Here is a 1,027,156-nt window from a genome sequence, read left to right on the forward strand (position 1 = left end):
TTACTGAGCCATAAAAAAGAATGATATTCTGACATTTGCAACAACATGGATGAACCTAGAGGGTATTATGTTTAGTGAAACAGGTCAGACAGAGAAACACAAATACTTTATATTATCACCTATATGTGGAATCTAAAAAGAAAACGAATGTATGTAACAAAACAGAAATAGAGAACAAACTGCTGGTTACCAGCAGGGAGAGGGAAGTGGGGAGGGGTAAAATAGAGTTATGGGATTAAGAGACACAAACAACTATGTATAAAATAAATAAGCAACAAGGATATATTGTGCAGTACAGGGAAATATAGCCATTATTTTGTAGTAACTTTAAATGGAGTATAACCTATAAAAATATTGAATTGCTATGTTGTACACCTGAAACTAATATAATATTGTCATATAATCAACGATACTTCAATAAATAAAATAATAAAATAAAAAAATTTAAAGAATGGGCAAAACTAATAAATGGTAATATAAATTAAAAAAAAAAAAAAAGAATTACTAGCCCAGGGGAATCTGATATGATTGCTGGACAGCTTGAAGGGTCCCTTTAGGTAAGTGATCATGAATTTAAAGTGAACAGTAATCATGGTTGTGTGTTTTCCTCCAACCATGTTCATTGCAAAAATGCTGAAACTCAGTAGGCAGAGATCTAGATTAAATCTAGGGTTATGATTTAGCCAAGAAAGTAAAATGAACTGAAAAGGTGGTAAGGGAACTGGGGGGAAATGCAAGGGAGTGGTTTTAATTACTGACCATGAAACAAACTGAGTAGGCGGGTGGGAAGTAAGGACAAGAGAGAATGGGTGACATTCTCTCATTTAAAATTTTTTTAAAATAAAGGTAGGAATGTGATGGCTGGAGAGTGCGGCATATTGAGATAACAGAGTTGCAGTTATTGGTAATATAAGACAGAAGCTATGAAGGGAGCAAGTGACTGAGGAAAGGTGAAATTACTGTAGGAGAGGAGGGCAAGAACTGAGAGACCAGATATTCAAAGGATCATCTATGTGAATACTAAAATCACAAGAATTATGACAGAAGTATTGCTAGAGTGGTAGAAAGCCTGGAGCTGAAATTTGACTGCAACAAGGAGTAGTAGTGTATGGTATAATCTGATGTGAGGTGCAAAACTGAAAGTTTTGAGAATGGGAGGAAGAAAAGCCTAGAAACAGCTATGAGAAGCACGAAGGGCATCTATTCCGGCAAAGGTCCCAGTGGTACGAGGAGAGTAAGAGACAAAACAGCCACCAGCAGCCATATCCTGTATTCTGCCCACCACACTCCCACACACACACCATCTTTTCTCATTTTCCTTTGCTTCTTGGATGTCACCATCTGACTCATCAAAAACTACCAAAAAGAAGTGAGAAAATTCAAAACCCTCTGATACATCAAAGGTATTTTTTTAATATCATGATTGATTCATTCCCTATGTAGATCAAGCTGTTGTATTGTTACTAAATGGTTTTCCAGTCCTTGGCAAAGTATAGAATTTTCAAAATTTTGTAACTTAAAAGATATATGTTAGGGACTTCCCTGGTGGTCCAGTGGCAAAGAATCCGCCTTACAATGCAGGGGACAGGGGTTCGATTCCTGGTCAGGGAACTAAGATCCCACATGCCACGGGTCAACTAAGCCCGCGTGTCACAACTACTGAGCTCACGTACCTCAATTAGAGAGCCTGCATGCCGCAAACTACAGAGCCCACGCGACCTGGAGCCCACGCGCCACAACTAGAGAGAGAAAGCCCACAGGCCACAACTAGAGAGAAGCCCGCGTGCGGCAACTAGAGAGAAGCTCGTGCATCACGACGAAGAGCCCTCATGCCCCCACGAAGTTCCCGAGTGCCACAACTAAGACCTGACGCAACCAAAAATAAATAAATAATAATAAATCTTAAAAAAGATATATGTTAAGGGCTGGGGGGGGGCGGGGACTCCTTGTTTGATGTTACATGACATCACAGAATCCATAACAGAACTAGAATGATCTTAGAAATCTTTCCAGTCTAACCCCTTAATTATTAATTACACATGAGGAAATTGATGCACAAAGAGATTGTGATTTGCGCACACAAAGTACACAAGAAAATACATAGTAGCAAAATTCAGGTCTCTGACTCCTGAATTCAGGGATAGTTCAGTAAAACTCCATTGCTTCCTAGTAAACCGAGAGGCAGAGCTGAGGCAGAAAACAACGAGCTTCTGACTCCAAAAGCCCAAAATAAGACTTAATTTTGTTTAGGGCCTTAAGGTTTACATTGTGCTTCCACAGTTGTACCTTCTCCCTTGGTGAATTATCATCACCTCCACAGAATAACTGACTGCTTCTCAGAGTGACATCCCCTCACAAAGTACCTTCCACTCTTTCCTTTCACACCGCTTCCCTCACGAGCTGCCTCACTCACTCTTCTCCACTTTTGTTGACGGCACACGTCCATTAAATGCAGCTGTATAACCACGTCACTGCATCTACTGATTACCCACAATCGCCACCTTTGTTTAACAAATATTAAGTGAACATCCACTTCATGCAAAACCCCGCGCTGTGAAGGATTCCAAGGGGCCCTGCTCTTGTGAAGCTTACGACTTCTTTGGGAACAAAAGCAAGTAGACAAGTAGACAAGAAAACCACCCGCGAAGGTGGCAACAAGTGCTCTAACGGAGGTCTAACTGTATGCGAAGGAGCAGGGAAGTCTCCCCGCCACAGTGACCGCCACCCTCCGAGAACCACCACCATTTCTGAGGGACCGCCGGCTCCGGCCCAGTCATCCCTCACTCTGCCCCTTGATTGTCCGCCTCGTCACCTCACTGCCCTTTCTGGAACCTTCACTCATCTCCGGAACTGTTCTACTTTGTACCTCACACCGCGTGGCCGTCCTCTCTCCCTCAGCCTCGGAGGCTGTTCCTCCCCATCGCCTTAGCAGGTCTCCCCTACCCACCTCTGTCCCCTGAAGGTACCACCGTCGGCCCCCTACGGCTCCCCAATCTGTCCCTCGCTCCCTCAGGTGTCTGCGGGTCCTCACGCAGGTGCTTCAGCCCCTCGACCCCTCGCTCAGCGCGACGCTCTCGCTCCACCTCCTTCCCAGGCTCCGGCGCAACGAGGCCCCGCCCCCGGGTCACCTGACCGCCCTGATGCTCCGCCCACTGAGCAGCCGGCGCTGGGCGATCGCGGGGCCCAGGCTTCCTCGGATGCCGCCGCCACGGCCGCCTTGCAGGGGCTTCGGGGTTCCGGGCAGCGGTTGAGGTCGCCGCCGCCTCCGCCCGGACTAGACAGCGCTGCGGCCGCACCCGTCTGCCCCACCTCATAAGGGCCTGTGACCTCACCCGGCCGGGGGTCGACGGCCTGGACACGAGTGGCGGGGCTCATCTCCGAGCTTTCCTTCTTGCACCCTGGACCTCGATTTCTCCCTGCATCCTACGCGCTCTCTGCTCTTCTGGTAGCTGTGTTCATTCCCTGGTCCGCTGTCCTTCCCCATCTGATCCCATTTCAATGTTATCTTCTATCCATCGTTTGAACACCTCCCGCGCTCCCTTTCTCCTAAAACATTCCATCCTGCGCTACTATTACTTAGTAATGGACAGTGGCTCCAAGCTGTTTGTCCCACAACCTTACTGAGATTTGTTCTAGGCTGCCCTTCAGAGGACTAACTCTACTTTTGGAACAGATACTTTGTTTTTTTGCTGAAAATCAACTTTTCTTTTCATGCATCATGCAGATGAAATGATATTGGTGAAAGAAAATACACAAAGCAATTGTTCATGGCTTTCCGCAGGAGTCCCTAAAACGTCGTATGAATCCAATTCGATGAAATTAATCGTCTTTAAGGCTTGTTAAACTAAAGTTGTAAATGCTCGGTCAAGCAGAGTGTTTTGAAAATAGCCCACGATTTAAAGTATCTTTTCTTTACAAACATATAGGTAAAATTGTTCACATTGATCGATCCAACCTGAGCTCTCCATTATTTACATGTGGTGAACAGCATGTGCTTTAGAGACAGATGAATCCAAATTCAAATCCTGTTTATTCATTGCACCTGGTGGGGCAAATTACCCATGCTATCTAAGCCTCACTTTTCCCTGGATTGTGATAATTCAAAACTGTATGTATAGTACTCAATATGTTACCATAGTTAATTCCTTCAGGGATACTGCTATGATCATTTGTACCTTAAACCCTGCTCTGTAGACATTCTTTAGTACGTTCAAAATGTATACAGTTTATCTCCCTAAATAGTCTATATGTAATCTGAGTGCTGAGACCATGTCTTTTATTTCTGTAAACACCCCACTCTCCATTCCCTACTTCCCCACGCCCCCCACCTTGTTTACAGTCACCTCTATTAATAATTCATCCCATTTTCCAACAATTCATAAAGCATCAATTTCAAATGTGTAAGGACTAATGGCTGCAGTCTGTATGCTGATCAATAGACTATGAATGCTTTAAAAATCTTGAACACTTGTAGTTTTTTTAGCACTGAATCTATTCATGAGCTAGTTAAGTACTGTATTAGTCATAGACATCCCCCCCAATAGCACCAAGTATATATTAGTTAGGATTAGATTCTTTTGCCAGTAGCAGAAAATTCCTAAATAATAGTTGACTAAGTGAGACAGAATTTTGTTTCTCTCTCACATTCAAGAGGTTCAGAGATAGTCACTCCAGGGCTAATGTGTACCATAGTTGCACGTACATAGGCTTCTTCTATTGTATTGTTCCAATGGTTTCTGTTCCAGGGGTGATTTAATGGAGCTACCTCAGGGTATCTTTCAATCAAACTAAAGACTCTAAAAATTTTAAGGTTATGCTTCTCAGATCTTCTCATTTAAACAATAGGGCTTCTAAAAAGCTGAAGGCTTTTTTCCTTCGGCAGAAGCTCAAGGTAGAGAAAGATTTATCTCAAAGATATTTATGGATATGGCTTTTATCTCATGGACTGAACCCCAGTAAAATTCACAGGAAATTCACAATTTTAAAAGAGAATTGTACTGTCAGAAACACTGCCAGCTTGGCCTTAAAGAGACAGAGTACAGAAAGAAAAGAGGCCTTTGGACCCTCATGTTCTATGAGCAGGGAGCAGGCTGAGAAAACTATTTAGGTGCAAACACGGGCTACCTTTCATGAAAAAAGGATGACTTAGAGGGTGTAACAAAGAGCCTACAGGGTAGAACCTAGAGCCATGGAGAATTATTCTGAGGCCTTGAAGGTGGAACTGCAAACCTGTACCTGAGTGAATTTGAGAATTGCAATGGACCAGGAACTTCTGTGCACCTCCTGTTTTCTGTCTGTTGGAACAGGAGTGTCTGTAGTAGTTATCCCATCTATCCCACCATTTTACATTGGTTGTTGTAGGAAGGAAGCATATAGCTTTTTTCTTTAGTTCACAGGACTTCAGGTTGAGAGGTACTCAAGTAGCTGTATATGAGGAATTCACCCAAGAAGCCTATCTACCCCTGGATATATTTAGAGGATAAGACTCTGGACTTTGAGCTGATGCTTGTTAGTTTGCGACCTTGGGAGCTTCCTGGGGTGAAATCTGAAACCAGCCCCCCACATGAAGGGCAGGGAGAGACCAAAGAAAGAAAGAGGCAGACCACTCCACATTGGTAGGTGGCAGGTTTAATAAGCAAGGGAACTTACATACGAGGCTTGTCTTGGGAGGCTGCAAGACAAGTAGATCTCTGCACCCACCCACCAGAACCCTGAAAGTTTATATAGAGGCTCTGGGAAGTAGGAAGGGGCAGTATAGGGGTAGAGGATTAAGAAGTACAAACTATTATGTATAAAGTAAAAGTACAGCACAGGGAATATAGCCAATATTTTAAAATAACTATAAATGGAGTATAACCTTTAAAAATTGTGAATCACTCTATTGTAACTTATATAATATTGTACATCAACTATACTTCAATAAAAATTTTTTTTTAATTTTAAGTTTATATAGAGGCTTTAACTAGGTTCAGTCATATATAACATCTGGACAGTCTCAACAACACCTTACTGTCTCAAGGCTACGTCCTTGAGAAAGTTCCCACTGTGGAAACAGTACAGTAGGCAAAATGTATATGCCAAGGACAGGCGAGGAAGTGAGGAAGCTCCAGTTGGCCAGGTTCAGCTTGTGGGTCATCCAGCAGTCTCATCTTCTTGATTACCTCCTCCAACAATGCTGTAATAGGGTAAGACTTGGGGGGCTTGGAAGGGGTGAGTTTATTTTGCATGTGGGAGGACTATAAATTTGTGACCATGGGACTTCCCTGCTGGTCCAGTGCGTAAGACTCTGCGCTCCCAATGCAGGGGGCCCGGGTTTGATCCCTGGTCGGGGAACTAGATCCCGCATGCATGCCACAACTAAGAGACCACATGCCACAACTGAGTCCACATGCCGCAACTAAGAAGTCCACATGAACAACTAAGAAGTCTGCATGCTGCTGCAGCAAAGAGCCCGAATGCTGCAGCTAAGACCCAGCACAGCCAAAATAAATAAATAAATAAATAAATAAATATTTTTAAAAAATAATAACTTGTGACCAGAGGGTGGACTGTGATGATTTTAAAATATGTCCACAAATACTTTGATGCTTGTATTAGTTTTCCATTGCTACTGTAGCAAATTACCACAAACATCATGGTTTGTGGTAAAAAGCAGCAATTTTTTACCTTACATTTATGGAGGTCAGAAGTCCTAAATGGGTCTTACAGGGCTAAAATCAAAGGCTGCATTCCTTCTGGAGGCTCTAGAGGAAAATCCATTCTTACCTTTGCCAGCATCTAAAGGCTGTGTGTTCATTCCTTGACACATGGCCATATCACTCTGACCTGCTTCCATCATTACATTTACTACTCTCATTCTGATCCTCTTGCCTTCCTCTTATAAGGACTCTTGTGATTAAATTAATCCTACCCAGATAATCCATGATAATTTCCCTATCTCAAGATACTTAATTACATCAGCAAAGTTCTTTATTCCATGTAAGGTAGCATATTCACTGGTTCTGGGGATTAAGATATGGATATTTTTGGCTGGGGGTGGGAGTAGTCACAGGCAATGATTTTGTCTACCACAAAGTTCTTCTTTTCAAGAAGTGGCATCTAGTTCCCTCCCCTTGAATGTGGGCTAGATTTAGTGAGCTATTTATAGTAAAGAGTATGGCAGAGTGATGATGTGACACTTAAAAAAACTAAGTAATAAAAGACATTGCAGCTTTCTCCTTGCTCTCTCTTGGATTACTCACTTGTGGAAAAGCCAGATGACATGCCACGTGAACACTCAAGCAGTCCTATGGAAATGTCCTATTGTCAATAGCCAGCATGGAACTGATGCCTCCTGCCAACAGCCATGTGAATAAACCATCCTGGGAGAGGATCCTCCAGCTCCTTTGAGCCTTCCGTTGACTGCAGCTCTGGCCAACAGCTTGACTACAACCTCTCGAGAGACTCTGAGACAGAACCACCCAGCTAAGCCATTCCTGAATTCCTGAACACAGAAACTGCAAGATAGTGTTTGTTGTTTTAAGCTGCTAAAATTGTGTGGTAATTTGTCATACACCAGTAATCCCCTAGGTCACATCTTGATCCATGATGTCTGCTTACAGTCTAGCCATCATCTCTACATTCCAGCCTGCAGGAAGAAGGAAGGGGAGAAGAAAGTCATGCTCCCTCCCTTAAGTGGCACTTACTGGAAGTTGTGTGCACCTCTTTCATTAACATCTGTCAACAATGGCCATCACACACCTAGCTTCAAGAGAGGCTAGGAAACAGTATTTATTCTGAGCAGCCATGTGGCCAGCTAAAAATTAGGAGTTCTAATACTATGTGAGAAGGTGAAAACAGATACTGGAGCACAATTAGCCATCTCTGTCACAGTGGGTGATTATAAGGCTAAGGAAAAGTAAAGTCTGGCATCCATCCATCAACAGTTTTCCTTTTTCTTAACAAAATATTTCCATCGGCCATCACATGATATTTATACAGGCATCACTCTGACCTCTCCAAAGAATCATGCCTATTGTGCTTGAGTCACAAAAAAACTAATATATTAGGTAAAACACAATGAATTGTGAAACTTTTTCCTTTCAAAGATATTTTCAGGGACACTGTTAAAGAATAATTTACAATGGAGGTTTTGCCTAAAGTCTCTTAAATTTCCTAAATTTTGCTTTCTAGATACTTACATTCCGTGAGCATTCTTTGGTATACTGTCAGAAAATACACAGCTAATGAAAAATATTTCCTCTATGCAAGAGGTTGGAGAGACATCACTATGACATTAGCAGCTGCAAGGAACATGGTCATGTTCCTGATCTATACTTTTCCTTTCGCACACAATCCATTCTTGGATACCCACAGTAAGTGGATTTTAAAAATTTTAGTTAACAGTATGGTTAACCCCGATCAAAAGGTTTAAAACTGCCTCCTTGTGTGTGTGCTTTAATCAAACTAAAACAAATTAGGAAAATGTATTTCCAGAATATATTATATTACAAAACCAAATAGAAATTATTTTTCAACAAGTATTAAATAGCTTATCTGCAAAGAATATATTATTGTTTCCTTACATCATTGTGAAAAATGAGGGCATTGTAATTCCAAGAGAATCCGCTTATAATTGGTCCCAGTGGTCATTAGATGTCTATTATAATAGAATTCAAACTACAGAGGTCAAGAGTTAAAGGATTACACATATACTTGACATATTGCTTTCCATTTCTTTTTCACATAAAGTCCTCCATTTTCATCCATTTAGTCATCAGTTACCATGACGTAAATAAAACACTGAATCTTACAAAATTTCACCATATAAGGACTCAGTCTAGGTTCACATAATCTTTTTATGATGTCATGTACTGTATTGTGTTTTTAAAAATGTACATTATGTAAGGAATGTAAGACTCAAAGGCAAAGATAATAGATGTTCTATAAAGTACTTCAATGCCACACTGTCAGTGCTTAATAAGTTTTAAATAGCAAAAAGTGAAGTTACAAATTCAGGCAAAGATAATAAATGTTCTATAAAGTACTTCAATGCCACACTGTCAGTGCTTAATAAATTTTAAATAGCAAAAAGTGAAGTTACAAATTCTAAAGTCTTATTCTGGCATCCTATTGGATGATACTGTTAATAATTAAGATTTTGATCCTATCTCCTGTGAATTAATGCAGTAAGAGTATTTTCTTGCTTCAGCTTGGTACACACAAAAGGTTTTCTTCTATGCCGGCCAAGTATCCTGTTAGCGGTTTTTTTTCCCTGTGATTCTGATGTATTACTTCTTTTAGTTTTTCATGGGAATTTGTGGCTGTGAGTGAACCCAACAAGCCTGTGATTACTTAACTTGGAAAATGGATTGACAGTAGACTTTCATTTTGTGTGGGTAGATATTTGGTTTTCTTAATCTATCAGCCAAGGTATGTTCTTAATCTTTTAGTAACTGAGCTGACTTATTGTAAACTTCTTTCTAAGCCAGAAAGAATAGGTATGTGATTCCTTAAATCAGTGGTTCTCAAACCTGAGCATGCAAAAAAATCACCAGGGGGACTTAGATCATCTGGTCCTAGGGCCAACACTTCGAAACCCACTGCCTTAAATAAAAGTTGGGCATTTAAATGGTCCTGTAAGTAATTTGCCATTAAGCCTTTATTTTACTAATTTATGCTTCCTGCAAACAAAACCTAGACTAAATTGACAGTCTGGTCTGTTGAGATTATACAAGTTCCTAAAAAATCTCCAATTAAAAAAAAAAAACAACTCTGACTCTCATAACAGTAAAAATGTACTCATTTTGTTACTAAAGTCTAAAGAAAAGCTCTAGGTTCCAAAACTAACTTCAGTTCCCAGAATCATCATCATTCTGTTACATTTGGAAGCACGCTTGTTCTAAAATAATCATTTGTAAGTCAGTGACACTTACTCTTATTCACCCAAAGGAAACAGAAATAACAACACAGGAAGCACTGGGCAGCCTTAAGCCAATTCTTTTTGGAAAGCACATTTAATTCACCGTTGCACAACTCAGACAGAGGAGGTGGTTAGTAAGTCAGGAAGTCACGTAGGTAATTTCAACCAGGAATATTTAACAAAGAGAAGTATCTTGAAATCATGGATGGTCTAGGAATATCTGAGAGGTAAAGAACTGACTTCTTATGTGACAACTTGTCAGGAATGTTCAAAATTTCCCATTATTGTCCACAGACCCTGAGATTGAATGTAAAATATCTCCAAAAGAGCTAGGCACAAATAACTTCTTCGGGCTGTTTTGTCTGAGGCTAAAATACTATTTTGATGTTGACCCTACACAATGCCAAAACTGACTGCTGTTTGCTATCTCGGGAACACAGCTACAGCTTCTCCCCTCATACAAACAGTACTGATCTTCAAAGACTATGAGCCTCATTCCAGAAGCTCAGACAAGATTCTTACTGTTTGTTTCATCCTTTGAATACATGTTCCTCCTCCTTTGATACAGTTTCTTCATATAAACCATTTTATCTAAAGAAAGTGACCAACTGTTACTCCAGTGGAGTCTTTTCTCAGTAGCCAAAGGTTATAGTTAGATTCTAAACTTCTTGGATTCATGATCATCCCTCCCCATTTATCCCTCTACAACATAACCATCCTCAACAGGAAGGTGTAATCCATGAGTGAGGCAGGGCTCGGTCATCTGTCCTGGTCCTAATCCCAAGGCTTATTCTCAATGTTAACACATGGATACAGAAGACACATTTCAGCTAGTTCTTATGGAGTCCTCTTCCCCAATTCGTGGATGAAACCATGTGCAAAGTGAACAAAGAAATAATAACTAAGTGGAGCTTAAGTGCTACATCAGAAGATGTAACTACCAACAAAAGTTGGAAAAGGGGTTCTGTGAGACGATAGAATGAAGCTTTTTCATTGAGAAAGGTGATATGCGATGACATCTGCTCTTGCCAGAGCCAGGTCTCCCAACTGAAAAAACAAACAGTATCAACATCCCACAGAATCCTGACTGCATGTTTGATGCCACAGTAAGTCCCAGCATCACAGACTGTTGATACTGAAAGATACCTCCTAGACTGGCTGGTCCAAACCCATCATTTTTCAAACTAGAAAACTGAGCCCCAGGGAAAAGAAAGTAACTTGCTTTAATTAAGGTTAAAGTTCCTTAGCTGCAACACTGAGGCCAGGACTTAGATTTTCTGACCATCAGACCACTGTTTTTAGGCCCTTCCCTTTTTCTTGGGGAGTGGTGGTGGTGGTTAACGTTGAACGAATGTAAACGCCAATGGAGTTTTTCTGCTTTTGCTAGAAAAAAAGAACAGCCCCTTTACCTCCTCCTGCTTGGGAAAGGTCCAGCATGTCCATGTGTCCATCCCCACAGGCTTCAGGGATGAGAGAGCCCTTACAGACCCAGCAACTGGGCAGCAACTTGCTATGAATGATGCCAAGTGGGAGTGTCTGCATCCAGCCCAAGTCTGTGTGGCTTTTCACCCTTTTCTTCTTCATCATCAAATTACAAATATAATGCAAGTGTGTTTATATCTATGCTCCTTTAGATTAAACAAGCCTCATCATGGTTTCAGGTGCCCCAATGAGAAAAATAAAACAAAATTGCACTGTGGCCTCTCAGATTAAAGACTGAGTTAAAATGAGGTTGCCTGGCCTATAGGAGAATGGGCCACACATGCTGATACGACTGGCCCATCATTCCACCCTGGCACTTATGCCCAGCAGACTCAAAGACCCATGGGAATGACTCCTTCACTAGACACCCAAGAGGTAGATAAATGCAATCAGCCCCATGGGTGGATGTAGCACACAGAAGCACAGGGGTGGGTGTGTGGAGGTGCCGTGGACAAGAGACAGAAGGCCTGAAGGGTGAGGCCAGACCTCTGGCTCTAACCATAGCACTCTCCCTGGAAGGAAAAGCTTCTGGTCATGAGAGAAATTCCCAGTATGTAGCAAATGTCTATAGTAGTGAGAGGGTGGAATAGGAGGTAAAGAGGTGTTGCTGGTCTAAGGGTGCCACACTTTTTCTACACGAATCACTAGGGTAGAGCTGTCAATGAGGCAAATCTGAAGGGTTATGATTATGAACTGGGGAACTCGGGCACCTTAACCCCAGGCCATGCATGACCCGTGGGTGACCCTGCCATCCTCACTCCCAACAGACTGAAGAATAGGTAGCAAGGACTTCCTTTAGGAGAGAACCATGCTGGACTGAGGTGATGGCCAAGACAGGCAGCTCTGATGGTTCAGCTCTCCCTGGATTTCTCCTTCTGCCTGAGGGAAGGGAGAGGAGCTAGGGGCATGGATGACACAGCAAGGCTGCAAAGCCTGGCAGTTCCTACCAGAGCTGCTGAGAGTCAGGCCCAGGAACCATAAACACAGGGTAAACCAAGGTCCCTTCCTCTGAAATGAGAGGCCTTGGCCCTGCCCTCCTCTTTAAGAGAATGGCCTGAGAAGGAAAGCTGGCTTCCCACTGAGGTAATGAAGAATACCTGCTCAGGTACGTAGGTCACCCTCAGGTTAAGCAGGAAGACTCCCTGAAGGAGGCGTTCTGAGGACAAAGGCTGAGGAGCTCTGCTTATCTGGGACACATCACAAGTTTTAAGTTACACACTCTCCCACACGCAGCACACTCACACGCACACACACACAGAGACCCACATTCTTCCAACCCACCCCACTCCAAGCCCCCAATTCCGCCCCACAGGTATTGCCCCTGTAAACACGACAGCAGAGACACCCACAATCCTGGGACAGTCTGATAGTGATCTGAGGTTGACTGCTTGTCATTAAGTGCCCCGATAGGTGATGTTGGTGAAGGTGGACGTGGCCTCTTTATACAGTGGGTTGTTGGCCTGCGGAGAGAACAGAAAAATGTCTTACAGTGAATTCCTCAATTCTTCCCTACCCTCAGGGTTTACATGTCATCTGAGATGTTTACCCAAGACACTCTTCTCTGGGATACACCATCGATGGACAGCTTGACGCTCATAGTACTCACACATTTGCTCTTAAGGAGGGAATGGATAGGAAATAAGAGGAGAGAGAAAGTGGAATGCTATCCTGCCACCATGCCTAAGGGGTTAAATTCAGCCCATCACTTTTGGTGAAACCAAAACACTTCAAGATAGCTTTTAGCCAGTATTTCCTATTTCCTCCCTCCCTATGAACTCTCTCTTTTGCCCTTCTCCCCTTTTTTCTTTGTTGTGACTGTGTGGGCAGAGAAGAGAAATGTAGCAGGCGGTGGTTGGAACATATAGGACCACATTTGCTCAAATAATTCTTAATCTGTTTTCATCTCATCCCTCAAGCACTACCCACAAACTGTCATGTTATCAGGAGAAAGGTCCTCACAATAATTTGGTTTCCCAAATTATTTTCTAACAAAATGTGACAAATCCCATTAGGTCTAGTAGTCCTTAGTGGTAGCCTCAAGAAACAGAGCACATTCTCATGTGCCTCAGAGAGTCAGGATTTCTACATCATCCGAACAGAAACATTCCAGTTTCTTGGGACCCTTGAGTACGATGGCCTGAGGTCACCATCCAATGCGAACAAACTTTCAGCCTAACCTCAGATATTCAGGGAGTCGGTCATTTGGAAGGTCCGGAAAAAAGTTAAAATGTGGAACATGAGCCAAAGGAGAACAGAGTAAACTTAAGTATATAGAAGGTTGTCAATAAATGCTTGTTTGATTGGATTCAATCAGGATAAACTTCAGGGAGCATACTTTTAAGAGGCTGACCCAAAATAATTCCTATCATAACCTAACTCCCTCCCACAATCAGGGAAGCTGCTTAACTTCTCTATACTCAGTTTCTTTGTTTATAAAATGGGAATAATAATGTCACCTACCACACAGGGCTGTTACAGAGATGAAATAAATTAATACATAAAAAGCAATTAGAACAGTTCCTGGTACATGGTAAATCCTCAGTAAATGTTAGTTATTATTATCTGTCTCTGTTTGTGTTTAATGCTTTCATCAGTATATAATGTATTACTATATGTCCTCAGTGTAGGATTCTCAAGTTTGTTCTGTCTCCCTCACTCAGAGAATAAGTTTCCTTTTCATCACTTCGCAGTGTCCAGAGCAGAGCTGAGCCCTATCTGTGCTCAGTTGGTACTCACTGATGCGGCAGAGAGAGAATCAGGTGGTTTCCAAGAAGCATAAGGACAACAGGACAGTTAGACCATCTCTCAGTTTCCAGAACAGAGGTTAACTGGGAAACTATGGTGCTGGCTGAAGCTGGCCACCCTAAATAAGCATCTGCTGCTTCCTCTTGAGACTCTTGAACCAGCGACTCAAGAAAATGCCCAGCTCAGCCCAGCCTCTTACTGTGTCCCATTTGGCTCTGGCTCTCTCTTCCTCAAATTTAGCAAACTCCTTCCGGTCATGGATGGTGATGAGGAGCTTCCAGATGAGCAGAGTAGCAAGGCCGATGAGCAGAATGGCCCCCATCACTGAAAGCAGGACCACCAGGATGTCAGGACCCTTGGGACACTCTGTCAGGAGAGAGCACAGAGCAGGGTGGTTGGCAATGGAACAGGAATCATTCGAATTGGCTATAAATAAGATCTTCTTGACAAAGTAATAAAGTATTGGGTTGGCCAAAAAGTTCGTTCGGGTTCTTCTGGTGGATGTTATGAAAAACCCGACCGAACTTTTTGGCCAACTCACACTAGAAAGTTATCTGAAGGGAACAGGACTTATAAAATAAGCCAATTAATTTTTTAAAGGAGGGGGGTGCAAGCTTTAGAGCAGCAATAATCTGTCCTGATTGTTTTAAATCAGAGGTTGTTAGTTGGTCACCCACAGGTGGAATCTAGCCTACTCTGTGTGAGTTCACACAATTGGTTTTTGTTTTTTAATTTTTTAAAATAAATTTATTTATTTTTGGCTGCATGGGGTCTTTGTTGCTGTGCGCGGGCTTTCTCCAGTTGCGCAAGCGGGGGCTACTCTTCGTTGCGGCGCGCGGACTTCTCATTGCGGTGGCTTCTCTTGTTATGGAGCACAGGCTCTAGGCACGCGGGCTCAGTAGTTGTGGCGCACGGACTTAGCTGCTCCGCGGCATGTGGGATCTTCCCAGACCAGGTCTAGAACCCGTGTCCCCTGCATTGGCAGGCGGATTCTTAACCACTGCACCACCAGGGAAGACCCACACAATTGTTTATTAAAAATTTGATTTTGTGGGCAACATTGAATAATCAGGAGATTCTCCCCTTGGAATTTCAGATTCTTCTTCTCTTTAAAAAAAAAAGTCAAAAGACCTAGAAACACCGAACCTAAATTTTTATAGGGTTGTAAATGGCTAGGGCTGAGGAGCAGCTGCCCCTTTTAGATGGGACATGTTTTTTAGTTTGCCAGACTCCTCACTACTCTCTCTTTTCTCCACTAAACAGAGGCAAAATGTGACTTGTCGTTGAGTCTGTGCCACTGTGGGCTCTGGAGCCAGACTGCCTGGGTGTGAATCCTGGCTTTCCACTTACTCTACTATGTGACCTTTGATAAATTATTTAAGCTTTCTGGGTGTCTGTTTCCCATTTCTCCATCTCTAACAGTAATAGCCCTGACTTCAAAAATTTATTATGAGGAATAATTAAGTTAAATATATTGAAAGAACTCAGAAGAGTGCCTGGCAGAGTCAGTGCTCAATAAATATCAGCTACCATTATTACTGGTGTCCCTGTTTTCCCTAATTTACTTACCCAGCTCCTGTAGGCATTTGAGTTAGTTGCCCTAGTTCAGATATTTAACAGCCCCGAGGGCTGGGAACCAATGACCATTTTAGCATACTTTGAGACTAGGAGGTCTGCCAGCCAAGACAATATTTTGGGTTTCTTCCCAAAATATTTAGTCATCCAAAATCCTAACCCTATTGAGAACCGACTTCCTGTTCAATCCCAGTCAACAACCAACAAAAACAGAGGCACGTCACCCCTCTGAGGGCCAAGACGAGCTTGCTCTGAACAGCTCTGCTTCCTATCAACCACAGACGTCTGATGAGTGACCTCGCTCCGGTAACTTCCCAGGTGTTATGTAATTAGGTGTTTGTATATGTGAGTATTGATGGGCCTGGACAGGAGTCACACCTACTTTCCACAGTGTCTCCCACCTTCTTCTCTAAACATATACACCATGCTCACCACACACTACCCAAAAACAGCCACCACCAGAATCCAAGCTGGCTATTTCCCATCCCACCAAATTACAACCTGTCTATAATTAAAGAAATGTCTGGAGAGAGGCTGTGAGGTTCCAGTGTCTGAGGTCCTAGGAGTGAAGGGCCCCTGTTCTTCTGGAAAAAGCAGTTACGAATTCTCTGGAAGACTGAGGTAGGGCTGCCCCTCAGACCTCAAAGTGGAATCTCTTCAATGTTACATGTCAGTACAGGCAGGACAGGTAGAATGCCAGATCTTCAGGGGAAAAATTAAATCTCTTAACCGTCTGTCCTGAAGAGGGTGGATGGCAGGCTTCCTGGAAGCAGACACAAGATCAGGTGGTCTCTGGAGGGTCCTCCCAGCCACAGTGATGATGACCCAAGGTCAGGGAAGACAGGGTAGGGTCAGCAGACTTGACAAACAAAAGTACAGGAAGTCCAGTTAAATTTGAATTTCAGATAAATAACAAATAACTTTTTAAGTATGTACCACATATTGCATGGGACATATTGTATTTTATCAGGCAACACTATCTGGAAGTGATGAGGGCTCAGCTCAGGGGAGCTCATACCCTGAGGGCTGAACACCACTTGGCCAATGCCAAACTCTGGTGGTGCCCTCTTCACTGCCCTGCAGTGGCTCAGCCCTTCAAAAAGGACATCTGCAAGGGCATGAGTCAGGGAAGAGAATGAGAATAATCTCCTCCTACACTCAGGGCCCCAGACGCTGCCTTCTACTAAAAGCCAGAGACCCTGAAAATGATTGGAGGTTGGGGTGAGAGGAGAGGCAGAACTTGGAATTCCAGGATGGCAAGGTAGGAAACGTAGGTCTAGGGTCCCATCTCCTAATGTGGAGGAAGGGGTCTACTGGCAGTAAGCCTAAAAAGTTACCCTCCGCTCTGTTAACTAGTTACGTGTTACCATCCCAGTTGTCATCATCTTCGTTCCCCACAACTCCAGGCAGTAGATGCCAGTCTCAGAATACCAGGTCAAATGATTTTGGTAAGTGATACAGCAGGAGCACCAGCCGGATTGTTATAACAAAGAGATGAAGTAATGTTAAACCCCAAAGCAAGAACACACTGTCCTTCTGTAATGAGAAGGGACAATGGTACAGATCAGGAGGTTGTGGAAAAATCCATTTAATGTGTTAACACAGGTGGATGGGAAAGTGTGAGGAAGTCACGGCCAAACTAACCTACATCTGCTCCCCCAGAGAGATATACCCAGACTCTTCCCTCTCCACTTCCCCACGCCAGCCTTCCCTGAGTCACAAAATAAAACTAAGGTGATGCCCTTTCCTTACCTTCCTTCTCCCTTATAAAGGGTGAGAGTTCTGGAAAGGCTGATGAACAATACCACAAATGGGGACCCCATGCTTTCCTCTACCCACGGGGACAGCAACACCCTGGGTGACATAGATGTAGCCCTCTTCCCACCTTCAACCCCTCCCTTCTTTAAGCAGCTAAAATTCTCCCAACAGACATTAAGATGTATATAAGTCTGTCTGTCTCCTAGGAATAATCAGTCCTATTAATTCATTCAAAAACTGTGTATTAAGTATCTTCTCTGTAAATGACTGAGCCAAGTATGGGGCTGTAACAGTAGATAAGACCAACACCATTCCTGTGTTCATGGAACTTATGATCAGCTGAGGGAGACTGGTGATTAAAGAAGCAATTTGATAGTGTGATGAAGGGCCATCTAAAGGGAAGCACAGCTGCTGTGAGAATCAAACAGGTCACCAAATCTAGCCATCGGAATGGAGGCTGGAGGAGGTCTGAGATGGCTCATCAGGGGACGTGATATATCTAAAGCAGAGGCATTCAAACACTGGAGAATTTATCACAATTACCAGGAGCATTAACAAAGAACACAGAGGCATAGGCTTGTGGAAGTAAGACAGGGCTCAGGACTCTGGATTTTTTAACAAGGGAACATACAAAAGTTTGAGAACCACTGCCCTAAAGCAGGGGCCAGCAAACGACAGCCAGTAAGCCAAATGCAGCTGGCCACCTATTTTTGTAAACGCAGCCAGACCCCTTCATTTGCATATAGTCTATGGCTGCTTTCCTGCTACTGTGTCAGAGTTGAGTAGTCACAGCAGAGACCATCTGGCCCACAAAGCCTAAAATATTTAATATCTGGCCCTTTACAGAAAAAGTTTGCTAGCCACTGGTCTAAAGAATGATTTGAAGGAATTCCTACGGCTGTAAAGAATGTCCAGTGACCAACTGATTTACCCTCTGCCTTCAGAAATTGTTTCTTCACTCCCGAAAGTTCTTACCCACCCCTCCCATCCCCAACGGCCGTCATACTGTAGCCTTTATCCCTCTGCAGTGTCATGACCGATTTACATGCCTCTCTCCCCCGTGGTCTGTGAGTACCACATCCGCCTTATTTACTGTTATATCCCCAGCACCTAGCCCACTGCCTGATATATAATAAGTACTCAAAAATATTGTCAAATGATTCATCACTTAGTCCGTTGTTTAAGGGAAAGAAAGGAGATGAAGGAAATAAGGGGAAGCAAGCAAATCTACCATGCTGGATGGTGACAAACCTGTGGTGGGTCTGTGTATGACGGGATGAGCTCTCCTGCTTCCAGAGGGTCTTGAGAACAAGAGGTAACTTTTCAGCGTTCAAGGCAGCCTTGGGCTGGTGCCTCAAACCCTTAACCACATCTTGTGGTGAAGCTGGCAAGGGCAGCTTGCCCTCAAACCTCAGGCCTTCCTCTGAAGCGGCAAGCAGGTTGCTCTCGGCAACCATTTAACTTTTAGAAGAGCAGATGCCTTGTGCTGGAAAGTGCTAGAATTGAAATTCCCTACTTCTTAACATTATCACCTCAAAAAACACCATGCTATATATACTCTGTTCCTTGATGAGCTCCATACCTCCCTTCTTCCTCTCCTTACCCACCTTCTTATTTTTCTATCTCCTAAATTAGCAAGTCATTTCTTGCTAATATTTGTATTTATATACCCCCCACACCCAGATAACAGGCCCTGACTTATCACTTGTAAGGTCAGGTTTAATCTGGCTGCTCTGTTTAAGAGGAGTGATGGGTGGAAATAACTGCCTGATATTGCTCTCCCTCTCCCTGTGGGGCAGGGTCGGGACCCTCAGGGTTCACTCACCGGGCTCTTCTACCACGTACAGGATGGACTTCCCACTGGAGTCTTCGTAGTACTGGAATCTGACGACACAGTCCTCTTCATTCTTGTAGGTACAATTCACAGCATCCTTTCCAGTGTCCTCTGGGGGAGGCGGAAAGATGGGAGAATGAAAAACAAGTCAATTCCGGAAAGATGGAGCCACCTCCAAAGCCAGTCATGGGACGTCTGGGAAAGCACGTGACAGGAAACCGTATGCCTGACATTAGGCAAGATGCCTAGATTCGACAGGGCTGTGGTGCCTGGCAATTGCCTCTAGATGACCCTCGCTGATGTACTTTGTCCCTCACAGGCCCTTTTCGGTTCTTATTCTTTCCTCTGGAAGGGACATGACATAAAAGTATTACATAAGCTGATTCAAAACCTGGCTCTATCACCTACCAGCTATGTGATCTTGGCTAAGTTACTTGGCCTCATCGAACCTCTCTCGTCTTCTAATCGAAGAAAAGATACCCTCACTCACAGGGATGGTTGAGAATCAAACAGCATGAAGTAAACTACCTAACACACAGTGGGCTTTCCCTTCCCCCTCTTTCCTTTCTCTGCTTGCTCAATGAGTCTCAATAGTTTGTTTACTCAGCCCTTATATTTCTTCTATTTCTGCTTCCAATCCAGTGTTCCTCTCCAGAGACATCTCCTCTTCTCTGACTCCCATCATGTTTTGTTGGCTTCATCCCTTCTAATTCTAAAACCTGTTATTCTGACTGTGAAACTATGGCCTACCCTCCACCAGCTGCACTATGCCCTACAAGATTAAGCAAATGTACCAAGGTCACACAGCAAATAAGTGATGGAGTAGGACTAGGACATGAGTCTCAAAGCACATCCTACGGACTTTAACTCAATATGCCTTCAGTAAACCAGTAGTATTATAGGACAGTGGAAAGAGTAAGGGTTTCAGGATTTAGTTCTGATCTTAACTCACCACTAATTTGCTTGGGCAAGTTACTTAACTTTCTTGGGATTCAATTTCCTTACCTTCAAAATGAAGATAACAATAGTACTAAGTTCGACTTTACTAGGTTGTTGGGAGAAGAATAAGATAATGTGCATGAAAAGATACTTTTATAATTTGTATGAGTTATAAAATTCCATACAAAGAAGCATTTATTTTTATGGTTATCATGGTGGGGGGCTGGGGTACTTATCGACTAACTTGGAATACCCATCTGGTCTAGATGATAAAAATATCTCCTATCTCAGCAGCCTGTTCCATCTAAGCTAATCATAGGAAGCCTGGTCTCCTCCAGAGGAAAAACTGTCTCTTCAAACTCAATCCCCAAATCACTACCCTCACTCCAGCCCCACTTTTGATATTAGCCAAAGGGTCCAGAGATCTAACTCTTTCCCATAACATCCCACCCAGAAGCTGGCTGGCTAGCTGTGTATTACTGTGGCTCTCACTGAAAATGTGTTTCTTGCCTTCATGGGAGATCACCATCTCCAGAGAGATTGCCATCTCCTGGCACCACCCAATGCCTAGCTGGCCCAGATAACCACGTCAGGTATGTGACAGCAGCAAAGATCATCTCCTTTTAAGTCAAGATGAAATACAAACCAGAATAATTGCAGGCAAGAGTTTTGCTCTCCATCATGTTTCTATCTGTCTTACTCCAGGAGGGGCTCTGGAGAGCCAAAAGGGCTTCAGGCTAATGATTTTGGCTACAAATCCATAAGGGCGAAGGTTTCCCTCTAAACCAGCAAAGCTGTATGCCTGGGCATTGCTTAACACTCTTAGTTAGATAAACTTAGTAAATGATTACTAGCCTACTAAGCTAAGATTATCATGGGCAACCACTTCCTCACTCTGTGCCTCAGTTTCTTCATCTGTAAAATGGGGTACATTATCTTCCTTTCCTTGGGGTGGTAAAGTTAGGGTTGCCTGATTTATACATACTTTAAAGGTTATTTGCAGGATTTTGCTGAGCCCGTGGGCTCTGGGAAGCAGAAGGGGAAGGGACTGCTGAACAGATTAGTAAAGATGCAGGAGGACTCTCAAGAAAGCCAGCTTTCAAGTGCCTACTGTACATCAGGCCTTCACAACATGCCTTTGAGGTAGGAATTACTCTTCCCTTTTACAGATGAGACTTGGATAGGTTATGGGATTAAATCGGAAAAATTTACAACGTGGGTGTGTGCAACTGTATGACATGCCGAACTTACTAAGCTCCTTCACAGGCTCAATCTCATCACGACAGTAACGGCTGCAGGTATTCTCCTCGTATAGGGCTCCTCGGTTAAACTTCTTACACTCCACACACTCTCTAAAGGAGAGAGGATATAGGGATGAAGGCAGGGAAGGAACAAACCTAAATGTGTTTCAGTCTGGCTCTGCCTGCCATACACCAGGAAAACTGTTCCACCCCAGAAAACAAACACAAACAAAAACATCTGTAAGACAATCCTGGGGTCCCAGATAGTCACGTCTGGAGTTCGGGGTGGGAGTGCCCTCCTCACCTATAGGTAAGGCCAGGTAGGCAGAGGCCCCCGGTAACTTCATTAAACTTCTTTATGTCCCATCCAAGACTGTGACAGGAGGGCGAACCCTACGCCACTTCTGGGAGCCTTAAAGTCAGAAATGGTCTCATAATTTGGGGGCCCGGTGCAAAATGAAAATGTCAGGTTCCTCATTCAAAACTTAGTAGGAATTTCAAAACAGTGACAGCAGAACATTAAACGAAGTGTAGAGCCCTTCCAAGCACGGGGTTCTGTACAAATGTGCAGGTTGCACGCCCATGAATCCAGCTCTGCTTAAAATAGTAAGAGAAACAGCAGTGCCACAGGCCTGGGCTAGCAGGGACTTCCTCTGACGCCCAGATGAGGGACATTTGCAGCGGTGAACTTCTCCTGTTTCACACAGTGTCCTCCGTAACCCCAGCCCCGCATCCCGCACAGAATCAGAACATCAGCACTGGAACATTCCCCAGGAGTCACCTGCTTTAGCCTTCCTCCCAACTCAGGGATTCAGGATCCAGCCTAAAAGAGAGGTTTCTCCAACAGCAGTCCAGCCGGTACTACTCTGTCCCCTTCACGCTTGGCTCTACCTCCAGTTTTCCCCCAAGTTTTCAATGGAAAGAGGAAAGCTAGTCATTTGCTGTGACAGTCTCCTCTCCCTAAAGCTTTGGTGAATCAGAGAGAACCTGCATAGTCTGGGGGACCCCCAGACACTCAACTCTCTCCAACTCACTCCACTGCCCACTCACTTCTTAAAGGTGCAGGCATCAGGGCAGGTGGGACACTTCTCACAGGTGTCCCCGTAGGAGCCCGGCTGGATGCAGACGCAGCTGCCGCATTCACACTTGCCCCGCCCGCTGCACAGCAGCCCATTGCTAGACATGCAGGTGTCCGTGCGTGTGGTACAGTTGCAGTAGTAGCCGGTCCAGTCGGAGTCACACAGGCAGTCCCCACAGCTGCACTGGCCATGGCCTGAAAACACACAGCCCAAGGGGGCAGACCAGCCAGTGAGGCCCCACCCCAGGACAGCATCGTGGCTTTACTCCTCCTCACATTGCCACACTTTCACCCCCACACTGAGCCGTTAATCATCTTCTACACTGTCCTCATAGCCTCATGCTTCTCTGCATGCTGTTCCCTCTGTCTAGATGCCCTTTCATCCTGTGACCACTACCAAACTCCTACTCACCCTTCAAAGCCCAACCCAAATGTTCCTTTCCCTCCATAACTTTTCCTGACCTCCCCAGGCCAAATCAACTGTCTGCCCATGTGCTCTCCCAGCACTTATAAATACCTCTATTTCAACCCTGATGTTCAACCCATTTGCTTGCTAATCTGTTTCTCTTTCTGGATTGTGAGCTCCCTGATGGGGGAGCACATATCATATTCATTTTTCCAACAATAGTGATTAGCATAACATCTGGTACAGAGTAGGCACGCCATTAATGTTTATTTATCCATCCATTCAACAAATATTTACTGAGCTCATACCACAACCTGAGCACTGGAGACTCAGCAGTGAACAAGACAGGCAAGGTACCTACTATCATGGAGCTTACATCCTAGTTAAATTACTGGAAATTCACACAAACCTCCACCAACATGTGCTCTGGGTTGTATTATCATAGTATTGCAAAGAGCCGTCAGCCCTAGTAGGAAAGACCTATTCACTTTCTTACATGAGTATAGGAACGGGACAGAGAGACTAGGGTGGGGGGTTGGACTGCTTAAATGTAGGCATTAACTCTCAACACTATATTCCCCTAATATTCATTTACCAAGGCTTTAAAACTTGGCTCCTAAACCCTGCAGAAAGGTGACTCATTCTGCAGGATTCTGAATCAGGAAGAAGTGGGTGAATAATAGAAATCTGATTGTTAATCACAGGAAAGGCAGGGAACAAGGGAGAAGTAACCTGAATTGGTCTGAAAACCCTGCCATTGTGTGAGCAGATGGGCCCCAAGATGGTGGAGGAGAGGGTGGTACACAGCCAAGCTCAAATAGCAACTAGCTGTCAGCCCTGTCCCCGGTGACCCCAGTGGGTCTGACAAATGTCTCTTGGCCACTATGGGTCCCTCTGGATGGGTATCACCCACTAAAGGATGAGTGATACCAGCATAATCCTCTAGGAACCACACTGGCATTCAAGACTCAGACACACCGGGCTTCCCTGGTGGCGCAGTGGTTGAGAGTCTGCCTGCCAGTGCAGGGGACACGGGTTCGAGCCCTGGTCTGGGAAGATCCCACATGCCACGGAGCAACTAGGCCCGTGAGCCACAATTACTGAGGCTGCGCGTCTGGAGCCTGTGCTCCGCAACAAGAGAGGCCGCGATAGTGAGAGGCCCGCGCACGGCGATGAAGAGTGGCCCCCGCTTGCCACAACTAGAGAAAGCCCTCGCACAGAAACTAAGACCCAACACAGCCAAAAAATAATAATAATAATAATAATAATAATAATAATAAATTAAAAGACTCAGACACACCTTCACTGTGTGTGTGTCTGCTTCCCGAGAAGGAAGGGAAATACAGCCTCATCTGCACCAGCTGCCAAGGACATCTAGAGAGTAGAGCTACCGGGCTGGCAGAAGGGTGGAGAAAGAAGAAAGACTGCATTCTGAGGTTGGGTTCCCTAGTAGTATAGCTTGTGGTGAGGATTCTCGTTCCAGTGACTTACTGGGGAAGCAGAAGGGAAGGAGGGAAGCAGGACAGGGCAGGAGGCAAAAGCTGGCAGGAATGCGGTCTCATCCAGAGGCTCCCCTCAGCCTGATCCCACGGTGGGCTCGGGAGCATGAACGGCGCCACAATAACCTTGAGGCAAAGGGACCGGCTTTGTGTAACCCCATCGTCCATCAGTCACTAGCCAAGCTCTGAGAGCAATCCAGCTCCTGTCAGCTGAATATAATTCTCCAGACAAGGGGCAGCTGTGAGGTATTATCAGTAGCCCTACCAGCAGCTGGGGGATGGGTGGGCCAGCCAGCAGAGTGGGACCCCACAGCGTCCACTACACCCAGCTTTTGGCCACACCTCCCGGATAGGGAAAAGACATCAGAGGGCCTGGCAGCACTCAGAGGCCTCAGTCTCCTCTGAAACGCTTGTCCCATAGTGTTTCCTTTGTGAGGCTAAACAAAGCGATATTTGAGAAGACGTCTGCAGGCCAGCCAGGGAGTGAGGTTGGGAGTGGAAGTGGCAGGCCAGTGCCAGCAGGCTGACTCCAAAAGGCCCCGGCAGGGTCAACCCTTAAAAGGAAGCCACAGTGTGGTAATGTCACAGGACTGGCACCCCTCCAGAAAAAGGGGTTCACAGGAAAGTCAGGGGAGGAGGGTGGGAAATGAAGAGAAAGTGTAAGAAAGAGGAGGGAGGTAGGGAAGAAGGCAGCAGGGGAGGGGTGGGGGAGGCAGGAGGAAAGGGAGGAGCAGGTGTTCCAGGTCAGAAGGAATGAAGTCACTCTCCCCGTATAGCTTGACCTTCTGGGCTGACGCCTCACTCCACCGCCCTCCTTTATCAGCCAGCCCTTCCTCTGACTTCCCACCTCCTCCGTGAAGCCGCCCAGGCCTCCCCTGTCCACAGTGAGTCTCTCTCCGGAGGGCTCCTATAACACCCACGTCCAGGATCTGGGAGGTTCTGCCTCGTGCTGTGAATTCTCCTTAGGTAAGTTAATGGAGAGCAAAACTGTCTTATTCATGCCTCTTTATCCCACAACACTGCGGCACACAGCACAGAACCTGGCTCACGTGGGCGCCTGATCAATCTATGTTCATGGATGTGGCAGGTGGCAGAGTCCCTTGAGGACGAGGATGCACGCCCTGACGTTGGAGGGGTGCTGATACCGCGCGACCACGAAGACCGTGCCTCCGGTGGGGAGGAGAGGACAGGGACGGCCAGGGGCTGGAACAATGGCCGAGGCACAGTGCTCCTGCCTCCTGAGCCCCTGCTTGAGCAAAGGACCAGGCCAGCAGCTCTGGGCAGGGACAATGGCGAGCTGGGCCATGAGCCTGGCCAGGTCAGGAATCATGCATGACCCCCGTTCACCCCTATGGACCAAGTGACTGGCCCAGAGCAGGTGCTCAAGGAGCAGGTGTTCCTGAGTATCTGTCAATGGAGAATGTGATGATGGCGCCACAGGGTCCAGACCTGAGGCCAGTGGGCACCCAACGTCCTGGCAGGAAGGGAGAGGGAGGCCTCTGAGAAGCTGCAGAGGCTGTCTGGGGTTCCCTCGTGTAATTGGCAGGAGCACACTGAGGACGGCTGTTCTGGCACTGCTGGGGGGCAGCAACCAGCGCTGCTGACCCCGGCAGCTTTGTTTTGTGGCTTCAGTGTGGCCGGCAGCCAAAGGAAACACACTCTGGCCGGGGTCCCTCCCACATGCCTCAATCAGACCAGGAACAATCAGGCCACGGAGGAGCAGTGGACCTCCCTCCATCCCTGGTGCCCCCGTAGGCTATGTGTAGCCTCTCCTAGGGTAACCCTCTTCCCCTCAACCCCAAACTTCTCCTCATGGGTCTCCCATGTCAAACTTAACCATTCCCTTTGGAAACTAGAATATGATGTAAATACTATTAAATATTAGAAGGAACTGAAATTTCTGCCTCACACCCTAATTCAGATTGATCTGTGTGTATGTGTGTGTGTGTGTGTGTGTGTGTCTGTGCATATCTGATCTCTCTTTCCCATAATCTCTCTGATATCATTTTTCTCCAATCTCTCTCTCAAATTTTGTTGGCATGATTAAAGGAAACAACTGTATAGCACAGGGAGCTCTACCTAATGCACTGTGGTGACCTAAATGGGAGGGAGTCCAAAAGGGAGGGGAGATCTGTGTGTGTGTGGCTGATTCATTTTGTTGTGCAGCGGAGGCTAACACAACATTGTAAAGCAACCAGACTCCAATAAAAATTAATTTTAAAAAATGAGTAAAGGAAACAATGTTGCAGATAATAAATAGGAGCCATTTTTGTATTACTTGGGCATGCTTTAGTATGGCACACATTTACCTTCCTCATCAAGCTTTTTGAAAGGCTGATGTTAAAGTGAACATCTGGGTAAATCAGCTCAGCTGGTTAGAACCCCAATGCAAGTGAAGCCAATCTGGGTCATGGATTTGATCACCCCAGAAGCCAATTATAATCTCTCTTTGATTGGCCACACAATACACCCACAAACCGGTCCCAACCAATTTGCAAATATCTCCAATCTATCTCTCACGAGAGGGATTAAGCCACAGTGACTACAGCCCAGCAGAAATGTATCCCCAGTGCCCAGGAACAACTCAGACTGCCTAACTGCCTCTGGGAGTGTTGTCAGTGTGCCTGCAGATAAAGACTACATTAACGTTAGCTGGACTTCTTCCAGCTGGGGAAGTACCCCAGGAGTGGGCTTTGGGGCAAGGTGAAACCAGCTTCAGATTACCAGTGGGCCTCAAGATTTTACTGAATTTTGTAATGAGAAGGACAAAACTCAGTACCCTGCAGGGAGAAGGACTCAAATTCATTATCCCCAATCTGCAGGCTGGGACTCTCTATGGCAGTGCTATCCAGTAAACATCTGTGCTGTCCAACAGGGCAGCTGCTAGCCACATGTGGCTCCTGAGCGACAGAGAAATGAAATTTTTTATTTTTTATTGAATTTGATTTAGATTTAAATGTACTTAAACTTTACTCTTGATTAATTTAAGTGTAAATAACCACCATATTGGACAACAGCGATCTAGAGTACAAAAAGTAATAGTATATCAATAGTGATAACAAAATAGTACCGACATTTAATAAGAGCTCACTATTTTCCAATCATTGTCCTAAGTATACTGGCACATTAAATGTGCTCCAGGGCTTCCCTGGTGGCGCAGTGGTTGAGAGTCTGCCTGCCAATGCAGGGGACACGGGTTCGAGCCCTGGTCTGGGAAGATCCCACATGCCGCGGAGCAACTAGGCCCATGAGCCACAATTACTGAGCCTGCGCGTCTGGAGCCTGTGCTCTGCAGCAAGAGAGGCCGCGATGATGAGAGGTCCGCGCACCGCGATGAAGAGCAGCCCCCGCTTGCCGCAACTAGAGAAAGCCCTCGGCAAAAACGAAGACCCAACACAGCTAAAAATTAAAAAAAAAAAAAAAAAAAATGTGCTCCAATATCTTGCATATACACTACTATTTTCCACGTCTTTTGTGATGAAAAAATAAATTCACGTAAAATAATTGTCTGAAAATAAATAAATAAATAAATGTTACTAACTTCACTACATATTCTGACATCATGTAGTTTCCAAACCTATATATACTAAAAATTTAATTACCATCAGTCAGTGATTTTTTTTAAACTTAAAAAGGGGTTGGTCCATATCCTCGAAAAGATTAGGAACCAGTGACAAAATACTAGCAGAAGGGCAGATGAAGGAAAAGAAAAAAAACTATCTTCACTTTCAAGTTTCCCTACGTCTTCCCACCCTCTTCTAGGAGAGAAGTCCCCAGAAGCAGATGCTCATTTTTCTTCCTTGTGCCCCTCGAGCAAGGGCAGAGGGAGCTGAGAGGATTAAAGAGAAATTCATTTCTGTTTCCTGCCATTGGAGTGGCACACCATCTACTCGCTCTGCCCCCGGGCCTTCCTGTGCCCACCTCAAGCCCCGGCCTGCATCCATTTCCAGAGGCTGCAGATGTGTGAGTGTGTGTGGGTACCAGGACGGGAGGGGTGTGCAGTTCTACTCACCTGAGCACATCTCCCCCTTGTAGCGGACACAGGAGAAGTCATCACACTCGCAGTACTTGCCCGTGATCTTGCCAAAGTCACTGCTGTGGCAGACGCACTGGCCACAGAGACACTCGCCCCGCTGGCTGCAGATGGGCTGGCCCTCCCGGGGGCTACACTCGTCCTGCTGGGAGGGACGGTAGTCCTCTTCTGAGCACTCACACTGGGACCCCAGCCAGCCAGGCCCGCAGCGGCACACCCCACACTCAAAGGTCCCGTTGCCGTTGTTGCAGTGGTGGCTGTGAGGCTCAGCCTGGGCCTGGCAGGCACAGTCACAGTCGAAGTTGACCTGGACGGTGAGGCTGTCTTTGAAGCCCACAGGCTTGATGGTGAAGGACTTCTCCTTCTCCTGGGGGCAGCCACGCACCTTGGCCTCAATGCTGAAGCTCACCTGGATGGAAAGTAAGATCGCATTCAGACCCAGGTGGACCCTGTTGACACTCCAGCCCTGGAGGGAAAGAAGCTGTTCCCTGCCCTGCCCAGGAATACCCAAACTGGGTGTCCTGTCCCCCAGCAAGCTGGAGTTCCTCAGCCTTCCCACCACCACGGTCTGCAAAGCCAAAGCAAGAGCCTGGGGATAGTTGTGCAGTTGGGACATATCTGGCTGGGTGTAGACATGGTTTACAATCACGAGATAGCTTTTTTCTAAAATTCCATCCGTGAAAATAAACCAGCTCAAGCAGAAAAGAACCTTTGATCTTACAAACGCTCTGCCGTGGCCAAATAAGCTAGCGGGACTGATTACATAATATCATCAAGATATACAAAGCACGATTTCACACCACACAGTGGCCAACCACAGGCTCAGAGTCTACTGTGCAATTTCCACAAAACACTTCATCACTTACGCAATCAAACATGTTTCAGGCCAATATTTTTTACATAGGGTATGTGCACATGTGCCTAGAAGATAGAGAGATGGATGGATGGAAACAGATATATAGACATAGATGATGTAGATATAGATGATATAGCTATAGATATCCCCTCTTTTTTCCCACCCCTTTCACCAACCCCTCTCCCCTAAGGCAGAAGCAGAGAAGAACCAGCCACTAAGGAAGGAAAACTATAGACGGACTGGAGAGGCAAAATGAACATTTGCATTCTGACGTTCCAGGAGGGTGGGTATTTTGTGTGTGTATGTGTTTATTTTTTTTTCCTTTTAATTTTTATTGGGGTATAATTGATTTAAAATGTTGTGTTAGTTTCGAGGATGGCTATTTTTGCCTATTCTGTTTGCTGCCAAATCTTTAGCAGCTGGAACAATGCCTGGCACAAAGTTGGTGGTCAATAAATATTTATAGATGACACTGCCGTTTTACCTTGTGAAGCAAAGAAAGGCATTACCTTAGGGGAGGCTGGAGACTAGTTAGGGGCTGAAGGTAAGAAATATTTTCATTTGCAATCAACTGTGCATAAACAGAGGTAACCTAAATGCAAGTTTTTAAAAATCCTGATAGTGAAGTTACTTAACAGATAGAGAAGGTTTAGGCAACAGAAGCCTCAGAGGAAAAGCCTGGCAGCTCTAACCATTACATCTAACTTGTAAGGACGTTCAGAAAGAAGGTACAGGGAAGGAAGGGGTGGGTGCCCACAGACGCTCTGGGGCACAGGCTAAGGTCAGAGCTGCAGCTTCAGTCCCTGCCCAGCCCACCTCACCGTGTCTCCAATCTTGAGTCCGACACAAGACTTAAGGCCTGGGATGACCTCGTTGTTGAGACAGGTGGCGTTGAAGGATAAGGACAACTCCTCAGGGAGGTCACGCACTTCCAGCTCTACTTTAGAGCGGATTTTCTGAGCAGAAAAGGGCAAGAGAAGATAAGAAAATGGGCTGAGAGGAAATGAGTAGGAGCCAATTACATCCCAAGCAAAACCTCCCAGATGGTCCTGGACTCACCTGCAGTGCCAGATGCTGAGGTCCACCTGCAAGCTGCCAGAGCATCCCTAGGAGCCTGTTTCCTGCTATATTTCCAGCCCAAGACCTGCTCTCTCTCTTTCTCCACTTGCTTCTAGGTGAGTCTGGGTAAAATCTAAACCAGCTACGCCCTCCTGCAGGCCTCATGGACGTGCAAGAAGGGAGTGCTAATACTGGTCACCTTGGCTAGTAGCACTTTCTACCTGATTTTTCATCAACCTCACATTCGCCGTGGTTCAGCTCCCTCTTTTCTCTATTCTTGGAGCCCAGATCTCTGTCACTCTGCACCCGCCCCCCCTCAATTTCAGGGCCCTGCTCTTCCTCATCACCATCCCCATCCTCTCTTTCTCTTCCACCTTCTCTAAGCTCTTCCCCCATTGTTCCTAAGCCTCCTTGGCATTCCTTTCTGAGCCATTTCTATTTCAGAAGGCTGCGTTCCTCCCAGGGCTGGCTATCACTTCCTGGCCTCTGGAAGAATAAGAGGAAGGCAGTGAAAGCTGCATGGTGGACTTGCAGCCAGGACTCCCAGGTCTGAGCCCTCCTGGGTAATGCCAAGTGAAGTGGACTCTTAGCAGGCCCATTCCCAGTGTAAGACACTTACCCCGTAAGCATCAACAATGAGCTGGAGGACATTGCTGGAATCAGTAGACAGAACCCCCACTGTGGTTCCTGGGATGAGCTCACTATAGTTCTAGAAAGGAAGACAAAGATGTCCGGGGATGACTGATGAAGCTGGTGGTCTCCAAAAGCCCTCCCCAAATCAGACTGAGGGTCTTGAAATGAAACTTGAGGGAAGGATGGGATATTTTACTTGTCACTGCCAGGAATACATCTAGCACTTTTTCAGCACTGAGCAAAATTATAGAGAACCTCTCACACCCCTCTCCCCACTGAATTACTCCCCTCGACTACTGCAAGCATCAACACACCCATCCTGCTAGGTTCAAGGTTGGAGGAGAGAGACCGTCGAGAGGAATCATTAGCTCCTGTGTCTTTCCCACTTAGGGACCATGGCCAAAGCTGGTGTGGGCTGGTTCCCTGAGACAAGGCCACCCATCACAGGCCCCACTCCCACTCCAGGAAGCCCCAAAGGCATAGTCACCTGGTAGAGATTGACTACATTTTCAGTCACTGCAAAGATCAAATTGATGTTTTTCTGGGACAGCTTCTCGGTCATCAGCCCCAGAGAGGGATAATCCTATGAAAAGAGAGGATGTGGAGGTTAGTTAAGAAGTCTATTCACATACATCCATGGATTCTAAGCCTTAGGACTTGGGTGATTTGGGGCATGGCCCTGACAGTAGTGGGATTTAAACCTTTTCACCCCATGACAATGTGAGGCAAACACAAACCCAGTTGTGAACTCTAAGGATAGATAAAGAGGTACAGGCTGGTAGTGTCAAAACTAAGCACCTCTGTCTTCCTACTCAAATTCAATGCATTCGTACCAAGGAGCAGCTTCCATGGGTCAGGTACTGCCAGACCTCATTGTTTTGAAGCTTCCTCTCATTTTGCAGCTACTGACAAATGCCTTGGGTTGTTGCTTGCAATCCTTCACCATGTGGTCTCAACCTTCCTTTCCAATCATTCACCTCTCTTCCCCTTCTACTTACCACTGAGCTGGCCCACTGTCTTTCTCCCACCTCGAGTGGCCTTCTTTTTGGTAATCCTCCTCCTTCCTTAGGACCCAGCTCAGGTCCCACCTTCTCCAGGAGGCCTTCCCTGATCATCCCAGTTCATGATGAGCTTTTCTCTTTTGAATACCTAAAATCCTCATCAATTATTCTATCCAGTTAGCAGTAATCATGCATCTTCTGTTATTGGTACCACACCTCCTTGACTAAACCAAAATCTCCCTAAGGGTGGGACCTTATATAGTCTTGTTATCTCCCTTGGCCCCTGGTAAGGCCCTGCATAGACTAGGTGTCAATCGTTACAGACTCGCCCATTGCCTGGTAGTGCTCAACCTGTATATGGCTGACACCAAAGAATTCAAGCCAAAATGGGGGTGATGGTAAATTATGAACATGTCCCTGGAATCCTAGACCTTTCAGGGAGCTCATGAGATCATGCAACTCAGGTTCCTTTTCACAGATGTACCTTTAAGCCACCTAGATGAGGTAGTTGCTATATTGTCTTTAAGGAATGAAGAGTTCACACCTCCCTCTAGATACTCAGAGTATCAGCATTCTGCAGGGCTCTACGTTTTCTTTATGGTTTACTGCAATTTCTCCTGTTTCAATGTAAACTCCTCTCCTCTTATTTAACCTTCTACGGTTAAATAAAAACAACTTATACAGAAAACAACTTATAAGAAGTCTTCTCATACAGAGCAGTGATTACCAGAGGGGAAGGGGTGAGGGAGAGGGAGAAATGGGTAAAGGGGATCAACTGTATGGTGACAGATGGAAACTAAATTTTTGGTGGTGAGCATGCTGTAGCGTACACCGAAGTAGAAATATTACGTTGTACCCATGAGACTTATATAATGTTATAAACCAATGTTACCTCAATAAAAAATAAATTTAAAATAAAGTCTTCTCATGTATCAGCTAAACCATCCTTTAGCCTTCTTTTATTGCAGCTAAATGACTCTGAGCCCTTTAACGTTTCCTCACAGGACTGGCTTTCTATGATTTTGATGATCTTTGTCTCTTTTTCCTCTGTCTTCTTCCAATAACCACAAGAGAGCATGATATTCCAAGAAGGGGCTAATCCATGCACAGTCGACAGGATGGCCTGCTTTCCAGCTGGACCTGCAAAAGTCCTCTGGGTCCATTCTGGATGCCATGATGATGTTGCTGGTGCTGGAGGCAGAGGTAACACCGACCACAGTCAGGACCACCTCTAATGGCTGTACAGGTGGTACCCTGGATGAGGGTGTCCAGTAGGTGGGAAAGGTGAGGGCGAGCTGAAAAGAGCCCTGAGCCTTGCCCAGAGGAAGGGCTGCCATTTTCATATTCACACAAAGACTCTGCCTGGGTTAGGGCAGTCCTGGCCATAGTGAATAGGAACCATAGGTGGTACCGAGAATCTCACCATGGTAGTGGAGGCAGCATAATGGTTGTCACTGCCCACATGACACTGCCCATCATTGGGCTGGACAATGCCTGCCAGCCTTCCATCCAGCGCTATATGGGTCTTGGCATCAGTGGTAAACACCAGCAAGTGGGAGGCATCATTCCTCCAGCCAATCTTCTCCTGTTTAAAAAAAAAAAAAAAGGCAAAAGAGACAGCGACTTTAGCCATGTCACTGGTACAAAACAAAGACCCAAGGAGCTCCCCATCTGAAGGGCTAGACAAGTTGTCTCAGAGAAGGGCCTCAGTCCTAGTCCTTGGAACATAAGCTGGAGTTTTCCAACTCAGGGGTTTCTGTTCTCTTAGGAAAACAGTCTCAGGGCTCATTAGTTCAAGCAGCTGAAAGACACCTACTTCAACTCCAAATAGAACTTCTTCAATGATAATCACATGGCCCATCTAGAAACCCATCTGCATCTGCAGAGCTGGGTTGGGCTAGAAGAAATCCCATCTGGACATCTGCCCACTTTGCTGAGGTTAGGTGAACCCGGCCTTGACTCTGATACACTTCCAGAGAAGATCCTCTCCCCAGAAAACATCTGGGACCACTGAGGTTCAAAAAAGTATCAGCTCTGGCCAGGGAGCGGATACAAGCAGAGGTTGCTTATCAGGAGCAACTTATTGCTCATATTGTACAAAGCTCTGCTTAGTTCCTATCTCGTATTTCACATAGAAATCCCCACAGTTGAGCCACTTCCTGCCCTATTTTGATCTGCACCACCCACACCTGGCACTCCATGCCCTCCAAACTCACATCACAGACGGTAGCCTGCATGATGGCATCAAAGCCACCCTCTGGGGCATCTCGGTTTCGTGACACACTCTGCTTCTTCACCTCCTCATTGAAACGGGTCACCTGGTCAGTTAGCGTCAGCACATGTTTGTAGCCAAACATAGGCAAACAGGTGGTCTTCATACTGGGGAGGGAAGGAATGATTTAAGCAGACATCCGATGGAAAAGGCTGCATGGGGAGTGGGAGGGAAAAGAGGGGGACAGATATAGACAGTGGAATGCCCAGGCGAGTTCTATACAACTACTATTACCCAGACAGTTTAGACTCCAAACCCTTCAAATTACCTAGGCATCACATTGACCTAATCTTCAGCTAGATCAGAGGATAAGGGAGTGAACTGTGGAACCAGACTGCCTGGGTTCAAATCCCAGCTCCTTGACTTACCAGTCATGGAACCCTAGGCAAGCTTCTCTATACCTAACCTATAAAGAAATGGGGACATGATAACACATATCTCATAAGAGTTGTGAGGCTTAAATGAGTTAATAGATGTAAAGCTTTTAGATCAGAGTGAGGCTCTAGTTGTTGTTGCTATCACCCTATACTTAACACTTCTCTAAAGTAACGTTAACACAACAACAAAGCGAAAGTTCATCAATAACTTAATGTCCCTGAACTATCAATAAATTGATAGATCTGTGCCGAACAGGAGCATTTCTGTCCCCAGCCCAATGGTTTATTTGTTTAATTGATGGCTGACACAATTTCTGGGGAAACTTACAATCCAGACAGAAGGTTAAAAAGGCACATCATATAACTCTCGAATCTAAAATGTAAATTCATACCTTGTCAGGCTCGGTAACCATCATTTTAAATTATAATCCATGGATTTGCAGAGTCTCCAACAAATAAATAAGCCATTCAGCTGTAAGTCAAACTCTCAACAGAGGGACACATCAACTTATGCTCTTAGAGGGTTCAACAAATATCATTTCCACTCTTTCCTATTCCTCTAGGACTTAATTCCTTGCATTTTAACCCTGCAGGACTCATATTCTGGATAACAAGGACAATGATGACGACACCAATGGAATCAATCATTCTGAAATCATAACTCCTCTATCTACTTATACTATTTATTCGTGGCCCAGACCAAGAAGCTGATGGATTTCCTTTCTAGGTCTCCAAACAGCCTTGGGCTCTATTAATACAACACTCCAGATCAGTGGGTAGGCCCATTTGCCAGACAGGGAGACCACGGTAGAGAGGAGATATGATTTGGCCAGAAGGCAGCCAACAAAGCTACCCTAGACTAGAAAGAGGAAGCAGGACTTGGATTTGTCTGGGGCAATGGGGAGAGATGCTGCCCTGGCTTCTAGAAGAGAGACTTACTCATAGCAGGGGTTTTTGAGGGCTTCTGGTGGGGAGATGTACATGTATGGTGAAACGGGCTTGTCCACAAAGGCCCCGAAGCCAATCCTCAGGTTACTGGTGAGCTTACGCATCTGGGAGGCCAGCTTGGTCCCCAGGTTCTGGATGCTCCACAGATCGTCCTTCATGGAGTAAGACAGGTCCATTAAGTAGTAGATGTCCACAGGGTAATCCTCCACCTGCCGAACTTGGACGGAGAAGTTCTTCGAATCATCTGCAAGGCAGAAGGACGTTAATTCTTCTCCTCTTCTCCCTCTAAGACTTAAGTAGATTTGGACACAGCTGGGATGAAGTAACTTCTTTTTTTTGGCCGCGACACTCGTCTTGCGGGATCTTAGTTCCCCGACCAGGGATTGAACCCGGGACCCGGCAGTGAAAGCGCCAAGTCTTAACCACTGGACCTCCAGGGAATTCCCTGAAGTAACTTTTTAATCAAACCAAACTTGAAAGCCCTGGTCCATTTTCCTCTCTCCTTGCAATTCTATTCCTCTTCCAACCTCTTGACCCTCCCATTTTTAACCTCTTCTTTTCCATTCTAAAAGTCTCCACCCTCTCTAAATCCTCATCTGTCTAATCCTCTGGGTCCCAAGGGTCTACCACCCTGAGTCACAGAAGTGTTGGCAGTTATTACACTTCAGACTCTGTAAAAGGCAGGAACTATGTCCCACCCTTTTCTGAATCCCATAGTAACCAATACACGCCTTGCACGTAGAAGGTACTTTCTTAAATTCTTGACTTAATTGAAAAGTCAAAATGAGTGCTTCAGAAAAGCCTGTCTCTGGACTTCCCTGGTGGTGCAGTGGTTAAAAATCCGCCTGTCACTGCACGGGACACGGACAGATTCAATCCCTGGTCCGGGCAGATCCCACATGCCGCGGAGCAACTAAGCCCGTGAGCCACAACTACTGAGCCTGCGCTCTAGAGCTGGTAAGCCACAACTACTGAGCCCATGTGCCACAACTACTGAAGCCCGCATGTCGAGAGCCCATGCTCTGCAACAAGAAAAGCCACCGCAATGAGAAACCCGCGCACTGCAACGAAGAGTAGACCCCGCTCGCCGCCAACTAGAGAAAGCCCGCACGCAGCACAAAGACCCAACGGAGCCAAAAATAAATTTTTTTTTAAAAGTCTGTCTCTTAGCCTAATCCTTCCTCCCTCTGAAGGTCTCCTGCCTCTATTTTCTCTGCCCCCATGCATGCCCTGCCCCAATCTTACATGGAAAAGGAGCTTACAAGTTGCTTTCTCATCTTATACTCACTTGAGCCTCAATAGAAAGCTATATGCTGGGTAAAACAGGCATTGGGGGAAAGAAGAAACAAACATTTTTTGTGTACCTACTAAGTTAGAAGGGTTGAGTAACTTGCCCAAAGTCAAATAGCTAATATATGGAAGAGTCAAGATTCAAACTCAGATCTTCTGACTTCAAGTCCCAAAGCCTTCCACTTTCTTCCATTCTCCTGCCCACACTTCCCTCCACATCCTTCTCTTCCCACCCCAATTCCACTGTGAGCTACTTCTGCAGGATCCCTACCTGGCCGTAGCCGGAGCGCAATCCTCTGGGGACTGACTTGAGTGATCTGGGAGCTGTCTCCAGAGCCCTTGTCACTGAGGGGCCTGGCCTCCAGGATTCTGGCCTCGCTGATGGGGAACTCGATGGACTCCAGGGCGCAGTCATCCTTCAGCAGATTCTCCTTCAGGTTGCAGCGGGGCGAGCCCGGAGGCAGAGCCTGTAAGACGAGAGGAAGTCCTGTGATCAGAGCTACGGTGGTTCTCTGCTTCCTGCAGGCTCTGCCACATCCCAGCAGCCTAGAGCTCACCCGGCACTTTGGAGCTAAACCAACATAAATGAACTCGTGTGGTCCTTCCTAACATAGCCCCTAGGCCTGTTGTACAGAAGGGGGAGACTGAGGCATCAGAAAGGTTGGGTGAGTGCCTGTTCATGGATTGGTAGGTAGGAAGAGGGGCAGTACAATAAGATGCCTGTTGGACCAGTGTTTTTCAAGCTGTAAAATGCAACCCACCTGTGGGTCTCAAAAATCAATGTAGTAGGTCTCAACCACCAATTTATTAAAATGCAACATAATAGAATATACAGTATCAAAGTATATAAGTGGTAAAAGTAAATATTGTTTTGGGAAAGGTTTATTTATTTATTTTTAACGTTTTTAAGTTTAAATCTTTTTTAAGCTTCTTTTTTTTAATATTTAGTTTTTATTTATTTTATTCATTTATTTTGGCTGCGCCAGGTCTTAGTTGCGGCACAAGGGATCTTCACTGCAGCAGGTGGGCTTCTTAGTTGCAACATGCGGGATCTAGTTCCCCCACCATGGATCAAACCCCGGGCCCCCTGCGTTGGGAGCGTGGAGTCTTACCCACTGGACCACCAGGGAAGTCCCGGGAAAGGTTTATATGTTGGGGAGTAGGGTATAATATGTATAATAAATAATGATACACAATGTATGTCTTTCTGTCGGTCAGGGTCAAAACAGTTTGGAAGGCACTGTGTTAAAACAATGGCTGGGGTGTGAGATCCAGGAGGGCAGGGACTGTGTGTGTCTCATCTCCCCTCTATTCCCAGCACACAACGTGAGACTGACGACTAAGTGATGGGGGGAGGATATGGGGAAGCAGCAGAGACTAGGGGCTAAGAGCACAGACTGGCTGAGACTATATCTCAGCATTGCCTCTTACTAGCTGGTTACTAGGGCGAGTCACCTAAACTCTCCAGGCTTCGTTTCCTCATCTATAACATGAAAATAATAATAGCCCCACCTTCACAGGAATGTTCTGCAGGACCATATAAGACAGTGCATGTAAAACACATAGCACGGTGCCTGCCATAGGGTAAGTGCTCAATAAATCTTAGCTGTTATTGTAAGATGTTCTATAAATAGTTCCTGGATAAATTAATTATGAATAAACTTCACAAGCTTAGGCAAATCCCATGATGTCAAGCCACTAACCAGAGCCTGTCCTATCACTTTCAGCTTCCTCCCTCACCCTGGCCAAATGGCAGACTGAGTGCCCTTCCAAACACCCCCATGTGTATCCCACAGCCCTCTGGGGCTCGGTGTGTGTTTCCACCTGAGTACTGAACGGGGGACATGCTGCATTGGAATGAACACTAGAAATCAGGAAATGGGTTCAATCCTAGGTCTGCCACTAACTAGCCTGTGACCTCATATAAGTCATTTCACTCCACTGAGCCTCAGTTTCCTCACCTGCTCACCCCTGTTAAAGGGGTTAGATGACATGGTGTTTTCAGTCCCTTCCTGCTCTGACATTCAGCAAACTTAGCCAGCACCGTGTGGGCGCAAGCCCATAAGGGCTTCTTGCCAGGCTGGGGGAACTGCCTGGAAAGCTAGAAAACCCCTCCTTGGACCTATTTCGAAATATCTAGGCCTTCAACCCCACAATCCCCCGCATCCCTACCCACCCCCTCTCACAACCACCTCCAGAAGTCAGCTGAATAACCCATACCAATATCCCAGAACAACTAGTGTTAACATTTATGGAGTACTCACTGCATGTCAGGCACCATAGGAAGCACTTTACATGGATCATTGCAATCTTCCTGATTACAGTTCTGTAATGCTGGAATTATTATTATTTTACAAATTACAAACCTGAGGCTTGGAGGTTTCACAAATGAGGAACCCAATCTTACAAGTAAGAAATTGAAGGTTTGGAGAAATTAAGTATTTTGCCCAAAGCTACAGAGCTAAGAAGTGGCAGAAGTGAGATGCTGACTGGATTGTCTGACTGTAATTATCCTCATAAAACGGTAAGTTGTATTACATTCTGTGTAGAGTGGGAATCAAGGCAGAGAAGCAGGAATGTAGAAGAAACAGCCCTGGGAAGAGCCACACCTGAGAATGCACCAGCTAGGGAACAGGATGCAAGATGGGGATACGGGAGGTGTGGGAAGGATAGATAACATTCTGCCTCCTCAGCCCCTCAGGTGACTGGAAGCCATGTTTCCAGGAGAGGGATTGGGCCACAAGGAGACATCCATACTCAAAAACTCAGGACTCTGTAGCTTAAACCCCTCCAGATGCTCGAAGTCCCTCTCCCACTCCTCCTGCCCAGCCCTCCTCTGATAGGCGGAAAGGCTCCCCCTTGTGGATGGGACCATGAACAACACCAACAGTACTATAGACTGAATGTGTGTCCCCCCAGAATTCATATATTAAACCCTAATCTCCAAGGTGGTGGTATTAGGAGGTGGGGTCTTGGGAGGTGACAGGTCATGAGGTGGAGCCCTCATGAATGGGATTGTGCCCTTATTTTAAAAGAAGGCCCCAGACACCTCCCTGGCCCCTTCCACCATGGGAGGACACGGTGAGGAGCTGGCCATCTATGACACTGAATTTGCTGCTACCTTGATCTTGGACTTTCTAGCCTCCAGAACTGTAAGAAATCAATGTTTGTTGTTTAGCCACCCTGTCTGTGGTATTTTTGCTACAGCAGCCTGAACGGGCTAAGACAAATGGCATGAGGACCACCCTAGCCCAGGCAAGATGTGGAAAGAGCTTCCAGAAGCCAGCAGCTTCCTTCTTCCTCTTCACAGGTCTGAGGTAGAGAAACGGCATCAGCAATGGGAAATGGTACATGAGACTTAATCTTCCTGGTTCAGAAGATCCCAACAGGACATCAGAACTCCTCAGAGAGATGAAAATCCCCTCCCCTCACCCAGCCAGGTCCCTCTGCCAGGGACAGAATGGCAGAAGGGAGAACTCACGAACACTTAATGTTTTTGTGCCCCAATTCTTGCTGCTTCTGTCCATCTCTCCCAACCCTTCTCTCTCAGGAAGCAGTCTCTTTCTTGCTCAAAAAACTCCCTACTGTATCTCTGATTCCAGGGTCCCACAAAACCCCGGAGAGAAAACCTTCCAAAAAAGGCAGTGATTGGACGGACCGAGATGCCCTGAGTTGCTGATCCTTTCCAGGACTAAGACAGATGCTGAAGGAGAGAGAGGGAAGGGGGAGACCAGGAAACAAGGAGAACAGCAAGGCCATCATGTATCTTCAGGCTGCATCGGTGAAGGGAGAGAATATCTTGGAGGGGGTTTCCTGACCCCTGTTTCCTAACGTGGCGGTGTTTATTAGAAGAAAGTTTGAAGTGCCAAGCCTTGCTGACAGAGCTTATGGTTTGTTATGAATTTCCGAAGAAATCTAAACACTAAGAAACAAAAACTGTCTCCTTCCCTCCCTCTCTGGTCGCTGACATCAGGGGTCAGGAACATAACAGGCCTGCTCCTCAGCCACGCTCTCCCTGAGAGCCTGCTGTCCCAGAAGGACACCAAGGCACTGACCTCAACACATCTGGGCCACGTTCCTTTCTTAATAACCCAAGCTGAGAAGGTAAAAGGAATGTGTCCAGGTTACTCAGAGAGAAAGCTGGAAGGAGGTGGGGGAGGAGTGTTCAAGTTCCAGTTCCCAGTGAAACCAGATGTTACACAAAAAGGGCAAAGATAACCAAGACCCAGGGGAAGAGCCAGAGCACAGCAGCGGGAGGTCCCAACCCACGTGCGGTGTGAGCTGAATTCCCGCCCTCTCCTGGCGGGAATTCAGCGCCTAGTCCCATTCTCCATTAATCCCATTTTAGAAACTGGGAAAGTACAGCATGAATAACTGTCATTATTCTACTTACTTCACAGGGTTGGTCAGGGGATAAAATAACACTGTGAATGGGAAATGCTTTCAAAATATAAAAATCTCAACGGAAGTCAAAAATACTCAAATCCTTTTGATCTGATATAAACAAATAAATTCAAATAGGTGACTCTTTTCTACTATTACCATTCTGACTACTGCTATTATTGCATACTCTTTCTTGGAGGACAAGGAACAATAGGTCGTGGTACATTTTTTTTCCCCCAAGTGCTAACAAATGCCTCCAATCCAAAAAAATTAAGATTGCTCTCTTGATTGACATCTGGTAAGGACAAGAAATCACTTGAACATACAGAGAGAGAGGTGTGGAGGGGACAGAAAGGAGAGGAAAAGGAAAGCATTTTAGTTTATGGTTATTGATACTCACACCCCACTGTTTACAGAGGGAGGAGCACTTTTAATATTATACTTTTTTTTTATGATAACAAATTGGGGCAAAACACTCAAGATGAGAGTTTGCCCTCCAGATTAAGAAAAAAAATAGGAAGAAAGAAAAAGCAGCAGAGAAGTGAGAATGAAATTATATTAGTGACTAAAAAGGAATTAAAATGCGGCCTAAACCTCCCCCCACCAAAAAGGCAGAGAAGAAAATGAGAAGTAAGTCCTATTAGAGTCTTCTTCTTTGTGGGATCCAAACCCATTCTTCTTGTTTTATCCATGGATGTCAGGCTGAGTGTGAGCAGGTCTACCTTCTGATGTGTACTCAGGACTATAGAAGAATTCCTAGTATTTCTCTCCACATTAGGGTTGCCAAATTTGGTAAATATTTAGGATATACTTATACTAAAAGTATTTGTTGTTTGATTCAAATTTAACTGGGGTATCCTGTATTTTATCTGGCAACCTTAACTCCAGCTCCACCCACCATGACCCCAATGATCAGCCCCTTCAATTAACAATATTTGCCAAACTTGCTATTGTAACAACCCATTCTGATGCAATAGGTTCAGGGTCCATCCTGGAAACCTTTATATTTAACAAGCACCCTAGGTGATTCTTACCAGCAGGCAAATTTGGAAGGTTCTAGATCCCAACATGATGCCACCAAGGCCAAGACCACAAGTTGAACCTCTCTGTGAAGCCAGCCTCTCTGCTAGATTCACAGTCCAGAGACAGCACACCACCCCAACCCGTATCAGTATCCAGTCCCCCAAGAACACACCCTATGCAGATGAGCCCAAAACTCTGCGCTCATCCGCGTTGGCTATGTTTTCCTATTACCCAGCCAAGGGCTTGCTATCCACACCCAGAGCTGCTGTCCTCCAGGACCAGGGAAAGCTGAGCCCAACCAGTTGTTTTTCCAGGCACTGCCAACTCTGCCTGTAACAGCCAAGGTAGGAGAGGCAGGAGAAGAGGGCTCTCCAGGGTTGATTATTCAACAAATCACATGCAAAATGGCCCAGATGGTTCACTTTTGGTTTTTAAGATCAACAGCCAAGATACTTTCAGCAGTTAAACTTGGTCAGTGCAGGGGAAGCCCTCAGGAAAAAAACAGCAGTCCTGTTCAAGTTTCAGTCCGGGATTCCCACCTCCCATTTCTCCCTGGTTGACAAATGATAACTCACACTGGTCTCCTCTGCTATCCCTCCTCCCCTCTTAGAGAGATAATTGTAGTCATTCACTAAGCCCTTGGCCCTCCCACTTCCCCAGGGTGCTGAGAACTCAGCAAAGGCCAGGAGGATGCTTCACTAACTTCCTGTGTCCCCCTCCCCCTCCCTAGGTCCTGTCCACTGATTCAATCCAGAGCAATAAATCTGACTTTATCACTCAAAAAAACCAAAAACAAACAAAAAACACACTTTCCTTTTTAAGTTCCATCCTCCTAGAAAATATCTTATTGGACCATCTATCTCCTCTCATTAGTTTTCTTTGGTCCTGGATACACCCATCTTCTCTCTGACTCCATCCCTCATCCCTAGGCTAGTCCTACATTACATTTTGATCCTACCTGGTACCTTTCCCACCCTCCTTCTTCCCTCCTCCCACCTTGGTATGCCCCATGGGAAAAAATTCACCATGGCCATCAATAAATATTCTACATATATCTCTGAATTCTGGTCACATGACCTAAGGGGTTTGTCTGGTCAGGCCTCAGCATGGCCTCAGCAGGCCAGTTACTTGGCTTGTTCCTATGCAGATCAAGACAGGTGACAGACATTCCAAGAATCCCAGACTCCTCTGAACCACAGTTTCTCCATTTTGTTTTGCTTTGGGTTGAAGAGGGGGGAGCATCTTTTGAGTGATACTAGGGCTTCTGCCCTGGCCACCCCTCCGCTCCAACCAGCTACAGGCCATCCAATCCAATGAGGCGCCCTCCCCATCCAGCTCTCCCTTCTTCGAGGATTCAGCTGCAGAATTCCAACTTCCTCGTAAAAGAAGCTTAATAATATCATGATGGTGACCAAGGGAAGGAGCATACGGCAAATGAGAAGGGAGGAGGCCACATCACACTTGAGCAGCCAGTTCAGCCCAGAGGGGTGGAGAACCTGCGGGGGTGGAGGGGAAGGGCTCACTCAACCCAGCCCCACCCCCAACTCCCAGCCCCAGGGAATATTTCGTTTGCTAAATGAAGTCAATGTGGCCCAGATGTTGGGCAGCTGCCTCTGGATGCAGTTCTCGTGCTGAACTGCTCAGAGGCCAAAGCAGTGTGCTGGGCTGGCCTCTGTCATCTGGCTGTCCTCTCGTTGAGGGATAAACACAGCCTCTCGGCTCCCACTCCCCCCTCTCCCACCCCGCACCAGCCTTCCAGGGAGGTTGCCTTTTTAGGAAACTCAGCAGATTGGGAAGAGAAGCAGAGAGAATGAGTTTAGAGCAGTCACAGAGCTGCGGAGGGCAGGGACAGAGAGGGCGCCTCAGGTAGCTGACACGCAGCCAGGCCAGGAGTTCAGGTAACCACCTGCCGGGGACCAGGCCCATGGCTCAGCCCCAGACTCCGTAAGCACTGGACCTTCTCCAGCCACACTCACCCCCCAGCTCTTGCCAGCTCCAAACTCCCATCCCAGCCACAAACACAGCCATTCCCTCAGACACACTCATTCCCTAGGGCCCCAGACACAACAAATCCTCTGCCTAGACACAGCTAACCCTTTCCTGTCACCCTCCCAGCCTCACCAAATTGGCCCAGCTCTTTCTTTCATTGATACCTTCCCAAGAGAAGGAAGGAAGGAGAGGAAGAGGAGAAAGAAAGGGGAAAATGTAAAGCCATGGGGGTCCAGTCATCAGACAGGAAAAGGGAAGAGAAAAGATCCTCTGTCTAAACAGCCCCCCACACAAGTGCAAGATCCCTCTCTTATTTGCCTTTTAAAGCTTCTGGAATATTCATAAGCCAGCATCCCCTCTGTACCTATAACCCTCTCGTGCCTCCCTTTTTGAGACCCGAGGCCCTGCTTCTCGGGGTGTTGCACCCCAACAAAAATCAAGCAAGGTGTGGTAAAGGACGGCAATGGCTACAGAGAGGCCAGCAGGCCTAACCACTCTGCCTAAGGCCGGGGCCACGCGGTACACTCTGGATGGCATTCCCAGCAACAGCCCCTGACAGCTCCCTTCGACGTCCATCAATGGGAAGGCTTCTCCCTAGTTTTGCTCAGAAGGGACAAGGGGCTTGTATACTTAGGAGGAAGGAGATATCCCCATGGGTCTGTCTCTACACAAAAGCAGCTAAGTCTAGGGAAGAAATAAAGTCAGATATCTGCTCCTTACCTCGTCTGAGCACCAGGCACACATGGGACTCACAGCCAGACATTGCTGGCAGGAGCTCACACCTCGTGTGGCACAGATGTTGGGCCCTGCAACAGAGAGACAGAGGCATTAGTATCTCATTTGACATGACCAAGTACCTGGTCTGCCCCCATCCTTTCCCAGCTTTCCCAAATGCCCAGGTTTACAGCTCTCAGATGCACACAAAATACACCTTAACCATCCCATAGACATTTACCAAACACAGGCTGTTTGGTAAGGGAGAAGGAGAATGAGGAAGGTCGGGAGAAACTCGTCACAGCCCTCAACTGATGAGGTCACTGTGACGGCAAGTGATGGAGCAAGTGTCAGATCATAAATGATGGAAAGGCTTTAATTAACAACTGATTTGACACCTATATTGTACAAATGAAAATCTCAGGCCCAGAGCCATGGCAATGTACCCTCTCTCCAATTATTCTAGTGACTTAGTCACAGCCGCTACACGGGGAATTCAGAGCCCGGATGCACTAACATTAACACACAGTCTAAATATGGGGGTAGGGGGTGACCGCCAGGGCAGTGTCCTACTGGCCTGCCAGGGGAAAGCAAATCTTCTGAAATCTTCTCAAGCTTCCCAATACACATATCTTGGGATTCAAGTATATAGAATGCTTTAGGGAAAACCGCAGAAATATTAGAAAAAGTTGACTGATATAAGCTGGAAGAACATGGAATTTTGGAGCTGGAAGACCTGTATTTGAATTCTGAATGCGCTTCTTACTAGGTGTCATGACCTTGGTCAAGTTAGTTTATCTCCATGAAGTGATAATATCTGTCTCACAGGATTTGTGCAAAGAAGTCAGTGAGATAAAGGAGAAGCACTGGGTACACTACAAAATGCCACTCAAGTGTGAACAGTCTTCATACTGTCAAAGGACAGAGAAAAAGCTGCAGGGAGGAGCAGAGACAACCAGAGGCATGAAAAGAGCCCTGAGAAGCCCAACCAGGAAGCAAAGCCCAGACATTTGCCTGGACAGAAGCCCCCATCCTCCCTCCTTCCCCCAGCTTAGCCTGCCTGGCCTCAGTCAGGTAAACCTCCAGTGCCCCAGGAAGGCCTTTTGCAGTACAGTCAGCCCTCCATATCCGTGGGTTCTGCATCCGCAGATTCAAACAACCACGGGTTGGAAATAGTCAGGAAAAAAAATTCCAGAAAGTTCCAAAAAGCAAAAGTTGAATTTGCCACGTGCCAGCAACTATTTACATAGCATTTACATTGGATTTACAACTATTTACATAGCATTCACATTGTATTGTAAGTAATCTAGAGATGATTTATAGAATACAAGAGGATGTGCAAAGGTTATATGCAAACACTAAACTATTTCTATAAGGGACTTGAGCATCCTTGGATTTTGGTGGTCAGGGAAGCCTGGAATCAATCTCCCACAGATCCCGAGGGACGACTGTGCAAAGAGCAGAATGAGGGAGACCCATTCCTACTATGACCCAATTATCCTGACAATTACTTTATCCAATTTTCTAAAGTGGTCCCTTGCCCCCAGTTCGTAAGACCAGCAAATATATTTGGGGGAAATCAACCTCATCACTGGGATGTTTTCCCAGTGTCCCTGAAACTTCTTACGGAGCTGTCTCAGTCTCTTTTATAACAGCTTGGCTGAACTCCCTTTCAACATCTGGGGCCAAAAAACAAAAAAAAACAAAAAAACAACCACCCAGCAAATGCGTGTGTACACACGTACACAAAATATTGTTAAGAAAAATTATCTAAAATGTGGAAATAGGCAAAGGGAGTACTGGGTGTCCTTTCAAGGTAATGCAAAGGGTTGACTAGTAGACCCACCATGCTTAGGGATTATCTGATTTTCCAGGGATGTGTACCTTTGTTTGACTTCTATCTTATGATTCTGTAAGAATAGAGGTTGACCTGTAGAAAACCAACAACAGTGGAGAACAACGTATATGATTCTTATCCAACAGCAACATAAATGATTTCTGTCCGGTAGAAAAGGTAACCCCCAAAGGTTAAGGTTTATTGCCTTGTAGAACATTAACCAATTTTGAATCTGTTAGGTAACTGATTTCAGCATTCCTTTGACTGACCAACTCTAACTCCCTTACGTGAATTCTCTTTTGAACTAGTCAACATCTTACTGGTTCCCTGATTAAGTTGGATGAAATCTTTGACACATGTTCATTTTATAGTTGTATGAGAATCATACTTTTAACTCTTTGAAAATTGCACTTTAACAGTATCCATCTCAGGGCAGAGTGACCTAACAGAAAAGGTACACACACAGTCAGTAGACTGTGGTCCTAACTGAGTCACCCACTAATAATATAGCCTTGGATGATTCATTTAATTCCTCTCAGCCTCCGTTTCTTCACTCCAATATTCCCAACTTATAATTATTTATGTATCTGCCTTAACAACACTGCCACTCAATAGATTTTAAGCCTCTTGAGGCCGGTCCTGCCCAGCCCAGCCTCAGTCCTTGCTCAAAGGAGATGCTCAATAAATATATATTAGAGCAAATTGAGAGGTATTGGACTAGATCAACTTTGTTTTGTTTTTTAAGCAACTGAGCTCATTTCTCCAAATTATGCATAGAATTCCAAAATAAAACACGCAAATGTGTTGAAACTGTTCCTTGGGCAATTTAAATTTTCATTGTTCTCCACAAAACATTAGATTATACGTGGAATCCTTGAAGCACCTCTGGAAGCCCCACATTTCTTCAGAGCCCTGAGTCTGTCTAACTTCAAAGGCCCTTCCCAGGACTTCCCTGGTGGCGCAGTGGTCAAGAATCCGCCTGCTAATGAAGGGGACATGGGTTCGATCCCTGGTCCGGGAAGATCCCACATGCCGCGGAGCAACTAAGCCCATGTGCCACAACTACTGAAGCCCGCACGCCTAGAGCCCGTGTTCTGCAACAAGAGAATCCACCGCATTGAGAAGCCCGCGCACCGCCACGAAGAATAGCCCCTGCTCGCCGCAATTAGAGAAAGCCCGGGCGCAGCAACAAAGACCCAATGCAGCCAAAAATAAATAAATAAATTTATTTTAAAAAAGGCCTTTCCCAACCCTAAAATTCTGCAAATGATATGCTACTGTAAGTCCCTGAGTAACCTCTGGGGCTCCAGCCTCTGACTGACTCCAACCTAAGCGTGTGATACAAGGACTGCGAGGTGGAAATTACGGCAGTGGTTCCAGACCTGGCCCTAAGGCACCAAGGCCACCTCTGAGTTGGGGTGGCCCTCAGCCATGTACTGTCTTTAATGGAAGAAAAGTAGCCAATCTTCCCAGAGCTGCCAGATTCAGAATGCCTGAATGTTCAGAACCAGCAATGCATCCAGAAGGCCTCTCCCTACATGGGCTGCCTGGCCATCTGTTATCTCACAACTGCTCTTTTCTCAGCCAGATGGGAACTCATCCCCCCTTTACTGCCTTATTGGAAGAGTTCTGAGAGAAGCATAGCCTGCACTATTTTAGGCATCCCTTCTTGAAGTTTCCATGAGAATCTACATCCAGGGGAGTAATTCTGGACCTAAGTGACATGGATTTTTGGTAGGGAGAGGAGAAGCACGAGATCGCGGGAAGAGTCAGAAGAGAGAAGAGGGCCGTGGGAGGTGTGGGCTCTGTCTAATTATTTTCTGAAAACTTTTCCCAGTCTATCCATTTAGCCATCCATTCATTCTCAAATTAGCATTTCCCCATGAGTCCTTGACTCATAGCCACAAAAGAAAGCCTTACCAGATGTGAAATAAACAACAGCAGGCCCCCCCCCCCCCGCAGTGAACGGGCAGTCCCTGACCCCAGAAGATGATATGAGCTGCTGGGACTTGTTCTTTAGGAAGTCATGGCTGGAGAGTCACGGTTACCCAGCTCCCCTTACCTCTCCTTTTTAATGAATCACAGGTTGATTTCATGAGAACCAATGATTCCCCCTCCCACCCGCTTCCTGGGATGCCCCCCACCAAGACCTGCGACCAAGGGCAGGTTCCCCGGAATGCAGTGGCTGAAAGCGACTGACTCATCAGAAATCTCTGCTCCTGGGCCATGCTGATTCAATGAGCCGTTGCTCCGAGGCCACCCCTCCCCCCAAACATGTGGAAGGAGTTTGGGCCTCTGTTTCCAGTCATTCATAAGGCCTATGTTCCTGCTCAGCCTCGGAGGCCCAGACTCGGCTCTGCTGGAGAATCAAGGATCTTCATCAGAACTTTGCCACTGAAACAAATTAACAACCCCTACCACCCATTTTCTGGGACAGCTTAGCCAGAGCGAGGCAACAGGAGGACAGGCCCTGGTCCTCCCAGTGTAGTTACAAAGCAACCAATCCCTGTCACACTCTGAGCACAATAGCTGGCAAGACAGAAAGTTCTCAATAAAGGCTGCTGCTGCTATGGTTGCTATTGTTTTTATTGTTGCTGTTTTTATCCTGAGGCCCAAGCAGTTGAAGGCAGGGGATCAAAAATATAATCTAGGAGGGATGGCCAAGAAGAGAAGGCCGATTAGAAAACATAGACAAGACCAGAAAAGAACTTTGCCTGGAACGTAGAAGTAGAAGGCTGTGGTTTGACACATCAGCCCAATTCACAGAACCAGAAGAGAGACAAAGGGTGGGGAAAATGGAGAAAAAAAAGGGAACAAGGAAGGGAGTTGGAACCAGTGGAAGTCATAATGCGTCAATGAGAGCTATTTTGAGGATATGCTGTCCAATTAGACAGGATGTCAGAACACAGGAACGGGCCACCCTAGTGAGGCCAGGGGACTCCAGGAGAGGGCTCAGTCAGAGGGAAAGGTGTTCAGTGGGGAGGAAGGGGTATCCATACCGCAAACACCATGCACATCTCTCTTACTATCTGCAGGGAGGAGTTCTGGCCTGGGTCTCCAGCCCCGCCACTGACCTTTGACTAGTGACTTCTCAAATAGGTCCATGGGGACACTGGGTGACTCAGGCAGTGCCTGATCTTCCATTGCAGTCACCTGGCTGGGTGAGTCATCCAAGAACAAAACATAGGCTAACTGTGCTATGGATGCAACAAGTGGTTTCTCTAGAACAAGCTGTTAAGAAAGTTTATTTTATTTTTGTTCTTTCATTTACATGCAGCAGCAGCTCAGTAATCCAAGGAAGGGGAAGAAGACAGGAAGGTGGGATTCAAGGTAACACATACCTCTGTGCTCTGAGCAGAAAGCTTCAGTAACCATCGCCCAAAGCAGTAGGGAGTCCAAGCTACCGTACAGGAGGCATGCTGATTTCAGGGATTTTCAAATGTTTAAAAAAAAAAAGTGCATCAGAGCCAATTAAATATGGTACTTTACATCGGAAGCCGTTTGTGTACAATTTGCCTTGACCAATATTAAAATGTGTTATGGGTTGAACTGTGTCCCCCAGAAAGATATGCTGAAGTCCTAACCCCCAGTACCTACAACTATGACCTTATTGGGAAATAGGGTCTTTGCAGATGTAATCAAGATGGGGTCATTAGGGTGGGTGCTAATCCAATATGATTGATGTCTTCATAAGAGGAAAACACCACGTGAAGACAGACAGGGAGAATGCTGCCGTATAAAGACAGAGGCAGAGATTGGAGTGATGCAGCTGGAACACAAGGAACGCCAAGAGTTGCCAGCTACCAGCAGAAGCTAGGAAGATATGAGGAAGGAGTCCATCCAGCGTCTCAGAGGGAGCATGGCCCTGTTGACACCCTGATTTCAGATTTCTAGATTCCAGAGAGAATAAATTTCTGTTGTTTTAAGCCACCCAGTTACAGCAGCCCTGAGGAGCTAATAATACAAAATGGATTTGCATTTCCATAGCATATATGACATGATTTTGAGGAACATTGCTCTGAAATACTCTGCATGATTGAAAAAAGCCAGCCTAACCATTTTGTAATGGTTAACCCACCTATGGATAACAGAAAAGTATTTACTTTTCTTTTATACTTTTCTACTAACATTTATCAATGGTGTTGGCATTCATTCATCCACTCACTTACTCAACAAATATTCACTGAGTACCTACCTGTGTCTGGCACTCTGCTAAGCACTGGAGACACAATGATGAACTAAACAACCCCCTTACTCTTGTGGAGCTGAGAGTTTAGTGAAAATCAAACATGCTCAACAGAAAGCCAAAACATACACAACGAACAAGTACCATTTCAAACAGTGGCAAAGGCATTAAGAATATAAAGCAGGACAAAGCGTCAGTAAGGGGAGGGTGTCTGTCTCCTTTAAAGAAAGGCCTCTCTGAGTGACATTTCAAAATGATATGAAGGAGTGAGTCATGGGAAGATCTAGGGGAGGAGTATTCCGGAAAGAATCCACAACAGCTAGATGGTCCTCAGCCTCTTAAAGAAACAGCAGGAAGAGAGAGGGAAGAGGAGGGAGATAGAGAGAGGCGGTTGGAAACGCAGTCAGAGACCATAATACTGGGAAGCAGTAGCCATGGTAGGGAGTGTGGCTGTCATTCTCCGTGTGGTGGGAAGCCGCTGGTGGGCTGTAAGCAGACGTGAGCAGAAGCAGATCATCCTGGCCGCGAAAGGAGGGCAGACAGTAGGGGAACAAGACCAGAAAGAGACCAGTTAGGAAGCGTTACAACCATCCAGGCAGCAGAGGGCAGGGGGTTGGATTTGGATGGTAGTGGTATCCGGGGCATGGTTAGACCCTAGATGTTCTCTGAGGACTTGCTGACCCACTGGCATGAGGGACGTGACCGAAAAACAGGAAGGATTTTTCGCCCTGAGCAAGTGGATCCCCTTGGACAAAGCTCAAATGTACTGACCACGGGCCATGCCCTTTCACTGACCTTTCTTCAGCCAGTAGGCCCTGCCCTTGTAAGTGAAGCCAGATCATGTCTTGTTATCATCTCCAGCTGGGATAATTAAGTCACCATGTTTTATGCTGAACACTGCAGAAAAAGGACAGAGTCCTGTCTTCTGTGTAGTTATTATCTAAAATTAACACCCAGCCCCTGGAAAACACCCTGAGGGCAGGGGGAGTAAAACGATGAACACTATTATTGTGTAACAGTGGATGTGGTGGGGGAAGCATGGTGGTGGGACAGCAGACAGGAGACCTCAGGTCTAAAACCACTTTTCCGGCTCCACTGGCTGTGTGACCTCAGGCACGCCCCTTCATCTCTCTGGTGCTCTCTCTAAGGTCCAGTGACTCTTTGAGTCTCTGTCACGTCCCTATTCGAGAACTTATAATTGTTCCCTCCTATTTAACAGGTGTAACCCAGCCACATCAGCCAAGCGCTGGAGACCTTCCTTCCCCCCATGCTCCCAAATATGGGCGGAATACTTACCTCAGCAGTTGTTAGGATTAAATGAGATAACATAGATGAAAGAACCACAGATGGCATAGCGGATGCTCAGTAAATGCTGGTTTCCTTCCTCCTGACCTTCATGCAAATCACTTCCTGCACTAGGATGCCCGTCCCCCCCACACCCCTACCCGCCTCAGGGTCAGATGAGAGAGGGTCCTTGGTCTCTACAGGATACAGTGAAGAATCACTGGCCAGGAGACAGGAGCCCCCAGGGCTAGACCCCACCAATGCCACTAAACTAGTTGTGTTATCTTGGGCAAGTCACTTCACCTCTCAGGACCTCCCTTTTTGCTTCTCTGTAAAACAAACGGTATTAGATTAGATGATTTTCAAGCTGCCGCCAGCCCTGGAAGTATATATTCCAAGCAGAAAGCATCAACAAGCTGACTAATACTCTAGGAAGCCTAACATCCCAGGGCCCAAGACCCCTCAAATATTGCACACATGTCCATTTCTTCCTAATGGCCTAACTAATAATTTGATTCAAATGTTGCATCTCAAGTTCTGGAAAATTTTATCAGCACAGGCCCCACCTCCCATCTGACTCATTCAGTATAGAAAAGAGGCAAGCCCACACCAAGCTCTGTTTGAGGCCCAGCCCAGCAGCACGCTTTTGGTGACCTCCTTGGCATTCAACTGTCCAATTCTGCTACTTTTCTCCTGCAGCTCATATCTTGTGGGTATAAACAGCAGGCGGTGGTGCTGTCACCAGCCCTTGCTTCCAGCCTGTCTTGGTAGGAAGGCAAATTGGTCCCACCATTTTGGAGGACAATTTGGAAAACCTATTAAAATTTAAATTTAAAATATTCATGTCCTTTGACCCAGCAGCTTTAGTTTAAGAAATTCAGCCTGCAGAAACACTTGAACAAAGGTGCATAATAATGAACAAGGATGTCCCCTGCCACTTTATCTGCAGTAGTAGATAATTGAGGTGATCCCAATGTCTACCAACAGGGAATTGGTTAAGAAAATTCAGGTATATCCATATAGCAATATGCCTTCTGGCTAGAATTACAGCTCTTGGCATAAATAGTAATGGAAGGCCATGCACTGATATAAAAAGATGCCCACGGTATATTAAGTGACAATGATCCTATTGCGGATGATTCTGCTTGAGAAACAACAATAATGATAAATCACTATATACGGTGACAAACACATAGGAAAAAAATTCTGGAGTAACTGTCAACAGTGGTTATCTTTAAGTACAAGACTACAAGGGACTTGTACTTTCTACATTATTCTATTTCTGTACTGCTTGACTTTTTTTTTTTTTTTTCCAGCCGTGCCATGCAGCTTGTGGGATCTTAGTTCCCTGACCAGGGATTGAACCTTGGCCACTGCAGTGAAAGCGCTGAGTCCTAACCACTGGATGGCCAGGGAATGTCCTTGATTTTTTTTTTTTCCCACAAAAAGCTGAATTCATTTTATAAGCTAAAAAAACAAATTAAAGCTAATTTTAAATGTCTTCTCTTCTGCCTCAGTCTCTACATTTGCATTCATTTAAATGTAAGCTCCCCAGGGCATGCCAGGCTCTCTACAAGCAAGCACCTTCAGCACCAAAACCCGGTAACCTCTTGGAATCCCAAAGCTCAAGGGGAACTCCAGAAGAAACTTGGTCCAGCCCACTCCCACAGCCTTCAGGACTCTCCCAGGAGAGTGTGGTCTATTCTCAATTTGTAGGAGTCCCAGAATGGAGGCACCACACTCCCCTCCTCTTCCACCTCCCCAAGGAGTTGGTCAAACCTGCCCCTTGCAGGTGGCTCCAGCCCAGGTAGAACCTGGAGGAGTTTATCACGTGCAGTGGCTAAAGCAGGGGTTTGGAATCATCAGCGGTTCTCACAGACCTGGGTTCCCTCTATCCAAGAATCCCATCAGCAAACAGATTTAGGGTTGACGACAGGGACTTTCAAAGTGGCTACTGAATGTGCCTTTTGCCAAACTTCTGGAGCTTTCTTCCAGGGCAAAGTTTTTCAATCTTGTTTTTAACTGCAGACCTCCCTTTCCCCCCCCCCCCCAAAGAAATCCTTACATGGACTTCCACATTGTTAATCAGCTAAAGGAAAAACTTCTCCAATTGGTGGTGGCGAAGGGCAAGAGCAAACCGACGTCTCTCCCTCTGACACATTCACCCGTTTGCAGCCCTTGAGACCCCAAGAGCCTGAGGCCCAGAGGTAAGATGACTTGTTCAAAATCACCCAGCAAATTGACAGAAAAGCCTGCAGAGCCATGAATCGCATATTGGTTTCTCAATTCCAGACCCACAGTTCTTTTCACCCTGAGGGGTTTTTCTCTATATGAACAAAAAAAGTGGGTTTTGTAAGTTGAAAAAATGTAACACAAGTTTAGGTAAAAGAATAGACATACACATGAGAATTATTACATATATACATACCCATGAGAATTATTACATACATTATTACATAATGCAATAATTCTTGCATTATTACATATGCAAGAATTATTACATATGCAAGATTTTACAAAAAATATGAATAGAACACACCATCTAATTAACAGTGAACATTAGGGGGGAACAGAATTAGAGGGGAACCAGCCATTTACTCTCCAATATGTGGCTTTCATATAATGAGCATATATCACCTCATTCGCCCCGTGAATGTTTAAATAGCTTTACTGACTGAACTAAGGAATGCTGGCAGAGAGGAAGAGAAGTCTTTTTGTGGGAACATGAAAGAAAACCAGAAAGGAAGACTTAGGGTGGGTTGTTTTTTTCAGAGATGCTACCCCAAATTTTAAAAGGTAGAATAGCCCCAGTTTACTTAGCTTCTAGCTCCAAAGATTGTGACATACCATATTTGACCACATTTGCTTTTAGGACCAAGGATAATAAAAGTGCTGGTTGCAAACGCATCTATCCAATTTCAAAATTTAGAAATTGAAAGCTGGATCTGGGTTTAACAGATATAGCCCCCTGCTTTCAGGGTAACTGTCTCAGAACCTGAGGAAGACAGAGTAGCCTGAGATAACCTCTTAGCATTCTGATATACGCAACAACATGAATGAGTCTCGAACACATTATGCTAAGTGAAAAAAGCCAGACTTGAAAGGCTACACACTGTATGATTTCATTGATATGACATTCTGTAAAAGGAAGAATTGTAGGGACAGGAAACAGATCTGCCAGGAAATAAAGGTGGGGAAAGGAAATTGTTGACAAGGAGCTCAAGACAACTCTTTAGGGTTGACGGAAATATTCTGTATCTTGATTATGCTGATGGTTACTTGACTGTGAGCATTTGTCAAAATTCATAGAACTGTACACCTAAAAAGGATGAATTTTACAGTACATAAATTATACATAAATAAACTAACTATAAAGAAAAGAGTGTTCCTGGTGATACTGTGTGCATGCAGAGAAAGGCAGATTTTATAAATTTTTGCTGCAGAGTCTCCCATTTAAATAAACACCAGCAGTTCACACAGGGAGAACAGGCAGTGTCATTTCCCTGCTTCCACCTGCATTTCCACTTGTGACCTGAGCTCCATCAGCCACAATGATTGTCCCACTCAGAAAGGGCCAGGGGTCAGGAGAAGACAGAAGAGGCGATGGGGTGAAGCAGCAGGCCAGCTCTGTGGGCAGCAGAGGGGGCTGGGTCAAGCCAAATGGTTGATCCCTGAAGCCGCTCAGTCATTCCCCCAGTTAATTATCTGTCTGCTGATTCATGAGCTGTGGTTCCTGCGGGCATGTTTCCTGGCTATCCCTGCCAACAAGGGCAGAAGGAGTCTTAGGGCTGGGAGGGGATGATAACCAGAGATCCTGAGTGGGGTGGGGAGTTGTAGAGGGGGAATTTCTACTAGGAAATTCCAGAGTCATATCCAGACTCTCCCTCCTCACTGTTGCCTGCTTGCCCCAATTATGCTGTGCCCAGCAGACCTCGGCCACTCACACTCACAATTTTGAAGGAGGTAAAGAAGAATGCTGCCCTTCTGTGTATGTTCTCCCAGGAGGTGGGGAAAAAAGCAGACACTTCACAGAGGATCCCCTGAGTTTCCAGTACCCTCAGAGCAGAGATCTAAATGGTGCAAAAGTATAGAGGTCCAAATGCCCAAAGAACTCATGGTCTTGACTGTATTCTAATATCCTCCAGAATGCCCAGATGGAGCACTTGAGGATCGTCTATGAATGAATACAGATATTCAAATATTGGGTATCTTAAGGTGAGGCACATCTCCTCTAGATGCCGTTTCATAGCTTTCCATAGGTACGTATTTTCCCACCTATGTGTCAGCCACTGGGCATAGAGTGTCGAACAAAATAGACATGTCCTTCTTCTCAAAACCTGTGAATGTATTTTACTTTCCTCTTTTCCCAGGGACAGGACTTAAGGTTTTCTCATGGATAAAGCAAATGTATGGGCCTCTCTTCCTCTGGGACTCTTCTGTGAATTCTTATTGCGACGGAGTGGCTGAGATATGCCAAGCCACAAATGCAGAATGGGTTGAAATAAGGAGGAGTCCCCTGTCACACAGGCATGGGAAAAGGGATCCCATGGGTCTCATTTGGGAACCTGGATTGTATTCATGCACGAAGCAGTAGCAGCCTTACCAATACATTGTAGTTACCAAGGATAGGAAGAATAATGACATTCATAGCAAGGACAGGAAGAATAATGCCATTTATTAAAAACATTTTTTGTGCCTTTATCTCATTTAATTGGCACAATCACAGGAGTATTATTTCCTCCACTTTACAGATGAGGAAACTGAGGACCCAAGAGACTAAGTCACTTGCCCAAAGTAAGACAGATAATAAGAGGCAAAATCAAGAATTAAACCCACATCTGATTGGCTTTAAATCATAGCTGTCCCTTTCCCCAGCCAACAAGGCTTCCTCCTATGTCTCTCCAGGCTCCGAGGGTTGCTGCAGAGGGTTTCAGTTGGAGAGTTTCCAGGATATAAATCAGGAGGAGAAATCAGCACCTCAGCTCAGAACTAATCAATTTAGATGGTGATAGCAAACAAAACTTGTTACTCAGTAGGTCTCAGATTAGAATAAAGAACCATATTTGGGGGCTTCCCTGGTGCTGCAGTGGTTGAGAATCCGCCTGCCAATGCAGAGGACATGGGTTCGAGCCCTGGTCCAGGAAGATCCCACCTGCCGAGGAGCAACTAAGCCCGTGCACTACAACTACTGAGCCTGCGCTCTAGAGCCTGCGAGCCACAACTACTGAAGCCCGCGTGCTGCAACTACTGAAGCCTGCGCGCCTAGAGCCCGTGTTTTGCAACAAGAGAAGCCACCGCAGTAAGAAGCCCGCGCACCTCAACAAAGAGTAGCCCCTGCTCGCTGCAACTACAGAAAGCCCGCGTGCAGCAACGAAGACCCAATGCAGCCAAAAATAAATAAATAAAATTAATAAATTTATAAAAAAAAAAAAAAGAACCATATTTGGGGAAGCCACAAGACCCAAGAGTTCTTGAGTGAAGCTAAAAAGATCACCTTTGCACATAAATTCCAAAACTCAAGTCTTCGCTCAAACAACCTCTCTATTCCCCATACGAGACTCTCCCACTCTGGGGAGGCCTCTCTGTGCCACCCCCACCCAGTTCTATCTCTGTCCCTTCAACACTGTGTATCCCAATATAGCTCTCTGACTCTCATCCTGCATCTGCTTCCCAGGGATCTGATGTTACCTGCAAGCCAGCCCCCAACACTGAGATGGGGGATTTAACTACAGTTGAAACTGCTTTTACTGGGGGCTTATTACTCTGGAGGTCTTCTCTAGAGCCCATGCTCTTAAATATGACTCTACCCTGCCTCTCAGAGGGAGTCTGAGGCTAGCTCAGTACAACCCATCACACTTCTGGAATCACCCCAATCACAACAATGAACCTGTGAACAGATCCCCAAGAGGATATTTCATGCAAACTTAGGTATGTCAGTGCAGTGGAAATCTCTACAGATTATTGAAAAAAACCGGATCGACAAAAGGTATACTCAGGGGTGGAGAGAGAGACACCAAAATAACAAACACACTCTTCATTTTCACTAATTGATCCAAGCACCATGCTAGGCTCTATCTTGTGTTACCTTACTTACTTCTAAAACTGTAAGAAAATATAATGATTAGATTCAGAAATCATTCTGAAATTCAGGAAGCTGTAGATGTGTAAAAAAAAAAAAAAAAAAGCAAAAATGTTTTAAGTTCATAGAAGCAGGCATCTCCGTAGGAGACAGCTGAATTGCCTCTGGATTTCTCCATTCAGACAGCATCTGAACCAAGGCTCTAACCTCTCCCAGGGCTGAATGCTGGAGATTCATAATTCCATGCCATGGTCATCAGGCTGCTCACTGCAGGCTAAAGACATCAGCTGACCTGTCTGAGCATCTGTCACATGGGAAGCTTCAGCAGTACTAACTTAAACAGCCCCCTATATATTATCTCTAACTCCTTCATCAAGTTATGGGTCATAAATTGTGGTGATGATTTCAGGAGTGTATACTTATCTCCAAATTCAAGTCATATACATTAAATATACACAGCGTTTTGTACGTCAATCATATCTCAATAAAGTGTTTTTTTTAAATGATGCTGTTGCCCTGTCCTGCACAATCTCTTATACATGCACGAGTCTTGAAGGAAGTCATCAAGTATTTCTGAATAGCTATCTTCGAAATGGCCTTAGCAATAAATCTTACTTTTTAAAAAATAGCTTCTGCAGGAACTAAATTGCCTTACAATGAGTACTACTCTTTTCACTAAAAGTAGGTATATACACACTTGTGCGTCCTCTGCAGGGAAACACAGCCGACCAGGAGCCAGAGTTTTCCTTGGGAAGGTCACACAGGCTTCGGAAAGATCACGGGCAGCAACCCTTGGGCTGTGCTCTGCTCTGCCCCTCCCAGCACCAAGGAGGCCGAATGCCAACTGCCTTGGCAGCTGATAATGTGTGAAGCAGCAGGAGAGACAAAGCCAGGGAGTCAAGCCAGCTCCAGGGACCCCTGGCGTAGCAGCTCGCATACAGTGGAGATTTTTCGGATGCTGGGTTTGTCCCGGAAGCAGAGGCACCGCTGCCACCCGGGGACACTGTAGGAGGCAGAGCCCTCATCCTCCTCCGAATCGTTCCCACGGGGAGCCACCAAGCAAAACCCAAACAGAAACTTGGGAGAAAGTGTACACAAAGAGAAAGGAGAATGTCGAGTAAGTGGCAAACCCGGGGGCGCACACACTCTCATCCGAGAAGCTACAACCGCATCCCTCTGCCAATGCGCGGGAACAGCGGAACAGCCCCGGGAAGCCCCAGCTCGCCTTGGCTTCCAGAGCCAGTCCGCCTTCGGAGGGCCGGGACGACCTGCGATGCGCGCAGCCGGGGCATGAACTCGGGGCTCAGAGATGCGCCCACCTCACCGCGCACGTTGAGACCGCCCGGAGCGGGCGCCTAACCTGGCTAAGGGCTTCGGTGTCCCGGAGCACCCGCCCCTAGGTAGCCTCTCGCCTTTCCCACAGCGGGGCCCGGAAGGTCCCCAGCTCCGGGCTCCGACAGCCCCAGGCTGGTCCCGCGCACTCGGAGCGCAGCCGCGCAGGACCCGCCCGCCCGGTTTCCCCGCTCGAAGTCTGCACACTTGGCTGCGGAAAGACGCGCGGCGCGGCTCACGGGAGAGCTGCGTCCCCGCCGCGCGGGAGCCTCACTCACCTCCGACGCCGACGCCCGCCAGCGCCCCCAGCACCAGCACAGCGGCCCATAGCGGCCGCGCTCGCATCTCGTCCGCTGGCCGCCGCGCTCCGCCTCGGCCGCGTCCTCCAGCCCCACAGCTCGCAGCGGCGCCCGCGGCCGCTTTTCCCGTGGCCGAAGGGGAGGGGACGCAGGGGGTGGGACGCAACGGGGCGGGCCGTGGACTTGCGCTTCCTCCCCTCTGGCCCTTTTCTGGACCCTCCACCGCATGGGGGGAAGTGAGAAACCGCCGCGCGTTTCTCGCCACTTCGGCCGGCCGGTACGCAAGGCAAGACTGGGACCGGAGAGGGGGTCGAGGTCGCGTCTTCCGCAGACATCCTGGTCCCAGGGTGCGCGCTGGGCACTTGGAATACTTAGAAAAGCCAGGAGCCTGTGGCACTTCTCCCTGGAGACACCCACGCGGCTTTCTCTTTCCCCTGAATTCCTTGGGCACTTGCCCTCTGTACCTTGAGTTTTGATCATTCACACATTCATTTAATTGACAAACCTGTTGAATGCCTACTCTGTGCCAGGCACCGGTTTAGTCCTTTATTATTCACTAATTTTTATCTTGGGTTGGTTCGGTTTTCAGGTAAACTGTAAACCTCTTGAGGACAGGACCACATCTCAAGCTGTGTAAGCACTTGATGTCCAGAAAGGGCCTTTCTCTACAAATACTTGCTTGCACAGGGTAAGTTTCTGATAAACGTTTCAAGACACAGTCAATATACTACCTCCACTCAAACTCACAGGCTTTGGAGCTTTATCTTACTCTCTTCAAAGGCCTCCCGCCTCCACCGAATCCTACCTATTGCTCTCTGGGTCCTCCCCAAACTGGAAACTTCAGGAGGCTCAAAGGGGCAAAATGCTAGGGCTATGAGCAGGAGGCCACCAGTGGCAGGGGCTGGTTCAGGCTGCCTCAATGGGAAACTCTAAGGATGACTAAAAACAAGCCCTGAGGACTTCCCTGGTGGCGCAGCAGTTAAGAATCCGCCTGCCAGTGCAGGGGACACGGGTTCGAGCCCTGGTCCCACATGCCGCAGAGCAACTAAGTCCGTGCGCCACAACTACTGAGCCCACGTGCCACAACTACTGAAGCCCGTGCGCCTAGAGCCTGTGTTCCACAGCAAGAGAAGCCACCGCAATGAGAAGCCCGTGCACTGCAACGAAGACCCAACACAGCCCAAAATAAATAAATGAATAAATAAATTTATATAAAAAAAAAATAAGGCCTGAGGGATCAGGCAGGATTTGGACATCTCTCCAGCTCTTGGGCTCCCCTAAAGGCTTTCAGGCTGCCCCTGGGCTTCCCTAAGCCCTCTCCTGAGACACACGAGATACCTGAGAACTGGCCCTGCCTCAGATGTCCAGCCTCATCTCCCATCCTAGCCCAAGAAGATACTTAGCATTCCCGAACACTCCATGCCTCTCTGTCTGACTGATCTTACTTCCTTTTTCCACCTGGAAAATTCCACTTCTCTTTCAAAAAAACTCAGATGTCACTTCTTCCATGTAATCTTATCTGATATCCCCCTTCCTTCTGCCCCACCCTCAGCAGATATGGGCATTCCCTCCTCAGACCTCCCAAACACTAGGATACACCAAAAGAATAGCACACATCAGCAGAAGTGTCACTAGCAATTAGCAAGGAGGCAAGGGAGGAGCCAGCCCACAATGGGTAGATGGGCTTCCTGACCTGAGCACAATATACCTCTCCTAGCTGCTGGAAGGCCTCTAGGTCATTAGCCATTTCAACAGTGTTGCCATTGCCCTGGTGCAAAATCCACATCACACAGCCTGGTTACATCTCTGCCTCGATATTTACTTATGTGTTTAATTCCCTTACATATATAACCAGTCTCCCATTCACCTAGGTGTCTCCTCAGCCTAGCTCTGCTGGTGCCAACCACTTGGGGTGGGCACTGGCCCAGCAAACATGCCATACAAATTTCCAACCCCTTCAGCCTGAAGAACTCTCTTTAGCAGATCTTGTAATTAAGGTTCACTGGCAACAGATGTGCTCAACTTTCATTTGTTTCATCCTCATTTTCAGTGATATTTCTTATATAGAGATTTCTAGGTTAACAGGGTTTTTTTTTTTTCTTTCAGTACTTTAAAGATGTTGTCCCACTGTTATCTGGCCTCCACTGTTTCTGATAAGAAGTCAGCCATCATTTATTGTATTTTATTTAATTATTTATTTATTTTTGGCCACGACATGCAGCTTTTGGTATCTTAGTTCCCTGACCAGGGATCGAACCCTGGCCCTCGGCAGTAAAAGCACAGGGTCCTAATCATTGGACTGCCAGGGAATTCCCATCATTTACATTCTTGTTCCCTTGTCTTTTCCCTCTGGCTTTTTTTTTTTTTTTTAAATCATTTACACTTACAGAAAAGTTTAAAAATATTAGAGAGAGTTCCCTTTTATTCTTCACTGTTTCCCCTACTATTAACATTTTGGATTACCATATTGTAATTATTGAACACAGGAAGTTAACATCGATATGATACTATTAACTAATCTAGACACAATATTTGAATTTTGCCAGTATTCCACTAATGTCCTTTTTTTGGTGTAAGATCCAATCCAGGATCCCATATTGTATCATGTCTCCTTAGTCTCCTTCAATCTATGACATTTTCTCAGTCTTCCTTTTCTTCTCATCACCTTGACACTTTTGTGTCAATTATTAGGCAAGTTATGGTATAGTATGAGCCTCAGTTTGGGTTTGTCTGATGTTTTCTCATGACTGTATTGAGGCATTCTAAACAAGAATATCACAAAAAGTATGTGCCTTGTCATTACATTATACCAAGGGGTACATGAGGACAATACAACTTACTTACAGTGTTAACTTTGGTCACACGGTTAAGGTGGTGTCTGCCAGGTTTCTTCACTATAAAATAACTATTTTGCTCTTGCTCTCTGTAATTAGTAAATACTTTATGAGAATATAATACTGCAATTCTATGCAAATATCCTGTTTCTCTTCATACTTTCACCCACTAATTTTAGCATCCATCAACGGTTCTTGATTGCAATTAGCTAGTGTGATGTTTGGTTAATAGTGATTTTCCACTTCCATTTTTCCTTCTACAGCTATTAATTGGTATTCCATAGTAAGGAAGACCTGCCCCCTTCTTCCTCATTTTTAAAATTCAGCTATTTATTTATATCAGTATGAATTCTTGGATATTTATTTTATTCTATGAGTTATAATCCAATACTATGATTTATTTTGTTGCTCAAATTGTCTCAGTTTGATTCTAGCTGCTTTTAATTTACTCTTTATCTTTGGTTTTTTAGCAGCTTGACTGTAAGATGAATAGGTGGTTTTCTTCATATTTATCCTGCTTGAGGTTGGTGAGACTCTTGGATATATAAGTGGTTTATTTTTCACCAAATATAGGAACTCCTTAGCCATTATTTCTTCCAATACTTCTTCTGCCCATTCTCTCTCTCCTTACCTTCTGAAACTCCAATTACCCATATTTTAGATGTTATCTAAAATAAATTGTCCCACAGGCCACTGAGGCTCCAGGTTTTTTAAATCATTTATTTTGTTTGTTTTTCAGTTAAATAGTAATCTCTCTTTAAGTTTCCAAACCCTTTCTTTGGCAGTCTCTAATATGCTGTTAAGCCTAGCCATGAAATTTTTCAGACATTGTGTTTTAAGTTCTAGAATTTCCCTGTGCTTGTCTTTCATAGTTTCAGTTTCTCTGCAGAGATTCCCCATATCTTCAATAATTATGTCTATATTTTCCTTTAAGCCCTTAAACATGTTTACAACCACTATACTAAAATTTCAGTCTGCTAATTCTGACTCATCTCAGGAACTGTATCTCTTTATTGCTTTTTTTTTAAATGGTGGGTCCCAATTTCCTGCTTCTTCATATGTATAGTAATATTAGATTATATACTAAACATTGTGAATTATTCATTTCAGAGTGTATATTGTCTTACCTAGGAGATTATTGAGTTTTGTTCTATTAGGCAATTAAATTACTGGCAGGTTATCTTGACAGGTTGGTTTTATTCTTTTTCAGGGCTGGTCATTTTAAATTTTATCCTTAGTCTTAGGGTGTGGTTTTTTTTTTACTGTAGAACATGGTCCTTACTCCTAAGGTGTGGACTTTCTGTATCACCTAAGTACCCAAGTTGTTTAGTGAGATCTTTTCATTCTGCCTGAGCTAAAACTCCAACATCTCTAAGCCACGTGCAACCTCTAGTGTTCTCGTCAGCTCTCAGCTGCTCTCTGCTAAGCCTTATAGAGTCTCATCATGTGCATGTGCAGATGCAGTCTCATCCCTTATCCAAAGACCATGGAGCTCACCCATGCAGACTTCTGGGGGCACCTCTCTGTTCAACTCCCTCCGCTCTAAAAGCCTTTCCCACAAATCACAGCTTCCTCAGCAGCCCTGAACCGTAATCTATGCACTTCACCTCAGTGAGACCATCATGCACTTATTAGGCTCCACCTTCCTGCACTGCAAGATCCCCCAGGCAGGAAGCTCGGCAGATGTAGGGCTCATCTCATGTGTCTCCCTTCCCTCGAGGATTATAATTCTGCTTTGCCATATGCAATGTCTAAAGCAGTTTCTCAAATATTTTATCTAAATGTACTGTTGTTTACTGTGGAAGGGCAAGTCCCATACCAGTCACTTTGTCACAGTCAGAAGCAGAAGTTCTGTGATTATTTACTTATCCAACTCCACCTCTTCCACCGTCACCTCTCTGTGGTAGACAGTGAGATCCTTGAGTGCTTATTATCTTTATATTCCCCAGTAGGCGCTCAGTAAGAAAAAGAATTTCTTCCTATTTTTACCTTCTTAGTAGCCCTTGATAGTTAATTTTAATAAAATATTAATTGAACAACGATGTTGGGGGATCTGAGTGTCTGTTCTGTGATTTGCCCAAGTACCATTCTCCCCAGGTGACAGGACTATGCAGGGGTATCCAAAGCATGACAGATAGATCTTCTCCAAGATCCATTTAAGATGCAAGAGGGGGGCTTCCCTGGTGGCGCAGTGGTTGAGAATCTGCCTGCCAATGCAGGGGACACGAGTTCGAGCCCTGGTCTGGGAAGATCCCACATGCCACGGAGCAACTACGCCCGTGAGCCACAATCACTGAGCCTGCGCGTCTGGAGCCTGTGCTCCGCAACAAGAGAGGCTGCGATAGTGAGAGGCCCGCGCACCGCGATGAAGAGTGGCCCCCACTTGCCGCAACTAGAGAAAGCCCTCGCACAGAAACGAAGACCCAACACAGCCAAAAATAAATTAAAAAAAAAAAAAAAGATGCAAGAGGGAATTCCCTTGTGGTCCAGTGGTTAGGGCTTGGTGCTTTCACTGACAGGGCCCGGGTTTGTCCCTGGTTGGGAAACTACGATCCCGCAAGCTGCACAGTGTGGCCAAAAAATAAATGTCTGTGATGAGACAGTAGAAACAGGAAAATTAAAAAAAAAAAAAAAAAAAAAAAACAAGACTCACAGTATCTGGCTCCTTGATTGACCTTGGCCAGGCTGACCCCAAGATAGGAATCCTTTCCCTGTGCTCTCATCAATAGTCTGCCCTCTTGGGGAAGCCTCACTTTTATCCAGTTCCTCATTGTCACCACTATAAGTTGGAGGAAACACTTTTGTGGGCACTTCCTGGACCTCTTGCCTTCAAGGTCGTGCTTATTTCCCCTTTGTACTAAGAGTCAGAAGGTCCCTGGATTCAGGTCCCTGCCCCACCTCTTACTAGTTAAGTTATCTTGAAAAAGTCTCCAAGAAGGGAACCCTCCTACACTGTTGGTGGGAATGTAAATTGGTACAGCCACTGTGGAGAACAGTATGGAGGTTCCTTAAAAAACTAAAAATAGAGCTACCATATGATCCTTCAATCCCACTCCTGGGCATATATCTGGAGAAAAACATGGTCCGAAAGGACACATGCACCCCAATGTTCATTGCAGCACTATTTACAGTAGCCAAGATACGGAAGCAACCTAAATGTCCATCAACAGAGGAATGGATAAAGAAGATATGGTATATATATACAAGGGAATATTACTCAGCCATTAAAAAGAATGAAATAACGCCATTTGCAGCAACATGGATGGACTTAGAGATTGTCATACTGAGTGAAGCCAGACAGAGAAAGAGAAATATCATATGATATCGTTTATCTGTGGAATCTAAAAAAATGATACAAATGAACTTATTTACAAAACAGACTCACAGACTTAGAGAATGAACTTATGGGTACTGGGGGGAAGGGAGAGTTAGGGAGTTTGGGACTGACATGTACACACTGCTATATTAAAAATGGATAACCAACAAGGACCTACTGTATAGCACAGAGAACTCTGCTGAATATTACGTAACAACCTAAATGGGAAAAGAATTTGAAAAAGAATAGATACATGTATATGTATAACTGAATCACTTTGCTTTATACCTAAAACTAATACAACACTGTTAATCAACTATACTCCAATATAAAATAAAAAGTTAAAAAAAAAACAACACGATCAGCTTGTTTAAAAAAAAAAAAGTTTCCAAATCCTCTCTATACACATTTTCCTTATCTGTAAAAGTAACTATTTGTTCCCTGCCCTTTTCCTCACCCTCAAACCCACTCTACCCCCTCCCAACACACACACACAAACACACACACACACACACACACACACACACACACGTTTATGAGGTTCTAGAAACCAGGGATATGAAAGCCTTTGGAATCTGAAAAACACAGAGGAATGTATTCTTATTATTGTTATTATTTGTGGAGCGATTGTAGGTCTATCAATGCAAATTCATTCTTCTAGTGAAGGAGACTGAGTGTAGAGTAAGTATATTGGTTCAGAATCTTCTCCTCCTACACATTTGTCAGTGGCTCTTCTGTCCATTGAGAGAGAGAGATGATAGAGCTGTTCCTTTGGCTTAAAGGAAATGGGCTTTTCAGGGTCCACACTGACTTAACAATGATATAGGGCTTCCCTGGTGGCGCAGTGGTTAAGAATCCGCCTGCCAATGCAGGGGACATGGGTTCGAGCCCTGGTCTGGGAAGATCCCACATGCCGCGGAGCAACTAAGCCCGTGCACCACAACTACTGAGCCTGCGCTCTAGAGCCCATGAGCCACAACTACTGAGCCTGCGTGCCCCAACTACTGAAGCCTGCGTGCCTAGAGCCTGTGCTCCGCAACAAGAGAAACCACCGCAATGAGAAGCCCGCGCACCGCAACAAAGAGTAGCCCCCGCTCACCACAACTAGAGAAAGTCTGCGCGCAGCAACAAAGACCCAATGCAGCCAAAACTAAATAAAATAAATAAATTAAAATAATAATAATAATAATAAAATACAAAATAAACAATGATATAGCTTGGAGCTGTCTGAGAAAGTACCCCTAGATTTTTATCAACGTTGTGGAGGGATGAGCTCAGCCTTGGCATTTCACATTCATTCACAAGTATGTATTGGGCACCTGCTGTGTGCCAGGTGATTCTCAGCATACTGAGAATGTGGTAGTGAAGAGCCCCAGGCCCTGCCCTCCTGGAGCTTGAGCCCAGTTGGGCCTGAGACCATCAAGTTCTGTCTGGGAGTGCGTCCTCAAGTGAGCCAGACCTTTCTCTGCTGAGAAGAAAACGTAAGAGCCCGTGGACGCTCCATCCCAGCTCAGCATACAAAGTACTGCCTGGCCAAGGCTGGATCCAAGCTCTGTGCCCACAGAAGGCATCACATGACTGCTCACACCCAATCTCAGACCAATCCAGACACCCTCCCCATCCAACCCCCAAGCCATGGTGATGCCTCGTTCTAATAACAGAGCTGCTGCTTGGCTTCTGGACCCAAATACCTGCTCTGGCATCTTTCTAAATTCCCAGTCACCCTCCTTGGGGCCCTGCTTCAGTGAATCCAAACTTGCAGCTGGGCTCCAGACATGTTTTTTTGTTTGCTTGTTGTTTGTTTGTTTGGGGGGGGGGGCGGTGTGGTGCACCACATGGCTTGCAGGATTTTAGTTCCTCAACCAGGGATCGAACCCAGGCCACGGCAGTGAAAGCTCAGAGTCCTAACCACTGAACCACCAGGGAATTCCCCCTCCAGACATGTATTTTAGACTTCTCAGACCCTCCTTGCCTTCCTAAGAGACAGAGTAAAGTAAGGATTGCCTGCACAAGAGTCAGGTGGCCAAGAATTGAATCCTAGCCCCACTATTCATTAGCTCAGTGACCCTGGGCAAATTGCTTAACTGCACTAAGCCTCAGTTTCCCCATCTGTAAAAGCGGGGTTCACTGGAAAGAATTAATGCAAACCACTTAGCACAGTGACCGTCATGTAATAAGTATTCAATAAATGTGAACTTTTTTTTTCCCCCTTAGGATCAACTCATCTATGCTGTATTCCTAGTCTATCCCCACATTCTGCCTACAAGTCAATATACCCACTGCTTCATAGTTGCTACCTATCACTAGCCCCCTGGGCTAGTTGAGGTGAGCTGAATTGAGGCAGGAGGATGTTATAGGCTATGGGCATGGTCCTTGCTGGTCAAACTGACCATCCTCTGCTATAGCTCCTGGGTCAGGTCCCCTGCCCCTGTACCAACCCACGGCTGATCCTTGGCATAATCAGTGCTGCTGGGACAAGTACCAGATTGTCCCAAGCTCGTGGACCCCTCTTCTTGCCAACACCTAAAGCATCAGGGCTCTTCTGAAGCCAGGGACAGAGTTTCTTCACCCCAAGACCTTGGATAAGTTTCAAGGGATCTGTGAACCCCCTCTAATAGGCAAAAGTTTGTGTGATATATGTTTTCTACAGAAATAGTCCTTAGTTTTCACTAGCTTCTTAAACTGGTCTGTGATCCCACATGTTAAGAACCATCGCTTTGGGGGAATCCTAGAGTCTAGAAGCCCATGAGGCTGGGAGGCCTTCTTCTGGGCCTCTGAGAACTCAGAGAGGCCCCAGGTGCAGCCAGTGTCAGCAGTATCCACAGTTCCCTGCCACCACTCCAGCTTCTCTGTAGAAACAGGGGCCAGTCAATGGGCCCCCAAATCTGCCTGAATCCATTCCCCAATCCCTCAGCCCAGTTCTGCCCAACAGGGGGGGTGAGCTCCCCAGGTCTCCTCCAGCCAGAAAATGGCCTCCCTTCCCCCTCACCCCCACTTCCCCTCACTGTGATGAGCTGCTGACCCAGGTCCTTTCCCCCCCCGAGTGTGATTTCCTTCTGAGGGAGAGAACTAGGATTTGAGAGCGCCTTCTGTGCCCCTGACCTGTATCCAGAGCTTCTTCCAGCCACGGCTTGGCGAGACAGGTTCTGACGGAAATAAAGTTTACGGAAGTCGTGTTCCTGGGAGGAGCTTCAAGATGGCGGAAGAGTAAGACGCAGAGATCACCTACCTCCCTTCTTTAAACTAAATATCCTGGACTTCCCTCGTGGCGCGGTGGTTGAGAATCTGCCTGCCAAGGCAGGGCACACGGGTTCGAGCCCTGGTCTGGGAAGATCCCACATGCGGCGGAGCAACTGGGCCCGTGAGCCACAACTACTGAGCCTGCGCGTCTGGAGCCTGTGCTCCGCAACAAGAGAGGCCGCGATGGTGAGAGGCCCGCGCACCGCGATGAAGAGTGGCCCCCGCTTGCCGCAACTGGAGAAAGCCCTCGCACAGAAACGAAGACCCAACGCAGCCATAAATAAATAAATAAATAATAAAAATAAAGGAATTCCTTTTTAAAAAAAAGTAAAATAAATATCCTTCTTTTTGTATACCGCCTTCTTTACAAATATTGATCATCTCCCTTAATCCTCATAATAACTCATTTTACAGAGGTAGGAACTGAGGTTAGATGGGGTGATGGGACAATTATTATCTTTGTTGTTGTTGTTATATTAGCTGCCATTTATTTTGTAATTTTTACATACAAAATACTATGTTAAGAATCTTTTCATACTTTATTTAGTCAGCACAAAATAGGCATGGGAATCCTGATTTTACAAGTGAAGAAACAGAGGCTCCGAGAAATGCGATAATTAGCTCAAGAGCACCTAGGTAGTAAGTGGCAAAGCAGGGACTGAGAAACAGTTCGGTCAGACTTTACAACCCACTGTCTCCCTTGCTATAAGTCGGGCTATAGGTTGCCAGACACCCCCAAATGTTTCAAGTGGGCACTGCTATGTTCGTGGGAGAAATTCCTATTGGAATAAAGGAAGAGATTAAATAGGGAAGTCCATAAAGAAGTTTTCCCTAGGGTCCCTGCAGCCCAGGCCAAGTCCAGGAATTTTGCACACATAGCCCAAGAAGGCACACAGAGCCTTTCCTCCAGAAAAAGCCTTTTCCCTGCTCTCCTACCCCCTAGCGCTGCTCTATTTCCAGGTCCCGACCACTTCCTGTCTTAACGATTACAAGAAGTTACCAGCCATGACCAGCTGACTCCTGAGATATGACAACTACGCCGGAAGAACCTGGTCATTAGACCAAGGTCTGGGGCAAACAGAGGGCCCCTGGGATTCAGCTTTTCCCTGAAAGGATGACACAGAGTGGGGTGACTGTGAGCTCGAGTATGATTGGCAGCATGCCTCACTTCCCCAAGGCTCTGGCTGCTTCCAACGCAGTAAGGCCTGCAATCCCCAGCCCTGACTGGGAAGCCCCAAGGTCTGAGGAAGGAGTGGAAGTGGAGAGCCCACAGCTTGTGCCCTCCAACCAGAACCCCTGGCAGGAGAGCACCTCGACCTCTCAGGCTCCCCACCCTTCTCCCCTCTTGCTCCAGTCTCCTCCCCTCAGGAGCTCAGTCACCTGTGACTACCCCAAGGGTTGCGTTCCCCATCCCCGGATAGTTACTTGCAACCACCTCTCACCTGTCTTCCTGGCCCTGTGTCTTTGGTCCTTCCCTGGGAACGCTACACTCTAGCCATCTCCTAAATGTTCAGAGGATTTTGCCTATGGTAAAACCTTCTGACTGGGACCATCCTAGTTAACGAATGCCCTGTTTCCTTTGCCCAGATCACAGAATGAACCTCTATTTCCTACTGCCTCAGAATTCTACTGGGCAATCCATTAAGCTCAGATGACAGAGTGGTGACAAACTCATAGCTAACATTTATCGAGGGTTTATTATGTGCCAGGTGCTGTACTAAATGCTTCATAAATATTACCTTGTAAAATCCCCACAATACCCCTGAATGAAATGGGTGTTGTTTTTATCCCCATTTTACAGATGAAGACACTGAGGTGCAGAGAGGGAGAGTCCTTTGCCCAAGGTCACTCCCTGGTGTACTGTAGTCCTCAGTTCCAAACCCTGGCATTCTGGTTTCAGAGCCCAAACCCTCAATAATCAGGAGCCTGGTGGTTAATAATGGACATTTGGGACACTGTGGCAGGTGACCGTGAGTGTCCTTTAAGGCAGGGGGACAGAACTCTCAAAGTCCTTCAAAAACTAATTGTAGCATGGCAGAAGATGGAGGAGAGGCACATGGTAGAACTGCCAAAGGTACATGAAATTAGTTACATGGGTTAAAAAGCGTAAGTCCCTGCCCTATTTACGTGTGGCAATTTTTCAATTGTATTCTTTATCAAGCTAGAAAATGAAACCAAATAAAAAATATGAGTGATTATAGCGCAAGACTACTCCTAACAAGTCCAAATTCCCAGAAAAAAAGAAATTTAGTAACATGTCCTCCTTAACGGCAAGTCATGTCACGCAAGTGACTCACTGCCTCCCCTTTCTGCCCTCAAATACGATCTTCCTGCTCCACCTCTCCCCACAACAACCCTTAAGCTTCATCTCAGTCAGATGCCCCAGATACTACAAAGAGAGGACCAGAGGCCGGGGTCACTGGGGAACAGCCCCTCATTCCACCTTACCAGCTGGAGCCCAAAGCAGCCTTCCCCATTCTTTCTGAGGTCAGATTTTAAACTCCTCTTCCCTGGGAAGGGTCTCTCACTGACTTCCTATCTCTGGTCACTTCCTTATTCCAAATCACCTCGGTTTTTCTGCCTTGATTTTATTACATGCTGGTTTGATTTTTTTTTTTTTTCCTTTTAACCTGCTAGCAGGTTTGCACCAAGGAACCTGGGTGCTTGGCTTTCTACTTCCTTGTGCACTCCTGTCATGGGGACATTTGGTGGCTGGAATGATACACAACAGCCAAATAAAGATAAGTTTTGAGGAGAAGGGAGAAAAAGAAATCAGACTCCTTAGAGAAGAGAGGGACTTCCAGAGTATCCTTGAGTCCTTTACTTCAAAAGGAAACTAAGCAACTTCCCTGGTGGTCCAGTGGTTAAGACTCTGCACTTCCACCGCAGGGGGCATGGGTTTGACTGGGCATGGGGCAGAGCCTGGAGGGGCCGAGGAAGGCAAGCGCACTGTAGCTGGTGCTTACGAGCAGACGTGGTCTGAAGCTTCTGCCCACTCACTGAGTGTCCTTATGGGAGTTACTTAGCCTCCACCAGCCTCAGTTTCCTCACCTGTAGAATGGAAATAATTACATCTGCCCCTTGAGGAGTCACTGGGAAGAGTAACCATACAAAGCACATGAAGCACTTGGAAGAGTGTTAAGCACAGAGTAATTATGCAGCACAGGGAGTTGCTATTATGATGAGTGTTATTTCTCTCTCCACTGTTTCCTGGGTATTTCTATCATTGGGGGATTTCCCAAAAGAATAATAGTTCTTTCATTTTCCTTCTTTTGCTAGAGCTGTACCCACTGCCTAGAATACCCTTCTCCCCTGCAGAGTTAATAACTGAGTCCTTACTATGTTATAGATGCTGTTTTGGTTTTGAGGTTTTTTTTAGATTTTTAAAAAACTTTTATTGGAGTATAGCTGATGTACAATGTTGTGTTAGTTTCAGGTGTACAGCAAAGTGAATCAGTTATACATATACAGGTGCTGTTTTAAGTGCTTTACATTGATTAACGCATTGGATCCTTGTAATAACCAAATGAGGTCAGTAATACTATTATCCCCATTTTGTAAATTAGGAAATTGAGGCTTGGAGACCTTGCCCAGGGTCACACAGCTCCTGAGTGTAGACCCATCCTGACCCTGAGACTACACTCTTAACTATGGCTCTCTTCTATGAGTGTGTATCAAAATCACCCCCATTCTCCACGGTTTCAGTGCCAGCCCCTCCTCCTCCAAAGAGCCTTCTATGATCTCCTAACTGGAAATGCAAAATGATGAAGAATTTTTACATACTCTTTTGGGTATGACCAAAAATTTGTGAGATGGGAATCATCGCCATTCGACAACGGACTCTGTTCTAAGAAAGATAAAACTGGTAGGAGAGGTCTTCCCTGGTGGCGCAATGGTTGAGAATCTGCCTGCCAAGGCAGGAGACACAGGTTCGAGCCCTGGTCCAGGAGGATCCCACGTGCCGCGGAGCAACTGAGCCCATGGGCCACAGCTGCTGAGCCTGCGCTCTAGAGCCCGCATGCCGCAGCTACTGCAGGCCGGACGCCTAGAGCCCGTGCTCATCAACAAAGAGAGGCCACTGCAATGGGAGGCCTGCGCACTGCAATAAAGAGTTGCCGCCGCTCGCCGCGACTAGAAAGAGCCCGCGCGCAACAGGGAAGACCCAATGCAGACAAAAATAAAATAAATTAAAAAAAAACAAAAAACTGGTAGGAGAGCGGGCATGTGAGTGCAGACCATCGAGAAGATTCATATCCACAGGGAACCCACCCGTCTGAGGGAGGAAGCCCAGCGGAGGCCATCGGAGTCGGATCAAGGAGAGAGGAGCCAAAGGGACCACGGGGATGTGGTGAGCCTGTGCGCCCGCGGCTCCAGCTGGGGGGTGCACACCCACGTGGGTTCAGCAGAGTCTGGAGCAAGACTCAGAGGGGTGTGGTAGCAATGCTTATTCAGCTAAAAGCAGGGCCACAGAGGGAGTAAAAGTAAAAGGTGGAACTGCCTCTCTAAACCTAAGTGTGACCCAAGGAATGGCTGTGGGAGAGGGGGAAGTGAAGAGGGTCCTGAGAGAAGGCGATGTGCTATTTTAGAGATCGTGGTAGCCCGGAGGAAGGCTGGCCACAGCAGATGCAATGTCAAAACATTCAGAGGAAAGATAAACAGAATCCCACAAAGGCTCTCAAATAGCAGTCCTTAAACTTTTTTGGGTCTCTGACGTTTTTGAAAATATGATGAAAAGTACAAATTCTCTTCTTGGAAAAAGAGCATAAATGTACTCATGAGGGACTTTTACGGTTAAGAATCTCTGTTCCTTAACATAGTGTTGTAAGTCAATTATATCTAAATTATAGTTAGATAGATAGATAAGCACTTGCCATATGTATATATATATGTATGTATGTATATACATACATATATATAAACTAGAATGAAATGCATCAAAATGCTAACGGTAGTTTCTCTGAGGGGTGGGGATTATGGGTGACTTATTTTTTACTTTATGCTTTTATGTATTTTCTAGCTGCCTGAAGTGAACGTGTATTGCTTGTAAAATTAGAAAGAAAACAATGTGTCATTAAAATGAAAAAAATATATCACATTAACAGCTTAAAAAAAAAGAATCTCTGTTCCTATCACCAGAGGAATGGATGGTATTCAAAAGTGAAATGCAAACAATTCAATAAGGAAACAGGTGGGGAAGGGGCTCTGAAGAGGCTGGTGGAGCTGAGGAAAGAGAGTTCAACAGCGTTCTTATCCAGAATAAACGGAAGGAGGGGCAACCAAGGGCTTATTATGAACATAAAGCTGTGACATGGGGCTGTGAGAACAAGGCCAAGAAGGCGTGAGTCCCAAGCTAGGTGAAATTTTTTTAATGTTAAAATTAACCAAAATCGGCTGCACTAAGGTTCAGAGCAAGGAATACAGAAAAGGCACAGTCCTCAGTGCTACATGTGTGACATTTGCAGAACTCTCCAACCTCTCTTTGACCTCAGTTCTGTCTTTTCTGTCAAGAAGATTACTTTCCAGACTCTAACGTGGCAAACTACATTGCTAAGAGGGAACTGAGCCCCAAGATAGAATGCGTTAGACAGCAGCCGGCCACATGAAATGGATTCAAGAATCTCAGTGTGGAACAAGCACCGGCTGGGAGGTGCTGAGCTGAGAAAAGAGGAAATGTCAACTTCTATCACGGGGAATGGTCTTAGGTCTTTTCTGGGTCACTTTGGAAGACAAATCCAGGGCCAGTGGATGGAAATTTCAGGGATGTAAATGTCAGATTCCTACTAAGAAGAATAGAAATGATAGTTTTTCCCAAATGGAGTGGGCTATCTTGGGAGGTAGTGAGTCTCGTGTCATGGTAGGTATTCAAGTGAACACTGGACAATCATTTTACAGGGCTTTTACGGAAGGGTTTGAATTAGAGGTCTCTTCCAACCCTGAAAGCCTGTGATTCTGTGGCTCAACAAGATTAGGGGAGAAAAGAATGAGTACTTTCCCAGCTTACACTGAATTTTTAAACTTTGCTTCTCTACCTCTGAATTGGTAGCACCTCACTCCAGAGTGTTATCCCTTCCATCCTCTCTCTGTCATTCTTCCCTTCTCCTTGTCTCTTGTCCCATTCTCCAGTTACTTTTCTCACTCTTCTTTTATTCCTCTTTATTTCTTTTTATGTAAATCCTAAAAGGCAGAGACTGATTACAGTTGGCAAAGAAGAAGGCACCCTGTGCTTCCTGTCAGGAATCACACTCTCCGGGTTCTTGTCTGTTTCTATCCCATCCCATTTATATCCCACTCCTCTTCCACGAAGCCCTCCCTGGCCATTCCCTGAGATCCGAGGGCTATGATCCCACACACACCTCTCCCTCAATTCTTAGACACATACTGCCTGGTGTCCTTTCTTCTATTTTGCCTTATAACATAGTTTAACTTTTCACCTGTAGATCATTCTTACTTCCATAGAGTATAAACTCATGGAGTGAAAGACCATGAGTGACTTTCCTTTCTTTTTTTTCCAACTTTTAAAAAAAATATTTATTTATTTATTTATTTATCTTTGGCTGTATTGGGTCTTCATTGTTGCGCGCGGGCTTTCTCTAGTTGTGGCGAGCAGGGGCTACTCTTCGTTGTGGTGCAAGGGCTTCTCATTGCGGTGGCTTCTCTTGTTGCGGAGCACGGGCTCTAAGCACACAGGCTTCAGTAGTTGCGGCACATGGGCTCAGTAGTTGTGGCTCACGGGCTCTAGAGTGCAGGCTCAGTAGTTGTGGCGCACAGGCTTAGTTGCTCTGTGGCATGTGGAATCTTCCCAGACCAGGGGTCGAACTCGTGTGCCCTGCATTGGGAGGCAGATTCTTAACCACTGCACCGCCAGAGAAGCCCGACTTTGCTTTTTATCTCCCAAAGCACCTACAACTGTGCACTCCATAGTTATTTTGAATGAATGCTTTCTACCACTTAATATTCTAAACACATACACACAGGGTGAAAATAAAACAAATGGACTAGAGCTGAGTACAGCGAGTAGTTAGTTGAGTGCTAAATGACCCATATCAGAGAGCTGGGAAGGATATTAAAGATGATCTAATCAACTTCCTTATTTTTCAACCTGTGGATCGGAAGCTGAGTGTGATGTGGCTTAGGAGCACAGCTGGTCCATATGCCAGGTTTCCACGTGTCCAGACAGTGTCCTCTCTCTGACCCCTCACTGCAAAACCTTTGTGGAGGCACTGAAGCAAGCTCACTAATAGTTGCGAGTCTTTGAAAGTGAATAAAACCTCCATTTTTCTGAAGGCATAGAGATGGACCAAGTGACTTCCGAAGGTTCCTTCCAACCCAGGCTGGGAATCAGTTTTTCTCTAATTCCCACTCCTGGGTGTCCTTTGCAAGCATGATGCTGCAATTGTACCATCCAGTGGTATGAGGCAGATATTGCACCACCAGCAGTCACCAGCATACATTCTACCTTAAAAGCCCTAGCTACCAAAGAGAGCTTGTAGAGGACGCCAAACACCTGATGGCACTTAGCTAAATGTTGCAAAGGAAAGGAGCTGAGTGGGGAGAGCGTAAGTCTCCTCTCTATTCCTGCCTTGGCTCATTCCCTCTGACAATGGGAACTTTAAAGGAAACTACCCATCCTCTCTGACATGGAGCAGAAAGCTCTCCGCGACATTTGTCCGCAGGGTCTAGGGTGGGAAGGCAGCTGCACCAGGGCCCATGTTTACTGTACCAATCCCCGGGAGGCAGGAAGCTCAGCCTATGGGCATGTTCAGTCATCTTCCCCCCACAAAAGCAGCTGTCTCATGTCCCATCACTTGCCATCACCCTGTCAGGACTCACGCCATCTTTAGCTCCAGGCTGGAGCCCTCCTTCAATCCACCCAAGAGCTGGGACACCCCTTCGCCTCCTCCTCCCGCCCTTACTCAACCTCCTATAGTGCTATCCTCTCAGGTCCACAGTCAGTCACCCCACAGGGTGGTGGAAGGGACCACAGTGGGAGCAGCCCTATTCCTATAAGTTACATGGTCAGCTATGGGACTGAATTGTGTCCCCCAAAATTCATATGTTAAAGCCCTAGCCCCCAATCTCCAATGTGATGGTACTTGGAGCTAAAGACTTTGGTAATCATGTTTTGGTGAAGTCATGAGGGTGGAGCCCTCAAAATGGGATTAGTCTGTCTGTCTGTCTCTCTTTTTCTCTCTCCTCTTTTTTCTCTCTGTGAGGATACCGCAGGAAGGTAGTCATCTGGAAGCCAAGAAGAGTTCTCACCAGAACTCAGTTATGCTGGCACCTTGATCTCAGACGTCCAGCCTCCAGAACTGTGAGAAATAAAAGTCTGTTATTGAAACCACCTGGTCTATGGCGTTTTGTCATAGCAACTCAAGCAGACTAAGACATGGTCTGAGTCCTGGTTTGAAATATTGGAAGTCAGTCCAGTCAAAGAAAATCTTGGAAATAGCTCACCTTTTACCCATACCTCTTCCCAGATGGGGCGGTGCTGAGCCTTACTGATGGGCCGGGCAGGAAGAGGCTGGGGGAGAGAAAAGGTGACAAGGAGGACAGGAGTTCTTCGGTCTTCAAATGAATAAACCCAACACCATAAGGAGGCCAATAAGTCATGCCAGTTCCTGAGGAGGTTCACCAAGTAGGAAACCTGGTGAGCTATTCCCTCAGGAGATGAGGTGGCTGAGCTGGAGCAGCCATCATGGACCACGAATAGAGGCCACACATCAGTGTCACAAGATAAAAGGAGCCTAGGTCCTGAGGACTTCGTGCAGAGCGGCTGCCACCCAGCCCTAGACTGCCAACCTCCGGACATCAGTGGGAGGGGAAAACGCACTTTCATGTCTTATAAGCTGCTGTCTTTTGGTCTCCATAACCCACAGCCAAATATCAATATACTCATAACTGATACTGCCTTCAATAAATGTTGGCTGTTATCTGTCACATGATACAATTATTTAATGTCTGTCTTCCCACTAGATTGTAAGCTCCATGAGGGCAGGGACCATGTCTGTCTGGTTCAGTGTATCCTCAAGGCCCAAACCGGTGCTCTACACACGGCAGACACTGAATCAGTGTCTGTCCAATGAGTCAGTAATCCTCTGAGCCTGAGCAGCAGACTTGGGGCATCTTCTCCTTTAAGGTCTCACTTAAAGCCCACCAAGGAAAATCATCCCTGTCACACCTCACTTCCTTCTGTTTTGTGCAGGTCCCTTGGAACTTACACTGTGTTGCGTAGATGAAGTTGTCCTGCTGTTGTTGTGATGATCATTCTCTAGTTAGTGCCCTGATGCTTATGTCCTTGCTTAACTGGATGATAAGCTACTTTGGCAGGGAAAACACTTTCATTTTTTAATCATTGGGAGCTTAACTCCAATTCCTCCTAAATGTATACAGGGGACAACAAATACTTTGTGGAGAAAGGGAGGGAAGGAGGGAGAGAGGGAGGGAGGAAGGGAAGGAGGGGGGAAAACCTGACAAGGCCCCAACACTGAGGACGAATGCTAGCATTTCAAGTTGTGGAGGGTGACTTTTAAAAAGGAGAAATAATGGGGAGTTCCCTGGTGGCCTAGTGGCTAGGATTCCGGGCTTTCACTACCATGGCCCGGGTTCAATCCCTGGTTGGGAAACTGAAATCCTGCAAGGCACACGGCACGGCCAAAAAAATAAAATAAATGAAATGAAATAAAAATAAAAAGGAGAAATAAGTAAGGTCAAAAAGGAGCAGGCAGAATGGTAGGATGCAAACAAGAGAGAAGACTCCCAAGAGCTTAACTTGGAAAAAATTTCAAAGGCAGGTTGGTGTGTGTCAAAAAATGGGAAAATGTGGGATTCTGGGGACCTGGGCTCATCAGTCATTAGCTGTGACCTTGGGTAAGTCAATTCTCCTCTAAAGATCCATTTCCTCACTGTTACAATTAGCAGGTCTGACTCAATCAGTGGTCTTCTGGCTGTGCTCCAAGGAGCCCAGGTAGAGGCTCCAAGACGCTGGCAACCAGCCCTCACCTCCTCAGCCAGAGGAGCTCTGCTCCCTTCAGATTCATGCATTGGCTTCTGCACAGAATTTAGTTTGAGCAAAAGACTACGGAGCTGAAACAAAGTCTGAAAACCACTGGTGTCAACAACCCCGCTCACAACTACATAAAGATCTCAGGTTTTATGGTTCAACAGTTCTCTCCCAAAGCTGGAGCCCCTCCTCAAGGAAGAAAAGGTACACGTGGGCCTTGATCTCATCTTCCCAGCCAGACTTTAGATTCTGAGAAGACTGAATTTGGGCTCATGGTTCTCAGCTTCCCATGACAACTTCCTGTTTGGGCTCATGGAATCTCAGCCTTGGCTGGATCTTTATCAATAAAAGATGTTTCACAAAATTCTGTGGCTGGATGCCTTGACAGGGTAGCAGAAAGGTTGTGAGAAGGAGCGTCTAACCCACCTTGGGTAGTTCTCAGGGTTGTAAGGGACGCCCATCCAGGGGTGACTGGGCCCCTGAGCTCTGGTATGTGTTCTGCTCACATGTGTGTCTTTATTTTTTTTATTATTTTTCAAAGGTTCATGCACATGTAATTTTTTATTTAATTAATTTATTTTTTTTTTATTTAATTTTTTTAAAAAAATTTTTGTCTGTGTTGGGTCTTCGTTGCGGTGCGCAGGCTTCTCGTTGCAGTGGCTTCTCTTGCTGTGGAGCGCGGGCTTTAGGTGCACAGGCTTCAGTAGTTGTGGCACGCGGGCTCAGTAGCTGTGGCTCGCCAGCTCTAGAGCGCAGGCTCAGTAGTTGTGGCGCACGGGCTTAGTTCCACGGCATGTGGGATCTTCCCTGGCCAGGGCTTAAACCCTTGTCCCCTGAATTGGCAGGCGGATTCTTAGCCACTGTGCCACTAGGGAAGTCCCCAGGAAGTCCCCTCACATGTGTGTCTTTAATTTCATTACATGCTCTTTCTCCTTCTTCCCAGCCTCTGGTTTCTTGTCTTCCTCCTTTTCCCACTTGCCTCCCCGCACTCCCCTGCCCTCCCAGCCTGAGGTCTGTGCTCCCTCTGAAGCCCTGACACTTTCCCAGAGTCCTGGGTACAGAGTCCTAGGTTTGAGCAGGGAGTCGGTGAGATGCCCAGAACAAGCAGGGCTGAATCAGGCACCAGGAGCTTTGCTCTCAGGGGAAGAGACACCTAAAGGGCCCACATCAAGATACAAGGACTGAGACTTCCCTGGTGGTCCAGTGGTTAAGATTCCGAGCTTCCGATGCAGGGGGCGTGGGTTCGATCTCTGGTTGGGGAACTAGGACCCCGCGTGCCATGTGGCGTGGCCAAAAAAAAAAAAGATACAAGGACCATAAACAAAATGTGGTACCTGCACACATACAGTAGAATACTATTCCTCCTTAGAACGGAAGGGAATTCTGACACTTGCTACAACACGGATCAACCTTGAAGGCATTATCAAAATGAAATAAGCCAGTCGCAAAAAGACAAATACTGTATGGTTCCACTTATATAAGCTGTCTAGAGTAGTCAAATGCATGCATAGAGACAGGAAGTAGAGTGACAGTTGCCAGGGATGGGGGAGAGGGGGAAATGGGGATTTATTGTTTAATGGATATAGAGTTACAGTTTCAGAAGATGAGAAAGTTCTGGAGATTGGTTACACAACAATGTAAATACACTTAACACTACAGAACTGTACACTTAAAAATGGTTAAGATGGAAAATTTTATATTATGTGTATTTTACCACAATTTTTTTCTTTTTTTTTAAAAAACTTTTTACTTTGTATCAGAGTATAGTTGATTAACAATGTTGTGTTAGTTTCAGGTGTACAGCAAAGTGATTCAGTTATACATATACATGTATCTATTCTTTTTCAAATTCTTTTCCCATTTAGGTTGTTACATAATATTGAGCAGAGTTCCCTGTGCTGTACAGTAGGTCCTTGTTGGTTATCTTTTTCTCTTTTTTGGCTGAGCTGCATGGCATGCAGAATATCCTAGTTCCCTAGGGATCGAACCCGCGCCCCTTGCAGTGGAAGGTCAGAGTCTTAACCACTGGACCGCCAGGTAAGTCCCTGGTTATCCATTTTAAGTATAGCATTGTGTACATGTCAATCCCAAACTCCTTAACTATCCCTCCCCCCAACCCTTCCCCCTGTTTACCACAATGTTTTTAAAAAAGAAGAAGAAGCAAGGACTATTTGAGGAGTCCTTGGTATCCCCAGGGCTCAGGTGGCCCTCTTCCTATTTGTCACCTGGACGGGACATAAGGTGGAGAGTGAACCTTGGAAGGAAATGAAACTCCTCCTGATTACAGCTCCTCAAACTGCAGGCCATTCCTGAGCTCTCTGCTCATGGTTTGGCCTTCATGTTTCTAGATCTCTGGGCTCTGGCCCTTGTCCCCCAGCTCCCAGACACTGCTCATTTCTCTGAGGAATATGCATGAGGCCTCAGGTGACATTATCACACAGACTCACAAAAACCCAGCTCAACTAGTTAATTCATTTAAAAAAGCAACTCAGAGACTGGTTGGAATCAGGGAACTCGGCACAGCCTTGCCGGAGCTGTTTATTTACGGGGAGGGCTATGGGCCCATGAGGTCCTCGGGGCTGCGGTGCAGTGGAGAGTCCAGGACTCCAACTCCAGCTCAGTCACTCTGGGCCTCTCGTTAACTCACCTGGGCTAAGGCCATGGGCCAGGCACCTGAAAGAAAGCACTAGATATACTAGTGAGATATACTCTAGATATACTAGAGGGCTCTACCTCACTCTCCATACCCCAGCCCCTGATCACAGACCCCACCCCTACCAGGACGGCACCAAGCCTGGGCAGGAGGGCGCAGGGGGTGGTCAGGGAAAGGAGAAAAGAGGAACAGGGTCAAGGGCACCTGGGACCTGGCTCCTCACACACAGGAGCCTATACAGGAGGCCCCTCCTGAGGGAATGGTCTTGCCTTGAGAGACCCCAGAAGAGGCAGGAGGATGTGACTGATGAAGGTCAAGGTCAGGTGCAAAGACCAGGGAGGGCAGGGGGCAGGGCAGGAGGTGACAGGAGCACTAAGAGGGCAGGGGACTGATGGGCGGGGCCAGGCTGTTCTCCGCCCCCTGCAGTGCCCTGTGGGGCCCCAGAGGGACCCCGAAGGAGAGGCTGCACTCACCCTGGAGGGGTCTGCTTCACCCAGACATGATGTGCTTGACAAAGGCTGGGAAAGAAGATGGAAATCAGCCACTGCACTTGGCCTCTCTCAGCCCCTTAAACCTCTTCTCCCTGCTCTATACCGCCTGACCTCAAACCTTCCCAATACCCTTTCTTCAGACCATGATTCTTTCCCCCATTTGCGGTTGATGGGGAGAAGGTGGAAGGAAGTAAGAGACATAACCACTGCTCTGTGTCCATTCTCTGTGCTGGTACTTGACACAGATGAAATGAGCTACATTATCTCTGCCAATCCCCACAACCTTGGGAAAGGGGCCAGCATCACCCCATTGCTCAGATGAGAAAACCAAGGCTCAGAGAAGGTAAGTGACTTGCTCAAGGTCACACAGCTGGTATATCACAGAGCTATCTCCGAAATCCATGCCCTTTCCATTACGCCATAATGTTCACTCCCAGGATAGAAAAAGAGCAATATCCACTGGGAGCTCACCAAAGCCCATGGGGTGCACATATTCCCTAGCTCCTGCATCTGTTCTGTTCTGCAGCCCAGCCCAGCCCAAACTGTACCCAACCCCCCATCTCTGCGTGACCGGGGAAGCGCAGCATGAGCCGATACCTTCGTAATTGATGCAGCCATTGGCATCCTCCTGCCCTGCTAACAGCTGCTCCACTTCAGCCTCAGTCATCTTCTCTCCTGGGGCGGGAGGCAGTGGGCACTTAATTACAGTTGGGCAAAGGAGGCACAGGCCAAACCCAAGCACCCCCTTGAGTCTGATGGCTCAAGACTTCCTGGATGTAGGAAGTGGCAATACCAAAGCTCCCCCAGAGGCTTTGGAGGGTGGAGCCAAGGGTCTTAAGGCCCTTCCTAGTTCCCAAGGTCTCTCCCTCTGGCTACAGCCACCAGTGGGTGAGCAGACCAGGGCCCCAGTGACTGAGGCAAAGACAAGGACAGGAGCCCTTGGTCCTACCTCTCAGGCCTCACCCCTGCTCGGCCAACCTGCTCTCCTCTCCTTCCCACCCTGCTGAGCAAACCCAGTTGGGGAAGCAAGACAGGCCTGGATCAGGATGTGATCCTCAGGACGCAGGGACCCCCGTGTCTCCCCAACATATGCCACTCGGGCACTTCCCACGCCTCTGTTCCCCCTGCCCTCGGGCTCCACCTGTGCCCAGCTGGCATACCCAGGGTGGCGAGGACGTGGCGAAGCTCGGCGCCCATGACCGTGCCGTTGCTCTCCTTATCAAACACGCGCAGCCCCTCCACGAAGTCCTCGTAGGTGCCCTGCTCCTTGTTGCGGGAGATGTGCTGCAGGATGGGCAGGAACGTCTCAAAGTCCAGCATCTTGGCATTCATCTCTTGCGGCGGGGACGGGGAAGGAAAGGGGATTCGACGTGAGCTCGAGGGAGCAGAGGGTCAGGAGGGGTCTCACCCGGCTCTGCCAGGCTAGCCCGTCCCTGGCAGCACCCAGAGCTCAGCCGCCGCCACTTCTGGGTGGGGCACCCCGTCAGCAATCCCGGAGGGCTCAGAGGCCCGGGAGCCAGGCAGGAGCTGGCTCTGGGCACTCCTCTCAGTGAAAGGACTAGGGCAGGAGGGAAGAGGGACTGTGGCTCCACCCAGACCTCTGAGCTCCAGGTGGCCAGCGGGGCAGGGAGCTGAGGTGGCAGCAGTAGGATGTGAGGGGCCCCAAGGGCCACACAGTGCAGGCCTCACATTCACAACTTAGACTTCTGACACGTGATAGACTCCCAGTCACAAGGGTAAACTGACAAAATTGCAAAAAGAAAATTCTGCATAACTCCAAATTTGGGTCCCATCACTAGACCACACTGCCTGGAGCAACTCTGAATCAGTCATTTTTAAAAATGTGTGACTCCTGTGGGACTAGCACCCTTCTCCCACATTGCCATGTGTTAAGAGCTTTAATTTAATAGAGGTAAACCATTTTTAAATACCCCAAATGTTGGCATTGCTTTCTTTTATAACCCAGGAACCTCCCACAGTGGAAGTGCCCAGATATCTTTCGACCTCTGAGAAGCCCTGCTGACACCGGTAGGCTCCTGGTCCTCTGGCCCTTCTGGCCCACATCCTTCACCCCCCATCGGTGTCTTCACCAGCAAGAGCAGGAGGGGAAGGGGCCAGAACCAAGGAAGGGTGTAGAGCCAAAATGGGGCCCAGGAAGCTTCCAGAGATGGCCCACCCTGGCTGGGGGCTCCTGCCCAGGTCTGCCTGGCCCCGTCCTCTCAGAAGGACATGTGTGTTAGGGCAGCTGTTAACTTGACTGCCATGGTGACAGGTGACATTCACAAATGTTGCCACTTGCACCACTTTCTAAGCTCTCATTCACCAAAATCTATCAAATGCAAACGAGTGAAAGAAGCATCGTTATAGAGCTAATCTTGAGTCTGCTCTAATTTATATTAAATGAATAATTTGCAATCCTCAATGATCTAACCATCATTAGAAACAGGACAGCACAGTGCTGTGACACCTCGACCACAATTTGCTGGTGGGGAAGAGGGGGGCGCTGGCCAGTTATCAGCTTCCCTCCAAGCTTCCCTGCCCCATGTCCCTGGCACCCTCGGTGTCAGAGGAAGACACTGAAGAAGTAGAATGTCGCTTCTGTTCCCCAGGAGCTCCCGCCCTCATGGGGAAAACAAGAACAAGGCCAAGTCACACTTTTCGAGGGTCAACTAAGTGCCAGGCGCTTCCAGGTAATTCTAGCAATGGGAGGAGGGTAACCTGGGGAGGGTAGGTTGGTCTTGAAGGGAGAGAGCCCCAGGGGCGGCGGGGAGACACCACGAGGCCCACGCTGACCTTCCGGCTTGGGCTTGCCCAGGACGCGCAGCACCTCGGCGTTGGTGGGGTTCTGGCCCAGGGCCCGCAGCACATCCCCGCACTGCCCGTAGGTGATCTTCAGCTCTCCAGTCGGGGTCCGGTCAAACAACGAAAAGGCCTCTTTGAACTCTGCAGAGAAAAGACTGGCTGCAGCCCCCGGGGCCAAGCGAAGGCGGTGGCTGGGGGCTGATCCGCCTCAGCGTGGTTGATAAAATATTTCAGTATTTCCCTGCAGCCATCATCCCAGCCGCTCCCTGTAACCCATCCCCACCCCATCTTCTGATAACTAAAGAAGCATCCTGGAGCCCCACGACCTGTTCCAGTGCTGGGCCTGGGATCTCTTCCATCGATCCCTTGTCACATCATTTGAAGTCTCCCCTTCCCCCGCCCCTCCCATCCACCCATCCTTCCCTTTGCAGGTGAGGTGGCTGACTGTTGAAAGAGGCAGGGAAGTGAAAAGAGCGGTGGCTGAGGAGTCAGGATTCCTGGGTTCTCCTCTCGGCTCTGCCAAGCAGCCCAGGGCTGGGTCTCAGTTTCCTTGAGCACGCACAGAAAGTAAGGCTCCACCACCCCCCCTGCCCCACCTCCCAGTTACTAGGAGTGTCAAAGGAGGTGGCAGTGTGTGGAGGCACTTTGCAAAGTGAAAAGACCTGTTCAAAAGTCAGCTAATATCAGCACTGCCTGTTCCAGGCTGAGAGGGGGCTCCCAGGCGGGACAAGGTGACCTCGTGGAAACAGTCAGCCCGCCCCAGCGCTACCCAGCGCAGGTGGCCTCGGGCAAACTCCTAACTCCCATGGGCCCTCTGTTTCTTAGCTCTAAGTAAGGATACAGTGTCCACCTGTGTGGGCGGCTTGGGGGATTACAAAGCACTCCAAGCATGGTGTCTAGCATGTGGTCAGGGAATCAACAAATGCTGGTTATTATTATATTTCCTAGCTCTGGAGCCAGACTCCCAGAAGGTTCCAGGGCAGGTGTCCAAGGGGCAAGGCTGAATGAAGGCACTCCTGGGCCCTTTGCAAAGAACCTTAATTCCTAATCAATTTGGATTCAACCAACTCCTCACTGGGAATAATATGGACTGGGTATGGCACTGAAATTACCTTATGCTACCCGCGAAGAAACGGTTTACTAAGCAGATTAACAATATAAACCTAAGAAGAATGTGTGAACTACTTAGGAGAAAAGCTGCTTTTAATCCTCTCTAAGCACTTTAGAAACACTTATTTCCTTTGATGCTGCATATGGATTATTTACAAATCATTCCACATATCAAAGCAGGTTCCCCAAGACATTTACCTGCCACTCTTTATTAGGCTTTGTATGAATTTCAAAGATATAAAACTGCATGTCTTTCAAATTAGTAAATAATTGAGTTCAAATTCTGTTTCCATTGCTTAGTAGCTGTGTGACCTTGGGCAAGTAAATATTTAACCTCTGTAAACCTCTTCTCTTCTATAAATGGCACCTATCTCATAGGGTCCTTAAATTTCATTCAAATACAATACAATAATGTACGTAAAAAACCTTAACTCTGTGTCTTAACACAGAGTAAATTCTCCAACAATGCTGTTAGTAATCTCTTACTGAGTTTAATACCAATTTTACCACTTAACTGTGTGATCTTGGCCAAGTCACATAACCTCACTGAACTTTGCCCTCTGTCAAAAGGAATAGCATTGACCTCACAGCTTTGTTAGAACAATTTAATTTTTTTTTAACTTTTAAAGCAATTAGCATGGCTTCTGGCACAAATTCATTGTTCAATAAATATGGTAGTTGAATCTGAACTCAGACTTTTTGATCTTCTCCTAATTCATTCAGAAGAGTGAGGGCAAACTTAATAAAAGTAGGAGTCTCTACTTAAAAGAAGAATGATATTTAATAGAAGGATGGAACAGGAGGGAAATAACAAGAATAATGACCTATGATTTGAGCACTTACTGTGGGCCAGGCTCTGAGCTGATAACTTTGCATGAATTATCCCTTTCATCTTTACAAAGACTTTATGCTATAGCTATTATTATCCTCATTTATAGGCCACTGCAGATGTGCCTTCCAGCCAACTATTAAGGAAACCAATTGAGGAAGAGGAGGAGGAGGAAGAGGCCTGCTATACCAGCTAATGTTCCCGACTGCTGGGAAGGCTGGTATGCACATAAAAACCAAACACTGAAGTCTAGGCTAGCTACTAGGAGAAAAACAAGGCCAGTGTGATCTCGAGGTATATGAGAGATGAAGTTCATTGTCCCAGAAGAAACTTCTGAAAGATCTGTAGTAGGGAGCTGCCTGCTAGAGCAGTGAACAATGGTGGTGATCCCTTTCCAGAAGGATATGGAAATATGGACCAGAGAAGGAAGTCAGGACTTAGAAACTAATTCCTATGAGAAAATAAATAAATAAATAAATAAATAAATAAAAGAAATTGGAGCCATATCACCTGGAGATCATAAAGCTAGGAAGGGATTTGATAACTATCTTCAAATAGATGGAGAGTATCTAGAAGATGCTGAATAGAGTCACAGAATTTCTGAATTGAAAAGAACCAAATACCCTCACTTTGCAGATAAGAAAATCCAGGTTTAAAGAAGTGACTTGCTCTCAGTCTCATGGCCAACAGTGGCAGATTTAGGGCTAATATCAAAGTCTCCTGGTTGCAGATAACGTTCTTTCCAGCACAGCAGGAGAAAACCATCTTCAGTTTCACCAAAGAGCAAATGAAGAGATAGGGATAAAATTAAAGCAAAAACAATTCCAATCCAACCTAAGGAACAATGCCTTCAAAGTCAGAGGGATGAAAGGCTGGAATGAGTTAGGCCCCAGCCCTGAAAATCTTCACAGAGAAAAGAGGCAACCAGCTGTCTCAGTTGGCTTTGACCAGGATTCCCATTTGGGAAATGAAAATTTTTTATCATTAGTTGATTTTCTAGTCCTCATGGGTACCACTGTGTTTGTATATACACTGAGTATATATTTAACTAAAATGCATTAAAATTTATTTTAAGAATTTCACAGCACTACAAAGTATTGATGGAAAGTGAGCGTCCACAGGGTATTGCAAAAATGGAGTCGGACTCAGTTCACTTGTTTCAAATTGCATCTGCCATCTCTCATGCCTTATTGGTGGGTAACTGGCATCACTTTTTTGGAGGGAAACTTGGCAATAACTATTAAAATGCACATATCCTTTGACTCATTGCTAGGTAGATCCCCTGGGGAAAGCATTATTTCCCCCAACTGGAAACAACCTGAAGGTCTATCAATGTGGGCCTGATTGAATTAAAAGGTGCATCCACGTGTGAGAATCTATATAACTGTTTAAAAGAATGAGGTAGAACTGTTGGTGTTAAATATAAAAAGATATTTAAATATATTATTAAATAATACGTACTATGTTATACATTGTTAAACCCAAATATATATTAAATAAAAGATGCAGGACAGTATGCACCACATGACTGAATTTGTATAAACTTTACACATACATACATACATACTGGTTTAACATTATATATTTTTTTATCAAAGGATAGGGCTGAGGGGCAACAATTAAGTTGGAGGGCGGGAGGTCTCGAGGCTTGTCTTGAAGCTACCTTAATAATATTTATATTAAGTTGAGAAAACAAATTGTCTTCATCAAAGATGGAGAAGGGCTGATGGAGATCACAGGTGCACTAGGGCGCCCTCAAGTCACCGCTGGTCCTGCCACCATTAGGGGGTGAGCATCTTGGCAGAGTTCAGGATGCAGGGAGAGAGAGCTGGTAACCTAAGGAGGGCTTTCCAATAACAAACCAGAAATGAGGGCTTCTAAATATCTTGGATAGGAGATTATAGAATGGAGGAAAAAAAGGCATTTTTGTTGTGCATCTATTATGTTCCAGGCAGTCTGGCAGAGTAGTTCAGAACTCAAGTCTGGAATCAGATTGCCTGAGTTAGAATCCTGGCTCCACCACCAACTGTCTGTGTGAGACTGGGCAAGCCACCCAACCTTTCTGTGCCTCAGTTTTATCACCTGTAAAGTGGGGTGGTGATAGTCCCCACCTCACAGGGTTGCGGTGAGAATTAAAAAAACTAATCCACGTAAAGTGCTTAACTAATAACATGTAGTAGGTGAAAGTGAGCAGAGAACACACTTATACTTGCTATTTTGCATAACTGTTTTCCAGTCACGCCTTTGTGTACCCTGACTCAAATACGGGTTTGCAATGATGATGATGATGATGGTGATGGTGATGGTGGTGACAGTGATGATGGTGATTGTGATGGTGGTGATTACTATTATGGTGGTGACAACAACTCCTCCCCAGGAAGCGCAACAGAGAGAGTGTGGTGGGATAGGTGGGGTTGCTAGTACTCACCTTCGATCTGGTCAGCAGTGAAGTCTATCTGTGGAGAGAAACACAGAGGAATGAGGGCTGGGACTGCTAAAGCCTTCCAAAGGGAAGCAGAAGCGGCTTCCGCAGCAATCGGGTCACCTCCAGCAGACACTGATGAGGACGGAAGGAGACTACAGGCTGAGAGTCAAACACCGGCCTCCTGACAACTAGGCCACAACTGACAGGCTGTCAAATAATGCAGCCTCCAAAGCTCTCTCAGCACCACTTGTTAAGTGATGGCTCCAAATGAGAGGGAAAGAGAAACACTCTGAATAACTCTAGACCCCACACTGACTCCCTATTATAATTCCTTTGGGTCGAATGTAAATTCCGTCCCAGCGGCTGTAAACAGCCCTCGCATCCACCCCTTCAGTCTCTCCCCTTTCTACTTGATGCTGACTTTCAACCCACCTCCTTCAACAAAGCCTTCCCTCACCCCCTCCATCCCAGCCCCTCCTTCGGCACACATCCCTCTCAGGCGGGCCCTGGATGCTTCCTGTTTTCCTGTCATGCCTTTATGTGTACTGTGACTCCGTGAAGCCAGGGTCCTGGCAGGGCAGGGGATTTGCCAGAAAATGCCTGGCATAGAGTAGGCACTCAAAATATATTTGTTGAGAGGAGTAAAGTTTGGGTTTTCCCCCCTAAATTCAAATCTGAGTACAGAAGAAGAAGGTGGAAGGCTCTGAAGATGAATGACAATGAACAAGCATGAGTCATTATTTTAATTTAGGATCTTGCATGTTACTTCACGGTCCTTATCCACCACCACCACCCCCTCAAATCCCCTCTCCGCTGGTGGTGGTAACCAATCCTGGAGCATCTTCTTTGTGTGCCACCATTCCTAGTCTTGATTCTGCTGCTCTGTGCCCATCCGAGACTGACCTCGTTAATGAGGACCACTGGAGGTGGCCGGAACGAGCTAGGAGAGCAGGAGAGGGGTTACACCGTGTTGGGAAGAGAACTGGCTGTGCCCAGGAATGGACTTTGCCGAAGGAGTAGGGGAGGGTTCGTCAGAAAGTTAAATAAACCCCCTAAATGGGGTAAAGGATGCTTTGAATGAACCCTCTGGGGAACGGTGCAGTTTGCCTTACTTTGCGATGCTTTAAGCCCCAGGATTAAACATTGTAAGAGAAATTAGTATAACAACATAACATCTGAATATATGGTCATAACCACACACATTGGGCTTAAGTTGACTTTTGCTCTATTTTTTTTTTTTTTCTTCCCTCCCTCCCTCCCCTGCTCTATTTTTGAGCAAAGAATCTTCTAAGCAAAGGAACTGGGTAAAGTATAATAATAGTGAAAATAGTCTTCATGAAAAATACCTAATTTTTTTTTCCACTTTCAAGCAATTTCAACAACTCCCAGAACCGGAAAATCCAGACATGGAAAAGAGAATTGCAACCAGATGTGAGAAATTGGGGAAGGTGGGTGGATGGAGGGAAGTGAGAGGCCAAAGAGAAGGAACTCGGATGATACCACTAGGCAGCTCTTGTCCAGACTAGGCTGTCCGACGGGAACAGTGCGTTATCAGAACAAATCAGAAATCCAGGTTTCCTGAAGGGGGAGATCGTCAGCTTTTCTTGCTAGGCTTTGCCCAGAGAGGGAGCGATGTATGACCTAGAAAACCTTCAGGCACTTTCAAGGTCTTACCCTGTGCCTCAGTTTCCCCAGAATGTCCCATCTCTTGGCCAAGCCAGTTCTGCTTAAATTCCGCCCCTTGTAGGGACTACCATAGATCACCCCCAGGGTTCTGGGCACAGTGGCAGGGTCTCCCAGGGCTGTGGGTACTAGGAAGTATCCTGAGAGAGCCAGGGAGGGTCATCCAGTTAGAGCTCTGGGGGCTAGTTTCTCTTCCTCTTTGTCACAGAACCAGGTCCTGAGCTCTAATTTTGATCTGATTCCTCACCACCCCCAGCCCTGCCCTGAGGCTGATATACCCAAGGGCCCACCACTCCCAACCTGCTATTAATAGCCCTTCATACCAGTAGCCACTTGACCTCTTACATTCTGGTGCCAAAGCTTAAAACTGCTTCAGTCTCCAGAGGCCTCTGACCCCCTCCTTCATTGGCCCATCCCCTCCCTGTTCCATTCCTTAAGCAGCTGGGCCAGATAGCTGGGAGGCCTAAAATGACTGAGTCAGTAGGCAGGGTCTACACCAGCTCCAAGGAGAGGGGCCTTTCGGGGCGAGGGGAGCGCGGTGGGGCAGAGAGGGAATAGGGCTGCGGCGGCAGAGGGAGCCTGGCCCAGCTCCCACACCAGGTTAGAGAGAGGGTCTCGGCCTGGGCTAGGCTAGGCCACTGCATGCTCCAGATAGGAGCCCAGGCTAAGGGCACAGAAGGAGGGGTCCACCTGGGTGGGGAAGAGGAGAGAGAAGCAGGCTCTTCTCATCTTATCTAGGGCCTCCCTGCCCTCACCACCCACCCAGTGCAAGGGTCTTTGCAGGTGAAGCCTTCCCCAGACCCCAGCACCCAGAGAGCAGGGCTCCCTCGCTCTTTATATCACCTACTCCCAGTTACACCGGAAGTTATCATTCTGTGTCTGTTCTCCATAAGAAATCACACAGTCTTTTTTACTTCACTATGGTGGTCCCCACAGTGCCTTAAAGAAAGTTTAGGTGGTTGGTTGGTTGTACCTCCCTGCCATTCCCAACTTTGCTGGGCAAATTTGGGATGACAGAGCAGGGCTTCCTCAGACAGAGCAGAAAAGCCTGCAATCCAAAATAGCCCTCACCAGCCCCAGCACCTGCTCCACGCCCCATGGGACTGTGAGTGGGGGATGGACACCGCAGCCCTCACCGCGGTCCAGCCTCCATGAAGGAGATCCCTGAGCTCCAGAGCAAAGAGGACCCTGAATGTCATGCCCACCCCCATCCCAGTGGCTGAGGCTCACTTACCTTTATACTCTTGGGATCAAAGGCAGGTTCCTTGTGGTGCTCAGGAGGTGGGGCAGAGGCCAGGGCTGGGGCTGAGGCTACCTTGGCCGCTTCCTTCTTAGGCTCAGGCTTCTTAGGAGGCATGTTGTCTTGTTGGGCTCTTCCGCAGAGCTGGGACCTAGGAAGGAATCAAGAGATGCGGCGCCCAGGAGATGAGACGGGAGACTGGGCTGCCTCCCGCCCCTTTTATCTTGGGCAGGAGCCCCCACGGAGGGGCTGGGTGATCGCAAGAGCAACTGCTGCTGACTATAAAAGGAAGAAACACCAGCAGGGTACAGCTGACAACTGTGCATTGTCACCAGGTTTGGGGCTACCGGCCCCCTCCCCCTCCCCCTCCCCCTCCCCCCACACCTCACACTCCTCATGACCTCCACCTCTGGGTCAGGCTGACCCCTTCCTGCCAATCAGTGGACACCCAGAGGGGCCAGGGAAACAGACCCTCTCAAAAATGCCAGAGTCCAGTCAGAGAGATGAGCTGACTTGAGCAGTTGATAATCCTCACACAAAGCCCAGGGGAGGGTGAGGCTTTTTTTAGTCCCTCCTGAACAGAGGCAGCCCACTGCACATTCCTTTTGAGCCAAGATCCTTTAAGCTGAGAGCCACTCTGGGGCCTCAGCTCTGCCCTGAGGTTCAACTCTCCGGCCTGGCACCCTGAAGCAACAGCTGGTCCGGACAGCTCACACTGTCCCACACCCTCCCAGTCCACCGGGTAAAGCCCTGCATCTCCCAGAGCAGGCTCCCCGGGAACTCCACAGACCTCAAATCCCTGGGTCCACCCCACAGCTTCATTCATTCAACAGATATTGAGCACATAACTTGTGCCCAGTGGAGCCAGGGTGAGAAGCAGAGAGGTTGGCTGAAAGTCAATGAGACTGAAGGTCAGGAAACTTGGGTCTCATTTTTATATACTGTACCTCTAGCTCATTCTGTGCCCCCTGGATGTGCGTGTGTGTGTGTGTGTGTGTGTGTGTGTGTGTGTGTGTGTACAGTACTTACTGTGTATCAGGCACTGGTAGTTAAGTGCCATTCACACAAAATCTCCTTAAATCTTCACTGCAGTCCTATAAGGTAGATATTATTACTCCCATTTTACACATGAGGAAATTGAAACTAAAACTGGTCAAGTAACAAGGCCACTCAGCTAATTAGCTATAAACTGGGATTAGAACCCAGGTGTGTCTGATTCTAAAGTTTGTGCCTGAATCATTGATATTATAATCCCATGGCGGGGGTGGGGACACATATATATTTGTGGGTTCATCAGATAGGTCAGGATGAATACCGTTAAAATGTTAACAGGAAACACCCCTAAGGACACAAAGGGTAAGGACAGGAGGATGACAGCAATTTGCAGTTTTTACTTTTTTCACTTCCTGTATTACTGGAAGTCTTTACAACGAGCATGTACTGTTTTTATTTTTTTTTTAAAAAGTTGAAAGTCAAAAAAAAAATGTTCAGAAAAACAACAACAAAAAGCTTCTCCACTGCATAGAATTGCTTTGAACTGAATTGTATGGCTCTACATTTCAGAGGTTGAAGAGAAATAAAGCTGAGAGAAGCAGAAAAGTCACTTTGCCTTTCTAGGTTCACTTTCCTCTCCCATAAAACAAGATTGCTAGGGACTTCCCTGGCCGTCCAGTGGTTAAGACTTCAGCTTCCAATGCAGGGAGTGCAGGGTTCCATCCCTGGTGGGCGAACTAAGATCCCACATGCCTCGCGGCCAAAAACACAAAACATAAAACAGAAACAATATTGTAACAAAGTCAATAAAGACTTAAAAATATACATTAAAAAAAACCCAAAAAAACCCCCAAGATTGCTAGACCACAGAACGCCTGGTGCCGTGGAGCCCACATCTGCCCATTCTCTGGGTTCCCTAAGCACAGGCTCCAGGTCCCACATTTTTCAGAGCCAAAAGGGCCCTTAGAGATCGTCTCATCCCGTCTGGTGTGACAGGTGAGGAATCTAAGGCCCAGGAGACTTCGGAGCTACCGCGAGACGTTCAGCTCTTTACAGGCGGAGCTGCGCCAGCTAAGCCCGGCTGCTCGTGTGCGGTGCTCCTACCCCACCCTGCCCGTCCTGGACCCTATACGTGCTCTCACCGCTGGTGAGCAGAGAAGCCTTCAAAGAAAACTGAGGCAGGAAAGGGGGGCAGGTCTTGCCCAGGGGGACCCTAGAGCAAGACCAGGACGCAAACCCTAGGCCAGTCCTGGTCCTGGGCTGGTCCGGCAGCTCCTTGGCTCTTTTCCCCTTCCCCCTTCCCCTCTCCAGCCTTCTCTTCCTTCCGACTCCTTGTCCCCTGCTCCCGCATGCCTCTGCTTCCACTCTTCAGTATTCTTCCTGGGGAAGTACTACCTCCTTCCCCAAGGGGGTTGGGAGCTCAGTATGTTGGTGATGAGGAAGGAGGAAAGAGGAAGCCCAGCCTCCCCTCTTTCTCTACCCCCACCCGCATCCCCTTCCTGGACGAGGTGCAGAGATACCCACAGTGTAGAAAGCTGCAGGCCAGAAGCTGCGAGAGCCAGACACTACTAGTTCTGACTGTCAGTCGCTTCCCCTCTCTGGGCCCCAGCTTCCTCATCTCTAAAGTGAGAGATAATCAGGAGCTTTCAGTGTGTTCAACAGACACCTAAGGCTTCCTTAGCTTGCTTCTGGCTGTCAGGGACACAGAGGGGCCAGGTCTTGGGGCTCCTCTATCCCCTGCCACTTCAAACAGCACCACTCCTAGGTGTTTTATATACTGGAGGTCCCATGGTCATTTCGTAAGAAATAGTTCCATGGTTTAAAAGTTCAAAAATAACCAGTGAATGAGATGTTGAATAGAAAAACAAGGTATTCTAATCATTCTATGAAGAAATATGATCCCCAAAAGACAGGCAGCTGTAACTCTGTCTTTTCCTTTCTTTTCTTTTTCTTTCTTTCTTCTTTCTCCTCTTTTTTTTTTTTTTTTTTTTAATTCTAAGGCGAAACAAAATATCCAGACTGCTTGGGAACAGAGCTCTGAGGTTAGAAAACTGGGAACGCAGAATGGGGCTGGGGGATCTGAAAACATGGAAAGAGTGTGGACTTTAGAGGCAGACAAGCATAGGTCTGAATCCTGGTTTTGCCATTTCTAAATCTTGGGCCCAGGACCCTCAGGACCTTTAACAGTACACATTTCCTTCTCAAGTTGTTGTGAGATTTGTATGAAATAATGTTCGTTAGACACCACAAACCATCTCTGGCATATAGGAAACAATCATAGCTGTCAATTTCACTTTGTTTTCCAAGCCAGAGGAAGCTAGAGGTGTGCTCTGGTGTCTCAGGTTTCCCGGAAGGAACACCAGGAGAGGGGCCCGCAGGAGGGAGGGAGGAGTAAGGTGGCCGTGGCTAACTTGACTGTAAGGTGTGGGTTTAGGAAGGAGAAAGAGGTGGAAGGGAACAGGGGAGGGGAAGGGCGGCCGCTGGGTACCCACAGTGTGAAATATTTGTGGCTCAGAAAGCATGTAACTGGTCCCTGGGGCCCAGCAGCCTGCCTGTCAGCGACACTCAGAGGAGGAAGCTGCCTGCCTGAAACCTCAGTGGGGGAGGAGATGCTCCTCAAATCAGTTTCTGATTCTCTTTAAGCAACCCCAGCTAAAAAAGCGGCTGGCACTTCAGAAGCTACTAGAGGGGAGCTGTGGTTTCCCAGAAGGAGCTATGTCGAGAATCAAGATACCTGACACTAGCTTTGTTATTACTAAAACCCATGATGCCCACAGTTCATGAGACCCCCAAGAACTGGAGTCAGAGCTTTCACTTTCACTTTCTGCTTCACGGCCACTGACTTTCACCTTGCAATTTCATCCACCTAGAGTACCCTTCACAGGACCTAGGGCAGGGTTGACCAATCAGAGCAAAGGAAAGGTAGAGAGACGGAAGGAAGAGGCAGAAGTATAAAGAGGCAAGCATAGTAGCAGGTACTGGTAGCCTAACTACTGCCTCTGGGGAGGCATCGAGTGGTCCCCAGCCAGAGCTGCTCCAGCCACTTGAATGCTGCCACTGGAAGAACCTCACACTCAGTAGATGGAAAACGCAGAACAGAAATTCACACCAATCAGCTTACACCACATGTCAAATCTGGACAAACGCACAGAAGAGAACTGACATCAGCCCTCCTTTGGGCTGGGCTTCCACACACTCACACGTCCTCCTCCCTTCACCTCTAACCATGTAGGGCCTGTGTCCTGCCTGCCTGGGATCAAATGATGCTGACAGCATGCCTGGCTGTTAATGCTTTGTTCTCTTCACCTCCCCCCGCCTCTTCCGGCCAGTGTCTCATAAGCTAGACATAATGGGGCAAAGCTCTGGCCAACACTACATTTATATGTCTCTGTAGAGGACACTGGGTAAATCGGGCTCTGCCGCAAGGCAGAGGTTAAGAGGGCCCACTCAGGAGTTAAGAGTTCTGGGTTAGAGTCCTGATTGATTTGTCCATTAGGCAAGCTAGTTAACTTCTTTCTGTCTCAGTTTTCCCGTCTGTAAAATGGGGCTGCTAATATAACCTCACAGGGTGATTGTAAGGATTAAATGAGTTAATACAGATGCTACACTTAGAGCAGTGTCTAGCACAAAGCAAGTAATCAAAATCCTTAAGCTTGACTGAACCGGTGTGACGGCTGCTCCCTCTCCCAAGGTCAACGGCGAAAGAATTATAAACAGAAAACACCAAGAAATGAAGAAAACTGTGAGATACCCCTTGGGTGAAGGGGGGGCCCTGTTTTGAACTGGTGTGGTGTGTGGTAAAGGGGTGGCTTTCGTTTACGGCAGGAGGTGGCCAGGCATGGCTGTGGAATGATAAAAAAAAGAAGAGGATCTCTGGGGTTCTCATCTGTCTTTTCCTCCGCCAGTGTCTTAGAACAAACAGTCATGTGCCATCACCTTCATGACTCAAACCGCTGATCCAGGTGCTGGTAAGAGTAACATCAGGGCACTGAAGACGCACTGTGCTTGTGAGGAGCCAATAAAAAATAGGAGGGGAAACTGAACTTTGGACAGTTGTTTCCCTTCCTCATCCCCTAAACTCTCATAGCAGGAGAGCTGCAATCTAAGAAGTACTTCCCCTAAGGTTGCTTCTCCCTTGGAAGGTGGGGGCAAAAGGTGAAGCCCTGACATGAGGAGTTATTTAGTGAGGTTGGGTCTGACTGACTTGGGAGTTTTGGTGCTTGGGGTTCTCAGTCTTACGGCTCATTCAACCTTGACCCTCACCCCCTGGGCTAAATGGCACTGGTACACATTGCTGAACAGAGCAACCTACATGCCCATGGGCCAAATAACAAGACAGGTGAGGAGCACAACTAATTCAGATGGATACAACCCACTTGATTACAGATTGTACCTTAAGTAGAAAGATGACAACAGATAGACCAAGATTTTAAAAGTAGCATAATAAACATGCTAAAAGAGATAAAGGAACATATTACCAATACGACACCAGAACAAGAAAACATAAAGAAGAACCAAACAGAAACATCACATACAGAAAATTATAATAGTTGAAATAAGAGGGACTTCCCTGGTGGCGCAGTGGTTAAGGGTCCGCAGACCAGTGCAGGGGACATGGGTTCGAACCCTTGTCCGGGAAGATCCCACATGCAGCGGAGCAACTAAGCCCGAGCGCCACAACTGCTGAGCCTGCACCCTGGAGCCCACGAGCCACAACTACTGAGCCTGCGTGCCACAACTACTGAAGCCCACGTGCCTAGAGCCCATGCTCCGCAACAAGAGAAGCCACTGCAATGAGAAGCCCGCGCACCGCAACGAAGAGTAGCCCCCACTCGCCACAACTAGAGAAAGCCCACGCACAGCAACGAAGACCCAATGCAGCCAAAAATAAATAAATAAAGTTTTAAAAAATAGTTGAAATAAGAAAAACAACTTTAGTAAAACAAGCAATATGTTAGGTATAAAAATAACTAAAATAGAGCACACAATAGATATGAAAAGTAGCAGAATGGACACAGCTGGGAAACATATTAGGGAATTGAAAGATAAAAGAGAGAATGTCTCCCAGAAGGAAAAAAGAAAGGCAAAGAAATAGAAAAGCTGGGCCTTCCCTGGTGGTCCAGTGGTAAAGAATCTGCCTTCCAATGCAGGGGACATGTGTTCGATCCCTGGTCGGGGAACTAAGATCCCACGTGCCACGGGGCAACTAAGCCCGTGTGCCACAACTACTGAGCTCGTGCTCCTCAACAAGAGAGCCCACGTGCTGCAAACTAAAGAGCCCATGCACTCTGGAGCCCTCACGCCACAACTAGAGAGAGAAAAAAAACCCACACGGCACAACTAGAGAGAAGCCCACGCGCCATAGTGAAGAGCCCGCACCACAACGGAAGATCCCGCACGCCTCAACAAAGACCCCTCATGCTGCAACTAAGACCTGATGCAGCCAAAAAATAATAAAGAAAAAAAGAAAAAATAGAAAAGCTAAGAAATATGGGGGATAGAAGGAGTACTGCTTTGTGATTTAGAAGGGCAATCAAGCAGGAGTTGGAAGCAATCTGGGTCTCCATCACTGGGAATCCCTGGGTAAGATGCACCATGCACCATGAAAGAGTGTGTAGCAGTTAGAAGCAAAGGATTAGATGCATACACAGAAGAAACATAGTGACAAGTAAGAAATTGAATGAGGTATAAGCCACGATAACATTTCTATAAATTAAAAATATATGCATACAATCTCACTGATATCGTATTGTATATGAACGAGCTAAAATTGAAGCTCCAAGGAAAGAAAATGCTTATTTGTGACTTAGCTAGATAGGTACAAGAATTTATGCTAAAACTGAAACTTCTCATAACGCAAATCAATACACATTTTTCTAACATAAACACACAGAATATTTTAATTATAATCAACAGTTCTATGTAAATTGGCTGCAAAAACGACAAGAAAAGTTTAAATGTTTTGCTGGTGTTAATAAATCTTAGAGTTGCTTTCCAATTTATGCAATATCTCTTTGAATTTCATGTTAATAATACTGATTGACACAAGAATTGGTAAATTTACTTAACTTGCACATAGTTGTGAAACTGACATGCTTTTGCTTCAAAGTCAAATCAATTCTAAAATGAAGCAATTTTTTCAATTTGGATGCAAATATTAAAAGAAAATGATTTTTTTGGTATTTGATTCAGTTACTGGAAAATTTTAAAGTATGTTTGGAACAACTCATGTACATGAATCTACTTTTCAATTGTGAATTTTATGAAATCTAAATACAGATCAAATATTTATGATGAAAATTTAGCATCCAAATTGAGATAATGCTATAAGAATAAAACACACACTGGATTTTGAAGACTTAGGACCAAAAAAAAAAAAAGAATGTAATGTATCTCCTTAGTAATTTTTTATTGATTACATCTTGAAATAACATTTTGGGTACACTAGGTAGAATAAAATATATTAAAAATCTTAAAATACATGCATACTAGAAACATTACCTGTTATTCAAGAACACATACAAACAAAAGAAATACACATTAAAAATATCTGATGGTTGCCTAACGTTGTAATGTCGAGCGTAGTTTAGATGGGAAGGGTAATGAGATAAAAGGGAAAAAATAAACAATTAAACAAGAGAGGCCTTGCATGAACCATTGATGAAAGAAGGCTATAAATCAAGGAGCATGATTAACCCAGAGTCCTCTGTATCTAAGATTCCTTGCCACCAAGGAAGGAGGAAAAAAGCAATGAGTCACCTGAAGTGTCAGAGACCCTTAAGGCCCAGAGCACCCAAGGTAAAGGCAGAAAAGGAGTAGAAAAGTGTCTAAAATCAAAATTTCAAGGACCATGGTAGCACCGGCTCTCAGAGCACTTAAATCAGGTCCTCAAACTTCGTTTCCTTGGCTGTCTTAGTTCAGGTGGAGAGAGCTACATGTGCTTGGCCTCATCACTCAACAGTCAGCCTAAATGGCTGAAGCTATTTTCTGTGCTGAGATCAAGGCAGTGCCGCCTGGAGACGTATCTGCCAACTGAACTGTGGGAGGAGGACGCTGGGGGGGCCCAACGACAGGTGGGTTAGAGCCCGCCTGAGGACCGAAAGCAGAGCGCAGGACAGCTGGTGTTTGGCAAAGCGATTTACAGATGAAAAGCAGCAGAGAGCAAGTTGGAATCCTCACCAGTCATCCAAACTGCATTCTCCCAGACATCCTGACAGCTGCAAGGAGCTTTAGAGACCCAGAGAAGAGGGGGTGACTTGCCCGAGGTCACACTGTGAGTCGTGGCAGACCTGGGACAAGAGCCCAGGACACTAATCTAAGGTGACAGTGGGAGCTGGAATTGCTGATAGGGGTTCCCTCTGGGAAAGGCCTGGCCCCCAAGGGAGCATGGAAGCAAGAAGGCATCAATGAAAGAGCTGGCCTGGCGCCTACAGCATGGATGGCTCTCAGTAAGGAGGAGGTGATTCAAACTCCTAGCAGGCACTTGTCCTCAGCATTTGGGGATGTGCTCTCAATGCTAAAGATGATTCTCTTTTCTCGGTTTCCCTTTCCACCAGCTTCTTCTTTTACTTCTTGAATTCTGACTTCCCCCCTAGCACTCCACTGGTGACTTGTCTGTGGCTAGATCTGTGGTCTTAGATATCTCTAGGCCTTCTCTGCTGTACTTACAACACCAAAGATGTCACTGACCCTCCTCTCCTTTATCTCCTTTATCTACATTACTCTCATTCACTCATTCAACCGACGCCTAATGAGCACCCACCGTGTGCAGGTATGTTTACTAAGATGAGTGAGAGGCCTCCGCTGGCCCCAAGGAGCTCACTGTCTGGTGTGGCCGATGCAGATATATAAACAGAGTTTTAATATAATGATAAATAGTCTCACAAAGGTTTTACAAGGTATAACATAACCCCAAAAAGAAAGCATTTAGTTCTACCTGAAAAATCTGTATCTCCAGTGCCAGCTTCTTTCTTAAATTGTTCAAGCTTCACATTTTCAATTGACCTTTGGACATTTCTCACCTGAGGCATTTCAAACTCAGTATGTTTTAAACCTAGCTGATCACCTATCTCCCAAATCATATATTTGTGACACAAAAACAAACCAAGAATAATAACAAAGTCTATTTAAGACCACTATGGTGTATACTCAAGACTGGAATAAATCAAGTCTGTGTTTAATGCATTGCAGTGCAGTTTATTTAGAGAACAATGAAAGTCTCTCTAGAAACTAGAAAAGGGAGAAATAAAGAATCTATTATTTGGTTGGTGTCCTCTCCAAATGATACAGATATTTTTTTTGTCTAGCAGTCAGACATATATGTCCCTTCTGAGGAAAAGTAGATAATAGCCAGTAAGATCATTCAATTAGCTCTTTTGGTTTGAAGTCTATAGTCACCAAGCTGCCTTCCGGTTAGAAGGTTAGAATCTTAATGCCCTCAGGAGAAGGAACTGGATAAGAATATTTCTTACTATAAATGAGTAATTCGGAACCGTTTCCATTTTCCATCTTTTTTTCAGATTCAACCATCTAGGATCCTATCATAATAGAAATTTAGAGTTGCCTAGACTCCCTAGCAGCCTCTCTGCTGCATTCCTGGTCCCTACTCTCTCCTCCAATTCACACAATCCTCAGCTGTTAGCATAATCTTTCTCAAATTCCATTCTCATGAGGTCACTCCCCAGCTCAGTCACCACCAGCAGCTCCCTTGGTCTATTTTATCAGTCTAAAGTCATCAGCCTGGAACCCAAAGCTTATCAACTGTCCCCAACACCATCATTTCAACAAAGTTTATACAGCCTCCGCTCCAAACAAGCTAATTTGCTTACCATTGATCTCTTTACCTTTGAGTCTGCATAGCCCTCCTAGCCAAGATGCATCTTCTGATTAGCCTCAACACTTCAGACACTGCCTAGACTTTAAATCCCTCAAGGACGTGTGGGCAAGGCCAGCATGTTCTCTGGGTCCAGAGAGGGGGAGTCAAAAAAGCATCAAGTTATGACTAATAAGAGATAAGTTAAGTGGTCAAATCATTCAATCATCAGATATTCCAAAAATTTATAATATTTTAATATATCTTCATATTTGTACAGTGCACTGTGCTAGGTGGTGGGGATATCATGGAAAGTCAAAGTCCCTGCCTTCAAGGAACTTACAGTAAACAAATATAATTAAAATTACCATACATACTATGAAGGAAAAGAATGACGACTCTGTGAGAGAGAACAATAGGATGGAGCTAATTTGAAAAGATACATGCACCCCAGTGTTCATAGCAGTACAATTTACAATAGCCAAGACATGGAAGCTACTTAAGTGTCCATCAACAGATGAATGGATAAAAAGATATGTGTGTGTATATGTATGTATATGTATATATATATATATATATATATATATATAAAAAATATATAAAGGAATATTACTTGGCCATAAAAAAGAATGAAATATTACCATTTGCAGCAACATGGATGGACCTAGAAGATACTAAGTGAAGTAAGACAGAGAGACAAATATTATATGATATCACTTATATGTGGAATCTAAAAAATAATACAGATGAATTTATTTACAAAATAGAAACAGACTCACAAGGCGTAGAAAACAAACTTATGGCTATCAAAAGTGAAAGGGGAGGGAAGGGATAAATTAGGAGTATGGGATTAACAGATGCACACTACTATATATAAAATAGACAAACAACAAGAATTTACTGTATAGCACAGGGAACTATATTCATTATCTTATAATAACCTACGATGGAAAAGAATCTGGAAAAGGCTTTCCTGGTGGCGCAGTGGTTAAGAATCCACCTGCCAATGCAGGGGACATGGGTTCAAGCCCTGGTCTGGGAAGATCCCACATGCTGAGGAGTAACTAAGCCCGTGCGCCACAACTACTGAGCCTGCACTCTAGAGCCTGCAAGCCACAGCTACTGAAGCCCGCACGCCTAGAGCCCGTGCTCTGCAACAAGAGAAGCCGCCACAGTGAGAAGACCACGTACCACAACGAAGAGTAGCCCCCGCTCACCGCAACTAGAGAAAGCCCACGCACAGCAACGAAGACCCAATGCAGCCAAAAATAAATAAATAAAATAAATAAATTTATATATAAAAAAAAGAAAGTTGAAAAAAAAGAATCTGGAAAGATATATATATATATAAATATAGATATATATATCTGAATCTCTTTGCTGTACACCTGAAACTAACACAATATTGTAAATCAACTATACTTCAATTTTATAAAAAAAGAAAAAGGATGAAGCTAATAATTTAGATTAGGTAGCACACGGAATATTCTGAGGAGGTGATATTAAGGCTGAGGCCTGAAGGATGAGTAGAATTTAACCAGTCAAAGAGAAAGGGAAAAGTACTTTAGGAAGAAGAAGTAATATTTGTTAAGGCTTACACTTTAATCACTCAGTCAATATTTTTTAAACATCTACTAAATATGTAATGCTTTTCAAAGAACAATATAGAGAAATATAAGACTTGGCCTTCCCTTAGTGAGACAAGACATAAATAGAATAACCAATTGTATTAGTCTGCTCAGGATGCTATAACAAAATACCACAGATTGGGTGCCTTAAACAACAGAAATTTATTTTCTCATAGTTTGGAGGCTAGAAGTTCATGATCAAGATGCTAGCAAATTTGGTTTCTGGTAAGAGCTCTCTTCCTAGCTTGTAGTTGACTGCCTTCTCGTTATGCCCTCATATGACACTTCCATGGTGATGTGCATGTACAAGGGAGGGCAGTAGAGAAAGAGAGTGAGCTCTCTGGTGTCTCTTCTTATAAGGACACTAATCCTATTGGATCAGGGCTCCACCCTTATGATCTCATTAACCTTAGAGGCTCCATCTGCAAATACAGCCACACTGGGGGTTAGGGCTTCAACATATGAATTGGGAGGGGAGGGGGACACAAATATTCAGTACATAACATCAATCAGTAAACAAAAAATAATAATAGGAACAGGTATAGCACAGAGAACTACTCAATGCTCTGTGGTGACCTAAATGGGAAGGAAATCTAAAAAAAGAGTGGAGAGATATATATAGATATATATATATATATATATATATATATATATATATATATATATATATATATATATATCTGATTCACCTTGTTGTACAGCAGAAACTAACACAACATTGTAAAGCAACTATACTCCAATAAAATTTTTTTAAAAATAATAATAGGAACAGAATGAGTTTATTCTATTCATTCATTAAACAAACAAGAATGAATACCCATCATGTACAGGCATATCTTGTTTTATTACATTTTGCTTTGTTACCGTCTACAAATTGAAGGTTGTGGTAACCCTGCATCAAGCAAATCTATTGGCACTATTTTTCCAACAGCATTTGCTCACTTTGTGTCTCTGTGTCACATTTTGGTAATTCTCACAATATTTCAAACTTTTTCATTATTATTATATTTGTTATGGTGATCTGTGTCCAGTGATCTTTGATGTTACTACTATTACTTGCTGAAGTATTTTTAAATTAAGGTATGTACATTTTTTTAGACATAATACTATTGCACACTTAATAGACTACAGTACACTATAAACATAACTTTTATAAGCACTGGGAAGACAAAAAATTCATGTGACTTGCTGTGTTTTGATATTTGCTTTATTGTGATGGTCTTGAATACAACTCACAATATCTGCAAGGTATGCCTGTACCAGATGCTGTATTAAGGGTGGAGAATACATCCTGCAACAGGCAAACAAGGCTTCTATCATGGAGCTTATAGGCTAGGTAGGAAGTAATCACAGTAAAGGGTGATAAGAGTAATGACAAGTATGTTAGCACTCGAGCAGTAGCAGGGATAGGCAACCTATCCCTGTATTCCAATACATCAGAACAAAATCTAAGGAAGTATATTTGGAGGATAGGCAGAGATAGCCAAATGAAGAGTGCAATTAGAGTGTTCTGGACAGAGAGAGCAGTATATACAAAGACTCTGGGGCAAGAAAGTGGGTCAAGAAGTTCCATGTAGCTGGTGTAGGGGAGAGAAAAAAACCTTTTCCCTCTACCCTCTTATTTTCAGGGTCTGGGGCCTTGCAAATTAAACTGACAAAAGACGGGTTAACAGAATTTTAAAAAACAACATTTTATTTACACATGCAACATGCATATACACGGGAGAATTCAGTGATAAGTGACTCAAAGAGGTGGTTAGAATTTGGGGCCTACCTATCACCTTAGCAAAGGGCAATATATTTGTGGAGAAGTAACAAGACAAAGAAACAGGGTTTGGGCCTCTAGGGGTGGTAAATTGTGGAAAGGTAAATAGATGGGGAAATGAATGGAAGATAAAGGTTATTTTAGTAAGGGTTTTTGGTACAGAGCCAGCTCAGTGCCAACCCTCTGTCTCCAGTGATAATGGTTGTTTTCCTGCTCCTTTTATAGGAGAGGGGAGAGGATACACCTTCACAAAGGGGAATTTATGTCGTGCTTTTAGGCAGATAGGGGGAGGGCAAAAAGATTTATGTTTGCTGCCTTAACTGCTTTCAGTTCAAAATAATCCTCATGCCAAAGTGGCATTTTCTGATCCCCTTCGCTGGAATATATAGTATAAGAGGGAGACAGGCGACTTAAGGCTGAATGAGGAGGCAGAGACTAGACCTTGGACAGCCGTGTAAGACTAGTTAAAAGGTTTGGACTATATCCTGAGAACAATGGGAAATCCTAAATTGGGGCATGTAAAAAGTTAATAAACCGAAACTTCAATTAAAATGGAGTTGGGAGGGCTTCCCTGGTGGCGCAGTGGTTGAGAATCTGTCTGCCAATGCAGGGGACACGGGTTCGAGCCCTGGTCTGGGAGGATCCCACATGCCGCGGAGCAACTAAGCCCGTGAGCCACAATTACTGAGCCTGCGCGTCTGGAGCCTGTGTTCCGCAACAAGAGAGGCCGCGACAGTGAGAGGCCCGCGCACCGCGATGAAGAGTGGCCCCCGCTCGCCGCAACTAGAGAAAGCCCTCGCACAGAAACGAAGACCCAACACAGCCAAAAATAAATAAATAATTAAATAAATAAATAATTAAAAAAAAAAAAAAAAAAGGAGTTGGGAGACCAGAAGAGGGCGTGAGAGCAATAGCAGAGCCCAACAGGAAGAAGAAAGACTTCCTCTTCTTTCTTGGCAAGAGCTCAGCCAATGAGAGACTGTCACAACTCAGCCAAGGAAGAGCCGTGGACTTTTTGTTTACTATAGCCCTCCTGACTTCCTTTTCCCCTCTATAAAAGAGTTCTTCTTCTCCATTTTTGCTGGGGACTTTCACGTGGCTCACCATAGTTGCAGATCCTGAATTGAACTTCTTTGCTGATCCCCAAAAAACCATTTTTTTGCTGAAGAAATAACTGGCAGTCTATTTTTTTATTTTTATTTTTAATTTTTTAAAATTTATTTATTTATTTATATTTTGGCTGCGTTGGGGTCTTCATAGCTGTGCGCGGGCTTTCTCTAGTTGCGGAGAGCGGGGGCTACTCTTTGTTGCGGTTCGCGGACTTCTCATTGCGGTGACTTCTTGTTGTGGAGCGCAGGCTCTACGCGCGCCGGCTTCAGTAACTGTGGCACGTGGGCTCAGTAGCTGTGGCTTGCGGGCTCTAGAGCTCAGGCTCAGTAGTTGTGGTGCACGAGCTTAGTTGCTCCACAGCATGTGGGATCTGCTCAGACCAGGGCTCAAATCTGTCCCCTGCATTGGCAGGCGGATTCTTAACCACTGTGCCACCAGGGAAGTCCCAGTCTATTTGTTTTAGGTCAACAGTGGGGAGGCTTAGCGAGGGGGGTCCTGACATGATTAAACTTGTTTTTTGAGGTAGGTGAGACTTCAGGCAGGAAGAGACATGAAGGTGTATATTTAGGAGGTAAAATTAGTAGGGCTTTGAGACTGGATGTTAGGGCTAAAAAAAGAGAGTGGTTTCAGGTTTGGGCGATGGAGAAACTGGGAAAGGTAATACTTCAAGGAAGGTAATATTTTAAGTATGAGGAACGAGGAGTTCCATTCTGAACAAAGTATTTGTGAGACATCCCGTTGACAGCTAGGCATTTAGGTCTGGAGTTCTAAAAAGAGTCTGACTGGAGATACAGATTTTGGAACAATTTTAGATAAAAAATTGAGGCCATGAGAATGAACGAGTTTGCCTAAGAAGAATGTGTAAGATGAGAAGGCCTAGAACTGACCCCGGAAGCATTCTAATGTTAGGGGTTCTGTAAAGGAAACTGATAAAGAACAGAGCAGTAGGAGGAAAATCAGGAGACTGTGTGATCAGAGATGCCAAAGGAAGGGGATGATTTGATGAAGAGAGAGGAGCAAAGATGGGGGGGGAAGCTTCACGGTCAGGTAGTATAAAGAGGATAAGAGGCAGCGTGCAACAGGGACAAGAGAAGCGTACAGATAAGGGGGACTGAAGGAATTCAGAAGAGTAAGCTTACTCTGGCTATACCAGTGGGCCTGCACCTTGCCAATGATACCATGTCTAGCTTCTTGAATAGTTCCCTAAACCCTGGTTTCCAAATCTGATTGAATATGAAACAGACCAAGAGGCAGGCTAAGGAAAAGGATAATTTATCATGTTTGGAATAATGCTTATTGTAACCTAACTCCACTTGCCAGCTAAAGATATGTTGATAACGGGTGATGGCAGGATGCTCAAGTGGTTGCCTCACCTCACGGTGAGTTTAAGTAGGTCAATCAGGAACAGAAAAGGAAGTAAAAATGCTCTAAAAGAGTCCATCAAAGCACAACTTCAAACAATGTGGTCTGAATGGGCACAAAACCGCAACAGATGTGTTAGCCCAGTGAACAATGGTCAGAAAAGAGATGCTCTTTTTTAGAAAAAAGAAAAAAAGGGCGGGGGGGGGGTGAATTTTAGGCAAATTCTAAGCTTAAGAGCCAGAGTGCTAAGCATCACAGAGTCTTTAAATGCTAAGCCTAGACACACATTTTCACACAAGAAGTATCATCTTTATATATCCTGTGTTGTGAGTTTCTACATTTAAATTTACAGGAATCAAATGCGCAGGTACAAGACATGGCAGCATGTTGTGTGAAACAGCGCTACGTGTGTAAAATAACCAAAAGCTTAGCATGAGCAGTCATGTGACTGTGATGCACATACAACTTTAGTCCACTTTGATAGAAGTCATCCAGATAGTAAAAGCAATAGTCCTATTGCCTTCTGAATTCATTTAACTAAATCTGGAGTGCTGTGTTCAGTTAAAGCATCACATTTTAAGAGTAATATCGCTTACCCACCCCTGTCTTTCCATTCCCACTGCCAGAGTCTCTCATCTCACACCTTGTAGAGTGTTTCCAAAGATGGTCAATCCCTCCCATGGCACATGCCTTTTGCAGTGTCACTTTGCCATTCCTCCCATCTCCTCCTGTTGAGACACAGGCTGCCCCTGTGTCTTAATCTGACCAATAAGAAGTGATGGGGTTTGACTTACAGACCTAGGCCTTAAGGGGTCTCACAGCTTCTGTTTTTGCCTTCTTGGTTGCCAGCCGCCAAGTCAAGAAGCTGGGATTAGACCACTGACTGATGAGAGGTCATGTGGAGGAGAAATCAGGGGCTCAGCCAACAGCCAGCACCAAGGCCCCAAACATGTGAGTGAAGCCATCTTGGATCTTCCAGCCCTAATCAAGCCAACGATGGTAATATTCTGTATCTATGCTATCCAGTATGGGAGTCGCTAGCCACATACGTGTATTGAGTCCTTGGAATGTGGCTAGGGCATCTGAAGAGCTTCATTTTTAATTTCACTTGAATTTAACTAAACTTTAGCTAGTGGCTACCACACTGGACAGTGTAGAACACTATTTCCACTCTAATTCATCCAGCATAATCCTGCTAACAGAACAGGGCATATGGCAGCATAAAATCAGTTTAGCACCTACCCTTTATGGGGCTGTAAGTACACAAGCAGTGACTAGAGGTGGCTGGTGGTAAAGGTTATAGCTCTGTTAAGTGTGTGAAGCAGTGCCAACTGGTGTTTAAAACAAAACAAAACACTCCCCCACAACATCACCCAAAGGAAGGGAGTGACCCATTCTAACCTGATTTTATCTGAATAAAATGTGAGAAACAGAAAGGGAAATTTCCACACAAATGGAATATACCATTGAGTCCCACATCTACCCTAGAGATGTCCTGATTAGGACATCAACCTTTAAAAACTGTTTTCTTCAACCATATGGTTACCAAAGGGGAAAGGGAGGACGAGAGGGAGAAATTAGGTGTGTGGGATTAGTAGATACAAACTACTATGCACAAAACAAACAACAAGGATTTACTGTATATCACAGGGAGCTATATTCAGTATCTTGTAATAACCCACAGTGGAAAAATAATCTGAAAAAATATATATATATGAATCACTTTGCTGTACACCTGAAACCAACACCATACTGTAAATCAACTATACTTCAATTAAAAAAATATTGCAAAGACAGTTTTTCTCATCTACCAAAAACCAAAATTTTAATCGTTCCCTGTTCACACATTTCGGAGGTAGAGGGAGCAGGAAGGAAATCTGAGAGCCTCTTACCTGTGTTAGACACAGTCACATACATTAATGCACGTAGTTCTCTTAATGGTTTTTTTTCAGACTAAGGAAATAGAAGTTCAGAGAGGTTGTGACTTGCTAAGGACCTAAAGCTAAATTAGTGCAGAGATAAAATTCAAACCCAACCTCCAGATTTCCCAACACACCACAATGCCTCTCTTAACAAGAAGAAAAATTTCTGCTCTCCTGAGATTTTCCGTGATCTGGCCACCTAAATACTCATTTCCAGTTAATGTCTTAACTCTTACCGGATTGATCTCATTCTACATCCTTTCACTTTCTCCTTTCATCTCTTCTAAGTCTACCCATCCTTCAAAACCCAGTTTAAGTCTGAAACTTTCCTCATCCCAATGCTAATTAATTTCCCTTTCCTCTCCTCTGAATTTTTACGTCACTTATAATGGGCACCACATAATGTAGCATTCTTTGTTACATTACTTTTCGTTAAATAGACCGTAATCTCTTTGAGGACAGAGGTCATACTAAATCTTTGAAGAATGGCAATCTTTCCAATTTCCTATTTCCCTTTGAGCCATGAATAGGTAGTTCTGGAATGGATGAACGCGACCTAAACTCAACAGACAGATACTTCTTGATTAATTAAAGTCAGCCCCAAACTCTCGAGTTTAACCCTTTGCTTAATCTACCGCGCACCAGTTAATCCAGCAAGGTTGAATGGCGAACCGAGACCTCAGCCCGGCCACGTAACGCTCCCAGCGGACTCCCGCACGCCACGCCCAGCCTATTGGTTGCCGATTAGGCGTGCCCCAGCCTAGGGTGGCCGATGGGGCGTGGCGTGCGTGAGTGAAGGCGTGGCCGAGAAGAGGAACCTACGCTCTGGATCACACTCGGTAGTCTCCGGTAGTCCTCGACAACTTCCGGCAACGGTCTCCTCCTCCGCTGATTCACCTCGGGTATTTCCGGTCTCCTTCGGGCCTTTTCGTCTGGCTCCCGCGCGGGTCTCTCCACTTCGGGTTTTTCCGTGTCCCGCTCGGAGGTACTCGGCAATCGCTCGGCTTCCCCCATCCCCCGGTAACGGTCGCTGGTGAGTTTAAATGAGCCGGGGCTGGCCGGGCCGGAGCCGCTACGGGGGGGGCTTGAGGCACTGCAGAAAGTGGGCCTGAGCCTCCAGGATGACGGTGCTGCAGGAACCTGTCCAGGTAATGGTAACCGTCTTCTCTGAGGCTTGGCTCTCAGCCCCGGTCGGGAAGCAGCGTATGGCCACTCCGCGGCCTGGTGCGGCCTAGGCCCAGCTGCTTCTCCCGCCTCCCCTCACGCCGGCTCCTGCCTGTCTTCTCGTCAGTTCCGAGGCCTTGCCCGCAACCTCAGCCGTGTTACCTCTGGCCCTACGTTACTTCTTCCCCTTGGTGTGAGCGGAGTTCGGCAATAATACCTCCTTTACCCCCGGGCCAGCGTCCGGCGAGCCCCTCCTGTCAGCCCAGCGGCCGGGCCCCGGCCGGCGTGAGGGATGAGGGGCCGACAACTCGCCCCAGGTGCTCTCTTGCCTAAGGATGTTTGGGAGGCACGTTTGATCAGCGATTGTACGATCTTCATAACGGTGGGGCAAGTTTGCAGGACGAGTGTTGGTTTTGTTTTTGTTTTGTGTGAGAAGGTGGAGGGAGGGTAGGATCGGTGTTTTTAATACTAATTTCTATTTTGGTAACAGACTTTGTAGCCCACGTTGCTTTTCTCGCTCAGTAAATTTCCCTCTGGACAATGATCTGCGAAGAGAACCCCAAGGCCCAGTGCCGAGGCGCAAGCACCTCTACAAGGGGAGAGGGTGGAAACGGCGAATTGGGTTTTTTCCATGACCTGTGAGGGGGATGAGGAGTGTTTTATTGTGCCTGTGTACAGGGCGTGCAGGAAGTGAAAGACAAATGATGGTTTTTCCATCCATACCACACCAAGGTATGCTTTGACGCACAGTGCTCTGTTGGCATGGAAGAAACACTTGGATTTTTAAGTGTGTGCAGCAGTGCCAAGTCATTTCCCCCCCGCCATCTGGAGAAACTGAATCTTTTGTCCCTTGGTGATGGACCAGGTCTGTGAGACTTTCACCCTATCCTGTGATCTTTGACTTAATTAGAAGAGTTGACCTCTATCAACTGCTGTCATTGAGTCATGGACTTTCTTTATTTTGAAGTTATAAAGCAAACCGATTTTAGAAATTGCTTCATATTGCCCTTAAAGACCTGTGATGTCAAATAGTAAATATGTTAATCCATCACTCCTTCCATATTTCCTTAATTATTCTTCACAGGATGAAATATCAACTTCTCCTAGTTGGCTCCTTCTCCAGCTGTATACCTATAGCAGCTATTCGTTTTTTAATTAATGTAATGTGGGATTCTGTCTTAGGAAGTTTACCTGTTTGTACATTATACTGGTGCTTTCAAAGCTATTTCACTGGTGCTTTCAAAGCTATTTCTTTCCATCCAAATTTCTCTTACTAGTAAAGAGTCTCTTTTTTAAGATTTTTTTTTTTTTTGAGGCCTAACATGAAATTAGAAGTTGCTGTCTATACCCTCTTAAATGGATAAGCAGATCACTCAAGTTGTTTAATTTCTGTTTCATATTTTTGTTATTTTGTCTTAATAATTAATGATACAGTTGCCCTATAGGTACAGCTTCTAAAATGATAAACTAGTTTTATTGCTAGCCTATAACCACTTTTTAATAACAATTTCAACTTGCATAAAAACATGGAGAAGAAAAGAAATATGTAGCCAACTCCTTGATAGTACCCATCAGGTTTTCTCTTTTTCCTTAAAGTACTCTTAGCAGTAATGCATTTAGGTATTTTTAAAGCTTAAGAGTCAAATTTGTCTCCCCCGCCCACGCACACTACCTTTGTTTATTAGATTTGGGGACAGAGGTAAGAAGTTTTAGGATATAGCTAGGTGAGAATTTTGGTTGTAATTTTTAGGATAAGAAGTCATTCAAGAAGGGATCTGGAGCAGTAGGAGGAACAAGCACCTTTGGCTACGATGATAAAGATAAACTGATCAGGGATAGTGCTGAAAACAGGAAGGAAGAGTAAGGAAGAAAATAAAAATAGAACAACTAAATAAGATACTTTTTTTTTTAAACTATGATAAACAATTGCATGTATTTGTAGAGGAATGAGAGTAAGTTGGAAAAGCGTTTCCTTTCTAGGGATGCCTCAGAGTTTGAGGTGTTACTAGGCATAGGGAAAAGTTGAGAGAAAAGATGAGCAACTGTTTTTTGCTTTTTCTTTTTTTAAAGTTTTAACATGGAATACCCAGGTTGATATGTCACATAAGCCTATATAAGTGCTTCCTCCAAATTATCTCTTATAGGAAATTGTTACTTTTGAGTCTTTGCAAAAAATCTCTCCTATTATGAGGCAGAAATTCTGTCAATTATTTTATTTTTAAAATAACTATTTAGGGAAGACACACTAGCCTAAGTGACTTGAATCAATGCTAATTTGCATGTTTATAAAATTCACCTGATGAAATTGATTTTTAAAAAGAAATTTTATATAGATTTATCAATTATTCCTGGGGGTAGGACTTCACAGAAGTGTTGGATGAAGTTGTAAAAATCACCTTAGTAAGCAGTATAGTAAGTGGGTGCTTTACACATATAATATTGTTTTAGAGATTATTAGATAGTGAAGGAATACTTTTGGCTTGGGATAAGATGAACAGGGACAGCATCTAACGTGGATTCAAAAGGTACCATTTTCAAATAATAGAATTGAAGGTAGTATATTCAGGAAAATTGTGTTAGATGATTTCCACCCCCCCCCCCGTAATGGCTTTTCAATAAAACTGTTTTATCCAACGAGAGTAGAAAAAAATGAAATTCCTAAATATATTTTATGCTTTAAAAAAATATATGTATGTAACTAAATTGATAAATCAATAGGCATTTGACTATTTGATCTTCATTGAAAAAATTTATATATTCAAGTTAGCTGAAACATTTTGCTTATAAAATTTTCTTTTGGAAAACAGATTACATTATATTTAGGTCCAATATAGTGTCTTGAAGACAGTGCTACATAGTACCTGAACTGAGAGAATAAACTTTGGGATGGGGAGGTAGAGGGGGAAGTCATTACAAATATGTAGTAATTCCTTTATGGACTAGTGTCCCGATATAGCCTTTGTGCTTATATATAGAGAAAGCATGAGACAAATAATCACAAATTAATAATTATAAACTGTGATAAGAAGGGCACTATAAATAGGGTGTTAGGATAGAGACCTAATAGGAGGGTCCTGACCTAAGTCAGATTTGCAATTGGACCATCAATGTTCAGAAGCAGCCTCAATGATAAAAATCAAATTGGGAAGACTGTTATGCACCTGCTATGTGCCAAGCACAGATAAAAGACATTCTAAAACCTTCTCTAAAAAGTATGTTAGGATAGTTCCTTTTGAGCAAATAACATTGAAGCTGAGTTCAAAGTTTGAGAAGGAAACAGTAGTTTGAAGAGCATTACAAGCAGAGAAAACAGCATGTGCAAAGTGCCTAAGACACAGCAGAACTTGGCATTGGAAGAACTGAAAGAGGGCCAGTGTGGCTGGAGTTGCATAGTAATGGAAGGCCATTATAAGGAGTTCAGTTTTCATTCTAAGTGTAATGGGGAATCACTGAAGGATTTTCAGCCCTGGGTTGACACTATCTGATATAGATCTTAAGATCTCTCTGGCAACTGTATGTGAAAGGTCAGGGAGGAAGGAGGCAAGAGTAAACACAATCTTAGGATGAAGGTAACCTAGACTAAAGTGGTAGCAGTGGAGCAGGAAAGAAGTAGATAAATTCAAGAGATGTTTTAGAGGAAGAACCAATGAGACATGGAAATTGATTGTTTATGGGGGGATCAAGAACAGCTACCTGGATTTCATTTTGGGGGGCACCATTTAATAAATGGAGAATTCTTTGAGAGGAGACAAATTTGAAGGAGGACAATTAAGAATTCTGTTGTGAACAAATTGAGTTGGAGATATTTGTGAAACCAGCCAGTAGAAATGTGGATATATAACCTCTAATCTTTTGAGGGGTCTAGTCTTTTTTTTTTAGAGAAAGGTTATTTTAAATTTATTTATTTATTTATGGCTGTGTTGGATCTTAGTTTCTGTGCGAGGGCTTTCTCTAGTTGCGTTGAGCGGGGGTCACTCTTCATCGCGGTGCGCGGGCCTCTCACTATCGCGGCCTCTCTTGTTGCGGAGCACAGGCTCCAGCCGCGCAGGCTCAGTAGTTGTGGCTCACGGGCCCAGTTGCTCCGTGGCATGTGGGATCTTCCCAGCCCAGGGCTCGAACCCGTGTCCCCTGCATTGGCAGGCGGATTCTCAACCACTGCACCACCAGGGAAGCCCAGAGGGGTCTAGTCTTGTTGGGAAGATAAGTATACTTAACAGGAACAACTGGATAATGTTACAAGTCCGTATGTGATTGCACAGATAACAATAAATACAGGAAAGAGAGATCCTGGTAGACTGGAAAAATGGGAACGGTTTCTTGAAGGAGTAGAACTTAAAGCTTTAGAAGGTGGAAAGGGTTTGGTAGGGAAGAGAGAATATTCTTGGCATGGAATGGCATGAGCAAGAGCCCAAAGTTGAGAATGGTGTTTAGGAACAGGAAAACAATAAAACTATAGCATTGGCTAGAATGGAAATAGAGGAGGAAAAGGTAAGGTTTTGCTAGCCAGGTAGAATCAGGTTACAGGGGACTTAACATCCAGGCTGAGGAGTTTAGATTTAATTTGTTGGTAATAAATAGCCATTATAGGTTTTTCAACAGAAAAATTATGTAATGAAAGCACTGCTTTGGAAAAATTAATCTGATGCTATTGGGAAGGAGGGACGAGACAAGATTTAAGGAGACATAAAGGCTAGTAGAGAAATCCAGTTACATGGTAATGTACATCAGGGTTTCTCAATCTTGGCACTATTGATGTTTTGAGCAAGCTAATTTTTCGTTGTAAGGGTACTGTCCTGTGTATTGTAGAGTGTTTTGCAGCATCCCTGGCCTCTACCCACTAGATGTCCCCTCCGTTTGTGACAACCAAAGATGCCCCCCAGACATTACTACATGTCCTTTTGGGGGGCAAAATTGCCCAGACTGAGAACCACTGATGTAGACCTGAACTAAATTAGAGTTCTAGAAATTAGATTGTAATGTATAATAGGAAAATTCCACAGGGATTTTTTTTCTTCATACCTTCTTATATTGTTCATTTCTTTTATGATCTAAAAAAAGATCTTTTATGATCTAAGAGAAAACTATTTTCTTTTTTGACAAAAACAAGAACAACACAAAACAATCTATGTGGTCACATTTAAGTCTGAATTAGTTGTACAACTTACAGAGGCTTGTGTATATTTAAAATAATATTTTATATTTAAGAAGAGCAAGCAAGTAAGGAACTTTGCCATTTAATTTCTGTGGTGTTGATTTAATTATCTTTAAAATCAGTGTAGCCTAGGACTGACCCATTAATTTAATCAGTAGGACTTCTCTTTTAAACTTTTTTTTGGGGTCAGTGGTGGTGTTGCTCTGCTTGGCTTCATAACCTTTCGCAGCATTTCGTCCATCTGGCTTTACTTTGCAGAACTCCTGAAGTGATTCACTGAGTGACATTCTTTTAGGGGCAGGTTTACACCAGCAGTTGAGCAGTAGATGAATAACAAGGGGGCTAATCTTAGCCCTGTCTGTCATGAGCTACCAATTTGTAATGCTTTAGAAAATAGTTTATTCCCCACTCCATTCCCCCAAAAGAGATACATAGCGTCACTCAGATGCTTGAGCAGAGTGGTGATGGAAGCTGTATGTGGCAAGTTTTACTTCTGGGATGTATGGGAGTTTTTGTTGCCTGCCTTCACTATCCCTTTCTGACCCTCTTAAAAATTGGTGATAAAGGAATGACATTGTTCTGAGCAAAACTTGCTTTTAAATCAGGAATGGATAGAACTCTTGAATATGATACTTTTTTTCTCTTTCATTTATTTAATTTTAAAAAGACAGAAAGAAAGTCAAAGTTCTAGGAGTTTTTGGCCATAATATTTATGTGCCAAATTTTCCTGGTGATCAATATCACTAATGTAGCTGGTGAATCAATCATTTGGTCTTTTGTGGCTTATATGTTACAAAATAAACAACTGTGGCAGATATGATGAGAGATGTTACCTAATACAAACTATAAATTATATTTATTGAATTTGTTTATATTAAGAGCTGGAAAAGCAAAAGGTTTTAAGTGCCTAATGCGTGCCAGTCAGTATACTAGGAGCACCATATCATTTCATTTAATCCACACAAGTCCAAAAATAGAGTTCCATTTTTCACATGAGGAAATTAAGGCTGAGAAAAGTTAAATAATTCCCCAGAGTCACACTGCTGAAAGTGCTGGCACACACATTTGAACACAGGTCTCCAACATCAAATCCTGGGTATATTCTTTCTACTCACCATGTTCTTTTAGTAGGTTCTTAGGAAATCCCCATATTTTATAAAGGAGTAATTAGGTGGTAATTATTTGCATTACAAAAATAATTCTATGTACCATGGAGTTTCTTTCGAGATTTCCAGAGATCCTTAACTATTGGACATATAATAATACAGAAAAACTTAAGGCTAAGACTAACATAAAATGCTAACAGTGGGAGGACTGCCAGAGGTAAAGGCCATTTGTTTATTCATCCACCATACATTAGTTAAGCACCTACTTAAAAAGTACGTAATAAATGCTGGGAGTATATAGTGAGCAAAAACAGATGTAGTCCCTACCTTTCTAGAGTTTATATTATAGTGAGGAAGACGTTACTCACATACTCCCCTAAATATGTGTAAAATTAAAACAGTGAGAAGTATTGCAAAGGAAAGGTACTTGGTGTCATCAGAGTGTATAAGGATGCCTAACCTCATCTGGGTGTCCTAAAAAAGCCTTCCCTGGGAAAGAAGTCCAAAGAATGACTAGAATTTGCATATTTTGAAGGAAAGGAGGGGGTGTGCCAGGCAAAATGAACGGTATGTTTAAAGGACCTGTGGCAGAAGGATAACATGGCAGATTTGAGGAGCTGAAAGAAGGTCGTTGTGGTAGCATGGAAAGCATGAGAAAATATGATACAAGATGAACAGAAGAGGTAGGTACAGACTATACCACACTGCCTAGTTTGGTGGCTTTTGCTTTTGTCATTAAGAACAATGAGAAGCCACTGAAGGATTTTAAGCAAAGGGGTAATGTGATCAGATCTGACTTGTGAAAAGCTCATAGGGAGAGAATGGATCATAGGGTAGAAAAGAATTCAGAGGGGCTAAGTAAGACACTCTTAAAGTAATCCAGGGGAAAAAAATGGTCTGCCTTTAAAAGTAAATGTTTAGGGGACTTCCCTGGCAGTCCAGTGGTTAAGACCCTGTGCTTCCAATGCAGGAGGCGCAGGTTCGATCCCTGGTCGGGGAACAAAGATCCCACATGCCACACCAAAAAAAAAAAGTAAATGTTTATTAAGTTTCTTCCTTTCATTATTACTGCAGTTGCCTAATTTAAATGAGTATCATTTTGGGCTTCCCTGGTGGCGCAGTGGTTAAGAATCCCCCTGCCAATGCAGGGGACAGGGGTTCGAGCCCTGGTCCGGGAAGATCCCACATGCCTCGGAGCAACTAAGCCCGTGCGCCACAACTACTGAAACCCGCGCACCTAGAGGCCGTGCTCTGCAAAAAGAGAAGCCACTGCAATGAGCAGCCTGCACACCACAACGAAGAGTAGACCCCGCTTGCTGCAACTAGAGAAAGCCCATGCGCAGCAACGAAGACCCATCGCAGCCAATAAATAAATTAATTAAAAAAAATTTTTTTTAATAAAATGAAATAAATGAGTATCATTTTGAAAGATACCTATAGGCATAGTTTCAGAACCCTAGGTCATATATGATCTGGTAGAACACCAGAAGGCCAGATCAGTTCTTTTGGGGGTTTAGAATTTAGCCAGGCACTGTGCTAGGCTTATCTCAGAGGTAAGTATTTTTATCCTTATTTTACAGATGATTAAAGCTAAAGCTCAGAGAATTGACTTGGTCATCTAGATTAGTGTCCGAGGGATCTTTATCTGCCTTGGATTGAGGTGTGGAGATCATATTAAGTATTCAAGAAATAATTGAGTCAAATTAGGTTTGAATACCCTTTAGCTGTTGTTGTCTGAATGACTGTTTTTTTGAGTTATTCTATCCAAATGTTGAAATTCTCTGAGGAAAACACAGTTTATCGCATTACCTTTTATCTATCTCTTTGCTGTGTTGTAGTATAGAGGAAATATAGATTTTAGATAGCAGTGATTCTGTAGTATGTTTAAAACCTGCCATTATATTCACTCCTTGCTAACACCACATATTTTTGTTCAAAGGTTCAGCTTCCTGACTGTTTGATAAGAAAACAAAACCACAGTGAGCACGGTGACAATGACCAGATAGGTGCCTGTAGAATAATACCTGACTTATAATTTCTCATTGTCAGTAAAGACCTGAAAATTCAAAATGTGAAGGCTTTGTGCAGCCTACCTGAAGAACTTGATTTTCTCAAATTGGTTCAGTTTTTTATGGTTTTTTTTTTTTTTTTTAACTGCAATCAGGATCATATAGCAAACAAAGTAGGTGCTCAATAAATATTTACCAAATGGATGAATGATGTGTTTCAGAGGTGGTAGGCATATTGAATAAGATGATAAGGAAAATGATCTAAGTAGTACGGAGACATGATCTCAGCTGCCATTTACCAGAAAAATCTGGTTATCTTCCAGGTATTTATAGATCACACCACTGAGAGATTTTATTGCCCCAAAACCTGATGTATTCCAACCCCTCGGTCAGACTGACCCTTATTATCTCTTTACCAGATTCTTGGTTCCTTTATAATGTTTTGCTTATTGTATCAAGGAAGAAACAGCTGGATGTTATTCTGTATTTTTTTTTAATTAATTAATTTATTTATTTTTGGCTGTGTTGGGTCTTCGTTTCGTGCGAGGGCTTTCTCTAGTTGCGGTGAGCGGGGGCCACTCTTCATCGCGGTGCGCGGTCCTTTCACTATCGCGGCCTCTCTTGTTGCGGGGCACAGGCTCCAGACGCGCAGGCTGAGCAGTTGTGGCTCACGGGCCTAGTTGCTCCGCGGCATGTGGGATCTTCCCAGACTAGGGCTCGAACCCGTGTCCCCTGCATTGGCAGGCAGATTCTCAACCACTGTGCCACCAGGGAAGCCCTGTATTTTTTTATATTGCCAACATTAATGTTTTAATCATGTTTATAAGAATATCTCATATTTTACCTCCAGATTGGGTTACTAAAAGTTTATAGGTCAGGAAGTGGAAAATAGATTCAGAGTTTTAAAACATTAATTCAACAAACTTTATTGAGCATTCACTATGTTTAAAGACAGTTATCTAGGATAACTAGGGAAATAACTTAGTTAAGTAGAATAACCAGGGAATTATAGAGAAAAATAGAATCTGGCTTTTGCCTGCAACAAGTTGCAACCTAGTTAACCAAATAATATAACCAAATCTAATAAAAAGCCTGATTTTTTTTTTAAAGTATAAACAAAATTGTCTAGGACCTCATAGGATGGAGTAATTAATATTGCGTGGGATAGATCAGTGAAGGCTTCATGAAAGGAAGAGACCATGTAAGCTGAATTTTGAAGAAAGGATGACAAATTTCAGGAGATAGAAGTTAAAGACAAAGGACAGCCCAAACAGAGGTGAAGACTCTGAAATATGAAAATACAGCTGATGTTTAGGGCCTGATGGAGCTTTATTCTGTAGATGTTTATTGTGTAAACTTTGTGGGGCTATCCAAGAGGAATCATTAGCAAGTTTTGATCAGGGAAGAAGACATGATAGTGATAACGATGAGGGCAGCAGCTAAAATTTATTGAGTAATTATTAGCTATGTGCTAGGAACCATTGTGTACTTTATTGGAGTCTCATGTTTTAAATTAAGAGACTGAGTCTTAAGAGACATTGTTACTTGCCCAAGACACAGAACTAGTAAGTCATGGAACATGAATTTGAACCCAAGCCTCTCACTATTGTCTCATGTTTAGCAGTGATGATGTTTTTGTTTGAGGAATTCTGGGACAGGATGGATTACATTATAGCCTGTAGGTAGAAAGACCACTTAGGAAAAAAGTTTACAGGAAGGAAGATTCTGTTACAGACTGGGACTAGGAGAGAGGGGATAGACCCTAGGTACTTTTCTTTATGTGCAGTTCTACAAATGATGGTTAGATTCACTAACCAGCCCATTAAAATCTTTTAAATCCATAACTTACGCAAATTGATTTACCAGTACAATTGTTATTTCATGTATACTTACCCAACCTTTCTGACCTTGTATGGTGAAGGACTTTTTGAGTTTCAAACGAGGAGTACCTCTCCTAGTCGTGGCAGCAGCAGTGCTCCTCAAGGCACTAGTACTGCTGTAGTCTCTAATATGCAAAAGAGAAAGCACGTGTCTAGGTCAGTAACTTGTCTCTTCCCCTTTCAAGTATCTGAATTGAATTCCATAAATATTTATTGAACACCTTTTATGTATTGGGCTCTAATACTGTCTCCCATCAGCTAGACCAGTGATTCTTAGTGAACCAAGATATTTGTGAACCCCAAACACTGTATACACGTTTTCTGTATATATGTCCATGTGCTTTTTTCTGGGGAGGAGGTCCATAGCTTTTATAAGTTTTTCAAAAGAGTATACTATAAAAGGAGAGAGAACTGCTTACCTAGAAAGTAGAAGAATCGTTCTGAACCCTGAATGCTTACCAGTAAAAAGGTTTAAAAATAAGGATATCTAAACTCAATCCCAGCTTCCAGAGATTGTGATTCAGTGGATTTGAGGTAGAGCACCACAAGAAGGGGTTGATAGCCACTGATCTAGACAGGAGTAACACTAAAATGCACTCTATGAGAACAGAAACTATGTTATTTATTGTGTGCCTAGAGTCTAGAACGTGCTGGCACACAGTAGACACTCAGTAAATATTTATTGAATGAATGAATATTAGAGCTCTCCAGTGAAGAAAGCTTTATGAAGTAGATATTATTTAAGCGGGGTCTATAGGGATGAGGAGGAAAGCTTTATGAAGTAGATATTATTTAAGCGGGGTCTATAGGGATGAGGAGGAAAGCTTTATGAAGTAGATATTATTTACGCTGGGTCTATAGGGATGAGCAATTTATAAGAGGAGGTAGGTGAAGGAGCCCACATTCCCCAGTGAAGGAAAAGGAAGTACAGAGACACAGAGGTCTAAAAGTTCATGGGGAGTTGAGGGAGTAAATTCAGATATGTTAGGAGCCATACAGTGAAGAGCCTTATCTAATACGTTATGGAGTTTGCACTGTGGGCAGTGAGGTTTTATTACTTAAATTAGACATGTTAATTTGAGTATTATATGCAAGGCTCTGTGCTAAGAGTTACCTTGAAACTCTCTATGTTTGTATATTTATGTTCTTTTTCCTCCACTTACAGGCTGCTATATGGCAAGCACTAAACCACTATGCTTTCAGAGATGCAGTTTTCCTTGCAGAGCGACTATACGCAGAAGGTTTGTAATCTATTCATTTCTATAGAACTGTAAAAGAATAAAATATATAGAATTCCATCACTTTTTATGACTGTAACAAGATTCTGGGTATTCCTTTTTTTTTTTTGGCCACGCCACACGGCATGTGGGATCTTAGTTCCCCGACCAGGAATAGAACCCGTGGCCCCTGTATTGGAAGCACGGAGTCTTAACCACTGGACCACCAGGGAAGTCCCCTGGGTATCACTTTTGTTTTATCTTTATGGTTGACACTAGTTCATAAAAATATTTCCGAGTATCTGTGTAGCTCCTTATATGCTACTTTTAATAACTGTGTAGAGTTGCTTTGGGTTTTACGCTATGGTTTACTTAATCATGTTCCAGTCTTTAGGTATTTTTTCCCAGGTTTTTTATTAGAGTCTGTATTCTGTGGCTTAGAGCATGGGTTTTGAGCCTACAGCCTTAGTACAAACCCTAACCCTGTCACTTAAACATGCAGTAGTATACTGTGGGCAAGTTACTTAAAGTCTGATTATTTCAGATTTCTCATGTATAAAATAAAGATAATAGTAACTGTCTCAGAATTGAAGAATGAAGTGGTATATTTAAAGCACTTGGCACAGCCTTCTGGCATGGTAATAAATGCTCAGTAAACATTAGCTGGTAATGTGTGTTTTGTTTCCATCATTAATTATTATAATCCTCTTTCTAAGATGCTAAGATAGATGATTATGTACAGCTTTTCTTTTAAGTCATTTCCTTGGGTTATATACTCTAAAATGGAATTTATGAGTCAAAAGATGTGATCAGTTCTACAACAAATTACTTTTTGCCCAGTTGATAACCCAGCAGAGAGAGGTGTGATAATCAAGGTGTCACCAATAGTGTAAGACTTCCTTCATAGTCCTATCAATATCAGATTTACCATTATAATGTATTTTTGCTTACTGGAAAATTGTGAGGTATTTTGTCTTGCATGTTTATAACTGTGAAGGATTCTGGGTATTTTCTCAAGTGTTTGTTTTAATTTTATTCCTATTTCTGTGGCTGTATCTTTGTTTATTGCATATTTGCTCCAGATTCTTTGCCTTTTAATCTTAATTCTATTGATTTTTATTAATCTGATATTTTAAATTGTTATGTAGTTGAACTCATCAGCTTTGTCATTTAAACTTTCTCCTATTGCTCCAGTAGCTGGAAAAATGTCATCTTTCTGAACTCAATAAACATATAGTTCTTGGTAGTTTAAAAAAAGTTTTTAAAAATTTCTGCCACAACTAAGATCCAATGTAACCAAATAAATAAATATAAAATAAATAAATAAATAAAATATCTTAAAAAATTTTATCATAGTATTATTACTTAATTTAGTCCATGTTATTTATTAAATAATTCCCCCCCCACCCCACATGGTATCTTACTTGGTTTTATATTAAATTTTTATTTATTTATTTTTTTATTGAGGTATAGTTGTTTTACATTGTTGTGTTTCTGCTGTAAAGCGAAGTGGAGTTCCCTGGGCTATACTACAGGTTCTCATGTATTAGATTTTTAAAAAATGTTTTGCTCTGTCCCCAGAACCTCGCCTCTCTTTCATCAGTTAATTTTCTGTTTTTAACTCAGTATCATACTGTTTTATTATTAACACTTTATATTGTCTTTTAATATCTAATAACGCCTATCTCCCATCATTTTTTTTCCGATTCTTTCTTTGCTAAGAAGTCTTTACCCTTTTTTAAATTCTTTAATTTTTTCATGTGTATTTTACTACTGCTTTGAAATTTCACAAATGTTTTGATCAGTGCTGACCTATATAAGTCTATGAATTAATTTAGGAAGTACTGATATCTTACTATCTTAAAGCCTTCTTAACCAGAAACAGTGCTGCCTTCTTTTTACTCCAGTGTTTAACTCAGTTTTCCCACTTTATGAGTAACCTCCCATTGGATTACTTACCAAAATTTTTAATTTTTTTTATGATTGTAGGTAAGTTTTATTTTTGTGTGTCTGCATGAACTAGTAGTGGAACCTTTCTGCTCAGTTATATGATTTTACTCTAATAAAGTGCTTAGTAACCCAACTGCAGGCATAGAACGTAGATATTAGGGGTTTGCTAGGCATGTGTCAAAAAGGGACAAGGGATAAGAACATTAAGAATACAGACAAGATGTGGACCAGGAAATGTAAACTACATAGGAAAGTTAACACAGGAAGGGATTGGTAAATAAGAGGTTTTAGAGAGGTACTGGAAGTCCAGATGAAGTTGAATTGGGAGATATATGAGAATAACTTAGGAGAGGAAGACCGTGAATGAGGTGCAGAATTCTTTCGTTAATGAAGCAGAATGTCTTGAATTTAGTAACTGAGAGTTATAAGGAGAAGGTATGAATCTCAGGAGGAAGGGATTTCACAAAAGGACAAAGGGTAATGCTTGGAAAAAGTTGTGAGAAGCAAGGAGGAAACCAACCTTACCGTGGGATAGGAGGGAATTAGCATTCCTTTGGGAGTGCTGTCAGGTCCTCAGGGGAGAACAGGAGTTCATTGAGGAAAGTGAGGGAAGATCTGTTGAGCAGAAGTCTGAGGTCCAAATGAAAAGATTTAGAAGAGTGAGAGGCTTAGAAAGAAGGTAATATAATAGATTGCCCTATTCTGCTCGATTATGTAAAAGCAAGGTTGATTGTGGATAATCTACTTATATATATTTTCATTGATACCTAGGCAGCCCCCATGTTTTGCTGACTTATACTTCTTTCTTTTTTTTAATTTGTTTATTAAAGGGTAGGCAGTTTCTAGTTTATTATAGTTAGGTTCCAAAAGATTGCAAATTAGTGGTTTCAAATTTAGATGATCAGGTTTTCCCATAGAATTGAGGCAGGATTCCAAATTAATCCACAAAAAGCTGTTTAATCCTCTCTCTACCTGTGTCTGATAACAGTGCTTAACACTTGGAAAGTTGCTCATTGTTAGTTTCTCTCAATATAGAACCTAACTACTCTGTTTGACTATATTTCTATGAGGGAAGATTTTAGAATTTAAGTGCAATGGGAGCAGATACTATCCCAGCTCAATAATAATAACAGTAATTCTACCATTTATTGATTTCTTACTGTGTAGTAGGACTCTGAGTACTTAATATTAATTCCTTATTTAGTCTTCAACAATCCTATAACATAGACATTGCTACTACCATTTTAGAAATGAAGGAACTAAGACCGTTGTTCACCAGGTTTCTACCTGTCTTAGTGATTAATGGGCCAGATGTAGAAATTGCATTGAGTATAGTGATTTCCATAAATTGGGCTTAGTTGAAGAGAACTGAATCAGAGTAAAAGGTTCAGCTTCTGGTTCTCTTCTCTGTCTTAACCATGATATTGAGAGCCCAAACTCACAGAAATATGTGACTGCAAATGGCAACATTTAAAAAAAATTACTTACACAGTTATGTTAAGGTCATCATTGAGGGAAGTTTTCCAAATACTTCTAAAGTTATGGCATATTGTATCATTTTTAGGCCATTACTTGTGGAAAATTTGATAAATGTTGTCTTGTTGCTAAAAATTCAAGTCACTTTGTCATATGGGGGGACAGAAAGGATATCTGGCCCATTGGCCTGCTCTTTTACTGTCATCGTTAAATTCTTACTGATGAAAAAGATGATCTTTTTATTTTTAATATTCTCTTTATTTATTTATTTATTCAATTCATTCATTCACTCATTCGTTCATTTGCCATGCTATGCAGCTTGCGGGATCTCAGTTCCCCGACCAGGGATTGAACCCAGACCACGGCCATGAAAGCCCGGAATCCTGACCACTAGGCCACCAGGGAACTCCCAATGCTATTTTTTTTAATCATCATAGTTTTCATTTTCATTAGGTGTTAGTGAATTAAGACTCTGGTCTTCCCAATGAACTTTTTAAATCCAAGACTCAACTATTTCAATGCATTAACTTACATGTTTCACACAAGCATCACATACATCAAACTCAATTCATGCAAAACTGGATTCATAATGTTCCCACTGTAATCTGACACCAATAAGTCTTAGTAGAAAAGCTTCCTAACTGATTTTCCCATATTTACTCTTTCCTGCCGCTTCCCTTTCCCCCTCCCAAATCAACCCATTCTCTTTACTTTCCTTCTCAAAACCCTTTAGAGATCTATAATAGCTATAATAATTTATCCCTAAATCTTTACACAGCTTGCAAAGCCCTGCACAATCTGGCTGTCTGCTTTCTCCCTGTGTATTGCCATTTCCCCCTCAAACACTAAGGAGCCTTTTAAAAGTTCCTCCAGCCCTCTTATCTGTGGTGCATTTACTGCAAGCATATTTTCAAAGTATTTAAAAATATTAACCTCCATCATATACAACAAGTATAAAACCAGTTAGTACTGAAGTTTAGGATGTGAACAAATATAGAGAAAATAAAAATTAAGAATAGTATTAAAATACTGAAGTTGTATATGTAGGTGAAGTGTTCAACAACAGAAATGACTCTGAAGGGTGGAACAAATCATGTATGTAAAGTACAGCACCCAGGCATTTGGAAACAGCAAAAAAAGTGAGAAAACGGAATTACTTGAGTTTGTGGCTCAATGTCATGTATATATACCCCACATGAACGTCAGATGACTACTCAGGTATTGCAAATTTAGGAGAAGGTCAATAATAATAATTTAATAATGGCACCTAGAGCTCTTACTGTGTGTCAGGTGCTATCCAAAGTACTTATATATTAACTCATTTAATTCTAACAGCACTAAGTACTTAGAAGTAGGTATCACTATATCCTTATTTTACAGATGAAAAAACAGAGGGTCAGAGAAGTTAACTTGCCCTAATAAGTCACGTAGCTAATAAGTGATAGTGTGAAAATCCGAACTCAAGCAGTTTGGCTCTAGGGTCATTACTCTAATCCATGTGCTGTACTGTCTGTAGGTGATGTGAGAACTTAAAAGATAATTAAGATGAAATGTGTAGGGACTTCCCTGGTGGTCCAGTGGTTAAGACTTTGCCTTCTAATGCAACGGGTGCGGGTTCGATCCCTGGTGGGGGAGTTAAGATCCCACATGCCTTGAAGCCAAAAAAAACAAAACATTAAAAACAAAACAAAACAAAACACAGAAGTGATATTGTAACAAAATTCAATAAAGACTTTAAAAAATGGTCCACAGCAAAAAAATCTTAAAAAATAAAAAAAGATGAAATGTGTATCACAAATCATAGATGATTCCATAGGTTTTATGCCCTTTGAATACTTATAACATCAGAGTTTTTGACAGGGTGGCAAGCAGAGTACTCTGACCTCTAAGGAGTTCTCTGTGGTATTTGTAGAGTTTATCAAGGCTAGATAGAGAGCTCTCACCTCAACAGACTTTTAAGTCTTACCAAAACTGGTCCATTTTGGAAAAGGCTGCTCGTTCAGATGATAAGCCAACGTGAAGAAGAGGTGTCTATCTGGTTTAAAAGCACTGAGGGACTAATTCATCTTCCCATTTGATGGAAATGTATCTGAAGGATGCAGGCTTTAAGCTCCTCTTAATTATTTTGGGCTTATATTAAATGACCTAACCTATATTTGAAGCCTAACCTGTTTGTAAGAAGAGGACTTTCAGTATTGTTCTGTAACTTCCTGTTTGTTTTTTCACCTAACAATGCATCCTGGAAATCTTTGTCAGTTTTTTTTTTGACAGCTGTAGAGTGTTTAATCACATGGATGTACCTTAATTTAACTCGTACATGATTGATTATCAGTATTACTTTAAGAGTGACTTTGTGGAATCAGTGTTTACTTTATTCCTGTTTATAAAACACAGCCATCTCAGGACCACCCATGGGTTCTGCATCTGCAGATTCAACCAACTGCAGATGCAGAACCTGCAGCTACAGAGGGCCAGTTGTATATTATGCACTATATAATTCCCAATCACATATTTTAATTAAGGCTGTTAATAAAGGATGGCAAATAAATGTCATGCAGACATCTATAACTATTTCCAGATCCTGTTATTTTGATCTCTGCACACTTACTGGCAAAGCCATGATCAACCTTAGAATTTTTCTGAGTTTAGCACTTGAGGCAGCCACTATCAGTCAGTTGGTGTTACTGTTCCAGATGAAATCTATTTGTCAGTACTCTACCTTTTTTAGATTTATTATAGCCACTTACTGCTGGTTCACTAGCTATGTTTGGGGCTGTCAGGTTATTTCTGGGAAGCCTCAAAAACCACGCATGTCTCTCCATGTGTTTCACAACCCTTCAAGTTGTTCTGGATTTACTTCACTATCTTATAGTTTCATTAAGCTTAAGATTTGTTTAAACCTCCAATCTATAATCTCACTTAAACATATAGTTTTTAAGTCATCACACTTCAAAAAGTAGTTGCAGTATGACACTAAAATCACACACACAATATTTGGTATCTTTATGGTTTAAAAGCACTGAGGGACTAATTCATCTTCCCATTTGATGGAAATGTCCCTGAAGGATGCAAGCTTAAGCTCCTCTTATTTTGGGCTTATAATAAATGACCTAACCTATATTTGAAGCCTAACCTGTTTGTAAGAAGAGGAGTTTCAGTATTAGGGAATTTTACTACAGTGAAAAATGGGCCTAAACATAATCAAGTGTTTGTAAACAAACATTTAATAAAGCATTTTTATAGCTGAAAGTTGAACTAGTTTTGGGGGGCCATTGTTTATTGGTATAATAACTAGTTTTTAAAAGCTTAATTTTTTAGATGACAAGAAACTAGGCCTTTGCAAAATCTATAAGAAATCACACTTTCTAACTTATATAAATTAGCACTTGTATTTCAATGAAATTAACAGTTTGTTCCCACTGCAATAGAGCTCCTCATTCATGTTTTTGCTTCTGAATCACAGATACTACTGTAGATCCTATTAACACATACATGCTAAAATTTCTTATCACTTACTACATGTCATTTATTGTACACTGTTTTTTATACTAGGGTTTCGTGAAAAATACAGTGGACCAGAGAAGAAAGGTTCTGTTGGGTTTTGCTTGCACATACATGACATACAACAACAACAGCAAAAAAAAAAAAAAAGAAAGAAAGAAAAGAAAAGAAAAAGGAATATCTTTATAACAGGAAAATTTCAAATTACTTTTTTATCCCACATCTTTGAGTTAACTTTTCAGGAAGATGTGGCAAGTTTATCTGTACTTTAAAACAGTGATTCTCAAACTTTAGCATGCATCAAAATCACCTGAAGGGTTTATTACAACACAGATTGCTGGTCCCCACTTCCAGAATTACTGATTTTAGTGGGTCTGAGCTATTATGGAGCCCAAGAACTTCCATTTCTAGCAAGCTCCAAAGTCATTCTGATGCTGGTATAGGGACCACACTTCGGGAACCACTGGCTTACATGATCCCTCAGTGCCGTGGTATTATTACATAACCCATTTTTAGAAGCACGGAACAGATTTTTCCCTCTTTCTTTCTATCCCCTTTATTGTTACCTTTCTAGACTCTCATCTGGGGACTTCCCTGGCGGTCCAGTGGTTAGGACTCTGCGCTTCTACTGCAGGGGGTGCGGGTTTGATCCCTGGTCCATTGGGGAACTAAGATCCCACATGCCACGTGGCGTGGCCAAAAAGAAAAAAAAAAACTCTTATCTGGATTGGTTGGGAGGTTGTGAGGATAGAAGTGAGGTGATGGTCAGTTTGGAAGAGAGTAAATAAGGGGAAAACTGCCACATTTCATTAACTAAGGCATTTTCTAATGTAAAGAAAAGGAAAGAGGTTGATAAATAATTCAGCTCTTGCCATTAAAGAGCAGTTTAATTATTGTTACTGGACAAGTGTCAAGTCTGTCAATTGAGTGTTTAAATAGTGTGGGTATTCACAATTTAGAAATTATTTTCCTTTTTCTTAAATTATCTTGAATATACTCTAGTGTATATTTGGTGTTAGAAATAAGTGGGTTGTTTTTTTTGTTTGTTTACTTGTGTTCCAATCTGGTCTTTTTTTAATGTACAGATTGATAATTAGGTTTATAACCCTGAGTTTCCCTCTCATGAAATTTGACTCCTGTCCTCTCAAAGAGTCTATTAGAAAAATACTACATAAAAACAAGATGCTTTTCTGGTAGTCTATTTATGTGTAGTTGTGTGCATGTGTTTGCTTTTCTTAAAGATTTACAGAGAATACTACGATTTTCTTCATTGTATTATTTCCTTGGTTCCTTGGGGAACTAACTTTTCTATCAGAATATTATTTCCTTCGTTCCTTGGGGAACTAACTTTTCTATCAGAAAAGTATTTCTCCTTAATTCAAATTTGAATTAATAAATTGTTTTTTGTATTAAATAACATGCCTGATTTTTTTTGTTGTTGCTGAACTTGTTTACCTATTGGTAGATAAAAATGATTACCATTCAACATACTGAATAATAGACAATTTTTTTGTGTGTGTGTTCTTAGTACACTCAGAAGAAGCCTTGTTTTTACTGGCAACCTGTTACTACCGCTCAGGAAAGGCATATAAAGCATATAGACTCTTGAAAGGACACAGTTGTACTACACCGCAATGTAAATACCTGCTTGCAAAATGTTGTGTTGATCTCAGCAAGTAAGTTTCTAAATCTTTTCTATCTAATTTGTTCTACTTACACTGTAGAATTCTAGATAAAATTCTTTTGATGGATTAAACTCTGACTGACTCCCTTTCTCCCCTCTTTTAATAGTAGAGGTTTGTCTATTTCAGTAACTTTTGAAATGTTTACACTGCTGCTTATGGCATTATTATTTTGTTATGGAGGGATTTCATTGTTATGGTATAAATAATAGAATTTAACTCTGGAGAAACCTAAGTTATAACTAATTCCAGTCATTTTCTAAAATGATCTTAAGTGTTATTTCTTTTCCTTTGCTTTCATTGCTAGACCAGTTGGAATAAGCCTGAAAACCTAACTTACCAGTTCATCTGAGATTAATGCTTCCTTGTGTCTAGATAGTTGTGTAATTATTTGCCTTTCAAGATCATTCTGTTTGGGAACCATTACTCCTTTGAAGCAAGGAGGCAGATTCAGGAGAACATTTCTTTTGCACAGTACAGTTCAACCAAGTCAGCTGTCCATATTCTGAATCTGGAGGCAGCTAGAGATTTAGCTAGTTGTATTCTGTCAAACTGTTTTCTGTGCTGTGAGAAATGGAATAATGGTAAAGGTGACTAAACAGATAATTGTAAAAGCCTTTGTATTTAGTCTGTAGATTTACAGTGAGAGAATACAAATAAACCTCATAAAGTCTCCATAGTCTGCTAAATATTTTATTTGTCCAATGTCTAATTGATGACTTTTAAATTAAAGCTAGCTAAAATATATATAAAATTTCTGAGACATTTGTTATTGAATTATTTCTACTCCAAAGATTCTAATGTTAAATTCTTAAAAATGTACTTATTTAATTTACCAGTTTCTTAAGCCAGTTCTTACATTAGACATTCTTATCCCATTTATAAATATTTATAGTTTTTAAAAAGTCCCACTGATAGTAACAGAATTTTAGATACCAAGTTTTATGTTTAGGATATACTATGTAAGCTTACTTGAGAGTTTCCACATGATGATTTGGAAAAAACTTTAAAACACAAACCATTACAAACTCTGATATGCTAAAAATATATAGTGAAATCAGGCAAATTTCTTTTCCCTTTGGGGAACATTTGTAATTTTCTATATCAAGAAAACATAATTGATAAATAGAGATGAAGTGCTATTCAAGTTTTATTTGTAAACCTAAAAATAACTGAGGCCATTAAGTATGCAGTTTTTAATTAATATGTTAGTCTTGTTTAACCTGCTTGCAAATTCCTACTTCAAGGAATTATAGAACTAAGAAGGACCACCACATCTGTTAATGAAGAACCATTCATATTTTTCCCCCAGTATAATGGTCTGCCGTTTCTTTTGACGTGAGTAATGTGTATGTTGCTCAGACTAGATTTGTACATACAGAGACTAAAGGTAACTGTTTCTATTTTTAAAAGTAAGACTGAAATTTTAAGATTTACTTTGTCTCCATAGTAAGAGGTACATTAGTAATGAAGAATGTCTTTACACACACTGCTTTTTATATTGACTTTTTTTTTTTAATCTGTAAATTTGTGTTTTAAAGGCTTGCAGAAGGGGAACAGATCTTATCTGGTGGAGTGTTTAATAAGCAGAAAAGCCATGATGATATTGTTACTGAGTTTGGTGATTCAGCTTGCTTTACTCTTTCATTGTTGGGACATGTATATTGGTAAGTAAGAATGATTCAAATTACCAGAAATTTGTTTCCAGTACTAGAATGCTTTGTGGTTTAAAAAAACACTATGTTGATCTGTGTTTATCAAATAGCATTTGGTTGAGTAGTACACAGTCTTGTAGTTAGTTCCATGATCTTGTTAAACCTGTAAAACAGAGATTTCGATCCTGTCTATGACTGTCCACTTTGCTTTAATGATAAACAGCTACAGCAGCACTACCTAACAATTGAGTGCACATGTGGGTTTTTTTTTTACCTTGGGTGAGGAGAATATCTTCATGTGACCTACCGAAGAAAAAGAAGCAAAGAGTGAAGTTTTTTCTGTAATATTAAATATCACCACTGCTCCTTAGAAAGAGGCATGAAGTCATGTTTCAGTAATACAGAATACAGTTCCCATCTGGTATGTCATAATGAACTTGACAAATTTCCTATGAGGGTAGCTGAAATGATAGTGATTTTACAAATAGTCTTAAAATTTATTTACATTTATTTTAAATTAAGTCTCTTAAAAGCAAGTGAGAATGAATTCAGAGTTATCACTATGATAATATTGTTCTCACTGATTTTTATTCAGAAATACTGTGAGTTGGGGAGTAATTAGGTAACAGGAATTGTTCAACTGCCCATGGGAGGGCATTTCATGTGTAAATGTCATCTGTTGCACGTGGGAGAAATGATTGAGGATTGCTTATCTAAAGAATTAGGTTAACATCTGTTTTAAGATAAATTGAGGCTAGTTTGAATAGCAGTTTTTTTAAAAACCTTGAAAATATCTTTTTGAACAGAATAAATTATTTGGCTGAAATTTGGGGCTCATTTTCAGATGGCACCACTCTTTTGAGAACAGGAGTAAGTAAAGATATAATACCAATATCTTCATTTATCTTAATAGAAGGACTTGTAGTAATGGATTTAGTTCATGCAACTATGATTCTTGTCATTTGTTCAAAACACTTTGAGATCCATCCCCTATTATGGCTACACACCATACTTGGCACTAGGAATGTAAAGATAAATAACTCCCTGTCCTCCTCTCCATCCCCCAAAGGTTTATAATAAAGTGTAGGAGGAAAGAAGTAGTAAACAAAAGTTAATAAATTTTTTCATCACAATTTAAGTGCTATGATAAAATTTGAGCAGTATTCTGTTCCAATGAGGGAATAATCAGTTCTACACAGTTAAGAAGAGAGGTAAGATGGTAACTAGGAAAGACTTGATAGAAGAGTCTTTTTTGTTTCTTTTAACTTCTCAATAATAAGAAAATTAGAAATTAGAAAATGGGCAAAATACTTGAATGGACAGTTCACCAGAGAGGGTATGTGAATGGTAAATAAGCACATGAAAAGATGTACCAAATCATTAGCCATTAAGGAAAAGCAAATAAAAACTGCCATTAGAAGCTATTACATGCCTATTAAAATGGCTAAAATTAAAAGTACTGACAGTATCAATTGCTAATGGGGATGCAGAGCAATGGGATTTCTCATACATTGCTGGTGAGAATGTAAAATGGTACTTGTACTGAATGTTCATAGCAGATTTATTTATTAAAGCCCAAAAATAGAATCAACTCAAATTCAGTGGGTGAATGAATAAAAAAAACTGCATCCATACAATGAACTACTACTCAGCAATAAAGAGGAACGAACTATTGATAAACATAATAACTTGGATTTCAAGGGCATTATGGCAAGTGAAAAAAGCCAATTTCAAAATTTTACATACTCTGTGATATCATTTATATAACATTATTTAATAAAACAAAGTAAGGGAAAGTGTTAAATCATAAAAGTGCTATATATATTACTAATTATTTTAAAACAAGTTCACTTGTTTAAAAGTTTTTGAAGGTGCAGTTTTATCAAGTCCTAACCATGAAGAAGGAAGGTTTTTCCCCTTCCTCAGAGAATAAGGATGGGTTATTTTTATTCATCATAAAGTTTAAAGGGTTAAGTATCCAATGGGGCACAACCCTGCTTCAAAAACTGGCGCTTCATTTCAGTCATCATACACCTGTCTTGTGACCAAAGTTGCACCCCATAATCTAGAAACCCATGTGTTATTGTTTTGAAGCTACAGCTTGTTAGCTTATCTTTTATCTCCAGTATTTTGATGTAGACAATTCATTGGTCTTTTTGTCTACAATAGCACATGAGACTTGCATCTTTAGGACACAACTGATACTAAGTTTGGTTCTTAGATTAACCTATTTCTTCCCAGTGCCATTTAAATAGTTTTTTCTAACCCAAATTCTTCGGGAAACTTCTTTCAGAGTTTTAGTTTTTAAAAAATTCCGTCTAAAGTTGGGGCACTCCAGGCAGCTTAATTTTATTAAATCTTTCCCCCTTTTTATCTCTCTATTGAATAGAGAGATCTGTCTCCCAGATTTGATTATTGTAAGTCCACATCTGGCTTCTTCCCCAGTTAACTTTTATGTTATTGGGTTGGCCAGAAAGTTTGTTCAGGTTTTTCCATAACATCCCAAATGAACTTTTTGGCCAACCCAATATTTATACGTACCAGTATCTATCCATATGTGTGCATGTGTGTGTATATCTAATCTCTTCTTAGCAGACATTTAGTTTAACATTTATTTTATGGTCTATTAGTCAGATCATGGCTTATTATAAAAATCAGCCTTGGCAACTTATCAAAGGTTTAAGAAAATTTACCTTTTGCTAATGTAAAAAGAAAATATAATTTACATAATACTGGAGAAGAGGATTTTCATCACAAATGATCACCTCTTACATTTTCATAATATTTTTTCTTGAATAGATTATTTTATCTTTGCTTAATCAGTTTGTCCACCACTTTTCTGGCCATTTAAGTAATTCATACAGCCCGCTCAATGCAACTTTAAAAATTATTAGTAAAAGTATTTTATGATATATTGTACAAGCAAAGCAAGGGGGCGAGGCTATTGAAAACAAGAAAGAGGTAATATAAAAATGAGAAATCTAATTTCCTATCCTCAGAAAGCTTATAATCAATTGCAAGAGAGCACACATGAAAGATAAATAAATTGAGGACTTCCCTGGTGGTCTGTTGGTTAAGATTTCGCCTTCCAGTGCAGGGAGTGCGGGCTCAATCCCTAGTCGGGGAGCTGAGATCCCACATGCCTCCTGGCCAAAAAACCAAAACAAAAACAGAAGCAGTATCGTAACAAATTCAATAAAGACTTTAAAAATGGTCCACATCAAAAAAAAAAAATCTGTAAAGAAATAGACAAACCATAATTAGTTATATAAGCAATGAGGGGACTATATAACATGAGTTAGTTTAGATCAAACATTGAGATTTCACTGTACTTTTCTTTTCATGGCCTTATGTTAAAAGTTCCTGAGCATTGATTTGACACTTTCCACTCCTAATTATTACTTTCAAAAAATACTCTTTTTATGTCTTTGCTTTGTTTCCTATTTTTATAAATTATTTATTTATTTATTTATTTATTTTGGGGTGTGTTGGGTCTTCGTTTCTGTGCGAGGGCTTTCTCTAGTTGCGGCAAGCGGGGGCCACTCTTCATCGCGGTGCGCGGGCCTCTCACTATCGCGGCCTCTCGTGTTGCGGGGCACAGGCTCCAGACGCGCAGGCTCAGTAGTTGTGGCTCACGGACCCAGCTGCTCCGCGGCATGTGGGATCTTCCCAGACCAGGGCTCGAACCCGTGTCCCCTGCATTGGCAGGCAGATTCTCAACCACCACGCCACCAGGGAAGCCCTTTGTTTCCTATTTTTAAGTTACCCCTCTATCCATGGCAAATGATTATATCATTCTTGTTACAACTATTTTTCCTTTAAGAAATTTCATCTAAGCAATCCTAGATGTAGACTGATAAAACTTACGTTTTCTGAAAGTCTGCCTCCTGCTCCTGCTTCCTTCTTTGTCTGTGTGTTTATTGGGTCAAATTAGGCAAATGTGGGAAGCTAGATAGTCTTCAACTAGTGGTATTTTCTTGTCTTTATTACATCATTTATTCTAGTTTCTATTCACTTGCAAAATTTGAAAGTAAGGCACACCAATATATAGTTACCCAAGGGGCTCTTCTTTTAAGTTCTCTGAGAAACACTGACAGCACATAAACAGATTATGTTTTAACTGATAGTTTCATTTGAGGGTTGTTTTGAAAATCTTGGTTAGATGCCATCTGGTCCTTTATAAAACCTTAGGGTTTTGGAAAAATTGCTGTATCTTAATTTTTTTCCATTAGATAATGAAGAATTTCAACCTTAGACCAGGTGAATAGTATTTTTTAACCTGAAAGTTCCAACAAGTCTCACTAACCCTCAATCCCATCTTCCCCCATTTAAAAGCTAGGGAGGGGCTTCCCTGGTGGCGCAGTGGTTAAGAATCTGTCTGCCAATGCAGGGGACACAGGTTCGAGCCCTGGTCCGGGAAGATCCCACATGCCGCAGAGCAACTGAGCCCGTGTGCCACAACTACTGAGCCTGCGCCCCAGAGCCCGTGAGCCACAACTACTGAGCCCACGTGCCACAACTATTGAAGCTCGAGCGCCTAGAGCCCGTGCTCCACAACAAGAGAAGCCACCGCAATGAGAAGCCCGTGCACCACAACAAAGAGTAGCCCCGCTCGCTGCAACTAGAGAAAGCCCGTGCACAGCAATGAAGACTCAGCGCAGCCAAAAATAAAATAAAATAAATTAATTAATTAATTAAGAATAAAATAAAATAAAAGCTAGGGAGGCAACAATGCTGTTCTGATAATTTCCAGATTGTTTCAAGTATATAGGGTCCCAAGAATGTTGTTTATATTCTAAATGTAAGCCTTTATATACCCAATTTAGAAAGAAACATGAATTTTCCTTTAAGTTAAGAGCTACCACCTTTACTTTGTTAAAAAATCTGATCATTTAAATATGCTATATTTAAAGCATTTAAGTCACTTTCAAAATTACCACTGGGATTTATATTTAAAATCAACAATAAGACTGAAATATTTGGGTGTTTTTCCATATGTCCTCAGTAATTCTAATATCCAACAGGAAATTAAAAGCAATATAGTATTTAAGAAGGCTATGATAGCTTGTTTATTTTGTTAACATTCCTTTCAATTCATGTTCTGTTTGCTTTCACCTGACTTTTGACTTGAACTGCCCTAAATAATAGAGATTGGAGGATGGTAAGAAGGAGAAATTGATAATTTAAGAAAGAATCTAGAAGAGTACTCTCAGAACTTATATAAGATTTACCTAATTTTCTGTATGAAAAGTTTGTTTGTAATAGATGTTTTAGGTTTTATAGCTTGTCTAATCTATTTGTTTGTCTTTACAGCAAGACAGATCGGCTTGCCAAAGGATCAGAATGTTACCAAAAGAGCCTTAGTTTAAATCCTTTCCTCTGGTCCCCCTTTGAATCATTATGTGAAATAGGTAAGCTTGTAGAGGTGGCTACGGGAGGGTTCTCCCATTTCTTCTTCCTCTTTTTTTTCCCCTGCTTAATTTTTGGAGAGTGATACAAATTATCCACAAGAAAAGTATTTTTCAAAGCTAAGGGCTTTTAAAATTGAGAACAAGAAATAAGGTAGAATCATATGTTTCAGGAGTAATGTGCCCTTTCTTGTGTCCTCTAGAATGAGTTGTATTGTGAGCATAACACTAGCCAAAATAGCATTCTGGGTAAGAAAAGAAATTAATAGAATGCCTAGAGCAGAAACTGTTCTATAAATAAGACCTGGATAATATGGGGGGAGAGTGTCTCAGTATATATGTTCCAGGATGCATGAAGGATCATTTTAAAACATTGCTGTGTCTTTACATGGAAGTGCTCAAAACTTTACTATGATTTCTACAGGGTTTCACCTCTCCACCCTCACTCCTTACCTTGAGCAAAATGAGATCTAGTTGCTTTCTGCTTTAAAACAAACACAGAAATCTACATTTTCCTGTGATTTATTATATTTAAAGTCAGTGTCATTGTGGTTTAGTTTATTTCCTGAATTTACAGCTTTATCTTAGGGGTAAACTTTTACAATAAATTGATGGATGGGCTTTTGGGAGATAAATCTGATTCACTGAAACAGACAGAAGAACTTTAAAACTCTGGATAAGGCCTTATTTCCACTGATTTATGCATGCTTGAAAAAAAAATTTAACCTTCCTTTCCTCAGAGGCAAACTTTTTTTTTTCCCCTTCACAGGTGAAAAGCCAGATCCTGACCAAACATTTAAATTAACATCTTTACAGAACTTTAGCAGCTGTCTGCCCAACTCTTGCACAACACTAGTATCTAATCATAGTTTATCTCACAGACAGCCTGAGACAGTTCTTACAGAAACACCCCAGGACACAATTGTAAGTATATTATACACTAGTGTTCAAAATATTGTGAAAATGAAAAACAATGATCTGAACTAAATAATGTATCATAAATGACATGGTAGAAATTTTCTGTTTCAGGAATTAAACAGACTGAATTTAGAATCTTCCAATTCAAAGTACTCATTGAATACAGATTCTTCAGTGTCTTATATTGATTCAGCTGTAATTTCACCAGATACTGTCCCTCTTGGAACAGGAACTTCCATATTATCTAAACAAGTTCAAAATAAACCAAAAACTGGTCGAAGTTTGTTAGGAGGACCAGCTGCTCTTAGCCCATTAACCCCAAGGTAAGACAAATAAAAGATACTTTAAAATGTGCTGTAATATTAAACGATCATATAGTAATTCCTGTATTGGTAATATAAATTAATATGAACAGCAACTTATAAATCATTATGGAAATAGAGGTATTTAATAAGTCAATAATGAACCTATTCCATTTTCAGAAAATGAAGTAATAGAAATACAGTACCTGTGATAAAAATTCCTTCTTAAATATTGGAGAAAATTTTAAAGCATGCCTTATTCAGCTGGTGTATGAATTAAAAAAATATTGTGTTTATGGCTGTGCATCAGTGAACCTCTTAAAATGTTGGAATGCTTATGATAATAATCAGAGTGACAGCAGTGGTTATTGTTAAAGTGCTGTATTCCAAAATGGGAAGGAAGAATTGACACCTATTGATATGAAATAGTTTGTCAAATTATCAGAAATATATGTATGTATAAATATAGGAACCCAGCCCAGAGGATACATATCCAAAAGAATCAAAATAAAAAATTATGTTAAAACAGACTATGAGTTGGGTCCCAGGGCCAGGGAGCTACTAAAATAGTATGACCATGAGATTACAAAACTCATTGAATCCACAGATGTGTTCATTGGTTTCTGGAGACATTTTCTCTGTAATAGGGTCTAAATCCCATAAATTCCAAGAATTTGAAGTAATTTGATAATTTGGATCTTAGCTTTTACAAAGCCACTCTTCTTTGTTTCTAATAAATCTCCTGAGTCAGTAGTTGCTGCTCAATTTAGTTTCTTGATTTTTTTTTTTTTAATTTTAGTTATGGTGGGTGGAATAGTCTACATTCACAGCTTATTTTTAATCTGCCCCTCAGATCCTCAATGCCCCCAAGACTGATTTGCCATTCTCTTCCTTTTAGACCTTCTAATTTAAGTATACTGCTGCTTTATATATGCCTTGATGACTTTTTGACACCTTGATTTCAACCTCTTCTCAGTTTTGGGATTTTGCCATTAGAAACCCCAAGTCCTGGAGATGGATCCTATTTACAAAACTACACTAATACATCTTCTGTAATTGACGTGCCATCCACCGGAGCCCCTTCAAAAAAGGTATTTTCCATGTAAAATACAGTTTTGGTATTGATGAAGGAAATTCATTTAAAATTCCAATCTGTTAAAGGCAATTTCAGAATCCAACTTTCTTTAATTGCCGTTGCTTTAGAAGAGTTTATCTAAATGTAAAAGAAGGTCGTCATTATCATAGCCTCCGGTCATAGTAGGAGACACAAAGCTGGTTGCTCTTTTGGCCACGTAAGTTTGTAACTCACAAGTATAGTTTATTTCAGCATATAGCTAAATAAACATATTCAGATTTTTACTTTTTATTTCCTTTTTTTAAAAAACAAAATTAAGATTGTTTCTATCACTTTGAATGTAAATAATGGAAATTACACCTGCCATAGTTTTTTCTTGTCCCCACCACTATGTTTGTTTTTTAATTATACTAATTAACATGATAAAGCCAGCTATTTCTGATAATAAAATTTTTATAGTGGATCCTCATACAGGTGGAGTAAATATGTAGTAAATGTGTAGTAAAATGAAAAATATTTCACAGTATCCTTATAGTAAATACTGCAACAAGACCGAGTTGCAACTGCGACTCTTTTTATAATGTTCTTTTATTAAAGTCTGTGGCAGTAGAAGCCAAAGTGCTGTTTATTTAAAACATATCTGTGGTGCACGGTATCTTATGTGAGAATTAAATTAGTTATATGTAAAATGCCTATTGCCGTGCTTAATAGATGTTTAAGAAATGGAAGCTAAATGAGTCAAACTGGTATGTGAATGACTGATATAGCCCTTTTACCCTCCTAGAGAGACATGTTTCTTCTTGTTTTGTTTTTACTCTTTTACTCCTGAACTTCCTTAGAGTCAGCAAAATTTTTTTCTATGATAGCTTCTTAATGAGTGATAATAGGAACTCCAAGAGTGGTAAACAGGGTCTATAAAGTAGTTAATATGTGGATTATTTTAAATAAGATTTTTTTAAAGTTGGCAACTACCTGCTGTTGTATTATTATGGGAGTGAAATATAAGTGTGGAAATTAGTTTATTACAGTTATGAGAAGGCATAGTAGGATGATGGTTAGCATGCCAGGTGAAGTAGGCCAAAACCATGTGAGTCAGAGTAATTAAGGACAAGTTAGGCAATGAACAGGTACATGATTTCATTGCCCAGTCTCAACCTCTTCCTGTCTCAACCTCTTCTGCCTCTGTTCTATTACAAGACATTCCTGGAAAAGCTATACTTCTAGGTCTGCCTGCAGTATCAACTAAAAATATCAAACCGAGTAGTGAGTTCAGTAGATAGTTCTTTGCTAAATAAGGACCAAAGTTGACTAAGTTTTGTCCCTTGGGTGAATGTAGAGGTCCTAATCTGTGGAAGGAAGAGGAGGAAGTGTTATAAAAGTTTTATTGTAAGGGAGTGGTAGATTAGGTGAAGATATTCAGTGGATAGTTAGTTATAGAGGAAAGACTATGGCCAAGTGATAGAAATAATAATTGAAGGGTTAAAATGGCCAGGCTCTCCTAGGGAAAGAGAGAGTAGCTAAAGATCTTAATTTGGTAGTAAAAAAAATTTTTTAGTATCCACTGACACGGTAGCCAGAGATCACTTTATAAAGAAGTTAAGTGAGGACTTCCCTGGTGGTCCAGTGGTTAAGACTCCATGCTTCCACTGCAGGGGGACATGGGTTCATCCCTGGTCGGGGAACTAAGATCCCTCATTACGTGTGGCGCAGCCAAAAAAGAAAAAAAAAAAGGTTAAGTGATGAAAATAAATAGAAATAAGGTAATAAATTAGAGAAAAGAGAAGGGGCAAGCAGAGACCAGTTAATAGAAGATTGAACACACCAGAAAGAAATGCTAATTCTAAGAGCAATATTCTTAGAATTTGGAAAATAATTGGATGATTTTTTTTTAATCTACTCCTCTGAATTACTCTAGAACTGTTTTTACTAAGTGCCAAAGAAGGGATATAAAATCTTACTGTATTATTATTTCTTTATGTATACTAAGTTAGATCATAAATCTTGAGAATAGTAGCTGTCTTAAAATTCTTTAGCATTTAGCCCAACTGGGAAAGTCTTCTAGGAATTTTGAGCCTTTCTCTGGAAACTAAAGTTGAAAGATGAAAGGATAGTATAAGGGTAAAAATACTGAGGTTAATATGGGGAAATAGGCTGATGTTCATTCTAATATAACATTAAATTAACCTAAAATGACATAAATAATGACATTAATAGTTTGTGTTTTCAGATGATAGTATATAATATGAAATCTTGTATTGGGAAAACGTAGATGGGCACATCATGATGTCTTTTATCATTTACAGTGCAATTTATAATTCACAAACCTTAGACTTTTTGTGTTTTACAGTCTGTTGCCAGAATCGGCCAAACTGGAACAAAGTCTGTCTTCTCACAGAGTGGAAACAGTCGAGAGGTAACTCCAATTCTTGTTGCACAAACACAAAGTTCTGGCCCACAAACAAGGTATTTATTATGGTGTCATTATTTGATATTGTTTCTTATTGTGAAACATGATTGTAATCTTTCCGTTTAGGCGGGTTTTGACTGTCCCAAGAATTCTAGAATGACTATTGTAAATTTTGAATATGTTAAATTTGAAATTTCTAACTTACTGAAAAACGAGTTTAATTTTTAGTTGAGTATTATAATGCAAATCAAGACAGGAGTTAGCTAAAATACCTTTTTACTCTAATTGCCTCATGAATTTGTTTAAACTAGATATTCTGAGCAGTCCTCCAAAATAATTTTCTTCTTTTTTTATATGATCTTCTCCACTGGTCAAGTACAGATAGATTATTCTCACCTTCCCCTATTATGCATTTCTGTAAATAGATCATAATACTAATCTTCCAATAAATCTTCAAATAATGAATCCATTTCCACACAGAAGTGGTGTTAAATAGGATCTCTCTTCTTGTTCAAGGACTCAAAAATAAATTATAGCTAATATTTTAAGAGAAAGCTCCAACTTTGTCTCCTAAAATAATGAACATGTACCATAAGTCTTAAAACAGACATACGTGTGCATATACCTTGACTATATAAAAGGCCTCAATATTTCTAAAATGCCAGGATGGTAAGTCTCATCATGAGGGCCAGCTCTCAGGCAGGTGACAGTGATTGCCTCAGGCTCGGTTATGAGAAGGAGCCTGAGGCCTCCTGCAGAGCATCATTAATCAGGCCAAGTATATGCTAGTCTTGAAGAATACATAAACATAATTTACTGAATTATACATTTCACTTTAAACAAATATACTAACTGTAATATGCATCAACTATAATGATTTTGTGTTCTTTGTATTATTCCATTTTATCTTCTCTTTTTTTAAGGTATAGTTGATATACACCACTTTATCTTCTTTACTGCTTGTTTTAGTTTCCTACAGCTACTGTAACAAAGTACCACAAACTGGGTGGCTTAAAACAACAGAAATTTATTTACTCACAGTTCTAGAAGCTATAATCCAAAATCAAGGTATAGACAGGACCGTGCTTCTTCTGAAGCCACTAGGAGAGGATCCTTATCTCTTCTAGCTTCTAGTAGCCCCAGGCATTCCTTATTTTGTGGTAGCACAACTCCATATTTGCCTCTGTCTCCACATAGCCATCTTCCCTGTGTGCCTCTGTATTCAGATTTCCTTTTTCTTATTAGGACATCAGTCATACTGAATTAGGGCCCACCCTGATGACCTCATCTTAACTTGATTACATCTACAAAGACCATATTTCCCAAAAAGTTCACATTAACAGTACTGGCGGTTAGGGTTTCAACATATCCTTTTGGAGATACAATTCAACCCATAACATTGCCTTATTAACACTTACTCTTTATTTTGTCTTTTTAGAGGTCGTTTTAGGGTTTATATTACACATTTTAACTTATCAAAGTCTACCTTCACATAATACTATACCATGTCACATACAGTATAAAACCTTATAACGGTATATTTTCATGCTCCTCTCTCAGTCTGTATGCTATTGCTGTCATATATTTTACTTCTATAGAGTGATTGTTGTAGTTTCTGCCTTAAATAGTTATCTTTAACAGAGTTTTTTTTTTAAATAAGAAAAAGAAGTCTGTTTTATAGATACCCACATATTTACTGTTTCTGGCGCTCTGTTTCTGTAGATCCAAATTTCAATTCGGTATTTTTTTTCCTTCACCTTGAAGGACTTCTTTTAACATTTCTTGTAGTCCAGGTCTGTTGGTAATGAATTTTTTTTCAGCCTTTGTATGTCAGAAGAAAGTTTTAAGTTCACCTTTGTTTTTATTTTTGAAAGATATTTTCACTGGGTATTGAATTCTTTTTAAAAAATATTTATTAATTAATTAATTATTTATTTATTTTGGCTGCACTGGGTCTTAGTTGCGGCATGCAGAATCTTCATTGAGGCATGCGGAATCTTTAGTTGTGGCATGCGGACTTCTTAGTTGCAGCATGTGGGCTTCTTAGTTTCAGCATGTGGACCCTTGGTTGTGGCATGCATGCAGGATCTAACAGTTCCCCTACCAGGGATCGAACCTGGGCCCCATGTATTGGGAGCACGGAGTCTTACCCATTGGACCACCAGGGAAGTCCTGGATATGGAATTCTAGTTGACAGGTTTTTTTTTTTTCTTTAAAGATGTTGCTTTACTGTCTACTGGCTTGCATTGTTTGTGGCAAGAAGCCTGTTGCCATCCTCATTTTTGTTTCTCTGTGTATGTAATCTGTCTCTTTTCTCTGACTCTTAAGATTTTTTCTTTATCACTGATAATTAAGCCATTTGATTATGATGTGCTGTAGTGTGTTTTCTCCTTTCTTGGCCTTCAAATTCATTGAGCTCCTTGGATCTGTAAGTTGATAGTTTTCATCAAATTTAGCTAATTTTGGGCCATTATTTCTTCAAAAACTTTTTCTGTCCATGTCCCTCTCTCTCATTCTGGGACTTCAAGTACATGTATATTAGACTGTTTAAAGTTGTCCCACAGTTCACTAATACTCTGTTCTTTTTTGTTTCCAGTCTTTTTCTTCTCTTTCATTTTGGATAGGGTTTACTACTGTGTCGTGAAGCTAACGAATCTTTTCTTCTGCAGTGTCTAATCTGCTGTTAATCCCATTCAGTGTGTGTGTGTGTGTGTGTGTGTGTGTGTGTGTGTGTGTGTGTGTGTTGTGTGTATTTTATCTTAGGCATTCTGTTTTTCATCTCTAGAAGTTTGATTTTGTTCTCTCCTTAACATGCCTATGCTTTCTTCTACCTTTTTTAACATATGGAACTACATTTATAGTAGCTCTTTTAGTGATCTTAACTACTAAGTCTTACTGTGTCTGTTTTTTATTGATTGGTTTTTCTCTTCAGTATAGGTTATATTTTTCTGCTTCTTTGCATGCCAAGGTTTTTTTGTATGCTGGTTATTGGAAATTTTACGTGGTTGAGTGCTGGACTTTTTGTATCCTTTTAAGTATTTTTCAAGTTTTGTTCTGGGATGCACTCAAATTTTTTTTTTAATATCTTTATTGGAGTATAATTGCTTTACATTGTTGTGTTAGTCGCTGCTGTATGACAAAGTGAAATCAGCTATATGTATACACATATCCCCATATCCCCTCCCTCGTGCGTCTCCCTCCCACCCTCCCTATGCCACCCCTCTAGGTGGTCACAAAGCACCGAGCTGAACTCCTTGTGCTATGCAGCTGCTTCTCACTAGCTATCTATTTTACATTTGTATATATGTCAATGCCACTCTCTCACTTCCTCTCAGCTTACCCTTCCCCCTCCCCGTGTCCTCAAGTCCATTCTCTATGTCTGCGTCTTTATTCCTGTCCTGCCCCTAAGTTCTTCAGAACCACTTTTATTTTTAGATTCCATATATATGTGTTAGCATGTGGTATTTGTTTTTCTCTTTCTGACTTACTTCACTCTGTACGACAGACTCTAGGTCCATCCACCTCACTACAAATAACTCAATTTCGTTTCTTTTTGTGGCTGAGTAATATTCCATTGTATATATGTGCCACATCTTCTTTATCCATTCATCTGTCATTGGACACTTAGGTTGCTTCCATGTCCTGACTCTTGTAAATAGTGCTGCAGTGAACATTGTGGTACATGACTCTTTTTGAATTATGGTTTTCTCAGGGTATATATATGCCCAGTAGTGGGATTGCTGTGTCATATGGTAGCTCTATTTTTAGTTTTTTAAGGAACCTCCATACTGTTCTCCATAGTGGCTGTATCAATTTACACTCCCACCAACAGTGCAAGAGGGTTCCCTTTTCTCCACACCCTCTCCAGCATTTATTGTTTGTAGATTTTTTGATGATGGCCATTCTGACGGTGTGAGGTGATACCTCATTGTAGTTTTGATTTGCATTTTTCTAATGATTAGTAATGTTGAGCATCCTCTCCTGTGTTTGTTGGCAATGTGTGTATCTTCTTTGGAGAAATGTCTATTTAGGTCTTCTGCCCATTTTTGGATTGGGTTGTTTGTTTTTTTGATATTGAGCTGCATGAGCTGCTTGTATATTTTGGAGATTAATTGGTCAGCTTTGTTTGCAAATATTTTCTCCCATTCTGAGGGTTGTCTTTTCGTCTTGTTTATGGTTTCCTTTGCTGTGCTTTTAAGTTTCATTAGGTCCCATTTGTTTATTTTTGGTTTTATTTCCATTTCTCTAGGAGGTGGGTCAAAAAGGATCTTGCTGTGATTTATGTCATAGAGTGTTCTGCCTATGTTTTCCTCTAAGAGTTTTATAGTGTTTGGCCTTACATTTAGGTCTTTAATCCATTTTGAGTTTATTTTTGTGTATGGTGTTAGGGAGTGTTCTAATTTCACTCTTTTACATGTAGCTGTCCAGTTTTCCCAGCACCACTTATTGAAGAGGCTGTCTTTTCTCCATTGTATATTCTTGCCTCCTTTATCAAAGATAAGGTGGGATATGTGGGATGCACTTAAATTACTTGTTAACAGCTTGATCCTTTCAGGTTTTGCTTTTTAATTTGTTCGGTGGGACAAGAGCAGCCTTTAGTCTGGATTAATTTTGCCCCACTTTGAGTACTCTACTCAATGACCTGTTTAGTATGAGGTTTTTTCACTCTGGCTATTGAAAATATGAGCCATTCCCAGCCCAAGGTGAAAACATTCTGTATGATAACATAATGATGGATGCATGTCATAATACATTTTTCCAAACCCATAGAATATACAAAACCAAGAGTGACCTCTAAGGTAAACTATGGGCTTTGGATGATTATCAATGAGTGACAATGTGATAGTCACTGTAGATTCATTAACTGTAACATTGTACCACTTTGGTGGGGGATGCTGATAATGGGGGAGGCTGTGCATGTGCGGGGGCAGGGAGTATATAGAAATTCTCTGTACCTTCCCCTCAGTTTTGCTGTGAACCTTAAACTGTGCTAAAAAAAAAAAATAGTATTAATTAAAAAATTATCATTAAAAAGTAAATTGGTCAACCCAAATGACCTCGCTTGCTGAAATCTCTACATTGAGATTGTGTCTTTGAAAGCCTGTGCATTCTTTATTCACTGGTCAGCTTCTCTTTTATTTTCAGAAGCTTCTTTGACCGAGACTCAGGTAATTAGTAGGATTTCCCATAAGCTGTATAAACTGTAAATAGTTTAGTCCATAGACTTACTGTCAATTAGATAATTTGAGGTTTAAATCTGCTTACTTTCTAACAATGGAATTCTTTTTTTTTTAATTGAACTATAGTTGATTTACAAAATTGTATTAGTTTCAGGTGTACAGCAAAATGATTTGTTATACATACATATATATATACATACATACATTTACATATATTCTTTTTCAGATTCTTTTCCATTGTAGGCTATTATAAGATACTGAATATAGTTCCCTGTGCTATACAGTAAATCCTTGTTTATTTTATGTATAGTGGTGTGTATCAAGAATAAAATTCTTATCTCTTAAGATTTGCCTTTAAAGTAAAAAAAAAAAAAAAAATCTATCCAAGTGATTATTAGATTCCTTTTGCTCTAAACAGAATAATCCCTTGGTGTGGCTGTTTGAATTTACAGGGTAATAACTTCCCAGGTATCAATTGTTCTAGTTTCTTTTTCTCGGTAACTTGCTATAGTTGCAAACGAGGGCTAGAGATAATTGGTTTATAGATGTGTTTACTATTTATTGACCCATAATTTTTATGTGGATTGTTTTAAGTTCAAATTAGCAATTTCAGATAGAGTGAAGATCTGTGCTATAATTTTTATCATTTTATCGTAACAAGAATCATTTTTTAAATAAGAGTTTTCATAGGGGGATGAGAAAAGGACTGATCTCATCAATTTTAGAATGCAAACATATTGAATGCATATTTTTTAATATACTTGAATTGAAACAATAGTTAATGGTCATAAACTGAGTTTTTTTTTTAATGTCTACTTTTATAATTTTTTAGTACAACACCTCAGGTATTGAGCCCCACTATCACATCTCCCCCAAATGCACTGCCTCGAAGAAGTTCACGACTTTTTACTAGTGACAGCTCTACAACCAAGGTAATTTAAAGATTTCTGTATGTCACATTTACTTAATGCTTCCTCCTCTAAAATTTCTGTTCATCGATGACTTAATGTCTGATGAATAAATTATACTATTTAAAAATTGTTTAATGTTTTTTAATTTGGAGGACCATCTGTAACATTTGTAAATCTTCTTGGTCCTTTAATAAATATAACATTGTAGAAATTACAAAATTATAGTGATGGAGAGCAGGTCAGTGGTTATTAGGAGTTAGAACTGAGGGGAGGATGTGACTTTTACAGCATAGCACAAGGGAATTTCTTTGTGTAGTGGTAGAGCAGTCCTATATCTTTATTGTGGTAGTTGATTACACAAATCCATACATGTGACAAAATTATACTGAACTATATACACCAAAATTTTTTAAAAGGTGCATGTGAAAACTGATGAAATCCAAATAAGATCTATAGTTTTGGTGCTAGTGTTGTACCAATTCCAATTTCCTGGATTTGATGGTGTACTACGGTTATGTCAAATGTTATCATTGGGAAAAATTGTGGGAAGAGTAAATGGAAATTTTCTGTGTTTTCTTTGCACGTTTCTTTGCACAATTGGAGGAACTTATACCTTTGGTAAATTTTCTTCATCCATTGACAAATATTATGGACAGTCTTTAACTCTGACATATCAGCAATTTTATACCTTATAAATTACAATGCTCTGAGACAATTAGATAGTTGTTGTATCTACTTACTTTCTTATTTTTAAATAATAAATGAAAGTGATGGGTTTTTTTTAATGTTTGTTTGTTTTTTTTTTTCTTTCTTTCTTTATTTGGCTGCGTCGGGTCGTAGTTGCGGCACATGGGCTCTTCGTTGCGGCGCGCGGGCTTCTCTCTAGTTGTGGTGCTTGGGCTTAGTTGCCCCACGGCATGTGGGATCTTAGTTCCCCAGCCAGGTATTGAACCCACGTCCCCTACATTGGAAGGCAGATTCTTAACCATTGGACCACCGGGGAAGTCCCAAAAGTGATATACTTTCAATAAAGAGAAATGCTTAAAGCTAATGTACCTTAAACACTAGTTAGTTAATATGATTTATTTTCAGAATTGTTGCATTTGAAATTAAATGACTTTGATGACTTTTGTTTTCTGAGAAAAATACAGATCAATCAAAACTGTTTATTTTATATCTAATACTTGAGAAAAAGGGTTGGGAGGATGTCTAAAATAAATGAGTATAATAAGTGTGGGATTTTCCTTCTTGTTACAGGAGAATAGCAAAAAATTAAAAATGAAGTTTCCACCTAAAATCCCAAACAGAAAAACAAAAAGTAAAACTAATAAAGGAGGAATAACTCAACCTAACATAAATGATAGCCTAGAAATAACAAAATTAGACTCTGCAATCATTTCAGAAGGGAAAATCTCCACAATCACACCTCAGATCCAGGCATTTAATCTACAGAAAGCAGCAGCAGGTCTGTTTTAAATGCTTAATATCTTCTTTGTATTTTATTTTATTCACTTATTTTAAGTAAATTTATTTATGTTCATTAAAGTGCTTTCCATTTTTTTCTGGATAGATGTTGGAATTTTTAGTGAATTATTTTGTAATTAGCCTTTCTAGAAAACCAGACTGCTTTACTGTGTTTTTCTCCTTTGTTTACTACATTGTTTTCTCCTAGAAGGTTTGATGAGCCTTCTTCGTGAAATGGGGAAAGGTTATTTAGCTTTGTGCTCATACAACTGCAAAGAAGCTATAAATATCTTGAGCCACCTACCATCTCACCACTACAATACTGGTTGGGTCCTGTGCCAGATTGGAAGGGCCTATTTTGAACTTTCAGAGTACATGCAAGTAAGTATGAAAAATAGTTATATATGCCTTTCTAGAGATAATTTAAATTTAATTAAAATGCTTATGCTTGAGAAGGCTAGATCTAAAGGGTCAGTATTTATTATGTAATGTCTATATTTATTTTGTCACTATTTATAATTTATCAGCACAATTCTTTCTGTGTTAAGGGGTAGTTTAAATTCTTTGGGATTACTTGAGATAGATTTGTAGAGAGCCCAAGTCATCCATACATTCTTTTTTTTTTTTTAATTTATTTTTCCTTTTTTTTTTTTTTTTTTTTTTTGGCTTGTGTCGGGTCTTAGTTGGGGCACACAGGATCCTTGTTGAGGCATGCAGGATCTTTTTGTTACAGCACACGGTCTGCTTGGGTTTCTCTCTAGTTGTGCCGCTCGGGCTTCTCTCTAGTTGTGGCGGGCAGGTATTCTCTCTCTAGTTATGGCGCGCGGGCTCTGTAGTTTGCGGCATGCGGGCCCTCTCCTTGAGGCACGAGCTCAATAGTTGTGTCACTTGGGCTTAGTTGCCCCACAGCATGTGGGATCTTAGTTCTCGACCAGAGATCGAACCCGCGTCCCCTGCTTGAAAGGTGGGTTCTTTACCACTGGACCACCAGGGGAGTCCCCATCCATACATTCTTACGTGAAACATTTGTACTCTACTTAGTTGGATCTGAAAATATGTATTTACCATGTAATAGATATTTATAATCAATTCTTTCTACTATATATATAGAGTTCTTACTGGGATGACTTTTTGGCATTTAGTATGTTTTATAAATTTAATACTATGAAGAAAGTTGTATGTAATCGAGAACATAACGTCCGTATTACAAGGCTTTTATCATTTTAATTTTAATTATATTTGTTGCTTAAGTTATCTGTTTAAATCAGGAAAGGAGAGGATGATTAGCCTAAAGCCAAAGAAAATTCTAATTTACTCCCCATTTCTTCTTTCAAAGCACTTCATCCCCCGCCCCTAAACTTAAAATTAGAAAAACATTTAAAAAAACTTTAAGAAACCTATATATTAGTAAAATTTCTCTAACATAAATTATTTAAATTGATAATAAGGTCACTTATTTGCCCTGATTACTTTCAGCATATATTTGAGTGCATGTTGTATCCTAGACTCTCTTCTGTACTGTAATATAGCTAGACAGATAATTGCTTGCCTTCAGAGAGCTTACTTTCTAGTAAGAGACATATTGTAAGCCAATAAATATATAAGGACAGGCAATAAGCATATGAAAGAAATAGCAATAAGTCATAGCAATAAGCAATAATAATAGCAATAAGCATATGATGTAGCAATAAGTCATATGATAGAAAAATGAAGCATGGTAAGGAGATTGGGAGACAGTGAAGTATGGTGCTATTTTTAAAAAACATGCTCAGAAAAAGGTTACTTCTCCCTTAATGAGCCATGCAAAGCTCTAGGGGTGAAGTGTACTTCCAGGTAGAGAATAAATGCAGAAGATACCTATTCTTGTAATTTTGAGTACTAAAGAAAAAAGAGTTGTAGACAGAAAGACTTTTTCATTTCTGGATTGTGATTTTTTTAATTGGTACACAGGTAAAAGCTTTGTTCGGATTATTTCTTATTTATTGTTTCACAGGTACTTTACATGAATTTTATTGTTACCCCTAATTATAGAGCAGATGTAGACCCAGATATTTAACTAAAGAAAGCCTTTGTTTCAACTTAATTTAATAAGTTGTTTTTTTCATTTTCCTTTTTGTCTATGGCACAGTCACTTTTCAGAGGAAGCAATAGATTCTGAAAAATTTTAAACCAGAAGGTTTCCAAAACCTGTATTTGGCAGGTGGTTAGGTCTGTCTTCTCTTAACCAATGCATGTTTGAAAAATGCCCATTTGAAAAACTTATCTGTATAACTTTTAAGGGATATCAGGGAAGTCACAAATCTAAGCTAATTTTAGATAGTATATGGCCATATCTAAGAATTGTTCCTATTTTTCTAGTTTTATAAATTCTGTTTCCATATTTTGTCATCTTCATTTCATTAAGAGTAAACCAGATATTCCTTATTCTAAACTAAACTTGACTTTAAGAATTTTTAACTTACTGAATTGATAAACTGGGGAGCTACATAACCCAAAGCCTCAAACTTCAGGGGAGAGAAGCACAGTTCTGGAAGCTTTGAGTGTGGTGAGGAAAAACTTTGACCTGGTAGCTGAGAAGGGACCCTAAAGTCAAGAGAGTGCTGCAGAAGAAAAGGGAATTATACTAGGCAGGGACTATAGTTCCTAGCAGGTAAGACATTGGTGGAAATATTCAGTGCTCAACATGCCATAGGGTTGGCGGCCAGCCAAGCGTGTTTTTCCCCTAAAGTTTTCAACTCAACCTCTTAATAATCAGTACAAAAATAGGTTTTGTATTACAGAGGTCATTCTTCTCTCACCTTTCCTGAGAGTTATTCTATAAAGCCATAATTAAAACATGGAATAGTGTTTTTTGAGAATAAAATAATTGACTTCTTTTTAAATTATTAACTTTGTATAGATCTCTCTTCTGTCTTTTTGGTGGAAACAAATTTTCTTTTCAGAATTCATGTTCCTGCCATGACTTGTTTATAAAAACTAGGTTAAGTGTGAATATGATTACATCAGTATTTGACCTACCATGGAAGCTTCCTCAATTTGGCCATGTGTTAGTATCAATACTAGTTCACATAAACACTGTAAAACAAGGCAGCATTTAGGTCCTATGAGAACAGTGCCCAGCACTCTCCCTCTATATATGTAAATTGTATCAACTTGTTTTCCCCTTACTAGTTTTTATATTTCAGGCTGAAAGAATATTTTCAGAGGTTAGAAGAATTGAGAATTACAGAGTGGAAGGCATGGAGATCTACTCTACAACACTTTGGCATCTTCAAAAGGATGTTGCTCTTTCAGTTCTTTCAAAAGACTTAACAGATATGGATAAAAATTCACCAGAGGTAAATTAACTGAAACACTTTGCTTATGTGGCTATCTTTTTTTAATTTTTTTTTTTTTTTTTTTTTTGCCTCACCAGCGCAGCTTGTGGGATTTTAGTTCCCTGACCAGGGAGTGAACACGGGCCCTAGGCAGTGACAGTGCAGAGTCCTAACCACTGAACCACCAGGGAATTCCCTGTAGCTATCTTTTGATCATCTTTACCAAACGGAAATGACCCAAATCATTCATTTAGTATCACCCACACTTATTTTCGTATTCTTCTGTATAGGCAGGGACTCAGAGAAGAAGGGGAAATCCTAGAGTATATGGTGCAGATTCACAAATAGAAAAATCATAAAGCAGATATTTCATTCAGGGTTAATCAAGATTTGGTTTTGTTATAATTGCTGTTGTCACCAAGAGTAGAGTTCATTAAACAGAAATAGAGATTTTTTTAAAGTGCTCATTTTAAATTAAAATAATAATTTTAACTGTCATTTTAAGACATAGGCACAGTTTACATGTTTCAGTCCTATAAGGATTTTATTTCCGTGCATCTCAAGAATACTGGGTGGTACTTCTGTAACATATTTAAGCTTCTGTAGTCTCCATGAACACTGAATTGGCAAATACTGAACCATTGCTCCTAGGGGAAATATACACACACATATCACACTTTGATCCACCAGTGATCACTAAAGCACTGCAAGTATTGATTTTGGTTTTACAAATAAATTTTAGAAAGTAGACAAATTTGCCAATATGGAATCCATGAATGAGGATTGACTATATTAAAACTCTTTCAATTGTTGTCTTTCTGTTCTAACATCTGAGTCTTGATTTTAGTTATAGATTGCTTTTGTTAGAAAAAAATAAAACAAAATTTTAATTGTGCATTTGGTTCTTGTTTCCATTTTTTTAAGGCCTGGTGTGCTGCAGGGAACTGTTTCAGTTTGCAACGGGAACATGATATTGCGATTAAATTCTTCCAGAGAGCTATCCAGGTTGATCCAAATTATGCTTATGCCTATACTCTATTAGGGCATGAGTTTGTGTTAACTGAAGAATTAGACAAAGCATTAGCTTGTTTTCGAAATGCTATCAGAGTCAATCCTAGACATTATAATGCATGGTAAGTGCTAACAAAGTGCGAAGGCAGTGTCTTATTGATGGGGCTGATACTCAGTAATTTTTCTTGTTAGATATCTTCGTTGTCATGAATTTGATTACTAACTAATACTTAAGAATGGTACATACTAGTTGATAACTTCTAACCAAAATGGTTTTTTATGTGAAATTTATACCTTTAACAAACTCTTAACTAATGCCAATAGAATTCCAGATCCTTATGTTCAACAGTTTCAACCTTTTCTCCTGCCAAATTTTTGCAAATAGGTGGTTTTGTTACTTTGATTTGCTACTTTTTCTTAGAACACTAAAATGGTGATTAAAATAGAAAGTGGTTGGGACTGTGGAAGGTTAATCTTTCGGGTTAATCATTATAGCAATTTTCTATTTGTCACTAAATCTGAAGCACTAGATTATTGAAATATATTTTTTCATTTGTGTATATGTGTTTTTTAATGGATATCTCATTTCTAAGCAGTTACATTGCCTGAAAGATGGCCTGATAAGTGCTAGCTTCTGCTGACCTATTAAACAGTCAGGCTTGCCAACATTCACATAAAGTTCTCTGTGATATTTTCAGAGCTCAGTTCTTAATAGGACTTCTGTTGTTTTTTAAATGTGTACTATCTGTTCTGCTATATTGCAATAGTTGCATTCTTAAAAAAACTTTACCATATCAAATATTATGCTATAAAAATAATTGTTTCAGAGAAAAGGAGGAGTATTTAGACTAGCAAGCTTTTACTGGGAAGAATTTCAATATTGAGTTATTTAGGTAACTATATAAGTATTTAACTAAACATTAAGCAAATTTGTTTTTCCAACTCCAAGGTAAGTAGTCTTTCTTCAGTTATCTCCACTTTCACCATTATTAGCACAGAACTTTTCATACCTTTTGTCCACCTCTAACACAATTATAATTATAAACAAAACCACACAAATAAAGCAGATATACTATTGTGCTTTTTTTCTTAATTATTTGGTGTTTATTCCCCATCATCATTAGCTAGTTTAGCCAAGAGGGATCCTTAATGTAAATCAGTCACAATGTGTTCATTTGATGTTTTGAAAATTCAGGAAAAATACCTGTATATCAAGTTAATGTACTGTTACATAGTCTTTAAAATGTATAATTTTGAAGTCTATTTGAAGCCTTTAAAAAATATAATTTTGAAGTCTATAAATTTTGAAATCTGTAGGAGCATATTTTTGACACAGTGAGTGGGGAGACGGGATGGAAGCAGAACATGACACTATGCATATTCTAATTATAGTATAAAATATATATGCATTTGGACAAATAACATGGAAGTAGCATTGTTAGGAGTTTAGGGTCTAGAATCATAAAGGAAGGAACTGATTAGAATCCTTATTAGCTGTATAACTTTGGGCAAGTTATTTAACTTCTCTAAGCCTCAGTTTCTTTATTTAAAAATGTGATTGGTAACAGTACCTATCTCCTTGGTTCCATCTAGGATTAAATGAGATAAATCACACAAAGAATTTAACAAAATTATTGGCACACACACATGATAACCACTCAGTAAAAATTAGTTACTAAATCTAGATTGTAGTGGTGGGTCTAAGGATGTGGTTTCTTTTTTCCCTCATTGTTATAGTTTTATTTGATTGATTGATTAACTGGATTGGATTTATTGTTTTCACCTGTAAAAGTGACTTGTCTAGAATGCTTTGACAATTTTTTATCATGACTGATAGTTTTTGCCTATCCTAAGACCATCAGTATTTTTCTACTGGTTTATTAAAATGCCACATTCCATATATATCCTTTTATTAGTTGAACTAAATTAGCAGTTCATATCCCTAAAATTGTACTTTATTTTAAACTCTCAGGTATGGTTTAGGAATGATTTATTACAAGCAAGAAAAATTCAGCCTTGCAGAAATGCATTTCCAGAAAGCACTTGACATCAACCCTCAAAGTTCGGTTTTGCTTTGCCACATTGGAGTAGTAAGTAGCTTTCTAAGTATTGTTCAGTTAATCCCTTTTGAAATGTTTGTTATTGACTTAATTGCTATAATGAAAATTAGGGCTTTTTGTTATTGTTATTCTTGAAACAATATCCTGGATTCTTTTACAGCCAAAAATATTGCCTTTTTGCTTGGCATAAAGAGAAATCACTGGAGTACCCTCATTCCTTGGGCAAGTTACTTAATTTCTCTGAGGTTCTATTTTATGAATGACAAGTAACACCACCTTGCATACCTCATAGGGTTATTATAACACTCATATGAGATACTTCATATTTTTGAAAGCAGTTTTCTATATTAATATTTAGCGCCTAAATTAAGTAATTAATAATTTAAGGCAAATGATTTCTTGTATTTTAGCCTCTGAGTGATATAGATATGTCAGGACTAATTAAAATTCTTATAAGGCAGTGTGGATTGCCAATTTTATATTAATATTTTTTTAATGTATCTGATAATAAGTTGTACTTTGATAAGATAGGAGAAAAGGTATGTTTGCTTTTTAAAATCTCATTTACTAGCTTCTCTGCAAGCATGGTACCTTAAGTTCTTTTTCTTGCCCTCTCACCCCCTTCCCCTCTCCCTCTTTCCTTCCCCTGCCCCTTTTTCTTTCTCTCAGCAAGTTTGGCTTTTGTGTGAACAAGCGTACAATATGAGGAAAATTATATTAGTTTGGAATTTCACTATTCATTTTGGGGGAAGAATTCTAGTTCTTTATAATTTCTTAAAAATTGACATGGTAACTTCTTTTATAGTTAGATAATGTGCAAAAAATATAAAGTATGTCAAATTAAAGATTTTTTTTTTTCTATCACTTTACTTAAGATAAACCAAAGTTGATTATCTCTTGATACCTTTTAGTGAAGTTGAACATTTTTTAAAGTAGGCTTGCTTCTAAAGTTATTGTGGAACAGATTGTTTTATAATTTTGAGTGGTTTATTTGAAGTTTTTAGATAAAAGAGTATGCTCCTCTGTTAGGGAACCTAGTATTTAGGATTTCAGTTCTGTGAGCAGAATATTTGGCCACATGTAGTAATAACCTTCTGCAAAGATCATTGCATAGATGAATTTAGCACCAGATGTTGGCAGTACCTACTCTCACATTCTTGTTTGTTAAAGTTCCACAATCACATCCATTCACTCCACTTTATTTTATTTTATTAACTTATTTATTTTTATTGAGATTTTCAAGGAACGTAATTTCAGTTTTAATCCCACTTTCCAATCACACTCAAGTTCCAGGTAAGAGACTGGGTCACGGTTTCATAATTATACAATATAAAACAGACAAAGTGTGATGGTTGAACACCCCCCACTGGCCAGTTTCTAAAGCCCATAGTCCAGCATTGTGTGATCTGTGGGTTCTAAGACCTAGAAAGGTCACTTATCTTTGCTATAGTTTCCCTGTTTTTTTTTTTTTTTTGAAGTATAGTTGATTTACAATGTTGTGTTAGTTTCAGGTTTTCAGCAAGATGATTCAGTTATATATATATTCTTTTTCAGATTCTTTCCCATTATAGGTTATTATGAGATATTGAATATAGTTCCCTGTGCTATACAGTAGGTCCTTGCTGTTTATGTATTTTGTATATAGTAGTCTGTATCTGTTAGTCCCAAACTCCTAATTTATCCCTCCCCCACCCCTTTCCCTTTGGTAACCATAAGTTTGTTTTCTATGTCTGTGAGTCTGTTCCACTTCATTTTTAACATATAATTCATCTAAGGAGGAACAGAGCAGAATATGAGTACACATGAATAAATAGTGAGACTTGGTTGGTTTTCTTTTAAGTTATTTAAAGTAAATTATTTACTACCCAGAATTACAGATCAATGGTTTTCAAATATGTAAAGCAGAAGAACCATTTTTAAAACAAATTCCTAAAATAGGTAAAAGTGTAATTGTTCCGAGTGAAACAGGGTTGGTAAGTTTTAGAGCCAAATCCTCTAGGGGTTCTTGGAAAGTTTCGAAAAGTCTAATATTTAGAGGACCATAATAAATCTGTTAAAATGTGAGTATTATCTAGCTAAATAGTACAGATTTTCTTGAGAAGGAAGACAAAGTTTTTTCTTATCTTTTAGGCTTAAAGGTAACCAACTATCTACTCTAAAGATAGAATCTTGATTATCATTATGTAGGGTAATGGTGAATTGGGAGCTATGTTGGTTTTGAGTCACACTATTTGGTTTTCACCTTTCCTCATAAATATCAAAAGGAAAAATAGGATCTTTATTTCTTACAGGTTCAGCACGCACTGAAAAAATCTGAGAAGGCTTTGGATACCCTAAACAAAGCCATTGTTATTGATCCTAAGAACCCTCTATGCAAATTTCACAGAGCCTCAGTTTTATTTGCAAATGAAAAATATAAGGTAAGATATATATATGTATCTTAATCGTCTCCAACATTGTACTGCTTAAGTTTTACCCCTTTTTTAATAAACTAAAAGTTATTTATACTTGAATTTTTATCTTAGTCTATTTTCCCCATTTTTAAAAGCTATTAATTTCTTTTTTGTGCCTGTGTGATTTTATTTCTTCATGAGAAGTACTCATGGGAAGGATGGGTGTATGGATATTTAGGAATATATGGTTATCCCTTGAAAATATTTCCTATGTGGAAAGGCAGTTATCTTAAATGTAAAACCTAAACCATCCTGTTAGGACCAAAATATGTGAACAGATGACAAATAAATGTGTGCATTTTTCAATAAGTATTTATTTGAGTATCTGTTATATGTCAGGCACTAGGAATATAGTGGCAAGTGAAGCAACCATATTTCCTGCCTTTGAATAGTTTACCATCTAGTACCCTTCTAGAGGGAGAACAGACATTAATCAAATAATCACAAGAATAATACATAAAGGAAAAGTATACATAGTGAGTTATGAGATCTTGTAACAGGGAGACTAGGTAATCATAAACTATGAATCCAAAGTTTTGATTTTAAGTTCAGGTTACTTTTTAAATAAATTCAGGCTCTTTCTACTAAAAACAGTTAAAAACTTACCAAAAAAATACCCGAAATTTAAGTGCATGGAAAAACTTGGGCTAAATAATCCATTTTAGTAGACTCTTTCCCTAGAAATCTGTTCTTCCAGTATGCATTGAAATTTGCTGAAATCGAAAAATACAAACTTGGTGGTAAGCCCTTAACTTTTTACAAGACTGAGAAAGATATATAAAGGGATTAAATGTATAATTTGTTCTTTGTCATTTATTCAGTAATTCTTCTAGTCTTGCTCTGGTTTTCTTTATGAAGAAATGGATGTCTAATCCTACTGTTCTGTCCTTTTAAAACTTCTTTTAAATCTGATAAACACTTTTAACTTGCTCTTTGACAATTGTAATTCAGCATTTGTTTTCGTTTTTTTGCTTCACTGTACTTTTCTAGATATGTGGTCAGGTTTTTCTGTTGAAGGATTTTATTCAATTTATTGTTCTTAAAGCCATTTTAATGCCACCACATTTACCAGGAATGCCATGTAAATCAGCCCTGTACTTGCTTCAAGAAGCTCATGTTCTAATCTGACCCACTGTCCAGGCCGTAATGGTTATAGTCATTTTTGAGTACCAGCTTGGGGCTTGGCTGAATTATAGGCCTACTTTGATGCATGGATTAGATACAGGTAGAAAAAGGGCATAAGGAACAGTTACTGATTGCTTCTGAAATGTCTTGCCTCCAAAATGAAAATCAAATTGTGTTAGAGGGCCACCTCAGTCTCTCTGTGGCAAAAACATTACTAGGCACCACCCTATTTAATGTGTTGTGTTGATATCTAGTTGTGTAAGTCTTAAGTCTTTTAGGGCAAAAATGAGAACTCTGGTGCTGTGTTAGACACTATTTCTCAATATTTCTCACTACTTCTCACTATTTTTCTATTTGCAAGTAGATTATCGGGGGGGAGGCATGATAGATACATGAAATTTTGATAACAGTTGTAACGTACAGTCAGAGGAAAAAACACACATCGATTCTGAACTGTGTGAACTGTGTGTGGTGTAGAAGTAAAGAAGTTTTGGGGTACGTTATCTTGATTAAATTTTCTTTAAAGCAGTGATTCCCAAAGTATGGTCCCAAAGTATGGGAACTTCTGTTGGGGGGGTCCCAGAAACCCTTTCAAGAAGTCCACAAGGTCAAAACTATTTTCATAATAATATTTAGATGTTATTTGCCTTTTTCACTTTCATTTTCTCCCCAGTGTACAGTGGAATGTTTCAAAAACTACTTGATGTGATATCATAAGAGATTGAATGCAGAAGCAGATAAGAGAGTCCAGCTGTCTTCTGTTAACCAGAGATTTGCAAAAATGTTAAGCAATGTCACTCTTCTCACTGATTTTTTATTGTTCTGATTAGAAAAATATTATGTTAGTTAACATAATAGGCCAGATTCCTAACAGTGGGATTGCTGAATCAATGTTTACATGCAGTTTTTAACTTAATAGATAATGCTAAGTTGTCCTCACACAGAGCTTGCATCAGTTTACAGTTCTGCCCTCAGTGATGAGAATACCTGATTTCCCTCACTCATGGTAACTTTATGTAACATCAAACTTTTTATTTTTGTCCATTTACTAGGTGAAAAATTGACAGTATCTCATTTGGGGAGCCAGTTTTTTTGTTTTTTATTTTTGGCTGCGTTGGGTCTTCGCTGCTGCCCTCGGGCTTTCTCTAGTTGTGGCGAGCGGGGCCACTCTTCGTTGTGGTGTGCGGGCTTCTCGTTGTGGAGCATGGGCTCCAGGCACATGGGCTTCAGTAGTTGCAGCACATGGGCTCAGCAGCTGCGGCTCGCGGGCTCTAGAGTGCAGGCTCAGCAGTTGTGGCACACGGGCTTAGTTGCTCCGCGGCATGTGGGATCTTCCCAGACCAGGGCTCGAACCCATGTCCCCTGCATTGGCAGACAGACTCCCAACCACTTCGCCACCAGGGAAGCCCCAGTTTTTATTTTTAATCATCATATCTTCCTTTTAAATACAAATGCAATGTTCCTATCTGTCTTTTCAATCTCCTGAACCCTTTAGCAGTGGTCAGAAAATCGCTAGATAATTTTAACTCAATTCAGAGGGTTAAATTTTAGGCTCTTCATCATTAGTTAAAATGGCAGGTTGGGGGCTTCCCTGGTGGCGCAGTGGTTGAGAATCCGCCTGCCAATGCAGGGGACACGGGTTCGAGCCCTGGTCCGGGAAGATCCCACATGCCGCGGAGCAACTGGGCCCGTGAGCCACAACTACTGAGCCTGCGCGTCTGGAGCCTGTGCTCCGCAACAAGAGAGGCCGCGATAGTGAGAGGCCCGCACACCGCGATGAAGAGTGGCCCCCGCTTGCCACAACTAGAGAAAGCCCTCACAGAGAAACAAAGACCCAACACAGTCATAAATAAATAAAATTAAAAAAAAAAAAATGGCAGGTTGGTATTCAAAGCTTAGTGCTGGTGTCAGGGAGAAGGTAAATGAACAGAACTTAAGAGTTGTTCTGCAACTTAGTTTTTAAAACACTTTCATATACAGTGTGATGGAGTTTAGTTATTTTAAACAAAATGGTGACAAAAGCAAGGGTTGTCACCTCCATATTTCACAAAGAATTGTGTTTTCAGTGAATTTTGGTGAATTCCTGCCACTTCTTAGTTCCTGTTGTCATAAGTATTTTCCTTGCATTTTATTTTCACAACAAGAATTAATGCAACAAGGAAGTACACTGATTAAGATCTAGTAAGCTTTAGTTAAGATGATTTGGGAAATTAAATAAAAACACTTGCTTAGTCAAAACTGGACAATTTTGCTACTGTGTTTTTCTTTGCTTTTTTCAGTCTGCTTTACAAGAACTTGAAGAATTGAAACAAATTGTTCCCAAAGAATCCCTCGTTTACTTCTTAATAGGAAAGGTAAAGATTGGGGCCCTGGTTCTAAACTGTGACTTTCATAACAAATATTAATTTTTGAAGAATAAATATAATATTTTATTGTGCAGTATCTATTGGGCAAATTCAACTAGAGCTCTGAACTAATTGCTCTGGAAATAAAGAATGGATTTAGTTTTAACATTTAAGAAGATGATATCCTAATGAAGAAGCAAGAACACACACCCTATAACCCTAATCCTTCTATAGTTTTGGAAGTGTATTAGCACTTGCCAGCCAATGGCCAGTAATTAGTTCATAACTGAGGCTACCTCAAGGAAAGCCCTTAGCTTCCAATTATCAATAAAATACTCAAACATCCCCCAAAAGAAGAAAAGTAATGCCACTGTGTTGTTTAGTTTGAAAAAATGGCTTGCAAAATTTCCAAGGCCAGACTAGTCAGGATTTTACACACTGGGCCCCCAGATGCCAGTTGGTTAAGGTAGCTGAGGACAGTGGACAGGTGCTGAGAGTTGATGTAACTCCGTTTAAAGTCAGTGTAAATGAATGCTAATCAAGCAGCTTATAGTCCATTTCTTTCCATTATCGTTGTTCCAGACAGAGTGAGATTTATTGGAAGCTCACTACCTGAGAGATACAGGCAAGGAATTCTGAAAATAATATCTGAATATATTAAAAGGAACTCAAAAGTTGGTATGAATTCTTCGATAGGATGAAAATGTCCTACTCATCAGAATGAATTTATAGCACATAATCAAGAGCCTAATTTAAATTTAAAATGCTTAGGATTTTATAGCTGAAGCTTACAACTTAATGAAAAATGTAGTGCTGCTGTTTATTTTTAGGTTTACAAGAAGTTAGGTCAAACGCACCTCGCCCTGATGAATTTCTCTTGGGCTATGGATTTAGATCCTAAAGGAGCCAATAACCAGATTAAAGAGGCGATTGATAAGCGCTACCTTCCAGATGATGAGGAGCCAATAACCCAAGAGGAACAGATCAGTGAGTATCATCCATGTAAATTCGGTTTATATGTGGTTATTCAAAGCAGAAAGCTAGTGAAACACCACATCAGAGTTGGTAAGATGAAACATATTTCTTTATGGCACAGAATAAACATGGAAATTTTTTGGAGTATTCAGAAAGCTACCTTTTGTATAAGGATTTAGGGACTGCTTTTTTATTTTATCTCTAACCATGATAGATTCTTTATACCAAATGAAATTTTAGGGAAATTGAACAGGGTAGTATAATAACAGCATGCATATGGAGCCAGGTAACTAGTTTCAGTTCTGGATCTACTTTGCTGTGTGATTTTTGTCAAATCCATTGCTGATTTTTACCTAAGCTTCAATCTGTGTAACTAATGCCTGCCTTATCTGCTTCATAGGAACGTGGTAGGGGGAGAAAAGATGATAGGTGTGACTATGTTGAAAACATTGTAAGTGCTAAGTGAATGAATAATAAATTTGTGCACATTTTAAAGTACTGACAGATCTGTAGTAGCTATTCAAATTGTATGTAGCTCTCACAAATCTAAAATCTAAATATATGGCAAATATATTTAAATGGAGAGGTCAAGAAAAGAGGAAGGAGCAAAGAATTAGATTGATAATTTAAGGCAGTAAATACTCTATCCCTATATTGAATCACTATATTGTACACCTGAAACTAATATAATATTGTAAATCAGCTATACATCAATTAATTAAAAAGCAAAAAATATATATACTCTATCCCTTAATTGAGAGTATGTCTTAAAATAATTAGTGAGAGCCAAGACTTAATATATTAATATTTTTTAATAAGAGAATTGAGAGACCTCTGATGAGATAAACTAAGATGGCTTTGTTCCAGAAATATATTTATATTCTATATTTTTGTGAACTATCGGGGACTGTCCCCAAAGTGGAGTCAACAATTGGATGGAATGTCAGAGAATAGTTCTGATTCTTAGGTTAGGAATAGGAATTCATTAGGGAGAGGCAGTTTTAGTAGTTAAAACTCTTAAAGGTTAAATGCAATAAAATAATCTTAGACATGCTATAAAATAAGGAACTTGAATTGCATTTTATTGAAGGATATCAGGATTTTTAAGGGCTTTTATTTAAGGTCTCATCTCTCTGAATATAATAGTTTTCTTTACTTGTTTTCATGAACCAACAAAAAATATTTGTCAGATATCTTACTGTAGACTTTTGTTTTATTTTTTAAGTGGGAACAGATGAATCCCAGGAGAGCAGCATGACAGATGCGGATGACACACAACTTCATGCAGCTGAAAGTGATGAATTTTAACTTCTGGAAATCAAGACTTTTGCAACTGGATGTGTGACTAGTGCTGACGTGTTTCTTGTCCTTCCATGTACTGAGTCTTCACTCTTGAGCCAGCAGTGTCATCATCCATCACTTATACCCTGAGTGTGCCCCTTTCATTGGACCCTGACTGTACACAGAATGAAAGGCAGTGCAATATTTAGCTGCTAACAAGACTGGCTCTTTCACCAGTATGAATGACAATTTAGAGGGTAGGGTGGGAAACTTTCTTTTCTTTTTTTTCTTTAATCTCCCTTTGTTGGAAAGCTATCATGGAAGGAAGAGTTTTGTTTTATCTTGAAGGAACCATTAGATATGGAAAATGGTGATGAACCAGAATCTCTTGGTCGTTTTTCCAAAAATTTGTTTTTACTTGGTTCTGTTCCTGATAAACAGAGTGACTGACCTTCATTTCTAGGTTCTTCAAGAATGGTGTTAGCAAGTGCCAGATGGAACAATAAAAGACATTGCCTATAACAGAGTAACTTGATTGCCAAGGAATGTAAATTACCTTAAAATTGCAGTATCTCCCGTAAACAAATATAATGGGCATATTGGAACTCATATGTAGGAATCAATATCCCTCCATACAGTGTACACTTATTCTTGGCAAGAATACTTTAATGTCTAACCAAGAATTTTAATTTATTCATCTTCAAAGTGTTGATCATTGTTGTCTAGGTATTACAAACTTTAAAATTGGTCCTTACCATATTGCCTCCTCTCTTTGAGCTCTGTGGGATCACCTTTAACATTCAGAGATGATAGAAGGGTTGCCCACTGAAAAGCCAAAAAAAGGCTCTTAATAACCATTTAAGTTCACCAGAAGAATCAAAATGAGAACACTAAATGGAAAGACTTTAAGAGATCATGATAGTGAAAGCCTTAATAAAATCAGAATCCTACCATAACCTTGAATCTATATTTGTTCAAGACAGTATCCCTCTGACTTTTCTAAATGTTTAAGCAGGGTGCAAGAATGTGTGGTTACCTTCAGTTGAGGTCATTTCCATTCTTTTCAGCCCTCTGCTTCAAATTATTTTCAATAGTGTGAGTCACCAAAACATTTACTGAGAGTGATTGGGTTTAGGATATTAGAAATTCTTAGCTGAAAAAAAAACCCCGCTCTTACGAAGGAGAGGAGTTCTCTTTTGAGTTTGTCATAATATAGGTTGATGTCCTTGGGGAATGACCATAATTTTAAAGATCTAATTATGCATAATGAAATGGGAATTATTGGAATTTCACAGTAACCAATTTAAAGTCTTAAATTGTGTATCTCCTTTATTGTAATGTACTGAAATTTTTAGAGAAACTTTAGTTAACATTTTATTAAGTGCCAATGTCAGAATATAACAAATTTATAGTTTCTTATGAATGACAGGCCTACAGTTATTGTTTTGGATTATTTGATGAAGGACAAACTTATCTACTGGTTACCTGTATTTGTTAGTCAAGCTGTGAAAATAAGGTGGATTACAGAAGATAAGAAAAAAATTTTAGCCTGTAGACTCAGTAATTTTTATCATTTACTGTTAATCTGCTGATTTGAATGTGGCTTAGATACTGTTACAAACTAATTCAAGTCAGAGTCTTAGATTAGGTATTGGGTGCCAGAGAGGTATTTAACAAAATTTTCTACCTAAATCTATATATGTGCTGCCTAAAAAAAAATAATTTATAAGAAAAGGGAAAGGTTGTGAGTAAACGAATATCATTAAAAATTCCCAAAGGCTAGCACTTGGATTCTAACAAATATTCCATTTTTATCCATTAGTTCTGTAATATTTAATTTTATATTATTTTATTTTTTTAATTGGCAAATCATAAGCCAGCTGTATAACAGTATCAAATATAGAGTTTCATAGAAAGCTTTGAACTGAGCTCTTTGTTACAAAGCTTGGAGAAAGCTATGCTCAGAAAACAATTTGCTGATGTATAATTAGTTATTTTTTGTAGTAGGAATTTGTGTCCTGTGCCAGAAGTAAGTCTTTCTGGTACTAATTTTGAGACCAAGGATAAAAGGATAGTTGTGGAAGGCACAGCATGGCAATGGTTGGCTGAGGGATAATCAGCCTAAGCTTGACCTGATTGCATTTTCCTCACACCTCTACTTTCAAAGTCATTTAGGTATTTGAAGCCTTATTTCCCACCTATTTACTGTTTCTGGCTTTCTCTTTTCTTCTTTCTTTTTTGCTTGGAATGGAGATCAAACAACCAGAAGAAGATGTGCGTTTTGATCAAGCAAAATGCTTGCTTCAGATTTCAGAAGTTGTTTTGAAGGAAATCAGAAATACTAAGTACTTTGACGTCCTTGTTTCTCTTTAAGCTTTTCACACGTGTGTGTGTATATATATATATACATACACACACACACACACACACACACACACACACACACTCTCTTGTTCAGAAGTTATGTTGTGGCATTGGATATTTTCCCCCTTGGAAATGGTTCTTAACTCTGGGATTTTAGAAGTTTGGAAATATTTTTTCAAGAGAACAATGGTACTCAAAATAATGAAAGGTGGTCCTACTTTTTCTGTATTTCATTACTTTAAAATTTTTATTTTTTCCAAGAACTGCAAGTGACATTTGAACCATGCTGCTGTTGTACCTTAAACAAAAACTCAGTGATAACCAGTATTTAGTCTATTAAAAATGCTCTTTTTGAAGAAAAAAGTTTGCAAGTCTCTGTTTAGCCAGAGTATAGTATGGGTCTTCACAAGAAATATGGTGACCTGTTTTCTTTGTGAAAACCTAGGAAAATGCAAGTGTGGGTGTGATGTGTGTGTTCTATTTGCATTGAAACAATGTAATTTTGTGTCTTCTTTTTGCTTTTCCTGACTTACTTCGGAAATTGTACAGTCTTGGGGGGGAAAGTCTTTTCTGTTAATATATTTGCAATTCATTAAAGGATATGGAAAATCCAAATAAATTACTTTTGAAAGCAAATTTATAATCAAGTCATTAAAGCTATATAAGAGCTGTGCCATCTGTATTTTTATAGTAAGGCACAGCAAAATAGTGAAAGATTACAGTTTTATGTTCCACAAAAGTCTAGGGCAGTGTTTCTCTATTTTTTTTTAAGTTACACCCTCTTCTAATATATATATATATATTTTTTTTTTTTTTAACTCACACCTTTTTTTTAGTATTATTTGGAATGTCAAAATAAATATTGTGACCAAAAAATGGTAACTTTTAGAATGTATTTTTCCCAAACTACAAAAGTCCCTTGCCAGCAGCTGCTACTTTGCGAGTCAGCTGCTTATTATTCTTTAATCATGTGATTTCTGAAATTCCTTTGAAAGGGACACACAGCTTTTTTGTTCTAATCAGAATCAATTTTAAATATCAAGATCTGAAAGAAGTAGAATATAGAAACCAAATTTTACTCTAGTTTGATATCTTGGAAAAAGGGTAGAGAGCTGAAGGGTTTTGTTCAGACATGAAGAAAGGGTAAAAAAAAAAAAAAAAAAAAAAAAGGGTAGCAATAGGGAAAAAGACACAAAGTGAGGTGCGCTGGGCAGGTGAGAAGGAATGACTCAGACCGTAACCTTCCCTAGGACCGGCCATTTGCTGTCAGCAGGGTAGGGATAACTAGAAGTGTAGGTAGGAAGTATTCTTTGGTTTGTTTAGCCTCTAATTAATGGTTCATGAAGGTTCAGAAGGGCAAACTTTGCTAAATATGTTTAGTGAGTTCTTGCCATGTGTACCGTGTTACTTACCTTGTGTACAGTATTTTCAGTCCTCAACCCTATAAGGTAGATGCTACTGCATTTTACAAAAGAGAAAACCAAGACTCAACTATTAAATGATAGAGCTGGACACTTTTGGCTTTTGTGTATGTTCAAAACCTTTTACTTAGTTTTGGACTTCTCTGGAAGTTTCAGATCATATCTAATGTTAAGTCTCAAGTGTCCTCCCTAGCATTTTGACATTGAGTATCACAGAAGTTCGGGTTTTACAAAGGAAACTTTATTACTAACTGTAGATTTAAATCTATTATATGCTTAGTCCTTTGAAGGGGCTTTTACGTGTATCCTGCCTCTGTACTTTTCACACTGAAACTGAAAGCGGTATCCCTTTCTTGAGTAACTAGAATTTGCTTTAAAGTAGGAAATTTTAAGTCCTTGATTTTCCTTCCATTCTTACTTTTTTTTTTTTATTACCAATTTCCCTTAACACAAGGATTCTTTTTATTCAACACCCTCAAAATGGAATTTTCAATTTGAGGCTAAAAGCTATATTTGAGAAGAAAATTCAAATGCATAATGCATCACTGGAGTTGGAATAAGAAAAAGAGTAAGTAACAGTGGGAGCAAAGAAGAACAATGAAGTAGAATTAAGGTTTCTAATCATGTATTTTTAAAAAGCACTAGACTGATATCTAGGGAATGTAGACTTTGCCCGTTAGTTGCTGTGTGACCCTGAACAATTAAACTTTTTTTCTCATCAATACAAAGAATATCAGATCTACCCTTCTTATCCCACAGAGGACTGAGGATCATATGTGTTAAAGCATGGAAGTGCTTTGTCAAACTAAAGCACTGTACAAATACACAGTGGTATTATCAGGGTGGAGGTGATGTTATAGAAACATCACAAATAGAAACACATAGATACACATATACTATATACTATACATATAATCTGACATTTTATATCCTGCAACCCCTGAACGAGAACTTACAGCTATACTGGCATAACTATCTGCAAATCACCCCAAATAACATGTAGTCTGAGGTGTCAGATTTTTCTCAATACTTTGTGAGTTAATACATCACTGGGCAAGGTGCTACACAAGAATAAAAATTCATCAGTTCTTAGTTTCCTAATAATGAAGAGACTTGATTGGGTAAAGGGATTTCTTTGTATATAACAGCACTCCTTAAACTTATGCCAGTTTGCAGCCCTTATACCAGTCGATGCTATAAATCTGTGCCCATAATCATTTGCATATCTTGAAAAATGCTAGCATTTATCTGCTTTTTATTTAGGATTTATGGATCACTTTGATATAAGAATAATCTCATTTCATCTTTACAGCCTTATAAGGTAAGGCGTGTATTACCTGTTTTATACAAGAGGAAACTAAGTCTTAGAGAAACCAAAGCATTTGCAAAAAGAGGAAAATCTTTCCCAGGAACAGCTTGGCACACATTTGCTTACGTATTTTTGGCCAGGACTGGGTCAAATAATCATCCTTAGCTGCAAGGGATACTTGGTAAATTTTAGAATCTGGTAAAAGGGACTGGGTTTGCCATGACTGGTTTAGATACACTGTGATCTGTGTTTGGACCCAGAGATTTTGTTAGCGAAGAAGGGGGAATGGCTGTTGGCTTAGCAGCCAAGAGCACCTACCACACTGCTGTAGAGAGGGTAACGCTTTTTGTCAGTTGATCCTAAAAACTTAGTGAACTTTCTTATTCTAAGAATTTGTAGGGTTTCTATTTGAGCAGGGAATTCCTGACATTAATTCCTTTTTAATCCTTGTGTAAAATACCTCGTTTCTTTTTTCTTTTTAATTGCTCTGGCTGGGATCACCAATATTGTACTGAGCAGTAGCAGCCATAATATCAAGCACTCATTGTTTTATTCCGAGTCTTAAAGAAAACGCATCTTAATTTTCTCAAACTTTCAACTCGACATAATCTAAAACCACTAATGTGCAATATGTTCCCTTTGTTAATCGCATTGCCAATTCCAACACATCTCTCACTTCAACTACCATTTATAACCACTGATAATTAAGATACCTCCTTTCCATCGCTAGTTTTCAATGGTTTACATCGTGACTGGGTGCTGAAATGTATGTCTGATAAGAAAAAAGCATATTGAGACTCCTAGGGCTGGAAAACAATGGCACTTAACCTGATTACAAATCTGTCCCTCTCCCAAAACAACCATAAAATCAACTAGAACAAAACTGTACATGGTTCATGCCTTCATTATTAAGAGAATACTATAATTTCAAATTACCTGTAAGTAGAGGGGAAATTTTCCAGTAGGGATCCTGCTATCACCATTAGCCTGTGGTCACAGAAAGTGAGGAAAAAGGCTAAATCTCTCCATGGACAGAGCAGAATGGAGTAGAAGACTTATTACAGGAAGCCCAGAATCTTCGGGGGAAAAAAGGAAACAAATGTAAAATACCTAACACAGGTTGGGACTTGGTAGATTATAGCCCTCACTTCAGGGAAAGGTTTGAAAATGTCTGGGACCAGAGTGGCAGCCTCATACAAGCAGTGTTTCTGCAGGAGAATAAGGTATGAAAAAGAGGCATTGAAAGGAAAAAGGGGAAATAAAAGACTGGCAGAAAAGAGAAAGCACATCATTCTTCCCACCCCTACCAGCAAGATGCTGAAACTGCAAAAAAGCTCTCAAACTAGGAATCCTGCCCATGAAATGATTGGGAATAGAGCAAAGCGATCCCCGTCCATACAAAACTATTGCAAAAAGCCAGCAAACGTAAATTAAAGGCTTTCTGCTGATAAAAAAGACTCCCCCAAACAACTGCAAAGCTAAAGAAAAATATCCTTTTAAAAGCATATGAGGAAGTGAAATGTCACCTTAAATTGGAAAAAAAAAATTAACAAAAAGCATTGATAAATTTGACTACATTAAAAACATTTTGCATGACCAAAAAAAAGACAAATGACACACTGGGAAGAAATATTTGCCTGTATGTCACAGATAAAGGGATAATTCCCCTAATGTGTAAAAAAATAATTTTTTTAATTTTGAGAGAGGGAAAGACATGAACAACACAATACACGAAAAGATTTTTAAAATGCCCCTTAAACATGAAAAGTTCAAATTCACTCAGTAAGATACATGCAAATTAAAACTACATAGAGATACAGAGACTTCCCTGGTGGTCCAGTGAGTAAGACTCCGCGCTCCCAATGCAGGGGGCCCGGGTTCAGTCCCTGGTCAGGGAACTAGATCCCGCATGCATGCAGCAACTAACAGTTTGCATGCCGCAACTAAGAAGCCCGCATGCCACAACGAAGATCTGGCGTAGCCAAAATAAATAAATATTAAAAAAAAAAAAACTACATAGAGATACAATTTCTCACCGAACAGATGGGTAAAAATTCAAAACTTGACAATATTCAGTTGGAGTTGGAGGCATGTCACAAGGACACAGGAGCCAACTTGACTGGCCAAACTTGATAGATTTGATCCTCCCAAAATCAAGTACAATAATGCTATTGGAGAAAATAGGAATTCATGAGCCCATATCAATAATTAATAAAATAAATAAAGAGCAAAGAAAGGAGGAAAGGTAGGGCATACAGTCTGCTGTAACAAAAATATCAGACTGGGTGGCTTGAACAACATTCTCACAGTTCTGGAGGTTGTGGAGTCCAAGATCAAGGTGCTAGCAGATTCGGTGTCTGATGAAGGCCCACTTCCTGGTTCATAAATGGTGGTCTTCTAGGTATGTCCTCACATGGCAGAAGAGGAAAGGGACCTCTCTAGGGTCTCTTCTATACGTGAACTAATTCCTTTCATGAGGGTTCTGCCCTCATGCCCTAATCACTTCCTAAGGCCCCACCTCTTAATACCATCACATTGGGGGTTAGTATCTCAACACATGAATTTTGAGAGGACATAAACATTCAGTCCACTAGATTCTCCCTCTTTCCCCCCAAAATTCATGTCCTTCTCACTTGCAAAATACATTTATTCCATCCCAACAGCCCAAAAGTCTAAACTGGTTCTGGCATCAACTCCAAAGTCTCATCCAAATATCATCTAAATCAGATATGGGTGAGACCTGAGGTACAGTTCATCCTTTTTTTTTTTTTTTAACTTTTTTATTTTTGATGTGGACCATTTTTAAAGTCTCTATTGAATTTGTTACAACATTGCTTCTGTACTATGCCTTGGCTTTTTAGCTGAGAGGCATGTGAGATCCCAGCTCCCTGACCAGGGATTGAACCCGCACCCCCTGCATTGGAAGGCGAAATCTCAACCACTGGACCTCCAGGGAAGTCCCAAGGTACAATTCATCTTGAGGCAGATTCCTCTCCATCTGTGAACCTGTGAAACCAAACAAGTTATGTGTTTCCAAGATACAATACTGAGACAGGCATAGGACAGACATTCTCATTCCAAAAGGGAGAAACAGGAAAAAAGAAAGGAGTGATATGTCCCAAGTAAGTCCAAAACTTAATGGGGCAAATTTCATTAGACCTTAAGGCTTGAGAATAATCCCCTTTGGCTCCATGTTCTGCCTTCTGGACCCACTGGGTTCGCAATGTCAGGCCCATGGCCGAAGATTGTAGATCCAGAGGCAATGCTGGACTCATTCTGTAACCATTATACAGTAGAGATTGAATCAGGCAAGAATCAACAATGAATGCTAAATCTAGTGGGAGATTTGGATGAGAAGTACTATATTTGCGTGGTTTTAAATTGTCTCCCCATATACATCTTATTAATTGCAAAGGAGAAAAAAGAATTAGTATTGGAGAAATTAGACAACACCTCTACTGGATAGCCAAAATTACATCACTAATGAAAGACAGACTATTATTTTGTGCCTCCAGATGGGATATCCTGAGAGAGACACAACCTCAGCTATACAGTATTCCAGCCAAGAATGCATAACTTAAGTTTAAAAAAAGGAAACATTGAACAAATACAAAATAAAGAATATTCTATGTTAAAAACAAATACAAAGCATCGGAGTGGGGCAATACACTCTTCAAGAATGTTAATGTCATAAAAGTTGTCTGTGGAAATATTCCAAATTAAAGGAGGTTGAAGACATGACAATTGAATACCTGACTGTAGACTGGATCCTGTCTTGGAGAGAAAAAAAGGCTATAAAGAACATCACTAAGTCAGCTGACTAGTTTGGAATATGGATGGTAGATTAAAGTATTATAAATTTATGAACTGTAAATGTATGTGCTGTTGTTATGTAAGAGAATATTCCTATTTTTAGGAAATAACCACTGAAGTATTTAAGTGGTAAAGGACCATGATATTTAAAATTTACCCATGAAAGTTTCAGAAAAAGTTTCACATATATAATTCTATACATAGATATATAATTAAATATAAAAACACATGCATATATAAGTATATGTGTATGTACATATTTGTATACATATATATATATATATACACATATATACATATAAAGAGAGAGAGGAGAGCAAATAAGGTAAATAATAAGAGGTGAATCTGTGTAAAGAGTATTCTCTGTATTATTTTTAGTTTTGCAACTCTTGAAAGTTTGAAATTATTTCCAAATAAGTTTTTTTGACCATGTAGTCTTTGTTCTTTACTCTGTAACTGTGGTAAATGACACTGCTAGATTTTTTAGATTCCAACTATCCTGCATATGTGGTATAAACACTCCTAAGATAGGTATGATGTTTTCCTTTTTAAAAAATGTATTTTTACTTTTTTAATTTATTTTTTATTGAAGTATAGTTGATTTACAATGTGTTAATTTCTGCTGCACAGCAAAGTGACTCAGTTATACACATATATACATTCTTTCTTATATTCTTTTTCATTAGGGTTTATCCCAGGATATTGAATGTAGTTCCCTGTGCTATACGGTAGGACCTTGTTGTTTATCCATTCTACATGTAATAGTTTGCATCTACTAACCCCAAACTCCGGGTCCATCCCTCCCCCTTGGTAACCACAAGCCTGTTCTCTATGTCTGTGAGTCTCTTTCTGTTTCATAGATAGGTTCACTTGTGACATATTTTAGATTCCACATATAAGTGATATCATATGGTAGTTGTCTTTCTCTTTCTGACTGACTTCACTTAGTATGAGAATCTCTAGTTGCGTCCATGTTGTTGCAAATGGCATTATTTCGTTCTTTTCTTATGGCTGCGCAGTAGTCCATTGTATTCCATTTATTCTTTTTTTTTTTTTTTTTTTTAGGATACAGCCATAATTTTATTACAAAACCATTCTTTTGGCATTAGTTGGTTACAGTGATAGCAAGATACTGTGAGTGTAGCAGAGCAGCTCTAATGTAACAATTGCATTCCCTGCTTTCTGAACCGAAATGTAAGTGACACATATCCTTTACATATGCATTACCTGCAAACATTAACCCTGCAAATCTTGACATACACCGTTTAGGGGGAGTTGATGCTAAGGGGTTGCAGTAAATGTTGAAAGGCTACAGAAGTTCCTTTGGGGACTTCCTGTTTCTTCTCCCTCCCCTGAATTACTCTGCTTAACAAGAATCAAATTACTTAGAACTAGTCTGAATAGCAGCAGCACCCAAGGAGCATCACACTGAGTTCATGTTAAAAAGCAGTACCTGGGTAATGTACGTTTTACACCACAGGCAAAGGGAATGATCGCTCTGGTTTTTAACTCCTGCATTAGAGTCTCTTAGAAAAATAAAAGCATCCCATCAAGTCTTCTAGATGGTGTTATTGCTGTACATTTGTAGATGGGTCACTTTCTGTGCTGTGTTTGCTTTGAAGGGATCTTCCAATATATCTCCAATATTCCTTTCTTATAGTGTCCTTTTCTTTAGCTAGGATTTCACATAACTCTAATGCTTTACTAAGAATGTCCTCCTTGTTGTCGCATTGGTTTTCTAGCATGTCTTCATAGATGTCCACGAGAAAGGCAATTAGGGGGAACTGTGACTTGGTTGTAAATCAAGTAAATGATTTAACAGGTTGGGATACTTGGAAAGACCACGATCCTGCAAAATCCCTTTCAAATAGTTGCATGCACTTTCATTATGTGGTACTAGTTTGATCGTTTCCAGAGTGTACTGGACCTCTCTCTTCAATACAGCACGATCATTGTAGCCCGTGGTGCTAGAAATTACGAACTATCTTTGGGTCCAGACAGTTATTTCTCACATCCTCTTTGAGAAGTTGGTCTACATACTGCAGCTCATTATCACAAAAGTTAAAGTCCTGAATAACCCATTGTCGATGTTGCCAGGTGTGATAATTCTTTGCATCCTGATTAAGAATATCAGCAATAAACTTAAGCTCCTGAGATGGGTCTCTCAGCCATTCCACGAGCACTCGCCTGTGCTGCCAAACTTGATAGTTTTGGGGGCTGTTCCTCAATTATTGCCGTGATGTAGTTCATTTCCTCATGTAGATCCTTTTGAAGTGACTTTAAGAGAACTGTCCGAAAATACCACACTGTGTAATTGGTTGCATTTAACTCGATAGCATCTCTGGTTAGTTTAAAAGCCCGTTCACTTCTCTCGTCACGCTGCAGGACAGTCCGGAAATAATCATAAACATCTTGAAATTTTTCACTATAAATGATCTGGACCGCTGCATTGGGGCCATCATTCTGCAGCACTGGATCTCTATCAGCCCCTTCTGCCCTGTCCCTGTACAGGACATAGGTGGGCGAGTCCAGGCTCAGGAACCCTTCGTCCATAGGGGACGCCGCCGCCTCTTCCTGCGGCGGCTGGGGCGGCGAGGGATGCGGCTGGGGCGGCTGCGTGTCGGGCTGACCAGGCTCCCCGCCCTGCGCAGCCGCCCCGAAGCTGTCGGCGGCCGCCATCTCTCCTCTGCCCGCAGCGGAGGAGGCGGCGGAGGCCCCGCCCCTATTCCATTTATTCTTATCAAAGGCAGACATTCCTATGGTTTGAATAGTGAAAAAGGTTTTCACACTTGTAAAAAAGAGCAGTCTCTTCCCCAGAGGGAATCACTTTCATCTCCTTTACCAGATTCTCTTAGTATTTATCTGTATTCTCCGAATGCAACGTTTGATTTTTCAATTTTAGGAGTTATCTACTGACTGCCACTGAGGAGAATGAAGATTTATATTTCCTACATCGTTTCTCCCTACATAAATAATCTTCCTAGTCTGCCTTCAATATAATTATAATTGTGGCCAGAGCAATATTCAAGGTTTACAATTTCATCACTTTTTAAACCCTGTTCACAACTGAGCCAATATAACACTGTGATTTTCTTCCCTGTACAACTTTTTTGTTTTCCCTAGATTATTTGCCTTGTTTCTCATTGTTAACTTTTAAATACTTATAATTAATTCAACTCCAAACTCTTTACCATTTGTCCAAATCTCCTCTCAACATGTTCAACTGTATCAGTTATGCTATCGATTTCATCATCTTGAAGTATCTTCTGTAGCTTTCAGAACTGCTTCTATCTGGACTGGTTGCCTCCTGTTAGTTGCATCCTTAGCTTTCTCTTTACCATCATCCTAGAGATTCCCTTTGCTCTTCCTTTATGATGGTTCTCCTGTTTCCTGTATCCAATGCCTTCCTCTTCATTTATGCCCTCACTTCGGTGGGGCTTCCCAAGAAATGGTTGAAGTGAACTGTCGCAGGCTGAGGTCCCCAGGAAGGAGACTCTGAAACAAAAATTAATGTACAAAGCTTTTATTAGGGAATGTTCTTGGGATCAACATCTACGGAAGAGAAGGAAAGGAAGCAGGTTGAGCAGAGGGAGACGTTGAGCTATGATGAAGTCTCAGTGAGAGCCTCAGCTGACTGGGCAGTTCTGAAGCTAGATATTTTAGGAGTATTGACTCAAGGTTAAACCTGAGACTCTTGGGTTCATAATGTCAAAAGGTAGGCAAAACAAGAGAAGTTACTGAAAGCACCACACTTGTTTAATGCAAATTGACATCCTTTTTCCTTCAGCAAGTTAAGCAGGGAGCAAAACAATAGAGAAGGGCATGGATGAAAGGGACACATAATCTTATCTGAAGATCCAGTCCCTCTCTATCTCAGCCACTGCAGATTCCTAGCCAATAGAGTAAGTCCCCTACATACGAATGAGTTCCATTCCAAGAGCGCATTCGTAAGTCCAATTTGTTTATTAAGTCCAGCGAAGTCAGCCTAGGTACCCAACTAACACAATCAGCTATATAGTACCGTACTGTAATAGGTTTATAATACTTTTCACACAAATAACACATAAAACAAGCAAAAAATAAAGAAAACATTTTAAATCTTACAGTACAGTACCTTGAAAAGTATAGTAGTCCAGTACTGTATGTCTGTGGCCTCTGCTAGCAAAATTTTCTTCCTCCATTCTGCACGAGAAGGTTGGAGCCACCTAACAATCTGGTATGGATGTTGCAGTTTTCTGCAGAAAACTCAACTTGACACCCTCCCATGGGAGTCTGATGCTTTGCTCAATGCTGGAAAACTCTCTGGAGGCCAGGCATTTGTACTAAAACATTGACTAGGGGAGCTGTGGAGTTTCAGTAGCCATGAGTCTTAGCATAGATCCTATGAGTAATTCCATAGGCTTTCTTAGGAACACAAACACCTTGTTTACTCAATTTCCAGGTAAAAACGTATTTTCCACTTTTTAGAAACTTTTCTCAAAAATATATTCAAAAATAAGTTTTACGTAATTATGCTTATGACATTTTTAACGAACATGTTTACAATTTGACAAAATGAGGTGGAAAAAACTCAAAACAAGTTCACTTTTAGGGGAAGGAATAAATATTACAAATATTTATAAACATTGTAGTGGGTGGACATTTAGAGTGGTCCTGAGTTGGGGCAAGGAGACAGGACTTCATACCCCCATGTTGACCAGTCACTGGATGCAGGCTGGCTCAGAAAGGGAAAGTGTCCTTGGATGAAGCAAGTCTTATTCATCCCTGTAAGGGGGTTTTGTATATTTTATTTAACCCCAAAATCCAAAATATCATACGAACATGTAATGAGCATAAACATGAATAAAATATTTTACTTTATTTTCATATTAAGTCTTTGAAATGTGGTATGGGTTTCTTGTTTGTTTGTTTTTTGGCCACACCACATGGCATGTGGGACCTTTTTTCCCCAACCAGGGATCAAACCTGTGCCCCCTGCACTGGAAGTGCAGAGTCTTAACCACTGGACTGCCAGGAAAGTCCTGAAATGTGGTATGTATTTTACACTTATGCCACATTTCAATTTGGACTAACCACACTTGAAGTGCTCAATAGCTACATGTGGCTAGTGGCAACGATAGTGGCCCTAGATAGGTGTGTTATTATATGCACCAGGATCTATGTACAAAATGTTCATTACAGATTTTTTTAAATTACCTAAAAGTATAAATACCCCAAATGTCTATCACCAATAAAATTATAAATAAATGATGGTATAATTCAAATGATGGAATGGTATAAACTAGAATTAGACACAAAAATACAAATGAATTTTACAAACAAAAAAGTAAGAAACAAAACAATACCTATCACTACTTGGCAACCACCATAGTAATAATTGTTTGGGGCCAGAATGATCACTGAATGCTGAAACTAATAGGCAGAAGTTCGATGAGAAACAGGATATGTACATAGTCTCAAAGTCCCTCCCCACAAGACACATTATTTTCGCATCACAATTAACAATTTTTTTTTTTTCTTGGCCACACTGCACAGCTTGTGGGATGTTATTTCCCTGACCACAGATTGAACCTGGGCCCTCAGCAGTGAGAGCAAGGAGTCCTAACCACTGGACCGCCAGGGAATTCCCTACAATTAATAACTTTAGAGTGGGAAATCTCGGCCGAGGCCACCTTAACCACGTGATCAAAATTAACATCAGCGACGGGACAAGTAGATACCATGTGCTTCCTGATAGGATGCATGGAGAAGTATACAGCATCACTTCTGGATATGATATTCCTGCCAAAAATGCATAACCTGAATCTAATTATGAGGAAATACCAGACAAATTCAAACTGAGGGACATTGTACATAGTAAGTAACCTGTAATCTTCAAAAGTGTCAAGGTTATGAAAGACAAAGACTAAAGAACTCTTCCAGATTAAAGGAGACTAAATTGACAAGAAAAGGCAATGTGTGATGCTGGATTGGATCCTGGACCAGAAGTTATTTTTTTTAATGTTCTTTTCCTATAAAGCACATTAGTGAGACAACTGGCAAAATTCAAATAAGGTCAACAGATTAAATAGTAGTGTCAATATTAATTTCTTGATTTTGGTAACTGCGCTATGATAGAAGATAATAGCCTTATTTTTAGGCAAAACAAGTATTTATGGGTAAAGGGACATTATATCTGCAATTTATTCTCCAACAGTTCTGAAAAAAAAAAATCTGTGTGCGTGCGTGTGGAGAGAGAGAGAAAGAAAATTATAACAAACTTTGTAAAATGTTAACATTTGAGGAATCTCAAAGAAGAATGGATGGTAATTCTTTGTATTATTTTTGCAACTTTTCTGTAAGTCTTTATTTCAAGATACAATGTTAAAATAATACATATGGGGCTTCCCTGGTGGCGCAGTGGTTGAGAGTCTGCCTGCCAATGCAGGGGACACGGGTTCGAGCCCTGGTCTGGGAAGATCCCACATGCCGCGGAGCAACCAGGCCCGTGAGCCACAACTACTGAGCCTGCGCGTCTGGAGCCTGTGCTCCGCAACAAGAGAGGCCGCGATAGTGAGAGGCCCGCGCACCGCGATGAAGATTGGCCCCCGCTTGCTGCAACTAGAGAAAGCCCTCATACAGAAACGAAGACCCAACACAGCCAAAAATAAATATAAAAATAAATTTAAAAAAAAAATAATAATAATACATATATAATTCTATTTATATAACAATTTTAAAAGACAAAACTAAACTATGTTTAGGGATACATGCACAGTTGGTGGAAGTATAAAGAAAAGCAAGAAAAGTATTTACTACAAAAGTCATGAGAGTTGTAACCCTAGGAGAGGGGAGTGTACTGTGATCCAGAAGAGTCAAAGGGCCTTTCATGATGCTAATAATGGTGTTGGTTACACAGGTGTTTGCTTTATCACTATCTGTTAAACTGTACATATAATTCTTTTCTGCACATGTATTATATTTCAAATAAATGTTTAAAAAAGAAGAGAATAACCCTGAGGAGACAAAAAATTATAATATATTAAAAAAAAAATTTTTTTTTTTTTCTGGCTGCACCTCGCGCCTTGTGGGATCTTAGTTCCCTGATCAGGGATTGAACCCTCGCACTCGGCAGTGAAAGCACGGAGTCCCAACCACTGGATCACCGGGGAATTCCCCTAAAAATGTTTCTGTTTCAAAATGCTTTGAACATTTAGCAGCTTCAGCAAAACAGGAATTGCCTTAAAATATATGTTATTAATAAAAATATTTTTATTATTTATAAATAATATGTTTATAAATATACCTTTAATTTATAAAATTATTACATTTTAATTTATTAATTTTATAAAATGAATATATTTGTAATATTATGTTATGACTAAGATAAATGTTACGTGTCAATTATATTTCATTTTAAAAAAAGATTTTGGTGAATTGATAATTAGGTTAATTGGTCAGTCAGCTTTTTGTTCATCTAGAGAGTTAACCTAGGACCAGACATGAGTGGGAATAAAAGTCACGGTCATCCAGGAGACCAAAGTAAAAGGCAACTGCAGTGCCAGAGGCATCCGTTACCTTTATTAGGAAGGGGCATAAAGAGAAAACCTGCGTCAAGCACAGCTGAGACAAGACCCCCTAGTCTGACACTGCCCTGTTCAGCTTCTAGAAAACTACATCTTCTTGCAAACCCCAACAAGTCTCTTAGACTAGTTCTGCTCTAAATGGTCCTTGTTCCTCGAACTAGTAGTTCCTTTCTTCAGTTTCTGCCCTGACTCTAACTGGACTTCCCTGAAAATCTGACCTGTGTCTACAACACCTCCCAGGGCAGACTATAGTGGCTATTGATCTTTATTTTTCTGACTTTATTTTTAATGCTGACACACTCCTTTCAAGAATGGTCTGACCCCCAGATCCACAGGCCCTACCTTTTTTCCAGGGGGCTTTCCTCCCAGCTGCCTCCTATCTTAAGTACATCTCAGAATGGCCTAGGTCCCCCTTAGCCACTGATTAGCAATAGACATTTTAGAATGGGGAAGGCATCCAGGATCGCCCTTTGGAAACTCTAGAGTTTCTAACCCAAATTTTAAAAACACAGGCTCCATCCCTAGTGGATCACTCCAGATAAAATAATAACCATATATGCAAATCAAAACTTCAGGACGTATTCCATAGTACATGCCTTTAACAAGACACCAAATAGCTGAAATATGGACTGTTCTTAAAGACATGGGATATTTGAAAAAATAAAATAAAATTTTTAAAAAGATTAAAACAAAAAAACAACAACAAAAAAAGGGATATTTGATGGTCACAGTTGTACGAAGCCACATTTTATTCTCTGCTTCATATCTTTCTCCTTCTGTGCAGATTAAAGAACAATAAAATGAGTGATGAAGCACACAGATCAAGACTGTGATTAGCAACGTATGTGTAAACACACAAAAGAGATCAAGACAAGTTGTACTCGCTTTAGGGGACACTATTTATTAGATGATGAGATTTGTGTGGATGCAGAGAACACTAAAGGAGGGTAGAATTCCCATAGCTTCCCCTGCTGCCCTCCACCTTCGCTCCTCCACCTCCATGCACAGTCTCTTCCTTCTGAGGTTCATGTCATCCAGCCAGGAGACCCGCTTCTCCACCTCAACTCATCATCCATCATTCCAGCCATTCCTCCATGTAAACTTATGGTTTGGTCACCTAGGTTTGTATCTTCCTTTCCTTCATCCTGGCTAGCTTAAACACGTATGCCTCATCTTCCCTCAATTTCTTCAACTCGAATGACCTTCGAATCTATAGCAGCTTCCACCCACGACCATGCAAGGGAACTTGCCAGGCCGTGGACCTGTTCCATCTCTGAAAGTCCCATTCCAGGATTCAGCTCTCTGACCCATAACCTTAACCCTTTCCAACTTTCTTACTTCTTTCCATTGTCCTCAGTTCTTCCATCTTATAGAGGCGAAATCCTATTAATCTTTTTAAAAACCCATCTTTTTTTTTTTTTTTTTTTTTCCCACTGTAACAGCTCCTTTACTTTGCAGTGAAAATTGATTTGTATATTCTTTGCCTCTGAGTCCTTGTGGGATTTTTTTTTTTTAATTCAGACAGAAAGTCACAAAAATTACACTCATCCTCATCAGTTCACTCAGTCACATGTAATTAATTGTTTTTTTTCATCTTGATCTTTTGTTAGCACTTTTATGAGTTCATCAGTTTTTCATCAGAGTTCTGAAAATGCTTATTCATTCAGTTCAGCAGTACAGTCAGTTACCAGACCCATCTTTTTTTTTTAAGGTTTTTTTTTTTTTTTTAATTATCATTTATTTATTTATTTGGCTGTGTTGGGCCTTCGTTTCTGTGCGAGGGCTTCCTCTAGTTGCGGCAAGCGGGGGCCACTCTTCATCGTGGTGCGCGGGCCTCTCACTATCGCGGCCTCTCTTGTTGCGGAGCACAGGCTGCAGACGCGCAGACTCAGTTGTGGCTCATGGGCCTAGTTGCTCCGCGGCATGTGGGATCTTCCCAGACCAGGGCTCGAACCCGTGTCCCCTGAATTAGTAAGCAGATTCTCAACCACTGAGCCACCAGGGAAGCCCTAAGGTTTTTTAAAAACTTATTTATTTTAGTTTTGGCTGCGTTGGGTCTTTGTTGCTGCGTGCAGGCTTTCTCTAGTTGCGGCAAGCGGGGGCCACTCTCTGTCGCAGTGCTCAGGCTTCTCATTGCAGTGGCTTCTCTTGTTGTGGAGCACAGGCTCTGAGTGCACGGGCTTCAATAGTTGTGGCACGTGGGCTCAGTAGTTGTGGCTTGCGGGCTCAGCAGTTGTGGCATGCGGGCTCTAGAGAGCAGGCTCAGTAGTTGTGGTGCACGGGCTTAGTTGCTCCACGGCATGTGGGATCTTCCCGGACCGGGGCTCGAACCCGTGTCCCCCTCGTTGGCAGGCGGATTCTTAACCACTGCACCACCAGGGAAGCCCTAAAAACCCATCCTGATTTTGCTTCCTTCCTAACTAATCTTGGATCTTGCCTTCACGATCATTTAATCCAGGTGGGGTTGGGGGCGGTGTCACAAACTAGAATACAAATTGAGTGATGCAGACCCAGTGTCTTAGTCTGCTCAGGCTGCCATAACAAAATATCATAGACTGGATGGCTTAAACAACAGAAGTGTATTTTCTCACAGTTCCAGAGGCTGGAAAATCCAAGATCAAGATTCTGATAGTGTTTGGTTTCTGGTGAGGACTCTCTTCCTGGCCTGTAGATGGCCACCTTCCTGCTATGTCCTCACATGGCGGGGGAGGGAAATTAAGAGAAAGAGAGAGAGAGGGAGAGAGAGAGGGGGCACTCTGATGTCTCTTCTTTTTTTTGTTTTTGTTTTTGTTTTTTTTGGCCGAGAGGCATGCGGGATCTTAGTTCCCCAACCAGGGATCGAACCATTGCCCCCTGCAATGGAAGCACAGAGTCTTAACCACTGGACCGCCAGGTAAGTCCCAGTGTCTCTTCTTATAAGGACTCTAAACTTATTGGATCAGGGACCTAACTTTATGACCTCATTTAACCTTAATTATTTCCAAAGAGACCCTGTCTCTAAATGCAGTCACCTTGGGGTTTAGGGCTTCAATATGAATTTTGGAGGGACACAATTCAATCCATAGCACCCAGGTATTAAAAATGTTACAGGGGATCGTAGGGACCATGACAAACTAGAGAAGCATAAGCCTGCTCTAGAGCTGCCACTCATCCCCAGAAGATGTTGCCGTATAGCAGAGGTCCCTTACAATAATCATGCCATGGAATGCTTTGACAATCTCACAAGGCCTATGAACCACTTCTTAAAATAACATTTTAAATGCATAAAATATTTTTTAAAATTTTTATTGGAGTAGAGTTGATTTATAATGTTATTAGTTTCTGCTGTACAGCAAAGTGAATCAGTTATACAAATACATATATCCACTCTTTTTTAGATTCTTTTCCCATATAGGCCATTACAGAGCATTGAGTAGAGTTCCCTGTGCTGGTCAATAGGTCCTTATTAGTTATCTATTTTATATATAGTAGTATGTGTATGTCAATCCCAGTCTCCCAATTTATCCCTCCCCTCTAAAATACTTTTAAATAAATACATACATAAAATAAAAGCATGTACACTCAACAAATTCTGAATAGAAGAAAGTTTCCTCAACTCAGTAAAGGGCATCTAATGAAAACCTCACAGCTAACAGCATACTTAGTGGTGAAATACTAACTAAACGTTTTTCTCCTAAAACCAGGAACAAAACAAAGCTGCCCACTCTCACCACTTCTATTCAACATTGTACTGGAATTCCCAGTTAGGGCAATTAACATGAAAGAGAATGAAAAAGCATCCAAGTTGGAAAGGAGGAAGTAAAATTATCTTTATTTGCAGATGACATGGAGGAAATCCTAAAGCTGCTAGAACTAATAAACAAGTTTAGCAACGTGGTAGGATATCAGATCTATATACAAAAATCAATTCTATTTCTATGCACTAGCAATGAACAACCTGAAAATGAAATTAAGAAAACAATTCCATTTACAATAGCAGCAAACAACAACAATGAATCTTAGGGAATAAATTTAACCAAAGAAGTGTTAGATTTATTCGTTGGAGACTACAAAATATCAGCAAAAATGGCAGAGTAGCAAACTCTAAAAGTCTGTCCCTCCACAAAAGCAATGAATAACCTGACAAAAACTGTCAGAATCAACCTCACTGGGACTCTGAAAACGAATCAAAAGTTTACAGCAACCCAGGGAATGAGTAATCAAGAAAAAAACAGCTGGATCTTGGTAAGAGAGTTTTGTGGTATTTTAACTTAGTCTAGCCCCATTTTTCTCTCTCCAGCTCAGCGTTGATCTAGAAGACAACGGCTTGCATTCCCAGTATAAACTCCTAGTACCAAAGGAAGAAGAATGGACCTTATTCTCAAAGAACTGTACTTGTTTGTTTGTTTGTTTTTTATTGGAGTATAACTGATTTAAAATGTTGTGTTAGTTTCTGCTGTACAGCAAAGGGAATCAGTTATACATATACATATATTCACTCCTTTTTTAGATTCCTTTCCCATACAGGCCATTACAGAGTATTGAGTAGAGTTCCCTGTGCTATACAGTAGGTCCTTATTAGTTATCTATTTTATATATAGTAGTGTGTATATGTCAATCCCAATCTCCCAAATTATTCCTCCCCCCCTTCCCCCCTGGTAACCATAAGATTGTTTACTACATGTATAACTCTACTTGGTTGTTTGTTTTGATTGCCCAGTGGCTCCCTGAAGGACTAGCTCAAAGGGCTTGCCTTTATTTCCCTAACTCAGAACTCTCCCAAAGTGGAAGCTGCTACCTAGGAGACATTAGCCAAAAACATTTAAAGGCAAATGGATTAGCTGCTGCCACCCAGGTCAAATGATAACCCAGGTCAAATTGTCTTATTTCAGGTCCTTGTGATTTCTCAACTGGGTTCTGCAGCAGCCTCCTAACTGCTTTCCTGGACTCCAGTCTTATCCTCTCTGAACAATTTTTCATATTGCATCCAGAGTGATTTTTCTAAAAAGTAAATGTGACTGTATTTCTTGAAGGCTTAAACTCCTCAAAAGCTCTCCCTGCAGGCCCCTATGCAAGGATGACGCACAAATTCGCAAAGCGTTCCATATTTTTGAAAAAGAATATATATATGCATAACTGAATCACTTTGCTGTACAGCAGAAACTAACACAACATTGTAAATCAACTATACGTCAATAAAATAAATTTTTTTAAAAAAGTTCTCCATGCCCCCAAGTGTGGAGCATACACCTCTCAGCATAATATTCAAGGCTCTCTGCAGGTTGATCCTACCCCTCATCTTCTCTAGATCAGTGGTTCTCAGAATGTGGCCCTCAGACTGGCCACTCTGGTCAGTAGACCTCACTCCTACCCACTAAATCAGAATCTCCAGGGATGGAGCCCAGGAGGCTCTTTTAACAAGGGTGGTTTCAATGCATATTGAAGTTTGAGACCACTATTCCAGATTAATTAATTTTCTTTCTTGAACGCCATGCTTCAGCCATACTGAACTATCAGTTTCTGGAAAGTGGTTGCTGTCTCTCACCTTCTGGGCTTTGCACATGCTGTTCCCTCCGTTCCCTGCTTGCCCACCTCACGCCCATGCTTCCCTCTATCTCAGCATTTATTCCATTGTAAGGCTTTTGTCTGTTTTTGTTTGTCTTCCCCACTTCCATGTAAACTTTGAAGGCAGGGACACCATCTTAATCATCATTGCATCTTTAGCACCTTGGCAGGTGCTCAATAACTATTTTCTTAATGACTATAGAGATTTAGATGTACAGAAACCTAATTGCTAACAGCAGTCAGCAACCAGCTGCTGGGGTTCATGAGGGACAGCCCAGTGTCTTGTGCTATTACTTAGGAATAAATAGAGTCAACATATACCTACTTGCATTTTACTCCAGTCCTACTGAATATCACCATCCAGTGATCTCTTAACTAAGCTGATGACAGTGGGAAGGGAAGGAAGTGGTAAATATGTGATACTGTGAAGGAAAATCAACACAAGTGAAAGGATGTGAGAGTAGTGCATACAACTCAGGATCTCATCTCTTCTCATATTTTAAACCAGAAGGCCAGAGTCCTAAGGACTGAACAGTAACAGCAATAGCATCAGGCCACCTTTACTGAGCATCTACTCTGTGCAAGGCTTTACCTGTGTTAATATTGACAACAACCCTAGGAGGTAGGTATTATTTTGAGAAAACTTAGAAATCAAGTCATTAAATATTTGCCTAAGATCCTACATGGTAAAACCACTGTTATTGGTACTTCCTGTTCATGAGTCACATGGCCCCAAATTACATCCTCACCCCTGATCTTCACAGATCAATTGTGCACTATGAGGCCCATAGGTGCGGGTGAACGGATCACCCAGACTTAAGGAACATGGCTTTTGGATAATGGTTTGGTGTATCATCTTTGACTAGAACACATGAGCTGTTATTATAAGATCTCAATGCAGTTGTTGGGGAAATAAAACTGAGGGACAGAATTTGCTTGTCCCCCTAATATGTGCACCCATGGTCACAGGAACCTCCATTACCCTAACTCTCATCACAGTGTATCATAATTACTTGGTGAAAATGAAATTTGGTTTTCCTCTTCACTGCTGCCCCTCCAGTACAGCACCTGGTAGGTGGAAAGCACCCCAATCTATCACCAACCAAGTCCATCTGGGACTAGCGCAAGCTCCTTAACCTCGCCTGGTCTGTCTAATCACCAAGATTTTCTCTAGTTTCTCTGTAAAGTGTCACACAGGGTTCTATGTATGGACAAACAAGGATGAAAAGTACAAGTTTACTTTAGATACTGTAGTTACTGTCTTTACTTTGTTTGGAATGTCACATCAGACGCCTTTGTGTCTGACTGAGAAAAAAGAGCTTATAACTGATCTTACCCCTTTAAAAATTTTTTAAAATATATAGTTTTCAATTTATTTATTTTATTTATATTTATTTTTGGCTGTGTTGGGTCTTCGTTGCTGCGTGCGGGCTTTCTCTAGTTGCGGAGAGTGGGGGCTGCTCTTCATTGCGGTGCGCGGGCTTCTCATCGCGGTGGCTTCTTTTGCTGCGGAGCACGGGCTCTAGGTGCGCGGGCTTCAGTTGTTGTGGCGCGCAGGCTCAGTAGTTGTGGCTCACGGGCTCTAGAGCGCAGGCTCAGTCGTTGTGGCGCACGGGCTTAGTTGCTCCGCGGCATGTGGGATCTTCTGGACCAGGGCTCGAACCCGTGTCCCCTGCATTGGCAGGAGGATTCTTAACCACTGCCCCACCAGGGAAGCCCCCATTTTAAATTCTAAAGAAATATTTTAGCCAACAGTTATTTATTTAGGCTTCTGTGCCTGGCAGTGCATTGTGTAAAATAAAATATAGAAGATGTTTAAAATGTTTAATTTATTTTTTGATAAGTGATACTTTGACATGGTTCAAAAGTTTGAAGAGAGAAAAATTCCCCTCTCACCTCATCTTCCAGCTGCTCGGTTCCCCTCCCTGAAAGCAACCAGTGTTATTTAATTGTGACCTCTCCCAGAAACATGTTTTAAGTGTATGCAAGTACATATGTAAGACATTTTTTTTTGTCTCCTTCCTTACACAAATGGAAGCATGTCAAAAACATTGTTTGACACCTTTTTTTTGTTTTTTCACTTAATATATTTTGGAGATCACTCTCTAGCAGTACATGTAGTAAAAGAAAGACTTCCTCTTTCTTTTTTAAGACTGGATACTCTTCTATGGTCTATTTGATAATAGCAACACAGCTATAATGATAATAATATTAAATATAAAATAGCTAAACTTTAAGAGTTTTACTTAGTAGCATATTTAATCCTCTCAACAATACTATTAGATAGGTATGATTGTTCTTCCCACTTTGCAGAGGTGAGTGTTTAAATAACTTGCCCAATGTCACAAAATTCATAAGTGACGAACAGGACAAGCTATCTAATTTGAGGGGCTCAGTGCAAAGTGAAAATGTGGGTCCCTTATTCAAAAAGCAGGGGGAAAGTACCATTAAAGGCACTAAAATATAAAGCTTTTTCCATTCTTTCATGGTCTCTAACTTGTCTCACCATGGTGCTTTTTATTTGCTATTCAATGTCATCTAAGTAAAGAAAAATTTTAAACTTAAATCGTTATTATGAAATTTACCATCCTTCTTTATATTGTGCAATGCCAGTTTTAAAGAGCATTTAACTCCTATGTTGAATCACCGAAATTATACAATTTGTATTTTGTAACTTGTACTCGCACGTCTATTTTATTCTTACCAGAACAATGGGAACTCTAGATAAATGAACTCAAATGTTTTGATTTCACTTCTTGATATGTGCACATTCTACCAACACTTTACTTTCAGCTTCCTGATAAGCAAGGAAGGACTGAAAGGAAAAGGAACTCTGGGTTGCCTTGTCGCCTTCTATGTCATCATTTTCAGCATAAGTGATTGGCTAACACGGAGAAGTAACGCAAGTAAGAAATGATATGATATGGCTCCTTGGTCTTCCATGTTTCTTAGAAAACTGTCTTCTTTCTGGCTTCAGAGCAAGTTCTAGTTCAAAAGGAAAGCATGGCCTCTCAATGCTTAGTCAGTCATACATGTAACACACTTACCTTGTACAAATTTGCTGAATTTCCCACGTATCACGAGTCCACCAGAATTCTGTGCTCATGGAACATCACAGATGCTATTTGCGAATGAGGTGGCAAGGAATGGTGACACCCAATTTGTTCATAGCTCCTCTGCTTCAAGAGGCAACAGCAAATCATGAGGCCCTTCTGAGTGTGGGACCCTGTGTGACTGCATAGCTCACATGCCCATGAAGACAGCCCTGGTGACAGAGCAGGATGCAAATCATAATTTATTTAACCACTCCTGTAATGAAGTGCATTTAAATTTTATTCTCCTCATCGTTTACAATGTTTCAAAAACAAACCAATAGCCGTTTATACACAGATTATCTAAAGATTTGTAAGTAGGGAAACATTTATTACACTTTTTTCATTTTATTTAATGTGCTCTGATATAATCTTAATTGTATTCTCTGGTTGAGATTCAAGCCTTCTTTCTTGTGAGCAACTCTATGATAATAATAAACAGCCCCATGTTCCCAGACTTTTCATAGAATATATGATAAATTCTAGAGCATAAAACAGTGCCTGCCACATAGTTGGTGCTAAATAAATATTTGGGGAATGAATGAATAAATCCCTAGGGATGGAATTGCTGAATTAAAGGTTATTTGCATTTATAATTTTGATGGCTATTACCTAATTGCCCTCCATAGATGTTGGAACAACTTATATTTTCACCAGTGATGCAAAAAATGGCTATTCCCTTCTCCATTGCCAACACAATGTGTTAGCAAGCGTTATCTTCATGACCTGTTAGTATCTCAGTGGAGTTTTTTTTTGTTTTTCGGTTTTTTTGGTCATGCCTCATGTGATCTTAGTTCCCTGACCAGGGATCGAACCCTCACCCTCAGCAGTGAAATCACGGAGTCCTAACCACTGGACGGCCAGGGAATTCCCTCAGTGGAGTTTTAAATGCACGTCTTTTAGTAAAGTTTAGCATCTTTTCATTTGTTTAAGAACAATTCTTATTTTCCTTTTATGTGAAATTTCTGTCGTATCTTTTGTCCATTTTTTTCTACAGAGATTTTTTAAAAAAATATTTTCTTTGTGAAATATAACATACATACAGAAAAAATATATACATTTTGGGGTACATTTTAATAAATAGTTACAGAGCAAATACTTGTGTACCCGTCACTTGATCAAAAGTAGAACACTGCCAGCCCCTAGGAACAACCCCTACTCCCAATCAAACAAAACTTCTTCTGCCCCCGACCGGCTCTCCTGACATTTATTGTGTTCATTTCCTTCTTTTTCCTTATTTTACCTCCTATCTACGCATCCCTAAAGAATATAGTTTACTTTTGCCTGCTTTTAAACTCTATATAAATGGAATAATACTAGATATATTTTTTTGTATCTTGCTTTCTTTTGTGTTCAACATTACCTTTGCAAAAAGGTACTCATGTTGTTGAATATAACCATCATTTATTAATTTTCACTGTACAAATATATCACAATTTAACCATTTATGCTTGGTAGACATTTGGGCGGTTTCCTTTCTGGGTCACTGAGGAACAACGCTGCTATGAATATTCTTGTATAGTCATCCTGACACTTGAAATTCTGCATTCCCTAATAATGTATATGTAGTAGTGGGACTGCTCTGATAGAGTATGTATATCTTAACTTTTATTGGATTATATCAAAGTCATTTCCAAAGTGGCTGTACCAGTTTACACTCCCACCAGCAGTGTACAAGGATTGCTGGGCTTTATTTATTGATTTGTAGGAGGTCTTTATATACAGCATTATGGAAATTTGTCCTTTGTAATATGAGTAGCCAGACATTTTTTTCCAAGTTTACAATCACTTTAAAGAGACACTGATATTATTCCCCCCTAGAGGAATGAAAATGTACCTGGAAAAAATGGAGTATTCTAATTTTGAAGCATTTAAATGAAAAGCAAGAGTTCTGGGCTAACCTTCTTAGCACTCAATTTGCTACTATATATGTCATTAATACAAATAATCTTACCAGAAATTTTCATGGAATGCGCCAGAAAGCAGCATGCCAAATATAATAATAAAGATAGTTAAAAACTGAGTGTTTAGCCTGTGTCAGGCACTATTTTAAATCCATTATATGTATTAACTAATTTAATCCTCACAAAACCCCTAGGAGGTAGTTACTATTTTTTGCCCAATTTTACAGATTTATGAAATAAGATACTGAATTGCAGATGTTCTCTAGGGCTGATTTGAGCAATATTAATAAACTCAGAGAAAAGATTCTTTCTTAACTGATAAAGATGTTTTCTTTTTATAATTTTTTTTCCCTCTTGGTAGTGAATGATACCCCATCCTGGGCTCCTCTTCCTCATCTTTTCGGATCTGCAATACACCTCAGAGTTTTCTCTTTTTTCTTTGAAGACAGATAAGGTGTATATATATCTTTCCTCCAACCCTCATTCATCACCCCTGTTCTTAGTGTCACAGAGCCGTCAAACATCTGCAGGCAGGACTGGGGACCAGAGGGTGCTTGGAGCAAGTGGGGAAGGGTAAGAGAGAGACAGAGATGGGGGTGGGGGAAGCAGGGTCACATCTCTATGTGGGTAGGGGAAGAATGATTTCTTTCCGATAGGATTTCTTAACCTGGGGTCCATAGATTAGGAAATCCATGAACTTGGATCAGGAAAAGGTAATATGCCTGTATTTTTGCAAAAGTCTAACAGAAAATTAAAAACAGGAAATTAATATTTCCTTCAATTATGAATGGAGATAACAAACCAAGTAGTATTAGCAGTACCTGTGATCTTGTCACCAATAGAAATCACAGGTATTTTCTTATTATATGACAGTTGTGGGTATCTTGAAATATTATTTTTACTCATTTACCACCTCAAAATTATGGTGGTCATTAGGCCTGCCACTAGATCTTATTATTTAATAGATTTAATACAAAGCACATATATTGCTATGTTACACTTTAAAAAATATCTTGAAAATTGTATTTTAATGTAATTGGTTTCCTTTGAATTTCTGTGTATATTTGTCACGCATTTAAAAACCTTCTGAGAAGGGTGCATGTATGAAAAAGTTAAGAACTCTGCTTTTTGAGTATTCTCTTGGCTTTCATTCTTTTTGTTTTTTAATTAAAAAGCTTTTTAAAAATTGAAGTATAATTGATTTACAATGTTGTGTTAGTTTCAGGTGTACAGCAAGTTTTCATTCTTATTGAATGAGGCTAAAGAGGGTCTCTGAAGTGAGTCGTAAGACCTGTGAGGTTCTCATAGTTTTATTATTTTATTTTTCCAGAGACCCTTCCTCCCTTAACTTTCATACCTTTTCACTCTCTTGTTCTTGTCTCACTGACCCTCTTTCTGTTTCTTTTCACGCTCCTGACCTTACTGTGGGTGTCTCTTTCCATTTCTACGGGGAGTTTATCCTTTAGCATGTCACTTATCACCATATTTAGGCGGAGAACTCCAAATCTCCCCTAGTCCAGATTATCCACCCTCTCCCAAGTTTCCTAACTCCACTTGCCTCTGGGACACCTCTACTTGGTTTACCACTGGTATCTGGAACTGAACATATTAAAAACTAAAATTCCTCTCTAAATCTGCATGTTGTCCCGCTTTGCCTGGACGACCATCTTATCTGTCCCCCTGGTTTTGTAACCTTAGAATTATTTTAAAATTTAAGCTAATTAAATTCAAAAAATGGGAATCTTTGTGAACGGTACTAAAATCAAAAGATACAAAAGGATATACAGTGAAATGTAAGTCTTCCTCCCACCCGGTCGTCTCAGCTCCCCTCCTAGGAAGAAACCACTGTTTTCAGCTCTTAGAGTGATGTGTGATTCTTTCTTATTTTGGCCATATCTCAAGTCCTTCCTCGCCTGTGAGATGTGTGCCCTTCCCTCTCCAGGCCCTAGTGACCTTATATCTGGTTGACTTTATATGTAAGTATTTGTATGTGTATATTTTATATACCTATATAAAATCTCCCTCTGTGGCCTTCCGGCCTCGAGTTTTCATCACATCGCTTCCTGGATGAAGAACCTACAAGGGTGAGGGGCCGGGGTTGGGGGTGATGGGTAAGAGGATCTCAAGGGGACTTAGGTAGGGGGTTCGGAGTGGCAGACTGGTGGGAAGCTCTGCCAGGGTTCCTATTTCTATTCCTTCCACCTGAGCCCCTTTCCAGTCCTCTCATCCAAATGTCTCTCATTTCCAGGAGCTGAGACAGAGACAGAGAGATACCCAGAGACAGAGACGCCGAGGCACCAGCATCCCTCTCCGCTTCTATCCCGCCCCACCGCTCTGACGGACATCCTCCATCAGCCAATGGCGCTCCCGATGTTCCTCGGAAGGGCCAATGAGAGACATAGGAGGGCGGAAGATTCCCCGCCCCCACTTCTAGGCTTGGTTGAGCCGTGCAGGTAGGTCCGGGGCTGGGGGAGCCGCCGTTGGCACTGGTGCCCGAGGGGGTGGGGGCACGAGTCGGTAGGGGTGATGGTGGGGAAGGGTAGGCGGCCCCGACCGCGGGAACCTGGGGGGGCGGCCCGGCCGGGAGGCGGGGGGCCGACGGGCCCGGGGAGCGGGCGCCGCCGAGGGCCCTGGAAGCGGCTGGGCTGGGGGAGCGGGGACGCGTGTGTGGGGCACAGGGACCCCCGCCCCGCGCCCACCCGCAGGCCTGGGCCCCAGGTTGCGGGCAGAGGGGCTGGGGGCCTGTTGCTCTGGGGGCGGGCTGGGCCGGGCCCGGGGCCGGGGGCGCCGAGCAGAGCCCGGGGCGCCAGGCCGAGCCGAGGTGGGACGGACCGACGCGGAGAGGAAGGGAAGCTGCATCCCTCGGGCCGCCCCCTCCTGAAGCGAGCCGGGGCAACGGCCGCAGGCGCCCCTGCCATGAGCCCACTCTCCCTTTCGCCCCCTCCCTAACAATGGGTTTGGGGCAGAAGGAGTCGCCCCACTGTGGGAAGGGGGGTAGGTTTGGGACTGGGGTCCAGGGTGGGGGGAGGGGTGGGAACTCGGGCTCTCCCCTTTCTCTTCGCCCCTTGGCTTTTGCGGTGGGGATCATGGAGGGGCTCTTAAGCCCTCCCGAGACTTGGGTCAAGAGTCAAACTCCCCCCTACCTTCCCCCCCCCCCCAAAAAAAATCCGACGAGCGGTAAGGAAAGTGATGCCAAGTCTTTGAAGCCGAAGTGACAAACGCATAGGAAGAACAAATCCACTCCAGAGGTTTTTATTTTTAATTTTTCTTAAAAATGAGGGTACTGTATAGTCTTTGAATTTTTTGAAATTTATTTTACAGAGGTGGGTGCTGTTATTTTTGTCCCTACTCGGGCAAGCCTCCATTTTAAGCGAAGCAGTAACTGGTTAAGCTGGAATTTTCATTCAGGCCTAGGACGTGGGCAAGGATCCTACAAGAGGTCATTTAATCCATCCTCCTACCTCCAGACAAACTTGCCTCCCTCCCATCCTCAAAATTAAGTTGTTTGGTTTGCTTTTAAAGATCTCTAAGGAAGAAGAGTCTTTTGTTTGTAGCACTTTAGTCAAGAATGGATTCTACTTTTCATGTAGAATGGGCTCTGCAACTTAAACTCAAGAAAATTTAGGACAATCAGAATGATCAGAGAGGTTTTAATTTATTAAATAAAACTAAACGTGGCAAGGGGCTTTTTTAAAAAAATTTATTTTATTATTTTTGGCTGTGTTGGGTCTTCGTTGTGGTACACGGGCTTCTCATTGCGGTGGCTTCTCTTGTTGCAGAGCACGGGCTCTAGGCGTGTAGGCTTCAGTAGTTGTGGCACGCAGGCTCAGTAGTTGTGGCTCATGGGCTCTAGAGCACAGACTCAGTAGTTGTGGCACACGGGCTTAGTTGCTCCGCAGCATGTGGGATCTTCCCGGACTAGGGCACAAACCCATGTCCCCTGCATTGGCAGGTGGATTCTTAACCCCTGGGCCACCAGGGAAGTACCCGCAAGGGGCTTTTTTAGGTGATCAGTTAACAAATCATTTTTTAATAGTGTTTATGAAGTACCCTGGATAATCATTTTTCTATCTGGGAAAAATGGTTTTGGCTTTCTAATTATTTGATAAGCAATTTTATATTATCTAAAATATGTGTTATACATTTAATCCAATTTTATGGAAAAATATATTTCTACATACATACGGAGATACCTATACCACACACATTTGTCCTTTTCCAAAGGGGATGGTATTTTCTACATCTTTTCAAGATGGTGAGGCAAACAGTACTTCAAATCTCTGTCCAGATAGCTTAAACTATTTGCTTATTCTTTTTTATTTGCTTATTCTTGATTATTTTAAATCTAAATGAAAGTCCTCTCTTTCAGATACCTTCTTGAAACAAAAGATTTTCCTTCCTGCTCATACTTGGTGACTGGGGGATTACTAAGACTCCCTTCTTGCTCATTTCTGAGTATTGTCTGAACTATTCCTGACACTATGAATGCTATTTGGATGCTTCTTAAGGTAAGATGTGTTTTATTTTTTTTTTTAATTAAAGGCCTCATATTATTTCTTTTTCTTTACAATTGAGGATTTTCTAGTTCTTGAATTTGCAGTTCGTCAACCCTCTTACCCGACATTCCTTTCCCCTCAAAAAAACTGTTGTGTTTGCTTCCTAGGACTGATTAGTTACTCCTTACTTTGTATTGCTACTGTTCTTAATCGTTGGTGTTAAAATATTAATGAAGTTCTCAAATTAATTTCCATGAAAATGATGTGTTTATTTTTTAATTTTAAATTATGACAACCCACATAGATGTAAAATTCTGTTCCAATCTCAGTAGGATGGATTGGCAATTCAGACAGCCAGGTCCACTTTCAAACAGGTACTTTAGTGTCGTAGGTGCTAGGGTGTGTCCCACTCTTGCAAATCTGTAGCTGATTCATGTGTTACAAAAGATGTGTCACTAGCCATTTATTTACTCCGAAACTTCATTTAGTATGTTAGAACATTCTAAGACCTGTTCGTTTATGTGTATAGCTCTGTTGGAGAGTTCTCCTGCTATTCCCTGGTCCTTTGCATGCGAATTTACACCATTTTTCTCAACAGGTAGCACTTTGTGCCATGTTTCATCTCACAAGATGCACCTCTTTGGGGGCAGTGTGGGCAGATGATCTTTACATTAAAAAGCTTTCAGTGATGTGGTGGTTCTCCAGTCTCTTGGCTACTTCAAGTTCTTGTACATATATGTCTCCATTAGGACTAAGCAGAGGACAAAGCTTCAGATACACGTAGGGAGGAAAATGGGAGGAAGGATGGGGAAAGATAAGGAGTGATGGAAGACCCCCACCAGCTTCATGGGGTGGCACAGGTTGCTTCCTTCAGAGCTAAATACTAGTGTAGTTAAGATTGTTGTCTGGTAATCTGTCCTGTGGAATTCCAAATTAATGCAGTGAATAAATCAGATATTAATGCAGTCTGTGTAAACTAAATATTTGGATTGTGGGAAATCTTTAGGTAAATGTAGACTGAGTTCTCATCTTCATTTATGTTGCAGCTACTATTGTTGGATGAGGAGTGCTTATATTAGTATAAAGGAAGCCAGAGAGACACAGTTTTTCTAGCCAGTCTCCCTGTAGAGTTGGAGGGGTTGCATGGGAAACCCAGCCAGAAGTCCTGAACCTATAGGAACTGGAGGACCTTGTACAAGAATATTTCTCTTTGGTATTGAGTGTTTAGTGCCACGACCTGGTGGCATTTGTTGTCTTTAGGAAGCAGGCAAGGGGATATCCACAGGTTCTAGTTCCGTAGAAACCCAAGGAACTGGGGATCAATATATTAGATTTTTATTTTACAGTTTTAACTAATGGATTAGATACATAGAGGCCTGCTTTTTAAGATCTATATATCTATAGATATAGATTAGATATCTATATATCTATATATATGACATTTTACCTCTAAATCTCTGAACCTGGGCAAGTTCTACACTAACCCTTGAAGTTGCACCAAAGCCCTCTGGAATGACAGGAATACAGAGTGAAGTCAGTACTCCATACTGTGTGTTACCACCTGTTAACTACTTAAGAATGTAGTTATGTGACTGCCTTAATTTAACCCTTTGCTCAGTGGAAGACCTCTTCTGAGTCTAAACAAATTTTTTATTTGCTAACATTTTCCTCCTCCTTTTATGACTTAAGAAAAACCCTTAAAAACTGTAGTGTGATCTGGGCAGGGGAAAAAGGCACTTTTTTGGGGGGGATGGGAAAAGGATAACATTGAACTTGCAGGATGGAAAATAAAAAAGAGAGAGGGAACTTTATTCTCTTTTTCATTTGTGAATACCTTTAAAATGTTTCTGAGATGTGTTTTCAGATTGCAACTGCTTATTTTTAAGTCAAAAAAAAAAAGGTAGGCTAATTAAAATGTATACTTTGGAGCCAAAATATTTATTTTCTATAGTTCTTACACTTTGTTTCTGATTATCTTATTTCAGAATGAACTCTAGTTCTAAGGCATTACTTAAACATCAGACCTCATTATGTGCTTATTTCTTTTCCCAGGCTTATAGAAAATAGTACCAATACTCACCCTTTTCAAGAATCAAAGTACAAAAAGAAACATAAATAACAAAGGAAAAATAACTCCAAACAAAAACTCCTCGATTTAAGGCACTCTTTTTTTTTTTTTTTTGCATTTTTAAAATTTATTTATTTATTTACTTATTTATTTTATTTTTGGCTGTGTTGGGTCTTCGTTTCTGTGCGAGGGCTTCCTCTAGTTGCGGCAAGTGGGGGCCATTCTTCATCGCGGTGCGCGGGCCTCTCACTATCGCGGGCTTCTCACTATCGCGGCCTCTCCTGTTGCGGCGCACAGGCTCCAGACGCGCAGGCTCAGTAGTTGTGGCTCACGGGCCTAGTAGCTCTGCGGCATGTGGGATCTTCCCAGACCAGGGCTCGAACCCGTGTCCCCTGCATTGGCAGGCAGATTCTCAACCACTGCGCCACCAGGGAAGCCCAAGGCACTCTTTTAAAAAAAAAAAAAAAAAAAACAATTATTTATTTATTTCGGTTGCTCCGGGTCTTAGTTGTGGCATGCCTGCAGGATCTAGTTCCCCGACCAGGGATCGAACCTGGGCCCCCTGGCATTGGGAGTGAGGAGTCTTATCCTCTGGACCACCAGGGAAGTCCCTAAGGCACTCTTGTTAATTAGTTCCCATGGAGTTATTTACCCCTTTCTCTATATCAGGGGTCTGCAGCTTTTTTATTGCTAGCCATGACTAAGCAGTATCAGTGATGTTTGGTGTTTTTATGTACAGTTGTCAGGGTTAGGGTATGTGTGAGATGGGAGAAGAACAGGGAGGAGGAGGAGGAGAATTGGGTGAGTTGGAGAAAAGATCAAAGTGAAGATGAGATGGAGAGAAGAGATACAAGGTCTTTGGTGTGTGATATGGTGCCACCATCAGTTGTCTCAGGTAGCTCTCAGGGACTGCTGGTTGCCTGTGTGCTAGTGCCTTGTGTGCTAGACTGAACTATGATGAAAGCAAGTAAAAAGTATTCTTGACAAACAAAAGGACATAATTAAAATATGATTCAATAGGATATGGAAAGATCTCCAGGATAAACGTTTAGGCGATAAAAGCAAGATGCAGAAAAGTGTGTATGATATGTTACCCTTTGTGTTTTTTGAAAAAAAAGAAGGGAGAAAAGAAAATTTGTATTGGCTTGTTGTATATGCATTAAAAAACACTTCAGAAGAATAAACAAGAAAATGGTGACATCGGTTACCTGTTAAGTCTAGAAACTGGTCAGGTAGAGGACAGAGTGGGAAGGAGACTTCTCGCTGTATTATATTTTTTTTCACACTTTCCGATGTTTGTATCAAAATCAAAAAATACAAAAAAGTTTTTAAAAACTTCCAATCCTTACATCTTTTCTTCTTCTGTGTCTGGAAGTCAGAGAAATGTCAAGGAGCCACAAATGAGAGGGCAATAGCTCTTGAACAGTGGTTGAAGGGATGCATATACAAAGGGTACTGTAATCTAGGGCACATTTTCTCCTGGGATCTTGAAGAATTTCAAATTTGTAGGTTTATATTTCTAGTATTGAATTGCAAGGTCAGGCATTAAAAAATTTCACTTGCTCTTAAAGTTAGTAAAAAAAAGATTTTCATTGTTTATTCCCTCCAGTTGGCAGTTAGATACACTATCACATTCTTGGTTATGTGATGTGGGGCAATTTTAAGAAATTTAAAAATCTCTCGGAGGTTCAGTGTCCTCCTTTGTACTGGAAATGAAATTAACATTTACTTCAGAGGATCTTTGTGTATATTATATCTGCGATTTGGCTTAGTGAACTACTACTGTTATTAAAGTAATTACTAAAAATAATAGTTCCTTGTAGCTAGTGGTCATAGTGGGGGGCTCTGCCTGATGTTGGGCAAGTGTCTCATCCTCTTAGAGACTTGGTGTCCTTACCTGTGAAAAGTGTATAATTGTAGTACCTCGATCCTACGGTGGATTTTGTAAGGACTAAATGAGTTTGTTGATGCGAAGTGCTTAGAATAACACTTGGTATGTGCTCAATAAACAAAAGCTGCTAATTTTCTTCATGACATCTGTTTGCTAGGGCTGCCATAACAAAGTGCCACAAACTAAGTGGCTTAAACAACAGAAATGTATTGTCTCTCAGTTCTGGAGGCTAGAAGTCTGAGGGCAGGGGCATGCTCCATCTGAAGGTGCTGGGGCAGGATCTCTTCCAGGTCTCTCCTCTAGCATCTGGTAGGTCCTCGGCTTGTGGCAGCATAACTCCAGTCTGTACACAGAGTTCTCTCTGTGTATGTGTCTTTTTTGTTCAAAAATTCTCCTTTTTAAAAGGACAGCAGTCGTACTGGATTAGGGCCCATCCTAATGAGCTCATTTTAACTTGATTACCTCTGTAAAGACTCTTTCTCCAACTAAGGTCACATTCTGAGGTACTAGGGGTTAGTAGTACAAAATATCTTCTTTGTGGGGGACAAAATTCAACCCATGACAACATCCATTAGCCTCATCAGCCCTATAGACTAATGTTACTCATCATGGGTAGCAGACCGTCAACACCTACACATAGGAAATGAAAATTTTGGTGCAAATTGGTCATATGATTTAAAGAAGTAGATTATTTCTTTAGGTGTCTCATGCATTTGTCTTCTTAAGTTTTTAAATTAATTTTTATTGAAGTATAGTTGATTTACAATGTTGTATTAGTTTCTGGTGTACAGCAAAGTGCTATATAACTGAATCACTTTTTCAGATGCTTTTCCATTATTGTTTATTACAAGATATTGACTATAGTTCCCTGTGCTATACAGTAGGGCCTTGTTTATCTCATTTGTCTTTAATATATAGATTTTGTTATTGAAGCTTTAGATTTATATAAAATTGAAACTTTAGAAGGTGGTAATATTCTTTTTCTTTTAGCTATCAGTAAAATTCTGATTTGAAAAATTAAGGTCAGGATTACAGGCTGTTCTCCATGTCTCATCCTTTGTGGAAATTGATGAAACCTTGGGATTTCCTTACTACGTAAGAATTAAGCCCAGGTATCTCTCTCGAGGGGTTTGGGAGCTAAGGATACTCAGTAATGTGGAATTAACACATTCTCTGTGTGACTAAAGAGATGTTTTATGTTCAGTCAGATGCCGTACTTGAAGAAGCCGGCATGGTTATCCTCCAGCATTTAACTTCTTTGGGGGGTTGACAGTATGGGTCATTCCAGAAATAGCAGGACCTTGAGGAAGTTCCTTCTCTGGCCTGACTGATTTGGCCCGCCCTCTGCCTCCATTCCCCTCCTATTTGCCTTTAGGGTAAAGTTCAACCTTTTTGATGTAGCATATAGACACATGATAATCTGGCTGCTGCTGACCTTTCTGTTTTGTTTTAAAATCTTACCTTTCTCAACTGGCCTGTATGTACCTTTGTTTGATGGTTTCCTCTCCTGAAACTAGTGTTACAACTTTAAAAGTTTACTTAGGTGAAAATTTTTCTAAAAGGTGCTTTTACATGCTTTTCTGCCTCTTTAAGAGGCACTCTGGGGAATTCCCTGGTGGTCCAGTGGTTAGGATTCCTCGCTGTCACTGCGGAGGGCCTGGGTTCGATCCCTGGTTGGGGAACTAAGATCCCACAAGCCACGCAGCCAAATTAAAAAAAAAAAAAAAAAAGTGCTCTGAACAAAATTTTATTTTTTAATAATAATTCAAAATTACGGAAGATCTACACTATGCCCACCACTTATTGTGCTGTGCTGAAATGTAACGTGCCTTTGGAGGCCGTAAAATAAACTGTATTCATGGAGTAGTGTGCACGTATTACATACTCTCGGGCTAGTCTTCATTTTCTTTAGTCTGTGATTATCTACTTTCCTGATCTCCTACCTTAGTATCCGGCTGTTACTGGCCTTGTTCCAGCCTCCAGAAACTCTCCCCTTTATTTTAATGCCTTCTTTCTGTGGTAGGTTAGGATATCAGCAAACTAAGCTTATATAAATAATTTGCCAAGGAAGAGTAAATAGATCTTTAACGATGGCTGGAGGGACTTTTCTATGGATAGGATAACATGAAGATGACAGCTTTTTGACAGTCTGATGCAAAATGATGTGGTTTTGCCTGTGTGCATTTTACGGAGAGGAAGGGTCCATTGCTTTCATCCGATTTTTACAGTGGTCTGGAACTGCTTTAGATAAATATGTGTCATGAAATTGCTTTGTTAGTTGTCATCAGAGGCTAGTTCCCAAATTCCTTTTCCTGTGTCCCTATCCTGAAGTGAAGGAGTTCATGGTATTGGATAACTGTTTGGACTGTGGGCCGAGGGGCCATTTGACTAGGCCAGAGAGAGTGCTGACCAGGCTGAGGCAGAGCTGGGGAGAGAAGTCAAGCCGTGAGCGGGAGAGCAGCTCTGGGCATTGTTGGCTGGTTTGCTCCAGAGGACAATGGGAGTAGCCATAGTAAGTTCTGGAAGCTTAGAGAGTATATTCACGTACTTGACTTGAAGAAATGGAAAAATATTATCTTTTTAAAAAATTATCTTTCTATTCTGAACAGTCTAGTGATTTTAGTTTTTGCTAGATTTTCTTCTTGCTTAGAAATCATCTTGTGAAATGTTTGCAACCTAGATCATAATTTAATGAGACAGCTAGATAAGAGTGAAAACAGGAGTAAAAGAATCAAATAAAGAATATAAATCAATGTTATAATTCTAAAAGCATCTTTAAAAAAAATTATTTATTTATTTGGTTGCACTGGGTCTTAGCTGCTGCAGGCAGGCTCCTTAGGTGTGGCAGGCGGGCTCTTTAGTTGCAGCTTGTGGGTTCCTTAGTTGCGGCTTGCCAGCTCCTTGTTTGTGGCACACGGGTTCCTTAGTTGTGGCATGCACGTGGGATCTAGTTCCCTGACCAGGGATCGAACCTGGGCCCCCTGCATTGGGAGCGCAGAGTCTTACCTACTGCACCACCAGGGAAGTCCCTCTAAAAGCATCTGACTGTGGGGGCTTCTTCAGAAGTGGAACATCTGCCTTGCTTACAAAGAAAACCTCTTTCCCCCAGTGACTTTGCCTCTTCGGTCATAGAGCACAGAGCCTGTCAGGGAAGGGACTCTTCTTGGGCCCAACACTGTCCCTGTATTTGTTTCTTCTTATACTAGCCCACCTCTCTGGTCTCTTGAGCTGTTTTCTTCCTCCTTGTTAGGGACCTCTGGCTGTCATTTGTACCTTTTCCCAACCCATTTTCACCCTCCCATTCCCTGTTGGCTCTTGTCCCTCAGCTTATAAACACACTCAAGTCTCTCGCTTTACAAACGCAAAACCCTTAAACTGCGACCACTGGTCCCTTTGCCAGTGAAGTATTTGTAGCTTCTTCCTATGTGTTCTACTGTACCTGCCCTTACAGAGTCATCCCTTTCTGCCCTTTCTGCCCTTATCTTCTGAGGCCTCCTTGTGGTCTTTGACCGTTCTCCCCGGCTGTGGTGGTAGTGGTCCCTCCTGGCTTCCTGTCGTCATTTCTGAAAGGCACTGTAGAGTCATGATACAGAATGTGGACTCTGCAGTGAGTCTCCTAGATTCAGATTTCAGCTCTGCACTTACTGTGTGCCTCTCTGTGCCTCAGTTACCTCACCTGAAAAATGAGAAAAATAGTATTAAAAATAATGGCACTTAACATTACAGGACTGTTGTGAGGAGGAAATGCATTAATACATGAAAAGCACATAGGTGAGTGCCTGGCACACAGTGCAGTACAGGTGATCTGAGTGCTGCCTCTTTCTGTCATCGCTGTCATCTCTGGCTGTTCTTTCTCAGTTTTCTTTGCAGACATTTTTTCTCTTTCAATCAGTGTTTGCCTTGCCTTGGCCTTCTCTCCTCCCAGCCTATGTAATTCCTGAGTGACATCGTAGATAAGTTTGTGTCTCACTCTGTAGGAGTCCCACATCCATATACTGATGATCTGCAAATGTGTTTTTCCCAGTGCTAAATGGTCTTCTCATATGACCATATGTTTCCTCCCCATGGCTTACCTGGCTTTCGAGGTGAAGTTCACATGCTTTTGCCAAGCACACAGGCCCTTGGCCCAGATCACTTCCTCTGCTCCTTCCTGAGCTCTCTGCGCTCAGCAGCGTTGAGCTGCTGTTTGTAGTTCCTTCTGTACACCTTGTTGCTCCTTTGCCCCTGGGCCTTCACACAAGCAGTTGCCACTGTTTAAAGTGACCTCCTGCCCTGTTCTAGAAACATACTTGTCCTAGTTCTTGAATAACAGTGAGGTGTAGTAACAGCAGTAACTAACGTGGAGAGCTTCCTGTGCACCCAGGCTTTGCCTTTGTGTGTGCATCCCTAGCACTTCTGTTGTACAGTGATTGCAGGTTTGCTTCTCCACGCAGCTCGTCTCCAAGTTCTTTGAGAGTAGGGGCTGTGTCCTGTCTTTCATCATCACTGCTTGCAAAGTGATGACATGTAGTAAATGTGTTGAATGAATGAATGGTCTGAGCACTGCACTGCCCAACCTGTGAAATGCATCTTTAAGAGGGTATCAGTGGGAAAGCTGAGTTAGTTACATCCATTCGCCAATCCTGGCCTTACCCTTTGGAACTATAGGACCCAATCTGTTTAGTGGGAGCAGCTTTATAGCTTTGGAATAAGGGTTACAAAGAGGGTTTTGTTTTTTGTTTTTAAATCGTTCATTGAATGATGAAGGGCGCATAGGTGTTTTTGTTTTCTTATTTTTGCTTTTAAAAAAGAGAACCAGTGTGCTGACAACCCAGTGTCATCTGGCAACTAGAATGTTTTTACATTGTTGGAATAAAGTATAGGGACTTCCCTGGTGGTCCAGTGGTTAGGACTTGGCCCTTTCATTGCTGTGGCCCTGGGTTCAATCCCTGGTCGGGGAACTAAGATACAGAAAGCGCCCACGCGGTGCGGCCATAAAAAAAAAATAACAGTAATAAAAATAAAGTATAGAGAAATGAATTTTATGCTTGTAATGTTCCATCCAGGTAGTAATTTGGCAGTGAACTGATTATAATTTAAACATTTTTTGTGACACTAATCATTAAACATTAGTGATCAGGTATCCCCTTTCTCCTTTCCCATCACAGCTCTGTTAAGTATGGGTTTAGACACATAATGTTTTATCTTTTATCACCGTGTATAAATTGCGTTTGTAGCAACAGCCCAGAAAATGGCAAGCTTTTAAGTGTAGTCTACGTGGTACTTTAATCTAGGTCTTGATCATGGTAGTAATTTTTTGGCCAGCAGGGGGAGCTGAAGTCACTGATATGTGACTCCATCTCAGCTGGTTTTCAGTTTGTCAAGGCCCAAAGAAAGTAAAAATGCCTTATTGACAAAGGTCATGATCAGAGTTCACAAAGAAGAAACACAAATGACCAAGAAGCATATAAGAAACATTTTTATTCTGATAAGTAATCAAAGGAATTCAGATAAAAATGATATACTACTTTTTTTTAGCCTATCAAATTGTCAATTGAACTGTATGGTCAAAGGTAGTGAGGGGGCAGTCTCTAAAACTGCTAGGGGAAGTGTGCATTGGGCCCAATTTTTCTGGAAGGTATTTTGGCAACATATATCAAAAAACCTTAAACTGTCTTTTAACTCAGTAATTCCACTTCTAGGAATTTATCTTAAGGGGGAAAATATAGAGATGTATAGAAAGATTTGTGACTAAAGATATTCATTGTAGCATTATACAAGTGAGAATTGGGAATAAACTTGAATGAGCAGTGAGATTAATGGGTAAATTATGGCTAATTTAATGGTGAATTATTATACAGCCATAAAACAATATTTTTAAAGAACTTTTAATGTCTTAGAATGTTGAGTATATGATAAATGAAAAATTCAGGATATAGAGATATATAAAGATTCTAAATATATAAAAGATAAAGAAGATACACACACACACACACACACATATATATATATATATATATATATATATTACACATATGGAACAATGTAAGAATTGGGGGCGCTGACCTCTGTGCAGGAGAAAATCCACATATAACTTTACAGTAGGCCCTCTGTATCTGCAGTTCCACATCCAGGGATTCAATTGAGCATTGCGTAGTATGTATTGATTGGAAAAAATCCGAGTATAAGTGGATCAGTTCAAACCTGTGTTGTTCAAGGGACAACTGTACATACATAGATAAAGGACTAAAAAGAACTATAGGGCTTCCCTGGTGGCGCAGTGGTTAAGAATCTGCCTGCCAATGCAGGGGACATGGGTTCGAGCCCTGGTCCGGGAAGATCCCACATGCCACGGAGCAACTAAGCCCATGTGCCATAACTACTGACCAGTGCTCTAGAGCCTGCGAGCCACAACTGTTGAGCCCGCGAGCCTAGAGCCCGTGCTCTGCAAAAAGAGAAACCACTGCTCCGCGCAACTAGAGAAAGCCCGCGCGCAGTAACAAAGACCCAACGCAGCCAAAAATAAATAAAAATAAAAATAAATAAATTTTAAAAATTATAATAAAAATAACAAGAACTATACCAGCAAGCCTTACTGAGTCTGTTAGGGAGCTGTCAGCCAATTGTCATGTCTCAGTTGGCACCAAGGAATGTTTTCTTTTTTAATTAATTATTTATTTATTTATTTATTTTTGGCTGTGTTGGGTCTTCGTTTCTGTGCGAGGGCTTTCTCTAGTTGCGGCAAGCGGGGGCCACTCTTCATCGCGGTGCGCGGGCCTCTCACTGTTGCTGCCTCTCTTGTTGTGGAGCACAGGCTCCAGACGCGCAGGCTCAGTAATTGTGGCTCACGGGCTTAGTTGCTCCGTGGCATGTGGGATCTTCCCGGACCAGGGCCCGAACCCGTGTCCCCTGCATTGGCAGGCAGATTCTCAACCACTGCGCCACCAGGGAAGCCCCCAAGGAATGTTTTGATGTGAGGCAATTATAAGATGTTAACCTCAGAAACTTAAGGCCTCGCCTCAGATGTCACTTCTATCCTGTAGGAGCCCAGAATGGACTTAATATACATAAATTTGTATACTTCTTGAGTATTCTTAACCCTAAATACTGCTTGGTGATAACACATTCTACAACTTTCTTTTTATCTTTTGTGGAAAAAAAGATCTATCTTTTCAAGTTTAAAAGCTTAATGTATTGTACCAAGATTTGGTGAATAAATTAGTATTTACCATATTGATACATTTTATGATTTTGATCATAGTGCCCCTTGGCTTTCATGTTTCTCAGTTGAAGATGATTGATTTTAATTTTTTATTTTTTTTGGCTGTGTTGGGTCTTCATTGCTGCGCGCGGGCTTTCTCTAGTTGCGGTGAGCGGGGGCTACTCTTCGTTGCGGTGCGCAGGCTTCTCATTGCGGTGGCTTCTCTTATTGTGGAGCACGGGCTCTAGGGTGCGCGGGCTTCAGTAGTTGTGGCACGCGGGCTCAGTAGTTGTGGCTCGCGGGCTCTAGAGCGCAGGCTCAGTAGTTGTGGCGCACGGGCTTAGTTGCTCCGCGGCATGTGGGATCTTCCTGGACCAGGGCCCGAACCAGTGTCCCCTGCGTTGGCAGGCGGATTCGTAACCACTGCGCCACCAGGGAAGGCCAAAGATGATTGATTTTAAAATGTAATCTCCAGTGACATCTCCTTCAGCCTCTTAGTCATTCCATTTACGTATACTTCTCTGGATCTTTGTCAGCACTGCTTTGCCTTTCTGGATTTATGGTAACCAATCATAACTGCATTTCAGATACAGCTAAATTATGATTTGTTAGAAGGATAGGAAAATATGTTCTATTCACAGTCTTTTCCTTGTTGGCAGTAGAATTTGCAATCCCTCCCCGCTTTGCATACAAAAATCACATTGTCTTTAAGTAACATTCTGTAATTATTCAAAAATTTCTTTTTTAACTAGAAGCCATGCATCCTTTAGGTACAACTTAGATTTTTTTCCTGTAAATGCTTTACTTTTCATTTTTCCATGCTGCATGCTGTTAATACCTGCTGTTTTCCTGCCTGCAGTACTTTAGGAGCTTGTATCTCAGTGGGCTCTTAAGAGATAATTCAGAGTAAGAATCACCCTTTCAGTTAGGTCTGGTCTGGTGCTTAGAAAGCTTGACCTTATGTTAGTTGAAATGTGTCCCTCTGCAGTTTCCACTTTGGGCCTAATTTTGTCTACACAGGAACTGCCTGGAGCAACTCTAGTTTCTCTTCTGCTGGACAGCCCTGCAGATATTTAGACACCTTTCATGCTTGCAAAGTATTCTCTAAACTGAAAATACATCCTAGTTTTTGCAAATGTTTCTCATTTGATATACTTAAAATTTTTCTCCACCTCTCAGTTCCCTTATTTTTCCAATTTAGTGCAATATTTCACTGTCAGAAAGCTCATCATTCCATCTGCAAAATGGGGAATTCTCTGTATACCTTTCATATAATTTATGAAAATGTTAAATATAGCATTTCTGAAACATTACCTAAGATCAATCGTCTGCTTATACTTCCCGGGGAAGTACCTCAGCGTCTGTCCACCCATAGTTTTCTATGTGTCATGCCCTGTGTAAACCTGCCCCCTTTGCGCAGTACACGGTGTGTCAGTCTCATAAACCACACCCCATCCACGGGAAATATTCTCAACTCTGTGGCCACTCAGGCTTTTTAAAAATACCCTTTAATTTAGACTCTTGTCAAGACTTATATAAAAGCCTAAATAAGTTATATTCACATACTTTCTCCTCAGAGAGTTTGGGTAGACTGGTGTGGTGTGATTTCTTCTTTTAGAAGCCATGTTTGTCTTTTCCTCAGAAGGTTATTTATGCTGATATGTCTTCTGATCTCATCCTCTAGTAGAGGTTTGCCAGTTTGACCGATTTGAAGCTCACAGCCAGAGCCTTTCTCTTGAATAGATGGGAGTTATATTGATGGCATGTTTTTGTTCATTTTTGTTCAGCGAATATTTGTTGAGTGCCAAAATATGCCAGGAGTTGAGCAAGGGGCTGGGTAAATTTTGTTGATAAAGGAAAGAGATCTGGATTCCGTCCTCTTGGGTCTTATTGGAGGTCACTTCTCTCAGATGACTGTCAGTAGGTTCTTCCTTGCAATTTTATAATTTTATACATAAATTCTTTTAAAATGCGAGTACTTTGGGACTTCATGACTACCTAACATGTGATATATTAGTTTGGCAGCATCTTGTTTGTTTAATGATGAATTTAATTCACTGTCAGTGATTCATATGCTTTAAAGTAGAAATAGATTTCTTCCTTATATCTTCTTCAGTAAGTATTGAAGCAAATTACAGTTAGGCCTGTCAGTTGTCTTGCTCTTGTCACTGTTTATACCCTGTTTATCAAGTGCTCCATCCAGTCTTTATTCAGCATCTGGCTTTTTATATATTTAAACCACCTCTCTGTGGCTTTGCATTTTCTTGCAAGGTTTATTTATTTATTTATTATATTTTTAGAAATATTTATTTATTTATTTTATTTAGGCTGCGCTGCGTCTTAGTTGCGGCATGCGGGATCTTCGTTGCTGGCATGCGGGATCTTTAAGTTGTGGCACACGGACTCTTTGGTTGCGGCATGCGAACTCTTAGTTGCAGCATGCATGCGGGATCTAGTTTCCCGACCAGGGATCAAACCTGGGCCCCCTGCATTGGGAGCTCAGAGTCTTAACCACTGGACCACCAGGGAAGTCCCTCTTGCAAGGTTTTAATTGTTGTTTTGCCTACCTAGGCCTTAGTTCTCCTGATCTGCTATAATTTATGGTATTTTATTGCTTTTCCTCATTTTTTTTTTTTTTAAATTTTTATTTTATGTGTGTTTTGGTTGCGTTGGGTCCTCATTGCTGCGTGCAGGCTCTCTCTAGCTGCAGAGAGCGGGGGCTTCTCCTGTTGTGGAGCATGGACTCTAGGTGCACGGGCTTCAGTAGTTGCAGCATGTGGGCTCACGGGCTCTAGAGCACAGGCTCAGCAGCCGTGGCACACAGGCCTAGTTGCTCCGCGGCATGTGGGATCTTCCTGGACCAGGGATCGAACCCGTATCCCCTGCATTGGCAGGCGGACTCTCAACCACCGCGCCACCAGGGAAGTCCCTCATTTTTATTGTCTATTTTGAGAAAAGTTATTTTCCTTTTCCTCTCCCCACTCCTACTCTCCTCCGCTCCCCCCACACTACTTAGCAATTTAAACATTTTGTTTGAGCATCTGACTTTTTTGCTTTCTTATAGTCAAGTATTTTTAAAGTCCATCTCTATGCTTTGTATTACACATTTGCCTTTTAAACATAACTTTAGTTTTATCTAGCCAAAGTCTAGATCTTCCTTCTAAAATTGGGTAACCATATAATACATTTTTAGTTTTTCCTGACTTTACAGAATATTGGTTAAGTGTGTTTCTTATCTCTATTACTAGTGAGTCATATATGTCAGTTTCTGATTATAATTTAGAACCAAGTTCTGTTATATGTGTATGTCTTAGTAGGTTCTAATTTTTTTTTTTTGAGAAAGCATTTATTGTGTTATTTAAATTTTTATATCGGTTCCCTTCAAAGAAGTTTTGTAGTGTTGAACACACAGATTCTTGAACCACACATCATTGTTACTATTGTAGTTTTCAGGTTTCTGAATCATTGAGCTTTAGAGTTGAAAAGAAACCTTGGTTTAAGTTAGTCAGGCTGTCTTGTTTTCTACATGAGGAAACTGAGAGCAGTGAAGTCATTTGCCCTAAGTCACGTCGCTGCTTGGTGGTAGAACTAGAACTTGAATGCCAGTCCAGCATTAATCACATCAGTCTGTTGATTGCTAGGGGATAGATTCATCTGCTAATCACATCTATATTGATTGGACCATGAAACAAAAATAAATTGTTGATTTATAGGGGCAAAAATAAAATGATCAATCTGGCTCAGAAATGAGTTGACTGATCAGCATACTCTTTCCTGTTCAGCACATACTCTTCCTCTCAGATCCTGTATTTGTGAACCAGGGCAGTTTTCTTTATACTCCAGGTAGAACTGGGAATGACAATGCCAAGTTTTTTCTCTTTGAACTACCCTTTTACAGAAGCCTTGCCAACCATCTGTTATAATATTCTTTGGGCAGAGTATAATATTGCTACTTTTGTTTAAGCTTTTAAAATAATAATACATTCCAATCCTATCTCACTGAAGATAACCCTTCCAGGAATAGGATTTTGTGTTCTTTAAACTCTTCACTGGCTTATTGATGTCCTAGTTTGTATCATTCCTATAGATGACTGACTTTATCTATGACGTGTTGTATCTTCCTCATTTCATTCTTACATAAAGTAATTTAGAATAATTTACTTGAGTAAGTTGAATAACTTGAGTTTGATGAGGACCTAATTTTTGCTTATATATACTGCTGGCAATGAGGTTGCAAGTGTAACATGAAAGCATATTAGTGCTCTGAGGTAATCTCTCAAGTGGAAATAAATTGCAGAATTACGCTTGTCTTCTGATATTTTTACAAGTAGTTTAACATTTTTTTTGCACAGTGAAGTTGCTTAGAAATTAAGTATTATTTTGGCTTCATCTTTTTTTTTTAAATAGCTTTACTGATACTCATTTCACATATCATAAAATTTACCCATTTAAAACATACAATTTTTTTTTAGTGTATTCACAGAGTTGTGCATCCATCACCACAAACTAATTTTAGAACATTTTCAACACCCTCAAAAGAAACCCTATATCTATTAGTAGTCACTCTCTATTTCCTTTTGTCCCCTAGCCCCTGGCAGCCACTAATCTAGTTTCTGTCTCTATGATTTGTCCTTGCTGGACATTTCATATAAATGGAATCATACAGTATGAGCTGTTTTGTGACTAGCTTCTTTCACTTAGCATGTTTTCAAGGTTCATCTGCGTTGTATCATATATCAGCTTTTCATTCCTTTTATGGCTGAGTAATATTCCATTGTATGGATATACCCCATTGTGAGGGTTCCAGTTTCTCCACATCCTGTCAACACTTGTAATTGTCTATCGTTTTGATTATAGCCATGCTAGTGGGTGTGAAGGGGTATCTCATTGTGGTTTTGAATTAATTTTTCTGATAGCAAATGATGATGGGCCCTTTTCATATGCTTATTAGCCATTTGTGTATCTTCAGAGAAATGTCTATTTCTGTCACATTCATTGCCATTTTTTTAAAAAATTTTTTTAATTTATTTATTTATGGCTGTGTTGGGTCTTCGTTTCTGTGTGAGGGCTTTCTCTAGTTGTGGCAAGCGGGGGCCACTCTTCATCGCGGTGCACGGGCCTCTCACTATCGTGGCCTCTCCCGTTGCGGAGCACAGGCTCCAGACGTGCAGGCTCAGCAACTGTGGCTCACGGGCTCAGTCGCTCCGCGGCATGTGGGATCTTCCCAGACCAGGGCTCGAACCCGTGTCCCCTGCATTAGCAGGCAGACCTTCAACCACTGCGCCACCAGGGAAGCCCTCATTGCCATTTTTAAACTCCATTGTCTTTTTATTGTTGAGTCCTAAGAGTTCTTTATATATTCTGGATACAAGTCCCTTGTCACACATGAATTTTGAATATTTTCTCTCATTTCATGGGCTGTTTTCACTTTCTTGATGGGGTCCTTTTTTAAAAAAATTATTTATTTTTGGTTGTGTTGGGTCTTTGTTACTGTGCATGGGCTTTCTCTAGTTGTGGCGAGCAGGGGCTACTCTTTGTTGTGGTGCACGGACTTCTCATCGTGGTGGCTTCTCTTGTTGTGGAGCATGGGCTCTAGGCTCATGGGCTTCAGTAGTTGTGGTACGCAGGCTCAGTAGTTGTGGCTTGCGGGCTTAGCTGCTCTGTGGCATGTGGGATCTTCCCGGACCAGGGCTTGAACCTGTGTCCCCTGCATTAGCAGGGGGATTCTTAACCACTGTGCCACCAGGGAAGTCCCTTGATGGTGTCCTTTAATGCACAAAATTTTATAATTTTGAAGAAGTTCAGTCTACTTATTTTTTCTTGTCATTTGTGCTTTTGGTACCATGTCTAAAAACCATTGTGTAACCCAAGATAATGAAGATTTATTCTTGTTTTCTTCTAGGAATTTTATGGTTTTAACTCTTATATTTAAGTCTATGATACATTTTGAGTTAATTTTTGTGCATGGTGTGAGATAGGGGTCCAACTTTATTCTACTGCATGTGAATATCCAGTTGCCCCACGACCTTTTGCTGAAAAGACTATCCAACCCCCACTCCTACCTCACTTGCCTCCCATTGAATTGTCTTGGCACCCTTGCCAAAAGTCAATTGACTGTGAATGTGAGTGTTTGTTTCTGGACTGTTAAACTATATTCCATTGATTTATATGTCTATCCTTATGCCAGTACCACACTGTTTTGATTTCTATAGCCTTGAATTAAGTTTTGAAATCAAGAAGTGTGAGTCCTTCAACTTTGTTCTTCCTTTTCAAGATTGTTTTGGATATTCTGGAATTGAATTAATATATAGATCAATTTAGGGAGTATTGCCATCTTAACAAATTTACATCTTCTGATCCATGAACATGGGATGCCTTTCCACTTAATTAGGACTTCTTTAACTTCTTGTGACAGTTTTTGTAGTTTTCAAATTATAAGGTTTATACTTTCTTTGTTAAATTTATTTCTAAGTATTTTATTCTTTTTGATGCTATTATAAATGGAGTTTTCTTAATTTCATTTCAGATTGTTGCTATTGTATCAAAATACAATTGGTATTTATTTGTATAGTGATCTTGAATTCTGTAACATTGATGGATATGTTTATTAGCTCTAATAGTTTATTTGTGGGTTCCTTAGGATTTTTTATATACAGGATTATGTCATGGACAAATTGTACTAGTTTTACTTGTTCCTTTGTAACCTGAAAGCTTTTAATTTCTTTTTTTTTTGCCTAATTGTCCTGGCTAGAATCTCTAGTACAATATTTCTTTAAAAATTTTATTTATTCATTTATGTTTGGCTGCATTGGGTCTTCATTGCTGCGCGTGGGGTTTTCTCTAGTTGCAGGGAGCAGGGGCTACTCTTCGTTGCAGTGTGTGGGCTTCTCATTGCAGTGGCTTCTCTTGTTGCAGAGCATGGGCTCTAGGCACACGGGCTTCCATAGTTGTGGCTTGTGGCCTCTACAGCACAGGCTCAGTAGTTGTGGAGCATGGGCTTAGTTGCTTTGCAGCATGTGGGATCTTCTGGACCAGGGCTCAAACCCGTGTCCCCTGCACTGACAGGCAGATTCTTAACCACTGTGCCACCAGGGAAGCCCTCTAGTACAATGTTGAATAGAAGTGTTGAGAGCAGACATCCTTGTTTTGTTCCTGGTTTTAAGGAGAAAGTATTCAGTCTTTCTCCATTAAGTATGATGTTAGCTGTGGGTTTTTCATAGATGCCTTTTCTCAGGTTAAGAAAGTTTCCTTCATTTCCTGTGTGTTTTTATCAAGAAAGGGTATTGGATTTTGTCAGACGCTTTTTTTGCATCAATTGAGATGATCATGTGGTTTTTTTTCCTTATTAATATGATGTATTACATTAATTGACTTTCAGATATTAAACCAACCTTGAATTCCTTGAATTAATCACACTTAGCAAAGGTGTACAATCCTTCTTATGTTGATGGATTCACTTGCTGGTGTTTTGTTGAGGAGTTTTTACATCTATATCCATGAACGATATTGGTCTGTAGTTTTCTTGTGATGTCTTTGTCTGGTTTTGGTGTCAGGGTAATAACAGCCTTATCAAATGAGTTGAGATGTATTCTGACTTCATCTTGAAATAATTTTGGTTTAATTTTGGACATTCATTTAGCAATAGTAAATTCTAATTGCCTAATTACTGAATGAAGATAATAGTTAATACAACTAATGTTTAAGAAATTATGAGTTATTAAATTTGTGGCAATCACAAGAAATCTAGAAGCCTTCCCACGGGGCAAGAGCAAATATTTGAGAATGAAAGAAAGACGTAGGGCTTCCCTGGTGGCGCAGTGGTTAAGAATCCGCCTGCCAATGCAGGGGACATGGGTTCGAGCCCTGGTCCAGGAAGATCCCACATGCCGCGGAGCAACTAAGCCCGTGCACCACAACTACTGAGCCTATGCTCTAGGGCCCATGTGCCACAACTACTGGGCCCGCATGCCACGGCTACTGAAGCCTGTGGCCTAGAGCCCGTGCTCCGCAACAAGAGAAGCCACCTCAATGAGAAGCCCGCGCACTGCAACAAAGAGCAGCTCCCGCTCACCACAACTAGAGAAAGCCCGCGTGCAGCAACGAAGACACAACGCAGCCAAAATAAATAAATAAAATTAAAAAAATAAAAACAAAGATGCAGAATTAAATACAATTGGACTAGGTCACAAATTTTCCTTTTCTTGACCTTTTCCCTATCTTGAGGCATTCAGGGTAGAGGTTCCAAGTCTGGCACTTCAGATCCTTGTCTCCTACTTGGTTCCCTTAACCTCTTCTCTTAGTTTTATTTTTGAGGTACTTGTTTTGTTACCTCATTCTAGTTATGCCATAAATAACACCTAATTTTAGCATTCTTAGGGTGGTCTACAAAAGCTTCCCAAAAGGGCCAGAAGAGAGTTGAATTGGAAGCATAAAGCACTAAAATTTTGCTGATTGTTCTCTTACTACTTCTTGGCTTTGAATTACTGTTTAAAATATCAGCGAATAGAAAGGATTTTTTTTTTTTGGCTACCACATAGTTTATGATGGTGACTTAGCATTTTTTTCCAGAGGTACTATAGTGTTTAGCATCCAGTAGACACTCAGTAAATGTTTATGAATGATTGGGAATTAATAATAGGGCTTTAAGGGGATATCTAGTTTTATTGAAAAATCAAAGAAAGTCATTCAAGGCAGGAATACAAGTATTACTGTTGTCATGTTATAAAAATTCAATGCCCTAGCCTAAATGTTACCAGCAAGATCACATTTTGACATTGCCACCATAGAAATTCTAGGACGTGTGAGTAGGTTTTCTCCTCCTCTACACAGAAGGAATTTTTTCTTCTTTATACCATAAAAGATATAGTTTCATTAGGCTATTTTTTGTTGTTGTTGTTCTATTAGTTGAAGCTAGAGCTAGATCATTTGAGACAATTTTGTTAGATAAATTTGTTTCTAAATTTGATTGTGAGAATTAATTTGGAATATGGCTGAAAATACTGAATATTATGTTCTATTATTTTTGTCAGTCTAATCCAGAAATGAAAAAAGATTGCTGTTAAGAAAATTATATACGATTTCTTAGTAAATGAGTGACAGAGATAAGACAGGGACTTCAGCATTTCCTGAATTCCAGTCATGTTCTCTCAGTAGCTTATGGTCTCATTTATAATATTGTACCCACAACAATTTTTACATTAGATGTTTTCAGGTTTCATCATCTGTATAAAGGGACTACATTCAGGGCTTTTGGGCATGCATATTTATCTACAAATGCTTCTCCTAAAGTACTGTCAAGATCTGGGGTTGTCCAAAGCAGCTTGTCACAAAAAGAGCATTTCTCTGAAGACTCCTTCTCTATCTTCAAAAAATGAGAATTTTGCATTTTGTTCTGTAATATATGTGTTTATTTTAACAAAAGTGTATCCGATTTTACTATAATCTTTGATTAAATCGACACTCCAGCAAGATGTCTCTGTCTGTTGAGTGGCTTCAGTTACTTCCTAGTCCATAGCTGTATGCTGCACACTGTACATGAGAACCCAGTTCAGGAATCCAGGAATCAGTGGATTAAAAAGTAACGTCCTTTCCAAGAATGGTGTGCCTCTCTATTGGAGGGAACAGGTGTGATGTGCTATCTCCATAATCCCTAGGTTCACTGTGCCATCAGAGCAAGATTTTAGAAGTTGCATCTTAACTTTGGACTCAGCAACTCACTTAAAAATTTTTTTTAGAATGCCTTTTGCCTTGTGCACTTGTTGCCTCCTTTCCTCTGTGAACATTTTTTCCCCTCTGACTCTCTCTCAGGCCCTCCACAACTTGGGTGCTCACAGTTGCCTTGAAGTTCTCCATGCTTACCTTTACGTATCATTTGGAAAAGAAGCCAGGCAGTTTTTTGGTAAATTTGGGGCATGTTCTGACATTTATTATCTGATACAGTGTTTAGGTCTTAGGCAGATTCCTTTATTTGACATTGCCTTATCTGCAAAATCAGTATATTAAAATACTCCTGTTATGTTTGGTCAATTAACTTTTTTGGTTAATTCTAATTATTGGAGAATTTTAAAACGTTCTATACTAAAGTTCAAAGCATTAGAATTTATTAAAATCCACCTAAATAATCAGTTTATTTAATCAGTAGTTTTTTGTATGTTTGTTTAATTTAACTCCTTGAGAAACTTTATTAAAATATTCATGTAAAGTTCTGGTTAAACTGCGTGTATTAGAAGTCAGTGCTTGTGTAGCTACTTTGAAATCTGGGACTGCAGAGGAGAAAACCATCAATCCTGGATGTTAAGTCTTAACATAGCTGATGGCCTGGGAGAACCTGACTTGTTTCTTTAAGTGATACAGTTGTATTCAGTTGAATTTTAGTATTGTCTTCTTAAATATCCCCAAATAAATTATTTCTAGATTGAGGAGTGCTTTCAGGGTTAATCTGTAACTTTAGTTACTTTTCTCAGTACTAACACGGTTAAATCATGAGTCTGCCTAAAGATTAGTTTTTCTTTTCAATGAGTTATTGGATCACTTCTGTGGTGAGATGGTAAGATAATATCTTTCTCTAAATTCCAGAGCCTATATATCTTTAGTATGAGGAAGAATATTATCTTGTTTTTGGGTGGGATTGAAACTAAGGAATACCATGCATTCTTATAATACTTTGTCATTGACAAGTTTTTCAAATGCCTTAAATTGTTTAATCTTACTGCAAGTTTGTTGCTATTGGACTGAATACATAAGAATATATGATACTGTGAATTAGTTGAGACCTCCATTTAGTGAAAAAAAATCTTGATCTTTGTGCTTTATTGTAAACAATGTGAGGCGCTTTATTGTAATCAATGTGAGGATTTTCTCTTACTTACCTTTGACCAAGTCTTGATACTGGTGAAACTGAATTGGTAGTATTGTTCAGGTTGAATACCTTTGTCATGTTTGCACTTCTTACTCTCCAGGTGAGTAGCATGTTTCTGTTGGGAGGCTCTGACTCTGGAAGGCAGGTGACACAGCGGGGAAAGTGAGAATTGGAGACTGACACCTGGATTCCAGCGTGTGTTCCAGCTTTAGCTTTGGCCAGTCTCCTAACTATTTTCTCTTGGCTTCATTTTCCTGATAATAAAATCTGGAGGTTTTTATTAGGTGGCCTTCTGTATTCCTTCTAATATCCAAAATTCTTTTATTTAAATTTCCCAGTTTTGGTTCAGTTTATCCTGGCTTTCTACTTAATATTTAGCTGGCTGAATATTAACATGAGAGCGTGCACCAATTTCAGTTTAAAGATGTTTCTTCCATGATATAATTTTAATATTGTCTTATATAGATTGATGTGTTCATTTCTCTGATATCTGGACTAGGTCCCTGGGATGCAATGGCAAATAAGAAAAACTGGGTCCCTGTCCTTTTGAAACTAAATGGTTTAGGCTTTAGGACTTTCTCTCCTGAGTTACTTTAATAATTGCTTTTTTTTTTTTTTTTTTTTTTTAAGTACAACACAGAATAATCCCTTGTCCTTTTGAGATTGGTTCGGACATATGAAATACTGAATTTGTGATAGAATATTCTGCTTAGGAATTTCTGGGTTGTTAGAAGATATATGGTGAAGAAGTTAAAGAGTGCCTTTTTGGAGTATGTTTATTATATAGACCAGAGTAATAAATCAGAGAAGTTGGAATAACCATAGTTCCTGCTTTTAAGAGCTTTGAGGCTGGCTTCAGGAGGCAAGATTGGTATATGAAAACAACCTCAGAGGAATTACAGAGAGCATTTAACCAAGAGCAGGGTAATACAGTGCCAATTATCTACATTATTGTTATTATTACTGTTTTCTTTTTCTTTCTTTCCTATTCTATTATTTATCCGGCTTGTGGAATCTTAGTTCCCCAACCAGGGGTCGAACCCGGGCCCATGGCAGTGAAAGTGCCAAGTACTAACCACTGGACTGCCAGGGAATTCTCTTATTACTGTTTTCTTGCAGGAAAAGTAAATTAGAGGTGGATTGGGGGAGAGGAATGAACAAGGATTGGTGGTGAGGAGGGATGGTCCTCTTTTTCAGGGCAGAAAGAACACATAAAGACATGGATGGGTACAGAGTTGTGTATATGAGGAAAGGACTGGTCTATAGGTTATATAAAATATGAGAATATAAATTATCCATAAAGTATTTTAGAGTATACAAATACTCTAAAATATGAGAAAATAATCAGTATGTTTTTGACTTCAGGTATAGGAACCTAATTCAAATTGGCTTAAACAATAAAGAAATGTTTGTTGTTACCTTGGTCTCATGTAGCTGGAAGTCCAGAAGTCTTGCAGATGTCAGGATTGTCTGATATAATCATTTAATGCTGTCACCAAGGATCAAGGTACTTGCCAGTTCTCCATTCTGCTCTCTTTGATGTTGGTGGCATCTTCAGGCTTGCTGTAAGGTGACTGTAGCAGTGTGAAGTGTCATGTTCAGCATTACCTGAAAAGGGACTGTTTCTTCCTCATCTCATCTTTAGGACTGAAGAATCTTTTCTCACAGTTCTCTCCTGGAGGCCTTCCAGTGGGCTTCCACTTGTGTCACACTGGCCAGGATTACATTTCATGCCCATTCCCAACCAATCACTGGCAAAGAGAATGGGTTGAAACTAATCTACTAGGATAGAGTGGATATTGGGGGACAGTCAATCACAATGACTATTCCAAGAATGATTAGGAAAATGAGTAGTATGTTTTTTAAAAAAAAATAAATTTATTTATTTATTTAGGCTTCATTGGGTCTTTGTTGCTGTGTGTGGGCTTTCTCTAGTTGTGGCGAGCGGGGGCTACTCTCGGTTGCAGTGCGCGGGCTTCTCACTGAGGTGGCTTCTCTTGTTGCGGAGCACGGGCTCTAGGCGCGTGGGCTTCAGCAGTTGTGGTACGCGGGCTCTAGAGTGCAGGCTCAGTAGTTGTGGCGCATGGGCTTCATTGCTCAGCGGCATGTGGGATCTTCCCGGACCAGGGCTCGAACCCGTGTCCCCTGCATTGGCAGGCGGATTCTTAACCACTGCGCCACCAGGGAAGCGTGTGTGTGTGTGTGTGTGTGTGTGTGTGTGTGTGTGTGTGTGTGTATGTGTGTGTGTGTGTGTGTGTGTTTTTACTCAGCCTTGACATCCACTGTGTTTTGGGGGGAAATTTTAAGAAAATGTATTTGTCTGAGATTTTTGTGTCTGTAGTAGCTCACCTTTGAATGTCCTTATTTGGAAAAATTGGTGTCTGAGCAGAAAGACATCTGATTCGAGATAACAATGTAAAACAAATTGATTTAAGTGCCATAAACACTGTGAACTCCCTACTCTTGGGCTAAGCAGTGAGAAAAGGGGAAGGTGGGGATTTATTTTTACCCAAAATGCATGTTTAAAAATGAGCATTTCCACCTCTTTCTTAATCATTTGAAAAGAATGTATTTTATAACCTTGGTTATTTGGGGGCCTAATTAAATCTGACAGTTGAGTTTTAAGAATCGAAGCAGTAGTAAAATTAATTATTTTGTGGTGAGTGTCTTTGAACATAATATTTAAGTATACACTGCAAAGGGCTATGCCTTATTTGGTATTTTCATTCTGCTCATTTGGATTTCAGAATCCTCACATTAGGGCTCTAGTTCGCCATCTATTGGTTTTAGAATTGTGTTCAACACTTTCTGCTGTATTTTGTGGAATAACTATTTATGTGGAGATGTGTGTATACATTTTTCAATCAACTAAATCCACCCCCCCAGGATTATAATTTAAAAAGCCAAGACTAGGATCTCTTTTGGATGTGTATACAAATATGTATACATATTTTTTTTTATTCTTGTGTAATTTGACCCTGTGGCTTTCTTTTGATATTTGAGAACCATGACTATGATTGAGAGTGTGATTTTAAGGGTACAAATGGAAATATAGGTGTAGATGCTGTAGGAGCTAGTGAGTTAAAGTTTGTGGGAGGACAAGCTGTTGGGCTGTTTTTTGGCTTAACAGAAGTGACGCATACCACCGGATATTGGTTTTGGTAAGCCACAAAAAAGTATTGAGCGTTTCTCATCTTCCTTTTTGGTAGTAGAGCATATCTTTCTCATCTGCTGCATTTGATGATTTAATTGTTGGAAACATTTTTTGTTGTTGTTGTTCTGTAATTTAAAGTAATATTTTGATGAATACCAGAGTTCCTTTTTTAAGCCTCTAAGCACTGGATTCATCTTTTGGCAACTTTTTCTTTAGTTTTAAAGGATAGTGGATTATAATTTGTGTAAATGTGACACTTTGCATTATATTGCTGAATTTTTTTAATCTAGAAAATCTTCCATTATTTTAAGGCCCTATTTTGGAAAAGGAATAAGATATTGTACTGACAAACTGGTCATGAGAAATGATAAAGTGCCACCACTTTAAACCAACTCTGGTAGGAAAGTGGAAGTTTGCTTTTTGTTGTGAGATTTGGGTTTCTCTATGGAGTTCTTTGTTAAACTTTTAGCATAGCAGTGAACTTCCTTTTGGTGGAGACAGGAAGCATAAATACTCATTGTGTAATGCCATTTGCCTGCTTTGGTGGATCCGCCAAGCCGTGACACCCAAAACCAGACGCGTGTTTCTTAATGAAAACTACAGTTCCCAGCGGGCCTGGCGCTGGTGGGCCATCACTTCCCCTCTTGCTCCCGGCTGTCCCTTCCCGGGCTGGCCCGGCGCGGGCCCTGGCCCGAGCCTGCGCAATGAAGACGTGCGCTTTTTTTTTTTTTTTTTTTAACCCTGGCGGCTGCGGATCGCGGTACTGGGGCTGGTGCCCAGGCGTGCTGCAGTGTACGGAGGCAGGCTGCTAGGACAAAGGGTGGCAGGAAGCGGTTCACTGGTCAGGGAGCTCCCCACTTGATTCAGCGCACGTTTAGCCCTGGAATAATGTGGTACCGACGGCATTAGCCTATTTACTACCCAGTACAAACAGTTCCTCGCTCACGTCCTCTTGCTCTCTCGCCCCAGCCTGCCTTGCCCCTCATAGCCGGCGCGCGGCCTTGTCAGCCCAAGCGCGGAAGGAATGTGACGGCGTCAGTGCCTCAGGTTAGCCTCACCCCAGCCGGAGCGAGGGTCCGCTCCCGCCTGCCGCAGTGCCGCGTGCCGCCGCCGCACGTCTGGGAGCGGCTGGGTCCCGGCGCCGCGGCCTCCGCAGCTGGAGGTGCAGAAACAGCGGCCGCGGCGAGGAGCCATGACTGAGGCGGCGGCGGCGGCGGCGGCGGCCGCGCCTCCTGGAAGCTCGCGGGGGCGGCGCGGTGGGCGCCCCCTGGCGGCGCGCCGGGGCGGAGCGGCCCTTCGCCGCCGCAGCCGCAGCCGGCGGAGGCGCTGCTGTCCCTCCTCCCCGTGTCCCCGGCGCTCGCCCGCTCGCTCGCTCGCTCCATTCTCCCTCCGCTTCAGATTAAAGGGGGGGAGGGAAAAGAAGCTCGGCCGCCATTTTCCCAGTGCCGCCGCCACCGCCGCCACCGCTCGCCGAGCCGGCGGGAGAACCGAGCACCTTAGCGAAGCCGACTCGTCTCGCCGCGGCGGTGCGGGGGGCGGCCGGAGCGCTCTCCCCGGCCGGGAAGAGGCGTCCGGGGGCGGCGGCCGGGGTGCGGGCTTGGGCTGCAGACGGCGGCGCTTGTTTGTGCGGGGCGGGGGGGCGGCTTCACTCTCTGCCCCCGCCCGCCCGTCCTCCCGGCCGGGCTGTGGTCCCCGGCCGTGCCCAGGCCCCGCCGGAGCCGAGGAAGGCCGGAGAAAGAGCCCGAAAGAGAAGAAAAAGCGGCCGCTCCCTGCCGCCGCCGCCTTCCCCTCCCCCTCCGCCTCGCCCCCCCGCCCGGAAAGTCAGGGCGGCTCCGGGCGCCGGGGGGGAGGAGAGCGGCGGGCCCGGGCCGGAGCCGCCGCCGCGCGCCCCCGCCCGCCGCCGCCGCCGCCGCCGCCGCCGGCCCTCGGCGCCCAGGCCGGGGGCTGTTTGCAAACTGCGCCCATTTTGTGGGGCTGAATCCGCCCGGGCAACGCTCTTCCATCACGTGGTAGGTGCTGCTGCTGCTGCTGCTCTCCTCCTCCCGCTGCCCTTTCTCCTTCTCCTCGCTCTCCCTGTGGCTCCCATTTCTCCCTCTCTTTGTTAGTTGTAACTAGAAAGGCAGGGCAGGGCAGGAAAAATCCCCGGAACTTTAAATGGCCTCTCCGGGCTTCCCCGCTGCGGGTCCGAGGCTGGGAGTCGCCCCAAGGGCGGGGGTGTGCGGGGGCCCTTCCCCACCAGCTGCCGCCTCGTTCGCCAGCTTTTCCTTTGGCGTTCTATTTAAAAATGCGGCCTTAAGAACACGATTTATTCCGGTTAAAAAAAAAAAAACCCAAACAAACTCTTGCTCTCGCCTTGAACTTCTCTTGACTGCAAAAGGCCTTTCTCTGGCCGAAACACACATCTTGCGCGTTTCACGGTGTGTATCACAACTCTGATTGTTTAGTGAGATGATTATTTGTTTCATTTATTTATTATTTTTGTTGCCTGTAAATTGAGGTCACTTACGTTTTCAGATCTAGTCTCCCTCAGGCAGACGTGTTTTTTTTTTTTTTTTTAAACTAAAGAGGAAGAGACATTTATTTGGTTTTAAGTGAGTTTGGGGGGCCTGTTTTCCGGCTGACTGTCTTTTGATTCTCAGCAAATAATTTGATTGTTTTCCATAGGATAAACAGCCTTACCCTCATGTTTTACTTAAAAATCCTTTTGTTTTCCGTTGTCGGGTTTTTTGGAGAAACACGTTACTTAACTATTGCTTATTGATTGCCTCAGGGGAGAAGGGGTGACATGATGGCGCCACTTTAAATTGCTCTCTTTCCTCCTCCTCCGATTTTCCCCCCTTTATTCTGGAGGTCACTGGAGCATTTTTCGTGACCTATTAATAAACTAATTGAGAATGTTAACAGTACAACTAGTCGGGCTAGAGTTTGGTACCTTAAGGGTCGGGAGACCCGAATCCCGAGGTCCCCAAAGTTCCGAGAAATCTTCCTAGTCCTCCTGCCTCGCCTCCCTCCCCTCCATTCACAATCCTGGTGTTGCCATCTCCTTTGTCACGTGGCTAGCAATCATTGTGTTTTTTTGTTTGTTTTGGGGTGTGTGTTTATATTTTTAAATTGTAGCCCAGAAGAACTTCTCTCCTCCCTATTACAGAGATGAAAACGTTTTAGTTTTTTTAGTTTTAAAATCGGAGAACATTTATAATAAACGATAAAATTACATAATCTTTGCCTTGCATAATCATGATATAGTTATAGGTTGTTACTGAACTTCGTTTCTAAAGCACTTTCAAGTATGGAAAGTAGAACATTGGAATATGTTTTCCATTTCTCAGAATAGTCTGTAGTATTTTCCCTGCTTTTTGGGTCCTTTAACCACTATTTACAAGGGCTTAAGTGGGTGTGTTTTCCCCTCCCCCCTTCTACAGGCTATACTTAGTTCTTTTTCTAGCATACTGTCTGACCAATTTAGAAATTTTCAATTGTCTACATGCTTCTCATTTAAAACTATTTTTCTTTTCTCGCAACAACACTGAACAGTTTTGAGTAATAATTGTTTTCTATCTGAAGGTATTTCATTATGTTTCTGTTGCGTTTTTGATCCAGAGAATTTTTACTACTAATCCTGTAGATTTAGAAGAATGTTTCTTCGTATCAGTTTTCCCCATAGTTGGGTAAATTCCTGTTTTATAAAATACCGAATACATTTCTGTGTTGTTTCTACAGAGCTTACTAACCGCGTTTCCAATTTGAAAAAAGGTCTGTTGTGAGTTCAAAAAATTTCAAAAAGTAAATATGAAATATAGTGATTCTTGTGTGCATTGATTCGTTTCCTCTACCGTGTATATTTTCAATGGTTTTGGGCCATTTTCTTTGCTAACAGTTACATCATGTCATGTGATAATGTGCAGTGTGATGTGTAGTTCTAAAAATAAGGCAAGGTAAAAATGCTCATCCCTTGGGAATCTAAAAAATGTATTATAAATGTGGGATAACTATCCTCAGTCATGGAATTCTGATTTCGATTTCTGCTAGGTTTATCCTACAAAGTATGCAGTTCCTTTGACCTTTAGCATATTTGATGTATTTGTTAGTGATCTCATGATTTGAGGTGGTCAATTTTTAAGTTTTCAAGTGTGTACCATTTGGAGGGAAACATAGATGTGACAAAGATTCTTAACATCTGTATTGTGGTAAAAGATGATTGGTCTCTGATGACTGCCTAATTTAAGTATATAAAAAGTATTTTTGATTTACGTCTGTAGACAGTTAAAAGAGTGATCAATTAAGTATTGATAGAGCCTTGAGGTATGGTGGGGTTTTGGTCCTTTTATCTTTGTGAATCTACTTAAGTGAAATATTTAGAAGTGTTGCTGCACCTTTCCTGAAAGCCTTATTCAGAATTTCAGTGTTTGACTTTTGTGCTTTACCAAAGTGAGATGTTAAATCTTTGTATGATTTTCTTCCTGCCTACACATGTTATTCCTATGGTTAAACCTGCAGAGCACACGTTGATTGTTAGGTGACTTATCATTATCCTGTTGAGGAAAATTCTGGAAGCTAGAAAATGAGTAAGCCTTAGTTTACTTTTAACTTTTATCAAGGTGAGAAGAAAGGAAAGTAACTATTTTTCTTCTTCAAGCACTGCTGGTACCTTTCCATTTCTAGTCATGCTACACTGTAACCAGTGTCTCTACTATTCTGGATTTTATTGGATTGATCACAGATTTTAATTGTATTTTAAAGTGAGTAACAAGTTATAGATTTGTTCTGTTTGATATAACCTGACTCATGTTCTGTAAACATAGGGCCATTGTGGTTGATGATGCTGATTTGAGAGGGTATTTTAGTATTGAGTGGTTCTAGTTAGAAACTTTTTTGAGTAAAGCTTAGTTACCTTGTTATAGTACTAGAAAAGCAATTTTAAAATGTGAAAAAACTTAGTAATCCATGTTGGATATTTTAAATAATAGTCATTGAAAGTACTGTGTTTAAAGAATATTGCTTTTTCCTTTTATATTGTCATCTTCCTTGGGCGGGGGGTTTGGTAGGGGTTATTTTTTTCTTCTTGGCGAGGTCATTAGACACAGAAATTAAGTGATTTCCTTCCTGGAGAGAGAGAGACTTTTTTTTTTTTTAATTAATTGTTTTTTTTTTTGTTCTTTTTTTGTTTTTAACCCCAAGCATCTTTCCATCCCCTTGAGTTTGGAAAGGAGGAACTAGTGCAGACCAAGTATGTGGTCTTTGGTTGATTGCCCCAGAGCAAATCTCATTATTGAGTGGTTTATTTAGAGTTTCAAAGCACCTTTTCTTTGCCCTCTTTCTCTATTTTAAAAGTTTCTGCCTTGATTGGTTAGATTGTTCTGGGTCTCAGAAAGCATATTTTACATTAGTGCCTTTTTGCTTGATCACTTTATAAAAAAGTACAGGTGCAGGTGACTCAAATAAAATGGCCCCAAACACCTGGCCTTTTTACTGTGACAGTGCAGAGAGTACTTGGACTACGTCCTTTCCCTAAAAAGGACTTTAACTATTTCTTGGAAACCTATATTAAGTCTGGATTTTGAGTCTTCATGTTGCTTCTGAAGATGTATGTATAAATTATAGTTTCTATCATAATAAATTGCATGTTAGTCTCTGGGCATACTAAAAGCTGTGCAGAAATATTCCTGCCAGAGTGATAATTCATGACACAAAACAGACACTTTGATCAGTACTTCCCATTCCCTGAAATGTGAGATCAAAACTCAGTGAACCGCAGTAATGCTTAGAAAAGACAATATGAATTTAAAAAGACAAATATTACACTGTGATAGAGGTCACTAATATTTGAAGGCCACAAGAAGAGATAAGAAAGTGGTGTCCTTGGGTCACTTGCAGATTGTGGAGAGAATTGTGGCTCATAGGAAAAGACCAGTATATATGATTGGGAGGGTCACTATTATTTATTAGTTCGGTTATCATTTGTTCCTGCATTATGCCCTGTGCCTGTCTTTTAGGATGTAGGGTAAAACGTATAGGAGAAAATAAGCTGATAGGTATGATTTACCAAAAAGCCTGGTCTCCAAAAAGAACTGAAGTAGATGTTTTTTCTCTTTGTGTGTTAAGCTTTTCTTGTCTTTAATCAAATAAAAGTAAAGCAAAAATGTAGGGTGTGAGGAAACCGACTTCAAAGTAGAGAGCACAGTTCATATTTATGAATGAAAAACAAACTTGGGTAGTCTGAAAGAAAAACTTAAGGATTGTATATGAAGATTTTAAACCATTATGTCAAGAGAGGCCTTTCAAGGTAGATACCTTTTAAATTCTTGTTTCTCTGTTGGGTAGTGGTCTCTGGCAACGGATAGCTGCTTAATAAATGTTACCTTCTGCAAGCCTTGCTTTCCTAAGATTTTAAACTAGCTCTATAAAATTGTAACATTTGCATGCCCTAGCCTACTAGGGAATTATTTAGCTATATATTGTTGTTGACTGTAAACTTTCCTTTTTTTCCTCCAGTTCTAACTTTTTAAAAATAGTTTCTCCCCAAGCTTTTGAGAGTGAGGAAATGTAAGGTGGAGGTAAATTCAGTGCAGTTTTATCTGAATGTTATCAAAAACTTTGGTTCTTGTTACTTGAACCAGGAATCCCAAATGAGATCTCACTCTGAATTTTAAGTACAGCAGATTCCACCCTTGTTTGGAAAAAAGTTGCTTGAGTGGCATGAAACTTAATAGAGTCCCTGACCTTTTTAATTTCTTTATATATATATATATTTTTCAATACATTTATTTATTTATTTTTGGCTGTGTTGGGTCTTCGTTGCTGCATGTGGGTTTCCTCTAGTTGCGGAGAAGCAGGGTCTACTCTTCGTTGTGGTGTGCCGGCTTCTCATTGCAGTGGCTTCTCTGGTTGCGGAGCACAGGCTCTAGGCACGCGGGCTTCAGTAGTTGTGGCTCACCGGCTCTAGAGCGCAGGCTCAGTAGTTGTGGCGCCTGGGCTTAGTTACTCCACGGTATGTGAGATCTTCCAGGACCAGGGATCGAACCCATGTTTCCTGTATTGGCAGGCGGATTCTTGAGCACTGTGCCACCAGGGAAGTCCCTTAATTTCTTTTTAAAAAGGGAGCACCTTAGGGTCAGACCTGGTTAAATTCACTTGGAGGGGAAGTGTTCGGGAATAAAAAAGATGAATTACAATTTTGTTGTTAGGGCATTAAACCAAAAATTGCTAAAAACTGATATCTAGGCTTTCCCTTGCTATTTGGCCTTTGTGACTGCTTACTAGCACCTCCACTGGAGGGTATGATGAAGGGATAAAGGCGAAAAGCTGATTAGTTTAGCTTCTGATGTTTGCTAGCATTAGAGGCTTTGCAGAAATACTGGTCTGATAAGTTGAACTGTCAGGAAAGTTTCGTTAAACTGCTCATATGTGGCCATGGAGAACTGAGGATGTTTGAAGACTTTAAGCATATTTCAGAAGATAATGGATTGCTGGTTTTTTGTAGTTAATCTTTAATTCAGTATTCTAAAGGGATAGGTTGATTCAGTGAGATCCCTCGACTTTGGTCAGGTACCCCCTCCTCATCCCCTAGCCCCCCAACCTAAGAACTTGTTTGCTTTTGAATTGCTTAGACCCTTCAAGAAATCGATTTTAGTATTGTTCAGAAACACTTGTGTTATTAGAGTTTGCTAGGAAGAGATGAGATAAAAATACATTTTTCCTTCTTTGTTTTTTGTGAGGTAAACTGGTAGGAAACTTGAATTCAGTGATAAGATAGAAATAGGATAAACATGAATAAATATTTTGATATGTAGTTATCCTTCAAAACAATTTTATTTTTTTTTTTAAATACAAACATGATCTTACCCGTTTCGTAGCTTGGTCTTTTTTTTTCACTTATATATCATAGAGATTTTTCACATCAACATAAACAGTTTTTTTTAATAGCTGCAGAATATTCTATTGTATCTTTTAAGTTTAGCTTTTTTTTTTTTTGCTATTATAGTTCTTCAGTAAAAGAATTGTCTTCAGCAAAAGAATTGTGCATATATTATTATGTATCTGTGAGAATATTTCTGTTGGATAGGTTCCTAGAAGTGCAGTTACTAGGTAAAAGTCTGAGTAGTTGCATTTAAAATTTTGATAGGTATTGCCTTCAAAAGGCTTATGTAGCCAAATTTAGTAGTTTAAAAGTAACTTAAAAAGTTTGTCGGGCTTCCCTGGTGGCGCAGTGGTTGAGAATCTGCCTGCCAATGCAGGGGACACGGGTTCGAGCCCTGGTCTGGGAAGATCCCACATGCCGCAGAGCGACTAGGCCAGTGGGCCACAGTTGCTGAGCCTGCGCGTCTGGAGCCTGTGCCCCACAACAAGAGAGGCCGCGACAGGGAGAGGCCCGCGCACCGCGATGAAGAGTGGCCCCCACTTGCCACAACTAGAGAAAGCCCTCGCACAGAAATGAAGTCATAAATAAATAAAAAAAAAAAAAAAAAAAAAGTTTGTCGGTCTGAGTGCATGTGCTTGGCAATGTAAATGACCGGAACTTGAGGTAGTTGAAGTCTGTCCTAGATTCAGTTGGTTCCTGCTTCTTTTTTAAAAAATTATTTATTTTATTTATATTTATTTTTGGCTGTGTTGGGTCTTCGTTGCTGAGTGTGGGCTTTCTCTAGTTGCGACCAGTGGGGGCTACTCTTCCTTGCGGTGCGTGGGCTTCTCATTGCAGTGGCTTCTCTTGTTGCGGAGCACAGGCTCTAGGTGCGTGGGCTTCAGTAGTTGTGGCACGCGGGCTCTAGGGCACAGGCTCAGTAGTTGTGGCACATGGGCTTAGTTGCTCCGCGGCATGTGGGATCTTCCCGGCCCAGGGCTCGAACCCGTGTCCCCTGCATTGGCAGGCAGATTCTTAACCACTGAGCCACCAGGGAAGCCCCGTTCCTGCTTATTGTTAGATTGTTTTAACTTTATGATCAGACACCCCCATTAACTTTATAATGGATCTCCATCTGATGCATTCAGCATAGACTACTCAGGTTAGCTAACATGTATTGGTCCACTCTCTGCCAGGCGCAGTGCTACATGTAAGGGTAGAGATAAAACAACCCATAACCTTCCTTTTAAGAAATATACAGTCGGGATTGGGGCGGGAGGGCGACAAAACTAGGTGTTTATGTTCCATTATGAGCTGTTGCCCAGGGTGTCATGGGAGTGCATATTAGACCCTAGAGTGGAAGGGACCTCTAACTTCACCTGAAATGAATGGGGAATAGTTTAAAGAGCATGAGATCTTGAGCTAAAACTTGAAAAGCAAAGGTACAAGGGTATGTAAGAGTCTGGAACTATAAATAAGATTCAGGTGGCTAAGGTGGGGACAGGTTGGAGATGAGGCTGAGTGTAAAAGGGGGGCAGATAAATGTTGTGTGGGAGTTTGGGTTCATCCTTACCCTAGAGTCACTGAAGGATTTTGAGCAGGAACACAACATGGTTGGATTTATGTTCCCTCTCTTTTTCCCTTTTTTCCTCCTTCTTTTCTAGTAATCATTTTGGTAGTGGTAGTGGGCACTAGATTGAAGGCTTGCTGAGACAGGAAGAAAGAACAGTTGGAAGATTACTACTGCCTGGATTACTGTAATACGTAAGAGGTTCTGAACTAAGGCAGTGGTATTAAGGATGCAGTGAACGTGCCTGTCATTCTGTATTGAATCCTCCCTATTTAACCTTCAGTATTCAGTCAGAATGTCATCTCTTTCTGAAGCCTTGCTTGATCCCTTCAGGAAAAACAGTGCTTTATCATCTGGATTTACCTTCACACCTAATTTCTATCTTCTTATCTTTGGCATTGATGACACTGCTATAATTCTTGGTGTCTCCAGCATTAGACCATGAACTCCTATAGTCTTCCTATTATTCCTGTCTGGTATTAGTATATGTTTAAGTATTAGTATATGTTTAAGATGTCTATGGTAGATGGTAAATCAGTGATTGGGATCGGGATTCATTCACATAGGGCATGTTGAGGGGCAAGAACTGGTTTTGGATTTGGTGTTGGGGGTAGGGGTGTTGGAAGTAGCTGTATGGGCGATACTGGACCCTCCTTATTCTTTAGGTTTCAACTTAGATGTTTTTCCCCCGGGAAGCCTTCTGTGACCCCACCCACTCTCAGCCTGTGTGAGGGTCCCCTAATGTCCCCCCAGGATTCCCTGATCACAGTGAGTGTCTGTCTTTACTGGTCCATGTCGTCCTTATAGACACTTGGTGTGGGGCTTTGAATGCTGTAGGCATTTTAATAAAATGTCTATTGGAGATAATCAGTTGGTATTTGTTATTGACTTTCCCATAAAGACTAAAATTCAAAAACCTCATGTTTAGCAGTTAAGCTCCTTCCAGTTTAAACCTAGCCTTGTATATAGTGGTAACACAACATTGTAATTCAGCTATACTTCAATTAAAAAAAAGAAAGCATGGGCCTTACAGTTAGAGATTTGAATCGGAATCCTGCCTCTGCAGCTTGGTAGTTGTGTGATCTTGGGCATGTTACTTAACTTCTGAGCACCAGTTTCCTTATCTATAAAATGAGAATAAGAGTACATACTCGTCTTATAATGTTATTGTGATGATTAAATGAGGATGTGTATGTAAAACATTTAGCACAGTGACAGACGCAGTAAAAGGTCAATTAATGTTAGTGAACATTAGAGCATTTAGTGAATGTTAGTGAATGTTAGAACAATCATAATAATAACCTATTCTCCAGCCAGAGCTATGGTTCCCTTAGTAATTATAAAACCTAAGAAGCCCTGCCCTGTTGGCATAGAAAGTGTTAGGGACTGGGGTGGTGAGGTCCACATTATTTCTTTGTTTTATAATAAAAATTTTGCTGCCCACTCCCTGTTGTATTCCATAACAAATCTACATTTGTAAAAGAAATACAAAAAAAAAAAATACTTTCCAGTGTGTTCCGTAATGTAGCTTTTGGTACTTCATCACGAAGCACTGCATAGCTGCTTTTTCCCTCTCTTTCTTGAGAAGCTGCACACGTAACACTTGGTTCATCCAAGTTCTGTGGATATCTCCCAAATCCTTCCCTATTATTTTGATTGTGTCAGTTTCTTGATTAGAATTTCCTCGTCTTTCTCTGCTTAGCACAATCTTATACGTGAAAGCCTACCTCTAGGTCTTTTTTAACTACTCTAGCCCTGTCAGTAAGTGTTCACAGTGCTTACTATGTACCAAGCTCTAGCTAGATAAAGTTGGTGAGCATACAAAGAGGGATGTTAAAGAACTTCTCCTGTCTCGGAAATAGAATAAATTAATATTAATAAATTGACAACTAGGGAACATTCAGATGATTTTAATTGAGTGATGACTTTAAGTGCATTGTACAATTTAAGCAGGAAGAAAGTGATGTGAATCTGAATAGTCTGGAAAAGTTGTTGTGGAGATGCTGTGTATTGAAGGATTAAGTTTTGGGCTTAAAGGGTAGAAGGACCTTCCAGGTAGAGGCAGCAGCATAGGCAAAGATTATGGAGTTGAATCTGGGGGCAGGGAGCTCTAGGTCTAAGCCAACTGATGCACTTGCTTTGATATTGTTTTCAGTTTCATCTCGGAGAATTTGGACTCATGAGAAAGGTACTAGGAGTTATTCTAGAGTAGAGAAGAGAGGCGATAAAAAGAATGGATTATGGAATGGATTAGAGGACTGAGGCATCAGTCAGGAAGCTGTTATGATAATTTAGATGTGAGCTGATGCAGATGTGGGCTGGGTTTGGGTTGGCCCTGTTAGGAAAGGAGAGGATACCCCAAAACTGAACAGCCCCCCCCAACCTGTACAGCTTTATGAGAAATAAATGAGAGATTTTTATCATTAAGGAGCTGAAATTATGAAGGAAAAGACAGCCTTCTCTCTTGTTTCCTAAGAGTCTTTTACCTTTTCTGTTTATGTCACTTATTTGGCCCTTCTGCAGACTTTAGGCCCTTCCAAAGCCTGGAGGAGACTTCGACCATTCCACTGTGGTGAACACCTTAGTTGAGATTCTTGTTGTATCCTATCTGGATTATTGCAGTAGCTTCTTCATTGGTCTTTGACTTTTTACTTTCTTTTAATCTGTCCTACCCAACTGGTCTATCTGCAGCACAGTTCTCACGTGTCACTCCCCATCTGAAAAACCTTTAATGACTTTCCACTGCCTTTAAGTCTGAGTAAAGGCTGGCTATTGAAGGTTGTCCATTAGTGATCTGGCTTCACACTTCCTTTTCACCTTTTTCTGTAGTGTTTTCTCTGTTACAGTATGCTTTATATTTCAAGCAAATCGATCATTTCTTTCAACCTCCAGGATATCCTATGTTTTCCCACAGTTTTGCCTTTTCCTGTGCCTTTTCCTCTCACTAGAATGCCACATTACCCTTCTTTTACCCCAGCCTTCTACATAATGAAATTTTAGCTAATTTTCAAGTTTCAGCTGAAATTTTGATAACTTCACAGACACTTCCCTAACCATCCTTCCTCTGGCTATTTCTTTGTTTTGTGCAGAGTAATGAGGTAATGGTGGGAAGAGGTTAGTAGAAGCCACATTATGGGCAAGCTTCTTTTCCCCCATTTGATTTTTGCTTCTGTTTTCAGTGAAAGTGCGGTTGTTGGCCACCCAAATGGCCAGACCCTTCCCTTTGGGTCCCCGCAGCTTATCAACATTTTTGCAAGGTGCATGCTGCCAGTTTATTCTTGTGTAACTGGACTCCTGTCTTGGGAATTTACAAGGAATAAAGCATGGTTCTCATTTGCAGGTGTGGAGTTAGTTTTGACTTGCACTATTTGAAGCAGCCAGATATGTGTGCTTTCTGGAAATCTGTATATACAGAAATATGTATGTATGTACAGACATCTGTAGCTGTAGAGAGAATCTGTCTCTAGACAGTGGTTCTCAATTGGGGGTTGTGATTTTGCCCCCTGGGGGACATTTGTCATTTCTGGAGGCATTTTTGGTTGTCATAATTTACAGGAGAGGAGAGTGCTGCTGGCATCTAGTGCATGTAGAGGCCAGGGATGTTGCTAAACCACCTGCAGTGCACAGGAGAGATCCCCTTCCTCCACAACGAAAAATAATTTGGCACAAGTCAGTAGTGCTGATGTTGAGGAACTCTGTCCTAGGGGTGTACTTTGGCTTCCCAGTGCTACTTGTGTTAGGTGGAAGTTTGTTCTTGAATCTGTATTTCAGTTTATAATAATAGAATCATAAGCACAGGAAGGGACCCTAGAGGTCGCGTATTTGAACTGTATTCTAACTTGTATCCCTCAGAACAGTGTTCTGCAAGATATTAGTGGGTGTAATGGAAAAAAGATGTTTATTTGTTAAAGGTGCAAATATTTGAGTATTCAGTATAATGAAGTGTGTTGTGAATCTTCATCAAGGAAGTTTCTCCTAAATGTGTTTGCCTGCTGAACCCATTTGACATCTTCCAGTCCTCAAAATGTTTCCTTGGAACTGGGAGGGAAACTGTTATTACCTAGCCCAAACTTTTATAGCCTTTTAAAGGACCTTGATAAGATAGCCCTTCTTTTTGTCTCTTCAAGCTTACTGCTGAATCTTAGTTTATGTCAGTGACAGCAGGTACATTAGCTCCATCTTTTTTTTTTTTTTTTTGTCAGATTGTGGTTTATTAGATGAACTAAAAAATTGGAATATTTTAAGTTCCTTTATTCTAAATGTACAATATAACTTTACTATCTGTCCCCACCAGTGAATTGGAAATTATAATCCCAGCCCGAAACCTACCACCCAGGTTGTTATGAGGATTAGTAAGTAATTATAGCTTTTAATGCTTTGTATTCTTTGGAGAAAGGTGATTTATCATAAACTTTTTGTAAAACTGCTTAAGTCTGACAGTTTTTCTCTGCTCTGAATTGTTGAGTAGTGATGTTTTTTGGGATTCAAGTGGGATGGGAATCGTTTCAATCAACATTTTGCTCATTATGTTAAATTTAAGAAAGTTATTGTGATATTTTGCCTTATTCACATTTTTTGGCTCTTTAAGAATTTGCGTTATTTTTGCTTCCTTCCTTTTTATTATATAAGCAATACATGTGTATGGTGGAAACATTACATAAGCCAGAAAATAAAAGACAAAAGAATCTTATCACCTACTTTTTAAAACAGAAATGAGGTCATAGTATATGTTTTATTTTTTAACACCTTTTTTTTTCGTTTAACATTTTTTCATTTCAGTAATGTTTGCTTTTTGTCTATAGGTTATAATAACAGTGCAAATAATGGGTGCTTGTGCCAGGCACTAGGTTAAGTAATTGAAAGTATTTTATTTAATCATCACAGCAGCCTTCTGAGGTCCGCCCTGTTTTTTGCAGATGAGGAAATTGAGGGAGCAGAATAGTTAAATAATTTAAATACAGGTGGAGCCAGGATGTGAACCTGGACCGGCTCCCCTTATCCGTGAGTGTCTTTGGGAGTAATATTGCATCTCAGCACAGCGTTTCAAGTCAATGAAGGGAGAGGGGTGTAGTTTTTAATATATATATTTATATATATATATATTTTAATAATTAATTAATTTTTATTTTTGGCTGTGTTGGGTCTTCGTTTCTGTGCGAGGGCTTTCTCCAGTTGCGGCGAGCGGGGGCCACTCTTCATCGCGGCGTGCGGGCTTCTCACTATCGCGGCCTCTCTTGTTGCGGAGCACAGGCTCCAGACGCGCAGGCTCAGTAGTTGTGGCTCACGGGCCTAGCTGCTCTGCGGCATATGGGATCTTCCCAGACCAGGGCTCGAACCCGTGTCCCCTGAATTAGCAGGCATATTCTCAACCACTGAGCCACCAGGGAAGCCCTAATATATATTTTTTAACAGTAGTTTTGGTGTAGAAAGATAAAGATTCAGGAGTTAGGAATGGAATTTCTTCTGAAGACTTCACTTTTCCCTTTCCCTATTTATTGAGACAATTGTTTTAGTAACTACTCTTTGCAATGCATCCTGTGGGGATATTGAGACCAAGGAGGGAGTGTAAGCAAAATAAATTCGCTTTTGAGGTGTATGTGATTAATGTCAAGTTCTCGGACTGCTTGCAGAGGGTCAGAGAAATCTTGAAAGAGATGGGATTTGAGTCAGCAGGTTTTTCTTTTAAGTTGTGAATTTTTAAGAACTGAATAATTCTGAAATAACTTTGGAATGTTTACTGCTTAAGTACCTTCTGTGGTGTGATGTTAATTACACCCCTCTTTTTACGTGAGCTGTGTGAACATGGGTTTTCCTCAGTAAGTTTTGTGGAAGCTGTGTAACATCTGTGCCCTTGCTTGAGTCCCCAGAGGGAGGCTGTTTCCTGCTATTTCTGAGACTTAACTGTAGTGCTTTTGGGTAGTAGGCTACATCTACTCTCATATGCTGTATTAATCATCTGGCACTGATAATGTGCCTCCTTGCATTGCCAGTATCAAGTGTGTATTTTTTTTTTTGGTTTATTTATTTATTTATTTTTGGCTGTGTTGGGTCTTTGTTTCTGTGCGAGGGCTTTCTCTAGTTGCGGCAAGTGGGGGCCACTCTTCATCGCGGTGCGCGGGCCTCTCACTATCGCAGCCTCTCTTGTTGGGGAGCACAGGCTCCAGATGCTCAGGCTCAGTAGTTGTGGCTCACGGGCCTAGTTGCTCCGCGGCATGTGGGATCTTCCCAGACCAGGGCTCGAACCCGTGTCCCCTGCATTGGCAGGCAGATTCTCAACCACTGCGCCACCAGGGAAGCCCTCAACTGTGTATTGATATCAGTTCGAAAGAGGATATTGAGTTGATGGGAAAGATCAGATAGTGATTTTTGTTTATGGGAGAAAATGCCTTTTATAAAATTGACTCAAGGTATTTTGAATAAAGAACTTACATTGGTTCATCTGTCAATTCAACCAGTGTAACATAACTATTTTTTATTACATTAGGAATTATTTTTAAATTTAAAATCAGAAATAGGAAAAGTGGACGTAGAACAGTTAGTCACACAGAATGCCATATGCTAGAAAGTCCATGAGGATAAAACTCTGTAATCCCCAGAAGATCTAGTTTAATGAATATGGGATGTTTGTTAACGTTATTATAAGCTTAGAGTGAGAAAATTTTGGCAGTTACATAGAGCAGTAGTCAAATTTGACCTATAAGTGTATTGGTATTTGTACGGATGTTTTCTCAATCATTTACTTAAATTTCGATACTAATGATTTGAATTGCCATATTATGAAGAATCTTGGTGTAGTACTTACTATAGGGCTTACCATCCTATGTTGATTTTATCTAAAGATAAAATGTTTGACCAAATTGGAAGTTGCTGTCATTTTTTTTTTCTGAGGGAGGAGGAGGTTGTGTTTAGTTCAGTGATTCATAAACTTTTTGGTCTCAAGGCCCCTTTTCACTTATAAAAAATGTTGGAAACCACAGAGAACTTTTATGGGTTATTATCAGTAGTTGATTAGAAACTTCAAGAAATTCAAAGAATAATTATTTACGGGGAATTCCCTGGCGGTCCAGTGGGTAGGACTCCGCGCTTTTACTGCCGAGGGCGCAGGTTCAATCCCTGGTTGGGGAACTAAGATCCCACAAACCAAGCAGTGTGGCCAAATTAAAAAAAAAAATTATTTACGAGCTCATTTTAAAATAACAAACCTATTACATATTCTGAAAATAACTTTTTACCAGAACAAAAAAAATATTAAGTGTGAATGGCATTATTTTACATTTTTGCAAATCTTCCTAATGTCTGGCTTAATAGAAAACAGCTGGGTTCTCCTGTCTGCTTCTGCATTCATTCTATTGTGATATGTTGTTTTGGAATTATATAAAGAAAATCTGACCTTGTACAGATCTGTAGTTTGGAAAAGAGAGGAGTATTTAAATAGCCTTTTAAAGTGTGGCTATCCTTTGACACTATACTCAAACTTGACAAATAGTAGTTTCATAAAGGTTAGCTGCACTGTGGAATCTAAAGCTGTGTCAGTGAGCTTTTCATACTCTGTCACATTAATCCATTGGCTTGTCTTGCACTTCTTTTACCCATGCACTCGTTTCTAACGAGCTTGGTCATTTGGTCATTCACTGAGTTATGCAGATCTTCCAAAGGTTGACACATTTCATTATGTGGTATCAAATTCTCATTCACTAATATCAGCAGTAGTCTACTTAATCAAGACTTCAGTATTGGGGAAACGTTCAAGCTCATGGTGGTGGATACACGTTTTCAAAATACTTATTTTTGCTTGAAAATTCAGATTTTCTCATTGGCAACAAACATCATCATTGGGTTTCCTTGAAGTGACAGGTTCACTTTGTTCATTTTCAAGAAAATGTCTGCTAACTATTCAAGTCTGAATAATCATAGTTTGTCAGTTGTTCTGCCAAGTAAAAATAGTGTTCCGTGAGGGAAGCTTCTAGTTCAGCTTGTAACTCAGTTGTACTAGTGCTTTTTCTCAGATTTCTTAAAGTAGCAGAAGTGCTTTATGTCTACTTTCCCTTCATTGCACAGAATATTTGTATACCTATATATACACACACACACTGAAGACTCGAGTGGAGATTTAATAAAGTTCATTATTTTCATATTTCACCAAGGATATCAAAGGTCAGCGGTACTAACCTATTTATTTATTTATTTTTAAATGAATAGCGAATACATTGACCAGTGGTTATTAGTAGTTTGGTGCCTCTGCCCTGAATTGTGCAAAGGTACCAGTAGTTTTGCTCAGACTTGTTTTTGTACCCTTAGTGCAAATGTCAGCACTATGAAAAAAGGCAAATAACGTTTAATATTATTACGAAAATGCTTTGATCTTGTGGACCTCTGAAATGGTCTTCGAGTTCTCAGGAAGTCCATAGGCCACACTTTAGGAACAGCTGGCTTCGTTCTTTGCACAGATTTCCTTTTACTCTCAGACCAGATAAATCAAAGGGGATAAAGAAGTGGCAAATGGCTGAGGTTTTTAGCTTGGGTTACTAAATGAAAGCAATACCGTTACCTGAGATGATAAAAATGGGTAAGGAGTAAAAAGAAAGTCAGTTTTGAGTTTCAGGGGGCTTGAGGAACATAGGTGGGGATGTTGATTAGTGCAGCTGAGCATGTTTTTCTGAGCTCTAGGAGGCCTTACCATGTTGCTATAGTGGTTGTTGCCAGGGAAGTGAGTTGAGAGAGAAGAGGGCAGAAGAATGGACCTTGTTGTCAAGGACATCTGGAAAGGAGAATTTCAAGAAGATTGGGGTGGTCAGCACTACCTAATGCTCCAGAGAAGTCAGATAGAATGCGGACTGAGGCTTGAGCTTTGGATTTGATAATGAGATTACCTTTGCCAGAGCAGTAGGAGTAGAAGCCAGATTATAGAAGAGTGAGAAGTGCAGAGGCAGCTATTTATAACTATTTTTTCAAGAAGTTTTGGGGTAAAGGAAAGAGACACATCAGTTGGGCAGTTAATTTGAGAGGTGGGCCGTACTGAGGACAGCAAAAGAAAAGAAAATTGATGAAGTGAACTGGTAACACAGGTGTGATACAGTTAAGCTTTTAGTATGATCTGTCTTGCAGAGAAGTGGGAAGCTGACGAACATTGGATCCTTTGGCCAGAAAAATGTACAGACCTGTGACAATTGGCATACAAACTTTTGGTAGGGATGAGGAGTTCCTTACTAATTCTTTTCTGTTTAATTACTGGGTGCTTAGTTTGATACATTTGCTTTAAATTCACTAATTTCAAGAAGTTTTAAAGATATTTTTCTTTTAGATGCAGATGATTTAACTTTAATAGTCTGTGGCTACGTTCAATTTATGGTAACAAGTGACAAAAAAGGATGGAATTCTTTCTCTTGTGCAGGGATTGTGGCCCTGCCCCAACACACCTCCCCTTTTGGTTTGAGTGTTTTTCTTCTGGAGGCAGAGTTTGGTTAACAGCCTCAAGTAATGTTTGTATTAAAAACATGTGTGTTGTTTTCTAACATGCTTGTATTTCTAACTTCCTTTTCTTCTTTCTCTTCTAGTCTGTTCTCTGGGGAGGCGGTAAGGGGCTGTGGAGCTGGCCTCGGCACCGGGAGAGGCTGGACTTCCTGTCTCTCTGTGCTGAATGGCTGCGATGGCGCCCGCTCTCACTGACGCAGCAGCTGAAGCACACCATATCCGGTTCAAACTGGCTCCGCCATCCTCCACTTTGTCCCCTGGCAGTGCCGAAAATAACGGCAACGCCAACATCCTTATTGCTGCCAACGGAACCAAAAGAAAAGCCATTGCTGCAGAGGACCCCAGTCTAGACTTCCGAAATAATCCTAACAAGGAAGACTTGGGAAAGCTGCAACCACTGGTGGCGTCTTATCTTTGCTCCGATGTAACATCTGTTCCCTCAAAGGAATCGTTGAAATTGCAAGGTGTCTTCAGCAAGCAGACAGTACTTAAATCTCATCCTCTCTTATCTCAGTCCTATGAACTCCGAGCTGAGCTGTTGGGGAGACAGCCAGTTTTGGAGTTTTCCTTAGAGAATCTTAGAACCATGAATACAAGTGGTCAGACAGCTCTGCCACAAGCACCTGTAAATGGGTTGGCGAAGAAATTGACTAAAAGTTCAACACATTCTGATCACGACAATTCCAGTCCCCTTAATGGGGGAAAACGAGCTCTCACGTCATCTTCTCTTCAGGGGGGTGAAGTGGTGGCATCTGAATCTGGGGACTTGAAAGGAGGTATGACCAATTGCACTCTTCCACATAGAAGCCTTGATGTAGAACACACAACGATATTTAGCAATAATAGCACTGCAAACAAATCTTCTGTAAATTCCATGGAACAGCCGCCGGCACTTCAAGGAAGCAGTAGGTTATCACCTGACACAGACTCCAGTTCTAACTTGGGGGGTGTCAAGTTAGAGGGTAAAAAGTCTCCCCTGTCTTCCATTCTTTTCAGTGCTTTAGATTCCGACACAAGGATATCAGCTTTACTACGGCGGCAGGCTGATATTGAGAGCCGTGCCCGCAGGTTACAGAAGCGCTTACAGGTTGTGCAAGCCAAGCAGGTGGAGAGGCATATACAGCATCAGCTGGGTGGATTTTTAGAGAAAACTTTGAGCAAACTGCCAAACTTGGAATCCTTGAGGCCCCGGAGCCAGTTGATGCTAACTCGAAAGGCTGAAGCTGCGTTGAGAAAAGCTGCCAGCGAGACCGCCACTTCAGAGGGACTTAGCAACTTCCTGAAAAGTGATTCGATTTCAGAAGAATTGGACAGATTTACAGCCAGTGGTATAGCCAACTTGAGGTGCAGTGAACGAGCATTTGATTCAGACGTCACTGACAGTAGTTCAGGGGGAGAGTCTGATATTGAAGAGGAAGAACTGACCAGAGCTGATCCTGAGCAGCGCCACTTACCCCTGTGAGTAGAATCGTGCATAATGTCATTCTTGGGAAATGTTTGGACAAGGGAGAAAGAGTTGGTGAATTCCCATCATGGGAAGAATGGGCTTCTTTGTATATAGGTGCCTAGGTTTCTTTCGTTTGTCTTTTTCCTAATTTTAGGTAGGTGGGTGCATATATACCTGCTAGTGAAGAAATGGAAGGTATATTTGGTACAGCGTTGTGTTGCTGTAGGGTAAAAGCTGTTAATTTTCCATTGAAATCTTACTAAGAAAAAAACTGGAAGACTTCCAATTTGTATAACTGTACCCATCCTTTCAGAGTGAATAATTAGATTTCTTTTGAAACTATATGTAGGATATTTTTGTAAGTTTATAAGGCTTGACTTCAGATTTTGTTGTTTCTAGTAAGTGGGGCCAAAAGTTTAGTTGACCTAGTTAAGTTCGCTGGAATTTATAGTTGCTTCTAATTGAGCTTTCAGCAGAGAATGTACCCAGTCTTTAACACTTGAGATTTCCGTATGTTTTAAGGACTAATAATCAGAAAATGCTTCAGAGTATTTTATAGGTTGCCTCCAAGCACAGTCTGCTTTCACAACCTCATTCTCTCCCTGAAAGAAACCATCTTTATCAGATTTGGATTTTATTTTCTCTCAGTTAAGTTAAATGTATTGACATATTTGGGATAAATTCGTGCTGGATTTTCAAAATCTGTTGGCTTGAGGAAAATTATTCATAAGCTTTGTGTGGCACTTTAGATGGACCTGGTTGAGCCAGAGGTGCTTTACTCTTGTTCTTCCCTCCTGACCCTGCATTCTGCTCCTTACAGATAAGGAAGTAAAATATATCTCCTTAGAGATAGATCAATCTACATTTATCGAGACTTATGAGAGAGTAAACAGAGTAGTTGGAAAAGAAGGGCAGGGGAGTTGACTAGTAGATCTTCTTTCATTTCCTCTTTGGGTAGGGATGTTGTAAAAGTTGGATTACTAGAGAAGGCTGAAATAGGTGGATATGTTGGAATAATTGGCTTTCCCTTGCCTGAAATAAAAAGGTGACTAAGCTTTTCACTGGAGGATTTGTTGAGACAGCTACGCTTTTAAACATAAGTAAATTTCCTTTTTTTTTTTTTTCCAGTTTTGTTTGTTATTCACATGGATAACACTGTATCCGAGTATGAAATTTTGGTTTGTGTTTCTATTTTGAGTGAAAAAATCTGGATAATTTTGCTGTATTTTTTCCTCGTAGACCAAGTTCCATTACCATTTGTTAGTTTACTGTGCTCAAGAGTCCATTTCTATATTCAGGTCTAAAGCAAATAAATTTCAGAGCCTTGCTACTGCTGTAACATAGTTACCGTTCCTTAAATGGATTAGTAGCTTAAATCAGCTTGCCAGTATTTGTGGCATTATCCCCACTGACTTTGCTGCCTAAACCACTGTTTTAAGAAATCTTGGTTAACAGTTGAATATTTTGTGTTTAAGAGTAATTTTGTGTAACATACTGTAGTTGAAACATTTTAAGTTTCCTGTACTTATTTTGTGTATTTGATGAAGAAAAACACCTAGACTCTATAAGCTTAATGTTTTCAGGATACATTGTATTGGAAACATTTCTGAGTTTTGGTAATGTTGTGGGTAACTGTTCCAACCCAGTGAAATGAAAATACTTACGAGAGAACTTTTTTTATTTCATGGGGTAGTCTAGTGATTTGAAAAGACCTCTTAGTCCATTCACTTCGTTTTGGGTTTTCTTCTCACATAATGGTTTGTTGATTGGCAGGGTGTAAATTATAAGGACAACTGAGGGATCATTTTAGGAAACTTTTTGGGATCAGTTTAATCCTCTTACAATGAAATCAACTAAATAATGCTTTAAAAAGTTGAGTTTCCATGCTTCAGATCATATTATAAAGTAAGGACAATTTGGACACTAAAAGTACTGTCAAATAAATATACTTTTTGCATATTATGATATATATGAATTTATTGACAAATTAAAACCACCAATAAAGTTTAAATACTTTTAAGTTCTTGTTAAGCAAGGTTACCAGATTGGCTACTAAGGCTAGTATTTAGCCAGGTGTTTGTTGACCTTCTGAGTATTTTAAAGATTTTCAGCAGTTGGCCAGTGAGAGTGGATGCATTGCTTTGATTAAAAAAGAAAAAAAAAAAAAGAGGTTCTTTGGATGCTGAGAAGCCTTTTCTTTGTGATTTAATAGTCCCTCCCAAATCTTATAACCAGATTTATAATTCTTGAGTCCTGGAATAAAAAGTTAGTTAACTCTTCAGGAGCTTGACCCAGCTGGTGAATTTCAACTTTTTACCTCTTACAGTAGCCTGTCTAGTATTTCACTCCTTTGCTGAAGTACTGTCAGAGATAAAGTCAATAAATTTAGTCTGGGCAACCATAATGAAAATATTTAGTAGAGAAGACTGTTGAAATGAATTGTTTTTAAATGATGTTGCTTAAATTACAAGTGGATGGTTCTCTGAAAATTACAAGCTTTCACCAAGAATTCATGTGTGTTTTTCCTTATTTCCTATGTTTTTTCCAAGAGGAAAATCAATGATTCATTGTAAATCCTAGGCACATGCTAGCGTAGCAGAATGATTGGTTTTATATGTTGTTGAGAATTGTGTATTTATCATTTTACAGTTAGTAAATTCTAATATTGCTGGATGAGACATGTTTAGAGAAGTTCTTTCCTTTTCCTTTTTTTTTTTTTTCGTTAACTGATTTTATGTTTAAAACTGTTATACCTTTTTATTTTAAGCTCTTTTTGGAAAATCATCCAAAAATGTTATATTTGTATATCTTCCTGTCTTGGTACATGTAACTACTACTTTGGAAAATCTGCATTACATTGGGTTTGACTTATATCATTGTTTAGTAACAACACTGTGGAATGAGCAGGAATTTAAACATCATCTTTAAAAAAATTTTTTTTTTAATTGAAGTATAAATACTTTGATTTACAATGTTTTGTTAGTTTCTGGTAAACACCAAAGTGATTCAGTTATACATATATCTACGTATATTGTTTTTCATATTTTTTTATACGGTTTATTACAGGGTATTGAATATAGTTCGCTGTGCTATACAGTAGGACCTTGTTTATCTATTTTATATATAGTAGTTTGTATCTGCTAATTGCAAACTCCTAATTTATCCCTCCCCCACCCCCTTTCCCCTTTGGTAATCATAAGTTTGTTTTCTATGCCTGGGAGTCTGTTTCTGTTTCATAAATAAGTTCATTTGGGTCATGTTTTAGATTCCACATGTAAGTGGTATCATATGGTATTTGTCTTTCTCTTTCTGATTTACTTCACTTAGTATGATAATCTCTAGGTCCGTCCATGTTGCTGCAAATGGCATTTCATTCTTTTTTTTTTTGGCATTTTTTTATTATTGGAGTGTAGTTGCTTTACAATATTGTGTTAGTTTATACTGTACAGCAAAGTGAATCAGCTTTACCTATAGATAATGTCCCCTCTTTTTTGGATTTCCTTCTCATTTAGGTCACCAGAGAGCATTGAATAGAGTTCCCTGTGCTGTACCATTCTTTTTAAAAACGTCATCTTCTTGATTGAGGGACTAGAAAGGAAGCTGTATGTTTCAATAAATACCTCAATGTTTAATTCTTAATTGTAGAAGTAGGAATAGAAGCATTTATTGATAGTTATCTCATGTGTATATAACAAGAACTGTTGAATGTGTGCTCGTGCGCCCGCACTCTCTTCTTCACTTTAGTTTTTCTTTGTATTCCTCCTTCTCATTTCTAAGAGTTTTGTTCTGCTATTTTGTTAGGAATTCCTGGACCTATACCTAGTTTTGCTGAATTTAGTTTTCATTTTATTACCCTTGTGCTTATAAACTTTTATAGTAAGTACCTGTAAAGAAAAAATTGTTTTCCAGATATTCTCTTAAATGTATTCTTAGATCAGCAGTGTTCTGAGTACCTGGATAGTTTGTAGACCTCTTTTCCCTAAAAAACAAAAAACTCTGTAAACTGTTATTATAGGCTTATCTTGAAGGTTAGAATAAAAATGATTCCATAAAACATTTCGTTAGTGACTACAGAAGTATATGTTGTTTTATATGTAAAATATATCTTTATGTTACACAATGCCTTCTTTATAAGGACTTCAGGGCAAAGATATGCAACCAAGAATAATTGTATTTTTTCCTAAGCTTTTAAGTCTGTTTTTATTACCTGGCTGTTATAATTTGTGTTGTTAACTAGGTCTCCATTTTCCTCTTGGCTTTTGGAAGTGTAGAGCCAAATTTGTGGGACTTATTGTTGTACTTTTTTTTTAAGCCTCATTCTTGGCTTCGTTTTATTCTCCCTGTTCTTGTTTTATTTTCATGTTTTTATTTTTTTTAAATTTATTCTAACCTATGTTTTATTTGTCTGGTAGCCTCCTGAAGTCTGTTCCAGATCAAGGTTGAGTAAAAATTAACTAGATGCTCAGTTTAGTGACACTAAAGAAGTTATTTGAATTTTGATTGTCTTGATTGCGGTGACTTTTCTATGTTTCTGGGGAATTTCACCCTTTTGGAGTTGTTCGTGAAGACTTCAGGGTATAATGAATGACTAGTGTGTTTGTTGATTTTGCTTGTTAGTTACTGTGGAATGTTTTGTGTTATAGCTCGTACTTGAATTTATTAAGTATTCACAGATGATGTTGCCAAAGATGGCAGTCCACTTGATTTGTCCTTATTTTCCTATTCCTTGTCCTTTCACAAAATGATGGAGTGACAGGTCTATTAGCTGGAAAGCTAACATCTAACCCTTCTTTGCTACAGACTAGCTATAGGGCTAATCATGTAACCGCTTTTTCTAATATAAATGAGGAAATTGATCTCTAGGGCTTAAACTACTTTGAATTGTGACAGCTCTGTCTTTGACATTGATGGAGCTATTCTCAGCACCATTTTTTTGCATTTGGGGAGTCTGAGGCAAAGTTCCCTGTTAAGTCACTGGTGTACCTCGAAACAAAATGGCTTTCTTGACTTGTGACTTAGAGCTTTGATTCTTTTACTACCTTAGGTCCCCTTTCCACCCCATAATCCATTAAAATGATTATTGTGGATCTTACTGGGTGCGATACATACGTGGGAATAATTCCATCATGTTCTTAGAGAAGTTACTTCAGAGCTGAGTAAACTTTCACTTGTCAAACACCTTGTTCTAATTTAATCTAATCATCTTTATGTTTTTTTTTCTTTTTCTGCTAGCCTGCATATGACATCCAGTGGCAGAAATAGGAACTTCTGTATTTTCTCCATCTTCCCCCCCACCCCCCCGCTTTTTTTCTGAGAAGTTATGTAGGTAGTGAGAATTATTCTTGGTGCTTCTTGTATGATTCTGAAGGAAGGAAGTTAGGCAGCAGGAATTTGGAGGTTACCCGTTTGCTGCAGATCTAGTTGCTCCAAATATTTTCTGTTGCCTTGGGATTGGTGTTTTCGTTCTTTAAAATTGAGTGAAGTACAGTTGACCCTTGAACAACAATGGGGTTAGGGTTGCCCACCCTCTCTGCAGTTGAACATCCATGGCCCTCTGTATCCATGGATTCCACCAACCACAGATCGTATTAAATGTTGAAAGAAATCTGCGTCTAAATGCATGTGCACAGTTTAAACCCATGTTGTTCAGGGGTCAGTTGTACTCTTTTAAAGTGGTCATATATATAAGTACCTATGAGCGAATGTGTGAGACGTGAGAGATGCCATAGGTAAATAAACTGAGTTTCTATCCACAAAAAGTTTATAGTTTTGATGTGTATTGGAGACATGGTAGATAAAGATGACTACTTAGAACAGTGCCTGGCCATATAGTAATATACGGTAAATGTTGGGTGATACAAATGAAATAGGAAGAGATCACAGCTGGTTGATGGAATTGGAAAGAAAGGATATTAGAAATGAGCCTTGAAGGATGGCTAGGATTTTGATAGAAGGTTGTCTTGGTTGTGGCCTGATGAGGTAGGTCAGTACAGGAAGAAGGCACAGCATACACAGAGAGGACAGAGACTAAAAGGCATGGGGCTTTAGTGTCTAGAGTGGAAATACTTTAGAGATCTAGTAATATAGGTAAGTGTAATAAATGTAGTGTAAAAAGGAAAAGAGGAAATTCCAGAGATGGTGCAGAAATAGATTTAATGGGATTAATAACAAAGGCGGTATGGGAAAAATAGGGAGGGATCATTATAGATGATTGAAGTTTCAAGCTTGGGTGGCTATAAGAACACAGCTTGCAAAATAACCCTTACCTGAGGGTTCAAGTTCTTTACCAGTGTCTTAAAAATGAAGGTTTCTGTATTACTTATAAGTTCCAGCAACTGTTAAAAATCAGGAAATGGACTTCAAGTAATCCTGTGTAAACAGAGAAGGAGGAGTTGACCTGTACAGAGAGGCCTCAGAACCTTACATTGGAGACCTTGGAATTAATTAATTTGTTTATTAGATGTATTGAATGCCTACTCTGTGCTGAGGTGCTAGGGGTAGATAGTGGTGAATAAGAGAGACACAATCCCTGCCCTGCCCTCATGGGCAGTATCGGTTAGAAAGAGAGATTATTTAAGCAAGTAATCATATAGTTAATGATATATTTATCGTGGTGTGGGTGCCACAGAAACGAAGTTCGGAGTGCTAAGGGGGTGCATATTAGGAACATCTAATTAAGATGGGTGGGGATGTCCTAGCAAGTATCTTGAAGAAGTCACATGTAAGTTGAGACCTGAATGATGAGAAGGAGTTGGTGAAGAAGAGAGGAGGTGTGTTACAGAGGAAACGGCATGTGCTAAGGACTTGAGAATGGGAGGTGCTGGATGCTTTCAAGAACAGTGCAAAGTGTAGTAAGGAGAGTGGTGAGAAATGAGGCCAGAGAGGTTGTTAGAGGCTATGTCACGTAGGTGGGCTTGTAGGTCATCTCTAGTTTAAAATTTTATTGTGAAACCATTGACAGAGTTTATATATCATTGGATTTTTTAAAGATCCCTCTTATTGTATGAAGAGTAGAGTAGATTTGGACTTTGGGAAACCATTTAGGCTGCTGTGGTAAGCTAGGTAAGAGAATGGGGACTTGGCCTTTGGAGGGAAGAGTGAGGGAACTGGGTATTTTGGAGGTAGGGTGACTAGGACTTGTGATTGATTGGATGCGATGAGTGGGATGTTGAGAGAGAGGGAAGAGGAATTATGGGTGATTCTAAGATTTTTGACAGGAGTAACTAGATGGGATGGATCTGTTGGGATGGAGAAGGAGCCGATGGGGGATGTTACTGAATGTGGTCCATATTTACTAATTTTCATTTAAACATTTTTGGCTGTTGGGCATACCCAGAAGTTTCAGTGTCATTTGCAGAGCACCCTATTAGATTCCATCAGCAAGATAAAATAAACTGTTTTACTAGGAAAAGCTTGGAGTCACATTGTATTTCAAATGAATAGTACTTTAATTAGTTTCTCTACCCTCTCCCTGAGCAAAGACCAACATGGATTAGATTATAGTCAGCCCTCTGGATCTGCAGGTTCCACATTGGTGGATTCAACCAACTGCAGATCAGAAATATTTGGGGGGGGGGAGAGAATTCCAGAAACTTCCAGAAAACAAAACTTGAATTCAAAACTTAAATTTCAGTTCACTGGCAACTATGTATTTAACATTCACATTGTAAAGTATTTTAAGTAATCTAGAGATGATTTAAAGTATACAGAATGATGTGCATAGGTTATATGCAAATACCTACCCTATTTTATATCTGCAGACTTGAGCATCTGCAGATTTTGGTATTGGGGGGAGGGGAGTCTGGAACCAGTCCCCCTCGAATACCTGGGGACTTCTGTATTTTGCAAGGTAGGCAGAAATTCGTGCCTAAGGCATCTCCTTTCATAACTACCAGTTCGTTGTCTTTTTCCTGTTTTCCATTGTGCATCTTACTAATTTTGATTCTCATTAATTAAGGCTTTGTGGCAACTTTAACCTATTTGAATTTAGTTTTATTTTTTTTGGCTGTGCCGTGCGGCACGTGGGATCTTAGTTCCCCAACCAAGGATCGAACCCGCGCCCCCCTGCATTGGGAATGCGGAGTCTTAACCACTGGACTGCCAGGGAAGTCCCGCCATCTGTTTGACTTCATAATTGTATAATTATGAAGAAAGGTTTTGCACCAAGTGGTAAGCAAAATTGCTTTGAAATCAGTTTCAATCTAGTAATAAAAGTATCTGAAGAGTCTTCCTCAAACGGAATATACTTAAAAATTGTTGTTAAATTGTAAATGTTGTGGGTTGCTCTGGCAACCTATTTAGTAACATTGTAGCAACCATATAGATTATATTCAGAACTCAGTAAGAGGATTTGTGGAGAATATTGTGTTGGTGGGGGGGGGCAGTGGGGAGTGGACATTGAAGAATGGCAACCAGGAAGAGGGGTTAAATTCCGTTTTAAATCATTTTCTGGGACTTCCCTGGCAGTCCAGAGGTTAAGACTTCGCCTTCCAATGCAGGGGTGTGGGTTTGATCCCTGGTTGGGGAGCTAAGATCCCACATGCCTTGCAGCCAAAAAACCAAAACATAAAACAGAAGCAATATCGTAACAGATTCAATAAAGACTTTAAAAATGGTCCACATCAAAAAAAATCTTTAAAAAAAATCATTTTCTTGAAAGATGTTTTACTTTTTCTGCCTAATAGAATAAAGGGCATGAGCCAGGGAACTGAATGATACCATTTATGTGTGTGACCATTTTCTTGTTCACCCTTAATCCCTCTTTCCTGTTTGTTCTTGTGGTACTTGAGAGATGCATCCTGGTAAGATAGAAACTGAAGGAGACAGAGCTAAGGGCTGTTGGGATTAAATTAGTCTGAAACGTGGGCCCCAAGAAGGTTTTGACTGAATTGCTTTGGTTGAGCTAGGAAACATTTTAAATCAGCTTTGCCTAATCAGATAACATAGTTTGAGACATACTGATAGAGAAAAAAATAATAACCTACATTTGTGGAATATTTTGAGGTAAGTAATGTGTTAAAAGTGCTTTACATGCATTAATTTATTTAGTTCTCACAGTACAACGAGGTAGATATTATCTTAGTTTTACAGACTCAGACTGAGGATTGAAAAGTTTGTTACTTGTTCAATGTCACATAGCTAATAAGAAATCAGGATGCAGTTGTCCCTCAGTACTCTCAGGGGTTGATTCCAGGAGCCCTGCAGATACCAAAATCCCGAGGAGGCTCAGGTCCCTTATATAAAATGGCCTAGTACAGTGAGTACAGTTAGCCCTCCATATCTGCAGATTCAACCAACTTCAGATGGGAAACCTACAGTTAAAGAGGGCCAGGGACTTGCCTGGTGACGCAGTGGTTAAGAATCCACCTGCCAGTGAAGGGGAAAAAAATAATAATAAAATTATTATTATAAAAATAAATAAATTGAAAAAAAGAGGGCCGACTGTATTAATCTAGGCTGTTTACCCACAGCTTGGGCATAAACACTACTTATTTTAGTGGAAATAGAATCAAACTGTCCTTTGGATTTGGTTGATGAAAAGAGATTTACCAAACATCATGTAAAATATGGCACTTTATAGTCAAGAAATGTAAGTAGTATTAAATAATTTGATAGTATCTTTTGAAGAAAGGTATACCAAATATATTCTTTTTTTAAAAATTATTCATTTATTTATTTATGGCTGCGTTGGGTCTTCGTTGCTGCACGCGGGTATTCTCTGGTTGCGGCGAGCGGGGGCTACTCTTCGTTGCGGTGCGTAGGCTTCTTATTGTGGTGGATTCTCTTGTTGCAGAGCGTGGGCTCTGGGTGCGCGGGCTTCAGTAGTTGTGGCTCACGGGCTTAGTTGCTCCGCGGCATGTGGACCAGGGCTCGAACCCGTGTCCCCTGCATTGGCAGACGGATTCTTAACCACTGCGCCCCCAGGGAAGCCCCCAAATATATTCTTAACTTACAATACCGTTAACTCATTTCTTTTGTGGAATAAGAGTTGGATGGATTGGGTGGGGCATTTTGTTAAGGTAGATGTAGCATCTAGGAAGTGGCGGGGGGGGGGGTGATTTTTTTTTAAAAAGGAGGGAATTCCCTGGCTGTCGAGGGGTTGAGACTCGGTCCAGTGGTTAGGACTCAGCGCTTTCACCGCAGTGGCCCGGGTTCATTCCCTGGTCGGGGAACTAAGATCCTGAAAGCCTCATGGTGCGGCCAAAAAAATAAAAATAAAAAGAAGGAGACAGGGGAATTATTAAGTATTGATCACACCTTCTATATGTTAGGTGGTTTGCATTTGGTAAATCTTTAAAACATTCACATGATGAAGGTGATATCTTCATTTTATAGTTGAGACCCAAGACTATAGATATGTTAAATAATTTGCTTGAGGTCATGGAGAAGATAAAAGCTAGTTCTTCCTTACTGCTCTCTCTCTACTGTTTTTCTCCTGGAACTGATTTGGCAGGAGCAGAAAGAAGATTCTGTTTGGAGAAATGGAGCAACCTGAAGGTGCATAGCTCTTTAGATGCCTCTCTGACGGCCCAGTACACTGATGGGCATGGCATTGACCATTTGGGATGATGGGAAGGTTAAATAGTTTCCCTCTACTATAATAAATAATCGAAGGAGGTGCTTATTTCATTATTTTTCCCAGCAAATGGGTAAAATAAACATTTTTGATATTCTAAAGGGATGATTTATATTTCAAGTTGCATGGAAAAATCCTCTTTATTTCCCCAGTTGCTGGAAAAAAGAAATCTTTTAAGATACGAAAGTATTTTATGTTCTTTCTCCTTTAGTCTTCTCTGTGCTTATAGCTGATGCTTGAATTGTTAGCATGTACTTAGTGTTTATTAAAGTATTTTCCTCAAGGAATTTCTGGTTGTAAAGCAACTGTACTCCGATAAAAATTAATTAAAAAAATAAACTGGTAAATCTGGTTACTGTAAGAACTTGAAAGGCATGAAATAGCAATTGAAGAATATCCTGATTGGTTTTCAACCCAATTATACAAATTTTTGTCATTTCAGTGTCTGAGTATAAGGTTTATCATTAACGTTTGATTTCTTATTTGATAATCACCAGAAAACCTGAAGGATGAACTAGAAGTTACTATTTTTCTTAGCATCTGTGGGATTAGTACTAAAGAGGGAACAATATAGTAGAAAGAATTTTGGACTACTATTGAGAATTGTTCATTTTAGTTTAGTCTTTTAATCTTCCTAGGCTTAAGTTCCTCACTTATGAAATCTCGATTATACCTTTTTGAAGAATGTTTCTTGTTGTTTTGTAATGATGAGACCCAGGCTGGGATGGGAAAGGCCTTTGTCACTGTTAGCCATACTACCCTGTTTTGCTGAGTTGTGTTGACCGTCCAGGCAGCCCCTCTGTGTAGCTCACACTGCCTGCGTTGCCTCAGGGAGTCCCCAGACTGGGTCCCGTCAGGGAGGTAACGGTGGAGGTGCAGCAGTCTGTGCACTTGTTTCTGCCGTGGGGTAACCTGGTGGTGTGTGCCTGTGTGTAAGTTCATTTTTTTTATTGTGTTCTACTTGTGGCAATGAAGAAATCTGAAAGTTAAGTTTACAAAGTATGGACCCTGAGGATGGGGTATAGTGAGAGTAAAGACAAAGGCCTTTACCAGAAAGGTATTCTTTTCGCTTAATAAAGCTGTTTTTGGAGTGTTAACACTTTGAAAATAAATATCCCTAATGAAAAACATCTGTCTCTCCCCTGCCCCTAATATAAACAAAACAATACAGAGTTCTCTTGTTCCTGTTTCTTTCCCAGAAACAATTGATTAAAAACTATTACAGATTGTAAAATTAGTTTATATAGAACGGAATAAGAGACTTGTTGCCTTTTCACACTGCCACATATCAAAGGCAGAATTTCAGTTATTGGTCGTTAGATGCATAAAGTTAAAATAGTTGAATCCTTCATTGATTCATTTAGTTGCCTTTCATAGACTTTTACTCAGAAAATGAAAAGATCTGGGATTTTTCTAAAAAGTTTTTTCTTCATATCTTGAGAGTTTTCAGCTGAGTTGCTGTAACCCCTGTTTCTCTAGATTTCCAACTGGGTGAAAATGTTTTTCTTTTTAAACTGGCAGTTCCCCAGCGTATTTTTCCAGCAAGTATTCTTTGAGCACACCCTATGCCTAGTGAATTTTGCAAGATATTTATTCACAAGGCTGGAAGACAGGTCAGTCTTCTCTTTGTAAGATGAAAACAGTGAGGCTTGCTTAAGACTCATTTTGCTTCTGCCCAGCTTTATTCGAAATTGATCTTTTATGCAAATACATTCAAGCATTCACAGAAATAATTTGACTTGGAAGTTTAAGTGGAAAGGCTCACTTTGTATTTGCAGGAAGTTTGGTGCACTGATTGTCCTCCCAAATGAGAACTCTATTAATTTGCTCTTAGTGATAACTTGATAATAAGTAGGGCTCAGACCCAAGAGTTGGAAAGTGTGAGGTGACTTTGAGATTTGCAAGTGTGCTTTCAAGATGTTGACATGATATGTATATACTTGGTTTCACGTTTTATTAGATGAAGGAGGTTATTATTTCCATTAATGTCTAAAGCAGTATTAGATTATTTATAATTCCATGGTTTACTCTAAAGAGTGTGATGGTATTCCCAGATGAGATAAATTTCCTTAATTTCATCCATGAACAGTAAGATTGGCTGGCAGACTTAACAGAAAGGTAAAGAACAGCATTGTCTTCGGGTGTTTCCTAGTAGGCCAGCCTTCAGAGAGCTACAGTTTATATTCCTTTAATAGAGTCCTTCAGCAGTGATCCGAGGAGTTACCAGAGTTGATCATCGGAGTAGAAACTAAGCTGTGTCATCATTGAGGGTAGTCAAAAGTGTCCCTGTGGCAATTCCAGAAAAGGAGATCCAGAATTCTCTGAGCAGAGAATAAATATAAAAAATTTCAAGGTAACTCTTAATTATTTGGAGACTAACCTTTTGAGATTGTGTATCATCAAGATAAACGTTGCCCCCAAAGGGCAAGGAAACATTTCTCTGATAGTGAAATAAGGAATGATGAAAACAATTAAGTAGAATTGAGAATGTGGTTCCTGCTTTCAAGGAATACTTTAATGTGACTGATTACGCATGCGCACCGCCCCGGGCCCCCCCCCCCCCCCCCCGCCCCGCCCAGGTCAAGTAGAAAAGGAAGCATTAGAATTAGGCAGTGTTTGCTGAGTACTAGATTCATGGTACTGGCATTAAATGCTGAAATTTAGGAGGAAAGCGTGATTGCTCTGGGCTAATAATAAGTAAGGTGATCTGAAGACCTGAGAAGAGATGGAACTTTAGTTTGGATCAAGGATGACACTTAGGTTTCCAAGAGGAAGTAGGATGTTTCAGGTGCAAGGATGAGGAACCTGAGATGGAGGATGTTGTGTTGGGTAACAGGGAAGGGAGCTATATGCCAGAGATAAAAGGTTCAAGAAAGCGGAAGATGAGCTTGGAAGAGTAAGTTGGGGTCGTATTGTTTTTGAATGCCAGGCTAGTGCATTTCGATTTTATCCTAAGAATAGTGGAGAATCACTAACGTGGGAATGGCATAATTAAAGTGCTCTCCTAAGGAGTCTTTGGGAGTGGATGTGGGCTGGATGGATCGGAGGTGTGGGATGGTTTGGAGCAGGGCAAGACTTAAAAGCAGTAGCCTAGCTGCAAGTAAGTCTTTTGGACCTGGGGCGATGTATGTGGAATGAGAAGAAAGGTCCAGATGCAACATTGATGAAATAGAGAATTTTAGAGCTCGCTTTGGAGCTAAGTAGAAAATTGTCATTTACAAATGAGAAACCTAGGGACAGAGAGGTCAAGTGACTGTGCTAAAGGTTATTAGGATAAGAGTCAAGGTTCTGCTAGAGCTCTTGACTCCAAATCTAACATATTTCACTGATTACACACTTTAGGAAACTTGATGATGTGACTGGATTTTGATCCTTGAAAATTGGCAGAATATTGATGTAGCTAGCAGAGGCAAGAAGAGATTGTCAGTGTTTGGGGAGGAAAAGAAATGAAGTGAAATTGTTTGGAGTGAAAGGCCTTTTGTTGGAGAAGAGCTTCCCTAAGAGGAGTGACTGTGTTTAGCTTTTATGTTTATCTCTTAAAGTTCTTTTATTAAAAATTTTTTAGTTGAGGTATGATTGACATACATTATATTAGTTTCAGGTGCACAACATAATGATTCAATAGTTGTAGGTATTGTGAAGTGATCACCACAGTAAGTCTGGTTAACATCTATCACCATAAATGGTTACAGAATTTTTTTTTCTTGTGATGAGAACTTACAAGATTTACTATGTTAGCAACTTTCAAATATGTAATACAGTATTAATAACTATAGTTGGCAGTGCTGTACAGTACACCGCCATAACTTACTTATTTTATAAGTAGAAATTTGTACCTTTTGACTCTCTTCATCCATTTTATCTAACCCCTACCACCCACCTCTGGCAAGCACCAATCTGTTGTCTCTGCAGCTCTTTTTTGTGTATGGTTTGAGGTAAGACTTGAACTTTATCCCCCCCACCCCCCCACCCACCTCCATCCATGGATAAACAGTCTTCCCTAACCAGTATATTCAGTAGACCATTCTTTTAGAAGTGCTGCTTTGATTGTAAACTAAATTCATATAAATGTCTGTTAATGTGTTGTCTTCTGTTTCACTGATCCAGTCAGTGTCAATTCCTACATCAGTATCACACTGTTTGATTATTAAACCTTTACATGATACAGTGTTGTTCTGCATACTATCTATAATATATACTATTTGCCATAGCTTTAAATATCAGGTGGAGTAACTGCACAAATAGATATATGTTTGTGAGGGCACTATTCGTGCTCATTATCTTCTTCCGTATGGATTTTACTTACCTCTCAGTTTGTCAGCTTCCTTTAAATCATGTTGGGATTTGGATTGGGATTGCTTTGTGACTGTACATTAATTTGGAGATAAAACATCTTGACAACATTATGTCTTCCAAAATTGTGATATTTTTCTCTATTGACGTCCTTTATGTCTAGAGTAAAATTTATACTTTTCTTTCTATAAGCCTTGCATATTTTCTGTTGTGTTTATTTCTATGTATTTTACAGATTTTAATGCTGTTAAACATGAGCTTATTTCTTGCTGGTACGTGGGAAAACTTTTTATATGTTGATATTTTTGTTTGGCTGCCTTACTGAATTTTACTATTCTTAGCAATTCTTTCAATTATTTCGATTTGATTTTACCAGGTAGATAGTCACTTAGATAGATGGTGACATTTTTGTTTTCTCCTTTTCAATTGTTAGACTTTGTGTTTCTTTTTCTTGTCCAGTTGCATAAACTGGAACCCTCCAGTACATGGTTGAATAGTACCAGAGGTATGGGGACTTTTTTGTCTGGGTCCTGACTTTATTGTTAGAGAAGTTATGTTTAGCCATTGAGTGTGATTTGTGTTATGGGTTTGTGATGATTGTCTTTTGTTAGGTCAGACACAGTTCTTTTAATTTCTAACACAGTAAGGATTTTTGTTACAACTGAGTATTAAATACTGTCAATGCCTTTTCAGTATCTGTTGTGGTAATTTTATATATCTATATCTATATGTATGTATACATATATATATATTTTTCTCTTTTAGAGGCTTTAAATGATTTCCTGATGTTGATTGACCCTTGAATTAATTCAGCAAATGTTTATTGTGTGCCTGTTATTTGCCAGGGGCTCTTCAAAGCACTGGAGATAGAGCAGTGAGCAAAATAGACAAAAATCTTTGCTGTCTCTGGAGTGTACATTCCAGTGGGGAGTTCCTAGGCTAAATATTATCAGTTATTGACTATCTGGATGACCTGGATTATTCTTTTAGCATATGTCAAATGGGAGTTGTTAAGTGTTGTGGTTTGTTTTTAGAAGAGGGGGGCTGCTTTCCCTCCTCCATGTTTGTAACTTGGAATGGCCAGTAGTTTACTTTTTGACTGGCTGTTAAATCCTTTCACAAGGATTATCTGTTCACTCACTGATGGTTTGTTTTTTTGTTTTTTGGCTGCGTTGGGTCTTCATTGCTGTGTGCGGGCTTTCTCTAGTTGCGGCGAGTGGGGGCTACTCTTCCTGGTGGTGCGCGGGCTTCTCATTGGGGTGGCTTCTCTTGTTGTGGAACACGGGCTCTAGGTGCGTGGGCTTCAGTAGTTGTGGTGTGCAGGCTTCAGTAGTTGTGGTGCACGGGATTATTTGCTCCACAGCATGTGGGACCTTCCCGGACCAGGGCTCGAACCCGTGTCCCCTGCATTGGTAGGCGGATTCTTAACCACTGCGCCACCAGGGAAGTCCCCTCACTGATGTTTTTGATAGAACTTGACTGTTAAATTTTGTCTTGAACTAGTTGCCGCTATACTTTTATGTATAGTTCTTTGCTTATATTTTAAACTTATTCTGTGGTTGTTGGTTTAAGGTTTTTAATCTCTTCCTTCAAGACCAAACTTTAGCTATACATTTTCCCTGCAAATCGCTCTTAAAAATTTCCCCATAGATTTATATTTGTATTGCTTTTACTCTTGTTGAATCTACTCTTTTTTTTTTTCTTTCTTGGATACAAAGTTTTCTGCTTTATTAATTAGCTCTTTATAAAAACAACTTGGTTATATTGATTGAATTTGCCTTTTGTTTACAATTTTTATTTCATTGCTTTTGTTTTTATATCACTTCTTTGTTTGGATTTTTTAAAAAGTTTCTTTAAGTTTTAGGTCATTTATTTTCAATCTGCCTTATTTTCTTAAATAAGCATTTAAATATCTAGCATTTTCTCAGTTAGTTCTTTGGCCAAACTCTAAGAGTTTGGTGTGTCATATTTTTATTATTCTTTTCTAAAATAGGAGAGCAGTTTTAGTTTCTCTTCACAATTATTTAGAAAGATGTGTTCAGTTTTCCAATTTTTTTTTCTATTTTTTCCTATCCTTTAAAATATTTTTGATTTTTAGTTTTGTTTCATTGTGTTAAAGAATGTGGCCTGTGTGCTCTCTGATTTTTGGAATTCGAGCTATGTCTTTGTGACCAATTACATGGTCAATTGTTAAACCTTTTATGGGTATTTGAAAAGTATATGTTCTCAGTTTAGATATAAAATTCTGTATATAAATAAGTAGTCATGATTATTTTTACTAGATTCATGATACTTCAAGTTTTTACCTCAGTTATTCATTGCGTTCAGCCTTGCACAGTGTGTGAAACTTTAGAGAGCTTTAGGCTCTCTGACTTACTAGTGCTCTGATCTTTGCACCTTAGTTTTTTCTGTAACATGGGACTTATTAACACTTATCTAATGGGGTTTTTGTTAGGCTTTTTACATACATTATTTCCTCTATCCTATGTCCTATTTCAGTGCCTGGCACATACATAATAGTACTGATATTTAGATTTTGAGTGTATATCCAGTGTTGGACACTACTGTGTTTTTCTATGCAGTGAGTGCTTTTGTACATTGTGTTCTTTCTTTTAAATTGGGTTCTGTGGTCAAAGGATATCATTTAGATGGCTATTTACCCCCCCAGATTGCTTTCTAAAAGAATTGTATCACTTTATTCAGCTGTCATTGTTAAATAAGTGTTCCAGTTTAACTTCAAGCTTGAATGTTATTATTCTTATTTAGAAAAATGAATGTAATAGGTTCTCAGTGATGCTTATCTGCATTTTTAAATAATTGGGAGGACAAAATATTTTTCCGGCATTTACAAGTTTTTTTCCTGACATTTGTGAGAGTAATAGCTGCCATAAAATAGGATTGTTTTTAAACTACCTCCTAAATAGGCTTCTTATAGGCTGTAGGAACTACAGACTCTGTTTCCCTCCTGTTTGTGTGGTTTTTCCAGAAATGAATTTGTTTAGGTGTTTCCCAACATAGGCCCTATTGATATTTTGGGCCAGATAGCTCTTTGTTATGAGGGCTGCCCTGTGCATTGTAGGGTGTTTTAACAGCATCTTTGGTCTCTACCTACCAAACACCAGTAGCGCTCTTTCTCCCCAAGTTATGATGACAAAATACATCTCCAGACATTGCCACATGTGTCCTGGGGAGACAAAATCACCCTTGGGTGAGGGCCTCTGGATTAGTCTTCTTTATGTCTCCTTAGAGAGGGAAGGACACTAGCGTCAACTTTCATGCCGAATTCCAGGAATGCCCTTTGTTTCATTTTGTATAACATTCTCTAGTTATGTAGTAAGCTTTGTGTTTACTTTACCAATGAAGAAACTAAAATTGAGATAGACTCTTGAGAAGGCATCTTATCAACCATATATCATGGGTATTTCTGCTCTGATTGTTTATTCCTTCCCTTATTATTTACTCCTTCCCCTCATCCCACCCTCACATTTCTTTGTCACCAGCCCTAAGAAAAGAATATACTTTAACTGTATTTGGGTAGTGTTTAAGGCTTTGCAATGAAGATGGACATTGATGAGTCGGACCGTACCTTTAAAGTAGAAATTCTTTAAGGACAGTCATGAGGAGGAATATCTTCCTAATGAAGAATCAGAAATCAGTTAGCTCCCCTCTCCCATTTCCAGTTGCATATGATTCAAACACTTAGATATATGCCAGTCAGCCTTGCTCAGTTAAGTTGAGGTAGAGAAAAGGTTGTGAGCCACTGCTTTGTTCTTTTAGTCTTCCAGCTCCCCTTTTTTTCTATTCTTCCTCATCACTATTATACCTTCCCCCCCCCCCCAAAACTAGGTATCCTTTTGTCCAGGGGGGTTCATTCCCTTCTACTTCAAAGTTGAGTTAAGGGTAAAGGGGCTGATTTCAAAATGCTGCACCTGATTTAGAGGGGATATAGTTGAGTGCAGTGTTATCTGGTTGCAAGAAGAACAGGGCACTGAAGCAATTGCTAGAGAGAGGAGAGTTCTTTCTTTAAAGGCCTAGCATTTTGAGGCATCTGAAGCTGTACATGAAACAGTCTGTTTTACTGGTCAACCTTTTTTTTCTCTTACCTTTTCTGACTTGGGTAATTAACTCCCAGGGCCGGGGGTTTCCCCACCTTATAGCTCCCTTTGGATACAGTTTTCTTAGCTTCTCTCTCTTCTTCCTACTGATATTTTCTTTTTTGTTTATTCTTGTATTAGTAAATTAAAAGGAGTGAGTAAGCTTTCTCGGTTGGTAACCTACTACTGAATAAACGACCTGGTCTCTTGATATTTCATGAAGTCTTCAACTCCTGTATCTCCAGGTAGCCTTTCCATGTAGTCTTTTCTTTCTCTATACTAGTGTTCTTTTCCTGTTGTATGAGACTTGTGTACATGAAAACATTTTGTAAACAGCCAGTGGAGTTCAGTTCATACCCTGTGCTGCTTTGTTTTCATTTCCAGCCCACATTTTGAGAATGTGTTTTTGTGGCTTCATTTATCTATTTGCTAGTTAATCCAAGAACGTTTATTTCCATAGGCTCTTGATAAAAGAGAAAGTTAATAATAAGAGAACATTATTTTATGTGGAGTGAAATGACATAGCAAACTAAAGCTGTCCCTGTGCCTATCTTTGTAGAAAGAAAATTTTAAAGAGGAATTTTCCATCGCTGATAGTTTTACATTTATTCATGTTTCCTGTGCATTTCAAGCTCCATCTGTCTCCAATCTCTTCAATTAAAATGGGTTGACGAGTTGTGTACCTGCATGTGTCTCTTTGTTTGCACTTTCTCATTAAATTTACTTCACTTGACAAGGAAAATGAATAATGCTTAGGATAAAATTGCAGTATGACCAAGAAGTAAGCCAGGAAGACTGCATAGATAGGAGTCTGACTTTCTTCCCCAAAGCTCCTTTAGATTTAAAAACTGTTGCTTTAAGTTTCTGATGTCCTGTATCAGGTGGGCTCATGACCTGGTGCTTCTGTGTCAGCACATATCTCCATGCAGTCAAGAGTCAAGACAGATGGGTAGGTGGAATGAGTTCCTTAGAGGTTCTAAGTATCCTAACATTTAAAAATTATTTATCATTCTGGACTTTAGCATCTCTGGATTTAGTTTTTGTTTTTGTTTTTTTTTAAGCAAATATTTAGCATTTTGCTGCTTTGGTCTCTTATCCTGCCAATCATTTTTTAAAAGGGGCTTCTTGAGTGAGGATATAAAAACTAGTAACCTATGGTACTCTAGATTGGTAACAGTGAATTGGCTCATAACGTGATGTTTGCTTGTTGGACTTAAAATACAAAAAAACAACCCACCACCTGTGTCAGTCTGACACCTGTTTTTTTCAAATACTTTTTGGCATGATCTAAATAAATCTCTGAAATTCCCCTTCCCTCTTCTTTCTCCTTTTGTGTGTGTTGTCAGTATTAGTTTCACCTAAACCCTCTGTCATTCTGTATAACAGTAGAGGCTAAAAGAGGACATTAATTGGTGAAATACATTGCTTCAAAGAAGTTTTTAGCAATAGAACTACAGAAGGCGTCATAGTCGTAATGTAGTCCTTGATTGGACTTTTGTTGTATTTTGTTGTTCTGTTGATGTGTTTAGATTTTATAATCTAGTAAATTATTAACAAGTGAACTTTTGTATGAAATGGGTATGTTTTAAGTGAACAATAATTTGTGTTCTGGGATTAAGTATTAAAATATCAGTATCAGATTAGTATTTAAGTAGAGGTAGAGATATTAATCTTTGTGTTAAATGTTTGTCATATCGAATTATTCAGGCACTTGTATATTAATCTGTTTGCCAAGGATGCTAATTCTTTCAGAATTCCTAGTTTTTAAATTTTATTTTCTTCCATATGTAAGTGGTTTTGAGAAATCTGATCCATTTACCATCTGTTGCTTCCAAGTTGCATGCATGGTTCTCAACTTTTGCTGTACACTGTAATCACCTGGGTAACTAAAAAAAAAAAAAAAAAAAAAAATCCTGATGCTAAGGTTGTACCCCAGAACAGGTAAAACATAATCTCTGGGATGGAACCCAGGCATCTGTATTTTTAAATTCTCCAGGAGCTTCCACAGTAAGACCAAAGTTGTGAGTCACTGCCCCTAGGATGTTTTTTGTGATTTAGAGACCCTTTAAAGAAAAGCTGTAGACTTTCTTCCAGAAAAATGGGTATACTGACTCCCAGAAGCCTCAAATTAAGAACCCCTATCCTAGGAGTAGCCTTTACATGCTAGATTTAATTGGAACCAGTTGCGGGTAAGAAGCTATGTAATTTGTAATGATGAAGGAATATTTTTCATCACTCAAGAGCATGTCATTCATTTAACAAATAACAAATGTATATCAAGTAGTCAGTATTTTCCAGGCTCTATTATAGTTGCTAGGGATACAGCTGCCAATATAGAATTCCTGTTTTCATGAGGTTTTATCCTAATATGGGAGATAGATGATGAGTAAATGATGTAAGGCCAGTTGACAGTTGCTAAAACAAAAAATAAAGCGGCGTAAGAAGATTGAAAGTGATAGTTATCTGAGGGAGGTGGTGACTTTAAATAGGGTGGTTGGGGAAGGCATCTCTGACGAGGGTTTGTGCTGAGATCTAAATGAAGTGAGAGAAGAAGTCCTGTGAAGATGTTGACAAAGAGCAGTCCCAGTGAAGAACAAGTACAAAGACCCCGAGGTGGGACTGAGCTAGGCTTGTTGAATTTTAAGTAGGAAAGCCAGGTGGCAGGAGCACGCATGGTCATCCGGGTGTAGAATGAGTGGTAGGAGATGAAATCAGAAACCCTTGTAGGCCAGTGTAAGAAGCTTGACATTTTAATTTCAATTTGATAGGAACTTAACTTGATTATAATACACTGTTGTTAATGTTTAACTTTATGCCTAAAATAATTTTGAAATAATCTTCAGCTTTCATCTTTTCAGAATTAGGTGGAAGGTTAGCACTCAATATGTTGTGCTACTTGTCTGTGAAAGGATCTTAACCAGGCTGAATTTTTTTCACCAAGGACCATCCATGTCTTCTTTATATTCATATTGCTGAGCACAGAAGATGTTCAACGGTTTTTTTGTTTTTTTGTTTTTTAAACTTGATTGATTGATTGATTGATTGATTGATTGCCTGCCTTGCTGGGTCCTCGTTTCCGTGCGAGGGCTTTCTCCAGCTGTGGCAAGTGGGGGCCACTCTTCATCGCGGTGCGCGGGCCTCTCACTATCGCGGCCTCTCCCGTTGCGGAGCACAGGCTCCAGACGCGCAGGCTCAGCAATTGTGGCTCACGGGCCCAGTTGCTCCACGGCATGCGGGATCCTCCCAGACCAGGGCTTGAACCCACATCTCCCGCGCTGGCAGGCAGACTCCCAACCACTGCGCCACCAGGGAAGCCCTGTTCAACAGTTTTTGCTGACGGAATAGGGACCTTGCAGTCAACTTAGACAAGGGCTAATAAATTTATATGAAAGTCATAATGCATGTTAATTTACTGGATGCCTGCTATGTGCTAATAGTCATTCCTAGTTCCCTCAGGTAGGTAATTGGAATACCTTGGAGATATTTTGGATTCGCTTCCAGACCACTGCAATAAAGTGAATATCGCAATAAAGTGAGTCACATGAATTTTTTGTTTTCCTGGTGTATATAAAAGTTTACACTATACTGTAGTCTGTTAAGTGTGCAATAGCATTATGCCTAAAAAAATGTACATACTTTAATTGAAAAATACTTTACTGCTAAATAATGTTAACCATCATCTAAGCCTTCAGGGAGTTGTAATCTTTTTGCAGTGGTAACATCAAAGATCACTGATTACAGATCACCATAAAAAATATAGAAGTAATGAAAAAGTTTGAAGTATTGTGAGAATTACCAAAACATGACACAAACACAGGAGAAAATGATGTTGGTAAAATGTCAATGCAGGGTTGCCACAAACCTTCAATTTGTAAAAACGCAAAATCTGCGAAACGCAGTGAAACGAGGTATGTCTGTATTTTACAAAGGAAGAAGCAGAAACTCAACAACAGTGGCAGAACCAGTATTTGAATCCAGGCCTTTTCTGCTCTTTGCACTTTCTCATGCTGCCTTCTGAGTAATGAGATTGAGAGTGATTTTTGAAGGTATAATCTGTTGAGCCAGTGTAACTAGTTCTAGTGCAATGTACTTTATTAAAACAGAACAAGAGGGCCTCAGGCTTATTACCTTAAAAGTACTGTGTTATGCGAAGGATTTTAATTGTAGGAATATTTTCTTGAAATAGTAATAATTTATTAAATATTTGTTGAGTGTAAAGTACTATGGGAAGTGCTGAGATGAGTCATAAATAGATCCACAGGCTTAGGAGAGCTAAGATATTTACGTAATTCACCTTGTATAAGATACAAAGCAATTGGGACTTCCCTGGTGGCACAGTGGTTAAGAATCTGCCTGCCAGTGCAGGGGACACGGGTTCGAGCCCTGGTCTGGGAAGATCCCACATGCTGTGGAGCAGCTGGGCCCGTGTGCCGCAACTACTGAGCCTGTGCACTATGAGCCCGTGAGCCACAACTACTGAGCCCTTGTGCCACAACTACAGAAGCCCACGTGCCTAGAGCCTGTGTTCCGCAACAAGAGAAGCCACTGCAATGAGAAGGCTGCGTACCTCAGCGAAGACCCAACACAGCCAAAAATAAATAAATAAATTAAATAAATTTATTTAAAAAAAAATACAAAGCAATCATTGTCACAAAAGGTATAAAGTGCCATGGAAGTTCTGCTAAGGAAGAGTTTCTTGGTACACGGAAAGGGGACATTTTGGAGGATAGATAGGATTTAGACCTAGATTGGGGTGGGGAGAACAAGGGTGTTAGGTGTTCTAGAGGGAGGGGGAAAAAAAGGAAAATTTTTCTGCATGCAGGTTTAGGAAAAGCTTGGAATTGGGGAAGTGTAAGGAGTCACGTCAGGGAATGTGGAAATAAGTTTGTATGTAGTATAGGGGTGGGGGAAGGGAAATACAACTGTAGGTAATGAAGATTAAACCTATACACAAGCATTTGTGTATCAGGCTAATGAGTGTTTTTTGTGAGAAAAGGGACTTTTGAGCAATCACATGATCTGTGATGGAAGTTGGTGTTAGTTGGTTGGATTAGTAAGGGTCAGCAAATTGGCTTGTAGGCCAAATGTGGCTCGAGGTTAGTTTTTGTAAATAAAGTTTTATTGGAACACAGTCATGCTCATTCACTTGTATACCCTCTATGGTTGCTTTAGTTATACAGTGGCAGAATTGAGTAGTTGAGACAGAGACTTTATATTCTGCAGAGCCTAACGTATTTACCATCTGGCCTTATACAGAAGTTTGCCAACTCCTAGATTAGAGGGGTGGAGGCAGAAATCCTATTCAGCATTGTTGCTGTGGCTAGGGTCTGAGCCTGTGCCTTCATGTCAAATGAAATGAAACCCAGATTGCGGCAGTCCTTGCAGAAAAAGGAAAAGAGAGAGTGAATGAGCGATAGAGAAGAATTTATTGAATTTGGCAATTTAGACTTAAGAGTCTAGGGAGAAGAAAGAATCAAAAATTTTTTAAAAGTGTAAGTGATTGAGGGTGTTGTTTTGGGATAGAATAGGGTTTTAATTGTAAGCCATCTATGTGTTTTGTTCTTTAAAAAGACCTATGTTAAATATGCTTTAGAGCTCTGATCTTTGGAAGTATGAATTTTTCCTACTTTTGATAAATATTTCCTCCCTGTTTATGATTAGGAGTGGGTTTTTCTCATGGTCTAACCAGGTGATGGTTATACTTGTGAACATAAAACAAATTGTGTGTAATGTTTAAATTCTAATCCTTAAAACATGACAAAACTCTCCAGTTGTCCTTAAAACTTCAGGGAAAGAATTTTTATTCACCGTGCTCCCCTCTTCCCCCAGTTCTCTTCAGATCAGGTGACTGACTCTCATTTTTGAAATGCTGCTTTCTTTTGGGAGTTGTTATAAGGGAGGGAGCATAATGACACAACCATGTATAAAAACTTGTTAACTTTGCTAATGTCAAAAGTGTTCAATATTTATAAATACATGAAGTTCTTGCCATAGTTGCTGCTATTCATTACTTACTGTGTGTCAAAACCATATGCTAAGTACTTTTTATAAACCATCTTTAATGCTTTAGAACTTTTCTCCGAGGTGGGAAGATGTGTCCCTACCATCCCTATTATACCATTGAGAAACCAGGCTCCGGGTAAGTAATTGCTTAAGTTGTACAGCTACCAAGGCCAAGGTTATTGCTACCCTAAACTTGCCGTCAGTTTGTACTCTGGTGGTTCTTAAATTTTATGTTCATTAGAATCACCCCAGCACTTTTAAAAAAATACATATTCCTGGGCCTGTCAAGGATTTGCCTCATAGGTAATTCTAATATCTGTGATCCTTGCATCAAACTTGGATAAAACACTGCCATACATACAGACTTATATTACCAGATGTTGCTTCATGTGGAAAACAACTACTTTTACCCGAAACCTATTCCCATATGGACTGAAGTTTTTGCTTTTTATAAACATTTTGAAATATTTGTTAAGTTAGCAGGAGTTCATGTGATTATGTAGTATCTTACCAGTTGAGGATTTTCACCTTCCTCTCTTTAAAACATGTTTAGAATTTTTAAACCAGTAATACAAAATGCATATATTGATTTCTTCTCTACTGCATTTTGAGCATGTTTAATTTTTTAATTGGATCATGTTTTTGCATCCAAGTGTTGTGGCTTTTCCAGGTCATCCTAATTTGAAGCAACACATTACTTAGTCAATTATTGGATCTTTCATCTTTTTAAAAGAAGAAACATTATCTAGATGTAAAAACCTGTCAAATTTCTGTGATATTTTTCAGCTTTACGCTTTAGGTTCAGTACAGAGGAAAGAGCCCTGGATTGTCGAAAGACCTTGTACAACTTGGCCAGTTATTTGACCTTGGTTATGCCATATAACCTTTCTTAATCAGTTTCCCTATCTGTACAATAGAGACCATACATGGCTTGATGGCGTGCCCTGTTTCCTATTGTTTTGATCAAAAGAGTATGTGAAAGTTCCTGTGAAAACTGAAAGCCTATTCAAATAAGAGGTGGTGGTATTTTCAGAAGCTTGTGGATGAATGAAGCATTTATTTTAGTGCTGTTCACAACTTAGTCTCATAATAGTGAGTGCTTACCGAGGGGTTCTATGGAGGTACACTAATTGCTTCTTTAGGAGATGTTTTTAGCTGTCTAGAATGGAGGACAAAAAGGCTTTAGAGAAGGTAATATAGATGGAGTACCTTCATGCTCATCATTTCACTTAGAGCTCATTATATTATTTTAGACACACTCTAGGTAAGTTTTGTAGTTTGATTTCCTAGTTCATAACAGAAGGGGTTTTGTAAGCTGTACTAGCCTGACAATTTGTGCTTTTTTGTTTAAAAAAAAATCTTGTGGAGCTATTTATTGAATGGAAATTCAGACCTAAGTAGTTGCTTAGCCCTGAGAATAAGGCTGTGTTTCAGCATAGTACAGCAGTGTTCTTCAGGAAGATAACTTTCCTGGGTAGCTATTATCTTTTCTAAAATCCTGATGACAGAGGTTTGGGGAATTTAGAACTATCTCCAGATATTACATTATCAAATTGGTTAAGTAGAAATAGAAAATTTGTTGCATAAATCAGTAGTTTTGTCTTCCTAAGAATCTTAGGAAATAGGAAAGGCCAGGAGGTGGTGTCTGTATTTGAAATATGGGATGGGCTCATAGAGGGTGAGTTGGAACATAACAGTTAAGTGAATGTGGACTCTTTGAGTTTACCAATGCTCTTAAGTCATATTACTAAAGACCTTTATTTTCATGCAGAATCACTCCTTGTGGCTTTTCTTTGTGTAGAGTGGGTTTAAAGCAGACTATAAGAAGCAGATCTTTGGATCGGATGATGGAATTTATAGTCTCTGTCAGTTCTTAAAGATCTATTTTTAGCCATATACTCTTTTTACCACCTAGTAGAGTTTGACCTTGTTCCCACTCATAAGAATTGAGGAAATGCAGTTTAGACTATCCAGCTTCTTTTGAACTTTAAAACAGATTAGTAGTTATCTTGATACTTTATTTATTCATCATTTACTATGTGCCATCCAAATAATTTTAAATAATCTGGGGAGTTAAGAGAAGTACCATTCATCCTGTGTGGAAAAAGACACAAATCAGCAATAAATTTGGCTTAGGGGGCTTGATATTTTCTCTTTTCACATAGAAGGTTAAGTGCAGTGTCATTATCACTTTGTAGGGGAGGGCTACAAAAGCAGAATTATCATCACCAGCTACTCTAAATGGTCTTAATTTCATTCTTGGACTTTTTTGCTGTGTGGTGTTCCCCTGGTCGTATTTTGGTGGGGGGAGGCTCTTTCCAGATGGTGTTCCCCGTAAACAGATGATCATCTATGGGTTATGTGCCTGGCAGCCTGTACCTGCAATTCATGGGTGTTGATACAGGTTCACCAGAACCTGTTTGTATGTGCTTTTATTTTCATACATGATTAGAAAGATTGCTGAGTCTGAGAATGTATTTTTGTATTGAGTTTGTTAGAGAGCCATAGGAATTGGCAGAGTTGGTTCAACTTGTCTTTGATTTAAATTTGAGTATGTAATTAGTAGTCTTCTGGTGTTTCAGAAGTTTGTTGTAGGCCTTGTGCTGAGGTGGAAATCTGCAATTTCTTGTTCTGTTTTAAATTGGCGTTTGCTCATTTATTCATTCAACAAACATTTCTTGATTATCCCTAGAGTTTTGGTACACCATGGGAAATCTAGAATTATACAGTCTGCACCTGCTATTGTGAATAATAGGGATTTTGAAAGGACTTGGAAAGTAAACCTTTCTTTTCTTCAAAATGATAGTTCTATAATTTTAACGTTCTGTGGGCTAATTTCTTTTCCCCCAATGACAAAGTAATAAAAACTCTTTATAAAAGGCAAAGATCACAGATATGTGAAACAGAAGTGTTTACAAAATGCTAGTATTACTTGGTCTGTTGTGATGCCACTGTAGAAAATACTCCCTTCGCTGGGGTAGTGTAGAGAGCACGTGATTTGGAATCAGACTTCCGGTTTCAGCTTCATTATTTTACTAGCTTTGTGGTCCCGAGCATATCACTCAACCACTCTGGACTCTCAAGTATTCACATCTCTTCTGGGAAGACAGTAGCCTCACAGAATTGCTGTGAGAACTTTTAATGTGTGAGCACATAATATGGTATTTGGCTCTTTTTTTAAAAAATTTTTTAAATAAATTTATTTATTTATTATTTATTTTTGGCTGTGTTGGGTCTTCGCTGCTGCACGCTGGCTTTCTCTAGTTGTGGCGAGCGAGGGCTACTCTTCGTTGCAGTGTGCCACTTCTCATTGCTGTGGCTTCTCTTGTTGTGGAGCACGGGCTCTAGGCGCTCGGGCTTCAGTAGTTGTTGCACGCGGGCTCAGTAGTTGTGGCTCAAGGGCTCTAGAGCTCAGGCTCAGTAGTTGTGGCGCACGGGCTTCGTTGCTCCGCAGCATGTGGGATCTTCCCAGACCAGGGCTCAAACCCGTGTCCCCTTCATTGGCAGGCGGATTCTTAACCACTGCACCACCAGGGAAGTCCCTGGTATTTGGCTCTTAAATGAATATTCTCACCCTACTTTTTCCTTTTCCCTCTCATTTCATCTCAAGGTCCCATATTTTTAGTTTGTCTCATGGCCTTTGAGGACTTTTTAATTTGGGTATATTTTAGCTGCATGCGTGTATTTGGTTTTGCAGTGTACATATGGAGTTGGAGTTTTCTAGATGTGTGATTTTTAGATATCCACTGGATTGAACATAGTACAAAAAAGGAAGGTGTAAAATATTGCCTTTTACTACATACTTGTTTTACTGTTCTATTGATGGACTTTTCTGGTGTTTGCTATGCATAAAGCTCTTTCTGTATTATTTATTTAGGGTCTCAGAATCTATAAAAGAGAATTTGAACAATTCAGAAGACCCAGGTATACCAGGTATATCTTGTTAGTTTGCTTTCCAAAAAGGTTCTTTCAGTTGTATTCATTTATAGCAGCAGGATATCAGGTTGTTTAACCATATTCCAATTAGCATGGAGAATGATCCTTTAATGTTTGCTAAACCTATGGGTGAAAAATAACATCTTTACTTAAATTTGCATTTAAAAATTTTTGGTGAGGTTGAACATTCTCATAGGTTTCAATTAATCTTTTAAAAAAGTAGTCATCCATTTTTATGATTCTTAGATGTAGCAGAGCTATTAATCCTCCGTTGATAATATTGGAAATCAGACTTGAATAAGATACAAATTATATACAGTTAAATTTTTTGCCTATTGATCTTTTCTCTTGAGCTTTCTTTCTCAACCTAAGGTATTGGAAATCCTTTACTGCTCCAACATTAATAGGAGAATTTTTTCTTATTTTCTTCTAGATGTTTTTAGTGGTTTTATTTTTTAGGAATTAGCCCTTTAATCCATCAAAACATTTTTTGTTGCATGCTATGAGGATCTAAGTAAGTCCTCTCCGCCACATTTCCCAAATAGATAACTAATGTCTCAAAACCACTTATTTTTATAATACTTTTCTTTGGAACTATTGAAGTTTCATTAAACCCACATGTTATTTGAAAAAAATATCTTTCCATCCAAAATCTGGGTTGTTCAGTTTTCTTTATATTCGTTTAGCCTATTTTATAAGGGTATTTTTGAGCGTTTTGTACTTTTTTTTAAATGCTTTTTTGAATAGGATCTCTTCATTAGATATTTTTATTGCTGGCAAATAGCAAAAATACTAAACATGAAAAAAATTTTTTTACATCTTTTATCTGGTATCTTATTACCTACTTTAAAAGTCTGGAAATAAGTACAGGTAATATTAGGAAATAATTCATTTTTGATAAGCACTTTATAATTGTATATATTCATGCCACCTCCTACCCCTCTCTGCAATAGCTTGAAAGAGTAATGGCAGGATCAATGATATTTTAAAATAAAACTATCCTGGTGATTTAAATTCTTAGGAAATCTGCAAAAGGGATAATAGTGACTTTGCACATCTTTAAAATGTTACACAAAAAAAATAAGTGAAAATCACTGCCTACCATCTAGTAGGCACTAATGTTACATTTCTCTTAGAATAAGACTTTTATGAGCAATTCCTTTTGGTAAAATTTATGCATACGTATTTAAAATACTGCCACTGTTTTTTCTTTTGGGTTGATAGTTCTATGGCATGAAAACTAAATCTAGCTAATCCACGTGCTCTAAAGCAGGTAGTTTTATTTTTCTCCTTTACAAAAGTAATGATCTTAGAGTCATGGAATTTTGCTGTGAGTTTTAAGAGTCCTTGGATGGTACTTGGGCTACCCTCTTAATTTCATAGATGGAGAAACTGAGTTCTAGACAAATTTACTGTGGTCTCACAGCTTGTTTGTGATAGACTAGGAGACTCATTCATATGTCCCTTTATAGTAAGTCTCCCAAAAAGGTTATCCATACTTGGTTTGAATGAAGACATCATCACTTTCTTGGACAGCAGGGAAAGTCTACATGTCTTTGGAGAAAAAAATTTCTTCTTGGGGCTTCCCTGGTGGCGCAGTGGTTGAGGGTCTGCCTGCCGGTGCGGGGGACGCGGGTTCGGGCCCTGGTCTGGGAGGAGCCCACGTGCCGCGGAGCGACTGGGCCCGTGAGCCACAATTGCTGAGCCTCCGCGTCTGGAGCCTGTGCTCCGCAACAAGGGAGGCCGCGGTGGTGGGAGGCCCGCGCGCCGCGATGAGGAGTGGCCCCCATTTGCCGCGGCTGGAGAAAGCCCTCGCACAGAAACGAAGACCCAACACAGCCATAAATAAATAAATAAATAATAATTAAAAAAAAATTTCTTCTTGCATCTTCTGTGTTGGTGCTAGTTTTGTTCCTTCTCCCTCCCCAGAGAGTGTCTTCTCGTGATAGCTGCTCAAGTATTTGAAAGCCACTGTTTACCTATAGACTGACAGTTGACTGACCAGCTTATGATATTTAATAAACACTTTTTAACGTGGATTATTACATTTAATGAATGTCATGTGCTTTTCTGTCTAAATATGCCTTCTTTCTTTTAGCCATTTTTAGGTCTGATGGACTATCCTTGTTACTTCTCTGTGTGTTTCTATTTGGATCTCTGTGAGACAACTGTCTTGTGGCTTGATTAGTATTACAGAGTCTGGTGGTCCTATCACTAAGCCCTATTCTGATAACAGTACTTTTATTATTGCAATTTCAGCTACTTTGACAGTCTTATCTAGCCTGCTGTCAACGTAAACCTTTGTTTTTCTCACGTATGGTCTTGCCCATTTTGTCTTTGTACAGCTGGCTTTTTGATCCCAACTGCAGAAACGTAGATTATCCATAAACTCTAAAGTGGCGACTCTGCTTTAATATGAAGTGATTGTAATTGGTTAGTTTATTTTTTGTTTACCTGGTCATTATCATCTATCTAGGAGAGGGCGGAACTGTGATGACCTTTTGCTTGGTGATCTGAAGAGCTTGCATTTCTCTCTTCAGATTTTAATTTAGTTGGGAGAACATGGTCAGTCCATAAAGGGGTCTGGGAAGAGTCGGAAAGTGATGTTTGACTGTTAAAGCTTACTTTTTTTTTTGATACTTCATGTAGTTTTTTGTTTTTTGTTTTTTTCATTTTTCATTTTTCTTTTGGCCGCCCAGCTTGTGGGATCTTAGTTCCCTGACCAGGGATTGAACCCGGGCCCTCGGCAGTGAAAGTGCGGAGTCCTAACCACTGGATTGCCAGGGAATTCCCACTTCACATAGTTTAAAACAACAACAGGGACTTCCCAGGCAGTCCAGTGGTTAAGACTCCGAGCTTCCATTGCAGGGGCACCGGGTTTGATCCAAGGTCAGGGAACTAAGATTCTGCGTGCTGCGTGGCACAGCCAAAAAAATAAAAATAAAATAAAGTAACAACAGAAGTCCTAACAAAGAGCCACAGTTGTAATTGTATTCCATTTTTTTGGACTCTAAGCTGAAAAAAATTTTTTTTTCTTATTTTGCACCCAGTGTTTCCACAGTAGCTCAGTGGAATGAATGTTTTGAATTTAGTGCAGGAGACCTTATATGAACTCAAGATATTGCATGGAAGTATTTATTTACCTGCGACCCGTAAATATCCCCTTCCTCCCTCCAGTGAACTTGATTTAGATGTGTAGACAACTTTGAGGGAAGAGAAGGGCACTTTGGCTGCTTTCTTGTCTCTAAGAGTAGCTAAATCTAGGGTTCTGTGAAATGATTCCTAGTGGCAAAGCTTCAGTTTGGACCCTGTTCCATAGGATAATGGCTGAGTTTAAATGTGGATATTTCCTACTTCAAGATCTATTGGTCTGAAAGGTAGATTCGTAATTTGAAAATTGAGCTGGCTTAGGTTCCCAGTGTGAGGGGGAGGATAGATTTCAGTCAACAGGGGCATGCTGAACAATCTACCAGGAAATGGAATGTGACCAGAGACTGCAAGATGTCTCTTTCATACCTAATAACCCATCTACTTGACTTAGCTTAGCTTTTTTTTTTTAAATTTTATTTATTTGTTTATTTATTTATTTATGGCTGTGTTGGGTCTTCGTTTCTGTGCGAGGGCTTTCTCTAGTTGCGGCAAGCGGGGGCCACTCTTCATGGCGGTGCGCGGGCCTCTCACTGTCGCGGCCTCTCTTGTTGCGGAGCACAGGCTCCAGACGCGCAGGCTCAGTAATTGTGGCTCACGGGCCTAGTTGCTCCGCGGCGTGTGGGATCTTCCCAGACCTGGGCTCAAACCCGTGTCCCCTGCATTGGCAGGCAGATTCTCAACCACTGCGCCACCAGGGAAACCCTAGCTTAGCTTTAACCAGTAAAAAAAAATATTCTTAGGGTGTAGAACTATATTTCGTTTTTCCTAGTCCAAATATGTGGTGTTAGTGATCTGCGGCATTGATCTTTGGCATGGCACACTAATGTTAATGGCTGGCTTTCAGAGTTGCTGTGGCCATCATTGAATTGTGGTAGGGCAGCGGGGAGGTTACTTGAAACACCTGGGTTGTAGCAATTGTGGAGGGTCCGAAAAGGCCTGGGAAAAGGAGTTTCGAATGCTTTTGTTTAAGCAGTAGAAACATTCCTGCTCAGGGTTATGACATAATGAAATTGTTTTAGGATGAAGACTCTCACAAACGTATGTACTTATTAGAACAGAAGAAAGAGTCTGAAGACAAACAGTTAAAAATCCGCTTTGCCAATACAGTTGTCCTTCAGTATCTGGAGTGGGGGTGGGGATTAGTTCCAGGAGTGTGGTCCCCCCCCACCCCCCGAAGATACCAAAATCCATGGATGCTCCAAGTGCCTTATATAAAGTGGTGTAGTACAGTCGGCCCTTTATATCCCAGGTTGGTTGATTCCCAGGATGTGGAACCCTGGAATATGGAGGGCTGACAGTATTCAGTTCATTGTGGTAACACTCAAAATAGTAAATAACTTTACCCCAAATTGTCTAAAATTGCGAGTGTCCCTTGATGTTTAGGCCTCTCTGCATTCCTCTTTGATTTTCTTTGAAATACTTTGCTAGTGAGAACTGTTTGTATCAATTGTTACTATGTATAAGACCTTTTTTTAGGATGGACACCAATGAAAGCTGTTTGTTTTGTATCAAAGTTACAAATTTTGAAAGACTAAGTTTCTTTTCAACCAGACACTGATCTGCATGATTTAACTCTAAGCAAAAATTTTTTTAATAACAAAGAATACACAGGCAAAGTCTTCTAATTTTTCATCCTTTTACTCTCTACCCCAAATATTCACTTAAGTGCCATAATATAATACTGATATTTTAAATTTTATCCAGACCTTTAAATTTGCCTTTAGACTTTAACAGTGGTTTTCAAAGTGTGGTCCACAGACCAGCAGAATGAGCATGACTTGGGAACTTAAGTTTCTGGTTAGAAATCCCTTACTTAGTTTAGAAATGCAAATTCTCAGGCCTACTTAATTAGAAACTATGGGGTTGAGGCCTAACAGTCTGTTTTTTTATTGTTTTTTGTTTTTTTAACATCTTTATTAGAGTATAATTGCTTTACAATGGTGTGTTAGTTTCTGCTTTATAACAAAGTGAATCAGGGGCTTCCCTGGTGGTGCAGTGGTTGAGAATCTGCCTGCCAATGCAGGGGACACGGGTTCGAGCCCTGGTCTGGGAGGATCCCACATGCCGCGGAGCGGCTGGGCCCATGAGCCACAATTACTGAGCCTGTGCGTCTGGAGCCTGTGCTCCGCAACAAGGGAGGCCGCGATAGTGACAGGCCCGCGCACCGCAATGAAAAGTGGCCCCCGCTTGCCACAACTAGAGAAAGCCCTCGCACAGCCAAAAATAAATAAATAATTAAATAATTAAAAAACCAAAAACACACTTCCCTTTAAAAAAAAAAAAAGTGAATCAGTTATACATATACATATATCCCCATATCTCTACCCTCTTGCATCTCCCTCCCTCCCACCCTCTCTATCCCACCCCTCTAGGTGGTCACAGAGCACCAAGCTGATCTCCCTGTGCTATGCGGCTGCTTCCCACTAGCTATCTATTTTACATTTGGTAGTGTATATATGTCCATGCCACTCTCTCACTTTGTCCCAGCTTACCCTTACCCCTCCCCGTGTCCTCAAGTCCATTTTCTAGTAAGTCTGCTTCTTTATTCCTGTCTTGCCCCTAGATTCTTCATGACCTTTTTTTTTTTTTTTAAAGATTCCATATATTTGTGCTAGCATGCAGTATTTGTTTTTCTCTTTCTGACTTACTTCACTCTGTATGACAGACTCTAGGTCCATCCACCTCACTACAAATAACTCAATTTCGTTTCTTTTTATGGCTGAGTAATATTCCATTGTACATATGTGCCACATCTTCTTTATCCATTCATCTGTCGATGGACACTTAGGTTGCTTCCATGTCCTGGCTATTGTAAATAGAGCTGCAATGAACATTGTGGTACATGACTCTTTTTGAATTATGGTTTTTTCAGGGTATATGCCCAGTAGTGGGATTGCTGGGTCGTATGGTAGTTCTATTTTTAGTTTTTTAAGGAACCTCCACTTCTCCATAGTGGCTGTATCAATTTACACTCCCACCAACAGTGCAAGAGGGTTCACTTTTCTCCACACCCTCTCCAGCATTTATTGTTTCTAGATTTTTTGATGATGGCCATTCTGACCGGTGTGAGATGGTATCTCATTGTAGTTTTGATTTGCATTTCTCTAGTGATTAATGATGTTGAGCATTCTTTCATGTGTTTGTTGGCAATCTGTGTATCTTCTTTGGAGAAATGTCTGTTTAGGTCTTCTGCCCATTTTTGGATTGGGTTGTTTAACAGTCTGTTTTTAACAAGTAAACCCTCCATATGATTCTGGTGCAAGACCAGAGTTTGAGAACCATTGATTTAAAGCAAAGAAAGGATGTCATTTCTTTCCTCGGGATTATTTAAGATATGAAATTCAGAAGGAAAGGGGTGGGATAGAGTATATAATTAATGGAAAATCATGACTTTGTGGGTCACTTTCATTGCTAGTGTAAGGGCTGTTACTGATCTTTATTTCTCTTAAACTACAAAAATAATTTTGGACTGTTAAAACAATTTACTATTAGAATTAATGAAGGAAGATTAAGTTTGGGATGATTTTTGTCTCCTGAATGGCCCTTACTTAATGGAATCTCTTGTTAGATCACTTGTTAAATATTTTCATTCCTAATCCAGTTCAGAATACTGGCTAGAGGAAATATATAAAATGATAGCAGATACTTCCAGTGTATTGGCAATGGAAATACTTCACACTGATTATGTGGGTGGGGAACTAACACTTAACTATTTTCATGTGTCCATGAGAAAGAGCCTTCATGGTTTTTTTAACAGCTTTATTGAATTATAATTCATATGCCATCTAATTCATTCATTTAAAATATGTAGTTCATTAGCTTTTAGTACATTCCCAGAGTTGGGCAAATATCAGCATAATCTAATTTTTCCTAATAAATTGATTTACTCCAGATATTGATCACGTAAGAATTAAGTCAGTGAAAGCAACTCAGGTGTCCTCCAACAGATGAATAGATAAAGTGTGGTGTAGACGTAAAGTGGAATGTTATTCAACCTTAAAAAGGAAGGTTATTCTATCCTGTACTATTGGAGTACAGTTGATTAACAATGTTGTGTTAGTTTCAGGTGTACAGCAGAATGATTCAGTTATATTCTTTTTAAGTTCTTTTCCCATTTAAGTTATTACAGAGTATTGAGCAGATTTCCCTGTGCTATACTGTAGGTCCTTGTTGGTTATCTATCTTAATTTAAGGAAGGTAATTCTGACATGTGCTACAACATGAATGAACCTTGAGAACATTATGCTGAATGAAATAAGCCAGTCATAAAAGACAAATTCTGTATGATTTCACTTACATGAAGTGTCTAGAGTAGTCAAATTCATAGATAGTAGAAAGGGGAATGGTGTTTGCCAAGGGCTGGAGAGAAGGGGAAATCAGGAGTACAGGGTTTCAGTTGCAAGATGAAGAGAGTTCTGGAGATGGGTGGTGGTAATGGTTGCACAACAATGTGAATATGCTTAACACCCGTGAACTGTACACTTAAATAGTGTGTGTTTGTGTGTGTTTTACCATAGTTAAAAATTGAAAAAAGAAATAAGTTAAAGAAAATGTGCTGCGTTTTCAATTATTCTAAATGTCTTTGTAGAATCTTCCTTTTTATAAACTGGAAGATTTTAGTATTAAAGTATTTTCTAAGTTGCCAGGTACTAATTCACATTTGGTGTGACACAGTGCAGTCATTACATTTTTAAAGATTTTTTATTATTTTTAAAATTGAGATATAATTCATATACCATAACATTCACCTTTGAAAAGTGTACAATTCAGTGTGTTTTTAGCATATTCACAAAATTGTGCAGCTATCACCACTGTCTAATTTTGGAACATTTTCATCATCCCCCCAAAAAAACCCTGTTAGCCATAAGCAGTCATTCTCCTCTCCCCCTCTCTTCCATTACCCAGCCCCTTGCAACCACTAATCTTTCTACGGATTTGCCTATGCTAGACATTTTTTATAAATGGAATCATACAATATGTAACCATTAGCATCTGACTTCATTTAGCACAATATTTTCAAGGTTTATACATAATATAACATGCATCAGTACTTCATTACTTTTTATGGCCAAATTCCACTGTATGGCTGTACAGCATTTTCTTTATTCATTCATCCATTGATGAACTTTGGGTCATTTCCACCTTTTGGTTATTATGAATAATGCTGCTGTGACCATTCATGTACAAGTTTTTGTGTACATATATTTTCAGTTCTCAGGTATTGTACCTAGGAGTGGAATTGCTGGGTTGTATGGTAACTCTATGTTTAATTTTTTGAGAAACTGACAAAATTGTTTTCCAGAGATGCTGTACCATTTTGCATTCTCACCAGCAATGGATGAGGGTTCCAGTTGCTCCACATCCTTGATGACACTTTTTATTGTCTTTTTAATTGTAGCACCATGTTAATGTCTGTGGAGTCATATCACTGGTTTGATTTACATTTCTCTGGTGACTACTGATGTTGATCCATTTGTGTATCTCAGGTGCTTATCACTTGCATATCTTCTTTGGAGAAGTGTCTATTCAGATCCTTTGCCCATTTTTAAAGTATTGATAGGTTATTTGTTGTTTTAATTGTTGAATTGTAAGTGTGTTATATATTCTGGATACAAATCTCTAGTTAGATATGTGACTTGCAGATATTCCTTTCTCTGGATTGTTTTCACTTTCTTGATATGTCCAGTGCCCAAAAGTTTTAAATTTCAGTATAATCCATTTAGTCTTTTTTTTTTCTTTTGTTCCTTTTGCTTTTTGTATCATAGCATATTACAGTATTGCCTAACCCAAGGTCATGAATTTACTCCTATGCTTCATTCTAGGAGTTTTATAATTTTAGCTCTTATATTTAAGCTTATGATCCACTTTGTGTTAATTTTGTATGTGGTGTGAGGTAGGGGTCCAAATTCATTCTCTTGCTTGTTGTCATGGCATTAATTGAAAAGGCTATTCTTTCCCCATCATATGTTTTAAAAATGGAAATGAATATAATTTTAAGATGGAAATGTACTTGTTTTTTAAAATTTCAGTGGTTGTATAGGTGATATTTTCTTTTTTATGTTATTGTTTATTTTCCAAATATCTATAACAGGACTTTGGTAACAAAACGTATATTTACACCAGAGTATTAACAGTGCTTATTTCTAAAGGATGAGATGGGAATAGAGGAAGGGGAAGTGATGACTTTCATTTATTACATTAATACTTTTAAAATGTATTGTGACCTTTTTTAAATTAAAAAAAGATAATTCTAGTCTCTCTTCATTATGCTGATTTACTTAAATTGATATGGCAGCTTTTAGACTAGGGCCAAAGGTGCTTTGTTTAATTTTAGTGTTTTGGTTTTTTTTTAGGACAGTGTTTTCAAAGAATGCTTTCTGTTCCTAGAGTGATAGTTTCCAAAGTCAGAGGGTTCTATTACAGAAGAGGGAAGGAAACTAACACTCACTTAGTGCCTATTATTGACACTATGCTTTTATGTACATGTTAATTCTTCACATTTTTGCAGATAGAAAAACGAGTGCTAGACACAACGAGTGACTTACACTGTCACGTGGCTTAGTAATTGCTTAAGAGCAAGATCCAGAATCAGGGCTGTATGACTCCAGAGCTTAGGTTTTCTCTGTGCTTCTCTGTGCTGAGTACATTAGTAAGCAATTCCTCGAATGCTTAGATAAGCATGTGCTTATAGATGAATGAGTGATATAATGGTGGGAGGACTCATGATGGAGAAATAGATATTAAAGAGAAAAGATTAATAATGGAAATTGTGGGACTTCCCTGGTGGTCCAGTGGTTAAGACCCTGTGCTTCCAATGCAGGGGGCGCAGGTTCGACCCCTGATCGGGGAACTAAGATCCCACATGCCACGAGGCACAGCCAAAAAGTAAAAATTAAAAAAAAAAAAATAATGGACATTATAAAGTGACTTGAGGGAACTAGGACTTCAGAACTTGATGAGAGCAAGTATTTAATTGTATTTGTCACGGTACCCAAAGCATGTTAGGCATTATACATTTCCCTGCCTATGAAATATTTTAAACTTGATTCCAAAAATTTGGCCAAGTGCTGTAAGAGGAAAGAAAACAATGAGAATAACGTGAGTTCATTTTAATAAAGATGAAGAGGTTTTTCCTCATTTATTTAGTAAATAAACATTACATTTCTTTGGTGTTCCAAATATTGCTTTAGGTTTGGGAATAGAGCAGTTAAGAAAGACATGTAGTTTTCCTTTTTTCTGCTTTCTCTTTAACTGAATTGACATTAGTTTCTACTGAAAAGTTAAGACTTCATAGCAGATTAGAAACTGCTATTCTGTGTCTGGTGCCTTTTAGGATTGATTCTTGAGCCACTGGGGGCAGTTGGATGTGAATAGGTTTAATGAATTCTATCCAGGATTCCTAGTTAGAGGTTAAATTTGTGAGGGGTCTGTATTTCTGTTATTTCATGAATTCTAACCTTGTGAGTACGTTGATGGGTTATTGTGATGATCCTTGAACTCCAGTTCTTGCTGTGTCAGGTGAAGCTTTTGGATCAGGTGAAAAATACTATCTCATCTTTGTATGCGACTTCGTATTTTTAAAGATTTTTGAATCTTTAGACAAATAATATATCCAAACAACCAGGCTTGCTCTTGATTTAGGGAACTGAAGGCTAGTGTTTACTTTGCATGTGTGGGAACAGTGTTCTCCTGAAGTCAAGTCAGAAGTCAGGAAATGTGAATCTATTCCTGGGTGGCTTGCTCTACCGAGGGCAGATCATTTCACTAGCCTCAGCTGCAGTTAGCCACTATTCACTTCTGAGGGCAGCTAGAGGCTAGGGAGCTGATTATAACACACTTTAGCCACCTTTTCATTGGGATTTTTTTTTTCCACTGAAGTATGAATCATTCTTGTGAAACAGTTTTCAAAACAGGAAGATGGAAGTCAAATTGTTTAAGCCCACACTGAAAACTTTTATGACAGTTTTTGTATCTAGGGGGGTGAATGCACCCCCCCCCAAATAAATATTGAGTGCCTGCTTTTTTTTTTTTTTAATTTATTTATTTTTGGCTGCGTTGGGTCTTCGTTGCTGTGTGCGGGCTTTCTCTAGTTGTGGCGAGCAGGGGCTACCCTTCGTTGCGGTGCGCGGGCTTCTCATCGCGATGGCTTCTCTTGTTGCGGAGCACAGGCTCTAGGTACGCGGGCTCTAGCGCACAGGCTCAGTAGTTGTGGCGCACGGGCTTGGTTGCTCCGCGGCATGTGGGATCCTCCCGGACCAGGGCTTGAAACCATGTCCCCTGCATTGGCAGGCGGATTCTTAACTCACCAGGGAAGTCCGAGTGCCTGCTTTTTAGAAGAAGTTTTTGCTGGGCTCTGAGAATAACATGCTATAGTTAAACTTAGACTAAGGATGTGAAGTCAGATATATAAGTTGTTGTCTGTGATAAATACAGGGCAGAAATAAGCATATGCTCTAAAAAATGTAATAAGCTTCTAAGGTTTAGAGAAAGGGGGAGAGGATATTTGGTTGGACTATCTGAAAATACTTCAGAGAATGCTTTTAGCATGGAATATTATTTTGACTATCAAATATTAGAGGATGGGGTTGGATAGAGAATAAGTAAGTAGAGTAAAAACGGGAAGAAGCAGGGCCAGGGGACAGAAGTAAGCCAAGGCAGTAAGTGTGAACATAAGCCCAGAGGTAAGCACAATGTTTTGGGAGAAGAGGTTGACACTCTTACTGTGTAGCATCTGCTTTCTATTCCTGTGTTATACTGTACTCCAGCTCTGCCATACCCCCACCCCAAATAACAAAAACAAGTGTTCAGGAGAAGTATTTTAATCTGGAAATAATTGAAGAATTGTGAGCCATATACATACATATATATGTGTGTGTGTGTATAATTTTTTTTTTCATAGTCTTTGTGGGACTCAGCTCTCAGTCCAGAAAATAAAAGTAATCACGACAAACTAGATCTTGAACATTTTGATTTGTTGTTTAATTTACACAGATTCTTGAGAATACTGTGTTCTGGTGTAATTTGGTCCGTAATAGCAGTTAAATTGGACTTGTGTTGTCTTCTGGGTCATTAGTGCTGTGACCTTCTGGTTTTCTTTCCTTGGTTTTATTTAACTTTGAATTCTGGGAGGAAAGATACCATGTAAATTTAATAAAAGATTCCCCTTCCCTTTTTGGTTCTTCCCAAATCTTCATGGAACTTTCTGGGAAGAGACGTTGGGTGGGTGAGCAGTGGGAAAGTTCTGCAAATTTGGTTAAGAAACGAAGAGGGATTGTCTTTTGGGCAACTAGTCAATTTAGTGCATTTACGGATTTATGGCATGTGCTTTATCATTGAGGATTTCAATTTAAATGTGAGTGCTGATATTGCCAAATTTCTGCTTTTTGTGGATCATTTCAGTCCTCAGCATTTCTATGGAAAATTTTTATTTTATCGATAGCAGAAGAGGTAGAGACTTGGTTCATCTCTGCTACTTTGAGGGATGATCATGGGTATGTGAATGTGTATGTGTATATGTAAAATAAAATTAATCTAAACTTGGTGGTGAGTTAAAGATAACTGTCATGTTTCATGCAAGGAAGGGTGCATCAGCCTATATTGTGTTCAGAAGAAGGTAATGCTTTATAAAGAATGTGAAGATTACTGTGAACTATTATTTTCTCAAATACAGTATCCTAATTGAGTAGTGAACAGGATTATGACCAGGAGAGAGCATGCAGTGCCCAACTTCTTGCTGGTTAACACCTGTTGAACCTAGTGTATCTCACAGAATGTGTGTGTGATGAGTGATTTTTTTTTTTAACTAGTGTAGGAGCACTTGATCCCTGCTCAGTTACGTATGAATGATTCTGTAGCTTCCCAAACTAATGTAGGATATTCTCAATGGTGAAATTTTATTAAAGTCATTTAGGTGTCTTAAGAAATGAAAGTGTTCAGTAGAGCCTAGTTTGCCATAGCCCTTTGGAGAATTGTTGCATCACTGTTTTGGTAAATTTGTGCCTGACTTAAGCATCTTTGAGACATTTTAAAATAAAAATATATGGTTTAGGGAAAAATCTTTTACCCTTAAAGTCTTTAAAGTCTAAAGGTGAGCCTTTAATCTTCTGGAATGTCTGGGTCAACTCTGTGAATTTTTGGTTGTAGCTGTCATTACTCTGGATAAAATCGAGAGGTTTCTCTTGGGCTGGTGTTTGCCAGCCCCCCTTCCTCCTCCCTCCTTTATGTTTTATTGTAGAAAATGCAAGCTTACATACAAGTGGAGAGAACAGTACAGTAAACCCCCGTGTGTGTGTCACCCGGCTACAACAGACATAAACTCATAGCTATTGTGGTTTTTATCTAGACCTCCTTGCCCTACTACCAGCACACACACACACACACACACACACACACACACACACATTCAGTTATTCTGAAGTCAGTTCTATACTACATATTATTTTGTCTATAAATATTTCAGTATCTTTCTCTAAAAGATAAAAGCTCTTTTGCTGCCTCCCCCCACCACCGCCATCCTGTTCTTTTTAAAAAGTATTCTTGTTGTTGAAAGAGATGTGAAGGAATGAGGTTGAGATGATATAGGTGGGACAGAGTAGAAATTAGGTCCACCTGATACTTGATTTTCAGAAGAGAATAGGATTGGGTAGACCCAGAACCATAAAGGGGATATGAGCTAGAATTTATTTAAATATCAGAAGATGGCACATGTGTCCCGTGTCGTTCCCCCCGCCGCCCCGGTCGTGCATGCCTCCATACAGACTTTTGGTGCCTTGTCTCTCCCTACCCTTTGAATGTTAAAGTGCGTCATGGTTTGGTTTTCAGGACCACTCCCCCCACCCCCCCCATCTGTATTCTTCATTGGTGATCTTTAGTCCTGTCCTTTGAGTATCATCCATACACCAATAATTCCAAATCTATATCCCCAGCCCAGCTATATCTCTTTTCTGAAGTTCAGATTCATATTTAAAATGCAGTTCTTGATTTCCCTTGCCGCTGTGATCAACATCCTTCTCATCACAACCCCACTTCACCTTCCCACTCTGCCGCCTATCACACACAGTATGTAATAAACACTAGGAGTACACCTTTGTCTTAGTTCGGGCCACTATAATGAAGTACCATAGGCTGGGTGGCTTAAGAACAATAGAAATTTATTTCTACATGATTTTCTGTGGGTTTCTAAAAAGTTCCCAAGTTATGCTTATGCTTCTGGTCTGGGGGCCACAACTTGAGAACTACTGGACTTGATAATCACGTAATCCTGCCAGCACTAAGATATTACTGTTGTCTGTCTAACAGTAATGATGGAAATAGCCAGTATTTGAGACTTAAGTGCCAGGTGTTGTGTAAAAGTGCTTTATATGGGGACTTCCCTGGTGGCACAGTGTGGTTAAGAATCCGCCTGCCAAAGCAGGGGACACGGGTTTGAGCCCTGGTCCGGGAAGATCCTACAAGCCGCGGAACAACTAAGCCCGTGTGCCACAACTACTGAGCCTGTTCTCTAGAGCCTGTGCTCTACAACGAGAGAAGCCACAGCAATGAGAAGCCCGCGTATGGCAATGAAGAGTAGCCCCTGCTCAACGCAACTAGAGAAAGCCCACGTGCAGCAACGAAGACCCAACACAGCCAAAAATTAATAAATTTATTTTTTAAAAAGTGCTTTATATGTACAATATTGTTTGGTTCTCATGGTGATTGGTAGGTATTATCTCTTTTAAAGGGTTAGGTAAATTGTTGACATTTACACAGTAAATAGCAAAGTTGAGACTACCCTGGTCTGCTCACAAAGACACAAACCATTTTTCTCTTGACCAAATGAGTGGCTTCCAACCTTGGCTTCTTACATATTTAGGAATCCCACATATAGTTTTACTTCTTAATTATTTGGTTTACCAATGTGTTTTTTGGTCGCCAAGACTCCAGGCTGGGAACTGCTACTCATACTTAGTTTGTACTGCCTGATTTTAAGCCCTTATAATGTGTTTATTGCTATATTGCTTATCAGCCTTATCCTTAAATTTATAAACTTTCTTGAGGCTATGGACCCTGTCTTTTGATTATTGTATAGTGCTCAGCAGAATGCTGTTCACATTGTAATGGTTCAGACGTTGTTGAAGGATTGTCATTGTAATCATTTTGGAGGTATATATCAGGCACTCAGATTTAATGCATGGGGTATAACCAGTTGATTTTGAATATTCACGTCATAGCATTCAAGTTCCTTACCACTTTGCTGCTTTTACATGATTAAAATAAGACAACACATTAATTTTATTGAGAAAAATACTTAATCAGCTGAACATTAAATATAAATCTGAAATGAAAAGTCCTGTGTTCTGATTTCAGATTTCCAGAAACAATGTATAAGGGAAACTGTTTAGATCCTTTCAGCCTAAAACTATGTATTAAAATGCTTTCCATATTTTATTTGTATCCCTGTCCACCTGTCAGCTTGAATAATTAATTAATTAGAGAAGGGTCTAAATCCATGTAAAAACCAGACTGAATTTCCCTTTTCTTTTTTATCCCTATCTCTTTTATCATTGATCCTAGATAAGGATTTTGTTGTTTCTCTCATATTTGAGTATCTATAAGGAGGTGGAGATCAGCTTGTGCCTTAAAACTAGGACAGAGTTGGAGTGCAGTTGGAAAACTGTGGCAGCCTTCTTCATGTGTTCAGGAGGATGGGAACGTGTGTCAGTTTACTAAGATTTTGCTTTACTCTTGTGTTCTATAGAATTTCTTAAATGTATTTATTTTGCAGCTGAGGACTGGGAATTTCACCGCCCTATCCTCATGTAATAGTACAATGAAGCCACAGACTCTTTGTTCAAAGTTAGCTATTGATGAGGGGAAGTGGGAGGGACAAGCTGGGGTGTTACTTCCGTTTTTCTAGGTAAAGTTTCTTCAGCTGAAGATGTATTTAGCTGTGCAGCAAGTAACTGCTGTTCTGTAGAGATTTAAGGCAGCATTACAGGAAGAAGACAACTTGAATTGACTCTAGTTTTGTTGCAGTGATAATGTTGTAAGTAAAAAATGCAAGCCTTAGGAAGGAATGTGGGTGGGGTTAACCAGGGTTTGTTTCATTGTTATTTCTGTTCTTTCCTTACCTGAGCTGTTTAAGTATGTATGAAATGAACCTTTTATTATTCCAAGACAATTCCTTGTATCTGTCCTCCAAAATGCTCACTGTGAGCTATCAGTTAATATGAGGGCTCAACTTTGTTGACTCAGAAAATGTTGAGTTTCTTTAGGAGTTTTTGTTTAAATTCCTCTACTTTTTTTTTTTTTTTTACTTTATTTATTTATTATTTATGGGTGTGTTGGGTCTTCGTTTCTGTGCGAGGGCTTTCTGTAGTTGCGGCAAGCGGGGGCCACTCTTCATCGCGGTGCGCGGGCCTCTCATTATCGCGGCCTCTCTTGTTGCGGAGCACAGGCTCCAGACGCGCAGGTTCAGTAATTGTGGCTCACGGGCCTAGTTGCTCCGTGGCATGTGGGATCTTCCCAGACCAGGGCGCGAACCCGTGTTCCCTGCATTGACAGGCAGAGTCTCAACCACTGCGCCACCAGGGAAGCCTCTAAATTCCTCTACTTTAATCTTTATTGCTATGGGTTGGTGGTTCGAAACTTTGGTGCTAAATGGAATCACCTGGAAAGCATTTAAGGAAAAATTCAGGCCCTACCCCCAGTTAGTTTTGATTGAATTGATCTGGAGTGTGTCTTCAGCATTCATGTTTTTAAAACCTCCCCAGATAATTCTAATGTATGGCCAGCATTAAGGAATACTGCCCTAAGTTCTGTTTTTACAGACTCCAGTAACTTTCTTGGAGGAAAAATAAGAGTCATCATGTGTATCCCCACCTCTCCCCCACCCCCATCTCAATCCTCTGTAGTTTCTACAGAGGGAAATTAAAGTCAAATCTGAATCTTATGTAAAAGCATAGACATTTAATCCTGTAATTTTGCAAATATATAGAGTAGGCTTTGAGGAGTTTCAAAAATAATGTCTAATCTCCTCTTTAAGAGACTTTGCTCGCTAAACTTATTTTGTCTCTGTTCTTAAAAAAAAGAGTTCAACACACTTTGATTTATGACAGATTTACCAGATTCCTCGTATATCACAGGACACCAAGGACATCTAGCTCTACTTGGTGAAGCAAGTCTGTCAATTTAAGTTATCTTGTCAGATAGTATAGCCAATCTTGTAGTTCACAAAAATGTATTGTTGCTCCGATATTGTAACTTATTTTCCTAAATGAGCCGTGTGTGTGTGTGTATTCAATTTTCAGACAGGTGGCACTTTGAGGTGAGTTTGCAAGTTCAGTGAAATATGGGTCTCTGGTTTCTTTTATTTTGGTATCTTTTAACTCACCTTTCTTTCCCTAAGGTGCTTAATTTCCATGCCTGACACCCTACCAGTATTTGACAGCCAGAGTAAATGCCTGTACTTTTGTTCTTTTGAGAAATGTAATAGGTTGTTCATTAATTCATTCAACTAGAACATACTCACTGCTCCTGTATCTTGAGGGCCGAGTAAGTCATACGTCGCCCCTGTTTTTGCAGCAGTCACATACATTCTCATGGGGCGACACAGATCAAATTTTTCTCTTTTGTGTCAACATTCTATTCCATTGGCAAATCTTGCTGGCTCCACCTTCAGATTACATTCTGAATATAAACACCTACTCCCCATTTCAGATGCTGTCATCAAACTATTATCTTTTGCCTGGACAACCTCAGCAGCCTCCTAATTTGTCTCCTTCTGTTATTGATCATCTATAGTGTGTTCACAGAACAGCAAGAGTGAGCTTAAAAATGTAAATAGTAATATCTTGTGCCCCTGCTCAAATTTGTCCAAAGGCTTCATGGCACACTTAGGCTAAAAGTCAAACTCCTTATCATGGGCTACAAGGCCCTGCTGGATCTAGAGTCTGTCTGCTTTTGTATACCACCTTGGTATCATCTTAAAACATTTCCCTTGGCTCACTGTGCTCCAACCACACTGGTCTTCTTACTCTTAATTGTGAGTGCGTTCCTGCCTGTACATTTTACTGCACACTCTGCCTGGAAAGCTTTTCCACAGATTTCCTGTCAGCTGAGTTTGGTTCTTCATCCTGTTCAGATCTCTGCCACTTTTAAAAGAGAGATTCTTGACCACCAGCTGTAAAAGGGCAAGTTAACATCACAAATAACATTTTTTTTTTTAATTAGTCAAGGCTCTGTTTTTTTTTTCTTTTTTTTTTTAAATTTAATTTATTTATTTTATTTATTTTTGGCTGTGTTGGGTCTTCGTTTCTGTGCGAGGGCTTTCTCTAGTTGCGGCAAGTGGGGGCCACTCTTCATCGCGGTGCGCGGGCCTCTCACTATCGCGGCCTCTCTTGTTGTGGAGCACAGGCTCCAGACGCGCAGGCTCAGTAGCTGTGGCTCACGGGCCTAGTCGCTCCGCGGCATGTGGGTTCTTCCCAGACCAGGGCTCGAACCCGTGTCCCCTGCATTAGCAGGCAGATTCTCAACCACTGTGTCACTCAACTGCATTTACTCAGCTCTTTTATCATGTACTTGAACTAGTAACTGGCTTGGGAAATGCCTTATAATGGAGAATTTACAGAGAGGTGCTCTGTTTGGTCATTAGCACTTTACTTTTTCTTCCTATTATTTGATGCTGTTTTGCAGATGAAGAGCATAGATTTTACAGCTCATTTTGTATTTTCTTTTTTCTCTCAATTTGATTTATACGTGAAATTTAGTATCCCCTTTAATGGGAAAGGAAGATTCTGAAGAGAATACAGAATTGAATTCCTTTTTAGAAAGTCTCGTTACTCCAAGCTGTGATCGGCCTTCTTATCATTAGTATAACTGTGGGGAGTGAAAATAACCTTTTGAACTCTCTTATGGAGAAAGTGGTGGTGTTCTGTAAAAGACATTTCATTCAATATGGTTGTTACTGGCTTGCATAATCCCACCATGTCACCTGGCCTCTGATTAGACCCAGTCTGTGAATCTGATGAGAGCCAATTGTAAATTACCTCTCAAATTTCCTGTGGCTTCTCTCTCTCCTCCTTTATTAGCTTGATAATCCAGTTGAATGTATTATTACTTAGAGGTTGGGTAATGACCATGACCAGTTTTTGAAGGCTAGATTCCACGTTGGTGGGCAATTTTTTTTTGACTAGTATAGCCAGAAACATTTTCACATTACTTTTTTCCATTTATCAAAGGAAATAAATATCCAGGCTATTTATGTATTTCTTTTTAGGGTGTTCAGATGTCTTGGAGGAAAGGACTGTGGAAAACTGAGTCCTAAAACTCATTTAATTTGAAGTTGGGCAAAAAAATTAGTTATTAGGTAAATATTTTCAGATTTTAAGCCCCTTTACCTTTAATTTATTTTGCTAAAATATTCTGATAGGACTCCTTTGTATTGTCCAGAACCCAATGTGCTTTATATGTCTGTCATAAGGATTTCAGTTTTGACTCAGAAAAGCCTGTGGTCTATTGGAAAGAAAGCATTTTTTGAAAACAGCTTTATTGAGATATATTTTAGAATACAGACTTTTGAGTCAGACGTGAGTTTGAATTTCTACTGGCACTGATTAGCTGTGTGACTTTGTCAAAATTGCTCAGTCTCTAATAGCCTTGGAATACAATATTTACTTTAAGTTGTAATTAAAATTAGAAAATGATACATGTCAAGTACCTGGCCCTTCAGGTTTCAATAAATGGTAGCACTTTCTAATATTACTAATACTAGCACGTAGGATACTTATCTCTTTCTGTTCTTTGGGATTTCAAAGCCTGGGAACTGAACTGAAATGGACAGTAGTGGTAGTAAAATCTGATGCTACTGAACACAATCACACAAATTGATCTGCAAGGCTGAAATTGTTAGTTCAACTACACTGTTCTTTAACTTTTCCTACGTAAGTCTTGGTTTTATTGTGTTAATGAGCAGGGGGATTACCTTATTCTGCCCATTTTATAAGAGGTTTCCATTGAATGTAGCTGTCTTGCAGAGAATAAAGAGTAACCAGATGTGATACTCTATGTACAGTGTTGTATGGCTCTGCTCTCCCCACTTTCACCCCCACTCTCCAGGCCCTTGGGTGGTACCCTGTGTAGGCAAATGTATTTGGGATCTAGATCTCTAGATTTAGGAGAAGTACTTTATTCACATTAAAGCTTGATACTTAATAAGTTGTTTATCAGGATGGATTAATTCACTGTTTCTAACCATCCTTGTGTTGATAGGGGATCCTCCCTCACCCATTTCTCAGCCAGTTAATATTACAGCAGTTTTGTTATGAATATGATTAGAAATGTTCCATTTCACAATGTGAATATTTGTTTACCTTTAAGCACTTACGGCTAAATGCATCTTTGTCTTTATGATAGCAGTGTAGCTTCAGTAGTGAGAAGGAACCTAGTAGGAGGTAAACTCAGGGTAAAGGGGGACTGGAGTAGGTGGAGATAGGGTGTTTGGAAGCTAGTTGATTATTGTAAGGATTTTAGCTTTTACTCTCGAGTATCACCTTTGAGTAGAGGGGTGACATGATCTGACCTAGTTTGAAAGAAAAGCTGACTGCTTTGGACAGCAGCAGAGGCATCTGTGCTGGGGGCTGTTGTGATATCTGGTGCCAGAGGATGGTGGCTTGGGTCAGGGTGGTGGTAAAGTTTGTGAGGAGTAATGTTTTATTCTGGATATATTTTGAAAGCAGAGCAGGTAGGATTTGCTCATGGGTTAGGTGTGTGGGTTGTGAAAGTGAGTTTTTTGGTCTCAGCCAGTTGGAGGAAGGTATTGCTCTTTATTGAGATGGGGAAGAGTAGGAAAAGTAGGTGAGGGCAGGGGACGATGAGTTCAGTTTATATTACTATGATAAAGACAATGAGAGCTAGAACAACAGTCTCTTTGATTTTGGCATTACATATTAAAAACAGTGGATACATGTCATTATACATTGGTCAAAACTGCAAAGAGTAAACCCTATTGTGTAAACTATGGACTTTAATTAATAATGTTATCAATTGGTTCATCAGTTGTAACTAATGTACTACACTAACGCATAATCATAGAGGAAACTGTTGGGGGGGGATATATGGGATCTCTACTTTTCACTCAGTTTTTCTGTAAACCTAAAACTATTCTAAGAAATAATGTCTGTTAATTTTTAAAAAGCAATCAACGCAGATCATGTTTTCTCTGATCTTCGTCTTTCGTTCATTGCCGAGGCCAGTCTTCTTTCTTCTTCTGCAGTAGCATGTCAAATTGCCTTTCCCTTCTAATTCAGATCTGTTTCTAACATAATTTCATACCAATTAGATGCCCAGAGTAGACCTGTTTTCCATTCTATTTAGTTCCTCAGTTACTTCTGAATTCTTTCCTTAAGCAAAGTAAATATTATTGCCATAATATTTGTCTTGGACATCACCAATATATTGCAGTGGTTTTTAATAGTAAATGATGAATACAAAAAATAGAATCATATGTGGCCATAGGCTTAAAAATATGATTTCATTGATCTTTTTTGTTCTCTTATTCAGTTGGTTATCTGCTCTTTCCCTTTTGCTGTGCAGGGTCATTTACACATTCCTAGGACTTCTCTACTGGGCTTTAGAGACCAGCCTCCATGATCCCTTCAGGGGATTACAGCTTGCAGGTTCTTGACTTTTCAACTTTATGCCTTTCTATGTGGAGACTGAATTTAGGGTGAATTGGGTATCATTTTGTTTTGCATGCTGCATCTTAAGGGCAGGGACTAATGTGCTTTTATTTTGTGTGTCACACAAAGTCACATACTTTTATTAATGTTGTTATAATGGAGTGTCTGTGCTTCCTTTTATAATTGAGAAATAGCACTAGTCCAAGAATTTCAAGGTATTTTATATAAAATGTGTTGCTTTTCAGTAAGTGATTTTCAACTTTAGGGTAAATCACAGTGTGTTGGGGGTAGAAACAGTGGTAATATTGATAATATTTAGCTTATCTGTAGTTGAAAGTTGATTTTTGTGATGAGAGACTTATAGTGAGAATTTATTATGAATGCATGTGTGTGGCAGCAGGAAAAATGTTAAGAAATAAAACATTAGATCATTTGGGTTAAAATTTTTTATTTACAAAATATTTTATTATAAAAAATAATTTTTATTAAAAAACACAGGAAGCAAAACAGTAAATTACTGGTAATCCCATTGCCCAGTTAACACTAACACATTAGATGATGTAGGATAAGGAATAATGATAAGTAAAGATAAATAAGGATATATAATGATAAAGATGGGATAGGGTATAATATTCTTATACATACAGTGCCTTACACCTGTACTCTTGTGCTAGGTCATTAAACACATGATGTCATTAAATTACTGTAACAATTCTTTGAAGTTAGGTAGTTTCTTACAGAAACTGAGTCTCAGAGTAGGTGGAGGGATGGGAGGGACAATGGACTTGCCCAGGCTCACATGTAACTGCTGGAGCGAAGATTTGAATCGATTAGTTTAGTTTCACCTTTGCTTTTCCTAAAGTGCTGTCTCTCTCACATTTTATCTGTTTAAGATATATATCTGTTAGATTACCTTTAAAGATAGCTGCTGGCATCTGACTAGTTAGATATGACTCTTCAAAATCATGGTGGTAGACTATTGTGTGGAACTGCATGGCTTATATAAATATACTTCAGAAAATTGTGCTGCTTTCATTCAGGCTAAGAGACAATTCCTCTGTAACAGACAGCTTACAGTACTTTAATTTCAAGCAGGAGGTTTGTACAGGGTCTCTAAAACTTTGTTTCAAGAGCTGAAGCCCACCCCTGAGAGTGAAACTTGCCTTATTCAGATTGTGTTATATTGGGATGCCTCAACAGTTTAAGAATTCTTTTTTTTCTCCCCAGCTTTATTGAACTATAATTGACATATAACATTGTGTAAGTTTACGTTATACTTTTAAGATTCTTTTTAAACTTTTAGTGTCTCCGTGAATGAGGGGTTTGATGTTTGAATGTCCTGGTTTCAAAGTTTGTAGCCTTACACTTCTTTTAGGATGGGAGAAATACTTTTTTAAAGGGGAATGTTGATTCTTGTTGAAGTTTTCCCCTTTCATCCCTCCTCCTTTTCCCTCATAAATAAGGAAAGTTCTTCATATGTGTTGGCCTGTTTTAAGTAGAGTTCTTATCTGTATATGGAAACAGAAAAATGGGTTCAAGAGGTAGGTAAAGACCTTAAATTGAATTCCCTGTTAACTAAGCTTGCCTTTAACACAAAGGCAATGAGGATAGAGGCACTATAGTGCAGTGATTAAAATTAAGGGCTCTGGAGCCCGATGTACATCTTGCTTTTTCTTCTCTGAGCAAATGACCTAATCCCTCAGTGCCTCAGATTCTCCATCTGCAGTATGGGGATAGTAGGTGCTGTCTCTCAGGGTTGTTACAATGATTAAATGATGAAATTCATGTAAAGTTGGTAGCAGTGCCCAGAACAAAGGAAGCATTCAACAAATGTTACCTACTATGTATAGTTTCTAGCTGAAGAAAGAATTCAAATTCAGTAGAAAATATTAGAGCTGGTAATAACACATTTGTTGGTCATGAAATATTGGAGCTATAAGGTATCTTTTACAGCAGTCTTTATTTGCAACCCGTATTATGTTATAAAGTGTAGAAGAGGTATTTAAAACTTTGAGAATAAATAAAATCCATGAGGAAGAATGTAGAATTTAAAAAATAGGACCAAGAATTCAATCTAGGATTATTTCTAAATTTAGTGTAGGGCAGTGGTTTTCTACCTCTGATAATTAGGGGAAGTCAGTGCTGTGACATCTGCGGTGACTATTGGTTTTTGATCCATCAGCTTTTCTTAGCACCCTCACCCCCATCCCCTTAAATGGAATCCTCAGTATTATTCAGGTATCCTGCAATTGTGTAATTCATGGGACCCCTCTCTGGCTTCATTGAGGAAGTTTCATCAGTCTGAGTTTCTCAGAGTGTGGCCTTTGGACAAGCAGCATTACCTAGCATCACCTTGGAACTTGTTAGAAATGTAAATTCTGGGACCCCACCTCAGACCTACTGAATCTGAAACTCTCGGGGTGGGGCCCTACAATATGGGTTTAGACAGCCCTGCGGGCTTAACGTTTGACTTCTAGTGTAGGGTTTCCAACTCAGGTAACTTCAGGAGTTCAGGCATATAATATAAATGAATGACACCTACCAGGTGGGGATAATTTTGAACTGTGGATCAAGTGCCACAGCTGAAGGGATCAGCTGCTGTTTAGCTAATAGTCATTAAGAGACTTGCAGACCCAGCATTGGCAGATCTTGTCTTTGTATATAATAGATTTTAAAGTGCCGGCAAAGAATTGAAAAAATATTTATACCCTTATGGAGGCCAAAGAAAATTCAACTATAAGCAAACAAAACCAACTTCAGGAATGTGACCTTAGTTTGTGATCTCTTATATAGGAGTTTTGTTGTGAGTAAAGCTTGCTTCATATCACAGGTTATTATCTTATGTTAAACTTATGATGTGGAAAATTTTTTTGGTCATGGGATAAGGACAGTTTTAAGGTTTTTGATAAATGTTATATTGTTCTCCAGAATGAAACTGCTGTTTCATCACCAGTTTCCCTGAAACCTAGCAGACATTAGATACAGTTCTTTTTATGACTTTTAAAATTTGCTCGGCAGAAAAGGCATCCTTTAAAATTTGTATTGCTTTGATTTACTAATGTAGTTTAACCCTTGCTTTGTATTTACTGGCCATGTGTATTTTTATATAAATAAATCTTTTGTAGTCATTTGCTTATATGTCCTTTTGAATTGATTCATAAGTATAAATTGTTTTCCCTAGCTTTCTGTTTGCCTTTTAATTGGTATGTTTTTTGAATTACAGAAGTTTTAAATTTGTGTAGTTAAATCCATCATTCTTGTCAAATTCTCTCAAAAAATCCCTCTGGGGTTTTCATTGGAATTAGATCAAATCTATAAACTAATAACCCTCAGTAAAGATTTGTGCCTGCCTTTCCAGCTGTACACATGCTACTGTGAACCACTGTGGATAGGATACTCCCTTCCTCATCTCCACCACCACCAGTATTCATTCATTTAACATACATTTATTGAATGCTTACTGCACATGAGACTACAGTAAGCCCCCTATATACAAAGGAGTTCCGTTCTGAGAGCGCATTCGTAAGTCCAATTTGTTCATAAGTCCAACAAAGTTAGCATAGGTACCCAACTAACACAATCGGCTATGTTGTACTGTACTGTAATGGGTTTATAATACTTTTCACACAAATATATTAAAAAAACACAAAAATTTTTAATCTTACAGTACCTTGAAAAGTACAGTAGTACAGTACAACAGCTGGCATACAGGGGCTGGCATCAAGTGAACAGGCAAGAAGAGTTGCTGACTGGAGGAGGGAGAGGAGGTGGGAGGTGATAGAGCTGAAGGATTGTCAGCAATAGGAGACAGAGGGTTAGCTGCAATTTCACTCACGCCTGACGTTGATGGCACAGGTTCTGGTTCCTTGCTGGATTCAGTTCTATCTACCTTCTTGAAGAAAAGATCCAGTGATATCTGGGTAGTAGCTCTTCTTCTTTTCTCGTCATAGCTGACACGTGACAATGTACGCCAGACACATGAACTAACTAACGTGATTGGATATGCGAATGCAACTTGAAGATTCGTATGTTGGGGACTTACTGTATTGGGTTTGTGGGGCTACATTAGTAAATAAAACAAGAATTTCTTGTGATACATGAGTGAATAAAACAAAGAATTCCTGCTCTCTTGTAACTGACATTGCTGGAGGAACTGAGGCAATAAATGAATAAATATATATCAAGTGGTCAGTGCTGTGGAAACAAAGGAGAGTCAGGGGAGGGTGGTGGCAGCAGCTTCACTATTTTGTGTTGGTCAGAGTAGGCTTCTTTGATAAGGTGACCCCAGGGAAATACAGAAACATTGCCCAAGGATATCTGGGAGAAGAACGTGTTCAAAGACAAGTTCATTTAAGTCAGAGAATGGAGGATGAGAAATAGCAAGGCGCCTTGTAGGAACTTTGGCTTTTACTCTGGGTTAGGTGGGAACTTTCTGAGCAGAGGACTATAAGGTAGGTCCGAGGCAGGAGGACCACTCAGGAGGCTGATGCCATTTCCAGCTGAGAGATGATGGTTGCTTGGTTGAAGTGGTCTGAGATTAGATGTATTTTGAAGGTCGAGCCAAAAGAGTTTCTCGTGGATTAAATATGGTTGTGAGAGAAAGAGAGGAGTTGAGGATAACAAGCTTTCCAGCTTGAGTTACTGGAAGAATATTTTGTTGTGTTTTACAGAGGAGGAGAGGACTATCAAAAACAGATTTTTGTAAGGATGTGAGAATTTTAGTTTTGGGACACTTATTTTGTATCTGGCCAATTTTGTAGCCTTTACTTTACAGTGAACTCTACTTCTGATAGTTTCCCTGTTTTCTTCTCTGAGGGGGTTTTAATAATTAATTTTTATTAGAGTATATTTGATTTATAAGGTGTTTCTGCCGTACAACAAAGTGAATCAGTTATACATATATCCGCTCTTTTTTATATCCTATTCGCATATAGGCTGTTACAGAATATTGAATCTCTGTGGGATTTTAAGGCAGACAGTTACATTGCCTGGGAGGAAGGGTTCTCGATATGTGCGGGTAAACAGCCTGACGGAATGATTTCTCTCAGTGTCCACCTTGTTGCCTTTACATTCCTACTTGGGGCTTTATAAGTGTTACCGCGTGCAGCCTCTGGCCAACTTCCTGATACTTGATGGTGTTCAGATGTGCTGGCTGAGGAGGAATCTCCTGTATGATTATGTCACAGTGCCTTTTTGAATAATGTTGCTTCTTGGATAACCTGATACAGTATTTAGTCCTTTTCCTTGCTCAACAGTCAGTGAATACCATTTCCCATCATTTTATGGAAATGATGCTTCAGCTTCTTCTCATTTCCAACTAAATATCCTTGGATATCAAATACAATTTTCTGTGTACTTTCATCTAGCTTTCATTTCATTATTTGTAACGCAGGAAAGAATGAGCTCCTTTTTTTTTTTTTTTTTTAAAGTTTGTGGAAGGGATTGGCAATAGATGCCTTCACTGCCTTTGGTTATTAGAAATTCTATATATGATATAGTGATTAGAAATAGAAATCTATCTTTTCCTCATATGTTCCTTTTTTTTTTGCCTTAATGCTTCTAAATTTTGGTTATTGGAAATTTCTCTAGCTAATCAGAGATTAACCTGTATTCTTAGTTTCTAGCTGTGTGAAACTTTAAGATTCTAATTTTAATGAGTATTTAAAGGGAAGTTGGTGGAGTGCAAATTGGATTTCAATAACTGTCTAATATCTGAAACTGGAAAAAGGATTTTTCATAACCCAGTGGTAACGTGGGTACTCTTGTCCCCCGCCCCCTCATCCTATCATACAGCATGTCCTTCCGTTTTATGTACTACCGTGTGTGTGTGTGTGTGTGTGTGTGTGTGTGTGTGTGTGTGTGTGTGATTTTTTAATTTTATTTTATTTTATTTACTTGGTTGCACCAGGTCTTAGTTGCAGCCAGCAGGCTCCTTAGTTGTGGCATGTATGTGGGATCTAGTTCCCTGACTAGGGATCCAACCCGGGCCCCTTGCATTGGGAGCTCAGAGTCTTAACCACTGCGCCACCAGGGAAGTCCTGTGCATTCCTTTCTAATTGGACTCCTGGGCTCATGACACTGTTGTTACTGGTCTATGCTTCGCTTTAGTTTTTAAATAATATACACCTATGACACCACTGCCCACCTCATACCTGATTACCTAAAAAATTATAGGGAAGCCAATGGACAGAACCTTTGTTGGAGGGGCAGAAATGCTAAGGCAGTTGCAAAACATGTGCACACAGCCTTTACCGCTTCCCCAGGGATCTCTAGGTTACTTTTGCTTATCTTTAAACTTTACAAAAGAGAGTATAAGTTGTCTTACGGGACTTGGAGTTTCAACATTATGTTACTAACATTTAAAAATCTGTGTTTTGGGGACTTCCCTGCTGGTCCAGTGGTTAAGAATCTGCCTTCCAATGCAGGGGACACAGATTCGATCCCTGGTCGGGGAAATTAAGATCCCACATGCCCCGGGGCAACTAAGCCCAGGGGCCACAACTAGAGCGCCCACATGCTGAAGCTACAGAGCCCTCACACAACTAGAGAGAAACTGCAAGCCACAACTAGAGAGAAGCCCATGCGCCGTAACAAAAAAAGATCCCATATGCCGCAACTGAGACCCAACACAGCCAAAAATTTTTAAAAAATAATAATTTTAAAAAACACTGTTTTTTTTCATGTAGCTGTAGTTCATTCATTTTCACTGCTCCACTGAGCAAATATATCGTAGTTTAGCCATTCTCCTCTTGATGTGCATTTGGGTTTTCCCTCAGGTTATTTTATTTTCTAAAAAATGTTCAGTGCTGTTACTCTGAACATTCTTGAACATGCCCCCTGGTATATGTGTGCTAAGGGTTGGGGGGTGGTGGTGTATATCCATGAATTAGAATTGCTGGGTGGTAAAGTATGCAAATGTTCAACTTTATTGGATAATGACTGTTTCTGTTATTGCTGCCTAACAAGCCACCTCAGATTGAATGGCTTGAGACAACGTTTATTTTATTCTTGCAGATTCTCTGGGTCAGAATTCAGAGTAGACTTGGAATGGCCTGTCTCTGATTCAGGATGTCTGGGGCTTCAGCTTGGGAAGATTTAAAGGCTGGGGGCCAAAATACCTGGGACTAGAGGATCACTTCCAGGATGGCTTCTTCACTCACATATGTGGCACCTTGTTAGGGATGCCTACATGGCTTTGCTAAGGGACCCTTGGCCAAGTGCCTCCTCACTTGGCCTCTTAAGTGACAGCCTCAGAGTTGTCAGACCTCACACGTGGTGTCTCTTTGTTTAGCAAACAAGGGTGGAAGCTGCCTGTTCATTTAAAACCTGGCCTGGGAAGTTACCTAGCATCACTTCCGTCATATTCCATTGCCTGAAGTGGTCACAGGCCCTCTCAGATTCAAGGGGCAGAGACAGAACCCCATCTTTTAATGGGAGGAGTGTCAAAGAACTTTAGCCATATTTTAAAACCACCATAATACAAATTTCTTCAGAGTTGGTTGTACCAGTTTATAGTTTTTAAAAACTAATTTTAAACATTATTACAGCATTATTATTGATTTATTGAGATTATTTTGCCATTTAAAAAACATTTTCAAGCACTCTTCTAGAAGCTATAGGCCTATGGATTTTTGTTTTGTGTATAAGGTAATTCCCCAATACCAAGCTATGGAAGAGAAAAATGATGGCACTTTCACTTGCTGTTAGAAAAGTTTCTGAATTCTTTTGGAGAGTTGAAACGAAGTTGTTGGAGGACTATTAATGAAGGCTTTTTAGTGGTAAAGTTGAAATTGCATTGTACTTAAGGGGTGAAGGGAGCCACTGGTAGAGGCTGAACAGAGAAGTCACAGGATGAAACTGAATTGAGTTACTGTTCTTGATCTACATTGAATGTTTTGTGCCTTGATAAGAAAGATTCTAATAGTTTAATAGGTTATTTTTACTTTATCAGTGTTTCCTTTGAGGAATATATGTAACTGGCTATTTCTAACAATTTCTAAATTACTTAATGTTTAAATTTTGTGTGGTAGAAAGTTGTGTGTGTAGTTGGGAGTCTAGTATGTGTAGTTGGAAGTTGGGGGTCTAGTTCTTATTCTACCATAAGTCTTAGCAGATCAGTTGCTTTATCGTATCTATGAGAGACTTGGTTTCTGGAGTTCTTTCTTTTCTTCTGTGATTCTGTAATTAATGATGTGAGTTTTAAACTAACCAGAAAATGTGAAATGAACCAAACTGTTTCTATTATATTTTTCAACCCTGCAGGCTCCCTCTCACTTAATCTTGTTGGAAACTACCCAGGGGAATAATTCACTCTCCAGCAGTTAGGTGGTATTCACCTGGTGTCTTTGAGCAGCTTAAGCATTTTATGGTCACCCTCTGTGATGACCCTACCTGTCTCTGGGGAAACAATAAAAGCTGCATGTGCATGTTTTGCAATTGCCTTAGCATTTCCTGCCTTCCACAAAGATTATATTTATTGACTTCCCTAGAACTGTTTGGATTGTTTAAACGCACTTTTTGGTGGGAGTGAGAGTGTCCTACAAATAAACTGTTTTTTATTCGTAGTGTCATAGTGAAGTTTTTGTCTTTAGTTTGAAATCACACGTAGCTCTGAAAAGCTATATATGCATGCTACCATGTAATACACCTCTAACATTGTCTTCATCTCTAGAATGTATATTTTTCCTAGGATTTCTGTTTAGCTTTCAGGAGCTGTGTAATTGGTGGTGGTGGGGTAGTAGTGCTATAGAACTGTTGCTGCTCTCTAGAGCTTTATACTGTTTGCTCTAATGCAGCAGTGGAGAAAGAAAAACTGTTGTAACCTTTTGTTCTTCAAAATAATTATGCTTGTCTTATAAAAACAGCTGAGTATTGTAAAAGAAAAATTGGAGCAATTTCAGAGTGATGAACCTTTACCTGGTCAGATCTTTAGAGTGTCTAAATCAAAAGGAGAGACTGGAAAGAAAAATTGTTCCAAACCTTATCTGGATAGAATCTTTCTGTGTGATGTAATTTATAGCCTTCTGGAAAGAAATTAACATTTCTGTTAAAATGCTGAAGCAATTGTTTGATGAACTTTAATGGGATTAGGCCTAGTTTTGGGAATTTAGTTACCTAAGCGCTCAGTTGACTGTCAGTTTTAGTGCATTATTAATTAGTCGGCACCTTGTTTGCAGGAATGTGCCTTAAACTGTGAGCAAGATGTTGAGTCTCCTGCTTATAATGTGACACTTAGGAGCAAAGATGGGTAGAATTTTAGAGCTAGAAGGACCCTAGTGATCAATTTTGCAAGTGAGGAAACTTGAGGGCCATGCAAATATAGACTAGATTGGGGTCTTGATTTCCTTTAATAGTGGGAGTCTTTCTTTTTTTAACATGTTGCCGTTTGGATGATCAGTGTATGTTTTCCTATTATTTATATGGTTCCTGCTTATTTCTAAGAATAGATCATCAGGCTTAATTTTATATATTTTTATTAGGAAAATGAAAACATTGTAGCACTGATCAGGTAGTCTTATTTCTGAATCAGTAAAATAGGTGTTAAATTTTTAAAGGTGACATTTGAGTTACTGTTACCTGTGCCAGTTAGTTACAGAAGCCAAAGTAATTTTTAAAATCAGAATGTAACTCTTAGTTCATTTTGGCCTGCCATCCTCATCTGAGCATCTTTTTATGATTGTTTTCAGTTACCCCAATAGTAAATGTCATTGTATTGGGTGCTTTTGTTTCTTGGGATAGGGTCTTGAAAAAGTGGCATAACTGGATCAAAGGGTATGAGGATTTTTAATTGATAATTTTCCAAAAAATTAACTTTCTGGGTTTCTTCTGTTCTTTAAGAATGGCTCCCCAACGTAGCAGTTCTGTTAAACTCTTTAATACATTAGAGATTTATTTTTGCATATGGTATGAAGTAGAAATTCCCTCTCCCTTCCCCGCCAAAGGCAGAGTTGGTTATGTCAGCACCATTTATTAAGTACACCATCCTCTGAGAATTGAAATGAACTTTTGTTGTATATTAACTTGCCATATATGTTTAGATGTAGGTTTATACTGTATTTTGCGGTCTGCTGACTTATTTGTCTATTGTGGTTTAAATACCATGCTGTCTTTATTATACTAAACTTACAAATCGTAAGTTTAATAATTGATGGAGCAGATCCTCCCTTAATTCCTTTTCAAAGTATTCTTGGCAAGTTTTGAACTTTGATCCATGTGAATTTGAAAATTATTTGTCAGATTCTTGTCCACATTTCTATATGTCTTCTCCAAACATGACACAACAAAAAACCTTTTAAGAAATGCATCAGACATTATTTTAAAGAAAAATTTCACTGTTATGAAGTTGTCACAACGAAGAATATGAAGTGTTCTTTGTATTTTCAGAAATGTTCTTTGAATCTCCATCTTGTGTAATGTCCGGAAGTTTTAATTATCTTTGTATTCTTTTCAGTTATGTGCTAAATGCCTGTTACCTAATGGCACTGCCTTTTTTTATTACTACTACTAATACTTGTTGCTACTTTTCTAGGTCCAGGTTATAGCTTTTCTTCCCTGCCTTTGCATTTTTACCTATGTTCCTACCACTGCTTGACTTGCTCTTCGCACTCCTTAATCCAGCCTCATTTCTGTCCTTCCATTTGTTAGAACTCAGCACAAATACTTCTGTGATCCTTTCTTTAACCGCAGTATCCCTTACTGGTAATTTTTCTAAATTGCATGTTTTTGGCAATTAAATACTCTTTTCACTGATTTCAGCATCTCTTCACAGAACCTTTTTACAGTGAATTAAGCACCCTCCCCCTTTTTGATATACTTTTTGAGAAAGTTAATTTGGCTGTGATACTCTTTTAAGAGTGTGTGTGTGTGTGTGTGTGTGTGTGTGTGTGTGTGTGTGTGTCAGGTGTTAAGAATAAGAACTCTGGGCCAGAGTGCCTAGGTCAGATCCTGGCTCTGCTGCTTATCAGCATAGTCACCTTAGACAAGTTACTCAACCTTTTTAAAATTAATTTCCTTAAATTCCTCATAGTAAAATGGGGGTAATAATGGTAATAGTACCTATCTGACAGGGTTTTTAAGTTACATGAATTAATGTATGTAATGTGCAGTGTTCTGAACATAGAAATTATAAGAATCACAAATATGGTGTTCTATACTATGTTATTTAATTCTCATAAGGAAGCATTAGTAAAATGAAATAAGACTTAAAGCTCCTTATTATCTGACCACTGTGCTTTTTCTCACTAGACCAGTTGAAAACCAGAGCCTCTAACTACATTGCCTTTTATTCTAGGAGCACATGAAAGATTTTTTCCTGTGTGCTAGGGGTTTTTATGAGTATTCGCAAGAACTGGTTCCTAATGAGTTAGGATGAACAATTACTGTGGTCACTTGTCAGTGATCTTGAGTTTATCAACATCACTTTTTTTTTTAACTGAGGGACCAGTACAGAATAATCTGCCTGTGAAGCCGTCTCCCTTATCACCCTCCACCCCTCATGCATAATCCTGCCAAGCATGCTGGAACTCCATCCAGAACAAAAGATACTTGGTCTCTGGTTCCTTTTTCTCAGGTGTGTTTAAGGAATACACATTTACCAAAACAAATATTTGTCATTAGATGGAAAGGCTTGGAGTGCCTTAGGGTAGCTGAGTTAGTTCAGCTGGGTATGGTAGTCAGGAGTTAGGGAGAGCAGCAGCAGCTACCACTTACTGAACACTTATAATGTTCAATAAGTTGTGTTAGCACCATAATGCAGATCACTACTCACTGATGTCTCCAAGTTGTTAGGGCAGGGGAAATGTCTTTGTGCCTTCAGTCATTCTGCACCGCAAGCTAGTTTGATCTCTGAGGGCTAACTAGGTCATTAAAATGTTTTCTTAAGGGTTTTTTGGAAGGTGGGGTGGAGAGTGCATTTATATACTATGTGGTAAACAAAAACTTTGACAGAATAATTTTCAAGTTCATATGGAAAAATGTTCAAAAGTTGCCAAGAAAACTTTGAAATAGAATATCTTATATATGTCACATAATTCGAGGTTCTAACTATTAGTAAATGGTATGAAAATGTGTGGTAATTGAGGTGATGTGAGAATTCTGTTTTACTGTGTCTAAAAGCATCCAGAACATTCATAGTACCCTCTGTATGCATCCATTCAAGTTGTGTATGGTTGGTATTAAGAACATGGATCAAATACCTTGCTGGCAGTTTTCACTTTGTAATATAGCTTTATTTTTCCTGGTCTGTGTAGGTTTAGAGTAGGAGTGTGGACTATAATTTCGTGTTTCCCTCTGCAAGAGAGGCTAGAGTGGTTTATGAGATCTGTTGGCACCAAAGGCGAAAGGGGTTAGCTTCATTCTAGGATTACATTGGTTTTTATCTATTGGAAGGAAAAAGTTAGGATCACAGTTCTAACCTCTGTCCTCCTTCCTCCCTCTCTCCATTCCTGTTTTCCTCCCTCCCTTTAAACAAATATTTGATTACCTTCCATGTGCCAGGCATTGTTCAAGATACCAGGGGTGTGATGGTGAACAAGACAAAAATCCCTGCTCTCCTGGAGAGGGTTCTAATGGGGGAAACAGACAGTAAGATGGATAACATGAGTAAAATATTTTATATGTAAATTCAAATTATAAAACCAGGAGGAGGAATAGAAAGGGGTGTTGGGGGGGGCAGAGGCTTGCAGTTTTAAGATAGGGCAGTCAAGGGAAGGCCTCAGTGAAGTGACGTGAGGAAAAGACCTGAAGAAAGTGAAGAAGTCTGCCCTGGGAATAGCAAGGAAAAGGCCCTGTGGTTGATGGCTTGCCTGGCACGTGCAGTGAACAGCAGTGAAAGCAGTGACTTGAGTGGAATGAGCCAGGAGGAGAAAAGGAGATGAGGCCAGAGAAGCAGCAGGGATGGGGTGGTAGTTGGTGCCGCGTGACCATTTGGGGCAGTTGTAAGGACTTGGGGCTTTTATTCAGAGATGGGAAGCGACTAGAATGGATTATGGAGAGAGAAATAACATGTTCTAAGTTGTCCTTTTATACAGCATCACTTTGGCTGCTATATTCATGCTGAATAGTGGGAATGCAGTCAAGGATGAGAGCCAGACCATTTAGAAGGCTCTTGTAATAATCAGGGCAGTTTCAACCAAAGTAGTGTCAGTGATGTGGCAAAAAGTTGTTGAATACTAGATAGATTTTGGAGATCGTGCCAATAGATTTGCTGATGGACCGAATGTGGAGTCTGTATGTGTGTTGTGTGTTTGTGAGAGAGAAGCGGGGGTGAAGGATTTGAAGTTAAGGATGACACAGATTTTTGACCGGAACAGATCCGTCCAGTTAGAGCAGGTTTGGGGTGGTGTAAGAGATGGGGAAGTGGCAGGGGATGGGATTGGTTTTGCACACAGTTTCAGATGGAGGTGTTGAAAGCAGGTGGATATAGGAATCTGGGATTTGGGGAGGGGCAGTCTCAGCTAGAGATAAGAATTTGAGGGTCAGAAACATAGATGGTACTTAAAGTTATGAGATTGGATAAGATCACCTAGGAAGTGAGTGTAGAAAACAGGATTTAGAGGTGTGGGCAGTTGGAGTCTTAGAAGGAACTTTAAAAGGCAAGAGAAAAACCAGGTTAATATGATGTATTGAAAGACAAGTGAAGAAAGTAAGGAGGAAGGAGCAAGTGATCACCTGTGTTAAATACTGCTGATAGGGCAACGATGATAAAGACTGAGAATTAGACATGGGGTTTAGCACAGTGGAGGTCATTGGTGACCTTTATTAGCTGTTTCAGTGCAGTAGTTGGGGTGAGAACTTGGATTTAAGAGATAATGGTAATGGGGAGAGAGAGGTTAAACATAGTGAATATTTGTTGTAAAAAGGAAAGAGAAAAATGGGGTAATAACGTTTCCCCTGGCCTCTTACTGTTAGCTGTGCTGCAGGGCTATCCTGGTATTGTGAGTGGTACTCCAGATCCGTCCAGGGGAGTGATGAGCCTGTCTGGGCCACTTTTTGTTGCTAAGTTGGAAGTCAGGAAACACCAGGCCTTGGTAACCTTCTGTTGAATGGAATTTTTTACATGCCCTGTCACTGTGTTATTCTTCTAGTCCTGAGGTCCCTAACCAGTTCACCTTCCTCTTTTCCACCTTTCAGAGTTTTTCTTTGGTTGCCTCTTGCATTATTTCCAGGGTTTATAGTTGTGTTTAGCAGGGATGGGCTGGGAGAAAAGAGTCTACAGCATCTTTCCTGGACCAGAAGTGCTTCTACTTATTTTTAAGAACTGATAAATTAACTAACAAATTGACTTTTGATTCAGCTTCATTTTCTTTTCTTTTTTTTTTAATAAATTTATTTATTTTATTTATTTTTGGCTGCGTTGGGTCTTCATTGCTGCTTGCGGGCTCCCTCTAGTTGCGGCGAGTGCGGGCTACTCTTCGTTACGGTGCACGGGCTTCTCATTGCAGTGGCTTCTCTTGTTGTAGAGCACGGGCTCTACGCACGCGGACTTTAATAGTTGTGGCTCGCGGGCTCAGTAGTTGTGGCGCACAGGCTCTAGAGCACAGGCTCAGTAGTTGTGGCGCATGGGCTTAGTTGCTCCGCGGCATGTGGGATCTTCCCGGACCAGGGCTGGAAACCGTGTCTCCTGCGTTGGCAGGCGGATTCTTAACCACTGTGCCACCAGGGAAGCCCCTCAGCTTCAGTTTTCTTGAAGATGTATCACTTGTTCCTAAACCTCAGTATCTCTGAGTAATATTTCTGAGAGTATGTTCTTACACACTTCTTGCGTAAGAACTATGTAAGAGGCTTTTTATTCAAGCAGATCCCTGGGACTCACTTCAACTCTTAAGATAATTCTTATACACACTAAAGTTGGAACAACATTCCTGGAGGTTGAACATTGATAAGAACTTTTGTTCTTTTATCTTTCAATAGCTGGCTCAGTGATAGTAGCAGTGGCAGGGCCAGGATTTGGAATTTAGTGTTCACTGACTCTAAACACTATGCTTGTTCCAACAAGCTGTATTTTATTTTTAAAGTGAGGAGAAACATGTTTCTCTATAGGAATTCTATTATTGTACTACAGTTAATCTATTGGGCTAAATACAGAATTGTCTTTGTTCTAGAGATAGCCAGAAACAAGTTCTCCCCATGGAATAAGAAGTTCTGATGTCCTCCCTCCCCTTTCTTCTTACCTGTCAATACGTTGTACTTTTCTACTCTTTCACTCTCCTTTAAGGAGCCCAGAGCTGGGGAGTTAGGGAATGGTGAAGAGAAGAGGATTGTTTTTCTTTCAGTCTTAGTTGTGATGTTTGTGAGAAGCTTCTAAGTCCCATGCTGCTTACAGTAGGTACTTTAAGTTGTAAGATGTGATCTCTGTCAGTCTCCTGCTTTGGTGAGTGAGCTGGATCAAATAATAGCTACTCTAACACTTTAATTTATGGCTTTTGAGTGAATGGGATTACTTAACTAGTTAGGATTTTCAAAGGAGGAATTAGTATCACATACAGAATTTGAATGTTCTGACCTCAGTTTGATTTTTGAAAGGTGCTAAAATGGAAGTCACTCTAAAAAGATGGATTTTCTAGGCAGAAAAGTAGACAGAGGCTTTATCGGTTCACTCTGGAGGAGCCATTCTGGATTAGCAGTTCTTTGACTAACTGAGATCCTTTCAGTACTTTGTCATTTTCCTTTATGAGTCCTATTCTCTAAAAAAGGCACAGGAACTAGGCCAGTATTTTGTTCTGAATCTTCGTGCTCACATTCCATGTCCAGTTCTACACCAGCCACAAAGAACTGTAAGCCACTTCCATCCTTCTGTGTAATGCTGTATTTTTCTCCATTAGAACACTTGAGCGTGTCTAAGGCATTCAGGTCTTTCAGACTTCAGTTAGGTGTTTTTTTAAGGGTGAAAATCAAGCAGGACAAGCCACTGGCTAAATAAGTCTCATATTTTTTATATTTCCTGGGAATTCCTTATTTGTAAAAACTACATGTATGCAGATATCATTGAAAACTGATTTACAGCTAAAGCACATAGTAAGTAGTGCCTGTAAGAAGGCATGGATAATCCAGTTGAAGACCAATCATATGTATGGCATGACTTGGAAATACGGAATACGTAAATAACAAAATAAGGGGATCCCACTAAGCTTGAAGAATACAAAGTAGTGAATTGTGAGATACAGTTCACCAGGAAAGACTCTAAGAGGGAGATGGTTTTTAGGGATAAAAGATGTTCCTGGATATTTTCAGGTTGGAGACTTGCATAGAACAAACAGGACTCAGCCTCAGCCTTAGGACTGCTGAGGGTCTGTGTTGGAGAATTATTGTTTCTTATTTTTATTGTGCCTGGCAGATTATATATTATGTATATGTTACCATGTTTAATAAAAAGTCTGGCAGATGGGCATTTAGAAGAGTTTGAGGTACCATATATAATTCTTTAAAAGTTGGGGTTTTTTTTTTAGTATATCTCAGTCTTAAACATGAAAAAATTGAATGTACCAGTAATTTATCTGCTGATCTGGAGAATAATAAATAACAAACTAAAGGTAGTTTAGAGGTGTCAGTTTATAAAGTTCAAAAGTGTGGACTTCGTGACAAGAGTACAATCAGCAAAATTCACAGTGTGGGAAATTCTAAAGGACAGATAGGTCTGTTTCTTCCACAAATAAATTGCGAGGGGGGAAGAAAAGGAAAACTTAAAATTTGAGGTGTATTAACCAGACGCAGTGTGTGGATGTTATTTGACTTTGATTTGGACCAACCAATGGAGATAATCCAGGAAATTTGAACGATAGCTATATATTTGACATTAAGGAATTACTGTTTTTTAAATTATGAAAGTTATATATGTCAAGTTAATTTACCTTTTAGAGACACAAAGAAAAATACATACCAGGTGTAATGATCTGATGATGGGGATTGGCTTCAAAATTAATCTGTAAGAATGGGGGATAGATGTCTTGGATGAGATAAGATTGGCCAAGGGTTGGTAGTTGAAATTAGTTGGTGGTTATATGGGAGTCCATTATCCCTTAACTTGTATTAAAATTTTTTCATTTAGAATAAGAGTTCCAAGATAAATTAAAGAACATGGGCCAAGATCAGGATTGCTTATATTGTTTCATAATACTAACATGGATTAGAGTCCTGTGTGATCTGGCCCTACCTACCTATATCCAGTGTCAACTCCAGTGCATTCTTCTCCTTCACTGTCACAGCTCTAGCTCCATAACCTGTATACAAGTCATTTCTTCTTCCTAAGACATACCACAACCCTCAGTATCTTCTATATCTCTCCATATCTTCTACCCCTACCCCTTATCTCAGCAAGTTTGCTTGTTCAAGTCCTAACTTACTCTTTGGAGGGCAGGTTAAATGTTTATACCACAGAGAAGTCTTCCAGATCCCCCCCAATCTAAATCTAGTGTCATAGTTATGATCTCCTATCTCACATTTTGCATGATTATTTGTTTATTAACATTTGTCTTCTCCATTAAACTCTTCAGTTTACCGTTCTTGTTTGCTATTATTGTATCCCCAGAACCTAGTAAAATCCCTGGTAAATAATAGGTGCTTAAATATTTGTTAAATGGAGGGGAGAAGGGAAGAAGAGTTCCTGGTGGATTGAAAACTTGGCTGAAATAATCTGCCAAAATACTCAAATCTCATTTCAGTTTCAGAGGTAATCTGGTTTAAGCAGTAAGAAAAAGAAAGAAGGTTTAAGTGTTCAACCCCCTGAGTCTTTATCAGGATGAATTGGATCTGGTACATTTATTTCCAGTTGCTACAGACATCTCTGGAAAGCTGATGTAACCAGTTAAAGTGACAGGCACAAACTGTCTCCTTAACCCACTGTTATCTATAAGTTTTATTTTATAGCTAAAACGTGGGATATTTGATGCTAGACAGTTTGGTTCTTCCCCCCACCCCGTACTTTATTTCCCTCATCTCTGTTAATTTGGGAGCACGGGGGTAATGTCGTTGAATTTGTGGCTGAATACAATGTCTCTTCTAATGAACTACTTTGGATTTCATGTTTAGAGTAGAACTGCTTTAGATGACTCTGAAGCCCAACCCTCAAGAAACTCTTGAGAATTCTGTTGCTAATTGAAAACACCTATTTCCTGATTATGTCTGCCTCTTAGAGATTTCTTTTCATCTCTTTATTTCTCTTGTATCTTTTATGATATGGAATTGAAATCCAAGGTTTATATTTATTTAATAATTGTTCTTTTCTCATATACGTATTGTACTTTGCAGTTAGGATTACATCATTTTATGAATGCCACATCATGTGAGACTGATGTTGCTATTATTTCTAGAGGTCAATTTACATGTCTAGGATTATACAAGGTAAATAAAAGTAGTAACTTGACTTAAACCAATCTTCCTGCTCTTCCCTCTATTCTTTTCACACTGCTTTTGAGCTAGGTAGTTAATACTTGTATACACATTTTTTTTTTATGTGACTCTTAGTAATATTAAGATTTTATGTTCCTATCCCATAGAGACCCTCACTCTTAACCCTGGATACTGTGAGTCTAACAACTGTGTGCTCGGGATGTCTGATGGTGATCTCAGTTTTACTTAGTCTGCTTTATTGGTTTTTTATAAGTCATCTAAAGATCCTGGAGATTTCAGAATGTAGGTGTTTCAGACATTTTGCACATTTGGACGTAGCACATAACTATCGGATCGGTTTTGGTTGAACATTGTACTGTGTAACTTGCTGCGGACAGTCATTTTACTTTTATCTTGTTAATGGAATCTTTATTTGCATAAAAGGGAAGAATTGGAGATAGGACTGAAATCAGAATCAAAGATGGAATTGCCACCATTCAGGCCTTTGCAGCATACTGTTGTTACTTTAATGAGATTTAAAAACATTCCTAGATCAGGGAAAAGTATAATCCACCAGCACTGTTCTACTGGACTTAAAGATTTCCCATCCTGGACTAGAACTAGGTGACTTAAAGGCAGCACTAGGTCAAGTGTTTGACATGGTTCAGTGCCTAGCTTTAGTGTTACTTTTAGGTAAATCAGCTTTTGCTGCAGTTTATCTTTGAGAAAAAGGAAGTACAGTATCTACCCCTGCTGTCTGTGGCAGCATTGAAGATAGGATTGATCAAATACAATCTCTTTTATTGAACTCATTGACAGTATGTTGGCAGTAAGGGGTGTAGCAAATCTTTGTCTTTTCTCTGTGTTAGTAGAAATTACATTCCTTGTTGTTTTTCTTTTAGTAAGGTTAGTGGTAACCACCTCTAAGTTAAGTGATTCTTAAGGTGTAGTAGGAAAGGTTTTATCATTGACACCTTTGAAGATTCAATGGATAATATCTAATTTGTAATAAAAATGGAAGGAGCTTGGTCCTCACATTTAAGAGAAGTTAAATCTCCTTACATCAAAGTCCCCATGTTGATCTGTTTGTCCTCTTCTAATGAAACATTACCATTCAAGAGGATTTTAAAGAATTAAAAACAAAAATTAATCCCATTTTTGTTTTCTACGTTGGCCAACATGTAACCTGAACTCTAAATTTTCTAGTACTTTCCACTATTTAGCTTTAAAGTGTTTATAAATACGAGAGCTTTTTTAGAGGAAACGATTTTTTTGTTCAAGTAAATAATTATTCTTAGATCCCATAGAATATCTTAAGTTCTAGGTATGTGGTAATATTCTACTAACCCTGTAAAAAAAAGAACTATTAAAGCTCTGTAAGTTCACATAGCTAAAAAAGAGTCTATTTATACAACATACACTATTTTATACAAATAAATATTGGTACATAGCTGGCAACATTACAGTTTACTATTCATGTGATATTACAAAAGCAAATATTAGTACTGTATATTTCTGCATTTAGGTTAGTAACCAAAAAGCAATTCATTGTGTAAAAGTTTAATGGATTTTTATACAGCACATGCAGACAAAGAAAATTTACCAGTAAAACATTTAATAAAAGCAAGGAACAAAATACGAGTTAAAATGAATTCCCATTCAGGTAGTAAGTAGCCCAGTACATGTAGACATATATGCTGGTGCAAACTGGCATAAAGTACATGGCAGAACAACACCTTGGAAAGCATCCTAGTGTCCTGCACAGACAGCACAGAGCAATTATTTTACTAATTATTAGCACAGAGTAAGCAATAGGAAAGAGTTGAAAAGAACTCTGTGGACTGTTGGAATCCACATCTTTTTCTTCATTATTGATAATGACTGCAGTAGAAACCAGTTCATCATTATATTTGCGTAAGTATCACTCTGCAGCCTTAGTCACGTGTTCTATTTAAAGCATGACCCTACTTTTAAATCAATGTCTCTTGTTTTGAGCTATAAATTATCAGAGTAATAAATTTACATTTTGAATATTAGGGGCGCAATCTACCTCTACTTCTGGTAAACTGAGTTTCTGTGGCATGTTGTTTTTGCTGAGGAAACAAAAACATAAACTCTTACACTTGAAGCTGTTATTCTTGCACTATGTTTTGTGCTCTGCTCTGCCACTGGGGTGTGGTAACATCTTCACAGCTCACCTCAGGCTTGCTAAACGGTACACCTCCCACCTTTGTTAACAGTTCAGCTTTCTGTCCATGTTGCTGGTATTTTGAACACAAGATACTTTTTGGACACTTGGGGTGGGGTTTTCCATTTTTCATTAACTACCACATTGTGACAACTTCCTGCTGAAAATTACATCTGGTTAGAAACTGTCATATGACAAATGTATTTGTAGAATGAAACCTGTTCATAATTGGGGGTTGCAGCCCTCCCTTAATGCTGCCTGTCTTTAATTAGTTTATTTGTCTTTAATTAGTTTATTAGCCAATCTCCAAAAAAATATAACCAGGACGTTAGGTTTTGTATTGGTATTTAGAATAATACTTGTATATCAGCCTGTTAGTTTTGACCTTAAGAAAATTGAAAAGGGCTGTTCATTAATGTGAAAAGAAAAAATGTATTTATCCACCAAAGTTCTTGTGAACTGAAATGTTTTAAGGAATTTTCTTTTCCTTTTGTATTTTCACGTTTTCACACAGTTAAAGTGTTGTGGTTTCTTTCTTATTTTTTCCTTGACCTCAGACAAGAAAGAAAAAGAGAAAAAATCCTTTTGGTTAAGATGTGTCGAAATTCAGAAATAACAAATAAGTTTCATCTTTCCTGCCAATTCAGAGTGCTTGATGTCCTGGAACACTTTCATGAGAAGGCTTATGAGCTAAGTTCAGGATCATTGGGAGAGACTGCCAGGATTCTTTGTCCACCAAGGGTGACTAAGGAGGAAGTGCTGTAAATTGGCCAAGAAATCATCTTTCCCTTGCTTTGGTTTTCAACATTAGAGTATTATTTTGGCTAGCCACTGTCAGTTGTTAAAACAGATTTGTCTGGGAATAAACTGTCATTAAATGGATGTTGTGTTAATTTTATTAATCACTTTTTGGCTTCGAATTGCTGCCTTTTATGATATTTGACTCCCCTTCTACTTTGTTTCCTTGAAGACTTAGGATTTGTAAAGAAGCAGAGAAGCTGTGTGATTCCTTACACATAAGAGTGACAGGAAGAAGTAAGGTTTGAGGAGATTTTATTGAGGAGAAGTAATATGTGATTTATGTTAGGAGTGGGTAGTTAAGGAGTTATTGGAGTAGCCCATTGGTGGTAGATGGGGACTTGGTACTGTGGTAGCTTCAGAAATGAAATGAACCTGTAAAACCAAAAGATTTTACAAGATAGGAAGGTTGCGAACCTTGAAGAGTAATGAAAGTTGGAAATGGGATATGAGGGTTAACTAGCTTTACGTCTTTTAGAAAAGGGGGGACATTTTTATAGTTCAAGAATGATCCAGAGAGGTTATTCTTGACCTCTTGAGGTTCTTTCCTGAATTTGGGCTGGTACTAGACCTGCAGCCAGTATTGAACCAGATGATTGTACTTAAAAAAGAAAGTATCTTTATATCTTGTGCTTTTTCCATTAAGGTTAGGGAACTATATGCCTTGTTTCTAAAGAGGAATAATTGGATAATACTTTATCACAATGGTTGGCTTCAATGGCTTATATTTGGACGGTATTGAAGTTAGTAAAATACTATTGCTATCCTTGATCTTAGTTATTATGGTATGATTAACTCATTTCTAATTCTACTGTGGTTAGATTTGTTCTCTTTTATTATAATGTATTTCACCCTATCAGTGGACTATGTTAAACTTCACTTACAGTCACTAAAAATGTTTGTTAGTGAGTATGTAGAACCTGATTGGAGATGGGGCTAAGGGCAGTATGACTACTTCTTCTCTCTTGGAATAGAATTTTGTGGAAGATCATAAAATATTTTGGTTACAGAATATACCAGATGCCAGTTACCCCCTGTAATATTAAAGTTGCCATTTTCTATCAGACTTTTAGTTTTTAAAGAGCAGTTGAACATTACATTACAGTTAGAGCTAAAATCTAACTTCTTTTCTTTAATTAATTAATTTATTTATTTATTTATTATTTTGGCTGTGTTGGGTCTTCGTTGCGCGCAGGCTTTCTCTAGTTGCGGCGAGCGGGGGCTACTCTTCGTTGTGGTGTGTGGGCTTCTCATTGCCGTGGCTTCTGTTTTTTGCGGACTATGGGCTCTAGAGCATGCGGGCTTCAGTAGATGCGGTGCATGGGCTCAGTAGTTGTGGCTCGTGGGCTCTAGAGCACAGGCTCGGTAGTTGTGGCGCACGGGCTTAGTTGCTCCACAGCGTGTGGGATCTTCCCGGACCAGGGCTTGAACCCGTGTCCCCTGCATTGGCAGGCGGATTCTTAACCACTGCGCCACCAGGGAAGTTCCAACAATTCTTATTATTGTTTTTTGGGTTTTTTAAAAGTTTTTGTATAGTTTTTCCATTCCACATTGTTGAGATTTAGTCGTGTTGAGACATATAGTAATAATTAAATTGATAAACAATACTCCATTAAATTCCTTTACTACTTGTGTATATCTATAGTAGTGCTTAACTTTGTTTAGCTTATTATTAGTTTTTATGTTTTTCCATTCAACATTGTTTTCTGAGATACAGTCATGTTGATACAGATAGTTCTGGTTAATATGTTTCTATTGCTATAGAAAAATCCAGTAAATTATAGTGTATCTATTTCCCTACTTTAGCAAATTAAATTGTAGCTAATTTTTAGTTATTACCAACTATTGCAGTGAACCTGTTTCTTCATGCAGATGTGCAGGTTATATTCTCAGAAATACAATTTCATGATGGCTAGGTATACACATTTTCCACCTAGCCAAGTATTTCCAGATTACTCTGGAAAAGTGGTGGTGCCAGTTTTTATTATTGTTGGCAATGTATGAATTACTGTTTTCTACATCCCACCAACACTTGGTTTTTCCAATCTGGGTTTGAAATGACTTCTTAGTATTTGACCTACTAATATTTTAACCAAAATCTAACAAGGCCTGGCATATTTTTATGTGTTTATTGGCCATTTGGATCTCTCATGTGAATTTTTAATTTATTCATCTTTTGTTAGATTATCTTCTTCTTAAACCTCTTTGGTGGAGTTCTGTTATATATTCTGATGTGTTATTTTTAGTTTTATGTGTTACAGATATCTTTACCAACCAGTAGCTTGCCTTTAACTTTATTAAATCTTTTGCAGTATGTTGAAAATTAGCTAAAATTTTTCTGTGTCTTATTTAAGAAATCCTTCCCTGCCCTGAAGTTCCAAAGATAATCTTATTTAGGTTTGACTTTTCAGATTTAGGAATTCCAAAAATAGTGAATTATATCATAAAGAAAGGAAATAATTTTACTTTTTTCATGTAAAGAACTGGCATCTCAATGCCATTTATTGAATAATTCAGTCTTTTCTCACCGCTCTGAATGCCCATCTCTTTTATATATCCAGTTCTAAGTTTGGGAGTTCTGTATTCTGTCCCACTGGTCTTTTTGTCTTTCTAGACTGCCTTAATCACCATAGCTTTACCCTAAGTCTGTAGTGTGAGTTTTCACCATACTTTCTTTAGAATTTCTCTAGTGTTGTTCCTCCCCTCCACCATTGTGGATTTTTGGATGTTTGTAAGTTTCCAGTAACGACCCTGTGGTGGGGGAATTCCCTGGCAGCCCAGTGGTTAGGACTTTGCGCTCTCACTGCGGAGGCCCCGGGTTCAATCCCTGGTTGGGGAACTAAGATCCCATAAGCCGTGCAGCTCAGTCAAACAAACAAAAAACCCTATGGGAGATTTGATTGGCGCTTATTTGAATTTGTAGGTAGATATGAAAATTGCCATCTTAAAAAATCTATCTCACCATTTATGTTGGTCTTTTGGTTTTATTATTTTCTCTGCAAAGATCTTTTGTGTATAATATTAGCATTTGTTAGTGTTGTAAATAGTTCTGTTTAAAAAAAATGAGTCTTTTCTACTTGTTGGCACTTGGAAACACTATTAATTTTGGTATGTTGATCTTTACTCGGCAACTTTGCTGAATTCTTGGTTAGCTTTATAATTTGCGGTGTCTTGGATTTTCTATGTAGATACGTAATCTGTATTCTTTATGTGTCTTAAAGTAGAAAATATTTCTATCTCCTGAGAAATTAAAGCAATTCAGAAAAACTGTTTGCCACAGACAGGATCAGGATACTTAGAAGGCAGTTTCAGCTAGTTAATTTGGGAAGTATCTATGTGAAGAGTTTTATCCACGTGTGTCCTGTGACATACATGCATACACATACATATAGTCTTAAGTTTTTCTTGACACTAGAGTTGGTCTGTATAAGGGCATTTAGACGTTAAAACCGTCCCATTCCCATTTAGTATAAATGTTGCTGCTACTCTTGGATTTCACTCAGTTTATTTCCTTTTAGGAGGCGCAGGTCAGAATGGAGATGGGCTGCAGACCGAGCAGCTATTGTCAGCCGCTGGAACTGGCTTCAGGCTCATGTTTCTGACTTGGAATATCGAATTCGGCAGCAAACAGATATTTACAAACAGATACGTGCTAATAAGGTAAGGGATAAGTGTCTGGTCTTTTTCAGCTCAGCTAAAAACTATCATTATCCCCTTTTCCCCATCCCTCAGTAACTCTTAACTATGTCAGAGAGAATGGTTTAATATGATCTGATATAGCGGTTTAATTTGTTTAAGAGCCTGGTGTTACTTAGCATAATGCAGACAACACTGTTAGAATATAATGTTAGATTAGCTCATGGGTTTAGAACAAAACAGTTTGAATATCTGGGCTAACAAGGAACATTTAAAAAAAGGCACTATTTAATATAAGCCATTGACCATACCTGCATATTTGTTATATTTATGGAAAAGTGGTGATGACAGTATTTTCATCTTATTTTTTTACTTAGATGCGTTTCTGTTTTACTGCTAAGCTTCCCTTGCTTTCTTGAGGAAGAATAAAGTTTTTCCTGAAAGATCATTCAGGCAAGATTAGACACTGGTGATTTCATTTTCCTTTGTTCTCCTGCTTGCAGTGGACTGACTCTTAACGATACAGCTTTTATCTGTAACAGTGATACTTGTATAGTTTTTCTTCTGAAAAATGTCCTGTGCTTATTTGGAGTTTGACTGGGGGATAAATGTACATGGAAAAGAAATCCATTCAGTAAATAGTTGAGTGACTGCTGTGTACCAGCACTGTTCTCCTTGGTGGGGTCACAGTGGTAAATAAAAATCCTTCTTTCTTGGTGCTTATGTTCTTGCAAGGTACTTATTGTGTTAGCTTGATGCAGTGACCTCCCTGACTGAACATGTGGGTCTAGATGAAGTATCTACTGCTCCTAAAAATAAGTGTCACAACGTTTTTGTCCTGCCTTAGTGCTGGTCAAAGCCTTAAGAAAATTGCTATATACCATGAACTGCATACATTAAATTAATTAGTAGACCAAGAGTTAAAGGATGACTAACTGACAAGATGAACAAAAGGGTAAGAGTTTGAAGTAAAAGTCCTGCAGCCTCCCTTATATATATTATGTAAGCTTTTATTCCAAACATTTCACTGGAGCATTCTTTGAGCTTCTTCCCCAAATGGGCTTATATGTAATTCTCCAGAAGTTCGGTAGAACATATTATAATTGAGGGCAAAGTCCAGAGGACTTACCTTAAAAAATAATAATAATAATTTGTTCCTTTAGGATAGGGAACACATTAAATCCTAACTTTAAAAGTTAGCTAGCGCAAATGAGGAATTAAATCTAAAAATATTCACCAAGGATGGTAAACATTATTATGCTTAGCTCTTTTTCACAAAGAAAATTAAGTGATATTTGTAGAATATGAGCTGGAATGTTGATAAAGAATATCTGGGAGATGACTGGATATGCCTATCCTGAGGAGAAAAACAGTCTTCCTCTGTCATGGACACCTCTTCAGTGTCTGGTTTTTTATAGCCAATAGTTAAGAGAGAATTTTCATATTTGAGAACTAGAGTCTCTTAGTAACAACTGAGATTATTAGAATGGTAGTCAGTCATATTTGTTGCTTTATCTATTTTATATATATATATATATATATATATAAAATAATACGTACTGTGTGTTTATATATGTTTATGTTATATTAGTTCCTCATTATAAAACTGCTGTATTTCATAGACTCAAAGATGCTGTTGATTGTAAGCTGCACCATTGTTATGTGCCACTAAGAAGTGATTTCAGTTAAACTAAGACATACCATCTGGAACACTGTTGTGTTTTAACTTTCATATTCAGTCAGCTTTTTTAAAAAAGATGTTCCCATGTCTTAGAATAAGAAAGGAAAACAGTGTCTGTACCTTGAGTGTGGACTATATACAGGTACATTCATGTGTGTTATTTAATGCACAAAGCAACAGCTTACAGGCTTGTAATAAGCAGAGCTAAATTTGAACTCAGGGCTATTTATCTGACCCCAAAGCATTTTCTGTCTAACATATTCTGCTGTTGTATCCTTTTCATCATTTCTCTTGAGCATATTTATTGAAATTTCACACCTGGTAAATAAAACTGAGGGGGAAGGCACAGGGACCTAGAGGGTTCTGTTGCTAAAGGAGACTTCTCTCTCTTAACACGCAGTCTTTCTCTTAACACACAATCTTCAACATCCGTGTCTAGTACAAAACATTATATTATTTTTTTATCCCTTCTTTTGACTGATCTGTCAGATTACACAGCGCCTGCTAACTAAGGATGGAAATGTTACTGGGAATGAGAGATGGAAGAACAATGAAACTTGTGGATAGAAAAGCTGCTGAATGAGAATAGCAGTAACCTAGAATACCCGTCTTCAGAATTGATGTAAAGCAGTTGACGTTTCCATCTTCATAGGGTTATAAGGCATTGTGGGCAGCCATGTCTTGTCTAGGTAGCCCAGGGCGATCTTGTGCTGGCTTACGGTGAGGTCACTGATTTATCTTAAGGTGGGTAGGAAAGCTTGATCTATTTAGAATGAAGTAGGAAAGTGAGTATGTGAAATTGCACCTTAATTTTTGTTTTACAGATGAAGAGGTGGTTTTGTTTTTTTTCCTTGTACTTTGACTCCATGTGTTACCTGAAATTGGTAAAGGGAAAGCAGTTGACCCAAGTGTACAACTTAGTTTTTTCTTTTCTTTCCTTTTTGCTTGCTTGCTTTGGCCCTGTTTTATAATCAGGCTTAGCACAGTTTCTTCTACCATTTCTTCCTTTTTTAGTTTTACTTCATTTTTTTCCCCTTTTTTTAATGTAGGACAGATTTGTATTTCCAGAGAGGAATAATTTATAAGGATGTGTTACGACTTCATGCAGCTGTGACCCTTCCCAATTTCTGTAGTCCTGTGTTCTCTAGTGTTTAGTTCTCTAGGCCTGGACAATCCAGGCATGGTCCTGGTTCTGACTTTAGGAAGTGATAGTGAAGGGTGGGGAGACTCTCCTGGCCTTTTAACCTTGGCCTTAGAGTGCAGTAGCCTTGAGGTTATTGCTGCTTGTGGCTAATGCCACAGCCGTGTAATGTTGACCCAGTATAAACCCCGAATGCTAGGGAATCCCAGCTTGGGGTTGCCATGACAAGTGTGGAGTGGAACTTCATGGAGTTTTCTTTGCTAATAATGACCTTTCCTTTCGTGATTATTAACTATATTTATTAAGTATATTTTAGGAAAATTTAAGTAATCATGTAGACCTCTCCCTAAAGCCTTACTTCCATCAGTCTCTTCCTTAAGCTCTTCCTCTTTTCTGCTCTCACGTCATCTTCTCTAAACTTCTGTTATAGCACTGTCATTGTAATACTTCGCCTGCCTGTCTGTCTGAGGTAGACGAAGGTAGTAAGCTCCTTGTGAGTGGAATGTATTTTATTTATTTTCTTATTCTTAGGGTTTCACACCACCCAGCATGTGGTAGACACTCAATAAATGTCAGCTGAATGAACAGATTTTAGCTGTTTCTATGCTTTTTATTTGCTCATCTTCCTTTTAGTTGCTTTCATCCTTTTTGGTATGAGGTACAGTATAAAGGATTTAATGGTTGGTTTTGTATGCTATAATGAACGAACAGAGTTTTGGGGGTCAGGGAAAGAATGCACGGGTGAGTGGTAACATATGCATCAGCATGGCACTTGAGTAAATATTTGCAAAAATAGATTTGATTAAAACGAATGCACATTGAAAAGACCTTTCAACAGATTAATAGGAGCTCTATTGTTGCAGAGGCCAGAAACCTTTACTGACTCTCTGACTGTTCTCTTCCCTCACATCCCAAGAAGCATATTTGCATAACTGATTGATTCTGTCTTCAAATATATATATATCCAGAATCCAACCACTTTGATCCAACAGCGGTTCTTTCTGCTCCTCTATTTACTATCCACTCATCCGCGTGTCAACACAATAGCAAATTGATCCTTTTAAACCATAAGTCAGATCATTGCTCCCTACTGCTTGAAACTCTCCAGTGATTTACCATCTGGACATAAAAGCTGAAAGACAGGGAGTTACAAGGCCCTGCACCCCCACTTACCTCCTCTGCCTTGAGCTTCTGCCTCAGACTCCACTCATTCATTTTCCTTCAGCCATACCAAATTCCTTCCAGTTCTTAAAGTTATCATGCTGGCTCCAACCTTGAAACTGTTGCATTAGCTCTTCCTGCAGATATTCCCAAAGTTTGTTCCCAAGTTTCTTTCCAGTATTTGCTCAAGACACCACCTTCTTGGTGCATTTTACCCTGACCGCCTAATATGAAAGAGTGCCTACTCCCACTTTATTATCCTCTCACTGTCCTTTAGTTTTTTAGCATTTAACACTTTCTAATGTGCAACGTAAATTTTACTTACTCATATTGTTGATACTCTGTCTTTGTCCCAGTATTAGAATTGTAAGCACTTTGAGGGATGAGTTTGGATAGGAGTAGGGAGAAGGATATGTCTTCTTTCTTTTCCTGTACCCCCAGCACCTAAAAAATGTTTGATGAATGGAGACACGATGGCTTGATTTGAATGAATGAAAGCCAAAACAAAGATTAGCTGGGTCTAACTAACCCAGCTTTTATCCCTAGTTCTGCCACGGATTGGCCTATTGACATGACCTTCGACCTGCATCCTCCCTGGGTCTATAAAATGATGGGGAATAAATGGTCCCAACTAGGTCTTTTAAAGCTTTCACAGGAGGGTGTCTTTGTAGTCTCTCAGGTGTTTTTTAGAAATTATTTGGTAGTTTAAGGAGAAAAATTTCCCTTTGGAAAATATTGGCTGTTTTATCCTGACTTACCTTCTCACCTAAGAAAAATTGAGGGAGTAACTTTATACCTAATAGTTGGATTTATTTAGGCTCCTAGCTATAATTAATATAAACTTAATATTTTCTTGTTCAAGGGCAAAAAGTTTTTAACATAAAACTCAAAAAATAATTATTATGCATTTCCTTTCTTGGTGTATAACTCTGCTAGGGAATACGGGAGATTCGAATATATTTGTATTTTGTCTAAGTCCTCAAGGATCTTACCATTAGTTAACATTTAAATGACAAATTGAGGCAACAATAAATGAAATAAATAATTTGGCCTAAGATTCTGCTGTGGAAATGAGATTTAAATATACAGAATGTAAGATAAAATCACGATGCTTTAGGAAGTCTGGCAAAGTGGATAAAGAAAATAAGGGGCTCAGTTAACCAGGGACGTTTTCTTGGAAGGAGGTGGGACTTGGCCTTGACAAGCTTTTTGAAGCATAACCTTTTGGATAGATAAATGTAAGAAAAGGGCAGAATCAATATAAACAAAGACATAAGAACAGGTAGTGGGTAGTATTGTAACCTTTAGTTGCATTTCTTTACCTACTACTTTGTAATAACTCCCAGCTCTCAACAACAACTTCATATATATTCAGACATTTTCTAGGAGATAATGCGGTTAGTGTAACGATATTTGGAGAAAGTAGTTGGAAATAGATAAATAAGGTAGGGACGGATTATGGACTTTGCCAAGATGAGTTTGGGCTAGCTTTATATAGGAGATGGGGAGGTGGTTTAGGCTCTTAAGCAGAGAAGATGTTGAATGCAATATTCTGAGAAGGGAATGTTGTACAAAATAGCTGCTTTTTACAAACAGTTTTTACTTTGAAATGGAAAAGTTTGTGAGGTCTATTTTATGCTTCTGATTGAAACAAGAAAATATTTTGCAGCTAGGGCAAATGTTTCTTGCTTTCTTAATAACCTCTCCCTCTTTCTGCAGAGTCTCTGCTTCATTTTCTGCATAGCCTAGGTATAGTCTTATTCCAGAATAGGTAACTTGTTGTTTCTTTTACGGCGGGGGGGCGGGTGGGGAGGTCCTGTTTTTCTTCCCTTTTAAACTGAGGTGAAATTCCATTGTTCCTTCTTAACCACCACCGGACCCCCAATCTCTTACATCTCCTATTTCACGGAAATTTTTGTCTTAGAAATAACCCCAGGGACAGGATCCTCTGGTTCATTGGCTCACAAGAGCCTATGTCATAATGGCCTAGGGAGCTCAAATTGATAAGTCAAAGTCTTTAGGCCCTGAAATCTGTTGATATATTTTAGGATGTTCGTTGGGGGATTCTGATGCTGAGTCAAGATGATTGAGTCTAGTATTTTTCAGTTTAGAGCTTGCATTAAGACTTACCAGGGAAGCTTTTTAAAAACAGAATATCCAGCTCCCCACCTCAGAGATTGTGAGTAGATTTGATGTTGGACCTGGGCAGGTATAGTTTGATAACGTTTCCCCCAAGTGATTCTAATACAAAATTTCCATTAAGAGCTTCTTATCAGTCAGATCTCCTTATTTTCTAGACCAGAGAAAGAGAACCAAAGAGCACTTGCATCCCAGTCTTTCTGTTACAGTGTCATAACTGGATTTTGGTCACCTCTACTTGCGTTCATGGGAGATTTCATGTCTGTGGTTTTTGTTTATTTTTCATAGTAAGCTAACTTCTGCCTTCACCAAGCTGGGCCCATGCTGGCTAAGGAGAGGATTTGTGGAGTCATTTAAAATTTTTTTTTACATTTTTTATTTTCTGGGATGAATGTAAAATCTGAACTTGAAATTGTCAAGCAGGAACCTAATCTGGAGTAATGCTTATGCTTGTGAGAAACAGGTGTCTTTGGAGCAGTTTTAAGTTTTTGGTTTCTAAGATACTTACCGTAGAGACTGTTCCACCTTTGTTTCACCCGGTGGTTGTGGTTGCTCAGAGATAGCTGGTTTAGCTCATCATTTATAATTGTAGCACTTCTAGTTTGGTCATCCTTAAGCCACATTTTTGATCAAGTTAAGTAGAAAAACTGCATTGCTACTGTTAATATGGTATAGTCTGGTTGGTGATATAGTGTAAAATACCATACTCTGATAAAGATCCCAGATCTGAAAGATGTGAATGAAAGATGCTACAAGCCATGTAGGTCCGAACATTCAAGTGGAAGAAAGGGGAAGCTTGGGTTTGAGTCTTAGGCGGTATTCATGGCTACTGCTAGGGCCTTTTGTTGAAATCACTCTTGGAAGAGCAAAGCTGCTGGTGGTATATTTTGTTTCAGAACCATAGGATAAAGGAAAAGGCCTCTGGTAAACCAGACACCCCCCCCCCCCCCCCCCCCCGCCCCTAACTCTTGATATTAACTCCTAAATTAAATTTGTAGCTTACACCACTTAAGCTGTTTTTCTCTCTGTCCTGCAGGGGTTGATAGTTCTTGGAGAGGCGCCTCCCCCAGAGCACACAACAGACTTATTTCTTCCACTTAGTTCTGAGGTGAAGACAGATCATGGGAATGATAAATTGGTAAGTATAAAAGACAGAAAAGGGAAAATGAGTGAGAATTTGAGGTGTAGCTTCAGCATAGTTTATTCTCTATAATAAGGATCCTTGCATTGGCTGAAGGAAGGGGTTGTATCCCCTTTTATCACCTCTGGCATTTTAAGCTCTGAATTCCTGAATACGGCACCACAGGGCCCCTCATGCAGTTGTGTAGCTGACTTTAAAATTTAAAAGCAGCTTCTAACTCTCAAGACAGCACAGCCAGAGCAAGTGGACATTATGGAATATTCCTGGGAATTAGGAGACCATGTGGCTCTGATAACTTTGATAAGTAAGGTAACCTTTCTGGGCCACTATAAAATGGAAGGGTCGGACTAGAGGTTTGACTCACAAAGATGTTGAAAATGGTGTTTGAGTTACCCCTTTAATTCTGTAATGAGGATAAAGCTGTCGTTTTTTGTAATCTTCTGTTTCCTTAGAGCCTAGCTCAAATCCCTCGTCATGATTCCTTCCCTTTTCCTATTTGTCTCATTTTTCTTCTGAATTCCAAGACCACTTTTAATTTATTTCTTTCATATTTTTACTTTTCTCAAAAGGTCACGGGCTTTTATGAGTATTAACATTTCTTGTTTTAAGTAATTTGATCTAAGGAAAACTAGATTTGTGATGAATGAAATTTGATTTTAGACTTAACAGAAAAGTTGCAAAAGCAGTACACAAGAGTCCCCACATATCCTTCCCCTGCTTCCCCTAGTGTTAACAGCTTGCATAACCATTGTTCAGTGTCAAAACTAGGAATTAACATTGATACGGACTACAGATTTTATTCCAGTTTCACTTATTTTCTCATTTATGCCGCCTTTTTTTGGTCCAGAGTTCCACATTCCATATAGTTGTCATATCTCTTTAAAGTCTCTTCCAGTGTGTGAGAGCACCTCAGTTTTTGTCTTTCATGACCTTGACACAAGAGTATTGGTAAGTTATTATGTGTAATGTTCCTCAGAATGGAGTTGCCAGATGTTTTTTCGTTAAAGGTTATGCATTTTTTGCAGTAATTCCACAGAAGTGATACTGTGCCCTTCTCAGTATACCATATTAGGGGTACAAGATGATGGTGATAGCTTTTTCACTTGGTTAATGTGATGCCTGCCAGGTTTCTCCACTGTAAAGTTAGTATTTTTCCCTTTGTAATAAATGACTATCTCATGGGGGGATACTATGCATTTTTCTGTTGCTCATTATACTTTAATCCACAGTTTTATCATCTACTGGTGGATTTTTCCTGCAAAATTACTGCAATAATTATTGCTGTGGTGTTTACTAAATGGTGATTTTCTGTTTTCTACATTTGTTCATTGGAATTCTGTTAGGAAGAGCTGTCTTTTCTCCCCCATTTATTTCATCCATCAATCGGTTATTTATTTCAGGATGGTTTTATGGATATTAATTTTATGTTATGGATTATAATCTACTATTAGTAGTTATTCAGTTGCAGTTGTCTCAACTTTTGGCATTGGGACCTCTTTCAGATTGGCGTCTGTGTCCTTTCAACATGCCCCCCCCCCCCCCGCCCTGTTTTTTGAGCACTCACTTTCTGGCACCCCACAATGTTCCAGGCTCATCTTGTATTTTACCTGTTCCAGCCCTGCTTCTTTTTATTGGAGAACAGGGTTTTTTTGTTTTTTTTAATTAATTAATTGATTGATTGATTAATTAATTAATTATGGCTGTGTTGGGTCTTCGTCTCTGTGCAAGGGCTTTCTCCAGTTGCGGCAAGTGGGGACCACTCTTCATCGCGGTGTGCGGGCCTCTCTTGTTGCGGAGCACAGGCTCCAGACGTGCAGGCTCAGTAATTGTGGCTCACGGGCCCAGTTGCTCCACGGCATGTGGGATCTTGCCAGACCAGGGCTCAAACCCGTGTCCCCTGCATTGGCAGGCAGATTCTCAACCACTGCGCCACCAGGGAAGCCCCGAGAACAGGGTTTTGAAACCAAGATCTGGGTACTAGTTGTGCTCATTGCTACTTGGTGTCATTGCTTCTATCTAGGACTTCTCAACAAAGCTAGTAAATATATATATATATATATGTGTGCTGCTACATGCATACACACATATATTTTGTTACCCACCCATCTGTATATACACTAAAAACCATGAGTTTATACTAGTACCAGTCTAACACCACAGCCTTCCTCCTTCCTTATTGATACTTATTTGTTCAATCCTAGTACCATATAAAGTAGTTTCATAATTGCCAGCTCATACTCCTGTGAGAAATATCTTTACTAACCAGAGTACAGTATTGTATACAGTATGTTAGCACTATAATAAACAGTCAAAATACTATTTCCCCGAAGTTGTACTTAGGTTAGTTTGCCTTTCAGTGTGACTATGCAATTATTTTGTAATACAGTTAAGTTCTTTTGTTACTATAGTATTCCACTTCTTGTTGCCCACACACACAGTACTTGATATTTATTATTTTTTGAGTATGCGAAACATTACTACTGTGCTAAGAATTAAAGCTGTACAAAAGGCTATATAGCCCTGTTTCTATTTCCGCCTTCTTTCCATTGTGTTCCCACCTCCTGTAGGTAGCCAATTTCATTAGTTTTTGCATTATCCTTCCTTCCTATATTTCTGTTGCACAAATGAGCAGATACATGTGTACTTTCTTACATCTCCTTAACTACTGGGTAAATATTCTTTAAAAGACTAGATTTGAAATTGAGGGGGTTTTTTGTTTGTTTTAGCAAAAACATTGCTTCTGTGGCTTTTGACAAATGACGTCATTATTTGTGTTTGCTTTCATTTGCAAAATAAGCCTCACTTTTTAAAATTTTTTTGGTCTGCATTGGGTCTTCGTTGCTGCGTGTGGACTTCTCATTGCAGTGGCTTCTCTTGTTGCAGAACACAGGCTCTAGGTGCACGGGCTTCAATAGTTGCGGTGTGCAGGCTCTAGGGCACGTGAGCTTCAGTAGTTGTGGCGCACGGGCTTCAGTAGTTGTGGCGCACGGACTTCAGTAGTTGTGGCGCACGGGCTTAATTGCTCCGTAGCATGTAGGATCTTCCTGGATCAGGGATCGAACCCGTGTCCCCTGCATTGGCAGGCGGATTCTTAACCACTGCACCACCAGGGAAGTCCCAAGCCTCATTCTTTTACCTTTCCTTACTTTGTGGAATTGATGGAGTTAACAAGTGAACTATTAAGTGAAGGACTAATGCTTTCCCAGAAGTAAAGCATACAAAAATGTAAGCTATTGATTTTTCTTTTTAAACATTCAAGGTATAATCTTCCTACCATTGGTTACATGGGAAGAGTGTTCTTTTCCTTGAAGTTTTGCAGTCATCAGGGACAATGAATGGTGCATTGGCCCCCACGAGGGTTTTGAGATAGAGAGTAGAGGGTTAGATACTGGCTGGAGAACGTTTGATCCACAGTATTAAAAAACACTGACTGGGCTTCCCTGGTGGCGCAGTGGTTGAGAATCTGCCTGCCAATGCAGGCGGCACGGGTTCGAGCCCTGGTCTGGGAAGATCCCACATGCCGCGGAGCGACTAGGCCCGTGAGCCACAACTACCGAGCCTGCGCGTCTGGAGCCTGTGCTCCGCAACAAGAGAGGCCACGATAGTGAGAGGCCCGCACACCGCAATGAAGAGTGGCCCCCACTTGCTGCAACTGGAGAAAGCCCTTGCACAGAAACGAAGACCCAACACAGCCAAAAATAAATAAATAAAAATAAATTAAAAAAAAAAAACTGACTGACCAATTAGGACTTTTAAAATAAATTGGGCTGTGGATAGATAAGTTGAACAGTAAGAATTTATAAGGCTGTTTTTGCAATTACCATATTTCTCTAGATTCTAGAGAAAGATTTTCAACAGTGTTGGTAAATACAGATCTTAGGTTTAGTAGTCGCTGGACTTGTAACAGCATTATGCTGGTTGCATTTTTAGAAACGAATAATTCAAAGTTTTGTTTTTAACTTGTCTTTTTTTTAATTGGAGTATAATTGCTTTACAGTGTTGTGTTAGTTTCTGCTGTACAGTGAAGTAGATCAGCTATATGTATATATATATCCCCTCTCTCTTGGACCTCCTTCCCGCTGCCATCCCACCCATCTAGGTCATCACAGAGCACCGAGCTGAGCTCCCTTTGCTATACAGCAGGTTCCCGCTAGCTATCTGTTTTACCCATGGTAGCATATTTACGTCAAACCTAATCTCCCAAAGTTGTTTTAATATAATTATAGATTATATTTTGACCTCAGTATAGAGACATAGGAAAGTGAGGCACATAGTCCCATTTTACATGTGCAGAAATTGAAGCCTAGGTAAGTAACTTGGTGGAAGTAGAATTTTCAGAAAGTTCCACTTCCACTTTAGCACAGTTTCTTGGCCGTGGTGCTAGTTCATGGAAATGACTGGTATACTCTTTATGGGCCAGCAATATTTTGGTAATTTTAAGCAGGACTATGCTGGGTATCATTGAGATGGAGAGCATTTTGACCCAGAAATGAAAGTTGAATTCCTTACATCCAGTTAGCCTTTTCTTTCCATTTTGATAATGTTTGTCAGAAAGGTAATAACTAACCAAAACAGAACTGTTAAATTTTCTAGACAAACAAATATGGTGCATCTAAGGAAAATGGTATTTCAAACAGTTATAGCATGGCGTTACTTGAATGACTGAAGTAAAGATACATACACACATATCTTGCATACACACCTAGAGATTTATTTTATTACATGTTTTTAAGTTGTGTGCCTTTTGATTTTTACCCCTTTACTTTCTCTACTTTTTAGTAAAACAAATTCAGTGAACATGGGTTCTCAGACCCCAGAAAAATCTACTCCCCCCCCCCCGCCCCCAATAAACCTTAATTTAATCTAGTTTTTCTTTAAGGGCTCTTTGTCACACTTAATTGATCTGGCCAAGAGGGTGGAGTAATGAATCAAACAGATGCCTACTTTATAAGAATAACAAGTAGAATCTCATTGCTGTGTTATTCCATGCATCTGGCCCTTTCAGTCAAGGAAAAAAATCACTTCAGTAACCCTGCTTGCTACCTTTAACTCTAAGATTTCCCCAAAAGGTAATCCCTGGGGCTCTGCTTTAGAAAAAGGAGGGATTACAGAAGCACTCTACCTACCACTTCAGCTTTTCTACTCTTTTCTGGCTGTGGGATGCATGTACCCTCAGAGTGTATCTGAACATCACATAAAACTCAAGAGAAGCTCTGTAACAACTATTTACAGTTTTCCATTGGATGGCAAATATCTGAGTCATGCTTTAGTTTCCTGAAAATATTAATGATGTAAACCACTGCAGTAATAACAATCGGGCTTAAATTAGTGTGTGGATTTAGTATTTGTGAAGTGTTTGTTAATGTTTCTCTACCCTGTCTTTGCAGCCTTTTGGACTGCAAGATAAGGAGTGTTCACTTTTTCTTAAGGCAATGTGAATGCATTTAAGAAAATCTTAAGTAAAATTACATGTGTTTGTGAGTTGTGTTTTTCTTTTTCTAGATGAAACACTATTAGAGGATTGGGGTTAATATTTTAAGCTCTTTGAATTTGAGAATGAATGATGAACCTGGTTGCCCCAGTGCCCTGCTTTACATCTCAGGGTTATTACATGTAGGATATCCCAAGGTTTCTAAGCAGATCCTTCTAAGTATTCAGTGCCTCCGTGTATGGTTGGGATTGGAATTCAAGCACATTTTCTCTCTGACTTTGATGCTCTTAATTGCTGTGTGCTTCTGTATCCTTGACAAGCATTTCTGTGCTTAAATAACCTTTTTGCCTGTTGACGTCTGTTTTAATTGGGGGGCTGAATTACCCCCAGGAAAGTTCCAAGTTCCTCTAAGAAAAATAAAATACACATTGAAGATTAATGGCCTTTAAATATACTTATATATCTGTAGGCATGAAAAACAAGGATAGATTATTAGCTAAGAAAAGTAAACTTGTTTTGAAATGAGATTTTGTTAAAGAATGGCAACAGTTTGTCTTGACAGGTGTCCTGGTGGTTAGTTCTCCGTAATCCCTAGAAAATAAATCTTAATCAAATGAGAGTCAACCTATTGCTTAAATGTGGCACCTTGTAAAACATGTAGATATATAAACCAGATCTCTGTCATAACTTAATGCTAAAAGCTGTTGTTTTAAGCGAATATAAAGTTGACAGAAGTTCTTCAGATCAACACCAAAAAGTTCATAGTCACAGCGTTTTCATGTTGAAAGGAAACTTTTTCATCTAAACCAGAACTTCTGAAATCTAGGAAAGCTGTAACATGGCTGGAGTCACACATCTCCTAGTTAACACCAACCTGAATCTTAAACCTTTTTGTCCTTTGTCATACCATAATATTTGTTTGGGCTTTTTGAGGTGTTCCCTGAATGGTAAATCCTCACTAGCATTCAGGAGGGTATTGGGTTTATCTGGGGTTTTTTTAATGTTAAAAATATTATCTAAATGTAGAGAAAACTTCGGAAGAGTCCTCTTCTGCCTCTTTTTTTAAAAAATTTTATTTGTTTATTTATTTTTGGCTGCATTGGGTCTTGGTTGCTGCGTGTGGGCTTTCTCTAGTTGCAGCGAACAGGGGCTACTCTTCGTTGCGGTGTGCAGGCTTCTCATTGCGGTGGCTTCTGTTGTTGTGGAGCACGGGCTCTAGGCGCGCGGGTTTCAGTAGTTGTGGCACGTGGGGTCAGTAGTTGTGGCTCCCGGGCTCTAGAGCGTAGGCTCAGTAGTTGTGGTGCACGGGCTTTGTTGCTCCACGGCATGTGGCATCTTCCCAGACCAGGGCTCGAACCCATGTCCCCTGCATTGGCAGGCAGATTCTTAACCACTGCGCCACCGGTGAAGTCTCTATTCTGCCTCTTTAACACTATTTTTACCTTGTCATTATCTGTGTGCATGTATTTTTAGTCACCACAATTGTATTAAAAATATTTTGAATTCAGCCCCTTTCCAAAGTCATTTCTACCTATTATTTTCTATATTTAAATATTCTTCTGGGTAAAGGAAGAGGAAATATCCTTTATGATTATCTTCAATATTCTGATTTGGTGTACCACATTTTATAACTATGCCTCAAGTGTTGAGCATTTAGGTTATTGATCCATATCATTGCAGTGACTAGCTTTGTGTGTTAAGATTTGGGGGGATGTTTTGTTGAGTTATTTCTTTAAGATAGATTTTGATGAGTAAAATACTTTGTCAGAAGACATGAACACCTTTATAACTCTTACACATTACTTTCCATGAGGAAATCAGTGTGGCTTTTAAGGCAATGAGTACATGAGCCAAATTTACCATAATTTTGGTGGTGTTGACTAATACAATTGTTCAAGATATAACAGTACATGTACAGGGTATCTAACAAGGAAGACAGAACACTTTCCCAGTGTTTACTCATTGTAATTTACTCATGTGTCTTGTCTGTTTGTATACCCTGATCTAACTTTTTGGACAATTTGTATTAAATTTTTAAAATTAGCTTCCCAATCTCTTGTCCTTTCTTGAGACTGTTCTCAGGTCTTCAGATCCTCTGGTATTTTCTCCTTGGGGGTATAAAGATCAAAAAAGAAATTTAACAATACTGATAAATAGAATTTCAGCCTCAAAATATTGGCTTTGATATGTACTGGTAGCAGTTACAGGAAAGGGGACGTCAGAACACCCCAAAGTCAGTTTGAGTGTAAGGAGGAGACAAAGACCACAGCCATTCTGTGGTATTCCAACAACTCCCAGAGCCGAGGGATAACTGAGCTGTGGCTTTATTGCCAATACCTTAGACACTCCATGTGATTGACATCTCATGGCTGCCCCTACCCCTTTTAGCCTAGTAAATACATAATTTGTTTTGAAATAGTGAAATTCCAACTTTTCCATATTTTTTTCCTACCTCCCTTTTTTCATTTTATAGTCTAAGCATATACAATTGACTCTTGAACAACATGGGATTTAATCCACGTAGAATGTATAGTCAGCCCTCCCTATCCACAGTTCCTCCACATCTGCCGGTTCAACCAGCCACAGACTGTGTAGTACTTTAGTGTTTACTATCGAAACATATCCACGTATAAATGGATCCCTGCACTTCAAATCCAAAAGTTGTTTGAGGGTCAACTGTATTTGTGTAGTCCAAAGTTACTACCTGATAGCATTAGGTAATTATTATTCATTGTCATTTTATTGTTTCAATTTTTTTTATCACAGGGGTGAAATACATATATAGAGAGAGTGAGAGAGTGAGAGAGAGTATGGTTTTCTGGAAACAAGCTTCCAGCATACACTGTGAAGTTAAGCAGATATTAACTACATTTAAATTTCCTCTTAGTTGTCTTCCTACTGAACTTATGTACCCTTCTTGACCCTTAGGTTGAAAACTTGACTCTTGGTACTATATAATTGTTTTGCTGTGCTTCTGTTCCATGGAGTCATTAGGTCATTTCCCTGTCAGGAGGCACTTTACTACTTTTGGTCTGTTAAATATCTTAATTCCTAACCCCTCCCTCCAAAGCAAATTCTCCAAATTTTGCCAAAGCAAAATCTCGAAAGCTGATTCTCTTAATTATTTTCTTTTTTCCTCAGTCATATGAGTGATTTTGGTTTTGGTTTTTTTAAGGCCAAAAAATGCATTTATTTGGGATTTGTGAGGACTGCAGCCCAGGAGACACAAATCCAAGAAACACTTAAATGTGTTCCATAAATGAGTTGTTTTTCAAGTTGGTCATCAGAAATTTTAGGTGTTTCATTAAAATGAAATGGTGCTGCTTTTCAGGCTGGTGCTGTTGGTTAAATGTTGATAATATATTTTCATTTTTCTTCTCATTAAGATTGAGTCTGTTTCTCAGCCACTGGAAAACCATGGTGCCTCTGGTCATCCTTCAGAGTCATTGTCTACTAAATCATGTGGAGCATTGAGACCTGTCAATGGAGTCATTAATACGTAAGTTTTATCTCTTCTGCATACTTCTTATACTCAGCAGGCTTGTTAAAGATGGGTTTGAGGCTCTTAGTTATCCCTAGCCAGGAGTAACCCTGGTTTAAAGAAGCAGAAACCTTATCACTTCATAATATTGTGCATGCCTCCTACTGTAGCAAGTATATTTTAAGTAGCCTCCTAATGTATTTTCCTGTTAGTTACTGTGGCCTAAAATCGACTCAGCATGGAGAAAAATTTAAAGTCCTAAAGTTATTATGAATCGTTGTGATTGGTCCTGTCTTGGTAGAATTCCTCAGAAATATGTACATAAAATCCTCTACTGTAGAACAGATTAGATCCCTAAAGGCTGTAAATCTGTATTTATGAAAGATCAAGGAATCCTTCTGCAAGTGAACAATGAGTACACATCCCTAATAGGCAAGTTTCACAGGAGAACTGATTCTCAATATATATTAAAAATATTCTTACCAGTTGCAATTTTCTAGACTTTTAAGAATTCATGTTTTTGTTGTAGAAGAGAACTTAATCACTAGAACCTGAGTTCACTTATTGACTTTTGCATTTTTCAGACATGGTAGAGTAACATCCACCAAGAGCACCTTAAAAATAAGCACAGATACTGCATACCCACTTAGATTAACAGACACCAGCATCAAGAGGTGACCTCTGTGTGCTCTAGAACACATGTTTGTGTCTGTGAACGTTTGCAAGTAGAGGTGGTTGAACAAGTGTTAAAGGCTTTGTTTCCTTACGTCTTCTGAGAAGTGGATATTCTTCCTTCCCCCTTGTGTAGTCTTCAGCCTGTCTTGGCAGACCACATTCCAGGTGACAACTCTGATGCTGAGGAACAATTGCATAAAAAGCAAAGACTGAATCTAGTTTCTTCATCAACTGATGGCACCTGTGTGGCAGCCCGAACACGTCCTGTGCTGAGCTGTAAGAAACGGAGGCTTGTTCGACCCAACAGCATCGTGCCTCTTTCCAAGAAGGTCAGTACCAGTGAGACTTGGTCACTGTTAAACAGTGAGCCAGATGCTCAGATAGAGGTACTAGTTTCTTGCCAGCTTTGGTTCTTTTAACCAGTGTTTTCCACACTTGGCTAACCACCAAGGCTTCCTGCAGAGCTTTAAAAAATACTGGGTTCCTGAGCTCTGTTTCCTAGAGATTCTGGTTTCGTTGCTCTGGAGTTGGGCCTGGGAATCTTGTTTTCAGAAAACAAAAAGCTCCTAGGTGACTCTTCAGCCAGGTTTGGAAACCATTGGTTTGAGATTTTAATAGAAATGGGAGAGAGGAAGTTGGAAGTTCTGCCATTAACACTTTGAAGGAGAGCAGTGTGTCTTCTCACTTATACTGTTATCACTGAAAATGGCAATGTGGAATGCTTTCCTTTTTAAGAATCTCCATTAAAATTTCTAAGCTGATGATACTAAACGAATGTTTGTCTTCACAGACAAAATGGAGATTATTTTACAACTACAGGAAACTTGATTGCTGACTCTTCAAATAGCAGGGTTGGATTTAGTTCAAAACCAACGAAATAGGACTCCAGTGAAAATAATACCGTGCAGTGATTAAGAGCATTAACTTTGAAGAGGACAGACTTGGGTTTGAATCATGGCACTGCCACTTAGTAGTTTGTGTTTGGGGCATGTTAACACCCCACCCCACCCCACAGTGCCTCAGAGATCTCATAGGGTTGTTTCAGGATTAACTGAAATGTATATAGTTTGCTTATTGGGGTATCTGGCTGCTAAGTTACTAGTACAAGATGACTCTTGCTGTTTACACTTTTATTTTTATTAATTCATTCACTAATTCAACAAATATTTTTTTGAGTTCCTACAATAAGCTAGATCTGTTCTATGCACTGAGAATACAACACTAAACAAAACAGACAAAAATTCTTACCCTCATGAAATAATCTAATGGGTAGAGACAGAAAATAAAGCAATAAAATGCCGCAACTAGAGAAAGCCCGAGCGCAGCAATGAAATCCCAACACAGCCAAGTATAAAAACAAATAAATAAATAAATTTATTTTTTAAAAAATGAAGTGTATAGTATGTTCTATAGTGTTAAGTTCTGGGGAGAAAAATGCAGCAGAGGAAGGGAATAGGGAATGGTGGGGAACTCAGATGGAATTCAGCCTTGATGCATTTTTTTATTCCAAGTCTTTGGAGATGTGAAAGATAAGAAACTAGGAAGGAGTGACCAGTGAAGCAGAAGGAAAACCAAGAGAGTGTGGTATGTGGAAGGCAAGTGAAGAAAATGTTTCAGAAAGGAGGGAATTATCATCTGTGTTAGATGCTGCAGACGGGTCAAGTTAGGTGAAGACTAAGAATTGACTGTAGGATTTCGTGGGGCCAGGGTTGCTTGAGACCTTTGTAAGCAGTTTTATTAGAGGTAGAAGAGTGAAATTCTGATTGGATCAGGTTCAGGAGAGAATGGAACGGAAGGAATTGAGGGAACCATCATAGATAACACTTTCAAAGAGTGTTTCTGTAAAGGAGAACAGAGAAATAACCCGTTTGACTGAAAGAGAATGTTTCTTAAGATAATGCTATTACAGTATATTTGCTGGTGAGAAAACTGAGGACAAGGGAGAGGAGATAATTGTTGGAACCATTAATATTTGGACAGTAGATTTTCACTGCTTGGCTTGTTTTGTTATAGTATGCATTTGGACTGTATAATTTTGCCATGATCATTCATTCATTTATGGCTGTGTTGGGTCTTCGTTGCTGCACGCAGACTTTCTCTAGTTTCAGAGAGCGGGGGCTACTCTTTGTTGAGGTGCACAAGCTTCTCATTGCGGTGGCTTCTGTTGTTGTGGAGCACGGGCTCTAGGCGCGTGGGCTTCAGTAGTTGTGGCACACGGGCTCAGTAGTTGTGGCTCGCAGGCTCTAGAGCGCAGGCTCACTAGTTGTGGTGCACAGGCTTAGTTGCTCCGCAGCATGTGGGATCTTCCCAGACCAGGGCTCGAACCCATGTCCCCTGCGTTGGCAGGTGGATTCTTAACCACTGTGCCACCAGGGAAGTCCCTTGCCATGATCTTTTTTTTTTAAAGGAGAGTATTATTAGTGAAAATTAACTATTAGGCTGTATCATTTCTCTCTTGTCTATTCCTCAGACTGCCTGAATTACCAAAATACCAGAAAAGAGTTTGGTGGGTTTCTCACATTGAATTGAATTTTAATCAATTTTTTATTAATAGTCATATAAATCTAAATTATTTTCTGAACAGTTGAAGAGTTGATATTGGGCAAGCAAAGAAAACAGTATATTACTGTTAAGTATAAGAAAGTAGTTTTTGGCCATGCCCTTGATGTTTTTAACAAAAACAAGCAAAAACCTACCAACAGCATCGCCTCATGGGGAAATAGTGTCCTTTCTCTGTTTCGGCAGTTTGCTAGCCACGGTGTCATGACATCTAAGGGTGTGATAAAATTTTTCTGAAGTATAGGTTGGCCTCCTGGATTCTTTTCTTTTATATCTGTGAAGTAGCAAGGCTTCTTTGTTGCAGTTGACACTAGTTTCTTCTTGTTCATGCCCCAAAACTGATGTACTTTTGAAGGTAGTACATATAAATGTTTAAAACAAGGGGGAGACATACAAAGCATACTAAAGACCCTTTGGTTCCAATGCCAGTGTCTAAACTAAAACAGAATCATTCTGACATGCAGAAGTAAACTACATGGAAAATAAGACAAAGAAATAAGTTTAGTTTGGAAAATAAACCATTTGCTGATGATAGCAGTAATGCTGGAGTTCTGCCAAAGTTGGAGACAAAGGCCATTCTCTCTGTCTTAGTTGCTCACTGTGTCTTCAGTGGATCCTTGCTCAGTGATAATTGCTGTTGAGCAAGTACCTTGCCCTCTATCATTTTGAGGTGATGGATTTGCCAAGCAAATTTATTCAGCAATTTTGGGTCCCCACGGTGTTCCAGGACACCTGGGTTTCATAGGTGAACAAAAGTCCTTGCCCTCATGGAGCTTACTTTCTAGTGGCAGAGTACTCAGAAATCACCCAGTGCTTAGGACAATAGCCTCTGAACTTTTGTGGGAGTGTTTTATATATGCATTATAAAACACATACAAAATAAATTTTGAAAGGCTGAGATAAAGTAAATAGAAGCCCTAATATTTTATTTACAAACTGTCTTCAAGCCAAAAGAATTTTTTAAAATACTTTAATATTCTATGATTAACAGATAATGATGAATAGAGCCTTACTTTCAGAGTGGACTTCCTCCATAACCATTGCATTGGTTTTTTGGGTTTTTTTGCTTGTTTGTTTCTTTGTTTTTTGTTTTTTTATTAAACAAATGTGGCTTGGATTTGCACTAAGATTTTTGGAATGTCTTTAAATTATGCTGGATTTCAATTAATTTTTGTTCTTGGCAAATTCTCTATCAGATGTTGCAGTGTCTGTGCACCAATAAAAGTAACACATTGCATTGCATTCTGATTACCACAACATATACTAAGATTTCTAAGTTAATTTTTTTTAAATGGTGCTTTATTTTCATAATTAGAAGGTGAAATAATTACCATTTCAAATAGTTAGACAGATTTGAATATTTCCTATTTTGGTGCTTTCCTCTTCCCTGAAATGTATTCAAAGCCTTGTTTTGTTTTTTTGAATTTTATTTATTTTTTTATACAGCAGGTTCTTATTAGTCATCCATTTTATACATATCAGTGTATACATGTCAATCCCAATCTCCCAATTCATCACACCACCACCACCACCCCCTGCTGCTTTCCCCCCTTGGTGTCCATACGTTTGTTCTCTACATCTGTGTCTCAGTTTCTGCCCTGCAAACCAGTTCATCTGTACCATTTTTCTAGGTTCCACATATATGTGTTAATATACGATATTTGTTTTTCTCTTTTCTGACTTCACTCTGTATGACAGTCTCTGGATCCATCCACGTCCCTACAAATGACCCAATTTCGTTCCTTTTTATGGCTGAGTAATATTCCATTGTATATATGTACCACATCTTCTTTATCCATTCGTCTGTCGATGGGCATTTAGGTTGCTTCCATGACGTGGCTATTGTAAATAGTGCTGCAATGAATATTGGGGTGCATGTGTCTTTTGAATTATGGTTTTCTCTGGGTATATGCCCAGTAGTGGGATTGCTGGGTCATGTGGTAATTCTGTTTTTAGTTTTTTAAGGAACCTCCATACCGTTCTCCATAGTGGCTGTATCAATTTACATTCCCACCAACAATGCAAGAGGGTTCCCTTTTCTCCACACCCTCTCCAGCATTTGTTGTTTGTACATTTTCTGATGATGGCCATTCTGACCGGTGTGAGATGATACCTCATTGTAGTTTTGATATGCATTTCTCTAATAATTAGTGATGTTCAGCAGCTTTTCATGTGCTTCTTGGCCATCTGTATGTCTTCTTTGGAGAAATGTCTATTTAGGTCTTCTGCCCATTTTTGGATTGGGTTGTTTGTTTTTTTAATATTGAGCTTCATGAGCTGTTTATATATTTTGGAGATTAATCCTTTGTCCGTTGATTCGTTTGCAAATATTTTCTCCCATTCTGAGGGTTGTCTGTTCGTCTTGTTTATGGTTTCCTTTGCTGTGCAAAAGCTTTTAAATTTCATTAGGTCCCATTTGTTTATTTTTGTTTTTATTTCCATTACTCTAGGAGGTGGATCAAAAAAGATCTTGCTGTGATTTATGTCAAAGAGTGTTCTTCCTATGTTTTCCACTAAGAGTTTTATAGTGTCCAGTCTTACATTTAGGTCTCTAATCCATTTTGAGTTTATTTTTGTGTATGGTGTTAGGGAGTATTCTAATTTCATTCTTTTACATGTAGCTGTCCAGTTTTCCCAGCACCACTTATTGAAGAGACTGTCTTTTCTCCATTGTATATCCTTACCTCCTTTGTCATAGATTAGTTGACCATAGGTGCGTGGGTTTATCTCTGGGCTTTCTGTCTTGTTCCATTGTTTCTGTTTTTGTGCCAGTACCATATTGTCTTGATTACTGTAGCTTTATAGTATAGTCTGAAGTCAGGGAGTCTGATTCCTCCAGCTCCATTTTTTTCCCTCAAGGCTGCTTTGGCTATTAGGGGTCTTCTGTGTCTCCATACAAATTTTAAGATTTTTTGTTCTAGTTCTGTAAAAAATGCCATTGGTAGTTTGATAGGGATCGCATTGAATCTGTAGATTGCTTAGGGTAGTATAGTCATTTTCACAATATTGATTCTTGCAATCCAAGAACATGGTATATCTCTCCATCTGTTGGTATCATCTTTAATTTCTTTCATCAGTGTCTTAAAGATTTCTGCATACAGGCCTTTTGTCTCCCTAGGTAGGTTTATTCCTAGGTATTTTATTCTTTTTGTTGCAGTGGTAAATGGGAGTGTTTCCTTAATTTCTCTTTCAGATTTTTCATCATTAGTGTATAGAAGTGCAGGAGATTTCTGTGCATTGATTTTGTATCCTGCTACTTTACCAAATTCACTGATTAGCTCTAGTAGTTTTCTGGTGGCATCTTTAGGATTCTCTATGTGTAGTATCATGTCATCTGCAGACAGTGACAGTTTTACTTCTTCTTTTCCAATTTGTATTCCTTTTATTTCTTTTTCTTCTCTGATTGCCATGGCTGGGACTTCCAAAACTATGTTAAATAATAGTGGCGAGAGTGGACATCCTTGTCTTCTTCCTGATCTTAGAGGAAATGCTTTCAGTTTTTCACCATTGAGAATGATGTTTGCTGTGGGTTTGTCGTATATGGCCTCTATTATGTTGAGGTAGGTTCCCTCTATGCCCACTTTCTGGAGGGTTTTTTATCATAAATTGGTGTTGAATTTTGTCGAAAGCTTTCTCTGCATCTGTTGAGATGATCATATGGTTTTTCTCCTTCAATTTGTTAATATGATGTATCACGTTGATTGATTTGCATATATTGAAGAATCCTTGCATTCCTGGAATAAACCCCACTTGATCATGGTGTATAATCCTTTTAATGTGCTGTTGGATTCTGTTTGCTAGTATTTTCTTGAGGATTTTTGCATCTATGTTCATCAGTGATATTGGCCTGTAGTTTTCTTTCTTTGTGACATCTTTGTCTGGTTTTGGTATCAGGGTGATGGTGGCCTCATAGAATGAGTTGGGGAGTGTTCCTCCCTCTGCAATATTTTGGAAGAATTTGAGAAGGATAGGTGTTAGCTCTTCTCTAAATGTTTGATAGAATTCGCCTGTGAAGCCATCTGGTCCTGGGCTTTTGTTTGTTGGAAGCTTTTTAATCACAGTTTCAATTTCAGTGCTTGTGATTGGTCTGTTCATATTTTCTATATCTTCCTGGTTCAGTCTCGGTAGGTTGTGCATTTCTAAGAATTTGTCCATTTCTTCCAGGTTGTCCATTTTATTGGCATAGAGTTGCGTGTAGTAATCTCTCATGATCGTTTGTATTTCTGCAGTGTCAGTGGTTACTTCTCCTTTTTCATTTCTAATTCTATTGATTTGAGTCTTCTCCCTTTTTCTCTTGATGAGTCTGGCTAATGGTTTATCAATTTTGTTTATCTTCTCAAAGAACCAGCTTTTATTTTCATTGATTTTTGCTACTGTTTCCTTCATTTCTTTTTCATTTATTTCTGATCTGATCTTTATGATTTCTTTCCTTCTGCTAGCTTTGGGGTTTTTTTCCTCTTCTTTCTCTAATTGCTTTAGGTGCAAGGTTAGGTTGTTTATTCGTGATGTTTCCTGTTTCTTGATGTAGGCTTGTATTGCTATAAACTTCCCTCTTAGCACTGCTTTTGCTGCATCCCATAGGTTTTGGGTCGTCGTGTCTCCATTGTCATTTGTTTCTAGGTATTTTTTGATTTCCCCTTTGATTTCTTCAGTGATCACTTCGTTATTAAGTAGTGTATTGTGTAGCCTCTATGTGTTTGTATTTTTTACAGATCTTTTCCTGTAATTGATATCTAGTCTCATAGCGTTGTGGTCGGAAAAGATACTTGATACGATTTCAATTTTCTTAAATTTACCAAGGCTTGATTTGTGACCCAAGATATGATCTGTCCTGGAGAATGTTCCATGAGCACTTGAGAAAAATGTGTATTCTGTTGTTTTTGGGTGGAATGTCCTATAAATATCAATGAAGTCCATCTTGTTTAATGTATCATTTAAAGCTTCTGTTTCCTTATTTATTTTCATTTTGGATGATCTGTCCATTGGTGAAAGTGGGGTGTTAAAGTCCCCTACTATGATTGTGTTACTGTCGATTTCCCCTTTTATGGCTGTTAGTGTTTGCCTTATGTATTGAGGTGCTCCTATGTTGGGTGCATAAATATTTACAATTGTTATACCTTCCTCTTGGATCGATCCCTTGATCATTATATAGTGTCCTTCTTTGTCTCTTGTAATAGTCTTTATTTTTTTTTTTTTTTATTTTTCTTTAAAACGGCTCTGATGTCCTGCTAGCCATCTTTTTTTTTTTTTTTTAATTTATTTTATTTATGGCTGTGTTGGGTCTTCGTTTCTGTGCGAGGGCTTTCTCCAGTTGTGGCAAGCGGGGGACCACTCTTCATCGTGGTGCGCGGGCCTCTCGCTATTGCGGCCTCTCTTGTTGCGGAGCACAGGCTCCAGACGCGCAGGCTCAGCAATTGTGGCTCACGGGCCCAGCCGCTCTGCGGCATGTGGGATCTTCCCAGACCAGGGCTCGAACCCGTGTCCCCTGCGTTGGCAGGCGGATTCTCAACCACTGCGCCACCAGGGAAGCCCTAATAGTCTTTATTTTAAAGTCTATTTTGTCTGATATGAGTATTGCTACTCCAGCTTTCTTTTGATCTCCATTTGCATGGAATATCTTGTTCCATCCCCTCACTTTCAGTCTGTATGTGTCCCTAGGTCTGAAGTGGGTCTCTTGTAGACAGCATATATATGGGTCTTGTTTTTGTATCCATTCAGCAAGCCTGTGTCTTTTGGTTGGAGCATTTAATCCATTCACGTTTAAGGTAATTATCGATATGTATGTTCCTATGACCATTTTCTTAATTGTTTTGGGTTTGTTTTTGTAGGTCCTTTTCTTCTCTTGTGTTTCCCACTTAGAGAAGTTCCTTTAACATTTGTTGTAGAGCTGGTTTGGTGGTGCTGAATTCTCTTAGCGTTTGCTTGTCTGTAAAGCTTTTGATTTCTCCATCGAATCTGAATGAGATCCTTGCTGGGTAGAGTAATCTTGGTTGTAGGTTCTTCCCTTTCATCACTTTAAGTATATCATGCCACTCCCTTCTGGCTTGTAGAGTTTCTGCTGAGAAATCAGTTATTAACCTTATGGGAGTTCCCTTGTATGTTATTTGTCATTTTTCCATTGCTGCTTTCAGTAATTTTTCTTTGTCTTTAATTTTTGCCAATTTGATTACTATGTGTCTCAGCGTGTTTCTCCTTGGGTTTATCCTGTAGGGGACTCTCTGCACTTCCTGGACTTGGGTGGCTATTTCCTTTCCCATGTTAGGGAAGTTTTCGACTATAATCTCTTCAGATATTTTCTCAGGTCCTTTCTCTCTCTCTTCTCCTTCTGGGACCCCTATAATGTGAATGTTGCTGTGTTTAATGTTGTCCCAGAGGTCTCTTAGGCTGTCTTCATTTCTTTTTATTCTTTTTTCTTTATTCTGTTCTGGAGCAGTGAATTCTACCATTCTGTCTTCCAGGTCACTTATCTGTTCTTCTGCCTCAGTTATTCTGCTATTGATTCCTTCTAGTGTATTTTTCATTTCAGTTATTGTATTGTTCATCTCTTTTTATTTGTTCTTTAATTCTTCTAGGTCTTCATTAAACATTTCTTGCATCTTCTCGATCTTTGCCTCCATTGTTTTTCCGAGGTCCTGGATCATCTTCACTATCATTATTCTGAATTCTTTTTCTGGAAGGTTGCCTATCTCCATTTCATTTAGTTGTTTTTCTGGGGTTTTATCTTGTTCCTTCATCTGGTACATAGCCCTCTGCCTTTTCATCTTGTCTTTGTGTGAATGTGGTTTTTGTTCCACAGGCTGCAGGATTGTAGTTCTTCTTGCTTCTGCTGCATTGGGTTTTTAATGGAAATTCCTTCAGAGAGAATTAATGCCATTACAGTATTAAGGGAACACAGAATTCCTCTTTTATCCCAGTATTCTATCTCTTCATACATGTTATCTACATTCTTGATATTTTGGTCATGTGAATGAGATCTTTTTTGTTAGTGTTATTTTATGAGTTGGTTTCTGGGTATTTATTTTGTAATTGAACACTTTTCTGAACTCTTAACATTGTTTTGGTTGATTGTTTTTAATTTTCTAGGTTGGCTTTCTTTCATCAGCAAGCAGTTTGACACCTCTTTATATACTTACTCCTTTTCCTTGTCTGGATTCACTTTCAGAACAGTGTTAAGAAATAATTGGTCATAGTGAGACATCTCATTTCTGGTTTGAGTGGCAATACTTTTAGAAGGCCACTACTAATTTTGATGTAGGACAACTGAAAATGAATTGGGACACTTAGAGTATCATTTGCCGTGCTCTGGAAAAGTTTAAAGATTTTAAAGGAAGGATCAGTTTGTTTAAAATTTGTTAGAACTGAAGGTAAAAGCATCTGAGATTGGCATCTGTTCTGTAGAAAATTTTCCATCAGTTACATATTTTCAAATTTACTCATACAGAATTTTAATAAGCGTTCTTACTTTTTAAATCCCTGTATCAGGAGTTAATATCCATTTCTCAGTCCTCATTATATTTGTCTTCTCTTTCTTGATCAATCTTGTCAGCAGTTTTTCTATTTTATTGGTCATTTCAAAGATCAGTTCTTTGCTGTTAGCTCCTTCCTGTGGTCTTGGTTTTTTCCCCCCTCTCTGCCTTTATTCAAATGCTCGGTTAATTTATTTTCTGTTCTTTGTTACATAATAACAGAAGCATTTAACTTTCTGAATTTTCTTCTGAGTGTATTTTTGGATAGCATTCCATAGCCTTTGTTGTGTGAAGGAAGTGGTTTTTTTTTTTTTGCTATTTGTAAGTTGCCTTTGAGTTTTTAAGTTCTTTTCCCAAGAGTTAAGAATTGAGTTTTTAGATTCTAAACGGTTTTTCTTTTTAAGCCTTTGTTATTAATTGCTGATTTTTATAGCATTTTGATCAAAATGATATTCTTATAGTTTCTGCTTATATTTGTGGTCTATTGTTTTGATTTTTTTAAAAAAAAACTTCCATTGGTGTGTCGTACAGTTTTATATATTTATATCTTCTTTGTGACTGTGGCTCCTGTCTCCAGTAGTTGTTCTTGCCTTACAGTCTACTCTTCTTGATATTAATGTTTAGTATTTGTGATTTCTCATCCATTTAGTTTTAACATTTTGTTTTCTATATGCTTTTTGAAACAGCATAAAAGATTCAGGGTTTGGGGGCATTTTGGTTTTTTTTTAATCTCCTAAAAGTCTTATTTTAATGGGGATTTTATTGAATAGAGAACAGTTTTTAATTTTATATTCAGTTTTGAAAGTAGACTTAAAGGCTTATTTTGGTTGTAACATTTCAGTGTTTGTTGACAGTCCTTTTTTTATCTTCATATGCCCGTTTATTGAGTTTTAAATTTGCATTTGTGGTTTTTCAGTGATTCGAGCAACAGTTTGACTGTGTTTCAAGTTCTTAGATCATAACCTCTGTCCCTTAAAACTCTGTTCCACTGTCTTTTGGTTGGGAGAGGAGAGCAGTTGTTTATTCTGTTTTGTTTTGGCCAATCTATGTTTCTTCCCTTTATATCGGTAACTGGTTCTACTCTATGCTGTCCAGTATGGTAGCCATTATCCACATGTAGCTATTTAAGATTAGGATAAAAAGTTCAGTACCTCACTCATACCAGCCACATTTCAAGGGTTGAGTAGTCATATGACTAGTGGCTACCATATTTAGTTGCACTAATACAGAACTTTTTTACCATTGCAAAACTGCACGGGACAGTGCTTCAGAGTATTTTATGTAGCACTGTCAAGTTTTCTTCAATAGTAGCTTTGGTTTTTGATTCCCTTAAGTTTGTAGTTGCCTGTTTTTAAGTATACCAATTATCTATATGTTATTGTTTCCTATCCTTTTTACCTAGATGTTACTACCTGCTCCACAGCATTGTTGTGATCATTAAATTAGATACAGGAAGTGACGGGCACATTTTGAATGCACATAATAAGTATTCAGATGTGAGCTTGAGCTAGCTGTTAACTTTTCTCTCACTGTTTTTATCCCTTTGGTTCTCCCATAGTGCAAAGGAATAAGACAGTTAAGTTTGTTGTCCACATCCTGTTTTGATTTTCTGTATCATCAGTTCTAACCTATAGTTCCTTATGTGTAGGTTTTAATTCTGCTACCATGGGTTAAGATTTTCTTTTCTTTTTTCTTTTTAGATTTTGTATTTACTTTTTATGTCATCTTGTCCTTTCACTTTACTCTGTTACTTTATAGTAGAGGCTATGCTATCTCTTACTCTATTGGAGATGCCAAAAGTTTTCATTAATTGTTTTATCAAACTTGTTTAATAGATAGTTCTCCGAAAGTATGTTTTTTCTGAATTTCTCAGATTTGCTTTCTTTTCCTTTGTTCTAGTGTTCTACTTTAGTCCCCTTGCTGAGGGTTTTGTTTGTTTTTTCCTTTTGTCATTCTTAAAAACTAAGTTGATCTATCTACACTTTGTATTTATCACTAGGAAAAACTTAGTAGCTGACTGAATTAGTTTCCTGTCACAGTTCTGGAGGCCAGAAGTCTGACATTGAAATCAAGGTTGTCAGCCCTTGCTGCCCTCTGAAGGCTCTAGGGAAGAATCCTTTCTTGCCACTTCCTGCAAGCAACCTTAGTAGTCCTTGGCTTGTAGTAGCATAATTCCTATCTCTGCCTCCATCTTCACACGATCACCTTCCCTGTGTGTCTGTGTTTTCACATGGTCTTATAAGGACACCAGTCATTGGATTTAAGGCTTACCCTAATCCAGTAGTACTTCATATTAAACTAATTGCATCTGCAAAGACCCTATTTACAACTACAGTCACATTCTGTGGTTCTGGGTAGGCATGAATTTTGAGGTAGGATCTGGGGAGGGGACACTATTCTCAGTACACTAGCCGTTGGTCCTTATCTCTGCTGCTCATATGATGGTTGAACCCTTTTCTCACTTCTAAATCTAGAAGACAGATTGATAGGTGCTGTTCCCAATTTGATTCCTGGGTTTCAGCAACTTTCAGACTTAACACACCTTTGCTCTGAAATAGTTGGACTTTTTTTACTCCCACTGCCAGTTTTCTGGGGCTCTTCTATACCACTGAATTTATTGTGTGAAGAACTTAATTTTTTCTGTATACAGAGAACTTATAGGTTTACCTGCTTCCTCCCCTGATTTTTTTAATTCTGTGAAATATAAAGGATGATGTAACAAAAATCGATATATGTACCACCCTAAATGTTAATATTCAAATTTTTTTTACTTCATGTGTTTTTTTTAATATTAAAAGAAAATTAGAGATAACTAGTGCTCCTTTTATTTTCTTTCATCTCCTTTACGTGCTTTCTTCCCTAGAGCTAACCACTATTATGAATTTGTGTATACTCCCAGTTCAGGTTCTTAGATCTTTACTACACATATATGTGTTCAAGAGCACAAAATGCAGTATTGTTTATTTAAAATTTATATAAATGCTATCGTACGTATTCTGCAACTTGGGTTTGGTTTTTTGCTGTGTGTTTTTAGGGGGTGTATGTGTGTGTTTTAATTCACTGTTGTGTTTTCAAGATCTCCATGTTGATGTACAAAATTTTAGTTCAGCATTTGTAAATAGTCCACATTTCCTAAAAAGACAGTATTTGTGTGGGTGTGAGTATATCCATATCCTGTTTGTTGACTTCAGGGTTCTAAATTTAACTCACATCTTGGGCTTATTGTGTCCATATCTTCTATATCCTTTGGTCTGCTTCCTATTTTTTTTTTTTTTTGGAATATGTTTGATATGTGCATTGTGTAAGTTTAAGTTACAATTTGATTGCCATTGTAGCCTTAGGTAACACCTCTATCTTCACATAGTTACCATTTCTTTTTTGTGGTGAGAATAATTAAGATCTAGTCTCTTAGCACATTTGTTGTTTATAATACAGTGGCATTGTCTATAACCACTGTACTCTGTATTAGATCTCTAGGACGTACTTATCTTTTAGTAGTCAGTTTATACCCTTAAACTACCTCTCTCATTTCCCCAACCTCACCCCCATTTCTTTTTTTTTTCTTTTTTTCTTTTTTAATTCATATATGTTCATATAGTTCCAGGGCGCCTGGTTAGGTACATCATAGTTAATGATTATTATTTCTTCTTCATCTTCATTCCTTTCATCATTATGTTGTTTCCCTTTTGATCTCTATTAATTTTACTTTAAATGGGTTTCTTTGGTAAGTACTTGCTAGATACATCCTTTTCCATCTCTTTGTTTTCAGTTTTTCTGTGTCAGTTTGTTTTAGATGTGTTTTAAAGAGGTGATTTAAATCCATTTATATTAACTCTGATTACTATCATGTTTGGAATCAGTAATTTCTCTTAATTTTTTTTTAATCCTTGCCTTTTCTTTGCCTTGTTTTTATGCCTTTCTGCTGTCTATTGGGTTAGTTGAAAGTTCTTCTCATCTCTGTCTGCTTTGGGAACAGTAGGACTTTAGAATGCCTCTTTTTAAAACTCCAGCCTTGGGACTTCCTTGGTGACGAAGTGGTTAAGAATCTGCCTGCCAGTGTAGGGGACACGGGTTCAATCCCTGGTCCAGGAAGATCCCACATACTGCGGAACAGCTAAGCCTGTGCGCCACGACTACTGAAGCCTGCACAGTAGCTACTGCAGTGCAGCTACTGAGCCAACGCGCCTAGAGCCTGTGCTCTGCAACAAGAGGAGCCACCCCAATGAGAAGCCTGCACACCACACTGAAGAGTAGCCCCCGCTGTCCGCAACTAGAGAAAGCTCGCATGCAGCAATGAAGACCAGCAAGCCATAAATAAATAAATAAATAATTTTAAAACTAAATTAAAAAGTAAAACTCCAGTCTTTCCTACCCATTATCTATAATTTATTTTTATTATTTTAGTTACCTTGTTTTTAAATCCCTCCCAAATTAGCCATTTTTAGGTTTATACTTATTTACATTTACCAATACTTTTGCCATTCCTGTTCAGTGTTGCTTCTTGCATCCCACTCAATTCTTGCTGAATACATTTAGTAGCCTTCTAACAATGGTGTAAGTTGTAAAGTCTTTATAAATTAAAAACATACAGAATTACATTTATGTGTGAAATGTGTATTTGTGAATACACACACAGTTATATATTGCCTTTATTCTTGAATGATGACTTAACTGCATGTAAATTTATATGTAGCACTTCGAAGATAATTTCATTGCCTTCCAATATTTATTGTTGTTGAAAATTCTGATGTCAGCTTAAGTGTCATTTCTTTATAGGTTATCTGTATCTTCTCTCTGGTAACTTAAATCTTTACCCCAGCCCCTTACTTCTGGTTTTGTTTTTATGTTTCACAATATCAAGGGACATAGTTAGATGTATGAATTAGTTTTTAGCCACTAGGTCTTGGTGTGCACCCTCATTCTGAGAGTTCTTGTTCATCTTGAATTTTGAAAATTTTCTAGTCATTATTTCTTCCAATTTTTTATTCTCTTTTTAAATATAGAATGTCGATTGTTGTTGATCTTCTCATTCTCTCTTCCATATTGCTTCCTTTCTTTTTATACTTTGCAATTTCATCTCTCTCTTCCTATGCTTTATTTCATGTAGTCTTCTCTGACTGTTCCTCCTCTTTATCAGTTTTTTCTCCAGCTGTGTTTAGTTTATTGGTAAACCTGTCAATTGGGTTTTTTATTTCAATGTGTACTTTTTTTTTCAGAATTTGTTACTTTTAGAAACATCCTCTTTTTTTTCATCCTGTTCCTGTTTCATAACATATATTCCTGCCATTATCACTATGAAAAATTTTAGTATACCTATTTTAAAGTTGTTTTCTAATTGTTCTATTTCTAGCTTGCCCAGGGCCACTTCTTCCCATTTTTGCATGTACTGACTGCCTCATAACAGTCTGTTCTTGTATGATTTACAGTATCTTTCATGGTGAGCTCATCTGGGTCCAGGGTGAGGGAGGCATGCTTTCTTTAGGAGTCTTGTGATCCCTGGACTGTGAAAGTGTCCTTAAAGCACAGTTTTCCATTAGCTTCTGAAGAGACTTCAGGAATCTAGGTGAATTTGGAATGGCAAATCCTTAGCTTAAGGTCCCTGCATATGAACAGGTAGTATGAATTTGGACCTCTTACATGAACACGGATCAGGAGTGGGCTTTCACTTTCTCCCCGTTGGCTTTTTCCACAAAAGTCCTGGAGTAGGTGTTAAACTTCCTTGCCACTTCTCTGGCTGGTTGACCAAGACCAGCCTTGGCTTTGCATTCTTTTTCTGCTTCTTGCATCTTGCAATTTCTTTTTTTAATTAATTAATGGCTGCGTGAGGTCTTCGTTGCTGCGCGCGGGCTTTCTCTAGTTGCTGTGAGCAGGGGCTACTCTTCCTTGCAGTGCGCAGGCTTCTCATTGCGGTGGCTTCTCTTGTTGCGGAGCATGGGCTCTAGGTGCATGGGCTTCAGTAGTTGTAGCACACAGGCTCAGTAGTTGTGGCTCACGGGCTCTAGAGCATAGGCTCAGTAGTTGTGGTGCATGGGCTTAGTTGCTCCATGGCATTTGTGATCTTCCCGGACCAGGGCTCAAACCCATGTCTCCTGCATTGGCAGGCTGATTCCCAAACGCTGCACCACCAGGGAAGCCCGCATCTTGCAATTTCTTACTCCTGATTCAGGCCTTTGGCAGAGTGATCATGTCCGTGGACTCCTCAGAATAGTTTTTTGTTTTGTTTTGTTTTTGTTTTTTTAATTTTTGGCTGCATTGGGTCCTCGTTGTGCGCGAGCTTTCTCTAGTTGCAGCGAGCAGGGGCTACTCTTCGTTGTGGTGTGTGGGCTTCTCATTGCGGCAACTTCTTGTTGCGGAGCATGGGCTCTAGGTGCGCAGGCTTCAGTAGTTGTGGCACACAGGCTCAGTAGTTGTGGCTTGCGGGCTCTAGGGCACAGGCTCAGTAGTTGTGGCTCAAGGGCTTAGTTGCTCCGCGGCATGTGGGGTCTTCCTGCACCAGGGATCAAACCTGTGTCCCCTGTGTTGGCAAGTGGATTCTTAACCACCAGGGAAGTCCCACATTTTTTTAATGCATAAAAGACATTGGATTATAGGGGAAACTAAGTATGTTGAAACAGTTGTTAAAATATAAACTTGTGGTATATTAATTGCTTTATTAATGCACTAAATAACAAGATTTAGCAGCAGGTATAGTAACTGTCGTGATTTCAAAGTAATGATGAGCTCTTAGATAATTTGAAATATCTGCCACCAGTGTAATGTGATGGGTGAATCAATTTGGAGAGCACTTCATGCCATATATGCTCCAGTCAGAGATTCATAAAAGACATTAAAGACTTAAAAGCCATTTGTTTAAAAGAAAATCTTTTGTTTCCCCAACTTATTTGACAAGGAAACCTTGGTAAAGTAATACTGATTAAGCATGCTCATGAATTACTATGATTCCAAGAGAAGCATTTCAGAACATCTGCTTCCTGCTCTGTAATCTCTTTGTAGGTGATGTTTGGACACTTGGCAATACTGATATTTAAATTTTAAAATGAAAGCTTTAACCATCAACGTTTTCCATTTCTTAAAATCTCATTCTAAAATTACGAGTAGATGAAGTAGATGTTTTTAAGTATGCCAAAGTAAATATAAAATACAGAAACTTTATTTGCAACATTGATTTACTGATCCCATTTTGTTTTCAAACATAGTCTAAATAAGTTTATAGGAAAATAAACTAATAAAAGGTCAGTCAGAGACTTCCCTGGCAGTCCAGTGATTAAGACTCTGTGCTCCCAGTGCAGGGGGCATGGGTTCAATCCCTGGTCAGGGAACTAAGATCCTGCATGCTGCATGGTGCAGCCAAAAAAATAGTAATAATAAAATAAAACAAGTTAAAAAAAAAGGTCAGTCAAATGATTGTACATTTTCTTTCATTATCTGATGTACTTGCATTGATTGTTTTAATTGCTGTGCACATACACTTGATTTTTATGTTGCATATACATACTTCTTAATATCAGTGTACTCGGCATTTTAGATGCCACATAAGAAGTGATGCCATGGTTTGCTTAACCATTCCACAGTTCATTTTTTACTATTATATACCAAGTGAGCCATGAGTGTTTTGGCACAAATTTTAAAATCTCTACCTTTTTCATTATCATCTTAGACAAGTTCCTTGGGGGTCTACTTTCCAAGAAATATTTACCAAAGTAAAAGAATCTACTGTTGTTACCAGTTCTGCATATTGCAGGTTTAGGCTATTTTAAGATTGAATCAGGTAGTACCATCTTCAGTATTGTTGGTGATTTTTGCCACTGGTAATGCTTTTGACTTTAACAGTGATTCCTACAGTTATCAGAGACTTCCCTGTTCAGATTACCCAGACTCCATAAATGATTTTTAAAGTTTGTTTGAATCAAGATCCAGATAAAGTCCATACATTCCAGTAAGTCTTTTAAGTCTCATTTTATAGGCTTCCCCTTTATTTTTTTCCTTGCAATTTAAACAGGTTTATGATGTGCTTGGATGTTGTTTTCTTTGTGTTTTCATTTGGCTTGGGTTTTGCAGTTTCTTAAATCTGTGGATTAGTGTCTTTAATCATTTTTAGCACAAACTGAACCATTATTTCTTCAAACATTGCCCTTGCCGCATTCTTTGTCTTCTCCTTATGGACCTCTGATTACAAGTATGTTGGATTTGATCACTGTGCATGTGCATTCTGTTCTGTATTTCCCTATTATTTTTTTCCTCTGTTCCTTAATTAATCTATCTACCAGTTCTCTTATCCACACTTCTGGTGTGTCTAATAACGATGCCAAATTCGTTTTGAGTCAATGTTGGATATTATATATTTAAAAGATTTTCGCACCTCTGATGCTCTCTTTCCCGGGAGCAGATTCACCTTCCCCTGCTAGGCATATAGAACGGGAGCTGAAAACTTGACTGCAGTTAGGCACTGAGCTGAGTTGCAGCTAGGTTATAGTTTTGTTTGTTTGTTTGTTTGTTTTAACATCTTTATTGGAGTATAATTGCTTTACAATGGTGTGTTAGTTTCTGCTTTATAACAAAGTGAATCAGCTATACATATACATATATCCCCATATTTCCTCCCTCTTGCATCTCCCTCTCACCCTCCCTATCCCACCCCTCTAGGTGGTCACAAAGCACTGAGCTGATTTCCCTGTGCTATGCGGCAGCTTCCCACTAGCTATCTATTTTACATTTGGTAGTATATATAAGTCCATGCCACACTCTCACTTCGTCCCAGCTTCCCCTTCCCCTGGGTTACAGTTTTGATAAGGCTTTGTTTCTCTCTGGTCCATTCTTAGGGCATAGCCTTGTTTCTTACTCCCATTTCCAGATGAGAGCCTGATTCGATGACCAGTGCCCTTACCCCTCATGTATCCTGAACTCTAGTTGTAGTCTCCTCATCAAAGTGAGCCTGCCAAAATCTCTCTACTTCCCAGAGGCTTTCTGCTTAGCTTCTTAGCCTCCTGCCCATCACAGCTTCAGAATTTTCCAAATGCCTTGGGAGCAGGAGTATCTGACACGTGTCATTCTTAGTTTCCTGTCCTTCCTTTTCACTGGGAATTTGGCTCTTCAGCTCTCTAAAGTTGTCCCTTCAGCCCTACAAAATCATCAGAATCTCTGCTCATTTCTCTGTCCCCAGAAGTGACCCTCTACCAAGACACCAAATTCTAAGCATCACTCAAAATCACCCATTGTCCACAGGAAGAAGTAGCTCCACACTTTATGGTTCTACGCTCTCTGAAATCTTGACTCCTTGATATTGTCATTGTTTTAGCATTTCTCTTGTATCTTAAAGTTGAGTTTGCTTTTTTTTTTAAATCTGGCCTTTCTAGTTCTCAGTAAGAGTGTTGGTTTGCTATAAACTATGCATCATACCCCTTTTCCTTGCAATTTATTTGTTGAGAAAACTGGGTTATTCCATTTATTTATCCAGTGGCTTACATTTTTCTGATTATATCCCTGTGGTGTAACTTTCTCGCCTCTTGGCACATCTAACAATGTTTTTTTGGATGTTGGGCATTTAATTTTACGTGGTTGAAGCATAGGGATTGTATTATCTTCCTTTAAAGAGGCTTTGTTTTGTTGGCAGGTAAGTTACTTGAGGTTCAGTTTTTCCTTTACTAGGGAGGGTGTAGAGTAGCCTACTTTAACTCCACTAGTAAATCAGGATCTTCTGGGGTCTTTTTTGAATGCTCTGTGCCACTTGGCTGGTCACAATGGAGAAGTCTCCCCGCTTGTGTGAGCTCGGGGAACTGTTCAGTTCATAGCTCCTTCGTTTTTCTTTGCCTGACCTGGTGGAGTTTCACCCTGTACATGGGCTTCTTAGTATTCAGCCAACACTCAAGGAAATCTCATGAAGATTTCTGGAGCTCTTTTTCTGTATGGCTTCCTCTTCTCAAGAAGTCTGCCTCGTAATTATCAGTCACCTGAGCCTCTGTACTTCAGTCTCTGGGAGTGTGTTTTCTCAACTCAGTGAAACCATCACGCTCTGCTTAGAATCCCTCACCTGCTGTGCAGTCTGCAGTGTGCCTGCAGGCAGAAAGCCAAGGTAATCACAGGCCACCTCATTTGTTTCTGTCTTAAGCTGTGTGTTGTCCGGATTTCTAGTTTACGGCTAAAGGATAAATATGATCATTCTATAAGAGAAAAATGCCCTTTTATACTATTGGTTTACCCTTAAGTACGGTTTGTGCAGAAAGAAGCATGATTCGTGTTATTTCCTTTTATCTACCAATTTTCAAACAATAAGTTGATTTCCTGCCATCTTCCAAGGGCAATCAATAAAGTCTTTGTGGAGGGGGGTGTGTATGATTATGAAGTCATCGATTTAAACATATTTGAGTTATTCAAGCCATTGAAATTCTTTTCTGTGCTCAAATTGTCAATTTTGATTAGTGGAAGCCTCTTCAAGCTTGCTGTTGAGTTCTTTTGACTGCAGTAGTCTTGAGACCTTTCTTCTCTCTCACCATTAATATTTAATGGGAGCCTGTGCGTTGAATTTTACTAGGAGGGATAACCATAATTTGAGCTGCATGGTTCTCAATGATTTTTTTTTTTTATAGTGAATGTGTAGCACATAGGAGTGTTATGTATCAATATTATCCCTGTTACAAAGCATTATCCCAACACAAGTTCTGTGGTCCTAAATTGTTTCTATAATTTTTACTGTAATAAAACTGTAAATATTCTATAGATTTTATTTTTATTTATTATTATTTTTTAATTATTTTTATTTATTTATTTATTTATGGCTGTGTTGGGTCTTCGTTTCTGTGCGAGGGCTTTCTCTAGTTCCGGCAAGTGAGGGCCACTCTTCATCGTGGTGCGCGGGCCTCTCACTATCGCGGCCTCTCTTGTTGCGGAGCACAGGCTCCAGACGCGCAGGCTCCAGACGCGCAAGCTCAGTAATTGTGGCTCACGGGCCTAGTTGCTCCGTGGCATATGGGATCTTCCCAGACCGGGGCTCGAACCCGTGTCCCCTGCATTGGCAGGCAGATTCCCAGCCACTGCGCCACCAGGGAAGGCCCCTCAATGATTTTTGACCTGCCTGCCCACCCCCAAGAAACATTTGACAATGTAGTCATTTTTGGTTGTCACAGAAGGTGGGGAGGAAGGTGTTACTTGCACCATGAGTAGAGAGGTCAGGGAAGCTGCTACTTATTTACAGTGCACAGGACATCTCCTCCCAACAAAAAATTATCCAGCTCAAAGTGTCAGTAGTGCTGTTGTTGAGAAACCTTGACATATACTAATTTAGCTAGCATTTGTGTAGTGTTTTAATAGTTTGAGAAATCATATTACATTTCCCACAATCCCATGAAATTGGCATTATTGATCCTTTAATAACAGATGAGTAAATTTGAGGAGGTCATACAACTAACAAGAAACTAGAATTTGATATCGATGGTCTTTATGGTTGATGTCTTTTTTTTTTCTCCCCCCATTATAAATGAAGACAGTGTGCTTTGTATGACTACAAAAATAACAGAATTGAGACCAGACACTGTTCTAAGTGATAGTTATTCTCAAAACCGCCTTATCAGATAAGCAGCTGTTATTATGGATGAAGCCATTACTTAACTTGTCTAAGGTTATACAGCTAGTAAGCAGCAGAGTTAGGTCTCAAACCCAGACAGCCTGGCCCCATTGCCCACACTTTTAACTACTGTATGTTGCCACACAGTTTTTCTTTTACAGTTTAAACATAATGTTTGTTTTATCTTTAATACCTTTGGAATTTATTTTGATGGGAAGTAGGAATCCACCTTCTTCCCACCCCCCCAGACCTTGATTTCCCTGATTCATTTATTGGAAAAGTCATCTCCCCCTGACCCTTTTTTTTAGTTAATTCATTTAGAAATATTGCCTGTGTTAAAAATTAAATTGTCATGTTACACATATTGGTCTATTTTTTCTTTTTGTTTAATTAATTTTTCTGCTCCTTAACCGCATATTTTTTTAAATTACTATAACTTTTAAAATGTGGTAGGGCAAATCACTCCCGTCTACCTTTGCTTATCAGAAAATTTCTGGGAACTTTTCCCCTTGGCATTTATTCTTCCAGTTTGTAGTTTGTTTAAATTACATTTGCCTCTTCTCTCTTCTGTACCAAAAACCTACTGAGTTTAAGATTATAGATTAATTTGTAGAATATTAATAATAGCTTTAAGCTTTGTGCTTAAAATTTCTAGTTAAACTTATTCCAGTATTTTTTTTATTGTTGTTATAGTCAAGAATAGACTCTTTTGTCACTTGTATGTTTCTAAATAAAAGTTATTTTTAGGAAGATGACACTTGAGAAAAACACCTGAGGTGAGGGAATGACCATGGAGCTAATAGAAGAGCCAAGTGCAGGGGCCTGTGATCCGGAAGTTTGCCTGTCATTTTGGGGAAGAAACAAGGAAGTCAGAGGAACTGGTAGCGTGAGCTAGGAGAGAAGCAGGAAATGAAGTCAGAGAGGGGACAGAAGTGACAGGTGGTATAGGGCTTTGTGTGTACCAGTGCAACAACTTTGACTTTTATTCCTCATGAGATGAGGAGCCATTGGAAGGCTTTGAGCAGAGGACTGGCATGGTCTGACTGAGGTTGTAAAACAAGATTACACCAACTGCTGTGTCAAATAACTGGAAGGAGGGACAAGCAGGAAGACCAGTTCGGAGGCTATTTAAGAAACGCATATGAGAAAAGATAGTGACTGCAGTTGAGATGGTATGAAGTGGTCAGATCCTGGATACATTTAGAAGGTGGAGACGATAGGATTTCATGATTGGTTTTGGGGTATGATAAAGGAGTTTAGGATGAGTCCAAGGATTTAAGATTGAGCAACTGGAAGTTGGGAAGAGTTAGGAGCTCAGTGTTAACTCACTAACCCTGAATGCCTGTTAAGACATCTAAGTGGAGATGTTGAATGGGCAGTGTGAAATTGTATTAATTGATGTCCTAATATCGAATACTTTTGATATCCAGGAATAAATCCCACTTGCTCATGGTAGGTTGTTTTTATTTTTTTGTGGTTTTTAAAATAAATAAATAAATAAATACATGTGTATAATTTGGCGTCTTATTTCTGTGTGTGTATATTTAAAGTTGCCCAAACTGTCCTTCAAAAAAATTCCCCAAATTTATCTCTTAATAAATTAAGATACTTTTGTATACGTCTAGGTTCTATTAACACTTCACAGTTTTTCATTCAAAAGTAAGATTGGTGTGTAAGTATGTGTGCACATACTTTTTATCAGGTTTTAAGTCAATTCTGTTTTTCTAAGAGGACTATAGAAATCTAATTTCTTTATGCCAGCACCAGCCATTTTAATTGAATAGAAATGATCTTTTCTTCAATGTTTTTAAAGACTTCACTGAGGACACAAGACTAGTCTCACCCCCTACCTTTATTTAAGGCATGTGTATTGTATTCTCTGATTAGATTGAATATAAAAATATGTAACATTTAAACTTTATAGAAATGCATAATGTGGAAAATGAAAGCTCTCCTTAATCTCCTCCCTGCCATCATAACCACGTCAGTGGTTTCTTGCACGTTCCTCTATCCGCCTTCTCTCTGCATCTCTCTACATGTTAGTGTTTTATTTGGATAACGTTATTATGTCAAGACTATTTTTATTTTAACTTGGCTGTGTGTATGTGTCTACACTATTGTATCCTGTATCCAGTTTATCAATTAACTAGTGCTTTTTTGAGGAGTTCTTATATGTTTGCATTTTTTCCTTTTTCTCTTTATTAGGCCAGTCTTACAGTTTATCTAATTAATTGCTGTGTTCCTATCTAACCCATTCTCTTTTTTTTAAAAGATTTATTGATTGATTGATTGCTATGTTGGGTCTTCGTTTCTGTGCTAGGGCTTTCTCTAGTTGCGGCAAGCGGGGACCACTCTTCATCGCGGTGCGCGGGCCTCTCACTATCGTGGCCTATCTTGTTGCGGAGCACAGGCTCCAGACGCGCAGGCTCAGTGGTTGTGGCTCACGGGCCTAGTTGCTCCGCGGCATGTGGGATCTTCCCAGACCAGGGCGCGAACCCGTGTCCCCTGCATTAGCAGGCAGATTCTCAACCACTGCGCCACCAGGGAAGCCGTCTAACCCATTCTTGAGGTGGGTTTGGGAAGGGGGGAAAAAAAAACTCCCAAAGAGCAGTTCTTAAATTTGCTGTTTCTAGCACATATTTTTTCTTTTGGTAATTTCAGCTTTTATTTTAATCCTTCTCTTAGTTTGTTCATCTTGCCATATCGTTTTTACTCTACATCCAGTCTATAAAATGGAATGCTGTGCATTGCCCACTTGGAGAGCTAGTTGATGTCATGGGTTAGTTTATGAGGAGAAAATATACCTCCCTTTTAAGATCTCTTATTCTGATTTTTGTATGTTTTTCTAATCTTGTCAGTGTTTAAAGTTCTGGTGCCATTTTTGGATTCTAATTTCCTAAATCCTCCCATTCATCTCCTGCGCAGTCTGTGGTTTTTGTCCCTGCCAGCATAGGCCCCTCTCTCTCTCTGCCTCAAAATGTTATCTCCCCCAGAAAGCCAGCCCTGGTTAAATAGGTTGCAAGAGGTAGTTTTTCCCAAAACAGTACCAGTTAATGTCTACACAGAAGTGTGTGTTTAGTTGGTATAATTTCCTTTCAAAGCCATCTACACTTGCAGCTTATTAGAATTCTTTCACTTTAGCGTAAGTTGCCCAGTCTAACCTTCACAGGGCCTTCTTTGAATGCCACCCATCTATGTCGCTGCAAGGAGGAGGCAGTTGGGGAATGTTGATAAAGACCGCATTGTTCTCATATTTATCTTTCTTCTGTGCGTGTCTGTGAAGGCAAACAGCTTTCAAGAGTTGGGTGTGCTGAAACTAAATGCACCTCTCGCAGTTGTTACAGAGTTTTGATGCTACCCTTTTGTCTTTATTATGATACTACCCTTGCTTCTAGCATCTCTTGTCATAGTGTCATTCCACAGACAAGTCCCTTCTTCTAGGACTACATGCTACCCAGATGACTTTTTTGTGGTCATGATTTGGCAAATGCCAGACTTGTTCATCCTAACACAAGAACCTAGGGATCCTGCATTCAGCATGACCTGAAGTTTTCTCCTCAAAGCACAAAATCATAAAAATCCCATTTTTTTTTTTAACAATTAAATCTTTTGAAGACTTAGATTATTTTTGACTGTGGACTTAGCTGGAGAGGTTATTTCTTATCCTGCCCACATGTATACAAAGGAAGTTTAATGGAAATGATTTCTATCCCATTGGAATTAATCTAACACAAAGACTATGGATATGAACACTCACCATCCCAAATTCATTTTCATTACTTAAGTATGAGCTTTATAACAGTAGATTTTTAGGCTAGGTTAAAGAGTAGCTAAAGAGTCCACAGAAATTTGCCATGTTGTTTCAGGCCACCTGGAAGTCTTTTTATAGCAGGAAATGCGAAAAGAACAGGAGAGGTATGGTTGGTTGTTCATTAGTATGGCTCTTAGGTGGATGAAGTTGCTGAAGAGGGCAAAGTCATGTTTCACCCAGAAATCTGGAGCCAGCTCTTCACCTTAGCAGATGGTGGAAAACCATCAAGCTGGTAGAAACATACAGGTTTTGTAAAGTGTTCTTGGTAAGCACCTAAGGGCTTCACGTAACTTGATGTCTTCATTGGAGAAGAAGCAGGTTTACTTAATTACTTTGAAGGTTAGTGTGTTGGAGAAATGGAAATCTTTTAACAAACTGATCAAACTTTTTGTTAGCGGTGTCATATATGTAGAGAGGGCCTTTTTTTTTTTTTTTTAGCTTGCAGGTCACTTTTATTTCTGATTTTATTGAGGTATAATGGACATATAACATTATATAGTTTCAGGTGTACAACATAATGATTTTTTGTTTGTTTCCGGCCGCGCTACGCGGCATGCGGGATCTTAGTTCCCCGACCAGGGATCGGACCCGCGCCCCCCTGCATTGGAAGTGCGGCGTCTTAACCACTGGACTGCCAGGGAAGTCCCTAGAGAGGGCCTTTTGAATCTTTGGGATACTGAATGGGGAGCTGGGTTTTTATCAGACACTGAACTGTCAGTTTCGTCTGGCTTTTCACAGGTTCACCGGAACAGCACGGTGCGCTCTGGCTGTGACGTGAACCCCTCCTGTGCACTGTGCGGCTCAGGCAGTGCCAGCTCCACGCCTCCAGAAATCCACTATGAAGCCCCTCTGTTGGAACGCCTTTCCCAGTTGGATTCCTGTGTTCACCCGGTTCTAGCATTTCCAGATGGTAAGAAAGTCTACATAATATAAAGTCTAATACGTGAGACTTAAAGGGTTCAAAGTGAAAGAAAGTCGGCCAAGATTCTGGTACAACCCCCAGGTACTGTCAAGGTATTGCTGTCAACAAAGGTCTTCTCTTAGAATTTTGCAAATAGATCTCCCAGACCGGAATGTGCCACTAAAACATTGCAGCTTGCTAAGAGAGAAATTCCCCTAACACTTCAAGTGGTGAGGCTAGGACAGTTGCCTCCAGCCACAACGCTTGGAGCCCTGTTCTGTTATACAGAGTCTGTCTTAAAAAATGTATTATCTGTGTGTGCCATGATGTAAAACAGCATGGGCAGCGCTGCTAAGTTGGTCTACCTGATAAGCCTCCGTGTCTGCCAGTTTTCCTTTTCCACCTCCCTTTTCATAATTGCTTTTCTCCCACTACATGAAAGTCATTCCTCTTACCCATATTGAGTCTTGCTGTGGGTCTTGCCCCCCAGAGTATAAAAACCTTGGGCAGTAGGGACACCAAAGGAACCATTTCAGAATTCATGGCTCCTGAAGAAGAATCCTGTGGGAATTAAGCAAAAGAAAGTTTTGAATAAAAAATTATGAAGACGGGGTACATTATTTTTTTGTATATAACTTATGGCAAGATTCTCTGCCTTTTCTGTCACCTTAGAATAAATATTTAGAGAATTAATAACTTACACCTGAAACTAACATATTGCACGTCAACTGTACAGTATTTAAGTTTTAAAAAGAGAGAGAATTAACAACTGGAATTAGATTTTACTGTGACTGTAGTCTGATTGAATAAGTAGGTGTAAAAGATTTTTTTTAGTTAAGGTAAATATTATATATGTACATGCTGAGGTGTTGGTATAAATATCTTTAATGCATGTAGTATTCTAGAAAATACAGCCTTTACAACTGTCTGAGTTTATGATTTTCTTAAAAACTACATTTCGGAATTCCCCGGTGGTCCAGTGGTTAGCACTCCATGCTTTCACTGCTGAGGGCCCGGGTTCAATCCGTGGTCGGAGAACTGAGATCCCACAAGCCTTGTGGTGTGGCCAAAAAAATTTAAAAATTTAAAAAATAAAATAAAAATTACATTTCAAATGGTGGGAGTACATGAGCAAAAATGTTGAAAACTGTTCTATAGACTACAGGAAGCCAGTGTTTTCATAATCTGGATTTGTTTCACTGATTTGCAAATAATCTCATGATCTGGCCCCAACCTACAGAATGTAAGCATTTCCTCTCGAATCACTGTGTTATTTTATCTATATGTTATGGTTTATATGATGGCTGTTTATGACCTTATTTTCCATTAGTTAAATTTTAAGTTCTCTGAGGATAAGGGACCATGTTTTTCTTCCTGCTCTATCCTTCATAGCACCTTACAGGTAGTCCGTACAAGTTTTTGAAAGGAAGATAACTAAAATAGGAGTCTGGGGAATGCGAATTATATGGGATGTAAGATTTACTTATTGACATGAGAAGAAAACCCAAGTTTTTTTTAGCATCAGTAGTATATTATCTTTTTCATAGAAGGGCAGATACTAAATAATTTAGGCTTTATGGATCATACTGGCTGGGTTTAGTCTATGTTGTAACTAGGCAACTCTGCCCTTGTAGCACAAAAGCAGTCGTAGACCATGTATAAGCAAGTGGGTGTGGCTGTTTCAATAAAACTTTATTTACAAAAACAGTCATTACTGATAAACTATCTTGGGAGAATCCCGTCTTCTAATTAATCAAACATTAGATGACTGTAATCTCCTCATTCCTTATCTGTTCTTCAAATGACTGGATTCTTTCTTGGTCACCTAAATCTGTTTAGCTACTCCAAGCCTTACTACCATGACTCCCTTCAACTGTAAGAAAGGCATGGCATAATATTCTTGCTGCCACATGACTTCTAGTAAGAGTGGAAATACTTAGAAATTTGAAACATATGCATAGCAAGCTAGGCAGGGGTTTAGGTCAAGAGTGGTGGAGCAGTAAATAAACTTTAGAACATAATGAGTAGAAAACACTAAAACATTTTCCTCTGTGCTTCAGATTCCAGAGTCATTGACATTTACCTTTTCTTGCCATTTGGATTATAACTTATATAACTTAAGATAATATTTGTATAGCGTTTTGTAGTTTACAAGCACTTTTCTTATACTTGTCTCATTTGCTTCTCTCAGTAATCTTGTAAAGTTACTTCAGTTTTACAGATCAAGAAATAGGCTTAGAGAGGTTGTGGTTTATCTCAGGCTACATAGCTAATGTAGAAGGCTCCAGAATTCAAACTGAGGTCATCTGATACCTGTCCTTCTTTTCACTATAGTTCATGTTTCTCCCCAGCCAGGATATTAAGAGAAGTCAGGTTTCTACCTGTTTCCAGACTCTAGCTACAGACAGAGACACCAGGATGATTTGGGAACATTTCTTGAGTTACTCTCTTAGGATTACAATATTGAATTGTATGGTCTCATATTTGAATAAAGAAGGCTGAAGCCTGTAGTTATATCTGATTCTGATAAGGTCTCTTCCATACTCATTGAATATCAGCTGATAAATATGGTGATCATTCCTTTGTCAGCAGTATTACCATGTATAGTTGTGAATTCTCTCTCCCATCCCCCAATCAGATATGCCCAAAACGCCTGCCTGGCGTCTCCTGTTCCATCATTCAGCATCTCTGCTAGGAGGTACCCATTCCCTATTAACACTTTCTGTTCTTCTGACTGCATCATATCTATAAATCTGACTGCTGACCTTATACTTCCCCACTCCATTCCATTCCAAGCAACTATAGGTAGCAAATGAGGGAGAAAGGAAGGAGACCACTTTCTGTGGTCTCCGTGGTCTTCATTTTCCTGCCTGCCGTTTCTCTGTGTCTGTCTGTCTTGTCTCCCCCACCACTTTTTCCCCCTCCTGCCTTTCCCCCCTTCTCTCCCCTCTCTCTGACACACACACACACACACACACACACACACACACACACACACACACACACACACACACACACACACACACACACACACACACACACACACACACACACACACACACACACACACACACACACACACACACACACACACACACACACACACACACACACACACACACACACACACACACACACACACACACCCTAACCATGATATTGGGGTTTCGACAAGCGAGTTGGTCATTAAACTCTCCTTATGAGACTGTACAGGGGAATAGTATATATACCAAGTAGAATGATTAACATATCTGCCTATGGATAAATTAGACTTTATGTGGGTTGATTTGGGGCCCTAATTAGTGTATCTAATATTGTGACTATTGGGATAATTTTGACTTGATCCAAACAACTGCCACATTCAGAATGCTATCTATTTGTAAACTGGAAGATTCACAGGGCCACAAAGATGTGAATAGCGCCTCCTAAAGTATTGAGATTCCCCAAATATCTTTGTGTGGAATAGTGAGTAATGGTGAAGACTAGCAGCCAGCACACCTGTGTGGGTCAAACATGTGCTCCAGACCTGACCTCTGGGCCACCCCTTTGCAGCCTCTTCTCTAGAATATATTTAAAGGTGGCAGGACTTCCAACTTTTCATTTTCATGTAGAGTTTTACTAATGTTTCCTAACCAGTTTGTGTACTTTGTGAGGATGGGAACCAACTGCAGCTCTTAATCTTAGAGTTCTATCTTCCATCTTGCCACACCTCAGCCGCTCCCATTAATTTGAGGAACTACTGCCTGACTGGAAGGTGGAGACATTAGGGTGTGATAACCCTTTAGTTCTCCAGAAAAAGGAGCTTGTTTCCCGTTATTACCTCACTTAATCAAGCCAGTTAATCCTTAGCTTGAAATGTAGAGGATGTATAACCTTGGGGAAAAGAATGTTCAGATTTAGGTTTGTGCTTAATAAGAGCACCACCTGCTGGCTGTGAAGATCAATGCTCTTTTGCGAGAGCTTGCCAAGACAATTAGCTGTATACATGAGGCCACTGCACCTTACCAGCAGGAGGAGGAAGTGAGCATTACAAAACACCACAAGAAAGTGTTCTTGAGAAAATGGTGGAAAGTAATGAGTAAAACAGGTTAATCTTGGAGTGTCAGACCCTAGTGGGCCTGAGGTTAAAGTCTTTTCATTTTGTTTGAGGAAATAGTAACCTAAGATGATGTTTCCTGTCATTGATCTGCACTTCAAGGATCTGCACCTTCCTGTTTGATAATACACTTTAATAGCCATTACCTATGCAGGTACACAATGTGTGGAGTCCTGTAGCTGAATGGGTCCCTGCTGTGTTCTCTTCCATTTTTACAACTCTTTTGCTTACTTTCAGGTCCTCTATATCCAGTCTATTTCAGAGTTGTAGCTCTGTAGATCCCAGGTGTTATTACTCAGAACAGGAACTCAGACCAGCAACTCCTAAGAGATCATTTTTGTTCACTGACTGGGGGATTTAACTGGGTTTCTCTTTACTCTTATATGAAAGCAGTTAAAACACAGCAAACTTCTAGCAGCCTGAGTCCCTTAAACAGTTTGTTATTATCCCTAACTGCTTACTCAGTGGGTTTATAGGGGAAGTTGCTCTTGGTTCTGCTTAATACCTCAGCTCCAGAGCACAAGGCAGTAGTGGTCTACACTTGTGCCAGCTTCCACTTCAGAGCATTTAAATGAGGGGAGGGGATTAGGAGTGGAGTTTTAGTTGAAGACTGATTGAAATTAACATGTTAGAGTTGAGAGACTCAGTAGTCATCTGGTCTAGCAATAACATATAAATGTCTTTTCTCTCTTGTGCTTAACTCGAATTGATTGATGGTGTCTGTCTGGATTTAATTAACTAATTAATAATTTGAGACGGGTCTAAGGTCTTGGGGTACAACAGAAGGAATGTTGCGAGTAGCCTGTGCCTGCAGCAGACAAAAGAGGAGAGAGCTAGAGCATGTGTGCTAGGATGTTACCAGCTCTGATCAAGTCTTGCTGCCTCATTTTACAGATGAAGAAGCTAAAGCCCAGCTAAGTGGTTTGTTCTTGTTTTCTCCTGCTCAGTGATGGGACGAGGACCCGTGTCTAGGACTACTTATTTCCACCATAACCATATCCTATTTCCTTTTCTCCCTGGCTTAATTTTCAGATTTGGGAGCACAGTGACTGCAGAAAATAAAAGGAAAAGAAAATGAAACTACTGTGCTTTTGTTGTAGTCCCATTAAACAGCCTTTGCAGGCTTCCTTGGGAGTCCAGTAGTTAAGACTCCATACTCCCAATGCAGGGGGATTGATCCCTGCTCAGGGAAGATTCTGCATGCCGCGTGGCGCGGCCGGAAAAAAAAAAACAGCCTTTACCAAGGGGGAGTAACTCTCCTGCTGACCAAGGGGTATCCTGGGATATAGAGGAGGTGCTCTCCCACTTCTTGGGCCTTCTTTATACCTTCAAGCTCAGCCCAGCTTTCAGAATTCCTCTAGACGATGCTTTATTTCCTATATACTTTTCCCCAACCACTCTAAGTTAGAGCAAGGAATTTTTACCATTAATACCTCTAAACTTAATTCTTATTTGGGAGTTTTTTGTTGTTTTTTTTTAACATTTGACCTTTGGGGGATGGGAAAATCAAACCATTTTATTGAGGGCCTTGGGTGGGATCTAAGGGCTGGGAGTACAATGAGCTCTGATATCATTGGCCTGGCTGAAAGCTGATATATTTATGTGAAGGGTTGGGATAGGTGAATTTGTTTTTAAGTGTAGAAAAGAAAGAATGATTATGGGAAAAAATTTCAGAAGATAGCACTGTTCCCAGAGATGTATCTTGTTCTTTGAAGTGTCATGAAATACATGGTCTATGCTATAGGAAGGAGTCTCTTTTTTACGCTGCAGAACTCTTTTGAAAAATATCCTGTACTCTCCAGTTCCTTGGGAATAATTTGAGAAATATCAGATTTCACTCCAGAATTAAACTGCTCCATTCTCTGGGCCAAAGAATAATTTCATGGTGTAGTGGCTAAGAGTATAGGTTTTAGGATTTTACAGACCTGAGTTTGAATGTTGCTTGTTACTTACTAAACTGTGTAACCTTGACAGTTAATTCACTTTTCTGAATATGTTTTTAGCTTTAAATGGAGCATAGTAATGTTTACATCATGGAATTGTTCTGAAGATTAAGTAATACACAATGCCAGCCACAATATAATGGGTTTAGTAAATGTTCATTTATTCCCCTCTTCTTTGCTCCCCATTCCTAGCTCAGATTAAGCACATCAGCTATCCTCCCTGGGCACCAAAACCCCAAGAATGTTTAGAAAATACACTAAATAAACCTCTAACAATTCTGAAAAAAGAAGGCATGCCATTGGTGAATAGAGTTTGGAGTGATTTTTGAAAGATGGAAAACAAACAGGATAACTGTGAAGAAATAAAACTAGAAAAAAGAGGAGCCCAAAGCACATGCTTTTGAGTAAACTATGGGGTAGGAGCTGGTAGGGGAAGGTTCTTTGCCCACAGTGAAAAAGGACACAGAAGTAGGGATGGGACCTGGGCATTTGCCTGGGTGATAAGTTTGGACTTGTTTTGGAATATAGCTAGGTTGGATTATTCCCCTTTTCCATAAAGTGGTGGTGTTTCATTCTGTGCTACAGCAGCGGGTATGGACTCAGGGGCTGGGACCTTTTTTTTTTTTTTTTTTAATTTGTTTTATTTTATTTATTTTAGTTTTGGCTGCATTGGGTCTTCATTGCTGCGCCTGGGCTTTCTCTAGTTGCAGCGAGCAGGGGCTGCTCTTTGTTCTGGTGCAAGTGCTTCTAATTGTGGTGGCTTCTCTTGTTGCAGAGCACGGGCTCTAGGCATGCGGGCTTCAGTAGTTGTGGCACGTGGGCTCAGTAGTTGTGTCGCACGGGCTTAGTTGCTCCACAGCATGTGAGATCTTCCCGGACCAGGGCTGGACTCTGCGTCGCCTGCATTGGCAGGCGGATTCTTAACCACTGCGCCACCAGGGAAGTCCCAGGGGCTTTGACTTTGACTATGTCCCAGGTGGTTAATGATTCCCAGGAGGAACTGGGAGCTAAAGAGAGATGTTCTGGTCTTCAGATTAAAAAGGACCATGGAAAGTTTTTTAGAACCGTGAAAAAAGACCCACACCTATATCCATGGTGGTGAAGTTTCAGAATGAGACTATAAAAAGGAAGATGTAAGTTTCAGATTGCCACTAGAGGTTCTAGCCAGAATAATAGGACAAGAAATAGAAATAAAAGGCATACGAATTAGAAAGAAAGTAAAACAGCTTTTTGTAAGTGACATACTTGTGTATGTAGAAAATTCTAAGGACACCACAACAACAAACAAAAACTTGGTAATGGATTTATCAAGATCACAGGATACAGATCACTATATTAAAAATTACTGTATTTCTACATACTAGCAGTAAACAATTATAAATTGAAATTTTTTAAAGTGCTATCATGTATAATGTCATCAAAAATATCAAATTAACAAAATATATATAAGAACTGTACAATGGGGACTTCCTTGGTGGTCTAGTGGTTAAGACTCCGCACTCCCAATGCAGGGGCCCAGGTTTGATCCTTGGTCAGGGAACTGGATCCCGCATGCTGCAACTAAGACCTGGTGCAGCTAGCTAAATGAGTAAATTAATTAATAATAAATAACTTTTTTTTTTAAAGAACTGTACAATGAAAACTACCTAACACTGATGAGAGAAAATTAAAGAAATCCTAAATAAATGGAGAGGTGTACCACGTTCATGGATTGAAAGACTCGGTATTAGAGTTCTCCCCAAATTGACCTGTAGAGTACCACAACAAGCTTTTTCCCCCAAAAGAAGTTTAAAGGAAGAAACAGAGCACCTACAAGTGAATGAGTCAGATTCCATCTTATTGGTGACACTGTAGTAATAGCTTTAAAGTCTGAGAGAAAACTGGTTTTAATCTAGAAATACTATTTCTAAAGAAATTACTCAAGGCCACATTCTTAGGAAAATAAAAGAGGAAACTAACAAAATGGAAAGATGCAAGAAACAGTGGTGAACCCCCAAAGAAGGTAAAAAATTATAATTAAGTCTAAAAGATTAATTTATGATATTGAATATTAACTAATCCACTTAAAAACCTAGATAATCCCCAGGTGGGAGGTGGTGAGGGTCTGGAGGAAGGAGGGGGGAGAATAGCATAGTTCTTATTTAGAGGAAGATGTAGTACCCAGTACAGTGCCTGATAAAATAATAGACGGTAAGTAGTTGTTGAATGAATATATCCTGATTAACTTTATGTTGATAGAAAGAAGTAGGTTGAAATATTTCAGTTTCTAGAAGAATAAAAACAGGATGTTTATCAATCTTTCAAACCAATAAAGTTAACAGACTTAGTGGAACACAGGAACAAAGAAAAGTTCATCAATCTAACAAAAGGTGTTTTAGATTTTTTTGTTTGGAACTTGCAAATAAAAGGCAACAGTGACTTGTCTGTGAGTAAAAGAATGACCTTCAGTAAAGTTCCAATAAACAGATCTTCCGCACGACAGTGCTTGCCCTGCTTGGGTCCTCCTGCCACTGGGCAATTCGAAGAAGGGTGCAGTGTGGGTCTCGCTCACCGGTGAGCCAGAGTTGCTGCGAACACGCCTCACTTCGTGAGAGAAGAGCCCAGAGCCCAGGTGTCTGGACTAAAACCGCAGTGTTTTGTGTTTCTTGCAGATGTTCCCACAAGCCTGCACTTCCAGAGCATGCTGAAATCTCAATGGCAGAACAAACCTTTTGACAAAATCAAACCTCCAAAAAAGTTTTCACTTAAGCACAGAGCACCCATGCCAGGCAGTCTCCCTGATCCAACTCGTAAAGACAGGCACAAGTTGGTCACCTCCTTCCTGACAACAGCCAGTAAGTTTCAGGGGTCCAGAGAGTCCTCCAATTACTTTCCTATTCCTTTTATGTTCTCAGGTTACTGGTATGGCCATGGCACTGTGTCGGGGTTGGGAGAAGCAGTTGACTGATGTAAATTCAGCTCACAGTCTTCTTTTCCTACTTGTCTTAGATGCTCTCGGATGGACTGTGAAAGCTATTCCAGACACCATGTATCTTGGGGCTCAGTGAACAGCCAGCTGTGGCATGGCATTGGGTCCATCTGTGGGCAGGCTGTCTTCTGTAGTCTGGTGTCACATTTTTTTCTGGTTGAGAGCCCTGTGGGCTCCCTGGCCTGTTTTGGCCAGTGTGTTATTTGCCAGAAGCTTCAGTCCCAGAGGACTGTCCTGCTGCCCTGGGTGTCTATGTCACTGACCTAGAGAGAACTGAAGAGCTCGGAACTCAAATAAGAAAAGATTGAGAGAAGGTGTTTCACAGCTCTTTTTCTGTTCCCCTCTTCAGAGCTGTCCCATCACCAAACCCGGCCTGACAGGACCCACAGGCAGCACTTAGACGATGTGGGGGCCGTGCCTATGGTGGAGCGAGTGACAGCGCCCAAAGCAGAGCGCTCGCTCAACCCGCCGCCACCCGTGCATGACCCAAACCACAGCAAAATGAGATTGCGAGACCATTCATCCGAGAGAAGTGAAGGTAGGGCCAGGCCCGGCACCTCTGCCTTCGTTTGCACCTGCTCAGGGCTTTCTGGGGCAGCCTGGGCTTCTTATAGTTGCCCTTAGCTTTGTGCTTCACTTTCTAGGAAGGCAGAGTAGAGGGGCCCTACTGCTTCTAAGTGTAGGTCACTTCTTACTCTCTAGCAACCTCTGCTCCGTCCCTACCTCCCGTCAACCAGTTTGCTTCATCTTTTTATCCTTTAGGCTTAGAAAGCATTTTTGCCTTTACTGCATATTGCTGGCATTCCTGGCTTGTGCTGGAAGTAGAGCAGGTTGAGGTAGCCACGTATTCCTCTTTTCTGTTGACTTCTGCAGTGTTGAAGCATCACACGGACCTGAGCAGTTCCAGCTACTTGGCGGCCACCCAGCATCCACCACACAGTCCCTTGGTGCGACAGCTCTCCGCGTCATCAGACACCTCTGCACCCACCAGCTCTAGTCCCCAGATTACAGCCAGCACGTCTGTAAGTACCTGCGTGGAGTTGGACAGCCCCTCTGCAGTGACAGCTCATTCCAGTGGGTTGGAGGACAGTGTAGAGACAGGGTTGTAAGGGCCAGGGCAGTTATGGGGACTTGACTCATCTTGGCGTATTTGTCTTTTTCAAGTCAAAGTGGTGCTGTTTGATCCTCCATTACGTTGTTTTCCTTGGGTTGTTTTTCACAGTAGAGATGGATCTGAGCTGAGCCAGCCATAGAAAGCTTGATGCAGAGACAGACTCTTGGGTGATCTGTGACTATTCAGGATGCGTGGGACTAAGTTTCACACAGAACTCAACAGTATCATGACTCTAACTCTGTTGAGCTAAGTAAACATGAGAGGAGAGATAAAAGAGAGATGCCTGTGGGCATTGGAGACGTTTGATTTCCTTGTTTTTACTCTCCTGGGGAGTGGAGCTGGAGTGCTGAGAATAAACACTGGGTGTGTTAGGGTGCTTGCAAGGGAAGCGGGACATAGAGCCCATGTTTTTTAGGAGTACAGAGCAGAATTACAGATCCAGCAGGCCACACTGGCAGCACTGACATGTAGTATGCTCGTAGCGGGAGGCTCTTCGGCCCCTGATCAGCTTTTGCGGTAGCACACTCCATCCCGAAAGCTGTTTGCACGGCCATTCCAGACACACATTCACATTAATATCATTCTAGTGTTTTAATTCCTCAGTGTGTGCCTCCTTGAACACATATACCTGTAGCTGCTTTGTGCCCACTAAAAGGGTCCTTTATATAGTAATAATAATAATAATGGAGATAGTAATAATAAAACGATACAACTGTAATGTTTGTTGTGTCAGCGCTGAGTGCATTATGTGTGTTACCTCATTCAATCCTGTAATGAATGCCCTTTGAGGTGTAGGTGGTATAAGAGATTCCCGTTTTGTTGGCAGGGAAACTGAGTCTTTCCAAGGTTAAGCTGCATAAAGTGAGGTGACTTGTGAGGGTGTAATTGTGATTCAAACCCAGGCAGTCTGACTGCGGAGCCAGTTCTCTTACCATCATGCTGCACAAAGTGAGCCTAGGTTGGGGCATTGCAGAGGTGACTTATACAGGTGCTTTGAAGCCCCTTCAGAGCTTATATCAAGAAACTTCTAAGCCCACAAAATGTGCTCACTGAGCTCCTGCAATCAGGTAGGAATTCTTCACATTGTTCTGTCTTTACTCTTAAAAGTCAGAGTCTTTTCCAAATGACCTCCTTGTTCCTCCCTCTTCCTCCCCTCCCACACCCACAGATTTTGTCTCCATAGGTGTTGTAGTATCTATCACTAACTCAGTTGTCCATTAGTAGGGGGGTCTCAGAAAAACCAAACTATTTTAATTTTTATTTATTTATTTATTTATTTATGGCTGTGTTGGGTCTTCGTTTCTGTGCAAGGGCTTTCTCTAGTTGCGGCGAGCGGGGGCCACTCTTCATCGTGGCGCGCGGGCCTCTCATTATCGCAGCCTCTCTTGTTGCGGAGCACAGGCTCCAGATGCGCAGGCTCAGTAGTTGTGGCTCACGGGCCTAGTTGCTCCGCGGCATGTGGGATCTTCCCAGACCAGGGCTCGAACCTGTGTCCCCTGCATTGGCAGGCAGATTCTCAACCACTGCGCCACCAGGGAAGCCCAACCAAACTATTTTAAAGAGGCTAATTCTAATAGAAGTCTTCTCTGAGACTTGGTGAGACTTCAGTATTTTTTCACCTGCCGCCCTCTTGTGCCTGAAGAATGTAAACTTAGGCCTGGATCACTTGAAATTTTTACTTATTGTCTAATGAGTACAAATTTTGTATATATAGCACTGTGCTGACCCTTAAGGCTCTTGCTGCCAGATTTTTTCAGAGAATCTGGATTTATATAATAGCAAGAAGAGTGATAGGCCAGATAGTTAAAATGAGGTAGAGAAGCTACAAGACACTGGAGAAGTGGTGGGGGAGGAGAGGGGTGGGGTGTATGTGGTAGTGCTCCCACAGAAAGCCACAAGAGCTGATAGGCGCGCCAGGGTCACCTCCATGGCCTTTTTTCTTTTCTTTCTTGGAAGCCCTGGATATTCTGATTTGGTAGTTAGAAGAGAGGGGGCCCTGAACCTGTTTTTTCTTTTTCTTTTTTAAATATACTCCTCATCTTGCGTCTGATGTGCAGCCAGGTTTGGGAACCACTTTTCATTCCCGTCACCTGCCCTCCACCTCGTTCTAAACAGGAGAAAGTAGTTAAGTTAGATCAAATGAGTGCCTTATGGAATTGGGAAATCTAAATGTAGGGTGGGAGCTGGAGCCTGCTGAACCCCACAACCCGCTCCTGTCCCTTTGCCTTGAAGGCACTAACAGCAGGCCCAAGAAGATTCAGGGAAGGTACATACCTGTTTCTGCCAGCAGTTTCACATTCATTCTTGACCAAGATAAAGGGAAAGCTATCTCTTGAGGCTTTCTTAAGGTACACTTCTTGTAGTGGGGTGTATAAGTTCAGCAGAGATGTGGCAGAGGCCTTTGAGTGTGAGGTCGCTAATCCTCAGCCAGGCAAGACTTGCAAAAGTCTCTTCAACCGTTTTGGTTAACCAGTTACCCTAAATTTGTGAAGTCAGTGACAGTCTATTCTTACTGACAGAGGAGAAGACTGAGATGAAAAAGACATTGTAATAACCTGAAATCGTAGGTGACAGCAGCTAAAATCCTGGCCCAGGAAACATTGCCTTTCAACATTTTCTGAGAAGGTCCTGAAATGATACAATGAATCAGTCATAGATCCCCCTCTAGGAACAGAGAGTAGAGAGGTTAGCTGTAGGGAACAACCTCTTCCCCATCTTCCTTCACTAACCCCTTCCCTCTGGCCTGGCCACACTTGGTGGTTTGGGTTTGAATGTAGCCTCTCAGGTGTCTGCAGCGGTATTGTCACCATGGCAGCATGTCACCCCACTGTTTGGCTCTGGGCTCTCACAGCTCAATCGCCAGTCTCTCTGTTTCAGGGCAGGGTGTTTGCTCTCTGGGCACAGGCAGCTCGTGGACATGCCCCTTCATCTAAGAAACCATGCCCTTTGGCTCCCTGCTTTATTCCTCCTCCGGTCTCCCACTTGCTGCAGATGCCCACCTCCTCCTCTGATACTGGATCCTTGTTAGTCTTCTTTCCCAAGAGTTTGATCTTAACTTCCTGTAGGAGCAAATTTCCATTCTCCAGGAGTGTGAGCTGTACAGCCAAGGCTTCTTCATCCGTTGCCCTCCACTCACCTCTGTTGGTATAGCTAGAATGCGCTCAGCTCTTTCCCTCAGAATAACAGCCAGAAAGGGGGAGATCACATAAGGGCTGAGCAGATGGTGGGTACAGATTTAGCTGAAGAGTTCAGATCTACGAGAAGGAGGGGCTTCCATGACAACCAAGGTTAGATGATCCATTGAGCTGGGCCTGTCCTTTGGGCATCTTTCAGGGTAGGGGAATTTATCTTTTTAACCCGAAGAATCACAACTAGGCTGAAGCATTGCTTTTAGGATCCCCCATGGGTCTGTGTCATAGACAGAGATAAAAGGGGAAGCAGAAAGGAGGATTTAGTTGCAGGGTGTGGTGGTTAATAAGGCTAAGGCTGTGCGTGGAGGAGTAGAAACTGTGGCAATTGACTCAAGGCCCCAGGATACCCACCCCTGTAAGCGTCAACAGAAGTCTCTTTTCACGTGAGCCCATGAAGAAAGAGGGTGCGAGTGAGACTTGTGAACAGAAGATACTCCTCAGGACCACTTAGCATTTCCCCTGAGCACTTTGCTGTTGGGAGACCATCTCCTAGGTGCAAGCAGCTGCTGCCATCCCTGCCTGGGCCCTACCCAAAGACCCAGATTCCTGGTTATTGGTGATCCTGTTTTAAATCTCAGATGTATGATTTGAGGTATGTAGAATTGTTCCTGCCTCTTAAACTTGCCTTTGTCTTACAGCAGCCGGTAAGGAGGAGAAGGGGAGAGAGCTCTTTCGATATTAACAACATTGTCATCCCAATGTCAGTCGCTGCAACCACCCGTGTAGAGAAGCTACAGTACAAGGAGATCCTTACTCCCAGGTAGAGGCCCTGGGTGATGGGCTCTTCTTGCTGGTCTTCCTGTCATCGCCCCTTTCCCTCTCCTGGTCACTGAGCTTTGGGGCCTAGCCTCGGCTGTTGTCTTCTCTTTAAGAGAAGGTCTACCTGATCAGAGTGAAATTATTTCTTTACATAATTTTCTTCCATTATATGAGCACCAACCAGACCACAGGCCACAAACTGGCTATAGACATGTTTTGTTTGATGCATACAAATATGTTTTAAAATATTGAATTTGTTGTTAGCATCAAAGCAAGATTTCACATATGAATGTTTATTTCCAGCTTTTGTTGACACATCAAAAGCTTGGGCAACCCTGTATACGCATTCCCATGTGGTAGCGATCAGCTGGTGCTGGGGAGTGCTGGCCCCTCTAAACAGGTTCTTTTGCTTGAGTTTGTAAGTCTCCCAGCTCTAGTCCCACCCTCAGCCTGCTCCCCCTGTTTCTGCCCCTTGTGCGCATTTGAGTGTGGGACCTCTTAGAGAGGCCCCAGGGCTAAGCAGGCCCAGCAGAGAGCAGTGTCACTTGCAGGTGGAGAGCTCTCGTTCCTGTACGGATGTGCTTATCCTGCCCCAGACTGCCTGCCATCTCACAATTGTTCCTTCCTGGTTTTGCAGCTGGCGGGAGGTTGATCTTCGGTCTCTGAAGGGGAGTCCTGACGAGGAGAATGAGGAGGTAAGGGCCTGGGCGCTCCCTCTTAGAAGAGCACGCGCACTCGTGGGTGCACACACTGCAGACGCCTCAAGACCTGTGGGTGTCAAGTGCAAGCTCATTGTATTCCTGTCCTGACCAGGAAGAGCCTAGTGTGGGGTGGGGCTGCTTCTAGAATTGGTCTGCGCACTTAAACTTGACTTCCTGGAGGAAAGGGGGGATCGATGAAGATGCTCTTTTGCAGATCGAGGACCTGTCTGACGCAGCCTTCGCCGCCCTGCATGCCAAATGTGAGGAGATGGAGAGGGCTCGGTGGCTGTGGACCACGAGTGTGCCCCCTCAGCGGCGGGGCAGCAGGTGATGGGGCAGGCACAGGCCTCCAGGGTCTATGGAGGGAGGGTCAGCGGGGAGTTTGGACCCTAGCTGTGTCCATGGAGTTGCCACTTAGTTGTTCTTCATATTCATCCCCTGTTGATGGCCGAGAATGCAGACGTTCTGTGGTGTTTGTTGGGACTAATGAGGGTACAAGCAGTCAAATGCTGGACCCTTGCTGAGTGGTGACTGTCCAGTTCTGACAAACTCCGGTGATCTCCCGGGGTCCAGGGGTAGGCTGTCTGTGGCATTTGGAGGCTGATTGGGGTTTGTAGTGATTGGATTAGAGGAGCTTTGGAGGCCTCACCACAAGTTAACCTTCCTTTGAACAGTAGAGTTTGATTTTTGTGGTCTTGCTTTACTTGGAAGAACTGTTCTGCCCTCTTCTCCCTTTAGTGTTACAGTGAGAAGCCCTCAGGATTCTCAAGTAGAAATATTTAGGGCTCTTGTTTTTGCTTTTTTCTTTGCCTGCAGTTTTCAAAGTCTGGGCTAATTCCCCTTCCCCTGTGAATCCACTGGGCACTGAGCCAGGGATTACCCCCAGCATTGTTCGGCTGTGGCCTTTTCTTGGGATGACAGGCGTACACAGCTCTTAGATGCCGTGTTGTGTGCCTGCCCGTGTGCACAGCAGTGGTAGGAAGTGAGGGGTCTGTGGTTCCTCGGAGAGAACTGCTGGTGTCAGTCTGCCTCAGCTCCTCTGGTCGGGAAGCTTTTTTCATGCCTCCTCCCCAACCCAAAAAACAAATACATAAGAAATTCCCTATTACCCAGGCACTCAGATTTGCGCTTCTTGGTATACAGGTCTTACAGGTCATCAGACGGCCGGACAACGCCCCAGCTGGGCAGTGCCAACCCCTCCACCCCTCAACCCGCCTCCCCTGACGTCAGCAGTAGCCACTCTTTGTCCGAGTTCTCCCACGGGCAGTCCCCCAGGAGCCCCATTAGCCCAGAACTGCACTCAGCCCCCCTCACTCCCGTGGCTCGGGACACTCTCCGACACCTGGCCAGCGAAGACACCCGTTGCTCCACACCAGAGCTGGGGCTCGACGAACAGGTGAGGACCGCTGCCTTTCCGTGGGCTTAGCGGGGCGGCGGATGGGATCGCTGGGGGAACAGGTGAGGACCGCTGCCTTTCCGTGGGCTTAGCGGGGCGGCGGATGGGATCGCTGGGGGAACAGGTGAGGACCGCTGCCTTTCCGTGGGCTTAGCGGGGCGGCGGATGGGATCGCTGGGGAACAGGTGAGGACCGCTGCCTTTCCGTGGGCTTAGCGGGGCGGCGGATGGGATCGCTGGGGAACAGGTGAGGACCGCTGCCTTTCCGTGGGCTTAGCGGGGCGGCGGATGGGATCGCTGGGGAACAGGTGAGGACCGCTGCCTTTCCGTGGGCTTAGCGGGGCGGCGGATGGGATCGCTGGGGGAACAGGTGAGGACTGCTGCCTTTCCGTGGGCTTAGCGGGGCGGCGGATGGGATCGCTGGGGAACAGGTGAGGACCGCTGCCTTTCCGTGGGCTTAGCGGGGCGGCGGATGGGATCGCTGGGGGAACAGCACCTGCTCAAGATGGACCTTCATTTTATGGATCCCCCCTCCCCCCCAACTTGAAGGGGACAGGGGACTGAACTTGAAGTTGACTTTCTGAAGGTACCATGGAACTGGCCATCGTTAAAAGGTTGCCCACTCTGATGATTTTCTCTGGGCCAGTCCAGGAACTCCAGAGAGACTGGCCATGGCCTCCCGTCCACACGTCTGGGGAAGGAGGCGGGCTGGGACTGGGTCCTCACCAAGGCATCTTGTCTGCCCACAGTCTGTCCAGCCATGGGAGCGGCGAACCTTCCCCCTGGCGTACAGTCCCCAGGCAGAGAGTGAGGACCAACTGGATGCACAGGAACGGGCGTCCCGCTGCACTCGGCGCACCTCAGGCAGCAAGACTGGCCGGGAGGCAGAGGCGGCACCCACCTCGCCTCCCGTCATTCCCCTCAAGAGTCGGCATCTGGCGGCAGCAGTCACAGCGCAGCGCCCAGCTCACAGATGAGTGGGATAGGAGAATCTAGACAGACTCACGATTGGCATTAAAGCTTCAGAGATCTCTGCGTTTGATATTCAAACATCATATGCCGAAAATTTTCACAGTTTTTAGTGAATTTAAGGAATTTAGATTCTACTTTGATATTTTTTTTCTTGTTTTGATTTTTGTTTTGTTTATGTTTTGGTTTCCATGTTTTATCGTCACACACCTGAGCACTTCCTCCAGTTGGCACACAGTTCAGGATAAGACCCTGCTGGCCTGGTCCTGGCACATCCTCTGCACTGTTGAATCACTGGACTTAGCGATGTTGGATGATCACCTCTCTCGCGCCCCTGTGGGCAGCGTGGGACAGCCAGGCGGGCAGAGGGAAAGGAACCTCCAGCTCAGCATCGCCCCCTGAGGTTAGGGTGGGGGGGAGCAGTGCGCTCTGGGCTCGCACCCCGTCCCCTCTGTTGCTTGGCTCAGCTCCGGCCCTCCCGGCTCGGTCCCCGTGGTCGTCTGGGCTGGAGCACCTCCACCAGAGCCTCTTGGCCCGAACTAACTGCCAGCTGTTCTCACCCAGCTCTCAGCTGACAGAATGGCTTCCCCTTGTCACCCAGGTCTTGGAGACCTGTTCTGGGTTTCCTCTGCATTTGGTCATCCCTGTTTTGACTCCTTAACTGCGGTAACCTGGCTGCGGCTGCTCAGGTCCCCATCCTGCCCCTTCGTGTCCTCTCATCTGCTCTCCCACACCATCCACCCACCCCCGCGCACAGTCCTTCCACTTGGAACCTTTTTCCCACCTAACCTGGTCTATGGAGGTAGGGTTAGGACTACTTAACCTCTCTTCCCACTCCCCTGCAGACTATAGCGGGTCTTGGAAATGAGCAGCCATCTCTCGTGTATAATTCTGTTTTCACTGAGTCATTTGGTCGTATTTCCCCACCCCCAGCCAGTTCCCTGTCAGTGTCTGTCAGCTCCTTCCTCTTCCGAGCTCCCTTGCCTGTGTAACACTGTCTGGTCCTAGCTGTGGTTCCCATCACGCCCCGTCACCCCACCCCGGGTTAACCTTGTGCCTGTCTCATCTATGATCACGTCACCAAAAAGGGGGACAATAAGGACTTTTTTTTTTTTTTTTTTTTGCCATTTTGTAATCGTATAAAAATAGTAGACAAACTGCTTAATGGTTGGGGTTTTTTCACAATTTTCAACGTTAGTGATTTTTTTTTTTTGATTCTGTTTGCAAGTTAAAGGGTTTGTCATTGTTTCTTTAAAAAACAATAATGCACCATATCCCTATGCATAAAGTGCTTCTTCTATTTATAAGGTTGAAAATTCTGAATAACCCTTTTAGCATTGTAAAAAAAAAAAAAAGAAAAAAGAAAAAAGAACAAAAAAAACCTTGTATTTTGTAAATATTTTCTTTTCCTGCTTTGAGCTGTGTATTGGCAGCGAAACATGTAGCTGTCTTTGTTCTATAGAAATGCTTTTCTTCAGAGAAGCTGATCTTTGTTAATGTCTTGATTCTGTTCGCAAAGCACAGACTAGTGCTTAAAAAAAAAGGAAGGAAAAATTGAAAAAAATAATAAAAAAAAGTTACAGAATGTTGCATGCCAGGCCTTTCTTGTTACTGGACATGGTACTGGTGGCGGCTGAGGAGCAGCTCTCTGGGTCCTCTCGCTGGCTCTGAACCTTGGGGAGTCTCCACTGTCTTCTGGGCACCGGGCAGGGGCCTCTCGCTGGCTCTGAACCTTGGGGAGTCTCCACTGTCTTCTGGGCACCGGGCAGGGTCCTCTGATGGTCACCAGAGAGAGAGAGTGGTTCTCACCGGGGTGGGGGTAAGAGACGCCAGGAGGAAGGGGGTCTTCGTAAATCGTCTTTTGTTGTTGTTGTTGGATGTAAGTAATTGATCCACTGCTCTTAATGTTCCTTCCTCTAGTGAGGCCGGCCAGCACTGTGACGTTTTTTTATCTATTCTAAATTGCTCTTTAATGGAGATTTCACTTTCCATCATCAACCTTTTCTGGGGTTGAGGTCACTGCAGACATGTATATACTTTGCGTGGAACCTGAGCTGGTTCTCAGCAGCTTTCCTTCTGAGGAGGCTATGCTTGATTTTCTTTGTACAAGATGAATAAGTGGGCAGGCCTGCTTCTCTCTTTACTTCCTTTTTTCCCTTTTTTTTTTTTTTTCATAGCAGTCAAGTTGACACAGCCAATGCAGCTGCCTCTCCTGACTATGAAACCTACGAGTTCTGAGGTAGCATTTCTCTTTGGCTGCCCTGTTGCTGCGTCTATAGTTGCAGTTAAGACCTGCTCTACTTAAGCTTCTGTCTGCAGTGGCTAAAGCACATCAGGAAAAGCTGAGAAAAGTAGTATTTTGAAACTGTATGAAAAATCAAAGGCCTGAGTGTTACAACCTTGACCTAATTATTAAGGAACAATAATATGATGGGTTCTGCTCTGTTTTCCTTTGTAGCATTGCCAAGGGCTACCTGGTATCCCTATCTTGATCTAGCAAACACTCTCCAATCTATCCTAAGGCTCAAAGGAGAGAGGAAAGCAGCTCTGTAATCCTGGAAGGAATCTAACCATTCATTCAGCTGATTGGCCTAGTGTTCTGCCTCAGCCCCAGGCCCCTAGGCTAATTTCCAGGGATAAAAAGATTTCATAGAGCCACCCCAGCCTTCTCAGGTTTGAATACAGTGGGCTGGGTCTTACAAACTGAGTGCAGCCTTGTGAGCTCAACCACAAGGGTATTGCCCTTTGAGTTGGACCAGGATGGTTTGCCAGCACCAGAATGAGAGAATCACCTGAAAATGAATAAGTCTGAGGGCTCTTTTCACCTTCAGGGCCCCAGACCCAGCTGGTAAATCATGATGTCCAGGTTTTAACAATATTGTCATTTCCTGTGAGCTAAGTTCTCTAAGGCTGGGAAAGGACTTGCAAATCATACGTCATTTTCTGGTCCTTTGAATCCATACATGGAGACCTTATTTAATCAGAGTAATAACTTTATTTTCCAAATTCACTTTTACAGCAACAGTGTAAATCATTTGTTAAAACACACAATACACCATATGGACATTCACAGACAGGAAGCTAAGCTAAGATGGTTTCATGTCCCTCCCCCCACCCTCAAAATTAACGAAGAAATCATGGGACTTGCAAGTGCCAGAAATTGTCCTGCCCAACACTGCAAATTCACGAGGCTAAGTCCATTAGGAGGTGAGACTCTGGGTCAGTGCCCAGGGTAACCCTTTTCAAAGCTGAAGAGAAACCAGAAGTCTCTTGAAGCCACAGATCTGTAGATAGGACAAGCTGATGACCTCCACCTCTGCCCTCATCCCTGCCTCTTTGCTTTCCTTGGAGGACAGAGATTAAAGGGTGACGAGATCTTAGCAGCTACTAGAAGTACAGGCTGTGTGTCCGGAGCTGGTGGGAAAGGTGACGTGGAGGTGCCAGCAGCTTAAAGGAAAGGACGCCAGCGTGTTTGGGAGGCATGATTGCGGGCTTGGGAACCCCGCAAAAGGGCAGCAGGTCACAGCAACCATATCTCCGGATTCCTCCACAAGCCTCACTGCCTGTACCTGGCCGGGAAGGAGATGATGGGAACTAGCTGGCAGCCTGTGGCACCTGTCGGTGAGAAGGTGAAATCCCAAGGGACCTCTAGCACACGTGGTTGAAATCAGGAAGAAAAGTGTTACCAGGCCTTGGACTCCTGCTCTCCAAGGCTCCCCTTTGCCCAGTGGTAACTCTCCTACAGGCTCCTCTCCCCCCACCGCCCCACCAGGAGCCCAACAAGCAGTTGCAAACAGGATAGTCTCACCACTGAAGCCAGTTTAAATGGAACTTTTGATAAAGTGAATGCAGAGCTTGAAGCGACCAGGCGGATAGTGTATCCTATCTAGCCCGCCCGAGGGACACCAACCCTGGAAGAAACCGGTGGGGGAGTGCCCAGCCCTGGGGAGGGGGGTTGTCCTCGTTGACGGTTCCAAGCCAGCGTTGCGCCCTGCAGGCTCCCTGCCAGCACTGACCTGATGACCCTAAACCACGCTCTTCAGGCGGCTCCCAACAGCCCACGCAACGCGAGGTGCCCGCTGAGTAAGGCCCTCGGAATAAGGTACTGAAGAGCGGGGCGCAGAAACTGCAGGGAGAGGTTCAGGAAATGCAGCCAGAATCGGTGGCAGTAATGAGGGGCTGCATCTCTAACGGCCACCAGATCTTCACACCAAGTTTCCTCTTTCTTCCTCAGAACCCTTCCAAGACCAACTGGGACTCAGAGGACAGAGGAGAGCCTCACTGCGGGAAGTTTTGGGCCCAGATGATCCTCTGGCTGCAGATGAAGCGTCTGGCCCTGGACTCCATCCCAGCCCCATAGGGTTGCCTTTAACTGTACCCAAATCAGAAGTGGCAGAACCAGGCCGAGGTTGCTGATTTTCTTCAAACAGCAGATTTCTACAAAGGCTGCTTCCCTTTCCCCATGGCAGGAGATGGGTTTCATGCAAGGTCAGCAGGGGCTCTGGCCAAGGATTTGGAAATGGTGTCTCCTGACCTGTCACCCTTGTCAGGCGGCTCAGGCCCCTGGGGCTGGTCCAGGGCAGGCAGTGCATCCCAACCCCTGCTGTGGCCGTCAGGCCCATGGTGGGGAGGCCTGGGCCAGCCCTCCTGCTGGAGAGCTTGGAGCGGGACCCCGGGCTGAGGGGCGGGCTGCAGACCTTTCCCCAGCGGGCACTCGTGACGCAGGGAGTTGTACGACCCTCTCTCAGGGCTGCTGTGGGGCTTCTCCAGGGCCATCTTCACCACAAGACACACTGCCCCCTGCCTGACAGAAGGGAGCCCCGGGGGCGGGGAGGGGGTACCATAACTTCTGTCCTCCTCCTGTGCTTCAGGCCTTCTTTGCAGCTGAGGGTTCTCAGATGTCAGCATCTGGTCTCTGTTGGGTCCCAGATGTTGATGAAAGTCTTTCAAAAATTGGGAGGCCCCACAGAAGAGAGTCACACCGGCCTTCTGGATCCAAGTCCCAGCTGGGGGGTGAGAGACATCTAGGACTCCCATGGGGGGTGGGTTAGAAATCTCTTTACAAGCATTTCAAGATACATGCGTCCTTTTTTTTTTTTTTTTTTTTTTTTCTTTTCACTATCATAGTCACTCTGGTGAATCCAAGCATAAACAGACAAATCCGACTACAACGCGACAGGGTGCAGATGGGGAGGGAGGGGCGACATCTATGTATATGTTCAGCTGCTCCAGGAGGACAAGACAGCATTGCTTCCAGCTGAGACTGGGGGAAGAACCATTTCCGAGGGGGCGTGTTTCCCTTTTTGGGGAGTGGAGGGCTGATTATATGCACTTGGGGTTGAGCAGCGGCTGGGCTCTCTGAGAGGCTGGCAGTCACAAGCTGGGGCAGACGTAAGGAACGGAGGGAGCGTGGTCCTGCCCTGGGGGCCTTGCCTGCCCATCCCCGTGCCATCTCTGGCATCCAGGACGGCCAACCTGCTGCCAGCTCGGCACAGGAAGGGAACCAGGCCTTCTGGGAGAAAAGGCTCTCCAAGTAAACACGGCATAAACGTCCAGGGTCACTGCGAACCCCACCCTGGCTCCCATCTAGGATGGGGGCACGGGCAGGGAACCGAGTAAGGTCATCAGGTTCATTGTGAGGGACATACCAGCTGGATGAGTACAACTTAGACTGAGAGACTGAGGTCCCCCGCCGTGTCTGGACTTTGCCCTCCTTGACTTTCCCCCTTGGTTCAGAGGAGGTGCCTCCCCATCTAAACAATGTCCGTTACTGAGAAAGGGGGTGGGGTGAGGCTGGGAACGCGGGACGGCGTGACGTAATGAGGGGTACAGGCAGTGGCTGGGCTCCGCACGGCAGACACAGGCATGGTGGGGGCAGACAGGTGGCTGCGGTGGCCGTGGGAGGGATGAGAGGTTCAGGAGCCTCCTCCCAGGCCCCCGTACACTCCAGAGATGCCAGAGGCCCAGGCTTGGGAACAGGCGGATGTCCCCCAAGAGGCACAAGTCCTTACAAAGAACCGGTTAGCCCTAAAGTCCCAGGTCTGTGAGGTGCCAAAATCGTGGCTGCAGTTCCAACCTTCAGAACTCAATAAAACAGGGTTTCCGCGGGGCAGAGGGAAGCCCCTCAGCTCAGGACCCCCACCCTGCGGGGAGGGAGAAAGAGGCCAGCGCTCGGATGCCACTCCCGCAACCTTCCTTCTCCTCCCGCCCCCTGCCCTTCGTGGTGTAAGCCCTTCTCCCTCCAGAGGGTGGCACGCCGACCCGCAGCAGACCCCGGGCCACCAAGAACCGGAGGCCACTTGGTCCGAGTTCGCTGTGGGCGGCAGAGGCTGTGCCCTGCCTGCTGCGCCTCCGGGCCGTCCTCAGCATCTCCTCCCTGAGCTCCTCCTCCTCCGGTATCCTCACGCCCCACACACCCCCTCTCACCTCGCCCTCCCCCCTGCCCAGCCCCCCCCCCCGCACCCCGTCCTGCTCCAAAGGTGGCCCTACGCCTGTGGTTCCACCAGCGCACCAAGTGTCGAGTCCCTTGTTGCCGCTGCTGCCTCTGTGACACCCCCAGGATGGGGCGCCCCCCAGGCCCTTGAGAGTCCCCAGAAGCAGCTTTCAGAGCCTCTCCTCCTCCCTCGTGCACTCAGAGGGGGGAAAAAAAATGAAAGTAACTGCCCAAGGAAATTCTGGGTAGGGCCATCTTTTTAAAGGTTTTTAAAAATATTTTATTATGATTGGCCCGCCCGTCAATTTGGAAAGATGACCTTGGCTCTCGTTCCAGTGACCGATTTGGAAGTCCCGAGCCAGGGGTGAGCGACAAGCAGGTTACGTGATTAACCGATTAACCGATCTGTGAGGAGCAGCTGGGGGAGGGCAGAGGGCGAAGGGCCAGATCACTATTCTTTTTTTCCCACACTCTCTCACTCTCTTCTCTCCACGATTATTGACCGCCCCGGGGGCCAGATCACAAACCCTGCTTGGCCAGGGAGGCGGACACCTCGTCGGCGAGCGTGGCCAGCTGCGGTGCGTCTACCATGTCGATGCTGCCGGTGGAGGAGACGTTGCTGAGGTGCCGTGGGGACGTGTCCCCCGACACCACGGGCGACTTGTACACAATCTCCGCCCCGTGGTCGGTCTTGGCTTTGGCGTTCTCGCGGAAGGTCAGCTTGTGGGTTTCGATCTGCAAGAGAGGAGAGGGCAGGGTGAGGCCGAGAGGCCCCGCCAACTGCTGGCCTTGGGTGGGAGGGAGGCGTGGTGGGGACCACAGTTTCATCGTTTCCCAATGGCTAAGCTTCTGCAGGGTCCTGGTCACCTGCCAGCCAGCCTCCCAGGCCCCCTCTCCAGAGGCAGCGGCCACTGTTGAGTTTCTTGCGTACCCTTCCAGAGATAGGCCACACACGCAAACATGTGTATGTGTGAGTAGAGAAAAAAAAATACCATGCATAAGGCAACGATATCCACATGCTTTGCACTTTGGTGCTTAGACTTAATACCTTGCATTGTCATCAGTACACAGCTCCCTCACTGCTCACTGAGGGCTGTGTGGTTTCCCGTCGCAGCAGATGGACCAAAATGTATCCACGCCCCTGTGGGTGGATATTTAGGTTGTTCCAGTCTTTTGCTCTCACAGATAATGCTGTGTTTGAATAACCTTGTAGGCATATCATTTCACACGTGCACTGTAAGTGTATCCCAGAAGTGGAATTGCTAGTAGGTCAAAAGGCATGCGCATTTTATTTTGACGTACACACATTGCCAAATTGCAAATGAAAGCGTGGAAGGAGAGGCTGGAGGAGATTCAGGGATGGGGCCAGAGCCCCTGCCGTGCAGCTGTGAGCCACACACATGCCTCCCCTTTGCCAGTGACTGGTGAGGATGCTGGAGGTGGCAGCACTGGCAGGTGTACTAGAAAACACGACGCAACGAAGCCCTTTTGAAAGTAGGGCATCGTTCCAAAACATGCAACAGCTCATACGACTCCGTCAGAAAAACAACCCAATAAAAAATAGGCAGAAGACGGGCTTCCCTGGTGGCGCAGTGGTTGAGAATCTGCCTGCCAATGCAGGGGACGCGGGTTCGAGCCCTGGTCTGGGAAGATCCCACATGCCGTGGAGCAACTGGGCCCGTGAGCCACAACTACTGAGCCTGCGCGTCTGGAGCCTGTGCTCCGCAACAAGAGAGGCCGCGATAGTGAGAGGCCCGCGCACCGCGATGAAGAGTAGCCCCTGCTCGCCTCAACTAGAGAAAGCCCTCGCACAGAAACAAAGACCCAACACAGCTAAAAATAATTAATAAATAAATTAAAAAAAAATAGGCAGAAGATGTAAATAGACATTTCTCCAAAGACGACGTACAGATGGCCAACAGGCACATGAAAAAATGCTCACGCTGATTATTAGAGAAATGCAAGTCGAAACCACATGAGGTAACACTCACTCCAGTCAGAACAGCCATCATCAGAAAGTCTACAAGTAAAACAGAGTTGCCATATGATCCAGCAATCCCACTCCTGGGCACATACCCAGACAAAACTGTAATTCAAAAAGATACATGCACCCCTATGTTCACAGCTGCACTATTCACAACAGCCAAGACGTGGAAACAACCTAAATGTCCATCGACAGATGAATGGATAAAAAGGATGTGGTACATATATACAATGGAATACTACTCAGCCATAAAAAACAAAATAATGCCATTGCACAGCAACATGGATGCAACTGGAGATTATCATACTAAGTGAAGTCAGTCAGAAAGAGAAAGACAAATACCATATGATATCACTTATGTGTGATAAGTGGAATCTAGAATATGGCACACATGAACCTATCTACAAAACAGAAACAGACTCACAGACATAGAAAACAGACTTGTGGTTGCCAAGGGGGAGGGGGGTAGGGGAGGGAAGTACAGGGAGTTTGGGATTAGCAGATGGAAACTATTATATATAGGATGGATCAACAACAAGGTTCTACTGTATAGCACAGGGAACTATACTCAGTATTCTGTGATAAACCGTAATGGAGAAGAATATAAAAAAAGAATGTCTATATGTGTATAACCAAGTCACTCTGCTATACAGCAGAGATTGGCACAATGCTGTAAATCAACTATACTTCAATTTAAAAAATTAAAGAAAAGCATACAAATGAACTTATTTCGAAAACAGAAAGAGACTCAAGACATAGATAACAAACTTATGGTTACCAAAGGGGAAAGGGGAGGGGAGGATAAATTAGGAGGTTGGGAATAACATGTACAAACTACTATATATAAAATAGATAACCATCAAGGACCTATTGTATAGCACAGGGAACTATACTCAATATTTTGCAATAACCTATAAGAGAAAAGAATCTGAGAAACAATATATATATGTATGTATGTATGTATAACTGAATCATTGTACGGTACACCTGAAACTAACACGACATTGTAAATCAACTATACTTCAATTTAAAAATAAACAAAAAATAAAGTAGAGCATCCTTGACCCAGAGGTCTCAGCTCCAAAGGATACCTGGGAAGCCCAGAAGCAGAAAGCATTAGCTGGAGATGCCAGTAGTACATAATAATTCTCTCCTGATGAGTCCTGAAGTGGTGAACACAGTAATTCTCAGCCTTTTTTGGGTCCTAAGACCTCCTTGAGCATCTGGTGAGACCAGGAAAATGTGTACACACGTGTGTCTGCTCTCATACACACATGACAACTTCTCCCTACAATTTCAGGGGTCCCTGGACCCCGGGTAAAGAGGGCCTATTGCAGGGGCATTTGAGTGTAGAGAAAAACCAGGCTCCCATTTAAGCTATACGCTTGTTTTGTTCATGTTGGGTTACTACTTTGAAAAAAGGACTCTCCCTTATTACTACAACTGAAAGGCCATTTTGACATAAGCTTTGATAAGAACACTTATGTTCTTAAGAAAAATGGGACAGCATCCTGGGAATGTCCCCAAATCCCCCAAACTGAAAGGAACTCAGGTGGCGGGGGTCCTATGCTCCACTGCTTGTCAGCAGTATTGCTCATCACAGAGGGAAATAGGGGACTGAACACAAGAGGACCCTCTGGGACCAGGTCAGTGTCTCCTGGGCAGTGGGCAGGGCAGGGCCCACCCTTTCCGAGGCATCACAGAGATGAGTTAAAACGGGAGAAGTTCTGACTCGGATTTGGCTCTAACTCATGTTCTTTGATGACTACAAAGCTCCAGGCACCCTCCTGAACATTGCCTCTTCCGGGTCTCACAACCAGCCTGGGACGGGAATGTTTCCATCCGCTTTGCTGAAGGGGAACCTGACGCTGAGATGGCTTGCAGATCTTGCCTGGGTCACGCCTCCAAGCAGAGTCAAGCCCAGAGCTTTTCCCAGGACACAGAAGCTTCCAGAGTCAGGGGTAGAGGCCTTCCTTCAACTGGGAATCACCAACGCCCAGGCCTACCCAGACTCATTCCATATACAGTATATTCAGTCAGACTCTCTGGGGGTGGGACGTGGTCTCTTTAAAGCTCCCCGGGGCAGGGAGGCCCTGCATTAAACAGGCTGGGGGCGGCGATGGGAACAAGCTGGCCTTTTGCAGAAAACCTTCTCATTTCCCTGGGTCTCACTTTTAATAGAGACCCAGGCAGCACTGAGAAGTATTCCTGCACCTGGGGAAGCCCAGTATGAGGAAGCCTGATGGTCAGGGAGCCCTGTGGGGAGCCAGGACCCCGTCCTACCCCCGCCTTCGGGCGCCTCCATCATGGGTCAGGTCGGCCCCGAGGTCTCAGTTTGCAACCTGTGATTTAAGAACACGCCAGCAAAGGCTTCTCCAAAACCATGCTGTCGGGCTTTCACCACAAAGGTGGGGTGTGTCTGTTCAGAACCAGAGGAGGAGGTGGCGAGCGGGATGGGGGGAGGGGTGGTGACTGCCGTGGGGACACTGGCGGCCTCCAAGCGAGGCCCGGCTGCCACTCCTGACCAGCGGGGCCCCCTTGGGCTGCACCGCTGCTCACTGCTGCGTTGGGTCTCAGTTACCACACCCGCTCTGGGACATCCCTTCTCCCTTCACCACTCCTCAGTCAGCTGCTGGGAGGCACTGAAGACTGGAAAGTGAGCCACTTGCAGAACTTCAGGGCAGGCGTGGGCAGGAAACCCCAGAGGGCACTTTGCTGTATTTATGCAGAAGAGAAAAAGTGCAGCCACAAGACGGCATTCTGCAATGGGCCCAGAGGGAGACGCTGGTGTCCCCCGGCCTCCACTGCACACAGACACCCAGAGCCAGACCCAGGGCCTCTAGAAACTGCAGAGAACGCTGAGGTCCTTGGTCTAGCAGCCTCCCCGTGGACACTTACAGAGGCTTTGCCGAAATCTGGATTCCAGCATCACTGTTTTGCTCTAACTGCCTAGTGACCCATTTAGAAAGTTAGGTTACATTCCCGTGACTGGCTCTTGGTGACTGGGGCTGGCTTTGGTGATGGCTACTTCCTTTTGGGGATGCTTGCCCACCACAGGGCCTAGGGCAGTGGCTCTCACCTTTAACTGCACTAAAGAGTCACCTGGGGGCTTTATAAGCTCCACTCCAGGTGCCCAGATGGCACCTGAGACCAATCAGTCAGGATCTCCAGGGTGGGGCCTGGCATCAAGTGTGTTAAAGCTCCCAGGGGACATCAAAGGGCAGCCCAGGTGGAGCCCGCAGGCCTGGTGGTAGCTGAGAATCCACGTCAAGCCAGGCAATACAGGACCCTCAGCTCTCCTGCCGTGGGAAACTGGACCAGCCTTGTCCGCCTGACTCTGTTACAGCCTCCTCCCCGCCCTGCCCCTTTACCTTTTTATGCCCTCCGCCAGGGACGTGGGTGATGTTATCCAGGGACCCGATCTTGGACTGGACTCTCTCCTTGAAGTCCAGCTTCTCAGACTTTACTTCCACCTGGCCACCTCCTGGAACACAATACACACAGGGGCACCAAGCCTTGAGTGAGGGCTAAGCAAGTGAGTGACTCCATGCAGACGCCAACCTTGAGGGGGAGCTAAGACCAGCTTTTATTTAGAGCGTGGTTTGGAGCAAGTAGGTCCTTCCAAAGGGCTTGAAAACAGTTTGCTTTCTCTCTCTAATCAGGGTGCACATCAAATATTTACTCAGCAAACTCTTCCTCCTTAGATGATGCAAAGGTAGATGACAGCTCAGTTCGCGAGAAATTATTCTAAATTAGTTGGCTTCCAAAGAGTCAAGTCTTTCTATGCCAACATCCTATAAGCTACAGCCCTATAAGACCTCAGAATTAAACTAAATGGCAAAATGCACCCTTAATAAGGAGGGGCCCTGACCCTTTCTCCCTCCTCAGACACTTGATGCCATGCCCAAGTGTGGGAGATATGGCCTGAGGAAGAGACGAACTACATTACTTTCTTTGGAAGGATAAAGCCACTTAAGAAAGCTGCTCCCTTGGGACTTCCCTGGTGGCACAGAGGTTAAGAATCTGCCTGCCAAGGCAGGGGACATGGGTTTGAGCCCCAGTCCGCGAAGATCCCACATGCTGCGGAGCAACTAAGCCTGTGCGCCACAACAACTGAGCCTGCTCACCTAGAGCCCGTGCTCCGTAACAAGAGAAGCCACCACCGCAATGAGAAGCCCGTGCACCAAAACGAAGAGTAGCCCCTGCTTGCCGCAACTAGAGAAAGCCCGCGCGCAGCAACAAAGACCCAATGCAGCCAAAAATAAATAAATAATTAAATTTTAAAACGATATCCATACTTTATTTTAAAAAAAACAAAGAAAGCTGCTCCCAGTGTGGTAGGATGGTGGCCTCAGGAGAGGCATAGTTTTCACTGGGAGAGACTGAACTCCCACAAAATGTCCAGGGGAAGCAGGAAGTAATGACACACCTTCTACACTATGTTTCTGACGACCTTCTCTTCCTGCAGTCAAGGTTCAAGTAAAGACCTCAGCCCTGAACAGGGCCTAAAGCAGAAGGCCCTGCTCTGGCCTTCCAGGAGGAAGTTAGCTCTCCAAGATGGTAGCCACTAGCCACCTGTAGCTACTTAAATTTTATTTATTTTTAAATTTTAATTGAATTTTATCTTTTTGGCCACGCCGTGCGGCTTGTGGGATCTTAGTTCCCCGACCAGGGATCCAACCCAGACCTGGCAGTGAACACGCCGAGGCCTAACCACTGGACTGCCAGGAAATTCCCCAAATTTAATTAAATAAAATTCGTTCAGTTCCTCAACTGCACCAGCCACATTTCAAATGCTCAATAGTCGCATGTCATTAGTGGCTACCATACTGAACAGCACAGGTATAGAACATTTCCACTGTCTCAGAAAGCTCTACAGATAGCACTGATTTCTATACGGCATGAGATGAAGAGGGAAAGGGTTAGCATGGGGAGTTCCAACAGTATCATTTTCTGTTGAAATGAAGTGACAGTGGGAGCATGGCAACAGCCCAGGGTCCCATGTTGTAGCTGGGGCAGTTGGTGAAATGCCCCTCATGCTGGCTGAGGACCAAACTGGGACATCCACATTAGCCAGGCTTTGGGGGCCACATCAGGCCCTTTCCCAGCTCTAGATACCCCGTGTGCAGCCTGCTTGGAGAACTGCAGGTTAGGATTTAGACCAGCATCTGCCCTCCGTCCTCATCTTGTCTTGGCCAGCCTGGCCCTGCTCAGGAACACACAGAGCCACACCTCCCAGGCCGCAGCAAGTTCCACCCTTAACACTCCCCTCATGGCCCATCCCATCAGTCCTTCCCAAGCACTTCCGGAGAAGGCACCACCCTATCCTGTCCCACCCCTCAGGCCTCCCCGCCCCGTCCTTGCCTTCTACAAGGGCTGGCTACCTGGCTTATGATGGATGTTGCCTAATGAGCCACACTTGGAGGTCACCTTGCTCAGATCCACTGGTTTGTAGACTATTTGCACCTGGAGGAGAGAGAGAATGAGAGAGACAGTAAAATAGGATTATTTTATTGGGGGTGTAACGTAATGAAAAGCAGCTGTGTAAGTCCAGGCCCTGCTCAGTGTTTTCCTGTCTGCCACGAGGAAAACACCCTACTCATGGCGGGGGGGGGGGGGGGGGGGGGGGGAATGTGTTGGAATTCTGCCACCCTTGCCCCAGGGGAGCTGGGTCTTCACAAAACAAATGGAGTGCCTTCAATTCCACAGGACAAGGACCCTCAGGGAAAAACAGGGCTACTTCCCCATTGTGCAGGGCCCACACCTTTGGTTTAGCAAATACTTACATGTGAAAAAGTTATTCTCTTTCCTGACATGAAATCGACAGATCACATTCAGTGAAGACAGAAAGAAAGAAGGGATCAATATGATCTGTTTGTGCAGCATTTGAAAAGTCTTGGAAAAGCAAGAGAGCCGTATCTGCTGGGCCTCTGAGAGCAGAGGTCGGTGTGGGGCTGTTAGGAGCATTCCTCCCGGGAGAAGCTTCACAAACCCCAGCAGCCCACAACAGAACAGTGATGGTCAAAGAGAGGGCCCCAGAGCAGTTCCACAACCCAGTAAGAGTTAAGCACCAGCTGCCCGCCCCCCCAACCCCCGCCATCCTGCCCCAGGGCACACAGTGTCCTGGACATTTTGGTTCTTTACAGAAAGGAGCAAAGCAACACCAGCAGGATGGGCGGGCGGCACGGCAGAAATCACAGGTTTAGCGTCTCAGGGAGGTTCAGCAGACACGTAGGGGAGGCCTAAGGGCCCCAGGGCTCAGAGCCAGCCTGAGGGTCCAGCATGTGGCCAGGCCACACAGCCACCCCCCAGCCGCCTGCTGACCTCAGCCCCCCGGAGGACAAACCCACGGGGACCCAGCATCAGCGGAGGGGTCTCCTAGAGGAAGTCTCTACAAAGCCATGGCTGTGAGGGGTCCCTGATGGTCACTGGGTGACACGTCCCTCATGTGAGGTCACCTGAGGATGCAGGAGGCCAATCACCATGGAGCCGGTCAGCTCCTGCTCCCTGCCCTGGAGTCACCCAGGAGAGAGACGGCCTCGTGCCCAAGAACGGGGTTAACAAGGACATCAGGAAAAAAAAGGAGCTTTTACTTAGGTCTATATCATCTGGAACAATCCCAAATTACGTTAGTTAATCAAAATCATACTGGCGTCTGCCAATTACTGATGGAGTTCATTCAGGCTGACAAGTGGACGTGGCCTGTGTGCGTGGGTGCATGGAGGGAGGTGTGGAGAGCCCGCACCTCTGGGCGTCGGTGAGTTAACGATTAACGACGGATTCTGAGCGGGCACTGGAGGTGGGGTGGGGCAGGGCTATGGGAACTCCCCCTCCTTCCCTTTATGAGGGAGATGAAAGTGAAGGCTAGTGTGTACAGGCTTCCTTCTCTTCCCTTCAGCCTGGATGTGGTAACCAGTGGGGGAGGAGGGAGGGTGGAGCTGTGAAGAAGGGAGAGCCTGGATTGGCAGGGAGGGAAAAGGAACGGGGAGGGGGAGGGAAGGGGAGGGGAAAGGAATGGGGAGGGGGAGGGAAGGGGAGGGAAAAGGAATGGGGAGGGGGAGGGAAGGGGAGGGGAAAGGAATGGGGAAGGAGAAGGGAGGGGAGGGGGAAGGAGAAGGGAGGGGAGGGGAGGGGAGGGGAAAGGAATGGGGGAAGGGAAAGGAATGGGGAGGGGGAAGGAATGGGGGAAGGGAAAGGAATGGGGAGGGGGAGGGAAGGGGAGGGGAAAGGAATGGGGGGAAGGGAAAGGAATGGGGAGGGAGAAGGGAGGGGAGGGGAAAGGAATGGGGGAGGGGGAGGGAGGAGGCCAGGCTCTGGAGTGAATCCCGGAGCCGGCCAGGAGGCAGGGAGAATCCCTAGGAGAAGGAACAGAGCCTGCCTGCTGGGGAGTCACCTCCCAGCTGAGGAGAAGAGGGGCAGGGAGCAAACAGAGGCAGAGCCCAGGCCAAGGGTCCACTGTCCCCAAAACACCTGAGGCTGACATTGTGCTGGGGCTTGTCACCCCCCAGCCACCTTTCACCAGGAGAAGAGCTCTCTGTGGCGGCTCCTACTGCAGTGGCCACAGGCCAAGGACAGCGCTCGGGACCAGCCCGGGACATCCTGTGGCACTCTGCTGGAGTCACAGGCTAGCCCATCAGCTGGCAGAGAGTGCAGGGGGGATGGGAGGTGCCCCCGAGGAAGTCCCTTGATGTCCTGGGCACCGACAGCAGCAGAGGGAATGGACCCCCTGCCCCCAGCTTCCGCCTGAAGGAGTGGGGTGCTGGCTGCAGCCACTGGACCCCACCCCTCGGCCCCAGCAGCACAAGCCCCCGCCAGCTGACCAGACACACCAGATGCGAGTTAAACCAGAAAGCACATGTCGTTCCTTCTCTGGCCAGAGCCTGCCACCTGCAGGGAAGCCAGAGAGCCGGAGTCAAAGCTAAAACAGCAACGTCACTCGGAGCCCACGATCACAGCCTGGGGTGGTCCCCACCCCTTCTCTTGGCGGAAGATGAGGTGGCAGTGGGACAGGAGAGCAGGGACGGGGGCACGGCAGAGATACTGGCAGACACTGGTGAGGAGGCGTGAGTGAGCGCCGTGCAGCAGCCCCTTCGGTGGCAGAGCCGGGACCCAGGCGCTCAGGGCAGCAGGCAGCAGCGCATTGCGAGAATAAACCCCCAGGTCTGGACGCGGACAATATGCGGGCCCAGGCTGGGCACTTTCTGCAGAGAGCCCCCCCCACCCTGGGGGCTCCACAGTCACCCCGGCACTGCCAGCCAGAGGCCAGATGCCTGCTCTCAGAAACCATCCTCCTCCCCAGGGGTGGACCTCAAAGGGCCTCGAACCTCCTGCTCCCCAACGGGTTTAAACATTTGCCTACAGCTGACCAAGAAGGCTGGGGGAGCGAGGGAGGCTGCGGAGAAGGGGGGCCGAGCCTCAGGGTGCCGAGCTTGCGCCCATTTGTCTGTGAACTTGGAGGATAACAGCAGAGCCGGTCAAGTGGGCAGGCGAGAATGAGGATGCCGGCCCCCAATCTCAGGGACACATCCACTGGGGACGCAGGGAGTCCGCGGGGACGTCTGGAGGAGGCCAAATTTAAAAGGGCTCAAAGCAGCACTTCTGTCCAGCCTCGGTTGCGGGCAGGTCCCTGGTGCATTTTTGTTGGGCTCCTTCGCATCTGGAGCTTCTGCCGGGGGTGGAGCTGTTTTCAAACATGAGCCGAGAGGCTTAAGAATCAGCTCATCCCTTGCAAATGCAGAAGTCAAAGGCGAGCAGGGCATGGCCTCTGCTTGCTCTGAGGTAGGATGGTAAAGACCTTTGCGTGCGCTCCTCAGAACAAGCGGGCCAGCTGTCCCCAGTGGAGCCCCTTAAAGTGAACCTGCCCCGGTGACGGAGGAGTCTTAGGTGCTGCCACCTTCAGCCCAAACTCTAACGGGCTGTGGGGCTCCCAGTGAGCGGGGGCGAAGGCGGGGCTTATGCTGTGAGGACCCAGCCACCAGGAACAGGTCGGAGAGAGGACCAGTCACTTTCCCCGTTCTGCCCATGCAGCCCTGGGGCGGGCGCCCCTCCTGGAACTGTAGGCACGGATGTGGGGAGCCTGAGCTACATTTACGTGGGGACCCGGATAGACTCTGAGCCTGAGAATGGTTTATTCTATGCAATGTCTCACAAGTACAAACACTCATGCCACTTCTCAAACCCGGAACCGCAGCTCGGCGCAGGGATAGTGTGACAGTACTCACACTGCCGCCTCCTGGCACGTGTTTGATATTATCCTTTGAGCCACACTTGGACTGGACGTTGCTAAGATCCAGCTTCTTATTAATTATCTGCACCTTTGATAGCCAGAAAAAAGGATGAGTGACACACCACACCCAGATGCATTGCCCCGGACAAACATGTCTGGCTGCAGGCCAGGGACAGGAGGGCAGGGCTCAATCCCACCTCCCCGGGAAGCATTCCAGAACTGTGAGAGGTTGGAGGTGGGCCCCACCTTACAGCGCTGGGTTTACAAAACGGATCCATCAGGAGGCAGTTCTTCCCTTTACAAGAGGATTGCATTATGGAGGCCCCCTCAGAGAGCACCTCGGAGGCCTAAAAATCGGAGGCGAGTGTCCACCAGGTTGGGATGGAGCAAAATGTACTCAGTTACATTATTAAATGAATAAATAAAAGTCCCAACTGTGGCCTCATTCATACACCTGCCAGACCCCTCTGAACACTCACCGAGACCTTTAGGTGGCTGTTCTCAAGTCTGTTACGTATTGGAATCACCTGCAGATATATTTTTAAAATCCCAGACCCCACTCCTGACCTTAGAATCTCAGTCTTTGCGCTTATGAAAAGCACCCCTGGTGCTTGGTTCAGATGGATGCATGGCTAGGTTCAAGAATCACAGACTTCATGGGGAGGACACAGGTGGTTTGATGGAGAAGATAAACCTGGACTCCCTTCCACGGGAGTCCTTGGCCTCCTGGAAGGCAGGGTAAGTGCCTGCCCTTCACCATCGGCTCCTTCTCATCCACAAACCACCAGGCGCTCAGAGGGAACAGGGCGATGTTCCCAGGTGACCTTCCCTACGTTTTCCTGAGCAGGTGTGGTCCAGATGGTAGAGATCCCACTGTATTTCTGCGAGGCTCCTCCTTCTCCAGGCACCAGGGAAAGGGTGTGGGGCTATCAACATTCCAGGGGGGGAATGATTTTTACCCAATTTGTCTGTGTATTTCATAGACAGACAACCGTGGTGCAGAGACAACCGTGGTGCAGAGAAGAGGAGCTGAAAAACTCTGCGTTTTGTCTGCTACAGCAGGGATCACATCCTCGCCAGGTGTCCTCCATCAGGAGTGCCGTATTTGGAACCAGTGGGCCTTAGTTTCTATTAATCACAGGTATAAATAACTGCCAACTGAAGTTTCCAATGAAGAACCAGCACTGCCCTCTGAAATTCTGGAAATGGCACCAAGACCTCAGTTGCTGCCAGGTGGGGGCCACTGCCCCTGAGGCCCAGGGGCGGCTTTTAGGGCAGCTGTGGCTGGGGGGTCAGAGCCGGGGCCTGGCTCATCTAGGGTGAAGGGCCCCGAATCTGACCCAAGAGCCAGAGCCGGCCATCAAGGGGTCCACAGGTCCTCAGCCAAAGGAGGAAATAAGGACATGATAGCAAAATTTGTCCGTCCTACTTTTTGGTTTTAAAAATGGCCTTTCCTCCAATAAAATTTTAAAAAATAAAAATGAAAATAAAATGGCCTTTCCTTTATTACATTATTAATTATTAAATTACATTGATAGGAGATATTATTTTTAGATGTCCTTAACCTGGCAAAATTAAAATATAGTCATCTTCTCTTGGACCCCCATCCCTGTTTTTTTCCTTAATTTCACTTCTCTGAATTGAAAAACCTGGGAAGCACACACCTAACCCATCGCTTTGTTTTCTTTTATGTTCCTTTAAAGTAAAAAGCTATGCCTTTTTTCATCATACAAAAGTAACAGGACATTACGATTTTGAAAAACAGAGGTTCCAGAAAGAGGAGAAAACATTTTCTTGCTAACCCAGCACAGCCACTGTTGCATTTTCTTGAATTCTCTTCAATCCTCATATATAAAAATAAAACTACCATCTCAGACATATAAATGGTAGTAATTATTGTGTACATACTACTTTATATGTTCCTTTACCAAGTATTTGCCACGTTCTACAGTCATCAGAAGCATTAATTTAAAAAATAAGTCATATTCCATTTCATGTTATCTGTGCTATCAGATATTTATATTGATTCCATTTTAAAGAATACAGTCTCACCATGAACATCGTTCTGCAAGGAGTTTTTCCCATTTTGTGGATTGTTTTCATAGCACAGAGCGCCAGAAGTACAATTTCTAGGCCAAAGTTACAAACACTCTATAAAAACTCTCCACACAACTCTCCAAATGGCTTTCTAAAAGGGTCGGATTAATTTCTCCTGTGAGCACTGTTGAGAAAGTCAGTTTCACCATGTTGCTGCCAGCATTGTGCATTAAAAGAAATTGTTTTTCTTATTTCTTTGATTAAAATAAGTAGGTCTGTGTTGTTGGTTTATTATGCATTTCTTTGATTATTATTAAAATTGTTCCTTTGTCCTTTTTTTTTTTGCTAGTAGTTGTATTTTTTTTTTTTTCTAACATACAAATGTTGACATTTTTATATACTTCCTTTGTAACATTTCTTCCTTTGTAACTTCCCTGGTTTTTAAATGTAAAAACCATCCCTCATTTAGAGGCTGGATAAATACCTAATTCCACATCATCCTTCTCACCTGCCATCACCCATCCCCCCCACCCCACCTCACCCCGGCCCTGCTCCCAACCTTCCTGATGAAGAGGCCATTTAAAGCCCAGAGAAGTTCAGTGACTTTCTCAAGTCAGTGGCAGAATCCACACAGGAATCTAGATCTGGGTGTTTCTGCGGCCACGGCTGCCTATGTAACAATATTTTGCCTGAGCTGTTCTCAAGCCTGTTGTCTCATAAACCAAATGAAAACAACACTCTCTCAAGGTGAATGGTGACGTCTCTCCTGCCATATAGGAGACAGCATGGCAACGCCTCAGCCCAGGCTTGAGCTGGGATGAAGAGGTAGAACAGGTTTTCTCACCCTGCTTTGTAGGCAACTGCTGTCACCCTCTGCACAATGTCCTTGAATCATTTCATCCCACCCTCAAATTTTAAGGAGTCCCACATGAACTCCTGCTTTGGGGATCATTTTTTATTGATAACTTTCCATTGGCTAAGTCCCAGAAGCAGACTTTCCAGCTTTCATAAGAGAATCGGAGCAGTTTAGAATTAGAAAACACACGCCAATACACAAAATAATAAAACAAGAAGATTGAAAAGACAATGGTAAAAGAACGGGAGGTCGTCAGGACTGACAATGATAAGACTGATCATTACATTTAGCTCTGAGCTTCCCGGAGGCCAAGGCAAAAAGCGAAAACATGTTGGGTTACATAACTCTCTTATCTGACAAAGAAAACTTACCCGTTTTTCAAGGAGGATTGCCTTATTTTCTGTATTAATCCTTAGAAGAACATCATCAAAAAACTCAAGAGCCATTAAGCAATAACAAGATGTGCAACATACACAGAAATGTTTTCTCTGTGCAGCTTTTTCTTGTTCCAATCCCACAAAAAAGGCAACGAGCTTTTGTGGGATTTGGCAGGAGACATGAGGATATTTACAAAGCAGACCTGAATTACTGTTAGTTGTCAGATTAAGTCAACACCCTTTTCAGAATGGTAGATTTACAGAAAGGAGAAAAAAGGGCAATGGTTCGTATTATGAAATTGGAATCCTGAAACTTAATTTCCCAACTAGAGTAAACGTATGATATTGAGCCTCAGCTCTGGGTGGACACTGAAAATAGCCAAAGGAAAAAAACAATGTTTTGGAAGCTCCAAATTTTGATCCCGGGGATTCCTAGTCAAGGGATAAATTCCTGTGGTCAGGGTTCGACCCTGGAGGAGACGCTGGGGTGGTGTGAGCCTGGGAGCGGGTCCACTTTGGTTTAATCCATTTCCTGGAGAACCCAAAATGGTTCCAAACCCTCATCAGACCTTGTTCTGGTTCTGTTTGGGCTCAGATTTCTTGAGGTGCTCCAGATCGCCCAGCCCTCGCCACTCCCACCCCAGCAGCTTCCAGGCTGGCCCAGTGTCCTTGGGTCACCCCTGGTGAGGCCTGTCTCGAGCACTGCCTGGCACTGGGCCCGGCCTGGCCTCGCTAGGGTCAACAGGTCCAGTGCTGAGGACTGGGGGCTGGGATGCTCTGGTGGGAATTTAACCTGGGGTGGGCACCGGACGCCCACAGCAAGCCTTCTCTTCAAGTCCAAGGTGGTCAGCCTGAGAACTGACACAGGAGATCAAGTAATAGGGGAGTCACCTCTAGAACTATTTATACTGTTCCTTTAAACAGTGACTGCCCCAAGATTCTTTATAATGATGGGATTTACCCAAGATTTTTTCCCAGAAACACAGACGCCGTGTATAGGGAGAGATGCCCAGAGGGTCTCAGAGTTCCAAGGCTATCCCAGAGGAGGGTCCGAGCCTGGCTCAGCACAGCCTGACACTTCAGCTCAAGTTCAGCTGAGTGCCTGGCCCTGACCCAGGACAAGCAAACTATCCTAGGTACAGACTCACTTTATTTACTCCACATAAATGTTCCACACGTGTACTTTTAAAAATGAGACAAAGTTTCAACAAATACAACCAATTTTTGAAACACTCAGTTCTCCAGAATGGAGACAGACACAGCGTGCCGTCGCCATCTAGTGGCCACCTGGAATATTGCAGCCCAAGGCTTTCCAAGCCCGGCAGCTTTGGTAGGTTTCTGTCCTGCCTGGGGCCTTGGCATCCCAGCTACTGCCTTGGACATCCTCGGAGGAAGTGACTTCAGCTCCATCTGCTCAAAGCCAACCAGACCACCCCCCATGCTCTGGTCATGACTCTGCATGTCCCTTCTCACCTTGGCAGCCACAGGGATACCCCCAGTTCTCCTTACCTGGCAGCCTCAGCCCCATACGAGCTCCTTCTCTCTCACAATGGAAGGTACCTGGGACCTCTGTGCTCTCCGCTGACCACACACAGACGCTGCTGAGGTTGGTGCTGCCTTCACCTCGGCTGGGCCCAGACCTGCCCTCTTACTCACCTCCCCCCTCCGTGACTCACTGACAGTCAAGCCAGAGGCTCTGCGGCGGGAGCTCTCCACTACCCTCTTCTCCATCCTATCCTGTCCTGTCGGGGCAAACACAGAGCTGGTTCACAGCACACCCAGCAGGGGCCTCCCTCCATCAGCTCTTAACTCTCCAAAGCTCTCGCGTAAACGAACAAAACTCCACCCTAACCCACGCCCTTCTGCTACCCCAGCTGGTGCCAGTTTTAGCTTTATTTTGCTTTTGCTCTGAGTATCTCCAGGTGCAGTTTCCCACTATTCTCTCTTCTGTGTCTCCAGCACTCTATGTGGGGGACTGCCCTTTCAAAGACCCAATGACGGTCCCAAACAAGGGTCTGTCCTATCTTCTCTGACTTGGTAACAACTGATATTGTGGGTGACACTCCACAACACAGGTGACTCTCAGTATGGTGACCCTTGATGGTGCAGGTAACCCCCTCAGTGTGGGTGACAACAGTACAGGTGACCCTCAGTATGGGGGCCCCTCGATGGTGCAGGCTGTTCCCTCCTGCATATGCTTCCCTGGCCAACCTCTCCTCTTGCCCCTTTTTATCTGCTCACGTGTCTCTCTCTCCTGCCTGGGCCTGGGGGCAGAAACTCTCACAGCACAGGGCCTGGCGCTCAGAGGTGCCCAAGGAATGTTGGATCAATGAATAAAGGAAAGAGAGAAGGAACCAGCTTTTGGTGCCATTGTATGTTCTGTTTTCTAATTTATTTCTGCTCTTATCTTTGTTTCTGTATTCTTATTCTTTTCTTGTATTCTTTTTTCCCTCCAATAAGAACATAATTTATATGCTGCAGTCATTAATTTTTTAAAATGAGAAAAGCATTTAAAATTATGAATTCCTTCTAAGTGCAATTTGGGGGCATCACCACATAATTTATGGCATTTGTTATCAAGGCACTTGGAAAAGGCATTTTCATTTCCAAACTGAATGAGCAGTGACAAAGGAAAAGTTTTTAATTCCCAGGCATTTGTGGTCATATTGGTGATATGCACACAATGAAGTTCTGGTGTATTACACTGAGGTTAGAGATTAGAAGCAATTTCTGCTTCTCTATATTTATAGGTATTTTTCTTTATGGACTAAATAGATTATTGACATAATATCTGAACTCTTAACAACAGATAAACCCTTTGCCCTACAGTTTAATTCCTGATATTTGTTAATTTTCCCCTTTCAATTACATGGACTTTCTATGTCCTTTTATCTTTTTTAAAAATTTATTTATTTATTTTTGGCTGTGTTGGGTCTTCATTTCTGTGTGAGGGCTTTTTCTAGTTGCGGCGAGCGGGGGCCACTCTTCATCGCGGTGTGCGGGCCTCTCACTATCGCGGCCTCTCTTGTTGCGGAGCACACACTCCAGACGCGCAGGCTCAGTAGTTGTGGCTCACGGGCCTAGTTGCTCCGCGGCATGTGGGATCTTCCCAGACCAGGGCTCGAACCCGTGTCCCCTGCACTGGCAGGCAGATTCTCAACCACTGCGCCACCAGGGAAGCCCAATGTCCTTTCATCTTTTACTTTACTAATATCTACTGTGACACCTCCGGTCACAACTGTATTTCTATCCATTTTTTTCTTTTTTAAAATATTTATTTATTTATTTATTGATGTGGACCATTTTTAAAGTCTTTACTGAATTTGTTACAATACTGCTTCTCTTTTATGCTTTGGCCGTGAGGCATGTGGGATCTTAGCTCCCCATGGGGGTCTCAGCCTGGACTGCACACTGGGAACTCCTAGGGAGGCCGTCTCAAGATTCTCACGGGCCAGGGAGAGGCTCTGGCACTAGGATTTTTAAAAGAATCCTCCCCCTTCCCTGCCCCAGGTGATTCTCCTTTGCAGTTGCAGGAGAATTGCTACTCCTTCCCTCCCTCCCCACCTTTGGTGGATCCAGCTGGTTCTGTTAAAGTGGCCAAGTGATCATCTGCATTTTCCTTTAAAAGTAATTTCGTTTTGGGCTCTTCAAGCAATACATGTTCACTGTAGCAAATCATGAAAACAGAGAAAAGTACGAAGCAGAAAACAGATGTTTTACATTTTTTTCCAACCAGTGATCTGCTGTGGTTTTCAGGCTCCGCAGGTTTACAAACATGACCGTCTCCTGCTCCTCCTTCTTCAACGTGTCATCTGTTCAGGGAGCTGAGTTATCCTTCAGACTCTTGGAGCATTCGTTGTCCCTTTTGTAGCCGAATAAACAGTGATTGAGCACTTACTGTATCGTATGTTGGGCTGAATGAGAGGCCACAGGGACCCAAAGATCTCACGGGGACCTTGAGGGACCTTCAGTCTAGTCATTTTATTTTATTATTTATTTATTTATTTATTTGGTTGCACTGGGTCTTAGTTGCAGCAGGCAGGTTCCTTAGTTGCAGCATCTGGGCTCCTTAGTTGTGGCTCACGGGCTCCTTAGTTGCAGCACGTGGGCTCCTTAGTTGTGGCATGCGAACTCAGTTGCGGCATGCATGTGAGATCTAGTTCCCTGACCAGGGATCGAACCCGGGCCCCCTGCATTGGGAGCGCAGAGTCTTATCCACTGTGCCACCAGGAAAGTCCAAGGCTAGTCATTTTAGTTATTTATTTATTTAAAAAATTTATTTATTTATTTATTTATTTTTGGCTGTGTTGGGTCTTCGTTTCTGTGCGAGGGCTTTCTCCAGTTGCGGAGAGCGGGGGCCACTCTTCATCGCGGTGCGCAGGCCTCTCACTGTCGCGGCCTCTCCTGTTGCGGAGCACAGGCTCCAGACGCGTAGGGTCAGTAGTTGTGGCTCAGGGGATTAGTTGCTCCGCGGCATGTGGGATCTTCCCAGACCAGGGCTCGAACCCGTGTCCCCTGCATTGGCAGGCAGATTCTTAACCACTGCGCCACCAGGGAAGCCCCGGGCTAGCCATTTTAAAAGGCCTTCTGTGTGGATCCCAGGTGCCTTCTTTTTTCCTTTTCTTGTCGTTTTTCCTGGAGATTAATGTGTTGAACTTTGTTATGGGTCAGGTTTTCTTTTTTTTTTTTTTTTATAAATTTATTTATTTATTTTTGGCTGTGTTGGGTCTTCGTTGCTGCGCGCGGTCTTTCTCTAGTTGTGGCGAGCTGGGGCTACTCTTCGTTGCGGTGCGTGGGCTTCTCATCGCGGTGGCTTCTCTTGTTGAGGAGCATGGGCTCTAGGCACGTGGGCTTCAGTAGCTGTGGCTCACGGGCTCTAGAGCGCAGGCTCAGTAGTTGTGGCACACAGGCTCAGTAGTTGTGGCTCACGGGCTCTAGAGCACAGGCTCAGTAGTTGTGGCGCACGGGCTTAGTTGCTCCGCGGCATGTGGGATCTTCCCGGACCAGGGCTCGAACCCATGTCTCCTGCATTGGCAGGCAGATTCTTAACCACTGCGCCACCAGGGAAGTCCCAGGTTTTCTTTGTTTCACACAATTTTCTAGGTTTTCCATGGAATTTAAGGGGAAGCTGTTACTCCCCCTTCTTCTACTTCCTCACATCTCACCAGTAAGCCCCAAGAAAAGTCACTTTTCTCCTTTAACCTTCAGTTGCCATGGACACACATCTGCGCCCAGCGCGGTGCGGCCATAACCTGGGGGCACCCTCCCCATTTCCGCCCTGAGCATCAAGTCTCTGGCCCTTGGGGCGGGCAGCTCAGGTGCGAGGGGTGGGCTCCTCCCAGTCAGGCCTGTCACTGCTGCTCTCCGTGGAGCTAGGAGAATGGGGCCGAATGGGCTGGGGGAGCCGGCGGGTGTTTGCGGATGTGTGACAGAGCCCCGCAGCCTGGGAGATACTGATGGTCATGGTCTCCCTCTCGCCGTGATGAGCACGCTGGTCACAGCCCCACAATCTTCTCAGTGGTGCAGAATTGGCTATGTGGGCTTCGTTTTTCATTTTTCAAAACAGAGGCAAATACTCTGTGCTATGAAAACAGGGCACACACGGGACATCCACAGCGTTGAGGGAGGGGTGCGAACGCCAGTGGGAAACATCCCATCACCTTGGAAACCCTCTCCCTGGGGGTCCCTCTGCCCCCGGAGCCTCACAGAGGGGTCAACTTCAAGCCACCGCCCCAGCCAGCTGCGCCAGAGCCCCTTCTGGAAGGAGACAGGCATCTTTACGAAGCACAGCAAACACTGCAGGAAGGTAAACACGGCTCAGGCCCAGCACTGTGGCCCAAAGACCAGTGCGATGAGACCCCGAGAGGCACCCAGACCTCCCCACTGGGCAGGACCATTCGGGTCCCAAGGATGGGAAAGGCCAGCAGGGGTCCCTGAGGCTCCACGGGAAGCAAAGTGCAGGGTTTCAGGCAATGGCACCAACATGGACCAAAGGTGCTCCGAGACACCCACCCTCTGCGGTGACCCAGGCCCCAGACAAGAGTGATTAATAAAATCAAGAGTGCGGAGGCCCCAGCTGGGGGTCCCGACTGAAAGGGAAACACTGGCCCCTGCCCACCAGGAGGCTCGCTGCCCCAAAAACGGCCCAGCCTGGAAGGCCCAGCACAAGAGCTGGGTCTTGGTCTTCCGATCCCTTTCCCGCCTGCCTTCTTCCTTCTCTGTTCCCCACCCTGGTGCTGGGCGGGGGGAGGACTGCTGTTGTCTGAATTGTGTCCCCCAAAATCCACATGCTGAAGTCCTAATTCCCAGCACCTCCGAATGGGACTGTATTTGGAACAGGGTCTCTAAAGAGCTCATTAAGTTAAAATGAGCTCATTAGGGTGGGCCCTAATCTAATATGACTGGTGTCCTTATAGGAGGGGGAGACTGGGACATAGCAACACCCAGAGAAGGACCATGTGAGGACATGAGGAGAAGGCGGCGCCTACAAGCCAAGGAGAGAGGCCCCAGAAGACACCAACCCTGCTGACACCTTGATCTTGGACTTCTGGCCTCCAGAACTATGAGGCATTACATTTCTGTTGTATAAGCCACCCAGGCCGTGGTATTTTGTATGTCAACCCTAGGAAACTCATACAACGGGGGATGGGGTCAAGAAGAGGAGGAAGAGGGTCCAGGCCGTCCCCATTTCTCTCCACCTCTGGCCCTTGGAAGCTGATTTTCTCCAACTTTGGGAGACCCAGAAATGTCATGAGCACACATTTGTCTCTGGAAGCATCAGTTGTTCAAAACAGAATCACGAATTTCCCCAGAATTGGGACCTAAACAAATGTCCAACCAACACCAGAGACACACCCACCTATGGACTGGTTATCTCATTTTCAAAACACAAGGCAGCCAGGGAACCCCTGTGGCGCCCACTTTGAGAACCGCCAGGTCATGGAGCTACAAGCCTGTCACCTCAGATCCGTCCAATCGGCAAGGGCTGAAGTGAGGAAGGGAAGAACCGGTACTTTCTCTCCCCTGAGCAGGGCACTCACGGTGGTGACCCCAATAAAGAACCGAACAGTAACCTACTGTCTTTCCTTGAAGAGGCCGGGGACGTGCTTGTGCTCTGGGGGTGGGGGGGGACCCAGGCTGGTGGTGGCAGGAGAGCCACTCGCCCGCCTCCAGCCCAGCTGCGGGGGACCCACCCGCCTGCTCCTGCACAGCCAGCCTTCGCACGCCCTTACCTTCCCGCCTCCCGGCTGGTGCTTCAGGTTTTCCGTGGAACCGATCTTGGACTTGACGTTCTTCAGGTCTGGCATGGGCCCGGGGGCGGTCTGCAGGCGGCTCTTAGCTGCAGACGGCGACTTGGGTGGAGTGCGGACCACTGCCACCTTCTTGGGCTCCCGCGTGGGCGGGGTCGGCAGGGAAGGGGTGCGGGAGCGGCTGCCGGGAGTGCCTGGGGAGCCGGGGCTGCTGTAGCCACTGCGGTCCCCGGATTTCCCAGATTCACCTGGAAAGGAAGGAGGGCATGAGGCCAGTTAGCAAAGGGCTATCTGTCCTGGGCTCCATTCCCAGACTCAGGGCTGGATCAGGCACGTGGGAACAAGGTCAGAAGATCAGTCAAACCAGCAGGAGGCTGCCCTTGGTCCCATTTCTAGAGAAACGTCTCCACTTCCCAGCCTTGCTGCTTTGCGACAGAGACATCCTGCTTCCCAGAGGAGTAAAAGAGTGGTCGCCAAGGACCACCCAGTACCCCCTAGAGGGGGACCAACTCTGCCCTGTGGCCCTGGGGTCAGGAGAGGCTCCAGCTAGCTGTGTGGTCTCAGACAAGTCATTTACCCACTCTGAGCTCAGAGGAAAAAATTGTAATGCCTGCAGTGAGAGTGAGGCCGGGCAGGGATACGTGGCCTGCGCCCTAAATAAGGGCAATGCAGTGGTGGGCCAGGGGCCCATCTGGATCCACTGGACTCTTTAACCATGGGGTGAATTTTAAGCTGTTCGCCAAGTTCAAGGCCCCTTTCCCTCAGACCCCAGCCAAACTCCCAACTCCTCTGTGGTACCTGGGCTCCCCAGTGGTATACCTGCTTCGTGTCCATCTGTCCCTGGCTCTCCAAACAAGCCATGCTGCTTCCTGCCGCCCTGCCCTCCCGAGAACCCCCTCCCCACCAAAGCGACGCGCAGCAAATAGCAGTGCACTTTTCCAGGCACAATGTGGCGCCAAGCCCTCCAGGAAGGCTGCTGGGGGCATCCCTCTCCCAGCAGAACAGCCCTGGGCTCCCTAACATGCGTCTCTTCCTGCACTTCTCATCCCCCATCACGCTTTAATAGTTGGCTATTCCGTCTGCCTCTTGGATTCGTGTTTCACCAAGTGTGGCCCAGGCACCCCTGCATCAGAATCTCCAGAGCCACCACGGGGGAGTGGGACCTGTAAGATGCAGATCTCCAGGCCCCATCTAGACCTGCTAGGACAGAATCTCTAGGGGTGGGGCCTGCAAAATTGGTGCTTCCCACGCTCCCAGGGATTCTTGAGCAGACTCGAGTCTGAGAGCCACTGGGCTGGAGGCTGGGCTCCAGCTCTGAGGGTGGCTGATGCCCCCGCCCCAGGAACCATCTGTACCAAACAGGGACCTGCCGGGCCCCAGGCTGGAGAAGGGCAGCTCTTTGCTGGAAGCGGCGACTTCTCTTGCCGAGGGGAGAAGGAGCATGTGGCTTTTAGCTGAGTCTCCATGTGTGCTGGAACTCCCTCACGGTGCCAAGCTCTGCAGCAGCAGGGCAGACGAAGCCTCCAGGCTCGGTGCCCCCCACCCTCTGCCCCCAGGCACACAGGCTGGCTGGTGGACCTGGTGGTGGCTTCAAATTCTTTCTGCGCCACTGAATTGCAGAGTGACCTTAGGCAAGTTACTCGACGTCCCCGGGTCCAGCACAGTGACCGCCACCCACAGGATGCCAGTGCGATCTCACACGTAACCTGGTTAGGGCCAGTGCAGACCTCCAGCCCCCGTATCAGCTCGAGGCACGTTCTCCCCTGGGCCCACCACAGCCCTCGGCTGAAGTGAGAGCACGCAGGATTAGAAAGGCCCGTCGGACAGACATATCCGCACAAACCACACGAAGAGAGGAGCAGGAATTCTGACTGTTCCAACTTCAGGCTCAACGTGGGAAACCTACGTTTCAGAAGCACGTCCTCCCGGCTCTAAAAACCTAAGCCAACCAAGAGCCACATGAGCAAAAGGCATGACCCCGCTGGGCGAAGCAGGCTCAGAATTACCTCTCTCAGATTTTGCCCCTCCAGGGGGTGGTTTTTTCTGCACTTGCTTGGTAGCTTAAAAAGAAAAATCCACAGAAAGCCCGTTATCATCGAGCTTAAAGAGGCCTTAACGAGTGCTTGTCTATGGGCGCCCAAGTCATGCCCAGCCAGGCCATCCACAGAGGCGAGCAAGGCGGGGAACGGGGTCAGGGAGCAGGGGCCCCATCTGGCAGGAAACAAGGCCAACTTGGGGGAGATCTGTCCACCCAAGAGCAGGTAAGATCCAAAGAGAAACACACGTTCTTGTTTCCAGGTATGACTCCAGTTGCGTGAATCAACTGGCATAATGTCCAGTGAAAAAAAGCAGGGTCAAAATCATGTAACAATTCCAGTCACAAGTCTGTAAATTACCCCGTATCATATGTATTGTATACATGAGGAAAAACCCTGTGGGAGAAAACCAACCTTAGGGCCTCAGTGCAGGCCCCACCCTACGGCAACCTCGAGAAACACCACGGCCAAGACATGCAGCAGACAAGGGCTCTGAGCGGCCACCCCGGGGCCAAGGAGCAGCAGAGGCCCCGTGGCACCAGCCCAGGCCTCACGCACAGCCCATATAAGATCCACAGGGCCCCTGAGCACCACCCCGGAGCCAGCGCAGGCCAGACGCCCCCCGCGTCATGCACAATCTAAACCCAGTTGCCTGGGACAGTCCCCAGGGCAGTGAGACAGGGGCACTCAGCCTGGTTGTCCCCAATGGAAGCAAAATGGCTCAAGTGAAGCCTTGCCTTGTACTCAGAACCGAGTGGGTTTTACTCACAGGAGCCCAGGGGAACGGGCCCAGCGTGTGACTGCTTAGCTAAGATTCTTAGGTTCTGTCAGAGGGTCCCTAACATCCCAGCAAGTTAGCAGGGGCCGTGCCCTGTGTGAGGTCACCTATAGTGACCTAACCCTCATTTGGGGACTGAAAAACACCTCCCAGGGGCCCTGGACGTGGGGTCCAAGGATCTCAGAGAAGCCACTTTTCCATCAGTTATTAGTCTTACGGCTGCATTTTCCTCATGCTTAAAAGGCTGGTTAGACTTAGTCGAGCCTCGATTTCTTCATGGTAAAAAGTGGGGATACAATATCTAGCTCAGAAAATTAAAAGAATTAGAAAATGAACATTTGGTGCTTAGTAAACTGCAGGCATCGATCAGCTACCAGAGCTTAACTGTCAAGGCCTCCACAGTGAGCTCTCCCCCCGACTTGGATTCCAGAGAACATCCCTCTTACCAGTGCCCGGCGGGGTCTTTGGGGTGGAAGTGGTTTTTGCTGGAATCCGGGTGGCATTGGCCGGGCCCTTCTGGCCTGGAGGGGCCGCTCCCCGGGGTGTGGCGATCTTCGTTCCAGGTTTGCCATCTGCCCCCTGTAAACCGAAGCACGGTAGAGTGGTTTTTACGACCGGGAAAGGTTCCTGCCACCCGGTGTCAATGCCAGCCCCATTCAACCACCGTGGTTCCAAATGAGGCTAAGGTCAGGGTGACACTTTGCCAGCCAGATACAACAAATGTCCTCTACAATGATGAGGGTTTGCTGGGCACACAAATCCACAGCCCCTCCCAAATGCCTACCTTTTCCTCCTGGAGGGACATTTTACATGAGTTATCTGCAAGAGCTGAGCTAATGTATTTAATAAAAAGTCAACAGAGCTTATAGCAATGATCGAGTTCATCATCCAACCAGTGTCAGCGGGCAGGACATCTGTAGACTCTTCCGACGTGGACACCATTCTCTGACTCCCTTAGGGATTTATCTGACTGGTGGTGGTTAGTTTCAGAGGGACACGGAGACAGTTTGTTGAAACTGACCGAGAGTGCTAACAGAGCTCGGCCCTATCCTCCTGTTCTCTCCCAAACAAGCCTCAGGCTTCAGTACCACCTCAGGTGTGCTAAGAGCCCTTGGCGGGTGAACACCAGCATCAATTAGCAAACTGGCCAAAGGTGGAGCACAGATGCACAAGCACAGTCAGCTGACTGGGGACCCAGTTGATGACCTTGACATATAACACAAACTCAAAGAAGAAACTGACATGAACTGAGGACCACGAGATAGTTCAGGAAGCAGTAACTGGTGGGACAGGCATGGCTGCAGAGTGATGCTGTCCGACCCAAATGCAGGCAACCTGGAAGCACCTCCGGTTACCAAAGTCAGAAATGGACAAAGGAACCCAAACTGAGTGGTGATTTCCAAACCAGGGTCCCCTCCGGTGCCTTAGGGGCTGCTGCCACGAGGGCCGAAGGGGCGCCAAGAAGGATGGCACTGTGCCTCCTTTTCCTTGTTTCAACCAGAATTTTAACTGTTCTACGTGGCGCTTCTAGGTAAGAGCTTATCCAAAGAAAGGTCTTTGCAGCTAGAAAAGCATACACTTGAAAACCACAGGAGAGCAGCCTGATTCTTTCCAAAGGTGGTTTCCTTACCTTGACTTTCATCTCCTTTGCTCCAAAACTGCCAGTTCGGGGTGTGACAGAAGAGACGTGTTTAGGAGAAGATGGCTCTGGGCACACGGCGGGGCTGGAGGGTTTGATCAAAGGGTCTGAGCTACCAGGAGTGGGGCGTTTGGAGCTAAGGCAAGGCCTATTGTTCAGGGTTTTAGCAGAGGAAGGTGTGGATGTCTTAAACATAAACATGAATAAAATCAAAATAAAAGTCAGCACATGGGAGAAATGAACAAACTGAAAAAAGGACAGTAATTACAAATAAATAAGACAGGTAATGGTTTAAAGCCGTGATCTCCAAGCTGTTTGGATCACGCACCCTTATCAGTCCTTCTTATCAGGAAGAACAGGAAGTGACCATGCATCTCATGTACTTGTAGTTATGCATCAGCTAATATGTATACTACGATGCTAACATATGATGAACATTATGAAACTTTCATATGGCAGAACTTGGAAAATGGATAGACTTTCTGGTATGTTCTTTCTCCAGCCCATTGGATCTACTTCAGCTCTGCACTTTGGAGACCACTGGTTTAAAGGTGTCTCGCACCCAAAGAGTTGATGGAGGTCGCCAAAAGTATGTGATTCTTAGGATGTTTCTCAAGAGAACAGCTCCAATGTGTCCTGGGTCAGAAGTGCCCCAGGTTCTGCTCAGTTCCAGGTGGGGAGCTCATGCTGGCCCCCTAACTCCTGGCCCTCTTCCACCACACTGACAGAATCGTCCTTGCTAAAATCAGAACTGTGCCTGCCCCGGGTCTTGAAGAGTCTGCCTGACGCCACTTAGATCACGCGTGCACACACACACACTTTCTGAATAAAGTCTCAAAACTAAACACTGTCTGGTGAATCTTATCTGGCCACTGTTTACTCTTGAACATGATCCACCTAAGGAAATAGGCTGGGTGGGGCAGGCGGCCAATGGAAAAGGGGTCTGTGAGCTGGCTGACCTCACAGAGATGAGAGCATGTGGAGGATGGTGGCCGACACCTGCGGTTTGTCTGGATGGCCTCTGGGGGCCTTGGACGGGGATGTGTGGCCCTGGTAGAGAAGGGTGGCCTGGGAGGAGGAAGGGCCATGCCTTCAGGAATACAACCAAGAGGCCAAGTCCAGGGGTGTTCCAAGGAGGAAGTCAGAGCTACAGAGCAGGGTCCTGACCAGAGACTTTGTTACTGGGGTTCATCACTAAGGTGGCTGAGACCCTCTCTGCTGCCAGCCTTGGGGAGGGGGAGGGCGAGAGGGATGGAGCAGGGGGGGTGAGGGGAGGGATGCAGGCTGAAGCCCTGGGGCTGCTGACAAGAAAAGCTGAGGGTGGGTACTGGCAACCCCTCCTTCCCCAGCTGCGTGAGGTCCCCCTCCCCTGGCACTGCTCCCTACCTGGCCAAGTGGCCAAGGTTCGTGAGAGATCTGACGCCTTGCTGTGAGGCTGTGAGCAGCTCCAGGGCAGGGACAACTTCCTGATGGATGAAGGAACAGAATGCATGCGGGCATGAGGACGGGATTCCCCTGAATGGGCATCATGATTGGCAAGCAGCTATTGCCTTCCCTCAAGTTCCCGCAGGTCCCTCGGCTGCCCCACTGATGGGCAGAGTCCTGATGGCGAACCCTACCTCCTCTAGGGCAGGCACTTCGGGCAGCGGCCCTCAACACACATGACCAAACTCTTAGGGCTTCACTCTGCATCTGGGGGCTCCATCAGGCCTCCAGGACCGATTAAGACCCAGGCGTTTCAGGCAGCATGCATATGGGACATCTGAGACGCCTTTAAGAAAAACAGGTCTTCATCTAGGGCCCCAGTGAGACTTTCCTGGCAAAATACTACCATGCAGTTACAGGAGCTTTTTCCAAGATGCACAGTCATGGAGGAGAGTAAACTACAGCTGAAAGGGAGCATGAGAAGGACCACATTGCTCCGGGTGTGGTTTTGGTGGTGAGCAGGTTGCTTCATTTTCTGGGCCTCGGGGGGTTTCTGAAGACCGGCTGGCAGGATTTCAGGACGGCGTCCATGGCATCATGGCCCACGTGTCCACTCAGCACGTAGGGTGTGTGTCAGGCTTCCCTCCTCCAGCCTGTGGCAGCCCCACTCCGAGCTCGGCAGCAACCAAGCCGATCTGCTCAGAACTCCCAAACAGTCTCCTTATGCCCCCGGGCCTTTGCTTGTGCTGGTCCTACTCCTTAGAATGCCTCTTCTCACTCCTACGTCACCAACCCCCTTCATATTTCCTTCTTGGCCTGCCTCACAGGTCCTCTCTTCTAGGGCTTTTCCAGGACCCTCCGTCTCAGGCTGGAGATCCCTTTCTTGCTCAGTACTCCCTCAGCCCCCTAAGTAAATGGTATTTTCTAGATATATCTTAAATATATCTGTGTGCGTGCATGTCTACAGATACATATTTGCTGAGCCTAGACCTGTAGCGGGAAGTGTAAAATGTGCAAAATCCAAACTTCATTGCAGAAAATTCAAACACACCTTCATTTACTGTGAACGTCTTAATTCAAACTATGCTGATGCAACTACAATTAGGAGCATTAATTAATTCATAACTTGCTGACTGCCCTTCCCTGGCCCAAGCGTCCATGGATAAATGCTGGAATTTTAAAAGTTTGCATAAAAACACAAAGCACTCTGAATGACAGTTGTACTTCAGGGACAAACGCTCTCCACATGTTATATATAAAGATTAACAAAGCATGGCTTCTTGATCAACTTGATGGCAGCAGAGAGGTTTCGTGGTTTTGTCAGCTTACCTTGGTTTTTTTGTCATCGGGTCCAGCCCCATCTTTGCCTTTACTGACCATGCGAGCTGATAAAATATAAAATGAGAACGTATGTTACACCCATTCGCACAGCTCGCAAAGAGCCCGATGGAGTGGAGCTGATTTCTCGGGATCCATACAACATGTCTTGTTCAGTTGGGCCAGTGGAAATCCAGTTGATTTTCTTTCCCCTTGAATGCGTTAGGGTCTCGTTGTTAGTATCAACACAGCACACTGGAGTCATTGCTTGCAGCACCCTGACAGGAGCGGGCAGCAGGCTGGCCGAGGGCAGGGACATGCAGAGGGGAAACTGTTCCGGGCACATGTTGGCACAGGGGCAATCAGGGAAGGTACACAGTGCAGGACCACCTCTCCCAGGCTCCCTCCCCGTCTCTGTCGGGGTCAGCCTCCCCCAGCTGGGGCCAACCCCACTCCAAGGAGAGGCATTTGGAAAACCCAGGGCCACGGATGGGGCAGCTCAGCCAGGCCCCGGTCCCTGCAGGCCCCTCTGCTCATTCAAGGGCCAAGGGGCATAGGCTGTTTTCCCAGAGCCCGCCCCTCACTAATGGGGGCTTCGGTGACCAGCCCCAGCTGGCTCTCTGACAAGCCCATCCCACCCTTGACCCAACCCTGGAGGGTCTTCTCACCACTTACAGGCTCTCCCAAGAGGACTAATGCTTGCCATTTCTCCAAGTTGGCAACAATCTAGCTACCGTCAAACATCCTATAGATAACCTCTGGATTTTAGGACCAAACCATTGACGGCTTTTGTGTTTGGAAAGCCACACCCCTTGGTGAAACCAATCCACTTGTCTACCAGTGTCACCTCTAACTCACTCTTGCTACTGGCATTCATTATTGAAAACTAACTATAGGTTTCTGTCTTCGGCTTCAATATTGTATTTCCCCTGCTCCAGGGACAATGCGGCTGCTTGGAGCATCTCACTGGTTACTGGAGACCAGATTTCTAGAGTGACCAGCACTGATGACCTAGCCCAGAGGTTTTCAAACTTTACTATGCAGCAGAACCACATTGGGAGAGATTCCTAAAATACAGAATCCCGGGCTCACTCTGAGACGGTAAGCCTAAGGTGGGGCCCAGGAATCTGCATTTTAATAAGAGCCCCAGTGGACCTGATTCACATCTTTTGCCCCAGTGACCATCATCATCTATGTCACAACAAAAGCATCTGCTAGATCAGCATTTCCCAGTGCTGACTGGCAAACTGGGGAAATGCGTACTATGTATCCTTCTCAGAGGGTCATAATGTACATTATTAGAATATTAAAGGCTCTGACAAGTCCTGCTGCAGCAAACCCTGTTTAACTTTGTTTCACCTGTTTTTTTCCCCAAACTAATTGGACCATGGAACTCTTTTTTCCCTGGACACACCTATCAACATCCAGTGGACCAGTATTCAATAAAATGCCACTTCAGGAAACACTGTTGTAATCTGTCAAGTCACAGTATTTTGTCCCGTACTGTTTTGGAGTTTAGGATATTTTAAAGTAGGACTCTGTCTTAAATTTTAAATACAGGTTCCTTTATCTATAACATTCCAAAGTTTTCACGACGAGTAGACTCGAATCCACATTTAACAGATGCCTGCAACTGACAGCTTAAGTAGCCTCAATTTCTGGGCCCCGCAAATAATTCTAAAATGCTACAGGACCTAAATATATGAATGCGCCCGACTTGTGGCCATGAGGCCTCCTCTGGAGTATAAACTGTCCTCTCGCTGACAGGACACAGACCCTGACCCTTGGGAACCTCCCCTCCCATCTCTCCAGCTCCTGAAGGGCTGCTGCAGTGACGCTTCCCAGGGCTCAAGACTGGGCCAGGGCTGAGACCCCTGCGATCCCAGCACAGGGACTGCCTGGGCTCTGCCGAGGGACGAGGAAGTGTTTTCTTCCACAGGGAGTTTTTGTTTCCACTCACTGTCTATCCTGCCACAAGGCAGGGTGGAGTGGAGTGGGGGTGGGGACTCTGGGCCACCTCCGAATGCTTGTGTGTGTCGCCTGCTACATGTGATGTGTTGTCCACTGACAGAGCCGAAGAAGACAGGCATGTGCCCTCTGAGTCTCCGGGCTAGGAGGACACACTTCAGGACCTTCTGGAAGGCACTGTGGTGTATAGGGAAGGGAGGGCCTTTCGGAGCAGATCTACCTGGATTCCGAACCTGGCTCCATCACCTAATACTCAGTGACCTTCAGCAAGGTACTTTACCTCTCCGAGCCTCAGTTTCCTCATCTGCAAAGTGGGGCTAATTATGCCCACTTGGGAGGGTTGGGAGGGTTCTAGACAATGAATTTGAGACACATAACAAGCCCTCCAAAGTGGGAAGAGCTGCTATGCTCTCTGTGGAGTGCGGCCCACCAGCCTCCAGCGGGCCGATGGAACCTTGTGGATAAATCAAGTGGCCAGAGAAGCGAACGGGGCAGAAAGCACGGGGCGGGGGGTGTTGGTGACATGCAAAACGGCGGGCAAGCGTGAGAGGAGCCTGAAGGGCAGGAGGAGGCGGGGGGGTGAGCAGAGGCCCAGGTGGCCGGTTTGGTGGCTGTCCCCCGGGGGCCTTGGAAGCGGCAGGAGCCAAGGAGGGGCCGGAAGCTCAGTGGCAGTGCCCGCAGCCTGGGAGGCACACAAGGTCGCCGGGCAGGAGCAAAGGAGCTCAAGACACAGACCTTTGAGTTGAGGAACCCGGCTGACGGGTTTCCCCGGCAGACCAGCTGCAGGCTGCTTTTCAGATGGTTCTGGAAGGTCAGTCTTTTTTGTGTCCTCGCCCTCAGAGGGGCCCCGGGGCTCTTGCTCTGCTCCAGAGGCCCCAGGAAGTGCAGCCCCTTCCAAATCCACCTCCGAAGGTCCCTGTTCCTTCTGCACATTGGCTTTGATTTCCACATGGAACATGAACTCGGGGGGCCCGTCGTGCCCTTCTGCTGGGGGCCCCTCCCCGGGCCCATCGGGCTCTGAGACCCGGGTCTCTGCAGAAGCTTTAGAGAGGAAATCGACAGGGAGGGGGATGGCACCCTTGGCTGGGAAACCAGGGATCCCAGGGGCTTCTTCGGAAACTGCCTCGGGGGTTGGCCCGCCTCGGGTTGTGGGGCTCTGCAGACGTGGGGAGACCTGGGAGGGGAAGGAGTCCTGGGAAGAGGACTCATCAATGTCCCGGTCTTCATCCACCTCCTCGCCCCCCAGCCTCTCTTTGCCCTGCTCCCTCTTCAGAGGCGGCCCCTCCTGGGTCAGGTCTCCCAGAAGCTGGCGCTCCAGCAGCTCAGAGCCACAGCAGCTGCCGTCTGCATCCTCAGGTTCTGGCCCCGAATGCTGGTGTGTGGCCTCTCTGGGGCCTTCGGGCAGGATGGGAGCCCCAGGCATGTTAGACACGTGCTGGCAGGTCAGACCTGGGGTCCCGGGGTCCATGGCCTCACCTCCACAGCACCCTGGTTCCCTGAGGAAGCTTTCCTGGACAACCTTGACACTCCCAGGCTCCGTCTGGAGACATCCAGGGGAGGTGGGCTTCGGAAAGGCCAGCCCCTCCTCGGCCTGCTCCCCTCGCTTTGGTCCCCACTCCTGGTGGGGCTCCTGAGAGCCTCCTGGTGGGAGAGGCGGCTGGCAGACAGGATGATGCTGGGAAAGGTGAGAGGTCGCCAGGACGGGAGCTTCTGGCTGTTTCTCCCCCAGATGCAGCTCAGAGACCCCAGAAGCTTCTTGGCCGTGTGCAGGCTGGACCTGAGAGCTAAGCCCATTAGCAGGGGGCCTCTCAGACACTTCCCTCTGCTGGCCTGGAACTCTCCTCTCCTCTGGGTTTGAAGAGGCGGAGGTGGCAAAAGGTTAGCAAGAGCGCATTAAGTGTTTAACAGAAGGGACACACTTTTGAAAGAAGAAAAGGACATTTCAACGGCATCTCAAGCCCACCTAACCAAGAAAAAGGAGCCCACGCTCTGGGCTCACCCTCGCTGCTTTTCTTTGCTCAGAATGAAAGGTCTCTTGGTCTATCTGCCACCAACTTGCTGGGTGAGCACCTCCCCTCTCTGGGCCTCAGTTTCCTCATCTTTGGACCAAAGCCCCGTCTAGTGCCAGCATTATCCCTCTGCCCATCGTGGGTCTGGTTGGGCTCCGAGCATCCTGTCATTAACTGGGGCTGCCTCATGCTAACTCCACCAGCCACGAAGCTTGTCCTCCTCTCCAGGGACAGCGAGCCTCCGGAAGACTCTGGCCTCTAGCTGGGACCTGGCTGGGGCGCAGAGAGGATCTCTTTTCCTCCCCTTCTCTCTCTGTTCCCCCTTTTTGCTGAATGAAACCAGCAGGTGCCTACAAACCCACCGTGACAGATTTGAAAAACCCAAAACGTATCACCGCCAGGGCTCAAGTCTTTACTAATAGACCTGCCATGAGACCCCAGTAACAGAAACACGGTTCAGGTGTATCCAGATCGTGGATTATGGACAGTCTTCTGCACGAGGTGAGGCGACCACCGTGGCAGTAAAGGTGGTCTGCACGGCAAAGACATGGGCGGCCCACGGGGACCACGGCTTCACCCCTATCACACCACTTGCCATGTGCCAACCCAGTGGATGGAGGGCACACTTCCCTTTTTTCTGCTTCATTCATGCAACATTCACGTGAACTCCTCCTTAAAGTATCTGTGTATTGAGACTTCCCTGGTGGCGCAGTGGTTAAGAATCCACCTGCCAATGTAGGGGACACGGGTTTGATCCCTGCTCTGGGAAGATCCCACATGCAGCGGAGCAACTAAGCCCGTACGCCACAAGTACTGAGCCTGTGCTCTAGAGCCCGTGAGCCACAACTACTGAGCCCACGTGCCACAACTACTGAAGTCCACGCGCCTAGAGTCCGTGCTCCGCAACAAGAGAAGCCACCACAAGGAGAAGCCCGCGCACCGCAACGAAGACCCAACACAGCCAAAAATAAATTAAAAAAAAAAAAAAGTATCTGTGTATTAAGGACAGGAGACGTATGCTCATTGGTTCTCCTAATAAACATCCTGTATTTGTTTTAACTCCCAACTCTTCAAACATCCTACCTAGTTCCAGAACAACTTCACGGCTCTCCTCTAAACAAAATCTGGAACCCCAAAGGACTGAGGGTCTTGGAAGAGAAAGAGACTGGATGAGGGGAGGGGAAGGAGGTGGGAGAAAACAGGTGTCCACACACATGGGTAACACGTCCCTCTCGCCCCAACCCAGTCTGAGTCCTTGCAGCTGCCCACTGGACCCTTATCAAGAGGCCCGGCTCAGCCTTACCTCCCACCCCTACACCGGGACCCTGACCTCACCATCTCACTCATCTCGTGTTCCTAGCATCACCACAGAGCCTGCCACAAGGCCAGGGATCAGTGCATGAAGGCGTGTCAGGAAAACGTGCTGATCTCCGCCTTCCGCGGGGTCTACAGGCACCTCACGGGGGCCCCTGGTCAGTCTCGGGGAGGAACCGCCCAAATGACAGAGACGGAGGAAACAAGCTGGGCAGCAGGCAGCCTGAGCAGGTGCCTCAGTGCCTCTTCTTCCCAACCCACCGCTCAACAGACCAGAGGCGGCAGCAGCTGCCGGTCCTTACACCCACTGACGGGCCAGGTCTCCAGCGCCTTCTGGAAAAAGCTTTCCTCCCGAGCTTCCTAGAAATTGCTCGTGATGTGAGTGTCACTGTACTCTGATGCACTGCAGGGCTTGAAAAGCCCCTCATTAAATAGAAACAAGGGCACCAAACATACAGAGTAAACACAGCCTGAAAAGTTACCAATAGATGATAGTACAGCGTATGTGTGCGTGTGTGCGTGTGCATGTGTGTGTGAGGAACCTTAGCTCATGCCATTGCACTCCTGGAGGAAGGAGCCAGGCTGGGAGAACATTCTATTCAGCTCCCAGAAGACTGCAAAGCGCTCAGTAAATATTAAACGTAGCAATCACCGGGGGTGGGTCCAAGGTAAAAAATATTTGGGAAAACACAGTTTGATGTGTTAAATTTGTGTCCCCACACTTCCTTGGGAGACCTGGTCCTGGAGACACTCACAGAAGAAAGGTTTACCCTGGCGTGAGCAGGGGTGAGATGGGTAGGGTCTCCCCACACCTAATACTCAGCCAATTGCAGCTCCATCCTGAAACATCTTTTCTGTCTTAGTACTTCATGAACACAGGCTGCCAGAGGTTTTCCTTCTGCAGCAGGAAAGCAAGAAAGAGATAATAGCTGTGCTTTTGTATACATGGCTCTCCCTAAATCTGCTTGTTTTTGTACAAAACAGACTGCAGGCCTGTGTCAAATGAAATGTTTGCGGATCACCAGTGTGCCTGAATTTCACAAGGTTCCACTGCTTGTGGAGCTTGGGCTTGGCCATTTGGATCAGCAGTTCCAGTCGAGACATTAAATACTGGCCTTGGGAGTAGAGGTAGAAACCTCCGCGTGTTCACAGATTTGCTGCCAATTTCCCATTGCAGATGTTACCTGGTGTTCATCTTTATATCTATATGACTCTAGGCCAGTGCTGGGAAAGTTAAAAATTCAGTTAGCACAAAAGTAAAGTTTCTAGGAAAGCTGATGGCCTGATCTTTTTGTTGCATGGAATATGTTTTAGGGGCCTGGAGACATAGCCTGCAATAAAAATTGGTAGAAAAAACTCATCATTTCTTTTTATGGAAATAGATCATCATTTCCAGAGGTTATAAAAACCTCTAATTTTACCTAAAAGCTGCAAATCATAACCTAAAAGAAACAGGAGGCAGGATTCTAGTTATTTAACACATAGACTGAGGTTTCCCCTTATAATGATTATCCCTTCTAATATTTTCTGAAGCTCTTTGTAAGTCTAAGAATGAAAACACGCCTTTCCATGACACGTGAGATGAGAAACCCTAGCCCACTACGGGGCAGGGACCCCTGGGGAGCGGAAATGTGTAGTTAGGCTTCAAAACACCTTCAAGGAGACATTTCTTGAGGGCCCAGAGTCTTCCTAAAGTCAGATGGCCCCAGTGGTGGCACTATACAAATCCCATATCACTTTCTGGAGAAAAGAACAGTGTTTTCCCTGCTTTCTTACAATCTAGAAGCTTCCACATTACACAGTAGACTGTCAAATTCATTTATGCAGCAAATGACGGAAAACAAACCCAGTTAGGTCGTATCGGCGGTCTCTGTTTCCTAAGATCAGGAATCTCTAGGATTTAAAAAATTGAGTTCTTAAAACATTTATGCTCAGTGATTACACAAAGTTGCTTTTCTTGAGCACAGCAGTTTTGGTCCCTGAGAAGAAAATCATAATAAGGTTTGAAGGTTACACAGAAGAAAGTTGAAAAGAAATAGCTCAGTGGTGATCTGGTTGAGGCTTTGCTCCTGGGACAGGCCAGAGGGCCGCCTACAGAGGAAATCACTCATCGTACATATCTGTGTTTCTGCTAGTCATTGATTCTCGACTCCCCATGCTGGGCAGGGCCAGCTTCTTTCAGAACACTAAACACCTCAGGAAAGACTCAGAAATGGCTAGAAAGAGCTAGAGCTCTTTCTCTATCTGTATAGCCCACCTTCGATAAAAACCAACTCCTAAAGATCAGGAATTAAGGCCCAGGTCCAAATTCTCTTTTCAGGGTAGGTAGGGTCCATCTGTGTCGCCATCCCCCTCTTCCCAACCCCCCACGTCATGCGTGGCAGGCAATTCTAGCCCACTGACCTTGGGTCACATGTCCAGCAGCTTGGTCTTCCAGGTTGGGGGTGTCTCCAATGCCTGCTTCTTCAGCTGGTTTGTGTGTCAGCAAATGAAGAAGATAAAAGCAAAGACAGTTATTGTTTGCTAGAGACAAAGCTCCCCGCCTCTTCCGCTATGTTTCTGAAAGCATTCAGGAAAGGCACACCTTAGCAGCACCAAGGCGCTGCACCTCTCTGGCTCTTTGCAAATGTGACTGCCGGGGACGTGGATGAAAACAGTTCACTAAACAAAACCCACACAGCCACGCACCTTACAGGCGACACAGTCCAGTAGGAAAGACCTTCTCCACAATGGGCCCAGGGTCCTCAGTACCCCACTCAACAAAGACACAGGACAGGTGAGGTCAGAGAAGCAATGTGCTGCTCGGCCACTGCTGTGGGAGCTGTGTCCGGGCGGAGGCTGCCCTCCCAGCCCCAGCCAGCGCTCCTGGGGCGGCGGGCGGCAAAGGTGCAGGAAGGACAAGGTGCGGGCTGTGGAGTCCGGCTGGGGTTCAAACCCAGGTGCCCCCATTACTCAGCCTCTCTGGGCCTCTGTCTCCAACTCTAGAATCCCAAGGTGATGACGCTGGCTCGCCTTGCAGGAGAGTGGTGAGGATGCATACAGAATGGTGTGAATGTATTTAGCAAAGTGCCTCGGACACGGTAGGGGCCCCCTGGCGGTTCAGTTCCTTTCCTCCAAACTACTGGGCAATCCCCTTTAACCTCATGCTTAGAATAGGGGCTACCTCGTTAAAGGGAGGCCAGCAGTGTCAGTGAGCAGCTTTTGGGGTGTCTTGGGCTCCTGCTTAGGGATCCACAGTCCATCCCAAACAAAAAAAGACTGAGAAAAGCTACTGATCGTCAGTGGTACCAAAATCAATAAGCTTTCATACAACACCAATTTCTGCATCATGGAAAAAATCGGGATATTGCAGCAGGACCATGGATACAACTGTCCGGAAGAAAGAGCCCCTAAAAGGCAAGTTGGTCACGTCGCACACTGACGTGCGGTGACCCCATGATCCCAGGAGAGCCAACATGCCCTGTTGGACAGTGACAGAGCGGCCACCACCCTGAGAAATGCCCACCAGTTGCTGGCTGGGCCACCAGTCCTGCAACGACTCAGTCTCTACACCTAAACCAGAAATGCCAGGTTACCACCACCTGCCATACGGGTCCACCACAGAGAACACGGAGGAGGCAAAAGAAAGACCCCCTGGGTCGCTGGACAGACGCACGATGGCCTTATAAACAGCCAGCCCGCTGGCTGGCCCAGGGCAGCTGTGGCGAGGGGCAGGGGGCCAGCAGTGGGCTCGGGCAGCTCCCCCACTACCAGTTCCTAGGCAGGAACACCTCTGGGTGCCCTGCACGCTGACACTGTATGGCCTGTGAGGTCGAATGGTGACAGCTCCACGTCACTTGACAACAGCCGACTGTCTGGGAAGCACAGCTCCGAGTGTAGGTTTGATCTGAGTTTCTGACAAGGTTATGGAAGAAAGGCTCAGAGTGACAGCAAGTCCAGCTAAATGGCACGGAGTCCTGGAGACAGAGGACACGAGGAGGCATGCTGATGACATCACCGCCGTGGCACTGGGAAGCCCACCGCTTTCGCTTACCCACGCGGTGTCTTGATATCCTGGTCCTGATGCAAATCAGAAACTGCGGGCTGCTGCTCACATCTCTGACATCCCCTGATCCCAGGAAGGGAGATGCTCAGAGAAGCCAAAGAGAGGGAGGGTGTGTGACAGTGGCTGGGCCGTCACATCCCTATATGGCTTCTCCATATCCCTGGAGCCCCAAGAGGGCGCCATGCTCACCCCGCAAGGCAGGGATTCCTGCAAAGGGATGGCCACACTGCACCCCCAAATGGACCTCAAATGGGAAGCTTCATAGGAGAACCAAGATACAGCAAAGGGGACATGCCCAAGTGAGGTGCTAAATTAAGGTACATATCGTTAAAGCCACCAGCTGAAAAAATGTCCCCACAACTCTAAAACCTCCCGCTTCATTGAGGATGTAAAGGGTGGAGGGGGAGAGGATTTTTGAGGAGGATTTCTTTAGAGACAGCAGCTTGGGGGATGGGGGGTGGCTGCCTGGCCACCTCCCATCTCATCCCATTGAGAGGGTTTCAAGGCACCAGGGGGAGACACGTGGTGTGAGTTCTCTATGGTTAGGGACATGGTGGACGGCTGTCATGAGCCCACCTGGGAAAACCAGAGGAGGAGAGACACGCTGGCCCTGCCTTGGTGGCAGAGCAAAGCCTATGGGCAGTCTGCATATCCACAGTCTGTTGGGGCAAAGAATACCCATGTTCCCCATGGACCTGTTGTGGGCACAGGGCAGCTATAGTGGAGGGGGCGCCTCAGGCCACATGCAGCAGGGCCACTGATGTGAGAAAGCCGACCTCAGCAGGCAAGAGGCTGGAGGTGGCTCTTCAGACCCCAAGGGGCCAAAGAGAGAAGAAATGTCTGCTGGAATCAAACGCAGAGGGAGGGACCTTCGGAGGGATGATGGGGATGGTGAGGGTGGGGTGTCTGGAAGAATTCCAAAAAGATCCCCACAGAGAAAGAGTCAGCTTTAAACACCTGCAGACCACGTGGACCCGGCTCACAGCAGCGCCAACGCAGTAAGAACCTTCCTGCCCCTGCCCCGTCCTCGCCCCCTCCCTAGTCCCAGAGAGGAGGGGCTGCAGCTCTGGCTGTTATGCAGGATTGGACATTCTAATCAGCATTTGCAGACTGGGTTTTGTGACTGTGGAAACTTAAAACACTTTTGATAACTCAGAAGTGATCAAAAGTCAAGAGGTGGCTAGAGTTTTCATCCCAGGCAGGGGAAGAGCTTCGCCCACTGACACAATTGTAAAGGGACAGCGGGAGACAAAAGCCAAGTTACCATGAGTCGTTCATTCCACGGCCTTCAAACGACCTTCACTGTCAAGGACGAGGCCTGCCAGCTTCCAGAACATTCCCCCTCCACCCATCTCAGAAAACCAACTTGCAAATAGAAACTACTTGGAGGAGGCGGTGGTGCTGCTCGGCCCCTGCCCAGTGTGCCCAGCACACAGGCCCGGGAGAGGGCTGCAGGCTTCCTAAACGGCTGCCCTGAGCCCCGTCTTCAGGAAGGAAAGAAAACTCCTGCCGGGGGACATTTCCCCCGCTGTCCATTGCTGGCGACATACGGTCCAGAACTCTTCTGCATTTCGTGCTGAACACCCTCCAGATCGCCAAGCCAACGGCTGGAGTCGTGCGTAAGCCCGGGGAAGGGGACGTGAAGCAAGTGACAGCCAGGGCTCTGGGCTGTGCTCGCTGTTCCCTAAGGGCCTGGGCAGCTCGCAGGTGACTCTGGCGGCCCCGAGTCCAGGGCTATTTCTGGTCAGTGCCCTGTCTGGGCTACTCCCCATCATCTGTGTTGACAGGACAGTCTCGTCATGTCTGCTCGACACTGATACGTTTGAAAAGATAGTCCTGAAAATGGATGCTAGATTACATCGCTGAGTTCCTCGGGGACTGTCCAATTACAATCCTCCAAAGGTGTGGGTGGGCCATCTCAATGCCGCTGCACACTCGGCTGCCCCCCAGGGAGCTGTTGACCTCCGAGGAAGTAACCCTACTGCTGGCAGAGTCGCAGCAGGAGGGTGGACTGACCTTGGGGGTGAAGGCAGGATCTGCCACCAGCCTGCCTCAGAGAACTCTCTGGAGCTAAGACAAGGAGAGGAGCTAAAAGGAATCCAGAAGGTCCTCTGTTCTCTGGGAGGCAGGCAGGCAGGCAGCCAGCCACGGAAGCAAAAGGGCATCAGGCTCAGAACCACCAGAGATTTCCAGAGGCTGCTGTCCACCCACATTCCTGCTGCACTTGGAGACGGGCATAACCCCACGTGCACCCATCCTCCAGCAGGGGAGCTGGGCATCCCGACCTGGGAGTCACCCTCACCTGTGGTTCCTTCTGGGATCTCCGTGGGGGGCTGAGCGGCCGCCTGCTCACCGGGGGCTCCCTCATCCACTAAGGGCGCTGTCACGTCTGGAAACCACGGAGAGTCACCTTAGGGGGCCGGGACGAGCTGTGCCACGCCCCTCACCTTTGCTCTTTGGGGATGCAGAGATGCAGGGATGGGGATGGGGAGGGGACTCAGCCGCATGCAAAAAAGCAGCCCCACAGAGCAGGGCCCAGAGCCGTGCTCCAGCTTTTGACATCTCCCCAGGGAGCACATCAATACTCTGAGTGGCACCCATGCATGGGCCTTTCCAGGCCCTCTGCCAGGAAAGCCAGGACAGCCCCCCTGTAAACACTGCAGTGAGAGGGACGGCTGGGGACGGTAGCAAGTGTTTTTAAGGAGGAAGTGTTTAAAATCAGATGACTTGTCACAGGTGTTTGATCCTTAGAGCAGTGCAGAACAGGAGAATGGGATTGGGACCAAGGCAGTGCAGGAACTCTGCAGTCAGGGCTGGAGTCTATGGCTCTGCTGGGAGGCTGGCTTTGGGCAAGTCTTTTGTCCTCTTAGGGTCTCAGTTTCCTCATCTGCAAAATGGGAGTATCACCACCAGGTGACCTCCAAGTTTTCTTCCAGTTCTTATCCCCCTGCCTCCCGGAGCCCATGACCCATGGATTAAAACCACAGACTCCCCTGGGTGGCAATGAACAGGCCGGCCCTGTCTGGAGTCAGGTGCTTGACAACAGGCCCACAGATGGATCCACCTTCAGAGCAGAGACTGGAGGAAAAGATCCACCACCAGGAGTTGCTGTTGGTCTCTCATCGAGGTGAACACTTCCAAATCGGCATTCTTCCCTGAGCAATGCCCTGGCATACTCCCAGGCCATTCTGGGCAAACATAAGGAGTTGTCAGCTTTGAAAGCTTCCCAAGAGTCTGAGTCAGGTTCGTCAAAAGGAGTCCATTTTATTATGGTTGTCTCGGGAGCAGCCTGGCAGAGTCCAGCCCCAGCAGGCTCCCCCATTCCCTGTGGGGCCAGAGCTGAAGCTCTTGGGATGCACATATGGACAGGGTCCAGAATGCAGCAAGACTTGGTTGGTAGATTCTTCCAGAATAAAGCTGATTTGGAAGGCTGGCATAAAATCTGGCATTAGTGTTTCAGGACCTTCTCAGGGCGGTAGGCAACTTGCAAAACTGTCCTAACAAGATAAGCAGGCTATGTCTTAACATCACTGGCTCTAAGAAGGAGAGCAAACAGCATTTGGTCTGGTATTCTCTTCACTAGGCTGAGAACCCCAGAGGTTGGGGGGTGGTGGGCAAAGGGGGGAAAGGGCCACATCCACTATATCCTCCATGGATGCACCATCAATTGGCAGGCACTTGACAGCCACTTTCTGAATTCATCCAAAGGTGGACGCTTGAGGAGATGCTGGGGCCAGGTTCTCATCAAAGTCATGGGCAGGGACCAGGGAAGTGCTGAGAATAGAACCTTGGAGAGGATGGAGAGATGGAGGGGCAGATACTGCCGACTGGTTACTCAAAAGCCATTGTCAATGCCCTTATCCCTTGGTTTTTCCTGCTAAAGAGCCTGGAAGGCAAAATGCTCAATGTCCCAGCCTCCCTTACAGCCAGGAGTGGCCATGAGACCCAGTTCTGGCCAATGATACATAAACAGAAGTTGGTTAGGTGGGGCCTGCAGAAAAACTGTTGCTTTCCTAATAAAAAGGGAACACATTTGGTTTCAGGGCTCTTTTGGTTTTGCTACTTTCTTTCTTCTTGAAAGCAGATGTGATGTCTGGATGTACAGCAGCCATTCTGTAACCATAAGGCAACAATCCAGCCATTAATGATTGCAGAAGACAAAATAGTTGACACTGAGAAGCTGCTGTCCAAGTCCAGACATTTTATTATGTGAGACAAATAAACCTCTTCATATGTATGTCACAGTTAGTTGGGTTTTCCATTACCTGCGATCAACACAGTCTTGACTGATATAGATGGGAAGCAAGAGAAGATGGTCAAAATCAGGACCAAGGAACACTTCAGGAAATACATTAGCAGCTTTGTCATAACTTAGACACCAAATGTCTACAGAGGACAGGTTAGAAGACGGGCTGGAACTAACAAACACCATGGCCAAGGTCCAGACACCCAGGCCAAGCTCAAGAAATGAAGGATACTAAACCAAGACCAGTCCCAAAGTGTGAGCTTGGAGATGTGCACTGACCTGCCCTTTCCTCAGCCAAACGGCTGCTTCAGGACCTGGTGGCTCATGAAAGAAGTTTGGGGAGACAATGGGCGAGGAGCAGGGGCTTTGTGGAGCTGAGGTCAGGCCCTGCTTTGCCACAGATCCCAGCCTGTTCAAGTGTGGCTGACTCAAAACTCACACACGATGAAGCTGTCCACACCTGACCCTAGCGAGCAAGGCATCAAAACAGAGCGTGGCTCCCACAACACCCAGGGCCTGAGCCCCGTCCTGCAAAGCACCGAGCGAGCTATCTCTCAGCCAGAGGGAGCGGCAGCAGCAAATGCAGCCAGGAAGGGTGGCACGTATGAGCTCAAAGCGTGGCTAAGCGCAGGCCGGAGCATGGGAGGAGCTGCTTGAATAAAGCCGTGAGAAGAGGGAGGCCCCACCTTCCGCCGTTGGAGTGCTCTTAGCATCAGAGGTTTCAGAGCCTGGTTCCTCAGATCCATCATCGGCCGGGGTCTGCAGGGGAGATTCTGGAACATATACAATGAGCCCCTCAGAATGGCTGCCTCTCTCCACCCCTGCTTTCGACCTCAGAGGACCTTGGGGACAGTGTCTTTTGGAGCTGAAATCACCCAGCGTGGAACCCAGATGGATGGACTGTGGCCACATGATAAAACCACAAAGGGGACCAATCCCACCCCCACCCCAACACAACTGGGCCCCCAAACCAGGGTCACCAGGCAAAGAGGCACGCAATGTTTACCTGTTCTGGGACGAGAGGAGAAATTGCCTTTTAATTAGCTTGTGGTTCCAACTGAGACAAAGGCTCTTATATTGACAAACGGGCAGCAGACACCAGAAAGCTAAACCACAAGTAAACTTGGGGCTTTGTGTTTCCCGACTGAAGAGATTCATGGGAGATCACTGCCATGAATTAATGACAATTAATGACCTGGGAAAACACTCAGAGATCCAACTCCCTCCTCTGCAAAGGAATTAGCTCAGGGCAGACACAGTACTTACTTCTAACTGTACACTTGGCTGTGTCTCCAAGTACCGCCCAACAAGCCTTGAGTTACACCTGAAATGTCAGCCATCGCTACTTATAAGAAAACTGTCCTTTCAGAATCCACAGCTAAGGGAGCTCTGATGGACTCTGCAAAAGCCACTCCACCTGGGGTGGGGGCAGCCTTGGAGATACAGGACAGGGAGCTGGTTCTGCATGAAGCAGACTCACGAGATGAAAAAAGGCAAGTGATGTTCTAGTACACTTCGAGATCAGACATGTCGCACCCTCTGCTAGAACGCCATCCCTGGACACTCAGCTCTGGCTGCACCCATCCAGCCAAAGAAGGGCTGATTCTAAAGAAGCTTCCGGTCCTGGAGCTTGCAAAAACCTGCCAACTCCCTCAAGGAGGCTCTGGACACATATTGAGGGAGCATCATGCAGACTGTCTGCCGGGTCTTATTACCGACCAGCCTAGACTGCCAGAGCACAGAAGCCTATGGGCGTGACGGTGCCTCAAACACTTGTCCTCCAAACACCCCTCCCCCAATCCATCCCCAGCCTACAACTGTCATCATCTGCTTTATCCTTGTTAAATTTCTTGGAGGGAGGGAAGGAAGGAGGAAGAAGCCTCTTCTGAGGCTCTTCTGGAAGGTCTAACAAGTTAACTCATTAACACCTTTTAATTCATGTGGGTGCATTATTTTATCAGTTAACCAGCTTTTACCCACTTTGCAGCTCTCTTTGGCTCTATCTAACCCTATTCCAACTTTTAGCATCAATGCAGATGCTCTTTGTTTTAGTATTTTACATGTGGTTTCTTGTCATTATTCAAAAAAGTCTCTGTCACTTATCTAAAATGTTGCTTGTAAAGTGACACCGTCTGTCAAGTCACACTTTTCACTCCCCATATAAAAATAACTCATTCTAAATCCTTAGTAGCAAGAACAAATTTGATGAGAACTATGAAAATCTCTTAGGTATCAACTTGCTTTCTTGGCAAGTATATTCTTTGGGTAAGTTTGTTTAAACTGTCTTCAAACACTTTCCTTTCAAAGCAGTGACAAAAAGGTTATTAGCATCTTAAAATTTGCATATATATTATACATATTCATACATACATCTGTTTCAGGATAGAACTTCCAATCACGTTTTATGTTAAAAGAATTGAGGAGTTTCAGTAAACATATTTTAAGCACCTCTGAGACACAAAATAACTTGGTAAATTTGTTCTTACTTTACAAATTGAATTTAGTTTCTCTTTCAAAAAATAAAAGTGGTAAAAACCACTTTTTTCCCCAGACTTTAAAAAAATGAACTTTTTATTTGAGAACAGTTTTAGATTTACAGAAAAACTGCAAAGATAGACCACAGAGGATACCCCACACCCAGTTTCCCAAATCGAACCTGGGCCACAACAATGAAAGCGTTGAGTCCTAAGCACTGGACTGCCAGGGAATTCCCAAGAGCACCATTTTTTCATTGGCACAATTCATCTGGGGCAGAGTTCAGTATGTTGGGATTCTAAGTTGGATTCCACCCACAAGAGTTTAATAACTGAAGCTTCAAGGAGTCGTGGCTAAGGGTGACCAGAGGCAAAAACATCTGACATGGAGCTGAAGGCTATACTAGCCCCATAATCTCAGACATGAAACTCTGTCACCTGTAAACTGGGGAAGAAAACCTCCGCCTTCACTGGTTATTGTGAGCGCTACCTGAGACGTCGGTGGCCAAAGCCCTTTGCCAACTTTTGTAGAGTTCTACAAAAATGCCTGAATCATCTTTTTTTTTTAAAGATTTTTTTTGATGTGGACCATTTTCACAGTCTTTATTGAATTTGTTACAATATTGCTTCTGTTGTTTTTATGTTTTGGGTTTTTGGCCACATGGCATGTGGGATCTTAGCTCCCCAAGCAGGGATCAAACCCACACCCCCTGCCTTGGAAGGCAAAGTCTCAACCACTGGACCACCAGGGAAGTCGCCTGAATCATCATTTTAAGGAAGTCCCATTTATAAGTAGGGCAGCCATATACTTTATCACCCAAATAGGGACACTTGAAAGTGAAAGCAGCGATACTGATAATGAGGCAGAACACTGATGTGGAGGGATGGTGGGCTCAGGTCTTCAGATGAGGGAGCTCTCAGGGCCCAGCTGCCGCTCCAACCCCTTGGAGAGTTGAAAATTAGCAGCTCTGGCTGGAGCCAGGCTGTGGCCTGGGAGAGGTCAGAATGCACATTTCTTGCCACCATTGGTGCCTGACACCCGGAGGGGAGGGTTGAGCCGAATGGGAGCAGGCATTTCCCCTCACCCAGAGCTTCTGGCTGGGTGGGCTCCCAAGAAGGCCAGAGGGCTGCCTCTGAGCTCCGGGGACAGCCCATTTCTTCCCTCACCTCCCCCAACTTGGAGCCCACTTGTCTGATTCCCAAGCTCTGCCTCCAAATGTGTTCTCTGCTTAAACAGGTACAGAGAAGTCAGCCTTTGAAACAAGGCCTCCCAACGAGTCCTGAAGCGTCTCCCAGGTAGGGATGTTTTCTCCATGTGCTTCCCCAACCCAGGGCTCCTTCTGGTAACCCCGCCTCTTCCAGGGAACCTTCCCAGATAGATGTACCCAGAAGAGTTCCCTTCCCACCTTGGAGCTCTACCACTGCCATCGACACCGCACACCCCAGGCTTGTTATTTTTAGCATTAAAAGAGAAAAGTAGACTGCCATTTCATCTCCTTAGAAATGGGTCTAGAAGACAGGGACCTAGTCTTTCTTATCCCGAGGCTGCACGGTGGGCTGCTCCAGGGGGCACTGGCCACCAGTGACACTGGGGGGAGAGGGTTCCTTAAAGGACAAGCCAGTGCCCTACAGGTCAGCTTGGTGCTCCCATCAGCGATGCAGGGACTAGCATTCGGAGCCAGAGAGAGGGCTCTGTGTGCTCCACGGGGCTCCCCGATCTCGGTGGTCAGACAGTGCAGTGAAGGGGAGAGAGGAGGCCAAGTCAACTGGGCCAAAAGACTGTGCTATAGAACATTAAGAGGTTGATGTGGTTTATTAAGGTATAATAGGGACAGTAAGAAACCCTGAGCTAACCAACTCTGGCCAAATAGGGGCCAGACAGGCCTATTAAGGAAGAGAAAAAAATAATGTATAAAGTCATGTATTCTGCATGCTAATAAATCCTGCTGATTTGTAGCTTAATGGGTATGGTTAAAGACTCAACAGACCACCCTTGTATTAATTAGACCAGCAAGCCTCCAGCAATCCTTATCATACGATACCCAGCAAGCCTCCAGCAATCCTTATCATACGATACCCACGTATGTGGCAAACTCTCCTTTGCAAAAGGCAGATTTTCAAATAGCCTCACATTTTGAGTTCTGTTGGCTCACTCAAATTAATGAGGTTTCAAGTCTATTGACAATCTAACACAATACAGTATTTAAGACTCCTTTAAAACTCAGGATGCGAACCTTGCCTGCCAGCCCTTTCCAGAGCAATCGGGTGGGCCGTGATCCCCACAGCGCCCGGGCCCGTTACGCAGGGCCGTGCACTAACCTTTCAGGCCGTGCTCCACGTCACCCTCGTGGTCTTGCAGCAGGGTGTAGTCCCCCTGAGCATGGTCTTCCGTCACGTTGAACTCCTGGCGGGGTTCAGCCATCCTGGTTCAAAGCCCACCTGGGGAACGAAGATGGGAGGTGAGGGCCGGGGTGCTGTGCTGAGGCTAAGTGCTTGGGGGTGGGGTAGGGGGCAGGGAGAGAGAGGTGCCACCTCCCCAGTTCACAGCAGGCAGATTTCCACCTCCCCTCTCTCCTCCCCAACAGCCAGATGCCCAACCTCATCCACAGGGTGTATCGCTGCCGAAGTGTTATTTACTTGTATGTGCACTTTTAATTCACCAGCATCACAATCAGTTCATGTCCAAAACCATCAGGTGGGCAGGTTCAGCAGGCCTGACTTGTTACTATGCTCACTGCTCTTTCCACTTCATTAAAAAGTAAATGCTGCTGACTGGTAGTTTGATGCGGTTTAAAATTTTTTTTTTATTTTATAAATTTATTTATTTTTATTTTTGGCTGCATTGGGTCTTCGTTGGCTGCGCGCGGGCTTTCTCTAGTTGTGGCGAGCGGGGGCTACTCTTTGCTGTAGTGCCAGGGCTTCTCGTTGCGGTGGCCTCTCCCGTTATGGAGCACGGGCTCTAGGCACGCGGGCTTCAGTAGTTGTGGCACGTGGGCTCAGTAGTTGTGGCTCGCGGGCTCTAGAGCACAGGCTCAGTAGTTGTGGCGCACGGGCTTCGTTGCTCCGCGGCATGTGGGATCTTCCCAGACCAGGGCTCAAGCCTGTGTCCCCTGCATTAGCAGACGGACTCTTAACCTCTGCACTACAAGGGAAGTCCCTGATGGGTTGTTTTTTTTTTTTTTTTTTACTGAGAGGGAAGGCATCAGCTGGGCACTGCTGGTGAGGAAAATGAGGCACAGAGAAGCAACGTGATCGTTCAATCACACGCTGCAGTGCCATGGAACCAACTTGACCTGGGTGTCCCGACTCCCCAGCTCTGAGTCAGGTGGCCCCCCGGGGTCAGGGACGGGCTTTCACTCACCTCACTGGTTCCCACCAGGACCTTCGGGTGTGCATTCTGAGAGCCAGGCTAAGTCCTTAACAGGGCACAGTGCGGGGGCATGAATTTGGGGCTGAAGAGCAGCATACGTTCCCCTCCCGCAAAAGCCCCAGCTGAGATGGCTTCAGCTCAACAAAGCCCACTAGAAACGATCATTTAATCATACTCTGCCCTCTTCCTTACTGACAATATTTAATTCTTTATCTTAAAAATAACTCATAACTTTGAATTTCTGAACTTTTGAGTATGTCATTTTGCTGTGGTTCATTCATGCTACTTTGGATTATCCCATGTTTTATATTTTTATCTCTGTAATTTGAGTCTCTTGTATTTTACTTTGATATTTTCCTTTTAAATGATCTAGTTATCTCATATTATTTATTTGCTACTTTATATTTTTTCTTATCTTTGAAACTCCCCTGTTCTAGCTGCTTCTACTTCCTCCCTTTAAACTTTTATAATTTTTGATCTTGGTTTTTCTTTTTTTTTTTAATTTTTATTTATTTATTTATTTATTTATTTTTGGCTGTGTTGGGTCTTCGTTTCTGTGCGAGGGCTTTCTCTAGTTGCGGCGAGCAGGGGCCACTCTTCATCGCGGTGCGCGGGCCTCTCACTGTTGCGGCCTCTCTTGTTGCGGAGCACAAGCTTCAGACGCGCAGGCTTAGTAGTTGTGGCTCACGGGCTTAGTTGCTCCGCGGCATGTGGGATCTTCCCAGACCAGGGCTCGAACCCGTGTCCCCTGCATTGGCAGGCAGATTCTCAACCACTGCGCCACCAGGGAAGCCCTATTTCTTACCCTTTTAAAATCTCAGTTATGTTTTGATTTATTTTACATATATTTATTTGATTTATTACATATCTTTATATAAAGATATGTAATAAATACATATATATTGCTATATATGTAATAAAACATATCTAAGTAAACATATTTATTTACACATATTTATTGGTTTATTTTACATATATTTATTTATATCCTTATTTTTTCATTATTTTTACTTTGAATTTTCACTCCAGATTCATGTTAGCGTTTCACTTAATATTTTAAATTTTTTGAGATAATTCTAGACTTATAGAAAGATTGTAAAAGTTGCCCAGAGGGTCATTAACCTTTTGAAATCCCTTTAAAATATATTTCCCTGTTATCTTCTATCTTTCTAAACTTTAAGGTTGCCTTTTCTTTTAATCTCTCTTTTTTATAACTGTAACTTTTATCATTTTTTTATAATTCTGACATAAATTTAGTCTTCATTTTTAAAATTTGGGCGGCCATTTCCCTTTCTTTACTGCCTTTCCTTTATGTTCTTACCTTTATTCTAATTTTGTTTGCTTTCGTTACTTTAAATCTCTAGTTTTCCTTTATAATTTGTTAATAGTTATCCTCCTATGTTTCTGTTCTCATTTCACAAGCTGTTTTTCAGTAGCTGTAGGCGAGTTGTCAGGGGGAGAACTGGTAACACAAACTGGAGAGGACAAGCCTTTCTTTCTCCTCCAAGCCTCCACTGTACTAGCTCTCTGGCTTCTGTGATCAATGAGTAATGTCTGCTATGGGCCAGGTGTGGAGGGCGTACCTGATGTCACGCATTGTCAAAATGCATTATGAGTTGCCAAATGTTCTAAAATCCACAGTCTTACCTCTGACAGGTATTGGACAAGTCATATAAATGGTGGGCTACAGGGTGGGAGGGTCCACCTGGGGCAGACACTCCACCTAATACCTCCCAGACTGACATAGGTGTGGGGAGACAGCCAGCCTCTGCCACTGTGTTTATACCAGCTGGCCACTGGCATACTCAGGTCCAGCTCCATTTCTCTCCTTTCTAGGCAGGACACGCTCGTGTGGGTGTCTGAGCTCTCTTCTCCACCCACGATGTAGGATAAGAAGCTGGGAGGGCTTAGGATGGTTCTAAGAATGAGGTCAGTGAGACCTCTTCTGGGTGAGGCAGAGGGTGGGTGGCCTGGCCCCTCCTAGGCAGCTACTTTTCATTCTGACTGAGGCCCTCGTCTCTCAGAGAGCTCTTGGGAGAGGCATCTGAGGCTGAACATCTCCAAACCTTTGATATCTCCCCAAGGATGGGCAGGACTTTATCCTGGGAAGATCAAAGCCCAATTCATCCTTCAAGACTTAGGATCTGGTGGCGATATTCTCTACCCTGAGATATACTGATGGTCTGTTTCCCTTAGAAAGCCCCAAAACAAGAACCCCTGTGCTAAGAGGAACAAGTTTCATTATCAAAGGAGTCAACTACTGCTCCCCACCCAACTCTAGGAAGTAACGCCTCCCTCGCTGCTTCCTGGTGAAGCCTCTCTCAGGACATCCCTGGTCACTGCCCAGCTGCTTGTGCCCGGGGTTGGTCCATGAGTCACCTCACCTGCTGACTCACCAGGAGCCCCACCCGGGAGCGGTAGAATCAGCCCAGAAGCGCAAGGCCTCCCAAACTGGCTGGAGACACTACACCTGGCCCGGGTGAGCCAGATCAGCCAAATCAGGTCGTCCTGTTCAACCTGCAGCTAAGGTTTTAGGGAACACTAAGAAGTTTAATGAGCCCCGTGGTTTTGTTTTGTAGATTTGATCAATTCCTTTCAAGGACTAAGTTTTCCCATTTGGAACATGGTGGATGGAAGTGTAAAAGCAAAAATCTGATGCACTGGCTTCTTTTATAAAATGCCCATTTACATCCTTTGCTTCTCTGTCATGCCTCAGTGATCACTGTAATGATTTGAATGAGTTCTTAATCTATGAGTGACATGAACCCTTTATCATATTTGTGGCTAATAGCTTCTCCTTTTACTTTGGTTTCTTTCTTTTTTTTTTTGGCCACACCGCACAGCTTGTGGGATCTCAGTTCCCCAGCCAGGGATTGAACCTGGGCCATGGCAGTGAAAGCCTGAATCCTAACCACTAGGCCACCAGGGAACTCCCTATTTTGGTTTCTGATGGCTTCTACTGACGGGTTTTACCTTTCATACAGTCAAGTCTATTTTTCTTTGTAATTTATTCCATTGCTCTATAGTATGTGAAGATCATAAATATTTTCTACTATTTTTTTAGTGATCTAATTCTTTGTATTAAATTTATTAATTCATCTGGAATTTATTTAAGTGTATGATATGAGATGGGAATCTAAAAACTTTTCTCCCAAATACAATAGCTAAACCAATGGGCCCAGCCCTATTCATAGAACAATCTGCCCTCTTTCCCCAGGTGAGTGAACCATCTATTCTGCTCCATTCACCTGTCAATTTTGGTGCTAGAGCCTCCCGATTTAAGTGTTGGATCTCCAGTCTTATTCTCTAGGTGGGCTTAGACACTCTCATCTTCTTTTTTCAAAATTGTTTGACCTTCTTGCACATTTTCTCTACCAGATGCTCTTTAGAACATTTTTTCCTCAAATTCTCAAAATTCCATTGGGATTTTGGCTAGAACTGCATGACGAGCCAAAACGATAAAAGTTGCTATCTTCACAATATTTAGTGTCCCCACCCAAGAGCAAGGTATGTTTTCCCATTTATTCTTGTTTCTAGATCTCTTGGGGTGGAAGGAAGGATGTAGTCCTGCACCTTGCTGAGGCCATTCTTTTTTTTTTTTTTAATTTTTTATTTGTTTGATTTTTTTGGTCTCTTTTTTCTTATCCTTTCTCATCTTGCTGCAGCCACTCTTGATGTCTCCTCATCCTTGGCGTTGCCTTTGTGAGTGGGACCCTCCCCTTCATCGTGTTGATGATATAATAATAAGGGCTCTGGGTTTCCACAGTTGAGATGATTATGGCTGGAGCTCTAACACTGGTACCGGCACAGGGGCAACGGGTTCCCCTCAAGGTCTCTGGGGAATGAATGGGAGAACCATTTTCTAGCCTTCTGTTTATCAGAGATGAGATCCCTTAGCAGAAAATCTCTCACTCAGTGACTTGTGAGGACCCAGGTTCGATCCCTGGTCAGGGAACTAGATCCCGCATGCATGCGGCAACTAAAGATCCCACATGCCACAACTAAAAAGATCCCGCTTGCCCTGGTCTCTTCCCTGCCCATCTGCAGGACCACCATGTTGGGGGTGGATGGGGTGAACCACGTGACGTGCTGGCTGCTTCTCACTCAAAGTCTGGAGGTGGGCAAGGTGGCCAGTTTGGACTTTGTTCACAGGCATGAGCAGGGTGGCATCAAAGAAGTGCTCTAAGGTCACTTTAGCAGCAGTCGGCAGGGCCAACTGGATGGGTAAGAAAGGACTGTTGGCCGGGAGGTGATTGCACTGATCCAGGCATACAGCAAAAAAGCCGGAACCAGAGCGGGGGGCAGAGGCCATGGAAAGGAAGGGACAGATCCAAGAAGTGTACTTTAGATAACATTAGACTGGGCTTTAAAACTGGGCTGGGGTCAGAGAGAGAGAGCAGAATCCAGGATTACACTAGAGGTGGGAGCTTGGAAGGCTGGGAAAATGGGAGGGGGTAGCACAGTCAAAGGGAACAGCATCAGGGTCCAAGGCAGCTGGTCAACAAGGGTGGGTTCTGTCTTTAAAAGATCCCTGCTCAAAAGAAGAATCTCCCCCACTGCATTTTACCAACTGGTGATCGATTTGACTTAATAAGTTCTAGGAAATAGATTCTGCTATCCCTCTTGATTTCCATTATAATTTTAAATTTTTTATGAATCTTTTTTTAAAACAGATCTACAGTGAAACAGTTTTCCATCTTAATTTCAGGTCAAGGGTCAGCAATTTGTTTCTGTAAAGGGCCAGAGAGTAAATATTTTAGGCTTTGGGGGCTGTGCCTTCTGTTACAACTACTCACCTCTGCTGCTGCAGCAGGGAAGCAAGCACTGATGATAGATCCGTAAATGAAGGAGCACGGCTGGGTCCCAGTTAAACTTAATTTACAGACACTGAAATTTGAGGTGCATATAATCTTATGTATCATGAAATATTTTTCTTTTGTTTTTGTTTTTTTCCACCATTTGAAAATGTAAAAACCATTCCCAGCTAACACCAGATTTGGCCCATGGGCCATAGTTTACAGACTCCTGCTTTTGGCTTTCCCAGTATTTCTTCTCCTCTCTCAATAGTGAAAAAAAAAAAAAACCTGTAATTAAGTCTTGGCAAGAATCATTGTACATTTTGGTCTCCTTCCAGAAGTTTCCAGAAGTTTCAAGTCAGGAGCAGGAGAACTAAGGGTCATTCTGGGGCTTGGGGCAGTGCCGCACTGTTCTAGGGAGTGGAGACAGCATCCGTGGCATAAGCCCTTCGGCTGCCAGGCCGCCTCGCTCAGCGCCACAGAGCAAAAGACAAGGCAATGGGTCTCACTGTTCCAGATTCTAAGGATCCCCCACTTCCCTGCCACCAGCACCACCCCTGCATGGCTGGAGAAAGTCAGAAGCACTAATAGGAAGCTGAACAAATTACAGGGGCCTCTGGAGAAATTAAATCATCCTTTAAAACATAGGCTACTATTCACTATGCAAAATGAATAAACCGTGTGCGTCTCAGGTGTCACTATTTTCCTTTAGGGTAAAAAGAGGAATGCATGGGAAGAACTCTCTAAACAGGGAGGCACACCCCCCCCACCCCCATCCCTCCCACTGACCCCAGCAAATGGCCTTAGGTTTATGGACCTCCTGATTCAATGAGGCCACCAGTGCTGTCTCTCCAACTCATCTGGGCTGGGCCACTTGCCCCGTGCTAATGTTTTGGTACCTACAGGTCATCTCTGGAGCATCTCTGAGAGGCTACTCGACATAAGCAGAAAACAGAACCCAGAGGAGGATGTGCTTGGAGAGTAAAATGAAGTAGCTCTTCTTCTCAGTCTTAGGACAAATACTGAGCACAAGAATGCAAGTCCCGTCGGGTGGAACCTGTCTGGGTCACTTACGGGCAGATGAGGAATCTGGGAGGTACTCTGCCCAGGTCACATAGCCAGGAAGAGGCAACGCCAGGATGCAAAGCTTGTGTCCTCACGGAGCACTCAGCTGCCCTCACTGCCAGTTCTTCCATCCGGGACCATCAAATGTTCCCCAATTTTCCACTGGGGCACAGATCTGGGGTGTGAAAGCAGCAGTATCCAGGACTCACACCCCAAAGCTGTGACTAAGTCACTTCTCTCAACCTCCTTCATGTCACCCAGTGACCCCTGAGCTCCCTTCCTGCTCCAATGTTTTACTTTAAGTGGATCGATTAGGCCTGTGTCCTCCAGCTCGGAGCCCTGGGAGGATTGGTCACAGGGCAGCAGGAGTCTCTAGCCCAGGCCTGGCTGAGAGGCAGGGGGCCCTGGCATCCCAGCCAAGGGTCTGAACGCTCAGCCCTGCCTCCTTCTTTTCCCACCGTCTCTGACCCCTGTGGTCTTCCTCTACGAGAGCCAAGGGCAGGATGATTTCTCTGGAAGAACTGGACAAAGAACATGTAGAGCAACTGACAAACGGCACAGCCGTATGTCCCAGCCCTAGGACTTTCATGCAAAGACAGCAGACTGAAAACACAAAAATAAGCATAGCCCTGAGGTGGGTACACAGTCCAGACTAGACGTGGTTATATCACCCCACAGATCCTTGTAGCCTAAGAAAGACACACAGACAGGAAAATAAACACGCCAGGAGCTACTGTCCTAAGGCCATGCTTTGCCTTCTTATTCTTCTAAATCAACCAATCTCTTTTTCAATCTCTCTGATTTCCTACCTCCCATTTTCCCAGGCAGTGACCTACAGGCAGTGGGGTGGGAGGTAAGGAAGAAATTTTAGGAGCAGCACAAAAGTTGAGTTAAACCTGGAAACGAAAACGGGCCACTTTTTAGGGACCCTTGGAAAAGCACTACCTCCTGACAAGAGAAAATGAGAAGCAGAGGGTCCTGGAGTCTGTCCTTGTCATTTGGTAGCTGGTAAATTGAGGGGAAGGGGCTTGTTAAGTTGTTCACGGTGCCTGGTCCTACAAGATCACACCCCCAGACCCAATGCTGCCTTGCCAATGGCTTGGGGGGTGGCAAGCCAGGAAAAGGGAGAAGAGTGTCTGCAGGGCTGAGAGGGAGAGACAGAGGAACAAAGAGGACAGTGCAGGTGATGAGAGGATAAAAGAGAAGGCAGGAGAGGGGAAGGGGGTGAAGGCACAGGGAGGGAGGAACCCCCTGAATCAAACCGTGGCTGCTGCAACCCAGTCTTTTCTATTTACTTTCCTGATTGAGGTAAAATCCACACAACACACAAGTGACCATTTTAAAGTGAACAACCATCACCACTGTCTAGTTCCAAAACATTTTCATCACCCCAGAAAGAAACCCTGTGCCCATTAAGCAGTTTCCCCCCATCCTCCTCCCCCCATGCCCTGCCAACCACTAATCTACTTTCTGTCTCTATGGATTTACCAGTTTCGGAGATTTCAAATAAATGGAATTATCTAACACTGGGCTTTTGTGCCTTGCTTCTTTCGCTTAGCGTAATGTTTTCAAGATTCACTCACGTTGCAGCACATGTCAGGGCTTCACTCCTGGAATGATATTTCATTGTATGGATACACCACATTTTGTTTATCCATGTATCCACTGATGATTACCCACAGTCTTCTAAGTTTGGAAACAAGATAATATGGAATTTTTTTACTGTGACGTTTGTCTGATAATGCTGAAATCGGGGTGGAGGGGGAGGAAAGGTGAGGGCAGGAAGGGGTAGGATGGTGGAAGAGGAGAACGGCAGGGACCCTCAGACAACCTTCAACTTCTTCCTCATTTTGCCAAGGCTGGGCCCCCGGCCCCTCCAGACCCTCAGGGCACAGGGATGTGCAAGTGAGACCCCGGGTCCCTTTTGCTCCCGAAGAAGAGGGTCCTCCCAGGCTGCAAGGTGGATAAATTTTCTGCCTGGTAGAATTCACATGCTCTGTGTGTCTTACCTGAAGAGGCAGCTTTGTTTCTGATCATCTCAGGCTGCCCTCTGAGGCATCCAGAGGTGGGTGAGGGAAGCCCAGGTACCTAGCCCAGCTCAGAGGTGACTTCTGGAGCATCACCAGGGAACCCTGCTTGCTATTTGAAGCACGTCTGCCATTTTCTTGGACACTTTCCCACGCCAGAACATATAGGCTCACCACAAACCTATGAGGTGGGCAGGATGCAAATCCCAGCCAGGTAAAGGGTCCCAAGAGCCTAAATGACTTGCCCAAGGCCAGCAAGGCAGCCTGGGACCTGACTCCCCTCTGGAACACAAATTCCCGGCAGTTCTGATGCCTCTGTCTGCTTCCCCACCCAGGCTTTTGCTCCTGCCCAGTTCTCCAGGGTGTCTGCGGGTTTCAGCTGACCTGGGGCAGTCTCTACCTGAAGGAGATGAAGACCAAATAGCCTTCCTACACCTACTGCCATCCTTCCTATTCCTTTTAATCTTCTTACTCACAGCAATGCATTTTGATTCTAGAAAGCTCCTCGGGTAAGCCAGGACAACAGTGGACACCATTTTTGGCAGTTTTGTAATATTAACAGCATCTGTTTATTTGAGTCGTGACTATTAGCCAGTCTCAGGGGCTTCAGAGAGAGAAAGCGAATCTCTGTAATACAACAGACCCAAGGGAGGAATTATCCTCTTTCTAGATGAGGAAACAGGCTCAGAGAGGTTCAGGAACCTGCTGAGGGTCACACAGCTAGTAAGAGGCAGAGCAGGATGTGAACTCTGATCTTTTGATGCTAAAACCCATTTTTCGGAAATTGTATCATATCAGTGCCTTCCCAACAGAGAGTTTAAAAACATAGCCCTTTTCTCCCCTCCAGGACCCAGAGAAATGACTCTGTCCCGGCTGGATGGAATTAGAGTCGAGGAGGTAAGAAGAAAGCCCGCGTCAGGGGCTGGTCCCGCACCCTGGCTCACCAGGCTCCAAGCAGGACGCGCTGCCTGTGCAGTCCAAGCCCGGGCGGAGCTTTTTGTGTCCTAGAGCCCCCTCCCTGAAGGCGCCGGGGGGAGCTGTTTCGGGCGGAGCTGCAGCCCTCGCTAGGGGGCAGCACATGCCGGGGCGCAGTGCCCGCTCGCTGCAGCCCAGCCACTCAGCTTCTCCCCCAGGCAGCACTGCAGGCTCCCGGGCCGCCGCCGTGACTCAGCGCAATCACCGCCACCAGAACAGGTGGCTCCGTCCAAAAAAAGGACGCTGGCCCTTAAAACTCCCTCAGGTTAAAAACCCAACAGGAATTAGAGTGTAGTGATATTGCACAACTTTGTGACTATACTTAAGTCACTGAACTGTACACTTCAAAGGGTGGATTTTATGGCATGTGACATATCCCAATAAAGCTGTTTTTTAAAAAACAAACACCCTAAATGGATCTCTCAGATAGTTGAAGATCAAGTAGAGAGAAATCTAAAAATAACCTTAAAATGACCTTTGTTCTCCAAGGTTATTTTTGGCTCCCGCATCCCATCTTTCCTTTGCTCTGGTCCCTTTTCTGCACCATCATGAATTTGCCAGTGCATTCAGGTGGAAAACAGGATTCCTCATGACAGGAGCCATGTTTCAAGCATTTCCAGGTATTGACTCATTTAATCAACACAACTGCCCCTGTTATTATGTCTGCTTCTACAGAGGGGGAAACCGAGGCACAGAGAGGTTGAGTAACTTGCCCAAGGTCACACAGTAAACATGTAATGGAGTCAGGGCTCAAAGCCCAAGCAGCCTGGCACCAGAATCTGACCTTGTGAGGCCGACTGACACAGTGATTAAATCAAGCAGTGACTGAGATCACCCATTTCAGGAACATAAGGACCCGCTCAACTGAAAGCTTTCGTTTCCTTTGAAAACTTTCTCTTTGTATTTACAGTCTATTCTTTAATGCTTACGGTTCAACTGTTTTACTTTAACATATAAAGATTAGTGAAAGGGCAGGCATAGTAGTCTCCTTGGCGGAGGTGAAGTCTGGGCCCAAGGTCATTAGGAAATCCCTACACTTATGAAGCGGGGAGCCAACTGCACCTAAAGAAAGAGAAAGAGCCTCCAGGGTTCAAGAAAACACTGGGCTGGCTCGTGGCAACTCTGCTGCTTCAGACGCTCTTCCCTCACAGCTAGTCCCAACTGGGAGCTGCATCTCCTTTTGTGTTGCCCCTCTTCTCTCCCGCCCCGGACAGGCAGGTGGCACCCAGCACCCAGCACCCAGGCACCACGGGGAAGTTCTCAGGAAGACTTGCTGGAGGGAAGACGGCCTGGCAAACCTCAGAGGAACTCTAAAGTGTGAGCTTGTGCTCACGTCCTATCACAGGGTACCAGAGAATGTTCTAGAACCAAATCTGAACAATAATAATGATAATACCCGGATTTCAAGTAGAACTGCCAACTTAAGTGGAGAGAAGATAAAGGAGCCCACAGAGAGGAAAGACTTAGGTTGGTGAGAAGAAACTGGAATAATCCCGGGCCTCAATCCAAAGAGAACAATCAACAGTTGTATGAAAGCATGAATGAAGGCCGCTTTCTGGGGGACGTAGTGTTGCTGTGCGCACACCATGTGTCATGGCTGATGTCAGCCGGGTGACGTCCACCACTAAGAAAATCCACAGACTGTGTCGGAGAGCACAATTCTGGTTTTAAGCTCAAGGATTCTGTTTTATTTTTTTTACCTCCTTTGTAACTGCTGGTATAGTCAAACAGTGCTGTAGCATCTGTTAGGATGATACGGCGTGCTTGGGTGGCCTTTGTTTTCAGAACTGCAGTAGTTTTCCCTCCAACCCCCTTTCTAATGAGTTACTGATCAGTTAGCCTTCAACGAGGACAGCACTGCCATGTGACACCCCTACGGGGGGTGGCGGCAGGCTGCTGAGCCTCTGTCCTGTTCAGGGACTGCCAATGGCCCTGGCCACCACTTAACCGTATCTGAGATGAATCCCCTGAACTCAGAGCACCAAATGGATAAAAAGCAGTCTCTTTTGATGTCAAAGCTGGGAAAACCACAGCGAAAAATTGCTTTTTTTTTTCTAGGGCAAGCCACTCTTAATACTGAGAGATAGAGGGAGAGAGAGAGAGAGAATTTATTGTTTTATAAAAGTGATTCATAGTCATTATTAAAAAGTTAAATACAAAAATGTATTAACCACTGTTAACCACTGTTAACATTCTAGGGAACTTCTTTGCAAACACCTCTCCTATGCACACATATAATTTTCCCCAAAGGAGACCATACCATACCAGTTGTTCTGTAGCCTACTTTATTTGTGTAATAAATATGCTGATATTAATAAGCTTTATATTAATTTCTGGTTGATCGTCAATGGCTACAGTTTCTAGATTTGCTGTTATACCTCTGCCCTCTAGCTCTAACAGGCAGCAAATGGTTCACAACCCAACACAAGATTACACTTAAAAAGTGCTGGAGGGGGACTTTTAAAGTCCCCCCCGACCGCCCTTTTTTTTTTTTAGCCATCCATGATCTTCCCTGAATAAATATTTCTGCAGCCAGGCACTATTTACACATTTCATCTCATTTAGTCCTCACAACGACCTATGTGAAGGAGGAAATGTTATTATCTTATTATCCCCATTTTTGCATTGATGCTCAGTAGCCCCGGCTGAGGAAGGACGCACGCGTGGCTTTGAACCTGCAGTCCTAGCCTCCAGCTGGACACAGGGTGGGTCTTTGGAGACCTTCACCGACAAATCACGAAGCCCCACTCTGAAGCCCTGATATAGGAGGAGCCATTCCAACTGCACCTCTGTGAGGTACACGGGTCATCTTAGCTCCATTTTGCAGCTGGGGAGACTGAGGCACAGAGAGGCTCAAGTGGACCTAGAGATAGTGCCAGAGCTGGGGACAGAGTGTGGCGTGTAGTGATTTCCTGGAAAGCTCAGCTTATGGCTAGGAAGTCTCTGGGAGTGAACACTGGGCGGAATGATGTCAGGGGCGTGAGGACACGGCTGTACCCGATGTTGAATGGGCCCCCCACAGTCAGGGTCTTGCCTCAGCAGCAAGTCAGGTGCTGGGAGGCCTCTCAGAGGCACCTCGGGCCATTTGCCAAAGACCATTGTGGGTTCTCGGGAGCACCTGCTCCTCCATTAGCCATTCCTGGGACCGATGAATAGCACTTAGGCTGCCCCCTCTCAAGGCCCTCTGAGAACACTGCACGGCTTCGCCCTCACAGCAGGGGCTGGGGAGTCACCCTCCATCCTGCCCCCAAAGGTGAGCCTGGAGGATCCCTGGCTTCGCTTCCCCTTGGACCTGGGTCTCTCCCATGAAGCAGGGTCTCATGATCCAGAGATGCCATATCTGCATCTACCCTGAGAGGCCACTCAGCCCTAACGCCTCTCGTGGAATGCACCAAGTCCAGCCTCGTTAGTTGCATGAATGGCTGGACTCCTTGTGCCCTTGGTTTCCAAGGTGTAGGCACTGGCTCCAAATCTTCCTGAGGACCTTATTGCCGGTTCAGACCTCTCCATGGATTTGGGTAGAAAGTACATGTGGTGTGAAGTCCAGAGCCCTGGGTTCTAGGCTTAGGAGGGACCACTCACTGGCTGGTCGATGCTGGGCCAGTCACTTGCCCTCTCTGATTCACAGATTCTTCATTTGTAACATGGGCACGAGGACACCTGTGTCACAGGGTGGCTGTGGGGGTCACTGGAAAAATGCATGTGAGAGAGAGTGCTTCAGTGAACTGTGGATGCTCTAGACTGATGCTCGGTACTGTTGTTATGACACGTGGGTTCTGAGCAAGGAGAAGATATCTGACGATGGGGAAGAGGAGGCCTAACCTGAAGGGATAAAATCCGGGGCCAATACAGGAGCCTCTGTGCTTCTGCCCTGAAGGAGGGGTGGTAAGAGCATGAAGAGGTGAGAGGCAGCTCTGGGTCAGCCCAGGGAGAGGAGGAGAAACGAGGGGGTCCTTCCGGGAAGGTCTCGGAAGTGACAGAGCGAAGGTAAGCATCGGGTAAGAACTGGGGTGTCTCTGCTCCCCACCCCTCCCAGCACTTGCACCCGGAGCACAGAGGAGACAGGGGAGGTGATGCGGAGAAGGTGATGCTGGGAGGTGATGTGGGGAGAGACGAATCGTCCACACCAGTCTTGGCAGCGAAGGAGGCGGGAGTCTGAGAGGCCACGTGCAATGACCAGAAATTGGCTCTTTTTGCCACAACGTTTCATTAGATGGAACAACAAGGAAGAAGTGGAGGGGAGAGGAAATGAGGAAGGGAAGGTGGTAGTTTTGAGGATGCTTTCATTTCTATTTTTTGAGTCTGAGGACACACCCTGAAGGACGCGGGGCACGGGAGGATGGCGTAGTCTGTCTCTAATCAGCAATGTCCCTCAGTAATGAGCAACCTGATCTCAGCACGGCTGGAAGGACGGAAAACAAATAGTGTCCTTTGAACCCATGGGAGAAATGCCACCCAGGTCAAGCACACCGTCCCTGAATTACCCCCTTGACAGGGGTGCCCACACAGCATCAGGGGCGGAGTTGACAGTGCAGTTCGGGGGCGTGGAGAACACACTGGGGCCAGGCTGTCTGGGTTCCACTCCAGATCCGCCACTTACTAGCTGGGTGGCCTTGAGTAAGTCACTCAACCTCTCAGAGCCTCTGCTGCCTCGTCTGTAAAGTGTGGGGATTAAACGAGTTAATAGTAAACGCGATCGAAGTGCCAGCTGTGGTTATTATCACGACAACCTTATCACCCATTATTTGAGCCAAACCTTTCTGTATCCTGTTTGTATTTTCAGACTAAACAGCTTCTCAGGGCCCAGAGCCCCACCCCACATTGGATCCAACGACACATGGTGCCCCCTTGGCCCTCCCAATGCAGCCTCTGGCCAGGCAGGGCAGATGGTGTACCCGGTGAGGTCATCCCCTGGTCCCGTGACTCCAGGAGACGGGGCCAAAACCATGTCCCGGAGCACGCTGTGCGAAGCTGACCCCTTTGTGAGGAGGACAGGGGAGAAGCGAACACACTGGCATGGAGGGAGCTCCATCCTGTATCACCAAGAGAAAAAAGCAGTTTTAGAAATGTGCATGCACAGAACGTTTATAAACAAGACAGTAGCACATATGTGCATATGTGCAGACAAGAAATCGCAAAGGGGGCTTCTCTGGCGGCACAGTGGTTGGGAATCCGCTTGCCAATGCAGGGGACACGGGTTCGAGCCCTGGTCCGGGAAGATCCCACATGCTGCGGAGCAACTAAGCCCGTGCGCCACAACTACTGAAACTGTGCTCTAGAGTCCACGAGCCACAACTACTGAAGCCCATGTGCCACAACTACTGAGCCTGCTCTCCACAGTCCACGAGCTACAACTACTGAAGCCCGCGCGCCTAGAGCCCGTGCTCCGCAACAAGAGAAGCCACCTCAATGAGAAGCCCGCGCACTGCAACGAAGAGCAGCCCCCGCTCACCACAACTAGAGAAAGCCCACGAGCAGCAACAAAGACCCAATGCAGCCAAAAATAAATAAATAAAACAAATAAATTAAAAGATATTGTAAAGGATATGTGATCTGGGAAGGGAAGTGGAATTAGGGAGACTTTCTCTTGTTGTGCACATTTCTGTTTTATTATACTGTTTTCTAAACATGTGTTTATAATCTGACAAAAAGTAATAAATACATTCCGCTTTTGGCAAAACAAAACACCCTGTAACAAAGTCAAGGATTTGTCCCACAGTGTGCGGCTCCTTTTATTCACAAATCATGGACTGCCTGTAGGCACCGGCATGGCTGACGGGTCAAGGTGACCAAGAGGCTTACTACTGATTCTAGGCGTCAGTGTGATGAGTTCATCTACATCTGTGATCAATCATGAAGACAGAGGCCGCTTAGGGGGAAAATGTGTGGGGGGCATTCTTACCTGGGGCCGGAGGAACAACACCAGAGGTGCCTGATGGGGGCAGCGGGGGAAGCCCTACGGAGCCAGTGATGGCTCCTGGATGGGGACGCTTCACACACTGGGAGGAGTCATGACGCAAAGAGATGGGGTTCACTAACAGCTGACATGCAGCCTTTCAGGTGCACAGTTAATGCAGAGAGCCAGGGACACCTGGACATAGCACTCTGATGTCACAAGCCCTTGCCTATCACAAGCGTGATACTCTAAGATCCAGTGAAATGTCTAAACACATCGGGGGGCTGTAATTGTTCATGTATTTATATCTACCTTGTTCCGAAAAGGGATTTAGAGAGAAGCGGGGAGGTGAGAAGCCCCACCAGAGCTGAAGTTACAGCCTTACGAGCCCTAGAAAAGGTAACTTCCAAATGCAATGTGTGAAGTATGGGTCCATGGCCACGTCAGAATATAAAAATAAAGGCTCTTTATTTAGATAAAGGGGAAACCAGACAATTTTGCTTCATCTATTGAGGCTGGGAAAGTAGTTTCAATATTTATCAATAAAACTTCTCATTAAAATTAAAATAAGAAAATGCAAATATTATCCAGCATGGAATCCTGGGTCATGCTCTCTTATTTGGATAAAATAATTATGCTTGACAAAGTGGAGTACAGTGGAAAACGGAAAATTTATGGAGTGAGGGAATGATCTTGAAAGAAAGAATTTCAATACAGCTTTGGAACGAGATCCAATCCAGGCGTACAAATATCTGGATCAATTAAAACGGACACAGCAGAAATTCAGATCAGGGAGAAACAGGAAATCAAAGCCAGGGGCATATATTTAGGCTCTGGGCCCCCAAGTACGTATTTCAGAAAAAGCCCAGGCAGCCTCTGTTGGTCGCAAAATATTCATTATCCAGCAGCAAGGCCTGGACATGATGTTCAGAAACAGAAATTACAGTCAAGGAGGGAAGGAAGACAGAATGAGCAGATGAGAGAGAAAAAGCTGGCGAGAAAGAAGTACAAAGAACTTAGAAACATAATAGGAAATGAAATTCTTCTTGGAAAAGGAGGAAACACTACACCTGGGGTGGAAGCCGAGGGGGGCCCTGCAGGCCTGCCAGTCACGCATCGGGAGAACAGAGAGGAGCCGCTGACTCAGGGCTGTCGCCCCGCCCCCATCTGAGCTGCTTCTGGGTCTTCCTAGTGTCTCAGGAATTACCATCGAAGTCGAAATTGTACAGGAATACTAAAACCCACTGAATTGTAACTTTAAAGGGATGGTTTTTATGGTACATGAACCATAATCTCAATAAAGATGTTTTTAAAACATTGCAAAAGAGGCTCAAAGTCAAATTTATTTCCTTTTGCTAAATCTAAAACTACAGATGCCCTCCAACCTTCCTGTGGGGAGGTGGAGCCCTCTTTCCCGGGCGGGTAGAAAGTGGTTCTCTCTGAGGAACAGCGGAGATGAAGCAGCTTGTACACAAAACTTCTCTCCTCTGGGCCATCCAGCCTTGGTTCAAATCTAACCCCTGTCTGTGACAAACAAACCACGAAGGTGGCTTTGCATTGTTTGTATGATCTGAGCTTTTCCTTCCGGTCGGCAACGACCCCACCCCATTCAACGGCCCTGGCCTTTGTCGAATGGGGGGTTGTGGCCCACCAGGGTGCAGAGGGGCACCAGGAAAAGCGCTGGGCCCAAGGGCACCTTCCCAGGTGGACGGGCTGTCAGGGGTGGCAGGTCACAACACCTTTGCAGGGGAGGTGCAGCGTCCTCCCTGTTAAAACCGGGAGTTGGATACACACAGCAAAAAGAGGGAAAATGAACGAATGAACTGCTTGCTTGGGAAGGCTGCTGTACTGAGAGATGGAGCATGGGTGTCTTAGGGGCCCCCCCAGGCCAGTGAGCCCAGGCAGCATTCACCGTCCTGTCCCCGCAAAGCTCAGGGCAGGCAGAGGCTGAGAGAGGCAGGGCTTGCTGGGGAGATGCACACACACACACACACACACACACACACACACACACACACACACACACACACACACACACACACACACACACACACACACACACACACACACACACACACACACACACACACACACCCCAGGTGCCTTGGGGAAACAGAAACATCACAACTCACTCACTTCCAAAGAATTCACCACATCTCCCTGACCCCACTTCCGGGATTAGGCTGGAAACTCATGCATTCCTGAGACATGGGTAAGAATCTGTTACCTCCCTGGCCTCCTTCCACTCAACATTTGGGCCGGTCTTTCCTGTTGTACCTGTCACATCATACTCTAATTGTACCCATGAGTCCCCCCATTAGAATGCAAGCTCCTTGAGGGTGGAGACTCTCCTGTACTTATTTTTTTAAACCACTGTAAACAACTCAGTGCAGTGCTCGGTAGGGGGTCTGTGCTCAGTCTGTGCTCAGGATGAACGAAAGAATGACTGTGAACTGAAAGCCGCCCCTCACACTTCTTCGACCCTAACTGCTACACTTGTGCACTTGTGCGACCCTAACTGCTACACTTTCTCACCCCCAGGCCTTTGCCAGGGCTGGTCTCCCTGCCAGGGAAGCCCTCTCCTCCACATCCCCTCCCCTTTGTCGGGCTAACTCCTACTCAAGCTTCAGGCTCTATCAAAGCAGTCACTGCTTCTAGAAGCCCTTCCTGACTCTGCCAAACTCCCTCAGGTGTGCCCCTCACAAACACTTGGCTGGTGCTGTAATCCTCTGGGAAGCTGATGCCCTGAGGATGGGAGGGCCGTAGCCACCTCCTTCACCATCCTGTCTTCAGCACCTGGTCCCACACCTGGCGGGAGGAAGGCCCCAATAATGCTGCTGAACCAAGGAGTTGGGGGGCAGGGAGATGGGTTCCCGTGGGATGGAGGAGGAGAGGTGACAACATTAATCGATGACACTTCCCAAGCTCATTGTCAGTTGCAAATCTGACAGCAGACCTGTTCTCTTGTGTGGGCTACCCCAGCTCCCTGGATAACTACCTCTCACACCCCATTGGAGGGAATATTCCTCTGTGGTAGGGGAGGGAACTCAAATTCTCTCCCCGCTTTGCAAACCTCAAGTGACCAAAATAAATGAGATATAACTGCTGAGTCATCTGGGCATTGGGTTAACCAGGAATGACCTTGAATTTGTCATCAAGGTCTCTCCCACTGTGGTTCCTTCTCCTCCCCCCAAAACAGACTTGTTCTCCAGGCATCTGTCTGGGTGCCCTTGCTTGACTAGGTCAGAATCATAGAATCCTGGGTTCTAAGCTTAAAATGGACCTTAAAGAAAGAGGCCCTCGACAGCACAGAGAGGTGAGTAACTCACCCAAAGTCACACAGCTAGTCGACAGTGAAGCCAGGATTCAAACCTAAGTCAGGAGCACATTTCACTGAACACACCCCAAGTAAAGCAGAAACCATTGTTTTCCAAGCATCAGATCCATGTATTTGATACTGAAGGTCAAATGCAGTTCTATTAACTTAGAAAATACCACAGTGTTTTTGCCATAAAATTAGAAACTTGTAGTATAGAGACCGTCATTGTCCCTTTTCATAGATTTTACTACTCTCTGTTCTCTTAAGAGTCCCCACCACAATTTTAGGACATTGCATCTTTGCTTCCTGTCAAGGAGGAGGAAAATAATCTGATTCCTTCAAGTCACACAAACGATGAACAAAAATACGAGAAAGTGAGTTCACTGAGAACAGAGTAAAGATCACTGAATGCCTCTTTCCACTGAAGGAAAAAAAGGACATCAGAATCTGAAACATACTCAGAGGGAACCCTCGCCAATGCAGGCCCTGCACGAACTCCAGGGTTCTTCTCAGATGTGGCCCCAGGGACATTTTGGGAGCGGGTGTGCCTGCTCTGTGACTGGGTCCTCGGAGGCTCAGGATGAAGCCACATCGTATGATTCTCTGTCACCCACACTTCAATGCCTCAGCTCAAGAGAAAGAGCAAAGTAATTAGAAACCTCCTTGTAAAAGACCATTTGCAATTACAGAGCACTGTCCTTTCCTTTTCATCCTGGGGCTTATTGTTTAGAAAGTATTTTCCAGGGAGCCATGAAATGTTGATTTATAAGTAATATCCAAGGGACAAAGAATGTCTAAATACCTTAAGCCTGTGATTTAAAGGCTTGTTCTATGTGAAAGAATACAAGATGAGATAAGATACTGCAAAAGGGCTGTAAAGAAGCTGATTTTATTTAGTAAAGTCTGGTTAAAAATGTGCAACGCAACTAAGGATATTACAAATAGGATTCAGATTACTTGCATCTTAATTTATACATTTATACCACCTCTTCTAGATCTTGTTGAAAAAGATTAGTTATTAAATCTTCTTCGGTTAAGAAAAAATATGTATTTGCATTTAGTTAATGTGGTAGACAGAAGAACAGCATCTTAAAGATATCCATGTCTTAATCCCCAGAACCTACGAATACTTTGTTACTTTATGTGGCAAAGGAGGGTTAAAGTTGCAGATGGAATTAAGGTTGCTAGTCAGCTGACTTTAAGATTATTCTGGATTATCCAGGTGGGCCCAATGTAATCACAAGGGTCCTTACACGTGGAAGATGGTGGCAGGGGAGTCAGTGTCAGAGTGATGTGATTTGAGAAAGGCTCAACCAGTCAAGCTGGCTTTGAAGATGGAAGGGGCCATGAGCCGAGGAAGCTGGAAGCGGCAAGAAAACAGATTCTCCCCTAGATCCTCCAGAAAGGAATGCAGCCCTGCCATCACCTTGATTTTAGCCCAGTGAGACCTGTACTGGACTTCTGCTACCTCCACAACTGTCAGATAAAACAGTTGTGTTGGTTTAAGCCACTAAGTTTGTGGTAGTTTTTACAGAAGCAAATAGAAAACGACCAGTTAATTTCTCTAAGTCTGCTCATTAAGGTAGACCAGCATGTTAATAATGACAACTTGATTTTGGGAAAAGAAAGGAAAGAAATGGACGTGGATGGGGCACCTGCCATGTGGCGGGCATCGTGTGAGGCCCTGTAGGTCATACCACACAGTCTCCTCCACCCTCTGGCCAGGTAGGCATTGATAGCACCAGCGTGCAGCCGACAGCTCTGAGTCTCCAAGAGGTCAAGGTGCTAACGCTTTGGCCAAGCCAGGGTGTGAATCAGGTTTGTTTGCCTCCAGAGTGCTTTCTATTTGATGGTGTCGCCTTCCTTTCCACTCAAGCTAAATGGTACAAAAAGCCCACAGGGCCTGGTCTGTCTGACTGTGCACATGGACAGCCCCAGATCTGGTGGCCACACCCTCTCCACATGCCCTGCTGGACCCCTTCCTCCCTTCTCCCCCGTGTCAGCACCCACCAGCTTCCCGGAGGGAATGGGGCTGGAGACCAGGGCAGTGGTTGGAGGGGGCTTCTCCCCACAGTTCTGGTCCTTCCATGGTCCCACCTTCTGCACTGTCCACTGGAGGGGCACAAAGACGGAAGCACAAATGCACCTGAGCCTGTGCGGGAAGGACGAAGTGACGCAGGGGGAGGGGGGAGTCTGACCCACGAACCACACTGCTTACAGCTCACTGACATGCTCTCATACCACGTTATGTATTTGCAGCCCAGGAGTGGGCATGTGCGGCTCAGGGAAGGCTCCTTTTCCACTTTGAATGGTGAATTGGATGGAAGAAAGCTCCTCTCCCAGGTGGGGAGAGGTGGGATGGGAGTCATCTCTCTGGGCGTCTCACGCTGCTAGACAGCCCCAGGCACGCACGCTCTGTGTATCTAGGTGGTTCTCGATGCCTCCCGAGAGTTCGGGGAACACACCTGAGATTTGCTCTGGGCGCTGTCCAGATGTAGGTAGTTAATGATGCGATGAGGAGAGAGCTTTTTCCGACCAACGGACAAAATCCAGTTAATTAAGAAGAGCAATGTATTGTGCTTAAAAGGCACAGATTCAGACCCATCCATTAGTCTCTTCGGTTTAAGACCACTTTTAAATCAAAGCTGTCAAGCTGAGGCTGTAAGAAGCATCTATTATTAACAAACAGAGAGAAAAGTGGGCTCCTAAGTGACAGGCTCACCAATCACCACACGCTTGGTGGTGGATTTGGGAGCCAATTCAGACACGTCAGTTGTGTAATAAATAAAGTTTACAGCAGCTTTCAGTGTATAAAATGCATTACTGATGCTGAGCTTAGGGGCTGTGTCTATGTGCACCGTGCCCATGCATGTGCATATATGCCCTCCAGTCTCAAAGGCGTACCTTTGGGCAGGAGGGTAAGTCAGGCAGGGAGAGATGATATAAACAGCACAGAGCAATCCCACTGGCCCAGCCCTGGCTGAGCAGCTGGGGAGACCTCAGGGACCAGGGCAGTGAGCAGACTATGAGAAAGGCATGTACCAGCCCCCAGCAGATGTGGCCCCTGCCCTTGGATATAGTCAGTCTGGCCGGGGAGATACATATGCAAATACTGAACGACACAGGGATAATTTCAGGGCAACCCCATGGTCAACTCCATTTTCGGAATGCTGCCTCCCATGGGTGGGGTCTCCAGGCTGGACAAAGGGATGGAAGACTTCTTGGGATCTGGCTTGGGATGGGAGACAAAAAGATAAATACAGTTCAAGGCCACAGGTCAGAAGAGAGAAGGCAGATTGGCTTGTACCCCAAGAGTCTGTGATTCTGTGAGCTAAGTGTGGAATAGGTGCTAGAGACAAAGCTGTAGCAGCCGAAAAGAGATGGGGGTCAAGAAGGCTGGAGAAGGCTCTGGAAAGAAGATGAGCTTGAGCTAAGACTTGAAGGGAAGGCAGGCCTGGAGGGACAAGCTCCTTCCTCTGGGCTGGAGAGACGGTAGAGACAGGGTCATTATCAGGCAAGGGGGGGTGGTCATCACCGGACAAAGGGACATCATTGGTCAAAGGGGTGATGGTTGAGAGACTAGACATTTTGGTGGAACCCAGTTCTGAGAGACTTTAGGCCAAGCGCCAGCTAGGAGCCCTGAGCCAACATCAGGGCAACAGCTCCCGACAGGCTTCTCTGTGACAGTCCTGTTTGCTGGAATTTAACAAAGAACAAAGAGCACACACCTCACACGTTTGGCTCTGGGGCTGGTGTTGGAGCTGTTAATTCCTGCGGAGTCCAAATTTCTGCACCGCCTCCAAGTTCAAAGGAGGTGCGGACGGTAAATAGACTGGCCCTGGCTGTGTGCCCACCTCTGACACCCTTTTCAGGGTGATCCCAGGACCACGTGATCCAGCTGCAGAGAGGCCCTGGCCAGACCTCCTCATTAGAAAAGGCTGCAGCAGCATAAAGGCTCGTGAGAAAGTTGAGGGCGCTGGGGAGGGAAGGAGAGGGAACAGTTGGGGTGGGGGGTTGAGGGAGGAGACAGCATCACGGCGCCTAGGAAGGGATGCCCAGGGACTCCCGACCGAATGGAAAGGCCTCTTCGGAGGGACACTTCTCAGCACACCATTAGCTGTCAAGGTCAGCAGACCCCATGACAGTCAATTTTCAAATTCTGGTGACGGGCTCTGGGCACAGCAACCTTCCCCAGAGAGGTCCGCCCTGGAAGGCTGCAACTGCATGCGGTTACCTCCCCAGTCACACTTATATCTTTCCAACCAGAAAAGGACAAAACCACGCATGATTATCTAAACAGAAGTGTTCCCTTTGCTTTTCCCAATTATTAACTTGTGGTTGTTAAATAGCTGATAGGATCAGAGGTCCTTCTAAGAGGGGGAAATTACACAGCCTCGGGCTCAGGGTCCACCTTCTGTCTGGTAAGGAGATGACTCCACTTTGCAGAGAAGGTAACAGAGAAGCTAAGCAAGTTGCCCAAAGTCACCCAGCTGGTCAACAGCCAAGCAAGGCAAGAAATTAGCTTCCGCCTCTGACATTGTTTTAATTTAATAGAGAGCTCCTTTGGCTGTACCACGGGCTCAGAAAGCTGGTGTCCATTTTTCAGAGGATTGATGACTTTACATCAGCGTTGTTTTGTGCTCCAGCCCATGCCTGTTCGTGTGCAGTCTCTAGCCAGTGGCCGTCAGAAAGCAAAACGCTAGGAGACGCCTGCAGAAAGCACATTCTCAACCGTATGGCTGATAATATCATTTGGGCAATTGTCCAAGAAAAGGTTAGTATTTTTTTTAATTTATTTACTTATTTTTGGCTGCATTGGGTCTTCGTTGCTGTACGTGGGCTTTCTCTAGTTGCGGTGAGCGGGGGCTACTCATCGTTGCGGTGCGCGGGCTTCTCATTGCGGTGGCTTCTCTTGTTGCAGAGCATGGGCTCTAGGTGCATGGGCTTCAGTAGTTGCGGCTTGTGGGCTGTAGAGCACAGGTTCAGTATTTGTGGCGCACGGGCTTAGTTGCTCCGTGACATGTGGGATCTTCCCGGACCAGGGCTCGAACCCATGTCCCCTGCATTGGCAGGCGGATTCTTAACCACTGCACCACCAGGGAAGCCCTATTATTTTTAAGTTAAATTAAAACCCACAATATAAACTACTGTGCAAAAAAGAACAAATGTATGCATCATTTAGGTCCAACACACCGCACTGAAATATCCTCATGACTAAGGATCATAATTTAAAGGAACACACCAATAACACAAAGTATAAACAATAAATGAAGCCTCTTTCTGAATTCAGAATAAATCTACTGAGAGTGGCTGGAGATGATATTATTCCTAAGAAAAACCTGCTAGAATTTACTGCAAGCTCACTTTCTAGCTCAATTGCTCACATCAACCTTCTCAAACCTAACATTTAATTGCTTGTCTGTTTTCTTTTATAAAGGATGTCAATGTAACAGAGCAAAAGTTCTATCGGAAAACATGTTAAGATGCAGAGACTCTTGGGAGCATGGGGAGAGCTGGTCCAGTCCAGGAAGAAGGTCAAGGGACCTGGGATCTAGCAAGTTGCCTTGGTTTCCTCAGTCCTAGGAGGATTGCCAGAGATTTTTTTTTTTCTTTTTTTGGCTGCACCACGCGGCTTGTGGGATCTTAGTTCCCCAACCAGGGATCGAATCTGGGCCCTTGGCAGTGAAAACATGGAGTCCTAACCACTGGACCACCAGGGAATTCCCACCAGAGCTGTTCTACCATCTCCCTTCACCTCCACCAGGACCAGGGGCTGGATATAATACTGGGACCAAATGAAGGGTAGAGGGAGGGCTGCACATGGCAAGCTACTAAAGGGTGGACTGTCTGTAGAGAATCCAAAAACAATAATAAACGGACGAAAAGTCAGCCTGATGTTTACGAGCATCACGTGTTGGAAATCCTCAACAACGTCAGTGATAACATTCCCCTCCCTGAAAAACGTCTTTTTGGTCCAAGTTACGAACAATTGGTACTGATGTTGTTGAGTGTCAATAATACATGTTTAAGTTCAAATTCGCACCTATAAAAACGAGTCCTTTACTAAACCTTGTCTTCTCCATGGAAGTCATTTGGAGAACTCCTAGTTACACAGTCGGCCCCAACATATGCGGAGTCGGCTACACACAGCCATTTGGAGAGAAATCCTCAACTGTTCAGAATTTCAAGCCTGCTTCAGGTGACCTTTGCATTTCCAACCTCTGTGAGACCACATACTCCTGCATTTAAGCAGCAGATTCTAAGCTTGAACAGTGGTAGTGCCGTGATCACAAAGAAGCTGAATTACTTCAGTTCTGTCATTCCACATGGCCACTTGGAGATTTTATTTGTTTTTAAAATTGAAATCAGTGACACCGGATGTGAACTGCAAAGTGTATTACTTTTGCTCGGTAAGTACAGTGTTTACTCCATACGTGACATATTTTACCGAGTTTGAATAGTATTTTTTTTAATGGAAATCTGTTCTTTCAAAATTGTGAGTTTTAGCTTTTAAAACTAAAGAATTAAGCAAGAAAATAAAGCAGTACATCAGTGGTACGATTTAGTAGTTGCTAAATTATAGGCAACTTTTGTAGATGTCTCACTTTTATTGAAGTTCACCTATTAGTAACAAATAATAATTTATGTAATCATTATATAAGGCTGCAACCAAAGGATCAAAACTCAGTAAAGAAAAAAATTTTTAATAAATAGTTGCGCTTTTTTTCCTTTTTTGTACTAATAATTTTTATTTTAAAAATCCTGGCATAATTACATGTACAGAGTTCAATAAGAGAAATATTATCTGTGTTTCTTTTCTGGCAATTATTATGATTGTTTCATTTCATGATTATTTCTTTTTTTAATAAATTTATTTATTTATTTATTATTTATTTTTGGCTGCGTTTTTGGGTCTACGTTGCTGTGTGTGGGCTTTCTCTAGTTGCTGCGAGCGGGGGCTACTCTTCGTTGCGGTGCGCGGGCTTCTCATTGTGGTGGCTTCTCTCGTTGCGGAGCATGGGCTCTAGGTGCACGGGCTTCAGTAGTTGTGGCTCGCAGGCTCTAGAGCGCAGGCTCGGTAGTTGTGGCGCACGGGCTTAGTCACTCTGCAGCATGTGGGATCTTCCCCGACCAGGGTTTGAACCTGTGTCCCCTGCATTGGCAGGCAGATTCTTAACCACTGCACACCAGGGGAGCCCTTCACGATTATTTCTGAAGATAATTTTGTCACATAAAGGAGGGGACAGTTAAATGGCTGGGTGTCAAGTGGCTCAGTACCTCTGTTCTGTAAAGTAGCATGTGATGGCAGGGCAAACCCCTTCAACAATCAGTTAGTCTCAATCACCCACAGATCTACAACAGAATGAAGATTATTTTTTTTCCCCAGACCATCAATTTCCCTGTTAATCCCTATGTTCCTTTCTCTAAACACCACCTCACACAGCACCCACAATGACAGTGAATTCTAGAATGTAAAGTTCAGTGATGTGAAGGTTTGTGATGACTTCACAGGGCCAGGGATGAGAAATCCAAGCAGGCCCCTCAGGGGGTGATGCTCCCAGCGAAGTCTGGCCCCTGCCCAGCCCTGAAACCAGAGGTTGGCCCTCTCAGCAGCCAGAGTGTGTGGTCCCTGCAGCTATGACCTACTTCCCAGTCTACCGGCAGGGAACTGGGCAGCCGTGACGAAGCAAAATTAAGCGGATCTGAAGTGAGCCCACGCTAGAAAAAGTTTGAGCAGTGCGCAACTTTTTCTGGGGATGGGAGGCAGGCAACATGGATAGAGGAAGAGTCTAATCTTGGAAATTAAAAAATTAATCAGGGGGTCATAGAAAGAACAGGCTTTGGAGCTGAAAGATCTGGGCTCAAATTCTGGTTCTGCAATTTACTGGCTGTGTGATCTTGAGCAAGTGACAATCATTCTGAGCCTCAACTTCCTTATTTGTAATGTAGGGATATAACCCCACCTCTAGAGGCTGTCCTGAGATGAAGCAGAACTGTGTCTGTTCTCTGAGTAGCTGGTAGTCGGTATCTTAGTTCTCTCTCCTTTAGTTTTCAACAATGACACAAAATATTCTACAGGGACAGAAACAAAGCCTGGTAGGGCCTAGGCGTCCCACCTCAGGGCTGCATTGGTGGTCAGGCAGAGAAACTTCTCTAAGGATGATGAGTATACCAAACTTTATCCTGGTAGGAACTTTGCTTGCCAAAAGGTGGATAGCTTACCAGCAGGGACGGGGTACCTATTACCAATTCCCCTTGGAGCCTGGGCTTCAGAGATCTGTTAGCAGCAAACAACGGCCAGGTAATCCTGGTATTTTAAATAAACATGTGCAAACTGTGGGTAATGAAGAATAAATCACCAGAACACTCTATACTTAGGAATTACGAGACTAGATTGCAGGTGGGAGAGAATAATAAGGAAGGAAGGTGGAAAGAAGGAAGGTCTAAGCTGTGATTTAAAAGTAATGAAGGTTTTTGTGGGTTTTTTCAACACAGCTCTTTTTTTAAAAATATTTATTTATCTTGGCTGCGCTGGGTCTTAGTTGCGGCATGTGGACTTCTTAGTTGCGGCATGTGGACTTCTTAGTTGCAACATGCATGTGGGATCTAGTTCCCCGACCACGGATCATACCCGGACCCCCTGCATTGGGAGCACAGAGTCTTACCCACTGGACCACCAGGGAAGTCCCAAAAGATTCCTTTTATTTTTTGGCCATGCTGTGCGGCCTGTGGGAACTTAGTTCCCTGACCAGGGATTGAACCCATGCCCCCTGCATTAGAGAGAGCGGAGTCTTAACCACTGGACTGCCAGGGAAGTCCCATAATGAAGGTTTTGTTTTTGTTTTGTGGTAGAACATTTATCGAGATCTTTCTATATATCCCTACTAAATAAGACACAAGTCTAGAGGTATGGGTTGCCATTTTTACCATCGCCTGGGGAAGACTATCTGAACAGTAGAAAGTAGAGCCAAGAGAGGGTGCATTCCAGGTTCTTGGTGACATCATTTGGGTAACTGGATCCAGCTGTACCTGAACTGAGATCTATCCCTGACTTTTTAAAATCTGGAAACCAATAAATTATCTTTTGTGTTTATGCCAGTTTCTTTGGGCTTCTGTCAGTTGCAATTGAAAGACAAATACACCCTGGCTGAACCTTGACATCCTTTACTACCTATTTGTGCCTCCCTCACCTAAAGTAACTTCTCCTTGTCTGTACAGTGGGTATAAATTATACCCTTCCCAGTCATTGGGCCTGCCCCATGTAAGGTGCATAATAAAGCTTGGTTGAAATTAAATATGAAATTTCACAAAATATGAAATTAACATATTGTTACCTAAGCTGAATATCCTTAGCCTCCTGTCTTTTGGAGGGGTTTGGGGAGATTAAATTTTCAGAGATTGATTTATTCATTCAAGAAAAGTTGAGTGTTAAGCACAATGCAGGTCATTGGTTCTCAAGCTTGTGCATTAAAATTCCCTACAGTGGGAATTCCCTGACTGTCCAGTGGTTAGGACTCAGTTCTTTCACTGCTGGGGCCTGGGTTCAATCCCTGGTTGGGGAACTAAGATCCTGCAAGCCGTGCAGCATGGCCAAAAATAAAATAAAATAAAATAAAATTCCCTACAGTGCTTTAAAAAGATACCTATTGCGAGCTGGGCCCACCTCAAATTAGAATTCATTTGGCCTGGGATGGGGCCTGGGTACGATGAGTTTTAAAGGCTCCTCCGGTGGTTCTAATGTGTAGTTAAGGTTGGCAACCAGGGTGCAGGGGCTGGGACCACAGCAGTGACACAGACATGTCCTTGCCCTTGTGAAGGCACCTCATGAGGGAGATAGTCGACAATCAAGTGAGACAAGTGTCACAAGGAAAGGACAGCAGGTCATTGGAGTCTAAGATGGGCACTTGTTAGTCTTGGGGGGTTGGAGAAAACTTCCCTGAAAAAGTGATGCTTATACTGAGACCTGAAGGATGAGTACAAGTGAGCAAGGTGAAGGGAGGGGGTAGGAAGGAACATTCCACGCAGAGGGAACAGTGCATGCAAAGGCCCTGAGGCAGGAAACTGCAGAGAGTTTTCAAGGAACTAAAAGATGACCCATGAGGCTGGAAGATAAGGAAAAAGGTGGTGCCAGAGGTGTGAAGCCACTGGAATTTGGGACTTGTTTATTACTGCAGCATAAACCTGGCCTCGTTGACTAATACAAGTGGTTTTACTAGAAAGATAGGGGGTGGAGTCCAGCTTGGATTCAGCTGAGGAGGGCAGGCATGTGGGGAGAAAATGGAGTTTGCAGAAGTGTTGATGATGTTTTAAAAAGAAATCTGTCTGGGAAGAGGGGGACAGAGCTAGTGGGGTGGACTGAATGGGGGCATTTGTTTTGTTTTAAAGAAAAACAGCAAGGAGTCAGGAGAGAAGGAGAGGACAGAAACAGGAGAAGGTGGGAAATAAAAGCTTCCTGAATGGTGGGAGAGGTGGAGGGATGGAATCCAGGGCATGGCGCGGGGGAGGGCCTGGCTTTAGCAGAGTCACCCAAGAGCTGCTGGAGAGGTGCACACAGCGAACTCTGGCCAAGTACAGAACAGTGCTGAATTAGCATGTGAGGTGCTCTGGGCTGCCCACATAGGTCAACCCTGCAAAACACCTTGACCCCTGGGGGTCCTTCCTAGGACTACCAAATCCCAGTATCCCCCCAACACTTAAGGACCATTTGCCCACAACAGAAAACAAATTAAATTGTCAAATCACACTGGTTGGGCTTCCCTGGTGGCGCAATGGTTAAGAATCTGCCTGCCAATGCAGGGGACACGGGTTCGAGACCTGGTCCGGGAAGATCCCACATGCTGCGGAGCAACTAAGACCATGTTCCACAACTACTGAGCCTGTGCTCTAAAGCCCGCATGCCACAACTACTGAAGCCCGTGCGCCTAGAGCCCATACTCCGCAACAAGAGAAGCCATCCCAGTGAGAAGCCTGTGCACCTCAACAAAGAGTAGCCCCCGCTTGCCGCAACTAGAGGAAGCCCGTGCATGGCGACAAAGATCCAATGCAGCCAAAAATAAATAAATTAGAAAATAAATAAATAAAGACTGTGGTTTAAAAAAAAAAAATCACATTGGCTATGTTTCCAGCATTCCAAAAGAGAGCTCAGGGGTGGCCTGGTCCTCTCCCCTCCCCCAATCTTTTACTTTGAAATTTTTCAAACTTATAGAAAAATTACACAAATAATACAATCAGCACCTCTATATCCTTCTCCTAGACTCACCAACTGTTAATATTTGCAACATTTGCTTCCTCTCTGTCAGTCTCTGAATGTGTATGTATAATTATATACAAACCTTAATTTTAAACAATGTTTTTCTTAATATAAAAGCAACACATGGGGACTTCCCTGGTTAGGGGAAGTCCAGTGGTTAGGACTCCGTGCACCGGCAAAGTATAAAGAAGTACGTACCTATAATCCTACCACAAGAAACATCACTAGCAATATTTTCATATATTTTCTTTTGGGTTTTTCCCATGCATTTTCTTTTTTCTTTTTCTTTCTTTTTTTTTTTTTTTTTGGCTGCACCACGCAGCATATGGGATAGCCGCAGGGATCGACCAGAGATCGACTCCCAACACCCCCTGCTTTGGAAGCATGGAGTCTTAACCACTGGACTGCCAGGGAAGCCCTCCCATGCATTTTCAAACACAGTCAAGATTATTTTGAATATGCAATTTGTACCACACTCTTTTTTTTTTTTTTACCATACTCTTTTATTATGTCAAGTATTTTCTCAATAATTTAAAATTCCATAGACATCACTTTCTCATGGCTACCTATATTCTACATAGCCACTTCCCAGAGATTGGACATGCAGCCGGCTTTTGAAATTTCCTACTGTAAACACTGATGAACATCTTAGTGTTTTCATCCTTTTCATGTTTCTAATTATTTCCTTAGGACAGATTCCTAGAAGCAAAATTCTGGGTCAAAGGGCAGCAAACATTTTAAAGCCTCTCTTTACATCCTGCCAAAGTGCTTCTTGGAAATTGGTCCAAATTTTACTCCCACTAGCATTGTACGGGAGCAGACTTGAGTAAATGCTATTGTTGAATCGGGGAAGGATTGAGGGGCACAGATGGAGACAGGGGGTGACCCCCAAGGGGAGAACATGTCACAAATCACCTTCCACAGTGGAAACCAGGAGCGGGGGCTGGAGAAACCCCAGCCTCCCAAGGCCTCCCATTCCTCCTGGCCCACTGCAGACACTCGAGACACGGTTGCTCCATGAATAAACAAATCCACAAACATGTATTTCTGCATTCCCATCACATGTCCAACACAAGATACAAAGAAAAGAAAATAGCGAGGGTTCATGGGGTGAACCGTGCCAGTGGGCACACAGGAGTCAAAACAAAATCCACCCCATGGGCAATACAGCAGGTTTTCTTAGGAAAGTCTGACCTCTGCTTAGGCTGATCATTTACAGACTTCCCTCCCCCACAAGACAAGCCCCGATCTAATTCAGCTCCCAAATCCAAGCAGCTATAAAGAGGCAGGAGGGAAGAGTTAAGTGCCACTCCCACAGCATCGCCCAGGAAAGGGCAGTGACGTTACCTAAGGAAACAGCGGGGGGTCTCTCGCAGCTGCTTCTCTGCTAGGAGCCGGTTGACAAAGAGTGGCTACAGAGATGAAAGGCAGTTTCCTGGCCCAGCGGTTTGCCGCGGACGTGCTGTCACACCACTGGGACGGTTTTCCGTAAGTGACTCCTGGTTGTCTACATGGGCAGGAGCAACCCCTATTGGCTGACATGGGCTGAGCAGGGCCTGCAGGGAGGCTATGGGCACACACAGGTGCACACGTGTGATGGAATTGACGTGCTGTGCCCCCAGGGGCTGCATGGTCAGGGAGGGCGGGCGTGGCGTCACAGTCACCCTGGGAGAAAAGCCAGGTCTGTGACGTCATGGAGTTCTGGGGCCTTTCTTCTCCTACTTTGCGCACTGTTTTTTGGCCTTGTTTACCTTCAAAGAGGAAATGATGGAAGAACAGGCAAAGAAGAGTGGTGTGGAGGGGGCTGGGAAGCCAGCCCATCGCTCTCCAATAAGCACCCCTCTACTCCCTAGGCCCTGATAATGGTGATGCACTGAGCAAAGGGGCCTTCAGAGGCCTAGGTGACTTGCACTTATGAGCTCTACACCTGCATCTGAAGTGGGCTTTGGAGAGTCCAGACTTTGAGCCCCTGATGAGGTGGTGAGCACGCTATATCCTGGTTTCACCATCTTGGACGAGGGGCTGCTTTCTCTCCTCTTTGTGTAGACCTGCCAGGCCTGTCTCACAGCTGTGAAGCAGAACTAGGGCTGGATCCCAAGGGAGAGCAGGCTTGGGTGTGAAGTGCAAAATAAAGGGCTTGTGAAATCCACAGAGAATGTACTTAAGGATCTTTTAAATCTAAACCCTTAGCTAGTACTTGCTACATGCAAGGCTCTTTTCTATGCACTTTACAAATCTTAATTCATTTAATTCTCTTCCCAGCGCTATGAGGTAGGTATTATCATTATTCCAATTTTATAGGGGAGGAAACTCGGGCAGAGAGGCTGAATGACCTGGCCAAGTTCACACCGCTAGGACACAGCGGAGCTGGGATTTGAGTCCAGGCCACCTGGCTCCACAGTGTGTGCATAGATCAGGGTCTCATGCAACATGATACTGGCGGAGTCAATAACAGCTGCAGTCCCATCATGTGCTGCAGAGCGAGGAAGACTCTAATGAGAACGACTTTGGTTACCTTTTACGGGAGCAACTCAGAACCACACAGAACCTAAAATGAAGGCTGGCTGGCTCTGGGCATTCACCCAAGTGCCCACAAGTAAACCCAGGATGGCCAGACCATGTCCAGGCTGCCCTTTCCCGGGCATGTCTTGTGCTCTTGAATCAGGAGTAAACTCTATGGGGCTTCTGAGCTAAACCAGCTGTGGAAGGGCTGCTGTTTCCTGATGGTTCCAGGGATCTGTCCTAACCTGGCCTGACTTCCTGGTGGGGATCCAGTCCCAACGTCAGCCCCATCTTTGGACCACATTCCGATCCCATTAGTGAAACACCTGAATCATGATAGAAGGCAGCCAAGGCTGGAAGAAGGCTTCAGGTAACACCTGTTCTAGGCATCCTATCTTTTAAGAGAGTCTGTATATCAAGATGTCTCAACATAATAACATAACACCTTTATCGTACATATAAAACTGACTTATAAAACTCACAGTGTGTGTGAGTGTGAGTGTGTGGGTGTATACGTGTGTGTGTACCCTAGCTAGACTCTGAACTTCTCACGGGCCAGGACTGAGTGGTTCCCAAGTAGCCTGGTACCCGGCACACAGCAGGCATCCAAATGGACACATTGGACCTTCTCACATTTTACAGTATATGTCTGGACACTTTGGCTGGGAATTTTGATAAAACATCCCTTAACCTTAAAATTTAAAAGATGGCAACCAACAGGCATCAGATGAAAAGAATCCTCAAAGGGCAAAATATTAGGCCTTTGGAATGAGAGTCACAGACCTGCCTAGAGTTGCCATTATATAGAGCCAGAGAGAGGACTCAGGGAGTGTCCATCGGTCAAAAAACACTTGCTGAAGGTCATGGGCTAGGTGCTTTGAATTTCCCTGAGGAATATTCTAGTCCCTGCCCCTTACTTCCAGCTGGCTGGGACCAGAATACCCCAAAGACACACCATACCCCTTTTCCCCAAGGTCTCAAAATCCCCATCCCAGGAAGTGCTGTCTGGCTTGAATTCCTCCAGATAGAGTTTAAACCAGATCAACAGCCCAGGAGTATATTACAGAGTTTAAAGCTGCTAACTTAGTAAGTCACACTTGAAAATAGGGATATTTGACTGAAGGACAACTCCTGATGTATCTTGAAAAGTTGGAATGATCTGGCTACGATGGGTCCACAAGACACTATCATTGCCTGGAGGCCTCCCCAGGCCCCCCCAACGTTGGCATTTGGTGACACGATGCTTGTCTGGGTTCTTTGCTCCTTGTCCCTTGGTAACAAGTGATTCGTTGTCACCCATTTAACTAAGCAACGCACGAACCCCCTCAGCTTTTCCTCCACGCCTGGTGACCCCAGGCCGGGCACCAAGCTTCCTCCAGGGCAAGCTGTCCTGATGGGGTCGTTAAGGCAAAGAGGGGCTGCAGCATTCTGGGCTGAGAGGTGCTCTGACCCACATTGTCTTGCAGGACACACCCCCAAGATGGCTGCCAGGCCACGGGATCTGGGTCTGGGGAGGAGAATTTTTCTGCAAGGGATGTTGACTGCCCATTCCAGAAAACTTCCCACAGCCTGCTTTGCAACGGCCCTCACCAGTGAGAAACACTCCAAATTTCTGCCCAAATCTACACGGAAAAGCGCATAAAGGTTTTAGTCCCAATTCTTTTCATGATAAATCCTGCTACAAGAACAACTAGGGCTTCCCTGGTGGCGCAGTGGTTGAGAATCTGCCTGCTAATGCAGGGGACAGGGGTTCGAGCCCTGGTCTGGGAAGATCCCACATGCCGCGGAGCAACTAGGCCCGTGAGCCACAACTACTGAGCCTGCGCTTCTGGAGCCTGTGCTCCCCAACAAGAGAGGCCGCGATAGTGAGAGGCCCGCGCACCGCGACGAAGAGTGGCCCCCGCTCGCCGCAACTAGAGAAAGCCCTCGCACAGAAACGAAGACCCAACACAGCCATAAATAAATAAATAAATAAATAAATATATAAATTAAAAAAAAAAGAACTGAAGAGCAATTATCCCTAAACTTTCATTTAAAAGTCTGGGGAGGGGAGGAAGGAGTACAAATCTTTGCGATCAGATTTTTCCCACATTCATTTTTATTCCTGATGAACTGTTAATGGCTTGTTCATCATGCTGTATAACAATTGTGCAAAGATGCACACATTTACCACATGCTGGCCTTTCTGAGTTCATTCTGAATTTAATTATCATTAAGGACCCGCAGTGTGTCAGGTGTTAAATGCCAGACGAAGGGCGGGACGTGACGCGGGCCCTGGGTCGCCAGTCAGCTGTGGACAGAACTGCTCAGCTCTGCCGCTAGCGCTCCTGCAGAGCCACCCCCGCGGCCTCGGAGACTTCAGCCGCGTTCCCCGCCAGTTAGCGGCTGACTGAGGAGGGCGTGTCTGCGGGATTCCCAGGCACTGGGCTGCCACCCCCTGCTTTGCCAGGGTGCTCCAGTCTGGTACCCCTGTGGGACAGGGGAGGGTCCAGGGCCAGATCTGAGCCACTGAAAGAGGGCAGGATGATGGAGCCGTCAGGCAGGCAGGAGGTCCACAGCTTGGGGAGAGGAGGCCCCTTGGGGAAGCAATGCTCGGGCTGGAGGGTCCTCCAGGCTGTGCCGCTGAGTGTGGCCCCTGAGAGCTGAGGGACCGTGTGGGAAGGTTACCCAGCCGCTCTGAGCCTCGGTTTCCCCAGGTGAAAAAATGGAGGTAGAATCTGCAAACTCAGTAGGCGATAGAATGATGAAAGGAGATGAAGCAGGAACGTGCCAGCCATCACTGTTCTGTTCCCATCGTCACTGCCAACTCTGGCCAGGCAGCTGGTCAACAGCTTCAAGCACCAGACAGGTGACAGCGGAGCAGAAGGTTGGGAGAAAAGCCAAATCCATCCCTCCACATAAAAAAAACAAAAAACAAACAAACAAACAAAAAGGAACCCGAGGCCTAGGATCTGTACAAAGCAAGTGTGCTGCCCAGCACATCACAGGTGCACACGGAGCCCAGGAAAACATTCCCGGCTCCTGTGTTCTCTGCCTACAGCTCATCTGGAAGGTTCTTCTGTCTAAGGCAGCCAGGTGCCCAGGCCAGCCCACCAAAGCCTAGTAACACAGCGTGTGTCTGAGATAGACTTTAGTGGCTCTGAGCTGCCGGGCCCCATCTTGAGCCCCTTTAAACTCCTCTGAGCTTTAAGCCCCACCTGCCCCCAGTTGAGCCCAGCCATGGGGGAAGGTGGGAGGGGGAGGAAAGAAATGCGATCCAGGCAGAGTAATGAGAGCCAGCCGGTGACGAACCCACTGTTTCCCACAAGGTCGTTTGTGGGTGCAGCCACGGGAACTAACTGTAAACAGAGCTCTCTGCACCGGCTCTGAGGAAACCTCGGGATCCTTCACAGGCAGCGGCAGGTGAGGGGCCGGGATGAGGCCTCTGGCCTCGGCAGGGGTGAGGGTGCCCTGGGAGGAGGGCACCCTTTCCTTCCTCCTGTTCTGTGAGTCCTGGCATGCTGGATGTAAGAGGAAACACAATCTATCTGGGAAGAAACATCTCCTGGGGAGGCACCCCTGGGCCAGGTGGAAGGAGGAGTAAAGACATAACATCAGAAGGGTGGAAAGTGGAGTTGATGAGACGAAGTTTCTCCAAATGTTATTTGTCTCTTTTTTCCTGATTATAAAAGTAATTCATGGTACTTTCCTGGTGGTCCAGTGGGTAAGACTCCACGCTCCCAATGCAGGGGGCCCAGGTTCGATCCCTGGTCAGGGAACTAGATCCCACATGCATGCTGCAACTAAGAAGTCTGCACGCCACAACTGAAGATCCCGTGTGCTGCAACTAAGAAGTCTGCACGCCACAACTGAAGATCCCGTGTGCTGCAACTAAGAAGTCTGCACGCCACAACTGAAGATCCCGTGTGCTGCAACTAAGACCCGGCACAGCCAAAATAAATAAATAAATAAATAAAATTTTTTTTTAAGAAAATAAATAAAATTCATGCTACTGTCTGAATTTCTGATGAGAATCTATTCACGTACTACTTATGTAATATTAAAAAAATTCCTCGATTCACACACACAAAAGAAATACAGACCTACTGAATTTAAGAAAAAATGCAAGTGCGGAAAGTAGAAAGTGAGAGACTTCTGTAACCCCCATTCAGTTCTACAACCGCCTTCTAAAAGCTTATCAAAGCAGGGGCATGTTTCCAGGTCGCTACCTATGGGTCCACCGTGATGACTGGGTACCATGGTGGGTGTTCAGTAGTGTAACTAAGGGCCAGTCACTCACTGTGCTCTGTGCTTTACAGACATCACCACCACTCCTTACAGCAGCCCTGAAACAGAGGTGCTACTATTCCCATTTTTCAGATGAGGAACCGGGCTCAGAGAGGTCGAGCTACTTACCCAAGGTCACACAGCTAGGAGGAAGCAGCCAAGAGTCAACCCCTGTCAGCCCTCCTCCAAGGCCTGGGCCCTTCCCACCACATCTCATCCACAATCCAGGATGGCAGGGAGAGGTGGGTAAATTGCATCTCATGTCCATTACTTAAGTATGACATGGTAACAATATAATGATTGAAACAACACTTGGGGAAAATTGTTTGAGTGGTTAAGAATAGGCCAGGCAGGTGCAGGGAGAGATGACCGTTGAGGAGCCCCTTAGCAGCTTTTGTGCTAATAGTGGGATGGGCTGACTTTGGAAAGGAAGACGGTTCCAGGAGACAGCAAGGGGGGAAATAATCAAAGGGGACAGAAAAATGAAGGGCTTTGGGGCTCACCCCATGGGTGGGCCAAATGGCTTGGCAATTCTGCCCTTCTTTCCCATACAGCGTGTCCATTGTCGGGAACTGCTTCATTTCTCTGGGCAAGAAAAACCTCATTAACCTAATTGATATTTTCCAGCAACAAATGTTGCATCTGTTATTTAAGCAGCCGGAGGGGAAGGCTATTCCACTAGGGACACCCATGCATCCTCCAGGAATGGTGGACGTTCTCTAGGAAAATCAGCATTTCTTTTTAAGCAGGGTGTATGCTTGTCCTTTCGAAAAGAGTGAAGACAATTCAGCCTGGCTGCTTTAGTGAAAGGTCTCTTAACCTTGACTCAGAGCCAATCTTTGAGAGACGTCTTTTCGTTGTTGTTTTTGCTTTTGTTTTATTTTTCTCCTTGAGGGCGCGTCCAGGCATAATACCCACTCTAGCTCCCGCCCCTGCTCCTCTGAGGGGTAAATACTTGGCTTCAGAGTTGGTTACTCAACACAGGTTCATGTGATCCCTCGGAGGCAGGTCTCACACTTGCTGTGAAGTGAAATGATTTGTCAAAATCAGTGAAACAAGGGATCCTTGGGAGGAGACCAGCAGGACACTGCAGGAGAAGAGGTCTTTTCAGTATGGAAGAAAGTGGGAATGTTCTGGAAAACTGCTGCTCAAGGGACGCATCCGTAAATCAGATCGTGTGTCCCAGATCATCCGAGAGGCTTCACCTTCACTTGCTGGGATCTCAAATATTGGTGCTTCCTGGTCAGGCCTCCACCATGGGTCGGCTCCACTGGCCAGGTGGGTCTGAGGGTCCCTCTCTGGGGAAGGAGGCGAGATGGGGCATGGGAGGGCATCTGTGTGGGGAGGAAGGAGACCTGGGCTAGCCCAGCTTTGCCATGAACTCACTGTGTGACTCTGGGGAGGTCACTTTACCTCTCTGGGCTGTGTCCTCATTTCTCAAGTGGCTCTGGCATCTGTTAAAATGCCAAATTTGTGGTCCTTATCACCTTGTGCTGGCACCTCTGTGGATTTTTCTCAGTATAACTTTAGAAAGTGGGGAAGTGTGGGGGAAGGGAGGTCCTGACAGGAGAAGAAAGAGTTGAAAGGAAGGTGGTGATTCATTCTAAGGATGTCACCCATTTGGGGGCTGCTCTCAACACTTTTATCTTCCTCTCTGGCCCCTTCTTTCTCCTCCCTCCCAGCCCCCTTGTCAGGCCGTGAGCTGCCATCACAGGGAAGCTGGGGTGACTCTGTCAGGAAGGCAGAGAAGGAGGTTTGCATGGTGGCTGGGAGGTGGGATTGGGTGGGCTCTGGGGGTTCTTCCCCCTCCATGGTACTGGGAGGTCTGGGTCCCACAGGCCAGGCAGAGTGACCCTTAACTAACAAACAGTAGGAGATGCTCAGGCCTTGGGCTCACGAAACTTACATTCTAGCTGCGGCCATACCCGTCGGCCTCTCTGGAGAGAGCCAACGGGACAACATGATAATTAAAACTGAAACGAGGCCCTCAGAGGATTGGCTGGAACGTCCCTGAGGACTGCAGTTCTGTGTCTGAAAGAGAAGACCAGCAGTGCATTTTTGCTTCTCTGGGCGTGGCAGGCGTCCCCAAATAGCAGGGGCTGTGCCCTACATCCTTCAGGGAATGAGGGGGTTCTGGAGGGACTCTGGAACCTGCACCACGGAAGTTACTCCAGAAGAGACAGGCTCCTGCCCCACAGCAGGGCTGGGACCAGGAACCCCTCACCCTGTCCCACTGCTGAGGTTCTGGGATGGCAGCTTCCGTTACTTCCCTTTCCCAACAGGAAGTGCCACCCAACCTGGAGTGGCTGGGAGGATGAAATGAGATCATCTGTATGAAGCACTAAGAGAAAAAATAACACTGAGGTTGTTTTTGAGATAAAAGGATTGGGCATTAACATTGTAAAGTGGCACATCATGCAGCCCGGCCTCGGAACTCGTCCACGGCGGTCTCACTTGCAACACAGGTCACCAGGCACTCTGGGGACCAGGGTGGCTCATGGGGCTAGTCTGGGTTGTCACAAACCACGACAAGGATTAGACACATAACACAGTAGCCCACCTTCCCCTGTCTTCCTCTACTCCCCAGGGAGCATTCTAGACGGTGCTCTCTTGTGTTCCATTACACATTTTATATACACTGCACACACACACTGTGCATGTGCCCCTGCTAAGTCCTATCCCTCCGGCTTATCTGGAAGGCTCCCCTGTCTGAGGCATTCAGTGCTCAGGCTAGCAGGCCAGATAACAGAGCTTCCGCCCCTCTGGGAAATGAGGGTGAAGCCAGATCAGAGCTTCTCCACCAGGGGTTGTCATGCAACACCTGGGGAGGCTCTCAAAGAACCTTCTTCCAGATATGCTTATCCTTTTGAAGTGAGCTAGGGCCTGAGCGTATATATAAATTTATCTTTAAAAAAGGTAATATGAGGGCTTCCCTGGTGGCACAGTGGTTAAGAATCTGCCTGCCAATGCAGGGGACACGGGTGCGAGCTCTGGTCTGGGAAGATCCCACGCGCCGCGGAGCAGCTAAGCCCGTGAGCCACAACTGTTGAGCCCACATGCCACAACTACTGAAGCCTGTGCGTCTAGAGCCCATGCTCCGCAACAAGAGAAGCCACCGCAATGAGAAGCCCGCGCACCACAATGAAGAGTAGCCCCTGCTCACCGCAACTAGAGAAAGCCCGCATACAGCATTGAAGACACAACGCAGCCAAAAAAATAAAAATAAATAAATTAATTTAAAAAAAAAATGTAATATGTACACAAGATAAAAGAGTACAGAGTGAAAATGGCGTCTCCTGCCCCCACCCACAATTTCTCCCCGCAGAGGCTGCCATCAAAACCTGATTTTCGCCTTTCCTTCCAGTGTCAGGCTCCATATGCATGACTCATTCACATGTACGCTCCCGCCTTTTACACAGATGGTAACACATGATGCCTACCTTGCTCCCCGCTTAACAAGGTATCTGAGGGAGCAGCCAGAGCCACGACTATGGACCTAGTGCATTTCTCCAGGGACCACAGTTTATTTAACCAGTTCCAGACCGACTCTTTCCAGACTTTTGCATAACAGATAATTCCCCAGTGAACCCCCATATATAAGCCTTTGCTCGCACAGAAAATCCTCAGAAGCAGTGGTGCTCTGCCAAAGGGCATCTGGTCAATCGTCTCTCCAGAAGTGGTGGTCTTCCACTCCCACTGACAGCACACCCCAGCCAGCCAAGGGTTACCACCCCTCCGGATCTTGGCCATCTCATCCATGTAACAGTGGCATCTTACTGTGGTTTTATCAGCAGTCCCTTAATTGTGGGCCAGGTCAAGCATCTTTTTCATGTTTAGTACCCCCACCACATTTTTTTTTCCTCCTGTAAACTACTTGCTTTTCTCTTTTCCGAGGCATGGTAAAGCATCTGGGGGCAATTCTGGGGTGTCCTAGGACCGCCTGCCAGTTCTGGATGACCCAAGGTCCCTTGAAGCTCTAACACTGTGGATTCTGGGAGCACCATTAAAAGCCTGAGGGTCAGGGGACTGTCCAGGTTTCAGAGAGCCCAATGGTAAGCGAGAGAAGCCCTCAGTAGCCCAGCAGGGAAAGCTGCGACTTTCAGCCCCGCCTTGAGCCTGAGTCTGAGCCTCTGAAGATAGATGTCCCGGCCTGGGCGTGGCAGCCCTCTCTGCATGGGAGAACAGGCCAGTTTGTCTTTAACTCATGTTAGGGTGTGATGCCACGAGACACAATGGAGACATTTTGCATCTACTTCCATTGAGAGCTCCTCCTGGGAATCCAGAGCTAGCTCATTCCTGCAACATCTGCCCCCTCCCTCCATTTCAGGTCTGCTGTGAAGTCCTCTCCTTCAGCAACTGGGATTTACCCAGCTGTTCTGCTCAGGCCCCACCATCCAACAGTGAAAGGGTACAGCATTCCCAGGGGCAGCTCAAGTATCAGCAATGCACTGCGGCATCACTCAGGCTCTGCTAATGGCCATTTTTCATGTGATGTAGCTGGAATGGTTTGTAACTTAGCCTAGATGTACCGGATTAACGGCTAACTCCTCCACCCTTACACAGAGCTTCTGTTTTATGGGAAGTGCTCAAATGACTGCTGAAAAAATAAATCATTAACACCTGTCTAATTGCCCCCCTCTTTTGTCCAGAGGGTAGTTAGTAAAGCTCAAATTGGTTCAGTTGGACGGTGTTTACAAAGACTCATAGCATAAGGAGGTACACTTCCTGACAGGCTCAACCAGCTTTCTTGCAAATTCAAAAGCCCCTTTCTTTGGTCCTGGGAATTAGGACTGCCACATCAAATACAGGATATAGTTCAGCCTAAATACAGCCTAGTTCAATTTTAATTTCAGATAAACAACAAATAATTTTTTGAGTGTGTGTCCCAAATATTGCATGAGACGTATTTAATTGTATTGGTTTCCCATGGCTACTGTTAACAAATTATCACAAACTGAGTGGCTTAAAATAACAGATATTTATTCACTCGTAGGTCTGGAGGCCAGAAGTCCACACTCAGTGTCACTGGGCTGAAAGCAAGGTGTTAGCAGGGCCATGCTCCCTCCAGAAGCCCTAGGAGGAAATCCTTTGCTTGCTTCTTGCAGCTTCCGGCGGCTGCAGGCATCCACATCACTCTCATCTCCGCCTCCATCATTACATCATCTTCTCGCCCATGTTTTTCATCTCTCTCTGTCTGGCTCTTATGAGACACATGTGATTGCATTTAGGACCCAGATAATACAGGAATCTCATTTCAAGATCCTTAATTTAATCATATCTGCAAAGATCCTTTTCCCAAATAAGGTCATATTCACAGGTTCTGGAGACTACGATCTGATATCTCAGGGTGGGGGGGGGAGCATTATGTAGCCTACTACACTTAAAAAAAAATTATTGTTTATCTGAAATCCAAATTTAACTAGTCATCCTGTGTCTTAATTTGCTAATTCTGACAGCCCTACCTGGGCCTGAGCCACTCATGAAATGGCTGGGATTTAAATGGTTTGCCTGAAAAGAATCTAAAAATAGAGTGGATATATGCATATGTATAACTGATTCACTTTGTTGAACACCTGCAACTAACACAACATTGCAAATCAACTAGACTCCAATTAAAAAAAAAAAAAAAAAAAATGGCTTGCCTGGAACTGCTCACTGCCCTTCCTGATACATTCACAGGGACCAGGCCTGGCCATCAAGATCTTTGTCTATGAAGTAGGGCTCATGATTTACAGTGGCATTCTGGTCTCCAGGAGAATCTAAAGGCTTAACTTTTCAAAAGATTATGGCAAAGAGTACATGTATTTCTACTTTTAGCACTCAAAACTCCAAATGCAGACGTGTAACCCTCCATCCTTCAGGAGGGTAGAAGGATGAAAAAATATACAAGTTACACACCTGTCTCCCTTTCTGTTTGCAAGTCTTTTTTTTTTGGCCGTGCAGCGTGGCTTGTGGAATCTTAGCTCCCTAACCAGGGATTGAACCCCGGCCTCAGCAGTGAAAGCACAGAGTCCTAACCACTGAACTGCCAGGGAATTCGCAGTTCTCAAGTCTTTCTAAGAGAAATCTTGAAGTTTTAATCAGTGTTGAATTCACTTATTCATCCATTTAATCACTCACTAAACAATTACTGAACGTTTATTCTGTGCCATGCGCTGTGCCAGGCACTGAGGATACAAAGATGAATAAAACATCGCCCAAGAGGTGGATGAATTAGGGAACCTGGTCTCCGGGGAAGCCCCTCAAAATGGAATCAGACAGGGGCTTCCTTGGTGGTGCAGTGGTTAAGAATCCGCCTGCCAATGCAGGGGGCACGGGTTCGAGCCCTGGTCCAGGAAGATCCCACATGCCACGGAGCAACTAAGCCTGTGTGCCACAACTACTGAGCCTGCGCTCTAGAGGCCGTGAAGGACAACTACTGAAGCCTGCACACCTAGAGCCCGTGCTCCGCAACAAGAGAAGCCACCACAATGAGAAGCCCGTGCACCGCAACGAAGAGAAGCCCCCGCTCGCCACAACCAGAGAAAGCCTGCGTGCAGCAACAAAGACCCAATGCAGCCAAAAATAAAATAAATAAAATAAACAAATTTATTAAAAAGAAAAAAAAATGGAATCAGACAAAGTGGAATCAGACAAAATGGAATCAATTTGTGGAAATTAAACACAAAATACTGGGCCCTAGTAACGTGAAAGCAGAAAATTTTAATCAGTAGTATAGAGAGAAACCCAATTAATTTACTAATTATCTTCAAATTCGAGCAACCATTTTTAGCCTTTAGTTATGGGAAAAAATAACTTGTATTACAAGATGTGTTACTTAGCCAGGGCTGCCTTAACGTGATGGAGCTGTTTCCTTCTTCCATGTTTTCCGGATCCCTGGAAACATGGGTGACGGCGAGGCAGGTCCTCTGGCCACAGCCCCGCCGTCACAGACTCCACCTTGGGCTGCACAGACTCGGTGATTTCTCCCTTCACCTGCGGCTGCCTCTGCTCCCCATTACCGGGTGCAGGAGCACACTGGGGCACAAATTATGCCCATCCCCCAAACACTTCTTATGCTGAATAGAATTTTATAAGAGGAAGAAGCAATCTGTTCATCTATTCATCATAATGCACAAGTCCTCAAACTGCAATTCCAGGTCTCTACCCTATTAAAAAGAATATCAAAAACTTTTTCTGGGGGTGGGGGAGGGATGGATTGGGAGTTTGGGATTAGCAGTTGTAAACGATTATATATAGAATGGATAAACAACAAGGTCCTACTTTATAGCACAGGGAACTATATTCAATATCCTGTGATAAACCATAATGGAAAAGAATATGAAAAAGAATGTGTATACATGTATAACTGAATCACTTTGCTGTACAGCAGAAATTAATACATTATAAATCAACTATACTTCAATAAAATAAATTTAAAAAAAAATTTTTCTTTGTCCCTGTCGGGTGCGGGGGGGGGAGGAAGCAGTGTACAGCAAAGTGATTCAGTTATTCATATACATACATATCATATATATCTATTCTTTTTCAGATTCTTTTCCGTTATAGGTTATTACAAGATATTGAGTATAGTTCCCTGTGCTATACAGTAGGTCCTTGTTGGTTACCTGTTTTATACATAGCAGTGTGTATATGTCAATCCCAATCTCCCAATTTATCTCTTCCCCTCCTAACTTTGCATCCAGGTCTGTGCGCAGAGGGGCCCACACCCCTCAGCTCCCGCCCGGAACCACGTAACTAACCAGGTCTGTGCCCAGCGCCAAGTACCACCAGGTACTCCAGCTTTCTGTTTGCGGTGCTTTTAAGAATTTTCTTGAAGAAACACTTACTACTCACCCTGAAGACAATTTATAGACTGAAACGATCCCTGTGCCCGCCCCCGCCAAAAAATACAAAAAACAAAAAACCCAACAGATCAGAAACTAGGGCAGGATGTCACAGGTGGTATCTTGGCTTTATAGCCGGTGATTTTTTTTTTTTTTTTAAGTTGGGGGAGAAAGTAGGAGGCAAGAACAGAACTGAGACCAGACTCTTGTTTTAGTTAGATGGAAGGGTGGCTATGGGAAGCGTATTTCAACACCATCAAAGTGGCTGGTGAGGTTGTGGCTTTAAGAAATGCAGTATGTGCAACCTCAACCTCATGGCTGTCTGTCCCTCCCTTCCCTGATCCCCGTCACTTTTCCTGGTCCTAGAGCGTGAACTGCAGTGGTGTAGACCTGCGGGATATAAAGTGGACTGCTGAGTAAGGGGGATGGGGCAGTACCCAGGGGGCTTGGTGCTGCAGGTTTGGCCCCCACCCTCCCTCCCTCCCTCCCCTCCCACTGTAACCCATTTTCCTAACAGCCAGGGACTTGCTTTGGCCGCCCAGGGAAACCACCCACGTTGAATTAAATTTCTCCCTGCAGACACTGCCTGGGAACCTGAATGTCATCTTCCCTGAGTCTACACCCCAGGGCTCCTCTGGGGCCACATTTTTCAGCCTTTTGGTCCCATGTACCCCTCCATGGAAGTGCGGCAGGTGTGAACATTTTTCATGCTGGCAGAAAAATGAGCTTCACTATTTGGTAAGTGTAGAACTGCCCACGACACTAAATTTGGTTCTGCCGTCACCGGTGACATGAAGCAGCAGCCCAGTTTAGAGACTAGCTTTCAGTTTAAAATATTTTCTCCGGGCTCATGTTACATATGACCCGATCACCGAGGCCGGAGGTCACGGGCTTCTCCGGTCATTAGCACTAAAGACATGTCCGTTGGCATGAAGGGTGGAACCACAGGGGGGGCTCTGAGGGCATGGAGGCAGCAAGACAAGGTCCTGGACTGAGGCACCATCTGGCTCCCTCCCCAGCTGTGAAATCTCTAGGGGAGTGAGGGTTAAATGCAGCAATGTTTTTAGGAAAATAAAAGCAACCTGTTACTACCATTATTATCAGCATCTTCATATAGCAAAACTAATATGGAGTAACAGTTAAGTTGGTCTGAAGTAAGGCAAAGCAACAATTATAGACTATATTAAAGGAAATGTGACTTTTGTTATTTTAAGTATATAGAACAATAGAACCATGTACTAGGAGGTGGAGAATGTACTTTATTTAAAAGGGTAAAACTCATTTGACATCAGCCTGTTTGATTTATTAGTATCCAGCTTCATGATTCAAGAGGAATTATTTTGAGCTATGTACGTGCTCAGCTCTGTGACTGGGCAAGACACCCAGGGGAGCAGGAAAGCCACACAAGACACAAGCCTTGCCCTCAGAGAGCATACAACCTGCGGGAAGATGAGACGGGCACACACAGAAAGGCAAGAGGTAAAACAATTAAGCGTTAACCACTGCAGTGCTGATGACTGCTGAGAGACGAAACGTGTAGATCTATGGATCTTGTTGAGTGCAGTAGCTGGAGAAGGCTTTCAGAGGAGATAGAGATTAGGGAAGGTCAGGAGAGGGGAAGGAAGAGGGGACATTCTCAGCAAAGGTACCATGGATGAGCTGGGGCAGAAAGAACATGATGTTTATGAAGGAGCCAAGAGGCAGGCTGGCCAGCGGTGGGACCGGACCTGTAGGACTAGACAGGGAGGCCAGGCCAAGGCATGCGGACTTAGGCAGGCAGCGAGAGGTGGGACGTGACTTAGCAAGGGACAGAAAAGGCAATCTTGGACTCATGCTTGGATGGGGCAGGGCAGAGGACAGGGCTCCTCTGGGAAGAAGAGTTTGGCAATGGTCTGCAAAATGGATTGGATGTCAATTTTGGAACCGAACTTGGGAACAATCCATTATTGTTTCCACAATGATCCGAGGGTGAAGTGATAAGACCTACATTCCTTTTAGTGCTGGTGAGGAAGCACTGGAAAGGGAGGGGCAGGTCCAGGTGACATCTGGGAGGAAGAAAATGATGGTTAAGTCTGTTCCAGGATATGGGGGTGGGGGGTGGGGAGAAGAGTGTAAGACTCCAAGGTTTGCCACGTGGGGACTTGAGGATGGCAGGTTCCAATGACCAAAGCAGATGGGACCATGGCGTAACAAGGACAGCTTTGGGGAGAGCAGGGTAAACAAAGGTTGATGATGTGGGGACACCAGGTACCCAGGAATGATGCTCAAGGCCAGCCACTCAGTAGAACTGCTGGGCTGTTGTCAGGGCGGGGTGACACACAGCCCCTGAAATACTTCCCACTGTCCACTTGCATGAGAAACCCTCCAATCCCAGGGCAAAGGCAAATAGACTGCAGCCCAGCTCCAGCTCAATTCAAATTCCAAGTGCAAGTATTCAATGAATGAGCCTTCACTATGCCTCTTGCTGCCAAACAGCCATCAGAATATTATACCGGGGCTTCCCTGGTGGTGAAGTGGTTGAGAATCTGCCTGCCAATGCAGGGGACATGGGTTCGAGCCCTGGTCTGGGAAGATCCCACATGCTGTGGAGCAGCTGGGCCCGAGAGCCACAATTACTGAGCCTGCGCGTCTGGAGCCTGTGCTCCGCAACAAGAGAGGCTGCGATAGTGAGAGGCCCGCGCACCGCGATGAAGAGTGGCCCCTGCTTGCCACAACTAGAGAAAGCCCTCGCACAGAAACGAAGACCCAACACAGCCATAAATAAATAAATAAATAAATAAATAAAAATTTTAAAAAAAAGAAAAGAAAGAAAAAAAGGGAAAAAATTAAAAAAAAAAAAAAGAATATTATACCATCAAAGTCAACTCCAGACTTTAATCGCTCTTGACCTAATCGATTCCCAGCATGTGCTAAACACAGTGGCAGGAAGAGGCTGCCCCTGGGCATAATTAGAATATGAGATTCTGCACCAAGTCCCTGTTTGATTAGGAGGAAACTAAAACCCCCTGAGAAAACAGAAAGGCTCCCAGGAAATTAATTCCCTCTGAGGGTCACAGCATGAGCCAAGGAAGTACCGCTGGCAGGAAGAGATATCATCTGAGGTCATACTAAAGGCACCCCACCCACCGTCCTGCACTTGGCTATCGGCTTCCCCTCCAAAGAAGGGGCAGATAAGACCAGTACAGGCTGGACTGCGGCCATCTGTCTATCCATCCAGGGCTCAGGCCCAGCTGACTGGGTGCGCACTCCTGGGAAGCAGTATGCACCGTCTGGCTGGCGCTAAAGGAGAGAGGTAGCAGCAGTGGCTATACTATTCCAGGCTCAGCCCAAGAGAGACTTCAGATCAGGTGCATGACTGTGGCTCCCAGGAGGCATCCCCCACCCCTGTCGCACTTGTTTTCTGAAAAGCCCAAAGGAATTCTCCTAGATTGTTTCATTTCAGTTCTGTGATTACCCAGTGAGAAGAAAGACCACATTATTGTCCATTTTGAGAAGGAAGATTGAATAATCCCCATTTTACAGATGGAAAAATGAAGGTTCAGGAAATCTTTTTTTTTGGCCGAACCTCACGGCTTGTGGGATCTTAGTTCTCCAACCAGTGATTGAACCTGGGCCCTTGGCAGTGAAAGCTTGGAGTCCTAACCACTGGTCCTCAAGGAAATTCCAGGAAATCTTAATTATTGCCACAACTGGTAGATAAACAGGAAGATTGCAATTAAATTCAGGGCTGGGTAAGCCCAAGCAGTGAGTGATAACTGAGGCCCCACAAAATAAGAGGATGGCTAACTTCTGGAATTCAGTCTTGCTGGCAAGATTTATTGTTCAGATCAGGAGATGTTTTAAAAAGATTTTCACTTGGCCCAGATTGTCAACTTATAACATGAATCCTGTCGGTTAAAAACATTTTTTTCAAAAAAAAAAAAACAAAACAAAAAAAAAAAAACATTTTTTTCCTGCATTTCCCATGAGACATCAAACATTGGTTCATAATTATTTATAGCACGTTAGTGACACTGAAACGGATTTATTTCAATGTATTCAGTCTGTATTAATACTCTGCAGGGAACAGAGTGCAGCCATCACTCACTGCGCTGCTAAGAAAGGAGGGACTTCAGAACTAAAGAGGGAAGAAATGCATCCAGTGGAGAGACACCCAGGAGGCACGTTATCCCCACGAGATTAACCCAGGTGAAAAGATTAAACAGGTTTAAAGAAGGTTCAGGTGCGTCTCTGAATGATCAGTCCTTTATTCAAGCGGGTTTAGGGATGTTCTGCAAAATCCTTCGTTTCTAAGCCAGCCTCATGGCGACAGCAGAGGCAGAAGCTGAACTGCTGTGCCATGGGGTGGGGACAGTGTAGAATTCCCCTGTTCCTAGGAAAAAGACAAGGCAGAAAATGGACGGCAGAAGAGTTAGCGACTCTTCCAAACAGTTATTCCCAAACAGCTATTCCTGGTGATTCTTGGCAAGTGGCAACTTTGAAAGGGACAGGTTTCATATGAATCAAACCATTATTACTTAGTAATACCAATAACCAAACGATTATTACCTTGCCCCAAAGTAGCAGGTTACGTACAACTATTTTATTTGTATGTAGAACTTTTGCTTGGCTTATCAACATACATTGATTTAAATTCTGATGCATTACCAATACCAAAGTTGAAAGCTGTTCTAGTTTTCAGCAAACCCAATATAAAAAGCCCAGACATAAAACAAATAAGGTAGTGAATATTCATATTTAAATATTAAATCAGAGAGACTCTGTAAATTGTAACCTTCTTTTGGGCACTTAAGCCTTTATTTTTTATTTATTTTTTAATTTTTAAAATTTTCATGAGCTCCAATTTGTCTATGTTTTCTTTTGTTTCCTGTGCCTTTGGTATCATATTTAAGAAATCACTGCCAAATGTAATGTTTTGAAGCTTTTATCCTGCATTTTCTTCTAAGAGTTTTATAGTGTTTTTTTTTTTTTTTTTGGTTGTGCCACATGGCATGCAGAACTTCCCCGACCAGGGATCAAACGCGTGCCCCCTACACTGGAAGTGCAGAGTCTTAACCACTGGACCACTAGGGGAGTCTTTAAGCCTTTAGATTATTAATTATCCAATAAGCCTCTTTTTTTTTTTAATTTAAATTTATTTATTTTTGGCTGCATTGGGTCTTCATTGCTGCGCGTGGGCTTTCTCTGGTTGCACCGAGCAGGGGGTACTCTTCGTTGTGATGCGTGGGCTTTTCATTGCAGTGGCTTCTCTTGTTGCGGAGCAAGGGCTCTAGGCACGCGGGCTTCAGTAGTCGTGGCACGCGGGCTCAGTAGTTGTGGCTCGCGGGCTCTAGAGCGCAGGCTCAGTAGTTGTAGCGCACGGGCTTAGTTGCTCTGCGGCATGTGGGATCTTCCCGGACCAGGACTCGAACCCATGTCCCCTGCATTGGCAGGCGGATTCTTAACCACTGCGCCACCAGGTAAGTCCCCAGTAAGCCTCTTTTTGAGATCATGGGAGAGGGAATGAGGTAAGACAGTGGTTTGGTATCACTGTCCAATCAAGAACAACTGAAAATAAGCACCTCTGAAATGATCTGTAAATCAATGGCAGAAATGGATTTGATCCAGGACAATTCTGTTGACACATAATTTAGAATTCTGGTTCTACTTCTGGAGGAAGGGCTGTCCTTTATCCTGGGTGAGGGGCACAGTTCTAGGATTCCATGAATTGGTCCTTTCTGCCACTTCCTTCTTGGCATTAGGCTGTGGATCACATCACAGGCGATTATGGACCCAGCGGTCTTCTAATATCCTTAATGTCCTGAAGAGGAGGACACAAGGATGAAAGTGCCTCCTGAGGTTTTTTGTAGAAGAACTACAGGCTTAGGTCCCAAGACAACATCACCCAGCCTTCCCGGGAAACCAGAAAACTGGGCGATAGGCTGGAAGGAAAACCAGCAGCTGGGACCAGAGATAATTGATGTCCCTCTTCTCTTTGATGCCTGATTTAGCAGTGAAGCAGACAGGACCAAAGGGAGGCCCAAGAATGAAACATCATTATCAATGGCTTCAGATTTAATTCTAACTTGCTGATTTAAAAATGGCTTTTTAATTGTTGGATCTTGATCTAAAACTCCTTCACTAAGGGGAGTTAACATGGTAAAGAGAATTTAAATTTATGTTGAGTTTTATGGGGAGAATTTTGCAATGCCCCCCTTTTTTGGGATTCTATGTGAACGAATTCCAAGTGCCACGCTAGTCCTGGAAGACAGGCAAGAGATGCGGGGAAGATGACGCCTACCATTTACTTAACACGAAAGTCTCCACAGCAGGCCCTCTCCTGCCTGACACCACGTAAGAAGCAGAAATGAAGGAGTGTAAATATTCAAGGCTGGGTCCACAAGGCCTGATGTCCACAGCCAGGGCCTCCTCCTACCACCGCCAACCTTCTAGGTCCATCATATTTGTTACAATAGTCACACAACTTAAATACAGTGCAAGCTGATGACATTCAAGTGTTAAATGTAAGATGAATTCTGAAAATTATTCACTGACTCTAAGAAAATCAAGTTGAATACTTGGAGAGACTTCATAAAGGTGAGTAAATTTTTAACCGTCAAATAGGATGTTAAAGACTGCGAAAAAAATAGTAAAACTCTAGAGAGACTCTGCATTCAGATTACACACAGTGTAAGCCCTTGTTCCAACCAGTTGGAAGTCCTAGACAATGCATTATGGGTGTTGCTTAGGCCAAAAAGACAAGGAATTCCAACCAGCTGACCCAAACACCAAAAGAAGGCCTGGGCCCTACAGCAAAAGATGGAGGAATAAATGCACAACTATCTGGTTAATTTAAATGTTTAAAATATATATGTATCATTTTTTATGATTTTCTTTTTTTACATATTTCATTTATTTATTTATTTTTGGCTGCATTGGGTCTTAGTTGCAGCAGGTGGGTTTCTCTCCAGTTGTGGAGCACGGGCTCCAGCATGTGGGTTCTGTAGTTGTGGCGCATGGGCTCAGTTGCCCTGCGGCATGTGGGATCTTAGTTCCCCAACCAGGGATTGAACCTGCGTCCCCTGCATTGGAAGGTGGATTCTTAACCGCTGGACCACCAGGGAAGTCCCTTTGATTTTCTGATTTAATGACTTTTTAAAAAAATTTATTTATTTATTTATTTATGGCTGTGTTGGGTCTTCGTTCCTGTGCGAGGGCTTTCTCTAGTTGCGGCAAGCCGGGGCCACTCTTCATCGCGGTGCGCGGGCCTCTCACTGTTGCGGCCTCTCCTGTTGCGGAGCACAAGCTCCGGACGCGCAGGCTCAGTAGTTGTGGCTCACGGGCCCAGCCGCTCCGCGGCATGTGGGATCTTCCCAGACCAGGGCTCGAACCCGTGTTCCCTGCATTGGCAGGCGGATTCTCAACCACTGCGCCACCAGGGAAGCCCCTAATGACTTTTTTAAAGAAACATGTATTATGACTCTCAGTATTCACTCCATGGATAAGAAAGCTTCTTAAACCGGATTTATTAATTCAGATATAACTATGGTTATCGAATGCTTGGCGTTCCCTGGATTCAGATCATGTTGAGTTTGATTTAACATTTTTTCTTCTTGACTCTCAGCTGCCACCACGAAGCCTACTTCTGAGTTTACCAAGTTCAGCACTGCTTCATTATTTCATTTGTAGAATCTCTCCTCCATTGTCTTCCATTAGTTCTGCTACTTTCTCAATCTCATCAGTGCTCACTTTTTATTCAATCAGTAAACTAGTAAGATCTCGGAACCCACCTGCTAAGCCAGGTCACCAGTCCCAAGCTGATGGGAGGGAGGGTGGTTCAGCTCAGGCTGGCGTGGACAGTACACAGGCTATTCCTGGCACGCAGCAGATTTCAGGAAGGAAGAGGGCAGAAGCAGGGACAACAAATGACAAGTCACTCTGCTTGCCTGTGGCAAGAGTCCTGTTGTGTGCATTTAAACATGGGTGTGTGTGATTTTCGGGGGCTCCACTACCACCAAGACAACAGAGCCTGCTTCCAGGAAGAACTGCTTACTTCTATCTTGATCCCTACTCAGTGTAACAATGTATCTGTTCCAACTAATTCCATCGCCAAGGTCAGTAGTTTGCACATCATCCAATCACAAGGGTCTGCTCACAGGCTGCTGTCCAGGAAGCCATTTAATGAGCAATTATTATGTGCTGAGCCCTGGGCTAAGCACTACCCCATTTAAACCCCACAGCAACTGTGAGATAGGTACCCCAAGTTACAAACAATAAAAAAACTCTCCAAGAGGCTAAACAACACAGCTTAGGCCCTTCAGTGAGTAGGGGAGCTGGGATTTGCACCCAGGAGTTCTGATCCGAGGCCCCACCCTTAACCATTAGGCCAAACCTACTGTGTCTACATGCAGGACACTGCCCTGCACTGGGGAACCCGTCCAGGGAAAACCAGCATCTGCCCTCCAGGCATTCACAAACTTTCCGTGAATAGCTGAGGCACAAAATGCATCTCTTGGGGGTTAATTCTTAGTCTTCCTGATCGGGGGCAAGCACAGAAATATAGACAAAGAAAACACAATTTCAGATAATCCACCTGGAGCTCATTTAAGCTGGCATTTTGTGGAAGCTGATTCCTACACCTACAGAATGTTTCCTAATCAAAGAACTCCCAAAGCTCAAAAACCACCCTGAGCTGGCCTCAAGCTCCCTCCCCACACTCAGGTGGGGGCCATCTGTGCAAGGAAGGAACCTGGCAGAGATGGCAGGAGCATGGCACCTGAGGCAGGGAAAGAGGTCTTGGACAGCAACCCCTTTGGCAAGGGAACAGAAGTGAGTCCGGTGTGTGTGGTGTGTGTCCGATAGCCCACACAGGCGCTTGTAGGAAGCAGCAGAATCGTAGCTGGGTGGAGAGGCAGTGAGTCCTGTGGATAGAGGATTCCAGGCAGTCCCTCTACACCACAGTATAATGGAATATTTACTGCAGAGCCCGGGCCCCAGGAAGTGAGAAAAGCTCCCAGGCCCACCTTTGCCAAGGGAGACTGAGATTCTGGCTTGAGGTCCTTCCTATGCCCGCCCAACTCCTCTCACACCCACAGGCTCCGAGCTGGGTCCCAGTGGCAGTTGCCAAAGCTTCAGCCTCTGAGGTGCAGAACCTAAGATGGAGATCTAATGTCCCTAAAACTTCAGTGATTTGATTTTGACCATAGCTGAGTCTATGTCATGATCTCCCCATCTTGATTTCCAGCCTTCTTTAAGCCAGTCAGACCTGGCTGCTCCTTTGTATGACAGAGCAGTCCTGAAATCCTGGATTTGGGGGAAGAGGTTTAAGGTCCCCAGGATATCTTCCCTGTTTTATAAACAGAGGCACAGAGGTTGAGTAAAATCTCTTGTTCCATGTGTCAAGGCCGAAATTCCGAGCTTTAGGCTGTGCTCCAATTACAGACTCTTACAAAAAAAAAGTTCACATGCGAGACAGTGGTTTTGGAATTAGTATATTCCACTGGGTCAATGTTATAGATCGCGCTTTGGTTCCCGCTAGCCCATAAAGGCCTATTAAGCCCATGTGTAGCTGAGAAGGGGGCAGGGGCTCCTGTCAGACACCCAGCTCCACCACTCACTGGCTGTGTGACCTTTAGTGAGTTACTAAACCTCTCTGTACTTCAGTTTCCCCATATGTAATACGGAGATAATACAAACTGCTACTTAAAGGGGTTGTTGTGAGGATTGAATGAGATAATCTCTGGGGACCACTTAGAACAGTGCCTCCAAGAAGATACTCAGTGAACATAAGATGCCACTAAGATGATGGTGCCAGGGTAACAATGTTTCTATAGCAGGGCTTCTCAACCCTGGCACTAGTGACATTTGGGGCCAGATCATTTAGGCACCCTGGGCCTTGTAGGGTGTTTAGCAGCATCCCTGGCCTCTCTCCACTAGATGCCAGTAGCACCCCTGCCCAGTTGTGAATACAAAAAAAAAATGTCTCTAGACATTAAAGTGGCCCCAGAGCTTGAGAACCACTGTTTTACAGGAAAACAGCTGAGAGTCCCAGCTGGAACATTGGATTCCGCTCCCTGCTGTAGCCCAGTTGGTGAGGCTGGGGTCTTCTCTTCCTCTCACCTGCTGAGGTGGCCCTCCCATGCCAGCTCCAAGTCACTAGTGGAAGCATCTAGGCTGGCAAGTTAGGAATGGTCGGGCAGGTGGGTGTTTCTGGGGATGTGGAGGGGTTGGGGGGGGTCCTCTAAGTGGGATGATGAAAAGTGGGAGGAAGAAGAAGGGGCAGAGGCAAAGGGGTTTCCCACCTCCGTCCCTCTGACCTCCTGCAGGAGGAGCACCTGCAGTGCTAAAGGTGGCAGGGCAGGGTCTTCCTCCCCCTGGGGGTGGAGTGTGGTCTCTCCCCTTTCCACTCTGCTGGCCAATGAGGGTGAGGTGAGCAGTGGGGACCAGGCTGTGGGACCGTAAGCAGCAGGAAGGGAGAAGGCAGGGAAGCAGTGGGGGAGGGGAGGGCATGGAGGTGCACCAAGGGGCACAGGCAGCTTTTGGGTGTCATTTTGACACAGAGCAGGGGACGAACTGGACTGGATTTGTCCCCAAAACTTCTCGATGCCATGACCTTGAATAAAGCCCTCCTCCCATTCTGCTTTCTTTTCACCACATTTTTTAACCTGCATTTTCCCGTTTTATCCATTTATGTGTTAAATGAGCATGGTCCAAAGACCTATTGTATGTCTAGCACTGTACTAAGCCCCTAAAGGTGCTTCTATTTGTTTTTGAGTGATTCATTTTCAAGGTGAGAGGGAGGAAGGTACTAATTAACTAAATAGAAGGCACAATCTAGTTGAAAACTAACATATGTTCATGTACACAGCTGTGGAGCCACCCAAATCATATACATACATTTATATACATAAATGCCGAGGGAAGGTAGAATAAAACAATTTCTTAAAATTTTCAACAAATGGGCTTCACGAATCGATGTTAAAAGGGCAGAAGGAAAACTCAGCCTAAACAAAGGGCACCCCAATCCTACCACATCTCCAGGCTGCCACAGCTCTCAAAGGGCATGTGGGTCAAAGGGCATGTTCAATAGAAGGGACTCTTTTCCCAACTGGAATAAATCTGGCCCTTCTTGAATCGAACTGATTTTAAGTTTTCTTCTTGTAATTTGTGGGAATAATCCTTTTCTTTTGTTCCTGTTGGGGGAATCTGTGCCTGATATTAGAAACCACTCAAAGATGGGCGAGTGCAGAGGAGGTCGGACAGTCACAGACTGTCATTCATCCAAAACCAGCATAACCAACAAACACCTCCCCCAAATTGTGCAACGCTGAACGCCAAGAGTCAAGCCAGGTGACTGCAGTAAACACAACCTGTTACAGAAGCAAATGTTGGTCAAGAAATTGATTAGCTTCAAGAGTCACTCTGAAGCGGGCTCTGGGAGAAGCGTGTTATTAATTTATTTAGGGGAAGGTTTGGAGATGGAGGAATGGATACGCAATTCTTATGTGGTAAACATAAGCAACATCATAAAACACAAAAAAATATCTTAATTAATTATGGTAGGAAAGGCATTTCTCTTTCTGTCGTAGGATCGGTCAGTTGGAGGGACGGGGATCAGATAAAACTCAAAGCTGTCCTGTTGAGCCTGAGCGCGCGGTGGCCCAGAGGAGCAGGCTGGCAGTCGCTGTCCCAGGTCCCACCATCCACCCCAACCCGGACCAGCCGGAGACTCGCACATGGAGTTACGGGTCCGACCGCCTGACGCCAAGCGGGCTCTCCCGGGACTTAAAACAGCCCCCACCTGCTGGAGATTCAGGGACAGGAGTCGGCGGCTGGCCCCAGCTTCAGCGTCGGAGCGTGGGCGCAAACGGGGCATCTCTCGCGTTCCCGGGTAGGAAGACGTTTAGTTAAAGCGCGCCCAGAGCCAGGGATGGAATTTCCCGATACGTGTACGAAGGACCGTCCCCCGGCCCCCGGGATTCCTCCGTTAACAGCCCCCCAACCCCGGCCTTGCCGACCAGAGAGCCCTACCAAACCGCCAACACATTTCAAAAGAGAGTAAAATCACGGATGCCCGTACTGCGCTTTGTTCCCAGCACTAAGCTAAACGCACTTGCCTCTGCCGCGCTCCTTTTCCCCCAACCGACAGGAGATGACCTCTCCGCCCCCGGTCCATCCCGAGCAGGGGTGGCCGCGGGCTCCCCGTTCCCACGGCCGCTCTGAGACCCTCGCTCTCTCTGGTACCAGAATCTCCTGTCCAGCTCTATTGGGGGGAGGGGCGGGGAAGATGCTCGAATTGATCCTTGAACCTCTCCAACCCACCCGTGCCGAGCCCAGCTCTGCAGGGAGGCTCTTATCCTGAAGCCACGAGAAGGTTCGGCTTGGTCCCCGGCAGCCTCTCAACCCCCCGCCGAGTCATTCCCGAATATTCAGATCAATCTGCGCGGCTCGAAAGGACGATTTGGCCCCTAAATTGCTCATCCCTCTCAGAACTGCGCCCCCGCACCAGTTTCCAGCGATAGAATTAACCAGAAAGCCGGCCAGGCTCCGGCTAATGGAAGGAGGGCGAGGCTCGGATTTGTTCGCCAGGGTCCGTACCCGCCTCTCTAGCCCTCCCTCCCCACCCCCGCCTCCCGGTTTCAAGGCGGCGGCGAACTCGGGATCTTAAGTGAAAATCCCGCACAGTTCTAAAATAATATTCAGCTATAATAATAAAAACACATGAGAGATGCCTATCTGCGTGGCTGCGGCCGCCGGAGTCCAATTAGGAACAGGCACGGGTTCAGGGTTTGGGGTGCGGGTCTCCCTCCAGCGTCCTCCAGGAGCCAGAAGGGCCGGCCCTGCTTGTCCCAGGGTTCTCCATCGCTGCTGGGAAGGGGCGGGGCACGCCCCAAGGGCCCGGGGAGCGTGTGGTCTCCATGACAACCTCCCCTCGGCGCCCCCCATCCCAGTCCTCCCGATAAAAATGGGTGTGGCCCGCAGCACCCGAGGAAACCTCACGGCCCCTCCTCACATATCTCCTGCCTGGCGAAGCAACAGGGCTTGAAGCGAAGCGGGGCCCCGCCTGCGAGCTCCCACCGGGCGTCACTGGTGTTCCTTGGTGGGCAGGCTGGTGGGGCATGGCCCCCGGGACGTTCCGGGTGTGGGGAGGGGCATCGTCCCTTCGCGGCGACCCTCAAGGCGGGCGGAGACCTCGAACCCCACCCCTTCAGCCCCGCGGATGCTTTCTGGCGCGTGGCCCGGCTCTGGGAGGGGGCTGCGCGGGGTGACGCCCTTTCCATGCGTGCCCCCGAGGCTAACTGGAGTTCCTCGACCCCGGCGAGCTCTGAGAGCTAACAAAGGGCTCGGAAATGAGGGGCAAAAAGCGGGAGGAGGGGTGGGAACCTTGGTTAAACACCCTTGTAGAATAAAAGCCAAAAACCAGTGCTGGCAACGCAGATCACGTAAGCCCTACAAACAAAGCATCGAGTCCCCGAGGACGATTCCGGGTGAACGCCCCCGGTGCTCAGGACCGCAGCAGCAAAATGCCAAGATTTCAGCGCTAATTGCGCTCCCCCCTTTAATGACAGTCCCCGCCCTGTCCTCCTAAGCCCAGCCACCCGGCTTGGCATGGTACTGTAGAGACGTGACACACAGCAAAAAGATGGCACCTCGCGTTCGGAGGGGAAAAAAGCAAGGGTGGAAGTGGGAGGAGGCAAAGCCTACCCTCCCCCTCCTCGCCCACCCGGGTCCACACCCACTGCCGCAGTGAGGGGCGAGCCCTGCGCGCCAGCCCCTCGCCTCCGGCAGGGAGCGCACAAGCCGGGCGCCCGGCGCGGAGCGCAGAGAATGGGGCCCGCCCCGAAATGCACCTGCAGCCCTTGAGCGGGTCTGTGCGGGGCTGCGGCTGTGCGCGCCCTCGAGCCGGGATCGGCAGCTGCCGAATCCTTCCACATCGCAAGGCCAGGTGACCCCTGCCTTTTCGAGACTCCACCTTGGGATCCGCGCGCTGTCTTCTCTCAGGCACGGCGCTGCTTGCGTCTCGGTGCCAGGCGCGCGCAGGGGGAAGGGCGACTAAAGTGACAGCGCCGGGACCCCTCCCCATTTCTCCGATTCCACTCCCAGCCCTCAAATGTCCCCTGAGGGTTTCTGAAGGAGGAAATCGAGGAGAGGGTGGGCCACCGCCTTAAACCAAGGGCAGCGAAAGCCCCACTGGAATCGCTGCCGGGGAGGGGCAGGCGGGAGTCATCTTTTCTAGAACCCGATCAATACCCTCCTTAGAGCTGATGGCAAACCGAGGCAGAGAAATTGGATTACAGGTTCGGTTTCGGGGGTCGTCACCGGACTCCCCTCCACCCCCACCCCACACACAGTCATACGCCCATTGCGGCAAAAGGCGGTGTTCGAGAGTGCATAGCAGCCCCCTCCCCCAGATCACCGCCATCCGCGCCCCACCCTGTGGGCACAACACCTGACGGGTCCGCGAGAAGCGGGTCGTGTAGACAACCCCCCCCCAGGACACACACACACACACACACACACACACGAGCGCGCGCGCGCGAGCGTGCATCCCTTGCATGGGTCCCTTTCCAAGTCGCCCCAATCCAGGCGCCGGAGCGCTGAGGGCGCAAGGAGGGGCCGCCGCCTTTGCCCCCGACCAATGCCCACCTCATGAAACCCATCTCTGAGGCGAGGGGAGGCGGCATGGGGGTGCAGGAGGGAGGACGGGGAGGCAGATGTCGGAGCCTCGCACTTACCTGATAGTCGACAGAGGGCGAGGACAGTATAGGGAAGCAGAGGAGAAAGTAGCTGTGGTGTCGGTGGCAGAAGGTGGGCGGCGGCGGCGGCGCTGCTGCTGGTGCCGGAGATGGTGGGTGGCGGAGACTGCGAGCGCGCGCACGAGCGAAGAGGGCGCGCTCCTGAGACCGGCGGGCAGCGCAGGCGCGAGCAGCGGGAGCGCGAGCCTCCCGAGGGGAGGGGCGGGCCGTGAGGCCTCCGCGGGCGTATTCTCCTCCGGCCACCAGTAGGCGCGCGCGAGAGCTCCAAGGATCGGCCCATCCTCGCCTCTCGGCTCTCTCCTATCTGAGCTTCCCTTCCCGGGTCTCGCCTCCCTCCCACGACTTGGGCCGCGGCGCTGACCGCAATGCGCACGCGCACTCTGGCCCTCCTCCTGCCGGGGAGCCTTTGTCTCGTCTGAGGGGTCTCCTCCCTTGGGGGGGAGGCTTGGATGCTCTCTGGGTCGAGAAGAGGCTGGGTGCTCTCGCCCCAGGTCCGCTGCCCCTTTCTTTCCCTGTCTTCCTGGGGTGATGTCCTATCTGGGAAAAGTTCTGGGCGGGTTTCCAGATGGCCCGTCCTCCAGTCCGTCCACCCTGGACCTCAAACCTCCCTCGGGCTTGCCCTCCTTATCGCTGGCACCCTGACCCTCCCCTGAATTTCCCGAAATGATTCCCGTTGGAGATCAGTTCCCCGGATCTGCTTCCTTTCAATCTGTCCACCTTTTTTGTTACTGATCAAGGTGAACTCTTCCCTTAGCAGATATGCTGAAAGCAGGCTAACTCAATTGTAATACGGTAGTGCAAGGTTTTGGGGGGGGTTGGTTTTTTGTTTTAACAAGGAGCATTCGAATCTATTATTCATCTGTGACCCAAGAATAAAATCTTAAATTAGATGAAGGTTCAAATGGCACTTACCACATTACAGAGCATTTTCACATATACAGTTATTTTTACCTTGTTTGTGAAACACTGTTAAACTGTAAACAGAGCTTGAGATCTGAATTTCTAAATGCCTGCTGGAGATTCTCACCTGGATAACACTGTCTCAGACTGAAACTGACCAGAGGCTTTCATTCTCTCAGTCAGCCAGCATCTAGGTTTTGTCCTTAGCTTGGTCTCCCCAACATCTAATTTAAGCCCTGGCAGTGGGAGGTTTTAAGTGTATGAGGGCTTGGAGACAGCCATCTTGTCCTAAGATGGGAATTTGTCTTAAAGCTTTAATTTGCATAGCTCATATATTTTTTTCAAAGCAGTATTGTATGTTACAGATAATACAAAAAGCAGGTATTTAAAGATGCTTTATTCACAGGGGTTTAATTAATGTATTATTGGGAGCACTGAGTGGATGATGGAGATGGGGGCCAATTTCTTAGGCTCTGAGTCTCTAGAATTGACCTTTTTGTTGTTCCAACTGCCACCATCCTAAAGACCCTTATCTTGGTTCTCCATATGTAGTGACCTTACTGGTGTCCCTTCTCTGTTTCTTTCTATATCAGCTCATCCTGTCTAAAGGCTTCTAACTTCTCCCTAAGTGAAATTAAACTCCTTAGCCTTAAACTTCTCTTCATCTGCACCTCCCCCCCACCGCACCCCCTCATCTGCACCTCCTCCCCTGCACCCCCCCCCCCCCAGCCCATCATCTGAGCCTCTGTCCTTTCCAGTTTTCTCTCTCATCTACTCTATGGCCAATGGAGCTTGTTTGACTGGAACTCTTGCTCTACTCTGGGGTTTTCCTTTACCTACAAAGTCCTTGCTCTTTCTTCACCAATATCCTACCTAACTTTCGAAACCTAGCTCAAATTTTACCAAAGCCTCCCCTAATCATTCCAACTGGAAGGCATATTTACAACCTGGCAGAGTATATGGATAGCCTGAAGTGTATTTGTTCCGCCTAATTATCTGCTAGGCAAGGTGCTTTGATGAGACACCTACAGTCCTCTCTCAAAGCCAACGCAGGGGACTATCAATATAACACAGCTAGATTAGAAAGTGAGTATTAACATTACAGACAAATGCTTTACTCTGCAAAAGGAACCATATCCAGATTCCCCTAAATGTCAGCTCCCCTGATGCGTTTGAAATGTAAGTTGATTTACAGGCAAATTTGTAAACACCTCAATTATATAAAAGGAGGCAGATCCATGCCTTAGTTTCTCTGGACTTACCTCTCGCTAATTATCGCTTAGGCCCAAATTTTCCTTTCTGTCTTTATATTTCCTGAATGCCTCTTACCCACCTCTCCTTCCCTCCATTATCCTGCTGAGAACATTGCCCCTTGTCTAGGTTTTCTGGATTCCAGCAAGAAGCAGGACGAACTGCAGACGAGGGTTTCAGTTACACATGACTCAGCAGTGTAGCTCTATTGTCAAAAAAGCGAAGATCATCCTGGGGCCCAGAAATAGGGACAAGGCATAACAGATCCATGAGATCAGCCTCTCCTTATATTTGGCTTTGCCCAGACACTCTGTATATGCCTGCCTAGGGGAAAGTCAGGTAATCTGGGGAGTTCTCAAAGGGGAGCCCCAAATACAGAACTTGAAATCAAGTTAAATATTAACTTTCACTTAAACTGTACCATCACTGGCAAAATCCCACTCTATGGAAGATGTAGTCAGAATTCTAAAAGTGGGATGTAATGTACAACATGATGACTAAATCCTAAAAGTTCTCATTACAAGGAAAAAAATTTTTTGTAACTATATGAGGTGATAGATGTTAACTGAACTTACTGTTGTAGCTATTTCACAATATATATCTGTCAAGCCATTATGCTGTACACCTTAAACTTATACAGTGCTGTATGTCAATTATATCTTAATAAAACTGAAAAAAGTAAGAATTCTAAAGGATACCAAAATATTGAGACCTGAGTCACATCTCATGAGCTATAGTCGGCGTTTGTACTTTATTTTTTACAAGCTGTTTTTTTTTTATTTTTTAAGCATTTTTTAAAAATTTATTTGATTTATTTATTTGTGGCTGAGTTGGTTCTTCATTGCTGCGCGCAGACTTTCGGCGAGCAGGGCTTCTCTTGTTGCGGAGCGCAGGCTCTAGGTGCACAGGCTCAGTAGTTGTGGCTCCCGGGCGTAGTTGCTCCACAGCATATGGGATCTTCCTGGACCAGGGCTTGAACCCGTGTCCCCTGAATTGGCAGGCAGATTCTTAAATACTACCCCACCAGGGAAGCCTGCAAGCTGTTCTTTATTCAGAGTAAATATCATTATCATTTCTTTTTCTAAGTAATACCAAGTTCTAAGTACTATTACTGACTGTTATTAGTGTCCTGATTTTTTTTAATCAGAGAAGGAGGTTGTTTATCCTTTCAACAAACTGTGTGGGGGGAAAACAATGATAATCAAGACTGTAAGTTGCTCTCAGTATAGTGATTTGCAGGTTACTTATTAATTGATATTGATCTTACACATTCAGGGTTAGCTAATCTGGAAAGGATACATATGATCCCACTATATGACATTCTGGAAAAGGCAAAATTATGGAGACAGTAAAAAGGTCAGTAGTTGTTCAGGGGTAAGGGGGAAGAGGTGGGGCGAAGAGGGATTTTTAGGGCAAAATTATTCTGTATGATGCTATAATGGTAGATACACATTGTCATACGTTTGTCAAAACTCAGAACGCACAGCAGCAAGAGTAATCTCTAAACTGTGGGCTTTGGGTGCTAATGATGTGTCAGTGTAGGTTCATGGATTGTAACAAAGTTACCACTCTGATGCAGGATGTGGATCCTGGGCGAGGCTGTGCCTGGGAGGGGGCAAGAGGTGGTAGAAACTGTATCTGTATTTTCTACTCAGTTTTACTTGAGCCTAAAACTACTCTAAAAATAAAATCCACCTTTTACAAATTCAAACAAAATTGGGGAAATGCAAAAAAACCCAGAAACTCTGGCGTTAGGTACCACCCAGGCAATTTGTGACATGCATTCTTTAAAAATAAAATTCTAAGCATTATAGTGATACTTTTTTGATCAAGGAAAGTCCCCATGAAGTCAGTGGGACAGCTACGAGATGAGACTCTGAGGGAACTGTGTTGTATAACTTAATTTTTTTCCTATATAAGAGACTACCTATACTTTTAAATATTAAATAAAACCTCTCAGTCCCATGTCTAGCATTTCAAATAAATAATTGCCCCAGAGGGTCCCTGGGATTTAGCAGCTTAAGGAACTTATTTATCACTGTTCTGGAAAATTCTGAAGCACCAACTGCCGAGACTGTTCTCGTAACACATTGTTGGGCAAAGCCTGCTGCATTTCTGTCAGCAAGTGGCAGCTCAAGACCCATGATTCCTTGACGCTCCTGCACAGGCGAATACAGACAGTGCGGATGTTGACAGCTAACAGAACAGAGAGCCCTCTGGGGCTCTGAGGCACTTTGCTTTGCTCCAGTCGGAAATGAGTCTGCTAGTTCAGTAGTCTGGCTTCCCTAGCATCAGGGAATGAGCTGTAAGTCACCCTCTGACAGGCTGTCCTTCTAGAATGACGCAGGATGGTCTGTTTTAAACACTGCTTCAGTGTAAGATTGCTTTCCATGAGTCCCAGATCTTTAGTCTTCTTTCAAAAATTGAAATACAGTTGATGTACAATATTATGTTAGTTTCAGGTGTACCACATAGTGATTTGACATTTGCATATGTTATGAAATGATCACCATGATAAAAGTCTTATAACCCTCTGTCCCCATACAGAGTCATTACAATACTATAGACCATATTCCTTATGCTGTATATTACATCCTCATGGCTTATTTACTTTATAACTGGAGGTTTGTATCTCTTAATCCCCTTCACCTATTTCGCCAACCTCACTCCCCTCCCCTATGACAATCACCCATTTTTTTCTCCGTATCTGAATATGTTTTTGGTTTATGTTTGTTTGTACTTTACACATACAAGTGAGATTCCACATACAAGTGAGATCATACAGTACTTGTCTTTCTCTGTCTGACATTTCATTCAGCTTAATGCCCTCTAGGTTCATGTATGTTGTCGCATATAGCAAGATTTTCTTTAAATTTTTATGGATGAGTAATATTCCTATATATATATTACATCTTCTTTATCCATTCATCTATCAATGGACACTTAGGTTGCTTCCATATCTTGGCTATTGTAAATAATGCTGCAGTGAACATTGGTGTGCATATATCTTTTCAAATTAGTGTTTTTGTTTTCTTCTGGTAAATATGCAGAAGTGAAATTGTCAAATCGTATGGCAGTTCTATTTTTAATTTTTCAAGGAACCTCCATAATGTTTTGCATAGTGGCTGCACCAATTTACATCCCCACCAACAGTGCACAAATGTCCCCAGATCTTTAGTCTTAAATTCATAGATACCTCTAAACTCACTCATGACTTTCTCTTGGATTCTAGGAGAAATCAAAATATTTTACTGAATACAGTGGTCATTGGCAGTACCGAGAATTTAGGGGTTCGTATTTACGTTTTTGAAATACAGATGATCCTCATTGTACACGACTCCATATCTGTGAATTTGCCCACTCCCTAAATGTATTTGTACCCCCCAAATCAATACTTGTGGCACTTTTGTGGTCATTTGTGGATATGTGCAGGGGGCAGAAAATGTGATCGGTCCAACCTCTCATGTTCCCAGCTGAGGTCCAGCAAGGCATTACTCTCTTCTGCTTTCAGCTCTCACCCTGTAAGCAAGCGTCCTTTCCTCCATCTATTTAGTGCCACGCTTTGCCATGCTTTCTGTAGTTTTGTGGGTTTTGCTGGTGACTTCGCTTTTATTTTTTATTGTTTAAAAATCTATCCTTTATTTTATTTATTTATTTGGCCACACCACCTGGCTTGCAGGATCTTAGTTCCCCGACCAGAGATTGAACCGGCGCCCTCGGCAGTGAAAGCGCGGGGTCCTAACCACTGGACCACCAGGGAATTCCCTGATTTTGCTGTTTAAAATGGCTCTAATGTTTCTAAGCACAAGAAGGCTGTGATGTGCCGCATGGAGAAAATATGTGCATTAGGGAAGCGTCACGCAGGCACGAGTTACGGGGCTGTTGGCTGCGAGCTCAGTGTTAATAAACCAACACCAAATATTCAATAAGGTGGTTTGAAACAGACACGCACTGCCTTGGCTTGGCAAATGCAGCCTGGGTCCTCGCTGAACACTACTATCCAATCACATTATATTCTTTACAGGTCATTGAATCACCAAACTCTCTCTTGCTTTCAAACCTTTCATAAGCCTGGATCATTCTCTCATCTCTGCCTGAACAGCTCCTATTTGTCCTTTAAGACTTAGCTCCGATACCCCCTCCTCTTGTCCTTTAAGACTTAGCTCTGATACCCCCTCCTCAGAAGGCCTCCCCTGAGACCTGCCTTTTAGGGCCAGGTGTTACCCCGGGAGGCCCACCTACCACACTGGGAGGGGGGTGATTGCTTGTGTACCTGTCTATCCCATCTGAGTGTGACGCCCTGGAAGGCCTGAACTGTATTTTATTCACCTTACTGCATAACACAGTACTTGACACACAGTGGGTGCTTCATAAATACCTGATGAGAGGCCTGTAGACTGGATGGATAAAAGAAGAACTGGGTGAAACATTTCTGAGAAACAGGTGCAGACTGTGGGATACAGCAGAGCCTGAGAGCTCAGCTTATTGGCAATCCAGAGACGTGTTGATGTGGCTGGAAAAAACCAGAACAGGTACAAACCTAAGACAAATAAAGGGTATGCATAAACCCTCTTTAGGGGACCTGGAGTGGGCCATTCAGCTTGTCTCTCCCAGCTTCCAAAAAGTCCTGAATCATTGTTTAGACAGAAGAGCCTTTTATTAAATACCTCTCACTCCCATTCAACTTCACTGTAAAGCTTTATTGGATTCTGAGATGGACCAGGAGGAAATGTGGATGGCAAGGAACAAGGGGACATCTCTTTCTTTTCTCCTCTCACCCCTGTCTTTTTTTTTTTTTTTTAAATCTTATGTGGCCAATTTACTAGTTTTTATTTATTTATTTATTTTTATTTTTGGCTGTGTTGGGTCTTCGTCTCTGCGTGAGGGCTTTCTCCAGTTGTGGCAAGCGGGGGCCACTCTTCATCGCGGTGCGCGGGCCTCTCACTATCGCGGCCTCTCTTGTTGCGGAGCACAGGCTCCAGACTCGCAGGCTCAGCATTTGTGGCTCACAGGCTCAGTTGCTCCGCGGCATGTGGGATCCTCCCAGACCAGGGCTCGAACCCGTGTCCCCTGCACCGGCGGGCAGATTCTCAACCACTGCGCCACCAGGGAAGCCCACCCCTGTCTTTTGATTACAGCTGAACAAGAGTCAAGAGGCCAGTAAAAGACCAGCAAATCTTTGGGCTTCCCTGGTGGCACAGTGGTTAAGAGTCCGCCTGCCAATGCAGGCGACATGGGTTCAAGCCCTGATCCGGGAAGATTCCACATGCCATGGAGCAACTAAGCCCATGCGCCACAACTACTGAGCCTGCGCTCTAGAGCCTGCGAGCCACAACTACTGAGCCCGCGTGCCACAACTACTGAGCCCGCGTGCCACAACTACGGAAGCCCGCATGCCTACAGCCTGAGCTCCGCAACAAGAGAAGCCACTGCAATGAGAAGCCCGCGCACCGCAATGAAGAGTAGCCCCCGCTCACTGCAACTAGAGAAAGCCGCACGCAGCAACAAAGACCCAATGCAGCCAAAAATAAATAATAAATAAATTTATTAAAAAAAAAAAAAAAAGACCAGCAAATCTAATAATCCTGTGATTATGATTTTTTAAAGCTCACAGGCAGATTCAAGCTGAATGGAAATTGTTCAATTTCTCTTGCCATTAGCAAGGAAACAGCAGAGTCTCACACACACACACACACACACACACACACACACACACACACACACACACACTTCCCTCCCATTCTTGGTACATTGCTCTTTTCTCTGTGTACTTTGCATGCTATTTACCTCAACTTCTCCAAAAACCGTTTAGCAGCCCCTGCCCACCTCTTCTTATTCCTTGGATCACAGATGACTTTTTAGTGCAGAGTCAGCGCTGGAACTGCCTTTTGGTGGTTTCAGGACCTCCACTGCCTCTCCCCTCTCCTCCTGTTTGCCCAGCCACCCCACTGGCTGTCAGCCCTCCACGTTCTTTGGTCCCTTTATCAGCCCCCTCCTGTCACGTGAACTGTGTCACCGTGCAGCTGAAATCCTCATGCCACTGTTTCTTTGGGGAGAGGCTGGAAAAGTATTAGAATGAAAAATTCCAGCACCCCAGCCCTAGAGCCTTAGAAAGCTCTGAATAGACTTTAGAAATCGTCCTGTTCGAGCCTCTCATCTTACAGATAGGGAAACATAGGCCCAAAGAGGGAAGCCCTGAGTGATTAATGGCAGAGCTGGGTTTAAAATCAGGCCCTCCATTTCCCGGTCCAGGGTTTGTTCCTCTGCAGCACAACTGGAATTGTACTCTCTGCAAACTTGAAAATTTTATTAAAACAGGGTCTCTACTGGGGGAGATTTTGCCCCCAGGGACATTTGACACCGTCTGGAGACATTTTTGGTTGCCCTCACTGCTGGGAAGGAGTGCTAACAAGTGTTTGGAGAGTCAAGGCCACTTGTAAGCACTTATCAGAAGTGGGAACTGGTCACCACCCCATGCAGGGCCCAGCTGCAGCCCATCTAATGGATGCTTCCATGTGATTTCAGCAATGGGAACCAGTGGGTTAATGGGATTAACCTCCCAGCTAATCCAACATGCAGGGGCCGAACTCAAGGCAGACTTTTGCTTGTTTTGGTTTGGGGATTGATTTTTGTTTTGTGTTTTCAGAATGTGAATTTTGCATTACTCTAATACAGGGCTTCTTAACCATGGCAACCAAGGGACAATCAACCTGTCCCATGATCCTAGGTGGGCTCAGGAGTGAGGTGTGAGACCCGGACTCAGATTTATGTGCCTGGAAGAACTCTAGACTACAAGTTTTGTTGTGGGGCCTGTCCTGTGCATTGTAGGACATGTAGCAGCGTCCCTGGCCTCTACCTGGTAGATATCAGTAGCACCTCTATGACTTTTTTCCTCCATGGAAGAACACGTCAATTTTTTTTTTTTTTTTTTAAGGTTTAATTCATTTATTTATGGCTGTGTTGGGTCTTTGCCTCTGTGCGAGGGCCCTCTCCAGTCGCGGCAAGCGGGGGCCACCCCTCATCACGGTGCGCGGGCCTCTCACTATTGCGGCCTCTCTTGTTGCGGAGCACAGGCTCCAGACGCGCAGGCTCAGTAATTGTGGCTCACGGGCCTAGTTGCTCCACAGCATGTGGGATCTTCCCAGACCAGGGCTCGAACCCGTATCCCCCGCATCGGCAGGCAGACTCCCAACCACTGCGCCACCAGGGAAGCCCAATTTTTTTTTTTTTAATTGAAATATAAGAGGGAGGAGATATGGGGATATATGTATATCTATAGCTGATTCACTTTGTTATAAAGCAGAAACTAACACACCATTGTAAAGCAATTGTACTCCAATAAAGATGTTAAAAAAAAGAAATATAACTCATGTACCATAAAATTAGGTGAAAATTTTCTATGACTTTGGTTGTCTTTATTCCTTAGTTCCATCCAGGCCTTGCTCATAATTGGCACTTAAATGTTTGACCAGTTGATTCGGCACTGGGCTCTCCTCAGAGAGGCTTTTCCCTGGACACGGTATGGAGGTGGGGTTCTTGTGAGTGGTGTGTGTATATGCTGAGGTCTGGTGAGCACACAGGGCAATGGACTTACTGATGTGCAGGGTCACGTGACTAGTTCAGACCAATGAGTTGTGATGGGTGTCACTTCCAGGCTGGAGCATTTGATTGCTTGTGAGTCCCTCCGGAGTTCTCTCCGTCCTCTGAGGTGAGTGGAAGCACAGGTAAGATGGAGCCTCCTTCAGGTAGGGCCCCTGAGTGATTACCATAAACTGCAAGCTCCCTCCTGATCCTCATGGAACGTGTAACATGAGAGGAAAGCAAACTTCTGTCAAACCATTGAGATTCGGGTATCCTTTGTTATTGCACCATAACCTAGCTTATCCTGACTGTTACAAGGGCATACACAGAAATCAACCCATATTCAAAGAAACCATCCCATTCAAACCAGCCAGTGGAGTCCATTCAAATGCCAAGATAATCTGGGGTTAAAAAAAAAAAAAGTTCATGAAGTTAATTAACAAACATTTTATTGAGTTAAAAACACCAGCAAGCTAAAAAATGAAATGGCTTGTTTGTGTTATGTTTCAGTTGTTTACAAATTCAAGAGGGTGAAACAGCGTGAGCACAGTGTGTGCCCTTTTTCTTGCTCTGTGTGATGTGGGGGACCGGCTATTACAAAGTCACAGAGGGGCTTTTGTGTCCAACAACAGCATTTCAGGGCCTGTGTGCTTTGCATATTCATCCACAATAACTACTTTCTTCTTGTAAGTTCAGGCCAATGACTTTGGGTTTTGGGTGTGGCATCAAAATTATGAACAGGCTAGAGAAGAAAAATTGTACCAAACATGATAACTATAGGGGTGCATGTCTCTTTAAGGAAGACAAATGTGAATATTCAAACTAGATAAACCAGAAAGAGTGACCAATGACTAAAGCAACTCTTTTACAAACAAGTCTTCTGTCCTAATTCCCTTGGTGCCCTGAAGTGTTTGCTTCTAGATCCCGAGATTCCAGAGGTGGAGGTAAACGGCAAAGAAATGTGAAGCTAAGATTCATTACCATTTGACAAAAAAGATAAAACATTTTGTAGATAAATGCACAAAAGAGAAAAATTCAATTTAATATTCATGTAGTTAAAAAAAAAAACCCTATGGCTTAAACTTTAAGCCTTAAAAAAAAAAAAAAAAAAAAAGCATACCTGTCCAGGATAAGTTTTCATTACTACATTTTTTCTTGAATAGTTTGCAAACATCACATGGAAACCCTGAGTGTTGATTAATTATTAGGATTCCTTATTGCCAATGCTACTAACTAGCTGGTATTATTGGGTAAAACGCTTGACTTCTCTGTACCTGTTGTCTCATTTGTAAAATGAGTGGGTTGGAATAAAAGACTGTCCAGGGGCCTCTCAGCTCTAAAAAATTCTGACTTTTTGAAAAGTAGCATCCTGGAGAAAAACATGGGCCCTTCCTTTGTATATAAATGATACATTTTCTGAGAAAATTGACATTCCACATCTGACATTTTAAAATAGAAAATAACTTTCTTCCAGATAGGGCTGGTTTCCTAAAAAAGTCAGATTTGTCAGCATCCAAGGTTTTTGGTGCCCTGAGGAGGGGCCGCTGGAGTCAGGAGCCAGTGCGCTCTGGGTATCTGCTGTCGACTGCAGCATCTGGGTGGAGAAGGTAAAGCAAGAACAGCTGGAGACGCCAGCCAGGTCTCCCAAGGTCTTCCTGCTGCTAAGGAACCAGACCTCATACCTACCAAGGCCAGCCCCTGGACTGAACATGGGGCAATGTGGACACCCCCTGTTCTGTCTGCTTAAAACTTGTTCCCTTTTTCTAGGGCATGGATGTCCTCTTCTTTAGGAGAAATGCCCCTTTTGTGCATGGGAACCATATGGTTCTTTTTTTTTTTTTCCTAGCACTTGTTTTTATTAAGGCAATTTCTAAAGAGCAGTTTTACGTTCACAGCAAAATTGAGGGGAAGGTACAGAGATTTCTCATATACTCCCTGCTCCCCCCCGAAATACACAGCCTTGCCCATTATCAGCATCCCCCACCAGAGTGGTACATTTGTTACAATTGATGAACATGCATTGACACGTTATAAACACCCAAAGTCCATAGCTTACATTATGGTTGTATATTCTATGGCAGCGGTCCCCAACCTTTTTGGCACCAGGGACCGGTTTCGTGGAAGGCAATTTTTCCACGGACGGGGGTGGGGGATGGTTCAGGCGGTGATGCGAGCGATTGGGAGTGATGGGAAGCGGAAGGTGAAGCTTCACTCACTCGCTCGCCCGCTCACCTCCGGCTGTGCAACCCGGGGTCCTAACAGGCCTTGGACTGGTACCGGAAGGTTGGGGACCCCTGTTCTATGGGTTCCGACAAACGTATAAAGATATGTATCCGTCATTATGGTACCACACTGAGTACTTTTCACTGCTTTAAAAATCCTCTACACTCTACCTGTTTATCCTTCCCCTACAGCCCCTAGCAACCACTGATTTTGTAGTGTTTCCTTAATTTTTCCTTTTTCAGAATGTTATATAGTTGGAATCATGCAGTATGTTTTCTGATCCACTCTGACAATCTCTGTCTTTCAACTGGTGCATTTAGACCATTGATGTGTAAGGTGATTGTTGATATAAGAGTTGGATTAATAATTGTCATATTTGTTACTATTTTCTATTTGGGGAACCATGTGGTTCTGATCGGAGGCCCCTATGATGGTGTCCACCCCTCTGGTCCTGCAACTGGGCACCTGATCCGGGCGGGGCTGACCTGTAGGCCTCTTTCTAGTTGGAACTGGAGGAAGAGGCTCCCTTCCTCTCCGGTGGCCAGGGTTCTAGTCTTGTGGAGAAAGTCCCTCCAAGAGAAACAGAAACAGGAAGGGGAGAGATCCAAAGGGGTCTGAGTCACCACCTGGACCTTCCCCTGTCTTCCCTGTAGCCTGTTCTGAACCCACAACCCCCCATCCAAGGAAGTTGCAGTTAACCATTTGTACCTCATGAGGCTGGACTTGAGGGAAAGAAAGAAGAAGGAGAGAGTCCTGGAAGCTTTTCTGCATGTTCAGCCTGGGGAATCCAGCCTTGGAAAGTCACGTGGAGCCAAAGCATGGAAGATGAGGCCAGGTCCAAAGGCCACTGGGGAAGGGCAGGCTAGGCCAGCAATAAAGTCCCGCTGAAAAGAGGGTTTATCAAAGGATGGCAAATCTCACTAAGTGGGGAAAGAGAGAGAAGGGGCCAAAACCTTAGGAAGTCTGGCGAAAAGAAGATGGGTGGAAAACAGTGGTTGAGAGAAAGGGTGAGGCAAAAAGAGAGAAAGAGGGGAGGAATGATATATCATTGTGTTGAGAGACATTTTTGAGAATAAATTTGGGTTTCAGCTCAAGGATCTGACAAGACATCAAAACAGGACACTCTATGCCTTAAGTGAATTTGGGAGGGACATTACGTATTCAGGAGATGGAAAAACACTGTGCTACAGAGTGTAAATGGACTTAGGGGAGACTCACTTGAAACAGATTCACTCTGACCCTTCACTTCTCTTCAAGCTCTGTTTACCTTGAGACTGGCCCCCAATTGCTTAAAGCCAGGCTCTACCTTATATTTCATGTTCTACCAAGACTTAGACTGTTGTTGGCTTTGATGAGATGGTGGAGGCAGCCTCACACCACCCCTTCCCCTTCCCCCTCCTCCCCTCCCACCCTATCCCACCCCCAGCATTTAAAACCCTTTTGAGGTTTCCTACCTGCCTGAGGCTGAAATCCTAACTCCTTTCCTGGGTCTCCCAGGCCCTCTCTGATCTGGCCCTGCCTTTCTCCCCTCCCTCACTGTTATCTTGGGCAGTCTGGGAGGCCTCTCAAAGGCCCTAAGTCAGGAATGAGCTGGAAAGTGTGAGGACTGGAGAGAAGCAGGTGTGTGTGTGTCGGGGGTGGGGGCAGAGTAGGGAGGGGGCAGCATAGGACACAGCCTCAGATTCCGGTTAAAGAAATTCAGAGCTGGAAGCAACCTCGGAGGGGCCCTAACTCAACCCCTTTAATTTATTTATTATTTTTATGTATTTATTTTTTAATTGAAGTATAGTTGATTTACAATATTATATTAGTTTCAGGTGTACAGCGTAGTGATTCAGTGTTTTTACAGATTATACTCCATTAAAAGTTATTATAAGATAATGGCTATAATTCCCTGTGCTATACAATATATCTTTGTTGTTTTTCTATTTTATACATACATAATTGACATATAACATTGTATTACTAACTCTTTTATTTTAAAGACCAGGAAATTGCAGGTCAGAGAAGGTTAAATTACTTGTGCAGGTTTTTTAAATATTTTAAAAACCTGCAGAAGTAATACATGAGCTTTCATGTTAAAAATTCAGAGAATACGGAAAAAGAAAAAGCTCCCTTTGACACAGCCCCACCCACCCGTGCCTGTCCCAATCTCTGCCCCACTGTCCTCTCCAGAGGGAACTTTGACCAGTCGAGAGGGTGCTGTTCCTGACTTTTGGGTCGGCCTATACCTTTGTATATGTACGTTTAGAAATGTATGGCTTTATTTGGGCTTTTCCTTCACATCAGTGGAATTATACTTTTTGGCTTTGGAAACCTTTTCACTTTTGTTCATGTGGATGGATTGCATTCTTTTTACCTGCTGCATAGTACTTCATGGTTAGATGCACTGTATCATTTAACCTTTCCTCTCTTGGGCATTTGGGTTGCCCCTGGTTATTAGAAACAGGGCTGTGGCGAATACCATTGGACATGCCTCTTTGAATACAAGTGCAAGGATTTGGGTAAATACCAAGCCGTGGAATTCCCAGGTCCAGGGGTACTCATAATGAAATTGTAATCAATGCTGCCAAAGTGCTCTCCAAAAAGTGCTCTCCAAACAGGATGTATCAAATCACCTTCCCACCAACGGTATGCGTGACAGCCTGCCTCTCAGCACCACCACCTCCAATGCTGGGTCTTATTAATCTTTATAATTCTTGCCCCCGTGTTGGGAAGACAGTGATACCTCTGTTACTGTTGTTATAGTAGTTGTTATTTACCTTTTTATTTTGAAATAAGTTTAGGCTAACGGAAAAGTTCTGAAAATACAGAGTTCTTATAGTCCCTTCCCCCAACGTCTCCTCATGTCAGCATCTTACATAACCTCATACAGTGATCAAAACTAAGACATTAATTAACATTGGTACAAAGCTACTTAATAAACAGCAGACTTTACTCAGATATCACCAATTTTCTCACTCGTGTTCTGGTTGTTTTAAGTTTTGTTTCCCTAATTACTAGAAAGATGGAACATCTTTTTGTATTTTTTTTTTTTTTGGCCATCTGTGTTTCTTCTGTACAATGCCAGTTCAAAATTCTTTGCCCGTTTTTCCCCCTCTTGGATCGTTTGCCTTTTTATAATGATTTGCAGAGGCTTTTTATTTAAGAACTCTTCTAAGCTCACACAGCTAATGAGTGAAATGAAAACCCAGGTCTATTGATTGCCTATTTCCACTACAAACACCCTGTCCTCAGTTCTCCATTGCTTCCTTTCTCCCCTGGTCCACGCTCTGTGGTCCCCAGCTGGGAGACCATGTTCTTATCAGCGTCCCTCAGAGAATCAAGTGGGGCCAGGGCTGCTCGCTTGTACCTCATTCTACTCATCATCGCTGGGCTAATGACATTAGAGGCCGCCTGGGATGGGCCTTTTCTGGACACCAGCTTGCTTTCTGGAAATTCTCATCTCCCTCTGAGGCAGGCTGCAGAGAACGCTGGCTGCCGAGGCCCAAGAATGTGCCATTGGCTGATTGTCCCTTCTTTAATTGCTGTCCTGGCAATCATAAAACCTCCTGCCCTGGCAGAATGGAAACTGCAGAAGGAGGGAGTGTGCGTCTTGGTATCGCTGGGGCCCCTGCAATTCCCAGAACACTGCCCGGGGCGCTCCGAGCCCCCTCTCAGGCCACTCCCTCATCCTCCAGCCACAGCTCCAGAAATTGACAGGAGATGGTAGGCCGGGGTGGGCACTGCCGTGGGCAGGGGTGCAAAGATGGCGCCCTTCTTGGCTGCTCTGCTTCCACCCAACCATCAGTTCCTTGAGGAGGTGGGCTGTGTCTCGATATTCTTCTCCCTCTGGCTCTAAAATGGGGCTAAACAGAAATCTTGTCACTTGTAGTTACTCTAGATAAGGAAGGAGATGGGGTGGAGACACCCTTTGTCCCTAGTCTGGTCCCAAATGTTTGGCGGGGACAGTGGTGTAGTGTGTTGAACGGTGCCCCCCTCCCCAAATATATGTCCACCCAGAACCTGTGATTGTGACCTAATTAGGAAAAAGGGTCTTTGAGGATGCAATTTTTTTTAAACTTTTTATTTTATATTGGAGTATAGTTGATTAACAATGTTGTGATAGTTTCAGGTGTACAGCAAAGGGATTCAGTTATACATATACATGTATCTAGTCTTTTGCAAATTCTTTTCCCATTCAGGTTGTTGAGGATGTAATTATTAAGAACCTCAAGAAGAGGTCATCCTGGGTTACCGAGGTGGTCCCTAAACCCAGTGACACATATTGTCATGCGATAAAGACAGAGGGAGATTGGAGACACACAGAGAAGAGGAGAAGGCCATGTGAACGGGGAGGCAGAGACTGGAGTTATTTAGCCGCAAGCCAAGGAATTCCTGGGGTCACCAGAAGCTGGAAGAAGGAAAGAAGACTTCTCCTTTAGAACCTTCCGAGGGCAGTGGCCCTGCTGACATCTGAAGTCCAGACTGCCATCCTCCAGACTGTGAGAAAATAAACTTCTGTTGTTTTAAGCCACTTGGTTTGTGGTAATTTGTTATAACAGCCACAGGCAACTAATATAGGTGGGAACCAACCAGGCCATTAAAACCCATAATCCTTGAAGGAACTACAGAAATCATCCATTGTTGCCTGAGTAGGAAAATGAGGACAACAGGGAGGGATGACCTGCCTCTGACCAGCATAAGCAAACATCAGCGTGTTTCATTTATACACAATAGCCTGTGTGGTAGTATCTCTTTGTCAGCCCCACAGGGGACAGGTGCAGAGCAAGGCACTGGCTCTTCACCATGGAAAGAAGGTGGGAATTTTCTCTGTGGAAAACAGAGGGCGGGGGTGGGGCTTGTTTTGAGAACCTGTGGGAAGCGCCCAGCTCCTTCTCAGGCCCCCTCCAGGCCCTGGGGAGGGGCCTCAGAATTTGCATTTCTTTTGTTTGTTTCTTTGTTTGGTTAAGAAGACATTGGATGATTTTTTTTTTTTAACTGAAGTATAGTTGATTTACAGAATTTGCATTTTTGACAAGTTCCCAGGCAAGCCTGCTGCTGCTGGATCAGGGATCAGTCTTTGAGAACCCTTGCTCTAAAGCAGTGCTTCTTAGACCTTCATAAGCAGAGGCTTCACCTTGGGATCGTGTTATAATTCAGATTCTGACAACCCTTTGTACTATCTGACCCTGCTCTCCTCGCTGTCCTTTTCCAGCCGCAGCTGATTGGACCAGGAGTAGATGTTGAATCAAGGGCCCATGGGCTCACCGACAACCAATGAAAAGACCCCGACCACACAGAGTAAATCTAAGCCCAGCCGAGTCCCTCTCTTGAGAATCAGAATGGTGTCTGAATAGAGACCATTGCCCACTGGGGGTGGTCCCTGGGCAGAGACCACGATGCAGAGTTGGGACCAGTGCCACAACGAGCCTAGAGCAAAATGAGCTCGCAGAGGCAGCTGGCGCGGGAGGGAAGAGAGGAAGTGGGTGCACAGAGCCTGTACAGCCTGGAGAGGCAGAGGATGCCTTTGCTTTCTGACAGCTCTCTAATTCCCAATTCCCATGAGCCCCACCTGGGCTGTTTGCCCTGGTGCTCTGAGAAACCCCGTGTCCTTCCAACAAGCTCCTCTTTTTGCTTGAGATACTTTGAATGGGTTCCTGCTCCTTGAAGCCAAAGGGCCTGAATTAATCAGAATGTACGAATCTATGCCCTCATCCACCCGCTCCTGACGGTGAAACCGTCTGAGGCAGGAACTACATCCCGGGTCATGTTTGTGTCCAGGACCTTGGACAGGGCCCTGCACAGGGGTGCTGGAGAGTGCGGCGTGAATCTCCGGATACAACGTGCATAGGTATTAGGCGCAAGAGCACATTCCAAGTGAGTGGAAGGCAGAGCAGAGGCACGGAGCTGGGCGAGCATGTGAGGAGGGCTACACACACAGGGTGGCTGGGGGATATAGCAGGCAAGCTTGGCTGTAGGGAAGGCTGATCACGGACTGCCTTAAACACCAAGCCGAGGAGCTGGGCTTGGTTTGACAGGCAGGAGGGAGGCATCCAAGGTCTTTCAGCCAGAAGGACACAACCAAGAATAGTTGTGCTCTTTTATTTTTCTCAAGGATCCTAATGACCTCTCACCCCCAGGTGAGAGGTGACATCTTGAAATAAGCCTGTAAAAAGGGGAAGGAGAAAATAGATCCCAGAGGTTTTCCTAGCATAGAATCAACAGGAAATTGCGACTTGGTTGGACACCGTGCTAAGCCCGGGAATGGAAGTAAAAGTCCAACCTCACTGTTAAGTAGAGACATGCAAATTGAAAGTGATGTTGTTTTTCATCATAGCAAATTGGAAAAGATCCTGGTGAAAGTGTGGTAAAATGGTTACTTCCATGTTTTACAGCACACGCAGAGGATAAATTGACACACACACAATTTGGAAAGTAATTTAGCAAAATGCATTACCATCTTTAAAGATTTTCATACCCCTAGTTTCCCAGAAGTAAAATTACTAGATCTATCTTACAGAAATCTCCTAAAACATGTAAAGTAATTTACTGCCAAAGATATTCCTCACGGTGCTGTAGGAAACAGATCAAACATCCAATAAAGAGAATGTGAAGTCTATGAAGTTATATCTGCTATGGAATACTACATAGCCTGTTCCAAACAAAGGTTCAAAGGGTACATAGAACATTCATAGCAGAATACCAATGTATATATCCATTTTGATAATAACTATGTAAATGAAACACACAAATAAAAACCTGTGAATGGGAAAAATATGACTGCATGGAAATATACCAAAGTTTAACAGGAATTGTGCTTTTTTCCTACTTTTCTATGCTCTCCACTTTTTCTCCAAAGCACAATAAAATCACGATAAAAAGAAATCCCTGGAGCCTGATAAAGCAGCTGAAACTGGGAAACACTCACTGGCTATTGCAACGGAGACACCCAACTCCTGTCTCTCCTTCACTGACTCCGGGTGCCCGGCTCTCCCCAGCGGGAAGGAATAGGAGTGTTGCTGTGGGGCTGTGTCTTTGTCTTGTCCGCTCTGTGAGACATTTAATTCTCAATCACAGGGCTGGGCACTCAGGCAGCTTGTGTCAGGGTTGCCTGCTGACCAGTGTGCTGGTTTCCTGTGGCAGCTGTAACAAATTACCACAATCTTGGTGGATTAAAACAACATTCATTCTCTCACAGTTCTGGAGGCCAAAAGTCTGAAATCAGGACTACTGACCTGAAATCAAGAGGTCGGCAGGCCAGAGCTCCTTCTGGAGGCTCCCAGGGAGAATCTGTTCTTTGTCTCTTCCAGCTCCTGGAGGCTGCCGGCAATCCTTGGCTGGTGGCCACATCACTCCCAGCTCTGCTTCCATCTTCACATTGCCTTCTCCACTTCTGTGTGTGTAATCCTCCTCTGTCTCCCTCTTATAAGAACGCTTGTGATTACATTTAGGACCTACTTGGATAATACAAGATAGCTTCCCTACCTCAAGATCCTTAACTTAATCACCCCTGCCAAGTCGTCTTTTTTTTCTTCCATATAAGGTAACATTCACAGGTTCCAGGGATTAGGACATGACTATCTTTTGGAGGGAATGCTATTCAATTTATCACAACCAGCGTTAAGAATTAAGTGATGTGGGTTGAGACCAGACACACCCTTGGCTCACTCTTGTGACTATAGCAGGGGATGGCCTGGAAGACAATCTGGGCTGTGATGGGTGAGGATTCCTAGGAGGGCTGCCTCTCTTGCCCAGGTTCACTTCATTGTCTGGGTCAGAACTGCAGGCGGTGGCCAGGCTTTGCCCAGGATGATTTATGACGGGCTGAGGATTTTGCCCAGAGAAGTTCTCCGCTCTCTGGATCCAAGAGCCTCCTGCTTTAAGAAAACCAAGAATGTGGTGGGAAATTGGGACCTTGTGAAACAATCCCTGAAAGGCAAGCAGTTGCATTCCAGAAAGAGTTTCCTGTTTGTGAAGGGTTCTTGGGTTAGTTTCCAGGTTCTTAGTTACCTTCGCCTTGTTAGTGGCTTGCTGTGTGACCTCGGGCAGGCGGCTCTCGCTCTCTGTCGTCAGTTATGGAGAGTTCTGAAAGGTCCCTGGAGGCTCTGCCAACACCCTCACTCAGACCTCATACACCGTCCTCCCCCTAGTCTTTTGCACCGTTCAAGTCCTTAAGAGGCTGGGGAAGCCACTTAAAGGCATTTCTCGGAACTACTCTTCCCCATGTCAGCAGCCCAAGGTTCTCCCAGTGGAGCCTCAGTTTCCCTTTCCAGCTTCCCCTTGCCGGGGTCTCTCTGAGACTGTGTTCCATAATTCTAGGTGGGCTCAGGGGTGAGATGTGAGACCTGGTCTCAGACTTATGTGGCTGGAAGAACTCCAGCCAAGAGTCCTAGAGGCTGAAGAGTAGGTGTTCCCGAAGATAAAACTAAGCACCTGGAAAGTAAACCAGTGACGGGCAGGGACGTGCTCACAAACACTATGAATAATCGCTGTGCTGTGTGTGGGAAGGGGCACCTGTGGGCCTACAAGAACAAGTACTGGGGGGACCGGAGGACAAAATGGCGAGTCCCTCTCACCTAGCAATGGTCCACGTCCTGGGGGTCTTGAAACACAGAATTTGTTATTCAAAATAAGGTCACTTATTCAAGGTGACCTGATTCTATGGGAGTAGGGTAAATACCAGGGCATGGACCCTTCAAGCATTAAGGATGTGTAGTGATGCTGCATTGGGGCTACTTCATTTCATAAACTATCAAAATACCCTCAGACCCTTCTCCAGGACACCTCCGCTTCATCACAGTCAGCTTCTAAAGAGTTAACCTTGGGCCCAGTAGGGACTCCAGAACTTTGCAGATGGGTAGTTTATTATACATTTTTTGAATATCACCCCTGACTATAATTATTCCAAAGTTCCCTGATGGAATGCCCCTGGCCCTTGGAGTGTGAGCCCGCCTGCTCTTACATTACTGACCAGGAGATGGCAGGACAGGAGCGCACAAAGTTCAGCATTGCAGGAAAAAAGGCACAAAACCTTCTGTGTTTCAGTCTAACTGAGGAGGGATTCCTCTTCCGCTTATGCGGGGGTGCCCTTGTTCACCGCCAGGCACCCACCCTCACACCGCACCCCACTGGGCATGGCCGGACATCCTCATTCCAAGGGAAGAGGATGACTCCCCCTCTGGGAGCTCAACCAGGAAGAACTGTAAGCTGATTTGGGAAAGACGGCATTTGGAGGTGTGACAAGTGCTGTCCTGGAAAGTTTGCTCTGAAACCTGGGCATCAGGTACTGAGATAACATGTGTATCTAGCCTATCATTAGTGCTTAGCACGTGTTAGCTGTGTGAACACATACCTCACCTCATTTAATCCTTTCGACAAACCCACAGTGTAAACCTTTGCAGCCCATTTTACAGATGAGGATATCAAGACGCAGAGGGGTGGCTTCAGTTGTCCAGCAGCACACGGCAAGTGAATAGCAATGCTGGACTTTGAATCCAAGTCTCAGTGACTCAGCGTGCAGCTGTGTCCTCCTGTGCTAGCTGAAGAGATGCTTGATGGTGAATCACAAACCTTCCACACACAATTACTTCTCAAAGAGAATAGACAGCTGAACCTCCTGAGGGGCACAAGGCAAAGGAATGGGTAGATCCTGGGTTTTCCTGGAGGAGGCATATTTTGCAGATTGGGGTGTGCAGAGAGGAGCGGTATTGAGGATGGGAACTGATCCCAGCTGCTGGACTGGGAGACAGAAGACCAAAGTTGTGTACTATTTATGCTGTCCCATTGCTGTGTGACGTTGGGCAGCTCCTGACCCTCTCTGGGCTCTCCTTTCCTCATCTGTGGGATAGAGCATCTCTCGGGTCCTTGCTGGTTCTCACTATCGAGGGAAGCCAAAATCTCTGGTACCAAACTTCTCATCAACTAGAAAAAAGCTAGGCTGTGACTATTCAGCTCATGGGGTTCTTGCTGGGATTAAATGAGGCCACAAAGAAAAATGCCGGGCAGCCTGAACACAGCACAGCCCCAGAGCTGGGACTGGGCCACCTGGAGCCCTGGGCATGGCTCAGGAGTTCATTCCTGCCCTGGTCCCATCTTAGTTTTTTTTTTTTCTGGGCGGTGGGGTGGGGGGTTGGTTTTTTTGGCCACGCTGCGCAACTTGTGGGATCTTAGGTCCCTGACCAGAGATTCCACTGGACTGCCAGGGAATTCCCCACCACCCCATATTAGGTTTCACCTGTCACACGTTGGGCTCTGCAGATGTTGAGATGGGGTTCGAAGTGCAAAAGCAGCAGAGGAGGGAACAGGTGAGGGCAGGGGAGCCATCAGACCGGGGTGCAGCCTTGCCTGCCACCGTCTCTGCTAGCTCAGGGGGAGATGGGCAGGCCCTGGTCCCACTGTCCTGCTCTGTCATTAGCTACCTGAGGGTGCAGTACGGATGTGTGTGCGTGTCTGCTTGCACGTACCCGTGTGTGTGTGTATGTGTGTGTGTGTACATGCACACTTGCAGTACTCGGTGTCCCTCTGGCACTCAGATGGGGGTTGCCAACGCTGGGCACCTCTGACAGGTGACAGCCACCTGGATTCGGCCCAATCCCTGGGAAGCAGACTGGCAAAGGGAAGCACAGCCCGCAGCTCAGAGAGGATCCTGGCTCTGGAGTCAGGGCAGGAGCAGGGGCTGCTGGGCCATCAGAGAAGAGCAGCGACAGCAGCGCTACCAGACGTCGGGAGCCCAGGCTCGGCTCCTTACCCGGACGGTTTAATACGCGCCGGGACCCCCGAGGTAGGTGGTGTCATTCCCCCCATTTTATAGACGGAATAGTCTCTGAGTGTTAGCCCCTGTTGGGTACAAGAGTGAGGACAGAGTTGGATTCGTTCTTCCCTGAATCTGCTTGGACATGGTGGGGGTGAGGGGTGGGGAGGGGTTCCCTCCTCAGACCGTCCCCTTGAGCATCCTCTCCTCGGAGGCAGGCATCGTCCTGCCCAGGGGGCTCCAGTCCAGCGTCCTCAGAGCCACACAGACTGCAAGTTCCTGGGAGAGCAGAGCTCCCTTGCCCCCCAGTCTAGGCGGTGAGGGGGACCGAGCGGCCTCGGTTCTGTTCAGCCCTCCCCCTTGGGCCTGGCAGAGGGGTATAGCCCACCCTTGGTGGGCCCAGTGACGCAGGTCAGCAGTGGGGAGGCCGCCCTGGCTGGAGGTGAGCCAGAGCCTGCGGAGGCCCCTCTGTCCAGGCCAGATGGTCGCTGGCTCCAGCAGAAGGGGCTGCCAACCCCTTCGGTCAGTGTCCTGGCCCGGGTTCCTTGCTCTGCCCTTGTCCAGACCCGGCCTTCAGATGCTGTTTGCCGAGGGGGCTGCGCTTCATCCCCAGTGAGTGGGACTTCCTTTGAGATGCCCTTTACCTGACCCCTTTCCTCCCCACCCCCAGGGCCCAGCCAGAACCCTCAGAGTCTCATCTCCACACTGACCAAGGCCCTGCAGTACCCCAGGGAGGCGGCCTGAGGTGTTCCCTCAGTGTTCAGGCTGGAGCAACTCATTCATGCATTCATTCATTACAACCAGCTTCAAGAATTAAGTGAGGTGGGTTGAGACCAGACCTACCCTTGGCTCACACTCTTGTGGCTGCAGCAGGGGATGGTCTGGAAGGCTGTGATGGGTGAGGATTCCCGGGAGGGCTGCCTCTCTTGCCCAGGTTCACTTCATTGTCTGGGTCAGAACTGCAGGCGGTGGCCAGGCTTTGCCCAGAATTCATTGATTCATTCATTCCATGATTCATTAATTCATTCATTCCTCCAACAAATATAACTCAAGCACCTGCTACCTACCAGGCCCTGTTCTACACAGATGAACAAGACAGAGGGTTCCCTGCCCTCACCAAGCTGACGTGACTGGGGGAGACAAGAAAACTAATGAACCGGGTATAGGGTGATGTGATTGAGGCCAGGGGCTGCTTTAGGAAGGGTCATCAAGATAGGCTTCCATGAGGAGGGGACATTTGAGCTGGGGCTGGACGGACAAGAAACTGGCCAGACCCGATTCTGGGGGTAGGAGGAGTGGAAAGTTGCAGGTAGAGGACCCAGCACGTGGGAAGGTCCTGGGGGGCAGGGGGAAGATGTGTGTGATGGGGGCTGGTGTGTGCTCGCTGGTGGTGGTGAGAGCAGGAATGCTGGGTGTGGAGGGGAGGAGGGGAGGAAGTTGGGGCCAGAGCCCAAAGGCTGGTAGGAGTTGGATTTGATTCTTTCAGCTCCTTTCACAAGGGGGAGTAATATACACAGAGCTAACATTCATATCGATCTCCCTACAGGCATTGCGTCAGTCCTCGTATATAAGCCAATGCGGTCAAACCTCCCCCAAACCCCCACAGTAGGTCCTATTATTATCCCATTCTACAGATGAGAAAACCGAGGCACTAAGAGGTTAAATCACTTGCTCAATGACACAAGACAGGTCAGTGATGGAGCTGGAATTTCCAGTAGGCTGCTGGTTCCAGAACTCTAACCACGGTACCGCACTGCCCCTCCCACATAGCCTCCTCCGGAAGCCTTCCCTCACCCCAGAGTTTGTTTGCTCTGCTTAAGCAACGTATAAACACACCATAAAACTAAAGAAACTGTGGGGTCCTCAAGAGGTCATTTTGTCCATGCCCCTGCCTCCAGGCGGACATGGTATAAGTCCCATTTTGAAGATGAGACTCCTGAACCTCAAAGGGGTTAAGAGATTGGTCCATCATACAGGATCAGGGAAGGAAGCATGGGAACTAGAGCTGTGGTCTCCTAAATTCTTCCACTCCGGCTCCAACCTCTCCATCCCCGTTTTGAGATGATTCTCAAGTTGTTTCTTGTCTGTTCTCCATCCCCCACCCTTCCCCCAGGTGGACAGCAGTCTCCCTCTGTGCCCACCACAGGGTGGTGTACACAGTAGGCGCATACTTGATGTCTGTGGCTGCAGCAGGTGGATGACAGCAGGCACGTGCTGGGCGTGGTGTTGCTGTCCAGGATGCCTAGAGCAGGGACGCTCAGCAGGAAGGGTGGTAGTGAGCTGACACACGAAGGCTGCTTAGAAATGCTCCAGTGAGCGAGGGAGCTGGGCTGTGGTATATCTGTCTGGGATGGGAAGGGTGTCTCAGCCAGAGAGAAAAGCATGTGCAAAGAGAGAGGGAGAGAACGTGGTGTGATCAAGGAAGAGTCATGGTTCAGTTGGACCTGAGCATGAGAAAAAGATGGGCAGTGAGGCCGGGGTTGGGCTGCAGGGAGAGATGGGGCCTATCCTAAGGACCCTCCAGTCTCTGCATGGACTTATTCCGTGGTTGCTGCTTTCTTACAGTCCTAACACACAAAGAGGCTCCATTGGGTAGATATGGAATATCTTTAATGCCCCGATTTCTTTTTGCCACACATGGCTTTGCTCTGCAATAGTCTAGAGGCACAAGTCCCAGGGCCCCGGGTTCACAAGGGAGCCTGGGTCGACATGCTCTTCTTTACCTTCGGGCCCTTCTTCTTGTGGAGCCCCGTCCAGGGCAGGCCAGCATCGTGGGCCTGGGCCTGGGCGTGGGTGTGGCCCAGCTCCAAGGGCGGCGGCATGAGTGGCATCAGTGGTGTCAGCGTGGCCATTGGCATCAGTGGCATCAGCTCCTCTGAGGCCCCAGGGTGGGTACAAGGCAGCTCATCAGGCTCCAGGTTGGCATCACTCCAGCCCTCAGAGCTGTCACTGTGGCCTTCAGGACTGGTGGCTTCCTCCTCAGATATGGTGACGATCTCAGCCGTGTCCTTCCCGAGGTCGCCGTCTAAGTTCCCTGCCAGGTGCTCAGTGGCCCCCTCAAGCTCGCTGGCTCTGTGGACGTCTGCTGCGTGCTCCTGCTTCTGGTCAAAGTCAACTGAAGGGGCCCCGCAGAGCCCTGGCACCGGCCGGGCGGGGGTCTTGGCTCTGCCCTGGCCAGTCCAGAAGAGGGTGAGCTCTTGGCGGCAGGCAGCCACGGCCAGGCTGGTGAGCAGGGTGCTGGACACCAGGTAGAGCAGGGCGGGCTGGCCCATCTGCATGAGCGCCATGGCAACAAAGGTGACCAGCAGGCCCACAGCGTAGGCCACGGTGCAGGCCACGAAGTAGACCTGCCGCGAGCGGATATGCACGTCAAAGCGGTGACAGTAGGCCACCAAGAAGCCGGGGACCACGATGTCACCGAAGCCAAGGATGGAGAAGGGCTGGTCACACAGGGTCAAGGCCGAGAAGCTCAGCCGGGGCACCTTGAGCACCATGGGCAGCCTCTCGTGGCTCAAGGAGTCTGCCGGGCCCGAGGCTACCTCCACCATGATGCTCTCGCCGGTCCTGGTGAGCAGGGGTGTGACGAAGACAAAGAAGACATCAAAGGCCAGCAGGGCCAGCAGGAAGGAGGCACAGCTCTTGAGGGTGGGCAGGCGCACACGCCGCAGGACGAAAAGGCAGTAGGCCACACCCAGCATGTCCTGCAGGAGCCACGCCCAGCGGTCCTCGTTGCGGTAGGCGACCCAGAGGACCGTCACCACCATGCACAAGCCGGCCAGCAGCAGCAGGGGCAGCTGCAGACAGGCCCGGCGGCGGGGCAGGAGCCACCGGTATTGCTGCAGGGGCAGGTGGTGCACCACGGGCACCAGGCAGCTGTAGAGGCCGGTGCTGGCGCCCAGGCTGAAGATGGCGATCATGACATAGACAAAGCAGTCGTAGAAGAAGTAGAGCAGCAGCATGATGGAGGAGGACATGGTGACCACTGCGCCCGTCATGGCCGGCGTGAAGTCCACTGTTGCGTCTTCTTCCTCGTGCCCCTGCTGGGCTGCCACTGCTTCCTGCTGATTGTGACCGCCAGGCCCCCCTCCCCCTTGGGCCAGGCGCCGCTGCACCCGGCCAGCCTCGGTCACTCCGGCCCAGTAGCCGCCCACGGCCACGGTGCCTACAGCCAGGATGAAGATGACCACCACGTTGTAGTCAAGGATGGGCTCTGGGGGTGCATACAAGGCCACGCGGACCCCGGCGCCACCGTGGGTGTAGCTGAGGATGTCGAGCATGTCGGTGTAGCGGAGCACGGCCACGGGGATGGTGAGGTGCGGCAGGGGCTTGTGGCGGTCCTGGGTCGCCGGGGTGGTGTCTGAGCACTGCTGGCCGCTGACCTGGCTCACGATGAGCAGCCCGTGGGCTCCTCGGGCCTGAGCCAGCCAGCCTTTGGCGTAGAAGCTGCAGTTACCCCTCTTGACCATGGCGGTGGTCTGGCGGAGGGGCCGCTGGCCGGGGGAGCCGGGGTGGGCCTGGGGGGAGGAGTCCTCGCCTGGGCACCAGGGTGCCTGGGTGCCGTCGTGCAGGGCCAGGAGGGGGGCCCGGTGCAGGTCCCGGGGCAGGGTGACGTAGTCGGAGCGGAACAGGACGCAGTAGTCCTTGCTCCAGTTGTCTGACACCACGTGGACCACAGCGTACTCCCCCCGGGCCATGGTGCTGACGAAAAGGAGGAGGAGGAGGAGGAAGAGGAAGCCCAGGCACGCCATCCTCCTCAGGCACCTGCTGCTGCGTCCCAGTGTGGCAGCTGCCCACAGCCCACTGCCCCCTCTCGGGGCTGGGTGTGGCCCTCTGTCACAGAGCAGCAGCTTTGTCTTCTGTCCAGGAAACCAGGGCCACACCTACCTAGTCACAAAGCTGTGCAGCCTCTTGGGATCCTGTCCCCCAACACTGCCTCTGGGTGGAGAGGTCATCTGGGTCCCCATACTCTGCCTAGCTCCCAGTGGAGCTGGACCAGCTAATCTGAAACAAGTGGTGAGAGGATGGGGTTGAGGGTCCCAGACAGGATTCTGGACCCACCTTGCCCCTTACACACTGGGCAACCCGGGCAGAGGCCTCTCCCCTCTGTGCCTGTTTCTTCAACTGCAGAGAAATGAGGGCATTAGACCAGAGAGTTTCCAAGGCTCCTGGGAGCCCTGACCTCAGTGATATTGTGCACTTTTATTAAACTCTTACTAAGTGCCAGGTTCTTTACCTGTACTCATGGCACCCTGCAAGGAGGTATTACTACACCCAGCCAGCACGAGGCTGTGAGCTGTCTTTTAAATCATGCCCCTTTGGGCAGGCACGTGACTGGAATTTTATTCCCAGACTCCCCTGGATTTAGGAATGGCCACGTGGCCATTTCTCACCAATGGAATTGAGCAGAAATGATGTGAGTCCTTCAGGGACCCGGACAGAGACTGTGGGGCTCCTCGTCCGTCCCTTTGCTTTTCTCACAAATCAGTCATGGACAGGCCATTGGCTATGGAGAGGAGGGCGTTGTCCTAAGGGACGGGGAGAAAGGGAGCGACAGGAACCAGGTCCCTGGATGTCTGCATGGAGCATGGGATGCTCACCGTGGGCTGTTAGATACATTATCTTCCTTAAGCCACTGGCTTATTATGAGTCTCTTTGTTACAGCAGCTTAAACTTACCTGAATATCCCCACTTCATGGATGTGTAAACTGAGGCTCAGAGAAGCCCACCCCATGGGCCCCAGCCCCGGTTCCCAGATCCAGCTCTCACACTGGACATGACCCTTAGGTCTTGCCCTGTCCAGGGAACTGCCTGGGGCCTGCCCGTATCCCTGGCGGCTTGACTGCAGCTCTGATCTCTGGCCCAAGGCCTCACCCGCTGCCCGTGCTTGTCCTTCAGGCCCTACCTCCAAGGACAGCTCCACCACGTCCGGGAGACTCTAGGCCCTGTTCTTTTTTTTGTCTTCGTTTCTGTGCGTGGGCTTTCACTAGTTGCGGCGAGCAGGGGCCACTCTTCGTTGCGGTGAGCGGGCTTCTCATTGCAGTGGCTTCTCTTGTTCCGGAGTACGGGATCTAGGAGCGCGGGCTTCAGTAGTTGCAGCACGCGGGCTTCAGTAGTTGTGGCTCATGGGCTTAGTTGCTCTGCGGCATGTGGGATCTTCCCGGACCAGGGCTCGAACCCATATCCCCTGCATTGGCAGGCGGATTCTTAACCACTGTGCCACCAGAGAAGTCTCTGGGTCTTTTAAAAAACCAAAGACTAAGACACCTACTGGGGTAGTATTATAAAAAAATAAAATAAAACAGATAATAACAGGTTTTGGCACGATGTGGAGAAATTGGGATTCTCGTATGTTGCTGGCGGGAATATTGTAAATGGTACAGTCACTGTGGAAAACACTTGGCCGTTCTTTGATAAGTTAAACAGAAAGTTACCATATGACCCAGCAGTTCCACTCCTGGGCATATACCCAAAAGAATGGAAAACAGGTGTTCAAACAAAAACTTGTGCTTGAATGTTTGTAGCAGCACTCTTCACAATAACTTGGAATAGATGAAAAGAACCCAAATGTCCTTCAGCTGATGAATGGATAAAGAAAGTGTAGTCTACCCGTACAATGGAGTATCATTCTGCCCTACAAAGGAATGAAGTTCTGAGGCACACTAAAATGTGGATGAACCTTGAAAACATTAAGCAACGGAAAGAAGCCAGACACAAAAGGACAAATATCACACGACTCTACTGTTATAAAATATCCAGAATAGGCAAATCATAGAGACAGAAAGCAGGTTGGTGGTGGCTGGAGGCTGGGGGAAGGGGGGATGGGGAGTGACTGCTCAGTGCGTCCGGGGTTTCATTAGGGTGATGAAAACGTTCTGGAACTGGATAGAGGTGATGGTTGCACAACATTGTGAGTGTATTTAATACGTTGAATCGGTTGAAATGGTAAGTTTTATACTGTGTGTATTACCATGATTTTAAAAAGAACAAAACAAGGAGCAACTCTGGTCCCCTCCAGGGACACTGTGCTCAGGACAGGCCTCATTGTAATTCTTCTGGACCCAATCAGACCAGCATATGCCCCCATTTGGGGTTCAAAAACACGGGCCCCCCAGAGCCTGCTCCTGCCTCTCCCCGACCCCAATCTACCCTTAGGCTCCTGGTGGCCTGGGCTCAACGAATTCTCTGGAGGCTCATTTCCTTTGAGGCTCTTCCTGGGACCCAGCTCACAGAAGGCTTTTGGGTGTCTGTCCAATTGCTGCTTCCCCAGATCCCCCCATCCCATCTCCCAGCACCAGCCCCCAGCCCCCAGCCATGGAATTGCTCCTCTCTGTGGCTGCTTGGTGCCCTGCAGGATGCCCTGGTAGGCGCAGTCACACAAGTGGCCGATGCCCACTCCCCAGGCTGTGTTTCTGCTCTAAGACTCTGCATCACCCACTCTCCCCTATGCCCTCCCCAGATCCCACCCCTTTCCTTGAGGGCACCCCCCTGATCTCCAGCTTCTGTTCCTTCCCCCACTGCCCCCCTTAGCTATGGCCTGGGCTCTCAGGGTCGCTGCCCAGGGCAGGCCAGGGGCAATGTCTCTGCCTTCTGTTTGGGGATGTAGGTGGCACCTGGAACACTTATCTTTATCCAATCAGGGCAGAGAGGGCAGCAGGTCCCAGGCAATGGGTCTCAGCCCAGTGGGGTTGCTCAGGAAGTGTGGGATGGTGCCCAGCTCACCGGGCCCATGCACTGCCCTTGTTTCCTGGCCCAGATCTGTCCTAGCTGCATGTTCTAGAGATGGTACAGACGCTGAGAAGGGACCAGTTTACCATCTTCTCCTTCCCCCGAAACCCCAGTAATGAAAGCAAGAGAGGCAGGAGCACGCTGCGTCTGCCCCCACCTGCCTTGGACCAGTGGGCAATGAGGCTGGGCAGCAGGCATCTGTCCTGGACCCCTTGGAGGGGGGCAGCCTGGTGGCCAAAAGTGGTCTCTGGAGTTATTTCCAGATGATGATCTCATTGGTGTTTTCAACACACTGAGAGCTTTGAAAAATATACTTGCTCCAGGCCTCTCTTGACCCAAGCCTTCCCAGCAGGATCTGCAGGGGTAGTGGGGCCGTGGAAGGTAGGAGAGAGGAGGTGACACTCTGAAATGGAGCAGGGACAGGGCTGGGGATGCCGGGAGGCAGGCAGCCTGTGATTGGCCTGGAGGCTGGGCTGGCTGGATAGGGAGTGGGCCCACCTGAGGCCCACCCTTGGCAGGCACAAACTCCTGCGTCCAGCTTCGTCTCTGAACACTGTTCGTCCACAAAATTAGAGAAACTGAAGAATTTCCCTAGGAAGAGGACTGGGGGGAGCAGTGGGTCAGGGAGGAGAACGCTACAGAGAACTCCTGCTGCACAGGGGTAAACACCGTGGGGGCCAAGTGAGGCCAGACTGGGTTCACATCCAGCCATGCCACTGCTGGGCACATGTCAACCTCTCTGGGCATCACTTTCCCCATATGTTAAATGGGGATAACAGCTCCTTCCTCATAGGGTGGTATGAAGAGTAGATGAGACCAGTATGTAAGGGGCTTAGCAAGGGGGCTCCCGGTGAGCGCTCAGTGATAGTATTGCTGAAATGTAGGAAGCACCCTTTCTGTTTGAACCAAGGGTGGGAAGGTCAGTTTGAAGTCAAGGGGCTGGATGAGATGAGCTTGAGAGACCCCTGAGCTGGAGGCCAGTGACACCCTCACATGGGCTGGGCAGGGAGACCCACAGAGGCTTCTGGTGACCTGGGCTGTACTGTTTGCAGTTAAGCATCATTTTAAGGAGTGGAGGGGTGCAGGATGTTGGGAAGGTGGGGAAGGGGTTGCTGGATGTACAGAACCCTCATCGCTCCCACCCAGCTGGGCTCAGCAGCCAGACACTGCCCGGGCCATCTTTGGGCCGGTTCCCTCTTTACCTGGGACACGTCCCCGATCTGAAACCCTGAGGCCTCCTCTCTGTCCCCTCCCCGCAGAGCTGCTTTATCAGTCCTGGCCTCCCCAAACCCAAGCCCAGTGACTTCAGTCAACTGATGGGGTGGAAAGAGGTCTGGATTTGGAGCCAGAGACCTTTGATCTCAGGGGAGTCGCTTGGCCTCAGTTTTCTCATCTGTAAAATGGGTTGGTTCTGTTCCCTACTTCCGTGAATGTTATAAAGGATTTTGTGGATTGCAAAGCAACCTACAAATGTCCTCAATTAATTATTATCTGGATTCCAAAACCTCCCTCCTCCTTGATCTGCACCCTCTGCCCTGACTTCAGGTCCCAGGGTGTCTGTCAGGGTCCCAGTCTGGGTCCCATCAGCAGCAGGGGGACTGAGGAGGCCTTGTGGGGGAAGCCGAGGACCCCAAAGCAGGGGCTATGCCTTCACACTCAGGGAGGGGGGAGCCAGAACTGGAAAACTCAAACCCCACAGGGTGGTTTTTCCTGTACTGGTGATCTGTGCCCATGAGGGAGGCACCCAAGGAGAAAAGGGCTCAGGTGGGGTAACTTTTAGGGAACTGCAGCCTCCGAGTGTGGCATGGAGAAAAATTCTTCCCAGCTTGAGAGAGAGGTCTGTCCCGCAGTGATCCCCACCCTGCAGCTGCTCGGCCCCTTCCCACAGTGGGGTGACCTGTGTGTCTGTTGGCCCATCACACAGCCCCAGCCCCAAGGGACCTCCCTTCCCACCCACCCACAGGTCGAAGCTCAGGGCAGAATGACCCTCAGAAATCCCATCGGGGGCCTGCCTTGACTCCAGCCCTGCAGCCCATGGAAGGCTTAAACTCGGCACACCTGCCCCTGGCAGGTGGGGCTGCAGTTCTTTGCAGCCCAGATGTTTCCAGCTGTGCTTCAGCAGCCCCTCTACCCTTACAGTCTCTGGACAAGAGGGCTCCTGAGGTTCATGTGAAACAGCGCCCATGGCCCAGGGACCCCTTGCAGCTTCTGTGATGACCACCGGCCTCGCCTTGGATGTCCTCCCACGACCTTCCAGAGCCGGCAGCTCTGAGCTTTGCAGCCCGTTGCTGGCGTACGTCCTGGGGGTGCTGCTCGCCTCCCCACCGCCCACAGAGCTGAGCGCACAGTAGGCGTGCGAAGGGTGCCCATCAGCTAAAACGGCCCGGAGGCACAAGCAGGAAAAGGGGCACCGCCCCAGCTTGGCCCCTTCAAGACCCCTTGCCTATAAAACTCCCTCAGTCCCCACCAGCCCCTCTCAGGCTCCTCTGTCCTTGGGATGCCCCCAACCCCCCACATCCCAACATTGTCCGTGAAATGCCTTGCTTTCTCACTTCTCCTTCATTGGGTGGAAGGCAACATTGAGAAAGGTGCCTCACTTGTGGCCATTTGAGACTCAAGTCACTTCTGGTCCCTCTTGTCAGCTAGGACCTTTTCTGCAGCTGTCCCACCCCAGCTGCCCTGGAAGCTGTCAGCATATCTCCGTCTTGGTGCCCCTGGTCCTCTTCTCATGGCTTCCTCTGCTCAGCTGGTCCCCCCATCTCCCACCTTTAGGGGACAGCGCTTGGGGAGTTAGCAGAGCAGGGTACCCCACATGGTCTTCAGGGACACCCCCAGCTCCTCCCTCGGGGGGCAGCCAGATCCTCACCCACTGGACCTCCCCTCCCCCAGCAGAAGCTTCGGGGCTCCCAGCACCGCGGTCATCTGTCTGTCCTGGTGTCCTGATAGCACACGCACCTGTGTGCGCATGCACTCGTGCATACACACACACCCCTGTGTGACCCTCCTTCCGGGTCAGAGACTCAGAGGCAAGGCCCGGGCCTGAGTGTGTTGGGTGGAGCTTCTGTGTCCCAACCACCTCCTGCCCCGAGGACGTGGCCCACGTTGTGCCCGGCACTCTCCCGGCCTCCGCAGGAGGTGCAGGGAATTACTGTCCCCCAGGAGCTGGTGGATACACATCCCTCGCCCCTCGGGTGGGACGACGCAGGTGTGGGTCCCACCCGGCTCTCCCAGCTTCCGCAGCAGGACTGACTGCAGCTGCCCACGGTGGTGGGCGTGTGCCCCCCTACCCTGGAGTTGGTTCTCGAAGCCTTGTCTCTTGGTATGCTTCTGGGGTTTCCATGCTAAGACCGCATTCAAGCCTGTTCGGCCTCCCGCTTCCTAATTCCTTCCTGTTCCCAGCTTATCTCCTCCCCTGGGGCTGGGACACACTTCAGCCTGGTCCCACTGACTCACCTGTGCTCAAGCTGTGCCCGGCCCGTGGTGTCCTACACCTTCTCCCTACAACTCGCCCCCTTACAAAAGCTGCCCTTACCTGGTCCCCGCAGGCCCATGCCCTTCTCCTAAGTCCTCTGCTGGACCTCAGGGGCTCCCCTAGCGCCCCATCATTGGCGTGTGTCTGAGTGCCATTGGTTCCCCAACCGCACGGTGGCCCTAAAGGCTGAAGGTGGCCTCCATTTCTTTGTGGTGCCCTCCCTACCCAGCCCTAGCACATACCAGGCTTCACAAGTGCTGGCTGAAAGATAAATATTATTATTTACACTAGCCACCCCCATCTCCCGGCCCCACTCCCCCAAAGCCCTGCTCTGGCTGTCCAGCATCTCTGGATGTGGCTGGGTCCTTACCAGGGGTGTAAGCGGTCAGCTGGCTGATTGCCCCAAGAGCCACTGGTCCTGCTCTGGGGAACTCGGGGCAGACGGGGGCTGAGTGCCCCACCCTCTTCTCTCTTTGCTTAGCTAATGATGCTGCCCAGTGAGGTCATCAAAGGGCCACAGGGTCCCTTTGACCAGCAGAGGGGTTGCCCCGGAGGCCAGGTCACTGAAAACAGCAGGCTGGGTGGTCCCAAGTATTCTCTGCCCCCCAAAGGGAGGCTGGCTTTGGCTGGGGCACACACTGGCTTTTGCTCCAGGACACTCTGTCACCCTCCCACCTCCCCATCATCTCACGAAGGGGGAGACACCTGGGGCAGGAGGTTAAGGAGGGGGAACCCATGTGGACTGTGGGGTAGTAAAGGTCCAAGGGCGCAAGGCAGCGAGGCAGGGCATTTCTGGTGGCAGTGCCACAGGGTCACATGAATTTCTGGTGGCTTGGGAGGATCTCGGTGATGTGGCCTGATGTCTGATGATGCCACCTGATTTCTAACGATGTCTGCAGGGCTTCGGACAACATGGCCTTGGTTCCCAGGGGTGCTGGAAAGCATTGCTGAGGCCTGGAGGCACCATCACGGTGGCTGGAATGCTGTCACAAGAGTTTCCCATGATGCCCCTGGAGGAGCGGATGGCCCCCCACAGTCGCTGAGGACATCCCGGGGTCTCCAGTGGGCTGCCATCTTGTGCTCTGGGAAAAAACACCTCTTGGAGGGACCCACATGCTGCTTTGGATTCCCTGCTCTCCATCTCCACTCCATTTCTGTTCCATTCTTGGGGCAAAGGGGAGCCAGAGGCCCTGGGCCCAGCGCAGGCCTATAGGGTATCTTCCATTCATCCCGTGGCCCAGACTGCTCTCAGAGGCCTGGAACTCCTGCTCAACTGGGGGTGCGGGAGGGGCCTCCCGGGCTCTCAGTGCCAGCTACTCCTGGGAGTACAGGGTGTGGGAGAGAGCTGGTCCCCTCCACAGACAGGGCGGCCAGCTGAGCCTGGTGACCATCTCCCCAGCCATGGATCTTGGGGGCCACCCCATGGCCCTCCAGCTCAGATTGCTGTGGACTGTTTGATGCTGTGAAAGCTGACACGGGTGGGGGAGGTGGGGATGGACATGGCACGGGCCACGCGGGCGCGGATCGAGTGCTTGTCCTGCCATCGGTGCCACCTCTTCCGGATGGCAGAGCGGACCTGTGGGCACAGAGCAGAGCATAAGGTCTGAGCCCGGGTTTCAGGACCCCCCCCCTCCCTCCCCCAGGGCTTCAACAAGCAGCTATACAGGGGAGCCGTGCACAGGGGGCCACGTCGGAGATGGCAACAATCATCAACATTGCTGATTTGCATATTTGTTAGGACAATTTTCTCAAGCGTTCTGAGCAAGGGGTACCTTTCTCAAATCCACCCAAAGGTGCCATATGGCCTTTGCCATGAAGAATCTCTACCCTCAACCCATACACATCTCCTGCCCTCAACCTACATACACCCCTTGTCCCAGGGCTCAGCTTCCTGGTTTTCAACAGCCCGTTTCACAGACTCATTGATGAGACTGGAGTCCCGGCTTCTGGCTCCCACACCTACTGCCTATGAGAGCAAAGAAGTGGGCTTGCCACCTCGGGTAGGAGGAGGCTACAGACAGTCTCTGGTCCCGGCAGGCCTCCTGCCGTCCCGAGTCCTGGGGCCCCAGGTCCTTACCTCGCTGTTGAGGAAGCAGTAGAACACAGACACGAAGAAACCCTGGCATGGAGGGAGAAGATGGGTCAAGAGACGGGGGCAGGTGCAGCCCCATCCAGCTTCGGAGCTGATCCGTTTCTGTCCCCAGCCTCCCACTCCTCCAGGCCCCTGCCTGGAAGAATCCCCACCCGAAGAGGTGCAGGGGACAGTCAGGGCTGGAGCGAGGGGTTGGGGTGGGGGACGGCTGTACCTGGAAGGATTCCAGGAAGGAGTTGAAGTAGATGAAGACGACACGGGAGACTTCGTCCTCCCCGGGGTTCACGAAGAACAGCATGTACGTGATGCCCAGGAGGGGGAGAAGCACCAGAGTGGCCTTCACAGCCTTCCTGGGGTGGGGCAGGTAGCGGGGGAGGCCCAGAGTCACAGCCCACCCAGGAAGGGGGCTGGGGCCTCTGGCTTGGTGGGAAGGACCGGGTCTGGGGGAGGGCTGTAGCAGATCCCCGGAATGTCTGAGACAAGGGGAGCTGGGGTTTCAGGAGGGACTCTCAGGCCTGGGGGGATACCCTGGGTCAGAGGCTGGGATCTCTGAAGCACCCCATGGGTGGGGGAGGCAGGTCTGGTTACCTGTACTGAATGGTCTCAGACGTGGTGGATGCCCGGAGTTTGGTCATGAGGATGCGGACGATGTTGAAAAGGAAGATGAAATTGATCTGTAATTTGACACACAGTGGGATGGCCTGGGCATGGGTGTGTGCAAGAGGCTGGAGGGAAGGTGGGGGACAGGGCAGGGACTCAGCTGTCCCAGGTCTGGCCTCCGCCCCCCTGCTGCTCTCCCTCCATCTTCATGAGCCCTTACATATTCCTGGCCCCCTGGCCGCCACCTCTAGGCAGAGGGATCCTTTTAGTCCACTGTAAGCCCTGCTTGCCCCTCCCCACTGAGCCCCTCTCTCCTGTCCCCCTACCCAAGTTCTTACCAGCAAGACCAAGATCATGGGGCCCTGGTAGATGTAGTCAGTGTACACCCCAGGCTTTTTGCCAAACCAGCACCTAGAAGGCCACAGAGGTAAGAGGAGGAGGGTCACCTGGGTCCAGTTCAGTGGCATGAGGGAGGAACAGTGCTTGGCCAGGCCAGGACTGGAGCCAAAAGCCAGGATCTGGGTGGCCCAATTCCAACCCTGGCAGAAGGTCAAGATAGCTTCCCATCTGCAGAATGGATAGCATACTTTGAGATGTAAAGCTGGAAGCAGGCACTGTGGCAGGGAGGGGGATTGGGGAAAAGACCGCTGAATAGAACAGGCGTGGGTCCAACACACACTGCTCCCCTCAGTCCCCACTGTGTCTCTGGTGCACGCCCACGAGGGGGGCCTTGCCCTGTACATGTCATGCAGTGACGCTCAGCAGCTAACAATCTCTGAATTTGTTTCATGGCAGCCTGAACGACCTAGAGGCAGAGACTCTACAGGTTCCACCTGTCGTGAGAGGCAGAATTGCTTTTCGTTTTCTTGAGTTTCCCTCCAGCAAGACCTAGGGAGGTCTGGGGAGTGGGTTGGGATGAGGCACATAGGAAGTTCCATGTCCTTGTGCAGAGATGATGGACCCTCGGGCATGCAGATCTGTAGTACCTAGATCTCAGGATGCTTCCATAAACAATAAACTGAGATTTTTATGTGAAACCTCTTGACTTTTTCAAAGTTTAGAAGCAATTCAAGTTTTCAAAAAACACGGTGCAGACCAAATGCAAGCTGTCCTGGGGCCAGGTCCAGTCCTTGGCCCCAGAGCCTGCAAGGTCTCTCTCAGGTCTCACACCTGGATCCCTTCTGCTGCAGTGTCAGCATCTTACCACAAGGTGGAGCTCCAGAGACGCTCAGACCAACTTTCCTCTGCACTCAGCCATCCTTTTTGCTCCAAGATGCGCCCAGACACAAACACTGGGCAGCTTTTTGAAACCTGTTCTTCCTTCCCTGTACTCACCTGCACACCTGCAGGCACAGGCTCCATCGCCCAGGATTTACAATGCTCCTATTCTGAGACCCAGGCCACCATTCTGGAATCACTGCCAAGCCCCTAGTCCTGCTTGTCAGCTGCCCCCGACTCCCAGTTCAGGCCCCCACACCACCGGCTGTGCAAATGCAGAGAGAGCCAGCCAGGCTGGGCCGGAGTCAGGAGGAATCACCTTGATCCTTCCTAAATGTGAATATAATTTTCCAGGCTCCTTGTCAGGGGTGGAGAAGAATAGCTATGGTGATGGAGGCCGCCTGGAACCCCAGTCAGACAGTGGGTTCCTGAGAACACTTTGGCAAAGAAGATCCTGGCACCTCCCCTGGCCATCTGTGTCCACTTTTTCTGCCTCTCTTTTTCAGTGGTTCTCAATCTTAGCTTCCTATTAGAATCACCTGGGCAGGTTTAAAAAATCCTGGTGCCCAGGCCACACTCCAGACCAATAACATCCAACTCTCTGGAGGTCAAACCTGGGCATCGGTACTCTTTAAAGCTTCCTGCGTGATTCTAACACAAGCCAAGGCTGAGAGCCACTGCAGCGGAAGTGCAGTTTTCAGGGGTGATTGGGAACACCTACTTCCATTTAAGTACAGCCCCTCAGGACTTTAGAGCTGGAAGGAGTCTCTGAGATTGTCTGGATCAGTTCCTATTAAATCAATGGAATTGTTTGTTAAAACAAGTCTTTATTAATAGAAAACATTTTTATGACATTTACTATGTGCCAGACCCTATTCTAAATGCTTCACATATATTAACTCATGTCATCCCCACAACAACACTTTGAGGGAGGCACTATTATGAGGATGCCCATTTTACAGATGAGGAAACTGAGGCACACTGCAGTAACTAGCCCAAGGTCATAAAGCTACTTAATGATGGGAGCCACAATTCAGAACTTGGGTCGTTGGGCTCCAGGGACTGCCAGTAACCTTTAGGCTGTTCTGCCTGTGGTGAAAGCCCGAGACAGATAAAAGAGCCTGGACCTGCCTGTCCAGCCCCACCTCAGGCAGAACACTGTTAGGGAGACTCACTTTGAATCTGACCCCCAGCACCCTCCCTATGTGGATGGAGAAACTGTGGCCCTGACAGGGAAGGTGACGTGGCTGAAGATCCCTGAGGAGCATCAGGCAGAGCGGGGCTGGAAGCCTGGATCTTGGGGCTCAGGGGGCCCTGAGGGCAGTGAAGAGGAGGTGACTTACTTCTCATTGTCGTAGTACAGCTTCCCAATGGCCCAGGCCACGATGATGGGGAAAGGCACACCTGGTGGAGAGACCGGCTGTCACAGGACCTGTTGGTGGAGTCTGGGGGATGCAGGCCTGGAAGCCCCCAGCGCAGCCCAGGGCCTAGAGGCGGGCAGGGCCTCCCCAGGTACTCACTGGCCTATCATGCCTCCTTTAAGATGTTGCCCTCGTCCCTGCCCCCCAAGTAGGGGCAGAGGGCTGTGTGCACACCTCACCACCCTAACCCGGCCTCCGTCTCAGGCCCCCAGCCAGCCGGTCTGAGTCTGGGTGGGGAAAGGATGGCGGGTCAGGGCAGGGGGCTGGCCCGCTCACCCCAGCCGATGCAGATAAACATCCACTTGCGCAGCCGGTCGGTGGAGTACGTCAGCACGATGGCTGTGTGCAGGTAGCAGCCCTCGCCAAACATCCAGAAGAAGTTGGTCACGTGGAAGTAGTTGTAGGCGGCTGTCACCAACCTGCACCAGCCCTGCCGCCCACCCCATCAGAGGCGATGATTAACCAGGGAGGGGGGATGGGAGGAAGCAGCGGGCCACCCCAGGCCCGGGGCCTCCTCCCGGCAGGATGGGGCACCCCCCCAGCATCCACTGCCGTGCTATGGGCCCCAAGGCCCGGCTCCGGTCCCTCCTCTGCAAAGGCAGCCCCACCCAGACCCTTCCTCTGACCCTGGGCCTGCCCCTCCAGGACACACCACATTGCTCTGGTGGACTTCCGGGCTCATGGTGAGCTGGACCACGAACCACGTGGCGTTCCGCAGGATGAAGGCCGAGATGAGGTTCCAGTGGATGATGTTCCTCAGGCACCGGATGCTCCTGCGGGCAGCAGGGGAGGGGGGGTGACAGGAGGAAGAGGAGGAGAGAGAAGATGAGGGATAGGTCACCAGCATCACTCCAGCCCAGATGTATGAATGGGGAAACCGGGGCTCCGAGCAGGGCGGGCTGACTAAGTCACACTGGGAGGTGGCGGCAGTGGCTCTCCTGATGTCCCACGGGTCCCTTCCTAATTGTGGCCCACCCAGACCTAAGCACCGGGGCAGAGCCTGCCACACGGCCAGTGCTCAGGGACCAGGGGCTACTTGGCTACTAGGGATGCCCCTTCTCCCATGAGCACCCTTCCCTCCCTGTAGCTCCAAGTTTGAGGCTCAGAAAACATAAAAGGCCTCCAGCAATATGCCTCCCTCCCAGCTTTCAGCCCTGATGCTCAGCCCCCGCTGTCAGCCCCCATTCCTGGCACAGACCTGGCTGGCACTGCCACCTGCATCCTTGGCAGTTGTGCTGGGCCCAGGCAGCTTCAAACCCAGAGTGGGCTCCACCTTCCTGGTCTCCCAAATGGGTGCAGCCCGGCCTGGGTGTGGGTGACACAGGTGAGCCTGGGCTTTGGCCATCCCCTCCCCTCTGCAGTCACTGGGCAGGGTTGCAGAAGTGACCCTGCCAGAGGTTCCAAGAGACCTGGGACATCTGTATCTGTCACCTGCTCCCACTGAGGTGAGGGAGCAGGACTCCCCCAGCCCACTACTGCCTCCTGTATCTTACTTCTCCCCCCTGCTCGGGGCCTGGGGGGTGTGGCGGGGGGACAGTGCCAGGGCCTCCTCACCTGAGCCGCAGAAAGAGGACAAAGGCCACCAGGAGGGCTACCAGGGAGATGCAGTGGCCCAGGTAGTTGATGATGACGGCAACATGGTAGTGTACCTTGCTCTTCTTCTGAGGCAGGAGAGAGGGGCAGAGGTGAGGCTCCTTCACAGCTGCGCCCCTGTGCCCACTGGATGTGCCAGGACAGCCCACCCCCACAGGTGCCTGGGACAAAGTGGGCCATGATAACAATAGTTATCCCTTCCTGAGCCCCTGCTATGTGTGAGGTGTTGCCCTAGAGCAGTGCCATCCAATCTGAGTCTATGTCTGTCTGTCTGTCCCCCAATCCCATGCTCTGTGCACTGCTCCGTGCTGTGGGAAAAATATCAGTTAACTTGAATCTCCATATCACATAGGGTTCCCCATTCCGTGTGCACAAACACGCATGCACAGCTCACGGATGTTCTCTCATGTTCACGTTTCCGTTCAGTCCCAACTCCAGGTGGCCCTTGTGGGTGCAGAGCAACCCTCTAGGACTTCTCTCCTCCTCCCGTTTCTGAGTTGAGCCACCATCTTCTCCATCACCCCTAAATCCCTCCCGCTGCAGCGGAGGCCCGCTCCTATCAGCGAGGAGGGGAAAGGGCAGTTGCTCTGTATTAGCATCCACAGAATCATTAGAAACCATAAAAAACCTCTCTAGGCTCTGTAACTTGCTTCCCGGGTCCCACCCCTGGCCCAGGGGGTCTGCTTGAAGTCAATGGGGTCCTCTCCCAGGACTAAATCAAAGTTCCCAAATGTTATTACTTAATTCATTTCATACACTGATGCAAGCTGGGAAACGCGGCAGGCCCCTTTCCAATCAAAGTTCGCTCCATGAGTGTGGAAGCCCTCCCGTTTACAGAGTATTTTCTTTGTTTTTTTTTTCTTTTTGGCAGCGCTGTGCGGCTTGCAGGATCTTAGTTCCTCGACCAGGGATTGAACCCGGGCCCTCGGGAGTGATGAAAGCTCGGAGTCCTAACTACTGGACCGCCAGGGAATTCCCTACAGAGTATTTTCATATCTGTTATCTTCTCAAACCCTCAAGGCAACACTAGGGGAAGAGCCAGTAGGGGGTCTGTACCTTATTTTGCAGAAAAACAGGCCCAAAAGTACACGGACTCATTCAAGGTCACTCAGCTTCAAACCGCCTCTCACCTTCATGTGCAGATTGACAAGGTGCTGAGGCAGAAGACGGGTTCCCACCCCATGATGGTGGACTGGGGTCTCCAGGGCCCAGCTCTCTGCAGACTCTTGACCCCGCGAGAGCAAAGGCCCCTTTCACCCTTTTGTAGGTCCCAAGAGGGCAGGGGCTAAAGAGCCAGAGTGTGGCACATGGTGGAGCGCCGGGAACTGTGTGTCGAGTGCAGGAAGGAAAAATGGATGTTGGAAAGGCACTGGCTTTTGCGAGGGGAGGGTCCCTGGTAACCCCTCCCTCCCTCACCCTTTCCAAATTCTGGGGTGGGGCATGGGCATGATGATGCCCAGAAACTGTCAAGTATTGAGAAAAAGACAAGCTCGCAGGAGACTTGTGCACCCTTTCAGAGCCACCAGAGCTCCTGGCTCTCCGTGGACCCTCCTGTTGGAATTACAGAATCCATGGGCATCAGAACTGGTCCCAAGGGATCAAGTCCAGCCCTACCCATCTTCCAGATAAAGAAACTGAGGCCTAAACTCACCCACCCAAGGACAAGGGGTGTACCTCTGAAGCAGGACACCTAACAGGCATCTGAGAAGGGGTGAAGCCCTCCCTCCCCTGCTCTCCCCAGCCCCCGCTCTCCCCCTTCTGAAGGGGCATCCTCACCGAAGCAGCTCTGAGGCCCAGAAGGCCCAAGCAGCTCTGTTCTAGGGGTTGGTTTTCCTGGAAGAAGCTTTCAGGAACATGACGGGAAATCACATTAGCAGCTCAGGCTCTGAAGCGCTGAGACCCAGCGAGGTGTAAATGGCAGTGGGGAGAGAGGGCGGGAGGGGCAGAGGGTATTCACTGCCATCGTATAAACGCGGGGGGCGGCGGGGTAGCATCTCTGAGTGCCTGGCGGTAGATGCCAAGACCAGAGACCCCAGCAGATATGCACACATTCAGCCTGTCTGGAACTGATATTTAATTTCCTCTTATTAAATTTTCCACAGATCCATGCTGCGAAGCCCCTGGGTAATGGCAGAGACTGTGGAGCCCAGAACGGTGTGATGCCCCAGCTTCATGCACAGGCCCAGGTGGGCAAGATGAGCAGAGTGTGCAGGGAGGCCCTTCACTGCCCCCCACAGCAGGCTGAGCCGGGGTCCTTTGGTTTGGGGTGGCATGAGTCATTTATTAAGCACCGACTGTATGCTGGGCACTACGCCAGGGGCTTTACAGACGTCACTGCTTTTCTTTCTCACAACTGCCCTCTGAGACTGTCCTTCTGTCCCCGTTTCTCCAGTTGAAGGGGGCTGCATAATCGGCCCAGCATCGGCATCCAGGTCTGCGTGGCCTTAAAGACCCTCCTTCCTCTGTCCCCGCGGTGCATTTCTTGGGGGGATAAGCAGGGACTGAAAACAGAAGCGCTCTCTTCGTCCTGGGCCCAGAATTCTCTGGGAGCTTCTACGGGGAGGCTGGGGGCTCATGAGGGCTTTCCTCCTGAGGCTGAAAGGGGAGAATTGGGCCAAACCACGCAGGGGACCACCTTTGCCTGACTCCTCGAGCTGGAGGGCCCAGGCTGGCTCTCAGCCCTGCTTCTCACCTGCCACATCAGCCTGATGCAAACTGAGAAACAGCAAGGCAGCTGGGGGGTTACGGTGCAGCGAGAGCCCGAGAAGACTGCTGGAGAGATGGCAGTGTCACCCCGAGAGATGACCGGCATCACCAGGAGAGATGGCCAGTCACCCCCAAGAGGTGGTCAGTGATACCCTGAGGGGTGTTCAATGACACCTGGAGAGAATAGCCAGCAACATCCTGAGAGACACCCAGTGACACTCCAAGAGATGCTGATGACACCCTTGAGAGACAGTCAGTGACCTCCTGAGAGAAAGCCACCGTTAACTGCAGAAGCAGCTGGGATGCCTGAAGGACACATGGACTCAGCCAGTCCCTGGGGACCTGAACAGCACTCTGTCCTTGCCCAGTCTGGAGACCAGAGACTGGCAGGTAAGTACCCTGAAGAGGGTGGCACAGTGTGGCACTGGGCAGAAGCCACTCCTCTGCACCCTCACGACCAGAATCCAATAAGTAATTCTGACCAGACTCTCTGCAAGGCACACCTGGTCCCAAGTGGTGGCAGTGTCAGACCTGTCCTGATGCCTTTTCAGGATGGCATGATGGGTTCTCCCCGCCTGGTCCCCACTGCCCCAGCCTCTCTCCCACCCCCATCCACCCCATTTTGAGGCTCTCCCTCTCCACCTGGGTTTCCTGAGTTACTCCCTCACCCCACCCTGGGCACTCCAGCCCCTTGCTCCCCAAGGTGTGGTCCCCAGACCAGCAACGTCAGCATCACCTAGGAGCTTGCAGGAATCTTGAGAAATGCAGAACCTTAAGCCCCACCCCAGATCCACTGAGTCAGAATCTTCATTTTAGCAAGAAGTCCAGATGATTCCTAAGCATTCCAGAAGCCCTGGTCGAACCAACCCCCTCTGTGAGCAGTGAACGCCGGCCCACGAGCCTACACCCCCAGAGCCCCTTTTATGTCCCATCAGAGTGTGTGCCCTCCCAGGATGTGCCGGGGGCCAGGGCTCCCTGTGCTCAGCAGAGTGTAGGGGAGGGACGCAGAGTGTGTGCAAGTGTCAAGGGAGGGGTGGGGGGACGGGAGAGCTGTCTGGGGCAGTTTGGGGTGTCTCTGCAGTGGAGGGAGACAAGTGTGTGTGGGGGGAGGGTGCAGGCTGGTGCTGGGGGGTCAGTGCAGGGGCTGGGCCATGCATGAAGCAAGCTCCCCGGCTGGGGGCCTGTCCCCTGCTGGTGACGGCTGTGGGCAGGTCTCCTCCCTGGCCTGGCCTCTGGGCGCCCTCACAGGTCTCATTTCACAGGCAGTGGTTCTGCGAATCCATTATCTTCAGTTCCTGGGGCGCTGATGCTTAATTAGCAATGAGTCCGGGCCCAGAGCTGAGAAATCGGCTGCTCGGTTAATTGGCGACTTTCCTCTTCCTCTTTCACAGTAGCTCCGGGAGGGGACGGGGAGTCTTGGGAATGGGGAGGGGTCTGGCGAGGCTGGGGGCTGGCAGAAGGGGATGGCATTTTCACTAATTAAATTAACTGATTACCCGGAGTGCCAGGCAAAGGGGCCAGCGGGGGCTGCCGGGGAAAGGGTGGGCGGGGCAGCCCGGGTGGGGGTGAGCCCTGCAACCAGACGAACGGCGGTGCCCGTGACCCCATCGGGGGTGCCCGATGGTTGGTGACCGCCCCCCCAACCATCCCCCCTCATGGTGAACACAACAGCTTCCCCTGAGCTCAGGTGATGAGAGGCCGAGGGGTGGTGGATAGATGGAGCGCCCTCTACAGGCCAAGCCGCAGGCGGACACCGCCCTCCCGCCCCCAGGAGGCAGACTGAGCTGCTCTCCGGCCTTTTACAGACGAGGAACCTGAGACTTCGTGAGGCTGAATCACCTGCCCAGGGTCACACAGCACATGTGCTGGAACCAGAATCCAAACCTCAAAGCTTCTGCCTCCAAAGCCGGTGCTGTTCCCGTTATACTGTCTAAGAGGGGCCTGATGAGAAGCTGGTGCCCCCTAATCCTCCTTCTCCCCCAAGCCCGCTGGTGGAGAGAGGGAGAGACCCCAGTCCAGGCAGAAGGGGTGGGAGCTGCAGAGTGGAGAAGGCACCTCTGCCCCTGATTCTTTGAAGGGTGTTGGGGGCAAGGGGGGCTGCTGAGTGTCCCCCATCAGCCAACTAGAAGGAAGGGGCTTAAATTAGAGCAGGAGAGATTTGGGGGACCGTGAGTGTCCTCTGACATTCAGGAGGCTTCAGTGCAGGGAGGGAGATTGAAGGCAGCTGTGGCGTCTCCAGCTTGCTGATGTCCAAGAGGGGGACAGACACTCGCTGCTCTGGGGTGGGGGAGGGGTGTCTGTTCTAAGGCAGGAGGCTGGCGATCTGACCTCCACTTGGAGACACATGGTCAGCCTCAGGCCCTGCAGACCCAGCAGGACGATCAAAGCGCAGGGTGGGGTGTGACGGAGGCGCTGCAGGCTTCTCGCCTTAGCTGTGCTCCCCGACACCGTCCCCCTCCGGGCGTGAACTGCGGTCCTAAGAGCCGCAGACAACACTGACCTGCCTTTCCCATCCTCCTGCCTCCTCTACTGTGTGCTAGGTAAGGAGTCCCCCACTCCGCTGAGTGGTCTTCTTGCCCACCCGAGCCCCACCCGAGCCCATCTCTTCTGGTTCGACTATGTTTCCTAACATGGGAACCTTACTTTCCTCCCCCAGTCCAGGTGGGTGCCTTCATCCCCAACCCTGGACTTCTGGGGTCGGCTCACCATGTGGACGCTTAGCAACCTGGGGGCTGTCTTTGCTCAGGTCAGGTCACTGGGGAGCTGGGCCAACCCACCCGGCCTGGGGTGGACCATACGGCCTGGCCTGTGTGACATTAGATGCCTGGAAGCCCCTCGCCCTGCATCCCAAGTAACTCTTTCGTCTGCCAAAGCAGCACTACTAAAGAGCGTGTCATTCTTTTGGGCTAAGCACTGCCCTACCTTTGCAGCTTCTACAAGGAGACAGCAGAGCCCCAGTATCTCAGTGATGTGAGGCCAGGCAGCCTGGAGGAGCGGCTAACCAAGGCATGAGCGGAGGGTGGGGGGGGTGGGCAGTGCTAGGTGGGGAAAGCTGTTCTCCCACCATCAACCTCACTGCACACCAAGTACCTGGTTCTGGGCAAAGGGAGCCACCTCCAAAGCCCCGGGGTCCAGGCTCCGACTCACTCTGGCTGTGTAACCTTGTGTGAGTCACTCCCCCTTTCTGGGTCTCAGTCTCCCTCGCTGTAAGGTGAACGGGTTACCCTAGATGAGAGTTTCTCACTTTTTCCCCATCACCCCCCCACACGCTCCCCCCTGCACTTGTTAAAAATACAGATTCCCAGGTTGTCCTTGGAGAGTTTGATTTATCGGATGTTGGGTGTAGCCCTGTATTTGAACAAGTGCTCGGGATGATTCTTATCACCAGGCAGATCAAGATGGGATGGAGGGTCCCCAAGGTCCCTTCCAGTTTAGATCTTTTAGGCACTGGAATTCTTGGAACTGCCTAGACCAGCCCCTCTCTCCCACGCCCCAGCAGCCTGGGGCCCTTGGACAACTTGGGGCATCTCCCATCTGCCCTTTCCTTTCTGCTCACTCCTTCTTCCCGCTCCATGACCCCCACCTTCCTCAGCACCCACCAAAGGGGTGGGTGGAGATGTAGGGGAGGGGACAAGGGGGACGGAGGTAGCAGCAACACAGAACGACAGATATGCCCGTGTGTCTGCCAAACATCACCCTTAAAAGATTATTCATTGCAGCAGTTTGTCATAAGCAAAGATGAGAATAAAGATTGGTTAACTAAGCTATGGAACATCTGTACAATGTGATATTATGCAAATGTAAAAAAAAAAGAATGAAGATGCTCTTTACGTACTGATACGGAACAATCGCCAAGGTGGATGATTATATGAAAAAAGCAAGGTGTCGAACGAAGTGTATAATATGCAACATTTGGGTGAAAAACAAAAAAGAATATATATACATAATTGCTTGCCTATGCAGAGACTGTCTCTGGAAGAACTCTTAAGAAACTGGCAAAATGGTTACCTCTGATGGGGGGAGCCCAGTGGCTGGGACAGGGCTGGGAGGGAGACTCTTTTGTTTTCCCATTTGTACCTTTTGAATTTTGTATTGTGTCTAAGCAACGTCTTTCTCAAAAACATTTAAATATTTGAAAGGCTCTTCAAGGGCTTTTTCCAACTCCATTGCTCCTCCCACTCACATCCTGGATTCTAACGCAGGATCCTGGCTGGACCCGGTGGGTGGGGTGGAAAACGGATGAGAACAGGTCCCAGTGAGCTAGGAAGGAGGGAGGGAGGGAGGGAGGGATGGAGGAAGGAAGGGAAGGAGGGAGGAAGGGAGACTCAACTCACCGCTGTCAGAGCCTGCCCACTGCCCTCCTGCCTCACCCTCCCTTGAGGATGCCCACTCACGGGCTGGCCTAGTTCTGGCTCCCCAGTTGGCTTCTCTCTGCAGGGCAGAGACACCAGCCTCTGGCTCTCCCATCCGGCTGGCTGCTAGCAGGCGCAGAGCTGTGCTGGGCGCCCAGGCCCCACCCTCAACGGGGTAGCTGGCTCGGAGCCTCACCTCCTCGCTAAGGATCTCCTGGCATTCCGAGTAGTTCACGCGGGCGGCCCAGGTGCCATTGGCCAGGCACTCCCGGTAGCCGTTGTCTGGAAAAAGAAGAGAGTCAAAGTGACCCGTGGCTCCTCTCCCGAAGAGTAACTGAGCATCTGTCCGTCCATTCGACTGTCCATCTAGCCATCCATCTGGGCCAGCAGAGGAGCCGGCTTGCTGGGGGTGGGGTGGGGAGGGGCTTTCTTACTACCTCCACCTTCCTTCCTCTTTCTGCCCACTGGCCCCCAACAGAGATACAGTGGTGACCCCAATGCCTGCCCACGGGGCCATGGCTCTGCCCACCCAGGCTGACACAATCATGCCCATGGGCAGAGGCCTGACCAGATCACTGGGCTGTTTCCTGCTTCCTTGCAAGCCCTTATGTGGGGCAGATTACACGGTGGGCACCCTTCTGAGAAATCTCCCATTCTGGGGTCTCACATGGTAGCAAAAAAGAATGGTGAGTTCTGACGAGTCAATTCTCACTCACGAGGCCGGGCAAGATGTGGAAGGGAGTGTGCGGTGACAGCTTACGTGGCACAATGTAATGACAGGTTTCACACGGTGGGACTCTCCGTGGCGAGGTATCCCGTGGGGGTCTCACATGGCAGTCTCTCACGGGGGTGGGGATCACAGGGCAGCTGTTAGGGAAGGCCCCCAGGGTGGCATTTCCCTAGAGCAGGCCTTATGCTGGAGGGCCACGTAGTGGGAGCATCCATGGTGGAGGTCTCTTGGGACAGAAAATGACAGGTGGCAGGAGATGGGAGATGCGCTGGGGGATGTCATGGGAGTGGGTCTCGTGTAGCAAGTACTTCGTTATTAGAATCCGCTCCAACTGGCTCCCAGCCTGGCACGTGGCACTTGGGAAATAAGGCAGGAATGTGGCCCGGGAAGGGGTGGGGGGGTCTAAGCAGTCATCAGCCTGGAAGCCAGAACGTGTCACCTTCTAAGGAGACTGGGAGTTGCCTGTGGTCTGAACTGAGGCCTGGCTTCAGGGCTCTGGGACGCCCTCCTTCCTGCCCACGCCCCGGGGACACCAGGGCCCTGAAACCCAGTAGGGAGGGGTCCAAGGGAGATTCAAATCTGGAGTCTTTGCTTCTTTGATGGCGGAGGTCACCCTGCTCCACCCCGTACCCCTCTCAGGCATCAGTAGCTCTAAATATGTTTCCCGGAGTAAATTCTGGTCCTGACTCCAGGGAGCACTGGCTGGGAGAGGCTTGAGCCATTTCCACCGGAGCCCCTCGCCTGCTGCAGGCCTTTCCATGGCTCACACTGACCTTCACCTCACACCCCCCCCCCCCCCCACCAGCAGGGCCGAAGGAGGTTGCGGAAGCTGCTTGGGTCCCAGTCCCTGCGGTGGCAGAGCGCCACGAGAGAGGCAGAATGGGGACCCCCACTGCGTGAGTGCCATCGGCCAGCTGGCCTCTCAGGACCCTCTCCTCATGTGTAAGAGCAAGGGCTGGACCAGATGATCCCCAAGAGGCCGTCCAGCCTGGGACCTGCCTCTCTGCTGGTGGTCACAAGAGGGAGAGGATGGGGTGGGAGGTGGGTTTGTGGCTGCCTCCCCAGGAGAGGGAGCCCCGGCCTGGCCTCCAGGGCTGCCGGGCTGAGGCCTCCTCTCTAACGCTGCCCCTCGGCCCTTCTGCTGAGAGGCTGCTCTCGCACAGCACACCAGCGGGGAAATGAGGCTAAATGGATTTTTAAAGCTCTGCTCAGCTTCCCTGCCAGAGGACCTGAGTCTCGGCAGAGTTGAGCCCTTGGGCAGAGTTGAAGATGCTGCTGATTCCCTCCTAACTGCTAAATGAGGGATAAGCTACCAGAGGGCTGAGGGCTCAGTGGCTGGGGCTTCGGGGACGCCTGGGGGGACGCACGGAAGCAGGGGAATCCAGTGTGTCTGCCATGGACGGAAGGTGCCTGGGACCAGAGGCTGCTCCAAAATGTCTTCAAAGAAAGGGACTTGGGGTCAGAGATCTGGTGGGAAGGGGCACGAGGGCAGGGGTGGGAGTTGCTGCCTTAAGAGAGGCAGTATACTGTAGTGTTACGAGCTCTCCACCCCGAAAGCCTGGGTTCAGATCCTGGCACCAGCCGCTACTAGCTTCGTGTGTGAACCTGGAGGAGTCCCACGACTTCTCAGCTTCCTTATCTGCAAGATAGGAATGATCCTAACCAGGGTTCCTACCTCAATGGTTGAGGGGCATTTCTAGCTGACATGTACGGGGTGCTTGGAGCTCTACCTGGCATGTGATGTGAGCTGTTATTTTTATGTTTTTATTATTATTGTCTTGGAGCTATATTTCTATAACCTTCCATAAGATTCAGAACATGTCCCTTGTCGCTATCATAGGGGGTACTGGCGGGGATTCCAGGAGGCATCCCCTCGGCTCAAGCTCCCCTTTGAATCCCATAGGTGGGGCAGGAGCCTGGAGTCCTTCCCAGGCCGGGTCATCCAGAGGGAGCAGGCTTGCAGGAGGTGATCCTGCAAGAAAACAGGCCCAACGAGCAGCGAGTCGTTGCCAGGGAGGATGCGGCTTCCTTGTCTTTAATTGCTGAGCTGAGCAGTCCTCCCGGAGATTCATGGGAAAATGGATATTTTGGGAAATGCTTCCCATTCCTTTGAAGATCAGATGCAGTGGGAGGGAGGCCATTAAGGAGAAGGCCTAGAAGTCCTGGCAGCGCCTCATCGGTAAATGAACTAAATAGTGCCTAATGATTAGGTACAATTCTGCGTCCCCAGTCACTACTGATTACTCGGGCGTTCCTCATCATTCTGGCGCCGGGGGCACCTGGAAAGGGCAGTCTTCCAGCCCCGCCCCCACGTCAAGCGACCATCAAGTCCTCCATCTCCTCTCCTGGGGTCACAGAGGGAGGAGCAAGGGGGCCGAGAGAGCACCTCACCCAAACCTCTCGCCACCCATCCTGCAGGTGGAGAAACTGAGGCCCGGGGAGAGCCAGTGCAGAGGGTTCCTTAACCAGGTACAGGTGGAGGTGGGACTAGAGCCCAAGGCTCCTGGCTTCCACTTATGGCAGGGCTGCCCAATTGAGTTACATGTGCCCAGGCACTAAAGGTTTATTCGGGGCATGTCAAGTCACCTACCTTCAGGGACGAGAGTGGGGGTAGTTCATGGGGAGTGGCCAGGACCGGCTGCAAAGGTAGGCAGGACTGTAGCCACAGGGGGAACTTGATCATGGGGGCAATGCGGACCCACAGAAGGGCTGACTCCAAGCAAGGGTGTGACAGGGTCAGATGAGAGACTAGGGTTGGAGATTGGGGTACCCTGGACCGGGGCAGTGGCATTGGGGATGGAGGGCAGGGAGGGTCAGACATGAGACTCACTTTGGAGGTGGAATTGACAGGACCTGGTGCTCTGGTGAGGGGACTTGGGGGGGGGTCCTCCTGGAAGCAGCCCCCCATGCCCCACCAATCACCAGCCCTAATGCTGCCTTTCTCCGGGGAGCTCCAGGGCAGGGCACCCGGCCGGGTGAGGGGAACAGCAGGCGGGCTCTGGTTCCCCAGTTCCAGTGCTGCCTCCAAGCCTTGTGACCTTGGGCAGTTTTAGCCTCTTTGCCTGCATTTCCGACTAAAATGGGCCCAAGTTAGAGGCTGGCAGGATACACAAACTCTCCTTTAGGTCGTTCTGCCCTTCCTCCTACTTGCATTCTCCCCACACCTCCTCCAGGCTTTCTTCTCCTCCTGGGGTCCAGGGTGCGGTTGCAGACACACGAAGCTGCATGGTCTGGCTGTTCCAGCCTCCTGCCCAGTCCCAATACCTCCCCAGGGCCCTCCCACCCCTCCTTGGCTGTGGCCCCCAACCCGAACCCCATTAATCCAGCTGGTAAAAAAAGAGAGGGGCAGGAGATGGAACTTGGGAGTTCTGAGCTGGACAGAGTCTTAAGAAGTCATGTCGTCCAGCCTTCTCTATCCTCAGATGAGGGGCCAGAGGGCCATAAGAGAGGAAAATTGTGTTAAAGGCCACAATTGGTGTCTGTGGTCACCCTCTGTCACCTCTTGGGGGGGCTCTGAGCTCAGGCCCACCAGACCCCAAGGGCCCACCCAAGAAACCCCCCACCCTCCCCTCAGACAGCTCAGGGCCCCTGGCCTGCACCTGTTGCTCTCTTGATAAGCAGGGGCTGTGAGGCATTGACAGGGGAGAGCAAATTAATTCTGAGGGTGACAGGTGGCATAGCAAGAAGCTGCAAAGCCTGGAGATGGAGGCTCAGGGCCCTAGGGGAGCAGGGTGTTTACATGGGGATCAAGTATCTGAACAAACCCTGCCCGGGTCAGTCGTCTCCCACCCCCACCCCACCTGTGGGCCTACATGCAAGGACAAGCCCCCTGCCTACGGATCTAAAACTCTGAGTCCCCCACCTCATGGCTGGAGGGCCCTGGATAGGCCTGGTATCCTCTCTGAGCAAAGTTAGGGCTTTCTGATGATGTCTGCCCTACATCATGGCTCATGCCAACGTTAACCCAGTTTGTCAACTGCAGAAGAAAGTGTCAGACAGACCCGGATGCGAATTCCAGCTTCACCCCTTACCAGCTGCTGACCTTGGGCAACTTCCCTAACCTCTCTGAGCCTCGGAGGCCTTAGTTATATGACACAGTCACATGTGGCATCTTCCAGGGTATTGTGAGCATTGGTAGTAATGAGCAGAATACCCAGCAGAGCACAGAGCTGGCCGTTGGTCAATGGCGGTTGTACCCGTGAATGGTATTATTATTATTGTCATTGTCATTATTATTTTCCCCACCTCCAACAAGTCCCAAGCTCTCCCCATCCTGTCCCACCTCCCAGGAGATGGTCTGCCCTCCACGGGCTCCCTTACTTGTGGTGTTGTAGCGGACACCGTAGAAATAGGCAGGGCAGGGTCGAACCACCAGCTGCCCTGCAGGGCTCTGGGGCCAGCAGGTGCCAATGAGGTCCACGGATGCATTGCACTGCAGTCCTGTGGGCAGAGACGGCTGGTGAGGCAGAGCAACATCCCCACTCCAGTGTCCCACCCCTCTCCCCACTGGGCCACGTTCACAAGCCATCTGGGGACAGGACAGGAGCAATGACCCCAGTGCAGAGATGAGCTCCTTTTCTGCAGAGGAGACACCAGGGAAAGGAATCTGAATTTGATGCTATGGCACTAGGGAGACAATGTGGGTTCCAGAGCAGGGGAGGAACAGAGATGGCTGGAGGTGGTGGTAAAAGTTGAGATCCTGGCTGACATTTAGAAGAAGGCTGGACGTGCTCCAGGTCCCCTGCTCTGTAGCCTGAGGACACTTCTCTTGGCCCTTTAGTTGGATCGCAGCTCTTAGAATTCACAGCCTGGGACTTTCCTGGTGGCGCAGTGGTTAAGAATCTGCCTGACAATGCAGGGGACATGAGTTCAATCCCTGGTCCGGGAAGATCCCACATGCCGTGGAGCAACTAAGCCCATGCACCACAACTACTGAGCCTGCGCTCTAGAGCCCGTGAGCCACAACTACTGAGCCTGCATGCCACAACTACTGAAGCCTGCGTGCCCAGAGCCCGTGCTCCGCAGCAAGAGAAGCCATCGCAACGAGAAGCCCACGCACTGAAACAAAGAGTAGCCCCCACTCGCTGCAACTAGAGAAAGCCTGCGTGCAGCAATGAAGACCCAACGCAGCCAAAATAATAATAAATAAGTAAATAAGAAAAAGAAAAAAACCCACATTTAATATTAAAAAAAAAAAAAGAATTCACAGCCTGGAATGGCTTGGAAGAGACCCAGCCAACCCCTGACCCAGTTCCTTCACATGTCTCTAGAACCAAACCACATCTGCTCTGGACCTGCAGGGAGGAACCAGCTAAAGGAAGTTGGCCCACTTTCCAGCTCACCTGATAACCACTTTTACTGAACATTCGTGCTCTGGTCTGTGCTGGGACCTAGGAGAGGACTGATTGAGAAGGGGACCACGGAGAAAAAAGGAAGGGAGACACCACATGGGGGAGTGGAAAGGAATCAGTAATCTGGAACCCTGGCTTCAGACTGGGCTCTGCTACTAATTTGCTGTGTGATTGTAGGCAAGTCGCTTGCCTTCTCTGGGCCTTAGTGTTTTATTGATAATGAAGTAGTTGGATCCGATCAGAAATTCTTAATCTCAGTCCACTGGAAGCTTTAAGGGTTCATAGAGACTTCGAAATTAAATGAAAAATTTGTTCTATACATGCAGTTGGGAAAGGCACCATGGCTTTCATTAGATTCTCAAAGGGGTCTGTGACTCAGAAAAGGATGTAAACAACTGGACTAGAGAGAGGATGTCAAAATCCCCTTCCAAATATTTGCCCTTAATTAAGAGCTTTTTGGAGTGGAGTGTGCGTGTGCGTGCGTGTGTGTGTGTGTGTGTTGGAGCAGAGCTGAAGCCACAGTAACACTTCTGGGAAGGTGAGAGGGGGCTTTTTGGTCTCCAGTGGGTGGGGGCTGGGCTGAGGACAGTCCTGGCATCCCTCCTGATGCTGCCCCTTCTTTCTCTGCCTTTCCATGCCCCTCTCCTCTCAAGGCTGGCACACCAGTCCTGTGGAGACCCAGTGCGTCCATCACGATGGGAGAGGTTAATAACCTGAGACTGGCCACAGAGTGTACAGACAAGCCAGGGAGAGCCACGAGCCAATGAAGGGGTGGCATCTTCAGTCCAGAGCATCAGCAGCTGCCAAGCCCTGACTGGGGCCCGCCTGCCATCTCCCCCCACCACCAGCTTAGCCTGTGCCCAGTCTCTCAGGAAACAGCATTGGGTTAGACTGGCATCCCTTACTTGCTGGATGCAGGGCAGTGCTGAGCAACACTTGTACCAAATGCTGGTTTTTCTTTCTAATCAAAGCTATTCATAGGATGTGTGTGCAAATCTGGGCTCAAGGGGCAAAGGCTTCGAGGCTAAGTGGTTTAATTGAAAGAGAAAGAAATCTGGATTGGGGCTTAATGGACACGAGGAGACGGCCAGCTAGGCAGCAGGGGTGGGCCAAGCCCTGGCGCTGTGCCACAGTGGAGCCTCCACGAATGGCATCACAGAGAGGTGATGGGGGTAGGGGAGTGAGGAAATCAGGTTGAGATTTTAATCTGCCATGGGTCATGCCAATCGTGCTGGGCCTGGAGGAGGGGAGAAGCGGAGGCATGTGGCCGTCAGGAGGGGGGATAATATTATGGCCCGTGCTCTGCTTCTCCAAAGGCCTTCTTCATGTATTTTGTTTGCTCCTCATTCACCCTGCAATGTCATTATTCCGTTTTGTTTTTTTTTAATTTACAGATTCATTATTCCCGTTTCACAGATGAGGAAACTGAGGCCCAGGGAAGTAACTGACTTGCCCAGGGTCATGAGTCAATGAGTGAAAGAACTAAGACTCATAACCAGGTGTTTGGGACTCTAAATCGAGTGTTCTTTCTATTACAGCACATTGCTTGCCAATAAAGGGAGGAGAACAGTCAAAGAGGCAGCAGGAAAAGGAGCAGTATTTATTGAGGGCTGACTGTGTGCCAGGCACCTGCCAGGTGCTTTACATATACCACCTGACTTAATAACTCTCCTCAGTAGGTTGTTCATTCACTCACTCATTCACATTATCTCCTGAGCTAGGCACTGGGAGCATTAAATGGAATGTCACAAGTGGTACCTGGAACTTGCCTAAGGCCCACTCTCAGTGTAGCATCTGCCCTCCCTCCCTGCCCTCTCTCCCCTGCCCTGGAAAGTTCCCCAGAGTCCCTTCTGAAAAGAACAGAGGGCAGGGCAGGACTGGGCACCAACCACAGCCAAGACCAGGCCAGACCCAAGGCAGGGACCGGCTGCTGAGCCGATGGCCCTCCTGGTCTCAAGGACCAGGTACCAGCCAATGCCCAGAGGCCTGACCCCACCCACGGCTGGTCGGGGATATGCGGGAATGGGCAGGGTAGAGATTTCTGCCTCTAGTCTGTGGTACAGATTAGGATTCCATACCACCTACTATGGGTCTCACACCATCTGCCAATGTGGGTGCTAATTCTCCCGTTTTACAGATAGGAAAACTGAGGCCGAGCAAATTGCTTATCCTTAGTCACACAGACACTAAGAGGCAGAAGTGGGTTTTGACGCCTGCCCAGGGCTCTTCCCACTGCACCACAGCGGTCCCCAGTTTGGGCAACTGGCCTTCTCAGCATTTGGTTGCACTGGTCTCTGTGCCCTGGGCTCCTCCGGTAGTGCCTCCCTCTCTCCCTTCCTCCCGTCTCTCGGAGCTCACAGAAGGCTGCATGGAGGTGGTGCGGAGGAACATTGCCGCACACATGACCTTTACATTAAGAGCCCAGAAAATCCTGGAGGGAATGAAAGTCTTTGTGCGAGACGGGAAGAAAGGGAGAGAGAGGCTGCAAGAATGAAGAAAAGAAACTAAATGCAAGCTGTCAGGAAACGACGTTGCCCCTCCCTCCGAAAAAAAAGGCCCGCTCACGCTGGCCTGGGCTCCAGAAACTGGGTGGGCGGGGCCCGAGGGAGGGAAGAGCCAAGCAGGGGTGTGGCCAGAGGCACAGGGCCAATCAGGAGCGGCGACCAGGCTACGACGCGCAAATACAGGCTAGGAAGTTCTAAGCGGAATTGGCCTCTTGGTTTTAGGGAGTAGACGGAGAAGAGAGAGGTAGGGAGGGAAAAGAGGAGGAAAGGAAGGGTGGAGGAAGAGGAGCAGGGATCCAGAGGTCGAGGGAAGGGAGGGGGCTGCAGTCTCCGAAGGGGAAGGGTGTACAGGATTTGGGGGGCCGGGGGAAACAACCTTTGTTGAACACTACTCTGTACCAGGCAATGTGAAGGGCACTTGATGAAATTCATGCCACCCATTCAATTCACTCCATCACTCTTTGAGGAGAAGAAAAGCAGGGAGGGGACAAGGGGAGAAGGAGAGAGGGGGAGAGAGAGGAAACAGAAGACAAAAGACACTGAGAATAAAACAGGGAGAAGCAGACAGAAAGCCAGGAGAACAAGGTACAGAGAAAAATAATTTCAGAGGTACTGTGGGTGGGGAGGGACTGGATTTCCTAGTTGGGAAGGGGAGAAGGAAGGAAAGGAAGTCCTGGTGTCACTCAGCATGGGGTCTATAAGGACCTAGAGGTCAGGGCTGTTGGCCTGTGATTCTCCAGGTCCCACTGATACAAATGTGCAGTCTCTCCTGCTCTCCTGGGGGATATGTTCCCCCTTGGGTAGCATAGTTCTGGGCTGAGGAGCAGTTTGGACCAGAGTAAACCAGCCTTGCAAATAGCCGGGTAGACTTACCAGCCAGCAGCACGAAGCCTGAGTTACTATTAGGACCCAACTCCTCCCCATGCAGACCCGTCACCAGGATCCCCTCGTGGTCAGTGAAGTAATAGGTAGGGAGAAATAAAGACTTTGCTCTTTACTCAACAAGTTTTACTGACCACCTAAGGAATGTTTTAGGAGCTGAGGATACAGTGCCTGTTCTAGGAGGTGGGGATACAGTAATGAATAAAATAAATGCCCAGCTGTCAGAAATAGAGACACAGATGTAAAGAACAAACGTACGGACACCAAGGGGGGAGAGCGGGGGGTGGTGGCAGGATGAATTGGGAGATTGGGATTGACATATATACACTAATATGTATAAAATAGATAACTAATAGGAACCTGCTGTATAAAAAAAAAAATGCCCTGCTGTCAGTCTACGGGGTTGGGGGTTGGGGTTTTGTGTGCAGACAGACAGACGTACCTGTTAACCAGTGAGAGACGCTATGGAGAAAAAACAAGCAGGGTAAGGAGATAAAGACTGACAGGAGTGCTGTTTTAATTTGGTCCTAAAATTTAGGCAGAGACCCAATGGAAGTGAGAGAGGTAACTGTGTGCCTACCTGGGGGAAGAGGGTTCTAGAGGGAACAGCAGCTACAAAGGCCCTCAGGCAGGTGTGTGCTCAGTGTGTCTGAGGTATTAACATTCCTGTCACTTGGTGGCTCACCCCTTCACTCATGGGGCAGCTAGATCCCTTCAGAGTTTTTTCTGGGGCTGGGGGTGGGTGGAGCCAAAAGTAACCCATAAAACTGGTCCTGTGTCTTCCTCCTTCCCCACACATGCACAAAGCAGATGCATGGGGGCCAACACTCCAATTGTTCATGGGAGCACCGCGGTCAGCCCGCCCCAGATTCCTGTGAATGGAGGGAAGAGGAGAGAGGAACAGTATGAAGGGCTCCCACCTGCCTCTGAAAAACACCTGCTGAGTCAGAGTCCTGGGGGGAACTGCTTTAATGAACAGAAAAGAACCCTTTGAAGGTGGCCTATTTAAAACTTGTGCACAATTGGGCACTGGTTTCTTCCCCCAAATAGATTATATAGTTCCCTTCCCATCAGGCTCAGGGTCCAGATGTACTCAGCAGATCTTTCCATAGTAGATAACTTCCAAGGAAGGTTGGAACTGCTTCCTGTCCCCAGTTATGTCGGGTCTCCCATCAGGGGCTTCTGAATGAACTAGGGTAGGTGGGCACGTGGCAGCAGCCCTGCAGCTGGGAAGCCCATCTCCCTGTTTGGTTTAAGCCCAGGAGGGAGACTCAGCCAAGGCTGCCCAGAGGGGCAGCCAAGTGGCCCAAGGGCAGTCTCTGAAACACACCTGCTTGCTCATTCCAGGAAGGTGCTGCTGGGATGAATGGGCAGGGGCTCTGCCTGTGTCACCTGGCATGGAGAGGCCAGGCAGAGAGCCCTGCTCTTTGCTCGGCCACTTTGTCATTGGACTGTCTTCTCCTTGGCTGGGCAGAATAGGAAGATGCCTTTGTAGGGTGTGTGATTCATCAGGACATGTGTGTGTGATTCATCAGGACATGTGGGTGGGAGCCTCCTGTCCTGTGGGTCTATGGGCTCTTCAGTTTTGCACCTAGCACAGTCTCAGGCACATAGTAGGTTCTGAGGAATACTGGGAGCTGTGTGTAAACCCAGTATAGGTATGGGAAGCTGCAGGCGCGTCTCTGCACCCCTGGGGGACTGACCATAGTGGGCCCTGGGTACTGCGACTTTCCAGGTGACCACATACATGGTGGCGGGAAAGTCCAGAATCAGACCATTTGATTCAAATCTTGGGGCTACTGCTTAGTAACCATGTGTACTTGAGCAAATTACGTAACGTCTCTGAGCTGTAGGTTTCTCTTCTGTAAGACGATGATAAAAATAATTCCTAACAGTATTGTTTGATGACTGAATGAGATTAAAGCACTTAGAATGGTGTATAACATACAATAGGCACTAAGTAAACATTAGTTGTTATTATTAGCTATTACATTAATTATTGTTATCATTCATGACCTTAAGACAGGAGATGGCTCTGGGTCCTTGTCAGTGCTATGATTCCATTTATCTCTGATGTCATGGGTCAATAATTCTATTACTTTCTGGCACCGTCCTATTCATGCCATGATTTTATGAGTTGTCAAGTCTGTGATCTGCCACATGATGGAACCTCAGCCCTGGGGACCCACCTTCTCCCTGCTGCTGGCATGTGAGAGGCCCCCCAAAGGCCCCAGCTCAGTGCCAGCCACCCCGGCCAGACGCCCATCCATCTGTCTCAGTCCCTCCACCCCACCCTCACCATCTGTCTCTACCAGTGCCCATCAGTCTGGGTAGGTCTTGGCGTCGGAGGACAAATAGCCCATTTTCAGAGGCTGCTGTGGAGGGTGATGGATTGTGTGCCCCGAAGTCAGGCAGGCTGGGCTGGGCTGGGCTGGGGGTAGGGGCACAGAGTACAAATCATCGGGAAATGAACGACATTCATCACGGCCTGCTGCCTCCAAGGACAGGTGACACCTTCGTGGGCTCAGGGATGTCACTGCACAGGAGTACAATAAGCAAGTTAGTGGAGACTGACCTGGCTGCCTTGCAGGGGCTGGGATCGGGGGGAGCTTCTTCTTGGGCCAGGCCTCCGAGCAGGTCTCTTCCCTCCCAGTCTTCCTCCAGACTCTTGCTCAAGAACTTTCCATTCCTCATGGCCCAGCTTAGCCAACTTTGCAGCCAGATGCTCTGGGCTCCCAGTACCTCCCCAGGCTTACTGCTCTTCCCTACTGACCCCTCCCCTGTTCTTCCACCAAACCCATCTGCTAGTCCTCAGTCAACTCTAGCTTCGGCTCAGAGCATTGGCTCTTCTCTGCCAGTCCCTGCTCAGAGTCTCTCAGAGACTCACCTTGAAACCTCTTCCTTCAGGAAGCCTTCCTGGATTCACACCACCCCGATCTAACCTCCCTGCCATCTCCACTGTCGTGAGCAATTCATGGCAAGTGCCTGCCCCTCATTCCAGCTACACAGTAAGCACTTTTTAAAGCCTGCTCTTACCAACAATAATAAATAATACTCGGTAGTGGTATGGCACTCTACAGTTTGTGAAATATTGCCATTAAACATAGTGCATTTAATCATAACAGATCCTTGAGGCAGGTGTCAGCCCTCCCACCCTACTCTATAACTGCAAAGTGAGGCTCAAGGGAGTCAAAGGCATGCTCATCCCTGTGGCTATCAGTGGGGGCCCCTAGAGCAGACAGGACAAGACTGAGCACCACTATGAACATGGGAACCCAGTCGGTGCTCCAGGTCTGGTGCTCATTCTCTCGTCCCCCAAACCCCATCCTAGTGAGGGAACAGCAGGCCAGGGGGCAGTTGCCTGGAGCTGTGGAAGCCTCCTCTCCCCGCAGGCCCAGGTTCAGAAACTCCCTGCTTCCCTGCTAGCACGTGGTGGCCATTTCTCCAACAGCACGGGCCTTGCGCCTCATAGCACATGTGTTTATGAACTTGACTCCCGTACCAGACTGTGAGCTCCTCTTTGTTCTCCCAGGGAACATGGGGCCCGGAGCACAGTAGGTGCTCAGTTAATGAGTTGGATTGAATCAAGGAGAGAGACCTGCAGAGGAAAATGAATCACCAAAGAACAAGCCTCCCAAAGACCCTCAGGTGCACCTCTCCACCTGGGCAGCGGCATCCCCAGGACCCCGGTTAAAGGGACCAGGATGAGGGCTCAAGGACCACACCCCAAATTAGAAAAGGCATGGCCTCAGGAGCCCAAAAACGGAATTCTCCCATGCCTCAGTTTGCTCATCTGTACAAATATCGCATCTTAAACTCTTGTGAGGATGAAATAAGATTATTATACAAAAGCACTTTGTAAATGGTGAAGTTATACAAGTATTAGTAATATTTGCAGTTAAGCAGTATTTTCTATCGAGGAGGGGTAGAGCACGGTGGTAAAGAACGTATCTGGAAGCCAGGCTTCCTGGGCTCAAATCAGCTCCAGCGCTTACTAGTTCTGCTCTGTGCCTCAGTTTCCTTATGTGTAAAAGGAGGATAACAGTACCTGCCTCAGGAGGTCGTTGTAAAAACTGGGTGAATATACAGATGGTCGCCGACTTAACGATGGTTCGACTTTAATGATTTTTCGACTTTACGATGGTTTGACAGCAATATGCATTCTGTACAAACCACACTTCAGATTTTGAATTTTGACCTTTTCCCAGGCTAGTAACATGTGGTACAATCCTCCCTTGTGATGCTGGGCAGTGGCGGCAGCAGCAACTCCCAGTCAGCCACGCGCTCATGAGAGTAAACCACTGACACACTGACAACCACTCTGTACCCAGACGACCATTCCGTTTTTCACTTTCAGTACAGTATTCAATAAATTACAAGAGATATGCAACACTGTTATAAAATAGGCTTTGTGTTAGATGATTTTGCCCGACTGTAGCTCATGTAAGTGTTCTGAGCATTTCAAAGTAGGCTAGTCTACGCTATGCTGATCGGTAGGTTAGGTGTATTCAATGAATTTTTGACTTAACGATATTTTCAATGTATGATAAGTTTATCTGGACGTAACCCCATTGTAAGTCAAGGAAGAGCTGTATCTCAAATACCTCGGACAGTGTCCCACACAGAGCGCCCTACGTATTATGCTTCAGGCATTTTTAGCAGCAGCAAACAGCAGGCTCTCTTCCTCTCTGATGCCTGAGTCACAGCCCAGCCCTCCGCTCTGTTGGTTCTCACAGCTGCAAGGGCTGGGGCGACTTCCCCTGTTGTCCAGCCCAAAGCAGGGCAGATAACTACTTGGCACACTTGCCCCAAAGCCCCTCTGTGCCCCCCGCTGATGCTGTCACCTAATCGCAGCTCTCTTTCCCAGCACACTCACACCCAACTTCAGGATCCTCCTCAACACAGCACTCCGTGGATAGATGATGGACTGCTTGGAGCCCCAGAGGGGAAACCTCTCTGCTGTTCCTGCCCCAGGGCATGGCTCTGTGTGCAGCCTCTGGGAGCCCTGGGGGTTGGGGGGGGGAGTGTGGGGACCTGGAATCTTGCAGGAGGCAGATGGGGGTACTCACCAGAGATGTTGCCGGCCAGGGACACGCCCTCGCAGTGCTGGTCCTGGAGGGACGCGGAGATGGAGTGCAGCCCCAGGAGGAGAAGGGCCTGTGGGCACAGGGAGGTGAGGGACACAGTTAGACTGTGTCATGAGCGGTCTGGCCTGGAGCTTCCTGCTGCCCCTCTTGTGCCCTTCATACACGTCTCATCCCAGACACACCCCCCTCCCCCACCGGCCCAGCCTCCCTGCCCTCCTCCTCCGCCGTGTCCTCTCTGCCTACGAGGTCTGGGGCTGCCCTGCTCTCTGAGGGGCCTGAAAGGGAGGCAGGTGACAGCAGGAGCCCAGGTTCCCAGGACAGAGGGGAACTTTCTCCCTGAGGGCTGGGGGCCTCCAGAGAGGCTCTGCCTGAGCAAGCCACCTCCATCCTCACGGGGTCTCAAGGGTGGCACAGGCGTGTCCCGGCACACCCACAGCCTCCCACCTGCCCCCCCGAGCACCCCCCCACCCCCGCATGGGCTCACAGAAGACCCCCATTAGTGAGCCTCCCTCCCTCCCCAGCTGCAGGAGCTCAGGACCTGTGGTTTAATGAGCTGCCTCCCGGGCCCTCATCCCCGCCCAGCTAATTACTGGTCACTACAAACTGTGCCTCACCATTTACCAAGCCATTTTATATCCGCGACGGTACTTCATTCTCTGAGGGGCTGGCTGGCGTGGCCGTTCCTGACGAGGAAGCTGAGGCCCAGAGAGGTGAAGGGATAAATGTGTCTGGAAAGATGCCTGCCCTAATCCAGGGAGAATCTTTGCCTCTTACCCTCCCTGGGGACTCTGTGTCACTCTGATTCCAAAATTTCAGCTCACTTGGGGAGAGTAGCATGGGTCCCACACCTAGAGGGCTGCCCCCTTCTTCAACTAACACCCGCACATAATCATTGTGTCCCCTCCCTTAAGGTCGACACCTTCCCTGTGGATTTTGAGTCAAAAGAGACCTGGCATCCAGCCCCAGTTTCACTGTGTTGCCATGGGCAGGTTACTTGACCTCTCTGTGCCTCGATTTCCTCACCTGTAAAGACAGGTGTACTAGCCTCCCCACCACCACTCCGCCAGGCTTACAGGACGCAGTGTATGTAGAAGTCCTCTGTGAGCAGCACAGCTTGATCCGAGACAGGATGGATTTTGTTTTGTTCATTGCATTCTAATTTGCTGAATACATTAACGAGTTACATTGTGTTTCAGGTCTACAACAGGCATTCAATAGGTCACGCTGATTGATTTGAACTTGGTGATTCTTATTTAGTCACGGGTTGGAGGTGAGGTGATTGTTTCCCTTGGGATTTGATTTGTGAAGGACTAAGGAGCATGTGGGGGGTTGGGGTAGTGGAGGGTTGTAACCAGCGCCCCCCTCCAGTTGTCAGGACCTGAGAGCCCAAGGACCAGCAGAGCCCTGTCTCCCTGACCTCATGGGAGGCTGCTCTCCGCATCACCACCCCTGTTCCTCTGCTCCTCCTTCCTGGGGTCCCCTCCCCGGGACCGTCTCCTCTCCTCCCCCCCGCCCCCCAACCTGCCAGGGTGTCTCAGCACCAGCCCATTTCCAAACAGTTCTGCAAAATTCACTGCAGAACTTCAGACAGGGACACTTCGATCTGGAAGCAGCCTTAGCCATTTCACAGGGGAAAATGAGCTCGTGAGAGAGGTAGGGACTCGTCCGAGTCCCACGTGAGCAAGTTTCTAATTTCGAGTAGAGCCAGGGTGGTGGCCAACACGAGCAGCACACATTCGCAGCCCTCATTTGCAGACCTCACTCGCAGGGCCAGGACTAGGGTGAGGAGACCAAGGCATTCACCTCCAGTGCAAAATTTAAGCGGGGGGGCGGGGACGACACCAGAAAACTTAGTAGTCAAGATACATAATATTTTAATGCAATATTTTTTTTAAACTCTAAATTAATGCAAAAAATTCCATGATGAACAACATATCAAAAGCTTTTTTTAAAAAGGCAGGATCACTAACAGTGCTGGGCCATACTGGAGCCTCGGGTAAAAGGAAAAATCAGTAATAATATTAAAATATGATTTATCTTGATACTGCACTTTGGGGCAGCGCTTTAAATTCCATGCTTGAGAAAAATGCCTCACTTGCCTCACCCAAGTCCTGGCCTTGTTGCTCCCATACCTTCTTCCCAAACTGGCCTCCACCCTGCGCCCCAGGCCCTCACAACCTGTGCCACCCACCTGCCCACTCCCGCCGTCTGATGACAAAGACAGACCCTGCTCCCGCTCTCCCACCCAAGATGGAATCGAATGCTCCCCACTCCTGGTCAGGACCTGTTCCACCCACACCTCCGGTAGGAAGCCCCCCTTGACCCTGATGATTCCCCCACGTTGTCCCCTCAGTGCTGTGCCTGAGTCCGCAGTGGGTTTGTTTATTCCCTCGCTGGCACACTCCTCCTGTCACATAATAGGGGTCTTTCTGCTCTTACTGGGCCAAGCTCCACGCTCCGAGGCAACCCCCCCACCCCCGGCCCTGTACCCCCATCCCGTGCCCAGCGCTTAGCCTCAGCCAACGGCGCTGGGGTCAGCTAACTCCCTCCTGGGACTCGGGAGTGATTAGAATAAACTCATTCATCTCTCTGGCCCCAAGGAACTTCCAATACTTTATTAATCACTAATTAAACTTCACTGTCCCCAGAGAGATGGCGAAATATCTTTACCCTCCTTTTCCACTTCAAAACGCAGAAGCGGAGAGAGGAGGAAGCCACCAGGCCCGCCAGTGGCTCTTGCGTGCCGAGCGGAGAGCTGTGTCCTCGCTGACAGACCTGCTGCTCGGCTCGGCGCAGTCAGCAGGGACCCAGCTCTGAGCTGTCCCCAGAGAGGGCCGCTCAGCTGGGGTGGCCAGAGGCCTCTTCTAGAAGGGGACTAGAGATCCCCACCCCCGGCTTGTCACCCACCCCTGCCTCTGCCACCTCCCAACACAGACACACGTGTACACACACACAGCGTGGAAATGGGGCTCCCAGAGCCAGCTCAGCCACAGGTAAATTAAAGAAACCGGCAACACCCTACGTGAAAATATCAGCCCTGCTGCCTGGCATTCCACCGCTATCCTTCTAAGCCTGAAGCTGTGCTTTGTGTTTCGGTCTTTCAGATCCTCCTTGAAAGCACACCATGTTTTATTCACACTGAATTACTTATTGCTTCCCCAGCACGTGGGCTCCTGCTGGTGTCTGCACACTTTTGCCCCCTCCTCACCCTGGCCCACCTGGTGAAGTCTGCAGTCCTCAAACGCCAGGTCCAGAGCCCCTCCCCGCGGCAGCACCTTCCCCAACCCTCCAAAGCAAAGCAACTCGGTCCCCCGTCAATGTGCCCAGGTCCCCTCCGTACATGCACTAGACCCTGGCAATCAGAGAACTCAGACTAGTCCCAAATGCATGGAATTGCCTCAGTACAATGCACTTCTGCCCCTGGGTTCTAATTAGATGGCAAATACACCAGCCAGAAGGTCTTAGCCTCGCATCTTAATGTCCTGGGGTTCACAGAGGAGCAGGGCGAGTCCAGATTCATCATGAATCCAAAGCAAATGCCACGGGATGAAGCCTGTCCTTGGCTGGCTAACTGTAACCCTGACCCTTACCTCTCCTTGGATGTGCTGGTTCACAAAGTCATTTTCTCCCAATAGAGGGCCGGTTTTGCACTATGCAAAGAAAAACGTTTCTTAAAATTCCCAAACCAATCTCTCCTCTCAGGAAATGTTGGCTCCGTACAGAATCTGGGCCTGTGCCACCTCTGGCTCTGCGGAAGGGTTTGTCAAGGCTCCTGGCTTATTCCTGAATCACAGTTTCATGAAAAGTCCAGAGTTTTCCTGTGTATTTCCTTCCACCATACGTTGATCTCCTCTTCAACTTTCACTAGTTTTCCAACTCCACCAACAGGAGAGTATTGCACTGTAGAGACAGGCCCCTGAAGTTTCAAGGATGTTGTATTCTGCTAAAGCTGTGAATTCTTAATCTGGTGTCGACAAACACACGAGGCAGGGGAGGGGATGAAACCCTGTAATTAAATGCAGAATGTTGCGTGTAATGCTGACCATTTTCCTGGGGAGCGTGAAGAGCTTCCTTCACTCTGTGGTGAGGTCTAGCACTCCAAAAAATATGGCTGGAGCATGTGGTGAGTAGGGTCACATCAGAGGCCTGAACTTCGCCAAACTGGACATGTCATCCTCTCTCAAAGTAAACCAAAAGTGGTTTTGACCTAAGAATCGCCCCTTTCTTGGACCCCTCTGTCATCAGCCTTAGCCGCTGGCTCTCCTTTCAGAACCGTTTTTGACAAACCAAGCTCTCAGGACTCCGTGAGGTGGAGAGAAAACCAAAACGGGACTGAGGATCTGAAGCTGGCAGGCGCTAGGCTCACTCACGAGGTAGATCCTCACTTCTGTGTGCCAGCCTGGCAGCCCCGAGGCCCCCAAATAAAATCCGCACCTCAGCTGCAAATCTCTCCACTCGCCAAAGAGCCAAAGCTGGAATGTTAAATCTGAGAAGGCCAAGGTCATGCTGTGGCTCGATCACAGCATCACATAAACCGACCGTCCTAGGACCCAGGGGTCCCTGACACGGAAGGGGCACTGTGCTGCGGAAAGTAGACAAAGTTCCATGCTCCCCATTTTACAGGGGTTTTAGAGTTGAGGTGCCCAAGGTCACAGAACTGTTTTTAGCAGCTGAGTGGAGACTAGGGCCCAGTAAGCAGGCGATCAGGTCTGTCTTTCGAGTGGATGAAGGATGGAGGGGGATAGATCAGGACAGGGCATGGGAAGAAGCGATGGGCAGAGGAGAGGGAAGGGCGCAGGAACCGTGGAGAGGGCAGGGTGGGCGGGCCAGAGTCTGACAGCTGCCTGCTCCAGGCTGCTCCAGCTGCTATACATGCCCCCACCCCCTGGCCAGCACACAGCGTGGCTAGAATTGAAGCTGCCATCCCAATTCCCAGTGTGACTTTGGCATAAAGGTTAATCACACCCAGAAAATGCTTATTAGAGTCCATAAATAACTATGTTGCAGAAGCTCAGTTTGGTCTTTAAGGCACAAAAGTGCAATTTCCTTTGATGGGATGGTTTGGTAATTAACCTTTCAGCAAGAATCCTGAAGGGCCACTGGAGGCACCAGGGGCCGCGCTCACCTCCCCAAATTCATGAGGAGCAAGGAGATGGGGGCCTGCCTTCCTTCCCCTACACAACAACTTCTGATGCTCAGCCTGGGAGAGCCCTCAGAGGCCCCAAGAAAACCTTCCCTAGGAGCCAGGGACTGAGCTGGCCCTTGGGCAGAACCACAGCTGCAGCATTGGTGAGCAATCTTTCAGCAAGATTCCTCTCCCTTCTGCTGAGTTCCGAGCCCAATCCTGCTACTACTAACTGTGTGACTTTGGGCGAGTCACCTGGCCCTTCTGGGCAACGTGCTCTTTCTTTCCTGCATCACAGGGATGCAGATCACCTGGGGAGGGGGGAGAAAAGAAGGAAGATGCTTTCTGAAATTTAAAGTCTGCTAGAAGTGCCCATGGGGTCACTATCATGACTTGGTCACTCTGGGCCCTTGAATCTTCCTTGGTTACCAAGAGGGTTGGATTAGAGCAGGCTGGTCCTGGTGTTCCTTCCAGGTCTTGGAGAGTGGGGCTGCAGCAGGACCAGGGCCTTCTCCTTCACTCAGTCAGACTGTTCTGCCTTCTCTGTAAGCTTTCCTTTGAAAAGGGATTTTTCAGCTTAGAAGGAAAGCTGTTTTGATTTTTGTCTCTTGTTTTTTTTAAACCACCAGATTAAGTGATCTCACTGAGCCCCTTGCTGAACTGGGATTCTACATTCAAGGAGTCCAGGACTCCTTGACTTGGAAAAAAGGAAAGGAATTCAGAAGAGGCAGGGAAGGACGCACACACACACACACACACACACACACACACACACACACACACACACACACACACTAAAAGGAGAATGGCGAGGCAAGGTGTTGGTGAGCACAGGGGGACCATGGGATTACAGGAGGGCTCAGCACAAGGTGATGGTGTGGGCAGGCTTCCTGGGGGAGGTGAGTTTGAGAATGGCAGAGTGGGCACAGACTGTGAGAAGGAGAGAGAGGGCTTTCCAGGCAAGGGGAGGGTCCTGAGCTTGAGGAGACTGGACAGGCCATCTGTGGAAGGGCCCAGACACCGGGCTGTGATGGATCCTTCAGGCCTGGAGTGCCAAGGTGGATTCCTGAGCATCAGCTTGTCATAACTGGTCAGTTTCATCTTTTGTAGGTATGGAAACAGGCCCAGAGAGGGGAAGTGAGACCTCAGAGGCACCGGCTCAGTGGAGGCACTTCAGTAGCTGGGCGTGAACCTGAGCCTGGCTGCCTTCCCTGGCCCAGGAGACTGTGGCAGCTCCTGACTTGGAGCACAGAGAGGCCCCCCAACTCCCCAGTGAAGCCAAGATTGCAACCCTCGTTGGGAGGCAAGACCCCCAGTGGACACTGCCGTCTGCTGGCCGAGGAAGGAAGGCCCACTCCTCTTGGGTCCTGGGGTCCCCTGGCTCCACAACCCGAATATCTGACCATTCTGAGTCTGCTTTTCTCTGGGCTGTGGCTTTCTTTCCCAGCTTTATTGAGATGTAACTGACGTATAACATTGTGTAAGTTTAAGGTGTACAACATAATGATTTGATATATGTATATATCGCAAAAAGATCTCCACAATAAGATTAGTTAATACATCCATCATCTCACGTAATTACAATTGTGTGTGTGTGTGTGTGTGTGTGTGTGTGTGTGTGTGTGTGTCTCGGGAACTATTAAGATCTACTCTCTTTGTAAGTTTCAAATATATAACACAGTATCGTTAACTATAGTCACCATGCTGTCCATCATACCCGCAGAATGTATTCATTCATAATTGGAAGTTTGTACCTTTGACCACCTTCACCCATTCCCACACCTCGCTCCACTCCTGGCGATCACCAATCTGTTCTGTTTCTCTGAGTTCGACTCTTTTAGATTCCACATGTAAGTGAGATCATATGGTATTTGTCTTTCTCTGTCTCACTTATTTCACTCAGCATAATGCCCTCAAGGTTCAACCATGTTGTCACACATGGCAGGATTTCCTTCCCTTTTATGGCAGAATAATATTCCATTGTATGGATTGACATGTATACACTATTGATACTATGTATAAAATAGATAACCAATGAGAACCTACTGTACAGCACAGGGAACTCTACTCAGTGATCTGTGGTGACCTAAATGGGAAGGAAATCCAAAAAAAGAGGGCATATATGTATACGTATAGCTGATTCACTTTGCTGCACAGTAGAAACTAACACAACATTGTAAAGCAACTGTACTCCAATAAAAATTTAAAAAAACACTCTGTTGTATGTATATACCACATTTTCTTTATCTATTCATCCACTTATAGACACTTAGGCTGTTTCCACATCTTGGCTATTGTATACAATGCTGCAATGAACATGGGGATGCAGATATCTCTTCAAGATAATGGTCTCATTTCCTTTGGATACATACCCAGAAGTGGAATTGCTGTATCATATGGCAGTCTACTTTTAACTTTTTGAGGAAACTCCATACTATTTTCCACAGTGGCTGCACCAATTTACATTCTCACCAACAGTGAACAAGGGTTCCCTTTTCTCCGCATCCTCCCTGGCACTTATCTCCGCTTTTTTATAATAACCATTCTAACAGATGTGAGGTGAAATCTTATTGTGTTTTTTATTTGCATTTCCCAGATTTAATTGGATTATTTGTGGGGCTTGTTTCTGTTTTTTGGGGTTTTTTTTACTATTGAGTTGTATGAGTTCCTTATATAGTTTGGATAGTGACCCTTTATCAGAGATGTGGTTTTCAAGGTATAGCCTGTTTTAAGCAAAGCCAAGAGAAAGAAAATCTAAATATGAAAAAGAAGAGGGATCATAAATCAAGATTTCTTTAGAAAGCTGGCTCCCCATTGGATTTAAAAATTAGGATCTGATTTGCAGAAATAAAACATATGCGCAATCAACGCTTCTGAAACCTGTGTGCCTACAGGGGATATATCTGTAGTGACGGAATGACAATACAGGGAAGGTACAGAGCCCACATGCAATTGTGCAATTTCTGCCCTGTACAGAGGTGCCAAGTGGAGAGGTCTCTGGGGGCTAGAATTGCAGGCTGCGCATCAGCAGAGCCGGGACCCTCGGGCGGGGGGGTGCGTTTTCTAATCCATGCAGAGGTGCTCTAAAGACTAGCCAGGGTAAAACCAGACTTGGGACAGAGGGTGGTGATGCTAGGTGTCCTTTCTCAGCCCTCTTGACTGCCCAGGACTTCTGCCCCCAACCACCCTTTTCTCCCCATCCTGCCCCAGGACAGCCTCTTTCTAGGATAGCCACAACCTGTCGCCACCTCAAAGCAAAGAGCCTGTGCTTTCCCCAAAGTGGGTGAGCAGTGAAAGATTATTCTGTTCTAGGCAGTTGAGAAAGAATTTATTGTTCCATTTAATTAACTTAAATCGCTGTTGTGCAGAGAGGAAAAAATGGGAAGGAAGATCTCCTGCCTACATTTCAGGGAGTGGGGCACACCTGGGTGCTCCTGCCTTCAGGTCTTCTCCCTGGGGCCCTGGGCTCAGGAGGCACCCTGCCCCCTTCCCTGCTACTTCACTCCTCTGCTCCCACAACGAGGCCCCACAGCAGAGCTGAAACCTGCTTCACCCACCCTAAGGGCAGTGAGGACCTGAGACACCCCAGCTCTGGAGTTCACACATTCCCCTCCAAGGGTCCCAGATATGCTGTCCAGTTGGTTATAAGCTCCCTGAGGGCAGGGTCTGTGTTTGGCTAATTCTGTACCCTTAGTGGGGCCTGGCACAGAGTGGGCCCCCATACATGTTTGTTGAATGAATAAATGAATGACTGACAGAGTGAATGAATGGATGGGTTTTCATTTTCTGTCCCCTCTGACCATGGGGTCCCACCAGGACATTTTGACGGGTTCACTTCCTGTTCCCCGTTTTCCTGCATCTCTTCCCCCTGCCCACCAGGAGCTCTCTTTTGCTCTTGGTCTTCCTTCCTGCACTGATCTCCACCTTGGACTCAAGGAGGCTGTGCTGAAGGAAAAAGTGTTTTGGGGTGGAAAGTGCAGGGCTGTGCTCCTGTTCCGAATCTGACAAACCTGCTCTGTGACCATGGACTAGTCTCCCTCCCTTGCCCCTGCGCCTCAGTTTCCTCATCTGTGAAATGAGGAGGGCAGTGTTCCCTACACTCCTTTCCAGCTCTGAATATGCTCTGACTCCAGGTTTTACAGGAGAGTAGAAATTCAGATCTTTAACTTTGAGGCCAGAGAGATCCACACTGGAATCTTTTATTTGCCCCCTCCTACCCGTGTGACCTTGGGTAAATCACTTAACATCCCTGAGCCTCAGTTTCCCCATCTGTAAGTGGGGCTAATAGAGATGAAGTATTTATATTCTAGAACTTTTGGAGAGATTCAACAATATGGTGCATTTCAAACAGCACGGGTCCAAACACACGGTAAGCCGTTAACCAACGGTAGTGATTAGTATTACTCGACTATGTATAAGTTGCTTCCTTCCTGACTTGGCCTTTCTCTCCAGAAGCGCCCCCTGACTGGTTTGCCTGCCCACCCAGGGTGTGCACACCCACTTTCCACCACCACTCTATTCCCAGGAGCCAGCAGACACCTGCGAAAGTAAAGTTTGCATCACTGTCGCTGATGCAGATTTGCTGAGCGCAGGGAAGGGAGGTGGGGGGCGGGCAGAGCCCTGGAGCACCGCTGACCTCCCATCCTGGTCTAGCCTCCTTTTCTGCTACTCACACATTCTTTCTCTCCTCCTCTTGATTCCTCTATGATTCGCTCTCGATTCACTCACTAACATTTTCTCATAGCTCGTGCCTTCTCGGCCTCCCGGTGTCCCTCCTACTTAACTTCCTCTCTCTCCTGGTCTTAAGCTCTCCACCTGTCTCAGTCTTCCCTAGCCTCCATTTTTTCCTCCTCCTCCCCTTCCTTTCCCTTCCCTTCCTTTCTTTTTCCTTTCTCCCTTCTTCCCTCCCTCTCTCCTTCCTTCCTTTCTTCTTCTAAATTCCAGCTTTGACTGAAGACGTGCACAATGCCAGACCCTGTGATTTTTCTCGTTTAATCCTTCTCAACCCCAAGAAGTGGAGCCTTTACTACCTACCCACCATACAGATGCTCCAGTCCTGGGGTGGTGCCCCTGGGCAGGTCAGCCTGTTTCCCCGCCTGTCCGGCCTCCCTTCTTAGGCCCCACCACCGCATGGATCCTCCAAAGGAGGAGGAACAGGTTGACTTTGCCTCTTGACCTCTAGCTCCGGGCCACAGCCTGGCTCCCCGAAAGCTGGCAGTGGGAACTGGGGGGTAGACACCAGTGGGGGCCTGTCAGTGGGGGGCTCAGGAAGGGTAGAGTTTGGTTCTCGCAAGGGAACGGAGCCCGACCGGGGCTCTGATCCAGCCCCTGACCCTGGGAACTGCTCAGCCGCGAGCTGTGAGCTGCTCCTGGACACTGGGAACCGGTCCCTGAGGGGGTGGGAGAGGCATCTGCTACCCGGAGAGACAGAGCCGAGGTGTTGGGGACAGCACGGTGACACCAGCCACGCGGGTGCCACTATCAGCCGTGCTCTCGCTCAGCCAGCTCTCTGACAAGTGTAAAGTGAGGGGGATTTCAGTGTCAGCAGCAAAGTGATGTCCTTTAAGAAGCTGCATTTTAAAAGGGATGTGAAGAGGATCGGGAAGGCAGAGTGAAATCGTCTGACGGCTGGAAATTAACTTCTGTTAGAAAACAGCGAAAGGTTTTGGGGTTGTTTTTCCTGGAGAAGTGACTGCCTTCCAAGGCCATGAGGGGTGGTTTAGAGGGGGCTGCTGGACCACCGAACCCCAGTGAGCAGGGAGATTCAGGGCAGAGACTAGGAATAACCATATAATCATTCATCAGCTGGGCAATGGCCCTGCCTGTTTCTTTGTCTGTAAAAGAAGGGAATTAGACAAAATCAGAAGTTTCAGACAATGCCTGGCAGCCAAGAGACAGAAAATTCTGTTTCTCAGGCTTCACCTCAGAGATCTGGGCTCGGCGGGCCTGAGGGGAAACTTGGGAGTCTCTCTATTTTTTTAATGTTCTCCAAGTGATTCTGAAGTGTCACCAGAATTGAGGAGAACTGCACTAGCCCAGTAGTTCTCAAGTGGGGGCAATTTGGTCCCCCACGGGACACGAGGCAACATCTGGAGACATTTCTGGTTGCCACAGCTAGGGGGAGCTGCTGGCACTTTGTGGCTAGAGACCGGGGATGCTCAGGGCAGCCCCACAGCAAGGAATTACCTGGTCCCCAATGTCAACGGTGCTGAGCAGGGGAAACCCTGGGTGGGAGGGTTTTGCAGCTCCTTCCCAGCTCTGAAAACACTCACTTGCCTGCCCATCATGGAAGTTGGGAGTGTGGAAGGAAGATGGTGATGGGAAGGAGAATGCTGGAAAGAAGGAGGGGACAAGAGGGAGGAGCCTGCAGGACAGGAAGAGGCCCTGATCTCACCCTGTGGCCTTGGACCCGTCATTCCCCCACCTCCTAGCCTCAGCCCAAAGGCAGGAGACTGCTGGGAATGACCCCTCCTGGCCAGCTGGGGAGATGGGAGGTCCTTCCCCTCACTGCTGTCCTGGAGCCCCCAGGCCTCCTCCTGGGGGGTGTGCACAGGAGATGGAGACGAAGCAGGAAGGTGGCCACCTGTGGGTACAGCCAACGCTGGGGATCAAGCAGCACAGGGAGGGCACGTACGCAGCCTTTTCCTGGAGCCAGCAACTGGGGTTGACCAGCTTGCCCCTGGGCGAGCTCCTCGGAGGCAGAAGGCAGAGGTGACCCTGGAGAAGTCACGCTCCCTCATCTTGGGGGAGCCCAGGGACGAGGGCTAGAACCAGTGCGGGCTGAGTCCTGTGAGCCCTGGGGTGAGCCCAACACAGTGGAAGGGCTTCCCGTGTCTCACCAGAGCTCTGTGACTGTCATGTGTGTCCCCAACCCCTGCCCCGACCTCGGTGGGTGATAAGGTGCGGGTTGACGAGTGAGAATGAAACGGGGGAAGGGGCCCATCCAGAACCTGACAGGGGGGAAGGGCTCTGAATAAACCGAAGGTTTCCACCCTCCTGGACAGGGGTTCTTCCTGCTTCCGGCAGCCCAGCCCAGCCCAGCTGCTACAGCACAGAGTCTTACAGCAGGAGGCGCACAGGTACAGGGCTGGCCGGCAGCCAGACTCCCTTGAAAAGTGAACCAGAGATTCTGGGCTATGAATCCTGGCCCCAAAGGAGGGGTTTAGATCAGCGCTGCTGAAAGGGTGGTGGGGACTGTGCGGGACTGCAGACTGTTCGTTACTGAGAGTCAGCACCTGGAAACGTTGATATGAAGGTGTCTTTGCTGTGATCTCATTGAACAGGGTCTAGACCACTCCAGATGTTGTCCAGCTCTCCAGAAGTGTCGTGTGATGCAGGCTGCATGGTCATTGTGCACAACAGGACCACATGCCATGGATTGGAAAGACCCATGTGGGCTTTCCCTACAGCTAGTTTGAGAAGCCCTGCTTTAGCTGGAGGAGAGTACACGATGGCCGGCTCACCAGGGAAGGCCCCGTGGAGGAAGAGGGTCTTGAGTACCAGTTGGGCTCAGTGTCAAGGGGAGGAGTTGGGGGGGAGTGGGGGACAGAGTGGAGGCTGGGGGAGGGACCTCACCAGGGAAAGCAGCAGGTCCCACTCACTGAGCTTCAGGGGGGACAGGCCCCTCAGCACACAGGCATTTCCTCCTTTATTCTCCATCGTGGTCCAGAGGAAGACCAAGCCCAGAGAGGTTGTGTGACTTGCCCAAGGTCACCCAGCCAGGAAGTGGCGGAGCCAGCCCCAGTCCCAGGCCTCCTGCTTCCTCAGCTCTAGGCACGGTGCTCCTCCCCCAGGAATGCTCTGCTTCTCAGGGATGTACATGTGCCACTGCATGGGCCCGGAGTTTCACAGCCTGGCAGTGGTGTTCACTGTGAGGTCACTGGGGCCCAGCAGTCTGGAGAGAAAGACACCAAAGTCTGCCCCACAGCCACCCTTAGGGAGCTAGAGGGTAGGGATGTAGACTGAGAGACAAGATCCCATGGAGGGAGCCAAGAATGGGATCATTCCCTTGCACCAGTGTCCTCTGCCCACCTCTGCCTTGTCTGGCTATTCCTGCCTCGTAACCAGCAGAACCGGGACAGCGGCAGGGAGGGAGCCCCAGGCGGCCACCAAGCCTCCTCCTCAGCCCCTGCTTGGGGACTAAAGTGCCCTGGACCTGCTCTCTGAGGACCCCAGGTTCTGAGAAAGTTCTTGCATCTCTGTCCTCAGCCCAGCTCCAAACCTGCTTCTGGCAACGTCTCCTACCAGCCCTGCCCGAACCCCTCATGAAGCAAAGTGCTGCCCTTGCTTTTACACATGGACAAATGCCTCCAGTGCTACGGGGACCAGGGATGGAACATGGGGCAGGACTGGAATTGCTAAATGTTACTAAATGGCGCCAACAGCGTAGCATTCGATAAGCCATTGAGTCATAAATCCACTTGCAGAGCCGGGGGAATCTATCTGTCTAGCTTGTCATTTCCATGTCTCCTGTCGCCATAGCACCTCCACACACACAGATAAATGTTCAGCGGGGAGATGCCCTCCATTGAATTCAGCATCTATTGTGTGCTACGGAGCTTGGAGTACTGGGTTAGGCGCTTGGGACACAGTCTTGTTTTTGTTTTCATTTTTAAGGGAATCCTCCTGACCCGGCAGAGCTCAGAATCTATGGTGGGACAGGGCTTGGGTTAGGTGAGAGTGACCAGAGGTCCATGCGGGGTCTGGTTGGTAAATGTTTTGAGCATCCTGTAGGGGGACAGACCAAAGAGCTGCAGGGTCCCCTGTTGTTGGAGAGCCCAGGCTCCACCGTGAGCCAGAGGCTCACATGAGGGGGAGGAGGGCAAGCAAAGGAATGACCAGTGAGAGATGGACTTGAACTGGAGGGCTTCCTGGAGGAGAGGGTAGTGATGGTTCAGGAAGAAGTTGGTGGACCTATTAGACAGGATTGATGTAGAGAGACTGGGGGGACAGAAGCCCTAGAAGGAGGAACACTACGGCCAAAGGCAGGCGGCGGGCAGAAATGACTATTCTGTGGAAGTGGGAGGGAGGGCTGGGGCAGAGGGCCAGAAGAGCTGATGGAGAGATGCGGGGAACATCTGGTTTTTTCACCCCTAGAGTGGGACAGGAGGACTCCATGGGGTCGCGTGTGTGGGCGCGGGCACAGAGGCCGCTCGGTGAATAGCCAGAGAAGCTGGGCGAAGTGGAGGGAAAGGGCAGGAGGAGGGGGACAGGCAGGGGCTCAGACCACGCCCAGGACACAGCCCTCCCTCCAAGGCCCAGCCTCTCGGGCTCCCAGCCAGGCATGTGCGGCCTGGGGCGCGGTCACAGAGGCTGTCCAACCTGCCATCCACCCCCACTACTGACCCCAGGGCCCTGGGGGCCCAGCTGCTACTCTGGGAGTCAGTCCTCCAGCCCTGGCCCAGGCAGGAGGGAACTGCCCACCTGTCTCATCGGTCTGACTGTGCAGCAGCCTCTGAGCGGGTAGCAGGTGGGGGGATGCTATTAGAAACACTGCAGAGGACTCCCTGAGGATCCCAGCGTGTGTGTGTGTGTGTGTGTGTGTGTGTGTGTGTGTGTGTGTGTGTGTGTGTGTGTGTGTGTGTGTGTGTGTGCGCGTGTGTGTGTGTGTGTAAGAAAGAAAGAGACAGACTGCACACTGGGGGCCCAGGTAGAACCTCAAAGGCAACAGGCTTTGTTCCTTCTGAACTGGGTTGGGAGAGCCCAGCCCTGGGGGCGCTGGAGGGTGCGGGGTTGGGGGGAGCTCCTTCCCGTGGGCAGGCATCCGCAGCCTCCACTCGGCAGGCCTCAGGGCATCCCTGCTCTCCGGGGCTCTGCTGACCCTGATGGCTGAGGAAGGCTCCTGGCAGCAGATTAGGGAGAGTGAGGGGAATTCTTGTAAGAAATGGAGAGGGGAATGGGACTTCCTTGGTGGCTCAGTGGTTAAGAATCCACCTGCCAATGCAGGGGACACAGGTTCGAGCCCTGGTCCGGGAAGATCCCACATGCCGCGGAGCAACTAAGCCCGTGCGCCACAACTACTGAGCCTGCGCTCTAAAGCCCGTGAGCCACACATACTGAGTCCATGTGCTGCAACTACTGAAGCCCGTGCACCTAGAGCCCGTGCTCTGCAACAAGAGAAGCCACCGCAATGAGAAGCCCGCACAGCACAACGGAGAGTAGCCCCCTCTCGCCGCAACTAGAGAAAGCAGCAACCAAGACCCAACGCAGCCAAAAAAAAAAAAAAAAAAAAAAAGAAAGAAAGAAACTCTTAAAAAAAAGAGGGCTTCCCTGATGGCGCAGTGGTTTAGAATCTGCCTGCTAATGCAGGGGACACGGGTTCGAGCCCTGGTCTGGGAAGATCCCACATGCCACGGAGCGACTAGGCCCGTGAGCCACAACTACTGAGCCTGCGCGTCTGGAGCCTGTGCCCCGCAACAAGAGAGGCTGCGATAGTGAAGAGGCCCGCGCACCGCGATGAAGAGTGGCCCCCACTTGCCGCAACTAGAGGAAGCCCTCGCACAGAAACGAAGACCCAACACAACCAAAAATAAATATAATAAATAAATAAATAAAAGATTACTATAAAAAAAAAAAAAGAAATGGAGAGGAGCGTTTCCGGTAAAGGCCATCTCTGGCCTCAGTACCAGAGGCACATGTTCACTTGGCCACTAAAGAGAAAGTACTAAGCAAGAACAGCCAAAAAAGACACGCAGGTCTTTTTCTTGCTATCACATCTTTCTCGCTCCCTTTCTTTCTCTCTCCCTCCCACCCTCCTCCCTTCACTTTCCTCCAGGCCCTTCTGTCCTCATCTCTCTCTCACGCTAACTTTAGCCAGTGGTCTCCATCTCTGCATCACCTTTGGTTTCTTTCTGTCTTTCTGCATGTCCATATCTTATATAATAATAAAATCATCTATCCTGAGCAGGCCCATGGGCACCCAGCTGGGCCTTTGCTTCTGACTGTGGGATCGGGGCCCTCAGTGCAGGGGGGCCTTCTGCCCCTTAGACAGCCCGGGGCTTTCCCTCGACCCTTCCCCAGGGTAGCCAAAGCCCTCCTGGGCCTGGTTTCCGTCTCCAGCCTACACAGCCCAGCCCCTCATCCCTGGCCATCCCTCCCTATCCCACCCAGCTCTGTCCGCACTGTGGCGGCGCTGCTCCAGGAACAGCTGGTATCTCTGGAAATCACGGAGCCCTTCACACATACTGCCAAGGAGGCTGGGGAGACACGGATGAAAGCAGCGGAAACCCTGCTGTAAATGGAAATGTTGCAGCCATCGCTTGCCCTAGCCCATCACCCTGGGCAGCCTGCCCTCCAGCTCTTCGGCTCCATGCACCTGCCAGGGGTACTGAGCAATACACTGTCCCAAAGGCCTGACCTCCCAGCGCTGAAAGGTTCAACTAAGTCTCCCACTGTGCCTCCGGGGAGCCTCACTACCTCTTACAACTCGCTATGGGTGGGCTCCAAATTGTAGTCGGTCAGCCTAGAACAAACCCCGTCTCCCTGGTTCTTCAGGCACAGAAGCAGCTGGACCAGCCTGGCCAGTTTCTGTCCTGGGCTTTGACCTAGGCGTCCTGGCTCCCGGTCAGATTGGCTGGAGGATGGGAACAGATTGACAGGTGAAGGGGGGGCAGGTGTGCACCCCACAAACCTCATCTCTAAGCACCTCACTGGGGCTGCTCCCTGGGGACCAGCGGGGCCAGGGGAGGGATTGTGATATTGTTTGAGTTTATAGGGAAGAAAAAGCACCCACAAACATCTTCATCTGTCCCTGAAATGGATTCATGGCTCCTGGGCGGAGAGTTGCCAAAAAACACATTCGGCTAAAGCATTGAGTCGGTGGTTCTGTGTACATGGGACCCATGTCCCAGAACTGCATCTCAACACACCCATTTCACAGAAAAGGAAGTGCATGTCCGTATTCCCCAAATCTTCCTCCTTCCCTTCCTCCCCTCCTGCCTTCTAGCTTCTCAGTTTTGTTGAAGTTGACACCAATTACTCTGAAAAGAAATGGTTAATAATCTGTTGCTTAATGGAATCCAGTTAGTTGTTTTAAAATAATTGTTTGCGTCAGTGACTTAATCATTTTGTATTATCCTCCTTACATGTCTCTACTTTTTTTTTAAAAGATTTAATTTTATTTATTTTTGGCTGCACTGGGTCTTCGTTGCTGCGTGCGGGCTTTCTCTAGTTGTATGTGGTGAGCAGGGGCTACTCTTTGCTGTGGTGCGCAGGCTTCTCCTGTTGCGGAGCATGGGCTCTAGGCATGCAGGTTTCAGTAGTTGTGGCACGCGGGCTCAGTAGTTGTGGCTTGCGGGCTCTAGAGCGCAGGCTTGGTAGTTGTGGCGCGTGGGCTTAGTCGCTCCGTGGCATGTGGGATCTTCCCGGATCAGGGATGGAACCTGTGTCCCCTGCATTGGCAGGTGCATTCTTATCCACTGTGCCACCAGGGAAGTCCTCATGTCTCTACTTTTAATGCCAAATGTTTTCACATGTCAGAGATGTTCAGAGGGCCAACAGCAGGCACCTCTGTCCTTTGCCCTTTGAGCTTGGCTGATGGCAGGTGGCCCCATCCCTTCTCCCCAGGGTCTATGAAAAGGACCCTGGGGCAGGAGGAGATTCTACATTGCTAAGTACTCCTTCCTCCACCTCCCTTTCCCTCACCACTCCTCTTTTTGCTGTTCTTCCTCAGATTGATAAAATTCAGTAAAGATTTATTAAGTGACTACTATAGTTAATATTTATTAAGCACTTACTGTGTGCCAGACAATGCGCAGTTGTGCTTAATTTCATACTTGACATCTCATGAAGCCATTATGATTATCCCATAAAGTAGATACTATTTTTCCTCTTTTTTTTTTAAACAGATGAAGAAACTGAGGTTCCAAGTGATAACCAAGCTTCATAGCAGAGTCAGGTTTCAAGCCCACATCTGCTTCACCTGATGTTCCCATCCACACAAGAAGATGCTGATTGCCACATTGGGTGGAGTGAGGGCTGGCTGGCCAAGAGCAACAAGTCAGAAGACAAGCATTTAAAAAGGACTTGATGATGTTACTTCCAAGGGACTCTGCTGATGGGGGCCCCCGAGGATCTAAGTAGACAGGAGTCATTTGTAATTAACAAATTCATGCATTGAATATAAAACTGCTGCTAAGACTTGGCCTTAGCTCCAAAATGGGCTCACTCTTCCTTCTGCTGATGCCATGAATGGTTAGGTAGAGTCAGAGCTGGGAGAGATCACCCCACCCTCTCTTTTCACAGAGGAGGAAACAAGAAAGGCCCCAGGTCACCTGCTAACAACCTGCTCTCCTCCAGACCAGCCAAGGCTCCACCCTCAATGGATTCTCCAAACCACCAGATGCTACATTGGCTCTTTGTTGCTTTCTTTTCTTTTCTTTTTAACATAACCATAGTGGGCCTCAGGGGGGCAGTTCCAGTCTTTTCTGTATCAGAGATGGCTTTTCTGCCAGGATGGCTTTGGCATCTCTCAGTCTGTTTGGACATGACACCTGCATCTCATGGGAACAGCAACGGGTCCACTCTGATCATGCAATACTAAACTGAAGGAAGCAGCAATAACACCATCCAGCCAGCCAACAAACATTTGTGAAACGCTTATTACATGCAGTTGATTATTAGACCCAGTTCTATGACGGGTGAAAGATGCAAAAATGCTACATGTTGAATGTCCAAGAGCTTTTCCTAGCTGTTTTTTCCTGCATTATCTAATTTTCTCTGAAGAGCAGTCACCTTGCAACTTTTTCTGAAAGCAAACTCTGTGCCAGGTGCTGTTCCAAGCACTTTGTGTGTGTATTAACTCATTTCATCCTTACCTCAACCTTTTGAGTTAGGTATTGCCTCCATTTCATAGCTGGGAACACTCAAGCTCAGAGAGGGTACTTGGGTCCAAGTATTGAGGTCCTGCAGCTGGGAAGGGGCAGAGCTGGGAATTGAATCTGCTGCACCCCACTCTTCTCATATGAGGTTGTGGCCCTAAGGAGTGTTTTTGGAAACAGATCTTGCACAGAGATGTGAAAGGTAAAACAGAATCTAGTCAAATAGCCCTGTTTACGGAGAAACGGTGGCTCAGAGAGGGAGGGTAACCTACCTGAAGTCACACAGCTAATTAGAGGCATAGCTGTGACTGATGTCAGGTTTGCCAACTCCCAGGTTGATGGTCCTTCCACCCCAATAGCTTCTAGAATGATCAGCCCTATACCTAACCCCTTCCTTCTAGGTCACATCATGGCCGGGGCTCAGGCCCATGGGCTTGTAAGCACCACGGGCACTTGGGGTGTTGCCAAGGGGCACCCTCGACCCTCCAAACTCCTTCTTCTGTGCAGCTGAACACCACTGGCTGCTGATGCTCTCCGAGGATGCAAATGTTAGAGAGGGTGAGAAATGGATTTTCCACTTGAGCTCGTCCTCAGCGGCCCTTGGTCAGTGTCCTGCTTTTCCACAAATCTATGCCCTCCTTAAGAACTGGACGGACCCAAGTCATGCCCCTCCCCAGGGCTGGACATATCAAATCCCGACGGCTTGGCCTGGCTGTCAGCCCCCCTCTCCTCCTTTGCCCCTGGGCTGTGGCCATGCCAATTGTCCCCACACCCCACGGCTCACTTTTTTGCCCTCGTTTTCCCTCCTGCCCATGCTCCCCTCAAAATCCGGCTCCAAATTATTTGTCAAAGAAGCAATTTGGAAATGGCCCAAATGTGCACAGATATAGACATGGCAAAAGAGCCTCCCCTCACAGGGAATATGTGACGATCTCCCTCTGGAGGCTCCGGAATAACATGGGACAGACTTGGGTTGTGACAGTAAGTGAGGGGGTGTTCCCAGTGGCCACAGCTGTGCCCAAACCTGCCCTTGAAAAAAAGGCCTGCAGGGATTATTTTTTAAATGGCAACAATAGCTGTGTTAGGAGGGTGAGAGTGTAATAATTTCCCTCTCTGGTTTTCAAACTTTGCGTAATACTGCTAGATTGCTTTTATGACAAAAGCAATAAAACCAGCTCTCTCCGCAGAACTCACTTTCCTTTAATAGCCCACCAGGACTTGCCTTCTCCACTCCTCACACTCAGCCAAACCCACCATTCTGAGCCACACTTGGGTCTCCCTGCGAGGAGCTGTGGCTGGTGGGTAGGTGACTCAGAGGTGGTCGGTCCCCGGCCCTCCCGTGGGGGCAGAGACAATATTTCACCTGTCTCCTTGGCACCCACGCACACTCACACATCCACACTCACACGCACATCATCTCTCCCTCACTGACATACACAACCACCCTCCCATGCACACACACATTCTCACTCATACACATTCACACACACTCTCTCCCAGTTCTCTGTAACCAGTACAGTGTGAGGCCCATGGTAAGGGCCCCAGAGTGGATCCTTTCCCAACACTGGCTGAGTTGTTGAGGACAGCACCGGATTTTGGATGAACCCCACCTAGATTCAGACTTTGATACCAACAAAACCACCTGTGCTCTCTCTCATCTGGCAGAAGTCTAGGATGAGATTTTAGTGGCTTAAAAGATTTTCTGATAAAAGCTAACAAAACAAAGCCTTCGAGCCACAGTACCTGAGTCTGAATTCTGGCTCCACCACTCACTGGCCGTATCAGTGAGGAACAAGTAAGGAACAAGTTCCTTAGCCTCTCTGTGCCTCAGTAATAATTCCTATTTCCCAGGACTGTTATGAGGACTAAATGACTTAATATTTGCAAAGCAGGTAGAACACTACCCAACAAGTTGTATATGCCACATAAATAAAAGAAAAAGCAATTATTTAATTGAAACCACATTAGCTGCCCATTCATTCACTGCCTCTCACTCATTCAGTATGCATTTACTGAGCACCTACTGAGTTCCTTAGGCCAGACATAAAGGGCACACATCTCACCACCTAGCAGGAAACACACACACACAACAGAAAAAAAATTTTTTTTTCCTTTTAGAAAAGCATCATAATTCTAAGCAGAAATTTGCACATGATTCTAAGAAAGGCCAGAGAAAGAACATTTACCTATTACCACGTAAACTCAAAAACAAAAACCAAAACCTACAGTTCAGTCCTTTGAATCCATTTAAAACGCTGAATTTGGTCTAACTGATTTGTGAATTTAGACCCAGGTTTGCTACACTCTAGCCTTTTGGAAAATATTCCCACTCAGTGCCATCTAGTCAAGCTCTCTGGATGTTTTTCCTCCTCTCTCCCTCCCCGGGTCTCCTTCATCACCCAGAAAATAATCTCTGGGTTCACCCCCAGTCCTCAGTTAAGGAGTGGGGGAGGGGATATGGGTTCAATCAGACCAACCCTTAGTCATTTTTAAAAACCAACTTATATACATTCTGGAGAGGGAAGGAGAGAATGGAGAAAGCCTCGGTAACTAGTAATGTCTCAACTGATAAGCCGGCAGCAGCTGCATTTTTAAATCTTGGTGGTTTAACTCAAACCACTTTGTGTGCTGATATACGTACAGTTTAATAATCGATGGAAAAATGAAATTCAGTCAGTCCGCACCCCTCCCCCAAATCCATTCAGTTCCTTTGAAGTTAATAGCTTGTAAAGGCGCTGAATCCAGTCAAGCTGGTGTCTGTGCTCTGGCGGTCCCCACTGACCCTGCGGAGTCCGTATCCTCAGGCATGAGCCGCGCTGGGCTCCCCCGCGGCGGCGCCGAGGCCCACCCACCCCTCCCTCCGCTGCCGCCTCCTTGCCTACACCCCGCAAGCCGAACCGCTTTGGGAATCGCCCGGCACCAGGAAGTGGCAGCTGTCACTAGCGGCGGGCCCGGGTGTCGACGCCCCAGCCCTTCCCCGGGCCCCGGAGCAGCCCCCGCCTCCCCAGAACTTCAGCGGACAGACGCTGGACGTGCGGTCTGGCGACTTTCCTAAACTCCGGACGCAGGAATCGCGTCGCCAGAGCCCGGGCAGGAGCGAGCAGGCTCGAGGACCGACCCGGGGGTGCAAAGGCTCGGAGAGCCAGCGTCGTGCTCCTGCGGGCGGGCCGGCGGCGGCGGAGGAACGGTAACTACCGCCGGATGCTCGGTCTGCTCCCCGGAGATTGCGATATTGATCCAGGGCTCGCAGGCACCGGGGACATTTATCTCCCCGGACTTGCAGGGGCAGGAAGGAGCTCCCAGGAACAGGGCGGAGGCGTGCAGAGTGGGGGACCTGATGAGAGGGTGCTGGGGCGGACGGGGAACCCCTCTGCAGAGCCTGCTGTCTCGGGACCCCAGTCTACCCGGGAGGGTGGGAGGGGGAACCCTGCGTCGGTTCCCACAGCCTAGAGCGATTCCCCTCACAGAGCTGGTTACCCGGGGGGGCTGACACCCCCCCACCCCACGCCCACCTCCGCCAACATCCCGGCAGCTTCGCCACAAAGATTTCTTTTTTCACCTGTGTCGTTCCCCCCTTCTCCCCGCCCAATGCCGGCTCCAAAGGTCCAGAGAGAGGGAGTTGGGCTGCTCCTCAAACCCCGGCCGCCCCCGGACCTGGGCACAGTTCTGCTCAGTGACACCCAGTATTCCGCATCACACCCATAGCCCGCCTAGCCCTGCGCGCCCGGAGCTGCGGGCCCCCAGTGCTCGAGGGCTGACCGGCTCGCTCTTACCTTGACGAGCCGGAGCTGCAGGCGCCGTCCCATCCTCGGGCTCGCTCGGTCACCGTCCTGGATGCCTGGGTCCCTCGGACATCCCAGAGGGGCCGGCCGGCGGGTGAGGGCTCGGGCTGCGTGGGTGGGCGGCCAGGCTCCTGTGTCGCCGCGGGTGGCGTTGGCGCCCGGCTCCGCGCTCCCCGGCCCCGCAGCCCGGCCCGCCGGGCTCTCGCTCTCCCCTTCCCGGGCGAGTCCGGCCGCCGCTTTCTGACTCAGCCCGGCCCGCAGCTGCCTCTCGCCCGCCGGGAGTCCGCCTAGCCCCCGCCGCCTCCCCCGCGGTCCGCGCCGCTAGTCGCCGCGGCTCCCCGCCCCTTCGCCTGGGCGTCCCCTCCCCTCCGCTCCTCTCCTCTCCTCTCCCCTCCCCTCCGGTCCCTCCTCCGCGCCTCGCCCCTCTGCTCCCTCCCCCGCCCCGCCTCCTCTGTCCCCTCTCCCCGGGGTCGGCTACCCGCGCCCTCGCGGCACTGACCCCCTTTTCCCCGAGCCCGGGTTTGCGGCAGTCGGCTGGGCGCGCTGGCAGCGCTGGCGGCCGCCGCAGCCCGGGGAGAAGCTGGGGGGTGGGGGGGCCGGGGGCGGGAGAGGAGGCAGCCTCCCGCCTCCCGCCGGATTTCAGGTTGGGGCCTGGGGAGTCCAAGGGAGTCTGAGGGGACTTGGGGGGCTCAGGTGAATCTCTAAGAGCGAGGCTCGTGGAGGCTGGGGAGTAGGGCAGCCCGGACTGAGCAGAGGCGCCGCGGAAAGCTGGTGAAGCTGGGAACTGCGTTCGGGCAGTTCCCGCCCTGCGGCGGGCCGTAAGGTCCCCCCGCCCCCACCTCAGCAGGGCCGGGGTGTTGGTCCAGACGCCCCGCGCCTTTGGAACTGGCAGGCCAGGTGCGCGCTGAGGCGCGAAAGCTCTGAGGGAGGAACCCTTCTCATTCATTCATTCATTCATTGTCTTTCATTCGTTCGTTCATCCTTCATTCATTCTACAAACTAAGCGCCTGCCCAGTTTGGTCCCGGCAAGGAGCTTAACCTGGGAACCCCAAGACCAGGGGAGATGGCGGTGCCCTGCAGGACTCGCCGGCCTGGGAACGCCGCGGAGGGGGAAAGTCGAGCGCGCATTGCGCTACGAAAGGGACGGCAGCTTGGAATCCAACGGGCTGGGCGAGGAGGAGGTCACAGCGCCCCCTCTCGGCCGAGCCCTCAGGGTAGGGTCAGCCGCCCCGCCAGACCTCCTGGCCTCCGTCCAGCTTGGCCCCCTAGCGCCCCATCCCGCCCCCAGCACTGGGAAGCAGCCCCGCCTCCCCCAGCCCCTTAGACGTTCCCCTCCAGCTCTTCCAGGCGGACAGAACTTTTGACTTCTATCTCTTCCTTCCTCCCGCCAGAGCCGAAAGGGGAGGCAGAGAAGTGACTCTACCCCACAGAGCCTCGGCCTGCAGCGCCAACCGCAGACCCTCCCGAGGAAGCGGGAGCGCTCCGGGCGGAGCACGCTCCCGGAGGGGCGGTCAGCCGGCTTTGCAAGCCAACTCTGAACCCAACCGCCCTGGATGCTGTGCCCTGCCGCGCCCACCTTCCACCTTCCGCCTTCTTCCTTCCACCCCCTTCTCAGCGCACCGAGCAAAAGCCAGCACATTCATGGGTCCAACTGATTCTTCATTTAGACAGGGAGTTTTTGCTAAGAGGTCTTGTGAGGAAGCTGAGGCGCACAGACAGGTGGTGACACCGGCCCAAAGTGACATAGCTGGTAAGCCTAGTCCTCGGCCTCCTGATTCTCAGCTCAAAGTGCCCGGAGGGCTGGGCCCTGATGGGGTTTGGGGTTCTGAAGTGGGGGAGGGGCGGTGCCCAGGAAACCAGCTGGTCACACTGGCTTAGCCACACTGGGTAGCACTTTCTAAATGAAGCACACAGTCCGGAGTCTTGAAAAACCCCCATTTGGTTAGTGCCCCAGAGCTGGCCATGCTGATCTTGGCACAGACTCACCCCAACCAATCCCAAAGAGATGGATGCACCAACCAGATTGCCAATTAATTGTTTTCAACAAAACTTACATGCAGGGTAGTCCAGTATAGTGCAGGTTCTGGAGTCAGCCGGAGTTTGAGTCTAGGCTGTTCCGCTTACAAGCTGTATAAACCTGGAAAATTACTTAACACTGCCTCAAATTTCTCATCTATAAAATGGAGGTAGGACTACCTACCTCACAGGTTGGGTGGTTTAAACAAGTTAATATTTGTAAGTGGCTTGGAACAGTGCCTGGCACGTAGCAAGGGCTTAGTGAAGGTTAGCTGTAATCATCATCACCACCACCATCATCATCATCATCATAACCATCACCGAATGGACCAGATGCTCAAATGGGCAGAGTGGTCCCTCCCTCTAGGCAGTTCTTTATGGAAAGCTGAATTCTCGATTAGAAGGTAACAGCAGCGATGGACTGTGGAATCAGAGGAGAAGAAGCTGGTGGGTCCTAAGGGAAGTTTGCCCAGGCCCTGCAGAGCCCTTTCTCCCCAGCCCTGCTTGACCTTGGAGCTGGCTCTCCAAGAACCAGACAGCTCCAGATTTCCAGATTCTGTTTCTCTCTGCTTAATAAACACCATTTCCTCTTTCTGAGCCTCTTTATTCTCTCCTTGATGTGATCTTTAAATATGCTAATACCATCGATCAGGCTGTAATCAAGTCTTGCTCTTCCGGCCTTTTTGGCCTGGGATTCAGACCTTCTCTCTCTAAAGGGGCGTCTACAGATGGCACATTTCATCCCCCTTTCTCTCCCCATCCAGTTGATTGTGTTGATTTCACTGACTTAACCTCCACACTGCCCCCACCCCTGGGTGGGAGGAGGGGGCCTTCTGTATCACTCCATGACCTACTTATTTATAGTTTTGGCCTTGACCACCTCAGGGGGGTTATGAAAGCCTCATGTTTAACACTCCTTCTGTAAAAGGATTCCACATCCCCTTTCATTTGTCCTGAAATTGCTTCCTTCCACCTTCAGGCGCCTTCGCTGCCCCTCCCCCCCATCAACCCCAGCCGCTCCAGCCAACCAGCCTTGATGGCTCAGGGTGGTCTCCTTAGCAGCCTCTCCAACCCTCCGCAGGACCACCTTCTGCTCCATCCCAGCATCCTCTTCCCAGCCAGACCCTTCCCAAACTCTCTTCGGACCCCTCCCTTGCCCTCTCCTTTTCCTGTCCAAGCCCAGACCAGAGTCAGCTTTCATCTATTGAACCTGCCAGATTTGGAAGAAAAGAGAAATAATGAGGAATCCAAACAGGATTAAAAGACAATTCCACGTCCTTCCAAACAGTAGGAGAAACAGATATGAGAATAAGTCGTGATGGGTGGGACCCAGCGAGAGAGGGCTGAGTATGCCCCCTCTGCCATTGGCTTAACCATGGGCATCCCAGTGAGGTCAATGGTCTGGAACTGTATTTCTCAGACCACTTGTGATGAAGAACCAGTTCTTGATTTTTAAATTTCTAATCTGTTGCAGAATGATACCATTGCAAAATATAGTGGGAATGAATTATTAGAAAATAAAAATAAAGACATACAAGCCTAATATTCAGAACATAATAAGAGCTCAGTAACTGTAATCTATTACAATTTCTGATCTCATGACTTAAAAATTAAACCAAGCAAAAGCAAGAAAAAAAATAAAGACATACAAAAGAAAAGCCCAGTTTTTAAAATTATTAGATCCAATGAACCTAAAACTACTCTAAAATTGCTTAAAATTTTTTACATGCTTACTCTCAATTTCTGCACCTACCTTGTCACAGCTGGCAACAAATAGTTTGCAGGCAGATCATGCTTGGATAGCACTAGAATGCTTCTGAAAATGGCCTCATGGAGGGAGCAGCTTATAAAATCGCATGAACATCGTGGGAGATGGTGTTAATTACTCAATTCATCCGTGCCTTCATTCAACAAACATTTAATGAGCAGCAACTATATGCCAGTCACCACTGGATACCGAAGCTAATAAAGATTAATATAACAGGGCCTTAGCCCTCAAGATGTTCAGACTGGAAGGGGAGACAGCCACTCTGATGAATAATTAAAAGCTAGTGAAATTAGGTCAGTAATAAACCAGGCATCATGGGCATGGAGGGAGACATATTAATTCTGCTCGGGGCCAATGGGAAAGGTCTACTGGGTAAGTGATATTGTGCTGGGGTCTGGAAGCAGAGAGGGAGATGTTCAATTCCATGTAGCCTGCTGGCACTCAATAAATGAGCTAATTCATGTAAAGTGCTTAGTGCAGTGTCTGGCACATAGTGAGTGCTTCAAAAGCGTTACCTGTTTTTATTATTAAAATCTTATAAATTATTGTCATCTTCCTGGTCATCAACCACCTAGATCTACCCAGCACTTGCCATACCGCAAGGCTTGTGGGATCTTAGTTCCCGGACCAGGGATCGAACTCGCGCTCCCTGCAGTGGAAGTTTGGAGTCCTAACCACTGGACTGCCAGGGAAGTCCCAGGAGCTGGATATTGAAGGAAGTGGATGTGGACAGATGAAGAGAGAAAGAGACCTTCAAGGCAGGAGGGTCCCTTAGAGATAATACGAATTAGGATGTGTGGGGCAGTTTGTGCCACACAGCTCTTTCACAAACACTTTCTCATTTAATCCTTATAACAACCCTGCGGAGGAGGTATTAATAGCCTCACTTTACAGATGAGTTCAGAGGTTGATAGCTTGCCCAGGGTCACACGGCAGGATTCCAGCGCCATGACCTGAGCTCCTGCTTCAGGTATTTCCCAGTGTACTGTGGAGGGATGACCTGAGCCTAGACCCTCAGGGAGCTGTGATATCACCTAGAGGAGGCCCTGGCTCCAGAAAAATGATGTTCTAGGACCAGTCTTTCCCCAGTGGACAGACAAAAGGGAGGAGCAAAGGCAAGCTACACGACAGAGCCTGACGGTGACCGCAGACACTGTCTGCTAGCTGGGCCGCTAGGTCACAGAGGCTCTTCAGGTGACCTACCCGCTCCTCCTCCCAAGACTGAGTCTGTATCAATCAAGGGCAAATGTGCTTACCTTGGGTACAATTACCATATTTTTGCATGCATTAAGTGTGGCCAAGAGGGCCATTGAAGTTGTTTGTTTTTAAAAGAACTTGTTTTTTTTAAAGATTTTTTTATATGGACCATTTTTAAAGTCTTTATTGAATTTGTTACAATATTGCTTCTGTATTATGTTTTTTGGTTTTTTGGCCCCGAGGCATGTGGGATCTTAGCTCCCCGACCAAGGATCAAACCCACACCCCTGCATTGGAAGGTGAAGTCTTAACCACTGGACTGCCAGGGAAGTCCCTAAAAGAACTTTCGAAAGGTGCACTGAAATAAGAAGTGTTGACACCCTGGGAACATTCTGGAAGTGAAAACAGATCAGAGGCACCAGTCAGAAGTGTGGAGTCGAAAGGAAGGGCACATACTCACATATCTTTACAGAGAAATAGCATCCCTTTAGCCTAGACCAGTGCTGCTTAGCTGGGAGTGCTTCTGTCTTCCAGAGGATGTTTGGCAAAGACTAGAGACATTTTTGGTTTCACAATTGAGGGAAAGCTACTGACATTTCGTGGGTAGAGGCCTGGTATGCCACTACACATCCTACAAAGTGCAAGACAGCCTCCACAGCATAGAATTATCTTTCAACACACCCACGGTGCTGAGGTGGAGGCACTGAAACCTAGACAAGAGTTTGGTACCATGGACAGCAGAAACCCTGGCTTTCCATGGGGCTACGATCCAAACCCAGACATATAACTCTGTCTGAGAATCACCAGAGAGCAAGGGTTTCCCACTCTACACTTCCATCATTTCCAAAACACTGAGGCCCCAGGGAAGACACTGGGGTAACACCAATGGTGGGGGCATCCTGCTTAAGGCCACCCAGCTGGTAGTTGGTAAAGCCAGGACTTGAGGACTCTGGGGTCTTCATGAATGTTCCTCATCCCTCCACCAGGTTAGCACCCTGCCCTCCCTCCCCTCCACCTCTTTTATAGGTATAGTTTGTCCCTTTTTTCCTATTCATAAAATCCCATTTATAACTAGGAGGGTTCTCATAGAAACCTGCTGGTCTAATAAGTAAGGTGCTATTATTTCCATTTTACAGATCACTAATTGAAGTCTAGAGGTTAAATGTACATTGTTATCTGTTTCCCTGAAGAGCTATGAGTTCCTGGAGGGCAGACTTTCCCCATTCATCTCAGCAGTCTCAGCCTCTGGCAAAGTCCTGTGTCTCAGGAGATGCTAAAGGAGATGTTTTCAGTTAATGGTCAGTTTTACGAGTGGATTAGACCCCAGGCTCCTGCCTCCAGGGCAGAAGACTCTGTAGGCATCCATATTCTTCTGGGTCCTTCACACCACTGGTGAGGCACCCCCTCTTCTGGGGTTTGACCTCACCGGCCCCCCACCCCCTGCAAACAGATAGTTACAGCTTCTTGGTGGGAAACCACAGAACTGAACCTCAGTCTGGCCTTTTCACTCTTTCCCGCCTCTTCCCTTAGAGGCTCAGGACTGAACAGATTCTCCCTCAAGTTTTCTGGGAATGTCTTCACTGCCCCCAGAGAAGCCCACAAAAACTGACCACCCTGACTTTCACTGGCCACTTACAATTCATAGAACAAGACAAAGAGAGACCTATCAACCAACTGCAATTATGTGGACCTCATTTGGACCCTGATTCTAACAAACTATAAACAAACAAAAACCCTATGAATAAACAACTGGAAATATGAATTCTGATTAGATATTTTAAAGTGTGATAATGGCATTGTGGTTATATACTTAAAATGAGTCCTAATCTTTTAGAGACACAGACTGAAATAGTTACAGGTGAAATGACATGATGTCTGGGATTTGCTTTGAAGTAATACAGGAAGGGAGAAAGCAGGTGGGGATAGTGATGAAACAAGGATGGCCATGAGTTGTTAATTATTGAATCTGGGTGATGGGCACATGGGAGGTTATGGTAAAATTTTGTCTATTTTTTTATATAAATTTATTTAGTTAGTTTTTATTTATTTTTGGCTGTGTTGGGTCTTCATTGCTGCATGCAGGCTTTCCCTAGTTACAGAGAGCGGGGGCTACTCTTCGTTGTGGTGCGTGGGCTTCTCATCGCGGTGGCTTCTCTTGTTGCGGAGCACGGGCTCCAGGCGTGCGGGTTTCAGTAGTTGTGGCATGTGGGCTCAGTAGTTGTGGCTCGCAGGCTCCAGAGCGTAGGCTCAGTAACTGTGGCACACGGGCTTAGTTGCTCCGCGGCATGTGGGATCTTCCCGGACCAGGGTTTGAACCCGTGTCCCCTGCATTGGCAGGCGGATCCTTAACCACTGGACTACCAGGGAAGTCCTTGCCTATTTTTATGTATTTAAAGATTCACAGCACGTGAGAGCTGTCTGAGACCTCTCAGGGAGCATATTGGCCAGGGTTTCCAAATCATTTTCTGTGCAACTCCAAGATTTTAAAAAGATGCTCCAGGGACTGATGCTGGAGATGGGGTGGGGGGAGAAAGTGATGGCAAGGAGACTGGCTAGGGGGCTCTGAGGCTGCACTTTTGTTTGAACCAGTTTTATATACTGGAGTTCTATGGGAGATCTCATTTTGGGAAAAGGGTTCTGCCCAGGAGAGAAGAAATTTTTCCAAGACCAGCTGTGTCGGGGCAGAGCTGGACCGAGCCCAGCCTCCTGCCTCTCAGCCTCCTGTGCTCTGCACTGTACCACACAGCCTTCCTCAGGCCCAGCTGATGCCCCACAGCCCCTGTAAGACTCAGGGAGACCTGAGGCCTAGGTTTAGTGAGCCACAGCTGAGCTGGGGGCCGGGCCATGCCACCCCTGCCCTGCGGTGTCTATGGTATGCAGCCTCCGTGGGCCACTCGTTGCCTGATTTCCAAAGCCAGGCCTGTGGCTCAGAACCAACTTCAGCTTTGCTGGCTGCCACCTGGCCAAGCCCCAGAGGCTCAGCTGGGTGGGAGCCAGCACCTCCAGTCATGCCTGAGCCAAAGAAGTGCTGACCAGGGCTCAGCCCACTGCACACACAGCAGCCGCTTGTTCCGGAAGAAGCTCTCACGCTCGCTCCTTCCCGAGTCCCTACTGCGTGAGAGGACTGGCCTGAGGCTGGCCAGATGTTTCCATCCCGATGTGGTCAGGGGAAAGGGGTGATAAAGGCTGAAGTTATTGGGTCCTACCAGCAGGCCACGTGGGAAAGAAGCACACAGGGCTCCTGAGTCATGAGGCAGAAGATGGTAGAAAGAGGGGAAATTGCCTGTGAGACAGGTAGGTGATCCATTCACAGGAAACAGAGCCTGGTAGGACTCGGGAGGGCACAGAGGAGGAGCAGGAGTGTCAGAGATGAAGGAGGCCATGGTGGCTGTGCAAGGGATCTCCCAATCGCCCCTCTACACCCACCCTCCGCCTTTCCCTACCTGCTGTGCACTCCAGGGCTGATTGGTGTGAAGTGCACCAATGGGCTCCCTCACCCTCCCACTTCCAGTTGGATTTAGCCAATAGGAAGCCCCAGCTGAAGATGAGCGGAAGGGAGGAGCGTGAGTTGGGGTATTTAACCCACCAGCTCTCTCCCTGTGGGGAGGCCATGGGCTAGCTATGTCCCTTGACTGAGGGTCCCCAAGCTCTCATGGCAGCCTCTCTCCATGACTCTCCTTCAGGGTTCTGGTAACCTTCCCCTGTCCCCCAAGATACTGCATGTGGCTAACTACAGGAAACCCTGTGGTTTCCCCATTTTGTGCAAATTGTTGTAAACAGTCCCTTTAACAAACCCTTCTCGTTTATCTAGATTCAGGTGGGCCATTCATTGCCCTGCTAAGTCCTTGATCGAGGCAGGCTGCTCAGAAGCTGAGTTTGCAAATGTGCTTGCACAATGAGTCTTTTTCTGCATGTAACCCTAGTGAACTGGAGGGATGGTGAGGCCTCCCCAGGGGGTCTGACTGGACCGAGAGGGCAAAGGGTGAAGGAGGGATGTGAGACAACCCAAAACAAACGAGCAGAGACCCCAGCGGAGGGCATCCAGCTGGAGGTGTGGTTGGTAGAGGTGTCAGGAGGAGAACTGAGGGTCTCCCCAAACCTCACTGGAAGGATATTGTCATGGGGCAGGGGAGGGCAAGAGGTGGAGGGGTCCAGGACAAAGGGCAGCAAGGCCAGGCTTTGCCCATTCCTCTCCAGCTGTGCTGAGAAAGACAGCTATGCACCACACAACTGCAGAGGTGCTCTAGGGGTCTGGGCCCATGGCTGCTGAATTCCCAAGGATGAGCCCCTCTCGCTGGACAAGGAATCCCTGCCCAACCTACCATCCCCGCCTTGCTCTGGGTCCTCCCCCGTAAACATCCTGAGGGAGCCAGAATGAATCCTGGACACTGCCAAGCTCCCTGCTTTGGCACTTTTCCTCAAGCTCTGCTGGCTGCCTGGAGTGCCCTGACCCTCTCTAGGACAGCTAGACTCTCTCCTGGACTGCCACTCCAGGCCCACTTCTCTCCTCCATCAGTTCCCATCTTACATAGAGTTGTGTCCCCAGACTTGCCTCTCAGCATTGGCCCAGCCATTTACTTGCTGTGTGATTTTGGGCAAGTCACATTTCTTCTCTGGATCTTAGTTTCCTTGTTTATGAAAGGGTAGTGGTGGCAGGTGGTATATTAAGGTACCACTCCTGTCCCTTTCAGACTTGTATAAGTCCATGGATTTTGTCCCACTGATGATGCAAGAGAGGAGAGCATACTTCACTCATTCATCCTTGTATTCCCCACGGCACCTAGCAGAGGGTCCAGCTGGTAAGGGTTGGAAGGATGGGTGGGTAGGTAGGTGAGTGGGTGGGTGGATGGATGACAAATCTCCCCGGAGTGGAGAAAGGCAATTCATTCCACGGCCCTAAATTGACAGAAATGTCTCCTGAGAACTTCCTACCACCTCTGCCCACCTCCTGACTAATCCAGCACGTTCTCATTTGTAACCTCTCCTGTGCAGACCCTCCCTTGAAAGGTGCATTGGGAACAAGCAATAATTGTTATCCTTTAAAGGAACACAAGACGATCGACCATAGTTACTTCTGGGGTGTGAGCTTGGGTGGCTTGGGAGAAAGAAAAAGTATTCATTGTATTCCCTTGTGTTCTCTCTGGATTATTTTTAAACCCATGAGTTACTTTTATAATATAACAAAAATCTTTTTGAAAAAAAGTCATAATTTTTTTGACTTAAAAAATTTTTTTTTTTAAGTCATGATAATTATTTGTTTTGTTTCCAATGAGGGGAACTGGGTAGCTGAGGATTGAGGCAGGGGTGGGGAGCAGGGAGGAGACTCATTTGTCAGTTTAAATCCATTGGTACCTTTGGACTTTTGTACCATGTGCGTTCACCATCTATTAAAAGATAAATACAGGGGCTTCCCTGGTGGCGCAGTGGTTGAGAGTCTGCCTGCTAATGCAGGGGACACGGGTTCGAGCCCTGGTCTGGGAGGATCCCACGTGCCGCGGAGCGGCTGGGCCCGTGAGCCACAACTACTGAGCCTGCGCGTCTGGAGCCTGTGCCCCGCAACGGGAGGGGCCGCGATAGTGAGAGGCCCGCGCACCGCGATGAAGAGCGGTCCCCGCACCGCGATGAAGAGTGGCCCCCGCTTGCCGCAACTGGAGAAAGCCCTCGCACGAACCGAAGACCCGGCACAGCCAAAAATAAAAATAAATAAATAAATAAAGTAGCTATAAAATTAAAAAAAAAAAAAAAAGATAAATACAAATTTAAGAAATCACTAACCCATGTATAGATATTCTTACAGAGAAATGAGGCACTTTTACATGCAATAGCTCACTTAATCCTCACCACAACCCTAAGTAGCCATGATTATCCCTATTTTCAGATGAGGAGACCAAGACTCACAGAGGATTACAGGTTTGCCCAAGTTCCTTAGTTGGTGTGATGTAGCATTGAGACTCACACTATGGGTCTCTAGTCCTAAAGTAGGCTGCCAGTGAGGCTTAGTTTGCCAAATATACTTCCATTACAGAAAAACAAACTGGCATTTTGATGTATGACTCAGTCTCTGGAAGGTTTGTTTATTGTGAGTCAGTCCCACTGAGCTCTGTCCCACTGGAGGCAGCTAAAATAACAAAGTTCCCAGGGCTGCAAAGTTGAGGCTGAGACACAGGGCTGAGGAGACCCCACCAAACCGCAGACATGAGGCACTCCCCAGACCACCTGTCACACGTCAACTCCTCATCTGGACTCTGGAAATTTTACCTTAAACCTTACCCCCTCTAGGAAGCCTTCACCAGTACCCCAGGCCAGCTCTTGGGTCTTCCCCTGGCCACTCAAAACACCCCTGCCCAGAGTCTGCATTCCCTGCTCCACCCTCGGCTCTATGCCTTGTTGACAAGTCCACTCCAGCGCACCTAGCCCTGGGCCCAGCACACAGCAGGAACTCTAGATACTTGTCAAATGAATGAATAAACCAGCGGCCAGGCCCCTGCTCCTGCCAGGTCACCCTACTTGTCTCCTTTTCTATCCTGTGCTGATCACAGGTACACAGGGGTGTAGGTACACAGGAGGTGGGCCCGGATGACTCCTGAGGGCTCTGCTCGCAGACTCCAAGTCTATCTCAGGCCGAGAACGTGGCTCATGTGGTCAGTGAATGAGTGTTCGTCCCTCCCAGGCTGCCCAGCCCCCCGCTCTGATTTCCCACGAGGCCCACGGACTTGGGGAGGGGGGCGCTCTGGTGGGTGGATGAGCCACTGGCACCTCCGTTCCCAGGGTGGCTGAGCTCTGGGGTGGGGGGTGGAGTGTGGGTGGCAGTGGAGGGGGAAGGGGCTGTGGGAAGCCTCAAGTGGCTCCCTGAGCAGCGTCGCCTCTGATATTAACTGTGTCCAAATTGCTCATTTCTGCGTCTTCGCCTTCTCTCATCTCTCCCCCTCCATATCCCTGCCTCGCCACTCCGACCTTCTGAGCTGAGCCACTTCTCCCAGAATGACAGGAGGAGACGAGGCAGAAGGAGACTGAGTTCCATTCTCTCTGGAGCTTGTTCAGATTTTCAATGAGCCTCAGCCCCGCTCGCTCGCGCCCTGACACCGCGCCCCCGCCCACCGTCCCTCCAACCTCCCCTCCCCACGGGGCGCCACCCCTCTTCCATCCTTCCCTCCTCGCTTCCCCGCCTCCACCCCAACTCAGCAGCGGGATTTCTGCTCCCCCCGCGAATTTCAGCATTCCGAAACCCTGGGAAAGCCCAGCCTCACTAATGAGCTAAAGCTGACCTGGTCTCCAAGCCGAGGCTGCTGCATTTATTAACCCCTCGCTCCAGCAGGGCCGTCGTTGACTTCCCAAACACTTTCTCATCATTATTCCAATGCAGCCCTTTATTAGGCACCTGCTATGGACGAGACCTTTACAGGGGGAGGGGCTGGGGGGGCTGGGGACACCGCCCTCTTCCTCCTGGATTTATAATCTTGCAGGAGCAGCTGCAACCTGCGTGAGAGGAGAGGTCGCCCCTTTGAAGCCAACAGAACTGCAGTCTGGTCTGGGTCTTGCCGCCAGCCAGCTCTGTGACCTCGAGCTAGTCCCTTCCTCTCTCTGGACTTTGGTAATTCTATTTGTAAAATAAGGAGTTCAACTAGGTCGGCATTTTCTAAACTGTAGTTTTGCAATCCATTACAAGATGGTGAAATAAATTTAGTGAGTCAGAACCAGCATTCAAAAAAAAAAAAAAAGGAAAGCAACTATATCAGAATCAGAGCATTGCACATAGTAGAGATAAGTAGTACATAAAGAAATGAGGGGACTTCCCTGGTGGCGCAGTGGTTAAGAATCTGCCTGCCAATGCAGGGGACACAGGTTCGATCCCTGGTCCGGGAAGATCCCACATGCTGCAGAGCAACAAAGCCTGCGCGCCACAACTACTGAGCCTGCGCTCTAGAGCCTGCGAGCCGCAACTACCGAAGCCGGCGCGCCCTAGAGCCCACGCTCTGAAACAAGAGAAGCCACTGCAATGAAAAGCCCGCGCACTGCAACAAAGAGTAGCCCCTGCTCGCCACGACTAGAGAGAGTCTGCATGCAGCAACGAATACCCAATGCAACCAAAAAAGAAAAAAAAGACATGGGTATGTGTACATGTGTGTATTTTGTATCTGTGTGTGTTTACATGTGTCTATAGTTGAGTGTATACCTGTATTCATTGTGTGCATATGTGCACTTATGTATGTTTTATGTGTGTGTTGGGTCACAACACGGAGTGGATTTCTTATAACGGGTCACAGTCGAAGTACTTTGGGAAATGCTGGTGTAGATGGTCCCTAAGGCTCTTCTGTCTCTAATACTGCAGGGTTCCAAATGCCTGTAGAAGAGCGACCCTGAGGGACTCATTTTCACCATGGGACAGGGAATGCCGTCACAAAAGGCATTTGTACTTTCAAAAATGGGTAGGGTTTCCAACAACCGAGAAATGTGGTGTGGGGACAGAGGGGAGAAGGGGAAATGGCATTCCAGGTAGAGGAACCATTGTGAACAAAGGCCCAGTGGTGGGACTGTGCTTGGTCTACTCCCTGGAGTAGACCAGTAGTCCAGTGACCCTGGAGCAGAGCGTGACTGGGAGGTCCTGAGGTTAGACAGGTGGGCTGGGGCCACAGCTGGTGGAGGCCCCTGGCTTCCACATGAGGGCTTCTCATAGTGGGTGGTGGGGAGCCAGGTGAGGCTTTCAGTATCCTAACAGCCCCATGAGGGACCCCAAGACTCCATGCTCCTCCTCCTCTTCCAGGAAATGACTTTATAGACTGATTTATACTAAGATGTGACTGACTGATAAGACTTCATGAACAAGCTGTTTTATGGGGATAGTTGGTGTTTTACTGTTGGCAAGTGGCTCTAAGACAGAAGGATTTTAGAATTTTTAGCTCTGGACAGGACTTTAAAGGTAATGTTAAAGTTGTTTTTTTTTTTCTCCCTCCAGGGGAAAAATTAGTACCATCTGCCTGATGGTCCCTGAGGGAGTTTGCACACTGAGGTGTTGGCATTTCAGGAACCTTGATGTTTGTGAGGACATATGGGACAAAATACTGGAAACTGCGAGTCCACGATATCTGAAAATCCAGTACATAAACAGATGGATTCATTTAATCCCTCCTTCTGCAAATGAGGAAACAGCAAACCAGAGAGAAGGGACCAGGCCAAGGTGACACAGTGGGTTAGAACCCATTCTTGGTCCACTGAATGGTGGTGTCTGCTGGGGGGTGCGTGGGAGTGTGAGGGTGGAGGAAGAGGTGGTATTTCAGAAGGCCAACTAACGAGTCCTCTGGGAAGGTAGCTGCCTACTCAGAAAGCCTGCACACTTAAAATAAAACAGCACAGCCTGGCTCCCCTCCCTCAGAGAAGGCGGCCCCGCCCCTGCCCTGCTGGCTAATTCCTTGGCAGTCACATTAGTTAAAGCTGGGTTAACCCTTGACACCCGGCCCAGCTCCAGGGAAGGACCCAGACCCCAGTCTCACTCCCTCCGTGGCCCCAGCAGAGATAGGATGTTAAACAAGGAAAGGTGAACCCACAAGCTAACTATTTTTAGTCCAAGAATTGGTTGCCAAGGACATTAAGCTCATTCCCTGCCGTATATCAGGGAAGCGACAGTGAAGATGTTTGCAAGGGTCTAATTGCGGAGATTTATTGTAAAATGCAACTCGTCAGCTCCATGCCCGGGTTCAATCTCCTAGCTCTGGGAATCTGAGCTATTTGTCGATTCCTTGGGTGGAGGGGAAGGGAGTGGGATGGAGAAGGGGCAGGTGCTGTGCCCTGGAACCCTGGGCAATCCTCAGCTGACCTTGCACGAAGAGTCCTTGAGCCCAGGAGGAAGTAGAGAAGTTAAAACAGACGGGCCAAGCAGGAGGGGCTGGGGCTGCTGCGCCCACAGTCAACAAGACTCAACCTTGACTTTCTTTGTGCCTTCAGATCTGGAAAAGCCTCCTGTAGGGACCATGCTGACAGCTTTCCGTCTTGCCCATGGACCACAGTACAGGAGGCTGCAGACTTGGGTTATAGTAGGATGGGTCAGTTAGAGAGAAGGAGGACCCCCTTGACATGAGAGTGATTGATGCAGGGAGAGGCAACAATGTCTGGCCTTGGTGCTGCTTGTTCTGCCGAAATGAGGGGGGCGGGGTGGAGAGCAAACACCTAGCAGAGGCCACTCTGTGCCAGGCACACTGGGGGCACCTGGACAGAATCTTATTTAATCCTCTGCAGAGGAGGACTCTGTGTCCACTGCACATTGCATAGATAAGGAAACTGAGGCTCAGGTGAAGAGACTAACCTAAGGTCACATGGCAGCCAGAGGAGCAAAACTGGAATTTTAAGCAGAATGTTTTCAACTCCAGAGCTCTGCTTACTGACCTAGGATCCTAGGAGCTGGAAGGAGGGGGTCCTTTTCCCCTTTGTTCCTCTATACCTGGAATTCTGGGGCAAAAAGACATCCATCCATCCATCCATCCATCCATCCACTCAACAAATGTGCCAAGTGCTGCACCAAGCCTCTGGAATATAGAAATAGAACATGGCGCCTGCCCACAAGGAGCCCATGTGGAGAAGTCGTTTTATCTAGCCCCCTGCCTCTCCTCATCCTCTCCAAAGAGAGCAATCTGCATTTCAAATAGCTCAATAAAGGAAGGGCTGCAAGCTTCCCTGTGACAGGAAGATTTAGGAAGCTTCTGTCATCCCAGGTAAGGGGTAGGGGAAGGGCGGCTTGGACTCCCAGCATCTTGGGGGAAGACTGGATCAGGCCTACTTTCCTTATTTAGAAACGTGGACTAATGATGCAGAACCACCTTATGGGAAAGCTAAATGAGAAAAGGAAGGTTGAACGCCACTGGCCATGGGTTCAACTTTCCTGAGACGAGCTAAAATTGGGTTGATCATTATAGCAAAACTCTGTGATCAGGCATCCAGGTATATGATTATTCCTTACAATTATTTTTAAGTTGTATGTGTGTATATATATATATATTTTAATAGCTTCCACAGAACTTGCACATGATGCAGAAATCAAAAGGTGCAGGATATAGCCTGAAAATTTCCCTCCCTTCCCTGCTCTCAGCCTCCTAATTCCTCTTTCCAGAGGCTCCACGGTTATCAGTTTCCTGACAGAGATCGCCTGTCTAGCTACATAAACAAGCAATTATGGCTGTATATTCTTTTTGTTTCAAACATGATTTTGTTTCATACAAACATGATTTTCTGTACCTTGCTTTCTTCCACTTAATTTATCTTGGAGATTGTTCTAAATCAGCCCATAAAGAGTGTCCCCATTCATTCCTTTTTATGGCTGCATAGTATTCCATGTGTTAGATGAACCGTGATCTACTTATCTTGTCCCCAGTGATGGATATTTAGATGTTTCTCATCTCTGGCTCTTATCAGCAGTGCTGCCAAAAAATAACCTTGTTCATACATCTTTTGGCATTTATAAGAGTATATCTACAGGATAAATTTCATGTCCATGGCCCATGAACATGTGCATTTATAATTTTGATACTTGCCAAATGTATAATTTTGAGTATTGCCAAATCATCCTCCAGATAGATTGCAAAATTTACACTGTCTTAGGGTGGGTTTTCCCAGAGGCAGACCCTGGGCTGAGGATTTAGAGCAGGTAGTTTATTTGGGGAGTGATCTCAGGAAGCTCTAGTAGGGGAGTGGGGAAGTGAGATGGAAGGGAAGGAAGCTGAGCAAGTAACCCCTGTGGCGACTGGAGCTTAATCCCACTGAGGAACCTGGGGAGCCTGTGTGGGATGCGTGCCTCAGAGTTATCCTAGTGGGGGTGTGAGGGTAAGATTCCTCCAGAGACATGGGTGTCCTGTTGCCCTACTCCTTCACCAAAGGCACATGGCTATTCTGGAAGTCCAGTCCTCTTTCCCTTGATACCCCTCCCCTCACCCCATCCTGCTGCCCTACCCCAGGCTGACACCTGATCATCTGCCCTTGCAGGATCCCTCCCAGCTGCTGAGCCCTAGAAAAGGTCCAGAGGCATGTCTGGGGTAACTCGACGCTAAGCTCCTTAAAAGGAAACTACCTCTGGCACTTCCGTTGTGCCCCGCTCCCACCTCCAGGCATCAGTACAAAAAGTACCCACTCCATAATTATTTAATTGGTCCAAGATAAGATTCTGCCTTCATCGCCTGGAACCTACACCCTGCTTGTGAACCCCACGGAGGGACAAGGCCATATGCTGAGGACACAAACATAAAGGCCAGAAGTCAGCCCGCTGCAGTAGGTGGGCAGGGCTGGATCTAGGAGGTGGCATCAGCTCTCAGGGCACCAGGACCCTTTTCCCTTCTCTCCCTGCTCCCTACCCCGGCTCTCCCAACCCTGTCCCCACCAGGCTGGAAGACAGCTCCAGCCCCCCCACCCCACCTGAGGCCCCTGAAGAAGATGGTGGAGAAGGGGACACTAGAGAGGCCAGGCCCTGCCACCTGCCCAGTGAGGTGCTGATGATCTGCTCTGCGGCAACCTCTCACCTGCTTTCAGGATGCTGTGCCCTCGCTCAGCTTATTTAACTGATGGCTACTCTCCCTGCCAGGACATTAAGTTAGCCTCATACACAAAAGGATAAGAGGAAGCACAATCCTCTACCCACCAGGCTCAGGCCAGGACCATGGTCAGGGGTATTAGCCCTTAAACCAGACCTACAGTCACCGGTGACATTAATGGGGTGTTAAGGTGGGAACAGAAATGACCACCCTGACATTTGCTGAATCAAGTGGATGTATTAGCTACGGCTTCTCCTACCTGAGTCCTTTTCCTGCTTGACTGTGAACAGAAATGCAGTAGAGAAAACCCAGCACTCATGACAACTGGCTCAGGGTCAAGGATGGAGACAGGCAGGTTCAGGGGAACCTGGAAGCCTGGTCAGCACCCCCATACCCTGCCAAGTCCAGCTGGTGAAGACAGGCCAAGCCCTGGCTCCTCCTTAGATCTCAGCTTACTTCTTCGTAAAACAAGGGTGCTGGACTAAATTCCACTGAGAAATGTGCATTGAGCACCTATGACGTGCCAGGTAGGAGGGAACCAAAATCGAGCAACATGTGGTTCCTGCCCTCAAGGAGCTTTCTGTCCAGCAAGATTGAAAACCAACCAACTCCAACCAACTCCACACAAAAGGAACAGAGTAAAGTGGTATGTGAGCATCGTGGGGCACATACTGGTTAATTCTCCCTGAGCGGGGAGTAGAGAAACACCACAGAGAACCCGAGGGCATCTGAACTGGGTTTCAATGGATAGGTAGGAGTTTTCCAGAAGGACCTCAATGATCCTTTCAGTAAGCCCAGTGCCAAAATTCTATTCCCCAGGCCACCTCAGCATTTCCAAACTGCATCCTACAAACTCTAGTATCTTCAAGATGTAAATTAAGTGCCCGCAGGGGGGAAAAAAAATGTTTCCATGATGGAAAAGGTTTGGGAAGCAAAGAGTTCAAATTAAACAGTTCCCTTGCTATGGGACTCCTCAGACCCTTTACTGTACTCACTTCATTGTGAATGTCTAGGGAGGGGCTAGAGACTAAGGATTTCCCTTCCTGCCTCTCCTCATCTTGAAGAGTTCCATGGAATCCAGTTGGGAAAGTGTTCTCCTGGAGATTTCCAGGTGAGCGGGACTCTGGCAGCTCCACGGAGGCCTGGGCTGGCTCCCAGCCCCCTGCCTGCCATGCAGATACTGCAGCTGACTATCCGTCCATCCAGACAGGCCTTTACAAACCCAGTAATCTCCAGAGGGCTCTTGTCCTGCTTCCCTCCCCACCTACAGCCAGGCAGGAGGCCCCATGCATGCTAAACAGGCCTGCCCCTCAGTAGGGCCCCAGGATAGAGAGCTGCAGGCTAGTTGGAAAGCCGAGGAGGAAGGCGAAAGCGTCTTTCACCAGCCAGGTGCCCATATCCAGCCTGCCTGTGTCTGGCAGCTGCTTCTGCTGTCCCTGGCCCCTTGCTGCACCTGGCCGTGGGGCATTTCTGATTCTACTAGGCAGCATAGGGCCTCTGGAGCGAAGGTCTCTTACCTGGAAGCCCCATCTTGCCTCAAGGGAGAGGAGAGCTGGACAGGAAGGGGGGTCCAGACCAGGGGAACACAGACTAACGCCACATTCTCTCCTTCCCTGTTCCTTCCCTCCTTCCCACCTCCCTCCCACCTCCCTCCCGCCTCCCTCCTCCCTCCTTCTCTTCTTTCCCTCCATCTAACCATATCCATCTACCCATCCAATTCAAAGTGCCTCAAGCCCCTGTTCTGTACCAGTCACTGTGGGATTCACCAGACATCTATTGCTGATAAAGGATTCCTTCCTTTCCTCCCTGCTCCTAGGGAGGAAAGGAAGGAATCCTTTCTTTCTCCTCCCTCTATTCCTTTCTTTTCCCTTTCCCCCTTCCTTCTTTCCCTTCCCTTCTCCCTCCTTTCCTTCCTCTGCCTTTCTGGTCCCATCTCCCTAGGGCATGCACTGAGTGCTCATGACAGAATTCCACCTCTGACCATCTAGAGGGGAGCTCGATGCCCACCACCGTGGATGCACCAAACCGAGGGGAAAGGGGTAGGATGCTTGTTCCCAGGATAAACTCTCTGGCATTCAAGTGCCCAGAGAGGTGGGATGAAGGAGCAGGGCGCAGATAGGCCCAGAGAAAGGAATCAAGCGTTACTGAGAGCTTACTAGTGCTGAGCACGTGCTAAGGGCTGTTACATACCCTAGGTAATTTTCTTAGCTCAAAAATGCCATGAAAGAGGTACCGGTATCCACAATTTTACCCTTGAGGTAACTGAGGTCCTGAGGTTCAGAGAGGTTATGCGGTGGACCCAAGATCACACAGGAGTGAGAGGAGACCAGAGGCTGTTGACTCCAAAGTGCCTGCTTCTTGGAGGAGGTGACACGGCAGCAGGTGTTGAAGGAAGTGATGGGCGGGACTGCTGGAGGGGCTGGTGAACTGAGGCTGAGGGGCGCGAGTCTGTAGGAGGCTGGCCTGCCTGGGGCTGGGGGGAATCAGCCAGGTTGGGGAACAGAGGTATAATGAGAGGAGAGAAAAGTTTGCTGAGCAAAGCTGCTGGCCAGACCAGAGGGTGAGGCTGGCTTCTTCGGAGACCCCATGACAGAAAGGTTTCTGGCCAAGGGAGTGGAAGGGACACTGGGGAATCCTTGCAAAAGGCACTCAGACCGTGAAACGTAAGCTTCTCTGATTTATCTGCCGCGGGTTATGTCATGGGTATTGATTTTTTTAAAATAAAATTTCATTCTGATATTTTAAAAAAGAAAAATGAGAACGATGCATGTGGAGACAGGGAGCTTGGTTGCAGATGGTGTGATATAACGGTTCTGCATGGGCAGTCGGGCACAGTCCCCTGGAGGAAAGGGGTGGTCTGTCCACTGGGTGCAGGAGGGTGCCCAGGGCGGGTGAAGGGCATGAGAAAGACACTGGGATGAGGAAGCTGCCCCAGACTTCAGTCCCTGCCTGATCCCTTCCCTCCCACAATCCAGATGGGGCTGGATCAGACACCACTCCTGTCAGTCACGAGTCCTCTGCTCAGACACCTGCACCCACATGCCTCTCCCTGACGTTGGGGGTCATTCCTGCACCACCTGGAGGAACCACATCACTTCTCTGGGATTCACGTTATCTGCAAAACGAGGATAATGCCGCTTTGTGGACGCTCTTCCTACTCCACAAAAATGTTGTGATCACAGAAAATAAAAGCACTTTGCAGAACCTAAAGTTTCTCCCACTGGCGGGGTGGGGGGAGGGGCTGTTGGTTCCCACCCATCTGCAGGGCAGGCTTCTCCCCAATCGGATGCCTCCCTCACTCAAACTCTCTTTCCCCACCCCCCATCCTACCCATTTTCTCTTCCTGATATGGGCGTGGCATTGGCGAGGCGAGACTGTGCCCTGGAGGGGCTGGTTAATTTCCCTTTGGCCACCATTCCCCAAATCAAGTAGACACGCCCAAAGCGCATAAGTCAGAGGGGTGGTTTATTCCTCAGGGGCTACCACAACTCACACATTTCTATCTGTAATTAGATTTTTTTCATAAAGCAGCAACATTAAAACAATGATACAAATACTTATCAAACTCCTTTCTTTTGCCCCTTAAATTTAAAATAAAATCTCATTTGGAGCAAGATTTAAAGTACCCCCAACCCCTGAGTACAGATGGGTGCCTTCTGTCAAACAAACTATTATCAATCTCTGCTTAAATTAATTCCGGCCCCTCCCTTAGCCTCTCTGGAAATACTTTAGTTTTCAGAATCCATGGTCTGGAACTACCCATGGACATTTGTAAGCGGTTTTCAATTCTTCTTTTAAAAAAGCCTTTCCCAGTTCCTCTGCCTGCCATGCGAATCAAGCCATCGAGTACTAATTATCCAGACAGGAATTCACATGTTTTACTCCCCGTTGCACCTTTCCAGTTCTTTCTTCTCAAGAAAAATTAGGCTTTTAAAAAAATTTTTTTTTGACTTTTTAACCTATTTCTTAGCTCTCTTTCTTTTGTTTTTTTTAATTTTTTTTTTATTTTTACAAGAGATAAATCGACTGACACCAAGCATTGTAAATGGATGACCACAACAAAAGCAACAATGATTGCAATTACCAAACACGAAACACACTCATACTATGTCATAATACTGACATTCAGTCCAGTAATCCTCCACTGTAACAGCTCCTTTACTTTGCAGTGAAAATTGATTTGTATATTCTTTGCCTCTGAGTCCCTGTGGGATTTTTTTTTTTTAATTCAAACAGAAAGTCACAAAAATTATAATCATCCTCATCAGTTCACTCAGTCCCATGTAATAAAAATTTAAATTATTTATTTATTTATTTTGCTCGCCGGGTCTTAGCTGCAGCATGTGGGCACTTAGTTGTGGTATGCGGGATCTAGTTCCCTGACCAGGGATCGAACCTGGGTCCCCTGCCCTGGGAGCATGGAGTCTTGACCACTGGACCACCAGGGAAGTCCCAAATTTGGTTTTTTAAAAATAATCATGGGAAGACCCATCATCCCAGGTCCAAGTCTTCTATAATTCAAGCCTTTCTGCTGGGAACACTCTCAGGCCCGTGAGACGGCTTCCTTCCAGCCCTTTGTGTGGAGTTGGAGCCCTTTTCCAGCCTCGTCTCCCACTGCACCCCTCTTGGATCAGCCTCACCAGCTCCCTGCCACGCCACTGCCTCTGCTGTGTCCACAGTCTAGAGTGCCCCTCCCCACCATGCCCCGTTCAAGGCTCAGAAAAAAAGTCACCACCTGCACAGAGCTTTCCAAATCCCTACAAATGACCATGAATCCTCCTTCTGTTGAGTTCCTTTCTACTCTGCCTAGTTACGTGGTTAAGGATCAAACCGCCTGGGTCACCACCCCCGCTCTGCCACTGCTCCGTACAGCCTTCATGAGCCGCCTAACCTCCACCAGCTGTTTCCCCCTGAAAAAACGGAGATAATAATAACAGTACTGACACCATAGGACTGTTGTGAAGATTAAATATAAAGGTTCATGCATCTGACCTGACACATGGCAAGTGTTCCTCGAATGTCAGCTGATTGCAGTGGCCCTGACTATAGATAAGGTATAAATGTCCGTTCCCTCCACTACTCATGGACCAGGCCTTACTCATCTTGCAGCCCGTTCGTTATCCAACAGGAAAGCTCAGGTCCAACCTCACCCATACAGCCTTCCTTGAATGTTCTAACCCTCGTGGTCCTTTCTGTTCCCACCATCTTTCATTCTACCCTTCTCTTTATTAGGATGAAGTTTGAGTACAAATGACAAAAAAAAAAAAAAAAAAATAGCAGTGGCTTGAAGGAGATGAAAGTCTATTTCTCATGCAGAAGTCGATGCTGATAGATCCGGGTTGATATGCTGTTTCCATTCCAGGGCCTCACACCCTATCGCTTTACCAGGTGTGGCCTCCATGAGCTCATGACTCCCAACTTCATGCTCCAATATGGCAGCCCCCATGCTCCTGGCAGCCAGTGGAGGAAGGGACAAAGAGGTGGGGTAAAGGATGCACTGATGCAATCTCTTAAAGAAGTCCAAGAGGCTCCCAAAGGACCCTTCCACTTATATCCATTGGCCAGAACTTAGCCACATGACCACACCTGCCTGCAAAGGATGTTGGGAAATGTAATATTTATTCTGGGTGACCTTGCACCCAGATAAAATTTCATTTTTTTAAAAAAATTAATTAACTAATTAATTTTTAGTTTTGGCTGCGTTGGGTCTTCATTGCTGCACACGGGCTTTCTCTAGTTGTGGAGAGCAGGGGCTACTCTTTGTTGTGGTGCACGGGCTTCTCATTGAGGTGGCTTCTCTTGTTGTGGAGCACAGGCTCTAGGTGCATGGGCTTCAGTAGTTGTGGCACGTGGGCTCAGTAGTTGTGGCTCACGGGCCTAGTTGCTCCGCGCCATGTGGGATCTTCCCGGACCAGGGCTCGAATTGGTGTCCCCTGCATTGGCAGGCGGATTCTCAACCACTGCGCCACCAGGAAAGTCCCTAAAATTTCTTTCCATTAGGAAAGGGGAGAATGGGGAATTCCTTGGCTGTCCAGCAGTTAGGACTTGGTTCTTTCACTGCTGGGGCCTGGGTTCAATCCTTGGTCAGGGAACTAAGACCCGCAAGCTGCGTGCTGCAGCCAAAAAGAAAAAGAAAAGGGGTGAATGGATATTGGAGGGAAACTAACAATCTCTACCATCCCCACACACAATGTAGCACAACTATTTTTATATAAAAATTTTTGAAAATTGTTTTAAGGGGTAGAATACACATAACATGAAATTTACCACTTTAACCATGTTTAAGTGTACAGTTTAGTAGTGTTAAGTACATTCACATTGTTATACAATCAACCTCCAGAACTTTTTTCATCTTGCAGAACTGGTACTCTGTACCCATTAAACAACTCTCCATTCTCCCTCCCCCACCCCAGCACCTGGTAACCACCGTTCTACTTTCTGTCTCTGTGAATTTGACTACTCTAAGTACCTTGTGAGTGTGAATCATACAGTATTTGTCTTTGTGACTGGCTTATTTCACTTAGCATAGTGTCCCCAAGGTCCATCCATGCTGTCACATGTGTTAACACTTAATTTTATCTAGTCCCAATAGTCATTTCTGCTATTCCTGATGTTGCACTTGCCCTCCCACTAGAATTGAAGATCTTTATTCTCGTGACAAAATTGTCTAGGAAGATCAATATGGGCCGAAAAGAATGCTAGGTGCTGGGATGGAGGTCGGGGCAAGGACAGTATTTATGCTCCTTTCTGCCCTACGACACCTTTGCAGGGCAGTATTAGTTCATACTGCAGCTTAATAAAAGTTTGTTCAGGGACTTCCCTGGAGATCCAGTGGTTAAGACTCTGAGCTTCTGCAGCAGGGGGCGTGGGTTTGATCCCTGGTTGGGGAACCAAGACCCCGCGTGCCGCGCACACGCGACAAAAAAAAAAAAAACTATTAAAAAAATGTGTTCGGTGGGCTTCCCTGGTGGCACAGTGGTTGAGAGTCTGCCTGCTAATGCAGGGGACACGGGTTCGAGCCCTGGTCTGGGAAGATCCCACATGCCACGGAGCAACTAGGCCCGTGAGCCACAACTACTGACCCTGCGCCTCTGGAGCCTGTGCTCCGCAACAAGAGAGGCCGCGATAGTGAGAGGCCTGCGCACCGCGATGAAGAGTGGCCCCCGCTCGCCGCAACTAGAGAAAGCCCTCGCACAGAAACGAAGACCCAACACAGCCAAAAATAAATAAATAAATAAATAAATAAATAAATAAATAAAAGTAACAAATGTTCAAGTACAATTGGTGTCTTTAAAAAAAAAACAAAAAAAAAACTAGGCCTTTAAGAAGCTATTTCCGATCAAATTTATTAAAAAAAAAAAAATGTGTTCGGTGATTGAAAAGACATGCTGGTCTACCATCACTATGGTAGACCAGTGACCCCACAGATCACCTCACCACCTTCTCTCATGCCTTTTACCCGCCTGGCTCCCAGCTTTAGATACCCTTCCCCAAGTCCCTCCTGTGTTCCCTGAAAGCCCTTCTATTCAGTCTGTTCTCAACAGTGTTTTCCCTACTGTTCCTCACTGCGGGAGAAAGAGGTGAGCTTGAGAAGGGTTTGGTTTCTGGCTCTTGACTGGAGAAAGGACAGCTGGGGGCCGCGGAGTCAGATGTGCCCCTCAGGGACACCCCCCTCCCCCAACCCACTTCCTCTCTCTGCCTTCTACTCATGAAGATTAAGAAGATTAAGCGGACACCTACAGGAGGTGTACCTGTATACACCTGGCCTTGTATCTGAATCTCCTGAGGGAACCTGCTTAAAAAAAAAAAAACAAAACACCAACGGGGGCTTCCCTGGTGGCGCAGTGGTTGAGAATCCGCCTGCCAATGCAGGGGACACGGGTTCGAGCCCTGGTCTGGGAGGATCCCACATGCCGCGGAGCAACTGGGCCCGTGAGTCACAATTACTGAGCCTGCGCATCTGGAGCCTGTGCTCCGCAACAAGAGAGGCCGCGATAGTGAGAGGCCCGCGCACCGCGATGAAGAGTGGCCCCCACTTGCCACAACTAGAGAAAGCCCTCGCACAGAAGCGAAGACCCAACACAGCCAAAAATTAATTAATTAATTAATTAATTTTAAAAAAATGTACTTAAAAAAAAATTAAAAAAAAAAAACAACCACCAACGAATAAAACCAGATTCCTGAGCCCTACTCTGAACCTACAGAATCAGAATTTCTGAGGATGAGGGACCAGAAATCTTAAGTTCCAGCAAGCTCCCCTGATGATTCCGATGCAGCCAGCTTGGAGCTGGGAACCAATAGGAAGTGTTTGCGGAACTGGACCTCCCTTAGGTCTAATGTCAAGTCCAGCTCTTGTTGGCGGTGCTACCTGATCAAGTTACTTAACCTCTCTGAGCCTCATACCAACACCTGCCTTATAAGGTGGTAGTGAGAATTACATGAAGTGATGCATGTGAAGTATTTAGCAGCGTGCTTGGCATGCCCAGACCCTAATAAGTGGGGAGCTGATGATACAGTTCTTATTACATCATTTATTATTATTATTATTATTATCATTACTCAAGCACCTGGCATACCCTACCCTGAGGACGGTAGTTCCAAAGAGTGCTGTTACCAAGCAAAGGCCCCTGGAGAGGATGTCTCAAGTTGAAAGCCAGCCAGATAAAAGGAGCTATTTGCTAGATGCTAGGCTCAATGATAGTAAAACCTCCAGGGAGAACAGGGAGATGAAAGGAAGAGACTCGCCATGCTGGCGATATCACGCCATGCAGTACATCTGCCAAACTGGCTCGCCCCAGGTAACTCCAGCAGTTTTCTGCGGCAGTGGAAGAGACTGGGCGGAGCTTCAGCGCAGGGAAATCATTCAGAGGATGTTCCGCTGGGCTGGAGCAGGGTGCAGCTGACACCACTCCAGAGTACCCTGCTCCCGGCAAGCAAAGGGAGGGATTCGGAGCAAGGTCCATGATGACAGAAGGATGGAAGGCCACGCTGGACTGGAGAGAGATTTGGGAGGTGAAGCCCCAAGACTTGGTGCCAATGTTGTCTCCTCCGGGCTGCGTTCAGGGCTTCTCTCTACATTCCCCCCTCCATTGCCACATTTACCATTCTGAGTGTTTGCTTGTCTGCCTCTCCCACTGGAGAGCAATGACTTGCCCAACCTCATCTTGCCCTGCTGTCCCCTCAGTCCTGCACTCCTACTGTGCTGCCCTCCTTTCTGTTCCGCAAACCCACTGAGCTGTTTCCAGCCCAGGGCCTTTGCACTTGCTATGCTCTTTCCTGGCTGTTTCTCCTCAGTATTCAGGTCCTAGAGAGCCCGTCCCTAGGTTGCCCCTGTCCAGCTGCTCTCCATCACAACACTTATAGATTTCCTTTACAGCACCTACACAATCTAGAATCATCTTGTTTATTAATTATGTACTTACTTATTGTCTGTCTCCTGTGGAGGGGGACATTTGAGCTCCGTGGAGGTGGGGATATCTGTCCTGCTCACCTCTCTATGTCCAGAACCCCGCACAGGGCTTGGTGCAGAATGGGAGCTTACTGCTATTGTTGAATGGTTTATTGTCTAGTCACCCCAGTCCTCAACACCTGGCACAGTGTCAGGAACCTGGAGCTGCCTAACAAATGCTCATTGAATGAAGAGATGATGCCGTCAGCCACTTCTGAATTGGTTTATGACCAAGAAATCTCAGTGTAATCCTAGGGCTAGAAATCCATTTATTCAATGCTATTTATTGAACATCTATGACATGCCAGGCACTGCGCTAGGCTCAGGGGACACAGCAGAAATCAGAGCCCCTTCATGGTCTAAATTACAGAAGAGAGGAGGTTAGCTGGGGGGAGAGATTTTTCTGGGAGGTGAGTATGGATACTCTCAACATCCACTTTTCCTCCCATCTTTTTTTCTGAATTCGGGATGTTCCAACATGCCATCATCGTTGTGGTTTTGGTTTAGGGGTTTTCTGACAGGTTTTGAATGTTGGAGGAGGAGCCCGAGGACATTGCTCTTTGCGGGCAGAATCATAACAGGCAAAGCTCGGCGACAAATCTCCCCTCTCCCCGTCCTTGTCCCTCTGCTTCCGCCCTCCTAAAACCCAGCCTGCAATCAGGCACCTTCATTATGAAGACTGATGGTATGCAGACGGGGATCTGAGAAAGCTTCTGCTGTGTCTGACTTTCGCAGTGGAGATTTAGTGCCCTCAGTAACCAGGTCAGCACAGCTCCATTAATCTGCACCAATCAGCCAGGCTGAGGCAAAGGATTCCTGGGAGGGCTTGGAATGGGTCCTGAGAGCTGGGGACAGCCAGCTGGATGAGATGCCTCAGAGCGCCAGGGCTGGGCTTTCCGGCCAACATGTGGAGCGCTGAGAAGCAGACCCTGAAACCAAACCAGCCCAGGGTGGAAGGGAAGCAGGGAAGACAGGGCAGGAAATGGTGAAAACTTATTTGGTACAAGAAAGGGGAGCCTTGGAATTGCCCGAAGACACAGGCCGCCTGTGGAAGTGCTTAGGAACCAGAAAGGGCTTCCAGCAACCCTACGTGCTCCAGGGGCTAAGGGACATCACAAGACAAGCCACAGTCTCCAAAATACTAATGCCAGAGTCTGCTTGCTGTAGGCTGAATGTTTGCGTCCTCCCCCCAAAATTCATGTGTTGAAACCGAATCCCCAATGTGGTGGTATTAGGAGGTGGGGCCTCTAGGAGGTGATTAGGTCATGAGGGTGGAACCCTCATGAATGGGATTAGTGCCCCTATCAAAGAGACCTCAGAGAGCTCCCTCACTCCTTCCACCAAGTGAGGACACAGCAAGAAGACCATCGTCTGTGACACAGAATTTTCTGGTAACTTGATCCTGGACTTCCCAGCCTCCAAAACTGAGAAATAAATGTTTGTTGTTTAAGTCACCCAGAATGTAGTATCTGGGCTTCCCTGGTGGCGCAGTGGTTGAGAATCTGCCTGCCAATGCAGGGGACACGGGTTCGAGCCCTGGTCTGGGAAGATCCCACATGCCGCGGAGCAACTGGGCCCGTGAGCCACAACTACTGAGCCTGTGCGTCTGGAGCCTGTGCTCTGCAACAAGAGAGGCCGCGATAGTGAGAGGCCCGCGCAACACGATGAAGAGTGGTCCTCGCTTGCTGCAACTAGAGAAAGCCCTCGCGCAGAAACGAAGACCCAACACAGCCAAAAATAAACAAATAAATTAATTAATTAATTAAAAAAAAAATCAGGGCCTGGGGTCCTCTGTCCCCCAGCTCCATTCAGCTTATTTAAAAAAAAAAAAAAAAAAAAAGAATGTAGTATCTTTGTTATAGCAGCCCAAACAGACTAAGCCACTGCTACTCTGCCTGGTGCCTGCAAATCTCTGAGGTACAACAACAACCAAACACACAAATACCCCCTTGAGCTAAACCCTCTATATTTCCGGGTCCCCCCATTCTTGTAAATCAGGCTTTCAGCCTGTGGGGGTTAGTGATGCCCATGACCCTGGCATCCTTCTGTGTCCCCCTCATCCCACTATAGTGTCCAAGCAGCCCCTGGGCTCTAGGAGAGGACCTCTACCTGGAAGTGAGAAATCTCTGCCCAGAAAATCGGCCCTGAACCCTGACGTGCCAGAGCTGGAAGGGGCCTTGAGATCTTTAGTCCAACCCCCTCATTTTACAGAGGAGAACTGAGGCTTAAAGAGCGTAGAGACCTACCCAAGGGCTGGTGTTGGAATCTGGTTTTCCAGACTCTCACCTCACAGTTCTTTTTATTTTACACACTGCCCACTACACAGCAGGTGCTCCATATGTATTGGCGGAATAACTGAATGACTCAGAGCATGAATGGATGGGAGGATGAATGGATGGTGGAGGGCGGGGTTGTTTCATATCTTTAGAAAAGGAACAAGGACATCTTCCTGGTTTCCTATGGTGTGGTTAGCGCCACAGGCTGTGCCTTGGAAATTTATCTGTAAACCAAATGATCAATTAGACACCACCCAGAAGTGCATAACGCACTACACAGCAATGACCAAATTGGCTTTGGGAACAGCGAACTGTGCCAGACCAATTTAATTTCCTCTCCAGTGATAGACTGACGGGTTTCATTGGCGAGGGGCGAGAAGGAGCTGTCATCTATCTTGATTTCAGGGCGGCTGTTGGTTCTCTCCTACATGACATTCTCATCAGCTTGCCAAGGAAATGCTGTCTGTTCCAGCGTCCCCGTCCCCCGGGGGTGAACAAGCAGCCTGAGGCTTCACGCCCAAGGCCTTGTCCCCATATCAACTCCCCATAGGCACTGGGCTCCCATCCAGACGGTGGCCTGAGAATGATTCATGCAGGGGACCCTCCCGGGTGTTTACACCCTGAAAACGTGGAGAGGTCTGGATGCACACATGCGCGCACATACATGTGGGTAGAGACACACGTGCACACACCCTCATGAATGCACGCATGTTCTTTGCAAACGTGTGTGTCCTGCTGAGATCAGCATGCCAGGTATGGGCCATCCATAAACCCAAGGGCGCTGGCATTTGAACCTGAGGTTGTAGGGGAGGAGAAGACTGGGCGGGGCTGAACTGTCAATCAAGTCCAGATCAGTGGCTTACATAAGTGCTGTCCGACAGAAATAGACTTCAAGCCACATATATAATTTTAAGTTTTCTAGTAGCCACAGTTTAAAAGTTAAAAAAGAAAGATGAAACCAAAGATTTTTTTCTCTTTGCTCTCTGTATCAACTCAGTATACCCTAAATATGATCATCTCATTTGGAATCAATTTTAAAAATTGAGATACTTTATTCTTTTTAAATTTTGTACAAAGCCTTCGAAGTCCAACGTGTATATTACATTTACAGCACATCTCAATGTAGACGCTAAATTCAGACACAAGTGTATTTCACTGGATATAATAGATCTGCGTTTGGATTTCATTAAATGTACAGTTGAAAAAGTAGGTTCACATACCCAAATTGTTCCAAAAATACTTAAAAGTTATCCAATAACTGAATCCACTATTCGTTTTTAAAATTTAAATTGATCTAAATGAAATTAAAAGTTTAGTTCCTCAATCCCACTAGCCAGCTCCAAGCGTTCAACAGCTGTGGGGGTGTGGGGAACCAGGCTACCAGACCGGACCACAGCCCTGAAGACCCGGCAGGCTTAGGGTCTGCAAAGGCAGGGGGCTACTGCACAGAGGGGGTCAGGGGCCCCAGAGGGAGGCCAGAGTGGCAGAAGCCAGGAGCTCATGCTGGGGACCCGCTGGAAGGACAGGCAGGGGTCAAGGCTCTGGGACCACTGGGCCACCGAGGGGCTTCATCCCACAGGCAGTAAGAAGGGACTGGAGGTCTTTGGCAGAGGGGTGCTGTGAGGAGAAGGAGTGACTTAGGGGGGGATGGCTGGGCTGGAGGGGGAGATGGGGGGCAGGGGACCAGAGGGAGACCAGAGCGAGGGATGAGGCAATGACAAGCTGAACCAGGGTCTCGCAGGGGGATGGAAAGGACACGAGGGGTGTCAGGAGCCCTGAAAGTAGGAAGCCACAGCGTTTCCTGATGGCGGCTCCAGAAGCAGTGGGAGGGAAGGAGGCCGAAGAGGCAGAGGGGATTCCAAGACTGGAGACGGCCTTGTTAGCTTCCTGTGGGCATCTCCCCGCCCCCAGGACACAGCCTCAGGACCCCTTTCCTCTCCAGGAGGAACCCTATGACCTTGGCTGGGTTCTGCCCAGATCCTTAGCCACAAGTCTTCCCACTTTGGCCCATAGCCAGAAGCCTCCCCCTCCACCCCTGCCTTGGGGTCCCTAGAACCAACTTCCAGCCATTTGAGAAAACTCTTGCTGGCCCCAGCTCTCGTTGGGCAGGTCCTGTCCCTGGAGGTTTGGCTGCCCACACCTGGATGGGCCCAGTGACGTCTGCGTCCCTCCAGAAATGGGGCAGGGCGGGAAATAGCCTTAAGGGTGCGTTTAGAGGAAGCTCTGGTTTGGGATGTGCTGGATCTGAGGGACTTGAGGGAGGTGCTGTGGAGAGTCCAGCTGAGGGCTGGAAACACTGGACAGGAGTTCTGGAGGGGAGGCGAGAACGAGCTTTCATTCGAGGAATCATTTCCACCGAAGAATCACATAGCCACTGCGCACACGAGACTCACACTGCTTCCTGCCCACTGGCCAGTCCATCAGGACTACCCTAGAGACAGGCCGCACGGAGTCTTTGCCATTCCCCCAGGGTTTCCTACCTCTTCCCCAAGCAGCAAATTAATTCTCAAGCTGGGCTTCTAGAAGGAAATTTGGTAGGAATCGGGATTGGTCCTGGGGCTGGGAGTTCCAAGGCTTATGAGGGCCATGGCGGTGGAGGTCAGGGGGAGCAGAGGAGATGGATACTGTCATTTTTTTTTTTAATGTTAAAAATATTTTATTTATTTATTTATTTGGCTGCACCGGGTCTTAGTTGTGGCACACGGGATCTTTTTTTAGTTGCGGCATGCGGGATCTTTAGTTGCGGCATGTGGGATCTTTAGTTGCGGCATATGAACTCTTAGTTGTGGCACGTGGGATCTAGTTCCCCGACCAGGGATGGAACCTGGGCCCCTGCACTGGGAATGCAGAGTCTTAGCCACTGGACCACTAGGGAAGTCCTGGGTACTGTCTTAAAGAGGGATGGTTGGGTCGACAGACATACTTGGCACTTACACATACCCCCTGCCCAGGTTCTTATTTATTGATGCATGACACACAATCCAAAAATTCAGTGGCTTGAAAAAGCAATTTATTGTTATCATGTCTCACAATTCTGTGGGTCAGGAATTTAGACAGTTGGACAGGGCACAGAGGGAATGGTTCATCGCTGCTCCAGGGTGTTTGCGGCTGCAGTTCAGGTGACTCAAACGGCTGGGAGCTGGAACCTATGGAGGTGGCCTGGCACGTCTCCCTCTCCCTGCTCAGTCTCTCCACGTGGCACCTTGGACTTCCTCACTGCATGGCAGCCTCAGGGAAACTGGTCTTACACAGAGGCTTAAGGCTCCAAGTCCCTAGAGGCTCCGACAGGAGCTGCAAGATTCTTGGTATCTTGGTTAGAAATCCTGAGCGTCGTTTCTGCCACATTTTACAGGTCAAGCAAATCACTAAGGAAAGCTCAGATTCAAGAGGTGCAGATGGGAGAATGGCATATATCCATAGAAAGGGGGGGTGTAGACGGCAGCCACCTCGGGGGCAAGCTACCCACTACCCGGCGCACCCACCGTGGCAGGGCAGCTGTGTGTTTTACCAGCTCACCCACATTCATCAGCCCAACACCCTTCTCTTACTGTCACTGCCTTCTGCACGGAGGCCACAGCCTCGGTGACACATTGAAAAGCTTGTCTTACCTACTTAGCTAGAACATAAGCCCTCAAAGAGTTGAGATGCCTCTTTTATGCCTTGCAGCCCTGGCCTTGACCATTTGGGTGCTTCCCTTCCCAAATCGGTGCTCCTCATCTGGTCCCATCAGCCTTATACCGCCCGCCACCCAGCGCTCCTAGAAACATCCTTTTTAAGTATCCTGCCCCACCACCCCTGGCGTGGAAAGAGGTCTCCTTGACTCACCACCATAGCTCTGGTGCTGAGACAGACAGAGGAGGAGGATAGAGGGGTGGGATGGACAGAGGGTTGGGGTGGACAGAGGCGGAGGAGAATGACCGGGGTGGGGGGTCCGTGACCGTGACCATGGCAGGCCAGGTCTGAAGGAGCCGTATGTGCTGGTGGCCACCTGGATTTATGCTCTTGTCACGCACACATTCCATCTCTGCCTACCTGGCCTCCACTGCTGCATTTCAATTCAATGTTGTTGTGGCTTTATAATGCAAATTGTGGTGGAGAATTATATCCTTCCCTGGAGGAGAAAAAAAAAAAAGATAAACAACAAAAAGAGTGAAGGGGAACAGCAGTACCTTTAAGGAAATTATTTGTCAAAATATTTCTAAATAATATTTAGATGGCTAGAATAGATCTACATTCAAGTCCTTGCGTAGAAATACCTGCACTTGCAGTGAGAAAGCAATGTATCCCACTGTATTCTTCTCGCCCCTGGCGGAATGCAGGGGGACAATGAGGTTGGGCCGTGCAAAGCAGAAACTGGTGATGGAAAAGATGATTTCTGCTCAGGAGGGCAGGGGCCTGCCTCTATCTGGATCCTTTTCATTGCTCCACAAAGAGCCCTTTCTTCCTCCCAGGCTGTGCTGAGTAATAACAACCAGGGAGTTTTTCTCACCTTGATTTCTGAACCTCTTCGAGCGCCACCTGGTTAACAATCAAATTCATACCTGGAATAGTGTCTTTGACCTTGGGCGAGTCTGCCCAAGTGCCTGGCCATTTTGTGGGATTCTGGGAGAAAGAGCTTTGTTTGGAAACACGAAGAGATTGGGGGCTCCCTGAAACACTGGTCGGTCATACCTATACACTGGGCTTTTGTAGATTAAATAGTTTTTCCTGCTGGCCGCTGTCAGATTGGACAAATGTGTTGTCTAGAAGGAATCGCATGAGTTCCCCACCCTGAGCACCCACGGCCCACCACGGCCTCTCCATGCCTCTTTGCTCCCACGGTCACGGCTGTGTCCCCAGGTGTTGTTTTGCTTCGGTTTCTGTCTGCCTGTTTTCTGATCCAGTCCAGGATCTGATCTTGGGTCCCAGGGGCCCTTTGCCCTGCTCTTGGTCTCTGTTCACCAGAGCATTCCTCACAGCCCTGGCCTTGACATTGGGGTACTTTGCTTCTAGCATCGGTGTTCCTCACCTGGTCCCATCAGCCTTCAGCCACCCATCGCTTGAGTGACACTGTCTCACAGAGTGAGGTGGCAGAGAGAGCTCAGCCAGCTTGGAAATGGGGGCTGGATTCGAATCCAGGCTCCACCTCTCACTAGCCCTGGGACCTGAGCAGGGTATTTAAGAAGATAGAACTTCTGTTTCCTCATCTCTAAAGCAGGGATAATAAAACCCTCCTTGCGAGGTTGATGTGAGGATTACAGTTTTGCAGGGCATGGGTCTGGCCGTCTACAGCACTCAATAAGTGACAGCTCCTGGCACGCCCTCACCCTTATTGCTGACAGTGGCAGCGGGGAACCTCTCCATGCACCTTAGCTGTGTGCTGCCTGGCCAGGCCTTTGTAAACAAGCCCATTTAGCCGCATAACCCAAGGAGCTGATCAGGAGAGGTGAGGGAGAGGAACTCCTACCATGTCTGGGCATTTTGCTGGGACCTCTGGTTTTCTCATTTAATCCTCCAAGAGCCCTAGGAGGGAGGCACTATTATGATGATCATTTTACAAAAGAGGGAGATGGGACTCAGGGCAGAAGGTAGTTGTAGACCTAAAGGCTGTAGAGCTGGGATCCAAACCCAGGCCTGGAACCAGGCCCAGGATGAAGGTCAGATTTCAATGGAAAAAAGAAGGTAAGAGGTGACTTGATTTTGAATCTATGGACCCTCTAACCCTCAATCTGGGAACAGGGTCAGAAGCAAAGCCTGGGGAGGGGGCAACCCTGCAGATGGAGGTTGAGTAGCCCCCTTTGTGGGGTGGGGGAGGGCTGGAGGGGCAGGGAGATGGGCAGGATTTTGGAGGCCTGTGGGGTCTATTTCACAGTGGTTGGCACAAGTCCTATACTCAACCCATCTGCCAACTCAGCACGGCAGCCCCCAGGCTACGAGGAAGAAGCAGGAGATAGAGGAGGAGGCCAGTGGAAGGGGGCCCTCCAGTCTCTGCGAACAGCACACTTGAGCCTGTCCTGTCTCTCCCGCCACCTACTTCCCAGTCCCCCTTCCTTTTTCCCTCCAACCTGCAGCCACCTCCCCAGGCACTCTTACGTCTCTCACCAACACTCTGCACCCTCATCTTCCGAAATCACTCCCTCCTTCCTCCCACTGGGATCTGAGGCCCAGAGAAGTGCCTCACCGGCCTGGAGACACACAGCCAGTCCACTGCCAGGACCCATCTCCAAGTATCTCGAGACCCTGTTCCCCACCCCAACGCAGCCCCATTCGGAGGTGGGAGTTTAGGCCTGTCTTCTTTTCCCTCCCCCACAGGGGAGGTGATTCAGCCCCATAAAATGACAATGTTTGTCCTCTGTTTACAGGCAAGAGAACTGCCTGGCTTTTATAGAACCTTCACAGCCAGTCTGCTCAAGGGAATGCACTCTATCTCCAATCTCCCCAAGCTGTGAAACCAAAATACAGAAACAAAGGCCCTTCCTCAGGGGCCCCTAATCTCCCGGCCAATCGTGGTCACGGAGCCCTCTCTCCCTGATCACACTTGCCCGGCTCGGGTTTAAAGCTGAGGGCACAGCAGACAAAGAGGGCAGCGGAGCAGGTGAAGACAGAGCGATTGTGTTGCCTGTTTAGTCTTATGCTCCCAGGCAGCTGGGAGGGGCAGTAGGTTCTGTTTCACCGTGGTTGGGCACAAGTTCTACACATCAAGGCTTGTTAATCCACCTGCCGGCTCAGCACAGGGCTCCCGGGCCAGGGGCATCCACGCTAGGAGGAAGGAGTGGAAGACAGTGGTGGTGGTGGGAGGGGAATATAATAAAATAACAACTTTAGCATCAATATGGTACTCACCCCCCCCATATCCTCTGACGGCGGTGGGGCTTGGGGATGGAGGGTAGAGACACTGCAGTCTCAGACCCCCTCCATGAGAGCAGACCCCAAGCCCTGGCTCCCCCACCCTGCTGCCCTGTGACTGGGCAAGCTTCCCTGGAGTCCCCTGGGAGTTCCCGAATGAGTACCTGGGCCTCCTGGTTTGGGTTAGGCGTTCTGCTCTAATATGTGCTATTAATGAGGGTGTCACATTTGGAGATCCCATCTTTGGTGCTGAGTAACTCCCAGGCTTGATGACAGTCATTTGTCACTCTCATTAACAAATGCTGCCTCATCTCGGGCAGATGCATGTGACAAATATGGCAGATACTGCCACCCATAGCCCTGGGCAAGGAGCTGCCCGTGGGGCTGGAGGAGAGGGAGAGGCAAGACTTTCAGCTAGATGAGCTCCCACCCAGCCCTGCTGTCCCTCTTGGCCAGCACCTGCTCTCAGAAGAACATGTAGGGAGGCAATATGGCCGAGGGGTTAACACTGGGCCTTGGTATTGGATGACTTTGGGTTCACATCTTGGCTCTGCCACTTCCTGTGGGTAACCTGATCTCTTTGAGTTGCCACGTCCCCATCTGTAGGAAGGTGAGAATAAGAACAGTTTCACAGAGCTTCCAGCAGATCAAATGAGGTCAAGCCGTAAAGCCCCTGGTACACAGGGCCACCTGCACACAGAAGTGGGTATTACCAAGGTGTCGCATAAGGCAGAGCACAGAGGGTATCGGACAAACGTTGCCTCGTGAGGATGAGAAAATTCTGGGCTGATGGCACTGCTCTGACAACCAGGGCAGCCTCTCCCTCCATCACTATTCTTGGAAAGACACTCAGAGCATCTCTGGAATTCCAAGACACCTTACCTCCCAGCAGAGAAAGGGAGAAAGGAAAGGGACCTGCTTTGTGCGCTCAGGAACCCAGGCTCCCAGCAGGGCCGCAACAGCAGCAGGGGCAGTCTGCTGATGTGCCCCAGGCAGGACACGCATGTTCCCTTGGAGGAGCTGGAAACGGCTGGATTCCTCTCACACAGACTCTGTAATGACGTCTGGAGCAGATGGCAGGGGTGGGTGTTCCCAGCTGAGGTGACAGAGCCTCATTTGCCTGGAAATTCCCTTCAGTTCCAGGGAATCCCTTCCAGATGTTCTCACCCACAGCCTGGCTGAACAAGAGCAGTGGGGAGCTAAAGAGCCAGATCTGGAAAGCTGAGCCAGCCTTTTCCACAGGCAAAGAAAGCAGCCACCCATAAGGTCAGGCCAATGGCCGCCATATGTCCTCAGGTACCTGCCTACCACCACTTATACAAATCCAGGGCTCCACTATTAGATAGCCATTCCTTTGGATAAGGGAATTCTCTTCCAGGGAGAACTCCATCATTTCATCTCAGGGAGTTCTCTTCCAGATTTTAATCCCCCTGCAAGGGATAACACATAAACCCTTGCCACTCAAATTGTGGTCCAGCAACACTGGACCACCCTCAGGCCCCACCCCAGAGCTACTGAATGAGACCGAATTTTAACAAGATGCTGCACTAAATCATTATTGTCCCTTAACTTTTTAGAATGCAAGCTCCCAGAGGGCAGGGGTTTTGTTTGTTTTGTTCACTACTATGTCATCAGTGCCCAAAGAGTTCCTGGCACAAAACTCATGGAAAGATTTTTGAATAAGTGAATGAACACTATTTAGAGCCTAGTTCCCCATAGCCCTGAGGGAGAGGTACACAGGATGGGTAAGGTTTTTTTTCTTTTTATTTTTTTAATTTTATTTCTTTTTATATTTTTTATTTTTGGCTGTGTTGAGTCTTCGTTTCTGTGCGAGGGCTTTCTCTAGTTGCGGCAAGCGGGGGCCACTCTTCATCGCGGTGCGCGGGCCTCTTCACTATCGCGCCCTCTCTTGTTGCGGAGCACGGGCTCCAGACGCGCAGGCTCAGTAGTTGTGGCTCACGGGCCTAGCTGCTCTGCAGCATGTGGGATCTTCCCAGACCAGGGCTCGAACCCGTGTCCCCTGCATTGGCAGGCAGATTCTCAACCCCTGTGCCACCAGGGAAGCCCAGGATGGGTAAGTTTTGATGTGCGGGGAAGGAGGAGGAATTAGAAGGGGACAGTACCAGGGAATGAGGCACTCCGAGGAGAGGGGGCTGGAAAGGAGGAAAGGGCATGCCCAAAGTATGGGAGCCCCAAAATAAGCTTGATAAGTACTCCCAGAACCAGAAGGGAAAACAGGACTTGGGAAGAAATGAGACAAGTCCCTTCTCCCCCTTGAGGTCCTCCTCCTCAATCTGGCCCCCCTGGCTACCTCCCCAGGTGGTTTTCTCCTTCAGGAGCCTCCCTCGAAATTCCCGACACCTTCAATGCTGCTGAACATGCCCTATATGCCCTATTCCTGTGAAGGTATGTTTGGACCCTCTGCCCCCTGTGCAGGCTGCTCCTTCCATGTCCCCATGAGGGGCCTTGGACAATGTGGTGGGTCCTTGGAGGTGGCAGGCCCCACCACTGACTACCTAGTGCTTGCCAAGTGGATCCCTCCATCAACAGTCGGGGAAACTAAGGCCCAATGAGACAAAGCAACGTGGCCAAGTTCATTCGGGTAGGAATGGCCGCCTAAAGCCCAGGGCTCTGCCTCTTGGATCGGTGTTCCCTCTGTCCCACCTTTGGACAGCTCAAGTGTCTCCCCTCTGGCTACCCTAGTATCTAGTACCTGGCAACTAGTCAGTGGGAGAATTGTGGAATGAATGAGTGAGAAGAGCCTCCCTGGGAGCCAAGAGAATGCTAAGCGCTTTACACAGGTTAGTTCTCTGAACGAGCAACCCTGTGGTGGGGGGCACTATTGTTAGCCCCATTCGCAGATGAAGAAATCGAGACACAGGGTGATTAAGACATGAAACTTAATCTTGTTGGAGCTGGGATTTCAACATGTTTCTGCCTAAAACTCTAAAGCCCCCGGTCCTCAGCAGGATGCCATGCTGCCCTCTTTTTCGGTAAACTCTTTTCTTTGAAAGAGGCCACTGCTGCCCGGAAGACTCTGGCACAGGCTCTGAGCCGGGTGAGTTTCTAATTCACTTTGATGGCGAGTAGAGTGTGTCCCCACTGGCTCATCCAGGAGCCTGAGACTTCAAGGAATTCTTTTTGAATCCTGCTGGCCACCTGGGATGCTCCAAATCCCGATTCACTCTCAGTGGCAGCTTTTATTCCAACACCAGCTCTTCTGCAGGGTTTCACGGACCCTTCGGTCTAAAATAGGACCCCACCCACCCCACCTCTCTCCTGTCTTCTTTCCCAGTTTTATTTTTCTCCATAGCGTAAAGCATTGCCCGACCCTATCGTGTAGCCGTGAGTGGTGTTTGCTTTTTAAAAGTCTCCCCACTAGGATGTGACCTCCACGTGGTCGGGGACATTGGCTAGTTTCCTGCTCTCTCCCCGGGGCCCTGGCTCATAGTAGGTGCTCAGTACATATTGACCGAATGAATGTGTCATCACAACGTGATACAGAAATAGCGCTTTTCTAAATTGGTACCAGGTCGTAGTGATCCTGTCAGAGCTGCGCCTCTAGGAATTTGTTAGTAAGAGTAAAAAGCCAACAGTTACCGGAAGTTTACTTTAAAGAAATCTCAGTGGATCGTTTGCTCACCCGTGGAACACTTACTGAGCACTTCCATGTGTCAGGCAGCGTGGCAGGCATCTGTGAACGAGCCAAGCCCCCTGACCCAATACAATCAAGAGCTGTATTTTAGGGGGAGATGTACATTAAATAATCCCCACAAATAAATATTCAAACTGCATTGTAATAGTGCTGGAGCTGCTGGGGGCCCTGACCTGGTTTGTGGAGAGAAGCCCGGATTTGAGAATTGCCCCCGACAAGGTCCCTCGCACATGTCTGCATTCTCGTGGGTCTTCCTGAGTGGCAGCGAGGGGGCCACAGCTGCAGCCGGTATGCCCAGAGCTGCGCATGCCCAAGGGTGGGTTTAGCAGGGACAACTTCCATCATGAGTGCTGAGGGGAAGACTTTCTCCAGGGAACGATGGGTCCCACAGGACGGGGGCTCAGCCTCACAGCATTAGGGGGTCTTAGAAGTCATCCACAAGGGACCCTCTCAGTCCAGGCTCCAGGAGCCTGCTTCTCTAGCTATAAACACGAGAACAAGATCTGCTTCCTTACAGATGAGGGACTGAACAGGAAGACGCAGGGAGAGATGTAGCTCAGTGCCTGGCTTGCAGAAGCGACCTGTGTGCGTCTCTAAATGCGGGACGAGGTGGAGGTTCCTGGGGAGGGGATACAGTGAAGGGCCAATGAAAGGAGAAATCAAAGGCAGGGACTGGGATTATTCCATCTGGAGAGCAGATGGCTCATGTGCCTCAGTTTCTTAGTCTATAAAATGGGTCACTGGCCAGTTGTTTTCACATGAAGGGCAGAACAAGGACAAATGGACTTTAACCAAAGCAGAAAGATTTTCAGTCAGATAAGAGGAAGAACTTCTTAAATCTAGGAGAAAAATAAATAACTGAATAAGCCAATGAGAGGGAGGGGTAGGCTCCCTTGGAAACAGAACGATAAAGCTGGAAGGGACACGTCACCCCCCTACACACACATACCCCCCTTGGATTTTAGTGAGACTCAGAAAGGAGGGTGGCCTGCCTTTGGTCAACAGTGGTCAGTAGTAGAGCTGAGGGTGGAACCCAGGGCTCCTCACTCCAGATCCAGGGCTCCCTCTGTCTTTGCCCACCCCACCCCCAATTCTGTTTTTCTAGGAAAGAGCACTTAACACTGACTAAGCACTCACCACATGCTGGGCACTCTTCTAAGGCTCTCCATAGAGTTTTAGGATTAATCCCCAAAGCAATCCTGCCTAATAGACACCATATCACAGATAGAGAAACTGAGGCACAGAGAAGCTGAGCAACAAACCCACAGTCATGCAGCGCAGCAGGGACAGAGGGAGGATCTGTGCCCGGGCCTTCTGACCTACCGGCTGGCTCTGCACCCTCTCAACTCCCCAGCCTCCATCCCAGGGACGGAGGCCTCTTTTTTGTTGGGGCATCTATTTGCTCCGACAAATCAGAGCTTCTTCCCAACCTGTTCGGAGCAGTGACCTCCATGCTTCGGTGTGATCGTGCTCAAAGTCCCCGAGCGCTTCAGAAATGACAGTAATTTTCCTCTCTCCAACACCCCGGGGGACGGTTTCAGGCAGCACTTTCATAGGGTCACACAGGGCTCCACACTTAGAAGGAAGCTGCCTTTGGCTCAATGCAGCCTTCATACTATTTAAACAGGTGTCCTGCATTTTTATTTTGCACTGGGCCTTGCAAAGTATGCCCCCTGCCCTGATTCCGGACAAAGGTCCTTGACCTTCATCCGAAGGGGTAGGGGGCAGTGCTATTACAATGGGAAGATGGCCACCCAGGGTCTTCTCTGGCAGCCGGGGCCTCAGCTCTATTTCCCTCCCTCTCTCTCTCTCTCTCTCTCTCTCTCTGGCTCACTCTCGCTCTCCTTCCTGCTGGCTGTGGATGAACCAGCAGGGTCAGGCACAGAGGACGCTCTCTCCAGGCTCGGAGGTGACGACTCACCCTCAGGCTTCCTCGACAGCCTCCGGCTTCTTACTGACCCTGCTGGGCTTGGCTAAAGGTAGCCTATCTGGCTGCCCTGAGACAAGAAAAGGCACAAGAAAGCTCTGAGATCAGGCCAAACAGCATGTGGGAGAGAAACGCAGTGAAATGCTACACGTTGGATAAAAGGATGACCTAATTAGATCTCAGACATAAAATCTTGAGTTAAAAGAAGCATTTTGCCGAATGATATGACATTGTGACACTCTTTATGTGAAATGAACCATACACATAGACACACGCTCACAAAATACTGTATATTTTCCATGGGCCCAAACATTTTTAAGTGTGGAATGATCACACCAAATTCATATAGCAATTGTTACCCCTGAAAGTGGGGCATCAAAGGGGAGATGATCTGTAACTGTATAACAATTTACAAGGAGTTGGCCTGTGTGATTTTATTTTAAGCACGGACATTCCAACTATGGGGCAGAGGAGTGAGTCCAATCCTCTCCTTCCCGGGGCTCCAATAGTGCCCACTCCCATGCTGCCGGTCACACAGCGCTACTACCTCCCTCATCGCAGGTGATGCCCGCAGTAATGCCATGAGGGGTAGGGCAGCTGTAATTATTATCCCCATTTTACACATGAGGCAACAGAGTCAGAAAGCTTGAGGGACTTGCCCATAGTCACAAAGCCAGGAAGCAGCAAACCAGGACTCTCGGGTCCTCCAAACCGAGTCAGGTACAGAGGGGGTGAACTGGCCAGGGTCCAAGCAGCCATTTATGCCCCAGGAGCTATTCGGGGTTTGCAGGGTTTATAGTGTCCTTCCAGGCAGAGGCGGCTTCTCCTAGACTTGCTCAGAATCTCCAAGCAGACAAGGAAGGTGCCCCCTTGCCCGCCCTTCCCTGCCCTTCTCCTCCTGAAGCCCAAAGGTGGTCCCCTTCTTACTGTCTCGTGATGCGAGGAGCCACACCCAGACAGTTAATAGCCAAACTACTTTGGCTTCTCTTCTCAGAAACTTCTCTTCCTGGGCTCCCAGCCCAGCCGTCTCTCTATCCAGACTAAATCTTCCTTCCCCATCAAAACCCAGTCCTGAAGCATCTGCTTCTCCTGACTGGCTCCCCCTCTGGCTCCTCTCTCCTCTCTGGACCGGCCTCCCTAACTTCTTTTTTTTTTTTAACATCTTTATTGGAGTATAATTGCTTTACAATGGTGTGGTAGTTTCTGCTTTATAACAAAGTGACTCAGTTATACATATACATATGTCCCCATATCTCCTCCCTCTTGCGTCTCCCTCCCACCCTCCCTATCCCACCCCTCTAGGTGGTCACAAAGCACCGAGCTGATCTCCCTGTGCTATGCGGCTGCTTCCCACTAGCTATGTTCTACATTTGGTAGTGTATATATGTCCATGCCACTCTCTCACTTTGTCCCAGCTTCCCCTTCCTCCTCCCCATGTCCTCAAGTCCATTCTCTAGTAGGTCTTCATCTTTATTCCCGTCCTGCCCCTAGGTTCTTCATGAGCTTTTTTTTTTTTTTTTTTTTCTGACAGAGGCTGCCCGAGGCTGAACTTACTGGACTACTGGGTTGTGCTTCTAGAGATATCAGTGCCTCGCTGGCCACAGAAAAACCCACCTGGGAACCTGTTAAATACCCAGAGATGCTGAGTCAGTAAGTCTGTGGTGGGGCCCAGCAATCTGTAGTTTATTTTAAAAATCCCAGGTGACGCTGATATTCAGTGAAATTTGAAAATCACCAAACCTTTGAGTCAAAAGTTAGGGAAACCTAGACCCAAAGAGGTTAAGTTGCTTGTCCAAGGTCACACAGCTAGTAAACTGAAAGCAAATATTTGGAGGCTACTCACCCCCCGCATGACACCCTCTCCATGCTGCAGACACATGTGGCACAGATGCACATATACACCCCACATCTCCCCTCCAGAGCGGAGTTTCTAGGCTCCTGTCCTGGGACCTGACTTAAATCTGGTCTCTTTACTTCTAGGCCACAGGACCCAAAGTCGGGGCCAGAGTAGTCCCTGTGGAGTGTGGAAGGACGGCGGTTTCTTGGTGAAAGAAACCCCACAGGGGCCAGGACCTGGCATTATTCTGTTGCCCAGTCAGGGCCCAGGTAACACACCAAGCAGTGATGAAACTTGAGCAGCCCCTCCCTGTCCCCAGCTGTCCTGGGAGGCTCCAGTGGCCTGGCCCCTCAGCCACCTTCCCCAAGATTCAGGTGTCACACAACTGGGCCCCAAGCCAGGCTTCTGGTTCCCAGGCTCCCTCCCTCTCCCTCTCAAGCCTGTTGGGATCCCAGGAGATTTCAGTTCTCTCTGTAGGAAATGGCTGGGAGGCTTGGAAGGCAGTGGGAGGGTGCTGAGACCATGGGGCCTACCCTGGGCCCCAGGAGACCCTTTCCCTCTACCAGCAAGCCCTGAGTGGACAGGCTAGGTCTTCCAGGTCCTGCCACTCTGTACTGATGCCCCCAGACCCTTCACTGCCAGCCTTGTGCCCTAGTGCCCCTCCCACCTTAGCCCTTGTCTTGATTCTCCTTGACATACTTGCTGATAGTCATGCCTTCCTAAAAACTGCAGTCCTGAACTTTCTAGTGTCCAGGGGAATTCTGAGAGCCAGTCCTCTGTTTCTCTGGTTCTGGGAACTGTTTATATTATCCTTGCAGCTTTTCTGTAAATCTAAAATTCTTCCAAAACAATTGCATTCTCTGGATTGTGACCACACCCCCTCCTCTCTGGTACCCATGGCGGGGAGAGGGGGGCAGCAGGGACAGAAAGAAGGGCTATAAAATTCTTGACTCACACCAAAAAGAATGGCTAAAATAACAACAACAACAACAGTAATCATAACCTGACAATACCGAAGCCTGGCTGAGTGAAGCAACTGGAACTCACATGCATTGCTTTTTGGGAATGCAAAATGGTACAGCCACTTTTGAAAACAATTTGTCAGTTTCCTATGAAGTTAAACATACACTCACCATACAACCCAGCGATCCAACTCATAGGTATTTACCCAAGGGAAATGAAAATTATATACATACAAAAACCTGTGCATGAATGTTTATAGAGACGTTATTCATAATCATCAAAAAGCCCCCCAAACATCTTTCAGCTGGTAAATGGATAAACAAACTGGCATATCCATGCAATGGGATACCCATACTCAGCAATATAAAGAAATGAAGTCTTTTTTTTTTTTTAAGATTTTTTTTTTGATGTGGACCAGTTTTAAAGTCTTTATTGAATTTTTTACAATATTGCTTCTCTTTTATGTTTTTGGTTTTTTGGCGGCGAGGCGTGTGGGATCTTAGCTCCCCGACCAGGGATCGAACCCGCACCCCTTGCATTGGAAGGTGAAGTCTTCACCACTGGACCGCCAGGGAAGTCCTGAAATGAAGTTTTGATTCACGCAACAACATGGATGAATCTCAAGTGCATCTTACCAAGTGAAAGAAGCCAGACCCCCAAAAAACTACATGTCGTGTGAGTCTATTTATGTGACTTTCTGGAAAAGGCAAAACTGTACGGATGGATCAAGGATTGTCTGGGCTGAAGATGGGGGAAGGGTTGACTACCAAGGGGCAGGTGGGAATTTTGGGGGGTGATGGAAATGTTCTGTGTCATGATTGTGGTGATGATTACATGATTGTGTGCATTTATCAAGACTCAAAGACATGTACACTATAAAGGCTGAATTTTACCGGATGTAAATTATACCATAGTTTTTTTTTAAAGCCTCTCTCACCTCCCCACCTCACCTCCTCAGTAGCTTTCTGCCACATCCCTGAGGCCTTAGTGCAAAAAATCATAAAACTAAACCATGACTAAATGCAGTATGGGATCCAAGATTGGCTCCTGGAACAGAAAGAAGGATATTAGTGGAAAACCTGGTGAAATCCAAATAAAGTCTGGAGTTTAATTAGTAGTAGTGTACCAATGTCATTTCTTTGTTGTGACAATGTATCATGGTAATGGAAGGTGTTAATATTAGGGGAAATTGAATGAGGGGCATAAGGGAACTGTTTATATTATCCTTGCAACTTTCCTGTAAATCTAAAATTCTTCCAAAATAATTGCATAATATAAATAATATATCCAATGTAAATAATGTATATTGTATATATGTAATTTAAAAAATCATTTTGGAATAATTAGTCCCAGCTCCTTTGCATAGAGAAATGAAGACATATTCACACAAAAACATGTACACCAATGTTCATAGCAACTTTAATTATAATAGCCCCAAACTGGAAACCACCTAGTTGTCCTTCAAAGGGAAATGGTTAAACTGTGGCATATCCTACCATGAGATACTAGGCAATCAAAAAGAATGAACTATTGATACACACAACAACCTGGATGAATCTTCAGAGAATTATGCTCAGTGAAAAAAAGCCAGTCCCCAAAGGTTACACACTGTACGATTCCATTTATATAACATTCTTGAAATGACACAATTATAGAGATGAATACAGAATAGTGGTTGACACCCATTATAGAGAGAGTAGGGTGGAAAGGGAAGTAGATGTGGCTATGAGATAACTACATGAAGATCCTCGTGGTGATGGAGATGTTCAGTGTCTTGCCTGTAGCAACGTCAGTATCCTGGTTGTGATATTCTTGTATGGTTTTGCAAGATGTTACCATTGGGGAGAACTGAGCAAAGGGCACATGGGATTTCTCTGTATTAATTCTTACAATTGCATGTGAAGGTACAATTATCTCAAGACTGAAAGGTGTAAATAGATAAACTTAAACTTGGGAGAGAGGGGGAAAAAGGAAAAACAGTTGTTGCTTCTCCAAGATGAAATAAGAATGGCCAAGGCTTCCAGACAGGCACCTGGACACCTAGGATAGACTCGTTGAATCAGGAGAGTGGTCAGTTTCCTCATTCTGCATCCGATCTCTTCCCTTCTCCAGCCTCAGGCAAGTCCTCTCACGCGCGCTCTCTCTCTCCCTTCCCCTGCCCAAATGGGGAAAAGCGAAAAAAACCTCTAGTACTAAATCAGAGATAATTGTTCAGACGGCGAGTGCCTGCTCACAAGAGGATGTGCATTTTAATGGGAACAAGCCCTACTAAACTAAAAAGTGACTCTCCAATAGTGAAATTGCTGAAGCAGCAGAGGAGGGAAGGCACTGAAGACAGTTGAAAGGAAGGGAGGACTTCCTTGAACTCAGGAAAACCTGTCAGGGTTTTCAACCAGGCTGATTCAGGCTAGCTGTGCCCAGCAAGCAGAAAGTAGAGACCTAAGCGCCAGGGTAGGGGAGAAGAGGTGGCAGGATGTAAATTTCACTAGTGGCACTTTCAGTATTGGATGGAAATGATTAGAAGCAGAGAGAACTGGGATTTGAAAAACACAAGACGTGTGTTAATTTGTCCAGAACCTTTCATCCCCTTTTTTTTTTCTGGACAAAGAACTGTCCATTCCTGCTCTAGTTAGGGGATCTGCGTGGGAGTGGCCATCTTGCTAAAAATGATTGGTCTGGGTGTGATCACCTGATCAAAGCCTGGCCATTCATGGTACTTTTCTGCTTCTGGGTCTCAATGATTGGTCGAGAAGGTGATGGGTAACCCAAGTCTGGCCGGTTGGGGTCTTTCCTTGTTTGTGTGTTTGTAACTGGAATTGGAGAGAAGAGTTTTGGTCCTCAGTGGAGTATTAGGCCTTGGAACAGCAGCATGGGAGGAGGTGTCTGAGCAGGAGGGGACACCCAGGGGATCAGAGATAAGACAGTAGGAGTGAGGCCTGGTGGCCCCAGAGGCTCTGGTTCTAGTCACCGCTGAGGCCGGCTGCATTCCTGCCCAGCCAGTGGTTTGGCTACTTGAGCCGTTAAGTCCCCTCCCTCCCCTTTTCTAGAAGCTGGAGCAAAGATGGGTCTGTACCAGGGGGAGGGGGTGGCTTGTGTGTGTGTGCAGCTGGCTCCCCACCAGAAAGTTCTGTGAAAAAGTCATCGGGGCTGTACTGAGGCTCTGAAACCCTGCACACTGGAGAAGAAGATGCTGAGGAAGCCATAATGGAGGGACAATCTTCCCACTTACTGAGTACCTGAGCTGGGCCAGGTAGCACACCCTACACAGTAGGTATTATTAGCCCATTCACAGATGAGAAAACTGAGGCTCACAAAAGTAAAGTAAGTTGCTCAAGGTAACACGATAGTGAGAGGCAGAGCCAGGGTGGACACTCAGTTATTTCTGACTTCCAAGCTAGTTTCTTTCCAGTTTGCCACCCTATTCTCCAGCAGCACAAGGATTGCTCGCTAAGCAAGTCTCACCCACTTAGGTTAAGCTTTTTACTATCTCAGACATCTCAGTTACTCTGAACCTCAAAACCAGAGGGGTCCTGGTAGCCCAGCAAGCCTTGGTGGGTAAGATTTGGTGTCGGATGTCAGACAGTGTCCAGACTGGATAGGGGACCCTGGGAAAGTTCCTTTACCTCCCTGAGCCTCAGTTTCCCCATCATCCACTGAATGAATAATAGTAACGCCCTCCTAGGGTCGTCATGTGGATTAAATGTGACAATGAATGGAAGCTTCTTAGCATAGAGCAAGAGCTCTGGCAGAGCTCAGGGAGCAATCTCTGATCGTTATGAAAGAGGAACCCAGGGCCAGACAGCTCCTGTCACCCTGTCAGCCGTCTGACGTCCCCATTCCCCCAGGCTCTGACCTTCCTCCTCTCAAGCTCAGCCCTGCCCAGGCCATTCTTGTCTAAACTTTCCCGAATGTCGCTCTTCAGTCTTTTTCTTCTTTATGCTCTGTGTCTTTATCTAGGTGACATTTTTCTTTCCTTCCACAGGGACTGTTATGAGAACAGGAGTGAAAATAACAACAGGGCCTCTGGCCAGGCTCCTGCTAAGAGCCCGAGGATATTTTGGCCTGGAGGCACCCAGAGGGAGTCCCCAGGGAGAGGAGGGGCGGTGGGGGGAGAGACGGAGCTGAGGGAACCCTGTGGGCAGCTCCACAGCTGAGTCAAAGGGCAGGCCTCCGTCTCCAGGAAAAACTCCACTGATGGAATCTCTCTCTCTTTTTTTTTTTTTTGGCCGCACTGCGCAGCTTGCGGGATCTCAGTTCCCTGACCAGGGATTGAACCTGGGCCCCAGCAGCTAAAGTGCCGAGTTCTAGCCACTGGACCGCCAGGGAATTCCCTCCACTGACAGAATCTTTTTATTTTTTTGTTTTTTTTATTTTTATATTTTTTATTTTTGGCTGTGTTGGGTCTTCGTTTCTGTGCGAGGGCTTTCTCTAGTTGCGGCAAGCGGGGGCCACTCTTCATCGCGGTGCGCGGGCCTCTCACTATCGCGGCCTCTCTTGTTGTGGAGCACAGGCTCCAGACGCGCAGGCTCAGTAGTTTGGCTCACGGGCCTAGTTGCTCCGCGGCATGTGGGATCTTCCCAGACCAGGGCTCGAACCCGTGTCCCCTGCATTGGAAGGCAGACTCTCAACCACTGCGCCACCAGGGAAGCCCTGACAGAATCTTAATATGATGAGTCATTGAAAATCAGCTCTGGAATTTTTGACAAACCTGAAGGCTTCCATGTAGGAACCTGGGGAGCAGATGAAGGAAACTTCTAGCACTTTCTGTCCACATGCAACTGTGCTGATTAGCTCAGTCAGATCAGTGCTGTGGTTGGTGGACTCCCTTGTCTTAACAAGGGGTAGAGGATTGTCTCCATGGCACCTGGTGCCCGGGACACATCAGTTAGAACCTCAGTGAGGGTCGAATTCAGTGACAGAGACCCCTGCACTCTGGAAAAAAGACCTTTGGAGAGGAGGGGTGAGTGGGCGGCAGACTCACAGCTCCCCATCCTCCAGGAACTGGCCGCCCTCAGGCCTGGCCCCAGTGTGCACCCAGCTTCTTCCCCACTCCTGGATTTAGCTAATTGGAGCAAAGGAGGACATCTGACTGGAGCTAGCCAGCCAGATTCTTCCTGCCAGGGATTTGAACTTTTTACCCGAGAGGATAGCAGGTGAGAGGCACAAATGGTGGCCCCTGGGTTTCTTACTCCTGAAGCCTGTCCACGGTCAGTCCACTGGGGGCTCTGCTTCTAGTTATCTGCACCCCAAGGCCTGGGATGACAAAGCAGCCGCTCTCTCCTTGTTCAGGGGGTTGTCATGACAGCAGGAAAGAGGAACATGGCCTTCCAGAAACAGACCCAGAAACAAAGATGTGCATACAAAGGGTTTATTTGGGAGGTGCACGGAACACTGGTGTGGAGTGGGAAAATGCAACAGGGAAAGGAAGGCAGCTAATAATGGACGCATATTAAGCCAGCTACCACTGCGGGTGAATGAACTTAATCCCAATGGGAAATCTCAAGCATGTGGTGAGGAACCTGCCTGCTAAGGGTAAGCCCACCTGAGGGGTGAGAGAGCTGGGGTATTTACATCTCAACTCCCCAATCACTGATGGGGGCTGATGGGGGTGGTGGTTTGTAATTTCCGGGCGCTCGGGCCTATTGAGAATGCAGGCAGACTGTCTTTTGGGGTCTAGAGAAAGTGCTCAGGCACCGAGATGCAGACGCTGCAGGTAAAAGTTAGAAAGATCCAAGGGATGTGGGTGGGGCGCTGATGGAGTCCGCCTCCGTGGTGAGTCATACGTGGCTCTTCAAGCTTCCACCTGGAAGTGATGCTATCATTTCTACACACTTGTCATTGGCCAAAGCCAGTCATGTGGTCATGCAGAGCTTCAAAGGCGTGGAGGACGCAGTCCTACCGTGTACCTAGATGGTGGGACACCAGAGTGTTGGTGCACAGCCCACTGACAGCCACAGGGACCCAGTCTGCACTCTCACTGCTTCCACAGAAAGCGGCTGGACTGACTCTGTCATGAGACACCAGAAATCTTGTCCACTGGCCACATCTGGTCGCCTGCAGGAACTGCTTCCATCTCCTCTCCTCCCCACTCCCCTCCTCCCGCCTGCAGCCCATTTTGGGTTTCCTCTCTCTGTTCTCTCCCTCTCTCTTCTCAGCAAAAAGTCATTTCCCGGTTGACCCTTAGCCCTCCCATCACAGCTGCCCCAGGAGAATGTCTCAGCTGTTCCTGTCTATACCTCTCAGTCCAAATAACCAACCACTTTGCAATTTTCAAGCTGCACAGGCACCCACGCCTTCTCCTCCTCGCCTCATGTAAGGGGCTCTATCTTCAGTTCAACAGATGAGGAAACTGAGGCACAGAGGAAGTAAATGACCTGCTCAAGGATCCATGGTTCATGCCGGACCTGGGATTTGAAAGGCAGGTCTCCTGGCTCCTAGTCTAGCGCTCAACCCTCCCCACATGGCTTTTCTGAGGTCAGCTCCTGACTCCACCCACCATCCTACGGCCACCAATGACGCCTTCCTCTCACCATCCTAACTGGCAAGCACTCCGTTATTCTGTTATTTCACAACTCCATGCCTTCGACTGTGCTGTTCTCTCTTTGAAAGCCCATCTCCATCTCCAACAACCAGAGGGCAATCTTGAAGTTGTCCATCTCCCTCAGGCCACAAGTGCAAGAGCCCCTGCGTCTCCACCCTGCAGGCTGGAAAGGCTGGCAGGTGAATTCCTTCCACCTGTGGCTACAGCCTCTCAGATACCAACTCTGTGGCTTATCGCCTAAAGTGCAGCCTAAACCTCCCTCCTTCCCATCAGCTCACTCCATTAGTTCAATTACCTGCGCTGGTGAAGCTCCATGCGCCTGTCAGCGTTGGCAGCTGGCGGCCAGCCCAAGGATCCCGAGCTTGCTGGCTCAGCCCCACTCCCTCTCTTGGGAGGGCAGGTGCCATCACACCATTCAAACTTTTCTTTCTGCAACCTCTGCCTTCTAGATCCCTAGGGACGCTAGAAACTGCACTTCCTGGGGCATCTGTGTGTAGTCTCTGTGCCGCACACCTAACCTGCATCGTCTCCTAGCCTCCTCAACGTGCACCCCCCATTCTATGGATGAGAAAACGGAGAATGAAATACATAAAGAATCAGAGAGAAGAGTGTTCATTTCTCCACTCAAAGACTATTGATTAAGTGCTTACGATGTGCCAGAGTCACTGTTCCAGGCACCAGGGACACACAGACACAGGAGGAGATAGATAATAAATGCCAAGTAATGATAACTGCTCTGGAGAAAAATAGAGCAGAGTCAGGGGATGCAGAGTGATGGTGGAACTGCTTTAAAAGGGTAGCCAGGGGTTCTCTCTCTGAGGAGGTGATATTTGTTCAGAAACAACAACTGAAGCCCTTGTGCCTAGAGCCCGTGCTCCACAACTAGAGAAGCCACCACAATGAGAAGCCCGCGCACCGCAACGAAGAGTAGCCCCCGCTCGCCGCAACTAGAGAAAGCCCGCATGCAGCAACGAAGACCCAACGCAGCCAAAACTAAATAAATAAAAATAAATTAAAAAAAAATTTATTAAAAAAAAAAAAAACCTTTGGGAGAAGAACATTCCAGGAGGAGGGAACAATGCATGGCAAAGGCACTGCAGTGGGCATGAGCTTGGAGTGTCTGAGGAGCAGCAGGAAAGCCGGTGGCTGGGAAAGAGTGAGGGAGAGGGAGAGAAGCGGGTGAGTGCAGAGGGGGGCCAGGCCGTGTCGGGTCTTGTGCGAGTCAGGGTAAGCCAGCTGCTATAACACATAGTCACCCAAGTTTTAATGGCTTAACACAGTAAAGGTTCATTTTTTTTGGCTTGGGCAACAGCTCAATTACTGTCATCAGAGTTGGGGTAGAGGGTGTTTGTTCCACACGCCCAGGGATCCAGGTGCCTCCCATCTTGGGGCTCTATCAACTTCTCAGAGCCCTCATTGGATCCCCCATATCTAGCTGGCAGATGGGGAAAGGGGGGAGAGGGCACACCCCTCTCAACTGCCTCAGCCGGGGGGCGCACGTGTCACCTCCACTCGAATTCCATTGGCCAAAACCAGTCGCATGCCCCCATCCTCCCCCATCCCCCACTGTGCAAGGAGGCTGAGGAAGGCTGCAGCTCTGCATGTAGGACCAGGGGGAGGACGGAGGCTTCGGTGAGCACGGGCAGCCTCTGCTGTGGGCCCTGGTGAAGCACTTGGATTTTATTCTAAAAGTGATGAGAAGCTGTTGGAAGGTTGAGAACAGAGGAGTGAAATGATCCAGTTTGTGCTTTAAAGGCTCACTCTGGCTCCAGGCAGGGAGAGACTAGGGAAGGGGCTTCAGTAAAAATTACCCAAGTCACTTGGTTAGTTCAGGGCTATGGCTGGCATTGGAGCTCAACCGCTCTCACTCCAGAGCCCTGGGACTTCACCCCTGGGTCTGCCATCTCCTGAAGGCTGGTGTGCAGGTGTCAGCTCTTACCTGGATCGTTGCAGAAGCCAACCTGCCCATCCATCTTTCTGCCTCCTGGAAACACAGTAGGTAGAAGACAGGTTTCAAAGGAAGTAAGAAAGTGACGGGACCTCTATGGCCCGCTCAGCCTCGGTTTCCTATAAAATGATGACAATGTCACGTGCCCCTAGGGCGGTTATGAGCTTTAACTGAGACACTGCATATGAAATGAGGTGCTGGGGCACACTGACTGCACTAGAGAATCCAGAACCTTCTAGGCCTACTTCTAATAGCCTTGGGAAGAGGGTCCCTGATCCCCACTGTTTGGTTTTCCTTTTCCTGAAAGGCTGGGATCCTGTCCCCTGGGTGTAAGGCTTTGCCTCCTATTACCATGCAAAGTCCCCTGAGAGAGGGGGCACCTTCCAAAAGTCCCTGTCAATTCCCTCTGGAGTAATAGCTTCAGCAAACCCTCCTGGAAGCCTGCTTGAATGAGGGTCTCAGGGCCCGGTCTGTGGGGAGAGGAGTGCCAACCAGAAGAAAAATGACCCTCAAATTAGGGCCAAAGATCCTCTTTCCCTCTCCGGCAGTTTACCTGCTCTCCCACCCCAGAGTTCACTCACATTCCTTGACTCCATTCCGGGGAGAAGTTAGCCAAATGCTGGCCCCTCTGAGCCCATAGCTGGAGCTCACAGGCTAGGACCTTGCCCATGTGAAGAGCTGGGACTGAAGGCTTGGTGTTGATGTTTGGGGCTCTGAGGCTCAAATCTTTGAGCTTTTCTGATGGATAATGTTCACAATGATTCAAAGGAGGAAAGCTCCAAACAGATTATTAAAAAGCTCTGACCAAAACCTGTTCCTGGTGGAGCACATTTTGACACGTTGAATAGTGATGGGTTGAAGAGCTCTGGCTGAATGAAGAGGGATTATGACAAGTTTGTGCAGAACATGAAGCCAGAGAGCACCAACTGGGGCAGTGGAGTGTCTGGGGTTGTTCACTGGCCACATTAAGGAGTTGGAGCTAGAAAACCAAAGTGAGGAGCTGGGGAGACACAACCAGGAGCATTGAAGAAACCCTGCCAGAATGTTCCCTTAGGACGTGCAAAGCTAACAGTTGAGATCTAGTAGACACGTATGGCTACAGTGTGGAGAGAAGGCGGAGCCAAAGACTAGGAAGAATACCAGACAGGAAAAGGGAAAGAGGGGAGGAGTAGGGGTTTAAATAAAGGTGAAAGATGTGGCATTTCAGAGTCCACTGGCCATCCTGAAAACCTCTCCCACTGCCCAGCATCTAGAATGCTAGGCAAAATACCACAAACACCCTTTCAATGAAGCCCTGAATTCAGAGGCAGGTGAGGGCATTCCTTAAAGACCCCAAATTAAGAAAGAATAGAAAGTAAGAATGCTGAGATGATATCAGCTTCCCAGAAGGTGGCAGCTTCCCTTAGGGCATTAGCCCAACTCTTTAACAGAGGGTCTTGAGTTTTAAAATCCACATGGGGACCCGAGCAATGTGGGTAGTTTTAATCGAGATCCCAACATAAAACCTAGATCCTTGAAGGGCTAAATCTGGGGTGAAAAGCTGGCCCCATCAGTGAAGAAAGACTGAAGGAAACATGTCTGTCTTGGTCTGGACTCTGGCTTGAAAAAAATCAGTCTCTCCTAAGAATCTGGAATTGGAGCTCCTCTCTTCTGCTGGTTGAGGTTCACACATACACTGCTTATGTGATTTGAAAAGCCCCAAACCAAGAAATGTATTTAAACTGGGACCAGATTAGTTGCACCTTGGGGTGCTAATGCTAATCTTCTTTGGAGCTGACACTCTTAACCCAGGCCTCCCAGGATTCCCACAGATAAGGAAAACCCAGGTGTATATGTGCTTACAACCTGCAATTACAAGATATGTAAGAAAGTAAGCCAGTGCAAGTGAAAATCAACAGATAAAACAAACAGCAGAATTAGACATCCAGAGAGCCTCAGATGTTGGAACTGTCAAATTCAGACTATAAACCAGCATGTTTAAGCTACTTAAAGAAAAATACTTTAAAAGATACAAAGCTCTTACCCAAACATTATTTTGTGTTAGCCTCACAAAACCTTTTTGGGGGTATGCAGGTGAAGTTGCATTTGCTCTTTTTTTTTTTTTTTTTTGATAAAGATTCAGAGCAGAGGCCAGGAGACCTGCTTGAGATCCCACAATTAGTAACTGGCAGAAGCAGGACATGAAATTCGGGTCTCCTGCCTGCAAAATCGGTACTTCCTTCTCATACAGTCTACCTGTTTCGCAAATGCACCCTCAAGGGCCATTTGGATCGGGGGTGGCGTAGCACAGGTGAAGCGGTCTTGTGCACCCTGACCCATGGTACCTGGGACTCCATCCCGCTCATCCTGAGAGTTCTGTACCAAGTGAGGGAAGAGGTAGAAAGAAGAGTAAGGGCAAGGCATGTGGTGAGGATGAAGGAGAAAGAGGAGAAAGAAGAGCAAGGAAGGGGAGGGATAGTAATTAGTGGACAGATGATGCAAAAAGCAGAATCACATGAAAAGGACTGCCAGAGGAAAAAAGTAAACTTTTGGCTTGACAGCGTTTTCAGAGATCCAAAATCTGCCACGGAAGGAATCTGGGTCCCTGTATGTCTGTGTGAACAGAGCTGCCGCTGACCTGGAATATTCACCTCGTTATAGGAGAGAGAATTAAACTTCTATCTTCTGAGTTATTGTCGGGTCTCTTTGTTACAGCAGCCTGCCTTACCCTAACTAATACACCAAAGAAAAAAACACGGCTGATTACTGCTGCAAACAACTGAGGGAAAGTCAGAAATATGCGTGCTGAGTGATGCAAAGTTCTGCAAAGCTTTAACATGAACCAAAAGTCCATGCAGGTGGCTGCAAGGTCTAGCAGAGATGCTGTAATTGAACTGTTGTTGTCATGTGTGTTTTGCTGCAGGGCTCATGATTTTTCTTAGTTTGGGCTTTTCCTGATTTTTTTTTTTTTTTTTTTTGCCAATTTCATTACAAACAGAACTTGGACTTTTGTTTCATAACGTAACATTACTGATTTTATGTACTTCTGACAATGCTCATGTTTCTAACTGTCATGAAGCATATTTTTCCCTCTAAGGAGTCATGAGGGCAAGTGCTCTTTCTGGGGGCGCCCCGTGCTACATTGATGGAGGGAAGTATTGGGGGCAGGAAGTACCCAGCTGTCCTGGCCTGGCACTGAGGAGTGTTTCTGCTCACCTGGCCATTTCCATCCTGGGCTGTCTCCCCCTGCTGGACTGTGGCCCCATGCTGGGTCCCTGGGAGCTTCGTCAGCAGTTGTCAATATGTTCCTTCTAAAAATGAGACATGGGGGAGTTCCCCGGTGGTCTAGTGTTTAGGATTCAGCACTTGCACCGCTGTGGCCTGGGTTCAATCCCTGGCTGGGGAACTGAGATCCTGCAAGCTGTGTGACGTGGCCTAAATAAATAAATAAATAAGAGCCGTGTGTTACAGTAAGCCCCACCCCCATGACCTGCTGAGAAGAAGGTGCAGGAATGCCTCCCCTGGGGAGGCCTGAGAGTGTTCCATGCAAATCATGCCAACCCCCATCCCTGGGAAAAGACTTTGAGGTCCTCACCCCTGTCCCCACTGGGGGGCCTAGGACACAGTGTCATGGGACTCTAGCCCTTGCAGAAAATCAGAGCAGGTCAGAGCTGGAAGGGCCCTGAGAGACTCCTTAATCCAATCCCCTCAATTTACAGAGGGGGAAACTGAGGCCCAGCGGAAGGAAGTGACTGCCAGATAGAGCTTACATCTCAGCTTCGCAGCACGAACGTGTTCTACTAAAGCCCGCCAGCTTCCTAGAGATTTGTACTGCTGGCCTCATACCCAGGGCATGTACTTTGTATTAAAAAAGCAAACCGCAAACAAACATTCTATCCACTCTAACTGAAAATGAGCATAGCCCCTGAAAACACTGACCCCTGAGCTTTTTGAAACCAAGGTGTCCCAGCTCTCTAGAAGGAAAACCATCCCCTGCTTCCCACCCCCGAGTCCTAGTGCCGGCAGATTTCTCCAGGGATGAGGACGGGCTCCCAGGGGTGGGATGCAGCATGTGCACCACAGCGCGTGGGAAGTGGGGGGCCGAGCGTAGGTGGGAGACCTGCAGCTAGAAGCCAGCAGCCTGGATTCTGGTCTCATCAATGACGACCTTGCCGTGTGACTGCGGGACCCTCATCTGCCTTCTCTGGGTGTCACTGTTCTAGGTGGTAAGTTTTGGGGGTGGGTGGCTGTTGGACCTGATGACATTCTGTGATCTGAGCTGCTGAGGAAAGAAACCTTATTAGATCCTCAGGCAGGAAAGCAGGACTCTACTCCCAGCCCAGCCTAGCCCAGAAGCGAGCAGAGAGAAGAGCCAGCTTTAGGATGGATAGAGGCAGGAGGTGGTCCCAGCCACTCTGGACAGGGGCTATGAAGGAGGCCGCTGCAGCGGGGCAAAAGCAGCTCATTGCACATGTCTACAGCAGTGTATACCAGCCTGCTTGGGGCAGAGACGGTCCTCATCCAGGGAGCGCTTCCCGGAGTGAGAATTCCTCTGGTTGGGGATGAGTGAAGCCTTGGGCAGACAGAGAACCGTCTGGGCTCATTTCCACCCATGCACTCATTTCCTTCCTCATCCATCCTTTCCCGGAAGAAGACAGGGCTGTGATTGGGGCCCAAGCTCAGGCTCATCCAGCCTCCCTTCTTTCCCCGGTGCTAGCCATCTCCCCATCGTGGTGCATTCCCTGACTCCACACCCCCTGCCCCAGGACTGAGCTCCTGCCGCCTTCTTTGGTCAAGAGAATCACAGCTTCTAATAAAACTGCAGCATCCCTCGAGGTGCTTCTGCTGTAGCCCAGGACACACAACCCCATCACAGGCTCTCAGAATCCAGCTTTTGATCCCTCTCCATGAGTAAATGTACCCACTTGGTCACAGCAGTCAAGTCAAAACCCCATGTCATGGTTCCCCTGGAGGGAGGGGCCCTGTGTCACCAGAAGGAACATGAGACAGGGCCTCTAGGAGCCAACAGGCCAGGAGAGGCCATTGGGGTTTCTGGCTTCCATTCCATTTCTGCCCGTCTTGCAGGCAGCCTGGGCAGTTGGCTCACTGAAGGCCTGCCTCTTAACTCATAGGCTGACTGCCTCTCTCTGACCACACCTTTCATCAATTCCAGGCCAGCCCCGGCCAGGCAAGGGCCTCCCAGCTGGCCTCCACCTCCTCACCCACGCACTCCTTTCCAATCTCGGCAAGGAAACCTCTCTGCAGCTTTGATTTTGGTTCCTCTTCCAAGAAGCCTCTTCTGGGTCTGTCTCTTCTTCCCCAGAAAGTAGTGCCAGGAGGCCTCTTTTATCCCTTGCTCTGAGATTCTCTGCTACCTCTCCTCTTCCTCTTGCTCCTTCTCTGCCTTCTTCAACTCCTCTTCCTCCAGAAAGCCTTACTTGAGTAAGGGAGAGAAAGGAAAAAGGAGTCACATGTAACTGCCCAGCACCATCACGTCTTCTCTGCTGGGGCCTCCATGTCAGGACCAGAGGAGGTAAGCAGCATACCACCCACACCACCACTAAAACATCTTCCTTTTGGGAATCAGTCAAGCTCTTTCTAAAGTTTATACAGAAAAATCACCAAGCAAGAATAGGCAGAAACCTAAAAGAGAATAGTGAGGGGGCTTATACCTACGGGATATTTAAAATAGTATAAAGCTATGGTGAGTAAAACAACATAAATAGACAAACAGATCAATGGAACAGAAAAAAAAAAAACCCAACTCTATCATGAAAACAAATAGCAACAGCAATTTTGTATGTGGTGAAGATCGTGTTTCAAATTACTGGAGATGAGATGGATTATTTATTATATAGCATGGAACAACTGGAAAAAAAATTTGGATCCCTGTCTCACACCTTATACTAAAATAAATGTCATATCCATCAAAGGCATAAACATAAAAAAAGAAAATGACACCAGGAAAACAATATTGAGATTTTAAAAATTAATTTGGAGGTAGGAAGACCTTTAAAATATGATACAATACCTGGAAGTCATAAAGAAAAGGATGATAAATTTGACTACATAAAAGTCAAGAATTTCTGCCATGGGAAAGAATACCACAAGCAAACAACAAGCTGGCATCTCTTAGCACCAGGCAAAGGGGTTGTTTTCTTAATATGTAAAGGTTCCTCCAAATCCATAAGAAAAAGGAGAAACAATCCAGATGCAAAGTTAGCAAGTAAAGAGTATAAACAGACAGTTCACAAGGAAGGAAAAGCAAACAGCTCTCAGACACATGAAAAGATGCTCAACTTCGCTTATGAAAGAAATGCAAATTAGGCTACAAGGAGATAGCACTTTTTTTCACCTATCAAATCAGCAAAGATAAAAAATATTTGTTAACACACTTTTATATTGATATATCGCCGGGGAGAGTGTAAATTGGTACAGTCTCTGAAGAAGGCAATTTGGCCCTAACAAAATTAAAAATTCATATGCCCTCTGACCCAGAAATTCTGCTCCCAAATATTTATCTCACAGATTAAACATAGAAGTGGGTACTTGCAGGGCTGTTGTATTGAAGCACCTCTTGTAAAACAAAAGGTTAGAAAATGATTTAAATGGTTAATAGAGGATTTACTAAATGAATTGTCCATAATATGGAATACCAGCAACTGTCTCAAAACTGTTTAAAAAATGTGGCTACTCTATGCCAATCTGGAAAGATTTTCAAGACAAGTAAACTGGAAAAATCAAGGGGCAAAAGAATGTGTATAATATGTTACCTTTCTGGGAGAACAAGAATAATTTCCTCCTACGTGCACTGATTGACATAGACCGTCTCTGGAAGGATCTGTAAGAAAGTGGAGTGGTGGGTGCCTGTGGGGCGGGCCTAAGTGTGTGAACTGAAGGTGGCACTTTTCAGAGGAAACCGTTTCTGTAAGTTTTGGGTTTTGTTCTGATTCTAACAAATAAAATCATTGAAAACAAAACTAAACCCAGTTCTTTCCATAGTCTAACAGCTTTCCTGTCATGGTTGACCCTTATTTCTTGCTCATCATGTGTTGGTCTTCTTATTTCAAAGGCCACTCTGGGGACTTTCCTGGTGGTCGAGTGGTTAAGACTCTGCACTCCCAATGCAGGGGGCGTGGGTTCAATTCCTGGTCAGGGAACTAGATCCCGCATGCCACAACTAAAAGAGCCCGCATGCCAACTAAAGATCCTACGTTACCATGCGGCAGCTAAGACCCAGCACAGACAAATAAATAAATATTAAAAAAAAAAAAAAAAGGGCTTCCCTGGTGGCGCAGTGGTTGAGAATGTGCCTGCCAATGCAGGGGACACGGGTTCGAGCCCTGGTCTGGGAGGATCCCACATGCCGCGGAGCAACTAGGCCCGTGAGCCACAATTGCTGAGCCTGCGCGTCTGGAGCCTGTGCTCCGCAACAAGAGAGGCCGCTACAGTGAGAGGCCCGCGCACCGCGATGAAGAGTGGCCCCCACTTGCCGCAACTAGAGAAAGCCCTCGCACAGAAACGAAGACCCAACACAGCCATAAATGAATGAATAAATAAATAAATAAATAAATAAAAATTAAAAAAAAAAAAAAGCCACTCTGATGGGTGGTGCCCATTACTCTCAAAAGCAAAAGCAAAAAAAAAAAAAAAAAAAAAAAAAAAGCACACATTTCCCGTGGGACCCCACCCACCTCTTGGAAATTAATGAAAAAGTCTAGCTGCCCCTCCCACCACCCCAGCCCTAGCAAATTCCAAACGCCCAGCTGTTTCAAAGCATGGGCAAAGCCAAGGCCTGGACAGATTCGATTCCTTGATATGTGTGTCTGGGGTGGGACGGTCTGCGGGGAATGAAGGAAGGGCATCTAACAACATGGGCATGAATCTTCCCAGCTGAGAAGTACCTGTCCCCAGTAGAGAATGGGAACAGTTCCCAGGGAGCATGTGATTGCCCCAAGGCATCTGGCAAGGTTCCTGTTTGACTTGGAAAGTCATTCCTCCTTCCAACCCTCATGTCCTAACCCCTTGCTTCACCAGCCAGCCCAGGCTGGGGCGCAGGGTGGCACCAGAGGGAGCAGAGCACACAGATGCAGCAGGGTCCCTACTTGGAGCAGCAGCCTAGGGGAGCCACAAGGAGTTTAGGAACTAGGCTGATGGTTCCCATGCCTGACGGAGCAACAGAATCGTTTGGGGGAAACACTTAAAAATACAGATTCCCGGGAACTATACTCAATATTTTATAATAATCTATGAGGGAAAAGAATCTGAAAAAAAAAGATACATATGTATGCATAATTGAATCACTCTGCTGTACACCTGAAACTAACACAACATTGTAAATCAGCTAGACTTCATTAAAAAAACACCCTTTCATCTTTAAAAAATAAAATAAAAAGTAAAAAAATAGGGACTTCCCTGGTGGCGCAGTGGTTAAGAATCTGCCTGCCAATGTAGGGTACAATGCAGGGTTCGATACCTGGTCTGGGAAGATCCCACATGCCACGGAGCAACTAAGCCCATGCACCACAACTACTGAGCCTGTGTTCTAGAGACCGTGCGCCACAACAACTGAAGCTCGCACGCCTAGAACCCGTGCTCCACAACAAGAGAAGCCACCGCAATGAGAAGCCCGCGCACTGCAGTGAAGAGTAGCCCTTGCTTGCCGCAACTGGAGAGAAAAGCCTGCGTGCGGCAACGAAGACCCAATGCAGCCAATAAATAAAGTAAATAAATAAAATTTTTAAAAAGTAAAATACGGTTTCCCAGGCCCCATCCCCGCCCCCCCACCCAGTGAAGCAGATCTTCCAGAGGATGGGGCCAGGAATTTGTATTTTAAAATATTTTTCTAGATGATTCCGATGCAGCCCACCATCCAAGATGTGCTGAATGGGCCCCCTATCTAGGCCAAACCATTCATGAGACAGGTGGGGAAACTGAGTCACATAGAGTAGTAATTCGCCAAGGTCACCCAGAGAGCTGGTAGAGTGTCACCCACAGTCGAGCTTGTGCTGTGTGAAGGTTCAGCACAGAAGTGCCCGGGAACTGGTGGGCCGCAGTCTCACTTAGGACGAGCACCGTGTATCAGCAGGGTGGGAGGTGGCCTGGCTGAGGTGTGACTGGAGAGACCCTCAACTCCAAAACCCTTAGTGGAGCAGAAAGAAGAGTTCACATTTCATGAGCATCTACTCTGTGCCACGCACTGTGCTGCACCACCTTGCCCCCCAGTGTTCGTGTAATGATCACCACCACAGGCAGGCGTTCACACCCATTGTACGGAGGAGGAAACTGAGGCTGAGTAATGCCAAGAACTTGTGAAGGCCCAGAACCAGTGAGGCACGGAGCTGGTTGTCAACCCCGAGGTCTATGGCTCTGAACTCAGTCTTTTCACGGCCCGACTGCTTTTCCCCAGATGGGGCTCTCAGATGGGATCCCACCTTGGACACCCAGGAGGCATTTGTTCCTTTATTGACACAGAGTGTCTTCCCAGGGCTGTGAACAAGGGCTTTGGAGCCACACAGAGCTGGGCTCAGCGCCTCTTATTTGCTGTGTGACTTTGGGCAAGTTACTTAACTTCCCTGAGTCTCTATTTCCTCGTGTGTAAAAGAGGTATAAGTTCAGCTAGTCCATAGGTTTTTGGGAGAAGTCATTTCATCATCAAAGTATAATGATATCTGACAATTCTTGAGCTCTTCTGATGTGCCAGTCACTGCACCGAGCACTTTATAAGCATTACTTCCTTTTGCCCCCACAACAGCCCTAAATGCCAGTGCTATTACTCCCTCATTTTATTTATGAGAAAACCGAGACTCAGAGAGGTTAAGTAATTTGCCCAAGGTCACACAGCAGAGTTGGGACTCAAGCCCAGAAATGGAGCTCTTATCCACCACACTTCGAACTACATTTCAGTGCCATGCCTGGCACAAATGAATGCTCAGCCAATCCTAACTATTAGTAATATTAATATCTTGCTGCTGTCCTCAGAGCAGAGAGCAAAGTTCAGGTAAGAGGATATTGGTGAGGACATGTGAGAGAGGAGAACATATCTTAGCCCCTAGGAGGCTGATGTAGGTCACTGTGGCCCAGTTACTGATGTGAAAATAGGAGGTGTGTGCTAAAAAAAAAAAAAAAGTCGCGTGGTCCCTGCTTCAGCAAAACACTCCTCTTGCCTTGTTTTGTCCCTGCCTGGTGAGATTCTATTTCCAGTTCCCTTTTGAAGAGTGATCAAGTCACTCAGGTGAGAGCCTGGCCACATTATGAACACCAGGTGTAGTCGGGCTGACCCAGCCTGGCCTCGGGTAGCGAAGGCAAGTGTGAAATTGGCAGAGGTCTGAGAAATCCAGACTGTCACTCACTGCCCCGTGCTTAATTGCTTTAATTAAGGTTCAGGACTGCAGGTCAAAGGAGCACATGATCGTGGTTAAGGGGTGTAAACAGGATCTTAAATCAATTTGTGATTAGGACTTCTCTGTTACTGACATCAGCTACTGGGTCTTTAGCTTGTGATGAATGCATTCCTGGAGAAGAGCTTTGTCCTAAAGGAGGCTCCAGAGCAGAGTGGGGGTCTTGGAAAAGCTGTTTGGAGAAGGTGTGACTTGCACACAGTCATGAAAAAAGATATGTGGGGATGGCAAAGAAGAAAGAAAGAGGAAAACTCTTTTAGTACCTACTGTGCACCAGGTTCATTTACGTTCAGAACTCTGGATCCTCCTCCCAACAATACTTGGAGATAAGTATGTGCTCCCCATTCTGCAGATGAGAAAACTGAGGCCGAGAGCTGGCTCTAAATCTCGCCCGAGGTCACAGGGCTAAATAAGCAGCAAAGACAGAACAGGAAGAAGATTAGCCAAGCGCCTCCCATGTCTGCCAAGTGCTTTGCCACTAATGTTTTCACAAATGTAATACTTAGGAAAACCCTACAACACGGGTGTGCTTCTCACCATTTTACAGAAGAGAAAACTGAGAACCAGAGAGCTTAAGGGGCTTGCTGGTGAGTGATCTGTGTTACAGTAAAATTCACGTTCTTTGCCCGGTACCTCAGAGTCTCAGATTGCAAAGAATCCACGAATCTGTAGTGTATCAAACAATGACAGAATAAATACTACACCTTTTCTGTTTGTGTACTGCTTTTCAAATGTTTGTAAACTGCTGTTATACTGGATAAAAACAAATCAATTTTAAAGGGTAACAAATTCAGAGTTGCTTTTTTAACACTGTGTCCCTCCTCCCAATCTGGTCCCAATCGATGGTGACCAAAATAAAACTGCTGAACCTTGGGGGTCTGAGACATGGGTTGATGATGTAAAAGGGCTTTCATAATGGAAAAAGTTGGGGGAACTTGCTTTGCGCTCTTTGGTGGGAGCATGTCTGGGAGGAAAGTGGGTACTCTTCCAAGGGAATGCATCTGACAATGGGGGGTCTGGACAAAGGGGCAAGGAGATACTTCTTCAACAAGGGGGTGGAGGCAGAGGGGCTGGGCAGGTGTATTCACTTCTCTGTGATGATGCTGATTCTGTGACAAACCACCCCCCAGATCTCAGTGTCTTATAACAATGAGCTCACGAGTCTGCAGGCCGGCTGTGGTGGGATTCAGCTCTGCCCCACCTGTCTCTCATCCCGGGACCCAGGTTGAAGCAGCAGTGGCTGCACGAGGCATGCTCTTCTCAGGGTGCAGGGCTGGAGCCCAAGAGGCCAAGCCATCCAAGCAAGCACATTTAAGACCTCTGCTTGGATGAGCTATGATCTACCGGCAAAGCCACAGTCAGCAGGGCAGGGCAGTATACTCGGCTGCACAGTGACGCCGGGAGAGTAATATATGTTGAACGTAACACAGTCTTCCATAAAGCGTGACTCTGCCTGCAGCCACCTGGGCGGGAAGGTCTGGAGGACCATTCTAAGGGAGCAGGTCCCAAGAAGCCAGAATTTAAAATCCGCAGTAGTTTTAGACCTGGACACCCGCGGCCATCACCTAACAAATGTCGGGAATGGAGGCCATTTGGGGCCCTTTGCTGGGCCTGATTCTGAACCTGCTCTGCCCTTTGAGGTGTGGCTTCAGGCTTGGAGCCCCAGGAGAGCTCAGCCAGTCCCAATCCAAGACTGTCTCCTGCCTCACCACATGCCCATCTCAGGGGATTGCTCCCCAGCCAACTCGTAAAACATTCATTTCCCCTAATTCAAATATTCTCACCCTTTAGAAGACCTGTTAATATTGTGTTTTAAGAAGCATTTAAAAGAAATCACTCTCTGCTCTGGCTGGAGCCATAGTTCATAAATTATTGATTTCTGCCGGCAGGAGATGAGGATTCTCTTCCTTCTTGAACAGAAAAGATATTGCCCTGCCTGGGGTCTCAGGACAGACAAGTGGGAGCTGGTGCAGGGAGAGGGTCTTCACCCCCACCCAGGGCAAGGGAAGGAAGAAACACGCCCCGTTCTGTCCATCCTAAACGGGGTTCCAGTTCCTGGCTTTTCTCACCCTGGTTTGGGCAATGGGCCTGGCAGAATTCCTGCACTGCCTCTGGCCAGCTGTGTTACCCTGGGCCAGCTGCTTGGTGTCTCTGGGTTGTAGGCAATGTCCCTGTAAATATATAGAATAGTGCTGCCTGCAGCTCAGGGCTGTAGGGAAGCGAGGAACGAATGAGATGATGCCTGAAGGAGTCACCATTACTCGCCAGGTCCTAATAAGTGTAATTCTCTTCCTTCTTCCTGGGGCTTTAAGTTCCATCGGAACAGGGCACCCTGCACTTGCAGGCACCACATGCAGGCTCTGAAATCAGCGCTGGACTGTGCCTAGAGCAGGAAAAATTTCCAACCTGGGTTCGCCGGGGAGGCCCTCTGTGCTGCCTAGAGGCCCCCGCAGCACAAGCCAGCAGTGCCCTTGAGCCTGGCTTGTTCACCCAGAGGTAGGAATGACCTTGATGAGGGTGTCTCGGAAGTGTGGGAGCCACCGCAGCCCGCAGTGCTCAGTGTCCGGGTGGGAGCCTCTGCGCCGTCTGCCTTCTCCATGCCAGCCTTCGTCCATCCTGTTATCCGCAGGGGGTCTATTAGCATCTCTCAACTTTCTCAAGGCTTGGTAAATCAGGCTCCCTGTATGGCAGTATTCACTGGAGACCAGAGAAAGGGACGTGGAGATATGGAAAAAGGCGGCTCAGAGCCCCAGGGAGCAGGCCTAGGGAGCACGCTGAGCTGGATTTTCTCGAGCCCAGAGGAGGAATCTGGACATTTGACCCACTTTCCCTGCCATTGACCATAGTCTGGTGTTCAGGCAGGGGGAGGTGGCAATGGGGGAAATGGGTGGCAATGGGGTCCCTGGCAGTGAAGGGCATGCACACTGGACACCAGGCCCTGGCCCAGCTTTGCTTCTCCCTGAGTAGACCAGTGTTTGGGCACACCCAGAAAGCCAGAATCAGAGCATCTTAGCCCCTGAGTGGAGAGACCTGGGAAGCCTGGAGTTTCTCAAGACAGTGACCCAGGTGCTCAGTAAATCATTCCTAAATATCAAGTGCAAAAGCTTTGAATTTTGTGATGTAAATTAGGACAGATGCAAGGGTATCCCTGCAATGCCATTTTTGGTCATCCTTCTGATGAGCTTTTTTGGAGAGAGGGATAAGGGTTTGTGTTACTACAGCCCCTGGAGTAGTCCTGGAGTAGCCAGAGGGAGAGGCAAGCATGTGCACTCATGGGGGGAAAAAGATAGACTGAAAGTCATTGATCTGGTTCAACCTCCCCAGTTGAGTGAAGAAACCCAGACAAGGTAAAAGGTTTGGACAAAATCAGACAGCAAGTTAGGACCCAAATTCCTATCCAATTCCTTTTCTGCTTCATCATTCTTGAAGAGCCATAAGAGAGAAGGAGAGGAGGGGTGGGATCAAGGGGATGGAGAGATTAAGGAAGTATTCTGGCAGGAGATGGGGCAGAACTGAGCTTTGAAGGATGGGTGGATTTCAATCAATGGAGAAGAGCCCAGTGGGGAGACAGCATGGGCAGAAGTGGGCAGGGCAGAGGTAGACATTGAGGGTTGGTGAGTGAGTAAAGCGACAATGAAGGTAAAGCTTAAAGTTCAGGTAGGGTCACTATGGGAAGGGCCCTGTTTCCTTTTCCCAGAATCCACCCTGGGAGCCCTGCCTGCAAAATGGTATTGAGGACTTGTACCCAACCCCAGCCATTTGGCCTTCTCTGCCCGACTGCCTTTCTAAATCAATTCTCCCTGCCCCCTGACATTAAAGGGGAAGCCATATACCCGCCAGCCATGTGCCACGTGACTTTGTCCCCGCTCCAGGCCACAGGGGCTTGGATGAGGGGTGGACAAGCGACTGCTTCATCCACAGTCTGATTCAAGGGCACCAGAAATGCTCTCTGCTGAGAACGTCACTGAGACACACAGAAGCTATAGTCAGGAATGGGGATTGAAACCAAAAAGCTGTAACATGGGGAGAAGGCAGGGGCAGTTAAAATAGCTCTGTGCAAAGTGAGTCGTCTGCTGGGCCCCGGGAGAAGGGCTGGGGTCTCAGACCTTCCAGCTCAGCCTCTGAGGCCCATCTCTGCTGCCCTGAGGCTGCCTGTTTTCTTTGCCAAACAGCCCCACACCCAGGCAGTCAGTGAGTTACAGCTCCTGGTAACAAGCATGCCTTAAGTAGAACACAGCTCAGCCAGGGCAACCGGCCTTAGAAGTTGTGGCCCCCGCAGAAGCTACCCTAGTCCCCTGCATCTTGAATTAGCATCAGAAACAATCTCCAGAGACTTCCCTGGTGGTCTAGTGGGTAAGACTCCACGCTCCCAATGCAGGGGGCCCGGGTTTGATCCCTGGTCGGGAAACTAGATCCCACATGCATGCTGCAACTAAGAGTCTGCATGCCGCAACTAAGAAGTCCGGATGCCGCAACAAAGACCCAGCGCAGCCAGAATAAATAAATAAAATAATAAATAAATAAATATTTAAAAAAAAAACTATCTCCATAGAGGCCCTGCTGCTCTCCCACCCCAAATGGCTTGTTCCTCTTGGCCTTTGCCACTGTTGTTCCCTGTACATTTAGAGCCCAGCTCAAGACCCACTTCCCCCAAGAAATCTCTAATTACACCAACCTCACCTGACGACACCATCACTAAGCCCCAGACAAAATGGTAGCGCCAGAATGAGAGGGACCGTGAGAGGCAGCCCTTTATAATTTACAGCATGCTTTTACTTCCATCACATGGCCTGAGTTTCACAGCTACCTGGGAGGATGCGGGGAGCTGCCTTATCTTCTCTTTACTGCTGGTGGGGGACAGGGCTGGGGCTCAAGCCCAGCTCTCCCAAATCCCATTCTGAGACCTTGTCCACTTCATCTCCTACAGTGGGTAACTCATTGTTGGGCATATAACTTGTTCTAAGAGCACTCAGAATTGTCTTTGTTAATTCACTAATTCAACTAAGATTTATGGAGCACTTTCTTCATGCCAGGTGCTTTTCTAGATACAGGAGATACTGCCATGACTAAAACAGACAAAAATCCCTACCCTTGTGAACCCTGCATTCTAGTGGAAGGAGGTATCCGATAAACATAATAAATAAGTAAAAGATACAGCATGTTAGATGGTGATAAGTAATAATGGGGAAAAAATAAAGTAGAAAAGGAGGATAGAAAATGCTGGGTGTGGGGTGACATTTTAAAATAGTGTGATCAGGGAAGCCTCACTGAGAAGGTGAAATGTGAACAAATATTTAAAAGAGGTAAGGGGATTGGCCACCCAGATATATTGGGGGTGGGAGGGGAGCCTTCCATTTGAAGGGAATGGCATGTGCAAAGGCCCTGAGGCAGGTGATTGCCAGTCCTGTGTGGCTTGTGGCAATACCCCCTGCTCTTTTTCCTTGTATAGTTTGGCCTCTTCAGTTTACTTTGTCCTGCTGCTCCTGTCAAGGTGCTGGCCACAGAAGGAAGGCAACACCTTATAGCAGCCAAGATAATATTCCTAGCCCTATTTTCCAAAAAGAGAGGCCCAGACAGGCTATTGCTATGTCCAGTGACTAAGACAGACCCTTAAGAGTCTTTTTCCATGGCAGACTCTGCTCCAAAACTCAGGCCAGGACACTGGCCACTAGCTCCATCTTCTTCTGATGGACGTGCACCCAGTTCAGTAGCTTGGGGGTCATTGGCTACAGATTCCCTGAAACTTCTATTCACCAACCTCACTGACTAAGAAGGACTAAAGAGACGAAGACAAAATACACAGGGAAGCACCAAAGAATGCAGATGGGACAAGATCAGGAAGACAATGCCATATACACGAGTGACCGCAAGAGAGACCTGAGAATGTCAGGCCATCAGTGGGTACCAGCTGCCCCCACTCCAACGCCCCTGAGTGTCTGTATTTCCTTGAGTAGGTAAGGACGTGCAAACCCCTTGCCTTCACCCACACTGTATTCCCTTCCCTGAGTCATATTCTCTTCCTCATCTACTCCCACTCAGAGTGACTCACTCATGTCAACAGACCCTACATGCTTTCCCCACCCTTCCTGCGGTTCCCAGGACTGGCCCCTGGTGCACATGGGGCTGGTGGGGGCAGGGAGCGGGGAGACTGAGCATTGGCTCCAGTGCTGATGCTTCTGGGCAGGGAGCAAGAGGGAGACCTGGAAATGAAGTCTCTGGAGCCCCTGAAAGGGAAGGTTCATGGACTTCTGCTAAAGGCAGAAAGTAGGGGAAAAGTAGGGAAAAGTAGGGTAGAAACTGGGGCCGGAGGCAAGAAGTCAGAGATGGCTGGATTTACATGACTGGTGCAGTCCCGCTGTCTATCTAGATATGGCTGACTTTCCTCTGAGAAGGGCTTAGACTCTCCCCCAGGTACCCCTCCCAGCATTTCTTCTCCTGTCCCTAGCCATACCAAATGTGGCAGAATTTTCAGGGATGTCTAGGGGACGCAGAATCCACTGGGACAGCAGTTGAGAATAATGAAATTGATGGACTGAAGAGAAAAAAAATTCTATTTCTCTTCCCCAACCCAGTATTTACCAAACATTGAAGCCGCATTCTCTTTTTTCCTGGCAGGGAAGCAATTACACAGCCTGACAGCCAGTTCCTGGGGCCTGGGCTGAGTTGGAGCTAATTACTAATAAACACTGAACTAATACTCTGGACCAAATTAAAACTAATTTGGATCAAACCATAATGACCCAAATGAATTCCATCTCCATGGTCTCCTCCACACATATTCACACACTCACACCAACTTATGTCTGAGCCCTAAAGTCTCCACAAATTTGGGAGTCCCAGGACAAAAACCCAACCCACAGAGACATGGCGTCAGGACCAACATCTCTCTCATTCTTATTGAAGCAACCCTAGACTCCAGCATGCAAGGCCCTGGTCGTCTGCCCACCCCACAGTCCTGTGCCTCACCAAACACATCTCACACTCTCTTCACGTGGCCCTCTGGAGCCCACTCAGCTCTCCTGCTCCCCAAACACATTCAACTTGCCAATGACTGCTTCTGTCTTTACAATGTATGAGGACCCCCCATCTCTCTGCAAATCCTGATTCAGTGCCTCTTCTGAAAGCTTCTATGAAGAAACCTTCTTGGGGAATCCTTGTCACACACTGAACCAGGGTTTATGTCTTATCCCACGTTCCCACCTGCACAAGCCTTCTCTTGGCATTACTCAGTCCCTTCCTGAAGCCTTGAGAGTGAAACCTTTGTCTGGAGGGGTGAAGATCTATTCTTTCTTCACTATTTTCTGCTTCCAAGGTGGTGAGGCTTTGGGGCTGGTCATACCCACTGCCTTTTCTCTTGAGAGTTAATAGAAATTAAAAAGGGTCTTGCTAGTGAGCCTGGCTCTGGTTAAGGTTTCAGGAAAGAGATGGGTGTAGGGTTCCTTTAGGGTCCGTGTTATCTAACCCAGCTCCACTGGTAAGAAACCAAATAAAATTGAAAGCAGCAGTCCCATACGAGAATAAAGAGAATGCCCATGGATGGAAACTCTCCTGAGTATTAGCTCTCAGGAAGGTAAGACTTCAGGGAGTGAGGTGGATGAACGGGTTCCACGTATGTCCAAGGTGAGTAACGACCTAGCCAACATTTTCTGATGCACAGACTACAAGGCTGAAGCAGCAGGAACACTGTTCAACCATCCAGTCGATTCCTCTAGTTTAAAGGAGAAACTGAGACCAATAGACGTGCGACCTGCTCCTCATTCAGCAAGTTGGTCAGGGATCAGTGTTTTGGTCTGATGAAACACCAACTTTTCCAATTCCAGTGATAGAGCTAAAGCAATTCCTTTCCTCTCTGAGTAGCAGACCTTCACAAAGATACAGTCTGGATGAAGGCATGGGCAAGTTGCCTCCTCCTATCCCTCCTGCAAATGAGTGGGGAAGGCAGGGAGGTCCCTAGCTAAAGAGGGAGTCCCAAGGTGCAGCCTCTCCCCGTTCAAGGCAAGGGAGGGCACATGCTGAGGGTGGAGAAGGGGGATGGGCACTGTCCCAATGGGCCCAGGTCCTGAGAATGCTGAGGGCAGAGGAGGGACTGAGGAGGGACAACACTCTCTCAGCAGTGACCTTCTGGAGCCTCCTGCTGATAGGGACGCTGGTTGTGACTATGACAAACTGGGGTTGAGACCATGGCCATGCAGTCTGGGGCTGGGCACTCAGACAAAAATTGCCCACCGGTCCTTTTTTAATTTTTATATAAATTTATTTATTTATTTATTTTTGGCTGCATTGGGTCGTCGTTGCTGCGCGCAGGCTTTCTCTAGTTGCTGCGAGCGGGGGCTACTCTTCGTTGTGGTGCGCGGGCTTCTCACTGCGGTGGCTTCTCTTGTTGCGGAGCCCGGGCTATAGCCTCGCGGGCTTCAATCATTGTGGCACACGGGCTCAGTAGTTGTGGCTCACGGGCTCTAGAGCATAGGCTCAGTAGTTGTGGCACATGGGCTTAGTTGCTCCATGGCATGTGGGATCTTCCCGGGCCAGGGCTCGAACCTGTGTCCCCTGCATTGGCAGGTGGATTCTTAACCACTGCGCCACCAGGGAAGTCCCTGCCCACCAATCCTTTTTAAAGACATAACTAAAAAATCAATCACATGTTTACATTTCAAACGTAGCATTAGCACTTAAATTTAAACTGCACTGCTACAGTTAGATCAACTGATTTTATATCCAAGACCTTTAGGCTTTAAATACTCTAGGGAATGATATGGTGACTAAAGAAGAACATTTCATTATAAAGTGGGGTTTTTTTCCCCTTAAAGGGCATAGTTCCTAAAACAGGGCTTGTCTCAGGGACCCCTTTATCAAGACGGCCAGAACCCTTCCCCCTGTGCAGTTTTCTGAGACCCATCATTATATGGACTGTTTAGGATTATTCCTATGTGTTCTCACATGGGTGTTTTATTGTCTCCAGCTTGATTAAGAGGCCCTTTATGCCAGGAACTGGGTTCCCTATGTCCTTTGGGTTCTTCATAGTGCACAGCTGAGGGCTGATCCGTGAATAGAAGCTCAGCGGCTAATTATTTCTGATTGTTGTTCAGCACCATGGACAGAACCTCTCCTCTCTTCCTCCTTTTCCCAGGCTGTTTTCTATTTCTCATGTCTCCCTCCTGATTTCTTTCAAGACAAAGCCTCCAGCTGCCTCCCTGAGGGCTCAGCTCTCCTCAAACACGCCTTTCTCCTGGGGGGACTGCACCGGGAGCCAAAAGCCACACCATGCCAGGTGGGAGAAGAAAAGGTGGGAGAAGGACCCTGGAAAGGAAGGGATTTCGCTACATTTCTTGCTGTGCTTAGAATGAGAAGACCACCTGAATTTTGTGTCCCAGCCAGAGCCACAATCCCCAAGCACCCCCAAGAGCTGCAGATACCTGTCTCAATAGTGCCCAACATGATCTGTAGTCACGGGGTTATAGGCCAACAGAACACCTGGCCACCTGGGGTGATGCTGGGATAGAGCCTGGGCTGGTCTGAGCTGGGGAGACCCTTGGCTTGGCCGGAGACTGAAGGGATGAAGAACATGTTTGGACTGCAAATAAGGAGAGAGTCAAAGGCTGATTGGGAAGGCAACCTCAGTCATTAAAGTCGGCAAAGCCCTGGGCAGGGGACAAGACAAGGGGCCAGCAGCTGAGGCCCGCAGGGACAATTCAGAGAAGATTCAAAGTGCAAAGTGGTGGTAGGTTCAAGACAAAGGTTGCAAATAATACTATGGGGCTGGGAGTTTCCTCTGGCTTTCTGATATTGGCTGTGGGGTGGAGATGGGTCACCACTTCAAAGAGGGGGTGCCAATGGGACACATCACATGGCAGGAGAAAGATAGAATTTTCAGTGGGCAAAAATCCAGCAGCCAGTAGAGGTCACATAGTACCACTCTAGAGCTGAAATTAGTAAATTTGGTAATCCATGATAATTTCAAAAATCCATTTGCTTACTGCATCTCCACTGTGGTGGATGCGCCACAGGCCGAGATAAAACAAATACAAGCAGCACAACACACACCAATTCCGTTCAATTTATCGCCTCTCCTCCTCCTTTCACATTCTGCCTGCCCTTCAAGGCCCACTTGGAGTCCTTCCTCATTCAGGAAGATTTCTAGGGCTAGAGTTAGCCTGGGTACCAAACATCTGTTTGCTGAATGGATGAACGGATGGCCCTGGTGAGCATCGAATCTGGTGATCCTCAATTTTTTTGTACTGTCTTACAACAGGTTACCTGGGAAACAGACTCTGAAATGGAGATTTGTAAATTTCAATAAATTTACACATAGGAAATTTATTGAAGGTACTTTTGGCATCAACAACTGGGAATGAGGGCTGGGGAAGAGAGTGAACAAAGTGGGATTGGGCAGAGAGGGGAGTTGAACTGGGCTGAAGTTTCAACAAAATTCTCAGCCAGTTCTACAGGGAGCTCTGGAGCTGGGATGCCACTTCTGAGTTGTCCTGTCCTGAGGCAAAAGGGATGGGTATTTACAGTCCCACATTCAGAGTTGGATGCCGGCTGCCCCCAGGAAGCAGGAAGGCGGCATGACCTTGAGAGAGATGGCTGTTTTGGCTGAGGGCAAGTCCTGGAGAGGAACTCAGCTGACAGGCATCTGCCAACACTCCCAACAGCTGGAGGAATGAAGACCTTGGTCCTGAAGAAGAGATCAGGGTGACACCTCACATCATCCACTACATGGACCAACAGTTTGGACCACACTGGGTGGAGGGCACATATCAGAATCCCAGGAGGAGACATAGTTTAAAGAGTTGACGAAGATGTTCTGTTACAACCTTACCCCCACCACACACAGAGGCCATCATGATTAGCAACTGCTGATCTACTCCCACCTGCCCTGAGACAAAGGAGGTGATTTTCCCAGGGACACACAGCAGGTGAGCGGCTAGTGTGAAAGGAGCCCAGGTATTTGTGGGCTGCCATTGGGGTATGAGCCCCATTTCCCAAGTGAGCACCAAAAAAAGCAGCACCCGTGTGGCACCTGCTACTCACCCTCTGTAATGAAAAAAGCCTAGCAGACACCTGGTCCAGAGAAGATGGAGATGTGGTTGGCAGGTGGAGGTGGGAGAGGAGATGCGTATGTCAATACGTGCATGTGGAATTGGATTGGTTTTTTAAAAGCGGTTATCATGTATAGACATGACCTTTGTGCTGTGTATACATGACTTAACCTGAAGAACAAATCCTCTGATTCTTAATTAACCTTTTCATTTGAACCCCTTGACCAAGCAGCAAATGGAGACTGGTGAACTGGAAATGACAGCCTCACCTCCCCCATGCCCCAACCTGGCCAGCCACCTAGGCTGGTAATTACCTTGGCCAAAGCTGGGAACTTTTTACAGGCTGATGAACAAATAATCTCCTGCTAATAGCTGTGATAAACACAAAGCCGAGTCCTACCCTCCTTTCTTTCCTGACTACCTTCTGTGAAACCAGAGAGCAGACTGTAATAATATTTCTCTCTCTCTCTCTCTCCCCACCTCTCCCTCCCCTTTCCTTCTCCCTCTCTCTCATTTCCTCCTTTTAATAAAAAGGAGACCACATAGACTGAGTATCAGGAGAAATAGCTTAAGGGAGGGAGACATTTGCCTACAGAAGGCTCTCCCCTCAGGAAAACCAGATGCTTCGGCCATGTCCTTTAGCAGACCTGGTGAACAGCTGATATTTCTGGAGAGTGCACCTCAGTGGATGTCAAAGCAATTTGGAAGGCTGGCTCTTGGCCCACAGTCACATGGAGTGGGTGGGGAGGTGTCAGCAAGGTCTTTAGCCCCCAGGGCTCCCAGCAGAACTGAGCAAGGAGCAGCAGGGAAGAAAGGGAAAAATTGATGGGACAAAGAAAGGGAGAGGAAGAGAAGGATGGGGGAAGGCTGCAAGAGAGGAAGCAAAGGTTAGATACAGGGTATTATAGGGGGTCTGGGCATAGAAAAAAATGTCCTAACAGTGGCCTGGGTCTCTGCCACATCCCCCTGAGTTGGCTCATTGTTTCTGCCTGGACTGTCTTCCCTGTCTCACTCACTTCAAAATAATTATATTTTATAGCGATTCTATAATGGTAGAATCGCATACAGAATGCTTACTTTGGGCCAAGCCTGTGCTGAGCACTTTACGTGTGCTATCATGAGTGAAGCTCAAGAAGCCCTACGAGGTAGGCACCATTCTTCCCATTTTACAGGTGAAGGAGCTAAAGCACAGAGAGGTTAAGAAACTTGCCCAGGGTTCATACAGCTAGTTCGAGATGGAGTCAGACTTTGGAGCCAGGCAGTCTGACTCTAGAACCTAGTCCTTAATCATTCTGCCCAATTCCACATCCCCCAGAGCTCTGGGTACATTTCCTGTACCCAGATGTGCCTGATGTAACAGAAAGAGCATTAAATTTGAGTTCCAGCTCTGCCCCACCCAGCTGTACAACTGTGAGCCAGTTAACCTGCTTGTGCCTCAGCTTTCTCATCTATGAAATGGGTATGAGAATACGCATCCCGCTTACTGCACAGTACAGGTGCAGGGATCGAGTGAGATTATATTTGTGAAGGCTCTTTGTAAGCCCCCAAGGGCCTTGCATTTGTCCACTTCCACTTTGTGAGCTCCTGCCAGGACCATGGATGGTCCTTGCATTGCTTATCTGAGCCCCTCTCACATGTGGTGGGCGCTCAGGAATTGTATGCTTCCTGTTGAGCAAATGAAGAAAGAAACAGAACACCCAAATCCTCTCTCCTTCCTCCTCCTCCCTCTCCCTCCTCTGCCTCCCGACCCCTTGGTCCCCTCTCCCCTCTCCTTCCTCTCTTCCCCTTCACCTTCCTTCCTCCTCCTCCTCCTCCTCCATTTTTTCCTCCCCAAACCCCAGCCCGGCCCAGTATTCACATTCTAATGGGAAGACTTCTGCCCTCTCTTTCCAATCCATCCCACGCTTTGCTTTGAGACCAAATTTTCAAAAGTACAACTGAGACCGCATCACAACCTGCTCAAAATCCTTCAAAGTGCTCAGAGGAGAAAGTCTGAGCTTCTGAGCCTCTGCAGTCGGGCCCCACCTCTCTTTCCTGGCCTTGTTTCTCAAGACTTTTTTCCAGGATATTCCAGTCCTCACTCACTTCTACTGTCGGTTTCTTCACCTGTAATAACATCATAGATAATGAGCTAACGGTGCCTGACACATGGTTAGCACTCAATAAATGTAATCAAGATGTTCAGTGAGGGCTTGCCCTGCTGTTTTGGAATCTCACCTGAGGCCCCAAGGCTGAGGACTTCAGGTGTGAAGTGCCCACACGTTCTGAAGGGTGATACCGAGCCATCTAGGTAGGACTTATTAAGACTGGCCCCACGCTGGTTCTACAACACTTGCCCCGTTATACATTTCGGCCCACGTGGAAGAGAAGGCTAGAGATGGAGGTGATGGGAGGGAGGTGGGTTTTTTTAGACTCCTCGGCTAATGGTGAGAGCTGGGGTAACCACGGGCCCACCTGTCTCCATCTCCCCAAGCCAAGTGAGGGCACTCCATTGGCCAGACACGACTGTGGACCTGGAATCAAAGATATCTTGGAAAAACTTGACCTGTGACCTCCCCTCCCCGCCAGAGCTGAGAAAATCTAGAGACTAGGGCCCAACTCACCCCTGAAGAGGTCTAAAGTCAGGAGACCAACTGGAGCAGCCTGTGTCCATGTAAGAGAGACCATTGAGCAGGGAACAATCCCCACCTGCCGAGTTCAGTGGGGCGAAGATGCCAAGTTTCTCCGAGGACCAGGTGGATGCAGGGGGAGGTGGATGGATAGGACCTGTGTTGAGACGGCCCACCCAAGAGGCCCCAAGGACCCTCTCCTGGGGCGGGGAGGCAGCCCTGGCAGGAGGAAGCTATGTGAGTGATGAATCGAAGGGAGGGGAGTACGAGGGGAGGAGCTTCTGGGGAGTCACAAAGTGGTCAAGGACCGTACCTCACCCAGGGTGGTAGGGTCCCTGACTGGTTACTGTGTATTTATATTATCTTTTCCAGCACTAATTCTCAAACCTCCTCTAGAGGAGTGCTCCAGGCTAGACTAATAGCCCACTGTCTTCCCCCACACAGAGTGCGTTTCCCTTTGCTTATATTCTTTCCCCTGCCTGGAATGCCCATTCCACTCACGTCTACCACTTAAAACACAATCAGTTTCTTCAAGGCCAGGCTCAGTCTTGCTTCCCTGCTGAAGCCCTCGCTGATCTGGCCACCCAGATACCTGTCCTTTCTGTGAATTTGCTACTTACAGTAGCCATAGCTAGTTGCCTATGCCGGTATTCGCTGTCTTCTTATTTAAAAACAAAACCTCTTAGTTTTAACTGGGCACATGGCCACTCAGGGTAAAGACTGATTTTCATAGCCTCCTTTGCTGCTAGGTATGGCCAATTAGATATAAACAGCAGTATTTAGAGCCAGCTTCTAAGAAACTTCCTTAAAATTCTGCTGGTGTGTGTTCTTTAGCCCTGTTCTTCTTTGTTCCTTCATCCTTTAACATGACTGGAATGCAGATGTAATGGTAGGGGGCTTAGCAGCCATTTTGGACCATGAGATGACCTTGGGGAATGGGAGCTACATGCAAGGATGATGGAGCAAAAGGAGAAGTATGGGTTCTTGACACTGTGGGGCTATACTACAAGTTCTGGACTGCCTACCTATGCATTTTAAAAGAGAGCGAGACATACTTCTATCCTGTTTAGGCCACTATTATTTTCAGTTTCTTATAGGAAGCAGCCAAACCCAATCCTAATTGATATACTGCCTAAATTACACACAAGCTAACACGGGTGAAAGTACCCAGCATAGTAAGTCCTATATGACAGCATCTCAGTCAATCTCTTTTCTCTCCTAACCTGTGACATCTCTGATATCATAGATTTACACAGTCTTTATACTGTCAATCAGCTATGCATAGGTTTGTGTATCTCCAACTGTCTAAATATAGCTCCTATTATATAGTGCTTTTCAAAATTATTTTCCTCCTGAGCTTCTTTAATCCTTCAAAGAATACATTATTTTTAATGTATCTTACAGATGTGGTTCTGCAGGCTCCAGGGGAACCGAAGCAGGTCAGGTACCCAGGTCTGCTCTTTCCAGGTCCACTGCTGTTCCTCCTACCTCATCCCTACAGCCACTAGAACTAAGCTTCTTGATTTATTGTCATGTTCTTTCCATTACAAAGAATGTGAACATTCTCTGGTATGCACACAGTAGGTGTTCAATAAATATATTATATGAAACCCCAAGAAGTTAAGTAATGCATCCAAGCGAGTTTCCGATATATATCTCAACCAGGGGCTGGCAAACTGGCCTGCAGGCAAATCTGGCCCACAGTCTGTTTTTGAAAAGCCCATGAGCTAAGAATGGTTTTTATATTTTTAAATGGTTATGGAAAAAGGAGAAGAAGAAGAGGAAAAGGGGGCAGTGGAAGGGGAAGGAAGAGGACAGGAACATGTAACAGAGACCACAGACATCCTGCAAGACTTAAAGTTATCTGGCTCTTTACAGGAAAATTTTGCTGCCCCTGGGCTAGTCCATCCTTGTGCAGCTGGATGTTTTATCCACTAGCAGCACCTTCACCAGCTGCTGTCCCCTGAGAGACACGATGCTCAGAGAGCTTGGAGATCCTGCCCAGAGAGCCTGTGGGATTGATCTTCAGCCCTCTTGTGCTGGCCCCGGAAGGAACCCCCAGGCCCTCGCTCTCCGCAACACCACCTCCTTCGGGATAGATGGGGATGAATTTTCTATCCCCCTCAACCACCCTAAGACGTGGAAACCTTTCTGTTTCACTGGTCAAATACTCAAGCCCAATTTATTGAAAATTCATTGGATTTTTCCTGTAAAAAGAATAAATAAGTAAGCAAACATCCGTGGCTGAGGCTGTAAACTGTAGTGTGAAAGCCCAAATAGGCTGAAACCATCACAGGCAAAACCGTCAGCTCCGCACCATTTCTAGTTCCAAAAATACCAGCCCTCTAGAAAGGAGGCTGAATGAGGTTCCCATTTCCAATACCCCTGGCAGCATGTCCCCCATCAGATACCTCAGTTACTCACTCAGTAGATGTTTCAGTGGTTAAGAGAACTGGGTTTGAAGTCAGATGATTTTTACCAGCTGTGTGCCCTTAGCTGAAGCACTTAACCTCTCTGAGCCTCGGTTTCCTCATCTGTAAAATAAGAATATTCACATTTACCTAGTAGGATATGCAAAGCACTCAACACAGTGCCTAGCCCTGAAGTGCCCACTAAATGGAAGGTATACATTTGATATTATTACACTGACCAGCCCTCATTCTTTTTCCCCTCCTCCTTTTTCTCCTCCTCCTTCCGACCTTCTTCTTTATTTCTCCCTCTTAATCACTCCTCAGTTACATGTTAAACCCCATCCTTGAAAGCAGTCCAACCTACCTCTCTAACTTGGCCCTCTCCTTTCTGGCCATGCCCCCAGCTTTGGCACCAAATCTTCCTTAAGCTGGCTCAGACCATCATCCTCCAAGCCTCCTGCCAGGGGTCTCTCCATTCTTCTTTTCCTGCCTGTTGTCCAGGCCACCTTTTTGCCCTTTGCTGGCACATTGTAAATCTAGAAGCTAAAAAAATCCATCTTTTATTTGACGTAGCATCTTGAGAAATCCGTCCATTTTGAAAGCAGGGATTATGCCTTTCTTATTCTACTTACATCTCTGGAGCTGGGCCCATAGTAGGGGTTCAATTGGCTGGTAGCCTGGCCAGGAGAGCAGACAATGACCAGCTCATGGCCAGAGTGTCCCTGTCCCATGACAGGTGTGAATCCCAAGAACCACTTGGACTTAGGGACCGGGCCAGGCCCAGACAAAGTTGTCCAGTTGGAGGGCTGCCTGATGTGATCGAAAAAAATGTGGATTTGGAAGTGAGACACGTCTGGTTTGAATTTTGGCTTCACCTCTGTCTGTCTGAGTGTACTTGGACAAGTTGCTTCACCTCTTTGAGCCTTGATTTCTTTACCTATAAAGTGGGATCAGTCTACACTGAGATGCCTATTTACACCCACTAGAATGGCTATAATCAAAAAGACAGGTAATAACACATGTTGGTGAAGATATGGAGAAATTGGAACCCTATACACTTTGAATGTAAAATGGTGCAGCCACTTTGGAAAACAATCCGGCAATTGCTCGAAAGTTTAAACATAGAGTTACCATATGACCCAGCAATTGTATTCCTAGGGCTATACCCAAAGAAATAAAAATATATGATCACACAAAAACGTGTACACAAATGTTTATTAGCAAGGTTATTCATAATAGCCAAAAACATGGAAACAATTCAAATGTCCATCAACTGATAAATAAACGAAATGTGGTATACCCATATAATGGAATATTATTTAGCCAGAAAAAGGAATGAAGTACTAATACATACTACAATATGTTTGGGTTTTTTTTTTTTTTTTTGGCTACACCGCGAGGCTTGTGGGATCTTAGTTCCCCCACCAGGGATCAAACCCATGCCCCCTGCAGTGGAAGCATGGACTCCTAACCACTGGACCGCCAGGGAATTCCCTACATGCTACAACATGGATGAGCCTTGAAAACATTAGGCTAAGTGAAAGAAGCCAGACACAAAAGGATCACATATTGTATGAATCTATTTACATGAAATGTCCAGAATAGGCAAATCCATAGAGACAGAGAGTAGATAAGTGGTTGCCAAGAGCTGGGAGAAAGCTGGGGGACTAGGAATGAAGAAAATGTTCTTTTTTGGTGGGTGATGGAATGTTCTAAAATTATATAGTAGTGACAGCTGCACAACTCTGGGAATAGAATATAAACCATTGGATTGTACACTTCAAAAGGGTGAATCGCATGGTCTGTGAATTTTAGCTCAATAAAGCCATGATTTTTTAAATGGGGTGGGCAAGGCCTCCCACCCACCCCTCAGGGTTGTCGTGAGGCTCAGTGGAGGACATCGTGCAGGGTTTTAGACACCGTGTCTTGTTAGTACAAATAGGAAGGCTGGGGCCATGGCTCTTCATACAGATGGAGCAGTTTGCTGCCCTCCCTTCTTTTCTGCTCTGACTTGGGACCCCCCCCAGGGTGAGACTTGCTGAGGAGTGACACTGCCATCTGGCAATGCCACGAGGAGGTTCTGGGCCTCCAATGTGTCCATCCATTCCAGAGCCGGGGAGGCAAGAAGCGTCTCCTCTCAGACTGCAAACTGGGAGGGACCTGATCCCACCAGGACACTCTTCTGTGTCCCAAGGCTGCCTCTCACCTCATCAGAAAGCCTCAGAGCTCAGCTTTCTACTGGAGGAGGGAGGGGCCCGTGTAACTTCATATTTGGGAGTAACTAGGAGCAAGGTAGGGGAGAAGAGGAGGGTTGTGGGTAACAGACCATACTTTGTTGTTGTTGTTGGCTGCACCGAGAGGCTTGTGGGATCTTAGTTCCCTGACCAGGGATTGAACCCGGACCCTCGGCAGTGAGAGCATAGAGTCCTGACCACTGGACCTCCAGGGAATTCCCGACAGACCATACTTTAAAGAAAGGTGGCTTCAGCCCTCTGAAAACCTTTAGCAAGCATCAAATGCTAAAATAATGTTGATGATGACTAATAGTTATCATGTGAGCATTTACTAACTGCCAGGTAACATGCCAAGCAAATATACATGCATGGAATCATCACAAATATCACAAAGACCTTATGAGGCAGGGACATTGTTGATTCCATTTTATAGAAGAGAAGATTGAGGCACAGAAGTTTCAAGTAAACTGCCCAAGATTGCACAGCTAGAAATGACAGAACCAGGATTTGAACACTGGTAGCCTGGCTCTACTTCCTGCTTACTCATATGCTCTGTTAGACTGTGTAAACCCTACAGGCTGCACACAGTGGAAGACCAAGGTTATTACTAAGCCTGTTCAATGGCCCTCCCCTCAAGGAAGTAGGTCTCAAACTTAACCAAGCATCAGAATCATCTGGGGGGTGTGTGAAAAATAGAGAGTCCTGGGCCCACCCCAGCGAAACTGATTCACTGAGCCTGGCAGACCAGGGATCTGCATTTGTGACCAGTATCCCAGGTGACCCCGATGAAAGCTGTTCAGGACATACTTGGAGACACTTGGCCTCCCTGAATCAAGAACCAACTTTTGGGCCAGGCCGGCTAGGTCTGCCCCACGAGGTGGACTCTCCCTGCTGAGGCAACGCCACACTTACCCCAACTCCACTGCCCTCATCCAAGTCCCACCCAACTTTAAAGGCCCAGATCGAGTTCTACATAGTGTCCTAAGCCCTCCACAGGAGTAGCAGACCACTCTGGTCTAAGTCCTTAACCCCTTATAGAGGAACCCGCCCTGCTTCAGAACCTCATTCTAAGCTGCCTGATATTCCTACCTCAGCACCCCGTGGCTACAGGCTTTTTCTGGTGAAATAGATCACTGCATGTGCCTTAAATGTAGAAGCTTTTATTTTCCTTGTGTGTGTCCCCCACAGCTCATAGTAGGTTAGCATTCAGTAGAGACCTGTGGATTTGGTTACAGACCTCAAGTGCCAATATGCTCCTATTGCAATGATCAGCATGACCAATGTGCACAGCTGGCCAGTTCAACGTCTGCCTGCCCAGGGGCCCAGTCCAAGGGTCTGGATCCTTCCTCCACGGGATCCAGGTGATTTCTCCATGCCAGGCACCATTCTAGCACTGCGGGTCCAGAGGATGCACCCTCTCTGAGGGCTGACACAACCAAACAGCTCATTCTAATACAGCATCTTTGGGTGCAATTTTGCCCCATGGGGACATTTGGCCGTGACTAGAGACATTTTCAGTTGTTACAACTGGCGTGGTCGGGCTACTGACATCTAGTGCGTAGAGGCGAGGGATGCTGTTAAACATCTTACAATGCACAGGACAGCCCTACAACAAAGCAGCCCCCAGCCCCAAATAACAGTTCCGAGGTTGAGAAAGTCTGCTCTAACAGAATATGCCAAGACCTGCAGCGTAGCAATGACTGATGTTAATAATGAGAACCCAGAGGAAGGAACGATTAACTCCCAGGGAGTAGAGGGTTGCTGGAAACGGATTCGCAGAGGAGGTGCTCAGTACATATGAACTGATTGATGAGCGATGGATAGGAAGATTTCACCAGGCAGAGGCAGGGAGGAAGGAGAGGGTGTTCCCGGCTGCGAGGTGTAAGAGTGGGTGGCAGGTTTGGGAAGCTGTTGCTGAGTACAGTGTGGCCAGGGTGCCTGGTGCTTGTCACCCAGCACATCTGCTGCCATCTTATTCCCTCACTCATTTGATCAGCAAACTCTGACAGAGTGGCACGGGCAGCTCTGGCCCTGGGGGAATCATCCCCGATTCCGAATTAGTGATCTCTGAGCAAACACGGTTTACTTCGACGGGTGTACAGGGTTGAGCTGAATGTGGCCATTTAGCTGCAGTGAGAGGTGAGACCCCCTAGGTCCGCAGCTGTGAAAACACAGCAGCGGCATCAACTTAAAAGGCTACCATCTGAGGTTGATGTCTTCCTTCCCAGAACAATGAACGAGGGGTTTCCTGCTGTGGCACGTGAGGAAGATGGGTTTGAAAGAGTGTACGTGCTTCTCAAAGTTAGATAGGAATGAAAACACATTGCAAAGGAATTCTGAAAAAAAAAGAAGTAATTCTGGTAATGTTTGTCTCTTTAAAAAAAAAAAAATAACCAACTGTAGATGGCCCTGTTTATTTTAAATAGGTGTTTTCCTGGATGAGCTCAATTTTGCCATCTCCTCTCATATCTCTCTTTAGGTGTCTCTGTCTCTTGCTTTGGCTTCTCCACCTCTGTCTCCCTTCACATTGAGTGTCTGTGCGTGTGCGTTGTGTGTACATGCTTCTCTTTTTTTGTCTGCATTTTTGTGTTTCTTTGAATCTGTTGCTCACATTCTCTCTCTCTCTGCCTCTCTCTGAGTTTCAATATTTTTCTTATTTGTAGTCACCTGTTTCTGAGTCTGCTTCTCTCCCCCTTCCCCATTCCTTGAACCTCTTTCTCGTCCTCTGTCTTCAGCCTCTCTCAATAACTGACCACAGTAGATAACTGAAGTGTATTTCTATTACTGGTTGTATTTACCGACTAGAGTTACATGTTCCCCATTCTTGATTTTTAAAAGCAATTGATGGAAACGTTTTCTATTTCTCTCACCCTAATGTTCCCTGAAGGAAGCTGCATTTTACTTTCATCTTCCTCCATTGATTTATTTTTCTATTCTGTGGGTCATCCCTTGAGAGGAAAAATAAATAAATTCTCCACTGTCCTTTCACTGTATTTCAGAGACGAGCGGGCCCAGGCCCAGGTGGTGTGGAGGCACCGAGGCACGTAATGCTGGGGAGACAGCACTGAGGCTCTGGGTTGGGGGTACCCCAGTGCTCTGCCGCTGAGGGATTTTCTTGGTTGATCTGATTTTATCGGAGCCAAAACGTGCTTTGAGTTTAACAGGCAGCTCTGGAGGAATATCTACGGATTCCTAATTCATCACCACAGATTCCCTCATCTTCAGTGTTGTCTGTAGTGGCTGGAGAGGGATAGAATATGATTGAAGATAGTCTCAGGGAGCAAATCTTTTACATCTTAAAAGGAGAGAGATTTTCAGCCTGGCAGGAACATTGAACTAGATCCAGGAACTCTTCGAAGGTTTGCACTTTCTTCTTTGGCTCGGACCTTTGATACGCGGGATGCCTTTTTTGCTAGGTTATCGGGTCCGGCGCTCCGTTCAACCTCTTGCTGGAATTGACTTCTCCATCTTTTTGTCCTGGCTCTCATCCTGTCACTCCTGGACCCTCCCAGGAGTCATGATAAATAGAGTCACAGGACATGGAACATCGGGGATGAAAGGGTCCAGGCTAATTGCCTCGCCTGATAAAGGAGAAAACGAGTCTCAGAGGATGGAAATGATTTGTCCAAAAAGCACAAGGCTACCTGGTGGTGGATGTCCCCAGTACCCCTCCAGGCCTGTCCGCACATTGATGAAAGGTAATGCTACCTGGCTGGGGTCTGTGGACTAGATGCCCATCTCTGCTGGCAGTTCCAGGATCTGGGGCACACGGCCAGCCTGGCAGCATGAGTGGGTCCATATGGCAGCCCTCAGGGACCATCCCAAGGCATACATGATGCTCACCCCCCAGAAGGATCACAGATGACCCCCTGCCAAAGTGAAGGGGAATAAGGAGGGGAAACTACTGAAGCAATCACTCCTATGTCCACTTTCAGTCTCACTGAATTCAATTTCATTTATTGATCTATTAGTGTAAGCCAGGCTCTTTGCTAGAACTGGGGACAATAGGAAGTTGAGAGCTTTAGGCTGTAATACTGAGGGACATGTGAGGTGACAAAGGGGCAGAGAGTCAGTCCTCTCTCCCAACTCAGCTGGGTAGGGGGGTGACTCCAGGAAGGCTTCCTGGAGGAGGTGATGTCACGAGAAGTAACTGGACTAACGTTCCATTGGACCCTTCCTCCGTGAGCTCCTGGTCAGGGCCTTCTAAGGAATACCATGGAAATGAAAGGCATTTTGACATATTAGCAATTCAGATCAAAGCACTTCGTGTTTCCATCTCAGTCTCCAGACTCACTCACCAGCTGTGTGGCTACAGGCAAGTCACGTGACCTCCTGAGTCTCCCTTGAGTGCTCTGGGGCTGGGGTGAGTGTCCAGCAAGATGTGATCTGGGAATGCAACTTGCACATTTTAAAGTGCTCCGACACCGTGGGCCATTATAGCCTTTAGGATTCCATTTAAATCCTCTGGCCTTGGAGTGCAGCTGAAAGCAAAGCCATACCCCTTCCCTGGAGGGCACAACAAAGGAGCAAAGAAGTAGGGCCTCAGACTCAGTGTCCTCGGACTCACCCTGAGCCTCTCCTGGCCTCCGTTTCCTCACCTGAGAAATGAGGGTGTTGGTCTTTTCCTTTAAGGTGCCTTCCTGCACGCAGAGGCCTGTGTGACCTCTGACCCTGACTGCCACCTCAGGCTAAGCCCCTAGCTCTGCCACTCTGGTGCACCACAGCAGAGCAGGGGCTCTGCTCCATACAAGAACCAAGATGCTACATATAGACAATAGAATATTACTCAGCCATAAAAAGAAATGAAATTGAGTTATTTGTAGTGAGGTAGATGCACCTAGAGTCTGTCATACAGGGTGTAGTAAGTCAGAAAGAGAAAAACAAATACCGTATGCTAACACATATATATGGAATCTAAAAAAAAAAAAAGGTTCTGAAGAACCTAGGGGCAGGACAGGAATAAAGACGCAGACATAGAGAATGGGCTTGAGGACACGGGGAGGGGGAAGAATAAGCTGGGACGAAGTGAGAGAATGGCATGGACATATATACACTACCAAATGGAAAATAGATAGCTAGTGGGAAGCAGCCGCATAGCACAGGGAGATCAGCTCCATGCTTTGTGTCCACCTAGAGGGGTGGGATAGGGAGGGTGGGAGGGAGATGCAAGAGGGAGGAGATATGGGGATATATGTATATGTATAGCTGATTCACTTTGTTATAAAACAGAAACTAACACACCATTGTAAAGCAATTATACTCCAATAAAGATGTTAAAAAAAAAAAAAAAGAACCAAGATGCTGGAAATGAACTCCATCCCCAAAAAGAGAGGGCTAAGGAAAAAAAGATCTGCCATTTTCCTCAAAATAAAAACAGAGGCAGATGGCTGGGAGGGTTTTCATGGCTAATTAAATATGCTTTAGTCTCTAAGTTAATTATGAAATGATTCCTGCAGGGGGAACTCTGCTTTGCATGGAGTGGGTTCAGGTAAGTAGCCTGGGGAGGCTGCAGGGGCCCCCTTTGTATCTCTCTCCGACATGAATAAAAGATCCTCCCGTCCAGGCCTCAGAGGCAACAGCAAAGGCCACCAATTCAGGGGGTGACAGGAGTCACTCACTTCCCCAGGGCATCTGTAAAGAGAGAGGTACCAAACAGCAGAGCTGAGACTCCACAATTTCCTTTCGGAGAATTTCTTCTAAGGACATTATCAGAAGCCCAGATAAAGATTTCCTGGACAAGAATATTCACCGCAGCACCATTTATAATCATGAAAAATAGGAAACCGCCTAGATGCCTGCAAATAGAGAACTGGCTACGTAAATTCTGATACAACGAGACAATGAAATATCATGTAGTCATTAAAACGGCGTTTTTGAAAACTAGATAATGACATAGGGAAAAGCTCTGGTTGTATAAAATGAAAAAAGCAAGATGCAAAATTGTATATAACATACCACCTAATCTTATAAATAGGTGTGCACAGGAAAAAAAAAAGGTGGCACGTTAAATGCTAATAATAATTATTTTTGAGAGAGAAGATTCTGGGAGCTTTTACTTCTTTCCATGAACACCTTTCTGTATTTTCTTAATTCTTCGCAATGAGCATGTATTACTCTCATAGTCGGGGAAAATAATAAAATGTTGTAAATGCCAGAACCATTTATAATGGATTTCCGAGTGGGCCTGAACAATTTTTCACACCTCCTTTGAAGTAAATGAACTTTACTAAAATATGAGGTTCCAGGATCGATAAAGCTGGGCAAGAGTTTATTTTCTAGAACTCTCGAGGGCAGGTGCTTTCAACGGGCAGCACTGCACATGTTAATTGCCCATTCCCACTGGTGGAAGGAATGTGACATGGCAACTGGCTCTGTCAGCTATGACAAATGCCCAGGGGTCCGGGAGAGAGGAAGTAGGCAGGAGTTCCTAGAACCACCTAATCTAAGGACTTGATGAGCCCTTGGGACTAATGAGATTGGCAAGGATACAGCTGAGGTGTTCCGAGTAGGAGAAATCTTTATGGTCTGGAGAAGCATAAGGATGAGAAGAAGGTCAAGGGTGAAATTCCAGTCTGGCCAGGACCATATACTGGACTCTCCTTGGTCTCTGGAACCTCCTTGGAGTCCCCAGAATTATGTAGGGACGGTGGTAGCCCGGCTGACCTGTAGAAGCTGAGAAGGTATGATTGACCTTACATGCCTACTGGCATGACAGGCATAGGGGATGGAAATAGAAAAACAATTCACAAATGTTCATATGATCCAAACACCACTTGACGTTACGACAGTTGCCATCCCTTGTCAATTTAGCAAGCCCCCGTCACTAAAACAACTCACATCCCAGAATTTCAAAGTAGGGGGCATTCCCACAAGAGGGGAAGGAAGGAATTCTGTGTTTTGTCCTTATGTAGCGCTATCTGGTGATGGTACACCCTCTCTGGGCCCAGTGGTTGCTTCTATATACAAAGCCGTCCCATTATTATGTGAAAGTCTCCATCAGCATCGGGACTCTCTTGATGTTTCATTGCCACTCATGCTGCTCAACGTCCCACGTGTCCTCTCCAACGTCTAGAATCTAGCCAACAAAGTGAGGAGAATACCAAGATTACATAAACCCTAATTGTGAGGAGAGTGAAGAACTCCAATTCGACCTAACTAACCACAATCACAGGAGAAGTCAAAGAAATGAGGGATAAAAGAATTAGAGATGTCAGTGAGAGTTATCAGCTATAATGCAAGACACTCTCCAGGGGAACAAAGGAAGGGAGGGATGCAGGCCACAGTGAGAAAGCAGCCTTGAGTATCTGGTGCTCCCTGTAACTTCTTAAGCAGAGTACACAGCAGAACTCACCACAATTCCACTTAAGAATCACCTCCTTTGAAGCTTCTGCTACAGGAAGGAACAGCAATTATTAAAAGCACCCTCAAATCTCTCTCCCTGCAATCCAGCATGACATAGACCTGGCCCATCACCAAAACCTTTCAAAGTAGTCCATTTTCCTTTGAAGGCCATCTTAATTTTAAAGTGAATTGTTTAAAAACTATGACATTTTATAAATGGTTGCATTATAGCCAGCCCTCTTGGAATGGGTCTGCCATTAAAGTGAAAGCTACCTGTCTCCAAGTTCATGGTAACAAATTGTCCTTTCAACAAACAGATCATGACCTGAACCCAGAAATATGTGCCAGCCTCAGTGGTCTTTGGCTCTCGAACCATTGCCATCATCATATTACATTGGACTTCTTTAACATTCCTAACTTGATTTTCCTTCACCAGATTTGGATTTTGCACATATATTGGCAAACATGTTGAGCTGTCCTAAGGTGACACAAACCACCAGCCAACAATCCCATTCTTAAAGCCTCCCCATTCCATTTGACCTGTGCCATATGATGTGTTGGTGCAATTGTTTGAATATGTTGTTGTGTTATTGATATAAACAATGAGCAAAACCAGGAAATTAAAAGTGCAAGTATTAGTAATAAAAAACAAAAGTTTTCACAAACTTAATATAATTTTGAAACTAAGATGAAAATCATCAGGATGCTGAAAGCATCAAATCTTTAGGTTCAATGAGTGTTCACTGGTCCTGAGCCTATTGATTGGATTCACACATGAGGGAAAGAAAACAAAGTCTTGGGAATTCCCTGACTTTGGTCCAGGGGTTAGGTCTCAGCACTTTCACTGCCAGGGCCTGGGTTCCTTCCCTGGCTGGGGAACTAAGATCCTATAAGCCGCGTGGCAGCAGCCCAAAAAAAAAGTCTTAGAAATAAATTGTCGGGCTTCCCTGGTGGCGCAGTGGTTGAGAATCTGCCTGCTAATGCAGGGGACACGGGTTCGAGCCCTGGCCTGGGAAGATCCCACATGCCGCGGATCAACTAGGCCCGTGAGCCACAACTGCTGAGCCAGCGCGTCTGGAGCCTGTGCTCCACAACAAGAGAGGCCACGATAGTGAGAGGCCCGCGCACCGCGATGAGGAGTGGCACCCGCTTGCTGCAGCTAGAGGAAGCCCTCGCACAGAAACGAAGACCCAACACAGCCCAAAAAATAAATAAATAAATAAATAATAATTAAAGGTGCTAATAATTAAAAAAAAAAAAAATAGAAACCAGGGATCTCTGGCTGGTTTACCGTTAAAAAAAAAAAGAAAAGAAATAAATTGTCATTAATCGTGTCTTAGAGGCAAGATATAATTAGGGAGTCGATCATTCTTTTCAGCTCTCTGAGTAAAGAATCCACCTTAAAACATACAACGACAATCATTAACACACAGAGTGCAATAAGATTCTGTTCTAGGGCTTTAAATGTATTCAGTCACTTAGTTTGCACAAGAATCCTTCAAGGTAGTTACTATAATCATTCTCATTTTCAGAAAAATGAGGCACAGAGAGCTCTCAGCCAAACACCAAGAAGTGGCTGATTTATGCCCATTCAACCAGGGTGGCTGTCCATGTTCTGAACCACTAGACCACACTGCCTCTTGTATAGAATAAGGGCATCATCCAACTTTGATACATTTGATATTCATAGACGCTTTCAGGAATTTGTTACATGTAAGAAAAATAAGGTAAAGTTCTACTGGGACAGGGCAATCCTTGAGGAAAGCTCCCTCTTTGCTGCACTTGGCTTTCATGAGCACGCTGTGGTCAACTTTCAGACCTCATATTAAAGCAGAATTGAGGAAGAATTTAGAAAAGATCAAGACAAAAGTCATTTCTGCCGTGATCAAGGCCATTAGCCAAAGAACAATCCTGTTTGTACTTCATGTTAGGGAGCTGAGTTCAGGTCCAGGAAACATACAAAAACTCCTACACAACGCAGAACCCATGCATTTAAATTAGATTTCTAAAAAAGCCTTTGAGAAGGGGCTGCTGAGATGCAGGATGTCTGCAGGGGGCAGATGACTTCCCTGTTGCTGGGAACGTTTCCTGTAGCCTGGGGTGTGGCTGGAACACGAGGCTGGTCCCCTTTGAAATGCAGGGAAACCTGTCTGCCTGGGAGGGTGAGAAGGATAGAGGATGCACCCGCCCGGCAGGTCTGATCTCAAATCTCCCAAAGCAGGTTACGTGTTAGGGTTTCAACGTGAAGAGGTGAGAGCTTCTTCAGGGTGAAGGCTGACAGCCCTTAAACTTGGAAACCAGATTTGCTGGGACTAAACATACATGGGAGCCCAGTCTGGATAGCCTGGTACCAACGTGGGTCCTTTCATGGGTCACAGACCCCCTTCAAGAAGCTGCAGACACTCTGGGGGATAAAAACGTACGTGCGCACATACGCATAAGGTTTCCCATACACCATGCATCCCAGAACCACCACTCCCTCCCCAGACAAATCCACGTCCCCTCCCCAGATTGAAGAGTCCTTGCAGAGCGAAGGGGCATTTGGGACATGAGCTGGGAAGGCTAAAGGGACAGAGCAACTTGGGTCATGTGACCTGTCCGCTGGTTCCACGCCAGGTCTGGAAGGTTACAAAAGGTCTCCTCACCAGGCCCTGCCCGTCAGAGCCCCTCACAAGCTGTTCTCATTCACACTCTCAGCATCTTGCGAGAGGCATGGGGTGGCGACCTCATTCCTCCTGTGGCCATTCAGGGAGAGGCGAAAGCTGGATGCCTGGTCCATCTGTCCATCCTGGGGGCCTGCCCTCCCTGCCTGTCTCCACACCTCAGCCCCCAAGCTGTGCAGACACCCCTATCCATCTGCCTTTCTTCTACTCCTAGTGTGGGAGTGGGTGCAGGGCAGTGGGGCTGTCTACAGAAGGGGTTTCAGCCCTAGGAGGGACCCCGGACTCAACCCACTTGGAGAGAGGCTGGTGAAGGGGACGATGCAGTACTTGGACTGCGGAAGAGTGGAGGGCCTGGAAGAGCAGGAGGAGGGGCCCGTGGGGGTTCTTCAGGAAGGGGGGAGGGGCAGGGTGAGGTGGGGCTCCCGGAAGCCCCCTGGGGGAGCTCCACTACCTGTGAGCGTGGAGCTAATGGGGGCTGTCGGCCGAGGCAGTGAGAATGTGCACTGGGGCGGGCAGGGGGGTGCTGAGGTGGGAGCTGGGGTCTTGGCCAGGATGGAAGCTGTGGGTCAGAGAGACATGGCTGAGGAGTGTCCCATCGAAGGCCTGCATGGAGCTGTGGGGAGGGGTCCTGGAGTGGCATCTGTCCTGGCCTGCAGAAAGAGGTGTGGAAGAAAGAAGTCAGGTGCCAAGGGTGAAGGCCAAGGCCCCAGGAGATGGACGGAAACTTCCGGCAACTGCTAAGCAACCAACTTCCCGAGACTGCTCCAGATTCCTGTGCCCCTGACCTGACTCTCCAGGAGAGAACCCACCTCTGAAGGCTGGGTTTGCCCCTCGGCCAAGGCTTCCCGCGTCGTGTCCCTAAGTAAGTGGTGAGAGCCTCACACCTGAGGGTCCAGGTGACAGGATGGCCTCAAGGTTCATCACCCCAAGCACATGTTTCTTGAACAAGTGCCCGCTGTTGGTCTCTGTGTGGACAAAGGTGACCAGAGGAGCTAGGCCAAAGGCAGGGGATGATACCTGGGTGCGTGTGTCTGTGTGTCCAGCGGGGGGAGGCAAGGGTGGGGTAGAGGGTGCTGTTGAGGGCTGCTGCGAGTTTGCACGGGGGGCCCCCAAAGCCAAGCTGCCGAAACTCATCCTCGGGTCACTAGATCTCTAGCACACAGGGCCACCCTACTCCGGGGCACCCTACAGAGCGACGGCTGTGCGGGCCTTGTGCACACACCTTGTATCAGAGCATTGAGGGCCAGGGAGCACGAGCTTCAATCTTCTCGTGGATGTGCAAGCCGCCTGCTCAAATTCTGTGCAAAGCTCTCAGAAAGGGAGGCACTTGCCCAAGGTCACCAAGATCATGGAAGCAGCGTGGAGGATGAGAAAGCATGGCCAAGGGCAGACAGACTGCTCTGAAGTCCTGGCGCCTCCACCGACCAGCTGAGCAGCCTTGGTTAAGTGATTTGACCTCTCTGAGCCTCACATGCACAGCAGGCAGGATGAGAGCCCTAACAGCAAAGGAAAGGGCACACCTAAAAGCGCTGCTCTTCAGCCCTGCAAATGCTGGCTCCCTGTCCACCAAGCAGTGGCAGGTCTTTCGGTATCACACCTGCCTCAGTTCTCTCACTACCCTCTCAGCTTGTAGAGGGTCTTTCTGCTCTTGCTTTGTGTATTAGTTATCTATTGTTGTATGAAAAAAAATTACCCAAGGGAATTCCCTGGCGGTCCAGTGGTTAGGACTCCAAGCTTCCACTGCAGGGGGCATGGGTTTGATCCCTGGTCGGGGAACTGGGACCTTGCAAGCCGTGCCCCATGGCGGAAAAAAAAAATTACCCCAAACTTAAAACAACTGTACAGGAAAAACACACATCAAGCAAGTGTCTGACAACAACTGGTGTCCTACAATTTCACTCAATTCTGACAGGATCCACCTGGAAAGACCATCAGACCCCACGGATAAAGGGCTCAGTCCCACAAGACTGACCCCTCCCACACACACACACCTCCAGAGGCCGATTGCAAATCCCATGTTGTCTCCTGTACTTCCGACTAACTGGTTATAAATCAGGGCTCCTAGGATCTCCTTCTTGGTCCCCACCTTCAATAATTTGCTAGAATGGCTCACAGAACTCAGGGAAACACTTACTTGCATTCACTGGTTTGTTACATAATAAAGGATATGGTAAAGGATACAGATACACAGCCAGATGAAGAGATATATAGGGCAAGGTCTGGAAGGGTTCAGAGTGCAGGAGCTTCTGTCCCCATGGAGTTCGGGTGTATCACTCTCCCAGCATGTGGATTTGTTCACCAACTGGAAAGCTCTCTGAACCCCAGATTTTGGGAATTCTTACGGAGTCTTCTTCACGTAGACACGATCGATCACTAGGTCAATCTCCAGCCCCTCTCCCCTTCCTGAAGGATGGGGGGATGGGGCTGAAAGTTCCAAACATCTAATCGTGGCTTGGTTTTTCTGGTGACCAGCCACCATCCTGAGGGTTTCCAGGAGCCCACCAAGAGTTGCCTCATTAGAACAAAAGACACTCCTATCATCCAAGAATGTCCAAGGGATTTAGAAGCTCTGTGTCAGGAACCAGGGACAAAGACCAAAGATTAGAACAAAAGATGTTCCTAATGCTCTTATTACTTAGGAAATTACAAGGGTTTTAGGAGCTCTGTGCCAGGAACTGGGAGCAAAGACCAAGATATATTTTTTCCTATTATTTCACAACAAACATTTATTATCTCATAGCTTCTTTGAATCAGAGTTCAGAAGCAGCTTGGCTGGGGGGTTCTGGCTCAGGGTCTCTGATGAGGCTACAGGCAAAACATTGGTCTGGGCTGCTGTCATCTGAAGGTTTGACCAGGGCTGGTGGCTCTGCTTCAAATGGCTTATTCACGTGGCTATTGGCCAAAGGCCTCAGTTCTTACTGGCTATGGCAGGAGGCCTCTATTTCTCACCATGTGAGAGTTTCTCACCATCTCTCCATTGGGTGGCTTGAGTGTTCTCACCACATGGCAGTCAGCTTTCTCCCCAAGAAAGAGAAGGCAACCATGGTGCCTTTGATGACTAGTCCCAGAAGTCACATACTGCTGTTTCCACTTTCTTCTACACATTAGAGAGAAGTCACTAAGTCCACCCACACTCAAGGGGAAGGGAATCAAACTCCACCTCTACAGGATGGAGTGTCAAAGAATTTGCATACATATCTTAAAACCACCACATCTTGGCTTTCCCTACACAGACCACAAACAAATGAGCTAGGGACCCTCCAGCCAGTAGGAGCCCCTCAGCATCTGGAGGACTTGGTTGAAGTGGGGATAAGATATCCAAATACCTGAGGACATCTGGAAGGTCTCTAATGGCCCTCAGCAAACATCCCCTGGAGGACACAGCAGAACTGGCCAGAGTGGGTGAAGGCCCCACCCACACCATCCTTCCAGCCCCTTCCTGATTTCCTAAGTCAGACTGGGGGTGAAACGTTGCTCATCCAAGTTTCAAGGGGCAATTACTACTATTTTGGGCATAGCTGCGGCAGCCAGTCAGGGCTGCACCTGCAATGCGGGAGAATCCTTGCACCCAGTAGAGGTCCCTCTTGTCAGTATTTCCCATCATCCCTGATGCTGAGAATCACGTGTGCCCCAGCTCTAACCTATGGCATCAGAATTTTCAGAGCAGAAGACCAGTGATCTAGAGAGTTGACAAGTACCCCAGGTGACTCTTACCATCAGGGACATTTGGGAAATTATAGGGCTGATGGAAAGAGGACAATCCAGTGAGGAGCCACAGCTAACTTCAATGACTGAATCTGTAAAATGGGAATAACCGGGATTATGTCAATTGCCTAAAGGCAAGCCTGGAACAAATGGTTTCTTGGGGTTCCTTTCAGCTCTGGACCAGAGCAGAGAGGAAGTGTGAGAGAGACTTTGGCAACTGGAACCAGTAAACTCCCTCAGGGAAAGAGACTGTAGCTAAGGCAGATGAAGCAGGCATGCCCGTCTTTCTCTTGGGTGCTGAGACTCATCTGAGGAGTTGGTGTCACAGGGCCTCCTGGGGCCCCCGGGGGCTGCCCACCCAGTCCGCAGCTCTGGCAGGGGAAATCTGTCAGCTGGGTTTGGCAGCTCTCCCAGCACCAACCCAAGACGGCTCTGAACAGAGATGAAATCTGCCTTCTCACTCCAGAGGATGCACTCTCCTCTCCCCCGTGAGTCAGCCACACACATGCAAACCCAGAATATTCTGGGTGGACAGATGGAGGGAAGATGGGAGGGAACCCAAACCAGCCTGTGGGGCAAACTGGCAAATCCAAGGACTTTGGTGGCATAGAGACCTGGGTTCAAATCCTACCTCTACCACCTCCTGGCTCTGTGACCTTGAGCCAGTTTCATGGTCTCAGTTTCTTCACCTGTGAAATGGGAATAATAATATCATTGTGGCTGTTACGAAGAGAGGTAACAGAGCATAGTGGCCAATAGCTCAGCTCTGAAGCCAGACTTCCCGGGTTGAATCCCAGCTGTGCTACTTACTACCTGTGTAATCTTGTGCAGGTCACCTAAACTCTTTTTTTTTTTTTAAACATCTTTACTGTACCTAACCTCTTAAAGCCTCAGTCTCACCAACTATAAAATGGGGGTAATGATAGTTCCTACCCCAGACGGTTGCTGTGAGGCTATGAATTAAGTTATGTGAAGCACTCGGAGTACAGGCACACAGTTAAGTGCCACGTACGTGCTCTCCGTGTAAAGGAAGGCTCCGGGATACACGGAAACTGCTCTCGGTCACCCTATCACCCTAGAGCATGGATGGGGAAGAGAACTGGACTTGACTGAGCCCCAGCGGCAGGCCACTGTGCTAGGTGTTTCCACATCCAAGTCTTCCTCCTGCTGTCACCTCCCTCCTCTTCTGGTTGCTTTCCATTCCACTCCTCACCCCCCATGAAGTCGTCCCCTCCTCCTGCTCGCCTCCTGCCAGAGATGGGTTACTTTGACAAACTGGAACCAAGGTCCACTCATCTCATGAAGCCCCATACAGAGTCCCCAGGAAGGGGCCAGGGTGCTGGGGGCTTGGGAGGTAAGACGAAGGAAGAGATCAAAGCCCAGATCTCAGGGAGCAAAGGACATCCCCCTTGGAGAGGCAGGTGTGGTAGTAGGCCAGGTGGCAAGCCAGGGACCATGCAGATGGTGACAGTGCTCTAGGGCAGTGCTTCTCCATGCTGGCTGCACCTTAGCCTCAGCTGGGGAGCTTTAAAAATGCTGATGCCTGGGCCCCACTCCACAGGGTCTAATGTAATTACCCTGGGATGTGCCTGGGCATTGAGAACTTTGAAAGCTCCCCAGGTGATGCTCTCGTGCAGCCAGGGCTCTGGAACAGTGGTTCTTAAACTTCAACATGTATAAAAATCATCCAGAGGGCTTTTTAAAATACAGACTGCTGGGCCCCACCCCTAGAGTTTCTAATTCTGTAGGTCTCAGGAGTGGCTTAAGAAGGTGCATTTCTAGGGCTTCCCTGGTGGCGCAGTGGTTGAGAATCTGCCTGCCAATGCAGGGGACACAGGTTCGAGCCCTGGTCTGGGAAGATCCCACATGCCGTGGAGCAACTAGGCCCGTGAGCCACAACTACTGAGCCTGCGCGTCTGGAGCCTGTGCTCCCAACAAGAGAGGCCACGATAGTGAGAGAGGCCCGTGCACCGCGATGAAGAGTGGCCCCCGCTTGCCGCAACTAGAGAAAGCCCTCATACAGAAACGAAGACCCAACACAGCCAAAAATAAATAATAAACAAATAATAAAAATAAAAATAAATTAAAAAAAAGAAGGTGCAATTCTAACAAGTTTCCAGATGCTGCTGATGCTGCTGGGTCCCTGGGACTACATTTTGAGAACCGCTATTCTAGGGCAGGGGTCAGCAAACTAAGCCCCTTGGGCCAAATCCACCCTGTGGCCTGTTTGTTATAAATAAAGTTTTATTGAAACACAGCCACACCCACTCATTCACACATTGTCTGTGGCTGCTTTCATGATATAACAGAGTTGAGTAGTAAGGACAGACTCCATATGCCTTGCATAGCCCCAAATGTTCATTATCTATCTCTTTACGGAGAAAACTTGTCGCTCCAGTTGTAGAAGCCACAGGTGGTGGGATCCTGGGTCCCTGAGTGACTGCCTGGAGAAAAGCTTCCTTACTAAACTTGGGCTGTTATATGAGGAGGAAAGAATATCAACCAACATTGTTTAAGCCACTGTATGTTGAGGTCTCTTTTTACAGTAGCTCAGTTTCAGCTACATTCTTTTTTTTAATAAATTTATTTATTTTATTTATTTATTTTTGTCTGTGTTGGGTCTCTGTTGCTGCGCGTGGGCTTTCTCTAGTTGCGGCGAGTGAGGTCTACTCTCCATTGTGGTGTGCGGGCTTCTTATTGCGGTGGCTTCTCTTGTTGCGGAGCACGGGCTCTAGGAGCGTGGGCTTCCGTAGTTGCAGCACATGGGCTCAGTAGTTGTGGCTCGCGGGCTCTAGAGCGCAGGCTCAGTAGTTGTGGTGCACGGGCTTAGTTGCTCTGCGGCATGTGGGATCTTCCCGGACCAGGGCTCGAACCCATGTCCGCTGCATTGGCAGGTGGATTCTTAACCACTGCGCCACCAGGGAAGTCTTGTCAGCTATACTCTAACTCCTGGTTCCAGCACTTCCTGGCTGTTCTATAACCTCTCTGAGCCTCAGTTTCCCCATCTGTAAAATATGAATAATAATATCAACCTTATGGGTTATTGGAAGAATTAAAAATATGAATCCCTGGCTCATAGAAGGGGCTCAACAGATCCTGGTTCCCGTATCCAGTACCCAATGTGCTTGGGGAAAGCAGGTCACAATCTGACATGTCAGAGAAAAATTGCTAAAACCTCTACGTGCTTGTTTTGCTCTTAAACCAAAACACGCTCCATTTCCCCACTCCCTGCTGCAAATGAATACAGTTTTCTTTTATTTGGAGGCTGGCACAGCTGTTCACCTGCAGAAGTGTCCTGCTCAACTCCAATGAGCCGATCTTGGAGGTACTTTAACAGAACAGTCTCTCCAGGTGGGAAACCCTCTGACTGGGATAGAGGTTGAGGAAACTGGCTTAGGTGGCCGCCCACAGCTCCGGAGGGGGCTTCATACCAAGGTCAGTAATTACACAATTTCTACTTGCTTCCACTTAGTGCCAGTCATGGAGTGGGGTTGCCTTTCCCCACTACTGGTGGAGAGTAGGTTGGTTAGTTCAAAAGCATGCTTTGATCATCTGCTGATTGTTGGATACTGTGCCAGGGAACTGAGGAGGAAGAAAGAGGCGGTGATACAGTAAGAAACAGACCAAGAAGCACCACCGTCAGCAGCGCTTTGCAGGAGCCAGCTAGAAGCCAAGAGGTAGCCAGATGGGAAGACTCAGGGATGCCTGGGGCCCTGATTAAAGTCCATCCCACACCTGGCTGCTCACCTAGTCACTTGGGGAGCTGTTAAATATACAGATTCCCAGGGGTCTACCCCAGCCCAACGAGGCAGATTCCCTGGGGTGAGGACCCGGGACTCTTTAGTTTTAACACACTCCCTGGGTGATTCTGGTGGTACCAGCATAGCACTGGTCTGAGGATAGATTTTGAGGATACACTACACTAAATGTAATAGGAGGGAGGACGTTGATGCCCACAGATCTGGGTTCAAATACTGGGTCCAAGGCACAAAAAAAGACCAAGCATAATAGAAAAAAGTGATGAGGTGAGCTATATAAATATTTTTTAAACTTCTACCATTCAATTATTATTATTATTTATTATTATTATTTTAATTATTATTATTTATTATTATTATTTCTTTCTTTTTTACAATAATTTATTTATTTATTTATTTATTTATTTATTTATTTATGGCTGTGTTGGGTCTTCGTTTCTGTGCGAGGGCTTTCTCTAGCTGCGGCAAGCGGGGGCCACTCTTCATCGCGGTGCGCGGGCCTCTCACTATCGCGGCCTCTCTTGTTGCGGAGCACAAGCTCCAGATGCGCAGGCTCAGTAGTTGTGGCTCATGGGCCCAGTTGCTCCGCGGCATGTGGGATCTTCCCAGACCAGGGCTCGAACCCGTGTCCCCTGCATTGGCAGGCAGATTCTCAACCACTGCACCACCAGGGAAGCCCTATTATTATTATTTCTATCTATTATTATTTTCATAATAGATACTATTACGAAAATGAAAAGACAAACCACAGACTGATATCTGCACACAGCATCTGCTATGGGCCAGGCCGTCTTCGAAGGGCTTATTTAATCACCACAACTTTCTGTGGTAGGTACAATTATTGTCTCCATTTTACAAATGAGGGAACTGTGTTCCAGCAAGGTTAAGCAACTTGCCTGAGGGTGCACAGCTAGAAAACTGGCAGAGCTCGTCACCAGGATTCTACACTGCCTCCCAGCTCAAGCATAATTAACAACCAGAGCAGCTTGTAAGGTACCTATTATGGTCAGGATTGGCAGAGGATACTCCAGTTCTTTCCTTGATTGAAGTAGAATTTGTTCTTTATTTTGCAGACCTTGGAACTCCTCTGGGACCCCCAAGTTGTTTTCACCATACAGGAAATTTGGGGTTTGGCATTGTCTCCAGCCCTTTGTTGCTATTTGCAGATGGTCTCATCCTCTGTCTGCAGCTGCTCAAAGTTCACCTGTGCAACAGATTCTCTAGTAACAACGTTCCTGAGAGGTTGGTGCCTTCTGAGATAATATCTACAGGATGCCAGCTCCTGATGGATGCCAAAGTGGTGGCCCCCTTCTTGGTGCCCACTCGATGCCATATGCCTGTTCTCCCTTCAGCAGTAAGTAATCGTGGGAGGGGACTGATGATCGGCTTCTTTGGGCAGCAAGAGTAACTCCCTGATTGAAATAGATCCTCCACTGGACAGAAATGCGACTGTCTCAACCTTTCCCAAGTAGCATCATTAATCATCCCCCAGATTCAATAGTCCAGGAATGTTCAACAGCCCAAGAATGTCCTTTCTTAGCCTGGCGAGGAGTGCCATCAGTCAGAAAGGCAGGGAGGGGTGGGTATATCAGAAGACCTCTGGCACCTTCGTAATTGCATGAGTAGCAGCCAGCTGGGAGTGGTCCAAGGGGGCTGAGCAAAGGAAGCGGGCTGGATAAGAGGGTAATACTGTGGAAGGGCAGTTTGGAGCCACTGTCTCCAGAACCTTCTCTGAGTCTGGCCCTATGAGGAGTAGAGAAGGAGAGGGGAAGAAGGGAGACCTCAAATCTCAGCAGCAGCTGCAGCTGGTCCTTCCCATCCAAGGGGCCAGGATATTCTAGAACTACTGAGCCTGCCCAGGAAAGGTTTAGAGGTTGATTATGCCCCTAGCGTGAGCACCTACTGTGTCTACGTCTTTGTCCAAGGCAAAACAACACCATCTGGCTGGGAGACGAGTAGTGTATTCAACATAAGAGCTGAGGACTCGGGCTTCCCTGGTGGCACAGTGGTTGAGAGTCTGCCTGCCAATGCAGCAGGGGACACGGGTTCGAGCCCTGGTCTGGGAAGATCCCACATGCCGCGGAGCGGCTAGGCCCGTGAGCCACAACTACTGAGCCTGCGCGTCTGGAGCCTGTGCTCCGCAACAAGAGAGGCCGCGATAGTGAGAGGCCCGCGCACCGCGATGAAGAGTGGCCCCCGCTTGCCGCAGCTAGAGAAAGCCCTCGCACAGAAACGAAGACCCAACACAGTCATAAATTAATTAATTAATTAAAAAAAAAAAAAAAAAAAGAGCTGAGGACCCAGGGAAGGGCTCTGTGGAGGGGCTGCAGGGAAGAAGTAAGCCATAAAAGAAATGACACTTTGGCCATGAGGAAGGCAAACACAATCCAGACAGAGAAAAAAAAAAATTGTTCATTCATCCATTCAGTGGGCACTTATTGACCTACTATGGTCGGGCACTGTTTTAGGTCCTTGGGATACAAAGGTTTACAGAATGTGACCTGTCTCCTGAGCAGGCCAGGTTTAGGGTGAGGCAAGTAGGCAGCGAGAGGGCAAAACAAGGAGTTAATCACTCTTAGGGGCCAGCCCTGCCTTCTTACGACTCTGAGAATGAGTGCCTCCTGAAATTTTGCTCCCTGGGCGCCTTGCTCATCTCACCCCATTCCTGGCCCTCCTCCTGGGGGACTCATAGTCTAGGATGAACAAAGGTCTGAAGGTGGGACGCTGTGACCTCCTTAGCGCGGCATTCAAGGCCCTCGGGATTTGGCCCCATCTACCGTTTGAGGACCATCTCTTGCCCTCTCTCCTTTAAGCCTTTGCCAGCTAAACCATGTTTATCTTCTGCATACGGTGTGAGCCTTCGCACCTCCATCCCCCACCTGGAATCCCCCGCCCCCAATCCCGCACCTCCCTGGCCAGGTCTGGCCCCCCTTCAGGACTCAGCTCAAGCAGCACCTGCTCTCTGGTGCACCCTCAACCACCGGAACCGTTAACTGGTGACCTTGACGCCCAGGGCAAGGACAAAGTTCAGCTTGGCAGTGCGGATACGGCTCAGGGGTGGGGAGCAGGATATTATTAAGTATGCACCTGGAAGCTTCCTATTTCAAATTACCATTCTTCCTACCAGGTGTCTCGCTGTGTAGGAGGCATGTCCTGTCATCAGGTAAATGCAGTAACATCTTTCATTACAAAATCTAAAATCATTTTTTCCCCAAATATCACAGTCTCTATATTTGACGAGTCTGGGATTCCAGCCCTGGCAATCACTCCCCACGAGAGGTGAGGGCTTCCCTCTATGAGCTCTGAGGCCCCCTGTGAGCCCAAGCATCCCGTGTCAGTCTCGGAGCCCCACCTCCCGTCCAGGGCAGCCAGCACAGGGCCTGGCACAGGGTCACAGCGGTAACTGAGCGGGGGTCAGGGGTGGTATCGAGGAGACCACCTGGCTCAGAGCATGAAACAAGATTGTGACCAAGACATAGGCGGGTGCCATTCAGAGCAGAGAGGCCTGAAGGCTGCCTGGGAATCAGCCGGAGAGGGAGGGAAAGACCACAGGCCCCTAAACGGCTCCCCTGATTCAGAGCAAAGCCAAGTGCCTCTGAGAGGCGGAAGGGGCTGTGAGGCTTAGTCACACCTGTGAGGCTGGCTCCAAATACAGGCCCTGTCGGCTCTGATGAGAGTCTCCTCAAAGCATGCCAACAGATGTCTCGTGGAGGGGAGAAACTGCAGAGAAATTACCACCCCAGCTGTGACTTCTCCCATGGAAGTAAAAACAGCACATCTACCCCATGCTCTCTGTCTCCAGATGGATTCCGAAGCCTCTCTGCCCTGAGGGGGCTGGAGGCGGGGCAGACACTAGCCTGGGGAGGGGTCCCTGGGGGAGGCCAAACCTGGGAGCTCAGAGAATGAGCGGCACCCCCAGACTGGGTCTCTGGCCTTGGAGGAAAATCACAGTGTGCTCCCTGTACCACCCCCATGACACCCTGATCCCAGGGGGAGCGTGGGAGAGCCGCGGCAGGGGTCCTTGTGCCCCTTTATTTGGACGGGGTAGGTCAGGCACGGGTAGGTTAGGGATCATCAGCATCGGGTGAAAAGCCAACACTTTTTCCCCGTTTTTTTTGCACCTGGAAAAACATCTCCGAGCCCCGAGAAAGTAAGTAGAGCGGCTAAGACATGGCTTGAGAAGCCTAAATGAGAAAGTCACGGGAAAGCATTTTGTCAACACTATTATGCTGTCATTACAGATGCAAAGGGTGACATCGGGATTCTGAATGCAGCTATGACCACTTTGGCTTGGGTGGACCCCAAATCACCTGTAGCTGCTCCCCTTCCAGACCCACTAGCTCTCCCACTGCTGAGACCTGCCTGTGAGGAAACAGAGGAGCCCTTGCCTCTCCCTAGCCCGTCCCCTCCTCCTCCTCCCCGCCTCCCTGGGCCGTGGGCAGGCTGCCCAGCACTCTCAGGCAGGGTGGCCGCTGTGGGCGCAGACACCCTGGGCCCAGCCTTGGCAGTGAGCGAGGGGACGGACTACAAGCTCTGGGGAAGGAGCTGCTGCATCAAACACACACGGGCGGGTGTGACCATGACGGGCAGGGAGGACTCCCAGGCCAGCCCGGGGCCAAGGCGCGTTTCCGCCCGGAGCAGCCGGCCTTGGGGGCAGAGAAGTACAGGGTCCCCAGGAACCCCTGGGGGGCTCCTGTTTACAAGTCCCAGCTTGGCCAACCACGGCTTCCTGTTTCCCACAGCATCGGATGCAAGCTCTTTAGCCTTCTCGCCAGGGCCACCCCTGCCCTGTCTCTCTTTGATGTTTATCAGAAGTCACTTTCTTTTCAGCCAGACTGGCTGTACCTACTGTGTGCCATGCAGGGGACTAGGCACCTAGAGTGCTACCAATGTAAACGGCACGCCTGCCCTCACACAGAGGCCATTTCCCCAAAACAACAGAAGGCAGCGAGAACTCCACCCGCAGCGAAACAGAGCTCAGGAACTGGGACGGGGGAGAGGTTCTGGGGGGCAAAGTCTGGAGGTGGGCAGGGCTGGTGATATCTGAATGGCTCCTCAGAGCCAGATCTCATCACAGCTCAGTCACTCCCACCTTGGGGCCTTTCCTCAACCATTCCCCGTGCCTGGAATACCCTCTATCTTCCGACTGGGTTCCTGCCTCTCGCTTTGCTAAGAATACCCCACACGACGCTATGAACGGCTCAGAAGTGCATCTAATACCAAGAGGAGATAAAAATACTGTCATAGCGCCTGTTGTTTAGCACTAGTTCTGTGCCAGGAATAACGCTAAACATTTACATGCATAATCTCTTCTAGTCCTACAACAGTCTCACAAGGAAGGTATTTTTGTCCCCATCCTATAAATGGAGAAAGTGTGTCTCAGAGAGGTAAAGTAACTTGCTCCAAGTCACACAGCTAGTCAGCGGAGTTATGTTTCCCTCTAAAGCCCGCATTTACAACTGCCGCCTGTGCTGCCTCCCAAACCGGGTAAGCTTGAAACTCCGCTTCTCCAGAGAGACCTCAGGGTGTCCCCTACATCACATCTTCAACCCAGTTCATAGGCAGGCCATCTAAATCATAGCAGTTACAGACAGACAGCAGGTGCCCTCTTTCCAGCCCTGAGTCACCGCGGGGCATGGACAGAGGGCTGGCTAGAGTCAAAAAACCAGATCCTACTGCTGCTTTGCCACCTTGGATGAGCTCTCCAACTCAGACTGATGGTGTCAACTTGGACAACGTGTTTATTCTCCCTGGGCCCTGGTTTCCTGCAATATAAAATGATGTCGTTGGATTGCGGCAGTGGTTCTCAGGCAAGACTGCCTCAACCCCCCAGTGAGACCCAGGACAAAGAAAGGTGCTTTGGCCCCCAGGTCCGCCTCCCTCCAGCCCCCAGCACCCCTCACCTTGAGCCGCCCTTTCTGCAAAAGCATGAAAACGTGAGCAATTCTCTCAGCAAGGCAATCTCCCTCGGGCCCCCTCCACATCTTTGGAACTGCACTGCAGGGTTTCTCTTCACTGAATGTGCTTCCCGAGCCCCCCAGCTCAGTGGGCAGAATGGGGTTTTGAAAGGAGGCTGTACCGGAAGGCTGTCCCTTCCCTCAGTGGGATCAGCTGATGATAGCGATGGGGGAAGGGCACCAACAGAGTTTTTTCCACTCCCGCTGGGGACAGTGAGAAGCATGCAGTGAGGTAAACAGGTGAAGGGCTCTCTTGCGAACAACACCCCTCCCGTATATACCCTTAAGAGTTTTTCTATTTTAAGAACTCACTGTGAAAAAGTATCCATTTTGTCCCTGTATAACTGTGCCCCTTCATCTCAGCAATTAAGATCAGTGGTTAAAAGTGGACTTTCTGAAATCAGCCAGTCTGGTTGGCCAGCTCCCCGACTTTCTGGCCTAGCTGTGTGACCTCAGGCAAGTTACTTTACCTCTCTGAGCCTCACTTTCCTCACCTGTAAAGGATGATAATTGTACAGCTTGGCAGAAGGGCTCGATGAATGGTAGCTTCGGTGACTCTCTTACTGTGGGAGACACGGAGACTTGCTACCCAGAAACCCCTTCAAGGAAGGGATGGCTGCCCAGATTCAGGGGGCTGGGAGGCGGGGTGTGCCGGGTAAGCACACAGCTTCAGCTACAGAGAGCGGCTTTGCCCCAGGTCAAGCCCCTCCCAGGGCAGCCCTCATCGGGTAGCTGAGCAAGAAGGGGGAATAAAGGCTCCATCATTTTTTGGGGTGCGGGGCACGCTGACTGCTTGCTTCAGAGCCCCACCCCACCCTGAGTTGGCTGAAACTTTGTCAGGCCTCACAGTTCCAATTCTCCCTCTGCCTGGCCCTGCTGCTTCCCCTTCCCTCTATGGTTGATCCCCAGTAAACTCTGTCCCAGCCTCTGCTTCTGGAGAACCCAACCCATGACATATTTCATTATTCTGTGCTAATATAACCAGTGCAATAGGCCCTGGGTCCAGACTTGGCCACAGCTCCCAGTTTCCCTGGCTTATCCCAGCAGGTCCAAGATGTCTGCAAACCATAGTGCTGGGGCCGTGGGGACCAAGGCAATGCCAGTGGTTGATCAGATGGTCATTGCCTGCCTCAGAAATGGGCACTATGTGCCAGATTAATCAGCCCCTCACCGGAGTTCAGTGGAACCCTTCCTTCTCTCTCTCCCTCCTTCTCCTTTCCTTCCTCCCTCCCTCCCTCTCCCTTCCCCCTTCTTCCCTCCTTCCTTCCTCCCTTTCCTCCCTCTCTGACCAGGCATTATGCCAGATGTAAGGGCTCTGGGATTATTAGGACAGGGAGCTTACAGTCTAATATGAAAACAATTCAATTCAGCCTGATAAGCGTTCAGCTAAGAGGGTGCCATGGATGCTCAAAGGGGCACCCAGAGCATCAGGGGAGGCTTTCTGGAGAAGGAGATGTCTTCCTTAAGTCCTGAAGGGCAGGTAGGAGCTGGGCAGCCAAAGAGGGTGGAGGGAGATGTTCCAGAGAAAAGGGGGCGCTCACGTCAGCCCGAACCAGGTACCCATGCACTTGCTGGGATGCTGTCAGTCTCGGAGCCTCCCCTCCCGCCCAGGGCAGCCAGCTGTGGATCTCCAGACAAAGCACAGGGCCTGTCGCAGGGTCAGGACTCAACTTCAAAGAGTCAGCAGAGTCGCCTTTGGACATGGCCCACCTGTTTCCTGAAGATGGTGTTAAGTCACCCTTTGAGCTTGCCTTCTTCAACTCATAACCCAATGGCTTTCATCTTTCCCTGTAGGCCCTCATGCTCTAGCCTGTCCCCTTTCCACACACCCTACCTCTGCAAACACGCAACAGAACAGAAGCCCTTAACGCTCCTTCCAGCTGGGGTGGCAGGTGACGGGCTCTGGACACTCTGCTCCAAAATACGGCACCTTGGCATATCAGATATTTTAAGCTGAAAGAGTTTGAGAAAACATCAGAAGCGGGAAAGTATCTCTGACCTTCCCCCGTCTTTCTCCCCTGAATCAGGTCCTAAGATCCTCCCATGAGAGGTGCCCTCCCTATGCCCAGAGGAAAGGAGCATCCTTATGTCCAAGACAGAGGGACACCGAGAAGAATCTGGACGAACGGGCCTTGCTAAGTTTCCCCCAGTTTACTACACTGGTTCATACTCTTTGACCTATTATATTTCAACATGACTGCCCACTCTTCAGCAAACCTAGCATGAAAACACCCAGGCTTAACGTTTCTTTGGGTCTTCATTTCCTTATGAAGGTGCTGGAATCATGTAAAACTTAGGTTAAATAAATTTGTATGCTTTTCTCCTGTTGTTCTGTCTTTGTCAGGTTTGTTTTCAGAACCAGCCAGGGACCCTAAGAGTGTAGAAGACTTTTTCCTCCCTCCACAGGCCTGGGGCTAATGTTCCCACACCTCACGTGGTGCCTGTAAAAAGCCTCCACATCCCACACGCCTGAGACCCCTGGTCCCTCTCCAGGCTTAGGAGGCTTGCTGTCCTAAAGCTGGCCATGCAGTGAATTGCTGTAAACAGAATCTTATTTTCTGCACAGAATCCATTATAAAGTCAGAGATATTTCCAAGGATGGTGGAGAAAACCTTAACAAGTTGGTTTTTCAATGGTCTCCCATCGTGGTGCCCTGGCAGCTTTATAGGAAATGGGAGATATTGTCACCACCTAGTGAGTCACAGCACCTCTCCTTAATCCAGGATCATCCTTCCTTTTTTTTTTTTCCTTTTTTGAAACAGCTTTATTGACCTATAATTCACATACCATACAATGCACCCATTTAAACTGTATAATTCAATGGCTTTTAGTGTATTTAGAAAGTTGTGTGCCCATCAACACAATCAATTTTAGAACATTTTCGGGGAGTTCCCTGGTGGATTCGGTGCTTTCACTGCTGTGGCCTGGGTTCAGTCCCTGGTCAGGGAACTGAAATCCCACAAGCTACGTGGCCAAAAAAATAAATTTTTTTAAAGAACATTTTCATGACCCCCCAGAAGAAACCCTGCACCCTTTAGCTGTCAACCCCCAAAACTCCCCACCCCCTCCCCCAGCCCTAGGTAACCACTAACCTATTTTTTGTCTCTATTGATTTCCCTATTCTGGACATTTCATATAACATTCCTCTTTTTTTGGCCATTGTCTAAATCATCATCCTCATCATCACTATCTTTTGTAGAGCCCCTTACAACTTGCAATGTCCTTTCATATATATTATTGTTGTAGACTAATTACAAAACACAAAAACAAAAAGCTGGCCCAATTTTTCCTCCCTCCCTTTGTTATTCAGATAGGCTCCTGCTTGCTTTGGCCAGTGGGATATTAGCCAACAGGAACGAAGCAGAGGCTTGAGAAAGTGCTGCATGTTTCCACTTCCTCTCCTGCTCCTCTGCTATCTCCCTGTAAACATACCTGGGCTGCCCTGTGGAGAAAGAGAGGTACGTGGTCCAGCTGCCCCATCACCTCAGCAACAGCCAGCCAACCACCAGCCCTGTGAGGAAGCCAGCCTACATCACGAAGGCACAAACTTGTGAGCTAAAGAAATGTTTATTGGACTTCCCTGGTGGCGCAGTGGTTGGGGGTCCGCCTGCCGGTGCGGGGGACACGGGTTCGGGCCCTGGTCCGGGAGGATCCCGCGTGCCGCGGAGTGGCTGGGCCCGTGCGCCCCACTGCTGGGCCTGTACTCTGGAGCCTGTGAGACACAACTACTAAACCCGCGTGCCACAGCTGCTGGGGCCCGCGCGCCTGGGGCCCGTGCTCTGCGGCGGGGGGGTGGGCCGCCGCAGTGAGGGGCCCGCTCACCGCGGTGGGGGGTGGCCCCGGGTGGCCCCCGCTCGCCGCAACTGCAGAGGGCCCGTGCAGCAGCGGAGACCCGACGCAGCCAAAAATAAAAATAAATAAATAAATAAATTTATTAAAAAAAAAAAAAAAAGAAATGTTTATTGTTGTGTGCCGCTGAGGTTTTGTGGTTATCTTTTACTACAGCATTATTGTGGCAATAAAAAACAATTATCTCATTTGTTTCTTACCACAATCCTGTGAGGCTGGTAGAGTAGAAAAAAAAATCTAAAATTAAGACATGAAAATACAGAAGAGGGAGGAAACCAGCACGCATTGAACACCTACTCTGAGCCAAGTCCTGGGCTTGGAATTTTCCCATATATTATTATCTTATTTGATTCTCACAACGAGCCCGAGATCGCTGTGTTACTGGAAGGAATGCTGTGGCTGTAGATTACAGTGTGTCTGCTAATGTCTTATGGAATAAAGCTTCTTCACCAGATCAGAAAAGAAGTCTGGAGGGATCCCAGGGTTGATGCAACATCTCAACAAAGTCATCAAAAACCAAGTCTCCATGGATAACCAACAAGGACCTACTGTATAGCACAGGGAACTCTGCTCAATGTTATGTGGCAGCCTGGACGCGAGGGGAGTTTAGGGGAGAATGGATACATGTATATGTATGGCTGAGTCCCTTTGCTGTGCACCTGGAACTATCACAACATTGTTAATTGGCTATACTTCAATATAAAATAAAAAGTTTAAAAAAAACAACAAAAAACAACCCAGCCTCCTATCTTTCTGCCCCACCATCCTTGCTGTGTTAGCTTTTCTTTCTCAGGCTTATTACTTTATGGTTGCAGGATGGCTGCCACAGCTCCAAGCATCACATCAGCACTCAATCTCATTCATGGCAGGAAAATGGGAGCAGGACTTCTTGGCATGTGAAGAAGAAAAATCCTTCCCAGAAGTCCCCCAATAGCCTTCCCTTTATATCTCATTGCCTAAAACTGGGTCACATGCCCACCCTGAAACTAATCAATAACAAAAAGAAAATGACATGACCATGCTTGGAGTAGACCAATTGTACTTTATCCACTGAAATTTCAGGAGGGACCCTCCTTCCCAGAGCATGTTCCATCTAAACAAAATCTAAGGAAAAAGGAGAGATTAGGTTTTGGATGGGCAACAAACACGGTGACATCCACAGGTATTATTATTTCCCACTTTACAGATAATGAAACTGAGACTTGGGAGTTCAAATAAGTTGCCCGAGGTCATCCAGCTGAGAATTGGTAGAGCTAAGATTCAAATCCAGCTCTGTCTGGCTGCAAAGCCCTTTCTTCTACATGGTAAGGGCCTTTGACCAAATTTCCACAGTTAAGGAATGCCAGGGCAGGGCTAGAACCTGGGTCCTGGCTGGGAGCATTATTCTCACCACAGCTGCCTGTTTCTCCCTTGCCTGGGCACTCCCTTCATACACACATTCCTGTCATCCAACTCCCTTCCTCCTTCTTCCCTTTGAATATTTTCAGTGTCTCCAGAGTGGCCGTGGTGCCACAATTTATGGCGAATCACAGGAGGTGCTCCCACGCATAATATATTCCAGCCTGAGAAGCCTCCAGTCGCAGCTTCAGGGTCTGTAAAATGATTTAGCCCTACCTCTCTCTCACGGTAAATCCAGAAGACTATGCATTACATTCCCAGGAATAAGGATACTCAACCTTATGTACCCGAGCCTGGTAATAGATAGCTCCCCCTGACTGCCCCGACCCCCTGCCTACTCTTCTCCAGGAGAAATGGCCTCGGCTCCTTCAATTCAGTGAATTTTACCATCTTCCTACCGCCTTTCTGGCTCTCAGAGAAGTATTCCATGGATGCCTTTTTCTGTCCTGATGACAGCTCATTAATCATGCTTACTGGCTGCCCTGTATCAGCTTCACTCGCGGGAGGTCAATTTGATATCCAGAAAACACCCTCATGGATGGCTCCCTCTCGACCTTCACTCTCACCCTCTCACCATCCCTGGGCCTGGGAGTTCGCTGGTTTCACACAGGCCTGTCACAGGGGCTGTGCAATGGGTTCCTACTCCTTTGCAAATGGCTTCTTCTTAGTAGAAAACACACACACACACACACACACCCTGACAGGCTCTTGGTGTCTACTCACACCTCCTTCCCCACCCCAGCCCCCCTAAACAGATCAGTCGGCTGGAACAGCGGCCAACCTGCCAGGCCTGCCCCCCACCTCTGTCCTGGAAGAAACACACTTCCTGAGCACTGAATTTCAGAAGCTCAAGGAAAATCTCAAGGTTGAGTCACACACAGGTTGGACTTGAAAAAAGATACAGAGGCCAAAGAGCTACAGAATATAGAAGATAAAACCAGAATGGGGAGAATCTTCAAGATCATCTAAGCCGGTGATTTTCAAACTACTTTTCGGCAGCAGCAATTTGGTCTTCCAAATGAGATTGAGGCAGGAGATAGATGGGCCCCAGGCTGAGCAGCTGGAGTGTCCCCTGTGGATAGATACTCCAAGATGAAGATAATAGCAAGAGTGAGAGAGGAGCTGAGCCCTGCCCAGATAAGAGACCACATATTTCTCATTCTCAAAGTCAAGGAGACCTCCCCGACTACACATGCGCAGAAAGGCTCCTTGGAGGTCAAAACGGGAGGGGACATCAACCTCCCCCATAGTAAGTGAGGTCAACCTACCCATAGGCCTCTTCGTTAGAATCCGTCTTGGCTGAGAGATGCGCACGTACACAGGGGAGGATGCTGAGATAAACCAAATATGGACTCAGAACCAGGCAAAGCAAGATGATTGGCCAAAGGAAACCCAGAAGAAATGCCCCATGTAAGTGATTCAAACTACCACGGGGGCGCAACTCTCTCTCTGAGTCGCCCCTGTGTGTCTATTCACACGTACCCATTTTCCTTCTAATAAACACTTTACTTGTTTCACTACTTTCTGTCTCTTTGTGGGAATTTGTTTCTACAAAGCCGACAGGTCAGGGCATCGTCACTGGCCACTGGTCCCTGGTGATCTGGTGGCTGGGATTCAGCACCCTCGCTGCTGCAGCCTGACTTCAATCTCTGGCCAGGGAACCGAAATCCTGCTTCAAGATGCTGCAGGCCGAGGCCACCGGAGATCAAAATGTTTATATAGAACCCAAAGACATAAAGGCAAGTGAGGCCACTCTAATTAAGCAGAGGTGATGGATGTGACACATACTTTGACCCTCAGCAGAACCCTGGGTTCTGTGGGACACACTTTGAAAACCATTGCTGTAGTCGAGTCTTTCATTTTACCAATGGGGAAACAGAGGCCCAAATAAAGGAAGTGATTTGTCCTGCAAAGTGGGCAGCCAGGCTGGAGCTGAGATGCCGGAATCTGTCTGCCGAATCCAGGAGCCGAGAGTTGGTCAAGGTCTCCATGCTAGAGTTGGGGGGAGGGGAGGAGGGAAGCGGAGGGGAAGTGGAGCTGGGTTTGGCAGCTGGCTACCTCGGACAGAGCTTCGGTGGAAGGTTCTAGAGCCCAGATGAGAGGCCCTCCACCCCAGAAGAGAGGCCAGGCTTTTGTTCTTTTTCCCTCACACCAGGCCTCGGGGGAGTATTCCCAGGGCAATCTTCATCACACTCAACTCCCAAAAGCCATTTAACACACTAAATAAGATATCAGTCTCTCACCAAGAATAGATCCAAAGTGGAAAGTCAATTGAAGCTCATCCAAGGCTACACTGGGACCTCAATGTTTGTGATGCTGTCAGCCAGGGGACACTCGCTTTCTAGACGGAGCAGCGCGGATGGGCTGAGAGGGTCTGAGAACTGAAGAAGAGGAAGAATCACTGCCCTCCTATCCCCTCCCCTCCCTACCCCCAGCCTCACAAGATCTAGTTCTTAGATCGGTCCCCTGACAGTAGCATCAGCACCAGTTGGGAATTTGTTAGAAATGCATTTTCCAGGGCCGCAGCCCAGACCTACTGAATCAGAAACTGTAGGGGTGGGGCCCAGCGGCCTGTGTTTCAACAGCCCTCTGGGGGATCTTGCTGTGCAAAATTTGAGAACTGCTGCCTTAGCACCTTGTTCCTGAGTTACTGCAGCGACACTTGGGCTGAGGAGACTCGGGAGTGAGAATGGGGCCATTTGAGATCAGATCCTAAAGAGAACAAAACGTGCTGGGGGTGACCCTGCAGGGGCCACTGTTAGAGAGGAAAAAGAATCTTGTTTTAAAAATAACAAAAGTTGGCCAGGATGTGAAGAAACTGGAGCCCTTGTACTTTGCTGGTGAGAGTGTAAGATGGTGCACCCTCTGTGGAAAACAGCTTAGTAGTTTCTCAAAAGGTAAACCCAGAGCTACCATTTGACCTAGCAATTCCACTCCTAGGTATATCCCCAAAAGAACTGAGGCTGGACGCAAGGTGGGTGAGAGTTTGGCCCCTCACACAGTGTTGCAGTGAGCAGTTACCATCACCTCACACATCGCCGTGTCCATGGCACCCAGACCATGTCTCCTGCATCCACAGGCCTGAGATGGAGCCCTGGACAGGCCTGGGCCTCCCACCTCAGCTGCTTGACCTGAGGGGAAACCAGGTGGCCTGGGTCACTGAAGACAATGACTGCTCGGAAGCAGAGGGGCCCGGATGTGAATCTGGGGAGCACGTGGACACCCAGCGTATCACCGGTCTGACCTTACCCAGAAGACCTCCACCCCAGATCATGTGGGCATTAAATTCAAGCTAACCCCCGCCCCCTGCCTAGATCCACCCAGCGCCTGCTAGGCTCTGAGGCTTTTTTCTCTGGTCTAGAAAACACATCCCTTCCTTTCAAGGGCTTTAGTTTCCTGCTCTATAAAATGAGGCACATCTCCAGAGTCCCTCCTGGCTCTGACCTAGGACTTTCAGGAGAGGATCATGGCTTATGGGGGGCAGGGGTGGGGAGGCTTGGGTGAGAATGGGGGCGGGACAGGAATGAACTGGAACCGAAGGTGACAGGAGGCCCCCGGTGAGGGGGTTGTCCCAATCTCTTCCCTTCTCATGATCAAATGATCATGAGTTAATCCACAGACACCATGCGGGGCCTGGCACGTAGGAAGCTCTCAATCATTGTTACCGACAATTATTATGATTATCGGTAGCCCTATCTTATAAACAGTCCTCTTGCTTAATCACCAGTACGCACAAATGTTTGAATTGCTGCATCATCGAATCAAGAATTGCTGAGTCATTGAATCCACAGGGGGCAGGACCATCAAAAGGGAGCAGTCTCTCTAAGTCATAGGGGAAGCATTGCTGAGTCAGTGCAATGCACCCTCCTGAGTCATGCCTCTACCCATGCTGCCCTTGCTGCTCCTAGGTCTTTCCAAAAGCCAAAGCCCACTCTAAGGTCCAATCCAGGGAGGTGCTGTGTGACCATGACTTCATCTGACTCTCCCAACAACTCTAAATAGTTCTCATTACATTCCACTGAAAACAGAACTGAGGTTCTCAGAGGTCACACAGCCTGGTCTCACACCCCAGTCTTTTTGGCCCTGAGGCCCATGGCGCTCCCACTTCTGGGTGGCCTTCCAGCTTCCAGACTGAGCTAACCTTTCCTCCCTCGGTGTGGCCTGACCTTTCTTTACCTTCCTTTATAGCACTTACCACATCGTATTGTCATTTCTCTGGGCACCTAGGCCCCTAGACTTGGGAGTCCCACACGGGCAGACAAGAACCATGTCTAATCTTCCTCGTATGCCCCGCACCCAACACAGTCCCAGGCTCACCTTGGGTGCCAGTCAGGGGCTCTGAATGGGTCCATCCATTGGAGGCTCTTGTTACTTGCCAGGGAGCATGCCTGCCACAGGGGCGGGCCTCTTAGAGGAAAATGCGTTCTGAGGTTCAAGTTTCCATCTTCCTTTGGGTACCCCAGCTCCCTCTAAAATTGGGAGTGGCCTATATTTCCCACCCTCCCAGTGACCCAGATGCCCGCCTTCTCTGGCCCCCAGCATGGTCTAGAGCAAGGGTCCCCAACCCCCGGTACTGGTACCGCAGCCTGTTAGGAACCGGGCCACACAGCAGCAGGTGAGCGGAGGGCAAGCGAAGCTTCATCTGCCCCTCCCCACGGCTCGTATTACTGCCTGGACCATTCCCCCACCCCTCCCCAGTCCGTGGCAAAATAGTCTTCCACGAAACCGGTCCCTGGTGCCAAAAAGGTTGGGGACCACTGGTCTAGAGTGAGGGTTTCTGTCCTGGGTCCTAACCCATGGGAGAATCAGGAGAAAAGTCAGGCCCATCTTTGCAGAAAAAATTCGAAGCCCAGCCACGTGAAACTTTTTCAGGTACAGGAAATTTGCATATATCAATGGTTTGGCATCTCCCAAAGTCCATCAATGAAGCCCTAAAGTCATTTAGACCCCAAATTAGACGTCCACCCAAGAAGTTTGGGAAGCAACTAGTGCAAACAGCAGAGGGCAGGGCTCTGGGGCTTCTGGGTAGAAATCGGTGTCATAGTGAACCCTGGAGGGGACCCCAAATCAGTCTCCCCACGCCTTCTCTGGCCACCCTGACATCTCTCCCACCTCTTCCTCGGCCCACCTTCTCCGGCTGAGAAAACCTCTCTTCTTCCCCTAATAGTCCTCTTCCATGGAGGTATATCTAACGTGAGTTGTTTTGCATTTGCTTCATTAGAAAGGCTTTTAAAATGCATTTTCAGGTCTGTTCAGTACAGTGTGTCTCCATGTAAAAATTTCCAAGCAAGTCACCTTAAGGAAATTGATTGTTTTTATTCCTTCCGTCCAGCCTTGCCAGGCCATGGCCCAGTGTAAACCATGTGAGAATGTCACAAACCATAAAGCAAATTTGGGGCTTCCAAGAACCCTACCTGCCCAATGGGACCCCTGGCTAGCACCTGTGCGGCTGGACCAGAGGATAAACTATGAGATGTCAATGTCCCCTCCCGTCCCCCAGAACCATAGTGACATTGGCCACCATGAACCAAAATCGCCCTTCACAGGGGTTATTTTCTCAATTTTACAGATGAGGAAAAAGAGGCCCAGGGAGATGAAAGTGTCCTCCAAGTTGTCCAGTAAATCAGTGGCCTGGTCTTCTGACTAGAGAGGGGGCCTCAGAAACCACTGCTGGTTTGTAACTCTGCTGGTTAAAAATTCTAAGAGAAAAGAAAACACTTGGAGGTTGTATACAGGACTTAGCATTGCTCTGGAGTTTCCCAGACACCGCAGTTTGATCAGCTCAAAAAGGCTGACAGTGCCGGGGACAGCAGTGGGGACAGGGCTGACAGCTGGGCTCCAGACCAAGTGTGTGAGCGCAGACTGCTGACTCTTTGCGGTGACACTCTACTCCAGCCCCTAGAGAGGAGTGATGTGTCTGACAGGGGGGCCGCAGGAAACAGCCAAGCCTCCCAATCCACAGCAGGCTTCTGCAGGAACATTTCCTTTTAGAAGCAAGACAGAGAGCAGCATGGATTTCTCCTCCAGGCACAGGGGCTTGACGTCCACAGATGAATGCCCATGTCCTCAGGTCACATGTGGCCCTGCTCTCCCTTCTGGCTTTCTGTGCCCGTCCTCCTCCTCCTCCTTTGCCCTGATGCTGCCTGCACAGACCCAGGAGCCTCTCAAATCAGGACCGACAACCCCTGGGCTGATGCCCAACTCAGCCCTGTGACAGAGGCAGATATTGAAGGGCCCAGCCCAGTGCCTTGTACACGGTATGCATTCAACAACTTTTTGCTGAGTTAAAGAGCTGGGAAAAAATCATGAGGGTGATCTAGAATCTGCAAGAGCAAGTCTGTTGGGGGAAGGTGTGCTGGAATCTATTGGTTCCAGTGAACAATGGGCCTCTCCTGGCCAGAGGAGGACTTATCAGAAAGCTAATAAGTTTATGCTTGAGGCCCTCTACTTGCACCCAAAGTGGTACAAACTTCAGGCTTCACAAAACCTGGATCCACCCCTGGTCCTTGTTCTCCAGCTTTACAAACTCTGAGGCCTGCATATTTGAAAGTAGAATCCTAGCATTAGGTGGAATTCCAAAAGATTATCTGGTTCATCCCTCAAGCAGGTAGATCCATCAACTCCCAGGACCTCTTTTCTCAGGAATCTGCAAGGGTAGATGTCACCTCTCAATTGCCCTTTCTAATGTTTGATTCCCTTAAAATCAAGAAAGTTCTCTTTAAGTCTGACTGCTGCCTCCTACTTTAATTGAACATCATTTCCTCCTTTCAGGCTTTATGGATACAGAGACCATATTTCCCTTTCCCCTAAGAATACTGGCATCTCCCTCAGAAAACCTAGTAGACAGATGGCAAAGACAATGCAACTTCCTTACCACACTGCATTCTCCTCCAGAGCACACAGGTAGACCTCCTTTCCCATCCTCCCTTACAGGTAACGTGGGACCACATGACAGAGTTCTGGCCAATGGTTATGGGTAAAAGTGATATAAACCCCTTCCAGTCTCAGCCCTTAACAACATCTTGCATGATCTTCCAGTTCTTTCTCCCCTTCTGCAGAACCTTGAGAAAAATGTGTATTCCAGATGATACAGCTGTGAGATGGATGTAGCCTGGGTCCCTGAGCCACCTCTTGGAGGGAGCTACCAAGCAGGGACAAGATGGCGAAATGAGAGAGGAATGAACCTTTCCTGTATTAAGACACTGAAATTCCAGCATTGAATTATTACCGCAGCGTAGCCTAACCTATCCTGATTAATACATTATTGGTCTCTCCCCCGAGCCCCCACTCTCTCAAGTTTAGGTTGCCTCTTCCACGGCAACTTAGAAGTTCACACGAACACAAAGTAGGAGAGCGGGGGGTGATGCATCAGGGCAGAAATCACTTGAAGGAAAATGAATTCAAATGAATCACTAAACCATCCCGGAACCTCCTCTCCCACTTAAACATCACTAACACCTTCAAACTTTCCCCTGGATCCAAAGTCCATCCCTTTGATCATCTCAGGCTCCTTTCTCAGGATTTCCCTCAGTTTCCCACATCTTTTTTAAGAACCAGTGACCCAGATTAGAAAGATCGCTCTGATAAGAAGAGACTCCGTAACATATTTGGTATAGAATACAGGAGACCTCCTCTTGTTTTTCCTTATGTCTATAGCTGCAAAAACACAATATAGCATGAAAAATCTTTAATCCCACAGGTTAAACCTGGCAAATCAAGCACATGGATTTATCATTGTTTCTTTCTGAAACTCCACTAATATGTGCGTCAAGGTATAAGCCCACAAGAATGAAAAGAATAAGAGAAAAAAACACTAGCAGAAGACAAAAGATGTCAACAGATTTTTGGAAGATGGAAAGCAGGTGGAGGAATTATTAGAGCTGAGAAATCTGAATACCATGTGCCTACACAGGGGGGATGCTAATGAGAATGGAGCCAGTTCAAGCTGTGGAATCTTGGCAAGACACAGGGATTGCAGGTACCGACCGGGGACCGCAAAAGACAAGGATGAGTTGTAGAAATGGAAACTGGACAAGTTCAGCCCAACTGGAAACTGGGGGATCAGTAGAAAGATGCCCAAGGTCCCCACACCCATTTGGTGCCGCTAGGTGATCACCTTTCCCTACCCCAGCAGGGGGTTTATTCAGTGGAGAAATTGAGAGTCTAAAGCCCAAATCGGGACTTCCCTGGTGGCACAGTGGTTAAGAATCCACCTGCCAATGCAGGGGACACGGGTTTGATCCCTGGTCCGGGAAGATTCCCACATGCCGCGGAGCAACTAAGCCTGTGCGCCACAACTACTGAGCCTGAGCTCTAGAGCCCGTGAGCCACAACTACTGAGCTGCCTGCCGCAACTACTGAAGCCCACATGCCTAGAGCCCGTGCTCTGCAACAAGAGAAGTCACCGCAGTGGGAAGCCCGCGCACCTCAATGAAGAGTAGCCCCTGCTTACTGCAGCTAGAGAAAGCCTGCACGCAGCAACGAAGACCCAACACAGCCAAAAATAAGTTAATTAATTAATTAATCTTAAAAAGTTAAATGCCTCTTTAAAAATAAAAGTATGGAAAATAAGAGAGAGAAAAAATAGGGAAAGTAGAAGATCTACCTGGGAGGCCCAACAAAAGAAAGAGAATAGAGAAAATGGAAGGGAATGTATTATCAAAGAAATAACACTAAAAAATTTCCCAGGACTGAAGGACCTGCATTTCCAGATTTTGAAAGTCCACTGAGCATCCAACACATGAACGAATGGAGGCCCAGACTTCTTTCATGGTGATGCGTATGAAGATAAAAGAAGATATTAAGTTTCCAGAGGGGGGGATAATATCAGATTGTAAAAAAAAGAGATCAATACTAAGAATGGCATCAGACTTCTCATCGGCAACTTTTCATTCTAGAGGTCAGAAAACAACAGAGGAATATGTCCAAAATTGCCCCCTTCAATGGTAAAAACAACAAACAAAACTAATTTTAGAAATAAGTCTTGGATGAGATCAAACATGTGTGTGTTTGTGTGTATGTGTCTGTGTGTCTATGTGTGTGTCTGTGTGTCTATTTGTGCGCATGTGTGACTGTGTCTGTGTGTGTTTGTGTGTCTGTGTGTGTTTGTGTGTGTCTGTGTGTATGAGTCTGTGTCTGTGGGGGTGTGTATGTGAGTCTGTGTCTGTGTGTCTGTGGGGATGCGTGTTTCTATGTTCAGCTCTTCTGGCTTTCTCAAAGATCCTCTCTCTCAGGGTCTCTCTCTTCTTTCACGTCATTTCTTCTGCACACTGCCCTCCTTCCTTTCCCCTTCATGTTCTCTCTTCCCCCTTGTCTTTCTTCCTTAACTGACCATCACAAAGAATGGGAGGAATTTTTTTCCTAATTGCTTCCTGCATTTGTTGTCATTTTCTGTTCTCTCTTCTCCATCTTAAGATCAAACATACAGAACACTTTGTTTCTGATTACAAAATTGAAATAAAACTGCTTTTTGTTTTTTCCCTCTGTGGTCTGTGGGAGGACTCTCCCTGGGTTTCTGCCTGGGAAATCTTGTCTCACTTCCACCTTTGGTGAGCGCAGTTCACGTTTTGTGCGTCACCTCAGATGGGAATAAGAGGCTTAGCTAGCTCTGAGCTCAAATCCATCGAGTACATTTGGAGACAATTCCAAACGGGTCTCTCCTAGTTCATTAGGAAAAAAGAGCTTAAATTTGGTCCTCAATAGGAAAAGATCCCCTTGTTCTAGATCCTTCTATCCAGCTGGCCTTCCAAACCCCAACCCCTCACTAAAGCGGTTCTGTGGCTCTCGGCCAGGCATCAGGCAGGGATTGGATCCTGCTTAGTGTCGAGACTGTGCAGGGTGGATGGTGGCAGCAGTACCAATCCACTCCTCAGCACACATTTGTGGAGTGCCAACTATGTGCTCGGCCCTGGGATACAGAGAAACCTGAGACTTGGCCTTTATTCTCAGGAACTCACTGTGTGTGGTGGGGGAGCAAACACCTAAACAAATAACCATCACTCACCGTGACCACTGTGGATGCCAGAGCAGCGCGGAGAAGGTAGGGATTCCTTCCATCCTGGTGCAATGAAGAAGGCTTCCTGGAGGAGGTGACCCGGGAACCGAGTCTTGAAGGACACTTGAGTCACCATCTGATAGAGAAGGCCCGAGGTAGGGGAGGGCAGGCTTGGGAGAGCGAACGGCCTGTGCAAAGGCACTGAGGTGTGTAAGAACATTTCTGTGTGACCCGACTGGGGGAAGGGTATCCCAACTCTCCCCTCGGAGCTCCCCAGGCCCCCGTGACATGTGTCACCCTGTCAGTGGAGAGACAGCCGTGTCTGGTCCTGCATGATTAGATGGTGTCCTGTGAGTGACAGCTGTGTCATTAGCAGGGCAGAGGCACGCTGTCCCTGGACAAGGAGCTCCAGATCTGACGGCCGTGCTGTCAGCCACCAGCCCCATTCATTCCCAGCCAGACGCTTCCCTCTGCTGCCCCCTGCCCCTCCGCAGAATCGCCAGCTCTCCCGGGAGGCTAAGGGCCAGGGCAGCCCTGTCTCTGTGGGGGCTGGGCTGGACCAGTCTTCAGGGCTCGGGCGACCGGCTCCATGGTAGCAATGGTAAAAACAGCAGCAGGGCGGACAGATCACAGCTTTGGAGAGTCCTGTCCAGGGCTCACTGTATATTCCATCTCTGTGGCCCAAAACCCTCCCCTCCCCAGTGCCTGGCATGTGGCAGGCCCTTCATACGTGTTTGTTGAATGAAAACTGTGCTAGGGAAGGGAAGAGGAAAGTAAGAGAGAGAGAGAGAGACAGAAAGACTGATTTTCAAATGGGAGAGAACGAGATGAGGTGTTGGAGCACCGAGGACCCCGGGCACACAGTGGTTCCGGATCACACATACGGGGCACGTGTTAAACTCCAGGCCCTATTGCAACACCTTACGTGAATTAACTCCATAGACCCTCACAACAGTTCCATTTTGCAGTTGAGGAAATTGAGGCCAAAAGGGGCTAAGTAACTTGCTCAAGGTCAACTTGCTAATGCACAGGGGAGCCGGCAGTGAACCCGGGCTGCCTGGCCTCGGAACCCGCTCTTCTAACCGTGCAGTGTGAGAAATGCCGCAGCCGGGGAAGGGAAGGATCTTCATGGGACACAGAGGAGATGGCGCCCCTGGGGGACGGGGATCACTGATCACGAGGGTGAGACAGTGCCCTCATGATTTGCTCAGCGCAGGCTCTGGCCCTCAGGCCTCTGCACAGGCTTCCTGCAGACCCAATCCTGCGCCCACTGGCGCCTGCAATTTGCTGGCCTGAGAGTTCCTGATCAGGAGTGTGGTGGTCTCCAGGGGGGCCTTGGCCTCCACTGCCAGTTGTGGGTCAAAGGAGCTCGGCTCTCAAAGCCTCTGACACCATCTCTTTACAAAAACAGCTGGCCAGACGGTCAGCTCACTTAGCCCGGTGTCCAGATCCCAGCCAGCCGGGCTGTCCCCAGGGGGTCAGCTGAGTGAGGGCGGGTTCCCACAGTGGCTTTCAAAGGCCACCAAGAAACCCTCCTCTCCAGAACCCACTATCACTTCCCTCCCTCACTCCCTGGTCTGATGTCCCAAGCCATCACCTCTACTCCTCATTGAATAGTAATCACCCTCATTTGAATGTCACCTTGTGCCTGGCACTCTGTCAAGCCCACCGCGTGACTCACCTCGTTGAGTCTTTGTTACTGCATCCTAGAGGGCAGGGATCATTCTCTTCTCCGTGCAGGAGGGAAGGGAGGTGTAGGGCATCCCCTGGTGGGCTGGGATTCCACCCTAACCTGCCTGTTGGAGCCCAGCCATGCCCTTTAGCCTTTGTCTTCTTAGTGACACCAGGGGTCCGGGGGCCCCTCTCCTTTAGCGCTGGCTTAGGTACTCTCTCAGACTACATGGCTTCATCTCAGATGAGAAATGAAGTCCGAACAAGGGTGTTTCCAAGAGCAGAGATGGCAGCCTCTGTCACAGGGGAAGGAAGCCCACGGGAGTCATCTAAGAGCTAAGATGCCCCAAAGGGATCGAAGGAGCTGCAGACACATCACCTGCTGCAGGGGTTCACAGGGGTCAAAGGGCATGGCCAAGTTGGAGAGGCCTGGGCAGAGGAGGCCGGGGACACCCACTGCTCCATCCACTGGAGAGGGCAGAAAACGAGAAATAGAGGACTGCTGATTTTAGCAGATAACTGGCCCTACAAGAAACCAAAGGTGGCAGTGGGAGACATTTTGTGCGGGCACAGATTCAGGACGTACAGGAAGTGGAAACCCAGGCTGGACTCACGGATTGCCAAACTCCCGGGTGTGATCCCACCTGCCCTGGTTTATCGCTAGCACCACTCTCCGGGCCAGAGCGCCATCTACAGGGAACCCCACATCAACACGGAGGCTACTGGGGCTGATCTTAAGGGCTGCTGATCATCAGTCAGTGTCTGGTAATGACTGTGGGCTACAAACCAGCACCCAGGCAGCTCTCTAAAGCTTAGGGCAGTCACATAGTCACCACCCCTTTCCAGCAACCTTCTGAGTGATTTGGGAGGATATTATTGTACCCATTTTTATGGATGGAGAAACTGAGCCTCAGAAAGCTAGAACCTAACTAGTTGGCAGTGGAGCCAGGCAGGGATTCCAGCTCAGACCCTTTGACAAAAATCTCTGTGCGCTACAGCTGTCTCTCTTGTCACAGAAGAAAGAGAAGAAGTGTGGTGGATGAGATGGGATAAATGAAGTGAAAATCTGCTGGTTGGAGGGGTCAGAGAGCAAAAATTGGTGGCTTGGTTCTGTCACAGGCAGAGAGGACCCTGAACCCGCCAAACCGTACCCACCCCAGCCAGGGAGACCAGACATCCCCAGACAGCCCATTCTCCCGGGTCTGTCAGCAGATTAAAACACATGAAATTGAGCTGTTTAAGTGGGATTGCTGAGGGGGGTGAGGTGGATTTTTAAAAATATCTCAATAACTGACAAGATAATTGAGAACACTCTTTTTTACTCACTTTGGTGACTGTCTTCACAGCAAGTCCTCGTCAGCCAGAACTTGGAGGCTGAGGCTGTCTGCCCTAATGAGGAGAAAATACTCAAGTTGTCTAAACTCACTGATTTTTCTGAAATTTGAAACTTCTAATTTCCTGAGCCATGTTCTGTTAATTGGCCATCCAGAGTCTCGAGCTTGTGTTTAAGTGTCATTGATACAAAACAAAGCAACGCAGTCAAGTTTACAATGATGCTTGAGCATCCATTAGCCACATGGGGAGGGTTGACTCAGAAGTGGTTCACAGTGAATTTATTTATTCCTGGGACAACCTGCTTTTACCACCCAGCTTAAATCCCCCAGGAGTTTGTCCCAAGACTAGAAGGTAGCTGCTATAATATCCCAGGCTAATTGCAATATTATCCTAATGGAAGCCAATTACAAGGAAGATCGGCCTCGCCAGCCAACGCTGCCTCTCCTACACCCAGAGCTCACAGAGGTAGATTCTACTGTTCTGGATAACTTTGTTATTTGATTATCTATAATGCAGCTCTCTTTCTTTCTAATTTCCACTGTTGCATATTTATACTCCCTAATTAGTCACCAAGTATTTATTGGTTGCCTTCTGCCTGCTCATCCCTATGATCTTTGCTTTGGAATGGGAAGCCCTAAAAGAGAAATATTTGCTCCTTTAGGGTGTTAGCCTCTTCTGGGGTCTTTAGTTAGACGAACAAGTAACATATATTGAGCAGTCTCTGTGTGCAAATCACTTGCCTGGAAATCCTCACATCTGAGAATGGATGCGTTGTGGAGAATTTCTAAGGTCGTTAAAGGAGAAAGAACTAGAAATGATATTGCCCTGGGACTTTTCTCTACAGGACCCAGCCAGAAGAGCATAAGCAGAGCACTTTGATTTCATTCACTAAAACTCACCAAATATTTGTTAAACACCTACCCAGTGCCAGGTCCTAGGAGGCAATTTCGCAAACACAAAGGGATTGCAAAAAACAAGCCCTTATCTCCAAGAGTTGACAGCACAGCGAGGAGGCTATATCTTTAGTTTTTTTTTAATGCAAATCACAGCATGGAACAGAGTCAAGATTCAGGAGTGGTGAGGAAATTCGGCTCTCGGGAAGTAATAAGAAAGACTCATTCTGCTAAAAGTACAGTGTCCTGTAAGGTTCTACCTGTTTATGGCCGGCCTCAGTCCTCAGCAAGTTGAGAAAATAGTAGAGAGAGCCACTCCTCTGGACTCATTTCTGACCCTCATTGTTGAAAAGAAGAAATGATGGTGCAGTGGGGTTCTCCAAAGAAGTAGAACCAGTAGGATATAGAGTGATATATGAGAGGAAATTTATTATGGGAATTGACTTACACAATTATGGAGGCTGAGATATGCCGTGATCTGCTGTCTGCAAGCTGGAGGACCAGGAAAGCTGGTGGCATAAAGAAGGCCAAAGGAGGGTCAGCCTGGTGTAAGTTCTGGAGTCCAAGGCCAAGAACCAGGACCTCTGATTCCGATGTCCGAGGGCAGGAGAGATGGATGTCTCAGCTCAAGAAGAGAAAGAATTCGCCTTTCCTCCACTTTTTTGTTCTGTTCTAGCCCTCAATGGAATGGATGATGCCAGCCCACATGGGTGAGGATGAATCTTTTTCACTCAGTCTACTGAGTCAAATGCTAATCCCTTCTGGAAGTACCCTCAACAGACATACCCAGAAATACCGTTTTACCAACCAGCTGGGCATCCCCTAGCCCAGTCAAGCTGACTAGTAAAATGAACTTTCACAGATGGGCTCACAGCGGTACAGCCCCCAACTGGAATGATGTCCCTCCACTTCCTGACCACGCCCAGCTTCCCAAACTTTAACCTTTGGACTCCTTTTCCCTGCATCCTAGGGCCTAGGTCCCGGTGCTCAACCTACCTCTCCATCTTCTGCATCCTTCCTTGGTTAATTTTTAGCTTCTCCCTTCCCTTACAAAGCCAACATTTAGCCTGAGTCATGACCTTGCATCATCCCTTCAGCCCCAGGGAACCACCCCTCCTGCAGGTCTTGGAAGGCAGGACTCCTCCCAAACCCGGATCATCCTGGCTTCAGAGGCAGGACCCACCCATCCACGAGAGAGTAATGAGACGCAGCTTTTTAAGAAATGCAAGTGGGGAATTCCTTGATGGTCTAGTGGTTAGGACTCCGCACTCTCACTGCCAAGGGCCTGGGTTCGATCCCTGGTTGAGGCACTAAAATCCCACAACCTGTGCAGTGTGGCCAAAATAAATAAGTGGAAAAAAAAAAGAAAAAGAAAAGAAACACAAGTGGTTGCACCAGGAGCTCACGGCTAAACTCAGATTTTAAGAGGCTGCGAATGAGAAAGACTAAAGGACAAATTATAAGAATGGATAGTTTCAGAAATGTTTACTAATGAGATGAATATGCGTAAGTCATTTAGCACAGTGCCTAGAACACAGTAAGTATTCAATAAATATTAAGTGGTATTCATATTAGTAGTAGTAGTATTGAATCTCAGAATGATGAGAGCTTATAATAAAATGTAAATGTAACAAAAGCAGCCTTTAAAAGCTAAATTTTTTTCAGAGCAAGAATAATAGTCCAAGGAAGATGATGTGATGTTAATAAAACACTGAAATAAGTTAAAGCCTTATTTCTCCTAATTTTCTTCCATTTCCTTTGTTAAAGAAAATAATATTCAACCTGGAAAGGTTAACAAACATGATTATGGAATAATGGGGACCCAAGATAGACGATGCAGCACTCAAGGAGAGCCCTGCTGCTTTGCACGAGCTCTTGATTCCAACTAAATACATCTGAAAATTTTCCAGTATGATGTAGAACCCCTACTGGTAAATCTTGAGAAATCAGGAGGCTGAGAGAGGTGGGGAAAAACTGGAGATGCCCAGATTTGACAGAGAAAATGGATTCCAGAAATTACAGATTGGTATGTCTGCTGTTGATCTGTAGTCAGCTAGGTTTTGAGCCCTTATCAAAGATGGCAGGTGTTACTGGTGGCCAATGTGGCTTATTAAGAGTAATTGGTCAAACTGACCTTATTTCCATTATTAATAGATTGGTACATGGAGGCATCGCTATACAAATTGTATACTTAATTTTAGCAAAGCACCTGACAGAATTTTTCAGGATTTCTCATGGGCAAGATGAAGAATAAGGGCTAGGTTTAAAGTATGACTACCAAATTGTAGGTGTCTGAATATCCACATCTAAAGAATTAAACAGGGACTTCCCTGGTGACGCAGTGGTTAAGAATCCGCCTGCCAATGCAGGGGACACAGGTTCGAGCCCTGGTTCGGAAAGATCCCACATGCCACAGAGTAACTAAGCCCGTGCGCCACAGCTACTGAGCCTGCACTCTAGAGACCATGTGCCGCAACTACTGAGCCCACGCGCCACAACTACTGAAGCCCTCGCACCTAGAGCCTGTGCTCCGCAATGAGAAGCCACCGCAATGAGAAGCCTGCACACTGCAACGAAGAGTAGCTCCAGCTCACCACAACTAGAGAAAGCCCACGCGCAGCAACGAAGACCAAACACAGCCAAAAAATAAATTAAAAAAAATAATAATAATAATCACACAGTGCCCACTCCAGAGCACATTCTAGGTACTCAGTAAATATTTGTTTATTTATTTATTTATACAAATACACGAATGAATCAAGCTGGAGGGAGGTTTCTGATGGCATGCCCTAGTCTCGTTCAATATGTCTTATCAGTGATTGAGATGATGACTTATGAGTCATGATATCAAACTTGCAGAAAGCCAAACTTGGAGGGAGAACTGATACACTCAATGACAAAATCCAAGATTCAAAATGAAGCCAACATACTCCCTCTCGTGAGAGCACCGGAATCACAACTAGCTGCTGAACAATCATCGACAGGAAGACACTGGAACTCACCAAGAAAGATACCCCCACATCCAAAGACAAAGGAGAAGCCACGTGAGACTGTAGGAGGGACGCAATCACAATAAAATCAAATTCCATAACCGCTGGGTGGGTGACTCACAAACTGGAGAACACTTATACCACAGAAGTCCACCCACTGGACTGAAGGTTCTGAGCCCCACGTCAGGCTTCCCAACCTGGGGGTCCAGCAACGGGAGGAGGAATTCCTAGAGAATCAGACTTTGAAGGCTAGTGGGATTTAATTGCAGGACTTCAACAGGACTGGGGGAAACATAGACTCCACTCTTGGAGGACACACACAAAGTAGTGTGCACATCAGGACCCAGGGGAAGGAGCAGTGACCCCAGGGGAGACTGAACCAGACCTACCTGCTAGTGTTGGAGGGTCTCCTGCAGAGGCAGGGGTGGCTGTGGCTCACCGTGAGGACAAGGACACTGGCAGCAGAAGTTCTGGGAAGTACTCCTTGGCGTGAGCCCTCCCAGAGTCCACCATTAGCCCCACCAAAGAGCCAGGTAGGCTCCAGTGTTGGGTTGCCTCAGCCAAACAACCAAAAGGGAGGGAACCCAGCCCCACCCATCAGCAGACAAGCGGATTAAAGTTTTACTGAGCTCTGCCCACCAGAGCAACACCCAGCTCTACCCACCACCAGTCCCTCCCATCAGGAAACTTCCACAAGCCTCTTAGATAGCCTCATCCACCAGAGGGCAGACAGCAGAAGCAAGAAGAACTACAATCCTGCAGCCTGTGGAACAAAAACCACATTCACAGAAAGACAGACAAGATGAAAAGGCAGAGGGCTATGTACCTGATGAAGGAACAAGATAAAACCCCAGAAAAACAACTAAATGAAGTGGAGATAGGCAACCTTCCAGAAAAAGAATTCAGAATAATGATAGTGAAGATGATCCAGGACCTCGGAAAAAGAATGGAGGCAAAGATCGAGAAGATGCAAGAAATGTTTAACAAAGACCTAGAAGAATTAAAGAACAAACAAACAGAGGTGAACAATACAATAACTGAAATGAAAACTACGCTAGAAGGAATCAATAGCAGAATAACTGAGGCAGAAGAACGGATAAGTGACCTGGAAGACAGAAGGGTGGAATTCACTGCTGCGGAACAGAAGAAAGAAAAAAGAATGAAAAGAAATAAAGACAGCCTAAGAGACCTCTGGGACAACATTAAATGCAACAACATTCACATTATAGGGGTCCCAGAAGGAGAAGAGAGAGAGAAAGAACCAGAGAAAATACTTGAAGAGATTATAGTCGAAAACTTCCCTAACATGGGAAATGAAATAGCCACCCAAGTCCAGGAAGCACAGAGAGTCCCAGGCAGGATAAACCCAAGGAGAAACACGCCAAGACACATAGTAATCAAATTGACAAAAATTAAAAACAAAGAAAAATTATTGAAAGCAACAAGGGAAAAACGACAAATAACATACAAGGGAATCCCCATAAGGTTAACAGCAGATTTCCCAGCAGAAACTCTACAAGCCAGAAGGGAGTGGCATGAAAAACTGAAAGCATTTCCTCTAAGATCAGGAACAAGACAAGGATGTCCACTCTTGCTACTATTATTCAACATAGTTTTGGAAGTCTTAGTGACAGCAAACAGAGAAGAAAAAGAAATAAAAGGAATACAAATTGGAAAAGAAGAAGTGAAACTGTCACTGTGTGCAGATGACATGATACTATACATAGAGAATCCTAAAGATGCCACCAGAAAACTACTAGAGCTAATCAATGAATTTGGTAAAGTTGCAGGATACAAAATTAATGCACAGAAATCTCTTGCATTCCTATACACTAATGATGAAAAATCTGAAAGAGAAATTAAGGAAACCCTCCCATTTACCACTGCAGCAAAAAGAATAAAATACCTAGGAATAAACCTACCTAGGGAGACAAAAGACCTGTATGCAGAAATCTATAAGACACTGATGAAAGAAATTAAAGATCATACCAACAGATGAAGAGATATACCAAGTTCTTGGATTGGAAGAATCAATATTGTGAAAATGACTATACTACCCAAAGCAATCTACAGATTCAATGCAATCCCTATCAAATTACCAGTGGCATCTTTTACAGAACTAGAACAAAAAATCTTAAAATTTGTATGGGGACACAAAAGACCCTGAATAGCCAAAGCAGTCTTGAGGGGAAAAAACGGAGCTGGAGGAATCAGACTCCCTGACTTCAGACTATACTACAAAGCTACAGTAATCAAGACAATACGGTACTGGCACAAAAACAGAAATACAGATCAATGGAACAGGATAGAAAGTCCAGAGATAAACCCATGCACCTATGGTCAACTAATCTATGACAAAGGAGGCAAGGATATACAATGGAGAAAAGACAGTCTCTTCAATAAGTGGTGCTGGGAAAACTGGACAGCTACATGTAAAAGAATGAAATTAGAACACTCCCTAACACCATACACAAAAATAAACTCAAAATGGATTAGACACCTAAATGTAAGACTGGACATTATAAAACTCTTAGAGGAAAACATAGGAAGAACACTCTGACATAAATCACAGCAAGATCTTTTTTTGATCCACCTCCTAAAGTAATGGAAATAAAAACAAAAGTAAACAAATGGGACCTAATGAAACTTAAAATCTTTTGCACAGCAAAGGAAACCATAAACAAGACGAAAAGACAACGCTCAGAATGGGAGAAACTATTTGCAAATGAATCAACGGACAAAGGATTAATCTCCAAAATATATAAACAGCTCATGCAGTTCAAGATTAAAAAAACGAACAACCCAATGCAAAACTGGGCAGAAGACCTAAATAGACATTTCTCCAAAGAAAGCATACAGATGGCCAAGAAGCACATGAAAAGCTGCTCAACATCACTAATTATTAGAGAAATGCAAATCAAAACTACAATGAGGTATCACCTCACACCAGTTAGAATGGGCATCATCAGAAAATCTACAAACAACAAATGCTGGAGAGGGTGTGGAGAAAAGGGAACCCTCTTGCACTGTTGGTGGGAATGTAAATTGATACAGCCACTATGGAGAACAGTATGGAGGTTCCTTAAAAAACTAAAAATAGAATTACCATATGACCCAGCAATCCCACTACTGGCATATACCCAGAGAAAACCATAATTCAAAAAGACACATGCACCCCAATGTTCACTGCAGCACTATTTACAATAGCCAGGTCATGGAAGCAACCTAAATGCCCATTGCCAGATGAATGGATAAAGAAGAAGTGGTACATATATACAATGGAATTTACTCAGCCATAAAAAGGAACGAAAATGGGTCATGTGTAGAGATGTGGATGGATCTAGAGACTGTCCTACAGAGTGAAGTAAGTCAGAAAGAGAAAAACAAATATCGTATATTAACGCATATATGTGGAACCTAGAAAAATGGTACAGATGAACCGGTTTGCAGGGCAGAAACAGAGACACAGATGTAGAGAACAAACGTATGGACACCAAGGGGGAAAAGTGGCGGGGTGGTGGTGGTGTGATGAATTGGGAGATTGGGATTGACATATACTATACTAATATGTATAAAATGGATAACTAATAAGAACCTGCTGTATAAAAAAATAAATAAAATAATATTCAAAAATTCCCCCCCCAAAAAAAATGAAGCCGACAGATTGGGATGATGGGCCAGGGCCTAGAAGAAATGAAAAGAGACAAATGTCATTAATGAGGTTCCCAAAAGCAGCTGAACAAACGTAGAAGAGCGATGTGGCTTCACTGCAGTTCATGGAAGAGATCTGACAAAGAGATTGGAAATGATCAGAAGCTAATGTGTTAACTTTAGCATGAAGTAGCTGCCAAAGCACAATGGCAACCTTCAGCTATACAGGAGATTAGAGGAAGAATGGTCCCAGTGCACACTGCTCCAGCAACAACAGCTCGTATTTATTGAGTGCTTACTGTATGCCAGTACTGTGCTGTGCTTACATGAGTGATTTCTTGATACTTCTTGTGCCGTTTTGATCAAAAAGGATGGCTATCATACTGGCAGAGGGAAAAGTCTGTTTGTATGTAAGACTGAGCAGAAATATAACGTGTGGAGTCAGTGAATTGAGGGCAACATCACAAAAGACAAACAGCGTTGGTGGGAGAATCTGCAGGGTGTTTACATTCCTGGGACCCTCAGGGGGAGGTGAGCAGTGAATCGAGTTAGATTTCAAACAAACGGAGCCATTGACCTGACTAAGGCTGAATTATGCAGACCCAGCCTAGGGGGGGTCTCAGTGTGGTGTCCTCTTCCTCAAGTGAATGCACTGCAAAGAGAAAGGGCTGGAATAACAATAAATTGTGGAGCAACACATTGTCCAGTGAGCCCCACCCTGGGGGTTGTTTGGGAGAGGAGTTTGTGCAGTGGATAAAGGGTGAGATTAAGAAGACACTCTCTTGAAAAAAATGCCACGGGGACTTCCCTGGCGGTCCAGTGGTTAGAACTCCATGCTTCCACTGCAGGGGGCATAGGTTCGATCCCTAGTTGGGGAACTAAGATCCTGCAGGTCGCACGGCATAGCCAAAAAAAAAAAGCCAACAACAACAAAAAAAAAAGGTGGACAGACTGCTCCAGCTTAAAAGAGATTAAAGAAACATAAACAGGGACTTCCCTAGTGTCTCAGTGGTTAAGAATCTGCCTGCCAATGCAGGGGACACGGGTTCGAGCCCTGGTCCGGGAAGATCCCACTTGCCGCGAAGCAACTAAGCCCGTGAGCCACAACTACTGAAGCTCATGTGCCTATAGCCTGTGCTCTGCAACGAGAAGCCACCGCAATGACAAGCCCACGCACCACAACAAAGAGTAGCCCCCGCTCGCGACAACTAGAGAAAGCCCGCACGCAGCAACGAAGACCCAGTGCAGCCAAAAATAAATAAATAAATAAAAATTAAAACAAAAACAAAAACAAATGTAATGGATAAAACTTGATTGGATTCTGGTTTGGAAAAAAAAAAAAACCTGCTATAAATGACAACTGGTAGACAAGTGAGGAAAATTAAATATGAACTGGAAATGAGATATTAGGAAATGAGTACAGCTTTTCTCAGGTGTGATAATTGTCTTGTGTTTATGTTCAGAATATCTTCACACTTAGGAGATCCGGGCTGAAATTTTTAGGGGTAAAGAGTCGTGGTGTTTGCATGTTATTTTCAAATGAATCAGCAAAAGAAGTGTATATAAACAGAGATCTAAAGAACCAATGGAACAAAGTGAACAATTGTTGCATCTAGGTGAAGATTTTCTAAATCCTGCTTTCCACTGTATGTTTGAAATTTTTCAAATAAAAATGTTGAGGAAAGAAAAAGAAGGGAGTTACAAATATGTAAGGAAGTAACTCCTTGAGCATCTGAGTCAGGCCCATCGGCTGATGTTGGTTGCCACTTCCTCCCCATCGCCACACCCCCTCTACCAGGGACCAAAGCTCCTTGGGAGGAAAGCCCTGTAGGCAGAGATGGCAGATCCCCTTCCCCTATTGGTTTGTGTGTATCCACTGGGCTGATTAGCAGCTGTGACAGCTTGCTATTTTGGATTGCTGTCCTTTACTCTAGCCATCACCAAGCCAGGCCAAGCCCACCTAAAGGGGTTGGACTGCAGAACCCCTCAGAAAATGAGAGTCAGCACCACCCTAACAATAACTCAGATGGAGACACTGAGGCTCAGAGAAGTCTGTACTTTTAACCATGGTCATATAGCTGGCCTGTAGTGGAGAGAGGATTTGAATCCAGAGAGCCTTAACGCTAGGATCCAATCTGTTAACCATAGTACCGGGCTGGCATCTGCAGAATATCGGGCCCACCACTGGCCCCGCATTTTAGGAAGGATGCTGACAGATCAAAGCAAGTATGGCAGACAGAGCCACCAGGAGAACAGGAGAGGCTGGAAATCTCGTCCTGTGAAAAACCTTGGGGATTTCTATACAGGATAAAAACGACTGTGGGGGGAATGCAACGACTGTCCTCAAGCGCTGAAAGAGATGGTATATGGCAAAGCAAAGAGGTTTATTCTGCACAACAGGCTAAGAGATAGATTTCAACTTTCTAAGGATTAGAGAGAGTTATCTCAAACTAGAATGGGCCGCTTTATGAGGTACTGAGCTCCCTGACACTGAAAGCGTTCAAGCAGATGCTGGACAGCCATTGGGCAGGCTTTCTACTCCGAGATGCTACTCTCCCTCTCTTCTCAAAGTGCCTACAGCACTGCTGAGACCTACCGAGTTGGCACCCTCATCGTTATTGGTTTCATGATTATAAACTTCATACAGCTTTATTGAATATTCATATATCATACAATTCACCCACGTTAAGCAAACAATTTGATGGTTCTTAGTAAATTTATAGTTATACAACCATCGCCACAACCCAGTTTTAGAACACTGTGATTATCACTTTTGCTTCCCAAGAACATTATCAGCATCCAGGGTAGGTCCAGGTCTCCACTGGCCTCAGCGCATCTCTGTGCCCTGGCTCTTCCCCTTCATCCACTGCTCATTCCCCTGGCTTGTCAGCGGACACAGTTCTGCACGTACTGCTCTGTGTCCCTCCCCAGACGTCTCCACTGGGCACTTTTGCTGCCTTCCCTCCACCTCTGGCAACCTCTGGAGGCCAGAGCCCACGGCAGTAGTATGTACTGGAAGGACATGGGCCCTGGTGCCCCAGACCTGCATTTGAATCATGATCACGTGGCCACCAGCAAATCACTTTGTATCCTTGAACCCTGGTTTTCCCCTTTGCAAAGCAGATATAATACAAGTGCCTTGCTGGGTGTGACGATTAGACATGATGTGTGCAAAGTGCCTAGAAGAGTACCCAGTATGCTCAGTGAATAGCAGAGATTACTGCTTCACGATTACAATTGTCGGGGCCACCTTTGTAATTATTGGCAGTCAATTCCTGGGTGCTCTGGGTGCCTATTTGTCTTTCTCTTCCAGGCATATCCCTGGCTGTAGTTTTCTGGGTCACTCTTGGTGTCCAGGCAAGAGGATGGATTCTCCCACACTTGGGAACGCCGGCGACCCACCCCAGCAAGGGCTGCGTGTCAGTGGGGTGGGGCAGCAGCACCACCTAGTGGCAGTGAGCAGCAGCAAGCTATTTACTGACCAAATTAGTAGCTGGTCTAAGGATTTGGACACACCTTGGAAGTCACCTAGTTCAGTGGTCCCTCCAAGGCTTGCGTGTTGGTCACAGCACCCTCCTAGAAGCCTTCCCATGCCGTGCATTAGAGTAAAAGAATGAAAATCAAAATAGGAGAAAAGTTCTTAGCATGGTACTCCTCAAAGCCCACCTGGTGGTAAAAAGCAAAGTTTAAAAAGTGTCCCCACCAAATCTACATAGAACGGAGACCAGTGGTTAGTAATGGCCTAGGGCCGGGAGGTATTAAAGAAATGTGGAGTGACTGCTACAGGCTGCAGGGTTTTGTTTCAGGGTGATGAAAATGTTCTAAAATTGATTGCAGTTGTGGTTGTACAAATCTGGGAGGATACTATCGAATAAAACCAGCGAAGTGTAATGGGGGAACTTTATGGAAATGTATCTCAGTAAGGTTGCTGCCAGAAAGGGTGAAAAGAATATCAAAAATTGCGAAAGAAAAAAGGGTCTTCAGAGCATATTGTCAGATTTCCTGTGTATTGTTTGACAACCTCCAGATACCCGTGGACAAAGGACTCAGGTCACTTCAAGGTGTCATGCTTCCTTTCACTTGAAACCTACCTCCACAGGAGTATAAAGCTACCTGTCTTCAGAAACTCACATGCAAATATTCTCAGCCCTGTTAAGGTATTTTAAATAGATCAAATTACATGACCCACAATATATAGAATTGACCCATGGACCTCCCCGCCATTACCCCCATATTCTTGGTATTCACACAGAGCTGTACCCCAGGTAAGCCTGGGAACTTCCTTTCCAGGCAAGGAAATTGGGAGTCAGAGGTTGAGTCCAGTTGAATCCAGCTAGTGAACAAGCAGAGCTCGAATTTCAGCCTTGGTCTTTGATTCCAGATTCAGAGCTCCCGACATTCTGACTGATAGGGCAACCGTACATCCCCTTTTATGCCCCATGTCCCTGCATAATTATTAGAGGCACCTCTTCCCCTCTCAAGGTAATAAATTCCAGTCACCTAGCTCTGGGGCAGTCTTTTCCCTGGGGCTCTGCCTCCTCTGTCATCAGGCTGATGCCCCCGGACTGAAGCTGTGTTCAGGCCAACAGCACCTCAGCACTTCCCAAGCACCCACCAGCTCCCCAGGCCCCTCACCTTAACAGAATAGGTGAATCCATAGAAATAGGAAGTAAATTAGTGGTGGCCAGGGGGGGCCATGGGGAAGGGAGGAATAGGGGTTGGATGCTCGTGGACCCGGGGTTTCTTTTGGGGGTGGTGAACATAGTCTAAAATTAGTAGGGTGGTCGCACAACTCTGTGAATATGCTAAAAATCACACTTTAAAAAAAAAAAAGAAAAACAGTGAGTGTGGGACACAGCAATCTGGTTTTTTAAACAAGCATCCCAAATGGTCTTATTAGCACTTCCCATGGTTAGAAAAGGACAGAGGATTCAGCAGGATTAGGTGAATAGAGTGGGAAAGATTAAACATAGCTCCCCATCCCATCCCACTTCACTGCTCTTGTAAATAATACGGATCAGTTTGTGGCCAGCACTGCAATTCACACCTTGGACATCAAGATATCCCCAGGGAAAACACCAGGCAAGGCATACAAAGGTCTCACAACCCTATGAGGTAGGTATTATCCTCATTTAACAGTTAAGCAAACTGAGGCTCAGAGATATGGGGTCAAAGAGTAACAGGCCTGAGGTCAAGCAGCCAGTGAGGACACAGCTGGGATGTGAAATTGGCTTTCAGGGACCCAAGTCTTTGCTCAAAGCCACTACACTGAAGTGCCCCCCCCCCCATAAACCCCAAATGACCAGCTCCAAATTCACAGAAAGAGAAAGACAGCAGTTGAAAGTGTCATGTAAGGTGAGAACGAGGAGCACTGCTGAAAGCAGAGGGGCCGGGACGGCACCTCTGCGGGTTCTGCCTTTTGTGCAAGTGCCCTGGGAGTTTTCAACAGCAAGTCTGCTAAGATGCAGAGGGAAAGGGATTTTAAAGTAGTAGCTCGAGACATCCAGAAGCACATGGCTGTCCTCTCCTCCTCCAGAGCAAGTTCTTTACCGTCCAACCAATCAACAAGTGTTTAATGGGACACAGCACTGTACCACATACGCGGCACTAAGCATAAACACAAAACCCTAAGACACAGTCCCTGCCAATCTGAGGCGTACAATCTAAATCTTTCTCAGGACTTAACTCCATGGTTAAAAATCAAATCTGGACTTCACTGCCAGTATTGCAAAGAACATTCTTCAAAGTCAATGTTTTAAAGAAAAAAACTCCACATTTATCATGGCATGAAATTTCTTCCTAGTAAGAGCAACTTCATTGTTATCAGTAAACAAGGTTTACTTTTGTTAAAATTCATCTTATATTCTCCTCCTCTGTAATCTGAAATGAAGATTTTTTTTGAAAAAGGAATTTTGAAAGGTAGTAGTGGAACAGCTTAGGTACAAATGTGGCCAACAGCTGTCTGGGCAAAAGAGCTCTAGACTATTGAGTGAATCCAGCTCATTTCCAGGCCATTGTTACTATTATTTTGAGGACAATATAAAGCACGTTTCCACGGAAGACAGTATTGCCAACCAGAAGAGGGAGTCAGTGTCACGGAGAGTGGTCCGGACGAGACATTCTTCACAGCAAAATTTAGCACCAACCAACTCGGCTGCTGGGAGTCTCGTTCCCCGAATGAACCTCTTGATTCTCTCACAAACGCTCAGAACTCACAGGTGTGTGGTTCTGGGAACACAGCTAAGCTAAACTGCAAGTTGGGCTAAGACACTGTACACGGTGACGATTCCATCCCGGGAGCGAAGCTCCTGCTTCGAGTGGAGAACATTCAGCGCCGAGGGGTGGGAGTGGCAGCCTCAGGAGACAGTGACGTAGGGACACAAACACGGCGGCGCCTCCCCTCCTTAACCCGGCCCTGTGAGCGGCGGCGTGGCTTCAGTAAAGAGCCTCGGCCGTGCGCTGGGTTCCTTCCCCAAAGGGTCTCCATGTGGCAAATATGAGGCAAGGAAGCGAAGGACTAGATGATTTCTACTGTTACGGGGTCTAGCGTTACGAGGGTTTTTTCTAATGAAAAAAGATCACTGATTCCTCCCAATGAAGTCCATTCAACCAGGAGGTCTGGGCTAGAAAATAACTTAAGCTCAGATCTTAACATCTTAACAACTTAACATGTGCGGTAAGCAAGGGCCTTTTTGTCTTTGAGGATCATTTACTTTAAAGCACTGAAAAGTGAGCTGCTAGCTCTGGCAGTGATGGGAAAGAATGACAGTTCCTTCCTTTTTACGAAAGGATGCCAAGTCTAACAGAATCCCCAGGTGTGCAGAGACCCCCCCTCCCCAGACCAGACCTGGGCTAGAACCACACAAAGGAAGTCAGTCCACAGCCCACCCTCCCCCTTCCTCCCACCACGAAGACCACTCTGGCTATCGGGCACCAGGGAACCCTCGGGACTGCTCCGTCGACTGCAAAACTGGTCACCAAAGCTATGAAATGGAAGGTAGCATATAAAATGTAACACTGGTTGTTTGTAACATGTAAGATTGGTTCCCATAGAGGGCGTATAAGGCACCATGTGAGAAAGCTGCTCCCACGTCCGGCCACGCACCCACACTCGGCTCCTCACACGCACACACGCACACTGAAGAGGCCAGCTGGCTTTGCCACGACGCACAGGGAACGCAGCGCTTCCCATCACTTCTGGTTTTTGAGCTGGTTGGAGAGCCAGTCCAGGCCTTCGTAAAGCCCATCTCCACTGGTGGCACAAGTAGCCTGAATGTACCAGTTTCTCTGGCGGAGAGAATGTAAGCCAAGCTTGTCTGTTATCTCTGCTGCGTTCATAGCATTGGGAAGATCCTTGAGAGAGAATATTCAAGAGTCAGTCCATAAATGTTATATCCTCATAACGGAACATTATACTCTTCCCCCAACGTCTGCCCTTAACCCACAGTCTTCTCTCTAGCCTCCCAGTGGCTCAGGCTCCAAACCTTGAAATCATCCTTAATTTTCTCTCTCTCTCTCTCTCCTCTCACAAACTCCACACGAGGAAATCCCACCAGCTCTACCCTCAAAATATATCCAGAATCTGACCACTTCTCACCACCTGCACAGCTATACCCTGATCCCACCGCCATCACTTCTCACTCAGGTACTGAAATTACTTCCAAACTGGTCTCCAAGCTTCTGCTCTTGCTCCCAAAGAGTCTAAACACAACCCGGCGGTCAGTGAAAGTCAGATCAAGGCATTCTTCTATCAAAGCCCTGTGACCTCTCCGCCTCTCTCGGGGTAACAGCCCGAGTCCTCAGGACGCTCTGCAAGGCCGTCGTGACCTGAGCCCCCCGTGACCCCTCCTAACTGTCCTGCTCTGCCTACAGCCCTCACCACAAGTTACTATATTATAACATTGACTTACTTAGTGTGTTTATTATCTGCCTCTCGTAACTAGAATGCAAACTTTACCAGGGCAGGAATCTCTATCTTGTTCTCTGATGTATTCCAAGTGCCTAGCACTAGTAAGCTCAAACCAAATTTGAACAAATTAGCATTAAAGAACAAGGTAGATCTAGACGCAATGATTTGGAAGGACGTCAAAGATATGCTAAGTGAAGAAGCAGGTTCCAAAACAGAATGCTGAATATGATCTCCAGAATTTAGATATGAATACAATCATATAACTGCTCATATAGGCACAGAAAGTTTTATCTCTGGAAAGAAATATAAGACATTTAACAATGCTTTACCCTGAAGAGTGGGGCTAGAATGTTTCACTTGATATTGTGAACTGTCTGCATATTTATACCATAAGCATGTTCTGTTTTTACAATTAAAAAGAACAAATGTCATTTTCTTTTATGAAAGTCCATTGTGCTCACTAGTGAACTTCAAACTGACATCGAATCTAATGGCAGGGTAATGGCTGAGTGAATGATGACCCACCCACCATTTAAAATCATGTTTACAAAGGGCTAGATGACAACAGAAAATGCCTTCAATAAAGTGACAAAACAGGACGCAACACTGTCAAAACAGTATGATCTCGATTACATAACGAATGTACTCATGGAGGAGAAAGTGCGGGGACACACATCAAAACGTGACCCTGGTTTATCTCAGGCTGGTACATTCCACAGGATTCTGCCTTCTTTTCCACGCTTAGTTCAGCTTCCTGAGGCTGGACGGTTCTACACCCTCCTCCTACTCCTCTTTCACTGCTCTTGGTTATATTTACACAGAAGCCGAGTTTCCCCAAGGATGGGCCCCACATGATCCAATCTCATCTCCTCCTTTGCTTCCCCCCGACCCCCAATCCCGTCCCAGCCGCACTGGCTGCCTTCCTGCTGGCCTTCAGGTGTCACCTTATCAGGTGTCATCTTATCAGAGAGGCATTCTAGTCCTTCCGCACATCTGCCCCCGCCTCCACGACACTCCCCCCAGACATATTACATGTGGTTTATTGACGGACTCTCCTCCCACTAGAACATAAACTCCATGAACACAGGGATTTTTGTCTGTCTGGTTTACGGCTATATCTATATCACCAATACCTAAAACAATGCCTAGATCTTAGTAAATGCTCAGTTGATATTTGTTGAGCGAGTGAATGAATATAAGACATATGCTAACAAAGCGGTGGAGAGAAAGGCTAGGGACAGGAGAGAGGAAGGCAGGCAGCTAATTAGATATCGCTATTTTTAAGCGAGCAGCGGGCAGTACTTTTCAGTCCCAGGATCCAGAAAGCCAGCGACATACCTGTTTATTTACAAACACCAATAAAACTGCATCTCTGAGCTCATCTTCGGCTAACATTCTGGTTAGTTCTTCTCGGGCTTCATTGACCCGCTCTCTGTCATTACTGTCGACCACAAAAATCAGACCTAGAAAGAAAGCACAAGTGTGTTAGTAGTCTGAACCTGGGAAGGCAGCTGTTTATACGTCCTTACAGCTTCTCCCTGCTTACACGTGTGGTTTCACTGAAAGCAATCAATACGGAAGGATATATAATCTTTAGAGTTGGGAAGCCTCCTGTACACCCAGCTAGCCTTTTTCAGAGGCATCTAGCCCTTCACCAGATTAACAATAACAAGAATAGAGAGAGAAAAGGTTAGGCTTATTTTTCATCACTTCATTTCTACATCATGCCTACATGATGAAGACCCAATAAAAATCTAGGGACATCCAAGTTCAGATAAGCTTCCCTGGTTGGCAATGCTCTGCGTACGTCACACAGCGATGTGCCAGAAGGGTAATGCATTCTGACCCCATGGGAAGAGGACGAGGCAAGCTTTGTGTGTGGTACCTCCCAGATCTCGCCCTACGCATATCTTCCCTTGGCTGGTTCATTTGTATACTTTTGCTATAACAGAACTGTAAGTATAGCGCTCCCCTGAGTCCTGTGAGTTGTTTTAATGAATACTGAACCTGAGGGGATATTTGGAACTGCCAAATTTGCAGACAGCTGGAAAAAAGTGAGGGTGGTCTGGGGAACCCGAATTTGCAGCTGGTGTCTGAAGTGAGGGAGTCTTGTGCCCTTAACCTGTGACGTGCGGCCCAACCCCAGGTAGTTGGTGTCAGAAGTCTTTGCAGCATTCCACACTATACAGCAGTAGAGAAATCCCAGGAAGCAAAAGACAGGTCAGAGAAAGGGACCACCACACTGTACGTGAGCAAAGGTGGCTGAAACCTGCACAGATCTGGTCACTGCCACATTGGCTGGAGGCAGAGGCGGGGCCGACAGGATCTCAGAGGAGGTGCCCAGGAGGGATCCGGCACACATTCCAGACACAGGATGCAAAAGACTCTCTTAGCAGTAGTCCACGTGACATTAATGGTAATAACAACTGGATGGTTAGCTGACAATAAGCCTTCTGTGAGACAAAAATGGGAAGTGGCTGCCAAAAGAACTAACTTGATCCTAGGCTGTATCAACAGTAGTGACAGCAGCTCAGTTTCTAAAACACGGGCAACAAAAAGCCGATGCTACAGTGCGTCAGTCAGAACATCCTGGGAATGTTACGTGGTTGGTGCTGGACCCCACACTCTAAGACACAGGCGAACTGGAGGGACAAAGAATGACTGGGACGGCAAAGGAATTAGATACCATGTCATATGAAAAACAAATTTATATAACTGGAAATATTTTGCCTAGAGAAAAGATTCACTGAGGGGACTGACAGCTGTCTTCAAATATCTAGAAGCTGTGACATAAAGAGAGGTTCAACTTGTTCTAAGTAGATGGAAGATCAGTGGGTAAAACTACAGGAGGTCAAGGTGATAAAAAGAGTCAAGAGAAATGCAGGGGCAATGGGCTGCCTCAGGAGGCATGCCTGTCACTGAAGATGCTTGTGCCCAGCTTAAGCGGCAACTTCTGGGGACACTGCAGAAGGGATTCTGCTGACGGGAAGGGCAGTGGAATGAGATGACTTCTGGGTTCCTTCTGACACTGAGATCGCACCACCATGTCTAGGAGGGAAAATCTGTGCTGGCCCTCGGCCCTTTCCCTCTGTGCTTCCCAGGCCCACCCAACAGCTGCCTGACCAGCTGTCTGGAGCAGCCCACTCTGGCAGACGGGAGTGTCCACAGCTTCTGAATGTCTGGGGCTTACATGAGACTCAAAGTCATGTCTGTTACATCACATCAGACCAGAAAAATGAAGAACATTCAAACGCCCCCACCAAAGATTTGATAGGCGGCCAGTAAGTTCTGGACTCTTATCATAACTAAGCAAACGAGGTTATCCTGAAATGTGAGGAGATCCTTAGTCTCCAATGCGAAACTGACAGGGTGGAAGCTGACGTATTATCCCTTTGCCGTTCCTAATAGAAAGAAAGGTTTATAAATTTAGGTTCCATTTTATACTGTTCTTATTTAGATCCTTAGGTGAGAAACAAAAGAACCTAGCCATCAGACTGACTACACTTCTGAACTAAGAAAACATAGAAAAGGTAAATTTACAAATGAATAGTACGCTGTAATTTGTTTTTAGAAGTGGGGAGAAGAAAATTTAAATTAAAAAAGACAGCCTGACTGTTGGGAAGTTGGCAGGAAAAATAGGGGCAACATCCAAGATTACTAATGGCTGAAATGTTTGGACCCACCAGGCAGCAAATCCATTCTTCAAAAGTCCCCATTTGCTAATTTCATGAAGAGTCTAAACCACCCACCACAAGGTCCTAGAATATAGCCAGTTAGTTCCCCACCATCACAGCAGTAGTTACTGAAACTCAATGAAATTAGGCTTGTTATAAATAGAAGATTGAAAACAAACAGGCATTTCTACTTGGTGACTGAGTGTGACCACTCTTAATAAGGTGGGTAAAGGGAACCCTGCCTGAGAATGAGGACAAAAAACCTCTAGTAATTTGGACTCTGTGACTGTTAATTTTATGTGTCAACTTGACTGGGCCACAGGGTGCCCAGACATTTGGTCAAACAGTACTCTGGGTGTGTCTGTGAGGGTGTTTCCAGATGAGATTAACATCTGAATCAGGACACTGAGTACAGCAGATTGAGCTCCTCAGTGCGCTCTAGTCCAATCCAATGAAGGCCTGATTAGAACAAAAGAGAGGACGAGAAAGAATTCACTCGTCTTGGAGCTGGGATATGTGTCTTCTGCCTTTGGACTGGAACTTAATCATCACAGCTCTCCCGGGTCTCCAGCCTGCCAACTGCAGGTCCCGGGACTCCTCAGCCTCCACAACCACGTAAGCTAATTCCTTATAATAAATCACATATACACACACATATATACACACAAACATATGTGCATACATGTATGGCGAGCCAGCCATCATACTGGTTCTGTTTTTCTGGAAAACCCAGACTAATACAGGCTCCGGAAGGCCCACTACCTTCCAACCACAGAACTAAGCATTTTATAAAATTAATCTCATTCAAGTCAAATGATCCGGCGCAGTAGGTATTCACCTCCATTTTATAGATGAGGAAATCGAGACAGGAAAGATTACCTAACTTTCCCAAGGTTTCAGAGCAGAGCTGTGGTTCAAACCCACATTTTCTACTTTTATCACTGGTGAGGAATTACAACAGTTTGACCAATATGGCAAGTGCCAATCCAGGTTAAATGGACACTCTGAGTATCAAAAAGCGTATTGTCTGCAACGGATTGAAACACAAAGACATAAAAATCTAAGAGTCAGGGCTTCCCTGGTGGCACAGTGGTTAAGAATCTGCCTGCCAATGCAGGAGACACGGGTTCGAGCCCTGGTCTGGGAAGATCCCACATGCCGTGGAGCAACTAAGCCCGTGAGGCACAACTACTGAGCCTGCGTGTCTGGAGCCTGTGCTCCGCAACAAGAGAGGCCCGACAGCGAGAGGCCCGTGCACCGCGATGAAGAGTAGCCCCCGCTCACCACAACTAGAGGAAGCCCGCGCACAGAAACGAAAACCCAACACAGCCAAAAATAAATAAATAAATAAATAAATAAATTTATTTTAAAAAATCTAAGAGTCATCATGGAAGGTTGCTAGGGTATCGAGTTGTTTCTCTAAAAATCAATAAAGGGAAAGAATTAAATCCCTTTATTGATTTTTAGAGAAACAACTCGATACCCTAGCAACCTTCCATGATGACTATCTTTCCTGCCTTTCTTATATAAACTATATTTCAGAGAAACCAAATATTTGATGAAGGGATTCTTTGTTTAGAAGGATTTCAGCTTAATAGACTCAGATGGAATGACAGAAAAAAATGGAGGGATAAACTGTTGGAGAGTAGCAGACGACTAAAGAGACATAACAATGAAAGGCAACGTGTAAACTTTGATTCCTCTGCGAACAAATCAAACGTGAAAAGGACGTATTTGATACAACTGGAAAAATCTGAATAAGGACTGGGTACCAGATATTAAAGAAAGAATGTTAATTTTGGAAGTGTGATAATGCATGGAGATTATGTTTTAAGAAAGTCTTTATCAGTTTGAAATAAACACTGAAGGATGTATGAGTAAAAGGCATCATGTCTGGCATTTGCTGTAACACACTCTGGGCAAAACGCTGATAACTGCTGAAGCTGGGTGATGAGTTCGTGGGGATTTGTTATGCATCCTTCTCCTTTTTTGCTTTAAATTTTCCACTAACAAAACTGAAAAAAGAAAAGATAAATGCACTATTTTGAGGAAACACATTCTAAATCTATAGGCTAAGGAAATAACTACAAATAGAGTTAAGTGTTAAAGGTAATAGCTAAAATAATGATACAAAATATAAAGGGACAGTCGACTCGGGTATTTGGTCTGAAAAGATCAACAAATATGGGTCTTTACTATGAAACACATGCAATGAAAACACCATAGGTAGTAGAATCTTCAAAATTAAAAAAGTCCAAATAAATTCTAAAATGAGTATGTAGATGCCAGGTGGTTATGATTCTACATGAGAATCAGGGCGTAAAAACTATACGAACAGCTTACGGATATCTTGACAGGTGATACTCCATAACGTATCATTTATCCAAAATATAATCAATGAAAAAAACTCAAATAGATTGATGGGGGACTGGGACACGCTAAAACCCCAAATTTTAAGAAACCAGTGATAAGGAAATAAGGTAATGATCATGCTTATTCAAGCACTTGTAGAATAACAGCGCAGTAGGGAGGCACTGTGGCCACATAGGATGCTGGGATTTGGGATCCCAGCCATCCCTGTTCATTTCTTTCTCTCCATGGGCATGATTTTCAATTATTCTCCACAGGTTTAAAAGAGTGTACTGAATTCAAGTTCTTCAAAAATTGGTACTTCATCTAAGGCACATACAACTTTCAATTAACCAAAAGATGAAATTCATTAGAACAACCATTTTCTAACTGTTCTGGATTAAGAGGATATTCCTATATAAGGCATTAAAGCCCAAGTACTTTTTCAAGGAAGGTTTCTCAAAAAGAAACCTCCCCAGTAAGCGTAAGTGGGTCAGCAGAAAAGAAGGAATGACTGACAGCCCAAATAAAGCAGCGCACCACAAGGTTTTGCTTCAAGCATCGACCTTTAGGTGCATTTAACAGAAATGGTTGCAAGGCTAGAACTGGATAATCTTTACCTTGTGTGTTCTGGAAATAATGTCGCCACAAAGGTCTGATTTTGTCCTGGCCACCAACATCCCAGACTGTGAAGCTGATGTTTTTATATTCTACCGTCTCCACGTTGAAACCTAAATTGGAAGATGGAGAAAGTGTTTAATGAAGACTTCTGCTGGTTCAACAATTCAAAATAATTTCAGCTAACATTTGGACAGTACTTTTCATTTACGAAGCAACTTGCCAGTCAAAGATCCATAGCTTACAAAACAGAATGTGTTAGTCAGCTTTCTCCCCCGTGCATTGTGACAGGTGTCTCCAACCTTCTCCACTCCCTCCGGTCTCCCTCCTCACACCTCCCCTCCCTCTCCCAGCAGCTCTTCCTGCATACTTCAGAGCAAACAGAAGCCATCAATGGGACTGCTTCCGCTTCCCACCACCACACACTGTAGAAACTCATCTACATCTTCACCCACCCATTTCTCCCTCCCTCTTGGAGCAATGGAAGGGGGCAACTAGCTAATGCCAACCCCATCCCCCCATGCGCTGGATCCAATTCACCCACGCTGTCTGGAACCTTCAAAATCTCCAACCTGTTTAAGTCTTTTGCATCTTTCAAAAAAGATGACTCCGGGCTTCCCTGGTGGCACAGTGGTTGAGAATCTGCCTGCTAATGCAGGGGACATGGGTTCGCGCCCTGGTCTGGGAAGATCCCACATGCCGCGGAGCAACTAGGCCCGTGAGCCACAACTACTGAGCCTGCGCGTCTGGAGCCTGTGCTCCGCAACAAGAGAGGCCGCGATAGTGAGAGGCCCGCGCACCGCGATGAAGAGTGGCCCCCGCTTGCCACAACTAGAGAAAGCCCTAGCACAGAAACGAAGACCCAACATAGCAATCAATCAATCAATAAATAAATAAATCTTAAAAAAAAAAAATTAAAAAAAAAAGATGACTCCACACCTTCACGCGCTACCACCCTCTATTTTCCCTTTTAAAGTCAAACTTCTCTAAGACGTTTTGCTACCTTCACTGTGCCAACTTTGTCACCTCTCACCCAATACACCTTAGTTCTACTTTACCATGTTTTGCTGGTTTCGCCAAGGTCAGCAAGGTCACCATGTCAATAAATCTGACAAATGCTTTCCAGTTCTTATGTGATTTGATTTTATATCTGACACTACTGCTCACCCCCTCCTTGAAACTCCTCCCTGGCTTCCCATTTTCCTTCTGTCTCTATGGCTGTACCTTCTCAGTCTCTTTAGTGAGCTCAGCCACATCTGATTGATCTTTAAATGATGCTGAGTTCAAAATCATTTACACAGAACTGTTGCACGTAACCTAACCATCCATCACTGGAAATTTGTTAAACATATAGCCACATAATGGAATACTATCTAGTTACTAAAATTTGATGTTGATCTGTACTGATTATTACTTAAGCTCCCAAACATAATGGCTTAGAACAATGATTTTCCCACCTACCCAATTCTGTGGGTTGCCTGGGCTTCTTCCTCTTGTAGATGCATTCAACTATTGAGTCCTTTGGGGGCTAGGCTGGACTTCCCTCTCTCCAGGTGGCCTTTTTATTCCCAAGGAGCACTGAGCAACCTCACGTGCTGGTGGTAGTGTTCCGAAAGAACAAACCCCAAGACACAGCACTTATCAAATCTTCGTGTGAATCACCTTTGCTGATGTGCCCTTGGCCAAAGCAAGTCACATGGCCAAGGTCAGCACCACTGTGGAAGGGGACTGCACAGGCATATGGCTACTGAGGGGCATGATTCGTTGGGGCCATTAGTTTAACAATCTACCACCAAATCAGTATTCAATTCATTCACCAAATATTTCCTGGACATCTATCACGTGCCACGCATTTTGCTAGGCGCCGGGGGACAGTGGTGAACAAGGCAGACATGATTCTTGCTCTTATTCACACTTTTGGAAGAGAGACGGTGAGCAAGCAATGACAAATGTGCTCAGAGTTACTAAGAAGTTCAGGTTGCTGTGGAAACTTACAACAGGGGAAAACCCATCCAAGGGATCAGGAAAGGCGACCCTGAGAAATGATGCTTAAACTGAGACGGAAAGAATGAGCTGGCATTAGCTACATAAAGGGGGCAGGGGGGTAAAAAAGAAGGCAGGAAACACATTGTTTAACGCAGAGTAAGTTGGAAGACAGCATGCATATGACTTCACAAAGATATTCACCAAAGTCACAGTGTTTTTTAACACTTGTTTAGACTTTTTTTTGTATGTATGACATTATGGAAGCATGAATTATTTTTATAATTGGAGAAAACCAAGTAATTATGCTATTTTCATTTTGGACTAATAACATTTTTAAAATTATGGGTATGAACACTTTCTCCATCTGGTTTCCTCTTCCTTTAAGTGCTGCAATCTCTGAAGCTACTGCCCAAGTTGGAAGTTGATCGGTTGGTTCCTGTGCCTAATCCAACATTCAGAACACTACTGACATTCACATGCCATCCTGGGGAGGCTATTCTCGCTCAGGAGTTTGGATCTGGAGGCAGCTGATGAGGCACAGACTAAGTTCTGTCAAAACTGCCTTTGAGGGGCTTCCCTGGTGGTGCAGCGGTTAAGAGTCCGCCTGCCAATTCAGGGGACACAGGTTTGAGCCCTGGTCCGGGAAGATCCCACATGCTGCAGAGCAACTAAGCCCGTGCGCCACAACTACTGAGCCTGCGCTCTAGAGCCCACAAGCCACAACTACTGAAGCCTGAGCGCCTAGAACCTGTGCTCTGCAACAAAAGAAGCCACCGCAATGATAAGGCTGTGCCCCTCAATGAAGAGTAGCCCCCGCTCACTGTAACTAGAGAAAGCCCACGCACAGCAACGAAGACCCAATGCAGCCAAAAATAAATAAATAAAATAAATAAATTTGTAAAAAACAAAAAACAAAAAAAAAACCCTGCCTTTGCAAAAGTCTTAAATAGCTGACAAAACACAGTGCCAGTTCGCAGGAATAACTACACCGCCAGATAGTCCTCCAGCATTTGAACAAATCAGATTCTTCACTTGACCACCAGCTCAAAAAAAAAAATCATACTACATCTTTAAACACTAGGAACATACTTGGTATGGAGAGATGCTTCCACTTAGAAAGGCCAGCTGGAAGAAAGATGGATTTTAATAATCATTATCTTTTTCTTTTTTTTGCCAAGCAGATACAGTTAAACTTGTTCCACCTAAATGTGTTCGTATGCCTCCCCTGTAAACATAGCGATGTGCCAGAGATGACAGGGAGCAATTAGGAAATTGTATATTACCTGGTTCTGGCCTCAAAACCGCTCTCGGGGCGGACAAGATTTTCCAAAAAAAATTCAATAATGCAAGAAGTATGTAAAAGTATAACATACTAACGTGTAAACTGGTCTTGTCATAGGTCGTTAACATACCTATCGTAGGGATGGTAGTCACAATCTCTCCCAGCTTCAATTTATACAAGATGGTGGTTTTTCCAGCGGCATCCAAACCCACCATAAGAATCCGCATCTCTTTTTTCCCAAATAGACTTTTAAACAGTTTTTCAAAAACGTTCCCCATTGTAACTGAATTCTGTGACCTGAAGGAAAAGAAAGGCAAGTCAAGTAATTGTTCTTTGCAGAGATATAGAAACATAAATATAAGATATATACATGAAATACAAGTCTCCATTAGAGGCGGCTCCTAGTAAATACTGAACAATTTTAAGTATAGTTTGGCCAGTAAGGAGTAGAGTATCTTGTTTTCAAAGGGAAACTCAACTAAGCCTTTTGATGCCTTGCCAAAAAATTCTCTTTTCCACTGCAGCATCCAAGTGGGATATGTGAAGCACAGTCTCAATGGTGGCAGGCTTTAGGCATCTTAAGTATGAAAGCAATGTCACAACAGACACAACTAACACTTCTGAAATGAGAACTCAGGAAGCGGAGAACCAGTTTATTTTACACGATGTGAAGCAAAGTCTTTAAGGCAGGTTAAATATCAGCACCTTTTAGAAATTCAGTAGTTGCCTTTGGCTAGCAGACAGTATCAAGACCCAGAAAAGAATCTAAAAAACTTCAGAGGTGAGGAAATACGGCACTGGGAAACCGCACTGCTAACAGAGAAATTAACTAGGCAAAGAGTAGAGGAGACACCATAGCATCCAGTGTCGACCACCACCTTACTCTTAATTATTTTTAGCTTTTTTGGAAACAATTCACACACATAAAAACATAAATGATAATGTACATGAACCAAATCAAAAAAAGATGATTACCAGCGACCCAGATCTCCTTGTGACCCTTCCCAATCATTACTCCTCAAAAGGTAATCACTATATTGACGTCTAACTGCATAAATATTCAATATTTTTCAGTAGAGTGCATGATAGATTCTATAAAGGAAGGCAATAGTAAAGACAGATTAGAGACTTCCCTGGTGGCGCACTGGTTAAGAATGCGCTTGCCAATGCAGGGGACACGGGTTCGAGCCCTGGTGTGGGAAGATGCCACATGCCGACGAGCAACTAAGCCCGTGCGCCACAACTACTGAGCTTGCGCTCTAGAGCCCACGAGCCACAACCACTGAGCCCGCGTGCCACAACTACTGAAACCCGCACACCTAGAGCCCGTGCTCTGCAACAAGAGAAACCACCACAATGAGAAGCCCGAGCACCACAACGAAGAGTAGCCCCCGCTCGCTGCAGCTAGCGAAAAGCCTGCACACAGCAATGAAGACCCAACACAGCCAAAAATAAATAAAAATTTTAAAAAAAGACAGATTAGCTCTGCAGAAATTTATTCTACGTCTTTAATTTTAACAGATCAGCCTATTTGAAGTGTGAGCTTGACATTCTAATTAAAGACTTAAAAGTAGTACTGTCTACAACCCTAACCTTGTTCCTGGAAGTCTACAAAAATTCTTCAAAGAGAAATAAAAAATCCTTGTTTCCCTTTAAACTGCTAACCATAGGAAAACTTTATTCCTGAGCAGAGCAGGGTTAAGACAGAACAAGGACAGCCCATCTCCCATTCATCGGGACCCTAGGGACCTCAGAGGGGAGGTCACCAAGTTCCAGAGGCCCACCTCTGAAACTCAACTGTGTCCTACAGTAGCTTAACTTCATGGATGAGGTCCAAGCACACACCATTTTATTCTACGACCTGAGAAAAGGAGCAGAGCATTTATTCTGTACATAAATTAGGTACAGGGGAACTGCTACAACCAAAGAATAATGATGAATGCTTTAATCATTCACAGACGGGCCATATAGAAAGTATATATAAGTCCAATGCTCTATGGCACTCAAAATCTTGTTGGGCGACAAAACTAAAGATTCCTTATCTTCGTTTCCGAAGAAAAGATAAATCTCACAGATGAGAAAAAAACAGTGAGAAACATTCTGGGGGAGGGAAGGTACTTCCCACTTAGATGTCCTATGAAGCAAATACTCGATTCCTCCTCCCAACTACAGTACACCTCCAAGGTTCTCCCTCCTGCTTCTCTTTTCCTCTTTTTCCTACTCATCTGCCAGAGGCGCCCAGAGCCCGCTGCGCTGCTAGAGACCCTCTGGAAGACGCCGGCGACCCTGGCGCCTCTTTGACACGCTCACCCTCCCCTACCACAAGCACCAACTGTCCATCAGGGAGAACTGCGTGGAGATCTCCAGGACACGAACCAGAACGGGTGGCCAAGTGGGCGTGCGCAGCGGGCAGGCACGCGCGCTGGGTCCCCGGGGAAGGCGTCCGAGTGTCCTTTCTGCCCAGCGCCGCTTCCTCTCGACCTCCGGGCCCCCGGGAGAGCGGAGGGCCCAGCGACGGACGAGCCAAGCCTCTCTCGATCCCCGCAGCCCCTGGCCTACACGAGGGCGGAGAAGGGACAAGACTCCTTTCTGCAAGCCACCTGCTGCTCTCTAGCTTCCCGACCTCTGAAGGTGCGGAAATCCAGCCAGGCCTTGAGTGCCGCAACCCTCTCTCCCCAGTCCGCGACTCACCGGTCCCCAAACTGACCACGGGTACGAATACCACTGCCTTTAGGATTTCCGATCTTCTCTGCGAAATGGCGACAGGCTTGGGGCGGGAACAGCAACCAACCAATCACCCGTCGCCTCTTGGAGCTTTTGTACCAGTGAGCGCGAGGTTCCGTGAGTGACAACAAACCTGGCCAATGTAAAGGACAATAGCGGCCGGGGAGGGAGGAGACCCGCCCCTCGCGACCTAGGCGACGGCACGAAGCTCTGGAAATGCCGGCTTCATCTTCCAATGACAGCTCACCGGGTCCTGGCGAGACACGCCCATATGCCCCGCCCCTAGGCTGTGCGCGACCAATCAAAAAAGTAAAAACATTTCCGGTTTGCTCCGCCAATCAACTCGGAAAAATTCAAAGGATTGAACTAACCCCATTCGGACCAACTGGGTAGGGGCATGTGGGCGGGGCCAAGTTCATAGTGATATTTAAGGAAATTTGCTGAGGTTGAGCTAAAAGTAGAAGCTAGTTTGGGGCGTTGTTTTGTGTGGGAAACATCCAGACACCGACACCGAAATTAGGGATAAGGAAGGTTTACTGTTCAGTCTGAAGCTAGACAGCCGCCCTGCTTTTGAAGAGATTTTCAACAGTTGGGGAAAATACTAGCCACCTGCACCTGCGTTCAGGCGCACAGAACCACAGTCCTCACTTTCTGAGAAATACTTTCAATAACTCAGCCCCCTAATGCCAACTTGGTTCACTAAAAAGTTTACAAACGTCCGTAAATGGTACATAACTGTTCCTAATGGTACATAAACAGAGAAACTAACATCCATTGAACGTGGTATGTGCCAGGAAATATGTTAAGGACTTAACCTGCATGACCATAAAACCCCGTTAGTTGGAATCTACTATTATTCCCATTTTACAAAGGGGAAAATTAAGTAGCCGGGCAAAGTTTTAAGCCTAGGTCTGTCTGACAGCTTAATCTTTTTAATCAAATGCTTTCCTGATCACAATGACTGTATATATGTGGGTAAATATAAGTACATATGAGAGGTTTTTCTACATGACTCCTTTAAAATTATAATATTTTTTCCTAACTATAAAAAAAGTCATTTTTTAAAGTATAATGGAAAAAAAAAAGACACTTCCCACCAGAGAGAGAGAGGAAAAAGAGGAGGAGGAGAAAAAAAAATCACCCATCATCCTATCATCCAGAGGCAATCACTGCTACCATTTTGGTTTATTCCTTTCCAATCATTTTTCCATGAAATTTTTACATAGTTCAGATTATGAATATGTAAAATTTTGTCTTTTTCACTTAATATTTTAATTTGAGCATTTTCCAGATTGTTTAACATTTTTCTTACAAACATTTTTGATAGGTGTGTGATATCCCATCATATGGATATACCAATTTATTTAATCATTTTCATGTAGTTGTCGACGAAAAAAATTAATCAGTTGATCTAAGAAAGACATGGACAGTTTTATTCAAGCCAAATTGAGGATCATAACCCAGGAACAGCCCCTCAGAAAGCTCCCAGAACTGTTCTGCCCGTTAAAGGTCAAAGCACAGTTATATAAATTTTTTGAGACAGAGGGGGCTGTACATTAAATGACGTATTATTTTTTATAGGTTTTTAAAATAAATTTATTTATTTAATTTATTTATTTTTGGCTGCGTTAGGTCTTTGTTGCTGCGTGCAGCCTTTCTCTAGTTGCAGGGATTGGGGGCTACTCTTCGTTGCGGTGCTGGGGCTTCTCATTGCGGTGGCTTCTCTTGCTGCTGAATGCAGGCTCTAGGCACGCGGGCTTCAGTAGTTGCAGCACGAGGGCTCAATAGTTGTGGCTTGCGGCCTCTAGAGAGCAAGCTCAGTAGCTGTGGCGCCAGGACTCAGTTGCTCCGAGGCATGTGGGATCTTCCCGGACCAGGGATCGAACCCGTGTCCCCTGCATTGGCAGGTGGATTCTTAACCACTGCGCCACCAGGGAAGTCCCTAAATGACATATTATTGACAGTTTACACAATCCAGATCTACATGGACAAAGCGAGTAGTGGGTCATGGGTCACGGTGGCCCCTTATGAAATTAAGCAGAGAGGGGAGTTGTCTTGGTGATGCTAGGAGAATGTTGCCATTTATGGTTGAGCAGGTATTTCTGCTGATAAGGAGGTTTGGTGAATGTGTAACGCAGATACACAATCCCTAGTAGAGGGGAGAGAGGAGGCCCAAGGGCAGAGAAAAAGAAATTTTTTTTTGGCCGCGCCACGCAGGTTGTGGGATCGCAGTTCCCCAACCAGGGATCAAACCTGGGACCTCGGCAGTGAAAGCTCGGAGTCCTAACCGCTGGACCGCCAGGGAATTCCTGAGAAAATACTTTAAGTTTAAATTTTCCTTGACTTGCCTTAGAGTATGAATTTGTATTTCATCATAGTTCAATATTTACATTTAAAAAAATTTTTTCTCTTATGAATTATACTGCAGCTAACATTTATTTCCCTTCCTGCATTCCTTGCTAATTAAACAAAAAGAATTCCAAAAGTTCAATCACTGAGTCAAAACATTAAAATTGTTAAGGCTCTTGATACATATTACGTGCCAAACTATTTTCTGAGTATATTATAAAAATTTCCATTCCCATCAACCAAGTGAAAGCCAAACTTACTTACTTCATCATTAGGTAAGCTCTTTTTAAAAAGAGGATTTTTAGTGTTTTTGTTTTACTAACTTGATAACCAAAAAAAAAAAAAGTATCTTATGTTGGTTTAATTTTCAATTCTTTGATTACTTGGTTTATTTTTCCCCAAATGTTTACTAGTATTTTTATTTCCTGTACTATGAATGATCTATTTGTGTCCTGATGACTTGCAAGAAAAGATGTAAAGTAGTTTTGCCAGCAACTATGATGTTTGTTTGTTCGAATGGAGTCATCATAACCTGAAAAAAAGGTGAAACAGCAAAGATAAGATTTTTTTTTTTACCTACCATTGTTTGTGCCTACAGAAGCAACGTTTAGGCTGATAACAATAGAGCTTTTTGCCTCCAACCCTCACAACCTGAGAATATGCATTATTTGCACATGAGCTGCATCAAGCCTGTGAATAAAACAGTCCCAGTCCATATGGCACTCAATGGCTAAAGGATTACAACTATATAGGTACATACATACACATATATATGTTTCATACATACATATATGTTTCATATATATAAACAGATGGTCCCCAACTTACAATTTTTAAAAAAATATATAGGGTTTATTTATTTATTTTTGGCTGCGTCGGGTCTTTGTTGCTGCGCGCGGGCTTTCTCCAGTTGCTGCGAGTAGGGCCTAGTCTTCGTTGGGGTGCGCGAGCTTCTTATTGCGGTGGCTTCTCTTGTTCCGGAGCACGAGCTCTAGGCGCGCGGGCTTCAGTAGTTGTGGCTCGCGGGCTCTAGAGTGCAGGCTCAGAAGTTGTGGCGCCAGGGCTTAGTTGCTCCACGGCATGTGGGATCTTCCCGGACCAGGGATCAAACCCGTGTCCCCTGCATTGGCAGGCGAATTCTTAACCACTGCGCCACCAGGGAAGTCCCCCAACTTACAGTTTTGACTTACGATTTTTCGACTTTACAATGGTGGGGAAGCAGTACACATTCAGTAGAAACCATAGTTCAAATTTTGGATTTTGATCTTTTTCTGGGCCAGGGATATGCCATACATTTGGGCAAAATCATCTAACATGAAGCCACACAGCTTCCACAAGGTCTGTGGGTCAGGCACACGTTCACAAGGGTAAACAACTGATATACTTAAAACCATTCTGTACCCTTACAACCATTCTGTTTTTCACTTCCAGAACAGTATCCAATAAATTACATGAGATATTTAACACCTTTTTTCAAAATAGGCTTCGTGTCAGATGATTTTGCCCAAATGTAGGCTAATGTAAGTGTTCTGAGCATGTTTAAAATAGGCTAGGCTCAGCTATGATGTTTGGTAGGTAAGGTGTGTTAAATGCATTTTCGACATAACGATATTTTCAACTTATGGTGGTTTTTAGGGACATAACCACATTGTTAGCCGAGGAAGAGCTGTCTTTTTTAATAATATGCATGGGGGGAGTTCCATGGTGGTCTAGTGGTTAGGATTCAGCGCTTTCACTGCCAGGGGCCCGGGTTCAATCCCTGGTTAGGGAACTGAGATCTCGCAGGCCGCTGGTTTGGCCAAAAAAAAAAAAAGAATATCCATGGGGAATGCATGGGAGGAGGCTAGAAGGAAAAGAGACCTAACTTACTAGTGATTGTATTCAGGAGTTGAGGTTGTGATTTTTTTTTTTAAGTGATTGTGAGAAAACGTTGTACTAACTTTATAAGGCAAAACAACTTATTTTTTAAAAAATAAAAGATGTTGATAATTAGGAAGGGAGTGTAATAGAACAATAGAAATCATGATTGGTGCTCAGGGGAAATTTAACAAGCTCAAACTCTGGCAACTCTATAAATACAAATTGCTCATGGTGATGTTGATTGAGTGGGGTTTTTTTTTCTTAATAGAAAACACGTCTCATCAATATAATGTTATTTGTACAGCACGGAAAGTACAAAGTGCTCTTGGGAGAAGCAGAGAGATAATTTCATCCTGAGAAGCATCTTATTTGGAGATAGCTCCCCGCCTCTGAGTTCGACTTTAAAATTGGTTAATAGTGTTATTAGTATTAGTTTTAGCACTCTTGGTAGTGGTAGTTAGTATCTGCCTTATAATTGCTGGGTCAGGTGCTTAATGTATTAGGTACTGTATGATAATTACCTCATCCAATTCTCACATGAATACATTTAAGTTTAGAGAGTTTAAATGTAACACAGTATACTGGGACCACCTCCCCTCAAGTATCACTAAACTTATCCTTCTATTCTGGTCATGCTCCTGCTGGAGAGATGTATTTTCCCTCCCTTGGAAAGTCCTGCTGTACATATTCCTTGCCCTAGAAACAAACCTCTCCAGTAAATTTGCCCTTAGGAGAAACCTTAAGACACCCTTCACTTTTTCTCAGGAGTCCTCTGGAGAAAATAGTCACCCCCAATGTGGTTTGTGGGCCTCTGGTGTCTTGAAGTTCTAGGCAACTCAGCCCCTCCCAGGAGACTGTGACTTCCTTCTCTCGAGATGCATAAAAGCTCATCAGACCAGTATCTGAATGATTCTTTTTCAAAGAGATGCAGGCAGCTCTCTGGACCCACGATGTTTATTATGCAGGGTTATGCAGCCTGGCAAGTGCATTGGGGCTTGCACTAAAGGATCAGCTGGTTTCCATAGCAACATGCATTCCTTTCCACGGAGGATTCTATCATCTCTCCTGCCCACTCAGACTTTCCAGAATGAATTGATTTTTGTGACTATAGGTGTTTGTCCTTGATCCTCCAAAGAGAAAAGGCATACTCATCAAAAAATAAATAAATAAATAACCCAACAATAAAATACCTGACTGCAGCTAAAAGGCTGCATTGCATCAGCTGGTCTTCCTTCTTTTAAAAAAAACTCTATATTCTTTCTCCATTTTGCTCTGTTCTCTAGCCTTATCCATCCTTCTGGGAAATAGTTTTCTCTGACAGAAAGCAAACAGATGGCAGCTTCACCTTCCTAAAACTGGCTATGATGGGACCATAATATCAAGTTTTCAACAGGGCTCTCTGAAAGCCTGGGCTGAGGACACGGGTGGCCGACCTGTGGGTTATGATTGGAAGGGCAAGAATAGGGATCGCTGTCCCCATAGAGACATCCCCGTCGCTGCAATTTTACCCTTAGAGATTTGTTTTTTTATTGCTCCCCAGCAATATTCTCTTAAATTGCATACACTCCTGGAAAGAGTAATATATTAGGTGATTAATGCTGAAAGAACTTGGGAAAGAGGAGGAGGTGCAGAGGGAAGGGTATCAAAGGATTTATTAAGACCACCTTTGTCTGCTTCACAAGGATATCTTCTGTGAGGGGGTCAGTGCAGGTCCTTGTCACACACACACTTGCACACGTGCACACACACACCACCCCCCCCGGAGGGTACCCTCTGACAGTCACAATGCAGTGGTGAATTCAATGCACAGCGCTGTTCCCCGAAACTCCTGCATGCAGTCCTGTTGGAAGATCTTTGAAACCTACACCTTGAAGTGATTAAAACTCCTTTCTGTCCCCAGTGCCATTTGTTTAACCCTAGGCTTCCACAGACTAAAGTTAGTTTTCCTTTGACTACTGTGGAAATCAGCAAAACATCACATTGCTTTGTTAAATAAACTGGATAACAGTGAATCAGTTCAGTTTTATGTAGCTTACTATTGCTCTAACTCCACAAAACACAGAAGAAATCTATTTCCCCCTAGTTAAGCATCACTGTTACAACCAGAATGTCCCAAAGTTACTCAGCTCCATTCTAATGGAGCACTTGTCAAGTGATGTTTAACTGGACGTAATTTGAACATATCAATAGAATTATATCCATGGGGTTTCCAAGACTTTGAATTGGGCCTCCACCTATAGATGCTTGTTACCTAACAGGGAGCAACAGGTGATACCATGTTTCACTACATAAAAGCCTGGAATCACTTCCTTGTCACTGACAGGAAACATGGTGTATTAGTCAGGGTTCTCCAGAGAAACAGAACCAACAGGATGTGTATATAGAGAGAGATTTATTTTAAGAAGTTGACTCATGTGATCGTGGAGGCTTGGTAAGTCCAAAAATCTGATGGGGGACACTGGCAAGCTGGAGATTCAGGAAAGAGCTGCAGTTCAAGACCAAAGGCAGTCTGCTGGAGAATTCTCTCTTGCTCTGGGGAGATGAGCCTTTTGTTCAATTCAGGCCTTCAGTGGATTAGATGAGGCCCACCCACATTATGGAGAGCAATCTGCTTTACTCAAAGTCCACTGATTTAAGTGTAAATCTCATCCCAAAATACCCTCATGGAAACATCCAGAATAACGTTTGACCAAGTATCTGGGCACCGTGGCCCAGCCAAGTTAACACATAAAATTAACCATCACAATGGGTCACAGAGTAGCTGTAATCAGCAAGAGCTGACCTTGGTCAAACCCTTACCCCTCTCCCCACGTGCCTCACTGTTCTTTATCCTGGGCACTGTTATCTCCATTTCATCATGTCGTCATCTTCTCTCCTCACCTTTCAGGTACCTAGTTCCCTTTTCCTCTTTTAGCCTATCCCTAGTCCCACCTCACCAACCTCCTCTACCCTGAAAAATCCCTCCAGACCTTAGAAAATGACCTTAGACATTTGCACTTTAGGTTAAATTTAAGTCATTGTAAGCTGTCTTACCTATTTTCTCACCGTGAGAGGAAAGTGTATTAAGGATTTCAGGGATCAATGACAAACTGAGGGAGTTTCGTTTAGTTTTGCTTTTTGTTTTTTGAGGAAAGGAAAGACTGATTAAGTCACAGAAATCAAGACAAAGAGAGACAACCAGATTTTGCCAAAGACAGAAATCAGGTAAATTCCAGGTCTAGATAATTAGTGGATGGTCTTTTCAGTATCACCATTGGGATAAATCAGCTCTTGCTATTTTCTGTCTTTCTTCCTCAGGATGGTCCAGATTGTAGTTGCTTGGGAGAGAGAGCATCTGATTGACTGAGCCTGGGTTCTGTGCTCCCTCCTAGGCCAGGGGAGGGCAGGGGGCATTGTCTGACAATGCTTTCAAGGCTGCATGAACCAGGGTAGCTGTGACCAGAAAAAAAGGGGAATGAATTTGGGGCAGCAAAAATATTTGTTGTCTATCAACCATAACTGCAAGGATTTCTCAGAAGGTGATGCAGAATCAGTTCCATTCTCTTTCTAAGACAACCTTGAATATTAGAGCAAGGCACAGATGGGATGCACAGACATGTGACAACCTGGAGTAATGTCTCCCCTCCAGCTGGATGCTAAGCACCTCAAGGGCAGGAGCTCATGTCTGCTTATGATTTCTTTGGTAGACCCTGCAGAGGGCTGTGCACATGATTCTAATGAACTTATACCACTTGTGAGAGGATACAGAGTCCCTTATCCTGAGGAGATATGCTTGTAAGCTGACACAGTGGAAACTCTCCAGCATCCAGCAAACCTGTCTTTCCTAGATGATAAACACTCCTCCTTGGTGGAGAGATTGAAGACATTTTCACCTGCAATCTAGTTTACCTAGCAAAGCAAGACAACACAGCAGTGGTATAGATAAATACATTTGCTTATTTTCTGGCCTTGGAAATAATGTCAGATCATTGTACCGAGAGCCAATGTCATCTTCTGGATCTGGTAATTATTTGGGCAAAATCTCTTTGATTTATAGCTTCAAAGTATCAAAAAATGTAAGACAACCTGTTAAGCTCATTGAATTACACCTCTCACTTTCCAAGTAAGAAAACTGGGGCTCAGAGAGGTGAAGGGAGGTGGGGAGTGAGTGGCAGAGCAAGGAAAAGGACGAGAATCTAAGCCTTCCAACTCCCCAATCTATTTTAATTATTTTTATAGCTTTTCCAAGTTAATAGATCAGAGTTCAACTAGTTCCCTGTCCTTCCTGATAAACTCTGATCCATTGATGATTTAGTTAACATCTGATTTGTCCAACAGCACACTCTGGTTCTCAGGTACAGTGTGAGAGTTTACAAAACTTACCTGACTTTTTTTCTTCTGTCCCCTGCCCAACTTCAGGTCACTTATTGTTATTAGTCTTCCATTTTAAATCGCTAAAGCCAGCCCAGCTCTTCTAATTCTTTCTTTCCTTTCCTCATATTGGAAAGAACTATTTTTTTCTAATTAACTGTTGAAAAGGTAACACGTCTTATCATTTTTTATTGTCTTGTGTAAATATAAAGAGAAATATAAGATAGTAGAGGCAATAAGATCATCAGAGACCCTGTTTGGGAGAACCTCTCTTCTTGTAGAGAGCTGTTATTATTATCTATTCTGAGGAAATGGCATGGTAGAAAGGAAACATCAAGGTCAAAAAAAAAAAAAAAGGCCGAATTTAGGGCATAGTTTATTCAAATTCCACCGTGTATATATTGTCTAAAATGAACACTGGGAATTGACAAAAGTTGTTAGAGATACAAATTACCTTTATTAATAAATATATTTAATAATAAACAAATATATAAAGATATACAGTCACAATTCACTTACACATTTGAAGAAAATCTTAACCTGAGTTTTCCAGGCTACACATAAGCTAAATGTAAATGCCAAGGCTGATTACTTCCAGGAGCTAGGAAACACGTCCGCCTACAAACAAAAGCCTGAATTCACGCAGAATTTGAATTCAGAACCAACTACACATTACTGATCTTCCCAGAGGGGAAGGCCAGTAACCGCGCTGGGTGCTTTTACGTACATTTTCACACTTAAGTGGGTCTGGAAGCATAAAGTTAAAAGGCCATTAAAGGGCAGAGATAAGCAAGGGCTCAGTGATTAAAAGCATCAACGTCCTTCCTATACTTCCTATAAAGTCCGGCGCAAACGGCCAGTTGTGATGAGATTCGCAAAAGGAGCCCTGAAGCAAGTCGCCAGCAGACACTTACATGAAAGACCCACAAGCCCCACCGCCCCCGGCAGCTCGCGTTCAAAATGGCGCCACCGCCCCGCCCACCCCGGGCTGCCGTCGAGCCCGCGCGTGCACTGCAGGGCGGGGGGTATCGGAGACGCGGCGAAGCGCGTGCGCGGCGTGTAGACGGCTGCGCGCCTGCGCGAGGGCGGGCAGCGGGCGCGCGCGCGGCGGGGGCGGGCTCTTCCGAGCGCAGAGCGCCGAGCTGCGGCGGCGGAGCCGGACGTGTCCGCGAAGATGGCGGGCCGGGTGAGTGCAGTTCGCGGAGCCGCGGGGGTGCCGAGGCGGGGGTGCCGGGCTCACGGACAACTGGAGGTCCAGACGGCCCCAGGGAAGGGGAATGAGCCTGAGCAAACGGGGCGGTGGAGGGGGTGGCAGGCCAGAGAAGCTGGGAAGAGGGAGCGGTGGCAGGGGATTAGCCCTCCTCAGAAACTCCATCCCCCTTAGAAGCTCGAGGGAGGAGACCCCCTCGCTACCCGGGTCTCCTAGGTCTCCCTTAATCCTCCCTTTCCATCCCTTGGGGCTTGTCCCGCTCTCTTCTCAAGCTAGCGGCAGGCTCGTGGCCGTCCCAGGCCGGTCTGAGGGCTCTAGGGGTTTCTCCGCACCTTCTTGCGAGGGCTTATTAGGTGCCGCCTCTGGAATAACTGCGGGGGATCCGTCCGCTGCATTGGGGCGAGGGCTGTGACAGGGACCAGAAGGAACCCATTTCTGGTTCTTCACAATAAAAGGTCTTGAGAAAGGAGGAGGGGGTGCAAATGACTTTTAATGTAGAACCCCGGCCATCTGGGGGACGTGTCACTGCCGGCTCAGGCAGAAATGCCTTGAGCTTGGAGTGGGGATGGATTTGGAGTGTCGCGTTTTCCTTTTATGAATGACAGCCGTTTCGAATGCAGCAGGATATGTTGTAGTTTCAGGGTTTTAAATTTTACTTCCTCCTTTAGCCTCTGAGATCGCGGGGTAGTATGGGTTTGGCGAGGGGAGATAAGGCTGGTTCTGGGGTGTACTGCAGTGTGCGTTGAGCAAAAACCTGAGGGATGGATCCTGCCCAGAGATTACACTGGTCATAAACCTGGGGACGTTAACTGCGTCATTAGGGGATAAGGATGTGCTTGACTGATTTATTTCTACTGGAATATTTGAATAAATTTGCATAGATTATGCATACACGCAAATGTTCTCCCTAAAGGAAATTGTTAAGTCAGGAGATTCTAGAATGAGAAGAGACCTTAAAGGTCATATAATTAGGCTCTTTCTCATCTTTTCCCCGCAGTCTCTCCTTTTATCTACAGCTACTCCATCCAGCTGTGCTTCAGATTCTCTCCCCCGCTTCTAAGGAGCCCCATTCCTCCATATTCACCTGCTCCCTCTTAACAAACTCAGGCTTCTCCCATCGTAAACCCTCCCTCCACTCCCACAGCTGTCACCTTTTCTCTTCCCACTTTACAGCCAGAAATCTTGTCTCCATTTATTTGTCTCCCATTTGCTTGCCACCTACTCACGCCTCAACCCACTGCAGCCTGATTTCTGGCCCTATCATCCCACTGAAACGCGCCCCTAAACTTAACTGACATTTTTCATTCCTTGTCTTATTGATGTCTCAGCAGCGTTTGACATTGTTGACCGTTGCCTCCTTCATGGAAAATGCTCTTCCCTTGGCATCAGCCTCCCTCCTGTTTTTAGTCAGGCTGCTCTTTTGCAGACTCACCCTCCTCTACTCTGTTATTCAATGCAGATATTCCTCAAGGCTGTCTCCTCACTCTCTGTTTTCTCCCCAGGCAATCTCTTCTAAGCCCAGCTTCAACTACTATCTAGATGCCAACGATTCTCAGTATCTTACTCCCAGTGCAGACCTGTCATTTAAGTTTCAGATCAGTATGTCAAACTGACTATTTAAAACCAAGGCACCTCAAACTCAACTTGTTCAAATTCAAACCCATGGTCTTAGCCCACCTAATTAGTATTTTTACAGGGTTTCTTATTTCAGTGAATGGCATCACAATGCATTCCACTTATATAAGCTGGAAACCTGAGGGGGGGGGGAGTGGGTCATTCTTTATACTTCTGTCTCTTACCATATCCTCTGCCCTCAAGGAAAATTCATCACTGAGTTCTGTTTCCCCCCTCAGAAAAGGGTATTATTAATTATTAGGGCCAAAGAATCTGGGTTGGGCATTACTGCTTTAAACTATATCCAAAACACCCACTGGACTAGTCACATGGGTTCTGTCATTTTAACATCCTAAAAATCTCTCCAATCTGTCAACCTCTCTCCATCTTCATTTCCACCCCCTTTGCCCAAACTGCTATCATTTCTGGCCTGGACTACTGCGGGAAGCTCCCGAGTGGCCTCCTTATGCCATTCACCACGTTGATGATTCCCTCCCATGCCCATTGCTCCTTAAACCCCTCCCTCAGTAACAGCTCATTACTTTTGGGAGAAGACTGAATCCTTAACTGGGCCTTTAAGGCCCTTTGTGGTTCTGCTCCTGCATCTCTACTCACCGCCTTACTCTCTGTGCTCAGGTTATATAAGCCTTTCAATTCCTTGAACCTCTTACCACAGGGTCTTTGCATGTGCATTTCCTTTCTTTGTGATGTTCTGCTCCCAGCCATTTACCTCCTACTCATAGATCACTCAGCTACTCAAGGGAGGCCTGTTCTGATCCCCCACTAAGTCAGGATCCTTTGTTAATATGCTCTTGAAGGACTGTATTCCTTTCCTTAGATATTTATCTGTCTGTCATTTAAAATTTATTAGTGTGATTGCCTCTACCACTAGACTTTGCTTTCCATGAAAGCAGAGACCATGTTAGTTTTTTACTTACTATCATCAGTGCTTTGCACCTGCCTGGGGCCTAGGTGCTCAATACATTTTTGTTGAAAATGAATCTAATCTCTGTTTTAATACTCTAGTGATAGAGGGTGCATCGCTGTAAGGCTAGCCCATTTTAGTGTTATTTTAGAAAGGTCTTTTTTATATGGGGTTCCATGTAATTTTTATACATATTATTTCCGCTGTTTAGAACTGCGTAGAACTAAACAAAATTCCTTTTCCATATGATAGCTCCTTAGCTGTCTGAAAACAGGTTACATATTCCCTCGGATTTTCTCTTTTGCAAGTTAAACATCCCCAATTCCTCAAATATCCTATATCCCAAACCATTCATCATTTAGGTTATCTTCCTTTGGAAATGTTCTGTTTTGTCAGCGTTTCTTCTAAAATGTGCTCAAGAGACTAACACAGTGATCAGTGAAGAATATCCTTGAACTATTATCTTAACTATTGTCTTAAGCTGGACACTACCATTATTAATAGAGGCTAAAATTGTATTTGCTTTTTTCTGCAGTAAATCACACTCTTGGCCCATACTGAGCTTACAGTCAGTTACAACTCTCATGTTCTTTTAAAATCAGCCCCCCTCCTCTGCATGCTAGGTATTGTGCAGTTGTTTTATTGAACCTAAGTGTAAGACCTTATATTTATCCCCTTTACAATTCACCTTTTTTCGGTCCATTTCTGCTACCTGTTGAAGGTTTCCTTGATTCTTTCATGTTATACAACATAGTAGTGCTCTCGTCCAGTTTTGTTTCATCTGTAGGTTTAATAATCATGACTTCTGTGTCTCCATTCTAGTCATTGAGAAAAGGTAGGATAAGACAGAGTCAGAAATAGCCCTTGAGCATGCTGCTAGAGACTCTCCTCTACGCTGGCACACATCAGTATGCTTTGGGTACCATTGCTTAACTACAAATGTATCTCATTTAATCCTGACAAAACCACCCTGCAAGATAGGTAGTATTAACTTTGTTTTACTCAGAGAGAGGGACTTAGTAACTTGCCAGGTTCACAGCCAGCAAGAAGCAGGGTTAGCATTTGAATTCAGGTCAGTTCATCAACTTAGTTGCAAGGGTATAAAGAAGAGTAGATTTACCTTACCTAGAACTTATTAGAGCCTGCTGTCAAAGTTTAGTTTTCAAAACCTACCTTCTATCTTTCGGAAAATTTAAGCACCTTTGGCCCATCTCGAGTGGTCTTATCTTTTCTTCCTATAGCCATAATTGTCTAACAACTACCTATCCAGGTTTAACAAATACAGTCAGCCTTGTCGTAATTCTCTTTTTATGGGAGAAAAGCTATTTTGAGTTTTTACTGCTTTTGATTGGTTTAGTTAATTTTGGCATTCTGACATCATCTTGTAAACGGTATTTATGTTCACTCTGTAATTGAAGATTTGTATCAGTGTTGCTGATGATAGCATTAGTAACCTGTGTATCTTGGCCTTTGCTTTTCCTGACCGTAAAAGAAAGCATCATATTTAGTCCATCTGGGAAACTGAAGAATAAGCTGTGTGATGTTATTCAATATAGCATCTAGGTCATCAGAACTTGGTTAATCCCTAAAATACTTTGAAGCCCCTAATCTTAAAACTAAAGAACCTAAAAGAAAATGATTTTTGTCATTATTGTTTCAGTGTATTTATTATATGAGAAAAATATGGAATGACAAGTTGGATACATTTTATAACACGATCAATTAATTTAAACATATCTGGTTCCTTTTGGCCTTTCAAAAGATTCAATTAGGTAATAGGTTTTTCTCAGCTGTTTTAAATTTTTGCTAGTAATAAATCAGATTCTAAAGTTGTAATTCTTATTACTTACATTGAATATAGACTCTTATTTATAAATGACCTCCACGTACAGATGGCTGCCACTGCCCCAGGCCTCCACACCGTCTTTCAGAACTCTCTTCGTGCTGCAGCTGCTCTGGAATCAGGGAATCAGAAGCAGACGAAAGAATCTGAAATGTAGCCTTAATAGCTGAGGAGAGCTGACTCTAGGCAGGGAGAAGCTCCTTAGTAAAGCTTCTCTGTTTGGTGTTGCTTTCCAGACCCCTTAGACTACCACTGTCACCCCACTCCTGAAGAAAAAGGAAAGAGAAGAAGATAGGCTTTCCACAATGCCTGAACTTTTTTGTACTCTCTCTTTTAAAATTGCCAGAAATCTCTCTTACTGGAGATTTAGCAGTCCCTTTCTGAAAATACACATACATTAATGAAAATAAAACCAAGGGATTGTTTTCTTCATAAATTCTTACATCTAGTGGAGGTAATTTGTTTTAAGAAATAGGAGTAAGATGATCTTAAATAGGAATCTAAGAGAGAGAACTCTCTTAGGTGTTGAAAGGGGTTTAGAAGGATGTTAGAGGTAAGTTTTACCTAATCTGGCTGTTTGTCTAGGTCAGGCTAGTATATTTAGTATCAGTATATTGAAAAAGCTTTTGTAACCTAGTCCAGAAACCTAACCGTTTATAACATTTTTATGGGTGAATGACATCTTTACCAAATAACCAACCTTCAGATTGGAACACAAGTCCTAGATTGGGGACAGCTCATGGGCAGTACCACAAGACAAAACAAATAATATAAAATGTTTTGTAGTCCCATTTCCTAAATCAGAGTTTTACTGTCCGGAACATATCAGCTCTCTGCAATCTTGTATGCAGTAGTTATTGCTTTTGTGTATCACTGTAGTGGAGATTTTATAAAGTATGTTCAAATGCAATACATTTTAGAAAATAAAATTGAACTCTTTAAGCACTATTAACTAGCTTCTTCTTTCTGAAACCCAGAGGAATTTATGCTTAAGATGGATATATTCTTTTTTCAGGTATTTAAGTCAGGGTGCAAAGGTGTAAGGTGAAAGTATATTATTTTACTATGGAAAATTCTTGAATTGTTAGAGCAGTGAATCCTTGGAAACAGCTGCATTAGCAATACACTAGTCACTTGCTCTAAGGCTGTTCTTAAGGGTCCATACTCTGGGTATAGTGTATTAGGTAAAAATCTCTTAATGAGGTCCTTTATCCTACTTCAGTATTAATGCCCTTGAATGGGCTCTGAGACCTACCTTACACTGCCTTCAATTTCCTAGTGATTTAAACTCATAATTTTCAAGTTATTTTTTTATGATGCAAACTAAATATTCATTGTGTGACTATAACTATTTCTAGCTCTATGCACTTTAAACAAGAATAATTCATATGCTCCTTAAGAGATTTCAAGCATGCTGAAAAGTACAGAAAATAGTATAACATATACATATATCCATGTGCCCATGATCCAGATTGTGTTTACATATTGTGATATTTTCTTTGTATCTTTTAACTTTTAGAAATAAAACCTTATAGATCCAGTTGAATCCCCTTTGTATCCCTTCTTTTAATAAAAAATTTATTTTATTTATTTATTTTTGGCTATGTTGGGTCTTCGTTGCTGTGCGCGGGCTTTCTCTAGTTGCGGCCAGCAGGGGCTACTCTTCGTTGCGGTGCACATGCTTCTCATTGCGGTGGCTTCTCTTGTTGCACAGCACAGGCTTTAGGTGCATGGGCTTCCGTAGTTGTGGCACGAGGGCTCAGTAGTTGTGGCTCGCGGGCTCTAGAGCGCAGGCTCAGTAGTTGTGGCGCCTGGGCTTAGTTGCTCCATGGCATGTGGGATCTTCCCAGACCAGGGATTGAACCCATGTTCGCTGCATTGGCAGGCGGATTCTTAACCACTGCACCACCAGGGAAGTTTACATACTGTGATATATGCTCTATATCTTTTAACTTTTAGAAATAAAACCTTATAGATCCAATTGAATCCCCTTTGTATCCCTTCTTGATTCCACTGACCTTTTCCAGAAATAACCACTACCTTAAAGTTGGTATAAATCCTTTCTATTCACATCTACGTATGTTTGTGCCCATAACTAATATATTGTTTTGTGTGTTTTAAAAATGTATATAGTGGTGTCATACTGTATATTTCCTTCCACAGCGTGCATTTTTTCATTTAAAATTGTGATTGAGATTTAGTCATGTTGAAATTACATAGAGCTAGTTAATTCTGTTTATTGTGTAGTATTCTATTTTGTAAATATACCACAATTATCTATTTTCTTATTATCAGAGGACAATTTAGGTGGTTTTCAATTTTAGTTCTCCCAGTGCACACATTCTTGTATATGTCTCCTTACATATGTGTGTAACAGTTTCTTTAAGATATATGTCTAGAGACGTGGACATATACCCTATGTAGAATAGCTACATAGAATTGCTGGGTGATCAGTGACCTTTATCTTTACCTAGTTATAACAGTTTGCAGTCTTACCAGCAGTATATGAATACCTGATACTCATGTCCTCTCCAGCACTTAATATTGCAGACATTTTAATTTTTACAATATGATAGGGGTAAAATAATATTATTGTTTAAATTTGCATTTTTTCCCTGATTACTAGTGAGATTGAGCATTCTTCATATTGGTCTTCAGAGTTTCCGCTTCTGTGAATTACGTTTGCATATCCTTTGCCCATTTTTTTTCTTTTGGGCTGTTCAGTGGTGATCTTTTCATGTTTGCAGAGTTTTAGATTTAAATTTTATTGTAGTTATAACTACCCATTTTTTTTAAACCTCTATAATTAGTGTACTTGTATGTTTTAAAAGAGATAGTTTCCCACTTTGAAGTTAGAAAGATTTTCTTTTAAAAGGTTTTGGTGTTTGATTCATCTGGAATTTATTTTTGCGTTTGGTGTGAATTAGGAAGCTAATTTTATCTTTTCCATATGTATAACCAGTTGTCCCAATATCATGTATTGATTCCATCCTTTTTCCCACTGATTTGTAATGCTACCTCTGTTTTATATCCACTGTAAGTCTGGACTCTATTCTGTTTCATTATTCTGTTTGTCTATATGTGCACTAATACCACTGTTTTAATTACCATAACTTTAAAATTATTCTTGCTATCTGGTAGTGTTAGCCCCCCTCATTTTTCTTCATTTGGCATTTCTTGGCCCTTTTCCATATGAAGTTTACGAGCAACTTAATCCCTCCTTTAAAAAATTTTTTTATGTTTAAATTTATCTTTTGCTGTTGATTTACATTTTTTCCTTATAGTATTTTATAAGGGCAGATACAAAGATCATTTCAATAAAATTTGTCTGAATTACTCTAGGAAGCTGATAAGCTGATTTTCTTCCCTCCCTCCCTCCCCATCCTTCCCTCCCTCCTTTCTTTCCTGATTTTTTGCCATTAAGCCAAAAAGTGCTAATAATTTATCGCAACTTTGTGCCCTATAGATTTGCAATCAAATGAATTAGCATTAGCTGTTTATGAGTAATGCAGGGTGTTTTGGTCCTTTGCTAAATTCGGGATGAAGTGCTAAAATTCTGATGTATTTTGCACTAGCTATGTAGATCTTTGGTAATGGAGAAAATAGGAAAATTATTAAAGTAAGAAATAAGTTGTCATTTTTGAAATCCAGCATTCACTTCTTTATAAAATCACTAAATATTAAAGAGAATTTTAGGATTTCACTGATGGATTTTTTTTTTTTTTAATTTGTTATTAATTTATTTATTTTTGGCCGAGTGGCTTATGGGATCTTAGTTCCCCCATCAGGGATTGAACCCGGGTCCTTGGCAGTGAAAGCGCAGTCCTAACCACTGGAGCGCCAGGGAATTCCCATCGCTGGTGGATTTTTTAAAAGTGTAAAGTGTTTTTAGTGTTATGTGCATATGAACAAACATTTTCTTACTTGGTTTGACAAGCAATGAAAATAAAACTAATCACTAATTCTGAGTCTTCCAAAAAAACATCTGAGTGGGGAGATTAAAACAATTTAGTTATCCTAGTTACTTTTCTCCTAGAGAATAATATTGACAAAATTTTTTGAGATGATAGCAGACTTAGATCCCACTGTTTAGAACAAAGCCTGGCATGAAAGTGTTATTTAGTAAATGATTGTTGAATGGGTGAATGACTGTTTATTTCTGTATACCTTAGTAAATTATCATTTTGGACAGTGTCTGTAGTTGGATTTTAATGTTATGTTCTCTGCCAACTATTGAATACTCTACTGTTGTTTATTCTGTTATCCAAGTCATTAATATAGCATAGATCTAACTTTAAATAGCTGCTGGCCTCCGATACAGTCCTTTTCTCGATCTGCAGATATTGAGTCTGATAACTTTTTTGTTTATATAGACTTCCAATCAATTTACTACTTATAAAGCATCAAAATAAACTTAACTATAAAGTTTTACCAAGGTAAAGGATGAAATGGACCAAGAGCATTTTTGAAGTCTCTTTTCGATATTTTCTTCTCTTCTATTGTAGAAGGAAATGAACCTGCCATTATTTCTGTTTTTATGAAGTTTATTTCTCTCAGTGCAATGATTCTCAAAGTGGAATCTGCAGACCAGCTAATCAGCATCACCTGAGAACTTGTTAGAAGTGCAGATTCTCTCACTCCACAGAGGTTGATTAAATTAGAAATTCTGGAGGTGGGGGTCCTGCAATCCCTTAACAGTTCTGAAGGAGATTCTGGTGTATGCTAAAGTTGAGGACCATTGACTTAGGATTTTGACCTCTCCAATTTACTTTAACAAATTGTTCAAGATTTTTTTCTCCAGATTTCCTTCCAAATGTATACTCAACCTTGTTATTTCTAGATTTCAGCGTTATTGTCTTACCTTTCCTTTAATACCTTCACCTATATCCAATTTTCAGACATTTAAGAAAGCATAAGTTATTTCCTGCAGTATGGAGAATTAGGTACTTTGACTGACCTTTCCATGGAAAACACTTGCAATGCTAGATAGCATGGTAATTATAGTTAATTAAAAAATGTCGTATTCTTGAAATTTGCTAAGACAGCAGATCTTTCTTTTTCTTTCTTTTTTTTTTTTTGGCCGTGCTGGGTGGCTTGTGGGGTCTTAGTTCCTGACAAGGGATCGAACCTGCGCCGCCTGCATTGGAAGCGCGGAGTCTTAACCACTGGACCGCCAAAGAAGTGTGCTAAGACAGTAGATCTTAAGTGTTCTTACCACACACACACACACACACACACACACACAGAAGTAACTTTGTGAGGTGATAGATATGTTTATTAGCTTGTTGTGGTAATCATTACACAAGGTATACTTATATCAAAACATCACTTTGTATACCTTAGACAAAATTCCCTAAGGCTGAACGTGTGCATGTATGCTTGCGATCCAGCAGTTCTTCTGAAGGGGGTGTATGTAGGGATGGGGGGGTGGGAGTATAGCTATCCAACTGAAATGCATACATTATTATTCAAAAGGCATGTAATGTTATTAGCAACAGTATTCATAATTAAAAGCTGGAAACAACTCATGGATAAATAATGGTGGTATATTCATATAATTTTATACTATAAAAAGCAAGGAAAATGAACTACTGCTACATGCAACAACATGGATGAGTGTTAACAATCATAATATTGATGGGTAGAAGTCACACACAAAATAATACAAGCTATATGTTTCCATTTATATAAAGTTTTCAAGAGGCTAAACTCTGATTTCTATCTCTGATGGTAGAAACAAGATAGCAGTTATCTGTGGTTGGGGGTGAAGGGCTAGTGATTAGGAGGGGGCAGTATGGGATGTTGGTAATGTTCTCTTTCTTTAACTGGGTGTTGGTTACCCTGGGTGTGTTCACTTTGCAGAAATTCTTTGAGCCAAACACAATGTGTGTACTTTTCTGTATGTATGTTTTCTTTAATAAAAAGTTGATTTAAAGAAGTGGTAATGTTCTTTTTCTTAAACTAGGTGGTAGGAACATGGTGATTACGTTTTTAATAAGTATTTTATTTTTATTCAGTATTCAAAAAATATAAAAAGTAGTCACTACTTCATTGTTAATTGAGCATCTCCTGCACAGAGCACGGTGCCTGGAACATTATAGGTATTCATTAAATATTTGTTCCATTGAACAAAAGTAAGGTAGTAATTCCTTTTTGCCTTCCGACAGCCAATCTTTTACTCAATTATTTATAAATAATTATTTCTAAATAACCAAAAAATATAAATAATACCATTATATTATTCTTATACTATCAAGCTGAGTTTATTAAACAGAGAAACCTCTCAGTATTACAGGCACTTGCATCATGAATTATTAGCATGTTTAATTATAGTGACTCAGATTAACATCAGCAATTTAGATTAATATGGATGTAAATCAATAGATTTTGCAGCTTTGAAGATGTGAAATTTATTAGACTTTCTAATATTTTCAGGTGTCTCACTTTTTTTTCTTTTTTCTTTTTTTTCTGAACAACTGAAATCACAGCTAACTTTTTGTACTGAAACTTGTGTTCCACCTTCTGTACCATGCTGCCTCTTGCTTCTTGCCTGTCTTGCATCTCTAACTTTCTGCTTTCCTGAATGCCCTCTGTCTCGCTAAGGGAAGAGCCCAGAGCTATGGGACTTAGGGGTTGGGACTGGGGAGAGGCTCTAAGGCCTGGGATCCTTGTTCTGATTCCTTCTCCAAAAATTCTTCTCTCCTTCTTCACTCTTCAAAAGAACGTAGGTGCCAAACTTTCATCAGGATGTTGGAATTAAAAAAAAAAAAAGCTTCACAAACATTGTTTTGATTTCTTTAAGAACATTTGGAGTAAACTTTTCAGAGTAAGAACACTAAATAAGAATATCTTAAATTGAATGAATGGTATTTTACAGTTTTGAAAACACCTTCACAGATCTTTTCTTGTTAGACTCTCAGAGCAACCTTATGAGGTGGCACTCTGAAAATTCAGTTCAACAAATATATTTCAACTAACACAAAAACCCTCAGCTAACATCATACTTACTGGTGAACACTGAAAGCTTTCCCCTTTAAGATCGGGAACAAGATAAGGATGTCTGCCGTCTTACCACTTCTATTCAACACTATTTTGGAGGTTCTAGGTAGGGCAGTTAAGCAAGTAAAAGAGTAAAAAAGGCATTCAAATTAGAAAGAAAGAAAATTATATCTATGTACAGATGAAAGAATTTACAAGAAAAAAACATAGAGCTAAAAAATGAATCCCATAAAGTTGCAGGATACAAGATCAATATACAAAAATCATTTGCACTTCTATACACTAGCAATGAACAATTTGAAAATAAAATTAAGAAAACAGTTCCATTTACAATAGTATCAAAAAGAACAAAATACCTATGACTAAGTTTAACCAAAGAATTGTAAGATTTGTACACTGAAAACTATAAAACACATTGAAAGAAATTAAAGATCTAAATACATGGAAAGACATCTTCTTACAAGGAAACGTAGATCAAAATCTGTTCATGGATCGGAAGACTTAATATTGTTAATATGGCAGTACTCCCCAAATTGATCTATAAATTCAGTGCAGCCCCTTTCAAAATTCCAACTGCTTTGTTCCCAGAAGTGGACAAGCTGATCCTAAAATTCATATGGAGTTGCAAAGCCATTTTAGCCACAACAATTTGAAAAAGAAAAAGAAGAGTAAAGTTGGAGGACACACTTCCTGATTTCAAAACTTAATATAAAGTACAGTAATCAAGATGATATGGCAGTGGCCTAAGGATAGTCATATAGTCATGTAAACCAGTGGAATAGAATTGAGAGTCCAGAAGAAAACCATACATTTATGGTTAATTGATTTTCAACAGAGGGCCAAGACCATTCAGTGGGGAAAGAATAGTCTTTTTAACAAATGATGCTGAGACAACCGGATATCTACATGCAAAAGAATGAACCTGGACCCTTACCTCACACCACATACAAACATGAACTCAGAATGGGTCAAAGATCTAAATCTATAAAATTCTTAGAAAGAAACAAAGGTGAAAATCTACATGACCTTGGATTAAACAATCTTTTTAAAGATATGACACAAAAAGCACAAGCACCAAAGGGAAAAATAGATAAATTAGACTTCATCAAAATTAAAAATTTTCATGCATCAAGAAAGTGAAGAGACAACCCACAGAATGGGAGAAAATATTTATAAATCATATGTCTGATAATGGTCTAGTATCCAGAATGTATGAAGAACCCTTACAACTCAACAATAAAAAGAAACTCTATTTTAAAATGGGCAGAGGATTTGAATAGATATTTCTCCAAAAAAGATGTGAAAATGACCAATAAGCACATGAAAAGATGTTCAGCATCATAATCATTAGAGAAATATAAATCAAATCCCACAATGGGATACTACTTCACACCCACTGGGATGGCTATAGTTTAAACAAAAAAAGTTTGTTGATGACAGTGTAGAGAATTTGGGACCCTCATACACTGCTGGGAGGAATGTAAAATGGAGCAGCCATTGTGGGAAACAGTTTGGCAGTTCTTCAAAAAGTTAAGCATAGAATGATCCAGCAATTCTCCTAGCTATATAACCAAGTGAGTTGAAAGTATATGTTCGTACATAAACTTGTACATGAATGTTCATAGCAGCATTATTCATAATAGCCAAAACGTGGAAACAACCCAATGTCCATCAGCTAATGAATAGATAAAACAAACGTGGGTTATCCATACAGTGGAATATGATCACAAAAAAGGAATGGCGTGCTGTCACTTGCTACAACATAGATGATCTTGAAAATTCTATGCTAATTGAAAGAAGCAGTCACAAAGATGACAGATTGTATGATTCTGTTTATATGAAATGTTCAGAATAGGCAAATCCATAGAGAGAGAATGTAGATTAGTGGTTGCCAAGGGATGAGGGAGGGGAGAATTGGGATTAAATAGCTAATAGGTACAGGGTTTCTTTCTGGAGTGCTAGAAATGTTCTGGAATTAGTGGTGATAATTGCACAATGTAGTGAATATACTAAAAACCACTGAAGTGTACACTTTAAAGTGATGAATTTTATGTTATATGAACTTGTCTTAGTCTATTTGGGCTGCTGTAACAAAATACCAGAGACTGGGTAGCTTATAAACAACAGAAATTTATTTCTCAAAGTTTTAAAGACTGGAAGTCCAAGATCAGGGTGCCAGCATGGTTGAGTGAGGGCCCTCTTCTGGGTCACAGACTTCTCATGGTATCCTCACCTGCTGGATGGGACAAGCTAGCTCTCTGGGCCCTCTTTTATAAAGGTACTAATTCCATTCATGAGGGTTCTGCCCTCTTGACCTACTCACCTCCCAAAGGCCTCACCTTCTAATACCATAGCCTTGGGCATTAGGTTTTCAACATACGGATTTTGGGAAGACAAACATCAAACCATAGCAGAAGTGCATCTCAAAAAACGCTAATAAACACTTCAACTAACGTTGCATATACTGGGTGGCACAGGCATGCCAGAACTTAGAATAGTGGTACTCAACTAAGTAGTTTAAGGCAGCTGGTGATAAGTAGTGATAAGACTGTTGGAGAAGCACAAAAAATAGAGATATGGGAGATACCCAGTCTTACTAGGAACCAAACAAAGAGTTTTATAAACTTGGCTTTGTAAGATGGGTAAGATTTCCATAGGTGGAAGGGGTTTGGAACAGGGAATTCAGGCAAAAGGGGTAGTGTAAAACAAAGGTATGGCGTTAGGAATATGAAGTATCAATACATGGGCTTTATTATTTAGGAATCACATTTTTAGTTTTAGGTCATGTCTGGTGGCAGACAGAAGATTGAATTGGAGAAGAGAAATTAGAGTCAGGGAAACCAATTAGGTTATCGCAGTTTTTTTAGGAGAGAGGTGATGTTGGCTGAATTAGATCAAAAGTTGTGAGGATGGAAGGGAGGAATCAAATGCAAGTTACAGTGCAGAAGTAGAATTAATAGGTCTTGGCCCCAATTTGTGTGTGTGTGTGCACGTGCGTGTGTGTATTGGATGGTGAAGGGAAGAATGACCTTGAAATTGTGAATTTGAGTGAATTGAAAGGATAATGATGATGTTAGGACAGCCAGAGAAACAAATTAAAATGAATACTGAAGAGAGGGAGATACCACTGAATTTCGCAGTTAGAAAGGCATTGGTGACTTGGAAGAGCCATTGCAGGAAAGTAGTTGCTGTAGAGGATTTCAAAGAAGATTGCCAGAGGATGAGAAGATGGGAGGCAAGGAAGGGAGACTTGAGAAATTTGGTTGTAAAGTGAAGAGAGAAAGGTTGATAATTTGAGGTAAGAGAATTAAGGGACTTTTGCTTTTTAAGTCACTATGAGGGGTGTGGACCTACCTCTGGAACGAGAGAGGTTTACTGGCAGTGACCCAAGAGGTGAAAGACCAAAGGCTGGATAGGCGGGTTGCCATCAAACCTACAGATGAGGGATTCTACCTCCTTATACATTTGAGGTATGTGCCTTAAGATGCTTCTGTAAGGTTAAGAATAGAATGCTGTGATCCTTGAATGTGACCAAATGGAGCTACAGTACGTGCTTGAATCAAATTAGAGGTAGCTATAGGATTAAAACACACAATCTTTAGTTAATTCACTTTAAAATTAGATTTTTTTATCTTCTAAGTATATAAAATTCAGAATGAGTCATATTTTAAAAATCATTTAGAGGGCTTCCCTGGTGGTGCAGTGGTTGAGAATCTGCCTGCCAATGCAGGGGACACGGGTTCGAGCCCTGGTCTGGGAAGATCCCACATGCCGCGGAGCGACTAGGCCTGTGAGCCACAATTGCTGAGCCTGCGCGTCTGGAGCCTGTGCTCTGCAACAAGAGAGGCCTCGGTAGTGAGAGGCCCGCGCACCGCGATGAAGAGTGGCCCCTGCTTGCCGCAACTAGAGAAAGCCCTCGCACAGAAACGAAGACCCAACACAGCCATAAATAAATAAATAAATAAATAATTAAAAATAAAATCATTTAGAGAGAAGTAATTTTCTTATGAGAAAACAAAAATGTTAGCTGGAGTGAGGGCTGGGGTGTTTGCAGGTGTGTAAAGCTTTTAAAACAGCGCCTGGCGTGTAATAAGCTCTCAAACACATTAGCTGTTATTATTGACACTCCTCCAGTCCAGCCACCAAGTGGATAATCATTCGTCTCAGTGCCATTTATTGAATAGTTAAGCTTTCCTCTACTGATTCTAAATCTCACGTATCAAGTTCTCACCTGGTTCTGTTTCTGGATTGTTTGTTCTACTCCATTGAACTGTCTGTTTCTGTATTAATACTACAATACATTGGTTTATTTTATTTATTTTTATTTTAGTTTTTTTTGGCCATGGGAGCTTAGTTCCTCAACCAGGGATTGAACCCCGGCCCTCGGCAGTGAAAGCGTGGAGTCCTAACCACTGGACTACCAGGGAATTCCACTAAATTGTTTTAAATACTGTGTACGGCATGTTTTGATGTCTAGTAGGGCCAGTCTCATTCTTTCTGAAATTTTTCTTGGCTACTTTCACAAATTAAAAAAAATTTTGTTCCCTTCTCATTTTGCCTACTACATTTATAATACTTTGCCAGTTACAGTTTAGATTGAACTTGCTAAAGTCCCATTGGGATTTTCTTATAATTACATTAAGTTTATAGGTTAATTTGGAGTTGATGATATCCTTACAGTATTGAGTCATTGCATAGAATGACATCATATATCTCTACATTTACTTGGATATTCTTTTATGTGCTTCTGTTAGTTTTCTTCATATGGGTCTTATCACTCTCTAGATATATTTCTTCCCCAATTTTTTAATTCCACAAATATTTATTGAGTGCCTATTATGTGCTAAATATTGTACCAGGTACTTCTCCAAATTTTAAAGTAATGTATTTTGAGGCATTAATGAACTTTCCCAAGTTAATGCAGTCTTGGAGAGGAAATTATTTATTCACAGAGCCAAGGATTTAGTTAACTGGCTTATGATTTGGTGTTCATTTTGATGCTCAGTCATTGGTTAATCTGCCCAGTATAAATAAAATTTTAACTCTTTGTATATCTATCAAAAGATTTCTGTGTTTCAGACCATATTTTGTAATTTCTTACAGTTTATTAAAAAGTATGTTTTCTTAATTTATATACAACAATCTTTGCCACACTGTAGTCAAAGAGAATTAGATTTAACCTACATGGTTTCATTATGAAGAAAAAACACACATAAGCAAATTATTAGACCATGTCTTATATTTCATGAATAATGACAGTGTCCTTTTATTAAGCATGTCCTTCCAGTTATTTTCCTAATGTGTGAGGTCATCACTGTCTATGCAGAAACAGAGGTCTGAAATGAAATATACCATCAATTAACTTTAATACAAAAATTTTAATTTGGGTAGTAAAATAGCAGCTATCTATATTTTTTAACTTGGAAAGTGCAGAAAGGAAGAAAATAAATCACTCATAGTCCCATTGTCCAATCACAATTGTTTTTTACATTTTGGTGTGTTTTTATTTAATTGCTTTGCTATACTTAAAAAAATAAAACTATAAAGTAAAATTTATATTTATATATGTATATATATACATGTATACATATACTATCCTGTGATTTGAATATTATGAGGATATGATATTCAATTAAGTGGATATGTTTTAGTTTTCGTAACCATCACTTTGAAATAGGACTTTTAGTTTGCTTCTAATTCATCACCGGTAAAGTAATCCTGTAGAGGACAACTTTGTACATAAAAGTTCTCTATATTTAAAATTATTTTCCTAAGATACGGGTTATTTATTGTAAAAAACAGTTCCAACCATTCAGAATTGTGAAAAGCGAAGGTGTTTCACGTATACCTTCTTGTTTCACCTCAGTGGTAACTACTATTAATTTAGTGTGTATCTTTTTTATTAAAAACTTACTCTACATGCTATTTTATTTCTTTTTTAAAACTTAGTTCTATATTGTGGACATTTCCCTTGTCAGTACAAACAGAGGTACCTTGACCTTTCAAATGGCTGCATAGTTGTGATACTTTTAACCATGCTCCTATTCACGGCATTTATTTAGCTTTAGATTGTGATTTTTTTTTCTATTACACATAATTCTTTACTGAATATCTCTATGATGGTCTTAATAATAGCTGACATTTATTATTTACTCTATATCAAGTAAATGAGAATACTTCATTTAATTCTCTTGTGTATGTTTGGGTGGTTGTGCATTTATTCCTATGTCCTCCTGTTTCCATTCCTGCCCATAGGGAGAGTAGAACTTTAGATCAAATTCCCTTGCGTCTTAGTGGAAAAATTATTACACGGAAAACAAACAATCTTACTTTTCTCAGGAGGAAGAATTGCCAATCTGATGGTTAGTATGGGACATTCATGCCAGGAGTTGTAGGTTTTATACTTCCTCTTTTCACATCCTGTGCCCAGGACTACCAGGCCAATATGGTCAGCAACCTTAGACTGGCCTTTAGAGGTAGACCTGGCCATTCTCCTAGTTCTGTTTATTCCTACAGCTGGGATGAGGACTGGTTGGGGAGAGAACCGAATCTGTTCTGCGGACCTAGTTAGCTCTCTTTTCCAGTAGGCCTACCTGAGTACAGATGTACCAAGGTCTAGGTCTTTGTTGCATGAGTGTATGTACCCTGTACCTAAACTATGTTTTCTAGTTTGAACATTTATACTGTCTTTACATGGGAATTGTTGGTGATTGCCCAGCCATTAAAAAATCAGACCATCACTTCTCCACTTTATTGAGGTATAACCTATATACAATAAAATACAATCCAGATATAGAACATTTCTATTATCTCAAAAAATTCATTCATGTTTTTCTGCTGTTCATTTCACCCCGGCCCCAGGCAGTCACTGATTTTGTGTGTGTGTGTGGTTGTTACTCTAGATTAATTTTGCCTTTTCTAGGATTTCATCTAATTACAAGGTGATGCAAAAAAGAGTTCATCCTATATTATATAAGCATCTGGCTTTACTTGGCATTATGTTTTTGAGGTTTACTCACGTTGTTGCATATATCAGTAGGTAGTTTCTTTTTAATTGCTGGGTAGTGTTCCATTGTATGGCTGTACCACAATTTGTTTATCCATTCAACTGTTGGTAGATCTTCGTGTTATTTCAGTTTTTGACTATTATGAATAAAGTTGCTATGACTGTTTGTGTACCAGTCGTCATGTGGCTGTATGTTTTCATTTCTCTTTACTTAAAACCTAGGGGTAGATCTGCTGGGTCACGTTAACCTTATAAGAAACTGCATCACTTCTTTGCCACCATTTAGTGCTGTCAGCCTTTTATATTTTCCTTTGTGTTTTTTTTTTCCCCTCAAAAAACCAAGATGGGAGCTCAGTTTTTTTTTCTTTTTCAATATGTTTGTAAAGGAATTTTAAGGCCCTAAGGGATGTCACCTATGTGAATAGTTACTGATTTGAGATGGATAATGTGAAGGGTATCCCTACCTGCTCTTTGCAAGATTACTATAGGACATACAAATTTAGCTTATTTCTATCCATCACTTCTAGTCCCACAGGACTTCACAATTTTAATAGAAATTATTATTTCAGGAGTTTATAGCAGAGTGGTTCCATAGGCCTGAAGACGTGGATTACTGATGGCCTTTCTCACACTGCTCTAGACTAGCACCATCTAATGAAACTTTCTTCAGTGACAGCTGATAGCCACATGTGGCACTCGAAATGTGACTAGTGCACCTGAAGAACTGAATTTTAAAATTTTAATTAGTTTTAATTTTAATAACCATATGTGTCTAGTGGTTACTTTATTGAATAGTGCAGTTCTAAAATGTTATTTTTCAGGAAGCACAAAATTGAGTGAGACTTGTTAGCTGAGCTGGCTCTGGGGCAAGTTCGTATAGTCTGTCCTACTTCCCTTTCCTGTGGGGGAATTTGTGTCTCTAGAGAGATGTAACCTAGGCCTGAAGCACCACAGAGAAGACCAATGGATTCATGAGTGTTGCAGTTATCTGTAATGAGGTCTTATAATCAGGTACTACACACTTTGGTTTTTTCTATTTATTTTGCCCTACTGAGTTCTTTGGTAAACAATAAAGCATATATTTTAAAAATCCAGTTTTTAAAGTGGACCTTTGGATGAAAGTATGTTATTTAAATTTGAAAACTATGCAGTGATGCCCAGAGGAGTCCTGGTTACCTGCCCCCACCACCGCCCAATTTTTTTTTTTTTTTTTTGATGGGAAGAAGCCAGTTCTCTTTCTGCACTTTAAAGGCTCTCACATAAGTAATGATATAACTTTTTATTTTCCTTTGGCATAAGGATTATATATTTAAAAAAATTTTTAATATTTATTGATTGAGTCATTTAAAAACAACATTAAAGCCCATTACAGGTTATCATAAAGAACGTATCTTTAAGCAGAGGCTGACACACCATTGTAAAGCAATTATACTCCAATAAAGATGTTAAACAAAAAAAAAGAACCTATCTTTATGAAAAGATAACTATAGTTTCCAAGGCAAAAAAAAAAAAAATAGTGAGTGGCACTGTTTTACATTTTTGCAAATCTCTGACTTAGAAGACAGCTGTATTCTCACACATCTGCTTCTGCATTCAGTCTGTTGTCTCATGCAGATATGTAGTTGGAAAAGAAAGGAGTATTTTTAAAATTTTCACTGGAGTATAGTTGCTTTACAATGTTTTAGTTTCTGCTGTACAGCAAAGTGAATCAGCTATACGTACACATATATCCCCTCTTTTTTGGATTTCCTTCCCATTTAGGTCACCAAAGAGCATTGAGTAGAGTTCCCTGTGCTAAACAGTAGTTTCTCATTAGTTATCTATTTTATATATAGTATCAATAGTGTATATATGTCAATCCTAATCTCCCAATTCATCCCACCCAACCCCCCTTCCCCCTTGGTATCCATACGTTTGTTCTCTATGTCTGTGTCTCTGTTTCTACTTTGCAAATAAGATCGTCTATATCGGGCTTCCCTGGTGGTGCAGTGGTTAAGAGTCCGCCTGCCAGTACAGGGGACATGGGTTCAAGCCCTGGTCTGGGAAGATCCCGTATGCCGTGGAGTAAGTAAGCCCGTGCGCCACAACTACTGAACCTGCGCTTTAGAGCCCGTGAGCCACAACTACGGAGCCCACGTGCCACAACTACTGAAGCCTGTGCACCTAAAGCCTGTGCTGCACAACAAGAGAAGCCACTGCAATGAGCAGCCTGCGCACCGCAATGGAGAGTAACCCCTGCTCCCTGCAGCTAGAGACAGCCACACACAGCAATGAAGAACCAAAGCAGCCAAAAATAAATAAATAAATTTACTTAAAAAAAAAAAAAAAGATCATCTGTACCATTTTTCTAGATTCCACATACATGTGTTAATACGATATTTGTTTTTCTCTTTGTGACTTACTTCACTCTGTATGACACTCTTTAGGTCCATCCATGTCTCTACAGATGATCCAATTTCATTCCTTTTTATGGTTGAGTAATATTCCATTGTATATATGTACCACATCTTCTTTATCCATTCCTCTGTTGATGGACATTTAGGTTGCTTCCATGTCCTGGCTATCGTAAATAGTGCTGTAATGAACATTGGGGTGCATGTGTCTTTTGAATTATGGTTTTCTCTGGGTATGTGCCCAGTAGTGGGATTGCTAGGTCATATGGTAGTTCTATTTTTAGTGTTTTAAGGAACCTGCATAGTGGCTGTATCAATTTACATTCCCACCAACAGTGCAAGAGGGTTCAAAGTAATGATATAATTACTTCTGCTGAAATTTCCATTAAAGATTTGTTGAGATTTTCATTCTTTTGTGTAGCAATGAGTTAATAAGTTTTTTACATTTCAAGTTGTTAATGAAAACATTTTATAGCCTTCAGACAGTTAAATATTCTAGTACCTCAGATAACTAAACTTATATAAATTTGCCTGTCAGTTTTGTATTTTCATTTCATAATAGCTATGTGGCTGTTGTGGCTAGGCTTTTATCATTGTTTCCTAGAGGCAAGGTCAGTGTTAGAAAAATTGTGGAATTTTCCCTTGGCATTATTGTGATAAGTAAACAGCTACTATTTATAGGGTCTTATATTTTGATGAGAAAATGAGATACTCTGCTTGGCTTACCATAAAAACAGAGATGCTTCTAGATTCCAGTAGGGAGGCCTTTTGCTCACAGCATCTGTTTTAGTTGGCCAGCCAGATGACTTTTACAGATTTTTTCACTGTTTTTTTAAAGGACACCAACTCTTTGACAAGTAAACAAGTTTACAAATGAAAAGGTTAACTTAGCATTTTGTAAATTTTTATATAACTTTGGCTATATCAATTCTGTGTAATTTTGAACTATTAGATAATTTTATTTAAATTATATCACTTCCTAAATAACCTTGAAATGTCCTTTGTGTCCATGTTCTTTGAGTTGTTTATTCTGCAGTTGGGATAGATTGTATTGACCTGTAAGTTCATTTATTCAACAAATGTTTAATGAGCACTGGCTGTGTGCCATGCCCTGTCTTAGCCCTGGGAACCATAGATCCGAGCAAGATGTAGTCTCAGTCCTTGAGAACCTTATGTCTTTTACGCAGTGTAAACAGACAATAAAAATACAGTTAAGTTCTTCCATTTGACCTTTATCTTACAGGAGGAGAAGATATCTAGGAAGGTCTTCTAGAAAATGTAATGTCTGAGCTGAGAAATTGTAGAATAAGTAGGAGTTGGCTGGACAAGGGGCTCAGAGTTAGGGAAGAGAGGAATACAAGAGAAAGAAGTGGGACTTCCCTGATGGCCCAGTGGTTAAGAATCCGCCTGCCAATGCAGGGCACACGGGTTCGAGCCCTGGTCCGGGAAGATCCCACATGCCATGGAGCAACTAAGCCCGTGTGCCACAACTACTGAGCCTGTGCTCTAGAGCCTGCGAGTCGCAACTACTGAAGCCCACACACCTAGAGGCTGTGCTCTGCAACAAGAGAAGCCACCGCAATGAGAAGCCCGCGCACCACAACGAAGAGTAGCCCCCGCTCGCCACAACCAGAGAAAGCCCGCGCGCAGCAACGAAGACCCAATGCAGCCCAAAATAAATAAATTTATAGGATTAAAAAAAAAGAACTTGAATGTCGTAGAAAGCAGTTCTGGATTTTGCAGGGCCTCAGGGTTAAAATATTGAAAAAAAAAAAAGAGAGAGAAAGAAGCTTGTAGGTGAGAGAGACCCCAGGGTAAGAGGGAAACAGAGTTCTGCACATTTTGGTCAGGTGGCTGATCAAACAGTGACCATGGGCAAAAATACTGTCCCATTCGGAAAGCAAACTTATGACCTAGACCTTATTTGTGTCATGTTCTAAATTAGTGATTTCATAGATCTCATACACAAAAAATGTTTTGATCCTATATCCCCAGTATATATACCTATTTATTTTTAAGTGATACACTAATAGTTTATATACATAGTGAAACATACACAAAAAAGAAAAAGGATGAGCTAAAGATGAACTGTAGAAAATTCTCTTAATTTTATTTATTAATAATACAGAAAGCAAAGTGATGCTTTACTGTTCTTTAAAGTCTTGGTTTAATATTTTGTGATACAACTGTTCAGAGGTCTATTTCTAAATTCAGGGTTTTTTTTTTTTTTATAAGCAGATATTCATTTTTAATTATTATTTATTTATTTTATTTATTTTTTGGCTGTGTAGGGTTTTCGTTTCTGTGCGAGGGCTTTCTCCAGTTGCGGCAAGCGGGGGCCACTCTTCATCGCGGTGCGTGGGCCTCTCACTATCGTGGCCTCTCTTGTTGCGGAGCACAGACTCCAGACACGCAGGCTCAGTACTTGTGGCTCACGGGCCTAGTTGCTCCGTAGCATGTGGGATCTTCCCAGACCAGGGCTCGAACCCGTGTCCCCTGCATCGGCAGGCAGATTCTCAACCACTGCGCCACCAGGGAAGCCCTAAATTCAGGGTTTTTTAAAAAAAATTTTTTATTTATTTATTTTTGGCTGTGTTGGGTCTTCGTTGCTGCGCGCAGGTTTTCTCTAGTTGCGTTGAGCGGGGATACTCTTCATCGCAGTGTGCAGGCTTCTCATTGCGGTGTCTTCTCTTGTTGCGGAGCACGGGCTCTAGGCGCATGGGCTTCAGTAGTTGTGCCATGCGGGCTCAGTAGTTGTGGCTCGTGGACTCTAGAGCACAGGCTCAGTAATGGTGGTTCATGGGCTTAGTTGCTCTGTGGCATGTGGGATCTTCTCAGAGCAGGGCTCGAACCCATGTCCCCTGCACTGGCAGGCGTATTCCTAACCACTGTGCCACCAGGGAAGCCCTAAATTTAGGGTTTTTTTGTTATTTGATTTTAATGGCCATCAAAGCATAGATAAGAATGGGGGGAATTTAGCTGTACTTTTGAAATTCCCCCAGATTATCTACCATTTATGGAAATGTTTTATTGAAATGTGTGAAATGTGGTTGGTAAATTTCCATCTATTAGTTTTTCTTGCAGACTAATCAGAATGTATTGTACTTTTATAGTACTAATAAACGGGTTCAAAAATCATTGGAAAATCATTTGGCTGAATTTTTTTAAAGATTAGAAAATTTTGTTTCGAACTTTTTAAAGCGTGCAGATATGAGAGTTTTTATTTTTTGCTTGTTTTTAGGTAATATACATTGTTTTCAATAGCAGAATCGCTTAGCAATGGAAATGTTTCTAAGTAACCATTTTTGAAATGCTCTATTCATTAGCACAAGGTATTTTTTACTTTTTGTTTTTGTTCATTTTTATCTTGTAGGAGCAAAGTGAATTTTTCTTTTCTTTTTCTTTCTTCTTTTTTTTCTTTTTTTAATATCTTCTTGGTAGCACTTTACCTTTTGGTAACCAGTGAATCCCTATATGGTTTACAAAAAAAAAAAAAAAAAAGATTTGACACTGCTTCCTGGCTTTTTACAGAGTGTAGGAAAGATTCTATATTGTAAGGATCTTGTTTTGATAAAGTTGACCTCTGACATCCTGAAGGACATGTGCACACCTTTGGCTCTGACTTATATGCAGCAACAGTTTACCTGTGAATGAAACAGTGAACAACTTTCACTTAATGTGCTGTCTTTGTAACTTTATTCTGGAATTATTCTTTTTATTCCAGTCAAAACAGCCATTCCATCAGTGGTTACAGTTTTCCCATAAAGCGTATTGTTTCATTTATAGTTTAGGCTGTATCTTTTTCAGTACATCTTTTCTTTAGTGACTCGCAAAATTGTAGTTCTTGGTGTGTTTTGCAATTACCTAGCAAATCTTCTAAGATGAAAGAAATAACTATATTTTGATTCAACTATATAGCAGACCTCCTACACTCTATAATATGTCCTGATATCTTCAGCTCTTTAGAGTTTTCTAAGAGATTTTGGCTATATTTCCCAATAAAAGAATACTAGTTTTCACCATTTTATTTTCCGTGTATCATTTTAGTCATTTTTACTGTGGGTCATAGCTTCTTGTCTTTTCTCTCAGGAAACCTTAGCAGTTTCAACAGTTATTTAACTTTAATACAATGTTGTGAATTGCTAGATTCAATAGGATGTGACTTTAAACATAGGTGGAAAAATTAGAGAAGTTTATCTCTTGCTGTGAATACTGAATTTTTAAAGGCCTGGCAGATTATGAAGTCTTTATTAGTGTCATTAGGTTACATCTTAAGGCAGAATATACACTTAGCATGGGGTTCATCTTTAATAAAAATGGGTATAAATAAATATAAATAGAAGAACTGATATTTTCTTCTTATACCCCAAAGGATTATCCTGCAAACCCTTCAGGTGCACATATCCCACTTTAGAGACCACTGCTCTGAACAACTGGGGTAGCTGTATTGAAACTAGCCTTTTATTAAAAACAAAAGCAAGGCAAAGAGTAATTTATTTTCCTCTATAAATTTGTATTTGGGAGACAAATTTAAGAAGAATAAGCTTTGGCTTTAGGTTTGAAGAGTGAGTATGTTAGTCATAAACAGACTATGAGTGTCATATTTCAATAACTAGGAAACCCTAGGGGATGGTGGAAGGATTATTGGTTACATACATTATATGAAGGAATGTTTTACTAGTAGCTGTTGATCAATGTTGATCAAAAGGACTGTTAATTGCTATTTTATTTTAAATATACCTGTAATTATTTTTGTTGGGAGGTATTTGGAAGATAGCTTTTCTTAGTCTGTAGGAGAAATGGTTCATAGCCACTTGAGATCTCTTATGAGGAGATACTTTTTCACGATATACTTTATCAAATGTATTGAATTTACATCATTGCATTTTTATGTCAAAATCTTTTTTTTTTTTGGAAGAAATGGAAAACTAACTCAAATAAGCTTGAGCAAAAAAGAGTTTATTGACTCAGCCAACTTTCAGAACTGGTCTCAAGGGTTTTAACTTAGTTGTCGGGTCTGAGTCTCAAGGTGTCTGTTTGTCTGTGTCTCTGTCACCTTTGCTTTCTCTGCGATAGTTTTCTTCTTTTAGAGCAGAAAGGCTTCCTTCGTGTGGTGGTGATGCGAGGGAGAGTGCCTTTCTTCTATCGCCTGTCTATATAAAGTCCCGTGGATGGGATAGTGCTCTGTGTGATTGCACGTGTGCTGTGATTGGCAGGCCCACAAAAGCACATGGAATGGGGAGGGAGCAGTTTCCGAAAGGCGGGGTTTACTGTTACCACAGAGTAAGGGGTGCTGGGGGTCAAAAACAGTAAGCGTTTACTACAGGTGATGGGGAATAGAGGACAGGGAAGCATAAAATATTCTTTAAGAAAATAAAAGGTGACTTAATTTTATTTTCCTAATCATTGCTTCTTACAGAGTATGCAAGCTGCAAGATGTCCTACAGATGAATTATCTTTAACTAACTGTGCAGTTGTGAATGAAAAGGATTTCCAGTCTGGCCAGTGAGTATCTGACTTTGTTTTCTTCTAACCTGCTAAATGGTATTTTAGAAACTTCTGGAGAGTCCTTATTTATTTAATTAATTAATTTTTGGAAACGTTTGAGTATAATTTTTTAATTCCTCTTGCTGAATTGGAAAATGGGAGATGAGAAAGAGTCATGTATTTACTGTATCAAATTTTGATAAATATAATGTTTTCTAAATGATACATAGTTTTTTATATATAACTTTATTTTTCCACTGGTTTTCTTAGCAGAACTAAACATACTGGATATATGAATCATATATAGCATAGTCATTAGGTTTTTGGCTTTGGGTCAGATTGTCTGAGTTTGGATCCTGGTTCTGCCAATTATAAACTGGGTGACCATGGGTAAGTTATTTACCCTGACTGTGCCTCAGTATCCTAATCTGTAAAATGGGGATGATGGTACTATCTTCCTCAGGGTGTTTGTGAATATTGAGTTACACAAATAAAGCACTTAGAACAGAGTCTACCACATTAATAAGTCCTCAATAAATATTAGCTGTTTTGATCATTATTACTATGATAATCCAAGAGACATGAAAATTGGAAGATGCACAATTGTAGAATCTTTACAAGCATTTTTCACTGTTATTTATTTTAACTGATTCACATCACCCATTGGCAAAACTTCTAAATACCCTGCTACCAAGTTCATTACCATCCATGTGCTTCTAAGGTTGGTGGAGATAAGGACATGAAGGGGCTGTTCCAGAAGGCAGACTAGGGAAATGAGGAAGGAAGTGGGATTTTAACTGAGCCTTTTTCTGTTTCTAAAGCTATCTGAGAAATACATGAGTTTCACAGGGTTAGAATTGCTAATCATCTGTGGTTTTCCGCTTCAGAGTAAAGGGCTATACTACATAATTGTATTAACATTGTTTCCAGTACTAAAAATTCCGTGATTCTAAGTTGAACATAGAACTTTCTACATATAAACTGGACTACAGACAATCAGTGTGAGAATTTGCTTATGGAATTCTTTTACGTGTTAGATGTTCACTGTACACATGAGGGGGTTACTTAAAGTATAGTAGATATAAGGAACTTGTGTCCTACTGACAAAATGATATGTATAGAAACATTAACCATTAATATTTTAAAAATTATAGCACTCTAAAAGATAATTTTTAAAAAGATAGTGCTATTGTAGCAGAGTTTGAAGCTTCTATCTCACACACAGTCCTTGGTAGTTTCTTGGTATAGGAGATGATCATGAGATAACTATAGTTCATCTGTTTACAGGTAACTTCTGAGCAGGGTGAATTAGCACAAAATGCTTTGAAATAGTAAATATTGATATCTATATGGAAGCTGATATATTTTGGGAAAATTTTTTCATTTTTACCACCTTTTTAATTTTACAGGCTGTTACTATTTCAACCTGTTGTGGGAATCTGCAAAGAGATGTAATGAATAGTCCTAAAAACTAACTTTTTTTTTGACTGCTATATCCTGGCTTTATTCTATCTTTGGTTCTCCTTCCTTTAGTCTAGTTAGGATGTGAAATAAGTCTCAGGAGAGGAAATTCATCTAATTTTTACTTACTATCAAGTAAATCACTGTCTTCAGTTTTATGTAAACTGGAAATGTAATGACATTGATATTTTGGATGGTATGTACTCTCTTGAAATTGGTCCTGATTCTGCTTGATGTCTGTTTGGCCTGAGGTGGTCCTTATTCCTGGAAAACATTTTGAATTGTGGACAGTTTTTGGAAATGAAATTTGTGGTCCTGTTTCTTCAGGACTCATATAATGCCATGTTTCCACCCAGTACTCATCAAGCATTGTTTGTTGAAAATGAGCACATTTGGAATTGATGTTCTTTATTTCCTTTGACGTGGAGTATTGACTGTGTTTCTGTCTTTTAGGCACGTGATGGTGAGGACCTCCCCCAACCACAGGTACACATTTACACTGAGGACCCACCCATCTGTGGTTCCAGGGAGCATTGCATTCAGCTTACCTCAGGTAACTCAGGAATTTATTCTCTTCTATTCTTGAAAGTCGTAAAAGAATCAATTCATTTAAAGCAAGCTGTGTCACGCTGTAACTGTATTGATTCATATTGAGGAAAACCATCTAGGTATTATGTAAGGAATTTAAAGATATATTCTTAATTGCCAGTTTTTACTATGTCTGCCTTTTATTGCCTTGACTTTTTCCCCCTAATTTAAAAGAATTCTGCAGTGATATCAGCTATCAAAGTGTCAAGTTATTTTAATGTTAGCTCACAGGGTAACGGAAAATGTATAAAATATATAAAAATGGCATTTACTTCTAAAATTGACATCTAATAGTGATTTTAAAATGCAATGATGTTAGACTAAAGAATATGATATGAGTAGCTGTTATCTCAAATTACAACCTAACTTGCTGGGCTTCTGTAATAAGTGAAAGGATTATGATTACATTTATAACTGTTGGTGGATTCTGTGGAGGGGAAATTGCCTAGCACTATTGCAGGCACATAGTACATCATGTAGGAGCATCACCAGTAGGAGTCTGTATCCTTTCCTTCCTTGTCACCTGACTCATGCTGCTGGTCCCCAGTCCTAAACAATGCAAATGCAACCTTTACCTCCTTGTAGTATGCTAATAAGCATTGATTTCTGCCCTCCCACACCTGGAGGTTTAAGGAAGGAGATCAAACACTTGTTAGGGAACTATTAAAGATCTCTTGAATCCCTCAAAAATTATGGGAAATGTTCACTCACTGTTCCCTTTTTCTCTGTTCAGATGCCTCTCCAATATCAGGACTACCTTTCGCATTTGCTTCTTATAGATCAAAGGTTTGGAGTATTCTAGGGTTAACCAGCTTTTACAGAGCTGCATTTGAGATTCTGCTGGCCAGAAATGGGGTTTCTAACTATTTTTCCTTGTCTCTGCTTTAAAAAAATTTTCCCAACATTTACTATAGGCCAAGTGCTCTTCTAAGTGCTTTTGCCTGTGTTCACTCATTTAATTCTCTTAACAACCCCAAATGATAGATGCCGTTATTATCATCCTTGAGGCTGTCTCTGGGTATAGAACCTAAATGTGGCTGCTTTGTGACCCAAAGTCTGGGCTTAACCAGTATGCTACTAAATTTCCAGTTGGCCAGAAGTGGGATGGGGTACTACAGAAAAGAGAGGTGAAGGGTGGAGAGGTGGTGAGAAAGCTGGAAGGTAGAGCACTTGTTCCACATATTCAAAACACAGCATCTTCTTAACTACCCACCACAAAATCCACAAAGTTCAGATGAGTAGACAAACTTTTGATTTCCAGTCAAAAATTATTTTTCTCACTGTTCTTTGGAGTTTTGTCAGTAACTGCTAATTTTGAATCTATACCAAGCCAGTCTTGAATTCCTGCCTGAACACAATCTGTCCTGCCTCCGTACATTCTTGCCAGTCGGTACTGGGGAGAAGCTAAAGCCAAATGCCTGACACTCTTTTGGCTAGTACACAAAGAATAGTCATGACCATCTAATGATTTGAATCCCTGCTTGGGTTTCAGTATAGATTATCTGATAAGTTTTAATTTAGTTTTCATGAATTGAACGTCTTTCTTTTTGTGCTACTGTATCAAACACTATAACTATCCACAGTACATTTAGAACACTGGAATATCTGATACTACGAAGTCTTTCAGGAGCATTATATTATGCAAAGGAGCATCCTATTCAGTGGTGCCAGCTTTACTGTAAAAAGGCAAGCTTTATATGTTTTGAGGATAGATGTTCAGGCATAAATAAACTATAGCATATGTTTCCTAGGGCAGCTGTAACAAAGTACCAAAAACTGGGTGGCTTAAAACAGCAGAAATGTATTCTCTCAAAGTTCTGAAGGCTGGAAGTCTGAAGTCAAGGTGTCAGCAGGGCCAGGCTCTCTCTGAAGGCACTAGGGAAAAATCTGTTCCATGCTTAGCTTCTGGTGTTGCGGACAATCCTTGATGTTCATTGACTGGTAGATATATCACTTCAGTCTCTGCCTTCATTGTCACATGACTTTCTCCCTGTGTGCTGTGTGTCCTTTTCTTATAAGGAAGCCATATTGGCTTAGGGTCTACCTTAATTCGATATGACCTCATCTTACCTTGATATCATCTGCAAAGACCCTATTTCCAAATATGGTCACATTCACAGGTGTTGGGGGCTAAGACTTCAACATATCTTTTTGTGGGACACAATTCAACACTTAACTACCGTGTTTTGGTCTTGGAATGTGTTAAGGAAATTCAAAGAAATCCTCTTTTCCTCATTTCTCTAATTTTGATTGATTTGGTGTTAAGTGTCTTTTTTTCTCTCTTTTTTATTTTACAGCGAAAATGGGCTGGACTTTCTATTGGGCAAGAAATAGAAGGTAAGTATATTTTTTAGCTACCTGAGGTAGATTTTCTTTATGATTTTCTCATAGTTATGGAGATCTGTACAATTTTCTGTTACTTGTTGTCAGGCCATTACACTTTCATCCATATTACAGTTAGGTCTATGAGAATGGAAAGTAAATAGTTATGAAACCTACCTCTTTATCTACTTGTTATTCTATCTGCAAATTACAATCTAGTAGGGAAAGGAATATCCACATGTTCATAGCTCACAGAAGATGTACAAGGTAAATTTGTGCACAAATATTACCTTTAGGAGCTCTGTGTAGAAGTGCTAAGACGGAACAGGAGTGGATGAATTGATTGGAAAATTAGCCAGAGAAATCTTTCTAGGCACTGGAATTTTGAGCATGATTATGAAGTAGGGGAAAAGCATGACATGATAGAGACAAGGAAGAAAGACTCTTAAGATGAGACATAATATAAATAAAAGGCATTGAGTTGGAAGCAAGCAAATCATAGGCAGTGCTCATAAGTATGTTTGGCTGAAAGGATTTGCCTGAATGGATTGTATTAAGTGATGAGAGTAGAGTATGAAGTTAGTGGAGGGCCTAGAAGTACATACTGAGATTTTTGGATTTTACACAAAGACACTTAGAGCTCCTGAGAATTTCTGAACGAGCCCAACAAAATCCTACCTTTAGAAAAGAATTCTAATATCATTGTGGAGTCTAGTGAGGAGTGAGGAGAATTCAGGAGTGAAGGAAAATAGCTGGGAGGTTATTTGACTTACCAAGAATTAAGCTGGATAGGACTTTGTGAAATTATGGCTATGGAAAAATTTTTTAAAAGTCGAAGTTATGTTGAAGAGGAATAATTGGTATTACATGGTGATTCCATTTTACTGTATACTGAGATGTTTCCTAATGTCTTTGTTTGGAAAGATAAATCTGATTTAGGGTAAGGAGAAGAAAGGGTGACAGTACTTAAGAAAACAATGTACTTTTTAAAATGAAATGTGTTATAAAGTCATCATAGTTCATTAGGGAAGGGCATGGAAGGCAATTTATGACTTCAGGGGGAAAAAAGGACTAAACCACTTGTGGTTTATAAACTAAGGAGTAATAAGTAAAACTTGGAATTGTTTCTTAGTCATTGTGGCAAAGTTGGGAAAATGGAGTATGAGTCTTTTTGTCAGGTAATTTCATGTCAACTTAATGGGTTCAGTAGGGGGAGAAAAGAAAATGCAAGTGTAATTAAGTCAGCTTTTTTTTCTGCTAGCTTCTAACACCTAAAAAAAAATCATATTTATGGAAATGTTACAAAAATAATACAGAGAATTCCTATGTACTACTTTTACCCAGATTCACTAATTGTCATTTTTTAAAATCATTTTTTCTCTCTCTCCTTACTCTCTCTCTCTCTCTACACACACACACACACACACATGCACCTGCACACACCCATTTTTTTCCTGAACATTTGAGATTACGTTGCAGAAATCATTCCTCTTTACCTCTAATACTTTAGTGTGTGTTTCTTAAGAACAAAGATGTACTCGTAATAGTGATCAAATTCGGGAAATTAAACATTGAAACTTTAATCTACAGTTCATATTCCAATTTTATTAATTGTCCCAATTATCTCCTTTACAGTATTTTTCCCCTTCAGTGTGGGATCCAGTTCAGGATCGTGTATTGCATTTAGTCGTCATTTCTCTAATCTTCAGGGTTTTCTTTCCTTTCACGATGGTGACATTTTTGAAGAATACATTTATATAATGGGGAGTTGTTGGTCACAGGGTACAACGTTTCAGTTTTGCAAGATAAATTAGTTCTGGAGATCTAGTTACAGCGTGTTGACAATAGTTAACAATACTGTGTTGGATACTTAACATTTGCTAAGAGGGTAGATCTTAAGTGTTCTCATCACACACACACACACACGCACGCACGCACGCACATGGAAAGAAGATGGTTCATGTGCACTGAGAAGGAGATATATTCTCTGTTATCAGGGTGTGGTGTTTGCTGTGTATCCATAAGCTCTACTTTATTGATCATGCTGTTTAGATCTTCTATATTCTTATTTTTGGTCACTTGACCTGTCTTGTACTGAGAATGGTGTGTTAAAATCTACTGTTATTAGTGTTTTTCTACTTTTCCTTGCATCTCCTGTAGTTTCTACTTTACACAGTACTTTCTGTGTTATTTGGTATGTAGATATTCATAACTGTTACATTTTTATTGTGAATTATGCCTTTTTGCATTATAAAGTATCCTGTTTAATCTTGTTTAATGTGTTTTGAATTATATTTTGATATTAGGATCATAATCCCTGCTTTTTTATTGTTTTTAATTTGCTCAAAATATCTTTCCCCATCTCTTGACTTTTAGCCTTTTTGAGTCACTGTTTTATATGTGTCTGTTGTATACAACATAGAGTTGGATTTTGCTTTATGAACTAATTTGAATATCTTTTTCTTTTAATAGGTTTCTTAAGCCCGTTCACAGTTATTGATGTGACTGCTATGTTTGATCTCAATTCCTTCATTTTATGCTTTAGTTGTATTTATGTGGTGTGTCCTCTTTGCTATTTTTTTTTATGTGTATTGTTTATTTTTTCTTATTAGTCATCCATTTTATACACATCAGTGTATACATGTCAATCCCAATCTCCCAATTCATCACACCACAACCCTCACCCCCCGCCGCTTTCCCCCCTTGGTGTCCATATGTTTGTTCTTTACATCTGTGTCTCAATTTCTGCTCTGCAAACTGGTTCATCTGTACCATTTTCTAGGTTCCACATATATGCGTTAATATACGATATTTGTTTTGCTCTTTCTGACTTACTTCACTCTGTATGACAGTCTCCAGATGCATCCACGTCTCTACAAATGACCCAATTTCGTTCCTTTTTATGGCTGAGTAATATTCCATTGTATATATGTACCACATCTTTATCCATTCATCTGTCAGTGGGCATTTAGGTTGCTTCCATGACCTGGCTGTTGTAGATAGTGCTGCAATGAACATTGGGGTGCATGTGTATTTTTGAATTATGGTTTTCTCTGGGTATATGCCCAGTAGTGGGATTGCTGGGTCATATGGTAATTCTATTTTTAGTTCTTTAAGGAACCTCCATACTGTTCTCCATAGTGGCTGTATCAATTTACATTCCCACCAATAGTGCAAGAGGGTTCCCTTTTCTCCACATCCTCTCCAGCATTTGTTGTTTGCAGATTTTCTGATGATGCCCATTCTAACTGGTGAGAGGTGATACCTCATTGTAGTTTTGATTTGCATTTCTCTAATAATTAGTGATGTGCTTCTTGGCCATCTGTATGTCTTCTTTGGAGAAATGTCTATTTAGGTCTTCTGCCCATTTTTGGATTGGGTTGTTTGTTTTTTTAATGTTGAGCTGCATGAGCTGTTTATATATTTTGGAGATTAATCCTTTGTCTGTTGATTCGTTTGCAAATATTTTCTCCCATTCTGAGGGTTGTCTTTTTGTCTTGGATATGGTTTCCTTTGCTGTGCAAAAGCTTTTAAGTTTCATTAGGTCCCATTTGTTTATTTTTGTTTTTATTTCCATTACTCTAGGAGGTGGATCAAAGAAGATCTTGCTGTGATTTATGTCAAAGAGTGTTCTTCCTATGTTTTCCTCTAAGAGTTTTATAGTGTCCAGTCTTACATTTAGGTCTTTAATCCATTTTGAGTTTATTTTTGTGTATGGTGTTAGGGAGTGTTCTAATTTCATTCTTTTACATGTAGCTGTCCAGTTTTCCCAGCACCACTTATTGAAAAGACTGTCTTTTCTCCATTGTATATCCTTGCCTCCTTTGTCATAGATTAGTTGACCATAGGTGCATGGGTTTATCTCTGGGCTTTCTATCCTGTTCCAGTGATCTGTATTTCTGTTTTTGTGCCAGTACCATATTGTCTTGATTACTGTAGCTTTGTAGTATAGTCTGAAGTCAGGGAGTCTGATTCCTCCAGCTCCGTTTTTTTCCCTCAAGACTGCTTTGGCTATTCAGGATCTTTTGTGTCTCCATACAAATTTTAAGATTTTCTGTTCTAGTTCTGTAAAAGATGCCACTGGTAACTTGATAGCGATTGCACTGAATCTGTAGATTGCTTTGGGTAGTATAGTCATTTTCACAATATTGATTCTTCCAATCCAAGAACATGGTATATCTCTCCATCTGTTGGTATCATCTTTGATTTCTTTCATCAGTGTCTTGTAGTTTTCTGAGTACAGGTCTTACCTCCTTAGGTAGGCTTATTCCAGGGTATTTTATTCTTTTTGTTGCAATGGTGACTGGGATTGTTTCCTTAATTTCTCTTTCTGACCTTTTGTTGTTAGTGTATAGGAATGCAAGAGATTTCTGTGCATTAATTTTGTATCCTGCAACTTTACCAAATTCATTGATTAGCTCTAGTAGTTTTCTGGTGGCATCTTTAGGATTCTCTATGTATAGTATCATGTCATCTGCACACAGTGACAGTTTTACTTCTTCTTTTCCAATTTGTATTCCTTTTATTTCTTTTTCTTCTCTGATTGCTGTGGCTAAGACTTCCAAAAGTATGTTGAATAATAGTGGCAAGAGTGGGCATCCTTGTCTTGTTCCTGATCTTAGAGGAAATGCTTTCAGTGTTTCACCATTGAGACTGATGTTTGCTGTGGGTTTGTCATATATGGCCTCTATTATGCTGAGGTAGGTTCCCTCTATGCCCACTTTCTGAAGAGTTTTTATCATAAATGGGCGTTGAATTTTGTCAGAAGCTTTTTCTGCACCGATTGGGATGATCATATGGTTTTTATTCTTGAAATTGTTAATATGGTGTATCACATTGATTGATTTGCGTATATTGAAGAATCCTTGCATCCCTGGGATAAATCCCACTTGATCATGGTGTATGATCCTTTTAATGTGTTGTTTGATTCTGTTTGCTAGTATTTTGTTGAGGATTTTTGCATCTATATTCATCAGTGATATTGGTCTGTAATTTTCTTTTTTAGTAGTATCTTTATCTGGTTTTGGTAACAGGGTGATGGTGGCCTCATAGAATGAGTTTGGGAGTGTTCCTTCCTCTGCAATGTTTTGGAAGAGTTTGAGAAGGATGGGTGTTAGCTCTTCTCTAAATATTTGTTAGAATTCACCTGTGAAGCCATCTGGTCCTGGACTTTTGTTTGTTGGAAGATTTTTAATCACAGTTTCAATTTCATTACTTGTGATTGGTCTGTTCATATTTTCTATTTCTTCCTGTTCAGTCTTGGAAGGTTGTACCTTTCTAAGAATTTGTCCATTTCTTCCAGGTTGTCCATTTTATTGGCATAGAGTTGCTTGTAGTAATCTCTTAGGATGCTTTGTATTTCTGCGGTGTCTGTTATGACTTCTCCGTTTTCATTTCTAATTTTATTGATTTGAGTCCTCTCCCTCTTTTTCTTGGTGAGTCTGGCAAATTGTTTATCAGTTTTGTTTATCTTCTCAAAGAACCAGCTTTTAGTTTTATTGATCTTTGCTGTTGTTTTCTTTGTTTCTATTTCATTTATTTCTCCTCTGATCTTTATGATTTCTTTCCTTCTGCTAACTTTGGGTTTTGTTTGTTCTTTCTCTAGTTCCTTGTGGTGTAAGGTTAGACTGTTTATTTGAGATTTTTCTTGTTTCTTGAGGTAGGCTTGTATAGCTATAAACTTCCCTCTTAGAACTGCTTTTGCTGCATCCTATAGGTTTTGGATTGTTGTGTTTTCATTGTAATTTGTCTCTAGGTATTTTTTGATTTCTCTTTGATTTCTTCAGTGATCTCTTGGTTATTTAGTAACGTATTGTTTAGCCACCTTGTGTTTGTGTTTTTTACGTTTTTTTCCCTGTAATTGATTTCTAATCTCATAGCATTGTGGTCAGAAAGGATGCTTGATATGATTTCAGTTTTCTTAAATTTACTGAGACTTGATTTGTGACCCAAGTTGTGATCTGTCTTGGAGAATGTTCCATGTGTACTTGAGAAGAAAGTGTAATCTGCTGTTTTGGATGGAATGTCCTATAAATATTAAGTAAATCTATCTGGTCTATTGTGTCATTTAAAGCTTGTGTTTCCTTATTAATTTTCTGTTTTGATGATCTGTCCATTGGTGTAAGTGAGGTGTTAAAGTCCCCCACTATTACTGTGTTACTGTCGATGTCCTCTTTTAGATCTGTTAGCAGTTGCCTTATGTATTGAGGTTCTCCTATGTTGGGTGCATATATATTTATAATTGTTATATCTTCTTCTTGGATTGATCCCCTGATCATACGTAGTGTCCTTCCTTGTCTCTTGTAACATTCTTTATTTTAAAGTCTATTTTATCTGATATGAGTATTGCTACTCCAGCTTTCTTTTGATTTCCATTTGCATGGAATATCTTTTTCCATCCCCTCACTTTCAGTCTGTGTATGTCCCTAGGTTTGAAGTGGGTCTCTTGTAGACAGCATATATATGGGTCTTGTTTTTGTATCCATTCAGCAAGCCTTTGTCTTTTGGTTGGAGCATTTAATCCATTCACGTTTAAGGTAATTATCGATATGTATGTTCCTATGATCATTTTCTTAATTGTTTTGGGTTTGTTTTTGTAGGTCATTTTCTTCTCTTGTGTTTCCCACTTAGAGAAGTTCCTTTAGCATTTGTTGTAGAGCTGGTTTGGTGGTGCTGAATTCTCTTAGCTTTTGCTTGTCTGTAAAGCTTTTGATTTCTCCATTGAATCTGAATGAGATCCTTGCTGGGTAGAGTAATCTTGGTTGTAAGTTCTTCCCTTTCATCACTTTAAGTATATCATGCCACTCCCTTCTGGCTTGTAGAGTTTATGCTGAGAAATCAGCTGTTAACCTTATGGGAGTTCCCTTGTATGTTATTTGTCATTTTTCCCTTGTTGCTTTCAATAATTTTTCTTTTTCTTTAATTTTTGCCAGTTTGATTACTACGTGTCTCAGCATGTTTCTCCTTGGGTTTATTCTGTATGGGACTCTCTGCACTTCCTGGACTTGGGTGGCTATTTCCTTTCCCACGTTAGGGAAGTTTTCGACTATAATCTCTTCAAATATTTTCTCTGGTCCTTTCTCTCTCTCTTCTCCTTCTGGGACCCCTATAATGCGAATGTTTTTGCATTTAATGTTGTCCCAGAGGTCTCTTAGGCTGTTTTTATTTCTTTTCATTCTTTTTTCTTTATTCTGTTCCACAGCAGTGAATTCCACCATTCTGTCTTCCAGGTCACTTATCCATTCTTCTGCCTCAGTTATTCTGCTATTGATTCCTTCTAGTGTAGTTTTCATTTCAGTTATTGTATTGTTCATCTCTGTTTGTTTGTTCTTTAATTCTTCTATATCTTTGCTAAACATTTCTTGCATCTTCTCTATCTTTGCCTCCATTCTTTTTCTGAGGTCCTGGATCATCTTCACTATCATTATTCTGAATTCTTTTCCTGGAAGATTGCCTATCTGCATTTCATTTAGTTGTTTTTCTGGGGTTTTATCTTGTTCCTTCATCTGGTACATAGCCCTCTGCCTTTTCATCTTGTCTGTCTTTCTGTGAATGTGGTTTTTGTTCCACAGGCTGCAGGATTGTAGTTTTTCTTGCTTCTGCTGTCTGCCCTCTGGTGGATGAGGCTATCTAAGAGGCTTGTGGAAGTTTCCTGATGGGAGGGACTGGTGGTGGGTAGAGCTGGGTGTTGCTCTGGTGGGCAGAGCTCAGTAAAACTTTAATCCGCTTGTCTGCTGATGGGTGGAGCTGGGTTCCCTCCCTGTTGGTTGTTTGGCCTGAGGTGACCCAAGACTGGAGCCTACCCGGGCTCTTTGGTGGGGCTAATAGCAAACTCTGGGAGGGCTCACGTTAAGGAGTACTTCCCAGAACTTCTGCTGCCAGTGTCCTTGTCCCTTGGTGAGCCACAGCTGCTCCCGCCTCTGCAGGAGACCCTCCAACACTAGCAGGTAGGTCTGGTTCAGTCTCCTATGGGGTCACTGCTCCTTCCCCTGGGTCCCGATGTGCACACTCATTTGTGTGTGCTCTCCAAGAGTGGAGTCTGTTTCCCCTAGTCCTGCTGAAGTCCTGCAATCAAATCCCACTAGCCTTCAAAGTTTGATTCTCTAGGAATTCCTCCTCCTGTTGCCAGATGCCCAGGTTGGGAAACCTGTTGTGTGGCTCAGAATCTTCAGTCCAGTGGGTGGACTTCTGTGGTGTAAGTGTTCTCCAGTTTGTGAGTCACCCACCCAGCAGTTATGGGATTTGATTTTATTGTGATAGCGCCCCTTCTACCGTCTCATTGCGGCTTCTCCTTTGTCTTTATATGTAGAGTATCTTTTTTGGTGAGTTCCAGTGTCTTCCTGTCGATGATTGTTCAGCAGTTAGTTGTGATTCTGGTGTTCTCGGAAGAGGGAGTGAGAGCATATTCTTCTACTCTGCCATCTTGAACCAACCTCTTTACTATTTTTTAAAGTTTATTTTGGTATTTAGGAACGTTTACATTTTTGTTTTAGTGATTACTTCTGCATTTATACCTCTCATAGTGCCCTTAGTACTTCCTCTTTTTTTTCCTTACTTAACCTTTTCAAAAAACTGTTCTGTCCGTTCTAAATGATATCCTTTGACTCTCATCTATTACCTATACAACATTTAACCGTAATAGTCTGCCTTCCCCTTTCTCCTCCCATTTTGTTAATTGTTTTCTTTTTTTCAAGTTTTAAGTCTTTTTTTTTTTTTAGTGGAAGAAGCAAATTTTTAAAAATTGAAATATAATTGACATATAACATTATATTAGTTCAGGTATACAACATAATGATTCGATATTTTGTATACATTGTGAAATGCTCACCACAATAAGTGTAGTTAACATCTGTTACCTTACATAGTTACAGCTTTTTTTTTCTTGTGATGAGAACTTGTAAGGTCTACTCTTTTAGCAACATTCAAATATGCAATACAGTATCACTAATTATAGTCACCATGCTAGTTGATTTCTGTCTACGTTATAAGAGCATGGTATTTACACTCTATTCTTCCACGTACAACCCCACACTTGTTTTAGCCTTAACTCTACAATTAAATCTCTCAAATGATCATGATCAGTCCTTTTGCCAGTTTCTACTTAGTTGGATAAATTGAGTAGATTCCTCCAGGAAATATAAATGTGTACAGTGTTTCCTAAGTTCTTGAATATTCAAACTAATTTTTTTATACCTTTGATATCTTAAGGACAGCTTGGCTGGATATAAAATTCTTGGCTTGTTTTCTTCCCTTGAATTTCTTGAAAATAGTGCATTGCATTGCTTTGCTTTGTATGAAACTCTTGAGAAGGCTGATGCCAGTCTAAGTTTCTTATCTTTTTAAGGAATTTGATTTTTCTGCCTGGGAACGCTGAGGATTTTTCTGTCTTTAAATTCTAATATCCTTATTAGGATATTTCTTGGAATTGGTCATTTTGGGTCAACAACCCAGGTATACAATGCTTTGTTTCAATATGTAGATTTAAATTTTCTCTATTTCCAGAAAGTTTTCTTAGATTATGGTTTTAAGTATTAGTTCTGGCCCAATTGTTTTGATTTTCTTCTCAGGAGCTCCAATTATAAATGTATTTTAGGCCTTATCTGCCTGTCTTCCATTTCAACTACTTTCTCTCTGTTCTTTGCAAATTCTTTCTTTGCCTTATTTTTACTACCTTGGTTGTTTTCCTGTCTTTATTCACTGCCTCTTATTAAATATTAATTTGAATCTATTCTCCCATGGGCACTTTGTAATTTATTATTCACTTCTGAGTAGTTTGTCTTTTTCCTCAATTTCTTTCCTGTGTTTGATAAACTGTCATTGCATTTCTTTTATTTGTCTATTTCTGGTCTTAGTTTTTAATCTTCTGATTTTAGGTGTTTTGTTATATGTCTGAATACTTGTTTGAGGATACTTAATTTAATTTAAAATGTTATATATGTTTTCTATTTCATAGTTGATCTTTTTAGGGAAGATGCTTCATCAGCTGAAATGCTGCAATATTTTGTTATTTGTTATATTTTCTTTACAGTAGCTTTGTGGAGTTATTTTTTTTCTGTTTCACATGATTTGTAGACACAATTATTAGTGCAAGAGCATTCTTTTCTGTTAGTGTAGAGAAGGGCAGTTTCTTTAATAAGTAATAATGGTGAGGTAGAGGGGGAGGTAGAGAGATTGGTTGGCATAGCTTATTTCTGTTTGGTTTCTGCATGATCCTTAATTTTCCTCTCTTACTGCCTTCTTCCCTTCATTGCCACATCTCAAAGGGCACCATCCCTTCTCTATTTATCTGATTCTTTCCAGTGATTCTTTGATGCTGCCACTTCCAGTCCTACCTACTTTCAGGTCCTTTCCCTGTACCTGGAGTCATGGACTACCAAGTCCCAAACCTGTGTGTAGTGTTTTGGCTTTTGGTGTTGGACTTTCTCTTTCGAGGGGTGATTTTGTCTATATTTTCTCAATGTAGTGCTCTCCCTTCTCCTTTTTTTCCGCAATGCAAGCACTGTCTAATTTTGTTACATATTTCTCTACTTTCAAGTAATTTGAGTTTCATGGTATTCTCTGTCTCCAAGTAATGCTGAAGGTGTGGATGTATGTAGCATTATTTGTTCTCCTTTTTGTTTCCACGGGGTTTTAGGAGGATGTGTGGGAATGTTCAGATTCACATTCAGAACTTCTAGATCCAATGCTTTTGAAGATATTCAAAGATATATTTACTTTAAACTGGTTGAAACAAAACAAATACTTAAAGCAGTTGCTGGGAACACATTACGAGGTTAGTCTGTAGTCTAGATGCCTGAAAAGAGAAGTCGGTAAAGTGGAAGGAGAGAATATCCTGTTCCTCATTTAGGAACATGGCAACTTATACTTTTTTTTTTTTTTTCTGAGTTAGAGGGAACTTAAATATTGGGATTATCTTTATTTGGCCTTTTCTTTGTGGAAGTAGGATGAGAGAAAATTTTTTGACTTGGGGTGAAAATGAAGGAAATTACTTTAGATATAGGTAGCTGGTAGTTGCATAATTAGTGCTTTCTAAACTTACCTCAAAGAAACACCTGGGGAGTTTGTTTTTTAAAAAAGAAAAAGATTCCCAGGCCCCTCCCTTGGGAAGTCTGATTCATGAATCTGTGTTTTTAACAATCACCCTTAAGTAGCTCTTATCAGCTACATTTTTGGAAACACTGACATAAGTGATTCCCTTAACTATCACCTCCTCACCTGAAGCATAGTGTGAAGCTGAGACAGTGAAGGAGTTTGGTGCCAAAGGGAAGTAGGTCAGTGCATGAAGCCAGGGTTCCCTATTTGTGGACAGTGGCAGAAATAAACATGAACACTTGTTAAATCTAATGAGAAAATGGGTGTGTATGTAGCTTAGGTTTCTAATTTCCTTAAACTTACTTTTCTAAATATAGGGTAGAATGTGTGTAAATTTAACTTTTAATGCAGATAAATTCTGTTGTGAAGAAGTGAAAATTCAAGATGAAATGAGAAATAATGTTTTGTGGCCTGAATTGTGTTTAAAGCATTCTCCTGCTGCCAGAAATGCTTATCTTGAATGTAAAGTCAGTTCTTTAAAAGGCAACTCAAACAGACCTAATGGGCAAAATTAGAAAACTAAGTGTTCAGGTGGGACTAAGGTGGAATAAGCATGAGGCAAGGAAGGGTTTCAGGCCCTGAGTGATGTCATGATGTAGCATAAAGATAGAAAGCTGCTTCAGTGTAAGTAGAGATGTAGGCAAAGAAAGGGTAAGAAGTTTGGTATGAAGGGGAGTGCTAATTCAAAGATTCTGAACAGGAGTTCTGTCTGCAAGGAGACATTTTTTTACTCAAGTCAATGATTTTAGTCCTCAGACTAAATCTTCTTAGAAGAATCATTTAGTCTTCTTTCCATCTGGAAATGCCATATTTTAAGTACTGCAGACTGATGTTCAGTTAACATGTTTCTGACCATTACCTGTCTTTGTAATGCCGTTTATTCAAAGCATTGGCTATAATTTTTTTGTTTATAAAAATATTTTTTATTAGTCTTTGACATTAAAATGCTATTAATCATAAAATAAGAAAACATTCTCAACCTTCTGGCCCTTTGCTTCTGGTTGAAACCTTCAGGGCATCTGTCCCTTTGGGGCTGATGATGGTGCTGGCCATGGTGCTGCCTATGAAACTGTCCATGGTACTGTTCTAGCATTTGAGATTATAACAGCTTGATCTTTTCTGTTTAGGAACATTGACCTTCAATTAAAATGCATTTGAAAACTATAGTCAGTAATGATGATATTTTAATACACTTATTCAAAGTTCTTGATATAAGGATGATGCACACATGTATATATACACATGTGTAAATGCATATGTGTATATATATGCATACATATATATGCATTATGACATTATGGAATTGTTTTGGAGTCTTTAATGCACAAAATGGTATTATATTGTGCACATCTTTCTGAAGTGTACTTTTTTCACTTGCTATTATATTTTAATGGACCATCTATCTTTATTAAATATACATCAAGTTTTAATTTTAATTGCTATACATTATTCCACATTATGAATATGCCACATTTTATTAATCATTTCCCTACTGATCAGCATTTTTTAAGTGTTTGACTATTAGAAATAATGCTGCAATGAACCTCCCTATAAATCTCTTTTTAGGCAAACGTTCAAGAGTCTTTCTGGGACAGACACCCGGAAATGGAATTGCTGAATCAACTTATTCCTTTTCACATTAATATTTCATCCCATAAATATCTTCATTATTTGGGAAACAACTAAGCTCTCTTGCTTATGAAAGTTACTCGAAATGTAACCTGTACTTTCTAGGAAATGTTAAAGAACAAAACACCCAGAAGTGGAGGTCAAAGAGTATTCTGAAACTTTCAGCTGAGATTTGAACTTATTCTTCAATCTTCAGTGAATTTCCCAACCCTCACCCTGGCTTTCTTTGTTATTTTGCTTTTGAAAATGTTTATCTTTAAAATATGTGTGTCCCCTTTATTATGGCAAACCAAAGTATAAAAATATGATTACTCAAGCAATTTCATTCAGAGGATTTACAGAAAATCCTTGTACATTCTTCAAGTGGCTAGACTATAAGAGATAAGTTTAGAACAGAAATTGAGTATGAAAGGACCATAAAGATTTATCTAGGCAGTCTTATTTTACCGACAAATCAAGGCACAGAGAGTCTTCTAGTTACTAACAGACTCTGTTGAAACACACAGACTCCAAAGTCCCTTTGTCTTGCCTCCTTTGTTATTAGCATGGAGACGATAGGTATTTTGCTGCTGTTGTTTCATTTAAACAGTTCGTGAATATATTAAGCATCCTACAGACACTGTTGGGTGCTGTTAATACAAAGAAGAGCTAAAAACCTGGCCTTTGTCCTGTTATACATGTAGAACTTACTGTAGTTCCCTGCATATCATAGGTGCTCAGTAAATATTTCTGTAGTATTAAAAAAAGAGATGTCACACTCTGTGTTGCTCTGGAGGAAATCCCTCTAGTAAACATTTTTTTTTTCTCAAGGTTTTTGTGTGTGTGTGTGTGTGTCCTACATTCTAATTTGTTAGGGCAAAAGACCCCACACACCTCTCACCTTAGCTCTTTCTTGTGTCAAACAAAAATCTTGTTTGGAAACAGTATGTTATGCCAACTCCACTGGGACTTCCCACTGTCATTTTGTCCTCTGTTTAGTGAGAAGGAGGAAGATGCAGAGGCTGTGTAGGGAGGGCTGTGATTTCCCTAGAAGAGTCGGGTGAGGGGTGAAAGTACAGGAGAGTGCTGTTCAGTATGTTCTAATTAAGTCAGAGGGAAGAACATCTCTAGTGGTTATTATTATTTTTAAAAATCTGTGCCTATGTGTCCCTCCAATGAAGGCCATGTAAAATCCCCTTTTGGTCAAGTTCTGTTATAATTCATTTATATGAAACTTTTAGTTACTTGAAGCACAGCAAGTATTTGGTGTCTCTGTGATTTTAAAAATGCTTCTTTTTTTCTCTAGTGTCCTTATATACATTTGACAAAGCCAAACAATGTATTGGCACAATGACCATCGAGATTGATTTCCTGCAGAAAAAAAGTATCGACTCTAACCCTTATGATACTGACAAGATGGCCGCAGAATTCATTCAGCAGTTCAACAACCAGGCATTCTCAGTGGGACAACAGGTAGTTTTAAATTTTCTTTCATTTCTTTCATTTATAGACATTCTAAACTCTGCAGTTGTGGAAAATTAATTCTGTTTTTTAAAAACTGAGAGGAGCTTTGCATGTGAACAGCTATATCTAAGATGAGTGATAAAAAGTGAGGGAAATATGTTTGCTGAACCTCTAGCAGTCTGTTCAGAAAAATTCTAAAGTAGCTTTTAGGTTACAGCGTCATATATAATTACAGCAGCTTTTCTTTCTGTAAATTTGGAAATACTATAGACATACATGTCTCAGATTTCTTCTTTTCTTATTGTGGGACATTTGTCTCTGGATGTCTTTCTCTTTTACTGATATATTTCTGTAGAAAAGTAATTCTTAACTTTTTTGGTTATGAACTTCTTTGAGAATCTTAAGAAAATTGTGTGTGTGTGTGTGTATGTAAATGTGTGTGTGTGTATATATATATATATATATATATATATATATATTTAGTTTTTTTCATGGAGCTTTTGAAACCCAGATTTTCTTTTCTTGAAAATGATATTTACATTGCTCCCTTTTTTTGACTTCAGTTAATATCATATTGTTTAACCTCCTAGGAAGAAAATCTGTTCTTTTAAAATTTTAGTTAAAAAATGTATGAGTTCATAAATTGCTGTTTGTACACATAAATAATCATTGCTCTTTTGACCTCACCATTACATTTGTCTCGTTCTCTATGACTTTTCTTAATCATTCCTAATTCCTTCCTCCTACCATAGCTCCATAGCAGCTGTTCTCAAGCTGTGGTCCAGAGACCTGTGGGGGTCCCTGAGGCCCTTTCAAGGGGTTTGTGAAGTCAAAACTATTTTCATAATAATATCAAGACATTATGTGCCCTTTTCCTCTTGTCTCACAAGTCTACAGTGGAGTCTTGTAGACTGTGTGATGGGTATAGCATAGCACACTGACTGCTGAAGCAGACACGGGCGTCCAGCAGTCTTCCATTAAGCAAGAAATTAAAGAGGTTTGCGAAAATGTCACAGTGCCACTCTTCCCATTTATATTTTTTTATTTTGGAAAATGGAGGGATTTTTTTTAACAAATTAAAAATATGTTATTAACACATAATGTACTTAATTGTTTTTTGAAAAATAAGTTTCTTGTTCTAATTTCTAATACAGTGACTATCAAGAGATATAATCCATATAAACAAAATTTGGGGGGTCCTCAAAAATGTTTAGGCTTATATATAAAGGGATCCTGAGACCAGAAAATTTGAGAATCCCACCTTATAGAATTCTGATCTGTAATGAGTTACATAGACTGTCTTTGCGTCTCTCACGTGGGAAGGTCTGTACGATGGGGAATGGGAGAAGTGGTAGAAGGAAAGACCTGTGGGAGTGAATGGAGTGTCATTATCTGGAGAAATGAGACTCTAAGGATTTGGATAACCCATACATCATAATATCAAACTTTCACAAGTGGAAACTCAATTACTGGTAGACAGGAAAAGGATATAGAGCATTTATTATTGTTTTTAAAAGTACTAGAATTGGAATGAACCTCAGAGGTTATCTTGTCTAACCTCATTTTGCAAATGAGGAATTTTATTTAGGTCCAGCGAAGGTCCATGACCTTCTCAGCCAGGGGTGTAGCTGAGACAAGAACCTATTAGTCAGTTGATCAATTAATTAATTAAATGCTTATTGAACACCTAGTATGTGTTCAATAAATACTATTTTAGTATCCCTGTGGATCTGCAGTGAACAAAATAAACAGAATTCCTACCCTCATAGAGCTTACTTTCTAGTTGGGAAAGACAGAAAATAAGAAATGCCGCGTACTGTTTAGTACTTTGATGTCAGTAAAATGGGATGATGCACTAGAGAGCCACTGGGCTGCTACTTTGGATTAGATGGATTGAGGAGGCTCCCCAGGATGGCAGAGATTAGCTGATAATTTGTTGACTTACCTGTGCATTGCTTTGGGGGCTTTACCATAGTCCTCCTGGATGCCTACACTTTCTGACTGAGAGTTGTGCTCAGATTGCCTGACTAAACTTCATTGTTTTTACCTTCTCCATTAGCTTTTGTATTTTAATAGAAAATGCTTTGGTATTTGTAATAATTTAAAACCCAGTAACATGCAGATGTCTATAAACCCATGAAACAAAATCCTCCATAATACAGAGAAGAAATAAATATCTTACTTCAAATCATTTTTCTTAGTATTTATTCTCATTCGTAGTAATTAGTAGTGGCAGGATTGACAGTCAGTTTTGTTTATTATATTTTTGTTATACCCCAGTACCTAGAAGAGGGCCTAGCTTGTAGAAGGTACTCAATAAATATTTGGTGAATGAATGACCATTCAGAAGCTGTCTCTGCACTTGAATGGCAGGCACTTTGTATTGGTTGTAGAAAAGCATTATTTTAGAGTCACACACCCAGGCTTGCATACTGGCACTGTCGTTTACTGCGACTCTAGGTCCCATTGTTTAGCCCCTCTCTGGATCTCAGCTTCCTTCCTAGTAAAACTGAGGAATACTTTCTGTTTGCAAGAGAGTTTGTGAGCATTAATTACAGAACCTCCTGTAATGTTTGTTTGGCACACAGCAGATACTCAATAAATGTTAGTTGGTTATGGTAACCAATGGTTACCTCTCATTGGTTATGTGGGTAGTTTGCTCGTGGTGATATACAAGAGAAAACTGCTTGCCTGCATTTGGAAAACATTGATGATGATGTGAGAATCAAGCCATTGAATCATGAAGTGATTTTTCTCCCCTTACTTCTTTTCTACATAGCTTGTATTTAGCTTCAATGAAAAGCTTTTTGGCTTACTGGTAAAAGACATTGAAGCCATGGATCCTAGCATCCTGAAGGGAGAGCCTGCGGCGGGTAAAAGACAAAAGGTATGTTTTATTTTTAATAATCTTTATGATGTGCATTATGCAAATTAATATAATTTTCCTAGCCATTCTCTCCCTCAGTGATTTCTTTTATATTATGTACTCTTTCTTATTTATTGATTGATTGATTGATTGATTGATTGATTGCTGTGTTGGGTGTTCGTTTCTGTGCAAGGGCTTTCTCCATTTGCGGCGAGCGGGGGCCACTCTTCATCGCGGTGCGTGGGCCTCTCACTATCGCGGCCTCTCCCGTTGCGGAGCACAGGCTCCAGACGCGCAGGCTCGGTAGTTGTGGCTCACGGGCCTAGCCGTTCTGCGGCATTTGGGATCTTCCCAGACCGGGGCACGAACCCGTGTCCCCTGCATTGGCAGGCGGATTCCTAACCACTGCACCACCAGGGAAGCCCCTATGTGCTCTTTCTTTTAAGATAGTAGGGGAAAAAATTGCTTTTCTAGCCAGCATATTTATTAAAATATAGTGTAAAATATACTTATTTGCAGATCTAATAGTAATTTGAAATTTGTATATATACTTGTAATTCTGGTTGAATGCAAGTGATATTTATTGTAAATAAATAATAAGACAGGTGTTATCAAAAATATATGTGTTGAAATAAAATAGGAATAATAGAAGGTAATTATGACTGAAGTAAATGTAACTTAGCTGATAGTTTGGAAGATTTACTTTGCTCAGAGAGACCTCATTTCCCCTTTGTTTTCTGCCTTGCTTTGAGAAGTCCAGAAGTCTGCTATTAGACTAACTACTAATCACTGTCTTTCTATACAGATTGAAGTAGGACTGGTTGTTGGAAACAGTCAAGTTGCATTTGAAAAAGCAGAAAATTCATCACTCAATCTTATTGGTAAGATTTACAGTTTTTAAAAGATTCTGAGTAAAGTGAGACTATCTCTGTTATAACATGTGACTCAACTTCAGTGATTTTTAAGCGGGGAAGGAGAATAGGGACACCTCCCTTGAGGAGGCTTATCACAGAATCATGGAGTGTTTCATATCTGTCAAATGTGATGATGTAGAAAAGAATTTAAAACCTTCACTATGTCAGTGTTGTCCAATGGAAATATAATGTGAGCCATGTATGTCATTTTTAATTTCCTAGTAACTACATGAAAAATAAGGGAAAAGATACAGATAAAATTAATTTTTAAACTTTTAATATTGAGATAAGTTCAGGCTTACAGAGGTTCCATAAAAAATAGTTCAGAAAGTTCCTGTATACCCTTCACCAGCTTCCTCTGATGTTAGATCTTAAATAACCATAGTACAGCCACCAAAACTAAATTAACGTGGTTCCATTGCTACTAACTAAACTACAGACTTTATTTGGATTTCACCAGTTTTTTCATCATGTCCTTTTTCTGTTCCAGGATCTAACTCGGGATTCCACATTGCATTTAGTGGGTTAGTTTCCATAGTCTTCTCCAGTCTCTGACAGTTCCTCAGATTTTCATTGTCTTTCACGACCTTGAGAGCTGGTCACTTATTTTGTAGGATGTCCCTCAGCCGGTTGTGTGTTAAATGTGATACTAGCATCACATCCATTACTGATTGAGTTAAATGATGAATGTGCAGGTAAAGAGCGTCTTTCCAACAGATTCATAGTTCAGTCCTACTCTTGTACGTTAGCCCTACTTTTATTATATTAAAATAATACAGATTGATCTCTACAAATAGTAACTCACCAGAATAATGATGCTGTTAATTGTATAGTAATTCTTATTTTTGGTTGACTTAACTATGTTATGTCTAACCCAAGTACAAGGTAGAGGATTTTCGATGGTTGCACACCATTATATCCAAAGTCATTTAACTTCGAATATGTGGCCTTTCTCTTGATCCATAAATTATCATTCCTCTCTTATTGTTTTTTCTTAATTATAAAATAAAATATTTAGCTCATGAAATATGGATACTCAAAAATAACACACTCTAAAATTTTTAAATTTGATTATATTTTCATACTGTTTTATAATTTGTTCTTTTTTGCTTAACATATTTCAAGCATCTTAATAAATACACTTCTACAATATAATTTTTAATGACTATACATATTGTTTCATGGATGTAGGCTATATCATAATCTCCTATTATTGATCCAATACATTTCTGGAGTGATTTCTTTGTATATCATATTCTGTACACATTTTGTTAAGGTGTATTATCCCAAGAGAGTCGCATGACTTTCGTACAATGTGGATATTTCTAAGTAATTCATGCAAAGGTGTGATAGTTTTTTTTTCCGTGGGAAAGTAAAATTGTGTAGTGATTTAACATGCAGTAAATTTGACCACAAGAGGGCAGTAGAGTGTAAGAAAAATATTTTTGATAGCTTCATAAAGGAAATGTTTAAGTCCACAAAACTCTAACTATACAAATAGCATCTTTTCTTTTTCTAGGGTAAACTTTTTCTAATGTGACCTTTTATTCCCTAATTTAAAAAAAAACTATAATATTACTTTCTTTTTTTTGTTTATAGTGGAATGTACTAAGGCACTTTTATTCTTTGTGTTTGAGATAGTTAATGTGGTTCTCTTGAGTTACTTTAGGGGGCACTATGACATTTAAGTTAGATAATTTTCATTTGCGAAAGAATTTGAAAACATGAATTTTGAAATCATGAAAGACTTTAGGATGATTTTAGACTTTTGTGTGCAGATGAAGAAAAACCAAAAATAAGGCATCAAACTTAGTGCATCTTTTCAGACTGAGGGGTTATATTCCCAATTATATACTTAATCTAGATAAATATATGTATTTTTAAATCTTGCTCTAGGAGCCTTGAGGGACTGCTAGATTTCAGTTGCATTTCTGGCAACTAGTGTTTTCTTCATCAGACATGCACATGGTGTTTCTTCTAATCAACCAAGTTAGTTAACTTGGTTAGGATTAGAGGTTAATAAGACCAGACTCCACGGATTGACTGCAGCATGAGTTTAGCTAGTCATTTTGAAAGTGTTTTACTGACCCTAAATGGGGACCAGACAAAGTAGTGAATATAGCAAAACTCATCCTTCTTAGAAGTCAGCTAAGAGCATGTTGTTCATCTTTGTATAAGGGTAGCTTTTCTTTATTCACTGAGGATACCCAGGGAGTTCTGTCTTTTTACATTTAGTGATGAGGTTCTTGTCTCAACGTTTGATTGTCTTTGCTTGACACAGGCAAAGCTAAAACCAAGGAAAACCGCCAGTCTATCATCAATCCTGACTGGAACTTTGAAAAAATGGGAATAGGAGGTCTGGACAAGGAATTCTCAGATATTTTTCGACGAGCGTTTGCTTCCCGGGTATTTCCTCCAGAGATTGTGGAACAGATGGGTGAGTTTAAAAAGGAAAATTTGATAAAATCTTGTATTGTTTTTTAAAGAAATGGATGTGATAAAGTCTCTTTTCAGTAATGTTTTGAAATTATTTTTCAGACCTGACAAAGTATTTTTAACTTTAAAAAAAAAGTTAAAAAAATCTTGGAAGTATTAGGATTTTTAAAATTACATTTTAATTTTATGGGGAAATCACAGAAATATTTGTGGTTGCTTGATTTTATGTATTCAAGTATATTTTTCTATAGGACATATTTAGAAATTTCATTTTATTTATATATTTATGAATTTTTTAATAGGGCATATTTAGAGATTTCATCTGACTTTAAAGATTCACTAGAGGTCAGATTTACCCTGCTGAATAGTCATTACCGATTAGACTATGGGCGTTGTTCTAATATTAGCTGTTGTTTCTTTTTATTGTACTGTTGTATTACCCAGTTGGTGCATCTTCATACCTAGTAAATGGATACTTGACATGTTTTAAATTTGTGCAAAAGGACAGATGCAGGATAGACGTTGGAATTTCCATGTTGCGTACAAAGAAATGCACTAGTCATTTATCACTTTTTTCTTGAAGGTTTATTTAATTTATCTGTGTGTGTGAAATGGCTTTATTTGCCCCGGTGGAAATGCTGTCATGACTGTTTTCATATCCATATCATAGGTTGGATTGGAATGTGAGCAACAGAATATCTGAGAAAGGAATTTATAACATAACAGCTTCTGGCAGACTATTAGTATTAAAAACAGTATCCAAAAAAACTGAAGGAATACAAATATATTACTCCCTTCACCTCCATCATTCTTTATCTTTAAATTGCTACTGGGAGATAAAAGTATATTCATCATGGTGGGGATAAGAACTGCTTTCCAGGCACTAAGTGCTTGGTTCTATCAACCTCCTATTGTTGGTAGCTTTTCTGCCTGGTCGCTCACTCTGATAAATTACAGGCACAGCACACACCTGTTCACTGGCTAAAGGTCGAGTTTGGATTTGGATTAAGAGAAAATGACAGAGACCCTCATCACCTGAGTTTTATACACCTTGAAATGGCAATAGCATACTTTTCTATCTGAAAGATACAAAGGCCAAGTCCATAAAAAACAGAATTTTAATTTGGAAAATAGTTAAAAATATGGTAGTTCACTATCTTGGTAATGTGTATTTTGAGGCACAATAAATCCATAAAACTTTTAAATAAAGACATGGAAATATTGTTTAAGTATACTTGGGGTATAAGCAGAGATTAAAGGGTGATTCCAAATGTTCTAAGTTATTCTTGTGGAATATTTTTACTAGTTTTCAAGCCTGAGCCCTATATAGAAATAGTCTAATGATTGTTTCTTTGAGCATGTATACTCTTCAGCCAACAGTAGAAAAAATACTGCTTCCATAAGTTATATCTTTTAATTATAGTATAAGTATTTTCTCACGCTTTAGAAACTTTTGAGGATTCAGTTATTCAGATACTAGTTTCCTGTTTGTGCATTATCCAAACCCTGCTCATTAGGGCCTCTGTCTGAGGTTGAGGAGATAACACGTAAAGGAGTAAACTCATTTCAGTCAATTTGTGACTCTGCCAGCTGTTGAAGAGTTTGAAATTAAATCAAAACAGATTTGGAATTTCTGAGTGACTTTAATCTGTTTTTGCAATCCATATTGAAATTAGTTGAATTATATAGTATGCTTTTTGTTGTTGTTAATGTGCTTTTTGACCAGGGACCTTGAATTTCAGTTTTGTTGGTGAGTACTACTACCCAGAACCTTTTTTTTTTTAATAAATCTTTTATTTAATTGCAACATTAACCATTAACTTGTTTTAGGCAAACAAAGAATTACTATATTTTATTTATTTATTTATGGCTGCATTGGGTCTTCATTGCTGCGCTTGAGCTTTTCTCTAGTTGCAGTGCGTGGGCTTCTTATTGTGTTGGCTTCTCTTATTGTGGAGCATGGGCTCCAGGTGCACGGGCTTCAGTAGTTGTGGCACGTAGGCTCCGTAGTTGTGGCTCGCGGGCTCTAGAGCGTAGGCTCAGTAGTTGTGGCGCATGGGCTCAGCTGCTCTGCGGCATGTGGGATCTTCCCGGACCAGGGCTCGAACCCGTGTCCCCTGCACTGGCAGGCAGACTCCCAACCACTGCACCACCAGGGAAATCCCCAGAACCTTTTTATATGGATTTACTTTTCTAATACTTTTATACTGATTTAGTTAGGCATAAATGAGTTCTTTTTTTTTTTTTTATGTAGTAAATTTTTTTCTCTTTATGGCCTTTTGCTCTCCAGAAGCTTGTGTTATCAATTTGATTTAAAAGACATTAAGTCTAAAGGTACCTTGGCTTTTGAGCTGAACTGAAAGACATTTTTTTCTTTATTCTGAATGAAGATTCTTAGTGTCCTTATGCTACTTTTTTTATGGTAAAATGGCTGAAAAATAATTCTCTTGCTGTGCACGTGTCATTCCTTATTTTCCAACAGAGGCTTCTTTTTTCGTTTGAATTTCGGGGGAATTACATAATAGACTATTTCATTGCCTTCTAAGTACAGTGTGATTTTAAAGTTCTCATTGGGCTTTGATAAAGGTATATAAAAGTACAGATTGCTACATTTAATTTAAAATGACATTACAGGGACTTCCCTGGTGGCGCAGTGGTTGAGAATCCGCCTGCCAATGCAGGGGACACGGGTTCGATCCCTGGTCCGGGAAGATCCCACATGCCACGGAGCAGCTAAGCCCGTGCGTCACAACTACTGAAGCACGCACACCTAGAGCCTGTGCTCCGCATCAAGAGAAGCCACCACAATGAGAAGCCCGCGCACCACAATGAAGAGTAGCCCCCACTCGCTGCAAATAGAGGAAGCCCGTGCGCAGCAACGAAGACCCAACGCAGCCAAAAATAAATTAATTAATTAAAAATAAATAAATAAAATGACATTACATGTGTCCTTTTTTATATATATCCTGTGTTCTTTTACCCTGCCGGGTGGGAACAAAATTAACTAATTTTTTTCCTCATTCTCTGTTAACTAAATAGTCAGCCTATATGGTTGTGGGATCTCACTGGACACTGGATATGATTGGTTAAATCAATTCAAATAGAAAAAAAATAGGGATTAGAAAAGAATAATTAACGTAGCTTATGGGACTATTTTATTTTGTTTAAGCAGAGAACATTTTTACTTTTGGCTTGAGACCAAATCATTGTTTTTACCATGGAGTCTAGAGTTATGTCTGCTTTGTAAACAGGAATCTTAACTAAATGAATCTTTTTGCCTGTATATCAAAGTTTCAAGTTCACAAAGTGATAAATTTAGAATTATCTTCTGTCATTGTGTTTATGAGACTGATAATTGTAAGTAATATAGTTCTTTCCTTTCGCTTGAAAAACTTCATGTTGCTTTTGAAAACTGCAAATATACCTTAAGTAATACAGAGTTTTGCCAGTGAGATACAGAGAGACCAAAGGACTAACCAGAGGCACACATTTATGCAGAAAAAATAGGGACCAGATGAGGTAATACACATGAAATAAGTGTCCTAGAGTTTCCAAAATGTTAGTTTCTCTCTTGAAATACATTCAAGTATTTCCTGTTTTTGTTGTAACATTTTTATAGAATTAAAGTCAAGGAAGGCCTTAAAAGGGAAAAGAAGAAGTCACATACAGCCAGCCCTATAGAGAATGGAAGAAAGGTCATATGTAGAAGTATGAAAAGGGATTACTTTGGGGGGATATCAGTTTAGACTTTTGTTGTTCTTGTTTTAATCAGTGAAACTATTTAATCAGTGTAACTAACTTTTTCTTTGTCTGGAGCAGTTGGACTCACCCAAACCCACATGGGGCAGCTCTTCCTTGAAAGCACATGAAAGCATTAGCAAGGAAAACTAGACCTAAACCTTGCACTTAGCGGATGCCCTCAGTAATTTAGTTAGAATATCCTCCAATGCCTACAATGATAGCCGTTAAGTTAGGAAAGACCTTAAATCATTTGTGGAATAATATAGAAGTACCTTTTGGGTCCCAGGATAGAAATGTGGGCATCAAAAACCAGCATCTGGAAGTATGGGTGAATAAACTCAGCAGTCCTTGAGTGCACCCAGGTGTCTATGGCATATGCATGCACTCCTGTTCAGACATTCACCACGCTTATTCCCTTGTGTACAGTTTTGTGCAGAGTGCTCTGGATAAATAATTGATTACCTCAGTTCTCATTGTAGCTCTTTTGTTGGAAAAGATAGTTTCCACAAAGAAACTTCATTTTTTGGCATCCCTGGCAGTTACCTCTAAACTGTAAATGTCAGAGCAAAAACAACAATAACAATTTTTTGTCAAAGAACAGTGAAATAATTGTTAAAGAATTAAAGAATTGTAATATAATTTTAGGACTAGGTTCACATGTATCCAAGGAAAGGGGCTTTTGCAGAAGTTATCTGTATTAGAGCTGAAAGGAAAAGAGTGTAGAGACTTAAAGGCCTCAAGCCTTGTCCTGTCTTTGGGTGGACCTGTACCTTATAGATATGCAGGCTGCCCAGTGGGGAGGAAAGCCACTGGTTAGAGTTTTGTATGCCCTTTCTTTGAAACTGACACTGTTCTTTTTGGTCCCCCTTTTTGTGCCTCCCTCTCTAGGTCCATTTGCAATCTGTATTTTTAAGGTTTCTTTTGAAATTCTAGAGGAAAGCAACTCATTTCTGATATCACAAGTGAAACTGCAGTTACTCTGCAAAGTAGAGCTTCGGAGAAGATAAGGAGCCTTTCAGTCACATGCAGACATCTTTCACATGCTAAGAACAGTGCAAATAAAATACAGTGGAAGAAAGGGCACTAAGGTTTTGTACATGCCATATTTGGGAGAGAGGGAGTTCTTGCTAAGATTAACATAAACACTGACAGTCTTAAAATGCATTTTCACACCCCCAACTCATGAGGAGAGATTGCAATTTACATGGTGGTTAAGACATCTTACCGAACTCCAGGGCTCTGTAAAAGGAACCCTAAGGCTAAAGAGCTTATCTGAAATTTGAAAAAAAAAAAAAAAAATGAAGCTTTCTGACATTCATCTTTTTTCCTTGTATTAGTCATAACTTGCTTTTCAGCTATATTTTAGGTTTTGAATGCCAACCTGACATCTGTTCAAGTCTGCCTGTAATTTATTAAGAAAGGAAAAGAAAGCAATTGCTCACTAGTTAGAGATGCAAAACTTACCCTTTCTGCTTTTCCACAGAGTACTTATAGATGATACTTGAATATGAAGAATGTAATAATTTAATAATTTACTAATTCTAACTCAGGTTGGGGAATTTATGTTTTTTTTTTTTAATTAGAAGAAGAAAATGGCCTTATGATCATGTGATTTCCAGAATCTCTAGAGCAGGATATAGAGATAAAGCAGACACCCTAAAAATACTATGGGTGCCTTTTAATAAACTGAAAAATTTAACCTTGAATTAATTTTTCCATTGGTTTTAATTTTTTCAGGTTAAATTTACTTACATTTGAATAGAAATAATGTAGTTGTGCTTATATCTCAGAGTCAAATTATATGTAAATTCAGTTGGCATTTTTTATTTATAAACAGACTTTTAGAGTGATTTCTTTCTTTTGGGGAGGCAGAGCTGTCTATAGAATCACCAATGGATTAGATTTGCTGGCAACTACAGTTGAGTTACTTATAAATCAATAATCGGGTCACTATGAAGTTGAAGTCTAAGTTTTTACCTAAATGTCCACCAGTAAGGAAATGATTAAATAAACTATGCTGCATCCTCCCATCCTCATTGTGGAATAGAGTGAAGCGAATCTTAAAATGGTATAGCTCTAAATGTACAGATATGTTTTAGTAATTTAAAAAAACTGAAGTAAATGCATTACAGAAGTCCATATGGACTCACATTAAATTGAAAAAAATTGTTTACTTCTGTGAAAGGGAATTTAAGATGGAAATAGAGGGAGATTTTTGTTCTTTCACTCTGTGTACCTCTTCTCTGAATATTTAACTGGGATATTATATTTCTACTTGTGTAATTAAAAAACAAACAAAAAGGTACTATCACAGGCTGTTTCTGTCTTGTGGCGGCTCCCCTGACAGCACAGCAAAGGAGCAGGGGGACAGATATGACCCACTCCTTTCATGAAGTTTCAGTGGAGGAGAAGAGGGTGAGACCTGGATCCCCAGGGCTTTAATTGCAGCCCCTTACCGAGCATAGGCAGATGTGCCTGTCCTTTTCTACTAAAAGATAAAAACAATTTCTTGATGTGTAACAAACTACCTCCTCCAATTACTTTTTGCATTATAGAATGGGTACAAGTAGTTTGTATTCCCTCCAAACCGTGAGAACATTTGCATCTGAGTGCTTAAGCAGCTGCGGAAGCATTAGAGAGGAAAGAGTGGGAGAAGGGAAGGAGGGAGAGCAGAGTTTCTGACGTGTGAGGAACTCTGCTTGAATTTGTTCAGTCTTCAAAACCTTTCCACTGAGGAACCTAACTCATGTGACTCCTAAAGTGAAATGGTTGGTGTTTTTTTCCATTTTATTCCCATATTTAGGTGGTGATGATGATGTTAGCTAATACCTATATAGGGCCAGCACCCTTCTAAATGCTTTACATATATTAACTTATTTAATCCTCACAACAACCTTATAAGGCAGATACTATATTGTCCCCATTTTATGGAGAGGAAACTGAGTGTCAGAAAGGTTGAGTAGTTGGTCCAAGACATATAGCTAGTAAGTGGTGGAGTCGCATTTGAACTCAGGCAGTCTGGCCTCAGAGTCCATGCCGTTAACTCTTTTTTTTTTTTCTATTTATTTATTTGGCTGCGCCGGGTCTTAGTTGCGGCATGTGGGATCTTCTTTTCGGCAGGAGGGATCTTTAGGTGCGGCATGTGGGATCTAGTTCCCTGACCAGGGGTCAAACCTGGGCCCCCTGCATTGGGAGCGCAAAGTCTTAGCCACTGGACCGCCAGGGAAGTCCCATGCTGTTAACTCTTACATTGTTCCTTTCTCATGAAAGCCCATAACATAAAACCGTTCAAATGGGCTTTCTCAGCCCCACTTCTTGGGGACCTCTGAGGTGGTCTTTGAGGGAGCTGGAGCCAAGAGCTTTGCAACTGTGACACCACTGACATCTTGAGCCGGATAATTGTCATGGGGTGCTGGCTGTCCTTTGCACTGTAGGATGTTTAGCAGTATCACTGGCCTCTACCCACTAGATGCCAAGTAACACTCCCCATCTCATCTCTAGCGGTGACAACCAGAAGTATCTCCAGACATCGTCAAACATCCCCTGGGGGCAAAATCACCCTTGGTTGAGAACCACGATCTAGTGCAGTCCCCTGGCTCCTTCTCTTTACAGATGCAGAAACTGTGGCCCAAGGTCACTAAGCAAGTCACAGGCAGAACTAGGACTAGAACTTGGTTCTCCTGGTCCAGGAACCAGGAGAAAAAGAGGAAAAGGAAATGACTCACTAAGTTTGTACAACTAGTAATTGGCAGAACTGGGTTTGGAAATCAGGATGTCTGGTTCCAGGGTCTGTATTCTGAACTGCCTCTCCGGATATTGAAGAGATCTAAGAATCAAGTAGTCAATAAAGCCTTGAATTTTGTGTCAGAGAATATCCTATGATGAGTACATATGTTCCACGTTTGCCTTTCTTCCTGAATTAATTCTCAAGGAAATTTACAAAGCTTTCCATATATGTAAAGGTTGTGAGAACTTAGACAAAATAGGTTTGGGGGTGAAAAGGAAGGGAGGAATTATTAAAACACTGAAGATCTATCTATAGGTCTGGCCTCACCCCCTACCATTTCCTATATGCACTTATAAATGACAGCCTTCAAATTCAGAAATTATCCAGTACTTTAGTGATTTGGTAGAATTCTACATATTGAGTATATATAGAGATAGTTAATAACTACAGAAATCTGACCTTTGCATTTAGATATCAGACAACTGTTTAAACTTCTCTGGCCTCTCTTCCTTTGCTAAAGAGTTAAACTACCTCCTCCTCCTTCCTCTTTGTCATCCTCCTTTTCATCTCCTTCTCCTCCTCTTCTTTTTCCCCCTCCTGCTCCTCCCCCTTCCCCCCACCCCTCCTTCTTCCCTTTTTTCTTTTTAAGACTAGAGGTATTTTGTAAAATCTCAGATTTCTGTCAAGGCAGTTGAGGGTATTGACTGAAAGCATAAAGATCTCTTTATCTGTTTGGGTTTTAAAATTTGAGTGGACAAACTGTCTCAATTGGGATTCCTTTTTTTTTTTAATTTTATTTATTTTTTATACAGCAGTTTCTTATTAGTTACCTATTTTATACATGTCACTGTATACATGTCATTCCCAATCTCCCAATTCATACCACCACCACGCCCCCCCACCCCCCACTTTCCCCCCTTGGTGTCCATATGTTTCTTCTCAACATCTGTGTCTCTATTTCTGCCCTGCAAACCAGTTCATCTGGACCATTTTTCTAGGTTCCAAATATATGCGTTAATATACAATATTTGTTTTTCTCTTTCTGACTTACTTCACTCTGTAGGACAGTCTCTAGATCCATCCACGTTTCTACACATGACCCAATTTCGTTCCTTTTTATGGCTGAGTAATATTCCATTGTATATATGTACCACATCTTCTTTATCCATTCGTCTGTCGATGGGCATTTAGGTTGCTTCCATGACCTGGCTATTGTAAGTAGTGCTGCAATGAACATTGGGGTGCATGTGTCTTTTTGAATTATGGTTTTCTCTGGGTATATGCCCAATAGTGGGATTGCTGGGTCATATGGTAGTTCTATTTTTAGTTTTTTAAGGAACCTCCGTACTGTTCTCCACAGTGGCTGTATCAATTGACATTCCCACCAACAGTGCAAGAGGGTTCCCTTTTCTCCACACCCTCTCCAGCATTTGTTGTTTGTAGATTTTCTGATGATGCCCATTCTAACTGGTGTGAGGTGATACCTCATTGTAGTTTTGATTTGCATTTCTCTAATAATTAGTGATGTTGAGCAGCTTTTCATGTGTTTCTTGGCCATCTGTATGTCTTCTTTGGAGAAATGTCTATTTAGGTCTTCTGCCCATTTTTGGATTGGGTTGTTTGTTTTTTTAATGTTGAGCTGCATGAGCTGTTTATATATTTTGGAGATTAATCCTTTGTCTGTTGATTCGTTTGCAAATATTTTCTCCCATTCTGAGGGTTGTCTTTTTGTCTTGGATATGGTTTCCTTTGCTGTGCAAAAGCTTTTAAGTTTCATTAGGTCCCATTTGTTTATTTTTGTTTTTATTTCCATTACTCTAGGAGGTGGATCAAAGAAGATCTTGCTGTGATTTATGTCAAAGAGTGTTCTTCCTATGTTTTCCTCTAAGAGTTTTATAGTGTCCAGTCTTACATTTAGGTCTTTAATCCATTTTGAGTTTATTTTTGTGTATGGTGTTAGGGAGTGTTCTAATTTCATTCTTTTACATGTAGCTGTCCAGTTTTCCCAGCACCACTTATTGAAAAGACTGTCTTTTCTCCATTGTATATCCTTGCCTCCTTTGTCATAGATTAGTTGACCATAGGTGCATGGGTTTATCTCTGGGCTTTCTATCCTGTTCCAGTGATCTGTATTTCTGTTTTTGTGCCAGTACCATATTGTCTTGATTACTGTAGCTTTGTAGTATAGTCTGAAGTCAGGGAGTCTGATTCCTCCAGCTCCGTTTTTTTCCCTCAAGACTGCTTTGGCTATTCAGGATCTTTTGTGTCTCCATACAAATTTTAAGATTTTCTGTTCTAGTTCTGTAAAAGATGCCACTGGTAACTTGATAGCGATTGCACTGAATCTGTAGATTGCTTTGGGTAGTATAGTCATTTTCACAATATTGATTCTTCCAATCCAAGAACATGGTATATCTCTCCATCTGTTGGTATCATCTTTGATTTCTTTCATCAGTGTCTTGTAGTTTTCTGAGTACAGGTCTTACCTCCTTAGGTAGGCTTATTCCAGGGTATTTTATTCTTTTTGTTGCAATGGTGACTGGGATTGTTTCCTTAATTTCTCTTTCTGACCTTTTGTTGTTAGTGTATAGGAATGCAAGAGATTTCTGTGCATTAATTTTGTATCCTGCAACTTTACCAAATTCATTGATTAGCTCTAGTAGTTTTCTGGTGGCATCTTTAGGATTCTCTGTGTATAGTATCATGTCATCTGCATACAGTGACAGTTTTACTTCTTCTTTTCCAATTTGTATTCCTTTTATTTCTTTTTCTTCTCTGATTGCCGTGGCTAGGACTTCCTAAACTATGTTGAATAATAGTGGCGATAGTGGACATCCTTGTCTTGTTCCTGATCTTAGAGGAAATGCCTTCAGTTTTTCACCATTGAGAAGGAAGTTTGCTGTGGGTTTGTCATATATGGCCTTTATTATGTTGAGGTAGGTTCCCTCTATGCCCACTTTCTGGAGAGTTTTTATCATAAATGGGTGTTGAATTTTGTCAAAAGCTTTTTCTGTATCTGTTGAGGTGATCATATGGTTTTTATCCTTGAATTTCTTACTATGGTGTATCACATTGATTGGTTTGTGTATATTGAAGATTCCTTGCATCCCTGGGATAAATCCCACTTGATCATGGTGTATGATCCTTTTAATGTGTTGTTGGATTCTGTTTGCTAGTATTTTGTTGAGGATTTTTGCATCTATATTCATCAGTGATACTGGTCTGTAATTTTCTTTTTTTGTAGTATCTTTGTCTGGTTTTGGTATCAGGGTGATGGTGGCCTCGTAGAATGAGTTTGGGAGTGTTCCTTCCTCTGCAGTGTTTTGGAAGAGTTTGAGAAGGATGGGTGTTAGCTCTTCTCTAAATGTTTGCTAGAATTCACCTGTGAAGCCATGTGGTCTTGGACTTTTGTTTGTTGTAAGGTTTTTAATCACAGTTTCAATTTCATTACTTGTGATTGGTCTGTTCATATTTTCTATTTTTTCCTGGTTCAGTCTTGGAGGGTTGTACCTTTCTAAGAATTTGTCCATTTCTTCCAGGTTGTCCATTTTATTGGCATAGAGGTGCTTGTAGTAATCTCTTGGGATGCTTTGTATTTCTGTGGTGTCTGTTGTAACTTCTCCGTTTTCATTTCTAATTTTATTGATTTGGGTCCTCTCCCTCTTTTTCTTGATGAGTCTGGCAAATTGTTTATCAGTTTTGTTTGTCTATCAAAGAACCAGCTTTTAGTTTTATTGATCTTTGCTATTGTTTTCTTTGTTTCTATTTCATTTATTTCTGCTCTGATCTTTATGATTTCTTTCCTTCTGCTAACTTTGGGTTTTGTTTGTTCTTTCTGTAATTCCTTTAGGTGTAAGGTTAGGTTGTTTATTTGAGATTTTTCTTGTTTCTTGAGGTAGGCTTGTATAGCTATAAACTTCCCTCTTAGAACTGCTTTTGCTGCATCCCATAGGTTTTGGATTGTTGTGTTTTCATTGTAATTTGTCTCTAGGTATTTTTTGATTTCCTCTTTGATTTCTTCAGTGATCTCTTGGTTATTTAGTAACGTATTGTTTAGCCTCCATGTGTTTGTGGTTTTTTTTTTGTTCTTTTACCCTGTAATTGATTTCTAATCTCATAGCGTTGAGATGCCTGATATGATTTCAGTTTTCTTAAATTGACCGAGGCTTGATTTGTGACCCAAGATGTGATCTGTCCTGGAGAATGTTCCATGTGCACTTGAGAAGAAAGTGTATTCCGCCACTTTTGGGTGGAATGTCCTATAAATATCAATTAAATCTATCTGCTCTGTTGTGTCCTTTAAAGCTTGTGTGTCCTTATTCATTTTCTGTCTGGATGATCTGTCCATTGGTATAAGTGAGATGTTGGAGTCCCCCACTGTTATTGTGTTACTGTCGATCTCTTTTATAGCTGTTAGCAGTTGCCTTATGTATTGAGGTGCTCCTATTTTGGGTGCATAAATATTTACAATTGTTATATCTTCCTCTTGGATTGATCCCTTGATCATTATGTAGTGTCCTTCCTTGTCTCTTGTAACATTCTTTATTTTAAAGTCTATTTTATCTTATATGAATATTGCTACTCCAGCTTTCTTTTGATTTCCATTTGCATGGAATATCTTTTTCCGTCCCCTCACTTTCAGTCTGCGTGTGTCCATAGGTCTGAAGTGGGTCTTTTGTAGACAGCATATATATGGGTCTTGTTTTTGTATCCATTCAGCCAGTCTCTGTCTTTCGGTTGGAGCATTTAATCCATTTACATTTAAGGTGATTATTGATATGTATGTTCTTGTTACCATTTTCTTAATTGTTTTGCATTTGTTATTGTAGGTCTTTTCCTTCTCTTGTGTTTCCTGTCTAGAGAAGTTCCTTTAGCATTTGTTGTAAAGCTGGTTTGGTGGTGCTGGATTCTCTTAGCTTTTGCTTGTCTGTAAAGGTTTTAGTTTCTCCATGGAATCTGAATGAGATCCTTGCTGGGTAGAGTAATCTTGGTTGTAGGTTTTTCCCTTTCATCACTTTAAATATGTCCTGCCACTCCCTTCTGGCTTGCAGAGTTTCTGCTGAAAGATTAGCTGTTAACCTTGTGGGGATTCCCTTGTATGTTATTGTTGCTTTTCCCTTGCTGCTTTTAATATTTTTTCTTTGTATTTAATTTTTGATGGTTTGAGTAATATGTGTCTTGGCGTGTTTCTCCTTGGATTTATCCTGTATGGAACTCTCTGTGCTTCCTGGACTTGATTGACTATTTCCTTTCCCATATTAGGGAAGTTTTCAACTATAATCTCTTCAAATATTTTCTCAGTCCCTTTCTTTTTCTCTTCTTCTTCTTGGACCTCTGTAATTCGAATGTTGGTGCATTTAATGTTGTCCCAGAGGTCTCTGAGACTATCCTCAATTCTTTTCATTCTTTTATCTTTATTCTGCTCTGTGGTAGTTATTTCCACTATTTTATCTTCCTGGTCACTTACCCGTTCTTCTGCCTCAGTTATTCTGCTATTGATTCCTTCTAGAGAATTTTTAATTTCATTTATTGTGTTGTTCATCATTGTTTGTTTGCTCTTTAGTTCTTCTAGGTCCTTGTTAAACGTTTCTTGTATTTTCTCCATTCTATTTCCAAGATTTTGGATCATCTTTACTATCATTACTCTGAATTCTTTTTCAGGTAGACTGCCTGTTTCCTCTTTATTTGTTTGGTCTGGTGGGTTTTTACCTGGCTCCTTCACCTGCTGTGTATTTCTCTGTCTTCTCATTTTGCTTAACTTACTGTGTTTGGGGTCTCCTTTTCACAGGCTGCAGGTTCATAGTTCCCATTGTTTTTGGTGTCTGCCCCCAGCGGGTAAGGTTGGTTCAGTGGGTTGTGTAGGCTTCCTGGTGGAGGGGACTGATGCCTGCGTTCTGGTGGGTGAGGCTGGATCTTGTCTTTGGTGGGCAGGACCGCGTCCGGTGGTGTATTTTGGGGTGTCTGTGAACTTATTATGATTTTAGGCAGCCTCTCTGCTAATGGGTGGGGTTGTGTTCCTGTCCTGCTAATGGTTTGGCATGGGGTGTCCAGCACTGGAGCTTGCTGGTCATTGAGTGGAGCTGGGTCTTAGAGTTGAAATGGAGATCTCTGGGAGAGCTCTCGCTGATTCATATTACGTGGGGCCAGGAGGTCTCTAGTGGTCCAGTGTCCTGAACTCGGCTCTCCCACCTCAGAGGCTCAGGCCTGACACCCAGCCAGAGCACCAAGACCCTGTCAGCCACACGGTTTTCCCTCTTGGCACTGGTCTCTTTGGACCACCACCCCGTCCTCATCACAGAGGGATGCTTTCAAGTAGGTAGATGCGGAAGGAATGCGTGACACACTGGTGGAGAGGCGGGGGGCTGGCCATCCCGATGGGCTCCAACAACGGGTGAAACTATGCCAGTGAAACACACTGCAAGTTCTCGGGTGTATAGCTCTGTTCTTAATGTCTTCTAATTATTCATTTTCATTACACTTGTAAAGCAAAGTTTCTCAACCTTGACATTTTTGACATTTTAGGCTGGATAATTCTTTGTTGGAGGGGGTATATCCTGTTCATTATAGGATGTTTAGCAGCATCTCTGGGCTCTATCCACTCAAAGCCAGTAGTTCCCTCCTTCCTCCTGTGTGACAATCAAAAATGTCTCCCTTGAATGGCAGAATTGCCCTGCATTGAGCACATGCATTGAAGGCAGAACTGTAATGTCTTTTTATCCATGTATTATCCACACTGGGGCTGTTTGGAATATGGTCTACAGATCACTGCTGGACCATGAACTGTTGTTACCAGTCCACGATAAGATAAATATCAAGATTGAAAACAAGAATTTAGAAACTTTTTTTTAGTAATTAACATTACCACAATGTTTTTTATTGCATTTTACAATATTGGTCTGCAATGGATTGAAAACTTAAAAGAAAAAGAAAAAAAAAGGACCTTAGCATAGGTAGTTTGAGAAGTACTGCCCTACATAAATATTTGCTAAATGAATGAAATTTTGAACAAACAATTATAATGGGAAATCACTGGGGAATTTTCAGCAGTGGAATAAAGCAATTAAAGTTAACATTTTAAATAATTAATATGGTTATTCTATGTGAAAAGCATTGCTCTAGAGAGGAGGTGAAAGATGGAATAGTGGGAGACCAGTAGACCATAATTGTCCAGTTGTATGGTACTTAGAACCTGGATTAGGGTGGTGACAGTGGGAATGGAAAGGGAAGAAAAGATGTGAAAACAATTACAAAGATGAAATTGGCAGAGTTTGGTCATTATTTACTGTGGTGACAGAATTGGAGGTGAGACTCATGTCTCAGTGAGACAATGTTAGAAATAAGAAAATCAGGAGGACCTCATCTGGGGGGAGTGGAGAATAATCATTGCACATATTTTCATCACCACAAAAAGAAACTGGAAGCTGAATTGAGGATAGAAGGAAGAATTGCTGATATTTACTTTTACTGAAGGAGAGCTTTAGTCAGTCTACACACATTTAAGAAACACACTGTGGAACACTCTTTCTTGAAATAACCTCATTGCTTGATTGTTCTCCCTCCAAGGATTTCTGATCTTCCTTTTACCTCTCTGGCTGTCCCTTCTCAGTCTCTTTTGTGTCCTTTACAGTGGAGTTCCTCAGGAGTCTGTCTTAGAGCTACTCTTTTCCTCACTCTGTAATTGTTCTCCCCCAAATTGATCACATCCATTTCCTCAGGTTAAATTAGTGTCTTTATGCCATTAACTCTCAAATATGCATATGCCATCACAGTCTTAACTTAGAGCTCTTAGCAGCATAACCTCTTGGCTATCTCATGATCATACATTAAATTCACAGTCAAACTCATTCAACTGCCCCCTGCATCCTCCCTAAACATACTTCTGTTTTCTAGCTCAGGCAATGCTCTAGCTGAGAATCTGGGCACCCTCTTTAACTCGTCTCTTTCCCTCACCTCCCATTTCCTGTCAGTGCTGCAGTCTTCTCAGAATCTCAAATCTGTCCAGTTCTCTCCATCTCCCCCACCACTGCCTTCCTTCAGGCCACCATTATCTCTTGCCTGAATTGCTCCTTAAGCCTTCAGCCTTGCCCTTCCCTAATCCATTCTCCACACTGTAACTGGAGCGATTTTTATAAAAAGGCAAGTCTGATCCTGTCACTCCACTGGTTAAAACTCTTTAGTAGCTCTCCTTAACTCCGTCCATGGCTTACAAGCCCTATGCGGTCTGCCCCCTGCCAGACTTTCCCACCCTTTCTTTCAGCCTCTGCCCCCTCTCCCTTGCTCTGGGTTCCAGCCAACCTGTGCTATTTTCAGTTCGTCTAATTTGCCATGCTACTGTTTCTTACCTCTATATCCGAGGGTACTTTTTCACCATCTTTTTATCCAACTCCTGTTTATCCTTTAGGCCTCAGCTTTGATCTCACTTTTTTCAGAATGCTTTGACTTTAGTGTCCTCCTAGGTGTTCCGGTAATTCCATGTGTTCTTTTATGCATTATTACCTTGTAGCATAATTGCTTATTACAAATATTCCAGCCCCCTGCATGCCCTTACCCCCCACAAGCATAATATAAATTCAGTAAGGAAGAGAACTTGTTTATTTGGTTACTAGTGTATGTTCTGCTCCTGTGCTGGTGCCTGGTTCATTGTATAAATTTTCAGGAAAAGAATAAACGCCAAGAACTTGATTAATCTCAGTTGTGGAACACTTTAGATGGTTAGACCCGAGTCCTGCCCTCAAGATGCTTACAGTGTATTTGGGACTAACACTATATTTGCACATCCCAGAGCAGTATTTTTTTTTTAAGATTTATTTATTATTTATTTGTTTATTTTTGGCTGTGGTGGGTCTTAGTTGCGGCACATGGGATCTTCGTTGAGGCATACGGGATCGTTCATTGCGGCACGCAGGCGTCTCTCTAGTTGTGGCGTGTGGGTTTTCTCTCTCTAGTTGTGATGTGCAGGCTCCAGAGCACATGGGCTCTGTAATTTGCCACACGCGGGCTCCCTAGTTGAGGCCCGCGAGCTCAGTAATTGTGTTGCGTGGGCTTAGTTGCCCTGCGGCATGTGGGATCTTAGTTACCCGACCAGGGATCGAACCCGCATCCCCTGCATTGTAAGGTGGATTCTTTACCACTGGACCACCAGGGAAGTCCCCCAGAGCAGTGTTGTGTAAAGTATAAGGTACACTGTGAACCAAATTAGCAAAGTAGGCAATATGAGGAAGCAGCAGTTGCACTGAAGGAGTAAAGACTTGAGCCATGTCTTTAAAAAGTTACTAAATCTACATTGATCCTCTGAGATTCCTTCTTAATCTAGGAAAGACCTCTTGTATTGGCCCCAAATGGAACTAGACTACAGAAATAAGAAAGGGGAAAGTATTTTGCTTAGGCATTTATACACATATGCATTTTTGATTATCTCTACTCACGTATAGGTTATTTTTCTGTTTAAATAGGATCATACTAGTCATTGTTCTGTGACTTTTTTCTTAATAGTGTGTCATGAGCTTTTTTCCAAGAAAAAACAGGTAGATAACTTTTTTTTTTTTTAAAGATAAATAGTATTAGCAAAATTGTATTCAGATAAGCCCTGTACTGGTAAATTAGCATCTCTTCCTCAGCAGTAAGAAGGCTCTTGGGTATGCCAAAACAAGGCTCACTTTGAGTCTGCCATTACCACTTGTCACTTGTATGGTCCTGGCCCTGGCCCTCTTAATACATAAGGGCCCTGGGCCCTAAACTCTCTGAGTCTTGGTACCCTCACCTGCAAAATTATTTACTTTGTAGGTTTATTGTCAGTATAGCATTAATGTGTATAAATTTTCTAACATAGTGTTCACAGTGAGCAGGGTACTATGTAGATGATGGTTGGTATGATTATATTGCCAAAAAGTAATTTTATGAAAGACAAAAATATTTAATCTATTTCATTTAATCAAATCCTTATCTTAAATTTTTGTTGCTGTTCAAAATAGTTTACGCCTTAGATTATCCTCATATGCTATTTTGTAATTACCCATTTTGAACAGTGTTTGTTGATAAGGTAGTCAAGGGAACACCTAGAAATATGTTTTCTTTGTTTGTGAACTCATACTTTGGCTGATTTATATTTACTTTTTATCACATTCCATCAGAGGAGAGCTGATAAATGCTCTATCACTTCCTTCTATAAATCACATCAGTTTCTTCTTATATGTGGTATACTGACTTGGAAAAACAACAACCATCTTGATAGACACTATAGAGAATAGGATGTTGTAGGAAGGGAAGTGGAAGAAAGAATTAACAATAATGTTAGCAAAAAACTGCCCAGAACATAGCTCTTCATTTAGGCAACCAACTGTAGCTGTGAAAGCTTAGAAAAAGGGAGATAGGAAGACCCACTTTACTGTGTTACAAATTCTCTGTAGTCTGATCTTTCTTTATCTGGCTACAGAAGGCTGACCATATGTCATACTAAATGATATAGAACTCAGCCATTCAAAATTCATATTTGTCTTATATGTAGTAATGGCTCCAGGTGAGATACTGTGTGTAACATAAAGATGATAGTTTATTGCCACAGTCAAAAGATTGAATCCTTTTCTCCATTTTGCCTAAAAATGAATTTTTAAAAAATCAAATGGGTTGAACCTGTAGTTGGGTAATTCTGTTCTTAGCACCTTGTCTAAGAATTTGAAGGAAAAGATCATTTAGAAGTATAGACAAACAGAATGAAAGACATTATTTGCATTTATTACCTTAAATATCCAGTCCTTTCTCAGTTTTTGTCCCTCTTGTTATTAGACCCTTTGCTTTCTGCTCTCAATCGCCACTGTCGAGGTATGAAATTTTCTCAAAAGGATTGTCACCCATTTTACATTCTTTAATACTCCTCTCTATGAGATAATCAAAAGCAAATAGTATATCTGTATATACATTAGATTTAAATTCATTAAGGTAACTATATATTTGGATCAGAATTACACCATGTTAGAGCAGCAGACCATAGAAATTATCAAGTCTGACATTTTCCAAATTTACTTAAACTTACTTAACAAACATACGGACATAAAGATATAACTATTAATGTTTCAAGGAACACCAGTTTGAGAAAAGCTTATTTAAAAGCTTATGTCATTCTTATTTCATAGATGAGGATTTTGGGGCCCCAGGAGGGTAAACAGTTTATTTAAGCTAGAGTCACAGTAGGGGCTAGGATGCAGGTTGCCTTACTCCCAGTCTGGTGCTCTTTAGGCTTCTTGGTTCAGCATTTTAAATGAGTTGATTTACTATTGGGTTTCTTATTCTAGATTTCACAACTTGGATGTGAAGCCACACTGCCCATTCTCTGGAATAAGCTTCATTATTTTCTGGAGGCTTATTTCCTTTTATCCAAGCATTTAGTGGTGATTTTTAGATCACCTTTACTGTATGTAATGTATGACTGTATCTTCAGATGCTTTCACCATCTCCCATTAGAATTCTTACTGAAGTGAATTTTTGAAATGTTCAAAACTTTGTTACATTTATTAAACATTTTTTTCCCCATCCCACAAATAGTTCTGTCTTCCCAGTTACCTTTATTTTCTAGGTCCTTGGAGTCATGTTTTCTTCCCTTTTTCCTTTGCTTTGCATACTTTTTTTTAACTTTTTATTATTTTTATTTTTTCTACACATTTTTACTACAATTTTAAAGGTTACTTTCTGTTTACAGTTATTACAAAATATTGGCTATATTCCCATGTTGTATAATACATCCTTGAGCCTATCTTATACCCAGTAGTTTGTACCTCCCACTCCTCCATCTCTGTACTACCCCTCCCCTCCCTCTCCACCGGTAACCACTAGTTTGTTCTCTGTATCTGTGAGTCTGCTTCTTTTTTGTTATATTCACTAGTTGTATTTTTTAGATTCCCCTCCCTCTCCACTGGTAACCACTAGTTTGTTCTCTATATCTGTGAGTCTGCTTCTTTTTTGTTATATTCACTAGTTGTATTTTTTAGATTCCACATATAAGTGATATCATACAGTATTTGCCCTTCTCAGTCTGACTGATTTCACTTAGCATGATGCCCTGCAAATCCATCCATGTTGCTGCAAATGGCAAAATTTCGTTGTTTTCTATGTCTGAGTAGTATTCCATTGTGTATGTATGTGTGTGCATACACACACACACACAACATCTTCTTTATCCATTCATCTGTTGATGGACACTTAGGTTGCTTCCATATCTTGGCAGTTGTAAATAATGCTGCTAGGAATGTTGGGGTGCATTTATCTTTTCAAATTAGTGTTTTCGTTTTTTTTGGATATATACCAGGAGTGGAGTTGCTGGGTCATATGGTAGTTCTATTTTTAGTTTTTTGAGAAACCACCATACTGTTTTCCACAATAGCTGCACCAATTTACATTCCCACCAACAGTGTACAAGGGTTCCCTTTTCTTCACATCCTCACCAACATGTTATTTGTGTTCTTTTTGATGATAGCCATTCTGACAGGGGTGAGGTGATATCTCTTTGCGGTTCTGATTTGCATTTCCCTGATGATTAGCTACGTTGAGCATCTTTTCATGTACCTGTTAGCCATCTGTATTTCCTCGTTGGAAAAATGTCTATTCAGTTCCTCTGCCCATTTTTCAGTCGGCTTGTCTTTTTTTTTTTTTTGATGTTGAGTTGTATGAGCTGTTTGTTTATGTTGGATATTAATCCCTTATCAGTCATATCATTTGTGCTTTGTATGCATTTTTTAATTGACTTTTTTTTTTAGAGCAGTTTTAGGCTCACAGGAAAATAGAGGGGAAAGGACAGAGATTTCCTGTTCCCACACAGGCACAGCCTCCCCCATTATCACCACCCTCCACCGAAGTGGTACCTTTGTTACAACTGATGAACCTACTTTGACACGTCATAATCACACAGGCCCACAGTTTACCTTCCAGTTTACTCTTGGTGTTGTACATTCTCTGAGTCTGAACAAATGTATAATGATGTGTATCCATCATTATGGTATCATACAGAGTATTTTCACTGCCCTAAACATACTCTGTGCCACGCCCACCCATCCCTGGCAACCACTGATCTTTTTACTGTGTCCATAGTTTTGTCTTTTCCAGAATGTCATATAGTAGCCCTTTTGGATTAGTAATATGCATTTAAGGTTTCTCCATGTCTTTTTGTCGCTTGATACCTCATTTCTTTTTAGTCCTGAATAATATTCCATTGTCTGGATGTTCCACAGTTTATTTATTCGTTCACCTACTGAAGGACATTGTGGTTGCTTCCAAGTTTTGCAGTTATGAATAAAGCTCCTGTAAACATCCGTGTGCAGGTTTTAGTTTAGACATGTTTTCAATGCCTTTGGGTAAATACCAAGGAGAGCGATTGCTGGATCAAATGGAAAGAATATGTTTAGGTTCGTAAGAAGCTGCCAAACTGTCTTCCAAAGTGCCTGTACTATTTTGCATTCCCACCAACAATGAATGAGAATCCCAGTGCTCCATAGCCTTACCAGCATTTGGTGTTGTCAGCCTTCTGGGTTTTGGCCACTCAAATAGGTATATAGTGATATCTCACTGTTGTTTTAATTTGCATTTCTCTGATGACATATTATGTAGAGCATCTTTTCATATGCTTATTTTCCATCTGTTTATCTTATTTGATAAAGTGTCTGTAAGGTCTTTGGCCCATTTTTTAATTGGGTTGTTTTCTTATTGTTGAGTTTTAAGAGTTCTTTGTGTATTTTGGGTTCTTTTGTTTGTTTTTTTAAAATTAATTAATTTTATTTTTGGCTGCGTTGGGTCTTCGTTGCTGCGCACGGGCTTTCTCTAGTTGCTGCGAGCGGGGGCTACTCTTCGTTGCTGTGCATGGGCTTCTCATTGCGGTGGCTTCTTTTGTTGAGGAGCACGGGCTGTAGACACGCGGGCTTCAGTAGTCGTGACTCACAGGCTCTAGGGCGCAGGCTTAGTAGTTGTGGCGTATGGGCTTAGTTGCTTTGCAGCATGTGGGATCTTCCCAGACTAGGGATCGAACCCATGTCCCCTGCATTGGCAGCCGGATTCTTAACCACTGTGCCACCAGGGAAGTCCCGTTCTTTGTGTATTTTGGATAATAATGCTTTATCAGATGTGTCTTTTGCAAATATTTTCTCCCATTCTGTGGCTTGTGTTCTCATTCCCTTGACATTGTTCTTAATAGAGCAGAAGTTTTTTATTTTAATGAAGTCCAGCTTATCAATTCTTTCTTTCATGGATCGTGCCTTTGGTGTTGTATCTAAAAAGGAACTGCCATACCCAAGGTCATCTAGGTTTTTTCCTGCTTTATCTTCTAGAAGTTTTGTAGTTTTGCATTTTACATTTAGGTCTGTGATCGATTTTGCATTAATTTTTGTGAAGGGTGTAAAGTCTGTGTCTAGATCAATTGTTTTTTTTTTTTGCATGTTGATATCCAGTTGTTCTAGCACCACTTTTTTGAAAAGACTATTTTTGCTCCATTGTATTGCCTTTGATTCTTTGTCAAAGATCAGTTGGCTCTATTCATGTGTGCATGCATTTTTTTCAAATCCATTATTGACTGCTCCTAATTTTGTTTCTGCTTTGTTTTTTGGGTCATTTCTCTTATCTTTTTCAAAGCTTCAGTAAATTACACTTGAATTATAGCAATAGCTTCTTTATTGTCTTACTAGCCTTCGGTCTCCTTTGTTCCCATCCTGGGATGTTTATTTTAATCTTACTGTCTTTGCAAAACTAGCTGGTTCTATCAGAATATCAAAGGAATTATAGAATCTCAGCATTGAAAGGGATCTTAAAAGTCATTTAATTCACATACTTGTCTTTTGTTTACATTTTCTCTCCATTTCTGCTGAATAACTTCTGCCAAGTTCTTGAGGCTAAGCTTGAATTCCTTCAATGACAGGAAACTCATTCTTTCTGAACACTGCATTCCATTTTTTGGACAACTGTTGATTTGAGTCTTCGTTAACTTAAGATGAGATATACGTCCTTGTAGCTTCTCTGCAAACTCTAGTTCTCCCCCTAAGACTATACAGAACAAGGATAATCCTGATTCCCTGTGAAAGCCCTTTAGGTATGTGAAGAAAGCTATTCTGTCCAGAACTAAACTCTTCTCTGATTCATGTTTTCCCTAAGCTAAAACTCCCAGCTTGATTAGTTCTTCTAGTAAACCCTTTTATAACTTAATTTTTAGCCCTCTACCATTCTATTCTCATTTCTCTGAACTTTAACATCTGTTCATGTTTGCTTTAAGTTGTGAAACTCAGAAATCAGTGGAGTACTTTGAGTACTGCAAGTGTAGTCCGTGTTATGCCGTAGACCAGAATTATCCGTCCTTTGTTCAAAACATCAGTCTTCTTTTAATGCAGGCTGAAATTGCATTAACATTTTTGACATCCACATTCTATCTTGACTCATACCGACGTTATTGTTGAGTAAAACCCCCAAGTCATCTCTCACAAAACCATATCTCCCCCAGTTGTACTCAAGTGTAGAAATCTTACATCTATTCTTTAAAAAAAAATATTTATTTATTTATTTTTGGCTGCGTTGGGTCTTCATTGCTGCGCGCGGGCTTTCTCTAGTTGTGGCGAGTGGGGGCTACTCTTCGTTGCAGTGCGTGGGCTTCTCATTGCGGTGGCTTCTCTTGTTGCAGAGCACGGGCTCTAGGTACACAGGCTTCAGTAGTTGTGGCACGTGGTCTCAGTAGTTGTGGCTCACGGGCTCTAGAGCACAGGCTCAGTAGTTGTGGTGCATGGGCTTAGTTGCTCCGCAGCATGTGGGATCTTCTCAGACCAGGGATCGAACCCATGTCCCCTGCATTGGCAGGCAGATTCTTTTTTTTTTTTTTTTTAAATTAATAGCTACTCTATTTCTTTATTTATTTATTTATTTATTTTTAGCTGTGTCAGGTCTTCGTTTCGTGCGAGGGCTTTCTCTAGTTGCGGCAAGCGGGGGCCACTCTTCATCGCGGTGCGCAGGCCTCTTACTATCGCGGCCCTTCCTGTTGCGGGGCACAGGCTCCAGACACGCAGGCTCAGCAGTTGTGGCTCACGGGCCCAGTTGCTCCGCAGCATGTGGGATCTTCCCAGACCAGGACTCGAACCCGTGTCCCCTGCATTAGCAGGCAGATTCTTAACCACTGCGCCACCAGGGAAGTCCCGCATTTATTTATTTTTTTTAATTTTTAATTTTTTGGCCACGCCTCGTGACATGTGGGATCTTAGTTCCCAGACCAGGGTTTGAACCTGCGCCCCCTGCAGTGGAAGCACAGTCTTAACCACTGGACTGCCAAGGAAGTCCCTTACATTTGTTCTTGGTAACTTTTATCTTGTTAGAATAGTTCTTTGCTCTTCAACAGCTACAACTTGTCAAGGAATAAAAAAATATCCTTATTAGCTTATGATTTAATTGAGGCTATAGAACATGTACACTAAATAAAATAAAAACCTAAGAACTCTTAGAAGGCAGCTTAATGTAGTGTCAGTTATAACTATGAATGATGTTTCTCAAAGTGTCCTTTGGCCTGCATTACAGTCACCTGGAGGGTGCTTGTTAAATAGCTTCCCCAGCTCCACTCCAGACTTAATGAATTCAAATTTCTAGGAGTAGTGCTTGGAAATCTGCATTTTAAGGGGCTCCATTGGGGACTGCAGGTAAAATGAGTTTAAAGCTAAGGGACAGAGGAAAAAACAGAAGAAAGGAAAAGCTGTAAAATTCTGAAACTAATAAAGATACATGCTGCCAGATGGCAGCAAGGCAGGACCTGCTATAGTAGAAGCATGATCTTTGTCATCAAGAATTTGTGAAATACCCGACCACACCCTCTGAGGGAGTAAAAAACGGATGGGGGTGTCAGCAAAGATTAGTTTGGAGAGTTACTACACATACCCCATCTTTAGTTCTAGGCTATCTAACGAGAAGATCTATAGTGAATCTCAGGTGACTAATTTGGATATAGACTAGTAGGGTGGTAGGCATCCTGCATAGATGCTTGGTGCTTAGGGCACAGGCCTTTTCCACTTTTTCATAACGGAACTCAAGGTGCTCTTGGCATTTTAAAGTTAATGGGGCAACAGCAGGTCTCTACTGGACAAAATGATACCCAGAGATTAGACGATCAAAGACCTGACTGCTCAAATGGGGTCAGAAGTTGTGTTTTTAGTCTTAAGTATTTCCTTTTCTTAAAGATTTGCTAAGTGCCCAGTTAAGCAAATGTAGATAACTCGTTTTAGAGGCTGATTGACGATCTTTGAAACAAACAAACAAAAAGCCCTCCTATATTATGAGTTGATGGAAGCTATTCTCCAGGTCCTCATTGCATGGTTGGAAAACTGTTTCTTAGTGTAAATAATCATATTGTACTACTAAAATGATAAGTTGAATAGAACTAAGAAAATACTCATAATTCTAGGAGGAGTTAGAATTATGCAAACTTTAAAATAAAAGATTAAATATTGATGTTAATTTGTGATTGTATTTTCTGCAAGTGCATGCATGATTTAAAAATAAGCATTCAAATCTGGTTTGCACAACTGCAGAGAGAGGCTTGCAAGACTTGTGAATATGTCCTGACTTGCTGCTAGTCTGTTGATAGCCTCCCTATTTTGGCAAACTTGGCAGATCTGTCTGCATTTGAACTGGAAGCTACTTGGGATTCCCCTTTAAACATCACAAAACCCACTTCACACTTCTCTCTCTTTATAGATCATGTTTCCCACAAAATAAATTAAACTCTCTTTATCCTGATGCTAATTTGACAGACATTCCTCCTAATTTATTATTATTCTGCTTACTCTTGTGTAAAATTAGTGTTTGCTGTTATTTTTTCCTCTTTTGGATACCTAAAAGTTGACTGACAGTTTTTCCTCAGTGCAGCTTGCCTCTGATATAATCTCAGGAAAACAAAGAAAATTCACTGCTTTTTAAAATTGAAGAGATTAGCAAATACAAATTTGTCACTTTTATGGATAATATTTGAAAGATTATAAACAGTAAACATTACTATTTATTCATTTTACTGCAGAAATAGGCTGTGTATTTTTCACTGAGCTATTTTAAGAAAAGAGATTACAATTAGTATATTAGGTCTCATACATATTTTCATGTATTATTTTCATCAGAGGGGCTACATAAGCCTTATTATAATGGATAAGGTCTTATTATATTCAGACTTTTAGGTCAAAAATCATTTCAAGCTATTCATAGCACACACTTAAAGCCTCCTAAAGTTCTCTCCACCAAAATTTGTATGATTATAATAACTGAATATCAATACCTGGGGCTCAGACGGTGTTGCAAATTTTTACATTGTTGGAGAATTGCTAATTCAACTGGAAGAGAGTGGTAGTTAGAATTAAGGTGAGAAGTGCATATCATACTAATCTACCTCAAACTAAGAGGCAAAGGATGGGCAGTGGTAATCTAGCACTGCAAATGCCCTTTTGGGTGAAGAACCCAGAAATAACCCCAGTTCCTCTCAATAGAACCACATCATCCCAGGTGGGTGCTAGCAGAGTGAGGTGTGTGCCCCCGTAAGAAAGAGGAGGGGCAGCTTTCTAATATCTGGTAGTTAAGGGCTATGAGAGTGTGTGCAATTGGGAAGATAAGGGGAACTTTGGAAAAGAAACATATTTATTATAATAGAACAGGCTGGGGAGAAAGATGATAGAAGGATGTGTATACCTGGAACTGATAGTTGTGGTAGCTTGGTTTTTATGGATGGAGCTACATCTTGACCCTAAATGAGGTTGGAAGGCTTGAGAAATAGGTGTGAATTGAATTCTGCCTAAGGCATAAGAGAAGCAGGCAGGATTGACTCTGATAGTAATCCACCTGGAAGAGAGAGACTAAAGCTACAGAGAATCCTGCCCTACTGAACACTAGTAAAATCTTTGTGAAACTACTGTGTTACAACTCATTTACTACAGTGTTAATTTGGAGTTTGAGATTCATCAATGGAATGGGCACTATAGTTTGCAATGTCCAAGTGACACTCGTGTTTTAGATAAAGTGTCTAAGGGGCCAGATGGTCACGGTAGTCTCAGAAGGAATTTCACAAGCAAGATTGTCACTTATTTTCAAGCTTTATAGTCACCTAACAATGATCTAATTCTCACATTAGCAGTTAGGAGTCTGGTTCCATTTCATCACTCCTCTATAGCAAGGTGATAAAAAATAAGCTAATATTTATTAAGCCAATATTTATGAGATCTTCCTATAATACTGCCAGGAAGTATTCTAAGTGCCTTATGTGCATTATACTTAACCTTCATAATAATCTTCTGAGGTAGTTGCTATTATTTCCAGTTAGTAAGTGGAAGAACCAGGACTTAAATCCAGGCAAGCTGACTCCAGAGCCCCCACTTTTGAATTTATTTAATACAAAAAACTGTCGTTTATTCTGAGATTATGTCCATCCTACCTTTTGATATTACAATATATTTTATTATATGAAGTGGTGCTGATAGAAGATGCCAGATTTGATATTTTTGTTTGTTTGTTTAAGAAATCTTCACCTTGCAAAATAAAAACTAAGCAACCCAATGACAACACTAATCTCCAGGTATTTTTTAAAAAAGAAGTTGTTTAGCTAGTTTTGGAAATCTAAGTCTGAGTATCACTGGTCAGAAAAATGGGACTCTTAGTTAGTAATTTTTAATGTTCTCTAGAGGTTTTTTCACTTGATTTATTTCCTAATGCACTTAATCCAATCAGTCCTCACCTATCTGGCACCTGACCACAAGTCATACTTTCATCCATTTGACAAATATCTGTTGTGAAATATAATTGAAATGCAGCTTTGCGGTTCATATTTTAGGAAATCATTAAAAATACTTTATGACAGGGGCTCTAGAATGAGATACAAACAAGCCTTATACTAAATTATTTACAGAATATAGTCTTATAGTGAGGTTCCAGTGTCATGTTCACTTAAATCCTTAGTAAACAATGGCATTACCATTTGCTATGTTTATTTCTTTGGTGTTTTACATTATTTGTACTGTTATTAATAGCTATTACATAATGATATATTAATAGATATTAATACTTTTCATTGTCCCTAACATGTGGAGAACAAAATGGAAGAGAACAAGAGTAGCCCTGCTAGAGAAGAATGAACAGGGGAGCCAAACAGAGAAGTTGTCTGGCTTGCTTGTTGCTCTAACTGTAATCTTCCTTGTTTGCTTTATTTGTCTGTGTGTCATTTGTGACTTCAGTATCCTTGTTGGTGATTTGCTCAGCAGTCTGTCTTCACAGTTCTTTGGAGTCCTCATCTCCATTTAACTTTTCTTTCACTCCATCTCAGCCGCCCACTCTTTGGTCATACCCAAGACTGCACCATCACTAATAACCACTACTTCGGGGATCTCAGTTTTAAGCATCTTGCTCTCTAGCCACCTCCCATTTTTTCCTTGCTTTCTTCTAGCATAGCCCTTACCCCAACTCCAGAAGGTTTGACATGGGGACCTTCCAGTTAATTTACTCTGTCACTTCCCAGCCTTTTTGTCATCTTTACCCAGCTTAGATTCCATGGTCTATCACCTTCACCCTCCTCACGTACACCCTTAACAGCCTTGCTCCTCATCTTGTATATGTCAGGTGTTTCTCAGCTACCTGCTTACTCTGTATCAGCACCCAGCCTTAAATATGGCTTAAGAAAAACACAAAACCATGGTGTTTGATCTCACTTTAAATTTAAGAACCAAATCTCAAGCGAGCCCTCAGTATTTCTTGGAATCAGTATTTCCTTGCATTCCTTCTGTATTTCCTTAGTCTACACTTGATCTTAGCCAAAAGGCCGAGAGGGATGTATTTCCTTAGTCTCGTCAGTTCCCTCACCTGCTCTCTGAGATGACTAGTTCCTCTCCATTCTTCTCAAACATCCAACACCACCTCTTCCGTCCTTCCATCCTCACCAGCAGCTGATGATCTGGAATCTTTGTTTCACTGAGAAAATAGAAATAATCAGAAGAGAACTGCTTCATCTTCCTACCTCCAAATGTAGCATTTGTTGAATGAATCAAAGAACATGATATCCCAGAACTTCATTTACTCCTATATTCAAATATAATTAGCAACTTAAAATTCCAAAACCAAATATATAAAGCCATTTTTGGCCATTTTGAATTATGCTTTTCACTGCCACCTTCCTTTATGTTACTGTAACCAAGAGTTGTTATGTTTTGCCTCATCCAGATAAATATTAGGTATTTTTAGGAAGATGATTAACAGGAGCAGTTAGTAAAATAAGCAGTTAAATAACTGAACTCAGGAAATGAAGAGAAGAAATGCTTTGGCACTATATTTGATTATACTATTAGCCCACATTAGTTATTACTTATATAAGTTATGGAGGAAGGAGAAAAGATGTGAATGACTTAGAAATGAAGACTAAAGCCTCAAACTTGGTGGAGAATGGATGGAGAAGGTTGAAAACAGGCCATGTGATAGTTTTGGATTTTTTTGGATGGAAAATTAGATAATAGACTTGAGCAAAAATTAGGTAATAGACTCTAGCTAAAATTAGATAATAGACTTCAAATTAAATTAATACTTTACCTTGTGTTGCTAAACTTTAAGATTCAGTTTTGAAAAAAAAGAGATGGTTAAAACCAAAAAAGTCAAGATCCTTATGCCAGCTTTGATAAAATTTATATTTATGTAATTGAGTAAGAACCTACCTTACCTAACACTATAAGTTGCTTATATAATTACAACAAAGAGGAGAGTCCCTCAGTAACATGAATTTCGTATGCTGAGCTCACTTATGCAATGGCATCTGTCTGCTCAAGCACATTGCCCCACACGTTTTCCCAATTCCCCACGTTCTTTCCAAACCTTTACCATGTTTCCCAATATCATCTCCTCATCCTGCATTTTGTAGATGACCTAAGCCCCCTACTTCACATAGTAAACAGAACCCAACATGCGTAACCTCAGCTTACTTCCTCTTCTCTTTACTTAACTAGTCTCAGAAGAAGAGGTTTCCTTGCAACTGTCTCCTTAAATCCCTACTCTTCGTTGCCAGAGTTCCTGCAAGTGTGATCTCTGTCTGCTCTTGCTTATGCTACTTAGCTTCCTTCTCCTACCGCAACCCAGAATGATGTGACCCAGATCAGCATGAACTTTCTGATTTTTAAATCTAATGTTCTCTTTCCAGGCCTCATCCTTTGTCTCTGGAGCATTTGTCCCTATTGTCACATTCCTCTGCTTAAAGCTTTTTGAGGCTTTTCATGTGCCCAGAGCGGGCATTCAAAAATATTGAACCAATAGTTTTGATATCTTCTCTGAGCTTTCAACAAGTCTCTTTTAATGGACATTACTGCCTGAATCTCAAATGCCTTATAGCCAAAAACAAAGTTATGATTTCCTCTTGCTAACTTCTTGGTTGTTTTCTGAGATTACTATCATTTTTCCCATGTGCCCCAAGGCTAGATGCCTTAAGGTCATCCTTGACTCTTCCCCTTTTTCTTATTTTCATTTGGTCTCTAAGCTCTGATGAATATCTCCCCTCTCTTCCATTCTTTTCCTACTACTATTTCTTAAGATTATTACCTCTTTCCATTCCTGGTCTCTTGTCTGGATTATTTCAGTAGTACATTCAGGGATTTTAATTTGAATTCCATGATTGGACCTCAGAGGATCTAAAAATCTTCTCAAAATTGCATGCAAATTTTTGTACATGGGCATTTTTCTGGGCAGGTCCATTAGACTATTCCATGGGAAAGAAAGTGAGAGATAGAATGAGAGAATATGACATTTTAAACAAGTCAGTTCCACTGATTTCTCATTCTTCTATGCCTGCCCTTTGCTATGTAGTTCCCTAACCCAGGGAACTGATCTCTGAGTAGTGAGGGGGCATGTAAGACATAAAGGAAAAAAAAAAAGGAACAGTACAGCTCGCAGTCAGACAGTCCAGCAGCCAGAGATCAGAGGCTCCCCAGCATCAGAGCTAGGCCTTAATGTCCTGGAGAAGCTCAGGGGAAAGCTGGGGTATCAGTAGGGAGGCAGCCTTCTGAGGCCTCTGGACCCAGTTGTTCATGTGCTTCCGAAGGACTTGGAGGGATAGGAAAGCTTAATTGGCAAAAATCCAGAGCCAGCCAGTGAGGCAGTGTCCCCAGAAAAAGGTTAAGAACATTCCTCCAACTAGACTCCCACCCTCTGATCTTTGTTCTCTAGTCCTTTGTCTACTCCACTGCCAGTTAGTTTTTAAATACACATCTCCGTTATGTATCCTCCCTGATTAAAAACCCCTGGGTTTTTACAAAACAAATTAAAAACTCCCGGGCATGGTGTCAAGGCCTTCCTTAGTTGGGAACCTGTCATCCCCTTACTCAGGCACTCACCTCCAAGGCTCCCAGCCACAGAAGGTGATAACTGACTGTTTTGAGAGGACAGCTTCTAGGTCCATACTGCCATGCCTAATCTCATGCTAATCTCTCTCTTTAGGGTGCCTTTTCCCTTCGCTTGCCCAACCATGAACCTCAAACTGGCCTTCAAGACCCAGACTGTATGTTACCTCTTCCCCTGTGTCCATCCCTAATTTTCGGCCATCACTCTAGCAGAATCAGTCTCTCTTGGCTAGGTTCCAAAAAACATTTCATGCACATCTCTGATAATGTCATATTATATTGTAGATAACCTATTTTTATTTGTCTTTCCTACTAAATCAGAAATGCCCTGTAGGTAGGGACTGCCTTTTTCATGTTTGTATCCCAAACACCTAGTTTCATGCCTAGTCCAAACAGGAGCTTAATACACTTTTGTAGAATGGAATTACTTATGAAGAGTTTTTATGGCTCATTTAAATTAGAGACCAGTGCTTATTTAATAAGTCAGAAAGGCTATGATAATAATAGTAATAACAAAGTCCCATTTCCACTGCTTATTTAAGTAACTGCTTCCTTTGTGGAAGTGGATTTTGAAAATCTTCACATGTCATTTTATATTTTTGATGTGCTTTCTTGACATCCTAAAAGAATTATGGTTCTCATGCAGACTAGAGTTTCTATGACATTCTTATTGATGTTATATTGAATAGATTCTGTAATTTCACAGATCTGTATTATATATAAGTTCCACGGATGTGCATTTTGTCTTTCTCTCAAACTTCATGGTAATATTTTGTGGGTTATTTATTTTATGACATCTGAGTCAATTTAATTCAAAACACATTAAATTGAGCATTTCCCACGTACAAAAACAGTTAGAGTTAAAAATCTACTATTTATGTATTATGTAGTTTGTCTTGCTAAATTTGTAAGTCCCAGTCATTGCAAAGGTGTTTTTTAGGTATTTAAATTAGTTCAGCCATGAAAGTACATACTGTTCATAATTTAAGAGCTTCAAATAATTTTTAAAAACCATTTTCTATCCCCCCATTTTCTCTGAGTTTTGTAGGAAAAGAATCATTTACTTACTCAGCCATTTATTGAGTACATATTATGTGCTAGGCATTAGGCTGGGTGTCTGCAATTCAGGATTGATGAGACAGTACCTCCCCTTGAATAGTTTACAGTCTAATAGAAAAGAAAGTATATAAACAAATAATTGCAATTTAAACTTTGGAGAAGAGGAAGGAAGCTCCTTCTTTGAGAACTGATGCTGAGGTTGAGAAAAGAGATGTCTGCAGATAAATTTGTAGATAAAGAAGCAGGGATGTGAAGGGGGTTTGGAGATGTAATTAAGGTTACTAATAACCTCATCAGAAGATAGGGAGATTAACCTGAAATATCTGGGTGGGCCCAACATAATCACATAAGGTAGTTTAAGGCAGAAGAGACAGAGAGATGTGTTAGAAAGAGAAGCTGAAGAGAACTGAAGCATAAAAGAAACTCAGTCACTTGCTGGAGGGGGACCACATGGAAAGCGTCAAAAGGAAAGTAGGCAGCCTCTAGGAGAAAAGATCAACCTGACCCCTAGCTGACAGCCAGCAAAGAAACAGGGATCTCAGTCTTACAGTCACAGTCACAAGGAAATAGATTCTATCAACAACCCACATAAACTTGGAAGTGGATTCTTCCCAGAGCCCCATTGGCCCACACCTTGATTTCAGTCTTATGAAAAATGGAGCAGAGCTACCCAAACCCACCCAAACTTCTGACTTAAAGAACTGTGAAATAATAAATTTGCAGTGTTTAAAAAAAAGAAGGTGGCCAGAAAAAGAAAAAAAGAAGCAGGGAGCTGAAGGGAGTCCATACCTGATAGTCTTTTTTTTTTTTTTTTTAATATGAAAAGTAGGAAACTAGATCAACTCTAAGAATTAATGGCATGGGTAGTGCTTGAGAAGAGAACAGTGAAGTCTGGATAATAACTAAGGAAAATAGGAGATGAACAGAAACAGGTAAGGGGTGGCATGCAATATTGAGAAAGCAGTGAGAGTAGAACTGAAATCAGATAGCATGAGACTGTTAGGATATCAGTCAGCACAGTGGTGTAATTTTCTCTGGTCATGCTCTGTGGCCAATGTTTAGGTGCAATAAAGCCATATTGTGTTCAGGGCTCATAGGGTAGGTATAACAGAAGTATAAGAATGCTGAGGAGGTGAGAGTCCTTGAAAGAAAGCATGGCTTAATATGGAAGGAAGTGTGGTTAGAAGGAAGTTGATAAACTTGGAGAAGGTTGAGACTGGAGAGATGGGCCTAAGGGCTGGTACTTTGTAGGTACTTAGCAAGTCTTCATTTTATCCTTTCTGGCTCTCCCCTCCTTGTGCCTGTGTCACTCCCTCCACCACCACCTGCCTCTGCAATGGTTTATACAAATAGTCTCAAATCATGATAGTAGCAGTTGGTTTGGAGAGGAAGGTTAGGAGCCAGGTTGCAAAGTCCTCGTCAGATGTGTCCCAGTGGCTTGGATGCTGACAGTGCCTGGTGGTGTTGGCCTCTAGGAGAAGCTCAAGGCTTATCCCCTTATCTCCTTACCCCTCATGCCCCAAGGGTGGGACAAGGGCAAAGACATTTTATGGGCCACAGTTCTTTTTTTTTTTTATTTTTTAAATTTATTTATTTTTGGCTGCATTGGGTCTTTGTTGCTGCGTGCGGGCTTTCTCTAGTTGCGGTGAGCAGGGGCTACTCTTCATTGTGGTGCACGGGCTTCTCATTGCGGTGGCTTCTCTTGTTGCGGAGCACGGGCTCTAGGCACGCGGACTTCAATAGCTGTGGCACACAGGCTCAGTAGTTGTGGCTCGCGGGCTCTAGAGCTCAAGCTCAGTAGTTGTGGCACATGGGTGTAGTTGCTCCACAGCATGTGGGATCTTCCTGGCCCAGGGATCGAATGCGTGTCCCCTGCATTGGCAGGCGGATTCTTAACCACTGAGCCACCAAGGAAGTCCCTGGGCCACAGTTCTTAGGACAGGAATTTACTCTGTGATGAGAAGGGTTAAGAATCTAAGCCTTTAAGTGTTTCCACTAAGTTCCCCTTGTCTCTACAAGTCTAACCAGAAGCACAGATCTCATCACTTTCAAGGATTTAAAAAGGAGTCTTTTTTTGAAACGAAGATAGAAGCAATGGCCGTACTGGCAACCCAAAGTATCTTCCTCCTCAGAATCTAAAATTTCTAGTAAAGTTGGTTGAATCTTGTGTTTTCCTTTATTGAGTCATTCGATGTATTGTCGTAATTTTTCTTAAAGATATAATTTTTTAAGGCTTTCGTTCCAAATGAGGACATTTTCCATAAAAATACACTGTATCCCATTTCCAGAAATTTTCTTGTTCACCTGTAGTTTTGAGTGTAACGCTTGAAATCTAAGAATTCATTATTTCACAGAGTGCTTTTTTGGTGTAGTATAAAGAAAAAACGCATAAGTAGAGTCATGCATCTTAAGTGTGAAACTTAAATAGGTGAGAATTCCTAGAGTGAGTAAACAGAAACCAAATTTCATCTTAATCTTAAGAAATGGAGTAAATGCTTGTGTAGAGTGGGCTAAAGAAATCCCAGGGAGTCTAAATCATTAGTCTTGCTATTTCGCTATTGTTAATGATACCTTTAAGGCATTTAGCAATGGTTGCCTAGAAAAGAATTGAACACTATTCTTGTGAAGCTTCAGTTTCATTTTCATCCTGGTGGCTCTGAGAAAACACGTCTCTCACTTGGCATAGTCACGTGAAATAGGGCATTCAACTTCATCCACAAAGTCTGTAACATCCATCTGGACCCTGTGGATTGCTCTATACCCACCCAACTCAGACATGTCTGCCCTTTCTTCAAGTGCTTGTATTGACAGGTAGACCTGTAATTTCTTTGACTACGATATAGTTTCCATAGCCTGTCGTATCATAATAGATCTGTGTTGGGTTAAACTTGCCTAAAAACAGATCTTTTTCCCCCTGGCTTTAAAGTAAAGGATAATGAAAAAGAAGTAATATTTCCTAATTAGGTATTTAGGTCAAAGAGACATTTTCAGAGTTGAAAGTATTTGTTCTCAATGATAGTTCAAATATACTTTTCCAAAGACCTTTAATTGGCAGCTTTCCCCCTCAACTATTGGTACTGGTGTAGGAATTGTTTGTGGATTTTCTGTTTTAAAAAGATCTTCAGTTCATTCTTGTTCTGTTCATGGCACCTAGATATTAATATATGTTAATGCTATTGCTGTATTTTTCCTAACATGCATGTGAAGAAGAAAGAAAACTTTGATGTCTTACTTGGATTTTAGTTAGTTGATGTAAGACTGTTTTCTTTTCCTTTTTAGGTTGCAAACATGTTAAAGGCATCCTGTTATATGGGCCTCCAGGTTGTGGTAAGACTCTCTTGGCTCGACAGATTGGCAAGATGTTGAATGCAAGAGAGCCTAAAGTGGTCAATGGGCCGGAAATCCTCAACAAGTATGTGGGAGAATCAGAGGCTAACATTCGTAAACTCTTTGCTGATGCTGAAGAGGAGCAAAGGAGGGTAATGTTAACATAAGTACAATTTAGTAAAAGTTTGTTATCACTTATATGATGATTGAAACCCAGAGTTATGGTGGAAGACTTGTTGCTGTGATTTATAGTTTGAAGAAATTGCAGATAAAATTTACTTAGAACCGAGTTATGTCACTGAACTGGGATTGTGGGAGATTTACATCTTGTGAGCAGATGTCAGTATCCACATGTTCATAATACAAAGATAGATGATTATATGAGCCAAAGGTTTTACAAAAACAGATCATGAATATGTTTTTAAGTGACACTTTTATTCCACATTACTTCCAGAGACTTGAACTCATTTATCCTAAAAGAGAGAAATTAAATCCATAAAGGGACTTGTAGAATTAAGTATGTGTAAGGTTCATGTGCAGAAAGCTAGTTTACTTACCACTGACTTAACTCAGCTGTAGTGACAGGTATAAGTTGTTAGGTCTCAAAGGAAAACTTGACTGGGGTCTTAGAAAAAAATAAAATTAACTAAAAATCAAGCCAGAGTTTACTAATTGTGATGGTTAATTTTGTGCTAATTTGCCTGGGCCTCAGGGTGCCCAGACATCGGTTAAACATTATTCTGGGTGGGTTGTGTTTACCATTTTAATCTGTGGACTGAGTAAAGCAGTTGTCCTCCCTAATATGCCATCCAATCAGTTGAAGGCCTGAATAGAACAAAAAGGCTTACCCTCCCTTGAGTAAGAGGGAATTTCCTACTGCCTGAGCTGGGATATCAGTTTTTTGCTGCCTTCAGACTCAAACTGAAACACCTCTTCCTGGCTCTCAAGCTTGCAGGCCTTTGGACTGGAACTACACCATCAGCTCTCTCGTGTCTCCAGTTTGCCAGCTGCAGAGCTTGGGACTTGTCAGCCTCCATAATTATGTTAGCCAACTCCTTACATTTAATCTCTAGATAGATAGATGGATAGATAGATTTTATATATATATATATATATATATATATATATATATATATATATATATTCTTTTTTTTTTTTCAGGTACCAGTAGAATAGATAGACTAGATCTATAGATCTATTGATTCTGTTTCTCTGGAAAACTTTGACTAATATACTAGTATTAACATATTTGTTTCATTAAAGGAAAGTTTAAAAACAGTGTCATGGGATTTCTGGTTCTGGCAATACAGTAGACTAGGTAACCTGAAAACCTTCCTTCTACAAAAATCTTCAAATGCTGGGTAAAATATAACTAAAATAATTTCAAATGCACAATTGAGCTCTCAGGAAAGAAAAGGAAGTCTTCAGAAATCAAAAGAAAACTGAAATCTAGAGTAGTAAAGATGAGCTGCAGCTTTTGGTTCTGGTAATGTGTGCATTTGGGTTTTAGCATCCACTAGGGGGCATAAAATGAGTCCTTGAACTTACTTAAGGTGTGGCCTAGGAACTGGAACCTTCAAAGCAGCTCTATCATCAATGAAAAGCATGACTAGAAAATATTTCCCTACCAGCACAGAGAAATAACAAAACCTTTTAACTATTTGCTTGGGTTCTATAGTGGGAGATGAGGAATCTGCCATGGGAATTCTAAACCATGGATCTTTAACTCATGCTTAGGATTTGAAAAAAAAACACACACACATAAACACCCCACTATGTAGTCTGGGGCCCCCAAATTGAGAAATTAATTTTAAAATGAATCCTGGGCCAATGTTACCACATAGGGTTGTTAGATATAAGCACACCCCAAGGGATACTCCAACAAAGCCAGGCCACAAGAGATTCTCACAGGGGAAGCTAAAATAGCTCCAGTAAATGGAAAATGTCATCATCAAAATTTTTTTTTTTTTTTAAATTATTGATTCCTACTGAATCAGCAACTCTGGGGGTAGGTAGAGCCTAGCAACATGTGTTTTTTTACTTTTTTGTTTGTTTGTGTGTTTATTTATTTATCTATGGCTGTGTTGGGTCTTCGTTTCTGTGCGAGGGCTTTCTCTAGTTGTGGCGAGCGGGGGCCACTCTTCATCGCGGTGCGCGGGCCTCTCATTATCGCGGCCTCTCTTGTTGCGGAGCACAGGCTCCAGATGTGCAGGCTCAGTAATTGTGGCTCACGGGCCTAGCCGCTCCGTGGCATGTGGGATCTTCCCAGACCAGGGCTCGAACCCGTGTCCCCTGCCTTGGCAGGCAGATTCTCAACCACTGCGCCACCAGGGAAGCCCCCATCAAAATTTTAAACTCAGCAACTAGGTTAAACATAAACAGTAGTTTCAGCTGAGGAGAGATATGATAAACAGTAGAATAGATCTAAAGAAATCACCCAGAATGTAGCACAGAGAGATACAGAGATGGAAAATATGAAAGAGAAATTGAGATAACAGAGTTAAAATGAGAAGTCCAAATAAAAAGAATAGCGTAGAGGCAATATTCAAAGATAGAATGGCTGAGAATGTTTTAGAATTGATAAACATAAATACTTAGATTCATGTAGCACCATGAGCCCAAATGGGATAAGTAGAAATTTATATCTAGATGCATTGTAGTGAAACTGGAGAATACCAAAGGAAAAAAGAGAAATGTCTTAGTATCAACAAAAAAGAAATGATGATGACATCCAAAGGGATATCCATTATGTTGACAGTAAACTTTTTAACAACAGCAAGAGAGACCAGAAAACAGTGGAAGAATATCTTCACAGAGCTAAGTAAAAATAACTGTCAACTTAAAATTTTATACCCAGCTTAATTCTCATTCAGGAATAAGATGAAATGAAGGTATTTTTTCAGGCAAAGTCTAATAGAGTTAACTAGTCACAGAAGCTTGTTGGAAGAATGTGAAGCAGGATATATTTGAGACTGAAGAAAATTGAACCCAGAAGGAAACAGTGGATGCAAGAAACAATGGTGAGCAATGAAATTGGTAAAAATGTAGATAAAATCTGGAGCTTCTACTTCTGGTAGTGGCAGATTAGGGAATTTGAATCATGCCTGCCACTGAAGACTACCGGAAAAGCTCAATAAAATGTTTAATTTTTTTTTTTTTAATGTGTTTGGAGGTATCAGAGAGCTTACAAGATCTAGGGGGAGAATGGAGGCCCAGAAAAAAAGGCCCCAGTGTATGGGGGGTCACTGTTCCTCTGGAGAAATTAGCCATTTCTGGAGGGAGCTGCTAAACAGCTATGCAGCCCTCTTGACTGGCTAGTGGGTATAAGGGGGACAGAGATTAGAGCCTATGGCCCACAAAGGGGGGACATCTGATGAACATGCCTCATTTTGAGCTGGGACTCTGAAGGGCTACACCATAGGAGCAAGTGTTAACCAGAAGCAGACATGCTGTTACAGAGGCTACAGATCAGCTTTGAGTCGTGTCATTCTCTAAAATTAGGCTGAGGGTTCCTAAACCACTAGTGCCCCCAGACATTTGGCAGAATTGTAGATCCTTCCTGGTGGAAGGTAGTATCATGCAAGGCCATAAACTATTTCATAGTTTGTAAATGCAACGCCTGGCTTATAATCAAAAGCAATCAGATACACAAAGACATAAACAACATGAAGAAAGGCAAGCAAAAGATGATAGAAACTGGGCCTCAAGATACTGGAATTCTCAGATACAGACTTTTAAAATAAGTATACTTATTACATTCAAAGAGAAACAAGATTGAAAATTTTGGCAGAGCACTGGAAACTGTTAAAAAAAATCAAATGGAAATTCTGGGAATGAGAAATTCAGTAAATTAACTCAAGTTTAAACAACAGATTAGACACATCTGAAGAGAGAATTAGTGAACTGAAAGATGTTAGACAAAAATATACTACAGACAAAGGATGAAAGGAATGAAGAGAGAGAAATACCACAAGAAAGTCTAGTGCACAATTTAAATTTCCAGAAAGTCAGGAGAAAGAGGATGGGGCAAAAGCTGTATTTGAAGAGAAAAGGGTTTAGAACTTTCTAAAATGGGTGAAGAACATCAGTCCATGGATTCCAGCAGTGATATAAACCTCAAGCAAAAGAAATACTGAAGAATTCTACACTTATAATCATTGTTAAATGGCTGAAAATAAAAAAAGGAGAGAGAGAGAGAGAGAAATCTTAAAAGCAGCTAGAGGAAAAAAAGGATTACCTTCCAATAAACAACAATTAGCTGGCAGCTGCCTTCTCAACAGAAATGACGAAATCAGTTGAATGTCATTTTTTAAGAGAATAGCTGTCAACTTAGAATTTACATTGTCATGTAAATATACAATAAAGTACTGTATTGTAATAAAAATAGACAAACTGTACACAGTTGTGAATCTAACAAATAAATGTTGAGCAAAAGAAAACACAAGAAAGGATCATATATACTGTATGATTCCATTTATATACAGCTCAACTAAAGTATAGTGTTTAATGATGCTTTCTTCTAAGTTGGTAAAACTGTAAAGGAAAGTGAGGAATAATTACCTTAAAAATCAGATTGTGGTTGCCTTTGGGGCACGGGGGGGAGGGGTGTTGGGGAAGGGTGGTGAGGAGGCACTGCCAGGATGCTGGCACTCTTCTGTGTCTTGTTATGGTTACATGGATGTTCATTTTGTGACAGTTCCTTCAGACATACATTCACATTTGTGGAACTTGCCCTCTATGTATGTCATATTCCACAATAAAAACGTTTAAAAGAGGTTAAATTTAAGAAGCATTCACTGTACCAAATAATAATGATGATCAATATCTCTTTTTAAGGATAGAACTAAAATACGGAACAAAACATGTGGGAAGTGGGTTGAATCCATGTAAGATCCTTGTATTATTTGGGAAGAAGTTAGACATGTTAATTAACATAAAACTTAAGTAAATGTTTATGTGAAAATTGTTTATAGTTCTCAAGCTTTTCCAAGGCATGAGGGAGGAGTGGGGGAAGGAATAAAGAAAACTCAAACACTTTAGAAGGCAAGAAAGGAATAACAAGACTCAAAGGAAATGTGAAGATACTGAAAATGTAACTTTTAAAAAGATTTCACTTACAAAAGCAGTCAGAATGATAAGGTAACTAGGATTAAATCTAACAGGACCGTTAAAGGAGAAAATTATAAACATTTTTGAAAATCTTTTTTCAAGAGCTAATAAATGTTAAGATAGAACATGTTCACATGGGAATCCTGACATTATCTTAAAAATGACAGTTCTGCCCATATTAATCTGTAAGTTCAATGCTTTTCCAGTCAAGTCTAACAGGACTTTTTTGGAATTTGACGTTTTTTTTTTGGATGCTTGAAGAGTCATGAAAATTTTGGAGAATAATGAAAAGTTACTTATTCAGATATCAAGACTTACTGGAAAGCTATAGTAATTGAAACAATTTTATATAGTCATGCAAAAACAGACCATGGAAATAGAGGAACACAGGAATAACTTGTTACGTGAAAAGTGGCAATACAAATCAGAGGGGAAATGATATACTGTTCCATGATGGGACTGAGATCATTGGCTCTCTGTTTGGAAAAAGATAAAATGCAGTCCCTATCTCACTTCATGCAGAATTACAAAATGGATTTGCAAAAAACGAAACTAAAACTTACAAGAGAAAATTTTTAGAAGAAAACTAGGGAAAGACATTAAGAATTGAGGCTAGGGAAGAATTTCTTAATAAGATACAGAAATTAAATCCATAAAAGAAAAAAATGTTTATTTGGCTACATTAATATAAAGAAAATTCTCTCTGACAAATTACACTGAATACAAATGTCTCAAACTAGAGAAGATGTTTGCAACCCATATAATCCACAAAAAATTGGTATCTTCTATAATAAATTCTCTGTAATAACTCCTGTATAATAAGTAAGAAAAAGACAAACACCACAATTTTTTTAAAAAACTGGCAAAGGATATGAATAGGCAGTTTCTCAGAGGAGGAACCCAACTGACGATAAGCAGATGAAACAATGCTCAGGAAAATGCATAATAAAAGAGAAATCACCTTATAAACAACCTGATAAAATTTACAAAGGCTAATAATGCCAGAAGTTGATGAGGTTATGGAGAAACAGGGCTTCATATACATTACTAGTCATAGTATAAATTAGAAAAATAGTGAGTAATATCGTGCAGATTAATTTGACACCTTACAAAAATGAAGATACACAAACCTCATGACCCATGAGTTCTACTTCAAGACAGCTACCCTAGAGAAACACTCTTGCACTTGTGCACCAAATGACATGTACCAGAATGTTGATTGCCGCACTATATGCAATGGGGGGAAAACTAGAAATATCTTGATTCTTCTCAGTAGGAAATGGAATATTATCTTAGACATTAAAATAAATAACAGATTTACATGGATCAATATGCATAACACCCAGAAACATAATATCTATTTTTTTAATCTAGTAAGCTTTATTAAATCTAATTTATCCTGTCATTTCCTACTTTTTCTTATTTTTGTTGATGGTAAAAGTAAATTTTAAACATTGCCTTTATAACAACACTTCTACTGCTTCAAATCTACTTGTTGGGTGCTTAATCATTTCAGTTTTACACAAGGTGGTTTTCTCCCCTGCTTCCCTATATCCCATTATGTTCTTGTTCGTATTCAGATCTCTAGCCGTCTCAGCTCCATTGCGTCCTGGTATATTATTGCAAGTCTAATAACTGATCTCAACTCTTCAGACAGTCCCAGAACCAATTCGGTTTTACAATTCATTCCTAATACTACAATATTTTTTGTTTCAGGTATCTTTTTACCTCTCAGAATACCAAGAAAAATAGTCATTACCATTTACTATCTGGGTTGAAAGAACTTCTTTTTAAAAATTGTTTTTAAGTTGATTACAGATCACTTGCAAACAAAAATAAAGGGAAGTAGAGACTATTAAAATATTTAATAGAGCTTAAATATAGCAAACCAAATTTTTATTCCATATTTTCCTGGGTTTGAAGATATCTACTGATTGATCGATAGATAGATATATACCCAAAATGCGCAGGAGCCTCTGTATGTAACTAACTGTTCATCAGTTGTTATGCGTGAACTTGTACACTGATTCTAAATTTCAAATACATCTCTAATAGATTATAGCTTATCATTACTTCTTGTTCTTCTACTTGCATCGTCAAGACAATACTTGAAGAGTTTTTGTTAAAATCTTTGGCTTATAATTTTGTTGAAGAGGGGAAGGACACCAGGAACTCCATAATTGCAAAATATTTTTATTTTTAGATTTGTATACACCTTTTAGAATGGCCAATCTAATTTTTTTTAACTATCATTTTAACTTTATTTATTTATGGCTCCATTGGGTCTTCGTTGCTGCACGCGGGCTTTCTCTAGTTGTGGCGAGCATGGGCTACTTTTCCTTGCAATGCGCAGGCTTCTCATTGCACTGGCTTCTCTTGTTGCGAAGCCCGGGCTATAGGCTTGTGGGCTTCAGTGGTTGTGGCTTGCGGGCTCTAGAGTGCAGGCCGAGTAGTTGTGGCGCATGGGCTTAGTTGCTCCGCAGCATGTGGGATCTTCCTGGACCAGGGCTCGAACCCATGTCCCCTGCGTTGTCAGGCAGATTCTTAACCACTGTGCCACCAAGAAAGTTCCCCAATCCAATTTTTAAATGTCTACATCATCTCTTTCTTCTTGTTATCTCTCTAATACCTGCCTACAATATATGTCTACTAGAAACCATGTCAAGAAAATTCTGATACACAGATGAAAGAAGAGATGAAAGAATACTGTCATGTGTCCCTTTAGAAAAAAATGAGATGGCCTAGCTGATCAAAAAAATATTGCACAATGAAAACTTTTTGTTGAATAAGTAACTGGATGAAAATGCTGTATTTTCTTTTTGTCCTTAGAAATATATTATTCAGGGCTTCCCTGGTGGCACAGTGGTTAAGAATCCGCCTGCCAATGCAGGGGACACAGGTTCGAGCCGTGGTCCGGGAAGATCCCACATGCCACGGAGCAACTAAGCCCATGCACCCCAACTACTGAGCCTACACTCTGGAACCCACGAGCCACAGCTACTGAAGCCTGTGTGCCACAACTACTGAGCCTACACTCTAGAGCCCACGAGCCACAACTACTGAAGCCCGCGCGCCTAGAGCCCATGCTCCGCAACAAGAGAAGCCACTGTAATGAGAAGCCTGTGCACCACAACGAAGAGTAGCCCCCGCTCGCCACAACTAGAGAAAGCCTGCGCGTGACAGTGAAGACCCAAAGCATCCAAAAATAAATAAATAAATCTATTTTAAAAAAAAAGAAATATTCAGTCATCCTTGAGTTTGAGAAAATCTATGTAGGATACCATTATCTGAAGGCACAGAGTCTGAGATTTTACTTATAATGATCCATTTCACCATCTTCGTTTGTGTCTCAGGTGCTGCTATTTCACTCTTTGTGTTCATCTTTGGATTCATCTAATAATTATGAAATATTTTCCTCTGTTGATTTTCTTTTCTTTGCCAAGGAAGGCCAAGGAACAAAAACAAACAAACAAAAATCTGAATTCTCAACTGTGTTCAGTTAAAGCTAAAATCAGGCAACAAAGATGGTGGATGGTGTCTAGACTTCTTTTATACCTTCTTGAGAGAAGATGCAATACTTTGGGCAACACAATGAAAAAGCTGAAAGTTGATGTCATCGTGATATTTATTTCACTATTGCATCATTCTTCAGAGCAATTCCATATGTTTATTTTCTTATTATTTTAATCTTTTTCAGTACAGTTAGGAATAATTGATGAGTAATGATGACATAATTTCTAGAATTTTGAAATAGCATAATATATCTTAGATTTACAAGTAGATCCAGTGGACCCATGCAGTAATTGCAGGATGGAATGAGGTTTTTTTCTGTTTTTAAAAAAATATATTTTCCGTTTTGTTCCTGTGGAATACTTGTAGAAAAAATGTAGTCATGAGATATCAATCTTTATAAATAGTTGAAACTGCTTAACAATGAAAATTAAAAACTGAAATTGTTTTTCAAGTGGACCCTAATGGTATACTGAGGATTAAACATTAGTTGCAGGTGAGAAGCATTTTATAAAATCTGTTGTGATAGTTTCCACATGGCTGCATAGGTATCTTTGGTGCTGTTTTTAAACTTGCAGACAGTTTAAGTATGACACTATTAATAATAAAACTGAGTTGGCAAAGAATTTCTAGGTAGATATTAATCATAGCCAGCTTTTTCTGATATACTTTTCTCAATCCTTACATCCAGAAAGGCTTGGTATATTCGGTTAATGACCCCATGGAGAGTATATATGTGTTACATAATAAAGAAAAGCATCACCTCTGTGATTCTGGACAGTCCAGGCTGACAAAGATGAACACTTGCATATAGGTCAAACTAGCTAAATATAGAACAGCCATTTTCCAAGGCTGTTGCCAGGGGCTCCACAGCATCAGCTCTGTTTCTATGGGGGAAGACTTTGCAAATGGTAAGAACAGAGCTAGAAGTCAGTGAGTTGAAGAGAATTGCATTGTGGAACTTTAAACTCTTTGGTAAAGGGTTTATTGATAATTCAGCTATATTAATCTGTGAACATTAATCTTGACATCTTCCTTACCTGATTCCTAATTTATTGCAGTAAGAACTTGCCTTTATTTAAGTAACACACCTGTAGAAATTGATGTTATCATACTCAGTAGTTTGGCGGAAGGGACCTGATGACAAGTCATAAGATTAGCAAGGTTCTGAAAAGGTCAGAATTGTACTGAATTATGTTTAGGGAAGATTGCTCCTGTGATCATTAAATCAAGCACAGTGTCCTTATTGTCTCTGGCTTCCCTTCCACATAGATGATTTTTGAGGTTGGACTGAGAAGGAAGTCATGATTCCAGTGGTAACATAAGGCACATTGATAGCAAAAGTCATACATTATAACGGCTTTTTGTTTTATGCTGTATTGACAGACAACTTTGAATAAAAATGTTTTCTAAAAATAATGTAGAATCTCACAGCTTTTTAGTCACAAACAGGAGTGTCCTAGTTTTTCTTTGAAGACAGCAAGCATTAATGCTCTACTATATAGAAGTGTTTGGCAAAGCTAAGGTTGTAGTTCCAATTCTTCATTCTCTGTCTTCTCTACAGATGGAAAGGTGAATAGTTTTTGGTATTGAAATTTTTTTAAGCAAAAAGCTATCACTTATCATCAGACATCTGTTCAATAAATATGACAATAATTGAGAAATAAAGTTAATTTTTTCAGATTTTAATTTAGTTTTAAAACAGTTGTGGAAAGAGAACAATTTGTAAGTTATGTTCAGAAAAAAATATAATGAAACTTAGTTAAATTTTGGAAACCTTGATGAACACATGAGTATCATCTTGCATAAGAATACATTAAAGAATGAACAATACTCCAAATAATGAATAATAGAATGTTAGTGTTATAAGATACTGTATCTATTTTTTGTTTATTATTATGAAGTAGAACTAACTTTTCTGGTGTACCGTTTTATAGATTTTAACATGTGTATAGTTTCATGTAACCACCACCAAAATCTACATGCGGAACATTTACATCACCCCCCAAAATTCCCTCATGCTGTTCCTTTGCTAATAACTCCTGGTAACTACTGATCTGTTTTCCATTCCTATACTTTTGTCTTTTAGAGTGTCATATAAATGGGATCATAGTGTGTAACTATGACTGGCTTCTTCTTTTTGAGACTGGCTTCTTTCACTCATCATATTGCCTTTGAGATTCATCCGAGTTGTTGCGTGTATCAAACATCCCTTTTTACTGTTGAGTAGTATTCCATCTTATGGATGTACCATAGTTTGTTTATTCACTCATTGGCTAGAGTGCATTTGGGTTGGTTCTAGTTTGGGGCAGTTATGAGTAGAGCTGCTATAAACCAAGGAGTGGAATTGCTTGATCATACAGTGTTTTATCTGTTTTTATTTTTTTAATATATATTCAGATGTGTTTTAGATCCAATCCAATTTCCTTCAGGTCATTTTTAGAACTGTTTTTCTTCCTACTTCTGATGTAACATTTCATCTTTTATCTTTGTCATGTTTGCTTGATCCTTTTTCCTTTGGGTTGCCTTTATTGGAGTCATCTTCTGGTACTGTAGCCCAGAATCTGTCTTGCTTTTATATGCCTCCAGCTTAATTATATGATTCATCTTCTTACAGAATCTAGTTCGCTGCTATACTCTTCTTTACCATTTGTAGATGACTTTCAGATCTGTCTTTCTCACCTGTTTTCTTCAGTTTATATCTTATTCTCTGGAGGACATTTCTAATTAGATGTCCTGTTAACTCTTTAATCTTCTTACGGTAGAAACTTAAAAAAAATTTTTTTCCCTTCCATCTTTTCCCTTCTACAGCTTTCTTATCATAACTACAAGATAATTTCTTACCTTTGCTGTTACTTCCCCTTCTACTTGCAGGCAGTAACCAAACCTAGGACTTCTGTTTACCTCATTTACATACCACTGTTTCTCACTGACCTTCCAACTACATATTTCTCAGTTTCCATCCTAAAGTCAGGATTAAAATCATCTTACGTAAAGAGGATTCTGCTTTTGCAAGTGTGTGTGTGTGTGTGTGTGTGTGTGTGTGTGAGAGACAGAGAGAGAGAGAGAGAGGGAGAGTTTCAATAGAAAGGCCTGCTCCCTGTTGTGATAGTACTATAACTTTTGTTTCTCACGTTAGGTAAATTTTATTATCCCTTTTATAGGGCCTGGATTGCCTCTTAGCCATTTGCTCAAGTGGCCCTGCATGCTTCTAAATTCTTATCTGTTAGGCCCTCTCTTTCTCCTTCTACATGTCTTTGTTCAGGAGTAATTTCTCATACCACAAAACAAGTATACCTGTGATTTAGGAGGACACAAAGTTGTGTTTGTAGGTAATATGATTGTCTACTTAGAAAATTCAAAAGAATCAACTAAAAAAACTTAGATGTTAGAAGTTAAGTAGCCAGATATAAAATAAATATACAAAAATTAATATTTCTTCATATATACTGTTTTTGAAATATAATGTAAAAATCCCATGCACAACTGCAACCAAAAAAACATAAATAGTTAGGAATGTTATGAATGAATTAATATGGCAAAAAGTATAAAACTTTATTGGGAGATGTAAAAGACTTGAATAATTGGAGAGACATATTCTTAAGAACTGAATATGCTATAAAGATATTAGTACTTCCTAAACTAATTTAGAGATTGAATCTTAATTCCAATCAAAGCTTGGCTTTTTTGTTTATTTTTTACTTTTTTTGTTTGTTTTTCATTGGAGAAAGTTGTTTTTACTCTAGTAGAATGATTCTAATAATCATCAGGAAGTAAACATGGTTGAAAGTAGCCAAGACAGTTATAAAAAAGAAGAAGAATGTGTGGAGGGTAAGAGCTTGCCCAAACTACTGCTATAGTCCATAGTATAGGCTGGAAATAATCTAGCATATATAAAAATATAAAGCCTGATAGAAATGGCATCTCAATCAATGAAGAAAAGGTTATTTAGTCAACAATATTGGATCAGTTAGTTAACTCTTTGAAGAATTACTTGGATTCTTACTTCACTTGTACCATATACAAAAATAAAATTCCAGATAGACTAAAGAATTATAGTAAAGTAAAAATTTACAAGAGAAGAAAATGTAGGTGACTACCAGTGTCTGTAATGGGAGAGGATTTTAAGGATAAAAGTAATGGAAAACATCATAAAAGCAAAAATTGATAATGTTGGCTGTTTAAATAGTGAAAATACATTTTTAAAAACCCTTCCATTTATCAAAAATATACCATAAGTAAAATTAAAAGACAAATAGCAAACTGGGATAAAACATTTATAATAAATATAATAATACCCTTAATATATAAATAATTTTTATAAATCAATAAAAATTATTAAATCCCAACAGAAAAATGTACAGAGACATGAACAAATAATAAGAGAAAAATTATCAATGGTAAAAAAAAAGATTTTAAAAAGTGCTAGCCTCGTCAATAATTAGACTAATGCCAATTAAAAATATACCATTATTCATCCATCAAGTTGGTAACTACTTTTAAAAATTTCTAGTATTCATTACTTTCGAGGATATACCAAGATAGGCACTGTCATATATGGTGGTAGGATTGTTACAAAATGATAAAACCTTTCTAGAAAAATATTTGAAAGCCTATTTCAAGAGCATTAAAATACTCAAAACACCTTTTAACATAACAATTTGCCTTCATGAAGTAATCATACATATTGTCAAAGATTTAAGTATAAAAATGTTCACTGCAACAACTTCTTGATACTAAAAACTTAGAAATTATTAAATATGTGACAGTAAAGAATTAATGTGGAGTAGGGGAATTAAATTGTGAAACCAGTCATATGATCAAATATTATGGAGCCATTAAAAATCATAATGTATAGCTGTATTTATAGACATGGGAAAGGGCTTAAGATAATATCTGGGCTGAAAAAAAGAGATACAAACTTTTTATGTAGTACCAAATTAATAATATCAGTTATTTCTAGCTAGTTTAATTTTGGATGATTGAGATTTCTTTACATCTTTTGGTATTTTTTCCAAGTTTTCTGTAGTGATCATGTATTTTGCAATTAGAACCCAAAATAACAATTTTAAATTGTTTTTAAAAAACAGTTAATGTTCAAGAGAATGCAAGATGCAGTGAGTTTCCAATTTTTAATTAAAATAAAATTAAAACAAATAAATCTGCATTAACAGCATTTATCTTTAAGCAATATAATATAGTTTATTTTTAACTTATTTCTATTTGTTTTATAACTTTTGCTCAGTTAACACCTAATACTTTCATAATAAAAATTTTAAGTCTATTTAAAAAAAAAAATGATATCCTTGCCAGAGTTTTAGTGAATACCAACCATATCTAATCTTGAATCTCATTATGCCCATCATTTATACCATCTGTATGTTGTCATATTTAGGTTATGTTCATTTTCACCTGTTTTGTTTTGCTAATCCCTAATGGTTTTTGTTAAAAAAAAAAATCTCTGCAATGCACTTCCCCCTTTGGTTCCTAACAAGAGACTTAATTACTTAAATATAAATTGCTAGAAGGTCCATGTTAACTTAACCTAGTGAATTATTGGCATTTAAAAGTATTTGCATCTATTAAAAGTTCAAAATATATAAACTGATTTCTTTTAATGATAACTCTATATCTGACAAAGTAAAACAGAAATCACTGTGTAGAAGAAACAGCATCTGCTTGACCATGTTCTTTTTATAAACTTTGTCTCTTTTCTCACTTTACTGTTCAGAAGAAGCAATCTGTTTTCATATGATATAACTGAATATGAATCAAGTTCAGTATCTTCTCCCATTTGCCCAATTCCCAGTCCACCTCTTTGTGGAGTTACTCTTCAGCTATATAGTATGAAAAATATTAAACTTACTGCTTTGGGGGCTATCCTCTCACCAAAACTCAGGGAAAGTGGGAGGGAGATGCCATTCATTGACTTAAGAAATTCTTGACAGTTCTTCTTTCAAAGAGTGAGATAAGAAATGTGTGTGAATGAATAGTTAGTTATGATGGACTATTCACTTTCATCAGTATATAATGTGTGTTTTCGTTTTACGTCTATTAAATATGAGGTTCTGGGGAATGCCTTTTCACTTTGCAGAATTCTGAGACTGCAGTTCCAACACCTTTGAGAGGGCAGCAATCATGATTATACTGGCTACATTTATTAGTCAAAAGGCGAGAAAGCTTTGTTTTGCTTTTTTGATTAGTTTGTTTAATAATATATTCAAATTATGACCTTTAATGTAATTTCTTTTACTAGCTTGGTGCTAACAGTGGTTTGCACATCATCATCTTTGATGAAATTGATGCCATCTGCAAACAGAGAGGGAGCATGGCTGGTAGCACAGGAGTTCATGACACTGTCGTCAACCAGTTGCTGTCCAAAATTGATGGGGTAGAGCAACTAAACAACATCTTAGTCATTGGTATGTTCGCTTGGTTTAAAAAAAAAAGGACTATGATTTCAAAAACATTAGATACATAGGTTCTGAATTCAGATTTGTGTAGCTTGTAATTATACTATTTTGCCAATGTTTCCAAATTAGAATCAAGTGATATTGAAGAATTTTACTATTTTAATGTCTAGCCTTAATAGGACAAATGAAAAATGGGTTTTAGTGACTCATGGCTTTTTTTTTTTTTAATAAAAATCCTCACTTTTTTTTTTAAATTTATTTTTTATTATTTTTGGCTACGTCAGGTCTTAGTTGTGGCATGTGGGATCTTTCGTTGCGGCACGCGGGCTCTTCGTTGCGGCACATGGGCTTCTCTCTAGTTGTGGCACGTGGGCTCTTAGTTCCCCGACCAGGGATCGAACCCACGTCCCCTGCATTGGAAGGCAGATTCTTAACCACTGGACCACCAGAGAAGTCCCAACTCATGGCTTTAAACTTATAGTTAACAAGTGAAAAAGGCTGCACAATGTAATGCAGTGGTTTTCAAACTGGGTCCTGTAGGCCTCCAGGAGTCCTCAGAGGTACTTCAGGGTCTGTGTGGCTTGAGCTTCAGATCATGCATCCCTATTATAACTTATCTTTTTAACTGCTTTATGTACTGAAGTTCTTCTTAAGATGACTTTGAAAACAAAAGAAAACAAAGATTCTGCCGTTTATGAAGGTTGAAAACCATTGGCCTACAAAAAAGAGAAGGGATGTTGGGGTCAGACAGATCATGTTCACATTGCCCCTCTCTCATTTTGACAGTTTACTTACCTTCTCTGAAGCTAAAATTTTCTTTTTAAATATTTGAAGCTTTCATTACATTTATATTCCACTGGCCTGTACAGTAGTGAAATACTAAAGCAAAGTCCCCAGGTATTTTCATTAGGTCGAGAACAAATGATATTTTTGAAAATGACTGCTTTTCTATTTGACTTTTATAAAATGTCCTCTTAGCTTGTCAGGGAAATTGCTATTCTTACACATACTGAAGGGACATTTTATCTTATTTTTGAATTCTGATAATTTGTGTGTTGTTTTGTTTTAACAACTGTGCTCAGGAATGACCAACAGACCAGATCTCATAGATGAGGCTCTCCTTCGACCTGGAAGACTGGAAGTTAAGATGGAGATAGGTAAATAGATCTGTCACTGATTGGGGGAGGGGAGTGTAATTAGAGTTCATTAGCAGGAGCAAAGTCATATAACTTAATATTTGTTAGAAAAGTTGTGTATCAGAAGCAGGTATTTACACGCTTGAGTACCTATAAGAAAAACATTAAGATTATAATAATCTCTATTTTATTTTCGATTTTATCAGGCTTACCAGATGAGAAAGGCCGACTCCAGATCCTTCACATCCACACAGCAAGGATGAGAGGGCATCAGTTGCTCTCTGCTGATGTAGACATAAAAGAACTGGCCGTAGAGACCAAGAACTTCAGCGGTGCTGAGCTCGAGGGTCTGGTGCGAGCAGCGCAGTCCACTGCTATGAACAGGCACATAAAGGTCAGTAAAATCAACTGCCATATTAGGAGTCTGGAGCCCTGTAAATACCATGCCAGTATTCTCTCTCTTTCCTTTCAAGCATACTAAGGACTAGGGTAATACTGACTTCTGATGGAGAATAGACATGGTAAAAGGTATAGGAATTAATTGTCAACTGCTAAATCTTCTGAGTAGTTGGAAAAAAGATAATGGTAGCATCTGCCCCATGGTAACCACTGACCCATTTACCTTAGGTTGCCACCATTTGATACAGACACGTGAAGATGAAGATTTTGAAGAATTTTTTAAAAATTTGTGCTGTGTTGACTTGTAACATGACATAGGAAGTTGGATTTTCTACATGCTAGAATTACGGGGGCTGCTTCATTAAGTAAATATATTGAATACCTGCTATTTTCAAGGTATTAAGCGGGAGACACAAAGATAATAAAGCACGACCTTTTCCCATAAGGAGTAGAGAGTCAGGGAAATGGATCTGTTTGCAAATTAATACAATAATGTTATTGATACTTTGGTAGAACTACATACAAAGGATACTTTCATTTTGGTAAATAAAATTTGATAAAGTGCATTTGATCCTTTACCATCGCTTCTCTTCAGGTTTTACTTATCACCTGTAGTTAGATGACTCCCAGATTTATGTCTCATCTCTTGAAAGTGTCTTTCTCCCACTTTCAGATTTATACCAAATACCTCTACCTGGATGTGTTATCAGGTCTCAAATTTAATATTCCAAAACCAAATTCACTTTTTTGGGTTTTTTTTTTTTTTTACTGCTTTCCTTCCTGCTCCTACTTCCCTGTTTATCCCAATTTCCCAAGCTTAAAACTCCAAGATTATCTTTGATTTCTACCACTCTACTGTGTCCTACATCAAGTTATTTGCCAAATTTTGTCAGTTCTATCTTGGCAGTATCTTTCAGTTCTCATTGCCACCACCTGTCTTCTGTTTGATTAACCTTCCTGTTTCACACCATTCTATTCTTCAGAAACTTTCAGTGACTCACCATGATCTACAGAACAAAGTACAGAAGTCTTCGTCTGGTCTTTAAGGTCCTCTTAGATCTGACCCTAAATTGGCCTTTCTTGATGTGTTCCCAGTTATCCTCCATACACTTTAGCCAAACTAAAATATTGAATATTTACCAGTCATCAGATATTAATGTATTTTTCTACTTCTCTGCTGTTGCCTCTTTTTTTTTTTTTTTTTTTTTTAATTCACTGAGAACCTTTACCCTCTATGTTTACTTATCTTTTCAATACCTGGCTCATGTACCACCACTTTCTTCAAACTTTTTCTGATTCTCCCTTTCAAGAATGGTGTGTTCTATTCCTTCTTGGACTAGTAATGTATCGGAAATTCCCTGGCGGTCCAGTAGTTAGGACTTGGCGGTTTCACTGCGGTGGCCCAGGTTCAATCCCTGGTGGGGAAACTAAGATCCCGCAAGCCACACAGTGCGGCCAAAAAAAAAAAAATAGTAGTGCATCATTTACAATACCTTCTGTTGACTTTCGATCAGTGGGTTTATCTAGCCTAGTGTGTGCCGGACACTGTACTAGGGGTTAATGCTCCAGTTGCCTACCCTTGAGCAGCTCACAGTCTAATCCTTCACATGCAGTAATAGAAAGTACATACGGGGTAAGGAATTGAAAAGGTGTCAGGTGTGGTCAGCTTGTCGGGTGAGAGGAGCCTTCACAGAGGAATTTCTGGGTGGATATGTTTCCTGATGGAGTCAGGCATTTTAGGTAGAAAGAACAAATATGCAAAGGAACAGAGACATACAAACAGCATGTTGTGTTAGAGTAATTCAGTATTGCTGCAGCATAAAAGGTAGGGAAGGGGAGGTAGAGAGAGACGTGGGGGATACATCAGGAGGCTAAAGCAGGGGATGGAGCACAAAGAGCCTTTTATATGGTGCTAAGAAGTATGGACTTCTTTTCTGTGAGTAGTGCTAAGCCATTGAAGAGTTTTAAGAATAGCAGTGACGTAGTGTTAAAACGTAAGCTCACTCTGGCAGCTGTGTCAAGTGGTGTATTTAGGGGAGTGAAGTTGGTGATGTAAGACAAGAGAGGGGAACTTGTATAACAATTCACGCAGGAAATAGTAAAAGCCTGAACAGTCAGGTCGAGTATGTTTTATTCGGGTATACCCTGGCAATGGTTTTAAACCAAGGGTTGGTAAATTGTGGCCCATGGGCCGTATCCAGCCAACCACCAGTTTTTTTTTTTTTTTTTTTTTTTTTTTTTACACTTTTAAATTTATTTATTTTTATATTTACTTTTGGCTGTGTTGGATCTTCGTTTCTGTGCGAGGGCTTTCTCTAGTTGTGGCAAGCGGGGGCCACTCTTCATCGCGGTGCGCGGGCCTCTCACTATCACGGCCTCTCTTGTTGCGGAGCACAGGCTCCAGAAGCGCAGGCTCAGCAGTTGTGGCTCACGGGCCCAGTTGCTCCGCGGCATGTGGGATCTTCCCGGACCAGGGCTCGAACCTGTGTCCCCTGTATTGGCAGGCAGATTCTCAACCACTGCGCCACCAGGGAAGCCCCCACCAGTTTTTATAAATAAAGTTTTTTTGGAACACAGCCACCCCTGTTCATTTATGTATTGTCTGTGGCTGCTTTCATGCTACAATGGCAGAGTTGAGTATTTGCAAAAGAGACTGCATGGCCCACAAAGCCTAAAATATTTACTATCTGGCCCTTTATGGAAAAAGTTTGTCAACCCCTGTTGTAGACTTTAAGTCCATATCTTATTCATTTCTGAATCTCCCACAGTATTTCATATAGGTCTTAATACTGAGAATATGGTAGCTGTTTAGTAAATATTTTTTAAATTAGTAAATATGTATTCTGAATCAAACTCTTATCTATAAGCCATAATTCCCCTACATAATGGAACTGACTTTGTTCTAGCTCAAGAATGCCATAATGGAAGAGGCCACTTTAGACAAGATGGTAAACCTCTTTTAAATACTGGAGACCCAGTGGGGAGGAGGATACTAGTACTACTGCATTAAAACAAAACAAAAAAAAATTGAGAATGCCAAAGGACTGGATAGTGTGGGAAATACAGTATTGGGTCCTTTATAGAATGGATCCATTCATTTCATTCATCCATTCTTTCTCCTTGCCATAAGAAATGTCTTAGAAAAAGTGATGGTGACTTCAAGAAAAATTGCATAAATGATGTGAAAATTGCTCCCCACCATACCGATCTTTCACTTCAGACCACACCAGTGCTTCTTGATACTATAATCCACAATAGCTAGTTTATTAGGTATCAGATTTTTCATATGCATTAGCCACTGAATTTTTATCTTATTTAGTCATTTGTCATTTTTATCACAATAATCTTATCCCAAGTGTCTTCTAAGCCATTGTCAAGAAACATGCTTTCTTTAAGCATGTATTGGATTTATTTACACACGGGGCAATGAGAAACGGTGGAAAAATCACAAGTTTTGTAGTCAGAAGGTGTGGTTATGTGTTACAGTTCTTCCCACTTTTTTTGTTTCTGATTTGTCAAGGGGAAATAACTACCTATTTCATCAAGTTTTTGTGAAAATGAAATCAAATACTGTTTGTGGAAGTGCCTTACAAACTATATAAATATTTACTTCCATTTTTGTTATTATTGGCTGATTTGAGAGGATGCTGTATACATCCTTTTCAATAGCTGAGTTTCTGATTTTTGTTGACTATTTGCAGTTATAATATTTCTGATTTAAAGCTAAAATGTTCACCACCACTGTATAGAATATGTTATCCTTTCAGATTTGCAAGTAAGAAGTAGTGCAAATAGTGGACATTATTTCCCTCACTTTTTCCATGTTGTTGAATTATCTTTAATTTAAACTTCAGATGATGCATATAGGCTTGTGATCAACACCTTTTGTACCAAACAGCTTTTGGTTTTCTTGGGTATCTGTGGAATATCTAATGCAAGGGACTTCACAGGTACTTCAGGGAAGGGAGAGATATCTAAGACACTAACCTCACTACCAAAAAAGAAATAGTACTAACATTTACTTTCTTTTCTGCATTTAAAAAAATCTGCACTGTCCAGATCTTCAAACATTGTTTTCCCAACAAGACTCTTCCTCAGTTGAACAAAAGGCACACAGTTTTAGTATTCTCATTTCTGTACATATTTATAGCTTTATTAGTAGTGATTGATGAGTAAGTATTTAATTTGAAACTTATGACTTACAGTTGGTGTAGGACTTATACACAACATTCGTCTGTTTATTATGATGTTCTTTCTTTGTATTATAAAAAGCCATTATTGGGAATCCCCTGGCAGTCCAGTGGTTAGGACTCGGTGCTCTCACTGCCAGGACCTGGGTTCAATCCCTGGTTGGGGAACTAAGATCCCGCAAGCCGACTGGCGTGGCCAAAAAAAAAGCCATTATTAATGTTATTTTGCTTCCTTTTCAAAAGAATTAGGTTTAAACAAAGTCAGGTGGAATAAACTAAACAAGTCTTCCCTGTTAAACTGTTCTTTCAGGTTTTTTTGAAGCAAGTGGAAAATCCAGTCATGAACACCTGATGTGCATGTCATTTGTGCTTGAACCCATGTTTGTGGTCAACTAAAATTCATGTGACATTTGGTTGTTTTTAGCTTGCAAGGAATTTCTGCTTCAGGTAGAGAAGATAACACAAATTTCTTCTGCTCTAATCTGTTGTAAGGAAATGAATTGAGGACACACACACAAACACACACACACACACACACACACACACTTTACAACTGAATCAAAGCTGATGTATGTTTGCAGAATTTCAATAAAATTCTTTTTTATTTTCTGTAGAATTTTGAATGATTAAGGTCATTCTACCCTTAATTTAAGAGGAATGATAAGAACTTTGAAAGGTCAGATTTAAAAGGTTATGAAATTTAAGTGTGACCACTGGATATTTGCTAGTGTTGAAATACAAGTTTATTAGTTTCTGCAGGTATAAGCTGAAAGATGTTGCCTCTTCCATATTGATTAGCTGTTACAAATAAAATGCAGAAAAAATCACACTAATTCAGACGAATAAGAAAAGGTTTTCTGAATGAGTAAAAATTCAGAATTGTAGATTTTTTTAAATAACATTTTGCGATTTTGACAAAATAGTAAAAGTTAGCCAAGAGAAGTCCTTAGAAAACTTATTTTAATGAATAGGTATGAAAGGTTTATCATTGTAATATTGATTACTTACAATTAGGTGACTTCTGAAATTCCTGGAGTGCCTAAAAACAACTTGTTCTAAAATAGCTGTTCCCCAGCCATCTTAATTCACTTTAATTCATTGGGTGAGTCCTTTCTTAGTAGTAAAAATACAAGGTTCACACCAGCTCCAGTCCTGAAATCTGTCATATTTTTCAGCAAATGCTGAAAGATAGACAAGATTTTCCCTTCATATTGCTATATGTTTCTGTCATTTGAATTCAGTTTCACTCTAAAAGGAAATCATAATAGTATTTCATAACACTGTTATGAAAATGCTTGCCTGTGCCTCCCTATGTACATACGAGAATCATTTTCTAGGATAGATAGATAGCCAGATGGATTTTTGAAGACATGGTTACATTGTCTTCTAGTTTCTAGTGTTTATTCTGGTTCCTTTTACAGGTGACCTGTTTTTGTCCTTCAAAAAGGTTCTAGAAATTTCTCTTCACCTTTGGTGTTCTGATAGTTTACAACACTGTGTCTAGACAGAGGTGGGTTTCTTTTCATTTACCCTGATCACTCATTGAAACCTTTAAACTGCAAAGATACACCTTTCTTCAGCCGGAGAAATTTTTTTTCTTCTGTCTTTTATTGTTTTTTCTCTATCATTCTTTCTCTTCTGTCCTACTGAGACTCCTCTTAGATCAGTGTTAAAACTTCCAGATACATGTTCCATGCTTTTTAACCTTTCTCTCTCACTTTCTGTCATTTCATGGGATTTGGGGCAGGAAGGGAGACAAATAAAAGTGTTCTGTTTGCCATCTTGATCTAGTTCTCTGACAGAGTTCTTCTTGTCCCATAAGGCTGAGTTTTACAAAATGTTTGTCATTTTATTTGTCTCAGCAGTCCATTCCTAAAGGAACATGACTCATATTTTATAATAACCTTTGGAAGGTTGATACTGCTTAACATACTTTGGTTTTATAGTCAGATTTTTTTGAAGATATGTTTTTTTAAAGCCCGTAGTACCATTTTAAAAATTAGACTCACTTGCCTTGTGCTATTGAGAGTGAGCCCAGTCACATTAAAAAGTGTGTTGGTATCTCAGTCACTCATCAGGTCCAGGCAGCTCCAAGTGCTGATAAAGGCATTGATGCTTCTCCAGATGTCTGTTCTAAGTGGTAGCTCCAGGTGCAGTAAGCAGAATATTTGGAGCTGGCACATAGATTCTCAAGTACAGAGTATGAGTAAAAATCAAAGTTGTAGGTCCTTGGTCTCCTTGAATAAGGGTTCACAAACCTGGTTGAGCATCAGAACCACCTGTGCACTTTATAAAAATGTAAATGCCTGGACCCTCTGCTGGACCTGTTAAATCAAAATCCTGCAGGGTGGGGCTGGGCATCTATATAAGTATGTAGGTGTGTGTGTGTGTGTATATCTTTAAAGACTCTAGGCGTTATTCTGATAGGCAGCCGAGGATGAAAACCACTGTTCCTAGAGACCCTCTCTATATAGTTTCTCCTCCTCGTGCCTCATTTTGAAAACAAAAACAAAAACAAAAAACGCTATCCAGTGTTCTTTGGTAAAGATATGTGATAATTTACTTGACTGGTACCCTCTTCATGGACATTCAATTTGCTTCCAGTCTTCGGCTATTACAAATTACTCTAGTAGATATCCTGGTACATATAACTTTGTGCACATTTGTGAGTATATTTATGGGATAAACTCCACCTAGAAGTGGAGTTGTTCAGGCAAAAGGCATCATATATGTATATGTAGGTATGTATGTGTGTGTGTGTTTGTGAATTTGAGAGAGATTTTTTTTGTCTGTGGAAATATGCCTTTTATATCCTCAGGTGTTGTATTCTTAGGCTGAAAATATTCTTAAATCTTGGAAGTCCTTAACGTTTTGTTTTCATTTCTAATTAGGCCAGTACTAAAGTGGAAGTGGACATGGAGAAAGCAGAGAGCCTGCAGGTGACAAGAGGAGACTTCCTTGCTTCTTTGGAGAATGATATCAAACCAGTGAGTATGAATACTGAGTGATGTATAAGCCAAAAAAAATAATAATAATTCAGGTGAAAAATAAGTGCCATTTTACCTAGTATTTTGGAAGGTTATATCACATGTAGTTTTAAAAAAATCAAAATCTCAGTACTGGAACTGTCCAATATAAGAAACATCTGTTCAGTAACTCTGATGGCTGGGTAATTAACCAAGACTTACTGAAATATTTCTCATGATAGGGAGCTCACCATCTTGTAAGGCAGACCATTCAATTTTGAGACTTTGTAATTATTAGTTCTTAAATTGTTTTGAACTAGAAATAGTTTTCTCATTGGTTCTGATATAATCTGAAGCTACGGAAACCTAAATTCATCCATCCTTCATATTGTTAGTTATTATGTTTAAAATTAATTCTCATCTCCTTTCTCTCTCCCTTTCCCCACTCTCCTCCAAGGCATCCCTTTTTCTTGCTCAATACCTCCAGTTCCTCTAACTGCTATAGTTTCTAAAACTTTTAACCATTTTCAGTGCCCTTTTTTAAAAAGGTGTCAATTTTCTTAAAATATACTCAAAACTCAATAGTCATAGTTGGAGTTTTAGAATACATTATAAGGTCATTAACCCATTTTCCTATAAAACAACCACTCATGTTTTAGTAACCATTATTTGGAGTCCTATATTAATATAAAAACAAATTGTAAAAAAAAAACAAAACAAAACAAAACAAAACAAAACAAATTGTAGAACCTTAAAAAGGTGTGTATGTTGTTTTTCTTTCTTCAATGGACGTTGGGTGCACAGAATTGGATTAACCTTAATCTTTAATTCATGACATACTGTCATTAGTCTACAGTGTGTAAAATAAAGTATGATATGTATTAATTTTTTGAGACATGCTATTTTATTACATATTTTATTATCAAGTCATCTATATGATTGTGCTATGCCTCATTTATTTTCATTGCTGAATAGCATTCCATTGTGTGACTAACACAATTTGTCTGTTTTCCTATCAATGGACAGTTGGAATGTTACCAGTTTTTTGTTATTACAAACAACTGCTGCTAAAGCATTCTTGAATGAGTTTCTCCTAGATATATGTTTAGGAATAAAATTGCTGGGTTGTTGGGTATATGAATGTACAACTTCAAACTAAGACTTTCAAGCTGTTTTTTTCAGTGGTTGAACCAATAAACACTTCCCCCAATAATGTAAAAGAGATCCTGTTCTCTACATCCTCTACAACACTTGGTATTGTCAGACTTATTTTTTGCCATTCAGTTGGATGTAAAATGGGATCGCATTTTGGTCTTGATTTTCATTTCACTGATTACCTATGAAGTATTTCTCCATATGTTTATTGGCCATATGAGTATCTTCTGTGAGATGCCATTCATGTCTTTTGCCTATTTTTCTGTTGTATTGTTTATTTTTATTTGATCTGTATAAGTTCTTTATATATCCTTGACAATAATTATTTGTTGCAAGTATCTCCTTTAAAGACAAAAATCAACTTGTTTTAGCCCTATCTGCTATTTTTTATAATTAATTAATTAATTTATTTATTTTTGGCCACGTTGGGTCTTTGTTGCTGCACGTGGGCTTTCTCTAGTTGTGGTGAGCGGGGGCTACTCTTCGTTGTGGTGTACGGGCTTCTCATTGTGGTGACTTCTCTTGTTGCGGAGCACGGGCTCTAGGCACGCGGGCTTCAGTAGTTGTGGCTCGCGGGCTCAGTAGTTGTGGCTCGCTGGCTTCAGTAGTTGCGGCGCACAGGCTCTAGAGCGCAGGCTCAGTAGTTGTGGCGCACGGGCTTAGTTGCTCTGCGGCATGTGGGATCTTCCCAGACCAGGACTCAAACCCGTGTCCCCTGCGTTGGGAGGCGGATTCTTAACCACTGTGCCACCAGGGAAGCCCCCTGTCTGCTTTTTTATGACTATTCTGACTTTTAAATATAAAATAATTACTTTCAAAAGTTACTCAGCAGTGGAAATGGTTTAATCTTTTGCTGTTATTATTCGTAATAGTTACCAAAAATATTAGAGCCCAGCCTAACTGATCTATCTTAAAATTTTTTCAAGACAGATAATTTGGCTACAAGGAAAGGGCCACTAAGATAACTTAGTTAAGTAAGCAGTAACTTTATTTATTCCAAGGGTCTGGGGGATAAAACAAAAACTGAAATGACAGGATAAGTAAGGATGACTCCTACATATTATATAGCTTGGGAGGGTCACTGTTTTCTGGTTCACGTATCTCAACGCTGTTAGACAAAAGCCATCCTATCTACATATTTCCTACAACAGCCTTCCAACCAGTATTTATTAGGCTCTTCCTTTATAACTTTTTACACAGCCACTGCATTTACCATATTCAGACCAGGGAATAAGAACTTTACTCTGTACTCAGGAATCAAAGCACTAGTGTATGCAAGGACCAAAGAGTGGTCTGAAAACTGATTTGGTGGCCAAGTAATAGAGTGATGAGAACACTGTATACTGTTTATAGACAGTATTACAAAGGATGACTTTCTGTGAGGTGCAAGTTCTAAAGAACTGTTAAAGTTATTCCATACATTGGGGAATGAAAACTTGACTTGAGGGTTGTGATAATTTTTTTAAATTAGAAATTGTCAAGCTATATGAGCTTTATATTACATTGGGTTATATTTTCCTACTCGTTTCTTCTCCTGTTAACCTTGTGGAAACGCTATTCAATTAAGTAAATAAGTACTAAAGTTTTTAACTACTTTTGGTAGCTGGTTTGATGGGAGTTAAAATTTGAGATTAGAAGTTGAAAATGAAAAGGGATGTGATTTATGCCCCAATATATAGTACAAATGAAATGATTATATATAGCAATTGCTTTTCTTTCCTTTCCCTAACCCTTCAATCTTCATTACCTCTGCTCATTTCCAGCTCGTTCTAAATCTTACATTTACACACACACTTACCTTTTGGTGCGATTCAACTTATATCCCCTACCACCAAGCGGATGTGGACAAGATCTCCTCATTACCATTTCATATTTCCATTTTAATATCTGACACCTACAGTCAGTGTTAGGATAGTATCTTTGTGTGCTGAGCCAACTGTTTCTAATTTCTAAATCCATATTCTCTCTTTCTCTTTGCTCTTGACAGAAGGCCACAACCCATGTACTCCTTATAGAAACAAGCACATTGGAACATACCCTTTCTCAGGGATTGCGAGGTCTTGAGCCCTCACAGAATCTGAGCCTAGAATATATTTTTTATTCCATTAAGTCACGTGAAACAGTTTTTGCCCCAATTGGGTAAAAAGTTAAATGAAAAATTATAAGTGTTTTTTTTGTTTTGTTTTGTTTTTTTGCTTTTCAAGCTTTTTATATTAATGTGGGATATTGCTATAGCCCTAGCATGCAGGATTTATTACTCATCCTTTATACCTTTAAATATTTAATTTTTAATACTGACGCTGAAAATGCTTTAAACTGTCCTTTTCCTTCATAGGCATTTGGCACAAACCAAGAGGATTATGCAAGTTACATTATGAATGGTATCATCAAATGGGGTGATCCAGTCACTCGAGTTCTAGAAGATGGGGAGCTGCTGGTCCAACAGACTAAAAACAGTGACCGCACACCATTGGTTAGCGTCCTTCTGGAAGGTGAGGAAAAATGAGGCGATGGCATCAAAAGCTGAAAAAAGAAAAAGAAGCACTTTTACAAAACCATTTAGCACATTCCAGAAAAATGAATTATTTTCAGTTCTAAACCTGTTCATGATCTGAAAATAGCAATCCATTCTGTGTTCCAATATTGTGCACGAATTTAAATCTTCTTGGGTTAGAATGTTACTAATGAATGATAGCAACTAGTTTTCTTATAAGATTGTATCTAAATTTCTATGTTACTTAATAGACTCTATGATACCACATAGTATTCAATTCAATTAAAAAAATATTCACTGAGTATTTACTATGTCTTAGGCATTGAACTGGTTGCTGGAGACACAAAGATATTCACAGAGTTGAGTCTGGTCATGAAAAAAGCCATGTAAACAAATACCTAACTACCATGTATGTGTGTAAGGGTATGTGAATGCAAGTCATTTTGCCCAGGGGTGGTCAAAGAAAGTGTTCAATTTAGCCTTTGAAGGATCAGTTAGGATTTTACCAAGTAGACAAAAAAGGAAGGACATTCTACAGATTATTTTTTATAGTTACAATTAGTAGAACAACAGAAAAGTTCAGTGAGTCCACATGACAGGGGAATCCAGCCCCTGCCAAAGGGCTAGGGGTGGGGGCTTCCTGAGAGAAACACATTAAGCCAAGACCTAAAGGATGAGGAGAAGCTGGGCGAGCAGAGTAACTGCGGAAGATGTTCTAAACAGAGGGACCAGCGTGTGAAAAAGCCCTGGGCTGGAAGGAGACTGAAACAGAAAGGGAGATTGGCTAAGACATGAGACTGAAGAAGTAAGACAGGAGCCAGTTCATACAAAGCCTTGTAGACCATGTTAACGATTTAGACTCTATCCAGGGGGCAGTGGGGAGCTGTTTGTAGGATTTTAAGCAGTGAAGTGACATGATCAGATTTATATTTTCAAAACATCATGACTGCTTTGTGATAGAGAATGGATTAGAGTGGCAAAAATACACAGGAAAGACCAATGGTGAGAAGCAGTTGCATTAGTTTTAATGAGAGCTGACTATGGTTTGAAGTACTGTAGTGGTAGGAGAGATGGAGTTATGTAGACCATTTTGAGAAATATTTAGGAGGGAGAATAAAAGAGACTTTATGATAATTATAATAATTATTAATTATTAAGCATAATTAAGCTAACATTCTTTGAACTCAACTATTTGCCAGTCAGTCTACTAGCACTTTACACATACCTTCTCATTTAAACTCCACTTCAATCCTGTGAGGGCAGATGCTGCTGTTATCCCTATTTTGTAGATGAGGAAGCTGAAGCTTAGAAATAGTAACTAGATTGAAAATGGGGAGAGATCAAACATGATCCCCAGGTTTCTGGTATTCACGGCTGGTAAATGCTATTGTTTACTAAGACTGGGAACGCTAATGGAGAAGTACATTTCAGAAAGAAAGATCACGAGTTCAGTTTTGGACACATTAAGTTCATGGTTCCTATAGGATAATTGAATGGGAAATGTTGAGTAGCCCACTGGATATGTGGGTCTAGTGCTTAGAAGAGAGGTCTTGCTGGCAGTATACATTCATGAGTTGTCAGTATGTAGACTGTTGTTGAATCCATGGGAGTGGATGAAGTCACAGAAAGGGTAGGTTGAGAAGAAATGGGGGGCCTAGGACTGATCTCTGAGGTGTGTCAACATTTAAGGACTAAGTAGAGCAGGAAGAGTTGACAAAGGAGATTGAGCAAGAATAACCAGAGAGGTAAGGGGGGGGGGGGGAGAGAATGTGCTGTCACAGAAGCCAAGAAAAGTATTTAAGGAAAGAAGAGAGGTATAGCTGATTCACTTTGCTGTACAGTAGAAACTAACACAACATTGTAAAGCAGCTATACTCCAATAAAAATTAATTATAAAAAAAAGAAAAATAAATAAAGAGGAGAGTTATCAGTTGTATCAAATATTCCTGAGAGGCCAACAGATAAAGTGTTGGATTTGGTGATGTGGAGGTCATTGGTGACCCTGATGGGAGCCTGTGCCATGTAATGGGAATGGAAGCCATAGTGTTTGTTTGAGGATGGATGGAAGGTGAAGAGTGAAGGCAGCTGGCGTAGATGATTATTTAGAAAGGTTTCATTTCGAAGGGAGAAGGCAGAGTAAGTGTTGAAAGTAGTGAAGTCAAGAAAGAGGTTTCTTTTGTTTTGTTTATTAAACTGTCAGTAGACTAGAGCATGTTTAAATGCGGTTGGTAAGGCTCCAGGGAAGAGGGAGGGGTGGAACATATGGGGGGGAGGGTACAATCAATAATGTCAGGTTCCTCACAGATGTAGAGAACAAATGTATGGACACCAAGGGGGGAAAGTGGGGGGGGTGTGATAAATTGGGAGATTGGGATTGACATGTATACACTAATATGTATAAAATGGATAACTAATAAGAACCTGCTGTATAAAAAAATAGAATTAAAAAAAATAATAATGTCAGGTTCCTGAGAAAATGGGAAAGAATAATTGGTCAGTTTATGGTTGGAAGAGGGGCACATCTTTTATTACACAGAAGGGAAGGAGGAGATGTCTAAATATAAGTAAGTTTGTAGCTTTGGTTGCCTTCATGAGAAGACCTGAGTCTTTAGTTTCCTAGCTCTTTAAGTCACATTTGCTTCTAATAAGGCAGTTTTCCCTGCCCCTAATATCACCTCTGAAGAAGATTGTATTTTTTTGTGAGACAAATGATTTGATAGAACTAATAACATAGGTACTGGTATGCATTTGAATGCATTCTCTTTTTTTTTTAAAGAAGCAGAACCCTTGCATTTTGTATATTTAGCCAGAAGTTTGAAAGATTAAGGTTATGTGAGAAAGAAAGAAGGAATATATTTCAACATACTTTTGAGAAGTGCTAATCAGTTCATTAAATTTAGTTGCTAATAAATAAGAGAAAACATGTCTGCCATGAAATTGTGTCAGGAAATGTTAATGAGCAACTAGTTGAGGCCTCGGTACATTGTGGATAAAAGTTTAAACTTGTTTTATTCCTCTTTGCTTAGGTTGGCTTTTTTCCCCTGACTTGCTCGTATTGTTATGCAGGTCCTCCTCACAGTGGGAAGACTGCTTTGGCTGCAAAGATTGCAGAGGAATCCAACTTCCCCTTCATCAAGATCTGTTCTCCTGATAAGATGATTGGCTTTTCTGAGACAGCCAAGTGTCAGGCCATGAAGAAGGTATCAAGATTTTTACTTTCATTTTAATTTCCTATCTCTTAGATGTGTGTGCACACGCGTGTGCGTGTGTACGTACACATGTACATATAAATCTATCTTTGTGTGTGTATATATATATGCCATGGCAGTTATGTTCTTCTCAAGTGGAATTAAATTGTCAGCAGAATTTGGTGGGAAACAGCAACTGTTTTAGACATAGTGTTTACTTTGTAATGCATTTTTTTAAAAAATTTATTTATTTATGGCTGTGTTGGGTCTTCGTTTCTGTGCGAGGGCTTTCTCCAGTTGCGGCAAGCGGGGGCCACTGTTCATCGCGGTGCGCGGGCCTCTCACTATCGCGGCCTCTCTTGTTGCGAAGCACAGGCTCCAGACGCGCAGGCTCAGTAATTGTGGCTCACGGGCCCAGTCGCTCCGCGGCATGTGGGATCTTCCCAGACCAGGTCGCGAACCCGTGTCCCCTGCATTGGCAGGCAGATTCTCAACCACTGCGCCACCAGGGAAGCCCTGTAATGCATTTTTATTAGAGTATCCTTATCTTCCAAATTATGCTTTGTTTAGTGTGTATTATGATTAATTTTCATTTCTTAAGTTTGTATTGACTTGATTGAAAGATCACAGTTCAGAGTTTTTGAGTAGAGTAGAGCAAATTCATTTAGGATTTTTTAAGCTCTTTCATCAGTGTATAAAGTCAGACTAGGGTCAGTTAAATTGACTGTATAGTTTGGGAAAGAACAGAGGTGTATCATTGGAAAGAAATTCTCAAAACCCCTACAGAAAGATGGTGGTATATTAGATAGTAATCAGTCTGCTTAGCAGACTTAGTGCGGTCCTTGTCTTTTTGCCTTTCTCTAAGTGCCATTTGTCACCTTCTTAATACGGCTGCTTTGACCCACTGGTGAAAGTTAGAACAACATAGAATAGAATCCTAGCACTGAAAGAACTCTAAGATCGTCTGGTTCATCGCTCTTACATTCAAGCAAGTACCATGTAAGGCATTTAGGATAGTAGGTGGTTGCTCATTAAAAACAGAAAACAAAAGCAACAAAAATCAATGCTGAGCACTCTTAATGGCTGTTTCACCTCACTTGATTTTCATTGATATTCTGATTTTGCGTACTCCCAGACAGTGAAGAAAGTTATTATTATTATTTTTAAAAATTTTTATTTATTTATTTATTTATTTATTTATTTATTTTTGGCTGTGTTGGGTCTTCGTTTCTGTGCATGGGCTTTCTCCAGTTGCGGCGAGCGCGGGCCTCTCACTATCGCGGCCTCTCTTGTTGCGGAGCACAGGCTCCAGACGCGCAGGCTCAGTAGCTGTGGCTCACGGGCCCAGTTGCCCCGTGGCATGTGGGATCTTCCCAGACCAGGGCTCGAACCTGTGTCCCCTGCATTGGCAGGCAGATTCTCAACCACCGCGCCACCAGGGAAGCCCAAGATTATTTTTTATATATTTAGTTGAAGTATTTATTTTACTTAAATCCTTTTTTTCATGCTTGATCTTTTATAGATAAGAACTTACTGTAAGTTAAAGAGATGTGAGAAAACCAGAATGAGGGGAAAGAATCTTGAGAATGGGATTGCTGCCTAGTAAAGACAGCTCAGATGTTCTTTTACCTTGTTCTTAGGCCCTCACTTTATAAAGATGTAGGATAGAATTACCTTAGTTTTTCTTTAGGGAAGAGATTGAAGAGGAAGATACATTCTTTCAAAGGCAGACTCCAAAAAAATATAAGTTTGAGAAGTTAGTCTCATGTTTGTGCAGGTAGCAAAAAATCATTTGTGTAGGTTGCTTGAAATAGATAGAGGAGGCGGAGCTTGGAACAGGATTCCAGGCCTGCACACCAAAACGTCAAGGTAAATATTCTGCGTAAGGTCTTTGAAGTTGAGTGTGAAAGTGAGGGAAATGTTGCCAGACACAAGAACTTAAATATCATAGTCTGTTTATTCTGTGTCTGAGGTGAGACTCGTAATATCTATCCTTCCCAGGAAAATCTGGACAGAATCACTAGGACCAGTAACCTCCCTAATGTAGGTAGGGGTTGTTTTTCTTTATTTTTTGGTCTTTTTCCCTTTAAAGGGAACCCTTAAACCACTTTTGTTGAAAATTTAAATAGCCCTTGGAATTGGTGGCCATTGAACTTAGCATTTAATTGAACAGCTGATTCTATTTGTATTTTCCTAACTCCATCTATTCCTTATACTTGTTCAAAAGTAGTCGTCTTCTGTGCGTATGGTAAATTACTCCACTGCTTTCCACCAGCTGCCAGCTTCTACCTCCCATGTACTCTGAGATGTGGGTGGATGGTCCTGGTTTTTTCTATAAAGTTTTTTTTGAAGTATTTTAGGCTTCTGCACATCAAAGCTGCTTTGCAAGTGTGAGATATTATCATTTTTATTATTTCAATCTCTTGCAAATTGACTTGAGGGGGGCAGGTAATATGTGCTGATTTTAGAGGCTTATATGGTTAAATTAATGGCTTAATAACTTATGATTTAATCTTTAAATTGTTGAAGCCTTTCAAGGTAGGGTTTCAGATGAGTAGAAGGCTAAGGTGTATAAAAATAAGTGTCTATACAAGCTTACTTGAAGTTGTTTGGATTCGTGATTCACTGTCTGGATCATCCGTGTACCCTTAAAGTTACAAAAATTATTTCTGCTTCAGCAGTATAATAAATTCATATTAAGACTTTTTGGGTTTTCCTTGGGGAAAAATATTATTCCTTGTGACTAAAGAACAGAACAGAGAAAAGAATGAAGCATAGGTGTCTTAGAAATATATTAGAAATACTGCAAAATCTTTCCCTGCAAATAGTTTTCACATTGTTGCCTAATGATAGATTGACAAAAGCCTGAGGGCTCAAACCCATCTAAAGGTGCTAAGTCTTCCAGTTTGCTTTTGAAAATGAAATATTAATGCCATTCTTTAGTAGTTCTAGTCTCCCTCCCACCATTGTTTTCTTCCCTTCTTTTTTTTTAGTGTGAAGATGGAAAGAAGATTTTTTTTTTCAAAGCACAAATAATTTATAATCCTTTATCATTAGGGAGAAGACATTTCTTTCCTTTTAAGTGCTTCCCTCCCACCCCCAAAATGTAGCTTTTCCCAACTTCAAAAATAATTTAGAAAATGCAGAAAAGGACACAGAAGAAAATAAAGTCCATATTTGTCCTTCTATTTTCTTCTCTACTCAGATACACATACACACACACATATATTGGGGATCACATTGGACATACTGTTTTAAACCTGGTTCTTTCACTTGATATGAAATTTTTTCATTGTCGTTAAAATGTATCTCAATATTATGTTAAATTAATAGCTGTATAATATCCATTTAAACATTGCTTTTTTGTTGAACATTTATGTTGTTTCCAGGTTTTTTCACTTTTATAAACAATATTCTGTAGAACTCCCAATCACTGCCCCCATTTTCTTATTACATTTTTCTGAGAGTAGCATCCTGATTTACTGGCTGAGAATTTGGACTTAGGTTTCAAATAGACCTGAATTTGAATCCCAGCTCCACTGTTCTTACCAGCTCTTATAGTCACTTAACATATAAGCCTCTGTTTTCTCATCTACCAAATGAAGATAATATTAATAGCTGCCTCATTGGGTTGTTATGAGAATTAAATGAGATGGTGATTTATGTACGGTATCACATAGTACCTTGGGATATAATATGTGCTCAATAAAGTATAGTGGTTGTTTTTACTTATCATTATTATTGCACATACATTTCTGGTTATTTCTTTAGGATAAATTCTCAGAATTGAGATTGCTAAGGTAAAAATATTAATGGTTTTCAAATTTTTATAAGTATTGCTATTAAAACTTATGTAAAAATACTAATGTTTATAAAGCCCACCTCTTAAGAAAGCTGTGCTAATTTACACTGGCAGCCCCATCATATAAGAATGTCAGTTTCCTTGGGCTCTTGCCCGAACTTGATGTTGTTAAAATATTTTTTGCAGAAACTAACATAACATTGTAAAGCAATTATACTCCAATAAAGATGTTAAAAATATATATATTTTTTTTGCAAATTTGATAGGTAAAAGATTGGCATTAAAATCATTTATTCACCTACATTTTAATGACTAGATGCTCAGTTTTAAAGATTTTTCAAAATGTTTTGCAATGACAACAGTTTGTGAAACTCAGAAATATTATAACACATTAATTTTTCTTAAAGAGAGGTGGTCTGAATACTTAATTCATAGAATATCTTTATATAGCATTTTATTACTTAAACCAAGAGATGATGAGTTTTTGTTAGTAGAGCGGGCCATTAGGCTTGCTTTAATGAGTATCTAAGATTTAATTGCAACTAAGCTATTCTTATTCACATACAGATGGTGCTAAAATATATGAAAGTAGTTTATTCCCAATTAATTTAAAATTCACCTTGCACTTCTCTTAATCTGCTTAATAAATCCTTTCTCCATAGATAAACTCCTCAATACTAGCAAAGTCTGTATGAAGTATTATCCTTATATTCTGGGGGGATACTATGTGTTCCATTAAGATATTTGAAGTGTTCACAGATCTTTCTCTTCTCCCCCATTTTATTTTTGTTTCCCCAACTTTATTCTGTTTAAAAATTTTAATTCCTTTATCCAGTTTTGCATCTATACTTAAAAAAAAAAACCTATTTTACTAGTTCTATTAATGGCATTAAATGAACAAAAGAACAAAGCAGTAGAATTTGATTTTAACTAATTACCTAATGTTGGTGCTTTCCGAGTATACAATCAGTACAGAGGTGAAATAGAACAATCTGATGTGACTACATTGTTTGAACAAAATTAAGTAGAAAATTAGTGATTTATAAAACTATACCCATTAATAGCATAATATAGTCTTGTTTTTAAAAGGACTGAAAATTAATGGAAGAAATTTTCCTTTCCACTAGCTTTGCAAGAAAGGAATAATCTTCTTTGAATATCCTCCTGTAAATCCCACTGCAAATTGTAGTCTGCACAGGACAGAATCATGGTGCCTAATCCTCCTCTTTTCATGGTTTAGTCCATACAAAGAGCAGAGCTGGAAATTGGATCTTTTGACAGCAGTTACTAAGCAACAGAATTTGGATGTTTTTGGTTAACATCCTAATATATCATGTAGCTGATTTGTTGAAGATTGTGTATGCATTAACTGAGAGAAGTGGACACCCCGGAAGTGACTACAGGTCCCTGTACTGCTGGGGGACGAGCACTTGTTGTTTTTGTTGAATACACTCTGTCTTTTGACGTTTGTATCTGTTCGGCACACAAAGGAAGATGGTGCAGCTCTCTAGTGGAATTTAACTTTCAGATCTTGTGACTTTTTATATTATTAAAAATACCCCACTCTGTCACTCATGTCATGTGAAAATTTAAGAATTTTTCCTGAAAAGCAGGGAGAACAAATAAGGGATTTTAAGGTCATTCCAGGAAGCTTGAGTGCTTTGCCAAAAGTTTAGGTCCACTTCCTGAGGCAGTTTCATTAGAAGACAGCTAATGTTTGCTTGGTCTACTCCCAAGTTATTTTTAGAAACTGGAGATTATTACAGATAGCACCAATTTGAATTTGCTCATTTACGTTTTTATATGCGACCAAATATGATTTGAGTATTCTTTCAACTAATTGCTGACAGATTTACTACATTAGGGATTTTCTAAGTCATCAAATTCCTACTGTCATCAGATTTCTACTAACTAGGTACTTCATGCCAGCCACTTCAGAACTGAGATGAGCTCTTTCAGCCCCCAAAGAACCTGAAAATTTGGCTTCACTTACCTCAGAGCGCTAAAGAGGTTATAGAAAATGGAGGACAGAATCTACTTAGAACACGCTTTGCTGTGGTTTGTGATTCTGAAAGGCTGGGATTAACATGGAGCTAATGCTGGCGTGTTCCCATTTGTATTCGTGTAGACTCCAGCGTCTGCAGCTGCTGCCCCTCCCCTGCACACAGGTGGCTCCCAGCTTGTCTGAAGATTCCAGGAGCGGGCTCTGTGCCTTGAGAGCTTGCAGTGTCCTTGAGGACCATAATAGAGCTGCCCCTAAGCCGTTGGCAGCAGGAGCCCCACACCTCCTCTCACAGGGCCTCCAGGATGCCCTTGCTGCAGTCCCAGGCCCCACACATTCTACGTTGTCTCTCATGACCCACTACACCTGCCTTTGCACGCAAGAGTGGAGGCACCAGAGAGTTTAATGATGACAACCTCATTATGTCCACAGCTAGAGATAGACTGTGGAACTCTGTTTTCTAGAGACGTTCTTCATCTTCTAGAATAGACCTCTCATTTTTTCCCTGTTGACTGTTGCCACTCTTTTCCACATTTTTTCTTTCTTCCGTTCTTCCCATTCTGTTTCTTTAGCCTTCTCTTTCAGACGTCTCACCTGACTCTAAGAATATGTCTATTCTGCTAATCAGGAAACTCCCTGATAGAACTAGGATGACCATACAATCCAATTTGCTGTGTGCAGTCATGGTTTTTACCTGTTGTTCCAGCATGATTATTAATAACTCCCACCTTTCAAGTGTCCTGCTTTGCATGATAACTTCTGTGATCCCCTTCTGATAACCTCTTCAGCAAGAAAAGACTTGAGCATCATACTTTCATCTTACTAAATGAAAGGATCAGAATTTAAGTTAATTTTTTAAAGAGTCTGTAAGATACCACTATTAGCCCCAGCTTCAGCCCCCCTGGCTAAATGTTGTTTGGGCGTTTGGTCTGGAGCAGGCACTGTGTATTTGCTGTGTGCTGTTACTGACAGCAAGTTTGGCACTTTAGTTGTTGAATTCGAGCTGCGGCAGTTTGTACAATTTTACTTTTCTTTCATCTTTCCTTCTTGTACCTCTCCTCCTTTTTGGGTTTATCTACCTAAAGTTATGGTAGAACTTCCCAGCTCAGTATGTAAATATCTCACTTAGATTTTAGTCTGGCAGCTAATCGCATATACTTGCCAGTGGAATCTGAGTATCTCCTTATTTAGCATTGGGCCAGGAAGCCAAGAATGGAAGAGGCTGAGGAGACTAGGCAGAAACATGGATTCAGGGGAAGAGTGATGACCTTATATTATACTCGTGACTACATAAGGAAAAGAATGTGTGTGTAAGAAGTGAAAGGGGTGTGTGTGTATTTAAATTAAAGCAGAGTTAACTGAAACTGGTCAAATTACAACTGGAATTGCATAGCGTTTGTCATGGTTAGTATGTTGTTAAGAGAGTCTGCTGTGAGTACTTCTGTCCCCATGGTAGTAATTAGTACATTAAGAGCTGTCTGTAAAAAAAACTACATTAAAGACTGCTGTAGGTATTTTTCTTCTAAAATGTTATAGGTAACCCATGTGGTCAGCTGTGAAGTGATTTGTAATGCTTTGTGAATCACAGTATCTGAGATAAGTTAGTGAGACTGCATACGAATTTATCATCAGTTTAGACCCCAGCAGAGTCCTGAATAAGGTTCCTGTAGCCCTGTAAGCTCTGTAAGCTTTAAGAAGGGAGAAGGGCTGATTCAGGGAAAGTGTAAAACTAATGCAAGTAGCCAGTCCATGATGTCTTGGGCCCCTGTGGCTTTAATCCACGATATTACAGCCTGTCAGACAGAATGATATGCTTGCATCAGAGCCCTTAGTAGAATTCTGAACAAATGTTTTAAAGAGCCAAGCATTTTTTTCAGTGACTTCTTAAAATCACCTGAGTTTGCAGGATACCACGTTGGCTGCTGTATGGTCCAGTTTTCAAAAAAGAGCAAAGAACCACAGTGGAACTGCTTCCGAACTTTTCCATTGTCTCTTCCGTTTCTCTTCTGCTTCATGTCTCACCCACCACTCCCCATACACGCAGCACCAATGCTGACACCTCTTCATTTTCTTATTGACTGTATGTTAGTTCCTGCAGTGCTCCTAAATTTTCTCATCTCTGTGCCTCCTAACAATCAGTACACTCTGCTTAGAACACTTTCTTCCCTGTTTTTTACTGAACTGTTCATCCTTCAGGTCTCAGCTTAAATGTCACTTCCTAAATTTAGGAGACCATCGTTGACTCCATAAGCTCTTATCAGTCACAATAAGCTAAGTTATGCTGCGATAATGAACAACCCTGAAATCTCAGGGGCTTAACACAACAAAGTTTATTTCTTGCCCACATTACATGTCCGTCATGACTCAGAGGCGAAGCTCTGCCGTAGTTTCTCAGAGACTCAAGCTAATAGGTAATAGAGACTCCATCTCACATGTGATTCCATGATAGCCGAGGCAGGATAAAGGAAGTATGATGAATCAAGCAGTGGCTCTTAAAGCTCCTTTCAGAAAGTGATATATTCTGTACTCACATTTTATTACCCAAAGCAAACCCCATAATCATCCCTAACTTAAGAGGGGGTAAGGAAGTGCAGTCCTACCATGTGCCAGAAAGAGAACCAGGATGTGTAGGGTATCCCCAAGGACTACCACAGCTCCCGTGCTGTATACCAGCACATCATCTTGTATTTCCTCTAACATCGTGATGCCATGCTTTACTATAGTTACATGTGACCTTACTCATTACTCTTTCCATTGCCTTCATTAGTGCTTGACACATAATAGGAATTCAAAAATATTTGTTGAATGAATGAATAGAACAACGCTCCAAGATTCAGCCCTTAGCTCTTTATTCTTCTGCTTCTGCCATTTCTCCTTGAAGATCACATGCCTCTCTCATGGTTTCAGCAGTCACTGCCCTGAGGGTGATGTCCATACCCTGACTTCAATCATACATCTCCAACTACTTACTTGATATTTCTACTTGAATTTAATGCATAAATTTAAATTTATTCCTTCAGTAAATATTTATCGATTACTTTCTGATAAAGCATTATATGAAGTGATGTGGATACAGAGATAAATACAATAGTACTTGCCTTCACAGGGCTTAAAATCTAGTGTAATATAGGGAAGAATACAATGAATCTGTTAATATATACACAATACACAAAATGCTATACCAAAGGAGAAGAGAAACAAGTGACTTATGGCAAGATGGAATTAGAACTTGTGTTGTTTCAACCATTGAATCCATTGAACAAATATTATTACTAAATACTCTTCTATGCTGGGTACTGAGGGTAACATGAATAAAGTTTTTTTTCCACCTCACGGTCCAGTGAGGAGACAGGTAGCTAAGGACGAAAGGGTAGGTGAGATTTTGACACAATGTGGGAGGGTGACTGAGGGGTATGGGGGATGGTGCAAAGGAAAGCAACAGAGGCATTCTTTCATGCATGCATACAGCAAACATTTATTAGGCACCAGTGAGGCATCAGACCCTGCAAACATAATACTGAGGAAGACAATTCCTACCTTAAAGAATATACAAAAAAAAAAAAAATATATATATATATATATATATATATATATATACAGTATGTTAGGGAGGAACTTACCATCTAGATTGTCAACATGAGTTATTATTTTGCTTTTGTTTTTGTTGTTTTTGCATCTCTGAGGGTGACTTTTGAGCATAGAAAAGACCATGTGTAGCTAATTTGAGGTCTAAAAAATTAAAATTCAACATATTAAAATTATATAATTTAAAATCTAGTTTTTCAATACAAAAGAAAACTTAAACTTTAAAAAGGTCCACCTCTGGGGCTTCCCTGGTGGCGCAGTGGTTAAGAATCCGCCTGTCAATGTAGGGGACAGGGGTTCGATCCCTGGCCCAGGAAGATCCCACATGCCGGGGAGCAACTAAGCCAGTGCGCCACAACTACTGAGCCTGCGCTCTAGAGCCTGCGCGCCACAACTACTGAAGCCCATGAGCCTAGAGCCCGTGCTCTGCAACAAGAGAAGCCATGACAATGAGAAGCCCACGCACCACAATGAAGAGTAGCCCCCGCTCGCTGCAACTAGAGAAAGCCCATGCTCAGCAACAAAGACCCAACGCAACCAAAAATAAAAACAAATAAATAAAATAAATAAATACATAAATAAATAAAAATAAATTAAGTCCACTTCTTTTATTCTATTTGTAAGTCTAGTAAAAGGTAGTTCAAAAAGAGACTTTTATAACTTAAATTTCTTTAAATATTTTAAAAAATATTTACACATTTAAAATATTTTATTTTCTCTTTGATGTACTTCAATTGTTTAACAAACAAAACATTCTAAATTTCAAAGTAAATCTATATATTTACTTAGTAATAAATTAAAACTAATAGTATAATTATGGTGAATCTCAGATTACCATTACCATTTGGAGGGCTATTAAAGTTATATTTTACCTTCCAACATAAAAGTTTATCAAAATTAATTATTCAACTGCATATTTTAAATTCAACTAGCAAGGCTAATCTATTAATCTAACATGGTAAGTTAATTGTTACAAATAGTTTAAAGACCAACTATTCACAGATTGTCTTTAAACTTAATATGAAAAAGATTAATATTGTAGGTTTAATTTACTTTATTTCTATACCTAATCCTTAATCGTCTATAGTTAAAAGATACTCAGTAAGGAATATTGTGCTACTACAAACAAACTCGGGAGAGGCGTGGTTACCATCTTGGTGCACTGAGGTTACTTATCAATCAGATTGGGCTGGGATACAGGAATTAATTCTTACAGATGACACCAGTGGGATTCACTGAGCCCCAGTTATGGTCACTGGAATAGGAATGCCCAACATTTACAAAAAGGCTGGTCTCAAGGCCTTGAGCACTTACATTCAATTTATACATAAATTAATTCTTCTGTCTGGCTTGAAATTGCTACATCCTTGCCAGCATATAACAGCTTCCTTCACTGTTTGCTTAATTTGCATTTCTTTGGTTATCTTAAGATAATGTTCTATTATCTTTTGTCTAGTTCTAACGATGCATCTATCTGATCCTTTATACCAGCTTTAATTTTTTTGTAAACACTTTGGCTGCTGTGGTCTGATTTGAGTTGACAAAATTCTCTGCTTTCTGTGTTATTCCTGTTTGACAGACCACAGTTCTTACAGATAATAAAATGATATTCAGTTCTACCCTGCACATCCCTGTGGCTCCATCTAGCTCTTGAGTCATAACACTGAAGTCATGCTTCTGACATAGATAGGAGAGACCATTATGATAAACTTGATGGATTTGTCAGTTGATTAATTCCAGCTGTTCCTCAGCACGCCCCAGTGTGACACATCCAGCTCTTGGAGCTGAAAGCAGCACTACCCTGCCCTTGCTCAGCCATGATCCAGCTGTGACGTCTTGGACAAGTCATTTAACTGCTTTGGGCCTCAGTTTCCTCACTTTTAAATTGTAAGAACTCTTGGACTTCCCTGGTGGGGCAGTGGTTGAGAATCCGCCTGCCAATGCAGGGGACACGGGTTCTATCCCTGATCCAGGAAGATCCCACATGCCACGGAGCAACTAAGCCCGTGCGCCACAACTACTGAGCCTGCACTCTAGAGCCCGCGAGACACAACTACTGAAGCCCACGCACCTAGAGCCTGTGCTCCACAGCAACAAAAGTCATTGCAGTGAGAAGCCCACGCACCGCAACGAAGAGTAGCCCCTGCTCACCACAACTAGAGAAAGCCCACACACAGCAACGAAGACCCAACACAGCCAAAAATAAATAAATTAATTTTTAAAAATTGTAAGAACTCTTCAAGTTCTGAAGTTCTATTAAATTCTAGTTTTGTGTAGTCAGAAATATTGGATGTTTTACTGTGTTTTGTTTGAGCATTGGTCAAGAATTAGCTAAATTTTATCTTCTTGGAAATTGTCATAATTATGGAGGGCAGTGAGATAATAAATGGCTTTGCTTTCTTCTAGATCTTTGATGATGCATATAAATCCCAGCTCAGTTGTGTGGTTGTGGATGACATTGAGAGACTGCTTGGTGAGTCATAACTTTTGCCATCGTACTATCCTTGCCACATTACAGCTAATGTCTCACAAATTACAAGAGAAAAATACGGGTGTTTATAATCTATAGGGCAATAGAAATACCTTTCTTTGTCTAATAAGGAAATATAACACTATCTCTTATATCTGAAGTCAACAATGGTATTCATGTTAAATATGCCTTATGACCGTAACTACATTATAAACTGCTTTCCTATAAGGGCCCATGTCTGATATTATTTTGTATCTTCCACAGAGTTCCCTGCCCATAATAAATGATTAATAATTTTAGTTGATGGATATATTTGCTGTATACTATTTCTGAGCTGTCTGTAGCTCAGGGATTCCATTTGTGAACTTTGACAGAACTAAGGAAAGAAGGGTTTAGGGTTGGAGTGAAATCTACAGGTTAGCTATAACACTTGGGGCAGAAGTTGTAAGCTCTTTGTACATCAGTTTCTGCTCACATAAAAAAGAGACTGTATTCTCTTCCTTTCTTATCCCACAGAGTAATTGTAAAGACAAAAATGAGATAATATTGTGAAAGTTAAAAACATTCTGAAAGTTAAAAGTGCTCTACAGTAATTTTTAAAAATACCTATTAAACATCTCCTATGTTTAAGTGCACTCCTACAGAATACAAAGATGAATAAAACAGTCCCTGTACTCAGCTCATAAGATGTATTCCACAAATAAATGCCAGAACAGTGTTATTACTCTTATATTTTATTTCATTGCAAAAAATAGATAAATCTGGAATAAATTCATTGTAACAATGGCTCAGGATGCTATAATAAACTTGATTGAAATTGAACCTACCTGGTAACTTAATAAATATCTGAAAATGCTGCCAACCTCTGGTTAACTAACCCCTTCTTCATTAAGGGGTCCATAATGGTGTAGTAATGATTTCACGTTAACTGTTCTTACTACATTTTTCCCATGATTTTCAGACTTGCTTTACGTCCTCTATTACTTCTCTATTTTCCTGTTTCCTAAGGCAATGTTTATTACAAAGCAAAGCAGGTATATCTATGAGGTCTTCTTAAATCAATAGTTTTATCTAGTGACCTGGGTTTTGGGTCTGCTATTTTTGATACACTTCAGCTCAGTTTCTGGGATTATTTCTTTAAAAGCTTTTAGGCACATACTCATAGCTCTGTGTAAAGTCCTTTATCTAAACACAATTGAGATGTGTGGTCATAGCAACAGTACTATGTCAGGAATGTGTGCCCTCTGAGTATATTTTCACTTGTATGAATAGTTATTATCCGTACTTGTTTGTTCATTTATTCAGTAAGCATTTGCTGAGCCCTTACCACTGTGCTAGAATTATTAGGGTTTCAGAAAAATAAGTAGTAAGATGCTGTCATTATGACATACATTGGCAAAAATTAATACAAAGTAGAATGTGCCATGTGTTCTGGATATTCAGAAAAGGGAGGATCACTTTTGACTTCAGAGGGCTGATGCCTGAAGGCAGCTCTAAGCACAGGGCAGGGGTGCATGTGCAACATGCAGAGAAAGCAAAGGGGGTGGCATTTGTGTCGAATCTTGAAGGATGGGTAGAAGTTTTAACAGGTAGAAAGTTATTTGAGAAGTTCACTGTTCTTCACCATCTGTGGACCAATCTTAGTGGCTTTACTATCATTTCAGTTGTATTGAAGTACCTTACTTACATTATTATTTCTTGCCATTTCCCCCTCTACCCATTTTCTAGTATCATGTTTTGTTGCCTGTGTACTCACTGTATTACCATGGTTTGCAGTAACTTCTTGGAAATGTTTAGTAAATACTCCTGGGGATTTTTTTTTCCTTTTTTAAAAAAAAAAAGTCTCTGAATATGAGAGAGAGATGTCTACATTAACTCAAAATGGATATTTAGATGCTTTTTAAAAAATTTACAGATAAGAGTTCTTATGTACTATTTTAAGCATTTAAGTTATTGTAGATATTTTGTCTTGTTATTGTTAGTTGCATGACTGTTATTTAGGACTGTGTTTACTCTTTTTTTTGGAATTTTATTTTATCTTATTTTTATACAGCAGGTTCTTAGTAGTTATCAATTTTATACATATTGGTGTATATATGTCAATCCCAATCTCCCAGTTCATCCCACCACCACCCAGGACTGTGTTTACTCTTTATGCAGAAAAATCAGAATGTTTGGAATATGTGCATATATATATCGAATCCCTAAACATAGCAATGTTTCTCTTCCAGATTATGTCCCTATTGGCCCTCGATTTTCTAATCTGGTATTACAGGCTCTTCTTGTGTTACTGAAAAAGGCGCCTCCTCAGGTAAAAATAATATAAGGAACATTTTCACAGAGTTTCTCCAGTAAATTATACAACGGTGCACTCTCTAAATAAGCAGATTATCATAAACATATAAAATTTTCTTGTTGAAGAGATTTTGAAAGGTCGTCTGGTCTGGCCTTCTGCCTTAAGGTAAATGATTTTCTTAATCACTTTTCTTAATCAGAGAAATTTTCTGTTCTTTTTCTGAAGATCTCAAAATCCCAGTTTCAGTTAGTATTCTGTGTTGCTTTATAAGTTCACCACCATATTACACATCCCTACTTCCCTCCGTTTCCCATGAGAGATATTAATACATGATATTAATGTAGAAGGGATTAAACACATGTTCCCATTTGTTTTGTTTTTCATTTCATAAGTTTTCCTAAGAATTTGTATTTGGGGTAATTTACATCCTGTAGGGAGTTTTGTTTTGTTTTGTTTTTAGTTTTTACAGATGAGCTTGAGTTATTTTTCTTGTGTCATGTGGCACTTTTGAAGAGTGAGTCTATAGCCAGAACCTTGGTTCATGTGGTTGTAGTTTTTACTCATATGGCCGTTGGAGACTGGTGATTTTGATAGGTTAACACATTTAAACTAACCTCTGAGGGTTGGTTAAATATGTTAATTATGTAGAGGCTGCCAGAGCATGTTTGGCTATGACATAAGACATGAATTCTCTTGGTTGATTCTGTATGTTGTAACCTTGAAGAAATGCCAATCAAAGGCAGATACAAAGGGGTGAAGCACCAACTTAAAAAACATCTTAATGTCTGTATGGGAATCTCATATTTGAAGTTAGAGATATAAACTAAGCTGTATGGAAAATATTTAGTGTTAAGCTGGTGAATCTAATATTTAATTTAACAGTTAAAATTATATGTGTTGTATGTGTTAGACCTAAAGGTAAAGGACTTGTCTTGACTTTCTAGGTTTTTTTTTTCCCTAAACTAGTGAAAAGAAACATACAACAACCTTGAAAATTTACTACATATTTGCACGGTGAAAGGATTTTTTAAAATCATTTTTCTGTAAACTGTTATTCCCAGGAGTTGGAGTTTTAGCTTATATTGAAGCTGAAATTAGAGAAGTGAGAATTTTTTTCTTATTCCTTCAAAAAATATGTATATAGTTATAAAGCAGAAACTAACACACCATTGTAAAGCAATTATATTCCAAGAAAGATGTTAAAAAAAATTTTTAAATGTATATAGATATATCTAAAGTTTCTAGAATAAAAATAACCCCAATAAATAAATTTTAAAAATATATATATCACACACACAAAAAATCCTTTTTATGAAATCAGTATTTAAAAAATTATAAGATTAGAAGACTTTTGCCAGGCATTAAAATTTACTTCTTATAATATTCAGCTTTTTAGCTAAAAATAATTTATGCTACAAGCCATTTGAGAGAAGAAAGAATAATTTTTCAATGGTACTTTTTAAACTGCTTATCCCTTTACATAATACTATACACATGGATTTAAACAGAGACATCCCCTGAGAATTATTTGTAATCCAAAATAGATACTAATAGAAATAAATAGAACATATTGACAAATGACTTGCAAAATCTTGAATGAAGACTTAGGAATAACTTTTTGTTTTATAAAAATAATTGTTAAGACCCTTGAGGAAAGGAACATTATCTTATGCTTTTAAATCTTACAGCATCTGGCACTGAGGTTTATACAGATATGCTTCATGAATAACTTATTCAACTATATATATATATATATATATATATATATATATATATATATATATACACACACACACACACACACACACACACACATATATATAAACTTTTAAATATTTTTTGAGTGTCCCCTCATTTTGGTGGGATTGAGTATTTAGTATTGCTGTAGTTTATATTTGGCAAGATATGACTAAAGTGAAAACATTCAAAAATAAGTAAAGTTCAAATGGCCAATAAGCGCACAAAAAGATACTCAACATCATTAGCCATCAGGGAAATGCAAATCAAAGCCACAGTGAGATATCACTTTATATCAACTAGGATTACCATAATCGAAAAGTCAGATAATAACAAGTATTGATATGCATATGGAGAAATTGGAATCCTTATACACTGCTGGTGGGAATAGGTAAATTGTGCAGCTTTTGAAAAACAGTCTAGCACTCAAAAAGTTAGAGTTACCATATGACCCAGCAATTCTATTTCTAGGTATATACCCCAAAGAAATGAAAATATACATCCACACAAAAGCTTGTACATGAATATTCATAGCAACATTATTCATAATAGCCGAAAAGTGGAAACAACCCAAATGTTCATCAAATAAAATAAACTATGGTATATACATACAATGGAGTATTATTTGGCATTTAAAAGAAATGAAGTACTAATACATGCTGTAACATGGATGAACCTTGAAAACATGCTAAACAAAAGAAGCCAGTCACAAATGACTACATATTGTATGATTCCATTTACATGAAATGTCCAGAACTGGCAAATCTATAGAGACAGAATACAGATCAGTGGTTGCCTAGGACTGGAGGGGTGGATAGGGAGAATGAGATGTGACTGATAATGGGTACGGGGTTTCTTTGGGGCATGATGAATACGTTCTAAAATTGATTCCAGTGATGGTTGCACATATCTGTGCAGTCTACTAAAAACCATTGAATTGTACACTTTAAGTCAGTGAACCGTGTGTTATATGAGTTACATCTTAATAAAATGGTTACAATAGATAGATAGATACATAGATAGATAGTGTCAGAAGCTTAAATGACGAAAGGAGGATTCCATGCAGAGCTAGAGGTAAGGAGTGAGCATACAACATACGTGGCCCAGCTTGGAAGAAATCTTAGAAACAGGAGTTGAATCCTTAAAAAAGGGCTGTGGAATGAGTTTCTCTAAGGATTGGAAAGGAAGGATATAGGAGCATGTAAGAAGTAGAAGATAGATCTGGTTGCCTTAGTGATTGGAAATGGTGGGGATTCTCTTTTAAGAGGCTACCAGCCTGTCCTTAATCAGAATTTGGTGACTCTGACCTGGACTGCTAGATGACCTGCTGTATAAGTGAATCAGTGGCAGAAGAAGGTAACGTTTAAAATATTTCTAGTTGGCATATATTTAACAAAATAAAAATATGCTTTCTCTGTACCACCTTGCTTTTTTAAATTAGTTTGTATTCTCTCAGGACAATAAGGGAAAATTTTTCAGGCCGATCCAGTGTCAAGACTATTTGTCATTCTAAAGTAGAAGCATTCACTTTACCAAACCATTATCATGTAGGTTTTTCAGATGTTTTCAATTAAATATTAAAAGTATATGAATCTGTTGTAGAGATGCATAGACTGGTAGAAAGCTATTATTTTATCACTTTCAAGAAAACAGAAAAGTTGTAGGCATTTTTCTTTCAAAAGAGGACCTGTACATGCATACAATACAGTAATCATATCAGTCACAGAATCCTTAATTTTGCATTTGTTGTAATTCAGCTTTCACATAGAAAAACTGTATGTGCATGTGTGCACATGCTCAAATAAAAGAATCCCTTCAGGGGTACTATGTTGTTATGTATCAAGATATTCTTTTTTTCTACTTCTCCCCCTCCCCCATCTCCCCTCCCTCATTGTAAATTGGCTTATTAAAACTGGTTCACAAGCCTTCCTTTTTTCCCTTTGTGATTGCTTTGGTCTTGGATTTTCAGTGTAGGACTAAAAATTCAAGTCAGATTTCAGTTACTAGGATAATTTTCTTTGAATTTTAAATTTTTCCAAGTAAATGCATAGATTTTTAATGAACCCAGTATTCAGTGGATTTGCTTTAAATTTAGCTGGAGAGTTAATTTCATGATTGATTTATTAGCCCTTTGAAAGTATAAAAAGTGGTATCTGTAGTTCATGAAGACTGAAAAACATCATCACATTTTGTTTAGCATCTTTTTAAAACCAATTAAAAGCTTTTCTAAAATGGATTGAACAGGAGAAAATAAAACATGTTCCCTAAGTCTTTATTTCAATCAAGTTTCCCTGTGTTCTGCAGGAGAAGAGATCGAGGGGGGATAGAAAAATTGAAAAGGGCTGTCCCAGCAGGGAGCCACGCCGCAGAAAAGGGCTGCTCTGAGAACTCAGCAGCAGTAGCTAAGAAAGCTCCCAGCCTGCTTCATCTACATGCAGAGTCACACAAGGCATGGGGGCGCTCACCATCACCACAGAGGTTTCACATGTGCTTCCCTGCTGATTCTTGTGAAAAGCTAACAATTGGCTTGGAGGGTAAAAGACCACTGCAGTTCACCCTCCCTGAGCTGGACGTACAATTTGTCCAGTGTTAGGAAATGTCCGGCTTAGCAGTGAGAGGCTTGAAGACACCCCTCCTTCCAGTGAGATTCCTAAAGCCGTCTCTTTTGCTTGATGACACTGGGGCTCTTTTCAAGCTTTGCAGATTTATGGAAGTCGAAGGGAATGTGCCTTTCAGGATCAGGAGGATGAAAGCCTTAGTCTTCGTGTCAAGGAAGAGGCAGTAGTAACGCAGTGAGGCCAGGTAAATCTTCCTGCAAACTGCAGCACCAGCGGCTTTATGATTTTCCTCATAGATCTCTTCTGGCACCTTCTTTTTTTTTCTTTTTGGGAGACAAAGTGCCTGAAAAGGAACTCCTCAGCTGTAAAATGACATGACTTCCAGTTTCCTCAACAAGCGTGAGAGTAGTTAAGCCCATTAACCTGACTGCTTTAATGTTTACCTGACACTTCTGCAAATCAGTTTGGAAGACCTCATCCATATGTACCAGAATAACCTTGTAACTAATGGAGAACCACTCCTTTTTCATTTCAGTGCTTCCCAGCCTTTTTCATATCATGGCATGTAGGAAATGATAACATCTGATGATGTACTTGGGTAAGTGGATGAGGCCATTCACAGCTGGCCAGAGATGCAGCCACGCCAAGTGCCACCCAGCCTTCCCAAGGGCTGACGAGAATTGGTATCTTAGAACACTTATAATTCATTCACAGCATGCCAGCTGGAAAACTCTTTGGAAACTGTAAACTTTTACAAAAGAAGATCACTCCAAATTAATAGCAATATTGACGGGAATAAAGACACAGACCTAATAGAGAATGGACGTGAGGATATGGGGGGGGGGTGAGATGTGACAGGGTAAGAGAGTGTCATGGACATATATACACTACCAAATGTAAAATAGATAGCTAGTGGGAAGCAGCTGCATAGCACAGGGAGATCAGCTCGGTGCTTTGTGACCACCTAGAGGAGTGGGATGGGGGAGGGTGGGAGGGAGGGAGATGCAAGAGGGAAGAGATATGGGAACATATTGTATGTGTATAACTGATTCACTTTGTTATAAAGCAGAAGCTAACACACCATTGAAAGGCAATTATACTTCAATAAAGATGTTTAAAAAAATAAAAAAAAAATCAAAAAAAAAAAAAAGCAATATTACTGAAGTAGAACTTGGACCTGACAGTTGTTAGAATTTTAGCTGAAAAATAAAGTTGTTGAAAAAAATTACTTCCTTACTGCTCTGGCACTTAGGAATATTACCTGATAAGAAAGAAGTAGGGCTTAGAGCTGGGAAGGGTATAACTAACAATAAGACTGTTAGTAAACTCCTGATGGGAACGCAGGCAGACATATTTGTTTCTCCAGGGGTTTAATTTAAGATCACCAGTCTTTCTACAAGATTGCTTTTTCTGTAATCCTTATATGACATCTCAGTGCAATCTTAACTTCGGATATGTTATTAGGAAGTCTTGGTGATATTAAGCAACTCTTCAGTCTTCGGGTTGCTTTAGCAAAATAAGCAAATAATGGAAGAGACTCCAAATCATGCAGGCCTAAACATGATTATCTCTCTGTCTATCTGTTCAAAATTAACTCTGGCTAATGACTACAATATGAGTCAAGAAGATATATAACCACTTTAAGAGAGAGGTTTAGTAATTTTGCCAGACACATTAATTGTAATCACTGATGTGGTGACTTTTGCATTGGGCTTCTTTATAAAAAATCTGTGTGATGCTTGACTGTTTAGTAGCCCAGTTTTCTCATTTATTAAATCAGTGACGTTAGATGGCTACTATAGTTTAAAAAATTCTCTAAAAGTATATTTTGCTTACTAGGTTATCTCAGAAAGTTCTGTGTAAATTGAATATATATATATATATAGAGAGAGAGAGAGAGAGAGAACAATTTCAAGTTAATCAAAAAACAGTGAAAGAAATTTGGTGAGTCCTTTCATAAAACATTGCTGCAGATATCTGCTAAATAAAACCATGTTTTCAAAATAGGGTTTTTGTTTTGTTTTTCAGTAGAGCACATCTAAAATACGTATTAATTAATGCAAAAAATTATAAGATAGATATATACATACACACATACCATTTTCAGGTAACTCAAAATTAAATATCTAAATTTTAATCAGAAAAATGCTAATGGTGCTGAGACAAAATATTCTCTCACTGCCTTAAATATATTACTGTGACTAGACATCAGCATTAGAAAAGTGTTGATTATACCATCATAATGTTCCATGGGGCCATGAATCTAGTTATGAGTATCCTCTCTGCACAACTTACTCATCGTATTGGACTTGGAGTCAGAAAACCTGAGTTTGAGTCTTAGCACAGCCATCTGGCGTTTTAGTCTTGAACTAGTCCCTTAATACCTTTGTGTCTATTTCTTCATCTGTAAAATGAAGATTATTCCTCCTTACCTACCACAGTGACGGCCAACTCACATAATGTAAGTTCTATGTAAACCTGCGGGCTGCACAGATATAAGGTATTAATGCCTTATTGTGAAAAGCATAGAGTTACTGAGAAGTAGGAGTATGCTGTTGGCCACAGAGAATGTCATTTGTAAAGAATCAGTTTATAAAGTCCTATCCTTAAAAAAGGGTGAATGTTTCTCTTGCGTGATTTGAATGTTCTCATTGCTTGGAGCCTAAGGGTTGACATCTAAAATTCTGTTTCTTCCTGTTTTCTTAATGTTTCAAAGTTCTTAGGGGTTTAGTATTTTATTAAGGCTGTTGTATAGAACTAGAAATGTATTTCCCAGCTGTTGTTGTTTTAAGAAAAGAGGTGCCTTTAGATAGTCCACAGAACCTCTTTAGCATGTAAGATAGGAAAACTAAAGAATGTAACTGTATATAGCAAATTTCCATGGAAAGTGAGTTCAGAGTTTCAAGTTGGAATGCCCAGGTTCAACTTCTCTCATTTGCAATACTGGAAAAAGAAGTAGAGGCACCCTGCTTCCCCATCGCCCATTCACTGAAATTTAGAAGCTTCCTGAGTCCTAAGACAAATACTCTGGTCTGGGGATTGGAGATCCCTATTATAAAAGGGAGAATGAAGTAGAAACAGGAATTTCAGAGTTCAACAGCGTGAGGAGTAGAGAGAGGGCCAGGGCTTCTGGCCATTGTGGGATCCCAAGGACACTACCTATTACACTCGTCCTTAGCCTCCAGGGACTGGCCCCCCTACGTCCTTTTTCCCTGTAGCTACCTGTTGCTTGTGACTAAAGTTCACCTCTTTTTCTAATCCAAGGTGGAACAGAATAGCATTTCACAGCTTCTCTTCTACCTTCCTGTCCCCAAAACAAATACACAGATCTTTGAAGATCCGTAAGGGTTTATACTATATGGCATAACAACTATTGGGTGAGAAGAACCAATAAGGGGAACCTTACAAAGGGTCCAAAACAATCTGTCAATATTCCTGATAGTTATTGGAATGTAGATGGAACAAGGCCTTGATCTTTTCACGTCACAGCTTGGTCTGTAACCATGCTTTCATTTTGACAATCCTGCTTACCACTCACATTGGGGAATGGCAAATGTCAAGAGTGCTTTTCACAAGGAAAGCTCCAGACAATCTGCCTAGACCCTCCCTTCCTTTCTTTCTTTCTCTTTCTCTCTTCCTCCCCTTCCTTCCTTCCTTCCTCCCCTTCCTTCCTTCCTCCCCTTCCTTCCTTCCTTCCTTCCTCCCCTTCCTTCCTTCCTCCCTTCCTTCCTTTCCTTTCTTCCTTCCTCCTCTTCCTTCCTTCCCTCCCTCCCCTTCCTTCCTTCCTCCCTCCTTGCCCCCTCCCTCCCCCCTCCCTTCCCTTCCCTTCCTTCCTCCCTTCCTTCCTTCCTCTCTTCCTCTCTTCTTCTCTTCCCCTCTCTCTCTCTTTGCAGACCTATTTAGGCTACATAGATGATGATATTTGTTGAATGGATATCTTGAAGATGGTGAATCTACATGTAGAACTGGCATTGGCAGTGTAAATAAGAGCTCAGAAGTTAGAATTTGAAGACTTGAACTTGAATTCAGTCACTTAATTTCTGAGCCTCAATTTTCTCATTGTAAAACGGGAGCAGTAGTAATATTTAATATTTAGATCGTGAGAATTAAATAAGATAAATGTTGATTATAGTTCTTTGTAAACTGCAAATCACAACTCAATTGTTAGTTTATTATTCACTTTAAAGAAAACCCTGACTCTGTCTTTCCTCACACAAAAAATCCGTAAAACCAACAAAGTAACCAACCCATATCAAAGGAGCTAGGCTCCAGGTGGCTGCTGCGGAAGAAGCCAGCCCTAGAAATGTCAGCAGGAATGACAGCTTCCTTTCCCTCTAGCTGCCAGCCATCGGGCTCCTGCAGATCCTGCTGGGGCAGCCCTGGAGCAGATGGAAGAAGGGTGCCAGTTCCCCAAGTAAGGAGTAATAATGGGAAGGGAGAACAGGGTGAAATACCAGCCAGAGCAGGGAGATGAACAGCTTGGTGGCCGCCCCGCTAGTGATCCGTTATCTATGTAAAGTGGGCCCGTGTCAGAAACTGCCTGCCTAAGGATCAGATCACCTTCCACTTAATCCTCAGTTATTCTCTAAGTGTGATTTCAGTTATGAAGAAAAAAAGACTGGAGGAAATATGCCAAAATTGTTTTCTGTGATTGCCTCCAAATTTTGAAAAAAAAAAGTTTGAGCTCATCCTCCCAATATTTTAATGCATTTATTATTCTATTAGTTGGTGTCCATTTTAAAATGTACAAAAAAGGAATTTTTAAAAAGAATGAAGAGAAAAACAAAAGTTAAAGGAAGTTCTATTATTTCTCCATCTTAAAGACAACTGATCTTAGATGGTAGGTCGTAGGTGGGTTTTTCTGCTTTATTATTTCTTACATTTTATACATTTTCTACAATAAGCATTTGTTACTTTATAATCAGGAAAAATAAAAACTTAATGTGTATACAGTTGTTTTTATTTTTAACTCAGCAGTATAACTGTCAAAATTCCAGTCCTTTGCAACTAACTTGCTGCTTGACTAACAATAACAGTTAAATGAATCTACCTTTGTATCTAAGCTTGTCTGTGTGCAATATATTTTGTTAGCCTTGTTTTTTCTTTAAGGCTGATTTAATTTAAGGTCTGGTCTGTAAGATACTCTGTGGTCCTGCGAGTAAAAGTGTGTATGTAAGTGCCTCCTGACTCTCACGGTTGTCCTTGGACACCCACCTGGCATTCAGCTCAGTGCTGTGCTTCCAGGGTGAACTTAACGATGGTTGAATGCCAATGTGACCAAGGTTGACCAGGATAGATGGTGACAGTTCTACTAAGCTTCATGGAAAGGAGATGAGAAGTTTCTTTCTATCCAAAAATATTTCTTTTGAAATGCAAGTTTGAAATATTTCTTTAGGGAATATATGCTTTTATTAGGATGTACATTTAATAAACTTTTGTTCTGTACTATAGAAATAACAAAGATGAATCAGACATGCTACCTGCCCTCAAAGAGCTCATAATCCAGGACCACCTATTCAGTTGTGCAGTTTGGGCACAAGCTGTGCACAAGGTCAACTGGCAAGTGGGGGTTAACATCCGGCCCACACTCCAGTTGCCCTGTGAGCTGTGTACCCTGACGTGGGCTGTAACTGCCCAGCTGAGTAGGGTTGCCACATTTAGTACTTGAGGATATAGGATGCCAAGTTAAATTTGAATTTCAGAAAGACACCAAATAATCTTTTAGTGTAAGTATATCCCATGCATTGTTTGGGACATACTTATACTCAGGGCTTTATCTGGCAACACTAGCCCTGAGGAAGAGGAAAAGGGGTGCCTTTTTACTCATACAAGGTGCTGGGGCTTTAGGAGATGGGGACAAGGGAGGCTACATATACCTAGATGACTGCTTTTTTCTAATTCATCCACCTAGGAGGGGTATTTTTTTTCTTATTTGTATGCAGGCCAACTGGTGTCCCTGACACAATCCAGTGAGGGTGAAAGATGTGTAAACGTGATGATGTAAATAGTTAAGTTTTATAACTTATGTGGGTTCCAGTGGACTATGGAGGAAAGTATGGTCCATTTTACCTGAGAAAATCTGCAAATATTTCACAAATAGTAGTTCTTGATCCTGGTCTTGAAAGATGAGTGACAGGGAGATTGATGAGGACCATTGTGCTGTGCTGAGGAATTCCAGCTCTGCAGCGCTGGGCAGAGATGGTGAAGGGTGTGCCTGCGCCAGAACCAGCACATTTTTATTATTTACATACTAACTGGTACTTGGGAATTTATGGATGCGTTTTGTGTACAGTTACTTATCTTAGGCTTCATATGGCATATTCAGTTCACTGGAGGGAAGAATAGGAATTAGTAGGAAATCAAAGGCTTCATTTTTCCGAAATGACTGAAGCTTAACCTCTTTAAATATCAATTGCTGTTATACTTTAGCCTTTTTTAAAAGGAAAGAAATGCTACATACATCTTTGGTGTCTGAAGCAAAGTATTATAAACACTACGTTAATGAATAAGGATCTTCATTACAAACCATAATCACATGGCGATTATGCAAGAACTATTGGAATGTAGAGGACTTGGCCCTGGGAGTCATTAAGTAGGCCCAGTGTGCCCTGTTTTTTTGAGTTTGTTGTACTTTTTCTTGTTTTTAATGGTTTTGCTATCAGCTTTTACTTGAGGAATTCAAGTGAGTTGTGTCAGTCTGCCTGCCTCTGACAATTCCCCTTCGTCTAATTTGCTGCTTCTTGTCAGCTGTGAGCTAAGAAAGGCAACCTCCAGGACCCTTGAGTTGTCTGTAAAGTGAGAGCAACTAGGCTCTGATGAGAGCCGGAGGAGCTTCCTGCCAGCAGGGCCATGTCGTGAAGTCCCTGGGTCCCTTTCTTCATAAAAAAAATGTTAAACTTTTATTTTCCAACTGTTGGTATTTAAAACATTTTCCTCAACCTGAAAGTTCTTTTATTTTTCTTCTGATTTTAGAAGAAATTAGAATATTTTTGTGGGCCCTTGCCCCTGTGCCCGCTGTGCCTGCTGTGCCCAGTGGATAAGTTGGTACTACCTGTGAGTAGTCACTTGAACCTCATTTATTGTGTTTTTTCAGTTCTAGAAGTTAGAGAATTTTGCATATATCTTGGTTCTTGGCTATGTTCTAGATAGTTGAAATTGTTCAGTAAATTGGCCTCCGGATAAATGAGGTGTTTTTACTGGGCACATTGAATCCATGCTCGGAGAGGGTGGAGCCTGAAGGAGCAAACTGGGTTGTGTAGGGTTAAAGGAGGGCAGAATGTGGAGAGACGGCAAGTTCTGAAATATCTTGAACATAAGGGATAATTGCAAACTGGTAGAAAACTCTGGAAAGCATTTTAATAAAGAGGAATGCTATGGATAAAAATCACAGAGGTAGGGACTTCCCTGGTGGCGCAGTGGTTAAGAGTCCGCCTGCCAGTGCAGGGGACACGGGTTCGAGACCTGGTCTGGGAAGATCCCACATGCTGTGGAGCAGCTAAGCCCGTGCGCCACAACTACTGAGCCTGTGCTCTAGAGCTGGCGAGCCACAACTACTGAGCCCACGTGCTACAACTACTGAAGCCTACGCACCTAGAGCCTGTGCTCCACAACAAGAGAAGCCACCGCAATGAGAAGCACGCACACCGCAACAAAGAATAGCCCCTGCTCGCTGCAACTAGAGAAAGCCTGCGCGCAGCAACGAAGACCCAACACAGCCAAAAATAAATAAATTAAAAAAAAAAACCACAGAGGTAGAAGTTAAATGAGAAAGAAGAAGAAAATTGAACTGATTAGAGCACAGGGGTCATTTTAGGGCATCTCAAGCTAAAAGTGGAGGGAGGGAGGGAAAGTCTACTGTGGGTGCCAGGTGGAAGAGTTTGGATTTGCTGATGAATCAGTGATCATCTTAATTAAGTTTCTAATGAGAGAGCACCTACAAAACTGGGCACTAAGAATACTGTACATCAGTACGTCTTCATTTTCTTAATTTATTTAACCTTTTCTCCTAAGAGCTCAGAGGTCGTAATTTCTAGGTGATATATATCTATCTAACTCATAATTAAGAGATCAGCCATTGCTGATATAAGTTAAAAATTACACAAATAAGAATGGACAGCAAAGCATAGTGGGAATATCGGTGAGGCCTGAACTCTGGTTTCAGCTCCCTCCTTGGATGTAAAATCTTACCCCCGTTTCTCACCTACAAAATAGCCAGGAGAGGAGAGGGAGGAGGAGAGAACTAGGCAAGCTCTCAGAGCTGCTCTGAGTATAAAATCTGATGATTCCATGTCTTTTTCACAAACTGGTACTAAAATATTCTTTAATATCTCAAAGTGGTCTGCTCTTGCCTATAGTAATTTTTAAAAATTATTTGGGGTGAAGTTTCTCATTTCATATTCCATGTGCATTATGAATTCCCCCTCTTTATCGTCCTCTGTCCTGCCTGCAGCACCAGGAGGATGGTTACAAAGACAGTAGGCTAAGAATTTGCTTCAGGGTAAAATCTAATGGAGAGTTTAAATGTAGTTGTCTGCCTAGTTGTAACATGATTTATTTGAAACATCCTTCCTTTGGTATTCAACTTAAACATTTAACTAGCAAAAAAAGAAGTTACAGACATTGGAGCGTGAGAAATCAAATGCATGCAGGATATGCAAAGTGGCCCCAATTCCTCTCCTTTCACTGTCCAGACTCTTGGTTGTTTTTAATAGTAGTCAAATTTTTCCCTTGATTAGGGGAAACCAAGAGTTGTAGGAGATGCTTAATAATACTTATCTCGCTAGCTTAAATTAATGGCTTCTAATGAGTCTTATCTTTTCTCTGTTAGAGAAGTCTGTATTATGAATAGTTATGAATAGCTTAACTATTGACGATCAATTGATTAGCTAAGAGAAAGCGGTATGACATCCTTTGCATCTAGTTATATTGTAAATGAAGCATACATGCTGATCATTCTGGATTGTTTTCTTTAAAACTTGTTGACTTGTTATCATAGTATTCAACACTTGGGGCTCAGATGTATAGACTCTGAAATGGTAGTTATTTTCCTGTTGAACATTTGGTATAGTGTGCATTATTCCAGGGCCAGAAGAGAAGTGTAACAAGGAAGGAGTGATCTGCGGCCCTTGAAACCTACACTGAGATCACCATTCATTCATTCAACACAAATGTATCAACTTGTCACTATGTTCAAGGCACTATGCTAGCCCTGGATCCATCAGTGAAACCAAACAGACACAAGTCCTGTCCTTTTGAGGGAAGGCCAGCAATAAATAGAATAAATAAGTAAAGACAGTAAATGAGTAAAGTATATAGTATGTTAAGAGGTGATCCCTACTGTGGGGGGAAAGAGCAGGATAAAGGGAGATGAAGTGGGGGTGGGGGGGTAGGCTTTGTGGGAAAGGTGACACTGGAGCAGAGCCCTGACTTTGAGGCAGAGAACCATGTGGATGTATAAGCGAAGAGCATTCTAGGTAGAGGGAACATCAGAGTATCTTCTGCGTGCCAGGCATGCTGTGCTAAAGACCTGCAAGGACAGAGATGAATAAAACATGGCCCCGCCCCCAGGGAGCTGACAGGCTAGAGACAAGATTCAGACTTGCAAATAAATGCAGTGGTAAAGTTGTATAAGCTCTATGGTGGATAGAATTTTTTATTTAACCTGCACTGAATAATAACAAACTAAGTTAAAGTATCAGACATTACTCCCATTTCAAGAATGAAACTAGTGTAAGTGACAAACTGAAGCACCTCTTACCAGAAAAGCTTCACATCCTCTGCCCTGAGCTGATTTCTTCCTCAGAGTCCCTGCCTCTCACCGAGGCCCCTCACTCTCAACCTGCTGTCACGGCTGCTTCTGAGGGCTGTTTGATCTTTAGCTTCAGGCCTCGTCTGGGCCTTGACGTAACCGTCGTTAAGCTGAAGATCGGCGCGCTCATTTCCCCTTAATGCAGAGTGAATCTTGGCCCTCTGGGAGAATGCACTCTCTTGGCGTCGTTTGCGGCCAGTGCCGTGCATTGTTGGGAAGAGAGGAATTCTCAGGTGCCCCACTGCTCGCCCACCCGACCCGATGTCATAGATTCCTGACATCCCAGGCAGAGGACAATTTTTCAGGTTTCTCTCAAGACCATCGTTCAAGCTCTCACTTCCTTTCATTCCTGCCTCCTCTGACAGTGATGGCAAAGGCCTCCCTCCCCCACGCATTCTCACCTCATGCTCTACTCTGACAAGTAGGTAGGATTTTTAATCCCGTTTTTATGGTTGAGGAAGAAACAGGTGCTGAGAAGTTCAGTGATCTAGCCCAAATCACCCAGCTATGAATGGTGGAGCCTGTACTTTTTGTGTGGCACCAAGCCACCTGTCCAGCAGGAGACTTGCCTCTCCTCCCTTGCTTTCTGCCCACCTTGGGCTTGCGTTGAAATGGAAGGCGTGTGTGTGCATCACTGATGGCGAGGCGCCGACCCTTCCTGGGCGCGCTCATTCTGAGACCCTTTCTCAGAGCTGTCTCTCCTGCAGCAGCCCCCTCACAGGCTGCCGGGCTGCCCAGCATGAAGCTGCTGGGATCATCTTTCTCGTCATCACAATTCTTCCTCCTCCAGCACCTTCTTTAGTTTCCTGTTGCTTTTTATACTAAATCTCCTTTCTTAGTTTGGCATTCTGAGTCTTCCTTTGATTGGCTGCCTACTCCCCATCTCTCTAAAAAGACCGTTTTCAGCCCTGAGGGCTCTGGCTCAGCTGCCTCCACCACCCACATGGGAATTAGGAGCATGGAAGACCTGTCCCTTCTCCTCCAGGGCCTCCTTCCTCTTCATCAGTGTCTCTACAATACTATAGGAATCTTCCCAGATGACCCCATGCCAGTGAAGCTGTGCCCATAAGCTGTGTCCCCTCAGCATTATTCATTTATGTTTGCTGGTGTGTTACTTGGTAGTGGTCCCTGAATATTTACTTGGTCTCCCCAGCCAGATTGTACTCACTTTAGAGGCACAAACTGAATCTCATAATTTCATAAATACCCGAACAGAGTCAATTCATGTTAATGGTCTGATCAACTAATCTATTTTATCTTTAACTTACTGGGCTTATCAATTGTGAATTCTGAAAATTTTCACTTTTGTTTACAAAAGGCTTAAATTCTAACAACCAGAAAATAAAGTTTAAGGCCCCCGGCACACTCACTTCTTAATCCATTTCAGGGTTTCCAGTTGTTCACAATTCATTCTTCTTACCAAGGGTGTATTGCCCTTGCTCAGCATTGAATGATATGGAAATAATTGGCCTTTCTTTACTGCATAACTGACTTTACTTTTGTTAGCAGGTTAAAATCAGCCCTTCCATTTCACTGCAGTTATTATATTGGTGGCATTTTTATTTAAGGGAGGGAAAAAAAGCTTTCTTCCACATGAACTTTTGTTGCAAATCAGTTTATTGGGGCCAGTCAATGGGCAGGACCTATGAAAGGGTGTGGATTATCTGGTTAGTCCTTTGTGTGGCAAAAGGCTTAGATACTGCTTAGTACTTGGCTCATTCTTCATCATGTAAAGAAGTGGTTTTTCTGAAGGATCAACACCTGACAGAGCCCTGCCTTTTTCATGGTAATGTTTTCACCTGAGTTGCTTCTTATGGTACTAAGAATTAGTTAACTAATACTTATTTAACCTTGGAACAATGTTTATCATAATCCGATTGGCAGATAGTCGTTTTATTTAGGCCTTTTCTTTATTGCATCAGGACTAGAAAATCTCAGTGAAGAGTATGCTGGGAACAATTTTTTCCAAGTAAGTTGTCACTCAGCTTTTTTTCTTTCCATCAAGGGGCATGTTTTGGCGTTACAGACTCAGACTAGTAGCCACTAGTAGTTGGATTTCTCTTTCTGGGTTGAGCTCTACTTTCATTTTTAAAGCTGGCCTTCTCATTTCATGCTGCTGGCAACTTTTTCTCCAAAATGTTCTCCAATGTGATTTATGATATTAATATATTCAGAGCTGGTTTTTCATGGTAAAGCTTCCTCATGAGTATCACCACTAATTAATATACAGAATGACCCAGCACAATTTAATTATTTGGTAATGTTTTTCGGTGTTTTCTTAAAGATGATGCTTACAAGTCAAGGCCTGAACTTCCCTGGGTCATGACCTCTCTGCAGTGTTTGCAGTCTTGTTAAACAAGAAGAAAAGCAGAACATAAATTAACATCTCCATTGTGAGTTGCTCTACATTTCCCAGTCTTAACACTCTGAAGAGCACAGTCACTGGTAACGTAAGACAGAGTTTCACTAGGAAAATGGCAATTCCAGCCTTCTGGAATGGGTAAGAAGCCATTCTTCTAGGGCCAATGTTGTCCTCTGTAAGAGAGGGGCAAGATGAGGGGGTTGGAATTATGGACTATGGAACATTAAAAACCTAAGGAAAAAAGCAAAGTAACAGTTATCTTTAATTGTAATGAAGATATACCAGCCTGTGTGGCTTTTGGCATCTATGAGCCTTCAAGGATATGTTCCTAAGTTTACAAACAGAATTTTAAAATAGTTGAGAAATAGTTCGAGTGTAAAAGCACCACTTTTCTGTTACACAGTAGAAGTTTATACATCTTTATGTGTTCGTAATTACCCCAACACCCCAGTTTTTGTTTTTGTTATTTTGCCTTCGGATTTATCTATTTCTGCTCCTTCTGGCTTGGATGTCCTTCCCCTTCGTCTCCTAATCACCCCACTCACTCCTTAAGACTCGGTTCAGATATTGTCTCTTCCAGAGAAAAAGATGTTTCTCTGCCACACGTTTCTTCCCTCTACCATGACATCCTATGTGCAATACGTCTACCTTTCCATATTGTATTATAATGATCTGTTTTGTATCTGTCTCTCTGTATATACAAGGTCTATTCCGTATTCATCCAGGGGCTTGGTAAAGGTCTGTTGACAATGTGTTTGATTTTTAGCTAGTTGGTTTCTTGAATAATAACAATGATTACCCTTTAATGTGTATACTTCAGCGGTATACTTCTCTCTCACAGTCTTTGCACAGGCATTTGATATGCCAGTTACTAATTGTACCAGAAAGCCTCACCCTTGTTTCTTTGGTTAGGCCTTTGTTTACATTGGTGCACCATCCATTCTTGGCACAACAGATGGACAAAATAAAATCAGTAAGACTGAGAAAGGCTAGCACGCCTTGTTAGCAATAGTGGTTTAATATTTACAAAACCCCAATGGAAATTGTTTTGGCATCTGATCTTCAATTTCTTAAACTCTTTTCCTACATTTAATTTAACTTTCACATAATTTTTAAATTTTCTCATTTATTTTAATGCCCTGAGTTTCTAAGATCTGTGAAAGGTTTAATGATTTTATTAAAGGCTTATCTGTGGAATGAGTGTGTATCATAAATCTAGTGACATAGTTTAAAATCCATTCCTCTTCCACTTTCCAAGTAAACATTTCTAAAACGTGTTTTTCTTCGTGAAAAAAGGCAGTATACAATTTTGGATTCTGGATCTGGTTTCCGTTCCTGGCTCCATCATTTATTAGTTATTAGACCTTGAACAAATTAGTTAAATCTATAAGACTCAGTAGCTTCATCAGTAAAATAGAGATAATACTGATACTTAATTCTTAGGATTATAATGGACACTGAATGAGAGATTGATCTAAAGAGGTGCCATACTGCAAATAGGAGTAAATGGAAGTCTCCATATTGAGTGGTGAGGTACCCAGACTCCTTCCCCCATCGACTCCCATGTAGTATGTTGGGAACTAGTCTCTATAACCCTCAGGAAGGAGACTGGAAGATTCTCCGGGGAAAATGTACACATCCTGACCTTTGAGGGACCCCCAGTAATCAGCCAAGTCTTATCATCCTTTCATGAAGCTCTCAGACTCAGAGCTTCCAGTCATTAGTTTACCTCTTAAGTATGAATAGTAATCCAACAATCACCAGACACTTGAAGAAAACCACCAATGAACAAATAAGAAAAAAAAAAAAAGAAAGAAAAGAAAAAGGAACTCAGAGGAAACAAAGACAAAGCAGAGAAAAGAAGAAAACATTTTAAAAAATGTGTAGTATTCACAGAGATCTAAAATAAGGTAGTATCCATGAAATATAATAGGATGTAATTTTTTTAAAAAAGAAACATTCAGTAAACAAGAAAGAGTGACTTATCTCAAGGTTCACAATTTATAGAACATACGGATAAAGAAAAGATTCTTTTAAAATTATATTTTTAAAAGTTAGAAACAATGAGTCAGAAAATCAGAATGGTATCAGTCTTCTAGTCAGCAACACTGAAAATTAAAAGACAATAGAACAATGCCTTGAAAATTCTGTGGGGAAACTTGTTTCTAACCTTGTTCTCTATACCTAGCCAAACTATCAAGTGTAAAGTGTACAATATTAAGGGTGGAATAAACACGTTTCCAGGTCTTAAAATTTTTACCTCCCATACACCCTTTCTCAGGAAGCTTTTGAAGTATATGTACCATGGAAAATAGAATAAATGAAAAAACAAAGGAAGGTGAGGAGACAGGGGATCTAACAGAGGAGAGAGGAAAGTTCTAGGGCTACAGCTGTGCAGCAGGCCTAGAGCACAGTCAGTTCAGATTGAACTTTGAGAACAGAGGACTCCAGGAGGGGAATGTCTTTGAGAAAAAACACCCAAAACTTTAAAATTCCCTAACATGTTTGAACATATTGGTATGATATCCGTGGCTGTATTTGTTTGGGATGAACTTGTGGTAAGTACTTGATAAACTAAGCAAAGGGGTGGGGGGGGAAATGGCAATTATTAACTCTAATAAAAACAAAATGTTGCCCAAGAAAGGAAATTTAATAGTACACTACATGGCTTAGCTGTAAATCATATTTATATAATCATAATAAATACTGAATATAGATTTAACCAAAGACTGTGAAATAATTGGAAGGATGAGAAAAAGGACATATTGGGGGGGGGGACTGTGCAAAATTAATATTAACTCTCCCTTTTCCATAATAGGAATTCAGGAAATAATATTTAAAGCTGAAAAGAAAAATCTAAAAATAATAGTGTACCACTGTTATTTAAAGATAAGGAAGTAAATACAAGAAGAAAAACTAAGAGAGTAGAAAATGGTTGCTTCTGGAGAGAGGGAATCAGGAATGGTGGCCTAAGCCTGCTATAGTTTTTAAACATTCCTTGTATATTTTGGGGTTAAAAATTAAAAAGAAATTAAAGATATTAAATGAGACAATTATGTAAAGCATTTAGCACCATGCCTTTCACAGTTAACTGCTGCATAAATGTAAGCTATTATTATTATCCTACCTCTCCTAAAAACCGTAATAAAGCCTTGATAAGTGGGTTGCATGGGGTTTCCATTCATTCATTTCATTTTTTTCCCAACCATACATATATTGATACTATGTTGGCTGTGAAAAATTAATTACAAACATATACTAAGGTATCTTTCTATTTGGTTTGTGTATCTTCCTGATTTACTGGTCCATGATGTCATTGATATGGATAAGGAGAAAGAGCTGCTGCCTCTTTCTGAACCACGTGCTGAAGAAAGTGTTGCTCTTTCTGAATCATGTTGTTGATACATTTTTTTAAGATTTTCGAGGGACTTCCTTGGCGGTCTAGTGGTTAAGACTCTGCTCTTCCACTGCAGGCAGGAACTAAGATCACACATGCCGCGCAGCACGGCCCCAAAAAAAAGGATTTTCAAGAGGACAGTGCTGAATTTTTTTCCTTCCCTTTTGCCTAATCATTTGCATTTCTGCGATTAAATAAATGGATATCGTTCAGGCTTACTCTGGTTTCCTAATCAGTCCTTTCCTATGTGTTTTAACACATTTTCTCCCTATGATCAGGGCCGCAAGCTTCTTATCATTGGGACCACGAGCCGCAAAGATGTCCTTCAGGAGATGGAAATGCTTAACGCCTTCAGCACCACCATCCACGTGCCCAGCATTGCCACAGGAGAGCAGCTGCTAGAGGCTTTGGAGGTGAGAATGACCCAGTGGAGTGTACACCGTTCAAAGAAAGGAGTTGAGGCTGGGATTAATGCTAAGGGTGCCCCAGACATCGCACCTGGTGTTTAGTTTCTATGTTAACCTAGAACGCGGAACCTGGGATACACCAGCAGTCATTTTCAGGAATTAGAGGAAGAAGAGATAAATACAAGTGAGAGTGAAGTAATTCCTCATTCCTTGGTGGAAGCAGCATACAAACTGCCAGGAATGAATTACTTTGTGCCCAGCATGACTAATGCATATAGATTACATGGACCAGAAACTTGGAATGGGGGGAGGGAGTAGAGTAATCAATAAATAGAAAATTCAGTTATTCATAGTAGCTTTCAGCCCATTTACTTGCATTTAATAAATTGGAGCAATGGTTAAAGCCTTAGAAACTTGAAAAAAGCTATAGAAGTAAAAGCAACCCCTTTATTAACAAGTTCATAATGTGGAAATGTTTTCTCACATTTTTTTGAGGATGACATAGTCTTTAATTTTAAAAAATATATATCCTTTATTAAACTTTTGATTAATATTAATGTGCACAAATGACTTGATGAGGTGTTAGAAAATATTATCTAGTGACTTGCTCAGCAGTGAGAGTCAGGAAGGCTTCTTAAAATCCTCAAGACCCATATAATTGGGGCATACTCCCAACAAAATAGAAACTATCTATATGATAAATGTTTCCAGCTTACCTGTTTGGCGGTTTTTGTGCTGGGGTTGAGTAAGAGAATTAAATTTAGTCTGCTTTGACACATACAGATTATTCCTAGAAAGGAATGTTAAAAATTTTAACTGATATTTATTATGGATTGGAGCTATTTTTCCCCCAGCAAATATATCTCTAAATTATAATCAAGGTCCGTAAGCAAACAGAGTTTAGGATACCAGTTTTCATTTTCATAATTGCACCTAATGGATTTCAGGAAAGTCAGGTTGGATTTTAAAATATGAGAGAATTCTGTTAGCTTGAACCAGTTAGGTAGTTCTTATCACTGTTCTTTTAAGGGTAAATGTGGGAATTAACTAATGTTGTTGATGCACTTATAGAAGTGCTTTCGTTTTTTTCATTGTTTTTGTAGCTGTTGGGCAACTTCAGGGATAAAGAACGCACCACAATTGCACAGCAAGTCAAAGGGAAGAAGGTCTGGATAGGAATCAAGAAGTTACTAATGTTGATCGAGATGTCCCTACAGGTAAGATGCTTCCTTCTCCGTGTGGTTCAGACGTAGAAGCTTCACGATATATCCCAAGAGTTTTTATCATTCCCTCTCGCTGAGGTTTTAAGTTATAATTCTTTTATATTATTTCCAGAATCAGGTTGGTGTTAGTAGCCTGCTTCTGAGATCAAACAATAACTTATTGGTACTTTTCTTTCCCACTTCTTAAAATTCAAAAATAGAAGAAAAGAATATAGAGTTACTTTAAGTTTTAAGTTAGGGAGTCACTAGGTCTTAGAACTAGAAAGGACTTAAAAGAACAATTGTTCTGCTGCCCCCTCATTTTAGAGGTGAGGGTCCTGAGTGTCCCACCGGTTGTCAATGAGTTATGCAGGGTCACAGCCAGTTATCTACAGGGGTCGGGGGGGTGGGATGGCGTTGTCCATCAGAGGTCAGGAAGCGACGCACAGACACCAAAAGGGGCCTGGGAGACAGTTTCAAGGGACAAGGTAATTGAGTGTACAGATTAGACTTCGGCTGTGTATGTTCTCCCCTGGCAGGGCTCCTAGAAATTTTATGCAAACTACTGTAGGGTTGAAACGTCCAGGATCACATAGAAAACTAAGCCCCAGGCTACTCCCAGGGCAAAAACAGATGGAACCTCTTTGGGACTTTCTCACCTCTACGGGCAACTTACCTTTCTTCTTTTTGTAACTCCACCCCTCCGTGTGCACATCCTGTGTCTTTTTGTCCTTATCTGACATACTAGTTAGATAATAAATGTATCACTTCCAAGCTTTGTTGAGTTCAGGGACCTTGGCTCTCACTCACTATTAAATCCACAGCCCCTGGAACAGAACTGGACACATAGTCGGGCACCCAGTAAACGTCTGTTGAATGAATCTCTCCTGGGTCTTAGGTGGACAGACTGGCTGCATTCTTGAGAGTCACGTGTTGTGCTCAGTCCTGCTCTTCCAGCAGTGTGAGCTGTGGGTGGATGAGGTGACATTTAAGTTTCACTTACTTCTGAAATAGGCTCTTGGACCAATAACAAATTGGAATCACGAAGCAAATGCTTTTTAATCTTTGCTGGTAAATTTTTTTATATATATATATAAATTTATTTATTTTATTTTTATTTATTTTTGGCTGCATTGGGTCTTCATTGCTGTGCACAGGCTTTCTCTAGTTGTGGCGAGCGGGGGCTACTCTTTGTTGTAGCGCGTGGGCTTCTCATTGCGGTGCCTTCTCTTGTTGTGGAGCATGGGCTCTAGGCACGTGGGCTTCAGTAGCTGTGGCACGCGGGCTCAGTAGTTGTGGCTTGCGGGCTCTAGAGCGCAGGCTCAGTATTTGTGGCACATGGGCTTAGTTGCTCTGCGGCATGTGGGATCTTCCTGGACCAGGGCTCGAACCCATGTCCCCTGCATTGGCAGGCGGATTCTTAACCACTGTGCCACCAGGGAAGTCCAGTAAATTTATTTTAAAATAAAATTGTAGCTTTCAGAAACCTAAAGTTTAATTTACTGAACTTTCAGCTGGACTATTTTAAAGCCAATTTATTTATTTTTCATTTTGAGCAGTAAATTAAAGTTACAGACAAATCACTTTGCTTAGGATTATTCTTGGTAAAGGTGCATATACATTGGCTCTCTCCTTGGAAAAGGTAAATTTGTCAGATAGTCAGCTCTACTCTTCATTTTTTAAGTTTCAGCACAATTTTTTTTCAATAATTGCATAGAAGAAACTATGTGGGTTTTTCTCCCCAATCCCTACCCCTTCCTCTTCCTTTGATGCCCACCGGTCAGTGATCAAGTTAATGCCTCCTCTGTATGTGGGGTGGAAAGTGAGAGTGGGGCACTCAGGCCTAATCTTCAGCGACTGACACTTCATAGGCCTCTGAGTTTGAACCCCTTCACATCAAATGGATTTGGTGCAGCTGAGTGAATTCTCTTTTAGATCTGCCTTAGAGAGACCGAGCCTAAGTGAAGAGGCATGTAGTTTAGCAGAATATAAGTCATGTTACCTCTCTGTTCACTATACACAATTCTGTTAAAACTTGCACGGTGCTGAGGATCTGCTCTGACTGGATGTCACCTGAGGGAATAAAGTCATTTATCTAGATTACTTTTTTCCTCCCTTTCTCTTGACTTTTAATTCCATAGCTACAGGCAAGTCAGTAAGTCCTTGCTCACACATATTAAATATATTTAATGGGCAAAGACCTGCAAGTACTGACTACAGCGGAACTCCAGCCAGTTCCTTTTTTTTTTTTTAGAGAACTTGACAATTGACTCATATGTAATTCTATTCCCAAAGAGGAAAAATGTTTCTCTTGTTAAATATTCACACTTTTTCTTAGTCCTTTGTAGTCTGACCTCTTAACTTTGATACATTTGAAACTTCTGTTCAGATGTTTTTCTGGGATAGAAGAGAAGAAATCTTAAAAAAAAAAAAAAAAAGTGGTTGGAGGGGGGAATCCAATTGCACATTTACCCACAGCTGCACTGAGCATTTGAAAGCTATTCCTGGAGGGCAGGGAGTTCCCTCTTGGGAAACAGACTCCTTGCCCTGGAACATTTTTTAAAAGTTAGGTGTGTTTCTTACAATAAAAATTTATTGTGTTTCTTACAATAAAAATTCATCTTAAGGAATTAAATTTTTATAAATTTGTTTGTTTAATTTAATTTATTTTTGGCTGCATTGGGTCTTCGTTGCTGCGCGTGGGCTTTCTCTAGTTGTGGCGAGCGGGGGCTACTCTTCGTTGCGGTGCACCGGCTTCTCATTGCGGTGGCTTCTCTTGTTGCAGAGCATGGGCTCTAGGCGCACGGGCTTCAGTAGTTGTGGCACGCGGGCTCGGTAGTTGTGGCTCGCAGGCTCTAGAGCACAGGCTCAGTATTTGTGGCGCACGGGCTTCGTTGCTCCGCAGCATGTGGGATCTTCCCGGACCAGGGCTTGAACCCGTGTCCCCTGCATTGGCAGGCGGATTCTTAACCACTGCGCCACCAGGGAAGCCCCATTAAAGATGTTTTTAATGATCATTTTTTAGATTACTTCACATCTCTGGTGGACCAATGAGAATAAAATATAATTAAACAAATTAGTAGAAATATGAATATGAAATGAAAATGAGTAGGGATAATTAATAATAACAACCTGAACCTACAACCTGAGCCAGAACTAACTCCCCCATCTTTTTTTTAGACTCACAATGCGGTTCTCAGTCACAAGAGACCCGGATTATCCAGAGAGCATGTCAGAGGAATCAGTCCCACTGTTCTTTTTTTTTTAGGTTCAGCACAATTTTTTTCATTAATTGCAAAGAAGAAACTATGCAAGAGAGACCAAGGCTAAGAAAAGCTCATGTCCATTATATAGAGTTAATAAGCTATTTTTTAGTTGCTTAATCAACACCAATTGGTTTCTTCAGTTTTGGTCTCACTTTGATGCCTTCGATGAACCCTATGAATTGGATGCCATGTGCACCCCCATGAATGGGCAGCCCCGGTCTCACACTTGGTGGCTCTCAGTGCTGCCTCCTCACCCGGTGCTAGCTAAGGGAGCGCTCAGCTGAGGTGCCTGTGGATGACCAGCTGGGTCATTCGCAACCTCGTACGTGGCGATTCTCTATGCTGGGAAATCCCATTCACTTCCCCTGAGTGACACAGTCCGCTTTGCTGTGTATCAGAATACTGGTCAAGGAGCAGGTAACACATTTCTGTGACTCAGCAAAGCACTAAGGAAGTATAAACCCGATCATTTTCTTGGCATGAAGTAAGTGCATCATTATTAGAAGGCACCACTAACCCGTCGTCTTTATTTCTTCTGATGTGTTTAGATGGATCCTGAATACCGTGTGAGAAAATTCTTGGCCCTCTTAAGAGAAGAAGGAGCGTAAGTACGTGCGACACTTAAGACCGCCAGCCAGACTTCCCACTCTTTTAAACCCATGTGCCTATTCGAAGAGTTGCTGTACAGTGCATGTGAATTTGCATTCTCAACCTCTCTTGGACAACTTTGTTTCCATTTATTAGAATTCTTCGCTGTGTTGTAGGTCTAGGAGACCAAGCAAAGAAATGGGTTGTACCGTTGGTTTGCTCTCCCTGTCCTGCTTTGCAAAACTTCCTTGTCACAAGGCAGGAAAAAGCTCGATGGTACATATTTATTGGAACCTGCTTTTAAATTGCATGGAGCGCAACCATTTTCTTTTGTGAAATGCTCATCTAATAGTAAATACGTAGTGAAAAATGTAGAAAAACCACTAAGAAGCTTTTAGTGTGGTTTTGTGATGAACGGCTTTTTGCAGACCATCATCTGTTTTTTGTGTTTTGGATATTTCTTTTTTAGTAGCCGCCTCGACTTTGAAAATGAACTATTTTCAGACACAAAGTGACCAAGGAAAGTGACCAAGGTGAAGGTGGCCCGGGATCTTCACTCGACTTACTCAAGATACTGGACAAATTGAAATGTTCCCTGCCTTCAACACGTGCTCCTTCTGCATGATTAGCGCAGTGAAACTCCCTTCCTTGTGCTTATTGAGATACTCAGCTTTGTGGAAGGTATAAATTTGCTTTAGAATGCTGTGCTCACCTTTCCGTGCAAGCTGATTCCTTCTTGCTCAGTCTTTAAACGTGGGAAGCATACTGTACTTGTGAACGCTACACATTCTAAGCTCCCTACCACCACCTGTCACCTAAAAGCTCTCAATAAACGCAACGATGTGGCAAAATAACAGTTCCCGGAGTAGAAGGAAGACTTTCTACATGTAAACCAGGAGCAGTGAATAGAGGTGTGGGTTCAAAGGGATTACTTTGTAACTTCCTTGTGCTAACACTAAAGGTAATTGGATACATGGTTAAAGGTTTTCCCAGAAGCCTGGTTATCTTTGCCTAAAGAAACAGGGCTTTGAATTTCTAAGATGCTGTTCTCAGTCATTTTCAGAGATGTTTCCAAGTTGCAGTCAGGAGATCTTTCTTAACAGAAAGTCAGATTATTACCATGTTGGCTGTGACACCCCCTTAATATAAGTAATTTGCTCTGTGGCAAGAGATATGCTAATCATTACCACTTGGTAGATGTTGTTAACAGCTTGTGAGAGATGTGTATGGAAAAAGCACACACCCCTAAACAGAAAGGCGTCATTAAAGTAACTTAAAACCCTCTCAGCACTCATTAGTGTCCAACTCTAAATGGGTCAATCCCTTAGTTTAATATTAAAGGCTTATTTAGTATCACCACTTTTCTTTTTTCCTTAGCTTAATGACTTACTTAGAATATATCCTTCCTTTAAATTATCTGTACTACCTAGCATCTAAATAAAACACTATTTTCCAGAAAAAATAAACCACTTTCTAGTCCTCTCCCCTCAGTCCTTTAACATCCATTCCAATACACTGAAGACATTTCCTTTCCCCACTACGCACTTCTTCCAAAGAGAAGGAGAACGGTGGTGTAAGCCGAGTTTGAAGAAATTTAATCAGGTCGTCATGTTTGGTGAGGAGACTTGTGGAACATGCCACTCTCTCCCCGTTGCTGCTTAAACTTCTAGGACAAGCGATCAGGAGCCACCTGAAGGTACCTAACACCACCTGTAAGGCTTGTCACGCATAAGGTACTTGGGTGTAGCTCTGTCATCTGTCCCCGTGGTAGAAGGTAAATTATCTCCAGATCTTGCTCGCTGTATATTTTTGGTAGACTTGTATGTCACATCTACTTTCTTTTGGGTTTTCATCTCTAGCTTATTTTGTGGCTGTTTTTTTTTGTTTGTTTTTTTTTTTTTTAGGTGGATTGTATTGTGAAATTCTGTGATTGCTGGTGGCCAATATCCTGGATTCCCTTATCTGTTTTAGATCTTGCCTCTTTTTTCTCTTCCCATGAAAGCAGCACACATTGTATTAACTTATGTGTCTTGTTAAATAAGGTTAATGTCTTTGTGTTTTGTCCAAAACTATATTGAAAAAATATAAATATTATATTGTTTAATGCAAATGAAGGAATGCAATAAAGAGTACATATACTTGAAAACATTCTGTAGACCAATATTTTGTACAAAACAACATACATAACTGATATGAGGGTATGAAGAAGAAGGGGATCAGAAAAGCCCCTCCTTGTTTTAAGTAGTGTAAGGAGATGGATGATTTTTATTTGAAAATCTCTGATTTTAATCATTCAGAAAATATAGTTAATTTAAAGGAAATACAGATCGATAGCATATTTTATAAAGTCAGTGCACAACAAGAATCTTTATACCTCTTTTACTTATTTCCCTTTACTAAAAAACTGAAGTGTACCAAAGCCATAAGCGGGTTAGTAATAAACCGGAAGGGAAAATTGTTTCTCAAGTAGAATTACTCCTTCCTATGACACGTACAAGCCAAGGGACTCAAACACTCTCAGTGAGATTTCTTCACATGGTTCGTTTTGGTATCCTTCATCCATTTTGCATGTTTCTGAGCTATCAGATCTTTAGCCCTGATCCTTAGAGGTGGCTCGGGTTAGGACTAAAAGCCACCCAGAAAATCAGCAAGGCTTGTGGGGAGAGGTCAACCTCAGGGCTTCTCCAGCAGCAGGGTCAGCTCCCCAGGAGCTGTCCACGCCCTCCTGGGAGGAGGGCCCTGAGGTCACCTGGCCCCTGCGTAGCCTTGAGAAGGTAGTCTTAAAGCCATCCCGGAACTCTTCAAAGCTGATGCTGGGCAGAGAGCGCTCGAGATTACAGCACGGCCTGGTGATAAAGCAAAGGAGACTCCACCATCTGCTGCCCTAGATTGCTTCTTCTACGGATGAACTGTTAACGGGCTACTTTTTACCAGACAATGTAATTAAAACCTCAGAAAAGGAGGTTCTTTTATCCTTTCTAAAGTTGTACAACTTCCCTGAAACACCTTTTTTTTTTTTTTAATGTAACACAGAAAACCTGGATAATGGTGGTTAAACCTGAAATTTGTTTTACTTTAAGGCTTTTTCATATCCTAAAAATTACAGTGAACAGCCTCCCTAAGTTTCAGCAACAAGTCTTGAAGTAGATTTAAGTGTGTATAATAATCAAATCCTGGTAAACAGACTTGCTGAAGCACTGAGTCAGCTATAAACAACCGACCCAGCCCAAAGAGAGAAGGTAAAAGCAAGATTTCATTTTCCTTGCCTGGCAACTTGATCCATAAGCCTCTTCAAAGAAGTGACTGGGAAAGGTGTGTACGAGAGTTCAAAAAAGCATGTAGATTTCAGAAGTTATTGCAAAATGATCCAAAGTTTCTCTTCAGCTGGCAAGCAGTGCCGAGACTGGGTCCTGGAGCTGGGCCCACAGAGGGCGTGTGCTGTGCGGACACCGTGACATTAAGATGCAGGAGATGGCGCCTGCGATCGGCAAGAATCCCAAGGAGCAGAGACAGTTTGCAAGGGGGACTCAGGTTTGAAATTTTCCCAGCGTACAGTCTCCACACAGCTGACTCTGTCACTCCATTTTGGGAGTATAAGATTAATGGTAAGATCATTTTTTGCCTCCTAGAAAGTCCTCTGTTGAGCCAGGAGAAATGATGAACCCATAGCAGCCATACTTTTGCTGAAATAACTTCACTTGTGTGTGCGTGTAGGTGAGCCACGCACATGAGCCCACGTCCACATCCCCAGGGCCGGTGTGGATACACCGTTGGCTCGTTGGGCACCACCATCTGACGCACCTAGAAGAATCTCACCATCATCGTCCCCCTAGCCTTGCTTCTCCCTTCTGCCTCTATTTGTACCTCATCCCTTCATCCTTGAACTCTCTCACACACTTCCCTTCCCTTCTTTCTTCATAAAATAATACTGCTTTGAAAGATAATAATGATTCCTATTATATTATCTCTTTTCTTTCTTTTGGATTTTTTTGGGGGTGGGGGATCTTCCTCTTGTTTTTAGATGTTTAATAGTATTCACGCTTATGGAGAAACTAAATGTTCAAGCACTGCTATAAACTGTATTCTCTTAAACCATAAATATAATTAATCATAGAAAGGATTACCAATGGCCTTGGTGAGTGTGACCAGGGGCCATTTAAATATCTGGCAATTTTATAGGTTAAAAAAAAAGTGCCCAAAATACTGGGGTAGATGAGTATTAGCTTCATGTAAAAGTGAAATACAAAGGTGAGCAGCTCCATGAGACGGGGAGATCTGTATCCCTTCCACGTCTGATTCATTGCACAGCCGAAACCACCATTTTTGTGATTTAAGCTTTTCAGGTACTAAATAAAGACATGTCACGGGCAAAAGAAAGTTCATGAACTTCTAGTACCCATCCCTAATCTAAGGTTAGGGCACAGGCAACCCATCTCCACCGCACAAGGCAGACCCCTCTATTTTTCTGTTGTTTTTTCTGTGAAGTGAGTTGAATTTACTTACTCCTACTAAAGGTAAATCAGGAGAAAAAAATGGAAGAGAAGACATTTTTGCTGTGCCAAATAAACCGAAGGTGACATTTTACGGGTAGGTCTGAAGACCAAAGGATTGTCTATGGTCATAAAACTGAGTTACAGGGCTTCCCTGGTGGCGCAGTGGTTGAGAGTCTGCCTGCCAATGCAGGGGACACGGGTTCGAGCCCTGGTCTGGGAAGATCCCACATGCCGCAGAGCAACTAGGCCCGTGAGCCACAACTACTGAGCCTGCGCTCCACAACAAGAGAGGCCGCGATAGTGAGAGGTCCGCGCACCGCGATGAAGAGTGGCCCCCGCTCGCCACAACGAGAGAAAGCCCTCGCACAGAAACGAACACCCAACACAGCCAAAAATAAATAAATTAATAAAAAAAATAAAGATTAAAAAAAAGAAAACTGAGTTACAGCATCTCATTGATGAAAAGGCGTTACCTATTAGCTTCAGGTGAGTCCTTTAGGAGCCTCAGTCCAAGGAGAGAATGCCCTTCCCAACAGCATGCCCACTAGTGGGTCTGTTCTGCCCAGATCTAAACCTTCAAATGACACCTGTTCCAGAGCCCAGGGCACACCATTTCTTCTTTCCCGCCAACCTACCCTTCCCGAAGCTTAGCTCTCAAGTGGAACTAGCAGGGGAGAGCCATTTCCACTCAAGTTTCATTTTCAGTAAAGCAAATCCTATTTTCCCAATAAATGGAGTTGAAAACATGGGTTAGAAAGGGATTAAGTCGGTGGCCAACCCCATGGTCTGTGGGCCTCGAGCCATATCTCAGTGCTAGTGACATTAATTTGTGCATTGGAAGTGCTGGGGTCTATGAGATGAATTACTGCCCAAATTGCTGACTTCTGAAACTGGAAATTCTTTGTTAGAAGCTGATTTAGAACAAAGTAAGCCTGTAAGAAAGTCCTTTAGTAGATCAGACCTACTGTCCATGACGTCTCAGATGATCTTGCTTAGAAAACAAAGGAAATGACCTTAATTTGGGCCACTAATTTCCGAGTGAAAGTGGAGGCGACCACATTCAGAATCTCATATTCTTGACCTCCTAAGCATTAATCTGGAAACTCCACACATTGTACAATGTATCCGTTTTAAGTTTGCTTACCTTCTCTTTAATGACTTAACAGAAAAAAACTGCATGATGAAATATATTTTCTCCAAATATATATATATTTATATAATATATAATCTTAGTTAACTCAAAGGTATATACATTGTATAATAAATAATATTTATAAAAAGAGACTTTTTGAATATAAAATCAAAAAGATCAACAACTTCTACAACTTTTTACAAAACTTTGGATACAGCAGGTTGGTAGGAAATTTCTGTTGGATACTATTACCTGACTATGGCGAGAATAATTACAATGCACTCAATGTACTATTATTAAATAATTACTTGTCAGCTACTTGAATACGCCCCAGAAACATGACTTTATCACTTTTAATATAGAATACATAGATATGAAAAGACTGTTTTGAAAATTTGTATCCATTCTGCTGAAAGAATTCTCACATAAAGCAAGCATTATCTGGTTGACATGATTTAAAACTTCAGTCTGAGATGGGGAGGGGCATTTCAAACTCTCTAGAGGGGATGGGATGTGTATCTTTTTAGCAGGGCTCACTGCCAGCAGATTCAAGAGTGCAGGCACGGCTTCTAGATAATCGTCTTGACGAACCTGCCTGAGCACATAGGGAGATGGCTTGAGCCGGTACCTTAGGTCAGTGTTAGGCAAAGAGAGAAGGGGGAAGAGGAAGAAATCACTGTGTTCTGTACTGTGCCCCTGCTGCGTCTCCTCTTTCTGACTCTAAGGCAGAGCTGTTGCACTGACTCGTACCATCAGACACGTTTGCCTCCACTGTGCTCGCTTCCTCTAGGACACTCCAGAGGACCCGTGTGGATCAAGGAGAACTCAGCTGTGAGACGCTTTCCCCAAGGGAGCAAGTGACGGCTTGCCCCCCTTTGAACACCTAATGCTGATCCTTGGTGTCTGCACGGATTGATGCTGTCAGCATACCGGTGAGGCCGGAAGACCTGTGTGAAGGAACTCTGCATTTCCGTTCCCTCACGCAGGCCAACGAAAGACAAGGATGCAGGATGACGTGTCCTCATCTACTAGCCACAACATTGGAACTTCAGGAATATATTGCTACTCTCCCTCTGACCCTTTGTCTAATTTATACTAAGGTGACCTACAGTCCAACTGCTCGACCTGGAGTTTGTTTTTATGGAGAATCTGCAGGTGAGCAGGGCTGGGAGGGACAGAATGGCCCCTTTAAAGATACCACTTTCTTCAGGAAGCCATTGGAGCTAGAGGAGGCTTGCCCCACACACATAACCTATTTACAACGTTCACTACAGGAAAAAAAAAAAAAAAAAGTACTGCGTTAATGGTGGAAACTGCAGAATGGTAGAAAAAGATTTTTGAGATCTGACTGCAGTTCCCAAGAGCCTCTCGTGCAGAACAGGGTTACAGAGAAAATGGGACTGAGAAGAACATAGCGCTGCTCTTCAAACAGCTTTACCAGGCCGCCTGGAACTCCCGGTTCTTCAAACTCAAAACCTGACTCTAACGATTGCCTTGGGCCTCCCTACCACTTGATCCCAGCTAAACCTATGGCTTTTATCAGAATGTGAAAGTCTATCAGATTTGAATGGGAGTAGACAGAGAAAAGGAGACTGCAGGGCTTTGTCCTACTTCCTAACTCTCACCTCGCAGGCATCTTGGAATGTCACCAGGAGAAGCAGCTGGGAAACAGAATCTTGCCCACGTTGATGTCTTTACCACCAGGCAGAGCGCTCACATGAGCCCAGCCTGTTCTGTTGGAGTAGAAGTGGTTTTCTGTGGGGGTTTTTTTCCATTTTTATTTTCTTTAACATGTGCAAAGATAAGCCTCGGGTCTGTTCCTATCAGACCCTAGAGAACTAAAAAGAAAGCCCCTTCTTTAAAAACCACACACCATCCAGAGTAGGGTGAGAAACTTAAGATGAAAGAGAAGGGAGGGAGGCCTCCCAGGCAGCGGGCGGGTTGGATCCAGGTAATTTACCACACGTGCATCTGGCAACAGTCCGGATTCCTTGCTGTCTGATGCTGAGGCCTGAGCCCGGCTCTGGGTCCCGCTTCCCATAGGACTTCGGTGAATCTGCCCAGCCACACACTTCACCCGTTCCCAGTGCCCTTTGGAAAGTAAAGAGGAAGAATTAGGAACATGATTGTTTTCCCAGAGAGACCACCCACAGGGTGCAAAGCTCAGAGGCTGCTGACCGGGTGTCTCAGCATTTCTCTTGAACTCAGAGGTAACGGGAGACTCCAGTGGCCGTTCCACGCTCCCTCTGCTACCTGGGGTCTCCCGCTGAGGAAGGGCGTGTGAGCTACCGGACAGTAGAGCTTCAGCGTCTACACGCTGGGATCCACATCCTACCTCTCCACCCTCCAGCTGGGGCTTGGGCAACAGGAAGCCCAGCAGCAGGTAACTAGCCTGATATAGGAACCTGTCTTGCACAGACACTGGGAGAAACCTTGCAGATCTAGGGCCCACTTCCCAACTTCGTAGACTCCTGTACACTGTGTTTCTGTATCAAGCTGTCCAAACAGAAGAAAGTCTATTGCATTATGAATAATTCCTGCTCATAGGAGCACCGATGTGTACATTTTCTTCATTTGTATTTACATGTCACAAAGGATTTAAGCCCAAAGGGCTCTGACGGGTGTTCCCAATCGACCCCCAACTCCTCGGCCAGTAGACTTTTACAAGGAGAGAAACAGACTTGGCAAGATTAAAAGGACACACGTCCAAAGTCTCGCAGCAAGTTAGTGACAGACCCAGGACTTGGGGTCAGCCAGGCCACCTGACTCTCATGCAGAGCCCTTTCCAGCTTACTGTGCTCACAGAATCTGAATAACAAGGAATAAACCTGGAACTCGTAAGGGAGGAAATCAGTGGTTAGCCTGAGACGCTGGACAAAATGTACAAGCAATGGAAAGAGGTTTCCCCACAAGGAAGGCCCAGGACTCTGACCTTCCTGTGGCATGAAGCATCTTGACTGGGGCTCCTCCCCGAGCGTGTGGAGGGCACACGTCCTCTCTGGGGCGCCCTTCTCTCTCCCACCTGCACTGGAGACAGTGCAGCCAACAGAAAGGCCGCAGGCTCTGTTCCCTGAAGTCCCTGCCAGCCTGTCTCGAACATTCTCATCTCGCCTGCAGAGTGTCGGTGTGGATGAAAGGACAGGAGAGGTAACTGGTCTCAGCCTGGGGCTCCAGACCAGCAGCAGGCCTGGGGGAAAGTCGCCCTTGGAGGTCAGCTCCCCTCGGCCTTGGAATCTTTTGCTGCTTCCTTGGACCCTGTGCCAGGGCTGTTTGTGTGGATGACCTCTAGTCCACAGGTGAGGGAACTGGGGCTCAGAGAGGCAAAACAACTTGCCCCAAATCACTCACCAAACTGAGCGTGTGTCAGAAAGGCACCACATTGGGGGACAATTCTCCACTTGTCCCAGAGCAAGGACTCCAGAGTGTCCATATATGAGGGCCCGGGGGGCCACCGTCTACCTGCGTGTGGCATGTCGAAACCACATCCACGTAGTACTTTCCATGAGACTGGGGGCAGTGCCATTCTGTTTCAGAAACGCGGAACAGAAGGCTGATGGAGAGTGTTGACTCTTCTCACGATCAGTGTCAGATCGCAGGCGGGGGAGTTTTATGGACACTGAGGGCAAACCCAGCACCTCCTTCCCACTTGGCAGACGGCTTCTCTAGGCTGCTCACGGAGGGGAGGGGAGGGGAGGTGCTGGAACAGAGCTGTGACACCCTGGAGCCCCCTAGAGCCACTGCCGGGGCCTGGGCTCCTGCCGCTGTGGCCTCTGCAGGACCCACATGTGGGGCCTTTCTGGAGGCAGAGCCCTGGGCTCAGTGTCCTTATCTGTGCAATGGGCAGGCTAGACAAACGGCCCTCTGTGCCCCCTCCAGGGCTAGTGTTCTGAAACTCCGATTTCCCCCCAGCCTCCTCTCAGAATGGCCAGAGCCGTGTCCTGCTTGACAGTGGGGACTCTGTTGCCCCTGGCCAGAGTGGACATCAGAGGAAGGAAGCACTGCAGGTTTCAAACATTCCTTCCAGCTGACAAGCCACAGGGGCCTGGGCGTTCTCTCTTAGTCACCGACTTCTCTTCCATCATTTTGAAAAGCAGTAAATGAAACTGCCCAGGTGATGACACCGTTTCCTTGCACGATGACTGCCCTCACGTCCTGGCTCTCACGGCATTCATCACTTTCTATTAGCACCCTATTCAGACGAGCATTCACATCTGCTGGCTTGCTTGAACCGCAGGAAAATTCTGCTAGGCCCACATCATCACCACTGTCGTACAGATGAGGAAACTGGGCTTCCAGCTGGGAAGTGGTGGAGGTAGAACCACCTCTGTCCTCTTTCCACTCCCCACACTGCTTTTATTCAGACACCAAGAAAAGTGGTGCCTCCTGCTGTCTTCCCAGACTCTGTCCCTGCCAGGACGGAACTTGAGCTACACAGAGGGGCTTCCCAGACAGGGGAGTCCTTCACAACGAATCAAGCACTGTCTCGAGGGTCCTTCACTTTGTTCCTCATAGCACCCCTGGGGAGGATGACAGATGAGGAGATGGTCTTGTTTGGGTCACAAGGTGGGCAAGTGGTGGAAGCTGGACCAGGGCTCGGACCCCTGTAGATTAGGCCCCTTCTCAGGGCAGAGAAAAGGGAGAAACCCTCCCTTGGGCCTTAGAAACCCTCCAAGACCAGGACCACCACACGCCAATCTTGACCTGTCCTGGGGACCTATGGACCCGAGGGCCGGGCAACAGTGTCTCCCACGCAGGCCACCTCTGGGACGCTTGGGAGCCTAATCCACCAGCCTTTGATCCCTTGATTACTCACCGCCATCACTCTGAGCTTGACTCCTTCCTCCTCCCCATCACCGTCCATAAACGCGGTGAGAGTGTGCCCCGCTCCACCCAAGCTTCAGATCTGCCGGGATATGGGCTTATACACCGCTTCCTCCCACCCACCTCCTTGAGGGTGGTAGGAGTTACGCTTGCACAAAAACCTGCCCTCTAAGTTCAAGGTGGATGCAGAACGACTCTGCCTCAGGGGTACAAGAGACTTTTTGGCCTGCTATTTCAAGTATTTTAACCCCCTCACTTTACAGTAAGAAACCTGAGGCCCAAAGAAGTGAAAGAACAGGAAGTTAGGAGCACAGTCAAGACCAGAAGTCAGGCATCCCAGCCTCCAACCCCACAGTCCCTCCTCTGGCTCCACAGATGTTCAATAACGATAGCTAGTGGCTGTGCGAAAAATTGACCTGGCTCCTAATTTACTAACTTGTACACGAATTTAATCAATTGCAGCCTCGTGTACACACACTTGGTTATTATCTGTGCTTTGTGTAATCCATCAAGATACTGCCCAAGGACCATTCCCACTGAAGCTTGGGAAATCCTGGCTTCCTACCTTGGCTTTGGAAACATGTGTCCTGGACCGCTCAGAAACAGAACAGGGTTGCCAAGAAGAGGAGACAGGCAAACCCAGTGCCCTGCACCAAGGCACCCCAGCCTCCCCACCGGGCCACCCTACCTGGCTCCCTACTTGCAGGTGTGCACATCGTAGATGCGGATACACTCCTGGCAGCTCACGTAGCAGCACCAGTGGAAGATGCAGTGGCATTTCTCCTTCCGCTTCTCCGTCCTTGTGTTGTGGCCGCGGCCGCAGCAGAGCAGGTCGCAGCCATCGATGCCGTGGGAGGTGACATTGCAAGTCCGGTCCCTGGTGCCGAAGGAGCCCGTCTCGGGGTTGGGCTCGCAAAAGTTGGGGGAGTTCTCGTAGTAGACCAGGTCCCTCTCAGTGGGCGGCTTGAAGAGCGCGTACTTGGCGCGGAGGGTCTCCACCCAGCCACGGGACTCCCGGTGCTTCTCCACCACCATCTCCGAGGCGCTGTCGTACTTGTCCTTGAGGAAGTCCCCGATGGCGCGGAAGTCGGGCTGGGCCCACCAGCAGGTCTTGACCTCGCAGCTGCCCGACAGCCCGTGGCACTTGCACTTGAGGTGCATGTGGTCCAGGATGGTCTGGGAAGAGGAGTAGCAGCTGGTCCCCAGACTGACCCCACCTGGGAGCACGACAGGCCCTCCCACTCTGCCCCACCCACCCCCATCGCTGAAGCCTTCTCTATTCCGACACTAGGCCAGGATGAGAACTGACTGGGGACTGAGGCTCAGACCTAAAGAATGATGACCGTTGTTCCCCTCCCCTTCACACCCCAAGCACTGGCAGAAATCACATCCACTTCTCAAAGCCCTAGGAAGTAAGGATTGTTATTCCCGTGTAACAGATAGGGAAAGAGGCTGGGAGCTTAAGTGACTAGCCCTAGGTCAAGCAACCATAGGAAAGGATGGAGGCCGAATTCAAAGCCAGGTCCACGGGTCTCACAGCCCTACACAGGCAGCTGAAGTGCACCGGATGGGCTGGCTGGTACCTGCGCTCGCGGGCTGCGCATCCCCAGGGTGGGGTGGGGGTGGGGACCGGGAGCAGTCCGAGGAGAAAGGAGGGGGAAAGAGGAGAGCAGGGAGCCGGGAATGCACAGGGGCCACAGGGAGGGGCAGGGACAGGTCCCGGAAGGGGTCTTGGGCAGGGCTGGGGTGAGGGCGGCCAGGGCTCACCGTGCGGCCAGCTTCATTGTTGTGCTTGTTCATGGCCGAGCGCGCATCCGGCCTGTTCTCACGTGCGTCCGCGAACTCCCGGGACACAAGCACCCCGAAGTCGGCGTCCTCGCTGCAGCCGCCCCACTTCCAGCCCTCGCCGGGCGGCCCTTTATGATGCGAGTCGCAGCCACAGATGGTGGAAGTGCCCTCGGCACAGGAGCGTGTGACGGCGAAGGCCACGCCGGCTGAGGCGATGGCGTGCACGAAGGCCGATTCGCGGGTGGCTGTGGGGAAGGCATTGGGAGACACTGCTCAGGCCGGGTCCTGGGACGTGGCTGCCCTGCCTTGACTTCCCCAGCTGCGAAAAGGGGCTCGGCAGCCCCAAGGGAGAAGAAGTGCCTTTTCCTCCTTGGTTGGCCTAGTCCCTAGTGGGTATCCCCAGTTTACAGATGAACAAACTGAGGCCCAGAGCTGCTAACTGATTAACCCAGGGCTTTAACAGCTGGCAGAGTGGAGCCTGTTAGAAACAGGGGTGGAAAGACAACTCTGGCAGGTTGCTAAAGACATAAGGTGGCCTTGATCTGTCCTGGCCCCAGGCCCCCCTGCCCTCCACCTTCCCAAATTGGAAATCCCAGCACAGACCCGGGCCCTCCCACTCCTGAGAGAGCCTGAGGTCTGTGGGGAGGGAGGCCTGGGAAACTACAGCCTAAACCTACCCAAGTCCACCCATTGCCCACCTGGATGCACGTGGGCAGACCCTTTCCTTTTCTGAGCCTCACTTACCCTTTTTGTAAAATGGGTACAACTTCCCTCTGCCACCAGAGATCCTGACCAGGAGTGCAGTGGTCAGCATGTCAGCTTCCCCCTTCCATTCTCCTGTCCTCCACCCAGACAAAGCCAAGGTTTTGGACTGAGAAGGCCAAGCTCCTCCCGGGAGGATGGAGGGACACAGGGCACTTCCCTGCTTCTGCCCCAGGGTCCAGCAAAGAGAAAGAAGAGATTCTCAGGGTGCCCCCCCCAACCCCGCCGACATCATTATAATGATAACTACCTTTGAGTGTTGGGTATGCACCAGACTCTGCCCTTCATGTGCTTTATCCCATTTAATCCTCTCACCTCTATGAGGCAGAAAGTCTTATTATGGGCCCATTTAGCAGATACAGACATTGACAACTACGGAGGCAAAGGCCTGAAAGACCTGCAGTCCAACCATCTCTCTCCTTACTGGTGAGGAACCCAGAGCAGGGAGGTGACTTGCCCAAGGCCAGGCAGGTTGCAAAACGCCGGGCTGCTGGCCTGGATGCCTCCTTTCCTGGGCTGTGGCTCTGGTCCTGAGCGCTGAGGGCAGCTCGGCGGACGAGGGAGCCTGGTAACCCCTCGTGGCCACTGCCGTCTCTTTAGAGGCCCCGGGGCCCTCGTGGGCCACCTGCAGAGGAGGGTGCGTCCCCCTTCCCGAGCAGGCCAGCGGGGAGTGGGAGCGGGCCCCGCCTGGGCAGTGGACCCGCGCAGCCAGCGCCGACTGCGACACGGGGCGGCCGAGGCCTGAGGCGCTGCGCCCCGGCTCCGACCCCGGCCCCGGCTGCCCACCCCTCAGCGACCCGGGGGCGCCGAGGGCGAGCGCCGCGCTTCCGGCCGGCCCGCGGCCTCTCGCGGCGGCGGCGGCGCCCGGGCCCAGGGCCGCGCTCGGTTCCCAGCCCCGGGGACGCGGGGGCGACGGGGGCGGGGCGGGGATTAGCCTGGGAGCGGCGCTGACAGCCCTGCTGTGCTGGTCCCCGTCCGGCGGGGCCCGCTGGGCCGCTCAATCCGCCTTTGTTCGCGCGGTGTCACACCGCATTACCCGCATAATGCGGCCGCCGGGCCCGGGCCGCCGGGCCGGCCGCCACCGCGTAGCAACGGGCGGCTCCCGCGGCCGGGCCGCGCCCCCGGCCCCGGCGCCGGCCCGCGAAATCCCCATTGAAGCGGCGCCCCCCGCCCCCGCGCCGCGCCGAATGGCCAGAGGGCGTGTGAATGGCTCGGCGGCCGCAGCGGGCGCGGGGCCGGGCTGCGCGGTGGGGGACGGCCCTCGGGCCCCTTTTCAAACCGCCTAAGCCCCTCCGGGTCGCCCGCCCCGCCCGGGGACCGCGATCCCCCGCCGCCCGCACCCCGCCGTCGCAGCCTCGCGCCTTCCGGCCGCTGACCCCTGCGCCCCCCGCGCCCGGGTGCAGCCCCGCCCCGGCCTCCGCTCCGGGCGGGCCAGCCCCGGGGAGTCGGTCCCCGGCGTCCGCGGAAGATGCGCGCCCCGGAACAGACCGCCTCCCTGCCACCCTGGGTCTCAAAGCCGTGGGCAGAGGTCTACCCTGGCGGCCCACACGGCAGGGGTGGGGGACTCGCCAGAGGCGGGGCCCGAGCGTGAAGCCTAGAGCTGCGTTCGAACCCGTTCCCCCCGGGCTCTGGGCGCTGAGGCGCGCGTGCATGCGGGAGCCCTCCTCCCGGAGACCGCAGAGCTTCCCTCAGATTCCCAGTGTATCTGACATCTTCCCTCCCTCCCCCCACACAAAGCTGCCCTCTTGCAATTTCGAGATGTAGGCAAGTCGTAGAACCTACAACGGTGATTTAAAACGTTAAACACAGACATGAAGGGATAATAAGCTCAGAGACCCGGTTTTCACAGGCTAACGTCCCGCGCGGGGAAGAGCAATCAGAAGGTGAGTCCTGCTTTGGGGAGCGCGTCTAGACGCCAGGCTGTTTGATTAAGCGCTACCTGGCCCGAGGTGGGGCACCGGAAGGCGAGGAGACTGACACACCGGCAAGATCAGGTTTGAAATGCAAACCACCGCCACTTGGCCCCAATTAGAGGCTAAACCTTTCATGTAAACAAGGAGTAATTAGCTTTGGTAATAGAAGCGTAAGCAGAATCATCATCCATTGATTCGCTAATTGCCCTTCTGTCCCATGACAATAGCCTGTAGGTCGGACTTACAAGGTGCACCTGAGGCACAGGTAAAGGGGGACTCCACTCTAAAATGGGGGGTCGGCTTCGCCCCACTCATTCCCAGCCACTCCCCCCCCCCAACCCTTCCCCAGGTCCAGCTGCTTCTCAGATCCCTTTTCTTTCTAGCTGTAAATGCAACTCTTCTAAAAGGAGAGAGGGCCAGGTTCACCCGTTTGGGTGCCAAAGCCCTGGTGGTGGCCGGAAAAGGGTTCAAGCTGCTGAGGAAAAGGAATGGTAGCTCCCGGGAGGCCAGCTGGGTCATTACATTACTAGACGCTGCAATTGCTCAAAGAGTAGCCCAACTTCAGCCCAGAACTCACCAGCCCCAAAATCCCCTTCTTGGGAGCAGTTGTGCCTCTCATCCCTCTCTCCCAGTGCCTTCATGTTCAGAGTCAAGTAATGTGAATCCCATTCATTTGAGACACAGCCAATGAGACTCCCAGGTTGCAAGATGCAAGTTACCCAGAGGCCAGCACACCCTCTAGCCCCGCCACAATCCATGGGCATATCCAGCTAGCAGGGGCATAGGGACCAGCAGAAGCTTCTCACGGAAGCACCTGGGGGCAATGCAGTGCCACCAGCGCGAGGCAGCTTCCTCAACTCCAGAATTTTCTACATGGGAGGGACCTAAGGGTGACAATGCTCTCACCCCACCCCAAAGCTAGATTTACATAGCACTTAACACAGCATTGGGAAAATGTCACAGAAGTCCACATCAAAGCCTGGGGCCACCCACTGTGCCAGCCAGGAGGAAAGGAAGGCTGCAGCCTCCTAGCCTGCCCTAGGATCTCGGGATGGGATCTCAAGGCTGCCCAGCCCCCAGCAGCACCTGGGAAGGTGTGGCAACCACGATGACAGCCTGGGTCAGGCCAGAGAGGGACCTGGCCCACTTCTGTGGAGGCCGCGGGTCGTGACCAGCTTTCTCGCCCTCCCCTGGGGACCCTGGGCTCAGAGCTGAGACGCCCTGATGTGGAAGAGTAACTGTGTCCTGATGCCCTCCCCCCACCTCCTCGCGCACCTCCTACCCACCCAGAGACGGTACCTTTGTCGAGGACGGGCCCGAAGATGGCCAGGCTGTCGTCGATGGTGGTGCAGTTCCAGCGGCGGCCCCGGAACTGGTGCTGGCACTCCTGGATGCCCAGCTTCACGCCCTCGGCCACGCTGGGCATGATTTCGATGTAATTGCGGCAGAAGCGCAGTTGCTTGGGGACCAGGCCTGGGATGGAGCCGCAGAGCAGGGGCTGTGAGCCCAGGGATGTGTACTGCTGGCCCAGGGCCAGGGACCTGCGGGCAGACAGAGGGCAGTGGCACTGCAGGCACAAAGCACGCGGCCCACTGTGGGCATCGTTTCTTCTCCGTGAGTACTCAGGGTAGGTGGAGCCATGGAGGGCCTGTGAGCCTGAAGCCATGGCCCTGAGAAACCTGGCATCTGAACGCACTGCCTTTGACCTTGCGTGTATACTGTCCCTTGAAGGGCAGAGCTCTGATCCAGGGAGTCGGCCCTCTGCCATGGGCATTTCCAGTTTGCAGGGGCACCTGGGGGCAATGCAATACTATGAAAAGAACCCTGGATGGAAAGATGGTATTAGAGGCCCAGGTCAAGTCCCTCCCAGGCTCTGGGCCAGTTTCCCTGATGGGGAGAGGTCAGGTTGGGAGTTTCAGTTTCTAGGGCCACATGGAGACTTCCAATGATCCGTCGGAAGGAAACAAAATCTACGGAGAGGAAGATGGCAGGAGCTGGCTTGACCCCCGTCACATCTCAGAGAAAGCAGAAAGTAGAGAAGCCTCAGTCCTAGCAGGGAGCTTGCACATGTGTGCAAGCTTGCACTCATACATACACATACACACACGTACCACCTGTGGCAATGCTCCTCAGCCTCTTCCCTAGGACGATGCCCGCCCAGCCCAGAGCCTCCCAGTGTCTCTCCCCAGGTCCTCTGTCCTTTGTCCACCAGGGCCTCTGTGACCATCTTTGCAGCTCCCTAGAAGTTTCTGGAGCGCCATCTCTTTTCTGACCAGAGATTGGAGCTTGGCTTTGTTTCATGGAAGTCTAGCTCAGGGTCAGGAGGGAGAAGACCTCAGATCGTACTCCCCCAATCCAATGCAAGTGACCTTGATCAAATCACGTCACTCTAATGACCCTCATTTTTCAGTCAGTAGTCCGGCAATCTAGGTGGGGCTAACCACGTACCACCCTGCCTTCTGGGCAGTGCCTGCCTGGGTCCTGAGGGGTGGGAGTGATTGCAGGCCTGGCCCGTGGGCACCCTGGGCCTTAAGACTGAACCTGAGTGATAGAGCAGGTCAGCCCAGAGCCCCCTGATGGGCACCAAGACACAACAGCATCTGACTGGGCTTTGCAGGTTGCCCTCTCCTGCCCCTGCCCTGTTTACAGTTATAAACTGGTTATTGTGATAATAATGATAATCAAACACCTATCATTTATTATGTACTGGACCAGTTCTGAGTGCTCATGTTTCTTACCTTATGGAAACCTCACAGCAAGTCTGTGAGGTAGGAACTTCATTATCATCGTCAACATCCCATTTCACAGACAAGGAAACTGAGGCCAGGGAGCTAAGTAAACTGCCCAAGTCTGCAGGACTGTGCAGTGGCAGAGTTGAGCCTCCCGCCCCAGCTCAGGCTGCCTGTCCACGTGCTCTTAACCAGCACATCCAGCCCTGCCCTGCAGCTGCCCCAGCGGCTCTGCAACCACCGGATAGAGAAACCGAGCCAGGGTTCAGTGCGGATGACTCAGCATTGGGCCATCATGGGAGGAAGGGAAGAAGGCCAGGCCTCTCCCACTCCCTCCTCTGACGTTTAGGCCCCAAAGCCCTATATGCAGACAGCTGGAGAGGGGAGCTGAGGCCAGATGGAGGACGCTGCTACCCCCATGGCCTCACCTGGGTTTGGTTCTGAGTGTGGGCCATGAGGGCCCCTCTAAAGGAATATGGCGATTCTTTGCCACCTCCTCATACCCGGCCTGGTCCCTGACTGTCCCAGAGCATCATGGGGAGACCTGGCACCCACTGCCCAGCCTCCGTGTCCCTCCCCTTCGGCCAGAGCCCTCCCCGGTCTCCCCCACCACAGGCACCTCCATCCATGCCTGTCCCTAGAGGGATGGACTGGCCTTGCGGAGCCCACGCGCTCCTTCAACCTGGCCTCCTGGACCCACTGCAAACTCTAACCTGGTCAGGCCTGTGTCACGATCACCTCTGGCACCAGGGGGCTCTGTCCCATGTCGTCCCCCATTTACTGGTCTGCTCACCAACCACACCAGGGCCCCAGGGCCCCTTCCTTTCCCCCATCCTCTGTCCCTCTCCTCCTTCCTTGCCCTCTCCCGGCCTTTGCCCTACACCCGTTGGCACTTCTGCAGGCCTGGGCACCCTCAAGCTAAGCTGGATCAGAATAAGAACCTAGAAGAGATGCCTTTAGAGAGCACAAAGCCCATTATACAGATGAGAAAGCAGAGGCCCACAGAGAGAAGCGGCTCGCCCAAGGCCACACAGCCAGATCCACGGAGCCAGGTGAGGCTGGTGCCACTGCAGGGAAGGGGGGCTGGGGTGTGGGGAAGCCCCGGCTGGCTCTTCATTTCCACTCAGTGAGGCTGCTCCTCATCCCAGCCCTCCGAGCGGCTCCCTGCTCCCTCATTTCACCAGTATCCCCACCCCAGTGGGTCCCAGGTGGGCCTACCCAGCCCAGCAGAATGCCCAAGCCCTACGCACTGGCTGGCAGGGCTTGGTTGGCTGCAAAGGCCAGAGCTGTCCCCCAAACATCTCCCAGTAGGGAGATGCCACGGTCCCCTGTGCTCCCCTCCAGGGCACCAAGCCCTTGACTGTGAATCCTTCCTCCTGGACAGCTGCAATCTCTCCTCTGACCAAGCAGATTTCCTTTCCTCTGCAGTCGCATTCAACACTAGCGATCATCACGACAACCGTTTATTTAGCACTTATATGCCAGGCACTTCACAGATATCATGTCACCTAATCCTCAACAAGAGCTCTGTGACGTGGGTACTGTCATCTCGGTTTTACAGATGAGGAAACTGAGGCAGAGAAGCTGGGCAACCATAGGTTTGTCTGACTCCAGGGATGATATCCTCCAAGAATAACTCCCAGCCTCAGAGATGATGAGTTCTTTTCCCTCCTCCCACCAAACCCTGTCTCCTTCTGCTGTCCAGGTCCATCGTGCACCTGGAGCCAGGCTGCCTGCATTCAAATCCAGCTCTGCTGTTTCCGAGCTGCTGATCTCAAGCAGTTTACTTAACCCCTCGTGCCTCAGTTTCTTCATCTATTAAATAGACATAATAGGAGGGATAAAGGATAGAAAGCTCCTGGCACATAGGAAGCCCTCAAGTCGCAGCGGTCATGGTGGTTACCATGTGTTTAGGGGCTGTCCACAGCACTTTGTCCCCTGCTGTGTCATCAACCTCATTTCTCAGCCCTCCCATCCCTGACTTGACAGAACACATCGGAATTTTCAGAGCCCCTTCCCATCCATCACTGGGAAGGATGCAAAGCTGGCCCCTTTCCCGGAAGCTCAGTCCTAACCAGAGTGGCTGAAAAGACATCTGTGATCTGGCCGAGTGTTAAACGTAACCCAAAGGGCAAGGGCATAGGGACCTTTCCAGGATGCTCCATTCAAGGATTTCAGCTCAGATCTGGACATCCTGCCGGTGATGAGCAAGGGCCTCTAGGGATGGGAGTGTAGCTCTGAGGGCTGGTGCTGGGGCTAATGGGGCTGTGGCCGTGGGATTGATTTCTGCAGGATAGCTGCCCTCCCCCAAACACGCCCTGCCACCCGACCCCTGAGCCTCCTACCCACACATGCTCATGTCTGAGATTCCACCACCACAGACGCGTTAACTTGACTCACAGCTCCTTGTCCCCATCAGTGAGGTGCGTGTTCCCCTGGAGGAGGTCACACAGTGAGCTCATCCTCCTCAGTTCTTCGTTCCAAAGTGTGAGTGGCCTGCTGGATGACTAGCGGCCCGCCGTCCGGAGCGCCTCTCCGCGGCCCAAGCCCCCGGCAAACATCTTACCCATCCTTCAACCTCCAGCTCCTGGGTCGCCTCCATTCTGAAGAATTTCGTGGGCCCCCAGACAGAAGTAACCTCTCCTCCCTCTGTGTCTTTCCTCTACTTCACTCAGACCTTATCTCAAAGGGCTGAAATGACTTGTTTCCAGTTCCATCTGGCTGTGCTAGTGTGGGTTCCCTGAGGATAGAGGTTGTGTTGCGTCTCCTCCCATCCCCCCCAACACCTCTCACCATGCCAGACACACACACACACACACACACACACACACACACACAAGCACACCTGGCCGACCAAAGGGCCAGGCCCATGCCAGGTACTCGCTGATTCTCCAGGGGAGGAATGAAAGAACGACTCCTTCCCAAAAGGCCAGTCTGATCCACCCCCAGTCTTGCAGCCCCTCAGCCAAACTCCCCAGGCCTCCAGGCATCCGGAGGTTCCACCTACACACAGGACAAGATTCCTCAGTTCCGCTGAGGAAGTTCCTACGTTTAGGACCTGAGACAGTGGCTGGGCTCCCAAGGGAGGTGGGGACCTGCCTTGCACCGGCAGCTGGTGAGGGGGAGGGTGGAGGGCGCCGCCAGGCCTATTTATACCCAGCTCCCGGCCCTGCCCGGCCCAAGGGCCCTGCCACCACAGCTCATTCTCCACCCAACCACCCACCGCCCAGCTGGGCTGAGGACAGACACAGGCAGCCAGGGGGACGGGCGGCAGGTGCCAGCCAGCGACAGGCTGCCCCAGAGGCCTCGATGTTGACCTCTGAGGCTGAAACCCCCTCTCCAAACAGGCCAGGCTTAAATGCCACACACGGTCTCATCAGCCTCCCAGCCCCAGCAAGCCCTTCACCGCCAGCCGTGGCGCCTTGGGCCTCCAGAAGCTGGAGGTGGGCCTGCAAGGCGAGCACAGGGCCACCTCAGTGCTGAACCAGCCGAGGCACACAGCATACAGGGAGAGGCCTACAAGGGTCCCATGCAGCACGGCCTGTTCAGTGACAGTGGCGCCGCGGACCCACAGACTCCGCCGTCCACCCAGCAGTGACCTGCCGGCGGGGACGACGTGCTGCAGGGAGCGGGCGCACCGTGCCGTCCCCGCCCTGCTCCCCTTAACACGCCACGCGGGACGGAGCCCTACACCCCACCAGGTGCCCTCCCCTGCACTCAAACTTTCCTACATTTTTGACCTTAGACTCTTCCAACATTATAGTACTTGAGAGATTGGAGGGGCCTCAGGAGTCGTCTAGTTTAAGGTGTTTCTTATTTGTTAGCCATTTTTTCCTAATATACATCCTCCCCCCACCCTCCCCGGTACATAAAACAGATAAAAAGAGGGACTCTTCCTCAAAAAGCTAAAGATAGAATCATCATATGACCCAGCAATTCCACTCCTAGGTATAGATCCTGGAGAACTGAAAGCAGGGATTCAAGCGATACTTGTACACCAGTGTTCGTGGCAGCACTATTCACAACAGCCAAAAGGTGGAAACAACCTGAGTGTCCATCCGCAGATAAATGGATAACAAAACGTGGTAAATCCATGCCGTGGAATATTATTCAGCCACGAAAAAGAATGACGCTCTGATACATGCTACAACATGGATGAACCCTGACAACATTATACCAAGTGAAATAAGCCAGACACAGAAGCACAGATATACTATGATTCCACTTACATGAGGTACCAAGAATAGGCAAATTCATAGTGACCAAGAGTAGATGAGAGGTAGCTGGGGGCTGGGAGGGGAAGTTACAGCTTAATGAGTATGAGTTTCTGTTTGGGATGATGAAAAGTTCTGGAAACAGATAGTGGTGATGGTTGGACAACACTGCAAACCTACTTGATGCCACTGATTTGTACACTTGAAAATGGTTAAATTGAAGGAAAAAATAAATAAAAAGGGCAGGGGCCCAGAGACCTATCCCTTGACTTTGCCCCTGCTCTCACCTATGGCCCCTCTGCAGGATGCAGCCTGAGAACCACTGGTCTTAGCTAATCCCTTCCTCCTCTGGATGGGAAGACTGAGACCCAGAGAGAGTTTGTTATTTTCCCAGGTCACACAGTCACATATGGGTGGGGCTGTGGAAGGTGGATCCAAGGGTGCAGCCCAGGGGAAGGCTCCAGGGTCCCCGCCTCTGCTCTCCAGTCTCAGGGTGAGCTCCGTGGCCAAGCCTCCCCGAGTCATGCCTTTCTTGGAGTCATGGTCCCCTTGGCCTCACCTTTTCCAATGGCGAGGACTAACCATTTCTGCTAGCCCCAGACAGGCCACCTTAAGATGCTGACCCAAAGAACCGGTGCCTCTTAAGCTGACTGCGATGAGCTCAGGAGGAAGGGAAGGAGATGGAAAAAGGGAGGAATCAGAACCACCTCCTTTGTGGTCCTTTGTCTCTTTCCTCCAGAGTGACCATCGTGTTTCTGGAAACAATAGCCCAGCGCTTGGTGCTCTACCAGCTGCCTCCTGGACAGTACTGGACAGGTGGCCTTCCTGTTCCTGGGTCCAAAGGGGCCCAACCCTGGCCTGGGGCAAGATGGAAACTTCCAGAAGGGGAAAGAAAATCTTGAAAATGGGCATAAAGTAAAGATCCAGCATTGGCCTTGGAACTCAAGGCTACTACCTTTCTACTTAGCTCAAGAGGCCACTCAGGGCTGGTGGACATCATGAGGGGAGCCTGACAAGTTCAGGGGCACATGTACCCAGTGGGGTGCGGGAGGGCAGGGGCAGGGCCTAGTGGGCCCTGATGCCCCCAACTCCTGGAACTTCCAAAGAGCTTAAACACAAGTGGCAAGGGCCACTCACCCTGGTGCTTTGGCAGGGAGCTTGTGACAAAGCAAGAGGAGGAGGTCAAGAGTCACAAGCTACCACTTTTTTCCACCCATCCGCTTGTCCTCCCTGGAGCACACGTGGGCCCCATGGGTGCTAAGCACAGCTCTACACCCTCCCAACCCAACCCTGAACCCATCTCAGTGCGAGCCAAGGGGAGGGAGTTGCTTCTGAGTCCAAAGGGCTCACGTGGTCCCGTAGTCCTCAGAGCAGGCCTAGATACCCCAGCAGATGCCTTTCATCAACATCTCCCTGGACCTTTCCCGTCAGCAGCTGGTTCATTCACTCAGTAGGCATGGATGGGTCCTCTGGTTCTCATGTGTCCCAAGAAGAGCTACAGGGCCACCCTTGTTTACACACAGGAAGGGAAGGGTGAGGGTAGAAAGGATCCACACACTGAGCTGCGACCCAAGGTCCAGAGAGGTGTCAATGAAGAAGCAACTGCAAGAGCCTGTGAGCCTGGGAGGCCCAAGCCTCCTGCTGGGTTTCCCATCTTGACTGAGCCCCAGCCATCCAGCCTGGGACCCCGAGAGCAATAAACATATGGAGTGCATAGAGATGCCTGCCCTTAGGAGAGTAGGTTAAAGTCTTCCCTTGGTAAACAAATTCATTCCCCACCTATTCACTCAACACACATTTACGTGATGACTGAATCGGGTAGAGTGCCAAGCACTGGAAACACGGAGATGAACCGAGCCACACCCGTGGGGCACCCAGACCAGGAGGCGTCCGTCAATCACAGACCAACAAGCGTTTCTCCAGCACCTACTAGGTCTGGGTGCCATGTGTGCCATGAGTGACAAAGGGTCCCCAGGCACCTGTAGCTTAGCACCCAAGTAACCCTCACTCCAGAAAGCACATGGTAAGAGCAGGGGCATCCTGGAAGAGGGGCGAGTGAGTCCCAGGCAGCGATGGCCATGAAGGCACGCTGGAAGGGCAGGCGCTGAGCTGGCGAAGCATGGCTGGGGCTCCCTCAGGGGGAACCGGGGTGCCAGGGAAGAGCCCCAGGCAAGAGGTGGGAGAGAACAGTGGCGGGTCCACCCCAGCTGGAGTCCAGGGACCTTACAAAGGAGCAGAGGAGGGGAAGGGGGCCCTGAGTGCCAAGCTTTACTCTGGCGACATGTGCAGCCATTGAAGGTTCCTGAGCTGGGCTTTGGAATATTAATCTATTAGACAACGTCTAACTGCAGAATGGGGCCAGGAGATGGGCACTAAGAGACCCAAGGCTGGGAAAGGAGTGGGGGTGAGGTGGCTGGGGTGACACTTTATGCTAAGGAGAGTCTCAGGCCTGTCTGCGTATTACAGTCCCCCAGGGGGACAGGTTTCAGGGGTCTGGGGTGAGCCTCTTTGGGCTGGGGCCCAAGTACCTCCCATTTAGTTTAGCAGGGCTCTGGGTCTCAGGACAGTGGCCTTAGAAGCAGAGAGGAAGGGACTTCCCTGGCGGTCCAGCGGTTAAGAATCTGCCTTCCAATGCAAGGGACGTGGGTTCGATCCCGACCTAAGATCCCACATGCTGCGGGGCAACTAAGACCGCATACCACACCTACTGAGCTCGCGCGTGCCTCAACTAGAGAGCCCGCAGGCCACAAACTACAGAGCCCATGTGCCCTGGAGCCCGTGCACCCCAACTAAGACCCGACACAGCCAAAAAAATTAATTAAATAAATTTTTAAAAAACAAAGAACAGAAGCAGTGAGTAAGGATGGGTCACATGGAACCAACAGGAAGGAGGAAAGGATGACCAAGATTTTGAGCCAGGATGACCAGAAAGATGGAGATGCTGTCAATCAAGAAAGGGAACGTAAGAGGCAAAGCAGTCTTGGGAAAAAAGAGGAAGTTTGTGGGGCTGGTGAGACCTGCAGGTACCCAGGTCCAGACAGCACTGGAGGTGCAGAGCTGGATCCCAAGAGAAAGACCAAGGCTAGAAGTTCAGATCTGGAAATCTGTCCTGGAGCTAATAGTTGAATAATACTCGAGGCCTTGTCTCCCCTAGGGGGCACCTGGAAAAAGGGTGAGACAATCAGGGAGCCTCATGGTGGTGGCGGTGGATGCCATGTGCCAAGGGAGGGAAGGAGGGAGGGCACGAGGGTGGAGACAGGGCCCTCACACCAGGGGGGCTAGAATTTCAGGCCAAGAGGTGGGGAGGGCTTTTCCAAAACCCCGCAGGAGGCAGGCTGGTCGGGCTGGGCTCAGCCAACATGGGCACCAAGCACCCGGGTCTGTTTTCTTGCCGGTATTCCCGATCAGGAGACATGCAGCCAATAGACTTGGACAGAGCGAGTCACCACGCCCTTCCTTCCTTCCTTTCCTCTGCTCTTTCACTCTTCCAGTTTTGTCCCCCCCCACCTCCTCCCTGGGTGAGCGCTTGGGATGCATCCTAAGCCTTCAGTTCATAGCCGTGTCCTCCTGCGGGGTGGGGATGGAGGGACCTCTCTGTGCTCACAGTGGGGAGCTCGTCCCCCTCGCCCTGGGACCCAGGATCTGGGTCGCTCCCTCAGGGTGTCTTGGCTGAAATCTGGCCCTTTGGACTTCGGTCAGCACTTCCTAGATCTGTCGCTCTGTACTGGCGTGAATGTGAGGGAAAGGGGGTATTCCAGGCCAGCAGTCCGCATCGCCATGGGTGACAAAACCCACACATCCCCCCACAAATGGAACCAAAGGAAAAAGCCGTTCCCTCCCATTGGCAGCAGCCCCTGAGGACTGGCCACAGTGCCCTAAACTCTCCAGCACAACTCAGGGCCCTACCGGCCAAGTGGCCACGTGTGCACTCTGTGAGTGGCTATGACAACTCCCCTCTGCTGCCCAACTTCTAAAAGCCACCTTTCAGGACCGAGTGGGCACCTCAGACCAACTGAGAGCTCAGAGGGGCCACAGCCCTGGGAGGGAGAGAAGCGAGTGGGGGACACTCAAAGCCAAGGTGTTGCGGAGTTCCCAGTAAGAGGGAGGGGCGGGCCCTGCGGGACGTTTCTTTGGGGAGAAGAAGGTGGGGAGGGGGGAGGGAAGAGAGGGGTGCAGAGGGTGGGGCAGGGCCTCGGCTGGAATGTTACAGCTTCTGTTCTCCAAAGCGGCTCCCAGAGTGCCTGGCCTGAGGCTCCTGGCTGATCTGATAAGATGTGACAAGGCGGCCTGAAAAATGTTGAAACCTGTAAAATGTTGAAACCTGTTTTTTGTTGTGTTGTGAGCGTTAGGGTTTTTTTTTCCTTCTCAATTTCATAGGAAAGTGGAGTTGATCAGAGTGGAGAAGGGGAGGAGGTAAGAGAGAGGGATCGTCCCCTTCAGCCAAATTGCAGGGGGAGGGGGGTGGCACAGAGCGGGATGGTCAGACCTGGGGAGGAGGAAAAGGGGGTGAGAACTGGGAGGAAGCAGGGGGACAGAGGCCTTGGAGAAGGGGGAGGGGCTCCTGCCTCTCTGGCCGGTCAGCGGCTCCAGCTTGGGTCCTCAGGGCTGTGTCCTCCCTCGGCACCGAGAGGACACACGAGCTCTCGGCGTCTTCCTTCAGGCAGGTATTAGGCTGGGAAGACTGGGCCTGAGCCCAGGTGGGTGTCCAGAGAGAAGTGAAAGGGGGCCCAGGGCCTCACTCCTCAGACCCCCAAAGGGTCTCCTGAGGGGCACCAAGACCCCTGGTGGACAATGTTTCCAGGTGACCACAGAGGGATGCGCTCCCAGGTGCACCGGCTTCGCCGAGCACTTCGGGAACTCACAGGCGAGCCCTTTAAACCACGTCACGGGCTTCCCTGTGGCGCAGTGGTTAAGAATCCGCCTGCAAATGCAGGGGACACAGGGTTCAAGCCCTGGTCCGGGAAGATCCCACATGCCGCGGAGCAACTAAGCCCGTGTGCCACAACTACTGAGCCTGTGCTCTAGAGCCCGCGAGCCACAACTACTGAGCCCACGCACCGCAACTACTGAAGCCTGCGTGCCTAGAGCCCGTGCTCCGCAGCAAGAGAAACCACCGCAATGAGAAGCCAGCGCACCGCAACAGAGAGTAGCCCCCGCTCCCCGCAACTAGAGAAAGCCCACGCGCAGCAACGAAGACCCAACACAGCCAAAAATAAATAAATAAAATAATTTAAAAAAACAAAAAAAACAAAACAAAACCACGTCACACTTGTTCAGTCGAGTCCTGACCCTTCAGAGCTGGAAGCTGCGGCCCAGCCTCTGCCCCCAGACCCACACAGCTTGGTTATGCTGTTTCACAGTGGAGGCAACTGGGGCCTGAAGACGTTAAATGACTGGTGTGGGGTTCAGGATACTTCTGCCAAATGGCTTCTCTCCAAACAAGTCCAGTCTTAGCAACCTGAGAGACGCTGAGCATTCTAGAAACCATGGTGGGACCAGGTCTCTGGGGTGCTCACTGGGTACAAAGGTAGATGCTTGATAAAAGCCTGGGGAACGAAAGTGTCAGCCTGAGAAGGCCCCCCTGCCGTCTCTTGCTAGCTGGAGGAGGCGGGGTGGGGGAGGGACATGAGATGCCCTAGAGGGGCTTTAAAGCCTTCTGTGAGCGGCCACGGGCCTTAGTTACTCTATCACAGTACCAGGCCACACAATGTCCAGGTTGGTGGGACCTTGGCCGCTATCTGGTCCAGTTCCGGCTGAAGCCCAGACCTGTCCAGGGTACCTCCAGGCTGGAGACAGTGCAGGGAGCACAGCCCAGGCCTGAGACGCCCCCAGCCACAACTCCGCTTCCCTTCCACCACGCAGTTCCTTCTTCTTTCTTTTTGTTTTTGATAAATTTATTTATTTTTATTTATTTATTATTTTTGGCTGCGTTGGGTCCTCGTTGTTGCGCGTGGGCTTTCTCTAGTTGCGGCGAGAGGGGGCTACTCTTTGTTGCGGTGCGCGGGCTTCTCTTGTTGCTGAGCACAGGCTCTACAGCACGTGGGCTTCAGCAGATGCAGCTCGTGGGCTCAGTAGTTGTGGCGCACGGGCTTAGTTGCTCCGCAGCATGTGGGATCCTCCCAGACCAGGGCTCGAACCCGTGTCCCCTGCATTGGCAGGCGGATTCTTAACCACTGCGCCACCAGGGAAGCCCCACAGATCCTTCTTGAAGGCTCCGGTCCGAGGGCTGGGGCTCCGTTCAGTACATGTGCATCACGTGCCTCGTGTGCATAAACACAGCCTCCACCCTCCTCAGAGGCCCCTGCCCTAATGCCAGAGAGACATTCCCGCAGATGAGCATGGTCAGCAGCAGAGTGTGAAAAATCCCGTCTCACTCCGTGGGGTGGACACCATGAGGAAGGGGAGTGCTGAGGGGAGGGAGACCGAAAAAAGCGGGAGATACGTCTTTGAAGGGGCGACCTTTGAGCTGGGCCTTGAAGGTGAGTTTGGCTTGGACATCCTTTACGCCTGGACTGCTGCCATTTTTCTTCGCCTCACACTCCAATGAGAATTCTAATTTAAACTTTTCCTAAACCATGTTTGCATTTTTAGCTCATTTTAGTTGTATAATACTTCTCCACTGCCCAACTCCTCCAGCTCCTAAGTTATATAAGGCAGAGATTAGCTTTCCATTTTACAGATGGAAAAATGAAGGCCTTACCGGGTTAGGTTGCTTGTCCTAAGAAGGCAAGCCTGCTGGTTCCCAGGCTGGGATTTTGCTGGGTTCCGAGACTGCTTTACCCTTCAAGCCCAGTTCTGACAAAAGATAAGACATAGCCTGCCCAGCCCTCTTATTTACTTTGGGCTCCTATTCATCCATCAAGATCCAATTTTAAAAGCCCCTCTTGGGCTTCCCTGGTGGCGCAGTGGTTGAGAATCTGCCTGCCAATGCAGGGGACACGGGTTCGAGCCCTGGTCTGGGAAGATCCCACATGCCGCGGAGCAACTGGGCCTGTGAGCCACAACTACTGAGGCTGCGCATCTGGAGCCTGTGCTCCGCAACAAGAGAGGCCACGATAATGAGAGGCCCGCGCACCGCGATGAAGAGTGGCTCCCGCTTGCTGCAACTAGAGAAAGCCCTCGCACAGAAACGAAGACCCAACACAGCCATAAATAAATAAATTAATTAAAAAAAAAAAAAAAGCCCCTCAATGTGTCCAGTTTAAACTGTTCCCTCTGGGTATTTCCCATTTCTTATATATACCTCAGGGGGAAACTTAGACACTTTCCATTGAATTGTCCATTGACGCTCTGTTTTTCCACTAAAACAGTTTTTTGAGAGGAGGAACCATTTCTTTCATATTTGTAGGCTGGGCAGCCAGAGTGCTTGGTTCACCAACAGGCCCAGCACACCTCCTCCTTCTGCCACACTGAGCAGCTCCACCTGATTACCCCGACCTCCTCACCTCCCCCAAATCCCACAGGCTGCCACCAGGACAAGCTGAGGGCAGGTGATGGCTGCACTGGTTCTCTGGGCCTTATCACACAACTGCTGCTTCCACCATCTGGAAATCCTTTATCTGAATCTTAGGAAGAAGCCCAGGAGGGAACATGGAAATCAGAGCTGCTTGGATGGGAGTTCACTCTCACAGTGGCTCCCTAGGGCTCCTCTGAAAGCCCTGTGTCTTCAACTCAACAAATATTCATGGTAGGCCAGGCCCTGTCCTGGGCACTGGGTGCACAAAGTGGTGCCTGGGGCACCCCTGGTGTTGCATGAACTCCCAGCTGAGCCTGGGCGCTGCCCCAGGTAGCCCACGCTCCTCCCTGACTGGGGCCGGCGTGCCCACCCACCCTGCCTCACACCCAGACAGCAAGGACCACCTGCCCTGGTGAGGGCTGGGGCCCTGAGGACTTCACCTGCCTCGACCATCCCACCCACTCCCTTACACCACGCCTTCTGGAGGACCAAGAACATGATTTTACCAGCTGGCTGCTATTCGGGGGTGCAGGCCATGGCACTACGGCACTCAGATCACTTGCAGTGGTTTTGAAAAATACAGACAGCTGGGCTCCAAAGCCAGCCCCGCTGAATCAGACTCTCTGGGGAGGAGTCCAGGAAACTGGATCGTTAAAAATCTCCTCCAGAGTGTGACAATAGCACAGTATAAGATGATGCAATGCGAAGTATCCAGCATACCCTAGAAAGTTCTCTGGCCAAAGACGTTTAACCTGAATCTCCGCAAGCCTTTAGAAGTAACTTTCGGCTATCAGGAAACACGAGGGATAGACGAACAAACCAAATGACACTATGGGGAAGCAACCAGACAAATTCACAAGGCTACAGGCCTGAACTCTCCAAAGTCCAAGTCACTTTTAAAAAGTGTGTGTGTGTGTGTTGGGGGAAGGAGGGGAGGGATGTTCTAGATTAAAATAAACTTATGAGACAGAACAATCAAATAACTGGAAACTGGTATGAAAATCCTAGCCATGAAGGCATTTTGAGGATAATTGGGGAAATGTGAATCATTAGGAATTATTAATAATTGGGTTAAGTGTGATAATGGTATGTGGTCATAGGGGTCATCCTTACATTCTAAAATACAGAGGTGAAGAGTCATGATGACGATAACTTACCTTGAAATAGTTCGGCAAACCAAACACTGTGTAGGGGATGGGGGCGGGGCGAGAGGAGAGCAAGGGGAGGGGGGAGCAACTACCGCAAAATGAAAAACACTTGAACTAGGAGGTGTGTACGTGGGTGCTCCTGGAATTATTTTTTCTGCTTTCCTGATTAACAATTTTCATTATAAAACTTGGAAGGAACATAAACTCCAACTAACTCGTGCGGACTTCTGGACACGACGCGCGCGGGGCTCGCACCTGGCCTCGCCCGCCCTGAGCACGGAGGGTGGCCGAGTCTCCGCACCCGCCGTGGCCCCTTTGGCAGCAGGGGCACCCGGCGGGGCGGGTAGGCGGGCGGCGCTGCGCCATCGCTGGGCGCTCAGGGCGCCGTCCGCTCCCCGCCTTTCAGGGCGGGTATCTCCACCGCGTTCCCAGGGGCGCCTCCTTGAGCCCGGTCCCCCCACGGCGCTGAGCACGCGCAGGTGGGAAACGGCCCTGCCCGGCACCTGGACTCCTCCCCCACCCCCCGCTCTGTTTAGGGAGGCTCCACGCGAGTTCACAGCGGTGGCTGCCCCTCCCCCCGTCCCCAGCCCCATCCGCGGGCGACGCAGCCCGAGCGAGCCTCAACATCTTCCTCCGCGCCCCTCCAAATTCATCAGTCCCGGAGTCCCGCCGCCAATTCCTCTGCAGGGTCGTTGCACTCACTCCCCCTGTCCTTTCTTCTCAAGGGCCCCCTCGCCACAGGCGCCTGAGTTCTGCAAGCATCTACTCAGCACCTATTAGGAGTCGTATTCGGGTCCACCGCAGCCATGCAGGACCTTTAAATGTTCCAGCACTCAGAGGGGTGGGTCACTGGCTCTCAACCCTGGCTGCACGTCACATGGCCCCGGGGGAGTTTAAAACTACTGATGCTGGGGCCCCATCCCCAGAGAAAAAGATTTAATTGGTCTGGGTGCCCCCTCCTCTCTGTGGTAGCCTCCTTTCCTCCATTATAAGAGGAGGAGGCAAGGGACCTCCCCGGTGGTCCAGTGGTTAAGACTCCACGCTTCCGCTGCAGGGGGCACTGGTTGGATCCCCGGCCGGGGACCAAAAAAAAAAAAAAAAAAGAGGAAGAGGCAAGACGGAGGAGAAACACTGTCCTTGGTTATAGATAAGGCTCAGAACCTGCCAGTGGTCACGGGGGTCGGGCGGGGGCACAGCTGGACCTCCTCAGCCCTCTGCCATCCATCCCCAGGGGTCCTACCTCCTCCGGCTCCAGCACTAACCCATCCTTTACCACCACGGTTTTGTCCACGTCCTCTCATGAAGCAGCTCTCCCTCATCAGCTCTCTCCTGGCCTCCCAACAAATCTCCAACTTTATGGGAACGGAAGCAAAACTTTTTTGAGCCGGCAACACATCAGTAAAAAGTGTTTGGGCATGCCCCTCCATTTACATACATTAGGTCTAAATCACACGCCAGCGTGCCACCATGCTCACCTTTTAGGTGCATTACAAAACACACACTAACATGCACTGGAAAAAGACAAGATAGAAAGTATATTTCAAAAGAATCATTTCCTCCTACAGCCTAATCTAGTGACCTCCCACCCAAGCCTTCAATCCTGTGTCCTTTTCTTAGCCTTGCAGTGGCGGGGTATATGTTTGTTAAGTGGAAATTCTCTCTGCAGAAATGCAGGACGCCACCAAACACTCTTGGGGTTCAAGGTACCAAGGCCTTTCTCCTCCTTTCTTCCCCATCTTTCTTGGTTCTTGCCCACAGCTACTTTGTTTTTGTCTAGGATTTCAAGTTCCCCACTCATCTCTCACCGGCAGCGCTTTCTCTGCACACATCCGTGGTGGAGCCCTCCTGCCCACCCGCCTCCTCTCGGTCTGTCCTCACTTTCCCCTCCCTCACCTCTGCTCACTGCATATGCCGTTGTCCCACCAGACCAGCTGCATCCCTGCACGAGTGCCGGTGCCACAGGCAATTTCCATACTTTCAGTCCTGTGTTCCTAGTCACATTTGTTAAAAAAGTATTTCTTCCAAGGGAAATACACTTTGGACAGAAAGGATAAAATCAGTCTCTCTCTCTTTCATAAACACACACACACACACAGAGCAGACACTTAAATTAAAAAAAAATTAATTACCAATTTCTCTACTAATAGGATGTGTGTTCAACATGAGGGGCAAAATATCATAGCATATTAGCTCCAGTTAAGGGTCCTTCATGAATCACCTGGGCTAAGAGAAGGCCTGAGTAACACAGACAGGAGAAGGTGCCCACAAAACACAGAGAGATGTAATGGGGACATGCAGAGCTGTAAACGAAATAAAGCGGAAGGCTTTTACAGGTGCATACCCAGTGGTGCATAAGATAATGTGAGTGTATTTATTTGGGTAGAGAGTGGTTAATAAGGTTATGAGGAAATAATTTACTGAACTGTGTAAGGTAGTGAGGGGACCAATTTCCTGGGGCACTCAGAATGGTTATTATTATTACTAATAATAGCTAACATTTATTGAGCCCTGACTAGTGCCAGGAGCCATGTAAAGCACTTAACATAGAACATATATTTTAATTTGCCAAAGAACCCTATGAGGTTATTATTATCCCCATCTGACATGGGTTCAGAGAGGCTAAGCAACTTGTCTGTGGTCACACAGCTAGGATATGGTGGTGCTGAGATGGCCACTAGAGCCATGAGGTGAGACATTAGGACAAGGTCTGTATGGAGCGTGTTGGTGGAAGGCTGAGGGGGAGGGGACTACTCAGGTCTGTCCTGCTACTCAGGCTGCTCTCTGGATTTACAGCCCTATAAACTCAAATGTTGGGGCCCCTGCCTATTGATCTTTCTTCCTTTGAATGTTGTCATGGATCCTCCACACTCGAGGTTTACTTCTCTGTATCTCAGACAAGGCCAGACCCACACTCAAGGCTTCCCCGGGGGGAGGAGACCTCCATCTGAGGGCTGAAGAGGTTTGTGTGTGAGACAGGACACATGAATTCAGGACCTCTTCCAAGAGAGGTCAGGGTAGATGACACACGTTCTAGCACCTTCCAGTTTGCAAAGCGTCAACGGCATCTCAGTGAATCCTCACAACAGCCCTGGGAGGTAAATACTGTCTCTTTACAAATGAGGAAACTGAGGCTCAGACAGGGCACCATAAGCCAGTAAGTGGCGGTGGGGTTTGACCCTTGTCTCTCTGACCCCAAATCCTGTACTGTTGCTATTTTGCTCCACTGTGGAGATTCCACCCACTGGTGATAACCAGTTCATTCAAGCAGAACGCATTTATTCAGCACCCACTGTGTGCTCTGTACGGAACTGGGCACAGGAAAGTGTCACATCCTTAACCTGGAGGAGGGTAAAACGGAACGGGCAGGCCACGTGCACAGGAACAGAGGACCAGCCAGCTCACAGACCGTCCTAGTGGAGACGGAAGGAACACACAGAGCGGATGGGTGCGGATAATCCACAAGACCTCAAAGGGCTGTGCTCTGGGGTAGATCTTTACGAGAGAAAAGGAAGAGGAAGGGCACTTCTGAGACAGTGATGTGACTCAAAACACTGAAACCCGAGGAGCAAAGAGGGAGGAGGCCAGTGCTTGAGGTCCCAGCTGATGAGTTTAGATCCCATAGTCAGTGAAGTGGGGACCACCTACGGACCTGAAAGAGGCCCGGGCCCTACACAGGGCCGGCCCCCCTGGAAAGGGGTCCCTCAGAGCTGGAAGGAACGCTGGGGGAAGCTGGCACAAAACAAAGGCACCCAGGAGGCTCCATGGCCCCGATGGGGGAGTTCACTTGGGGTCCCAGGAGCTGAGGGGCTGGGCAACTCGGCCAACTGGGGGAAGGGGTGCTTCCAAGCCTTCACGGAATTCAGATTCTCCTTTGTTCACAGAACAAACACACTGCACCACGTGGAGAGGATAAAAATCGAAAAGCTGACACCTTACCAGACTTAAGCTTTTGCTAACCCAATCAGTAGAGGGAGTCCTGGGAATCCCCTCTTCTTTCCAGGCCAGGAAGATCTCAGCACCCCTTTCTCTCACTCCCTCTGCCAGATCCACTGGCTGCTTCCATGCGGGGGTGCCTTTGCCTCACGACAGCTGGTGGGAGATCTTCCCCGCTCACCGCACCGCCAGCCCTCCGGCCGCCATTCGGGCCCCGTGACCTGTGCTCAGGTGTTGAGGCAGCAGCCGCTCACCTGCCTGGAATGAAGTCCCCCAACCCTCTCTGCTCCAAGAGAAACAGCCTCTGGCATGTGCATCTTAAACCTCCTGGTTCACATCACCAGCTTCAGCCCCTCTCCCAAGGCCCCCACTTCTCACTTCTGTTGTGCAGCCAGACCGGGGAAGGTGCTAGAATAAAGCCCTGGCCAGTACGGAAAGAGGAGGACGGTCAACCTCGTGACCGCTGGGGAAGAATGGAGTCCGCCTCCGGGGTCTGAGAAGGCCGGCTGCCACGTGCGGAAGGGGACTCCAGGTTGCTCATTTCCGAAGTCGGGGAGACGCGCCCCCTCCCCCGCAAATCCGGGTGCCCCTTTATAACCCTCAGGAATCTTTCCATCTTTCACCAGGATAACCAAACTGGGTAAACGCCACCACAGGCGTCCTGCCTGCGAACATTTCCCAGGCTCACACGGGGCCCCCGGCGAGGTGCTGGGGGCGGTGATACCGAGCAATTCCAGGATCTCTCTGCCTTTTCGGCAGCACTGCTGACTCACGGGTGATTTTCTGCTGTGTATTCTCAAAGTCCTGCCTCAGTATCTTGGTCTTTCTGGGTCAGCCACGAAGGTGCTGGCAACAACCCCAGCCTTTCTCGTTCTCACCGAACCTGTTCTCTGTTATGCGCATGCGCTCTCTGTTATGCGCATGCGTACACGTTAAAACCCAACCCTGCGATGGATTTCCATCTTATTGGGAAGGCTAGAGGATAAATCAGGTTCTCATTAGGGTTAATTATAGGTGAAAAGAGGTAGAGGAGATGCCCAATCCCTGAGTGGTGAGCAGCACCGGCTACTACGGGACGATCTGGCTGACCTGAGTCCTGGTCCCTTTGCTACCAGCAGTTCATGAGGTGGAAAAATGTAAACATCACCTACTTCAAAGAGACTGGAGGGAGGAGTCATTGAAAGGATGTAGGTAAAGCCCTTATCACAATCCCTGGCACAATAGATGGTAGTTGCTATTGTTATAAGTGCTAACACAGACCAATGCCATCTCCATGCCAGGTACTGTTTCATGTGCTTTACACGTATTAACTCATTTAATCCTCCCAACGACCCTGTGAGGAAGGTACTGTTATCATCACCCTCACTGAGGGAGGGAAATTGAACTGCAGAGATTACGTAGTTTGCCGGAGGTTACCCAGGTAGTTTGGAGCACATCCAGCTGACTCCAGAGCCTTCAGCCTTAACCACAGTGCTCTACCCGCTCTCTGGAAGAAGTTGGTGGAGAGCTTCATTACTCAGCAGGTGGGGACCGAGCACCCACTCATGGGAATACAGAGAAGTGAGTGTGACATGGCCCTTGCCCTGCAGAGGCTCCCAGATTCATAGGGAGACAGATGCCTAAAACGAAAACGATAGGAGACCTAATGCAAGAGATGCATTCTACCGGGGTGATGGGGTTAGGCTTTGTAGAAATACTGTGGGAAGGGTCTGACACTGGCCAGAGAGACCCATGTCCCCAGGGTACAAAGATCAGCTGGACCTGGTTTCTGCCAGCCTCACAGGAAAGGGGATTCAGCTAAATTGACCAGTTGATTAGCTGATTGCTTCATTCATCCATTCATGCATTCATTCAACTCAAGACCCTCTGGGATGGGTGCTCTGGACTGAACTAGTTCACACAGAATGATTTTTAGAAGTCAGAGGAATCATAGCCCAATTGCTGAGATGAATAAGACCACAAGGACAAACTGACACGTAAAAGGGACAGGAGAATCTCCTAGGTCACATTTTCCAAACAGGTAATAAGTTGTTACTTGAGAGAGTAAATATTTTTGGAAAACAGACTAAAATGAAAACAAGGATCACGCCTGCAGGCCTCTCTGTGTTGCTAATATAAGATGCTAATATGCTAACGAGCACCACAAACACCAAGAGGCTGGAAGTAGCAGGTGGCACCTCCCAAACTTATTTGACCCCAAAAGTCCTCCTCAGCAGGATTATGTGGGACTGGTGCAAGAAACACAGTTTGCAACTTCCTGCTCTGACCCAAAAGGTGTGCAGAAGACCTGGGAGGAGGGTGGAAGTTAGACTGGGAAGATTCCCAGGAAGGTGACAGCTCTGAACGGGATTTTGAAAAATTCCATAAAGGTCATGGCTAGATGGAGGAGTGATGGAAAAGAAGTTTTTGGTCAGGAAAGGTCCAAAGACCTTTATAATGGAGGCCCAAGGAAGTAGCACTTTGCTCCAGGGCAGGAAGGGAGGATGAGTAAGGACCAAGCAGTGAGGACAGAGATGCCAGTAGGTGATGGCAGCTGCATCTGGTTTCTGATGTGCACTGAGTAGCTCATGGCTTTTCTTTCGGAAGGAGGGAGTCCCAGCGCTTGGATGAAGGCTTGGGGGAAGAAGTCACCTTCTGGTATTCCCTGAAGAGGCACCTGAGGGAATTCCCTGGCAGTCCAGTAGTTAGGACTCCAAGCTTGGAACTAAGATCCCGCAAGCTGCACAGCACAGCCAAAAAAAAAAAAGGCATAAAGCGGCACCTGAGAGATATTATTGCTGTAACTCAGGCAGCGTGGCCCATTGGGACAGAAGGGCAGAGAGGGGGCCAGAAGGGAAATGTGCCCTGGCTCTCGTGGGGCTGATGGGATGGGGATTCCTGGGAGGAGTGGCCTTATCTCTGAATATTGGGCAGGGCGTTCATACCCAGTGAGGGTACGAAGGGGAAGATGGTGGGGTGAAGAGGTGAGCCAGGGAAGTGAAGGCTGGAGCTCCATTAGCTACTTTTGCCCCTGCCACCAAATGCCCAGTGGTGCCCTCTGGCCCTTGGGCAGAAAGCGTGAGGAGCTGGAGGTCGGGGGATGCCCACCAGACACACCAGACACGGCCATATGTTCTTCCAAATGCACATTTTCTTTTTTGGCTGCACCGTGCGGCTTGTGGGATCTTAGTTCCCTGATCAGGGATTGAACCCGGGCCCTGGCAGTGAAAGCATTAGAGTCCTAACCACTGGACCACCAGGGAATTCCCCCAAATGCACATTTTTATGTGTTGACATGAACCCCAGGGTCCCAGCCCTGCCTCTGCTTCTCCCAACTCTGGGACCTTAAACCAGTCCCACCTCTGCCCATGAAGACCACAGACCACATTCTACAGCTGCCAGACTGACAAGAGTGAACTCACTCGAGTTCAAGTGTCAGTGAAAATGTAGAGCAAAGATGAGAGTGCAGATGGGCACAACTTCTTTGGAAAACAGTTTAGCATCAACTTGCAAAGTAGAACTTTCACACATCCTGCAGCCCCAAAGTTCCACTCCTGGGTAGGTACCCCTCCCCGAGAGCTACTCTCCCTCATGTGCACCTCAAGACACTCGCCCAATGACAGGAGATGGAACAGACAAACATCTTACGATAAAAACCCTAACGAACTTTTTGGCCAACCCAATATATATACATATATATATAAAACTGAATCACTTTACTGTATACCTGAAACTAACACAACATTGTAAATCAACTATACTTCAATAAAAAAATTTTTAATAAAATAAAATAAACAAAAAATACATATTGTCTAGGCATTCCTAGCTGGGAAAACTATTATTTTAAAATGATGGAATAGTGACTTCCCTGGTGGCACAGTGGTTAAGAATCTGCCTGCCAATGCAGGGGACACTGGTTCCAGCCCTGGTCCGGGAAGATCCCATGTGCTGCGGAGCCGCTAAGCCCGTGAGCCACAACTACAGAGCCTGTGCTCTGGAGCCCGCAAACCACAACTACTGAGCCCGCGTGCCAAAACTACTGAAGCCCGCACTCCACAACTACTGAATCCCGTGCGCCTAGAGCCCATGCTTCGCAACAAGAGAAGCCACCGCAGTGAGAAGCCCGTGCACCACAACAAAGAGTAGCCCCTGCTCGCCACAACTAAAGAAAGCCCACATGCAGCAATGAAGACCCAACGCAGCCATAAACAAATAAATAATTTTAAAATAATAAAGTGATGGAATAAATATACAAAATTCAGAATGTGATCATGCCTGGTGGGAGATACGGGGATAGGACAGAGAGGAGCCCACGGATAGATGCAATGACCTTGATCATATTCTGGTTCTTCAGGGGTGTGGTAAGGCCCAGGTTGTTTTTATCTTGTTATTATATCCTGTATTTATGGTATGTTTACTTTCTCATGTGCATCAAGCATCACATTATAAAAAACATTTTGTATCAGTCTGCAATCAAAAATGTTTTTAAGAACAAAAAGCATTAAGTGGCCTCTCTGTGCCTCGGCTTCCTCACCTTCCTTCCTACGGTCCAGCAGGCTCTTCTCCCCTAAAGGTTGGAAGTGTACAGTGACTGCCATCCCTGGGTCAGCCTGCATCCCACCCAGGCCGCCTGGTACCCCAATCAAACTTCCTCACTGTGCTTAGCAGGGCTGAAATGGCCAGTGTCTAGCCATTAACTAGGGCCATATTAAACCTACACAGACCAGTCCTAGGAACCCCCCCCCACAAAAAATCTCCAACAGCCACAAAGTGTACAGCTTTCCCTGAGTATGGCCTTTCCTGTTTTGGAAGGAATTCAGATCTTCCTATTCCAAAGAAGCCTGGTCTGGGATAGAATATCTTATGACTCTTGATACATTGGAATGACTTCAGAACATCCTTAATTCATTTAATATTTCTTCATCTTTAACTCAGTTCCTGAGTACTATTTCATTTCTTCCTCACAACTGCCCTGAGATTGGAATCTTTGCTCCCATTTTACAGATGAACAAACTGAGGTTCACGTTTTTTTTTTTAACAACCCAAAGTTCCAGAGCTATTAAGTAGCACTTCTGAGATTCACATCAAGGCCGGTTTGACTCCCCTTCCTGGAACACCATGCTGCCTTCCAGCACAGAGGCTAGAAGCTCAGAGGTGGCCTCTCTGGGAAATCACAGAGTGAGGGGAAAACTGTCCCAGAGAGTGGGAACCAGCTGAGCCTGGACTCAAGCTTGCCTGGGAAGGAGCCCGGAGCATTAGCCAACCAACCAATACTATTACCAGCTGTGCTCCTGCAATATTCAGGATGACGTGTGGGGCTCACTTGGGATATGAAGAAATACAAAGCAGAATCATGCCCTCAAGGGGCTGACCCTGTAGTTGGGAAGACAAGCCAGATGCACATGAAGAGGTAACTAGTGACAGGGGCCCCAGGTCTTCCTAGGAGGGCCTCACAGAGGCAATGGGAATCTAGCTGGGGCTGCAGACCAAGCCTGCGACTGGCAGGTGACTCTCAATGGTGTCCCTTCATCCTACCACCCGTCTTAGAGGATGCAATGTGTGCCCTGAGCTATCCTTGTGATGTGGGCGCAAAGGTGATGGAGACCTGGTCCTGCCTGCGGGGCGCTCACAGTCTAATCAATGAAACGGATACACCCGGAAGGGGCTGAGCTGGGGCCGGGTGTGAAAGAAGGCAGCACAGAGAAGGTGGTGCCTGAACTGTGCTTTGAAGAACGAAGGGGAGTTCACAGAAGTCATTCCAAAGACGGTGGGGCAAACGCAAAGGCCTGGAGATGTGAGGTAGTGTAAGAACAACCCAAATGATAAAGCAACGTTGATGGCAAAGGGTGGACAGCAGACACTACACTGTCTCTCATGTGTTACCTCATCCTCTACTCCTCATTTCACGGAGAGAAAGCTGAGGCTCAGACAGGTTCAGGTCACCAAGATATTAAAGGCAGAACCATCTAGAGCCCAGGACTGCTGTCGCCCAAAGTCCAGGCTCTCACCTGTGCAGGTAAAAGTAGGTCATAGGGTGAGGATGTGCTGGTGGGAGGTGAGTTAGGGTGGAGAGTCAGGAAGGGGCGAGATCATTCCGGGTCTCACAGGCCATGCTAAAGAGGGTGGAACACCACCTGAAACTAACACAACATTGTCAATCAACTATATTTCAATAAAAATTTTGTAAAAAAGAAGTAAAGAAAAAATTTTAATGTAAAAAAGAAAAAAAAAGAGGGTGGAACATCACAGTCAGACCTGCTGTTTGAATGCTCTTCTGTTGGGCCATTTAAAAATGACAAAACTGGGGGCTTCCCTGGTGGCGCAGTGGTTAAGAATCTGCCTGACAATGCAGGGGACACGGGTTCGAGCCCTGGTCTGGGAAAATCCCACATGCCGTGGAGCAACATAGCCCGTGCGCCACAACTACTGAGCCCACGTGCCACAACTACTGAGCCCACGTGCCACAACTACTGAAGCCCACACGCCTAGAGCCCATGCTCCGCAACAAGGGAAGCCACCGCAGTGAGAAGCCCATGTATCTCAATGAAGAGTAGCCCCTGCTCGCCACAACTAGAGAAAAGCCTGTGCGCAGCAATGAAGACCCAATGCAGCCAAAATAAATTAAAAAAAAAAAAAAAAAAAAGACAAAACTGGGACTTCCCTGGTGGTCCAGTGGTAAAGAATCCGCCTTCCAATGCAGGGGACGCAGGTTCAATCCCTGGCCGGGGAACTAAGATCCTACATGCCACAGGGCAACTAAGCCTGCGCGCGCCACAACTACTGAGCCCGCACGTCTCAAGTAGAGAGCCCACGTGCCGCAAACTACAGAGCCCACACGCTCTGGAGCACGCGTGCCACAACTAGAGAGAAGCCCACTCCGCAGTGAAAGATCCCACATGCCGCAACTAAGACCCGACATGGCCAAAAAAAAAAAAAAAAAAAAACGAAAGAAAGAAAATAAAGTAAATAAGTAAATATTTTTTAAAAAATCAGAAAGGAAAAAAATGAATATAATCCAGCCTGGATTATATGTCTTTATTAAATACAGAAAGAAAGAAAGGAAGAAGACAAAACTGACCAACTATGAAGGAAAATCCTTTGAGGCCAAGACTGTGTAAGACAAGGTCCCAGTTTACCAAAAGGGACTTGAAGCTAAGAGGTGACCACAGACTGCAAGGGAGCTAGAAGTGTTGTTGATGTAGAAGGAAGTCAGCCTACTAAGGTAGGAAGTTGATGCAGAGATGGAGAAAGATGATAAGATGATGCAGAGATGGAGAAAGCAGGGCTTCTTCCAGCTTCTGTGCTAGTCAGACCCCGGGGAACCCCGTTTCCTGTCCAAGTCCCCAGGTCTGGCTGGAACACTTACAGGGCCTGGGGTGAGAGTACTAAATGAAGCCTCATCCACCAGGCGTCCAATATTTAAAAATTTCATGTCAGGTTAACAAACTGTTAAATAAAATATCTTTTCTATATATAAAATAGGTAAACAACAGGACCTACTGTATAGCACAGGGAATTATACTCAATATCTTTTCATAACCTATAATGGAAAAGAATCTGAAAAGAATATATATATATATGTATAACTGAATCACTTTGCTGTATACTTGAAAAGAACACAACACTGTAAATTAATTATACTTCAATAAAAAAATATATATATATATATTCTATCCAACTCGATGAGCTGTACACTTATAATTCATGTACTTTTATTTAGGTATTCTTCAATAATAAGCTAAAAAAAATTCTATCGTCTTATTCACCACCTGGAAGGCTAGGTTCTCCACGGCGTTCTGAGCTAGAAAGTGACATGGAGAGAGCCAGCCCCCAGCTCACAGCCAGCAGCCCCCTCATCCCTGCTTCATCCACACTGGTCACCCCGACTGAACCTCCAGGCTCCGTTCACAGGCCCTGCAAACGGCCTCTCCTTTACCACTCTCGTCCCTAGGGGCACACACACCAGCAGCATGGCCTGACCTGATAGGATGAACCCCAGGCAGAGGTCCGCCCAGCCCAGAAGTAGACTCACAGCCACTGAAGCTAGGCTCTTCAGGGTGCCTTGCAGATACTTCTGAGTACCCAGAGCATGGCTGGGGGTGAGGTGTTGTGGGTATGACCCCTTGCGCCCCAGATTCCTTGCCCTGTGGGGAGGGGTGCAGCCTTAGGACACCAGAGTGGAGCCCTCTAAATTGAAGGGCCTGGCAGGACCCCTTTGCCCTGTTCTAACAACTGTGCTATGAGTCACAGCACTTGCAAAAGGACGTAGAGAAGCTGGAGAGAGATCAGAAGGAGAACAAGATGGTTAAAGGTGTGCAGGAGACTGGGTGATCTGGGAGGGATTGTTCTGGAAAAAGGAAGACTCAGTGAGCAATGCATCCTGGTCCTTGAGTCAAGCTGAAAATCTACTATGAAGCTCATGACCCCAGGAGACCAAATGAGAGAATCTGGGCTTGGACTAAGTCAGGAAAGACTGCAGTCAGACCTAAGGAGGAACTTCCTGACTGTCGAGATGTGGTGTCATAGGCTGTGAAGCCTGGCGAGCTCAGCTTCAGGCAGTTTGTGTCGTGGTTGGAGCTCTGGGGTTTGCCAGCTGTGGAGCCTTGGACAATGGAGTGGATTCCTCAGGACCTCAGTTTGCTCATCTGTAGAATGGGGATAACAAGAGTATCTGCCTCCCAAGGCTGTTGGGAGGATGAGTTCAAGTGTGTGCTGTGTTCCCTCAGCACACACCATACACAATGAATTATCAGCTGGACGTTAAATCCTGACTCCCCACTTGCTTCCCAGCTCCTTGCTTGGGCTCTGAGAGTCTCCATTTTCTCACAGATTAAATGGGGATGAAGATGCCAGTCTCATGGGGCTCTTTTAGCTTCAAGGACAGTGCCAAGTCATAGACTCCATCCTTACTGATAGCTGAGGAAGGCTCCAGAGTCTCTCCTGCAGAAGCTTCAGTTAGGATGGAGGACCACCTGGCCTGTGGTTCGGCATTCTCCTTCCTGAAGTCTAGGGGCTGAGGAGGGTGGTCTCAGAGGTGCAGAAGCAGAGAGGAGGTGAGAGGCTAAGAGGACACCTTGCTGGCAGATGGGTGAGGCCAGCCTGGCCCCCCTTCGCCAGCCATTCTCTGTCCCTCCTTGAGGCTCCACCCACTGATGGGGGCTTAGCACCTCCCAGGTCAAGCCAGTGCCCCGCTAGGGTTTTGCTAATGGGAAGGGCCTGGCTGGCAGCGAGGGATCCTGGTGCTCGTGGTGTGTGATGTTCGGCCGGGCCTCCCTCTTCCTTCCCACCTGTGCCCACAGTGACAGCAGTTCTCACGATGGCTGGGGGGCGGGAGGTGGGAGCAGCCCAGCTGGAGAGACAGGGTAGATGCTACCAGGGCATCCTGTCACCTGCAGAATGGCCTCAATAGCACTGGCTGCCTTCCAGGGCAGAGGAAGGTGGGAGGAACCAGGGGTGAAGGGAGACAGGGAAAGAGGAAAGCACAATCATTGGCCAGAAACAAGAGAGCTTCCCAAGAGGAAAATTATGTATCAACTTCAAGTTTAGAATGAAGAAGATCATGGAGAAAAGAAAGGATGGTGACTTCCCCAAAGACAAAGCTTCTGTAGACTTGGGGGACATGCTGATGATAAAGAAACAGAAAGAAACTGATCAGAATTCCTGCAGCCCAAAACAATCCAGTCAGGGCCAGCTCTCCGATATAGCAAGATTTTTTTAAAATTTATGTATGCCTTGCCTCTTTCCAGAAGGATTTGAAGTGCCTGAGGCAACAAATTCCAAAGGCAACAAATATTTATTGAGCAACTACTATGTACTTGCCAGGCACAGAGAAGACAGCGGTGTGGAGACAGTGCCTGACCTCAAGGAATTTATAACACAAAACACATGAGATTGAATAACAAAATGAAAATAGAAAATCAGAATTAAGGTGAAGAAGATGACAAATACACCAAGTCAAGGTCAATACAGGTGCAAGGACTGAGCTCACGTTTGACTTAGTTTTCTCACAGTCAGGACATAAAGGGAAACATACTTTAACTGCAAGGAGGAATCATCCTAGCTCCTCAGGGAGAAATCAAGGTGAATATTGAAGTATAAAGGTCAAGTAAAAAATCATCTATATCAGAGATACTAACACAAGAATTGGTTTGGGCAAGAAAGAGGATTCTGTCCTATTGTTTTCTGGTTTGTGTGATGGGGGCTGGATGCAAAGGAGCTTAAGGGATTAAGTAGAATGAGGAATCTTACAGCTGGAAGTAATGTGAGGGGTGAGAGGTCATGACTCTACCTTCTTCCTATTTCACAGGTGAGAAAACGAAGGCCCAGGAAGTAGTGACTTGCCCAAGGCCACCCTCCCTCCACTCCCACCCAGGCAACAAAACAGTCACAGGGCCACTACTGCCAGTTTTGTAGATGCGGAAAGCTTGCCAGTGACTTGCACATGTCCCCAAATAAGAGACCTCCCAGAGGTTCAGAAATAGTATCAACAAACACAAAGCAGCAGCTTTCAAGTTGAAGGTCAAATGTAATCTTGACTCAAAGCCATCCTTTGAGGACCAACATAGAATATGAATAAGTAAATTCCTGCCGCATGTAAGAAGTCCACTTTTTTTTTTTTTTTTTTTTTTGGCCATGCCGGCTTGCAGGATCTTAATTCCCCAACCAGGGCTCGAATCCGGGCGCCCTGCAGTGGAAGTGTGGAGTCCTAACCACTGGACTGCCAGGGAATTCCCAAGAAGTCCACTTTTGAGTCTGAATGGTGGTAGAAGGAAAAAGCTTTGGGCCCAACAGAGCCTGGGTTCAGAGCACAGCCTTCGTGACCTGAGTCGTCATCTGTAAAATGGGCAGGGTTTCGTTCTAAATCATGATGTGTGTATAGGGACCGGCACATACACACCATTAACAAACATACTGACCCACGCCTGGATAGGGAAACACAAGTCCCACCGAATGGGATTTTTAAGCTAAAGACTCAGACACCTAAGCGTCGTGTGAGCTGTGGGGGAGAAATACGACACTGATAGGACACATTTGCAAATGGAGCTGGGATGGAAAAAATAATCCCAGGGGAACTGAGCCCATGGAGACACGGTGCACCTCCGCTTCTGGGACGGCAGCCTACTCAGATCAGGGATGCCATCCTCTTGGGTACCCTCTGAACCTAGGGGCTGTTAGCCACGTGGGGCCTGAGCTGAGCAATGGGAATCAGTTTCAGCTGCCTTTCAAAGTCAGTGGAAGCACTGTGCTCCGAGCCCTGAACCCCGGGTCACACCCAGGGACGAGGTTTTAATTCATTCTGCTCCTTCAGTCTGCTCACGACACTGTCGAGATCCACGTGTGCAACTGGCACTCTTCAGAACCTCTTTTGCCCGCTTGCCTTTACAGAGTGTATTACACGCAGCACAGAGCTGTGGGGTTTTTGTGTGTGTGTGTGTGTGTGTTTTTGTTTACTGACCCCCACCATATGCTCGGCACTGGGGGAGGCGGCTGAAAGGTATCTGTAGTCTGGTAGAGGAGCAGAAGATGCCCACAGCCCGTGGGAGAAGGTGGCGGGAATACATGGCACGGCTGGGGGGAGGCGGGGAGGGAAGGGAGTGATGACATATTCCCTGCTTGCAGGGCAGTGGTTTGGGAATCTAGGAGGGCTTCCCAAAGGAAGAGGACTTTGATCTGGGTCTGGAAAGCAAAATGGAATTTCAGCAGTTGAGTGTGGGGAGGAGAGAGAGGAGGTGGCGTAGTATTTCCATGAACAGGCACAGAGGGATGTTGGGAGGCTCGTGGGGGATTATGAAAGGTACAGCTGATATGGGCGGAGGACAAGCCCAGGGAGCTTGGTGCCAGACAAGAAGTGGGGAACCATGGGAGGTTTTAGAGCAGGGGAGAGACAGCCTCAGAAAGCCAGGTTAGGAAGATATGTGGTGAGGAGCTGGACGGCATGTAGGAGGCTGGCTCACTCCCGCTGCCACAGCCCCTATTTGCATTCCTAATGGGCCCTGCGAGGAGAGATTGGTTTTCCTCGGTTTTCCTCGCTGGCCCAGCTGGCTCTGGCAGATAAGTGGGACTCTGTGCCCAGGGGCAGGGCGCTTGGTCCTGTTGCTCCCATCCCCCTCGCCACCACCCCCCACCCAGAGAGACACACACACACACACACACACACAAGGTCCTTCCTGTTTTTCCAGCCTAGCTTGAGTGAATGGTTTCCCGGTTTTCTGGTCCCCATCCAGGTGATTAGGATTTCCTGATGGCCACAGACCTCAGAGGAGCCCCTTCCAGCTCCTGGCCCTTTACCCTTACTCCTCCTCACCTCTACTCACATCTCCCACCACTGTGTCCCTGCTTAGAAATCCTACACCTGGCTAAGCCCAGGTCAGGCCTGTGATCTCTGCACTAGTTCGGGTGAACCTGGGCATGCCCTGTGGCCACTTGACCTCCGACCTCTGCTCCCTCCCCTCGGTGTTCCCCACTGAACCTCAAGACCCCCTCAGGAAGGAGCTGAGAACTCCCCTGTCCAGCTCCCATTCCTTCCTCCTCTGCTAGAAATACCAAATCTCAAGCTCAAAGACTCAGAGAGTCCTGCCAGGTCCATCCTTAGCACCTTTTGACTAGGGGCTGGCTCTTACTCCTCTTTTCTGGTAGGACCAGCAATGATAGAGAGCCTCTCTGGAAAGAACTTGATGTTTCTCAAGGGCTTTCATAAAGATTATTCCTTCTGAAGCTCTTAACAGCCTTATCATGGCCCATTTTGCAGATGAGAAAACCGAGGCCTGGGGAGGTTAGAGACTCATTCATGATCTCACAGCTGTTTGAGTATAAAGTTTTGGGCTCAGTACTCCCCACCCTGCCCTGAGGTCACCTCTCAGTGACTGCCCCCCACCCACGCACCAGACACAGATAATCCAAATAGCTGGAAGTCCAAGGCCAGCAGCTTGTTCAACTCCCCTATTTACTGAGTCAAGAACAGTGAAGGGACTTGCCTAATGTCACACTGCAACCAGTGGCAGAGTCGGGTCTCAGGTCTCCTAACACCCTGCCCAGAAACCTCCCACCACCCCACACTGCCCCCTCTTGTCTCCCAACATACTTCCCCTAGATGTATGGGTGTGCCTGACATTTCTGGAATTCACTCCACACACATAATGAGGCCATTTTGAGAAGGCTCGCCTCAGGGGGAACCAGAGAGCTGTCTAGTGTCCCCATCCTGACCCCTGCCAACTCCTCCCGGCTGTGCAAGCTAAATAGACTCCATCGGCCTGGGCTTCCCTACCCCCTGCCCCCGACACACCTTGCTGGCCTCAAGAACTAGAGGCGGAGTTTGGGGGTTTCAAAGCTGTGATGGAGGCTGCATGGGAACTAAGAAACAGTGGAGAGATGTCAGGCTGGTCGCCACACGGGTCAGTGTTCATGGAGGGAACCCAGACATCACCACGGCCAGTAACCGACAGAACGGGGACTGCTTCTTAGCAGCACAGAAGTGATTTTAGCTTTAGCAGTTGAATTGTGGCGACTCCCTGAGACATTAGTTTAATGTGAGGATAGGAAAGTTTCTCTCCCTCCGATGTGAGGCTGACCCTGCCTGGAGAACCTTCTGGATCTTAGGCTGCCACTGTGCCACGTACCACAGGCTGCCTAACGCCGAAGAACTGGGTTTCAATCTCTGAGCACAGAGCCAGATGCCCAGCCCCCAGCCCACTGAGAACCAAGCAACAGAAAAGGAGTCAACTTGAAGGAAGAACCCTGAAGCAGCTGTAGGATAGGCCACTGGGGGGAAAGTATGGGGTTGCACCCTCAGGAAGATTCTAGAAACCCTCTGCCCAGGTGGGTTAGCTATTCACCTGCCCAGGAGCAGGGAGGAGACCAAGTGATCTTCCTGAGGCAGTCCTGTTTTCCAGCCCCCTCTGCATCCCAGGCTCCCCTGCAGGAGTCCCAGGAGGTGGGACTCCTGCCTCTTCCCTTTTTCTCCACCCCCTTGACCCCCCAGAAGCACTTCCTGCTTCCCGGCCTAGTCTCTCATTGAGAACAGGGAATTCCCTCTCTAGCAACATGAGATCAAGGGACCCTGCTTGGAGTTGGGGCAGCTACAGGGACAAGATCTGGAGGGGGAGGGGGTAGAAGGCGCTCCCCTGCTGCTGCCCCACTCATACCTCCGCCCCCCAAAGAATGTAATTAAGCAGCAGGCCTCTGCCAGGAGCCAAGCTTTCTGCCTTCCGTCTATAAATCACCTTCTGAATCATCTCTCAGCTCCTGGAGGAGTAACTTCTGCTCGGGCTGCTCCAGGCGGCCCCGGTGCCACTCCCCCCCTCCCAACCCCCCTGCCGTGAACCTGCCTCCCCTACCCCTCCCTGGCCTAGCCCAAGGTGGCTCAGCTGGAAATGGCAGTGGCTGCAAGAGTCCAGCAAACTGTAGGATGGGAGGAGGGTTAGGGGAGACTACAGTGCCCTCTCTACCCTCCCCCCTTTCCTGGGCAGGCAAACAGCTGAGCTTAGGTTAGCCTAGCCTAACTTCCTCAGGTTAAGTATAAAGCCACAGGCTCATGGTCACCAGTACCAAGTATAACGGGGCAAGCTGGCTCTGAGGATAAGGAGAAAACAGAGCCAGGTGGGGCCAACCTGGGAGGACTTCTTGGAAGAGGCAAGTTTAGATCCAGGACTTAAAGGAGTCAAAATAGCTTGCACACAGGGGGTGAAAATAATATGTATATAGTACTTCTGGTATGCCAGGCATTATTTAGGGAGCTTTACGTGTACTCACTCATTTAATCTTCACAACAACCCTGTGAGGTAGAAACAGTCGCTGTTCTCATTTTACAGATGGGGAAACTGAGGCTCGGAGAGGTGAACTTGCCCTAGGTTTCCCAGCGTGTGAACGTGAATGTAGGCAGCCTGGCTCCAGAGGAACGTGAGTGTTTGGGGAAAATGAGGTTTGGGTGTGCACGCAAGCGGGCTTGGCAGTAGCGGAGCAGCCAGCTTTGGGATGTAGGTCAGATGGGGCTGCAGAACGAAAGGGCTGGGCTGCCTAAGGCAGACTCTGACTGTCTGAACGGCGAGGGAGGGTTGGGGGAGATAGGCTCCCGGGGTAGTGGCACTGGGGCCACCTGGAGCTCCCTGCTTCACAGCCGTGAATCAGCTCCCTGTCATAGCCCTGTAGACTCCAAGGGGCAGAAGGCATCCCTCAGGCTGCTCAAGAAAAATGAAGCCCAGAGGGAGGACGGGGCTTAAAGCACAGAAAAGGAAAGAGACTCATCCTGGGTCACACAGCCAGTCACTGGTAAACTCCACACCCAGACACAGGTCTCTCCCCTCAAGCCCTACCCACTTCCTGGCACACACGTAACATGAATGTGTAGATGTAGCATCAGGATGGCACTAACCTTTGAGGAAGGGGTTAGGCTAACCTCCTCCCCCAACTAGGGATAGGGGGTAGAGAATGTCCTTTCCCTCCTTGGTGCATTTAGAAGGATTCTGTGGCTCACGGCAGGGTGGGCAGAAAAGGCTAGAAGACCAGGTCTTCCTCAACCCCTGGGCTGACCACATTCTGAAGCCAGAAAGGTCTTCGTTTTTCCTACGCTCCCTGGAAGGGTCCGATAGCTACATCCTCCTCTGAGAAGAGTCACCTCTCCTGCCCCAACCCCAAGCTCCTTGTCTCCTGCCCAGACCCAGGAGAGACCTATTCAAAGTCTAGAGAAAACCCCAAGCTCATAGCTCTCTTCCCCCACTTCGTGTCCGTAACACCTTCTCCATCCTACATCTGCCTGAGTACCATTCAGGTTTATTAGCGTTAAGTTCTGTAGTGGGCAGGATGGGAGATACCTGCTTGGCTGAGTCTATTCTTTGGGGATTTCCACCTAGGGCCCTCTCTGTCCGCCTCAGTTTCTCCACCTGCACCAGTGATTGGGCAAGCACCCAGATGCCAGAGGGTGTGGGTGCTGGCAGGGCCTGGCCGGGTTTGCCACTGGGAAAGCTGCAGGAGGGGAGGGGAGCGTGCCCACTAAAGGACTTGGCACTGCAGTCCAGCTCCTGCCTCTTTTGACCTCCCCCCAAAGTTCTTCCCACCAGGCAGCTGTCCCAGGCCCTTCCCAGACCAGAGGCCCTCAGGACACCTGGGGTGAGGGAGATGCTCAGGGCCCAGATACTAGCCATCCCTCACCTCATGGCCACAGAGCTGTTGATAAAATGCTCTGAGATCCTGGGAGAATTTTCCCCGACTGCTACCCCTTCCCCCCCCCAATACCTTCCCCCCACATATTAAAGCAGGTTCTTCCAAGAACATAACTCAGCTCCAGGCTCCCGGTATTATAATAACATTTGACCTGCGTTTTGTCGTTGTTGCTGTTTGTTTGTTTGTTTGTTTGTTTTTTGTTTTTGTTTTTTAAGCAAAATGTGGTCCCATCAGAAGAAGACAAACAGATCAGCAACCAATTTTGCTCCCTTTGGACAGCAAGCCCCGCCCACAATGGGGGGTGGGGTGGGCAGGAGGGCTGTTAACTCACTTCCAAGAGACCTGGATTAATTTCCCCACCACATCCCCCCAGGGTAAGGCCTGCCCTGGAAGGGAGAGACCACCCGGTTAAAGCCTGGCCATCCGATCTGGTATCTGCCCATCTGTCTGTCTGTCTGTCTGTGGGATCAACAGCCTCCAGCCAGCTCAGCTCCTCGCCAGCCCCAGCCCCAGCCAGCTGTAATTCCTGCCTGTTACAAGTGTTAACACCTGGCCTGGGGCCTTCCTCCCCCGCAGTCTCCAGGTGCCTCCCTGGGCCCAGCCCACTGACCCCCACGGGGTTTGACTGAACATGTTCACAAGCCTCTGAAAGGAGGGTGGAGGTGGGAGTGGGTGGGGGAGGCAGCGGGACAGCGGACAGATGGGGAAACCGAGGCAGGGCTTAGGGCAAGTGCTTGAGTGGGGAAATGGCTCCCAGGATGGTGGAGAGAGAACTCAGCTGTTATTGCCCAGCTCACTGCCCTTGACTTCTGCGGAGCACTTTCACCCAAGCTGTGAAGCAGGGGCAGGCTGGTGATTCCTGAGTAAGGAAACAGAGGCCCAGAGGGATGTGTCCCACGGAGGTGGGCTCCCGACCCCCAGCACAGGCCCCTTCCATCAGGGCCTCTGCCTCTGGAATGCAGCAGGCACTAGGCTGGGCCCTAATAAGATCGTTCATTTTTCCCCCAGGAAGGAGAAGAAAGACAAGTTCCTCTACCAGGCGCTAACTGGGACTGACAAGAAGAATTAGAGAAATCAGTGCTGCTGCCTCGGCTCCCAGCTCCGCCACTACCTGGCTGCGAGGCCCTGGAACACGTCTCTTCCTTCCGTGAGCCTCTGTCTGAGGCCCCTTGTAGCTCAGGCTTCTGGTCTACCTTCTCTCAGGGCTGGGGCCTGAGCAGCGCAGAATGCTTGGGATGGGGGTGCCCTCCTTGAGGGGTGACACGGGCAGAAATCCCAGCTGAACTATTTCCCCCTAAAGTCTCTCCTAGGGAATGTGTGAGCTGGGAGGGCCAAAGAGGGCAGGCCATGATGGGCTAAAGAACTGGAATCTGGCTGCCCTGGGGGCAGAGTAGGAATAGGAATCTGAGGCCCGTCTACTCTACTGTCCCTGTCCCAGCCCTGGCCCCCTGCCCCGGGCCCTGAGAACATGACACCCACCACCCTAGCGCCAAGACCAAAGACAGACGGTGTAAGAGGGGAGGGCTGGTGACCACAGTCCTCAGACAGACAGGATGAGCTTGTGCCAAAGAAGGCTCTGCGCCGCCCCCCTTCCCCATGCTGCCCAGCCCCGGATCCCAGGTCACTGTGGCCCCTGCAGCTTCCTCATTAGACCCTTGTCTGTGTCTGCCGGACTGTCCCTCTGGGACCATGGATGCCCACCAAGCACCCAAGTTTGGGATGTCATTCACACTTACAGGTCATATGTCTGCAAACATATCCATAGCCATGGGCCCAGCCATGGTCACTAGCACTTGAGGACAGGGTCACAGGCAAACTCAGACATAGCCCTCGCCACACTCATACTCACAATCAGGTCATGGCCATGAGCACTGATATCCATGCACAAAGACATCTGTGGAGCTTTCCCCTTATACAATCATGAAGACACGTGCACGCATGCACACTCGCGCGTGCGTGCAGACGCACACACACACACACCACTCACATGCCTGGTCATGAACATACTCATGCGGTATCATAAGTAGACACAGGTGCTGACCTTTACATGGGCATAGATACTTCTAGACTTTCTGTGTCTCACACACATACACACACACTCACATAGAATCAGCCACTTGCTGACACTTGTGTGCAGATACACAGCACACCCTGTCACGGGCCATGGAACCCTCAGGCACATCTCACACAAGTTCACGTCCACAGTCATCCAGTTGCAGGCACAGACACTGCTTCACACAGAGACACACTAGTGTACAGATGACACTCCTTAGGGTCATAGACATAAACACACACACACACACACACACACACACACTGCTCAGACAAAGCAGCAACCCTGTCCCCGCCAACCCCAAACAAGCCATGTGTCCAGCGTTATGTTAGGGCCAATGTCCTGGCTTTCCAGGTTTTCCCAACATCTTCCTATTGGGTGGTCCCTATCGGGATGCTCCGCAATACACCATTACACAGCAGACCCCCCAACCACCAGCACTGACCCAGGAAGTGCCCTTGTCCAGTTCATAGGATAGGGGAAGCTGGTCTTCCCCCCTTGGTTCCTGCAGCCTATGGGGCTCCAAGCCCTCTGTTCCCACCCTCCCGGCCCACCCCCAAGGTCCCTGTGAAAGAAGAGAACAGCATGGCCTTGGGCAGGGGATGGGAAGAGGGTCGGGAAGGGCCAGTGGGGCAGGATTGGTTTCTGCAGCAGCCTTCCTCGCAACTGCCAAAGCCCCCAACCTGGCATCCCAGGCTGCCCCGGCCACCCTGGGGACTTCTTTATGTACAGGAGGCCTCAGGCCAGCCCATCGCCACGGGAAGGAAGGGCTGGGCAGAAGAAAGACTTCCCCTTAGATGTCTGTCCTGGGAGCAACTCTCAGTACCCTCTAAATGGAGACCCTTGGCCATGCCCTGCTCTTACTCCCATCCTGACCCCCCAAACACCCAGATACAAATGCTGCCACCCCCAAACAGCTGCAGGCAGACTCGGGGTGTGGTCCCAAATCTCCTTGCTCTGCTCCCCCTATCCCAAGCTGGGCAAAGGGTGGTTAAGGGAAACGGGGACACGCAGGTGGCACTCCTCTCTGACTTTCATTCCGGGGCCACAGTCCCTCTGCTAACTCACAGATCCCCAATTCTTCCTCCTCACCTTCCACCCCACCACCCCCTGGCCGAGGCTCTCCTACATCCAGGAGGGGAAGATTCTTTAATTAAAGTTTTCCGGAATGCAGGGGGCTGGAGACTGAGGAGAGGCGGGGTGTAATTTAGAGAACTGGTTTCAGTGTGTCTTTCCCCTCTGGCCTCTGGGACCTGCTGGGTGTCGATGAGGCCGCTTGGAAAACAAGGGGACTCCCTGGAACTGGGGCTCCCAAAGGGCTGTTTATTCCACGGCCAGTTCCCCCATACACGCACAACCCCCCACCCGCCCCCCGCCAAAACACCGCGCCTGGTTTCCCAGCCTTATTTACTAAAAATGTCTTTTGTATCCGCATTTCTCGGGGACGGGATCCTCCTCTCCCTCTCTCCCTTTCTCCTCGGTCCTCGGGTTTTTCCAAAAGGAACGAATTTGACATGGAGAATTGGGTTTTTGGTCAAAGAACAAACCCACCCCCTCCCAAACAACTACATTTTCAAGAAGCCCCGCTTTTGCCAGGATGGACAAGCAAGAAATGAATTAAATCTGAATTCAATGGCATCTCGGATCAGCAAATACCATATTCACTTCTGAGGCTCCAGATTAATCTAGAGCAGAGTGGGGAGAATCTGATGAAATCCACCCCCCACTACCCTGCCCCGGGGGATCCCTGAAGCGATTGGGGTCTAAAATATGAAGGCACAGGGGGGTTATTGTGGGGAAATCTCCTGATGGAGGCGCCGAAGGAGGTGAGGGTGGCAATGAAGGAACAGGATGATTTTGCCCATGAAGACCCCAAAATGGAGAAGAGGAGTGGCTGGGCCCCAGGGACATCGCTGGATTTCCAGAAAGCCAACTGCAAGCAAATGGAGGGTCTTCGGGGCCCCCAGAGTGGGACGGGTGGAGGGTTAGGATCTAAGAATAAGAGACCTTCTGAGACGGGGAACGTCCTCCAGCCTCTGCAGCGAGTAGCAGGGAAAATGGTGATTATCAGAGAAGCCAGGAGTTGGATTCTGAAGGCGACACCAGCAGAAAATCCAGGGAGGTGGGCGAGTCGGGGTGCTGGAGGGAGGTAAGAAGAAAGGAGCCCCAGCCCTGCCGCAGCCCACCCCCAGCTAGCGCCCCCCACCTCCCTGGGGCTCCGCGGAGAAATCTGGCCGCGGGCAGATAAGAGGCGAGTCTTACCACCAAATTGGGTAGCCGGCGAGGACCCTGGTGCCACAGAGCAGGAGGCCGAGGAGCAGCCCGAGCAGGTGGGGCTCCATTAGAAGCGGCGCCGAGGAGGAAGTTTGCCCGCGACCATGAAGAGGGGGAGCGACGCCCCCAATAGTTGGAACAAAGTCCACTTGAGATTGGAAATGACTTTCGGGCTTGTCAGAAGCGCACCTCCACCCGCAGCTGCCCCCCTCCCGAGCCCAGCGCGGAGCAGCCGGGTTTGAGGATGTCAGCGAGCAGCCAATCAGCGCCCGCGGCCTAAGGTAAGAGATGAGTCTCTAGTTCAGCCTGTCAATCACGCGCCCCTCCCGCCCGGCCCACGAGTCGGGCTCCGGGAAGGGCATCGCCCAGCAAACTTGGGCAAAGCCCGCGCCCCGGACACAGTGGGAACTTGGGGGGACACGGCACGTCGGACCCTCTGCTGGCGCGGGACCGCCGCGGCCCCCCGCCAGCCAGGTTTAGGGAGCCGGGGCTGTGACTGGGGCGTTCACGTGGTGCCAGGTTGGCGTGGGTATTGATGGGTGGCTCCTTTTCTCTCGGGAGACCGTGACCTCTTGGGACTTGGGCCTATGAGGAATCGAGAGTAGAAAGCACAGGGATGTTTCCAGAAGCTTCGCTCGGGCAGGACAGGATCCGAGGGTCTCGGAGGGGGTTGGAAAATGCAACCCCTCCCAGCCTCCCGAGCCCGCGAGCGGGCCGGCCACTCGACCCAGCCGCGGGAGGTCGCTTCCCGGGTATCCGAGAGGCGCGCAGAAGGGTCCGCGGAGGCTCGAAGGTCTGGCTGCGGGCGGCGCCGGGGGACAGAGCCGAGTGTCATTTGAGTCTTTTGTCAGGGATCAGATCGGTATCGGGACCTCCTGCTGCCTTTGCATTTCCTGCAACTGACACCAGCGGCCAGTTGCATTTCCTGCGCGGGGAGCCGGGTCACTTTCTCCTCCTAGAGGGGTTCAGGCCCGGCCTCAAGCTCAGGTCAGAAGGACGACCCGCGGTCCCGTTTGGATCTTGTGGATGAACAGTTTGGGGCGCGTGAAACGCAGTAGCCCCAATAGGGAGCAGCTGGGGTCCTCGGAGGACCTCCTTGCCATCGAGACCCCCTTCCCTGCCCAACTCTCCTGCCTGAGGCCCTGGGCTCCAACCTGGGGTTTGGTGATAACGTCCCCCTTTCCTGTGTGGACACCAAATGTATCCAAATACCCCACCCCTCGCCGTAGGAAAAAAGTCCTTCCAGGGCCTCCGTGGGTTCTTTCTCTCTTCTCCCTCTCCAGGGTCAAGGAATTAGGTCTGCCTTAAGTGGTGCTGAGACTGAAGCCAGATTTGGGGGGCCTTGACCCCTGTCACCTGGGCACCTGCCCCCCAACCCTGCTCCCAGGCCACTCAAGGCCCCCAGAGGCACCCCAGGCGAGGGATGGGTGCTGGAGCATCATCCCTGGGCCTGGGGCAAAGAAAGCAAGGGCAGTAAGAGGGGTTGAGGGCAGTGACTCCCAGCACTGTAGCAGAAGGGGCAGCAAATGAGCTGACCCCCAGTGCTGCGAGGCTGGGAGTGGCAGGCCCTCTGCCAGATGGGGGCATGGCTGGAGGACGTCCACGCCAGGGCCAGACATTCCTAGCCTTTGACCTGGGCCACCCGTGCCCATAGCTTGAACCCACTGCCCCTGCCCATCCCGAGAGCCCTCTCCGCACAAGGCTGTGATGGGCGCGGGGAGCTTGGAAAACTGGCCCGGGGGCATCAAGGGTCGGGAGAGCCGCCTGGGCTTGTCACAGCTTCTGCCGCGTTCCTAGCCCGGTGTTCGACTGGAGGGGGTGTGGGGGGGAGATGAAAGAGAGGAGGGGAGGGAAGGGGAGAAAAGGGAGAGACAGAGTAGTGAAAAAAGAGAGAGAGCACCAGCGAGGGCCTGAGAGAGAAAGAGAGAGAGAGAGGAGAGGGAGGGGAGACTAGCAGAGGGAGCCCAAGGAGAAAGAAGGGGAAGAAAAGGGGAGGGAGAGGCAGAGATGGGGAAGGATGAACAAGGCGAAGAGAAAACCCCAACCTGCCCTGGACAGTGGACGGGGTGGAGGCTGCAGAGATGGGGACCTTCAGAGATGGCCCCGTGGCGGGCTGATTCTGGTGTGCCGTATTTCTGATTCACCTGGAAAGGGGGTTGCGGAGGATTTGCCATTTTCCCTGACTGCGGAGCCTCAGGGCCCCGACTCTAGGGGTAGAGAGCCCTCCACACACACCCTAAGTCCTACCCGGAGCTCTGTCCTCCCCAACGGGGACTCTCAGCTGGTTTTCTGATCAGACGTGCCCGCTGGAACTCCAATCCTGCCTGTCAGTTTGGGGGACTCTGGAGCCCCACAATCATCTTTCTGAGAGCTGGGGAGGGCTACCCTTCCCTGGCCACCAAGACACCACTGCAGATTCAGGGTGGTCAGGAGGCAGGTGGGGGATGGACTAGATGACCTCTTCGGGGTCATTTCTGGGTCCCCAAATTCCATAGGTGCCAGCCTGGGAGGTGGGGGCAGGAGATGCCCGAGGCTGCAGGTGGGGTGGGGGTTGGCTTGCCCAGCCAGTGGCCCTGGGCTGTGTAGGCAAGGCTGGCCATTCCCTGAAGGGACGCGTGTATCCTGATGCCTTCTCCAGGCAGCCTGGGAGCACCCGGAGACCCCGGTCCTGAGCATGGGGCAGAGAATGGAAGAGAGACAGGGACACGAGTGGGTGGTAGGGTGGAGTCCCGGACTTTTGCTAGCCTCACACTGAGGAAGTGAAGAAGGAGAAGACTGGAGGGGCGATGTGGGAACCTGCTAGCGGCCGGGCAAGGCGCCCTGGAGAATGGAAACTGTGTGGGGATTCCCCCCCATTTGAAAGCTCCCCAGAGGAGGGGATTCCTGAGCCCTTTCCCTCCCCTGCCAGGTGTCCTTCCTTCAACACAGGCTTAATTTCCTTCCTCCTGCCGGCCCAACGCTGCCGGTGGGAACGCAGGAATGGTCCCTGCCCGGGAGGGGGAGGGCACCCCAGAGCCACGTGTCACGAACGGAAACGCCCTCTCTCATGGGCACCCGAACCGCACGAAGGGTTGCACGCGGTGGGGAAAGGGTTAAATTCACTCCAAGGCCAGCCAGGGCGGGTGAGGTGGAGGCTCCCGGGCGTTGGACCCCGAGGCCTCCGCCTGAGTGGGAGGGTGGCCTCTTGAAAGGGACCTGGGGGCTGAGGGGTGGCACGTGGGAAGCACTCTGTGTTGTGTGTGTGAGTGTCCGGGACCTCAGACCGGCCGAGTGACTGCCTGTCTCCATCCCACCTCCACCTCTCTAGCTGCCCCGAGGTTCCCTTTGACGTGCGCTCCGCCGGGGCAAGCAGTCGGCCGCTGTGTATTCAGCGCCGCTCAACCGGGCCCCCTGCGGAGGCACCGCCGAGACAAAGGACGGGGCGGCCTTGTCCCCGCCCGCAGCGGGCTACCCGTCTATGGCGGGGAGGGAGGAGGAGGACGTCTTCGATCCAGCGCTGTGCGCTTCACTTCTGCTCGAAACTTGCCCAAAGGCTGCTGGGGCCCAGGAGCCAGGAGCCCAGACCAGCCTGGGGAGGGTGAAGGGAGAGGGCAAAGCTGCTTCGGGCGGAGGAAGCAGCAAGTGCGGAAGGTCTGCAACCTCGCGACTCCCGCGGGGAAACAGCATGAAGGGGGCGCGTGGGAGCTCCTTCCACAGACCCCGACCGAGAGAGGGTCTTTTAACTTTACCCCAAGAGCTACAGGAGCCGCAGAACGGTTTCAAGCGAGGTTCTCCTTGGAGGCCACTAGAAAGAAAGCTAGACAACCGGAGAGGGCAACCAGGAGGCAGGTGGTCCATAGCGTGGGTGGTGGCGCAGGAATTAATCAAACAAGATTTCTTTAAACCGCCCAGTGTAGAGGCAGCGTCCTGGAAATGCCGGAAGCGTGCACTGGGTAAGCACACAGGTGAGCAACAAACGCCAGCCGAACGCACAAAGGCGCCCCGGAGCGCGCCAGCCTCTCGGTCTCCCGGCCCCGGCGCGCCCCCTGGCGGCGGTGCTGATAATAAGGCAGGAAGTCTGCAGGCGAGGAAGGTGGCCCCGCCCCGCGCCCGCACCCGCGGGCTGGGAGCCGGAAACTTTGTCGGTGAGCAGCCCGGATCTTTGGGGATCCCGGTTAAGTAGGCATCCTCGTGAGTGAATGCCTTTAATCTACTTCGCAATCCCCGAGCTTAGCTGGGGATAAGGTGTGCGTGGCTTCAGGCTCCCCTCTCCTCCCCATCCTCGTGGCTCCCCTGGGAGAGCGGGCCGCGCCACAGACGCAGGACGCCCGAGATGCAGGACGCGGGCGCGGGCGGGGTGATGTGAGGCCCCGGGCTCCCACTCCTGGGCACCATCAGGCGGGGACCGTGCGGCTGCCTCAACCTTGTGTCAAGACGCGGAAGGCTGCAAACGGCAGGGTGATGTCACTGAGTCCTTCCTGGCCTGGCCCACTAGCACCCCAAGATCACAGGTGCCACCTGTGGGGCGGTCAGGGGTTTTCCGTGTCCCAGTAGTTCCTCCTGTTTTAGTCATCTCTAGTTCCCCAAGGGCATTTTGGAAAGGGATTTGGGGTCAAAGTCCTTTAGAAGGGAGGGAACAACAGAAAAATGGGGTGGGGGCACCCCTGGCCAGCTGCCTGTTATCTCTGAGCCTCCTCTGTGCCATCCCAGGTGGAGACAATACTTTATATCTCATAGGGAGTTGTCAGCGTTAAATGAGAACCGTGCTGACAGAACGCCAGCCCGAGGATGGTGAATAATAAATATTGGGTTTCTTTCTTCTCCTCTTAGGGGCTGAGGAATAAGTGGCTGTCTTGGGTTGCTCCTTCTACTTCTGTCAGCCTCAGCTAAGCAGCCCCTCAGGCGCCTAGGAGCCTCTTCCAGAAGGATTTGTTCAGGAAAATCTTGTTTGACATCCCAACTTGAGACCCACCTCACAATCTCCTTTTCGGCGAGACCTTCAGCCCCATACTCCAAGCTGCTCTCCGACCTTGTCCCTCTGGGCCTCTTATTCCACTTTATTTTTCTGCATAGCCCTAAACACTGACCTGATATTTCATATATTCCATATTGAATGCGTCTGTTAAGTTGCCCATTTAATGTTGTCTCTTTCCTACTCTAAAATCTAAGTTCTGCTGAAGGCCCGGCACCCAGAGCAGGATCTGGCACAGAGCAGGCCCCTTGTAAACATTGCCAATGACTGGCTGAGGGAGTAAGGGGGGAGGCAGAGGCTGAGGCCTCAGATGGGGGACCATTGTCTGAGGTCCTTATGGCCCTTTGGGGTCCCCATCTTGAGATCTTGGCACCTAGAATTCGCCACTCCCCCCTAGCTACCCTACTCTGGTTTTGGCACCTGCTTCCCTCTCAGATGACACCTGCACTGCCCCTAGCGGGCTGAGATCAGGGGTTGGCATCCTGTCGGGAAGTTACCACAACACAGGACACCTGGGGCTTGGTGGGCCTCGTGCTGCCAGCCCCCATCTCTGCCCCTCTTTCCCTCCCCCACTTTCCGTTTCTTCCAACTCTTCGGTCTTTTTCCATCCTTCTTTATTCTGCCTTTGCCTCCGAGCCCTGAGCCCACACCCAGACATGACGGGCCTGCCTGAGGCCTTTGGGCTCTAACCCAAGGTCAGTTCCTGCCCAGGGAAGTGCTCCTTCCTTGGGGAAGTCGAGCCAGACCTCTACGTGGCCGTCTATGCATGGCTGACGTAGTTTCTCTTGGTCAGGACTATTGCTCCCAGTTTTCTTTCCATTCCCCAGTGGGTGGGACATAACCAGGAAGGGGAGCCCCAGATGCAACCCGGGAACCATCTCTGCTTTCTTCTGTCTCCAACCTCAGCCAAGCTGTGGCCCCCTTTCACCTGGGCTTCAGGGCAGGAAAGTGTTTCTCTTTTTCCCATCACCCACAAACACATACTTTGCGCCTGCTGTGGGCAAAGCCTGAGGCCAAGCTCTGGGGGAGGAATGGTCCATCCTCAAGGGGACCCCAGGAGCACAGTAGGTGCTCTATGTGCACAGGGTGGGGGGATGGCTCGTTCATTCAACACATTTTCGTAGAGCACAGGGTAAGCGCTGATGACCAAAAACTGTCCAGGCCTTGCCATCTGTGGGAGAGACAGTCTTCCAACAGAAGATCAAATAACTATTTCCTTTAAACCAAGGTAAGAGCTGTGAAGATTCTTTTCATCTCAGGCGTCTTCATGGGGAGACTTTTGTGGGGGCCCATTAGGGAGATGGGATAGAGCAAGCCTAATATTATCCTTGGAGATGACCGAAATTACTGGTCAAATCCTGGTTTGTACCCTCCAGAGTTCTGCCAGCTAATTATCTTCCCCACAAAACAATGCAGCCAGCAGCAGCCATTGCTGGAAACTCACATGGGCCCAACCATTGGCTGTGGGTCCAGGGAGCCTGGACATATGGATGCGGATCCAGTGGGCTGGCAATGGGGTCAGAGCTGCCTCACTAGCAGGTACCCAGGAACAGGTAGCTGTGGCTGGCACAGGTGTAGGCGAGTCCTTGGGCAGACCAGGGGCACCTGTCTGGCATTGTTCCACACCTGGCATAGCCTACCTCCTCTGCTCATTTGCCTTGGCTTCCAGGTAAGGCCTGAATGGAGTTTCATATATCTGTCTGGAGAGACCCTCTGTCTGAGTGGTGGTCTTAGAGCCCAGATCTCATGGCACCACCACAACCCCAATGAATCCCAGTGCTGCCTCTCAACTGTGTGACACTGGGCACATTACCTACCCTCTCTGAGCCTGTTTCCTCACCTGCAAAATGGGTATAATAACACCTGCTTCAAAGGGCTGTTGCTTGTTCAGTGGAGTGACTTCTGCGTTGTCAGAAATGGCACCTGGGACATGTTAAGTGATGGGTAAGTGCCCCTTCCATTCCTTTATGACAGTCAGCTGCTCTTTCTTGAGCCTCTCAAAGGCAAAGACTTCTATTTAGGCTGTAGTGTAGCTCACACTGCTGGTGGCCTCTTGCTCCAGGCTGGCAAGGGTCCCCAGTTTGTTCTGGCTCCCCAACCTGGCTCAATGGTAAATTCTGATTCATCTAAGCCAATCATGGACACCCATTCCCCTTGGCAGGGATTTGTTTAAGGGCAGGCATGGGGCCCAGTTTAGGCTAATGAGACATGAGGGGAGGTCTGCTGGAGGGTACAAAAACTTTTCTGCCCTAAGTTTTCTGGGGCTCTTAAAATGATACTAAGATGTGTCCCTTTTTCCTGTTTTTGGACATTATTGTGTCTGGGTATGATGCCTGGAGCTGCAGCAGCCATTCTGTGCCATGAGGTAAGCTGCCTGAGGATGAGGCTGACTAGCAGAGGAAGAAAAGAAGAAAAAGAGAGAAAGAAACTGGGTCTCTGACACCATTGCGGACATATTAGCTGACCCCAGGGGAGTCCTGCCTCGGAAATTCTTGTTATGTGAAATAACATATTTTCCTTGTTGTTTAGGCTACTTCAGGCTGTTACCTGCACCCAAAGTCCTTCTAACTGAATTCTGTATCCTCCTGCCCATAGTGTCTGGCATAAGGCAGTTAGGTAAAGTGTTGTTAATTGACTTACAAATTGAGTTGCTTTCATTTAAGGGCTGGTTGGTTTTCTTTTTCTTGGTTTGGGGGTTTAGTCTGGCTGGGAATGAGGTTGCAATTGGAGCCTGGAGCTGGGAGACTCACTCTGAGATGGCTTGGGGGAAGAAGGGAACAACAAAAGGGAGGGTGTGTAGGGTTGAGGTGGGGCTTAAAACTAATCCAGAATAGCGTTCCATCTGGTGTTGCCTTTTCCTTTTCCTTAAGAAACTGCAGCTTGACTGCTAATGGGTATAGAGTATCTTTTAGAGGTGATGAAATGTTTTGGAATCAGATAATGGTGATGGTTGCACAACTTACTGATTATACCAAAAGCCACTGAATGGTACACTGTAAAATGGTGGATTTCATGGTGTGCGAATTATATCTTCATTTTTTAAAAAAAGAAAAACAAGCTGCAGCAACTCCCCTGCCTTCCTTCCACACTCTCTCCTCCACCTGTGATCTCAGCCCTACAGTCGCTGGCCTCCTCAGGCTACCCCCTCCCACGCATCCATACACCGCTTCCTGAGGCTGCTCGGAGGGGCTGGCGGAAGACTCAGCTGTGAACAGAGAGCTGAGTTCTACTTTCTACACACCGTTTCAGGCCTCTGCGTGTCAGCCTCACCCTTTTATCTGAGGGTCCAGGATCTCCTCGGGTCTGTCTGCACCAGCCAGATGGCCTCGGGTTGCGGGGAGGGTGTCAGAATAATACTGTGGGGATGCATGGGCTCTGTGATCAGACAAGGGCAATTTCCAACCCTGACTGCACTGCTTAGCTGTGACTTTGGGCACGTTATTTAGACTTCTGTGTGCCTGTTTCCTTATCTGGCAAATGGGTACATGTACTAATACCACAGCTCACAGGGTCAAATGGCATAATTTACCCCAAGAGCTTGGGGCATATAGTTGACAACCAATGCTGGTTCCCCAAAACTTATTATTAACTTGTGACCAAACAAATGGCAAAATCTTGACCCGACTGTCTCATGATTCAAGGCTGATGGTGCCCATGGTAATGTTCCCAGCTTTCCTGCTTTGCGTGGCCCAAAAGGTTTCCTTCCCCTCATCCTCCTTACCTACCCCGAGCTTGACCGTCTCCAGGCCCCCTCTGCCTTTTGTTCTACGTGTTTAAGAGGGTAGAGCAAAGAGGAGAAATCATTTTCTGAAACCCAAATCAGAGAACGTGGCATAACCAAAATATTTTTCTTTTACTTTCTTTTCTCTTATCTTTTTTTTTTTTTTTCCTGCTCCAGAATTTAAGAAAGTCTGAAATATAGTTTGGCCAAAGACTAGAATTTCAAGAGCATTTTTATGGCTAATGGTAATGTTTCTCAGAGGCCGGAGAGGACCATGGATGCCCCACGAGATGAAGTGTGGTGTTAAACCACGTGGAGTCACACGTGAGAAAGCTCATTTATTCATATTTCCTATCCCTGTTCCCTTCACTCCACCTGATTATTGTCGAGGGAGGAGAGAGTCTGTTTGGTGCTAAAGCAACACTTACTAAGGTCCCTTTGTAATAAAGAGAGAAGGTCACACATTCAGTCTTTGGAGGGGCGTAGCATCTGGTTAGAAAGAAATTGTTGAAAATCATAGTGATCTAAAGTCTCCTCTGTAATTGAAGTTATTAGAAGGAAAGCAAATCAATTTAAAGAAAAGTGTTCATAGCAGAACACCTATGAAGTGAAGGTGGCATGGAAATGCCTGGAGTCTGGAAAACACTGGATCGTGGGGACAACAGAGCTGAACGCTCGCAGTCAGGGTGCCCTGCAAGTCCCACTGTGTGGTCAGGGCACCTTGGGGGCCGGCACCTGCTGATTGGCCAGGGCCCCGGGGGTGACCTAGCTCCAGAAGCTGGCAGAATGGGAGGGCACAGGGGTTGTGACTGGCAGCCGCCCCCGCTGTGAGCTGAGAGTCACCCCAGCATCGTCCCTGCCTTGAGGTATCAGATAGGAGCCTCGGGGCCAGCCATCCAGCCTTACGAATGTGTTGGATGACAGGGTGGCCCAGCCCCAGGCCTTGGTGACCCAGATGCTCCTGTCAGGGGAGGGGTGGAGGGGGAAGCTGAGTCCCCAGCCCAGGCCTGTGTGGGGGAGCCAGAAGGACTTGAGGAGGCAGATCAAGGCCCAGTAGGTGCATCGGCCTCAGAGAGCCACCTGTTTCCCTCCTGTAAGGGTTGTGAAGAGCCACAGAAGAGGGAGACCAGAAACCAGGGCTGCAGCCTCAGCTTCCTCCCAGCTGGCTCTGTGTCCTTGGCAAGGCACTTACCCTCTCTGGGTCCCAGCGTCTCTCTAGATTACAGTGGCCAAGTGAGGAGTCCTTCTGGTCCTGACATCATGGATTGGTTGGTCCACTGCCCCATGATCCCCGTGACCGCCACCCTTTGTGTTCCTGCCCCTTTCAGGGCAGACTAGGACACTGGCCAGAGCTGGCTGCAGGCCTGTGGCTGGGACGGTCCTTCTAGGTAAGGGGTTGCTGGTGTCCAGCCGGTGAGGCTCTAGCAGGGCTGGGCAGTGCCCAGGGGCCCTATTGGCAGGCTTAAGGCACTAACAGAAGAGACGGAGCCCTGGGAGGGAGGGAGGGAGGAAGGAGGGAGGAGAGGAGAGAAGGGAGAGGTGCCTGGGTGGAGGCAGTTCTAGTGGCTGCTCTCGTGAACATGCCGAAGGTTGCCAAATTGAGTTTAAGCCTTGGTTCCAGGACACAAAGGCTCTTCTCTGGGGGCTTGACCCCTCAGGTCCCCCACCCCCAGGGCCCGGCTGGCTGAGCTGCCCCAAGGGAACTGGCCCCAGAAGGGCCTGGTTGTTGGCTGCGAAGTGGCTGGGAGGGAAGTTTTAATGATACACAACACAAGACACAGGGGGGAAAGAAAGGGGGGGGGGTGGAGGAGAGAAGGGAGGTGGGGGGGGTGGAGAAAGAAAGACCTCCTGCCAGGCCTGTTGCCAGGAGACGGCTAGGCAGCCAGAATCAGCCCTGCTCTTTTCACAGTTGCCTTTAAGCAAGGAGAGAAAGCCCTGTCCATAAAGGGGGACATGTGTTGCTGGGTGTGTAAGGCTAGCCTCTGCAGTTAGGGGAGCCCCCGGCCCGCCCCCGCCGCTGCCTGGAGAGAGCCCCTGTCGCCCCCAGCCCTGCCACCCGCTCCTGGGGGTTATGGATGAACGAGATTGGGCTACAGAGCAACGGAAAAGGACTCGGGAAGGCGGTGGCCCTGGCCACCAAAATGCTACAGCCACCTCTGGGGTGAAACTCACCAGCCAGGGGCCCCAGGAAGCTGGCAGGGCCGGCGGCATTGGGGTGGGGTTACTGGGGGAATCCGACAAGACAGGTCATCGCATTCTGTGGGCTCAGGGTGGGCCATTAGCGCCTGGGGGTGTCCAGGTGTCTGGGAATCCTCAACGGGGGACTTAGAAGGGTGGGCTGGGGGGCTGACAAGTCCCCCTGCTTGCACTCTGGCCCTTTGGTCCTTGTCACAGGTCCCATGGTGGGAACAGGCTGCCCTAGGGTGTGCCTTGGCACCTGGGGACAGTGTCTTTGCAGCCTGGTCAGTTGGTGACTGTGTCTGTTTCCATGAGGACTCTGCCACACAGCTACGGGGGTAGATGGAGGGCGAGGGCTGCTGGCAGCACGAGGACTCCGGTGTCCCAGGCCCTGGCTGTCAATCGATGGATGTCAACCGTGAGGGTTGTGTATGGTGCCCTCAGCCCAGGGGCTGTCAGTAAATGAGACCAGGGCATCCTCTGCTAGGTGCGCCTGGCAGCTCATCTGGAGGCCCGACCGGTCGTAATGGACTTGAGTGTGAGCTCCGTGGTATAAGGGTTCCTTCAACATTGTGTTCTTCTGCCCCCCTGAAAACAGGCTGCCATATCTGTTGCTTTGTGTAGCAGTCAAATTAGAGGAGGAGGGGTTTCTTCTGCTCCCCTGGAAGCCGCTAAGGTCTGAGTTCTAATCCTTCGAGCCTTCCCAACCCCCTTCGAAGTATCAAAGTGTCAGTGCTGGAAAGACACAGCTAGACAGCCCACCCCAACTTCCCAGCTGGTCGTCTGGGAAGTTCTGTTTGAAGTTCAGGGGCACTGCCGGAGGCCTGCCTGGGCTCCAACACCTGTTTCCTGCCCCGGGCAGTGGGCAGCCCTGCATCCCCCGCTGCCCCTCGGAGTTGGCCCCCGGGGGGTGAATGAGGGAGTGAAATAGCTCAGCAGAGGCCAGTTCTGCACAAAATGGAGAAGTCGCTGCATCTTCGAAGAAATCTCTGACTCTGCATGTATGCGTGCATTGAGATGTTTTCCATGCGAGGCAGTGTCCAGGAAAACAGGACTCCTGGAGAAAGCAGGCGGGTGAGACTGCCCACTAGGAGCTGTCTGCCTGCGGCGCCTGGCGCGAAGGCTTGCTTTTCCTCCAACTTCTTTTGCATCTTGTTCCTGCTGAAGCGTGTGTTTTCCCTAGTTCTCTTCTTTCCTGTCCCCAACCACCCAGGGCCAGGCCCCACCCCAGGTGTCAAGACTTGCTTCCAGAAGGGCCAAATCTCCATGAGGTGATAACCAAAAGGGCAAACTTGCCAACTCTCAGAGGGGAGAATGGGGTGTGGGTGTAGGGGGTTGGTGGTGTCCTGCTCAGTGGCTGGAGGGGCGGGTGGTGACTAGTACTGATTGCCTGAGGGCCTCTGGGGGAGGGCAGGCTGGCTGGGCAGGAGGGTTAGGGTTAGGGGTGGAGAGATGGGCCATTAGGGGACTGGGAAGTTCTGCTGGGCCCTCTGAGGTCAGGTTGGGTTTTTTTTTTAATACATTTTTATTTATTTATTTGTTTGCTTGTTTATTTATTGTTGGCTGTGTTGGGTCTTCGTTGCTGCGTGTGGGCTTTCTCTACTTGCGGCGAGCGGGGGCTACTCTTCGTTACCGTGCGCGGACTTCTCATTGCCGTGGCTTCTCTTGTTGCGGAGCACAGGCTCTAGGCACGTGGGCTTCAGTAGTTGTGGCGCACGGGCTCAGTAGTTGTGGCTCGCGGGCTCTAGAGCGCAGGCTCAGTAGCTGTGGCACACGGGCTTAGTTGCTCCATGGCATGTGGGATCTTCCTGGACCAGGGCTTGAACCCGTGTCCCCTGCATTGGCAGACGGATTCTTAACCACTACACCACCAGGGAAGTCCTCTGGTTGGGTTTTACAACGGGAGGTGTTGAGAGTCTTTCGTGGAAAAGCCCATCTCCCTGGCTTGTCACTGACTTTCTATTCCAAGAAAGGCCAAGGGCTCAAGGAAGCAAACACACCTGGTGGCTCACGCTGTTGTGAAGGCTGGGCACGGGGTTTAGTCCTTCCTCTCTGCCCCCTCCCACTCCCTGGGCTGTCACACCCCTCCCCCATTCAGAGGACCCAATTTTAGCTTGGAAGGAAGGTCTCCCTCTCCCCTTTCACAGCTCAGCACCCTGTTTTCCCCTTATAACTCCTGCCCACCTCCTCCCATCCCCTCACACTCTTATTCTGTGGCTCCTGCTTCTCTGACTTGTTGGGGGAGAGAAGCCCACCCTGACCCCAGAAACATCTCCCCAAATGGCCACTGATGAACTCACCCATCGGCATTCCTCCCCCAAGACAGTACTGAATCCCCCAGATTGGCCCCTCATCTCCCTTGTTCTCAATGTGGGGCAGAGCCATGAATTAATCTCTTGGGTCCACACTCACCTCCTCCAGGAAGCCTCCCTGACTTATAGCCCTCTTTGTGCCCTCTGGCTCCTCATCAATATAGTGATTCCTGACCCTGAGGGGCCCTCAGCTGTCACCAAGATTTGTCCCCAAAGCTCGAGGCTGGTGGTCAGGGGGGGTTGAAGGGGGGAGGGGGCTTGGTGGGGGGGACACTCTCCTAATGCAATGGAAGAAGAGGTCCCGCTGGGTTGGAGGGAGGGGAGGAGGGTCAAGATCCCCTCTGCGCCCTTCACTCTCCACCCTCTGCACCCTCAGCCCCTTGACCATGAGGTTGAACCTTCACTGAACCACAGCCCTTCCCTAAAATGGTCCTGGAAAAGAGTGATGCAGTGACAGGGCCCTTCTCTCCGGGACAAGACCCTCCCTGTGGGACTCCTTAGTGATGAGGTCCCACCTCTGAGAGTCCCCCAGGCCACAAATGTGTTCATGCACCGACCCAGAACCGGGGCCTGTGAGGATGGCCAGGGTCACAGTGACACCTGCTGGGGCTTCTAGGAACAGCAGCTGCGGAGGCACAGACAATGAGTGTTGCTGGGTGTGGGGCGGTGGTTAGGGGCAGTTGGTGTAACATCTCACCACAGATCCTGAAATTCGCCTCAGCTATTAAACCCACATCCCCTTTCCAGGAGGGAAGCACAAGAAGATGCACAGGAAACAGGGCCTGGGGAATTCCACCTGGGGCTCCCAGGGACGTGAGCGGCATTCCTTGGAACCGGTGGTAGTTTTTGAACTTCATTCAGAGTCTGGTTTCTAGGGATGTACCCAGAGGAAGTCTGAGGCTGTTCTTTGAATTTCTATGGAGTTTTAAGGGCAAAGAACAAGGACACATTTTGTATATCTTTGTGTTTCATCTCCTTCATGAGAGGAAGAAAAGTATGTAATACTGCAAATGTCAGTGATTAAAAACAGTTCAGGTGATCACTGTAAAGTCAATTTCTGAAGAAATTGGGAGGAATAAATAAGATAGTGAAATGAATTAGCACAGTGCCTGACACCTGATAAATACTCAGTATGTTAGGGCAATGCCTCCACGGTGGAGGGTGGTCAGCTTCCCTGGTGAGCCAGGCTGGAGGGCAGCAGAGGTGCCCAGGGCCACAGGTTGATGTCTCGGTTGGAAGCCACCCGCTGATCTGTGCCCTTCTAACGTGGAGGTGTGCTGCTCAGTAACTCCCTGGGATAAATAAAGAGTCAGATGTGCGAATACAGAAATTCAGGGGTAAGGATTTCAGTTTGCCAAATAACCCTTCACTTCGGGAAGAACCCAGTCTAGGATTCTTGCAAGTATTTCACATATCATCTGTTTTGCCCTTACACCCCTTACCTTGGATAATCGAACTCCACCAGCAATGACCGGGCTACAGAGATAACCTACCCATTTAGCCAGATACTGACGTTCCTTCCTTGGGCAGAGTTTGCAGTATAAATGGGAAAATTTGGGGAGTGGGACTAATGTTGGGGACTCAGCAGGCGCCAGGGCCTGGTCTTGGTGGGTTTCATTTGCTTTCCCATCTAATCCTCAATGAAGCCCCACATGAGACCTGGTACCACTCTCACTTCACAAATAAGGGACTTGTGGGAATTCCCTGGTGGTCCAGGGATTAGAACTCCGTGCTTTCACTGCTGGGCCCAGGTTTGATCACTGGTCGGGGAACTAAGATCCCACAAGCCACACAGCATGGCCAAAACAACAACAACAACAAATAAGGGACTTGTGGCCCAGGGAGGCTGTGTGACCTAGCCAAGGTCACAGTCCTAGTAAGTGCTGGAACGGGGACGTGCATCCAGGCCCACCTCACTCTGAAGCCAGGGAGTGACGGGTGACTCCAAAGGGCTGGGGCTGGGTACACAGAAATGTGGTGGTGACCCCGCTGGGAATGGGTATGGAGGAATGTTTGGGGGGGATAGATAGCTAATGGTCAGCAAGGCCCAGTTTCCCACTCATGGGGCAGAGGACGATCGGGTATACGCCATTAGGACTGCCATGTACAACTGCTCAGGTTGTGCACTGCAAAAGGGTACCTCACATAGGAGGGCACCATCCGCATCACAGGCATATCTGCAGTGACTCTTTCTGACAGTTGGAAATAAAATGCCTGGAGGAGGAAATAGCTGTTTCTAAATCATTCGGGGGGGGGGGGCTTCATGGTGGCTGGGCAGTGTCCTGCCAGCCCTTCCCACATGTACATCACATCTTCCTTGAGACCTCCGCCCAAGGGAGTGAGCAGCTGTTGGAAGTGGAGGAACATTTTCTGCCCCACCTCATTGCTCCCAGCAGTCATCAGAGGGGCAACAGGGAGTGAAAGCCTTCACTGTCCCCCTGTCCTGCTGTCTCCTCTCAGAGATTCCTGGCTGAAGGTTCAGGCTTTTGCTCTCCGTGCTGGGGCAGGACCTCATAACTGGGGAGGAGGGAGGGAAGGGAAAGAGGGAGAGGAAAGGAAGAGTCTGGAGCTCCTTGGGTGAGCCAAAGGGAAGATGTAGAGCAGGGGCTGCCTTTTTCTTTTTTCACATCACAAATTCATTTTTTAAATAACATCAAAGATCATTTGGGGAAAGGGGAAAGTCCTCTCAATAGCCTCAGTCAAGTTTGGGGACCCTGGGACTGTTTCCTGGAGCAGTGTTTGTTGTAACAAGCATATGAGTATATCAAGCTTCAAGCAGATGCAGTCCATAAAATCTGGGTGTACAAAACAGATAATATGGCACGAGGTCTGTGCAGGTAGAGGGAATTATTCACCCCAAAGAACAGCTCACAAGAGGTTGTTTCCTTTACTAATGAATTTCAAATGAATTTCCATGAGTTTCTATTATTATTATTGTTATTATTATTAATAACAGTGTCTATTGAATGTTTATTCTATTAGACATGCAACTATGTTGGTGGCCATGCTTGCAGCAGATACCCTGTCCCCACGACCACAGCCAACTGGACCAGGTGTGGCTGCCTGACCCTTGGGCAGCCAGTTCACAACTGGCCACAGCCTTTGACAGGTCCCGGAAGTGCCAGTGTGGGGGTCCCCCTCTTCCCCTGAGACATGTGTTAGGATACATGGCAGATGCCACTGGGCCCCAGAGCTGAATGGCCGTGGCACCATGGGGGTGTCACAGCAGTCATGATGAGCCACGTGCAGGCTGTAAGTTCTGAGAGAAGCAGGAACGAGGAGTTCACAGAAGCAGAAGCAGAAAGACCTGTTTAGAAAGAGTGCAGGGGGAGGAAGCCAGCACAAAGAGGGGAGCGAGAGAGGCAGACCCAGGAACCTGCGAGCCTTGTTAGTAGAAGCATCAGCCTGGCAGTGTGACTTGACTACCCCCCACTGTGTAGCCTTTTCTGTCTTCCAACAGCATCCTCCTTTCCTACGATCCTTACGTAGCCACTGTGTGTCCCCTTCCCTGTTGCTGCTTACAACAGCGGACAGGAGGTGGGGAGCTTAGGGTTGGAAGGTTCACATCTAGGAAAGAGGATTCCCGCTAGAAGAAGGATGAGGCCAGAGAGACCAACCTCAGGCTCCTTGGAAGCCTGACTAATCAACCTTGCCGATTATTGAGCACCTACAATGTTCCAGGCACACTGTACACGCTACCTCATTTAATCCTCACAACCAGCCCAAAGAATAGCTTTATCCCTGCCTGATTTTACAGTCGGGGAAACCAGGGCTCTGAGAGATTTCAAGTGACTTGCCCAAGGTCACCGGCTCAGAAGGAGAGCCCCAATGCCAGCACAGGCATCGTAGCTGTCCAGGGCTACAGATACTGCTGGGCTGCTTTGCAGTGGGAAGAAGAAAAAGACATTCATTAACATTCATCACCCGGTGAGTTCAGCCCTATACCAGGCACTTCTGCGTGGGGAGAGGCTGGGGGGGAGGTGAGTAGAGAATTCCAAAGAAAGAGGCCTCATTTATGGTTCCCAAGACCGTGCCAACTGCCTGACAAAGTCATGTCTCCGAATTGAAAGTCATCGCGGCCCCTGGAGGCAATAGGGCTTCGGAGAAGGGAGAGCTCTGGGGCTGCAGTGCCGGAGGGTTCCTGGAGGAGATGGGCTTGTGGGGCGGGTAGGGACTGGAGAGGAGGAATGGGGTGGGGTGGGGGGCTGGCCAGGCGCAGTGCATGGAGGGACGCGCCCTCTGGGCTCAGGAACTCGGAGTAGGAGGGGAGGGGAGATGGAGGGCTCTGCGGTGTCAGGCAGGACATCTGAGAGACCCGCCTCCTGCTGGCTCGCTGAGAGCCCTTGAGCAAGTCACTTCCTCCTCCGAGCTTCGCGTTTGCCACGTGCAAAGTGAAGAGGTTGGGGCGACTCCTCTGGGTCCTCCCTGCCCTCTACTCTGGGGGCGTCTCGGCTCGCCCAGAGAACAGCCCTTCCAGCGCTGAGGGTCCCCCTCCAACCGCAGCCTCCGCAACGGGCGGCACCGGTGAGCAGCAGGGGGCGCTCCTGCAGAAGGCTGGCCGTCGCGGCCGCCCTCGGCTCCGTCTGCCTGGCCAGGGGGTCAGAACAGGAAGGTCCTCCCTTCTCCGTCCCTCCCAGCCCTCTCGGGTCACTCGTCTTCCCGCACTGCTCCTTCCCACCCCACTTTCTGGGATTAGCTGGCAGGGAGGTTCCTGGAATCCAGGTTTGGGGGCCGGTCACTTCCCTTTTCTGTGCCTCTGTTTTCTGGGTTATGGGAAGAAGAGACGAGTTATCGGGTGGGAAAGACTTCCAACCACAGTAGGTGTCCAGGACAAGTAGATGTCCTGCCATTTCACACTCCATGATCTTTCCCAGGACCGGGGATGCTGCTTTTACTGCCCATCAGGGAGAGCCAGAGCCCTCCACCCCACCCCCTCACCGTCAGGATTACAGTTTGCTTTAAACTTTTACTCGAAGTCCTTTTATGCAAAGGTAGAAATGACTTCTGGATTCTGTATGGCGCTGGCGCAATGAGTAATGCTCAACAGATAGTTGCGGAATGACTGGGTTTTTGAAATCATCTAGACCGGAGCTGTGAGAAAGTCAGGCAGGAGCTGCCTCTTCTGAATGACACTGGAAGGTGTCCACGTTCATCCTCACATTTCTTTCTCACCACTGTTGTGTGAGGGAGACAGACAGGGAGTGTTATATCCATTTTATGGATGAGGAAACCGAGGTCACAGGACAAGGTTAAGTTAGGACCCAGGGTTCTCTCCGCTCAACTGCAGCTGTCCATCCGGTTGTAGTCGGCGACCCCTATTGGAGACATGTGGTATTACATCCAGGTCATAGTAGACACAATGCCTGGTCATGAGGAGACATGTAGGCACAAGCTGGGTGCAAAATCCAGAGAAGGAGAGACCGGAGTAGACTTTGACATTGGAGCTGGGGGCTAAAAATGAGATTCCAGAGTCAATAACACAGAGTGACAAGGTGCAGCAAGTCTCAAAGACATTTCCTATTTCCTATTCTAAAGTCCCCAACACCCTTTCAATCTACTTCTCACTCCAAAGGTGAACTCAGAATAGCAAAGGGATGCCCCACAGGATCATCTCTTAGAATTATAATGACAACCAGTGGTAAAACTTGCTTCCTTCTCAAACATTTATGTGGCAAATTAGGATGGATTGTACCATTTGGCAAAGTGAAGAAAGATGGACTGAAAAAAAGTCACTCTGCAAGATCCTGCTCAAATATCACTACATCTCAGTATTGTCCCAGACATACCTTCCCTGGAACAATGAATGGCTTGTCCTCTTTTTTTTTTTTTTTTTTTTTATTCAAACAGAAAGTCACAAAAATTATAATCATCCTCAGAATGGCTTGTCCTCTTGCCTGGGTTCCCATCTCATTTGGCACTTACTTCTCTTTGCTGCAGTTCAGTGGTGAAACACATACCGGCTCCGTGGCTTCTAATCCCAAGCTTACTAGCTGGGCAGTTACTTAACCTCTCTGTGCCTCAGTTTCTTCATCTGTAAAATGTTCTGAGGATAAAATGAGTTAATATTCCCATAGGACTTATAACAATGCTTGGCACGTAGTAAGTACTCAATAACGGCTTATACTGATATAGAAATGTCAAAATGCTATATGTACTTATGGACATGTCTTTCCCAACAAACTCTGTGCTCCTCAAGGACAGGATCTGGTTCATCATCTCTTACTCCCAGGGCTTAACATCAGATGGTCAAAGTTTGTTAAATTGAGTAGTATATAATCATACTTTCTATGAAAAGGAAATTTTGTAGTAAAATGGAATTAGTCACTCTGTGTGTGTGTGTGTGTGTGTGTGCACTTGTGTGTGAGGAGTTAAGCCTGAGTTTATGTTTCCCAGAGATAAATTAAGATTGAGCCTCTCCCCAGTTGCAAGAGAGACCTCTGGCTGGGCCACTGAACACACACATTGAGCTTATGAATACATGCTGTGGTCCAACTGTCTGTCTACTAGTAAGACTTTGTTAATGAGCACTTCCTGCAAACTAATGTGTACCTGTGGTTGTGCAAACGTGACCTGGAGAAGGTGGTCTGTGATGGACACCTTCTAGAACTAATGCAAGGGATTGCATTCCTCCAGGCACCAGCTGAACATTCTGAACAAGATGGGAACGCTTTCCTCTCACCCTTCCCTTTCAGAAGCAAGAAGTTACTCAGATGAAAACATACTACATAAAAAGAATATGTGAAGTGTGCCTCTGTTCAGAGTCGAATCTTCAGAATGTTATTGATAGTAAATTCTGGATGATTTCTCATTTCTATTTCCTAAGAAAGTTGTTTTCCTTGCCCTCCTCCTACCCTTCCTTCCTTCCTTGTTTTCTTTCTTTTGAGCCATGTTAGTAGCCGTGGCTTGTCCGGAACACCTTTCTGTTATAAAACACCCGAAAGTAGAATCTTTCATTAGTGCTTTGCCAGTGGGATGGCTCTGGAGTGGATTCTCAGTAGTCGAAGGCAGAAAGCATGCTGCTCGGTGCTGCTTGCCCGGTCATCTCACTGTGTTCTAATGCTTCTGGAAGTGGGAACCCAGGGGGTGGGTATGTATATTCATGGTGAGCCCAGTGCCCAGGCAGAGCACAGGCATACATGTCACCTGACAGTTCTCAGTTCACTTATGGGTACAATGGAGCAGGCTGTTTGAAATTGGGATTGTCTATCCAGATTGCCATTTCTCTACCTACCTCTGCATTCAGTCTTCCTTGGTCAAGCTCAAAGATGCTGTTGTGGGACTTCCCTGGTGGTCCAGTGGTTAAGACTCCATGCTCCCAAGGCAGGGGGCACGGGTTCTATCCTTGGTCGGGGAACTAAAATCCTGCATGCTGTACGGTGTGGCCAAAAAAAAAGATGCTGTTGAATCAAGGCTGGAGAAGGGCCTGAGGCAGGGGCAGAGGCGCAAGGAAGTGTCATACCACCTTCCATACAACACAACCTCCACTCAGAGCATAGTTCAGGAGCAAAGAAGGCTAGGAAGGGCAGAAGGAACAGAGGTAAGAAGGCCTTGAATTGGAATTGCCATGGGTGGGGTGTGCCCTGCCAGCTATAGCACAAGCTCCCCAAGAGAGGACAGGAGCCCTTCCTATAGAAGAATAGGTGGATGGATGCCATAGAAGAATGTCCAGGAATACTTTCCCGGTTCCCCTCCCAAATATTTTTCCTGCCAATGCTTAAAGTTCTACCATTAGAGATTTATTCTTGTGCCTTTGTCCCCTCCCCCTTTTACGAAAAAAAATTTTCATTATAAATGTTAAATATGCTTGCGATAGAAAATTTGGAAAATATAAAGAGAATAAAAACATTTTAAACACACACTCGCAACCTCCAAGGCACCCACTAAAAAAATAATATCTTCGTATCCTTCTCTCCCATCTTTTTGGCTGTTTTCAAGCATAGTTGTGTCTCCCACGTGTGGAATTCTGTGGCCCACTTTCCCCACTTAGTTTCAGTCCTATTTCAGTCTGATGTTCTGGAAAGATCAAGTACCCAGCCACTAAGTGCCGATCAGTTCCATAATGCTGAGGAAGTTACTTACCTTTCTGAACTTCAGTGTCCTATCTGTAAAGGGGGGACAGTGGTGCCCCATGTGATACCTCATGGCCCCCTGGAGCCAAATCAGAGAGAGAGTGAGAGTTAAGGCCAGTTCAAATGTGCTGGGGTAGGACGGATGGGAGTGGGCAGAACAGAACTGGTTACAATGAGGCCATAGCACAGAAAGCTAGGTCACAGGGAATGGGGGAGCCCAGGCAGAGGGACAAGTGAGCGCACCCACACCAGCCCGGTTGGGTCCTCCCCAGGACCAGCTCCCCTGAGCAGCCATGCCTCGGGCTTGGCTTGGGCACTGGTGCCTTCCCTCCGAGCCACTGGGCATCACTTGCCCCACTTCCTGTTGGGTCGAGTCCATTTCCGGTGCAGCCCTGAGGGTGATGATTAGAGGGAGAGAGCCAGCCTGGAATTCCTCATTTCCACTTGCTCACAGCCTGGTGGTGAGCACAGAGGATTGTGTGAGTGCCGGGCTCTGCCTGGGGCCTGGGCTTGACTTTGGAGCCCTGGGGGACCTGGGGCCAGACAAGGATGAATGGCTCCTGGGGGTTTGCTTCAGGCAGGGTGGCCTGGTCTGGGGGAAGGTTGGGGGGGGAGGATGAAGGGGCCTGGAGCTGGATTTGATACAGCCTACACAAGCCTTTCGGATCACTCATTTGTGACCTCCGTGGTGTGTGTGAGTATGTGCGCTTGCGCGCGCAGGGGGCCAGGAGAACTCCATCCCCAAGCCGTGGCTGCCTTGGGCTGGTTCTTGGAGACAGGTAGCTGCATGTGGATGTCTAAGAATGCTTCTCTTGCATACCTGTGTGAACGTGCAGGTCCGGGAGCAGCTGTGGGTCTGCCTAGGAATTTAGACAGCCACGGGGGAGGTATGGGGGAGTCTGTGTGTCATTGAATGCCTGGACTTGTGTTGTAGAGTGTCAAGGTGTGTGTGTGTGTGTGTGTGTGTGTGTGTGTGTGTGTGATGGAGCATGTGTCTGGGCATGGGAGGGGGTGTTTCTGTGAGCATGCATTGTGTCAGAATAACACTTTCTATCTCTGCAGCCCCATAAAAAGGCCATAGACCTAAGTTACAAGCTGATGGCAACACACATTACCTGAGTACATACTAATGGTTAGGCCCTGTGTCAGGCCCTGGAGATACAGAAAGAAGTAAAACTCGCCCTCCTCCCCCCACACCCCCCATTGAGGGGTTCACAGGGCAGAGGGGGAGGTGTGAGGAACAAATCATTATGGCCCAGGCTGTAAGTCCTGAGGGCTGATCCTTGTGTCCATCCTCAGGGGTCCCACAATATCACAACTGTGGAGATAATCTGTTTTCACCATCATCTCCTCCTCCAGACTAGAGCCCCTTAATGATGATTGGCACTTAGGAGGTACATGATGCTCTGTAAGGATGAATTATGCAAAGGCCACTGTGAGTCAGGCTATGCCTGGGTGGCCCTCAGCCAGCCGTGGCCAATCATGAGTGACAAGCAGTGTGACAGACCCACTGGGGCTGGGCTTAACTCTTGCTTCCACTACTTACAGCTGGGTCACAAGCACCAGATACTTAATCTTCCTGAGCTTCAGTTAACTCATCTGTGCAATGGGAATAATGATTGCCCTAACCTCTCAGGAGGCTTGAGGCTTCAGTGAGACATGCTGGACCCAAGGGTGGGGTTCACACCATTGGCTGGTGGAGGCTCAAGAACTTCCATCTGAGTTTGGGATGAGCAGATGCAAACTATTACATATAGGATGGGTAAACAACAAGGTCCTATTGTATAGCATGGGGAACTATTTCAATATCCTATGATAAACCATAATGGAAAAGAATATGCAAAAGAATGTATATACACATATAACTGAATCACTTTGCTGTACAGTAGAAATTAACACAACATTGTAAATCAACTATACTTAAAATAAAATTTTTTAAAAAAGAACTTCCTTCTGGATATTTCCATGTGCATCTCACCATCCAACCACTAATGTCCCCAGTGAATCTTTGGTGTTTTCTCCAATTTCCCTGCATCACAGCTTTAACTGTCAGATGTCAACATGTAACTTTTATGAAATGTTGAAAATGTCTCACTTTGGGAGAAGGTGCCTCCCCACCCCCCCAGGCATGTGCATGCTTGTGTGTACTTGAGTGTATGCTGGGTGCCCATGGGCATGAGGACAGGAGGGGCAGCTGGGGCAGCTCCCTCTTCACCTGCCCGAGCTCAGGTGCCCATTGGGGTGGCTGGCTCCTGGTGGGGGCTCTTTCTCCTCTCTGACTCACACTGGTCCAGCTTGGCCTCCCCTCCTCTGAGCCTCGTTGAGCCTGGTTCAAGGTCTTACTAGTGGTGTGCTGAAGCTGGTTTGGACTGGCTTGTGGAGCCACCTGTGCAAATCTCTTCCTAACTCCTTAGATCAAGGATGATGCCACATTGGTAGCTTGAAATCAGCCACCGTGGCAATATTTGCAGCACGGGAATCTGCAAATGATATAAATCAGACTCCCACCCACCCTGCAATGCAGCACACCACTGGTCATACTTGCAGTTATAACAACCCCTGATATTGAGTGGCAGCACCTGCTAGGCATTTGGCATCACTCTTTTTGTTTTTTTTGGCCGCACCGCGCTGCTTGCAGGATCTTAGTTCCCTGACCAGGGATTGAACCTGCGCCCTTGGCAGTGAAAGCATGGAGTCCTAACCACTGGACCTCCAGGGGATTCCCATGGCATCACTCTTATTTGCACAAAAATCCTGTGAGATATTTATTGTCATCCGCATTTCATATCTAAGGTTCATAATTTACATGATTTGAATTCAGGTCTCTGCCCACCACACTGAACCGTGTGCCTCAATAAACAGAACCATGATATCTTCCGTGATATCGCTGGCAGAGTTGTTAAAGATCATTGATTAGCTAATCACTCCCCTCATTGGACAGGGGAACTGAGCCCAGAGAGGCTCACTATGGCTGGGGGCTTCCTCTGTTAATATTGCAGCTCCCGTCTTCCCACCAGTCTCCCAGCGCCTTTGTGTCCACAAAGCCAAGGTCACTGTCACCTGATGTTCTGCATGCATGGTTGATTTTTTGGAAACTTTACATGCAGATCTTGACATTCAGTGCAAGTTCTATTTTGTTTTGCTTGATTTGACACAGTGTTCAGGACTCTCAAAAACATATTAAATCTTGCTTGGGCCATTTGTTGTATGTCTCCCTCCTAGATGGGTGCACCTTCGCTGCAGGAATTGGGGTTAAACTTTAAAAAAGAATAAGCACCCTGTCTGACAGAAGTTCTGGCGTCTACACTCTTTGGAAAGCAGGTTCCTCTCCCACCCCCACCCTGGCTCTGCCGGCCCCACTGACCAGAGGATCTGGATTTTTGTTCCATGAACATCAGCAAATGCTCACTGAGACGTCCTCCCTGACAGACAGTCTCCTGTTTAGAAACTGGGCTCCCTTCTCCCCCCTCCGCTCTGACCAAGGGAACCCCCCCGCCCCCCCCCCCCCAGGACTCCCTTTGCCGTTAGACGTGCATTTCTCCTGCTCTGGAAGAGCGTCTCTGCATCCACAGCCGGCCCTGCCTTCAGAGTCGTGGAGCCCGGGCAAAGGGACCCGCACCGGCCCGCCCAGAGAGCGGACGAGAAACTACTTCTTCTCAGACTCCAGGCGCCTCCCTCCTTCTACGCCCCCTTGTTCTTTGGGGAAAGGTATCCTGTGTGTGCCTCCACCCCGCCCGGAGGGGCAAAAACTCCCTGGTCCCCGACTCGTACCCCCATCCTCGCCTCTCCAGGTGCGGGGCCTTCACATTCAGCCGCCGCGTCCCCAGCCCCGCACCGCGTCAGGTGAGCTCTCACCTGGTGAGGGTGGGCGCGGGAGCTGGGGGCGGGGCGGGGGCGGACCCGGGGCGGTGGCCCCACCCGCGATGGGGCGGGGCAAGCCGGCGGGGCCAATGAGGCGGGGGGCTCGCCGCCTGCGGGGGTGCGCCGCCAGCGCCGCTCCCGTCCCCCCGCCCGCTCCGCCCCTCCCGGGTTTAAAGCCCCGCGGGCGGCTGGTGGCGGCGCTGCTAGCGCTGAGCGGCGCGAGGAGATGCGACAGGGCGCCGCGCCGCCGGCATCATGCGCCCCCCGCCCGCGCTGGCCCTGGCCGCGCTCTGCCTGCTGGCGCTGCCCGCCGCCACCGCCGCCGCCTACTTCGGGTCAGTGCCCGCCGCGCCCCGGCCCGCCTGCCTTCCCCTCCTCCCGCTGCAGCAAGGCCAACTTTTCCCTTCCGCTGGCCCTGGCCCCGGCGGGATCTCGAACTCAGACCTTAGCCCCGGTGGTACCCAGCCCCATCTCGGGGTCGGAGTTCGCGCCCAGAGCTCCTTCTCTGGCTTCCCCGACTCGGACGCGGATCGCACCTTCTAGCGTCCGAGCTCTGGTCCCCTTCACCGCCGCTCTTCTCACCCTGTCCTGTCCGAGACCTCATCCCGCCCACTCGGCCGGGTCTCAGACCCCCACCCAAGCTCCCGGACTCTGCAGGCGTTTCGGACCTTGTCCCGGTCCTCCCCGGGGCTCCCTGTCCCTGCCTGTCCGAGGCGTCCCTCCCGCGCTCGGATGCCCTCTCGGATCCTCACTCGGTGCTCTGTCCTCCCCCATCCTGGGCTCTGTCCAGCCACCCGTCCTTGCCTGGGGCTCCCTCCCGACCCTCTGCCTTCGCCCCACAGAGCGGAGACCCGGAGGGCTGGCTGGATGGGTGGGGTGGGTTGTTACCGAGGCCGGGGGAGGGGATCGCGCTGATCCTAGAGGGATGGGGGAACCTGCGGACCGTGGGGAGTGTCAGCTGGAGAGCGGGAGGGAACCGTCCGTGGGGGAAACCCAACCAAATCTCAGACCTGGTGTCGGGTGACTTCTCAGGAGAATGACGAAGAGAGTAAGAGGGGAGGCGGTATACATGATTGGAAAAGGAGGGTCAGAGTTGGGGGTGACAACTGGGGAGAGAATGGGTGGGAGTGGGCAGTGTTTGGAGAGCAAGTTACAGGGCAATTGTCCCTCCTTCTCTGACCCTGAATTGCAGGGATTTGGGGTGGGAGATGGGGTCGTGGGTGTGAAGGGACTTTCCTGACCTCCACCCAAAGCCTGTTCTAAATGTATACAGCCTCTTACTTTAAATCATGGCACTTTTTGTGATCCTCACCCCAAATCAAGGTGAGGTTTACAGTCTGACCCCAGCAAAGGCAAAAACAAACAAACAAAAACCAAAAAACATAAACCGCCAAGCAAGTGACCTGCCAGAGGCTGCTCTTAAGGACCTGGCAGGGAGGGGGCGAATAAGGGTCTGAGAGGGTCTGAGAGGTCCTGCACAGGCTGGAATAAGGGCTGTGGGCTAATTTCCAGGTCACGACCCCTGGTTAAAACATGCCTTGGCTGTGGGCAGTGGCCGCTCCTGAAATATATAGCGGGTGGCGTCAGCCCCGATCCTAGCTCAGGGCTCAGCTTGCTGGTGACCTGGGAAGATCACTTAGTCTCTGGCCTCAGTGTCCCCTTTTGTACAGAGAAGGGGCTAAACTTGATATGACTGAGCCTCTCTATCCACTTCAAGAGCACTGTGCATTCATGTTCGTTTCCCAATGATTTCAGGCTTGAAAAGGCACTGCTCCTCAGCAGACGGGATAAAATGGTTAGGGTACAGACTCTGGGCTCAATCCCCAATCCTTCTGCTTGCTAGCTGTGTGCTCTTGGCCAAGTCACTTAACCTCTCTGTACCTCAGTTTCTTATCCGTAAAATGAGGATAATAGTGCTTATTTCATAGGAGGATCATGTGAGTTAGTACATGTAAAGCACTTAGAACAGGGTCTGGCACATAGTAAATGCTCAACTAATGTTACTAATTATTAAGGAGATACAGTGTCTTGATAGTCCAGCCCTAGCAGGGGTTTCTGAGCTGGAATGGAGAGTGGGGGCAGGAGAGGGGTGTGGACAAATGGTGCCTGCATCCTCTTGGACATCAGCTCATTTTCACAATCCTTGTGTTTGCTTGGGTTTGGAGGTTGAGGATGGGGCAAGGGCCAGATGAGATGGGAGGAGAGGGGCTCCAGGAAGCTGGAACCACCCAGGCTGGTGCGGTTGGAAGGGAAAGGAGTTTGTGGCAGTGCACAGGGTTAGAATTTGAGGGCTGCGAGCAAGGGGGCGGTCTTGGAAATGAAAAGGGAGATGGTGGATCAGGCATGGGTTGGGGCTGAGAGGGAACATGTGAGTATGAGCCACCTCTTCCAAGTCATGAGCCCCCCTGGACAGAGCTGGCAAAATACACTCCAGCCACCACCACCCCAGTCTGGGGAGGAGGAAAAATGTTCAGAGAATAAGCTAAAAATGGGGCTTTGTGCTGTTCTGTGTTTGGTCTCAGAGAACAGACAGGATGCAGCCTGAATTCTCGCTGAGGAAGCCCTGTCATGACTCAGTTAGGCCAGGTTTTCCATCGTACTATCCGAATTTGCTCTCTGGAAGGCATCTATAACACTGTAGTGAGAATGTGAGGCAATGTGCTTCTCCCTCCTCTAGGTCATTTGCATTTGAAGTCTCATTTCTGATTATAAGACCAAATGTTTTGGCATCCTGATAAAAGAAAATTCAGACATCAGGAGAGCGGGTGAGGCCAATCTTCTTGGGGCTTTTAAAATCATAGTATCAGACTTCAGAGTTGGAAGTGACCCCCAAAGTTTCTCTGGTCTAACTCCCTGCTTCAAGCAGGTCATGTATTATTATTCCTATTTTTCAGATTAAGGAACCATCATCCCCAAATCAGTGAGCCAGCAGCTGCTTCTGGTGCTTTTACTTGAGTCTAGCACCTAATTCTGGTGATGCTGATAATAACATAACTAGTATTGCAGTTTACAAATAATTTTCTTGTTCAGCCCCTCTGCCATCTGATCCTCAGACCCACTCTTGAGGTATATACAGGATGGGTGTAAATAGTTCCCAAAAGGAAACTGAGGGTCAGAAAGTTTCAGTGACTCACGCTATGTCGCACAGCAAGCTAGTGGGAGAGGCAGGATAGAAACCAGGTCCTGCCGCCAATCTAGACTCTTTGTTCTACGAAGAGTATTAGCCACTAGAGCTAATACTATGTGGTCACCCAGGAGAGCTGCAGCTGCAAAGGAGCTGCAGAGGGTGAGGAGGTAGAGGGTTGCCCCCTCCCCTACTTGGTTAAATCTGTCAGATTCTTGGCTGTAGTGGGATGGGTGAGGTCACAGCATTCTCCTCTGTCCTCAGCAGTGAGATAGGATGCACTGAGCCCTGCTCGGGTATCAGGTGGGCTCCCAGAGGATGGCACGATGACAGTGGGATGGAAGGTGGACCAGGTTTGTCCTGGCTCTGGACCACTCTCAGTGTTGTCCACGATCGAGTCACTTGCCTACAAGGTCTTTAGCATCTGGAGGTCCTAATGTTCCCTAAACAGATGGTCCTGGCTTGGAAGTCTAGGATTACTCAAGAGCTCATGTTTTGGCTCAAATGGCTTGGGAATTCTGCAAATATTAAGTTCTGTGGTGTTCTATAAATGAACACTCACTGTATTATGTGATGAGCTGGGTATATGTTAGGCCTTGTCATTCAGTCCAGTCTTTAAGTCATCCCAATGAATTTTGTATCTAGAAATAGTTCCTGTGGATGCAGCTTTTAAAATCGTAGTTGACTTTGGTGGTGCTTTTTAAATGTGTGACCTCTGCCCTGTTTGGGTTTCTTTCCTATCTAGGGATGGTACAGATCCGTTTATGAAAGCACAGGCTTTTGAGTCATCTAGAACTTAGTTTGAATCCTGGTTTTGCCTCTTGCTAGCTGTGTGACTCCAGGCACATGTCTTAACCTGTCTGAGCTTTGGGTGATGATAATACCCATCCTAAAGGCTGGTGTGAGGCTTAATTCAGACAATGAATGAAAGGGCCTGGTAGGGTGCCTGGCACATACTAAGTGCTCAGTACAGGCTCACTCTTGGTGGTTGCTAGGGTTCTAACCATCTTCTTGGGTTGGGGGAGTGTCATCATTGTGAAGAAGCAAAACATAACCTTAATTTTTTTTTCCAAATCAACATTATATACAATAAAATGCATCTATTCTAAGTGCACGGTTTGGGTTTTAACAAATGTATACCCTGTGTAACCACCACGACAATTGCTATATGGAACAGTGCCATCATCCCAAAGGATCCCTTGTGCTCCTTTGCAGTCAACACTCTCCCACTCACTTCCCTGGTTTCTGTCACATTAGTTTTGCCCATTGTAGAATTTCATATAAATGGAATCATATGGTATATAGCCTTTTGCGTATGAATTCTTTTGCTCAAAATAACGTTTTTGAGATTTATCCATGTTGTTGCATGTATCAGTAGCACATTCCTTTTTTCTGGCTGAGTAGTATTCCATTGTATGGATGTACCACAATTTGTTTATTCATTCACCAGTTGATGGACATTTGGATCGTTTCCAGTTTGGGGCTATTCCAAATAAAACTGCTATGAACATTCATGTACATCCCTTTTTGTGGACATATGTTTTTATTTCTCTTGAATACATATCTAGGACTGGATATTTGGATCATATGGTCATTTAAATGTCTTTTTCATTGGGTTATTTGTCTTATTGAGTTGTAAGAGTTCTTTACATGTTTTGGATATAAGTCCTTTGTCAGAAAGTATTGGCAATATTTTCTCCCTGTCTGTAGCTTGCCTTTTCATTTTCTTATTGTTATCTTATGAAGAACAGAAGATTTTAATTGTGATGAAGTACAACTTTTGAACTTTTTCTTGTATGGTTTGTGCTTTTTGTGTGTCTCATCCAAGAAATCTCTGCCTATTAGAGGTTGCAAAGATTTCCTCCTATGTTTTCTTCTAGAAACTTCATAGTTTTAGCTTTTACACTTGGGTCTGTGATTCTTTTTGGGTTAATTTGTGTGAATGGTATGGGTAAGGGTTGAAGTTTATTGTTTTCCATGTAGATATCTACTTGTTCCAGCACCATTTGTCAAAAAGATGATCCTTTTTTCATCGTCATCTTTGTTGCAAATTAATTGACCCAATATATGAGGACTTATTTCTGGACTCTGTATTCTATTCCATAAGTGTATCTTTAGGCCAATACCACAGTCTTGATTACTGTAGCTGTATGGTAAGTCTTGAAACCAAGTACTACACGTTCTGTCCTTCTTTTTCAAAATTGTTTTGGCTACTCTAGATCCTTTGTATTTCCACATAAATTTTAGTATCAACTTGTCAATATCTGCAGGAAGGACTGCTGGGATTTTGATTGGGATTGCATTGCATCTATAAATCAATTTATAGATGATTAGCATTCTAACAATATTGAGTCTTCAGGTTTATAAACCGCCCATATCTCTCTTTTGGGGGCTTTTAAGATTTCTTTCAGCAGTGTTTTATAATTTTCAGCGTATAGGTCTTGTAAACATTTAAAAAATTATTCCTAAGTGTTTTATGTGTTTGGATGTTTTTTTAAAAATAGTTTTAGGAATTGACTGGGTCCTGAGAAAAACACGGTTGCAGGGAAGAAAGGGTAAAAGAAATTTTACTGCTTTGGGGTGGTAGATTGCAAGCCAAACATCACTGATAAGAATCATTGTATTGGGGGAAGGAATTTAGGCTAGCTTGTCTCTGGGCTCAGCTGTAACCCGTGAGGAGCTGGGCTCTAGAGCTGGGGTCGAACCAGCCTCCTCAATGGACGGTGGTGGAGTTTCTGAGGCTGAGTGGGGAGGAAACAGAAGAGAGAGAAGCAAGGGGTCGGGGGGACACCTGGGCTGGAATCTCCTAAGGAACAGAGGTCCTGGTGCCTTTAGGCTTGTGTGCGCAGGTAGAAGTTGGGCTCAGGAGGAGGTGGGCCAGGTGCTGTGAGGGAGACCCTCACCCTGGCATCAGCCTGAGCAGGATGGGAGCCAGCCTAATGCCCTGCTATAGTGTAAGGAGCGCTGGACTTGGAATCACACAGATCGAGTTCAAATCCTCCAGCCAACCACTTACTAACCGTGACCCAGAGCAAGTCAGTTAACTGCTCTGACCTCAGTTTTCCCAACTATAAAATGGGCTAATCCTTACCTTGTAGGGTCGTTATGAGGGTTTTATGTATATAAAAGTGCTGAAATGCTCTCCACATGTATGGAGTCGAGGAAGTCTAGTGGCCCGTCTTAGAGCATCCCAGGTTAAAGAGTATCTTTTTGACATCCGTTCCTTCCTCTCTTCATCTTTATCCCAGTCGTTATATAATTTGAATCCTTCCTATACTCAGCCCTTTATGTGCATAATCTCATTTAACCATTGTGACATCCCAGGAGGTAGATGCTGGTGGAATTATCCTCATTTACAGGTGAGTGGGGGTGTGGGGGGAAGCTCAGAGAGGCCAAGTGCCTCAGAGCCAGTGGCGGGCAGCACCTAGATTTGAATTCTAGTCTATCAGAACCCGGAGCCAACCTCTTCATCCCTGCCTTCTGGGCCTGTTGACTACCAGCTGAGGCCTGCCTTCCCCTGGGCAGCTCTGACCCTCTGAGCCCTCCACCCCGTAGCCTACATCTCTCACTTGGCATACGTCGTAGGTATCTCTTGCACTGCATGTCTTCAACTCTTGGTTTGTTACCTAATTTTTTATGTGTTCACGTCTCCAATTCGTGCATAGCGCCCTTTAAGCGTGCATAGCGCCCTTAAAGCGGAAGTCTTGGGGCCCTGTTGTTGGTTGACTCCACCCACGGTCCCTAGCGTTGCTTCCTGGTCCACAGTGAGTGTCGGGGTGGGCAGTCCCCTCTCCCTTTTGCTGACCCTTCCTCGCCCCCAGAACCTCCCTCTCTGCTCCATCACGTTTGCTCTTTCTGCATGGCCCTCTCAGGCACATGCCGCTTGGCCATGACCTGGCCTCTGTCAGCATAGGAATGGGAAGCAAAGCAGAGAGCAGGCACTAGCCCCCATCAGACTCTGGAAGTCAACCACACCTGGCCTTCCATGGGAATCCTGGGGGCAGCAGAGATGAGCTGGGGGTGGGGCAGACACCTCAAGCCCAGACCCTCTCACTGGAGAGACTGAAGAGAGAGGGTGAAGAGTCTCAAAGAGCCTAGAGAAAATCAAACTACCATGTTCAGTCTGTCTTGGAAATTCCAAAGAGACTAGTTTTAGGGCAAGAGCAGAGAAGGTCTGCTTTCCCCATAGGGACAATCCCTTTGAGGCCAGATGTGTTTCAGATTTCAGGAGTTTTCAAATTTTAGCAAGATAATACAATATGCATACCACGTATAACATAATATCCCTAGCAAGGTATAGGGCAGTCCCCAGTAATCGGACACGATTATTTTTGCAGAAAAACATCTACATGTTGGGAAATATAGACCATAAATATTCTCACTTTGGCTCAGGTCAAGTCTTGCTGCCACATGCGTTTGCCACAACTGTACCCAAGAATTGTAGTTGTCGGAGATTTCTGGAGTCCGGAATCGTGGATAAAATTTTGTGAACCTGTCACGTGTCATCATGAGAGGTTGGGTACATTGAGTTTTAAAGAAAGACCTGGGCCAGGTTCTCACTGTGTATCAAAGGGAGGCTCTGGCTGCCCAAGCACAGCTTGTCCCCAGAAACTGAGGTTCAGAGGGAAGAAGCCTGGCTCTCCCTGTCCCCATAGGGGCTGAGCTGGTCGGAGGAGTCAGGGTCTGACTGACCGAGGCCAGACTGCCCTGAGATCTGGGTCGGTCCAGATCCCAGTTTGAGGGCTGGGGCAGGCATGGCCACAGGGAAGCTTCTCCAGAACCGCACCCCTCCAGAGCCACGCCCTTCCAGAGCCTTTGAGGCTTGAGCTTGGGAAGGTTTGGTGGTGAGGATGGGGGATATTAGGTAACCCCTGCAGCCTGGGAGTGAGATGGCAGGGAGGCCAGTGGTTTGGGCCTGGGGCGGAGGGGACTGAGGGAGAGCCTGGAGCTATACTCTGTCTGGCGTTAACACCTGAGGGATGTATGCAGTCAACAGGTGCCTGGGCTGGGGATGGGGGTGCCTCAGGGGATGAGAAACCAGGACCTCTGCCAAGGGGGTTACAGCCTACTTGGAGAGACTGTCTATACAGCCCTGAGGAGGAAGAAAAAAAGTGAGCCGTGCAGAACTAATAGTACTACATCTGAAAAACTGGGAGAAGACAAAGAAGTTGGATGGTTAGAGTGGGATGGGTCTGGCAAGTAAGGAGGACTTCCTGAAAGAGGCAGACAAGCATCTTAGGCTACTAGAGCTAGATAGGGCCTCAGGATCACCTTTCCCATTCCCTGCATTTTTGAGTCAAGTGTTGAAAAAGGCTGTGGTTATAAGAGCCCAGGGGATCCATGAGGGCTTTTAGACTGGGAAAGGCAACCCAGGTAGCAATTACAGCATGAAGAAAGGCATGGAGGTTGGACTGAGTTAGCCATGGCAGGAAGACAAGGAGGAGCCTGGCCTGGCATGAGGGGAGGGGCCCTTTGCTACAACCCTGGTTGGCTCTGCATCCAGGAGAGTCCGAGGTGGGAAGTTGTTCTGGTCCTGCTCTGGAGGACCCTGCTGTATTCCCAAGGAAGCCATTTATAACTCCATCCATACCCTGGGGCTGTCCTGACCACTCGGGCCCTCACTAGGCATATTCAGGGAGTGGCTCCTTGACCAGGCTGGAGGTTCCCGCTATCCTTAGGGCTGAGGGGAGGGGTGTGGAGGGGCATGAGCCATCCCTGGGACCTGCAGGAGGACAAATGGAATCTGCAGCATGGGACATCTCCTCCTAGAGCATATGTAAACAATGGAATTGTCCTCATCACAGGCTGATCACACACAAGGCATTCACCAGGGGCCAGGCCCTCCCAGGGCCCACAGCCCAGCCTGAGCCTGCTGGGCTCAGGAATAAGGGTGACCACCCGAGAGCCTGCCAAGCTGGTTAGTTGGTCAACTTCCCATGGTTAAAAAAACTTGGCCAAAATTGCCCAGCCCACGAGCCAGGATCCCATGGTCGGGGCAGAGCTGGGTGTGGGTGTTGGTTGCCCCAAGATGATACAGCCTCAGCGACTACTTGCCTTTCCCTGCCGTCCCCATGCTGTGTCCCCTAAACGACTCCTCCCCTGGGTCAGGGCTGGGCCTGTGAACCCAAGAAGCTGGGGAAGCTTATCTTAAGGCTTCCAGCCCCCCTTCTCTCCTCCCCTTCCTTTCCTCACCCCAGACTTCCCCTTTCTCTCTCCTCTTCATGATCCCAGACTCTCTCCTTTGAGCTTCCTCTGTCTAGCAAAGTATGTTCTCAGGTACTGGCATTATTATATCAGACTCTCACACTTCAATATGAATTGGCAGGCCACTGCTCCAAGCTTTATTTCTGACTCTTGGCTGAAAAGAAACTGAGTTTTAGACCAGGGTCCCCTCTCCCTTCAGCTGCTCAGGGGGCCAGAGGAGTCCTGACCAGTCTTCCTTCCCTTCAATCCTACCCGTCTTGCGTTCCGATCACCCTAGACATTTACTATGATGAAGGCTGCTTTTGCTTCCCTGAAGTGTTACATTAAAACTGAAAGCAGAGACCGCCAATCTTGATGGGAGCAATCGGGAGACCCGGGGTGCAGTCCCAGCCCTGCCACTAACTCAGTGGATCATCTTGGACAAAAATCTTACATGAACTTCCAGGGCACCAGACAGATCAAAGCAGAGACTTGCATACTTGGCAAACCTCTTGCCTTCCTGCCTGCACTGCAGAAGCCTCTGGGGTACCTCCCAGAAGCCATCAGGGCAAAACATCTGGACTGGGTGATTGCTCCTGAATGGTTTCCCCAGCCCTAGAATATAATGATTCAAGTGGTGTACATTTTGACCCAGCCAGGGAAGTGGGGGAGATGCTTATCATCCCAGACTTGTGAAGGGGAGGGATTCCTTTGCACGGGAGTGAATTTTGGTACCCTCCATGGCCACTGTGCCACCTGATCTATCCATGCCAGGGGCAAAGACTTCCCCTCCTCAGCTTCAGCCTGAGCCTGAGTGGAGAGGCAGGGAGACAGAAGGAAGAAGGGGGAAGCATTTCCTCCACAGATGTTGCACCAGCCAGGCTCTAAATGCCCGAGATTGTTGAGATGCAAAGCAAGCTTGTTGGGCGGCCTGCTTGCTGCCCACTTAGCTCCTGAGCACTCGTCTCCACGATGCCATCCTCAGCAGGCAGCCCAGTCGGGCGGCTGCAAAACAGGAAGTGGAGCTGTTCTCGGAGAGATAAAGCCCACAGCTGGGCCAGTCTCTTTTCTCTCTGAGCCAGGGGTGGGCTGGTGGGGGGCGGGGAGGTGTGCTGATTCAGTCCTCGAGGTGGGTTCTGAGGCTAAGAGGTGGGGAGGAGAGGAAGGCTGAGACCCAGACAGGGATACAGCGAGCAGTCTGGTTTGTTTTGGTCTTCTGTGGCCTGAAGCTGATGCTCAATATTGATATTTAAATAGAAGAGTGAGTGAAAGGATGGGGGAGGAGGAGTTGGAGGAAAAGTGGGAAACGGTACCTGCCAAATGTGCCGTTAAGGCTGCTCACTAAGGACATCCTCATGGAGGAGGTATGAGGTGACAGTGAGTCTTGTCAAGGAGAGAGGAGTCTGAAGGATGGAGAGAGGGATGTGCTTCTCAGCAGTGTAAACCTCGGGGCCTCTCAGATGACGGGAGGAGGGGAGAGGAGCCAGGGGTGTGGAGGGGGCCCCCTCTCTGAAGAAGGACTGCCCGGAGCCATGTGCCCTCTTTTCCTGGGCTAGACACTGTCCTCGCTAACTCTCCCCTGCTGGGAAGAGGTGGCGACTGGAGAGGACAGGTGGGGGTGGGGAGTGTGAGTGTGAGTGTGTGTGTGTGTGTGTGTGTGTGTGTGTGTGTGTGTAGGGAGATTTAGTGAGGGCAGGAGAGGTGGGCTGAGATATTTGAGATGAAAGCACAAAAGGTGCACTTACCATGCAAATGGCCCTGCAGCGGAAGCCTGTTATCGGAGCATCTAATAGGGTTTTGCGGGGCCAAGGCCAATGCTCCAGGCAGGGCAAGGCTTTCCTGGTTCCCTGGTAGCTGCCTGCAGTTGGCACCAGCCCTGGTGCCAGGAACAGCTCCTGGTCCCTCCAGCTAAGTGTCCAGACAGGCTGGCATGACCTGGTGTCCTGGGAACCGCCAGTTTTGTCTTGTGCCACCCACCTGCTCACCCACCCACATCCTGGGGGCGGTCTCCTCTGGAACTGTCAGACCCTCTCGAGCAGAAACAGGGATGGGGGTAGGGGTGGAAGAACAGAGCCTGGGCACCCCCAGGTGATGGGAAGTGCTCTACACCTGCCGGGCCTCCTCCAGAGAGCTCCCAAGAGCTTCCTTCAGCCCCGTCTCCACCCCGGCCCTCCCACTACAGGCAGGAGGGGACTGGCTGAGGTCAGGTTCTTACCCAGATGGTGTTAGGAGATCTGAGCCGGGTCCCTGAGCAGCTATTGTTCCTCTGGGACTTGGGCTGGTTCAGAGCCTTCTCCTTCCCTGCCGCTTGGGGTCTGGGGAGAGTTTGCAGTGCTCTGAATTCAGCCAAGTTCCCTCCAGACTGTGAGCTCCTTGAGGTTATGAGTGTGGGTCGCAGCACCCAGCACAGCACCTGGCACGTAGTAGATGCTTAAGAATGACACTTAACCTGGAGCTTACCGTGTGACAGATACTGTTCTAAGAGCTCTACAGATGTTAATTCATTTAATCCTCACAATAACCATGTGAAATAGGTCCTGTGATTATCTGCATTTCACAGATCAGGCACAGAGAGGTGAAGTGCATTGCCCAAGGTAGAACAGCTAGTAAGAGGCAGAGGTGGAATTTGAACTGAGGCAGTCTGGCTCCAGTCATGCTCTCCTACTAGTCAAGGTGTATTTGTTAGATAGAATGAGCTTAGGGGGTGAGTGGACATCCCTGGGGTCACCAGTGAGTGAGGGCAGACCTGGGACCAGACTACCCAGGCCAGAACAGCCTTGGGGGCCTGAGGCCCTTTGGTCCCCACACTCTAGCAAGTGGCGGGTGATCATTCCAGGGTGACCCCTAGTTCTGCTCAGGGGTTCGCTGGTCCCTGGGGTCCTGTGGACGATAGACCAAAACAGTCTCCTGGGAGGCTTCCCCAAAGCCTGGGAGAACCTACTTTTGCTTCCTTCAAGGTCATCCCAGATGGGGCAGCTTTAGCCAAAACTGTGGATGGGGTGAGCCTTGCACAGGGTGAAAGAAGGCACGGGAGGGAAAGACCAGGCATGGACAGAGGGGGTCTGGGTGGGTAGGATGTGAGATGAAGTCCGGAGGGGCACCCTTGACTTTTCCCACTTTGGAGGGAGACGAGGTGGCCTGGGAAGCGGCTGGGGAGGCTCTGGGGTCAAAGCCAAAGGCATCTCATTGTGTGAGGGTGGGGGCTTCCAGTCTTATCAACCTGACCGCCAAGGGCCATGGGCTGAGGGTGCAAAGGACAGAGGGGCACAGGCTGGGGGCAAAGAAGGGAGGAGAATGGAGCTGGTCACGTGAGGTGGTTGCTTTCCTAATGGGACAAAAGAGGCTGGAAGTCAACCTGGGAGAGCCCGACAGGAAACAGGAATGGGGGAGACAGACCAGCTGGGCCAAAGCAGGTGCAACTGATGGGGAAGGGTTGGTCCCAGGTGTCTCAGGGACACTTGAGTCAGGCAGGGGCCTGAAGGCGCTCTTATCCCTCAGCCCAGAAGGGTAATCAGCAAGTTTGCAGATAATCTGTCCTCTGCTCTTCAGTCCAGAACACTGCTCACTTGCTTGACTGATAGCATCCGACCTGACCATGGGGAGGTGTCTTCATTAAAGCCCCAGATTTTGTCTGGATTCCTTAGACTCAACAAAGCTCACTCCATCTTCTCTGGTTGTACATCTTACCCTCAAGATGCTCAACTAACATGTGGAGATTTTTGCAGAAGGGCTTGGTGGGTGGGGTTCTCAGGCTTGGAATGCCAGATAGAATGATTTCTTCAATGGGAACGGATCATGCCCACGGACCCCGGAACAGATTGGAACCTGCAACACCTAGAATTCTTCTGAGGTCCAAGAAGAAACCGTCTCTAGCAGATGCCACGACATCCATAGGGCATGTGTCAGAGCATTTACTAGCACTGTTTAAGGAAATCAGTTGAGGTATTTTCTAAGTTTGATGTCCTGGCACTATTTCTTCAAAGGAAAAATGGTCCCAAACTGCAACATAGAAAACAAATAAAAGGGAAACTGGGTCCTGGTATGTCTCTCCGTTGTCTTCCTAGGTCCTATGGGGGCCCCTGAGGCAGTGTGAGGGGGCCTTTTTTGAGAGCAGCCCTGGGCAGACCAGGGCCCAGTATGGCCTGAAGCTCCTGTGCGGTTGGCTGCCTTTCCTGACCATTAATCGCTACTAAGTGTCATTACTGCTAATAAAATTAACCGACTTTATACTGGACTCCTGGGGCCATCAATCACAGGGTCTATTACACGAAATTAAAAAAACAGTGGCCTGTTGATGGGGGGAAAATGTGTTTGCCGAGCCTGGCTCACAAGTGCAGTGTAGGGTGTGCTGGTACTCCACAGCTGTCAGAAGGTGGTGATCAGGGACGGCACCCTTAATTAGACAAACTGACTCTCAGCCTTGACATCGTTCTACAGATAGGAGTGTCTCAAGTAAGAACAGAGATGACCACAGGAAGATTCTGGGGCCAGGGGCTGAAGAGCTCCCCAAATTCTCCCTCCCATTCTCACCTCTGTTTCTCTCTATGGGTTTGGTTCATTCTTTTTCTCTCTCTTTGGACCAGCTTTCTATCTCTTGAGTTACAAGCCCAAAGAAAGAGAAAACAACGGTATGCTCTCTTAAGTCAAAGAAAGAGAGAAAAAGATAGAGAAAGCAAATGTATGCTCTCTTAAGTCAAATTCCAAATTCCTAGAGAAAGAACTGATTGGCCCAGCCTGGGTCATGTGATCCTCAGTGGTCCAATCAACAGGCCAGAGCAGCAAGATCATATGGTATAAAATGGCAGACAGGGTAACCATGTAGATAGAAGGAACAGGTAGGCAGCCAACCCAACAGGTGTCTGAAAGAGTAATTTAAAGGGCTTAGTAATAAGCACTCAAAATGTGGTAGATAAGGGAATTCCCTGGTGGTCCAGTGGTTAGGACTTGGCACTTTCACTGCTGGGCCTGGGTTCAATCCCTGGTCAGGGAATTAAGACCCCACAAGCCACATGGCATGGCCAAAAAAAAAAAAAAAAAAACCGTGGTAGATAATATTATATAATAGAATAAAAATTATACATTATATAACATATAATATAGCTTAATGATATAAAAATAATAACTATTATTCTTATAATGGAATCTGAGACAGGCCTTGAAGGATCTGCAGTCCTGTTGGCCAAAATTCCCATCATTCCCTGCTCATTCTCTCATCTGTTAATCACTACTACAAGGGAGGTCCCAATTTCTGAAACACAAGAACTGCGTGAACAGAAGCTGCCCCTCACACCAGCCCCTGGTGTGGGGAGGAAGACATTCGAGGGGCTAGATGGCTGCTGTGCCCTTTTCTCCTGCAGCCCCCAAGCTGCCCTCCACACCGGAAGCCAGTCAGGGTGGGGTATCCTGGGCTGGAGTTGACATTGGGTTCTGCTCTGGACCTGCCAAGGGTCAAGCTCTAAGGGTTTCCTGCCAGACTGCAGGGAGGGGTTTGGGTGTAGACCTGGTGGACTGGAAATTTACCCATTTGCCCCCAGATTAATGATTAACGGGTCCCTGCCCTCACCCTGTCTGGGAGGGGAGCCCAGGGCCGGGCTGGGCCAGGAGGAGCCCGATAGCATCTGTCTCTGCTCGGGGGTTTCGGAGATTTGCTCCACACTGGGTTGGCTGCACCTGATGGATTTGGGATCTACGGGCACTTTCTGGGGGCACCTGGGACCTGGCCAGGACCCACACCCTCCCTGGGGTAGACGGGGAGGGTGTGGCATCCAGCCAGATGTCCTGGCTGGGGCAGGTGGCTCCAAGCAGGAGAGCCGTGCCCTTGGCTCTGTGGGATGTGGGCCTCTCTGACCACTCAGGGCTTGGCCACAGGGCTTGCCTTGGCTGGTGGCACTTGAGCACTATGGGGTGCAGCCCAGACCTGGCCACACAAGTGACAAGTGCCACATCCAAGCAGGAGCTTTAAGAGCCATCGCCTGGTTCCACCTTTGATCTTTTACCACGGCCACAAGGCCAGCAAATTCCAGAAAGGGTCTGCTTCCTCAAGCCTGGGTGCCAGAGTGATGTATATTTCACCCACTCCGAGGGCCACCAGGGTACAGGACAGCAGATATTTTGAACTGGGAGAAACATCTCATGGACCGCTTCTGGGCAGAGGGAAGGTGAGCTCTATTTGTAGTCCCCACCTTGGGACTTCCCTGGCAGTCCAGTGGTTAAGACTCCGAGCTTCCACTGCAGAGGGCATGGGTTCGATCCTTGGTCGGGGAACTAAGATGCCACGGGGCACAGCCAAAAAAAAAAAAAAAAATCACTGTAGTCCCCACCTTGCTGCTGATCAGCTGTAAGACTCAAGTTAGTCACTGCCTCTTTGTAAAACCTTTGTTTCCTTATCTGTACAAAGGGAAGACTCTGCCCAGGTTAGAGAGTAAAGCATCTTGCAAGAGGAAAGAGTTTTGAGAAACTCCAGCTAGCAGGAAAGTGAAACAGCAAGTCCTAGCCCCTGTGGTTAGTAACTTTTCAAATAATCCTCCCAGCAGCCCCAGGAGGTAGCGAGGATCACACTTTCCATTTTCCAGAGGAGAAAATCAGTGCCTCTAGGTTACACAGCTAGGAAGTGACGGGCCACTGGAACGTGGCAGCCTGATTCAGCATCCATGGACTTCAGATATAGTAGAGCAAAGAGTCTGGAGCTGGTGGCCTGATGAAAATATACCTCTTTCATCTTCATCCACCTGTCAGTCCATCCACCCATCCTTCCTTTCTCCCTTCATCTCTCCATCCTTCCACCTTTCCATCCATTCGGGTATTCCCTAAGTATCTTTTTGTAACAGGCATGGAGTGGCCAGATGGTTAAAGATCTATCTGGGGATTATGGAAACAAGTTAGGTTGGCATGGCATTACTTGGGCAGCAACCTAATGTAAGGGAGAGAGGGATACCAGGGAAATTGGCTGGACGTCTTCTTAATGTCGACATCCCTCTGCCTGCCCCTCTTAGGAACATGCAAGCCAGGCAGCAGCCAATGCTATGCGCAATATTTCCCAAACTGCCCTGATCCTCAAAGCTGCCCAGGGAATGTGGAAAATATACAGATTCCCAGGTCCTATTCCAGACCAAGAGAAGCAGAATTGCTAAGTATAGATCCTGGGCATCTGTATTTTTAATAAGCACCTCAGATGATTTTTCTGATTGGGCAAGTTTGGGAAATAAGGTGGGTGAGAAGAGCAGGGACTTTGGCTTCTGGAAAACTTGGGTTTGAGATCTTGCACTAGCTCTTGTTATAAGCACCTTGGTTTCCTACTCTGTAAAATGGGGGCATGACCCCACGGGGCCAGCCTCCCTCCTAGAAGGGCGAATAATGCAGCCCCCAGGAAGGCCCTTCCACTCACCTGCCCCACATTCTTAGAGATTGTCATCCTTCCTCCTCCCCTGTCACGACCCAAGGGTCACTGGTCTCCCTTCTCTCTTGCCTCCTCTAGCCTGACCGGGCGGGAGGTCCTGACACCCTTCCCGGGTCTGGGCACCGCCCCTGCCCCAGCACAGGGTGGGGCCCACCTGAAGCAGTGTGACCTCCTGAAGCTGTCCCGCCGGCAGAAGCAGCTCTGCCGGCGGGAGCCAGGCCTGGCTGAGACCCTGCAGGATGCCGCACACCTCAGCCTGCTCGAGTGCCAGTTTCAGTTCCGGCATGAGCGCTGGAACTGCAGCCTAGAGGGGAGGACGGGGCTGCTCAAGAGAGGTAGGGAGGAGGGCTGGGAGGAGGAGGGCTGGGAGGGAGGAGGGCTGGGGGGGAGGAGGGCTGGGGGGGAGGAGGGCTGGGGGAGGAGGGCTGGGAGGAAGAGGGCTGCGGGGAGGAAGGCTGGAGGAGCAGGGCTGGGAGGAGGAGGGCTGGGAGGGAGGAGGGCTGGGGGGGAGGAGGGCTGAGGGAGGAGGGCTGGGGGGGAGGAGGGCTGAGGGAGGAGGGCTGGGAGGAGGAGGTTTGGGGAGGAGGGCTGGGAGGAGGATTAGGAGGAGGAGGGTTGGGGAGGAGGAGGCTGCCTTTCCCACTCCCCAGGCCCCTGTCCCCGGGCCACGTTGCCCTTACGAACCCAGCACAGTCCTGAGTAAGAAGGGTCCTGGAGTTAATGAGGCCTAGCTTTTCCCTGTTTGGCGGGGGCAGGGGAGCAAGGAGGACGCAAGAGAGGAGAGCAGGAGCGCACCCCATTCCTGGAAGAGCCCACAGATGAGATGGGTGGTCCCCCAGTCCCTTCCCTCAGCCTCCTACACACACACACACACACACACACACACACACACACACGTCACACACATACTCACACTCACAAAGGTATGAGAGCAGATAAGGAGGGATGGCAGTTAATAGTTGGCCAAGTGACGTGACACAGGCCAACAAAAGACTTCATTTGTTCATTCACTCACCTGTTTCTTTGTTGATCATAAGCATCAGTCCATCCTTCCCTCCCTCCCTTCCATTCCCACCCTACCTCCCTCCCTCCCTGCCCACCCCATGTCTCCACTTGGCCATCACTTCACTAAGCATCTGGTGAGGCTCTCAGCGGGCCAGGTACTGTGCTGGATGCTGGAGATACGGAGCCGAACAAGACCCCATCTTCCCTCAGAAAGCATTCAGCCCAAGTGGGGGAAAAGGTCATCCTGTGACTATCACCAAGCATCAACGGGCTTTTGACAGAAAAGGGAGTGATGGTGGGTCAGAGCAGCCCACCCCCTTTTAGGCAACTGTTCCCCGTGGCTGGGAGGGTCTGAGCAGAGCTGATGCCCCCCCCACCTCAGTGTCACAAGCACCCCAGGTACATCAGAGAGCAGGTAGAAGGTAGCGAGCTCACAGGGGAGGCCAGCTCTGGGCTGCACCCCATAGTGCAAGCGTTGCGATTGTCCTGGAAGTGGGTGGATGGTTGGTTTGGGACCAGTCAGGAGGGAGACCCGAGGTCACTCAGTCATTGGGCCTACTCCCCAGTAGGTAGCAGAGGGTGACATTGAGAGGCATCAGGAAGCACAGGAAGCATATTTCAGAGGATCAGGGGCTCAGAAACGGGTCGGTCCAACTTGCTCACACATCAGCTTGGAGTCAAGGTCAATGGTTTAACCCAGCTTCGCCACTCGCCAGATGCCCATGTCACTTTTCTCTGCATCTGTGTTCTCACCTGTTTAGTAGAAGGAGCAGCCCCTGTCCTGCCGCCCTTAGAACCTGGGCACACACTCCCTTGGGAATTGGAAGTTCCATTTAAACAGCAACTTGCATCCTGAGTTTAAGGGGCAGGTGACAGGGGGGCTGCCCTGAGCTGTGCCCTCAGGTTCACAGGCCCTTCATCCTGCTCGCCACAGCGGCCCCACCACCCACTCTATCCTCAGAGGGCAGCAGACAGCCCCTGAGCCCACTCTCCTCCTCCCTCCCGATCCCCCCGGGGCCCGGCGCAGGTTTCAAGGAGACGGCCTTCCTGTACGCGGTGTCCTCGGCCGCCCTCACGCACACTCTGGCCCGGGCCTGCAGCGCCGGGCGCATGGAGCGTTGCACCTGTGATGACTCTCCGGGCCTGGAGAGCCGGCAGGCCTGGCAGTGGGGCGTGTGCGGCGACAACCTCAAGTACAGCACCAAGTTCCTGAACAACTTCCTGGGGCCCAAGAGAGGAAGCAAAGACCTGCGGGCACGGGTAGACGCCCACAACACCCACGTGGGCATCAAGGTGAGCACGTTCCCGGGTGACCCAAGCCCTTCCCAGCCAGAGTGCAGGGCTGGGGAGCGAGGTCTCTAGGAGGCCATTATCCGCCCTGCCCCCTAGCACACACACAGAGCCGGCCCAGGATGAGCCTCATCCTTTCAACCAACGTTCCTTGGGCGTCCATTCTGGACCATTACCAGGTACCAGGAAGTAGGGAAGGATCCTGGGCATCATTATCAGCTGGGCAGCAGGTGCGAGCTTGGCTGAGGATGGGGCCTTGGTGAGGCAGAAACGTGTTTGGAGAAGGGTCTCCATTCCAAGCACTGGCCTTCCTGGAGGTCCTAGAAGCCAAGGTAGTTTGAAAACTGATCTGGTACAACCCCTGTCCCTTCTCCATTTTACAGAAGACAGAGGAGGCCCAGAGAGGGGAAGGAACTTGGCTGAGGTCACACAGTAGTGGGAGGGCTGGAGGGTAAAAAGTATCTAGGCCTATTTGGACCAGAAAGCTGGGAGAGGCTAGGGCTCCATTTCTTTAAGAAATTGTGTTCTGTGTTCTGTTTCCTTATCACTGAGTTTGTGTAAACCAGGGCTGCTGTGTTCAGTTGTGCAAGCTGTCTGCTCCACAAGGACTTCGGGCCAGGGGAGGAGCTGGGGCTAAGATCCGGCCCACACTGCTCTCACCAAGATGTGAGGACCATCTCTGCCCAGAGGAAAGGGCACCTAGAACTAGTTTGCACTAAGGTGCCACGTGGGCCAGCTTGAGTCTTATCTGCCCCCCCCATGTGGACCTTCCCCTGTCTCTTTCCCATCTTCCTGTTGCTCCCCGGCCAGGGTTGGTGCTCTAGGGTCTGTGGGCCCGGGTCTCTGACCACGCCTCCCTTCTGCCTCTCCTCGCAGGCCGTGAAGAGTGGCCTCAGGACCACGTGTAAGTGCCACGGCGTGTCGGGCTCCTGCGCCGTGCGCACCTGCTGGAAGCAGCTCTCCCCATTCCGCGAGACAGGCCAGGTGTTAAAGCTGCGCCATGACTCAGCCGTCAAGGTGTCCAGTGCCACCAACGAGGCCTTGGGCCGCCTGGAGCTGTGGGCACCAGCCAGAGCAGGCAGCTCCACCAAGGGCCCGGCCCCACGGCCTGGGGACCTGGTCTACATGGAGGACTCACCCAGTTTCTGCCGGCCCAGCAAGTACTCGCCCGGCACGGCGGGCAGGGTGTGCTCCCGGGAGGCCAGCTGCAGCAGCCTATGCTGCGGGCGGGGCTATGACACCCAGAGCCGCCTGGTGGCCTTCTCCTGCCACTGCCAGGTGCAGTGGTGTTGCTACGTGGAGTGCCAGCAATGCGTGCAGGAGGAGCTTGTGTACACCTGTAAGCATTAGGCCCACTGCCCAGTGTGCCAGCTGGGCTCTGCCAGGACCTCGCATGGCACCGGGCCACCTTGAGGCCACCCAGCTGTCCAGCCAGCCTTCCTGGCCAGGTGCACGCAGCGTGCATGCACTCACCCATGTGCATGCCAGGGCACCTGTGCTCCTCTCTCCACTGGGTCTCATCAGCCTTCCCCTCCCTCAACTCGAAAGGTGGGAGCCCCACCCCTGAACCCAAGGGTCCCCAGCCTTGTTGAGGACTTGGAGCGGGAGGGCAGAGTGGGAAGGATGTGGAGGAAAATAAGGGAGGCCAAGAGGAGGGCAGGACTGAGGTTTTGGAGAGGAGAGGGGGTATATCCCGCGATCTCGATTCTTGGGATTAGTGGCCTAGAGCCAGCAAGATGTTGGGAGGTGAGCTTCTGGGCCACAAAGGCCCAGGGAGGCAGGGTCAGTCAGAAGCAAAGGCTGGAGTCTGCCTGGGATGGGACAGTCCAGCTGTAAGTGTGACCGGGGTCCACTTATGCTGTGAGGCCCCAGTGCAGCTCGCATTCGTGATACACAAGAGTTGGTTTATGAGTTCTGATTCGGTTACGTTTGTGCACTCACAGCTACTCATCTAATTAAGATTTTTTACCAGGGCTAGCGTTATAGGCGTGGGAAAGTCTTTGCTAAGCCTGGCTCCTTGGGGGACCCCCTTCATTTACTAATGGTCCCCCACCTTGGCTCTTACCTGAGGAAGAGAAGTGACTGCTAATTCCCTCTGATCCTGTGGACCTTTCCATTTCTGCCTACTGAGGCCCTGAGAGGGAGGAGAGAGAAGCTGGTACATACACAGGGGTGCACACAGGCACCCCCCCACACACATGCATGCACACCCCTTGGACCTGCCAGGCTGAGGGCTCTCATTCAGTGACACACACCTCTCTGGTTCAGGATCAAGACCTTGCAGGGGTCACTTTGCTGGAAGCTGTGTGCTTTCCCAGAGCAGAGCCCGATGCCAGCCGGGAGGAAGTGACCTCCTTCGGGACGCCCTTGGCTGCTTTGCTGGCCCTGCCGCTCCCTCTGTCAGCTTCCCTTCTCCCGGAACCCAGAGTTGCTGACCCTTTGCTGAGACAGGAAACTCTTCAGAATCAGCCGAATGCTGAGAAACCATCTGTGCAAGCCCCAGGAAGAAGCCCCCGGGGCTCCCTGTGATCTCCACGGGTGAGGAGAAGCTGCCCCGTCTTCGGTGGATCAGGCAGCATCCGGAGGGATGCTGGAAGGATCTTTGGCTGCAGAGGCTCTGATGAGCAGCCAAATTGACCTGAGGCCCCTCCCGAGAGTGACTCTGCTGACCCAAGCAGCTGGCCCACATCTTGGCAGGAAGAGAAAAAGGACAGAAGGCTGTTTCCCTAGTTTCTTCCGCTCCCCAAGCGCAAGGAGACTTTCCCTCTGCCAGCCCGCTCCATCCTCCTCCTCTGAGACCCCAACTCTGCCTCCACCCTGGCTCAGCCCTAGGTGTAAGGCAGCAGGAAGAGGGCACCCAGTCCACCAACATGCCATCTGCATCCCAAGTCCATGGCTGGCAGTGCCGGCGTGGAAGGAAGATAAAGGGTAGCCTCGGAGGGGCTGTGGCCACAGTCGGCCACTAACACTGACCAGGCCAAAGGCATGGGTCAGGCTCTGAGGGCCCCTCGGCCTGTGAGGTCTTCCCTGTGCAGCCCTCTCCCCTCTTCTACTTCCCTGTTCCCACCCCGTTCTCTTCCAATTGCCCCCAAAGGTCCACCTCAGCCCTGCTGGGGCCCCTGGGACCAGTGACCACTGACCTCTCCTTCTACAGCTTTAAGGGAAACACTCACAGGGTATTTTTTTTTGTCTACCTCGCATATATAGTTTTTAGGGCAAAAGAGAATAATTTATATAGCTAAGATATATGAGAAAATATTTATGTTATTTATATAGTTTCTATATTTTATGGGCAGCTGCTCTGGGGCGTGTGAATTTGCTGGAAGCCATCTATCTGGGGAGATACAGCTGCCCTGACTGGGGCGCCCACTGAGCTGGACACCAAGTGGCTGGGTAGAAGGTCTTGTGGGCTCCGTGTCCCTTGACCGGGTCTGTCCCAGAGCTAGTGAGCAGGATCCCCTCTGCACAAGAGCTCTGATGGGCTTGATCCGGGTCCTCCTTGTAAAGTCGTTGTAAATTCTCTGCTCTTCTGGGTCCCAGGCCCCCTCTTCTGCTCTGGCGAAACTCGTCTTGCCAAGACAAGTAATAATGATGACAAGGACAACCACACTTTGCATTTGTAAAGCACTTTTGATCTTTGGAAACACTTTTGTCCCTTTAATCTCACTTGATTTCCCCATTATCCCTGTGAGGTAGGTGCGGCTACATAACTGTGCCCATTTTACAGATGCGGCCCAGAGATGGAGAGCTGTGTTCAGAGTCACACTGAAGAGGTTCTTTCAATGAATATTTACTGAACTTTAATAACCTGGGCCAGATTATGGGAGCTGACTTACCCAGAGCCTGGGAGCCCCAAGTCTGGATCCACCCTGAGTCCAAGGGCCCAGGGATGCGGCTGCTTCCCTGGCTGTGTGTGACCCTGCCTTTTGGATCTTGGCAGCATGTCAGCATTTCCTGTGTCTCAGAGGCTGGGACTGCCTGAGAGGCCTGGAGAGATCAGGACCCCGTAGCGGCCACTCCAGGGGCTCCACCACCGGGCCCTCCCTCCTTCTGCCCACACCGCCTGAGAGGGTTGGGTTACAACACAGGACCCCTCCCAGCCCACAGCTGGGTTTTGTTTGCTCTCATTTGTGTTTTTCTTTTAAAAATGATTTGATTTCAATTGGCTTTCTGGCTTCTCTTGTAAAATCAGCTGCACTGGCAAATTGGTCCTGCATTCCCACCTTGGCCACAGTCAGCTAGAGAGAGGGACCCCCTATCAGACAGGATGCACGGGGGCTCCCCAGTTTGCCAAGTACCTCCCACCTCACTCGTGCATGCTGCTGCCTGGCTCTCGTGGGCACATCATGTCTGCCCCTGGTCCAGATAAGCCCAGCTTCCCTGGTGTCCTCCACTGGCTGACAGAGCGACAGAGACACCCATGCCAGCCCTGAAGATTATTTCTTGCTTCCCAGAATTTCCTTTCTCAACAACCATGAACTTCAAACGCTTTTGTCTCAGCACATTTTAGAATCACAACCAGAGCTATCGTATATCGAGCACCTGTTCTGTTCATCCACTCAGTCAGCGATGGTTTAGGGAGCTCCTACTGAGGGCCAGACACCACCCCGGGTGCTGGGGTGCAGCAGTGAAGGAGACCAAGTCCCTGCCTCGTGGGGCTGCCACTCTAGTGGGAGAGGAGAGACAATAAACCAATAAACCACGTGTCAGCTATTTGTACCTATTTTGTCTCGCTTTATTGCAATAACCCTGCGTATTGGACACGACCACGCCCATCTCATGGTCAAGGAAACGGAGGCTATGAGGTGTGAAGGCTCCCGAATGCCACTAGCAAGCAATGGTCTCAGGATTAGAACACAGAGGTGCTGGCCTCCAAAGTATGAGGTCTTGCCTCCCCTCAGATGTATGTAGCACGGGGATGGGTCATCGAATTCTATGGATTCTGGGGAAGCTGAGGCCCAGAGGAAAGAGGTGACCCATCCAAGGTTATATACCAGGTTGGACCAGGCCAGAGCCTGGGTCCCCTCCTGGAGATGACAAGTATTTTTAGTGCCCGCATCCTATGTCCAACCATGCAGGTTGGGGTGGGGCAAGTTAAGGCAGGGCAGGAGCCTTCAGGGACTTACGGTTCTGTAGGAGAAATGAGACACACGGCCGTGCAGTGGTTTTGGTCATTTACTTGTCAGCCTCAGAGTCCCTCCCTGGCCACTGGCCTCCCAGCATGCTTTGGGAAGTGCAAGTGCATGTCCTCAACCAGCTGCTGCTCCTGGGGGTCTGATGGGGGAGGAGGCCTCTTTTGGAGCGAAGGTCAGCAGAGAAGCCTTGTCCCTGCCCTGCCCTGGCTCTTCAGCCTGCTGGGATCCACACGGGGCCCCCAGGGGGGCAGGCAGAAGGAGATCCACAGTCCAACCATGAGGGCACTGCATTTCCACCTGCATGCCTGTTCTGACATGTTCCTTCTACTCTGTGTTCCTGGGCCCGGAGACCTGCTGGTTCTGAGCAGTGACAGAGGTGCCCACACGGAGCAGATATATATATACCTATGTAGATGGGGGTGGGGAGAGAGAGAGAGAGGGAAATACATGTATATTTTGTTGATCCATTTGTGAGAACATTGCAGACACCAAGACACAAATAACTTATCACCAATCTCCTAAGAACCAGAACATTCTCCAAAAGAATCACAAGGCTGTCATCACATCTGAGAGATTTAACATTGACACAATATTATCTACTACACACTCCTTATTCAAACTTCCCTAATTGTCCCTCAAAATATCCTTCATAGCTTTTTTTCCTGATCCAGGATCCACTCAAGAATCGGGCATTGAATGTGCTGTCATGTCTCTCTAGCCCCCTCTAATCCAGAAGAGTCTCCTTGCCTTCTTTGTTTTCATGACATTGATGTTTTGAAGAGTTCAGGCTGGCTGTCTTGTAGAATGTCTCTCAATTGAGATTTGTCTGATTGTTTCCTTACGATTAGATTTTGGTTAAACATTTTGGCAAGAGGTCTACTTGGCGGTGTGCACCCTTCTCTGTGCATGCTGTCAGGAGCCACGGTTTGTTAACATTACTGGTGATGCTGAATTTCGTCACTTGGTTAAGGTGGTTTCCCCCAGATCTCTCCCATGTAAAGTTACCTTTTTCCCTTTGTGGTTCATGACTCATCTGTAGGGTGATGCTTGGAGACTCAAGGACCATCCTGTTGCCCAGCAACGCTTTACCCAGTAGTTTCAGCATCCATTGGTAATCCTTGTCCAAATCAATTGCAAATGGTGATTTTTTGATTCCATAATTCCTTGCCTATTTTTCAGTTGGTATTCTTCTGCGAAGAAGAGCTTTTCCTTCTCTGTTACCACCATACCATTCCTTTTTTCTTTTTTAAAAGAAGATCTCTTATTTATTTATTTATTTATGGCTGTGTTGGGTCTTCGTTTCTGTGAGAGGGTTTTCTCCAGTTGCGGCAAGCGGGGGCCTCTCTTCATCGTGGTGCGCGGGCCTCTCACTATCGCGGCTTCTCTTGTTGCGGAGAACAGGCTCCAGACGCGCAGGCTCAGTAATTGTGGCTCACGGGCCCAGTTGCTCCGCGGCATGTGGGATCTTCCCAGACCAGGGCTCGAACCCGTGTCCCCTGCATTGGCAGGCAGATTCTCAACCACTGCGCCACCAGGGAAGCCCCATACCATTCCTTTTAATTTTCAAAATCACCCTGCAGGGTAAGAATTGCTACCCCCATTTTACAGATGAGGAAATGGAGGTTCCGGGAGCTTAAAACATTCACTGAGTGAGTGGCAGAGCTGGGGTTCAAACTCAGGCCTTTTTCATGCCTGAGCTCATACCCACTGCCTTCTAGAATCTTCTCCAATTCCTGGGTTTCTTCTCTGATGACTTAGCTCTGAGCAGGGGGGAGAAGCCATGCCTTCTCCTGATGGAATTCCTGTAGCAGGTGGGGAAGGCGTTTAGAGTAACACTGGTGGGGGGTCAGGAAGGGAGATTTCCATTCTTGCAATCATGAGACAGCCTTGCTCCAGCCTCCCTGACGTGCCTTGCACCTTAGAGGCTCAGCAGTGCCTCAGCCTCCCTCTTTGCTGCCCCTGGGGGCCCCTCACCCCTGCCAGCCCCACTCTGTCCTTGCTGGGCTCCCGGCGCTGTGGAACATGACTGTGGTGACCCCAAGTCCTGGAGCTGCTCAGATGGGCCCAAGGTTGATGACTGCCCAATGACTCCTAAAGACATGTGGAATGATCCCCTGTGTCCGATTTCCATTGGGGAGATATGGTCACCGTCTGGCCAGCAAGCATATCCTGCCTAAGCTCTGCTCTAGAAGAAAGGCCAGAGGGATGACCTGTGATCGGAGTGGGGACATTCTGGAGGGAGAGTGGCAGTGGGGTCCCCTGCCTACCCCGACCCTCCCCTTTCACTTATTTTATTTTTTAAAAAAAAGTTTATTTACTTTATTTTTGGCTGCGTTGGGTCTTCGTTGCTGCATGCGGGCTTTCTCTAGTTGCGGCAAGCGGGGGCTACTCTTCAGGGGCTACTCTTCGTTGCGGTGAGCGGGCTTCTCATCACGGTGGCTTCTCTTGTTGTGGAGCACGGGCTCTAGGCGCGCGGGCTTCAGAAGTTGTGGCTCGCGGGCTCAGTAGTTGTGGCTCATGGGCTTAGTTGCTCCGCGGCATGTGGGAATCTTCCTGGATCAGGGCTCAAACCCGTGTCCCCTGCATTGGCAGGTGGATTCTCAACCACTGTGCCACCAGGGAAGCCCCAACCCTCCCCTTTCATTTCCCACTCTTTACTTACACATCTCACACCTGGTCCCTTCATGGAAACGCTCACTCAGCGAACACTGACTGGCCACCTAAACAGTGTGCCAGGCACGTGCCGGGGTGCCGTGGTGACAAGACTTAGGCCCGGCCTTCAGGGAGTCACAGACAAAGAGACAGACAAGGAATGAGATCCCTAGTGGTTAAGCACTGTGACAGGCGCCCAACTACACCGAAACCCTCACGCCATCTCCCTGTATTATCTCATTTAACGGATATGGCAACCCTAGGGGTACGTACAACCACGACCCCATTTTATAGAGGAGGAAACTAAAGCTCAGAGAGGCTCCCTGACACGCCCAAAGCCCTACAATAAATAGCAGGGCTGAAAATTAAACGGCCTCTTCATGCGTCTTCTCCCACAGTGTAGAGCACAGTTTGTGCCACGGCCTGGACGCCAGGGAGCAGGTGGCATCGGGGAATTGCAAGGATTCAGCCTGGCCGGTGGCATCTTCCTCTCCTTCCCTCTCCCTCTCTCTCCTCCCTGCATACCTGCAGAGCTGAGGCTGACAGCCTCTTGGGTGTCTTATCCCCTCTACTCCCATCCGTCCTCGAGTCCCCAGGGGCTGTGGGGCCCACATTCCTCCCTGGCTCTCTCGGGCCCATTAGAGTGTTTACGCTGGAGCCATCCCGGGGGAGCAGAGCCGGGGCACTCCCACCCCACCCCCCACCACGGAGAGCAGACAGTTGCGAGGTGGTGGCTGGTCAGAGCCGCAGGAGAAGCTGACCCAGCGTCCGAATTCCTGCCCCCCTGTCCGAACAAACCCCGGGCGGCCAACGGTAGCCCCTGGGGTCCCCGCACCCCTTCCCGCACAGCCCCTCCCCTGGCTGACAGGCCCTAATCTCAGCTGTCTTCGTGCAGCCGGCCCTCCAAGCCTGGGGTCACCTGACGCCGACACATTTTAATTCAGAAGCTGATTTCTGCTTGTTGGCAACATGTCATTTCTGAAATTGCTTTCTCTGCCCAGAGGCAGGAGATGTCAGAGCTGCGCAGGTGTTACAGTGGTGCCGCCCCCCACCCCGCACCCAACCCCCCCAAGTTCAGGAAGGATTAAGGGGCGTGGGGGGCACACATTAGATCCTCAAGCTCTGCTTCTCATATTTCCCCAAGGGCCAGGGGGGCCAGGGATGGGGGATGATGGGAACAGCCTCTGCTTTCCTCTCCGCCCAAAGACAGAGGCCCAGACTTGGGGGGAATGAAGTTGCTGCCACTGCTGATACTGACAATATCAACAGCAGATCATTCTGAGCATGTGCTATACAGGGGCCAGGCACCCTGCAAAGTGCCTCTCATGCACTGTCATATTTGAATCTCACGACTACCCTCCAAGTCGGCGTCGTCCCTACTTTACAGCTGAGAAAATGGAGGTTCAGAGAGGTTAGATCACTTCCCTGAGGTCCCACGACAAGCACGTAGCAGAGCTCAGACTCAAACCCAGTGAGGGCAGCAGCTGGACCGGGATTTGGAGGTCTGGGAAGAGATGGGCCACAGAGCCGGGGAGGACTTGGGGCCTGATTTCTCCTTTGCTTGCTTCATGGCTCGACCTAAATGTCTTCAGTGAAATTTGCCTGCTCCCCTAACTTCCCCACTCCTGCAACCCCCCAAAGAGTTATTTGCTCCTTCTTTAAATTTTCGTTGCCTTTTGCATATACCTGTATCTTGATTAGCAATTATCACAACACTGGCATCCTTGGTTTTATTGGATGATTGAAGGAAAAGATGAACAAATGAATTTATGAATCTTGCTCTCTGTCCTGTTCTCCCCTTCTCCATTCCTCTCCCCAGCAGCACCTTACCATAGCAGGCTTCCTGGAACCGTGTCCCTCCCTGACACACTGGCTCCTCACTAGCCATGCTCCCTGCCTTTTTCTCTTCTCCCTTTCCTTCCCCTCCCTCCCTCTTTCCTCCCCTACCCAATCCCCAGAATCCCTGGCTGCCTCAACCACCAGGAACAAGGCCATGCAGAAGCCTGAACCTGGAGTTTCCACAAGATGTGGGCTGCTTGCTGAATCCCCAGGCAAGGAATGAGCTAATCTAGCTGGAAAGCAGCCTACCGGTCCCCTGGTAAAGATGGTGCGTGGGCCAACCCACCTTCCCCAATGTGGTCCTCACCACTCAGCTCTACCTCCTTCCCCAGGATGAATTTCTCCCTCTTGCCTCTCCCTCCAACTCTTCAGAGGACCTATGGCTGTATGTGCTTGACCCTTGACCTGGGCCAGAGCTAGGAACATGGCCAGACTGGCTGACGAGGAGAAAACTGTCCTGACCCACATCATGCATTTGTTGCCTTGGTATCAAATATTAGCTTTAATCAAAAGACTTTCACAGCTATCATTTCATTTAGTGCTGGCATAAAACAGCATCAGCCGGAAGGGGTAAAGACAGAGAAGACCTAAAAGATCCATAGAACTTCAGACCTAATGGGTCCCGTCCCATTTTACAGAAGAGGAGGCTGAGGCCCGAGATGAGCAGCCACAGCAGCAATAATATCCTGGGGTTACAACACTGGGGCCAGGATCGGGCAGGACCAGGGAGACTTCTGAAGTATGATGATGTTCTGTTTCCTGAAACATGGCTCTTTGCTCTGTGATAACTTATCGAGGGGTACTATTTCTGTTCCAATTAAAAAATTAAACTTAAAAAATGAAATCATTTCACAGGACGGTCAAAAGTCCAAGAAGAAGGGACAGGTGGCCTCTAAAAGTCAGATAAACAGGGAATTCCCTGGCGGTCCAGTGGTTAGGACTCCGTGCTCTCACTGCTGAGAGCCCGGCTTCGACCCCTGGTCTGGGAACTAAAATCCCATAAGCCACACAGCGAGGCCAAAAAAAAAAAGTCAGATAAACAGAGTCCCTGCGTGAGCCCTGTCTCGGGAGCTACAGCCAAGCAGCCAAGTTAACTTTCTTCTCTGCGCCTCATTCATGAAAACAAAGCAAAACAACAAAAAAGTCTGTATAGATATCTCTGAGAGAGAGAGAGATTATATACGTAGAACTTCTACTATATGCCAGGCACTGTGCCGGGCCCTGGGGACGAAGCAGTTAACAAGACAGGCCTAGTCCCTGCTCCTAAAGGACAGAAGACAGATAAACAAGTCATCACTGTTCGGTGTGATGAAACTGACAGCCCTGGGCCTCAGGCGGCTGAACTCAGTGGCTGGGGAACAGGGGTAGGAGAGCAGGACGACTTTCCACTGTATCCCTTGTTGTGGCTTTTGGATTTCGAATCATGTGAATGCATTGCTTACCCCTAAATAAATAAAATTAAAAATGGAATAAAAATGAAGTGTAACGAGGGTTAACGAAGGGTAAGTACAGGCTGCTGATGGGAGCCCTGCGTCGGGGGTGTGAGCAGACCTGGCCAAGGGGAAGTGAGACAAGGCTTCCCAAAGGAGTGAAAGCCCAGCGCCAGCCTGAAGCTTCATGGGGTCTTGGCCAGGTGAGGAGTTTGAGAGGGAGGGGGATGCAGGTGTCAGCGGGAAGGTTATGGCATGGGGTGATAAAAACAAACTTGCAGGGTCATTAGGAGCATTAGCGGGTGTCCCTAGAAAGTGACTGGCACACAGGATGTGCTTAATGCACGGTAGCCACTGCTATTATTATTCCCCGATTATAGTTGCTGCCGTTGGCAGGGGCTAGGGAGAGGGGGCCCTCATGCTGCCACTGACTCTGACATATTCCTGGGCATCTAGGGGTCCCATGGTGGCAGGAACTCCTGGCACTGCTGCAGCATGTTACGGTTTACGTGCATCCAGCCCTGGGGCAGGAAGGCGGAGAGAAGGCCTAATCTCAGGGCACATTGTGCAAGGGGAGGCCTTGGCTCTTCTAGAATCTTCTCCGCCTAAGACACAGCACCCAAACAAGCCCAGACTGTCTGACGCAGGGGACAGCTGTCCAGGTTGTTTCATTTCACGTCACAGACCAAGAAACCTCCCCAGGCTGGGAAGAGAAGGGACGGAATCCCCTCCCAGCCGCAGGCTCAAGGCGGTACATAGCATAGCAAATGAGAACCAGTGCTGTGAGCACGAATAACGCACTAACTCCTCATCCTCACAGCCACCCTCCCAGGAATGAGGTACTAAGATTACTACCCCCATTTTCCGGATAAGGACGCTGAGGTGTCCAAGGGTTAAGGAACCTTCATGAGGTCACATGATCAGGCTTTGACCCCCCCCACCCCCACCCCGCCCCAGGCGGCCTCTTAGCCCCTTACAGGCCCTGAAGCAGAGCTCCCATATCTCAAATTTTCTCTGCTTGTCTGTTTAGCGCGTCCCTGCAACAGGAAGAAAACCATTTCCTCCAACTCAGTAAGCCCACTAAGCATAAATGAAACGTTCTTTGTGTCCTGGATGTAGAACCCATGATGACATCAATAAAATTGTGAACATCTGATTTCCAGGGAGGCCAGATGGTCAGGAGCTGACTCCATCTAGATGCAGGATGGCGGGGGAGGCGGGGGGAGCTGGTACACTGCTCACTTAGAGGTGTTCCCTTCAGAATCAGGCCCCGTGGGGCAGGACGACCTCAGCCCAACAGGAAGTGCGTCCCTCAGGAAGGGCCTCAGCGTGTCTCCCCCGGTGGCTGGGGGCCAGAGAGGAAGAGCCTTGACCCCAGGGAAACCATGCTGGTGACCATGTCCCCTCTCTCCTCGGTAGAAAGTGGGAGTCACATCTTAACCCACCACTTCAACATGGCCTTGTCAGAGTTCAGCCAACTGTCACTGGTCATGGCCTCCAGCCCCTGGTTGGCTACATGGACCTCTGACCTCTGACTCCTAAGGGCTAATGAAGACCTCTGACCTCTGTGTTCCTGGTCCCTCCTCTCCCTGGCACTCACTTGGCCCCCATCATTCAGGCCTGGGTGGTGGTTATGAGTGTATGTCCTTTCTTCTGTTCCAGACCCTGGACAGGAGGGGCCCACACAGCCAGCATCTCACTGACTCCTGAGCTAGGCCTTTGACTTTTGACCTTTAGACAGAAGAAGAAGGCCTCTGTGAGCAGCCAGACCCCAGCCTTGCAATTAGGATGGGTGTTCTTTATTGATGGACCTCTCTGTTCCATAATTTTTACACTGTAAAAACAGGGCAGTAATATTAACACCTACATCGTGAGGATTACATTTGTTAATACGAGCGCTTGGAACGGAGTCTGGCTCATTGTAGCTCTAAAGAAGCAATAGCTGCTATTATTATTATTATTTTAGAGCAATAAACACCTAACTGCCAATTACATAGAAATCCAATTCTCAATCATTCTTTTTATTTAATTAATTAATTAATTAATTAATTTATTTATTTATTTATTTTTGGCTGTGTTGGGTCTTCGTTTCTGTGCGAGGGCTTTCTCTAGTTGCGGCAATTGGAGGCCACTCTTCATTGCGGTGCGTGGGCCTCTCATTATCGCGGCCTCTCCTGTTGCGGAGCACAGGCTCCAGACGCGCAGGCTCAGTAGTTGTGGCTCACGGGCCTAGTTGCTCCGCGGCATGTGGGATCTTCCCGGACCAGGGCTCGAACCCATGTCCCCTGCATTGGCAGGCAGATTCTCAACCACTGTGCCACCAGGGAAGCCCTATTATTATTATTATTATCATTATCATCACCATTGCTATTGTTACAAGACTGTCCCCCAGTCTCCTGGGCAGCCCCTCTCACACCACCTCAGCCCTGCCCGAGTCTCCAGCCCTGAGGTCCTGCCTGTGTCTGCTCTCTGTCTTTCGTCCCCGTTCCTCCTCCTCTCTCCCCTTCCCTCCCTGCTATCCCGCCGCTCCCGCAGCCCTCGGCTGGCTAATAATACTACTGTCAATTCAGATTAGAGCCCGTTACGTTCCTTCATCTCAGCTTAACATTTTTGTGGTTTCCCAGCTCTGCCTAAAGTGCTCCACGAGAGGCAACGGCTGCCCCGCTGGAGGAAGCTTTGGGAGGAAGAATGCAGGTCTGTGAGTTCCCCAGGTGGGCTTTCCTGGATTCCTGCCGATCAGAGATGCGGCTGGAGTTGGCTGGGGTGGGGTGGGGGGGGCACCAGTAGGAGCGACCCCTCTGTGGGCTGCGCTCAGGACACCAGGGAACTGGACGTCTTAGAATCTTGGCCTCATTGCCCTGGGGTAGACTCCCAGCGCAGGGTCCCGTGACAGACAGAACCCCACTGAGGACTGTGTCTTGGTCACTCAGTCTGAGAAGTGTCCCAGAGTTGCGAAATTCTGCACCTGGGAGGTTCCCAGCAAGACCACTGCGCCCAACCCTCACTCTGGGGTCCGGCTCCTTCGGCCACTGGTGTGGCTTCTCTGCTCAGACCTTCTCAGACCTCACCACAGCCTGCCTTCCTCAGGCCCAAGCTCTGGGGATCTGACTGGCCACAGGGAACACTAGGGAGGCTCCCAGGAAGTGACAAAAGTGGGCGCAGAGGAATGGGAGGGGCCTGAGCATGAGGAGGAGTAGAAGAAGACAAACAACCACTCTGGTGAGTGCTTTCAGAGCCTGCAGTCTGGCCCTGCCCCTTAATTCCCACAACCGCCCCCTGGGGTAGACACTCCTGTCATGGCTGTACAGGTGAGGAAACCGGGGCACAGAGATAAGAAGTGCCTTGCTCAAGGTCACACAGCTAGAAGGGGAGAAGCAGAATGGGAACTCAGGTTGGTCGGTCTCCATTGCAGAGCATCTGACGAGGAGAGACAGAAGGAGGGCCCCCAGTGGAGCCCGGGGCTCTCTCTGGCTAGCCCCAGCCCCTAGCAGATCTGGGTGCAGAGCCCTGACCTTCCACGTCTGGGTTGTCCCTGCTCTGTGACTCAGGTGTGACATGTTCATGATCACAGCTGGCTTTTGTGCAGGGCGTTCCCACTTATAAAGCATCTTCCATGGCTCTTCTTCCTTTGTTGACCCCGCCGCCCCCCCACCCCGTACTTCACAGGGTAGATAGAAACTTATCATCCCCTTTTGCAGATGAGGAAACCGAGGCTCAGAGAGGTGAAGACCACCTTGCCAAGGTCACAGGTGGAAGGTGACTGAACCAGAACTCAATCCAATGTGCAGAGTGGAGACACTGCACTCTGATTTCCCCACCCTCTGCAGAGTTCCCAGCTGTGCTGCCCCAAGAGCTGAGAGGCTTCCCGTGGGTACCCGAGCAGGGGTGGGATCTCGTCTGGGCCCCTCAAACCTTCTCCTCTCCCAGTCCATCAGTTCAGTCGGGAGGCCATCAGCTTGCCTGTAGAGAACACCAGGGGGAAAATTGCCAGGAAATATCTCCCATTCCACTCATCCCAACAGCCTTCCCACTGGAAACGTCCTCACGGGTGGCCCCGTCTCGCCCTGCCACCAGGTCCCAGTTCTTCTTTGTGCTCTGCTCCCATGGGCCAGAGGATCACTCTCTGCAGGGGCTTCAGGGACCCCAGAGCTTTCTTGGCTCTAAATGAAATGGTCTCTGCTTTTAGTGAAGGTTAATTCCAGTCCTCAGAGTTTCTTGGTATGTGGACATTTCACACCCCTGCTTGAAAACCTTGGCTGTTTATCTCCAGGCGAGCTCCTCAGCCCCTCCCCGCCCTCCCGGCCCACGCCTCTGGGCCCTGCTCAAAGTGCCCCACGCCCCATTCAGCTGAGCCACTTCACGTCTCCCTGAATGTGGCCCATTTTCCCACCTCTGTGCCTTTGCCATCCAGTTCTGCTGAGAATGACTCTCCTCCCTGTGTCCACTTGACTCAGTCCTGCTCAGCCTTAAAGACTCAAGTATAAACTTCCCACACTCCCCAGAGTGAATCACTCTCTCCTCTGAGACTGTTTTTCTTTTCCATTTGCACCAATCCCCCTGCACTGTGGGCAATTGTGTGTCCACCTCTCTCTTTCTCTCCCCCACTGGACTGTGAACTTCTTGTAAACAAGGCCTGACTCTCATCCACCTCAATTCCTGAAAAAGTTCTTCCCCTTCTTCCTTCCTTCTTCTCTCCCTCTCTCTTCCCCTCTGTCCTTCGATACATATTTTTCAGTCTTGCAATGTGCCAAGCCAGGCGCTGGGGTTCAGAGGTGAACAAAAAGACACAGTCCTAGTAGTCATGGAGTTTACAATTTAGTGGAGGATGTAGATAGATCATCAAATACTCATACAATTAATCAAAAGATTGATTAGCACTGTGGTAAGTGGTCTGTTGAAGATGCATGCAGGGTTATACGGGCCAGGACTACCTGAGCTTTCTTAAGAAGCACCTGATGGTGAAGAGCAGGTTGCTACCTTCAAATCTTTCCTAGCAATCCAGCATCCTGTTGGTTTGACTCAGAACATCCGTGTGGCCAGTGTAGTTTCAGCTTGTGGTCCTTTATGAACCCCAGATCCTTTCTATCTATTCTTGCTCAGACTCATTCATTCCCCTCACCTGGCATTTCTAGGGGATCTACTAGCCCGGTCTAGACTAGGTCAGTGGGACAGTGTATGGGAAATGCTGGGAAGGCCAGGGCCTCTTTGACTTGGACCGGTCTTTACCTTCACATCGTTTGTGGGATTTGCTCACCATGGGTAGAGGTGAGAACAGCATCAGATTCGAAGTTGAGGTTAGAAGCCTGAAGAAATCAGACTGGGGAGGCTCTGGCTTCTAGAGGCTGGGAGGAGAGAAAGGAGCAAGGAGGCTAATTCATTCTCCCGGGCAAGGGCATCTCCTCAGAGCCCAGGTGGCCAAACAGGCCTGTGGATCCCTAGTGGAGCCAGATAATGGACATCATGCTTCCAGGGTCTCCGTGGGGGCGGAGAGGGCTTAGTGGACATCTTTGTCAAGACACACATAGTGAAGACTAGCACAGCTGGATTGGCACAGCTGGCTGCCTCGACACCACCTGCCTATGGTCCGTCTGCCTGTGGCACTCAGCAACCCACTGCCCACTCGTGCCTCGGTTTGTCCTGGTGACTCCAGGCCATGGTACTCACCTACACCCATTCTTCACGGCCAGTGAATTGGCTCCGAAGATTGGGGAATGCTCCAAATGATCATTATGCTTCTTGGGTGCAAACTTTTTATCATCCACACAAGCAACAAATGCTCATTGAACACCCACTGTCGGGTTCAGTGGCATAATGAAGTCACCCTGGCCTTGATTACTCTAAGCTAATAACCCCAGTTCCCTTAACCTCAATAGTTTAGGTATAAAGAGGAGAATTAAAGATGTAGCCCCCATCCTCAAGGGACTTACAACCCCATGGGACTAACCACGTGGCTGCCTGATTGCTGAGTCCCTTTACTTCTCTGGGCCTTGGGCTCCTGCTCTGTAATAACAAGGCGGGTCAGACACCCTGACTCTGAGTCCTTACCAGGCCTCATATAATTCCAATGTAGGTTCTACACTTAAGGTCACTGGGTGATGTGCAGGAATCACTTAAGTCCCCCTAAGACAGGTGCCAGGAAACCTACCAATTGGATAATTAGGCTTGCCCCGACCCCTCATCCCTTGAGGAAGCAGATGTGGACCTCAGCTGCACTCCCCGCAGGGGCGGAAGCGCCGGGCGCCGCGGGGGTCCCCTGGTGGAATGTGGCCATGGTGGGCGCTGGGACGGAGGGCTCGGCTGACAGATCTAAGGCTGCCGCCTGCCACCAGGTCTCCATAGGGCGGCCTCCCTCCTGTGGAATGACGAGCCCCGCTCCCCCCCTACCTGGCGTTTAATCTTTAATGCAGCCCCAGCTGCCCTCGGGCAGGACCCATCAACCCACCCGCTCTGATAAAAGCGATAATTAGCTCTTTTTCAAGTTTTCACTTCTCCCCCACCTTCCACTCTGATGTGTGAGCATTGGGAGAATTCCAGCTAATGGGCCTGCCCTCAGCCAATTCTCGGGCCCATGCAGGCCGGAATGCGCGGGGTCATTAGCCGGGCCTCCTGGGCAGGGGCCTGCGCTCGGACGTGCTCGCCTGCCTGCCCGCTCTGGGGCGTCCCAGCCACCCGGGAGAGGGCCCGGCCTCGGCAGAACAGACCTGCCCAGACCTGCTGGATCCCACCTTCCTCAGCAGCAGCCCCTTCCTGTACCTCGACAGAGCCCACTGGGAGGTAGCCTCAGGCTCCCACGGGGCCAGGCCGAGAGGACACGGGACCATCGTCCCCAGGCGTTGCCCTGCTTCCAGGGCAGGGAGCCCAGCCTGGGTTCAGCCGCCGGTCAGTGCGGAGGCTGCCGGTTGGGATCCCCCCGGCCCCGCCCCGTCAGTGGCTCATAATAACTAACTTGGGCGCGGGGCCTGTCCCTTACTAAGTGCTTCCAGATCGCTCAGCTCAGAAGCAGCCGTGGCCGAGGGCTTAATCATGCAGGCTCAGGAGCTGCACCCCAGGAGCATGGGGCGATTCTGGCCAAGCTCCTTTTCTCTTCTTCTCCAACCAGCCCAGGTGAATGCCCACAGACCCGTTGGTCACCTAGCGCCAGAGGCTGCCAACACCTAGAGCCATGGGGCCTCCATCACTAATGCCACAGGGTCACCAGCATCCAGATTGCCCAGGGCTACCAACATCTAGAGCCACCACCTCCTAGGGTCATAAACAGGGTCACTGATGCCTAGAATCAGAGGTTACCATTAGCCAGGGCCACCTTCACCTAGAAACCCAGGGCTAACTTTGCCTGGTGCTGTTGACACCTGGAGCCACTTAGACCCACAGGACACAGGCACCTGGAGCCCCAGAAGGGCTCACCCAGGGCGGCCGTAAACTAGACCTTTAGAGTCATCATGTTGAGTCACCAATGTGTCGCCCATCCTTGGACACATACTGGACTGAGGAACTTTGTAGTAAGCTCCTGCTGGCACTTAGTGAATGGTTTTCCTCAGATAGGCTCTGGGAATATTTCCCTTTACTGACTCTGCTCGGCAATGAAATATCCCGGACACTCCCGGGCCACTTCTTCCACTGCCTGAACCGAAGGGCTCCTCGCCTACCTGGGTCCTGGATTCTCACTGTGAACTTTCCAGAGGGAAAAGAGAGGTGGCATGTGTCACATAGGTGGATCCTGCACACCCAGTGTCCATCCCTGAGTGGGGCCTGTTCAGCAAGGGAGAGAGTGCATGGCCTCCTAACGTGGTCCCCTCTTTTTCCAGAAAGTACTTTGGGGAGTAGGATCAAAGGATTTCCTGGAGGAGGCAGCATTAATGCCCCAGAGACAGAGCAGAACGTTATCGGGGACTGGTCACTGGGACCAGGACCTCTCTAAATCATACCCTCTCCATCCCACCCACCCCAGGGCCAGCCCTTCTCCACACTTTTCAGCCCTGGACAGTGAGGTGACCTTGCTGAGATACCCCAGGGAAGATGTGGGAAAGGACTTTTCTCTTTCCACCTCCCCACCCTCCCCCAGCCAACAAATACACAGCTTCAAAATATCACAAACGTACACAGAAAAAGTTTCAAGCTCTTAACTGAAATCTTAGTGATATTGATTTTAATGTACATTTTAATCCCACTCCTAGGCATATATCCGGAGAAAACCATAGTTCAAAAGGATGCATGCACCCCAATGTTCATTGCAGCACTATTCAGAATAGCCAGGCCACGGAAACAACCTAAATGTCCATTGACAGAGGAATGGATAAAGAAGATGTGGTACATATATACAATGGAATATTACTCAGCCATAAAAAGGAATGAAATAATGCCATTGCAGAGACGTGGATGGACCTAGAGATTGTCATATAGAGTGAAGTAAGTCAGAAAGAGAAAAACAAATATCGTTTGTTTGTGGAATCTAGAAAAATGGTACAGGTGAACTTATTGGCAAAGCAAAAATAGAGACACAGATATAGAGAACAAACTTATGGTTATCAAGGGGGGGAGAGAGAGGTGGGATGAATTGGGGGATTGGGCTTGACGTATATGCATGACTGTGTATAAAATAGGTAACTAATGAGACCCTACTGTACAGCACAGGGAACTCTACTCAGTGATCTGTGGTGACCTAAATGGGAAGGAAATCTAAAAAAAGAGTGAATATATGTATACGTATAGCTGATTCACTTTGCTGTACAGCAGAAACTAACACAACATTGTAAAGCAATTAGACTCCAATAAAAATTAACTTAAAAAATTAAAAAATAAAATTGTACATTTTAAATAATTCCCATGTGGTGCCTTGGCCTGCTATCCCAAGGGTTTCCACTGCCAAGTTCAAGGGTTCCCCAGGAAGTGGGGTACTCAGCTTCTCTCCTCCCACTCTGGCCATGGTCTGTGCCCATGGCTGTTCTCATGAAACCTGGCCTCATCTCTGGTCCACCAGGGCCTTCAGCCACCGCATGGTGTATGAGCAGGGCACAGGTGAGAACCGTGGGGAAAACAGGATTGGGGGAGAGTTAGCGATTAGGGCAAAGAGGAAAGTAAGAAGGCAGGTGAAGGGGAGAGACAACCAAACAAAAATAAAAGTCATGCTGGGGGTTCTTGCCTTGTAGAACCTCAAAATTCAGGAGGCTCTAGTCAACCGTATATTTCAACAGTAATAACAAGAGCACCTAGCATCCCTCATGCACTGTAACCCTCCTACACTGCTGGTGGGAACATAAAATGGTGCAGCTGCTTTGGAAAACACGCTGAATATTCCTCAAAATGTTCAACATAGAGTTATCATATGACTCAGCAATTACACTCCTGGGTGTTTACCCAAGAGAACTGAAACATATGTCTATGCAGAAACTTATATAGGAATGTTCTCAGCAGCATTATTCATAAGAGTGGAAAGCTGGAAACAACTCCGAGTCCACCAACTGGTGAATGGATAAATGAACGTGGTCATTAGGCCATCAAAAAAAGAAGTACCAGGACTCCCCTGGTGGCGCAGTGGTAAAGAATCTGCCTGCCAATGCAGGGGACATGGGTTCAATCCCTAGTCCGGGAAGATCCCATGTGCTGCGGAGCAACTAAGCCCGTGCGCCACAACTACTGAGCCTGCACTCTAGAGCCTGTGCTCCGCAACAAGAGAAGCCACCGCAATGAGAAGCCCGCGTGCTGCAACGAAGAGTAGCCCCCGCTCTCTGTAACTAGAGAAAGCCCGCACGCAGCCACAAAGACCCAACGCAGTCAAAAATAAATAAATAAAAAAATTTATTGAAAAAAAAAAGTACCAATGCGTGCTATAACATGGTGAGCCTTGAAAATATCCTACTGAATAGAAGAAACCAATCACAAAACACCACCTATTGAATGATTCCATTTGTATGAAATGGATAGGACAGAAAAATCCATAGAGGCAGAAAATAGAGAAGTGGTTGCCTAGGACTAGGGAGAGGAGGGAATGGCAGTGATTGCTAATGTACAACCTCAACTCCACCTTCTACTAGTTCAAGGACCTTGAACAAGTCCCTTGACCTTCATGAGACTCAGAGTTCTCGTCTGTAAAATGGGCACACTGATTTGTGTGTTACACACACAGCACAGTGCCTGGAGTGTGTAGGCATCATTATCATTAGAGATGCTTCCTTCACACCGTCCTCCCATCATTTTCTATTTCTCAAGCCTCCTGAAGTGCAATCACCCTTAGAGGAGAAGGAGAAGCATTTATGAGAAAGTCTTCCACCTGCTTCTCTCTGTCAACTCACTCCTGCGTGATCAGCATTGCAGGGTGGGGAGACCATAGTTGTAGCTAATCTCTATCAGGCACTTTGGAAGGAGGTTTACATTTATTCTTTGCTGTTGTTGTTGTTTTTCATTTCATCCCAGAAAAGTGGCCTGGGCTGGAACATCATTAATTAATTCATTGTTGACCACTATCTACAGGCCAAGTTCTGTGTTCCAGGATAGGGTTGGGACCAAGACAGTCCAGGGTCTGGCCCTCATAGGGCTTCTATTCTAGTGGGGGGGGGGGTGGTAGATAATAAAGAAGTAAATCTATAAAGAACGTATTTTCTGATCAGTTATAATGCAATTAAAGTAAATCAAACAAAGGTGGAAGGGACTTCCTTATCCAGGTGTTCAAGGAAGCTTTCTCTGAAAAGCTGGCTTCTGAGCTAAGATAAGAGGAGGGCATTTGAGGTAGAGGGAACAAGCCTGGCACATTTAAAGAACACCAAGAAGGCCAGGGTGGTTGTAGCTAAGGCAGCAAGTGGGAGTGAGCAAGGGGAGGTCCCGGGGTAGGCATAGGTCCTGTTACAGCGAGCAAGTCTGCATCAGGGGCTTGATTTTTGTTTTTAGTGTGCTTGGCTGCCACGGGGAGGTTCTCTTAGACTTCCTGTGACAGGGAACTGAAAGGGAAGAGTAGCATCCCAAGGACTATATCTAGCATGGTGTCTCTTTATGCTTATGGCAATGAGGTAAGGGTTGAGTCATTCACAACAAATCTTTGGGTTTTCTCCGCAATGTCCAGCTGCCATGCACTGTCTCTGGGCTGGATGGAGCAAAATATTTGACCACTGAGATTCCTTTTGGTGCTTGCTACGGACGCAACTGGATAAGCAGCCTCCCTCCCTGAATGCTGTCCCATAAGCATCTTCCTTCTGGATGGGCCACATGGAGCACATGATGTTAGGTGTCGTTTTTCCTTTGCTTTAGATCAAGCCCAGTCTTTGGCTGTTAGTTGTTTATGAAGAAATGGAGGCTCAAAGATGCCGACTTGTGCAAACCTTGTCAGAAATGAATGGTGGTGTCTGTACTGGGGAGGGAGCAATGCACCAGAACAGGCATGTTCCTCATGTAGATGTAGGATTTAGAGTAATTCAGTGGACACCTAGATTGTGTGTGTGTGTGTGTGTGTGTGTGTGCGCGCGTGTGTGTGTTGTAAGACTGAGATGGGGAGAAAGAACGCCATGGCAGGAAGTTTTCACATGGCCAAGTTTTAACAACAAACAAAGAGCAGTTTGTGGCCAAGCAGTCAGTCTAGAGGGAAAAACAAACAGATCAGGGGGCTGAGAAAGGCAGGGATGGGTTTCCCAAGCTGTTCATGGGGTGGGGGAAGAAACACAAAACGCTAGGATTTTTCTTCTGGTTACCAACAGGTACTATGAGTAGCCAACTCCTCCTTCTTCTTGGTAAAGAGGACCCCAGTTCTGGTGGGATAGTCATCCTCCCTAAGGAAGGGATCTCCACTTCAGGGGTAAACCCTGATTCACCTAAGCCTGGTGTGGTCATCCGTTTTCAGAGATTAACTTGAGTTTGGGCAGGTGATGAAATGCCAGCCAATGAGAGTTGAAGGCAATTCCTGCTGGGGTTTGTGGGAAAGGTCTCCTCTCCCTTAAAAAGGGATGCAAGAAGAAACTGTTCCTCTTACGCTTCAGTAGTTTACAGTATTGGCCTGCAGGACATGGATGTGTGGCAGCCACTTTGACACCATGAGGTGAGTTGGCAGGCACTTGGAGGGTAGGCGGGTGGAAAATTTTTTAAAAATCTAAGTTCTCAGTGAACCATTGAGTCCCTAAATTGACCAATCACAGAGCCTCCTTCCTCTGGCCCTCTTGCCATGTGAGATAAGTTTTCCTTGTTGTTTGAGCCATTTCAGGCAGGGCCCCCAGGTACTTCTATCCTAATCAATGTTGTCTTCCTCACTGGAAAACAACTTGAAAGTAAGGACCATGGCTTCCTCTCTTCTGGATCTCCAGCACCCAGTGCGAAGTCTGGCTTATTGTGGCTGCTCAGCAGAGGGATGGATAGATAGACAGACAGATGGATAGAGCTCACCATCTCCCACAGCATCTTTGTTCTAGCATTTGCTCTTCTAGTTTGCATTTTATCCTTGATCAAGTTCAGAGGGCCCTGAAGAAGCATAAAGTCTCAAACTTGGGAGACCTGCATGAAGCCTCCACGTGAACACAGGCCTGAGCTGTGCCTGGGCCTGCCAGGAAAACCATGATCTTCCCAGCAAAGATCTCAGAAAGAGCCCCTTGCCCAGAACTGCCTCTCCCCTGGAGATAAGGCACTCATGTCTCCTTGGGGGTCCCCTCCCAGTGTGCAGAGCAGGAAATGCCCACCCCTACCACAAAGGAACCAGCTCTGGAATCTTGGAGCTGGTCTCTATGTGTCCCAAAGCCTCCGTTGCTACATTGGATAAAGGGGAACCACAGTGGTCCTAGTTAGATGACCTTCTTAGATAGCCTGCATCCCAGCATCCAAAGGTCCCCTGTGAAGATGATGCTTGGACTAACCCACCCCCAGCCAGAGTGGGCAGCAGCAGGAAGACACAGTTTTCTCTTTCTACTGAGTCATGAGCTGATCCCTTTTGGACATATTACACATGTGTGAGAGAGCAGGCTCTGGTGCAGGGTGACGTCTGTGACTATGGGAGAGAAGGAAATCCATGGTCCTATCTAAGGATTGACCCATGACCTTGACCTCTTGGGCAATGAACACTGACAGCTAAGCCATCACTCCCAACAGCCCATTTTGCATCCGGACAGTGGGGCCTTGCAGCCTGGGACAGCCCAGTGGAATGTCAAGCAGACGGCCAAGTCGACAACCGGTTGCTTCATCCCACGGCCCCGGGACTGTGCGTATGTGTGTGTGTGGCGAGTGGGGCATTGTGTGCCTGTGAGTGTGTGCCCAGCCCTGCAGACCAGGGTCCTCCAAGGGGCCTGCCCCAGTGTGAAGGAAAGACCCCGCCCAGCAATGACGAAGTGGCTAGGACATCTTTCCACAGCATCTGGGAGGAATGGGCAGGGCCGGATGTGGGCCACTGACCTTCTCCCTTCCTCCTAGAGAGGAAGCTCCTCCTGCAGCCACCTTTGTGCTGACCACTGGGCGGTTACCAGTGTGTCCCCTGCCTGACGGTCTCTTCCTGAGCCGTGAGAAGCAGCTTGTCTAGCCCAGCCCAGCCCCCACTCGCGAGAAAGGCAGCGCAGGGAAGGAGCTGCAGGCCCTGGCTTCTGACCAGTGCTCATGGGTGGGGTGGGAGGCAAGGACCAGTGGCCAAGCCAAGGCGTTCACCCGGCCTCTTCTGGAGCTCTACTCACTCCCCATCCTATAAAAAAATAGATACAGGGTCAGAAGGGACTTCCCTGAACAGGACAGTTTCTGCAAAAGGCCTGCACGGGGGCCAACAGATGGATGGTGAGCATCTCTGGGCAGGGAAGCTGGTCAATAAATTTCATTTGACAAAACATTGCTGCAGCTTGTATCATGTGCCCTTTATAATTCTTACCTTATTTAAACCCCACAACAACCCTAGGAGGAAGGTGCCATCATTATGCCCATTTTACAAATGAGGAGCCTGAGGCACAGAGAAGTTAAGCAACTGGCCTGAGATTGCCCAGCTAGTAAGTGGCAGAGACCGGATTTGAACTCAGGCTGCAGAGTTATGCTCTAAACTGATACGCAACCCTACCTCCCAAAGGTATAAAAATAAGAGCACTGCCTGAACACCATGTGTGTACTAGGCTCTATCACGGGGTCCTGCCTGGAGCCCACCACTCGGGAGCCCAGCATATAACTATGCCACAGTTACACTGAAGTTAGCGGCAATTAGTGTGATTGGAGCTACATTGTGAAGGTATCAAGGGAAGTAGGAGGGCGGGAGACAGAAGGATGAATTCCACCTGATGGCAGCACCCACTATGTATTGTGCCAGGTACTTTCAAATACGTGATTTCATTGAATCCTTGCAAAAACTTCATAAGGAAAATGAAGGTCAGAGTAGTCAAGTGACTTATTCAAAGATGCATAGCTAGCCACTGGCCCAAGCCACATCTCTCTGATAGCGAGGCCAGATGTCTTTCCACTATACTAGGAGTATAGTAGGAGCACACCAATTAAGGAAATGGAGCTCAGAGAATTCAAGTAGCCTGCCAAGGTCAAAGGGCAGCAAGGGGCTGAGTCAGGATTCAAACACAGGCCTTTCTGATGCCTCAATGAGCAACTGCCAAGGCTTGGGGCTCTTCTTGGCCCTGCTGTAGTCAGGACTGCAGTCCCCCAGTCGGGGCTCCCTTGGGAGGGAAGGAGAGATGGGAAGTCCATGCTCTTATCCTACCTGGCGGGGAGGGCCTGGCCGTGGACGTGAGCACTCAGCACATCTGAGGCCGGCTGACCCCTGGTGCTTCAGGAGGGCGAACCAGGTGCGGGTGTTAGACCGCGTGGGGAGGACAAGCGGTCCTCTGCTCTTATCTGAGGGACCCTTCCCACTCTCCAGCCCCACTCTCCAGCCCCAGCTCTTGGCATAAACAAGCCTTTGGAGACCCCCCCAGTGCAAGCCAACTCTCCTGATTTTAGAAAAAGAAAAGATAGTCAAGATTGCCTCTCAATTTGTGTGCTATTTTCTTAAAAGCAGGGGCAGACAAAAAGGCCCCACCAATTTCTATTTTGCCCTGGGCGCCTTAACCACAGCTCCAGCTGCTGGGTGGCGGGGTGGCGTATAGGAGATTTGTCCTTGCACAGTGAGTAAGCAGGACGGGGCGGGGCCGGGGGGGCGGCCCAGCCTGGGTTGCCGACCCCCTAATCCTCCACCAATGGAATGTGCTTGATTCCGGGAGGCTAAGGTTTGGGGGGTTGGGGGGTGCTGCAGAAGGCCCCTTTAAAAAGTCAAATGTTCAGGCAGGCCTGTGGCCCTACTGTTTGACGGTTCTTGATGGATGAGCCCACGACCCTCCTGTCGAGCCTCCTCGTCCCCCCTCCTCACGTGCCCCCCTCACTCTGTGAGGTCTGGCTTGTGCAAGGAAGCCTGTCAGTGTTGGGACACGTTGGCCGCATGGCCTGCAGCAGGACGGAGGCCTCTGAGGGACGCCTGCTGTCTGGCCCTCGTCTCAGAGGGCTCCTCTAGCCCCAGGCCTCGGGGTTTTGGGTGCTTCCCTTTCAAAGCTGCAAAATTATCGCCATTAATGCAGCTTGTCTCCTGGAGCGCACTGAAAGTAGGGCGAGGAGGCCCTGACTACTGAAGATCCGGGCTTGATCTGGCTCTTTGGGGCCGGCGTGGTGGCTGTTGGGTGGGGATTTTGCCCATGCGAGGCATGGGCTATTAGGACCACCCTGGGACGGCGGTGAGCTCAGCTGTGGACCTCTGTGGCGATGTGGCTTCTGCCCGGGTCCCACTGAAGGGACCGTATTGGAGCCTGTCAGGGCTGGGAGCAGGGCGAGCAGCAAGCAAAGCACCCGGGCTCAGCGCCTGTGCCACCCTGAGAGTGAGTTCCTCCTTAAATTTTGTGCCTGGGTACCTGGCTTGCCTCCTCCCGCCCTGAAGCCCCCTTTGCCTCCAACAGGAAGCCTGCCTTGACTGCCTTCATACCCTAACTCTGAGACTCTTTGGATCTAAGCGGACCTCCGAGGAGCGCACATGGAGGGGCTCTTCAGTCTGGAGAACTGGGGACACAATCTGTGCATCAGCATGTGCCAGGCCTGGGATGCCAGGCTGGGAAGGGGTGAGTTGGGTAGAGGAAGAACTACCCCAAGTCAGCTCTCTGCGCTCAGGAGCCTGCAGTCTCCTAAGGAAGCCAAAGGGTATCCCCTAGATCAGCACCGTCCGACAGAAACATAGCACAGGCTACAAATGTGGGCTACGTATTTAATTTTAAATAGTCTAGAAGTCGCAATAAAGGAGGAAAAAGAAACAGGTCAAGCTCATTTTAATAATATATTTTAGGGACTTCCCTGGCAGTCCAGTGGTTAAGACTCCACGTTTCCACTGCAGGGGATGCGGGTTTGATCCCTGGTCAGGGAACTAAGATCCCGCATGCTGCGTGGTGTGGCGCAGCGAAAAAAAAAAAAAAGGAATAATATATTTTATTTAACCCAAGACATCCAAAAATGTATCGTTTCAACATGAATCAATGTAAAAAAGTATTGAGGTATTTGACGTTATTTTGTACTAAGCTTTTGAAAGCCGGTGGATATCTTACACTTACAACACAAGCCGATTTGCACTGGCCACACTTCCAAGTGCCCAATAGCCACGTATGGCTAACAGCTAGCGAGCGTATTGGACAGGGCAGCCCTGGACCAGGTGGCTTAGGCTATGGTGACAGCACCTTCATTTCAAGGGAAGGAAATAACAGACAGGCCGCACCAAGGTATGGCAGGTTTAGGGGCTTTGGAGAGGGGCTTAGAGATTCCTTCTTGCAAACTTTTCAGTCTGGGTGGGCCTACTCCACCTCCTGGCAGATTAAAGGCTATTTCAATGGGGGAGGCTGGTTCCCAGGCCTGTACTTTCGGAATCCCTGCCTGCGGACCTTGACCTGTGTGTGTCACCCAAGAGATAGTGTGAGGTAGGGCGCTGAGCCCTGCACTGGAGTCAGGACATGCAGGTTCCAACCCCAGCTGGGCTTTGAACTCTGTGTGATATGGACAGGTCACACCCCTCTTGGGGCCTCAGTTTCTCTCTAGGAAGATGAGCAGGCTGAATGGTCATCAGTTCATTGGTTATCAAGGGCATGGAAGGAAAATTCCTCAATACTCCTGCTTCCCACCAGAATCCCTGAGGACTTATTGAATGGTGGAGATGAAAGGGGATGACACAGAGGCTCCTGTATGCTCAGGGCAAGCCCTATGGGCTGTAGAATAGAGGGCTTCTAGGTTGGTACTCTTGGCCAGGTCCCACAAAGTTGCCGCCAGCCAAAAACAATCCCCGCCTCCATATTGGCCTGCCATGGCTCAAATCAACTCATGGATGTACAATCATCCCTCCAGTAAGCCAGATCCTCAAAGCAGCACTGCTCAAGGGGCTCACGTGGCAGGTTAGCCACTCTCCTGACCTGTAGATGGTTGGAGTCCTGAGGACATCCCCTTAAGCTCACTGCCTCTCTAGCCTAGATTTTGAGCAGATTCTTTGAAAGACAGAGACAGGTCTTTGTCCTCAAGAAGCTGATGATCTAATGTGGAGACTGGTTATGCATGGAAAGCCAACATGCCTAGGAAGTGAATGCTAAGGAACAGAGAATGATAAAGACAAGAGGGTGGAGAGGGTGCGACAGGATGGGTGGTAAGGAAGCCAGCTGGAGGAGGGGTTGGGATCTGAGCCAACTTGGAAGAGGGGACAAATCTCTACAAGGAGCCAGCCCAGGCCCACAGGTATGAGAACACACAGTGTGTTTAGACACCTCAAGTAGGATCCGTGACTCAAGCCCATGGTGGGGCAGGGGAGCAGAGGCTCCAGCTTTGGGAGTGGGAAGTGAGCCAGTTCTGGAAAGGTGAGTTTCAGGTCAAGGAAGCAGTAGCAGGGAGACACTGATGGTTCTGGAGCAGGAGACATGCATAAGGTGCTATGTTATGCATGTGAATCTGAAGGCAATATTCCTGGAGAGGCAGGTGGGTGAGGAGGTGAAAACTAGAGGCAACAAATTCACTCAGGAGGTCCCATGACAATCACTGTGAAATTAACACTCAAATCACTTGCAAAGCCCTTCTCATTTAATCCTCCTTCAACCTGGTGAAATACTGAGAGTGGATATTAGTGTCCCCATCTGACAGAAAAAGAAACTGAGGCTCAGAGGAATTGATTGATTTGGCCAAAGGGACCAAGTTGGAAAATCAAACTCAGGCTCCCTGTATCAAACTCTGAACTCTTTCTATCCCATGCTCAGGGGTCCAGGAAAATGGGGGCCCAAAAGGAGGAGACAGAGATGACCAAGGAAGGCTCCCTTGAGGGGTGAAGTATATTCAGAGGAAAGCTGAACTCACTTGATCTAAGCATCCCTTGAAGTCTTCACACTTAAACACTGATGTGGTGCATCTGGTCCAACTGACACTGCAGTGCCCAGACTGGGAGTCAGCAAGGCCTGAGTTCAGGTCTCAGTGGTCACTCACCCAGTGTTTACTGTGGACACTTAACCTCTCTGGACCTCAGTTTTCTCATCTATAGATTAAGACACCTGCCACACAGGGGGTTGTAAGGAATGAATGAGATCATTAGAGCCCAGAGAGACGGAGCTCTCAGTCAGTCCCTCAAGTCTAAATTAAGCCAACCCATTGCTCCATGTGCTGACACCCAAGCCTCCTTCTCCCCTACAATTAAGAGGAGAGCACCATTCTCCCCTACAACCGCCCCAGCCTCCTGCTACCTCTGCCTTCCTCAGACGACCTCTCTTTCCACAGATGCCTCCACATATGCCCTGCTCCAGGTGGCCCCTGGGGGCGGCTCCGAAGGCATTTCTCCAATCTGGCAGAGGGCTTCCTAGAAACTGTGCCGAGCCCCACAAATGCCTAATGACCATGGAAATCACTTAGCAGGGGGAAAGGCAGACCTCTGCCCTGGCTCCGCTCACAGGTGATGGGGTTAATCGGGAATTCTCTTTCCCTCCCTCAGGGCTGCTGGTGGGGGTCCAGCTCCCCGATGACCTGGGGACACATTAGTCAGTGATAAGTGGGGCTTTCCAGCCCCTTTTATCCTGTTTACAATACACTGGCTCTCCTCGGACCAAACCCTGCTCCCCCGACCTTGCTCCTGGCTGTTATGGCTACATGAGACAATTTGCTGATGGACTCTCTGTGGAGGGCGGCTTCCCTGGAGACCTCTCCCCACCTCCCCCAGCACCCGGGGCAACATCTCCTCCACCTGGTGGGTCCTGGAAGGGGCCCCCGATGCTTGTTGTGCTCAGCTCATTGCAGCCTCTGAATTCAGAACTGTCATCCTTTCTGTCTGCTCAGCTTTAATCGAAGGGGTTAGGGAGAAAACCCAGAGGCGGTGAGATTATGTTTCTCTGGCTTTGGGGGCGGGGGTGACTAGGGTTTTGTTGCTGTCCGAAGCAGAAGCCATCAGAGGTGTTTTATTTATCTGTGCAAGGCCCTCGGAGTCAAAAAGGCAGGATGACAGAGCAGCTACCTGGAGGGCGGTGTGTGACTGCAGCCTGGACCTAGTTCCCCTCTCCCACGGTCAGCTTAGGCAGGCAAGTTAATCTCTGAAGCTCAGGATGCTTGTCTAGAAAACCAGGATGGTGATGCCTGTCCTGCCTCTGACCGGGTGGTTATGAGCACAGGACGAGAAACTGTTGTGAAGTCGCTTAAAGAGGAGACATTTTGTTTAGCACTCTGCACTGATTTCAAGTGACAAGGCTTTCAACAAGAACGGCACTTCTGGGCTTCCCTGGTGGCTCAGTGGTTAAGAATCCACCTGCCAATGCAGGGGACACGGGTTCGAGCCCTGGTCCGGGAAGATCCCACATGCCGCGGAGCAACTAAGCCCGTGCGCCACAACTACTGAGCCTGCACTCTATAGCCCGCAAGCCACAACTACTGAGCCCGCAAGCCACGACTACTGAAGCCCGTGTGCCTAGAGCCTGTGCTCTGCAACGAGAGAAGCCACCGCAATAAGAAGCCCTTGCGCTGCAACGAAGAGTAGCCCCTGCTCTCCGCAACTAGAGAAAGCCCACACGCAGCAACGAAGACCCAACAGAGCCAATCAATCAATCAATAAATAAAAGATTCTGTAAAAAAAAAAGAATGGCACTTCTGATGCAGGCAGTTTATAATTGTCTAAAAGTCAACTTTCAAATAATTCTGGGCTTCTGAAATGGCAGGCAGGTGGAATACTTAGGAGAGTGAGTTGATTAAATGGAGTCCATTTCAAGGCAACAAGATATTTAACAAGCACCTACCTTATGCCAGTCACTGAGCTGGATGCTAGGAAGATACAGGGATGAAAGACACACCTCCTGCCCTTGGGCTGGTGGACAGAGAATTGGGATCCTTGTGATAAGTGCTGAGAAGGAGCACCAGGTGCCGGCGGAGCACAGGGGAGGAGTTCAGATCCAGCCTAGGTGTCAGAGGCCCTCCCCAAGGGAGGTGAAAGCAGAGCTGAGACTTGAATGAGTTCATCAGGCTTGCGGCAGAGGGAAGGGTGTTTGAAGCACAGGGAACAGTGCATGCAAAGGCCAGAGGACACAAAGGCCCTTGAGAGAAGAACTACAATTACTCTAGTTAGGATGGGGGAAGTGGCCAGAGATGTGGCCAGTAAGGAGAGCTCTGTCTGCCAAGATAAGAATTTGTTACTGTGTTCTTTAGGCACCAGGGAGCTATCAAAAGGCTCAACATTGAAGAGAATGATTGGAAAGGGGAGGGAGTGGTTGAGCAATGATGAGGGCCTCTCAACAGGCTCTTAGGTTTGGTAGGGGAAGTGGGACATATTCAGAGCTGGCACCAATTGTGCAAGGTGCTGCACGAGCATTGACACAGGTGGGATAGACAATGGGGGCGGGGGGCTTAGGAGGCAACAGGACAGAAGGTGCAATGGGAAGGGGGTAGACACCAGGGCAGGGGCAGTATAGGGAGCAGGGATGGTTTGGTAGAAGGGATAACAGAATTGTTCTATTCCATCTGATTGAGTTGACCAGAGAGACACAACAGATTAATGGCTTCAGAGAGAAGAATTAAGTTCCTCAAATTGGACACATCAAAAATACTCTTCAGGGACTTCCCTGGTGGCGCAGTGGTTGAGAGTCTACCTGCCAATGTGGGGGACATGGGTTCGAGCCCTGGTCCGGGAGGATCCCACATGCCGCGGAGCGGCTGGGCCTGTGTGCCACGGCTACTGAGCCTGTGCTCTGGAGCCCGTGTGCCACGGCTGCTGAAGCCTGCCTGCCTGGAGCCCGTGTTCCGCAGCAGGAGAGGCCAACACAATGAGAGGCCTGTGCACCACAGCGAGGAGTAGCCCCCGCTCGCCACAACTAGAGAAAGCCTGTGTGCAGCAACGAAGACCCAACGTAGCCAAAAATAAAAATAAATAAATTAAAAAAAATACTCTTCAGAGTATTGAAGTTTATCATACCACAAGGGGAAGAAACAGGTGGAATATGGATTAGTTTACCAAGCCCTGGAACAGTAGAACTTTGGGACACCTCTTAAAGTTCAGATAAAAGGAGAAGGCATAAGTCATCAAATTGATTTTCCTGAAATCACTGGAAACTTGATTCCATTACCCAAGGCTCAAAGCCCTCCAGATGTTCCACAAGGTGGAGGCAAAGCATCTTTCCTGTTTGTGTATATTCCTCTACTGCAGAAACCCTCTGCTCTAGCCAAGAGGAACCACACAGACTGCCTGGGACTACCTACAGCTTCTGAAAATTTCTCTCTCTGCTTGCCAAGAACTCCCTGTGCCTGTATCTCCATACATCTTAATCCTTCTTGTACTTCAAGGTTTAGCTGAAATCTCATCTCTTCTGGAAAGACTTCCTTCATCACCAAATTGAAAGGGATCTCTTCCTTCCCTACGTTATGACAGAAACTAATTGTCTTTACTACTTATTACACATTCATACATTGTCTTGCACTGTTACCTTTTCCTAATCCCTGTGCCCTGTCTCTCTAACTCGCTAATAAGCTTTTTGAGGTCAGATATCTATTGCTGCAAAACGAACTACCCCAAAATTTAGTGGCTTAAAATATCACCCACTTCACTATATCTCTTGATTTCCTGGACAGGATTCAGGCACAGTCTCAGTTGGGCAATTCTTTTGCTCCATGTGAAGTCTACAGAGGTCACTTGGTGGGAGTCAGCTGACGGATAGACTAGTATTGAGGGTACAAGATGGCTTCACTTACAAGTCTGGTGCTTGGCTGGAAGAGTGGGCTCAGCTGGGCATGTTGACTAGAACACATATAGACATGGCCTTTCCAGCATGATGGCTTCAAGGTAGTCAAACTTCTTCCAAGGTGGCTCAGGATCACCAGAGTGAGTGCTCCTTTAGAGGGCTGAGTAGAAGCTGCAAGGCTTCTTATGACTTGGCCTTGGAAATCCTAGAATTTCACTTTTGCTACATTCTGTTGCTCAAGCAAGTCACTAAGGCCAGCTCAGATTAAAAAAGAATGGAATTAGACTCCACCTTTTAATCGGAACAGTAGCAAAGAATACGAAACCATCTTTATTCTACCACACAAGATTGTCCAAAGACCTAGGCAAGCAAAGTTCCTGGCCCAGGTCCCAGGCCTCAGGGTGTCCCATGCTCTGGAGTGCTATTTTAAATTTTTTCTAAGTCCTCCTTAAGTGGCTGGGATCATTCTAGTCTGTTTCTCTAGGGCTGTGTCTTACTTGTATTCCTCCCCCCCCCCCCCCAGTATCTGTGCCTGGTAATAGTAGGTACTCATTAATAAATATTAGAATAAGTGTGAAAATAATGTTAGGGAAAGAAGGTACATGGGTGGACAGTCCCTTGGGGCACAAAACTGGGTGGGATCCAGGATACAGGAAAATAGAAGCATCAACTTGTCAAAGGAAGAGGAACATCTCCTCCCTTGGGAGGAACAGTAGATAAGCCTGGGAGGATGGAAACGGATTAGGTCTACGTGGAGAGGCCGAAGTGTCCAAATCCTTCAAGTCCTAACTCAACTGCCACCTCCTACATTGTCTTTCCTGAATCTCTCACCGGAGCCGACTCCAGCTCGCTCAACCTCTTCAGACTTTCTACCTTGTAGATGTTTATTTGT

The 1,027,156-nt window shown here is 45.0% G+C and overlaps 11 protein-coding genes, 4 long non-coding RNA genes and 1 pseudogene across 69 annotated transcripts; 8 read left to right on the forward strand and 8 right to left on the reverse strand.

Moving 5' to 3' along the window:
* Window positions 1-9,976: 9,976 nt before the first annotated feature.
* ITGB3 (integrin subunit beta 3) lies at window positions 9,977-65,355 on the reverse strand. Its single transcript, XM_082443119.1, is given in 16 exon segments — window positions 9,977-12,843; window positions 14,328-14,494; window positions 19,287-19,406; window positions 21,486-21,586; window positions 22,526-22,748; window positions 28,471-28,895; window positions 30,164-30,303; window positions 31,026-31,115; window positions 31,527-31,622; window positions 33,464-33,625; window positions 34,257-34,419; window positions 35,629-35,881; window positions 37,199-37,394; window positions 45,043-45,128; window positions 60,033-60,360; window positions 60,362-65,355. Coding segments are annotated over 16 exon segments (2,643 nt in total). The 5' UTR covers window positions 60,389-65,355; the 3' UTR covers window positions 9,977-12,777.
* A 16,587-nt stretch (window positions 65,356-81,942) lies between these two features.
* MYL4 (myosin light chain 4) lies at window positions 81,943-92,876 on the reverse strand. 2 transcript variants are annotated; one of them, XM_082443307.1, is made up of 7 exons: window positions 92,671-92,876; window positions 89,757-89,784; window positions 85,381-85,530; window positions 83,748-83,921; window positions 83,185-83,262; window positions 82,570-82,614; window positions 81,943-82,129 (listed from the first exon to the last, which is right to left on the reverse strand). In XM_082443307.1, exons 1-6 carry the CDS (start codon window positions 92,791-92,793, stop codon window positions 82,586-82,588), a joined length of 582 nt encoding a protein of 193 aa, XP_082299433.1. In that variant the 5' UTR covers window positions 92,794-92,876; the 3' UTR covers window positions 81,943-82,129; window positions 82,570-82,585. The 2 variants fall into 2 exon arrangements, with proteins under 2 accessions (XP_082299433.1, XP_082299432.1); XM_082443306.1 differs by having other exon boundaries at window positions 81,943-82,116; window positions 92,671-92,827.
* Window positions 92,877-111,062: 18,186 nt separating this feature from the next.
* CDC27 (cell division cycle 27) lies at window positions 111,063-168,292 on the forward strand. Of its 13 annotated transcripts, none has more exons than XM_082443301.1 (19): window positions 111,063-111,416; window positions 122,745-122,820; window positions 131,252-131,399; window positions 132,947-133,072; window positions 138,374-138,471; window positions 139,238-139,392; window positions 139,498-139,709; window positions 140,665-140,779; window positions 143,093-143,226; window positions 149,183-149,282; window positions 150,519-150,726; window positions 150,934-151,106; window positions 153,911-154,063; window positions 154,967-155,175; window positions 157,026-157,143; window positions 159,405-159,533; window positions 162,971-163,045; window positions 163,867-164,023; window positions 165,237-168,292. In XM_082443301.1, exons 1-19 carry the CDS (start codon window positions 111,390-111,392, stop codon window positions 165,317-165,319), a joined length of 2,496 nt encoding a protein of 831 aa, XP_082299427.1. In that variant the 5' UTR covers window positions 111,063-111,389; the 3' UTR covers window positions 165,320-168,292. The 13 variants fall into 13 exon arrangements, 11 of the variants coding, with proteins under 11 accessions (XP_082299427.1, XP_082299428.1, XP_082299430.1 ...); XM_082443302.1 differs by having other exon boundaries at window positions 111,072-111,416; window positions 143,111-143,226; XM_082443304.1 differs by having other exon boundaries at window positions 111,072-111,416; window positions 143,111-143,226; window positions 150,937-151,106.
* Window positions 168,293-168,825: 533 nt separating this feature from the next.
* On the reverse strand, window positions 168,826-180,572 carry LOC309651039 (protein farnesyltransferase/geranylgeranyltransferase type-1 subunit alpha pseudogene; annotated as a pseudogene). Its single transcript has one exon. The product of its transcript is annotated as a protein farnesyltransferase/geranylgeranyltransferase type-1 subunit alpha pseudogene (transcript).
* Window positions 180,573-194,736: 14,164 nt separating this feature from the next.
* On the forward strand, window positions 194,737-383,654 carry KANSL1 (KAT8 regulatory NSL complex subunit 1). 8 transcript variants are annotated; one of them, XM_082443081.1, is made up of 17 exons: window positions 195,066-195,298; window positions 195,487-195,552; window positions 196,674-196,812; window positions 240,913-242,287; window positions 317,813-317,954; window positions 325,089-325,190; window positions 334,011-334,123; window positions 334,914-335,109; window positions 360,912-361,083; window positions 369,765-369,947; window positions 370,431-370,619; window positions 370,955-371,103; window positions 375,025-375,146; window positions 375,783-375,840; window positions 376,061-376,173; window positions 376,990-377,242; window positions 377,991-383,654. In XM_082443081.1, the coding sequence occupies exons 4-17, from the start codon at window positions 240,996-240,998 to the stop codon at window positions 378,216-378,218; spliced, it is 3,312 nt and encodes a 1,103-aa protein (XP_082299207.1). In that variant the 5' UTR covers window positions 195,066-195,298; window positions 195,487-195,552; window positions 196,674-196,812; window positions 240,913-240,995; the 3' UTR covers window positions 378,219-383,654. The 8 variants fall into 8 exon arrangements, with proteins under 8 accessions (XP_082299209.1, XP_082299207.1, XP_082299211.1 ...); XM_082443083.1 differs by lacking the exons at window positions 195,066-195,298; window positions 195,487-195,552 and adding an exon at window positions 194,737-194,757; XM_082443080.1 differs by lacking the exon at window positions 195,066-195,298 and having other exon boundaries at window positions 195,353-195,552.
* Window positions 383,655-384,120: 466 nt separating this feature from the next.
* On the reverse strand, window positions 384,121-491,802 carry MAPT (microtubule associated protein tau). 20 transcript variants are annotated; one of them, XM_082443099.1, is made up of 16 exons: window positions 491,632-491,801; window positions 431,944-432,063; window positions 427,837-427,923; window positions 425,207-425,293; window positions 421,263-421,328; window positions 416,272-417,384; window positions 413,581-413,636; window positions 410,818-411,012; window positions 409,634-409,766; window positions 408,380-408,433; window positions 406,356-406,621; window positions 395,849-395,941; window positions 392,012-392,093; window positions 389,999-390,111; window positions 385,171-385,378; window positions 384,121-384,353 (listed from the first exon to the last, which is right to left on the reverse strand). In XM_082443099.1, the coding sequence occupies exons 2-16, from the start codon at window positions 432,044-432,046 to the stop codon at window positions 384,340-384,342; spliced, it is 2,670 nt and encodes an 889-aa protein (XP_082299225.1). In that variant the 5' UTR covers window positions 432,047-432,063; window positions 491,632-491,801; the 3' UTR covers window positions 384,121-384,339. The 20 variants fall into 20 exon arrangements, with proteins under 20 accessions (XP_082299225.1, XP_082299236.1, XP_082299241.1 ...); XM_082443110.1 differs by lacking the exon at window positions 491,632-491,801 and adding an exon at window positions 438,865-441,721; XM_082443115.1 differs by lacking the exon at window positions 425,207-425,293.
* On the forward strand, window positions 395,950-397,318 carry LOC309651004. Its single transcript, XR_014257887.1, has 2 exons — window positions 395,950-396,217; window positions 396,858-397,318. It is a non-coding gene; the product is annotated as an uncharacterized lncRNA (long non-coding RNA).
* On the forward strand, window positions 432,572-605,508 carry LOC309651002. The gene is made up of 2 exons (XR_014257885.1): window positions 432,572-432,601; window positions 600,124-605,508. It is a non-coding gene; the product is annotated as an uncharacterized lncRNA (long non-coding RNA).
* Window positions 446,747-472,977, forward strand: LOC309650999. Its single transcript, XR_014257881.1, has 3 exons — window positions 446,747-463,838; window positions 466,292-470,369; window positions 472,064-472,977. It is a non-coding gene; the product is annotated as an uncharacterized lncRNA (long non-coding RNA).
* Window positions 514,131-519,451, reverse strand: SPPL2C (signal peptide peptidase like 2C). The gene has a single exon (XM_082443136.1). The coding sequence runs from the start codon at window positions 519,085-519,087 to the stop codon at window positions 517,027-517,029; it is 2,061 nt and encodes a 686-aa protein (XP_082299262.1). The 5' UTR covers window positions 519,088-519,451; the 3' UTR covers window positions 514,131-517,026.
* Window positions 526,876-576,902, reverse strand: CRHR1 (corticotropin releasing hormone receptor 1). Of its 2 annotated transcripts, none has more exons than XM_082443176.1 (13): window positions 576,788-576,902; window positions 554,055-554,142; window positions 544,569-544,688; window positions 539,715-539,800; window positions 532,422-532,528; window positions 531,520-531,640; window positions 531,144-531,297; window positions 530,790-530,850; window positions 528,567-528,639; window positions 528,217-528,302; window positions 527,843-527,978; window positions 527,614-527,655; window positions 526,876-527,112 (listed from the first exon to the last, which is right to left on the reverse strand). In XM_082443176.1, the coding sequence occupies exons 1-13, from the start codon at window positions 576,818-576,820 to the stop codon at window positions 526,972-526,974; spliced, it is 1,248 nt and encodes a 415-aa protein (XP_082299302.1). In that variant the 5' UTR covers window positions 576,821-576,902; the 3' UTR covers window positions 526,876-526,971. The 2 variants fall into 2 exon arrangements, with proteins under 2 accessions (XP_082299302.1, XP_082299301.1); XM_082443175.1 differs by having other exon boundaries at window positions 528,217-528,353.
* LOC309651000 lies at window positions 576,760-581,113 on the forward strand. Of its 2 annotated transcripts, XR_014257882.1 has the most exons (3): window positions 576,760-576,890; window positions 577,801-578,010; window positions 578,188-581,113. It is a non-coding gene; the product is annotated as an uncharacterized lncRNA (long non-coding RNA). The 2 variants fall into 2 exon arrangements; XR_014257883.1 differs by lacking the exon at window positions 576,760-576,890 and having other exon boundaries at window positions 577,276-578,010.
* Window positions 605,509-713,139: 107,631 nt separating the features above from the next.
* LOC309650989 (ADP-ribosylation factor 2) lies at window positions 713,140-728,227 on the reverse strand. 4 transcript variants are annotated; one of them, XM_082443195.1, is made up of 5 exons: window positions 728,093-728,227; window positions 725,532-725,698; window positions 722,136-722,246; window positions 716,831-716,955; window positions 713,140-714,936 (listed from the first exon to the last, which is right to left on the reverse strand). In XM_082443195.1, the coding sequence occupies exons 2-5, from the start codon at window positions 725,677-725,679 to the stop codon at window positions 714,775-714,777; spliced, it is 546 nt and encodes a 181-aa protein (XP_082299321.1). In that variant the 5' UTR covers window positions 725,680-725,698; window positions 728,093-728,227; the 3' UTR covers window positions 713,140-714,774. The 4 variants fall into 4 exon arrangements, with proteins under 4 accessions (XP_082299321.1, XP_082299323.1, XP_082299322.1 ...); XM_082443197.1 differs by having other exon boundaries at window positions 728,109-728,174; XM_082443196.1 differs by having other exon boundaries at window positions 728,025-728,123.
* A 9,528-nt stretch (window positions 728,228-737,755) lies between these two features.
* On the forward strand, window positions 737,756-896,293 carry NSF (N-ethylmaleimide sensitive factor, vesicle fusing ATPase). Of its 3 annotated transcripts, none has more exons than XM_082443134.1 (21): window positions 737,756-737,870; window positions 764,094-764,179; window positions 766,076-766,175; window positions 768,508-768,547; window positions 782,538-782,704; window positions 785,475-785,582; window positions 786,367-786,442; window positions 788,757-788,912; window positions 824,060-824,259; window positions 838,983-839,148; window positions 840,222-840,296; window positions 840,482-840,669; window positions 847,756-847,851; window positions 851,321-851,477; window positions 854,546-854,679; window positions 866,463-866,529; window positions 868,758-868,837; window positions 888,963-889,097; window positions 890,195-890,308; window positions 894,108-894,167; window positions 894,617-896,293. In XM_082443134.1, exons 1-20 carry the CDS (start codon window positions 737,859-737,861, stop codon window positions 894,165-894,167), a joined length of 2,217 nt encoding a protein of 738 aa, XP_082299260.1. In that variant the 5' UTR covers window positions 737,756-737,858; the 3' UTR covers window positions 894,617-896,293. The 3 variants fall into 3 exon arrangements, with proteins under 3 accessions (XP_082299260.1, XP_082299259.1, XP_082299261.1); XM_082443133.1 differs by having other exon boundaries at window positions 894,108-894,163; XM_082443135.1 differs by lacking the exons at window positions 737,756-737,870; window positions 764,094-764,179; window positions 766,076-766,175; window positions 768,508-768,547 and adding an exon at window positions 779,052-779,303 and having other exon boundaries at window positions 894,108-894,163.
* On the reverse strand, window positions 896,008-949,223 carry WNT3 (Wnt family member 3). Of its 8 annotated transcripts, none has more exons than XM_082443160.1 (5): window positions 948,986-949,223; window positions 910,356-910,597; window positions 906,361-906,626; window positions 905,294-905,769; window positions 896,008-901,863 (listed from the first exon to the last, which is right to left on the reverse strand). In XM_082443160.1, exons 1-5 carry the CDS (start codon window positions 949,063-949,065, stop codon window positions 901,668-901,670), a joined length of 1,260 nt encoding a protein of 419 aa, XP_082299286.1. In that variant the 5' UTR covers window positions 949,066-949,223; the 3' UTR covers window positions 896,008-901,667. The 8 variants fall into 8 exon arrangements, with proteins under 8 accessions (XP_082299286.1, XP_082299291.1, XP_082299290.1 ...); XM_082443165.1 differs by lacking the exon at window positions 948,986-949,223 and adding an exon at window positions 925,877-926,807; XM_082443164.1 differs by lacking the exon at window positions 948,986-949,223 and adding an exon at window positions 925,844-926,807.
* A 25,102-nt stretch (window positions 949,224-974,325) lies between these two features.
* WNT9B (Wnt family member 9B) lies at window positions 974,326-997,806 on the forward strand. Its single transcript, XM_082443308.1, has 4 exons — window positions 974,326-974,424; window positions 990,871-991,127; window positions 992,825-993,090; window positions 993,964-997,806. Exons 1-4 carry the CDS (start codon window positions 974,345-974,347, stop codon window positions 994,435-994,437), a joined length of 1,077 nt encoding a protein of 358 aa, XP_082299434.1. The 5' UTR covers window positions 974,326-974,344; the 3' UTR covers window positions 994,438-997,806.
* The last annotated feature ends 29,350 nt before the right edge of the window (window positions 997,807-1,027,156 follow it).

This window comes from Balaenoptera physalus (genome assembly GCF_965194825.1).
Source record: "Balaenoptera physalus genome assembly, chromosome: 20".
NCBI classification, from domain to species: domain Eukaryota; kingdom Metazoa; phylum Chordata; class Mammalia; order Artiodactyla; family Balaenopteridae; genus Balaenoptera; species Balaenoptera physalus.

Bases quoted from the DNA above. Each gene is read 5' to 3' on its own strand.
- SPPL2C (XM_082443136.1), bottom strand. From the start codon at position 519,087: ATGGCGTGCCTGGGCTTCCTCTTCCTCCTCCTCCTCCTCCTTTTCGTC.
- MYL4 (XM_082443307.1), bottom strand. From the start codon at position 92,793: ATGCCTCCTAAGAAGCCTGAGCCTAAGAAGGAAGCGGCCAAGGTAGCC. The intron at 83,922-85,380 runs GTCAGCGTGGGC...CCCCGCCGCAAG, and splicing joins GGGCAAGCCCAAGCCGGAAG to AGATGAATGCCAAGATGCTG. The intron at 82,615-83,184 runs GTATCGGCTCAT...CTTCTTTCCCAG, and splicing joins TGGCTGCATCAATTACGAAG to CCTTTGTCAAGCACATCATG.
- WNT9B (XM_082443308.1), top strand. From the start codon at position 974,345: ATGCGCCCCCCGCCCGCGCTGGCCCTGGCCGCGCTCTGCCTGCTGGCG. The intron at 974,425-990,870 runs GTCAGTGCCCGC...TGCCTCCTCTAG, and splicing joins ACCGCCGCCGCCTACTTCGG to CCTGACCGGGCGGGAGGTCC. The intron at 991,128-992,824 runs GTAGGGAGGAGG...GGCCCGGCGCAG, and splicing joins GACGGGGCTGCTCAAGAGAG to GTTTCAAGGAGACGGCCTTC.
- CRHR1 (XM_082443175.1), bottom strand. From the start codon at position 576,820: ATGGGACGGCGCCTGCAGCTCCGGCTCGTCAAG. The intron at 531,641-532,421 runs GTGAGGAGGCCC...TGCTGCCCGCAG, and splicing joins GTCCTCTTTCTGCGGCTCAG to GAGCATCCGGTGCCTGAGGA. The intron at 527,979-528,216 runs GTAACCAGACCT...GCCCCACCCCAG, and splicing joins TCTGAGACCATTCAGTACAG to GAAGGCTGTGAAGGCCACTC.
- LOC309650989 (XM_082443195.1), bottom strand. From the start codon at position 725,679: ATGGGGAACGTTTTTGAAAAACTGTTTAAAAGTCTATTTGGGAAAAAA. The intron at 722,247-725,531 runs GTATGTTAACGA...CTTCCAATTTAG, and splicing joins GACTACCATCCCTACGATAG to GTTTCAACGTGGAGACGGTA. The intron at 716,956-722,135 runs GTAAAGATTATC...CTTTCTTTCTAG, and splicing joins TTATTTCCAGAACACACAAG to GTCTGATTTTTGTGGTCGAC.
- WNT3 (XM_082443160.1), bottom strand. From the start codon at position 949,065: ATGGAGCCCCACCTGCTCGGGCTGCTCCTCGGCCTCCTGCTCTGTGGC. The intron at 910,598-948,985 runs GTAAGACTCGCC...GTCTGCCCGCAG, and splicing joins GCCGGCTACCCAATTTGGTG to GTCCCTGGCCCTGGGCCAGC. The intron at 905,770-906,360 runs GTGAGCCCTGGC...TCCTCTTCCCAG, and splicing joins ACAATGAAGCTGGCCGCACG to ACCATCCTGGACCACATGCA.
- KANSL1 (XM_082443083.1), top strand. From the start codon at position 240,996: ATGGCTGCGATGGCGCCCGCTCTCACTGACGCAGCAGCTGAAGCACAC. The intron at 317,955-325,088 runs GTAAGGGATAAG...TCTGTCCTGCAG, and splicing joins AACAGATACGTGCTAATAAG to GGGTTGATAGTTCTTGGAGA. The intron at 335,110-360,911 runs GTCAGTACCAGT...GGCTTTTCACAG, and splicing joins TCGTGCCTCTTTCCAAGAAG to GTTCACCGGAACAGCACGGT.
- MAPT (XM_082443099.1), bottom strand. From the start codon at position 432,046: ATGGCTGAACCCCGCCAGGAGTTCAACGTGACGGAAGACCATGCTCAG. The intron at 417,385-421,262 runs GTCAGTGGGCTA...CTTCAAACCCAG, and splicing joins TGCTGGACATGTGACCCAAG to AGGAGAGGAGAGTTCCAGGC. The intron at 392,094-395,848 runs GTGAGTACTGTC...TCTCTCCTCCAG, and splicing joins ACGTGCCAGGAGGCGGCAGT to GTGCAAATAGTCTACAAACC.
- NSF (XM_082443133.1), top strand. The intron at 824,260-838,982 runs GTAATGTTAACA...TTCTTTTACTAG, and splicing joins CTGAAGAGGAGCAAAGGAGG to CTTGGTGCTAACAGTGGTTT. The intron at 840,670-847,755 runs GTCAGTAAAATC...ATTTCTAATTAG, and splicing joins CTATGAACAGGCACATAAAG to GCCAGTACTAAAGTGGAAGT.
- CDC27 (XM_082443294.1), top strand. From the start codon at position 111,725: ATGAGGGGCCGACAACTCGCCCCAGGTGCTCTCTTGCCTAAGGATGTT. The intron at 163,046-163,866 runs GTAAAGATTGGG...GTTTATTTTTAG, and splicing joins TTTACTTCTTAATAGGAAAG to GTTTACAAGAAGTTAGGTCA. The intron at 164,024-165,236 runs GTGAGTATCATC...TTATTTTTTAAG, and splicing joins AACCCAAGAGGAACAGATCA to TGGGAACAGATGAATCCCAG.